The 1,153,433-nt window shown below is 45.9% G+C and overlaps 2 protein-coding genes across 12 annotated transcripts; one reads left to right on the forward strand and one right to left on the reverse strand.

Moving 5' to 3' along the window:
• Positions 1-313,006: 313,006 nt before the first annotated feature.
• pcdh7b (protocadherin 7b) lies at positions 313,007-894,405 on the reverse strand. 11 transcript variants are annotated; one of them, XM_070870585.1, is made up of 4 exons: positions 891,365-894,405; positions 673,375-673,591; positions 379,223-379,313; positions 317,934-318,012 (listed from the first exon to the last, which is right to left on the reverse strand). In XM_070870585.1, the coding sequence occupies exons 1-3, from the start codon at positions 894,323-894,325 to the stop codon at positions 379,240-379,242; spliced, it is 3,252 nt and encodes a 1,083-aa protein (XP_070726686.1). In that variant the 5' UTR covers positions 894,326-894,405; the 3' UTR covers positions 317,934-318,012; positions 379,223-379,239. The 11 variants fall into 11 exon arrangements, with proteins under 11 accessions (XP_070726667.1, XP_070726686.1, XP_070726698.1 ...); XM_070870597.1 differs by lacking the exon at positions 379,223-379,313 and adding an exon at positions 459,592-459,645 and having other exon boundaries at positions 317,939-318,012; XM_070870598.1 differs by lacking the exon at positions 317,934-318,012 and adding an exon at positions 459,592-459,645 and having other exon boundaries at positions 379,226-379,313.
• A 64,877-nt stretch (positions 894,406-959,282) lies between these two features.
• Positions 959,283-961,038, forward strand: LOC139229345 (putative nuclease HARBI1). The gene is made up of 3 exons (XM_070861055.1): positions 959,283-959,341; positions 959,670-960,345; positions 960,886-961,038. The coding sequence occupies exons 1-3, from the start codon at positions 959,283-959,285 to the stop codon at positions 961,036-961,038; spliced, it is 888 nt and encodes a 295-aa protein (XP_070717156.1).
• The last annotated feature ends 192,395 nt before the right edge of the window (positions 961,039-1,153,433 follow it).

Genomic DNA, 1,153,433 nt, shown 5'->3' on the forward strand with positions numbered 1-1,153,433 from the left:
GGGTCACAGTCTAAGGATAAGGGGTAAGCCGTTTAGGACCGAGATGAGGAGAAACTTCTTCACCCAGAGAGTGTTAAACCTGTGGAATTCTCTACCACAGAAAGTTGTTGAGGCCAATTCACTAAATAAATTCAAAAAGGAGTTGGATGAAGTCCTTACTACTAGGGGGATCAAGGGGTATGGCGAGAAAGCAGGAATGGGGTACTGAAGTTGCATGTTCAGCCATGAACTCATTGAATGGCGGTGCAGGCTAGAAGGGCCGAATGGCCTACTCCTGCACCTATTTTCTATGTTTCTATGTTTCTATGTTGTAGGACCTCATCCCATTTTTTACCTATATCGTTGGTACCTATATCCACCACGACAGCCGGCTGCTCCCCATCCCCCTCCAGTTTGCGCTGCAGCCACTCCGAGACATCCTTGACCCTTGCACCAGAGAGGCAACATACCATCCTGGAGTCTCGTTTGCAGCCGCAGAAACACCTATCTGTTCCCGTTACAATGGAATCCCCTTATCACTATAGCTCTCCCAATCTTTTTCCTTCACTTCTATGCAGCAGAGTCACCCATGGTGCCATGAACTTGGCTGCTGCTGCCTTTCCCTGATGAGTTATTTCCCCCAACAGTACCTAAAAAAGTGTATCTGTTTTGGAGGGAGATGTCCGCAGGGGACCCCTGCACTACCTTCCTTCCACTGCTCTGCCTGATGGTCACCCATTCCCTATCTGCCTGAGTTACCTTTACCTGCAGTGTGACCAACTCACTAAATGTGCTATTCCCAACATCCTCAGCACCGCAGATGCTCCAGAATGAGGCCTTATGCAGCTCCAGTGCCACAATGCGGTCTGTCAGGAGCTGCAGCTGGATACACATCCTGCACACATAGTAGTCAGGGACACTGGTAGCGTCCCTGACTTCCCACATAGCACAGAAAGAGCATGACATGGGTCTAGGCTTTCCTGCCATGACTTAACCCTTAGATTAACTTAATTTGTCAACAATGTTAAGAGTGAAATTCCAGAAAGTTTAAGGAATCCAATCAAATATAAGCAAATGATTTAACATCTCATTTTAAGCAAGAGTTACATATCAGAAAACCAGGGAAAAGTTTGCAGTCTACCAAGAAGAGAAGCAGACAATAGAAGAATAAAGAAATATCACCTTGCAGGTATTCCTGAGATGAATAAATGGCCACAGGTAGGAAGCTCTGCCCCACTTTCCTTTGGTCAACATTGAATAACAAGGGTGTATGAAGCTAGTACCACATCAGCATTATAGTGATATGGGGCCCAGTTTTGCCCAAAGCCGTTTTTTGGCATGTTGCCAGAGTTATGTCCATTTTTCTGGGCCAGAACTACTCCAAAAATAAATGTGCCAAGTTTCCCCGCTTTATTTTTCAAAATTGCGGTGCAGCCTGTCCTGTAGCCTCGGGGGGGGGGGGGGGGGGTGGGGGGGAGGGGCGGGTGGTGTGGGGGGCTGGGGTGGAGCCTACTGTCTGCGCTGAAAAAATGATGCCGCCCCTTCTGCGCATGCGCAAAAAAAAGGACGTTTTGACGTGATTACTGTGGATGCACATGCGCAGTACAGCTCCTGGTCTGCAATCGGCCATTTTTAAAGAGCCAGTTGTGTGTGAGAACTTTAATTTTCATTGGAAAAATTGGAGCTGCAATACAAGATGCAACACGGTGGAAGGATCAAGAATTTCTTACAGGATGAAATGGAGGCACTAGTTGCTATGATTGAGACCAAATGGCAGGAGCTGGACACCAGCAGAGGTTACATAAAAGTTCTACCCAAAGAAATTAAGAAACACTGGAACCAACTTGCAGAAGATTACTGTACGTAGTGACCACCCTGAGGTCTGGAGGCCAGTGCAAAAAGAAGTAGCAGGACCTTGGTCAAGTAGTTAATGTAATAATATTTTCATTATTCAATGTAATTGCAATTGTAAATGTGACCATCTGTATATGTCCCACTCAGCACAAAGATACTCTCTCTAAAAAGTTATATTTTCATCTTTGCAGAGAAAGTGGTTCACAACAAACGAAAAAGAACTTGAACAGGAGGAGGCCTGGAAAATCTGCATTTACTAACACCCTTGGAAGAGAGGGTCACAGATTTGATGGGTCTTGCCTGGAGAAAAGCAACCACCACTGCACAAGCTGGGCTCACACTCGAATGAGATGGTAAGTCCTGCAAATTCCAGTCTGGCTTTCCTAAATGTTAAGTACTGCACGGGCTAGCCAGGCTAGTTCATGGGGATGTCTCTGTCAACTAAGCTTCGGTTGATGCAATGTGCTTTCATTCATTATGGTCCTTCAAATCAGCCTGCTGCCTGCGGTATGTGAGCCTACTCATGCCACACACCCTGCCCCCTCCTCTGTTGCTTGCCATTTGTCTGTTCTGTTATATTTTGCAGAACTTGAGGCCAACCCTTGAGAAGATTCAGATGAGGGCGAGCCTGAAAAAGGGAACATCTTCCAATCCCACCTTCTAGACCAATAGCATGGTGGGTGATTGGGAGGAGATGAATGAAGTCCCCACTGTTGTGCTCACTTTAGAGGTGGTGCAGGTGCCACCCTTTGAGCTGCTAGCCCCTTCCCTAAGTAGTGGTTTGACTGTCGGTGGGACATTCCATGGCTTCCCACCATCCAAGGCTGGGGATTCCAGTGGGATGCAGCGAGGCACACCCAGGACCCCACCATCCGAGGCTAAAGGTCCCAGTGGGGTGCAGCGAGGCACAGCCATGGCCCCACCATCCGAGGCTGCGGGTCCCAATGGGATGCAGCAAGGTACACCCACGGCTCCACCATCTGAGGCTGCAGGTCCCACTGAGATGTTGTGAGCCACATCCAGGGTGAGGAGGGGAAGGAGAGCTCGACCGCGCTCTCCTGAGGTGCAGGATCTAACTGATGTGGTTCAGATGGTGTCATTGAGTGCAGAGAGCATTGACCTTAAGTGATCACTCCTGGACACCATCAGTGCGGTGGGTGATGAGGTATCAGGACTGTCGAGAGAAGTAACAACACTCTCACGAGAAATGGGAATGCTATCCGGGAACATAAAGGAGGGAATATCTCAGTCAGCTGAAACCATGTCAGTGTACATGAGGGAAGGATTGTCGTAGGTAGCTGATGCAGTCAGTGAACATGAGGGAGGCAATGTTGCATGTAATTGACACACTGTTGCTCAACATGAGGGAGGGCATGTCACAGGTAGTTGAGACACTGGTGGCGAACATGAGGGAGGGAATGTTGGAGGTGGTTGAGACACTGTCAGGGCGCACGAGGGAGGGAATTTTGAAGCTAGCTGCTGCAATAAGGGAACACGCCCAGACCCCTCACACATTGACAGAATCAACTGCCACTCCAACTCCAAGACTCTGAAGAGGCCCAAGCCGGGCCTTCCATATTACCACCTGTCTCCCCACCCCCTCAACAGGTGCGCATTGCCCGAGCTGTTCGAAAGAATAAGCTTGGTACCAACTCAGGAAACACTGCGCCACCGTCTGCGGGCAGGGGTGGTGGAGTCACTAAGACCAAGCGCAGTGGGCAGTCTTAGAATAAGGTGGAGAAGAGATGGGTGCAGCCTTTCTTTGCTGCTGTTGTTGCTGTTGATATTATTGTTGTTACTGTTGTAACTGTTCTCAAATTGAATGTTTTTTGTAAGTTATGTAAATTTACAAGTTTAAAAGTTAGTCAGTAATCTTAAAGTTTTTAAGTGATCTTAGGGTTTGTAATTGATCTTAAAGTTTGTAAGTGATCGTAAGTGAAAATGGTAAAGTCAGATACAAGAATATGTTTTGTAGGATTGCAAAATTTGTGGGAAACCACCCCCCCCCCCACAATGTTTGGACTCATTGGAAAGGAAATTTAATTTGGAACTATCAACCAGAAAATTTGGGATCCTAAAGTGCACATAGAAGAAACTACGAGTTTTAATCAAATTTTAGATATTACAAGGCAGATTGGGTCCATGTGGGTCCTTCAAGGAAACCAGTTTTGGGTATTGAAGCTGTCTGGGGTATTGAAGCTAAACAAATTGTCTGGGGAATTGTGTAAACTCGAAAACCCTTCTCCCCAGGAGACATTAACATAGCAACAATCAACCCAGAGATCGCCAGCCATCACTCTGAGCAGGAAACCCATCCAGCGCATACATAATGATATTGGCCCATCCAGCCCGCATGGAAAACCCAGGCTTAGGCAGACGTTGCAAATACCAAAAAGCTAATTTTCCCAATCAAGAAACAAATTCGAAAGATCGACACATCTGAGACAGGTTACCATTAATGGGCCCGCCAAAGTATAAAAAAGAGCTATCAAGCCCGCCAAAATTAAAATAAAGAATCGGGACTGATTTGGCACGTAGATTAGAATGGCTCCCAAAGTATAACTGGAGCACTGTTTTTTAATGAACAGAGGAGGGGAAAGGAGGGAAAAAGGAGAAAGACCGCCACAGTAGTTTTTAACAAGCCTTCCAGAGAGCTTGCTACACAGTCTCCTATGCAACTCTTCTGAGCACCAACATCTCCAGCCTCGACAACACTCCTGGACCACACAGCCCTGCTATTGAAGAAGAAGGAAGAACATCATCACGGCAGAGAGAGCAGTTCCCAGTAACTTCAGACATCATCATTGTGACAGCAACTGACCACAGCCAACGTGGTAACATCGAAAACACCATGATCGACAAATTCTAAGAACATAACTCCTCAAGAAGAAACCGAAGATTCGAAAGTTTCCACTCTACAATCTGTTCCTAGTTACCAACAGGTGAAACATTACCTAAAGAGACTTTGAAACCTACTGCTGACAAAAGAAAGTGGGTACTCGCCCCATAAGTCCAATAAGCGCTCTACCGCATCAGCGGACACCACCCAACTGAAGACTATGCAGTAAGAAGTCTTCCATGATGTTTGGTGTACGGCAAGCAGAACCTATAGAGTCCAGCGAACCCCGAAATCACGAACCACTGCCAACTGATAATAAAAGGATCGGTGAGCATCATCCCTGTTTGCCCTGGAGTTCAACCGAGTCAGAGTTAGGCATTGAGAGGTGGGAGGTGTATTATTTTTCTGTAACCGCTTTGAATGTGTGATAAAGTGTTTTTTATTCTCGTAATTACAAGCTTGACATTGTACATTCTTGTCCTTAATAAAATCGAAGTTCTTTGCACCAAAACCAGTTGTCTCTTGCACTTTGTCACATCCCCAAATAAATCCAAAGTCTCGAACCCAGGAAGTGGGAGCGATCCGAACCACTCAGAAGGTCAAAGGTGAACCTGACCCCCGAGATCAGCCCTACAGTTTATTAAAGTTAAGTTAAGTACAAACAAATATTTGTCAAACTTTTGAATAAAATACATTTTGAATTATAACTGAATCATTTCCATTATTTGTTCTGTTATTAACACAACATTTGGATCTCAAGAAGAATCATTTTCATTATTTGTTCGATTATTAACACAACTTTTGAAGTAAACAAGAATTATTTCCATCATTTGTTCCATTAACATAACACAACATTACGGAACAGGTCCAAACAGAAAAAATGGTCCATGTGGAATGGTTGTCGCTGAGCCTTCAGGCAGCAAAGCGTTCGCGGATGAGCTGCTGGCGCAAGGCTCGAGCAATCGTTAAAGGGGCACGACGGCCTTCCACAGCCCCCCCACCCACCTGGGCTTATTTGATGGCTAGTGCAGTCTTGTGATGCATTCTAATCGCCTTCCACAGCCCCCCCACCCACCCGGGCTTGATTTGATAGTTAGTGTAGGCTTTTGATGCTTTCTGATTGCCTTCCACAGCCCTTCATCTCCACCTCCCCGGGCTTCTTTTGCAGCCGAGCCCCGAGCCCCTGTGTCCGGGCACTGGACCGATTCTGCCGGCCGATGCTCCGACCCTCCAGCCCTGTTTGCAGACGTTCGGTGGTGGCTTGTCAGTTTAAAAAATATGAAAACTTACAGAATTCCATCAAACTTCCATTTACTGCATTATAAGGTAAAAAAAAAAATCTTTATTATGCATATTTAAGTCTTCTTGACTTCTTCCAAAACTTCACTGGCTGAAGAACAATGGTATCTCTCTGTGCCAATTTTTCAATGTGCGCTACTTTTTCTTAACTCACCAGAAGTTTTTTCGGGAGTGGTCACATACGCCGACCTAGGAGAATTTTTGAGGGGGCAAACTTCCTTAATTGACAAAAACTGGTGCAGACATCAGGTTACGATGACGCAAGAAAAAGAACCTAAAAAAAAAATCATAACTAACTGAGTTACGCTGGCGCACAGTCCTTGGGGAAACTTTAATTTTTTAACTTATGCCAAAAAAACGCCGCAAATCACTGGGGAAAATTGAGCCCATCGACTTAAATGCACCAGGACACACTCGTTATTCAAAAGATGTTAACCTGTCAGCAGTCCAAAAAATCCAACCTTAAATAGCCTTGACAATTTTACATAAATCTTGGACATTAAGTGTATACTGTATTAAATAGAGCTCTGCTGATGCTGAGCTTTCATGACATATTTAAACCAAACCTGAGTCTGTATCTCTGTCATGTAGCTGCAGTTATTATGTACTTTGTGTACTCTTTAATGTTTAATGTTTACATAGTGCTTGTTCACAGATCCCTATTCTGACTCCATCTTCGATGACTTTAGAAAGAAGAGATAAGTCCAGTAATCTAATAATATTCAGCACTTTCTAGGTGATGAGTTTGGTTTGTTTAACTGTTCGTATAATCTGTATTTGTTGCTGGTATACAGTTCAGAGGCAGGTCACAATTTGACACATTTAATAAACCTTAAATATAATGGAAAGTCTTTAGGAAATGGGGTGAAACAAGTTAAAGACTCATCTGATACACTTTAATTAATATCCTTAGCTGGTTTACAGATTTAATAGCACCACCATTATTTTTATTGTTATTATTACACCATTTAATCTCACTCTTTACAGGTTTCAGTAATTTGTATACTAATTTAGCACAAACTGTAAACATCAAACTTGATAATAATCTTCATTTAGGTGGTGGTATTGCCAAGTCACATTTCTGAATGAGCTTAACTCAGCAGTGAATGCTTTACCATTCATGAAGTTAAAGCATTACTTTTGCTGAAATCATGTACTATAATTTTGAAATTCCTCCATGGCCTTGCTCCACTCTAACTTGCTTCTATCCTATTTCACAGCTCACACCCTTTACCCCGAAATTGATTTGGCCCATTATTTGGCGGTCCCTGGGTGGCAACTACTTTTTTGGCACCCGTGCTGCCACATCCCGTCGGGAGCCAGTTTCAGCGAGGTTGTGTGGGTGGCAGTGGCAGCGGCAGGCAATGGGAGTCGGCGGGCGGGAGCAGGCGTCAGGGCGGCAGCATCAGTGGGTGGTAGGTGCAGGCATCTTGAATTGGAGAATTTCGGAGGCCCTGCAATGCGCATGTGCGATAATTGGGGGGTTTTTTGTGGTCTTTTCACCCACCTGACGTCAGTTTGGCCGTGTTTGAGACGTCATGGGACATCTGCACATGCGCCTAAAGGCACAGGACTCTCTTGCACCTGTGAGTTGGAGAGGGGAGAGGGTTGTAAAATTGAGAGCCACAAAGTCTTCAGCAACCTCTTTAATCATTGAGGATGAGTGGGAAAAAAAGCTTTAATGAAGACTGTCAAAACCAGGCCCAGAGCTCCTTGGTTTAATGAAGAGGAATTGGAGGAGCTAATATCGGTGGTGGAGCGCAGATATAAAGACCTCACCCGGGATGGTCGTGGAAAGCCTCCACCACCCCAATACCGACGCATTTGGAGGGAGATTGGGGAGGCCGTGTCCTCAACGGGCAATATTGTGCGGGATGGGGACCAATGCAAGAAACATTGGAACGATTTGGTGAAGTCAGCAAGAGGGAGTACCCCTCCTGTCCAACTCCAAAAAGGTTGTGTGCCAGATGTGTGTGTGTGTATGAGAATGTGTGGGGAGAGGCATCACCAAAGGGGCTAAAAGCTGCAACGTTTCTTTGTGCAGAAGAAAAATACATCCAAGGCAGCAAGCCTGAGTTCCATGAGACGGGGCCCAGCAGAGGTGATAGAATTGAGCAGCCTGGAGGAGCGTGCATTGGCATTGGTCTTCCATACCTCATGTCATGCCCTTCTGACTATCAGTTGCAGCGATGTGCCATATCTTTCCATCTTCTTTCACTTATTCACCCTGACATAATCCCATACCATCTGTGCAGTCACAATATGTCCCTAAATATGTCCCGCATTAAATAGTCTCAAAACTCTTGGAGGGCATCTCCATTGAGCCTTTACCATCTTTCGCTACTCATTGCTGCTTCCTCTACAGCACCTTCCCTTCAACGGTGTAATCTGGATTTACATATAGATCAACTCTTTGTGTATGGGTTAAGGTCCATCACATTACTCTTTATGTGTTGTGAGGGTTATTTGATCTGTCAGATTTATTACATCTCTCAGAATAGACTTATGTCCATGACCACAACAAAGCATGCTGGGTACAGGTATTTTGTGATTAAGCAGAACAGATTTTATTAAGTAGTTTCCTTGCAGTACAAAGAAATAATACTTAATAAGGTAATGGTGACAGTCTATTCGTTGAAACCTCAATAGGCCACTGTGTCACCATGACGCTTGTCTCTTGCTGTGTTCTGTTGATCGTAGTCCTTCCTCAGATTCCTCTGTATTAGCGCTGCCCCCAAAGTCAAATAGCTGTAACTTTATACCCTTTCCCTCCCATACAAATGCTGTGAGAGGCTTACAAAAGATCATTCTAAGTCTATGCCTCTGACCATCTATGTTATTTCTAGTTCTTCTCTGAGAACTTTTACAAGGACTGTGTCACAGAATTAATTAATGAGCTTGGCTGTACAAAATGTGAGATGCTGCATACTTTTCTGTTATTGATCATTATTTGGGCTTGGGCACTGTGGTTCTAAATGAAGGTATTTCAGCAAGGTTAAAAATAAATGGTTACCATAAGCTTGCACACATTTTAGTTGCTTTTATCAGATACCACTAAAACAAAAGCATTATCAATGAAATAAAGCAACATCGAGCAAAGTTTTTGCTAACAGCTCCACTGATAATGCTGCAGCATCTGCACGATACCCGGGATGTGCACGCTGCAGTAATCTGAGCCATTCTCCCTGCCGTTCGACTCATAGCCAGGCTCACACCTGATTTTTACTAGCGGTCCTTCTGGCGGGCGGCAGGTCGATCTGAGTACATTTTCCCTGAAGAAAATGCCATACTTCCAGCCTCCGGAATCGATGGGCTGCAGGACGTGACGTCGGCGGAACCTCCGCAACCAATCTCCCACTGGGCGGAATGTGGACGGCAGATGGGCGGTTCCGGAGGAATCAGCCAGAAAAGCTTCATTTCCAGTGGAACCTCGGTGGCTGCAGGCGCAACTTCCACCAATTTCGGCTGCTTTGTTCTTCTGGTCCTCTTTTTTCTGTCCCACCATCCCTTCCTCAATCCTTTCCCCTTGCTTCACCTTTTCCTAATTTCAACACATGCTTGAAAGAGCGTGCCTTCATTAATCTCCCTTCATCTCTCTCAATTCCTACTCAGTGTCTGATCTGTCCTCTTTGTGAAGCACAACATTAACATAGGAACAGGAATAGGCCTCTCAGCCTCTCGAGTCTGTTCCACCATTCAATGAGATCATGGCTGATCTGATTCATAACTCCATTCACCAGCCTTGTCTCCATATCATCTTAAACCATTGTCTGGCAAAAATCAAGCAATCACAGATTTAAAATTATTATTTGAACTAGCTTTTATTGCTTTTTGTGGCAGGGAGATCCACATTTGCAAAACGCTTTGTGTGAAGAGGATGTTCTTTCCTGAATGGCCTAGCTCTGATTTTAAGGTTATGTCTGCCTGTCCTAGATTCCCCCAGCAGCATAAAACGTTGCTCTCTCTGGGCCCAAATTTCCCAGCCGCCTAGAGCGGCGTAGTTAGGGATGGCACGCCAACTTTGTGAGCCAAAACAAGTGCTAAAAATTTACCTTTCACTTTGGCCGCTCCCTCGTTGTCCGGTTCCGGTGACGTGGCGTTGCAGAGGGGGCAGAGCTTTGGCCACGCTTGCTCAACGCAATCGGCAGGGGGGCGGGGCTTGGGCTCAGCGTCTCGTGGAGTGCCGGCAGGGGGACGCATGTCCATTTGAGCGTGCGCGCATGCGCAATGCGTGTTTCAGTGTGCGTGCCTGCGCAGTGGAGCAGAAGCTTGGCAATCGGCCAATTAAAGGGAGAATATCCTCAATGCCTCAGCATCATTGGCATTGGACCATATATAAAAGTAAGGTTTAAATAGTGATTTTTGTGTGGCTGAGGGAGTGGAAAGGAGTGCTGGATAGGTGGAAGAAAGGTGAGAAGTGTGATTTTTGAACATTACCTGAGTGTAAGTCCAATACACCAATGACGCAAGAGCGTGCAACAAGAACAAAGAATTTCCTCGATGAGGAAGTGGGGAAACTAGTCACTGTCATTAAGGAGAAATGGCTGGAGCTGGATATCAGTAAGAGTGGTCCCACAAATGTTTCACCCAAGGAAATGAGAAGAAGATGGAACCTAGTTGCAGAAGAATACTCCGCAGGGGTCAATACCGCAAGATCTGGAAGTCAGTGCAAAAGGAAATGGCAGGACGTTGGTCAAGTAGTGAGTGTAAGTAATATCTTCATCTTTCAATGGAATTGCAATTGTAAATGTGACCATCTGTATATGTCCCATCCATCAGAAGTGCACCATGTGTGAAAAGTTATATTTTCATCTTTGCAGAAGAAATTGGCCCACAACAAAAGGGAAAGACGTAGAACAGGAGGAGGGCAGCTAAATCTGCACCAACTATCACCCCTGGAACAGAGGGTTCCTGTCTTCCTGAGTCGCACCTGCAGAAAAAGAATCAGCTCTGCACAAGCTGGACCCTCACGCAAGTGTGAGGGTGAGTCATTTAAATTCATCGTCGCCCTTCAAGTCAACCTGCTGACTGGCCTGCTATGCGTCAGACTACTCACGCCACCCATCCTGCCGCCACCCCCGCCCCCCCCTGTGCTGCTAACCATTTGACTGTTCTGTTGTATTTTGCAGAAGACAATCCTCAACGTCCTGAAGATCCACCAGAAGATCCAGATGCGTGCGTTCCAGACCAAGGTGGGTCGGGAGAGGAGGGGTCCATGGAAATGTGTTCACGGGAGAATGCTGATCATGATATGGATCAGTCCATAGTACAGGGCATCACACTGCCAGAACCCTCCATGAGCTCCTCGGCGACATTCCATGGTTTCACACCTTCTGAGGTCGCCGGTCCCAGTGGCGGTGGTGAAATGGAACACCCAGTGCCCCACCATCCCAGCCTGCGCCTCGCACTGGAGGGGTGCCACTAGGCAGACCCACGGCGAGGGGAAGGAGAAGCCGTCCAGTCTCTCCTCCTGAGATGCAGCCTTCAGCAGATGTTAATCAGGTTCTGTCATTGGGTGAGGAGACCAATGCCCTCACAAGATCACTCGTGGCGACCGTCAGTGGGGTACGTGATGAGCTAGCGACACTGTCAGGAGAAATATCAGCACTGAGACGGGAACTGAGGGCGGCATTTCAGAGGGTGTGCAAATGATGGCAGATGCCATGAGGGAGCTAGCTGCTGCAATAAGGGCACAAAGGCCAGATACTCAAATGCCACTCCCACTTCAATCCACACACTAGCCACCGGTGAGACCCAAGCCGGGCCCCCAACCCCACCCCCCCCACCACTATCACCAACCCTATGAGGAAGTGCACTTTCCCCGAGATGTGTGTGAGGGATGGGTGCAGCCTTTCTTTGCTGTTGTTGCTGTTGTTGCTGTTGTTGTTGTCGTTGAAGTGCATTTTAAAATATCCAATAAAAGATATTTTGCATTAAGACTGAATCATGTTCCATTAGGACCACACAATATTTAAGGACAACTGTAAAAAGTAAAAATCCCTCACCCCTACAGTTACGCATGCCTGCCGACCCTAGCCCTGGCGGGAGGGCTAGCCGGTGCGTTCTGCAGTCGGCAAAATGGGAATGCTCTATTTTTAGTGGCTGATTTATCTTTCACTTATTTTTGATGATGTTGTGCAGCTGTTGTGCTGAAGATGTTGTAATGTTGTGCTAATGTTGTGAAGGTGTTTAGTGCTTTAGAATACTCTAACCCACCTTATGCTCCCCGCCCCCCCCCCCCCGCCACTGCTCACCATCTCTGGCTACCTGCGCTGATTTATTAAATGTAGGTAAGGGTTTTCTGTGCCTACAGAAGTGGCCACATACACTGGCCTAAGTTAGTTTGGAGTAAATTTTAGCTGGCCAAATTTGCTTCTATGGCCAAAAGAGGCGTAAGTGGCTGGCCACACCCCCTTTTGGAGAGACTAACTGACTTAAATGTTAAATGGGGAAATTTGCGATTTTTATGTTACTCCAAAAAAAGCTACTTACTCAAAAAAAAAGCGGGGCAAGTCCTGGGGAAATTTGAGCCCTATATACCATATCAATTACTTTCAAAATTCTAATAAACCTCAATCAAATCACCGATTAACCTTTTATATGTCAGGGAATACAAGCCTAATTTATGTAATCTCTCCTCATGTAATCCTTGGAGTCCTGGTAACATTCTGGTGAATCTGTGCTGCACTGCTTCCAAGGCCAATATATCCTTTCTAAGGTGTGGTTTCCACAACTTTACACAATATTTAAGATGTGGTCTAACCAGAGCTTTGCATATCTGCAGCAAAACTTCCTCCCCTTCATAGAATCATAGGGCCCGAATTTGATGGACTCACCACCCACTGTCGCCGACTGCCGCCCACTGCTGCCGACATTCCTCTTCGGGTTCTGCCAAGTGCCACTTTTGATTTGGGCTGGAGCAAGCAGGGGGAGAATCAACGGGAACCGCCCACTGACGTCAGTGGATGGCCGAGTGGCGTAAGAGGACTCCCGCCCGCCGAGATGCCATATTCATGCGGGCGGGAGTGGGCGGGAGTCGGCGCCAGAATGGAGGTGGACCACTGCAAGGAGGCTGGTCTGACTCGACGGTAGGTCTGAAGAGCTGAAAAAAACTGTGAGTAAACATTTTTTTCTTTTTTTCTTTACAGGGACTTACCTGATTGGGGTCACCAGAAGATCTTCCGTTGTTTTCTTTTTTGATGCTTTTTCTTTGCATGTGTTCAACCGTCCGTGGAGCTGACTCCATCCTCGGTGGCACCTGGGCGGCAAACACCTTTGCCGCCGAGAAGGAGAGCTCCCGCCGGCTGCCACCCAAATTGGCGGCCTAAGTCCTGCATTTACCACCCGCCGACCTTCGCGGGTCCTTGTTGATGAAAACCCTGCCCAAAGTACCGTCAGGGACCACGGCAGCCATCGGCAGTCCTTTGGGCGGCACTTGGGCGGGCGCCGGCCTTCAGCAAATTTGGGCCCATAGAATTATAGAAATTTACAGCACAGAAGAAGGCCATTTCCACACTGGCCGACCAAGAGCTATCCTCCGTAGCCCTATAGGTTACGACACTTTACGTGCACATTCATGTATTTTTTAAATGTGGTGAGGGTGTCTGCCTCTACCACCCTTTCAGGCAGTGAGTTCCAAACCCTCACCACCCTCTGGGTGAAGAAATGTCCCCCATATCTCCTCTAAACCTCACCCCAATTATTTTATATCTATTCGCCTTGGTTGTTGACCTCTCTTCCAAGCCAAACAGCTCCTTCCTATCCATTCTATTCCAGGCACATCATAATTTTATACAGCTCAAACAGGTCTTCCCTTAGCCTCCTCTGTTCCAAAGAAAACAGACCCAGCATCTCCAATCTTTCTTCATAGCCAAAATTCTCCAGTCCAGGCAACATTCTTATAAATCTCCTCTGCACCCTTTCCAGTGCAATCACATCTTTCCTGTAATGTGGTGACCAGAACTGCACACAGTACTGCAGCTGCAGCCTAACCAGTGTTTTATACAGTTCAAGCATAATCTCCTTGCTCTTGTATTGCTACCTTCAGGGATTTATGGACATGCACTCCAAGGTCCCTTTGTTCCTCTACACTTCTCAGTGTCATACCATTTATTGTGTATTCCCTTGCCTTATTAGATCTCCCCAGATCCATTATTTCACACTATCCAGATTGAATTCCATTTGCCACTGTTCTGCCCACCTGACCAGTACATTGATATCTTCCTGCAGTCTGTATCTTTCTTCTGCATTCGCAACCACACAGCCTATTTTAGTGTCATCTGCAAACTTCTTAATCATACCACCAACATTTAAGTCCAAGTCATTGATATTTACCACAAATAGCAGGGGATCCAGCACTGAGCCCAGCGAAACCCCACTGAATACAGCCTTCCAGTCACAAAAATACCCCTCAACTTTGCTTCCTGCTTCTTAGCCAATTTTGCGATCTAACTTGCCACTTTTTCCTGGATCCCATGGGCTTTTACTTTCGTGACTAGTCACGAGGGACCTTATCAAAAGCTTTGCTAAAATCCATGTACATTACATCATACGCACTGCCCTCATCGATCCGCCTAGTTTCCTCCTCGAAAAATTCAATCATGTTAGTCAGGTACGAACTTCCCTTAACAAATCCATGCTGACTGTACTTGATTAATCCATGTCTTTCCAAGTGAAGGTTTATCTTGTCCCAATAATTTTCCCAGCACCAAGGTTGGGCTGACTGGCCTGTAATTATGCGATCTATCCCTTTCTCCCTTTTTAAACAAAAGTACAACATTACCAGCCCTCCAGTCCTCTGGCCCCACACATGCAGCCAGAGAGGATTGGAAAATGATGGTTAGATTCTTTGCTATTTCCTCTTTTGCTTCTCTTAACATCCTGGGATACATTTCATCCGGGCCTGGGAATTTATCCACTTTCAAAGCTGCTAAGCCCTTTAATACTTCCTCTCTCATTATATTTATCTCATCTAATATTTCACACTCCTCCCTCATTGCAAAGTCTGCATTGCCCCTCTCCTTTGTGAAAACAGATGCAAAGTATTCATTAAGAATCATACCCACGTCTTCTGTCTCCACACACAGACTTCCTTTATGTTTTCTAATAGGCCCCACTCATTCTCTAATTATCCTCTTGCTCTTAATGTATTTATAAAACATCTTTGGGTTTTCCCTGATTTCACTTGCCAACTTTCTTTCATGCTCTCTCTTTGCTTTCCTGATATCTTTTTTAAATTGCATCCCTGCACTTTTTATACTCCTCTAGAGTTTCTATTCTAAACTTCCCTTTTTTTCCTTAACTTACCCTGTATATATATCCCTTCACATCCAGGGGGCTCTAGATTTGTTAGCCCCACTCTTTTTTAAGAGAACATACTTGCTCTGTACCTTCAGGATCTCCTCCTTGAATGCCCCCCACTGCTCTGACACTGATTAACCATCAAATAGCCGTTTCCAGTCCACTTTGGTCAAATCCCATCTCAGCTCAGTAAAATTGGCTTTACCCCAATTGAGAACATTTATTCCTAGTCCACCTTTGTCCTTTTCCATAACTATTCCATAATTCCATAAATCTTACTGTATTATGATCACTAGCACCAAAATGCTCTCCCACTGATACTCCTTCCACCTGCCCCTCTTTACTCTCCAAAACTCAGTCCAGAACAGCCTCCTCCCTTGTTGGGCTTGTTACATACTGGCTACAGAAGTTATCCTGAATGCATTCTAGGAATTCCACACCCTCTTTACCATTTACACTACTTTTTTCCCAGTTAATATTAGGGTAGTTTAAATCCCCCACTATTACAGCTCTATAGTTTTTGCATGGCTTAAATTTGCCCATATATGTATTCTTCTTCTCCCTTTGACTGTTTGGGGGTCTATAGTACACTCCCAGTAGTGTGATCGGCCCTTTTTTGTTCTTCAATTTGACACATATGGCCTTGTTTGATGACCCCTCTAACATATCATCCTTTCTCACAACTGTAATTGTTTCTTTAAGTAATACTGCCCACCTCCTTTCCCCCCCCCCACCCCGTCTGAAAACCCTGTAACCAGGAATGTTGGGCTGCCATACCTGCCCTTCTTCCAGCCATGTCTCAGTAATAGCTTTAATATCGTACTCCCGAGTGTCAATCTGTGCTCTCAGCTCATCTGCCTTATTCCCTATACTCCTTGCATTGAAGTATATATCATTTAGTATGGTGAAACTGTTGTCTATTTTACAACCCTTGTTTCCTCTGTCTTCCAAGTTCACTTTCTACTTTTCTTCTGCCCAATTCCAGCTTTGCTACTCTCCCCACTGAATCTATTCTCCAGTTCCCATCCCTCTGCCAAGCTAGTTTAAACTCTCCCCAACAGCACTAGCAAAATCTCCAGCAAGGATACTGGTCTCGGCTCTGTTGAGGTGCAACTCGTCCGGCTTGTACAGGTCCCAACTCCCACAAAAACAGTCCCAATGCCTCAGGAATCTAAAGCCCTCCCACCTGCAACTCTTCAGCCATGCATTCACCTTCTCTATCCTCTTGTTTCTTTAATCACTAACACGTGGCTCTGGCAGTAATCTGGAGATTACTACCTTTGAGGTCCTGCTTTTTAAAATCTCTCCTATCTCCCCAAACTCTGCCTGCAGGACCTCAGCTCTCCTTCTACCTATGTCATTGGTAGCGATATGGACCACGACCTCTGGCTGTTCACCCTCTCCCCAGAATGTCTTGCAGCCTTGACCCTGGTACCAGGGAGCCAACATACCATCCTGGAGTCATGTCTATGGCCGCAGAAATGTGCAGCTGAGCTACCCGTGGTGCCATGGATTTGGCTCTGGCTGCCCTCCCCAGCGGCACCATCGCCCTCATCAGTACTCAGAACAGAATACTGGTTGGAGAGCGAGATGGACTCAGGGGACTCCTGCACTACCTGCCTAGTACTCCTCTTCTGTCTGGTGGTCACCCACTTCCTCCCTGTCTGCACACTCTTTAGATGTGGGGTGACCACCTCTAGAAATGTGCTATCCATGTGGCTCTCAGCCTCGCGGATGCACCGCAGTGACTCCAGCCGCCGCTCAAGCTCCGAAACACGGAGCTCACATTGGTGCAGCTGGAGCTGCAGACACCTCCTGCACATATAGTCATCCAGGCAACGCGAAGCATCCAGGACTTCCCACATGGCACAGAATGTGCTCTCCACGGGACTGAGCTTCTCTGCTAGTTAATAGACTCGGAACTATCGAGCAGAAATAAACTTTAAATAAACTTTTAAAAACTTAGAAAAACACACTCAGCAGCAACTCACCAATCAGCTCTTACCCTCTATTTTATAGGCTATGAAATACTTAGCAGAAAAGAACTTAAAAATGTTTTTTTTTAGTTAAATATTTTATTTAATTAATGAGGTTTTTTGTTTAGAAATATCACTTATCTATGTTTACTTTTAAAATCATATTCTAGCCCTCCAAATATAAATGCTAGCATTGCATTAGCCTTTTTGATTATTATTTGTACCTGACCACTACATTTAGTGATCTGTGTGCATGGGCCCCTAAATCTCTTTGGACGTCGACTGTGCCTAACTTTTCATCATTTAAAAAACACTCAGTACTAAAGATGCTATATAAGTGTAAGTTGTTGTTAATTTCAGAAAAAAAATATGAAGACATTCTCTGTCTCTATCTTCTCACTTAACACAATCTTTCTCTTGTTTCTGTTTCTCTGTATGTATTTCTCTCATGCTTTTAAAAATTTATGTTATTTATAATATCACTCTCCTCCCCCAATAAATAAATGGATCGCGTGAATCTCTAGTATAGCCCTGCACTAAAGCTAACAATTCGGGAATTCAATAGCTAGGGCCATAAAACCATCAGGTTCAAGCAAGTAACTAAAAAGTGTATCACGGTTCAAAATATATTTGTCCCTCAATGCAATGAATCAAGCTTAATGTGAAATTGCAATCTCATAGAAAAAAAGTAAATCCTAAACTCATAATAAATAGAGCATTTCAAAATGCCTAAGGTCTAAAGTGTTCAATTCAACTAACTGGTTTCCCAGAGAGACAGTTATTGGATATAATAGCCTATTCATGATTAGAAAATGCCCCAAAAGATGATGTTAAATACTGAACCTTATACAATAGTGATCTGCCAAAATAGTAGTTCTGACTTTGGTAGATTAGTAGTAGGGTAAATGAGAGTACTATTGCCCCCAAAAGGGCATACAACCACCCCAAAAGATGGATTTGTCATGCTCCTCTGGAGGCATTAGATCCCTGAGCGGCAGTATGTTACTGGCCACCTTTTAATTGAATCACAGCTCAGTGCTCAGTCTATTCACCCAGACCATCAAATGCAATGGTGACCATGTGGGCCTTCCTCCTCTAGTGGGAAAACAGCCAGCAATTAGAGTTTCAATTCATGTTGTTCAAACTCCAGCACCAGCAACCAAGATTATTAAAGAACTGCTTCAAGCAGAAGTGATTGTGTAATATAAATGCAATACTAATCAATATTTGAGATGCAAGAAATTGAAAGTGATGAAACTCTTTTTGGAGTTCATCTGCAAAACAAAAAACATTAAACCGTGCCACCCGACCTGGGTGACACACCAGACATTTACAAGGCCCTTTTTTTTTTCCCCCTTTTTTTTTGGTTTTTTTTTTGTGTTTTTCTTTTTTTGGTTTTTTTTTGGGCACTAAAATCACAATTTTCCCCAGTGCCCCTTATAAAAGGGAAGGGGGACACTAAAAGCACCGGCAATTAAAACAAATTAAACTTAAAAACGTAAAATCAAATTAAAATTTGGTTGCCGGGCGTGATGATGCACTCCAGTCCCTCCGGTGCCCACCTCTCGCGGAAGGCCGCGAGCGTACCGGTGGACACCGCGTGCTCCATCTCCAAGGACACCCTGGACCGGATGTAAGAGCGGAAGAGAGGCAGGCAGTCAGGTTGAACGACCCCCTCGACCGCCCGCTGCCTGGACCGGCTGATGGCACCCTTGGCCGTGCCCAGGAGCAGTCCTACGAGGAGGCCTTCGGACCTACCCGCTCCCCTCCGCACAGGGTGCCCAAAGATCAGGAGAGTGGGACTGAAGTGCAGCCAGAATTTCAGGAGCAGCCCCTTCAAATAATGGAACAGGGGCTGAAACCTTGTGCACTCAATAAAAACATGGAACACGGACTCCTCCAGACCGCAGAAATTTGAAAGTGATGAACCACAGATGATTCCACAGTATCTGAGAACTGCGATTGGCTTATTCTTTCTCTATATGTTCATTGTCTTAGCAATGCACTTTTGGATTAATAGTAAGAGAAGGAAGCCATTATGGCACTTTAAAGTTCATTTGACAATCTACGGTACAACCTGTGAGAGAAACTCCGTCATCAGCCTGACCCAGACTGTCTCTTTCTCTCACACATATTCTCCAGCTAAAACAGGCATTAAAAGCATGTGTATTGTTGTCAAGCTTAATGATGTATATGATGTAACTCTGTATCAAGTAGGTCACCTGCTTGTAGGTTAAGATGTTACTCTATATGAAATTAAGTATTTATATCTTTTACATGATTTTAAAATGCCTCACACAGCGGTATGAGAGTGGAGCCTTGCAAAACAGGCCTAGTTATGAATTTTGTTGACAATAATTGCAGGATTGCATGCAGCCGTCTATAGTGAATGCAAACCCATTTCATACCTACTCATACCTAGCACTTCATCTTAACTTGGTAACAATAGGAGCACAGTTGTGCTCTTAGACATTCAAATTACGAGACCAAGAAGGCTCCTGTTGTTTGATCTTGAAATGCAAATCTTAAATACTTTCTTTTTGCTGTCTTGTTCCATTTTATTAAACTGTATGTCCCTTAAAAGAAACAATAATCAATAGATGAGAAAATGACTCCGATATTTACGGGGAGGTAGGGAGGGAACGGGCAGGTTGTATAGATGCCGGGGAACCTGAAAAAACGGGTTTCCTGGAGATCCTGCCAAATTTAACGGCAGGACCTAATTAAGATTTTTTTTGTCTGGAATTTTGCAGGTACTCAGTGGAGGGAATGGGTGGTGGGTCAGCTGTTAAACTTAAAATAAATTAAAGTGGGTCAGGACCCTGCTGTCAACTTGCCACCATGCTACTTTCCCAGATGTAGGGTCTGACAACATTGAACAGACTCGATACACAGTGGCAGGGGAAGGCAATTTAGGTCATTATGACCTTGTTAAGAGCCAATTTAAAAATAATTTTGAGCTGAACTTACCATTTTATCAGGTTGTCCACAGGGTTTATACTGCTCGGGGATCACGTCTCAGGTAAGGACGTCAGGATTTGTGTGACAATGAATTCAGTTCTTTACTTGACAGTTGCAGTTGTTCTATAAAAGCTTCCATCTCACAGTTATTTACTTTCCATTATCAAAAGCTGTTGCCTACTGCATTTGGAAGGTACTTTATGCATGTTCATGTGTTTGGAGCAATCTCTCTATCCAGTGAAACCTCATTAGAATAACTTATCTCACCACTGACAGATCGCTTCTGTCATCTCAAGTTCACTTGCCATCTATTACATTAGCATTGCAGCCCTTGAAACTATCTCACCTTGGTCCTCAGAATCCAATCAGCTCCAACACCAGCAGCACCAGGCACACCAGTAACAACAACACTCAACTTCTGCACCATCAACTGATGCTACACATGACATACAGCATCAGCATCTGACCACATTGCTGCCCTGGAAACCAGGGATGGCCTCACCATGGCCAGGTTTACTTCACTTGATGCTGTACTCCCTAGCTGCCACATGATGTGCCAGGTTGGCACCACCTCATACCAACACCATAAAGCAGCCCCACAATGCCCAGCCATCCCTTTCACACTCATTACTATTGTGGGGAATACTGTTATGTCTCACCATTTACTGCAACTCACTAAGCCACTTAAAAAGGTCTACATAAATCTGTCCAAGAACACAGTGTTGAAACTAATAAAAATTGATGTTTGACAGCACATCAACAGAAACTTTACATGGATATTAGCTAAAAGACCCAAGTGCCTACCCTTGTATGTTGTTAGTTGGTTATGATTGCACTAGGATGAGGGTGAGTGTGAGGGCTGGCTAGTGAGATGGGGAAGTGATAATGTAGATAGAGAGGGATGGGTGGAGGTGCAAGGTACGTTGGTGTGAGTAAGGATATGTAGGAGTAGGGTAGGGGAGGCAGAGTGATGGGGATGTGGTGAGTGGCTTAGCAGGATGAGGTTGAGTGTGGCTTTGCAGCAATGTTTCGTGATCTACTGAGATCAATGAAAGGTTTGCGCCACTGCAGCCTGGTCCTCCTGATGACATCCCTGCTTGTGTCCTCCTGTGCAATGTGCAACCAGGCTGCATTGGTCTCCTGGGGAGGTCTCTTCCACCCATGGGAAGGGAAGAGAACCTCCCTGCATCCAGGCTCTATGGAGGGAGTCATGGGAGAGCCTGGGTGCAGCCTACACCTTTGTGCAGTGCTTTTCAGTGTTTTCAGCACCTCAATGCTGTAGAAGACTGATAGCACAACTGTCAAAATCAATTTGCGCATGGTCCCTTTAAGGAAATCGGCTGATGATGCATTATGAATTGGCTGAGAATCACGCTGGGTGGGGCTTAACAAGCCCAATCAGTGTAAAATCATTTCTACACAGTGGGCTGGAGCCAGCAGCAACATTGGGGCCCACCACAGATCCCCGGCTGGACCAGATCCACCAACATAAGAAAAATCAGGGTCTTCATCTCTGTCTCCCAACCAGCAGCCAGCCAGATTGAAAGTCTTGTCATACAGGAAGGCTGCGGCACCAGGCCGCCGTCGGGAAGTGGGTAAGAGAGAGGGAGAGATTGTGGGTTTGACGGGGGACATCAGGATTGTCTGGAGAGATCAGCTGACCAACTGACCAGTGGTGACTCGTGTGAGCCACAAGCAGTTTAAAAACAGAGGGCTGTGTGCTGGTAGCACAGAGTGCAGCAGCACAGAGTGGGAAACTGAGAGTTTGGTAAGTGGGAGAGTTCGGTGAAGTGGGGGTGGGAGGTGTTGCTTTGCCTTGTTTTTCCTAACTTTTTCCGCAGAGCGGCGGCGTACCTGAGCGGGAGCAGACCGAGACCCGAGAGTGGGGATAAAAGCAGCAGCAGATCTGCAACTTCAAGGAATCTAATACGGCCATTGTGATCTCCTGGACTAGTTTTGATCTCCTGGACTAGTTTCGATTGCGTGGTTGGGTTGGAGAGGAATTTTTCCAGATTTTTTCCCCATTTGGTCTGGGTTTTTATCTGTTCTTTTGCCTCTCCCAGGAGATTGCACAGCTCCGGGTGAGGAGAACTCTGTTGTGTGACATCACAGGTAAGGCAGGAAAGTGATTGGTAGAGATTGTGGGCTAAGTTTTTCTTTTAAATTAATATATAGCATATAACTAAATACTAAAAACTAACCTTTATTTATTTAACTAATTTAATAAACTATATAGGGTAAATACTTTGATTAACACTAAACTAATTAATTTAATTAAATAATGGGAGAACAGGAGATGTGTTGCTGCTGCAATATGTGGGAGCTTCTGGACGTTTTGGTCCAGGGCGACTACATCTGCGGTAAGTGCCTGCGGCTCGATGAACTTCGGTTCCGAGTTGAGGAGCTGGAGTCCGAGCTGCAGACATTGTGAGAAATCAGGGAGGGATAAAATTACCTGGACCTTTTGCTCCAGAAGGCAGCCACCCTCTCTAGATTAAATTCTTTAGGATTGACACGTGGTCAGGGACAGGAGGGTGTGATTGCGAGTGAGGCAGGTACGGGGATCCAGGAGTTAGTATTGCAGGAGCCTCAGTCCCTGTACTTGTCCAATAGATTTGAGGTTCTTGCAATCCTTGTGGACAAGTGTGTAGATTTCTGGGTGGACGAGCAGATTGACCAAGGTACCATGGTGCAGAAAGCCATTCATGTGGGGGTGTCAAGAGGAAGGTGGTTGTAGTAGGGGACAGTATAATTAGGGGGATAGATAGAGTTCTCTGCAGCTGAGAGTATGGGTCCCGAAGGTTTTGTTGCCTACACGGTGCCAGGGAAAAGGACATCTCCTCCGGGCTGGAGAAAAACTTGGAGGGGGAAGATCCAGTTGTCATGGTACACGTAGGTACCAATGACATAGGTAGGACTAAGAAAGAGGCTCTGCTGAGAGAGTTTGAGCAGCTAGGGACTAAATTGAAAAGCAGAACCGAAAAGGTAATAATCTCTGCATTATTACCTGAGCAACGAGAAAATTGGCATAGGGTCAATAGAATCAGGGAGATGAATGCGTGGCTCAGAGGTTGGTGTGGAAGAAGTGGGTTTCGACTCATGGGGCACTGGCACCAATACTCGGGAAAGAGAAAGCTATTCCGTGGGGACGGACCACATCTGAACTATGCTGGGACCAGAGTTCTAGCGAATCGAATAACTAGGGAGGTAGATAGGGCTTTATAAGGGGGCTGGCGGGGGCGGGAGGACGGTCACAGTGGAGAGAAATCTAGAATGCTAAAGAGAAAAGAAAAGGAAGCAATGCAGGAAAGTGATTATGGTAAGGATAACCAGATTATGTCAGGAATGGACAGAGCAAACAAACAAAAGAGTGCACTAACAAATAGGGTCCAAGTAAGAAAAAAGAGCGATAAGACAAATAGGGCTATAGTACAAAATAATGTTAAGATGTGTAATAATGTTAAAAAGACAAATCTAAAAGCACTGTATCTGAATGCATGAAGCATCCGTAATAAGGTAGAAGAATTAACAGCGTAAATAGATGTAAATGGATACAATATAGTTGCAGTTACGCAGATGTGGTTGCAGGGTGACCAGGATTGTGAACTGAATGTCCAAGGATATTCAATATTTAGGAAGGACATGCAAAAAGGAAAAGGGATGGTGTGGCATTGTTAGTAAAGGATGCAATCAGAGCAATAGTGAGAAAGGATATTGGCTCAAAAAATCAAGATGTAGAATCAGCCTGGGTGGAGTTAAGGAGCACCAAGGGGCAGAAAACATTGGTGGGAGTTGTCTATAGACCTCCAAACAGTAGTGGTAATGTAGGGGATGGCATCAAACAGAAAATTAGAGATACATGTAACAAGGGTATTACAGTAATCATAGGTGACTTTAATCTACATATGGACAGGTAAAACTAAATTAGTAATAATACTGTGGAAGATGAATTCCTGGAGTCTGTACGTGATGGGTTTTTAGACTACGTTGAGGAGCCTACTAGGGAGCAGGTTATCCTAGATTGGGTATTGTGCAATGAGAAGAGGTTAATTAACAGTTTTTGTGCAAGGTCCTTAAGGGAAGAGTGACCATAACATGGTTAAATTCTTTATTAAGATGGAAAGTGAAGTAGTCCAATGCAAAACTAGGGACCTAAATATAAACAAAGGAAACTACTAAGGTATGAGTAATGAATTGGCTATGATAGATTGGGAAGATTTATTAAAAGGCATGATGGTGGATAGGCAATGGCTAACATTTAAGGAACTAATGCATGAATTGCAATAGTTATACGTTCCTTTCTGGTACAAAAACACAAAAGGAAAAGTGGCCCAACCATGGCTAACAAAAGAAATTAAGAATAGTATTAGAGCCAAAGATGAGTCATACAAATTTGCCAGAAAAAGTAGCAAGCCTGAGGATTGGGAGCAGTTTAGAATTAATCAAAAAAAAACAAGAGATTGATTAAGAGGGGAAAAATAGAGTATGAGAGTAAACTTGCAAGGAACATAAAAACCGACAGCAAACGTTTCTACATGTAAAAAGAAAAAGATTAGTGAAGACAAATGTAGGTCCTTTACAGTCAGAAATGGGAGAATTTATAATGGGGAACAAAGAAATGGCAGAACAATTAAATAAATACTTTGGTTCTGACTTCACAGAAGAGGACACACATAACATCCCAGAAATGCGAGGGAACCAAGGGTCTAGTGAGCAAGAGGAATTAAAGGAAATTATTATTAGTAAGAAAATATTGCTGGAGAAACTAATGGGACTGAAAGCGGATAAATCTCCAGGGCCTGATAATCTGCATCCCAGAGTACTAAAAGAGGTAGCCATGGAAATAGTGGACGCATTGGTTGTCATCTTCCAAAATTCTATAGATTATGGAACAGTTTCTGCAGATTGTGTTATGTTCATAATAAAGTAATGTAACTGAGTACTGTCGACGTGAGTAAGTGTGATCTTAGTTACTGGGATCCCTTGGGACGCCAATAGGTACGCCCTCTGGTGGCGGTACGATACTGGTTACATAGGGTTGCGTACATAACATCACTCCCTCCCAAAGTCAATAGTACACTTATTTACAGGGTGAGACGATCTGGGGCCTTTCGCTCCCTAATCGATCGTCTCGGTACAAATGCATGTGTAGGTGAGTTGGTTGGTTCTTCACTGGGCTGCTGTACAGCTGGCCTTGCTGGGCTGCTGGGGATGGTGAGCTCAGCTTCGTGGTCAACCGTGATGTCGGTTGCCACTTGTGTGTGTATCGGAGGTCGAAGTTGGTGTTGTCCTCTTCGGGTTGCTCGTAGCTGTCTGTGAATCGCAGTTTGTTTTGGTCCAACTGCCTTTTGCAATTGAGACCATTTGCGAGTTTGACCTGAAACACCTTACTCCCTTCTTTGGCTATGACAGTGTCAGCAAACCATTTGGGACCATGTCCATAGTTGAGTACAAATACAGGGTCATTGATTTCAATATCGCGTGACAAATTTGTGCTATCATGGTACATGCTTTGTTAATGCCATCTGTCCTCGACATGATCATGGACATCAGGGTGAACAAGGGAGAGCCTTGTTTTGAGTGCCTTTTTCATGACCAGTTCGGCTGGGGGAACCCCGGTGAGCGAGTGGGGTCTGGCGCGGTAGCTGAGCAGGACTCGGAACAGGCGGGTCTGCAGGGAGCCTTCCGACATGCATTTCAAACTTTGCTTGATGGTTTGGACTGCCCGTTCTGCCTGACCATTGGATGCGGGCTTCAACGGGGCAGATGTGATGTGCTTGATCTCATTGAGGGTCATGAATTCCTTGAATTCAGCACTGGTGAAGCACAGCCCATTGTCGCTGACAAGAACATCAGGCAGGCCGTGAGTGGTGAACATGGCTCGTAGGTTTTCGATGGTGGCAGTGGACATGCTCACAGACATTATTACACATTCAATCCATTTTGAATAAGCATCCACAACAACCAAAAACATTTTGCCTCGAAACGGGCCTGCAAAGTCAACGTGGATCCAAGACCACGATTTGGAGGGCCATGACTACAAACTTAGCGGTGCCTCCCTGGGTGCATTGCTCAGTTGAGAGCAAGTGTTGCATTGGCACACGCAAGACTCCAAATCTGAGTCGGTGCCGAGCCACCACACATGGGATCTGGCTATAGCTTTTGTGATGCATGTAGCACTCAAATCACTGACTCCACACAGTCTGATGTTGTAGTAACTGCTGTGACCTTGGTCCTTTATTTTGTAACTCCAGAGTGCCCCTCAGGTGTGGTGGGCAGCCTTTTATACTCTGTCTCGCAGGTACTTTTGGGTCTCCCACCACAGTGCCCCTTGTGGCGCACCATTGTAACTATACATTTAATGTACATGGACAATACATAACATCTCACTCCCCCACCGCCCCCCCCCCCCCCACACAGTTGCAAAAGCAAATTGCCGGTAACCTCGGCCTTGTTCGTCCTGGTTGATTTGTGAATGTGAGTCCATGACCATCCACTTCCCTCTTCCCCCCCCCCATGTAGAGATTTTGCTTGCAATCCGGTACAAGCATGTGGTATTTGCAGTCCTTACATGGGTGATACAAGTACACAAACATAATCTCCAGTAGAAAGCAGGTACACATAGACAGTACATTTGTATGATACATATAGATGCATTGAAGAGTTATATCAAAAGGTTGCAGGTACACTGAACAGTTATTAAATCCCAGCTCCACTGGGTGAGGTATAGTGGCAACATACTGCCCCTTTTTGCCCGAGGTAATGGGCTACGCTGAGACAGGGTATGGCAACTAGTGCGTTGCCTCTGTTCTCAGAAAATAGTTGCCTTTGCGGCTTGTTCACAATTGCATAAATTAAATAAAATCAGAAATCGCATTAATCCATTAGTCATGTTAGTCACAGATCCATTAACCCTTTTAACTGTGCATTGTGATATTAACTCTTTTCACCAATCATATCAATCATTTTAAGCACAGTAATCATTTTAGCATTAAAATATTAACTCTTGTCATAAATAACGTCATCATACAAATCACAGTAATCATTTTGACTCACTCTTGCCCTTAGAAAAGTCTCTTTGTGGGGACCGACAATGGTGTAAGGCCCCTTTAAGACTCCTGAGTACATTTCCCTTTTAAGAAACCATTTTGTTTTTCCCACAAGGTTTCTACTGGGCGCCACAATTTTAGATGCTCTGCTAGTGCCTGCCTGCCTCTCTCTGCAGAACTCTGCAAACTGCCGATTCACCGCTCCTCCCACTGCAAGTCCCATGAACGGCCACCTTTGCCTGCGGGTCGACGGTGCCTGCTGGAGCAGCCCATCGAAGCCTTTCTCTCTTCTCCAGCTCGGTCGGTGCTGCTGCTGGTTCCAGCGCCTCTTTCTCACTCTCAGACTTTGCAGGGGAGAGTCGACGGCCGCCGCTGCACTGCCCAACCCCACACAAACTTCCTTTGCTGCCATCCGATCTGAAGGTGAAAGCCTGCTCTGCCTGTGAACACGGGGGACAGCGGGCTGTGGAGGAATGAAGTCTTCCCAGCTCCCACGGACCTTCCCCATCCATCTCCTGCTGAGTAGCATTGGCCCATCGCCTGCAATGATCCACAAAGCTAAACCGTGCGTCTCACCACTGTGAGATACCTGCACATCCACTTTGCCAAGAACAGGTATCAATTCCTTGGTGTAAGAGCACAGCTTCGCCGTGACCAGGACCAGCTTTGGTTGTGCTTCTGGGTTGATCCACAATTTATCAAAAGTTTCCTGACTCATCAGCGACTGACCCGACCCCGTGTCCACTTCCATACTCACTGGGACTCCGTTAATCTTGACTTCCATAATCACTGGGGCCGAATCATCGGTACACGTGTACAGTCCAAACACATCATCATCTTCTACCTGGGGCTGGGATGCCCGTCGAGCCAAACCGCAATGCTCCTCGCTGGATAGCAGATCATCTACCATCTCCTCAGCCACACGGTGAGTCGTGTTTCTTTTGCACATACGCTGAAGGTGGCCTTTCGTGTGGCAGGTATTGCACGTATACTCTGCAAACCTGCACCGGTGAGCCCCATGGCTTCCTCCGCAGCGCCAGCATGGTGCTACCCGATTAGCCCCCCTCAGTGGACTCCAGGACCCTGAGGTCTGTGCTCTCTTCCCTGGGCAGAGCCACGTTCTGTAGTTTTGTCCGTGACGGGCGCTATCCTGTGGACAGTACCTGCTGGGTTCGAGACTGTGTGGATCATCTGCTTGGTGCTGCAAGTCGAAGTCATAAATGCCTGGCTGATGTTGATGGCTTGCTGCAGGCTGACTGTAGGTTCAGTAGATAGCAGCTTGTGAAGGAGACCCTCATGGCCAATCCCCATAACAAAGACGTCTCGCAACGCTTCGTTAAGGTGTGTGCCAAAATCGCACGGCGCCGCAAGTCTCCTGATGTCCGCAGCGTATTTTGTGACATCCTGGCCCTCGGGTCTGCAGTGGTGGTAGAATTTGTGTCTGGCCGTGAGAAAGCTCTCCTTCGGTTCCAGTTGGTTACGAATGAGTTCAATCAGCTGCTCATATGACTTGTCCTTGGCGCTCACGGGTGCCAGCAAATCCCTGACGAGACGGTAAACCTCATCGCCACAACTGGACAGCAATACTGCCTTACGCTTCTCTATCAGTGCGTTTGTGTTCCCTGTCAGGTTGTTTCCTATAAAATAGTACTCAAGCCTTTCTGTAAAGGCATCCCAGTCATTACCCTCTGTGAAATCCTTTAGCATGCCCAAAGTAGCCATGGTTGCGTGAAGAGTTCGTCCGTGTCCTCGTCGCCAATTTGTGATGTATGTAGCACCCAAATCACTGACTCCACACGGTCTGGTGTTGTAGTAACTGCTGTGACCTTGGTCCTTTATTGTGTAACTCCAGAGTGCCCCTCAGGTGTGGTGGGCAGCCTTTTATACTCAGTCTCAAAGGTACTTTCTGTTCTCCCACCACAGTGCCCCTTGTGGCACACCATTGAAACTATACATTTAATGTACATGGACAATATATAACAGATTTCATCATTACTATGCCTGGGTGGGTACTCTGTAGGTCACGTATGAATGTTTCCCCGCCTTTCTTAGGCAAAACCACGCGATTACCCCACAAAAGACAGTCTGTATGTATGGACATTTCGTCTTTCGCCACTGGAACGGCTTGATTTCTTCATGCATCTCCGCTGGGACGCTGGACCAGCTCCCATGGAGGACACAGTTTTTTACAAGGGACAGTAAAGGATCCTGGCAGGTCCAGGACCTGATGTGGCGGGCCGTAACGGGTGACTTTTCGTTTTCAAATGCATCCATCACCAAGAGCAAGTCGACAGGCTGTGCCATTTCCACCCCGGTGGTGGGCAATGGTAGCCGACTGAGAGCATCAGCGCAGTTCTCTATGTCTGGTCTATGGCGGATTACATAGTTATATGCAGACAGCGTGAGTGCCCATCTTTGGATGTGAGCAGAGTCATTGGTATTAATCCTTTTGCTCTCTGAGAATAGCGATATGAGCGGCTTATGGTCAGTTTCTAACTCAAACTCAAGACCAAACAAATACTGGTTCATTTTTTTACCATGTAAATGCATGCCAGAGCTTCTTTTTCAATCATGCTATAGGCCCTTTCGGCCTTGGACAAACTCCTGGACGCGTAGGCGACCGGTTGCAATGTTCTCGATTCGTTTGCTTGTTGTAACACGCACCCAACCATGTACAAAGACGCATCACAAGCTAACACTAAACGTTTGCATGGGTTATACAGAACAAGCAGTTTGTTGGAACATAACAGATTTCTGGCTTTTTCAAAAGCAGCCTCTTGTGATTTCCCCCATACCCAGCCATCTCCCTTGCATAGCAACACATGTCGAGGTTCTTGCAAGGTGCTTAACCCAGGTAGGAAATTACCAAAATAATTGAGGAGTCCCAGGAACGACTGCAGCTCCATCTTGTTCTGTGGTCTCGGCGCATTCTTGATGGCCTCCGTCTTGGCGTCGGGGTCTGATGCCGTCTGCCACAATTCTTCTCCATAAGAACTCGACCTCTGGCGCCAGGAAAACACACTTCAAGCATTTCAACCTGAGTCCCACCCGATTTAGCCGACTTAGAATCTCTTCCAGGTGCTTCAAGTGTTCGATGCTGTCCCGACCTCTGATCAATATGTCGTCTTGGAAAACCACAGTGCATGGAACTGACTTTAGCAGGCTCTCCCTGTTCCTTTGAAAAATAGCCACGGCCGATCGAATCCCAAACAGGCATCTATTGTAGATGAACAGATCTTTGTGCATTTTGATGCAGGTGAGGCCTTTCGAAGATTCCGCCAGCTCCTGCGTCATGTAGGCCGAGGTCAGGTCCAACTTGGTGAACGTCTTTCCTCCTGCCAGGGTCACAAATAGGTCATCTGCCCTGGTCCTGCAGCGAAAAACTGTTAATCGTTGCTTTATAGTCCCCACAAATTCTGACCGTGCCATCGCCCTTGAGGACAAGAACAATCGGACTGGCCCACACGTTGAACTCCACCAGCGCGATGATGCCTTCTCGCTGCAGGCTGTCCACTCGATCTCCACTTTCTCTCGCATCATATATGGAACCGCCTCTGCCTTGTGGTGAATGGGTCGTGTACCGGGACCAAGTGGATCTGCACCTTTGCACCCGAGAAACTTCTGATGCCTGGCTCAAACAACGACGGAAATTTGCGCAGAACCTGGGCACATGAAGCGCCGTCGATGGATGAGAGCGCTCGGATATCATCCCAGTTCCAGCGGATTTTGCCCAGCCAGCTTCTGCCGAATAGTGTGGGGCCATCTCCTGGTACGATCCATAGTGGGAGTTCATGCACTGCTCCATCATAGGAGACTTTTATTGCTGCGCTGCCAATTACAGGGATCAGCTCTTTGGTGTAAGTTCTCAGCTTGGTGTGAATGGGGCTTGTGTGCCTTATTGCATGACAGCATGTCGAAGGCCTTTTTGCTCATGATGGACTGACTCGCACCCGTGTCCAGTTCCATCAATACTGGAATTCGGTCCAGTTCGACTTTTAACATGATCGGTGGACATTTCGTGGTAAAAGTGTGTACCCCGTACACTTCTGCCTCCTCGGTTCGAGTCTCTACTTCAGTTTGATCCGCCATGGATCGATCTCCCTCTGCAACGTGGTGGTTTGCAGGGTTTGCAGCTCATCTGCACATTCACTGGAGGTGTCCCATTGTTCCACAGCCTTTGCACACATAGTGTTTGAAGTGGCATTGATGTGCTCGATGATCACCTCCGCAGCGCCAACAAGGTGTTAACTGCCTCGCCTTAACGTTTGATGGAGGACTCTGGGTCATCTGAGGTCGTGCAGCTGCAGCATGTACGTTCTGCCATATGCATTCCTGCCTGAAAATGATGTTACTTTGTGTACAGTACTTGCCAGAACCTCTTTATGCTGCAAAATGTGTTTGGTGTTATCACTGGTGGACATAAATGCCTGGGCTATCGTTATGGCTTTGCCCAGGTTCAGTGTTTCAACAGTCAATAGTTTGTGAAGGATAACCTCATGGCCAATGCCAAGCACAAAAAAGTCTCTTAGCATTTGTTCCAGGAATCCATCGAATTCGCAATGTCCTGCAAAGCACCTTAGTTTGGCAACTTAGCTCGCCACTTCCTGGCCTTCAGATCGTTGACATGTGTAAAATCGATACATTGCAATCTGAACGCTCATCTTCAGATTTCGTTGCTCCCGGACCAACGTACACAGTTCTTCATATGATTTGGTTGTTGGTTTCACCCGAGCAAGGAGATTCTTCATGAGGCCATAGGTTGTTGCAACGCAGAAGGTGAGGAGGATCGCCGTTCGTTTGGCAGCGTTCTCATCCCGTTCCAGCTCATTGGCCATGAAATATTGGTCGAGTCGCTCCACAAAGGCCTCCCAATCATCGCCTTCTGAGAATTTCTCCAGGATACCAACAGTTCTCTGCATTTTCGCGTGATGGTTCCTTATCTCGTCGCCAGTTTTTATGTTCATAATAAAGTAATGTAACAGAGCACTGTAGACATGAGTAAGTGTGACCTTAGTTCCTTTATTCCAACTCCAGAGTGATGATACAGCATGGGAGGCCTGCTTATATACAGTGCTCCCAAGGGCTGCTGGGATCCCTTGGGACTCCAACAGGTACGCCCTCTGGTGGCGGTAAAGTACAGGTTACATAGGGTCACATACATAACAGATTGGAGAGTTGCAAATGTAACCCCACTATTTAAAAAAGGAGGGAGAGAGAAAACAGGGAATTACAGACCAGTTAGACGAACATCAGTAGTAGGAAAAATGCTGGAGTCTATTTTAAAGGATGTGATAATGGAACACTTAGATAATATCAACGGCATTAGACAAAGTCAACATGGACTTATGAAAGGAAAACCGGGTTTGACAAACCAACTGGAGTTTTTTGAGGATGTAACTGATAGAATAGATAAAGGAGAATCAGTGGATATAGTGTATTTGGATTTTCAGAAGGCCTTCGATAAAGAGTCACATAAGAGGTTAGTGTGCAAAATTAAAGCACATAGGATTGGGGGTAATATACTGGCATGGATTGAAAATGTGTTAAATGACAGGAAACAGAAAGTAGGAATAAATAGGTCTTTTTCGGGGTGGCGGGCATTGACGAGTGGTGTACCACAGGGATCAGTGTTTGGGCCCCAGCTATTCACAATATTATATATATATATATTAAAGGAATCAAATGTAATATTTCCAAGTTTGCTGATGACACAAAATTAGGTGGGATTGTGAGTTGTGAGGAGGATGCAAAGACACTGCAAGGCGATTTAGATAGGTTGAGTGAGTGGGCAAACACATGGCAGATGCAGTATAATGTGGATAAATGTGAACTTATCCACGTTGGTAGGAAAAACATAAAGACAAAGTATTATTTAAATGATGATAGCATGGGAAATGTTGATGTACAAAGGGATCTGGGTGTCCTTGTACACCAGTCAATGAAAGCAAACATGCAGATGCAGCAAGCAATTAGGAAGGCAAATGATATGTTAGAAACATAGAAACATAGAAAATAGCAGCAGGAGTAAGCCATTCGGCACTTTGAGCCTGCACAACCATTCAATGAGATCATGGCTGGTCATTCACCTCAGTACCCCTTTCCTGCTTTCTCTCCATACCCCTTGATCCCCTTAGCCGTAAGGGCCATATCTAACTCCCTCTTGAATATATCCAAAGAAATGGCATCAACAACTCTCTGCGGTAGGGAATTCCACAGGTTAACAACTCTCTGAGTGAAGAAGTTTCTCCTCATCTCAATCCTAAATGGCTTACCCCTTATCCTTTAGACTACGTCCCTTGGTTCTGGACTTCCCCAACATTGGGAAAATTCTTCCTGCATCTAACCTGTCCAGTCCCATCAGGATTTTATATGTTTCTATGAGATCCTCTCTCATCCTTCTAAACTCCAGTGAATACAGGCCCAGTCGATCCAGTCTCTCCTCATATGTCAGTCCTGCCATCCCGGGAATCAATCTGGTGAACATTCGCTGCACTCCCTCAATAGCAAGAACGTCCTTCCTCAGATTAGGAGAACAAAACTGAACACAATATTCCAGGTGAGGCCTCACCAAGGCCCTGTACAGCTGCAGTAAGACCTTGCTGCTCCTATACTCAATCCCCTAGCTATGAAGGCCAACATATCATTTGCCTTATTCACCGCCTGCTGTACCTGCATGCCAACTTTCAATGACTGATGTACCATGACACCCAGGTCCCGTTGCACCTCCCCTTTTCCTAATCTGTCGTCATTCAGATAATATTCTGCCTTCGTGTTTTTGCCACTAAAGTGGATAACCTCACATTTATCCACATTATACTGCATCTGCCACGCGTTTGCCCACTCACCTAACCTGTCCAAGTCACCCTGCAGCCTTTTAGTGTCCTCCTCACAGCTCACACTGCCACACAGCTTAGTGTCATCTGCAAGCTTGGAGATATTACACTCAATTCCTTCATCTAAATCATTCATATATATTGTAAATAGCTGGGGTCCCAGCACTGAGTCCTGCCTGCCATCTGGAAAGGACCCGTTTATCCCGACTCTCTGCTTCCTGGCTGCCAACCAGTTCTCTATCCACATCAGTACATTACCCGCAATACTTTGTGCTTTAATTTTGCACACCAATCTCTTGTGTGGGACCTTGTCAAAAGCCTATTGAAAGTCCAAATACACCACATCCACTGGTTCTCCCTTGTCCACTCTACCAGTTATATCCTCAAAAAATTCTCGAAGATTTGTCAAGCATGATTTCCCTTTCATAAATCCATGCTGACTTGGACCGATCCCGTCACTGCTTTCCAAATGTGCTGCTATTTCATCTTTAATAATTGATTCCAACATTTTCCCCACTACTGATTCAGCTAACCGGTCTATAATTACCCGTTTTCTCTCTCCCTCCTTTCTTAAAAAGTGGTGTTACATTAGCTACCCTCCAGTCCATAGGAACTGATCCAGAGTTGATAGATTGTTGGAAAATGATCACCAATGCATTCACTATTTCCACGGCTACTTCCTTAAGTACTCTGGGATGCAGACCATCAGGCCCCTGGGATTTATCGGCCTTCAATCCCATCAATTTCCCTAACACAATTTCCCGCCTAATAAGGATTTCCTTCAGTTCCTCCTTCTCGTTATACCCTCGGTCCCCTAGTATTTCTGGAAGGTTATTTGTGTCTTCCTTCGTGAAGTGGGAACCAAAGTATTTGTTTAACTAGTCCGCCATTTCTTTGTTCCCCATTCTAAATTCACCTGAATCTGACTGCAAGGTACCTGCATTTGTTTTCACGAATCTTTTTCTCTTCACATATCTATAGAAGCTTTTGCAGTCAGTTTTTATGTTCCCAGCAAGCTTCCTCTCATACTCTATTTTCTCCCTCCTAATTAAATCTTTAGTCCTCCTCTGCTGTATTATAAAAAAATACTCCCAGTCCTCAAGTTTGCTGCTTTTTCGGGTGAATTTATATGCCTCTTCCTTGTATTTAACACTATCCTTAATTTCCCTTGTTAGCCACGGTTGAGCCACCTTCCCCATTTTATTTTTACTCCAGACAGTGATGTACAATTGTTGAAGTTCATCCATGTGATCTTTAAATGTTTGCCATTGCCTATCCACCATCAACCCTTTAAGTATCACTCACCAGTCTATTCTAGCCAATTCACGTCTCATACCATCGGAGTTACCTTTCCTGAAGTTCAGGACCCAAGTCTCTGAATTAACTTTGTCGCTCTCCATCTTAATACAGAATTCTACCATGTTACGGTCATTCTTCCCCAAGGGGTCTCGCACAACAAAATTGCTAATTAGCCCTTTCTCATTGCACATCACCCAGTCTAGTATGGCCAGCCCTCTAGATGGTTCCTCGAAATATTGGTCTAGAAAACCATCCCTAATGCACTCCAGGAAATCCTCCTCTACCGTATTGCTACCAGTTTGGTTAGCCCAATCAATATGTAGATTAAAGTTGCCCATGATAACTGCAGTACCTTTATTGCATGCATCCCTAATTTCTTGTTTGATGCTGTCTCCAACCTCACTACTACTGTTTGGTGGTCTCTACACAACTCCCACATCGTTTTCTGCCCTTTGATATTCCGTAGCTCCACCCATCGAGTTTCCACATCATCCAAGCTAATGACCTTCCTTACGATTGCATTAATTTCCTCTTTAACCAGCAATGCTACCCCACCTCCTTTTCCTTTCTGTCTATCCTTCCCAAATGTTTTGGATGTTGAGTTCCCAGCCTTGGTCATCCTGGAGCCATGTCTCCATGATGCCAAATACATCATACCCGTTAACTGCTATCTGCGCAGTTAATTTGTCCACCTTATTCCGAATACTCCTCACATTGAAGCACAGAGCCTTCAGGCTTGTCTTTTTAACACACTTTGCCCCTTCAGAATTTTGCTGTAATATGGCCCTTTTTGATTTTTGCCTAAGGTTTCTCTGCCCTCCACTTTTACTTTTATTCTTTCTATCTTTTGCTTCTGCCCCCATTCTACTTCCCTCTGTCTCCCTGCATAGGTTCCCATCCCCCTGCCATATTAGTTTAACCCCTTCCCAACAGCACTTGCAAACCCTCTCCCGAGGACATTGGTTCCGGTCCTGCCCAGGTGCAGACCGTCCAGTTTGTACTGGTCCCACCTCCCCCAGAACCGGTTCGAATGTCCCAGGAATTTGAACCACTCCCTTCTGCACCACTCCTCAAGCCACGTATTTATCTGAGCCTTCATTGCAAGAGGATTTGAGTACAGGAGCAAGGATGTTATACTACAGTTATACAGGGCCTTGGTGAGACCGCAACTGGAATATTGTGTGCAGTTTTGGTCTCCTTATCAAAGAAAGGATATACTTGCCATAGAGGGAGTGCAGCGAACGTTCATCAGACTGATTCCTGAGATGGTAGAACTGTCATATGAGGAGAAATTGGGTTGACTAGGCCTGTATTCACTAGAGTTTAGAGAAATGAGAGGGGATCTCCTTGAAATATATAAAATTCTGATGGGGTTGGACAGACTGGATGCGGGAGGATGTTTCCCCTGGTTGGGAAGTCTAGAACAAGGGGTCACAGTCTCAGCATACGGGATCGGACATTTAGGACTGAGATGAGGAGAAATCTCTTCACTCAGAGGGTGATGAACCTGTGGAATTCTTTACCACAGAAGGCTGTGGAGACCAAGAAGGAGATAGATAGATTCCTAGACACAAAAGGCATCAAGGAGTATGGGGAGAAAACGGGAATACAGAGGATCAGACAAGATCATATTTGTTATGTATGTAATAACTCGATAGACTGAATACTGTAAACTAACACAGGTACAAACCTGGCTCTGCTTTTTTCGGGCCCAAAGTGATTACATTACATGATGGCATGCCTTTTATACCTGGGCCGCACACACGTGCATACAGCCCAATGACTTCAGACAGTGGTGACACCTAGTGGCTAGTAATTCCAAGCATACATACATGACAATATCCGCCTTTAAGATATTACTAACAGTCTTTTTTACAAATTAAGATGGTCCGGGGCTTTCTGCTCCCGAGTTGATCGTCTCAATTCCACTCCAGCCTTCGGCGAGCGTTCTGAGTCTGTTATGACTGGGGGCTGGGTAGCCGATCTGATGGGAGTGGCAATGACCATGTCAGGAATTGAAAGTCCAGATTCATTGATGACAGCGGAGTCCTCTGATTACTGAGGGTAGGTTGGTTGGTCACTGATTGTGTCTTCCTCAGTCTGTTCTGGTTCATCCATGTGCCGCAACTTTATCTGATCAACATGTTTCCTGCATGTTTGCCCATTCTTGAGCTTGACGATAAACACTCTGTTACCCTCCTTGGCCGTAACAGTACCGGCGATCCATTTGGGACCTTGAGCATAATTTAGTACATACACAGGATCGTCAGCAGAAATGTCGCGTGACACAGCAGCGCGGTCATGATACTAACTTTGACGTCTGTATTCAACATGATCATTCAAGTCAGGGTGGACAAGAGAGTGCTTGGTCTTGAGCCCTCTCTTCTTCAATAGTTCAGCAGTGGGGACTCCAGTAAGAGTATCCTGTAACTAAGCAATATGCATGACAAGCGAGTCTGCAGTGAACCTTGAGTTACACGTTTCATACTCTGCTTGATGGTTTGGACAGCATGCTCTGCTTGACCACTAGATGCGGGTTTGAATAGTGCTGACCTCATATTGAGTTTCATGAACTCTTGAAACTCCAAACTAGTGAAACAAGGTCCGTTGTCGCTTATAACGATGTAGGGCAGACCATGAGTGGCAAACATGATATGAAGGCTCTCAATGGTAGCTGTGGATGTAATGGATGACATGATTATACACTCTATCCATTTGGAATATGCATCCACCTCAACTAAAAACATATTTCCCAGAAAGGGACCTGCAAAGTCGATGTGGATCCTGGACCATGGTTTAGATGGCCACGGCCACAGACTCAGCGACGATTCCGCTGGTGCTTTACTTAGCTACATGCAAGTGTTGCACTGATGCACACATGATTCCAGATCAGAGTCAATTCCAGGCCACCATACATGAGATCTGGCAATAGCTTTCATCATGACAATACCGGGATGAGTGCTATGTACATCATGTACAAATTTCTCTCTCTCTTTCTTCGGCATAACAACACGATTACCCCACAGTAAACAATCTGGCTGAATGGATAGTTCGTCTTTGCGATGGTTGTAAGGTTTGGTCTCATCACCCATTTGCTTGGGTATGGCAGACCAATCACCAGTAAGGACACAACGTTTCACAACTGATAATATCGGGTCCTGGTCTTAACTTGTTGAGCCGTGACAGGGGTTCTTTCACTTTCAAAAACATCCATAACTAATAGTAGGTCTGCCGGTTATGGCGCCTCTACCTCCGGTGTGGGCAACGGCAGACGGCTCAGTGCATCGGCACGATTCTCGGCGGCAGGTCTCTGGCGACTGACGTAATCATAGGTAGATAATGTCAGCGCCCACCTCTGGATGCGGGACAATGCATTGGTATTTATACCTTTGTTTTCCGAAAACAATGAAATGAGTGGCTTGTGATGTGTTTCCAGTTCAAACCGAAGACGAAACAGGTACTGACACATCTTTTTGACCCTATACACACAGGCTAATGCTTCTTTTTCAACCATGCTGTAGGCTCTTTCTGCCTTTGACAAACTTTTAGAAGCATACGCAACAGGTTGTAGTTTACCCGACTCATTAGCATGTTGGAGCATGCAATCTACTCCATATGACGAAGCATCACAGGCCAATACTAGACGCTTTCATGGATCATAATGTACCAGCAACTTGTTAGAGCAAAGCAGATTAGTAGCTTTCTCAAAAGCTCTATCTTGACACGTACCCCAAACCCAGTTATCGCCTTTTCTTAGCAGCATGTGCAGTGGCTCTAATGAAGTGCTCAATCTAGGTAGGAAATTACCAAAGTAGTTGAGTAGACCAAGGAATGAACACAGCTCCGTCACATTCTGAGGCTTGGGTGCATTCTTGATGGCCTTTGTTTTCGAGTCCATAGGCCTGATGCCATCAGCAGCAATTTTCCTCCCAGGAATTCAACTTCCGGTGCCATGAAGATGCACTTCTAGCGTTTTAGTCTGAGTCCCACTTTGTCCAGACGATGTAGAACCTCTTCCAGGTTGTTCAGATGTTCAGCGGTGTCAACCTATGACCAGGATGTCGTCTTGGGACATGACGGTTCTAGGGACGGACTTCAGTCGACTCTCCATGTTCCTCTGAAATATGGCTGTAGCCGAGCGAATTCTGAAAGGACACCTCCTGTAGATAAACAGTCCTTTATGAGTGTTGATGCACGTGAATTTCTTCAACATCTTGACCAGCTCCTGTGTCATGCAGGCAGATGGCAGATCCAGTTTAGTGAATTACTTCCCCCCGGCTCGCGTTGCAAACTGGTCATCAGTCTTCGGTAATGGGTATTGATCCTGTTTCGAAACTCGGTTGATCGTAACCTTGTCGTCTCTACAAATCCTGACAGTGCCATCACTCTTCAACAACAATGGCGCTGGCCCATTCATTAAATTTGACCGGTGATATGACCCTTTCATGCTGGAGTCCGTCCCGTTCGATTTCAACCTTCTCCCTCATCATGTATGGAACCGCTCGAGCTTTATGATGGATGGGTCTTGCATCAGAGTCCACATGGATCTGCACCTTGGCTCCTGTGAAATTGCCGATGCCTGGTTCAAACAGCAAGGGGAACTTGCTCAGCACTTGAGCACATGGAGTATCATCCTCCAATGGTATTGGGGGTAATGTATTGATGTGGATAGAGAACTGGTTGGCAGACAGGAAGCAGAGAGTCGTGATAAACGGGTCCTTTTCAGAATGGCAGGCAGTAACTAGTGGGGTGCTGCAGGACTCAGTGCTGGGACCCCAGCTATTTACAATATACATGAATGATTTAGATGAAGGAATTGAGTGTAATATCTCCAAGGTTGCAGATGACACTAAGCTGGGTGGTGGTGTGAACTGTGAGGACGCTAAGAGGCTGCAGCGTGACTTGGACAGGTTAGGTGAGTGGGCAAATGCATGGCAGATGCAGTATAATGTGGATAAATGTGAGGTTATCCGCTTTGGTGGCAAAAACACGAAAAAATATTATCTGAATGGTGGCAGATTAAGAAAAGGGGAGGTGCAACGAGACCTGGATGTCATGGTACATCAGTCATTGAAAGTTGGCATGCAGGTACAGCAGGTGGTGAAGAAGGCAAATGGCATGTTGGCCTTCTTAGCTAGGAGATTTGAGAAGTATAGGAGTAGGAAGGTCTTACTGCAGTTGTACAGGACCTTGGTGAGGCCTCACCTGGAATATTGTGTTCAGTTTTGGTCTCCTAATCTGAGGAAGGACGTTCTTGCTATTGAGGGAGTGCAGCGAATGTTCACCAGACTGATTCCTGGAATGGCAGGACTGTCATATGAGGAGAGACTGGATTGACTGGGCCTGTATTCACTGGAGTTTAGAAGGATGAGAGGGGATCTCATAGAAACATATAAAATTCTGACGGGACTGGACAGGTTAGATGCGGGAAAAATGTTCCCGATGTTGGGGAAGTCCAGAACCAGGGGGCACAGTCTAAGGATAAGGGGTAAGCCATTTAGGACTGAGATGAGGAGAAACTTCTTCACTCAGAGAGTTGTTAACCTGTGGAATTCTCTACCGCAGAGAGTTGGAGATGCCAGTTCAATGGATATATTCAAGAGGGAGTTAGATACAGCCCTTACGGCTAAAGGGATCAAGGGGTATGGAGAGAAAGCAGGAAAGGGGTACTAAGGTGAATGACCAGTCATGATCTTATTGAATGGGTGGTGCAGGCTCGAAGGGCCGAATGGCCTAATCCTGCACCTATTTTCTATGTTTCTATGTTTCTTATATTTCTATGTTTCTCCAACGACAATGCTTTGATATCGTTCCAATTCCATTTGATTTTTTCTAGCCAATTCCTGCCGAACAGCATTGGACCATTGCCTGGAACAATCCATCATGGTAAATCATGAACCCGCACCATCATACCACACCTTGACTACTGCATTATTGAGTGACTCGCACCCATGTCCAATTCGGTACCGGCACACCGTTAAGTTTCAAATTAATCATTATCGGTTGGCTCTTTGTTAGGAATGAATACAGTCCATACACTTCCTCCTCTGGTATCTCGGATTGCATATCCAGATCCGCGGAATACTGGTCATCATCCTCCATGTGTTGTGTCGCAGCACACTTGCTCAGTTGCGGACACATACGCTGGAGGTGCCCCAGTCTCGAACAGCCTTTACAAATGTACTGTTTAAACTGACACTGATGAGGCCAATGATTGCCCCCACAACGGCAACACGGTGAAATCGGATTCATGCCCATTGGCAGACTTTGGGCAGCCACAGGTTTCACATACACAGTCGAGTAGGCCCTGTCATATGCAGCTCTGCCAAACGACAAAAATTACAGTACTTGCCGAGTTCCGATTTTTCGATGATATCTGCTTTAAGTTTTTGTCCATCGTCATGCATGCCTGGGCAATCGTGATAGCCTTTTTTAAATCCAGCGTCTCCGCTGCCAGTAGCTTACTAAGGATCACCTCGTGGTTGAAGCCGATTACAAAGAAGTCCGGCAGCATGTCTCCCAATGTGTTTTTGAACTTACATGGTCTAGCTAGACGTCTTAAGTCGGCAATGAATTTCGACACATCCTGGCCCTCAGAATGAACGTGCTGTAGGATCGATATCGTGAGATGATGATGCCTTCTTTTGATTTGAGATGGTCACGTACCAGGCCACACAATTCCTCATAGTCTTTGTTTGTTGGACTTGCAGGCGAGAGAAGATTCTTTATGAGTCCATGGATTTTCGGACCGCAAACCGTGAGGAAGATTGCCCTGCGCCAAACTGCGTCAGTGGGTTCTTCCATTTTGTTGGCCATGCAGTACTGGTCCAGGCGAGCTACAAAATCTGTCCAATCCTCTACCTCCACGAATCTCTCCAGAATTCCAATTGTGCTCATTTTTGCATGCAAAGGTTCTTAAGTTACTTCGTCGCCAAATGTTATGTACATAATAACTCGATAGACTGAATACTGTAAACTAACACAGGTACAAACCTGGCTCTGCTTTATTAGGACCCAAAGTGATTACATTACATGATGGCTTGCCTTTTATACCTGGGCCACACAGACGTGCATACAGCCCAATGACCTCCAACAGTGGCGCCAACTGGTGGCTAGTAACCCCAAGCATACATACATGACAATAGTGAATGATGGTGCAGGCTCGAAGGGCCGAATGGCCTACTACTGCACCAATTTTCTATGTTTCTATCAGGGACATGGGGAGACATGGGGAGGGGGACAAAGAGATCAGTTGGGAAGCACATCGGTGAGGGTGGGCCCAGAGTGATTGGACGGGGAAGACTTTCGGAGGTGGCAGCCTGTAGAGATATGTCGAGAGTGACATCATGGGGGAGTGGCGGGCCGGAGAAATTAATCGTGGGCGGACATCGGGGTCGGGGGGCGGGGTGGTGGGGAGAGCGTGTGTGGGCCCTGAGAGACTGATTGGAGGCCGGAGAGTTGGATTGGAGAGGTCCCAGCGGGGAGAGTGGTGATCGGGCAGGTCAAGTCATGGGGTGGGGGACGATTATGGAGATCTGTTCACAGGTTTGCTTGAGGAGTTAATGGAAGCACTCGTGCTCCTCCTGACCCACGAGCAGCGCTAGAAAGGCACTTACTTGTTGGATCCACCCATCCTTGCCTCCCTTCAACTACCAGGAATCCAACCCCTCAGGCGTTAAGTGTGAAACAGAGCTAATATCTGAGACGTACAGCCTCATAAAATATTTAAATCAGGATTCCACCTCCAGAGATCAGGTTGGTCACCTGCCCCAAACCTACTTTCATTAAAACTGTAAGTGGACACATTGAGGTTGGGTTGGGGTCGAGTTTCCCAATTTGGCTGCTGCAGGTCTCTCAAACATAGGAGGAAGGGAGAAAAATTGGCCGCCTTAACTTATGAGCATTATTTCAAGGGATCAATAATTAGATCCTACACTATAGAATCATAGAAATTTACAGCACAGAAGGAGGCCATTTTAGCCCATCATTTACGTGCCGGCTGACCAAGAGCTATCCAGCCTAATCCCACTTTCCAGCTCTTGGTCCGTAGCCCTGTAGGTTACGGCACTTTAAGTACACATTCATGTAATTTTTAAATGTGGTGAGGATGTCTGCCTCTACCATAATTTCGGGCAATGAGTTCCAGACCCCCACTACCCTCTGAGTGAAGAAATTTGCCCTCATATCTCCTCTAAACCTCCCCCAATTGCTTTAAATCTATGTCCCCTGTTTGTTGATCCCTCTGCCAAGGGAAACAGGTCCTGCCTATCCACTCTATCCAGGCCCCTCATAATTTTATACACCTCAATCAGGTCTCCCCTCAGCCTCCTCTGTTCTGAAGAAAATAGTCCCAGCATCTCCAATCTTTCCTCATAGCCAAAATTCTCCAGTCCAGGCAACATTCTTGTAAATCTCCTCTGCACCCTCTCTAGTGCAATCACACCTTTCCTGTAATGTGGTGACCAGAACTACACACAGTACTCCAGCTGCAGCCTAATCAGTGTTTTACACAGTTCAAGCATAACTTCCTTGCTTTTCTATTCCAAGGCCTCAAGTAATAAAGGCAAGTATTCCATATGCCTTCTTAACCACCTTATCTACCTGGCCTGCTACTTTTAGGGATCTGTGGACCAAGGTCCCTTTGTTCCTCTACAGTTTTCAGTGTTGTACCATTTAATGGCCCTGAATTTGGTGGACTTACTGCCCAATGCCGCCCACTGCTGCCGGGTTTTCTGGGCAGTCTCCCCTCCGTGTGAGTTTGGTGGAGGGCCTCCCGCTGACGGGGAGGGAAGACCGCTGGGAACCGCCCACTGACGTCCGCTGGCGTGCAACGCACGTAAGTTTCCACCCGCTGCCACCCATATTCAGGGTGTAAGTTGCTTTTTTGCCACCAGGTGGTCTTTCCACGACTTTTCCACGAAACTCCCAGCCAAAGTACTGTCAGGTATCTCAGCGATTCTTTGGGCAGCATTTGGGCGGAATTTAGCTTCCACCAAGTTCGGGGCCAATGTGTATTCCCTTGCCTTGTTAGACCCCCCCCCAAATGCATTACCTCACATTTATCCGGATGGAATTCCATTTGCCACTGTTCCACCAACCTGACCAGTACATTGATATCTTCCTGCAATCTGCAGCATTCTTCTTCATTATCATCCACACAGTCTATTTTAGTGTCATCTGCAAACTTCTTAATCATACCCCCAAGATTCAAGTCCAAGTCATTGATATATATCACAAAAAGCAAAGGACCCAGCACTGACCCCTGTGGAACCCCACTGGATACAGCCTTCCAGTCACAAAAACACCCATCAACAATTACCCTTTGCTTCCTGCCTCTGAGCCAATTTTGGATCCAAATTGCCACTTTCCCTTGGATCCCATGGGCTTTTACTTTCATGACCCGTCTGCCATGTGGCACCTTATCAAAAGTTTTGCTAAAATCTACATTATACGCACTACCCTCATCGACCCTCCTGGTTATCTCCTCGAAAAATTCTATCAAGTTAGTCAGACACCCTTCCCTTAACAAATCCATGCTGACTGTCCTTGATTAATCCATGTCTTTCCAAATGAAGATTTATCCTATCCCTCAGGAGTTTTTCCAATAATTTTCCCACCACTGAGGTTAGGCTGACTGGCTTGTAATTGTTCAGTCTATCCCTTTCTTCCTTTTTAAACCAAGGTACAACATTAAGAGTCCTCCAGTCCTCTGGCACCACACCTGTAGCCAGACAGGATGCACAATGATGAACAGAGCCTCTGCTATTTCCTCTTTTGCTTCTCTTCACAGCCTGGGATACATTTCATCCAGGCCTGGAGATTTATCCACTTTCAAAGCTGCTAAGCCCTTAATTACTTTCTCTCTCACTATGTTTATCTCGTCTAATATTTCACACTCCTCCCTCAGTGCAAAGTCTGCATCTTCCCTCTCTTTTCTGAAAACAGATGCAAGGTATTCATTAAGAATCATACCCACATCTTCTGCCTCCACATACAGATTTCCTTTATGGTCTTTAATAGGTCCCACTCATTCTCTAGTTATCCTCTTGCTCTTAATGTATTTATAAAACATCTTTGGGTTTTCCCTGATTTTACTTGCCAACATTCTTTCATGCTCTCTTTGCTTTCCTGACATCTTTTTTAATTGCACCCCTGCACTTCTTATACTCCTCTAGAGTCTCTGCAGTATTGAGTTCTCGTAATCTGTCATAAGCTTCCCTTTTTTTTTATCTTACCCTGTATGTCCCTTCACATCCAGGGGGCTCTAGATTTGTTAGCCACATCGTTTTTTTTAAGGGAACATACTTGCTCTGTACCCTCAGGATCTCCTTCTTGAATGCCTCCCACTGCTCTGACACTGATTACCATCGAGTAGCCGTTTCCAGTCCACTTTGGTTAAATCCTATCTCAGCTCAGCAAAATTGGCTTTACCTGAATTGAGACCTTTTTTTCCGACTCCATTTTTGTACTTTTCCATAACTCCCCTAAATCTTACTGAATTATGATCACTGGTGCCAAAATGCACTCCCACTGATGCCCCTTCCACCTACTCCTCTTCATTCCCCAAAACCAAGTCCAGAACTACCCCCTCCCTTGTTGGGCTTGTTAAAGAAGTTCTCGTGAATGCATTTTAGGAATTCAGCACCCTCTGTCCCATTCACACTAATTTTTTCCCAGTTAATATTAGGGTAGTTGATATCCACTACTATTACAGCTCTATAGTTTTTGCACTTCGCAGCAATTTTCCCACTTGTTTGTTCTTCTATCTCCCTCTGACTGTTTGGGTGTCTATAGTACACTCCCAGTAGTGTGATCGGCCCTTTTTTGTTCTTCAATTCGACACATATGGCCTCGTTTGATGACCCCTCTAAGATATCATCCTTTCTCACAGCTGTAATTGTTTCTTTAAGTAATACTGTGAAACCCCTACCTCCTTTTTTAGCACTCCTCTCTATCCCATCCGAAAACCCTGTAACCAAGAATGTTGAGCTGTCCTTCTTTCAGCCATGTCTCAGCAATGGCTATAATATCATACTGCCAAGTGTCTAACTGTGCTCTCAGCTCATCTGCCTTATTCTCTATACTCTTTGCATTGAAATATATGCTATTTAATGGTGCTAAGCTCCCTTTTTGTCTATTTTCCAGCCTTTGTTTCCTCTAACTTCCAAATTCACTTTCTACTTTTCTGCTGCCCAATTCCAGCTTTGCTTCTCTCCCCACTGAATCTCAGGTTCCCATCCCCCAGTCAAGCTATTTTAAACCCTCCCCAACAGCACTAGCAAACCCTTCCATGAGGATACTGGTACCGGCTCTGTTGAGCTGCAATCCGTCCGGCTTGTACAGGTCCCACCTCCCACAGAAACGGTCCCAATGCCTCAGGAATCTAAAGTACTTCCACCTGCACCATCTCTCCAGCCATGCATTCATCTTCTCTACCCTCCTATTTCTGCATTCACTAACACATGGCACCGCAGTAACCCGGAGATTACTACCTTTTGGGTCCTGCTTTTTAATCTCTCTCCTTGCTCACCAAACTCTGCCTTCAGGACCTCGTTCCTCTTTCTACCTATGTCATTGGTACCGATATAGACCACGATCTCTGGCTGTTCACCCTTTTCCCCCAGAATGTCTTGCAGCCGCTCGGTGAAATCCTTGACCCTGGCACCAGGGAGCCAACATACCATCCTGGAGTTACGCCTGTGGCTGCAGAAACCCCTGTCTACTTTCCTGACTATTCAATCCCCTACCACTATTGCTCTTCCATTCGTCTTCCTTCCCCCCAGCCCCACCCCATCCCATGTAGTTGAGCCACCCGTGATGCCGTGTACTTGGCTCTGGCTGCACTCCCCAAAGACACCATCGCCCCCACTGGTATTCAGAACAGAATATTGGTTGGAGAGCGAGATGCACTCAGGGGACTTTTGCCCTACAGGTCTAGTCCTCCTCTTTTGTCTGGTGGTCACCCACTTCCTGCCTGCCTGCACACTCTTTAGCTGCGGGATGACCGCCTCTAGAAACATGCTTTCCATGTGGCTCTCAGCCTCATGGATGCACTGCAGTGACTCCAACCACCATTCAAGCTCCAAAACGCAGAGCTCACGTTGGTGCATTGGAGACACCTCCTGCACACATGGTCGTCCAGGCTACGTGAAGCCTCCAGGGCTTCCCACATGCCACAGGATGTGCACTCCATGGGACTCACAAATCAGCTCCTTCGCTTGTGCCGACATCACTTTTGGTTTCTGACGTCACTCCTGTGTTGAGTTGCTCCCTGCTCTCCACCCGTTCGCTGCCGCCGCTGCTCCGCTCAATTTATACTCCGCCCGCTCACTGCTTCCTTTATAGAAGGTACTGAAATGTTGGTTTTCAATTCAACAGAACACTTTTCAGAAAGGTAAAGTAGTGTGTGATAATTGGCATAGAATTGTTTGAAAATGACAAATGACTTTAGAATAACAATTTCTGAAGAATACAACATATCTTTCAACCAACAAAACAACTTAATTATTACCTAATAATGTAAAGGAAGAATGTATATATAAATTATAATCACAGTTGTGATGAGCTGACTTTGGAAAGGGTCATACTGGGTGAGTGTGTATTTCTATTTTTTGCTGTCCAATTAGATCTGTTTTCAATTCATCATCATCATGAATTGAATTCATCATCATCATCATCATCATCATCATCATCATCATCATCATCATAGGCAGTCCCTCGGAATTGAGGAAGACTTGCTTCCACTCTTAAAATGAGTCCTTAGGTGACCGGACAGTCCAATACAAGAGTCACAGTCCCTGTCACAGGTGGGACAGATAGTCGTTGAGGGAAGGGGTGGGTGGAACTGGTTTGCCATACGCACTTTCCGCTGCCTGCACTTCATTTCAGCGTGCTCTCGGCGTTGAGACTCGAGAAGCTCAGCGCCCTCCCGGATGCACTTTCTCCACTTCGGGCGGTCTTTGGCCAGGGTCTCCCAGGTGTCAGTGGGAATGTTGCATTTTATCAGGGAGGGTTTGAGAGTGTCCTTGTAACATTTCCTCTGCCCACCTTTGGCTCCTTTGCCGTGAAGGAGTTCCGAGTAGAGCGCTTACTTTGGGAGTCTCGTGTCTGGCATGCGAACAATGTGGCCTGCCCAGCAGAGCTGATCAAGTGTAGTCCAGTGCTTCAATGCTGGGGATGTTGGCCTGGTCGAGGACGCTAACGTTGGTGCGTCTGCCCTCTCAGGGGATTTGCAGGATCTTGCGGAGACATCGTTGTTGGTATTTCTCCAGTGACTCGAGGTGTCTACTGTACATTGTCCATGTCTCTGAGCCATACAGGAGGGTGGGTATTACTACAGCCCTGTAGACCATGAGCTTGGTGGCAGATTTGAGAGCCTGGTCTTCGAATACTCTTTTCCTCAGGCGGCCGAAGACTGCACTGGCGCACTTGAGGCGGTGTTGAATCTCTTCATCAATGTCTGCTCTTGTTGATAAGAGGCTCCCGAGGTATGTGAAATGGTCCACGTTGTCCAGGGCCACGCCATGGATCTTGATGACTGGGGGGCAGTGCTGTGCGTTGGGGACAGGTTCACTGAAGGTGTCACTTTGGCATTGGAGTATATAAGAATGCTTTGGAGAAAACTACGTAGTAAACATATATGGCTCACGTCTGAAAATTGGATAATATTGTCTTTCAAGGAGTAGCACCTGGACTGGAAATGCCGCATAATTTGTAATTGAAGAAGTGTTATGAGCAATAAAAAGTAAATTTGCATCATGCATGTTCACTTCATTAGTTTCTGATGTGCAAAGGTGAAAACCATCTATAAATGATACTCTGGCACAAGATATGAAACAAAGGCTGAACATTGTAATAGATCATGGTCAGAGCTAAATATGGTGGTGTTGAGGACGTGTGTTATAAACAATACACCCTATTGATTAATACTTTAAATACTAAATTTAATGAAAAAATTCAAAGTAAAAATAGTCAAAGCAAAATGAAAAAAATAAATACCAATCAATAACTCTAATGAAGCAAAGATCTGACAAACATAATTTAAAAAAATTAACACCGAGGAAGCAAAATGATGCTTCTTCATGTAGTTTCTCCCCCGAAGAATATCTTTTTCAATGCCACAAATCCATGCTCTTTGGAAAAAAGGGGGAAACAGTTTGGGGGATTAAAACAAATACAGGAAAATCAACAAACAGAGGCCCATTGAACACTGGAAAAATTAATGTGAGTTCAGAGGGGCCCCATTACTTTTGCTCCCTTCATCTAGGAAATAAACATTAGATGGCAATTAACAAGAGTTCAGAGTGTGAAGGATAGGGCAGATTGAAATATGAATTAATATAATGTCTAATGAAAATTTGTAGTGAGGTTATTTTTCCCAAATCCCCAGTGGTAAGTGTCTCATGTTAACTTTACACAGTTAATTACTTCTTAATCTTCTGAGTTTATGCTGTGTGGTACTGTGTTCTGTCAGCTTTCTTGGAAGAAAGATTTATTTGCCAGCAGAAGGACATCCCTTCTAATAAGGCTCATTCGAATTTTGTTGATTCAAAAAAAAATAACTCAATGACTTTGCTTTAGGTTTTTGTTACTTGTATGTGCATTTGGGCTCCTCTTCAATGTTAAGGAAACCCTGATGCCAGTTTCGGTCCTGTTATTATAGTATAATCTACCATCTAAAACTTTTCTCGCCAAAGACGATCCACAACACCCTGTTGATGAGATGGTCCCTGGAGAATGTTTAAATGGTAGATCAAATAGTCTCTCTTGAGTTAATAGGAAATATAGTAAATAATGCAAGCGAGTCTCCGAGGATTTCCACTCGCCAACCGCATGATTCACTTGGATCATATAGAAATAGCTGAGGTATTAATACTCTAAGATAGTAAGAGTTTCTATAGGTATATAAAGAGGAAAAGGATGGCTAAAGTAAATGTTGGTCCCTTAGAGGATGAGACCAGGGAATTAGTAATGGGGAATATGGAGATGGCAGAAACTTTGAACAAATATTTTGTATCAGTTTTTACAGTAGAGGACACTAACAATATTCCAACAGTGGATAGTCTAGGGGCTATAGGTCGGGGGGGGGGGGGGAAGAACTTAACACAATCACAATCACTAAGGAGGTGGTACTCAGTAAGATAATGGGACTAAAGGCAGATAAATCCCCTGGACATGATGGCTTGCATCCTCGGGTCTTAAGAGAAGTAGCGGCAGGGATTTGTGGATGCATTGGTTGTAATTTACCAAAATTCCCTGGATTCTGGGGAGGTCCAAGCAGATTGGAAAACTGCAAATGTAACGTCCCTATTTAAAAAAGCAGGCAGAGAAAAAGCAGGAAACTATAGACCAGTTAGCCTAACATCTGTGGTTGAGAAAATGTTGGAGTCCATTATTAAGGAAGCAGTAGCAGGACATTTGGAAAAGCAACACTTGGTCAGGCAGAGTCAGCATGGATTTATGAAGAGGAAGTCATGTTTGACAAATTTGCTGGAGTTCTTTGAGAATGTACTGAACAGGGTGGATAAAGGGGAACCAGTGGGTGTGATATATTTGGACTTCCAGAAGGCATTTGACAAGGTGCCACATAAAAGGTTACTGCACAAGACAAAGGTTCACGGGGTTGGGGGTAATATATTAGCATAGATAGAGGATTAGCTAACTAACAGAAAACAGAGAGTAGGGATAAATGGTTCATTCTCTGGTTGGCAACCAGTAACTAGTGGAGTGCCGCAGGGATCAGTGCTGGGACCCCAACTATTTACAATCTATATTAACGACTTGGAAGAAGGGACTGAGTGTAACGTAGCCAAGTTAGCTGATGATACAAAGATGGGAGGAAAAGCAATGTGTGAGGAGGACTCAAAATATCTGCAAAAGGACATAGACAGGCTCAGTGAGTGGGCAAACATTTGGCAGATGGAGTATAATGTTGGAAAGTGTGAGGTCATGCACTTTGACAGAAAAAAATCAAAGAGCAAGTTATTATTTAAATGGAGAAAGATTGCATAATGCCACAGTACGGCGGGACCTGGGGGTTCTTGTGCATGAAACACAAAAGGATAGTATACAGGTACAGCAACTGATCAGGAAGGCCAACTGTATCTTGGCTTTTATTGCAAAGGAGATGAATATAAAAGGAGGGAAGTCTTACTACAGCTATATAAGCTATATAGGTGTGAGGCCACACCTGGAATACTGCGTGCAGTTTTGGTTTCCATATTTACGAAAGGATATACTTGCTTTGGAGGCAGTTCAGAGAAGGTTCACTAGATTGATTCTGGGGATGAGGGCGTTGACTTATAAGGAAAAGTTGAGTAGGTTGGGCCTCTACTCATTGGAATTCAGAAGAATGAGAGGTAATCTTATCGAAGTGTATAAGATTATGAGGGGGCTTGACAGGGTGGATGCAGAGAGGATGTTTCCACTGATGGGTGAGACTAGAACTAGAGGGCATGATCTTAGAATAAGGGGCCGCCCATTTAAAACTGCCATGAGGAGAAATGTCTTCTCTCAGAAGGTTGTAAATCTGTGGAATTCGCTGCATCAGAGAGCTGTGGAAGCTGGGACATTGAATAAATTTAAGAGAGAAATAGACAGTTTCTTAAACACTAAGGGGATAAGGGGTTATGGGGAACGGGCGGGGAAGTGGAGCTGAGTCCATGACCAGAACAGCTATGATCTTATTGAATGGTGGAGCAGGCTCGAGGGGCCCTATGGCCTGCTCCTGTTCCTATTTCTTATATTCTTATGTAAGATCTGAACTAACAGGTCAACTACCATTTCAGCTTGGTTCCCTCATGGAAATGGCACTTGAGGGTAATCACTTCAGAAAGGATAGCAAGGAACAGTGCCTTCCTTTCTTTTCCTAAAACAAAAGTATCAAGGAAGTATGTGCTAGGATGTTGAGAAGGGGTTGCTAAGTTTATAAAACCTATCCGAATAAAATCATGTTGTTAACAATAAAACTGTTTGGGCTGAAAATTCGGTACCGCCCAATTTGGGGAAGGTAACAGCTGCACGACAGGAGTTCCTGTGCCAGGGGCAGAAGTTCCGCGATTCCTGCCCCCTAGAAGAAGTGGAGCGAAGCAACACACATTTTCCAACGATACGCCGTGTTGTGTAATGCTGGCAACAAGACAGGGCCCTCTCCTTCCATTAAAGAGGAGGGCCATGCTGCCGACTCTGCAGGAGGGAGAAGGGGCCATTGCTAGACCACCAGGGAGCGGGGTGCTGTGGCAGCAGCCTGGCACACAAGCAGAGTGCGGGCTGCAAGATCGCAACACAGCCCCTGTGATCTGCAGTGAAGAAGGTCGCTACTGGTAATTCGGCCATTTTTTACATTTTAAGCATCGCACCTCCCCTTTAATTTTCACCCCGTAAGTGGTCTACAGCCCAGTATGCGGCAGCTTCATGGGGTGCTATCGAATTTTCGCTCTGGGATGAAAACGGTCGCTGCACACTTCGGCACAGCAACCCAGGGTGCAGGGGTAGGAGCAAGGTGCTACCAGTTCGTGCTGCCACTAAACTCCCGAGGAATTTTGTGGGACTCAATAGCGGCGCAGCACCTGGATGAAAAGTCATTTGCGCTCTGTTATGGGAGGCCCAAAGAATCTAAATTTTTCCCCTTTCATATTAAAATAGATGAACATTAAAAAAAAGGTAAGATACATCCAGGTGACTATAGGCCCGTTAGCTATATGTCAGTAATAGGGAAGATGCATGAGGAACTCATTAGACACTATGGGCTAGAACATCCACTTTTATGCTTGTCACCCCAAAATGGGCATTATTTCCGGCGTGGGCGTTAAAAAAGGGTTTTCAGATCTCCGACTTCCCGCCCATTCTCAAAACACCTAGTTTATATTTTTGAAAATTGGCGTTACGGCGAGCGATATCAAATGGGCGGTAGCGTTAAATTTTTTTGACCTTCAGCCGTAAAGTGTGGCTGTCCTTAGCAACGGCATGGCAGCGCTCAATTCCCACGATTCTGGAGGTCAAGGGTCCCATGACATGCGCAGAAGAAGAGACCGAGAGGGAGGGAGCTCAGATGCACTGAAAGCGTGTGTGGCTGTGGTGTGTGCTTGTCTGGCTATTGTGGGATGAACGACAGAGATTCACCAGTCGGAAAAAGCCTACTAAGCACTAAGAACATAGTTGTCACTGAGCTTTTGTCCAACAAATAAGATATAACATGGAAGGGATGGTAGAGGCCCTGGAGCTGGTAGCCAGAAACACTGGTGGCAGAGGGCTCCCAGTGGTCCCGGAGTGCCACATTGCACCCCAAGGTGCCGCACCCTTCTTGCCAACCACACGAGAGCCAGCAGCAACATCTTGCTTATGGCTCGGAGCACGTTCCCACCTCGGGACCACCCTCCCTCGTTTCCGTCCACGCAGTGCCTCGGCCATCACCGCCAACCACCCCTCGCCCCCCCCCACCAATGAAGCATCGCCTGAGGACCTCCTCTACCAGGCGGCTTGGAGTCAGGAGGGGAAGGGGTAGAGGTGCGGAGGAGAAGTGTGGGAGGGGAGAGGAAACGGATTGGTTTGTACAGAAATACTGATGATTTCAGACTAATATTCTGTTCAAATGTATTTTATTTAACAAAACCTTGAAGCGCATTGGCTCAGATAGCTGTACCATTACACGCTGGTGATTCCTTTACATAAAAGGGTATAATCACACTTAACTTCAATCAACTTAAACTTTAACTGTCACCAAGGTGATGTCCACCATATATATATGATCTGCACACCCAGCAATGTGTCAGCCTTGTAAATAACACCAACGTTCTTTCAGGCAAAATGATCATTGATGAGCTGCTGACGTAAGACTCTTGCAGTTATCATGCCACCATGGGCCCTTTCATGCAGTCTCCAGGGAGTCGGGGGCATGGCTTCAGTGACAGCCTGATTGTCTGGGCCGATGTCAGCGTCCGCCTCCTCGTCCTGCTCTTCCTCTCTCTGATGAGGTGGACTGTCCGAAAAAGCTAATTTGATTGTACTTTTTAAAGATGTCACCAACAAACTGGATGAGGGAAATCCAGTAGATATTGTCTACCTAGACTTTCAAAAAGCGTTTGATAAGGTACTACATACGTGTACTACTCTACAAATTTGACGTCTCAAGTGTTAGTGATATTATACAGCGCTGCATTGAGAACTGGCTGAAATCCCGTCGGCAAAAATTGGTTGTAGATGGATTTGGATCTGCTTGGAGACTGGTTACCAGTGGTGTCCTGCAGGGTTCAGTATTGAGACCATTGGTATATACTATTTACATTATCGATCAAGATATAAGGGGTCGAAATTCGGTACCACAGTTATTGAGACGGTGTCACCGGCTGAGTGTTGATTTTACTGCCAAGCGTTGGGTGCAGGCTCAAACTACAAAATTCAGTTTTTACTCCAAAAGATGAGAGAGCACATCTAAAAAGCAGCGTTTTACACTCATCCTTGGGCGGGAGCTCCGGAGATCTGCTGAATTTCACAACAGGAGGCTGTCGCCATGCTAGCTGAAAAAGGGAACAAAGAATAAAAACCTCAAACTTCTCCGACCCACGCACAAACTTCCCCACTGTTAAAACTAATGGAAAAATGAAGAAATAAATAAAGAAAAAAAGTTACCTTGTTCTCAGGGCGATTCCACCCAAGTTCCGCTGTTTACTCACAACTTTTTTCAAGCTGTAAGAATGCCTGCCGGGAAGTCGACATTCAAATTAAATATCGCAATGGAGTCGCCAAGGAGGCGTTGCACGCTGGATGATGTTACCGCGTGGGTGGTGTAAGGCGGTGCTCGATCACTCAACCAGGAAACACCAGGACTGGTTTGATGAAAATAACCAGGAGATCCAAGAGCTAATAAATCGCAAGCGCAGGGCATTTCTGAACCTAAAACAACAACCCAACTCGTGAGCAGCAAAACAGATGGCTTAAGGCCGAGGCCCAACAAAAAACCCACAAACTAAAGCATAGATGGTGGGTGGAGAAAGCACAGGAGATTCAGCAGCTGGCCAACGGCCATGATGTGTGGGGATTATTCACCGCAGTCAAGGCCACCTACGGCCCAAGCACCCAAGACCCCACCCCACTGCTGGGCAAGAACGGGGAGACACTCATCAAGGACACGGAGGCAGTCAGGACCCACTGGAAGGAGCACTTCAAGACTCTGCCTTTGACCCAAGTGTCCTCAACTCCATCCCGCAGCATGCTACCCGCCACCATCTCAGCAAAACCCCAGCCCTGCACGAGGTAGAAAAGTCCATTCCCCAGCTCAAGAACAACAAGGTAATGGGAGCGGATGAAATCCCCGCTGAGGCACAAAAGTATGGCAGAGAGGCACTATTGGCACGAATGCATGACCTCATCTCTCTCATCTGGAAGGAGGTGAGAATGCCAGGAGATCTCAGAGATGCAGTAATCATGACCATCTTTAAAAAAGGGGACAAATCTGACTGGGGCAACTACAGAGAAATCTCCCTGCTATCAGCCACTGGGAAAGTCGTCGCTAGAGTGCTCCTCAGCCATCTTCTCCCTGTGGCTGAAGTGCTCCTCCTGGAGTCACCATGCGGATTCCATTCATACGGAGCAGAACGGACATGATCTTTATGGCGCGACAGCTGCAGGAAAAATGCAGGGAACAGCACCAACCCTTGTACATGGCCTTCCTTGACCTTACAAAGGCCTATAACACTGTTAACTGTGAGGGTCTATGGAGCGTCCTCTTCCGTTTCGGCTGCCCCCCAAAGTTCGCTACCATCCTCCACCTGCTCTATGACAACATGCAGACCATGATCCTGACCAACAGATCCATCACAGACCCAATCCTTGTCCGGACTGGGAACAAACAGGGCTGCGTCATCGCGTCAGCCCTCTCCTCGATCTTCCTCGTTGCAATGCTCCATCTCACATTCAACAAGCTTCCTGCTGGAGTGGAACTTAGCTACAGAACCAGTGGAAACCTGTTCAACCTTTGTCATCTCCAGGCCAGTTCCAATACCACCCCAACTCTGTCATTGAGCTACAGTAGGCGGACAACACCTGCGTCTGCGCACATACAGAGGCTGAACTCCAAATCATAGTCAACGTATTCACTGAGGCGTACGAAAGCATGGACCTTACACTAAACATCCGTAAGACAAAGGTCCTCCACCAACCTGTCCCCACCGCACAGCACTGCCCCGCAGTCATCAAGATCCATGGCATGGCCCTGGACAACCTGGACCATTTCCCATACCTTGGGAGCCTCTTATCAACAAGAGCAGACATTGACAACGAGATTCACCACTGCCTGCAGTGCACCAGTGCAGCCTTCGGCCACCTAAGGGAAAGAGTGTTCGAAAACCAGGCCCTCAAATGTGAAACTAAGCTCATGGTCTACAGGGCTGTAGTAATACCCACCCTCCTGTATAGCTCAGATACATGGACCATGTGCAGTAGACACCTCAATTCGCTGGTGAAATACCACCAGCGATGTCTCCGCAAGATCCTGCAAATCCTCTGGGAGGACAGATGCACCAACGTTAGCGTCCTCAACCAGGCCAAAATCCCCAGCATTGAAGCACTGACCACACTTGATCAGCTCCGCTGGGCAAGCCACATTGTTCGCATGCCAGACACGAGACTCCCAAAGTAAGCGCTCTATTCAGAAATCCTTCACGGCAAACGAGACAAAGGTGGGCAGAGGAAATGTTACAAGGACACCCTCCAAGCCTCCCTGCTAAAGTGCAACATCCCCACTGACACCTGGGAGTCCCTGGACAAAGTCCGTCCTAAGTGGAGGAAGTGCATCCGGGAGGGCGCTGAGCACCTCGAGTCTCATTGCCAAGAGCATGCAGAAATCAAGTGCAGGCAGCGGAAAGAGCGTGCGGCAAACCAGAATTTTAAACGTTTCTATGAGATCCCCTCTCATTCTTCTGAACTCCAGTGAATACAAGCCCAATTGATCCAGTCTTTCTTGATATGTCAGTCCCGCCATCCCGGAAATCAGTCTGGTGAACCTTCACTGCACTCCCTCAATAGCAAGAATGTCCTTCCTCAAGTTAGAAGACCAAAACTGTACACAATGCACCAGGTGTGGCCTCACCAAGGTCCTGAACAACTGCAGTAACACCTCCCTGGCCCTGTACTCAAATTCCCTCGCTATGAAGGCCAACATGCCATTTGCTTTCTTAACCACCTGCTGTACCTGCATGCCAACCTTCACTGATTCCCGGGATGGCGCGATCAAGAAAGACTGGATCAACTGGGCTTGTACTCACTGGAGTTCAGAAGAATGTGAGGGGATCTCATAGAAACGTTTAAAATTCTGACGGGTTTAGACAGGTTAGATGCAGGAAGAATGTTCTCAATGTTGGGGACGTCCAGAACCAGGGGTCACAGTCTAAGGATAATGGATAAGCCATTTAGGACCGAGATGAGGAGAAACTTCTTCACCCAGAGAGTGGTGAACCTGTGGAATTCTCTACCACAGAAAGTTGTTGAGGCCAATTAACTAAATATATTCAAAAAGGAGTTAGATGAAGTCCTTACTATTAGGGGGATCAAGGGGTATGGCGAGAAAGCAGGAATGGAGTACTGAAGTTGCATGTTCAGCCATGAACTCATTGAATGGCGGTGCAGGCTAGAAGGGCTGAATGGCCTACTCCTGTACCTATTTTCTACGTTTCTATGTTTCTATGACTGATGCACCATGACACCCAGGTCTCGTTGCACCTTCCCTTTTCCTAATCTGTCAACATTCAGATAATAGTCTGTCTCTCTGTTTTTAACCACCAAAGTGGATAACCTCACATTTATCCACATTATACTTCATCTGCCATGCATTTGCCCACTCACCTAACCTATCCAAGTCACTCTGCAGCCTCATAGCATCCTCCTCGCAGCTCACACTGCCACCCAGCTTAGTGTCATCCGCAAACTTGGAGATACTACATTTAATCTCCTCATCTAAATCATTAATGTACAATGTAAACAGCTGGGGCCCCAGCACAGAACCTTGCGGTACCCCTAGTCACTGCCTGCCATTCTGAAAAGTACCCATTTACTCCTACTCTTTGCTTCCTGTCTGCCAACCAGTTCTCAATCCACATCAGCACACTACCCCCAATCCCATGTGCTTTAACTTTGCACATTAATCTCTTGTGTGGGACCTTGTCGAAAGCCTTCCGAAAGTCCAAATACACCACATCAACTGGTTCTCCCTTGTCCACTCTACTGGAAACATCCTCAAAAAATTCCAGAAGATTTGTCAAGCATGATTTCCCTTTCACAAATCCATGCTGACTTGGACCTATCATGTCACCTCTTTCCAAATGCGCTGCTATGACATCCTTAATAATTGATTCCATCATTTTACCCACTACCGATGTCAGGCTGACAGGTCTATAATTCCTTTTTTTCTCTCTCCCTCCTTTTTTAAAAAGTGGGGTTACATTGGCTACCCTCCACTCCATAGGAACTGATCCAGTGTCTATGGAATGTTGGAAAATGACTATCAATGCATCCGCTATTTCCAAGGCCACTTCCTTAAGCACTCTGGGATGCAGTCCATCAGGCCCTGGAGATTTATCGGCCTTCAATACCATCAATTTCCCCAACACAATTTCCTGACTAATAAAGATTTCCCTCAGTTCCTCCTTCTTACTCGACCCTCTGACCCCTTTTATATCCGGAAGGTTGTTTGTGTCCTCCTTAGTGAATACCGAACCAAAGTACTTGTTCAATTGGTCTGCCATTTCTTTGTTCCCCGTTATGACTTCCCCTGATTCTGACTGCAGGGGACCTACGTTTGTCTTTATTAACCTTTTTCTCTTTACATATCTACAAAAGCTTTTGCAGTCCGTCTTAATGTTCCCTGCAAGCTTCCTCTTGTACTCTATTTTTCCTGCCCTAATCAAACCCTTTGTCCTCCTCTGCTGAGTTCTAAATTTCTCCCAGTCCCCAGGTTCGCTGCTATTTTTGGCCAATTTGTATGCCACTTCCTTGGCTTTAATACTATCCCTGATTTCCCTTGATAGCCATGGTTGAGCCACCTTCCCTTTTTTATTTTTACGCCAGACAGGGATGTACAATTGTTGTAGTTCATCCATGCGGTCTCGAAATGTCTGCCATTGCCCATCCACTGTCAACCCCTTAAGTATCATTCCCCAATCTATCCTAGCCAATTCACGCCTCATACCTTCAAAGTTACCCTTCTTTAAGTTCTGGACCATGGTCTCTGAATTAACTGTTTCATTCTCCATCCTAATGTAGAATTCCATCATATTATGGGCACTCTTCCCCAAGGGGCCTCGCACAACGAGATTGCTAATTAATCCTCTCTCATTACACAACACCCAGTCTAAGATGCCCTCCCCCCTAGTTGGTTCCTCGACATATTGGTCCAGAAAACCATCCCTTATGCACTCCTGGAATTCCTCCTCCACTGTATTGCTTCCAGTTTGGTTAGTCCAATCTATATGCATGATAACTGCTGCACCTTTATTGCATGCACCCCTAATTTCATGTTTGATGCCCTCCCCAACATCACTACTACTGTTTGGAGGTCTGTACATAACTCCCACTAACGTTTTTTGCCCTTTGGTGTTCTGCATCTCTACCCATATAGAATCTACATCATCCAAGCTAATGTCCTTCATAACTATCAAGCCCCCTCAGAATCTTATACGTTTCATAAGGTCACCTCTCATTCTTCTAAACTCCAATGAGTATAGGCCCAACCTGTTCAAACTTTCCTCATTAGACAACTCTTCATCTCAGGAATTAACCTAGTGAACCTTCTCTGAACTCCTTCCAATGCAAGTATATGCCTCTGAGGCAGGTCGGACTATAAAAGAGCTGGAGCAGTGGGCCTGGGACATCGTGGCCCCCTGACCTGCAAGAGAACAGCTCCGCAGGTGGGGCTATAAAAGAGCTGGAGTGTATCACTTCAACCTCCAGTGCGAGCTGCTCCAAATGTGCACTGATTTTAAGATGAGTAACTGGGTGACATCATCAAAACCCTGGTCGCCGTTTTGGAGCATGGGCAGGAACATCGGCAGGGCCCAGGTATAGAGGAGTGGGAAGGTCGAGGCGGATGAGCGGCGAGTGTTTGTGGCGAGATGCGATCAATGTTTATGGCGGAGGAGCAGTGAGAGATCGTGGCGGAAGTGCGACAGATGTGGATACGGGGTCCAGAAGAGTCAACGGCCCAGGGGCAGCATGGGCCAGCCCAAACTGTGATATGTGTGCGCGCTAGGTCCGTGCAGCAGAGCAGTTCTCCAGTCATCTTGGTTTACCCTTGCCACTGGATAAAGGCCTTGCTCTGTCTAGCATAAGAACATAAGAATTAGGAACAGGAGTAGGCCATCTAGCCCCTCGAGCCTGCTCCGCCATTCAACAAGATCATGGCTTATCTGGCCGTGGACTCAGCTCCACTTACCCGCCCGCTCCCCATAACCCTTAATTACCTTATTGGTTAAAAATCTATCGATCTGTGATTTGAATACATTAAATGAGCTAGCCTCAACTGCTTCCTTGGGCAGAGAATTCCACAGATTCACAACCCTCTTGGAGAAGAAATTCCTTCTCAACTCGGATTTAAATTGGCTCCCCCGTATTTTGAGGCTGTGCCCCCTAGTTCTAGTTTCCTCGACCAGTGGAAACAACCTCTCTGCCTCTATCTTGTCTATCCCTTTCATGATTTTAAATGTTTCTATAAGATCACCCCTCATCCTTCTGAACTCCAACGAGTAAAGACCCAGTCTACTCAATCTATCATCATAAGGTAACCCCCTCATCTCCGGAATCAGCCTAGTGAATCGCCTATGTATCCCCTCCAAAGCTAGTATATCCTTCCTTAAGAAAGGTGACCAAAACCTCATGCAGTATTCCAGGTGCGGCCTCACCAATACCCTATACAGTTGCAGAAGGACCTCCCTGCTTTTGTACTCCATCCCTCTCACAATGAAGGCCAACATTCCATTCGCCTTCCTGATTACCTGCTGCACCTGCAAACTAACTTTTTGGGATTCATGCACAAGGACCCCCAGGTCCCTCTGCACCGCAGCATGTTGTAATTTCTCCCCATTCAAATAATATTCCCTTTTACTGTTTTTTTTCCCAAGGTGGATGATCTCACATTTTCCGACATTGTATTCCATCTGCCAACCTTAGCCCATTCGCTTAACCTATCTAAATCTCTTTGCAGCCTCTCTGTGTCCTCTACACAACCTGCTTTCCCACTAATCTTTGTGCCATTGCAAATTTTGTTATACTACATTCTGTCCCCTCTTCCAGGTCATCTATTTATATTGTAAACAGTTGTGGTCCCAGCACCGATCCCTGTGGCACACCACTAACCACCGATTTCCAACCCAAAAAGGATCCATTTATCCCGACTCTCTGCTTTCTGTTAGCCAGTCAATTCTCTATCCATGCTAATACATTTCCTCTGACTCCGCATACCTTTATCTTCTGCAGTAACCTTTTGTGTGGCACTTTATCGAATGGCTTTTGGAAATCTAAATACACCACATCCATCGGTACACCTCTATCCACCATACTCATTATATCCTCAAAGAATTCCAGTAAATTAGTTAAACATGATTTCCCCTTCATGAATCCATGTTGCGTCTGCTTGATTGCACTATTCCTATCTAGATGTCCTGCTATTTCTTCCTTAATGATAGTTTCAAGCATTTTCCCCACTACAGATGTTAAACTAACCGGCCTATAGTTACCTGCCTTTTGTCTGCCCCCTTTTTTAAATAGAGGCGTTACATTAGCTACTTTCCAATCCGATGGTACCTCCCCAGAGTCAGTGTAGGCAGTGTAGGCAGTGTAGATGAAAGCATAAAATTACAAAGGGATGTCGATAGATTACGTGAATGAGCAAAACTGTGGCAAATGGATTTCAATGTAAGCAAATGTTAGGTCATCCACTTTGGACCTAAAAAGGATAAAACAGAATACTTTCGAAATGGTGAAAAACTAAAAGCAGTGAAGACCGAAAGAGAAAATATTCAAAAAGGCGAAGTAATTGCTTTATATCTGGAGGACTAGAATACAAGGGGGTAGAAGTTATGCTGCAGCTATACAAAGCCCTGGATAGACCACACCTGGAGTGCTGTGAGCAGTTCTGGGTACCACACCTTCGGAAGGATACATTGATTGGCCTTTGAGTGAGTGCAGCGTAGGTTTACCAGAATGATACACGGAATCTAAGGATTAAGTTACGAGAAGAGATTATACAAATTAGGGTTGTATTCCTTAGGATTTAGAAGGCTAGGGGGTAATCTGATCGAAGTTTTCAAAATATTAAGGGGAACAGATAGGGTAGATAGAGATAAACTATTTCCACTGGTTGGGGATTCGAGGACTGTTGGAATAGTCTAAAAATTAGAGCCAGACCTATCAGAAATGAAATTAGGGAACACTTCTACAGACAAAGGGTGGTAGAATTTTGGAATTCTCTTCCACAAACAGCAATTGATACTACTTCAATTGTTAATTTTAAATCAAAGATTGATAGTTTTTTGTTAACCAAAGGTATTAAGGGATATGGGCCAAAGGCAGGTATATGGGGGCAAAGTTTTGGCCTGAGTCGCTCCTGTTTTTTTGGAGCAACTGGTTTAGACTGGAGTATCTTAGAAATTGCAATTCTCAGCATTTAGTTTGCTCCAGTTCTAGTCAATAGGAACAGTTTCAGTTTGGAACAGAATTTGTTTTTTAAAGGGGGCGTGTCCGGCCACTTACGCCCGTTTTGAAAGTTTAGGCAGTGAAAACTTACTCCAAACTAACTTAGAATGGAGTAAGTGTAGATTTTTGTATGCTCAGAAAAACCTTGTCTACATTTAGAAAATCAGGCGTAGGTTACAAATCAGGCGTAGTGAATGGGGGCGGTGGGGGGTTTAAAGGGAAGTTTACAAACATTAAACACTTCAGTTTTACAAAAAGAGCCATCATCAATAATAAATGATAAATACATCAATAAATCAACCAATAAATCAATCAAAAAAAAATAATAAAAAATATATATTTTTTAAAAATCAATAAATAAAACATTTTCTACTTACCGACTGCAGCACTGGGAGTCCTCCAACAGCGTGCTGGGATGCGCCCCCCCCTCCCCCCCTGTGTGTCTCTGTCAGTGTCTCTGTCTGTCTGTGTGTGTCTCTCTCATTCTCTGTCTGTCAGTGTAAGTGTTTCTGACAGCGAGGGGTGGAGGGGAGGGGGAGAGGAGGGGGTGGAGAGGAGGGGGGGTGGAGGGGAGGGGGGTGGAGAGGAGGGGAGGTGTGTGAGGGGATGAACAGGTGGGGGGAGGGGGAAGGGGAGGGTGGGGGGTGGAGGAGGGGGTGTGAGAAGGGAGGGAGAAAAGGGGGGGTGAGACGGGAGGGAGGGGAGGGGGGAGAGAAGGGAGGGAGGGGAGGGGGGAGAGAAGGGGGGGAGGGGAGGGGAGGGGGAAGAGAGAGAGAGCGAGAAGGGAGAGAGAGAGAGTGAGAGAGAGAAAGAAAGAAGAGGGAGGCTGAATGGGCCGGGCCCGGCTGGGCCCAAGACTTCGAGCTTAGACTTACCGGATTGACAGGTAGGTGGCGTCGGGTCCGGTGTCCGGGGGGGTCGGGAGCGCGGGTTGGGGGGCGGGGGAAGGGGGGGCAGAGGTCGGGGGGAAGGGGGGGGCGGAGAACGGTCGGGGGGGCGGAGGTCGGTCGGGGGGGGGGCGGAGATCGGTCGGGGGGGGCGGGGGAAGGGGTGAGGTCGGGGGGAAGGGGAGGCGGAGGTCGGTCGGGGGGGAGGTGGGCGGAGGTCGGTCGGGGGGTGGCGGAAGGGGGGAAATCGGGGGGAAGTCGGGGAGGGGAGGCTGAGGTCGGGAGGGGGGGAGGGGGCGGAGGTTGGTCGGGGTGGGCGGAGGTCGGTCGGGGGGGGCGGAGATCGGTCGGGGGGGGCGGGGGAAGGGGGGAGGTCAGGGGGAAGGGGGGGCGGAGGTCGGTCGGGGGGGCGGGGGGGTCTGGAGCGCAGGTTGGGGGACGGGGGAAGGGGGGCAGAGGTCGGGGGAAAGGGGGGGCGGAGAACGGTCGGGGGGGCGGAGGTTGGTCGTGGGGGGCGGAGATCGGTCGGGGGGGTGGGGGAAGGGGGGGAGGTCGGGAGGAAGGGGGGGCGGAGGTCGGTCGGGGGGGAGGTGGGCGGAGGTCGGTCGGGGGGGCGGGGAAGGGGGGGAGGTGGGGAGGTCGGGAGGAAGGGGGGGCGGAGGTCGGTCGGGGGGGAGGTGGGCGGAGGTCGGTCGGGGGGCGGGGGAAGGGGGGAAATCGTGGGGGAGGAAGGAAGGGGGGGCTGAGGTCGGGAGGGGGGAGGGGGGGCAGAGGTCGGTCGGGGAGGGCGGAGGTCGGTCGGGGGGGCGGGGGGGTCGGGAGCGTGGGTTGGGGGGCGGGGAAAGGGGGGGGCAGAGGTCGGGGGGGAGTGGAGGCGGAGAACGGTCGGGGGGCGGAGGTCAGTCGGGGGGGCGGAGATCGGTCGGTGGGGGCGGAGGAAGGGGGGGAGGTTGGGGGGGCGGGGGAAGGGGGGGAGGTCGGGGGGTGTGGCGGAGATCGGGGGGGGGGGAGGTCGGTCGGGTGTAAGGTCGGGAGCGGAGGCCGGGGGGTGGCGGGGGAGGGAGGTCGGGAACGCAGGTCGGTCGGGGTGGTGGGAGGTCGGGAGCGGAGGTCGGTGATGGGGAGGGGGGGGCGGTCCGGTGGGGGCGGGGAGCGGGAGTCAAGTCGGGTCGGGTCCTGGTCCGGAGGAAGCAGGAGCTGGGTGTGGGAGGCAGCCTTATCGACGCAGCACCAGTGAGGCCATTCGGCCAGGGCTAGGGGCTGCGTGCTTCGGGCCCCTCCCACACAGTTTTGGGCGCCTGGAGCTACTGCACATGCGCGCCCACTGTAGCGTGCCTGTGTAGAGGTCCCGGCACTGTTTTCAGCGCAGGGATCTGGCTCCGCCCCCCACAGCTTGTGCTGCGCCGCGCCCAGTTCCAGACGGCCTGCAGGGAGCCGGAGAATAGGTAAGTTTTTTTTAGGCGCACTTTGTGGCGCGAAAAACGGGCATCCAGATCGGGGCTGCGCCGTTCTAGGCACGGCCCGAAACTTGGGCCCATGAAGTTAGATCACAGATCAGCCATGATCTCATTGAATGGCAGAGCAGGTTCGAGGGACTCAATGGCCTACTCCTGTTACTATGTTCCTCGACAACTACAGGCAGATCTAGATGCATTGTGGGGTTGATCCCATGACTGGCAAATGATGTTTAACTTTGAAAAGTACAGTGTAATACATGTGGACAGGGTGATGGCACCAAAATGGCAGTTCTAAAAGATTAGTGCCAAATTTTAGGGGGGAGCTTTTTGTCTCTGAGTTGCATCCAACACTAGAGCAAGGAATCTGAATGCATGGGTCTCTGACACTCACTTGAATACAATTCACATTTATGAACCAATTTTACGCGTATTCAGGTTCACCTACTGAAAAGCCATACAGCAGGTTTTGCTGCATACTCTTTAGGCGCAGAATGGGAGCAAAACCGTGGTGCCCAAATTCTCCGTGCATAGCGCCCATTCTTGAGGCGCTAATTGGGTGCTAAACACAGGAAATTTACTCCTGTAATGTGAATGCACAATTGTTCCCATATCAACATGTCCTTTAACTCTCCGATATTTACTTCCATGATCACTTTCAGGAAACCATGCAGCATAATAAGGGAGAGTGCCCTTTTACACATCCCACATTATCATCTAGTAAGTGAACATTAGATGACCATATGCAGAGAACTCAAACAAGAAAAAAGCCCTCATTATAGATGCATTTGAATCATAATTATATTCACTAATTAGTATTACGCTAAGAATAAATGGGCCAGAAATCCCGGTTTCTCCTTTGCCTGGGTGTTCGAATGAATTCTAGAAAAAAGAAGCGCACCTACCTGAAGCTGCTGTGCCCACGCGAGATCCCAATCTGGAGGCCTCTCCTGACTGTCCATCGCAGCACGTGCACATTGGGACATGCACAGGCCGAGAGCTGGAGTCACATGGCTCTCGGCAGCCAATCAGGTATAGCATATTCTCATTCATAATAATGGGAACTCTTTAAGTCCGAAACTCCTATTACTATGAATGAGAAACACCCTCAAACACCCAAACACTACATAAAACATTTTAAAAAACACTTTACATAAATACACTATTGAAATTAAAGTTGATAGAAATGTTTTTGAGAAAAAAGATATTTGCTGATTCTTTTTCAAGTTTTAATTATGATTTAAAATAAAATTACCTGAGTGGGTAGGGTTTTTAACATAAATATGTATTTTTAAATTTTATTTTAATATGTTTTTGATATGTTTTTAAACTCTTACACTGGTAAAAGTAGGCTATGCGCGTGCTTTTACCAGGCACAAGAGTTTTAAGGACATTCGCAAGGCATGAGATAGGCAAATAGCCCAATCCCTGCTGTGGGAATGTCCTCGCTCCCAAGATGCGTGCGATCTGTCAAGACAGAAACTTGACAAATCGAAAAAGCCGGTTTTTTCAGCGCATGCGCATTGCACGCCAAAAATCGGCTTTTCTGATGCCTTCCTGGGTCCGTAGAAACTCCGTACAGACCCGGGGAGGCTGCGATTTCTGGGCCTTTGTATTTTATCTTAATTTTATCACATTCTTATGGTTCTAATTGTGGTTCTTTTAGCCTGTCTGTTTTTTGGACAAGGTAATGGGTCGGTAGGTGCTGAGATCTTCAATATCAATTGAATGTTACAGATGTAAGTCTGAAATTCTGGTGTTGTAAATTCACAAGATAGTTAACATTAATACGTTAAAAATATGTTGTTTGACTGATATATATGATGCTATAAAATGTATTATTGCTGGAACGCTGCCATATTTTTGTTTCAGTTAATGACACAATTGTATCCTAAGAAATATTTAACTACGTTGCCAAGAAATGTAATGATTATATATATATGTATGTATATAACTAATTTTTAATATGTGTTCTTCAGGAAATCCTATTTGATTACCTATGTTATTAATATTTCTAAATTAAAACACTTCATTTAGATAGACTGATCATTCACATAAAATTGTTCGTGAATAATAAATGATGGCATTGGCCTGACTGAAATATTCAATATGCTGGGCAATAAAAACACAAATAATTAGGAAGCGTTTTATGGTTCAATCAGGATTTTGCATTTAAGAATTATGCTAGGATCACAAATGTTGCATAATGGTAATTGTTAGATCTCTTAATTTCCAATGAAATACGAACTCCGATTGTAGTTTTAATATAACTTTATTCTGGCAGCAGGAATAAGCTCTTGGCTTTAAGCCAGGCCTTTGGCCTTCTGAGACAACATGGCCAAAATGGCTGTTTTTAGACCTGGTTCAATTTAGAAAAGAACTCGCCTTCTTTGACCTTATTGGCTCAATTGATAGTCTGTTAACCTTCAATTGGTTCGCTACCTAAGGTCCTAAAATGTCAAGTTGATTGATGACGTAATGCAATGTCGTCTGTGTTTTCTCAAAACTGCAGCTAGGCTGCAGAGCTTGAGTTTTCTATCAATCCCGCCTTTGATTCTTTCACAAACTGAATCATAAAACATCAGGTATCACTGGTTAAACATTCTACAAAATAATTTCATACATGTTAATAGAGTTTCCTTCCAAAATTTGTTGATGTGTTTTGCCACATGTCCGGACTAGTAGCTTCCACACAAATTTACACCAACCCGAATTCCATCGTGGCCACAATGGAAGTCTGGTTTTAGTAGGTTAATGAACCTTATTCCAATTTAATCCAAATCAATATCTTAATTCAACCAGTAAACAACCTTCCGTTAAGCATAACATACCCCTGTGCCATGTACAGATAGTCTGCTGGGACCTACAAGGTGTCTCACATGCGGGACAGCAGCTACAGCTGCCTGGTTGCAACAACATTTAATCAACATAAATGAACAATATAAAAGTAAAATAATTACAACGAATAGAATTAAACCTTCTACCAATGAAGTTCCTATTCAACCTAGCCATTCAGTGGCTCCGCTCCACAAAGTGAATGATGAGTGTTGCTTAATTTTTTCTACCTCCTTTTGGATATGCTTCGTTAAGTGGGTAATTTCTTCGGAGCTATCTGGGATATATGTGCAACGCTCAGTTCCGAGTAGGGTGCAAGTACCTCCCTTTTCAGCCAGGATGTAATCAAGGGCCAGTCTATTCTGTAGGGCTACTGTGCGGATTGCTACCATTTCTGCATTGATTTTAACTAGGGCCTCTGAGGTATCATTGGCTACCCGTTTCACAACGAATGCCATGTTAATGGATCCCCTTGCCAGTCTGGCGGTCCCAAACCTGGGGATCAGAATGGCAAAGAACCTCTCTGTTTCTGTGATAGCTCTCTTTGGACGGTGTAAATGTTCCGACAGTGACTCTATATGACACATATATGGCACAATGTAGGCTAAATAGCAGGATCCCGTCCAATTCTGGGGCAGCCAAGGGTAGGCCTTGTAGCCACACACCCAACAGGTGCCATTATAGGCAATGAAGGTTAGCTGCTTCTTTGTCAGCAACACTCCGGGGCCTGTCCAGGCTTTTCCATCTGTTTTATTCAGAATCCCCGTTACGTTAAGAATTCCCACATCGGCCCAGTTTGGACGGTTCCGTGGCTTGATTACATAATAATTCCAGGAGCAGTTACTATACCCCATATTTTAGCCTCCTTTGATGTTTCTAATCAGACAGACCGATTCCCCCGGTCTTCCTATTCCCATTGTATTAGTGATCACAAAAAATGGGGGCCGTTTGGAATTATTGTAGCACGGTTGGTATCCCCCTTCAAAGGTAGTCAGATTGTAATCTGCTGACTTCCATTTATGTGCTCAGTTTTCTGAAACGCATTGCCTGTTTTGTTTTGATTAATTATCCACTCAGCCATTTCCAAGATATTCAAGGGAACTGGCCTCAAGGGAATCCTTTCCTTTGAGTGATTGGAATATGCGCACACACCCAACAACTCGAAATGTTACCTTGTTTGGCATAAATGTATGACATATATAAAAAGGTATTTACAAGTAATTCCCTTGCTACCCTACTATTTCCCTTTGGTGCAGAGGGTCGGCTAGTAAGAAGTAGGCAAATGCCTAGAATAACTACAGTCAGTAATACAGTAAATTGTCCTTATTAGATTTCAGCTTCAGTTACGGGTGTTCATTTAACGTGTGAAGCGTGAATCCAGGCTTTCTTTCCTTGGGCTTTAACAGCTGCCTGGGTGGTCAATAACACTTGATAAGGTCCCTCCCAATTGGCCGCCAAAGGTTCTTTATGCAACTTTTTCACATACACCCAGACTCCCGGGATGATGTCGTGTCCTCCTTCGGATGGATTACCCGAAGCTGCCGATACCTGTCGGGAAACAGAACTAATAGCATTGGTTAGGTTCTGACAGTATGATAACAAAGTCTCACTCATTAAGTGAACATCAGCTTTCCTTAAATCGATAGTTCCTGGCAGCGACATGGGTCTTCCAGTTATAATTTCAAATGGGCTTAGACCTGTAGTTCTGTTCGGGGTTGCCCTAATACTACATAGCACTATTGATAGTGCCTGGGGCCATGGTGTTCCTTCTTGGTGATATTTGGCAAGCTGTTGTTTCAGAGTTCGATTCATTCGCTCTACTTGTCCTGATGATTGTGGATGATAAGGACAGTGTAAATCCCACGTAATGTTCAGTAACCTACAGACTTCTTGGCAGACAGCACCTGTGAAGTGTGTTCCCTGATCTGAGTCAATGCTACTCGGGACTCCCCATCAGGGAATGTAATCCTTACACAAGACCTTTGCAGTGTGATTGGCTGTGGCTCTTTTAGTTGGGACAGCTTCTACCCATCTAGAGAATCTATCGACCATGACAAGAATGCTAGTGTATCCTTGGCATGAAAGAAGAGATATATAATCAACCTGCAGATGCTGGAATGGTCCGACAGGGGCAGGGGGCCTCAGTTGGGGCACTACCGTGATGGGTCCAGAATTATTTTTCTGGCAGACCACACAGCGGTCTGTTATCAGCTGGGCATGTTTTTTAAATCCCCGACCCCACCAGCTTTTCTGGAACCGTGCCGTCATCTGTTGTGAGGCCAAGTGTCCCCACGAGTGGATCTGTTGGGCTAAAAAAGGCATAAGCGCTTGTGGCGCGACTGGCTTGTCGGTAACTCTTTGTCTCCAGACACCATCTTCACATAGCTTAATTCCTGCCTCAATCCATGTCCATTTTTCCTCTCGGGAGCACTCGCCTTGCATTGTTTGAAGGTCTCGTGTCAGAGTCCTGAGTGCTTTCAATCTGCACATCTGTGTTGGTTCTTCTGGGGGAACGCCCTGTGAGGCGGCATCTTTAACTGCCTGGTCGGCTAGGACATTTCCCTGTGCTTCTGTGGTATTTTCCTTGGTATGGGCCTTACACGTCAGGATGGACACTTCCTGAGGTAATTGTATGGCCTCTAGTAAGTCTCGGACTTCTTTTCCATTTTGGATAGGTGTACCAGCAGCAGTGAGGAATCCCCTTTTCCGCCATAACAGATCAAAGTCGTGAGCGACTCCAAAAGCATAACGCGAATCTGTGTAGACATTAGCTGTCTGTCCTTCTGCTATTCAACATGCTTCTGACAGGGCCCGTAACTCAGTCTGTTGTGCTGACATTCCTGAGGGTAAACATCCTTTTGCCACTACCTCATATAAGGTTGTAACTGCCCATCCTGCTTTTCTGGTACCATTGTCAACAAAGGAGGAACCATCTGTAAACAGGATGAGGTCTGGGTTGTGCAGAGGCTCCTCTGCTGCTAAGGCTGCTTCTTCTGTTTCTTTTAAAATCTCCACGCAGTCATGCTCTTCACATCCTCCCCCCTCTTGCTCCCTTGATTCTGACATCGGGAGCATAGTTCCGAGATTAACCAGGCTGGCCCGGACGAAATGGAGATTAGGAGCTTCCAAAACTGCTGTCCAGCGGGTCCATCTAGCTGCCGTCACCTGAGACATTCTATTCAAAGACAGCAAAGCGTGAACGGTGTGGGGACACTTGACAATCAGCTTTTGGTCGAGGACTAGACCCGCAGTGATCATTACCGCTCGACATGTAGCTTCCATGGCCCTTAGGCAACTTCCCCATCCGAGGGCTACCGCATCCAGTTTTGCCGAATAATAGCCAATAGGTCTTTGCCTATCCCCATGTTCTTGTGTCAGTATAGCTGTCATATATCCTTCTTTCTCATGGACAAACAGGGTAAATGGCTTACCACTGTCGGGGATTCCCAGAGCCGGTGCCGAACACAAAGCCTTTTTCAAACTCAGGAAGGCCTCTTGCTGTTCCTTAGTGAGGGTGATGGCATCTTTATAGGCACGTTTCCCCTTTAAAATATCATTCAGTGGCTGAGCAAGCTGTGTGAAGGAGTCAATCCAATTTCTGTTAAAGTTACACAATCCCAAAAAAGACCTTAGTTCCTGAATAGTGGTGGTTTTTTCTAATCTGCAGTTCTATCCTGGGTAAGTTCTCTCTTTCCTTGTGAAATCTTTTGTCCCAGGTATACAACCTCTTCTTGGGATATTTGTGCTTTGTCGATGCTGGCTTTATGTCCTTTCAGCCGAAGGTGGTCCAGCAAAGCTCTTAAATCTTGTTCATGCTGTTCTTCCATGTTTGAAGCTTGCAGGATATCGTCTACATATTGGATGACTGTGGATGACAGGGGAGGTAATTCTCGCAAATGGCTTTGTAAAGCCATGTGGAATACCGTAGGTCTGTTGTGGAAACCCTGCGGTAACCGGGTCCAAGTATACTGTTGTCCTTGGACCGTGAAAGCAAACCACTGTTGAACCTCCGGTGCCAGAGGCACCGACCAAAATCCGTTGGCCATATCTATAACCGAGAAATATTTATGTTCCGGTTTGAGGGCATTAAAAATGGTGGAGGGATCTGCGACCAAAGGAGCTTTTTGATCAATACACTGGTTAGCTTTCCTATAATCGACAGTCAAACGCCAAGTCTCATTAGATTTCTGTACCGGCCACACGCGGCTATTGGAGGAGCTATGCGTTTTAATAAGCACCCCTTGTTTCTCCAATTGCTAAATTCCCGCGATGGCAGTTGGACTGATGGGATACTGTTTCGTGCATGGAGGCTTGGTCCCGGTAAATGACGCAGACTCCATCTGGAGTAGGCCACAATCGTTCTTATCTTTAGCCCATATCGGGTGTTCCTTCAATTCTTCTTTCTTCAAAGTTCTAATTGACCATGTCACCCGACCATCCTCGAAATGCAACGATGAATCTACTTGGATTAGAACGTCCATTCCCAAAAGGGGTTGATCTACTGGGCCTAACCAGACCGGCGTGGTTAGTTCATGTGGACCCAGCCCTATAAGTACCGGTGTTGTCCTTTTAATTTCCATTTTATGGCCCCCAACTCCATAGGCTGTATACGTGCCCTACCATCCAACAGCAAAAAGTCTCCCTATTGTAGGGGTAAGCCCCTGTGTCTAAAAGACAGTCCACATCCTTATCGTCCACCCTCACAGTTATATATAGCCCATCTCCCCTCTATTGTATTAGTGCGAGGAGGGAGGCCAGGATGGGCTCTAATCGTTTTTTGCTATCCCAAGTAACTCCTTCTGTTGTTGTAAATGCTTCTATGAGGTCGTTATCTTGTGATGAGCCTGGTTTGTTGGCTGAATTGTATCCCTGGCTGCGTCCTCTTCCCCGGCCACGACCTTTCTGTTTTGCCCTGCACGTCTTGGCCCAGTGACCTACTTTCCCACAATAATGACATTTTCTGGGTAATTTTCCGAATGACTGTTTATCGGAATCCTGGGATTTCCATCCCATAGCCAGTACAGCTCGGACTTTAGCTCCCATATCCCTGTCTAATTGGTTACATCGATCCACCAATGCTGCAAAGGTAGTTCCTCGACCTTCCCAGTCCGGTAACACTACCTTAAGCATTTTGGACAGTTCTAGCTTTAGACCTGCCACGAAAGCTGCTTTCAGGGGTCCAAACACTTGTTCATCCATTTCCTCATCCATATTATTCATACCCGAATATTCTAGCCACGTGCATCTCAACCGCTCATCATACTCCAGGACCTCCTCTGTTCCTTTCTGTTGGCAGGCTGCAATTTTTCCCCAGTTTGTCTTAGCTGGACTGAAGGCTTGCAGCCAGTGTTTAATCGCCTCCCACCCTGCGTCTAATTCTTGCTCATCCTGCCCCAAAGCTTCTTCTACCTTGTCGTGCAATTTTCTTCCTTGTGTTTCTGGCACCATTATGGTCAAAATTTGCACTCTGTCCCAGGGATGAAGTTGATATATATTTCTTAAGCGGTCCAATTGGTCCCACGTTTTCACTCCCCCTTTCTTTGGATTGGGGAACTCCTTGGACCATTTATCAATTTTCTCTGGGCTGCCGGATCATGAACTAAGTATTCTGCATACACCCTTTTCCTTGTTTTTTTGGTTCCGCCCTCATCCGCAGTCTCTTCTGATTTGACTACAACTTGTCTTTTTTTAAATGGGGCAAAGCGCACCCCTAATTCTTCATCCTCCGACCCTGTATCGTCGGAGGATTCAGAATCCGTATCTATTCCTCGGTCGTGTCTTCGGGTTTGCGCTTTTAATTTATCCAAACATGGGTACCCTGGGAATTAACCGATACATTTTCCTTTTCCTATTACTGTCTCTTGACCTAATTATTTTTTCCATTCTTTAATTTCACCTTTAAGATCTTTAACTTCCGCTTCCGACTTTTCAAGTTCAAATCTTTTCTGTCGCAGCTGTGCACAAACAGCTTGCAATTGGTCCTTTGTACTGGTCAGTTCTCGATCATGTTGGGAACGCATTATAATTTCATTCCGCTTTCGGATCTGTCCCATAATGGCTAGGGACTATCTAGTTCGCTCTTTATTTTTCATATGGGTAATTTTTCCCCAGACCCTTTAATCTCGTCCAAGGACCATTGTCCTTTGGAGGTTCCGTACTTTTGTTCGATCTTAATACAGGTTTTAGATAAGTTAAATTGTTGCTCTATGTATTCTTTCAACTGTTGGAGGATTTCATCCATCGAAACCTCAGGTGGTGCCCGCCCACCTTTAACAGTTGTAGGCAATTCTTTGCTCTTATCTCCTGTTGCCATAATACTGATTTCTTTACTGGGGTCTCGAGTTGTAGGCTTTCCAGCCGATCAGTAGGTCGGTGATTAATTAACTAACACGACCGCCGAAGTTAGACATCTATGGGACTTCGAGCCGACTACCAACCGGAGGGTTCGCAAACCAGAGGCTTTCGGAATTGCATAGAAGGAGAGGCGAATTTAGACTTTTGACTGAGGACTTTTATAAAGAGGAGTCCTTACCTCAGTATGTAGGTCCGATGTCCAAAATTCAGTTTCTTTCCTCAGCGATCCTGTTTGTGATGCCAAAATTGTTAGATCTCTTAATTTCCAATGAAATACGAACTCCTATTGTAGTTTTAATGTAACTTTATTCTGGCAGCAGCAACAAGTTCTTGGCTTTAAGCCAGGCCTTTGTCCTTCTGAGACCACATGGCCAAAATGGCTGTTTTTATACCTGGTTCAATTTACAGAAAATAACTCGCCTTCTTTGACCTTATTGGCTCAATTGATAGTCTGTTAACCTTTAATTGGCTCGCTACTCAAGGTCCTAAAATGTCAAGTTGATTGATGACTTAATGCAATGTGGTCTGTGTTTTCTCAAAATTGCTGCCAGGCTGCAGAGCTTGAATTCTCTATCAGTAATGATTGAGGTAATGATTTCATACAAAGGAATACTATTCTTAGATATGAATCATGTCTGAATCAGGTATATGTTTATCTAGAGTCTCCAGCATTTTTTTAATATCAGGTTGCGAGTGAAGTAAAGTCAAAATTCCTCATGTTTTATACTCTAATAATATCCATTTGGAGGTGGCTAGAGTGCCTGAGCTTGTTTTAACTTCCAATATTTACTTAACAGCACAAGGAAAAACAAATGGTCACCTTTGTTTCTTATCCTGATTTTAAAGCAGATCTCTACTCATTCTACTGATTTGGTTCACTTTTATAAAATCTGAAATAAGTTGATGGTTGAATGCCTCTGTAATTTATTTTAGTGTTGTATTCAAATTACCAAAAGTAGAAATTGTTGCATAATTTAGGATTTCGTATTTATATAGTAGATGATGTCTGCCTGGATTCTGGAGCACATATTAAAGTATAGTTGCTAATAAGGTCTATTCCTTTAGGATCATAATTGTTGTTAACAGAAGTTTATCTCAATTGATTGCCTCCACTCCTTGCTATCTGAACTTCTCTAAGTTATCTCAAGGCTAGAAAAGAAACTGCAAGAATATTGTGAATAGTTGGTAATTTATACAAAGTGTGATGCCTGAAATGTGATGGACATTCTCAATACTTTTATATATATTTTTGCATGACAAGTTAGTCGCAGAAATAAAGTGATCGAGTAACCTATGACCTTCATTCAAATAAATAACACTAAAGAAAACAAAACGTTTCCACAAATGTTATCACCTTATGATTTAGACATTAAATATGTAAACAGAACTAGGGAAAAATCACTTTAATTTAACATCTAGGGCTGGATTTTCAGACCATTTGCACCTCGGATAGCGACCCGGTGGGGCGTTAAATGCTGATTTTAGGCGTTATGCTGGGTGTCCAGGATTTACCACCCGGCCAGAAGATTCGAATATTGGTTTGCGCTGGCACAAAATCTTAAGGCCCCGCCTCTGTTTTTAGTGTGATGATGGCGTCAATCATCGTGCAATGCTGCATTAGTGCCCTGGATGGAATATTTGGCATTAATGCCTCATTTAACGCCTGCCCCAGGAAATGCCTGGAAAAAACAGGTGGTCCCAGGGTGGGGCAGGCGGTATTGGCAGCATTTTTAAATGGAGGGATGAGGATCCTACATTGCAGGTCATATTGACTACAATGGTTGCACACATAATTCTGTGTGAAGCTCCAACTTGCAAACTTCACTTTTATCTGCCATTACAGTGCCCTTACAATTTCAGTGAGAAAATCTAATGGGGGCATTACTAGTTCGCCAGCATATCATGTTCCATGCTATTGCCTGGCAGTGTCAAGCTAGAGGAAGGACTCTTGGCCAAGTTGGCCCATGGATGATGAGAGGCTGAAGATGTCTGGGGAGGAGGGCTTACCCACCACGGGTTTACAGGCACCAACGCTCAGACCTCCAACTCTCTGAGAAGCAGTGTGTGAGAAGGCTGCGCCTTCTGAAAGTAAGTGCTGACAGAGATATGCCATCTCCTACAGGCAGACCGATGCCTGCACCACCCTGGAAGCAGCCTTCAATACTCCCCTCAACAGGTATCCGAATTCATTGCGGTGTGCTGCTTGTTGCACAGCTTTGTCATTATGAGGGGCCAGGCATTGCCAGTGGGAGGACAATGAAGAGGAGCCTGGTAAGGCCCCCATTGGATAGCCAGCCCATGCATGAGGGAGGCAGCCGGACCAAAACTCGCATGTTGCCAGCTTGTAATGGACCAGCTCTCCTAAATGGAGGAAACTGAGGGATGGAGCTAATACTAGACACACTATGTGCTGCCATGAAGTTACATCTCAGGTGAATGTTGGAATGATGCACAAGGCACCAAAGGCAAATCATGAGTCATAAATTTTACTGCAACATTTACGTATGAATAAAGAGTCTGACTAGGTACTGTGAGCTCAAAGTAAAGTGTGACCTTAGCTTTTTATTGCAGGATTGTGGGATCCCTTGGGACTCCAGGGGATGAGCCCTCAGGTGGCTACACAAGGTATATACAGGTCTACATATGTAACAACACTCCCCCTCCAAAGTCAATAGTGTCACTATTTAAAAGGTGAGTCGATCTGGGGCCTTTCTTTCCCTGGTTGATCGTCTCGGCGCAAATGCTGGTTTTGGTGAATCATTTGTGGGGCCATCACTGGGCTGCTGTGCAGCTGGCCTTGCTGGGCTGCCTGGTGTGGCGAGTCCTGCTGGGCTGCTGCGGGTGATGGGTTCTGCTTCATGGTCAACCGCTGTGTCGGCTGCCACTGGTGTGTATGTTGGGGGGGTCAAAGAAGGTAGGGTCCAAAGTGGGTTGCTCTGGATAGTCCGTGAATCTGAGTTTGATTTGGTCCAAGTGTTTCCAGTGGATAAGTCCATTTGAAAGTTTGACCCGAAACACCCGACTCCCCTCTTTGGCCACAACAGTGCCGGGAAGCCACTTGGGACATTGTCCATGGTTCAACACAAATACAGGATCATTGATTTCAATTTCGCGTGACACATTTGCGCTATCATGATAAGTACTTTGTTGAAGCCGCCTGCTCTCTACCTGTTCATGTAGATCAAGGTCGACTATCGAGAGCCTTGTCTTAAGTGCCCTTTTCATGAGCAATTCAGCGAGTGGAATCCCAGTGAATGAGTGGGGTCTCATGCGATAGCTAAGCAGGACTCGGGATAGGCGAGTCTGCAGTGAGCCTTCGGTTACCCTCTTCAAGCTCTGCTTGATGGTTTGTACTGCTCTCTCTGCCTGATCATTAGATGATGGTTTGAACGGGGCAGTTGTAACATGTTTGATCCCATCGTGGGTCATGAACTCTTTGAACTCGGCAGTAGTGAAACATGGTCCTTTGTCACTCACAAGGACATCAGGCAGGCCGTGCGTGGCAAACATGGCCCGCAGATTTTCAGTGATGGCAGCGGACATGCTTGCCGACATTATCTCACATTCAATCCATTTGGAGTACGGATCTACAACCACGAGGAACATTTTACCCCAAAACTGGCCTGCACAGTCGACATGAACCCTGGACCAAGGTTTGGAGGGCCAAGACCATAAGCTTAGTGGCACTGGGTGCATTGCTTACTTGCGAGCTTGTGTTACATTTGTGCACGCAGGACTCTGTCCGCATCAATACAGAGCCACCACACATGGGATCTGGCTATCGCTTTCATCATTACAATGCCTGGGTGAGTACTGTGGAGATCACTGCTGAAAGTGTCCCTACCCTTCCTGGGGACCACTACCCGATTACCCCACAGAAGGCAGTCTGCCTGTATAGACATTTCATCTTTGCACCGTTGGTATGGCTTTATCTCTTCCTGCATGTCCACTGGGATACTAGACCAGCTCTCGTGAAGTAAACAATTTTTTACCAGGGATAGTAAGGGGTCCTGGCTTGTCCGGGTTCTAATCTGTCGAGTTGTGATGGGTGATTGCTCACTCTCGAATGCTTCCATTACCATGACTAAATCTGCGGGCTGTGCCATTTCCCACCCCGTGGTGGTCAATGGCAGCCTATTGAGAGCATCGGCACAGTTTTCTGTGCCTGGCCTGTGGCGGATGGTGTAGTTGTATGCGGACAACGTGAGCGCCCATCTCTGGATGCGGGCCGATGCATTCGTATTTATCCCCTTACTTTCAGAAAAAAGGGATATCAGTGGCTTATGGTCAGTTTCCAATTCAAATTTGAGCCCAAACAGATATTGATGCATTTTCTTTACCCCATAAACACACGCTAAAGCTGCTGTAGGCTCTCTCAGACTTCTGGATGCATAAGCAACCGGTTGCAATTTACCAGATTCATTAGCTTGTTGCAGTACACACCCGACCCCGTACGACGACGCATCACATGCTAGTAACAAACGCTTACATGGATCATACTGCACAAGCAATTTGTTTGAGCATAACAGTTTTCTAGCTTTTACAAAGACATTTTCTTGGCTTTTACCCCATACTCATTCATCTCCTTTACGCAGTAAGGCGTGCAGGGGTTCTAACAGTGTGCTGAGACCCGGTAAGAAGTTACCAAAGTAGTTCAGGAGTCCTAGAAACGACCGCAGCTCCGTCACGTTCTGTGGCCTCAATGCGTTATCCATTGCCTCCGTCTTCGAATCAGTGGGCTTGATGCCGTCTGCCGCGATTCTTCTCCCCAGGTACTCCACTTCAGGTGCCAGGAAAATGCACTTTGAGCGTTTTAACCTGAGCCCCATGCAGTTGAGTCGACTAAGAACCTCCTCCAGATTCTGCAGATGCTCGACTGTGTCCCGACCTGTAACCAAGATGTCGTCTTAGAAGACCACCGTGCGCGGGACCGACTTCAGTAAGTTTTCCATATTTCTCTGGAATATTGCCGCGGCTGATCGAATTCCATCTGTTGTAAATGAAAAGACCTTTGTGCGTGTTGATGCAGGTGAGGATGTTCGATGATTCCTCCAGCTCCTGCGTCATGTAGGCTGAGGTCAAGTCTAGCTTCGTGAACGTCTTTCCTCCCGTCAGCGTCGCAAAAAGGTCATCAGCCTTTGGCAGTGGGTATTGATCCTGCAGAAAGAAATGATTGATAGTTACTTTGTAAGCACCACAGATTCTGTAGGTGCCGTCTCCCTTGAGGACTGGGACAATCGGCCTGGCCCACTCGTTGAATTCGATCGGCGAAATGATGCCCTCTCATTGCAGCCAGTCCAGCTCGATCTCCACTCTCTCTCTCATCATGTACAGTACTGCTCTTGCCTTGTGATGGATGGGTCACGCCCCTGGAATTAGATGGATCTGAACTTTTGCTCAATAGAACTTCCCGATGCCTCGTTCGAATAGCGAGGGGAACTTGTTTAAGATCTGGGCACATGAAGTGTCCTCAGCGGACAAGAGCGCTCAGATGTTGTCTCAGTTCCAGCGTGTCTTTCCCAGCCAGCGCCTGCCGAGCAGCGTGGGACCATCGCCCGGTACCACCCAGAGTGGTAGCTTGTGCACTGCTCCATCGCAGGAGACCATTACAATAGCACTGCCGATTACGGGAATCAGTTCTTTTGTGTAAGTTCTCAGTTTAATGTGAATGGGAGTCAGGACTGGCATTGAGGCCTTGCTGCACCACAATTTATCGAAAGTCTTTTTGCTCATAATGGAGGACATGCACACGTGTCCAGCTCCATTGACACCGGGAGTCCATTTAATTCAACCTTCAGTATTATCAGGGGACATTTTGTAGTAAATGTGTGCACCCGATATACCTCTGCCTCCTTGGTCTGAGGCTCTGGTTCATCGTGATCCACTGTGGATCTGTCCTCCTCTGCAACATGGTGGTTTGCAGGATTAGCAGGATTTGCAGCTCACCTGCACATACGTTGGAGGTGTCCCATTGTTCCACGACCCTTGCAAAAGTACCCTTTGAAGCGGCATGAATGGAATGGCCTGGCTAGAATAGATTGGCGAGTGATACTTAAAGAGTTGACGGTGGATAGGCAATGGCAAACATTTAAAGATCACATGGATGAACTTTAACAATTGTACATCCCTGTCTGGAGTAAAAATAAAACGGGGAAGGTGGCTCATCCGTGGCTAACAAAGGAAATTAAGGATAGTGTTAAATCCAAGGAAGAGACATACAATTGGCCAGAAAAAGCAGCAAACCTCAGGACTGGAGGAATTTTGTAATACAGCAGAGGGGGACAAAGGGTTTAATTAGGAGGAGGAAAATAGAGTATGAGAGTAAGCTTGCTGGGAACATAAAAGCTGACTGCAAAAGCTTCTATAGATATGCAAAGAGAAAAAGATTAGTGAAAACAAATGTAGGTCCCTTTCAGTCAGATTTAGGTGAATTTATAATGGGGAACAAAGAAATGGCAGACCAGTGAAACAAATACTTTAGTTCTGTCTTCACGAAGGAAGACACAAATAACCTTCTGGAAATACTAGGGGATCAAGGGTCTAGTGAGAAGGGGGAACTGAAGGAAATCCTTATTAGGCGGGAAATTGTGTTAGGGAAATTGATGGGATTAAAGGCCGATAAATCCCTGGGCCTCATAGTCTGCATCCCAGGGTACTTAAGGAAGTAGCCCTAGAAATAGTCGATACATTGGCGATCATTTTCCAACAGTCTATTCTCTCTGGATCGGTTCCTAAGGACTGGAGTATAGCTAGTGTAACACCACTTTTTAAGAAAGGAGGGAGAGAGAAAATGGGTAAATATAGACCAGTTAGCCTGACATCAGTAGTGGGGAAAATGTTGGAATCAAATGATAAAAGATGAAATAGCAGCACATTTGGAAAGCAGTGACGGGATCGGTCCAAGTCAGCATGGATTTATGAAAGGGAAATCTTGCTTGACAAATCTTCTGGAATGTTTTGAGGATGTAACTGGTAGATTGGACAAGGGAGAACCAGTGGATGTGGTGTATTTGGACTTTCAAAAGACTTTTGACAAGGTCCCACACAAGAGATTGGTGTGCAAAATTAAAGCACAAAGTATTGGGGATAATGTACTGACGTGGATAGAGAACTGGTTGGCAGACAGAAAGCAAAGAGTCGGGATAAACGGGTCCTTTTCAGAATGGCAAGCAGTAACTAGTGGAGTGCCGCAAGGCTCAGTGCTGGGTCACAAGCTATTTGCAATATACATTAATGATTTGGATGAGGAAATTGTGTGTAATATCTCAAAGTTTGCAGATGATACTAAGCCCGCTGGCGGTGTGAGTTGTGAGGAGGATGCTAAGAGGCTGCAGGGTGAATTGGACAGGTTAGGTGAGTGGGCAAATGCATGGCAGATGCAGCATAATGTGGATAAATCTGAGGTTATCCAATTTGGTGGCAAAAACACGAAGGCAGAATATTATCTGAATGGCGGCAGATTAGGAAAAGGGGAGGTACAGCAGACCTGGGTGTCATGGTACATTAGTCATTGAAAGTTGGCATGCAGGTACAGCAGGCGGTGAAGAAGGCAAGTGGTATGTTGGCTTTCATAGCTAGGGGATTTGCGTATCGGAGCAGGGAGGTCTTACTGCAGTTGTACAGGGCCTTAGTGAGGCCTCACCTGGAATATTATGTTCAGTTTTGGTCTCCTAATCTGAGGAAGGACGTTCTTGCTATTGAGGGGGTGCAGCAAAGATTCACCAAACTGACTCCTGGGATGGCAGGATTGACATATGAGGAGAGACTGGATCGACTGGCCTGTATTCAATGAAATTTAGAAGAATGAGAGGGGATCTCATAGAAACATATAAGATTCTGACAGGACTGGACAGGTTTGATGCAGTAAGAATGTTCCCGATGTTGGGGAAGTCCAGAACCAGGGGACACAGTCTAAGGATAAGGGGTAAGCCATTTAGGACTGAGATGAGGAGAAACTTCTTCACTCAGAGAGTTGTTAACCTGAGGAATTCCCTACCGCAGAGAGTTGTTGATGCCAGTTCATTGGATATATAGCAATGGCCCTTATGGCTAAAGGGATCAGGGGGTATGGAGAGAAAGCAGGAAAGGGGTACTGAGGTGAGTGACCAGCCATGATCTTATTGAATGGTGGTGCAGGCTCGAAGGGCCGAATGGCCTACTCATGCACCTATTTTTTCCATGTTTCTATGTTTCTGTGAAACGCTGATCACCCCCACAGCGCCAACAATGTGTTAATGGTTTTGCATTCATCACCCTTGATGGTGGACTCTGAGTCATCTGCGGACGTGCAGCTGCAGGCATGTGGGGCCTGCCCTGTGTGTTGCGATTTGAGAACAGCATCACTTTGTTCACAGTACTTGTAGCAGCACTCGTGTACTGAGAGATTTGGTTAGTACTGTGACTGGTGGCAATGAACGCCTGGGCAATTGCTATGGCCTGACTCAAGTCTGGGGTCTCTACAGTCAAAGGTTTGTGAAGTAGCACTTCATGGCCAATGCCAAGTACGAAGAAGTCCCTGAGCATGTGCTCCAAATGTCCTTCAAATACGCAATGTCCTGCAAGGCGTCTCAGCTCGATGACATAGCTCACCACTTCCTGGTCTTCAGACATTTTGTAGGTGTAGAACTGGTACCTCACCATCAGAACGCTTTCCTTCGGATTAAGATGCTCTCGGATCAGCGTGCACAAATCATCATGTGATTTTTCTGTGGGTTTCGCTGGAGTAAGCAAGTTTATCATGATGTCATACATAGGTGCCTCGTAGACGGTGAGGAGAATCGCCCTTCGTTTGGTAGCGTTCGCTTCTCCTTCCAGCTCATTGGCCATGAAGTATTGGTTGAGTCGCTCCACAAAAGTTTCCCAATCATCTCCCTCCAAAAATTTCTCCAGGATGCCCATTGTTCTCTGCATCGTTGAGTTTGTCATCTGTATCTCATCACCAGTTGTTACGTATGAATAAAGATACTGTGAGCTCAAAGTAAAGTGTGACCATTGTCTTTTATTGCAGGTCTCCAGAGTGCGTCTCCAGCCTGTGAGGCCTCCTTAAGTACCAGTGCTCCCAAGGGATTGTCAACCAAGTCACAAAAACACCTCCCCACCAAAATAAAACCATACAATATACAACGTTATGTTGCAAGGCACTAAACAACAATGAAACTTCTTTAACGCCGCAAGTTTCAGCTCGGACGCACAAAGTCTCTTGTGTAATGCCTGACTTAATGCCAACACTCCTCCAACTTACATTTTCACCGAAACTTGCAGTCAGAAGCACAAACTATTTTCAGGTGCTAACTCTAACGCCCCACCACGATTAACACCCTTAAATCCAAAGCGCCCAAAATCCAGGCTCTAGTATTTTTAGTAGTTTATTGCCAAAAGTTTAGTTACAACCAGGAGTTGGATGTTATGATGAAATCGCTGTTAAACAATTAGAGAGGTCTGTTCATAATTTACATCAACAACTTGGATTCAGAAGCTTAGACAAAATAAGCAAGAGAGACAGGGAGGTAGAAATTCAGGTCCGCCCGCAACGGGTCGCATCTACAGCTTTTGATGTGTTTTCACCGCCGCGATGGATGAGGTGGCCTCTTGCGCGAAATTCAGTTCTTCATTTTTTTTCAAGGGAACCTGAAGTCAGTCATAATAAGAACATAAGAACATAAGAAATAGCAGCAGGAGTCGGCCATACGGCCCCTTGAGCCTGCTCCGCCATTTAATACGATCATGGCTGATTCGATCATGGACGAAGGTCCACTTCCCTGCCCGCTCCCCATAACCACTTATTCCCTTATCGTTTAAAGAACTGTCTATTTCTGTCTTAAATTTATTCAATGTCCCAGCTTCCACAGCTCTCTGAGGCAGCGAATTCCACAGATTCACAATCCTCTGAGAGAAGAAATTTCTCCTCATCTCAGTTTTAAATGGGCGGCCCCTTATTCTAAGATCATGCCGTCTAGTTCTAGTCTCCCCCATCAGTGGAAACATCCTTTCTGCATCCACCTTGTCAAGCCCCCTCATAATCTTATACGTTTCGATAAGATCACCTCTGATTCTTCTGAATTCCAACCAACTCAACCGTTCCCCATAAGTCAATCTCCTCATCTCCGGAATCAAACTAATGAACCTTCTCTGAACTGCCTCCAAAGCAAGTATATCCTTTTGTAAATATGGAAACCAAAACTGCACGCAGTATTCCAGGTGTGGCCTCACCAATACCCTGCATAACTGTAGCAAGACTTCCTTGCTTTTATACTCCATCCCCTTTTGCAATAAAGGCCAAGATTCCATTGGCCTTCCTGATCACTTGCTCGACCTGCATACTAACCTTTGTGTTTCCTGCACAAGTATCCCCAGGTTTCATGGAGCAGTGCGCCCTCCCCAAAAAACTGTGGGAGGCACTGCTCAACGGCCCAAAGATTTTTTCCCCTGAATTTAGATTGAGGTGCGGGAGATCGGCAGTGCTCGCTTTGATGCGGGCAGTAGTGCGGCAGTGAGCACATTAAAGGGGCAAAAATGGAGGCGGACGGAGTCTTGTGCATCACCACTGCCATGTATGTACATGCTGTTTGTAGCCACCAGATGGTGTCATTGTTGGAGGCCACTGAGCAGCACACACATGGTGCTGCTCTGGTATAAAAGGCCAGCCATTTTGTGAGTCAGGCACTTTGGGGCGTAATAAAGCAGAGCCAAGGTTGTACCTTGTTCACTTAAACAGTACTCAGTTTGTACCTTTGTTGCATACATAACAACCACGTTTCTCCCATCACTCTAAGGGGAGAGCCGCTGCGAGCTCTGTGATTATTTTAGTTAGGTCTACTGGGCCACCAGGGAGGGTTTCGGCCGGACCAGTGGCTTGGCAGGCTGCCAGGCTGCCGTTGGTGGCCTGTCCGAACCCTGGGGCATAATTATCAGGCCAACCTGGCGGTCGACTGACAAAAAATAAAATGTCTGCTGCAGTAGTGCACCCTCACCAAAAAACTGTCAGAGGCACTGCTTGGCGACCCAAAGATTTTACCCCTGACTTTAAATTGATGTGCGGGAGATCGGCGGTGCGCATTTTGATGACGCACTTAGGAGAGGTTGGCAGCAGCAGGGTGGAAGTGGGGACAACCGGAAATAGCACCTAGGAGAATTTCACGAGCAGCGGTCATTCGACCCCAAATCGGCAGCCATTCAACTCCGCCACATGGCTGCCACTTTCCGGCGGTAAGAGGCATTTTCTGGAGGCTGAATTTCAGCCCCAAGGAATCTCTGGGCTGACTTAAAGTCAGCCTTTAATGGGGGGCCCGATATGTTTGGAGAAGATTCGCCGAAAGTGGCATTTTTGTTCAGCTGTGTGTAGGGTGCTATTTTCAGTTCTAACATTTGTCTGGTTATTTCTTAGGACTGCACTTTCTACTTAGATCGCTAGGGCCTAAAAAATGGGCAATGTTCCAGCCTGAGCAATGTTTCAGCTCTCAGGCTCACTGGAAGATCGCCCAATTTTCGGATTGCAACTTTCGGTAATTTTTTCCGGCGATAGCCCAACGATAGCTCACCGATGTGGATTGGGCCTTAGCAATGTGAAATAAGCTCCAGCGATGTGGAAGGCAAGGCATCCCTAGCAACAGCGCACGCGGGTTTTTTTTTGCAAAGAAGGTTTCCTGCAATTTGTGAGGTCAGGGGTCATCCTGGTGTGAGGGAGAGAGAGAGAGAAAGAGAAAGAGAGAGAAACAAGCATGTCCAATATCGAGTCGGCAGAGAGTGGACACGATGTGGAGGAGAGGAGGAGGGCAAAGCCCTTTTCAGACGAGGCAATTGAGTCCCTCGTCCAGGAGGTGCACTCGAGGTGACGCTAATTAACCTGGGTGGGCATGAGAAACCTCCACCCCTGCCACACCGGAAGATGTGGGGCGAGATCGCCGACGTGGTCTCATCGGTGTCCCAAGAAGCGAGGGAGTCGGACCAGTGCTGCAAGTGCTGGAACAGCCTGGTTGCTTCAGCAAGAGTAAGTATTAAATATATTTTAAACTGTAATGATCCACATAATATGTAAATCTCGTGTATTAAAATTAAGCTGGTTATTCTTGCATATAATACCTGCTAAGATCTGGGCAGGGCACGGAATGTGTGCCCTTTTTATGTCTTTTTAAGTCTAATATTGGCACTGTCTCCTTTTGGGTTCCGTTGGTGGATGGGGCACAACTGAGCAATGAGGGGTCCGGTGACCTTTACCCAGACTGTGGCAGTCTCTCTGGCTGCTGTCACTTACATAGTGAGGCTCCATTTTGAATATATTTAGTGAAGTGGCCTCAACAACTTTCTGTGGTAGAGAATTCCGCAGGTTCACCACTCTCTGGGTGAAGAAGTTTCTCCTCATCTCGGTCCTAAATGGCTTGCCCCTTATCCTTAGAATGTGACCCTTGCTTCTGGACTTCCCCAACATTGGGAACATTCTTCCTGCATCCAACCTGTCTAAACTCGACAGAATTTTAAACGTTTCTATGATATCCCCTCTCATTCTTCTGAGCACTGAGCATTGCGGCACTACACGAGTCACTGCCTGCCAATTTGAAAAGGACATGTTTAACCCGACTCTCTGCTTCCTGTCTGTCAACCAGTTCTCTATCCACATCAGTACATTACCCCCAATACCATGTGCTTTAATTTTGCACACCAATCTCTTGTGTGGGACCTTGTCAAAAGCCTTTTGAAAGTCCAAATACACCACATCCACTGGTTCTCCCTTGTCCACTCTGCTAGTTACATCCTCAAAAGATTCCAGAAGATTTGTCAAGTATGATTTCCCTTTCATAAATCCATGCTGACTTGGACCGATCCTGTCACTGCTTTCCAAATGCGCTACTATTTCATCCTTAATAATTGATTCCAACATTTTCCCCACTACTGATGTCAGGCTAACCGGTCTATAATTACCCGCTTTCTCTCTCCCTCCCTTTTTAAAAAGTGGTGTTACATAGCTACCCTCCAGTCGATAGGAACTGATCCAGAATTGATAGACTGTTGGAAAATGATCACCAATGCATCCACTATTTCTAGGGCTACTTCCTTAAATACTCTGGGATGCACACTATCAGGTTACAGGGATTTATCGGCCTTCAATCTCATCAATTTCCCGAACACAATTTCCCGCCCAATAAGGATATCCTTCAGTTCCTCCTTCTCACTAGACCCTCGGTCCCCTAGTATTTCTGGAAGGTTATTTGTGTCTTCCTTCATGAAGACAGAACCAAAGTATTTGTTCAATTGGTCTGCCATTTCTTTGTTCCCCATTATAAATTCACCTGAATCCGACTGCAAGAGACCTTCGTTTGTCTTCATCTATAGAAGCTTTTGCAGTCAGTTTTTATGTTCCCGGCAAGCTTCTTCTCGTACACTATTTTCCCCCTCTTAATTAAACCCTTTGTCCTCCTCTGCTGAATTCTAAATTTCTCCCAGTCCTCAGGTTTATTGATTTTTATGGCCAATTTATATGCCTCTTCCTTGAATTAAACACTATCCTTTATTCCCTTTGTTAGCCACGGTTGAACCACCTTCGCCATTTTATTTTTACTCCAGACAGGGATGTACAATTGCTGACGTTCATCCATGTGATCTTTAAATGTTTGCCATTGCCTATCCACCGTCAACCCTTTAAGTATCATTTGCCAGTCTATTCTAGCCAATTCACGCCTCAAACCATCGAAGTTACCTTTCCTTAAGTTCAGGCCCCGAGTTTCTGAATTAACTGTGTCACTCTCCATCTTACTAAAGAATTCTACCATGTTATGGTCACTCTTCCCCAAGGGGCCTCGTACAACAAGATTGCTAATTAGTCCTTTCTCATTACACATCACCCAGTCTAGGATGGCCAGCTCCCTAGTTGGTTCCTCGACATTGTGGTCTAGAAAACCATCTCTAATGCACTCTAGGAAATCCACCTCCACCGCATTGCTACCAGTTTGGTTAGCCCAATCAATATGTAGATTAAAGTCACTCATGGTAACTGCTGTACCTTTATTGCATGCATTCCTAATTTCTTGTTTGATGCTGTCCCCAACCTTACTGCTACTGTTTGGTGGTCTGTACACAACTCCCACTAGCGTTTTCTGCCCCTTGGTATTCCGTAGCTCCACCAATACCGATTCCACATCATCCAAGCTAATGACCATCCTTACTATTGCATTAATTTCCTCTTTAACCAGCAATGCCATCCTGCCTTCTTTTCCTTTCTGTCTATCCTTCCTAAATGTTGAATACCCCTGGATGTTGAGTTCCCAGCCTTGGTCACCCTGGAGCCATGTCTCCGTGATGCCAATTACATCATACCCGTTAACTGCTATCTGTGCAGTTAATTCGTCCACCTTATTCCGAATAATCCTCGCATTGAAGCACAGAGCCTTCAGGCTTGGCTTTTTAACACACTTTGCCCTTTTAGAATTTTGCTGTAATGTGGCCCTTTTTGCTTTTTTCCTTGGGTTTCTCTGCCCTCCATTTTTTCTTTTCTTCTTTCTATCTTTTGCTTCTGCCACCATTCTACTTCCCTCTGTCTCCCTGCATAGGTTCCCATCCCCCTGCCATATTAGTTTAACTCCTCCCCAACAGCACTAGCAAACACTCCCCCAAGGACATTGGTTCCAGTCCTGCCCAGGTGCAGACCGTCCGGTTTGTACTGGTCCCACCTTCCCCAGAACCGGTTCCAATATCCCAGGAATTTGAATCCCCCCCTTGTGCACCACTCCTCAAGCCACGTATTCATTTGAGCTGTCCTGCGATTCCTACTCTGACTAGCCCGTGGCACTGGTAGCAATCCCGAGATTACTATTTTTGAGGTGCTATTTTTTAATTTAGCTCCTAGCTCCTTAAATTCGTCTTGTAGGACCTCATCCCATTTTTTACCTATTTCGTTGGTACCTATATGCACCACGACAACTGGCTGTTCACCCTACCCCTTCAAAATGCCCTGCAGCCGCTCCGAGACATCCTTGACCCTTGCATCAGGGAGGCAACATACCATCCTGGTGTCTCGGTTGCGGCCACAGAAACTTTTATCTATTCCCCTTACAATTGAATCCACTATCACTGTAGCTCTCCAACTTTTTCCTGCCCTCCTATGCAGCAGAGCCACCCACGGTGCCATGAACTTGGCTGCTGCTGCCCAGCCCTGATGAATCATCCCCCTCAACAGTACCCAAAGCGGTGTATCTGTTTTGCAGGGGGATGACCGCAGGGGACCCCTTCACTACCTTCCTTGCACTGCTCTTCCTGTTGGTCATCCATTCCCTATCTGAATGAGGAGATCTTCAAAGTGCTCCTTCCTTCCAGCCTGGACAGCCTCGGTGTCCTTGATGAGTGTTTTCCCGTTCTTGGCCAGGAGCGGGGTGGGGCCGTGGAAGTTTGGACGGTAGGTGGCCTTGACTGCGATGAAGAATCCTCGCATATCATAGCTGTCGGCCAGTTGTTTTATCTCCTGTGCTTTCTCCATCCACCACCTGTTCCTTAGGTCCCGGTTTTTTGTTGGACCTCAGCCTTGTGCCGTCTGTAATATTGTTTTGCAGCTCCCGGGTTGGGTTGTTGCTTGAGGCTCAGAAATGCTTTGCGCTTGCGCTCTATTAGTTCTTCGATCTTCTGATCATATTCATCAAACCAGTCTTGATGTTTTCTGGTTGATTGACCAAGTGTCTCATCACAGGCATTAGTTATAGAGGCCTGGAGGGCAGACCAAGCGCTGTGGGCATTCAACATCTCAGAGTCATCAAGGCACACCAGATTGGCTGTGAGGCGCTGGTTGTATAGGGCTCTCTTAGCTGGGTCTCTAAATGCCCCGGCATTAACTTTTTTGCGGCACTGCTTCTGCTGACCCCTCTGCTTTGGGGCTATGTTAATGTTGATGATGGGATTGGATTAGATGGTGGTCCGTCCAGCTGTCGTCAGCTCCTGTCATGGTGCAGGTGATGCGCACATCCTTGCGATCCCTGGCTCGGACGATGACATAGTCAAGCAGGTGCCAGTGTTTGGAGCGAGGGTGTTGCCACAATGCCTTGTATTTGTCCCTCTGGCAGAATAGGGTGTTGGTGATGGGGAGTTCATGTTCAAGACATTTTGTCAGGAACAGGGTACCACTAGAGCTTGCTTTCCCTACCCACTCTCTGCCAATCACGCCTCCCCAGAGAGCTGTGTCTTTGCCAACCCTGGCATTAAAGTCACCCAGGAGGCTCAATTTGTCATCCGTGGGGACGCGGGACAAGGATGTCTCGAGGTTGGAACAAAAACCCTCTTTAGCCTCATTCGTTGCATTGAGTGTAGGGGCGTACGCACTGCTGACTGTAGCGGGATAGGTGAGACAAAGAGTCATGAGGCATTCGTTAACCCCACAGGGAAAGCCTTTGAGGCGGTCGACCAGCTCATTCTTGACGGCAAAGCCGACTCCATGAAGGCGGCATTCTTCCTCTGGTTTTCCTTTCCTGAAAAAGGTATGACCTCCACAATGTTCCGTCAACTGGCCTTCCCCTGCCCGCCAGGTCTCGCTTAGGGTGGCGATGTCAATTTCAAAATGTCTGAGTTCCCAGACAACTATGGCAGTGCAGCGTTCCGGCCTGTTGCTGTTGAAATTGTCCATGAGGGTCCTGACGTTCTAGGTCCTGAACTTCATACTGGCGAAGTGGAAGATGCCTGTGCATGAGTTCTTTTAACGTGGGGTGGCCATTGCACTCCGGCAACCACACGGGCTTAGCTGAACAAGGTCTTTGTCCAGTGGCAAGGGGGTCCAAGACAACTGGAGTCCAGGCACAGCTGTATAAGCCTACTTGCCTACGGTGAAGTGTTGGCCGCAAGCTCAGCGCCAAGTAGCGCCATTGATGGTAGATGGCCCGAGGCTTGGTTGGGGGGCAGGCATTAGGAAGGTCACTTCCAAAGTTATTTTTAGAGTTAAAAGTTGATAAAAATTCCGAATTTGTTTAAAAAGTTTCCAAGAGTTGTTAAAAAGTCGAAGAAGCATTTTAGAAGTTTAAAAGTATTTCCAAATTGTTTAAAAAGATGAAGAGTTGACTAAGAGTTGATAAAAATTTGCCATGCATTTAAAAAGTTTCTAAAGATTGTTAAAAAGTCAAAGATGTCGGAAGTCTAAAATGTAAATCAAGTTGTTTAAAAGTTAGTGTTCACCGCTAGCAACCTAGGGCAGGTACAGACCATCGTTGGGCCAGGCTGGCTGGTTGAGGTGACCCGGAGTGCGAGGCTGGGTCAGGCCGGCTATCTGAAGGGACCCAAAGTGCGTCATTGGGCTGGGCTGTCTGGCCGAAGGGACCCGGAGTGCTGAATATACTGCCATGATGTACAAAGCCCTGGCTAGACTATACCTGGAGCACTGCGAGGAAGTAGAGGCAAAGTCGAATCCAAAAGGGGCCCAAACATCTGGACGCCACCGGGAAGAGGTCTGGACGCCGCTGGGGGCCCGAACACCTTGACCCGCTGCAATCCTGGGCCGAGTGGCCTCCCCCGCTCCCGGAAAGCAATGCTAAAGTCAGGGTTGGTGCCACCTTTCGGACAAGACGTTAAACTGAGGCCCCGTCTAACTGGGAGGAGAAACAACTGAGGTCTGGTCAGGTAAGGCAGCTCCTTCTACACTGTCGCATCAAACACTCCCGGTGATAATCATGACTACCATATGTACTATCAAATGTGCTACCATATGATGCATTAATATGTAACATCTCTCGGTCAAATTTATTGTAGTAGTGCTGCTCCTCCTACATATGCCAGTGCAGCGCAAGAATCATATGTACCCTTCGGTTCTAATAAGTTCAATTGTGTTTTGCAGGTCCCAGAACTCCGATGGTGTAAAGGGAGGCCACATCTTCCCCCCTACAGGTAATAATCACCACGGGTGCCGAGGACACCGACACAACGCAGCCCAAGCTGGAGGAGTAGGAGCAGGAGAGTGCAGAGGCTGAGAGAGAGGAGGATGCCTCTTGCGTCCCGGCCAATGTACCTGCGGCCACTTTGTCGTCGTTTTTGACAGAAGAAGTCGCGGGCCCAACGGCTTGCAGCAGGCGAATCCAAGGCGCACCGTGCCCAAGCTGACCCCACGGAGGTTGAGTCAGCGAGGTCGGCACGCGTCGTGACGGGCAAATCGAATCGAGGACATATACAGACTGTGCAGGGAGAGCGTCGCGATAAGTCGCGAGCTCCTCCAGGCATTTGGTGGGTTCACGGGGAACATTGCCCGGATGTCCCCTCACATATTGGAGGATATGCAGCAGATGATCAGGGAAATGCGTGAGCAGACTACCGCCATCCAGGCCTTGCGGCATGCGATAATGGTGGGAGACGGCACTGCATTCCAAGGTGCCGTCCCACCAACCGCCAGCACAGATGTGAGTCAGGTGGAATGATCTCGCCTGCTGCAAGTTGTCCTCGTACAGCTACCCGCAGAATTAAAACGGGGGCTAATACACGGTGGGGTAAGGATCTGGAGGGAAGCATGGCCACAGGTAGGGAGGGGAGTGTTTTATTGTTGTTGTTATTGTTGTGGTCTTATTGTTGTTGTTGTTTTTTAAATTTATTGGTGGGTGATTGTTGGCGGGGGTGGGGGGTGGTGTTACAGTTCAAAAAAAGATAGTTACTCTGTTAAATAAACATTTTTATTGAATTTTCTAATAACGTAAGGTAAGGTAAAACATGAATACAATTGTTGGAAAACAATAGCCAGGCCAGGCCAGGCAAGGATGAACTATAACGCAACTGCAACTGTTGTCTTTCCGTAACTGTAACTGTAATTGTCACCTATGTAAGTTCATGCAAAGTGTTCATTTATAAGCTGCTGATGCAAGAATTTTGCAGCTGCGTAACTACCACGGGGCTTTTCCAGTCTTGTGGTGGGAGTGTGGGGCCATGGGTTCATCACCAGGCTGATTGTCCTCCCCGAGGTCCTCATCATCCTGCTCCTCCTCCTCGTCTTCCTCTTGTCCTCTCTCCTGAGGTTGACCGGCAGTCCTATCTGGCAATTGTTGCCGTCTCCTTATAGCTAGGTTATACAACATGCAGCAAACCACAATAAACTCAGCGACCTGCTCAGGGTGGTATTGTAGGCTGCGTCCGGAGTGGTCCAGGCACCTGAGGGCAGCTTCAGCACTCCAATTGTCTTTTCGACGATATTGCATGTAGCTATATGGTTTTCGTTGTAGCGCTTCTCGGCTTCCATCTGGGGATTACACAGGGGGGTCATGAGCCAGCTGGCAAGGCCATATCCTTTATCATCCAGCATCCAACTGTGACCTTGTGTCTGACTGTTAAACAGGTCAAAGACAGTGCTCTCATGCAAGATGTGCGAATCATGGATGCTGCCTGGAAAATTAGCATTTACTGCCATGATCATTTGGTTGTGGTCAACAATGAGCTGCACATTCAGGGAGTGGCTAGTGGTTATGTTACTGGACTAGTAATCCAGAGGCCGGGAGTAATAATCTGGAAACGTGAGTTCCACTCCCACCACCAATTCAGTTAATAAAAAAAAATGTGGAAATTTAAAAGCTAGTATCAGTAATGGTGACCAAGAAACTACCGGATTGTTGTAATAACTCTGGTTCACTATTTCCTTTAGGGAAGGAAACCTGCTGTCCTTACCAGACCTGGTCTGGCCTACATGTGACTCCAGACCCACAGCAATGTGGTTGACTCTTAACTGCCCTCTGAAATGGCCTAGAAAGCCAAAGTCAGCACTGTGGGAGTAACTTCACCACAGGACTGCAGTGATTCAAGAAAGTGGCTCACCACTAGCTTCTCAAGGGCAATTAGGGATGGATAATAAATGCTGGTCTTGCCAGTGACACCTATATCTTGTAAATAAATCAAAAATAATATTGGCTCAGAAATTGTGTGAAGAATAATTGAATTAATGTTCCCAATGACACTTTTCAAATTACATTGCTTACATTTCATAAATGAATTTATGAGAAACTTGAGAAAACAGTTGTTTATTTCAACTCATAATAAGGGGGATTTTATTGTCACAAGACATATACACATCTCTAATACATCCTCAGTGGGGGCAACAGTTATGTTATTATTTGCCACTGTGATTGAGTAACTTTTTATTTTGAAATTAAAAATGCCTGTAGCTTTAATCAAGTAATTAGGCACTTCATTAGACAAGTAATTAGCAAAATAAAAATGTTCAATTTGAAAATAAGCAGTTCAAGCTCTAATTTACTGTAATAGAATTAACCAGTATACAATAAAATGAAAATCATTCTGGCCTTATTGTCTTAATTTTAATTCTCATTATTTATTACTTTAAAAGGTTTTCAATTCACTTACAATTGGGAGGCAAAGCTGAATTTATCTGATTCTTAGTGCTTAAACCACACCCGTGATGAAAAGGCCATTGATGTGTCAGTGGAAATGAAACTGGTCCATGTTATATATGTAAACTTGTGTATACTCTGTACAGCCACTAGAGGGCTCATCCCCAATCCCCTGGGAGCACAGGTATTTAAGGAGGCCTCACACATTGGGGAGGCACTCTGGAGACCTGCAATAAAAGACTGTCACACTTTACTTTCAGCTCACAGTGTTCAGTCTGACTCTTTCTCCATACACAACAACTGACGATGAGATACAGATAGCGAACCCAAAGATGCAGAGAACAGTAGGCATCCTGAAGAAATTCTCGGAGGGAGATGATTGGGAAACTTTTGTGGAGTGACTTGACCAATACTTCGTGGCCAACGAGCTAAATGGGGAAGAGAATGCTGCCAAATGAAGGGCGGTCATCCTCACCGTCTATGGGGCACCAACGTATGGGCTCAAAGAATCTGCTTATTCCAGCGAAACCCACGGAGAAATCGTACGATAATTTGTGCACACTGGTCCGAGAGCATTTGAACCTGAAGGAAAGCGTTCTGATGGCAAGGTACCGGTCCTACACGTACAAAAGATCTGAAGGCTAGGAAGTGGCGAGTTATGTCACCGAGCTAAGACGCCTTGCAGGGACATTGCGAATTTGAAGGACATTTGGAGCACGTGCTCAGAGACTTTTTCGTACTTGGCATTGGCAACAAAACCATACTTCGCAAACTTTTGACTGTAGAGACCCCAACCTTGAATAAGGCCAAAGCGATAGCCCAGGCGTTCATTGCCACCAGTGACAATACAAAGCAAATCTCTCAGCACACAAGTGCTGCCAGAAGTACTGTGAACAAAGTGATGATATTTTTGAATCGCAACGTATAGGGCAGGTCATACATACCAGCAGCTGCATGTCCGCAGACATCTCAGAGTCCACCATCAAGGGTGATGAATGCTTGGCCATTAACATCTTGTTGGCGCTGTGGGGGTGATCTTCATTTCCATTCATGTCGATTCAAAGGGTACGTTTGCAAGTGCTATGGAACAATGGGACACCTCCAATGTATGTGCAGGCGAGCTGCAAATCCTGTTAAGCCTGCAAACCACCATGTTGCAGAGGAGCACAGATCCACGGAGGATCACAACGAACCAGAGCCTCGGATCGAGGAGGGGTGCACACATTCACCACGAATTATCCCCCGATAATGCTGAATGTTGAACTAAATGGACTCCTGGTTTCAATGGAGCTGGACACGGGCGCGAGCCAGTCCATCATGGGCAAAAAGACTTTTGAAAGATTGAGGTGCAGCAAGGCCTTAAGGCAAGTCTTGACTTCAATTCGTATGAAACTAAGAACTTACACAAAAGAACTGATTCCTGTAATCGGCAGTGCTACCATAAAGGTATCCTACAATGGAGCGGTGCACAAGCTACCACTCTGGGTGGTACCAGGCGATGGTCCCACGCTGCAGGGCAGGAGCTGGCTGAGAAAGATACGCTGGAACTGCGATGATGTCCAAGCACTATCGCCCGTTGATGGCATTTCGTGTGCCCAGGTCTTAAACAAGTTCCCTTCGTTGTTTGAACCAGGCATCAGGAAATTCCAAGGAACAAAAGTGCGGATCCACCTAATTCTGGGGACGCGACCGTCCATCACAAGGTGAGAGCAGTATGGTACATGATGAGAGAAAGGGTAGATCGAGCTAGACCGGCTCCAAGGAGAGGGCATCATTTCACCGATCGAGTTCAATGAGTGGACCAGCCCGATCGTTCTTGTCCTCAAGGGAGACGGCAGCGTCAGAATCTGTGGTGATTACAAAGTAACTATCAATCTTTTCTCCCTGCAGGACCAATACCCATTACCAAAGGCCGAAGACCTCTTTGCAACACTGGCGGGAGGCAAGATGTTCATGAAGCTGGATTTGACCTGCATCAACACGCACAAAGGTCTTTTCATTTATAGCAGGTGCCCGTTTGGAATTCGATCAGCGGTAGCAATATTCCAGAGAAACATGGAAAGCTTATTGAAGTCGATCCCACGCACCATGGTCTTCCAGGACGACATCTTGGTCACAGGTCGGGAGACAGTCGAGCACCTGCAGAACCTGGAGTAGGTTCTTATTCAACTCAACCGCATGGGGCTCAGGTTAAAACGCTCAAAGTGCATTTTCCTGCAGCCTGAAGTGGAGTTCCTGGGGAGGAGGATCGCGGCGGACGGCATTAAGCCCACCGATTCGAAGACAGAGGCAATCGAGAACGCATTGAGGCCACAGAACGTGACGGAGCTGCGGTCATTTCTAGGACTCCTGAACTACTTTGGTAACTTCTTACTGGGTCTCAGCACACTGCTAGAACGACTGCATGTCTTACTGCATAAAGGAGACGAATGGGTTTGGGGCAAAAGCCAAGAAAATGCCTTTGTAAAAGCGAGAAAATTGTTAAGCCCAAACAAATTGCTTGTGTAGTATGATCCATGTAAGCATTTGGTACTAGCATGTGATGTGTCATCATATGGCGTCAGGTGTGTATTGCAACAAGCTAATGATTTCGGGAAACTGCAACTGGTTGCTTATGCATCCAGGAGTCTGTCTAAGGCTGAGAGAGCCGACAGCATGATTGAGAAAGAAGCGTTAGCGTGAGCCTATGGGGTAAAGAAAATGCATCAATATCTGTTTGGGCTAAAATTCAAATTGGAAACTGACTATAAGCCACTCATATCCCTATTTTCCGAGAGTAAAGGGATAAAAACCAATGCATCGGCCCACATGCAGAGATGGGTGCTCATGTCCGCATACAACTACGCCATCCGCCACAGGCCAGGCACAGAAAACTCTTCCGATGCTCTCAGTAGGCTGCCATTGCCCACCACGGGGGTGGAAATGGCGCAGCCCTTAGATTTAGCAAAGGTTATGGAAGCATTTGAGAATGAGCAATCACCCGTCACTGCCCGACAGATGAAATCCTGGACGAGCCGGAACCCCTTATTCTCCCTCGTCAAAAATGGTGTGCTTCACGGGAGTTGGTCCAGTGCCCCAGTGGAAATGCAGGAAGAGATAAAGCCGTTCAAACGGCGCAATGATGAAATGTCTATACAGACAGACTGCCTTCTGTGGGGCAATTGTGTCGTGGTCAGAGACACCTTCATCAGTGACCTCCACTGTACCCACCCAGGCATCGTAATGATGAAAGCAATAGCCAGATCCCACGTGTGGTGGCCTGGTATCGATGCGGACTTAGAGTCCTGTGATCACAGATGTAATATATGCTCGCAGTTAAGCAATGTACCCTGGGAGGCGCCGCTAAGTTTATGGTCTTGCCCCTCCAAACTATGGTCCAGGGTACATGTTGACTATGCAGGCCCGTTATTGGGTAAAATGTTCCTTGTGGTTATAGATGCGTACTCCAAATGGATTGAATGTGAGATAATGTCGGCAAGCACGTCCGCTGCCACCACTGAAAGCCTGTGGGCCATGTTTGCCACACACGGCCTATGCTATGTCCTGGTGAGCGATAACAGGCCATGTTTTACCAGTGCTGAGTTCAAAGAATTCATGACCCACAATGGGATCAAACGTGTCACACCTGCCCCGTTTAAACCAGCGTCCAATGGTCAGGCAGAGAGAGCAGTGCAAACCACCAAGCAGGGCTTGAAGAGGGTAACGGAAGGCTCACCTATCCCGAGTCCTGCTTAGCTACTGCACCAGACCCTACTCGCTCACTGGGATCCCACCTGCTGAACTGCTCATGAAATGAGCACTTAAGACAAGGCTCTCGTTAGTTCACCCTGATCTACATGAACAGGTAGAGAGCAGGCGGCTTCAACAAAGTGCATACCATGACAACGCAAATGTGTCAAGCGAGATTGAAATCAATGATCCTGTATTTGTATTGAATTATGGACAATGTCCCAAGTGGCTTCCCGGCACTGTCGTGGCCAAAGAGGGGAGCAGGGTGTTTCGGGTCAAACTTTCAAATGGACTCATTCACCGGAAACACTTGGACCAAATCAAACTCAGATTCACGGACTATCCTGAGCAACCCATCTTGGACCCTACCTTCTTTGACCCCCCAACATACACACCAGTGGCAACTGGCACCACGGTTGACCACGAAGCAGAACCCATCATCCACTTCAGCTCAGCAGGACCCACCGCACCAGACAGCCCAGCAAGGCCAGCTGCACAGCAGCCCAGCGAGGGCCCAACAATTGAGTCAACAATACCAGCTTTCACACGAGACGATCAATCAGGGCAGGAAGGGCCCCAGATTGACTCACATTGTAAATAGTTACACTATTGACTTTGGGGCGGGGGGGGAAGTGTTATTATATATGTAAACTTGTATATACTGTGTACAGCCACCAGAGGGCTCATGCCCTGGAGTCCAAAGGGATCCCATAATAACAGGTATTTATGGAAGCCTCACAGGTTGGAGAGGCACTCTGGAGACCTGCAATAAAAGACTAAGGTCACACTTTACTTTCTCACCATGTTCAGTCTGACTATTTCTCCATACTTAACAGTCCACACCATCCACTCTCAACTAGAATAGGATGCAAGGTAATAAGCAGCCTGTAGAATTGGCCCGAAAATTCCGATCGGAGGCTTCCCATGGGCAATTGTCTTCCGACTGGAGATTTTTTATGAAAGTACCTGGTGATCTAGGAGGCGCCCTGGATTCCGATGGGGAGGCCTTCTCTTCCCATGCTGCGAAGCGCACTCCCGTCCAGAGAGGTCCCATGCAGAAGATGCAGTCACGTGTAACTGCTCAGCCAATCAGGTAGGTAGCTCACAGATTCCTATTAAAGTACTGAGACTTGCATATCTACGAGTTCTCAGTGCTATTAATGGGGAAAAAAACAAACATACACTAATAAAAAATAAAAAACAGACCTCACATAATTAAAATTAATTGAAATTAAAGTTAATAAATGCCTTAGAAATAAACAATATATTTCCGATTTTTTTAAAGTTTTGTAATTGGGGTTAAAAATAAACTTACTTTATTTTGGGCAGAGTTTTTAACAATACAATGTGTTTATTTATTTAATTTTTATTATATTTATGTGTGTTTTTAAACACTTGCACCTGTGAAAGTAGACTATACGCCAGCTTTTTCAGGCACAAAATTTTTGAGGACATTTATTATTAAGGATGTCATAGCAGCGCATTTGGAAAATGGTGACATGATAGGTCCAAGTCAGCATGGATTTGTAAAAGGGAGATCATGCTTGACAAATCTTCTGGAATTTTTTGAGGATGTTTCCAATAAAGTGGACAAAGGAGTACCAGTTGATGTGGTATATTTGGACTTTCAGAAGGCTTTCGACAAGGTCCCACACAGGAGATTAATGTGCAAAGTTAAAGCACATGGGATTGGGGGTAGTGTGCTGACGTGGATTGAGAACTGGTTGTCAGACAGGAAGCAAAGAGTAGGAGTAAATGGGTACTTTTCGGAATGGCAGGCAGTGACTAGTGGGGTACCGCAGGGTTCTGTGCTGGGGCCCCAGCTGTTTACATTATACATTAATGATTTAGACGAAGGGATTAAATGTAGTATCTCCAAATTTGCGGATGACACTAAGTTGGGTGGCAGTGTGAGCTGCGAGGAGGATGCTATGAGGCTACAGAGTGACTTGGATAGGTTAGGTGAGTGGGCAAATGCGTGGCAGATGAAGTATAATGTGGATAAATGTGAGGTTATCCACTTTGGTGGTAAAAACAGAGAGACAGACTATTATCTGAATGGTGACAGATTAGGAAAAGGGAAGGTGCAACGAGACCTGGGTGTCATGGTACATCAGTCATTGAAGGTTGGCATGCAGGTACAGCAGGCGGTTAAGAAAGCAAATGGCATGTTGGCCTTCATAGCGAGGGGATTTGAGTACAGGGGCAGGGAGGTGTTGCTACAGTTGTACAGGGCCTTGGTGAGGCCACACCTGGAGTATTGTGTACAGTTTTGGTCTCCTAACTTGAGGATGGACATACTTGCTGTTGAGGGAGTGCAGCGAAGATTCACCAGACTGATTCCCGGGATGGTGGGACTGACCTATCAAGAAAGACTGAATCAACTGGGCTTGTATTCACTGGAGTTCAGAAGAGTGAGAGGGGACCTCATGGAAACGTTTAAAGTTCTGACGGGTTTGGGCAGGTTGGATGCAGGAAGAATGTTCCCAATGTTGGGGAAGTCCGGGACCAGGGGTCACAGTCTAGGGATGAGGGGTGGGCCATTTGGGACCGAGATGGGGAGAAACTTCTTCACCCAGAGAGTGGTGAACCTGTGGAATTCTCTACCACGGGAAGTAGTTGAGGCCAATTCACTAAATATATTCAAAATGGAGTTAGATGAAGTCCTTACTACTCGGGGGATCAAGGGGTATGGCGTGAAAGCAGGAAGTGGGTACTGAAGTTTCATGTTCAGCCATGAACTCGTTGAATGGCGGTGCAGGCTAGAAGGGCTGAATGGCCTGCTCCTGCACCTATTTTCTATGTTTCTATGTTTCTATTTGCTGGGCAAGATATGTGTAAATCCTGCAATCTTGCCCGTACAAATGTCCTCGCTCCCGATCTGCGGATGATCTGTCAAGCTCAGCTTGACAGATCGGAAAAGCAGTTTTTCAGCTCATGCGCATTGCACGCTGAAAACTGGCTTTTCCGATGCCTTCCCAGGTCCGTAGAAACTTTGTACGGGCCCGGGACGTCAGAATTTCTACCCCATTGTGTAAGATCTCTAAACCTTTCTGGCATTAAATTGACAGCAAGACCAATTCTTTTAAAACAATTTGGAATAAGTTTATTAAACACACACACACATGCATGTAGCCTATCGGACAAACAGCAGTCGACTAGTATCCTATGGACTCTGCTTAATTACAACAGGTAAGGTAATGAGTTACATATTTACAGAGACATATACTTCCCTCTGAGTCAAGCAAAGCATGTGGTCTTCTTCCTTGCTTCTGGTTCTGAAGAGGGAGGTTTCCTGCTTTGCCGCGTGGTCATCGAAAAGAGAGAGTAGGTATTGGGGATCCATTTTGTTTATCTCTTAAGTCCATTGTTTCTCAGAAAGCTCCAGGATTGGGTCTTGCTTCCAGTGCAGTTCTTTATTGGCTTTCCTCACACATGTGACTGTCTGGAGGAATTGCAGCCATTCCTTGATTAGGTTATAAAAGCAAAATACTGCAGATGTTGGAAAGAAAATGCTGGAAATCTCAGCGGGTCTGACAGCATCTGTGGAGAGAAAGCATAGTTAACATTTTGGGTCGATGGCCCTTCAATAGTTTTCCAATTAACACCTTTTCTAGTTTGTTGAGTTTCGAAGCCATGCTCCTTTTGTTCCTTAAGCTCCGCTGAACCAGAGAAGACATGAACTTCGATGTATCCATGTTGTCTCTTCATACCGCAGCCTGTCTGTAATCTGCACTTTTGACATTTATACATACACACTGAATCAATTTTATCATTAACATGCACTTTTATTATTACAAGTGGAGCCAATATTCATTGCCTCCACTGGGTGGGAACAAGATGGTAGCGTTCCAAAAATCACAGCGCTGAACTTACCATCCTATTCTCTTTCCTGATCCACCCACCACCATTTCCAACCAGTCTGGAAATGGGCAGCCAAGTGCATCCCTGTTTCAAGTGGGCGTTACGTTAAATTAAGGCATGCAATTCCGGATCTTGTGACATACAAAGGAACCCGATGAGATTTTCAGATTCCAATGGGTGAAATATGTGTTGGGCATGCTCTGCCTACCGACACTAGGTGTAGAGCATCCTAACCAGTGGTCCTTAAAGGGGCTATTGCAGGTCGCTCTGGAAACAGCACAAGTAAGCTATCAAAATGATTTTTGTAGGGCCAGAAGGAGTGTGAATGCTCCTCCTGGCCCCACAAAGATCTTTTGGCTCGCTGTTGGTTTTCTTGTGTCTCCCGTCGGATTTCCTCTACTAGCCCCCCACTTCTCTTGTTACTTTCAGCTCGGCTCCACAGGGCAGTTGGCAAATTTCTGACTCTTCGATTGGTGAGCTGCCCATGGGTAAATCAGATGCAACTGAGACCCGACCATCAAAATGGCTTGGATCTCTGATCGAAGACATTAAGCAGATGCACACTACCCACCCAATGTCTGATGATAAATAAAATTGTCCCCAGTTAGCGGCAGTACAATTTTTTTTCAAACATTTATTTATCTTGAGCAATTGTGAAATGGCTATAATAATATTAAATGAGGCTCTATTTGTAAACCTCAAAAATTTATATAGTCAAACAATACAGTGCATGTGTGTCATATAATTAAAATTAGATTGAGTCTCTTATAAAATAGCATAGTCGATAAAGGAATTTCATATCATTGCACAAACATTCATGCTTTAATATTCTTATGATATAATTTCAAGGCCTTAGATTGTACAGCTTATTTCTGGGTAAATGCATTACCAAAGATACACTTATAGTACATGTGGCTGATAGCATATAGCTTCATATCCTAACTGTGTTTCAAATTTCAATTGTCGCCACTTAAATTCAGTTAGAAGTAGGTGGACTCATCTTTAACTGTGACTAACTAGGATATACAGCAGGCCTGTCACTGTCATTTGTTTACCCTTTCATTTTACCATTGTTACACTGAGGTTCTGCTGAAGTGGTAATAAAAGTACGAAGAAAATTATTTTTTTCTTAAACTATTCAGTGCATGGAATAAAGAATAACAAATAGTTAAAGCAAGCGTTGAAGACATTAATGCATACTTGTCTTTTGCTGAAAGTCATAAATTGCTTCAGCTCACAGTTTATGAGGCCATCAAAATTGTTCAATTAAATTGTTGGCTTGCTTGTAAGTCACTGCCATTTATCAATCATTCCATGCCACAGTTTGCATTATGGAAGTATCATATCGAAACATAATAGCTTAGAAATGTAACTGTGCAGCGCCCATTTTTCAGGCACTAAGCAACCTCATAAGCCTCCAATATGGCGAGCAGGAAGCACACGTTCATTACGGTACATGCCATATTGGTGTAGGCAAAAAATAGGCATCCAGGACCCATGCCTAAAACAGGCATTAGGGCCTTTGCATATTCAATTAAATTATCCCTCTGATCTTGTCCATCATCATCATAGACAGTCCCTCGAAATCAAGGAAGACTTGCTTCCACTCTAAAAATGAGTTCTCAGGTGGCTGCGCAGTCCAATGCGGGAATTACAGTCTCTGTCACAAGTGGGACAGACAATGGTTGAAGGAAAGGATGGTTGGGGAGCCTGGTTTGCTGTACGCTCCTTCCAATGTCTGCGCTTGATTTCTGCATGCTCTCGGCGATGAGACTCGAGGAGCTCAGCGCCCTCCCGAATGCTCTTCCTCCACTTTGAGCAGTCTTGAGCCAGGGATTCCCGGGTGCCAGTGGGGATGTTACACTTTATCAAGGAGGCTTTGAGGGTGTCCTTGAAGCGTTTCCTCTGCCTACCTGGGGCACATTTTCTGCATAGGAATTCCGAGTAGAGCACTTGCTTAGGGAGTCTAGTGTCCACTACCCGCTCAGATCACCATCACTACTTCACGGTCTCAGTAGCTAAACATTTTGAATGCTGCTGACCATCACTCTCCCTTCTGATCACCACTGACCTGCTTTCTGATTGGCCCCTCTCTCCCAATCACTCCCCTTCCTGATTCCTCCCTCCCCGATTGCTCCCCCTTCCTGGTCCCCTTTAAGAAGTTACCAAGAGTCACTACTAGCATCGCAGCAGCCCAATCATTGAATCTAATCTACTACTGGTGAGTCTGTCATGTTTGTAACCTTCACATAACTGTAACCTTTACATAACAACACTGTACACTGTATACACCTTAGTAATGCTCACCTTGACCACAGGGGGTGAACTGGTGGGAGACACTCCTCACCTGGTCATTCTGGTATATAAAGGGAGGTCTCACACAGGGTCAGCACTTCTTGGTCCGGGAATAAAGGTGCAGGTCACGTAGTAACCTTGTATGCAGTACATGCCTCATGTGATTCCATATAAGGTGTAAGGATACTACATTTGGCGACGAGAAACGGGAATCAATGACCCACGAGGATGGCCACCGAGGAATGGTACTGTGTTGGTGAGGACTGGGACGATTTTGTTGAGAGGCTCCAGCAGAGCTTTGTCACGAAGGACTGGCTGGGAGAGGAAGCGGCTGGCAAACGGAGGGCGCATCTACTGACCAGCTGTGGATCCAAGACGTATGCGCTGATGAAAGACCTGCTCGCACCCGAGAAGCCGGCGGACAAGTCCTTTGAAGAGCTCAGCACTCTGATCAGTGAGCACCTCAAACCGGCGAGCAGTATACACATGGCCCGGCACCGGTTCTATACACACCGGCGTCAGGAGGGACAAAGCATATCGGACTTCGTTGCGGACCTTCGGCATTTGGCCAGTCTCTGTAAGTTCACAGACGCCTGCAGGGGGGAGATGTTAAGGGATTTCTTCATTGAGAGCATTGGTCATGCCAGGATTTTCAGGAAGCTTATTGAGAGCAAGGACTTGATTTTGGAAAGGGCAATGCTGATAGCTCAGGCCTTCATGGCAGGGGAAGAGGAGACCAAGATAATTTACACGCGCACCCCTGGTTCCAACGTGGCGATGGACCAGGAAGTTAACATTGTAAACGAGACACAGAACCCCGCAGGCAGGCAAGGGCAATTCAACACCGCCCAGGCAGCAACAGGCTCCAGGGTGGGCCAGCAACAGAGACAATGGCAGGGGGATCGGCAATTCATGCCATCACAAGGGACAATGCATCCCGGGATGGGACCATTGATACTCAGCAACAGAGTGCTCAGGAGTAATCAAAGAGACAATCAGAGAGGAATGCCTGTTAACAGTTCCTTTGTTCACAACAATCTCAGCCCATGCTGGAGGTGCGGTGGCAGACATGCTGCGAAAACCTGTAGGTTTCAACAATTTATCTGCAGAAACTGTAACTTCAGAGGACATCTGGCCAGAATGTGCAGAAAGCCCATAACAAGGATAGTTTACGAGGTAGAGGAACCAGACGAGGGGTCTGCAAGGCAGGATGATGCTTGGGGCAAAGCTATGGATGCTGAAGTCCAGTGGGTTCATGTGGCAGACGTCCACAGCTCGTATACCAAAACGCCACCTATGATGATGAAAGTCCGATTAAATGGCATCCCGGTATGCATGGAGCTGGACACAGGAGGCAGCCAGTCACTTATGAGTGTCCAACAATTTGAAAAACTATGGCCACTCAAAGCTAACAGGCCCAAACTGGAACACATTGACATGCAGCTACGGACGTACACCAGAGAGATCATCCCAGTACTAGGCAGTGCAAAATTGGTGGTCACACACAATGGATCGGAGAACCGGCTGCCGCTCTGGATTTTCCCGGGGAATGGTGTGTGTTTTTCCCGCGCTCTTGGGGAGGAGCTGGCTAGCCAAGATGAACTGGAAATGGGGGGATGTGCATGCCATTTCATCTGTGGAGCGAAGTTCATGCTCACAGGTCCCACAGAAATTCGAGCCACTTTTTCAACCAGGTGTCGGGACCTTTAAGGGCACCAAAGTAGTGAAACACATCACCCCGGACGCCAGACTAGTGCACCACAAAGTCAGAGCTGTGCCGTATGTGAGGCGTGAGAGAATTGAGAGTGAGTTGGACAGACTGCTAAGAGAGGGCATAATTTCGCCTGTTGAATTCAGTGACTGGGCAAGCCCCATCGTTCCTGTCCTTAAAGCGGATGGCTCGGTCAGGGTTTGTGGCGACTACAAGGCCACCATCAACCGAGTGTCACGACAGGACCAATACCCACTTCCGAGAGCAGAGGATCTTTTTGCCACGCTGGCAGGTGGCAAGCTGTTCACCAAGTTGGACCTCACTTCAGCCTACATGACTCAGGAACTGGCTGAAGAATCCAAGCTTCTGACCACCATCACTACGCACAAGGGGCTATTCGTTTACAACAGGTGTCCGTTTGGCATTCGTTCAGCGGCCGCTATCTTCCAAAGGAACATGGAAAGCTTGCTTAAATCCATACCTGTAACAATCGTATTCCAAGATGACATCCTTATCACGGGTCGAAACACCGAGGAACACCTCCATAACCTGGAGGAGGTGCTATGTCGACTGGACCGGGTAGGCTTGCGACTAAAGAAGTCCAAGTGTGTATTTTTGGCCCTAGAGGTCGAGTTTTTGGGCAGGAGGGTTGCCGCAGATGGGATCCAGTCTACCGAATCCAAAACGGAGGCAATCCGTCGTGCGTCCAGGCCCAGCAACACATCAGAGTTGCGGTCATTTCTGGGACTATTGAACTACTTCAGGAACTTTCTGCCGAACTTAAGCACATTGTTGGAGCCGCTGCACGTGCTCCTGCGTAAGAGTTGTGAATGGTTTTGGGGGGACTATCAAGAACGGGCTTTCAATCGGGCGTGGAATCTGCTTTGTTCTAACAAGCTGTTGACCTTGTACAACCCCTGTAAGAAACTGGTTTTAACGTGTGATGCATCATCCTATGGGTTTGGATGCATGTTGCAGCAGATTAATGATGAGGGCCAACTCCAACCTGTGGCTTATGCCTCCAGGTCACTCTCCCAGGCAGGAAGGGGATATGGGATGGTTGAAAAGGAAGCACTCGCATGTGTCTACAGGGTGAAAAAATGCACCAGTACTTTTCGGCAGAAGGTTCGAGTTAGAAACAGACCACAAACTGTTGACATCCCTGTTGTCCGACAGCAAGGATGTCAATGCCAATGCGTCAGCTCACATACAACAGTGGGCTCTCTCGCTGGCTGCGTATGACTACACCATACGGCACCGGCCAGGCACTGAAAATTGTGCTGACGCGCTCAGCAGGCTCCCACTGGCGGCCACCGAGGGGGCGTTGGAGCAAAGCGCGGAGATGGTCATGGCCGTTGAGGTTTTCGACACCTCAGGCTCCCCCATCACAGCACGCTAGATCAAAATCTGGACCAACAGGGATCCCCTCCTATCCCTGATAAAGAAATGTGTCCTGACTGGGGATTGGGCGCCCGCACACAGGGCGTGGCCCGAGGAGGTCAGGCCGTTTCACAGACGGATGGACGAGCTCTGATTCCAAGCCTACTGCCTGCTATGGGGCAACCGGGTAGTCATGCCCCAGAAAGGAAGGGAAGCATTTATCAGGGAACTCCACAGTGAGCACCCAGGCATTGTGCTAATGAAAGCCATTGCCGGTCATATGTATGGTGGCCGGGAATTGACTCAGACCTGGAACACTGGGTTCACAGGTGCACGACGTGTTCTCACCTAGAAAATGCCCCCAGGGAGGTCCCACTCAGCCCACCAGACCATGGTCACGTATTCACGTAGACTAGGCGGGCCCGTTCATGGGAAAAATGTTCCTGATTGTTGTCGATGCATAATCGAAATGGATCGAGTGCATCATATTGAATTCGTGCACGACATCCACCACCGTGGAAAATTTGCGTACGGTCTTTGCGACCCACGGCTTGCCGGACATCCTGGTTAGCGATAATGGCCCGTGTTTCACTAGCTATGAATTCCAGGAGTTTATGTCGGGTAATGGTATCAAACACGTCAGGACAGCACCATTCAAGTCGGCTTCCAATGGCCAGGCGGAACGTGCGGTTCAAATCATAAAACAGGGCATGCTCCAGATTCAAGGACCCTCCCTTCGGTACTGCCTATCGCGCTTCCTGGTGGCCTATAGGTCCCGGCCGCATTCACTCACGGGAGTCCCGTCCGCGGAACTACTCATGAAACGCATGCTTAAAACGCGGCTGTCCCTCATTCACCCAGACCTGTCAGACATTGTTGAGGGCAAGCGCCAGTCCCAAAGCGAGTGCCATGATCGCAACTCAGTGGGGAGATGCATAGAAATTGATAACCCTGTATTTGTTCTCAATCATGCTTTGGGACCCAAGTGGCTTGAGGGTATTGTAATTGGCAAAGAGGGGAATAGGGTGATAGTGGTCACACTTAACAATGGGCAGATATGCCACAAACATCTGGACCAAGTAAAGAAAAGGTTCAGCATGGACACTGAGGAACCTGAGGAAGATCATGAGATGTCACCCACACCATTGCCAGTGAACGAGCAACAAGGACATTCAACAGCATGCACAGTCCCTGCGGCCAGCCCGGACAGGCCAGAATCACCTCAGGTGACAGAGACACATGCCAAGGCCCAACCACCAGAGCCCCAACTGCGGCGCTCCACGAGAGAGTGTCGACCGCCTTAAAGACTCAATCTTTGACCCAAAGACGTTGGGGGGAGGTAATGTCATGTTTGTAACCTTCACATAACTGTAACCTTTATGTAACAACACTGTACACTGTATACACCTGAGTAATGCGCGCCTTGACCACAGCGGGTGATCTGGTGGGAGACAATCCTCACCTGGTCATCCAGGTATATAAAGGGAGGTCCCATGCAGGGTCAGCACTTCTTGTTCCTGGGAATAAAGGTGCAGGTCATGTTGTGACCTTGTCTGCAGTACATGCCTCGTGTGATTCCATAGTAAGATGTAAGGACACCACAGAGTCCATTTTCCATCACAAATATAACAGAGAAGACTATGACATATGAGAGCAGCTTTTTCTCTTCATTGCCTCGGAAGAACTGCTTGGTGGGAGAAATCGCTTATCATAAATTTGGGCACAAGACGCTCATGATTTCCCTTCAATCAAAATGAATGGTTGGCAAGTCGTGAAAAGCTTGTCCTTGATTGGTAAGAAGTACTTCTGTCCCAGCATACTCTTTCACCTGGGTGCTGAACAGGAAAATCTAACACATGATATTAATAACTCCGAAACTCGGTTTAGGGGCGAGCTTCATTCATACCTCAACTGACGGCCAAAAGTCATCCAAAAGCTTAATCAGAACTCATACAAATCTGCCCATGATTAGGATTCTACAAAGCGCACATTTTGAAGAAAATGTTACGAAAGAAAGCTCGGATTCTATTATGAAATGTAACTGATACAAGTACTCTGAGACTGACATGTTGGTACATACAAACTATGTGCTGTAGCTTGATGTGATGGGATTTGTGGTTAATTAATAATTTCTCAGGGTGCATTTCAAAACTAAAATAAATATGCTGAGCGGAGGCACTGTCCCAGAAGATGTCAGGAAACTGCTCTCCTGAATATGGGTAGCAGTGAGGCATTATGTTAAGCCTCAGTGTCTGTGGAGTAGGGAGTTAAGAAATCTTCAATCTTCATGGGTTCCCACTCATGATTGCTATCCAATAATCCCTCCTGGAAAGTGTATGTATGTGGGGTACAAAATGAAGACAAGATCAGGCTTGGCTTTGATAAGGCCCAATAGTCAAATTATCGGCTGACACTCATTGGCATTAGGATTTTCAGTCTCTGTGGTGTACAGTTTTACAAGCACACAGCATTAATTAAACCCCCATTTCACAGCTGACAGAAAGCCTGAAATTGTAGAATTGAGGAAAAGTAAAGAAAACTGTCAGTCTCAGCTCTGTTTGCCCAGGATGCCCAGGAGACCAAAATAGCAGGAGATCAGAGAGGTGGGAAATAGAACAGAGTTGATTATTACAGTTGTCTGCTGTGTTCCGTAAGTCTCTGGTCTCCCATATTACAATCAGCTGTTCTACCAGCTGTTGATTCTCACGGCTGATTCTTTTTGTTTGCCAACTCAAAGGACTCAATCTTTTAATAGTTGATCAGAAATGTGATGATCCAAGTTCCATCTGGTAAATTCCTCTATAATCCATTTCAGATTTCTACTGGCCTGAAAACAGATAGTTCAATGATGAATGGGAAGGATTAAGAAAGATCAAGCATCTATTACAGACCATTCACAGTCTTCACACCTTTGCCAGAGGGGTTGATATACTTTGTGACTGTGACAAAGGTAAGCTAGCGCTCCTCGTCCTTCTTGACTTGTCTGCAGCCTTTGACACAGTTGGCCACTCCATCTTTCTCCAATGTCTTCCAACGTGGCCATGCCTTCTGTTGCCCAGGCCCTAAGCTCTGAAATTTCCTGCCTAAATCTCTCCACTTTTCTACCTCTCTTTCCTCCTTTAAGACGCTCCTTGAAACCTACCTCTTTGACCAAGCATTTGGTCCTCTGCCCTAATTTCTCGTTGTGTAGCTTGGTGTCAAATTTGTTGTCTTAGTTAAAGGCATTATATGAATACAAGTTATCGTTGTTGTTATTGATTGGTTTGGCAGTTCACTGACCAAACACAACAAGATCTAAATAACCCCAATAGATTTTATTCATCCCACCTAGGCAGAGTGCTTGTAACGTAACATCCTGCTAAACTGGGCAGTCAGTGCAAGGAATCCCAGACCTGAAATAAACCTTAGCCGCAGGTAAACTTTCTTATAAATTTATTATCCCACTTATGAAATTAGTTTAGCTCCATACAAAGCATGTAATATCAAACTAGATATAAATAGTAGTGCAGCAACCATTTGGGACATAGTAAACCATAATACTGCTGCGGGGGGGGGGGGAGTGGAGAGGAGGCAGTTCAGGGGGAATGCGACAACAGAACAACTGGTCTGCGAGATTTGTTTTTTTGGCTATACCCCTACTCACTGACTAGTCCTGCAAATGAAGAACGGTCACTTAAGGGAAGCATTGAAGAGTTGCTGATGTTGCTGAGCGAGAGTCAATGGGAGAGATTTTCAAATGCTGCCTGCCTGTTGCTTGCCTGAAAATTCGGCAGCCGGCAAAGGAACACAGGGGAGAAATCTCAATGACCAAAGCCCACCTGATGCAATTTTTGGGTGGGTCTGTAAATGGATGGACAATACACCCACTCCTGTATCAGGTGTGAGGCTGCGTAAGTATCTGAATTTGGGTCCTATGCCATGGTAGGATCCCGATCGCAGGTTTGAAGTACAAACTTGCAGAGAGTGCACAAAGTGATACATGGCCTAACCAGTCCATAAAGGGACCACTGGTGGCTGCTTACAAAAGGCCCCAAAACCCTTCACTTTTTGAGCTTCTCCTGGCTCCATAAAAATACTGTGGCCCACAACTGACCTGTTATTAAAGAAGCAGTAGCAGGACATTTGGAAAAGCAACACTTGGTCAGGCAGAGTCAGCATGGATTTATGAAGTGGAAGTCATGTTTGACAAATTTGCTGGAGTTCTTTGAGGATGTAACAAACAGGGTGGATAAAGGGGAACCAGTGGATGTGGTGTATTTGGACTTCCAGAAGGCATTTGACAAGGTGCCACATAAAAGGTTACTGCACAAGATAAAAGTTCATGGGGTTGGGGGTAATATATTAGCATGGATAGAGGATTGGCTAACTAACAGAGAATAGAGAGTTGGGATAAAATGGTTTATTCTCTGGTTGGCAACCAGTAACTAGTGGGGTGCCGCAGGGATCAGTGCCGGGACTCCATCTATTTACGACTTGGAAGAAGGGACTGAGTGCAACGTAGCCAAGTTTGCTGATGATACAAAGATGGGAGGAAAAGCAATGAGTGAGGAGGACACAAAAAATTGCAAAGGACATAGACAGGCTAAGTGAGTGGGCAAAAATTTGGCAGATGGAGCATAATGTTGGAAAGTGTGAGGTCATGCACTTTGGCACAAAAAAATCAAAGAGCAAGTTATTATTTAAATGGAGAAAGAGCCGCAGTACAGCAGAACCTAGGGATATTGCGCATGAAACACAAAAGGATAGTATGCAGGTACAGTAAATGATCAGGAAGGCCAATGGTATCTTGGCCTTTATTGCAAAGGGGATGGAGTATAAAAACAGGGAAGTCTTACTACAGCTATATAAGGTATTGGTGAGGCCACACCTGGAATACTGCATGCAGTTTTGGTTTCTATATTTATAAGAACATAAGAATTAGGAACAGGAGTAGGCCATCTAGCCCCTCGAGCCTGCTCCGCCATTCAACAAGATCATGGCTGATCTGGCCGTGGACTCAGCTCCACTTACCCGCCCGCTCCCCATAACCCTTAATTCCCTTATTGGTTAAAAATCTATCTATCTGTGACTTGAATACATTCAATGAGCTAGCCTCAACTGCTTCCTTGGGCAGAGAATTCCACAGATTCACAACCCTCTGGGAGAAGAAATTCCTTCTCAACTCGGTTTTAAATTGGCTCCCCCGTATTTTGAGGCTGTGCCCCCTAGTTCTAGTCTCCCCTACCAGTAGAAACAACCTCTCTGCCTCTATCTTGTCTATCCCTTTCATTATTTTAAATGTTTCTATAAGATCACCCCTCATCCTTCTGAACTCCAACGAGTAAAGACCCAGTCTACTCAATCATCATTAGGTAACCCCCTCATCTCCAGAATCAGCCTAGTGAATCGTCTCTGTACCCCCTCCAAAGCCAGTATATCCTTCCTTAAGTAAGGTGACCAAAACTGTACTCAGTACTCCAGGTGCGGCCTCACCAATACCCTAAACAGTTGCAGCAGGACCTCCCTGCTTTTGTACTCCATCCCTCTCGCAATGAAGGCCAACATTCCATTCGCCTTTCTGATTACCTGCTGCACCTGCAAACTAACTTTTTGGAATTCATGCACAAGGACCCCCAGGTCCCTCTGCACCTCAGCATGAAAGGATATACTTGCTTTGGAGGCAGTTCAGAGAAGGTTCACTAGGTTAATTCCATGGATGAGGGGGTTGACTTATGAGGAAAGGTTGAGTAGGTTGGGCCTCTACTCATTGGAATTCAGAAGAATGAGAGATGATCTTATCGAGACGTATAGATTATGACAAGAAGGATGCAGTGAGGATGTTTCCACTGATGGGGGAGACTCGAACTAGAGGGCACGATCTTAGAATAAGCGGCCGCCCATTTAAAACAGAGATGAGGAGAAATTTCTTCTCTCAGAGGGTTGTGAATCTGTGGAAGCTGGGACATTGAATAAATTTAAGATAGAAATAGATGGTTTCTTAATCGATAAGGGGATAAGGGGTTATGGGAAGCAGGTAGGGAAGCGGAGCTGAGTCCATGATCAGATCTTATTGAATGGCGGAGCAGGCTCGAGAGGCCGTATGGCTTACTCCTGTTCCTATTTCTTATGTTGTTATGTTCTTATGTGATCATCCCAATTCGGGATGAGCTCCACTCCCATCCTTGGCCCGATCTGTTGGACAGCTTAGCAGAGGAAGATTTTCCACCTTCCCACATTTAGTGCACTGCAGTAGAGTATCAATTTGGTGCCCATTGCTGGAGGCCAAAAATGCTTCAGGCCTTCCAACACTGGCTTCAGGAATGTGATGCAGCCATTCCATCAATCAAGTCTTTCCAAATCACGTTTACAGGGATCCAAACAGCCAATTACCCAGCAACATCATTGAAAATCGGATCAGGTGTGTGGCCTGAGGAGATGTGAAAAGAGGAGAATATATATATAAAAAAGCATATAATAATCTGTTTATTTTCATACAACAGAAAGTGGATTTAGTGTCTGCAAAGCTAAGAAAAATAAATGCAATTTTGTACAAACTACGCAAGATAAACACTTTCTTGTAACCTTTTATCCTACAGACAGCTTCTATGAATGTGTAGTATCTAAGATAAGGATCTATGGGCTACAAATTTGGGCATGTAGCTCCACCCGTTACCACCAGATTCAGGGAAGAAAATGACAGCTGCTGCACTTCCATCCGCTGTCAGTGGGTCCTGCAGCGGCCGTCATTTTGGGCTGGGTGGCAGCGCTGCTGATGTCCGTGCTCGCAAAAAATATGTAGATTATACAGATCATAATGTCAGTGAGTGTGCAATGCTCACTTGATACCCGATGTGCCATTTTTAACTTTGCCGCTTCAGTTACTGGCATGCCTTAGGTTAGACCAGCTGAACAAGTGCTGACCAGGAGTAAGGAGACTTCAGCAGTGTTATTTAAAGGGATCATCAGCAACAACTTGCACCTGACATGTTTCTGCAGTTTGACTGGCTCTGTGGAACCATCTGCAACTCCAGCAGCTTTATTAACTTCTTTCAAGTTCGAAGGTAACAGGGAGTGTTGTTGCAAGTGGAGAAAGCCTTCATTCTTATTTAAAGGCTTCTGCTCATAAAACGTGCTTGTCATGGGGGCTCTACTGGCACTCTCACATTCGAGTATCTTTGGGAGAGAGAGCTGAGGCAGTGAAGAAGAGGAGAAGATGCATGCAGAGGGAGGAGGACTCTGCTGCAGACCAGATTGGTGAAGTTCAGTGACATGTTGTAATGTCATGGATAAGGTATCTTTCTTCCTGTTTAAGGCAGCAGACACATTGGCATCCAAACATAGAAACATAGAAAATAGGTGCAGGAGTAGGCCATTCGGCCCTTCGAGCCTGCACCACCATTCAATATGATCATGGCTGATCATTCACCTCAGTACCCCTTTTCCGCTTTCGCTCAATACCCCTTGATCCCTTTAATAGAAACATGATCCCTTTAATAGAAACAGTCTGCACGCCTGTTGCCATGACCTACATGAACTCATTTGAGCACCTTGGAAGAGGCAGGCATTCTCGCAGTTCCCTGCTCCACCAATCCAGTAGCAATCAAGTTGGACTCCTCCATCCTCTCCGCCATTATGGTGAGTGTGCATGGCACATCAGTCAGTACCTGACAAAGCTGCTGATGCACCTCTAACATTCTCCTTCAGCACCTGTGTCTGGCTAAATAAAGCTTAGAGATGATTGTGCCCTCCAACGCAAACTCTCCACAGCTGTCCCTGCCACCAACGTCTGCTTGTGATCACTTGTGAGGTGTGCATCACCAGGTGAAAACCCAACTAACTGTCTAAGTGGACCGACCGAAGTGCGAATATTTGCACTGGTGCATGGCTGTCGGTCCTGTGATGGTGCAGCCTCAGAAGAAATGGGGATTCCTCTCATTGATGCCCAATGACCCTTGCTGTACATGTGAAGGCCCTGGAAGACAAAAGAAAGGGATATGAATGGATGAATGGGGAGTTGATGAAGTGCATAGTGAAGGCTGGGAGCTGCTGAACGTTGAGTGGATGTGAGGAATTATGTAATGGAGAACACTTAGCAAGACAGAGTGAAAAGAAGGGTGTGGCCGGGCTTAAAGCACAGGATGTAAGTGAGTCAGCCAATGTACTCACTTTTCCTGACCGGGTTGGTTCATTAAATTGCTTCCTACATTGCATTCAAGAGCAGGGCACAACACTTTTGTTGCTCACTTCATCAGGTTTCTTCAGGGGTTTCTCCTTGAGTGTAGTCCGTGCGTTCAGTCAGAAAAAAGTGAGGTGGAAGTCCAGGAACACACCTTAAAACTTCATTACAATGTTTATGTTGAGCCACGTATATCCTAAATGTAGACCCAGTTATGAGAATTTGCCCTGGGCCGCAATGTGGGAGCAGTGACATAAATCAATGGGTTTCTCTCCAACGTTCCTACTAAGCTGCAGAGGTCCTGTGCAGGGAGCTCACTGGCTTTTCAATGGAAGAAACCGAAAAAATTTGAATGGGCGACGCAGCCAGTTAAAGGGACCGTGCACGAAAAAAAAATTAGAGGGAATATTGTTTCTCTCCCCATTTTCTTTTTGCTGCACCTGGGAGGTGAGTATTCTCCAGATACAAGTGGGATGCCTGTTCGAGTGTACGTTACAAGAACCAGCTCTCAAATGGACCGCGCCTCTCACCGCAGGTATTGGGTGTCTCACCACCGGCTGTTTGTACGTTAACCTCCCCGCCCCCCACCATCTTTAGAGTTTAGTGTGTCAGCTTTGTGCTTGTTTTGAAATTACCTTTTGGGGCAAATGTTGGGGGCAAATTCTCTGCTGATTTGATTTCCTGTATCAGAGAGCATTCACATCATTAGTCGGAAAGGAGCCTGACACTTCAAAAGCAGATGACTGACCTCTGTCAGAAGGAACTGTTCAACCAGTGATAGAAAACTCACAGCCCACCAAAGTCAAAGCCTTAATTACAGAACTATGTTCAAGTCTTGAATGTCCTTTGAATTTTTAGTGGAGGGGTGAGGAATGTACAGTGAGGTCTCGATCGACCTCTTTTCACAATCATCAAAACTGCTACAGAAAGTGGGGCCAAGTGTTTCTTGTGATGAAAAGGTAAAGGGTGGGAGCGGCTGCCACCATGCACTAAAGCCCATGTAAAGAACAACAGCAGCAGTTTGCATTTATCTAACGGGCTGGACTTTCAGCTTTTTGCAGTTTTGCCCATTTCCGGGCATAGTTCACGGTGGAGCGAAAAGTTTTGCACCGGCTTAACGTTAGCACTAGAGCGAGGAACTTTTGCTGAATGAAAGCTTACAGGGGGCGTTAGCGTTAACTCCAGCGTTGATCCACAGACTTTGTGCACCAGAGCTGAAAGTTCCGGCGCTGAAAAAATAGGCCGTTCTGTACATGCGCAATTTTTTTTTCATGCTCTTCTGGTCTGGTATCTGTTATGTAAGCAACATCTTGTAACCAGAATTCTATCGCCACCAGAGGACGCATCTGTTGGAGTCCCAAGGGATCCCAGCATCCCTTGGCAGCACTGCATATAAGCAGGCCTCCCATGCTGTGCCGGCACTCTGGAGTCAGAATAAAGAAACTAAGGTCAGACTTACTCAAGTCTACAGTACTCAGCCACATTGCTTTATTTGAGACATAACGACTGGTGACGAGTAATAGATACCGAACCATCACGTCAAAATGCAGAGAACTGTTGGTGTCCCAGAGAAATTCTCAGAAGGTGACAATTGGGAAGCCTTCGTGGAGCGACTCGACCAATACTTCGTGGCCAACGAGCTGGAAGGGAATGAGAATGCTGCCAAACGAAGGGCGATCCTCCTCACTGTCTGCGGGGCAACAACCTATAGCCTCATGAAGAATCTTCTTGCTCCGGTGAAATCAACAACCAAATCATATGAAGAACTCTGTACACTGGTCCAGGAGCACCTAAGTCCGAATGAAAGCGTTTTGATGGCAAAGTATCGATTTTATACATGTCAACGGTCTGAAGGCCAGGAAGTGGCGAGCTAAATCGCCGAATTAAGGTGCCTTGCAGGACATTGCGAATTCGATGGATTCCTGGAGCAAATGCTAAGAGACATTTTTGTGCTTAGCATTGGCCATGAGGTTATCCCTCGCAAACTATTGACTGTTGAAACACCGAACCTGGGCAAAGCCATAACGATAGCCCAGGCATTTATGTCCACAAGCGATAACACCATAGAAATTTTGCAGCATAAAGAGGTTTCAGCAAGTACTGTACAAAAAGTAATGTCGTTTTCAGGCAGGAATGCACATGGCACCTGTAGCTGCACGACCTCAGATGACCCAGAATCCGCCATCAAACGTTAATGCGAGGCAGTTGATACATTGTTGGTGCTGCGGAGGTGATCATCAAGCCCATCAATGCCACTTCAAACACAATGTGTGCAAAGGCTGTGGAACAATCCAACACCTCCAGCGAATGTGCAGACGAACTGCAAACCCTGCAAACTACCACGTTGCAGAGAAAGATCGGTCCATGGCAGATCAAACTGAACTTGAGACTCATAATTCTAAAAGGATAAAGGATGTTAAAAAAACAAGCCTGAAGGCTTTGTGTCTTCATGCAAGGAGTATCCGTAGTAAGGTGGATGAATTAACTGTGCAAATAGATGTTAACAGATATGATGTGATTGGGATTACAGAGACGTGACTCCAGGATGATCAGGGCTAGGAACTCAACATCCAAGGATATTCAACATTCAGGAAGGATAGAATAAAAGGAAAAGGAGGTGGGATAGCATTGCTGGTTAAAGAGGAGATTAATGCAATAGTTAGGAAGGACATTAGCTTGGATGATGTGGAATCTATATGGGTAGAGCTGCAGAACACCAAAGGGCAAAAAACGTTAGTGGGAGTTGTGTACAGACCTCCAAACAGTAGTAGTGATGTTGGGGAGGGCATCAAACAGGAAATTAGGGGTGCATGCAATAAAGGTGCAGCAGTTATCATGGGTGACTTTAATATGCACATAGATTGGGCTAACCAAACTGGAAGCAATACGGTGGAGGAGGATTTCCTGGAGTGCATAAGGGATGGTTTTCTTGACCAATATGTCGAGGAACCAACTATGGGGGAGGCCATCTTAGACTGGGTGTTGTGTAATGAGAGAGGATTAATTAGCAATCTCGTTGTGCAAGGCCCCTTGGGGAAGAGTGACCATAATATGGTGGAATTCTACATTAAGATGGAGAATGAAACAGTTAATTCAGAGACCATGGTCCAGAACTTAAAAAAGGGGAACTTTGAAGGTATGAGGTGTGAATTGGCTAGGAAGATTGGCGAATGATACTTAAGGGGTTGACAGTGGATGGGCAATGGCAGACATTTCGAGACTGCATGGATGAACTACAACAATTGTACATCCCTGTCTGGTGTAAAAATAAGCTCAATCGTGGCTATCAAGGGAAATCAGGGATAATATTAAAGCCAAGGAAGTGGCATACAAATTGGCCAGAAATAGCAACGAACCCGGGGACTGGGAGAAATTTAGAACTCAGCAGAGGAGGACAAAGGGTTTAATTAGGGCAGGGAAAATAGAGTACAAGAGGAAGCTTGCAGGGAACATTAAAACGGATTGCAAAAGCTTCTATAGATATGTAAAGAGAAAAAGGTTAGTAAAGTCAAACGTATGTCCCCTGCAGTCAGTATCAGGGGAAGTCATAACGGGGAACAAAGAAATGGCAGACCAATTGAACAAGTACTTTGGTTCGGTATTCACTAAGGAGGACACAAACAACCTTCCGGATAAAAAGGGGTCAGAGCGTCTAGTTAGAAGGAGGAACTGAGGGAAATCCTTATTAGTCGGGAAATTGTGTTGGGGAAATTGATGGGATTCAAGGCCGATAAATCCCCAGGGCCTGATGGTCTGCATCCCAGAGTACTTAAGGAGGTGGACTTGGAAATAGCGGCTGCATTGGCAGTCATTTTCCAAGACTCTGGATCAGTTCCTATGGAGTGGAGGGTAGCCAATGTAACCCCACTTTTTAAAAAAGGAGGGAGAGAGAAAACAGGGAATTATAGACCGGTCAGCCTAACATTGGTAGTGGGTAAAATGATGGAATCAATTATTAAGGATATCATAGCAGCGCATTTGGAAAGAGGTGATATGATAGGTCCAAGTCAGCATGGATTTGTGAAAGGGAAATCATGTTTGACAAATCTTCTGGAATTTTTTGAGGATGTTTCCAGTAGAGTGGACAAGGGAGAACCAGTTGATGTGGTGTATTTGGACTTTCAGAAGGCTTTCGACAAGGTCCCACCCAAGAGATTAATGTGCAAAGTTAAAGCACATGGGATTAAAGGTAGTGTGTTGATGTGGATTGAGACCTGGTTGGCAGACAGGAAGCAAAGAGTAGGAGTAAATGGGTACTTTTCAGAATGGCAGGCAGTGACGAGTGGGGTACCGCAAGGTCCTGTGCTGGGGCCCCAGCTGTTTACACTGTACATTAATGATTTAGACGAGGGGATTAAATGTAGTATCTCCAAATTTGCGGATGACACTAAGTTGGGTGGCAGTGTGAGCTGCGAGGAGGATGCTAGGAGGCTGCAGAGTGACTTGGATAGATTAGGTGAGTGGGCAAATGCATGGCAGATGAAGTATAATGTGGATAAATGTGAGGTTATCCACTTTCGTGGTAAAACCAGAGAGACAGACTATTATCTGAATGGTGACCGCAAGATTAGGAAAAGGGGAGGTGCAACCAGACCTGGGTGTCATTGTACATCAGTCATTGAAGGTTGGCATGCAGGTACAGCAGGCGGTTAAGAAAGCAAATGGCATGTTGGTCTTCATAGCGAGGGGATTTGAGTACAGGGGCAGGGAGGTGTTACTACAGTTGTACAGGACCTTGGTGAGGCCACACCTGGAGTATTGTGTACAGTTTTGGTCTCCTAACTTGAGGAAGGACATTCTTGCTATTGAGGGAGTGCAGCGAAGGTTCACCAGACTGATTCCCGGAACGGCGGGACTGACATATCAAGAAAGACAGGATCAACTGGGCTTGTATTCACTGGAGTTCAGAAGAATGAGAGGAGATCTCATAGAAACGTTTAAAATTCTGACGGGTTTAGACAGGTTAGATGCAGGAAGAATGTTCCCAATGTTGGGGAAGTCCAGAACCAGGGGTCAGAGTCTCATGATAAGGGGTAAGCCATTTAGGACCAAGATGAGGAGAAACTTCTTCACCCAGAGAGTGGTGAACCTGTGGAATTCTCTACCACAGAAAGTTGTTGAGGCCGATTCACTAAATATATTCAAAAAGGAGTTAGATGTAGTCCTTACTACTAGGGGGATCAAGGGGTATGGCGAGAAAGCAGGAATTGGGTAATGAAGTGCATGTTCAGCCATGAACTCATTGAATGGCGGTGCAGGCTCGAAGGGCCGAATGGCCTACTCCTGCACCTATTTTCTATGTTTCTATGAACCGAGGACACAGAAGTGTATGGGGTACACACCTTCACCACAAAATGTCCACCGATCATGTTAAAAGTCGAACTGGACAGAATTCCAGTATCCATTGTACTGGACACGGGTGCGAGTCAGTCTATCATGAGCAAAAAGGCCTTCGGCATGCTGTGGTGCAACAATGCACACAGGCTCAAGCTTAGCCCCATTCATATCAAGGTGAGAACTTACACCAAAGAGCTGATCCCTCTAATTGGCAGCGCAGCAGTAAAAGTCTCCAATGATGGAGCAGTGCACGAACTCCCACTGTGGATTTTACCGGGAGATGGCCCCACACTGTTCGGCAGAAGCTGACTGCGTAAAATCCGCTGGAACTGGGACGACATCCGAGTGCTCTCGTCCATCAACGACGCCTCATGTGCCCAGGTTCTGAGCAAGTTTCTGTCATTGTTTGAGCCAGGCATCAGAAGTTTCTTGGGGGCGAAGGTGCAGATCCACTTGGTTCCCGGTACACGACCCATCCACCACAAGACACGTGCGGCGCTATACATGATGCGAGAGAAAGTGGAGATCGAGCTGGACAGGCAGCAACGAGAGGGCATCATCGTACCAGTTGAGTTCAACAAGTGGGCCAGTCCGATTGTTCCAGTTCTCAAGGGCAATGGCACAGTCAGAATTTGTGGGGGCTATGAAGTAACGATTAACCATTTTTCGCTGCAGGACCAGTACTCGCTACCCAAGGCAGACGACCTATTTGCGACGCTGGCAGGAGGAAAGACATTCACCAAGTTGGACCTGACCACAGCCTACATGACGCAGGAGCTGGCGGAATCTTCGAAAGGCCTCACTTGCATCAACACACACAAAGATCTGTTCATCTACAATAGTTGCCAGTTTGGGATTCAATCGGCCACGGCTATTTTTCAAAGGAACATGGAGAGTCTGCTAAAGTTGGTTCTGCGCACCATGGTTTTCCAGGACAATATATTGATCACAGGTCGGGACACCATCGAACACTTACACAATCTGGAAGAGGTTCTATGTCGGCTCGATCATGTGGGACTCAGGTTGAAACGCTCGAAGTGTGTTTTACTGGCACCAGAGATCCAGTTCTTAGGGAGAAGAATCGCGGTAGACGGCATCAGACCCACCGACGCCAAGACGGAGGCCATCAAGAACTCGCCGGGATCACAGAACGTGACGGAGCTGTGATCGTTCCTGGGACACCTCAATTATTTTGATAATTTCCTATCCGGGTGAAGTACCTTGCTGGAACCTCTACATGTGTTGCTATGCAAGGGAGATGACTGGGTATGGGGGAAATCACAAAAGACTGCTTTTGAGAAAGCCAGAAATCTGTTACGTTCCAACAAACTGCTTGTTCTGTATCACCCATGTAAACATTTAGTGCTAGCTTGCAATGCGTCTTCGTACGGGGTGTGTTACAACAAGCAAATGAATCGGGAACATTGCAACCGGTCGCCTATGTGTCCAGGAACTTGTCCAAGTCCGAAAGGGCCTCCAGCATGATTGAAAAAGAAGCTCTGGCATGCGTTTACAGGGTGAAAAAATGCACCAGTATCTGTTTGGGCTTAAGTTCGAGTTCGAAACTGACCATAAGCCGCTCATATCACTATTCTCAGAGAGCAAAGGGATTAATACCAATGCCTCTGCTCGCATCCAAAGATGGGCGCTCACGCTGTCTGCATATAACTATGTCATTCGCCACAGGCCAGGCAGAGAGAACTGTGCTGATGCTCTCAGTCGGCTACCATTGCCCACCACCAGGGTGGAAATGGTACAGCCTGCAGACTTGCTCTTGGTGATGGATGCATTTTGAAAATGAAAAGTCACCCGTTATGGCCCGCTAAATCAGGACCTGGACCAGCCAGGATCCTTTACTTTCCCTTGTAAAAAATTGTGTCCTCCATGGAAGCTGGTCCAGCGTCCCAGCGGAGATGCATGAAGAGATCAAGCCGTTCCAGTGGTGCAAAGACGAAATGGCCATACAGGCGGACTGTCTTTTGTGGGGTAATTGCGTGGTTTTGCCGAAGAAAGGCGGGGAAACGTTCATACGTGACCTACACAGTACCCATCCAGGCATAGTAATGAGGAAAATTATAGCCAGATCCCATGTGTGGTGGCCCGGCAGCGACTCAGATTTGGAGTCTTGCATGCTCCAATGCAACACTTGCTCTCAACTGCGCAATGCACCCAGGGAAGCACCGCTATGTTTGTGGTCATGGCCCTCCAAACCGTGGTCTAGAATCCACATTGACTTTTCTGTCCCGTTTCTAGGCAAAATGGTTTTGGTTGTTGTGGATGCTTATTCAAAATGGATCGAGTGTGTAATAATGTCTGTAAGCATGTCCACTGCCACTATCGAAAACCTACGAGCCATGTTTGCCACGCACGGCTTGCCAGATGTCCTTGTCAGCAACAATGGGCCATGCTTCACTAGCGCTGAATTCAAGGAATTCATGACCCGCAATGGAATCAAGCACGTCACATCTGCCCCGTTCAAGCATCTAATGGCCAGGCAGAACGGGCAGTCCAAACCATCAAGCAAAGCTTGAAACGCATGTCAAATGCTCGCCTGTCCCGAGTCCTGCTCAGCTACCGCACAAGACCCCACTCCCTCACCGGGATTCCTCCTGCCAAACTGCTCATGAAAAGGGCACTCAAAACAAGGCTCTTTCTAGTCCACTGTGATCTCCATGATCATGTCGAAGGCAGGTGGCATCAACAAAGCATGTATCATGATCGCGCAAATTTGCCTCGCAACATTGAAGTCAATGACTCTGTGTATGTACTTAACCATGGACATGGTCCCAAATGGCTTGCTGGCACTGTCATAGCCAAAGAAGGGAGTAGGGTGTTTGAGGTCAAACTTGCAAATGGACTAATTTGCAAACCAAACTGCGATTCACAGACAGCCATGAGCAACCTGAAGAGGACACCACCAACTTCGACCCTCTGATACACACACAATTGGCAACCGACATCACGATTGACCATCAAGCTGAACTCATCATCCCCAACAGCCGAGCAAGGCCAGCTGTGCAGCAACCCAGCAAAGGCCCAACCAACTCACCTGCACCTGTGTTTGTACCAAGACGATCGACTAGGGAGCGGAAAGCCCCACATCGTCTCACCCTGTAAATAAGTGTATTATTGACTTTGTGGGGGTGGGGGGGGTGGGGGGAGTGATGTTATGTATGCAACACCTTGAAACCAGCATTCTACCGCCACCAGAGGGTGCATTTGTTAGAGTCCCAAGGGATCCCAGCATCCCTTGGGAGCACTGCATATAAGCAGGTGTCATATGCTGTGCCGGCACTCTGGAGTCAGAATAAAGAGACTAAGGTAACACATACTGAAGTCTACAGTACTCAGTCACATGGCTTTATTTGAGAAATAACAGTCTCCTGTTGCAACTGTTAACTCAGGGCATGGCCACATGCATGCTCAGTACAACCGGGGCTGAATCAGCAATTTCACATTTGGATTTTGATCATGGAGGACAATGATTCGAGACAGCGTGCCGTGCGATTCAGGCACGAGGCTAATGAAACTCTAATGGGGGCTGTGGAAAGAAAATCGCAGGAGTTGCATCTTCAGGGTGGTTCTAGACCAGTGCCATCCATATTTAAAATGATTTGGAGGGAGATAGCAGAGGAAGTCTCTGCCTCAGACACTGTGGTCAGGACTGGCACATAGTGCGGAAAGATATTTAACGATCTGACAAGGGTCATTAGAGTGAGTACAATTTTAATTCATGCACTCCTTCATTACTTCAATTATAAATCTGACACACTATTTGTTCTCATGCTGTTGGTGCCTCTCAGCACTCTGTGGGTTGCTTCCTAAAATGCATGACATACAGATAGGCTTAGTTCGACACTCTATTTGCCATAAATGATCTTTACAAATTATTGATTGTTTTCTGAGATCTCATAAGATGGCTCCCCACTTTGATGTCCTCGTGATGAACCATGTGTAACTTCCAAGGCCATTAAACAGAGGACTCGATTACATTACACCATGGTATAAGTGCTTTGGTGGCTTTCTGTGCCACAAGAGCAGATGGTCCCTCTTATAACCATTCCCATTTTCATCTCTGCAGGCAAAGACGTCTCATAATCGCCGCGAGCAGACGGCGGGCCACCTCAGACCCTGCCACTCACCGACATTGAGGAGAGAGTGCAGACCTCATCGGCGTGACTGGTCGGGCAGCTGCTGCTGGGGGCGCTGACCCCTGCTCGAATACTGAGGGTAAGTCGTGGGCTGGGTTGGGGCAATGTCCTGCAAAGTCTCTGGACTAGATATAATGGAGTAGCGGTGGTCCTTTAAATGAGCCTGTGCTATGCGACCTTCCTCATGTCACCCTGCCCCCTCCCCTGCTGCTAACCACTCATCTGTTACTTTCTACTTCCAGATGACCAGTCACAAGCACAGCATCCCTCAAGGGACCACTCCACGTCAGGCCATCATCTGGAGGAAGAGGAAGAGGATGATGCCGATGAGCTGACTCTGGCGCAGCATCAATCGACCCCTGTTCCACCACTGGCACTCAGCTCCTCTGAGGATGACATCACATTCTCGGGGTTTGAGGAGTCCAAGGATCCTGGGACCAGTGATATGCAGCAATGCAGTGCTGGGATTGAATCCCGCATACCATCGGTCCGGAGATGAGTCAGCAAGGTCGGTCTGCTGACAGACAGGCAGACGTGGAAGTGGACATGGTGAGAATGTCCAGGAAGAGCATTCAGATCAGCCATCAGCTCCTTGATGTCGTGGGTACGATTCCCATGAGTATTGACAGTCTGAAAGCAATCATTACGGAGATGGGGTCGCAGATTGTCAGCACGAGCCGTGATACCAGCGAGGCCATCAATGCCCACACGAGGTTGGTGGCCTCCAGCAGTGACACTTGAGTGCTGGAGAGTGATGCGAACCCGAGCAGAATATGGCGCATCACAGGCACAAGCTCTGCTTCAGCTTGGGCACATGATGCAGTCCATGCCTGCCTCCATACTCTCTGCATTCCCCACTGTCACATGGGGAAGTGATGGTTCCAAAGCAGGCCAGCAAGGTGTTAGTTTACATTGTGCTCCGGTTGCTGGGGCCAGTCCCGTTGGCGACTGAGTGGCTCCAGGCATACGGGAGATGGTGTCATTCCTCCGGATGACAGCATTTCGTCTCCCCGGACTCAGTTGCCAACCAAGCATCAGCAACGGTTGTCACCCAAACCACCTGCGACTGGCGACACCAATGAAGCGGCTAGCCAGTCAGAAGCCGGGCCTTCCATGCCACGAGCTGATCCAGTGCCGTCTCTCACCCCAACACAGCAGTGCTCTGGCAGACTTACTGCACGCCATCTTGGTGCCACATTGAGTAGGAGCAGCAGGCAAGGGAGGGTGATAAGGGGAAGGGGGGCAAAAAACAGTGGGAAAAAATAGTGGGCAGGATATGATGTTGCTGCATTATGTTGTTGATGCTGGCTGCGTCGTATGTTTTATGTTACAGTAGAAACATAGAAACATAGAAACATAGAAAATAAATGCAGGATTGGCCATTCGGCCCTTCGAGCCTGCACCACCATTCAATAAGATCATGGCTGATCATTCTCTCAGTACCCCTTTCCTGCTTTCTCTCCATACCCCTTTATCCCTTTAGCCGTAAGGGCCATATCTAACTCCCTCTTGAATATATCCAATGAACTGGCATCAACAACTCTCTGCGGTAGGGAATTCCACAGGTTAACGATTCTCCGAGTGAAGAAGTTTCTCCTCATCTCAGTCCTAAATGGCCTACCCCTTATCCTTAGATCCCCTGTTCTGGACTTCCCCAACATCGGGAACATTCTTCCAGCGTGTAACCTGTCCAGTCCCGTCAGAATCTTATATGTTTCTATGAGATCCCCTCTCATCCTTCTAAACTCCAGTGTTTAAAGGCCCAGTCAATCCAGTCTCTCCTCATATGTCAGTCCAGCCATCCCGGGAATCAGACTGGTGAACCTTCACTGCATTCCCTCAATAGCAAGAACGTCCTTCCTCAGATTAGGAGATCAAAACTGAACACAATATTCCAGCTGAGGCCTCACTAAGGCCGTGTACAACTGCAGTAAGATCTCCCTGCTCCTATACTCAAATCCCCTAGCTATGAAGGCCAACATACCATTTGCCTTCTTCACTGCCTGCTGAACCTGCATGCCAACTTTCAATGACTGATGAACCATGACACCCAGGTCTCGTTGCACCTCCCCTTTTCCTAATCTGCCGCCATTCAGATAATATTCTGCCTTCGTGTTTTTGCCACCGAAATGGATAACCTCACATTTATCCACATTATACTGCATCTGCCATGCATTTGCCCACTCACCTAACATGTTCAATTTACCCTGCACCTCTTAGCATCCTCCTCACAGCTCACACCGCCACCTAGTTTAGTGTCATCTGCAAACTTCGAGATATTACACTCAATTCCTTCATCTAAATCATTAATGCATCTTGTAAAGAGCTGGGGTCCCAGCACTGAGCCCTGCGGCACCCCACGAGTCACTGCCTGCCATTCTGAAAAGGACCCGTTTATCCCGACTCTCTGCTTCCCGTCTGCCAACCAGTTCTTTATCCACGTCAGTACATTCCCCCAATACCATGTGCTTTGATTTTGCACACCAATCTCTTGTGTGGGACCTTGTCAAAAGCCTTTTGAAAGTCCAAATACACCACATCGACTGGTTCTCCCTTGTCCCCTCTACAAGTTACATCCTCAAAAAATTCCATAAGATTTGTCAAGCATGATTTCCCTTTCATAAATCATCCGATCATGTTACTGCTTCCCAAATGCGCTGTTACTTCATCCTTAATAATTGATTCCAACATTTTCCCCACTACTGATGTCAGGCTAACCGGTCTCTAATTACACGTATTCTCTATCACACCATTTTTTAAAAGTGGTGTTATATTAGCTACCCTCCAGTCCAAAGGAAATGATCCAGAGTCATAGACTGTTAGAAAATGATCACCAATGCATCCACTATTTCTAGGGCCACTTCCTTAAGTACTCTAGGTTGCAGATTATCAGGCCACGAGGATTTATCGGCCTTCAATCCCATCAATTTCCCTAACACAATTTCCCGCCTAATAAGGATATTCTTCAGCTCCTCCTTCTCACTAGACCCTCGGTCCCCTCGTACTTCCAGAAGGTTATTTGTGTCTTCCTTCGTGAAAACAGAACCAAAGTATTTGTTCAACTGGCCTGCCATTTCTTTGTTCTCCATTATAAATTCATCTGAATCTGACTGCAAGGGACCTATGTTTGTCTTTATTAATCTTTTTCTCTTCACATATCTATAGAAGCTTTTGCTGTCAGTTTTTATGTTCCTGGCAAGCTTCATCTCATACTCTATTTTCTCCCTCCTAATTAAACCCTTTGTCCTCCTCTGCTGAATTCTAAATTTCTCCCAGTCCTCAGGTTTGCTGCTTTTTCTGGCCAATTTATATGCCTCTTCCTTGGATTTAACACTATCCTTAATTTCCTTTGTTAGCCACGGTTGAGCCACCTTCACCGTTTTATTTTTACTCCAGGCAGGGATGTACAATTGTTGAAGTTCATCCATGTGTTCCTTAAATGTTTGCCATTGTCTATCTACTGTCAACCCTTTATGTATCATTTGCCAGTCTATTCTAGCCAATTCACGCCTCATATCATCGTAGTTACCTTTCCTGAAGTTCAGGACCATAGTCTCTGAATTAACTGTGTCACTTTCCATCTTACTGAAGAATTCTACCATATTATGTCCACTCTTCCCCAAGGGACCTTGCACAAGATTGCTAATTAGTCCTTTCTCATTACACATCACCCAATCTAGGATGGCCAGCCCTCTAGTTGGTTCTTCGACATATTGGTCTAGAAAACCATCCCGAATACACTCCAGGAAATCCTCCTCCACCGTATTGCTACCAGTTTGGTTAGCCCAATCTATATGTGATTAAAGTTGCCCATGATAACTACTGTACCTTTATTGCACGCATCCCTAACTTCTTGTTTGATGCTGTCCCCAACCTCACTACTCCTGTTTGGTGGTCTGTACACAACTCCCACTAGCATTTTCTGCTCTTTGGTATTCCGCAGCTCCACCCATACAGGTTCCACATTATCCAAGCTAATGTCCTTCCTTACTATTGCATTAATTTCCTCTTTAACCAGCAATGCTACCCCACCTCCTTTTCCTTTCAGACTATCCTTCCTGAATGTTGAATACCCCTGGATATTGAGTTCCCAACCTTGGTCACCCTGGAGCCATGTCTCCGTAATCCCAATTATATCATATTCGTTAAAGCTGCCTGTGCAGTTAATTCGTCCACCTTATTATGAATACTCCTCGCATTGTGGCACAGAGCCTTCGGGCTTGTCTTTTTAACACACGTTGCCCTTTTGAAATTTTGCTGTAATGTGGCCTTTTTTGATTTTTGCCTTGTGCTTCTCTGCCCTCTGCTTGTACTTTTCTTTTTCTATCTTTTGCTTCTGCCTCCATTTTACTTCCCTCCGTCTCCCTGCATATATTCCCATCCCCCTGCCATATTAGTTTAAACCCTCCCCAACAGCAGTAGCAAACACTCCCCCTAGGACATTGGTTCCAGTCCTGCCTAGGTGCAGACTGTCCAGATTGTACTGGTCCCACCTCCCCCAGAGCCGGTTCCATTGTCCCAGGAATTTGAATCCTCCCTTCTGCACCACTCCTCAAGCCACGTATTCATCTGAGCTATCCTGAGATTCCTACTCTGACTAGCACATGGCAGTGGTAGCAATCCTGAGATTACTACATTTGAGGTCCTACGTTTTAATTTACCTCCTAGCTCCCTAAATTTGTCTTGTAAGACCTCATCCCATTTTTTATCTATATCGTTGGTACCTATATGCACCACGACAACTGGCTGTTCACCATACCCCTTCAAAATACCCTGCAGCCGCTCCGAGACATCCTTGACCCTTGCACCAGAGAGGCAACATACCATCCTGGAATCTTGATTGCGGCCACAGAAATGCCTATCTATTCCCCTTACAATAGAATCCCATACTACTCTCGCTCGCCTACTCTTTTTCCTGTCCTCCTTTGCAGCAGAGCCACCCATGGTGCCATGGACTTGGCTGCTGCTGCTCTCCCCTGATGAGTCATCCCCCTCAACAGTACCAAAGCAGTGTATCTGTTTTGCAGGGAGATGACCACAGGAGACCCATGCACTACCTTCCTTCCACTGCTCTTCCTGTTGGTCACCCATTTGCTATCTGCCTGTGTAATCTTTCCCTGCGGTGTGGCCAACTCACTAAACGTGCTATTCACGGCATTCTCAGCATCCTGGATGCTCCAGAGTGAATCCACCCACAGCTCCAGTGCTGCAATGTGGTCTGTCAGGAGCTGCAGCCGGATACACTTTCCACACATGTAGTTGTCAGGGACACTGGAAGCGTCCCTGACTTCCCACATAGTACAGGAAGAGCATAACATGTGTCCGAGCTCTCCTGTCATGACTTAACCCTAAAATTAACTCAATTGGCAACAACAATGACAAAGGTTACCTAACGCTAAGGAAAAGAAAAAGAAAAACTACTCAACGATCACCAGCCAATCACTTACCCCCTTGGCTGTGACGCCACCTTTCGATTTCTTTCTACTTATTTGTTTACCTTCTGCCCCTGCTGCAGCTGCACCGGCTGGCCTTTCATAGGCCGCTCCTCCTCGACGCTGCTCCCCACTCCCCACTCGAAGTCCCGCTGCCTCCGACGCTCTCGGGCCTTTTATATGCCACTCCTCCTTGACGTTTTCCCCGCTTGAAATATTATTATGTTACAGATTATGTTACAGTTTCACACTTGATTATGTTCTGATAATGTTGTTGAATTATCATACTGCTGGATGCAGCTCATTTTATTTTATTTAAGTCTCACATTGAAGGTTACAAGTTTACAATGTTACAATGTTCAATAATTTTTTTCTTTACCTTAACCATATCTGTGTCATGCATCTCCGGTCCTCTTGGTTAATCCTTGCCACTGGATCAAGACCTAGCTCTGTCAAGCCCGTGTGGTGGCAGGTGTGCAACAGCCACCCCACATTAAAATAATCCACACACAGGCATCTTCCACCCTTCAATCTGTAGTTCAGGACCTAGAATGTCAGATCCCTTATTGAAACACCTGTGAACTCATCCCGTTTTGGTGTGGAAGCAAGCCATCCCCGATACGAGGGACTGCAGAATATTATACATTTGCAGAATAAGAGGGGAAATAGTCAACATGGTGAGATAGAGTGGCCAGGCAATGGGCAAACGTGCCATTCACTCTTCAAGCAAAGTGTTCAATTATGAGCTGCCGACGTATAGTTTTTGCAGCGGTGGAATCTCCACAATGCCTTCCCTGTGGTTGTGATGGTGGTGGTGGCATGGGTTCCTCGTCCGGCTCCTCTTCCTCATCTTCCTCCTCATCCTCATCCTCCCCCCCACCCCCTTTCTTTTCTCCTGATGTGGTCCTGCAATCCCCATTGACAATTTCTGTCCCCCCATGATGGCTAATTTGTGTAGCATGCAGCACACCACAATGAACTCAGAGACCTGCTGGGGGGAGTATTGCAGGCAGCCTCCAGAGTGACTCCAGAGTCATTGAACAATTGTCTGTTCGATGATGTTGTGTGTGGCTGCATGGCTCTCATTACAGCGATGCTCGGCTTCTGCCTGAGGGTCCCAGAGAGGGGTCATCAGCCAGGTGGCAAGGCCACAAGTTTTGTCCCTGAGCATCCAGCTCTGGTCTTATTGTTGACGCTGGAACATGCGTAAGACACTGCTGTCATGCAAGATGAAAGCATCATGGATGCTCCTTGGATATTGGGCATTGACTGCCATGATCAGCTGAGTATAGTCGCAGACGATCTCTACGTTCATGGAGTGGAATCCCTTTCGGTTTCGGAAAACCTCTGCATTCTGTAAGGGTGCTCGCAGGGCGATGTGTGAACAGTCAAGGGCACAATGAACCTTGGGGAAGCCTCTCATTTTGTGTCTCCCTGGTCATTGGGAAGTTTATGAATTCCATTCTGCGTATATACAGTGCATTAGTCACCTGGCAAATGCAGCAATGTGTAGCATGCTGCGAGATGGAACATATGTACCCCGCTGATGCCTGAAAGGAGCCAGAGGCTTAGAAGAAAAGTGCCACAGTCACCTTCACCTCAACCGGCAATGCAGTCCTGTTGCCGCTGGTTGGCTGTACATCTGCTTGTAGGAGCTGGCATATCTCTGTGGCCACCTCTTTTCGGAAGCGCAGCCTTCAGAGAGCTGGAGGTATGAGTGATGTTCCCTGTAAACTCGTGGGGGGTAAGGCCTCCACCCCATACGTGTGTCATCTCTTCGCTAATGTTGCAAATGATCAACAATAAGCCTTCTTCCAGCTTTAAGCCGCATGGCAATAGCAGCCAGGATAAACGGTTCCCGACCTAACGTGGCCCCCATTTTTAAAATGTCCTTAAATGTCCTTTATAAAACAAACTAGAAACTCACATAAACTTCACAATCAAAAGTGTGCAGTAACACAATGTTCTTCTCCCAATCCTTTTAATCACTCAGAACTGTAACTTTCTCCTTAGCTTTCAACATGGTACCGTTCGTGCCTCGTGCGCCCTGGGTCCATCTATTTTTTCTGGGCAGGTTCCCGGGTGGAAGCTAAACTGGGTGAAATGCTCGAAAGTTAGCGCAGCGATGCATTCCGATTTACATCATCCCAAAGGTCAAAACAGCAGCGTGACGGCAAGTTTTAGCGCTGCCGTGAAACCATTAGCGAAAGTTCTGCCCAGGTGCAAAATCTTGTGCGCCTCATTTCATGCTCAAAAAATAATTGTTGCGCCCGCTGAGGCCTAAATGGGGAGCAAATCAGTCAAAAATGCAGCCCAATGTCTTAAACACAGAACAACACCTCAAAGTACTTCACTCAGAGAGACATATTAAAAAATAAGCAAGTGTACATTGTGCGCCAAGACTGGTGGAAGTGGGACCCAAGCAACAGTGTGGCAGTGCAGCAAAGGACAACGGGAGAGCGGAATGTTTAAAAGCAGCGCAGGAGCCAGGCATCGGTGGCAGTCCAGGAAAGCGGTGACCACAATAGAAGTGGGGAAAAATTCAAAAGTGACGTCATGTCTAAATCAACACAGAGGGAGGAGCATCAGAAACCAAAGATTTTAAGTCATGTATATGGATTAAGTATCGATTTTTAATTATTTCAATTTGTTCAAGAATCGGAGAGCCTGGATGGGAGAGATCGCAAGCGCGGGGAGAGAGGTAAAAACATCTAAAGTGATGTCAGCACAAGGGAAGTAGCTGATTGGTGAGTAGCTGGTGAGAATCTTTTTTCCGGATCCGGTCAGGGACCAATCTTAAGTTTATTTCTGGTATGTCTGGACAGTAGTGTAATAAAAAGAGGCATGTTTCCAGTGTTTTAGTGCTTAGTGCAAATTAGTGTGTAAAAAAGACAAAAAAACATAAGAACATAAGGATTAGGTGCAAGAGTAGGCCATTCAGCCCCTGAGCCTGCTCCGCCATTCAATAAGATCATGGCTGACCTTCTACCTCAACTTCACTTTCCTGCACTACTCCCTTAATTCCCTTAATCTAGCGATCTCTGTCTTGAATATACTCAACGACTGACCTTCTGAGTGAAGAAATTTCTCCTCATCTCTGTCCTAAATGGCCAACCTCTTATTCTGAGAGTGTGACCCCTGGTTCTAGACTCCACAGCCAGAGGAAACATCCTTCCTGCATCTACCCTGTCAAGTCCTGTAAGAATTTTATATGTTTCAATGAGATCTCCTCTCATTCTTCTAAACTCTAGAAAATATAGGCCTAGTCTACTCAATCTCTCCTCATAGGACAATCCCCCCCATCCCTTAGTTCAGTCTGATGAACCTTCATTGCACTCCCTTTATGGCAAGTATATCCTTCCTTATGTAAGGAGACCAAAACTGTACACAATACTCCAGGTGTGATCTCACCAGGGCCCTATATAATTGCAGTAAGACATCTTTACTCTTATACTCAAAACCTCGTGTAATAAAGACCAACATACCATTTGCTTTCTTAATTGCTTGCTGTACCTTTCAGTTATTCATGTACAAGGACACTCAGGCCCCTCTGAACACCAACATTTCCCAATCTCTCACCATTTAAAAAATACTCTGCTTTTCTATTTTTCCTACCAGAGTGGATTACTTCACATTTCTCCACATTATATTCCGTTTGCCATGTTCTTGCCCACTCACATAGCCTGTCTACATCCCCTTGAAGCCTCTTTGCATCCTCCTCACAACTTACATTCCAACCTATCAGCAAACTTGGATATTTTACATATGGTCCCCTCGTCCAAATCATTGATATAGATTATGAATAGCTGAGGCCCAAACTCTGATCCTTGTGGTACCCCACTAGTTACAGCCTGCCAACCCAAAAATGATACGTTTATTCCTACTCTTTGTTTTCTGTCAATTAAAGAATCCTCAATTCATTCTAGTATATTTTCCCCAATCCCATGAGTCCCAACTTTATTTAATAACCTTTTGTGTGGACCTTATCAAATGTCTTCTGAAAATCCAAATACACCACATCCACTGATTCCCCCTTATCTACTCTGCCAGTTACAACCTCAAAAAACTCTAATAGATTTGTCAAACATGATTTCCCTTTCATAAATCCATGTTGACTCTGCCCAATCCTATTATTATGTTATAAGTGCCCTGTTACCACGTCCTTAATAATAGATTCTAGCATTTTCCCTAATACTAATGTCAGCCTAACTGGTTTGTAGTTCCCTGTTTTCTCTCTCCCTCATTTCTTAAATAGTGGGGTTACATTTGCTATCTTCCAAACCGCGGGAACCATTCTAGAATCTATGGAATTTTGGAAGATGACAAACAATGCATTCACTATTTCTACAGCCACCTCTTTCAAAACCCTAGGATGTCAGCCATTAGATCCAGGTGATTTATCGACTTTAGGTCGCATTAATTTCTCTAGTACTATTTTTATTACTAATACTAATTTCTTTCAGTTCCTCATTTTCATTGGTTCTCCATTATTTCCGGAAAGTATTTTTGAGTCTTCTTCCGTGAAGACAGACACAAAATATTTGTTTAATTTCTCTGCCATTTCCTTATTCCCCATTATAATTTCTCCTGTCTCAGCCTGTAAGGGAACCACATTTACTTTTGCTAATCTTTTCCTTTTTACATACCAATAGATGCTTTTACAGTCTGTCATGTTCTGTCTCTTACTAGTTTACTCTCATATTCTATTTTCCCTTTCTTTATCAATTTGTTGGTCCTCCTTTACTAACTTCTAAAATCCTCCCAATCCTTAGGCTTACTATTCTTTTGGGCAACATTATAAACCTCATCCTTTGATCTAATACTATCTTTAATTTTTCATGTTAGCCATGGTGGGACCACTTTTCCTGTGGGGTTTTGTGCTTTAAAGGAATGTATATTTGGTGTAAATTTTGTACTCATTCTTTGCTATTGCTTGTATACCATCATACCTTTTAATATAGTTTCCCAATCTACCTTAGCCATTTCACTTCTTATACCTATGTAGTTTTCTTTTTTTAGATTTAAGTCTCTAGTTTTGGGTTTAACTAAATCAATTTCAAACTCAATATAAAATTCTATCATGTTATGGTCACTCTTCCCTAAAGGCCCCTTTACTACAAGGTTATGAATTAACCCTAAATCTAAAATAGTCTGTTCCCTAGTTGGTTCCTTAATATACTGATCTAGAAAACTATTTTGTATACAATCCATGAATTTGTCCTCCAAACTATTACTGCAAATTTAGTTTGCCCAGTCTATATGTAGATTAAAGATCCCCATGATTACTGTATTACCTTTGTTACATGCTCCTCTAAATTCCTGATTTATACTCTGCTCTACATTGCAGCTATTGTTTGGAGGCTTATAAACAACTCCCACCAATTTTTTCGGCCCCTTGCTGTTTCTTAGCTCCAGCCAAACTGATTCTACATCTTGATTTTCAGAGCTAAGATCCTTTGGTATCAAATTCGGTATCGCCCCATTTGGGGGTGGTAATGAGGCGGGACTTCCTGCACCCAATGCTGAGGTCCTGACCCGGCCCCGTAATTTGGGGTACAGCCCCCGAGCGAAAGTGGAGCACTAAGTCGGGTGCTCCACTTCCTCTCGGTGGCAAGATCAGGATGTTAAGCGCGCAAATTTTCCAGCACTACGCGACCTCTCCACGTAGTGCTGGCATGAACTTAGGGATCTCCCCTTCTGTTAAAGGGGAGGGCATGCTACGAGCTCTGCAGTGGGTGAGGGGCCTCCACTATGCCACCAGGGATGTGGGGTGCCGTTGCTGAAGTCTGGCACAGATTCAGAGTGCTGGGCTGCACCATTGCGGCACAAACCCCACAAAATAGACCACAAAAGGCTGGTAAGGTGGCCGGGAAAATAAAATAGCGTCTTGCACCTTCATTTTACTTTTTGCCCCGTCCTTTCTACTGTCTTTATCCCATCCTTTATTATCAGGGCTACCAGGTATAGAGTACAAAACTGTGGAGATTATAATGAACTAGTTTGGCTCCAACCGGAGTATTGTGTCCAATTCTGGGCACCACACTTTAGGAAGGACGTGAAGGCCATAGAGAAGGTGCAGAAAAGAAATACGAGAATGATTCCAGCAATGAGGGAGTTCAGTTATGGTGATAGATTAGAGAAGCTGAGGTTGTTCTCCTTGGAGCAGAGACGATTAAGAGGAGATTTGACAGAGGTGTTCAAATCATGAGGGGTCTGGACTGAGTAGATAGAGAGAAATTGTTCCATTGGCAGAAGGGTCAAGAACCAGAGGACACAGATTTAAGATGATTGGCAAATGAATCAAAGGCGACGTAAGAAAAAACTTTTTTATGCAGCGAGTGGTTAGCATCTGGAATGCACTGTCTGAAAGGGTGATGGAGGCACACTCAATTTTATCTTTCAAAAAGGAATTGGATAAGTATCTGAAGGAAAAACTTTGCAGGACTACGGGGAAAGGGCAGGGGAGTGGGACTAGCTGAGAGTTGGCATAGGCTCAGTAAGCCGAATTACCTTCTTCTGCACAGTAACCATTGTATGATTCTATGATTCTAAGTCTCACTCCAACCCTCCTTGGTTGAGAAGCGAAGAATCCAGGACATTCTGTGAATATCTAATTTCACACATAGCTTTTCCTTACAGATGTGCATTCCAAATTAGGAAAATCATTAATGTTTTAAGATAATTATTATTTTGAAATGAGTTTAAAGAACTAGTGAGAATTCAAGATTTCTTCCGAATCTGGTCAAGTCTGCCATGTTAGCTCTTTCTTCTGTTTAATTTTACTTTCTAATAAACCTGATTTGTAGCTTGTAATCTGAAATATATGGTCTGTTAGACTGTTAATTGGGGTCATTTGGAGTGGTCAAGCACTTATAGTACTTGTCCATATGATTTCCAGTGAGATCAAACATGGTTATTGTTTATTGAGGGCATGTCAACTCCCTAATTACCTCATGAGTAAAATTATCTTTCAGTTTGTGGGAAATGTGGGGTTGTCTGTGAAAGTAAAGCTTTTCCACTGGTTTCAAGAAAAATACATGGAAAACGCCTGAATTGTAACACCTGTCATTTAGCTTATGAAGGAACTTTGAGCCTTTGAGAAGGTGTTAACCTAAGACTGAGTATAGGGATGCGTGCTCATATACACAGGGTTACCTACCTATCATGATTGAGTTGCAGAGAAGCAATCATATGAAGCTGGGGCTCTGCACTTCCAATTGGTGGAATCATCATTTTCTGGGGTATGGTGTATGTCCATGCTGTTTTCAGGATAATGGTGCCAATGCACTCACACAATTTGTGATGAGTGACGCTGATCTCCTTGATGATTGTGAGGAGCTTCTAGTAGCGACTGTCTGTCAAGCCAGCTATGTCAGCTGTCCAAAGACCAACTAGCGACTAAAATTCTTGGGCGGTATAGCATTCAGCTCAGTTCCCATGGACTTTAATGACAAATATTCGATATAAAAACAAATCTTTGCTGAAAGTTCAGCAGCCTGTTTGTAAAGATGGGAATAGCCCAAGTGAACTGTGATGGACAGAAGGTTCCAATCAGGTCCAACTGATCAAGGGGGATTGCCTCAGTCCTGTATCTCACATTACTGTATATAACTGAATCTTATCATGCTATACATGACTGTAACTGGATATGACCTGTAACAATAAGCATACCTTACCACCAGGGGTGCACTTGCAGGAGACACTCCATACCTGTCCCACTGAGGTATATAAAGGAAGGTCTCAGGCAAGTGCAGCACTGGGAGAGCTGGAATTAAAGGTGCAGGTCCTGAGTGACCTTGACTTCAGCATGTGACTCGTGTAAGTCAGTACATTAGAGTCAGGACTTAACAGTGGCGACAAGTTACGGGATCACAGAATCCACATAATGGCTACCAACAGCTCAGATGAGAAATACAATGCTGGAGACACTTGGGATGACTTTATAGAAAGACTCCAGCAAAGCTTTGTGACCAAAGACTGGCTGGGCGACGATAAGGCAGACAAGAGAAGAGCCCATCTCTTGACCAGCTGTGGCTCGAAAACATACGCTTTAATGAAAGACCTGCTGGCACCCGAGAAACCAGCAAGCAAGTCGTTTGAGGAGTTGAGCGCACTGGTGAGAGACCACCTGAAGCCAGCGAGCAGCCTACACATGGCCAGACACAGGTTCTACAACTACATTCGCTGTGTGGGCCAAAGCATACCCGACTTCGTGGCGGAACTTCGGAGGCTGGCTAGTTCTTGTGAGTTCCCCGATGAACTAAGGAGAGAATTACTGAGTGACTTTTTTTATTGAAGGAATAAACCACGCAGACATATTCTGAAAGCTTATAGTGACTAAGAACTTGACTCTAGAGGCAGCAGCACTGGTCGCACAGACGTTCTTGGCAGACGAAGAAGAAACGAGGCTGATCTATACTTCGGGTACGACAACCAACGAGGCATCGGAACAAGGGGTTCACATTGTGAAACAAACCGCTAACCCACACACAGACAAAGGCAGGAGAGCAGGCCTTCAACAGCAGACAGTGGCGCCAGAAGCCATCAAAATCAAGGGCCACATGAACGGCCAATCACACCTCATCAACCCACAATGCGAGCAATCAACAACAGATTGAGAGAAGCTCAAGGGAGATCAGCCCAGATGCAGCTCATCCTTCGGAAACAATGGAAACGGTCTGTGTTGGAGATGTGGGGGAAGGCACTCAACCAGGGTGTGTTGATTTCAGCATGCCATTTGCAGAAACTGCAACTACACAGGGCATCTGGCTTGCATGTGCAGAAAAACAGCAGCTCGGCTGGTATACAAATCGGAAGGGTCGGAAAGCGGACCAGAAGACGGTTGGAACAGTGCACGGGACGCCGAGGTACAGCGGGTTAACACGATCAATGTCCACTGTTCTTACACCAAGACGCCTCCAATTATGATGAGGGTTCTACTCAACAGGATACCCGTCAACATGGAACTCGACACGGGGGCCAGTCAATCCCTCATGAGCATTCAACAATTTGAACAGCTGTGGCCGCACAAAAGCAACAGACCAAAACTCACAAAGATCGACACCAAACTAAGGACCTATACTAAAGAAATCATCCCAGTCCTGGGCAGCGCCATGCTCTCAGTCACACACAAAGGAATGGTGAACAGACTTTCCCTGTGGATTGTCCCCGGGGATCTCCCAGCTCTGTTAGGGAGAAGCTTGCTAGCAGAACTTAATTGGAAATGGGATGATGTTCACGCCATGTCATCAGAGGAACGGACCTCCTGCTCAACAGTTCTAAGCCATTTTGAACATCTCTTTCAGCCAGGTGTGGGCACCTTCAAAGGGGCTAAAGTTAGAATGTACATCACACAGAATGCCAGACCATCATAAGGCTAGAGCTGTGCCTTATGTGATGAGGGAAAAGATTGAAAACAAACTGGATCGGCTTCTGCGGGAAGGCATAATTTCTCCCATGGAATTCAGCGACTGGGCAAGCCCCATCGTCCCCATCATGAAGCCTGATGGATCCGTGCGAATCTGTGGGGATTACAAGTCTACCATTAACAGAGCGGAGGACCTATTTGCCAGGTTGGCTGGAAAAAAACTTTTCTCGAAACTTGACCTCACATCTGCATATACTGACTGAAGCGTCTAAGCTACTCACCACCATCAACACACATCGAAGCCTTTTTGTGTACAATCGATGCCCATTTGGCATCATGTCAGCAGCTGCTATATTCCAGCGCAACATGGAAAGTCTGCTCAAGTCCATCCCGGGGACGGTTGTGTTTCAAGATGACACACTCATCACGGGCAGGGACACCGACTCTCATCTCCGCAATCTTGAGGAAGTACTAAGTCGATTGGATCAGGTAGGCTGAAGAGTTAAGAAATCCAAGTGTCTGTTTCTCGTGCCTGAGGTTGAATATTTGGGCAGAAGGATTGCCGCTGATGGAATCCGCCCAACCGAATCCAAAACCGAAGCGATTCGCCGGGCACCCAGGCCCCGGAATGTCTTGGAACTGCGCGCCTTTCTCGGGTTACTCAATTATTTTGGGAACTTTATGCCGAACTTGAGCACGCTGCTGGAGCCTCTCCACGTGCTACTCAGAAAGGGGTGCGATTGGTTTTGGGGGGACGCCCAAGAACGCGCCTTCAATAAGGCACGCAACCTTCTATGTTCCAAGAGTGTTTTAGACTTTTTTGACTTGGGTAAAAAGTTGGTCCTTACGTGTGATGCATCAGCGTACGGGGTCGGGTGCGTTTTACAGCACATCAATGATGCGGGTAAATTGCAGCCCGTTGCTTATGCCTCCAGGTCACTTTCGCGGGTGGAGCGCGGGTACGATATGGTTGAGAAGGAGGCGCTCGCGTGTGTGTACGGTGTCAAAAAGATGCACCAATACCTTTTTGGGGCCAAGTTTGTGTTAGAAACCGACCACAGACCCCTCACGTCCCTCCTATTCAAGAGCAAGGCAATCAACGCCAATGCCTCGGTGCGCATTCAGCGGTGGGCACTCATGCTGGCGGCTTACGACTACACGATAAGGCACAGACCAGGCACAGACAACTGTGCCAACGCACTTAGCAGGCTACCCCTGGCGACCACAGAAGGGTCCGATGAACAGGACTGTGAGATGGTCATGGCAATCAATGCCTTTGAATCCACAGGTTCGCCCATGACGGCTCGCCAAATCAGAGCCTGGACGACCAGCGACCCCACGTTATCTCTAGTTAAAAGATGTGTTTTAACCAGTGACTGGGCAGAGGCTCACGATGCCTGCCCCGAGGAGGTCAAACCCTTCTATAGGCGCATGCATGAACTCTCGCTACAGGCAGATTGCCTGATGTGGGGCAGCCGAGTAGTTATGCCCTTACGAGGCAGGAAGGCATTTGTCAGGGAGCTCCATCCCGAGCACCCGGGGATCATCCTTATGAAGGCCATAGCCAGATCTCATATCTGGTGGCCTGGCATTGACGCGGACTTGGAGCTCAGCATCCGTCGGTGCACCATTTGTGCCCAACTCAGTAATGCCCCCAGGGAGGCCCCCCTAAGCCCCTGGCCCTGGCGCACCAAACCGTGGTCGCGGGTGCATGTAGACTATGCGGGCCCATTCATGGGCAAAATGTTCCTCGTAGTCGTTGATGCATTTTCAAAATGGATTGAGTGCGCCATTTTAAACTCGAGCACCAACTCCACCACTGTGGAGAGCCTTAGAACCATGTTTGCAATGCACGACATTCCTGACATATTGGTCAGTGATAATGGTCCGTGCTTCACCAGCGCAGAATTTCACGATTTTATAGTTGACCACGGTATAAATCACGTTAAGACGTCACCTTTCAAGCCGGCCTCCAATGGTCAGGCGGAGCGAGCAGTGCAGATCGTTAAACAAGGCATGCTCAGAATCCAAGGTCCCACGCTGCAGAGCCGCCTGTCGCGACTGCTGCTGGCATACAGATCTCATCCGCATTCGTTGACTGGGGATCCCCCTGTGCAACTATTGATAAAACGAACCTTAAAGACCAGGCTCTCGTTAATCCTCCCAGACATGCATGAACTTGTTGAGGCTAAGCGTCAAAAGCTAACTGAGTACCATGACCGAAATTCGAGGGGGAGGTGGAATGAGATAGGGGACAAAGTGTTTGTACTAAACTATGGCCGGGGTCCCAAATGGCTTGCAGGGACAGTAACAGACAAACAGGGAAACAGGCTACTGGTTGTACAAATGGCCAATGGCCAAACCTGCCGGAGGCATGTAGACCAAGTAAAAAGTAGATTCACTGATAACACTGAAGAACCAGAGGCAGACTACAATGTGGAACTCACACCACACCTGGTGGACAGACAGGTGGAACAACCTGAGGAAAGGGCAGTCTCAACAGACAGCCCAGGCGAGATACCAGCAATCACACCGAACGAAACAGACAGCCCAGGCGAGATACCAGCAATCACACCGAACAAAAAACAGGCACCAAGGCAAACAACTGAACCACAACTAAGACGCTCCATGCGAGAGCGCAGACCACCTGAGAGACTGAATCTATAAAGGCAATAAGACCTTGGGGGAGGGTGATGTCATGTATCTCACATTACTGTATATAACTGTATCTTACCATGCTATACATGACTAACTGGATATGACCTGTAACAATAAGCATACCTTACCACCAGGGGTGCACTTGCAGGAGACACTCCATACCTGCCCCACTGAGGTATATAAAGGGAGGTCTCAGGCAAGTGCAGCACTGGGAGAGCTGGAATTAAAGGTGCAGGTCTTGAATGACCTTGACTTCAGCATGTGTCTCATGTAAGTCAGTACGTTAGAGTCAGGACTTAACAGCCTCATAAACAGACTACGTTTGGAAACAGTGTCCTGAGAAGTCAACTCCCAACTGGTGAATAGCAGGAGATGATTGGCCCATTGTCTGTATGGAAATGAGCCAGCTAACTAGATTGGTTTGGAGTTCAAATCTCATCACCTGCTATTAAAGACATTGTATCTACATAGGCAAGCCCCGACCGTGGGAAACCACACAAAGGGGAGCTACTCAATCTAAGATTGGCTGGAAGCGAAACGATCATCGACCATTTACAGGAAATTCTCTAGAAGGGCAAACCACTCAAACAGAGCCCAATGCAAGCGATCGATCAGCCCAGTCATGAAAAGAGACCATGGGCTAGATCTTCCATTATTTTTGCATGCATAACGCCTACTTAACGTCCATTTTAATGCTGAAATGAGGTATAACACCCAAATAGCGCTCATTTATCCACAAAATGGAAACTGACGTCCATTTCTCGGACACTTATCGCCGAGCATTACTTTTGCCATGTACATAACGCCGGGAAAAAATAATACCACCCGCCCACTTTTTTTGGGCGGAATCATCAGAATGGGCGAACCCTATGCCCATAATATCGCCCAGCGTTACTTTCGGTACGTAATTAACACCGAGATTCAATAATACCGACCGCCCATTTTTTTTGTCGCAAAGATCACATTTGCCGAAACTAACGCCCAGTAGATCGCCCAGCTCCATTTTCATCACCTCGCACACATCTCGCCCACAATATTGCTCGCCGAAAACACCGCTCTGAAAAAGTTGAACTATTCTGAACTAATCATAGCGGTGTGGACGCCATTTTGTAAATCACAGGTCGCTTCATTGAAAAGGCTGCTTAACCTTTGGGGGAGATTGGATTTACTCTTGAGTTCTTCTCAGGTGATGTGACCTTGTGAACAGACATCTTTTCATACTGTGGACAATAGGGTTTAACTGAAGGTGTGCTAGTGGGGAAATTTATTGCTTGTGAACAATCGGCATTGTACTATTATTGGAATGGGGCCAGCCATTTCTCAACCTGCATCGATTACAACGCAGATGCTGCAGAGTGCAAATAGCACAATGTTTAATCCACAGCATCCTGGAGTGTATTAGGGATGGCTTTCTCGACCAATATGTCGAGGAACCAACTAGAGAGCTGGCCATCCGAGACTGGGTAATGTGTAATGAGAAGGGACTAATTAGCAATCTTGTTGTACGAGGCCCCTTGGGAAAGAGTGACCATACTATGGTAGAATTCTTTATGAAGATGGAGGGTGACACAGTTAATTCAGAAACTAGGGTCCTGAACTTAAGGAAAGGTAACTTCGATGGTATGAGGCGTGAATTGGCTAGAATAGACTGGCAAAGGATACTTAAAGGGTTGACGGTGGATAAGCAATGGCAAACATTTAAAGATCACATGGATGAACTTCAGCAATTGTACATCCCTGTCTGGAGTAAAAATAAAATGGAGAAGGTGGCTCAACCATGGCTAACAAAGGAAATTAAGGATAGTGTTAAAACCAAGGAAGAGGCATATAAATTGACCAGAAAAAGCAGCAAACCTGTGGACTGGGAGAAATTTAGAATTTAACAGAGGAGGACTAAGGGTTTAATTAAGAGGGGGGAAATAGAGTACGAGAGGAAGCTTGCAGGGAACATAAAAACTGACTGCAAAAGCTTCTATAAATATGTGAAGAGAAAAAGATTAGTGAAGACAAATGTAGGTCCCTTGCAGTCGGATTCAGGTGAATTTGTCATGGGGTCCAAAGAAATGGCAGAACAATTGACCAAATACTTCGGTTCTGACTGCACGAAGGAAGACACAAATAACCTTCCGAATGTACTAGGGGATAGTGGGTCTAGTGAGAAGGAGGAACTGAAGGATATCCTTATTAGTCAGGAAATTGTGTTAGGGAAATTGATGGGATTGAAGGCCAATATATTCCTGGGGCCTGATAGTCTGCATCCCAGAGTACATAAGGAAGTGGCTCTCGAAATAGTGGATGCATTGGTGATCATTTTCCAACAGTCTATCAACTCTGGATCAGTTCCTATGGACTGGAGGGTAGCTAATGTAACACCACTTTTTTTTAAAGTAGGGAGAGAGAAAGCAGGTAATTATAGACTGGTTAGCCTGACATCAATAGTGTGGAAAATGTTGGAATCAATCATTAAGGATGAAATAGCAGCGCATTTGGAAAGCAGTGATAGGATCGGACCAAGTCAGCATGGATTTATGAAAGGGAAATCATGCTTGACGAATCTTCTGGAATTTTTTGAGGATGTAACTAGCAGAGTGGACAAGAGAGAAACAGTGGATGTGGTGTGTTTCAAAAGGCTTTTGACAAGGACCCGCACAAGAGATTGGTGTGCAAAATCAAAGCGCATGGTATTGGGGGTAATGTATTGACGTGGATAGAGAACTGGTTGGCAGACAGGAAGCAGAGAGTCAGGATAAACGGATCATTTTCAGAATGGCAATCAGTAACTAGTGGAATGCCGCAGGGCTCAGTGCTGGAACCCCAGCTCTTTACAATATACATTAACGATTTGGATGAAGGAATTGAGTGTAATATCTCCAAGTTTGCAGATGACACTAAATTGGGTGTGAACTGTGAGGGGTGCGCTGAGAGGCTGCAGGGTGACGTGGACAGGTTAGGTGAGTGGGCAAATGCATGGCAGATGCAGTTTAATGTGGATAACTATGAGGTTATCCATTTTGGGGGCAAAAACACGAAGGCAGAATATTATCTGAATGGCAACAGATTAGGAAAAGGGGAGGTGCAACGAGACCTGGGTGTCATGGTTCATCAGTCATTGAAGGTTGGCATGCAGGTACAGCAGGCGGTGAAGAAGGCAAATGTTATGTTGGCCTTTATAGCTAGGGGATTTGAGTATAGGAGCAGGGAGATCTTACTGCAGTTGTACACGGCCTTAGTGAGGCCTCAGCTGGAATATTGTGTTCAGTTTTGATCTCCTAATCTGAGGAAGGACGTTCTTGCTATTGAGGGAGTGCAGAGAAGGTTCACCAGACTAATTCCAGGGATGGCTGGACTGTCATATGAGGAGAGACTGGATCAACTGGGCCTTTATTCACTGGAGTTTAGAAAGATGAGAGGGGATCTCATAGAAACGTATAAGATTCTGATGGGACTCGACAGGTTAGGTGCGGGAAGAATGTTCCCGATGTTGGGGAAGTCCAGAACCAGGGGACATAGTATTAGGATAAGGGGTAGGCCATTTAGGACTGAGATGAGGAGAAACTACTTCACTCAGAGAGTTGTTAACCTGTGGAATTCCCTGACGCAGAGAGTTGTTGATGCCAGTTCATTGGATATATTCAAGCGGGAGTTAGATATGGCCCTTACGGCTAAGGGGATCAAGGGGTATGGAGAGAAAGCAGGAAAGGGGTACTGAGGGAATGATCAGCCATGATCTTATTGAATGGCAGTGCAGGCTCAAAGGGCCGAATGGCCTACTCCTGCACCTATTTTCTATTTTTCTATGTTTCTGTTATATGCCCAATCTAAGATGTGCCAGACTGATGAGGAGGTCCAGACCATACACCCCCCGCACTTACAGGGAGAAGCGGTCTTACCTCGACTTATCCGAGAACACCTGCCTTTGGAATCTGCGCTTCCACAAATTGGTTATCTGTGAAATATGCCAGCTCATCAGGGCAGACCTGCAGCCTGCCAGCACGTTCAGGACATCACTGTCCGTCGAGATCAAGGTTACCACGGCATTGTCATTCTACGCGTCCAGTTCCTTTCAGGTCACCGCGGTCGACATTTCCCCTCTGTCTCAGCATGCCACACATTGCTGCATTAGACAGGTCATGGAGGCCCTATACGCGCATAGGCTGGACTTTATCAGCTTCCTTATGACCACGGTGACTCAGACTGACGGGGCTGGAGCATTCTGCCGAATTGCTAAGTACCGCAAGGTGCAGGAAGCAATACAGTGCACTCACATCGCCATGCGGGCACCTTCTCAGAACCCAGAGGTTTTTCGCAACAGAAAAGGATTTCACTCCCTGAAGGTCCAACTAATTGTCAACCACAACCAGATAATTATGGCAGTGAATGCCAAATGTCCGGGCAGCTTCGATGAGGCTCACATCTTTCATGAGATCGCGGTCTCTAACATGTTTACCAGTCAGCCACAAGGTCAATGCTGGATGCTTGGTGACAAACAATATGGCCTAGCCACCTGGCTGATGACCCCCTGCGTGACACCCACACCGAGGCCAAGAAGCGATACAACCAGAGCCACAGAGCCACATGGCAGTGTGGTCCAGAAAACAATTAGTGTGCTTAAGCAGCGCTTTAGATGCCTGGAGCACTCAGGAGGGGAGCTATAATATAACCCTGATCAGGTAGCTCAATTCGTGGTCATGTGCTCTATGCTGCACAACCTGGCTATCAGAAGGCGACAAGAATTGCCAGAATGGACTGATGGTCCACCTCAGGAGAGAGAGGAAGCGGAGGATGAGGGGCTGGACGCTGAGCTCGGGCCAGACAATCAGGCTGACTATGCAACCATGCCCATGCCCCCCTCCAGACCACAGGAACGGGCCCATGGTGGCTACATAGCTATAAGACCCTTAAATCAGCAGCTCATAAATGAGCAATTTGCCTGAAAGAACGTTGTTATTCTTGACAAAGCTGACACACTGCTGTGTGTGCAGCTCAGACATCAATGGTGGGAATCACCTTGGTGCCAGTTAAAGTTTAAGTTGATTCAAGTTAAGTCTAATTATACCCTTTCATATTAAGGAATCACCAGCGTGTAACGATCCAGCTATCTGAGACATAGGCAACAAAATTATGTTGAATAAAGAACATTTAATACAACCATTGGTCTGAAATCATAAGTATCACGGGCAAAAACACCTCACCCCCACCCCACTTTTTCGAACATTGACATCAATCAAATGGTCAACATGTCCAGCAACACAGAACACAAATGCAAACCAACATGAAGGCCCCGTCCCCCCCATACATTACAACAAATTGCATACACCGAGATGGAGATATAACAAAGCCAGCCATCACCTGCAGACATGCACCTCACTTTCCTTCCCCCCCTCCCCTTCTTCTCCCCACCTCTACCCCTCCCTCTCCTTGCTCCACGACACCTGGATGAGGAGCTCCTCAGGCGGTGGCTGATTGGGGGGGGTTGAAGGCAGAGCTATGGTCGCACGGATCCGAGAGTGGGAGGTACCGAGGTGGCAACATTATCGGATGCAGAAGCAGGATCTTGCTCCTGCCTCTCATGTGTCGTTGGCAGTGGGGGTGCGGGACCTAGGGGTGGAGTGCCGCGCTCCGGGACCACTGGGAGGCCTCTGCCACGAGTGTTCCTGGCTATCGCCTCCAGGGCCTCTGGTATCCACGGAACGTTCTCCGTCATGGTGCTGGACATACCGGCCAGCTGTTGGGATATGCCCCCCAATGCCTGTAGGATCTGGTCACCTATGTCTACAGACCTCCTGGACAACTGTACCATCTCTCCACTCTCACGCGGCAGATATGCTCCACAAGTGTCACATGTCCGCGGGATCGCTCCATCCTTGGGACACCTGGGGTGCCCTGTGGCAAGATGCTTGGGCCCGGTACCTCCAGAGTGGAAGCGGGAATGGCCGGAGAAGCACAAGGAGCCTTGGGGTGGAATGGCTTCTGGAGCGTGGTGATGCAGGCTCCTCAAAATCCGTGCTCTCATCCGTGGAGAATGGACCCAGCGGATTGACGGGCGAGAATCGGAGCTCCTCAGCACCAGATGTAGGATCGTCTGGCGAGTCCGGTCCCGCGTCCCCACCTTCTGGCCTCTGTGGTCTTGCCTGTGGCCGCACTGCTGGCTGAGCTGCAAAACACAAATGAGGTTATTAGAGGAGAAGGGAGTGCGAGGGTCACAAGGTGAGTCCAGTGCTACACACAGCATATGCACGACAAAAGCACCATCACTACCAACATCACAGACATCACATTTCATGACCATCAACACATTCTGCATTGCAATGATTCTCATAGGTCAGCATTATTTCTATGACTATTTTTAGAAATCATCTATCATATATGATTGTTCGGATATGAGTGGGTGTAGCATCTATTGACTTTATATCACGCAATGGTGTATACTTTACTCACATGGCATCACTTCAGGGTCTGTAGCTATCTGTGTGGCCATCCAGGTGTGCTTCCCCACGAGTGTGAGCACCCGCTCCTCAATTTCAGTGATGTCACTGGTGACTGGTGGCCCACACCCATTCGCCTCTGCTCGGACCTCATCGTCGAGAGCTTCTTCTGTAAAAGGTAACAGGACGACATGGCATGAGATAATTGCATGATGTCATTGTTAGGTACTGTCACAGAGACTGATACAACACTTAACCGACAGATGTAATCATGATAATTTGATAATTATCATTCTTGACCTAAAGACATGCACCGTGACCGCAGGCTTTGAGTAAAACATTCCCGGTAAAAGTGAAACTCCTCACATCTGATGATAGTCACTCATGACTCTTACAAATCAAATTATATAAATACATAAGTATGTGTAAATAAATGTAATACTTACTCTTGCGGATCCGACAAGGTCATTCCATCGCTTTCGGCACTGGTTGCCGTCACGGACCTCGTTTGTCACTGACGAGACCATCCCTGCTATCTTGGCGCATATCCTCTGGTAGGCCATTGGGGTGGGCTTCCCACGCCCTCCCTGTGTCAAATCACCCCAGCGTGACTCGACCTCCTGCATGAGGGAAACATTAGTCTCATCCAAGAACCTCCTCGCTCTTTTGCATCCTCCAATGTGCTTCTCTCCAACCTCACTGCTCTCGCCAGCATCAGGCTCCACAGCGTGATGTGTCGCCTCCTTCACTCCCTCCATGATAGGCACCAAATTCGGGAAAATATCTGGCTGGTAATCGCTAAGTTTTTTGGCACAATTTGCTATAAAGCTTGAAACTTTCCCTCCTTCCTCCCAAAGCAGCCAAACCACATCCATACACGCCTTCACTCCCTCTCATCTCCCTCTCTCTCTGTCTTCTCTTATGCGCATGTAATGATGATCCTTGACCTCCTGAATCACGGGAATCGAGCGTTGCCATGCCATTGCTAAGGACGATGACACTTTATGGCAGAAGGTCAGAGATTTAACGCTAACGCCCATTTCAGATCGCTCACGGTAACGCCCATTTTATAAAATGGAAACTAGGGGGTTTGAAAGTGGACGACAAGCCGGTGATTTGAAAACCCATATTTACTGCCCACACCGGAAGTAACTCCTATTTTGGGGCAATCTGCACAATAGTGTAAAATCTCGCCCCATGGTTTTTTTTAGGAGATAAAAGGAAGCTGTTTTGAGAGTTCTCTCTCTTGCTACTTCGCTCGCTTCATTGTCCTTACCAAGAAACGAGCACTCCGCCATGGGACGGAAGGAGGGAACATCACGAACAGCTGAGCCTTGCTCTTCCACCCCAATATGGACCGCAACTCAAACTGGGACTCGAACATTGCATCGGCGGTTCAGAAGCAGGAGCAACGTCGTATGGGAAAAATCTGCAAGCAAGTCCACGGGCAATCAGGGTGAGCATTGTCCACACCTACACATCCTTAAGACCATTTAGCTGTGTGAAGGGGCATTGTATGTCCTAGCCAAACTATAGGGGTTTAGCCGGGGAAGGTTTTTTCTTGTGTACTGTATATTATGTGTTAGTCCGTGGTAACTTGACACAGCAGGGGCTTGTTGGACAAGCCAGGGTTGTACTTTTGTACTTTATTACACCAATGTGTATTGTTTTACTATTGGTGCGGTTGAACTTTATTAAACACTATACAGTTGAACCGGAAAAACATTGTCCGTGCCAGATCTGTCCATAGTAATCCCTATTGTCCAGAACTTGTAGTTGGAGGTGTGTCTTGGTCCACCCGAGCAAACCACTTACAGCGGTAAGCAAAGGTCTTTTTGGCGTTGATGTGGCTCCTGAACGACATACCTGATGGCAAAAGTTTGAATTAAATGTGCCTGCAGTGCCAGACTTGAACATCCAATGTTTGAGCTAGGCATTGCAGCATTCCAATACACTACATTGTTGAGGATTAACCAGCCAGACTTGCTGATTAATGGAACTGGGAGAAGTAGGCCTGACATGGGGAGATGTCATTTACTGCCACCCCTCTGTTCCAGATAACCTTAAAAATGAATCTCCCAATAAGTAGAGTGTTCACTCAATAGGTAGTATGTTCTCCCAATAGGTAGTGTGTTCTCCCGATAGGTAGTGTGTTCTCCCGATAGGCAATAGGTTCTCCCAATAGGTAATGTGTTCTTCCGATAGCTAGTGTGTTCTCCCAATAGCTAGTGTGTTCTCCCAATAAGTAGTGTGCTCTCCCGACAGCTAGTGTGTTCACCCAATAAGAAGAGTTTTCTCCCAATAGGTAGTGCACTCTCCAATAGCTAGTGTGTTCTCCCGATAGGTAGTGTGTTCTCCCAATAGGTAGTGTGTTCACCCAATAAGTAGAGTGTTCTCCCAATAGGTAGTATGTTCTCCCGATAGGTAGTGTGCTCTCCCGATAGGTAGTGTGTTCTGACTAGACAAGCTGCAGGAGGTTTATTACTGCTCTTTGCTGGTAACCTGCATGATTTTGTTCGATTAAGTATCGGTTTTGCCCCAATTTGTGGCTCTTGCTAATATGCACCAAAACTCTCTGGGACTTAGGGAAGTGTGTTTTTCGAGGGAGGGAATGTGCATTCTGCATCAAGCAAACAGAATCTCTCCCTCTGTGGATTTCTCAATAACTTGCTTTGGAATTTTAACTACCCACAACCAACAGAAACTGGGCAGCATGAGAGTTAAAATGGAGCCGGTCAATTACTCGCTTCATTCCTGCTCCGCAGCGATTTCAATGTAGCTGTTTCTTGGGTGGCCAAGGCAACTCCCTGAATCAGCCGAAAGTCTCAAAAATGTATGCAAATCGGGGTCCTATGGTGCCATTTTAACCACCAACTGAGTAGGCAAACCCGCTTCATCCACTCCACTCAATGAAAACTGGTCTGCAGGAATAAGAGGTACGTTTTACCAACTTTTCCACCAACAAGACCCTGTCTAAATAGCCCTCCCCATGACCTTCAATTGTAGACAGCTGCTACTTTCCACCCATTTCAAGCGGGCAGGATGCAAATAAAGCCCGGTTGTTGAAGTCAACCAACCCTCCTGTTGCCACTCCCAGTTCCGCACGGGATTTAAAATTCCGTATTTAAACTTGCTGATGGGCTTTCGACCATGAGACATCTGGCTGACCAAAAAAACAAAATCCAGTCGTTACCAATATTCCCATTAATTCTTTGGGAGGTGTTCACGCATGTGTGGTTTTTCACATTGAAAAGCCAGTGAGCCGGCTGCGTGGGAGGTCCAGAGAGCTGTGTGGCTGTGTGGTCACGCAGCTTAAAGGAAGCATTGGTCATTATCTCCTTCTTCCACCTCACCACAGCAACTCTCTCCCAAAGTCTCTGTGCATCGTCACTCCCCTCCCTACCTTCCCAAGCCTCCTCAAAAACTCTACTCTTGGAGTGTGCCTTGAGCATCGGCCTCGAGTCTCATTACTATACATCTGGTTTCATCTTTTACATCCTACTCAGCATCCACTTTGTTTCCACCCCCCACTCCGCCCCGACCTCCCAAAAAGCTCTGAGACAATATTCGGATCTTCCATGTTGTTGTTATGTCAGCGGCAGTGTGATGTGGCAAGACATGTGCCCAATACACAGATTAACCCCTGACCCCAGACAAATTTCCAGCCTGAGAGTCATTTACATAATTTTGGCAGGCTCCCATGAAGTCTATCCTGAGGGGATGGGGAGGAGGGAGGGGCAGAGATTGCCTGCAGCAGGCCTCCGGTGTACATTGCTGCATAACATAGCCTTTGTGCTGCTGGTTTAAATTGAAAAAAAAACTTTCTAAAAATGGCTTAAAAGCCCATACTGTGTAATGACTGCAGAGGCTATTTGGTCTTTTAAATTTTAAAGGGCTCCTCCAGCGGGAGAGCCCTGCTAAATGCCAAGGTGAACTGGCAACCCTTGAGTCCAGCATCCCGATGGCACAAACAACAGAAAATATCAGATGCTCAGCATTTCAACATGGGTGCCAACATATGGTCAGGCATATTGTTTACTGCTTGCCACTTTCAGTGAGGAATCCTGGAACTGACTAGAGCAATCAAGAAGCTGGCAGTTCTGCTCCCACTACATTTCCAATTGCATTCTGCTGGAGTTATGCCGGCAAATCGATGAAACTCCTTTCAATGTATAGAAATTGAAGCTCTTTTTATTCAAAGGGCATTATTGTTGTTCCTGTTTGATAAGAAACATACATAAGTCAGGTTAGTTGATGGTCAAACTAAATGTTTGCATTGTCCTGAATTGCGTTGATACAGATGGTGTGCTCCAGCATCAGCGACACGGGTACTTCACCTCCTGCTTGTCCTCTGTGTAACATCTAATGCCATTCATCAGCATATACTGTTGGGTACTTCATCTTGTATTCCACTATCAACTCTAACATTGGCCAGAATTTTCCCACTGCCATGTGAGCAGGTTTGGAGGCAGGTCAGCAATAAAGGTTGCAGTTAATGCGAGCGCGTCGACAACCTGAGGTGGAAGCTCAGTAGCCATTGATTGAGGACATTAATGCAAAGCGTGGAAGGCACAATAAATACTCCCACATGATACCTGCTTACTTACCTAAGGAAAAGGTTCTTGCTGACTCCATTTTGAGTAGAGAGTTAGATGTCTACATTTTGCAAGTCATTTGTGCAACCTTGGAAGCCACTCTCACCACATTGCTGTTAATTATCACAATGTTGACAGGATGCTTCTACTTGACCTGCCATCTACCACATCAACATGGGTACTACTCATACCACCTCACCTTGGTCCTCATAATCCGACCAGGATGACCCGCAACACCAGCAGCAGCAGCAACAACACCAATAACATGAGAACATAAGAACATAAGAAATAGGAGCAGGAGTAGGTAATTTGGCCCCTTGAGCCTTCTCTGCCATTCAATAAGATCATGGCTGATCTGATTATGGACTCAGCTCCACTTCTCCGCCCATTCCCCATAACCTTCTTCTCAACGATCTGATGCTCCACAGGAGAGGGGATATCAGCGTAGGGCCATGCCAGAAGCAATAGCCTCAAGACAGGGTATAGAGGCAGAGGATGAGCTTCCTCAGCATGACTGAGAGGCAGTGCCAAGGGAAGTTCAGGCTATTGCCCCAGGTCAATGCTGGACCAAGACCTGCAGCCCAAAAGACCCGGTGGACACATTTACCAGTGGCTGTCAAAGTCACCATCAACCTCAACTTTTTCACCTCAGGCTCCTTCCAGGGATCTGCAGCAGACATTTGCGGAATCTCGCGGTCGGCCGTCCACAGATGCATCGCACAAGTCACCGATTGCATATTTAACAAGTCAACTAATTATATAAACTTTGCCACTGATGAAGCCATTGTTACTGAGCGGATGCTCGGCTTTGCTGCTCTGGTTGGCTCCCCACAGGTGCAGGGCATCATCGACAGCACACATGTGGCCATCAGGAAAGCCCCAGATCAACCAGGAATGTTTGTGAACCACAAGGGTTTCCATTGCTTCAAAGTGCAGCTCATCTGCAGCCATAGGAAGATCATCATGCATGTGTGCACCAAATTCCCTGGCGGTTGTCAACACTCTATCATCCTGCATCAGTCCACCCTCCCTCAGCTCTTCGCACCACCAAACACACTTACTGCTTGGAGACAAGGGCTATCCACTGAAGACATGGCTCATGATACCCTTGAGGCGGTCAAACAATGAGGAGCACAATAACGAAAGCCACATGTCCACCAGATGTGTCATAGAGCAAACAATAGGCATGCTGAAGATGTGCTTCAGGTGCCTTAACAGATCTGGAGGAGACCTTCAGTGTGCACAAGTCATGCCTCCAGAATCATTGCCATTTGCTGCGAGCAACATAATGCAGCAATGAGGAGCAAGGTGCAGAGCGCACAGCCCCTTCAGAGGAGGAGGAGGAGCATCCGCTGGAATACATGGAGGAGAAGCAAGAGGAAACTGAGGTCCAGATGCCAGCAGCACCAGAGCACACTGCTGCCCGTGATACCAGGAATGGCGCACATCGTGGCTAGATTTGCTTAACTTCCTGCATTGGGCCCATATGGCTGCCACATGTTGTGCCAGGTTCCCACCCCAACCCCCAGCAACACCATAAAACATCCCTATAATGAACAAGCCATTCATTTCACACCCACCACCATTTCTGGGGGTAACGTTATGTTTGACCATTCACTCCAACTCACTAATCCACTTCCAAAGTAGCAGACAAAACTGAGCATGACTGGAAAGTTGTGAAAATGAATAATTTTATATGTGTCATAACAGTGATGGAACCTTAACAATAACATTTCTTTATACACCCATGTTGATACCCTTGTGCAATTAGAATTGTGGCGTTATTCTTTTACATGTGCTTCTATGAGATGCACCCCTGTGGCTTCAGCAGAGGTAATGGAAGTCTGCTCACTGCCATCTGTTGTCCATAGCTAGCATGCAGTCATGTGAGTGGTGCATTAGCTGCTCCATAAAGGTGGCCATCCTTTCCATTGATGAACATATTATCGCCATCGCCTGTGACATGGCGGTGTTCATGTTGGAGATGGACTCCTCCATTCTCTGCACATTTGCAGACATCACAGCTGCAAAACTTGCCAGAGCCTCCTGCATTTCTTGCTACCCTCCAGAATCACTCTCTTTAACGATGGCCCCCAAGGATCAGTATCTCAATGCTGCTGAGCAGAGCTTTGAGAATCTTGTGTCCTCCGACGAAGAGTCTCCACCGCTGTTCCTTTCAACCCCATCTATTCTTGCTCACTCTTGAAGTGTGAGACACGAGATGACAATGCTACTCTAGCTCACATAGGACCCACCGAGGTATATGTATGTGATATATTCACAGAGCACAAGCACACACAGCTTCCTAACATGGCAGACAGCTCTCTCGGAAGTTTCCGAAATTGCCTGGTTCTGTTTAATGCTCAACTCTGTAGTTGCAGTACACAATACGTCCACATCCACAGTGTGGCGCTACAAACATTACAAGCTTACAGACATTACACTTCTCCCTCCTTAATGAAGAAGCCATCATAACAAACATCGTACATAACTTCACGTTTATACATAACACAGGATATTAAATTTTTTTTTCCATATTTACAAATTTAACTTTACCACTTGTTTTCTGTTTCGAAGAGGATACTTCCGCTCTCTAACAGAACCTTCCAAACATGGTGTTGAATCTAAAATCATTCGAGGCTCATCCTGAGGAACATTTTCCTCCACGGAATTTCCTTGATTTTCATTTGAACTCACTCTAACTCCAGGCTTTGTTTTCCTGACTCAGACTCAGATTTTCATTCTGATTCGCTCCGTTTCCAGTACATTTGATTTAGGATTTGCTACTGGTGTATCAAAACTATCTGATGAGTCAGAAATAATTGAATCATTCCCACCTTCAACTCCTTCCATGCCTGTAGGTAAAATATGATCAATATGAACAAACCTAACCTGTCCATTATCAATCAGCTTTTCCAAATATGTGCAAGGACCACATATCTTCACCACTCTTCCTGGTAACCACTTTAACCATTTATGGTGATGGTTCTTCACTCTCACCTTCTGGTTTAATTTCACACTTCTCTCTTTTACTCTACCTCGATCATGATTCTCTTTCTGTCTTAATTGTGTCTCTTCTACGGACTGTGCCAAATTTGGCTTTAACAATGAGAATCTGGTTCATGGCTGTCATTTGAGAAACAACTCTGCTGGTGTTCTATCAGTAGTTGTATGAGGAGTATTTCAATATGTAATCAAAAAATTAGCCAATTTGTGATCCAATAACAACTGTCATTTCCTTGGATTTGGATCTAACATTTGCTTTAAGAGGGCACCTTTTACAATTTGTACAGTGCGCTCTGCTGCACCATTTGAAGCAGGATGGTATGGTGAAACCTTGGTATGTTTCACACCATTTTTGCTCGTGAATTGTGCAAATTTTTCTCAACGTAATTGTGATCCATTATCTGAAACAATATTTACAGGGAGGCCAAATGAAGAAAATAATTTTTGTAAAATGTTCAATGTTTTACTTGTTGTTATTTTCCACATTGGAAACACGTCAACCCACTTCGAATGGCTATCAATCAGAATGAACAATTGTTGTCCTTCTAACTCAGCAAAATCAATATGTAGCCTTTGCAACACCCTGGGAGGCCATTTCCATGGCTGTAATGGTACTGATGGTAGTTGCTTGCTTACCAATTGACATGTCGTACACTGACTCAGGATGTACTCTGTATCTTTATCAAGACCTGGCCACCATAAATAACTGCATGCAAAACTCTTGGTCAAGCACATTCCCAGGTGCTGGTCATGGAGGTCTCCTAATAATTTGGACCTGAATTTATTTGGTATAACCACTCTTGCACCCCACATGATACAATCTTTATCGACTGATAATTCATTCTTACGAATGAAGAATGGATGTGTATCTTTGTCTGTTACCTGGTTTGGCCATCCATTTGCAATATATTCATACACCTTTAACATCACTGGGTCACGTTTGGTTGCTCTACCAATCTCTTCAGCAGTGACTGGCAGTTCATCAATGTATGAAAAATAAAACACTTCTTCCCTATCGTGTGTAACTTTGATGGGGAAGACAATCTAGACATTGCATCAGCATTACTGTGATCAGCTGATCATCTGTATTCAATATCATATGTATATGCTGACAAAATCAAAGCCCATCTCTGCATTCGGGCTGTAGATAATGTTGGAACTGGGGACTTTGGATGGAGGATTGCTGTTAGGGGCTTATGGTCCGTAATGATGATAAACTTACGACCATACAATTATTTGTGAAACTTTTTGACCCCAAACATTAATGCCAAAGATTACCTTTCAATTTGCGCATATTTACTCTCACTGGCACTGAGAGTGTGTGAAGCAAAAGCAATTGGTCTCTCCTCCCCACTACTTAATACATGAGAGATTATTGCCCCAACTCCATACGGAGAGGCATCACATGCTAGCTTAATCTCCTTAGATATGTCATAATGAACTAACATGGTGCTCTCTACCAATTTGCTTTTACACTCCTTGAATGCTGTATCGCATTCTTTTGACCACTTCCAATGGACCTGTTTTTTCAAAAGTTCATTCAGTGGATGTAATACGGTAGCCAAATTTGGTAGGAACTTCCCATAATAGTTCAAAAGACCCAAGAATGAACGAAGTTCAGTGACATTCCTGGGAGTGGGTGCATTTCTAATTGCATCCAATTTTTCCATGTTTGGATTTAAACCATCTTTGTCTACTCTGTAAACTAAGTACTCCACTGAGTTTTTAAATAACTCACACTTATGAGCAGACACTCGTACTCTGTGCTTCTCTAGCCGCTTGAGGACTTCATTCAATATGTTATTATGAATTTGCCTATTTGGTGCTGAAATTAGTATGTCATCCAAATAACATACTACCCCTTCAATACCTTGCAAAATCTGGTTCATTACCCCTTGGAATATGGCAGGGCGGAAGACACTCCAAACGGTAGCTTATTAAATTGATATAGGCCTAGATGAGTATTTATAGTCAAACATGACTTGGATTCCTCAGCTAGTTCAAGCTGTAAGTAGGCATTCGTAAGATCCAGTTTTGAGAAGATCTGATGACCTGTCAGTGTTGTGAATAAATCTTCTATATTCGGCAATGTATTGGGGACATTACCCTCTGGAACCTGGTTTACGGTTACTTTATAATCACCACACAATCTTACCTTACCATCGGACTTAGGTACAACAACAATGGGTGTAGCCCAATTACATCGATCTATCTTACATATAATGTTCTCAGTCCCTAGTCTTTTGAGTTCTTGCTCAACTTTCTCCTTGAGTGCATATGGCACGGAACGTGGCTTGTAGTAAATCGATCTAGCGTCCTTCTGTATGCTGACACTCGCCTTGAAGCCTTGGATCGGACTGCCCGTTTCGCAGAACACCTTCGGATACTTCTTGATAACCTCATCCGTTGATGAAAATCTCACTTCCACACAGAAAATCTTACACCAATCCAGCTTCAGTGAACTCAACCAATTTCTTCCTAGTAAGGCAGGTTTGTCTCCTTTCACTACTATTAGAGGCAAGTTCTGAAATTGATCTTTATATTTCACCGGTACAGTGATACGACCTACCACAGGAATTTTCTCTCCCGAGTAGCCTCACAGCTCTATCTTGGATTTCTCCAGTTGGAAATCATGCAATTTTTCGCAGTATAGTGACTCCGGTACTACAGTCACGGATGCACCCGTGTCAATGAGGGAGTGTGCTGCCAATGCCAAATGGCCTCCTTATCTGGTATTAATTGGTATGATTACATTCGGATGGGTATGAGTGTGAGAGGTGGTTAGTCAGATGGGGATGTGAGTATGTACAAAGAGATAGAGGGATGTGTGTATGTACAAGATACGTTAGTGTGAGTAATGATGTGCAGGAGAAGGCTTGGGAAGGTAGCGTGATGGGGATGTGGTGGCAACCACAGCAAGTTGAACGTGAGTGCGGCTTTGCATTCACCTTTCCTGATCTCATCAGATCATTGAAGCACTTCCGGCACTCTACCCAGATCTGCTTTACGAATCCCTGCTGCTGATATCTTCATCAATTTGAACCAGGCTCTTTTGGTCTCTTAGGGAGGTCGAGCCTTCCCATCAGCAGGGAAGAGGACCTCCCTGCGTGCTCTGACTCCCTCCTCAAGAATATGTAGAGAATAATTGGAAAAATGGGGTAAAGCACTCTGTCTTTGGGAAGTAATTTTTCTATTTCTGCACAACAAGACACGCCTCTCCAATCCTCCTTCCACACTCGTACATGCAACTTCAAATGCGATGTGGCCAACGCTGCTTTAAATATCCTCGCTAGAAATGAGTCATCGATGATGTCATTAGTCCTGCACCATTTAATAGGGCCAGGAAATGTGCATATCTGCCTTAACAGGGGCCATTACACTGAAGTCGCTCTGAGGAGCGGGCTAATCAATACATTGTGGTGTAAGGGCGAAAAACCTTAATTCGGGGTAAAGTAATTCGGTGCAATTAAAATAAAGTAAAGAAGACTGAGAGTAAGGTTTAAAATGTGTTCATGGTAGAATAGCTGAATTAGGCAGAAAAACTAAGGTCAGAGAAATTCTCTTAGGAGATAAAAACACCCACATGAATTACGTAGACAGCTCACAGAAATAATGAGAGAAGGCCACGATGTTCCAGACACAGGAGATAAGAGGGACAAAAATCGCTTTAAAACAGACTGTAACCAAACTCTGGCAAAGATAACAAACCTGGGAAGACGTTCCCAGGGAAGTACACATAACCTGCAGGGGCTGTTCCCTAGCAACAGCTGTCAGAACTGAATGTACCAATAGAATCATTAGAAATTACTGTAACCAATAAAATTGCCTGTAACCTGCATCAACCAATGTATTAGTAGTAGGTGGGCAGGGACTGGTGACAAATAACCAATGGAACACTTCCCGTCTAGTTACTGTATTTCGATTCTATAAACATGTAATTGCACCACCTGTCCTGTGAGGTCGGCTTTGAGAGCACTCAGTAACGGTATTGATGAGGCCGGATCTCTCTTAATTAATCAGGTTTTATTAAACAACTCTTTTCTTTATAAAATACATTTCATGTGAGTGTTATATTTTTAATACTCCACAACATTTGGCGTAGTCGGCAGGATACAACAGGCAGCCTACAGATGAGCGTATACGAATCCATTACGAGTGAGTAACTTTAACTACCACTCATAATCCAATGTGAGACATTACGAGACGTGTCTGTTGCCCGGGGTACCAGAATCTGTGAAGGGTCTGTTATGGAGTAAAAGACTTGGGGGAATTGGGAAGTCATGATAGACACTATCAGAAGGGGATGTGGATGTGGCCTCTGAGTTCAAGGGGAACCGGGTAGAGGCATCATCAGTATCTAGAATACAGATAAGTCGATAAGGGTATCAATAGGACTGCAGGCTCTAGGGGTAGGGGAAACTGATTAGAGGGACTTGGTATCTAGAATACAGTTTAAAATCGATATAAAGTCGGTGAGACCATAGACACTGGGGTTAGGTGATGAACAGGGAAATCTTTGGGCAGGATTAAAGTCACGTGAAGGGGCCAGTGCGCTGGGACCGCCCATAGTCGGATCACAGAATGATGTCAGGAAAAGAATTAGACTGGGGTGAAGAAGTCACCCTTACTAGATTCTATGCAGGCAACCGGAAGAGCTTAATCGACAAGATGCTTAAGGATGGATGGGATCCAGAGAAGGATCCCACCGACCAAAGGACCTGGTGGCAAAAGATATTTTTTGGATGATCATAAAAAAACCTGACAGTGACTATCTTAAGTGACGTATGGATCCAAAAATAGAGCCGGCCAAACAATTAATAAGGTTTGTTGAATGAAAAGAGACTTTTGTGAATATCTGTCTTTGAGTGAAAGTGCTTGTGTGATTTTTCACTGTGGAATATTTGAGGTGGGAATTAATGAATTTTTCATGTGTCTGAAAGCCTATTTGAAAAAATGGTGGAGCTGACTGTTTGCTTTAGCTCCACCCAATTTTTCAGACAGAGTGAAAGTTTTTTTAACCCTTCGTAGTGTTGTCCTGTATTTGAGAAGTTTTAAGAAAGTGTGAACCTCGAATTTTAAGTTAGAAACGCAGGTGTGGATTTATCAGATGATAAGTTACGGAGCTAGGAAATGCATAAAGGATAGGTTTCTTGAGCAAAAGATAAAAAATACATGGTCCCGTTGGTTTTTTAAAAAAAATTTTGCCACGCTCACTTACTTGTCAAAAGAAAACACGCAATCATTGATTACATTGGGTTGAAAGACAATACATTTAGTCTAGGAATGAGATAAAGAACGGAGAAGGGAAGTTGTAATGCCTTTTAAAAAAGCCTGTGTGGGTCTCTCGAGGCTGCGGGCTGGGGAAGTATGCCCCCATTTTCCTTTGTGTAAAACCTTGACGTGAAAGCTTCTAGCTCAGTAAAAAGAGTTTTAAATAAAAGATTGGCAGTATGATATTTGAATTGGGATTTTGAGATATTTCAGGTGATTCTCCTTGATAAACATTTCGGTTGTATTGGAAAATCTTTGGTTTGGAAGCCTTTTTAATAAAAGTACACATACTGCGTCAGAAGCTGAAGCTTAAAAAGATGTAATTTATGAGATACTGTATCACAAAATTGAAGTTTCAGAGCAAAAGATTAGAGTTTTTGATGTTCAGCTTCTAAAACAGAAGTTAGGCACATAATTATAAAACAAGTACTTTGCATTCTATGATCTGTGAATCACTATAAGCATAAATGAGAAGTACGATATTAAAAACAAACAGTATTACCATATTTGACATTTTGTAATTCAATAATAAATACAAATACTACAAAAGGGGAGCAGAAATTAGGATGGGAACAGTGAAGAGTTAATTTTGTTGTGAAGGTTTCAAGTACCACTGGTTAAGAAAATGCACAACAAAATACGATACATTTACAATAAAAAGTTAAATCTGATCTCTTTTAAAAAAAAGAAATAAAACTAAAAGGTTCGGAAACAATCTAGAAATACCTTCAGACATCAGGTCAAATCACTGGGCAAGTGGGGAGCTATCTGCGAAAATGTAAAAGGGACTTTGGAAAAATTAAAATGTTAAAACGGCAGGTTTTAGCAGTTTAGAACAAAGGACAATGTAAGTTGAACTTGTGACTTCAGATACGGTGGTTGAAGAACCACAGAAAGTGAGATGTAATGACCTTGAAACTGGAACATTTGAGATAACGGAAAGCAGCTTTCAAAGCCTACGTGCTAGACTCTGTTCTAGTTATGGAAAAGACATTTGAGATAACGGAAAGCAGGATTTAAATTAAATCCCAAAAAGGCACAAATCGGACAAGCCATGGTACAATACCTGGGACACAAAATATACCAAGGAACTAGGACCACATCCAATAATAAAATGGATCTGGAAAAGGGCACATGCCCGGAGAAACGGTGCAAACAATCTAGTTGAAATAGAAATGGTAAGACTCTAACTAAAAACCTGGAGTATCCAGGATGTGTTTTATCAACAGAATATAATCATGATCACCACTACCCTTCCGATTCTACAATGATAAGCTACAAGGCTGCCCCTAGGGGACCCAGAAGCATATACCCACAGCGAAGGGTACAACAACTACATAAAGCAGCCCCTAGAGTGTGGCATCTGAGTGTCAGGAGCGTTTATTTTGAAGCCACAAGATAAGTGGGTAACAAAATATTACCTGAATATTGTAAACCAGGGGAATTAACCTTGGGAAAGTGTGTGGTAGTTAAACCTGGAACAGAAGTAATGTTGTTATTTGACAATGTGCAGCATGAAATGTTACCTGCGAACAATAAAGTTAACAGCCCAATACCTGCCAGAAAAGTTTAGCCCCAAGACTAAAGCGTTGTACACATGATTGCTAGACACAATCCTGAGAAAAGCTAGTGACACATCAGGAGCAAGGGAGATCACAAGCAGCTGAGACACAAAGGAGGAAGACAGAGATCGATAGGGAATGATGTATTAACTGGAGTAAGTACAGGGACCTCTCTAGTAGATGCAGTAGATATACAGGCGATCCAGGCAGGAGTAAATAATATGGAGGTACTAATGAGGAAACAGGCTAGGATAGGGTTAGAATCTTCAGAGTCAGGGCAGTTGTGAGAGATGATATTGGCTCGAATGAACAAAATGTTGAATCATTGTGGATGGAGATTAGAGATAGTAAGGGGAAAAAGTCACTGGTGGGCGTAGTTTATAGGCCCCCAAATAATAACTTCACGGTGGGGCGGACAATAATCAAGGGAATAATAGAGGCATGTGAAAAAGAAACGGCAGTAATCATGGGGGATTTTAACCTACATATCGATTGGTCAAATCAAATCGCACGGGGTAGCCTTGAGGAGGAATTCATAGAATGCATACGGGATTGTTTCTTAGAACAGTATGTTACAGAACCTACAAGGGAGCAAGCGATCTTAGATCTGGTCCTGTGTAATGTGTCAGGAATAATAAACGATCTCCGAGTAAAAGGTCCTCTCGGAATGAGTGATCACAGTATGGTTGAATTTGTAATACAGATTGAGGGTGAGGAAGTAGTGTCTCAAACGAGCGTACTATGCTTAAACAAAGGGGACTACAGTGGGATGAGGGCAGAGTTGGCTAAAGTAGACTGGAAACACAGACTAAATGGTGGCACAATTGAGGAACAGTGGAGGACTTTTAAGGAACTCTTTCATAGTGCACAACAAAAATATATTCCAGTAAAAAAGAAGGGCGGTAAGAGAAGGGATAAACAGCCGTGGATAACCAAGGAAATAAAGGAGAGTATCAAATTAAAAACCAATGCATATAAGGTGGCCAAGGTTAGTGGGAAACTAGAAGATTGGGAAAATTTTAAACGACAGCAAAGAATGACTAAGAAAGTAATAAAGAAAGGAAAGATAGATTACGAGGGTAAACTTGCGCAAAACATAAAAACAGATAGTAAAAGCTTTTACAGATATAAAAAACGGAAAAGAGTGACTAAAGTAAATGTTGGTCCCTTTGAAGATGAGAAGGGGGATTTAATAATGGGAAATGTGGAAATGGCTGAGACCTTAAGCAAAATTATTTTGCTTCGGTCTTCACAGTGGAAGTCACAAAAACCATGCCAAAAATTGCTGGTCACAGGAATGTGGGAAGGGAGGACCTTGAGACAATCACTATCACTAGGGGGGTAGTGCTGGACAGGCTAATGGGACTCAAGGTAGACAAGTCCCCTGGTCCTGATGAAATGCATCGCAGGGTATTAAAAGAGATGGCAGAATTATAGCAGATACATTCGTTATAATCTATCAAAATTCTCTGAACTCTGGGGAGGTATCATTGGATTGGAAAGCAGCTAATGTAACACCTCTGTTTAAAAAAGGGGGCAGACAAAAGGCAGGTAACAAAAGGCCGGTTAGTCTAGTGGGGAAAATGCTTGAAGCTATTATTAAGGAAAAAATAGCGGGACATCTAGATAGGAATAGTGCAATCAAGCAGACGCAACATGGATTCATGAAGGGGAAATTGTTGTAGGCATTAGGCACCTGCTGAATATATCTATACGCATATATGTTTAAAATGGCCAAATATAAAATGGCTGCCCAAGCATGATGGGAACTCAGTTAGTCAAGCAATGAACTGCTGACTGAGGCTGACCGAGCAATGACCCTGTGAGGCCCACTACCGGGAATGCCTTGGATCAACAGCTTGAGACAAGATAACTATAACGAACCATTATAGTGCCTGGTATGGAATGTCCTTAATCAATGACTCCACACAGCAGAGCCCCGAGGAACAGAGATAAGGGGGGGCCTGCATCACATAACAGGGTCATGAATCAGCCCGAGCTGACAAGAACTGAACATACAGCTCCTGAGGTATCATGGGAATTCTATTGGGTTAAAGAAATCTATATGTAATCTATAATCGTTATGATTGGATTGTGTCCAGCCGATGTGGGCTGAAGTAACTGTATTGAACTGTTGTAAAACATATAAACATTGATGGATTTCTTTGTTCGGTGGAGTGGAGTGCCTGGAGTTGGACCAGAAGCTCTCTCCCCGCCGGCGTAATAAAAGCCGTTTTAGCGTTGGAACTGACCCAGAGTGTCGAGTGATTCTTGCAGGAAAACATTCGCGCTAACAGTAGCGTCACGAACAGGATTTCCCGGAGTCTCTGGACGCCCTTAGAAAAATCCGGGTGAGTTTTTAAAAAATTTAATTATAAAGGGTGCAGAAGGTGGAAGCCGGTTGATCGACACGAGGAGACGGTCTAATATCTCAAACGCCTAGCCTCAGCCTGAATTAAGAGGAATTTAGTCCCACGTGACGGCCAGGAACTAAGTAGCCGAAGGGAACACACTTTGACCGTGGGATCGTGATACTGAGTGACATCTCCCGGACCCAGTAGTGTGATTTGAAAATATACCCCAGAGACCAGGCGGTGCACAGCAACCAACGAAAACCCAAACCTGTGAACAGGGTCGGACCGACAGACAAAACAGTGGTAAGTAGTCGTTAAGGAGGCGTGGGACACTGCGGGAATTGCTTAAACGTGTTTTAAGAATTGTGTAAGTTTGTGTAATAGCAGAACTTGTGACTTGACAGTAGCCAGGAGACGGTCTACTACAAGTCACGCTAGGTAGAAAGCGAACCATTGTGAGTAGATTCCTAACGGTTCTAGTCCTACCCAGGAATGGCCAATAAAGCAAATAACCTCGAATGGGGACTACCTGGTGGAAAAACAAAAGAAACTAATTGAGAAGATGATTAAGTCAGGATGGGACCCCCAGGACCCGCCAGAAAATCAGCGGGAATGGTGGGAGAAGGAAAGGAAAGATAAAGATGAGAAAGCCGTGGTCTTGATTCTTCGAGCCCACGTAAAATTAACAGAGGAAGTTAATCAATATGTCAGAAATTAAAAAAAACCTGATAGTGATTATCTTAAGTGAAGTATGGATCCAAGAATAGAGCCAGCTAAACAATAAACTTTGTTGAATGAAAGGAGACTTTTGTGAATGTCATTAATTGTAACTTGCATAACTATGTAATGCCATAAAAGCTGATAGTGACTATCTTAAGTGACATATGGATCCAAAAATAGAGCCGGCCAAAAAATTAATAAGCTTGGTTGAATGAAGAGAGACGTTTATGAATGTCTGTCATTGAGTGAGAGTCCTTGTATGATTTTTTTGACTGCGGAATGAATTGTTCGTGTTTCTGAAAGCCTGTTTGGAAAAAAAGTGCAGCTCCACCCACTTTTCCAAACAGAGTGAAAGTTTTCTTAACCCTTTGTAGTGTTGTCCTGCATGTGGGAAGTTTTAAGACATTTTAAGTTAGAAACGCAGGTGTGGATTTATTCAGATGATAAGTTACGGAGCTAGGAAATGCACAAAGGATAGGTTTGTTGAGCAAAAGATAAAAAATACATGGTCCCGGTGATTAAAAAAAAGAATTTCTTTGACACGCGCACTTACTTGTCGAAAGAAAACACGCAATCATTGGGTTCAAAGACATAAATTTAGTCTAGGAATGAGATAAAAAATGCCTTTTAAAAAAAGGCCTGTGAGGATCTCTCGTGGCTGCGGGCTGGGGAAGTACACTCCCATTTTCCTTTGTGTAAAACTTTGACGCAAAAGCTTCCAGCTCAGTAAAAAAAAAAGAGTTTTAAATAAAGATTGAAATTACAAAATTTGAATTGGGATTTTGAGATATTAAGAGAAGGTACAGCAAAATACTGAGATGGATTCAAAAAAATATATATATTTAATTATTAAATTAAATCTCTTAAAGAAAAAAGGAGAAATAAAACTAAAAGGTTTGGAAACAATCTAGAAATACCTTCATGGATCAGATCAAACTCCTGGACGAGTGGCAAGCTATCTGCGAAGGTGTAAAAGGGACTTTTGAAAAATGTTAAAACAGCAAGCTTTAGCAGTTTAGAAAAAATATTGTAATGACCTTGAAACTGGAATTTGAGATAACGAAAAGTAGCTCTCAAAGCCTACGTGCTAGACTCCGTTCTAGTTATGGAGAAAAGAAAAAGATAAAGTCGCCACTTTGAAAGTAAACAAATTGAACAAATTTGAAAGAAAAAGTGTCTTCGATTGTCTGATGATTTTAAACTAACAAATTTACGGAGTCACGAGCCCTCCGTGTAAAATACTATTTGAAGAAAGGTGATCTGAAAAAAAAGGATGTAACACACTAATTAGGTGTTGAAAAAAAAAGGGGTGTTTGTGATGGAAAAAGACATAACTTACTAAATACTAGTTGATATTGACTGTGAAAAAGATATTGGTTTAATTGGAAAAAAAAATTGGAGGAGGTAAAAGATACTCTATATTGATAATGATTTTAAATTACGAGAAAGTTTCACTGCAGTTTGAAAAGTTTTCCAAAATGGATGTTGTTTATCAAGAAAAGTCCCGAACAGTCTAAACAAGCAGGAGCATTTTGAATATAACGAGAAGAAAAGATCTAAGCTATGCGAACTCAGCACAGAAAGAAAAAATAGAACTGGCACAGAAGTTTAGATTTTGTGCTGAGAGAGAAATTAAAAAAAAAACAAAATTGAATTTCAGTAAACAAAATAGCTATTAAAAATGTGTGGTCTCGTTTTAAATCAATTAAAAAAAAAATCTTTGGCAAGTACTTGAATTAGAAGTTAAGAAAAAATTGGAGTTTAATCTAAAATGCTGTCTTTCCTGATGAGAAGAGTTTTATTATGACCACTTTACTAATGTTTCCGCTGTTTTAACGGATTCCTAATTTTTAAGCAAGTTTTGGAGGCACAAAGATTAAAAAAAAATGAAATTCGGATGATTACGCAAAGTCACGTAATGACATCAGGCCTTCTTACAAATCTGTAAAGGAGTTAACCCTTTCCATTGACAGCTGTTTTACACTGGACCTTACTAATTTGAATTTCTTAATAAAATAAAGAAGACTCACCTGACAGACAGAGGAAATGATGGGATATTCAGAATAAAAATAAAATGGAACTAGCTGGTCAAGAGTTAAAAGCTAAGATAAACAGGCTGGAAGAGATGTTTAAAAAAACGGGACTAGACGAATAGTGCAGTGCGCAGCCATAGCACCATCACCTATGGCAATAGAGCCAATGTACCCCACGGTGGGTAAGTGTAGTCCACAAACCCAACCTAACAGTAAAGCAGATTGCGATGTTTGGAGGAATAGTGGTGGCATTGGTGTTGATTGGATTTTGGATAACATTTAAATGGGTCATCATGCAGGCTCGAGCACAGCAGGCTCAAATGCAAAACCGACGGCAGCCCAGACAGGGACATGAAGTAATAGAGATGGTACAACTATAAAGAATATGGATAATCTAATCCTTACCTCCGATTCCACAGAGTGACCGCGACACAAGTAGACCAGAACCTAACACCTGGTGACAACCAGGCTGTCTGTTTAAAATTGCAGATAAAACTCACCGAGATGGGACCGCGACGACTGATTCAACTCATAATATTGGGAACCTTAAGACCCACACAAACACTGGATGATACCAACGGATTGCAGTGCACTCAGGAAATAAACAACTACATGAACTATGAAGTCTTGTTTAATTTAACGGATGGAATGTGCATCCCAGCAGCCAAGGACTGGAGCAAGGACAGGACTTATTTTAATGCATGGCTGCAAGTGAACCTGAATAAGGACAAAGTATGCGTGCAATGCTCCACGGGTACAAGGAGCAGTTGCATTGGGCGAAGGGAGGCCAGGGGGCTCGATAAATGTATTTGGGATAATTTGTGTGCCCCCTGCCCAACCACAACCGTTAGTCACTCACAAAAAGGGGGTGGGGCTGTGTGGATACTACGAGGAGGTAGAGGCTGCCGCAATATCGTTGTATGTATGCTTCTCACTCCCTCCGACACCGCACCCATAAAAACCACCACACAGCCTGAGGAATTGCCATGCCCCATAAATACCAAGGGGCCAGAAAATGGGATCGGAATGTACAACGAAGGAGAATTATTGTATGATAATGTTAAGCATGAAATTGTGCCTGTCCTGATCAATATTTCAGGCATCCAGATGCCGGAATACTGTACAGAACAGTCAAGGAAAATGTACAGTGTATTAAGTAGAGTTGTAATGCAGCAGACTGCCAAAGCAATGGGTGCCAGTAGATTCCGAGGACAGGAGTCAGCCCCCAGGATAAAGAGGGGAATAGTTAATGATGTTGCTACCGGCTTCAATACAGGGACCTCCGTAGTAAACTCGATAGACATACAAGGATTAAATGAGAGGGTGGAACAGCTTACAGGAGTGATGAAGGGGTTATTAGAAACGGTGGAGCAAAACCAGGAAGACCAAGCCAACCTAGGAAAGGAGGGTGCCGAAATCCAGTTGGATGGCATCTCAGTCCTGGAAGCTCAGAGAAAAAGAAGATACCGGAAAGCAAAGACAGGGGCAACTCTGTCATGCTTATGGTCTGTGGATGGTGGGACAGATCCGCCACAATCTCGATCAGATCCAACGCGGGGAGGTACCCGATTGGATAGACAGTTCACATTTAGCTCAGTTGGCTAACCAGAGGGGGGACACTGGATAATTGTACTCTGAAGGGACTGACCCGAGTATACCCAGCGATTCCAGATTGCCAGATGGGTAGGAATACTGGGATAGGGATAGTCCTGATGATCCCTATAGCCACAGCGGACTCAGGGCCATTCCCCCTGTACCAATTAGAGAATATCAGAGTAATACAGGAAAATGTCTCCATACGTTACTATCTGACCACCACCTCCGCTGATCGCCGAAACGACATACTTACCGGGATTTCCCTAACAGAATGCAAGCAAAGATAGGAGATCACAGTATGTCCTCAACCGGTGGGTCGAGGTGAACTGGACGAGTGCGGGTTTAACCGAACCGACGGATGTGTACTAGAAATAGTGCCCACACACAGGCACTTTGCGAGGGCAGGCTACGGAGGGAAGGGAAGATACTGCATCTCTACTACAGAACGTTCATACCAGTATAATAACCTGCAGTGCCCGATACCGCAGCCGAGCTTTTGCTTTGCGCCGCTACGACCCGTCACGATCGGGCAAGCGCATATCATCCAGGTTAGGCGCCGGAAGCCCGAAGTTATTAATGTAACCGATCAGCTCCACGATCATTTGCATGATTATGACGAGCCAGACCAGGTCCCTATCCCACATCTAACCGAAGTATTACGTGAATTGAGGCTCAGGGTGGGTCAATCCATAAAGCTCTACCACCAACTGCAAATTAAAATCAAAGTGCTGGAAGAAGATATCGATGTAGACTTACAAAATCAGAGTTGGTGGAGAAAGGTCTGGGACTGGGGAATGAATGTGAACATCCATCCTTGGATTTGAATAATTTCACACATACTGGTCGGGATACAATTGATCGTAGCGATAACATGGGGCATTAGGGCCTGCCAGGCGTGCAGGCATCACGCACAACAAAGAGGGACCCATGCCTGGCCCCCGGATACAAAACAAGCCTGTCTAATAAAGGGGCAGGAGGATTTGGCGTTTGTCAATTTGATCTAAGTAACCGGGACTCCTGAAACCGCGTGACTGGCCAGCACGTTGGGGCAGGGAGTACCGGGCTGTGCACAAAATCTAATAAAGGTAGGGCAGTCAGTAAAAGGGGGACTAGGATTAGAAAGGGGGGAATTGTTGTAGGCATTAGGCACCTGCTGAATATATCTATACATTAGGCATTAGGCACCTGCTGAATATATCTATACGCGTATATGTTTAAAATGGCCAAATATAAAATGGCTGCCCAAGCATGATGGGAACTCAGTTAGTCAAGCAATGAACTGCTGACTGAGGCTGACCGAGCAATGATCCTGTGAGGCCCACTACCGGGAATGCTTTGGATCAACAGCTTGAGACAAGATAACTATAATGAACCATAATAGTGCCTGGTATGGAATGTCCTTAATCAATGACTCCACACAGCAGAGCCCCGAGGAACAGAGATAAGGGGGGGCCTGCATCACATAACAGGGTCATGAATCGGCCCGAGCTGACAAGAACCGAACATACAGCCCCTGAGGTATCAGGGGAATTCTATTGGGTTAAAGAAACCTACATGTAATCTATAATCGTTATGATTGGATTGTGTCCAGCCAATGTGGGCTGAAGTAACTGTAATGAACTGTTGTAAAACATATAAATATCAGTGGATTTCTTTGTTCGGTGGAGTGGAGTGCCTGGAGTTGGACCAGAGGCTCTCTCCCTACCGGCGTAATAAAAGCCATTTTGGCGTTGGAACCGACCCAGAGTGTCGAGTGATTCTTGCAGGAAAACATTTGCGCTAACAGAAATCATGTTTAACTAATTTACTGGAATTCTTTGAGGATATAACGAGCATGGTGGATAGAGGTGTACCGATGGATGTGGTGCATTTAGATTTCCAAAAGGCATTCGATAAGGTGCCACACAAAAGGTTACTGCAGAAGATAAAGATACGTGGAGTCAGAGGAAATTTATCAGCATGGATAGAGAATTGGCTGGCTAACAGAAAGCAAAGAGTCGGGATAAATGGGTCCTTTTCGGGTTGGAAATCGGTAGTTAATGATGTGCCACAGGGATCGGTGCTGGGAACACAACTGTTTACAATATACATCGATGACCTGGAAGAGGGGACAGAGTGTAGTGTAACAAAATTTGCAGATGACACAAAGATTAGTGGGAAAGCGGGTGGTGTAGAGGACACAGAGAGGCTACAAAGAGATTTAGATAGGTTAAGCGAATGGGCTAAGGTTTGGCAGATGGAATACAATGTCGGAAAATGTGAGGTCATCCATCTTGGAAAAAAAAACAGTAAATGGGAATATTATTTGAATGGGGAGAAATTACAACATGCTGTGGTGCAGAGGGACCTGGTGGTCCTTGTGCATGAATCCCAAAAAGTTAGTTTGCAGGTGCAGCAGGTAATCAGGAAGGCGAATGGAATGTTGGCCTTCATTACGAGAGGGATGGAGTACAAAAGCAGTGAGGTCCTGCTGCAACTGTACAGGGTATTGGCGAGGCCGCACCTGGAGTGCTGCATGCAGTTTTGGTCAGCTTGCTTAAGGAAGGATATACTAGCTTTGGATGGGATACAAAGACGATTCACTCGGCTGATTCCGGAGATGAGGGGGTTACCTTATGATGATAGATTGAGTAGACTGGGTCTTTACTCGTCGGAGTTCAGAAGGATGAGAGGTGATCTTATAGAAACATTTAAAATAATGAAAGGGATAGACAAGATAGAGGCAGAGAGGTTGTTTCCACTGGTCGGGGAAACTAGAACTGGGGGGCACAGCCTCAAAATACGGGGGAGCCAATTTAAAACCGAGTTGAGAAGGAATTTCTTCTCCCAGAGGGTTGTGAATCTGTGGAATTCTCTGCCCAAGGAAGCAGTTGAGGCTAGCTCATTGAATGTATTCAAATCACAGATAGATAGATTTTTAACCAATAGGGGAATTAACGGTTACGGGGAGCGGGCGGGTAAATGGAGCTGAGTCCACGGCCAGATCAGCCATGATCTTGTTGAATGGCGGTGCAGGCTCGAGGGGCTAGATGGCCTACTTCTGTTCTTAATTCTTATGTTCTTATGTTCTTTTTAAACATCCAAAATACTGCTAGAGGGTATATCCATATTGGAAGGCCATGCCAACAATTAACGAGGTAAATAAGCAGAAATGAAAGGACGATGCCGAGGACAGGAAAAGAGACACATGTCATGTCTATGGGAGATGGATGATTGGTGAGGTGAGACACAATATGGATCAGATACAAACCGGGCGAGTTCCAGATAAATAGCACCCAGTTGAAAGAAATGGCACAGCACACTGGGCCATTAGACGCCTGCATCGTGAAATGACTAGGGTGTATGCAGTTACAGGAGGATGTGAGGGGATACAAACATAATATGAGGGGAAGAGTACATCCACAATGGATCAGTATGAGATCAAAAAGAATGGAAATATAAGGGGAATATCTTTATCCGGGTGCCGGAGAGAAGGAAGCCTAACTATATGCCCTCACCCAGTGGGAGACGGGAGCAAGGATAGCTGCGGGTTTGACAATACTACAAAAGGATGTGTCATTGGAATAAGCCCTGCCCGAACCGAACACACACATTACACCTATCAAGGGCGAGGAGAATATTGTGTGGTAACGAGCCTAGGAACTTACAATTACGGAGGCTTGACTTGTAACATTACAATGCCTAACTTTTGCTTTACTCCCAGAGTATCGGTGCCAGTGGGAAGAGCTCACATGACATATATACACGCCAGGAAGACAATGACATTAAATATAAGCGATGAGATTAAGCAAATATTGATGATTACATGGAAGAGCAAGCATCACCAATTCCCCTGAAGAATTAATTGAGCTCAAAGGACTATTAAGAAATAACATTAAAAGATATTATGAGCTAAAGGATAAAGGCAAAAGAACTCGACAGCGAAATAAAGGATAACCTGAAAAACCCGCCTTGGTACTTGAGATTATACATCCATGGATAAGGATCCTCTCACATACCCTAGTGGCAGTACAGATAGGAATAACCTTGAATTGGTTGGTGATGTTATGTAACAAGCGCAAAGACAGGAGAGGCATACCCGAGTAAAGATACAAGATAGGGATTAGAATTATATCCCATGTGTTAGTCCGAGTGCAGCTGTAAGTGGTGCTGATGCTCCAGGGAGAATGTGCAGGCAGATACAAGAGACGCAGAGCGAAGAAGTTGGCCAAGGCCCGTAACCAAGAATGCAGAAAGCCTTTGCTAGATCCAAAGAGGGGTAATCAAACACAAAGACGGCATGAATACCTGATATGATTCGTGAGTGTCCCAATCCTATCGCCTGATCGACGAAACCGAGGCGGGAGACACACAAATCAAGACACGAAAAGGCAGGGAAAGGAAAAATTGTTGTTCATGGTGGGTATTAGGGGTTACCACCTGATCAAATGGGAGATTGTTAGAGCGAAAAATCTTAATTAGGGGTTAAGTAGTTCGGTGTAATTAAAATAAAGTAAGAAAGACTGAGAGTAAGGTTTAAAATGCGTTCATGGTAGAATAGCTGAATTAGGTAGAAAAACTAAGGTCAGAGAAATTCTCATAGGACATAAGTACACCCACACGATTTACGTAGACAGCTCACAGAAATAATGAGAGAAGGCCACGATGCTCCAGACACAGGAGATAAGAGGGACAAAAATCTCTTTAAAGCAGACTGTAACCAGACTCTTGAAAAGATAGCAAGCCTGGGAAGACGTTCCCAGGAAAGTACACATAACCTGCAGGAGCTGTTCCCTCGCAACAGCTGTCAGAACTGAATGTACCAATAGAATCATTAGAAATTATTGTAACCAATGAAATTGCCTGTAACCTGTATCAACCAATGTATTAGTAGTAGGTGGGCAGGGACTGGTGACAAATAACCAATGGAACACTTTCCCGCCTAGTTTCTGTATTTCGATTCTATAAACATGTAATTGCACCGCCTGTCCTGTGAGATTGGCATTGAGAGCACTCAGTAACGGTACTGATGAGGCTGGATCTCCCTTGATTAATCAGGTTTTAATAAACAACTCTTCTCTTTATAAAAGACCTTTCGTGTGAGTGTTATATTTTTAATACTCCACAACAGCGGTACCGATGTATTACGCGGCCCACACGCACCTGACCCAACTCGATAGGGAAAATTCCATCCATTCTTCTTATACACACTGCTGCCAAGTATCCAAAAGGTATTTGCTTGGCATGCTAAAATGCCTAGAAATTATAAACATACAAAAAATAAGGATACAAAGAATATTCTTCATTTCTTATTCACCCTGTAACCTGTCTTTTCTATTAAGTGAATATAGTTATAATTGTAGGCAATTATAATTATCCAGAATTAGACTGAGATATGGAAAGTGTAGTGAAAATGGACAAACTTGTTTTCAGGACTCCAGTCTCATTCAATATGTAGCTAGTTCAGCAGAAAGATCATCAAATAATTACAGAGGAGAAAGGTCATTTAGCCCCTCAGTTTATCCCTCCAGAAAATTCTACAGTCACCAAACTGATGATCAGTTTGTTTTTTAAATTATGATTCAAGATTTTTCACCTCCATTGCTTTATCTGGGAATCCATTCCAAAGATGAATACTGTGAAGAAATTCCTGATATCAGTCCTAATTTTACCATCGTGTTTCTATTCTTTTACTCTCGTAATTTTGTTTAAAATCATTTTCTGAATTTACCTTTTTATACAATTTACTATGTTATATACCTCTGTAAGATCTCTCAAATGCCTCCTTTCCAGATTGAAAATCTCAATCCTCTCCAGTCTTTCCATATCATCTCGACATGTAAAATCACCTTCAGGATTCTTTGCCCACTGTCTCAATCACTTGAATGTCATTCTTGCGTCTTGGGGACCAGAACTGGCCACAGTAATCAAGGTGCAATCTGACCAGATCAATATAAAGTTTGATCACAACATCCACGGAGTTATGTTCTACTGTTTGGCTATGCAGTTGACTATTTATTAGCTTTATGGATTGCTGCTCTTCATTGGTTAGAGAGGTTGAGCATCAAAGTCCACTAAGACACCGAGGCATCTTTCAACTTTACCCTTAGCTATTTCAACATAATTCATGGAATATGCATGTTTGTCATTTTTCTTTCCAATGTGCAATACTTTATATTTTATCTACCATTTTCCTACCTATGTTCATGTTTTGTCCAGTTCATTCTGTAATTTTTGAGCTGTCTCCTCCAATTCTGCTGCCTTAGCTATTTTGATATCAAATGCAAATTGGCATTGAGTTTCTGAATTCAAATGTTGACGTAAATGAATGCTAATATTTCAAATTCTGTAGAGGTGCAGAAGTACCCTGATGTGTTACCTAGAGACATGGGGAGGATTATAACTGACAGCAAGTTTCGGGCAGGTACAGTTGGTGTGAGTGTTAAACCCATGCAACGTCATCAGTTTGATGCCTGGGCTATTTTAACTCCCAAGCTTCATTGACATCCCACTGTAGCCCCGAGGCCCAGGCCAGCTGGAATGTAACTGGCAGGGAAAGAGTTTCAGCAAGCTCACGCAGGTGGGAAGCTGGGGGTCTCTTTTGTAGCAGAAGCTGAGACTTTCCTCCTCGCTCCACAAAGGAAAGTTAAATATTTATATTTTGTGGTCTCTTCGGTCTTCAGAGCAGCTTTCACTGAGCTGAGCTGCCACGGTAGGTGCCCCACTCACATTGCGGTTAAGCAGTCATCTGATGGACCTTGAAAACATAGATGATGCCATGACACTAGTGGTCACAATGGATAAAAGCATATGCTTTAAAAGGGTGAAAGTAATATTACGGAGAGGAATTTTACAGAGTTTTTTTCCCCTAATTGGCCCTAGGTTTTTCTCTGTTCTTTTTGCCTCTCCCAAGAGATTACATGGCTTCGGGGGTGCAGGTGGGAAGTGTCTAGTCTGGATTAGGCTTGGTGGACCACTTGGTCTTTTCCTGCCAGGCATTTTCATATGTTCGCATGTTGCTATTTATTTTTGAGGACATTATCTATGATTGTCAAATAATATTAGAATTTGGCTGACAGTTCTGATTATAGTTATTTCTTTGTTATTTCTTTTATTTTTCCCTCAAAAGCAATGCATTAAGTGATAATATTATTAATGTGGCTGCCAAATTATATTACACAACACCAGATGCTCATTGGCTCAAGTAGATAAAATGTTGTTTTATAATGCTCCTGTGAAGCGCCTTGGGATGTTTTACTACATTAAAGGCGCAACATAAATACAAGTTGATGTTGCTGTTATTGTTGTTGTTGAGTGAGCACAGTTTTGTTCTATGCTTAATAAAGTCAGAGCTCCAGCATTGTTAATTATATATGTTGTGAGGATCATGTTTACTGACTTGACCAAATTTGTTAAATCCGGGACATGTATTTTGCACAAGCGCGATTGTGAAATTCACAAAAATTCATTACGTTTATTTGTAGTGTCAAATATTGCATAAATAAGGCATAGAAAAGTGTATTGAGACAACTAAATTTTAATATATTGACCTTCAAATGTAATTGACCTCTTTTCAGATCTTACTGGTAATCAAAGGGCCAAATGGCCTACTCCTGTACCTATTTTCTATCAAGTTGCTTATGGTTTGCCAAACTAAGCAAAGCATGGCTCTTTTATTCATCACACTTAGTGGAGTCAGTTCATTGTCATATCAAAAAAATGTGTTTCAGCGCAGGCATTTAAGACAGTCTGTGTCATAAGGTGAACTACAATATTAAGGTAAATACAGTGTACTTGTGATTCTATTGGGGACCCATGCCCAAAGGGAGTATTGGTCTGAGATAAAGCTGAGATAAATCTGCAAAAGGACAAAGACAGGTTAAGTGAGTGAGCAAAAATTTGGCAGATGAAGTATAATGTTGGAAAGTGTGAGGTCATGCACTTCAGCAGAAAAAATCAAACAGCAAGATATTATTTAAATGGAGAAAGATTGCAAAGTGCTGCAGTACGCGGGACCTGGGGGTACTTGAGCATGAAACACAAAAGGTACAGCAAGTGATCAGGAAGGCCAATGGAATCTTGACCTTTATTGCAAAGGGGATGGAGTATAAAAGCAGGGAAGTCTTGCTATAGTTGTATAGGGTATTGGTGAGGCCACACCTGGAATACTGCATGGAGCTTTGGTTTCCATATTTACGAAAGGATATACTTGCTTTGGAGGTAGTTCAGAGAAGGTTCACAAGGTTGATTCCGGAGATGCGGGGATTGACTTATGAGGAAATGTTGAGTAGGTTGGGCCTCTACTCATTGGAATTCAGAAGAATAGGAGGTGATCTTATCGAAACGTATAAGATTATGAGGGGGCTTGACAGGGTGGATGCAGAGAGGATGTTTCCACTGATGGGGGAGACTAGAACTAGAGGGCATAATCTTAGAATAAGGGGCCCCCATTTAAAACTGAGATAAGGAAAAATTTCTTCTCTCAGAAGGTTGCAAATCTGTGAAATTCGCTGCCTCAGAGAGCTGTGGAAGTTGGGACATTGAATAAATTTAGGACAGAAATAGACAGTTTCTTAAACAATAAGGGAATAAGGGGTTATGGAGAGTAGGCGGGGGAGTGGACCTGAGTCCATGATCGGATCAATTGAACAATTGAGACTGCAACTCCCAGCATGCACAAGATGTGACCAAGAACAATTAAGTCACTGAGGGCCATATTTTCCTCTCCATGTAAACTATTATTGAAAGACAATTAGTAAACATGAAAGCACAAATGTTTCTTTCATGTTTTCAGCTGCTTAGAGTCTTGCTCTGATGCTAAAATGTGTTTGCAGAAATTTGCTTTCCAAAAAATTGCTTATTAAGGCCCCGTTAAAGGCAAATCAAGTGAGAATTAAAATATTTATAGTTATATCAAAAACTGGCATGTTTTCTTACTATTAAAATAAATATTAAGAATCACTGTAATAAATACTTTTTTAAATAATTAAATAGTCTGAATAAAACAGTATTTTTTTCCTTAAAAAGTAATTTAATTAGCTTTGTAATAACATGCCATTGATAGTACTGGAAATACTTTAATAACTGTGCAGTCTTCATTCCAAGTGTTTCAATCGAATATTAATAACTGTGATATGTAACCAGTGAAGACAGGCAGATGATCAATAATATTTATCTGAAATCCACTGTATGGAACTCAGTGCCTACCTTTTAGCCTATAACTGGTTTCAGGTGCAATAGGGCAACTGTCTGGAACCATCGTTTCCATTTACTATGATATACAGAAAACATCCGTCCATCAGAACAAATGGAAGCTTAATGCAAAATGATAAAATATAAGACTGAGTTTGTTCAGATTCTATTCAGAGGACCTCAGTCAACAGGGGTGTGAAGCGGAGAACAAGTTGCTGAACTCTGTGCATCCAATTTGTGGGGTATCCAATTTTCTGATGATGGATGTTAATGACCAAAAAATTGGGAGCTCCACAAATTGGATGTGCTGACTTGACCGCCTGGCTGTTCAGTCCATGCTTCCGTTGATTGACACTTGCAAAATCTATCATATTTAATTCGAAACAAAAAGTCGCGGTGCAAGATAATAGGAGCTTCCCAGCATTACTTAATCGATTGTCCTAGAGGTTAATCATCCGTTGCTATAAAATGACGCAGGAGCAGACTTTCCACTTTTACCTTTGGAGTAAGTAATCCCCTGGGTTGAGTGCATAGAGAAAAATTGGACAGGTAGGAGCACTGATAACTGTAACGGAGTCCACCCAATATTCCACCTCTTAAGTAAACAAGACACGTAAAGTTATCTCATTATTAATAATGTGTGACTTTGATCTGTTATCATATTGTATTAAACACCCCTAAATAATAGATAATGGGGTAGATTTTGACTCTGTGCAACAGTGTAAAACAGGTAGTGAAAAAATCCATGCACAGGCATCTTCCATCCTTGAGGATGTAGTTTGGGTTCTTCAATCGAAACACGTGTGAACTCATCCTTTTTTTGGCGTAGAAGCAAGTTATCCTCATTTCGAGGGACTGCCTATGATGATGAGTGAATTGGGAGCTCCTTTTGCATCTCTCCTGATTTTTAGTTCCATTGAAATTTCTGGGAATGAAAATCAGGAAAGATGTAAATTGGGCTGCCGATTTGCTATCATCTGTTTTACACTATCGCACAAAGTCACAATCTACCCCAATATGTTCTTGGAGTAAAATGACTGGACTCCAACTGCGAGCTCAGTACTGTCCATCAACCTCTCATTTAGGGCTAGCTTGCTAAGCCTCTTCCAGTCCCCTTTGGCTCATACAGCTTGCGATTCCAGTGCACTGACCTCCCTGCCCAAAATCCTAGTACTCATTCTTGTCTTTGCATCAGGAATGCTAAATCATTACATTTATTCCTTGGTGTATCTGCTCTTTACTTCTGTCTCTTTGGTCTGAACATTAACAGTCAAAAATGGGTGGGTTGGGGTTGGGACAGATGTTAAAATTTTAAAAATCCGAACCCCGACCCACCTCCAACTTGCCCACTTCCGGGTTTAATGGAGGCGAGACTGGGGGCGGGCAGCCAACCCGCTCCCAGGAGACGTGTTGGCAATTTAAATATTTTAATGAGGCTGGCAGCCTTGGATTTAGATCTGCTTTGCAGGTTTTACAGTGACCGGCCAGGTTTCCCAGGCCTCTGGAAACCCGTCAGCTGAAGGGAAGCGAGCACTGCTGCAGGGAGAAGGTAAGTGCCTATACAACAATGTTTGTGGGCCAGGAGGATCAGGAGTGTTTCCCCCCAGCCCCTGAAGCCTCTCCCCATAAAAGAGACCTGTAGATGTACACCCCCGTCCTGGTTTGGGAATTGGACCTCTCCCTCCCCAGGATTAAACCAAGTCCCGGGATTGGACCCCTCTTCAGGGCTGTGCATTGGACCTACATGCTCCTGTGGTCTGCTCCCACTGTCAATCAGACTGACTTCCAGATGAGGAAATCAAAGTGTGACATCACAGCCAAGCAGGTAAGTGATTGGCTCGTTGGTTTGTGAGTATTTCTCTATTTTTTTTAAAAAACCTTGGGCTTTGGTGTAAGTTAAATGCCGCAATTAAAAAAGTAAATTGTTTACTTAAAATAAGCAGTTCGGGAGATTGAGACGGAAGGTAAAACAAAGAAGTAAAAAGAAATCGAAGTGTGATGTCACAGCCAAGTGGGTAAGTGATTCGCTGGTGGATTGGTGAGTATTTTAACTTTTTCTTTTTCTTTTCTTATCAGTAGGAAACCTTTGGCATTGTTGCCAAATTAAGTTAATTTAAGGGTTAAGTCATGACAGGAGAGCCCAGACCAGTGTCATGCTCCTCCTGTGCTATGTGGGAAATCAGAGACACTTCCAGTGTGTGCGGCAAGTGTATCTAGCCACAGCTCCTGTCAGACCGCATTGCGGCACTGGAGCTGCGTATGGATTCACTCTGGAGCACCTGCGATGCTGAGGATGTCATGAATAACATGTTTAATGAGTTGGTCACACGACAGGTAAAGGTTACAAAGACAGATAGGGAATGGGTGACCATCAGGAAGAGCAGGAGTAGGAAGGTAGTGCAGGGGTCCCCTGCGATCATCTCCCTCCAAAACAGATATACCACTTTGGATACTGTTGGGGGAGATGGCTCTTCAGGGGAAGGCAGCAGCAGCGAAGTTCATGGCACCAGGAGTGGCTCTGCTGCACAGGAGGGCAGGAAAAAGAATGAGAGAGCTATAGTGGTAGGGGATTTTATTGTAAGGGGAATAGATAGGCGTTTCTGCAGTGGCAATCCAGACTCCAGGATAGTATGTTGCCTCCCTGGTGCAAGGGTACCCTGATGTCTCAGAGCGGCTGCAGGGCATTCTGGAGGATAGGGTGAACAGCCAGTTGTCGTGGTGCATATAGGTACCAACAATATAGGTTACAATGGGATGAGGTCCTACAAGCTGAATTTAGGGAGCTAGGAGTTAAATTAAAAAGTAGGACCTCAAAGATAGTAATCTCAGGATTGCTACCAGTGCCACGTGCTAGTCAGAATAGCAATAGCAGGATCGTTAAGATGAATACATGGCTTGAGGATTGGCGCAAGAGGGAGGGATTCAAATTCCTGGGACATTGGAAACGGTTCTGGGGGACCGGACGGTCTGCACCTGGGCAGGACTGGAACCAATGTCCGAGGGGGAGTGCTTGCTAGTGCTGTTGGGGAGGGTTTAAACTAATATGGCAGATAGATGGGAATACATGCAGGGAGACAGAGGGAAGTAAAATGGGGGCAGAAGCAAAAGGTAGAAAGGAGATAAGGAAAAGTGGAGGGTAGAGAAATCAAAGGCAAAAATCAAAAAGGGCCACATTACAACATAATTCTAAAAGGACAAAGAGTGTTAAAAAAAACAAGCCTGAAGGCTCTGTGTCTCAATATGAGGAGCATTCGTAATAAGGTGGATGAATTAACTGCGCAGATAGCTGTTAACAGATATGATGCAATTGGGATTACGGAGACATGGCTCCAGGGTGACCAAGGCTGGGAACTCAACATCCAGGGGTATTCAATATTCAGGAAGGATTGACAGAAAGGAAAAGGAGGTGGGGTAGTGTTGCTGGTTAAAGAGGAGTTTAACGCAATAGTACGGAAGGACATTAGCTTGGATGATGTGAAATCTGTATGGGTAGAGCTGTGGAACACCAAAGGGCAGAAAACGCTAGTGGGAATTGTGTACAGACCACCAAATAGTAGTCGTGAGGTTGGGGATGGCATCAAATAGGAAATTAGGGATGCGTGCAATAAAGGTACAGCAGTTATCATGGGTGACTTTAATCTACATATAGATTGGGCTAACCAAACTGGTAGCAATACGGTGGAGGAGGATTTTCTGGCGTGTATAAGGGATGGTTTTCTCGACCAATATGTCGAGAAACCAACTAGAGAGCTGGCCATCCCAGACTGGGTGATGTGTAATGAGAAGGGACTAATGAGCAATCTTGTTGTGTGAGGCCCCTTGGGGAAGAGTGACCATAATATGGTAGAATTCTTCATTAAGATGGAGAGTGACACAGTTAATTCAGAGACTAGTGTCCTGAGCTTAAAGAAAGGTAACTTCGATGGTATGAGATGTGAATTGACTAGGATAGACTGGCGAATGATACTTAAAGGGTTGATGGTGGATAGGCAATGACAGACATTTAAAGATCACATGGATGAATTTCAACAATTGTACATTGTAGGGGTAGTCTCGGGGGTCAGGTTCACTTCTGACCTTCTGAGCAGTTCGAATCGCTCCCACTCCCTGGGGTCTAGACTTTGGATTTATTTGGGGATGTAACAAAGTGCAAGAGACAACTGATTTTGGTGCAAGAAACTTCGATTTTATTAAGGTAAAGAAAGCACAATGTCAAAACATACAATCATTAGAATAAAGGGACAATTTATCACATATTCAAAAGGGGTTACAGAAAATAATACACCTCCCACCTCTCGAGGCCTAACTCTGACTAGGTTGAACTCCAGGGCAAACAGGGATTATGCTCACCAATCCTTTCATTATCAGTTGGCGGTAGTTAGCGATTTCGGGGTTCGCTGGACTCTGTAGGCTTTGTTTGCCGTATCCCGAACGTCGTGGAAGACTTCTTACTGCATAGTCTTTAGTTGGGTGGTGTCCGCTGATGCGGTAGGGTGCTTATTGGACTTAAGTACCCACTTTTCTTCCATCAGCAATAGGTTGTAAAGTTATTTTAAGTAATGTTTCACCTGTTGGTAGCTAGGAACAGGTTGTAGAGTGGCAACTTTCGAATCTTTAGTTTCTTCTTGAGGAGTTTCGTTCTTAGAATTCGTCGATCGCGATGGTTCGATGTTACCACGTTGGTTGTGGTCAGTTGTGGCCGCGATGATGATGTCTGAAGTTACTGGGAATGGCTTTTCCCTACCTTGGTGATATTCTTCCTTCTTCTTCAGTAGTAGAGCAGTGTAGCCCAGCAGTGTCGTCGAAGCTGAAGATGTTGATGTTCAGAGAGCTGCATAGAAGGCTGTGTAGCCAGCTCTCTGGAAGGCTCCTTAAGGCTCTGCCTAACCCGTCAAACAGGGCCCCAGTTATACTTTGGGAGTCATTCTAATCTGCGTGCCAAATCAACCCCGATTCTTTGTCTTAATTTTGGCGGGTTTGATATTTCTTTGTCATATTTTGGTGGGCTCGTTAATGATAATTCGTTTCGGATATGCCAATCAGTTGGATTCATTTTCGATTTGGGAGATTGAGTTTTGGTATTTACGTTGTCTGCCTAGGCCTGGGTTTTCCATGCGGGCTGGATGGACTGTTAACATTATGCATGCGCTGGCTGGCTATCTCTGGATCGATTGTTGCTATGTTAATATCTCCTGGGGAGAAGGGTTTTCGAGTTTACACAATTCTCCAGACAATTTGTTTAGCTTCATTACCCCAGATGGCATCAATACCCAAAGACTGGCTTCTATAGAGGCTAATTGTCCCTCAGTTTTGCAGTCCAATTCCACATGGACCCAATATGCCTTTTAAAATCACAAACATGGTTAAAACTCATAGTTCCTTCCACATGCATTTTAGGATCCCAAACTTTCTGCCTGATAGTCCCAAATCGAATTTCCTTTCCAATGAGTCCAAACACTAGGGGCGTTTTCCAGGGATTTTGCAATCTTACAACGTACCTGTCTGGTGTAAAAATAAAGCGGGGAAGTTGGCTCCACCGTGGCTAACAAGGGAAATTAGGGTAGTGTTATAACAAAGGAAGAGGCATATAAATTGGTCAGAAAAAGCAGCAAACCTGAGGACTGGGAGAAATTTAGAATTCAGCAGAGGAGGACAAAAGGTTTAATTAGGAGGGGGAAAATAGAGTATAAGAGTAAGCTTGCAGGGAACATAAAAACTGACTGCAAAAGCTTCTATAGATATGTGAAGAGAAAAAGATTAGTGAAGACAAATGTAGATCCCTTGCAGTCAGAATCAGGTGCATTTATAATAGGGAATAAAGAAATGGCAGACCAATTGAACAAATACTTTGGTTCTGTCTTCATGAAGGAAGACACGACAAACCTTCGGGAAATACTAGGGTGCCGAGGGTCCAGCGAGAAGGAGGAACTGAAGGAAATCCTTATTAGTCAGGAAATTGTGTTCGGGAAATTGATGGGATTGAAGGCCAATAAATCCCCAGGGCCTGATAGTCTGCATCCCAAAGTACTTAAGGAAGTGGCCCGAGAAATAGTGGATGCATTGGTGGTTATTTTCCAACATTCAATAGAATCTGGATCAGTTCCCATGGATTGGAGGGTAGCTAATGTAACCACACTTTTTAAAAAAGGAGGGAGAGTGAAAACAGGGAATTATAGACCGGTTAGCCTGACATCAGTAGTGGGGAAAATGTTGGAATCAAGTATTAAAAATGTAATAGTAGCACATTTGGAAGCAGTGACAGGATCGGTCCAAGTCAGCATGGATTTATGAAAGGGAAATCATGCATGATAAATCTTCTAGAATTTTTTGAGGATGTAACTAGTAGAGTTGTCAAGGGAGAACCAGTGGATGTGGTGTGTTTGGACTTTCAAATGGCTTTTGACAAGGTCCCACACAAGAGATTAGTGTGCAAACTTAAAGCACATGGTATTGGGGGTAATGTATTGGCGTGGATAGAGAACTGGTTAGCAGACAGGAAGCAAACAGTAGGAATAAACGGCTCCTTTTCAGAATGGCAGGCAGTGGTTAGTGGGGTACCATAAGGTTCAGTGCTGCGACCCCAGCTATTTACAAAATACAGTAATGATTTAGACAAAGGAATTGAATGTAATGTCTCCAAGTTTGCAGATGACAGTAAGCTGGGTGGCAGTGTGAGCTGTGAGCAGGATGCTAAGAGGCTGCAGGGAGATTTGGACAGGTTAGGTGAGTGGGCAAACGCATGGCAGATGCGAAATAACGTAAGGTTATCCACTTTGGTGGCAAAAACACGAAGGCAGAATATTATCTGAATGGTGACAGATTAGGAAAAGGGGAGGTACAACGAGACCTGGTTGTCATGGTACATCAGTCATTGAAAGTTGGCATGCAGGTACAGCAGGCGGTGAAGAAGGCAAATGGCATGTTGGCCTTCATAGCAAGAGCATTTGAGTATAGGAGCAGGGAGGTCTTACATATAAACATAGAAACATATAAAATAGGTGCAGGAGTAGGCCATTCGGCCCTTCGAGCCTGCACCACCATTCAATAAGATCATGGCTGATCATCACCTCAGTACCCCTTTTGTGCTTTCTATCCATACCCCTTGATTCCCTTAGCCATAAGTGCCATCTAACTCCCTCTTGAATATATCCAACGAACTGGCATCAACAACTCTCTGCGGTAGAGAATTTCACAGGTTAACAACTCTTTGAGTGAAAAGGTTTCTCCTCATCTCAGTCCTAAATGGCTTACCCCTTATCCTTAGACTGTGTCCCCTGGTCCTGGACTTCCCCAACATCGGGAACATTCTTCCTGCATCTAACCTATCCAGTCCCGTCAGAATTTTATATGTTTCTATGAGATCCCCTCATATCCTTCTAAACTCCAGTGAATACAGGCCTAGTCGATCAGGTCTCTCCTCATATGTCAGTCCTGCCAACCCGGGAATCAGTCTGATGAACCTTTGCTGCACTCCCTCAATAGCAAAAACATCCTTCCACAGATTATGAGAACAAAACTGAACATAATATTCCAGGTGAGTCCTCACTAAGGCCCTGTACAACTGCAGTAAGGCCTCCCTGCTCCTATACTCAAATCCCCTAGCTATGAAGGCCAACATACCATTTGCCTTCTTCACCGCCTGCTGTACCTGCATGCCAACTTTCAATGACTGATGTACCATGACAACCAGGTCTCGTTGCACCTCACCTTTACCTAACCTTTACGCCATTCTATAATATATATTCTGCCTTCATGTTTTTGCCACCAAAGTGGATAACCTCACATTTATCCACATTATACTGCATCTGCCATGCATTTTCCCACTCACCTAACCTGTCCAAGTCACCCTGCAGCCTCTTAGCATCCTCCTCACAGCTCACACCGCCACCCAGCTTAGTGTCATCTGCAAACTTGGAGATTTTAAATTCAATTCCTTCATCTAAATCCTTAATGTATATTGTAAATAGCTGGGGTCCCAGCACTGAACCTTGTGGTACCCCACTAGTCACTGCCTGCCTTTCTGAAAAGGACCCGTTTACCCAGACTCTCTGCTTCCTGTCTGCCAACCAGTTCTCTATCCACATCAATACATTACCCCCAATACAATGTGCTTTAATTTTGCACACCAATCTCTTGTGTGGGACCTTGTCAACAGCTTTTGAAAGTCCAAACACACCACATCGAAGTTACCTTTCCCTAATTTCAGGACTTTAGTCTCTCAATTAACTGTGTCACTCTCTATCTTAATAAAGAATTCTACCATTTTATGGTCACTCTTCTCTAAGGTGCCTCACACAACAAGATTGCTAATTAGTCCTTTCTCATTACACATCAGCCAGTCTAGGATGGCCAGCCCTCTGGTTGGTTCCTCGACATATTGGTCTCGAAAATCATCCCTAATACACTCCATAAAATCTTCCTCCACCATATTGCTACCAGTTTGGTTAGCCCAATCAATATGTAGATTAAAGTTGCCCATGACAACTGCACTACCCTTATTACATGCATCGCTAATTTCTTGTTTGATGCTGTCCTCAACCTCACTACTACTGTTTGGTGGTCTGTACACAACTCCCACTAGCGTTTTCTGCCCTTTGGTATTCCGTAGCTCTACCCGTACAGATTCCGCATCATTCAAGCTGATGTCCTTCCTTACTATTGCATTAATTTCCTCTTTAACCAGCAACTCTACCCCACCTCTTTTTCCTTTCCTGAATGTTGAATACCCATAGACGTTGAGTTCCCAGTTTTGGTCACCCTGGAGCTATATCTCCGTAATGCCAATTATATTCGTTAATAGCTGCCTGCGCAGTTAATTCGTCCACCTTATTACGAATACTCCTCGCATTGAGGCACAGAGCCTTCAGGCTTGTCTTTTTAACACACTTTGCCCCTTTAGAATTTTGCTGTAATGTGGCCCGTTTTGATTTTTGCCTTGGGTTTCCCTGCCCTCCACTTTTACTTTTCTTCTTTCTATCTTTTGCTTCTGCCCCCATTGTGTATTGTAAATAGCTGGGGTCCCAGCACTGTGCCCTGCAGCACCTCACTAGTCACTGTCTGCCATTCTGAGAAGGATCCATTTATCCCAACTCTCTGCTTCCTGTCTGCCAACCAGTTCTCTATCCACATCAATACATTACACCCAATACCACGTGCTTTGATTTTGCACACTAATCTCTTGTGTGGGACCTTGTCAAAAGCCTTTTGAAAGTCCAAATACACCACATCCACTGGTTATCCCTTGTCCACTCTACTAGTTACATCCTCAAAAAATTCTAGAAGATTTGTCTAGCATGATTTCCCTTTCATAATCCATGCTAACTTGGACCGATCCTGTCACTGCTTTCCAAATGCACTGCTATTTCATCTTTAATAATTGATTCCAACATTTTCCCCACTACTGATGTCAGGCTAACTGCTCTATCATTCCCTGTTTTCTCTCGCCCTCCTTTTTTAAAAAGTGGTGTTACATTAGCTACCCTCCAGTCCATAGGAACTGATCCAGAGTCGATAGACTGTTGGAAAATGATCACCAATGCATCCACTATTTCTAGGGCCACTTCCTTAATTACTCTGGGATACAGACTATCAGGCCCTCGGGATTTATCGGCCTTCAATCCCATCAATTTCCCTAACACAATTACCTGACTAATAAGGATTTCCTTCAGTTCCTCCTTCTCGCTAGACCCTCGGTTCCCTAGTACTTCCGGAAAATTATTTGTGTCTTCCTTCATGAAGACGGAACCAAAGTATTTGGCCTCACCAATATCTTATATAGCTCTAGTAAGACTTTCCAGCTTTTAGACTCCATCCCCTTTGCAATAAAGGCCAAGATACCATTGGCCTTCCTGATCACTTGCTGTACCTGCATACTATCCTTTTGTGTTTCATGCAGAAGTACCCCCAGATCCCGCTGTACTGCAGCACTTTGCAAACTTTCTCCATTTAAATAATGACTTGCTCTTTGACTTTTTTCTGCCAAAGTGCATGACCTCACACTTTCCAACATTATACTCTATCTGCCAAATTTTTGCCCACTCACTTAGCCTGTCTATGTCCTTTTCCAGATTTTTTATGTCCTCCTCACATGTTGTTTTTCCTCCCATTTTTGTATTGTCAGCCCAACCCAACTTGGGAGCAGCAAAGCAGCATTACAGACGTCTCAAGGCTGAGGTCCAACAAAAAACCCAGGACCTAAAGAACATGTGGTGGATGGAGAAGGCACAGGAGATACAGCAGCTGGTTGACAGCCATGATGTGTGAGAATTCTTCATTGCAGTCAAGGCCACCTATGGCACAAACTCCCAAGGCCCCACCCCACTGCTGGCCAAGAACAGGGAAACACTCATCAAGGACACCGAAGCAGTCAGGGCCCGCTGGAAGAAGCACTTCGAAGATCTCCTCAATCGAGACTGCCTTTGACTCGAGTATTCTCGACTCCATCCCACAGCATGCTACTCACTACCATCTCAATAAAACCCCAACACTGCACAAGGTAGAAAAAGCCATAACTCAGCTTAAGAACAACAAAGCTACAAGAACGGAAGGAATACCTGCTGAGGCAGTGAAGTATGGCGGAGAGGCAGTGTTGGCACAAATACATGACCTAATCTCTTTCATCTGGAGGGAGGAGAGCATGCTGGGAGATCTCAGAGATGCAGTGATTGTCACCATCTTTAAAAAAGGGGACAAATCCGACTGTGGCAATTACATAGGAATCTACTAGAAAAGTTGTCGCTAGAGTCCTTCTCAACCGTCTTCTCACTGTGGCCGAGGAGCTCTTCCCGGAGTCACAGTGCAGAGAAACATAGAAACATAGAAAATAGGTGCACGAGTAGGCCATTCGGTCCGCCGAGCCTGCGCTGCCATTCAATAAGATCATGGCTGATCATTCCCTCAGTACCCCTTTCCTGCTTTCTCTCCATAACCCTTGATCTCTTTTGCCGTAGTGCCATATCTAACTCCCTCTTGAATATATCAAATGAACTGGCATCAACAATTCTCTGCGGCAGGGAATTCCACAGGTTAACAACTCTCTGAGTGAAGAAATTTCTCCTCATCTCAGTCCTAAATGGCCGACCCTTATCCTAAGACTATGTCCCCTCGTTCCAGAATTCCCCAACATCGGTAACATTCTTCCCGCATCTAACCTGTCCAGTCCCGTCAGAATCTTATACGTTTCAATGAGATCCCCTCTCATCCTTCTAAACCCCAGTGAATAAAGGCCCATTTGATCCAGTCTCTCCTCATATGTCAGTCCAGCCATCCCTGGAATCAGTCTGGTTAACCTTCGCTGCACTCCCTCAATAGCAAGAACGTCCTTCCTCAGATTAAAAGAACAAAACTGAACACAATATTCAAGGCGAGGCCTCACCAAGGCCCTATACAAGTGCAGTAAGACCTCCCTGCTCCTATACTCAAATCCCCTAGCTATGAAGGCCAACATACCATTTGCCTTCTTCACCTCCTTCTGTACCTGCATGCCAACTTTCAATGACTGATGTACCATGACACCCAAGTCTCGTTGCACCTCCCCTTTTCCTAATCTGCCGCCATTCAGATAATATCCTGCCTTCGTGTTTTTGCCCCCAAAATGGATTACCTCATACTTATCCACATTATACTGCATCTTCCATGCATTTGCCCACACACCAAACCTGTCCAAGTCACCCTGCAGCCTCTTAGTGTCCTCCTCACATCTCACACCACCACCCAGTTTAGTGTCATCTGCAAACTTGGAGATATTATATTCAATTCCTTCATCTAAATCATTAATGAATATTGTAAAGAGCTGGGGTCCCAGCACTTAGACCTGCAGCACTCCACTAGTCACTGGCTGCCATTCTGAAAAGGACCCGTTTATCCCGACTCTCTGCTTCCTGTCTGCCAACGAGCTCTCTATCCATGTCAGTACTTTACCCCCAATACTATGTGCTTTGATTTTGCACACCAATCTCTTGTGCGGGACCTTGTCAAAAGCCTTTTGAAAGTCCAAATACACCACATCCACTGGATCTCCCTTGTCCACTCTGCTAGTTACATCCTCAAAAAATACCAGAAGATTTGTCAAGCATGATTTCCCTTTCATAAATCCATGCTGACTTGGACCGATCCTGTCACTGCTTTCCAAATGCGCTGCTATTTCACCTTTAATGATTGATTCCAACATTTTCCGCACTACTGATGTCAGGCTAACCGGTTCTCTCTCCCTCATTTTTTAAAAAGTGGTGTTACATTAGCTACCATGCAGTCCACAGGAACTGATCCAGAGTCGATAGACTGTTGGAAAATGACCACCAATGCATCCACTATTTCTTGGGCCACTTCCTTAAGTACTCTGGGATGCAGACTATCAGGCCCCGGGGATTTATAGGCCTTCAATCCCATCAATTTCCCGAACACAATTTCCTGCCTAATAAGGATATCCTTCAGTTCCTCCTTTTCACTAGACCCAATGTCCCCAAGTACATCCGTAAGGTTATTTGTGTCTTCCTCCGTGAAGACAGAACCGAAGTATTTGTTCTATTGATCTGCCATTTCTTTGTTCCCCATTATAAATTCACCTGAATCCAACTGCAAGGGGCCGACATTTGTCTTCACTAATCTTTTTCTCTTCACATATTTATAGAAGCTTTTGCAGTCAGTTTTTATGTTCACTGCAAGCTTCCTCTCGTACTTTATTTTTCTCCTCTTAAGTAAACCCTTAGTCATCCTCTGTTGAATTCTAACTTTCTCCCAGTCCTCAGGTTTGCTGCTTTTTCCAGCCAATTTATATGCCTCTTCCTTGGTCTTAACACTATCCTTAATTTCCCTTGTTAGCCACGGTTGAGCCACCTTCCCTGTTTTATTTTTACTCCAGACAGGGATATACAATTGCTGAAGTTAATCCATGTGATCTTTAAATGTTTGCCATTGCTTATCCACCATCAACCCTTTAAGTATCTTTTGCCAGTCTATTTTAGCCAATTCACGCCTCATACCGTCGAAGTTACCTTTCCTTAATTTCAGGACTCTAGTTTCCGAATTAAGTGTGTCATTCTCCATCTTAATAAAGAATTCTACCATATTATGGTCTCCCTTCCCCAAGGGGCCTCACACAACAAGATTGCTCATTAGTCCCTTCTCATTACGCATCACCCAGTCTAGGATGGACAGCTCTCGAGTTGGTTCCTCGACATATTGGTTTAGAAAACCATCCCTAATGCACTCCATGAAATCCTCCTCCACCGCATTGCTACCAGTTTGGTTAGCCCAATCAATATGTAGATTAAAGTCACCCATGATAACTGCCGTACCTTTATTGTACACATCCCTGATTTTTTGTTTGATGCTGTCCCCAACCTCACTACTACTGTTTGGTGGTCTGTACACAACTCCCACTAGCGTTTTCTGCCCTTTGGTGTTCTGCAGCTCCAACCATACCGATTCCACATCATCCAGGCTAATGTCCCTCCTTACGTTTGCATTAATTTCTTCTTTAACCAGCAACGCCACCCCGCCTCCTTTTCCTCTCTCCCTATCCTTCCCAAATGTTGAATACCGCTGGATGTTGAGTTCCCAGCTTTGGTCATCCTGGAGCCATGACTCCATGATGCCAATTACATCATATCCGTTAACTGCTGTCTGCGCAGTTAATTCCGAATACTCCTCGCATGGAGGCACAGAGCCTTCAGGCTTGTCTTTCTAACACACTTTGCCCCTTTAGAATTTTGTTGTAATGTGGCCCTTTTTGTTTTTGCCTTCCACTTTTACTATTCTCCTTTCTATCTTTTGCTTCTGCCTCCATTTTATTTCCCTGTCTCCCTGCATTGTTTCCCCTCCCCCTGCCACATTAGTTTAACTCCTCCCCAACAGCACGAGCAAACAATCCCCCTCGGACATTGGTTCCGGTCCTGCCCAGGTGCAGGCCATCTGGTTTGTACAGGTCCCACCTCCCCCAGAACCGGTTCCAATGTCCCAGGAATTTGAATCCCTCCCTCTTGCACCACTCCTCAAGCCACATATTCATCTGAGCTATCGTGCGATTCCTACTCTGACTAGCACGTGGCACTGTTAGCAATCCTGAGATTACTACTTTTGAGGTCCTACTTTTTAATTTAGCTCCTAGCTCCCTAAATTCATCTTGTAGGACCTCATCCTGTTATTTACCTATATCATTGGTACCTATATGCACCACGACAACTGGCTGTTCGCCCTCCCTTTTCAGAATGTCCTGCACCTGCTCCGAGACATCCTTGACCCTTACACCAGGGAAGCAACATACCATCCTGGAGTCTTGGTTGCAGCCGCAGAAATACTATCTATTCCCCTTACAATCGAAACCCTATCACTATAGCTCTCTCACTCTTTTTCCTGCTCTCCTGTGCAGCAGAGCCACCCATGGTGCCATGAACTTGGCTGCTGCTGCTCTCCCCTGATGAGTCACCCCCTCAACAATACCCAAAGCGGTGTATCTGTTTTGCAGGGGGATGACCGCAGGGGACCCCTGCACTACCTTCCTTCCACTGCTTTCCTGTTAGTCACCCATCCCCTATCTGGCTGAGGACCCTTTACCTGCGGTAAGACCAACTCACTAAATGTGCTATTCACGTCATTCTCAGCATCGTGGATGCTCTAGAGTGAATCCACCCGCAGCTCCAGTGCCACAATGCAGTTCGTCAGGAGCTGCAGGCGGATACACTTCCCGCACAAGTAGTCGTCAGGGACACTGGAAGCTTCCCTGTCTTCCCATATAGTACAGGAGGAGCATAATACGTGTCTGAGCTCTCCTGCCATGTCTTAACCCCTAGATGAACTTAAGTTGACAATAACAATGTTAAATGTTACTAACTGATAAAGAAAAGTAAAAGAATAAGCTAATCACCAATCACCAGCCAATCACTTACCCTCTTGGCTGTGACATCACCTTTCGATTTCTTTCTACTTCTTTTTTGCCTCCCTGCTGCAGCTGCACAAACTACGCCTCCTCGACCTCCCGCTGGCGCCTCCCGACTGAAGGGCCTTTTGTAGCCCACCCGACTCTGCTGCTCCGCCTCCTCGACGCCTCCTCGACCTCCCGCTGGCGCCTCCCGACTGAAGGGCCTTTTGTAGCCCACCCGACTCTGCTGCTCCGCCTCCTCGACGCCTCCTCGACCTCCCGCTGGCGCCTCCCGACTGAAGGGCCTTTTGTAGGCCACCCGACTCTGCTGCTCCGCCTCCTCGACGCCTCCTTGCCCTCCTGCAGATTTTGTCCCCTACGGGTCACAATGGACATGATTTTTGCAGCGCGACAGCTGCAGGAAAAATTCAGGGAACAGCGCCAGTTCTCATACATGGCCTTCTTCGACCTCACAAAGACATTTGACACTGTCAACCGCGGGGGTATATGGAGCGTCCTCCTCTGTTTCGGATGCCCCCAAAAGTTCATCAACATCCTCCACCTGCTCCATGACGACATGTTGGCCGTGATCCTTACCAACTGATCCATTACAGACCCAATCCGCGTCCGGACCGGGGTAAAACAGGGCTGCTTTATCGCCCCAACCCTCTTCTCAATCTTCCTCGCTGCCATGCTCCACCTCACAGTAAACAAGCTCCCCGCTGGAGTGGAACTAAACTACAGAACCAGTGGGAACCTGTTCAACCTGCGCCATCTCCAGGCCAGGTCCAAGACCACCACAACCTCTGTCATCAAGCTACAGTATACGGGCGATGCCTGCGTCTATGCACATACAGAGGCTGAACTCCAGGACACAGTCAACGTATTTACTGAGGCATAGAAAGCATGGGCCTTATGCTCAACATCCGTAAGAGAAAGGTCCTCCACCAGCCTGTCCTCGCCGCACAACACTGCCCCCCAGCCATCAAGATCCATGGCGTGACCGTGGACAACGTGGACCATTTCCCATAGCTCGGGAGCCTCTTATCAACAAGACATTGATGACGAGATTCAACACCGCCTCCAGTGCGCCAGTGCAGCCTTCGGCCGTCTGAGGAAAAGAGTGTTCGAAGTCCAGGCCCGTAAATCTACTACCAAGCTCATAGTCTACAGGGCTGTAGTAATACCCGCCCTCCTGTATGGCTCAGAGACATGGACCATGTACAGTAGGAACCTCAAGTCGCTGGAGAAATACCATCAATGATGTCCCTGCAAGATCCTACAAATCCCCTGGGAGGACAGATGCACCAACATTAGCATCCTTGATCAGGCCAACATCCCCAGCATTGAAGCACTGACCACAATTGATCAGCTCCGCTGGGCAGGCCACATTGTCCACATACCAGACACGAGACTCCCAAAGCCAGCGCTCTACTCGGAACTCCTTCACGGCAAACGAGCCAAAGGTGGACAAAGGAAATGTTACAAGGACACCCTTAAAGCCTCCTGGATAAAGTGCGACATCCCCAATGACACCTGGGAGTCCCTGGCCAAAGACCGCCCTAAGTGGAGGAAGTGCATCCGGCAGGGCACCTCGGGGCTCATCGCCGAGAGCATGTAGAAATCAAGCACAGGCAGCGGAAGGTGCATGTGAAAAACGGGCCCCACCCACCCTTCCCTCAACGATTATCTGTCCCACCTGTGACAGGGACTGTGGCTCTCATATTGGACTGTTCAATCACCTAAGGATTCATTTTAAGAGTGGAAGCAAGTCTTCCTCGATTCCAGGGGACTGCCTATGAAGATGATAAATGGATGACGGCCAAGAGAAATCAATCGCATTCGCATCGCGAACCCTCACAAAGAACAAAAGAAACAACGCACAAATTAAAAAAGAAGCACTCACCATAGTGTTTGGAACCAAGAAATTCCAACAGTTCCTGATCGGCAGAATGTTTACCCTGATAACCGATCATCAAACCGCTCCAAGCAATATAGGGTCCAAATCTGACATCCCTGCAATGGCTGCATCAAGAATGCAACATTGGGCAGTGTTGTTGTCACAATATGACTACACGATTGAATATCGCACTTCAAAGCAAAACACAATTGCAGATGCCTTGTCCAGGTTGCCACATGAGGACTCATGTGTTGGGATTGAAGGTGCGATGTTCACGCTAGCTACAGTTGACAAAATGTACCTAGGTGCAGTTGACAAAATCCGTGAATGCAACTGAGATTGCAGATGAGACTCAAATGGATTCAGTACTGAAAAGAGTGTATGAAAACACCTTGAATGGATGGACTGATCAGTGTATGGACACAGAATTGAAACCATTCCATAACCTGTCATACTGAATTGTCCTGTGAGCAAGATTGTAGCAAGTGGGAAACAGAGTGGTGGTGCCTACTTCTTTGAGAGATAGAATTCTGGCCGAACTTCATACAGAACATCCAGGGATCATCAGTACAAAATCAATTGAAAGAAGCTTTGTTTACTGGCCTGGATTGGACAGTGAGCTTGAATCACTTGTCAGCAAATGTAGCATGTTCCACAATTGCAGAAACAACCCTCAACTCCACTACAACCTGGTCATGGCCAAGTAGACCTTTTTAGAGAGTACATATAGACTTCTGTGAGAAAGCAAATGATTATTTCCTGATTCTTATCGATAGTCACTCAAAGTGGATTGAAGTGAAACACATGGGTTCAAATATTACAATTGAACATACCTTAGATGAATTGAGATCTACCTTAGATGAATTGAGATCTATCTTTGCATGTCATGGCTTACCTGAAGACTTGTTTCTGACAATGGACCTCAGTTCCATTCTGCTCTATTCCAAGAATTCATGAAATGGAACAGTATCAAACACATACTCGTTTCACCATATCATCCAACTACAACCGGAGTAGCCGAAAGGTCAGTTAGAATAGTGAAAGAAGATCTCAAAAATCAAGTGTTGCAGGGTTGTTCGGGACTCCACATGAAGCAACGTTTGGCAACTTTCTTGCTGAAGTACAGAACTACTAGGTGCATTACAACAGGATATACCCCAGCAAAACTCTAAACTGTATTCACTGGCGTTTAGAAGGATGAGAGGGCATCTCATAGAAACATATAAAATTCTGACGGGACTGGTCAGGTTAGATGCAGGAGGAATGATCCCGCTGTTGGGGAAGTCCAAAACCAGGGGACACAGTCTAAGAATAAGGAGTAAGCCATTTAGGACTGAGATGAGGAGAATCTTCTTCACTCAGAGAGTTGTTAACCTGTGGAATTCCCTACTGCATAGAGTTGTTGATGCCAATTCATTGGATATATTCAAGAGGGAGTTCGATATGGCCCTTACAGCAAAAGGGATCAAAGGATATGGAGAGAAAGCAGGAAAGGGGTACTGAGGTGAATGATCAGCCATGATCTTATTGAATGGTGGTGCAGTCTCGAAGGGCTGAATGACTGGAGTCCCAGACTGTGACATCCCACTAGTCACTGCCTGCCTTTCTGAAAAGGACCCGTTTATCCCGACTCTCTGCTTCCTGTCTGCCAACCAGTTCTATCCATGTCAATACATTACACCCAATACCATGTGCTTTAATTTTGTACACCAATCTCTTGTGTGGGACCTTGTCAAAAGCCTTTTGAAAGTCCAAATACACCACATCCACTGGTTCTCCCTTGTCCACTCTACTAGTTACATCCTTAAAATATTCCAGAAGATTTGTCAAGCATGATTTCCCTTTCATAATTCCATGCTGTCTTAGACCGATCCTGTCACTGCTTTCCAAATGCGCTGCTATTTCATCTTTAATAATTGATTCCAACATTTTCTTCACTACCGATATCAGGCTAACCTGTCTATAATTCACCGTTTTCTCTCTCCCTCCTTTTTAAAAAAGTGGTGTTAAATTAGCTACCCTCCAGTTCATAGGAACTGATCCAGAGTCGATCGACTGTTGGAAAATGATCATCAATGCAGCCATTATTTCTAGGGCCACTTCCTTAAGTACTCTGGGATTCAGACCATCAGGCCCTGGGGATTCATCTACACTATTAAGTGGCCTACCACTTAATGTGTATACCCTTTCCTTATTAGCCCTCCCAAAGTGCATCACCTCACACTTCTCTGAATTAAATTCCATTTGCCACTGCTCTGCCCACCTGACCAGTAGATTGATATCCTCCTGCAGCCCATGACTTTCCTCTTCATTATCAATTGCACATCCAATTTTAGTGTCATCTGCAAACTTCTTAATCATACTCCCTATATTCAAATCTAAATTGTTGATATATACCACAAAAAGCAAGGGACCCAGTAGTGAGCCCTGCGGAACCCCACTGGAAACATCCTTCCCGTCACAAAAACACCCATCAATCATTACCTTTTGCTTCCTACCTCCAAGCCAATTTTGGATCCAACTTGTCACTTTGCCCAGGGATCCCATGGGCTTTAACTTTCATGACCAGGCTACCATGTGGGACCTTATTAAAAGCCTTGCTAAAGTCCATATATACTGCATCGTAAGCACTATCCTCAATGAACCTCTTGGTTACCTCCTGGAGAAATTCAATCAGTTTAGTCAAACACGATCTTCCCTTAACAAATCCGTGCTGACGGTCCCTAATTAATCCTTGCCTTTCCAAATGTAGATTTATCCTGTCTTTCAGGACTTTTTCCAATAATTTTCCCACCACTGAGGTTAGGCTGACAGGCTTATAATTACTCGGCCTATCCCTTTCTCCATTCCAAAACAAGGGTACTACATTAGCAGTCCTCCAATCCTCCGGCACCATGCCCAGTTCCAAAGAGGACTGGAAAAGGATGGTCAAGGCCTCTGCTATTTCCTCTTTTACTTCGCTCAACAGCCTGGGATGCATTTCATCCAAGCCTGGGGACTTATCTACTTTCAAAACTGCTAAACCCCTTTATGCTTCCTCGTTCACTATATTTATTTAATCCAAAATATCACACTCCTCTTTCATTGCCCCTTTCCTTTATGAAAACAGATGCAAAGTATTCATTAAGAATCGTACCAACATCTTCCGCCTCTACACAAAGATTACCCTCATAGTCTCTAATAGCTCCTACCCTTTCTTTAGTTACCCTCTTAATCTTGATATATTTATAGAACATCTTCGGGTTTTCCTTAATTTTACTGGCCAAGAATTTCTCGTGCTCTCTCTTAGCATTCCTAATATCCTTTTTGATTTTTCCTCTTAACTTTCTATATTCCTTCAAAGATTCTATAGTATTTAGCCGTCAGTATATGACATAAGCGTCCCTTTTGTTCTTAATCCTCGCCTGTAAATCCTTAGACATCCAAGGGGCTCTCGAATAATTTTTCCCAGCCTTTTTCTTTAAGGGCACATGTTTGGCCTGAGACTTCCGGATCTCCTCCTTAAATGCCTCCCACTGTTCCGACACTGATTTACCCACAAGTAGCTGTTTCCAATCCACTATGGCCAAATCACTCCTTAACTTAGCAAAATTAGCTTTGCCCCAATTCAGAACTTTTATCCCAGGCCTATCCTTCTCCTTATCCATAACCAACTTGAATCTGACTGAATTATGGTCACTGGCACACAAGTGCTCTCCCACTAATACCCTTTCAACCTGCCCAGCTTCATTCCCCAAAACTAAATCCAAGACCGCCCCTTCTCGTGTTGGGTTTGCTTGAAAAAGGTTCTCGTGAATGCATTTCAAGAATTCCGCACCCTCTGTGCCCTTCACACTAAATTTGTCCCAATCAATATTTGGATCGTTAAAATCCCCTACTATTACTACCCTATGGTTTTTGGACTGCACAGCAATTTGCCTACATATTTGCTCCTCTATCCCCCTCCCACTGCTTGGTGGTCTATAATACATGCCCAGCAGTGTGATCACCCCTTTTTATGTTTCAATTCGACCCATATGGCCTTATTTGATGATCCCTCTAACATATCATCCCTCCTCACTGCTGTAATGGTTTCTTTAATTAGTACTGCGACCCTCCCCCACACCGCCCCCCCGCCCTTTTTACACCCCTCTCTATCTTGTCTAAAAATCATGTTGCCAGGAATATTGATCTGCCAAACTTGCCCACTCTTTCAGTCATGTTTTTGTATTGGCTATAATGTCATACTCCCAAGTGCCTATCTGTGCTCTTAGCTCATCCGCCTTATTCGCTATACTCCTTGCATCAAAGTATATACCATTCAGCACGTTAAGATCTCCTTGCTTACTATTTACTAAGCCTTGTTTCCTCTGTCTTACAGATTCGCTTTCTGGATTCTTGCTATCCAATTTCTGCTTTACTTCTTCCCTTTTAATTTGTTCTCAGGTTCCCATCCCCCTGCCAAGCTAGTTTAAACTCTCCCCAACAGCACGAGCAAAACTCCACATGAGGATATTGGTCCCGGCGCTGTTGAGGTGTATCCCGTCCGGTTTGTACAGGTCCCATCTCCCCCAGAAGCGGTCCCAACATCTCAAGAATTTAAAGCCCTTCCTTCTACACCAACTCTCCAGCCACGTGTTCATCGTCTCTATCCTTCTATTCTTATACTCATTAGCACGTGGCACCGGTATTAACCCGGAGATTACTACCTTTGAGGTCCTACCGTTTAATTTTCTTTCTAGCTCCCTCAATTCTTCCTGTAGGACCTCATCCCTCATTTTACCTATGTTGTTGGTCCAAATATGGACCACGACCTCCTGCTGTTTACCCTCCCCTCCCCTCCCCCACCACCCCACTCCCCAGAATGCCCTGCATCCGCTCTGTGACATACTTGACCCTGGCACCGGGGAGGCACAAAACAGATAGATAGATATTTAACCAATAAGGAAATTAAGGGTTATGGGGAGCGGGCGGGTAAGTGGAGCTGAGTCCACGGCCAGATCAGCCATGATTTTGTTGAATGGCGGAGCAGGCTCGAGGGGCTGGATGGCTTACTCCTGTTCCTAATTCTTATGTTCTTATGTTCTTATGTTCATTCGGGAGTCACGTCTACAGTCGCAGAAACGCCTGTCTTTTCCCCTAATTATAGAATCCCCTATCACTAGGTCTCTTTTATTCTTTGTCCCTCCGCCCTGTGCAGCTGAGCCACCCATGGTGCCTTGGAATTGGCTCTGGCTGCACTCCCTAGAGGCGCCATCGTCCTTACCGGTACTCAGAAGTGAATATCGAATTGAAAGCGAGATGGACTCACGGGAGGACTCCCGCGCTACCTGCCTAGCATTCTTACTACGTCTGCATGCACGCCTTTAAGCTGCTGGGTGACCACCCCCTGAAACATGCTATCCACATAGTTCTCAGCCTCGCGGATGCACCGTATTGACTCCACCCGCTGCTTGTAAGGTTACTAATCTTCAGGAAAAAACACAGACCCTGAACTAATAAAACTGATACAAGCTGTGGAATTAAACTGGACAATTATGAACACCCTGTGAACAGAAAAAAAACTGACTTCATGAGTAACTTTATGCATAACAACAATGGAATGTTACTTGAAGCCCCGAATTCGATTAACCAGGTTAGGGAAAGAGCCATTGGGGACATCAAGTCTGTAACAACAAAGGACTCCCCCGCCCCCACTGACAAAGTGCAAATTTTTGGACTAACAGCATTTCAGCATATGGAAATATCTTTTGCATTCAAATCAGGAACAATTCAAAACAGTTAAATGAATCGTTAAATCCAATCTCGTCACAATGGGAAACTTATTCAAAATCTGGATATATACGGACATAGACAAGCAAAAAAAACAAGCAACAAGGAGGAGAGAAGATAGCTAAACAGATGCAGGAGGAAGAGCAGAAGAAACACAGAAGCAGGAGGAGGAGATAAAAGGACATGAAAGGAAGAGGCACTGCAGAGAATGGGCAGAAGAAGAGCTACAAGCCAGGGCTGGTGATTGTGTCCCCAAGTTTCCACACACGGCGAAAAAGGCGCCCCTCAGAGCTGGGCGCCTGTTTTTCGCGCCGAAAACGGCGCCTGAAAAAAAACGCGGTATTCTCGAGCTCCTTGGAGCTCGATGTCTGCTTGGCGCAACGCACAGGGGGCGGAGCCTACCACTCGCGCTGATTTTGTAAGTTGGAGGGGGCGGGTACAATTTAAATGAGGCTTCTTGGTGCCGACAACCCTGCGCATGCGCGTTGGAGCGTTCGCGCATGCGCAGTCTGAAGTAAACATTGGCACTCGGCCATTTTTAAAAGTGCTGCAGAAAAAGTGAAGATTTGTTTCTTGGACCCCTGAAAATGCTTGCATTTTAATTTTCTTGATATTTCTGTGTGTGAGGGAGTGCTTTTAGCAGCATTGCTGAATAAATCACCTGCTGAAATCAGTGAGTTCAGCTTTTCACTGCTAAACTTGCAGAACCGTGCCTGCAAATTAAGGACTGTGTGTTTGGAGAAATAAAAGTGCCAATTCAACTTTGCAATGGATCAACTTCCACCAAGAACAAAGAATTTCTTGCATGAGGAAGCAAACCATTGCATAATATGTGGTGCACCCATTCTGCAAATTTAAATATAAAGATGTCGATGTGGCTGCCTCTCCCTGTCCAAATGGCCTCAGTCAGTCCCCCTCACAGCTCGAAGGCTGCTGCTGCTCCCGACCAGCCACTGACGCCACTGCAATCCCATGGCCGAATGGCCTCAAGTCCGTCCGGGTGCTGCATCTTCGCGGGGAATGAAGGCCTGCCTCAAGCACTGAGGCTGCTTGCTGCCTGCCCCTGCCGTCGAGACCGACGCCACACCGCTGCCTGAAAGGCCTGCCTGAAGCACTTTCACACAGGTAGGAACATGGTTTATTTAATCTTTTCTTTGTTTATAAATTTTTATTCAGGTTGGATTTATTTGTATAATATTTGTATAAGTATAACTAAGGATTGATTGTAGAATTTAATGACTTCCCTTCCCCCCCTCCCCTCCCCCCCACCTCGTTCCCGACGCCTAATTTGTAACCTGCGCTTGATTTTTTAAAGTGTAGACAAGGTTTTTTCAAGCGTACAAAAATCTTCACTTGCTCCATTCCAAGTTAGTTTGGAGTAAGTTTTCACTGTGGAAACTTTCAAATCAGGCATCAGTGGCCGGACACGCCCCCTTTTGAAAAAAAATTCAGTTCCAAAGTGAAACTGTTCTACCTGACCAGAACTGCAGAAAACTAAATGTGGAGAATTCCGATTTCTAAGATACTCCAGTCGACACCAGTTGCTCCTAAAAATCAGGAGCAAATCATGTGGAAACTTGGGGCCAAAATGTCTAAAGTCAAATTTCTCTCAGCTCTCTAGTCCTGTAGTTTATAGTTGCGTAATAAAATTGAACACTGGGTTAAGCCTAAAATTTTGTGTCACATGTTGTCCTTTCCCACTATAAGTTCGGAGGTCTAAGAACCAGAGTAGAGTGAACAAAACAAACACCCTACATGCTCCAGCTCCAAAATGAGGAGCTCGAGTAGTTGAAGCTGGAGACACCTCCTACACACATTGTTGTCTAGGCTGCGCTAAGCGTCCAGGACTTCCCACATACTGCAGGATGTGCACTCCATGGGACTGAGCTGCACTGCCATCCCTCTAGTTAGACTTGTCTAGTTTAAAATCTAATTAAAAAGAAATAGAGGAAAGAGAGATATTTACCAACTCACCTCAGCGACCTCTGTGGCCTCCCGAACTCACCGACCTGAAAGAAAAAAGCCAGGAATATTTGTTATGTGGTACATGTAATGCTGGGAAAGGTGGGACCATAAGTTTGTTGTATTTGAGAGGGGAATACATTAACTACTTTCCCCCATAAAAATATTGTATGTATTATCACATGGTTTGATATCAGCATGCTCAGTTCGCTCTGGCCTAACAAAACAAGCATGGAAAAGCAACTCATTGTGTCACACATATCACACAAACAGACTTGGTTAGCCTCAGACAGTTGCCAGGGAGAGGGATGGAATCGGTGACAAGGGAACTAAGTTTGTGACGTGAACCGAAGACAATGGTTTTGGTCTTCCCGATATTTTATTGGAGGAAATTTCTGTTCATCCAATACTGGATGTTGGACAAGCAGTCTGACAGTATAGAGATGGTGAAGGGTTCAAGAGAGGTGGTGGAGAGGTAGAGCTGGGTATCATCAACATATCTGTGAAAACACACACTGTGTCACCCAATGATTTCACCAAGGGCAGCATGTAGATGAGAACTAGGAAGGGCCCAAGGATAGATCCTTGAGGGACACCAGAAGTGATATTACAGGAGCTGGAAGAGATGCCATTGTAGGTGATTCTTTGACTACGGCTGGAAAAAGATAGGAATGAAACCAGGTGAGTGCAGTCCCATCCAGCTGGACGACGGTGGAGAGACATTGGAGCAGAATTTTGTGGTCAACAATGTTAAAGGCTGCAGACAGGTCGACTATGACAAGAATGGATAGTTTACCTTTGTCGTATTAAATTAGGATGCCATTTGTGATCTTGGTGAGAGCCGTTTCAGTACTGTGGAGGGGGCGTAAACCTGATTGGAGAGGTTCAAGCAAGGAGTTCCCGGAAAGGTGGGCAGGAATTTGGGAGGAGAGCACAAGGACTTTGGAGAGGGAAGGGTGGTAATTTGAAAGGATGGAGGAGTGAAGAGTTGGTCTTTTGAGTAGTGGGGTGATAATGGCAGATATGAAGGAAATACCTGAGAAGAGAGAACCCTTAACATTATCAACTAAAAGGGGAGCCAGGAAGAGAAGTTGGGTGGTCAGCAGATTAGTAAGAATAGGGTTAAGAGAGCTCGTCTCCTTGGCAAAATGAGCTTTGAAAAAGCATGAGGGGAGAGAGGAGAGAAACAAGACAAATATGCAAACTCAGGATTAGTGCAGGGTAGAAACTGATGCAGTTACAAATCTTCCTTTAGAATGGATTCATCAATTGATTCTCCAAAACTAGGTCATTCAGTGATGTCGTCAGATTCAGGTATTATAGAGTTTAATTTTCTCTTGGTGCAATAGAGTCAGTTAAATGAAAGTTAATTATAACTTCCATTATTTTTAGTTCTGTCATTTCCACACAAAATTACTCAGGAGGGTAGATTTGCTGAGTCCGCACACATGGTGAAGTAGCTCACAGCATGTGTGACCCCACACTGTACATGTGGTACCTCGCTCACAGAGTGCGTGGTACCTCGCTGCAGGCAAGGACTCAGAAAATCTACCCATGTACTTTGTCTTTAAGGCCTGTAACACTAGTATTTATACAGAACAGTGACTCACATTTGCTGTAAATTTGTTGAATCACTCTTTAACTGGAAAGTAAGGGTTGGAAATAGTGCACCACAAGTGACTGCAGCATGTTGAATGACACAATTTGAAGCGCAAATTGACCAATATCCTCATGGGAGGGGGGAGGGGCAAGGGGGGTGTTGTTGCTCGTGCTGTTGGGGAGGGTTTAAACTAACTTGGCAGGAGGATGAGAATCTGAAAATAGATTCAGTAGGGGAGTAAAGCTGGAATAGGAAAGCAAAAATAAAGAAAGTGAGTTTGAAAGAGAGAGGAAACAACAAGGAAAAAAGGGTAAAAAAACAAACTTAAAGGCACTTTGTCTAAATTCACGTAGCATTTGTAACAAAATAGATAAATTGATGGCAAAAATTGAGACAAATGAGTATGATCTGATAGCCATTACAGAGATGTGGTTGCAAGGTAACCAGGACTGGGAATTAAATATTCAGCTCGATTGATTAAGGATGGAATCACTGCAATAGTATGAAACGATATTGGCTCAAATGATAAGGGTGTTGAAACAGTTTGGGTGGAGAAAAGGAGCAATAAGGAGAAAAAGTATTCTATAGGCCCCCTAACAGTAACAACTCTGTTGGTCGGAGCATAAACCAGGAAATAGTGGGGGCTTGTAAAAAGGGAACAGCAATAATCATGGGTGATTTTAACCTCCATATTGATTGGATAAATCAAATTGGTCATGGTAGCCTTGAGGAGTTCATAGAGTGCGTAAGGGACTGGTGCCTTGAGCAGTATGTAACGGAACCAACCAGGGAGCAAGCTATCTTCGATCTGGTCCTATGTAATGAGATAGGATTACTAAACAATCTCCAATAAAGGATACCCTTGGAATGAGTGATCATAGCACGATTGAATTTAAATTCAGATGGAGGGTGAGAAAGTTGGATCTCTAACCAGCATACTAAGCTTAAATAAAGGAGATTATGAAGGTATGAGGGCAGAGTTGGGTAAAGTGGACTGAGAAAATAGATTAAAGTGTAGGACGGTTGATGGACACTGTACATTTAAGGAGATATTTCATGACTCTCAAGAAAAATATATTCCAGTGAGGAGGAAAGGCTGTAAGAGAAAAGATAGTCATCTGTGGCTAACGAAAGAAATAAAGGAAGATATGCAATTAAAAACTAGGGCATACAAAGTGGCCAGAACTAGCGGGAGGACAGAAGACTGGGAAGCTTTTAGAAGTCAGCAAAGAATGACTAAAGGGAAGATAGACTATGAAAGTAAACCAGCACAAAATATAAAAACAGATAGCAAGAGTTTCTACAGGTATATAAAAAGGAAAAGAGTGGCTAAAGTAAATGTTGGTCCCTTAGGGGATGAGACCGGGGAATTAGCAATGGGGAACATGGAGATGGCAGAAACTCTGAACAAATATTTTGTATCAGTCTTTCCGTTAGAGGAAAATAACAAAACTAACAACAACATCCAGGTGTATTCAACATTTAGGAAGGATAGACATAAAGGAAAAGGAGGCGGGGTGGCATTGCTAGTTAAAGAGGAAATTAATGCAATAATAAGAAAGGACATTAGCTTGGATGATGTGGAATCGGTATGGGTGGAGCTACGGAATACCAAGGGGCAGAAAACGCTAGTGGGAGTTGTGTACAGACCACCAAACAGTAGTAGTAAGGTTGGGGACAGCATCAAACAAGAAATTAGGGATGCATGCAATAAAGGTACAGCAGTTATCATGGGTGACTTTAATCTACATATTGATTGGGCTAACTAAACTCGTAGCAATGCGGTGGAGGAGGATTTCCTGGAGTGTATTAGGGATGGTTTTCTAAACCAATATGTCGAAGAACCAACTAGGGAGCTGACCATCCTAGACTGGGTGACGTGTAATGAGAAAGGACTAATTAGCAATCTTGTTGTGCGAGACCCCTTGGGGAAGAGTGACCATAAAATGGTAGAATTCTTAATTAAGATGGAGAGTGACACAGTTAATTCAGAAACTAAGGTCCTGAACTTAAGGAAAGGTAACTTCGATGGTTTGAGGCATGAATTGGCTAGGATAGACTGCCAAATGATACTTAAAGGGTTGACGGTGGATAGGCAATGCCAAACATTTAAAGATCACATGGATGAACTTCAGCAATTGTACATCCCTGTCTACAGTAAAAATAAACTGGGAAGGTGGATCAATCATGGCTAACAAGGGAAATTAAAGATAGTGTTAAATCCAAGGAAGAGGCATATAAATTGACCAGAAAAAGCAGCAAACCTGAGGACTGGGAAGAATCTAGAATTTAGCAGAGGAGGACAAAGGGTTTAATTAAGAGGGGGAAAATAGAGTACGAGAAGAAGCTTGCCGGGAACATAAAAACTGACTGCAAAAGCTTCTATAGATATGTGAAGAGAAAAAGAGTAGTGAAGACAAACGTAGGTCCCTTGCAGTTGGATTCAAGTGAATTTATAAAGGGGAACAAAGAAATGGCAGACCAATTGAACAAATACTTTGGTTCTGTCTTCACGAAGGAAGACACAAATAACCTTCCGGAAGTACTCAGGGACCGTGGGTCTAGTCAGGAGGAGGAACTGAAGGATATCCTTATTAGGCGGGAAATTGTGTTTGGGAAATTGATGGGATTGAAGTCCGATGAATCCCCGGGGCCTGATAGTCTGCATCCCAGAGTACTTAAGGAAGTGGCCTTAGAAATAGTGGATGCATTGGTGATCATTTTCCAAAAGTCTATCGACTCTGGATCAGTTCCTATGGACTGGGGGGGTAGCTAATGTAACACCACTTTTTAAAAAGGGAGGAAGAGAGAAAGCGGTTAATTTTAGACCGGTTAGCCTGCCATCAGTAGTGGGGAAAATGTTGGAATCAATTATTAAGGATGAAATAGCAGCGCATTTGGAAAGCAGTGACAGGATCGGTCCAAGTCTGCATGGATTTATTAAGGGGAAATCATGCTTGACAAATCTTCTGGAATTTTTTGAGGATGTAACCAGTAGAGTGGACAAGGGAGAGCCAGTGGATGTGATGTAGTGGGACTTTCAAAAGGCTTTTGACAAGGTCCCACACAAGAGATTGGTGTGCAAAATCAAAGCACATGGTATTGGAGGTAATATACTGATGTGGATAGAGAACTGGTTGGCAGACAGGAAGCAGAGAGTCAGGAAAAAAGGGACCTTTTCAGAATGGCAGGCAGTGAATAGTGGAGTTCAGCATGGCTCAGTGCTGGGACCCCAGCTCTTTACAATATACATCAATGATTTAGATGAAGGAATTAAGTGTAATATCTCCAACTTTGAAGATGACACTAAACTGGGTGGTGGTGTGAGCTGTGAGGGGGACGCTAAGAGGCTGCAGGTTGACTTGGACAGGTTAGGTGAGTGGGCAAATGCATGGCAGATGCAGTATAATGTGGATAAATGTGAGGTTATCTACTTTGGGGGCAAAAACACGATGACAGAATATTATCTGAATGGCGGCAGATTCGGAAAAGGGGAGGTGCAATGAGACCTGGGTGCCATGGTTCATCAGTCATTGAAAGTTGGCATACAGGTACAGTAGGCGGTGAGAAGGCAAATGGTATGTTGGTCTTCATAGCTAGGAAATTTGAGTATAGGAGCAGGGAGGTCTTACTGCAGTTGTACAAGGCCTTGGTGAGGCCTCATCTGGAGTATTGTGTTCAGTTTTGGTCTCCTAATCTGAGGAAGGACGTTCTTGCTATTGAGGGAATGCAGCGAAGGTTAACCAGACTGATTCCCGGGATGGCAGGACTGACATATGAGGAGAGACTGGATCAACTGGGCCTTTATACATTGGAGTTTAGAAGGATGAGAGGGGATCTCATAGAAACAGACAAGATTCTGACGGGACGGGATAAGTTAGATGCAGGTCGAATGTCCCCGATGTTGGGGAAGTCCAGAACCAGGGGACACAGTCTTAGGATAAGGGGTAAGCCATTTAAGACTGAGATGAGGAGAAACTTCTTCACTCAGAAAGTTGTTAACCTGTGGAATTCCCTGCCGCAGAGAGTTGTTAATGCCATTTCATTGGATATATTCAAGAGGGAGTTAGATATGGCCCTTACGGCTAAGGGGATCAAGGGATATGGAGAGAAAGCAGGAAAGGGGTACTGAGGGAATGATCAGCCATGATCTTATTGAATGGTGGTGTGGGCTCGAAGGGCCAAATGGCCTATTCCTGCACCTATTTTCTATGTTTCTATGTTGCTATGTTTTTATTCCGACAGTGGATAGTCTAGGGGTTGTGGGGGGAAGAATTTAACACAATCACAATCACTAAGGAGGTGGTACTCAGTAAGCTAATAGGACTAAAGGCAGATAAATCCCCTGAACCTGATGGCTTGCATTCAAGGGTCTTAAGAGAAGTAGCAGCAGGAATTGTGGATGCATTGGTTGTAATTTACCAAAATTCCCTGGATTCTGGGGAGGTCCCAGCAGATTGGAAAACTGCAAATGTAATGCCCCTATTTAAAAAAGGAGGCAGACAAAAAGCAGGAAACGATAGACCAGATAGCCTAACATCTGCGATTGGGAAAATTTTGGAGTCCATTATTAAAGACGCAGTAGCAGAAGGGTTGGAAAAGCAAAATTCGGTCAGGCAGAGTCAGCATGGATATATGAAGGGGAAGTCATGTTTGACAAATTTGCTGGAGTTCTTTGAAGATGTAACGAACAGGATGGATAAAGCGGAACCAGTGGATGTGGTGTATTTGGACTTCCTTGATCGTTATCTTGTAGTCCCCACAGATTCTGACTGTCCCATCGCTTTTCAACACCGGAACAATTGGACTGGTGCACGATCAACCGAGTCTCGTTACAGGACCAGTACCCACTACCCAAAGTGGATGACCTATTCGCAACGTTAGCAGGGGGGAAGTCATTCACCAAGCTGGATCTAACCTCTGCTTACATGACACAGGAGCTGGCTAAACCTTTGAAAAAATTGATGTGCATCAACGCTCACAAAGGACTGTTCATATACCAGATACCCTTTTGGGATTCACTCGGCTGCTGCTGTCTTCCAGAGGAACAGAGAGAGTCTGCTGAAATCGGTTCCGTACACCGTGTTGTTTCAAGATGACATCTGGATCACGGGTCGTAACACCACCGAACCCTTGCACATGCTGGAAGAGGTTCTAAAGCGACTGGACAGAGTGGGACTCAGGCTGAAACGCTCTAAGTGTGTTTTCCTGGTGCCAGAGGTCGACTTTCTAGGGAGAAAGATTGCGGTGGACGGCATCAGATCCACAGACTCCAAGATGGAGGCCAGCATGAATGCGACTGGTGATATGATCCCCTCTCGTTGAAGTCTGTCCAGCTCAATCTCGACTTTCTCTCGCATCATATATGGAACCGCTTGGGCCTTTTGATCAACGGGCCATGCATCAGGGACTAGATGGATCTGCAATTTGGAGCCTGTGAAGTTGCTGATACCTGGCTCAAATAACGATGGGAATTTGTTGAGCACTTGGGCGTACGAGGCATCAGCCACCGAAGACAGTGGTTTGATGTCGTCCCAGTTCCATCAGATCTTTCCTAGCCAACTTCTGCCGAACAGCATTGGGCAATCGCCTGTTACAACCCATCGTGATAAATCATGCACAGTTCCATCGTACGATACCTTCACTGCTGCACTGCCAATGACTGGTATGAGCTCTTTGGTGTAAGTGCGCAGCTTGGTGTGAACCGGGCTTAGTTTTGGCCTTTGTGCCTTGTTGCCCCACAGTTTCTCAAAGGCCTTCTGGCTCATAATTGATTGACTCGCCTCCGTGTCTAATTCCATGGAAACTGGAATGCCGTTTAATTTGACTTTCAACATTATTGGAGGGCTTTTGGTGGTGAAGGTGTGTACACCATACACTTCCTCTTCAGTCTCGGGCTGAGTTGCCTCTCTTACTCATTCAGCATGATCCGCGCTGGATCGATCATCTTCTGCCGACTCTGCCACATGGTGAGTCGCAGCACGTCTGCACATTCGCCGGAGGTGCCCCATTGTTCCACAGTCTTTGCACACTTTGATGGGCCTGATGATTACCCCCACAGCGCCAACATGGTGTTAATGGATTCGCATTCACGCCCCACAGCAGACTCTGAGTCATCCTAGGTCTGGCATCTGCCGGCGTGTAGGGCCAGCCATGTAAGGTTCTGCCTACTGAAGGCGTTATTTAATGCACAGTACTTGCCGGTGAGCTTCGATGCTCCAAAGATATCTGTTTAATGTTATCGTTCGTGGATATGAAAGCCTGGGCTATGATGATGGCCTTGCTCAGATCTAGGGATTCGGCAGGTAGCAGTTTACGAACAATGACCTCGTGGCTGATTCCAAGCACGAAAAAGTCCCGCAACATTTCCCCCAAAAATCCATCAAATAAGCACGGTTCCACAAGGTGTCTTACGTCGGCGACATAGCTTGCCATGTTTTGGCCCTCGGAGCGATGGTGCGTGTAAAAGCGATACCTGGCCATTAAGATGCTCTCTTTCGGCTTGAGGTGTTCCCGAACCAGCGTGTACAACTCTGCATATGTCTTCTCCGTTTGTTTCATCGGTGCTGGCAGATTTCTGATGAGGCCATATATCGTAGACCCACAAAAGGTGAGGAGAATCGCCTTGCGCTTAACGACAGTCTGTTCCGTAATCAGCTCGTTGGCCACGAAGTAGTGGTGAAGATGCTCAACGAAGGCTTCCCAATCATCATCCTCAACAAATCTCTCAAGAATACCAACGGCAGCCATAACCACGTGAAAGTTCATGATATTATACTCGGCGCCAATTGTTATGTTCAAAATAACTCCACAAGACTGTATGCTTTAAGATCAAACTGTTGTGGCCTTGGCTTCTTAATGTAACTCCAGAGTAAGGAAGCAGCATGTTGGACTGCCTTTTATATCTGCTTGCCCGGGGTGTGCAGGTGACCCTGGGTCTCCCACAGGTGTGCCTCCTGTTGGAAAGTTTTACACACTAGTAATGTTTACATACATAACAGATAGTATGCAGGTAAAGCAAGTGATCAGGAAGGCCAATGGTATCTTGGCCTTGATTGCAAATGGGATGGAGTATCAAAGCAAGGAAGTCTTGCTACATCTATATACAGTATTTGTGAGGCCATACCTGGAATACTGCGTGCAGTTTTGGTTTCCATATTTACAAAAGGATCTACTTGCTTTGGAGACAGTTCAAAGAAGGTTCACTAGGTTGATTCCGGGGATGAGGGGGTTGACTTATGAGGAAAGCTTGAGTAGGTTGGGCCTCTACTCATTGGAAGTCAGAAGAATGAGAGGTGATCTTATCGAAACGTATAAGATTATGAGGGGGCTTGACAAGGTGGATGAAGAGAGGATGTTTCCACTGATAGGGGAGCCTAGAACTAGAGGGCATGATCTTAGAATAAAGAGCCACCCATTTAAAACTGAGATGAGGAGAAATTTCCTCTCTCAGAGGGTTGCAAATCTATGCAATTCACTGCCTCAGAGAGCTGGGACATTGAATAAATTTAAGACAAGAAAAGACAGTTTCTTAAATGAAATGGGGAAATGGAGTTAGAAACATAGAAACATAGAAAGGAGGTGCAGGAGTAGACCATTCGGCCCTTTGAGCCTGCACCACCATTCAATGAGTTCATGGCTGAACATGCAACTTCAGTACCCCATTCCTGCTTTCTTGCCATACCCCTTGATCCCCTAGTAGTAAGGACTATATCTAACTCCTTTTTGAATATATTTAGTGAATCGGCCTCAACAACTTTCTGTGGTAGAGAATTCCACAGGTTCACCACTCTCTGGGTGAAGAAGTTTCTCCTCATCTCGGTCCTAATTGGCTTACCCCTTATCCTTAGACTGTTATCCCTGGTTCTGGACTTCCCCAACATTGGTAACATTTTTCCTGCATCGAACCTGTCCAAACCCGTCAGAATTTTAAACGTTTCTATGAGATCCCCTCTCATTCTTCTGAACTCCAGTGAATACAAGCCCAATTGATCCAGTCTTTCTTGATATGTCAGTCCCGCCATGCCGGGAATCAGTCTGGTGAACCTTCGCTGCATTCCCTCAATAGCAAGAATGTCCTTCTTCAAGTTAGGAGACCAAAACTGTACACAATACCCCAGGTGTGGCCTCACCAAGGCCCTGTACAACTGTAGCAACACCTCCCTGCCCCTGTACTCAAATCCCCTCGCTATGAAAGCCAATATGCCATTTGCTTTCTTAACCGCCTGTTGTACCTGCATGCCAACCTTCAATGATTGATATACCATGACACCCAGGTCTCGTTGCACCTCCCCTTTTCCTAATCTGTCACCATTCAGATAATAGTCTGTCTCTCTGTTTTTACCACCAAAGTGGATAACCTCACATTTATCCACATTATACTTCATCTGCCATGCATTTGCCCACTCACCTAACCTATCCAAGTCACTCTGCAGCCTCATAGCATCCTCCGCGCAGCTCACACTGCCACCCAACTTAGTGTCATCCGCAAATTTGGAGATACTACATTTAATCCCCTCGTTCAAATCATTAATGTACAATGTAAACAGCTGGGGCCCCAGCATAGAACCTTGTGGTACCCCACTAGTCACTGCCTGCCATTCTGAAAAGTACCCATTTACTCTGACTCTTTGCTTCCTGACTGACAACCAGTTCTCAATCCATGTCAGCTCACTACCCCCAATCCCATGTGCTTTAACTTTGCACATTAATCTCTTGTGTGGGACCTTGTCGAAAGCCTTCTGAAAGTCCAAATATACCACATCAACTGGTTCTCCCTTGTCCACTCTGCTGGAAACATCCTCAAAAAATTCCAGAAGATTTGTCAAGCATGATTTCCCTTTCACAAATCCATGCTGACTTGGACCTATCATGTCACCTCTTTCCAAATGCGCTGCTATGACATCCTTAATAATTGATTCCATCATTTTACCCACGACTGATGTCAGGCTGACCGGTCTATAATTCCCTGTTTTCTCTCTCCCTCCTTTTTTAAAAAGTGGGGTTACTTTGGCTACTCTCCACTCCATAGGAACTGATCCAGAGTCTATGGAATGCTGGAAAATGACTGTCAATGCATCCGCTATTTCCAAGGCCACCTCCTTAAGTACTCCATCAGGCCCCGGGGATTTATCGGCCTTCAATCCCATCAATTTCCCCAACACAATTTCCCGACTAATAAGGATTTCCCTCAGTTCCTCCTTCTTACGAGATCCTCTGAACCCTTTTATATCTGGAAGATTTTTTGTGTCCTCCTTAGTGAATAATGAACCAAAGTACTTTTTCAATTGGTCTGCCATTTCTTTGCTCCCCGTTATGACTTCCCCTGATTCTGACTGCAGGGGACCTACATTTGTCTTTACTCACCTTTTTCTCTTTACATATCTATAGAAACTTTTGCAGTCCGTCTTAATGTTCCCTGCAAGCTTCCTCTCGTAATCTATTTTCCCTGCCCTAATCAAACCCTTTGTCCTACTCTGCTGAGTTCTAAATTTCTCCCAGTCCACAGGTTCACTGCTATTTCTGGCCAATTTGTATGCCACTTCCTTGGCTTTAATACTATCCCTGATTTCCCTTGATAGCCACGGTTGAGCCACCTTCCCTTTTTTATTTTTACGCCAGACAGGAATGTACAATTGTTGTAGTTCATCCATGCGGTCTCTAAATGTCTGCCATTGCCCATCCACAGTCAACCCCTTAAGTATCATTCGCCAATCTATCCTAGCCAATTCACGCCTCATACCTTCAAAGTTACCCTTCTTCAAGTTTTGGACTATGGTCTCTGAATTAACTGTTTCATTCTCCATCCTAATGTAGAATTCCACCATATTATGGTCACTCTTCCCCAAGGGGCCTCGCACAATGAAATTGCTAATTAATCCTCTCTCATTACACAACACCCAGTCTAAGATGGCCTCCCCCCTAGTTGGTTCCTCAACATATTGGTCTAGAAAACCATCCCTTATGCACTCCAGGAAATCCTCCTCCACCGTATTGCTTCCAGTTTGATTAGCCCAATCTATATGCATATTAAAGTCACCCATGATAACTGCTGCACCTTTATTGCATGCACCCCTAATTTCCTGTTTGATGCCCTCCCCAACATCACTACTACTGTTTGGAGGTCTGTACACAACTCCCACTAACGTTTTTTGCCCTTTGGTGTTCTGCAGCTCTACCCATATAGATTCCACATCATCCAAGCTAATGTCCTTCCTAACTATTGCATTAATCTCCTCTTTAACCAGCAATGCTACCCCACCTTCTTTTCCTTTTATTCTATCCTTCCTGAATGTTGAATACCCATGGATGTTGAGTTCCCAGCCCTGATCATCCTGGAGCCACGTCTCTGTAATCCCAATCACATCATATCCGTTAACATCTATTTGCACAGTTAATTCATCCACCTTATTATGGATACTCCTTGCATTAAGACACAAAGCCTTCAGGCTTGTTTTTTTAACACCCTTTGTCCTTTTAGAATTATGATGTAGTGTGGCCCTTTTTGTTTCTTGCCTTTGTTTACTCGGCCTTCCACTATTGCTTTTTACCTTTCTACCATCTGTTTCTGACTCCATATTACTTCGCCCTATCTCGCTGCATAGGTTCCCATCACCCTGCCATATTAGTTTAAACACTCCCGAACTGCATTAGCAAATGTTACCCCGAGGACATTAGTTCCAGTCCTGCCCAAGTGCAGACCGTCCCTTTTGTACAGGTCCCACTTCCCCCAGAACTGGTTCCAATGTCCCAGGAATTTGAATACCTCCCTCTTGCACCACTGCTCAAGCCACGTATTTATTCTAACTATCCTGCTCCCTCTATTCTGATTAGCATGTGGCACTGGTAGCAATCCAGGGATTACTACCTTTGAGGTCCTACTTTTTAATTTAACTCCTAGCTCCCTAAATTCAGCTTGTAGGACCTCTTCTCGCTTCTTACCTATATCGTTGGTACCTACATGTACAACGACAACTGGCTGTTCACCCTCCCTCTCCAGAATGCTCTGCTGCCGCTCCGAGACATCCTTGACCCTTGCACCAGGGAGGCAACATACCATTCTGGAGTCTCGGTTGCGGCCGCAGAAACTACTATCTATTCCCCTTACAATAGAGTCCCCTATCACTATAGCTCTCCCACTCTTTTTCCCATCCTTCTGTGCAGCAGAGCCAGCCACGGTGCCATGAATTTGGCTGCTGCTGCCCTCACCTGATGAGTCATCCTCCTCAACCGTACCCAAAGCGGTGTATCTGTTTTGCAGTGGGATGACCGCAGGGGACCCCTGCACTATCTTCCTTGCACTGCTCTTCCTGCTGGTCTTCCATTCCCTAGCTGGCTGTGGACCCTTCACCAACTCGCTACACGTGCTACTCACGTCATTCTCAGCATCGTGGATGCTCCAGAGTAAATCCACCCTCAGCTCCAACTCTGCAACGCGGTCTGTCAGGAGCTGGAGGCGGAAACACTTCCCGCACACATAGTCGTCAGGGACACCGGAAGTGTCCCTGAGTTCCCACATGGTACAGGAGGAGCATATCACGTGACCGAGCTCTTCTGTCATGACTTAACCCTTAGATTAACTTAAATTGGCAACAACAATGCTAAAGTTTACTCACTGTTATAGAAGAGAAGAAATAAAAACTACTCACCAATCAACAGCCAATCACATACCCCCTTGGCTGTGACGTCACCTTTCTGTTTCTTTCTACTTCTTTTTTGCCCTCTCCCTGTAGCTGCACCAGCCACGCCTCGCCACGCACCTCCTCGACGCCTCTCGCGGCCTTTTGTAGGCCTCTCTCCGACCCCGGACTCACCCCCTTGGCTGTGACATCACCTTTCTGTTTCTTTCTACTTTTTTGCCCTCTCCCTGTAGCTGCACCAGCCACGCCTCACCACGCACCTCCTCGACGCCTCTCGCGGCCTTTTGTAGGCCTCTCGCCGACCCGGGACTCACGTCTCTCCACGCCTTGGAGTTATGGATTGGGCGGGGAAGTGGAGCTGAGTCCATGATCAGATCAGCCATAATCTTATTGAATGGTGGAAGAGGCTCGAGGGGCCGTAGGCCTACTCCTGTTCCTATTTCTTATGTTCTTATGAAATGTATACGATTATGAGGGGGCTTGACAAGGTGGATGCAGAGAGGATGTTTCCACTCATAGGGAAGACTAGAACTTGTGGGCATAATCTTAGAATAAGGGGCCTCCCATTTAAAACTGAGATGAGGAGAAATTTCTTCTCTCAGATGGTTGTATATCTGTGGAATTCGCTGTCTCAGAGAGCTGTGGAAGCTGGGTCATTTAATAAATAAAGATAGACAGTTTCTTAACCGATAAGTGAAAAAGAGATTATGGGGAGTGGGCAGGGAAGTGAACCTGAGTCCATGATCGGATCAGCCATTAGGGAGTTAGGAGCTAAATTAAAAAGTAGGACCTCAAAGATAGTAATCTCAGGATTGCTACCAGTGCCACGTGCTAGTCAGAGTAGGAATCGGAAGATTGCACAGTTGAATACGGGACTTGAGGAGTGGTGCAGAAGAGAGGGATTTAAATTCCTGGGACATTGAAACCAGTTCTGGGGGAGGTGGGACCAGTACAAACCGGACGGTCTGCACTTGGGCAGGAGTAGAACCAATGTCCTAGGGGGAGTGTTTGCTAGTGCTGTTGGGGAGGGGTTATAACTAATATGGCAAGGGGATGGTAACCTATGCAGGGAGACAGAGGGAAGTAGAATGGGGGCAGAAGCAAAAGATAGAAAAAAAAGTGAAAGTAGAGGGCAGAGAAACCCAAGGCAAAAATCAAAAAGGGCCACATTACAGTCAAATTCCAAAAGGGCAAAGTATGTTAAAAAGACAAGCCTGAAGGCTCTGTGCCTCAATGCGAGGAATATTCATAATAAGGTGGACGAATTAACTGCACAGGCAACAATAAATGAATATGATATAATTGGCATCACGGAGACATGGCTCCAGGGTGACCAAGGCTGGGAACTCAACATCCAGGGGTATTCAATGTTCAGGAAGGATGGCCAGAAAAGAAAAGGAGGTAGGCTAGTGTTGCTAGTTAAAGATGAAATTAGCGCAACAGTAAGGAAGGACTTTAGCTTGGATGATGTGGAATCTGTATGGATGGAGCTGCGGAATACCAAAGGGCTGAAAACACTAGTGGGAGTTGTGTACAGGCCACCAAACAGTAGTAGTGAGGTTGGGGACAGCATCAAATAAGAAATTAGGGATGCGTGCAATAAAGGTACAGCAGTTATCATGGGTGACTTTAATCTCCATATAGATTGGGCTAACCAAACTGGTAGCAATGCGGTGGAGGAGGATTTCCTGGCGTGTATAAGGGATGGTTTTCTCGATCTAACTAGAGAGCAGGCCATCCTAGACTGGGTGATGTATAATGAGAAAGTAGTAATTAGCAATCTTGTTTTTTCGAGGCCCCTTGGGGAAGAGTGACCATAATATGCTAGAATTCTTTATTAAGATGGGGAGTGACACAGTTAATTCAGAGACTAGGGTCCTGAATTTAAGGAAAAGTAACTTCGATGGTATGAGGCGTGAATTGGCTAGAATAGACTATCAAATGATACTTAAATGGTTGACGGTGGATAGACAATGGCAGACATTTAAGATCACATGAATGAACTTCAACAATTGTACATCCCTGTCTGGAGTAAAAATAAAACAGGGAAGGTGGCTCAACCGTGGCAAACAAGGGAAATTAAGGATAGTGTAAAATCCAAGGAAGAGGCATATAAATTGGCCAGAAAAAGCAGCAAACCTGAGGACTGGGAGAAATTTAGACTTCAGCAGAGGAGCACAAAGGAATTAATTAGGAGGGGGAAAATAGAGTATGAGTGGAAGCTTACTGGGAACATAAAAACTGACTGCAAAAGCGTCTATGGATATGTGAAGAGAAAAAGATTAGTGAAGACAAATGTAGGTCCCTTGCAGTCAGATTCAGGTGAATTTATAATGGGGAACAAAGAAATGGCAGACCAGTTGAACAAATACTTTGGTTCTGTCTTCACGAAGGAAGACACAAATAATCTTCTGGAAATACTAGTGAGAAGGTCTCGTGGATATCCTTATTAGGATGGAAATTGTGTTCGGGAAATTGATGGGATTGAAGGCAAATAAATCCCCAGGGCCTGAGAGTCTGCATCCCAGAGTACTTAAGGAAGTGGCCATAGAAATAGTGGATGCATGGGTGATCATTTTCCAACAGTCTATTGACTCTGCATAAGTTCCTATGGACTGGAGAGTAGCTAATGTAACACCACTTTTTAAAAAAGGAGGAAGAGAGAAAACGGGTAATTATAGACCGATTAGCCTGACATCAGTAGTAGGGAAAATGTTGGAATCAATTATTAAAGATGAAGTAGCAGCACATTTGGAAAGCAGTGACAGGATCGTTCCAAGTCAGCATGGATTTATGAAAGGGAAATCATGCTTGACAAATCTTATGGAATTTTTTGAGGATGTAACTAGTGAAGTAGTGGAGTGGTCAAGGGAGAACCAGTGGATGTGGTGTATTTGGACTTTCAAAAGGCTTTTGACAAGATCACACACAAGAGACTGGTGTGCAAAATCAAAGCACATGGTATTGGGGGTAATGTACTGACGTGGATAGAGAACTGGTTGGCAGACAGGAAGCAGAGAGTCGGGATAAACGGGTCCTTTTCAGAATGGCAGGCAGTGACTAGTGGGATGCCGCAGGGTTCAGTGTTGGGATTCCAGCTCTTTACAATATACATTAACGATTTAGATGAAGGAATTTAATGTAATATCTCCAAGTTTGCAGATGACACTAAACTCGTGGCGGTGTGCGCTCTGAGGAGGATGCTAAGAGGCTGCAGGGTGACTTGGACAGGTTAGGTGAGTGGGAAAATGAATGGCAGATGCAGTATAATGTGGATAAATGTGAGGTTATCCACTTTGGGGGCACAAACACGAAGGCAGAATATTATATGAATGGTGATAGATTAGGAAAAGGGGAGATGCAATGAGACCTGGGTGACATGTTTCATCAGTCATTGAAAGTTGACATGTGGGTACAGCAGGTGGTGAAGAAGGCAAATGGTATGTTGACCTTCATAGCTAGGGGATTTGAGTATAGGAGCAGGGAGGTCTTACTGCAGCTGTACAGGGCCTTGGTGAGGCCTCACCTGGAATATTGTGTTCAGTTTTGGTCTCTTAATCTGAGGAAGGACGTTCTTGCTATTGAGGGAGTGCAGCGAAGGTTCACCAGACTGATTCCCGGAATGGCAGGACTGACATATGAGGAGAGACTGAATCAACTGGGCCTTTATACATTGGAGTTTCGAAGAATGAGAGGTGATCTCATAGAAACATATAGATTCTGACGGCACTGGACAGAGTAGATGCGGGAAGAATGTTCCCGATGTTGGGGAAGTCCAGAACCAGGGGACACACTCTAACGATAAGGGGTAGGCCATTTAGGACTGAGATGAGGAGAAACTTCTTCACACAGAGAGTTGTTAACCTGTGGAATTCCCTGCCGCAGAGAGTTGTTGAAGCCAGTTCATTGGATATATACAAGTTAGATGTGGCCCTTACGGCTAAAGGGATCAAGGGGTATGGGGAAAAAGCAGGAAAGGGGTACTAAGGGAATGATCAGCCATGATCTTATTGAATGGTGGTGCAGGCTCGAAGGGCAGAATGGCCTACTCCTGCACCTATTTCTTATGTTCTTATGTTTTTATGTTCTTATATCCTCCTTCATTGCCTCCCACTGTTCCGACACTGATTTACCCACAAGTAGCTGTTTCCAATCCACTGTTGCCAAATCACTCCTCAACTTAATAAAATTAGCTTTTCACCAATTTAGGACTTTTATTCCAGGCCTATCCTTGTCCTTATCCATAACTAACTTGAATCTGACTGAATTATGGTCACTGGCACCCAAGTGCTCTCCCGCTAATACCCCTTCAACCTGCCCTGCTTCATTTCCCAAAACTAAATCCAAAACTGCCCCCTCTCATGTTGGGTTTGTTACATACTGATTAAAAAAGTTCCCTTGAATGCATTTTAAGAATTCCGCATCCTCTGTACCCTTCACACTATATTTGTCCCAATCAATATTATTTAAAATCCCCTACTATTACTACCCTATGTTTTTTGGACTTCACATCAATTTGCCTACATATTTGCTCCTCTCTCTCCCTCCCACTGTTTGGTGGTCTATAATACATTCCTAGCAGTGTGATTTTTCAATTAAACCCACATGTCCTCATTTGATGATCCCACTAACATAAAATCCCTCCTCACCGCTGTAATAGTTTCTTTCATCAATACTGGGACCCCGCCCCCCCCCCTTTTTTTACCCCCCTCTCTGTCTTGTCTAAAAATCCTGCAATTGTAACCAGGAATATTGATCTGTCAAACCTGCCCCTCTTTCAGCCATGTTTCTGTAATGGCTATAATATCATACTGCCAAGTATTTACCTGTGCTCTTAGCTCATCCGCCTTATTCGCTATACTCCTTGCATTGACGTATATACCATATAGCACAGGAAGACCTCCTTGATTACTACTTACTAACCCTTGTTTCCGCTGTCTTACAGATTCGCTTTTTAAATTCTTGCTATCCAATTTCTGCTTTACTTCCTTCCCTTTTGTATTTATTCTCAGGTTCCCATCCCCCTGCCAAGCTAATTTAAACTCTCCCCAACAGCACTAGCAAAACTCCCCGCGAGGATATTGGTCCTGGCGCTGTTGAGGTGCAACCTATCTGGTTTGTACAGGTTCCATCTTCCCCAGAAGCGAACCCAATGCCTCAAGAATTTAAAGCCCTCCCTCCTGCACCAACTCTCCAGTCACGTGTTCATCGTCTCTATCCTTCTATTCTTGTACTCATTAGCACCCGGAGATTACTCCCTTTGAGGTCCTACCCTTTCGTTTTCTTCCTAGCTCCCTAAATTCTTCCGATAGGACCTCATCCCTCTTTCTACCTATGTCGTTGGTCCCGATACGGACTATGATCGCTTGCTGTTTACCCTCCCTGCCTGAGAATGCCCTCCGTCCGCTCTGTGACATTCTTGACCCTGACACCAGGGAGGAACCATACCATTCTGGAGTCACCGCTCTGTTCCCCTAACTATAGAATTCTCTATCACTAGAACTCTTTTGTTCATCGTCCCTCCTCCCTATGCAACTGAGCCACCCATGGTGCCTTGGAATTGGCTCTGGCTGCACTCCCCAGAGGCACTATCGCCCTCACCGATACTCAGAAGTGAATATCGGTTTGAATACGAGATGGACTCACGTGGGGACTCCTGCACTACCTGCCTAGCATTCTTGCTTCGTCTGGTGGTCACCCACTTCAATAGCTAACATTTGGTATACTTACAGCAGTAGAGGTATTTAAATGTATCATCTGACATGTTACTAAAGGAATTCCAGGCAGCTTGAATGTATGCGATTATGTTTTGATACACAAACCAAGCCAAGCAAAACATGCGTTTGCAGCATTCTTCACAGGCTACAGGAAAATGGCCTTACAACAGTTAAAATTTGGTAAGTAACACCTAGAATATATTGGTCTAGGAACACCACCAAGACCCCAAGAACGTCAATGCAATCCACAATGCTGCAGCCCCAAGTAATGGATCAGAAGGAGTCTTCTAGGCATGATTACTTACTATTCTTATTTTATTCAAATGTTATGCAACTAATGCAAGAACTACTAAGGACAGCTTATTCAAGTGGGTAGACAAACATGACCACACCCTATTTTAGATCAATCGCTATCTGTGGCTTATTTCGAAAGGCCACATTAGTGAATTGAAAGGCTGCATTAGAGGGAGCAGCGTGTGGCGGCGCGGCCCGGCCCGGAAATAGGTGCGGTCCCGGCCTGCAAGACCATCAGCAGGCCGGGGCCATCAAGAGGGAGCAGCGTGCAGCAGCATACCACTGCAGGGGGGCGACGGCCGCGAAGTCATGTCGCTGATTGCAATGTGGGCAGGCACAGCTGGAGGAGCAAAGGAGCGGCAAGAGTTTGTAGAAGGAAGTGACCGGGGCCCAGGAGAGGCGTGAGTCTGGGGCCCAGAAGAGGCAAGGGCCCAGGGGCAGCACGAGCCAGCCCACACAGCTACATATGTGTACACTCAGTCCGTGCAGCAGAGCTGGTCTCCAGTCGTCTTGGGTAATCCTTGCCACTGGACCAAGACCTAGCTCTGTCAAGCCCGTGCGGTGGCTGGTGTGCAACGACCACCACACGTTAAAAAAATCCAAGCACAGGCATCTTCCACCCTCCAAGATGTAGTTCGGGATCTGGAATATTAGGTCCTCATTGAAACACCTGTGAACTCATTCCTTTTTGGCTTGGAAGCAAGTCATCCTCATTTCGAGGGATTGCCTTTGATGATGATTTTGATACGAATAAAGATCTTATGTTTATCCCAGCTGGCTGGGCGTAGGAGCCATACTAATGAAAAAAAGGTCATCTTTGTATAACTAGACCTATCATATATGTCAAATTCATAAAGCAATGCTGCAGCTAGAGCATGAAAATTGGCAAGTATATGAACCATGCAATGATACATCTATTGTTGACAATTTTCAGTGTTTACAGATCACAAGACATATTCTACAAACCACGGTCTCAACCTTCTTCTATGATGCTGGTTGGAGAAAGTCTAGTCTTACAATGTGACAGTTAACTATGACCCAGGATTTGATAAGTATGTTGATTATGTCATGTCATCTACATTCAGAGCTGAGGAGTTCATTAATTTGGTAGCTCAACATTCTACACCCAAGGCAATCACTGTAGTTGATTTAAAGCAAGCTACATTAAAGGTCCTTACACTGCAGACAAGCTTACAGTATTTGCACACAGATCAGTCACAGAATTTGAAAGCAGACTAGCGACTGCTACTTATTGTTTCAGCATGAACTACTGCTACCTGTCACACAGGATGATCTCAGTAAATGTATGGTTAGCCCAGTAAGTTACAGGATCGAATAATATCTTTAACCCACATTGGCCATCAAAGGATGGTCAAAACTAAATAGCTCCCAAAATCCAAAGTGACAAAGCATAAACAACACAGTCAAAGAGAAAGAAAGACTTAGATTCATAAGAATCTGTTACACTTTTGGGTTTTTCTACCCTTTTTACTCCAGATATATGTTTGGCTGTTGACTTTAAGACTATTCTCATAGGTTGAGCCCTTGCTCCCTTTCAGAATATCCACATTTGTTTTGATATGCAGCTGGTTTTCCTGGATGAAACTATTTTTGAGCTAGTTGTTCTATCCTATGTTTCCACAGAATCCTCTTCACATTGTCAAGAAGTGCCAGAATATGTTGTGTTGGATCTTGTTTTCAGATTTAACTGTCAAACAACTTTACACTTTTATTCAACATTAAATAAATACATAAAAGTTTTTAGACTATGGACCTAACCCTCCTTTGTAACATCATCCAAGATCATACGTGGGCTCTATAGTTCTGAATTATGCCCAACAATTTATTTGCATACGAAACTTTTGAAGGATGCTGACAGAAAATGTTGACTGGCCACCTTCACCTCTGGCAGATCAAATGCAATAATGCATGTCCTATGTTGAGCAAAAACACCAGAGGCAATAAAGTATTCACAGCCCATCCCGGGCTGTATTTTTATTTGAACCTTGCAGAACTGAAAGTCCATAACCTGAATGAATTGAGAATTAAAAATCACGATGCCTCATGCTATCAGTTTGAAATGTAATGATGAGATTGTGAAGGAAAATCATGATGTCAAAGCATAAATGAAAGGGTAGGGTTGATTGGCAGCTCTGGGGATTGCAAGAATACTTACTGAATACAGGTGTAATGAGATGCAGACATCCACCATACTATTCAAGCACATCACTGGCATGATGAACAAGCACTTCAGGTGCTGGATTGATCTGAGCGTTTTCTACAATATAATCTGTTCAAAGTGTCAAGAATCATGGAAGTGTGCTTCATGCTGTACCACTTTGCCTCACAAAGAGTCATCAAGATCCAGAAGGAAAGAATACAGGCAAAGCAAGCTATAGGAACTGAAGACCTTCTCCTAACTTGTAAATGTGCCCACTGTATTAACAGTATTAGTTATAACTTCCCAATGCTCCCTACACATACGTTTTCATATTCAGTGCCTTCCCTTTTCAACACAGTTTACAAATGTTCCTTTTATAACTGATAAAACTTGCTCCCAAATCCAGCCAAGAACCACCTGCACAGACAATTGTGGTGCAACCATATTTTTAATATCCAAACATTGGGGCCTAGAACTTTTTTGGTCGTTTGCGCATCCCGTTAGCGCCGGCACAAATGACTAGTTCCCCGAGCGTGGTGCCTCTAATGACGCCTGCTAAATTCCGCAGGAGTTTAGTGGCGGCGGTAACCCAGAGCACCCCATTCCGCTGCATTGGCGATGACAACGTCATCACCGTGCGCAGGGCTCCGTTATCATCCTGGACCGGAAATTGGGTATTGCCCCCTGAAGCTGCGCCGGGCAATGCCAGCAACAACTTCAAGGAATGTGAACCCGGGTGGCAAGCCGCTTGCGGGGCGATAGTTAAAGATGAGGTGTCGGCCATTGAAAATTAAAACCTGCAGATTTTCCTGAGCCTTACTCGTGCGGTCTGTGCCACAATCTGTCACCCCGACACTGTTTGAAAGCCAGGCTGTTGACACAGCACCTCCGCTTCACGATGGTCCAGGGAAGCCCATTTTCATACTGCAGAGTTTGCAGCTTGGGTCATTATCTTTAATTAAGGAAAGAGCCCCTCCAACATGGCAGTGCTACGTGGCCCAGTGGGTAGCACTGCGTCCCGCTCCCGATCCGTCCGCCCCACTCCCGCCCCAGAAAGGAAGTGGAGCGTATTATTTTATGCTCCACATCCTTTCGGGGGCGGTAACCTGAAATTAGTGAGTGGGATGGGTCTTCCACGTCTGGCGCAAAATGTCCCATCTCCTGGATATTACTGCCCCGAAATGTGGCGCAACTAAATTTTTCCCTCTGTGTGTTAACCTTATGAAAGTGTATGGTAGCTGGTCATAATACCTAATCTAGTAATTTTCTAGGTAGGAATGTGGGTGGTGCCTAGCTGCAGTGTATTATTAAGAATATCTTGAAACCAAGATGACGCTCACCTACAACGGATTTCTGAGATGAACATTCTGTAGAATGCATCTGTTCTTTAACTATTTGGGCAAAATAGCCTTGCATTAGAGAGTGCTGACGGAGGGTATGATTATGCTGGTTGCCCAAGAGGCAGCACTATTATCTATGTCCATTCCAGCCTTGCTGCTGCTGGGCACTGCCTCACCATGGCCACTCATCTATGTGATCATAGACCCAATCTTGTCTCTGTATCAGAAGTTTGTGCGTTCAAATCTCACTCCAGAGACTTGAGCACAAAATCCAGGCTGACACTCCAGTACAGTACTGAGGGTATCCTCTGCTGTTGGAAGTGTTGTCATTTGGATGAGATGTTAAACTGTCTCCCCATCTGCTCTCTCAGGTGTACGTAAAAGAACCGATGTCACTATTTCAAAGCAGAGCAGGGACATTCACCTGCCCAAGATTTATCCCTCAACTGACATCACTGATCATTATCACATTGCTGTTTGTGGGACTTTGTTGTGTGCAAATTGGCTGCTGCATTTCCTACATTACAACAGTGTCGACACTTCAAATGTATTTAATCCGCTGTGAAGCATTTTGCAATATCGTTAGGCTGTTATAGGCACTATATGATGGCAAGTTCTTTATAACAGATCACCAATTCTTTCAAGGCCAGAAGACATAACCTGTTCTGATCTGGGACTCCAGACTTAATAGCTGCAGTATGAGCATCTGTAGGAGAAGCTCGAAATGCACTTCGGGCTTGTGACATGCGTAATCTGGTGCAGATGTTCCCAGAGTTGTCAATTGCTCCGTGGTCTACTGCAGTATTCTGAAACTGTTCAGTGAGGTACTGCACATGTAATTGATGGACTCCTCTACCCAAACCACATCTCTGTAGGATATGTGACCCCTAAAGCCTTGAATAACATATGACCAATGGGATCGAGATCCCTAAAATTAAAGCCAAGTGCGAAATTGTATGGACAGCAAGTTCCACCTCCAACACCAGCTGCTTCTGATCACTCATGCTATGTGTCTCACTCAGTGGACTTCCCTCTTGTGCATTGTCTAAATTATCAGGTACAGGGTATAGATATTTCTGAGCTGTTGATTGGAAAAGAAAGAGGGAATGAGGGTGTGTGCTGTAAGTATTAACATTGGCAGATGTAGTGTAGCCTGGCTCACTGTCATCTGGCTTATCTGGGATAGAAAAGAAGATAGGTTACAATGGTGTCCTGATGAACAGCTTTCACATACAACTTTCATTAAAAGAAGTGACATGGTAAATAGTTTTAACGTTTCGGGTCGACGACCCTTCGTCAGACCCGAAACGTTAACTCTGCTTTTCTCTCCACAGATGCAGCCTGACCCGCTGAGATTTCCAGCATTTTCTGCTTTTATTTCAGATTCCAGCGTCCGCAATATTTTGCTTTTGTATTTGGTAAATAGATTTCCTGGCAGTTAGCGAGTGAGAGAATAGGATAAAAAGGATGAGCAGAAGTTGGTATTGAACTCTGAACTGGCAGCTGCCCTCTTACTTCCCTATCTCCAGCTCGCTTTATGGCCTTTCTTCCATGGCTGTGGTTTCTTCCGCATAGGAGATCCATGTCCTAAATTTTGAGAGTTCACACCATTGATCTTTCATTGATGTTATGATTGTTTGCTCCTTCAAGAAGAGTGAAATAAGTTGTAATTGTTAAGATCACATGCAGTAAGACTTAAGTGTCAGCATGTAGTCATAGTTGATGTGATTACATCTACATGCAACAATCAGGTACACTAGATGGGAGGATTAATTTCGAATGAATACATTTAAGGAAGTGACTAAATATTAGGAAGACCGAAGCCATAGTCTTCTGTCCCTGCCACAAACTCTGCTCCCTAGCCACCAACTCCCTGAACAAGACTGTTCGCAACCTTGGTGTTTAAATTAACCCCGAGATGAGCTTACGCCCACATATCTGCTCCTGGTTAAACAATGCTTCAATTTTTAAATTCTCATCTTTGTTTTCAAATCACTCCATGGCCTCAACCCTTCCTATCTCTGTAATCTCCTCTAGCCCTACAACCTTCCGAGATAACCGCGCTCCTCCAATTGTAGCCTCTTGAGCATCCCCAATTTTAATCGCTCCACCATTGGCGGCTGTCCCTTCAGCTGCCAAGGCCTAAAAGCTTTGGAATTCCCTCCTTAAACCTCACCAACTTCAATCTCTCTATCCTCCTTTACAACGCTCCTTAAAACTTACCTTACCTACCTGTGATATATTCACGCAACACACACAGCTTTCTATTGTGGCAGACAGCATCTCAGATGTTACGGAAGCTTCTGGTCAGCTGACTCCTTTATTCACTTTAGTTGCAGTAACACAATACGTCCACACCTACAGTGTGGAGCTACAACATAACAAGTTTAAAGACATTACACTTCTCCTCCTTAATGAAGAAGTTATTATAACAAAGATCATACATAACTTGCATGTTTATACATACCAAAGGATATGGACTTATTTTGCCATATTTACAAATTTAACTTAACCACTTGTTTTCTGTTTCGAAGAGAATACCTTTGCTCTCGAACAGAACCTTCCAAACATGGTGTTGAATTTAAACTCATTCGAGGCTGATCCTGAGGAACGTTTTCCACCATGGGATTTTCTTGATTTTCATTTGAACTCACTATAATTTCAGTCTGTTTGTGTCCCTGACTCGGACTCAGACGTAAATTCTGATTCATTCCTGGATTTGTTTCCAGTACATTGGATGTAGGATTTGCTACTGGTGTATCAAAACTCTCTGATGAGTCAGAAATAATTGAATCATTACCACCTTCAACTCCTTCCATATCTGTAGGTAAGATATGATCAATATGAACAAACCTAATCTGTCCATTATCAAACATCTTTACCAAATATGTGCGAGGACCACATATCTTCACCACTCTTCCTGGCAACCACTTCACCCATTTATGGTGATGGTTCTTCACACTCATCTTCTGGTTTAATTTCACACTTCTCTCTTTAACTCTACCTCTATCATGATTCTCTTTCTGTCTTAATTGTGTCTCTTCTACGGACTGTGCCAAATTTGGTTTTAACAATGAGAATTTGGTTCGTGGCTGTCGTTTTAGGAACAACTCTGCTGGTATTCTACCAGCAGTTGTATGAGGAGTATTATGATACATTGTTTAAGGCTAAGTGGAGGAAGTGCATCTGAGAGGGCGCTGAGCACCTCGAGTCTCAACGACAAGAGCATGCAGAAATCAAGCGTAGGCAGCGGAAAGAGCGTGCGGAAAACCAGCCCCACCCACCCCTTCCCTCAACGACTATCTGTCCCACCTGTGACAGAGTCTGTGGCTCTCGTATTGGACTGTTCAGCCACCAAAGAACTCACTTCAGGAGTGGAAGCAATTCCTCCTCGATTCCGAGGGACTGCCTATGATGATGATGATTACGATACGTAATCAAAAAATTAGCCAATTTGTGATCCAATGACAACTGTTGTTTCTTTGGATTTGGATCTAATATTTGTTTTATGAGGGCACATTTTACAATTTGTACAGTGCATTCTGCTGCACCATTCGAAGCAGGCTGGTATGGTGGAACCTTGGTATGTTTCGCACCATTTTTGCTCGTGAACTGTGCAAATTCTTCTGAATGGAATTCTGGTCCATTATTCGAAACAATTTCTTCTGGGAGGCCAAATGAAGAAAATAAACTTCGCAAAATGTCTACTGTTTTACTTGTTGTTATTTTCCAAATTGGAAACACCTCGACCCACTTCGAATGGCTATCAATCACAATGATCAATTGTTGTCCTTCTAGCTCAGCAAAATCAATATGTAGCCTTTGCCACACCCTGGGAGGCCATTTCCATGGCTGTAATGGTGCTGATGGTGATTGCTTGCTTACCAATTGACATGTCGTACACTGACTCACGAAGTACTCTATATCTTTATCAAGACCTGGCTAACTTAAATAACTGCTTGCAAAACTCTTGGTCAAGCACATTCCCAGGTGCTGGTCATGGAGGTCTCCAAATAATTTGGACCTGAATTTATTTGGTATAACCACTCTTGCACCCCACATGATACAATCTTTATCGACTGATAATTCATTCCGATGAGTGAAGAATGGATGAATATCTTTGCCTGTTACCTGGTTTGGCCATCCATTTGCAATAGAATCATACACCTTTGACATAACTAGGTCACGTTTTGTTGCTCTACCAATCTCTTCAGCTGTGACTGGCAGTTCATCAATGTATGAAAAATAAAACACTTCTTCCCTATCGGGTGTAACTTGTGATGGGGAAGCAATCTAGACATTGCATCAGCATTACTGTGATCAGCTGATCATCTGTATTCAATATCACATATATATGCTGACAAAATCAAAACCCATTTCTGCATTCGGGCTGTAGCTAATGTTGGAACTGGGGACTTTGGATGGAGGATTGCTGTTCGGGGCTTATGGTCCGTAACGATGGTAAACTTACGACCATACAAGTATTTGTGAAACTTTTTGACCCCAAAAATTAATGCCAAAGCTTCCCTTTCAATTTGCACATAATTAAGCTCACTGGCACTGAGAGTGCGTGAAGCAAAAGCAATTGGTCTCTCCTCCCGACTACTTAATACATGAGAGATTATTGCCCCATCTCCATACGGAGAGGCATCACATGCTAGCTTAATCTCCTTAGATATGTCATAGTGAACTATCATGGTGCTATGGTATTATGAAATTCTCGGGAATATTGGTCGGCCGTGCCCATTGACCTCGCAGTCTGACAAGCAATCTCAAAAGTCAAGTCAGCCATCGTCAATAACTTTCTTTTGATTGCATCATTTTTCATACCACAAACAAAATGGTTCTGCAATGCTCAGTTTTGAAAAGTTCCGAAATTACAGTGAATAGATAGCTTTTTTACTGCTACAATGTACTCACTGATATTTTCATCAGCCTTTTGATTTCGTATACAAAAACGATAGCTTTCAGGTTATAGTGCTGCTCCAGCTTCATTAAAATCTCTTTAAGCATTGTGTCCTTTGGCTCGTCAGGCACAAGCAGATTTACCAGGGTTTCATACAATTCCAGACCCGCTTCCGGAAAGAAGAAAGCTCGCATCCGTTCCAACACAGCCCAGTTCTGATCTGCATTCTCTGGAACTACGATTATATTATTTGCAGTGAAACACATTTCTAGCCGGTCCACATATGCCTTCAACATTTCTTGGTCGCATTTATATTCACCTAATTGTCCCATTACTGCTATGGGTGCCACCATTTTGTCTCTGCAGTGCAGACAGTGTACTTGTTTTCTTTTACCTTGGAATTTGTAGCTATTTCCAAAGACAGAGAAGCTTTGAAAGTCCATTGACTCTGGATCAGTTCCTATCGAGTGGAGGGTAGCCAATGTAACCCCACTTTTTAAAAAAGTGAGGGAGAGAGAAAACAGGGAATTATAGACCGGTCAGCCTGACCTCAGTAGTGGGTAAAATGATGGAATCAATTATTAAGGATGTCATAGCAGCGCATTTGGAAAATGGTGACATGATAGGTCCAAGTCAGCATGGATTTGTGAAAGGGAAATCATGCTTGACAAATCTTCTGGAATTTTTTGAGGATGTTTCCAGTAAAGTGGACAAAGGAGAACCAGTTGATGTGGTATATTTGGACTTTCAGAAGGCTTTCGACAAGGTCCCACACAAGAGATTAATGTGCAAAGTTAAAGCACATGGGATTGGGGGTAGTGTGCTGACGTGGATTGAGAACTGGTTGTCAGACAGGAAGCAAAGAGTAGGAGTAAATGGGGACTTTTCAGAATGGCAGGCAGTGACTAGTGGGGTACCGCAAGGTTCTGTGCTGGGGCCCCAGCTGTTTACATTGTACATTAATGATTTAGACGAGGGGATTAAATGTAGTATCTCCAAATTTGTGGATGACACTAAGTTGGGTGGCAGTGTGAGCTGCGAGGAGGATGCTATGAGGCTGCAGAGTGACTTGGATAGGTTAGGTGAGTGGGCAAATGAATGGCAGATGAAGTATAATGTGGATAAATGTGAGGTTATCCACTTTGGTGGTAAAAACAGAGAGACAGACTATTATCTGAATGGTGACAGATTAGGAAAAGGGAAGGTGCAACGAGACCTGGGTGTCATGGTACATCAGTCATTGAAGGTTGGCATGCAGGTACAGCAGGCGGTTAAGAAAGCAAATGGCATGTTGGTCTTCATAGCGAGGGGATTTGAGTACAGGGGCAGGGAGGTGTTGCTACAGTTGTACAGGGCCTTGGTGAGGCCACACCTGGAGTATTGTGTACAGTTTTGGTCTCCTAACTTGAGGAAGGACATTCTTGCTATTGAGGGAGTGCAGCGAAGATTCACCAGACTGATTCTCGGGATGGTGGGACTGACCTATCAAGAAAGACTGGATCAACTGGGCTTGTATTCACTGGAGTTCAGAAGAATGAGAGGGGACCTCATAGAAACGTTTAAAATTCTGATGGGTTTAGACAGGTTAGATGCAGGAAGAATGTTCCCAATGTTGGGGAAGTCCAGAACCAGGCGTCACAGTCTAAAGATAAGGGGGAAGCCATTTAGGACCGAGATGAGGAGAAACTTCTTCACCCAGAGAGTGGTGAACCTGTGGAATTCTCTACCACAGAAAGTAGTTGAGGCCAATTCACTAAATATATTCAAAAGGGAGTTAGATGAAGTCCTTACTACTCGGGGGATCAAGGGGTATGGCGAGAAAGCAGGAAGGGGGTACTGAAGTTTCATGTTCAGCCATGAACTCATTGAATGGTGGTGCAGGCTAAAGGGCTGAATGGCCTGCTCCTGCACCTATTTTCTATGTTTCTATGTTTCTATGTCTCTCTGTCAGCTGGCTGAATCCTTCACCAACAAAATTTCAGCTTTATATCATCTGAAAAATTCCATCTCATCGCCAAATATGATATAGTCACAGAGCACAGCACACACAGCTTTCTATAATGACAGACAGCATCTCAGAAGTTCTGGAAACTTCTGGTCAGCTGACTCCTTTATTCATCTTTAGTTGCAGTAACACAATATGTCCACACCCACAGTGTGGAGGCACAACATTACAAGCTTTCAGACATTACACTACCGTAATACAAAAGCAAAATACTGCGGATGCTGGAATCTGAAAAAAAACAGAAATTGCTGGAAATATTTAACAGGTCAGGCAGCATCTATGGAGCGAGAAAGAGAGATAACATTTCAGATCGATGATCCTTCATCAGAAATGGAAAAAGTTAGAGATGTAACACATTTTTAAGCAAGTGCAGGGGCAGGGAAAGGGGGAGGGGAGGAAAGAACAAAAGTGAAGTTCTGTGATAGGGTGGAAGGCAGAACCATCCTATCACCTGCTGAGTACCTCCAGCATTTTCTGTTTTTATTACCAACCCTAATACCTCCTTATGTGGCTCAGTGTCAAAGTTTGTTTGATAATACTCCTGTGAAGCACCTTGGAACGTTTTGCTGCATTAAAGGCGCTATATAAATAAAAGTTGTTGTTGTGATTAAAAGAAGACTTCCAGGTGAAGGCTGAGGGTATAAAGGACACTCCATTGCGACAGAGGCATTCATATTAAGGTCTAAAACACTTCCAGACTATGGGATGGGGAAATAATTGTAAATGTCATACATGCTTAGCAAACTGCATTCGTGTATGGTCATGGTAGGTTCTCCTACCTTGGCGCTGCTGCTAAGGTCATTGAACTTTTACCTGTACAGATTCCATGTGCGCAGTGTTATAGAGGAGGGAATAACACTGGTGGTGATCTCCTCCCATATCCAGGCTTTCTCCTCTTGAACTTATTTTACATTCAGTGCTGATGAGGAACCCTCGACTGTGCCTTAATTTTTCAAGAAGATTCTCTGCAGCTTCATTGAACGAACAGGCCTATTTTACTCCTTCCACACACTGTTTACACCAGAAGCTTGCTTGTTTTACAAAAGAAAACTTTACTCCCAATGTCTGCCCCTTTAAATTGCTGCAAGACTTGGGTCGGGAATTTCCTCAGAGCTGCTCCTGCTGTGCTGCCATAATTTCGCCAGCATGGGGTTTCCGTGATCCTCTGGCAAAGTTATGGCAGTGAAACATAGAAACATGAAAATAGTTGCAGGAGTAGGCCTTCAAGCCTGCACCACCATTCAATATGATAATGGCTGATCATCCAACTTTCATACCCCATTCCTGCTTTCTCTCCATATCCCTTGAGCCCTTTAGCCATAAGGGCCACATCTCACTCCCTTTTGAATACATCTAACAAACTGGCCTCAACAACTTTCTGCAGTAGAGAATTCCACAGGTTCACAATTCTCTGAGTGAAGAAGTTTCTCTTCATCTCGGTCCTAAATGGTTTACCCCTTATCCTTAGTCTGTGACTCTGGTTCTGGATTTCCCCAACATTGGGAACATTCTTCCTGCATCTAACCTGTCCAATCCCGTCAGATTTTTATATGTTTCTATGAGATCCTCTCTCACTCTTCTAAATTCCAGTGAATACAAGCCAAGTCGATCCAGTCTTTCTTCAAATATCAGTCCTGCCATCCCTGGAATCAGTCTTGTGAACCTTCGCTGCTCTCCTTCAATAACAAGAATGTCCTTCCACAGATTAGGAGACCAAAACTGTACACAATATTCAAGGTGTGGCCTCACCAAGGCCCTGTACAACTGCAGTAAGACCTCCCTGCGCCTGGACTCAAATCCTCTCGCTATGAAGGCCATCATGTCATTTGCCTTCTTCATCGCCTGCTGTATCTGCATGCCAACTTTCAATGATTGATGTACCATGACACCCAGGTCTCATTGCACCTCCCCTTTTCCTAATCTGTCACCATTCAGATAATATTCTGCCTTCCTGTTTTTGCCACCAAAGTGGATAAACTCACATTTATCTACATTATATTGCATCTGCCATGCATTGCCCACTCACCTAACCTGTCCAAGTCACCCTGCATTCTCTTAGCATCCTCCTCACAGCTCACACTGCCACCCAGCTTAGTGTCATCTGCAAACTTGGAGATATTACATTCAATTCCTTTGTCTAAATCGTTAATGTATATTGTAAATAGCTGGGGTCCTAGCACTGAACCTTGCAGTACCCCACTAGTCACTGCCTGCCATTCTGAAAAGGACCTGCACCTATTTTCTATGTTTCTATGTTTCTATGACCCATTCATTCCTACTCTCGGAAGAACCCCAAGAAAATACCCAGCATTTAATTCCCACAGCAGTACTCAATTTCCCATGGACCCCAACTGGCAAGCCCCCAGTCGAAGAGGATTCTCATGCCTGGAGCTCAATCTGTCATATTATAATTAGACTAACCTTGGAAGTTCATAAAGTCAGTGAAGTTCATAAGTCAGGCTGGTGGGATTTGTGTGTTTTCTGCTTTCCAGTCACCTTAGAACTAATTTTAGTGTGGAAGCAAGTCATCCTCAACTCCGGGGACTGCCTAAGAAGAAGAAGGTGGACTCATGTTAAAGTATTCAAGCTGTGTCAGACACAAGGCAGGAAATAACAGAGATGCGAAAGAAATTTTGTAACGTCAAGAAAGTCGCCAAAGAAAGCACTTGTAATGAAAAAGAACATCATGCTGGGAGATCTCTTTATTTTTCAGCTAATAGAGCTAGAAGAGTTCTTTGCTATAAACACTGCTGGTAGGCTTTGAGCAAAAAACAAAGAGTAAAACTGTCATCTCAAAGGCATATCATATAAAGATATGGATTCTGTAATTATGAATGAATGAGCAGATCATCTGTGGCGAAACCAGCAGCAGGAAACAGCTTTGTGCATGTGTGGGAGCCAATTGTGATGATAAAACTGAGGCAGGTCAACTAATCTTTTCACTCTAGTATGGCTTGTGTAGAATTACAAGTGGAAAAATGAAGCTAGGTGAGCACTTGAAGGATAGTTAATCAATGCGTGTAATTAAATATATGTTCATATACGTACGCAATGTACGGTAGCATGTATAATAGTGATCTCACCATCATTCTGCCTATTACTGACCATGATGGGAAACAACTTGCTGTGGCTGGGACATTGGGAAACCCCTGCAGGCATCGGATGAACAAATGCTGATCTTACTAGGCCTATCATACTCTTTGGCATCTGTCTCGCCCTATCCCACTCTCTGCCACCCCCCACCACTCCAAGAGATGGAAAATCATCAAGCATAAGCAGGTATGTGATCTGAAATGTTGCCTGTTAAGAAGATGAAAGGTCGACTCAAACTTCAAATTCATGTAGATTCCACTTTAACTTCAGTGGTACTGCTATGACTGCAAGTGCATTGAAACATGTATGCCCCAATTATTTTCCTTGCGTTTTCTCAGCAGTTGAAGGCAGAGCCCTGGTGTCACAGGAGGCCAAGAGTAAGAAGGTAAAAGCAGGACAAATCCAATCAAGCCAATTAGTGCCCCATCACTCTACTCACCAATTGCCTGCTCACCGATGCTCAGTTTGGGTTCTGCCAGGATGACTCAGCACCAGGCTTAATTACAGACTTGGTCTAAACATGGCCAAAAAAGCTGAATTCCAGAGGTGAAGTGATAGTGACTGCCCTTGACATCATGGCAGCATTTAACTGAGTGTGGCATCAAGGAGCCTTAGTAAAATTGAGGTCAATGGGAATTAGGGGGAAACTCTTCACTGGCTGGAGTCACACCAAGCACAAGTAAAATGGTTGTGCTTGTTGGAGGTCAATCATTTCAGTCCCTACAGGAGTTCCTCAGGGCAGTATCTTAGGCCCAATCAGCTTCAGCTGCTTCATCAATGACCTTCCCTTCATCAAAAGATCAGAAGTGGGGATGTTCACTGATGCTTGCATTGTTCTGTTCCATTCACCACTCCTCAGATAATGAAGCAGTCCAAGCCTGCATGCAACAAGACCTGGATGACATTCAGGCTTGGGCTCATAAGTGGCAAGTAATATTCGTGCCACACAAGTGCCAGACAATGGCTATCTCCAAGAAGCAAGAGTTTAACCATCGCCGTTGACATTCAATGGCATTACCATCATCGAATCCCCCACCATCAACATCCTGGAGGTCACCATTGACCAGAAACTTAACTAAACCAGCCACAATAAATACTATGGCTATAAGAGCAGGTCAGAAGCTGGTTATTCTGCAGCGAGTGTCTCACCTGCTAACTCCTCAAAGTCTTTCCACCATCTACAAGGCACAAGTCAGAAGTGTGATGGAATACTCTCCACTTGCCTGGATGCGTGCAGCTCCAACATCACTGAAGAAGTTTGAGACCAGCCAAAACAAAGCAACCCATTTGATTGGCACCCAATACACCATCTTAAGCTTTCATTTCCTTCACCAGCAGTGCACCGTGGCTGCAGTGTGTACCATCTGCAAGATGGACTGCATCAACTCACCAAGGCTTCTTCGACTGCACCTCCCAATCCCATGACTTCTACCACCTAAAAGGACAAGGGCATCTGCAAGTTCCCTCTAAGTCACACACCATCCTGACTTGGAAATATATCACAGTTCCTTCATTGTCGCTGGGTCAAAATCCTGGAACTCCCTCCCTAACAGCATTTGGGAGTACCTTCACCACACAGACTGCAGCGGTTCAAGAAGGCGGCTCACCACCACCTTCTCATGGGCAATTAGGGATGGGCAATAAATGCTGGCCTTTCCAGCCACACCCACATCTCAGGAACAAATTTTTTCAAAGGTTACCTTTGAGGTTGTAGATGCTCTCCCAGGGGAATCTGATGACATTGACTGTAAGGATGTAATGGTTTCTCACTCTCTTTCTGTCTTTATGAGCTGAGTACAAATACTGGCAAAGCTGCTAATTGCTGAACTCCCGATATTTCAACTCCAGTTCCAAGGAAGAACAACACTGACTGCAATAAATAAAAATCAACCAAGGGCGATGCTGTGGAACCAGTAATGCAATAAAGAAGCTTTAATTAGCCTTAACAAGCTTAATATCTGCAAACAATTATTAACTATTTTAGTTTCTGTTTATTTTCCATCTGCCAACTGAATTTTCATTACACTCTACTGAATTTAGCGACTATGGCAGTGTGCATGACCCAAAGTTGCAATGGACAACTTAGCCCCAGTTGTCACTGATTACAATGGACACAAAGAAGCAAAACAAAGCAAAGAGTAGCTTCCGTTTCTTGATGAACACAATATACAGCGGATCATCAGCATCCTGTATTTCATTTTGCCTGTGGAGAAATGCAATACATTTTAATAATATCAGCAGGTATTTGGCTCATGCAGCTAGCTTGATGATCATTCTTTTTGCACTTAGGGCAACAAGTATATGCAGCACAATTGGAAATATCATCAGTAAGAAACCACCTACAGAGACTATACATTAGTGAAATGAGTCTTCGCATGAGCAATATTTGAAAGAAGTTCTGTAATGATGTTATGATTCTAAACAGATAGTCTTTGATTAGTTAAATTGAATTTATATGTTATTTATAATTTCTGTTATCAAAAATTGAGTAGTTTATGTTAAATATGTTTGTCATTACTGCACTCTGACAATGCACATTAATTACACCCTTATCAGTTATTCTTCAATTCTTCAGTCATTTTGCACATGAAGTGCAAGATCAAGACAGATCATCAATGGATCATCATCTTCAATAATTAATTATGGGCTGCTTAATTAAATGAACAACTATTGATCTTATACCACTCAGCTACCTATTGTCTCTCACAACTTTTTCTCGGCTCTTCATTGAATTGTCTCCTGTAATTGCAGGTCACTATCTGATTTCCACTTCTACTGTCGGAGACTAACTTTCATTTGTTTAGATCAGTTTATTCGGAAAAAAAGGGTGACCAGAAGTACATGCATATTTACAAATTTACATGTTGAAACTTATATTACATAGTCTGACTGAGAAAACAATCTATATTTTCTGCTGGAATTTTCTAGAAATATGTGCCGTCTTTCAGATGAGACGTTAAACCGAGGCCCCCTCTGCTTTTTCAAGTGGATGTAAAAGGTCCCATTGCACTATTTTGAAGAAGAAGAGCAGGGAAGTTCTCCCCGGTGTCCTGACCAATATTTATCTCTTAACCAAAACTTTCAAAACAGATTTTCTGGTCATTATCACATAGCTATTTGTGGGACCTCACTGTGCACAAATTGCCTGCCACTTATCCTACATTATTGCAAAGTGCTGCAGTACAAGGGGACCTGGAGGTACTTGTACATGAAACAGCATCACGAGAGCGGAGCAAGCACAGGACTACAAAGGGTGGCGGCAGCTTGGAGCAGCAGCAGTTCGGGAGGCCAGCATCGCGAGAGTGGAGCGGCGCGGGAGGATAAAGGGCGCCGGAAGCAGCTTGGCGCAGCGGCAGATCGGGAGGCCAGCATCGCGAGAGTGGAGCGGCGCGGGAGGATAAAGGGCGCCGGAAGCAGCTTGGAGCAGCGGCAGATCGGGAGGCCAGCTGCGGCAGGGGCAGAAAGTAAACAAAGAAGTAAAAAGAAATTGAATTGTGACATCACAGCCAAGCGGTTAAGTAATTGGCTGGTGGATTGGTGAGTATATTATCTTTTTCTTTTCTTTTGGGAGGAAACATTTGGCATTGATGTAAGTAAGTAAGTAAGAACTGAAAGTAAATATATGTGATCCTTATTATCGAAGGAGAACCAGTTCATTAAATCAGCTGTTTGCTGAGTAGTTTCTGGGCGTGTTTTGCTAAGGTTTAGAGTTTAGTTCTACTTGATAGTTGCGGGTATAACTAGAGGGATGGCAGTGCAGCTCAGTCATGTGGATTGCGCATCCTGTAGCATGTGGGAAATCCTGGACGCTTCATACAGCCGGGACGACCACGTGTGCAGGAGATGTCTCCGGCTGCACCAACTCGAGCTCCGTGATTTGGAGTTTGAGCAGAGGCTGGAGTCGTGCATCCGCGCTACTGAGAGCAACGTAGATAGCACGTTTCTAGAGGAGGTCACCGCACAGCTTAAGAGTGTGCAGGCAGATAGGGATTGGGTGAAACCTGGACAGAAGAGGAGGACTAGACCGGTATTCTGTTCTGAGTGCCGGTGGGGGCGATGGTGGCTCTGGGGAGTGTAGCCAGAGCCAAGTCCACGGCACCACAGGTGGCTCAGCTGTACAGGGGGGGAGAAAAAAGAATGGAAGAGCTATAGTGGTAGGGGATTCCACAGTCAGGGGAGCAGACAGGCCTTTCTGCGGCCACAGACGTGAATCCAGGATGGTATGTTGCCTCCCTGGTGCCAGGGTCAAGGTTGTCACTGAGCGGCTGCAGGGCATTCTGGGGGGAGAGGGCGAACTGCCAGAGGACATGGTCCACATCGGTACCAATGACATAGGTAGGAAGAGGGAGGAGATCCTGCAGGCTGAGTTTAGGGAGCGAGGAGAGAGATTAAAAAGCAAGACCTCAAAGGTAGCAATCTCCGGATTACTCCTAGTGCCACAAGCCAGTGATTAGAGAAGTAGGAAGATAGAGCAGATGAATACGTGGCTGGAGAGATGGTGCAGGCAGGAGGGCTTTAGATTCCTGAGACATTGGGACCGCTTCTGGGGGAGGTGGGACAAGCCGGATGGTTTACACTTCAACGGAGCAGGGACCAATATCCTCGCTGGGGGGGGGGGTTTGCTAGTGCAAACGTTTAAACTAGCTTGGTAGTAGAATGGTAACCTGAGAGCTGATTCAGTAGGGAGGGAAGAAAAGCAGAAATTAGAAAGCAAAAATAAAGAAAGTGAATTTGAAGGAGAGAGGAAACAAGCAGGAAAAAAGAGTAAAATAACAAATTTAAAGACACTTTGTCTAAATGCACGTTGCATTTGTAACAAAAGAGGTGAGTTGACGGCACAAATTGAGACAAATGGGTATGATCTGATAGCCATTACAGAGACGTGGCTGCAAGGTGACCAGGACGGGGAATTAAATATTATGGGGTATTTGACAATCCGGAAGGACAGACAGAAAGGAAAAGGATGTGGGGTAGCTCTATTGATAAAAGATGGAATCACTGCAATAGTGAGAATAACGATATATGCTCAAAGGATCAGGATGTTGAAACAGTTTGGATGGAGATAAGGAATAATAAGGGGAATAAGTCACTGGTGGGTGCAGTCTATAGGCCCCCTAACAGTAGCAACTCTGTTGGTCGGAGCATAAACCAGGAAATAGTGGCAGCTTGTAAAAAGGGAACAGCAATAATCATGGATGATTTTAACCTCCATATTGATTGGACAAATCAAATTGGTCAGGGTAGCCTTGAGGAAGAGTTCATAGAGTGCATAAGGGACAGGTTCCTTGAGCAGTATATAACGGAAACAACCAGGGGCCAGGCTATCTTCGATCTGGACCTATGTAATGAGGCAGGATTAATAACCAATCTCTTAGTAACGGATCCCCTTGGAATGAGTGATCATAACATAATTGAGTCTCAAATTCAGATGGAGGGTGAGAAAGTTGGATCTCGAACCAGCGTACTAGGCTTAAATAAAGGAGACTATGAAGGTATGAGGGCAGAGTTGGCTAAAGTGGTCTGGGAAAACAGATTGAAGTGTGGGACGGTTGATGAACAGTGGTGTACATTTAAAGAGATATTTCACAACTCTCAAGAAAAATATATTCCAGTAATATATTCCAGGTGCAGAAAAGAAAGCCATTCGTGGCTAACTAAAGAAATAAAGGGCGGTATTCGATTAAAAACAAGGACATACAAAGTGGCCAAAACTAGTGGGAGGACAGAAGATCAGGAAGCTTTTAAAAGCCAGCAAAGAATGACTTAAAAATGATTAAGAAAGGGAAGATAGACTATGAAAGTAAACTAACATAAAATATAAAAACGGATAGTAAGAATTTCTATAGGTATATAAAAAGAAAAAGAATGGCTAAAGTAAATGTTGGTCCTTTAGAGGATGAGACCGGAGAATTAGTAATGGGAAACATAGAGATGACAGAAACTTTAAACAAGTATTTTGTATCAGTTTTACGGTAGAGGACACCAACAATATTCCAACAGTGGATAGTCAAGGGGCTATAGGGGGGGGGAGGAACACAATCACAATCACTAAGGAGGTGGTACTCAGTAAGATAATGGGACTAAAGGCGGATAAATCCCCTGGACCTGATGGCTTGCATCCTAGGGTCTTAAGAGAAGTAGCGTCAGGGATTGTGGATGCATTGGTTGTAATTTACCAAAATTCTCTGAATTCTGGGGAGGTCCCAGCAGTTTGGAAAACTGCAAATGTAACGTGCCTATTTAAAAAAAGAGGCAGACAAAAAGCAGCAAACTATAAACCAGTTAGCCTAACGTCTGTGGTTGGGAAACTGCTGGAGTCCATTATTAAGCAAGCAGTAACAGGACATTTGGAAAAGCAACATTCGGTCAGGCAAAGTCAGCATGGATTTATGAAGGGGAAGTCATGTTTGACAAACTTGCTGGAATTCTTTGATGATGTAACGAACAGGGTGGATAAAGGGGAACCAGTGGATGTAGTGTATTTGGACATCCAGAAGGCACTTGACAAAGTGTCACACAAAAGGTTACTGCACAAGATAAAAGTTCACGGGGTTGGGGGTAATATATTAGCTTGGATAGAAGATTGGCTGACAAACAGAAAACAGAGAGTCGGGATAAATGGTTCATTCTCTGGTTGGCAATCTGTAACAAGTGGGGCAGGGATCAGTGCTGGGACCCCAACTATTTACAATCTATATTAACGACTTGGAAGTAACATAGCCAAGTTTGCTGATGATACAAAGATGGGAGGAAGTTAAATATATGAGGAGGACATAAAGAGGCTGCAGGAGGACTTAGACAGGCTCAGTGAGTGGGCAAGAATTTGGCAGATGGAGTATAATGCTGGAAAATGTGAGGTCATGCACTTTGGCAGAAAAAATCCAACAGCAAGTTATTATTTAAATGGAGAAAGATTGCAAGGTGCTGCAGTACAGCGGGACCTGGGGGTACTTGTGCATAAAACATAATAGGATAGTATGCAGGTACAGTAAGTGATCAGGAAGGCCAATGGTATCTTGGCCTTTATTGCAAAGGGGATGGAGTATAAAAGCAGGGAAGGTTTGTTTCAGCTATACAGAGTATTGGTGAGACCACACCTGTAGTACTGCGTACAGTTTTGGTTTCCATATTTACAAAAGGATATACTATCTGTGAAGGCAGTTCAGAGAAGGTTCACTAGGTTGATCCCGGGTATGAGTGGATTGACTTATGAAGAAAGGTTGAGTAGTTTGGGTCTCTACTCATTGGAATTCAGAAAAATGAGAGGTGATCTTACAGAAACGTATAAGATTAGGAGGGGGCTTGACAAGGTGGATACAGAGAGGATGTTTCCACTGTTGAAGGAGACTAGAACTAGAGGGCATGTTCTTAGGATAAGGGGCCGCCCATTTAGAACTGAGATGAAGAGAAATTTCTTCTCTCAGAGGGTTGTGAATCTGTCAAATTCGCTGCCTCAGAGAGCTGTGGAAGCTGGGACATTGAATTAATTTAAGACAGAAATAGACAGTCTCTTAAACGATAAGGGGATAAGGGGTTATGGGGAGCGGGCAGGGAGGTGGAGCTGAGTCCATGATCAGATCAGCCATGATCTTATTGAATGGTGGAGCAGGCTCGAGGACCGTATGCCCTACTCCTGTTCCTATTTCTTATGTTTCTTATGTTTATGTCTGCTGTAGCTCAGTGAGTAGCACTCTTGCCTTTGAGTCAGAATGTTGTGGGCTCAATTCCCACTCAAGGGACATGAGCACAAAAAAAATCTAGATTGACACTCAGCGGAGTGCTGTATTGTGAGAGATGCTGTCTTTCAGATGAGATATTAAACCGAGGCCCCGTCTGCTCTCTCAAGTAGATGTAAAAGATCCCATGGCATTATTTTGAAGAAGAGCAGAGGAGTTACCCTGGTGTCCTGGCCAATATTTATTCCTCAATCAACATAACAAAAAAACAGATTATCTGGTCATTATCACATTGCTGTTTGTTGGAGCTTGCTTGTAAGCAAATTGGCTGTTATGTTTCCTACATTACAACAGTGACTGCACCCAAAAGTACTTCATTGGTTGTAAAGTGCTTTATGACATCCGGTGGTCAGAAAGGCGCTATATAAATCCAAGTCTTTCTTTTTACAACCATGACTACACTTCAAAAGTATTTTTTTTTAATTCGTTCCTGGGATGTGATTGTCGCTGGTGAATACTGGAAATCTGAAATATGAAAACCAGAAAATAGTGGAAATATACAACAGCACATCAGCATCTTAAAACAATAAAAGGCTGGTTAATGTTTCACATCTTCAAACATTCAGTCTGACAGGAGAATCACCGACTTTTTTCTCTTTTCCGATGCTGATTGACCAGTTGTGTATTGCCAGCATGTTCTGTATGCATTAAAGCAAAGGTATTTTCCTTCTTTACAAAAATAAAGCAAGATCACTGCACATTTAAAACCATTCAAAATGTGCTATATGCTATACTCCATCCTGTTAGCTCAATCTACCAAGCATCCAGTTCTGATAAAAGGTCATTGACCTGAAATGTTAACTCTCTCTGCAGATGCTGCCTGACCTGTGGAGTGTTTCCAGTATTTTCTGTTTTTATGCCAAACATACCATGAAGAGCTTGTATTATCTTGTTACCTTTCACTGAGTTGGAGTGTAGGGAGTGTAGGGAGGCCTGCCCTCAGCCCCGCCACCTCCTTGTCAGTAGCTTTGTTTGGGAGTTGGCGCAGGCTCCACCTTCAAACCAGGCAACAGGAAACTTCAGGGCATGTCCAGGGCCCAAACTTACTGCAGGATCCCACCAGAATAGTTAAGCAATTAAGGCCCATATTTTTATTGGAATAAGCTTTTTCATTTGATGTAATTGTGCATATCGGAAGATGATTAATATATTTAAAATATTAGCATGCAAGAAATAGGAAAATATCATTCACATCAGATCCATTGCATCCATAAGCCATCTTCAAACACCTTATCATGGACCTAATTCCATTTATTTATTCTCTTGGGGGAACCCTCCACAAAATTTCTCTTTCACCTCCAATGATATTTGAGTGAAGCCCTAGAATGGCAGCCTTTCTCATATCTCAGATCACTCAACCCTGGTATTATTCTGGTAAATGTGTGTTGCACTTTGTCCAAGATTGTGGAAGCTTCTATGTGAGGAACCCAAAATTGCACACTCTGTTCCAGAATCGGCCTAACTTGTATCTTTTAGTTCAGTGCTAACAGTTCAACTTAAATTGACTGCTAGCATTTATATTACCAAATCCATCTCGCTTTCAGGATTATGTCCTCTTTCCTCCAATAATAACAAGCTCAGTTTTGTGAACCTTTCTTCACAATTTAGGGCTAGAAATTCCGTTGTGCCCTGTTTGGGGGCGATAACTTTTGAAATCTCCAAAAAGTTGTGCCAGGCCAATAATCATTTTTAGATCCCGGGAAAATCAGCTTTAGCACTTCAAGAGGGAAGGGGAGCTCTAATCACGCACTAATCACTTCTCCTAGGGCTCTAAAGTGTGTGAAGGGGGCGGTAGAGGCAGAGTACTGAAGAATGTACAGTGCAATGCTACCGGCCACTTAAAGGGAAGGGCCAATGAATGTTTACAACATTCTTGTACTCAGTTCTGTGTGGCCAGGGGACCTGCACTACTGCCATTACAGACTCAATCACTCTCAGAGAATGGAGGGCATGGGCATCACACAGCAATGAGGCATCAAAAACTTTCAGCAGGCACCAGACTGATGTGAAGAATAAAGTTTGCCCCACCTGAACACCACGGCCTTTAATTAATGCTCCCCAACAGCAGGCAGCGCTCCCCAATACAGCAGGGGTCGGGAGCCAATTTCACATCCAGGGGAATAACGGGGCACTGCACACTTGATGACATCACAATCTACGGGGTGCTAAAGACCAAGGCTGTAAGTGTTAGTGCCAGCGCTAAACCGGCAGGGAAGTTCACGGGTGTCGCTGAATTTGCTGCGTCCAGTCGGTAACCCCTTAGCGCCCCATTACCGGCCTTCCCTCCAGGTGCTAACAGGAGGTGCAAAGCAGCCGAATTTCTCCCCATAAGAGTCCTAAATCCTTAATTTTTTCTTGTCACTTTTCTCTGACCACGTTCAAATGCATCAATTGTCTATTAACTAGGGCGCCCAAAATTGCAAAAAGTAATCCAAATATGAACTCGCATTTGATCTTTACAGCTTATGATTTGTTTCAACTTATATTCAAATGCTCATCCGATACTATGAAGTATTTAGTTAATGTTGTTGATAATAGCTTATATGTCTGGAATCTTTTACTGAATGGTCAGTAATGATTTCCAATCATGTACACGATTCCTTTTTCAATATTTTTCACCTGAAATTTACATATCTGTTTATTTTTGTATGTACTGTGTGCATGTTAGCTATAGTTATGACAAATCTCTCCACATGGATAGTGGGGTACTGGCCATAGCTTTCAAATGCCTATTGGACTCTTACACTGGTGCAATAAAGAATGCTCTTTCTGGCCTTGATTAAGACAAAATGGGGTAGATTTCCATCTGTATCACTTGGGTGTAAAGTATAATCTGGGTGTAAAGTATCGCCTGAGTGTAAAGTATTGTCTGGGTGTAAAATATCGTCTGGGTGTAAAGTTTTGTCTTGGCGTATTGTCTGGGTGTAAAGTTTTGTCTGGGCATATTGTCTGGGTGTAAAGTTTTGTCTGGGCGTATTGTCTGGGTGTAAAGTTTTGTCTGGGCGTATTGTCTGGGTGTAAAGTTTTGTCTGGGCATATTGTCTGGGTGTAAAGTTTGGTCTGGGCGTATTGTCTGGGTATAAAGTTTTGTCTGGGTGGTGTGCAGAAAAGAAAATCAAGTTGTGCACCTGTAACATAACCTATATGATTTAAATTAACGAAGAAAAATTGGGTGGGTTCTGTTTGAGTGTGCAGTCCTCCTGCTTCATTTTCCTCTCTGTACTTCACCCAGGTGATACCATGACCATTTTCAAAAAGGGGGACAAGTCCGACTGCGGCAACTGCAGAGGATTTGGCCACTGGGACAGTCATCTCTAGAATCCTCCTCGACTGTCTTCTCCCTGTGGCTGAAGAGCTCCCTGCAGAGTCACAATGCGGATTCCGTCCACTAAGGGGTACAATGGACATGATTTTCACCACGTGACAACTACAAGAGAAATGCAGGGAACAGCACCAACCCTTGTACATGGCTTTCTTTGACCTCACAAAAGCCTTTGACACTGTCAACCATGAGGGACTATGGCGTGCCCTCCTCTGTTTTGTCATCATCCTCTACCTGCTCCACAATGACATGCAAGCCATGATTTTGACCAACAGATCCACCATAGATCTAATCCACATCCGGACCGGGGTCAAGTAGGGCTGCGTATTCGTGCCAACGCTCTTCTCGATCTTCCTCACTGTAATGCTCCATCTCACTCTCAACAACCTCCCCGCTGGAGTGGATCTAAACTATAGAACCAATGGGAACCTGTACAACCATCGTTGCCTCCAGGCTAGTTGCAAGGTCATCCCATCCTCTGTCATCGAACTACAGTACGCAAATGATGCTTGCATCTGCGCACATTCAGAGGCCGAACTCCAAACCATCGTCAACATCTTCACCAAGGCACACAAAATCATGGGCCTTACACAGAACATCTGTAAGACATAAGTCCTCCACCAACATGACCTCGCCACTCAGCACTGCCCTCTGGTCATCAAAATCTATGGCGCAGCCTTGGACAACGTGGACCATTTTCCATACCTCGGGAGCCTACTATCAGCAAGGACAGACATTGAAGATGAGGTCCAACATCACCTCCAGTGTGCCAGCGCAGCCTTCGATCTCCTGAGGAAGAGAGCTTTTGAAGACCAGGACCTCAAATCTGGCACCTTGCTTATGGTCTACAGGGCAATAATGATACCCACCCTCTTATATGGCTCAGAGATGTGGACCAAATACAGTAGACACCTCAAAGTGCTGGAGAAGTACCACCAGTGCTGCCTCCGAAAGATCCTGCAAATCCACTGGGAGGATAGATGCACCAACGTCAGTGTTCTCAATCAGGCCAACATCCCCAGCATCCAAGCACTGACCACACTCGACCAGCTCTGTTGGGCGGACCACATCGTCCACATGCCTGACACGAGCCTCACAAAGCAAGCACTCTACTTGGAACTCCTACACGGCAAGCGAGCCCCAGGTGGGCAGAGGAAACGTTTGAAGGACACCCTCAAAGCCTCCTTGATAAAGTGCAACATCCCCACCAGCACCTGGGAGTCCCTGGAAAAAAACAGCCCTAAGTGGAGGAAAAGCATCCGGGAAGGCGCTGAGCACCTCAAGTCTCGTCGCCGAGAGCATGCAGAAACCAAATGCAGACAGCAGAAGGAATGTGCAGAAAACCAGACTCCCCACCCATCCTTTCCTTCAACCACTGTCTGTGGCAGAGATTGTAATTCCAGTATTGGACTGTACAGTCACCTGAGAACTCGCTTTTAGATTGGAAGCAAGTCTTCGTCGAAGTCGAGGGACTGCCTATGATGATGCCTTTACACAGAGGTTGTAGAGATGAAAACTCCCCCAATACTGGGACAGAGCAACATGAGATTATCTCTGTATCTTGTAAATGCTATACCTAACCAGACAGTGTTTGACACCAACACTTGACATTGGGTTAGGATAAGCACAAAGTAGGAAAATGGTCTCTGCTTAACATCGGCATCACTCACATCAAAGACCCCCAAAATAACACTACTCGATATAAATATTTAGCGAAGAAACAAATTACATCTTAATAGTACATAACTGGATTATGTATGAGGATATTTATTATATCTTTTTAGTACCTGACAGAAAACATTCTCGTGAACTAGATTATGCATGTTTCTTAAAATATCTATATACTCTTCTTAATGTGGGATGATGTGTAAGCTTATAGGTTTTCAGGACAGGTAAGTTATTAGTGGTGTTAATAAGTCATTCAGGGCATTAAATTGTAATAAAATAATAATTAAATTTTAGAAGAGAATATATTAAATAAAAGCTAGAACAGGAGAACTTTTCATTATGCTCAAGGAGTAATTTTACAATTAAAGATCATTTTAATTAAAAGGAAATGATACATTATAATTAAAGTGGAATCATTTTATTGCAATTAACATTGCTTAAGGTTCTACAAATTGGTAGTAAGTTCAAAACCTCTGGATAATTATCATTACTAGTTCATAGATAATAAGGTGCATCTAAGATTCCAACTAAGCCGAATCATAAGTTGTTAGAAGATTTTTAATTCCATGCCAGTTGTGTAAATTATTGCACTACACTACAAAGAACATTCTATGACAGAAGTGAGATCTAATAGGAAAATGAAAATTTGAGGTTTCAGTGTAAAATTATTTTCAGAATGCTGAGTTGTGTCAGCTGTAAAATGATGTGCACTTTCAAGATTATTACCATTTCATTAAAATTCGTAGAAATTAATTTCTTTCTTGGCTCAGTTACTAAATGACGTAGTCATTATAAAACAGCGGCATGGTACAGCCTCCAGCAGATTTCTCCTTTAGGAATTAGTGATGTACAATTAACATTTAGAATTGAAAGCCTTCTAGTGAAGTGTTGTGCTTGACTGTCGCCAAAGCACAGAGCTGCAGCATAACTGCAAACTATAGCTTATTGGGACTTTTAAATTGTGCAACCTGCTGGTTGAGCTCTGGAGAATTTTAATTGCTTACCGTTTTGCTACAGATAGTAGAAGAACATGGTCAGCTACATGTTATTTATCGAGTGGCTGTATATTATTCCAGCACTGCAAAATATAGAATGCAAATACAACTAAATAATAAGTACTAAGGGCTCAATTTTGCACAAGCCCATTTTCTGGCGTATTGCCAAAGTTATGCCTGTTTTTTGAGGCCAGAAATGCGCCAGAAAACATTTGCCAAAGTTTCCCCGATGTATAATTCGAACTTGACACCGCGCAGCATCTCCAGTCACCTCGGGGGGTGGAGCCTGCTGTCTGCACCAAGAAATGATGCTGCACCTTCTGCACATGTGCGGGGAAAAAAAGTTAGGTTTCTGACATCGTTGCAATGGATGCGCATGCTCAGTACAGCTCGGATTTGGTAATCGGCCATTTTTAAAGAGCCAGTTGTGTGTGTGAGAAGGAGTGCTGTGTGAGAGCATTGGAAAAATCACAGCTGCAGTAGTACAAGATGCAACACGGTGCAAGGACCAAGAATTTCTTGCAGGATGATTGAGAACAGATGGCAGGAGCTGACACCAGCAGAGGTCACATAAAAGTTCCACCCAAAGAAATGAAGAAACACTGGAACCAAGTTGCAGAAGATTACAGCGCAATGATGACCACCACGCTATCTGGAGGCCAGTTTAAAAAGAAGTGGTCAAGTAGTTAGTCTAAGTAATATTTCATTTATTCAATGGAATTGCAATTGTAAATGTGACCATCTGTATGTCCCACCCAGCAGAAAAACACCCTCCTTAAAAAGTTAGGTTTTCATCTTTGCAGAGAAAGGTAGAAAGAACTCGAACAGGAGGAGGCCCGGCAAATCTACACCGACTGACACCCTGGGAAGAGAGGATCGCTGCTTTGATGGGTGCTGCCTGGAGAAAAGCAACCACCACTGCACAAGCTGGGCCCACACTCGAGGGAGCAGGTAAGTCTTGTAAATTCATCGTGGTCCTTCAAATCAACCTGCTGCCTGGCCTGCGATGTGTGAGCCTACTCATGCCACCCACCCTGCCCCCTCCTCTGCTGCTAACCATTTGACTGTTCTGTTATATTTTGCAGATCTTGAGGTCAACCCTGACGATGCAGAAGATTCAGATGCGGTCGAGCCTGAAGAGGAGACCATCTTCCAATCCAACCCTCCAGACCAAGAACATGGCGGTGAGGGGGAGTGGGAGGGGAAGGGGATGGAACTGGATGAAGCTCCCATTATTGTGCTGACTTTGGAGGAGGTGCCACTCATTGTGGTGACAGCCCCTCCATGACTAGTGGTTTGAGTGTTGGTGGGACATTCCATGGTTTCATACCTTCCGCGGTTGCGAGTCCCAGTGGTGGGGTGCAGCGAGGCAAATCCGAGGGGAGGAGGAGAAGGAGAGCTCGACCACACTCTCCTGAGGTGCAGGATCTAACAGATATAGTTCAGATGATGTCATTGACTGTGGAGAGCATTGACCTTACCCGATCACTCCTGAACGCCATCAGTGGGGTGAATGATGAGGTAGCAGGACTGTTGGGAGAAGTAACAGCAATGACACGAGAAATGGGAACTGTAATGTATGTACATGCTGTTTGTAGCTACCAGATGGTGTCATTGTTGGAGGCCACTGAGCAGTACGCACATGTTGCTGCTCGGGTATAAAAGGCCAGCCACTTTGAGAGTCAGGCCTGTTGGGCTGTAATAAAGCAGAGCCAAGGTTGTACCTTGTTCAATTAAACAGCACTCAATTTGTACCTTTATTGCATACATAACATTTGGTGACGAGAATAAAAGAACCTTTGTTTGCAAAATGAGCACGATTGGATTTTTAGAGCGATTCGTGGAGGGAGAAGATTGGGCAGATTTTGTGAGCCATTTGAACCAGTACTTCGTGGCTAACAAAATGAAGGGGGTCGACGATGCAGATCGGCGCCGGGCCGTGTTCCTCACTGTGTGCGGTTCAAATATCTACGGTCTGATAAAGAATCTACTCATGCCTAGTGACCCAACAGAGAAAACGTATGAGGAGTTGGGTACATTGGTACAGGAGCACCTCAAGCCAGACGACGGCATCATCATCTCGAGATACAGGTTTTATACACACGTTCGATCGGAGGGCCAGAGAGCGAGAATTCGTTGCCGACCTGGGATGTCTAGCGGGACCGTGCAAGTTCGGGACGGTGTTGGCAGACATGCTGCGGAACTTCTTTGTTATCGGTATCAACCACGAGGTGATCCTGCACAAACTTCTGGTGGTGGATGAGTTGGATTTAAAAAGGACCATCCAAATCGCTCAATCATGTATGACGACGGACAGGAGTTTAAAGCAAATATCGGTGAAGAACCGAACCTCGGTAAGTACTGTAAATGCGATTGATTTGGTGTTCGGCAGAGCGGCACATGGCAGGGCCTATCCGGCTGCGTTCGCAAATGGTTCGGCGTTCAGCAGAGTGGCACATGGCAGGGCCTATCCAGCTGCATTCGCGAAACCTGTGGCTGCCAAAAGTCCGCCAGCGGGAATGTATCAGACTTCTCCATGTTGCCGTTGTGGGGGAAATCATCGGCACCAGCAGTGCCGATTTAAGCAATATAGTTGCAAAGGCTGTCTGAGAAAAGGCAATGGCTGGGTGTGAGTTGCATTGCAAGACAGAGCTTTTGAGAAACCACCAACCTGCTTTGCTCGAACAAGTTGCTGGCACATTATGACCCATGTAAACGTTTAGTTTTGGCCTGTGACTCATCATCGTATGGAATTGGTTGCGTGTTACAACAAGCCAATGAGTCGAGGAAACTTCAACCTGTCGCGTATGCATCCAAAAGTTTGTCTAAAGCAGAAAGAGCCTACAGTATGTTAGAAAAAGAAGCTTTAGCGTGTGTGTACGGTATTAAAAAGATGCATCAATACCTGTTCGGTCTGAGGTTTGAATTAGAGACCGATCACAAGCCACTCATTTTGTTATTTTCCAAGAGCAAAGGTATCAATACCAATGCCTCATCCCGCATCCAAAGGTGGGAGCTGACATTATCTTCCTATGATTATGTCATTCGCCACAGACCTGGCACAGAGAATTGTGCCAATGCTTTGAGCCGGTTGCCGTTGCCCACATTGGAGGTGGAAACGCCACAACCGGCAGATTTAATGTTAATCATGGATGCTTTTGAGAGTGAAGGTACCCCTGTCACGGCTCAACAAGTTAAGGCCTGGACCAGCCAGGACCCGATATTATCGGTGGTAAAAGGTTGCATCCTCAAAGGGGATTGGTCTGCCATACCTAAGCAAATGTGCGACGAGGCCAAACCGTACATTCGTCGCAAGGACGAACTGTCTATTCAAGCAGTTTGCATATTGTAGTTGCAATCGAGTTGTAATGCCTAAGAAAGGGAGAGAGAAGTTTGTGCATGAGTTACACAGCACACATCCTGGTGTAGTGATGATGAAGGCCATCGCCAGGTCCCACATATGGTGGCCAGGAATTGATTCTGAGCTGGAAGCATGCGTGCAACACTTGCATGCAGCTCAGCAAAGCACCAGCGGAATCGTCGCTGAGTCTGTGGTCATGGCCATCCAAACCTTGGTCCAGGATCCATGTAGATTTTGCACGTCCCTTCCTGGGCAAGATGTTTTTAATGGTGGTGGATGCTTATTCGAAGTGGATAGAATGCATAATCATATCATCCAGTACGGCCACGGCAACCATAGAGAATCTCAATGTCATGTACGCAACACATGGTCTGCCTGACATAGTGGTGAGCAACAATGGGTCGTGCTTCACCAGTCAGGAATTTCAGGAGTTCGTAAAACTTAACGGCATAAAACATGTAAGGTCAGCACCGTTCAAGCCTGCGTCCAATGGGCAAGCAGAACGTGCAGTGCAAATTATCAAGCAAAGCATGAGGAGAGTAACCCAAAGGTCACTGCAGACCTGCTTGTCCTGCATGCTGCTGAGTTACAGGACAAGACCCCACACACTCACAGGGGTCTCACCTGCTGAACTCATGATGAAAAGAGGTCTTAAGACCAAGCTATCTCTTGTACACCCCAATTTAAGTAATCATGTTGAATACAGAAGACAGAGTCAACAAGGGTACCACGATTGTGCAACTATGTCACACGAGATTTCTGTTAATGATTCTGCATATATGTGTTGAATTATGGTCAGGTTCCCAAATGGATTGTTGGTACGGTCATGGCCAAGGAGGGCAACAGAGTGTTTGTTATTAAGCTCAGGAATGGGCAAACTTGCAGGAAACACATGGATCAGACAAAGCTGAGACACACAGACGAGCCAGAGCAGTCAGACAAAGAAACCGTTGACGACCAACCAACCGACCAGCAGCCTTCAGTGAACCCGGAATTCCCATCACGGACTTGTTCAATAAAAATGGACTTGCAATTCCTGACATGGCCACTGCCACCCCTAACAAGTCAACCATCCAGCCACCAGCCACAACAGACTCCGCACAACTGTGATAAGATCTCAGAGGAGGGTATTGTCATGTATGTACATGCTGTTTGTAGCCACCAGATGGTGTCATTGTTGGAGGTCACTGAGCAGTACGCACATGGTGCTGTTCGGGTATAAAAGGCCAGCCATTTTGTGAGTCAGGCCTTTTGGGCCGCAATAAAGCAGAGCCAAGGTTGTACCTTGTTCAGTTAAACAGTATTCAGTTTGTACCTTTATTGCATACATAACAGAAACGATGTACGGGACCATCAGTGAAGGAATAGTGACCATGAGGGAGGGAATGTCAGAGATCGTGCAAAATACGTCACAAACCATGAGGGAGGGAATGTTGCAGGTTGTTGAGACACTGTCGGGGCGCATGATGGACGGCATGTTGGAGTTAGCTGCTGCAATAAAGGAACATACCCAGACCCCACGTCCATTGAGAGAATCAACTGTCACTCCTACTCCAATCCCCACACCAGCCTCTGAAGAGCAAAAAGCCGGGCCCTCCAACTTGCTGCCTGGGCGCTCCAACTTGCCACCCCCACCCGCTTCAACAGGTGTGCAGTACCTGAGATCTTGAAAGAATCAGCTTGGTACCTGTCATGTATTCAACTGTCATTGTAACCCATGTATAAGCTGACCTAAGTTGTCCACCTTGAGAATACTGACCACAACGGGCGAACTTGTGGGAGACACTCCTAACCTGGATTTCAGGTATAAAAGGGGAAGCTCCACCCACCGTCTGTATCTTGTGGTCTTGGTAATAAAGGTAACTGGTCACAGAGTGACCTTCTCTCATGTAGGGTCCTCGTGTGCATTTATACTGTATAGTAAGGACATATTATTGGCAACGAGAAACTGCGATTTAAACCACGCGAGCATGGCCACTAGCAGCACAGAAGAGAGATACTGTGTTGGTGATAATTGGGACGACTTTATTGAGAGACTACAGCAAAATTTTGTCACTAAGGAATGGTTGCGACATTATTCGGCCGACAAACGCAGGGCTCATCTCCTGACGGTTTGTGGATCCAGAACGTACTCTCTGATGAAGGACTTTTTAGCGCCAGAGAAGCCGGCGGACAAGACATTCGAAGAGCTCAGTAAGTTGATCGGGAAACGCCTTAAACGGACGAGCAGCATGCACATGGCGAGACACCGGTTTTATACGCACCAGCGGCGAGAAGGGCAAAGCATTCCAGACTTTGTGGCAGATCTCCGGCAACTGGCGAACCTATGTAATTTCCCAGATGCATGCAGAGCGGAGATGCTGCGAGACTTTTTTAGTGAGGGCATCGGGCACGCTGGGGTTTTCAGGAAACTGATTGAGACCAAAGACTTGACCTTGGAAGCAGCGTCTATGATAGCCCAGACAATTATCTCAGGGAAGGAGGAGACCAGAATGATTTATGGCAAAAATCTTGGCTCAAATGCGGCAAACGACCAGGGAATCGACATTGTTAACGCAGCACACAGTTCTCTAGGCAGACAAGGGCAATCGGACATGCCCCAGCAGTCGAACCCAAAGGGGGAATTCAACAGAGACAATGGCTAGCTGAACGGCGATTCATGCCATCGCAATGGATAATGCGGCCAGTAATGGGGCCATCAACACCTGTCAATGGTGCACTTAAGGGCAGTTACAGAGATAGTCAGAGACGATCGACTGGTAATGGACCTTTTGTTTCCAACAATGCCTCATGTTGGAAGTGTGCAAGCAAACACAAAGCCAGAGCTTGCAGGTATCAGCAATATACCTGCAGAAACTGAAATGTCAGCGGTCACTTTGCACGTATGTGCAGGAAGCCTGCAGCCAGCTTGATGTACGAGGAGGACGGGCCAGATGTAAGCCCTATGAAGCCAAATGAATACTGGGGGAAATCACTGGAAGCTGAAGTTCAGCGAGTTCATGTGGAGCACATATACAGTTCATATACCAGGACGCCACCGATAATGATGAAAGTGCTCCTCAATGGCATCCCAGTACTAATGGAGCTGGACACGGGGGCCAGCCAGTCCCTGATGAGTATGAAACAGTTCAAAAGGTTGTGGGTGTCCAAGGCCAGGAGGCCAAAATTGTTGCCGATTGACGCACTGCTACGGACATATACAAAGGAGATCATTCTCGTGCTAGGCAGCACCACGGTAGTCGTGACCCACAAAGATTCGGAGAACAGGTTGCCACTCTGGATTGTCTCGGGGGACGGTCCCACACTACTGGGGAGCAGTTGGCTTGCTGTCATGAACTGGAAATGGGGCGGTGTCAATGCAATTTCTTCTGTGGAGCGAGTATCATGCTCACAGATCCTGGACAAATTTGACTCATTATTTCAACCCGGCATCAACACTTTCATGGGGACCAAGGTAGTGATTCACATAAACCTGGACGACAGGCCAGTACATCACAAGACCAGAGCGCTGCCGTACGTGATGCGGGAAAAGATAGAATGCAAATTGGACCGCGTGCTGAGGGAAGGCATCATCTCGCCAGTCGAATTCAGTGACTGGGCGAGCCCGATCGTGCCAGTGCTCAAGGCGGATGAGTCGGTCAGGATATCTGGCGATTACAAGGCCACCATCAATCGGGTGTCACTCCAAGACCAGTACCCACCACCGAGAGCGGAGGATCTCTTTGCGCCGCTATCTGGTGACAAACTTTTTTCAAAATTGAACCTGACCTCAGCTTACATGACCCAGGAGCTGGCGAGTGAGTCGAAGAAGCTGACCACCATCACGACATACAAGGGGTTGTTTGAGTATAACAGATGTCGTTCGGGATTCGTTCGGCCGCCAAAATGACATCCTCATCACGAGATACTGAAGAACACCTACAAACCTGGAGGAGGTGCTATGCAGACTGGACCGGGTAGGGCTGCGAATGAAAAAGGCGAAGTACATATTCTTAGCTCCAGAGTTGGAATTCCTGGTGAGGAGGGTAGCAGAAGACGGGATCAGACCTACTGCATCCAAAATGGAAGCGATCCAGAGAGTACCCAGATCCCGTAACGCGACGGAGCTGCGTTCATTCCTGGGGCTCCTGAACTATTTTGGCAACTTTCTTCCCAAATTGAGCATGCTGTTAGAGCTGCTACACGTGCTCCTTCGCAAATGTCGCGATTGGGTCTGGGGGTACAGCCAGGAAAGGGCTTTTGATAGAGCACGCAATTTGTTATGTTCCAACAAACTGTTAATATTATATGACCCGTGTAAGAAATTAGTTTTAACGTGTGATGCGTCATCCTATGGGGTCGTGTGTGTGTTGCAGCATGTGAATGCCAATGGTCAGTTACAGCTGGTAGCTTATGCCTCCAGAAGTCTGTCCCGGGCAGAAAGGGGCTACGGGATGGTAGGGCTGATCAGGATGATCAGGGCTGGGAACTCAACATCCAGGGTATTCAACATTCAGGAAGGATAGAATAAAAGGAAAAGGAGGTGGGGTAGCATTGCTGGTTAAAGAGGAGATTAATGCAATAGTTAGGAAAGACATTAGCTTGGATGATGTGGAATCTATATGGGTAGAGCTGCAGAACACCAAAGGGCAAAAAACGTTAGTGGGAGTTGTGTACAGACCTCCAAACAGTAGTAGTGATGTTGGGGAGGGCATCAAACAGGAAATTAGGGGTGCATGCAATAAAGGAGCAGCAGTTATAATGGGTGACTTTAATATGCACATAGATTGGGCTAACCAAACTGGAAGCAATACGGTGGAGGAGGATTTCCTGGAGTGGATAAGGGATGGTTTTCTAGACCAATATGTCGAGGAACCAACTAGGGGGGAGGCCATCTTAGACTGGGTGTTGTGTAATGAGAGAGGATTAATTAGCAATCTCGTTGTGCGAGACCCCTTGGGGAAGAATGACCATAATATGGTGGAATTCTGCATTAGGATGGAGAATGAAACAGTTAATTCAGAGACCATGGTCCAGAACTTAAAGAAGGGTAACTTTGAAGGTATGAGGCGTGAATTGGCTAGGATAGATTGGCGAATGATACTTAAGGGGTTGATTGTGGATGGGCAATGGCAGACATTTAGAGACCGCATGGATGAACTACAACAATTGTACATTCCTGTCTGGCGTAAAAATAAAAAAGGGAAGGTGGCTCAACCGTGGCTATCAAGGGAAATCAGGGATAGTATTAAAGCCAAGGAAGTGGCATACAAATTGGCCAGAAATAGCAGCGAACCCGGGGACTGGGAGAAATTTAGAACTCAGCAGAGGAGGACAAAGGGTTTGATTAGGGCAGGAAAAATGGAGTACGAGAAGAAGCTTGCAGGGAACATTAAGACAGATTGCAAAAGTTTCTATAGATATGTAAAGAGAAAAAAGTTAGTAAAGACAAAAGTAGGTCCCCTGCAGTCAGAATCAGGGGAAGTCATAACGGGGAACAAAGAAATGGCAGACCAATTGAACAAGTACTTTGGTTCGGTATTCACTAAGGAGGACACAAACAACCTTCCAGATATAAAAGGGGTCAGAGGGTCTAGTAAGGAGGAGGAACTGAGGAAAATCCTTATTAGTCGGGAAATTGTGTTGGGGAAATTGATGGGATTGAAGGCCGATAAATCCCCAGGGCCTGATGGACTGCATCCCAGAGTACTTAAGGAGGTGGCCTTGGAAATAGCGGATGCATTGACAGTCATTTTCCAACATTCCATTGACTCTGGATCAGTTCCTATGGAGTGGAGGGTAGCCAATGTAACCCCACTTTTTAAAAAAGGAGGGAGAGAGAAAACAGGGAATTATCGACCGGTCAGCCTGACCTCAGTAGTGGGTAAAATAATGGAATCAATTATTGAGGATGTCATAGCAGCACATTTGGAAAGAGGTGACATGATAGATCCAAGTCAGCATGGATTTGTGAAAGGGAAATCATGCTTGACAAATCTTCTGGAATTTTTTGAGGATGTTTCCAGTTGAGTGGACAAGGGAGAACCAGTTGATGTGGTATATTTGGACTTTCAGAAGGCTTTCGACAAGGTCCCACACAAGAGATTAATGTGCAAAGTTAAAGCACATGGGATTGGGGGTAGTGTGCTGACGTGGATTGAGAACTGGTTGTCAGACAGGAAGCAAAGAGTAGGAGTAAATGGGTACTTTTCAGAATGGCAGGCAGTGACTAGTAGGGTACCGCAAGGTTCTGTGCTGGGGCCCCAGCTGTTTACACTGTAGATTTAGACGAGGGGATTAAATGTAATATCTGCAAATTTGCAGATGACACTAAGTTGGGTGGCAGTGTGAGCTGCGAGGAGGATGCTATGAGGCTGCGGAGTGACTTGGATAGGTTACGTGAGTGGGCAAATGCATGGCAGATGAAGTATAATGTGGATAAATGTGAGGTTATTCACTTTGGTGGTAAAAACAGAGAGACAGACTATTATCTGAATGGTGACAGATTCGGAAAAAGAGAGGTGCAACGAGACCTGGGTGTCATGGTACATCAGTTATTGAAGGTTGGCATGCAGGTACAGCAGGCGGTTAAGAAAGCAAATGGCATGTTGGCCTTCATAGCGAGGGGATTTGAGTACAGGGGCAGGGAGGTGTTGCTACAGTTGGACAGGGCCTTGGTGAGGCCACACCTGGAGTATTGTGTACAGTTTTGGTCTCCTAACTTGAGGAAGGACATTCTGGCTATTGAGCGAGTGCAGCAAAGGTTCACCAGACTGATTCCCGGGATGGCGGGACTGACCTATCAAGAAAGACTGGATCAACTGGGCTTGTATTCACTGGAGTTCAGAAGAATGAGAGGGTACCTCATAGAAACGTTTAAAATTCTGATGGGTTCAGACAGGTTAGATGCAGGAAGAATGTTCCCAATGTTGGGGAAGTCCAGAACCAGGGGTCACAGTCGAAGGAAAAGGGGTAAGCCATTTAGGACCGAGATGAGGACAAACTTCTTCACCCAGAGAGTGGTGAACCTGTGGAATTCTCTACCACAGAAAGTTGTTGAGGCCAATTCACTAAATATATTCAAAAAGGAGTTAGATGAAATCCTTACTACTAGGGGGATCAAGGGGTATGGCGAGAAAGCAGGAATGGGGTACTGAAATTGCATGTTCAGCCATGAACTCATTGAATGGCGGTGCAGGCTAGAAGGGCCAAATGGCCTACTCCTGCACCTATTTTCTATGTTTCTATGTTTCTAAAAGGAAGCGCTAGCACGTGTACATGCAGTAAAAAAAATGCACTAGTACCTGTTTGGCAGGACATTTGAGCTCGAGACAGATCACAAACCCCTAACGTCCCTTTTGGCCAACAACAAGGCCATAAATGCGAATACATCGGCCTGTATACAGAGGTGGGCACTTACGTTAGTCGCCTCTGACTACACAATTCGGCACAGACCAGGCACTGAAAACTGCGCCGATGCACTCAGCAGGCTACCACTAGCCACCACTGAGGGGGCAGCTGAGAATGATGCTGTGATGGTCATGGCTGTTGATGCTTTCGAAAGCGAAGGCTCACCTGTGACAGCCTGCCAGATTAAAGTCTGGACAAATAAAGACCCGCTACTGTCTTTAGTTAAGAAATGTGTCCTGAATGGGGACTGGGCAGTCACGTACGAGGCATGCCCTGAGGATTTTAAACCGTTTCATAGGCGCAAGGATGAACTCTCGATTCAGGCCGATTGCCTACTGTGGGGAAACCGAGTGATCACGTCCCAGAAGGGCAGAGAGGTGTTTATCAGAGAACTTCACATGAGCACTCGGGCATTGTCATGATGAAGGCAATTGCCAGGTCACACGTTTGGTGGCCAGGGATAGATGCAGACCTGCAACTTTGTGTTCGCAGGTGCAACACGTGTGCTCAGCTGGGCAACGCTCCCAGGAAGCTCCCCTTAGCCCTTGGTCCTGGCCCGCCAAGCCATGGTCACGCATCCATGTGGACTACGCAGGTCCTTTCATGGGAAAAATGTTTTTGGTTATAGTAGATGCCTACTCCAAATGGATTGAGTGTGCCATTTTAAATTCAAGCACATCCTCTGCCATGGTAGAAAGTCTACTGGCAATGTTCGCCGCCCATAGTCTACCAGACGTCTTGGTCAGCGACAATGGCCCGTGCTTCACAAGCACTGAATTCCAAAACTTCATGGCAGGCAATGGAATCAACCATGTCAGAATGGCACTGTTCAAGCCGGCCTCAAACGGCCAGGCGGAACGAGCAATGCAGATAATCAAACAGGGGATGCTCAGAATCCAAGGGGTTCCCTACAAAGCCGCTTATCACGCCTCCTGTTGTCCAATAGATCCCGACCACACTCGCTCACAGGGGTTCCACCCGCAGAGCTGCTAATGAAAAGGACCCTCAAAACCAGGTTATCCCTTATACCCGCTGCTATGAAAGAAATTGTTGAGAGCAGGCGTCAGTCACAATGTGACTACCATGACAGGAATGCGAGGGCGCGATTTATTGATGTCAATGACCCTGTTTTTGTCCTTAATTATGCTGCAGGGCCAAAATGGGGAATAGGGTTTTGGTAGTTAAATTTACCAATGGACAAATCTGCCGTAAACACGTGGATCAAACTAAAAGGAGGTTCAGTAACCCCATAGAAGAAGCAGAGGAAGAACACGACATAGAGTTTACTCCACCACAGGTGATCGAACACCGGAACCAAGTGGAGGAGAGCCCAGTCACTGTGGGCAGTCCGGACAGGCCTGAGGCACCGCAAACAGCAGACACTCAGGCTAGCACCCAACAACCGGAGCCCCAACTCAGGCGCTCTATAAGGGAGCGTAAACCATCAGAGAGACTTAACCTGTGATCCCAATAAGACTTTGGGGGGGAGGTGATGTCATGTATTCAACTGTCATTGTAACCCATGTATAAGCTGACCTAAGTTGTACACCTTGAGAACACTGACCACAGGGGGCAAACTTGTGGGAGACACCCCTAACCTGGACTTTCCAGTATAAAAGGGGAAGTTCCACCCACCGTCTGTCTTTTGTGTTCTTGGTAATAAAGGTAACTGGTCACTGAGTGACCTTCTCTCAAACATGAGCCTCGTGTGCATTTATACTGTATAGTAAGGACATATTAGTACCAAGCCCAGAAACACTGCGCCACTTCCTGCAGGCAGGGGTCATGGCGAGTCCAAGACCAAGCAGAGTGGGCGATCTTAGAATAAGGTGGAGGAGAGATGGGTGCAGCCTTTCTTTGCTGTTGTTGTTGTTGTTATTATTGTTGTTGTTACTGTTGTAACTGTTCTCAAATTAAAAGTTTTTTGTAAGTTATGTAAATTTACAAGTTTAAAAGTTTGTAAGTGATCTTTGAGTGATCTTAAAGGAAAGTTTGATACAAGAATAATTTTATTAAAGTTAAGTACAAAAGAAGTGTTTGTTAAACTTTTGAATAAAATATATTTTGCATTAAAACTGAATCATTTACACTATTTGTTCCATTAACACAACACAACATTACAGAACAGCTCCAAACAGTAAACATGCTCCACGTGGAACAGTTGTCACTGAGCCTTCAGGCATCAGTAAAGCGTTCACAGATGAGTTGCTGGCGCAAGGCTCGAGCAATCGTTAAAGGGGCACGATGGTCCACCCTCCTTCGCCGTCATGCTCCGGCCTCAGGCACTTGCATGGCTTCTTCATCCTTGTCGTCCTCCTCCTGCTCGTCATCTGCACCTTCTGCTTCATTATCATCAGCCACTCTCACCACAGGTGGGTCATCCACTACCAGGTGCTGTTGCCTCATGATGGCGAAGTTATGCAGCATGCAGCACACAACAGTGAACTGACCGACAATGTCAGGGGAGTACAGCAAGTAGCCTCCGGAATGGTCCAGGCATCGGAAACGCTGTTTCAAGATGCCAATGGTCCTCACTATGAAGTTGCACATCGCAATGTGCGACATGTTGTATTCACGGTCAGCTTCCGTTTGGGTTACGTGTAAAGGCGTCATGAGCCAGGTGGCGAGGCCGCACCCTTTGTCTCCCTTCTGGCTGCTGCTGCTGAAACATGGCAGATATAATGCTGTTACGTATGATGAATGCATAATGGGTGCTCCCAGGGTATCTTGCATCGACTGACATGATGGGATGCATGTCATCACACACGAGCTGTACATTAATGGAGTGGAAGCCTTTTCTGTTCCTGTACATCTAAGAATCCTCCAAAGGTGCTCGCAAGGCGATGTGGGTACAATCAATGCAGCCCAGTACCTTTGGGAAGCCAGCAATCCTGGAGAAGCCTACAGCACTGTCATGGATTGCTTGGGCGGTCATGGGTAACTTTATGAAGTCATTCCTCCGCACATACAGTACAGCCGTCACTTGGCGAATGCAGACATGCATTGCATGTTGAGAGATGGCGCACACATCCCCAGTTGTAGCTTGAAACGATCCGGAGGCATAGAATGAAAGTTCAGCTGTAACCTTCACTTCAATTGACAAAGCAGTCCTTCTAGGTTGCAGGTCTGCTTTGACCAACTCACAGATCTCACTTACAACTTCTTTGCAGAAATGCAGCCTGCTGACACAGTCTGCATCACTCGGGTGAAGGTACAAATGCCTCTCTCAATATACCCAAGGTGGTAAGGCCTCCTGCCCAGCACCATACGGGCTCTGATGTTCCTGATGCGATGACATCAAATCAATTGTCTCTTATGTAGCACCATGTTGCAGAAGGCTCGCACAAGGTATGGCTTTGTCAGTATTACTTAAATTCAACCTTTGAAAGAAGCTCAAAATGGCAGGAAAGCAGGCAGGTCAGTTTTGCAATTCTCTCGGGGCCAATTCTGCTGGCCAAAGCTACGATCCTCCAGCCCTGCTTCAAGATGTTTGGTGGTGGCGTGTGAGTGAGTAAAAAAATGAGAAAACTTCTGAAATCCAACAAATTTACATTTACTACGTTGACAGGTAAAAAAATTTGAACTTTATGATTGATTTTTACAGTGTTCTTGACTTCCTCCAAAATCTTCAATTTAAAAGCAATGGCATCTTTGAGCGCCAATTTCTCAATGTGCGCTGGTTTTCTTAAGTGCCCAGAAGGTTTTTCAGGAGTGGCTAGATACACCAACCGAGGAAAAAAAATGTTGGCCAAACTGCGAAAAACTATAAAAACCGGCGCAGCCATGATGTAAAAAATAACTTACCTAGAAAAGTTGTAACTAAGTCAGTCACGCCGGCGCAGATCACAGGGGAAACTTAGAAAAAAATAAATCCGCTAAAAAAACGGAGCAAATGACCAGGGAAAATTGAGCCCTAAATTTTATAACATGATAGGGTAGAAATGAGTCTGAGCCCATTTTGTTATGAAAGCAAGAGGACCAAGGAAAGATAGAAATTGATCCTCAGACATCTGCATAATCAAGCTGAGCTGCCACCATTGGACATTCCTCAAGGTAGAATAGTATCTGAATGGTGGCAGATTAGGAAAAGGGGAGGTGCAACAGGACCTGGGTGTCATGGTTCATCAGTCATTGAAAGTTGGCAAGTTGGCATGCAGGTACAGCAGGCGGTGAAGAAGGCAAATGGCATGTTGGCCTTCGTAGTGAGGGGATTTGAGTATAGGAGCAGGGAGGTCTTACTGCAATTGTACAGGGTCTTGGTGAGTCCTCACCTGGAATATTGTGTTCAGTTTTGGTCTCCTAATCTGAGGAAAGACGTTCTTGCTATTGAGGGAGTGCAGTGAAGGTTCACCAGACTGATTCCAGGGATGGCTGGACTGACATATGAGGAGAGACCATGTCAACTGAGACTTTATACACTGAAGTTTAGAAGAATGAGAGGGGATCACATAGAAACGTATAAGATTCTGACGGGACGGGACAGGTTAGATGCAGGAAGAATGTTCCCGATGTTGGGGAAGTTATTTGAAGGCCATTGCTGGCGAGCTGGGCATTGAAAAACTGGTTAGTTCCATGAGCAAGCTGCTTGTTACATAGAAACATAGAAACAAAGAAAATAGATGCAGGAGTAGGCCATTCGGCCCTTCGAGCCTGCACCACCATTCAATAAGATCATGGCTGATCATTCACCTCATTACACCTTTCCTGCTTTCTCTCCATACCCTTTGATCCCTTTAGCCATAAGGGCCATATCTAACTCCCTCTTCAATATATCCAATGAACTGGCATCAACAACTCTCTGCGGCAGGGAATTCCACAGGTTAACAACTCTCTGAGTGAAGAAGTTTCTCATCTCGGTCCTAAATGGCTTACCCCTTATCCTTAGACTGTGACCCCTGGTTCTGGACCTCCCCAACATCGGGAACATTCTTCCTGCATCAAACTTGTCCAGTCCAGTCAAAATTTTATAAGTTTATATGAGATCCCCTCTCATTCTTCTAAACTCCAGTGAATACATGCCCAGTCGATTCAGTCTCTCCTCATAGGTAAGTCCTGCCATCCGGGAATCAGTCTGGTGAACCTTCGCTGCACTCCCTCAATAGCAAGAACGTCCTTCCTCAGATTAGGAGACCAAAACTGAACACAACATTCCAGGTGAGGCCTCACCAAGGCCCTGTACAACCGCAATAAGAACTCCCTGCTCCTGTACTCAAATCCCCCAGCTATGAAGGCCAACATGCCATTTGCCTTCTTCACTACCTGGTGTACCTTCTTTCAAAGACTGATGTACCATGACACCCAGGTCGCGTTGCACCTCCCCTTTTCCTAATCTGCCACCATTCTGATAATATTCTGCCTTCATGTTTTTGCCACCAAAGTGGATAATCTCACATTCATCCACATTATATTGCATCTACCATGCATTTGCCCACTCAGCTAACCTGTCCAAGTCACCCTGCAGCCTCTTAGCATCCGACTCACAGCTTACACCGCCACCCTGTTTAGTGTCATCTGCAAACTTGGGGATATTACACCCAGTTTCTTCATTTAAATCATTGATGTATATTGTAAATAGCTGGGGTCCCAGCACTGAGCCCTGCCGCACCCCACTAGTCACTGCCTGCCTTTCTGAAAAAGACCCACTTATCCCGACTCTCTGCTTCCTGTCCAACCAGTTCTCGATCCACGTCAATACATTACTCCCAATACCATGTGCTTTAATCTTGCACACCAATCTCTTGTGTGGGACCTTGTCAAAAGCCTTTTGAAAGTCCAAATACAGCACATCCACTGGTTTTCCCTTATCCACTCTACTAGTTATATCCTCAAAAAATTCTAGATTTGTCAAGCATGATTTCCCTTTCATAAATCCATGCTGACTTAGACCGATCCTGTCACTGCTTTCCAAATGCACTGCTATTTCATCTTTAATGATTGATTCCAACATTTTCCCCACGACTGATGTCAGGCTAACCAGTCTATAATTCCATGTTTTCTCTCTTCCTCCTTTTTTAAAAAGTGGTGTTACATTAGCTACCCTCCAGTCCATAGAAACTGATCCAGAGTCGATAGACTGTTGGAAAATAATCACCAATGCATCCACTATTTCTAGGGCCACTTACTTAATACTCTGGGATGCAGACTATCAGGCCCCGGGGATTTATCGGCCTTCAATCCCATCAATTTCCCGAACACAATTTCCTGAATAATAAGGATTTCTTTCAGTTCCTCCTTCTCGCTAGTCCCTCGGTCCCCTAGTATTTCCGGAAGGGTATTTGTGTCTTCCTTCGTGAAGACAGAACCAAAGTATTTGTTCAATTGGTCTGTCATTTCTTTGTTCCCCATTAAAAATTCACCTGATTCTGACTGCAAGGGACCTACATTTGTCTTCACTAATCTTTTTCTCTTCACATATCTATAAAAGCTTTTGCAGTCAGTTTTTATGTTCCCAGCAAGCTTCCACTCATACTCTATTTTCCCCCTCCTAATTAAATCCTTTGTCCTCCTCTGCTGAATTCTAAATTTCTCCCAGTCTTCAGGTTTGCTGCTTTTTCTGGCCAATTTATATGCCTTTTCCCCTTGGATTTAACACTATCCCTAATTTCCCTTGTAAGCCACGGTTGAGCCACCTTCCCCGTTTTATTTTTACTCTAGACAGGGATGTACCATTGTTGAAGTTCATCCATGTGATCTTTAAATATCTGCCATTGCCTATCCACAGTCAACCCTTTAAGTATCGATCGCCAGTCTATTCTAGTCAATTCACGTCTGAAACCATCGAAGTTACCTTTCCTTAAGTTCAGGACTCTCGTCTCTGAATTAATTGTGCCACTCTCCATCTTAATAAAGAATTCTACCATAATATGGTCACTCTTCCCCAAGGGGCCTCACACAAGATTGATAATTAGTCCTTTCTCATTACACATCACCCAGTCTAGGATGGTCAGAGAAAACCATCCTGAATACACTCCAGGAAATCTTCCTCCACCGTATTGCTACCTGTTTGGTTAGCTCGATCTATATGTAGATTGAAGTCTACCATGAAAACTGATGTACCTTTGTTGCACGCATCTCTAATTTCTTGTTTGATGTTGTCCCCAACCTCACTACTGCTGTTTGGTGGTCTGTACACAACTCCCACTAGCGTTTTCTGCCCCTTTGGTATTCCACAGCTCTACCCATACAGATTCCACATCATCCAAGCTAATGTCCTTCCTTACTATTGTGTTAATTTCCTCTTTAACCAGCAATGCTACCCTTTTCCTTTCTGTCTATCCTTCCTGAATGTTGAATACCCCTGGATGTTGAGTTCCTAGCCTTGTTCACCCTGGAGCCATGTCTCCGTAATCCCAATTATATCATATTCGTTAATAGCTGCCTGCGCAGTTAATTCGTCCACCTTATTACGAATGCTCCTCGCATTGAGGCATAGAGCCTTCAGGCTTGTCTGTTTAACACACTTTGTCCCTTTAGACTTTTGCTGTAATGTGGCCCTTTTTGATTTTTGCCTTGGGTTTCTCTGCCCTCCACTTTTACTTTTCTTCATTCTATCTTTTGCTTCTGCCCCCATTTTACTTCCCTCTATCTCCCTGCATATGTTCCCATTACCCTGCCATATTACTTTAACCCCTCCCCAACAGCACTAGCAAACACTCCCCCTAGGACATCGGTTCCGGTCCTGCCCAGGTGCAGACCGTCCGATTTGTACTGATCCCACCTCCCCCAGAACCGGTTCCAATGTCCCAGGAATTTGAAACCCTCCCTCCTGCACCACTCTTCAAGCCACGTATTCATCTTAGCTATCCTGCAATTTCTACTCTGACAAGCACGTGGCACTGGTAGCAATCCTGAGATTACTCCTTTGAGGTCCTGCTTTTTAATTTAACTCCTAGCTCCCTAAATTCAGCTTGTCGGACCTCATCCTGTTTTTTACCTATATCGTTGGTACCTATATGCACCACGACAACTGGCTGTTCACCCTCCCCCTCCAAAATGTCCTGCAGTCGCTCCGAGACATTCTTGATCCTTGCACCAGGGAGGCAACATACCATCCTGGAGTCTCGGTTGCCACTGCAGAAACGCCTATCTATTCCCCTTACAATAGAATTCCCTCTTGCACTCTTTTTCCTGCCCTCCTGTGCAGCAGAGCCACCCTGGTGCCTTGAACTTGGCTGCTGCTGCCTTCCCCTGATGAGTCATCTCCCCCAACAGTACCCAAAACGGTGTATCTGTTTTTGGAGGGAGGTGACCACAGGGGACCCCTGCACTACCTTCCTTCCACTGCTCTTCCTGTTGGTCACCCATTCTCTATCTACCTGAGTAAACCTTACCTGCGCTGTGACCAACTCACTAAACGTGCTATTCACGACATCCTCAGCATCGCGGATGCTCCTGAGTGAATCCATGCGCAGCTCCAGTGCCGCAATGCGATCTGTTAGGAGCTGCAGCTGGTTACCCTTCCCACACATGTAGTCGTCAGGGACACTGGAAGCATGCCTGGCTTTCCACATGGCACAGGAAGAGCACGGCATGGGTCAGGGCTCTCCTGCCATGAATTAACCCTTAAATTACTTAATTTGACTACAGTGTCAAAGGTTACCTACTGATAAGGAAATGAAACAAAGAAAAAAGGATAAAATACTCACTAATCCACCAGTCAATCACTTACCCACATGGTTGTGACATCACACTTCAATTTCTTTTTACTTCTTTGTTTTCCCTTTGGCCTCGATCTCCCACTCTCACTGTGATCTCGGGCCTCGGCTCCCCGCTCCTTTTATCCCCGCTGCTCAGGTCCCGCTAACAGGCAGCTCCAAACATCTGAAGGCCTAGAATGGCATGTCTGACTCCAACCTTGGGAGGATGCGAAGAGGAGGGTTTGACTGAAGAGTTGATGCAAAGAATTCGACATATCATAGGTTAAATGGTCCTGTCAATATCCTACACCAGGCCCACTCCTAATAAGAGAATAAAAGAAAGACCTCGAAGGTGCTTCAGGGTAGAGGGTGAAGATAAGAACTGTTCATGCCACTAACCGTCTGTCCGATCGGGACTTATAACTGCTACTTGTAACAGTCATGTGTCTACTATGTCTATCCTGATTGTGTTGTGTTTGACTATATTTGAACTACTGCTCCCTTAATAAAATGCCTTACAACTCCTAAGACTCTTTGGGTATCTGTGTGTAACCTGTGATCATAATCTTACACTGGTGTCAGAAGTGGGATACATAGTGTTTAGGTGTTTTAATGGCCGGGTTAGCAGTAGATCAGGAAACTCGGTCAAACGCACATGATTGTTGCTTAGGCTGAGTGAGTTACTCTCTGAAAGAAGGGAGAGGAAGGAAGCATATCCGATAGGTGAAGCCGAACACAAAATGGATGGTGCTTATTATCGAGAAAAAGTTGTGAACAGTCTAAATGAGCAGGAGAGGATTTTGGAGATAATGAGGGGAAAAGATCTAAGCTGCATGTTAGCCCATCTGAGAACTCAGCAAAGGAAGAAAAAACTGGGAATTAGAGAATAGGTTGCTGAGACGGCAATTTTTAAAAAAGGAAATGGACCCAGCGTAAAGGTTTTAGCTTTTTTGCTGAGAGAAATAAAACACAAGATTTGTTCAGAACAGGACTTTAAAAAACGAAATGCTGGAATATATGTAGTTTGTGTGAAAATGTGTTCAAGTGTGGCAATTGCCCTGATTGTTTTGACTACGATTTATGGAGTTATGAAAAAAGATACGCTTCGGTCTTAAAGTCACAGTTACCAGTATTTTGTTTTAAATTGGATTACAGTAAATAAAATTGCTATTGTCTTATATAGTTTAAATTAAAAATGCGTGGTCTTGTTTTAAATTAATTTGATCATTTAAAAAGCACTGTCTTCTTTAGTGTTCCTTTTTTTTAAAAAGCCTGTATGAATTTAAGCTGAGGGGAGCTCCAAGCTCTTTTTCCTTTTGCGTAGAATGTATGATGTTTATTAAATTGTAAACACCTGACTTACATTGTGGCCACGGTGAAATTCTGGTTATTTTAAATTATGTGAGTTTCTAGTTCAGTACAAGAGATGCTCACATTTAAAAAAATCATTGGCACTATTTGAAATGGACATTTCGAAACAATTGGAGTTTAATCTAAAATGCTGTCTTCCCAAATACGAAAGTTTTATTTAAAGCTAATAATGACAGCTTTATTAATGATTTCTGCTGTTTTAACAGATTTTTAATTCCTAAGGAAGTTTTGAAGGTACCAAGACGGGATGAAAAGTTTTCTCTTGCGAAAGGTTTTTTTAAAATTACATAAAGAGATGCAATTGCATGCATCTGACAATATTTGCTCCACTTTCTTACAAACCTGCAAAGGATTTAGCCCTTTCTGCTGAAAGCAGGTTTTTTTTGGTTCACCAAACAGCTTTAGCTGAATGATATTTTAATGATATTGGACATTATTAATTTATATTCATTAATTTTAAGTGAATATTTTCCCACGTGCCAGAAGGAAAATAAAATGTAATGGGTTATAAAGAATTTTTTAAAAATGTGTTAATGACTTGGACCAAGTGGGAACATTTGTTCAATGTTTTCTATCTTTAATATTGTACTAAACAGTAAAGCTCCTCCAGATATCATAAATGAGATATGAATGGTAATTAATGGAATGTGTAAAATGGTGAGAGGAAGTGAATGAGGGCGTAAGATAGAAACAGGAGGATTGAATTTTCCTAACATTCTAGTGAAAGTTAGGAAAGTGTAGTTACAAAGAGTAAATTGATAGCTTTCTCTTGGAGACATTTGTGTCCATGCCTATAATTAACTTTTTAAGAAAACTGAATTTGACGGCCTCGCCACTATCCAAGGTATCAGGTCCATGCAGTGGGAGATAAGCAAAGATCTTAAAGATTACTGCACAAGATAAAAGTTCACGGGGTTGGGAATAATATATTAGCATGGATAGAGGATTGGCTAATGAACAGAAAACAGCGAGTAGGGGTAAATGGTTCATTCTCGGATTAGCAATCAGTAACCAGTGGGATGCCGCAGGGATCAGTGCTGGGACCCCAACTATTTACAATCTATATTAACGACTTGGAGGAAGGGACTGAGTGTAGCGTAGCCAAGTTTGCCGACGATACAAAGATGGGAGGAAAAGCAATATGTGAGGAGAACACACAAAATCTGCAAAAGGACATAGATAGGCTAAGTGAGTGGGCAAAAATGTGGCAGATGGAGGATAATGTTGGAATTCAGAAGAATGAAAGGTGATCTTATCGAAATGTATAAGATTATGAGGGGGCTTGACAAGGTGGACGCAGAGAGGATATTTCCACTGATAGGGGAGACTAGAACTGGAGGGCATAGTCTTAGAATAAGGGGCCGCCCATTTAAAACTGAGATGAGGAGAAATTTCTTCTCTCAGAGGGTTGTGGATCTGTGGAATTTGCTGCCTCAGAGAGCTGTGGAAGCTCGGACATTGAATAAATTTAAGACAGAAATAGACAGTTTCTTAAATGATAAGGGAATAAGGAGTTATGGAGAGCGAGCAGGGAAGTGGACCTGAGTCCATGATCGGATCAGCCATGATCATATTAAATGGCGGAGGAGGCTCGAGGGGCCGAATGGCCTACTCCTGCTCCAATTTCTTATGATCTTATGTTCTTATTATCTGCAGATGACTAAAATCTTTTGATAAGATCACTTGAAAATACGAGATTGACTTGTATCATCATATGGCACGTGTGGCATGTGATACCGTTATAAGTGTGCAAATGAGTTTGCACTGAAGAATGGGTTTCAGACATGCTCAGTTACTTGTCAACAACAAGACATGAAATGGTTAATGTGGCTCAGGAGAGTGAGATAGCTTTTAAAGCATTGACAGTTACTCCATCGAGAAACTATGGGGCCGAAATTGGTCACCGTCCATTTCTCGGCGGCCCTCAGGCGGCACCTACCTTTTTGCCACCCACTGCCGCCAGGTCCCGTCGGGAGCCGCTTTCAGCTCCGTTGTGTGGATGGCAGCATCAGCGGCAGGCAGCGGCAGTTGCTGGGCGGGAGTGGGAGTGACAGCGAATGAGCAGCCGTCGTCATCAGTGTGCGTCAGTTGGAAGCCTCTCCACTCGGGGATCTTCAGAGGGCCTCCAATGCGCACGCGCGAGACTTCGCATTCTTTTTTGTTGTTTTTCTCTTCGGATATACTGTCATTTCGGGGCTGTTTGAGGCTGTTGGTGCATTGCGCATGCACATAAAGGCACACCACTTTATTCCACCTGTGAGTGTGAGAGGGGAGAGGAGAGAGTTGGCATTTGAGAGAGCTGGAGGTTGTAGAGGAGAGAGAGTTGGGGGTTGGAAAGGAGAGAGTTGGAGGATGTAGAGGAGAGAAAGTTGGAGGTTGTAGAGGGGGCAGTCAGAGGAATTGAGACAAACAACTGTTGAGCACCCATTCATTTCATCATTGATGATGAGTGGCCAGAAACCAGCAGTGAAAACTAGCAAATCCAGACCCAGAGCTCCCTAGTTTAATGAGGAGGAATTGGAGGAACTCGTAACGGAAGGGGAGTGCAGGTACAAAGACCTCACCCGGGATGGTCGTGGCAAGCCTCCACCACCCCAATACCGACGCATTTGAAGGGAGATTGCTGAGATCGTGTCCACAATGGGCAATGTTGAGCAGAATGGGGACCAATGCCGGAAAGGTTGGAATGATTTGGTGGCGGCAGCAAGAGTGAGTAAAAATGTATTCGCCCCCTTCTCTCCAACACCAAAATGGTTGTGTGCCAGATGTGTGTGTGTGTGGGAGTGTGTGTGGGGGACATCAGCAAAGGGGCTAAAGGCTGCAACGTTTCTTTGTGCAGAAGAAAAATGCATCCAAGGCAGCAAGTCTGAGTGCGATGGGATGGGGCCCCGCAGAGGTGGTCAAATTGAGCAGACTGGAGGAGTGTGCGTTGGCATTGGTGGGTGACCGCTGCTGTGCAAGCACAACGGTTGATGCAGATCTGGTGCTACAGCATGGTAAGTTATACTAATCTGTGGTCTGAGCCACGCTCAGGGCATGAAAGGTCATGCAATGTTAAGGCACTCACGGTTTACTACACACTTTGTTGTCAAGTATTCGCGTGCCCATGTAGAGATGCAACTCCTTGCTGGCAGAATGTGAGATAGCACGGCTCACATCTCAGCTTGACCAGCACCACCATTCCCCCTCCCCTACAGACTGAAATGTCGTCCTCTACTTGCAGATGTTGAGTCGGACAGCACGGATCAAGGCACACCATCAACCTCTGGCCTTCAGAGAAGCCGTCATACCACAATGTCTCCCACGCCAATGTCACCCCCAACTCAAGACAGCGGATCCCCCCTCCACCACCCCCCCAGGTCACCCATTTCCACGGCTCCCACCTCCGCCACCCTGAGCCATGAAGAAGAGGAGCGAGGAGGGAGAAGGACCTGTCTTTGAGCCCCTTAAGCTCCAGGAGCAGGAACAGGATGACAGCAGCCTCCTGCCATTGAGCCAGGTGTCAGCAAAACCTCAGCATCGGCCTCCGAGTTCCTGGGGTTTGGAACGGACTCCACACTGGCAAGTTGTACCAAGAGCAGAGGCCATGGCGCGAAGGTAAGCAAGGCACCAGAATCCACCAGGAGCGAGCAACCACCTGAGGATGCACCACCGCTTTCTGCAATTCAGGATATGGTCCAGCTATCATGGACGAGCGTGCAGATAGGTCGCGATATGCTCCAGACCATGGCTGGGATAGCTGGAAGCATGGCCACCTTCACCAGCAGCATGATGACAAGATGGACCGGCTCTTCGCTGTGTTGGAGCGCACAACTGAGAGCGTTGAGGCGATGAGGCAAGAGATGGCTTCTGGACATGAAGTGCAAGCCCCCGAGTCCACACCCTCAAGTCAGACAGATCCGGAGGAGCAGGAGATCCCGGCACCTTCGGTCATGCCCCCTGCACATGCCTGTAGACATCCCACTGCCCTCCTGCACAAACTCGTCAACCAGAGGCAGTGAGGGGCAGGGGAGCGGCACGCTGTGGTGTAGGTGGGGCGAGGAAGAGAAGCTTGGGCATCGCTTCAAGGGGGGGAAGAGAGGTGGTGGTGCCGGGTAGAGGGGTGGGTGTTGGTAGTGTAAATGTTTGTAAATGTAATAATATTATGTAACCTTTGTTATTGTGCACTTGTAAATACACTCACATTGTTGACCCTCTCTTGGTGAGTGTCTGATTTTAACGTCATGTGTGTTGCCTTGTGAGAAACATGTATCTGTCCCTCAGGTCATCTGCTTTATCAGGAATATCTTGCCATCTACATATGATTGCACTGTATAATGGGTAGGGTCATCAGGCCATCGCAACACACTTTATGTGCTGTGAGGGTTATTTGATGTGTCAGATTAATTACATCTCTCAAAATAGACTTAAGTCCATCACCAGAACAAGGCACATTGGGTACGGGTCTTTTGTGATGAATCAGAACAGATTTTATGAAGTAGTTTCCTTGCAGTACAAAGAAAGACACATTAACAAGGCGATAGTGACAGTCTAGTCATTGAAACCTCAACAGTAGGCCACTGAGTCACCCCGGCATTTGTCTCTTGCTGTGTTCTATTGACCGTAGTCCTTCCTCAGTTTGCTCTGTAATCGCGCTGCTCTTAAAATTGAATTGCTGTAATTTTATACCCTTTTCCTCCCATACAAATGTTGTCAGAGACTGCAACTGTCTCAGGCTTACAATAGAACATTCTAACCTTAATGTTCTCACCCTCCATGTGATATGTAGTGCTTCCCTGGGAACTTTTTGAAGGATTGTGTCAAAGAATTAATTAATCAGCTTGGATGGACAAAATGTGACTTTTCACTTATTCATAATTATTTTGTCTTTGCCATTGGGCTTCTCAATGAAAGTCTTTCAGCAAGATCAAAGAAAAAAGTTTCCATCAACCTAGACACATTTCAGTTGCCTTTATCACATCCAAATTAAACATGACCATCAGCAATAACGTAAAGCAACATCCAGCTAACTGTTTTCCAGGAGTCCCACTGATAATGGTCCAACAGCTGCATCATAGCCGCAATGTGCAGCACTGGGAGCCCTTCTCCCTGCCGCCCGACTCATGGCCAGCTCAGACCTGCTTTTTGCGAGCAGTCCTTCTGGCGGGCGGCAGGTCGATCTGAGGCCAGCATCCCTCACCAAAATGGCTGATTTGCAGCATCCGACATGGGCGGGCGGCATGATGTCACGCCGGCGGATCTGTCCCTAACCAATCTCGCGCCAGGCGGAACCTGGACGACAGATGGGTTCCTGTGGAATCGGCCGAAAAACATACATTACCAGTGGATCCTCGGCAGCTGCGGGAGCAACCTGGACCAAATTCAGCCCCTATCTAATTAATGAAAAAATCAGGATAGAGTTAAACACACTGGTGCCTGTTAGAGGGATTGAAATTGAAGTTGAAGTGGAGAGTTACATGGAATTTGGATTGGAACAATTAAGGGCTGGGGAGAAATAAATTTAGTAAGAGTTATCCACAAGATGGATATGAGTAAAAGTGAGATCTGGAGAATCTTTTAAGTCCATGACTTGTTGATTAGCCTATAGCGTCACTTCAAATGATTGTGAGACTGAACTTAACTGTGACTGTAATAATTGTGTTTTGTAAGTAACAGAGCATGGAATAAGCCAGTACGAATCCAGTATGAGGTGGTTTTGGTAGTGCCTCTTGTGTCACTACGACCGCAACTTCCAGGTTTTACGGGTCTAACAGGACCTGTCCCATCGGGCTTAATATATCAGCACACCCTTAGGTCCGTACTATTTCACACGCTCTGACAGTCTCCAACTTGTAATGATAGTGTACTTAATATATGTCTATGGCTAAGCAGCATTAAAAAAAAATTAATTGAGCACACCGAAAGAGAAGCAACGTAGAGGAGACCCCAGGTGGGGTAAGATCAAAAAAAATAGAAGAAACAGAGGATATCCCAGGCGGGGCATAATTCGAACACTGGAACAATGAATTGAACTTGAGTAAAATGTCAGAGGTTGCTGCTCCCCCTTAAAGGATTGAACTGTCAGAAAGGGGAAATCTTCATTTCTGAGTCTCCCTACTAAGTAACACCCAAGTGGAGAAAGCAAAAAGCAAATAACTTGACAGTAGCTAGAGCAGCCAAACGCTGGTTGTGAGAAGTCAATAAGCATATTTACTTATCAAAGTGAGGAATGTAAGAAATTGTGAATTGGAAGAAATAACTTGAAACCAGAAAGTCTCTGCAGAGTGATGTTAGAATTGAAGGGTTCATTCCATGATAAATAGCTAAAGCAACTTGAACAGCGTGAACATAAATAACTGATAATAGGCAGCTCAAAACATCTAAAGGCCTAGAATGGAATGTCTGACTCCAACCTTGGGAGGATGTGAAGAGGAGAGTTTCACCTAAGAGTTGATACAAATAATTCAACATATAGGTTAAATGGTCCCATAAATATCCTACACCAAGCCCACCCCTAAAAAGATAATAAAAGAAAGACCTCGAAGGCAATTCAGGACAGACGGTGAAGATATGAATTGTTCGTACCACCAGCTGTCTGTCTGATTGGGACCAATAATAGTTACTTGTCACGGTCATATGTCTACTATGTCTATCCCGGTTGTGTGTAGTGTTTGACTATATTTGAACTACCACTCCCTTAATAAAATGGCTTATAACTCCTAAGACACTTTGGGTATCTGTGTATGAACTATGGACAGAAATCAGAGAATATGAATAAACGGGTCATTTTCAGGTTGGCAGGCTATAACTGGTGGGGTACCGCAAGGATCAGTGCTTGGGCCTCAGCTATTTACAATCTAGATTTCGATGAGGGGACCAAATGTAATATATCCAAGTTTGCTGATGCTACAAAGCTAGGTAGGAATGTAAGCTGTGAGGAGGATGCAAAGTGGCTTCAAGGAAAAATAGACAGGCTAAGTGAGTGGGCAAGAACATGGCAAATGGAATATAATGTGGAGAAATGTAAAGTTATCCACTTTGGTAGGAAAAATAGAAAAACAGAGTATTTTTTAAATGGTGAGAGATTGGGAAATATTGATGTTCAGAGGGACCTAGGTGTCCTTGTACACGAATCACTGAAAGCTAACATGTAAGTACAGCAAGCAATTAAGAAAGCAAATTGTATGTTGGCCTTTATTACAAGAGGATTTGAGTATAAGAGTAAAGACGTCTTACTGCAATTAGATAGGGTCCTGGTGATATGTCTCAAATAAAGTAATGTAACTGAGTACTGTAGACATGAGTAAGTGTGACCTTAGTTCCTTTATTCTTACTCCAGAGTGCTGGTACAGTATGGGAGGCCTGCTTCCCAAGGGAGTGCTCCCAAGGGATGCTGACATCCCTTGGGACTCCAACAGGTACGCCCTCTGGTGGCGGTATAATACTAGTTACATAGGGGTCCATACATATCATCACTCCCTCCCAAAGTCAATAGTACACTTAATTACAGGGTGAGACGATCTGGGGCTTTCCGCTCCCCAGTCGATCATCTCTGTACAAATGCAGGTGTAGGTGAGTTGGTTGGCTCTTTGCTGGGCTGCTGCACAGCTGGCTTTGCTGGGCTGCTGGGGATGGTGAGTTCAGCTTCGTGGTCAACAGTGATGCCGGTTGTCACTTGTGTGTGTGTCAGAGGGTCGAAGTTGGAGGTGTCCTTTTCGGTTTGCTCATGGCTGTCTGTGAATCGCAGTTTGGTTTGGTCCAAATGTTTTCTGCAAGTTAGTCCATTTGCGAGTTTGACCTGAAACACCCTACTTCCTTCTTTGGCTATGACAGTGCCAGCAAGCCATTTGGGACCATGTCCATAGTTGAGTACAAATACTGGGTCATTGACTTCAGTATCACGTGACAAATTTGTGCGATCATGATACATGCTTTGTTGATGCCGCCTGTCCTTAACTTGATCATGGAGATCAGGGTGGACAAGAGAGAGCCTTGTTTGAGTGTCCTTTTCATGAGCAGCTCGGCTGGGGGAACCCCGGTGAGCGAGTGGGGTCTGGTGCGGTAGCTGAGCAGGACTCGGGACAGGCAGGTCTGCAGGGAGCCTTCTGACACACGTTTCAAGCTTTGCTTGATGGTTTGGACTGCCCGTTCTGCCTGGCCATTGGATGCGGGCTTGAACGGGGTAGATGTGACATGCTGATCCCATTGCGTGTCATAAATTCCTTGAATTCAGCGCTGGTGAAGCACGGCCCATTGTCGCTGACGAGGATATCAGGCAGGCTGTGTGTGGCAAACATGCCTCGTAGGTTTTCAATGGTGGCAGTGAACGTGCTCACAGACATTATTGCACACTCAATCCATTTTGAACAAGCATCCACAACAACCAAAAACATTTTGCCTAGAAACGGACCAGCAAAGTCAACGTGGATCCTAGACCACGGTTTGGAGGGCCATGACCACAAACTTAGTGGTGCCTCCCTGGGTGCATTGCTCAGTTGAGAGCAAGTGTTGCATTGGCGCATGCAAGACTCCAAATCTGAGTCAATGCTGGGCCACCACACATGGGATCTAGCTATAGCTTTCATCATTACTATGCCTGGGTGGGTACTGTGTAGGTCGCGTATGAACGTTTCCCTGCCTTTCTTGGGCAAAACCACACGATTACCCCACAAAAGGCAGTCCGCCTGTATGGACATTTCGCCTTTGTGCCGCTGGAGCGGCTTGATCTCTTCATGCTTCTCCGCTGGGACTCTGGACCAGGTTCCATGGAGGACACAGTTTTTTACAAGGGACAGTAAAGGATCCTGGCTTGTCCAGGTCCTGATCTGGTGGGCCGTAACGGGTGACTTTTCGTTTTCAAATGCATCCATCATCAAGAGCAAGTCTGCAGGCTGCGCCATTTCCACCCCGGTGGTGGGCAATGATCGCCGACTGAGAGCATCAGCGCACTTCTCTGTGCCTGGTCTGTGGCGGATTACATAGTTGTAAGCAGACAGCATGAGCGCCCATCTTTGGATGCGAGCAGAAGCATTGGTATTAATACCTTTGCTCTCTGAGAATAGAGATATGAGCGGCTTGAGGTCATTTTCTAACTCAAACTTAAGACCAAACAGATACTGGTGCATTGTTTCACCCCGTAAACGCATGCCAGAGCTTCTTTTTCAATCATGCTGTCGGCCCTTTCGGCCTTGGACAAACTCCTGGACGCATAGGCGACCGGTTGCAATGTTCCCAATTGGTTTGCTTGTTGTAACACACACCCGACCCCATACGAAGATGCATCGCAAGCTAGCACTAAATGTTTACATGGGTCATACAGAACAAGCAGTTTGCTGGAACATAACAGATTTCTGGCTTTCTCAAAAGCAGCCTCTTATGATTTTCCCCAAACACAGTCATCTCCCTTGCGTAGCAACACATGTAGAGGTTCTAGCAAGATGCTTAATCCGGGTAGGAAATTACCAAAATAATTGAGGAGTCCCAGGAACAACCGCAGCTCCATCACGTTCTGTGGTATCGGCGAGTTTTGATGGCCTCCATCTTGGCATTGCTGGATCTGATGCCATCTGCCGCAATTCTTCTCCCTAAGAACTCGACCTCTGGCGCCAGGAAAACACACCGAGCGTTCCAACCTGAGTCCCATATGATCTAGCCGACTTAGAACCTCTTCCAGGTTGTTCAAGTGTTCGATGGTGTCCCGACCTGTGATCAACATGTCGTTTTGGAAAACCACATTGCGCGGAACTGACTTTAGCAGTCTCTCCATGTTCCTTTGAAAAATAGCCGCGGCTGATCGAATCTCAAACGGGCATTTATTGTAGGTGAACAGACCTTTGTGCGTGTTGATGCAGGTGAGGCCTTTCGAAGATTCCGCCAGCTCCTGCATCATGTAGGCTGAAGTCAGGTCCAACTTGGTGAACGGCTTTCCTCCTGTCAGCATCGAAATAGGTCGCCTGCCTTGGGTAGCGGGTACTGGTCCTGCAGCGAAAAACGCTTAATCCCCACAAATTCTGACCATGCCATTGCCCTTGGGGACCGGAACAATCGGACTGGCCCACTTGTTGAACTCAACAGGTGCGATGATGCTTTCTCGTTGCTGCCTGTCCAGCTCAATCTCCACTTTCTCTCGCATCATATATGGCACCGCCTGTGCCTTGTGGTGGATGGGTCGTGTAACGGGAACCAGGTGTATCTGCATCTTCGCCCCCGAGAAACTTCTGATGCCTAGCTCAAATAACGATGGGAACTTGCTCAGAACCTGGGCACATGAGGTGTCATCGGCGGACAAAAGCGCTCGGATGTCGTCCCAGTTTCAGCGAATTTTTCCCAGACAGCTTCTGCTGAACAGTGTGGGGCCATCTCCTGGTACAATCCATAGTGGGAGTTCGTGCACTGCTCCATCATTGAAGACTTTTACTGCTGTGCTGCCAATTACAGAGATCAGCTTTTTAGTGTAAGTTCTCAGCTTGGTATGAATAGGGCTCAGCTTGGGCCTGTGTGTCTTGTTGCACCACAGCCTGTCGAAGGCTTTTTTGCTCATGATAGACTTACTCGCACCCATGTTTGGTTCCATGGATACTGGAATTCCGTTCAGTTCGACTTTTAACATGATCGGTGGATGTTTCGTGGTGAAGGTGTGTACCCCGAACACTTCTGCCTCCTTGGTTCAAGTCTCTAGTTCAGTTTGCTCCACCATGGATCGATCCTCCTCTGCAACATGGTGGGTTGCAGGGTTTGCAGCTCGACTGCACGCTCGCTGGAGGTGTCCCTTTGTTCCGCAGCCTTTGCCGCATAGTGTTTGAAGCGGTATTGATGGACCTAATGATTGCCTCCGCAGCGCCAACAAGATGTCAACTGCCTCGCATTAACGCTTGATGGTGGACTCTGGGTCATCTGAGGTCGTGCAGCTGCAGGCATGTACATTCTGCCATTTGCATTCCTGCCTGAAAACGATGTTACTTTGTGCACAGTACTTGCTGAAACATTTTTATGCTGCGAAATTTGTTTGGTATCGCTGGTGGACATAAATGCCTGGGCTATCATTATGGCTGTGCTCAGCTTCGGTGTTTCAACAGTCAATAGTTTGCGAAGGATAACCTCATGGCCAATGCCAAGCACAAAAAAGTCTCTTAGCATTTGCTCCAGGAATCCATTGAATTCGCAATGTCCTGCAAGGCGCCTTAGTTCGGCGACGTAGCTCGCCACTTCCTGGCCTTCAGACTGTTGACATATGTAAAATCGATACCTTGCCATCAGAACACTCTCCTTCGGATTTAGGTGCTCTCGGACCAGCATACACAGTTCTTCATATAATTTGGTTGTTGGTTTCACCGGAGCGAGAAGATTCTTCATGAGGCCATAGGTTGTTGCCCCGCAGACGGTGAGGAGGATCGCCCTTCGTTTGGCAGCGTTCGCGCTCCCTTCCAGCTCATTGGCCACGAAGTGTTGGTCGAGTCGCTCCACGAAGGTCTCTTAATCGTCCCCTTCTGAGAATTTCTCCAGGATGCCAACAGTTCTCTGCATTTTCACGTGGTGGTTCGTTATCTCGTTGCCAGTTGTTATGTCTCAAATAAAGTAATGTAACTGAGTACTGTAGACGTGAGTAAGTGTGACCTTAATTCCTTTATTCTATCTCCAGAATGCTGGTACAGCATGGGAGGCCTGCTTATATACAGTGCTCCCAAGGGATGCTGGGATCCCTTGGAACTCCAACAGATATGCCCTCTGGTGGTGGTATAATACTGCTTACATAGGGTTGCATACATAACAGGTGAGACCACATATCGAGTATTGTGTAGAGTTTTGGTCTCCTTACCTAAGGAAGGATATACTTGCCATAGAGGGAATGCAATGAAGATTCACCAGACTGATGTCCTATGAGGAGCCTATATTCGCTCGAGTTTAGAAGAACGATAGGTGATCTCATTGAAACATACAAAATTCTTACAGGACTTGACAGGGTAGATGCAGGGAGGATGTTTCCCCTAGCTGGGGAGTCTAGAACCAGCGGTCACAGTCTCAGAATAAGGGGCTTGCCATTTAGAACTGAGCTGAGGAGAAATTTCTTCACTCAGAGCGTAGTGAATCTTTGGAATTCTCGACTCGAGAGAGCTGTGGAAGCTCAGTCGTTGAATATATTCAAGACAAAGATCAATACATTGTTAGATATTAAGGGAATCAAGGAATAGGGGGATAATGCAGGAAAATGGAGTTGAGGTAGAAGATCAATCATGATCTTATTGAATTGCAGAATAGGCTTGAGGAACCAAATGGCCTACTGCTGCTCTTATTTCTTACATTCTTATGTTCTTATGAACAGGAGCAGCTGGGCGAAGAAGCGTGAGGAGGAGGGCACTCCGCAGTAGGACATAGCCACAACGGGTCTTCGAGGAACTCTCCTCATATCTCAACTTCACTGAGAAGTAATGTTTCAGGTGCCTACACCTCACTAAGGAGGCTGTCATTGAGCTATGTCACCTGCAGCAACCATAAATGGAGCTCCAAACCAGTGCATGGACAGCACTGCCTGTGCCCTAAAGATCATGGACTTAACCTTTACAGCACGAGGTCATTCCAGGTTGTAACAGGTGACACCAGCAACATATCACCCTGTGTACTCCCCAACACAAACCTGGCATTTTTCTCAATAGAAAAGAAAACCACTCCCTGAATCATTTTTTTGCGATGACAGCACATCATGTAGGTCTGTACCTGGTTTCCTGACAGCAGTCATGATTAATTTATCCTGTGCCATTCCTCTAGCCAAGCCAACAAGTCCCAGCTGGTTACTTGGGGAGAAGGGATTCCCCCCCCACCCCGCAACCCCTGATATGGCTCATGACTCCAATCAGGAACCCAGCACAGCTACAGACCACACGTACAACTATTTTAGTTGAATCTGTAAATCAAATTCCCCCTTATTAAAGGGGCACCAAAACTGACAAATGAACAAATTAAACTTTAGATACGAACAGATCAAATTAAAATTTTGTTGCCGGGGGTGATGATGCACTCCAGTCCCTCTGGTGTCCATCTCTCACGGAAGGCCGCATGCATACTGGTGGTCATCGCATGCTCCATCTCCAGGAACACCCTGGCTCGAATGTACCCATGGAAGAGAGGCAGGCAGTCAGACTGAACGACCCCCTCAACCACCCGCTGCCTGGATCGGCTGGTGGCCCCTTTGGCCAGGGCCAGGAGCAGCAACAACTCTACAACTATATAGTTGCAAACTTTAATACAAGTGCCCCCTGATTAAAGGGGGGGGGGGCACTAAAACCAACACATTAATCAAATTAAAATTTGGTTGTCGGGGGTGATGATGCACTCCAGTCCCTCCGGCGCCCACCTCTCGCGGAAGGCCGCGAGCATACACCTATAACCAGGACTATGCCACTATCAGAAATATAATCAAGCAGACCATCGGCATGCTCAATCAATGCTTCTGCTGCCTGGACTGTTTGGCAGGAGCGATGTAGTACAGCCCTGATCGTGCATTCAGATTTGTAGTTGTTTGCTGCTTGCTGCATAACTTTGTGATACAGCAGGACCAGCCCGTACCACCACCTTGGCAGTAAGAAGTGGAGGAGGAGGAGGAAGAGCAGGAGCAGTATTGACTACCCATGCCCCTAGCTGCTAGAGTTGTCAGAGAGCAACTCATCAAAGAGTGCTTCACCAGAGTCATCCCTCCTATCCTCAATGCGCCAACAGTTCTGCAATCCACTCTCCTCACTACCATCAATCATCCCATTGCATTTCTTCAGTCCAGCCTTCTGGGTCTTGCTCTCAACTGCTTTCAAATATGAGTGCTAACCTCACTTCCAGAAAACAGAAATTCTACTGCAACAACTCACTTGAGATTTGAATAATTTAACTGGAATAATTAAGAATCAACCTTATGCAATCTCCATTGCCTGTGTGTGTGCTCGATTACTTATCCTAGTTTTCTGACAGGTTGTATCCTCAATGGCTATAGCATGGGAGGTGGAAGGCTGCTGAGCTTCCATCGGAGATACTTCAGATGGCCATGGTGGGTGACCTTGAGCAGCTGTGGGTCTGAGGGCACAGCTACCGTCTGCATCATCTCAGAGAGCAGCAGGACAGTCTGGGCCAGCTGAATGTGTGGCACGAAGCAGAGTAGTGATGGAGTGGGTGGCAGAGGCCTAGACATGCTGTCATCCTGGGAGAGGACAGCAACTATCCCTCCCATGGATCCAAGGCCATTCTCTTTGGACTGTGCCTCAGCACTCCAACGGCTCTTAGCTTTCAGACTGAGCTTTTATGACAGCAGTGTGAACTGCCATGGAAGCTGTTAGATCTGTGAGCAGAGATTCCATTATAGTGAGCACCACTGTCATGTTCATGGAGCTGAACATTGGGTCCATGCTTGATAGAGTGGCCTCCATGCCCTGAACCAAGTTAGAGCTGGACTCCTCTGTGTTCTCAGCCACTGACAGGTTACCCAGTGCATCCAGCATTTCCTGGTGTATGCCCATCAGCTGGTACCTGTGGCATCCTGTTTCCTTGCCCTGGCTCCTGCACACTTGTTCTCATTGATTCCCCACATGAAAATCCCTCTTCAAACCTACCCTCTCAAGTATGCATGGTGTGTGTCTTTAGCTGCTGCTTTCTGAGGTCCGATCGGGTGATGCTACATCTTCAGGAAAGCTGCCCTACTCTTCCTGCACTGTCACAAGGCCCTGGAAACTCTCAGTACAGAGTGCTTAACGGTAAAAGTACATCAGAGAATATGATGAAAACAGGGAATAATGGTAAAAAGTTAAAATTAAAGGCTCTATATATGAATACGTGAGGCATTCAAAACAAGATAGATGAATTAGTGGCACAATAGAGATAAATGGATTTGATCTATTAGCAAATATAAATTTATGGTTGCAAGGTAACAAAGGTTTGAAAACTAAATATTCCAGGGTCCTTGACGTTTCAAAAAGTCAGGCAGAATAGAAAAGGAGGGGGGTAGCCCTGATAATAAAGGATAGTGAGAAAGAATCTTGGCTCAGAAGATCAGGAAATAGAATCAGAATGGGTAAAAATAAAAAATAACAAGGGGCAGAAAAATTTGGTGGGAGTAGATTATAGACCCCCTAACAGTAGCTATACCATTGTATTAGTCAAGAAATAATAGTAACTGGTAACAAAGGTAGTGCAATAATCTTGTGGGATTTCATAAAGACTGGACAAATCAAATTGATAAAGGTCGTCTGGAAGACGAGTTCATGGAATGCATTCGAGACAGTTTTGTAGAACAATACGTCATGGAAACAACCAGAGAACAAGCTATTTTAGATCTTGTATTGTGTAATTGAGACAGGGTTAATTAGTAATCTCATAGTAAAGGATCCTCTGGGGAAGAGTGATTACAATATGATAGAATATCACATTGAGTTTGAGAGTGAAATACTTAAATCTGAAACTAGAGTCTTAGAGCTGGATTTTTCGATGATGTCCGTCTCTGTTTTTGCCCCGGAGGGGCAGCAATGGCAGCGGTGAGCTCTTCTGGGTGTGTGATCAACTTCCAATGCCCCATGGGGGTTTTCGGGGTTGGTTTTGCAGGGGCACCGAGCAGTACCGCCTGGAAGAGGTGAGCCGGTTTGCAATGCCCCTGATTGCGACACCAGCTCACTTTTTGATTCCCGGCCGACCCGTACGCCCCACAGCGCGCCCTGCTGCGACCACCTGTGAAAACAGATGGTCTGACCTATACCGACTGCAGTGAGGTAAGTAATGTCCACCTCAGGTAAGTGTGATTGTCTTTTCTTTTCTTTTTTTTTTTGCAATTTATGTTGTGGTGATGTGGGCTACGAATTGGGAATGTTTTTGGTGGATTTTTTTCAAGTTTTTGTTTCTCCCTATGCCTCTCTCAGAGCACTCCAAGGCCGGCTGTTTAGCTCGGGATTATCATATGCTCAGCCAGCCTAGCGCCCTAAGAGAGGTGTACAATGCCTCCCTTAGCGCTCTGCCCCACACTCCGGGTTCAGCTGCCCAACTTTGATGACTGAGGTGCAAACTGTTCCTGTCTGCAAACTTTACCGCCCCACCACCATTACCGCCCCGAAATCAGTAAAGCCGAAAATCCAGCCCTTAAACTTAAATAACGCCAATTATAGAGGTATGAGGGGGGTGAGTTGGATAAGGTAAACTAGGAAATTATAGTAAAAGGTTTGATAGTAGATAAACTGTGGCTAATATTTAAAGAAATATTCCAAAATTCTCAATAAATATACATTACATTGAGAAATAAAAACTCCACAGGAGAAGTGATCCATCCATGGCTAACTAAAGAGGTTAAGGATAGTATTAGATTAACAAAGAGGCTTATAAAGTTGTGAAGAATAACAGTAAGCCTCAGAATTGGGAGAGCTTGAGAAACCAGTAAAGGCTGACCAAAAAAAAATGATAAAAATGGAGAAAGTAGAATATGAGAGTAAACTAGCAAGAAATATAAAAACAGATTGTAAGAGCTTCTACAAGTATTTAAAAAGGAAGAGAGTAGAAAAAGTAATGTTGGTACCTTAGAGGCTCAGACAGGAGAAATTAAAATGGAGAGTAAGGAAATGGCAGAGACTTTCAACAAATATTTTGTATCTGTCTTCACAGTAAAAGACACAAAAAGCATACTAAAAATAGTGCGGAACCAAAGGGATTAATGAGAATGATGAACATAAAGTAATTAAGATCAGTAGAGAAAAAGTATTTGAGAAACCAATGGGACTAAAAGCCGACAAATCCCCTTGACCCCTTGAGGGGTGCTAAAAGAGGTGGTCACATAGATAGTGGATGCATTGGTTGTGACAAGGAACTACAGGCCAATTAGAAAAGGGGAGGTGCAACGAGACCTGGGTGTCATGGCACATCAGTCATTGAAAGGTGACATGCAGGTACAGCAGGCGGTGAAGAAGGCAAATGATATGTTGGCCTTCATAGCTAGGGGATTTGAGTATAGGAGCAGGAAGGTCTTACTGCAGTTGTACAGGGCCTTAGTGAGGCCTCACCTGGAATATTGTGTCCAGTTTTGTTCTCCTAATCTGAGGAAGGACGTTCTTGCTATTGAGGGAGTGCAGCGAACGTTCACCAGACTGATTCCCGGGATGGCAGGACTGACACATGAGGAGAGACTGGATCGACTGGGCCTGTATTCACTGGAGTTTAGAAGGATGAGAGGGGATCTCATAGAAACTTATAAGATTCTGACGGGGCTGGACAGGTTAGATGTGGGAAGAATGTTCCCAATTTTGGGGAGGTCCAGAACCAGGGGACACAGTCTTATGATACGGGGTAGGCCATTTAGGACTTAGATGAGGAGAAACGTCTTCACTCAGAGAGTTGTTAACCTGTGGAATTCCCTGCCGCAGAGAGTTGTTGATATCTAGTTCATTGGATATATTCAAGATGGAGTTAGATATGGCCCTTACGGCTAAAGAGATCAAGGGGTATGGAGAGAAAGCAGGAAAGGGGTACTGAGGGAATGATCAGCCATGATCTTATTGAATGGCAGTGCAGGCTCGAAGGGCCAAATGGCCTACTCCAGCACCTATTTTCTATGTTTCTATGTTTCTATAAATTCACCTGAATCTGACTGCAAGAGACCTACGTTTGTTTTCACTAATCTTTTTCTCTTCACATATCTACAGAAGCTTTTGCAGTCAGTTTTTATGTTCCTAGCAAGTTTCCTCTCATACTCTATTTTCCCCTCCGAATTAAACCCTTTGTCCTCCTCTGCTGTATTATAAAATTCTCCCAGTCCTCAGGTTTGCTGCTTTTTCTGGCCAATTTATATGCCTCTTCCTTGGATTTAACACAATCCTTAATTTCCTTTGTTAGCCAGGTTTGAGCCACCTTCCCCATTTTATTTTTACTCCAGACAGGGATGTACAATTGTTGAAATTCATCCATGTGATCTTTAAATGTTTGCCATTGCCTATCCACTGTCAACCCTTTAAGTATCACTCAGCAGTCTATTCTAGCCAATTCACGTCTCATACCATCGAAGTTAAGTTCAGGACCCTAGTCTCTGAATTAACTTTGTCACTCTCCATCTTAATAAAGAATTCTATCATATTATGTTCAATCTTTCCCAAGGGGCCTTGCACAACAAGATTGCTAATTAGTCCTTTCTCATTACACATCACCCAATCTAGAATGGCCAGCCCTCTAGTTGCTTCATCGACATTTTAGTCTAGAAAACCATCCCTAATTCACTCCAGGACATTCTCCTCCACCGCATTGCTACAGTTTGGTTAACCCAATCAATATGTAGATTAAAGTCACCCATGATAACTGCTGTACCTTTATTGCACGCATCCCTAATTTCTTGTTTGATGCTATCCCCAACCTCACTACTTCTATTTGGTGGTCTGTACACAACTCCCACGAGCGTTTTCTGCCCTTTGGTATTCTGTAGCTCCACCCATACCGATTCCACATCATCCAAGCTAATGTCCTTCCTTACTATTGCATTAATTTCCTCTTTAACCAGCAACGCCACCCCATCTCCTTTTCTTTTCTTGTCTATCCTTCCTGAATGTTGAATACCCCTGGATGTTGAGTTCCCAGCCTTGGTCACCCTGGAGCCATGTCTCCGTGATGCCAATTACATCATATCCGTTAACTGCTATCTGCACAGTTAATTCATCCACCTTATTGCGAATACTCCTCGCATTGAGGCACAGAGCCTTCAGGCTTGTCTTTTTAACACACTTTGCCCCTTTAGAATTTTGCTGTATTGTGGCCCTTTTTTCTTTTTGCCTTGGGATTCTCTGCCCTGCACTTTTACTTTTCTTCTTTCTATCTTTTGCTTCTGCCCCCATTCTACTTCCCTCTGTCTCTCTGCATCGGTTCCCATCCCCCTGGGGAGGGGTTATTAGTTTAACCCCTCCCCAACAGCACTAGCAAACACTCCCCCTAGGACATTGGTTTCGGTCCTGCCCAGGTGCAAATTTATTAGAGTTTTTTGAGGATGTAACTGGCAGAATAGATAAAGGGGAACCAATGGATGTAGTATATTTGCATTTCTGAAAAGCATTCAGTAAGGTGTCACATAAATGGTTGCTATGCAAGAGAAGGACTCATGGGGTTGGGGATAATATATTAGCATGGATAGTGGACTGGTTAATGGACAGAAACAGAAAGTAGGGATAAATGGGTAATTTTCCGGTTGGCAGGCTGTAACTAATGTGCCACAGCTATTTACAATCTATATTAATGACTGAGGTGAAGGGACCGAGTGCAATGTATCCAAGTTTGCTGACATTACAAAGCTCGGTGTCATATGCAGTCCCTTGGAATCGAGGAAGACTTGCTTCCACTCTTAAAATGAGTCCTTAGGTGTGTAAGTAAGCTGTGAGGCAGACACAAAGAATCTGCAAAGGAATCTAGACAGATTTAGTGAGTAGGCATTATGGTGGGAAATGGAGTATAATGTGGAGAAATGTGAGGTTATCCCCTTTGGTAAGAAGAGTAGAAAAACAGAATATTTTTCAAATGGTGAGAAGCTGTTAAATGTTGGTGTTCAGAGAGATTTAGCTGTCCTCGTACAGAAAACACAGAGGCCGGAATTTTCCCCGAAAGAAACTGGTGGGTTTAGAGCCTGGGGGCAGTTAAATTGTAAAAAATGGGATTCCCAACCTGCTCCTGACTCCAACCTGTCCACATCCGGTTTTAGCAGAGGCAGGATGGGGTGGGACAGCGAGGTGCGTGATTAACCCGCTCTCAAGGGTCCGTATGTCAATTTAAATATTAACCTCCATTTTGATTTTAACCGACTGTGGACGTGTTTCACATAATTCATGAAACTCGACAGTTAAAGCAAAGCGGGGACTGCTGCATCCAGGAGGTAAGTGGCGTTATACCTATCTCCTGGATCCAGGATCACTGCCTAACCCACCTCCGAGATTGGTTACCACACCACGAGGCCTGCGAACGCATTCCCAGACCTCCGATCCCCACCATGAGGCCTCCTCCCCACCCTACTGATGATGCTGAGGCCATCCACAATCTTCCCGTTAGCAACCCTGATCCTCTCTCCACCCCCCCCAACCTCACGATTCCCTGCTGACCCCTGTCCGCCCTCCCCACCTGATGCTCCAGCCGACCCCCCACATGCCGATCCCTGACTCCCCATCTCCCAACCTTCTCTGCCGATTCCAAATCCACCCCGTGATCCCTGATCATCCCCGATCCTCCCTTTCTGACCCTCTCCTGCCAATTCCCGAACACCCAATCCCCAATCCCCGATTTTCCCCTACCAATTCACAATCCTCCCCTGTCGATCCCTGACTGAGGCGCACACAATCCCGACCCGTGATCTCTGACCGAGCCACAGCCGATCCCTGATGCCATTCCCCTCCCCCCACCCGCCCCCGGCCATCCCTCCTCTGGACCAACCTCTCGCTCCCTCTCCATATCTGCAGACCTATCCTCCCACAGCCAGCCAGCCTCTTGATGTGGGAATCCGAGGCTCCGCATGCATATCAGGCCCTGCTTTTAAAGTCGACAGGGCCTGTGGGAAACCCAGCCTCCGGGTTTCATATAATAGAATCATAGAAATTTACAGCACGGAAGGAGACCATTTTGACCCATCGTGTCGGTGCTGGCCGATCAAGAGCTATCCAGCCTAATCCCACTTTCCACCTTTTGGTCCGTAGCCCTGTAGGTTACGGCAACGCAAGTGCACATCCAAGTATTTTTTAAATGTGGTGAGGGTTTCTGCCTCTACCACCCTTTCCGATAGTGAGTTATAGACCCTCACCACCCTCTGGGTAAAGACATTTCTCCTCATATCTCCTCTAAACCTCCCCCCAATTACTTTAAATCTATGACCCTGGTTGTTGACTCCTCTTTCAAGGAAAACAGGTCCTTCCTATCCATTCTATCCAGGCCACTCATAATTTTATACACATCAATCAGGTCGCCCCTCAACCTCCTCTGTTCCAAAGAAAACAGACCAGCATCTCCAATCTTTCCTCATAGACAAAATTCTCCAGTCCCGGCAATATTCTTGTAACTCTCTCCAGCGCAATCACAGCTTTCCTGTAATATGGTGACCAGAATTGCACACAGTACTCCAGCTATGGCCTAACCAGTGTTTTATGCAGTTCATGCATAACATCCTTGCTCTTGTATTCCATGCCTCAACTAATAAAGGCAAGTATTCCATATGACTTTTTTTTAGCACCTTAGCTACCTGGGCTGCTACCTTCAGGGATCTATGGGCCTGCACTCCAAGGTCTCATTGTTCCTCTACACTTTTCAGTGTCATATCATTTAATGTGTATTCCCTTGCCTTGTTCGACCTCCACAAATGCATTGCCTCACAGTTATCTAGATTCAATTTCCCACCCGCCTCGAAGGCCCGCCGCCCAGAACCCGTCTACCTGGAGAAAATTCCAGCCGAGAGTTAGCATGCAGCTACAGCAAGCAATTAGGAAGCCATGTTGGCATTTATTGCAAGGGGGTTGAAGTACAAGAGTAAGGAAGTGTTGCTACAATTTTGTACAGGGCCTTAGTGAGACCACACCTGGAGTACAGTGCACAGTTTTGGTCTCCTTATCTAAGGAAAGAAATATTTGCCTTAGAGGTGGTGCAACAAAGGTTCACTAGATTGATTCCTGGAATGAGAGGGTTGTCCTCTGAGGAGAGATTTAGTATATTGGGCCTATACTCTATGGAGTTTAACATAGAAACATAGAAAATAGGTGCAGGAGTAGGCCATTCAGCCCTTCGAGCCTGTACCACCATTCAATGAGTTCATGGCTGAACATGCAACTTCAGTATCCCATTCCTGCTTTCTCGCCATACCCCCTGATCCCCCTAGTAGTAAGGACGACATCTAACTCCTTTTTGAATATATTTAGTGAATTGGCCTCAACAACTTTCTGTGGTAGAGAATTCCACAGGTTCACCACTCTCTGGGTGAAGAAGTTTCTCTTCATCTTGGTCCTAAATGGCTTACCTCTTATCCTTAGACTGTGACCCCTGGTTCTGGACTTCCCCAACATTGGGAACATTCTTCCTGCATTTAACCTGTCTAAACTTGTCAGAATTTTAAACGTTTCGATGAGATCCCCTCTCATTCTTCTGAACTCCAGTGAATACAAGCCCAGTTGATCCAGTCTTTCTTGATAGGTCAGTCCCGCCATCCCGGGAATCAGTCTGGTGAACCTTCACTGCACTCCCTCAATAGCAAGAATGTCCTTCCTCAAGTTAGGAGACCAGAACTGTACGCAATACTCCAGGTGTGGCCTCACCAAGGTCCTGTACAACTGTAGTAACACCTCCCTGCCCCTGTACTCAAATCCCCTCGCTATGAAGGCCAACATGCCATTTGCCTTCTTAACTGCCTGCTGTACCTGCATGTCAACCTTCAATGACTGATGTATTGATGTAGAAGAATAAGAGGTGACCTCATTGAAACATATAGATTCAGAGAGGAATTGCCAGGGTAGATGCTGAAAGGTTATTTCTCCTGGCTGGAGAGTCTAGAACTAGGGGCATAGTCTCAGGATAAAGGATTGGCCATTTAAGACTGAGGTGAGGAAGAATTTCTTCACTCAGAGGGTTGTGAATCTTTAGAAATCTTCATCACAAAAGGCTGTAGATGCTGAACTGTTGAGTATATTCAAAGCTGAGATAGATTTTTGGACTCTAAGGGAATCAAGTGATATGGAGTTGGGCAGAAAAGTGGAGTTGAGGTCGATGATCATCTTATTGAATGGCAGAGCGTGAATTTTATGTGGTCCCTGTGCCCACATGGACAGACATGTGTGCCATGCTCCATGTGTGCCCATTTTCGGGCACAATCAGATTTCTAGATCCAGGCTTTATTGAAGATACATAGTGGAACATCTAAATGTATATCTCAGATCAAGCACTTGAGCCATGAGGAGAGACTATTTAGTTTGGCTGAGGAGAGAACTTACTGAGTGTGTCTGAATCAGCTGAATACAAATAAATTGACTGAAAAAGTAAGAAATTATATAAATAGAGGCTACACAATAAAGCACAAAAAAGTGAATAATTTAAATGTAACTGCTTCTTCGCACATAGGTAAAAAAGACTAAAGTTTATAGTCCCACAAAGAGTAATGAGATAATGACCAGATGTTGGTTGAGGGATAAATATCAGCCAGGACACTGGGGAGAACTCCCATACTCTGCTTTGAAATAGTGTCAGGAATCATTTATAACCACCTGAGGGGGCCGACTGGGGCTCAATTTAACATCTCATCCAAAATGCATCAGTAAATGTGTGCCAAGAGAGTCAGTGGACAACATAAGAACATAAGAACATAAGAAATAGGAGCAGGAGTGGGCCATTTGGCCCCTTGAGTCTGATCCACCATTTAATAAGATCATGGCTGATTTGATCTTCGGCTGAGCTCTACATTCCTTCCCACTTTCCATAATCCTTCACTCACTTATCGTTCAAAAATCTGTCTATCTCCCCCTTAAATATATTCAATGACCCAGCCTCCACAGCTCTCTGGGGCAGAAAATTCCACAGATTTACGACCTTCTGAGAGAAGAAATTCCTCCTCATCTCAGTTCTAAATTTGTGATCCCTTATTCTTAAACTATGCCCCCTAGTTCTCTGCATCTACCTTGTTGAGTCCCCTCAGTATCTTATATGTTTTAATAAGATCACCTCTCATTCTTCTAGACTCCAATGAGAATAGGTCCAAACTGCTCAACCTTGCTTCATAAGTCAACTGCTTCATCTCAGGAATCAACTTAGTGAACTTTCTCTGAACTGCCTCCAATGCAACTATATCCCTCAGTATCATATATGTTTCAATAAGATCATCTCTCATTCTTTTAAACTCAGGGGAGGTAGACAGAGTTAGTGGCCTAGAAAGTCATTTTCCCCTGGAAACGGGTGCAAGGATCAAGATGCGCTATCAACCCGTGCCCGTTCGACGGACTGCAGGCACTATGCGAACTTTGTGCACCTACTCATTTCCATGATTGTGGCATTCAGTAGAGGGCCCAAGCTCATGCAATTAAATTTGCCTGCAGCAGATTATTGAACTAGCTGAGGAAGACTTTGGGGAAAAAAAATTAATTAATTATGGCACAGCAGGGGAGAGAGCTTGCACCATGTTCTCCGATGCAGCACTGGAGGCCTTGGTGCAGGCGGAGGACAGGAGGAGCGAGGTCCACTTTCTACAGAAGGTCAGAAGGCCCTTGAGGCAACAGAGCAAAGTGCAGTGGGAGCAGATTGGCACAGTGGTGAATGCCAGCAGTGTAGCTCTGAGGACATGGACATAGTACACATGGATGGTCAAGATCAGTGAATTAATCTTCAAATGACATATCCCACAATCTGCACCACTAGCCTCACACACTGCTCAATGCACCACAGCACCATCAATACCAACCAACAATCTCTACCAAACACGAGGCACACCTCAAATTTCTAACATCACCTCAACCTCACACACTTACAACTGCTGAAAGCCTCAGATCCACACCTCACAACTGGCACACACTATCAGCTATTCAACCATGACAGATACATCACCCAAACACATTGCACCACATTCATTGACACACTGCCACTTTTTCAGGAAAAGGTGGTGCATAACCGATGCCAGTAGGACCTAACGGTTTGCCTGTATCACCTCAGCCCCATGGAGGAGATGGTGCTGGCCATTCTTGGGAGAGACTGAAAGAAAACAAGATGCCAGTATCCTTATACGTTATCCTCCTCACATCCTACTTTGCCCTCATTCCAAAATCTCTTCTTAATTACAAGCTGCAGATGGTGTAAATATGCACCTCATGCTTTTCCCACTCCCTTCACCACAACCCTACCCTTGTGCATTTCTCATTTCAGAGTCCCAAGAAATCCAGCCTGCCCAGCCCTTGGTTCAGGGAGAAGAGCAAGAGGAGAATGAAGAAGAAGAAACACTGTCACTCAGTCAGATACTCGCAGATTCTAGCTCAGATACTGGCACAGTGCAGAGTTGAAAGGGCAGTTTGGGAGTGGGATCTGCACGTGATGAGTCACAGGGCCAGAGTGGCCTGCAGCCAGGGCGGGGGAAAGGGTAGCACAGGTGCTGGCTCACTGGAGGACGAGATTGCACACCTGTTCTGCTGCAGAAGACTCAGATGAGGACTTCAAAGGGATGGCCTGCAGCAGAACGCTGATGGATATGCATAACAAAATGGTTGGTGCATTGGCAGGCCTGCCAGAAAAAATAGTGCAAGATCAAGGAGCGTGGAGGAGTCCAGCACCAACCTTGCACAGGGCTTTGTGCAGAGATTGGAGCCCATCCTCTCCAGCATGGAAGGGCTGGGCAGATCAATTAGCAGATTGGTGGACAGGCAGGCAGGCATAAGGGCAGGCAGGCACACTTGAAGATAGTAACAAAGGGAATGCAAAAGGGTGATTAGTTGACTTTGTTATGTTATATTGGATGGATTGATGGATAAAATTGGATTGGGATGTTTCTTTTGTGGTGGTTGTTATTTCAGCATTGTGGCTAAGAAAATGCAGTGATGATCTGTAACAGAGGGATGGTAAGCTGTGGAACTATTGTTGACTAACGAGAAACTGGGGTGGCATTCACTCGTACTGCAGTCGGATGAGTTGATCATGGACAGCCAGGCAGAAAGGGTCTGTCTGGGATGATTCCTCTCTTCCGCTTCCCCTTTTCCAATTCCTCCTCCTCTTCTTTCTCCTCCTACTATTCTGCTTCCTCCTCCTCTTCCTCCTCCTCAGCTGGTCTCCCTATGCCTGGCTGTGCCCTCATGATGACGAGTTTGTGGAGCATGCAGCAGAACACGACCATTCTTGTGACATTTTTTGGTGAGTACTGCGGGGCTCCTTCAAAGTGGTCCAGACAGCGGAAGCATTGTTTAAGGACACCAACCATCTGCGCTGTCAAATTCCGTGTGGCAAAATGGCTCTCATTGTACATATGCTGCCCACGTGTGGTTGGGTTGCGGAATGGGGTCATGGGCCAGATGGTCAGCAGATAGCCCTTGTCACGCAGTAGCCACCCTCTGGTCTGTCTTGATGGCACAAAGACTGAGGGAACAGCGTGGCACACAATAAAAGCATCATGATCGCTGCCACTATAACGACATTCACAATCATGATATGTTAAGTATGGTCTCACACTAACTGCACAGTCATTGAGTGGTAAACTTTGAGGCTGCAGTAAATCTCAGCATTTAGATGGAAAACCACGCATGGCAGTTGATGGCACCTGCACCATGGGGAAGCCCGCTATCCTGGCAAAGCCACGTGCATGCCCTGCCTGCTTCTCTTTGGTCAGAGAGACAACAGTGAAGTCCCCTCTCCTGGCATCAGTGGATGGCGAACTGGGAGATGTTACAGATGTCGACGACTTCAACCTGGAGGGATCCCGATGCGAAGAAATTTAGAGCCACGGTCACCTTCACAGCCACTGTCAGTGCTGTACTTGCCCTGGTGTGAGGCTGCGCTGCAGGTCTGGTTGCAAGAGGTGGTAGTTTTGTGAGCACCTCCTTAAAAAAGGAGGCAGACAAAAAGCAGGAAACTAAAGACCAGTTAGTCTAACATTTGTGGTTGGGAAAATTTTGGAGTCCATTATTAAAGAAGCAGTCGCAGGACATTTGGAAAAGCAAAATTCGGTCAGGCAGAGTCAGCATGGATTTATGAAGGGGAAGTCATGTTTGACAAATTTGATGGAATTCTTTGAGGCTGGAACAAACAGGGTGGATAAAGGGGAACCAGTAGATGTGGTGTATTTGGACTTCCAGAAGTCATTTGACAAGATGCCACATAAAAGGTTACTACACAAGATAAATGTTCACTGAGTTCGGGAAAATATATTACCATGGATAGAGGATTGGCTAACGAACAGAAAACAGAGAGTAGGGATAAATGGTTCATTCTCGGGTTGGCAATCAATAACTAGAGGGGTGCCGCAGGGATCAGTGCTGGGACCCCAACTATTTACAATCTATATTATCAACTTGGAAGAAGGGACCGAGTGTAACGTAACCAAGTTTGCTGACGATACAAAGGTGGAGGAAAAGCAATGTGTGAAGACACAAAAAAATCTGCAAAAGGACATAGACAGGCAAAGTGAGTGAGCAAAAATTTGGCAGATGGAGTATAATGTTGGCAAGTGTGAGGTCATGTACTTTGGCAGAAAAAAAATCAAAGAGCAAGTTATATTTAAATGGAGAAAGATTGCAAAGTGCTGCAATACAGCAGGACCTGGGGGTATTTGTGCATGAAACACAAAAGGTTAAAATGCAGTTACAGCAACTAATCGGGAAAGCCATTGGAATCTTGGCCTTTATTGCAAAGGGGATGGAGTATAAAAGCAGGGAACTCTTGCTACAGTTATACAGGGTATTGGTGAGGCCACACCTGGAATACTGCGTGCAGTTTTGTTTTTCATATTTACGAAAGGATATACTTGCTTTGGAGGCAGTTCAGAGAAGGTTCACTAGGTTGATTCCAGAGATGAGGGGTTTGACTTATGAGGAAAGATTGAGTAAGTTGGGCCTCTACTCATTGGCATTCAGAAGAATGAGAGGTGATCTTATCGAAACATATAAGATTATGAGGGGCCTTGACAAGGTGGATGCAGAGAGGATGTTTCCACTGATAGGGGAGACTAGAACTAGAGAGCATGATCTTAGAATAAGGGCTGCCCAATTAAAACTGAGATGAGAAATTTCTTCTTTCAGAGGGTTGTAAATCTGTGGAATTCGCTGCCTCAGAGAGCTGTGGAAGCTGGGCATTGAATAAATTTAAGACAGAAATAGACAGTTTCTTAAACGATAAGGGAATAAGGGGTTATGGAGAGCGGGTAGGGAAGTGAACCTGATTCCATGATTGGATCAGCCATGATCGTATTAAATGGTGGAGCAGGCTTGAGGGGCTGTATTGCCTTCTCCTGCTCCTATTTCTTATGTTCTTATGTCTTTATGTTCTTTGTAAGGCACTGCTCCCAGCTCAGACTGTGGTAAGAGAATTGTTCCCCGAAGATCCTAGGTGGATAAGGCCTTCTGCTGAGAGAACTTCTCCCTCTCCTCCTCTTTCCTCTGTGAGCAGCTTGTCCTCTTCTTCACTGCCACTGCTCTATATCCTGGTCATGCTGCAGGCCAAGGGGATGACAACTAGACCACCAATGACTTAGAGCGAGTGATTTGACCAGAACCAGAACTTCGTTTTAGAGGAGTGGTGAGTTCTTTTAATGTGGGGTTGTCATTGCAAACTGGCTACCACACGGGCTTAGCTGAGCGAGGTCTTGGTCCAGTCGCAAGGGGGTCCAAGATGACTGGAGACTTGGCACTGCTGTATGGGCTTAGTTGCCTGTGGTGAGATGTTGGCCGCAGGCTCGGCGCTGGATAGCGCACTTGATGGTAGGTGTTCCGAGGCTTGGTTGAGGGCAGGCATTGGGAGGGCCAGTGACCCACTGGGGTTCAGAGTAGGAGGGCAGGGGGGGTCACAACCATGGTACTAACCATATGTTGGAGGAGGAGAGGACGCCAGGTCAACAGTGGGGAAGGAGAACTCCAGTCGTCGCTGAAGGAGGGAGGGAGGCCAGCCGACCCAGCTGCTGTTGAGGAGGAGGTCGCCTGTTGCTGTAGGAGGTCCAGCTGGCGTCGAGGAGGCCCAGACTCCTTCGCAGTGGAGAAGCCCATCTGCCGCTACTGTACGTGTTCCGATTGCCGCTGGAGGCGGGGATGGAGACCCGTTAGCCAGGCCCAGTTGCCGCAGGAGGCCCAGCCGGGAAGTCCAGTTGCGTCGAGTTGCCAGTCCTCGCTGGAGTGGAACTAAACTACAGGACCAGTGGGAACCTGGTCAACTTTCGCCGTCTCCAGGCCAGGTCCAAAACCACCCCAACCTCTGTCGTCGAGCTATAGTATGCGGACGACGCTGTGGCTGCGCACATATAGAGGCTGAGCTCCAGGATATTGTCGACGTATTTACTGAGGCATACGAAAGCATGGACCTTACGCTAAACATCCATAAGACAAAGGTCCTCCACCAGCCTGCCCTCGCCGCACAGCACTGCCCCCCATTCATCAAGATCCACATCGCAGCCCTGGCCAACGTGGACAACATCCCATTCCTCGGGAGCCTCCTTTCAACAAGAGCAGGTATTGCGACGAGATCCAACACCGTCTCCAGTGCACCAGTGCAGCCTTCGGCCACCTGAGGAAAAGAGTGTTTGAAGACCAGGCCCTCAAAACTGTCACCAAGCTCATGGTCTGCAGGGCTGTCGTAATACCCGTTCTCCTGTATGGCTCAGAAACATGGACCATGTACAGTAGGCATCTCAAGTTGCTGGAGAAATACGACAACGATGGCTCCACAAGATCCTACAAATCCCCTGGGAGGACAGATGCACCAACGTTAGCGGCCTTGACCAGGCCAACATCCCCAGCATTGAAGCACTAACCACACTTGATCAGCTTCGCATGCCAGATATGAGACTCCCAACGCAAGTGCTCTACTCGGAACTCCTTCATGGCCAACAAGCCAAAGGTGGGCAGCAGAAATGTTACAAAGACACTCTTAAAGCCTTCGTGACAAAGTGCAACATCCCCACTGATACCTGGGAGTCCCGGGCCAAAGACCGTCCTAAGTGGAGGAAGTGCATCCGGGAGGGCGCTCAGCACCTCAAGGCTCATCACCGAGAGCATGCAGAAATCAAGCGCAGGCAGCGGAAAGAAACATAGACATAGAAACATAGAAAATAGGTGGAGGAGTAGGCCATTCGGCCCTTTGAGCCTGCACCACCATTCAATATAATCATTGCTGATCATTTTTGAAATTTTAATACCCCATTCCTCAATACCCCTTGATCCCTTTAGCCATAAGGGCCACATCTAACTCCCTTTTGAATATATCTAACGAACTGGCCTCAACAACATTCTGTCGTAGAGAATTCCACAGGTGCACAATACCATGTGCTTTAATTTTGCACACTAATCTCTTGTGTGTGACCTTGTCAAAAGCCTTTTGAAAGTCCAAATACACCACATCCACTGGTTCTCCCTTGTCCACTCTACTAGTTACATCCTCAAAAAATTCTAGAAGATTTGTCAAGCATGATTTCCCTTTCATAAATCTATGCTGACTTGGACCAATCCTGTCACTGCTTTCCAAATGCGCTGCTATTTTATCTTTAATAATTGATTCCAACATTTTCCCCACTACCGATGTCAGGCTAACCGGTCGATAATTCCCCGTTTTCTCTCTCCCTCCTTTCTTAAGAAGTGGTGGTACATTAGCTACCCTCCAGTCCATAGGAACTGATCCAGAGTCAATAGACTGTTGGAAAATGATCACCAATGCATCCACTATTTCTAGGGCCACTCCCTTAAGTACTCTGGGATGCAGACTATCAGGCCCTGGGGATTTATTGGCCTTCAATCCCATCAATTTCCCGAACACAATTTCCTGACTAATAAGGATTTCCTTCAGTTCCTCCTTCGCGCTAGACCCTCGGCCCCCTAATATTTCCTGAAGGTTATTGGTATCTTCCTTAGTGAAGACAGAACCAAAGTATTTGTTCAATTGGTCTGCCATTTCTTTGTTCCCCATTATAAATTCACCTAATTCTGAATGCAAGGGACCTACATTTGTCTTCACTAATCTTTTTCTCTTCACATATCTATAGAAGCTTTTGCAGTCAGTTTTTATGTTCCCTGCAAGCTTCCTCTCATACTCTATATTCCCCTTCATAATTAAACCCTTTGTCCTCCTCTGCTGAATTCTAAATTTCTCACAGTCCTAGGTTTGCTGCTTGATCTGGCCAATTTATAATGCCTCTTCCTTGGATTTAACACCATCCTTAATTTCCTTTGTTAGCCACGGTTGAGCCACTTTCCCCGTTTTATTTTTACGCCAGACAGTGATGATCCATGTGATCTTTAAATGTCTGCCATCGCCTATCCACCATCAACCCTTTAAGTATCATTCGCCAGTCTATCCGAGCCAATTCATGTCTCATACCATCGAAGTTACCTTTCTTTAAGTTCAGGACTCTAACCTCTGAATTAACTGTGTCACTCTCTACCTTGATGAAGAATTCTACCATAGTATGGTCACTCTTCCCCAAGGGACCTCGCACAACAAGATTGCTAATTAATCCTCTCTCATTACACAACACCCAGTCTAGGATGGCCAGCTCTCTAGTTGGTTCCTCGATGTATTGGTCTAGAAAATGATCGCTTTTACACTCCAGGAAATCCTCCTTCACCGTATTGCTACCAGTTTGGTTAGCCCAATCTATATGCAGATTAAAGTCACCCATGATAATTGCTGTACCTTTATTGCAGGCATCCCTAATTTCCTGTTTGATGCCATCCCCAACCTCACTACTACTATTTGGTGGTCTGTACACAACTCCCACTAGCGTTTTCTGCCCTTTGGTGTTCCACAGTTCTAACCACACAGATTCCACATCATCCAAGTTAATGTCCTTCCTTACTATTGTGTTAATTTCCTCTTTAACCAGCAACGCTACCCCACCTCTGTTTCCTTTCTGTGTATCCTTCCTGAATATTGAATACCCCTGGATGTTGAGTTCCCAGCCTTGGTCAGCTTGGAACCATGTCCCCATAATCCCAATTACATCATATCCATTAACAACTATCTGCGCAGTTAATTCACCCATCTTATTACAAATGCTGCTCGCATTGAGACACAGAGCCTTCAGGCTTGTTTTTTTAAACTCTCTTTGTCCTTTTAGAATTATGTTGTAATGTGGCCCTTTTTGATTTTTGCCTTTGATTTCTCTGCTCTCCACTTTTCCTTATCTTCTTTGTACCTTTTGCTTCTGCCCCCAATTTACTTCCCTGTGTCTCCCTGCATAGATTCCCATCCCCCTGCCATATTAATTTAAACCCTCCCCAACAACGTTAGCAAACACTCCCCCTAGGACATTGGTATCAGTCCTGCCCAGGTGCAGACCGTCCAGTTTGTACTGGTCCCACCTCCCCCAGAATTGGTTCCAAAGTTCCAGGAATTTGAATCCCTCCCTCTTGCACCATTCCTCAAGCCACGTATTCATCTTAACTCGCCTGCTATTTCTACTCTGACGAGCAGGTGGCACTGGTAGCAATCCTGAGATTACTACCTTTGGGGTCCAACTTTTTAATTTAACTCTTAGCTCCCTAAATTCAGCTTGTATGATCTCATTTTGTTTTTTTACTTATATCATTGGTACCTATATGAACCAAGAGCTTGCGGCAAACCAGTCCCACCCACCCCTTCCCTCAATGACTATCTGTCCCACCTGTGACAGAGATTGTGGTTCTTGTATTGGACGATACAGCCACCTAAGTACTCATGTTAAGAGTGGAAGTAGTCATCCTCGATTCCGAGAGACACCTATGATGATGGTGATGAAGTCAGAAGCAAGGCATTCTGCACTTGCAGCACCACTCCCTGTCACCTCACCAACTTTACACAACTCTGGAATGCACCAAACACTTTCACAAAATTACACAGAGCCAGTAAAAATTAATCAATAATTCACCCGAGAGTGGTTCTTGATCCCTTTAAATATCGCTGTTTTTGCAGCTGCTAAATGCATGTTCAGCTGTGTATGGTTAACACAGGGCAATAGTTTCAGCTTTGAGGAGGAAAATGGCAACGCTTGTGTCAAATCAGTGTCGTATGCTGATTAACATCACAATCTGCCTAATCATAGAATCCTAGAATGTTTATAGCACGGAAGGCAGACATTCGGGCCATCGAGCCTGTGACAACTCTCAGCTAGTCCCACTCCCATGCCCTTTCCTCAGTCTACAAAACTCTGGCATATGCTCCTTGAACAATATGTTGTGTGATCAACCAGGGAGCAGGCTATCTTAGATCTGGTACTGTATCATGAGACAGGATTAATAAATGATCTTCTAGTAAACGATCATCTCGGAAAGAATGATCATAGCATGGCTGAATTTCAAATTCAGTTGGAGGGTGAAGAAATTGGATCTCAAACCAGTGTCCTAAGCTTAAATAAAGGAGACTACAAAGTTATGAAGGCAGAGTGGCTAAAATGGACTGGGAAACTAGATTAAAGTGTAAGATGTTTCATGAGCAGTGGGGGACATTTAAGGAGATATTTCATAACTCTCAACAAAAATATATTCCAATGAGAAGAAAAGATTTTAAGAGAAGGAAGAACCCACCGTGGCTAACTAACGAAATAAATCATGGTATCAAATTGACAACAATGCATACAAAGTTGCCAAGATTAGTGGGAGGCCAGAGGATTGGGAATCTTTTAAAAACCAGCAAAGAACGACTAAAAAAAAATAAAGAGAGAAAAGATAGGTTATGAAAGAAAACTATCAAGCAATATAAAAACAGATAGTAAGAGATATATAAAAAGGAAGAGAGTGGCTAAAGTAAATGTTGGTCCCTTAGAGGATACGACTGGGGAATTAATAATAGGGAACAGGGAAATTGCAGAGACTTTGAAAAATATTTTGTATCGGTCTTCCTGGTAGAAGACACTAAAAACATCCAATAATGGATAATCAAGGGGTTATAGGGAGGGAGGAACTTAAAACAATCACTGTCACTAAAGAAGTACTCAGTAAAGTAATGGGACTAAAGGTGGACAAGTCCCCTGGACCTCATGGCTTGCATCTTAGGGTCATAAAATAAGTGGCTGCAGAGATAGTGGATGCATTGGTTGTAATCTACCAAAATTCCCTGGATTCTGGGGATGTCCCAGCAGATTGGAAAACTGCAAAGGAGGCAGACAGAAAGCAGGAAACTATAGACCAGTTAGCCTAACATCTGTCATTGGGAAAATGCTGGAGTTCATTATTAAGGAATCAGTAGCAGGACATTTGGAAAAGCATAATTTAGTCAAGCAGAGTCAGCATGGTTTTATGAAAGGGAAATAATGTTTGACAAATTTGTTGGAGTTCCTTGAGGATGTAATGAGCAGGGTGGGTAAGAGGGAACCAGTGGATGCAGTGTATTTGGATTTCCAGAGAGGCATTCGATAAGGTGCCACATAAAATGTTACTGCACAAGATAAAAGTTCACAGGATTCGGGGTAATATATTAGGATGGATAGAGGATTGGCTAACTCATAGAAAATAGAGTTGGGATAAATGTGTCATTTTATAGTTAACAAACAGTAACTAGTGGGGTGCCACAGGGATCGGTGCTGGGGCCTCAACTATTTTCAATCTATGTTAATGACTTGGATGAAGGAACCGAGTGTAATGTAGCCAAGTTGGCTGATGATATAAAGATAGGTGCGAAAGCAAGTTGTGAGGAGGACACAAAAAATCTGCAAAGGGATATAGACAGGCTAAGTGAGTGGGCAAAAATTTGGCAGATGGAGTATAAGTGGGAAAGTATGAGGTTACCTACTTTGGCAGAAAAAATAAAAAAGCAAATTATTATTTAAATGGAGAAAAATTACAAAATGCTGCAGTACAGAGGGGCCTGGGGGTCCTTGTGCATGAAACACAAAAAGTTAGTATGCAGTTACAGAAAGTAATCAGGAAGTTAAATGAAATGTTGGCATTTATTGGAAAGGGGGATGGAGTATAAAAGCAGAGAAGTCCTGCTAGAACTGTACATGTTACTGGCGAGGCCACACCTAGAGTACTGCGTACAGTTTTGGTCTCCTTATTTAAGGAGGCATATACTTGCATTGGAGGCAGTTCAGAGAAGATTCCCTTGATTGATTCCTGAGATGATGGGGTTGACTTATGAAGAAAGGTTGAGCAGTTCGGGCCTGTACTCATTGGAGTTCAGAAGAATGAGAGATGATATTATTGAGACATAAGATAATGAGGAGGCTCGACAAGGTAAATGCAAAGATGATGTTTCCACTCATGGGGGAATGCAGAATGAGAGTGAATAGTTTTAGAATAAGTGGTCGCCCATTTAAAAGTGAGATGATGAGGAATTTCTTCTCTCAGAGGGTTGTAATTCTGTAGAATTCTCTGCCCCAGTGGAGGCTGGGTCATTGAGTAAATTTAAGACGGGGATAGACAGTTTCTTAACTGATAAGGGAGTCAAGAGTTATGGGAAGCGGGCAGGGAAATGGAGCTGAGCCCATGATCAGATCAGCCATGATCTTACTGAATGGCGGAGCAGGCTAGAGGGGCAAATGACCTACACCTGCTCCTATTTCTTATGTTCTTACGCTCCCAGCACCAATTGTAATGCCCTCACAAGACGCCGTCCATCGCGGCCCACACTGGAAATGTGAGCGCATGACTTGGACGCTATTTTCGACCCAAAACGGGACCCATAGTGCCCAAATAATAGGTGCTAGGCAATCGAATTTTTAACCCAACAAATTCAACGGAGAGCTGCATAGTTTTTTGTGAAGGAACAATGGTGTGGGGGAGGGGGGGGGGGCGGGGGAGGTGCGCGGGGAGGCGGCAGGGAAAGTCATACAGTTGGGGCTTCGTTCCATAGCCCCGATACCCTTACCTAATAAAAAATCTATCTATTATCTCAGTCTTGAAAATTTCAATTAACCCAGCATCCACAGCCTTCTGGAGCAGAGAATTCCAGATTTCCACTCCCTTTGCGTAAGAGAAGTGCTTCCTGATTTCCTTTCCAGCCAATGGCTTAGCTGTAATTTTCAGCTTATGCCCCCATGTGTGAGAGCTTCAGTGGTGGATGGGCTGCAGTAAGACGTAAAAAGTAAAAGATCTTTTCTTTAGCTCTACACACACAGTTAAATATAGCCCTTGATGAGTATACCAGATTGAAATGGTAATAGTTTCAATCGCTCATAGTAGTAGGCCTTGAGAAAGCACTGTTACTTTCATCAACTCAAGGTTGGTCAGCTCAAATTTACAGAATTCTCCTTTTTGTGTATATGTAAGAAAACCAGGATATCTCTTCAGATGCAGGAGGAGGTTAAGAGCCACAGTTTTTGTGTAGCATGCCAAGCAGTTGATATTAGTCATGCACTGTTTCCTTTGTTTACATGAAGACTTTGAAATTATTGAACTCAGAATGAAGGCATATTTTGCAAACATTCATTGTTTTTTAACAAATGGACTCTGATATTTTCTCCAAGGGACTAAATATTAAACTAAGGTATTGCAGTCAATTTTAAATGGTTTAACTTGGGATTAACAGGGCGGTAACAAAAGAGAGATGACAATATTCCCAGCATCATTTTTTAAAATGCCGACTGCCGGACACCTAAAACACATGCCTGTTATAGACAATTGGCCTATTTCAATATCAGGGTCACTTTTAAGTTAGCAATGGTCGGAGTGTGCATGGTGCACAATCTGATCATTTTCATGGGCATTAGAGTCGAAGAGCCCCAGCAAAAGTAAGTTTGAAATTAATTTTGTTGGTCCCAGAAAAGCACTTCTGTTTCTTTGGACCACACAAAATAACCTGGGCCTTTGCTGCCTTTGGACTCCCACACTCCACCCATGCCTTATATTGGCCAGCTTTATATGGTGTGATGCATTGGGATGCTCATTTTGCAGCCAGCAGCTCGCTGGCCTGAATGTAAAAGAGGCCAGAGCCTCAAAATGGTGGCCACCTCTTCTGCGCGGGTATGGCCGAGCTGCCAGCACATTCCACCTGTTGGTTGTCCAATAGTCTAAATCAACCCCATTGTTTGGAAAGAAAATAGCTATATTGGGAAATATATATGGTCACATCTCGAGACAGTGTCTGACTATTGGCAATGAACCATATTGCATGTGATGAGGTGGCCGAAATTGCCCTTCGCCCCTTTTGGGGCAGATAATTAGATTTAGATGGTGATTTACCACCCCAATTAGGGAATCGAGCGATTTTGGGCACTTTAGACTGGGAAAATGAACGGGGCGATGTTGGAGGCGTAAATGGCCTCTGCGGAGCGGTGTGGGCAGGGATCACCGACTTAGGACCCAATTTCACCTGACTCGTATTCACTCATAACGAGACAGCTGCACCTTGGCCTTCTTAAAGGGCAGATTTTTCAGGTAGGTACTGGTCATTCTGATCAGAGCGATTACTGTGTGTGTTGATTCTCATCTTGAAAAATGGCAAGTTAAGAGAGGTTGCAGGAGGGCAAGCAGGTTCACAGGTGCACAAATTGAGATGCTGGTGCAAGCTGTGGAGGGAAGGAGGCGCCTCCTATTTCTGGATTCTGGCAGACCGTCTCGGCAGGTCTTCAAATATGCTTGGGCAGAGGTGGCTGCAGAGGTCTCGGCGACCTCAGTACTGGACCAGATAAGCATTCAGTGCCGGAAGAGATTCAACGACATCACTCGAGTGGTGAAAGTGAGTACATGGTCCCCCTATTATTGAGCTTCGCTCTCCTTCTCCAACTCTTATTTACCTGCTTTTGTTTGCACTGAGTACAGCACCATTTCAGTGGTGAGTCCAAAATATATCAGCATACTCACAGTTGATGGTCCCTTTCATTTGTGCACATCTATTATTTCCAGGTGCCTAACTGGACTGCTAATCACCAACCCTTCTTTGCTTTGTAGGCCAAGATGACACATAACTGCAGGGAGCAGCAGAGGACTCGGGGTGGAGAGGCTGACCTCTACCAGTTGACCGATGTGGAGGAAAGGGTACTGTGGCTAATTGGACCATAGGTTGCCAGACCAGTGGCCATAGGCACCATGGATCCCACTGGGGGCAGCCCTGGCAAGTCAAGATCTTCCTTTAATGCCATCTGTCTGTAACTGTACAAACGCCTATCAGTAACGTAGTCAGCAATGTGTGCACCTTGGTTGCTGCATAGTCCACAGCCCTCCCTCACCCTCGTGCCACTCTTGTCCCATTTATGTTGGCAGATGATGCCCCAGATATGGACCAGCATGCGTCTCAGCTCTCTGAGCCAAGTGACGACAGTGACGAAATGTGGGAGGAGGTGGATTCTGAAGGAAAGACAGCTCCAAGCTCTGCATCACTGCTTCTTACGCTGCCATGCACCAGTTCAGATACTGGGAGTATGCGTTTGTTGCAGTTTAGCTTAGGAGAGGGGTCTGCACTGGGACCTAGCGGGTTGCAGCATGGTGATGGGCAAAGGGAACCTTGGGAGCCAGCTCTCTGGCGGGCGAGTTCGCACGCGAGTTCTGCTGGACAGAACTCAGATGAGCACCTTGATGTGGAGCCATTCGAACAAAGGGTGCTGGCCATGCACTCGGAAATGCTAGGGGCAGTGGCACAGGTGCCTGAGTGGTCAGGAGCATGGACGAGCCTGCCTCCCGCATTGAAGACAGTTCTGCGCACACCATGGAGCCCATCATTGCAAGTGTACAGACGACGTTAGACTCCCAGAGTGATGGTGCGGATCCATATCTCATGACACATGTCATGGGCGATGTGGCAGCTGCCATTACAGCACAGGCAGAAGCGACCCAACATCTCAGTGCTGTAATGGAGAGGATGGCTGCTGGCATGGAAGTTCAGAATGCCCTCATGCAGTCTCAGCTCGATGCCACGCAAGCTCTGACTGCTGCCATTGCCACTGGGTCCACCACAATCCACCAGGGATCTGACGGTGTCGCAGTAGCCCAACAACTGTGCTCCAGCAGATTAGAACATAAGAACATAAGAATTAGGAACAGGAGTAGGCCATTTAGCCCCTCGAGCCTGCTCCGCCATTAAACAAGATCATGGCTGATCTGGCCGTGGACTCAGCTCCACTTACCCGCCCGCTCCCCATAACCCTTAATTCCCTTATTGGTTAAAAATCTATCTACCTGTGATTTGAATACATTCAATGAGCTAGCCTCAACTGCTTCCTTGGGCAGAGAATTCCACAGATTCACAACCCTCTGGGAGAAGAAATTCCTTCTCAACTCGGTTTTAAATTGGCTCCCCCGTATTTTGAGGCTGTGCCCCCTAGTTCTAGTCTCCCTGACCAATGGAAACAACCTCTCTGCCTCTATCCTGTCTATCCCTTTCATTATTTTAAATGTTTCGAAAAGATCACCCCTCATCCTTCTGATTTTCAACGAGTAAAGATCCAGTCTACTCAATCTATCATCATAAGGTGACCCCCTCATCTCCGGAATCAGCCTAGTGAATCGTCTCTGTACCCCCTCAAAGGCTAGTATATCCTTCCTTAAGTAAGGTGACCAAAACTGCACGCAGTACTCCAGGTGCGGCCTCATCAATACCCTATACAGTTGCAGAAGGACCTCCCTGCTTTTGTACTCCATCCCTCTCGCAATGAAGGCCAACATTCCATTCGCCTTCCTGATTACCTGCTGCACTGCAAACTAACTTTTTGGGATTCATGCACAAGGACCCCCCAGGTCCCTCTGCACCGCAGCATGTTGTAATTTCTCCCTATTCAAATAAAATTCCCTTTTACTGTTTTTTTTCCAAGGTGGATGACCTCACACTTTCCGACATTGTATTCCATCTGCCAACCTTAGCCCATTCGCTTAACCTATCTAAATCTCTTTGCAGCCTCTCTGTGTCCTCTACACAACCCGCTTTCCCACTAATCTTTGTGTCATCTGCAAATTTTGTTACACTACACTCTGTCCCCTCTTCCAGGTCATCTATGTATATTGTAAACAGTTGTGGTCCCAGCACCGATCCCTGTGGCACACCACTAACCACCGATTTCCAACCGGAAAAGGACCCATTTATCCCGACTCTCTGCTTTCTGTTAGCCAGCCAATTCCTATCCGTGCTAATACATTTCCTCTGACTCCGCGTACCTTTATCTTCTGCAGTAATCTTTTGTGTGGCACCTTATCGAATGCCTTTTGGAAATCTAAATACACCACATCCATCGATACACCTCTATCCACCACGCTCGTTATATCCTCAAAGAATTCCAGTAAATTAGTTAAACATGATTTCCCCTTCATGAATCCATGTTGCGTCTGCTTGATTGCACTATTCCTATCTAGATGTCCCGCTATTTCTTCCTTAATGATAGCTTCAAGCATTTTCCCCACTACAGATGTTAAACTAACCGGCCTATAGTTACCTGCCTTTTGTCTGCCCCCTTTTTTAAACAGAGGCGTTACATTAGCTGCTTTCCAATCTGCTGGTACCTCCCCAGAGCCCAGAAAATTGTGGTAGATTATAACGATGCTGAGGTGCTGCCCTGGGGGAGTGGCACCGGGTCATTGGAGCAGGAACCTGCAGTGCCTCTCAGGATCATAGCTTTCTGGATCCCAGCCCTGCCACTCCGTCATTGCAACCTACCATGGCTTGCACCCAGCCAATCCAGAGTGCTTGCGCTGAGGCTGAGGCGTCCCAGTCTGCAGCCGGCCCTTCCATGGCCAGAGCAGGTTGAGGGCGATCTACAGGGACATCTGTAGCATCTGGAGGTGAAACAGAACAGCCTTTCCACAGCGATGCTGCAACCACAGGGGAGACACTGTGGTGTAGTTGTAGTTAGACGTAATGGGTTATAAGGAAATATACAAGGGTAATTGAAAATGCTGATGTTGTTGCTGCATGTTCTTGTTGAATAAATGTTTATTTGAAACATTAATATATATTGCTGTGTCTCATTTCAGTGTGGCCATGGGGATGCACTGATGAAGCTGGAAGTGGCTACCAACTTAGTGGAAACGAGCAGCAATGAGATGGTCTCAAACATTCCTTGCAGGATCAGGATGACGACGCTCCTCCTGCTCAGGTGGTACTGATACGATTGCAGATTGTACACCGACAAAAAAACTGTTGCTGGCACCGACAAGCAGTCAATCGACTATTTGAAGGCAATGCCGCTTCTGGGGTGGGGCCCAGGGGGTGTGTGCTCTGATGACGTCAGTATGGCCGAGCACACAGGAGCGGGGGCGAACGTTGGGGGGAGTGGGGTGGTCAGGTTCTCTGCCTGAAAAAATCACAAGGGCAATATCCCGACAGTCGGAGAGACCGTCCGACTGGGCGGAAACTCATTACCACCCCTTTGAGTTGGTAACTGCAATTAACAAAAGGGCCAATTTCGGCTCCGAGGTCTGCTGGTCCACCAGAGTTTTGTGCTACTTGTGGAATGCCAAGGAGCATCGTTGTGACTGTCAGAGTTGCTCTAGTGATCAGTATTGGTCCTGTCCATTGATCACTTTGAGACTTCTGATCAAACACAATTCACCTGTACCGTCTGAAATCTATAAAAGCATTTCGGGGGCTATTACATCAAGAAATTCAACAACATGGATCTCCAGTTGTATAGCCTCTTGGTCTACATAGGTGGCTGTCATAACCAGTGACAAGCTTCCGAAGGAAAGTTTGGCCATGATTCTGGCATGACTTAGAGTGCTACCTGTTCTAAGTGTTCAGAAAGTGTTCCTCTGGAAGAAATATATTTGATTGAAACATCTGGGGCCAGATTTTAGGTACTAGGTTAAACTTTTGACTTTCCTTCTGATGGGTATTGGGAGATTGTGTTCTCCTCCTCAGTTTATGGTTTCATTCATGATTTGCTGCATAGATGTCACCTGTTGAATGTTTGTGAATTAATGAAATTAACTTTAATCCAACAAATACATTGACATTAGAGATGTGCTATAGCTTTACAGCAGTAGAGTATTTTTGCACGTGATATTTTACTTTACAAACTGGGCTGTTTTGTTCAGTTCTTACAGCAGCTTTTCCTTGAATGGTGGGTAAGTAAAAACAAATAAGAACAGATTGCACAAACTAAAATGCAGTCACTAAATCAGATTCACTTTTTTATTGCAAAGCACCAGAAAGAAATGAGACAGAATTTAACTGCAGCACAAAACTTAGCTTTAACCTTTGAGATCCTGATGTTTTGCTGCAGGGTGCAGCATGACAGCAAATTATCTACGACATTAACAGCCTTCAAAGTGTACTCTGTAAATCAACAATATAAATATCATGGATGTGGAGGAGGAGCAAGGTAATGACAAGAACTCACAGAACATTTCTTGCATAACAACATTCTCTTAACAAAAACCCCGTAAAGCTTAACTTGCTCTAATTAACGACATATTACAGAGCCGCTACTGCCAGTATTAAAAGGAATATGTACAAAAGGCAGCTGAGTGGGAGGAAGAAAGGAAAAATTCACAACAAATTGCCTCAGAATGCAAAAAATATGTATGAAAAAGTTCAAGAAAATTCCAACATGTTATGAGTTAATTTGCAGATAACAAAAGGCAAATCTTTTATTTACAGTAAACTGTACAATGGTGATTAAATCATGTTGTATAAATAGAAGTGGACTGATGTTCAATATATTTAGTCATGTTCAACAGAGCTACATGCACAGTGACTCATAATAAGTAAACGATGATAAATTGTTCTGCACTTTGCTATCAACACCCGAGTCACAGCACAGTAGTTCATGGTTATTATTACAAGCATTGAATGCAAGTGCTTTAATCTCATGGAATGCTGACTGAAAACGTACCCAAGGTGTGTAAAATGATAGTTCTCTTCAAGGATTGCCTCAGGTAATGTATTGCTTAATTTAGAAGATTGTTCAATACAAAATCATTTGTATATCTGAATTTTTGTTTGAATAAAATGAAGCACATTTTTTGCTTAGAACTATCCTGTTTACATTTCCTTGTCAACATGGTAAGTAATTGTTTTTTTAATCATATACTCAGGGACAGGTTAAGTTTTGTAGCTGTCATTTTGTTAAATTATCATAATGGGCACTAGTGGCAATCGTTATTTCATAAAAGTTCTACTGGGAAACTGTACTAATGTTTGTGAATATTATAATCCAATCTTTCAATGTTAACGAAGGAACATTCAAAAGTTATTGTGTTCCCAGTGCTAACTAAAAACCGTACAAACAGTCTTGTATTTCCTGGAGTATTCTTTCAGTCAGTTTTTCCCCAATGTTGAAAATAAAAAAGTTGTTAATCATAAATTCAGACATTACGTCAGACCATAAAAACATATTGGCCAAAATTATGTTATTTTCTTCATCGTAAATTCATCGAAGCTTCAATTACAAACAGCAGATGCACTTACCAAAATATGGACTTGCTTTGATTCAGTATGGGATGAGACCATAGGTTAGAAATAAATATCAGAAACACTACTGTAGTATGTGCATTTTGTACGTAAATAAAAACACATTTTCAATGAGATTTTTCATGTGTAAACATACAACAATTTAATCAAATTCAACATAATTTTGTAACTTGATACTGACAGTTTCACTGGTTTGAAAAAGGCAATTATCCAACTGAATATACAACTGCTTTTGATTTAAGCATTAAAGTAACACTCTTATAGACTAGGAGAAAAAAATGTATTCATCACACCAATTTTACTTTATGCATATAATTATTTTTTGTATGGCCTTTTATCTGATATTAGAAAATATTAAATTGTATATATCACATTTCTTATATATCTGAAAAGCCAATGCACTCCCCTAATGACAACACAAATCTGCCTTGCATAAATTTTCAACATTGTTATCCCTTCTCTCCCCTCGCCGAACCAAATGTTATTTATACCTCTAGGTATAAAAGGCACAGTTTCATAGATTGCATTCACACTGCTTATAGGAGCACTCTAACATGTGGCATTAGATAATGCCAACATTTAATTTATACCATAAAGAAAGATTTTGAATCTAGCATCATGCCCTATCAAAACATTTTGAAAATGGTGCTTCAATTTAGATGCTCTTGCTTCATGTAAATGCTTAAACCAAAATAAATCATGAAACCTTTGCACACGTTCACATTTCCTATCAAACCTATGTGAAAGTCATTACTCGTGTATGGCTTCCACTCTTTGTGAATGGTGCCCATTATGTGTGTTGTATGCAATGAGAGGCTAAGTTGCATGACTGAATTAATCCAATCAGCTAGGGTGACATGCGTTGTCTGGGAATATGGAGCTAAATATTATAGAGGGGACACAAATCTAACTGAATTGGTTGGCTTCATATTTGCAGTAAAAAAAAACAAAAAGCTACAGTTGTTATCATTTAAAGGAACTTTCTTTGCATTTAGTGAACGCTTTTTTTGTAACGTGCAATAAAAATACATATGTATATATTTGCAATTTATGAGAACATCCATTAACAACAAGTACTTACTGTATCTACACAGCAGCACTGCTAGGAGCAGCCTTGTACCTCACTATTGACTAGAAGTGCAACAGAAATTTGAACATTCAAATAATAATCAAATACAAACATCTTTAATTATAATTGCCTGTTCAAATAGCTGACCTCGCATCGTATTTACACCACAGCTGTCCACTGTTTAACACTGCTTTCACCATGAATACACAGGATTACATCAGATCATTTATGTGCCAAGTATTATAAGAAATATTCCAACCATCATGGAAAAGGATGCAGTAAAACAGTGAAAGACAGCAGGTACCAGGTAAACAAAGGGTGCAACAAGTATTTATTGATTAATTGACCAATATTTAAGCTGCTACAACTTTAAATAACTCTATGCATATTATGAAAAGCATTGTATTCTACCAAAAGCTGTATTTTGTCCAAAATTTACCAAAGCAACATCAAGTTTCACCTTGCATGCCACTTTGAAGTTCATACCTTTGAACCTTGATTTTTTTATATTATCTTCTCTCTTTAAATAATTATATTTTGTGATTAAGCAGAATGTGTCCATATTAGTTTGGTGTATCTCAGAGAACAGTTGATCTTTAGATAACTCACTGTAATACAACTATGAAGATTCTTCAACACTTTCAGCCCCCTGAAGTATATATTTTAAGTCAATTCAGTACACCACTTCAACTCATTCTCTTGTAGCCCAAATAACACAATCTTGAGGGAAAATCCACATTGTGTGTTACAGTCTGGATTCTTAGCAAGTCAGAGCTGCATTCCTGTTTGGTAAAACTCCAAAGCAAATAACTTCACTAAACATTTCAGGGAACTGAATAAACTATACTAACTACAACAATGTGCTGTAGTAGTGTTTTAGAATGGTAATGACCGAGATAATGCAACACCTCTGCTAAAGCTATAACATGCATTCTACTGATGTTGTCTCGCATGTTTTCATTACCAAATATGAAAAACAGATCGTTTTTTTCCTAGAAAGTTATCAGTTTTTAAGCATCCCAGACTAATATAACAGTATTATAACGGGATTCCTAGGTTGGTATGTTGTACAGCTTGTTGCAAAAGTACCGAATGATTTATTTGTACAAGAACTTGTATCATCCTGTTTCTTATACAACAGCACAGTTTTGAACCAACAATCCAGTTTTGCAGTGCTTTCTCTTGCGTGAATCAATTGACAGTGTACCCTGGGACTGGCATAGTGTTGGTTTTCACAGTAGAATCCTAGAGCAACATCCCACAGCAGGTTTTCTCCTGGGTCTAGTTTGGGTCTTTGACTCATGATCACACAAGCTGTAGTTTCATATCACAGTTGTGTCTGTGTTTAGGTTCACAGAGCGATGCTCCTGATTACTATATCAATTGCTTCTTCTGCATGGCCCACAAATCAGGAACTTTCTCTGTGATTATTATCTTTGTGTCCTTAATCTTGCCAGCTCCAATAATGGAATGGTGTTGTAGATGAGCACAATGATTTCTCTTTAATTATACAGTGGGGCCAATTGTTGTAGGTTGGTACAAAATGTTATAGTGGCTTCTAGCCAGTCTATGAATTCTATCAGAGCCTTGAAACGGGAAAAAAATGTACATTCTCTGTATCTCCAATATTGGGTAAACTTGTTTCAGCAATGTCTCCAAAAGACTTGTAAGATGCCAGAACTAATTTAATTTAAATAGATACATCAGGCTACCAGAAGCAGCAGTAGTTCAGCAAATATAAACAGGAACATCCCTATCTGAATGTATTCTGATTGTAATACATTTTTGAAAATTCTACACTGACCCATCATCCAAACCGAGCATTAGTTTCTGAGTGAAAATCTCACAAAACACATTGCAATCCACACTCTGGAAGTAGAAATCATGCTTCAAAACAATGAGACAGTACATTAGATAAGAGACTTAATACTGTACTATTCCTGTGGTGTGCTTCTTTAATTACATATTCCCCCTTATATACATTTGCAACCTTTTAATGTATCAAATTCAGTGTGTGTGTGTTGGTGTGCGTGCGTCTTGGGGGGGGGGGGGGGGTACATCATGCATGTAATTGGCTAGCCAGAATTATTTCTACAATTTACAGAACTGTCAGGCAGTACATGGTCAAATGCCAGATGTGGAGTCAGGAACAGCGGACAGAAGCATATCTCTTTGGTAGCCCCCTTTATGGGATATCCTGCACAATGTTTTAATTTTCTTTTATTTATGTATCTAATTTGCTGCTTTTTTTGAAATATCATGCTCAGACTTCTCACAGGTAGACTTCTCTTCTAGTGAGTTGAGAAACCGAAGATGGCTTGAAATCTGCTGTCTGTGTCAGGGGTATATTTTCAGGATTGCCTTCCTCATTTTTACCATAATTAGCTGTGTTGAAATTCTCATATGATGAAGTCAGCCTCTTGTTGAGGAGGTTTCGGTTGCGATCGCCTATAATCTGAGGGGTACCATTGGCCAGTTTCTCCTGACTGCCTTGGTCTGTGACAGGCATGAAGGTGGAAAGCTTGGGTTGGTTCTTTTTTCTTCTCTCTGGCGAGGTACGCACTGGCATCCAACAGGAGTCAGAGTGGCCAAACTCATCACATTCCCGTGTACATTTCCCTGTCAAAGCTACATCGGGCAAAGGCCTTGCATCTGTGGAGAAAATAAAATCCTGTTAATGGGCATTGTACATTATATCAGTATATCAGATACAAAGTTGAGATGATCGAGTATCTGGGCTGGGAATTTCCTCAGAGCTGTTCTCGCTCTGCCACTGTAATATTGCCAGAGATGTGGCAGAGACTCCATTTACTGTTTCCTCTGCACTTCCGGCAAAGTTGTGGCAGTGGAGCAGGAGGAGCTCTTAATAAATTCCCTGCCCATGAGTGCATAACTTGTAAATATATGTAAAACACTGGGTGCCTTGCTATTTTATTCTAGTTACTCTTGTAAGATCTCATGACTTTCCTAAAATGACTTGAATTTAAAATACTGTTACTTCATATTCCTGTGAATAAAAAATGGCACCATTAAAATGACATTATATTTTTATGTCTTACTGGGGGTAATTTTTGCAATGTGCAAAATGGATGATGAGAGATCGCACACCTGTTATACAGCTCACTCGATTTTCCTTTCCATTAAAGACAATCGGGTGGGGTGTATAACGGGTTTCTGAGTTGCGCCATGATAACATAATGCAGCCCTGAAAAATTAAAACTCCCTTTACACTGAGACATTTTTCAAGTCATAATGCAATTATATTGGCTCTATCGTAACAGTTATTCTACAGCAGGCATGAGGGCAAAGTGATTTGAGGTTGTCATTCACTGCTTGCATAAATTCCAGTTGGGTAACTTCACGGTGGAGGTGTTGGAATCAACCACAAGTTCAGATTCCACTGAAGCCACTCTTGGGCACACAGGGCTGCTCCTGCTATTGACATCATTGAGCTTTAGCGTTTCAGTGCAGCTAAGGAAATTAAGTGAAACTAAATCTTCATAACGTTAGTATGAATTCACTACAAATTACAGAAAGTCCCCCCGCCCTCCCCTCTCCAGAACCTGTTTCCTCCTGAAAACTACAGTTGCAGCAGCAGTGTCAACGCAAATGAGTTTGTGCTTGCAAGGAAATACAGAAAATGAAGCTCAGTGATCTCAACCTTTGTGAAAACTGATTCTCACTTGTGGAAAGCATTCCTGACTTGCTTCGTTCTGCCAGTGATAGATAACAAAAATATTGAAGACTGTCAGCCCATCAGTCCTTGAATCAACTGTGTGGCCTGCAAATTCCATATGTACAGTAAGAATCAAAATGATTCCTGCTCATTAAACCAAATCTAGATTAAGTTCCTACTCTCCACAGATACCGGGCTAAAGTAACAATTTATTATAGCCTCAGAACTGAGGGCGGTAATAAAATTGGAAACTGTTGTGTCTTTTTCATTGAGTTTCAAATTGGATGATTTTATTAAGTGATACATGGCAGAAATGCTCAGGAACATAACCGATTCCAGAACAGAAGGTGGGTTTTTGGCCAAATACAACTGTGTAATATTTTCTTTTTTAGCCTCCTAAAAAATTGGTTCAGACGTAGAAGTCCCATGTTCATTTGATCTTGTTCTTCCAGAATTCCTACCCTACCATCTTCCCATTACAGCTTGAATATCCTGTTGAACAGGCAGGAGGGACCACCATTTGGAACCTCGTCTGAAAAACAGGATCTCCAACAATGCGGCACTTCTTTGGTATTGGAGAGCACAATCTTACTTTGGGGCATGAAGCCACAATCTTATCAGCTCGGCCAATTGAGCCAAGCTGACCTTGAAGAGCTGAACAACTGTCAAAATATGGACTTGAACCTTGAATCTTCAGATTAATTTTCCCCTAAAAAAAACAGGTGGGTTTGGAGCAGGGGGGCGGATTATCAATATAAATATTATAATGAGGCTGGAAGCATCTTTTTTAACCTCCATTTTGAATTTAACTGCATGTGGATATGTTTCACAGAATTACTGAAACACAGCAGTTAAAAGCGAGATGGGGACTGTTGCATCGAGGAGGTAAGTGCCTTTATTCCTACCTCCTGGATCCAGGGTCCCTACCTGACCCACCCGCGCGATCGGAGACCCTGCGAGACTTCCAATTGCCTTCCCAGGCCTCCGATCCCCAACATGATGCTTCCCCCCACACCCCCCCATTGATGATGCTGAGGCCGGCACCGATTCTCTCCCCCCCCCACTACTGATCTTCGTCCGACCCCTCTGCCGATCCCCGATCCTCCAGCCGACCCCCCCGCCAATCCCTGATCTGCCGGTCGAACCACCCGGCTGGCAATCCACGATCCTCCGGCTGACCCCACCCTCGATGATCCCTGAATCCTGGCCGCCACCCCCTCTGCCCCGATTCCCCCATCACTGGCCGACTCTCCGATCCCTAGTCGATCCCCACCAATCCCCGATCCTTGGCCGACCCCAATCCCCTACCAAATCCCCCACGGCCCCGACTGAACCCACACCCCAATCCTTTGCCCGGACCCAACCCTCCTTCTCTGCAGCAGCAGGCTACCTGCCCGCAGCCAGCCAGCCTCTCAATCTGGCTGGCGGCGGGCAGGAAACCGAGGCCTCACATGAAAACCAGGCTGTTAAACATAAGAACATAAGAAATAGGAACAGGAGTAGGCCATACGGCCCCTCGAGCCTGCTCTGCCATTCAATAAGATCATGGCTGATCTGATCATGGACTCAGCTCAACTTCCCGCCCGCTCCCCATAATTATTCCCTTATTGTTTAAGAAACTGTCTATTTCTATCTTAAATTTATTCAATGTCCCAGCTTCCACAGCTCTCTGAAGCAGTGAATTCCACAGATTTACAACCCTCTGAGAGAAGAAATTACTCCTCATCTCAGTTTTAAATGGGCGGCCCCTTATTCTAAGATTATGCCCTCTAGTTCTAGTCTCCCCCATCAGTGGAAACATCCTCTCTGCATCCACCCTGTCAAGCCCCCTCATAATCTTATACGTTTCGATAAGAACACCTCTCATTCTTCTGAATTCCAATGAGTAGAGGCCCAACCTACTCAAGCTTTCCTCATAAGTCAACCCCCTCATCCCCGGAATCAACCTAGTGAACCTTCTCTGAAATGCCTCCAAAGCAAGTATATCCTTTCGTAAATATGGAAACCAAAACTGCACACAGTATTCCAGGTGTGGCCTCACCAATACCTTATATAGCTGTAGCAAAACTTCCCTGCTTTTATACTCCATCCCCTTTGCAATAAGGGCCAAGATACCATTGGCCTTCCTAATCACTGGCTGTACCTGCATACTATCCTTTTGCGTTTCATGCACAAGTAACCCCAGGTCCCGCTGTACTGCAGCACTTTGCAATCTTTCCCCATTTAAATAATAACTTGCTCATTGATTTTTTTTCTGCCAAAGTGCATGACCTCACACTTTCCAACATTATATTCCATCTGCCAAATTTTTGCCCACTCACTTAGCCTGTCTATGTCCTTTTGCAGGTTTTTTGTGTCCTCCTCACACATTGCTTTTCCTCCCATCTTTGTATCATCAGCAAACTTGGCTACGTTGCACTCAGTCCCTTCTTCCAAGTTGTTAATATAGAGTGTGAATAGTTGGGGTCCCAGCACTGATCCCTGCAGCATCCCACTAGTTACTGGTTGCCAACCAGAGAATGAACCATTTATCCCGACTCCCTGTTCTCTGTTAGTTAGCCAATCCTCTATCCATGCTAATATGTTACTCCCAACCCCATGAACTTTTATCTTGTACAGTAACCTTTTATGTGGCACTTGTCAAATGCCTTCTGGAAGTCCAAATACACCACATCCACTGGTTCCCCTTTATCCTCAAAGAATTCCAGCAAATTTGTCAAACATGACTTCCTCTTCATAAATCCATGCTGACTCTGCCTGACCGAATTTTGCTTTTCCAAATGTCCTGTTACTGCTTCTTTAAGAATGGACTCCAACATTTTCCCAACCACAGATGTTAGGTTAACTGGTCTATAGTTTCTGCTTTTTGTCTGCCTCTTTTTTTAAATAGGGGTGTTACATTTGCAGTTTTCCAAACTGCTGGGACCTCAGCAGGGCCTGGGGGAAACCTGGCCTCCTGGATTTCTGAAAGGTCCTGTGCCCTCAAGCCGCCTTCCTCCAAAAAATTCTGGTCTAAATGTTTGGTGCTCCATCAACTGAACTATTGATGGAGCATCAAACCAATTCCGCACCCCTCTCCCATCTCTCCTAAAGGTTCCAGATTAGACTGGGGTTTAGTTCCATGGGTATCAATTATCCTCCAATACCTCATCCAAGTGGCCATTTTTTATGCCTCGGCTTGGACAATATCCGCAGGCAATTTGACCATCACAATGTCCTCTCCCAATATCTACATGTGTATTATCCAGTGGGATTCACTGGATAGCTATCAGAAGTGGGGATTTATGGCTGATGTTCCCATTCCCTAGTCCAATGGTGTTAGGGCAATTGCAATGCCATTACTACCAACACAGTCAAGATCAGCTGTCTTAATATATCCTGGCAATCAAACTTGGGCTGTATGGCTCAGAGACAGACTATGCAGTTATTACCTGAACCATTGGGGAGTCCCTGCATTTTTATCTTTCATTTCCATGAGATGAAATTTCATTAAAAAAAAGTACTTTCAATATTTTAGCAGGTTAGGGAGCCATGAAGATTAATTGCTTTTCAAAAAAACTTGACTCCACCATGAATTCTACATTTTAAAAATTGAATAAAATTCAAGGTGAAAGTAATATAAAGTTATCTTGACTAAATCTCATCTGTTGAAACCGCTGACCTCATCACACTGACATTTGCAAATATAATGCAGGCAGCAATTGTATCTTTTGTATGTGATTAAAAAATGACAGTTTATGAAACTTCATATCAAAATATAAAATAATAATAACAAAGATGAACAAGCACAATCATAAAAATGTCATATTCTGCATTGCTAATAAAGAATCTTTTGCAGAGTCTTACAGTGGATCTGGACTTTGTGCCATCACTGTAATATGTGCTTCATGTTTGAAAGAGTCAGTATCTTTTCATACACCTAAGGATAGAAGCAGCTAAACAGTAACTTGAGAGTGCTCTAGCATTACTGCAGCCCCAGAGCCTGAAATCCTGTCATTCCGAATAGGGCTTTACAGTGCATAGCAGTAATGGTACATGGCATCTGTGGGACAGATTTGCTGAAACAAATTCAAATACATATCCAACATTTGAGACATGCAATGAATGCCACAAGTTTTATTTGTCGATCACTAATGGAGAACTTAAGTTGTGTAAGAGGGCGAGACCAAATAAAAGTGACAAACATGATTCTTTTTATTTTGTAGCAATCTTAATTGCAGAAGACTCCATATGGACTAGATTTCTGAGCAACCACCTGAGGCAAGGCAAGGCATTGCCCCTCTGTGAAATTATGTTTAAACTACAAATGCATGTGTGTGTGTAAAGATTGTGCAGCATCCTTTTGTTATCAATATGTATTGTATTAGAAAGAAAACAAAATGTACCACATTCCATTATTATTGCCATAAAGTCAGTATACCACCTTCAAAAGCTTATTATTTCAATTCTCAAAGGGGAATTTAAAAATGAAATTCATCCAGTTTAAAGTGCACACAATAGAAGCTCTCTTCCTCACATTTGTGGAGACCGAGACTGAGTCTGAGTATTGGACTGAAAAAGTAAAAATACTTGTTAAAATTGATGTTTGGCTAGAGCATGAAATTAGAAAGCATTTTTACTGATCCAGTTTGACTACTGTGCCATGAAGCATTGTAATGTATCCTTACCACTCGGAGCAGTGAAAGTGCTCATTAATTCCGAACTTTGTTGAATTTTCCAGTTTTAACAAGTATGATCATATTTTTTGATTTTATATCAAGTTGTGACACTAAAACATCATTGTAGATTGGTGTCTCAATGCTTTGATAATTCTATGCTGAGTTCAAAGGGCACTCTGAAATTAATTCCCTTCCTTCTCCCACTAAGATGATTTAATAAATAGCAGTTGCCATATGGCTTCAGTTTCAAAAGATAAATTTATATTATCAATTAGTCCTATAAAAGTGTGCTTCCTTATCTTTTGTTACACTAGCCATATTAACATTCGGGAGACACTGTATGGGGACAAAATCATTGAATAACACAAAATTTACATGCAAAATACTGGTGTGTACATCTTTCATTAAAACTAGGTGAATGTTTAAGGGATCAAGGTAGCTTTCTACACTCAATACTAGTGAACCAAATCGGCAATGTTGCTTTACTAGTGTGTTGGTGCTACATATTAGTGCCAAAAAGTGCAAAGGCTACACTAATAGTATATACTGATGTACAAAAAAGTGCCATATTTGAATTCCCCTCTCCCCATTACCGCCTCCCTCCCTATCAGCATAGGGCATAATTGTTTAGTAGCATGCTACTGAGGAGCAGAAAGAAGAAAATATAATTTATGTGATGTAACAACTAGCAGCAGCAGATTTTACCCAGCTAAACAGCTAATTGCAAAGAAAGGCTCTTCGTTTTTTGTTTAGTAACACATTCATCTCCAAGATTTTTTTTGCCTTTCTCCTTTCTGGGCCTTCCTATGTCACCCACTATCATTGGCTGAGTGGACAGATGGGTGACATTCATCTTGGCTTATGCCAATGCCACTCTCCTGCCATCCTATTTTATGTCTCTTTTTGTTGTTGAGGCTCTGACTTCCACACATTTCTGTGTGGTGGCATGAGTGATACCAGGAGCCCAATGTGTGCTGTATATTAAAGTCCTATCACTGAATGCTATAAAGTATCATTTTTACAAAGTGCCAAATACTGACCCAAACTTAAACATGCAAATCATGAACTTAAAATTAGGTGTACTAAATATTATTTCATTACACCCGAACAGAACTCAAATATACAGTTATCTTATTTGCCAAATGCAATGCAGTCACAAGCTGAAGAAGTCTGTAAGAATATTAGCCCGGAGATTGTTTAAAGGTACTTTGTTTTATGACTCATATACATGAAAAAGTTGGCAGTTCAGAGTATACACTCCCTCAATCCAGCAGATGCCCTTGACATGATCTCCTGGAGGTCATGTTGAAGACATTCCTTTCCCCTCCCGCAACTCAAAGAGATGTCCTGGTATTTATGCTGAAGGTATCTGCTTATGGAGAGCTTAATGCTAACTAACAATAGTATCCATGACCTTATGTAGGAACACTGATCGGGTGTAGGAACAGGATCGAAGTGTCGGGCTGGGGAAGATTGAGGGGTCTGGAGACGATCAAGGGGTCGGGGGAGAATTAAGGGGTCGGGGGGAGATCAAGGGAACGGAAGACGATTGAGGGGTTGGGAGACGATCAAGGGGTCGGGGGAGAATTAAGGGGTCGGGGGGAGATCAAGGGAACGGAAGACGATTGAGGGGTTGAGGTTGGGAGAGGATCGAGGTGTCTGGGGAAGATCGAGGGGTCGGGAGAGGATCGAGGGGTCGGGAGAGGATCGAGGGGTCGGGGGAAGATCGAGGGGTCGGGGGAAGATCGAAGGGTCGGGAGAGGATCGAGGAGTCGGGAGAGGATCGAGGGGTTGGGAGAAGATCGAAGGGTCGGGAGAGGATCGAGGGGTCGGGAGAGGATCGAGGGGTCGGGGGAAGATTGAGGGGTCGGGGGAAGATCGAAGGGTCGGGAGAAGATCGAAGGGTCGGGAGAGGATCGAGGGGTCAGGAGAGGATCGAGGAGTTGGGAGAGGATCGAGGGGTTGGGGGAAGATCGAGGAGTTGGGAGAGGATCGAGGGGTCAGGAGAGGATCGAGGGGTCGGGGAAGATCGAAGGGTCGGGGGAAGATCGAGGGGTTGGGGGAAGATCGAGGAGTTGGGAGAGGATCGAGGGGTCAGGAGAGGATCGAGGGGTCAGGAGAGGATCGAGGAGTTGGGAGAGGATCGAGGGGTTGGGGGAAGATCGAGGAGTTGGGAGAGGATCGAGGGGTCGGGAGAGGATCGAGGGGTCGGGGGAAGATTGAGGGGTCGGGGGAAGATCGAAGGGTCGGGAGAGGATCGAGGGGACAGGAGAGGATCGAGGAGTTGGGAGAGGATCGAGGGGTTGGGGGAAGATCGAGGAGTTGGGAGAGGATCGAGGGGTCAGGAGAGGATCGAGGGGTCGGGGGAAGATCGAAGGGTCGGGGGAAGATCGAGAGGTTGGGGGAAGTTCGAGGGGTCGGGGGAAGATCGAGGGGTCAGGAGAGGATCGAGGGGTCGGGGGAAGATCCAAGGGTCAGGAGAGGATCGAGGGGTCGGGGGAAGATCGAAGGGTCGGGGGAAGATCGAAGGGTCGGGAGAGGATCGAGGGATCGGGGGAAGATCGATGAGTGTGGGAAGATCGAGGAGTGTGGGAAGATCGAGGGGTCGGGAGAGGATCGAGGGGTCGGGAGAGGATCGAGGGATTGGGGGAAGATCGAGGAGTGTGGGAAGATCGAGGGGTCGGGAGACGATTGAGGGGTTGAGGTCAGGAGAGGAATGAGGGGCTGGGGGTCGGGGGAAGATCGAGGCTGGGAGAGAATCAGCGGCTGGAGGAGCAGCACAGAAAGGGTTGGAACAAAAGGGAAGGCCTTCCACCCTATCAAAGACCTTCCTTTTTGTTCTTTCTTCACCCCCCCTTTTCAGTGCTTAAGAATGTGCTCTTTTCGAACATTCGACAGTTCTGACGAAGGGTCGTCGACCCGAAACGCTAACTCTGTTTTTCTCTCCATCATCATCATAGGCGGTCCCTCGAACGAGGATGACTTGCTTCCACATGAGTTCACAGATGTTTCAATGAAGGATCTGTGTTCCAGTCCTGAACTCCAATTAGGGGGGGTGGAAGATGCTTGTGCGTGGATTTTTTTTAACGTGTGGTGACCGTTGCACATCAGCCACCACACAGGCTTGACAGAGCTTGGCCTTTATCCAGTGGCAAAGGTTAACCAGGACGACTGGAGACCTGCTCTGCTGCACGGACCTAGTGCGCACACATAACGCGGTGCGGGCTGGCCTGTGCTGCCCCTGGGCCCTCGGCTCTTCTGGGCCCCGTACCCTCATTCGCCGCACCTCTGCCACGATCTCCCGCCGCCCTCCGCACCACACATTCGCAGAACCTCCGCCACGATCACCCACCAACTCTCAGCCACGATCTCTCATCGCTCCTACGCCCCGATCACTCGTCGCAAGTCCGCCACGACCTTCCCACTCCTCTGCTGTACCAGGGCCCAGCCGATGTTCCTGCCCATGCTCCAAACGGCAACCTGGGTCCTGATGACGTCACCCAGTCGCCCACCTGGAAGCCATCGTGCATTTGTGTCAGCTCGCGCTGGAATCTCTCCATAGATGCTGCCTGACCCACTGAGATTTCCAACATTCTCTGTTTTTATATATCATGGAACGTCAATTGTGGCACTCAAATGAGTCCATGCAGGTCTTGACCATGGACATGCAGAATTTGGATGTTAACATGTCTGGCACCTGAAATAGGATGACAGAGGCCTTACAGCGTGTCATTGATCTGCTTCATGCTGATCTCCTGCAGAGTGGTAGGAGAGGCGTGTAGCCGGCCCATGAGAGGGATGATGGCGAAAGAGAATATGGAAGTGAGAACTCCATTCAAAGCACTTCCACTTCTCATCCGTTGAACCCTCCCCCGCCTCCGTCAGTACCCGTCATGCTGCTTGCTCTCCCGATGGCTGAGTCTGACCCTGCACAGGTGCAGGTGGGGCACTCTTTGGTGGGGCTCTCACAAACTCCAACACTCAGAGGTCATTGGCCAAGAGGAACTCAACAATAGGAGCATAGATCTGAGCAGCTTGTCTCTATCTCTGCTCAAGCCACAGGGGTTGCACCACATAGGAGTGATAGAAAAAGGATGAGAAAAGCTTTGTAGTTCAACAAGGGGATGTGCATGGGTGTTTGACAAAATATTATGTTGTTAAGTTTCTGCTGTTACGAGAATCACATAACAGTTATTAATTTGTACACTTTCCCGTGTTGCCTATTCTTGGTTGCCAGGTGGCAATTCGCATTTTCAGTTACTTGTTGATGAATGGGAAGACATGAATTGACGGGGACCAATGGGAAATGTGCAATTGTTTGATTGCTTGCAGCACTGCTTTGTGTCAATGGGATAGGGCGTTGGGGGGGGGGGGGGGGGAGGAAAGAGTGACCGTTGCATGTGATTGTTACATCGGTCCAGTGGCAGTGACTAAATTAATCGACAGCTAAAAGGGATTCCCTGGCATTCTGGGCAATAATGTGGGTAGCTGGTACGTCTTTTGGGTCACCACCTTCCACCTGCTTGTCCTCCTCTTCATTGGAATCGTCCGCAGACAATCTGTGCTGAGCACCTTGTTTCTCCTGCAGTTCCAATCCGCGTTGCTGTGCAATGTTATGCAGAACGTAGCACAGCACGATCATTCAGGAGGCCAAAAGGTTGAGGGCGGTAGTAATAGCCAATGATAATGCGTGGCTACCAGGTCCAGCAGGGAGCAGGTCTTCTTGTAGGAGGCTACAGATGTCTGCCATCACCTGATGTGGCAACCTCAGCCGCTGGAAGTATTGCTATTCTGAGAGGTCAAGGAAGCTGAACCTCTATTATGTGAGTGCTGCCTCCTGCGGGTTCCACCTCTCACTGCTGTTGCAAACTGTCCGCAATCCTGTGGTCATCCAAAACTCTGCTGCCTGTGTACTAACACACCGAGTCCCTTTCACCCAGCACCTTTGTGCTAGCTGACCTACACTGGCTCCTGGTTAAGCAATTTTTAAAATTCTCATCTTTGTTTGAAAATTCCTCCGTGGCCTTGCCCCTCCCTATCTCTGTAATCTCCTTCAGCCCCACGAGATATCTGCACTCCTCCAATTCTGGCCTTTTGAGCATCTCCGATTTTAATCGCTCCACCATTAGTAGCCGTGCTTTCAGCTGCCTGGGCCGTAAGCTCTGGATTTCCCTGCCTAAACCTCTCCACCTCTCCTTATGCGGTTTGGTGTCAAATTTTGTGTTATAATGCTCCTGTGAAGTGCCTTGGAATGTCTTACTAGGTTAAAGGTGCCATATAAATACAAGTTGTTGTTTTTGTTGCTCCCTTCTCTGCTGATCACCTGCAAGTCCCTTTACAGCAGGCTGCTGCTGATGGTCATTCAATATAAGGCAGCCATGGAGCCACCCATTCTGATTTTGAATCTCAATACCTCCAAAATCCACAAATTTTAACCTCTCATCACAAGTACTCTCAACAAACCCTTTTCTAGTGGTGGGTAAGAAAGAGAACTGACTATTTATTGTTGTCTGTATTCGAGACTTTTAATTAGCCCCATGAATTGCACAGGATGTTAAATTTAAATTCCGGTCAAAATCTTGTCGACATTGCCTCATTTAGATATTATAAACAGTAACCTGCCTCTCCGGAGGGGATTATGCAAATGCATTGAAATGCACCTAAGTTAAACCCGGAAGTCGATGCATTGGAGCCAGCATCCGGACGCGCTGCAATCTTCGTCGATTTTAACAATGTTCCCAAACTTCAACCCCATTAGTCTCTTGAACCAAAATATGTTACAGTTGACGTCCCAAGGCTTTTCAAACAATGGAGTTCTCCTCATCATTGGGGAGCAAGTCCTGCCCAGGTAGTGTGTGGCAAGTCTGAACAAATGTTGATCACCAGCTCCACCACACTATATTGTTGGGATTCGTACAAAGCAAAGGTTTAAGCAGTAGCTCGCACTGAAACTGATATAGCAGCACTCCAATCGAGAGCTGCAGTGAAAATCCACTGGAAATTTTCACAAAGGGTTCCTCTGAATTGCATTTCAGTCAATTATTATTGCAATTCTTTTGGGACTGAAGTGTTGCCCGTATCAGTTACAATCTGAGCTACTGACACGTGGTTTGGACAATCCCTATGCTAAATGTCCCACTGGATTCGAACTGAGGTCTGAGGGACAGAAGCAGTGCCAGTATCAGTTACAATGAGAGCTGCTACTAAAAGCTCCAATTTGCACTTTCCAAAGCATTGTAGTTGGTGACCATTCATTAGTTCCTGTTTAGCCAATAGTTTACCTTTCTAACCACTAAAATTTGTAGATCCTATGCAAATTTAACCCACACACTCAGTAGCATGATCTGAGAGCACTCACCACTTTGCCAAACAAGAGGCAAGGGGGCCAAAATTGCCCCTCTCCTTAAGGCCTGTTACCACTGCAAATCGGCGGCCATGCTGCGGAGTGGAGTGGCCGCCAACTTTTCGTGGAATGGCTGCTGCTAGCCCAATTGCCCTCCTGAGTGTTCCCAGCAGTGCCCCGATTCTCCCCCACCGCTCTGCCGCTGCCAATCCGTGGTAAGCGCGTCATCACCGTGCGCACCGCCGACCTAAACCCCCAACGGCGTCATTCCCCGCTGAAAATCTTCGGCCCGCCCGGCGGTGCCAAAACAAGCTTTTTCCCGGTGGTCCAGTGAGGCTGTGGCCTTCTGCAATGGCGTTGCGGCTTCCCTTAAGGTGGAGCATGCACTGCTGCTGCCGCCATGTTTTTTTTTTGACTGCCATATCGGCCCGACAACTATGCCCCTGGATTTAGCCGGGCCGCCAACAGGCAGCCTGGCACCCCATCTTGGATGCCAGGCCACTGGCCCAGCCAAAACCCACCCTGGTAGCCCAGTGGGCCGAAATGTTAAAATTGTGGAGGGCCCTCCCCTTTAAGTGAAGGGGAGCGCTGTGGTGATGCAGCACCGTGATGACGTCATCGTTGCGGTCACTCTGCATCGCCCCCAACTTCCGCCCCTCAGGTGTTGTCACCGCCCCCATTAAAAGCAACTTCCGGAGCCAGGGGAAAAAAACAACAAAGAGCTGAATGTCGCTCAAGAGGCGACCTGAACGGCCGCCGTGGTAAAAAAAACATTGAAACGGGTTGGGAGCGCTCGGTTTCAGATGGGGGCCAATTTTTACCCCAAAAAGTAGTTGGTATTATAGTGACTGCAGAATACAAGAGACAGGTTCAAAGGAATAAAATGCAAATGCTACTGGAACACAGAGTATCATAAAATATTTACTTAGCATCAGTTTAGCTCAGTTTTAGCACTCTCACCTCTTCAGCCAGAAAGTTGTCGGTTTAAACTTTACTTCTGGTCTTGAGTCCTATCTGCCTTGTCAAGTGGATGCAAAAGATCCCATAGCACTATTCAAAGAAGAACATAGTTCTCCTAGTATCCAGACCAACATTAATTCCTCAACAAAAACATTTATTTAATTTTCTTTTTGTGTTACTTCGGGCTGGATTTTAATGGAGAAGGCGAGTTGGGGGCGAGGGAGGCTCCGAGGCGGTCGGGTAAACGTGAGAAACCTGGGAGGATAACTTTAACAGCAGGGCCTGATTTGCATGCAACGCCTCTGTTTCCCACCCGCAGCCAGCCAGATTGAGAGGCTAGCTGGCTCAAGGCAGATAGGCCTGCGGCACTAGACTGCACAGAGGAGGAAGGGGCCAGGCTGTTAAGAGGATCAGGGACGGGGGGTGGGCAGAGGATTGTTGGGGAAGACAGAATCGGGGCTGGATGGATGGGAGGGGGGGAATGGAAATATCATGGCCAGCCATGGGGCCGACCTCCTGATGATTGTGGCTGGCCACCGGAGCATCGAGGAGGGAGGGGGAAGATCAGGGCTGGCCTCAGCCTCATTGGTTGGTTGGGGGGGGGGGGGGGGTGGGGGATTGTGGTCCGGGAAAGTGAACGGAGGCCTCGTGAGGGGGGTTTCCGCTGGCGGGGTGTGTTTTAGGCAGGGACCCTAGATCCTGGAGATAAGTGTAAAAGCACTTACCTCCTGGATGCAGCAACCCTCGCATTGCTGTAACTGTCGCGGTTACATGGTGTGTAAAACCCGACCGGCTACTGTTAACCATAAAATGGAGGTTAAAGAGGCTTCGAGCCTCATTAAATTATTTAAATTGATGTCCCGCCTCCTGGTAAGTGTTGGCTGCCCGACCTATCCCGCCTCCATTAAAACCAGAAGTGGGCGGGTTGGAGGCAGCTTCAGGTCGAGATTCCGATTTTTAACATTTAACTACCCCCATGATACTAATTCACCCGTTTTATTAATGTTAAAATTCCCCCCCCATCGAATCTAAGCACCCAAACAAGCCATTTGCCCAATTGGTTTATGTTGGTGTTTATACTCCACAAGAGCCTCCTTATGCTCTAATTACCTCTTCCCACCCTGTCCCCATATCCCTCTATTCCCTTCTCCCTCATGTATGCATTAAGCCTTTCCTTAAGCACCTTCCACCATTCAAGATGTAGTTCGGGATCTGGAATATTAGGTCCTTCATTGAAACATCTGTGAACTCATCCCTTTTCAGTGTGGAAGCAAGTCATCCTCGTTTCAAGGGACTGCCCATGATGAAACATGTCAATATCATCTGATTCAACCACCCCATGTGGCAGCAAGTTTCACATCCTAGAAACATAGAAAATAGATGCAGGAGTAGGCCGTTCGGCCCTTCGAGCCTGCACCACCATTCAATAAGATCAAGGCTGATCATTCACCTCAGTACCCCTTTCCTGCTTTTTCTCCATACTCCTTGATCCCTTTAGCCATAAGGGCCATATCTAACTCCCTCTAGAATATATCCAACAAACTGGCATCAACAACTCTCTGCGGTAGAGAATTCCACAGGTTCATAATTCTCTGAGTGAAGAAGTTTCTCCTCATCTCAGTCCTAAATGGCTTACCCCTTATCCTTAGACTTGACCCCTGGTTCTGGACTTCCCCAACATCGGAAACATTCTTCCTGCATCTAACCTGTCCAATCCCGTCAGAATTTTATATGTTTCTATGAGATTCCCTCTCATTCTTCTAAACTCCAATGAATACAGGCCCAGTCGATCCAGTCTCTCCTCATATGTCAGTCCTGCCATCCCGGGAATCAGTCTGGTGAACCTTCGCTGCACTCCCTCAATAGCAAGAACGTCCTTCCTCAGATTAGAAGACCAAAATGGAACACAATATTCCAGGTGAGGCCTCACCAAGGCCCTGTACAACTGCAATAAGACCTCCCTGGTCCTATACTCAAATCCCCTAGCTATGAAGGCCAACATGCCATTTGCCTTCTTCACCACCTGCTGTACCTGCATGCCAGCTTTCAATGACTGATGTACCATGACACCTAGTCTCATTGCACCTCCCCTTTTCCTAATCTGCCGCCATTCAGATAATATTCTGCCTTCATGTTTTTGCCACCAAAGTGGATAACCTCACATTTATCCACGTTATACTGCATCTGCCATGTATTTGCCCACTCACCTAACCTGTCCAATCCTCACCATGTTCTGTGTAAAACAATACCTACTAAACATTTTATTTGATCGGTTCGTGGCTATCTTATATTTATGTTCCCTTGTTCTGGACTTACCCACAATGGATTGAAAGATTACACAAAAGTTTCTTCATGTCTATCCTTCAGAATTTTTAAGAATTCCACTAGGTTTCACTACCTTATTTTCTAAAGAGCTCAATCTTTCCTGATAGTTTCATTCTTTTAATTCTGGAGTTAAAATCTTTTCTGCACTTTATCCAGTGCTTCAATATAGTTTTTGTAACATGGAGACCAGAACTTCACATAATACTCCCAGTATATTCTACCCAAGGTTTTATATAACTTATTGCACTCTTTACAGCCTTGTCATCTTATATTGTATATTTAGTGATTCATGTAACTGTATTCCAGGATCTGTTTACCCTTTTAGCCCATTTAATTTCTTACCTTCCAAGGAATAAATGATCTCTTTATTCCTCGTACCAAAATAAACTACCTCACACTTCGTTGTAGTGAATTTCATTTGCAGTTTATCCACTCACTTTGCAAGCCTGTTTATGTCTTCCTGTATTTTGTTGCAATCTTCCATGTTATTAGCTATACTCCCAATTTGGTATCACCTGCAAATTCCTAAACTCATACCTCCAATTCCTGAGTCCAAATCATTTATGTAAATGGTGAACAACAGTGGTCCCAGCACTGATCCCTGTGAGACACCACTTCCCACTTTCTGCTTGTCTGAGAAACCGCTCTTAACTCCTATGCCTTGTTTGTTGTTTTGTGCCCCGACCTTTGTCATGAGTCTCTTACATGGCATCTTAACGGAAGCCTTCAGAAAGTCCATATATGTCACATCTACTGCATTATCCTTGCGTACTCTTTCTGTTATTTCCTTAAAGAATTCAATATTGTTGTTTAAACATGACCTTTCTTTTTAGAATTTATGCTATTTTTATGTTTTGTTATCTAATCTTTTAGGAAAGATTCTCATATTTTCCTGTCACTGACATTAAGCTAATTGGCCTATTGTTCCCTGGATTAGCTCGAGTTCTCTTTTTGAAGACAGGAATTAAATTTGCTTCCATCAGTCCTCTGGGACTATTTATTTTTCTATTTAATTTTTATATATAGATGTTAATGCCTCTGCTATCGCCTCCCTAGTTTTTTTTTTGAGTGCCATGAGTGCTGTCTGAACCTAAGGCTCTGTCTGCCTGGCTTGTTTGTTTAGTAATTTCTTTCTTTCTATCTTAACTGTTGTAACATCCCTGTTGCCTTTTTTACAATTGTCATTTTCTCTTTGTTAGCCTCTTCAGTGAAAATTGAGGCAAGTATCTACTCAGTATCCCTGCCATTTCAGTATCATCTGCTGTGAGTTTATATTGATCATCCCTTAGTGGTCCTATTTTAATTGTCCTTTGTTATTCATGCATGTAGAATTTATTTTTACGTTCTTTGATATTTTAGCTTCATATTTCCTCTTTACCTTCCTAATTGTCCTTCTTACTTATTTCCTGTGCTTCTCATATTTCCTTTTGCCATCTTCTCATTTTATTGTTTATGTACTTTGCATAGGTTTTTTCTTTAGATTCAATTTTATCCAGAATGTTTCACTTTTGGCTAGTTTATGTTCATTTTTTTAGTGGAATATATACACCTCAACTCTATCAATCTTGCCTTTAAATATTGCACACTGTTGTTCTATCTCTTTGTTAATACTTTTCTCCAGTTTACTTTCTATAGTTCCATCTTCATTCCTTCATAGTTGCCTTTTTCCAGTTTATTTCTTTGATATTTTTATCTATATACACACCTCAGTCATCGTGTTAACCCCTATTTTATTCTGATCACTACTCCCTTAATGTTCTCCCACGCTTACATCTTTATTTCATTACTAGGTCTAGCAGTGCTTCCTCTCTTGTGTAACTGTGTGCAAATTTACTGCTCTGTTTGTTTACAAAACAACTCATTGCCTTTGAAGCACTTTTTCCGATGTCCCAAGGATGTAAAATGTTGCATATAAATGTAGAAGTTCTTTCTTTTATGAAAAGTCTGCTCCAACCTCCAGGAAAATAGGAAGATAAGTAAGTGCCTTCAGTAATCATAACCTCTTGTCTAATCTCTAAATTCTCTACTGAATGTGAGGCAAGAGGCTTTGAGATTTTCTTGGTTGGATAAGTTTAAGAATCACTGATCTGAATGATGTATTGACAAGGATCAAAAATACAGATATTAAAAGGGGACACTGAAGTGGAAGTGAAGCTTTTTGGCAGCCACGAGGCCCAGCTGAAAGCAAGGAACTGATTCAGAATCTTGTTGAGAGGAGAACGACCGATCAGTTGAATGAAACGAGGAGTGACCGAGGTACATCTGAGAGTTCCTAATTTTTGCACTAAGGTTGCAACAACAGCAACTTGTATTTATACAGTGCCTTTAACGTAGTAAAACATCTCAAGGTGCTTCACAGGAGTATTATGACAAAAAAATTGACACCGAGCCATATAAGGAGGAATTAGGGCAGATGACTAAAAGCTTGGACAAAGAAGTTGGTTTAAAGGAGCGTCTTGAGGGAGGAAAGGGAGGTAGAGAGGCAGAGAGCTTTAGGCAAGGGATTCCTGAGCTTAGGGCCTAGCCAATAGAAGGCACGGCCACCAATGGTTGAGCGATTATAATCAGGGATGCTCAAGAGGGCAGAATTAGAGGAGCATAGATATCTTGGGGGGCGGGGATGGTTGTAAGGCTGGAGGAGATGACAGAGATAGGGAGGGGCAAGGCCATGGAGGGATTTGAAAGCAAGGATGAGAATTTTGAAATTGAGACGTTGCTTAACCAGGAGGCAATGTAGGTCAGTGAGCAGAGGGGTAATGGGTGAATGGGACTTGGTGTGAGCTGGGACACAGGTAGCTGTGTTTTGAATGACCTCAAGCTTACGTAGGGTAGAACGTGGGAGGCCAGAGTGCATTGGAAGAGTCAAGTCTAGAGGTAACAAAGGCATGGATGAGGGCTTCAGCAGTGGATGAGCTGAGGCAGGGGCGGAGACAGGCGATGTTAAAATGCTGGAAAGTGGGATTAGGCTGAATAGCTCTTGGTCGGCCAGCGCGGCCATGATGGGCCGAAATGGCCTCCTTCCATGCTGTAAATTTCTATGATTTCTATGATAAGGATATTTCAGAAATGTTCATAATCTTGGATTAATCTCATATCTGGAAATACATCAAGTGGGCAAAACATTAGATGACAAAATGAAGTAAGAACCACATTTCTTGAGTAGAGGTGATTTAAACAGTATTCTTTACCTGAGGAAGTAAAGGGAAGGAAAATATTGATCCAAAACAAAGACATTAATTCAAAAAAGTAAGAAACTGCTGTAACAAATTAGGGGAGTGAAATTTAAAATTTAGAACAAATGTTAAGATGAAAAGAAGAATTTAAAATAAATCATACTAGAACAACAGGAAAAAAGCAAAGGAATAATTCAACACAAGCAACAAAGGAGAAGAGAACGATATCAAGGAATCAGGGAACACAACAGGGCCAAAATGCCAATGGGCTTGCTCTGCTCGTCTAAGTATGGTGGATGAAACGGCCATTGACCTAAATCGAATGCTACAGACTCCTGTCCTAACTCCCAGGGATGAGACCATTTATATGGTCAGGATGGCAGTCTGCGGCTGTAAAGATGCTTCGGATGTGCCTGCCCCAACCTTTCAGCAGCTGCCAGAACAGTGTGCTGTCACTCTGGTAGGGGAACACAGAAGTTCATGTAGGATCTGAAGAAAAATGCAAGTGTAAGTTTTCAGCTTTTAAAGGACCCAAAAGGACCCCACTCCCACCCCGAGCCCCTTATTCTGGGCAAGTCTTGGGTTTTCACAAGGGCCAAAACAGCACACATGCCAACTCCCTGCTGATGAGTTTTGTTGAGGTAGTTTAAAAGTTTAATAGGTAAAACTTGCAGGGTAGCCAAGGAAACACCGGAATTTCCTTCCCAATTTACAGAGGGCAGAATCCGCCCTGGCACCTAATTAAAATTTTGAGCCCAACATCAAACAGCAAAAAAGAAAAGTGGATGTACAAAAAGAATAACAAGTCATCTGTAACAGGAAGGGTAAACTTTACAAAACAATTACGCTACTTTATGTTTTCTGTAAATGTTTCTCTTTACAATTTTAAGATTTTACTTTTTTTGCTTTAACCTGAAGCCTCTCAATATCATACATCATTCTTTGGGTGTGGAGTTCAGGATATGATTTATTCCCCAGCCACTGCCAATATTGATCTATAAACATAACAGGAAAACAATCTTTCATTAAGATGACAAATATCAGCTCTGGAAAATTGATTTTCCCACTTTTTGATCCTAGCATCAACTACTTCCATAATGCAGGTTAAATGCACAGTAATTCTACACGGCTCAAAAATACATCTTAAGTCAACCACATAAGAACAAACACATGCTTCATCAGGTGGATCCATCCATTTTCCACATCAACCTCTCTAACTGAGATGGTTAATTTGATGTCAAAAATTTAAAATGATGAGCAGATTTGTGAGAATGTCCTGACCTAATCAGGGTTTAGATAGAGGTTGTTTATAAAAACATAAGAAATAAGAACAGGAGTAGGCCATACGGCCCCTCGAGCCTGCTCCGCCATTCAATAAGATCATGGCTGATCTGATTATGGACTCAGCTCCACTTCTCTGCCCACTCCCCATAACCCCTTATCGTTTAAGAAAATAGTGTTATTTTTCAGTTCACTTCACTTAGGCTTATGCAGCCATCATGGACAAAATGTTCATTCCATATAAATATATTTTAATGTATTTTAAAGATTACTGAACTAACATGCATGTAGTCTTGCTACTACACTTTATTATAATCAATAAAATTGAACAACATACTCCACAATTCACTTGAAATCCCTTCTTAAGCAATGCAGTTTAATAACATTTTGATATTTGTTCTAAGATCTGTACAATTCAGAAGCCTGAAATACCTCACTGACTCTGGATGTACAAAGGCTCATCAGGGAGAAAAATAACACCTAAGACCCAAGTACTTCTTTTGAAAAGTCACCACATGCCAAAGCTCAAACTGAAAAAGGTTTAACATTGTGTTCAATGGGGATTTCAGTGGAGAATCAGCAAGCATTGAGTTCAGTTTCCGTGACAAGGGATTGGAAGGGTAAAGCAACATTATTGGGCTTGCTAAGGATTTGTTCCAGTTTGGTAGCAAACGCAGCAGTACGCCATGATTTTCTCTTGGGAATATTGGATTTCCTTTAAACTGACAGTCAGCATTTCCTTGGGACATACACTGCTATGTTGTGGTAAATTCTGATCCAGTTACAGTCTAACTTCTAGACCAAAGACCACAAAGTGCTGTATCCAAATCAGATTCTTGGTTGTCTGTTTAAACTAATGGTATTAATATTAAAGCACAGAATGTGCCCTTTTACTTTGCTTCTAATACATAAATAAAGACCCAAAGTGAACAGTAAAACCTTTCTACTACTGTTTGTACTTTTTAGGAATAAAGGGATTGTCGTTTTTGAAGATGTAATTGTTAAAGTTAAATATGTTTAACAAAATGAACTTGACAACTTTTTTGTTCACACACAATGAAAGTGATAAAAATCACACTGAAACACATTATCATGTCACTTGCACGCTATCCTTTGATATTATTGCGCCAAAATGGTTCACATAGCTTTTCTGGTTGTTCCAAAGAAAAAAAGTGCAAATACTTATTTCCTACTTTACAACAGTAACTACACTTCAAAAAATAGTAATTCATTGACTGTAAAGCGCTTTGGCACGCCATGAGGTTGTGAAAGGTGCTATATGAATGCAAGTCTTTTTTTCTTTATTTCTATTATGAAGACAGTGCACTCCAGTGTTGATCTGCCTTGCGTTTGTGAGGTCACTGGGAGATCACCTAATTAGCGTGGGTGGGTAGGTGCAAATGCCATTATGGGAGCATCTCGGATGCCTATCCCATGCCCATGGGAACTTTACCTTTGGTCAGCCCTTGGGCAAGCTTCTCAGGCCTGCAGCAGTGGATGACTTTCTTTTCCCAATTCTGAATGCATACTCCTACCAGGGACATGTCAAGGACATACAAATGAGCTGAACACGCAAATCCAGGCAGGGTCAGGTCAGGTCAGCGCACCTAAGGTGGACTGTACCTAACAACTACCCACGTACAATGGTGGAAGAGGATTTCATGGCCTCAGTCCAATTACATAAACTGTTGTGAAACTGTTTAGAATCTTACATGTTAATATTATTGATTTATATGTTGATCTTGAAATACTGTACATCCAAGTTTATTGCACCATCTGAGTTTTGCACTGGAGTTGCTGTCATTTTTTTTAAGACATGGGTGGGAAATTGCGGTTGGCGGCTTCCTGTGGGCGGATGGCTCTGGCTGAATTTTTTTTAACAAAAATATCTGGTGGTCCCTGAGGAACGTAGGATTGCACTCCGAGGTCTAGTTTTGCAGTCCAGCATACGGGCCCATATCTTCCAGGATCGTATGCGTATCCTGGAATGACGTGGGCCTGGACCACCAATCACAATATAGTATTCTCATTCATAATAATGGGAGCTCCGAGCTCCCATTACTGTCAATGAGAATACCCCTAAATTCAAATAAAACACAAACATAAATTTAAAAAAAGTTCACTTTTTTTTTAATTAATAGAAATTGCATTAAATTAAATGTTTGAGAAAAATTTAAAAAATATGTTTTAATAGTGTTAAAAATAAACTTACCTTTATAGACAAGGTATTTAATATAAAAATAAGTAATAACATTTAATTTGTCCATGTTTTAAAACTCTTATGTTGGCTGCTTTTTCCAGGCCTAAGAGTTTGAAGGACATTTGCTGGGCAAGAGTTGGTCAAATAGCCCAAATCTCCGCCCGTGACAAATCGTAAAAGCCGGTTCTCAGCGCATGCACATCGCGCGCCAAGAACCAGCATTTGCGGGGCCTCTTCTGGTGCGTGTGCACATCGTATGCACCCGGAGAGGCCGCAATTTTCGGGACGATATTTTCCTTTTAGTTTTGTTGCTTAGCATCTTCCTCACTGAGAATCTCAAATCACAGTTTGCAAAGGCACAATTCCATCTGCATGAAACCTAAAAGATTTTACAGAACCGCCTGCTGTTAACATTGGGAAGTCTATCAGTTGCCACAATGTTGCATAGCAGATTGTCAAAGAGTGGGAAGCTTGGGTGGGTGGGGAAGTTAATTTAAACACATAGCTGATGTGAGGAGATATTATCAGTGTTGGTGAGAAACAGCTTCCATAACAAAGTAGCTTGGCGTTAATGGCAGAAAAAAAGCAGCAATTTGTAGTGTACAAATAAATAAACTGGCAAACAGAAATGATTTGGAGTGAAATTTTGCTTTTTATATGATTTTCATTAAGACATTGGGCCTGAAATCTCGATGCTGGGCTTCCCATGAGCGCTCGCCTTAAAATAGTAGAAAAGATCCGCACCTACCTTTTGCTGCTGTGCCCTCCAGTGATCCCGGTCGGAGGCCTCCTCTTCCTGCGCATTAGAATGCGTTCACATCTTGGGAGATGCGCAGGGAGAAGCTGGAGTCACGTGGCACTGGACAGCCAATCAAGATAAAGTATTCTCATTCATAATAATGGGAACTCCATAAGTAGGAGTTCTCATTATTATGAATGAGAAACACTCAAGCACAAATTAAAAAAAACACCTCACATTTAAATTTAAATTAAAGTTAATAAATGTGTTGAAAAAATATTTTGGGGGGATTTTTTTTTAAAGTTTTGTAATTAAGGTATAAAATAAACTTACCTTAGTGGGAAGGGTTTTTAACATAAAAATGTGTTTTTAAATTTTATTTTTATATGCTTTTTATAGGTTTTAAAACTCTTACGCTGGTAAAAGTAGGCTATGCGCCTGCTTTTACCAGGCACAAGAGTTTTAAGGGCATTTGCTGGGCAAGAGATGGGCAATTAGCGCAATCTTGCCCATCTGAATGTCCTTCTTCCCAAGGTGCATTGCATCTGTCAAGCCAGAACTTGACAGATTGGAAAAGCCGGTTTTTGGCGCATGTGCATTGTGCGCCGAAAACCGGCTTTTGTGATACCTCCCCGGGTCCGTACACATTCCATACGGACCTGGTGAGGCCAGAATTTCAGGCCCAATACCTCATATCTGGATCGAATAACAATTCTGATATACTATTCTCTACATGTAAGATTTAATTGGCACAATTATTAAGATTGTTATGAAATTAGTGATGTAATCACATGCAGGCACTGAACACTGCCTAGAATACTCTCTAAATGCAGCTATGCCATACTGCCTACTTCTAGTACAGGGGCCACATTACTATCCTGTCAACACATTGACACAATGTCCATATTACCATCCTTGTAACACACTGATCACACCATCACCTGCTACAGCACAGCTGATGTTAGCACTCACTGGCACCCTGGCCACATTATGAATTTTCTGTTGGCACATTGGGGCTGAAATTGGTTTTGGGGGAGGGGGGGGGGGGGGGTGGGTGGCAGTGCAAAATGGGCAATAGCAAATCGGCAGATCCTTTTGCACTCTGCCCGATTTTCTTTTCCTGTTGTTTCAATGACCAATTTCACCCCCAGTGACTTTTTAGGCTGATGTTGAATTTGACTTGATCTAGTACTGGAAATCTTCAAAAAGCAAAGATATTAAATATTAAATGTGAACTAGATTAGCTGCTACATTGTGGAGGATGCTTAAATATGCAGGCTGCATTTATAGACAATTCATGCATGTCTAAGATTTGAAATTGTTGGAGCAAGTGCAATTTTAACACATTATTCTTAACCTACATTACCCAACAATATTTTCTTATGTTTCAGGATACAATGAATTCTTGCTGGTTTTCCAACTGAATAATTTATTGATGGTATAATTTTCATCTTATCATATAACTCCACTTCACGTGAAACTTGAATCTTGAACCTGAATCTTACCACCACTCCTTTCCAAGCATTGAGAGATTATAACCCAGTATTTTTGTTGATTTTGGGTTTTGCCATGTTCAGTACCATTAAACAGCTATTATAATTAGTAGCGTACTAAGCACAAAGACTGTCAAAAATCACTGTGATAAATTCTTTTTGACTGTGACAATGAAAGTGTCTTCCAACATTTCCAGTTTGCTAAATGAAGAGCATTCTCAACACATGATTTCATCCCAGTAGAATGTGGGATTATTTCACTGTTCAATATTTTTATACAATCAAAAACATTATTGGAAAAAATATGCAATAATTATGTTGCCACGTTTGTAAGTACTTAATGTTTCACTAGACATTTGAATTATTTTTTAATGATTAACAAAAACTTGCATTTACTTAGTGCCTTTAATGTACAAAAATATCTCAAGGTGCTTCACAGATGTGTAAGGAAAATGGACACCAACCAAAGCTTGGTCAAAGAGATGAGTTTTAAGGAGGGTCTTAAAGGAGAAGAAGGGAGCTGGAGAGGTGGGTGAATCGGGGGGAGGGCGGTATTTGGGAGAAATTCCAAAGCATGGAACCTAGACAGCCAAAAACATAACCAACAATGGTGGGGCAAGGGATATGGGGATGCACACGAGGCCAGATCTAAGGAATGGACACAGGGAGGGCTGTAGGGCTGGAGGGTATTAGAGAGATAGGAATAGGAAGGGTGAGGCCATGGAGGAAATTAAAAGCAAGGATAAGAATTTTAAATTTGAGGCATTGGGAGACAGGAGCAAAATGTAGGTCAACTTGCAAGGGTGTGATTGGTGAGCATAGCTAAGTGTGGGACAGGATGTGGGCAGCATTTTTGAATTAGTTGAATTTTATGTAGGATAGAAAATAGGAGGCCACTCAGATGAGCATCGGAGTAATCGAGTCTGCAAGTGACAAAGACATGAACGAGGGTTTCAGTGGCAGATAGGCTGAGGTAGGAACGGAGGTGGGCCTTATTACAGCGATGAAAATAGGAAGCCTTTATTATGGAGAATGTAAAGTCCTGTCCCCTCAGTACAGATTCACACGAAGCATGTAGTGAAGTCAAGGTCACTCTGACCTGCACCTTTATTTCACAGCTCTCGAATGCTGCACTTGCCTGGGACCTGTCCTTATATACCTGTCTCTTGCAATTGCACCCCAGGTGGTAAGGTATGCTGGTGGTTACAGGTCATATCTTATTACAGTCATGTAAAGCATGTTAGGATACAGTTATATATAATAATGTAAGATACATGACAGAGAAGATATGAGGTCAGAAGCTCAGCTTGGGGTTGAACAGGATCAGAAGGTTATGCACTGTTGTGTATGGAGAAAGAGTTAGACTAAACACTGTGAGCTCAAAGTAAAGTGTGACCGTAGACTTTTATTGCCGGTCTCCAGAGTACCTCTCCAACCTGTGAAGCCTCCTTAAATACCTGTGCTCCTAAGGGATTATGGGATCCCTTGGGACTCCAGGGGATGAGCCCTCTGGTGGCTGTAAATAGTAAATACAAGTCCACATATATAACAACACGCCCTCCCAAAGTCACTAGTGTAACTATTTACAATGTGAGTCGATCTGGGGCCCTTCTTGCCCTGGTAGATTGTCTCAATGTGAAAGCTGGTGTTGCTGAATCATTTGTTGGGCCCTCGCTGGGCTGCTGTGCAGCTGGCCTTGCTGGTGTGTTGGGCCCTGCAGGGCTCCTTTGGATGATGGGTTTTGCTTCGTGCTCAACCGTGGTGCTGGTTGTCACGGGTGTGTATGCTGGGGGATCAAAAAACATAAGGTCCAAGGTGGGTTGCTCAGAATAGTCCGTGAATCTGAGTTTGATTTGGTCCAAGTGTTTCCGGTGAATGAGTCCATTTGAAAGTTTGACACGAAACACCCTGCTCCCCTCTTTGGCCACGACAGTGCCGGGAAGCCACCTGGGACCTTGTTCATAATTTAATACAAATACAGGATCATTGAATTCAATCTCGCATGACACATTTGCGCTATCATGGTATGCACTTTGTTGAAGCCGCCGGCTCTCTATCTGTTCATGTAGATCAGGGTGAACTAACGAGAGCCTTGTGTTAAATGCGCTTTTCATGAGCAGTTCAGCAGGTGGGATCCCAGTGAGTGAGTGGGGTTTCGTGCGGTAGCTAAGCAGGAATTGGGATAGGCGAGTCTGCAGTGAGCCTTCAGTTACCCTCTTCAAGCCTTGCTTGATGGTTTGCACTGCTCTCTCTGCCTGATCATTGGATGCTGGTTTAAACGGGGCAGATGTGACATGTTTGATCCCGTTACGGATCATGAATTCTTTGAACTCAGCACTAGTAAAACATGGCCCGTAGGCTTTCAGTAGTGACAGCGGACATGCTAGCCGACATTATCTCACATTCAATTCACTTGGAGTACGCGTCTACAACCACAAGGAATATTGTACCCAAGAACGTGCCTGCATAGTCGATGTGTACCCTTGACCACGGTTTGGAGGGCCAAGACCATAATCTTAGTGGCGCCTCCCTGGGTACATTGCTTAACAGCGAGCATGTATTACACCTGTGAACGCAGGATTCCAAGTCCACATCAATACCGGGCTACCACACATGGGATCTGGCTATCGCTTTCATCATTACGATGCCTGGGTGGGTACTGTGGATGAAGGTGTCTCTGCCCTTCTTGGGGACCACTACTCGATTGCCCCACAGAAGACAGTCTGCTTGTATCGACATTTCATCTTTGCGCCGCTGGAACGGCTTTATCTCTTTCTGCATTTCTACTGGGACACTGGACCAGCTCCCGTGAAACACACAGCTTTTGACTAGAGATAGTAAGGGGTCCTGGCTTGTCCAGGTTTTGATCTGCCGGGCAGTGACGGGTGATTGCTCACTCTCAAATGCTTCCATAACCATGGCTAGATCTGTGGGCTGTGCCATTTCCACCCCCGTGGTGGGCAATGGCAGCCTACTGAGAGCATCGGCGCAGTTTTCTGTGCCTGACCTGTGGCGGATGGCGTAGTTGTATGCGGATAACGTGAGCGCCCATCTCTGGATGCGGGCAGATGCGTTGGTATTTATCCCTTTACTCTCGGAAAACAGGATATAAGTTGCTTATGGTCAGTTTTCAATTCGAATTTTAGCCCAAACAGGTATTGATGCATTTTCTTTACCCCATAGACACACACTAACGCTTCTTTTTCAATCACGCTGTAGGCTCTCTCAGCCTTAGACAGACTACTGGATGCATAAGCAACCGGTTGCAGTTTCCCGAAATCATTAGTTTATTACAATATACACCCAACGCCATATGACGACGCATCACATGCTAGTGCCAAATGCTTATATGGATCATACAACACAAGCAATTTGTTTGAGCATAACAATTTTCTCGCTTTTACAAAGGCATTTTCTTGTCTTTTGCCCCAAACCCATTTGCCCCCTTTTCATAGTAAGACATGCAGTGGTTCTAGCAGGGTGCTGAGACCCGGTAAGAAGATACCAAAGTAGTTCAAGAGTCCCAGAAATGACCGCAGCTCTGTCACGTTCTGTGCCCTTGGTGCATTCTCGATCGTCTCCGTCTTCGCGTTGATGGGCCTGATGCCGCAATCCTCCTTCCCAGGAACTCCACCAGGCGCCAGGAAAACGCACTTCGAGCATTTTAACCTGAGCCCCATGCGGTTGAGTCGATTACGAACCTCCTCCAGGTTCTGCAGGTGCTCGACTGTGTTCCAACCTGTGACCAAGATGTCGTCCTGGAAGACGGGCAGGGAAGTGGACCTGAGTCCATGATCGGATCAGCCATGATTGTGTTAAATGGCGGAGCAGGCTCGAAGGGCCGTATGGCCTACTCCTGCTCCTAATTCTTATGTTCTTATAAATCTAAGTCTTTCTTTCTCTTAACTATTTCAATTGGCTCACCCGCCGCTTAGTGTTGGGTCTGTAAAGCACAGCAGATCCGGCACTTGGGACAATGACACGGAGGCGGGTTCCCAGTGGGACCCAGACCCGCTGTCAATCTTTTAGATTTTGACAGCGGACCCGCCTCCGAACCAGCCCTCTGAGCGCTGGCAAAATCCAGGTCTTGGTGTAGTCTACAGCTCCAGCAATGAGTAAGTCGCTCTATTACATCTAGTGGGGTATATATTTCTCTTTAGTGCTAATGATGCAGAGCTTCACATAACATGTTTCAGGAATTTGGGCCTGCACTTTAATTCCCAACAGGCTCTTCCATTACGCAAAGCTCGGCAGTGAGTGTGCTAGACACAAAGATTTACCCAAGAGTTCCTTTAGTACTTTCTCACACCCAAATGACTGTTTTTTTCATGGGGGTTCTCCTGATTGTTTGCTGTAACTGCAGTGGAAGATCAGTGGGAAACCTTGGAGGACCAGAGTAAATAGCACGGTTCTTCTGGGATTTTCTCTGCTGTTATGATGGAAGCTGGGGGTACCCTGAAGTAAATTCTACCCCAATCAATCTAAGAGAAATCGAATAATCCACTTTTGGTCCTGAGAGCACTAGCATGCCAGGGAATTCCAAGCTCCCCGAATCAACCAGATTTTAAAGTCTTCAGCTCACACACTCTAATGCTGAAACAAACCCTAATGTCGCAGATGTCAAAAATAACTTTACTACATTATTACTAACATTATCTAACTAAAGTGAATAATGTGACGTGACCAATTCAATTTTTGATATGCATTTTAATGTCAAACACTTGAGTGCAATTGTTTGAGGATTATGTCATTCATATTAGTTTGATCATGCTTGGGTCAGCTAACCTATCTGTAGTACAAGACAATTGAATTATTTTAATTTAAAGTTGCAGTAATTGTTGTGTAGTTAAACTAATTTTGTAATTAACTTATATGTTAACGATGAAGCTGATTTAGAAAGAGGCACAGTCTGTGTGAAAAATAATATCTCAGCAACCTTTTTTGAGTTGGAGTCATTTTGATCACATCGGCAACTGATATGATCCTACATTTATGCACAATTAATATTATTATATCTTGTGTTTGTTTATAAACAGGTTGGCATACACATTTTCATGAAAATGTTGTTCCTCCAGAGTTATTTTTCATAATCCCAATGGATTTAACATGGGTATTTTCTTCAATCAGGTTTCTGCCATTTTAAAAGCACCAAAACAACCTTAACCAAAATCACAAATGATATTCTCTGTAACTGTGACCCTGGTACATGATCCCTTCTTGTTTCTTCAACCTCTCTACAGCATAGTTGGCCACTTCATCCTCTTTGGACTTTCAAAAGGCTTTTGACAAGATTCCACACAAGAGATAGGTGTGCAAAATTAAAGCACATGGTATTGGGGGTAATGTACTGACGTGAATAGAGAACTGGTTGGCAGACAGGAAGCAGAGAGTCAGGATAAACGGGTCCTTTTCAGAATGGCAGGCAGTGACTAGTGGGGTGCCGCAGGGCTCAGTGCTGGGACCCCAGCTATTTACAATATACATTAATGATTTGGATGAAGGAATTGAGTGTAATATCTCCAAGTTTGCAGATGACACTAAACTGGGTGGCGGTGTGAGCTGTGAGGAGGACGCTAAGAGGCTGCAGAGTGACTTGGACAGGTTAGGTGAATGGGCAAATGCATGGCAGATGCAGTATCATGTGGATAAATGTGAGGTTATCCACTTTGGTGGCAAAAACACAAAGGCAGAATATTATCTGAATGGCGGCAGATTAGGAAAAGGGGAGGTGCAATGAGACCTGGGTGTCATGGTACATCAGTCGTTGAAAGTTGGCATGCAGGTACAGCAGGCGGTGAAGAAGGCAAATGGTATGTTGGCCTTCATAGCCAAGGGATTTGAGTATAGGAGCAGGGAGGGTCTTGCTGCAGTTGTACAGGGCCTTGGTGAGGCCTCACCTGGAATATTGTGTTCCGTTTTGGTCTCCTAATCTGAGGAAGGACATTCTTGCTGTTGAGGGAGTGCAGCGAAGGTTCACCAGACTGATTCCCAGGATGGCAGGACTGACAAATGAGGGGAGACTGGTTCGACTGGGCCTTTATTCATTGGAGTTTAGAAGGATGAGAGGGGATCTCATAGAAACGTATAAAATTCTGACGGGACTGGACAGGGTAGATGCAGGAAGAATGTTCCCGATGTTGGGGAAGTTCAGAACCAGGGGACACAGTCTAAGGATAAGGGGTAAGCCATTTCGGACTGAGATGAGGAGAAACTTCTTCACTCAGAGAGTTGTTAACCTGTGGAATTCCCTACTGCAGAGAATTGTTGATGCCAGTTCATTGGATATATTCAAGAGGGAGTTAGATATGGCCCTTACGGCTAAAGGGATCAAAGGGTATAGAGAGAAAGCAGGAAAGGGGTAATGAGGTGGATGATCAGCCATAATCTTACTGAATGGTGATGCAGGCTCGAAGGGCCGAATGGCCGACTCCTGCAAATATTTTCTATGTTTCTACCACCTCTCCTCCACTGTCAATCGGTTTCACTCATGAGTTTCACTCTTACCTGGCCAGTGCAGCCAAAGCATATCTCTCAAAGGCTTCTCTTCCTACCCCCCACATCATCACCTCCAGAATCCCCCAAAGATTCCTCCTTGGCCTCTCCTCTTCTTGATCTAGATACTGCTCCTTGGTAACATCATCCAAAGCCATGGAGTCAGTTTCCCACATGTACACTGAACTCCAGCTAAACATTGGGAAGATCAAAGGTACTGTCTTCATCCATTGCCCTAAACATTGATTCCATCCCCCTAATATCTCAGGCTAAAACAGATTACGCATGTATTACATGTGGACTTGTATTTACTCTGTACAGACACCAGAGGGCTCATCCCCTGGAGTCCCAAGGGATCCCGTAATTCCTTGGGAGCACAGGTATTTAAGGAGGCCTCACAGGTTGGAGAGGCATTCTGGAGACCTGCAATAAAAGACTAAGGTCAAACTTTACTTTGAGCTCACAGTGTTCAGTCTGATTCTTTCTCCATACACAAGAACTGTCGACGAGATACAGATAGCAAACCCAAAGATGCAGAAAACAGTGGGCATCCTGGAGAAATTTTCAGAGAGAGATGATTGGGAAACTTTTGTGGAGCGACTTGACCAATACTTCGTGGCCAAAGAGCTAGATGGGGAAGTGAGCGCTGACAAACGAAGGGCGATCCTCCTCACCGTCTGTGGGGCACCAACTTATGGCCTCATGAAGAATCTGCTCATTCCAGCGAAACCCACGGAGAAATCGTACGACGATTTGTGCACACTGATCCAAGAGCATTTGAACCCAAAGGAAAGCATTCTGATGGCGAGGTACCGGTTCTGCACCTACAAAAGATCTGAAGGCAGGAAGTGGCGAATTATGTCGCCGAGCTAAGACGCCTTGCAGGACATTGCGAATTTGAAGGACATTAGGAGCACATGCTCAGAGACTTTTTCGTACTTGGCATTGGCCACGAAACCATACTTCGCAAACTTTTGACTGTAGCGACACCAACCTTGAGGAAGGCCATAGTGATAGCCCAGGCGTTCATTGCCACCAGTGACAATACGAATCAAATCTCTCAGCACACAAGTGCTGCGACAAGTACTGTGAACAAAGTGATGATGTTTTCAAATCGTAACGTACAGGGCAGGTCACACATACCTACAGCTACACGTCCGCAGGTGACTCAGAGTCCACCATCAAGGGAGATGACTGCAAGGCCATTAACACCTTGTTGGCGCTGCATGGGTGATCATCGTTTCCATTCATGCTGATTCAAAGAGTACGTTTGCAAGGGCTGTGGAACAATGGGACACCTTGAACGAGTGTGTAGGCGAGCTGCAAAGCTTGTTAAACTTGCAATTCACCATGTTGCAGAGGAGAACAGATCCACGGAGGATCACGACGAAACCAGAGCCTCAGATAGAGGAGGCAGAGGTATATGGGGTGCACACATTCACCATGAATTGTCCCCCGATAATGCTGAATGTCGAACTAAATGTTGATCTAAATGGACTCCCGGTGTCAATGAAGCTGGACACGGGCGCGCGCCAGTCCATCATGGGCAAAAAGACTTTCGAAAGGTTGTGGTGTAACAAGGCCTCAAGGCCAGTCTTAACTCCAGTTCGCACGAAACTAAGAACTTACACTGAAGAACTGATTCCTGTAATCAGTAGTGCTACTGTAAAGGTCTCCTACGATGGAGCGGTGCACAAGCTACCACTCTGGGTGGTACCGGGCGATGGTCCCACGCTGCTCGGCAGGAGCTGGCTGGGAAAGATACGCTGGAACTGGGACGAAATTTCCTTCGCTGTTCGAACCAGGCATCGGGAAATTCCAAGGAGCAAAAGTGCAGATCTACCTAATTCGGGGGGCGTGACCCATCCATCACAAGGCGAGAGCAGTACCGTACATGATGAGAGAAAGGGTAGAGATCGAGCTAGACCGGCTGCAAAGAGAGGGCAACATTTCACTGATCGAGTTCAGCGAGTGGGCCATTCCTATTGTCCCAGTCCTCAAGGGAGACGGCACCGTCAGAATCTGTGGCGATTACAAAGTAACTATCAATCGTTTCTCCCTGCAGGACCAGTACCCACTACCAAAGGCCGACGATCTCTCTGCAACACTGGCGGGAGGAAAGACGTTCACAAAGTTGGATCTGACTTCAGCCTACATGACGCAGGAACTGTAGGAATCATCGAAGGCCCTCACCTGCATCAACATGCACAAAGATCTTTTTATTTATAACAGATGCCCGTTTGGAATCCGATCAGCGGCGGCGATATTCCAGAGAAACATGGAAAGTTTACTGAAGGTCAGTCCTGCAAAGAGGATGGAGTATAAAAGCAGGGATGTCTTGCTACAGTTGTACAAGGTATTGGTGAGGCCACACCTGGTATACTGCGTGCAGTTTTCGTTTCCATATTTATGTAGTGCCTTTCACAGCCACCGGACGTCTCAAAGAGCTTTACATCCAATGAATTACTTTTTGGAGTGTAGTCACTATTGTATAGTGGGAAACGCAGCAGTTAATTTGCACACAAGCAAGCTCCCAGAAACAGCTATGTGATAATGATCAGATAACCTATTTTTTTGTTATGTTGATTGAGGGATAAAAATTGGCCAGAACACCGGGGATAACTCCCCTGCCTATCTTTGAAATAGTGCCATGGGATCTTTTACGTCATATGAGAGAGCAGATGGGGCCTCGGTTTAACGTCTCATCCAAAAGACAGCACCTCCGACAGTGCAGTGCACCCTCAGTACTACACTGGAGTGTCAGCTTACATTTTTTATATTCAAGTTCCTGGAGTGGGACTTGAACCCACAATTTTCTGACTCGGAGGAGTGTGTGCTACCTAAGGTACTTAAACAGTATTTTACTATCTTTCCAGCTTTTTGACACCTTTCATTCGCTCGGGGATCACGTCAGGTAAGTAGGTTGGGTTTTTAATGACTCTCCATTCCTCTGAATAGGTGACAGCTGCAAAAGTGGTATAAAAGCTACCATTTCACAGCTGTTCACTTTCAATGTTCGAAGCTGGAGCCTTCATAATTTGGAATACACTTTTTGCCTTGAGAAAGGTTGAAAGTGTTTGGAGTAAACTCTCAATCGAGTGTCACCTCCCTGGAACAACCTTTATCACCAATGACAACTCGCTTCTGTCATCTTTACTTTAGCTTCCATCTATTCCAGCAACATCTGTGCCCTTGAAACAATCTCACCTTGGTCCTCAGAATTCCACCATTATCAGTCCCAACACCAACATCACCAGGCACACCAGTATCACCAGCAACAGCACCTAATGCTGCACAGGATATCAATACATGACCACATTGCTGCCTGGGAGGCCAGGGATGGCCTCACCATGGCCAGATTTATATCACTTGATGCTGTACACCCTGGCTGCCACATGATGTGCCAGGTTGGCATCACCCCACACCATCATCATAGGCAGTCACTCTAAAAGTGAGTTCTCAGGTGACTGTACAGTCCAATAAGGGAATTACAGTCTCTATCACAGGTGGGGCAGACATTCGTTGAAGGAAAGGGTGGGTGGGGAATCTGGTTTGCCACACACTCATTCTGCTGCCTGCGCTTGTTTTCTGCATGCTCTCTTCGATGAGACTCGAGGTGCTCAGCGCCCTCCTGGATGCTCTTCCTCCACTTAGGGCGGTCTTTGGCCAAGATTCCCAGGTGTCAGTGGGGATGTTGCACTTTATCAAAGAGGCTTTGAAGGTGCCCTTGAAACGTTTCCTCTGCCCACTTGGGGCTTGCTTGTGTAGGAGTTACGAGTAGAGTGCTTGCTTTGGGCTTCTTGTGTCGGGCATGCGGACAACGTGGCCCACCCAACAGAGCTGGTCGAGTGTGGTCAGTGCTTTGATGCTGGGGATGTTGGCCTGGTTGAGAAGACTGATGATGGTGTGTCTATCCTTCCAGGGGATTTGCAAGATCTTGCGGAAACATCGTTGTGGTATTTCGCCAGTGATTTGAGGTGTCTACTGTATATGGTCCACATCTCTGAGCCATAAAGAAGGGCGGGTATCACTACAGCCCTGCAGACCATAAGCTTGGTGCCAGATTTGAGGGCCTGATCTTCGAACACTCTCTTCCTCAGGCGACCGACGGCTGTGATGCCGCACCTGTGGTGGTGTTGGACCTCGTCGTCGGTCTGCCCTTGCTGATAGTAGGCTCCCGAGGTATGAAAGGTGGTCCACGTTGTCCAAGGCTGTGCCGTGGATTTTGATGATCAGGTGGCGGGGGGGGGGGGGGGCAGGTTGGTGGAGAACCTTTGTCTTACGGATGTTTAGTGTAAGGCCCATGTTTTCGTACGCCTCGGTGCAGATGTTGACGGTGGCTTGAAGTTCAGCCTCTGAATATGCACAGACGCAAGCGTCATCCGTATACTGTAGTTTGACGACAGAGGATGGGACAGTCTTGGATCTAGCCTGGAGGCGACGATGGTTGAACAGGTTCCTACTAATTCTATAGTTTAGTTCCAGCGGGGAGCTTGTTTGGTGTGAGATGGAGCATTGCAGAGAGGAAGATCGAAAAGAGGGCAGGCGCGATGATGCAGCCCTGCGTGACCCCAGTCTGGATGTAGATTGGGTTTGTGGTGGATCCGTCGGTCAGGATCATGGCTTGCATGTCGTCGTGGAGCAGGCGGAGTATGGCGACAAACCTTTGGGGGCAGCCGAAATGGAGGACGCTCCTTAGTCCCTCGCAGTTAACAGTGTCAAAGGCCTTTGTGAGGTCAAAGAAGGCCATGTATAAGGGTTGGTGCTGTTCCCTGCATTTCTCTTGCATTTGTCATGCCGTGAAGATCATGTTACTTGTACCCCGTAGGGCATGGAATGCGTACTGTAACTCCAGGAGGAGCTTCTCAGCCACAGGGAGAAAACGGTTGAGGAGGATTCTAGTAATGACTTTCCCAGTGGCCAACAACACCATAAAGCACCATAAAGCATTCCTACAATGCCCAAGCCATTCCTTTCGCACTCATCACCATTGCGGGGTTTACCGTTATGTCTCACCATTCACTACAGCTCACTAAGCCACTTCCAAGGGAGCACACAAATCTCTCCAAGAAGGCAAAGTGTTGAAAATAAAAATGTCAATGTTTGACAACACATTAACAGAAACTTTACAAGAACATTGGCTAAAACACCCAAGTGCCTACCCTTGTGTGTTGTTAGTCGGTATTTTTGGACAAGGATGAGGGTGAGTGTGAGGGGAGGCAATGAAATGGGGGTGTAATAATGTAAATAGAGAGGAATGGGTGGAAGTGGGGTAAGTTGGTGTGCGTAAAGATGTGAAGGAGTGGGATAGGGAAGGTAGAGTGATGAGGATGTGATGAGTGTCACAGCAGGATGAGGTTGTGTGTGGCTTTGCAGTAATGTTTCGTGATCTACTAAGATCACTGAAAGGTTGGCGTCACTGCAGCCAGGTCTTCCTGATGACATCCCTGGTTATGCCCTCCTGTACAATGTGCAACCAGGCTGCGCTGGTCCTTGGGAGGTTTCTTCCATCCATTGGAAGGGAAGATAACCTCCCTGCATGCTGTGACTCCCCTCCATAAGCATATGGAGGGAGTCATGGGCGGTGCAGCCATGCACCTTTGTGCAGTGCTTTTATTTAGTAAAGAGTGTTTGCAGTACCTCAATGCTGTACAACACTGACAGCACAACTGTCAAAATAAAGTTGGCCATGGTGCCTTTAAGGAAACCGGCTGATGATGCATCATCAAATGACGTCATCAGACCTGCTTCCTTTTAATTGGCCGGGAACCTCGCAGGGCAGGCTTAACAGGGAAAAGTCGTGGAGGAAGCCTGCATGGAGCCAGGACTGGGGTTGGAACACGCCCCGACGTCTCTCGTCTCTATCCTGACCTTGTAGGCAAAATCTCAGCCTTTCTATGGAAATCACATCAGTTATTCTTACAAGTGTACTGAGATTTCAAATAGATCACTAGATAAGGAGGTCTCAAATACTTCCAGCAAATTTTACCTCTCAATTTTGAACATTCTTTACTAAATAAAAGACAAACTATAAAAAAAATCGATAATCCAGATGCTAAGCATTTCAAAGTAGGTACATGGATCTTTATTTGTGATTTGAGCCAAAAATCAAAACAGTGTGCCAATCTATGAACGAGACCAAACAAGAACAATTCCTGTGGAAGGAGCACAAAAATTTGCCCTTTTGCAAGGAAAGACTCAAGCTAAGCTGTGACACCCATGTTCCTAGAGGCAGCTTGCTATCTCTGAATGAGTGGTGTAAAAGCGCATGAAGAATAGCTATTGGAGGATGCCCGCTGTCCATGGATCCATACCCCAGGGTGAGTCAGTACTTTGAGGAGAATAAATAGGATGCGGAAAAAAAACCTGCGTTACTGATGTTGCCAAATGTTTTACTTAAGTGGAGCTGAATATCTGACGGAGGTATAACAAGTGGCCAAAGTGATACCACCTGTTTTTCGCTGTCACCCAAAACAAATTTCTACCCCTGTAATGCTGTGTACTATTTACACACAATGGGATTGAAAATCTGTGGCTTTTCTGATACAATCCCACCAAAACTCCAGTGAATACACCAGAAAGATATAGGAAATTAGGTTAGGATGCAATACATCATCAGGTGTTCCTAGGTCCCCAATCTTTCAGTAGTTGGGTAGAACATTGGTAGTGGATGTGGGTCTCACATTCGGGAAAAGGCCTGGGTCATGGCCTAGACCTCTAAGAAAAGGATTAAAAATGTTAATTGTTTAAAAAAAATGCCACCCTTGCTGAAGGGTGACAATGGAGGCACTTTGATTTTCTTTCCCTCTTCCAGACCTGACAGCGATGAGCCAACCTTTTGGCCTTAGGGACAGGTGAGCGGCTTAGATGTGACCCTAGTGGTGCAATCCCTTGCCATTGAAATGCAGATGAGAGTGCCTTCCTGTGACTTTGTAAAGTCCATTAGGCTCAGCAGTGGAAGTTCCTGGAAGCTGCATCCCAGCCCTTAAGCCGGAATGTGGTCACCGCAAATTTTTGGCCTCAAGAAGATTATGTTTCATAGTATTATGGAGGTTTTTCATTAAAAATGAAAAAAATGTATAACTGTTTGCCATAGAAAATAATAAGTGATATTCAGCTGGTTCAAACTCCTATCCTCTGGTGTGAATGTAATGTGTTCTGATGCTGTCTTTCACTTTACTCAGATATTTCTGTCACTAAATAGTGAAAGGCAGTGCGGAGCTGACAGTGCTGCTAATTCAGCACATCTATACACAAGTGAAGCAGAAAGGGAAACAACACTCTCTTACAAAAGCCTAATAAACACGAATAGCTGGCAGAATGTGAATGAGTGGTGAGAAAACACCATCGAGCTTCTATTCTCAGCTGCATGTGGTCATTCCTCAGTCCACATCAAGTTAAGATTTATATTTATTATCATGCTTGCAAGGTTTAATACTAGAAAACTGAGCTGTCATTGGGAAATTAGAATATGTTGACATTACAGATAGGAGGTCAGGGTAAATATATTTTTTTAAATAGCATTCAAACACATAATGGAATTTTACATGATGGCAGTTATTGCAGGGCTAAAGGTCAAAATACTATCACAGGATGTATTCAAGAACACAATTAGTTACAGAATGTTCTGTTGTCCAGTATATTATTCTAAGTCTACTGTATAATACTTCTCCATAAGAATCATAGAATCATAGAATACAATAAATAGTACAGCACAGAACGAGCCCATCAAGTCTGCACTGGCTTTTTCGAAAAGCAATCCAGTTAGTCCCACTCCTCGTCCTTTCCCCATAATCCTGCAATTTTTTCTTCATCAAGTATTTATCCAATCTTCTTTTGAAGGCTACTGTTGAATCTGTATCCACCACCCTATCAGGCAGTGCATTTCAAATCCCAACCACTTGTTGCATAAAACGGTTTTTCCTCATGTCGTCTCTGGTTCTTTTGCCAATCACCCTAAATCTCTGCCCTCTGGTTATCGACTCTTCAGCCATTGGAAACAGTTTCTCTTTATTTACTCTATCTAAACCCTTCTTGGTTTTAAACATAGAAAATAGAAACATAGAAAATAGGTGCAGGAGCAGGCTATTCAGCCCTTCTAGCCTGCACCGCCATTCAATGAGTTCATGGCTGAACATGAAACTTCAGTACCCCCTTCCTGCTTTCTCGCCATACCCCTTGATCCCCTTAGTAGTAAGGACTTCATCTAACTCCCTTTTGAATATATTTAGTGAATTGGCCTCAACTACTTTCTGTGGTAGAGAATTCCACAGGTTCACCACTCTCTGGGTGAAGAAGTTTCTCCTCATCTCAGTCCTAAATGGCTTACCCCTTATCCTCATAGACTGTGACCCCTGGTTCTGGACTTCCCCAACATTGGGAACATTCTTCCTGCATCTAACCTGTCTAAACCCGTCAGAATTTTAAACGTTTCTATTAAACACCTCTATTAAATCTCCTCTTGTATTGAAAATCATAGCTGCAGATTTTGTATGATAGAAAAATTAATACATTACAACAGTGACTACACTTCAAAAAGCATTTAATTGGTTATAAAGCATTTTGGGACATCCTGAGGTTGTGAAAGGTGCTATATAAATGCAAGTCTTTCTTTATGTATTTACTTACTTCGCAAGATGAAAAAGTAATTTTAAAATCTGGATCTGAAATTCAATCACATCATTCCTTCCTCCTGTCCTATATACACCTAGGTTAAACATGGCTACTGGTACAATGTTTGAAACGGTGTGAACAGACAGCTTTTCAACTTGCCATCTGGGCATAAAACAAGCATTGCAGATTGGCCGCTTGTTTTTGATATCTCTCTCTATAACAGTTGGCTGATTTGAAAGATCAGTATTACGTCTGGGTGACAAGTTGAAAAGCTGTCTGTTCACACCGTTTCAAGCATTGTACCAGTAGCCATGTTTAATTTAGATGTATATAGGACAGGAGGAAGGAATTGTGTGACTGAATTTCAGATTCAGATCCAGATGTAAAACTGATCTTTCAAATCAGCCAACGGTTATAGAGAGAGATTTCAAAAACAAGCGGCCAATCCACAATGCTTGTTTTACACCTGGACGACAAGTTGAAGATCAACCCCACTGTGTCTTGCATTGACACTCAGTACACCTGCAGCATTAGAAAGCCAGGAAACATCCTTCCTTCTTTGGATAGAAGCAGATTTTGCAAATATTTGCCGAACTAAATCCAATGTCTGTGCTTTAACTGAGATACAAAGTTAGATTATTGCTGTTGCAACTCTCCAACACACCCTAAAGGTCTACACAACAGAATTAGTGCAGCTCTCACTGTACCAATCCATTTAAGAACTTTATATTGCAATCATCTATTGCACTTTGAAAGATGAGTGACTTACATATTTGTATGAGCTATCAGTACACTGTTAGTTTTCATTTTATAATGGTTCTTTATCAAACACACTTGGAATATGAATGTGTAGTCAGCTAATTGAGTATCGACTACACACTAAAAAGCCAATGTTCATTTGTCACTCTCCGCATTGAACTAATTTGTCTTTTAAGTACAATTGTGCAAACTTAAGTTTCAGTTACTTCACTCACCCTTCAAAATCATTAAAGCTAAGAATTCCTATTGTTAACCCTTGAGTTAGGGACGAGTGAACTGTCTTAATTAAATTCAAAAGTTTGTGTTGTTGAAACAATCTGGTTAAAATCCATTAATTCCTCCATTCCCAACAAAACTGTCTCAAAATATGCTATCTTAACTGGTTTGTGCCCATTAACACCAGATATCTGGGCTCCAAAAATGTGCAGAATCTTGTGGAAGGCCTTTTAGGAGCAGAGCCTCCACTTGCTCCAAACGAAAACAAGTTGTATTTATGTAGCATTTTTAAGGAAGAAAAAAATCCCGAGGTGCTTCACAGAAATGTAAGAAAAAAGCGGATGTTAAGCGAAAGGAAATATTAGGAGAAGTATGCCAAAGGTTAGGTCAAATAAGTGAGATTTAAGGAGGATCTTAAAGGAGCACATGGAAGTGAATGGTCAGAGGAGTATAGGGCCTAGGGTGGGGCTAGGTACAGGATACAGGCTGCATAAATTCAGATAGGTTGAAGCTTATGGAGGTGCAGGATGGGAGGCCAGCCAGGAGAGCATTGGAATACTTGAATCTGGAGTTCACACAGGCATGTATTAGGATCTTATTGGCAGATAAGTTTAGAGATGGGTGGAGCAGGAGATGTCACAGAGGTAGAGGTAGGCAGTTTTTGTGATGGAGAGGATTTGAGCTTCGAAGCTCAGCTCCGGGTTATGAATAATTTGGTTAAGCTTGAGACAGTGGCCAGAGAGGAGAATTAAATCAGTGGCAAGTGTACAGAGTCTCTGGTGGGGGCCAAAGACGATGACTTTGGTCTTCCCAATGTTTAGCTGGAGGAAAATGAGGCTCATCCAAGACTGGATGTCAGACAAGCAGCATGACAGGACAGAGGTGTTCGAGAGGTCGCAAATGATGGTGGAGAGGTAGAGCTGGGGTCATTAGTGCATATCTAAAGGTTGACCCCATGTCTGTGGATGGTCACCAAGGAGTTGCATGTCAGTGAGGAAAACCACATCATAGAATAATGAATAAGTTCAGAGCATGCTGAGTCAGGGGACAAGTAGCAGAATAGATAACTAACTGGCTTCAAGACAGAAAGCAGGGAGTAGGGGTAAAGGGTAGCTATTTAGAGTGGCAGAAGGTGGGAAGTGGTATTCTACAAGGACCAGTGCTGGGACCACTGTTGTTCACACTTTATATTAACGATTTAGACTTTATGAAATAAAAAACACGATGTATAAATTTGCAGATGACACCAAATTGCGGGCGGGGGATAGTCAATATTGAGGAGAACTGCAACAAATTACAAAAAGACATGAATAAACTTGAAGAACGGGCATATAATTGGCAAATTAATTTTAACACAGATACATGTGAGGTACAGGTTGAGCGTCCGAAATCTGGAGTTCCGAAATTCGGAATGCTCCAGAATCCAGGCCGATCCGTGGTGGGGTCTTCCGGAGTCTGGAAAATGTTCCAGATTCTGGTCATTTTTTTAAAAACTGATTGCCACTGCGAGTTGGACCTAGGGAGGGCCAAAAAATTACAAAAAACAAAAAATAAAAATTCACAATACATTCACAAAAACCTTACCAACTAAATCGCTAGAAAAGAATTAAAAAATAAAAACTTTAACTTACCTTTTTTGCAGATCTTCAACGCAGGTTTTTCCCTGCTGCCGACTCCTGACCTGGAACTACTGACCATCCCCTGCTCTGCCGCCCACAGACCCACCCCCCCACTGCCAACCGCCCCGCTCTGCCTCCGACCTCCCTGCTCCGCCACCGGCCCACCCTCCCCCCGCTCCTACGCCGGGGCAACCCCGTTCTGACGCCCGCCCCCCACCTCTGGCGTTTCTGGATTCGGGATGTTGGAAAGACATTCCGTAATCCGGAAATACCCAATGTAAGGGGATAGAGTGTTGTAAGGGGATAACGATGTCATCAAAGTGGAAGTAGACAGACAGATGGTCACTAAAGTGGATACTGAGAGTAGTGAATTGATCTGACACATAAATGGTCCAGGTTAAAGGGCTTATCAGTATTAGGAGGTTGTGAGGAGTCGGGAGTTCCTCCACCTCACGGTAGGGATTGTAATATATCGCCTATTGACAGATTGTATATAAACCTCACTTACAAATGGATTTTAAAATGGAGAGAAGCTAAGAAGCAAAGCTTGATGTGTTGAACTTTGGTACAGAATGATAGAGAATGGCCTATAAAAGGCTCAGCAGTCCGGGGAGCGTCGAGAGAGGCGGGAGTCGAGAGAGAGGCAGCGGCCTATAAAAGGCTCAGCAGTCCGGGGAGCGTCGAGAGAGGCGGGAGTCGAGAGAGGCAGCGGCCTATAAAAGGCTCAGCAGTCCAGGGAGCGTCGAGAGAGGCAGCGGCCTATAAAAGGCTCCAGTCCGGGGAGCGTCGAGAGAGGCGGCGGCCTATAAAAGACTCAGCAGTCCGGGGAGCGTCGAGAGAGGCGGGAGCCGAGAGAGGCAGCGGCCTATAAAAGGCTTAGCAGTCCGGGGAGCGTCGAGAGAGGCGGGAGTCGAGAGAGGCAGCGGCCTATAAAAGGCTCAGCAGTCCGGGGAGCGTCGAGAGAGGCGGCGGCCTATAAAAGGCTCAGCAGTCCGGGGAGCGTCGAGAGAGGCGGGAGTCGAGAGAGGCGTACTTGTGCAGCTGCAGCTGAGAGAAGTCAAAAAAGTAGAAAGAAATCAAAAGGTGACGTCACAGCCAACGTGGTAAGTGATTGGCTGCTGATTGGTGAGTAGTTTTTCTTTTTCTTTATTAGTCAGTAACTTTTAACATTGTTGTCGGCAAATTAAGTGTATCTAAGGGTTAAGTCATGGCAGGACAGCTCGGTCATGTGATATGCTCCTCCTGTACCATGTGGGAACACGGGGACAACACCAGTGTCCCTGACGACTACATGTGCGGGAAGTGTGTCCACCTCCGGCTCCTGACGGTCCGCGTTGCGGAGTTGGAGCTGAGGGTGGATTCACTCTGGAGCATCCACGATGCTGAGAATGACGTGAGTATCACGTGTAGCGAGTTGGTCTTACCGCAGGAGAAGGGTCCACAGCCAGCGAGGGAATGGAAGACCAGCAGGAAGAGTAGTGCAAGGAAGGTAGTGCAGGGGTCCCCTGTGGTCATCCCACTGCAAAACAGATACACTGCTTTGAGTGCTGTTGAAGGAGATGACTCATCAGGAGAGGGCAGCAGCAGCCAAGTTCATGGCACCGTGGCTGGCTCTGTTGCACAGGAGGGCAGGAAAAAGAGTGGGCGAGCGATAGTGATAGGGGATTCAATTGTAAGGGGAATAGATAGGCGTTTCTGCGGCCGCAACCGAGACTCCAGGATGGTATGTTGCCTCCCTGGTGCAAGGGTCAAGGATGTCTCGGAGCGGGTGCAGGACATTCTAAAAAGGGAGGGAGAACAGCCAGTTGTCGTGGTGCACGTTGGTACCAATGACATAGGTAAAAAAAGGGATGAGGTCCTACGAAATGAATTTAAGGAGCTAGGAGCTAAATTAAAAAGTAGGACCTCAAAAGTAGTAATCTCGGGATTGCTACCAGTGCCACATGCTAGTCAGAGTAGGAATCGCAGGATAGCTCAGATGAATACGTGGCTTGAGCAATGGTGCAGCAGGGAGGGATTCAAATTCCTGGGGCATTGGAACCGGTTCTGGGGGAGGTGGGACCAGTACAATCCGGACGGTCTGCACCTGGGCAGAATCGGAACCAATGTCCTCGGGGGAGTGTTTGCTAGTGCTGTTGGGGAGGAGTTAAACTAATATGGCAGGGGGATGGGAACCAATGCAGGGAGATAGAGGGAAACAAAAAGGAGGCAAAAACAAAAGACAGAAAGGAGATGAGGAAAAGTGGAGGGCAGAGAAACCCAAGGCAAAGAACAAAAAGGGCCATTGTACAGCAAAATTCTAAAAGGACAGAGGGTGTTAAAAAAACAAGCCTAAAGGCTTTGTGTCTTAATGCAAGGAGTATCCGCAATAAGGTGGATGAATTAACTGTGCAAATAGATGTTAACAAATATGATGTGATTGGGATTACGGAGACGTGGCTCCAGGATGATCAGGGCTGGGAACTCAACATCCAGGGGTATTCAACATTCAGGAAGGATAGAATAAAAGGAAAAGGAGGTGGGGTAGCATTGCTGGTTAAGGAGGAGATTAAGGCAATAGTTAGGAAGGACATTAGCTTGGATGATGTGGAATCTATATGGGTAGAGCTGCAGAACACCAAAGGGCAAAAAACGTTAGTGGGAGTTGTGTACAGACCTCCAAACAGTAGTAGTGATGTTGGGGAGGGCATCAAACATGAAATTAGGGGTGCGTGCAATAAAGGTGCAGCAGTTATAATGGGTGACTTTAATATGCACATAGATTGGGCTAACCAAACTGGAAGCAATACGGTGGAGGAAGATTTCCTGGAGTGCATAAGGGATGGTTTTTTAGACCAATATGTCGAGGAACCAACTAGGGGGGAGGCCATCTTAGACTGGGTGTTATGTAATGAGAGAGGATTAATTAGCAATCTCGTTGTGCGAGGCCCCTTGGGGGAGAGTGACCATAATATGGTGGAATTCTGCATTGGGATGGAGAATGAAACAGTTAATTCAGAGACCATGGTCCAGAACTTAAAGAAGGCTAACTTTGAAGGTATGAGGCGTGAATTGGCTGGGATGGATTGGCGAATGATACTTAAGGGGTTGACTGTGGATGGGCAATGGCAGACATTTAGAGACCGCATGGATGAACTACAACAATTGTACATTCCTGTCTGGCATAAAAATAAAAAAGGGAAGGTGGCTCAACCGTGGCTATCAAGGGAAATCAGGGATAGTATTAAAGCCAAGGAAGTGGCATACAAATTGGCCAGAAATAGCAGCGAACCTGGGGACTGGGAGAAATTTAGAACTCAGCAGAGGAGGACAAAGGGTTTGATTAGGGCAGGGAAAATGGAGTATGAGAAGAAGCTTGCAGGGAACATTAAGATGGATTGCAAAAGTTTCTATAGGTATGTAAAGAGAAAAAGGTTAGTAAAGACAAACGTAGGTCCCCTGCAGTCAGAATCAGGGGAAGTCATAACGGGGAACAAAGAAATGGCGGACCAATTGAACAAGTACTTTGGTTCGGTATTCTCGAAGGAGGACACGAACAACCTTCCGGTTATAAAAGGGGTCGGGGGGTCTAGTAAGGAGGAGGAACTGAGGGAAATCCTTATTAGCCGGGAAATTGTGTTGGGGAAATTGATGGGATTGAAGGCCGATAAATCCCCAGGGCCTGATGGACTGCATCCCAGAGTACTTAAGGAGGTGGCCTTGGAAATAGTGGATGCGTTGACAGTCATTTTCCAACATTCCATTGACTCTGGATCAGTTCCTATGGAGTGGAGGGTAGCCAATGTAACCCCACTTTTTAAAAAAGGAGGGAGAGAGAAAACAGGGAATTATAGACCGGTCAGCCTGACATCGGTAGTGGGTAAAATGATGGAATCAATTATTAAGGATGTCATAGCAGTGCATTTGGAAAGAGGTGACATGATAGGTCCAAGTCAGCATGGATTTGTGAAAGGGAAATCATGCTTGACAAATCTTCTGGAATTTTTTGAGGATGTTTCCAGTAGAGTGGACAAGGGAGAACCAGTTGATGTGGTATATTTGGACTTTCAGAAGGCGTTCGACAAGGTCCCACACAAGAGATTGATGTGCAAAGTTAGAGCACATGGGATTGGGGGTAGTGTACTGACATGGATTGAGAACTGGTTGTCAGACAGGAAGCAAAGAGTAGGAGTAAATGGGTACTTTTCAGAATGGCAGGCAGTGACTAGTGGGGTACCGCAAGGTTCTGTGCTGGGGCCCCAGCTGTTTACACTGTACATTAATGATTTAGATGAGGGGATTAAATGTAGTATCTCCAAATTTGCGGATGACACTAAGTTGGGTGGCAGTGTGAGTTGCGAGGAGGATGCTGTGAGGCTGCAGAGCGACTTGGATAGGTTAGGTGAGTGGGCAAATGCATGGCAGATGAAGTATAATGTGGATAAATGTGAGGTTATCCACTTTGGTGGTAAAAACAGAGAGACAGACTATTATCTGAATGGTGACAGATTAGGAAAAGGGGAGGTGCAAAGAGACCTGGGTGTCATGGTACATCAGTCATTGAGGGTTGGCATGCAGGTGCAGCAGGTGGTTAAGAAAGCAAATGGCATGTTGGCCTTCATAGCAAGGGGATTTGAGTACAGGGGCAGGGAGGTGTTGCTACAGTTGTACAGGGCATTGGTGAGGCCACACCTGGAGTATTGTGTACAGTTTTGGTCTCCTAACCTGAGGAAGGACATTCTTGCTATTGAGGGAGTGCAGCGAAGGTTCACCAGACTGATTCCAGGGATGGCGGGACTGACCTATCAAGAAAGACTGGATCAACTGGGCTTGTATTCACTGGAGTTCAGAAGAATGAGAGGGGACCTCATAGAAACATTTAAAATTCTGACGGGGTTAGACAGGTTAGATGCAGGAAGAATGTTCCCAATGTTGGGGAAGTCCAGAACCAGAGGTGACAGTCTAAGGATAAGGGGTAAGCCATTTAGGACCGAGATGCGGAGGAACTTCTTCACCCAGAGAGTGGTGAACCTGTGGAATTCTCTACCACAGAAAGTTGTTGAGGCCAATTCACTAAATATATTCAAAAAGGAGTTAGATGAGGTCCTTACTACTAGGGGGATCAAGGGGTATGGCGAGAAAGCAGGAATGGGGTACTGAAGTTGAATGTTCAGCCATGAACTCATTGAATGGCGGTGCAGGCTAGAAGGGCCGAATGGCCTACTCCTGCACCTATTTTCTATGTTTCTATGTTTCTATGGCATGGAATCAGGTTAAAGAGAATAGCTTTGCTTGTGTGTTTATCTTTAAAAACTGCAGACCAAGCTGGAAACGCCGGAGCAAGGTTAAGACTGTGGAACAACACATTACAACTAAGGATGAGGTGGAGAGGTTGCGAAACTACTCAGCAGCCAGTCTGAAAAGGGTTAACGAATCAATATAGCTTCGTAAATCAGGTGGTCATAGAGGTTTTGTAGGAGGGTCGCACACCTCGAAAAATCATATAACTGTGCATGTAGAACTCTTGTACTTTGAAGGGTTCATCAGAACTCTTCCCCTGCATGCTTGAATAAAGACTGGTTGAACCGAGGTTTCGTTTGAGTGATTCCGTGGTTGCTATAGGGCGGGCGGGTGTCGATTCCTTATATTAGGGAGTCCACCTTGAAGAGGAGAAGTCTTCTTTTTACCCCAACACCCAAAATCTGAAACATAGAAACATAGAAAATAGGTGCAGGAGTAGGCCATTCGGCCCTTCGAGCCTGCACCGGCATTCAATGAGTTCATGGCTGACGGCCTCGGTCCTGAGGTTTACGGATTTCGGACGCTCTACTTGCATTACATTTTGGTAAGAATAATAGAGAGGTTATATATTACTTGGAAAATACAAATCTAAGTGGGGTAGAAGAGCAAAGAGACCTCGGAGTACAAATACACAATCACTGAATGTTTAACAAGGCTATAAAAAAGCAAACCAAGCACTAGGGTTTATTTTTAGAGGAATTGAATTGAAAAGTAGAGATATTATGATAAACTTGATCAAACCTTGGTTAGACCACACTTGCAGTACTGCGTACAGTTCTGGTTGCCACATTATAAAAAGGATATAGGGGCACTGGAGAGAGTGCAAAAAAGATTTACAAGGATGATAACAAGAATGCAAGGGTATACCTATCAGGAAAGAATGAACAGGCTGGGTCTCTTTTCTCTTGAAAAGAGAAGGTTGAGGTGACCTAATAAAGGTCTTGAAAATTATGAAAGGTTTTGAAAGGAGTGGATACAGCGAGAGTGTTTCTCTCTGTAGAATTCTCTCTGTAGAACAAAACTAATAGCCATCAATATAAGATAGTCACCAAGAAATTAAATAGGGAATTCTTTACCCAGAGAGTGGTGAGAATGTGGAACTCGCTACCGCAAGAAGTAGTTGAAGCGAATAGTATAGATGCATTTAAGGGGAGGCTAGATAAGCATAAGAGGGAGAAGAGAATAGAGGGTTATGCTGACAGTTAGATGAGCAAAGAGGGAGGAGACTCGATTGTAGCATAATGCCAGCATGGACTGCTTGGGCAGAATGGCCTGTTTCTGTATTGTATACCCTATGTAATCCTATGCAAAATGAGGGTTCAAAGGATGGCTCCTACAGGGATTCCCAAGATGGTCATGCAGAAAGACAGCATAATAGTAGAGATGCTCTTGCTACGATTGGGTAGCTGAGGCTGGAACCAGAGAAAGGGCAGTCCAACTGAAGTGGACAAAAGGAAGATGTTGAAATAGGATAATTTATCAGAGCATTAATGGTTTCCAGTCATGAGAGAAGCTCTAAGCATCCCTCCTTTCACTGAGGGTTCAAGGTCTTCCATAATGTTTTACGGCTTCCCCCACCAGATTCAACAAACTCCTCAAATTGATATGCAAGCACCCTCACCAAAGCACCCTATCCATCACCCCCAAACCATCCCTCACCCTCCTCCCCAAACCATCATCACCCACTCTATATTGATTACTCTAGCTTTCAGAACATTCCCCAACACTTTCCTCCACAACTACATGCCAAAAAACATATCCACTTCCTGGCAACACTACCAAGTCCTCACTACTGTTTGATTTTTGCTAATATTTCGTCACTTGATGAGATCAAAATAAAACTTTAAAGGAAATGGTTAGAGTATGGTTAAATTTGGAATAATTTCCACACACACCAACTTTGAGGACTGTAGCAGAATTTCTATATCACAATCAAAAGTAATTTTGTATAACTAACTTTTTTCACATACTTCGAGCTATTCTCCTATATCTATATCATCCATCCATCAGAGGCAGTTCCTTGGAATTGAGGAGGACTTGCTTCCACTATATAATCTTTATATCTATAGCTATATAAAGTATTATTGTACTGTTTATAATATTCGGTCTATATTATTAAAATAGCTATCTAGTGCTATGTACATAAGTGTAAATTGTAATCCAATTTGTGAAGAAACATGATTCCAATATCCAATCACATGCCTATATTTGTATTGGTGATCATACATAAACCATTCATTTTAATACTATAGAGATGGACCTTCTATATATATGAAGAAATGTATCTAAATTTGTAAAATCCTTAGAACATTTGCTTTAAATTAGTTGAGCTAGATTAGATATGTTGCTTTTTTCCTATAAAGTTATTGTAAAATACTAGCCTTTTATAAATAATTAAACAGCACTAGTATTTTAATGTGTTAGCTCAGTGGTTCTTTTAGGAGCTGATTATAATTGATTAGCTTAAAATATAACAAGTCAGTCAGTCTTTATACTGCTCCTAATGGACTTTCCATGACTGTTAAAAAATGAATGAGTGCAATTTTTTTTTCCAAGATTGTAACTGTTAGCAAAAAGATTTAGCAACCAGTCATCTATCAGATCTTCAGCAAAGCATTGCATCTAAAGTGCCTACCCTTTGATTGCCCTTTTCTTTTGCCAATTAGCCAATCAATTGGGAGGCTAACTGTTCACATGCAGGGCATCAAAGGTGAAGAGATGTGACTGACACTGGCAATATGCTAGTGCATATTTGCCAGCTTTCTCTTTCCTGTATGACATGTTGGGCCGAAAATTCCAGCCTTCCGTACAAAGTGCACATGGACCCGGCGAAACCTCGCAAAAGCGCATGCGCCGAAAACTGGCTTTTCTGATCTGTTGATTTCTCTTGACAGATCCTCTGCATCCGGGGAGAAGGACATCCGTGCTGGAGAGTTTGGGCTATTTGCCCAACTCATGCCTGGCGAATGTCCTTCAAACTGTTACGTCTGGTAAAAGCATAGTTTACTTTTACCATCGTAACAATTTTAAAACATATAAAAATTAAATTTAAACACTCATTTTTGAATTAAAAACGCTGTCCATTAAGGTAAGTTTATTTTTAACCCTATTAAAACACATTAAAAAAAATTCTCCAAAATATATATTATTTCTAAAATATTTAATTACATTTAATTTCAATTAATTTTAAATATATGAGGTGTTTCATTTATTTACTATGTTGTGTTTTGGTGTTTTAGGGGGTTAGTCTCATTGGGCTCAATTTTTCCCAAGCCCTTTTTCTGGCTTATTGCCAGAGTTGCGGCACTTATTTAGGTCCAGAAATGCGGCAGAAAAACATGCCCGAACTTTCCCTGATGTTTCTGCTGTAATCTGGACCCGCGCAGCGTGGCCAGTCGCCTCGGGAGGTTGGAGCCTGCGGTCTGCACCGAAAAACGCAGCAGGGCCTTCTGCGCATGCGCAGGGAAAAAACCTCACATTCTTGACATCGCTGAAATGGCCAGCATGCGCAGTAGAGTCCTCTCCTCTTCCCCCACCCCTGTCCCCTCGAGTCTTGTGACCTCTCTCTCCCTCCCTCCTCCCCCTCCTCGAGCACCAAGCCTTCAGATCGGCTCTCTCTGACCTCTCCGGTCCCCGAGTGAGGTGCCTTCCCGGTCCGCTTTGGCCCCCGAGTGCGTGCCTTCCCAGTCTGCTGTGGTCCCGAGTGAGTGCCAGTCAGTTTGCTCCCTCCCCGCCGAGCCTCTCCGGTCCTCGAGTGAGTGCCGGTCCAGGTCCACTCCGCTTCCCGCCCCTAGCCCAGGCCGACTGGCCTCCGATTTACTTACCTGCGCCGACTTCTTTCACTCTCCGCAAGGGTTTTCTCGAGAGGCCACATACACTGGCCTAAGCAGAAATGGAGTAACTATCAGCTGGCTAAAGTTCACTAAATGGCCAGAATTGGCGTAGGTGGCTGGTTACGCCCCCTTTGGATGTAAAAAAAACTTATCTAAAAAAAGCATAACTAAATGAGTTATGCTGGTGAAAATTGATTGGGGAAACTGCGGATTTTTAAGATAGGTTAGAAAAGCAGCCTGCTCCAAAAAAAATGGCACAAATCACTAGGGAAAATAGAGCCCATTGATAATAATGGGAACTCGTACAAACAGAGTTCCCATTTTTATCAATGAGAATACTGCATAGTGATTGGTGGTCCAGGCTCACGTGACTCCAGCATGTACGTACGTACTTGAAAGACATCTTCCCATGCACTGCGCAGCGAATCTAGGCCTCCGATCGGAATCTTACATTCCTCCGGGACTACCAGATATTTCATAGATTTTATTCGGGTCGGAGGCGTTCATACGAAGGAAGCCTCCGACCGCAATTTTCCCTTCATACTATCCTTTCAGCACCAATCTCATAATGTCAATCAATACCCGAATAACCAGCACGACTGAACTTGATGTAAAAGACAATTAGTGGTTGTTTGACTATTTTTGATTCAGCTTGCATTATCAATGCATTTCAGGCTCAAGAAGCCAGCAACAAACTGTTCACATAAACCACATGAATTTTAAATCACGAAAGATAATGCCTGCTTCAAATCTCATTATATTAAACTTTGGAGGACTCACAGAACTTTCAACTTTCAAAACAGATATTTTGGGGGATGGATGACTCATTTGATTCGAACACTGGCTCTGAATTTCCAGGCAGCCTACTCCACCAGTGGAGATGTAGTGCCCGACCATCAAAACAGAGGAGCAAACCCTGTCCCAAATCCTGAGGATGGGGTCATTGCAAGGATGGGTTGGACTGCTGGTGCTTGGAATGGGTCTGGGAAGAGCCCAATATCTTTGGCTCCTAAGAGAACAGGGATCTCTTTGACAGCTGAGGCTTTGGATCCAATTCTGGCCCCTCAGCAGGACTCACACCAGCTCTCAATGTTACTGTCCAGCTTAGACTTGCCGTGGGCGAACTAGGCAATATTGTAGAGGTGGCAACTTCCGCCTTCCTTTCACTGCCGGGTTACCCAACCTCTGGAAACCTGCTCACCAACAGTGAATTTTAAATCAGATTCCCAATTGCTGTGTGGGAGCCTGATTTAAACATGTTAATGAAGTGTCCTGCGTCTCTGCAGACACTCAGACACCCCGATATCCGCTGTATAAGATTATAAGAAATAGGAGCAGGAGTAGGCCATTTGGCCCCTCGAGCCTGCTCAGCCATTCAATAAGATCACGGCTGATCTGGTCATGGACTCAGCTCCACTTCCCTGCCCGCTCCCCATAACCCTTTACTACCTTAACGCTCAAAAATATGTCCACCTCCGCCTTAAATATATTCAGTGACCCAGCCTCCACAATTCTCGGGGCAGAAAATTCCATAGATTTACAACCCTCTGAGAGAAGAAATTACTCTCATTACTTTAAATGGTCGGCCCCTTATTCTAAGACTATTTCCCCTAGTTTTAGTTTCCCCTATGAGGAATGGAAATATCCTCTTTGTATCCACTTTGTCGAGCCCCCTTACCTTAAGTTTCAATAAGATCACCTCTCATTCTTCTGAACTCCAATGTGTATAGGCCCAATCTACTCAACCTATCTTCAGAAGTCAACCCCCTCATCTCCGGAATCAACCTAGTGAACTTTCTCTGAACAGCCTCCAATGCAAGTATATCCTTCCTTAAATATGGAGACCAAAACTGTGTGCAGTACTCTAGATGTGGCCTCACCAATACCCTGTAAAGTTGTAACAGGACTTTGCTGCTTTTATACGCTATCCTCCTTGCAATAAAGGCCAACATTCCATTTGTCTTCCTGATTACTTGCTGTACCTGCATACAAACTTTTTGTGTTTCATGCACAAAGATCCCCAGGTCTCTCTGTACTGCAGCACTTTGCAATTTTTCTCCATTTAAATTATAATTTGTTTTTCGAATATTTGTGCCAAAGTCGATAACCTCACATTTTCCCACATTATCTGCCAAATTTTTGCCCACTCACTCAACCTGTCTATATCCCTTTGAAGATTTTTGTGTCCTCCTCACAATTTGTTTTCCCATCCATCTTTGCATCATAAGCAAACTTGCCTACATTATACTCAGTCCCTTCATCCAAGTCATTAATATAGATTGTAAATAGTTGAGGACCCAGCACCAATCCCTGCGGCACCCCGCGAGTCACTGTTTGCCAACCGGAAAATTACCCATTTATCCCCACTCTCTGTTTTCTGTTAGTTAACCAATCCTCTATCCATGCTAATATATTACCCCCAACCCCGTGAGCTTTTAGCTTGTGCAGTAGCCTCTTATGTGGCACCTTATCGAATGCCTTCTGGAAATCCAAATACACCACATCCACTGGTTCCCCCTCATCCACCCTGCTCGTTACATCCTCAAAGAACTCCAGCAAATTTGTCAAACATAATTTCCCTTTCATAAATTCATGCTGACTCTGCTTGATTAAATCATGCTTTTCCAAATGTCCCGCTACTGCTTCCTTAATAATGGACTCCAGCATTTTTCCAATGTCAGATGTTAGACTAACTGGTCAATAGTTTCCTGCTTGTTGTCTGACTCCTTTTTTAACAGAGGCAGAGGGCACGGCATATTCGGGACACGTTTCGCATATTTAAGTCTTTAATCCCCTCGACCCTCTCCTGCCTGGCACGTGGTGAGGCGGTGGCGGGTGGCTTAATATCTCTGCCTCAGTGTTAAGCCCCACTAGATAAGTATTTGAGTGTCACAAAGCACTCAACCTAGCTGAAGTTTGAACTCAGCCAGAGGCAGAGTGGGCTAAAATTTGGCCCTCCGGTTAAAACGGTGCACTTGCCTGAGGTGCGCCGACTTTGTACTCCAAAAACGGCGCTGAAAATGTAGCTCTATTGACCGTCATAGGCCTTGGCATGGCATGGCAAAAGCAGAGGGGAGGCGGAGCCAGGTCCCGGCGCTGAAAACAGTGCCGGGACCTCTGCACATGCGCGCTAGAGTGTGCGCGCATGCGCAGTAGCTCATCGCCTCCAGAATGTGTGAGTGTGCTCTGCAGGCTGTGTGGGAGGGGTCCAAAGCACGCCATCCCTATCCGAAGGGACTCCTGCACCAGCTGGGGCAGGCCCGCTGTGGATCTCTCTTCCCCCCGCCCCCCCCGTCACTGATGCCATGTTCAACCTCTCCCTCCCTCCCCCGTTCACAAATGCCGTGTTCAGCCTCTACCTCCCTCCCCCGGTCACAGATGCCGTGTTGAGCCTAGCCTCCTGTTGTGCGTCTCACCGCCCCTATCCCAGGCCGGATGGCCTCCCGCACAGGCCGGCCGCTGCCGAGTTTTGTAGAATGTAAGATTTACTTCAGTTCTTTATTTATTAATTGAATTATTTACTTCAGTTCTTTATTTTTTATTGAATCCTTATTACTTTTTGTGCTGTGTTTAGTGCTTTGTAAGTCTTGGTCTTTCGGTGCAGGGTTACACAGCCAGATAGGGGATGGGTGACCAACAGGAAGAGCAGTGGAAGGAAGGTAGTGCAGGGGTCCCCTGCGGTCATCCCCCTGCAAAACAGATACACCGCTTTGGGTACTGTTCAGGGGGATGACTCATCAGGGGAGGGCAACAGCAGCTATGTTCATGGCACCGTGGGTGGCTCTGCTGCACAGGAGAGCAGGAAAAAGAATGGGAGAGCTATAGTGGTAGGGGATTCTATTGTAAGGGGAATAGATAGACGTTTCTGCGGACGCAATAGAGACTCCAGGATGGTATGTTGCCTCCCTGGTGCAAGGGTCAAGGATGTCTCGGAGCGGCTGCAGGACATTTTGAAGGGGGAGGGTGAACAGCCAGTTGTCGTGGTGCATATAGGTACTAACGATATAGGTAAAAAATGGGATGAGGTCCTACAAGACAAATTTAGGGAGCTAGGAGTTAAATTAAAAAGTAGGACCTCAAAAGTAGTAATCTCAGGATTGCTACAAGTGCCACATGCTAGTCAGAGTTGGAATCGCAGGATAGTTACAATGAATACGTGGCTTGAGGAGTGGTGCAGAAGGGAGGGATTCAAATTCCTGAGACATTGGAACTGATTCTGGAGGAGGTGGGACCAGTATAAACGGACAGTCTGCACCTGGGCAGGACCGGAACCAATGTCCTAGGAGGAGCGTTTGCAAGTGCTGTTGAGGAGGAGTTAACCTAATGTGGCAGGGGGATGGGAACCTATGCAGGGAGACAGAAGGAAGTAGAATGGGGGCAGAAGCAAAAGATAGAAAGAAGAAAAGTAAAAGTAGAGGGCAGAGCAACCCAAGGCAAAAAGCAAAAAGGGCCACATTACAGCAAAATTCTAAAGGGGCAAAGTGTGTTAAAAAGACAAGCCTGAAGGCTCTGTGCCTCAATGCAAAGAGTATTCGTAATAAAGTGGATGAATTAACTGCGCAGATAGCTGTTAACGTATATGACGTAATTGGCATCACGGAGACATGGCTCCAGGGTGACCAAGGCTGGGAACTCAGCATCCAGGGGTATTCAACATTCAGGAAGGATAGACAGAAAGGAAAAGGAGGTGGGGTGGCGTTGCTGGTTAAAGAGAAAATTAACGCAATAGTAAGGAAGGACATTAGCTTGGATGATGTTGAATCCGTATGGGTGGAGCTACAGAATACCAAAGGGCAGAAAACGTTAGTGGGAGTTGTGTACAGACCACCAAACAGTAGTAGTGAGGTTGGGGACAGCATCAAACAAGAAATTAGGGATGCGTGCAATAAAGGTACAGCAGTTATCATGGGCGACTTTAATCTACATATTGATTGGGCTAACCAAACTGGTAGCAATGCGGTGGAGGAGAATGTCCTGGAGTGCATTAGGGATGGTTTTTTAGACCAATATGTCGAGGAACCAACTAGAGGGCTGACCATCCTTGATTGGGTGATGTGTAATGAGAAAGGACTAATTAGCAATCTTGTTGTGCGAGGCCCCTTGGGGAAGAGTGACCATAATATGGTAGAATTCTTTATTAAGATGGAGAGTGATAGTTAATTCAGAGACTAGGGTCCTGAACTTAAGGAAAGGTAACTTCGATGGTATGAGACATGAATTGGCTAGAATAGACTGGCGAGTGATGCTCAAAGAGTTGACGGTGGATAGGCAATGGCAAACATTTAAAGATCACATGGATGAACTTCAACAATTGTACATCAGTATCTGGAATAACAATAAAACAAGGAAGGTGGCTCAACCATGGCTAACAAGGGAAATTAAGGATAGTGTTAAATCCAAGGAAGAGGTATATAAATTGGCCAGAAAAAGCAGCAAACCTGAGGACTGGGAGAATTTTATAATTCAGCAGAGGAGGACAAAGGGTTTAATTAGGAGGCGGAAAATAAAGTATGAGAGGAAGCTTGCTGGGAACATAAAAACTGACTGTAAAAGCATCGATAGATATGTGAAGAGAAAAAGATGAGTGAAGACAAACGTAGGTCCCTTGCAGTCAGATTCAGGTGAATTTAGAATGGGGAACAAAGAAATGACGGACCAGTTAAACAAATACTTTGGTTCTGTCTTCACTAAGGAAGACACAAATAACCTTCCTGAAATATTAGGGGACCGACAGTCTAGTGAGAAGGAGGAACTGAAGGAAATCCTTATTAGGCGGTAAATTGTGTTAGGGAAATTGATGAGATTGAAGGCCGATAAATCCCCGGGGCCTGATCGTCTGCATTCCAGAGTACTTAGGGAAGTGGCCCTAGAAATAGTGGATGCATTGGTTATCATTTTTCAACAGGCAATTGACTCTGGATCAGTTCCTATGGACTGGAGGGTAGCTAATGTAACACCACTTTTTAAGAAAGAAGGGAGAGAGAAAACGGGTAATTATAGACCGGTTAGCCTGACATCAGTAGTGGGGAAAATGTTGCAATCAATTATTGAAGATGAAATAGCAGCACATTTGGAAAGCAGTGACAGGATCGGTCCAAAACAGCATGGATTTATGAAAGGAAAATCATGCTTGACAAATCTTCTGGAATATTTTGAGGATGTAACTGGTAGAGTGGACAAGGGAAAACCAATGGATGTGGTATATTTGGACTTTCAAAAAGCTTTTGACAATGTCTCACACAAGACATTGGTGTGCAAAATTAAAGAACATGGTATTGGGTGTAATGTACTGACGTGGATAGAGAACTGGTTGGTAGACAGGAAGCAGAGACTCGGGATAAATTGGTCCTTTTCAAAATGGCAGGCAGTGACTAGTGGGGTGCCGCAGGGCTCAGTGCTGGGACCCCAGCTATTTACAATATACATTAATGATTTAGATGAAAGAATTGAGTGTAATATCTCCAAGTTTGCAGATTTCACTAAGCTGAGTGGCGGTGTGAGCTGTGAGGAGGACGCTAAGAGGCTGCAGGGTGACTTGGACAGGTTAGGTGAGTGGGCAAATACATAGCAGATGCAGTATAATATGGATAAATGTGAGGTTATCCACTTTGGTGGCAAAAACACGAAGGCAGAATATTATCTGAATGGCGGCAGATTAGGAAAAGTGGAGGTGCAACGAGACCTGGGTGTCATGGTACATTAGTCATTGAAAGTTGGCATACAGGTACAGCAGGCGGTGAAGAAGCCAAATGGTATGTTGGCCTTCATAGCTAGGGGATTTGAGTACAGGAGCAGGGAGGTCTTACTGCAGTTGTACAGGGCCTTGGTGAGGCCTCACCTGGCGTATTGTGTTCAGTTTTGATCTCCTAATCTGAGGAAGGATGTTCTTGCTATAGAGGGAGTGCAGCGAGGGTTAACCAGACTGATTTCCGGGATGGCAGGACTGACATATGAGGAGAGACTGGATCGACTGGGCCTGTATTCACTGGAGTTTAGAAGGATGAGAGGGAATCTCATAGAAACGTATAAGATTCTGACGGGACAGGACAGGTTAGATGCAGGAAGAATGTTCCCGATGTTGGGGAAGTCCAGAACCAGGGGACATAGTCTAAGGATAAGGGGTAAGCCAGTTAGGACTAAGATGAGGAGAAACTTCTTCACTCAGAGAGTTGTTAACCTGTGCAATTCCCTACCGCAGAGAGTTGTTGATGCCAGTTCATTGGATATATTCAAGAGGGAGTTAGATATGGCCCTTTCGGCTAAATGGATCAAGGGATATGGAGAGAAAGCAGGAAAGGGGTACTGATGTGAATGATCAGCCATGATCTTATTGAATGGTGGTGCAGGCTTGAAGGGCCAAATGGTCTCATCCTGCACCTATTTTCTATGTTTCTCCACTTCCTTCTCTTTTTATTTGTTAATTAATTGCTTATTACTTTTTCTGCAATGTTTAGTGCTTTGTAAATGTTGGTGCTTTTGGTGCAGGGTTCCTTCTATTTTGTATTTGTTAATTAATTGCTTATTACTTTTTGTACTTTGTTTTGTGCTTTGTATGTCCTTGGTGTTATGTGCAGGTCTTCTCAGCTTCCTTGTATTTTTTATTTGTTATTGAATGCTTATTTTTGTGCTTTGTTTAGTTCTTGGTGCTTTAGAATTTACTTAGCTGCGCTGATTTCTTAACTCTCCGCAATGGTTGTCTGTGCGGCCACAAGTGGCCACATATGCTGGCCTAAGTTAGTTGGAGCAACTATTAGCTGTCCAAACTTGCTTAAATGGCCAAAACAGGTGTAGATGGCTGGTAACGCCCCTTTTTGAGAAAAAAACTAAACTAAAAAAGATCCTAACTAACTCACTTACACTGGTGCAAATTAAATGGGCAGAATGATGATTTCTGAGATACTCCAAAAAAATCAAGTTGCTCAAAAAAAAAACAGAGCAACTCCTGGACAAATTTGGGCCTGGTGAATCTAAGCTACAATTGAGGGATTTATAGACACAGGCTGTCCAGGATTAAAGTGTTACTTTCAAATAGAGAATGAAATATATTAGGATTCCAAAATATATCACTTGCATCACCTATTAAAATATTCAAAGAATAAGTAGTCACATCCTGAAATGTAAAGCCTGAATCTTTGGCAGCATTCAATCAGTACAAGTACAATGGAGAAGGTGCTGCTGATCTTTACTTGTGCGACCACCATCTAGATTCAGGGCGGTATCCCTGAGTTAACGTATCTTCAGTGGCAGTATGTGCACATCTTGGGTGCCTGCTCGAGAAGTCGCTCATAGGCCAATAGGTACCACCAACTCTGAAAGATTTTGAACTTTTGGCCAATTGGGTGTAGTACTTAATATTTTAGTTTTCAGGGCGGTACAGGCCAGGACCCAGTCCTGGGTGTCCAGGTGGGCCCTGCTCTCCATCCTACGCCAATCTGCATGCTGAGTTGTTCTCACCTGGGGTGTGGTGTATAATGGACGGCTAATTTGATATCACCCATATTATACCATCACCCAAAGTTACAACTACCCCCAGTGTTTCTGGGTCCTGTCTGAATTTATATACTAACTGAGATGGTTTCTCCTAACTTCTTGTCACTAGGCCCAAGGATTTTTAGGCCTATAATATTGTGTCACCAATGGCACTGTATTTCTTTAGAATATAGGAATTATAATACCTTATTTGATTAGTTTCTATAAACTAGATTTCAGAAAGTTTGAAACATGTTTATTATCCTTCCAAGTATACTTTAACTTTTAGAAATTTCTGAGTCGTGTTCTCTTTAAAAAAAACTGTAATGCCTTTTTCCTCCTCTACATTTGTCCAAATACCTTGACGCAACATTTTGTTAGTAAGTATTTTAAAAACTATAAAGCTTGGATATAAAGTCAGATTACAAAAAACCATAGCTGTAAGTATTGCATTTACATGGCAGCTTGCTGCTGTAAACATGCCCTCTACCACATAATACCATTAATAATATTATGAGATTTAAAGGCTTAATAACATAAAGTAGGACAAGATTTAAGACGGTTATGTCTTCTTTGTCATATATTTTGTTTGAAAAAATTTAAAATTGTAATATTTTGGTTAAATCCTATATTACTTTTCAAAGTTAGGGATTAATACAATGAAGATTGATTTTTGGTAGCAGTGAAATGAAATGTGGCCGATTTAAGACAATGACTAGGGATAACAAATACAACCCTCAATATTGATCTGAGCATTGAATCTAATACAAAAAGTGAATGAAGATCTAAGGTAAATGCAATTTAGGATCCTATTTACAATCTGTAGAATGGCTGCATAAAGGGATTTTGGAAAATAGCTTCTTAAAATAGATATTTTCTGGAACAGTTTATATTTTTATTGACATTCAGAATTAGCAAAAATCGTATGAGTGATCCGTGAGCCACAAAAATCTCTAACAGGTTAACCCATTCAATGCTGAATATCACTTGCAGCCTTCAAACTATAACATATGTATTTCAATCAGCAAAATGTTTTTCTGTGAATTTCTAATGTTGATAATTATTTAGTTCTAATATACTTCAAATGTACCACTATGTTGTGTAGGGCATTGTCACAAAAAATTCAGTATTTAAAATTCAGAAATCTGTTCACAAACCCTGTAAGTTTGAGATAGAGTGTTTATTTAATTACTCTGCAAGGTTTGCCAGTCGCTAGTGTTGGCATATATCTGGACTACTGGAGGAAGTTGCCCAACTGTTTTTTCACTCTCCTACCTGGCTTGTGTGTCTCTTGGTCCTTGATCATACTCCATGTACGTAAGAGCCTACCTCAGTTGTCCACTGTGCCTCTAAAGGTGCTCCCACCTGTTCTCACTGTTATTGTTAGTGACAGTGTACATTCTCACCCCAAATCAATGATTCCTGATCTAACCTATTGCTTAAAAATTACGTTTTTGAAAATGTTATTGAATGATGTTTGTTGATTTTTCACAAATGTACCCAATACTACAAAGTAAGAACATACTCGCAGCCAAGAAAGGTGTTTTACTACTGAGTTTCGACATTGAAAGTGCTTTATGATGAAGACCTTCAACTTTTTCTCTATGTTTCTGCAGCATGCACCAGCAGTCTATAGCATCTATGTCTAAAATCTAGATCTCTTCCCAAATGCCAGTCTATATGGTCACATGGGAAGTTTGATGTCATTCAACCAATGAAAAGCTACTACTTACCCCATATAACTACATTGTCACACAGCAGAGCCATTCATGTGACCCTCTGAGCATGTACCACCATTTTCTTCCAGCGGGAAACCAAGAGTTCCTACTTGGAGAGGTAAAAGAATAAGTTTGGAAGTGAAAACCTTCAATCTTAAGCTTTATAAAAATAACAAAAAACATTGAGGGGCACTGTAACATTAACAGCACATTTTATCCCTATACAATCTTTTTCGATTTGTTTCCATAGCAATAAATGCCACTGAAGAGCATGCTACTTCCATTATAATCATTTTTTTCCAATCCTGGTGCACTGAGGTGATTTCATACCCCACACTTAAGAACATTTATGTGACAAAAATTATGGAGGAGGAAAGGGCAATTTGCCAAATAGAGGGAAAGGGTGGGGAAGAAGCTCAGTCCTCTGCACTTGCAAGACATTAGTGTTGCACCCTATAATTTGTGTCTGTAGTAACATGCAGAACTCAGAACATCAAATCTAGAGAGTAGATCAAAACCAGGACCTTTGCCCTAGCTATGGATCACAGACACATCACCAGAAAACCCAACATGCCCAGGTTAAATTCAGGATATAAGTCTTGCTATCATTTTATCCAGTCACCCATTTAATACATGATGTCTATAAAACAAAAAACCCAGAATGTGTTAGCAGTCTAATCATAAAAGATGAGAATTGGCTGATGTACAAGCTTTCTTCTGTGGCACACACTGTTATACCAGCAATTTTCATAATGAGGTATCTGTCAGCTAGCAAATAAAGGTAGCTTTAGTTTTAAAGCAATTTTATTCTTCTGTGTTTTACAAATGACTTCAATTACAAGCAAATCTCATAAAAGCAACCAACACCAATTTAGGTTCAGTAAGTAGTCCAAGTGTATTGGAAAGGTGAAGCCCTGATAATAAATATTACACAAAACAGTTTACTAGAACATCTTACTTGTTCTTGAAAATGCACTCACTGTGCTTTAATATAATCAAAAGAACAATTATTTTATGTTGAAGCTATTGCTTTGCTTTTAGTTGCATTCAAATAGGATTACATGAAGCATATATCTCTAGCATGTGGTCTACTAAAAACATAAAGTTAGTCGTTAACTGGCTGGATTTTACAGGCAGTATCTTCATCGAGGTGATTAAGCAAAGTCACTGTATTAACAACAGCAGCAATATTAATTATAAAATAATAAATAAGAGATTGCAATACTGCTACACAACATCTTGAAAGTGAATACAGAAATCCTCAAGCAATAAATAACATCCACTACATGAAAACTGACCTGAAAATAATAACCTTGGAAATACAGCTATGGGACCGTACACCTGTGCTTGATATAAGTACAGTATACATTTACACTGATCAATATTACTACAAATGCTGCCCTCATCAGCAAATTTAAGTTGCAGTATTTTGTCAATGATTATCATCAGGTGCAGTGAATATAAACATAACTTGATGTACTAGCTGAGGAAGTCCATTATAAATGCTCACATCATTCCTAAAGAATCAGAAGTAATATGTAATAACAAAAGACCTGTGCAGACTCAACACTTATATTGAGTCATCTGCACAGATCTAACAGTGACAAAATCCATCTGGAGGAGAGAAGTGGGACAAACAATTCAATGGAAAATATAAATCACACTTAACATATTTTCCAAAGAGTTAATAATTCAATTTACCATGAAGTAACGATGACAGTGCTATTTATAAAATGAAGTTTCTGGCACTAACATTCATATTATTTATAGTACTCTCTGGGTTACAATAAAGGTTTCTAACTTGAACAGCTGTTTGCAAAGCATTAGGAGAAACATTTACTTGCTGAGACAAATACTATTTAATGCAGAAAAGCTATTACTGAGTGTAAATTAAAACTATTATTTTTCACATCTGTCATTCAAGCAATAGCTGAAATTTACATCTGTTAATGATGCACTAATCTGATATTAGTGACAGAAATAATTTAAAATAACTTTTTAAGTAGCCTATGTACCTTCCAGGTTTGAATACTATGGTGCCAAGAAATACAATTCCACAATTTTACATTGTGGCATTAAATTTGTGGCACTAGAAAAGGCAAGACGGTGAACAGTTTGGGATTACATGTTGATATACTATCAGGTTGTCCAGGATTCTTCATAAAATGAGTTGCTAATCTCAGACTAGCCTGTTAGGAGAAATGCCATTTGGAGATGGGGCACTGTCCCAGTAGTAAGTCATAGACCGGAATTTTGCCAGCACTGAGAATGGAATCGGTGGTGGGTTAGCTGTTAAACTGAGAATCATTGATAGCGGGTCAATTTAGGTGATTAAGACCTTGTTGAGAGACTATTAAAGACAATTTAGAGCTGAATTTATCATTTTACCAGGTTCCCACGGCTCAGGGATCAGATCAGGTAAGGATATCGGGAGGTGTGTCACCATGAATTCATGGAGCCGAAATTGCCCTATCCCGTAAGGCCTGTTACCGCCGGAAATTGGCAGCCATGCTGCGGAGTGCAATGGCTGTGATTTTTCGTGTAATTGCCGCAATTTTGAAAATTCCGCTCCTGTGGTATCCTGACTGTGACCCGTGCCAGCCCCGCCCGCCCCCCCACTCACCCACTACCGATGGCGAAATTCTGCTGAAAAAATCTCGCTTCTGCCGCGTGGTGCCAAAAGCAGCTTTTTGTGCTGGTGCACTGAACTTCTAAAATATTGGTGCAGCTCCCCTTAAAGGGGAGGACCTACAGCTGCTGTCACCATGTTTTTTTTTGTCGGCCGACTGCCATGTCGGGCCAACAATTATACCCCTAGGTTCAGCCGGGCTGGCAACATGCAGCCTGGCACCCCCTCTTGGGTACCAGGCCGCTGGCCTGGCCGAAACCCTCCCTGGTGACTCAATGGACCGAACTTAAAAAAATCGCACAGGCTCTCCCCTTTAAGTGAAGGGGACAGCTGTTAAGATGCGTCGCAGAGATGATGACTGACAGCGGCGGACACTACACCCACTCCCAACTTTCGCCCTCTAGACTGCGAACTTCTGCTCACCGCTGCACATTCGCCCCCATTATGACCGACTACCGGTCCTCTGAAAAAAAAGCCAGAGCGGAATTTTGCTCAAGAGGTCACGCATCCACTGCGCCAGTAAAAACAACAGAAACAGGGTAGGTGCGCCCTATTTCCAGCGGTGAGCAATTTTGGCCCCCATTTCTTTACCTGACAGCTGCAAATGTGCTAAAAAAGCTCCTATCTCACATTTGTTCACTTTCCAAGATCAAAAGCTCTTGCTGACTGCATTTGGAAGGCACATTGAGCTTTATGCAGGTTGCAAGTCTTTGGAGCAATCTCTCTATCCAGTGTCACCACATTGGAACAACCTCTCTCACCACTGACAGATCACTTCTGTCATCGCAAGTTCACCCGCCATGTATCACATTAGCATCGGTGCCCTTGAAACTATCTCACCTTGGTACTCAGAATCCCACCACGATCAGCCCCAACACCAGCAGCACCAACAACAATACCAACCGTTTCCGTAATCAACTGATGCTGCAAAGGGCACAGAACATCAGCACCTAACCACATTGCTGCCTGCGAAGCCAGGAATGGCCTTGTCATGGCCATATTTACTTCGCTTGACACTGTACACACTGGCTGCCACATAATGCGCCATATGGGCACCACCCAACACCAACACCATAAAGCATCCCTGCAATGCCAAAGCCATACCTTTTACACTTATTACCATTGCGAGGGGTATGTCTCACCATTCACTGCAACTCACTAAGCCACTTCCAAAGGTGCACACAAATCTGTCCAGGGAGGCAAAATGTTGAAAATAAAGATTTCAATGTTGACAACATATTAACAGAGATTTTACATGAACATTGACAAAAACACCCAAGTGCCTACCCTTGTGTGTTGTTAGATCGTATGTTTGCACGAGGATGAAGGTGAATGTGAGGGGTGGCAAGTGAGATCGGGTTGTGATAGAGAGAGGGGGATGGGTGGAGGTGCATGGTAAGTTAGTATGAGTAAGGATGTGCAGGGCTAGGGTAGGGAAGGCAAAGTGATGGTCAAAGTGATGAGTGGCACAGCAGGATGAGGTTGAGTGCAACTTTGAAGTAATATTTTGTGATCTACTGAGATGTTTTTTTCGGTCCATTAGAAGGGAAGAGAACCTCCCTGCGTGTTGTGACGCCCTCCATAAGCACATGGATGTAGCCCTGCACCTCTGTGCAGTGCTTGTCAGTGTTTGCAGCAGCTCAATGCTGTAGAACATGGACAGCACAACTGTCAAACTAAATTTGCCCATTGTCCCTTTAAGGAAACCGTCAAATGACGTCATCAGATCCGCTTCCTTTTAATTTTTCAGGAACCTTGGTGGGCGGACTTATCAAACAAAATGAGGGGAAAGTCATGTAGGAGGCCGGAATGGAGACAGGCCTCCTACATGCACACCTCGGTAGACGAAATCATGGCCAGAGAGAGAGTCAATTTATTCTGTCCTCATTCATCCTTTTGCAGTTGTACAATCAGCTGTCTGCAAACTGTTCATTTGTTCACTTTTTTTTTTATAAAAGAGACCTAAGGATATTGGGCAATAGTGTAAAACAGGTCCTATTGATTCAGCCACCTGAATGATACATCTCTCCTGGCTGAATTGTTATCGTCTGTTTTACACTATCACCCAAAGTCAAAATTACTCTCCTAAATCTTGTCAGGAGGGACTCTGCACCTATAGCATACCACGTAAAATGTAATTCAGCATTTGTTAATGTTATAACCATGTTTGCATGAAATTAACATGCAGTACTTGTAAAACTCAGCTGCAAACTACACCATAATATAATGATATTTTTGAAGTTAAGTGTGATCTTGGCAGAGTCAGTGCTGAGATCTTTCTTATGTCAAACAAAATACAAAATTGTGTTCACTTAATTTTTCTGATAATTCTTTCAATACATCTGGGTAATTTCACACTAATCACTGTATCTCCCAAGATTCTCTTCAAAGCTTGACTCTAGGTACTTTTCTGCCTAGCACAAGTATAGTCTTTAGTGCAATATTCCCTCCCAGCCGTGTGAAGCATAACTGAAGCATTCTTATTGTGAATGCCTAGTATTCATGCATTTGGGATGTGAAAGGGGAACAGGGCATACTTGAAGTTATCTTTAGCAATGCAGAGGTACAGCAATCTGATTTACAGGGTTCGCAACAATAACAAAATAAGGATGGCACATCGCCTGGCTGACAGGCTAAAATGCTACAGTAAAATAGGGTGACCATACGTCCCCATTTACGGGGGACAGTCCCTGGTTGAGGTACTGTGTCTCCGGGCAAACACTGTTCCCCGAAGAGTCCCCAGTTCACAAAACTCTTCCCTGAAGTGTACCCCTGGGCAGTGAGTGCACCCCACTTGACCCGAGCTGTCAATTTGCTGTCTAAGGCACCCCTCTAATTGTTGATGTCCCATACCCCAGGAACGGACACTTGGCCATTTCACCCCCCTGCCTCCTTTCCATGACCGATGAGTTGTCTCTGAGCCCCAAATCGACCCTCGCAGCTGGCCGGCTGCGAGCTAATGTGGCCCGGCCACTTGGATGGACTTGCTGCCTGCCTGATTAGCACAGCAGGCACAATCGGCCCCAGCAGCGCCAGCAAGTCCTCGTGATTGGGTTCTGATTCTTGTGTTAACACTGTTAGAAATAAACTGACAGATGATCGCTCTGATTTAATCCACTATCAACTGCTGCCATTCCACAGCTCATCCTTTCAACATCCAAATCTGCAACTGGAGATAAACCTCCCACCTGAGACTGTCAATGAATCCAGTGGGGTTTTCCATTGCCACTGCAATAAATAGGCTCATGGACAGAAGCAAACAGAGTAAGGTTCATGAACAGAGCAAATAGGAGTTCAGTAGCACAGTTATGTTACTGGATTTGTAATGCAAAGGCCCGAATGAATAATCCAGAGGCGTGAGCTCAAATCCAACGACAGCAGCTAGGGAAACTTAAATTCAGTTAATTGCATAAATCTAGAATTTAAAAAAAGGAAGTATTAGTTATGGTGAGCATGAAACGACCTGATTGTCTTAAAAACCCAACTGGTTCACTAATGTCCTTTAAGGGAAGAAAACTTGCCATCCTTATCTGGTCTTGTCTATATGTGACTCCAGACCCACAGCAATGTGGTTGACTCCTGACTGCCCTCTGAAATGGCCTAGCAAGCCAATCAGTTGTGCCAAACCGCTATGACAAAGTCAGCACTGTGGGAGTGCCTTCACTGCTCATCACCATCTTCTCAAGGGCAATTTGGGATGGCCAATAAATGCCCGCCTTGCTAGCAACGCCCACATCCCGTGAACAAATAAATTTTAAAAAGACTGTGGATAACTTTGGTCATCTATGTAATATTTATGATCGGAGAACTGTTTGGTGAGTATATTAATCTTCGACACTGTGTGACCTCAGTCATTGGGCTGGTGGAGAGGGGGGGGGAGGGGTCGGGTTCAGTGTGACCTGTCATTGGGGGGAGGAGGTGGGGACAGGTGTGACCTTAATCATGGTGGGTGGTGGTGGGGGTCAGTGTCAGGCGTGACCTCAATCACTGGGTGGGGAGGGGTCAGGTATGACCTCATTCACTGGGGTGGGGGGGGGGGGGCGCAGGTTCAGCGTCACCTGTCATGGGGGGGCCAGGGGGTGGGGGCAGATGTGACCGTAATCACGGTGGGTGGTGGTGGGGGTTCAGTGTCAGGCATGACCTCAATCACTGGGTGGGGAGGGGTCAGGTGTAATTCTTGTCACTGGGGCTGGAGAGCTGTCAGGTGTGACCTCTGTCACTGGGATTAGAGATCAGGTGTGATCTCTCTCACGGGGAGCGTGGTCAGGTGTCCGAATGAGCTTCAATAGCATGACGTCACATCCGTAGTAATTATATGTATATTTGTTTTGCATTCGTAGTGTATATGTGCAACTGTTTAAATATAGGCTGCTAAAAAATTTTGACTCGCTATGCTGCGCAACCTACATTTTCCTTCCTGCCTACTTTGCTGTGTGCCCACCCTGTGGGCCCAAATTTGCCCAGGAGTTGCTCCTTTTTTTTGGAGCAACTTGATTTTTCTGGAGTATCTTAAAAATCCCCATTCTGCACATTTAATTTGCGCCAGTGTAAGTGAGTTAGTTAGGATTTTTTTTAGTTTTGTTTTTTTTTCCCAAAAGGGGGCGTTACCAGCCACCTACACCTGTTTTGGCCATTTAAGCCAGTTTGGACAGCTAATAGTTGCTCCAAACTAACTTAGGCGAGCGTATGTGATCACTTGTGGCCGCACAGAAAACCCTTATGGAGAGTGAAGAAATCAGCGCAGGTAGCCAGAGATTGGGGTGGCGGGGAGGGGGGCGGCGGTGAAGAGAAGCACAGAGGACCTTGCAAAGCACTTAGCACCTTCACAACAACATTCAAGAAGCATAAAAAACATCAATAATAAATTTTAAAAATAAATAAAAAATAAAACTCAAGTTCTACCTGGCAGGGGAAGTCAGCGGGCCTGGCTGGCTAGTGTGGGAGGCCACTCGGCCAGGACTAGGGGCGGGAGAACGCACCGACTCGATCTCCGAGGGACTTCTCCGAGGACTGGACTTCTCCGAGGGACTTCTCCGAGGACTGGACTGGACTTCTCCGAGGGACTTCTCCGAGGATTTCTCCGAAGACTTCTCCAAGGGACTTCTCCCAGAGACTTCTCCCAGGGACTTCTCCCAGGACTTCTCTGAGGGACCTCCGGCTGGGGGCAGGAGCTACTGCGCATGCGCTAAACCTCCAGTGCGCATGCTTTGAGCTGCCGGCACTGATTTTCACGCAGGGCCCTAGCTCCGCCCCCTAATGGACAGACCACGCCACGCCAAGCCATGAGAGAGGCCACAGAGCGGGGAGAATACGGAGTTACATTTTCGGCACCGTTTTGGGCGCAGAAAGTTAGCGCACCTCAGGTAAGTGCGCCGAAAAAAACGGAGGGTCAAATTTGGGCCCTGTGTGTCCCCATATTAAAAAATATGGTCACCCTACTGTAAAATTAACTGCTTTGTCAGTCCAATGCATTTCATGTTAGCATTTAAATCAAGTAATCCCTCACACTTCGACATCCATGACTTACTCAGACTTCAGCAGCTAGGTTCTATATTTGTTTCATTTCCGTATAAATTCTAACACAAAGTAAAGGAGTTGTGCCTCTATTATGAATATGCTTGGCATAAGTTCTTCAAGTCCCAGTTCACATCCCACATCTGCCCCATGTACTAACAAAGTAGAACAAAAAATATATTTGTAAAAAATGGCATTGTCTCTAACTTTTACCTACGTAGGCCAGACATATTTTCTGAGCAAACTAAAGCTGTTATGTTGTGTCAAATGCATTTCTAGAGTGGAAATCTATGCACACAAGCTGGAAAATGCAAAAATAACTCAGTCTTATAAGAAAGAATTTCACAGCTAGTCAGCTCCCTGGTTGCTGCCCTTATGAAGTGTCTTATTGACTGTGCCTGTCACATTGTCTGATATCCTGAAATAGTTATGACCATTTTCCCCCTACTCATCTATAATATCTGGGACACTTTGGAGATTGCTTCCTGCCACTACTAGTATTGTTCATTCTAATTACATAAGATGTTTTCCAAATGACATCATATGCTATTTGTCTCATAATGACATTGTACTGCTCATATAAGAGGGTATACTCTGCCTAATAGACCTTACAGGAAGGATATTTTTTTTTAAAGATCATTGCCATTTTCATGTAGTTCAATAACTATAGCAACACAAGTGTACCTCAAACTTCATTGCGGTAAAGACTGGTGAGACAATAGCAATCTGTTAACTTTGGGGAAGGCATGGAAGTTGGATTTCCAGCTAGGTTACCAAAACTTTGATGGGGATACTTGCTTCAGTTGCTATAGAACTATCTCAAACCGCCTGTTTCTTTATACACTGCCAAATAGATATTTAAAGTTTTTAAATGAGTTAAGCAAATGCGCCAAATCGCCCCTCTGATGACACTGTGAGGTATATGATCAAATATTTAATGCACTTGATAATTCAATTTATTTGCCGGGTTACAAACTTAAGGGGGATCATTTTCAACATTGCCGTCTGGATGGTAATCTGGCAAAGCGGATTGATCACGCGTTATAGAACCTGCCGGATATTTGTTCCATTGAAATCAATGGATGGTATGAAAATCAGGCGGGTTCTACAAAGAGCTGCCGATTCCCTCCTCCATGTTACTGCCCATACAGTCGAGTTGAAACTTAGCCTCTGTGTGTTTGCACTTATTTCCATTTGGATGGAGGACAAGATGTTATGAATTGTTGCTATGAGCAAAAAACTGACCGAGACCAAAGCAAAAATACAATACTGAAGAAGTCAATATTGTATTTTCTGATATGAGTTTGACTCTGTATCACTGGCAGACAATAAGCTCTCACTGGAAAGAAAATAATGTGTAATGAAATGCATTATTTAGTGATCTGGGTCATTCTGGAAAGTTCAGATGAAATGACAGGAATACAATTATTTGATTATTAACTATTAACATGTGAAATGTATTAATAAAAATGCTAAATTGGTTCCAAAATATTCAGTTTAATACATATTCATAATTGCAAGTAAACACAATGCATTCTTTCCTTTTCAATAGTATCATCATCTACACATCTAACAAATCCATAAGCTATCTAAATTACCAGCACCAAACCTAGACATAAGATTCAAATCCTGAGCAGGGTGGCACCTGAAAATCTATTTGCAAGTACAAATATTAGTTGCAAAGAATTTCCCTTATCGCTATTTGTAGTTACAAGCATTTGTGCAGATCTTCTGTACACAGTATTGCTAATGAAATGTCCAGTGACAATCTGTTGAAAGAAGATATGAGTGAAATTGGTCTTTGGCAGTAGCGCAAAACAAGTGAATCTCCAGTCAGTTTTCATTTCCACTGAAGGCAATGGAACAGAAAATCGGATGGGGTGTAAAACAAGCTGTTAATTTGTTTTCACCCATTTTGTGCTACAGCTAAAGACCAATGTATCCTTTGTAGTTTCCCCATCATTCTTTGCGTGAAGAACTTCCTGATATCAGTCCTAAATTTGCCTTTTATTACTTTGAAGCTGAGACCAGTTATCCTACTTGTACAATTTATTTTAAAATAATTTTTCCAATTGAACTTTTCTATACCATTTACTGTCTTAGATGGCTCAAAAGGTTGCTTCTTTTCAAGGTTGAAAAGCCTTGCTTCTTCAGTCTTTCTTCATAAGTCAGAGCTCTAACACTAGGGATCAGCCCTGTGGTTCTTCTCTGTACTTCCAGTGCTTGAATGTTTCCCTTGTATCTCGATGACACAAACTGGACACAGTATTCAAGGTGTGGTCTGACCAGAGTACTATTTAATTTGATCATGACTTCCTCTGACTTCTATTCTATTGTTTTGACTATGTAGTTCAATGTTTTATTGGCTTAGTTGATTACTGCTCTGCATTAGCTGGACATGTTGAACATCGAACAAGACACTTTCAACTTCATCCTTACCTATTTCAACACCAGAGTATGCAGAGTATGCATGTCACCCATTTATTCTTCCTATATGCAGTACTTTACACTTGTCTGCATTCAGTTTTATCTGTCATTATACTGCTCATTCTCTTATTTTATCCAACTCTTTCTGAAATTGCTGCGCCATCCATAAGGGTTTAATTAGGAGGGGGAAAATAGAGCATGAGAGGAAGCTTGCTGGGAACATAAAAACTGACTGCAAAAGCTTCTATAGATATGTGAAGAAAAAAAGATTAGTGAAGACAAAAGTAGGTCCCTTGCAGTCAGAATCAGGTGAATTTATAATGGGGAACAAAGAAATGGCAGACCAATTGAACAAATACTTTGGTTCTGTCTTCACGAAGGAAGACACAAATATCCTTCCGAAAATACTTGGGGACCGAGGGTCTAGCGCGAAGGAGGAACTGAAGGAAATCCTTATTAGTCAGGAAATTGTGTTCGGGAAATTGATGGGATTGAAGGCCAATAAATCCCCAGGGCCTGATAGTCTGCATCCCAGAGTACTTAAGGGAGTGGCCCTAGAAATAGTGGTGATCATTTTCCAACAGTCTATTGACTCTGGATCAGTTCCTATGGACTGGAGGGTAGCTAATGTACCACCACTTCTTAAGAAAGGAGGGAGAGAGAAAACGGGGAATTATCGACCGGTTAGCCTGACATCGGTAGTGGGGAAAATGTTGGAATCAATTATTAAAGATAAAATAGCAGCGCATTTGGAAAGCAGTGACGGGATCGGTCCAAGTCAGCATGGATTTATGAAAGGGAAATCATGCTTGACAAATCTTCTAGAATTTTGTGAGGATGTAACTAGTAGAGTGGACAAGGGAGAACCAGTGGATGTGGTGTATTTGGACTTTCAAAAGGCTTTTGACAAGGTCCCACACAAGAGATTGGTGTGCAAAATTAAAGCACATGGTATTGGGGGTTATGTATTGACGTGGATAGAGAACTGGTTGGCAGACAGGAAGCGGAGAGTCGGGATAAACGGGTCCTTTTCAGAATGGCAGGCAGTGACTAGTGGGGTGCCGCAGGGCTCAGCTGAGACCCCAGCTATTTACAATATATATCAATGATTTAGATGAAGGAATTGAGTGCAATATCTCCAAGTTTGCAGATGATACTAAGCTGGGTGGCAGTATGAGCTGAGAGGAGGATGCTAAGAGGCTGCAGGGTGACTTGGACAGGTTAGGGGAGTGGGCAAATGCATGGCAGATGCAGTATCATGTGGATAAATGTGAGGTTATCCACTTTGGGGGCAAAAACATGAAGGCAGAATATTATCTGAATGGCGGCAGATTAGGAAAAGGGGAGGTGCAATGAGACCTGGGTGTCATGGTACATCAGTCATTGAAAGTTGGCATGCAGGTGCAGCAGGTGGTGAAGAAGGCAAATGGCCTGTTGGCCTTCATAGCTAGGGGATTTGAGTATAGGAGCGGGGAGGTCTTACTGCAGTTGTACAGGGCCTTGGTGAGGCCTCACCTGGAATATTGTGTTCAGTTTTGGTCTCCTAATCTAAGGAAGGACATTCTTGCTATTGAGGGAGTGCAGCGAAGGTTCACCAGATTGATTCCCGGGATGGCAGGACTGACATGTGAGGAGAGACTGGATCGACTGGGCCTGTATTCACTGGAGTTTAGAAGGATGAGAGGGGATCTCATAGAAACATATAAAATTCTGACGGGACTGGACAGGTTAGATGCAGGAAGAATGTTCCCGATGTTGGGGAAGTCCAGAAGCAGGGGTCACAGTCTAAGGATAAGGGGTAAGCCATTTAGGACTGAGATGAGGAGACGCTTCTTAACTCAGAGAATTATGAACCTGTGGAATTCTCTGCCGCAGAGAGTTGTTGATGCCAATTCGTTAGATATATTCAAGAGGGAGTTAGATATGGCTCTTACGGCTAAAGGGATCAAGGGGTATGGAGAGAAAGCAGGAACTGGGTACTGAGGTGAATGATCAGCCATGATCTTATTGAATGGTGGTGCAGGCTCGAAGGGCCGAATGGCCTACCCCTGCACCTATTTTCTATGTTTCTATGTTTCTATCTCTAACTGTTCCACTGCCTCTCCTAGTTTGATATAATCTGAACATTTGACCAATTTGCATTGGGATTCTGAGTTCAAGTCACTGATGTAAATTAAAAACATTATTCCCAACACCAATCCCTGCTCTTCCAACTCAGCATTCACCCTCAGGTGACAGTCAAATACTTGTTTTCGAATCTTCAGCCAGTTTCTTATTCATTTCTAGGAATTACCGTGAATCTCCACAGCTTTGAGACGAACGAATTGCTTTTCATGTGGAGATTTTAGAATGCTTTTTGGAAATCTAGGTACAATTGACCACAGTCCATTCATGATGACATTTCCTCAAAGAATTTAAGGAGGTTGGTCAGGAAGGCTTATCTCCCTCTGAATCATGTTACTGTTGTTTACATTATTATTAATGTGGTATCATTAAATCTACTCCTAATAATTAATTCCATTATTTTGCACAGATTGAAGTAGGACTCATAGGTCTATAGTTTCCAATGTCTAATGTGTTACCCTTTTTGAATATAGGCACCACGTTAGCTGGTGGAGTTGACTATATTACATTATGAGGTAAATGTAGTTTATATTAACAACCATATACATTACCAATTTGGTACTTTACTGTATAGTAACATTGCTGTTATTACTTTTTATGAAGTCTAAAGATATTTGTGTCACCAAGAAAATTTGCAATTTATTCAATTTATTTACTCCAATTTATTTGTAATATATAAGCATCTTTACTTTGGAAGATTTGTCGAGTGTCCACCTTCGGACGAAGCAACTTACATTGCTGCAATGCGACAGCCGTTGCAAATTTAAATATGAGCCAGCAACATCTGAGCAAATTATTTAGTTTCTGGGACAGTCATTCTAGTGAAAAGTAAGTTCAGTGTGCAGGATTTGTTCTCACTTGTACCCAACATTTCATTCAAGCCAAGTTCTAGAGCTGGACTGAGTAGCATTTCATGAAATGGAATATCCTTCTTTGATAGGATACTGGTGGAACCTCTTTGTGGGTATCCACAAGCAATTATTTAATATTTTTATATTTTTCAATAAATTTTTTTTGTGCTCATCACTAGATAGATATTGGCCATAGGAAAATTTCCATTCTAGGTAGCAAGTGTCAGCAGCTCAACTCTACCCAACAACATGCTTCAGTCCTAACCTCAAAATAGCATCCCTAATTCATCAAGTTCTTCACCTGCTAAATGATTTGGGCCCATGCCAAGTATAAAATGGAGTTATCAAATTCATTAGACATAGAACCCTTACAACTAGCAATCAGAGGAAAGTTTTCATCAGTCGGGATCAGATTTGAAACTAGGAGCTGGAGATGAAAAGGCACCAACTAACCACCTAGTCCATTGATATTATTTCTAATGCAGTCCCCGTTGACTTTTGCTATTTAACATTGACGGAAAGCATTAAAAAAAACGTCAATCTTACATAAAATAATGAAATGAATGGATCCAAATGGATATCCTCCATTGGACTCCTCTAACCAGGTAAGAGAAACATATCCAATTCCTTGAAATCTGAGTTAAATAGACTGCACAGCTGAACGACCCTAATATTAACTGGGATAGAATTTGTTTGAAAGGTATAGAGGGAGCAGAATTCTTAACATGTATTCAGGAGAACTTTTTTTAGCCAGTACATAGCAAGCCCAACAAGAGAGGGGGCAGTTCTGGACTTAGTTTTGGGGAATGAAGCTGGGCAGGTGGAAGGAATACAGTGGCAGAGCATTTTGGTGGTAGTGATCATAATTCTGTTAGATTTAGGGTAGTTATGGAAAAGGACAAAGATAGATCAGGAATAAAAGTTTTCAATTGGAGAAATGACAATTTTACTAAGCCGAGATGTGCTTTAGCCAAAGTGGACTGGAAACAGCTACTTGAAGGTCTGAGCAATGGGAGGCATTAAAGCAGGAAATAGTGAGGGTTCAGAGCAAGTATGTTTCCTTGAAGAAAAAGGTTGGGACTAATAAATCTAGAGCCCCCTGTATGTCAAGGGGCATATGGTGTAGGATAAAGAAAAAAAGGGAAGCTTATAACAGATACCGAAGGCTCAATCCTGCAGAAACCCGCGAGGAGTATAGAAAGTGCAGGGGTGAAATTAAAATGAAAATTAGGAAAGCAAAGAGAGGGCATGAAAACATATTGGCAAGTAAAATCAAGGAAAACCGAAAGATGTTTCATAAATACATTAAGAGCAAGAGGAGAATTAAAGAAAGAGTAGGGCCTATTAGAGACCATAAAGGTAACCTGTGTGTGGAGCTGGAAGAAGTGGGTATGGTTCTTAATGAATACTTGGTGTCTGTTTTCACAAGAGATGAATGATGCAGACAATGCAATCAGGGAGGAGGGGTGTGAAATATTAGATTAAATAAACATGGTAAGAGAGGAAGTATTAAGAGATTGAGTACCTTGGAAAGTGGATAAATCCCCAGACAGGATGAAATGTATCCCAGGGGTTAAGAGAAGTAAGATTCTGGAGAGGTCCCAGCGGATTAGTAAACCACAAATGTAATGGCCCCATTTAAGAAAGGAGGGCGACAGAAAGCAGGAAACCAAAGACCAGTTAGCCTTACATCTGTCATTGGGAAAATGCTGGAGTGCATTATTAAACAAGTAGTAGCAGGACATTTAGAAAATCAAAATACAGTCCAGCAGAGTCTGCGTGGTTTTATGAAAGGGAAATCATGTTGGACAAATTTGCTGGAGTTCCTTGGGGATGTAACAAGCAGGGTGGTTAAAGAGGAACCAGTAGACATTGTGTATTTGGACTTCCAGAAGGCATTCAATAAGGTGTCACATAAAAGGTTACTGTACAAGGTAAGAGCTCACGGGGTTGGGGGTAATATACTGCATGGATAGAGGATTGGCTGACTAACAGAAAACAGAGAGTCGGGATAAATGAGTCATTTTCAGGTTGGCAAATTATAACTAGTAGGGTGCCGCAGGGATTAGTGCTGGGGCCTCAACTATTTACAATCTATATTAATGAATTGGATGAAGGGACCGAGTGTAATGTAGCCAAATTTGCTGATGATACAAAGATGGGTGGGAAAGCAAGTTATGAGGAGGATGCAAAGAATCTCCAAAGGGGATATAGATAGGCTCTATAGATAGGGATATAGAGGGCAAAAAATTGGCAGATGGAGTATAATGTGGAAACATGTGAGGTTATCCACTTCAGTAGGATAAATAAAAAAGCTAATTATTATTTAAATAGGAGAAATTACAAAATGCTGTGGAACAAAGGGATCTGGGGGTCCTTGTACATGAAACACAAAAAGTTAGCAGGTACAGCAAGTAATTAGGAAGGTAAATGGAATGTTGGCCTTAATTGCAAGGGGAATGGAGTATAAAAGCAGATAAGTCCTACTACAACTGTACAGGGCGTTGTTGAGACCACACTTGGAGCACTGCATACAGTTTTGGTCTCCTTAGAAACGTAGAAATTTACAGCGTAGAAGGAGGCCATTTCGGCCCATCGTCTTCGCGTCAGCCAACCCTCGGTCAGGAGAGATATACTAGCATTGGAGGCAGTTCAGAGAAGGTTCATGAAGTTAATTCCTGAGATGAAGGGGTTGTCTTATCAAGAAAGGTTGAGCAGGTTGGGCCTATACTCATTGGAGTTTAGAAGAAAGGTGATCTTATTGAAATGTATAAGATTCTGAGGGGGCTTGACAGGGTGGATGCAGAGAGGATGTTTTTCCTCATGGGGAAAACTAGAACGAGTGGGCATAGTTTCAGAGTAAGAGGTCGCTCATTTAAAACACAAATGAGGAGGAATTTCTTCTCTCAGAGGGTCGTGAATCTTTGGAATTCTCTACACCAGAGAGCTGTGGAGGCTGGGGCATTGAAAATTTTTAAGGTGGAGATAGCCAGATTTTTGAATGATAAGGGTGTCAAAGGGTTCTGGGGAGCAGGCAGGGAAGTGGATTTGAGGCCAAAATCAGATCAGATCTGATCTTATTGAATGGCGGAGCAGGCTCGAGGGGCCAAATGGCCTACTTCTGCTCCTATTTCTTATGTTCTTATGTAAGGAAATAGCAGAGGCTCAGACCATCCACAGGTGTGGTGCCAGAGGACTGGTGGAGTGTTAAGGTTGTAACTTTGTTTAAAAAGGGGGAAAGGGATAGACTGAGCAATTACAGGCCAGTCAGCCTAACCTCAGAGGTGGGAAAAATATTGGAAAAAATTCTGAGAGACTGGATAATTCTTCATTTAGAAAGACATAGATTAATCAAGGACATTCAGTGTTATATATGTGGACTTGTATTTACTCTGTACAGCCACCAGAGGGCTCATTCCCCGGAGTCCCAAGGGATCCCATAATCCCTTGGGAGCACAGGTATTCAAGAAGGTATTACAGGTTGGAGAGGCACCCTGGAGACCTGCAATAAAAGACTAAGGTCACACTTTACTTTGAGCTCACAGTGTTCAGCCGGACTCTTTCTCCATACACTACAACTGGCGACGAGATACTGATAGCAAACCCAAAGATGTAGAGAACAGTGGACATCCTGGAGAAATTTTCGGAGGGAGATGATTGGGAAACTTCTGTGGAGCGACTCGACCAATACTTCGTGGTCAACGAGCTAGATGGGGAAGAGCGCGCTGCCAAACGAAGGGTGATCCTCCTCACTGTCTGTGGGGCACCAACGTATGGCCTCATGAAGAATCTGTTCACTCCAGCGAAACCCACGGAGAAATCGTGTGACAATTTGTGCACACTGGTCTGAGAGCATTTGAACCCGAAGGAAAGCGTTCTGATGGCGAGGTACCGGTTCTACACCTACAAAAATCTGAAGGCCAGGAGTTATGTCGCCGAGCTAAGACGCCTTGCAGGACATCGCAAATTTGAAGGACATTTGGAGCACATGCTCAGAGACTTTTTCTACTTGGCATTGGCCACGAAACCATACTTCGCAAACTTTTGACTGTAGAGACACCAACCTTGAGGAAGGCCATAGCGATAGCCCAGGCGTTCATTGCCACCAGTGACAATACTAAGCAAATCTCTCAGCACACAAATGCTGCTAAAAGTACTGTGAACAAAGTGATGTTGTTTTCAAATCGTAACGTACAGGGCAGGTCACACATACCTGCAGCTACACGTCCGCAGATATCTCAGAGTCCACCATCAAGGGTGATGAATGCAAGGCCATTAACACCTTGTTGGCGCTGCAGGGGTGATCATCGTTTCCATTCATGCCGATTCAAAGGATACATTTGCAAGGGCTGTGGAACAATGGGACACCTCCAACGAGTGTGCAGACGAGCTGCTAAGCCTGTTAAACCTGCAAACCACCACGTTGCAGAGGAGGATCACGACGAAACAGAGCCTTAGACCGAGGAGGCAGAGGTACATGGAGTACACACATTCACCACGTATTGTCTCCCGATAATGCCGAATGTTGAACTAAATGGACTCCCGGTGTCAATGGAGCTGGACACGGGCGCGCGCCAGTCCATCATGGGCAAAAAGACTTTCGAAAGGTTGTGGTGCAACAAGGCCTCAAGGCCAGTCTTAACTCCAATTCGCACAAAACTAAGAACTTACACAAAAGAACTGATTCCTGTAATCAGCAGTGCTACCGTAAAGGTCTCCTACGAGGAAGCACAAACTACCACTCTGGGTGGCACCGGGCAATGGTCCCATGCTGCTCGGCAGGAGCTGGCTGGGAAAGTTACTCTGGAACTGGGACGACGTCCGAGCGCTATAGCCCGCTGACAACACTTCGTGTGCCCAGGTCTTAAACAAATTTCCTTCACTGTTCGAACCAGGCATCGGGAAATTCCAAGGAGCAAAAGTGCAGATCCACATAATTCCGGGGGCGCGATCCATCCATCACAAGGCGAGAGCAGTACCGTACATGATGAGAGAAAGGGTAGAGATCAAGCTAGACCGGCTACAAAGAGAGGGCATCATCTCACCGATCGAGTTCAGCAAGTGGGCCAGTCCTATTGTCCCAGTCCTCAAGGGAAACAGCACCGCCAGAATCTGTGGTGATTACAAAGTAGCTATCAATCATTTCTCCCTGCAGGACCAATACTCACTACCAAAAGCCGACGACCTCTTTGCAACGCTGGCGGGAGGAAAGACGTTCACGAAGCTGGATCTGGCTTCAGCCTACATGACGCAGGAACTGTAGGACTCATCGAAGGCCCTCACCTGCATCAACACGCACAAAGGTCTTTTTGTTTATAACAGATGTCCGTTTGGAATCCGATCAGCGGCGACGATATTCCAGAGAAACATGGAAAGTTTACTGAAGTCGGTCCTGCACACCGTGGTCTTCCAGGATGACATCTTGGTCACAGGTCGGAACACAGTCGAGCACCTGCAGAACCTGGAGGAGGTTATTCGTCGATTCAACTGCGTGGGGCTCAGTTTAAAATGCTCAAAGTGCGTTTTCCTGGCGCCTGAAGTGGAGTTCCTGGGAAGGAGGATTGCGGCGGACGGCATCAGCCCACCAATGCGAAGACGGAGTCAATCGAGAACGCACTGAGGCCACAGAACGTGACGGAGCTGCAGTCATTTCTGGGACTCTTGAACTGACTCTTGAACTACTTTGGTAACTTCTTACCGGGTCTCAGCACCCTGCTAGAACCACTGCATGTCTTACTATGAAAAGGGGGCAAATGAGTTTGGGGCAAAAGCCAAGAAAATGCTTTTGTAAAAGTGAGAAATTTATTATGCTCAAACAAATTGCTTGTGTTGTATGATCCATGTAAGCGTTTGGTACTAGCATGTGATGCGTCGTCATATGGCGTTGGGTGTGTATTGCAACAAGCTAATGATTTCAGGAAACTGCAACCGGTTGCTTATGCATCCAGGAGTCTGTCTAAGGCCGAGAGAGCCTACAGCATGATTGAAAAAGAAGCGCTAGCGTGTGTCTATGGGATAAAGAAAATGCATCAATACCTGTTTGGGCTAAAATTCGAATTGGAAACTGACCGAAAGTAAAGGGATCAATACCAACGCATCGGCCCGCATCCAGAGATGGGCGCTCACATTGTCCGCAGACAACTATGCCATCCGCCACAGGCCAGGCACAGAAAACTGCGTCGATGCTCTCAGTAGGCTGCCACTGCCCAACACCGGGGTCGAAATGGCGCAGCCCGCAGATCTAGCCATGGTTATGGAAGCATTTGAGAGTGAGCAATCACCCATCACTGCCCGGCAGATCAAAACCTGGACAAGCCAGGACCCCTTATTATCTCTAGTCAAAAGCTGTGTGCTTCATGGGAGCTGGTCCAGTCTCCCAGTGGAAATGTAGGAAGAGATAAAGCCGTTCCCACGACGCAAAGTTGAAATGTCTATACAGGCAGGCTGCCTTCTGTGGGGCAATCGAGTAGTGGTCCCCAAGAAGGGCAGAAACACTTTCATCAATGACCTCCACACTACCCACCCAGGCATTGTAATGATGAAAGCAATAGCCAGATCCCACGTGTGGTGGCCCGGTACCGATGCAGACTTAGAGTCCTGCATTCACAGATGTAATACCTGCTTGCAGTTAAGCAACGTACACAGGGAGGCGCTGCTAAGTTTATGGTCTTAGCCCTCCAAACCATGGTCTCGGGTACACATCGACTATGCAGGCCCGTTCTTGGGTAAAATGTTTCTTGTGGTTGTAGACGCATACTCCAAGTGGATTGAATGTGAGATAATGTCGGCTAGCACGTTCACTGCCATTACTGAAAGCCTGCGGGCCATGTTTGCCACTCACGGCTTACCCGATGTTCTGGTGAGCGACAACGGGCCATGTTTTACCAGTGCTGAGTTCAAAGAATTCATGACGCGTAAAGGGATCAAACATGTTACATCTGCCCAGTTTAAACCAGCATCCACTGGTCAGGCAGAGAGCAGTGCAAACCATCAAGCAAGGCTTGAAGAGGGTAACTGAAGGCTCACTGCAGACTCGCCTATCCCGAGTCCTGCTTAGCTACCGCACGAGACCCCACTCACTCACTGGGATCCCACCTGCTAAGCTGCTCATGAAAAGAGCATTTAAGACAAGGCTCTCGTTAGTTCACCCTGATTTACATGAACAGGTAGAGAGCAGGCAGCTTCAACAAAGTGCATACCATGATAGCGCAAATGTGTCACGCAAGATTGAAGTCCATTATCCTGTATTTGTATTAAATTATGGACACGGTCCCAAGTGGCTTCCCAGCACTGTCGTGGCCAAAGAGGGGAGCAGGGTGTTTCAGGTCAAACTTTCAAATGGACTCATTCACCGGAAACACTGAGACAAAATCAAACTCAGATTCACAGACTACCCTGAGCAACCCACCTTGGACCCTACCTTTTCTGATCCCCCAACATACATACCAGTGGCAACCGACATCACGGTTGACCATGCAGCAGAACCCATCACCCACAGCATCTCTGCAGGGCCCAACACACCAGACAGCCCAGCAATGCCAGCTGCACAGCAGCCCAGCGAGGGCCCAACAAATGATTCAACAACAACAGCTTTCACACCGAGATGATCAACCAGGGCAAGAAGGGCCGCAGATCCACTCACATTGTGAATAGTTACCCTATTGACTTTGGCGGGGGGTCGGGGTGAATATTGTTATATATGTGGACTTGTATTTACTCTATACTGCCACCAGAGGGCTCATTCCCCGGAATCCCAAGAGATCCCATAATCCCTTGGGACCACAGGTATTCAAGAAGGCTTCACAGATGGAGAGGCACTCTGGAGACCTGCAGTAAAAGACTAAGGTCACACTTTACTTTGAGTTCACAGTGTTCAGTCTGACTCTTTCTCCATACACTACAGTCAGCATGGATTTACTGGGGGAAAGTTGTATCTGACTAACTTGATTGACTTTTTTGAGGAGGTAACAAGGAGAGTCGATGAGGGCAGTGCGTTTAATGTAGTCTATATGGATTTTAGTAAGGCTTTTGATAAGGTCCCACATGGCAGACTTGGCATGAAAGTAAAAGCCCCTGGGATCCAAGGCAAAGTGGCAAGTTGGATCCAAATTTGGCTCAGAGGCAGGAAGTAAAGAGTAATGGTCGATGGATGTTTTTGTGATTGGAAGGCTGTTTCCAGTGGGGTTCTGCAGGGCTCAGCACTAGATCCCTTGCTTTTTGTGGTATATATGACTGATTTAGATTTGATTGATTAAGAAGTTTGCAGACTAAAATCGGCTGTGTGGTTGATAATGAAGAAGAAAGTTTAGACTGCAGGAAGATATCAATGGACGGGTCAGGTGGGCAGAACAGTGGCAAATGGAATTCAATCTGGAAAAGTGTGAGGTAATGCATTTGGGGAGGGCTAACAAGGCAGGGGAATACACAATAAATGGTAGGATACTGTGAAGTGTAGAGGAACAGCGGGACCTTGGAGTGCATGTCTACAGATCCCTGAAGGTAGCAGGACAGATAGTTAAGGTGGTTAAGAAGGCATATGGTACACTTGCCTTTATTAGCCGAAGCATAGAATATAAGAGCAGGGAGGTTATGCTTGAACTGTATAAAACACTAGCTATACCACAGCTAGAGTACTGCTTGCAGTTCTGGTCACCACATTATGGGAATATGTGATTGCACTAGAGAGGGTACAGAGGAGATTTACGAGGTTGTTGCCTGGGCTGAAGAATTTTAGCTATGAGGAAAGATTGAATAAGCTCATTCTGTTTTCTTTGGAACAGAAGAGGCTGAGGGAAGACCTAATTGAGGTGTATAAAATTATGAGGGATTTAGATAGAGTGGATAGGAAGACCTATTTCCCATAACAGAGGGGTCAACAACCAGGGGGCATAGATTTAAAGTAAGTGGCAAGAGGTTTAGAGGGAATTTGAGGAGAAATGTTTTCACTTAGAGTGTAGTGGAGGTTTGGAACACACTGCCTGAAAGGGTAGTAGAGGCAGAAACCCTCGTAGCATTTAAAAAGTAATTAGATATGCACTTAAAGTGCCATAACCTACAAGGCTACCGATCAAGAGCTGGAAAGTCGGGGGGATTAGGATGGATCATTCTTTGTCGGCCTGCATGGACATGATGGGCCGAATGGCCCCCTACTGTGCTGTAAATGTCTATGATTGTATGAACCATGAGAAGAGAATGGGGGAGAAATTTGCATTGTTTGCATAATGAGTACAAACGATTTCTTGCTCAGCAGGGGGGGGGGGGCGGGGGCGGGGGTTGGGGGCAGTAGCACAAAATTGCAGCACCCCGCTCTCACTGGTAGCGCCCCGGGCCGCTGTGCCGGTGATGATGAGGTAATCGCTGTATGCGGCGACCTGTTAGTGCCCCGCAGCAGAAATTGGGCAGTGTCCCATGAGGCCTCGGCGGGCGATGTCAGCACAAGCCTCGCGGATCGTGAACCAGGCTGCACTCCGCTCGCGGGGTGATAGTTAAAGGAGAGGTGCATTGTTTTTTTTAAAATTGGTCCGATGTTTTGGTGTATCGCATGAGTGCTTTGTATGTGAGGTGCAATCCGCGATCAGGCTATTGGCACGGCACCTCTGCTTCCCAGTGGTCCAGGTAGGCCCATTTTTAGAATGCACAGTTTATAGCTTGGGCCCTACCCTTTAATTAAGGGAAGAGTCCTTCCTACGCGTCCGCTCCGCTAGCACCCCAGAAAGGAAGTCGAGCGCGTTATTTTGCACTCCACTTCCTTTCGGGGGCGATAACCCCAATTTCTCGCAAGAGATGAGACTTCTGCGCCTGGCGCAAAGTCTCATACCTCGTGAGTGTTACCACCCACAAACGGAGCACAACGGAATTTTTACCCAATGAATTTATAAAAAAATAAAGGAACATTTGACTTTCAGATCATAGTTTAGGAAAGCTGTAACAATGGAAGAATGGCACATTTATTCAGGGACTTTCTTTGCAACTGCTGCTGGGCTACAAACAGTGCAGTCTTAATCAGCATCTGCAAAGGGAATCACCATACTTTCCCGATGCGGTCCCAAGCTGAGATCTTCATGTGTTGCATAGAGATCTCCCAGTAGTATTTACTCCCACTGGTTTAAGTGGCACATAAACCTGCATGCTGATAATTAGATTGCTATTTTCAGGGGATACAAATACTTGATTTCCTATTTGTACTAACACCTCCACGTGCAAAATATGTTGCTACAATACCAGTAAAGAATCAGTAGGTTGTTTTAAGACATTAGCTAGGGCATGTGGCTTTGTTGATTTTTCTGAGCTTCACACAAAATGTTAGCTTTGACACATTGTTATAGTTCATTTTTACTTCCCCTCATCCTAGTCTTCTGTTTCTCCTTCCACCAATTAACATTGTTTCTTTTGCCTCGTTTTCTTGCTCCCTTCCAGTTCTAAATTTACTCTGCCCCTTCCTAACTGTGACCAAAACTTCAAACCTTCAATTTTCCCCATGATTAAAACTTCAAAACGAAAACTAAAAGACTGGCTAGGTTACATCCTTAGTTTATTCCAGATATTCTACAGAGCACCATAGGGTCAGCACTCTGCCAAGCACATTCAGACCTTTGTTACTGTAAATACACTTCACAAACAAAGCAACCTTGCCTCTTTCATATATTATACAAGAGTTCAGGCTGCAGCTAAACCTGGCATTATGTTACAGTAATATTTTGTTACTTTGGCTTTTTTGCATTTAACGTGTTATTTAAGCTGTGAAATAGAGCGGATCGTTAAGCTAAGCTGTATTTAGAACTGTCAATCATTCGTGATTCTGTGACAGTCAATTGCAGTCAATTTTGTGTGTATTATATATATATTCACAGCACTTCATTTAGCGCAACTGTCTATATATGAATGCCTTGTTTCTATTTAAATGTGGATTAACTGATTAGTGCAATGCCACATTAACTCTACCAGCTGCCAAAAGGTAGTCATAGCATTCCAAATACAAGCTACTACTGGTTATCTACACTCATTATTCAACGTATTTTATAACATTAACTTTTCTTTATAATTCAACAACTATTATACATGCAAACATAATAAGCCTCGGTTTTAACTTGGGCAGGTGTGTATGGTGAGGGTGTGGGGGTTGGGGGTGGTAGGGCGAGCAGCAAGCTTGCATGCTGAGGCTCAGAGAGAATTTAGCTCCTGAGCCTTATTTACATATGCGAGATTGGCTCCCGTCTAAGCCAGGCAGGAATCGCTGTCCTGGTTCTTCAGGCAGCTGCTGCTGTTCCCCTTCCTGCAACTGTTTGTCCATCCAAAGAAGTGCAGCAAAAGCATGAAAAGCAGCAAGTTCTCAATCAGGGTAAGTAAGAGAAAGAAAATCAAAAGAAGCAAACCGGAACATCAGAACTACCTTGGAAATGCCTTACTCACAATGGCACACAGATCCTAATGACCTAAGTGCCTGCAGATGAGTGCCCCTTTAAACTCAGCTTCCAGTCATGTCAGTCAGTTTGTGAAGCCAATGCCATGAAGAATTAACCAGCAGGTTGACTGCTAGGCCAATGCCTGCAAAAGACATAGATCAGAATGGGGCAGGTAAATGTGACAGAAAGGGGTGCTCCCAGCTTCCAGCCTCATTCTTCGGTGACTAGGCATTCAAGGGCAGAAGTGTCATAGGAACATTAGGAACAGGAGTAGGCCATTCCGCTCCTCGAGCCTGATCCTCCATTCAGTTAGATCATGGCTGATCTGAAGAATATGGCGTTGTGGCCTCTCTCCAGGCTACCAGCTAACTTGATGGTCCACAGGGGTCTTGGGCATGGCTGAAGTTTGATGAAATTTCAAGAATGGGTTTTGATATTTGATGTTAGGGCCAAGCAGGGGAATCACCTGCTTTCTCATAACATCAGAAAAACTGGCAAATAAAGTACCAGGAAAAGTCAATGGGCTGGATTTTGGGCTTTTTGGATTTTGGGACGTTAATCACGGCGGGACATTAAAGTCAGCGCCTAAAAATAGTTTGCGCCTTCGACTGCAAGTTTCGGCGAAAATGTAAGTTGGAGGAGCGTTAAATCAGGTGTTGCACAACGGACTTTGTGCGCCCGAGCCAAAACTTGTGGTGTTAAAGGAGGCGGCTATTTTGCACATGCGCAGTGAATTTTTTTTCCCTGGGCACAAAGGCTAATGCAAGGCATGGCAGCTTTCACCACCCCACTTCAGCCACTTCTGCAGAGACGGAGGAGCAAGAAGGAAGGCAGCGCGCCTGGCGCTTCTATAATGAGGCGAGTGAGGCCTCAGTTCACGCAGTAGGGAGGAGGTGATCCTCACTCCATTTTGCTGGGGTAGCCAGACCACTCCCACCTGTATTTAAGAGTCTGTGGAGGGAGATAGCACAGGAGGTCTCTGCTGCAGACACTGTGCCCAGTACTGGGACACAACATTGAAAAAAGTTCAATGACCTTACTGGATTAGTCAGGCTGAGTACCAGTCACATTTTAATGTAAGCCTACTTTCCTTCGAACATGAATCTGAAACATTATGTTAAGTCTTTCATGTATATGGCCCCTCTCAAAAGTCTTGCTAACTGGGGTGGGTTTCACAATGCATAAGAAAGATAAAGGCTTACTTCTGCACCCACTGCCTTCTAATGATCGATGCACATAAACTCACTAATATACATTCTTCCTCGCAATACACTCCCACTACTAGTATGGCTTTCAGAAAGATCACCTACAGCCCCAATGTTACATCCTTCTAACCTCCTAACAATCACTCAGGAAGCTCATGCAATGTCCAAACAGACTGAACGGAAGCCACTAGACTATTCACACAATCTCACCTACTGTACTATGGTAGGCATATGTGCCACAACAGGAGAGTAACCATTTCTGAACTCTTTCTATTTTTCGCTTTGCCGTCGAAACACTACCACAACAGGAGGGAGCAGCTGCACACAGGCGGTAGGCCGCCTCAAATACTGGAACTGAATGATGTTGAGGAATGGGTGTCGGCCCTCATTGGAGTAGCAGCTCGGGTAGTTGCCGGGGGCGATGTTGAGCCCCCTTCAGATAGTGAGGGTATGTAAATGGATAAGGGTGCCTGAAGAGACTGCATTGAAACATATAATGAAGTGGTGGCGGGCCTTCAAATGAACATGTACAATGCCACCTTCCTCATGTCACCCTGCCCCCTCCCCTGCTGCTAACCACACGTATGTGTTTTTGTGCTTGCAGAAGATCAGCCACAATCGCACCAGACTTCCCGGGACTCATCAACCTCAAGCCATGGCGGTGATGATGAGGCTGCAGACACAGCGAACATGACTGAGCCGCAGAGCCCACCAGTTGCCCCTTCTCAACATTCCTCATCTGGCGATGATGAGATTTTTGAGGGGTTTGAGTCTTTGGAGGCTCCTGGCCCCAGTCGCCGACAGCAACGCAGTGCAAGAGGGCAATCTCGCAGGCCAGCTCTCCGGAGAGTGAGTCGTCAAAGTCCATATGCTCAATGACAGGCAGACATGTAACTGGACTTGATGGAAATGTCCAGGGAAAACACAGACATGCACCGTGAGCTGATGGCTGCATTGGGATGGATCCCAGAGAGCGTCGACAAGCTTACTGCGACTGTTACGGAGGCAGTGTCACGGACAGTCAATGTAACTCAGGAGTCCAGCGAGGCCATCATTGCCGACACACAGAGGCTGGTAGCTTCGAGCAGCAACAGTGGCGTTCCAGAGAGTGTGGCACGTGCCCTTGATCACATAGCAGACTTGAGGGCATCGCAGGCACAAACTCTGCTTCAGCTTGGTCAAGTGATGCAGTCAATGTCTGCTTCCATACTCTCGGTGTTCCCCACTGTCCACCGGGGAAGGGATGAAGCAGACCAGCAAGTTGTTGATGTTGAGGCCCAGCCAGGTCAGAGAGTCAGTGGCTCCCAGGAAATGGAATGTGCTGTCATTCCTCAGGATGACAGTATTTTGGCTCCCACCACTGACTCGCTAACCATGCACCATATGGCGGTTCACACCCCAGCCACCAGTGACTGCTTCCTTTGATGAGGCGCAGCAGTCCATAGCTGGACCTTCCAGGCCAAGAGCTGGTCCAGGGCGTCTTCGGACGCCGTCTGCATTCTCTGCCTCTGCCCGCCCCCCGCCTCCCCCTCTCACGCCCCCCCAAACACTGCTGCCCTCTTGCTGTAGGCACTGAGGCCTCATTCAGGAGGAGTAGCAGGCGTAGGAGGGGGCTGATGGGAAGTGTGTGGGGGTGGGGAGGGGGGGTGGTGGGTGGAGTGTGGCTAAGAGCCATTAAGGGCTGGCACAAGATTGAGCTCATGCATTAATGTAGAAGTGTTCAAATTGTAAATAGTTGTGTGTTAACATAGAAACAGAGAAAATAGGTGCAGGAGCAGGCCATTTGGCCCTTCGAGCCTGCACCGCCATTCAATAGGATCATGGCTGATCATTCTCTCAGTACCCCTTTCCTGCTTTCTCTCCATACCCCTTGATCCCCTTAGCCGTAAAGGCCATATCTAACTCCCTCTTGAATATATTCAATGAACTGGCATCAACAACTCTCTGCGGCAGGTAATTCCATAGGTTAACAACTCTCTGAGTGAAGAAGTTTCTCCTCATCTCAGTCCTAAATGGCCTACCCTGTATCCTAAGACTATGTCCCCTGGTTCTGGACTTCCCCAACATCGGGAACATTCTTCCCGCATCTAACCTGTCCAGTCCCGTCAGAATCTTATACGTTTCTATGAGATCCCCTCTCATCCTTCTAAACTTCAGTGAATAAAGGCCCAGTTGATCCAGTCTCTCCTTATATGACAGTTCAGCCATCCCTGGAATCAGTCTGGTGAACCTTCGCTGCACTCCCTCAATAGCAAAAACGTCCTTCCTCAGATTAGGAGACCAAAACTATACACAATATTCCAGGTGAGGCCTCACTAAGGCCCTGTACAACTGCAGTAAGACCTCCCTGATCCTACACTCAAATCCCCTAGCTATGAAGACCAACATACCATTTGCCTTCTTTACCGCCTGCTGTACCTGCGTGCCCACTTTCAGTGACTGATGAACCATGACACTCAGGTCTTGTTGCACCTCCCCTTTTCCTAATCTGCCGCCATCCAGATAATATTCTGCCTTCGTGTTTGTGCCCCCAAAGTGGATAACCTCACATTTATCCACATTATACTGCATCTGCCATGCATTTGCCCACTCACCTAACCTGTCCAAGTCACCCTGCAGCCTCTTAGTGTGCTCCTCACAACTCACACCGCCACCCAATCCGCAAACTTGGAGATAATGCACTCAATATCTTCATCTAAATCGTTAATGTATATTGTAAAGAGCTGGGGTCCCAGCACTGAGCCCTGCAGCACTCCACTAGTCATTGCCTGCCATTCTGAAAAGGACCCGTTTGCCCCGACTCTCTGCTTCCTGTCTGCCAACCAGTTCTCTATCCACATCAGTACATTACCCCCAATACCATGCGCTTTGATTTTGCAGACCAATCTCTTGTGCGGGACCTTGTCAAAAGCCTTAAGAAATGACTTATTTTGCATTGACTTGCTGCAGGAAGCAGCTTTGTGTTTAGGTGGTTTTGGTTTAATCATTATATCGTTTTGGGTTGTTGGGGGGGAGGGGGGCGGCATTGTTCATTATTGATGTTAATAAAAATGTTTCTTTGACATTTGCCATTGGTGTCTTGTGTCTCATTGTACAATTCAGTGTAGATGAGCCATCATGGTGGCACAGAGTTGCGAGTCAAAGCTGCAACCCCACCTTCCCCATTCAAGCAAACCCGTCAATGATGAGCTGGCAACGCAAGGATCTTCTGCGGCCGCATCTCCACGCCGCCTCGCCTGTGGTTGTGGTGGATCCGCAATGGGTTCCTTGTCAGGTTCATCCTCCTCCTCCTGAGGTGGTCCTGTAATCCCCACTGGCTATGCCTGGCCCCTCATGTTGGCTAAGTTGTGTTGCATGCAATACACCACAATGAATTCATAGGCCTGTTGAGGGGAGTATTGAAGGCTGCCTCCAGAGCGGTACAGGCATCTGAAACGCTGCTTGAGCACGCCAATTGTCTGTTCGATGATGTTGCGGGTGGCTGCATGACTCTCATTGTAGCGCTGCTCGGCTTCTGTGGCGGGGTTCTGGAGGGGGGGGTCATGAACCAGGCAGCCAAGCGTAACCTTTGTCCCTGATCATCCAGCCCTGCCCTTGTCTTTGTCGCTGAAACATTCGTGAGACACTGCTCTCATGCAAGATGTGAGCATCATGTCGGAGAGCAGACCAGCTGCACATTTAGGGAGTGGTATCCCTTTTGGTTTCTGAAGATCTCTGCGTTGTGTAATGGTGCTCGCAAGGTGACATGTGTGCAGTCAATGGCTCCTTGAACTTTGGGTTAGCCTACAATTCTTTCAAACCCTAAAGCCCTTGCATTCTGGCTGTCCTTGCTCATTGGGAGCTTTATGAAGTCCATTCCGCGTGAATACAGTGACCTTGTAACCTGCTGAATGCAGCTACGTGTAGTGTGCTGAGAGATGCTGCATATGTCCCCTGCTGCTACCTGGACGGAGCCGGAGGCATAGAAGACTATCGCCACAGCCACCTTCACCTCGTTGGACAGCGCAGTCCTATTGGCGCTGGTAGGCTGTAGGTCTGCCTGTCGGAGCTGGCATATCTCTGTCAGCAATTCTTTTCGGAAGCGCAGCCTTCTAATGCACTGCACCTCAGAGAGCTGGAGGTATGAGCGGTGTTCCCTGACCCGTGGCGGGGTAAGGACTCCTCCGCATACGTCTGCGACCTCTTTGAATCCGTGGCCCAACATGGCCAAGAACCCTTCCTCCAGCTTGAAGCCGCCTGCCAATAGCAACCAGCATGATACGCTACTGAACTATTATAGCCCCCATTGAAATCTCTAACTGACCTTGTAAGCAAAGTGTAACGGCAAATAAAAGTGCCGTTTGCAACTCGGAGCCTCACGCAACGTTCTGCGCGCAACCGTAGCAATCACTGACAACTGCAATATAAGATCCTCCAGCCTTCATTTAAATATGCCGTCTATCGCACCTGCTACACCCTGGGACTGCCTGTTTTTTTCAGGCATTTCCTGAGGCGGGCGTTAAGGCCGAAAGTTCCATCCGGGGCGCTAACGCAACGTTGCACGACGACTGTCATCATCATCATGCTAAAAACGGAGGACGGGACGCTAAGTTTTCAGCCTGGCGCAAACCACTCGCCTAATCCTCTGGCCATCACTAAACCCTGGACGCCCGGCATAATGCCGAGGCGCAAATGAGACGATCATCCAGCCCAATGGATGTCTCAGTATGTTTAATAGATTTACACTGGGCAGGGATTATACTGAACACTGCAAAATCAGACTAGTTTCAGACTAACTCCTTGCTTCACTGCTCTAGGGAAATCAAATAAATGCAAGTTCTTTATTTCTTTTACCGACCTAATTCCCAATTTCAAGCTGCTGCACACTCACACTGTTCTGCATCGACATGGATGTTGCAGAATATTTGCACACTTCAAGTCTCATATAAGAATGTATATAATCTCATAAAAGTGGTTGAAGATCAAAGAAAGCTTTACTGAAATGGAACTACAAGCCATTAAAAGGTGATGGACAAAGTCTGATTTGATGCGGTTCAAAAATGGGAAAGAAACATGTCAACTCAACAAAACTTGGGAAGCTTTAGAGAGATCAATTATTATTTTTATATCAGGAACTTAGGAAATCTGACTACCCATAATTGTGTTATCTCAGTACATGTTGTAATCTCTAGAGAAGATCTGCATTTAAGAATTTCAAGATGGCAATGTTGTTTAAAGCTGCTTAAAATTTTAGAATTTGAACTGTCTGCATGTTCAAGAATATTGATTCATATTTTTAGACATTTCAGCCTAGAATTTTGTTAGCCCCTGAAAACGGGTGCGAGGATCGCGATTGCATAGGAACTTGCGCCCATTCGGAGAACTGCAGGCAGCACGTAGAATTCATCTACAAATGCCACATACCACCATCTGCACCACTAGTCTCACAATGTTCAATGCACCACACCCCCAGCACTCATCTACCACCAATCTCTATTAAACATGACTCATACCTCTCATTCATAAATTCATCTCACCCACACACACTTACCACTGCTGTAAGACTTACACCCGCATCTCACAGTTTGAACATACTGACAGCTATTCAACCGTGTAAACACATTCCACACCTAAACACATTACACCACACTCACTGACACTTTTCCCCTTCGCTTGCAGGCAAAGGTGGCGCATAACAGACAATAGCAGATCTTAACCGGCGGGGGACAGGCTTATCTGCACCACCTCAACCCCTTGGAGGTGACGGTGCTGGCCATTCTTGACAAGGGCATGGCTGAATCCGTGGGGCCAGCAGCAGGGCTGAAAGATTACAAGAGGTCGGTATCCTAATTCGTTATCCTCCTTCTCACATTCCACTTCCCTCACATCCCCCAATATCTTCTAATTTACAATCTGCATATGGTATAAGCATGCAGCCAATGGTTACCCCATCCCTCCCCCTCCCACCACCACCCCCCACCCCCGACCACAACCATATCCTTGTGTCTTTCTCATTTCAGAAACCCAAGAAATAAAGCCTGCCTAGCCAGTGGTCAAAGAACAAGAGGGATAGGAGAGTCCAGAAGAAGAAACATTGGGCCCAAGTTTCCGATATCCGCTAGAATGGCGCACCTCCGAGAGCCCCGCCTATTTTTTTGGAATGAAAAGCACGCCAAAAACGTACCTTGCGATTCTCCGACTGCAGCAGGCATGTTTAGCAGTCAGCGCAATGCAGCACAACAGCAGGGGGGGCGGAGCTACAGCCCTGGGCCAAAAAGAGTGGCGGCAGCTGCGCGCATGTGCAGTAGCTCCTGGCCCCCAGATTCTGTGTGCATGTGCTGCTGGCTGTGTGGGAGGGGCACGAAGCACAGAGCCCCTAACCCTGGCCGAATGGGCTCCTGGAGTGGGAAGAGTGTTGATTTCCAGCCTGCAGCACGCAGCCCCTAGCCCTGGCCGGGCTTCCGAATGGCTAAGTGAGGTAGGAACTTTTTATTTTTTATTTATTGATTTATTGATTTACTTATCATTTATTATTAATGATGCTTCTTTATTTTTAAAAGTGAAGTGTTTAATGCTTTGGAAAATCTTCCCTCTAACTTCCCTTCCCCCCCCCATCTCTGGCTTACCTGTGCCTAATTCTAAAGTGTGTGCAAGGTTTTTCTGAGCAGACAAAAGTCAACACTTACTCCGTTCTAAGTTAATTCGGAGTAACTTTTCGGTGCCTAAACTTGCAAAACAGGAGTAAGTGGCTGGTAACGCCCCCTTTTGGAAAAAAAACTGAATTAAAACGAAATTAAACTAACTCACTAGAACTGGAGCAAACTAAATGCCGAGAATTGCGATTTCTAAGATACTCCAAATTAAACATAGAAAAAGGTGCAGGGGTAGGCCATTCAGCCCTTCAAGCCTGCACCACCATTCAATAAGATCATGGCTGATCATTCTCTCAGTACCCCTTTCCTGCTTTCTCTCCATACCCCTTGATCCCCTTAGCCGTAAGGGCCATATCTAACCAGCATCCCGCACTGCCCCCAGCACCCTGCACTGCCATCCCCAGTGAACCCAGCACCCCGCACTGCCCCCCCCAGTGACCCCAGCACCCCGCACTGTCCCCAGCACCTCACACCTCCCCCTCCCCCCCCCGCCCCCCGCAGTGACCCCAGCACCCTGCACTGCTCCCCCAGTGACCCGAGCACACAGCATTGCCCCCACAGTGACCCCACTCCCCGGGCTGGGGCCAGGCCGAGGCCGGCCCCCCCCCACACCGCGCTCCAAAAAAATAGGAACAACTCCACCTGAAACTTGGGCCCACTGTCACTGGATTTCACACTCCCAGCCACTAACTCATACACTGAAACTCCACGTAGTTTAGAGGATAGGGTAATCGTGGGAGTTGCACATGGTGAGACATGGAGCACGAATGGCCTACATCCAGGGCAGAAAGAAAGGGCAGCTCAGGTGCCAGCTCCACAGAGGGCGAGGTTGCAAACGATTTCTCCTGCATAGGACTCAGATGAAGAGCTTGATGGGACGGCCTACAGAAGAACACTGATGGGTATGCACAGTGAAATGCACAGCTTTGGGAAGAGCTTGGAGCCAAGGACTGGGTACATCCAGTAAAGCACATATGGACCCAACTATTATGCCACGTTTGATGGACAAAGTCTCAGCTTCAATTGCAGCACAAGCAGAAACCATCCAACATCTGAGTGCTGCACTGGAAGCTCAGGTTGAAGTCACGCAAGCACAGACTGCTGCCATCATGGCTGGGCTTACCAGTGCAGAAAGTAGTCCAGCAGCCTGTACTCCAGCAGATTACAAGGATAGCTGAGGCATGCCCTTGGGATGTGGCAATGGATCCATTGAGGATGACCCTGCTGTCCTCTCTCTGGATGACAACATTCACCTTCCCACCACTGCCACTCCGCTGGCCCCCTTGCTGTTGCTTGTCAGCCAGCCCAGACAGCTGCCACCAATGCCGAGGTGGTGCAGTCCGAAGCGGGCCTACTAGACCTAGAGCTCCTCGATTTTGTCCTGCAAGGCCATCTGCAGTGCCCCTCACTGAAGGTCAGCAGGCTGCCGCCAGCCATCCTGCCGCCAGCCATCCTGCAGTCACTGGGGTAGCACTATATAGGAGCACTAGGATAGGCAAAGGCACACGCAAGGCAGTCACTAAGGGAATAAACAAGGGTGATTAGTTTCATTTTTGATGTAATATTGGATGGATATATGGATAAGGTTGGATTTATCAAAGTTTTCTTTGTGGTCCCTTTTATTTCAGTATTGTGGCCAAGCTGGCCCTGTGATGGTCAGTAACAGAGGGAAGGTAAGGTGTAGCCCTAATGCTGAATGAGGAAATGGGGCTCCATTAAATCATACCGCAGGCAGACGCTTTGATCCCGGATATCCCGGCCAGAAAGGGGTTGCTTGGGTTGCCTCCTTCCTTCCGTTTCCGACTCCTCGTCTTCCCAGTCCGCCTCTTCTGCCTCCTTCTCCTATTCCTCCTCCAGCTCTTGAGCTGGTGGCTGTGTCTCTGGTGGCGAGGGCAGTGCCCTCATGATGGCCAGGTTGTGGAGGATACAGCAGACCATCACAAATTGGGACACATATTCTGGGAGTACTGTAGGGTTGTTTAACATAGAAACATAGAAAATAGGTGCAGGAGTAGGCCATTCGGCGCTTCGAGCCTGCACCACCATTCAATAAGATCATGGCTGATCATTCACCTCAGTACCCCTTTCCTGCTTTCTCTCCATACCCCTTGAAACCTTTAGCCGTAAGGGCCATAACTCCCTCTTGAATATATCCAATGAACTGGCATCAACAACTCTCTGCGGTAGATAATTTCTCAGGTTAACAACTCTCTGAGTGAAGAAGTTTTTCCTCATCTCAGTCCTAAATGGCTGAACCCTTATCCTTAGACTGTGTCTCCTGGTTCTGAAACTCCCCAGCAATGGGAACATTCTTCCTGACTCTAACCGGTCCAATCCCGTCAGAATTTTATATGTTTCTATGAGATCCCCTCTCATTCTTCTAAACTCCAGTGGATACAAACCTACTCGATCCAGTCTCTCCTCATATGCCAGTGCTGCCATCCCGGGAATCAATCTGGTGAACCTTTGCGGTACTCCCTCAATAGCAAGAACGCCCTTCCTCAGATTAGGAGACCAAAACTGAACATAATATTCCAGGTGAGGCCTCACCTAGGCCCTGTATAACTGCAGTAAGACCTCCCTGCTCCTATACTCAAATCCTCTTGCTATGAAGGCCAACATGCCATTTGCCTTCTTCACCGCCTGCTATACCTGCATGCCAACTTTCAATGACTGATGTACCATGACACCCAAGTCTCGTTGCACCTCCCCTTTTCCTAATCTGCCGCCATTCAGATAATATTCTGCATTTGTGTTTTTGCCGCCAAAGTGGATAACCTCACATTTACCCACATTATACTGCATCTGACATGCATTTGCCCACTCACCAACCTGTCCAAGTTACCCTGCAGCCTCTTAGCATCCTCCTCACAGCTCACACCGCCACCCAGCTTAGTGTCATTTGCAAACTTGGAGATATTACACTTAATTCCATCATCTAAATCATTGATGTATATTGTAAATAGCTGGGGTCCCAGCACTGAGCCCTGCGTCATCCCACTGGTCACTGCCTGCCATTCTGAAAAGGACCCACTAATCCCGACTCTCTGCTTCCTGTCTGCCAACCAGTTCTCTATCCACGTCAATACGTTACCCCCAATACCATGTGCTTTAATTTTGCAAACCAATCTCTTGTGTGGGACTTTGTCAAAAGCCTTTTGAAAGTCGAAATACACCACATCCACTGGTTCTCCCCTGTCCACTCTACTAGTTACATCCTCAAAAAATCTAGAAGATTTGTCAAGCATGATTTCCCTTTCATAAATCCATGCTGAATTGGACTGATCCTGTCACTGCTTTCCAAATGCGCTGCTATTACATCTTTAATAATTGATTCCAACATTTTCCCCACTACTGGTGTCATGCTAATCGGTCTACAATTCTCCATTTTATCTCTCCCTCCTTTCTTAAAAAGTGGTGTTACATTAGCTCCCCTCCAGTCCATAGGAACTGATCCAGAGTCGATAAAGTCAGTTTTTATGTTCCCAGAAAGCTTCCTCTCATACTCTATTTTCCCCCTCCTAATTAAACCCTTTGTCCTCCTCTGCTGAATTCTAAATTTCTCCCAGTCCTCAGGTTTGTTGCTTATTCTGGCCAATTTACATGCCTCTTCCTTGGATTTAACACTATCCTTAATTTCCCTTGTTAGCCACGGTTGAGCCACCTTCCCCGTTTTATTTTTACTCCAGACAGAGATGTACAATTGTTGAAGTTCATCCATGTGATCTTTAAATGTTTGCCATTGCTTATCCACCGTCAACCCTTTAAGTATCCTTTGCCAGTCTATTCTAGCCAATTCATGCCTCATACCGTCGAAGTTACCTTTCCCTAAGATTAGGACCCTAGTCTCTGAATTAATTGTGTCACTCTCCATCTTAATAAAGAATTCTACCATGTTGTGGTCACTCTTCCCCAAAGGTCCTCGCACAACAAGACTGCTAATTAGTCCTCTCTCATTACACATCACCCAGTCTAGGATGGCCAGCCCTCTTGTTGGTTCCTCGACATATTGGTCTAGAAAACCACCCCTAATGCACTCCAGGAAATCCTCCTCCACTGTATTGCTACCAGTTTGGTTAGCCCAATCTATATGTAGATTAAAGTCGCCCATGATAACTGCTGTACCCTTATTGCATGCATCCCTAATTTCCTGTTTGATGCCATCCCCAACCTCACTACTACTGTTTGGTGGTCTGTATACAACTCCCACTAGCGTTTTCTGCCCTTTGATGTTCCGCAGCTCTACCCATACAGATTCCACATCATCCAAGCTAATGTCCTTCCTTACTATTGCGTTAATTTCCTCTTTAACCAGCAACGCTACCCCACCTCCTTTTCCTTTCTATCTATCCTTCTTGAATGTTGAATTCCCAGCCTTGGTCACCCTGGAGCCATGTTTCCACAATGCCAATTATATATTTGTTAATAGCTGCCTGCGCAGTTACCTCCACCTTATTACGAATACTCCTTGCATTGAGGCACAGAGCCTTCAGGCTTGTATTGTTAACACACTTTGCCCCTTTAGAATTTTGCTGTATTGTGGCCCTTTTTGATTTTTGCCTTGGGTTTCTCTGCCCTCCACTTTTACTTTTCTCCTTTCTATCTTTTGCTTCTGCCCCCATTCTACTTCCCTCTGTCTCCCTGCATAGGTTCCCATCCCCCTGCCATATTAGTTTAACCCCTCCCGAATAGCATGAGCAAACACTCCCCTTCGGACATTGGTTCCGGTCCTGCCCAGGTGCAAACCATCCGGTTTGGACACTAATGGTCTGCACTACGATGTTTTGTGTGACAGCATGACTTTCATTGTATGCATGTTGCCCACATTTGGGTGGGTTGCGAAGCAGAGTCATGAGCCAGGTGGTCAAAGGCTGAGACTGAGGGAACAGCAGAATGGCACAGAATAAAAGCATCATGGCTGCTCCCATTCACCATCATGATGTGCTGAGCATGGCCACACATCAACTGCACATTCATGGACTAGTAACCTCTGCAGTTGCAGTACAACTCTGCATTTATATATGGTGGCTGCAATGCCACACGCATGCAGTGAATGGTGTTCTGTACCATGGGGAAGTTTGCTATCCTGGCAAATCCATGTGCACACTTCGCCTGCTTCGCTCTGGTCAGAAATACAACAATGAAGTCCCCTCTCCTGGCATAAAGAGCATCTGTCAGCTCTCTAATGCAGCAGTGAACAGTGAACTGCGAGATGTTACAGATGTTGCCTGCACCAGCCTGGAAGGATCCCGTCGCAAAGAAATTCAGGGCGACAGTCACCTTCACAGCCACTGGCAGCTCGTCCTTGCCTTGGAATGAGGCTGCAGGTCTGATTGCAAGAGGTGACAGAGTTCTGTGAGCACTTCCTTCCTAAATCGCAGACATCTCACACACTGCTCCTTGCTCATGTTGAGTTAAAAGAGTTGTTCTCAGAAGATCCTAGGTGGGCAAGGGCTCCTGCTGTGAGCCCTTCTCCCTCTCCTCCTACTCCTTCTGCAAGCTTCTTTGTTGCCTCTGCTCCATCTCCTTGTCATGCTGCAGGCAAAGGGGGATAATAACTAGAGCACCCATGACTGGGAGTAAGTGATCTGACCAGAACCCTTGAATTCAGAAGCAAGTTCTTCTCCACTTGCAGCACTACTCCCTGCCACCTCACCAACTTTAAATAACTCTCGAAAGCTCCAAACAGTTCCACAAACTGAACACGGAGCCAGGAGAAATCAAAAAGCAAATTACATGAAAATTGTTGATGATTCCTTTAAATATCGTTGGTGGGGGGGTCCTTGCAGCTGAACACATGTTCAGCTGTCGAGATTAGCTCCAGCAGTGACGACGAAAATGGCAGTGCTGGCATCATATCAGTGCTGTATGCTGATTGACGTTACAATCTGCCCATTTACTATACTTCTAGCGCACGCTCCTAACGACCGCCCTACTACCCTCACCAAGATGGTGCCCGGCGCGGCCCGCACCGGAAGTGTGTGCGAGCTTCTCGGAAGCCATTTTGTCTCAATTCGGCACCTGCAGCGCCCAGACAACGGCGCTATGGAACTGAATTTCTTGGCCTTTATTTCCAAATAAAATCAATAAATAGTATTTTCCTTTATCTTTTTGACAATATTGTAATTGGTGCACTTAAATTCGTTATCAGCATTCTCAAGTTCAATTCCAAATTACTCAAGGGGACTCAAAAGCTTAAATTCCAAACAATTTCATACCATTTCAAAGACATGGTCTAAATAGCTAAACCCATTTATATTCATTTCATATTAGTAGATCAGCTAAAAACTTAGTTACATTTAAGCTGTTCATGCACATTTTTGCCAATGAAACACCCAAGGGCACTTAGAGTGCAGTTTAGATGCTTAGTGATACTAAACTGGGAGATAATTTCCTTCCACAAGACTACTTGAAAATAACCATGGCACTGCTCAATTTTCTGGCAAATCTGTAAAACTGTAATTTAAACCAATATGTACAGGATATTTTGTAGATTCCCCATGAGAATAAAGCACACAGCCTGGAATCTTAAATGAATTCCTCATGTATAATTTACAAAGTGGAGTTAACGCCAAGATCAGATCAGCTATGATCTTATTGAATGGCGGAGCAGGCTCAAGGGGCCGTATGGCCTACTCCTGCTCTTATTTCTTATGTTCTTATGTTATTATTTTCTAAAATGATCACAGTAAGAATTACTTTTCTTTCAACTAATGAAGGCCTTCAACCAAGTACAAATTGAAACATTGCTTATTTTTTTAGGCGTCTTTCAAACAGAAAATGCACTCTCATTAAATTATATTATTGAAAAGGAAATACATTTTTATGGGATTACAGAGAGCCAGTTTATGTTCAACTATGAAACATAGAATTGCTGGGTAGCACAGTGGGGTGGAATTCATTTGGTCCTGGGTTCAAATCCAGTCCAAATTGTTGAGATTAGAGTCTTTTGAGTGTAACCTGAGTGAAATAATTCCAGGCAGTTTCTGCTCAGTTCTCAGTGATCATTAAGCATGCACAACAAGCCCCCAGTCCACCAACAACTCGATTTAAACATTCTCATCCTTGTTTTCAAATTCCTCCATGGCCTCGTACTTCCCTATCTCTGCAACATTCTCCAGCCCTACAACCCTCCGAGATCTTTGTGCTAATCCAATTCAAGGCTCTGGCGCATCCCCGATTTTCACTGCTCCACTATTGCCGGATATGCTTTCAGCTCCCTAGGCTCTACTCTTTGGAATTCCATCCCTGAACCTCTCCATGTCTCTACCTCTTTTAAGATGCTCCTTAAAACCTACCTCTTTGACCAAGCTTTTGATCACCTGTCTTAATATCTCGTTGTGTGGCTCGGTGTCAAATTTTGTTTGATAACCCTCCTGTGAAGCGCCTTACGACATTTTACTATGTTAAAAGTGCTATATGAATGCAAGTTGTTATTATATAGCGTTCATTTAACAACCTCATACAAGAAGCAACAGTGATAACTGGCATAGGAAATAGAAATGGCATGCAAGTACAGCAGGAGCAATAATCTGAAATGTAGTTTACGTAGGAGTTATTCCCTTGTCCCTGTACTCACATTCCCCAGAAGTGACATTCTGTACATTAATAAGCACAAATTTATCAAAAACAAAGCAAAACAAAAAGATAGGAGATAGCTTGTAAAAATGATAGCATAAGTATTACTTCAGCAGAACAAAACCAGGAGGCTTTAACTTGGGTAATTGTCTCTTGTGTTAGTGATGAAGCATCTCTGTATCAAGAATTTAATGAAAGAGAGGTCTGTTTCTCAGCAATGGCCCTGATGAATGATTGCTGAATGTGTGTGTCAAGATGGTACAGGACACATCAGTTATGGGTAAATTAGAGTTGGATGGTGGAATGCCAAGCTGCTAATGAACAAAAACGATGATTGTACTTGCTAATAATGGCACTAATGATTTTTACAACTGTTTTTCTGGGGCTAAAATTGCCCACCGCCTGAAACGAGGTGCACCAACTGCTTTTTGCCGTTCATTACTGCCACAATGGATACGGCAGCCATTAGATGGAAATTCAGCATTTATGCTTGAAAAAAGGAGCGGAGCGGTATTGGTGGTGGGAATGGGCTGTTTGCAGCAGTGTCTCTTGTGTTCATATTCTATTTATTTGTTACAGCTCACAGGACGGGCATTAGGTCCCTGTGGGAGCTATTCACAGTTGTTGTACCCATGCTGGTTCATGCCGGTTTGGGACACCATTTTGGGTTGTATAAAAACAATTAAGTTAAGTTACATTACTCCTGGCTCAGTTTGTCAGTTACTTACACTAAACATCCGTAAGACAAAGATCCTCCACCAACCTGTCCCCGCCGCACAGCACTGCCCCCCAGTCATCAAGATCCACGGCGTGGCTCTGGACAACTTAGACCACTTTCCCATACCTCGGGAGCCCCTTATCAACAAGAGCAGACATTGATGACGAGATTCAACACCGCTTCCAGTGTGCCAGTGCAGCCTTCAGCCGCCTGAGGAAAAGAGCGTTCGAAGACCAGACCCTCAAATCTGCCACCAAGCTCATGGTCTACAGGGCTATAGTAATACCCGCCCTCCTGTATGGCTCAGAGGCATGGACCATGTACAGTAGACACCTCAAGTCGCTGGAGAAATAGCACCAATGATGTCTCCGCAAGATCCTGCAAATCCCCTGGGAGGACGGACGCACCAACTTTAGCGTCCTCGACCAGGCCAACATCCCCAGCATTGAAGCACTTACCATACTTGATCAGCTTCGCTGGGCAGGCCACATTGTTCGCATGCCAGACACGAGACTCCCAAAGCAAGCACTCAACTCGGAACTCCTTCACGGCAAACGAACCAAAGGTGGGCAGAGGAAACATTACAAGGACACCCTCAAAGTCACCCTGATAAAGTGCAACATCCCCATTGATACCTGGGAGTCCCTGGCCAAAGACCGCCTAAAGTGGAGAAAGCGCATCCCGGAGGGCGCTGAGCACCTCAAGTCTCATCATTGAGAACATGCAGAAATCAAGCACAGGCAGCGGAAAGAGCGTGCAGCAAACCAGTCCCACCAACCCTTTCTCTCAACGACTATCTGTCCCACCTATGACAGGGACTGTGGTACTCATATTGGACAGTTCAGTCACCTACGGACTCATTTTTAGAGTGGAAGCAAGTCTTCCTCGATTCCGAGGGACTGCCTATAACTGACGCAACATAATTTGGCGATGAGGATGATTCAAATTAACCCCCCTTCCCCCTCCACACCAAGGGACCCTCCAATTCCGTGGCCGAGATGGATAAAAAGTTTTTCTACATACATCACGGCGAGTGGGTTAGACGGCGACAACGTAACACCAGCTCGTCACTGTGCAATACTTATCCACTGCTTCGACACCGAAGGCCAACGCATCTTTGGCCAAATTGAAGACACGGAGTCCTACGACAAAACGTTTAGCGCCCTAGAGAAATATTTTGGGCCAAAAAAAAGTATCGTGATGGAGAGATACAAATTTCATTAAAGGGGGCAAGGGAACAGTGAACCAATCAAACAGTATATCGTTTCATTAATTGAACTGGCCGCGGCGTGCAACTTTGGAGCACTTACAGAGGAATTGATCAAGGATCAAATGATTGAGAAAACAACGATCCCCTGCATTCAGGAATGCTTGCTCATGGAGGATGATAAATTGGCATTAGACAAAGCAACTAATTTGGCCATCCAAATCGAATCAGCACTTTCCGATTCAAAAGCTATCAGATGCCCTGCTCCCCCTGTGCAGCAGACTGCAGCTACAGCCCATGTGCAAGGCGTTCGTCCAAAGTGGAAATCACAGCAGAGACCGAGGGCTAGTAATAAGTCACCCACTATGGATCGTGGGCCCAACTTCCACTGTTTTAACTGTGGGGACAAATCACACTCAGCAAAGAGTCCGAACTGCCTCTACGTGGGAAGCAATGCTCTGCATGTGTCAAAATGAACCACTTTTGTCGCTCATCACAGCATATTCGACATGTGGACAACCACGATAGTGATGAACCCAGTATGGTTTACACCGTTCGTGACATTTCGCACGTCGGTTCGGGCAAATTCAAGGACTGTGATGTAAACATTGACAGCACACCCATCTGCCTCCTCATTGACCTTGGAGCCAAAGTCTCCGTATTGAGCGAGGCTGTGTACAAAACCCACTTCACACACTGTCAACTGCAGCCCGCAACATCCACTCTACATGCATACATCGACTCCAAAATCGAGGTACTTGGCGTCATATCTGTCCCGATATACTACAAGGACATAACATTGGAGAACATTTCCTTTTATGTCGCGAAGGGACGAAGCCTCATGGGTGTTGATCTTTTTGACAAGCTTGGGTTCAAAGTTTACGACCCAACAGGCACACTTGCGTATATGGTGGACTTTGACAAGCAGTATCCCTCAATCTTCACAGTGGAGTGACAACAAAATTCTGCCATCGTCCCCGCGTTGACCCTTCCGTCAAACTCGCTACGCAGCGACTTCGCCGTCTTCCATTTGCGGTTTGCGACCAAGTATCCGCAGAATTAATGCAACTCGAATCTCCGGAATCATTGAGAGCATAAACTCCTCACCCTGGATCTCAAACTTAGTCATTGCTTAGCGTAAAAGAATGGAGAGATCCACTTATGCATCGACCTGAAAGAGGTCAACAAGTACTGGAACGATGGCTGCCTAGCCCGTGGTGATAGAGCAGTAATCCCCGACAAGTACCCTCTTCCTACCATCGATGAACTGTCTTCAGAATTCCACAGCACAATAGGTTTTACGAATCTCGACATGCGCTGCAGTTACCTGCAAATACACCTAGTGAACGACAGCAAACCGCTCACGGCATTCATGACGCATGATGGTTGTATCAGTATCGACGTATGCCCTCCGGACTATCTTCTGCACCAAGTGCATTTCAGAAGATAGTCACTACTATGCTAGCAGGCATAGAGGGACCCCTCAATCTGCTTGACGATATCGTCATCCATGAACGGACAATGGAAGAACATGACTAGCGACTTCATGCAGTTATGGCTAGACTTGCTACACATAACATTACCCTTAATGCCGATAAGTGTACATACGCCGCTGGAGAAATAAACTTTCTGGGCTACAGTCACAGCACAAGGTATCAAGCCGACGCTTGACAACATTGATGCAATCCAGCAAATGCAGGAGGTTACCAACGTCAAAGAACTCTCATCATTCCTCGGCACTTGCAACTTCTATCTGAAGTTTGTCCCACACTAAGTGCATATTGCCGAACCACTTTGCAAATTGCTGCGCAAGGACATCCCTTGGGAATGGACAGATTCCCAGGCTCAGGTATTCACCACGCTTCAGGAGAAAATCACATCCCCTCCTATCCTCGCACTTTTTGATCCGAATGCCACTATGTACATCACCACGGATGCATCAGGCACTGCCATGGGTGCTTTGCTCTTGCAATGGATTGATGGCCTGGAACACTGAGTAGCCTTCGCCTCTCGCACGTTCTCATCTGCAGAACGTAAATATTCTACAGGGGAACACAAAGCACTCACTTGCATCTACGCATGTGAACGCTGGCACATCTACCTCTATGGCAGTAAATTTACCCTCCGTACGGATCACCAAGCGCTAACTACGCTACTCGCTACAACTGGATCTGGGCACAGATCACTACGAATTAGCCGATAGTCAGATCGCCTTCATCAGTATAACTTTGATGTGCAGTACATCGCTGGCAGTCGCAACCACGTAGCTGACATGCTCAGCTGTTCAACACCGGTTTCAAACTCTGGTGCTGACTCGTTCACAGATGACGACACATGTCATGTCGATCATCACTCAGTCCATCAGAAACCTTGTCTCCTGCGCCAAACTCAAAACCTAATCACAGAGTGATGCTACGCACCAGCACGTGTGCGCTTCCTCCAGACTGAGTGGCCTAAGCAAATTCCAGAAGAGCTGAAAACATTCCATAGACTTCGCGATGAGTTTGCCGTTCGGAACGATGGCTGCCTAGCCCTTGGTGGTAGAACAATAATTCCCAAGTCGCTTCAACAGTGCGTTCTCTCATTGGCACACGATGGACACCTTGGCATTGTCCGCATGAAGCAGAGATGTCGCAATTCAGTATGGTGGCCTGGGATTGACACTCGCATCGAGGAGTTCGTCTCACACTGCGAAGCCTGCAGCCGGAACGAAAAGGCCACAAATGTCCGACCAGCGCCAATGAAGTCCATTCCATGGCCACAAAAACCATGGCAACAACTGCAGGAGCGGGGCGGATCTTCAGACCCCAGCAAAAACTCCTTAGGGCAATGCCGCAAACGTTGGCCAGTCCGCTGCGAGTTGGCGGCCATTCTGCACTGCCCTGTGGCCGCTGCCTTCAGGCGACCAGAGGCCATATCGGAAGGGGCAATACTGGCCTCTATATATTTTGTCGCAACTTTTCCATCACTGGTAACTTTGCCTGAAAAAAATAATTTGTCTAGAATCTCTTCAAACATATAATCAGTTGAAAAGGCTGATTAATTGTTTATTTATGTTATGTTGTCACAGCATTTTAAAAATGGTGAGGTTAGGAACACTGATCTGGCCCCTCAATGCAGGAGGGGAGGGGTCGAGGAAAGCCTGAATTCAAAAATTCCTGCTTTGTTTTGAACACCTATTTACAGGCAGAAATATGATTTGCAATTTTGCTGTAGGGTGCTCATGTACAATTTTACCTGAAATTTCACTCTCTGCTCTTTAAGCCTAATGTTACCACTTTAAAATTAACATGTCAACACTTGCACTAAAATAATAGAGAAAATTTTCAGCTAAATTTGTACAGTTTTTGCACATTAGCATGTCACAACATAATTTCAGGGCTCGTCGCTTTTAGGCAATTACAAGTTGAGCGTCCGAAATCCGGAGTTCCGAAATTTGGAATGTTCCGGAATCCGGACCAATTCGTAGCGGGATCATCCGGAATCCGGAAAATGTTCTGGAATCCGGATGTTTTTTTAAACCGATTACTGCTGCGAGTTGGGGCCTAGTGAGGGGGAAAAACACCAAAAAAAAAATTCCAAAAAACAAAAATTCATAAAACATTCACAAAACTGAATTCAAATATAAAAACTTTGACTTACCTTTTTTGCAGGTCTTCAACGCAGTATTTTCCCCGGCCGCCGCCCCCGAACTACCCCCGCTCCGCCGCCGACACCCTCCACCGCCCCCCCCCATTCCACCTCCGATGGTGACCCACCCCCGCTCTGCCTCCGACCTCCCCGCTCTGCCTCTGACTCCTCCGCTCCAACTCCGGGTTCCCCCCAGCCCGGGCGTTTCCGGATTCGGGACGTCGGAAAGACATTCCGAAATCTGGAAATACCCGAAATCCGTAACGGTCTCAGCACCGAGATCTCTGGATTTCGGATGCTCTACCTTTACCTCAGAAACCAAAAAAGAGGGTTCTGATACTGATTTTCTGTCTATTTTGTTGTTGCAGTCCAAGTACTAAATAGTCTATAATATAATAAAAGCAATACATCCAGAATCCATTTCCAGTCCATTGTATGTATGCCCCATCACTCTTTAAAAAAAATAGAAACATAGGCAGTAATTTGCAATGTACTAAATCCCCAAGCATCTTAATTGATACAGGAGTCAGAATATCTGTAACCCCGAATGATCTTACCAATCTCATTTTTTTTTTAAGAGGAAGAAAGGCAGCTTCTGACCTGCAGTCTGAGGAACAATCAAATGCTGACTTCACTCATTGTTCATTTATTGGCAATTAGGCTATGTGGCCTTAAAGGTACACAGCTTCATCTCAACATTATATATTTGGCTCCTATCCTTAAAAAGCCACTGTTTTATTTGACTTACCACAAGCAATACCACAGTAAATCCATCAGTGTAATAAATTTATTAAAAGTAGTAATCTAGATTCACAATTACTTTTATTCTGTTATCTCTTAATTGTATCTCTTCAGTTAAAAAAAAATTGATAACATATGAGTCCCGATTTTAACCGTAATCCACCTGGCAGGAACAGGTGGGTTCGGGTCGGATGCCCGTTTTACATCCTGCCTGATTTTAACCCTCATTGACTTCAATGGAGAGTAAAATCAGACGGGGTCTGGAACAGATGCCTGACGCTAACTCACCTGTTCACGGCAGGTGGGTTAGGTTAATATCACAGCTATAGAAATGATTGTGACGTAACTCAGAACGTTATATGATGGATTAGTTGGTGATTGCAATCGACTACCATTAGAAAGACTCTGAAACCATATAAAAAGTGCACTGATATAACAAATGTATTTTATATAGATTATTAGAAGAATCATAAAAATCTTATTATGGGCCCAAGTTTCCACATGATTTGCACCTGATTTTTAGGAGCAACTGGTGGAGAACGGACTATCTAAGAAATCGCAATTCTCCACATTTTTTTTTTCTGCAGTTCTAGTTAGGTAGAACAGTTCTACTTTGGAACAGAATTTTTTCTTCAAAAGGGGGCGTGTCCAGCCACTGACGCCTGATTTCAAAGTTTCCACAGTGAAAACGTACTCCAAACTAAGTTAGAATGGAGTAAGTGAAGATTTTTGTAGAACTGAAAAAACCTGTTCTACACATTAAAAAATCAGGCGCAGGTTACAAATTAGGCGTCCAGAACGAAGTGGGGGGGGGGAGGGGGGGGAAGGGAAGTCATTAAATTCTACAATAAATCCTTATTTATACTTCTACAAATATTATACAAATAAATCCAACCTGAATAAACATTTATAAGCCAAGAAAAGATTAAATAAACCATCTTCCTACCTGTGTGAAAGTGCTTCAGGCACAGAGAATGCTGCAGTCAGCCTGAGGCGCCCATTCTTCCCGCGGGGGGGGGGGGGAAGGAGGAGGCGCCCGTTCTTTCCCGCGGGGGGGGGGGAGGAAGCGCCCATTCTTCCCGCGGGGGGGGGGAGGAGGCGCCCGTTCTTTCCCGCGGGGGGGGGGGGGGGGGGGGAGGAGGCGCCCGTTCTTCCCGGGGGGGGGGGGAGGAGGAGGCGCCCGTTCTTCCTGTGGGGGGGGAGGGTAAGGAGACAGTGAGAAGGCTGGAAGTGCTGATGTGCTGATGGCAATGTGCTTTTATTAAAAAAATGTTCAAAAATTAAACAGCTACAAAGAGCTACCAAAATGGGCGAGTGCCAATGTTTTTTTCACACTGCGCGTGTGCGAACGCTCCAACACGCACGCGCAGCGTTGCCGGCAGGAAAAAAACTAATTTAAATAGTATCCGCCCCCTCCCACTTACAAAATCGGCGCGAGTGTAGGTTCCGCCCCCCTGGGCGCCGCGCCAGGCAGACAAGGAGCTGCAGAACGCTCCAGAATTGCGAGGTTTTTTTTAGGCGCCGTTTTAGGCGCGAAAAACGGGCGCCCAGCTCGGAGGGGCGACCGTTTTTTATCGTGTGGAAACTTGGGCCCTATATCATAGTTTTTTTTGTGATATTGCAGAGATTAAAAAAAGGCATGTTTATTCCAAATTATTGATTTTGTACATCCCAGCTAAGTTTGCTGAGGAAAAGTACATAGGAACATTCAGCCCTTCGAGCCTGTTCCGTCATTTAATTAGATCATGGGTGATCTGTATTCCAGTTACTCAACTCCATTTCTCGGCCTTTGTTCCATATCCCTTGATACCTTTACTCAACAAAAATCTAGCGATCTCAGTCTTGACATTTTCAACTGACCAAGAATCCACAGCCTTTCGGGGGAGTGAGTTCAGATTTCCCCTACCCTTTGTGTGAAAAAGTGTTGCTATTTGTTAAAATAAAAGACTTTTGGAGAATGTGCTATGTAAAATATGAAACGTTGTAACTGGGCTTAAAGGTAGCATCAGAGATGGAGGTGTTAAATATGATATTTTACTCAATGTAGTTAATGGTACTTAATTGTGGGCAGTGGGAAGATAAGAGAGAATCTTCCCAATTGCTAATGGGGAAATAATGAGGCCATAATTGCTTTTCGGTCAAGGTGCCTGGTTATTCCTGGAAATGACTCGACTTTTGATGGTAACCATAGTGATAGGACTTTTGAAAAGTTCAAAGTATGGGGAATGCAGCTCAGAATGGTTGGTCTGACAAATTTTGATTGGCGGATTAGATTTGATGGGTTATGTTCTCAGTCTTCAAGCAAAAGCCTCTGGGAAAAACTGAGATTGTTATGTCCAGCAGTATGCACCACGCCTGAATTTTTTCATGCTTTATTCCGGCGATTGGACAAATACAGTCTTATATGGCTCTGTATGTCCTACGGTCTGCGATGGAGGCAGTAAATGTAGGTGACTATAATCCTAAACCATGGCTAAACAACTAAAAAAAGGGATAGTTAAATTACATTTAGGCTCTCCAGCCAGGGGAAACAGCCTCTCAGCATCTACCCTGTCAAGCCTTCTAAGAATCTTATACATTTCAATGAGATCACCTCACATTCTTCTAAACGCCAGAGAATATAGGCCCATTCTATGCAATCTCTCCTCATAGCCCTCTCATTCCAGGAATCAATTCAGTGAATCATCGTTGCACCCCCTCTAAGTATATCCTTCCTTAGGTAAGAACACCAAAACTATGTACAGTACTCCAGGTGTGGGCTCATCAAAGCCTGATGTAATTGCAGCAAGATTTCCTTACATTTATACTTCAACCCTTTTGCAAAAAAAAAGGCCATCATAAATACCATTTGTTTTCCTAATTGCTTGCTATACCTCAAGTTAGTTTTTTTGCCATTCATGTACAAGGACACCCAAATCCCTCTGAATACTAACATTTACCAGTCTCTCACCTTTTAAAAAATATTCAGCGTTTCCATTCTTTCTACCAAAGTGGATAATTTCACCCTTCCCCACATTATACTTCCCCACACCAAGCTCATGGCCTACAGGGCTGCAGTGATATCCACCCTCCTGTATGGCTCAGAGACATGGACTATATACAGTAGACACCTCAAATCGTTGGAGAAATACCACCAACGATGTCTCTGCAAGATCCTGCAAATCCCCTGGGAGGACAGACGCACTAACGTTAGCATCCTCGATAGGCCAACATCCCCAGCATCGAAGCACTAACCACACTCGACCAGCTCTGTTGGGCGGGCCACAATGTTCGCATCCTGACACAAGACCCCCAAAGCAAGTGCTCTACTTGGAACTCCTACACAGCAAGTAAGCCCCAGGTGGGCAGAAGAAACGTTTCAAGGGTACCCTCAAAGCCTCGTTGATAAAATGCAACATCCCCACTGACACCTCAGAGTCCCTGGCCAAAGACCGCTCTAAGTGGAGGATGTGCATCTGGGAGGGCGCTGAGCACCTCGAGTTTCATCACCGAGAGCGTGCAGAAAACAAGTGCAGGCAATGGAAGGAGCGTGCGGAAAACCAATCCCACCCACCCTTTCTATCTGTCTCACCTGTGACAGAGACTGTAATTCCTGTATTGAACTGTTCAGTCACCCAAGAACTCACTTTTAGAGTGGAAGCAAGTCTTCCTCAATTTTGAGGAACTGCCTATGATGATGACTCCTCCAAGTTACACACCATTCTGACTTGGAAATAGATCTCCATTCCTTCATTGTCGCTGGGTCAAAATCCTGGAACTCCCTCCCGAACAGCACTGTGGGGGTACCTTCACCACACGGACTGCAATGGTTCAAGAAGGAGGCTCACCACCACCTTCTCAAGGGTAATTAGGGATGGGCAATAAATGCCAGCAATGCCCACATCCCGGAACGAATAAAAAAAATACTCCATCTGCCACCGACCTGCCCAATCACTTAACCTGTCTATATCCCTTTGCAGCCTCTTTGCGTCCTCCTCACAGCTTACTTTCCCACCGAGGAATTTTTTTCTTCCAGAAATGAAGAATTTATTCTTTAAAACAATTCATCTGTCTCTGTACAGGTAAGCTACTGTATAACGATTGCACTGTTTAAACTTTTCAAAAGGTAGATAAAAGCCTGTGGGTGCTATCTAGCATGAGCTTTCTTTGTTCGGATTTTACAGTTCTTCAGCCACTAATTCCTGCCAATGTTGCTCTTTTAAAGTCCTAAATGAGACATTATTAAAACACACTGCAGTTTAAGTCCCCTGGCTACGGTGGTGACCTTTAGATGATTGTCACATTAGAATTCTCAGAAAATAGTGATTAACTACAAACTCAAATTGCCTTGTTGCTCATCAGCTGATCTTTTTACTACTGCTGTTGCTTATAATACGAAAGAGAAGGTAAACTTTTAAAAGGGGAACTGAAATGTCCTGAACAAAAATTTAGTGTTAAAATATTTCCTGAGATTCAGAAAGATAATGCACAGCTTCACTATTGATCGGTATACATGTTGGAGATTAGCCACCTCCCTAAAAGAAATCCCAATGATTTCTGGCATTGTTGGTATTCATCACCCACTTTATAGAAGGCCGTATGGTCAAACAGAGGTGAAAAAAGGATAGTGCGCACAAAGGGGCAATGTAACAGATGTGAAATGAGCTGTTAGGTAAATGGAGCATGAGATTAAAAAAACAGGAAGGAATACACTAACAATGTTTAAAGACAAAAAAAAGGTAAACATAAAGAGAAAAGACTGTCAATGTGTAAAGTCCTACATGTGTCCAAAATCATGCAAACAGATGGTCACCCATCAGAACGATGAATTGTCTGAGCTGGTGGGCTTCAATTATGGCTCATGGATTGATTAATTTATGAGACACCATCATCACATTATGTCACATATACCCTAATTTGTTTAGAGAATGTCTCCACAGTAAACCACATTGGAGAGCCATCTTTACACTGTTTTCCTCACATGAGCTATAAATACTGTGATTTTCTATAATATTGAAGTAACGACGACAAGAAAATGGAAGACAAAACTCAGGCGAAGTGTCAAACTGAGATCAAATTGAATTACTAAAATTTGAATGTGGTCGTTCATGCCTTGGTCCTCTTGGTAGGCATTTGTGAATCAGGATAATTACCTGTCCACTTAAAAAGGAGTCTTTGTTACAGAAACAACCCAGAGCATAAAATGTCTGTGGAAGAAATGGGTTGTCTCATGTGCCTCTAGGCACGGAAGAGCCTTGCCCAATCCAAGTATTTTTTTTAACTCAGTTAAAATACAGTCCTTTAAGAAAATAAGTTGTCATTACTCAAAACTTTTAAATTTGTCAATGGAACTTGTAATGGAATCCGAGGCAAGGCCTTTTTAGTTGAAGATTGCAACACCATTTTCCAGAACCAGGAGCTATTTTGGGAGCTTTACAAATCATGGGGTAAGAATTGTCGCTTAGTGGTATAATATTCCAAGCCGGAAGTAGGGCATTGAGGGGAAGGGAAGCAATCCCAGGACAAGCAACGGAGTAACTGGCAGCAGGCAGGAAGATTTTTATGGGGCCAGGAGGAGCATGAATGCTCCTCTTTTTTTGGCGACAGTAAGAGTCAGAAGAACAGAAAGTTTGAGAGGAGTTCTGGGCTGGAGGTTACAGAAATAGGAAGGGGAAAATGAGAGTGAGAATTTTCAATTTGATGCATGGACTGGGACCGAATGTAAGTCAACGACTACAGGAGTGATATGGGTAGCAGAGATTTGGATGAGTTGAAGTTTATGGAGGATGGAGGTCAGCCAGAAGAACATTGGAACAGTCGAGTCTGGAGATGACAAAGTCAATGGCTGAGGATTTTAGTGCCACATGGTCTGAGATAGAGTGGAGGTGGGCAATGTTATCGTGGTCAAAGTAGGTGGTTTTTGCACTGGAGAGAATATGAATTGCAAATTTAGCTCAAGATCAAATAGGTTCCCGAGACTGCAAACATTTTGGTCTAATCTGAGTCAGTGGCCATGGAGGGGTTGGAATTCGTGGCAAAGATAAGTAGCTTCTGGCAGGGACAAAGACAATAGCTTCACCTTCCCAATGTTTAGCTGGTGGAAATTGTGGCTCATCCAAGACTGGATATTGAACAAAAAGGGACTAAGGACATATCCCTGCGGGATTCTGGAGGTAACAGTACGGGCATTGGAAAATAAGTCATTGCTGGAGATGGTATCGCTACGATCGGATGGGAAAGAGTGCAACAAAGTGAAGGCAGTTCTACCGAGCTGAGCAACAGAGTAGAGGCATTGGATGAGTACGTTGTGGTCAATCATGTCAAAACCTGCAGAGATGTCAAAGAGTGATAATGCACCATGGTCACAGTCACAGAGAATGTAATTTTTGACTTTGGTTAGGATTGTGGTATAACAGAAGTGGAAACCTGATTGGAGAGTCAAACAGGAAGTTATAGGAAAGGTTAACATGATTTTTGAGCTGCAATAACACATTTTAAAGTTTGGAGAGGAAAGGGAGGTTGGAAATGGGACTCTAGTTTACAAGGAGAGGATTTTTTCAGAAAAGACTGATGATGCCAGGTTTGAAAAGGAGGGGACATTACCTGTGGAAGAGGATGCATGTCAGCTAGTATGGGGGCCAGGAAGGGTAGTTGGATAGTCAGTAGCTTTGTCGGAATGCGGCCAAGAGAGCAGGAGCAGGCTGTCACAGATGTGATGAGCTCAGAAAGGGCCTGGGGAGAAATAGGAAAGAAGCTAGAGAGAAATGTGGGTTCAGGGCTGGGCAAAGGATAGTCTGGGGGGCGGTATGGCTTGGTGGACAAAGATAAGAGGGGGACGCGACAGAGGCAACTCAACAGATGGTCTCAATCTTGATGGCAAAGAAGTCTTCACACATTTTCTTGGAGGTGAGGGTGAAAGAGGCAGAGGAGAAGGGTTTAAGAAGACGGTGGGTAACAGAAAAAAGAAGCCAGGGGTTATTTTTGCTATCCAGAATGATCTTGGAAGAGAGGGCAGTTTTGGCAGAGTGAAGCTCAATAGTGCTTGGTGTCTTCTAGTTAGATCTGGTGTTGGATGGCTAAGCCATTTGTGTACCAAATATGCTCAATATTGGGGGAGGGAAGGTCGGAGTCAAAACAGAGCAAATGACAAGGATGGGAGACTCTGTCTTTGACTCAAGTGTCCTCGACTCCATCCCGCAGCATGCTACCTGCTACCACCTCAGTAAAACCACAACACTGTACGAGGTAGAAAAAGCCATAAGACAGCTTAAGAACAACAAGTCTACGGGAGCGGATGGAATCCCCGCTGAGGTACTGAAGTATGGCGGCGAGGCACTGTTGGCGTGAATGCATGACCTCATCTCTCTCATCTGTAGGGAGGAGAGCAGGCCAGGAGATCTCAGAAATGCAGTGATCCTGACCATCTTTAAAAAAGGGGACAAGTCAGACTGGCAACTGCAGAGGAATCTCCCTGTTATCAGCCACTGGGAAAGTCGTCGCTAGAATCCTCCTCAACCGTCTTCTCCCTGTGGCTGAGGAGCTCCTCCCAGAATCACAGTGCAGATTTCGTCCCTTACGGGGCACAATGGACATGATTTTTACAGTGCGACAGCTGCAAGAAGGATGCAGGGAACAGCACCAGCCCTCATACATGACCTTCTTCGACCTTACAAAGGCCTTTGAGACCATCAACCGCGAGGGTCTATGGAGCATCCTCCTCCATTTCAGATTCCCCCAAAAGTTCATCACCATCGTCCGCCTGCTCCACGAAGACATGCAGGCCGTGATCCTTACCAACGAATCCATTACAGACCCAAACCACGTCCGGACCGGGATCAAGCAGGGCTACGTCATCGCCCCAACCCTCTTCTCAATCTTCCTCACTACCATGCTCCACCTCACAGTCAACAAGCTCCCCACTGGAGTGGAACTAATTTACAGAACCAGTGGGAACCTGTTCAACCTTTGTCGTCTCCGGGCCAGGTCCCAACCTCTGTCATCGGGCTACAGTACACGGATGACACCTGCGTCTGTGCAAATACCTGAACTCCAAGTCATAGTCAATGTATTCACTGAGGCGTAGGAAAGCATGGGCCTTACGCTAAACATCCGTAAGACAAAGGTCCTCCACCAACCTGTCCCCGCCGCACAGCACTGCCCCCAGTCATCAAGATCCACGGCGCAGCCAAGGACAATGTGGACCATTTCCCATCCCTCGGGAGCCTCTTATCAACAAGAGCAGACATTGACTGTTAAGTCCTCACTCTAATGTACTGACTTACACGAGACACATGCTGAAGTCAAGGTCACTCAGGACCTGCACCTTTAATTCCAGCTCTCCAGTGCTGCACTTGCCTGAGACCTCCCTTTATATACCACAGTGGGACAGGTATGGAGTGTCTCCTGCAAGTGCACCCCTGGTGGTAAGGGTGCTTAGTGTTACAGGTCATATCCAGTTACAGTCATGTATAGCATGGTAAGATACAGTTATATACATGACATTGACAACGAGATTCAACACCGCCTCCAGTGCGCCACTGCAGCCTTCGGCCGCCTGAGGAAAAGAGTATTCGAAGACCAGGCCCTCAAAGCTGCCACCAAGCTCATGGTCTACAGGGCTGTAATAATACTCGCCCTCCTGTATGGCTCAGAGACATGGACCATATATAGTAGACACCTCAAGTCGCTGGAGAAATAGCACCAACGATGTCGCCACAAGATCCTGCAAATCTCCTGGAAGGACAGATGCACCAACGTTAGCGTCCTCGACCAGGCCAACATCCCCAGCATTGAAGCACTAACCACTTGATCTGCTCCACTTGTCAGGCTACAGTGCTCGCATGCCAGACACGAGACTCCCAAAGCAAGTGCTCTACTCGGAACTCCTTCACAGCAAACGAGCCAAAGGTGGGCAGAGGAAACATTACAAGGTCACGCTCAAAGCCTCCCTGATAAAGTGTAACATCCCCACTGACACCTGGGAGTCCCTGGCCGAAAATCGTCCTAAGTGAAGGAAGTGCATCCGGGAGAGCGCTGAGAACCTCGAGTCTCATCGCCGAGAGCATACAGAAATCAACTGAAAGCAGCGAAAGGAGCATGCGGTAAACCAGTCCCACCCACCCTTTCCCTCAACGACTATCTGTCCCACCCATGACAGGGGCTGGTTCTCATCTTGAACTGTTCAGGCACCTAAGGACTCACTTTTAGAGTGGAAGCAAGTTTTCCTTGATTCAAGAGACTGCCTATGATGATTTGGCAAATAATGACTGAGGAGATCAGATAAATATTGAACGTGTGCTTCAGCTGCAAGAAATGAGTGAAACCCGTTTCTTTAGCACTCTGTAATAAGGGTAATAAATGCAATAAATTGTAATTAGTAAAGGCAATAACAGACTCAATGGCCTAGAAATGATCTGTGGTCCAGACTTCGCACTGCACGATAAGTGTACGCCTAAACTGAAAGACCTGCGGATCGATTAAAAATGACTCATTGCTAAAACGGGCACAAAGCATAACAATTTCTACCAATTTCCAAGTGTAAACCTCTACTAAGTTCCAAACATTGAAGCATAATGTGCCGAAAAATAGTTTCATACATCACAACGTGGTGAAAAACAACTTTGGTTTTCTGGACTTTGCTTAGTCCTCAACATCTTTGCCTACTATGGATGTTCTTTTGTATGTTTTAACATGGAAAGTGTTTATTACATGGTGATTATAAAAAGATTTAAATAAATTAAGACATGAAAGTATTAAAAAATTATATAGGTTTTCAATAAACTCTGACGCAAGAAGAAAGTGATTACAGAAAGTGGAATCAGGCAGCATTCATTCATTTTCATTTCTAGATGTTATAACTTCCAATTGTTTTTCATTAGTGTAACATCTCAGCTGTTCTACAAAGATAGGTCTTGGAAACTTAGAAGGGTCCCTTCTGTAATAGTTTGATCCAGAGTGTGATGGCGCGGCCTGGAAATCGGCGCGGTCTCGGCCTGCAAGACCATCAGCAGGCCGGGGCCATTAGAGGGAGCAGCGTGCGGTGGCGTGCCACTTCAGGGAGCAGCGTGTGCTGCTGCAGGAGGGCGATGGCTGGCTACAGTGCAGACAGGTACAGCAGGAGCGGCGAGGTCGGGCGCAGGAGCGGCAAGAGTTCGTAGAGGGATGTGATCGGGGCTCAGGGGAGGCGTGAGTTTGGGGCCAAAAGAGGCGTGAGCCCAGGGACAGCACGGGCCAGCCCACACTGCGATGTGTGCGCACTAGGTCCGTGCAGCAGAGCTTGTCTCCAGTCGTCTTGGTTAATCCTTGCCACTGGACCAAGACCTAGTTCTGTCAAGCCCGTGTGGTGGCTGGTGTGCAATGGCCACCACTCGTTAAAAAAATCCACACACAGGCATCTTCCACCCTTCAAGATGTAGGGCCCAAGTTTCCCCAGAAGTTGCTCCGTTTTTTTTGGAGCAACTAGATTTTTTGGGAGTAACTTAAAAATCGCAATTCTCCCCATTTAAGTTGCTCCAGTGTAAGTGAGTTAGTTAGGTTTTTTTTAGAACTTTTTTTTTCAAAAGGGGGCATTTACAAGCCACTTATGTCTGTTTTGGCCATTTAAGCAAGTTTAGCCAGCTAAAACTTACTCCAAACTAAGTTAGGCCAGAGTACATGGCCACTTTTGTACATTCTGAAAAACCCTGCGGTAAATTAAGAGATCAGCGCAGGTAGCCTCAAATTACAGTGTTATGATAGGAATGCTAGTTTTTTTAAAAAATCCCAAGCAGCAAGACTGGACAGGGTACAATATCTATCAGCCTGATTAAACTGAGTATATTTTTAGTAAAGATAGCTAGATATTAAAGTACTGGAAAATCTTTGAAGATTCTTTTCTCCCCACTGCCCCCCCCCCCCCCCCCAAACCTGCCGATCAAAACTCTTCCCCCCACCAACCTGTCTCTTGTAGCCCTCAGCGTGGGAAGGCAGTGGCCGGCCTGTGCGGCAGGCTACTCGGCTCGGGATAGGGGCGGCAAGTGTCGGCCCCTCCCACACAGCCTGCATCACACACACTCAGATTCTGGGGGCTAGGAGCTACTGCGCATGCACGCACACTCTAGTGCGCATGTGCAGAGATCCCGGCACTGTTTTCAGTGCCGGGAAATGCTCCGCCCCAGAATCCAGTTGCCACGCTACGCCAAGAGGAGAGGCTGGGGAACAGCCAAACTCGGCCCGAAGATTTTTGCCACCCTTGGAGTTCTACAAAAGTGACGCACCTCTGGTGAGTGCACCAGAATCTGTACTGGCCAAATTTGGGCCTGTAGTTCGGGATCTGGAATATTAGGTCCTTCATTGAAACACCTGTGAACTTATCCCTTTTCGGTCTGGAAGCAAGTCATCCTCATTTCGAGGGACTGCCTATAATGATAAATAATAAATAATAAACCTTTCTGCTCAAAACATAACTTGAATATCTGAAACTCTCAGACAGAGTAAGAATAGTGACATAAAACACATGTATTTTTTTCTCATGTGTAGGTGACTTCAAAACATATAGGCCCAGACTTTGCGGTCAGCTGTGAAGGAATGGTGCTCGCCGTTCATCTCGCTGCAAGCAGCCCGCCCTCAAACTTTTCACCGGCTTTGGAGCGCAGACTTCCTCCAATCTGGTGTCTGCACCTCTGTAGGGCATTTGTGGCATCAGTGAGCAGGTCAAAAAACAGCAACTCTCTTCAACCAGTCAGGTTGGAGAATCCTCACTGAGACACCCTGATTTTAATTCCAGGTGGATTCCCCACTCAGGCCTGAATTAAAATGACAATTGTGTCTCAATGGTGCCATTGGGCTGCAACATGCATATGTAAAAAAGGATCCTGTTGGCTCCGGGTGCGTGTCCTTGTTGCCTGCTCAGAAGAACAGGTTAAAATTGCAGATGTTGCAATCATGGTGGCTTTCAGACACGGCAATTTTAACTGCTCATTTGCCAGGTTTCTGCTGAGCGAATATGGTTAAAATCACCCCCTAAACCATCAAGTATAAAACAAGAGATATAAATTAGATTTAAATGATGTATGGAAAGTGAAATAAAGATTGGGACATCCAGATGGGATTAAGGGAGGTAAGAGAGATAAAAACATTTTTATCTCTCCAACACAAATGTTCTTACATAGAAACATAGAAATTAGGTGCAGGAGCAGGCCAATCGGCCCCTCAAGTCTGCACCACCATTCAATAAGATCATGGCTGATCATTCACCTCAGTACCCTGTTCCTGTTTTCTCTCCATACCTCTTGATCCCTTTGGCCGTTAGGGCCATATCTAACTCCATTTTGAATATATCTAACAAACTGGCCTCAACAACTTTCTGTGGTAGAGAATTCCACAGGTTAACCACTCTCTGAGTGAAGAAGTTTCTCCTCATCTCGATCCCAAATGGCTTACCCCTTATTCTTAGACTGTGACTCCTGGTTCTGGACCTCCCCAGCAACGGGAACATTCTTCCTGCCTCTAACCTGTCCAATCACGTCAGAATTTTATATGTTTCTATGAGATCCCCTCTCATTCTTCTAAACTCCAGTGGATACAAGCCCAGTTGATCCAGTCTCTCCTCATATGTCAGCTCTGCCATCCCGGGAATCAATCTGGTGAACCTTCGCTGCACTCCCTCAATAGCAAGAATGTCCTTCCTCAGATTAGGAGACCAAAACTGAACACAATATTCCAGGTATGGCCTCACCAAGGTTCTATACAACTGCAGTAAGATCTCCCTGCTCCTATACGCAAATCGTCTAGCTATGAAGGCGAACAGGCCATTTGCCTTCTTCACCGTCTGCTGTACCTGCATGCCAAACTTCAATGACTGATGTACCATGACATCCAGGTCCCGTTGCATCTCCCCTTTTCCTAATCTGTCACCATTCAGATAATATTCTGTCTTCCTGTTTTTGGCACCAAAATGGATAATATCACATTTATCCACATTATACTGCATCTGCCATGCATTTGCCCACTCACCTAACCTGTCGAAGTCACCCTGCAGCCTCTTAGCATCCTCCTCACAGCTCACACCGCCACCCAGCTTAGTGTCATCTGCAAACTTGGAGATATTACATTCAATTCCTTCATCTAAATCATTGATGTATATTGTAAATAGCTGGGGTCCCAGCACTGAACCCTGCGGCACCCCACTGGTCACTGCCTGCCATTCTGAAAAGTACCCGTTTATTCCAACTCTCTGCTTCCTGTCTGCCAACCAGTTCTGAGGGAATGAGACTGCATTCTTGTAATATTAATTTTTCAGTTTCAGCTATAATTATCACAGGCCATTAAAAACTCACTTGCTCCTGAATGCACCAGCCCTAACGTTTTCAGCTGTCTTAGTGGGGAACTAGTGGGCAAGTACAGCAAGTTCATGCTGTTGCAGTCATTTCAATGCTGAGTCTATCGGCGAGGACTGCAACAGCATACCCTATGGAAGAGTGAGATATCTCTGACAGCAACTTCTGGATTTATGCGTTTAACTGTGCATGTGTGGACGCCAGAGATTGCTGCACGATTTAGATAGCCTCACCGTTATTCTTATCGCAAAATCCAGGTCATTATTTCTGATATGATTGCATGGAACAATATTCACAAACATGACGCCTGATTTTTAAGGGAACCTTCATCTTCACCACCTGAGCGGTAATCTGGCAGAGCGGATCAACCGCTTGTTGTAGATATTCATCCTATTGAATTCAATGGGATGAAAATTTGCAGATTATACAACAGGAGGCGGATCCGTTATATCAGATCAATACCCAGGCAGGTGAGGTAAAAATTACCCCGATACAAAAGGCAGCAGAGTACATCCTCTGTGTCAGACCTAACCACCACCAGAGAAAGTGATAATAAAATCCAAGTTGTACACTTTCCAATTTGTTAAATATGAAATATCCTTTTTAAACACATCTGCCTTAGGAGCAGACTATTCGGCCACTGAGCAGTTGACAATTGATTCTAATTTGTAGAAATTCTGAACTTTGAAACATCTTTTGCACTATTTTAATACCAAATTACAAAAAGAGGTAAACAAAGGGCATAGAGACAATATGGATCAATGGTGCCTATTGTGCAATGAATTAAGACATGTGCCAGGAATTTCCTCAGAGCTGCTTCTGCTCTGTCGCCGTGACTTCGCTGGAAGTGCAACAGAAACCTGGTCTACATGTATAAACAGGCTTTCTGCCACACGTCCGGTGAAATTATGGCAGCAGAGCGGGGCGCAGCTCTCAGAAAATTCCTGGCTATGGATTCTTGCCGGTAAATACCTCGGCACTCTCTCAAGGACTGGCAGTGAATCCAGGCCAGAAATCTCCTCCCTGGGGTAAGGAAAAGTCATAGGTCAGGTACCATTCCAGCTCCTGCCCTTCCAAGGGAGCAAGCCATCTCTGAAAATGGAAAGAAATCAAATAAAACAAACCAAAACATAATGAAAACTCTTCATGCTAAAAAAGGTTGCAGGTTCACAATCCACTTGAAACCAAACTAGCTTGCAGGTGCTATACCAGTCCGCCCCTCAGCGGCTGGAGAGCTTTGTTGGCCTACAATTTGAATGTGTAAAAATAGAAATGATGCTGTCAACGTCTTTTGTACTAAAAAAGGCACGGAAAACATCATCAGCCCTGCAATTTTATTTTGTAAGGGGAGTCCATTAACATTATACTTCACATAATTAAATGTAGTTCAGAGAAACAGAGCAAGATAAAATAATAGTCAGATTGATATGAAATGTTTGTGAAGCACACACAGTCCGTGTATCGAGTCTGCACTGGCAGTGACAGTATTTTGATATACTTAAAGGAAAACAGCATAATTTTAAATTTTTCTCTATCAAGCTGTTAAGTAATTACAGCTATGTGCCAAAATGTCCAAATAATAGCAAGTTTCCAACACTGAAGCATTTAGCAAATTGTAACTAGCTAACTAGTTTTGGTAAAGATTATACAGCCCATGTATTCACACTTCCCAATATTAGTGGCAATGGGAATAGCAAAGATTTTGCCTTAAATTTTATTTATGTATTAGGAGGTGAAGAACAGAAAGGCAACATGAAGTTAGAAAATAAATTGAATTTGTCTGAGTGTGAGGTAATGAGTTGAAAAATAATTTATGTAGCCCAAATCATGTGAATCTAACAAATAATATGCAAAATAATAGAGAATAATTGACAGCACAAGTTGTTTTTTTGACTAGAATGTAATCAAAATAACATCACAAGCTTTCAAGTAAAATTAAGTCATTTATGAATGCTATGCGAATCATTTGATTCCAATACATCCTTGAAATCCCCCAGCTATCTGCTTTTCTATGTATAATGAATGCTCCAACTGCGATGTACTGGAATAGAGGATTGTGAGCTCATTAAAGTATGAGTTACAGATAGCATTTGTTATGAGCATAAATGGATCAAATTAAATTGTGACAGAATTAAATTGTTATTTTTTTCAATAATCCAGGCTTTTGCCCTGCAATAATGTACACCCTCTGTTAAAGGTATCACTACTTTCGTCAGTAATGGAAAATAAATATGTAATAGTCTGGATGAATCCCTTGATTATTTAATATCCTCTCTAAAAGCTAAAAACATTGCATGATTCAGGTGTATGTATAACCAAAGACAAGTAGTCATTTTATGCTGTTGAATATATTATAGTTACAGCAATCATTTAGCATATCTAGTTCAGTTGGAAAATAATTTTGCTGGAGTCCAAAGCTGTTTGATGATTATGTTTATTTTTTAATTTACCACTCTTTTTTTCTAGGTCGAGAGAGAAAAAGGCTGGGATTGATTTCCAGCATAGTGAATGTCAGTCAGATAGTTGATCATGCTAGAGCTGAGACCAGCATTTTCCTCAATCATGTACTTCCCTGAGTCCAGGGATAAATGGTAGAATACTGAGATGTAGGGGAACAGAGGGACCTTGGAGTGCATGTCCACAGATCCCTGAAGGTAGCTTGGCATTCGTGGGGGTAGAAGGTAGATAAGGTAGTTAAGAAGGCATAAGGGATATTTTCATTTATTAGCCGAGATATAGAATATACGTGCAGGGAAGTTATGCTTGAACTGTATAAAACACCAGTTAGGCCACAACTAGACAGTTCTGGTCACCACATTACAAGCAGGATGTGATTGCACTAGAGAAGGTACAGAGGAGATTTATGAGGATGTTGCCTGGACTGGAGAATTTTAGCTATGAAGTAAGATTGAATAGGCTGCGATTGTTTTCTTTGGAACAGAGGAGGCTGAGAGGGAGACTTGATTGAGCTATATAAAATTATGAAGGGCCCAGATAGACAGGAAGGTCCTATTTCCCTTAGCAGAGAGGTCAATAACCAGAGGGCATAGATTTAAAGCAGTTGGTAGATGGATTAGAGGGGGGTTGAGGAGAATATTTTTCAGCTAGAGGGTGGTGGGGGTCTGGAACTCACTGCCTGAAAGGATGGTAGAGGCGGAAACCCTCAGCGCATGCTCAGAAGACAAAGGAAGGGAGAGAGAGAAGGAAGGTTGTGTCGAGGCAATGGAGATGGAAGACGAAGAGTCAGGAGAGAGTGATGTTGTGGAGGTTGCAGAGAGGAGGGCAAGAGCCTTTTCTGATGAAGCCAATGAAGCTCTGGTCCACGAGGTGGAGACTCGGTGGGGCCAATTAACCCGGGGTGGGCGGAACCCCTCTCCCCCCCCACCCCTCCAATAAACCAGTGAATATGGGTGGACATCGCCGAACGGGTACGACGAGAGAGAGCCAAACCAGTGCCGCAAGCGCTGGAACAGTCTGGTGGCATCTGCAAGAGCAAGTATTAAATTTATAATTGTAATGATGCACTGACTCATGTAAATCTGCCAGATTGTAATTAAGCTGGGTAACCTTGGGTAGCATCCCTGTTAAGATTTGGACTGGGGTCAAAGGAAGGACTGGAAACAGACAGATTGCAAACACTTGGTATTTCTATCACTTTAGTTTAGAAGGAGAATTATTAAATTATATTGCTGCTTGTGTGCTGTGAGCAACTCTTTAATTTGGGCACCGTCTCCTTTTGGTTAGGTTGGTGGATGGGGGCACGACTGAGCACTGAGGGGGCCGTTCAGCTTTGCCCAGACTGTGTGAGTCTCTCCGGCTGCGTCAGTCACACAGTGACCCAGCCTGGACTAAGGGAGAGCTGCCCTGGCTCACTGTCTGCCCTGGGATATTAGCTCCAGCCACTTGGAGGTCTCCGAGCACAGCCCAGGGACACGGTGCCCCTTCCACTCATGGTCCTGTCATTGCCGAGCTCACCAGTGGTCCTGATTCCCCCTTCGGGGACCTCCATCGATTGCAATAACCCGTCTCCCTCCCCTCAGGCGGCAAATGGCACGGCCCGTGGATGGGCCTTTCCTGGGGATTGTACGCGAGGGGGTTGGTGTCACGCATTAGTTCCTAACCACAATCTTATTAAATTTCTTCTCTGATCGTAGATGTTATAACCATGCATTAATTGCATATAAACCGTATTAGCATATAACGTTAACGATGAATAGCATGTGCGATGACTAATTATGGATTACAATATATATGTGTCTCCGTAATAGTACTTCGGCAATTAGCTAATGCTCTTGTCACATTTGCAGAAGAAAATATCTAAGAATCGGGTGGAGCGCAGGTGGATCGGAAGAGGGCCTGTGGATCTTTTTCAGTTAACCGACCTGGAGGAGTGTGCCTCAGCCATTGAAGGGGCACATAATCGTTCTGCCACCCGTGGTGGTGCAGATCCCATTGTTGCGCCATGTGAGTAATGTGTAATGTGTAAACCAATGGTAATTTAAAGTAATTTAATGCAATTTGATTATATGAATGATGTAATGGGTATGATTTAGTGGCCATTACAGAGACATGGTTTCAAGGTGGCCAGGACTGGGAATTAAACGTACAGGGGTATCTGACGACTCGGAAAGATAGGCAGGAAGGGAAGGGAGGTGGGGTAGCTCTGTTAATAAGGGATGATATCAGGGCAGTTGTGAGGGATGATATTGGCTCCAATGAACAAAATGTTGAATCATTGTGGGTGGAGATTAGAGATAGTAAGGGGAAAAAGTCACTGGTCGCCGTAGTTTATAGGCCCCCAAATAATAACTTCATGGTGGGGCGGGCAATAATCAAGGGAATAATGGAGGCATGTGAAAAAGGAACGGCAGTAGTTATGGGGGATTTTAACCTACATATCGATTGGTCAAATCAAATCGCAGGGGGTAGCCTGGAGGAGGAATTCATAGAATGCATACGGGATTGTTTCTTAGAACAGTGTGTAACAGAGCCGACAAGGAAGCAAGCCATTTTGGATCTGGTCCTGTGTAACGAGACAGGAAAAATAAACGATCACCTCGTAAAAGATCCTCTCGGAATGAGTGATCACAATATGGTTGAATTTGTAATACAGATTGAGGATGAGGAAGTTGTGTCAGAAACGAGAGTACTATGCTTAAACAAAGGGGACTACAGTGAGATGAGGGCAGAGTTGGCTAAAGTAGACTGGAAACAAGGACTAAACGGTGGCACAATTGAGGAACAGTGGAGGACTTTTAAGGAGCTCTTTCATAATGCGCAACAACAATATATTCCAGTGAAAAAGAAGGGCGGCAAGAGAAGAGATAACCAGCCGTGGATAACCAAGGAAATAAAGGAAAGTATCAAATCAAAGACCAATGCGTATAAGGTGGCCAAGGTTAGTGGGAAACTAGAGGATTGGGAAGATTTTAAGCAATAGCAAAGAATGACAAAAAAAGCAATAAAGAAAGGGAAGATAGATTACGAAGGTAAACTTGCGCAAAACATAAAAACAGATAGTAAAAACTTTTTCAGATATATAAAACGGAAAAGAGTGACTAAAGTAAATGTTGGTCCCTTAGAAGATGAAAAGGGGGATTTAATAATGGGATATGTGGAAATGGCTGAGACCTTAAACAATTATTTTGCTTCCATCTTCACAGTGGAAGACACAAAAACCATGCCAAAAATTGCTGGTCATAGGAATGTGGGAAGGGAGGACCTTGAGATGATCACTATCACTAGGGAGGTAGTGCTGGACAGACTAATGGGATTGAAGGTAGACAAGTCCCCTGGTCCTGATGAAATGCATCCCAGGGTATTAAAAGAGATGGCGGAAGTTATAGCAGATGCATTTGTTATAATCTACCAAAATTCTCTGGACTCTGGGGAGGTACCAGCGGATTGGAGTGCAGCTAATGTAACGCCTCTGTTTAAAAAAGGGGGCAGGCAAAAGGCAGGTAACTATAGGCCGGTTAGTTTAACATCTGTAGTGGGGAAAATGCTTGAAACTATCATTAAGGAAGAAATAGCGGGACATCTGGATAGGAATAGTGCAATCCAGCAGACGCAGCATGGATTCATGAAAGGGAAATCATGTTTAACTAACTTACTGGAATTCTGTGAGGATATAACGAGCATGGTGGATAGAGGTGTACCGATGGATGTGGTGTATTTAGATTTCTAAAAGGCATTCGATAAGGTGCCACACAAAAGGTTACTGCAGAAGATAAAGGTACGCGGAGTCAGAGGAAATGTATTAGCATGGATAGAGAATTGGCTGGCGAACAGAAAGCAGAGAGTCGGGATAAATGGGTCCTTTTCCGGTTGGAAATCATGGTTAGTGGTGTGCCACAGGGATCAGTGCTGGGATCACAACTGTTTGCAATATACATAGATGACCTAGAGGAGGGGACAGAGTGTAGTGCAACAAAATTTGCAGATGACACTAAGATTAGTGGGAAAGCGTGTTTTGTAGAGGACTCAGAGAGGCTACAAGGAGATTTGGATAGGTTAAGCGAATGAGCTAAGGTTTGGCAGATGGAATACAATGTCGGAAAGTGTGAGGTCATCTACCTTGGGAAAAAAAACAGTAAAAGGGAATATTATTTGAATGGGGAGAAATTACAACATGCTGTGGTGCAGAGGGACCTGGGGGTCCTTGTGCATGAATCCCAAAAGGTTAGTTTGCAGGTGCAGCAGGTAATCAGGAAGGCAAATGGAATGTTGGCCTTCATTGCGAAAGGGATGGAGTACAAAAGCAGGGAGGTGTTGCTGCAACTGTATAAGGTATTGGTAAGGCCGCACCTGGAGTACTGCGTGCAGTTTTGGTCACCTTACTTAAGGAAGGATATACTAGCTTTGGAAGGGGTACAGAGACGATTCACTAGGCTGATTCGAGAAATGAGGGGGTTAACTTATGATGATAGATTGAGTAGACTGGGTCTTTACTCCTTGGAGTTCAGAAGGATGAGGGGTGATCTTATAGAAACATTTAAAATAATGAAAGGGATAGACAAGATAGAGGCAGAGAGGTTGTTTCCACTGGTCGGGGAGACTAGAACTGGGGGGCACAGCCTCAAAATACGGAGGAGCCAATTTAAAACTGAGTTGAGAAAGAATTTCTTCTCCCAGAGGGTTGTGAATCTGTGGAATTCTCTGCCCAAGGAAGCAGTTGAGGCTGGCTCATTGAATGTTTTCAAGTCAAAGATAGATAGATTTTTAAGCAATAAGGGAATTAAGGGTTACGGGGAGAGGGCGGGTAAGTGGAGCTGAGTCCACGACCAGATCAGCCATGATCTTATTGAATGGCGGAGCAGGCTCGAGGGGCTAGATGGCCTACTCCTGTTCCTAATTCTTATGTTCTTATGTTCTTATGTAATGTTATGCATGCAGCTTTTGTACTTTCATTAATTATATGTAACGTCTATCGTTCATATTTATTGCAGTAATGTTGCTCCTCGTACATATGCCTGCACAGCATAAGCATGCTCACGCCCCCCCCCCTTCTCTTCTGCTAATCTCAATTATGTTTTCCAGCAACGTCGGCACCTGGAGCATCACCCCACTTGCTACAGGTCATGCTGACCGCAGGGGACGATACACCTGAGGAGGATGATGAGTCTCAACCGTGCTGCTCTGCGCTGGTTGAGGCATCAAATGAAGGGTCTGCAGTACCTGTGGCCACGTCATCTTCTATGGATAAAGTAGCGGGGCCAAGTGGCTTGCAGCAGGGCACTCCAAGTGGTCCAGAGCCTATGCTGACCTGGCGGAGGTTGGGTCGGTGAGGTAGGCATGCATAGCCAGAGGCAGATGGAAACCAGGACAAGGTGTCTCTGTCGAGGGCGAGCATCGACATTGGTCGAGAGCTCCTCCAAGTGATTGGTGGGTTGACCGGCAATATTGCCGCACTATCTGTGCGAATCTCGGTGGACATGGGGCAGATGGTTGCGGCAATGCGGAAAACGGCCAACTCCGTCGATGTCATTGCAATCGATAGTTTCGGGATATGGCATTGCACCCCAAGGTACCATGTAACCCCACTTTTTAAAAAAGGTGGGAGAGAGAAAACAGCCTGACCTCAGTAGTGGGTAAAATGATGGAATCAATTATTAAGGATGTCATAGCAGCGCATTTGGAAAATGGTGACATGATAGGTCCAAGTCAGCATGGATTTGTGAAGGGGAAATCATGCTTGACAAATCTTCTGGAATTTTTTGAGGATGTTTCCAGTAAAGTGGACAAAGGAGAACCAGTTGATGTGGTATATTTGGACTTTCAGAAGGCTTTCGACAAGGTCCCACACAAGAGATTAATGTGCAAAGTTAAAGCACATGGGATTGGGGGTAGTGTGCTGACATGGATTGAGAACTGGTTGTCAGACAGGAAGCAAAGATAGGAGTAAATGGGTACTTTTCAGAATGGCAGGCAGTGACTAGTGGGGTACCGCAAGGTTCTGTGCTGGGGTCCCAGCTGTTTACATTGTACATTAATGATTTAGACGAGGGGATTAAATGTAGTATCTCCAAATTTGCGGATGACACTAAGTTGGGTGGCAGTGTGAGCTGCGAGGAGGATGCTATGAGGCTGCAGAGCGACTTGGATAGGTTAGGTGAGTGGGCAAATGCATGGCAGATGAAGTATAATGTGGATAAATGTGAGGTTATTCACTTTGGTGGTAAAAACAGAGAGACAGACTATTATCTGAATGGTGACAGATTAGGAAAAGGGAAGGTGCAACGAGACCTGGGTGTCATGGTACATCAGTCATTGAAGGTTGGCATGCAAGTACAGCAGGCGGTTAAGAAAGGAAATGGCATGTTGGCCTTCATAGCGAGGGGATTTGAGTACAGGAGCAGGGAGGTGTTGCTACAGTTGTACAGGGCCTTGGTGAGGCCACACCTGGAGTATTGTGTACAATTTTGGTCTCCTAACTTGAGGAAGGACATTCTTGCTATTGAGGGAGTGCAGCGAAGATTCACCAGACTGATTCCCGGGATGGTGGGACTGACCTATCAAGAAAGACTGGATCAACTGGGCTTGTATTCACTGGAGTTCAGAAGAATGAGAGGGGACCTCATAGAAACGTTTAAAATTCTGACGGGTTTAGACAGGTTAGATGCAGGAAGAATGTTCCCAATGTTGGGGAAGTCCAGAAACAGGGGTCACAGTCTAAGGATAAGGCGTAAGCCATTTAGGACCGAGATGAGGAGAGACTTCTTCACCCAGAGAGTGGTGAACCTGTGGAATTCTCTACCACAGAAAGTGGTTGGGGCCAATTCACTAAATATATTCAAAAGAGAGTTAGATGAAGTCCTTACTACTCGGGGGATCAAGGGGTATGGCGAGAAAGCAGGAAGGGGGTACTGAAGTTTCATGTTCAGCCATGAACTCATTGAATGGCGGTGCAGGCTAGAAGGGCTGAATGGCCTACTCCTGCACCTATTTTCTATGTTTCTATGTTTCTATACCACCAACGTCAACAGATGCGAGTCAGGAGGAAGCAGTTGCTTCTGACTCGGAAGGCATTTCTTTGGAAACGTCTTTTCCTGGGGCCTAAGAATTGAATCTGCCAATGTCACTCCCCCCCAGCACCCCCCACCCCGCCCCCCCACCACAGCAGCGGCGCTTGAGGTGCCCTGCTGCAAGATGACTTGGCATTCGTGGGGGTTGAAGGGAGAGCGTAAGTGGGAAAGGGGGAGTTACGATGAGGGGGTGGTAGAGGGAATTGTGGATTTCGGCCCCTACGGGGCACAACGGACATGATTATTGCAGCGCGACAGCAACCGGAAAAATGCAGGGAACAGCGCCAGCCCTTATACATGGCCTTCTTCGACCTTACAAAGGCCTTTGACACGATCAACCGCGAGACCCTATGGAGCGTCCTCCTCCGTTTCGAATGCCCCCAAAAGTTCTTCACCATCCTCTGCCTGCTCCACGACGACATGCAGGCCGTGATCCTTACCAATGGATCCATCACAGACCCAATCCATATCGGACCGGGATGAAACAGGGCTGCGTCATCGCCCCAACCCTCTTCTCAATCTTTCTCACTGCCATGCTCCACCTCACAGTCAACAAGCTCCCTGCTGGAGTGGAATTAAACTACAGAACCAGTGGGAACCTGTTCAACCTGTGCCGTCTACAGGCCAGGTCCAAGACCACTCCAACCGATGTCATTGAGCTACAGTATGCAGACGACACCTGCGTCTGCGCACATACAGAGGCTGAACTCAAGGACATTGTCGACGTATTTACTGAGGCGTATGAAAGCATGGGCCTTTCGCTAAACATCCGTAAGGCAAAGGTCCTCCACTAGCCTATCCTCACCGCACAGCACTGCCCCCCAGTCATCAAGATGCATGGCGTGGCCCTGGACACCGTGGACCACTTCCCATATCTTGGGAGCTTCCTATCAACAAGAGCAGACATTGACAACGAGATTCAACACCGCCTCCAGTGCACCAGTACAGCCTTCGGCCGCCTGAGGAAAAGAGTGTTTGAAGACCAGGCCCCCAAAACAGCCACCAAGTTCATGGTCTACAGGGCTGCAGTAATACCTGCCCTCCTGTATGGCTCAGAGACATGGATCATTTACAGCAGACACCTGGAGAAATATCACCAGCAATGTCTCCGGAAGATCTTACAAATCCTCTGCACCAATATCAGCGTCCTTGTTCAGGCCAACATCCCCAGTATTGAAGCACTGACCACACTCGATTAGCTCCGCTGGGCAGGCCACATAATTCACATGCCAGACACGAGACTCCCAAAGCAAATGCTCTACTTGGAACTCCTTCACAGCAAACGAGCCAAAGGTGGGCAGCAGAAATGCCACAAGGACACCCTCAAAGCCTCCCTGATAAAGTGCAACATCCCCACTGACACCTGGGTGTTCCTAGCCCAAGACCACCCTAAGTGGAGGAAGTGCAACCGAGAGGGTGCTGAGCACCTCGAGTCTCAACGCTGAGAGCATGCAGAAATCAAGCGCAGGCAGTGAAAAGAGCATGCGGCAAACCAGTCCCACCTACTCCTTCCCTCAACCACTATCTGTCCCACCTGTGACACAGAGTCTGTGGCTCTCATATTGGATTGTTCAGCCACCAAAGAACTCACTTCAGGAGTGGAAGCAAGTCTTCCTCGATTCCGAGGCACTGCCTATGATGATGTGAGGGAAGGGAAGAGGTAGAGGGAAGCGTGGCCGCAATTAGGGAGATATTCACTTGGTTGGGAGAGGGGGCCTATTCTTGTTACTGTTTTTATTGTTATTAAAATTGTTGACCGTTGGGAGGGGGGGGGGTGCGGGGGTGGTGGTTGTTGTTGTTATTGTTATTAAAAAATTGTTGAATGTTGGGGGGGGGGGAATTTTTGGTACTGTTATACTTTTATCGTTATTGAAAATTTATTGTTGTGTGACAATTGGGGGTGGAGGTGGGGAGATGGGTGTTATATAGTTTGTTTAATTTTTTTTTACCTCAGTTGTTAAATTAAGATTTTTATTTAACATTACAATTGTTGTGCAGTGTCTTCTAATAATGTAAGTCTAAACATCAATACAAGGGTTGCAAACAATGGCCAAAGCCAGGCCAGGCAAGGATGAAACATAACGTAACGCAACTATAACTGTCACCAACGTAAGTTCACGCAAAGCATTCATTTATGAGCTGCTGACCAACAGTCATGCAGCTGCGTAACTACCATGATTATTTGCTTGTGGTCAACAACGAGCTGCACATTCAGGAAGTGAAATCCCTTTCGATTACGGTAAACCTCTGCATCCTGTAAAGCTGCTCGCAGGGCAATGTGCGTACCGTCTATTGCTCCCTGCTCTTGGGGAAGTTTGCTATTCTCGAGAAGCCCAAAGCCCTCGCACTCTATGCCTCCCTGGTCATAGGGAAGTTTATAAAGTACACCTTGCTTGCGTAAAGGGCTTCAGTCACCTGTCGAAAGCAGCAATGTGCGGCGTGCTGCGAGATGCTGCAAATGTCGCCAGTTGAAGCCTGAAAGGAGTCCGATGCATAGAAGGAAAGTGCTGCAGTAACCTGAACCTCAACGTGCAGTGCAGTCCTGATGATGCTGGCAGGCAGCAGGTCTCCCTTAATTAGCTGACATATCTCACTGATGACCTGCTTTTGGAAGCGCAGCCTTCTAACGCCTTTCTTGCAAGTACAGGTATGATCGCTTATCCCTGGAAATGCGTTGGGTGTAACGTCTCCTCCTCCTCAGCAGTCTGCCACCTCTTTGATTGGGCACATAATGCTCTTCAATTAACCATATCCCATCTCTATTCTGCAGCATGAGTAGTCATTAATACTGGCTGAGAAATTACAGGCCCCATCACTATAATGTCCTAATCTGTCCTCAACAAACACAATATAAACTCAAAATTGACCACAATGTGATCAGATGATTGGAAAGATTCTAACCCTTAAAATCCATCACAAATTACCTCAATGCTTGAAACAGCCTTTTATTAAACTGCCCCCGATTTACAAAATGGCATCCATGCCACCGGGTTAAGGTCGGTGAGTGCAGCTTTTCTTGAGCATCTTTTTGGGCGGACGATCATTTGGACAATATATGGGCGAAATGCCGAAAATGGCGCTCGGCGATAATCTGGGCATTAGTTTCCATTATAAACAGTATTCTGGCATTGCATGAGTGATGAGGTCAGGTTTTATTTTAAACAAATGGAAATGGGTATGCCGATAAATGGGCGATAATCGGGCGGTAGTTTCCATTTATCATCAAATGTGGGCGGTAAACTGAATCTCGGCCATTATATGGGTGCTAAATGGGCAGATATATACCGAAAGTCTAGCCTTATGATTCTATGATTCTGAGGTCAAAAGTTACTTTCCAATGCTCTCTTAGTGAGATCAGTGGATTGAGCATTGACCAAAGCACTGTCTGTACAGATTAGTGTTATTTAGCAAAATAGGAACAGCTGTAGTCCATTCAGCCCCTCGAGCCTGTTCTGCCATGCCATTAGATATGCCTGATCTGTATCTTAACTCCATCAATCCACCTTGTTTCTGTAACCCTTAATAAAATTGCCTTAAAAAATCTATCAATCTTGGTCAATTAAAAATTTCAAAACTAAGTCTCAACATCTTTTTAGGGGAGTGATTTCCAGATTTCCATTACCCTTTGTGTGAAGAAGTGTTTCCTGACATCATTCTTGAATGGCCTAGCTCTAATTTTAAGGTTATTCCTCCTTGTTCTGGACTCACCCAGCAAAGGAAATAGTTTCTCGCTATCTACCCTGTCAACTGCTTTGATCTTCTTAAACTCCTCAATTAGATAGCCCCTTAATCTTCTACACTCAAGGGAATACAAGCCTGGTCTATGCAACTTGTCCTCATAAATTAACTCTTTTAGCCTAATTTTCATTCTGGTAAATCTGTGCTGCACAACCTCCAAGGGCAATATATCCTTCCTGAGGTGCGGTGCCCAGAACTGAAGGCAATATTCCAGATAGGGTCAAAAAAGAGCTTTATATAACTGTAACTATAAGCCGCGGGACAACATCAAGGGGCCAAAATTGCCCTGCGGCCCGTCCAGGGGCAGTAACCTTTTGGGCCCGGGTCAGTTAACACCCAGGGCGGAAGTCCCGCCCCAGCGTGGGATTGCCCTTTGCGCCCCTCAAACGAGGTGGAGCGCAGTCACAGGCGCTTCACCTCGTTGGAGGGGCGCTCCCAACATGTCAGCACAACGCTGAGCTCAGCACCACCCTGAACAGGTCAGCGCTACACGGCTGCTCCACGTAGTGTTGACGTGCCACAATGCCCCTGCGGACGCTGCATGGCCCTTTGTTGGCCACCACTGGGAAATCAGGGACAATCTCGATCAAGCCAGCGGCCCGGCACGCAAAGAGGACTACCGGGCTGCATAATGGCGGCCCAGTCGAGACGAGGGCTGCTATTGTCGGGTCGATGGAAAAGTCGGCTGACAAAAAAAAAATGGCGGCTGGGGGCGCACGCGGCCTCCCCTTTAAGGAACACCCAGAGCGGATGTCAGCGCCTCGCGAAGCGGGCGTGGACATCGACCCGCGCAAGCCTCGCGTCCTGCGGGGCAATTTCCTCTGCGGGACGCAAAGGGGTCAGCGCAAATGGCGATGGCGTTATCGCCGGATGTGCGCTGTACAGGGCGCAAATCACGAGGCACAGCACAAACTCCAAATTGCCCTAAAATCTTGGGGGGCAATTTCGCCTCAGGAGCATCTGCCACCTGCCCCCGAGCGAAAACGGCGGCGCTAATGGGCTGCAAAAAAGGAGCAATTTTGGCCTCCAAATCTTTTAAGCAATATTGCAAAAAGCTGTTTTGGTGGTGGTTAAGCAACTAATGTATAACACTAAGAACTGAAGCTGTCACAAAACCTATTTCCAATGTTTCTGGGCATCAAAAATCTCCACAATTAGACTATTCAAATTGCGTTTTTTGATGTAGACCTAATGATAGATGATAATGGCTTTATTAATAACTAAAAAATAAAATAAAATGGGCAATTTTCCTCTATAAATAAAAATATAAAAGGAACAAAGTACATGTTATATATTATGTATGCATCTGCAGTCCACATTTAGTTTCCTTTTTTACTGAAATCTGAAAATTTGGCTTGTAAATATATGAGGACATTTTGTTGGTGTAGTTGTGAGATAGTGCACAAAAGCATTAGTCAACAAACACTCAAGTTCATTTCTGCACTCAAGGCTACATTAAAGTATATCTGAACAGAAACTATCGCTTTTTGTAAATTTGCATCCATCTGACATAGTATATTTTAATATGCAATTACAATTTAACAAATTATTCATAGTTATTTCTGGTTGTCTTTGAAAGGTAGATCTCAGCATCCCACTAAAAATGCTCACATCAGCCGAAAGCAAAAGCAATGAGATTGGCTTGAAATGCATCAATAGGCACTTCTGTAAATTACTGCACTTACACTGACAGTGAATTGGAGCGTGCAATCAAGGCTTGATATCTTTGAAAGTAAAAGAAGTATTAAAATTTTCCAATGAATGCCAAAATCATCTCGTGTTAAAAACCTGATAAAAAATATATGGATTAAGTAACATTTAAGCTTATTAGGTATTTTCCAATGACTTTGACAGAATTAGCTTTTAAGCTAAAAGTGGAACTATTTTAACAAGGATATACTGGAGGTGAAATTAGTCTTGAACAGTAGGGCAATGTGGGTAATAGCGAATCACCAGCCCGTTTTACCCGTGGCCTGATTTTCTTTTCTGCTGATTCAAGAAAATGTTCCCTTCTTTAGAGTAGGCCATTTCGTCTATCTAAAAGACTCTAAGTGAAATGAGTTTGGTCAGTTCAGTGGTATCCAAAGTGGGCTTCATCACCTTTTGATTCTATAATAACAATGTGCCTAAACTGCTGCAAAAATGTTACCTGGACATAGGCAAGTCAATACACCCTTTTGAAACCGATATGAGATTACGCTTGGAAGAATAGATTTCCATCCCGTTTCTGTGAGTTGAGATTTGGCAGCAATAATAGGGGAATTTAGTGAACTTGTGATTCCGGTATGGAGCTATGTTTGCCGGGTGCAGATATCAGGAATTTTAATGGACAGGAAATTGTGGTAAGCATGTGTCGAATTTCTTGAAATGTACCCTCAGCCGGTGAGATTCTGTGCTAGGAGAATCAATGTATTAAATTTCCCCTCAGATGATTTATTGATTACTTATTTATTGCTACTTTTAGTTATGTTTCTTCCAAACATTGTCGCCCCATTTTTTACTTTTCCTGTGCCATTCCTTGGCTGAGAGTCGGCAACTCGCATGTGCCCGAGAGTAGCTCAAGGTGACTGACTCCATGTAAAATTCCCTTTCTTCCTGTAGGGAAGCATGTGGCCTCCTTGCATTGCATTCTTCAATCCATGTCACAGAACTAAAACCAGTGCAGCATCACACCTCCTCAAAGTCATCTAATTTACGGGGGCACTGTCATCAGGATATTTCTGGCATGGAAGCTAAAAATCCCTATACAAGAGCAATTTTATTAAGCCAACAGACTGAATGAGTAACACACAAATTCCTTTTGGGGGAGTTTTTGTAATTGAAGAGGTTAATGGTTGCATTCATCATTAACATGTTGCTGCCTTGCCAGAATGCTGGACAAAATAGCAGCTGCGACGGCCAAAGCAAATTGAATAACTCCCTGGAGTTCTATCATTCCTTTCTCCCCACTAATGAATTGATCAGTTATCCATCAATTACAAAGGGCACAGTGCTCTGATTTATAAGCAAGTTCACAAAATCACATGGCCATTTTCTTGGCCCTGGCTAGTAATTACAAAGCAAGTCTGATGTTGGGAGATGCACAGAACAAGATTCTAGGTATTGATCAGAGGGTCCACCTTCATCCATATTTTACTAGTCATTTTTTATGCACTTAAGGAGTCTCAATATACAGCATAGAAATCCTTTTTATAGAATATCTATTAAAAAAAAACACATTTTATACAGTTATTAGTAATTTATATGTTTGTCATCAAGATTATGTTGTGTAGTAATTGAGTTTGCATCATGTACTGGGCACACAACACTTTGTCCTTGAAAATAAATCCCTATTCAGCTCGAGCATTACTCTGTCGCTAATGTACCAGCACATTCTGCACGGACTCCCAATTCCATCTGAAATGCACACTGGGTATTTGGTCCTGCTGGATCAATGAAAGCTGCAAATGTTTCAGATCTACTAAACAAAGCATAAATTTTCAGTTGTTTGTCTATATACCGAAAGCTATTTTACTTAAGTGAAATGCTCCAAATATTACGACACAGAATGATTTGTCACCTGGGCTAACTTGGTGGCTCACCTCGCTGGCAATGATGTCACAATTTCAGCACAGTGGAAAGCCTGAACTCAGATCCATTAACTTTTTCAATAGCAGAGCAACCTGTTTTTCTGGTGTTGGGTTTGGAGATTACTCGAAATCGTTCCTCGGTATTCGACTCATGCTGGATCTGTATGTTTCCTTTTTGATTTTGTCTGCTAAGAGGGTCAGAATGTCCATGGATCCAATCAAATTCTACTAAAACCACACACAAGCAAAGATCTCCCTGAGCCCCACTTTTAATCCAAAATCTACAATTGTTGCCTTCACTCTCTTGCTTTCCTGAATCATGCAGGAATGTCATACAGTCGTGACAATTCACCAGAGCAGTACTGACCTGAAAAATCAAAAGTGGCTTTAGACCAAACATCAATGTGGCCCAAGAGGAGAAGTCACCTATTTCTTTGTCACAGAAATAATGGTTTCCTTAATCTGAGTCCAATCATCACAGTAAATGTCCCGCTTTATTTTAATTCAATTTTTTGGTTGCAGTGAGGTGCAAGACCAGGGGCTACTTGATTGCATAACACTACTGCAGTTTAACACCGTGTTGCATTGACTATTATTATGGGAGTTACCAAGAATACAGTATCGTACAACTGTGCAATGGTGCCAGGTGGCTTTAGAGACATTGTCAATGAGGTGAACCAATGACAAGTGAATTCCCTCCAACTAAAAATGAACCAAAAGTAGACCACTAGAATCAGAAATATTTCCTCCTTCACTTCAAAACCTGACTCAGCTACAAAGATTCCCTTTTTACAAAGTCTGAGATAATCTTAACCCTAAATTTAGGAAAACTCAATTTTTCTGGGTCTGCCCCAAGCATACATTAGATTGCATGGACAAATATCAGAACATTGGCTTGGAGTACATGCCTGAAAAGGAACACACTTGATTTTCCTCCATAACAAAAAATGGAGAAAGTGTGGGTGGATTCCTTTACAGAGTGTTCCAACCTGACTGGCTTTCTCCTATTCACTGTGCTCAGGCAATCCAGGACACAGACCCAGGAAAATACCCCCTGTCATATACAAGTAAGATGAGGCTGCATGGATCCACTCCACTCTGTGGGATCGACTTAATGAAAAGAAAATTGGTCTGATTGGATTCAACAATTCTTAGCTTTGTTTTGCCTATAGAACTCTGAATTCCAAAAATAATGAATTATGTGAAGCCCTTTGAGACATTTTAACATATTTTGTTGATGATTATTGAATAGTAAATCAAATCAGAGTTTTAGATATGACTGGGATATTGAAACAAATAAATGACCTGTATCGTTATCTTCCTATCTGCATCAAAGAGAGATTCTATTGGTAACAATCACTGGGAATTTCCCCGGGAGTTCTTCCGAATAGCCGTCATAACTTCATCGCAAATTCAGCCACATTTTTGCTGAAGTCAGCCAACCGATCAGGAAAACTTGCAAGGAAATTCCGGGCGAATATAACGAAACATACAATCCCATGGGGCACAGATTTGGCCCTGTGACTGCACAAACACTAATTTACCTTAAACATGCCATCAAATTCAATGATTCTGCTGCTACTGGGGCCATAGAAAATTCACCTGTGCAAAATGACTGTGAATAAGAGAGATGGAAGTGAAGATAGACATTGTCATGTTTTATTTGGATTATCTCCAGGAGTCAGGGAGGACGTCTGCAGAACTTTTATGAAGATGATTAATGAGATGGTGTCGAGTTCACGACAATGTAACTTGTAGATGATTGACGGAAGGAGCAGTTTGATGCGCTGATTTAAAAAAAAAATCACTTTATTATACTATTGTAATTTCTTATATGTACTTTTGTACTTTGTACTTTTTCTTATGTATTTTCTCACAAAGATGAAGAGAAAATCAGAGAATGATTCATGTTCTGTCAGCTAGCTCTACACTGGCATTGACAGAACATGGGAGCGTGTCACCTGCCTTTTGGCAGAGATAGAAATATGGCACAGGGAAACCCGACAGGGGGTTTAAATCAACAAAAATGGAAGCGGTACTAAAACTGAAAATTGGATCCAATATAAGCATTGTTTCTGTTTTAAAATTTCAAATTGATTACATTGAGCTAGAAATGTATTTTAATTACTTTTTAGTTAAGTACAGGAGCAGTGTCGAAAATCATGGAGTTCCGGAATCCGGAATGTTCGGGTATCCGGACTCCAGACTGCTCGGTGGCAGGGTCGTCCAGAATCCGTAAAATGTTCCGGAATCCGGACCTGCTGATCCTGCGCCTCGCCCGCTGCCCTTACCTCGGGGTCTCCTCGCCAGCCGGCTCGAACACCTCCTCCGTGACGGGGCCGGCGGGCCCGAGCAGCTCCTCTTCACCAGGGCCCGCTGCAACAGCTCCTCGACGGGGAGCCCCTTCCCCCTTTCTGACGTTCCAAAATCCAGAAATACCCGAACCTATTGTATATCTAATTATATCTTTATTTTTCTTTGATAATTAATTGTTATCAACATTTATGTTTCAATGCTATTCAGTGACTGCCACCAAATAAAATTTGATCTTAAAATGCCAAAGCATGCATATCTGGTAACACTATTGGCTGGTAATTAAATGGAATTCCAAAATGTATTAAAGAAAAATGTCAGTTGCGGCTAATGTATGCAGATGGAAATCAATTCTATTGATTTTTTTTCATCATAGTAAAGCTCATAACATGAAGGCTTACATTAATAAATACAATCGCTCACTTAATATTGACCGGAGTGTACAAGTTGGATAGCTGAATAATAACTGGGAAAAAATACAAAGATTAAAGTCACAGTTTACTTTATCAGGATAATACAAATAAATCATGTAGTGAACAATTTCCTATTCATCTCGAAATAAAGAAAAAACATTAATCATTGTTTTTGAACACATGGCACGGGCATACACACAACTGAGGTTCTTCTTTACAGTTGGAATTTTATGATTATTTTTAGCGTGAAATTTAACCATTAGGTCTACAAATTCTTATTCTATTTGTTTTTGATGTGCAGATTTCTGAAAATTTATCAGCAGCCTTTGATAAATTCCTCAGATAACTGCTAACAATCAATCTCACACATCCTGGAATTAGTTACATGATAATAAAGTCTGGTCTGATCAGATTCAACCATTATTAGTAGAAATTACTGTTGGTGATATTATCGAATGACCACTTAATGGGAGTAATTTTGATTTTGGGTGATAAAACAGATGTTAAATCATCCGCCTTTGTACATCTTCCCGATTTTCATTGAAGTAAATGGAGAGATACATAATAGGTGGCTTTATCAATATCGCCTGTTTTACATTATCACCAAAAGTCAAAATTAACTGAAGTTTGTGTCCACCAAATTCCTCTGCCACTATGTTAATGGATGTATTAACCCATTTAATATACATTTTATGTGTTAATCCCTCTGCTAAAATAGCAAAGAGAGTAAATTGGTGCAAGAACATTTGGCTTTCATGAGATAAGATTGGTAACAGTAATTTCTACCCTCATCTCTATTTCACCATATCAACTGCATTGCAGAAAGCATAAAAGTTTTAGTTGTGATTGGGTGTTGAAAAGAAAAAGAGCTGACCTGCATTATTAAGGAGTAGAACTTCCTATCTGCATCATGGGGACATTCTACCCCCTATAATATAACCATCAAAAGATTCACTGTAAATATTAATACATATATGTTGTGCATATATAATTTAAAGAAACAAAATGGCCTTTTAGCACAATATTACTTAAAACACTCTTTTCTTTGTGGGCATCATTTGAGCAATCTGATCTCTCCTGAGTGGGCAGACTGTCTAACCATTACCACTCCACTGCAATATATATAGATAAGGGAGAACAAGTGCATGTAGTGATTTGGATTTTCAGAAGGCCTTTGATAAAGTCCCACATAAGAGGTTCGTGTGCAAAATTAAAGCACATAGGATTGGGGGTAATGCATTGGCATGGATTGAATATTGGTTAACTGACAGGAAACAGAGTAGGAATAAACGGGTCTTTTTCGGGGTGGTGGGCAGTGACTAGTGGGGTACCACAGGGATCGGTGCTTGGGCCCCAGCTATTCACAATATATATATAAATGATTTGGATGAGGGAACCAAATGTAATATTTCCAAGTTTGCTGACGACACAAAATTAGGTGGGATTGTGAGTTGTGAGGAGGATGCAAAGACGTTGCAAGGCGATTTAGATAGGTTGAGTGAGTGGGCAAACACATGGCAGATGCAGTATAACGTGGATAAATGTGAAGTTATCCACTTTGGTAGGAAAAACATAAGGACAAAGTATTATTTAAATGGTGATGGCTTGGGAAGTGTCGATGTACAGAGGGACTTGGGTGTCCTTGTACAGCAGTTATTGAAAGCAAACATGCAGGTGCAGCAAGCAGTTAGGAAGGCAAATGGTATGTTGGCCTTCATTGCAAGAGCTTTTGAGTACAGGAGCAATGAAGTCTTACTACAGTTATACAGAGCCTTGGTGAGAACGCACCTGGAGAATTGTGTGCAGTTTTGGTCTCCTTACCTAAGAAAGAATATACTTGCCATAGAGGAGTGCAGCGAAGGTTCAGTAGACTGATTCCTGGGATGGCAGAAGTATCGTATGAGGAAAGATTAGGTTGACTAGGTCTGTATTCACTAGAGTTTAGAAGAATGAGAGGGGATCTCATTGAAATATATAAAATTCTGACTGGGTTGGATAGAATGGATGCGGGGAGGATGTTTCCCCGGCTGGGAAGTCGAGAACAAGGGGTCACAGTCTCAGGATACGGGGTAGAAAATTTAGGACCGAGATGAGGAGAAATCTTTTCACTCAGAGGGTGGTGAACCTGTGGAATTCTCTACCGCAGAAGGCTGTGGAGGCCAAGTCACTGAATATATTTAAGAGGGAGATAGACAGATTTCGAGAAACAAAAGGCATCAAGGGCTATGGGGAAAAAGCGGGAATATGGTGTTGAGATAGAGGATCATCCATGATCATATTGAATGATGGAGCAGACTCGAAGGGCCAATGGCCTACTGCTGCTCCTATTTTTTATGTTTCTACATAGATACACAGTATTATTCAGGGTGGACTCTAAGTTCAATGCACATAATTTAAGTTTCAGAGTGTGATAAGGCAAATGTTTTACAAGTTCATATTTGTGAGTAACATTTGGATGGTTTCCAGAGGAAGGTGAACAACATCTCCCAATAGGAACAGCTGAGGCTTGGCTACCTAGTAGCCTGAGATGTGCCTGCAGTGGTGCCCATCAGTCTCATGATAATTCGATGCCATCGCCTTGACACCAAAATACTCTGACAGAGTCAGTGCTGGAGGGGACCAGAGGGCACAATCCCGACAAAACTGCTGGGTTTGTGGGCTCCAAGCAATTTTGGAGTCTTATGTCTTCTCCTCTCTCCTCCCGCCCCCTTTATTAATTGGAGTCTTGTGACTTCTCTCTCTCCCCCCCCCCCCACTCATTGCAGTCTTCAGTGCAGAAGTCGCCTCACTCCCCGGGGGTCCAAGCCTTTTAATCGGCACCGCGCTCTCTCTGTCTCTCCTCCCCCCCCACCCCCACAGCTTGTTTTGTAACTGAGCCCGTGTCCGGGCGCGGGGCCGATTATGCCGGCCAAAGCTACGACCCTCTAGCCCTGCTTCAAAACGTTCGGTGGTAGCGTGTGACTGAGTAAAAAACTGAGAAAACTTCTGAAATCCAACAAATTTACACTTCTACGTTGAAAGGTAAAAAAAAGTTGAAGTTTATTATTGATTTTGACAGTGTTCTTGACTCCCACCAAAATCTTCGATTTAAAAACAATGGCGTCTTTCAGCGCAGATTTGTAAATGTGCGCTGGTTTTCTTAACTCAGAAGGTTTTTCGGAAGTAGCCAGATACACCGATCTGAGAGAAAAAAATGTTGACCAACTGCGAACAATTGACAAAACTGGCGCACACATGAGGGAACGCCATCAAGATGTAAAAAAAAACTGGCCTCGAAAAATCGTAACTAAGTCAGTTACGCCAGCACAGGTCGCAGGGGTAAACTTTGAAAAAAAATAAATACGGCAAAAAAAATGACTTGCGTCAAAAAAACAGCATTATTTCCGGCATGGGCGGTAAAAATGGGTTTTCAGATCGCCGGCTTGTCGCCCATTCTCAAAGCACCTAGTCACCATTTTTGAAATTGGGCGTTACCACGAGCGATATGAAATGGGCGGTAGCGTTAAATCTCGCTGACCTTCTGCTGTAAAGTGTCGCCGTCCTTAGCAACGGCATGGCAACGTTCGATTCCTGCGATTCAGGAGGTCAAGTATCATCATGACATGCGCAGAAGAGGAGACAGAGAGAGAGGGAGCTGAGGGGGACTGAAGGCGTGTGTGGGTGTGGTGTGGCTGCTTTGGGAGGAAGGAGGGAGAGTTTAGAGCTTTACAGCAAATAGGGAAACAAAAATTAGCTACCAGCCCACATATTTGCCAGAATGGAGGGAGAGGAGGAGGCATCACAAGCACGCTGTGGAGGCTAATGCTGGAGAGAGCAGTGAGCTGGGAGAGGAGCATATTGGAGGCCACAAAAGAGCGAGGAGGTTCTCAGACGAGGCAAATGCCTCCCTCCTGCAGGAGGTTGAGTTACGCTGGGGTGATTTGACACAGGGAGGGCGTGGGAAGCCCACCCCAAAGGCCTACCAGAAGATATGTGCCGAGATAGCAGAGGTGGTCTCGTCGGCAACCAACAAGGTGTGTGATGGCAACCAATGTCACAAGCGATGGAACAGCCTTGTGGGATCCACAAGAGTAAGTATTACATTTATTTACATGTATTATGTATTTCTATAATTTGATTTGTAACAGTCATGAGTGACTATCAGCAGATGTGAGGTCTTTCACTTTTACTGGGAAAGTTTTACTCAAAGCCTGCGGCAAGTCTTTAGGCAAAGAATGATAATTATCATAATAATTATGATTACATCTGTCGGTTAAGTGTTGTATCAGTCTCTGTGACAGTACCTAGCAATGATATCACACAATGATCTCATGTCACGTTGTCCTGTCACCTTTTACAGAAGAAGCTCTCGATGATGAGGTCCGTGCAGAGGCGAACGGGTGGGGGGCCACCAGTCCCCAGCGACATCACTGAGATGGAGGAGCGAGTGCTAACACTCGTGGGGAAGTACACCCGGACAGCCACGGAAGCATCTGCAGACCCTGAAGTGATGCCACATGAGTAAAGCTTACACTATTGCGTGATGTAAAGTCAATAGATGCCACACCTACTCATATCCGAACAATCATAAATGACAGATGATTTCTAAAATTGTCACAGAAATAATGCTGGCCTAATGAAAATCATTGCAGTGCAAATGTGTTGATGATCATGAACTGTGATGTCTGTGATGATTTTGAGGGAGGAGGTGCTGTTGTCGTGCATATGCTGCATGTAGCGCTGGACTCACCTTGTGATCCTAGCATCCCCATCTCCTCTAATAACCTCATTTGTGTTTTGTAGCTCAGCCAGCAGCGTGGCCCCAGGCAAGGCCATGGAGGCCAGAAGGTGGGGGCGTGGGGCCGGACTCGGCGGACGATCCTACTACATCTGGTGCTGAGGAGCTCCGATTGTCGCCCGTCAATCCGCTGGGTCTGTTCTCTACGGACGAGAGCGCAGACTTCGAGGAACCTGCACCGCCACGCTCCAGAAGCCATTCCATGCCAAGGCCATCTAGTGGTCCTCCAGTCATTCCCGCCTCCATTATGGAGGTCCCCAGAATGTCGCCGACCCCGCAGAGGCCTCGTGGACGCGGCAGGTCTGGTCCACAAGCGCCACAAGAGCAGAGAGATGGTACAGTTGTCCAGGAGGACTGTAGACATTGGTGACCAGCTCATCGAAGCATTGGGGGGCATATCCCGACAGCTGGCCACCATGACTGAGCACGTTCCACAGATGGCGGAGACCCTGGATGTGATAGCCAGCGGTCCCAGAGTGCGGAATTCCACCCCTAGGTTCCACACCACCACTGCGAATGACAAATGAGACCAAGGACAAAGATCCTGCTTCTGCATCAGAGAATGTTGCTCTCTCGGCACCCCCCTGCTCCTGTTCCCGTGCAACTACCGCCTCTGCCTTCATCCCCCCAATGAAGCACCGCTTGTGGATCTCCTCGGTCAGGCGCCATGGAGCGAGGAGGGGAAGGGGTCATTGTCATCGTAGGCAGTCCCTCGGACTCAAGGAAGACTTGCTTCCACTCCCAAAGTGAGTTATTTGGTGGCTGAACAGTCCGATATGAGAGCCACAGACCCTGTTACAGGTGGGACAGACATTCATCGAGGGGACGGGTGGGTGGGGCTGGTTTGCCGCACACTCCTTCCGCTGTCTGCGCTTGACCTCTTCACACTCTTTGCGTTGAGACTTGAAGAACTCAACGCCCTCCTGGATGCACTTTCTCCATCACGGGCGGTCTTCGGCCAGGGTCTCCCAGGTGTCAGTGGTGATGTTGCACTTTACCAGGAAGGCTTTGAGGGTGTCCTTGTAACGCTTCCGCTGCCCACCTTTGGCTCTTTTACCATGAAGGAGCTTTGCATAAAGCATTTGTTTAGGAAGTCTCGTATCTGGCATGTCAATTATGTGGCCTGCCCAGCGAAGCTGATCGAGTGTGGTCAGTGCTTCAATACTGTGGATGTTAGCCTGGACAAGGACACTGATGTTGGTGCGCTTGTCCTCCCAGGGGATTTGCAGGATCTTGCGGAGACATCGTTGGTGATATATCTCCAGCGACTTGAGGTGCCTTCTATACATCGTCCATGCCTCAGATCCATACAAGAGGGCGAGTATTACTACAGCCCTGTGGACCATGAGCTTGGTGATAGATTTAAGGGCCAGGTCTTCAAACACTCTTTTCCTCAGAAGGCTGCACTGGCGCACTGGAGGCGATGTTGAATCTCCGCATCAATGTCTGCCTTTGATGATAAGAGGCTCCCGAGATATGGGAAATGGTCCACGTTGTCAAGGGCTGCGCCGTGAATCTTGATGACTGGGGGCCATGCTGTGGGGCGGGGACAGGCTGGTGGAGGACCTTTGTCTTATGGATGTAAAGCATAAGGCCCATGCTTTCATATGCCTCAGTGAATATATTGACTATATCCTGGAGTTCAGCCTCAGAATGTGCGCAGATGCAGGCGTCGTCCGCGTACTGCAGCTCAAAGACAGAGGCTGGGGTGATTGTGCACCTGGCCTGGAGGCGGCGTAGGTTAAACAGCTTCCCACTGGTTCTGTAGTTTAGTTCCACTCCAGCGGGGAGCTTGTTGATTGTGAGGTGGAGCATGGCGGCGAGGAAGATTGAGAAGAGGGTTGGAGCGATGACGCAGCCCTGTTTGACCCCGGTCCGGACGTGAATTGGGTCTGTAGTGGATCCATTGGTAAGGATCACGGCCTGCATGTTGTCGTGACAAACTTTTGGGGGCATCCGAAACAGAGGAGATTGCTCCATATGGTTGACAGTGTCAAAGGCCTTTGTAAGATCGAAGGCGGCCATATATAAGGGCTGGCGCTGCTCCCTGCATTTTCCTGCAGCTGTCGTGCTGCAAAGATAGAAACATAGAAACATAGAAAATAGGTGCAGGAGCAGGCCATTCAGCCCTTCTAGCCTGCACCGCCATTCAATGAGTTCATGGCTGAACATGAAACTTCAGTACCCCCTACCTGCTTTCTCGCCATAACCCTTGATCCCCCGAGTAGTAAGGACTTCATCTAACTCCCTTTTGAATATATTTAGTGAATTGGCCTCAACTACTTTCTGTGGTAGAGAATTCCACAGGTTCACCACTCTCTGGGTGAAGAAGTTTCTCCTCATCTCGGTCCTAAATGGCTTACCCCTTATCCTCAGACTGTGACCCCTGGTTCTGGACTTCCCCAACATTGGGAACATTCTTTCTGCATCTAACCTGTCTAAACCCGTCAGAATTTTAAACGTTTCTATGAGGTCCCCTCTCATTCTTCTGAACTCCAGTGAATACAAGCCCAATTGATCCAATCTTTCTTGATAGGTCAGTCCCGCCATCCCGGGAATCAGTCTGGTGAACCTTCGCTGCACTCCCTCAATAGCAAGAATGTCCTTCCTCAAGTTAGGAGACCAAAACTGTACACAATACTCCAGGTGTGGCCTCACCAAGGCCCTGTACAACTGTAGCAACACCTCCCTGCCCCTGTATTCAAATCCCCTCGCTATGAAGGCCAACATGCCATTTGCTTTCTTAACCGCCTGCTGTACCTGCATGCCAACCTTCAATGACTGATGTACCATGACACCCAGGTCTCGTTGCACCTTCCCTTTTCCTAATCTGTCACCATTCAGATAATAGTCTGTCTCTCTGTTTTTACCACCAAAGTGGATAACCTCACATTTATCCACATTATACTTCATCTGCCATGCATTTGCCCACTCACCTAACCTATCCAAGTCACTCTGCAGCCTAATAGCATCCTCCTCGCAGCTCACACTGCCACCCAACTTAGTATCATCCGCAAATTTGGAGATACTGCATTTAATCCCCTCGTCTAAATCATTAATGTACAATGTAAACAGCTGGGGCCCCAGCACAGAACCTTGCGGCACTCCACTAGTCACTGCCTGCCATTCTGAAAAGTACCCGTTTACTCCTACTCTTTGCTTCCTGTCTGACAACCAGTTCTCAATCCACGTCAGCACACTACCCCCAATCCCATGTGCTTTAACTTTGCACATTAATCTCTTGTGTGGGACCTTGTCGAAAGCCTTCTGAAAGTCCAAATATACCACATCAACTGGTTCTCCTTTGTCCACTTTACTGGAAACATCCTCAAAAAATTCCAGAAGATTTGTCAAGCATGATTTCCCTTTCACAAATCCATGCTGACTTGGACCTATCATGTCACCATTTTCCAGATGCACTGCTATGACATCCTTAATAATTGATTCCATCATTTTACCCACTACTGAGGTCAGGCTGACCGGTCTATAATTCCCTGTTTTCTCTCTCCCTCCTTTTTTAAAAAGTGGGGTTACATTGGCTACCCTCCACTCCATAGGAACTGATCCAGAGTCAATGGAATGTTGGAAAATGACTGTCAATGCATCCGCTATTTCCAAGGCCACCTCCTTAAGTACTCTAGGATGCAGGCCATCAGGCCCTGGGGATTTATCTGCCTTCAATCCCATCAATTTCCCCAACACAATTTCCCGACTAATAAAGATTTCCCTCAGTTCCTCTTCCTTACTAGACCCTCTGACCCCTTTTATATCCGGAAGGTTGTTTGTATCCTCCTTAGTGAATACCGAACCAAAGTACTTGTTCAATTGATCCGCCATTTCTTTGTTCCCCGTTATGACTTCCCCTGATTCTGACTGCAGGGGACCTACGTTTGTCTTCACCAACCTTTTTCTCTTTACATACCTATAGAAACTTTTGCAATCCGCCTTAATGTTCCCTGCAAGCTTCTTCTCGTACTCCATTTTCCCTGTCCTAATCAAACCCTTTGTCCTCCTCTGCTGAGTTCTAAATTTCTCCCAGTCCCCAGGTTCGCTGCTATTTCTGGCCAATTTGTATGCCACTTCCTTGGCTTTAATACTATCCCTGATTTCCCTAGATAGCCACGGTTGAGCCACCTTCCCCTTTTTATTTTTACGCCAGACAGGAATGTACAATTGTTGTACTTCATCCATGCGGTCTCTAAATGTCTGCCATTGCCCATCCACAGTCAACCCCCTAAGTATCATTCGCCAATCTATCCTAGCCAATTCTCGCCTCATACCTTCAAAGTTACCCTTCTTTAAGTTCTGGACCATGGTCTCTGAAATTACTGTTTCATTCTCCATCCTAATGCAGAATTCCACCATATTATGGTCACTCTTCCCCAAGGGGCCTCGCACAATGAGATTGCTAATTAATCCTCTCTCATTACACAACACCCAGTCTAAGATGGCCTCCCCCCTAGTTGGTTCCTCAACATATTGGTCTAGAAAACCATCCCTTATGCACTCCAGGAAATCCTCCTCCACCGTATTGCTTCCAGTTTGGCTAGCCCAATCTATGTGCATATTAAAGTCACCCATTATAACTGCTACACCTTTATTGCATGCACCCCTAATTTCCTGTTTGATGCCCTCCCCAACATCCCTATTACTGTTTGGAGGTCTGTACACAACTCCTACTAACGTTTTTTGCCCTTTGGTGTTCTGCAGCTCTACCCATATAGATTCCACATCATCCAAGCTAATGTCTTTCCTAACTATTGCATTAATCTCCTCTTTAACCAGCAATGCTACCCCACCTCCTTTTCCTTTTATTCTATCCTTCCTGAATGTTGAATACCCCTGAATGTTGAGTTCCCAGCCCTGATCATCCTGGAGCCACGTCTCCGTAATCCCAATCACATCATATTTGTTAACATCTATTTGCACAATTAATTCATCCACCTTATTGCGGATACTCCTTGCATTAAGACACAAAGCCTTCAGGCTTGTTTTATTAACACCCTTTGTCCTTTTAGAATTTTGCTGTACAGTGGCCCTTTTTGTTCTTTGCCTTGGGTTTCTCTGCCCTACACTTTTCCTCATCTCCTTTCTGTCTTTTGCTTTTGGCTCCTTTTTGTTTCCCTCTGTCTCCCTGCATTGGTTCCCATCCCCCTGCCATATTAGTTTAAATCCTCCCCAACAGCACTAGCAAACACTCCCCCGAGGACATTGGTTCCAGTCCTGCCCAGGTGCAGACCGTCCGGTTTGTACTGGTCCCACCTCCCCCAGAACCGGTCCCAATGCCCCAGGAATTTGAATCCCTCCCTGCTGCACCACTGCTCAAGCCACGTATTCATCTGCGCTATCCTGCGATTCCTACTCTGACTATCACGTGGCACTGGTAGCAATCCCGAGATTACTACTTTTGAGGTCCTACTTTTTAATTTAGCTCCTAGCTCCTTAAATTCGTTTCGTAGGACCTCATCCCTTTTTTTGCCTATGTCGTTGGTACCAATGTGCACCACGACAGCTGGCTGTTCTCCCTCCCATTTCAGAATGTCCTGCACCCGCTCCGAGACATCCTTGACCCTTGCACCAGGGAGGCAACATACCATCCTGGAGTCTCGGTTGCGGCCGCAGAAACGCCTATCTATTCCCCTCACAATTGATCATGTCCATTGTGCCCCGGAGGGGACGAAATCCGCACTGTGATTCCGGGAGGAGCTCCTCGGCCACAGGGAGAAGGCAGTTGAAGAGAACTCTAGCGACAACTTTCCCAGTGGCTGATAGCAGGGAGATTTCCCTGTAGTTGCCGCAGTCGGACTTGTCCCCCTTTTTAAAAAATGGTCACAATCACTGCATCTCTGAGATCTCCCTCCAGATGAGAGAGATGAGGTCATGTATCTGCGCTAACAGCGCCTCTCCGCCATACTTTAGTGTCTCAGCAGAGATTCCATCTGCACCTGTAAGCCTTGTTATTCTTGAGCTGCTTTATGGCTTTGCCTACCTAGTGCAATGTTGTAGTTCCACTGAGCTGGTGGTGGATCACATGGAGTCGAGAACACTCAAGTCAAAGGCAGAGTCTCGAGTGAGAAGATCTTCAAAAGGCTCCTTCCATTGGGCCCTGACAGCCTCGGTCTCCTTGATGAGTGTTTCCCCGTTCTTGGCGAGGAGTGGGGTGGGTCCTTGGGATTTTGGACCATAGGTGACCTTGACGACGATGAAGAATCCTCGCATATCATGGCTGTCGGCCAGTTGTTGTATCTCCTGTGCTTTCTCCATCCACCACCTGTTCTTTAGGTCCCGGGTTTTTTGTGGACCTCAGCCTTGGGCTGCCTGTAATGTTGTTTTGCAACAGCCGTGTTGGGTTGTTGCTTGAGGCTCAGAAATGCTTTGCGCTTGTGATCTATTCGTTCTTGAATCTCCTGATCATTTTCATCAAACCAGTCCTGATGTTTTCTAGTTGAGTGACCAAGTGTCTCTTCACAGGCACTGGTTATAGAGGCCCGGAGGGCAGACCAAGCGCTGTGGGCATTCAGCATCTCAGGGTCATCAAGGCACGCCAGATTGGCTGTGAGGCGCTGGATGTATAGGGCTCTCTTTGCTGGGTCTCTCAGAGCGGCACTGCTTCTGCTGTCCCCTCTGCTTTGGGGCTATGTTAATATCAATGATGGATCGGATTAGGCAGTGGTCCGTCCAGCAGTCGTCAGCTCCTGTCATGGCGTGGGTGATGCGCACATCCTTGCGACCCCTGGCTCAGACGATTTACATAATCAAGCAGGTGCCAGTGTTTGGAGCGAGGGTATTGCCACGATGCCTTGTATTTATCCCTCTGGCGGAACAGGTGTTGGTGATAAGTAGTTCATGTTCTAGACATTTTGTCAGGAGTAGGGTACCACCGGAGTTGGCTTTCCCTATCCCCTCTCTGCCAATCATGCCTCCCCAGAGGGCTGTGTCTTTGCCGACCCTGGCATTAAAGTCACCCAGGAGGATCAATTTGTCATCCGGGACAAGGATGTCTCAAGGTTGGAATAAAAACCCTCTTTAGCCTCATCTGTTGCACCGAGTGTAAGGGTGTACGCACTGATGACTGTGGCGCATTGGTTCCGAGATAGGGTAATACGCAGAGTCATGAGACCTTCGTTAACCCCACAGGGGGAGCCGTTGAGGCGGTCGATCAGCTCATTCTTGACGGCAAAGCCGATTCCATGAAGGCGGCGTTCTGCTTCTGGTTTCCCTTTCCAGAAGAATGTGTAACCTCCACCTAGTACCGTGAGCTGGCCTTCCCCTGCCCACCAGGTCAATGTCAAAACGTCTGAGTTCCCGGCAACTATGGCAGTGCGACGTTCCAGGTCCCGAACTTCAAACTGACGAAGTGGAAGATGCCTGAGCCTGAGTTCTTTTAACGTGGGGTGGCTGCTGCACACCGGCAACCATACGGGCTTAGCTGAGCAAGGTCTTGGTCCATGGCAAGGGGGTCCAAGACAACTGGAGAACAGGCACCGCTGTATAAGCCTAATTGCCTACGGCGAAGTGTTGGCCGCAAGCTCGGCACCGAGTAGCACCATTGATGGGAGATGGCCCGAGGCAGGCATTAGGAAGGTCACTTCCAAAGTTATTTTAAGAGATAAAAGTTGATAACAATTCCCAATTTGTTTAAAAAGTTTCTAAGAGTTGTTAAAAAGTCTAAGACGTAGATCAATAATAGGTTATAAAAGTTTCCCCAATTGTTTAAAAGTTTAAGATTTAATCGAGTTTTTTTTTTAAAAAAGGAATTAAAAGTCGATTAAAAGTTTAAGGTGCAGGCGTCCCTCCGGGCAGAGGTAGAAACGGGCCGGTGCAGGGGTCCATTCGGCCCAGGACAGAAGTGGGCCAGCACAGGGCCCACACAGATCCATCAGGTGAGCACACCAGACCAAAGACGGCTCCGTGCGTTTTTTGGCACCGAGCGACACCGAGCCGGTCGGAACTGCTACCCTCACTCTCCTTGGCATGTTGACCGTTTTCTTTGGTGTGTGTGTCCCGGGGGATGGCAGGCCAGGCCCGGTTCCAGGGCGGTCCCGGTTTCCCGCTGTGTTTCTCAGGTGGTGCTCGATCCCCGGGGGGTGCTCCTCCTCACAGCATGGGGCCTCGCTAGACGGCTCGGGTTGCAAGCCTCGAACAAGAGTCGCAGGTCGGTGCGAGGTCCCTTCAGCCCGGAATAGAAGCGGGCCGATGCGGGGCCTCTTCAGCCTGGGATAGAAGTGGGCCGCTGCGGAGTCCCTGGGTATGCACTGCATCTAGTGTCAGCAGGCACTGCAAACTAATGCACCTGCTCTGCAACCACTTTAATGGGCAATACTGGGCCACCAGGGAGGGTTTCAGCTGGGCCAGCGGCCTGGTAACCAAGTGGAGGTGCCAGGCTGCCTGTTGGCGTCTCAGCCGAACCCGCGGCCATAACTGTCAACCCGGGAAGGGGTAAAGGTGGGGAGAAGAAGGGGAGGGGAGAAGGAAAGTGAGGTGCATGTCCGCGGGTGATGGCTGTGTTATATCTCCATCTGGGTGTATGCAATTTGTTGTAATGTATAGGGGGAGAGGTCCACCCTCCTGCTTTGCATTTTTATTCTGTGTTGCTGGACATGTTGAACAATTGATTGATGTCAATGGTGGAAAAAGTGGGGTGTGGGCAGGGGTTGGGTGTTTTTGCCCATGTATCTTATGATTTCAATGTTGGTATCAAAAATTTTTTATTGCACATAACCATGTTGCGCATTGTCTCAGGTAGCTGGACTGTTACACACTGGTGATTCCTTAATGTGAAAGGGTTAAATAAAACTTAACTTCAATCAATGTAAACTTTAACTGGCACCAAGGTGATGGGCACCATTGACGTCTGAGCTGCGCGAACACAGCAGTGTGTCAGCGTTGTCACTCACAGCAACATTCTTTCAGGCAAATCGTTCAGATATCAGCTCCTCACGTAAGAGTCTTGCAGCTAAGTAGCCACCATGGGCCCTTTCCTGCAGTCTGGGTGTTGTCATGGGCATGGTTGCATAGCCAGCCCGATATCTGACCCGAGGTCAGCATCCAGCCCCTCGTCGTCCTCTTCCTTTCTCTCCTGAGGTGGAGCATCAGTCTCTTCTGGCAATTCTTGGGGCCTCCTGATAGCCAGATTGTGCGGCATGGAGCACAGAACCACAAATTTACCTACTTGCTCAGGGTTGTATTGTAGCTCCCATCCTGAGTGGTCCAGACATTTGAAGTGATGCTTAAGCACAATTATTGTTTTGTGGACCACAATGCATGTGTCTCTGTGGCTCTGGTTGTATCGCTTCTCGGCCTTGGTGTGGGTGTCGCGCAGGAGGATCATTAGCCTGGTGGCTAGGCCATATCAGTTATCACCAAGCATCCAGCATTGTCCTTGTGGCTGACTCTTAAAGATGTCAGAGACAGCGCTCTCACGCAGAATGTGAGTGTCATCGAAGGTGCCTGTACATTTGGCATTCGCTGCCACTATGATCTGGTTGTGGTCCACAACTAATTGGAGTTTCAGGGAGTGAAATCCTTTTCTGTTACAAAAATGCTCCGGGTCCGAGAAGGTGGCCGCATGGCGATGTGAGTGCACTATATTGCTCCCTGGAGAACTTAGCAATGCGGTAGAATGCTCCAGCCCTGTCAGTCTGAGCCTCCGTGGTCATGGGGAAGCTGATAAAGTCCATCTTTCTCACGTACAGGGCCTCCGTGACCTGTCTAATGCAGCGATGGGTTGCATGGTGAGACAGAGGGCAAATCTCGATCGCGGAGGTCCGAAAGGAACCGGATGCGTAGAAAGACAGTGCCACGGTGACCATGACCTCGACTGACACTGATGTCCTGATGGCAGGCCGCATATGTGGCCTGATGAGCTCACATATTTCATTGATCACCACCTTGTGGAAGCGCAGTCTCCAAAGGCAAGTGTGGTACGACACATCGAGGTAAGACCTCTTTTCCCTGTACATGCGGGATGTGTGTGGTCTGGCCCTCTTCCTCATTCTTGCACATCTTAAATCGGGGACATAATGATGTGCATCACACATTGAGTCATCTGCACTCTGCAACATCTGCGTATTAATCGATGCAGGCTGAGAAATGGCTGGCCCCATTGCAATGAAAGTATAATAGTGATTGATCAGAAGCAATAATTTCCTCACTAAAATACACCTAGAGTAAACCCCCAATAGTCCAGTGTCTAAAAATATGTCCGTTGAGATGGTCACTTCACCTGAGAAGAACTCCAGAGTCAATGCAAACTCTCCCGAAGTTGAAGCAGCCTTTTGAATGAAGCGACCTGCGATTTTAAAAATGGTAGCCACACCGCTGGCTTTAGTTCAGAACAGTTCCACTTTTTCTGGACGTTTTTTTGGAGCGAGCGATATTGTGGCTGATATATGTGCAAGTTGGTGAAAGTGACGCTGGGCGATCTCCTGGGCGTTAGTTTCGCCAAATGTGCTCTTTGCGACAAAAAAAATGGGCGGGCTGTATTATTGAATCTCGGCGTTAATTCCGTGCGGAAAGTAACGCTGGGCGATATTATGGGCGGTGATTTCGCCCATTCTGATGATTACACCCAAAACACGTGAGCAGGTGGTATTCTTTTTTCTTGGCGTTACGCACATGGGGAAAGTAACGCTCGGCGATAAGTTTCCGAAAAATGCCCGTCAGTTTCCATTTTGTGGCTAAATGGGCGATATATGGACATTATACATCATTTCAGCAGTAAAATGGGCATTAAGTGGCCGCTAACAAGGAAACTCTAGCCCTATCTGTTTTCTGGATGCATGTGATACTGGCAAAGCAGCATTTATTTCCCATTTCAGTTGTCCTGAGGGCATTATGAGTCAGCCACATAATGTGGGGCTGGAGTCAAATTTAGGGCAGACCAAGTAAGAGTGACAGGTGAAGTACATTAGTGAATAAGTTGATTTATTTTAACCCATAATTTACCAGATTTATTGATTTTAACTTCAAAATTTGTTACAATGGGATTTGAACTTACAACCTCTGGGTTGCTGGTCCAGTACCATAAAGCACAAGGCTACTGTACCCTTTCCCCTTAACAAATTCTATCCCATGCAGCACATGTGCCTCACATTTTTACTTTCAATATACAATATTGAATCTCACTTACCAGTGCCTGAGAGCAAAACATTTGTGGCAACCTGGGGTAAATTATCCAAATTTGTGTCCCCGACGAGGAGCTTTATGTGCTCAGAGCACCTATTGGGAATTCAGGAGCAGGATGGATAATCCTCCGGGGCTTACTGACTTCCAAACCCGAATTCCTGATATACACTTGTGGCATATGAAGATCTGCCTCAGAAGCACAAATATTTAAAATCTGCTCTCTTCTACCAGCATCAAGGTGAAGAGGTGAGCCCTAAGTGGCCTTTGGGCCACACCATGATCGGCTTTGTCAAAACTATTGTATAAATACTCAGTCCTACAACTTGGATAGCATCGGCCTGTTATGAGAACTAGGCGCAAAGAGTGATCCCTGTGCCAGAACGGGTGGGCCTGAAGGACACCCGATATCGGGCCTTGGGCCTCATTTAAATTAGACCGGTGAGCTGCGTGGGGACATGCAACATGCATCTGATGCTCACTGGTGAGCATTGGATGCATGTTGCATGTCCCCAGGCAGCTCACCGGTGAATAAGCACTGAATTTAAGGCCGCTTATGACGATGCAGAGACCCTCAAGTAGGTCCTGGATTGGGGAAAGCAACCAGGATGGGGGAAATGGTATATCTGTACTAAATGGTATATACTTCAATGCAAGGAGTATAGCGAATAAAGCAGATGAGCTGAGAGCACAGGTAGACACTTGGGAGTACGATATTATAGCTATTACAGAGACATTGCTAAAAGAGGGGCAGGTATGGCAGCTTAACATTCCTGGTTACAGGATTTTCAGTCAGGATAGAGAGTGGGGTAAAAAGGGAGGGGGGTTACCTTATGATGATAGATTGAGTAGACTGGGTCTTTACTCGTTGGAGTTCAGAAGGATGAGGGGTGATCTTATAGAAACATTTAAAATAATGAAAGGGATAGACAAGATAGAGGCAGAGAGGTTGTTTCCACTGGTCGGGAAGACTAGAACTAGGGGACACAGCCTCAAAATATGGGGGAGCCAATTTAAAACCGAGTTGAGAAGGAATTTCTTCTCCCAGAGGGTTGTGAATCTGTGGAATTCTCTGCCCAAGGAAGCAGCTGAGGCTAGCTCATTGAATGTATTCAAATCACAGATAGATAGATTTTTAACCAATAAGGGAATTAAGGGTTACGGGGAGCGGGCGGGTAAGTGGAGCTGAGTCCACGGCCAGATCAACCATGATCTTGTTGAATGGCGGAGCAAGCTCGAGGGGCTAGATGACCTACTCCTGTTCCTAATTCTTATGTTCTTATGTCACAGTATTGATTAAAGAAACTATTACAGCTGTGAAGTGGGATGATATGTTAGAGGGATCATCAAACGAGGCCATATGGGTCGAACTGAAAAACAAAAAAGTGTACTATAGACCCCCAAACAGTGAGAGGGAGATAGAAGAGCAAATATGTGGGCACATTTCTGAGAAGTGCAAAATCTATAGGGCAGTAATAGTAGGGGATTTCAACTATCATAATATTAACTGCGATAAAATTAATGTGAAGTGTATAAAGGGTGCGGAATTCCTAAAATACATTCAGGAGAACTTTTTTAGCCAGTATGTAGCTAGCCCAACACGGGAGGGGGCGGTTCTGGATTTAGTTTTAGGGAATGAAGCTGGGCAGGTGGAAGGGGTATCAGTGGGAGAGCATTTAGGTGCTAGTAACCATAATTCAGTTAGATTTAAGGTAGTTATGGAAAAGGACAAGGATAGATCACGAATAAAAGTTACAAATTGGGGGAAAGCCAACTTTGCTAAACTGAGAGATGATTTAGCCATAGTGGACTGGAAACAGCTACTTGAAGATAAATCAGTGTCAAAGCAGTGGGAGGCATTCAAGGAGGAGATTCAGAGGGTTCAGACCAAATATGTGCCCTTAAAGAAAAAGGGTGGGACTAACAAATCTAGAGCCCCCTGGATGTCACGGGACGTACAGGGTAGAATAAAGAAAAATAGGGCGGCTTATGACAGATACTTAGTACTGCAAAATATCTGGAGGAGTATAGAAAGTGCAGGGGTGGAATTAAAAAGGATATTAGGAAAGCAAAGAGAGAGCATGAAAAATTCTTGCCAAGTAAAATCAAGGAAAACCCAAATATGTATTATAAATATATTAAAAGCAAGAGGATAACGAAAGAAAAGGTAGGGCCTATTGGAGACCATGTGCATTATGTGTGTGTGGAAGCGGGAGATGTGGGTATGGTTCTGAATGAATGCTTTGCTTTTCACAAAGGGGAGGGGCAATGCAGGCACTGCTATCGAGGAGGAGTGTGAAATATTAGATGAAATAAACATAGTGAGAGAGGAGGCATTAAGGGGTTTAACAGCTTGGAAAGTGGCTAAATTCCCACGCTCGGATGAAATGTATCCCAGGCTGTTAAGCGAAGCAAAAGTGGAAATAACAGAGGCCTTTGACGATCATTTTCCAATCCTCTCTGGCTTCAGGTGTGGTGCCAGAGGACTGGAGGATTGCTAATGTGGTATCTTTGTTCAAGAATGGAGAAAGGGATAGACCGAGAAATTGCAGGCCGGTCAGCCTAACCTCGGTGGTGGGAAAATTATTGAAAAAAATTCTGAAGGACAGGATAAATCTTCATTTCGAAAGACATGGGTTAATCAAGGACAGTCAGCACGCATTTGTTAAGGGAAGGTCGTGTTTGACCAACTTGATTGAATTTTGTGAGGAGATAACAAGGAGGGTCGATGAGCGGAGTGCGTTTGATGTAGTGTATATGGATTTAAGCAAGGCTTTTGATAAGATCCCACATGGCAGACTAGTCACAAAAGTAAAAGCCCCTGGGATCCAAGACAAAGTGGCATGTTGGATCCAAAATTGGCTCAAAGGCAGGAAGCAGATAGTAATGGTTGATGGGTTACTGGAAGGCTGTTCCCAGTGGGGTTCTGCAGGGCTCAGTACTAGATCCCTTGCTTTTTGTGGTGTACATCAATGATCTAGATTTGAATATAGGGGGCATAATTAAGAAGTTTGCACCTGACATTAAAATTGTCTGTGTGGTTGATAATGAAGAAGAAAGCTATAGACTGCAGGAAGATATCAATCAACTGGTCAGGTGGGCAGAACAGTGGCAAATGGAATTTATTCCGGAGAAGTGTGAGGTAATGCATTTGGGGAGGGATATCAAGAAAAGAGAATACACATTAAATGGTAGGACACTGAGAAGTGTCCTACTCCTGCACCTATTTTCTATGTAGAGGAACAAAGGGACCTTGGAGTGCTTGTCCACAGATCCTTGAAGGTAGCAGGCCAGGTAGATAAGGTAGTTAAGAAGGCATACGGAATGCTTGCTTTTATTAGCTGAGGCATAGAATACAAGAGCAGTGGAGGTTATGCTTGAACTGAATAAAACACTAGTTAGGTCACAGCTAGAGTACTGTGTGCAGTTCTGGTCACTGCATTACAGGAAGGATGTGGTTGCACTGGAGAAAATACAGAGAAGGATGTTGCCAGGAGTGGAGAATCTTAGCTATGAGGACAGATTGGATAGGCTGGGTTGGTTTTCCTTGGAACAGAGGAGGCTGAGGGGCGAACTTATTGAGGTGAATAAAATTACGAGGGACCTAGATATAGTGGATAGAAAGGGCCTATTTCCGTTAGCAGAGGGGTCAACTACCAGGAGCATACATTTAAAGTAATTGGTAGAGGTTTAGAGGTGATTTGAGGGGAAATTTCTTCACTCAGAGGGTTATGGTGGTCTGGAACTCATTGCCTGAAAGGGTGATAGAGGCAGAAACCCTCACCAGCTGTAAGCTGCAGGGTTATGGACCTGGAGCTGGAAAGTGAGATTAGGCTGGATAGCCTCTTGTTGGCCGGCACGGACATGATGGGCTGAAAGGGCCTTCTTCCGTGCTGAAAATTTCTATGATTCTATGATTCTATGAAATGATTGGAAGAAGGGAAAGCATCAGGAGGAAGGACGGTAATCCAGGAAGGAGCGGGGGCGATCAGAAGGGATGTAAATAATCAGAAGGGGACTGAGCAGGAGCCGGCAATGGTGTTCGGCACTGCAGTGCAGCCAGGAGGATCACTCATGCTACTCCCGGAACCACAATCAGGTAAGTACTTTTAACACATGTGGACAATGTTCAATCGAGTTACATCAAATGTACAGTACAGAATCAGTCCATTCGGCCCGACTGGCCTATGCCAGCGTTTATGCTCCACACGAGCCTCCTTCACCCCATTTCATCTAACAGTATCAACATATCCTATTCCTTTCTTCCTCAAGTGCTTAGCTAGCTTCCCCTGAAATGCATCTGTGCTATTTGCCTCAATTACTCCTTGTGGTAGTGAGTTTCACATCCTTACCACACTGATTAAAAAAGCTTTTTCTAAATTCACTGTTGGATTTATTAGTGACTATCTTATATTTATACCCTCTAGTTTCAGACTTCCTGCAAGAGGAAACATTTTCCCTAAGTTTCCCCTATAAATCCTTTCATAATTTTAAAGACGTCTATCAGATCACCCCCTCAGTCTTCTCTTTTCTGGAGAAAAGTGTCCCAGCCTGTTCAACCTTTTCTAAAAAGCACTTCCTATCAGTTCTGGTATCATTCTAGTAAATCTTTTTTTGCACCTTCTCCAGTGCCTCTAAGTCCTTTTTATAATATGGATACCAGAACTATGAACATTACTCCAAGTGTGGTCTAACCAAGGTTCAATAAAGTTTAACATAACGTATCTGCTTTTCAATTCTCTCCCTCTAGAAAGTAACACCAGTGCTTAGTTTCCTATTTTATGGCACTATTAACCTGGGTCGTTACTTTTAGTGATTTGGGAATGTGTATACTTTGTTATCTTTGCTCCTCTACTCCATTTAAACACTTAGGGGGAGAAATTCACATTGTCTGCATCTCCCATTAGCGACCTCAGAGGACACTATGGGGGCGCAAACGATTTCTCGCCCCGGTGCAGGGGGAGGGCACTCCTGCCTCCCGCGTAATCGCATGGGAATTAGCAGAGGGGCAAACCAGCAGCGTCCCGCTTGCGCCGGCGATGATGACGTCATTGCTGTGCACAGCAATCCGTTTTCGCCTCCGGAGTGGAAATTAGGTAGCGTCCCATGATCCTCACAAGGGGAATCATCCTCTCTGCATCTACCTTGTTGAGTCCCCACAGTATCTTATACGTTTCGATAAGATCATCTCTCATTCTTCTAAATTCCAATGAGTCTCGGCCCAACCTACTCAATCTTTCCTCATAAGTCAACCCCTTCATCTCAGGAATCAACCGAATAAACCTTCTCTGAACTGCCTCCAATACAAGTATATCCTTCCTTAAATACGGAGACCAAAACTGTATGCAGTACTCTAGGTGTGGCCTCACCAATACCTTGTACAGTTATAGCAGGACTTCTCTTTTTTTTACTCCATCCCCTTTGCAATAAAAGCCAACATTCCATTTGCCTTCCTGATTACTTGCTGTACTTGAATACTAACTTTTTGTGTTTCATGCACAAGGACCCCAATTACAAGCATTTTTGTAATTTATCTCCATTTAAATAATAATTTGCTTTTTTATTTTTCCTGCCAAAGTGGATAACCTCACACTTTCCCACATTATACTCCATCTGCCAAATATTTCACCACTCACTTAGTCTGTCTATATCCCTTTGAAGATTTTTTGTGTCCTCCTCACTCTGGGCTGCACTCCGCACGCGGGGTGAAAAATAAAGGGGAGGTGCGTGCTGCCATTTATATTTTGTGGCGACTTATTGTCATTTACGATTTTGCGCGGTCCGTGCCGCGATGGCGCAGCCTGGCACTCCATTTCTGTGCCAGGCTGCGGCCGTGGCACCCCGCTCCCCCAGTGACGTAGTGGTGGCCCCTTGCCCTATTGTAGAGCTCGCAGTGTGCCCTCCCCTTTAATAGAAGGGGAGGGCTCTGTGCTTGCATCAGTGCTGCTGCTAGCACTGGAAAATTTGCAAGCTTACCGCCCCGGTCCTGCCCCGAGAGGAAGTGGAGCGTCTCGCCTTGGTTACCACCATCAAATGGGCTGCTACCGAATTTTGGCCCCTTATTATCCAAGCAGTATGTGGCCTCTTTATTCCTTCTACAAAAATACATCTCACACTTCTCTATATTGAAATTCATTTGTCAATTTTAGGCCCATTTTGCATGTTTATTAATGCCTGGCACCAACTGCGTTCATCGGCAATCAAAAGCAGCGTCAAACAGGCTTTAGACCCATTTAGACCCATAAAGAGCCTAATGTCTTTTTCAGACACTGATCCTGGACGCCTCCTTTACTACCTTTACCCATCTGGCAGGTGGTATACTTGCAGCATAGAATATACTCCCCAAGTCACACACCATATTGGATGCTTTGGTGACCATTTTAAGCCGATAAAATGACCGGTTTCTAAGCCTTAGTGTCAAAGGTAAAGGGATTTCAGACAGTTTCCTGGCAGTAACTACATATTCCCACTGACAGTAAATTAAGAGATCAGCAGATGGTAGTTGAGATTATTCGAATGTGTACTGTAAGTGAGACAGTTGGCCATTATAAAAGCGCATGCCGTAAAATGGTCTACTCGTAAAAAGGTAGAAAATAGTAATAAAGTGAAGGAGAGAATATTTTACAGAAGTTGAATTACTTGATTTAGTAAATCATTTTCTATGAAATTTAAACATCCATTTTTTGGCACCAATCCAGCATTCCCCACAGAGGACTGTTAAATGATCTGGACCATCATTGCTGCAAAGTCAACAGATTTTCTGATGCATTGAGAAATGCAGAATACAGTAGGAAATGTATCAATGACTTCAAACATGTCTAGATTAAAAATAGTACACAATAAAATTCATTTTTATGTGCAGTTATTTGCCCTGCCCCCTCCAAAAAAAGCTACTTGTACAAAAAAATAATAGAAGCTTCAATCTTCTGGACAAATCTTCTCATTCTGATGTAATATACGTTTAAAAAAATAACAATTACATGTTACTCATCAGAAATATCCTAACCAATGTTTTGCCACACCAGCAAATGTCAAATTAGTGTCAATCAGTGCTGAGTATGAGTATTGATTGTTTTATGGAATCGTACCCACTAGGAATTGAGTTGAGATTTCCTCCCAAAATTTGCATTCAACAAAATGAAAAGAAAAATATTATCCAATTAGTTCCAAGTCTGTATTTAAACTCAGGTCGAAAACGGAAAGGACAGTGTTCTAACCCAGCATACCAACGAGAATAGGTATGACAGCGTTTTGACAAACATTAAAAACAAATGCCTGGAAAGCCCACGGGATTTCTCCCGATCGACTGCTGGCACTTCAGCCGGAACCCCATAGAAATGCTGAAGTTGTGGTAGATTGGAAGAACCCTACAGACATTCTCCCCAAAATAGTTATTTGTCAATTGTCTACATATACATAAAAAAATGTATATGGGAACTGCCAATTGATGAGGTAATGTGGCTAAAGAACTGGTGAGACTGAAGTGGGATAGCTATAATACTTTGCGATTTTTTTTTGTGATTGATTTACATAATTGAAACTGCAGCTTAAGACAAGTAAAAGGGTTATACAAATAGATCCTTACTATGAGCTGCTGCAGTTTTCTGTGCATAATGTGACAAATGACAAGATAGCATTGAGCATATTTGCATAATTAATGAGAGCTTTCCTTCAGACAGAAACAGTTTTTGTTAATTGGAGAATTTTGTACAAAATCCCTAGAAGTAAATGTCTGCTTTAACAGATGATAGAATCTTTGATTTGTTTGAATAGGTAATATGTGTCAAGTAATTAGTTGATTTGAAGTTTTATTAATCAACTCATTTCAGATCAGTCAGCTGATGAACCTACATAATCCTGATTGGCTATGACTTCATGGAGTATATTGTATTTATTTTACCTTTATGTCAAATATATAGAGTCTATTAATTGTTCCCTTTTTTAAAACTTTCTTTTCCACTAATTTTGTCTTTTTACTTCTCTCCTGACGATAATGACTTCTGATTGGCATATGATTTCAGAGGTATTGATCAACCGATATGTGTCACCCCTAAGTGGGCAATTTCTGTGTGTGAACCTTGACAGTGAGTGTTGACAGGCAATTCAACTGGAGGGGCATCACTGCCATCTCCAATCAAGTCACTTCCCAATTGTTGCAGGAATTGCTGAAAAGCAATGATTGGCGTCCCTTGTTAACCCAGGGACGCCAATGCCAATCAAAGCATCGCAGTTGAGATCAGCTAACTCAGCATAGACCAGATTGATCTTGGCACAGTTCCTTCTGGGCTCAGTTTCTCACTGCCATAGCCTTATGAATGGTGGGGGAGAGATAGATCTGTTGGCTAAATGCTAAAAAGAAAATTTGTAATATCCTACAAAGGATTTTTTCTCAAAAAACTAATCTCCATTTTATGAAAATAAAATATAATTTTGCTGTAATTACAGAAGAAAGTAAGGCTTACGTTTGGTTCAATGTATCTTATCATAGGAATTATTTTTTAAAAATGACCCAAAATTTCAGGCTGCTGTTCACACTCGGAGCTGCTCTAATGTCTATAATGGGACAGTTTCACCTGCGCTGTGAGGCAGCTCATTCCTTCATATGGTAATCAGCACTTTGGACTCGCCTGGAAACTAATATAAAGACATGCAAACTGTTATATATGTGAACTTGTATTTACTCAGTACAGCCACCAGAGGGCTCATCCCCTGGAGTCCCAAGGGATCCCATAATTCCTTGGGAGCACAGGTATTTAAGGAGGCCTCACAGGTTGGAGAGGCACTCTGGAGACCTGCACTAAAAGACTAAGGTCACACTTTACTTTGAGCTCAGGGTGCTCAGTCTGACTCTTTCTCCATACATAACACAAACCTCAAAAGATCCGCCTGCCTCAGTGTCAATGTGTACTTGGCACACAGTATCCAAAACACAAACCACCCAAAAACTGAGCAGAACCAACCTCTAAATTCTGATCTGTTGACCTAGCTTATATCTACCAGCAACTTTTTTTAGGTTTGCTTAACCATCGAGTTTGAGATGTTGGGGGTGAAATTGCCCTGCGCCCCGATTGGGGGCAGTAACCAGATGGGGTCGGGGCTTTCAACCATTTGTAGCAGGTCCTACATTCTCACCACTCTCTGGGTAAAGAAGTTTCTTCTGAATATCCTATTTGATTTCTTGGTGACTATCTTATGTAAATGGCCTCTAGTTTTGCTCTTCCCCACAAGTGAAAACACTGGGACCAAAATTCAGTACCGCTGGAAAGCAGGTGCTCCCCCAACATTTTTGTGGCCATTGGTGGCAACATTTTTTCGTGGCTGGGCCACCCCCCCATATTCAGCTCCAAAAGTGACAAATAGGTTCCAACGCTAATTAACTCTTCCAAAGTGGATTTTTCAGCGGTATGGCTGTCTTAATTTTAGTTTTATTGCTACTGAGAAATTCAGCATGCAGGTAAGGGTTTCTAATGAACAAGCTGCTCCCTGGTCTTTTTAAAGACCAGGGTTTGCAGCAAGGCCCTGAGGGGGGAAGGAGGTTGGAAGGATGGCTGGTGTAAGAGCTGCAAGGAGAGCAAACAGTTTCACTGATATGGAGCTGGAGACACTGATGGACGATATGGAGAAGAAGAATACTGTTTCCTGACGTGGGGAGACGTGGCAGACAGGCAGTGCATAATGCATGGAGGGAGATTGCAGGGGAGGTGTCAGGCACCTCCATATATGTGAGGACGCACCCTCCCAGGAGGGTGCTGGTCAGTCTGCACCCGGCCTTTCCAGGGTGGCGATGGGTCGACGCCTCCTAGCTCTGGGCTAACAGGGATCCTCCTCCTCCTCCTGCTCCTGCTCCTCCTCCTCAGGTGGTACTGCTGGCTCAACCTCCAGCAGCTGTCCCTTCATGATGGTCAGGTTGTGCAGCATGCAGCAGACCACGACGATTATGGAGACCTGTTGAGGAGAGTATTGCAGATGCCACCAGAGCGTTGCAGGCACCGGAACCTCTGCTTAAGGATGCCTATGCACTGCTCAATGATGCACCTGGTGGCACAATGAGCATCATTGTATGCATGCTCCGGCGTTGTCCTGGTTCCACAGTGCAGGGGAGTGAGCAGCCAATGGACAGGGGATATCCCTTGTGCCCAAGCAGCCGACCGCAATCCTGATTCGGGCAAGTGAAGATGGTGGGCACACTGGTCTGGCACAGAATGAATGAATCATGGCTGCTGCCTCCCTTGCCCGCTTTCTGTCTGCACGGTGCTGATGGTGACGCCTTCTCCTGCGTGCCGCCCTGCTTCTGAGCAGATGTATCAGGATTCGCCCTCCCAACACTCCTCCCATCCTCAGGGTGAACCCTGCCAAGCAGGTCTCTGCAGCTCATCCACTAAAGAGTCAGACATGAAAGTTATACAAAAGTATGTGAAAACCTTTGATCAGCACTCAGCAGGTTGAATGGAGCCAAAATAATTAATAAAATTATTTAAAAACCAAAAAATGGAGGATGATGGAATCTGACATAAAACAGTAATAATTTATAAAACTACATGAAAACATAAATACTGCAGATGATGCAATCTGAAATAAAAACACTAACAATTAATAAAACTATTTCCCTCCCAAAGGGCCCTGATCGCGGCAACACTCCAGCGCTGTTGTGTTCGAGCACAGACTCAAATACCTCGCAGGGGTACTGCCTACCTTTTTGGAGCTGAAAATCCCTGTCCTGTCCGCTTTTTAGTGGCCCGCATGCTACAGACCTCAACACTGGAAACTTACCTTTACAGCGGCTTCACCCTGCCGTTTCCGGCGGAAGTGAGCACCGCTCAAACCACCACCCCCGCCCCCCCCCCCCCCCCCCGCCCACCCGAGCTGAATATGGCTCAGGGAGGAAAAAGTACCCGAACGCGGCGGCCGATCGATTTTTTTCGATCAGCCGTCCAAAACCCGCAGAAGCCGTCTCTTCAAGGACGGTGAATTCCGGCCCCACTCTCTCTGTATCTACTCTTCAAAACATTTCATAATTTTAAAGACCTCTATTAGTTCACCCCTCAGTCTTCTCTTATCAAGAGAACAGCCTGTCTATGCTTTCCTGATAGGTATAACCTGGCATTTCTGAGACTATCCATCGCATTTCTGGTATCATCTATAATAGCAACACTAATCAAAAATGGAGCAATTACTGATGGCACGACCAGCGTAAGAGCATAGAGCTGAGAAATTAATTTTTGGGGTTTCTTTTTCTATTCTGTTCTTAATAGTTTGAAACAAACTCTGGAAATGACTTGAGAAAATGGTATTGGGTTAGGAGGAGTCGTCGCAAGACCGGGTGGAGGTGTCTCCCCACTGCTAACTCGACAACAGGAGGAAGGTTTCAGCCCCTTATGTTCACAATCAGACATCACTGGTTCAGTAGAACACAACTTGTTGATGCCACTTTTAAGCTTGTATGACTGAGTTGGGGAGGTAATTTTAACCTAATCCTGTCCAGCAGGAAACTGACAGGATGGGATCGAGGTCCTCTCAGTTTCGAGACAGATGTGTTCGGTTAAAATTCTTCCCCTCCCCCCACACACACAAATTTGTCCTCTGCTATAAATTTTAAGTACATCTATATATATAGGGGTGACGATTCCTCGTGTTATATATTTATCCCAAAAGCAAAGTCACAGTTGGCACATTAATTTTTCTGCTGAATAAATGTAATGCATTAAGGGCTCCCAGATTCATAGAAGTGTTGCTAGTTGAAGTCAGGTGAGAAGAGATCATCTGTTGGGTACTATGGGGAGGAAGCTTCATAAGATTGTGGTTTAGGATGTATGAAAGTAGGTGGCAGAAGCTCTTGGTGCAGCTTCATCATCCCAAGAGCTGTTACACAATGCAGGAAGCTGTTCAATTACCTCTCAAAGGTATACAAGGTAAATACAGGCACCTTTGCCAGTCCATATCCTACAGAACTGATACGTCCTTCACTCACCACCTCACCCGTTATACTCTTTTGTTGTCATCACCTGGGAGTCAGAGATATACATTTATGCAAAGGGCAACTTCGGCAAACACTCAAGCATGAGCAGAGCTCACAATCACTGTTCACTCACTTTGCCTGCCACAAGGAATTTTGCTCTTCAAAGCCACTTTATTTAAAAGAACAATTCACCGGGGCCTATCGTCATCATCATGGGATGCCTGTACTCATATGAGGCAAAAACAAGTCCCCATGCCATGCACATTCTTTTGACATTGTCTTCTCTTCCCACAAAAGAAAAGGCATTGTACAACCAGAGAGAGAGCTGTAGCTAGAGAAGCAACATTAACACTGAAAACCCTGAGTCCAACAAACAGGAGCTCTGCAAATAATAAATAGACAGACAAGAGAGGTTGTGGGAAACAGCGAGGTTGGAGGCAAGGCAGCAAGTACAGTCACTGTTGTAATGCAGGGAAGTGCCACAATAAATTTGCACATAGGCACACAGCAAAATCCCAGAAACAGCAATGAGATAAATGATCAAATGATCTATTTTGGTAGTGTTGATTGAGGGATAAATGCTGGCACCAGGAGAGGTTCCTTGTTCTTGGAATAGTGTCATTGGATCTTTTGCGCCAATCTGAGAGGGCAGATGGGGCCAAGGTTTATTGTTTCATCCAAAGGACAGCACTGTCAACAAGTTCAGTACCACATTGGACAGACAGCCTTGATTATATGCTCACATCTCTGGAGTGGGACTTGAACCCATAACCTTCTGACTTGGAGATGAAAGTTCTACTATTAAGCCAAGGCTGATATTTTGTGTCTTAATCTACCCAAAAATGGGCAGTAAATCAAAGAAAAAATCAGCCTAAAGTCTTCTCCGTAGTATGTTGCCATTTACTGTTATTGTAACTCATTGGGATTGGGATCATTGAATTTTTATAGGTACTATAGGTTCCAAAGCCTTAATAAAAATCCTAAAAATATTTATTTGTGATGTCTATGATAAAGGCTAGTAGTATTCAATGTTTGCAACTTTTGGTCATTTGTAGCAACAATTAAATTTTTTCGAGAAATACCAATGAAAAAATTTACAATGTCAAAAGAAGGAAGGAAAGAAAGACAAATAGACATGCATTTATACATCAATTTATCATGTCTCTGAAAGATGTTTCATAATGCTTCATGTATAGAATTACTTTGAGTACTGGGAAATTTGGATGCTATTTTGGGATAGTAGATCCCATAAATTTTTGCTCATCTGAGATACCTGCGCTTCTCCAATTCTGGCCTGTTGCACATCCTCAATTTTAATCGCTCTACCACTGGCAGCCATGCCTTCAGCTGCCGAGACCCTAAGCTTTGGAATTCCCTCCCTAAACCTCTTCACCTCTCTCTCCTCCTTTAGGACACTCCTTAAAACCTTCCTTCCTAATGGAGCAGAAATTCCAGCCTCCTGGGTCTGTACAGAGTGTGTTTTACTAAATTAAAGGCATTATATAAATACAAGTTGTAATTGTAAATAGCAATGAGATAGATGCAGAGAACAATTCTTCCCCTATTGTTCCTTGCAGTAGGTATTGTATAGGCAACTGTGCTTGGCCTGTATGAGAAATAGTCTTGAGAGATTGCATGCCCTTTTATGTTATTATCATCATCAGTTGGCTACCATTGGAGCTCGCTTGACTTCCTCCAGACTTCTTTATTCATCGTGCATGATGGTAATTTTTCTATGGGAATTTCAGTAGCCCATTCAAGTTAAGCATTGTACTTAATTCTAGGCTAACCTTTCTTTTTGTTTCCATGTTTTGGCTCCCAGAAAATAGTTTTGAAACTGGATCTTCTTTTACACTGTAAAATTTACCGGCAAGTTTCAGCCTTTCATGCTTTATTACTGTTGTAAATCTGTCTAAGTCATCATATAGTATCTCATTGGGAGTGTTAAAACATGCTACCTACTACCTGTGACTGGTCAACAGTGAGTGCCAAGCAATGGTTAAATAATCTGGGCACCTCTAGAAAGTGCCAACTGTTTTGGGTGGAGATGCACCTGGAGGAGTGCAAGGGGACCTTTGATGGGGGAAATGCCAAATAAATGAGCTCATCCTTGACCTAGCCAATGGCATCTATAACCTGCCAGCTATGACGCAGCTGCAGTAGATAACAAGTCAATGAAAGAGCAACCATGGACAACCGAAAAACAACACCAACGTCTCTGCCTTAAAATCTAATGCTGGCCTAGGGGCTGATGTGTATACAATATCTCGTAGTACTGTACCCTTCAATTCGCTTAGAAATATTGGAGGAAGCAGTGTGGCTGACAGCAATTTCAAAGACGGCAGTAAATGAAATGCAAGAATACAATAAAAGTTATTAGTATAATATTGACAATATATTTGGGTTTGCGATAAGTTTTAAGGTTCACTGACAAAAAATGTCCATATATAAAAACAGAATCCAGTTTATATCATCATCCAAACTCACAAACAGCTTTATTTTATGCGAGAATGTTTTCTGTCTTGAACTAGCTTTGCATTTTATATCTCACGTCACTGGTCCCATTTGTAAAACCTTTAAAGATTTTCTTCCCTTTTTAGATTTCTGTCCCATCGAGGAGCTGAGTCCTATCTGTAGCTGTTTCTTTGGTGGTGGGTAAATAAGTCACTAGTGGTGTAAACCGGTGAATAGGGCATCTGGACCTGAACCTGTGTGTCTTCTGAAAATCTCACCACAGACAGAATTCAGCTAGTTCTGCCTCCTCAGAAGTGTTGCCACGTTAAATTCTACTGCAGGTGCAGACTATAAACACCATTGTATTGTGGAGACATTATACTACGTTTATACCTTACGAAACAGAACAGGCACAGTTTCACCCCAGCAAAGGATATTTAAATTGGACCCATTAATCTGGAAGGTTTATGTTTTGAGAGCCTTTCCTGGTACAATAAAACAATGTAGCTATATGTAGTTGGTAGTTTCTAACAATTCACTCAGTTTAATTGTATTTATGCATGCGATTGATATGTCTGTTATTTTGACAGCTTTTTGTTTTCTCTGACATACCTGCTGTATCCTCACTGAGTACACATGTCAATCCCTTGCTGAGCTATAGTAACAACCAATAGTTTTGCTTCCTGGTGAGCTGAGTGCTTTCGCATTTTTATTTCCATTCAGATTTTATGAGTTGGAAATAACAGGTCTGCCGTTCTCCTAAGTGAACAAGACGGCTGACAAAAGAATTCACAGACAATCATGCAACTTCAGCTTTTGAATTTGCTGAGGTGAAAGAAATTTCTCTGACAGATTGGTGTTAAATCACTCTCGGTGTTAAGTGGGCCTTGTTTCCTTTGTTTAAACTGGGGCACATTTAATGGCAATCATGGATGGGGTTGTAGAAGGTCACAGATAACATTAGTTATTTCATGATCACTGATTTGGTCAGAATGCTGGCGAGTTTGCTTCTGCTCATCTCACCATGAGCCTGGGAATGCATAATCACAAAATAGTAACTTCTGTAATGTTCACACCTGCTTAGTCAAAAACAATAACTCAAAGTCGCCACAAAAAAGTGCATGAATTGAGAATAAACATATTACTCCATGCTTCAGGAATCCTATACTAATGTCGTCAATCAGCATTCAAACAATGCTTTCTGACTAACAACAAGAACCGTTATTTCTAGTCACCCCAGTAACAGTTCATCACTGTGATCAGTACCGGTGGTCTGGGTACTATTCCTAATGTCTGTACTCTGGCATTGGCTCCTTTGTCCTGCCCCTTTTCTAGGCTCTCTTTGCTTCTCCGTGTAAACTCTATTAGCTTGACCATTTTGTTTATTTTCTTTTAGTAATTTTCTCTTTGTTGATACATTTAAGTCCATCAACTGGGGCATTTTTTTTAAAAACAGAGATACAAATTATGAAGCAGCCTTTGTGCAAATGCTTGCTTCCCAGGCAAACTAACTCAGGAAATTCTCTGCTCAGTTATCAGTGATCGAAGGCAGCCTATTCAGAAGTTCACATCTCACAAACATGCTGCAGTTCAAAAACTGCTGGCTGCAGAATTCAGTGAACAGCTGTTAATTCTGAAGAATTCACTAGCAAACAATATTTTCACATCAAGAGCAGAAAATACCCTGTTTCAAATTATAGGAAGCTAAAGATGCATATAAGGATTCTGTCAAATACAATTAGACATATCACAATTTAACATACATAAAAGTGAAGTTACTGAACTGGGCACTCTCATGTCTGGTAAACGTGTACCAACCGAAGGGATCATAACTTGGATCAGCAGTGCAGCTGATCCTTTTAAAAACCCTTATTTTGTTTTATTATGCTACGGGACAAAAACAAGTCTGCATCTTTAAAAGAGCGACATATGCTCAATGTATTTGATTAGTACTTTCTTTAGAGATCCTTGTACAGCAAGTGGTAAATAAAGCAGAATAAGCATTGCCTTTCTGTTGGCAAATCATTGAGTTTCAAATAGCACTTACCTTTCACAACTAAGCTCCTTTGGTTTATGTCTGGCAGTGGATAGGTTACCACTATTGTGATCTAGGTTTACAACAACAACTTGTATTTAGACAGCAACTTTATCAGAACAAAAGGTCACAAGGTGTTTCCCAATTGCGCATCAGACCCATGGTGAAGTAGAGGAAGTTAATGGAGGTAACCAAAAGTATACTCAAAGAAGTAGATTTTAAAGAGGTTTTTGAATTTCAAAGAGATGAAGGGATTCAGCAAAGCAGTTTCAAAGTGTGGGGAGTATCAGAGTGTAGGGACAAGATGGCTGAAGGTTCCACCACCGATGATACAGCAGAGGGAACGGAGAACATAGGAGCAGGAGTAGGCCATTTGGCCCCTCGAGCCTGCTCCGCCATTCAATAAGATCATGGCTGATCTGATCATGGACTCAGCTCCACTTTCCTGCCTGCTCCCCATAACCCTTCACTCGCTTATCGCTCAAAAATCTGTCTTTCTTCGCCTTAGATATATTCAATGACCCAGCCTCCACAGCTCTCTCGGGCAGAGAATTCCAAATTTACAACTTTCTCCTCATCTCAATTTTAAATGGGCGGCCCCTTATTCTAAGACTATGGGCTCAAGTTTCGGTCTGAGTTGCTCCTATTTTTTTGGAGAAACTAGTTTAGAATGGAGTATCTTAGAAATTGCAATTCTCGGCCTTTAGTTTGCTCCAGTTCTAGTGAGTAAGAACAGTTTCATTTTAGAACAGATTTTTTTTCAGAAGGGGGCGTGTCCGGCCAGTAATAACTGTTTTGCAAATTTAGGCAACGAAAACTTACTCCAAACTAACTTAGAATGGAGTAAGTGTAGATTTTTGTATGCTCAGAAAAACCTTGCCTACACTTGGAAATCAGGCGTATGGAACGAAAGATGGGGGGTGGGGGGGGGTTTACAAACATTAAACACTTCACTTTTACAAATAAAGAGCCATCATCAATAATAAATGATAAATAAATCAATAAATAAACCAATAAATCAATCCAATTAATTAAAAAATTAAAAATTATTTTTTTTTTTTAAATCACGCAATAAATAAAAAATTATTTCTACTCACCTACTGCAGTACCAGGGAGGAGGGGGGGGGGTGGGGGAGAAGATGTTGGGGGGGGGAAGGGAAGAAGATGGGGGGGGGGGAAAGAGAGGAGAGGAAGATGGGGGGGGGAAAGAGAGGAGAGGAAGATGGGGGGGGGGGAAAGAGAAGATGATGGGGGGGGAAGAGAGGAGAGGAAGATGGGGGGAGAGAGGAGAGGAAGATGGGGGGGTGAGAGAAGACGACGAAGAAGAAGCCGGGCCCCGCCGAGGACTTTGGGCAGGGCCCGCAAGCAGCCGATGCCGGGTTGCCGACGACTCCTCAGGCAGGGCCCGCCCCCAGCGAGAGGCCGGGCCCCGCCGCCGAGGTAAGGTGCACAGACCACTTGGCCGGGGATAGGGGCGACATCCCTTCGGCCTGGGATAGGGTCGTCGCCTTGGAGACAGGACGCCGGCAGCTACTGCGCGCGCGCAGCAGCTGTCGGCACTGTTTTTGGCGCAGGGCTGTAGCTCCGTCCCCAGCAGCTCCTGCTGCGTAGCGCCGAGGTGGAAATGGGCCTACAACTATCTGAGAATCGCGAGGTAAGTATTCAGCGCAATTTTTTCCTATAAATTAGGCGGGCCTCTCCGATGTGCAGCGTTCTAGCGGGTGGCCTAAACTTGACCCCTATTTCCCCTATGAGTGGACATATCCTCTTTGCATCCACCTTGTTAAGCCCCCCATTATCTTATAAGTTTCAATAAGATCACCACTCATTCTTCTGAACTCCAATGAGTATAGGCCCAACCTACTCAACCTATCTTCATAAGTCAACCCCCTCAACTCCGGAATCAACCTAATAAACCTTCTCTGAACAGCCTCCAAAGTAAATATATCCTTCCTTAAATACGAAGACCAAAACTGTACGCAGTACTCCAGGTGTGGCCTCACCGACACCTGTACAGTTGCTTTTATACTCTATTCCCCTTGCAATAAAGGCCAACATTCCATTTGCCTTCCTGATTACTTGCTGTACCTGCATACTAACTTTTTGTGTTTCATGCACAAGGACCCCCAGGTTTCTCTGTACTTTTTGTGTCCTCCTCACAATTTGCTTTCCCACCCATCTTTGTATCATCAGCAAACTTGACTACATTACATTCAGTCCCTTCATCCAAGTCATTAATATAGATTGTAAATAGTTGAGTACCCAGCACCGGTCCCTGCGGCACCCCACTAGTCACTGTTTGCCAACCGGAAAATTACCCATTTATCCCGACTCTCTGTTTTCTGTTAGTTAGCCAATCCATGCTAATATATTACCCCCAACCCCGTGAGCTTTTATCTTGTAACCTCTTATGTGGCACCTAATCAAATGCCTTCTGGAAATCCAAATACACCACATCCACTGGTTCCCCCTTATCCACACTGCTCGTTACATCCTCAAAGAACTCGAGCAAATTTGTCAAACATGATTTCCCGTTCATAAAACCATGTTGACTCTGATTGATTGAATCATGCTTTTCCAAATGACCCGCTACTGCTTCCTTAATAATGGACTCTTAGCATTTTCCCAATGATAGATGTTATGCTAACTGGTCTATAGTTTCCTGCTTTTTGTCTGCTTCCTTTTTTAAATAGAGCATTACATTTGTGGTTTTCCAATCTGCTGGGACCGCCCCAGAATCCAGGGAATTTTGGTAGATTACAACCAATGCATCCACCATCTCTGCAGCCACTTCTCTTAGGATGTAAGGCATCAGGTCCAGGGAACTTGTCCACCTTTAGTCCAATTATTTTACCTAGTACTACTTCATTTGTGATATTTTACCTAGTACTACTTCATTAGTGATTGTGATTGTATTAAGTTCCTCCCTCCCTATAGCCCCTTGATTATCCATTATTGGGATGTTTTTAGTGTCTTCTACCGTGAAACCGATACAAAATATTTGTTCAACATCTCTGCCATTTCCCTGTTCTCCATTATTAATTCCCCAGTCTCATCCTCCAGGGGACCAACATTTACTTTAGCCACATGAAATAGTTTAAACAGCAGGAGATATGGGCAAGACAAAAGAGCTGGAGGAGATTGCAGAGTTAAGGAAGGATTTGAAGACTAGAATGAGGATTTAAAAATCAAGATTGACAAGGGTTAGGACGCTAAGTGTGCAGGATAATAGTGGGTAGTAGAAGTCTGGATGATTTGAAGTTTATGTAGGGGGAACTCAGGAGGCCAGAGAGGAGGGCATTAGAAAAGTCAAGTCTAGAAGTAATATAAGCATAGATAAACATTTCAGTGGCAGCTATGAAGTAAAAAATAACATAGAAAAACAGCATAGAAAATGCCTTGTTAACGCAGACAGAACAGCAAACGTACATGCCAATGCACCCTATCAGCCAAAATAACAACATATAGAGGTTATTCTGCCCCAATTATAAGATTGAGGGGAAATTAAGATTGAAAATTAACTTACCTTATGGGGCCTATTAAGTCCACCCAGTGTGTTACTCGGCCCAATGAAATGGAACGGGACTAGTGATGTCATTCATGATGCGTTTTCAGCCGAGACCTTTAAAGGGACCATGGCCACATTACATTTGAAGTTTCATCTAACATAGTGCTGTCAGTATTCTACAGTGCTGGAGTGGTGCAATCACTGACAATAACTGCACAGAGGCAGAGAGCTGCACCCAGGTTCCTGGATGACTCCCTCCATATGCTTATAGAGGGAGTCAGAGCTTGCAGGGAGGTCCACTTCCCTTCTGATGGGCAGAAGGGACCTCCCCAGGAGACCAAGACAGCTTGGTTTCAGATTGCAGAGGAGATCACAAGCAGGTATGTGGTCAGGAGGAGTTGGGTGCAGTGCCGCAAACGTTTCAATGATCTCATTAGTTCAGGAAATGTTAGTATAAAGCCACACTCAACTATATCCTGCTGTGCCTCTCATCACATCCCCATCAATCCTTGCCTTCCCTACCCTACTCCTGCACATCCTTGCTCACACCAACATACCTTGCCCGTCCACCCATCCCTTTATTATCACATCCCCATCTTACTAGCCAGCCCTCACACTCACCCTTATCCTACTGCAATCATACCATCTAACAACATGCATGGAGCCCACTTGGCATTGCCATCCCAATCCATCATTGTCTCCTTCTTCAGATCTAACCCATCCTTTCCTTACTCTCACTCAACCTCAATCATTCCATCACTCTCACTCAACCTCTTCTTTTCCTCCTTGCAGAAGAGAGCGCTGCGTTCAGTCTCAGGAGTGGCCAAGCAGCAGGATTGGGAGATGCAGAGAGGGAAAAATGTCAGCACCCTGGTGACAGAATTACATATATACAGCTACACGGCCATGTACCAGCCATATGGGAGTATACCATAAAAATAACTAAATCTGGCCATGATGAGGCCATCCCTAGACTCCTGGGCAGCAATGTGCTCGGGTACTGATGCCATGTGTCCTGTGCAGCATCAGGTGATTGCGAAAAAGGTTGGTGTTGTTGTTGGTGCTTGCCTTGTGCTGCTTGTGTTGGGGCCGATCATGGTCCAATTCTGAGGGCCAAGGTGAGACAGTATAAATGGCACCTATGTCAATGGAATAGATGACATGTGAAGTACAGATGACAGAAGCATTTGGTTAATGGTAAGAGATTTCTTCCAATGAGGTGACACTGGATGTAGACTTTGCTGGAAACACTTGCAGCCTGCAGAATCTGTGTTGGAAATGGACTGAGCAACTGCTTCTGCCTGAGGAAAGTGATCATCTGTCAGGTGGGAGCTTTTACTGTATATTTCATGCTGTCAAGTAATCAGCTGGAGCAATGGCCACTGAGCACCCGCCTCAGATTGACAGACGTACTTCCCGAGCTGCGTGAATCCTGTGGCCGTGCAGGGAAATTTAAAAAGTAACTGAAAAAAGCTCTAAGTGCTTGTAAACTACCTGATAATGATTTCAATTGGATCCCCCGCTGTTGCTGGTCGGGTTGGCTCCGCGATGACAGACGCGCCTGAGGGAAAGGCAAGTGGGAGCGAGATGACAGCGGGTTCCTGACCCGCCATCATTCATACCCGCTAAAACCCCGGAATATTCCAGCCAAAGTGTCAGTTTTCCATCTCCTTTCTTCTTTTTCTCCACTTATTCTCTATAATTCCTCTTTTCTTTCTTTAACATTCTGTCTTTTTATGTTTCACAGATTCCTTCTTAAGTTTTATTCCTTCGTGTTCCATTTTTAGATTACATACATATATTTTTTTTAATTGCAGCACACCCACACTTGAAGGGGAAGCACCTGAGAGGCTAAACAGGTCTGGAAGTGTAAGTCAGGGTTGATAAGTGACAGTGAGGAGAACGTTAGGGGAAATTTCTGAACTGAACAGAAAAGAGTAAGGAGACATGATATGACTGCATAACAAAGGTACAGGGAAACTGAAATGGATAGAAATGGGAGCTGTTTGGTCTTTGTTTTCAAAAGGCCACAAACTGAAGGTCATAGAACATCAGGAGATGCTGAAAAAGAAGTAAACTCATAGGCCTGGGTTTTCGGATGGAGGCTTTTTAGGGCGCTAATGGTGATGGGTCGATAAATTTTACGCCGGAAAATGGTTCGAGACAGCAGTCAAAAAATTCAGTTGCTGCGCCCTGAGAGTGGAGTTCCCACAGCTCTCTTAGATCTTTAGATAGATTTTTTGAACCTAGGGGAATCAAGGGATATGGAGATCGGGTGGGAAAGTGGAGTTGAAGTCGATGATCAGCTGTGGTCTTATTGAATGGCGGAGCAGTCTCGAGGGCCATATGGCCTACTCCTGCTCCTATTTCTTATGTTCTTATGTTCTCTTAGGATGCTAAGCCGGGTAAGCAACTGAAAATCCGTCGCTAAAGAGACGGATTTGGAGCACTTTAAGAGAGGCCTCCCTGCAAAAAAATAAATCAGGAAAAAAAAATCACAAAAAACATTCCTGATAAAGTACTCCCCCCAAATAAAGGTGAATCGCAAAAAAACCCCAAAGAACTATCAATTTCACTTACCTTTTTCAATCATTCCTTCCCTTAGCGCCCCGGGACAGCTCTGACCGCCAGCTTTCTCTGGTGGTTTCACTACGGGGCGCAAGGGTGCCGTTCCAAGCAAATATTGCATCGCTGTCGAAACCGGTGGCATTGCGCGACGCTCCCAGGTGGTACTGCTCAGTGCCAAAACCGGCACCAAATTTCCCGGCGGGGTGCTGGAAGCTGGTCACCCGGACGCTGAGCATTTTGCGACCCATTACCGCCCCTCTGGGGTGCTAACAGAGGCGCAATCTGAACAAAGATCCAGCCCATAGGACCTTACAAACGGAACTTGCAGTGGATAACAGACTATTTAATATTTTATCTGTTCCTTCATATGTTTTTGAATTATGCATCGGAGGACTTTCATGGAATTTTAAATGTTTCCATCTTCCTTTTGGGCTACCGACAACTAAATAGTAGCCATTAGCAGCATGCAATGCATTAATTACAGACACATAACCTTCAATTTAGAAGAGGGACGATGAAAAGATAGTTTAGATTTAACTACTTTATACAGAGGTTAGTGAATGTATGGAAAGGACTGCTAAAGAAGGCACCAAAGTCTAATTATATCAACAAATTGAAGATAAGTAATTGGAGAAAAAAAAATAGATGGGCCTGAGTTGAAATTTATGTAGGTGGAGCAGGAGCAAGGGGTAACATAAAATTGGGACTGCCAAATACACTGGAAATATCTTTTTTCGTCCTATGTTCCTAAATTTGTATTTAAAAGCTGTGGCCCTGAAATTTCTGGGGCTAGAAATGGCATGTGTTGCATTTACACTCAGGGTGCCAGAATATGGGCCGGATTCTGGCTCCACTGGGATTCCACTCCACTTGGACCAGATCTTTAATTTGTGGTCTAGGTGCCATGGGCAAATAAATCTTTCACTCGCTTTTCCACCCCACATCAAGAACACACCTCAGAGGAGTTCCCAGGCTTGCCTGGGAAATTCTTCCCTTAATGCCCTTGAAAGACCTCAATGGAACTCACATCAGTTGTGACCATGCACGAGTCCCTTTGAGGTGTTTAAAGGACCCCAACCCTTTACTAAAAAAAGACAGTTGATCCTTGTCTCATTCTGACTGCAGATAACCCTATGGCCCATCTGGGTCTCTAGAAGACTCTTGTTCAGTTTGGAAGGGTGGATCAGTCTGGGCTAAGGTGGCTGCCACTGAGGCACCCTTGCAGGCGATGGCGGCTTTCCCCGCCTATGCAAATTTAAGTGAGGTCTCTGGCCTCGGCAAAGGCAAGTGGGGGTTCTGCTCTCTCTCGCTTCACACCAGTTGAGCGTAACCACAGGAATTCCCAGGCCTGTATTTTAAAACTAAAATGCTTTCCAAGTGTACCTGTCTTATTATAATAGACACATATTTGTGTTTATACTAATATTGACATTTATTTAGCACCCTAAAACATCTAAATACATATAATACATTATGTTTATAATGATTGTGTCGGACAACAGAGCAACTATGTAATGTCAGCAGTGTCTCCCAAACAGCAAAAAAGTGACTGAACAGTTAATCTGTTTTTTGATAATACTGGCTGATGGAAGAAAGTTGGTCAGAAAATTGGAAGTACCTACTCTTCTTTCAATAGTGCCATTGAAGCATTTAATCCAGCTGAACAGCTAGATGGGACCTCCATTTAACAGCTCATCCAAAGGAGAGTGCATCCCTCAATGGAGTATTCCTTCAATGTTACACTAGATATCAGCCTAGGTTATGTATTTAAGTCCTGGTATAGGCATCAAACAGGCAGTTCCTTGACCATATACTCAGTGAAGCTAAGTCTGTGGCTCAGGTAAACTGGTTAGGTCTCATCTGGAGTATTGTAGCCAATTCTAGGCACCACACTTTAAGATGGATGTCAAGGCCTTAAAGAGGGTGCAGAAGAGATTTGCTGGAATGGTACCAGAGATGAAAGACTTCAGTTACTTGGAGAGACTAGACAAACTGGGATTGTTCACCTTAGAGCAGAGAAGATTTGAGGGGAGATTTAATTGAGGTGTTTAAGATCATGAAGGGTTTTGATTGAGTAAATAAGGAGAAACTGTCTCCAGTGGCAGAAGTATCGATAACCAGAAGACACAGATTTAAGGAAATTGCCAAAAGATCTAGGGGCAACATACGGAAAGATGTTTTATGCAGTGAGTTGCTATCATCTGGAAAGCACGACTTAAAGGGTGGTGGAAGCAAATTTAATAATAATTTTCAAAAGGAATTTGGATAAATACGGAGAAAAATTTTCAGGGCTATGTAGAAAGAGCAGGCGAGTGGGACTAATTGGATAGCTCTTTCAAAGATGGACCAAATGGCCTCCTTCTGTGCTATATCATTCTATGATTCAGAATGCCAATATTGTGATTACTTGAATACTGCTCACCATACATCATGGACTGGATTTTCAACTCAGTAGATTCCTGCTGTGATATAGATAGAAATAAAAATGCTGCTCCCACCTAAAATCTGTCAGATACTTATCAAATGTAAACATATAATGAAAGTCTGACTAGTAAACTTTGTTTGATATTAAGGGATTTTGTTATTTTTATCCACCAGTCTACAGTGGGTGGAGACTACCACATTCATTAGTTCGCGTAGTTTTTTAAAGTCTTTTTAGCTGATGCATTTACGTCTTTAACCAGATGCATTTAAGACAGAAAACTGCACTCAGTTCCCACTGAGGATAGAACTCCAGGGGGCCAAAATTGTCCACCCCGCTGCCCGAACCCCATTTTTATTGTTTTTACCGCCGCGGTGGTTGAGGAAGCGGCCTCTTGAGCGAAATTCTACTCTTTTTTTTTCACTCTGATCCGGAAGTCGCTCTTAATGGGGGCGGTGACACCACTAGTGGGGCAGAAGTTGGGGACAGTGCGGAGCGGCTGGCACGATGACATCATCATGGTGCCGCGTCACCACGGCTCTCCCCTTCGCTTAAAGGGGAGAGCCTGCATGATCTTTAAACTTCAGTCCACTGGGCCACCAGGGAGGGTTTCAGCCGGACCAGCAGCCTGGCACCTGAGGGTCCTTCCCTTTAAGGGGAGCCGTGCCGCCATTGCAAAAGGCCTCAGCCTCACTGGACCACCGCGAAAAAGGTTTGGCACTGCCGGGCGGGCTGAATATTTTCACGGCGGAATTTCGCCATGGGGCGGGGCGGAATCGGCGGTGTGCACTGTGATGGCACATTTAGCACGGATTGGCAGTGGAGCAGTGGGAGGGTGGGGGGGGGGAGTGGGGCACAGCCGGGATAACATGAGAGCGGAATTTTAATAATGACGGCCATTATACGAAAAGTTGGTGGCCACTGCACTCCGCAGCAAGGCCACTGCTTTCCGGTGTTAAGACATCTTAAGGAAAGGGGTAATTTCGGCCCCCAGCTGTGTAAACTTTGAACAGGCCTATGTGGAGGATGTAAAATACTATCCAGAGATAAGAGCGGCCTCCAACAAGTCTGACATCCACCACCAGTTTCTTCATTACACAATGAGACAGTCGAGCGCAGGGAAGTGCCACAAACTTCGTTCCCTAGCTACCGATTCCATCCCTCTCCCTGGAAACTGTCTGAGGCTGAACCAGACTTTTCACAAGCTTGGTGTCCTATTTGACTCTGAGATATGTTTCTGGCCACATATTCGTGCCATCATCAAGTTCGCCTATTTCCAGCTCCATAACATCACTCGACTCCATCATAGCCTCAGCTCATCTGCTGCTGAGACCCTTATCTGTGCCTTTGTTACCTCTAAACTTACTATTCAAATGCAATTCTGGCTGGCTTCCTACGTTCTACCCTCCGTAAACTTGGTCATCCAAAACTCTGCTGCCCTGACTTGCATCGTCCCATTCAACCATCACCTCGGTGCTCGCTGATCTATATTGGCTCCCGGTTAAGCAACTCCTCGATTTTAAAATTCTTATCCTTGTTCTCAAATCCCTCCATGGCCTTGCCCCTCCCTATCTCTGTAATCTCCTCCAGCCCTACAATCCTCCAAGATATCTGCGGTCTCCCAATTCTGGCCTCTTGAAAATTCCCAATTTTAATCGCTCCACCATTGGCGGCTGTGCCCCACCCCCCCAACCACTTGTGAGGTTATCTACTTTGCTGGCAAAAACAGGAAGGCAGATTATCTGAATGGTGACAGATTAGTAAAAGGGGAGGTGCAACAAGACCTGGGTATCATGGTACATCAGTCATTGAAGGTCGGCATGCAGGTACAGCAGGCGGTGAAGAAAGCAAATTGCATGCTGGCCTTCATAACGAGGGGATTTGAGTATAGGAGCAGGGAGGTCTTGCTGCAGTTGTACAGGGCCTTAGTGAGACCACACCTTGAGTATTGCGTGCAGTTTTGGTCTCCTAATCTGAGGAAGGACGTGCTTGCTATTGAGGGAGTGCAGCGAAGGTTCACCAGACTGATTCCTGGGATGGCAGGACTGACATATGAGGAAAGACCGGATTGGCTAGGCTTATACTCAATGGAATTTAGAAGAATGAGAGGGGATCTCATAGAAATGTATAAATTTCTGACGGGACTGGACAGGTTAGATGCAGGAAGAATGTTCCCGATGTTGGGGAAGTCCAGAACCAGGGGACACAGTCTAAGGATAAGGGGTAAGCCATATAGGACCGAGATGAGGAGAAACTTTTTCACCCAGAGAGTTGTGAACCTGTGGAATTCTCTGCCACAGAAAAATGTTGAGTCCAGTTCATTGGACATATTCAAAAGGGAGTTAGGGCCACGGCTAAAGGGATCATGGGGTATGGAGAGAAGGTTGGGGTTCAATGATCAGCTATGATCATATTGAATGGCGGTGCAGGCTCGAAGGGCTGAATGGCCTGATCCTGCACCTATTTTCTATGTTTCCCCCCCCCACCCCCACTATTTAGTTTAAAGCCCTATCTACATACCTAGTTATTCAATTCGCCAGGACACTAGTCCTAGCCTGCTTCAAGTGAAGACCGTCTAGACGGAACAGCTCCCTCTTATCCCAGTACTGGTGCCAGAGCTCCATGAATAAAAACCCATTTTTCCCATGCTAATTTTTGAGCCACACGTTCATCTCTCTGATCTTATTTACCCTATGCAAATTTGCTCGTGGCTCAGGTAGTAATCCAGAGATTATTACCTTTGTGGTTCTGCTTTTTAATTTAGCTCTGAGCTGCTCATACTCCCTCAGCAGAACCTCTTTTTTTGTCCTACCTATGTCGTTGGACCACAATAACTGGATCTTTACTACGTTAAAGACACTATATAAATACAAGTTAGTGTTGTTGTAGTGCCATTACATTCCCCACTTCCCTGTTCTAGGCTGCTCTCCCTGCTACCCAGCCCTCCAAACACACACACACACACATCTCGAACCCCCCAATAGCTCCTTATCGTGGTCACTGGAGAGAGGGAAGCTCTGCTTAAGGTTACAACTTGGCTCGAGTTACAGACCTAATATTATTTGGCTGACATTGTAATTTTATGACTGAAGTATGATTTTGCAAAAATGCACATAAAACACTATACCTTGGTGTCATATTTGACCTGAAATGAGCTTTTGACCACATATCCTTAGGTAACTAAGACCGCCTATTTCCATCTCCGTAACATCGCCCGTGTCCGTTCTTGCCTCAGCTCAATCGTTGGCTGAAACCCTCATCCATCCCTTTATTACCTCTAGACTTGACTATTCCAATGCACTCCTGGCTGGCCCCCCAGATTCTACCCCACGTAAACTTGAGTCATCCAAAACTCTGCTGCCCGTGTCCGAACTCGCACCAAGTCCCACTCACCCATCATCCCCGTGCACCCTGACTTACATTGGCTCCGGGTTAAGCAGTGCCTTAATTTCAAAGTTCTCATCCTTCTTTTCAAATCCCTCCATGGCCTCACCCCTCATCTCTGTAATTTCCTCCAGCCTCACAACACTCCTAACCCCCCACACACCCCCCCACCCCACCATGTCTGCGCTCCTCTAATTCTGCCCTCTTGAGCATCTCTGATTATAATCGCTCAACTATTGGTGACTGTGCCTTCTGTTGCCTAGGCCCTAAGCTCTGGAATATCCTGCCTAAATGTCTCCACCTCTCTACCTTTCTTTCCTCCTTTAAGACGCTCCTTAAAACCTACCTCTTTGACCATCATAGGCAGTCCCTCAGAGTCGAGGATGACTTGCTTCCACACTAGAAATGAGTTCTCAGGTGATTGAAGAGTCCAATGCGGGACCTACAGTCTCTGTCACAGGTGGGGCAAACGGTGGTTGAAGGAACAGGTGGGTGGGGTGCATGGGTTGCCACATGCTCCTTCTGCTGTCGACGCTTGGCTTCAAGCTTGCTCTTGACGAAGAGACTCGAGATATTCAGTGCCTTCCCGGATGCTTTTCCTCCACTTTGGGTGGTCTTGGACACATTTTTTCAAGGAGGCTTTGAGGGTGTCCGGGAAGCGTTTCCTCTGCCCACCTGGGGCTCACTTGCCGTGTCGGAGCTCCAAGTAGAGCGCTTGTTTTGGGAGTCTCATGTCAGGCATGTGAATGATGTGGCCCGTCCAGCGGAGCTGATCGAGCGTGGTCAGTGCTTCGATGCCGGGGATATTGGCCTGAGCAAGGACACTGATGTTGGTGCGCCTATCCTGCCAATCGATTTGCAGGATCTTGCGGAGGCAGCGTTGGTGTTACTTCTCCAGTGTTTTGAGGTGCCTGCTGTACATTGTCCATGTCTCTGAGCTTTTGGTCAGCTGCCCTAATTTCTCTTTGTGACTCAGTATCAAATTTTTTGTCTCATAATACTCCTGTGAAGCACCTTGGGACCTTTTCCGATGTTAAAGGCGCTATATAATTACAAGTTGCTGTTGTTGTTATAGAGTTCTTATTTGGCCAGCCAGTCTATTCTATTATTTAAATCGCAGTTATTGAGAGTTATCACAGTTCACTAATAAACAAAAGTGGCTGTGATCTGATTAAATACAAATCACAGTAAAAAGGTACTGTGGTTCAACGCGGAAAATACATTTCAAACAGGGGAAATAGTACAGCAAATGGCAGTAAAGAAATGTAGAATACCAAGTAACTCAAACATGACAAGCTCCCACATCAGAGCAAAAAGGTTAAAGGATGAGAACGCGGAACAAAGCAGAGCTGGAAATAAATGGACACACGGAAGACAAGTGGGCTCTATGGGAAGTGCTGCTCAGTGCAATATCTAGTCATACCAGGCCAGACAAAAACAAAAAAAATCATTTTGAAAAATGAATTTTCCAAGAATTTTTACTGTATTTCTTAGGGACTTGAATAAATATCTCATGTAACAGCAATGCAGAAATTTGAGCTGAAGATAACTGGGCAGATCACAAAAATGTTTTTTGTATAGTCTTGGAGATAATGGGCTCAATTTTCCCCAAAGCTTTTTTTTGGCGTACTTGAAGAGTTACGGACATTTTTTTAGGGCCCAAGTATGGCAAAAAAAAAAATTTAAGTTTACCCGTTGGATTTCTTCATTTTGGCGCAGCCTAACCCGACCTTTAGTTTTGGGGGTGGAGTCTTGATCTGCGCAAAAAAGATCGGGTTGCCACGGTAACCAAGGACACAATGCAGGCTGAGGCTGCAAAGTGAAACATACAGCCAGCTCACAACACATTAAAATACATTGTATCAACTTAAAAACACATTAAAATATATTGCAGCAACTTACCTCCAACTATTAAAGCCGGTGTCGATCCCGTCCCCTATCCCAGGCTGAAAGGCCTACCAGTCTGCTTTCTCTGCCCACCCCTGCCCCTTGCTGGTGTCGGTCCCGCTCCCCCGGCCGACCCTAGCCCTGAGTGCCTTGCCGGTCTGCTTCCCTAGCTCGTCTCAAACCCCTTGCCAGTCTGCTTCCCTTGCCCGCTCCGAGCCCTGAATGCCTTGCCGGTCCTCGCACCTAACTGCACCCCTCTCTCTCCCCCCTACACCCCTCCCTCTCTCTCTCGCGCTCTTCCCCACCCCCCTTCTCGCTTTCCCCCACTCCCCTTCTCTCTTCCCCCCCACCCCCCTTCTCTCTTCCCACCTCCCCTCTCTCTTACCTTTCCTGTTGCTGCTGTCCGGGCATCTGCTGCACTTACCTGCGCCGATTTCCTTACCTGCGTCGATTTCTTTAACTCTCCAGAAGATTTTTCTGCAGAGGCTGGCCTAAGAAGAACTGGAGTAACTCTCAGCTGGCCAAACTTGCCTAAATGGCCAGAAGTGGGGCGGGTGGCAGGTTTGGCTGAAAAAAGAACTTACCTAAAAAAATCGTAACTAATTGAGTTACCCTGGTGCAAATTGATTGGGGAAACTGTGGTTTCTTAAATTTAAGCCAAAAAGAGCAGCCTGTGCCAAAAAAAAGGGCGCAAATCATTGGGGAAAATTGAGCCCAATATTAAACTGTTAATTCTAAAAATTAACCATCAGAGCAAACATATTCATATGGCATATTATAAAAACTAAATAATGTGTGGTAGATTCATAAGTGTAGGGACTTATATTGCATGTCAATTTAAGTTATTCATTTTGACCCAAGTTTGCTTGTCATAATTTTGGTGCTGTGTTTCGGTGCTCGTTCCATCCCTTGACACAGGTGCATAGCTCCGAGGTGGAAACAGCATGAGGTGGGGCTGCAGTACAAGCAACGAGAATAGGCAAATCGGCTGAGGCCAAAGACTGTACTCCACAGAGAAAGAACAACTGACAATGGATGGAAATAAAGATCTCTGTCAGAATATGATATAGAAAAGCTTAAAATGAAAATCATTTTGACACCAACACTGAGGAATTGAAGGTCACAGCCCATGAGACAGCAGCGTGGAAGATTCTAGAAATAATTATTGCTGTAAGGTAGAAACAAGAATGAATCTGAAGAAAGATTATGGTAAATGCAGAAAGAATTTGAAAATAAATATTGAAGTTAATCCCTTCTCTACGTTGTTCAGAATAATCATTACTGCCAGTTCATGTCTATATCCCTTTCAAAAAAGCAAGATATGTAAGACCTTTTAGTGCTGCATATCTAGGGGGCAGGGCACATCCTTACAGAAGCAAACATTCTTGCATCTTCAATGATAATTATTCATTTTTAAGTAAAGCAGCAAGCATTAACATATGAGAACATGTGCAAATGTAACGTCCAAACCAGATTGCACTCTATTTTTGCACAAATGTATGGCATAGTTATTGCTTCACAGCAAAAATGACAGTCGAGTTTCATCACACTCGGAGGTGCCACGGTGTGACACTGCCTCAGGAAAGCTGTCTCACATCACTTTGGTTTGACAGCAAGCGCAGTATAACTGCAATGTAGCATCAAGCTGAGTTTAAATACCTCCTAGTCATTTGATCAATTTAAGCAGAACTTACTTAACCGCTTTGAGAAAGTCAATGCTGCTGCCTACACTCACAATACGTTTAATATTTACCAGTTTGAAATGGAGCATGCATCTACAGCCTGTCCTCCTGGCCACAAGAATTGGATTTGCAGTTAGGCAATGTAAATCAGGTGTTGCCACTGCGAATCAATACTGTAACTACCAATCTAAGATCAGTTGCTAGGTAGCTCCAATAACTCCCTCAAGCAAATTAGGATTTTATTCATTAATACCTTATAAAACATCTACTATTAGCCGCACATCTTAATGCACCTAGGAAATATACAGACGGATAAGCTCGCTTGAAATTGTCTATTCCAGCACAGAACCTGTGAACCACAAGCAGGAAATGTCCTTAACAGAGATTAGTGGAATGGTTTGTTAAAGTCATTGGTTGCCTGTAGCAAACATTTAAACAGTCATCTATAAATCCCAAAAGTATTCTAATCTGTATTCATATCGTAACTTGGTAGTCAAGGCATTTTTATATTTTGTAAAAGGTAACCTTTGAAGTGAAATAACACAATCATGAACTGAATTCTATGTCACGGATTTTTAACACCGAGACATTGCATCTAAAATCAGGTCTTGGTCTGATGCCAAGTATGTAATGAATTATTAAAAGCCTAGACAAAAAAAATGCTCGACTGGAAAAATACAACAAAATTCACCAACAGGGTCAGCTAGCGTATAAAAGAGCTTTCCAAAGAGCTTTTTTTTCACAAAAGAAAACTATTCGTATTCAAATTAACCATAGATGGTGAACATAACAATAGTTTTTCTAAGAGCAGTGTCATGTAGAAATCTGCTTATTTCTAACTGTTAATATGAAAATGATAACAATTTTACACAGACAACAACAAGGACTAATTACACTTATTAGTTAATTATTCAATCCTTTAAATAATTGATCTTAATTGAAAAGCTGATTTCCAGAATAATACTGTCTCATTATGAAGAAATCATAAAATTGTTGAACTTTATAATATAGGAGGTAATTTGGCTTATTGTGCCTATGCCAGCTCATCGAAAGAGCTACCCAATTTAGCCATTACCTGCCCTGTCCCATACTCTTATTATGGTTTTCATTTTTAATATTTATCCACTATCACTTTTAATAGCTATTATAGATTCTGCTTCCACCGCTGTTTCTGGTAGTGCATTCCATGTCCCAACAAAATGTCCTGCAAATAAAATTCCCTAAATCTCTCCCTTCATTGTTCCAGTGATGAGCTTAATTTAGGATCTTTAGTTATGAGCTCACCAAGCAGTGAAAATCATTTTTTCTGATTAACTTTATATAAACCCCTCATAACTTTGAACACCACTCTCAGATATCTTCTTAACCTTTCCTGTTCTAATGCAAATAGCCACAGTTTCTTTAGACTCTCCTCTAAGCCTCTCATCCCTTGTATCATTTTAGTAAATCTCTTCTGTCCTCTCTCCATTGCCTTGACATCTTTCCTTATTTAGGGTAACTAAAAATGGACACAATATTCTAACTGCAGCCTAACCAACGATTTAGATAACGGTTTAGAATTACCTCTTTGCTTTTGTACTCTGGAAAGAGAACAAAAAAAAGAGCAAGAAAGAATATATATAAAATATAAATAGTGTTATATTGCCTTTTTTTTCCCTCAGGATATCCTAAGATGCTTCATAACCAATAAATTACTTTTGGATTGCAGTAGGCAATTGCGGCTCCAATTTGTGCACAGCAAAGTCCCACAAAGAGAAAATAAAATAAATGATCTGTTTTGATGCTGTTGGTTGATGTTGGCCACAATATAAAAATAATTCCCTACTCTTCTTTGAATAGGGTAGATTTTTTATGCCCACCTGAATGTCTCCTCCCAGAGACAACATCTCTGACAATGCAGCACTCCCACAGTACTAGACTGAAGTGTCTGCCTAAATTATATACTTAATACTCGTAGGGATTCATAGAAACATAGAAACATAGAAAATAGGTGCAGGAGTAGGCCATTCGGCCCTTCTAGCCTGCACCGCCATTCAATGAGTTCATGGCTGAACATGCAACTTCAGTACCCCATTCCTGCTTTCTCACCATACCCCTTGATTCCCCTAGTAGTAAGGACTTCATCTAACTCCTTTTTGAATATATTTAGTGAATTGGCCTCAACAACTTTCTGTGGTAGAGAATTCCACAGGTTCACCACTCTCTGGGTGAAGAAATTTCTCCTCATCTCAGTCCTAAATGGCTTCCCCCTTATCCTTAGACTGTGTCCCCTGGTTCTGGACTTCCCCAACATTGGGAACATTCTTCCTGCATCTAACCTGTCTAACCCCGTCAGAATTTTAAACGTTTCTATGAGGTCCCCTCTCATTCTTCTGAACTCCAGTGAATACAAGCCCAGTTGATCCAGTCTTTCTTGATAGGTCAGTCCCGCCATCCCGGGAATCAGTCTGGTGAACCTTCGCTGCACTCCCTCAATAGCAAGAATGTCCTTCCTCAGGTTAGGAGACCAAAACTGTACACAATACTCCAGGTGTGGCCTCACCAAGGCCCTGTACAATTGTAGCAACACCTCCCTGCCCTTGTACTCAAATCCCCTCGCTATGAAGGCCAACATGCCATTTGCTTTCTTAACCGCCTGCTGTACCTGCATGCCAACCTTCAATGACTGATGTACCATGACACCCAGGTCTCGTTGCAACTCTCCTTTTCCTAATCTGTCACCATTCAGATAATAGTCTGTCTCTCTGTTTTTACCACCAAAGTGGATAACCTCACATTTATCCACATTATACTTCATCTGCCATGCATTTGCCCACTCACCTAACCTATCCAAGTCGCTCTGCAGCCTCATAGAATCCTCCTTGCAGCTCACACTGCCACCCAACTTAGTGTCATCCGCAAATTTGGAGATACTACATTTAATCCCCTCGTCTAAATCATTAATGTACAGTGTAAACAGCTGGGGCCCCAGCACAGAACCTTGCGGTACCCCACTAGTCACTGCCTGCTATTCTGAAAAGTCCCCATTCAATAGTCAAGGGGACAGACAGGCAGTTCTGTCACCGTTGATGTGAGACCGTATGTTCTGTTGCCTCCCTGGTGCCTGAGTAATGGGACATCACTGAGAGGATGTAGAACATTCTTCTGGGGATGGGGTGGGCTGGGGGGGAAAGAGGGAAAAAGCCAGAAGTTGTGGTCCATGCCAGAACCAACGATATAGTGAGGAAAATGGTTGAGGTCCAGCAGTCAGAGTTTAAGGAGCTAACGAGGAAGTTAAAAACGCAGGATCTCAAAGGTAGTAATCTCTGGATTCCTCCCAGGGCCACGCGCTAGTGAGAGTAAGGTTAGGGTTAGGGAGGCACTAATGTGGCTATGAAAAGGGGCAATTTTGCTCCCTTTGTTTTTAAGGGGGCGATTTTAACTCTACTCGCTCAGCAGTAATCTGGTGGGTGGGCAGTTTAAATCGCCCAGGCTCTTAGCTGTCCAAAAGCTACCATGATCACAAAATCTGCAATTTTAAGCTGCTCTGCAGCAAGGTCACATTCCCTGAGCCAACAGGGTCATTTTTTACATATGCAAGTTACGGCCCGATGACATCATTGAGTCCCGACTGTAATTTTAACTCAGGCCTGAGCAGGGAAAATCAGACCTAAGACTCAGCTGCTCACTGCCTTAAGTAGTTGAGCTATCGATGGAGCATTCTCTCCTTCACCTCTTTCTTTTAAATTTATTTTGTCTTATTCTCACCGTCTAACCTCAACATAGTTTCAATGGACTCAAGTTTTGAACCCCCGCTAGAACGGCGCACATCGGAGAGGCCTGCCTAATTTGTAGAACAAAAATTGTGCCGAATACTTACCTTGCGATTCTCCGATGTCTGTCGGCCCATTTCCAGCTCGGCGCAGCAGCCCTGCGCCAAAGACAGTGCCAGCAGCTGCGCGTGTGTACAGTGGAGGCTCGCGGGTGCGCAGTAGCTCCTGGCCCTCCCAGCGCGTCCTGTCTACGGGCGATGATCCTATCCCTGGCCGAAAGGGCGTCGCTCCTATCCCGGGCCAAGTGTCCTGACAGCCCTTACCTCGTCGGTGGCGGGGCCCGCCTGCCCGGCATCTCACCCGAAGTCCTCGGCGGCAGCCCAGCAGCTTCTGGGTGCGGGCCCCGCCTGATGTGACATCGTCGGCAGCGGGGGGGGGGGTCCACCCGCCCGGCATCTTCTAGATGCAGGTCCCGCCCGAAGTGGCGGCATCGTCGGCGGGGCCCGTCCGCCCGGCATCTCGCTGGGGGGGGGGCCCCGGCCGAAGTCCTCGGCGGCAGCCTGGCATCTCCTGGGTGCGGGCCCCGCCCGAAGTGGCGGCGGTGGGCCCGCCTGTCCGGCATCTCCTGGGGTGGGCCCTCCCAGCATGTTGGAGGGCTCTTGGTGCTGCAGTAGGTGAGTAGAAACTTAATCTTTTATATATTGATTGATTTTTTTATTTTTAAATTTTTTTTTATGTTTTTTTTTATTTTTTTATTATTTTATTTATTTTTTATTTTTGTAACTTTTTTTGATTGATTTATTGGTTGATTTATTGATTTATTTATCATTTAGTATTGATGATGGCTCTTTATTTGTAAAAGTAAAGTGTTTAATGCTTGTAAACTTCCCTTTCCCCCGCATCTCTCATTCTCTACGCCTGATTTATAAGTGTAGGCAAGGTTTTTCTGAGCGTACAAAAATCTACACTTACTCCATTCTAAGTTAGTTTGGAGTAAGTTTTCGCTGCCTAAACTTGCAAAACAGGCATAAGTGGCTGGACACGTCCCCGTTTGAAAAATAAAATCTGTTCTAAAATGAAACTATTCTAACTCACTTGAACTGGACCAAACTAAATGCCGAGAATTGCAATTTCTAAGATGCTCCATTCTAAACTAGTTGCTTCAAAAAAATAGGAGCAACTCAGACCGAAACTTGAGCCCATAGTTGCTGCTACTCTGGTGAATAATATTACGTGAACATATAAGTCGAAGCAGCACTGGATGGAAAGAGATTTTATATGTTTAGCTGGTTAACACAGAATGAATTGTGCACAATAGTGAAATAGTGAAAAAATATGTAATTTATTTTAAAATTAAAGTAAAAACAATCTGGCACCACTATAATATTAGGTGGCCTTGAAGTATAAAGCATACAGAAATAAATAACAAGGCGCTGAAATTACTCTGTGCGAAGATTAGTGTACAAATGCTTGATTTGTTCATTTTAGTTGTTTTCATTTATTATTTTAACAAAGGCAAATAAACAGGTTAATGCCTGAAGAAATTAAATATGAATATTGTAAGTGCTCATATGCTAATCTTCATACGGTGTAATTTCAAGACTCAATTGTACCCCACACATAACCATAATTCTGTAATACAAACCATCAAGGTTGCATGAAATCCCCAGTAAGTCTGAATGAAATATTAGTTGCTCAGCAAAATATCAGAGTCTGAATAGAATATCAGTCAAGGTACATGAAATACCGTGAACTACTGCAGAAGTCAGCTCAGAACAGAAATAACATAATTCCCCACAAAATGGCTGAACTAGCTGACAGTAGAAGGTGACAGTATTAGATGATAGAAACATGTAACATAACTAGGCGACTGAATGAGGTGACAGGATTAGCAGATTGAACTGTGAAAGAGAAATATGTAACAGATCCTAATGAACAGAAGAGGATGAAAAAAATTAGGTGACAGAAGCAGATAATCAAACTATGTAACAGAGGTAGATGACAGACAAAATGATAGGCCAGGAGACAGGGCTAGGTGATGGGAGCAAGGCAGCAGAACTGTGTCTGTGTAACAGTACTAGTCAATTGAGCTATTTGATAAAATTGGTAAATTGCACTAGATTCATTTGTTCAACCCATTTTTACCTAAATTATATCACATATATGGCATATGATAGCCAGTGACCTAGATGAAACATGCTAAGTAAGAAAGAGAGATGTGAATCTCGTTTTATTGACGAGTTTTATCCCTTTTGTTATTAATTTCCATGATTGGTTTTGTCATATGATCCGCCCACTTTCTGTTCTGTTTTGTCCTTCTATCATCTTGGCTAACTCAACCTTTTTGATGGTCATGACATTTTTTTTTACCGTGAACTAATTTGTGCTCTGGTTCTCTATATTTCAGGCAGGATATTTACTTTGCAGGACTGTTTTTACTGTGGCTGTTGTCTTCACACCATTGCGCTTTGTTGCAGGATTTCTTTGTGTGCTGCACAATTGTGCTTTTAATATTTTTCCTGTCATTTTTTTTTTGTTTGGATTTCTAAGCCACCTAGAATAAAGAGTTCCAAGAATCAATGGAGGTAAATTTATCAGATAAAGATCGACCACCCATTAAAAACCCCATCCAATTTTCCTTTCCATTCGGCTGCTGTAAAAACTGTTCTGTTTATATTGTGGCGCAGTTTCTACAACACTGGATAAGCATTTCAACAACTCACTGTACAATCGTGCTCATGTGCAGTACTGTTTATGACTATTTTTACCGGACAAGGAAGTAGATTATAAGTTAATGGCCCAGAAATTGTGCTACTAACCGCCACGAGTTATCGCCACAATCCTGGAAAAAAATGGTGGCCGCCACTCTAACAGCAGCGCTGGCCCTGGAGATGCAAATATGGAGAGCGTGATTTCAGTCAGCGTGCAACACCAACTTAACATAACACTCTGCGAACTCTGGACCTTAGCGCTGAGTTTAGTGCGGAGTCCTAAGCTCGATCTGAAAAGCGAGGATGCAGCAGACTGACAGAGATGCTGTAAGTAATTCTTAAAGGGACACACACACCTTTCAGGTAAGTTTTCATTTAAGCTTTTGGACTGGACTTTTATGTTTTATTGAAGTAGTGGCTTGCTGCAATACATGTTAAAAGCTTTTTTAAGTGTTCAGGGAGTGCAGCTGGATGTTTGCAAGGCCTCGGATGGTAAAGGGAGGCCTCTGAGAAGAAAGAAAATGCTGGAAATACTCAGCAAGTCAAGTAGCACCCATGGAGAGAGAAACAAAGTTCACGTCTCAGGTCGAGATGCTGCCTGACCTGCTGAGTATTTCCAGCAACTTATGCTTTTATTTCAGATTTATAGCATCTGCTCGCAGTGGGAAGAGGAAGACACAGAAGAGGAAAACACAGAAGAGGACGAGCCAGAAGAGGAGCAAGCAGAAGGAAGGATGCAACTCAGATAATCCCTTTCTGGCCGGGATATCCAGGATGGACTCATCCATTTGCAGTACCAGTGACCACAACCCCAATTCCCCTTTCAACATTTGTCCCACGTCTTGCCTTCCCTCTGTTCCTGACCATCACAGCGTCCTCTTGGCCACAATGCTGAAATAAAAGCCACCACAAAGCAAACTTTCCAATCCAACTTTATACATCTATCCATCCAATATGACATCAAGAAATTAACTCATCACCCTTATACATTTCCTTAGTGACTGTCTTGTGTGTGCCTTTGCCTATGTTACTGATGTCATGCAGTGCTACCCCAGTGGTTGCTGCATGGCTGGTGAAAGGCTGCTGACTTCAGTGGGGAACATGGCAAAAGGCCTTGCTGGTCGACCTTGAGGAGCTGGAAGTGTGAAATCGAGTTTATAATGTTTCTTCTTCTTCACTCTCCTCTCCCTTTACTTAGTGAGTGATTGGGTGGGGCGGAGTAGTGTGTGAGGCTTGTGGTGCAGTTGGTAGGAGACAGCTTTTGGAGATGCATTCACTGACCTTGACCACTGGTCTGATGTTATGAAGCTTCTTTGGGCACTGGAGGCAGGTGGTGGGGGTTGACATTGCTGGGAGTGACGGCCTCAGTGATCTGGTCCCACATTCTTCTTTCTGAAGGGTCTCCTGGCCCCAGTGGGTAGAGGACCTCTCTTGCAGTGTTGACCCCCTGCACAAAGCTGGAGTGCTGCATGCGAGACCTTGGGTGCTCTTTCCCTAGCTTGCTGAGCCATTTGTGTTAGTGCTGAAGCACGTTTCCCATTTTTTAGTTACGGAAGGCAATTCAGCTTTAAGCCCATTTGGGAATTCTTTTTAGTGTAATTTTTTTTTTCAAAAGGCATTTGAACAGGAAGGTCTAAAAACTGCATATTTTTACATCATTTTTATGTTTTTGAAATGACTGTCCTTCAGGGGTTTCTGAAATGACTGTCTTGAGAAATTTAAGAGAATGTTGTTCTTGCTGCAATGACGCTACGGCTATGTTATACTGGGCCTCCTACTAGCACTAGCACCATGAAAACAGCCTTTCACGGTGAGTTTACCATTGGGTTAATGTTAATTAGCAACCAGCACGAATATCCCGGTCCTGCCAGCACCATCAATTTCGGCGGCTGTTAACTCCGGCAGGTTTTTAGCGATTACCAATTTCTTTGCCATGGCGAGTTCCCGCACCTTTTTCTGACTATCAGAAATTCCAAGCAAGGTAGAGGTGAACTCAAGATATGCCTGCCCATATTTTGGCATGTGTATTATTACACCATAAAAATGAGGATATACATCATATTTTCTCCATTTGCGCCTGTGCTTCCTTGGTGCCCAGTATTGCTCAGAGGCACTGGAGGGATTTAAAATTTAAATGACCAGTTTTAGCCATGCAGCTGAGCGCAAAACAATCAATTATATTTCCAAAGCTGGCAAAACTTGGAAGTTAATCATTTTTTTCTTATGCTGGTACTGCCCCATGGGAAGAAGCAGCCATAAGCAACCGAGATGTCTGCACTGCTCTAATTCTGGCCTCTTGTGCATCCCTGATTTTAATCACTCAACCATCGGTGGCCGTGTCTTCAGCTGCCCAAGCCCTAAGCTCTGGAATTCCCTCCCTAAATCTCTTCGCCTCTCTACTTCTCTTTCTTCCTTTAAAACTGACCTATTTGACCTCACCTGCCCTAATTTCTCCTATGTGGCTCGGTGTCAAATTCTGTTTTATAACACTCTTGTGAAGCACCTCAGGATGTTCTACTATGTTAAAGGCACTATCTAAATACAAGCTGTTGTTGTTGTCACAGACAATGCTTTATGTTTAAGTGACTGGGACTTCACATAACCTTAATTTCCAGAATGTCAACTATCAGAAATGTGCAAGATGAAGAACTGAGTTCAGTCTCAGAGCATCAATTAAATCAAGGTGTTCAATTGAAAATGTATTCACATTTTGACAATGTCATAGGCCTTAGAAATTAAATTTGTTTTCTAATAATGACTTTACTATATAGTTCAGAATTAATCTAAATCTAGAGGTCAAAGGACGTCAACTAAAATGTTACACAATTAGCAACGAATCCTCTCATATGTGAGCACATTATCAGTATCTCAATCTCGCAGCAATAAAACTAATTGTGTTGCTGGATGTATGATGAGAATCACTTTTCAGATCAAACTCTGTTACTTACACCCCACCCATAGTTACATAAGATGTCAAAATAAAATTTCTAGTTATCAGAGCTATTTTTTGCTTTTACTAATCTGCAAACCAGCTCCATATTAAGAAAAAAAAGACATTAAGTACAAACATCAATTCTTAAGTAGAGATGGTTTTGGGAAGAAAAAAAAATCATTTGTTGTTCTGATAAGTGTGTCTAACAAAACACACACAAAAAATTATAACAGTGTCATTCTATTGCCCACTGTGCTCCCATTTTCTGAGTATGTGAAGAACAGTTTCAATTGGGCACTGGATCAGAAGTTGAAGAAAGGACAGAAACTGATTATAAACCACCCTGCCCACTCTACATGAAATGTGGCAGATAAATGAATCAGCTTCTATTTTTGTTAAATCCAAACTAAACCAAAACCACCGACACCAAAACTAAATTAGATTTTTTAATTGGTTCTAGGCCTAGAAAAAAATGGCAAGCTACTTTTATCTTACAATTCTGTCTGTTGTCTGTCCAGCTCTTCATGCTACGAATTCACATTAAATGAATCTCAGCAGTCTATTCCACATTTCAAGTCAAAGGTACTTTTTAAGTTCCTGTATGCACATCCTATTGTTCTGCTTTTATATTAATTGTGGATGAGGATGAAAGCTGAGCAATTTGACAAAAAGTAAATATTGTGTTATTTGACTATGTCTAGCAGTTGAGAGATGATTTAAGCAACAGTTACCACTTTGCTGTATCTAACCAGTAGAAACGAGTTGTGCAACTGATATCTCACAGAGCTCAGAGCAAGATGTGAAATTGCTTGAAAAAATCGGATTGTAGGTAATTTGGACTAAAGATCTAGGGGCCGAAATTGCCCAACGCCTGAAAAGAAGTGCACGTACCGCTTTTTGCCGTTCTTTATGGATGCGGCGGCCATTAAAGGGAAATTCACCGTTTTTGCTGGAAAAAAAGGAGCGGTGCGGTATTGGTGGTGGGAATGGACTGTTTGCAGCGATGTGGGTGCCGATTTACTCCAAACGAGCCAGATATTCCCTGGCCTTCTTAAAGGGTAGTGTTTACAGTTAGGCCCTGAGCAGGGAATCAGTTTCTTCTGAAGATATGGCGAATCCAGGAGGTGCAAGGAGGGCCAGCAGATTCTTGGATGTGGAAATTCTTGTGTATCTGTAAAGCATGCACTCCCATGTTCCGCCACCAGGGAGTGCATCCCCTGAAGTCCCAAGGGATCCCAGCATCCCTTGGGAGCACTGTATATAAGCCAGCCCCTAAGGCCTGTTCCTCACTCTGGAGTGTCTTAATAAAGACTGAGGTCACTGTTACTTTAACCTCCCTGTGTGCAGTATCATCTGTGTTAGGAACACAATAACTGGCGAAGAGTATACAAATCCAATGCAAAGATGCAGCAAACTGTCGGCATCCTGGAGAAGTTCTTGGAGGGTGAGGGCTGGGAAGCCTATGTCGAACGACTAGACCAGTACTTTGTAGCCAACGAGCTGGACAGAGAAGGAAGCGCTGCAAAAAGGAGAGCGGTCCTCCTCACGGTCTGCGGAGCACCGACCTACAGCCTCATGAAGAATCTTTTGGCTCTGGTGAAACCCACAGATAAGTCGTATGAGGAGCTGTGTACACTGGTTCGTGAGCATTTTAACCCAAGGGAGTGCGTGCTGATGGCGAGGCATCGGTTCTACACGTGCCAGCGATCTGAAGGTCAGGAAGTGGCAAGCTACGTCGCCGAGCTAAGGCAACTTGCAGGACAATGTGAGTTTGATGGCTACCTGGAGTAAATGCTCAGAGATCTTTTTGTACTGGGCATTGGCCACGAGACCATCCTACGAAAACTTTTGACTGTAGAGACACCGACCCGCAGTAAGGCCATTGCGATAGCACAGGTGTTTATGTCTACCAGTGATAACATCAAACAAATCTCTCAGCACACAAATGCTAGCAATGTTCATAAATTAATTGGAACTGTGTTTGCAAGCAGAAATGTACAGGGCAGAAACCACGAGTCTGCAATGGCCAGCAGGCCTCAGGTGACCCAGATGACTCAGAGTCCACAACAAAGGATGAATGCAAGGCAATTCACACCTTGTTGGTGTTGTGGAGGCTTCCATTCAGCCTATTCATGCCGCTTCAAAGGGTATGTTTGCAAGAGCTGTGAAACAATGGGGCACCTCCAACGAGCTTGCAGACGAGCTGCAAGCTCTGCAAAACCTGCGAACCATCACGTGGCAGAGGAAGATCGGTCCATGGTGGATCAAAGCAATTTCAAGCCTCAGAGAGAGGAGGCAGATGCTGAAGTATATAGGGTGCACACATTTTCGATGAAATGTCCACCTATTATGCTAAATGTAAAATTGAATGGCTTACCCATAGCCATGGAACTGGACACTGTCGCTACCCAATCCATCATAAGTAAAAAGATGTTTGAGAGACTGTGGTGCAACAAGGCACTCAGACCAGCCCTGAGCCCCATCCACATGAAACTGAGAATGTACACCAAAAAGCTTATCACTGTCCTGGGCAGCGCCATGGTCAAGGTCACCTATGAGGACACGGTGCATGAACTGCCACTCTGGATTATCCCTGGCGATGGCCCCATACTGCTTGGAAGGAGCTGGCTGGGCAAAATCCGCTGGAACTGGGATGACATCCGAGCGTTATCACATGTCGATGAGGCCCATTGTACCCAGGTTCTTCACAAATTTCCTTCCCTTTTTGAGCCAGGCATTGGAAACTTTTCCGGGGCGAAGGTGCGGATCCAATTGGTCCCAGAGGCACGACTCATTCACAAGTCGCGAACCATACCTCACATGATGAGGGAGAGAGTGGAAATCAAGCTGGACAGGCTGCAACATGGGGGCATCATCTCCCGAGTGGAATTCAGCGAGTGGGCCAGCCCGATTGTTCCAGTACTCAAAAGTGATGGCACGGTCATGATTTGTGGCAATTATAAAGTAACTATTAATCGTTTCTCGCTACAGGACCAATACCCGCTTACGAAGGCAAATTACCTATTTGCGACGCTGGCAAGAGGCAAGACGTTCACCAAGCTCGATGTGACTTCGGTCTACATGACGCAGGAGCTGGAGGAGTCTTCGAAGGGCCTCACCTGCATCAACACGCACAAGGGACTGTTCATCTTCAACAGATGCCCGTTTGGAATTCGGTCGGCTGCAGCGATCTTCCAGAGAAACATGGAGAACCTACTCAAATCGGTACCACGCACGGTGGTTTTTCAGGACGACATATTGGTCACGGGTCGGAACTCCGTCGAGCACTTACAATACCTGGAGGAGGTCCTCCAGCGAATGGATAGCATAGGGCTGCGGCTGAAGAGGTCGAAATGTCTCTTCATGGCAACAGAAGTGGAGTTTTTGGGGAGAAAGATCGCGGCAAACGGCACTCGGCCCACAGACGGCAAGACAGAGGCTATCAGGAACGCGCCCAGACCACAGAATGTCACGGAGCTGCGGTTGTTCCTGGGACTCCTCAACTATTTTGGTAACTTCCTACCGAGGTTAAGCACCCTCTTCGAGCCCCTACATGTGTTATTGCGTAAAGGTGAGAACTAGGTATGGGGAAAAAAAACAAGTAATTGCTCCAACAAGCTGCTTGTATTATATAACCCGTGTAAAAGACTTGTGCTAGCATGTGATGCGTCATCGCACGGAGTCGGGTGTGTATTACAACAAGCTAACATTGCGGGGAAGTTGCAACCGGTTGCCTATGCCTCCAGGAGCTTGTCTAAGGCCGAGAGGGCCTACAGCATGATTGAGAAAGAGGCATTAGCGTGAGTGTTCAAGGTAAAGAAAATGCATCAGTACCTGTTTGGCCTCAAATTTGAGCTGGAAACTGATCACAAGCTCCTCATATCCCTGTTCGCTGAAAACAAGGGGATAAATACTAATGCCTCAGCCCGCATACAAAGGTGGGCACTCGCGCTATCAGCGTATAACTATACCATCTGCCACAGGCCAGGCACCAAGAACTGTGCGGATGCTCTCAGTCAGCTACCATTGCCCACCACGGGGGTGGAAATAGCGCAGCCTGTAAATTTGTTGATGGTGGCGCAGCCCGCAGACTTGTTGATGGTCATGGAAGTGTTTGAAAATAATAAATCATCTGTCACGGTCCGCCAGTTTAGGACTTGGACCAGCCAAGATCCTCTGCTGTCCCTAGTAAAAAACTGTGTACTGCATGGGAGCTGGGCCAGCATCCCTGTTGAAATACAAGACCTAATCAAGCCGTTCCAGCGGCGAAAGGACGAGCTGTCCATTCAGGCAGACTGGCTGTTGTGGGGTAACCGTGTAGTGCTACCCTAAAAGGGCAGGGAGACGTTCATCTCGGATCTCCACAGCACACACCCGGGTATAGTAATGATGAAAGCGATAGCCAGATCCCACGTGTGGTGGCCCGGTATCGACTCTGACTTAGAGTCCTGTGTATGGCAGTTGAGCAACGTGCCCAGAGAGGCACCATTAAGTTTGTGGTCCTGGCCCTCCAGACCATGGTGAAGGATCCATGTCGACTATGTGGGCCTGTTTCTCGGTAAAATGTTTCTGGTGCTAGTGGATGCTTTTTCAAAATGGATTGAATGTGAAATAATATCGGGAAGCACTGCCACCGCCACCATTGAAAGCCTGAGCGCCATGATTGCCACCCACGGCCTGCCTGACATACTGGTCAGTGACAATGGGCCATGTTTCACCAGTGTCGAATTTAAAGAATTCATGACCCGCAATAGGATAAAACATGTTACTTCGGCCCCGTTTAAACCAGCCTCCAATGGGCAGGCAGAGCGGGCAGTACAAACAATCAAACAGAGCCTTAAACGAGTCATAGGAGGCTCACTCCAAACCCACCTGTCCCGAGTATTGCTCAGCAACCGCACGAGACCCCACTCGCTCACAGGGGTGCCCCCGGCTGAGCTACTCATGAAAAAGACACTTAAAGCCAGACTCTCGCTGGTTCACCCCAACCTGCATGATCAGGTAGAGAGCAGGCGGCAGCAACAAAATGTAAACGATGGTTGCGCCACTGTGTCATGGGAAATTGATCTGAATGACTCTGTGTATGTGCTAAACTATGGACATGGTCCCAAGTGGATCGCGGACACGGTGATAGCTAAAGAAGGGAGTAGGGTGTTTGTAATCAAACTAGACAATGGACAAATTTGCAGAAAGCATCTGGACCAAACGAGGCTGCGGTTCACAGACTGCCCTGAACAACCCATAGCAGACACCACCTTTTTCGAGCCCACAACACACACCCAAAGGATCAACGATACCACCCCTGAACAGGAAATCGAACCCGTCACGCCCAACAAGGCCAGGCTCACCCAGCAGCACTGCAGGGCCAACAACACGCCAGCCCAGCGAGGGCACAGCCAACACACCAGAACAGATATTTGTACCGAGGCGGTCCACCAGGGAAAGAAAGGCTCCCGACCACCTCACCTTGTAAATAGTTTTCACTTTGACTTTGGAGGGAGTGATGTTGTGTATCTGTAAAGCATGCACTCCCATGTTCCGCCACCAGGGAATGCATCCCCTGAAGTCCCAAGGGATCCCAGCATCCCTTGGGAGCACTGTATATGAGCCGGCCCCTAAGGCCTGTTCCTCACTCTGGAGTGTCTTATTAAAGACTGAGGTCACTGTTACTTTAACCTCCCTGTATGCAGTCTCATCTGTGTTAGGAACACAATAGAACTCAAGACCCTCAGCGAAGCTGTGGAGGGAAGGAGCGCATTCTTTACCCCGACACAGGGAGACCAACTCGTGCTGTGTTTGTTAATGCCTGGAGAGAGATCGCTGTGGATGACTTGGGGACCTCTATTCATTACTGCACTGCCACCCAATGCTGCAAAAGGCTCAACGACATCATTCGACTGATGAAAGTGAGTACATGTTCCCCCAACTCCTCACCTTCCATCTGCGAGCCTCTCCTTCACCTTCTCTGATTTCCTACCTTCACTATATATTCACTGAAGCAACATTTGATTGCTGAGGCCTGTATATATATATGTGTGTGTGTGTGTGTGTGTGTGTGTGTGTGTGTGTGTGTGCGTTCTCACAATGGAGGCGCCCTTTCATGTCAGAGTTACACCTGCAATGTAATGGACCCAAACTTGCACTCATTGCAAAAGGCTTCATGATACTGCTACTCACCAAACCTTATTTGCTTTGCAGGTGAAGGTATCTCACAACAGTGGTGAGCCAGATATCCATCAGCTCAGTCATCTTGAAGAAAGGGTACAGAGGCAAGTAGGCCCAAATATTGTCTTCCCCGTGGCCGCCGGTCATGTGGGCAGCATCAGTAAGTGAAGGGTTTCTTTTAATGCCATCTCTTCCTGAAAGTCCAAGCGCCTACCACACATGCAAGTTTCAGGCTGCATGGTGCAATGCCCTACCTCACCCTCACGGGACCCCTTGTGCCATTTATGATTGCAGATGAAACACCGAGTGTGAACCAAAGCCAGGGCGACACCCTTGAGGCCACTAGGAGCCAAAGCGAGAATGACACCCAAGAGCCCACTCCATTTATTGCTAGCATGTCTGTTGAGGCCGATGAAGAGGAGGGCATTACTGGCAGCAACACGTCACTGCTTCCTACACTCGCACTTGCCAGCTCAGACACTGGGAGTACACAGTCGGAACTGTTAGAATTAGCAGAGGGGTCTGCACTGGGGTCTAGCGGGCTGCAGCATGGTCAAGGGCAAAGGCAACCTCGGGTGCCAACTATCCGGGGGGGAGGAGGCGGGGGGAGCGTGTCCGCACGCGAGTTCTGCTGCAGAGAGCTCAGATGAGCCCATCAATGTTGGGGCTTATGAAAGAAGGATGGAGGCCATGCATTCCCAGATGTTGGGGGCAATGGCAAGGGTGCCCAAGAGCCTGTCGCAAGTGGTCAGGGGCATAGAAGAGTCAGCCTCCTGCATTGTGGACAGCTCTGCGCACACCATGGAGCCCATCATTGCCAGTGTGTAGACGATGGTGAACTGCCAGAGTGATCGTGTGGATCCAGCTGTGAGGCCGCGTATCGTGGGCAATGTGGCAGTTGCCATTACAGTACAGGCGCTAGGGAACAAACGTCTGAGCGCTGCTCTGGAGAGGATGGCCATTGCCCTGGAAGTTATCATGCACTCTGGGCAACAGGCCACAGAGCGTCATAGTGCTGTCATCTCTGGTGGCATCAAGACTATATCGGCTCTCATGCAAACTCAGCTGGATGCCACGCGAGATCTCACTGTTGTCATTGTGGTCCACCACGGTCCACCCGGTGTCACGCCACCCCACCGACCGGTGCTCCAGCAGATTGGTAACGATGTTGAGGTGCTGGCGCAGGCTGCTCAGACCAGGATCCTGATGTGCTCTCTCAGTATCACAGCAGTCCTGAGTCGAGACCCGTCACTCCGCCATTGCCGTCAAACATGGAATCCCGAGGAGGGTGCGGCCCAGTCTGAAACCGGCCCTTCCAGGGCCAGAGCTGGTCGAGGGCATCCTAGAGGGACATCTGTAGCTTCTACATCTGAAACACAGCAGGGTTCCAGACCCATGATGCAGCCACAGGGGAGAAACTGCAGCATAGTTCAAGAATAGATTTGCGTAAGAGGGGTTGTAAGGAAATGCACAAGGGTTATAAATGATTATGTGTATGTTTTTTTTGCACCATTCTTTCTTGTGTAATAAATCTTTCTTGTGTAATAAATCTTTCTTTTGTATTTCAATATCTGTGCCAGTCTCTCATTCACTGTGGCCAATGATGTGTGAAAGGGCTCATTGGGATGGCCATGGAGATGCAACGATGAAGGCTGAAGTGCGCATAAACATTTTCGGAAACGAGCAACAATGAGACAGTTCTGCACTTCCATTGCAGGGTTTGGATTGCGACGCTGCCTCCTGGTCCTCCTCCTGCGCCTCCTCCTCCTCCTGCGCATCATGCTCCTGCACCTCCTCCTGCTCCCGTCCTCAGGTGGTACTGCTGCCTCATCCTCCAATGGTTGTGCCATCATGATTGCCAGGTTGTGAAGCATGCAGCAGACGACCACGAATAGGGAGACCTGCAGGCGAGTACTGCAGCACTGCTACTGAGCAATCCAGGTAACGGAACCTGGGTGTGCTAACGGGACATAAATGACTTTTTGCCGCTAACAACTCCCGCTAAAATTGGCGGGAGTTTAGCGGCAGCGGTAACCTGTAGTACCCTGCTCTGCTGCGCCGGCAGTGATGACATCATCATCATGTGCAGCACACTGTGGACCCTAAATTGGGTGTCGTTCCCTGAAGCCACATTGGGCGATGCCAGCGACAGCTTCAGGGGACGCGTATAAGCTAAAAGGGACGTGTGGGCCTTTGAAAGAAAATGTAACTTGTTAAGTATGGAAGGACTCCACAAGACTGAGTACTGTGAGCTAAAACTGATGTGGCCTTAGTCTCTTTAATACAACTCCAGAGTGCCTAAGCAGCATGGCAGACAACCTTTTATACTCCCTTGCACGGGGTGTGCAGGTGACTCTTGGGCCTCCAACAGTTGCGCCCTCTGGTGGCAAGTCTTCCACAGTTACAATGTTTACATACATAACATAACCGATTTTGGCGAGCGCCCCATCGGAGCTTTGACCGCGGCGTCCGTGCCGCGATTGGCCTGCCTGACACTCTGCTTGCATGCCGGGCTGTTGGTATGGCAGCCCCATTTCCTGATGGTCCATCGAGGCCTCTTTCATCACTGTAGAGTTTGCAGCTTGGGCCCTTCCCTTTAAGAGCCGCACCCCGCTCCTGATCCGTCCGCCCCACTACCGCCCCAGAAAGGAAGTGGAACACGTTATTCCGCATTCCACTTCTTTTCGTGGGCGGCAACCCAAATGTAGCAAGTGAGGTGGGACTTCCGCGCCTGGCCCAAAATGTCCCGCCTCCTGGATGTTACCGCCCCCAAATGGGATGCAACAGAATTTTTACCCCAAAGTGTTTTGTTTTGTCATTACAGTATTTACTTTTATTTTTGTTAGCGATTAGATAAACAAAGCCATTCAGAATGCATTCTGGACGGTTAAATCAATGATTGCATCTGCAATAGCCTAATATTTCAGAGAACCATGCAATAATAATAAAGTGCTTTATGCAGTATTAGCAATGTAATCCATTTCTTAAATTCATATAATCAAGTGTTCCAATACCATTCAGACTTTTATCTTCATCTATTTACATCTATACATCCGATTAAAAAGCAAAGCACATTAGTATATCAGTGGAATGGGTATCTCCCTACTTGGGGGCGGGGACGGCGCAATATGGCAGGTCTCATCATTGACCTCCAACTGTAAAAATTTGTAATTTATCCAAATAGTTTAGATTAACTAAATAATGAATATTTACAATAACAAAACAATGAACTAAATAAAATGAATAGTCTACATTTGAAGAATTCCTGTTCTATCTGTTTTGACCTTCAATGGCTGGCGTGAATGATTGTTTATAATTATGACAATTTTTTTTCAAGTATTCGTGCAGTGGATGCCATTCATTTCTAAATGTTTCTGATGTTTCCTCTAAATCAATCAGTACCTTTTCATAGTTCATTGTGGATGAAATTTGTCTTGGGCGTTAGTGTAAAATGGGCAATCATCATCATCATAGGCAGTCCCTCGAAATCGACTTGCTTCCACTCTAAAAGTGAGTTCTCAGGTGACTCAACAGTCTAGTACGGGAATTACAGTCTCTGTCACAGCTGGGACAGACAGTCGTTGAAGGAAAGGGTGGGTGGGACTGGTTTGCCGCACACTCCTTCCGCTGCCTGCGCTTGATTTCTGCAGCTCTCGGCGACGAGACCCGAGGCGCTCAGCACTCTCCCGGATACACTTCCTCCACTTAGGGCGGTCTTTGGCCAGGGACTTCCAGGTGTTGGTGGGGATGTTACATTTCATAGAAACATAGAAAATGGGTGCAGGAGTAGGCCATTCGGCCCTTCGAGCCTGCACCACCATTTAATAAGATCATGACTGATCATTCACCTCAGTACCCCTTTCCTGCTTTCTCTCTATACCCCTTGATCCCTTTAGCCGTAAGGGCCATATCTAACTCCCTCTTGAATATCTCCAATGAACTGGCATCAACAACTCTCTGCAGTAGGGAGGCTTTGAGGGTGTCCTTGAATTGCTTCCTCTGCCCACCTGGGCTCGCTTGCCGTGTAGGAGTTCCGAGTAGAGCGTTTGCTTTGGGAGTCTCATGTCAGGCATGTGAACAATGTGGCCTGCCCAACGGAGCTGGTCGAGTGTGGTCAGTACTTTGATGTTGGGGATGTTGGCCCAATCGAGGACGCTAACTTGGTGCGTCTGTCCTCCCAGGGGATTTGCAGGATCTTGCGGAGACATCACTGGTGGTATTTCTCCAATGATTTGAAATGGCAATAGCTCATCGGCAGCCCCTTTTATATGTGCCTGATTTACATATCCAAGACAAATTTCAGCCCCATTGTCTCGTAGCAGAGTCACATTCCTTTATGTTGTGAGGCTGAGGGTGAGTGTGAAATGGAACAAATTGAAGTCTTTTGAGTGCTTGAATACACTTTACAGGAAGCCAGAATAGTTACTATGACTTATTTAGAGCTGCAGCCAAATTTTTTCTTTCTAAAATAAATCTTGACTACTGCTCAATAGCCCCAACAAATTATTTTCAATTGGATGAATATAGTATGTGCTTCCCTTGATTTCTGGTTGACCCCACTTCTTAACATAGAAACATAAAAAATAGGTGCAAGAGCAGGCCATTCGGCCCTTCGAGCCTGCACCGCCATGCAATATGATCATGGTTGATCATTCAACCTCAGTACCCCATTCCAACCTTCTCTCCATATCTCCTGATCCCTTTAGCCGTAAGGGCCACATCTAACTTCCTTTTAAATATGTCTAATGAACTGGACTTCAACAACTTTCTGTGGTAGAGAATTCCACAGGTTCACAACTCTCTGGGTGAAAATGTTTTTCCTCATCTCGGTCCTATATGGCTTACCCCTTATCCTTAGACTGTGTCCCCTGGTTCTGGACTTCCCCAACATCGGGAACATTCTTCCTGCATCGAACCTGTCCAGTCCTGTCAGAGTTTTATACGTTTCTACGAGATCCCCTTTCATTCTTCTAAATTCCAGTGAGTATAAGCCTAGCCAATCCAGTCTTTCCTCATATGTCAGTCCTGCCATCCAAGGAATCAGTCTGGTGAACCTTCGCTGCACTCCCTCAATAGCAAGCACGTCCTTCCTCAGATTAGGAGACCAAAACTGCACACAATACTCAAGGTGTGGTCTCACTAAGGCCCTGTACAACTGCAGCAAGACCTCCCTGCTCCTATACTCAAATCCTCTCGCTATGAAGGCCAGCATGCCATTTGCTTTCTTTACTTCCTGCTGTACCTGCATGCCTACCTTCAATGACTGATGTACTATGACACCCAGGTCTCGTTGCACCTCCCCTTTTCTTCCTGTATCTATACTACTCCAGGATCAACTGAATGCCAAAGTATGTTTCCTAAAATGTTTTAGTTCAAATAATATATGGTCTGAAAAGGATTATGCTGCAGTTATGCTCTTGACAATAGAGAGAGGTAAAAAAAAAATATTTTTCTATATAAGGTGCCAGCCTGGCTGCAGGTGGTAGCTGGCCAATGTTGCAGTGTTTTTTTTTATTGAACCTCAGCCACAGCAATAGAGTGAAATTTAGGAATCTTCAATTAATTATGCAGTATCTCAAATATGCTGTATAGTATAATAGATCTGTTCGGCTTTATGCAGTTTTAGTATGGAGTGTTTGGCTATTCATGCAAATATGTAGAGTAGGTTATTATTGATTTTACTGAAACAAATGTTGACAATTATAGAGGGATTATGCTTATTAAATAATTAATTTAGAGATATACTATCATTTGAATGGACTACATTCTTTCCTTATATACTGGTAATGATGATAATATCTTGAGTTTCACTTCAATGTGAATCCATTTTAATTGTAATCTTCTCATTTAAGTCAATGGTGAGTGCAACAATGGAGAGTGCAGCAGAGATTTGATCAAACTGAACCAATGCAAAATCATGTCAACAATTCAGTGTCACAATCCTTTTTTTGTCAAATTGATTTTGTATCTTGAGAAAAATAAAGAAGTTATGAGTGCCCTTGACAAACATCAAAGCATTAACATTGTATATAATCTTATATCTGTATTTGTTTAGGATAATTCACTCAATGTTCCTTTCAATACAAATAATTAATCAACCTCCTTGATGTGTTTTCCAGAATACTGAAAGGCAGATTACATACCAGCACAAGAACCACAAGAAAAAACCCACGATAGACAACTCAGCTATATCTAAGCCCTACCAGTACGGAACATATGTTAAAACTTCTCTTATACCCAGTCAAGTGTTTTATTTAACATCAGTGGGCAGTGTTGTGGTTGGTACATTAGGGGAAGATGCCAACATGGTTTTCGATGTGTGATTCCTATGATAATCTTGATATATTAAACCAAACTTGTCAGTGTATTCTACAGAAAAGAATGGGCATAGTCTATTTGAAGATATTTTTTCAGGATCCAAGAGGAAAAAAATTATCTCGCAACTTCTGCATTTTTTCACAGGCTTTGATACCAGATACTTGTGCATCAGGGAAATTAAATAGATGTATAATGGCATTATGCTTTTATACATACATGCATATTTTTATTAATAGCTAGAAAAAACCCAGATTATATTTCTGCTATAGAGTGTGGTATATCCATTTTTGTCTGATAATTTTCTGAAGGGCATTACCAGTTTGAATGGAGCATTTAATACTTCTTTGTTCTCATCACTCAAGAAGTAGTGAAAGATGAGATGTCCCTTTTATGAAGACTCATGTTTGTAGATGTATAACTTTTTCACCCAATTTTCTCCATTATCTCTCTCTTGAAGGTTGTGACTTATGCTGGTGTTTGGCACCATGGGCACTGGGAGACCTTCAGGTCTGCTGAACCCTGAACAATGACCCTGAAATTCCGATGTCCCGGGTCCGTATGAAGTTTCTAAGGACCCGGGAAGGCATCGGAAAAGCCGGTTTTCAGCGCGCAAAGCGCATGCGCTGAAAACCAGCTTTTCCGATCTGTCAAGTTTCTGGCTCGACAGATCTCGCACATATTGGGAGCGAGGACACTTGCAGGGCAATGTCCTCAAAAATCTTGTGCCTGAAAAAGCAGGCGTATAGCCTACTTTTGCAGGCACATGTGTTTAAAAATACACAAAAACATTTTAAAATAAAGTTACAAAAACACATTTTATTGTTAAAAACTCTCCCCACTACGGTAAGTTTATTTTAAGGCATAATTTAAAACTTTTTAAAAAGTCAGGAAAATATTTTTTTTATAAGTTTTTTAAATTTAAATGAATCTTAAATATGTAGTGTATTTTTCTATTTTTTTATTAATGTTTTGTGTGTTTGGGAGGGTTTGCCATTCATAATAACGGGAATTCCAACTTACAGAGTTCCCATTATTATGAATGAGAAAATACTGTACCTTGATTGGCTGCCCAGAGCCATATGACTTCAGCTCCAGCATATGGATGCAATGGAGGGATCGCGGTTGAGCCCAGACCTGAAACGAATTCAATGTGGGGAATTTTCATGTGAAAAAAATGGGTAGGTTAGAAGCAAGGCTGGGGGAGTGAAAGTTGTAAAAAATCTAAATCCCAACCCCAGCCCCCCTTCAAACTGCCCACTTTCACCTTTTACTCAGGCGGGAGAGGGGGCAGGCAGCCAACCCGCTGCAAGGAGGTGGGTTAGCATTTTAAATATTATATGAGACCTGAAGCCACTGCTTTAACCTGCTGTACAGGTTTAACAGCAGGTGGCCGGGGATCCCAGGGCTCGAGATTCCCAGTAGCTGCAATGAGGCGAGAACACAGCATTGATTTATGAAGGAAAGTCAAGTTTGACAAATTTGCTGGCGGTCTTTAAGGATGTAGTGAACAGGGTGGATAAAGGGGAACCAGTGGATGTGGTGTATTTGGACTTCCAGAAGGCATTTAACAAGGTGCCACATAAAAGGTTACTGCACAAGATAAAAGTTCACGGCATGGGGGTAATATATTAACATGGATAGAGGATTGGGTAACTAACAGAAAACAGAGCATCGGGATAAATGGTTCATTCTCTGGTTGGCAACCAGTAACTAGTGGGGTGTCACAGGGATCAGTGCTGGGACCTCAACTATTTACAATCTATATTAACGACTTGAAAGAAGGGAATGAGTGTAACGTAGCCAAGTTTGCTGATGATACAAAGGTGGGAGGAAAAGCAATGAGCGAGGAGGACACAAAAAATCTGCAAAAGGACATAGACAGGCTAAGTGAGTGGGCAAAAATTTGGCAGATGGAGTGTAATGTTGGAAAGTGTGAGGTCATGCACTTTGGCAGAAAAAAATCAAAGAACAAGTTATTATTTAAATGGAGAAAGATTGCAAAGTGCCGCAGTACAGCGGGACCTGGGGGTACTTGTGCATGAAACGCAAAAGGATAGTATGCAGGTATAGCAAGTGATCAGGAAGGCCAATGGAATCTTGGCCTTTATCGCAAAGGGGATGGAGTATAAAAGCAGGGAAGTCTTGCTACAGCTATATAAGATATTGGTGGAATACTGCGTGCAGTTTTGGTTTCCATATTTCCGTAAGGATATACTTGCTTTGGAGGCAGTTCAGTGAAAGTTCACCAGGTTGATTCCAGGGATGAGGGGCTTGACTTATGAGGAAAGGTTGAGTAGGTTGGGCCTCTACTCATTGGAATGCAGAAGAATGAGAGGTAATCTTATCGAAACGTATAAGATTATGAAGGGGCTTGACAAGGTGGATGTAAAGAGGGTGTTTCCACTGATGGGGGAAACTAGAACTAGAGGGCATGATCTTAGAATAAGGGGCCGCCCATTTAAAACAGAGATGAGGAGAAATTTCTTCTCTCAGAGGATTGTAAATCTGTGGAATTCGCTGCCTCAGAGAGCTGTGGAAGCTGGGACATTGAATAAATTTAAGACAGAAACAGACTTTCTTAAACGATAAGGGGATAAGGGGTTGTCGGGAGAGGTCGGGGAAGTGGACCTGAATCCATGATCAAATCAGCCATGATCTTATTGAATGGCGGAGCAGGTTCGAGGGGCCATATGGCCTACTCCTGCTCCTATTACTTATGTTCTTATCAGCCCTGGGGAGGAAACTTGTGGGCCGAGAAGCAACCTTCCTCCAGTTTGCTGTATTTTTGTGGCCTGGTCATCCCAAGAAAAGCTTGATTTAAAAAAAATTAAACAGTTCTGCAATATCAGCAGTGGGTACCCAAGCTGATCTTTCACAAAGCAAAACTGCAAGAAGTATCCTCCACATAACAATATGGAAGTGACTATGCTACTACACACTAGAAGACAAATACCTGACAACTAAGTATTTTTCAGAAAAGGATTTCTTTCCTTCTACTTTTGAAATGACGTAGTAATAAAAACAACTCTCTACCATCTGAATCCAGCAGTGAGATGCTTATCTCTTAGAGTAAGCTATATTGTTTTGATAGAGTACTTTACGATTAAAGATGGATAATGAACAGGCCAATTCCATGGAAATAGTAAAGCGCTGACAGTCCCAGGGCTAAGCTGTGCAGAAAAGACACAGTTACCATAAAAATACATGTTCCCTTCCCCAAATGTACCTCGTACAGAAGTAAACTATTAGAAGCAAAAACATAGTAGTGTCAACCCATGGTACACTTCATGAAATCTTTGTTCATTAGCATGCCTGCGTGCTCACATAGGCACACACACACACAGCCTAATATCATCCTAGCTGTCAAGGGAACTAAACATTCAACAACTGAGCAGCATTTGGTCAATTCTAAGGGAGAAAAACATATGAAGATTCTTTCAAAAGATAGCTGCAGCACAATACTATCGGCTCTTAGTCTACATTGTGTGGGAGATGATCAAATCTCCCACACGAAAGTCTGTGAGCAGTGCTTACACCTTCCAGCCACCAGGCCTAGAATATTTAATCTAAGTTTGACCATTATTTTGATAGATGATTTTAAATATTTGTAAACTGTTACAAATTACTTTATACAAAGGAACGAGAGACAGTTAAAGCATCAAGAAAGGTTATAGGTGATGAAAAAACAAAGGAATTGGTACCTGTAAGGAAGCTGTAAACCTAAGGGCTCTTCACCCTCGAGAGTAGCATAAATTGTACTGCGTTGTACAGTCTATTCGGGACAAAATTGAGTTGGAACGAGGAAGCAGTGCAAAGGATGGCGATGTGTTGAAAATGCTCATGCAAAGACATAGGCCTGAGGCTAGCCCCAAATTGGGCTTTGGGCCTGACCTTCATAATTCAGGTAAGCTGCAGGTGCCAATCAGGCTCGCTAGTCCAGCTTTTCCGAAAATTGGCCGGCTCACACTGCTGCCGTTGAAGCTCACAGTGCTGCCATCTAGGCTCTGTGGTCCAGAATTGATAGTGGCTTCTGGAGCGTCACATCACTCCTGCACTCTGGACCCTAATCTAAATATTATGAGTTGTGTGCATGCTTCTGGAGTGTGCCCTGGATGTCTGAGGTTCCCAATCCACTTTTTGTGAGGGATGGCCGCATGCGCCACGTGTTATATTGGACCCTTAGCCACCTGTTTCGCACCTGAAAAACATGATCGAGTTTTTACGCACTAATGTTTTGAAAGTGTTTGAGAGGACAAATGATGAAATATTTTCTCAGTGTTCAGTGAAACATAAACAGTGGGCATAAATTTAGGATTGGTATTAAAACCATAAAGGGTTAGAGGAACTATGTTTGCACAGTCTGGAAATCATGGTATTTAAGAGGTAATTAGATAAAGATATGAGGAGGAAAATATCAGAGTAGCCAGAAACAGGACTGGAATAGAACGTTTGATGTATACCAAGGACCTGTCAAGGCATGATGGCATGAATGGTCACTTGTTATGATTCCAAACTTTATAAACATTTTAAAATTGTGAAAACTATGCATCTAATTGAATTGGTATAAAACTACTGAACTAACTAGTTATATCCTCAGAATTCAGGTAGGTTATTTGCTGTGATTATTTTTCATTTCAAAATGTTCAGTAATTATTTTTCGAATATGCACTTCAGTTGCTTTGGTGACTTTTTTCGAAGGTAATTATTTAATGTTGCATATTAAAGCAGCATCGGAGAAATTAATTACTAATATTACGCAGCTAAATTTTCTCCCAGAACCGTCAGGAATTTTCCTCAATTTAAAGATTTCAACAACAACAACTTGCGTTTATATAGTAATTTTAATCCCTCCCCGCCCCAAGATGGGCAGGAGATGGGGCGGGGTTTAAATTGGTAAATATGTGGAAGCCGATCCCAACATGCCACAAACGCGTAGTTCTGATTTAACTGCGACGGGTTTGGGGTGACCTGCTCTGCACAGGCGGGTGGGCAATTATAATATTTAAATGAGCTCTGTGTATTCTCAGATTTTCAGAGCCATTTGAATTTACCGGCTGCAGGCCAGGTTTCCCAGTGCTCTGGAAATCCGGCAACGAAAGGGAGGTAGGCATACAAGTGATTTTCCAGCACTGCTTGTGGGCCAGGAGTGTTTACCCGCTGCCCCTCAAGCAAATTTGCTGCCGCAACCTCTCTTCTATGTGGTATCTCCCCAGCGATTTTTCCCCCATGATTTCTTTCCCCCCAATCCCTCTCCGACATTGCCCTCTCCTGTGTTCTCTTCCCCCACTCCCCTCCCGACCGCCCCAACCACCGCAATGTCTCACTCCCTCCCTCCCCGCTGCTGCGCGCCGAGCCCACCCCCAACAATCCCCAATCTTCTCCGATTGCCGGAGACCGCCCCCAATTCTATCTGGCCGGCTGCGAGATGGAAAACGGAGTAAAAAAATTCTAATGAGGTCATGCTGTTAAATTCAGCAGTACCTCCATGTTCCGTTTCGCGGCTCCAGACATGCCGCCCCGCGCTCTCCCCGTCTCCCCAGAAATATCGGGACCATTTTTTCTTCAAACAATCTACAGAAAAATGTTGTTTCTTGTTATATTTTTCTTTTGCAACTACAATGCTTAAAGAAAGAAAAAAAACTTGCATTGATACAGCACCGGGTACGGTAGCATAGTGGTTATGTTACTGGACTAGTAATCCAGAGCTCTCAGACATGGACCGGAATTTTTACCTTCAAGACGGGTTGTGTGGTTGCAGGCTGTGTAGTGGGTTGGGGGCCCGAAGAAGTGAAGAGCGCATTCTCCACTGCGACTTTCAGTTGGTGGGCCCTATTAAACTAGTCGTGCGCATTTCCCAGCCCTATTAAATGGTGCAGGTCTGATGACGTTATCGATGACTTGTTTCCAGCTGGGATATTTAAAGCAGCCTTGGTCACATTTGAAGATTCATGTAGGAGTGTGGAGTGAGTATATTAGAGGATTGGGTTGTTGCTGAGATTTCTAAAAATGAGTTCCCAAAGACAAAATGCTGCACCCCGTTTTCAGGTGACTCACTGCATATTATTGTGGAGGAGTCAGAGCACACAGGGAGGTCCTCTTCCTTGCTGATGGGTAGAAGAGACAACCCCAGGGGACCAAAAGGGCATGGCTCAAAATTGCTGAGGAGATAAGATCAGGAAAGGTGAATGCAATGTCACACTCACCTTCTTCCTGATGTGCCTGTTACCACATCCGCATCACTCTGCCTTCCCAAGCCTGCTCCTGTACGTCACTACTCACACCAACATACCTTGCACATCCATTCATCCCTATTTCTCTATGTACAGATTCACATCCCCATCTGACTATCCACCCCTCACACATATCTTCATCCTAATATAATCATACCAAGTAACACCACAGAAGGAGACCATTTGGCATTGGCTCCGGCACCATACTCCCTCATAGTCACCCTCAACAGATGTAACCCACACATTCCTTACACTCATTCTATCACTCTCAGTCAAACTTCTCTTCTTTCCCTCTTTGCAGGAGAAGGAGAGGGAGAGAATCGGAGGTGGCCCTCCAGTCTTTAGCAGTTTGACTACAGCAAGGATGTGGCCCTGGAGATGTCGAGAGTTCCAGAGCTGCTGGCGGTGGGAGACGGAGAGAGTGGGACCTCTCAGCAACGTGGTGACAGAATTACATTTCATACAGCCACATGGCATATAGCATATGGTGACTCATGTCAGCAGCTAGTGAATGTTCATCATGTGCATAATGGTATTGTTACCCATTCTTAATATAACATTTCTAAATCATCTCTTTACTCTCCCACATGTCCACAAGAGCCTTCCGCCCACAATGTCCAGGCAGAGTTCAAATTCCACCAGGGCAGCTGGGGAGTCTTCAGGGCAGGGTCCTAGGCCCAACCATCTTCAGCTGCTTTATCAATCACCTTCCCTTCATCATAAGGTCAGAAGTGGGAATGTTCGCTGATGATTGCAATGTGTTCCGTTCCATTTGCAACTCCTCAGATAATGAAGCAGTCCATGCTCGCATGATACAAGACTTAGATGACATTCAGGCTTGGGTTGATAAGTGGCAAGTAACATTCATGTCAAACAAATGCGAGGCACTGACTATCTCCAACAAGTGAGAGTCTAACCACCACCTCTTAATATTCATCAGCATTACCATCGCCGAATCCCCACCATCAACATCCTGGGGGTCACCATTGACCAGATGCTTAACTGGACCAGCCACATAAATACTGTGACTATAAGAGCAGGTCAGAGACTGGGTACTCTGCGGTGAGTGTCTCACCGCCTGACTCCCCAAAGCCACTCAAGAAGCTCAACACCATCCAGGACAAAGCAGCCCGCTTGATTGGCACCCCATCCACCACCTTAAACATTCACTCCCTCCATCATCAGTGCACAGTGGCTGCAATGTGTACCATCTACAAGATGCACTGCAGTATCTCTCAAATGCTTCTTCGACAGCAGCTCCCAAACCCATGTCCTTTACCACTAAAAGGATAAGGGCAGCAGGCGCATGGGAACACCATCACCTCCAAGTTTCCCTCCAAGCCACACACTATCTTGACTTGGAAATACATCGCTGTTTCTTCATCATCGCTTGGTTAAAATCCTAGAATTTCCTCCCTAACAGTACTATGGGAGTATCTTCACCACAAGGACTGCAGTGGTTCAAGAAGGTGGATCACCACCGCCTTCTCAAGGGCAATTAGGGATGGGCACAAAATGCTGGCCTTGCCAGCAACGCCCACATCCCATGAACAAATAAAATATTGAGGGGATTATATTGGGGAAAGGGTGAAAACAGGTACTAAACAGGTGCTGTGCTAATAAGACATGCCTGTTTGAAAGTCTGGTTTTAGCACACAATTATGGTCCTAATTGCTGATTACCATTATTTGAACTTGCCTGGAGGTCCTAAAAAAAGTTTAGCAATGATTTGGTGATTTGAAGCAATTTTCATTGCGCAGTATATGTGGGCTCCCCTCACCCACTTTCACTGAAGGTATGGAGCGGACATACAGCGGCACGTTTCAGGATGGCTCAGGGATCAAAGGAGAGGGCGACAGGTTCTCGGACATGGCACTAGCAGTCCTGGTGAAGAAGGTCCAGAGGAGGAGGGTTGCCCTGTACCCGCAGGGAGGAAGTTCACCTCGTCCTCCATTGATGAAGCAGCTGAAGATGGTTAGGCCTAGGACACTGCCCTGAGGAATTCCTGCAGTGATGTCCTTGGGCTGAGATGATTGACCTTCAACATCCACAACCATCTTCCTTTGGGCTAGGTATGGCTCCAGTCAATGGACAGTTTGCCACTGACTTCAATTTTATTAGGGTTCCCTGATGCGACACTCCGTCAAATGCTGCCTTGATTTCAAGGGCAGTCACTCACACCTCACCTCTGGAATTCAGCTCTTTTGTCCTTGTTTGGAACAAGGCTGTAATGAGGTCTGGAACCGAATGGTACTCGCAGAACCCAAACTGAGCATCGGTGAGCAGGTTATTGGTGAGTAAGTGCCGCTTGATAGCATTGGCAATGACACCTTCCATCACTTTGCTGATAATTGAGAGTGAACTGATGGGGTGGTAATTGGCCGGATTAGATTTCTCCCGCTGAAACGATGAATGTTTTTATTACTGGTGATACTAAATGCTTCTCTAGACCTCAGAGGGTTAATGGGGTGAATTTTATAATTTAGCACTCCCAATTCAGGCACAGAGGTCAGTACGCCACTTTAAATATTTTTATCTTCTTCGACATGGAAGAATGGTCTTATCTTTACACCTATATTCTCTACAGGTGCTCTCATTGCACAAAGCTGAGAGCTGGGACCATTAAATGTTATATTTACCCAACATTTGCTATAATTTATTCAGGGGGTAGAAATTGAGCTGCACAATAGATATAATATGTACCAATAAATGCAATCTCATGGAATTCCTCCAGTTCCTATTTTAATTAAGTTTTACCCCTTTAAAGTAAACCCCTTTTGCAATATTATTAATGAAAAAGTTAACATCCCACGACTATTACAACATTTCAACCCAGTAAAGGTCACCTTACTTTTTAGTGTTACTGCCTGGGATAAATTAGTGTGCTAAGCTCGAATCTTGTTCCTCTATTTTTTTTTTCTCTTGTCATTTGATTACACTGGTTATGTATGTGAACTTGTGTATACCTTGTACAGCCACCAGAGGGCTCATCCCTTGGAATTCCAAGGGATCCCACAATCCCTTGGGAGCATAGATACTTAAGGAGGCCTCATAGGCTGGAGAGGCACTCTGGAGACCTGCAATAAAAGACGAAGGTCACACTTTACTTTGAGCTCACAGTATCCAGTCAGACTCTTTATTCATATATAACAACGGTTATGTATAAGCTCCATCTTATTGCACTTTAATAGTGGTTACACATTATACCATTTTTAATTTCATCTTTCTACCCCAAGGGCTAATTCGACGTTCATTCCAGATTGGTAAATCAAAGATAGCCTAAAGTTGAATATCTAATCCAGATCTTTAAAAAAACCTCCTATTTGACTCTATTGTAATACTGTATTACTCGTAAACTAGTACTGAAAATCAATTCAAAAGCTCAATTCAATTTAGACATTCATTCTAATGAAATCAAAATCCATGGCGCGGCTTTGGACAACGTGGTCCACTTTCCATACCTTGGGAGCCTACTATCAGCAAGGGTAGACATCGACGAGATTCAACACTGCCTCCAGTATGCCAACGCAGCCTTCAGTCACCTGAGGAAGAGTGTTCGAAGACCAGGCCCTCAATCTGGCACCAAGCTTATGGTCTACAGGGCTGTAGTGATACCTGTCCTCCTGTATGGCTCAGAGATGTGGACCTATACAGTAGACACCTCAAATCGCTGGAGAAATACCACCAACGATGTCTCCGCAAAATCCTGCAAATCCCCTGAGAGGATAGACGCACCAATGTCAGTGTTCTCAATCAGGCCAACATCCCCAGCATTGAAGCACTGACCACACTCGGCCAGCTTTGTTGGGCGGGCCATACTGTCCGCATGCCCGACACAAGACTCCCAAAGAAAGTGCTCTACTCGGAACTCCTACACGGCAAGCGATCCCCAGGTGGACAGAGGAAACGCTGCAAGGACACCCTCAAAGCCTCCTTGATAAAGCGCAATTTCCCCACCGACACCTGGGAATCCCTGGCCAAAGACCACCCTTAGTGGAGGAAGAGCATCCAGGAGGGCGCTGAGCACCTCGAGTCTCGTCACCGAGAGCATGCAGAAAACAAGCATAGGCAGCGGAAGGAGCGTGCGGCAAACCAGACTCCCCACCCACCCTTTCCTTCAATAATTGTCTGTCACACCTGTGACAGAGACTGTAATTCACGCATTGGACTGTACAGTCACCTGAGAACTCACTTTTAGAGTGGAAGCAAGTTTTCCTCAATTTCGAGGGACTGCCTATGATGATGATGATGATTACCAGTAAACTTGTATTGAAAATCAATTCAAAGCTCAATTCAATTTAGACATTCATTCTTATATCCACCAGGGCAGATATTCCTGTTCCTGCATCTGGGTGTATTGAATTGCCTGGGCACAGCACTTAGAGGAAAATTGGGTCACGAGAATCTCACACCTAATTTTCCACCCATTAATTAAATCAGGCAGGCTCCAAACCAGTGTACGATCTTCCCCTTTATGAAAACTGCACCACCCCTTTCTGAAAACATTGTAAATAACTTAAGCAATCACAAAAATCTGTTAAGTCTCTTCAGTTAAAACACTGCAGAATCTTTCAAATTTAAATCATGGAGACAGCCCACTGACAGAAATGGTATCAGTATTTGATGATAAATTGCAACAAAAATCATTGCTAAGGATGCTCACAATAGTTGATATAATAAACAAAACAGGGAAAGGGGAAGGTACATTTTTCAACTGGAATATTTTGTTGTGGAAGCTACTAGAATCATTACAAGTAACATGGCTGCTCAAGTTTCAAATGCTCCTCTGATGGCTCAGCAAGTTTATCCCGTGTGTAGCTCAGCCATTCATACCAGGGAAGACCCAGTTCCCACACCCAGTTTGTGTTCGATGAACTTAGCCAGGACACCAGTCAGGGCACTGCAACTGGTGAAAGGGCCTGGGAGAAGGCTTTTGAATGCTATCTAATGGCCTTTGCTGGAAATCTATTTGTGTTTGTATATATGTTGGGTGAAAGCAGAATCAGATGATGATTGAATAGTTATCTTACACATAAGGGTCAATTAAAAAAATGTGAACCCATTGGGCGAATCGCAAAGTGGGAACATGTGTTGGAAAATCTTAAGTGTACTTCTGCACAATTTTCATACATTATTTAAATTTAGATGGATGCCTAGCCCAATCCTTACAGAAATATAAGTTCTGAATATTTAGCGAAGTAAATTTAGCAAAGCTTTGTTTAATGGAAGACCGATCAGAGAATCAAGTGCAGAGGTCACCAGATTCACAGTATTTTCAATTTTCCAGTGATCATTGTTAACATTAGCAACTCGGTGAATTCTCTGCACTTCCATTTTTCATTCCTCTGATTCTTGCCAAAGTATAAGAGATTTTACACCCCTAATTTTACTCCCCTATGACTTTATTTTTCTCACACGAACAGGATTTTAATCTGTCTTGTAGCTTCTTGAACATTTTTCAATCAAACTACAAATTCTTTGCTGATTAATTCAGTCTCTGCAGACTCTATTCAATTATCCACCACAGATAATACATGATCATAACTTTGTCAATGTTTAATAAATAACAAGATACAGTCATCAGTCAAACAAATGACTATCAGTCATTTGTACAAATCTATATAAATCACTGTTCGGCAACAAAAAAAATCCTAACATGTGAATGGCCCAGAAATCCCGGCCTCCCTGGGTCCGTACGGAGTGTGTACGGACCCGGGAAGGTATTGCAAAAGCCTGTTTTCAGCACACAATGCGCATGCGCTGAAAACCGCCTTTTCTGATCTGTCAAGCTCCAGCTTGACAGATCATCCGCATATCGGGAGCGAGGTCATTGGCATGGGCAAGATTGTGGTATTTACCCATATCTTGCCCAGCAAATGTCCTCCAAACTTTTGCGCCTGATAAAAGCAGGCGCACAGCCTACTCTTGCAGGCGTAAGAGTTTTAAAACACACTTAAAACATAAAGAATAAAATTTTAAAAAACACATTTTTTTTAAAACCCTGTCCACTACATAAAATTTATTTAAAACCATATTTAAAAATTTTTTTTTAAAAAACTCGTAAAAAAAAAATTTCTGTAAGATATTTATTAACTTTAATTTCAATTAATTTTAATTATGTGAGGTGTGTTTTTTATTTTTTATTTGGTGTTATTGTATTTGCTATTAATTGAGAAAAAAAAACCTAATGAGAACTGGTAGATACGCCGTTCCCATTGTTGTTAATTGAGAATACTTTACCTGATTGGTTGAGCAGTCACACGTGACTGCATTTTCTGCGTGGGAACCTGGAGGACGGGAGCGCACTTAGCAGTACGGGAAGAGAAGGCCTCCCCAACGGAATTCCACGTTCCTCCAGGACCACCAGGTACTTTCGGAAAAATTCTCCGGTTGGAGGCGTTCGTCCGAAAGAAGCCTCCGACCTGAATTTCAGGGCCAATATTACTTGACATTATCGCTATACGCTAAAATGCTAGTGAGTGAAATATTACAATTAGCTACCAACAGTGGAAGCAAAAATCAATGTTGAGTGATAAGAAGCTCTAGGAATAAACCCACAGGTCCTTAATGGTTTTAAATATAAAAATTCATCACCGCAATGTTTATAGTATCTGAATCTCATAAACTCTCAAAAACAGTAAATGTGTCCAAGTGGAACACAGCAAAAATGTATAGCCTACCTCCTTTGCCTAAGATTTTATATCCTTTTGAATTACACCATTTCCAACAAATTATAGCTAAGATTAATTATTTATACAAATAAATAGATAAAAGATAAAACACTTGAAACGTGTTTATCCATTATTTTTGAGAGATCAGATCAGCCGTCCAATTTACACCTTATTTCAGCTGGAGAGATGCGGGAATCTATATAAATGGGGAGGATTGAAAAGCATCTCAGCAGGGTGAGGGTAATAATGATATCGCCTCACTTTGGGGGCGGGAAGAAGTTATCTCAGTGGGATGAGGGTAATAATATCGCCTCACTTTGGGGGCGGGGAGAAAGTTCTCTCAGTGGGATGAGGGTAATAATGAGATCGCCTCTCTTTGGGGGTGGGAAGAAAGCTGTTTCAGCGGGAGTGGGGAAACAAGAAAACCAACTCAGTGAGGTAGAAGTGGATTAGATGTACCTCAGGGAGACCCAGTTAGTGAAGGGGGGGGGGGGGGTTTGGTGGGAAGTGAGGGCAGTAAGAACATCATCTCATCCATTGGGGTGAGGGCAAGGAGTCTACATGGTGGGGTGGGGGTAGGTGGTGCAGTGAAGAACAGCTGCAAGGGTGGGGGAAAACAAGGCAACCACGAAACCAGGAGTGTTAGAAGAGAGTTTCAACAGGGACGAGTGGAATTGGAAACGTAGCTTCAAGGGGAGGAGTTTAGCTGAAAGGCTGTGATTTCTTGGATTAAGAGAGGCCCAATGTCTCCATTTTGAGGAGGCCTAATTTCAATGATTTGGAGGAAGCCCAAATGTTATCTTTCTGTGCTGGTGTTTTGAGTTGCAGAAGGCAAGAATATTTCATGGCTCCACATGAATTGCGGCATCCAGACCTTGGGAATTGCTGTGTCTCAGTTTTGAGGGTCTGATAGCTGCCATTAGACAGCCCATCCCACTGATCAGTGAGGCCACATAACCAAGGCCTTGATACCTGCAATTAAGAGCACAGCTGCAAAATGCTGCGCAAAATTCCTTCCCTTTTTTGCTGGCATTAGGCCATCGGGGCGGGTCTGTGCCAGAGTTGCCCCTGGGCCATGTTAATGGCTGAGGAGGGCAGGAAATAGCAGCACTTATGGGCATGGACAGGAGCAGTGCACTTTATGCTGTTTCTGTCTTGTGCTAGGACAAAGGAAGTCAGAAAAGGTGGCCCATATATCTTGAAAATAGAAGGATACTTCATCTTGCTATTTTGTCCATATCGTCCATAACTTCCAATGTAACATGCTTGAAATGTAACAGGACCAACAATGTGCCATTACCCTTGTGGAATGTTTCTTATTTAGGACACCGTGGCTGAAAATTTTCTTGTAGCTGCTCCCGCTCCGTTGCCAGAAGTGTGTCAGAAATCCCATTCCAGCGAAGTTAAGGCAGCAGAGCAGGAGCAATTTTGAGAAAATTCAGCCTATCCATGGGGTTGTGCCTGTAATCCCTACCCTGTTGAGTTGCATCTCAACCACGTTGCCATTTTGCAACAGTTATAGAATGCATCCAACCAGCTATTCTTTATTTTCTGACAGCTTTATTGATGTCTATGGTAATGGAGTGACATTAACCTAACCCACCTGGTGCGAAATTGATGGGATCGGATCCACTGTCTGTTTTATACCCCACCCAATTTCACTTTCCATTGACGTCAATGGAAAGTAAAATGGGATGGACTGTAAAATGGACGTCCGATCCCATCCCATCAGTTTCCTGCCAGGCAGGTTAGGTTAAAATTACTTCGCTAAGAGTCTGTTCCCAAACCACCAAGTCTGATTCTTCATATTGATGTACTAGGTCAGTGAGGGGCCATAAGCTGACACCAGAATGTGCTTTTTCCTCACATTCTTTAGATTTTCCCCTATCCTTCTGGGCTTCGGTCTTTGGTGCCAAAAGAAACACAAATACAATGTAAACTTTGTTAATATGTCAAACCTGAATCACTTCTTTTCTGAGGCTTCTTCACTGATTGTTGTCTCTGGAGAATGATTATGGGATCATGATAAATTGTGTGTCAACTTCAGTGCCTCTCGCACTTGATCGCAAAAAAATTATAGTTTCAACAACTTTGATTTTAACAGCTCTCCAAGTCACTGGAGAAACTCATTTATAGGCCTCCTTGGAAAGCTTTGACACAACTCAGGTAATAGGAGTCATGATTTGTAAAATTCTGCCAGAGACACTGGCCATGATCATCAATTTCCGCAGGGGTTCCCCAATTCCCTGTTGTAATTTCAGCAGAAACATTGTAAATGGCGATAATTTTTCAAATATTTCCATCAAAGTTACAGCAAAGTTATTGTAGGAGATTGGGAGAACCCCAATGCAAATGAGTGGTGTTGGTCTAATGTGAATTTTGAATGAAAGACCTGGTATGAATCTAAATTGTAAAAAGAAAATTGAGGTAGAGGTAGATTTTGACTTTATGCGATAGTGTAAAACGGGTGATAGCTAATCGGCAGCCTGTCTCACATCTCTCTCGATTTGTGTCTCCATTGAAGACAATGGAAATAGAAATCGGGAGAGATGTAAAACGGGCTGCTGATTTCCTATTACCTGTTTTACACTCGTACACAAAGTCAAAATCTATCCCATTGACTCAGAATTACATCTCACTATTTTGAAAATAATCTTTGAGTCATGATTAAGAAAATACCTCGAATGTACTGCCAGGAAGAAAGTTTGCTCTCCTTTTGGTAAGATTGTACCAATATATGTGTTAACCACAAAATGAAAAAAAATGAAGTCTATATGCAAGATGCAAATCCTTTAATGATTGAGTGGAACTCCTGGCTGCCCATGAAGATGGACACAGATCCCATCTCAAACTGCAAGGATGGGGAGCATTAAAATACTCGGGGTGGGCACCAGCACCTGTCAGAGTGCTTAAAAGGCACCCATCCATCAAGAGGAAAATCAAGAGTAACAGCATGCTGCTCTTAGGGCAGGAGGGAGGGCTGGGAAGAACGGAAGTGTACATTTTCTCAGTTTTTTTCCGTTCCTAAATGAGAAACTGAGCTTTTTTTAAGGTAATCAATCCACTTTATATCAAATACATTTCCTTGCTGCAATCATAAGGGATTAAATTGGGGAAAGGGTGAAAACAGGCGCTAACTAGGTGCTGTGCTAACAAGACAAGCCTGTTTGAAAGTCTGGTTTTAGCTTGCAATTTTAGGGCTAATTGATAACCATGATCTAAACTTGCCTGGAAGCACTCTAACAGACACTTTCAGGTTTAGCACTCAAGCGATGATTAGAAACAATTTTTGTGGAGCTGTATATGTAGCCTCCACACATTTACTTCCACTGAAGGTGTGGAGTACACTGGGTGACACACAACAAAACATTTCAGGATGGCTCAGGGACTGAGGGAGAGGGTACACAGGTTCTCAAGACACAGCGCTGGAGGTCCTGGTGGAGGAAGTCCAGAGGAGGAGGACTGTCCTGTACTCGCAGAGTAGAAGACGTCCATCTCACCCTCCTGACCATCCTCTCCCTCTCTTCTGCAGCAGCTGATTCTGCTCTGCCTGGCCTCCGAACATTATCCTCCTAAAATTCCTCCCCAGAACAAGGGGAACTCATAGCAATATTCCCATGATCAAGCACGCCCTACCTCTGGGTAACTCCTATAAGGTGTCCAATAAAGTGGAGTAGCACAGCACTCACTCTCTTTAGGTGAAGTCCTCAGAGAATTTCCATAATAAATGTTGATAGAGTGTTGGTGAAGTCTTGACAAAGAGTGCCAGAAAGTCTCCCGAAGTGGCTCAAAAGTCCCCTTCATAGTGCAGTCAGTCGATCTCCAGCAGCAAGCGAACAGTGAAAGCTGAGCATGGCTTGAAGACTTCTTTACTCCTATTCAGCTGGTTGCTGTTAGGAGAGATCATTAATTGAAGCACTAGCCAGCAAAATGGTGTGCAGTCTCTTTAATGAGCACTAGTAGCCAATTTAATCATCAATCAGACTCTTTGCGATCCTCGGGGCGCCTATTCCTAGCGCGCCTTTACCAAGGTGGCGTCTTGCGCAAAAGGCGGGCTAAACCGGCATTGCAGCTCAAGATCCCATCTTGACCACCTCGAAGGCTCCTTAGCACCTGAAGTATACAGAGAAAATCTCTTAGGATCTTAATAAGGCCCGCTACAGAATTCATGCCAGCTCTTTGCTGTAATGGGCAGAATTCCAAGGGTAGCCCGGTAACTCCCCCAAACAAGCTCTCTTGGTTGGAAGGGGTGGCAGAAAACTTGCCCACATCCTAAACTCCAACTGAAATTTTCTGCACTGGGTAACACAAGAGCCAGTTGAACCGAGTTCTGCCAAAATTCCATTTCTCGGCAGGTGATGCACCCAGTCTCTGACTCTCTGCAGCTCTTGGAATTTCAGGACCTAAGGCACCTCTAATGATTGTTTATTGCCCCCATTGCATTCGCTGACTTGTCCATGCTGTGTGGGGAACAATGAGGGAAGAAAGTATTCGTTCTGTTACAATGTGATAATTGTAACCATGATCTTGAATTGAAATTCTACTATAATCTAACCTAATACTGACTTACAATTTCTGAGAATGACATTTTTTTTTAATGTCATTTGCAGTGTTGAGTGACACTGTTCATGCTTTTGGGAACTAGTTAAGGTTAATACACTCCGGTTCCACAACAAATTCCCATAAATCAAAAGAAACCTGGAAGAATAAAAAAGGCTACAGGCTCATTAAAATGTGCTGTGTACATGCCTGAAGTGAAACTTTACAGGTTGAAATAACATTATCGTCTGTTTTCTGCATCCTTAAGTAAATGTCTTCTTTTTTAAAAATTCGATGACACCACAACGTACAGTCATGTCTGACATTTCTTCGGGCAAGAAAATCATCCAAATGGAACAAGGTCTCCATCATTATGAAAGAAAAAAAATATTCACTCCTTAAGGTCTGGTTTGAGTTAATGTCAAACAGTACAACATAATCAAAGGTACATTTTTAGAATAATGGGGAAATGCACAGATTTTTTTGTCAAAATTCTTTGATTTTGATGTGTCTTGAGGGAAGGTCTAGCTCTCCATCAGTGTTTTAACACAGAAGGGTGAATTTTCAGGCCTCCAGCTTGATACAAATGATCCAGAAATGGTGTGCAATGATGAATACCCCATTGCCACTGTTGGCAATGGTTCCCCTGCCTACTGCTGGAAGGCCAGCGTGACCACCTGATCCAGACGGTAGGGCCATTTAAAATGCAAATCAGGGTTCCAGTGATGTACGTGTAATCCCAATTGTCATTTTTGGACTGATCTGGGCAGTGAATGCACAGTGTACATTCTCACCAATATCAGCTGCCGATTTAGCTGAACAGGACGACAGAGGGAAATTCCTCTTTATTTTTGTAGGGCTGGGAGGAGTCCTCCAGACTCCAGAAAACCCACCTGGGTCACTGCTTTCCGGCTCTCCCCCACTTCAGGCATCAGATCCCCCGCCACCATGGATTTACTTCCTTCTGGTCCGGAGGCCAGCCGGGTGCCCGATATTGCGATAGCCCAGAGCCGGTGGGCTGCACCGGGGCATGGCCACTGCCCCGATGCTAATGAGGCCAGCCCCTCAAAATAGATTGGGCCTCCCACCGGGACTACTGGGTTGGCTGCCCAAAGTCTGCTCGTGCAGAAAATCCACCCCTTACTGTTCTGTTAATAGGGACCAGAAAAACCTGCTAACAAAATAATGACGTTTCAAAGCACTTTTACCTTGCACATGATTTTTTGTGGTAAAAGTTCTAAATGAATAGCTATCTGCTTGATTCATAGATAGCTGTCAACTTGCAAATACTTGCAGTCACAATGCACATGCAATATATAGCTCCTGAGAACCTAAGAAATAGGAGCACGAGTAGGCCATAAAGCCCCTCGGGCCTGCTCCACCATTCAATAAGATCATGGCTGATCATCGACCTCAACGCCACTTTTCCGCCCGATCTCCTTATACCTTGATTCCTCTAGACTGCAATAATCAATCTATCTCACAATTGAATACATTCCCAGAGACTCAGTATCCACAGTCCTCTAAGATGAGATTGCTTTCTTAATTGTGTCATTAGTCTAGAAATTACTGTTGGTAATATTAGCTGTGGAATATTTAACACGGTATCATGACATTCCTTTTTCCAGTATTTTAATGGAGGGATTAACCCATTTAAAATAATGTAATGTTTGTGTTAAAATAGCAGCAAAAGCAGCATTTATTCACTCATCATGGCAGCTATTTTAATGTCTTAGCTTTTGTGATGATAGAAAGTGTAATAGTAACAACGGTGCAAAATTAAAATAAATATAAATAAGTGGTACTAACCATCTAATACATCAGCACTGAAGTAATCAATGGTCATGCCTGTTGGATGCCATGGGCTATAAATTGCGTAGCGCCCCGTTTGGGGCGATAGCTTTTGAAGCAGTGCAAAAGTAATGTCAGGTGATAATCCTTTTTTCAGCCCGGGAATTTCCGCTTTAGCACTCCAAGAGGGAAGTGGAACACGAAATCAAGTGTTACCACTACCCTCAGAGCCCTAAAGTGAGAGAGAGGGGCTGTAGTGGCAGAACGCTGAACAATGTTCAATGCAGCGCTGCCGTCTTTGGAGACTCGTTTCCTTAGTTAAAGGGAAGGGCCAATGATGAGCTCTGTCTGTTGGGCCACGGAACCTGCGCTATGTGCATAGCAGCCCCAAGCACTCTAAAAGGGCTGAGGAATCGCGGAGTCAAAAGACATCACGAGGCACCAGACTGGGGAGAGAAATTTTTTTTGCCCTACCTGACCTTTAAATATCGATCCCCCAGCAGCCAGCTGAGGTGACAACGCCTCCTGCAGCTGCCCCTTTTGATGGCTGGCGATGCTTCAGGGGGTGGGAACAAATATCAAATCCGGGGCACTCTGCACCGGATGATGTTATGATCTACGAGCGAGGCGGTAAGTGTTAGTGCCAGAGTAAAACCGCCAGGGAATTCGCTGCACCTGGTCGGTAAACCCTTAATGTCCCGTTACCGCCCCCAGCAGGCACCAACGGGAGGTGCAAACCAGGTGAATTTCTCCCCGCAAGACTTGTTAGAATGTTGCATCATACCAGAGTCCAGTCAGTATCTTCTTTATTCAATGGCAAACAAATGTTAGTTGCTGAAACTTCCAAATTACTGATATGAATTGAGCGGGAGGTGGAGTGCTGTTCGATCAAAACACTGTTGTTTGGTGAAAGCCTGCAAACTGTTACAGTTAGTTTTTTTCAAAGGGACCGTAGTCCAACTGTTGGCTTAAAAAGTGACCAGCACAAAAGTAGAATAGTCTCTTTAGATGGGCACCACAACTTCTGTCGAAGGCATTGGTCACGGCAGCAAAGGATGGAAAGACAAAAGTTGGTAGGCACAATTTAAGAACATAAGAACATAAGAAATAGGAACAGGAGAAGGCTATACGGCCCCTCGAGCCTGCTTCGCCATTCAATAAGATCATGGCTGATCTGATCATGGACTCAGCTCCACTTCCCTGCCCACTCCCCATAACTCCTTATCCCCTTATCATTTAAGAAACTGTCTATTTGTCTTAAATTTAATCAATGTCCCAGCTTCCACAGTTCTCTGAGTCAGCGAATTCCACAGATTTATAACCCCTTGAGAGAAGAAATTTCTCCTCATCTCTGTTTTAAATGGGCAGCCCCTTATTCTAAGTGTTATATATGTGGACTTGTATTTACTCTGTACAGCCACCAGGGGGCTCATTCGCTAGAGTCCCAAGCGATTCCATAATCCCTTGGGAGCACAGGTATTTAAGAAGGCTTCACAGGTTGGAGAGGCACTCTGGACACCTGCAATAAAAGACCAAGGTCACATGTTACTTTGAGCTCACAGTACTCAGGCTGACTCTTTCTCCATACACAACACTAAAATCATGCCCTCTAGTTCTAGTCTCCCTGAAAACATCCTCGCTGCATCCACCTTGTCAAGCCCCCTCATAATCTTATACGTTTCGGTAAGATCACCTCTCATTCTTCTGAATTCCAATGAATAGAGGCCCAATCTACTCAACCTTTCCTCATAAGTCAACCCCCTCATCCCCGGAATCAACCTAGTGAACCTTCTCTGAACTGCCTCCAAGTCAAGTATATCCTTTCTTAAATATGGAAACCAAAACTGCACGTATTATTCCAGGTGTGACCTCACCAATAGCTTATATAGCTGTAGCAAGACTTCCCTGCTTTTATACTCCATCCCCTTTGCAATAAAGGCCAAGATACCATTGGCCTTCCTGATCACTTGCTGTACCTGCATACTATCCTTTTGTGTTTCATGCACAAGTACTCACAAGTTCCCGTTGTACTGTGGCACTTTGCAATCTTTCTCCATTTAAATAATAACTTGCTCTTTGATTTTTTTTCTGCCAAAGTGCATGACCTCACACTTTCCAACATTATACTCCATCTGCCAAATTTTTGCCCACTCACTTAGCCTATGTCCTTTTGCAGATTTTTTGTGTCCTCCTCACACATTGCTTTTCCTCCATCTTTGTATCATCAGCAAACCTGGCTATGTTACACTCAGTCCCTTCTTCCAAGTCGTTAATATAGATTGTAAATAGTTGGGGTTTACTTGGTCCATGAAGCCAGCACTTTAGGCCATCTTGCTGATCAATCATAGAATCATTGAAATGTATGGTCCAGAAGGAGGCCATCCAGCCCATCTTCTCTGCGCCAGCCAAAAAAGAGCTATCCGGCCTAATCCCACTTTACAGCTCTTGGTCTGTGTATATCCAAGTATTTTTTCAATCTGCTGAGGGTTTCTGCCTCTACCACCCTTCCAGGCAGTGAGTTCCAGACCCCAAAACCCTCTGGGTGAAAAAAGGTCTCCTCAACTCTCCTCTAATCCTTCTACCAATTACTTTAAAACTATGCCTCCTGGTGATTGACCTCTCTGCAAAGGGAAATACGTTCTTCCGATCCACTCTATCTAGGCCCCTCATAATTTTATATACCTCAATTCAGTCTTCCCTCAGCCTCCTTTATTCTAAAGAAAACAACTCAGCCTATCCAATCTTTCCTCATGGCTAAAATTCTCCAGTCCTTGCAACATCCTCGGAAATTTCCTATGTACTTTCTCTAGTGCAATCACATATTTCTTGTAATGTGGTGACCAGAACTGTGTGCAGTACTCCAGCTGTAGCCGAACTAGTACTTAATATAGTTTAAGCATAACCTCACTGCTCATATTCTATGCCTTGGCTAATAAAGGCAAGTATCCTGTATGCCTTCTTAACCACCTTATCTACTTGTCCTGCTACCTTCAGGGATCTGTGGACATGCACTCCAAGGTCCTCTACACTTCTCAGTATCCGACCATTTATTGTGTATTACCCTTGCCTTGTTAGCCCTCATCAAATGCATTACCTCACACCTCTCAGGATTTAATTCCATTTACCATTTTTCTGCCCACCTGACCAGTCCGTTGATATCTTCCTGCAGTTTACAGCTTTCTTCCTAACTATCAATCACTATCAGCCAATTTTTGTATCATCTGCAAACTTCTTAATCATGCCCCCTACATTGAAGTCTTAATCATTGATATATACCGCAAAAAGCAAGGGACCTAGTACTGAGTCCTGCGGAACTCCACTGGAAACAGCCTTCCAGTCACAAAAACACCTGCCGACCATTACCCTTTGCTTCCAGTCACTGAGTCAATTTTGGATCCAACTTGCCACTTTTCTTTGGATCCCATAGGCTTTTACTTTTCTGCCATGTGGGACCTTGTCAAAATCCTTGCTAAAATCCATGTTGACTACATCAAACACACTACGCTCATCAACCCTCCTTGTTACCTCCTCAATAAATTCAATCAGGTTATTCAGACATGACCTTCCTTTAACAAATCCATGCTGACTGTCCTTGATTAATCCATGCTTTCCAAATGATGATTAATACTGTCCCTCAGAAATTTTTCCAACAATTTGCCCATCACTGTGATTAGACTGACTGGCTTGTAATTAATTAGTTAATCCCTGCCTCCCTTTTTGTGAAAGCAAAGAGAGGGCATGAAAAAATATTGGCATGTAAATGAAAGTCTTTCTTTTTTAAACAATGGTACAACGTTAGCCGTCTTCCAGTCCTCCGGCACCATACCTGTAGTCAGAGAGGATTGGAAAATGATGGTCAGAGCCTCTGCTATTTCCTCTCTTGCTTCTCTTAACAGCCTGGGATATATTTTACTTGGGCCTGGCGATTGATGTACTTTCAAAGATGCTAAATCCCTCAATACTTTCTCTCGCACTACGTTTATCTCATTTAATATTTCACAATCCCCCTCCTTAACTACAATGTCTGCATCAACCCTCTCTTTTGTGAAGACAGATGAAAAGTATTCATTAAGAATCATACCGATGTCTTCCGCCTCCACAGGTTATCTATTTGGTCTTCAATAGGCCCCACACTTTCCTTAGTCATCCTCTTTCTCTTTATGTATATTTAAAACAATTTTGGGCTTCCTTGATGTACTTGCCAATATTTTTTTCATGCTCTCTCTTTGCTTTTCTAATTTCCTTTTTAATTTCACTCCTCTAGGCTTTCTGCAATATTTAGCTCTCAGTATCTCACATAAGCTTCCCGTTTTTGCCTTATCTTACCCTGTATGCCCCTTGACATCCAGGCGGCTCTAGATTTGGGAGTCCCACCCTTTTCATTTGTCGGGATATATTTGCTCTGAACCCTCACTATTTCCTTCTTGAATGCTTCCCACTGCTCTGACACTGATTTACCGTTGTATAGCTGTTTCCAGTCCACTTTTGATAAATCACATCTCTGCTTAGTAAAATTGGCCTTTCCCCAAAACTTTTATTCCTGGCCTATCATTGTTCTTTTCCATAACTATACTAAATCTAACTGAATTTTGATTACTGCCAACAAAATGGTCTCCCGCTGATACACCTTCCACCTGAATTTCAGTTCATAACAGTTCCGAGGACAGTAAATTCCTCAATTTTAAATGGAAAAATAAAGACATGGATCATCCAAGCAATGTGCCTAGGATGCTAACACAAAGCAATAGACCTTAAGGATGTACATTTACATAGAAATTATAGATTCTCATAGCAAATAATTGAGTTTTAAATGGAAACAATACTGTACCACCATAGTGTACATCCATTTCGTTTCACATCAGCACCCAGATGATTATCAAATGTCTGTTGGTGGCAGTATAGTTTAGAGGATGCAGTGACTTTAACTTCACTCCATCTGAAAAATGGGATGAGAAGTGTTCTCTTCTGGCACTGCTGGTGTGTGACTGAAAACTTTTCATGAAGCATTTTTGCACAGTGATGTCTGTGCAAAATACATCATAACATAAGAACATAAAAATTAGAACCCTCAAGCCTGCTCCACGATTCAATAAGATTATGGCTGATCTTCAACCTCAATTCTACTTATCCTGAGACTATGCCCCCTAGTTCTTGACTCTCCAGCCAGGGGAAAACATTCTCAGCATCTACTCTGGCAATCCCTCTCAGAATCTCATATGTTTCAATGAGATCATCTCTCATTCTTCTAAACTCCAGAGAGTATAAGAACATAAGAAATAGGAGCAGGAGTAGGCCATTAGGCTCCTCGAGCCTGCTCCACCATTTAATATCATAGCTGATCTGATCATGGGCTCAGCTCCACTTCCCTGCCTGCTCCCCAGATAAGGAGACCAAAACTGTGCACAGTATTCAAGGTGTGGTCTCACCAAAGCCCTGTGCAATTGTAGCAAGTCTTCCTTACTCTTGTATTCCAAACTCTTTACAATAAAGGCCAATATGCCATTTGCCGTCTTAATTCCTTGCTGCACCTGCAGGCTAACTCTTTGTGTTTCCTGTACAAGGGCACCTAATCTCTCTGAACATCAACATTTAATAGTTTTTCACCATTTAAAAAAATATTCTGTCTTTCGATTCTTCCTACCAAAGTGAATAACCTCACATTTCCCCACATTATACTCCATCTGTCATCTTATTGCCCACTCGCTGAATCTGTCTATATCCCTTTGCAGGCTCTTTGTGTCCTCCTCACAGCTTATTTTCCCACCTAGCTTTGTATCATCAGCAAACTTCGATACATTACACTCAGTCCCGTCATCTAAGTCATTAATATAGATTGCAAATAGATGAGGCCCAAGCACTGATCCTTGAGGCAATCCACTAGTTACAGCCTGCCAACTGGATAATGATTTCTGTTTTCTGTCTGTTAACGAATCCTCTTTCCATGCCACTAGATTAACCCCAATCCCATGTGCCCTTATCTTGCTTAGCAACCTTTCATGTGGCACCTTATCGAATGTCTTTTGGAAATCCAAAAATACTACATCCCCCGTTTCCCCTTTAACTACCCTGCTCGTTAAATCTTCAAGAAACTCCAATAAATTTGTTAACTATATTGACTCAGCCTAATCCGATTCTGATTTTCTAAATGCCCTGTTACCACTTCCTTAATAATGAATTCCAGCATTTTCCCGACAACTGATGTCAGGCTAACTGGTCTGTAGTTCCGTGTTTTCTCTCTCTCTCCTTTCTTGAACTGCGAGGTTACATTTGGTACCTTCCAATCCGCTAGGACCATTCTAGAATCTAGGGAATTTTGGAAGATCACAACCAATGTATCCACTATCTCTGTAGCCACTTATTTTAGAACTCTAGGATATAGGCCATCAGATCCAGGGGACTTGTCAGTTTTTAGTCCTGTTAGTTTCTCAAGAACTTTTTGTCTACTGATAGAAACATAGAAACATAGAAAATAGGTGCAGGAGCAGGCCATTCAGCCCTTCTAGCCTGCACCGCCATTCAATGAGTTCATGGCTGAACATGAAACTTCAGTACCCCCTTCCTGCTTTCTCGCCATAACCCTTGATCCCCCGAGTAGTAAGGACTTCATCTAACTCCCTTTTGAATATATTTAGTGAATTGGCCTCAACTACTTTCTGTGGTAGAGAATTCCACAGGTTCACCACTCTCTGGGTGAAGAAGTTTCTCCTCATCTCGGTCCTAAATGGCTTACCCCTTATCCTCAGACTGTGACCCCTGGTTCTGGACTTCCCCAACATTGGGAACATTCTTCCTGCATCTAACCTGTCTAAACCCGTCAGAATTTTAAACGTTTCTATGAGGTCCCCTCTCATTCTTCTGAACTCCAGTGAATACAAGCCCAGTTGATCCAGTCTTTCTTGATAGGTCAGTCCCGCCATCCCGGGAATCAGTCTGGTGAATCTTCGCTGCACTCCCTCAATAGCAAGAATGTCCTTCCTCAAGTTAGGAGACCAAAACTGTACACAATACTTCAGGTGTGGCCTCACCAAGGCCCTGTACAACTGTAGCAACACCTCCCAGCCCCTGTATTCAAATCCCCTCGCTATGAAGGCCAATATGCCATTTGCTTTCTTAACCGCCTGCTGTACCTGCATGCTAACCTTCAATGACTGATGTACCATGACACCCAGGTCTCGTTGCACCTTCCCTTTTCCTAATCTGTCACCATTCAGATAATAGTCTGTCTCTCTGTTTTTACCACCAAAGTGGATAACCTCACATTTATCCACATTATACTTCATCTGCCATGCATTTGCCCACTCACCTAACCTATGCAAGTTACTCTGCAGCCTAATAGCATTCTCCTCGCAGCTCACACTGCCACCCAACTTAGTGTCATCCGCAAATTTGGAGATACTGCATTTAATCCCCTCGTCTAAATCATTAATGTACAATGTAAACAGCTGGGGCCCCAGCACAGAACCTTGCGGTACCCCACTAGTCACTGCCTGCCATTCTGAAAAGTACCCGTTTACTCCTACTTAATTACTTTAAGTTCCTTACTCTCATTACCCTTTGGATCCTCACTATTTTTGATATGTTTTTTGTATCTTCTGCTGTGAAGACAGATACAAAATATTGGTTTAAGGTCCCTGCCAGTTCCTTATTTCTCATTATAATTTCACCTGTCTCATCCTCTGAGGGACCAACACTTACTTTTGTTACTGTCTTCTTTTTTCCATCCTTGTAGAAGCTCTTACAATCTGTTTTTATGTTTGTTACAAATGTACTTTCAATCTTATTTTCTCCCTTTATATCAACTTTTGGTCACCTTTTAATGGTTTCTAAAGCTCTCTCAATCCTCAGGCTTACTGCTATACTTAGCAACATTATATGCCTCTTCTCTTCATCTAATATTATCCTTAAATTCTTTAGTTAGCCATTTTGGAGTATTTCTTTAAAATGTTTGCCACAGCTTATCTACCATCATATATTTTAATCTAATTTCCCAATCTACCGTAGCCAACTCGCTCTCATACCTATCTAATCAGTTTTATTTAACTTTAAGACTCTAGTTTCGGATTTAATTATTTCACTCTCAAACCCAATGTGAAATTTATCATATTACGATCACTCTTCCACAGAGGAGCCTTTACTATGAGATTACTAATTAACCTTGTATTATTACACAATACACTAAAATAGCCTGTTTCCTAGTTAGCAAGAGTTCACCGAGTAAATAATGGAACATATAGGCTGAAAATTCCCCCCCAAAAAACATGTGGGTTTGCAGCCTGGGGCAGTTAAATTGTTAAAAACCGGATTCTCATCCTGATCGCACCTCGAAGCCGCCCACTTCTGGTTTTGACGGAGGCGGGATGGGAACCAGGGACTAACCTGCTGCCAGAGGGCTGTAAGTTAATTTAAATATTAGAATAAGGCTGGAAGTCTCCTTTTTAACCTTTATTTTGAATTTAACTGTTTGTGGATGGGTTTCACACAATTTGTGAATCCCGGCAGTTAAACTGAGACTGCTGCATCCAGGAGGGAAGTGGCTTTATATCTACATCCTTTTTCCAGGATCCCTGACTAATCGACCCCCCATGATCGGTGACCTCCCCTCGAGGCCGCCAATCCCCACAGTGAGGCATCCCTACCGATGATGCTGAGGCTAGCCATCGGATCCTCTCTCCCCCCATGACTGAACCCCAATCCCCAAACCCCCCGTTTCCCAGCCAACACCCCACCCTGACCACTCTCCCATGATGCCCGACTGTTGATACCCCTCCCGCCCAACACAGACCATCCTGATCCCCGCCCCTGCACTGATTCCCGACCATGCCGATCCCTGCCTGATCGCTGACCATGCTGATCACCGCCCCCAGCGCCCCCCACCCCCCCCCCGATGATCTCCGACCATGCCGATCCCCGACCGCACCTCTCCCCGATTCCTGACCGAGCCCACCACAATCCCTCCCCCGGACCGACCCCGCACTCTTTCTCTGCATCTGAGGCCTGCTCGCCTGCAGCTAGCCTCTCAAGCTGGCTGGCTGCGGGCAGGAATACGAGATCTCACATGCAAATCAGGCCCTGCCGTTAAAGTCGGCTGGGCCTGCGGGAAACCCGGCTTCCCGCCCGCCGCCAACCCACCTCCTTGAGAAAATTCTGGCCAAATAAATATGTTAAAAAGTTGGTCAGAGACACAAAATGAAACAGGAAAAAACATGTAAAACAAAACAGTAACTATGGCCCCAAGTTTCCACATGATTTGCTTCTGATTTTGAGGAGCAACTGGTGGAGAACGGAGTATCTTAGAAATCGGAATTCTCCACATTTAAGTTTTCTGCAGTTCTAGTCAGGTAGAACAGTTTCACTTTTGAACAGAATTTTTTTTGTCCGGCCACTGACGCCTGATTTGAAAGTTTCCACAGTGAAAACATACTCCAAACTAACTTAGAATGGAGCAAGTGAAGATTTTTGTAGGCTTGAAAAAACCTTGTCTACACATTAAAAAATCAGGCGCAGGTTACAAATTAGGCATCGGGAACGAGGTGGGGGGAGGGGGGGGAAGGGAAGTCATTAAATTCTATAATAAATCCTTAGTTATACTTATACAAATAAATCCAACCTGAATAAAAATTTATAAGCAAAGAAAAGATTAAATAAACCATGTTCCTACCTGTGTGAAAGTGCTTCAGGCAGGCCTTTCAGGCAGCGGTTTGCCGTCGGGCCCGACCAACGGCAGGGGGAGAAAGCTGCAAGAAGCCTCAGTGCTGAGGGCAATGTGGTTTTATTAAAAAATTTTAAAAATTGAACAGCTACAAAGAATTTGAATAGTCTCAAACAAGTGCATGTGCCCCGTTTATCACAGTCTATCTTTAATTACAGAATGCACTCCCTCACCCTCACACACAGAAATATCAAGAAAATTAAAATACAAGCCTTTGCAAGGGTTCAATAAACAAATTTTCACTTTTTCTGCAGCACTTTTTAAAATGGCCGAGTGCCAATGTTTACTTCAGACTGCGCGTGCGCGAACGCTCCAACGCGCACGCGCAGGGTTGCCGGCACCAAAAAAACTCATTTAAATTGTACCCGCCCCCTCCTACTTACAAAATCGGTGCGAGTGGTAGGCTCCGCCCCCTGTGCGCCACGCCAAGCAGACATCGAGCTGCAAGGCGCTCGAGAATAGCGCGTTTTTTTTCAGGCGCCGTTTTCGGCGCAAAAAACGGGCGCCCAACTCAGAGGGGTGCCTGTTTTGTCGCGTGTGGAAACTTGGGGCCAAAATATTTTCAGTAGATTGAATTACATGGTGCTTATTTTCAACAAGATAAAGCATAATCAGATAATTGCTGACCTGTTAATCCTCCTTCAATATGGGTAAAATAATAGGAATGACTCTCAGAAATACATCCAATGGTTGCTGGTACAATAATAATAACAGCAATTGACATAGATTCAGAAAAGAATGTCTCATCTGACCAGCTTCTTGTGCTAGTGATATCCTATTTGGACTATAGAATGTGGTGCAATTAGACTTAAAAAAAATTATTAGTTCAGATCAAATTGCTGGGGATGCACGGTAAACCTTGGAAATGGATAATAAATTGGCCGACAACAACAACAACTTGTATTTATATAGCACCATTAATGTAATAAAACATCCCAAGGTGTGTAACAAGACAAAACAAAAAATTTGACACTAAGCCAGATAAGAAGAAATTAGAGCAGATGACTGAAAGCTTGGTCAAAGAGGTAGGTTTTAAGGAGCATCTTAAGAACATTAGAACATAAGAATTAGGAAAAGGAGTAGGCCATCTAGCCCCTCGAGCCTGCTCCGCCACTCAACAAGATCATGGCTGATCTGGCCGTGGACTCAGCTCCACTTACCTGCCCGCTCCCCATAACCCTTAATTCCCTTATTGGTTAAAAATTTATCTATCTGTGATTTGAATACATTCAATGAGCTCGCCTCAACTGCTTCCTTGGGCAGAGAATTCCACAGATTCACAACCCTCTTGGAGAAGAAATTCCTTCTCAACTCGGTTTTAAATTGTCTCCCCCATATTTTGAGGCTGTGCCCCCTAGTTCTAGTCTCCCCGATTAATGGAAACAACCTCCCTGCCTCTATCTTGTCTGTTCCTTTCATTATTTTAAATGTTTCTATAAGATCACCCCTCATCCTTCTGAACTCCAACGAGTAAAGACCCAGTCTACTCAATCTATCATCATAAGGTAACCCCCTCATCTCCAGAAACAGCCTAGTGAATCGTTTCAGTACCCCCTCCAAAGCTAGCATATCCTTCCTTCAGTAAGGTGACCAAAACTGCACGCAGTACTCCAGGTGCAGCCTCACCAATACCCTGTACAGTTGCAGCAGGACCTCCCTGCTTTTCCACTCCATCCCTCTCGCAATGAAGGCCAACATTCCATTTGCCTTCCTGATTGCCTGCTTCACCTGCAAACTATCCTTCTGTCATTCAAGCACAAGGGACCAATCGTGAAGCAGTAGAGGCGTGTCCTGCTCAGTTGGAGCTGTGAGCAGTGAGGGAAGCAGCTAGCAACTTGAGCTCCTGCCTGTAGAGCCCTGAGACCAGCCAGGAAGAGAAGGAAGGAAGGGGCTTCACCTACAACTTTATCCAGAGGGAGAGGAGGAGAACAGAAAACATTTCAACAACTTTATCATTTCTGCAAAGAGTTGGAGAGAGGGGGAAAAACCACAACAACCATCCAGTGTGGAAGGAGGGAGACTCAACTACTCTACAGGTGGGTGTGGGTGCATTTCCCAAAAAGACTTTGTTGTATCGGTGGGGGGAGGAAAGAAGACCACTGAGGGCCGGAACATCGCGGGGGGTGTGTGTGTGTGTGGTAGTGTGTGTGGGGGCCGTGCTTACAACTGGGCCCCCCCCCACAATTGGAACCCCCCCCACCCCCCCCACATTTGCCTAGCCTGGGATAGCTGGAGCTACCAGGCTGAAGATTTTCATTAATCACCCAATTAGGGATCGTTAGGAGTGCCTGGTGGCTCCAGCTACCCCAGGTGAAGACATCCTCTCCCCCCACCTGAAGACCACCCCAAGGACTTTTGTATTTTTGCCATCTGGGGAGTGCACCCACCCACAGCTGCGAGGAGAGACCTGCCCTCGCAGCCCCCCCCCTTCCCACCCCCCTCTCTCTTTCTCTGCTACTCTGTTTCTCCCCTCTCTCTCTGAGGCCTCTTCCTTCCAAATTTGCAAAAAAAACCAATTAAGACAACTGAGCAGAGGGAGCAAGGCCTCTCCCCAATTGTCAACGAGGGGAGAGGTGCCTCGTTAAGGGCTCCTCTGCTCAGTTAACATAAGAGGCCATTAAAGACCATTAAGGCCTGTGACTTTGGGGTGGGTGTAGCCCTTAAAGGGACCCCGTGATGGCGACCCCATCCACGCCGGTGGCAGGGCCAGCAAGGACGTATGCGCAGGCGGTGTCCACATCCACGGCACCTCCTGCGCCACCCGCTGCCCTGCCACCATTCAGACTTATAACCAGGAAACACGGGGTCAAGAGCTACACTCACCCCACAATGAGCATTGAGGAGTGCGTGCGGGCGATGGCTGGGGTAGTCGGCCCCTCGGCCATTGTCGCAGCCTCCAAGATGTCTGGGAAGGCCGTGTTCTTCCTGGGGTCGGAGCGGGCGGTGTCCCTGGCCCTTGAAAAGGGGCTCACGGTGGGCGGGACGTTCCTGCCGGTGGACCCTCTCGAGGCCACCGCGCAGAGGGTCATCGTTTCAAACGTCCCGCCCTTTGTTTCCGCTGAGCTCCTCCTCCCTCACCTACAACAACTGGGGGAGGTAAGGTCAGGGATCAACCCCATACCGCTCGGCCTCAGGGAGAGCAGCCTGCGCCACGTGTTCTCCTTCCGCCGCCAGCTCTTTGTCCGGCTGGCGCGGGAGGAGACGACGGAAGGTCATTTTAATGTGGTGCACGAGGGGACTGCCTACCGCGTCTTCTGGACGTCGGACGGCGTGCGGTGCCATGCCTGCAGGGAGGTGGGGCACGTTCGCAAGAACTGCCCCGCCTCCAAGGCCGCCAAACCACCGAAGGCGGCCAAGGCTGGCGCCGCCGCCACCCCTCCCCCTAGTTGCGTCCGCGTGCCGGGAGCCATGGGTGCGCGGGCATCGTCGGAGGCCTTTGTTTTCAGGGCCTCCGGCGGGGGGGAGGGAGAGCGTCCGACCGGAAAGAAGGCGCGGAAGAAGACAAAACATCAAGAGGCGGGTCCCCTCAGTGCGCCGGATAATTTGACCACCGCGCTCAGCCCAACCCCGTCACCGGCGAGCGCGGGGTGCCCCGAGCCCGTGCCCGAGCCCTTGAATACCACCACAGAGGGGCCCAGGCGCGGGCAAGAAAAGGAAAAGGGGGGGGCGGAGCGGGAGGCCTCGGCAGACATGGAGGTCTCCCTGACTCCGCGCGCCCCCAGGAACAAAAAGAGGCACCGCCCCAATGAGGCGGAGGGGGAACAACATCCCTCCGCGGAGGAGGCGGTGCCCGCCGCGTGTCCCGCGTCCCCCACCAGCGCCCCCAAATTGCGCTGCAGGCGCGAGGAGTCTTTCCCCGGGGAGGGTGAGACAGTTGAGGCTGCCCAGCCTCTGCCTCCCGGGGATGGAGTGGAAGATCTGCCTGTCGTGGGGGGCGTGGGGACCGCGGAGGAATGCGTAGCCGCCGGGCCGGGCGTCCCGGGGACTGAGGCGGGCGAGGCCGAAAAGGCCGAACCTGAGCCCGCCCAGCTATTACCCAACTTCCCCCGGGATTTGCTCGACCCGGCAGAGAATGAAACAAATAATTATGACACTGTAGATGCTGGGCTGGGGGGTGGCAGCGGGGAGGGGGAGGAACACCCACCCTCGCCCCTTACTTTGGAGCTGGAGCACTTGGAGGGCCTGGGGATTTCCTATGGCCGGGTCTCTCCTTGTTCTCCGGTTCCTGGGGCGGAGGGGGAACCCCTTCCGCTGTCATTTCCCGACCCAGCACCATTTTTAAAAGAGCCCAGTGGGGACTCCTCTGCCGACGATCCTGGGGGTGGGATCGGGGCAGTGCCAGGGCCGGTTGGAGCGGCCGGTTCATTTGCCGTACCTTGTGCGGTCGATGGGCCGGCTGCTGGCGGCCACCTCCCGGAGGAGGACGGGGACTCGGTGGGGGACGCGGGTGAAGACCTAGAGACCACCGCCAGGGAGGCGGTGGATCTGCTCGCGGCCGCCGCTGAGGCCCTCCTCGTTCCTGCAAAGGAACTCCGGGACTTTTTGGCCCAGAGCCGGGGTCGCCGCGACCAAGCCCGACTGGCCCTGGAAAAATGGTCCGAGCCGGAGCTGATCAAGGGGTCCGTCCGCGCCGCCGTTAAAACCTTGGCCGCGGGCGGGCCCTTGACAAAGGAGCAGCACCTTGAGCTGCGCGAGCTCGAGGGACTCCTCGCTGGGCTGCGGAGGGAGCGGAGTTCAACAAAAGACTTCGCTCCCTCCCCCACAATAGGTTAAGGTAGAGGTTGCACTATGCTTTTGCCATGAAGATAACCATAGCCAGCCTCAACATCAACGGCGGCAGAGGGGCACGCCGTAGATTTGACAATTTTTCGCTCCTGCGGGAGGGGAAATATGCGGTGTGCTTCCTGCAAGAAACCCACACCGTTCCGGGAGACGAAGCCACGTGGCTCCTGGAATGGCAAGGAGAGGTCCGCATGAGCCACCTCACCGCCATTTCAAGTGGGGTGGCCATCTTGCTGGGCCCGCATTTTCAGCCGGAGATCTTGGGGGTCGAGGAGCCCGTGCCAGGCCGCTTGCTGCACGTAACGGTTCGCCTGGGGGACGTGCCGCTCCATCTCGTGAACGTGTACGCCCCTCATCCCGGCCCGCAGCAGACGCGCTTCTTTGAAGAGGTGTCCGCTCTTCTTGGCTCCGTCGACGTCGGCGACTGCATTGTCCTCGGGGGGGATTTTAACTGCACCCTCGAGGCGAGGGACCGCTCCGGTGCCCCGCAGTGCATGACGGCGATGGAGAAGTTGAGGGACCTGGTCGGGTCCTTCGACTTGGTGGACGTCTGGCGAAATCTCCACCCCGACTCCCGCGCCTTTACTTGGGTGAGGCCTGGAGTTGGATGGTCTAGAGTCGACCGCCTTTACGTGTCTCGGGCGTACGTTTCCTGCGTCCCGGCGGCCTCCATGCGGCCGGTGCCGTGTTCGGACCACCACCTGGTGTGGGCGGAGCTCGCTTCGCTCCGCGCGAGGACGGGGTCCGCGTACTGGCACTTTAACAACCGGCTGCTGGAGGACGTGCGGTTCCAGGACTCGTTCCGTCGATTCTGGTCCGACTGGAGAAGGAAGCAGGGGGGCTTCCCCTCCTTGAGGCTATGGTGGGACGTGGGCAAGGCTCACGTCCGCGTCTTCTGTCAAGAGTACGCGAGGGGGTCGACCAAGAGGCGGGCGGCCAGAGTCGGGCGCCTAGAAAAAGAGGTGCTCGACCTGGAAGCCCGTCTCGGTCAAGTCGTCCAGGACCCGGCCCTGCGGACGGTGTACGAAGCGAAGAAGGCCGCGCTGAAGGACCTGCAGCTCGTCGGGTCCCGAGGCGCGTTCGTGAGGTCGCGGATCCGGTTCCTGCGGGATCTGGACCGCGGCTCCCCCTTCTTCTACTCGCTGGAAAAAAGGCAGAGTGTCCGTAAGCAGCTCTTGACGCTGCTGGCCGACGACGGCTCTCTCGTCTCGGATCCGGAGGGCGTCAACAACAGGGTCCGTGAATATTACGGGGCTCTGTTCTCTCCGGATCCGTCCAGCGAGGAAGCGCGTAGAGTTTTGTGGGAGGACCTGCCGAAGGTCGGCCCGGAGGGCGCCGAAAATCTGGAAGCTCCGCTAAGCCTGGCGGAGCTGACCGGTGCCCTCGCCCGGCTCTCGAGGGGAAAATCCCCGGGGCTGGACGGGCTGACCGTGGAGTTCCACAGGGCGTTCTGGGACGTCCTGGGGAGCGACTACGCGCGGGTCCTGGGGGAAAGTCTGGCGACCGGGGAGATGCCCCTCTCTTGGCGCAGGGCAGTCATCGTCCTGCTGCCTAAGAAGGGCGATCTCCGCCTCCTTAAGAACTGGCGCCCGGTCTCCCTCCTCAGCACGGACTACAAAATCTTCGCCAGGGCGATGTCTGCTCGCCTTGGTGCCGTGCTGGACCACATGATCCACCCCGACCAGTCATACACGGTCCCGGGCCGGACAATCCACGACAACATCCATCTGGTCCGGGACCTCATCCATTGCTCCCAGGAGGCTGGTCTGTCGGTCGCCTTCCTATCCCTCGACCAAGAGAAGGCGTTCGACAGGGTGGATCACGACTATCTGCTCGGAACTCTGCGCGCTTTCGGGTTCGGGACGCATTTCGTCGCCCGGATCCGACTTTTGTACGCCGCCGCGGAGTGTCTGATTAAGGTTAACGGGTCCTTGACGGCGCCCCTTCGCTTTAGGAGAGGGGTGCGCCAGGGATGCCCCATGTCCGGCCAGTTATACGCCGTTTGCGTGGAGCCTTTCCTGCGCCTCTTGCGGACGAGGTTGACGGGACTGGCTCTGCAAGGGCCGGGCGTGGAGGTCGTCCTCTCGGCTTACGCCGATGACGTGCTCCTCGCGGTAGAGGATCCCGCTGACCTGCGGAGGATGCGTGAGTGCCAGGAGATTTACTCGGCCGCGTCCTCCGCCAGGATCAACTGGGAGAAATGTTCCGGACTCCTGGTGGGTCAGTGGCGGGTGGACTCCCTGCCGGAGGAGCTCAGGCCTTTTGCCTGGAGCACGACCCATCTCCTCTATCTGGGAGTCTACCTTAGCCCCGACGAGGAAGCCTGGCCGGCGAACTGGCAGGAGCTGGAGGCCAAGGTCGCCGCTCGCCTAGGGCGCTGGACAGGACTGCTCCGAGTGCTGTCCTACAGGGGTCGAGCGCTAGTCATAAACCAGCTGGTGGCCGCAATGCTGTGGTACCGGCTGGTCACTTTGACCCCTCCCCCTGCGTTTGTCGCCAAGATACAGAAGAAGCTGGTGGACTTCTTCTGGAACAACAGGAAGCACTGGGTCTCTGTCGCGGTCTTGAGTCTCCCGCTTGAGGAGGGCGGTCAGTCGTTGGTGTGCGTCAGCGCCCAGCTCGCGACTTTCCGTCTTCAGACCCTGCAGAGATACCTTTACGTCGAGCCCCCTCCTAGGTGGTGTGCTCTGGCGAGGTATTTCTTCCGCCAGCAGCTCGACCTCAATTATGACACGCAGCTCCTGTTTGTGAACTTGGGGGGTGCCAGGACCGCCCTCCGGGAGCTGCCTGTCTTTTACAGGGAACTCATCAGGGTCTGGAACAAAGTCTCCACCAAGCGCAGCTCTCCACCGGCTGGAGTGGCGGCCGTCCTGCAGGAGCCGCTGCTCGGGAATCCGTACCTCCACGGCCGAGGTTTTATGTGGCGGTCGGAAGAGAGGGCTGTGGCTGGTGAGGTGACCAGGGTCAGGGACCTGCTCGATGGCGGAGGAGCGGGCTGGATGGCGCCAGTCACGCTGGCGCGGCGCCTAAATTCTGCTAACGTCCGCCGCGCGGCCGATGCCATCGAGTCGCTAAAAACAGCTCTGGGCCCTGACTCCGTTAGGTGTATCGAGGAGGCTCAAGCACGTGGGGAGATCCCGTCCGAACTGACCCCCGTCCGGACGGAATTCCTCATCGGCGCCAAACCCCGGAACCTCCCTCGGGGGCCGGCGCCTCACAACTTGAGCCGCCTCGGGGAAATCCCCTCCGTGCCTTTCAGTTCCGCGCGGAGGGGTTTCCTGTACGGGCTGCTCCTGCACACCCTCAACTTTGCCATCCTCGCCGGCCGTCCGGACACGCCATGGCGTACCATCTTGCCGTCCGGAGGAGGCGGGGGTCCCCGATGGAGGGCACTCTACGCAGGGGTCCTCCCACTATTCATCGGGGACTTGGCCTGGAGGGTGGTGCACGGAGCAGTGCCGTGCAATAAATTTTTAAGCCGGTTCACGGACTCCCAGGCCGCCTGCAATTTCTGCGGTCTGGAGGAGTCCGTGTTCCATGTTTTTATTGAATGCACGAGGTTGCAGCCCCTGTTCCACTATTTGAAGGGGCTGCTCCTGAAATTCTGGCTGCACTTCAGTCCCACTCTCCTGATCTTTGGGCACCCTGTGCGGAGGGGAGCGGGTAGGTCCGAAGGCCTCCTCGTAGGACTGCTCCTGGGCACGGCCAAGGGTGCCATCAGCCGGTCCAGGCAGCGGGCGGTCGAGGGGGTCGTTCAACCTGACTGCCTGCCTCTCTTCCGCTCTTACATCCGGTCCAGGGTGTCCTTGGAGATGGAGCACGCGGTGTCCACCGGTACGCTCGCGGCCTTCCGCGAGAGGTGGGCACCGGAGGGACTGGAGTGCATCATCACGCCCGGCAACCAAATTTTAATTTGATTTTACGTTTTAAAGTTAATTTGTTTTAATTGCCGGTGCTTTTAGTGTCCCCTTCCCTTTTATAGGGGGCACTGGGGAAAAATTGTGATTTTAGTGCCCAAAAAAAAAAAACAAAAAAAAAAAAGAAAAAACACAAAAAAAAAACACAAAAAAGGGGGGAAAAAAAAAGGGCCTTGTAAATGTCTGGAGTGTCACCCAGGTCGGGTGGCACCGTTTAATGTTTTATGTTTTCACAGATAAACTCAAAAGAGTTTCAAGCACAAGGGACCAATCGTGAAGCAGTAGAGGCGTGTCCTGCTCAGTTGGAGCTGTGAGCAGTGAGGGAAGCAGCTAGCAACTTGAGCTCCTGCCTGTAGAGCCCTGAGACCAGCCAGGAAGAGAAGGAAGGAAGGGGCTTCACCTACAACTTTATCCAGAGGGAGAGGAGGAGAACAGAAAACATTTCAACAACTTTATCATTTCTGCAAAGAGTTGGAGAGAGGGGGAAAAACCACAACAACCATCCAGTGTGGAAGGAGGGAGACTCAACATTCTACAGGTGGGTGTGGGTGCATTTCCCCAAAAAGACTTTGTTGTTTCGGTGGGGGGAGGAAAGAAGACCACTGAGGGCCGGAACATCGCGGGGGGTGTGTGTGTGTGTGGTAGTGTGTGTGGGGGCCTTGCTTACAACTAGGCCCCCCCCCACAATTGGAACCCCCCCCACCCCCCACATTTGCCTAGCCTGGGATAGCTGGAGCTACCAGGCTGAAGATTGTTGTTTTTCTTAAACACCCAATTAAAGATCGTTAGGAGTGCCTGGTGGCTCCAGCTACCCCAGGTGAAGACATCTTCTCCCCCCACCTGAAGACCACCCCAAAGACTTTTGTGTTTTGCCATCTGGGGAGTGCACCCACCCACAGCTGCGAGGGGAGACCTGCCCTCGCAGTCCCCCCCCCCCTTCCCACCCCCCCTCTCTCTTTCTCTGCTACTCTGTTTCTCCCCTCTCTCTCTGAGGCCTCTTCCTTCCAAATTTACAAAAAAAAAACAAAAAAACAAAACCAATTAAGACAACTGAGCAGAGGGAGCAAGGCCCCTCCCCAATTGCCAACTAGGGGAGAGGTACCTCATTAAGGGCTCCTCTGCTCAGTCAATCTACAAGAGGCCTAATAAAGACCATTAAGGCCTGTGACTTTGGGGTGGGTGTAGCCCTTAAAGGGACCCCGTGATGGCGACCCCATCCACGCCGGTGGCAGGGCCAGCAAGGACGTATGCGCAGGCGGTGTCCACATCCACGGCACCTCCTGCGCCACCCGCTGCCCTGCCACCATTCAGACTTATAACCAGGAAACACGGGGTCAAGAGCTACACTCACCCCACAATGAGCATTGAGGAGTGCGTGCGGGCGATGGCTGGGGTAGTCGGCCCCTCGGCCATTGTCGCAGCCTCCAAGATGTCTGGGAAGGCCGTGTTCTTCCTGGGGTCGGAGCGGGCGGTGTCCCTGGCCCTTGAAAAGGGGCTCACGGTGGGCGGGACGTTCCTGCCGGTGGACCCTCTCGAGGCCACCGCGCAGAGGGTCATCGTTTCAAACGTCCCGCCCTTTGTTTCCGCTGAGCTCCTCCTCCCTCACCTACAACAACTGGGGGAGGTAAGGTCAGGGATCAACCCCATACCGCTCGGCCTCAGGGAGAACAGCCTGCGCCACGTGTTCTCCTTCCGCCGCCAGCTCTTTGTCCGGCTGGCGCGGGAGGAGACGACGGAAGGTCATTTTAATGTGGTGCACGAGGGGACTGCCTACCGCGTCTTCTGGACGTCGGACGGCGTGCGGTGCCATGCCTGCAGGGAGGTGGGGCACGTTCGCAAGAACTGCCCCGCCTCCAAGGCCGCCAAACCACCGAAGGCGGCCAAGGCTGGCGCCGCCGCCACCCCTCCCCCTAGTTGCGTCCGCGTGCCGGGAGCCATGGGTGCGCGGGCATCGTCGGAGGCCTTTGTTTTCAGGGCCTCCGGCGGGGGGGAGGGAGAGCGTCCGACCGGAAAGAAGGCGCGGAAGAAGACAAAACATCAAGAGGCGGGTCCCCTCGGTGCGCCGGAAAGTCTGACCACCGCGCTCAGCCCAACCCAGTCACCGGCGAGCGCGGGGTGCCCCGAGCCCGTGCCCGGGCCCTTGAATACCACCACAGAGGGGCCCGGGCGCGGGCAAGAAAAGGAAAAGGGGGGGGCGGAGCGGGAGGCCTCGGCAGACATGGAGGTCTCCCTGACTCCGCGCGCCCCCAGGAACAAAAAGAGGCACCGCCCCAATGAGGCGGAGGGGGAACAACATCCCTCCGCGGAGGAGGCGGTGCCCGCCGCGTGTCCCGCGTCCCCCACCAGCGCCCCCAAATTGCGCTGCAGGCGCGAGGAGTCTTTCCCCGGGGAGGGTGAGACAGTTGAGGCTGCCCAGCCTCTGCCTCCCGGGGATGGAGTGGAAGATCTGCCTGTCGTGGGGGGCGTGGGGACCGCGGAGGAATGCGTAGCCGCCGGGCCGGGCGTCCCGGGGACTGAGGCGGGCGAGGCCGAAAAGGCCGAACCTGAGCCCGCCCAGCTATTACCCAACTTCCCCCGGGATTTGCTCGACCCGGCAGAGAATGAAACAAATAATTATGACACTGTAGATGCTGGGCCGGGGGGTGGCAGCGGGGAGGGGGAGGAACACCCACCCTCGCCCCTTACTTTGGAGCTGGAGCACTTGGAGGGCCTGGGGATTTCCTATGGCCGGGTCTCTCCTTGTTCTCCGGTTCCTGGGGCGGAGGGGGAACCCCTTCCGCTGTCATTTCCCGACCCGGCACCATTTTTAAAAGAGCCCAGTGGGGACTCCTCTGCCGACGATCCTGGGGGTGGGATCGAGGCAGTGCCAGGGCCGGTTGGAGCGGCCGGTTCATTTGCCGTACCTTGTGCGGTCGATGGGCCGGCTGCTGGCGGCCACCTCCCGGAGGAGGACGGGGACTCGGTGGGGGACGCGGGTGAAGACCTAGAGACCACCGCCAGTGAGGCGGTGGATCTGCTCGCGGCCGCCGCTGAGGCCCTCCTCGTTCCTGCAAAGGAACTCCGGGACTTTTTGGCCCAGAGCCGGGGTCGCCGCGACCAAGCCCGACTGGCCCTGGAAAAATGGTCCGAGCCGGAGCTGATCAAGGGGTCCGTCCGCGCCGCCGTTAAAACCTTGGCCGTGGGCGGGCCCTTGACAAAGGAGCAGCACCTTGAGCTGCGCGAGCTCGAGGGACTCCTCGCTGGGCTGCGGAGGGAGCGGAGTTCAACAAAAGACTCCGCTCCCTCCCCCACAATAGGTTAAGGTAGAGGTTGCACTATGCTTTTGCCATGAAGATAACCATAGCCAGCCTCAACATCAACGGCGGCAGAGGGGCACGCCGTAGATTTGACAATTTTTCGCTCCTGCGGGAGGGGAAATATGCGGTGTGCTTCCTGCAAGAAACCCACACCGTTCCGGGAGACGAAGCCACGTGGCTCCTGGAATGGCAAGGAGAGGTCCGCATGAGCCACCTCACCGCCATTTCTAGTGGGGTGGCCATCTTGCTGGGCCCGCATTTTCAGCCGGAGATCTTGGGGGTCGAGGAGCCCGTGCCAGGCCGCTTGCTGCACGTAACGGTTCGCCTGGGGGACGTGCCGCTCCATCTCGTGAACGTGTACGCCCCTCATCCCGGCCCGCAGCAAACGCGCTTCTTTGAAGAGGTGTCCGCTCTTCTTGGCTCCGTCGACGTCGGCGACTGCATTGTCCTCGGGGGGGATTTTAACTGCACCCTCGAGGCGAGGGACCGCTCCGGTGCCCCGCAGTGCATGACGGCGATGGAGAAGTTGAGGGACCTGGTCGGGTCCTTCGACTTGGTGGACGTCTGGCGAAATCTCCACCCCGACTCCAGCGCCTTTACTTGGGTGAGGCCTGGAGTTGGATGGTCTAGAGTCGACCGCCTTTACGTGTCTCGGGCGTACGTTTCCTGCGTCCCGGCGGCCTCCATGCGGCCGGTGCCGTGTTCGGACCACCACCTGGTGTGGGCGGAGCTCGCTTCGCTCCGCGCGAGGACGGGGTCCGCGTACTGGCACTTTAACAACCGGCTGCTGGAGGACGTGCGGTTCCAGGACTCGTTCCGTCGATTCTGGTCCGACTGGAGAAGGAAGCAGGGGGGCTTCCCCTCCTTGAGGCTATGGTGGGACGTGGGCAAGGCTCACGTCCGCGTCTTCTGTCAAGAGTACGCGAGGGGGTCGACCAAGAGGCGGGCGGCCAGAGTCGGGCGCCTAGAAAAAGAGGTGCTCGACCTGGAAGCCCGTCTCGGTCAAGTCGTCCAGGACCCGGCCCTGCGGACGGTGTACGAAGCGAAGAAGGCCGCGCTGAAGGACCTGCAGCTCGTCGGGTCCCGAGGCGCGTTCGTGAGGTCGCGGATCCGGTTCCTGCGGGATCTGGACCGCGGCTCCCCCTTCTTCTACTCGCTGGAAAAAAGGCAGAGTGTCCGTAAGCAGCTCTTGACGCTGCTGGCCGACGACGGCTCTCTCGTCTCGGATCCGGAGGGCGTCAACAACAGGGTCCGTGAATATTACGGGGCTCTGTTCTCTCCGGATCCGTCCAGCGAGGAAGCGCGTAGAGTTTTGTGGGAGGACCTGCCGAAGGTCGGCCCGGAGGGCGCCGAAAATCTGGAAGCTCCGCTAAGCCTGGCGGAGCTGACCGGTGCCCTCGCCCGGCTCTCGAGGGGAAAATCCCCGGGGCTGGACGGGCTGACCGTGGAGTTCCACAGGGCGTTCTGGGACGTCCTGGGGGGCGACTACGCGCGGGTCCTGGGGGAAAGTCTGGCGACCGGGGAGATGCCCCTCTCTTGGCGCAGGGCAGTCATCGTCCTGCTGCCTAAGAAGGGCGATCTCCGCCTCCTTAAGAACTGGCGCCCGGTCTCCCTCCTCAGCACGGACTACAAAATCTTCGCCAGGGCGATGTCTGCTCGCCTTGGTGCCGTGCTGGACCACATGATCCACCCCGACCAGTCATACACGGTCCCGGGCCGGACAATCCACGACAACATCCATCTGGTCCGGGACCTCATCCATTGCTCCCAGGAGGCTGGTCTGTCGGTCGCCTTCCTATCCCTCGACCAAGAGAAGGCGTTCGACAGGGTGGATCACGACTATCTGCTCGGAACTCTGCGCGCTTTCGGGTTCGGGACGCATTTCGTCGCCCGGATCCGACTTTTGTACGCCGCCGCGGAGTGTCTGATTAAGGTTAACGGGTCCTTGACGGCGCCCCTTCGCTTTAGGAGAGGGGTGCGCCAGGGATGCCCCATGTCCGGCCAGTTATACGCCGTTTGCGTGGAGCCTTTCCTGCGCCTCTTGTGGACGAGGTTGACGGGACTGGCTCTGCAAGGGCCGGGCGTGGAGGTCGTCCTCTCGGCTTACGCCGATGACGTGCTCCTCGCGGTAGAGGATCCCGCTGACCTGCGGAGGATGCGTGAGTGCCAGGAGATTTACTCGGCCGCGTCCTCCGCCAGGATCAACTGGGAGAAATGTTCCGGACTCCTGGTGGGTCAGTGGCGGGTGGACTCCCTGCCGGAGGAGCTCAGGCCTTTTGCCTGGAGCACGACCCATCTCCTCTATCTGGGAGTCTACCTTAGCCCCGACGAGGAAGCCTGGCCGGCGAACTGGCAGGAGCTGGAGGCCAAGGTCGCCGCTCGCCTAGGGCGCTGGACAGGACTGCTCCGAGTGCTGTCCTACAGGGGTCGAGCGCTAGTCATAAACCAGCTGGTGGCCGCAATGCTGTGGTACCGGCTGGTCACTTTGACCCCTCCCCCTGCGTTTGTCGCCAAGATACAGAAGAAGCTGGTGGACTTCTTCTGGAACAACAGGAAGCACTGGGTCTCTGTCGCGGTCTTGAGTCTCCCGCTTGAGGAGGGCGGTCAGTCGTTGGTGTGCGTCAGCGCCCAGCTCGCGACTTTCCGTCTTCAGACCCTGCAGAGATACCTTTACGTCGAGCCCCCTCCTAGGTGGTGCGCTCTGGCGAGGTATTTCTTCCGCCAGCAGCTCGACCTCAATTATGACACGCAGCTCCTGTTTGTGAACTTGGGGGGTGCCAGGACCGCCCTCCGGGAGCTGCCTGTCTTTTACAGGGAACTCATCAGGGTCTGGAACAAAGTCTCCACCAAGCGCAGCTCTCCGCCGGCTGGAGTGGCGGCCGTCCTGCAGGAGCCGCTGCTCGGGAATCCGTACCTCCACGGCCGAGGCTTCATGTGGCGGTCGGAAGAGAGGGCTGTGGCTGGTGAGGTGACCAGGGTCAGGGACCTGCTCGATGGCGGAGGAGCGGGCTGGATGGCGCCAGTCACGCTGGCGCGGCGCCTAAATTCTGCCAACGTCCGCCGCGCGGCCGATGCCATCGAGTCGCTAAAAACAGCTCTGGGCCCTGACTCCGTTAGGTGTATCGAGGAGGCTCAAGCACGTGGGGAGATCCCGTCCGAACTGACCCCCGTCCGGACGGAATTCCTCATCGGCGCCAAACCCCGGAACCTCCCTCGGGGGCCGGCGCCTCACAACTTGAGCCGCCTCGGGGAAATCCCCTCCGTGCCTTTCAGTTCCGCGCGGAGGGGTTTCCTGTACGGGCTGCTCCTGCACACCCTCAACTTTGCCATCCTCGCCGGCCGTCCGGACACGCCATGGCGTACCATCTTGCCGTCCGGAGGAGGCGGGGGTCCCCGATGGAGGGCACTCTACGCAGGGGTCCTCCCACTATTCATCGGGGACTTGGCCTGGAGGGTGGTGCACGGAGCAGTGCCGTGCAACAAATTTTTAAGCCGGTTCACGGACTCCCAGGCCGCCTGCAATTTCTGCGGTCTGGAGGAGTCCGTGTTCCATGTTTTTATTGAATGCACAAGGTTGCAGCCCCTGTTCCACTATTTGAAGGGGCTGCTCCTGAAATTCTGGCTGCACTTCAGTCCCACTCTCCTGATCTTTGGGCACCCTGTGCGGAGGGGAGCGGGTAGGTCCGAGGGCCTCCTCGTAGGACTGCTCCTGGGCACGGCCAAGGGTGCCATCAGCCGGTCCAGGCAGCGGGCGGTCGAGGGGGTCGTTCAACCTGACTGCCTGCCTCTCTTCCGCTCTTACATCCGATCCAGGGTGTCCTTGGAGATGGAGCACGCGGTGTCCACCGGTACGCTCGCGGCCTTCCGCGAGAGGTGGGCACCGGAGGGACTGGAGTGCATCATCACGCCCGGCAACCAAATTTTAATTTGATTTTACGTTTTAAAGTTAATTTGTTTTAATTGCCGGTGCTTTTAGTGTCCCCTTCCCTTTTATAGGGGGCACTGGGGAAAAATTGTGATTTTAGTGCCCAAAAAAAAAACAAAAAAAAAAGAAAAAACACAAAAAAAAAACCAAAAAAGGGGGGAAAAAAAAGGGCCTTGTAAATGTCTGGAGTGTCACCCAGGTCGGGTGGCACCGTTTAATGTTTATGTTTTCGCAGGTAGACTCTAAAAGAGTTTCAAGCACAAGGGACCAATCGTGAAGCAGTAGAGGCGTGTCCTGCTCAGTTGGAGCTGTGAGCAGTGAGGGAAGCAGCTAGCAACTTGAGCTCCTGCCTGTAGAGCCCTGAGACCAGCCAGGAAGAGAAGGAAGGAAGGGGCTTCACCTACAACTTTATCCAGAGGGAGAGGAGGAGAACAGAAAACATTTCAACAACTTTATCATTTCTGCAAAGAGTTGGAGAGAGGGGGAAAAACCACAACAACCATCCAGTGTGGAAGGAGGGAGACTCAACTACTCTACAGGTGGGTGTGGGTGCATTTCCCAAAAAGACTTTGTTGTATCGGTGGGGGGAGGAAAGAAGACCACTGAGGGCCGGAACATCGCGGGGGGTGTGTGTGTGTGTGGTAGTGTGTGTGGGGGCCGTGCTTACAACTGGGCCCCCCCCCACAATTGGAACCCCCCCCACCCCCCCCACATTTGCCTAGCCTGGGATAGCTGGAGCTACCAGGCTGAAGATTTTCATTAATCACCCAATTAGGGATCGTTAGGAGTGCCTGGTGGCTCCAGCTACCCCAGGTGAAGACATCCTCTCCCCCCACCTGAAGACCACCCCAAGGACTTTTGTATTTTTGCCATCTGGGGAGTGCACCCACCCACAGCTGCGAGGAGAGACCTGCCCTCGCAGCCCCCCCCCTTCCCACCCCCCTCTCTCTTTCTCTGCTACTCTGTTTCTCCCCTCTCTCTCTGAGGCCTCTTCCTTCCAAATTTGCAAAAAAAACCAATTAAGACAACTGAGCAGAGGGAGCAAGGCCTCTCCCCAATTGTCAACGAGGGGAGAGGTGCCTCGTTAAGGGCTCCTCTGCTCAGTTAACATAAGAGGCCATTAAAGACCATTAAGGCCTGTGACTTTGGGGTGGGTGTAGCCCTTAAAGGGACCCCGTGATGGCGACCCCATCCACGCCGGTGGCAGGGCCAGCAAGGACGTATGCGCAGGCGGTGTCCACATCCACGGCACCTCCTGCGCCACCCGCTGCCCTGCCACCATTCAGACTTATAACCAGGAAACACGGGGTCAAGAGCTACACTCACCCCACAATGAGCATTGAGGAGTGCGTGCGGGCGATGGCTGGGGTAGTCGGCCCCTCGGCCATTGTCGCAGCCTCCAAGATGTCTGGGAAGGCCGTGTTCTTCCTGGGGTCGGAGCGGGCGGTGTCCCTGGCCCTTGAAAAGGGGCTCACGGTGGGCGGGACGTTCCTGCCGGTGGACCCTCTCGAGGCCACCGCGCAGAGGGTCATCGTTTCAAACGTCCCGCCCTTTGTTTCCGCTGAGCTCCTCCTCCCTCACCTACAACAACTGGGGGAGGTAAGGTCAGGGATCAACCCCATACCGCTCGGCCTCAGGGAGAGCAGCCTGCGCCACGTGTTCTCCTTCCGCCGCCAGCTCTTTGTCCGGCTGGCGCGGGAGGAGACGACGGAAGGTCATTTTAATGTGGTGCACGAGGGGACTGCCTACCGCGTCTTCTGGACGTCGGACGGCGTGCGGTGCCATGCCTGCAGGGAGGTGGGGCACGTTCGCAAGAACTGCCCCGCCTCCAAGGCCGCCAAACCACCGAAGGCGGCCAAGGCTGGCGCCGCCGCCACCCCTCCCCCTAGTTGCGTCCGCGTGCCGGGAGCCATGGGTGCGCGGGCATCGTCGGAGGCCTTTGTTTTCAGGGCCTCCGGCGGGGGGGAGGGAGAGCGTCCGACCGGAAAGAAGGCGCGGAAGAAGACAAAACATCAAGAGGCGGGTCCCCTCAGTGCGCCGGATAATTTGACCACCGCGCTCAGCCCAACCCCGTCACCGGCGAGCGCGGGGTGCCCCGAGCCCGTGCCCGAGCCCTTGAATACCACCACAGAGGGGCCCAGGCGCGGGCAAGAAAAGGAAAAGGGGGGGGCGGAGCGGGAGGCCTCGGCAGACATGGAGGTCTCCCTGACTCCGCGCGCCCCCAGGAACAAAAAGAGGCACCGCCCCAATGAGGCGGAGGGGGAACAACATCCCTCCGCGGAGGAGGCGGTGCCCGCCGCGTGTCCCGCGTCCCCCACCAGCGCCCCCAAATTGCGCTGCAGGCGCGAGGAGTCTTTCCCCGGGGAGGGTGAGACAGTTGAGGCTGCCCAGCCTCTGCCTCCCGGGGATGGAGTGGAAGATCTGCCTGTCGTGGGGGGCGTGGGGACCGCGGAGGAATGCGTAGCCGCCGGGCCGGGCGTCCCGGGGACTGAGGCGGGCGAGGCCGAAAAGGCCGAACCTGAGCCCGCCCAGCTATTACCCAACTTCCCCCGGGATTTGCTCGACCCGGCAGAGAATGAAACAAATAATTATGACACTGTAGATGCTGGGCTGGGGGGTGGCAGCGGGGAGGGGGAGGAACACCCACCCTCGCCCCTTACTTTGGAGCTGGAGCACTTGGAGGGCCTGGGGATTTCCTATGGCCGGGTCTCTCCTTGTTCTCCGGTTCCTGGGGCGGAGGGGGAACCCCTTCCGCTGTCATTTCCCGACCCGGCACCATTTTTAAAAGAGCCCAGTGGGGACTCCTCTGCCGACGATCCTGGGGGTGGGATCGGGGCAGTGCCAGGGCCGGTTGGAGCGGCCGGTTCATTTGCCGTACCTTGTGCGGTCGATGGGCCGGCTGCTGGCGGCCACCTCCCGGAGGAGGACGGGGACTCGGTGGGGGACGCGGGTGAAGACCTAGAGACCACCGCCAGGGAGGCGGTGGATCTGCTCGCGGCCGCCGCTGAGGCCCTCCTCGTTCCTGCAAAGGAACTCCGGGACTTTTTGGCCCAGAGCCGGGGTCGCCGCGACCAAGCCCGACTGGCCCTGGAAAAATGGTCCGAGCCGGAGCTGATCAAGGGGTCCGTCCGCGCCGCCGTTAAAACCTTGGCCGCGGGCGGGCCCTTGACAAAGGAGCAGCACCTTGAGCTGCGCGAGCTCGAGGGACTCCTCGCTGGGCTGCGGAGGGAGCGGAGTTCAACAAAAGACTTCGCTCCCTCCCCCACAATAGGTTAAGGTAGAGGTTGCACTATGCTTTTGCCATGAAGATAACCATAGCCAGCCTCAACATCAACGGCGGCAGAGGGGCACGCCGTAGATTTGACAATTTTTCGCTCCTGCGGGAGGGGAAATATGCGGTGTGCTTCCTGCAAGAAACCCACACCGTTCCGGGAGACGAAGCCACGTGGCTCCTGGAATGGCAAGGAGAGGTCCGCATGAGCCACCTCACCGCCATTTCAAGTGGGGTGGCCATCTTGCTGGGCCCGCATTTTCAGCCGGAGATCTTGGGGGTCGAGGAGCCCGTGCCAGGCCGCTTGCTGCACGTAACGGTTCGCCTGGGGGACGTGCCGCTCCATCTCGTGAACGTGTACGCCCCTCATCCCGGCCCGCAGCAGACGCGCTTCTTTGAAGAGGTGTCCGCTCTTCTTGGCTCCGTCGACGTCGGCGACTGCATTGTCCTCGGGGGGGATTTTAACTGCACCCTCGAGGCGAGGGACCGCTCCGGTGCCCCGCAGTGCATGACGGCGATGGAGAAGTTGAGGGACCTGGTCGGGTCCTTCGACTTGGTGGACGTCTGGCGAAATCTCCACCCCGACTCCCGCGCCTTTACTTGGGTGAGGCCTGGAGTTGGATGGTCTAGAGTCGACCGCCTTTACGTGTCTCGGGCGTACGTTTCCTGCGTCCCGGCGGCCTCCATGCGGCCGGTGCCGTGTTCGGACCACCACCTGGTGTGGGCGGAGCTCGCTTCGCTCCGCGCGAGGACGGGGTCCGCGTACTGGCACTTTAACAACCGGCTGCTGGAGGACGTGCGGTTCCAGGACTCGTTCCGTCGATTCTGGTCCGACTGGAGAAGGAAGCAGGGGGGCTTCCCCTCCTTGAGGCTATGGTGGGACGTGGGCAAGGCTCACGTCCGCGTCTTCTGTCAAGAGTACGCGAGGGGGTCGACCAAGAGGCGGGCGGCCAGAGTCGGGCGCCTAGAAAAAGAGGTGCTCGACCTGGAAGCCCGTCTCGGTCAAGTCGTCCAGGACCCGGCCCTGCGGACGGTGTACGAAGCGAAGAAGGCCGCGCTGAAGGACCTGCAGCTCGTCGGGTCCCGAGGCGCGTTCGTGAGGTCGCGGATCCGGTTCCTGCGGGATCTGGACCGCGGCTCCCCCTTCTTCTACTCGCTGGAAAAAAGGCAGAGTGTCCGTAAGCAGCTCTTGACGCTGCTGGCCGACGACGGCTCTCTCGTCTCGGATCCGGAGGGCGTCAACAACAGGGTCCGTGAATATTACGGGGCTCTGTTCTCTCCGGATCCGTCCAGCGAGGAAGCGCGTAGAGTTTTGTGGGAGGACCTGCCGAAGGTCGGCCCGGAGGGCGCCGAAAATCTGGAAGCTCCGCTAAGCCTGGCGGAGCTGACCGGTGCCCTCGCCCGGCTCTCGAGGGGAAAATCCCCGGGGCTGGACGGGCTGACCGTGGAGTTCCACAGGGCGTTCTGGGACGTCCTGGGGAGCGACTACGCGCGGGTCCTGGGGGAAAGTCTGGCGACCGGGGAGATGCCCCTCTCTTGGCGCAGGGCAGTCATCGTCCTGCTGCCTAAGAAGGGCGATCTCCGCCTCCTTAAGAACTGGCGCCCGGTCTCCCTCCTCAGCACGGACTACAAAATCTTCGCCAGGGCGATGTCTGCTCGCCTTGGTGCCGTGCTGGACCACATGATCCACCCCGACCAGTCATACACGGTCCCGGGCCGGACAATCCACGACAACATCCATCTGGTCCGGGACCTCATCCATTGCTCCCAGGAGGCTGGTCTGTCGGTCGCCTTCCTATCCCTCGACCAAGAGAAGGCGTTCGACAGGGTGGATCACGACTATCTGCTCGGAACTCTGCGCGCTTTCGGGTTCGGGACGCATTTCGTCGCCCGGATCCGACTTTTGTACGCCGCCGCGGAGTGTCTGATTAAGGTTAACGGGTCCTTGACGGCGCCCCTTCGCTTTAGGAGAGGGGTGCGCCAGGGATGCCCCATGTCCGGCCAGTTATACGCCGTTTGCGTGGAGCCTTTCCTGCGCCTCTTGCGGACGAGGTTGACGGGACTGGCTCTGCAAGGGCCGGGCGTGGAGGTCGTCCTCTCGGCTTACGCCGATGACGTGCTCCTCGCGGTAGAGGATCCCGCTGACCTGCGGAGGATGCGTGAGTGCCAGGAGATTTACTCGGCCGCGTCCTCCGCCAGGATCAACTGGGAGAAATGTTCCGGACTCCTGGTGGGTCAGTGGCGGGTGGACTCCCTGCCGGAGGAGCTCAGGCCTTTTGCCTGGAGCACGACCCATCTCCTCTATCTGGGAGTCTACCTTAGCCCCGACGAGGAAGCCTGGCCGGCGAACTGGCAGGAGCTGGAGGCCAAGGTCGCCGCTCGCCTAGGGCGCTGGACAGGACTGCTCCGAGTGCTGTCCTACAGGGGTCGAGCGCTAGTCATAAACCAGCTGGTGGCCGCAATGCTGTGGTACCGGCTGGTCACTTTGACCCCTCCCCCTGCGTTTGTCGCCAAGATACAGAAGAAGCTGGTGGACTTCTTCTGGAACAACAGGAAGCACTGGGTCTCTGTCGCGGTCTTGAGTCTCCCGCTTGAGGAGGGCGGTCAGTCGTTGGTGTGCGTCAGCGCCCAGCTCGCGACTTTCCGTCTTCAGACCCTGCAGAGATACCTTTACGTCGAGCCCCCTCCTAGGTGGTGTGCTCTGGCGAGGTATTTCTTCCGCCAGCAGCTCGACCTCAATTATGACACGCAGCTCCTGTTTGTGAACTTGGGGGGTGCCAGGACCGCCCTCCGGGAGCTGCCTGTCTTTTACAGGGAACTCATCAGGGTCTGGAACAAAGTCTCCACCAAGCGCAGCTCTCCACCGGCTGGAGTGGCGGCCGTCCTGCAGGAGCCGCTGCTCGGGAATCCGTACCTCCACGGCCGAGGTTTTATGTGGCGGTCGGAAGAGAGGGCTGTGGCTGGTGAGGTGACCAGGGTCAGGGACCTGCTCGATGGCGGAGGAGCGGGCTGGATGGCGCCAGTCACGCTGGCGCGGCGCCTAAATTCTGCTAACGTCCGCCGCGCGGCCGATGCCATCGAGTCGCTAAAAACAGCTCTGGGCCCTGACTCCGTTAGGTGTATCGAGGAGGCTCAAGCACGTGGGGAGATCCCGTCCGAACTGACCCCCGTCCGGACGGAATTCCTCATCGGCGCCAAACCCCGGAACCTCCCTCGGGGGCCGGCGCCTCACAACTTGAGCCGCCTCGGGGAAATCCCCTCCGTGCCTTTCAGTTCCGCGCGGAGGGGTTTCCTGTACGGGCTGCTCCTGCACACCCTCAACTTTGCCATCCTCGCCGGCCGTCCGGACACGCCATGGCGTACCATCTTGCCGTCCGGAGGAGGCGGGGGTCCCCGATGGAGGGCACTCTACGCAGGGGTCCTCCCACTATTCATCGGGGACTTGGCCTGGAGGGTGGTGCACGGAGCAGTGCCGTGCAATAAATTTTTAAGCCGGTTCACGGACTCCCAGGCCGCCTGCAATTTCTGCGGTCTGGAGGAGTCCGTGTTCCATGTTTTTATTGAATGCACGAGGTTGCAGCCCCTGTTCCACTATTTGAAGGGGCTGCTCCTGAAATTCTGGCTGCACTTCAGTCCCACTCTCCTGATCTTTGGGCACCCTGTGCGGAGGGGAGCGGGTAGGTCCGAAGGCCTCCTCGTAGGACTGCTCCTGGGCACGGCCAAGGGTGCCATCAGCCGGTCCAGGCAGCGGGCGGTCGAGGGGGTCGTTCAACCTGACTGCCTGCCTCTCTTCCGCTCTTACATCCGGTCCAGGGTGTCCTTGGAGATGGAGCACGCGGTGTCCACCGGTACGCTCGCGGCCTTCCGCGAGAGGTGGGCACCGGAGGGACTGGAGTGCATCATCACGCCCGGCAACCAAATTTTAATTTGATTTTACGTTTTAAAGTTAATTTGTTTTAATTGCCGGTGCTTTTAGTGTCCCCTTCCCTTTTATAGGGGGCACTGGGGAAAAATTGTGATTTTAGTGCCCAAAAAAAAAAAACAAAAAAAAAAAAGAAAAAACACAAAAAAAAAACACAAAAAAGGGGGGAAAAAAAAAGGGCCTTGTAAATGTCTGGAGTGTCACCCAGGTCGGGTGGCACCGTTTAATGTTTTATGTTTTCACAGATAAACTCAAAAGAGTTTCAAGCACAAGGGACCAATCGTGAAGCAGTAGAGGCGTGTCCTGCTCAGTTGGAGCTGTGAGCAGTGAGGGAAGCAGCTAGCAACTTGAGCTCCTGCCTGTAGAGCCCTGAGACCAGCCAGGAAGAGAAGGAAGGAAGGGGCTTCACCTACAACTTTATCCAGAGGGAGAGGAGGAGAACAGAAAACATTTCAACAACTTTATCATTTCTGCAAAGAGTTGGAGAGAGGGGGAAAAACCACAACAACCATCCAGTGTGGAAGGAGGGAGACTCAACATTCTACAGGTGGGTGTGGGTGCATTTCCCCAAAAAGACTTTGTTGTTTCGGTGGGGGGAGGAAAGAAGACCACTGAGGGCCGGAACATCGCGGGGGGTGTGTGTGTGTGTGGTAGTGTGTGTGGGGGCCTTGCTTACAACTAGGCCCCCCCCCACAATTGGAACCCCCCCCACCCCCCACATTTGCCTAGCCTGGGATAGCTGGAGCTACCAGGCTGAAGATTGTTGTTTTTCTTAAACACCCAATTAAAGATCGTTAGGAGTGCCTGGTGGCTCCAGCTACCCCAGGTGAAGACATCTTCTCCCCCCACCTGAAGACCACCCCAAAGACTTTTGTGTTTTGCCATCTGGGGAGTGCACCCACCCACAGCTGCGAGGGGAGACCTGCCCTCGCAGTCCCCCCCCCCCTTCCCACCCCCCCTCTCTCTTTCTCTGCTACTCTGTTTCTCCCCTCTCTCTCTGAGGCCTCTTCCTTCCAAATTTACAAAAAAAAAACAAAAAAACAAAACCAATTAAGACAACTGAGCAGAGGGAGCAAGGCCCCTCCCCAATTGCCAACTAGGGGAGAGGTACCTCATTAAGGGCTCCTCTGCTCAGTCAATCTACAAGAGGCCTAATAAAGACCATTAAGGCCTGTGACTTTGGGGTGGGTGTAGCCCTTAAAGGGACCCCGTGATGGCGACCCCATCCACGCCGGTGGCAGGGCCAGCAAGGACGTATGCGCAGGCGGTGTCCACATCCACGGCACCTCCTGCGCCACCCGCTGCCCTGCCACCATTCAGACTTATAACCAGGAAACACGGGGTCAAGAGCTACACTCACCCCACAATGAGCATTGAGGAGTGCGTGCGGGCGATGGCTGGGGTAGTCGGCCCCTCGGCCATTGTCGCAGCCTCCAAGATGTCTGGGAAGGCCGTGTTCTTCCTGGGGTCGGAGCGGGCGGTGTCCCTGGCCCTTGAAAAGGGGCTCACGGTGGGCGGGACGTTCCTGCCGGTGGACCCTCTCGAGGCCACCGCGCAGAGGGTCATCGTTTCAAACGTCCCGCCCTTTGTTTCCGCTGAGCTCCTCCTCCCTCACCTACAACAACTGGGGGAGGTAAGGTCAGGGATCAACCCCATACCGCTCGGCCTCAGGGAGAACAGCCTGCGCCACGTGTTCTCCTTCCGCCGCCAGCTCTTTGTCCGGCTGGCGCGGGAGGAGACGACGGAAGGTCATTTTAATGTGGTGCACGAGGGGACTGCCTACCGCGTCTTCTGGACGTCGGACGGCGTGCGGTGCCATGCCTGCAGGGAGGTGGGGCACGTTCGCAAGAACTGCCCCGCCTCCAAGGCCGCCAAACCACCGAAGGCGGCCAAGGCTGGCGCCGCCGCCACCCCTCCCCCTAGTTGCGTCCGCGTGCCGGGAGCCATGGGTGCGCGGGCATCGTCGGAGGCCTTTGTTTTCAGGGCCTCCGGCGGGGGGGAGGGAGAGCGTCCGACCGGAAAGAAGGCGCGGAAGAAGACAAAACATCAAGAGGCGGGTCCCCTCGGTGCGCCGGAAAGTCTGACCACCGCGCTCAGCCCAACCCAGTCACCGGCGAGCGCGGGGTGCCCCGAGCCCGTGCCCGGGCCCTTGAATACCACCACAGAGGGGCCCGGGCGCGGGCAAGAAAAGGAAAAGGGGGGGGCGGAGCGGGAGGCCTCGGCAGACATGGAGGTCTCCCTGACTCCGCGCGCCCCCAGGAACAAAAAGAGGCACCGCCCCAATGAGGCGGAGGGGGAACAACATCCCTCCGCGGAGGAGGCGGTGCCCGCCGCGTGTCCCGCGTCCCCCACCAGCGCCCCCAAATTGCGCTGCAGGCGCGAGGAGTCTTTCCCCGGGGAGGGTGAGACAGTTGAGGCTGCCCAGCCTCTGCCTCCCGGGGATGGAGTGGAAGATCTGCCTGTCGTGGGGGGCGTGGGGACCGCGGAGGAATGCGTAGCCGCCGGGCCGGGCGTCCCGGGGACTGAGGCGGGCGAGGCCGAAAAGGCCGAACCTGAGCCCGCCCAGCTATTACCCAACTTCCCCCGGGATTTGCTCGACCCGGCAGAGAATGAAACAAATAATTATGACACTGTAGATGCTGGGCCGGGGGGTGGCAGCGGGGAGGGGGAGGAACACCCACCCTCGCCCCTTACTTTGGAGCTGGAGCACTTGGAGGGCCTGGGGATTTCCTATGGCCGGGTCTCTCCTTGTTCTCCGGTTCCTGGGGCGGAGGGGGAACCCCTTCCGCTGTCATTTCCCGACCCGGCACCATTTTTAAAAGAGCCCAGTGGGGACTCCTCTGCCGACGATCCTGGGGGTGGGATCGAGGCAGTGCCAGGGCCGGTTGGAGCGGCCGGTTCATTTGCCGTACCTTGTGCGGTCGATGGGCCGGCTGCTGGCGGCCACCTCCCGGAGGAGGACGGGGACTCGGTGGGGGACGCGGGTGAAGACCTAGAGACCACCGCCAGTGAGGCGGTGGATCTGCTCGCGGCCGCCGCTGAGGCCCTCCTCGTTCCTGCAAAGGAACTCCGGGACTTTTTGGCCCAGAGCCGGGGTCGCCGCGACCAAGCCCGACTGGCCCTGGAAAAATGGTCCGAGCCGGAGCTGATCAAGGGGTCCGTCCGCGCCGCCGTTAAAACCTTGGCCGTGGGCGGGCCCTTGACAAAGGAGCAGCACCTTGAGCTGCGCGAGCTCGAGGGACTCCTCGCTGGGCTGCGGAGGGAGCGGAGTTCAACAAAAGACTCCGCTCCCTCCCCCACAATAGGTTAAGGTAGAGGTTGCACTATGCTTTTGCCATGAAGATAACCATAGCCAGCCTCAACATCAACGGCGGCAGAGGGGCACGCCGTAGATTTGACAATTTTTCGCTCCTGCGGGAGGGGAAATATGCGGTGTGCTTCCTGCAAGAAACCCACACCGTTCCGGGAGACGAAGCCACGTGGCTCCTGGAATGGCAAGGAGAGGTCCGCATGAGCCACCTCACCGCCATTTCTAGTGGGGTGGCCATCTTGCTGGGCCCGCATTTTCAGCCGGAGATCTTGGGGGTCGAGGAGCCCGTGCCAGGCCGCTTGCTGCACGTAACGGTTCGCCTGGGGGACGTGCCGCTCCATCTCGTGAACGTGTACGCCCCTCATCCCGGCCCGCAGCAAACGCGCTTCTTTGAAGAGGTGTCCGCTCTTCTTGGCTCCGTCGACGTCGGCGACTGCATTGTCCTCGGGGGGGATTTTAACTGCACCCTCGAGGCGAGGGACCGCTCCGGTGCCCCGCAGTGCATGACGGCGATGGAGAAGTTGAGGGACCTGGTCGGGTCCTTCGACTTGGTGGACGTCTGGCGAAATCTCCACCCCGACTCCAGCGCCTTTACTTGGGTGAGGCCTGGAGTTGGATGGTCTAGAGTCGACCGCCTTTACGTGTCTCGGGCGTACGTTTCCTGCGTCCCGGCGGCCTCCATGCGGCCGGTGCCGTGTTCGGACCACCACCTGGTGTGGGCGGAGCTCGCTTCGCTCCGCGCGGGGACGGGGTCCGCGTACTGGCACTTTAACAACCGGCTGCTGGAGGACGTGCGGTTCCAGGACTCGTTCCGTCGATTCTGGTCCGACTGGAGAAGGAAGCAGGGGGGCTTCCCCTCCTTGAGGCTATGGTGGGACGTGGGCAAGGCTCACGTCCGCGTCTTCTGTCAAGAGTACGCGAGGGGGTCGACCAAGAGGCGGGCGGCCAGAGTCGGGCGCCTAGAAAAAGAGGTGCTCGACCTGGAAGCCCGTCTCGGTCAAGTCGTCCAGGACCCGGCCCTGCGGACGGTGTACGAAGCGAAGAAGGCCGCGCTGAAGGACCTGCAGCTCGTCGGGTCCCGAGGCGCGTTCGTGAGGTCGCGGATCCGGTTCCTGCGGGATCTGGACCGCGGCTCCCCCTTCTTCTACTCGCTGGAAAAAAGGCAGAGTGTCCGTAAGCAGCTCTTGACGCTGCTGGCCGACGACGGCTCTCTCGTCTCGGATCCGGAGGGCGTCAACAACAGGGTCCGTGAATATTACGGGGCTCTGTTCTCTCCGGATCCGTCCAGCGAGGAAGCGCGTAGAGTTTTGTGGGAGGACCTGCCGAAGGTCAGCCCGGAGGGCGCCGAAAATCTGGAAGCTCCGCTAAGCCTGGCGGAGCTGACCGGTGCCCTCGCCCGGCTCTCGAGGGGAAAATCCCCGGGGCTGGACGGGCTGACCGTGGAGTTCCACAGGGCGTTCTGGGACGTCCTGGGGAGCGACTACGCGCGGGTCCTGGGGGAAAGTCTGGCGACCGGGGAGATGCCCCTCTCTTGGCGCAGGGCAGTCATCGTCCTGCTGCCAAAGAAGGGCGATCTCCGCCTCCTTAAGAACTGGCGCCCGGTCTCCCTCCTCAGCACGGACTACAAAATCTTCGCCAGGGCGATGTCTGCTCGCCTTGGTGCCGTGCTGGACCACATGATCCACCCCGACCAGTCATACACGGTCCCGGGCCGGACAATCCACGACAACATCCATCTGGTCCGGGACCTCATCCATTGCTCCCAGGAGGCTGGTCTGTCGGTCGCCTTCCTATCCCTCGACCAAGAGAAGGCGTTCGACAGGGTGGATCACGACTATCTGCTCGGAACTCTGCGCGCTTTCGGGTTCGGGACGCATTTCGTCGCCCGGATCCGACTTTTGTACGCCGCCGCGGAGTGTCTGATTAAGGTTAACGGGTCCTTGACGGCGCCCCTTCGCTTTAGGAGAGGGGTGCGCCAGGGATGCCCCATGTCCGGCCAGTTATACGCCGTTTGCGTGGAGCCTTTCCTGCGCCTCTTGCGGACGAGGTTGACGGGACTGGCTCTGCAAGGGCCGGGCGTGGAGGTCGTCCTCTCGGCTTACGCCGATGACGTGCTCCTCGCGGTAGAGGATCCCGCTGACCTGCGGAGGATGCGTGAGTGCCAGGAGATTTACTCGGCCGCGTCCTCCGCCAGGATCAACTGGGAGAAATGTTCCGGACTCCTGGTGGGTCAGTGGCGGGTGGACTCCCTGCCGGAGGAGCTCAGGCCTTTTGCCTGGAGCACGACCCATCTCCTCTATCTGGGAGTCTACCTTAGCCCCGACGAGGAAGCCTGGCCGGCGAACTGGCAGGAGCTGGAGGCCAAGGTCGCCGCTCGCCTAGGGCGCTGGACAGGACTGCTCCGAGTGCTGTCCTACAGGGGTCGAGCGCTAGTCATAAACCAGCTGGTGGCCGCAATGCTGTGGTACCGGCTGGTCACTTTGACCCCTCCCCCTGCGTTTGTCGCCAAGATACAGAAGAAGCTGGTGGACTTCTTCTGGAACAACAGGAAGCACTGGGTCTCTGTCGCGGTCTTGAGTCTCCCGCTTGAGGAGGGCGGTCAGTCGTTGGTGTGCGTCAGCGCCCAGCTCGCGACTTTCCGTCTTCAGACCCTGCAGAGATACCTTTACGTCGAGCCCCCTCCTAGGTGGTGTGCTCTGGCGAGGTATTTCTTCCGCCAGCAGCTCGACCTCAATTATGACACGCAGCTCCTGTTTGTGAACTTGGGGGGTGCCAGGACCGCCCTCCGGGAGCTGCCTGTCTTTTACAGGGAACTCATCAGGGTCTGGAACAAAGTCTCCACCAAGCGCAGCTCTCCGCCGGCTGGAGTGGCGGCCGTCCTGCAGGAGCCGCTGCTCGGGAATCCGTACCTCCACGGCCGAGGCTTCATGTGGCGGTCGGAAGAGAGGGCTGTGGCTGGTGAGGTGACCAGGGTCAGGGACCTGCTCGATGGCGGAGGAGCGGGCTGGATGGCGCCAGTCACGCTGGCGCGGCGCCTAAATTCTGCCAACGTCCGCCGCGCGGCCGATGCCATCGAGTCGCTAAAAACAGCTCTGGGCCCTGACTCCGTTAGGTGTATCGAGGAGGCTCAAGCACGTGGGGAGATCCCGTCCGAACTGACCCCCGTCCGGACGGAATTCCTCATCGGCGCCAAACCCCGGAACCTCCCTCGGGGGCCGGCGCCTCACAACTTGAGCCGCCTCGGGGAAATCCCCTCCGTGCCTTTCAGTTCCGCGCGGAGGGGTTTCCTGTACGGGCTGCTCCTGCACACCCTCAACTTTGCCATCCTCGCCGGCCGTCCGGACACGCCATGGCGTACCATCTTGCCGTCCGGAGGAGGCGGGGGTCCCCGATGGAGGGCACTCTACGCAGGGGTCCTCCCACTATTCATCGGGGACTTGGCCTGGAGGGTGGTGCACGGAGCAGTGCCGTGCAACAAATTTTTAAGCCGGTTCACGGACTCCCAGGCCGCCTGCAATTTCTGCGGTCTGGAGGAGTCCGTGTTCCATGTTTTTATGGAATGCACGAGGTTGCAGCCCCTGTTCCATTATTTGAAGGGGCTGCTCCTGAAATTCTGGCTGCACTTCAGTCCCACTCTCCTGATCTTTGGGCACCCTGTGCGGAGGGGAGCGGGTAGGTCCGAAGGCCTCCTCGTAGGACTGCTCCTGGGCACGGCCAAGGGTGCCATCAGCCGGTCCAGGCAGCGGGCGGTCGAGGGGGTCGTTCAACCTGACTGCCTGCCTCTCTTCCGCTCTTACATCCGGTCCAGGGTGTCCTTGGAGATGGAGCACGCGGTGTCCACCGGTACGCTCGCGGCCTTCCGCGAGAGGTGGGCACCGGAGGGACTGGAGTGCATCATCACGCCCGGCAACCAAATTTTAATTTGATTTTACGTTTTAAAGTTAATTTGTTTTAATTGCCGGTGCTTTTAGTGTCCCCTTCCCTTTTATAGGGGGCACTGGGGAAAAATTGTGATTTTAGTGCCCAAAAAAAAACAAAAAAAAAAAAGAAAAAAACACAAAAAAAAAAAAACACAAAAAAGGGGGAAAAAAAAAAATGGGCCTTGTAAATGTCTGGAGTGTCACCCAGGTCGGGTGGCACCGTTTAATGTTTTTATGTTTTCACAGATAAACTCAAAAGAGTTTCATGCACAAGGGAACCAGTCAGGATGGTCAAGCGGTCTCAGGTGTTGTGCTCAGGTCAAAATATCCTCTGGAGATGTGGGTTCATATCCCACTCGGGACATTCAGTGTTCACTCAAAAGAGTTTTTTTTCAAGCACAAGGGACCAATCGTGAAGCAGTAGAGGCGTGTCCTGCTCAGTTGGAGCTGTGAGCAGTGAGGGAAGCAGCTAGCAACTTGAGCTCCTGCCTGTAGAGCCCTGAGACCAGCCAGGAAGAGAAGGAAGGAAGGGGCTTCACCTACAACTTTATCCAGAGGGAGAGGAGGAGAACAGAAAACATTTCAACAACTTTATCATTTCTGCAAAGAGTTGGAGAGAGGGGGAAAAACCACAACAACCATCCAGTGTGGAAGGAGGGAGACTCAACATTCTACAGGTGGGTGTGGGTGCATTTCCCCAAAAAGACTTTGTTGTTTCGGTGGGGGGAGGAAAGAAGACCACTGAGGGCCGGAACATCGCGGGGGGTGTGTGTGTGTGTGGTAGTGTGTGTGGGGGCCTTGCTTACAACTAGGCCCCCCCCCACAATTGGAACCCCCCCCACCCCCCACATTTGCCTAGCCTGGGATAGCTGGAGCTACCAGGCTGAAGATTGTTGTTTTTCTTAAACACCCAATTAAAGATCGTTAGGAGTGCCTGGTGGCTCCAGCTACCCCAGGTGAAGACATCTTCTCCCCCCACCTGAAGACCACCCCAAAGACTTTTGTGTTTTGCCATCTGGGGAGTGCACCCACCCACAGCTGCGAGGGGAGACCTGCCCTCGCAGTCCCCCCCCCCCTTCCCACCCCCCCTCTCTCTTTCTCTGCTACTCTGTTTCTCCCCTCTCTCTCTGAGGCCTCTTCCTTCCAAATTTACAAAAAAAAAACAAAAAAACAAAACCAATTAAGACAACTGAGCAGAGGGAGCAAGGCCCCTCCCCAATTGCCAACTAGGGGAGAGGTACCTCATTAAGGGCTCCTCTGCTCAGTCAATCTACAAGAGGCCTAATAAAGACCATTAAGGCCTGTGACTTTGGGGTGGGTGTAGCCCTTAAAGGGACCCCGTGATGGCGACCCCATCCACGCCGGTGGCAGGGCCAGCAAGGACGTATGCGCAGGCGGTGTCCACATCCACGGCACCTCCTGCGCCACCCGCTGCCCTGCCACCATTCAGACTTATAACCAGGAAACACGGGGTCAAGAGCTACACTCACCCCACAATGAGCATTGAGGAGTGCGTGCGGGCGATGGCTGGGGTAGTCGGCCCCTCGGCCATTGTCGCAGCCTCCAAGATGTCTGGGAAGGCCGTGTTCTTCCTGGGGTCGGAGCGGGCGGTGTCCCTGGCCCTTGAAAAGGGGCTCACGGTGGGCGGGACGTTCCTGCCGGTGGACCCTCTCGAGGCCACCGCGCAGAGGGTCATCGTTTCAAACGTCCCGCCCTTTGTTTCCGCTGAGCTCCTCCTCCCTCACCTACAACAACTGGGGGAGGTAAGGTCAGGGATCAACCCCATACCGCTCGGCCTCAGGGAGAACAGCCTGCGCCACGTGTTCTCCTTCCGCCGCCAGCTCTTTGTCCGGCTGGCGCGGGAGGAGACGACGGAAGGTCATTTTAATGTGGTGCACGAGGGGACTGCCTACCGCGTCTTCTGGACGTCGGACGGCGTGCGGTGCCATGCCTGCAGGGAGGTGGGGCACGTTCGCAAGAACTGCCCCGCCTCCAAGGCCGCCAAACCACCGAAGGCGGCCAAGGCTGGCGCCGCCGCCACCCCTCCCCCTAGTTGCGTCCGCGTGCCGGGAGCCATGGGTGCGCGGGCATCGTCGGAGGCCTTTGTTTTCAGGGCCTCCGGCGGGGGGGAGGGAGAGCGTCCGACCGGAAAGAAGGCGCGGAAGAAGACAAAACATCAAGAGGCGGGTCCCCTCGGTGCGCCGGAAAGTCTGACCACCGCGCTCAGCCCAACCCAGTCACCGGCGAGCGCGGGGTGCCCCGAGCCCGTGCCCGGGCCCTTGAATACCACCACAGAGGGGCCCGGGCGCGGGCAAGAAAAGGAAAAGGGGGGGGCGGAGCGGGAGGCCTCGGCAGACATGGAGGTCTCCCTGACTCCGCGCGCCCCCAGGAACAAAAAGAGGCACCGCCCCAATGAGGCGGAGGGGGAACAACATCCCTCCGCGGAGGAGGCGGTGCCCGCCGCGTGTCCCGCGTCCCCCACCAGCGCCCCCAAATTGCGCTGCAGGCGCGAGGAGTCTTTCCCCGGGGAGGGTGAGACAGTTGAGGCTGCCCAGCCTCTGCCTCCCGGGGATGGAGTGGAAGATCTGCCTGTCGTGGGGGGCGTGGGGACCGCGGAGGAATGCGTAGCCGCCGGGCCGGGCGTCCCGGGGACTGAGGCGGGCGAGGCCGAAAAGGCCGAACCTGAGCCCGCCCAGCTATTACCCAACTTCCCCCGGGATTTGCTCGACCCGGCAGAGAATGAAACAAATAATTATGACACTGTAGATGCTGGGCCGGGGGGTGGCAGCGGGGAGGGGGAGGAACACCCACCCTCGCCCCTTACTTTGGAGCTGGAGCACTTGGAGGGCCTGGGGATTTCCTATGGCCGGGTCTCTCCTTGTTCTCCGGTTCCTGGGGCGGAGGGGGAACCCCTTCCGCTGTCATTTCCCGACCCGGCACCATTTTTAAAAGAGCCCAGTGGGGACTCCTCTGCCGACGATCCTGGGGGTGGGATCGAGGCAGTGCCAGGGCCGGTTGGAGCGGCCGGTTCATTTGCCGTACCTTGTGCGGTCGATGGGCCGGCTGCTGGCGGCCACCTCCCGGAGGAGGACGGGGACTCGGTGGGGGACGCGGGTGAAGACCTAGAGACCACCGCCAGTGAGGCGGTGGATCTGCTCGCGGCCGCCGCTGAGGCCCTCCTCGTTCCTGCAAAGGAACTCCGGGACTTTTTGGCCCAGAGCCGGGGTCGCCGCGACCAAGCCCGACTGGCCCTGGAAAAATGGTCCGAGCCGGAGCTGATCAAGGGGTCCGTCCGCGCCGCCGTTAAAACCTTGGCCGTGGGCGGGCCCTTGACAAAGGAGCAGCACCTTGAGCTGCGCGAGCTCGAGGGACTCCTCGCTGGGCTGCGGAGGGAGCGGAGTTCAACAAAAGACTCCGCTCCCTCCCCCACAATAGGTTAAGGTAGAGGTTGCACTATGCTTTTGCCATGAAGATAACCATAGCCAGCCTCAACATCAACGGCGGCAGAGGGGCACGCCGTAGATTTGACAATTTTTCGCTCCTGCGGGAGGGGAAATATGCGGTGTGCTTCCTGCAAGAAACCCACACCGTTCCGGGAGACGAAGCCACGTGGCTCCTGGAATGGCAAGGAGAGGTCCGCATGAGCCACCTCACCGCCATTTCTAGTGGGGTGGCCATCTTGCTGGGCCCGCATTTTCAGCCGGAGATCTTGGGGGTCGAGGAGCCCGTGCCAGGCCGCTTGCTGCACGTAACGGTTCGCCTGGGGGACGTGCCGCTCCATCTCGTGAACGTGTACGCCCCTCATCCCGGCCCGCAGCAAACGCGCTTCTTTGAAGAGGTGTCCGCTCTTCTTGGCTCCGTCGACGTCGGCGACTGCATTGTCCTCGGGGGGGATTTTAACTGCACCCTCGAGGCGAGGGACCGCTCCGGTGCCCCGCAGTGCATGACGGCGATGGAGAAGTTGAGGGACCTGGTCGGGTCCTTCGACTTGGTGGACGTCTGGCGAAATCTCCACCCCGACTCCAGCGCCTTTACTTGGGTGAGGCCTGGAGTTGGATGGTCTAGAGTCGACCGCCTTTACGTGTCTCGGGCGTACGTTTCCTGCGTCCCGGCGGCCTCCATGCGGCCGGTGCCGTGTTCGGACCACCACCTGGTGTGGGCGGAGCTCGCTTCGCTCCGCGCGGGGACGGGGTCCGCGTACTGGCACTTTAACAACCGGCTGCTGGAGGACGTGCGGTTCCAGGACTCGTTCCGTCGATTCTGGTCCGACTGGAGAAGGAAGCAGGGGGGCTTCCCCTCCTTGAGGCTATGGTGGGACGTGGGCAAGGCTCACGTCCGCGTCTTCTGTCAAGAGTACGCGAGGGGGTCGACCAAGAGGCGGGCGGCCAGAGTCGGGCGCCTAGAAAAAGAGGTGCTCGACCTGGAAGCCCGTCTCGGTCAAGTCGTCCAGGGCCCGGCCCTGCGGACGGTGTACGAAGCGAAGAAGGCCGCGCTGAAGGACCTGCAGCTCGTCGGGTCCCGAGGCGCGTTCGTGAGGTCGCGGATCCGGTTCCTGCGGGATCTGGACCGCGGCTCCCCCTTCTTCTACTCGCTGGAAAAAAGGCAGAGTGTCCGTAAGCAGCTCTTGACGCTGCTGGCCGACGACGGCTCTCTCGTCTCGGATCCGGAGGGCGTCAACAACAGGGTCCGTGAATATTACGGGGCTCTGTTCTCTCCGGATCCGTCCAGCGAGGAAGCGCGTAGAGTTTTGTGGGAGGACCTGCCGAAGGTCAGCCCGGAGGGCGCCGAAAATCTGGAAGCTCCGCTAAGCCTGGCGGAGCTGACCGGTGCCCTCGCCCGGCTCTCGAGGGGAAAATCCCCGGGGCTGGACGGGCTGACCGTGGAGTTCCACAGGGCGTTCTGGGACGTCCTGGGGAGCGACTACGCGCGGGTCCTGGGGGAAAGTCTGGCGACCGGGGAGATGCCCCTCTCTTGGCGCAGGGCAGTCATCGTCCTGCTGCCAAAGAAGGGCGATCTCCGCCTCCTTAAGAACTGGCGCCCGGTCTCCCTCCTCAGCACGGACTACAAAATCTTCGCCAGGGCGATGTCTGCTCGCCTTGGTGCCGTGCTGGACCACATGATCCACCCCGACCAGTCATACACGGTCCCGGGCCGGACAATCCACGACAACATCCATCTGGTCCGGGACCTCATCCATTGCTCCCAGGAGGCTGGTCTGTCGGTCGCCTTCCTATCCCTCGACCAAGAGAAGGCGTTCGACAGGGTGGATCACGACTATCTGCTCGGAACTCTGCGCGCTTTCGGGTTCGGGACGCATTTCGTCGCCCGGATCCGACTTTTGTACGCCGCCGCGGAGTGTCTGATTAAGGTTAACGGGTCCTTGACGGCGCCCCTTCGCTTTAGGAGAGGGGTGCGCCAGGGATGCCCCATGTCCGGCCAGTTATACGCCGTTTGCGTGGAGCCTTTCCTGCGCCTCTTGCGGACGAGGTTGACGGGACTGGCTCTGCAAGGGCCGGGCGTGGAGGTCGTCCTCTCGGCTTACGCCGATGACGTGCTCCTCGCGGTAGAGGATCCCGCTGACCTGCGGAGGATGCGTGAGTGCCAGGAGATTTACTCGGCCGCGTCCTCCGCCAGGATCAACTGGGAGAAATGTTCCGGACTCCTGGTGGGTCAGTGGCGGGTGGACTCCCTGCCGGAGGAGCTCAGGCCTTTTGCCTGGAGCACGACCCATCTCCTCTATCTGGGAGTCTACCTTAGCCCCGACGAGGAAGCCTGGCCGGCGAACTGGCAGGAGCTGGAGGCCAAGGTCGCCGCTCGCCTAGGGCGCTGGACAGGACTGCTCCGAGTGCTGTCCTACAGGGGTCGAGCGCTAGTCATAAACCAGCTGGTGGCCGCAATGCTGTGGTACCGGCTGGTCACTTTGACCCCTCCCCCTGCGTTTGTCGCCAAGATACAGAAGAAGCTGGTGGACTTCTTCTGGAACAACAGGAAGCACTGGGTCTCTGTCGCGGTCTTGAGTCTCCCGCTTGAGGAGGGCGGTCAGTCGTTGGTGTGCGTCAGCGCCCAGCTCGCGACTTTCCGTCTTCAGACCCTGCAGAGATACCTTTACGTCGAGCCCCCTCCTAGGTGGTGTGCTCTGGCGAGGTATTTCTTCCGCCAGCAGCTCGACCTCAATTATGACACGCAGCTCCTGTTTGTGAACTTGGGGGGTGCCAGGACCGCCCTCCGGGAGCTGCCTGTCTTTTACAGGGAACTCATCAGGGTCTGGAACAAAGTCTCCACCAAGCGCAGCTCTCCGCCGGCTGGAGTGGCGGCCGTCCTGCAGGAGCCGCTGCTCGGGAATCCGTACCTCCACGGCCGAGGCTTCATGTGGCGGTCGGAAGAGAGGGCTGTGGCTGGTGAGGTGACCAGGGTCAGGGACCTGCTCGATGGCGGAGGAGCGGGCTGGATGGCGCCAGTCACGCTGGCGCGGCGCCTAAATTCTGCCAACGTCCGCCGCGCGGCCGATGCCATCGAGTCGCTAAAAACAGCTCTGGGCCCTGACTCCGTTAGGTGTATCGAGGAGGCTCAAGCACGTGGGGAGATCCCGTCCGAACTGACCCCCGTCCGGACGGAATTCCTCATCGGCGCCAAACCCCGGAACCTCCCTCGGGGGCCGGCGCCTCACAACTTGAGCCGCCTCGGGGAAATCCCCTCCGTGCCTTTCAGTTCCGCGCGGAGGGGTTTCCTGTACGGGCTGCTCCTGCACACCCTCAACTTTGCCATCCTCGCCGGCCGTCCGGACACGCCATGGCGTACCATCTTGCCGTCCGGAGGAGGCGGGGGTCCCCGATGGAGGGCACTCTACGCAGGGGTCCTCCCACTATTCATCGGGGACTTGGCCTGGAGGGTGGTGCACGGAGCAGTGCCGTGCAACAAATTTTTAAGCCGGTTCACGGACTCCCAGGCCGCCTGCAATTTCTGCGGTCTGGAGGAGTCCGTGTTCCATGTTTTTATGGAATGCACGAGGTTGCAGCCCCTGTTCCATTATTTGAAGGGGCTGCTCCTGAAATTCTGGCTGCACTTCAGTCCCACTCTCCTGATCTTTGGGCACCCTGTGCGGAGGGGAGCGGGTAGGTCCGAAGGCCTCCTCGTAGGACTGCTCCTGGGCACGGCCAAGGGTGCCATCAGCCGGTCCAGGCAGCGGGCGGTCGAGGGGGTCGTTCAACCTGACTGCCTGCCTCTCTTCCGCTCTTACATCCGGTCCAGGGTGTCCTTGGAGATGGAGCACGCGGTGTCCACCGGTACGCTCGCGGCCTTCCGCGAGAGGTGGGCACCGGAGGGACTGGAGTGCATCATCACGCCCGGCAACCAAATTTTAATTTGATTTTACGTTTTAAAGTTAATTTGTTTTAATTGCCGGTGCTTTTAGTGTCCCCTTCCCTTTTATAGGGGGCACTGGGGAAAAATTGTGATTTTAGTGCCCAAAAAAAAACAAAAAAAAAAAAGAAAAAAACACAAAAAAAAAAAAACACAAAAAAGGGGGAAAAAAAAAAATGGGCCTTGTAAATGTCTGGAGTGTCACCCAGGTCGGGTGGCACCGTTTAATGTTTTTATGTTTTCACAGATAAACTCAAAAGAGTTTCATGCACAAGGGAACCAGTCAGGATGGTCAAGCGGTCTCAGGTGTTGTGCTCAGGTCAAAATATCCTCTGGAGATGTGGGTTCATATCCCACTCGGGACATTCAGTGTTCACTCAAAAGAGTTTTTTTTCAAGCACAAGGGACCAATCGTGAAGCAGTAGAGGCGTGTCCTGCTCAGTTGGAGCTGTGAGCAGTGAGGGAAGCAGCTAGCAACTTGAGCTCCTGCCTGTAGAGCCCTGAGACCAGCCAGGAAGAGAAGGAAGGAAGGGGCTTCACCTACAACTTTATCCAGAGGGAGAGGAGGAGAACAGAAAACATTTCAACAACTTTATCATTTCTGCAAAGAGTTGGAGAGAGGGGGAAAAACCACAACAACCATCCAGTGTGGAAGGAGGGAGACTCAACATTCTACAGGTGGGTGTGGGTGCATTTCCCCAAAAAGACTTTGTTGTTTCGGTGGGGGGAGGAAAGAAGACCACTGAGGGCCGGAACATCGCGGGGGGTGTGTGTGTGTGTGGTAGTGTGTGTGGGGGCCTTGCTTACAACTAGGCCCCCCCCCACAATTGGAACCCCCCCCACCCCCCACATTTGCCTAGCCTGGGATAGCTGGAGCTACCAGGCTGAAGATTGTTGTTTTTCTTAAACACCCAATTAAAGATCGTTAGGAGTGCCTGGTGGCTCCAGCTACCCCAGGTGAAGACATCTTCTCCCCCCACCTGAAGACCACCCCAAAGACTTTTGTGTTTTGCCATCTGGGGAGTGCACCCACCCACAGCTGCGAGGGGAGACCTGCCCTCGCAGTCCCCCCCCCCCTTCCCACCCCCCCTCTCTCTTTCTCTGCTACTCTGTTTCTCCCCTCTCTCTCTGAGGCCTCTTCCTTCCAAATTTACAAAAAAAAAACAAAAAAACAAAACCAATTAAGACAACTGAGCAGAGGGAGCAAGGCCCCTCCCCAATTGCCAACTAGGGGAGAGGTACCTCATTAAGGGCTCCTCTGCTCAGTCAATCTACAAGAGGCCTAATAAAGACCATTAAGGCCTGTGACTTTGGGGTGGGTGTAGCCCTTAAAGGGACCCCGTGATGGCGACCCCATCCACGCCGGTGGCAGGGCCAGCAAGGACGTATGCGCAGGCGGTGTCCACATCCACGGCACCTCCTGCGCCACCCGCTGCCCTGCCACCATTCAGACTTATAACCAGGAAACACGGGGTCAAGAGCTACACTCACCCCACAATGAGCATTGAGGAGTGCGTGCGGGCGATGGCTGGGGTAGTCGGCCCCTCGGCCATTGTCGCAGCCTCCAAGATGTCTGGGAAGGCCGTGTTCTTCCTGGGGTCGGAGCGGGCGGTGTCCCTGGCCCTTGAAAAGGGGCTCACGGTGGGCGGGACGTTCCTGCCGGTGGACCCTCTCGAGGCCACCGCGCAGAGGGTCATCGTTTCAAACGTCCCGCCCTTTGTTTCCGCTGAGCTCCTCCTCCCTCACCTACAACAACTGGGGGAGGTAAGGTCAGGGATCAACCCCATACCGCTCGGCCTCAGGGAGAACAGCCTGCGCCACGTGTTCTCCTTCCGCCGCCAGCTCTTTGTCCGGCTGGCGCGGGAGGAGACGACGGAAGGTCATTTTAATGTGGTGCACGAGGGGACTGCCTACCGCGTCTTCTGGACGTCGGACGGCGTGCGGTGCCATGCCTGCAGGGAGGTGGGGCACGTTCGCAAGAACTGCCCCGCCTCCAAGGCCGCCAAACCACCGAAGGCGGCCAAGGCTGGCGCCGCCGCCACCCCTCCCCCTAGTTGCGTCCGCGTGCCGGGAGCCATGGGTGCGCGGGCATCGTCGGAGGCCTTTGTTTTCAGGGCCTCCGGCGGGGGGGAGGGAGAGCGTCCGACCGGAAAGAAGGCGCGGAAGAAGACAAAACATCAAGAGGCGGGTCCCCTCGGTGCGCCGGAAAGTCTGACCACCGCGCTCAGCCCAACCCAGTCACCGGCGAGCGCGGGGTGCCCCGAGCCCGTGCCCGGGCCCTTGAATACCACCACAGAGGGGCCCGGGCGCGGGCAAGAAAAGGAAAAGGGGGGGGCGGAGCGGGAGGCCTCGGCAGACATGGAGGTCTCCCTGACTCCGCGCGCCCCCAGGAACAAAAAGAGGCACCGCCCCAATGAGGCGGAGGGGGAACAACATCCCTCCGCGGAGGAGGCGGTGCCCGCCGCGTGTCCCGCGTCCCCCACCAGCGCCCCCAAATTGCGCTGCAGGCGCGAGGAGTCTTTCCCCGGGGAGGGTGAGACAGTTGAGGCTGCCCAGCCTCTGCCTCCCGGGGATGGAGTGGAAGATCTGCCTGTCGTGGGGGGCGTGGGGACCGCGGAGGAATGCGTAGCCGCCGGGCCGGGCGTCCCGGGGACTGAGGCGGGCGAGGCCGAAAAGGCCGAACCTGAGCCCGCCCAGCTATTACCCAACTTCCCCCGGGATTTGCTCGACCCGGCAGAGAATGAAACAAATAATTATGACACTGTAGATGCTGGGCCGGGGGGTGGCAGCGGGGAGGGGGAGGAACACCCACCCTCGCCCCTTACTTTGGAGCTGGAGCACTTGGAGGGCCTGGGGATTTCCTATGGCCGGGTCTCTCCTTGTTCTCCGGTTCCTGGGGCGGAGGGGGAACCCCTTCCGCTGTCATTTCCCGACCCGGCACCATTTTTAAAAGAGCCCAGTGGGGACTCCTCTGCCGACGATCCTGGGGGTGGGATCGAGGCAGTGCCAGGGCCGGTTGGAGCGGCCGGTTCATTTGCCGTACCTTGTGCGGTCGATGGGCCGGCTGCTGGCGGCCACCTCCCGGAGGAGGACGGGGACTCGGTGGGGGACGCGGGTGAAGACCTAGAGACCACCGCCAGTGAGGCGGTGGATCTGCTCGCGGCCGCCGCTGAGGCCCTCCTCGTTCCTGCAAAGGAACTCCGGGACTTTTTGGCCCAGAGCCGGGGTCGCCGCGACCAAGCCCGACTGGCCCTGGAAAAATGGTCCGAGCCGGAGCTGATCAAGGGGTCCGTCCGCGCCGCCGTTAAAACCTTGGCCGCGGGCGGGCCCTTGACAAAGGAGCAGCACCTTGAGCTGCGCGAGCTCGAGGGACTCCTCGCTGGGCTGCGGAGGGAGCGGAGTTCAACAAAAGACTCCGCTCCCTCCCCCACAATAGGTTAAGGTAGAGGTTGCACTATGCTTTTGCCATGAAGATAACCATAGCCAGCCTCAACATCAACGGCGGCAGAGGGGCACGCCGTAGATTTGACAATTTTTCGCTCCTGCGGGAGGGGAAATATGCGGTGTGCTTCCTGCAAGAAACCCACACCGTTCCGGGAGACGAAGCCACGTGGCTCCTGGAATGGCAAGGAGAGGTCCGCATGAGCCACCTCACCGCCATTTCTAGTGGGGTGGCCATCTTGCTGGGCCCGCATTTTCAGCCGGAGATCTTGGGGGTCGAGGAGCCCGTGCCAGGCCGCTTGCTGCACGTAACGGTTCGCCTGGGGGACGTGCCGCTCCATCTCGTGAACGTGTACGCCCCTCATCCCGGCCCGCAGCAAACGCGCTTCTTTGAAGAGGTGTCCGCTCTTCTTGGCTCCGTCGACGTCGGCGACTGCATTGTCCTCGGGGGGGATTTTAACTGCACCCTCGAGGCGAGGGACCGCTCCGGTGCCCCGCAGTGCATGACGGCGATGGAGAAGTTGAGGGACCTGGTCGGGTCCTTCGACTTGGTGGACGTCTGGCGAAATCTCCACCCCGACTCCAGCGCCTTTACTTGGGTGAGGCCTGGAGTTGGATGGTCTAGAGTCGACCGCCTTTACGTGTCTCGGGCGTACGTTTCCTGCGTCCCGGCGGCCTCCATGCGGCCGGTGCCGTGTTCGGACCACCACCTGGTGTGGGCGGAGCTCGCTTCGCTCCGCGCGGGGACGGGGTCCGCGTACTGGCACTTTAACAACCGGCTGCTGGAGGACGTGCGGTTCCAGGACTCGTTCCGTCGATTCTGGTCCGACTGGAGAAGGAAGCAGGGGGGCTTCCCCTCCTTGAGGCTATGGTGGGACGTGGGCAAGGCTCACGTCCGCGTCTTCTGTCAAGAGTACGCGAGGGGGTCGACCAAGAGGCGGGCGGCCAGAGTCGGGCGCCTAGAAAAAGAGGTGCTCGACCTGGAAGCCCGTCTCGGTCAAGTCGTCCAGGGCCCGGCCCTGCGGACGGTGTACGAAGCGAAGAAGGCCGCGCTGAAGGACCTGCAGCTCGTCGGGTCCCGAGGCGCGTTCGTGAGGTCGCGGATCCGGTTCCTGCGGGATCTGGACCGCGGCTCCCCCTTCTTCTACTCGCTGGAAAAAAGGCAGAGTGTCCGTAAGCAGCTCTTGACGCTGCTGGCCGACGACGGCTCTCTCGTCTCGGATCCGGAGGGCGTCAACAACAGGGTCCGTGAATATTACGGGGCTCTGTTCTCTCCGGATCCGTCCAGCGAGGAAGCGCGTAGAGTTTTGTGGGAGGACCTGCCGAAGGTCGGCCCGGAGGGCGCCGAAAATCTGGAAGCTCCGCTAAGCCTGGCGGAGCTGACCGGTGCCCTCGCCCGGCTCTCGAGGGGAAAATCCCCGGGGCTGGACGGGCTGACCGTGGAGTTCCACAGGGCGTTCTGGGACGTCCTGGGGAGCGACTACGCGCGGGTCCTGGGGGAAAGTCTGGCGACCGGGGAGATGCCCCTCTCTTGGCGCAGGGCAGTCATCGTCCTGCTGCCTAAGAAGGGCGATCTCCGCCTCCTTAAGAACTGGCGCCCGGTCTCCCTCCTCAGCACGGACTACAAAATCTTCGCCAGGGCGATGTCTGCTCGCCTTGGTGCCGTGCTGGACCACATGATCCACCCCGACCAGTCATACACGGTCCCGGGCCGGACAATCCACGACAACATCCATCTGGTCCGGGACCTCATCCATTGCTCCCAGGAGGCTGGTCTGTCGGTCGCCTTCCTATCCCTCGACCAAGAGAAGGCGTTCGACAGGGTGGATCACGACTATCTGCTCGGAACTCTGCGCGCTTTCGGGTTCGGGACGCATTTCGTCGCCCGGATCCGACTTTTGTACGCCGCCGCGGAGTGTCTGATTAAGGTTAACGGGTCCTTGACGGCGCCCCTTCGCTTTAGGAGAGGGGTGCGCCAGGGATGCCCCATGTCCGGCCAGTTATACGCCGTTTGCGTGGAGCCTTTCCTGCGCCTCTTGCGGACGAGGTTGACGGGACTGGCTCTGCAAGGGCCGGGCGTGGAGGTCGTCCTCTCGGCTTACGCCGATGACGTGCTCCTCGCGGTAGAGGATCCCGCTGACCTGCGGAGGATGCGTGAGTGCCAGGAGATTTACTCGGCCGCGTCCTCCGCCAGGATCAACTGGGAGAAATGTTCCGGACTCCTGGTGGGTCAGTGGCGGGTGGACTCCCTGCCGGAGGAGCTCAGGCCTTTTGCCTGGAGCACGACCCATCTCCTCTATCTGGGAGTCTACCTTAGCCCCGACGAGGAAGCCTGGCCGGCGAACTGGCAGGAGCTGGAGGCCAAGGTCGCCGCTCGCCTAGGGCGCTGGACAGGACTGCTCCGAGTGCTGTCCTACAGGGGTCGAGCGCTAGTCATAAACCAGCTGGTGGCCGCAATGCTGTGGTACAGGCTGGTCACTTTGACCCCTCCCCCTGCGTTTGTCGCCAAGATACAGAAGAAGCTGGTGGACTTCTTCTGGAACAACAGGAAGCACTGGGTCTCTGTCGCGGTCTTGAGTCTCCCGCTTGAGGAGGGCGGTCAGTCGTTGGTGTGCGTCAGCGCCCAGCTCGCGACTTTCCGTCTTCAGACCCTGCAGAGATACCTTTACGTCGAGCCCCCTCCTAGGTGGTGTGCTCTGGCGAGGTATTTCTTCCGCCAGCAGCTCGACCTCAATTATGACACGCAGCTCCTGTTTGTGAACTTGGGGGGTGCCAGGACCGCCCTCCGGGAGCTGCCTGTCTTTTACAGGGAACTCATCAGGGTCTGGAACAAAGTCTCCACCAAGCGCAGCTCTCCGCCGGCTGGAGTGGCGGCCGTCCTGCAGGAGCCGCTGCTCGGGAATCCGTACCTCCACGGCCGAGGCTTCATGTGGCGGTCGGAAGAGAGGGCTGTGGCTGGTGAGGTGACCAGGGTCAGGGACCTGCTCGATGGCGGAGGAGCGGGCTGGATGGCGCCAGTCACGCTGGCGCGGCGCCTAAATTCTGCCAACGTCCGCCGCGCGGCCGATGCCATCGAGTCGCTAAAAACAGCTCTGGGCCCTGACTCCGTTAGGTGTATCGAGGAGGCTCAAGCACGTGGGGAGATCCCGTCCGAACTGACCCCCGTCCGGACGGAATTCCTCATCGGCGCCAAACCCCGGAACCTCCCTCGGGGGCCGGCGCCTCACAACTTGAGCCGCCTCGGGGAAATCCCCTCCGTGCCTTTCAGTTCCGCGCGGAGGGGTTTCCTGTACGGGCTGCTCCTGCACACCCTCAACTTTGCCATCCTCGCCGGCCGTCCGGACACGCCATGGCGCACCATCTTGCCGTCCGGAGGAGGCGGGGGTCCCCGATGGAGGGCACTCTACGCAGGGGTCCTCCCACTATTCATCGGGGACTTGGCCTGGAGGGTGGTGCACGGAGCAGTGCCGTGCAACAAATTTTTAAGCCGGTTCACGGACTCCCAGGCCGCCTGCAATTTCTGCGGTCTGGAGGAGTCCGTGTTCCATGTTTTTATTGAGTGCACAAGGTTGCAGCCCCTGTTCCATTATTTGAAGGGGCTGCTCCTGAAATTCTGGCTGCACTTCAGTCCCACTCTCCTGATCTTTGGGCACCCTGTGCGGAGGGGAGCGGGTAGGTCCGAAGGCCTCCTCGTAGGACTGCTCCTGGGCACGGCCAAGGGTGCCATCAGCCGGTCCAGGCAGCGGGCGGTCGAGGGGGTCGTTCAACCTGATTGCCTGCCTCTCTTCCGCTCTTACATCCGGTCCAGGGTGTCCTTGGAGATGGAGCACGCGGTGTCCACCGGTACGCTCGCGGCCTTCCGCGAGAGGTGGGCACCGGAGGGACTGGAGTGCATCATCACGCCCGGCAACCAAATTTTAATTTGATTTTACGTTTTAAAGTTAATTTGTTTTAATTGCCGGTGCTTTTAGTGTCCCCTTCCCTTTTATAGGGGGCACTGGGGAAAAATTGTGATTTTAGTGCCCAAAAAAAAAAAAACAAAAAAAAAAAGAAGAAAAAAAAACACAAAAAAGGGGGGAAAAAAAAAAAATGGGCCTTGTAAATGTCTGGAGTGTCACCCAGGTCGGGTGGCACAGTTTAATGTTTATGTTTTCGCAGGTAGACTCTAAAAGAGTTTCATGCACAAGGACCCCCAGGTCCCTCTGCACTGCAGCATGTTGTAATTTCTCCCTATTCAAATAATATTCCCTTTTATTGTTTTTTTTCCCCCAAAGTGGATGACCACACATTTTCCGACATTGTATTCCATCTGCCAAACCTTAGCCAATTCGTTTAACCTATCTAAATCTCTTTGCAGCCTCTCTGTGTCCTCTACACAACCCGCTTTCTCACTAATCTTGGTGTCATCTGCAAATTTTGTTACACTACACTCTGTCCCCTCTTCCAGGTCATCTATGTATATTGTAAACAGTTGTGATCCCAGCACCGATCCCTGTGGCACACCACTAACCACCGATTTCCAACCCGAAAAGGACCCATTTATCCTGACTCTCTGCTTTCCATTAGCCAGCCAATTCTGTATCCATGCTAATAAATTTCCTCTGACTCCGCGTACCTTTATCTTCTGCAGTAACCTTTTGTGTGGCACCTTATCGAATGCCTTTTGGAAATCTAAATACACCACATCCATCGGTACACCTCTATCCACCATGCTCGTTATATCCTCAAAGAATTCCAGTAAATTAGTTAAACATGATTTCCCCTTCATGAATCCATGTTGCGTCTGCTTGATTGCACTATTCCTATCTAGATGTCCCGCTATTTCTTCCTTAATGATAGTTTCAAGCATTTTCCCCACTACAGATGTTAAACTAACCGGCCTATAGTTACCTGCCTTTTGTCTGTCCCTTTTTTTAAACAGAGGCGTTACATTAGCTGCTTTCCAATCCGATGGTACCTCCCCAGAGTCCAGAGAACTTTGGTAGATTATAACGAATGCATCTGCTATAACTTCCGCCGTCTCTTTTAATATCCTGGGATGCATTTCATCAGGATCAGGGGACTTGTCTACCTTGAGTCCCATTAGTCTGTCCAGCACTACCCCCCTAGTGATAGTGATTGTCTCAAGGCCCTCCCTTCCCACATTCCCGTGACCAGCAATTTTTGGCATGGTTTTTGTGTCTTCCACTGTGAAGACTGAAGCAAAATAATTGTTTAAGGACTCAGCCATTTCCACATTTCCCATTATTAAATCCCCCTTCTCATCTTCTAAGGGACCAACATTTACTTTAGTCACTCTTTTCCGTTTTATATATCGGTAAAAGCTTTTACTATTTTGTAATCTATCTTTCCTTTCTTAAGGAGGAAAGAGAGGTTGAGAGACGGAGAGGTTTAGGGACGGAGTTCCAGAGCTTAGGGCCTAGGCAGCTGAAAGCACGGCCACCGATGTTTCAGCGGTTATAAGCAGGGATGCTCAAGAGGGCAGAATTTGACGAGCGCAGATATCTCAGAGGGTTGTGAGGCTGAAAGAGATTACAGAGATAGGGAGGGGTGTGACCATGGCGTGATTTGTAAACAAGGATGAGAATTTTGAACTCGAAGCGTTGCTTAACCAGGAGCCAATGCAGGTCAGCAAGCACGGGGTGGCGAGTGAGCGGGACTTGGTGCAAGTTAGGACACGGGCTGCCAAGTTTTGGATGACCTCAAGTTTACATAGGGTAAAATGTGGGTGGCCAGCCAGGAGTGCGTTGGAGTAGTCAAGTCTAGAGGTAACAAAGGCATGGACGAAGGTTTCAGCATCAGATGAGCTGAGGCAGGGGTGGAGACAGACGATGTTACGGAGGTGGAAATAGGTGGTTTTAGTTATGCTGTGGATATGTGGCCCGAAGCTAATTTCAGGGTCAAATATGACACCTAGGTTATGAACAGTCTGGTGGGTGCTTGCTGGAGAAGTTATGTCGGCTGGGGGGAGGAACAGAAGGGATATCCCAGAGATGTTGTTGGGAACCCTCGTTCTATTTCTAGTTTATATAAACAACTTGGATTCTAAGACTCATGCAAATGGTCAAATTTGCAGATTATATCAAACTAAGAAGAATTATATCTGAGGAGGATGCTCAGGAACCACCAATTGAATTGAAAAAAAAATTTAAGTGGGCAGATCAATGATGGTTGAAATTTAATATGGACAAGTGTCAAGCACTGCACATAGGAAGGAAATTTGGGCAATGTAAGTACTCTATGAATGGTATTGAAATAGCTAAGGATAATAGCTATCTGAGAAGTACAGGTCTGATTAGACGTTGCACTCAATGGCCCAGAAATCCCACTCGGCTGCTTCCCGCGAGTGATCAAGTAAAAAACTTTTTTAAAATGCGCACTTACCTGAAGCTGCTGCACCCACGCGAGCTCCCGCTCCCGAGACCTCCTCTGACTGCAGGTCGCAGAGCGTGCATGTCAGGATGTGCACAGGGCTGGAACTGGAGTCATACGGCTGTGGGCAGCCAATCAGGTAAAGTATGTTCTCATTCATAATAATGGGAACTCCGTAAGTTAGAGTTCCCATTAGGATGAATAAGAAACAGCCCCCAAAACACACAAAACCAATAATTAAAAATTGAAAAAATACACAACATATTTTTGTTAATTTAAATTAAAGTTATTTATGCAGTTAAAAAAAAAACTTTTTCTGATTTTTAAAAAAAGTTTTTTAAATTTTGGTTTAAAATAAACATACCATAGTGGGGAGGGTTTTGAACACTAAAATGAGTTTTTTAAATTTTATTTTACAATGTTTTTGTGTGTTTTAGAACTCTTACATCTGTAAAAGTAGGCTATGCGCCTGCTTTTATCAGGCGCAAGAATTTTGAGGACATTTTCTGGGCAAGATATGGATGAATACCGCAATCTTGCCCTTGCAAATGTCCTCGTACCTGAGATACCGAGGATCTGTCAAGCTGGAGCTTGACAGATAGGAAAAGCCAGTTTCTGGGCCAATATGTTTGAGCACTGCAGAGTAGTAATCAACGAGGCAACTATAACCAAAATATTAGAATACAAGTCAGATGAAATCTATATAATACTCTGGTCAGATTATGCCTTAAGTATTGTGTCCAGTTCTGATCATCAAGAAACAAGGGTCCAAGTACTGGAGATAGTTCAAGGAAGAGCAATATGTTCATTCCTAGCATCAAAGGATAGAAGTTTGAGAAAATGTTCAGACTTGGGCTTTGAAAAGAGGTCACTGTGAGGTGATCTTATAGAGGTACATTTAAGATAGTAAATGGAAAAGGTAGATCTTGAAAATGACTTCCAACTAAATGATAACAGTGAGAGAAGGGGATTCGGGATCAATCTGCGTGAAAGGCAAATTTACCGCAGATATCAAGTAGTTTTGCACAGAGTGATCAATACTTGAAATGCCCCTTCAGATAGAATGGTGGAGGCAAAACCCTAGGATAATTCGAGTAACAACTGAATGCCATGATGAAAGGGACGGCGGGCGGTGTGGCGGGGGGGGGGGCAGCGAGGGGAAAGGGAGGTGGACACTGTATGGTCTTTATGCTCCACATGAGACTCCTTATCACTGTACTTCATCTCACCCTATCAACATAGTCTTCTATTCCTTTCTCCCTCATGTACTTATCTAGTTTCCCCTTAAATGCATCTACGTACACTGCAGTTATTTTTTTATATCTAAGTGATTTTCATCGATGTGCAATTCTTATGTTGTGTCAGGTTTCTTATTTTGCATCCATTAAGTCAAGAGCTTAACCACAGTTGCCTAAAATTGTCTTGCATTTTTAAAACAAGATCATTTAATGGTTAAAAAGGTATATGTCACTAATTTTTGCAAGCGTTCCACTGACTGACCGATGTAGCTTCTATTCCACAGGAACCTTGGAGAAATATAATTAAATGCTGCTCATGCTATTTTCCAAGGTTTCTGCAATCTTCCACCAAAACAATCAGCAGACTCACAACTCCCCACCCTCAAGATGAAATTCAACTTCATAGGTTATTGGCAGCTAGATTTTTTTGTTGTTGTATTTCTTATAATAAAAACATGAAGTGAATTTGGGTAAAGATCACATATTATTACCAAATTGTCATTCTGTGGAAAGTTTATAAAATGGATACTGTTAACATGGTTAGCTACATTGCACTTGTGATGTAAGGTGCATATGTCATTTCCGGAATCAAACTAGAACTAAAACACTGAATTGTTTAATATTGAGTTTAGACATTTAGCAGGTGAAATTGGACATAGGCAGAGATGCAAAACAGGCCGAGTCAGTTTTTGGCACCCGGTACAGGACACACCTAATAGTCAGTTCTATTGCAGTCAATGGAACTGAATGTTGGGAGGGGCGAATTACGGGCGATCAATGCGATATCGCCCATTTTGCGTCTCAGTCATGTGCAATTTCACCCAGTATTATCCTCACAGTAAGACTTAATTATATATTTTAAATATTTATGCTATTCAGTTGATCATTGCTGTTGCAATGTCAGACGTAAGACAATCTTAATGAACACATAAGATTATACAGACATATGTTTCTATTTTGAACTCAGAACTCCTACTTGTTATGTCCTTCATTCTGGCAACCTAAACTTGTACAACATCTGGTAGGATATTTGTCAGTTATTAGGTTCAATCTTTGACTGACAAGTTCTAGGCAGTGATCCAAAGGAGATGGAAGTGTTGAGTTGCTCTGAGCTTTGTCAATCTGATTAGGCTTTTGATTCCTTATCAAAAGATGCAAACAAGGAGGCAAAGACATGCATTTGTATAGCGCCTTTCATGACCACGAAAGCACTTTACAGGCAATTAAGTACTTTTGGAGTGTAGTCACTGTTGTAATGTGGGAAACATGGCAGCCGAATTGCGCACAGCAAACTCCCACAAACAGCAATGTGATAATGACCAGATAATCTGTTTTTTGTTAGGTTGATTAAGGGATAAATATTGGCCAGGACACCGGGGATAACTACCCTGCTCTTCTTCGAAATAGTGCTATGGGAGCTTTTACACTCACCTGAGAGGGCAGACAGGGCCTCGGTTTAATGACTCATTCGAAAGACAGTGAAGCAATCCCTCAGCACTGCACTGGAGTGTCAGCCTAGATTTATGTGCTCAAGTTCCTGAAATGGGATTTGAACCCACAACCTTCTGACTTAGAGGCGCGTGTGCTACCAGCTGAGCCACAGCTGACACTTAAGACCTTGCAATCAACCCATTTAACTACCTTTGGGGTTCCCACATCAAGGCCGCAATTTCCCCAACCTAATTAGGGTGTAGGCGGCGGCCAGTAATGAACCCACTCCTGGCCAAAAATAAGATGTTACCATAACGGGCCTTGTTAGGCCCGCCCTGCCCGTTTCCTGTTCTAATTAGGCCCTGCCGAGGAGGTGTTCGGGCGGGTCTCGTGACATCACCGGATGACCTGCTTCTTGCCGGTACAGGTGCAGTGCCTAAAATCCGGAACCCTTGGGACCGACGCCGTTCCGGATTCCGGGTTTTTCCGGATTTTCGATTTGTTTTCCGACGTCACAAATCCGGAAACACCCGAGCCGAGGTTCGGGTATTTCTGGATTTTGTAACGTCAGAACGTGGGGGGGGGGATTCCCGCCGAAGAACTGTTCAGATCATCCAGCCCAGTTGAGGAGGATGTCATCGGATGGGCCCCGGCAAGAATGTCATCGGGTGGACTGACCCCGCCGAGGAGTGTTCGGGCTGGTCGGCCTCACCGAGGAGTGTTCGGGCTGGTCGTCCCCGCCGAGGTGGTGTTCGGGCGGACTGACCCCGCCGAGGAGTGTTCGGGCTGGTCGTCCCCGCCGAGGTGGTGTTCGGGCGGACTGACCCCGCCGAGGAGTGTTCGGGCTGGTCGGCCCCACCGAGGTGGTGTTCGGGCGGACTGACCCCGCCGAGGAGTGTTCGGGCTGGTCGGCCCCACCGAGGTGGTGTTCGGGCGGACTGACCCCGCCGAGGAGTGTTCGGGCTGGTCGGCCCCGCCGAGGTGGTGTTTGCGTGGCCGCCGCCAAGGTGATGTTCGGGCAGGTTGGCCCCACCGAGGTGGTGTTCGGGTGGACTGACCCGGCCGAGGAGTGTTCGGGCAGGTTGGCCCCACCGCGGATGTGTACGGGTGGGCCAGCTCTGCCGAGGAGGTATTCGGGTGGGCTGGCCCTGCTGAGGAGGTGTTTCGGCGGGCGCCGCCAAGGAGGTGCTCTGGCGGGCCGACGAGGAGGCCCCGAGGTAAGGGCAGCGGCGGCGAGGCGACCGGCGGCGAGGCAAGCAGTGGCGAGGCAAGGCCTGAGGTCGGGAAGCTGCGGGGCCCCGAGGTCGGCAGGTCATCGGGTCCGGATTCTGAAACATTCCGGAACTCCGGATTCTCGACGCTGCACCTGTAGATTTAATGGGGCCACGGCCCCATTTGCTGACAGTTGAATTTTCTTTCGTGAAGCTTGTGTTAGTGAGGGAAAGTCTGCACCAAGACGTCTGAAAGGCAGAGATCTGCACCTCCTTTTAATGGTGAGTCCCTCCCAGCATCTTGTTGAGGGAATGAGGACATGTAGGGAGGTTCTCTTTCCTGCAGATGACAGGAAGAGGCCCCCCACAACAGACTAAATCAGCGTGGCTTAATATAGCCGAAGAGATTACGGCGAATTCAGTCGTGCCTCGCTCCTGGGTACAGTTCAAGGAAAGGTTTAATGATCTTCTAAGATCAGGAAAAGTAAGTATAAACCTACGCTTACCTTGTTGATACTGTGCCTGTCATCATATCCCCACCAATGTGCATTGCCAACCTTACTCCTGCACTACCTTACTCAGCCCAAGATCTCTTAGACCTTCATCCATCCGTCTCTCTCTATTTGCATAACTAGGTTCCCATCTTAATTTCCACCCCTCACACTCAGCATCATCGTTATGCAATGAAAGCAAGTAACATCATAAAAGGAGGCAACTTGGTATCGCCACGCCACTCCATCAAAGTCTCCCTGTGAAGGTGTATGCCACTCCATTAATGACGGTCATTCCATCAATCTCTTTAAATCTTCTCTTCTTTTCTGCCTTGCAGGAAAAGATTGCCCACAATAAGAGAGGGAGAGATAGGAAGAAGCCCTCAGTCGATCTTTCATTTGTCAAGCATGGAGGAGGCAGCACTCGATATTGCTGGTGTGGTGGAGGTTCCGGAAGTGGGGGATGGAGAGAAGGGCTCAACAGAAGAAGCCGGTGACAGAATTATTCTCCTTACCGTTGCATGCCTTTCATCAGTCACTTTTATGGAGTGTTAAGTGATCAGAAAATTAATGGTGATGATGTGTATAATGGTGTGTCTGCACTTGAGTTGATATATTTACAGGCAACTCTCGATTAGCCGGAGCCCTCGGGGATCAGATTATTCCGGGTGAATGATTTTGCCGCTATGGCGAGTGCATGTACTTGCCGAGAATGTTTGGGTCCCAAATTTATACTTTAATGCTTTTCTGCTTCTGTGCACTCCAGGATGGGATTGTCCACCTATTCATTTTAATATAAAGTGAAGAGACCCATGTTATACTGTGTCTACTTTTTCTTAAAATGGCCAGTCTAAAGGCTTCAACCGCTGGAGGTCGAATGAGACTTGGCTTACTTACTCCTGAGGCCGGGTGGCACCCTCAGTGATACGTGAGGATGGGTCGCAGTATGAGCAGACAGACTGTCCGAGTTCGAGTTAATTTGATTGACGAGTTTGATTGGAAGTTTTATAAATATATAAATCGGAATTAAGAAGGGACCCGTGTGCATAGGTTGACTCCCGAACTGCGTGCCATCCCTAGTCATATTTCATTACTGGTTGGATCCATGCTTAGCGCACAAGCTCAATAAGTACAAATGTTGCTCTACAAGGATTCCTTTAAGGTCGAGACAGCATTAAACTTTATTATAAAATAAAGCCCTTCCTCTGTGTGTAGTGATAATGCTGTGTGTCAGCGCAGGACTGTGTGTGGGGTGGGTTCAATGGTCGTGTGCAGCTGTACATAGGACAGAATCAAAGTGCCGTTGCAGCAGGTTCTCCGTTAGATCAGTGTACAGATAATCGAGAGTTGCCTGTAAATCACGTCTTTACTCTCCAGCAGGAGTCCCCCTTACTGTCCAAGAGCAAGAGGAACAAGACTCCTCAGAGAAGCCTTCTGCCTCTGAGGGCGCAGCATCACCTCACAGAACGCAAACCAACACCAGTGTAGATATGCACACCTCAGTGGGGTGTCGCGAGATAAGAGTACTGTTGTCACCTGGTGTCTCAAGTGAGCAAGAACAGATGGTTGAGACAGTGACAACAGTGGAGACTCCTCATCGGAGGGCGCAGGAGTCTCCTAGCTCTGCCCGGCTGCATGCAAACACTGAGTCTCGGGGGCCATCCAAGAAGAGGGCAATCCTGAACCTGCAGGAACAAATGCAGGAGGCTCTGACTCGTTTTGCGATTGCGTTGACTATGAGTGTGTAGAGAATGGAGGAGTCCATCTCCAACATGAGCAGCACCATTGCGCAGTCACTGGCATCTATACCTTCCTCGATGTATAGGATGGCCACCTGCATGGAAGAATCACAGTGACAGTGTAATGACAACATGGTTTCTCTTCTAAATAGATGGGCATCAATGGAGGAGAGAAACCAGAGGCTCATTGACGTACTTTGTAGGAGGGATGTTAGTATAGATGTGGACTCTAATGTCCGTATTAAAGTGCAGCAAGGCTCCTCCAGGTCTTCCTCATCGGCGTTGCCAACCTCATGTTGTTCCTCCTCCTCCGATGAGGCTCTTCACCCTCCACTGTCTTCATCATCTAGTGGCAGTCCTCGCTGCTAAGCGATGTTGTGCAGAGCACAGTAGACCACGACTATTCTGGATAACCTCGCTGATGCATATTGAAGGGCCCCTCCAGATTTGTCCAAGCATCAGGACCGCATTTTAAGCAACCCTATAGTTTGCTCGATTATACTTCTCGTGGAGATGAGACTCTGATTGTACTGTCCGTCAGCCTCATTTGCTGGCCTCCTCAAAGGTGTCATCAACCATGTCTTGAGGGGATAGCCCTCGTCCCCAAGCAGACAACCTGAAAGACTGGTTGGCGGTGCGAACAGCTGAGGGATGGTGGAGTGACACAGGATGTACGAATTATGGCAGCTGCCATTGAACTTTGCACACACATGTATGATGATTTTATTGTGGTTACACACCAGCTGAATGTTTAGGGAGTGGAAACCCTTGCAGTTCACAAAAGCTCTCGGATTGTGATGGTGTGCCCTGATCACCACATGAATGTAATCAATCACTCCCTGGACCCGTGGGAACTCAGCCAAAGCGGCAATGCCAATCGCCCACTCGGTCGCACTGGTTTGATCAGTGGCAAACTTTATATAGTTGCCCAACTTGTTAAACAGGGCATCGGTGACCTGTGAGATGCATTTGTGGGCAGCAGACTGGGAAATTCTTCTAATGTCTGCGACAGATACCTGGAAGGATCCTGAGGTAAAGCAGTTGAGGGCAAGGGTGACTTTGACAGTCACTGGTAAAGGATGTCCACCCTTTCTTCTGGGCTGCAGGTCTTCCTCCAGCAATGCGCAAAGGTCGCTGACCACCTGGCGCGATATCCTGAGTCTCCTTCGGCACTGCTGCTCCGTCGTGTTGTGGTAGCTCATCCTCTGCCTATAGACCCTGTGCTGGGGGTAATGCCTCCGGCGCAGTGCATCCCTGCAATGACACCTTCCGCCCTGTGCAACATGAGGTGGCTCAGGAGAAGGTTGCCGCTCTTGTTGTTGCTGTTGCTGCTCCTGCGGCTGGTCCTCATCAGACTCAGAGGACCAAGATGAGAGAGCATAAATCGTTCCCATTTTAATTCTAAATATGTCAGATCCATTTGACTTGGCAGAAGCAATCTGTCAATGGTCAGAAATGTTCCTTCAAGAAGGTTACAATGAATATAGAGTTCACTACAAACAATTCCAAAATGTAAGAAGCTGAAAATACTCTTCTAAACGCTGAAGGCTACAGCTTCTGAGATTGGAAAGTGAACTGGTAGCTGTTATACCACTTTTGCAGCTGTGGCCTATTGAAAGCAATGGAAAATCATTGAGAACCCAACACTGGCAACCTGCCAAGTTCCCCGAGGAATGGCAAACTCACCAAAAAGTTGGTAAAACGGTAAGCACTTAGTGCCTCTTAAATACCTTGAAACTACCTGTTAATTACCCTAATTGACTGCCGCTTGTTGTCGGGTCTGCGATCCACACGCAGACACAACAGTTGAGAAACTGACATGGTTGTGGGTTTAGAGCAGGCTTCCGTCCCGCTGTCAATCAGAGCCGTTTTGACAACGGGCCCACCTTCAAACCTGCAGGGCTGGGAAGATTCCGGCCCAAGTGTTTATGGACAAATGGACCTTTTGCTTCATAAACTGATAAAGGGTGAATGTTACCCATTTTCTGTTTAATTCCTTCTGAAAATTGTAAACATATGCTACAAAAGATAAGACGTAATCTGATCATTGCTTTTAATTTTTGATTACAAGGGACAAGTCAACATTTGCTGTGGAAATTAAGTTCTTGTGCAGAGTTCCTTCGTGTGGGTGTCAATCAATACAGAGTAAATAGAAAGATTAATATTCTCAACTGCACATTTCAGGCTTTATTGGATTTAATATGAAATTAATTGTATCTTTCAGTCAAGATAAGGAAGAGACATCTTGTTTTCCTAGATTTAACCCTCCCTGACATATTGCTCACTGGGCTTCATTGATGGCGATAAATAAAAATAGCGAATAAGAATCAGTGAATTCAGAACTTTTAATTTAGTGTAAACAGCAAAAACAGAGCTGCTAGTAGATTTCTAATATTCCAGCTTTGGTGATAGTGAGATACTACCAGGGCCCAATGCTTCTCTTCATGTCTGCATTCAGGCACTGAGTGGAAAAAACCCATCCCATTCTAATATTGACCTGCCTGCATAGGGGAGTATGCATTTCACCAGTGATATTTTTTTAATAACCTGCAATTTAAAATTCTATTGCTCTAATTGTTGATATTTTCAAATAATATGAGTGAGCTGCTCCTGCTTGATGAAGTTGGAATCCAGAATCAAGATCTACTCAGTGCAGAGTATTCATCTGGGAGTAGCAATTCTAAAAATGATTAGGTTTGAAGCAGCATAACCAAAAACACTGGAGACATTGATGGTTATTCTTCTGGAATTGAGATTTAAATATGATAACGAAAAATCAATAATTACACTATTTGAATGTTGTGGTCTTTGGAATCATGAAGCACTTGCATACCTCGCCTCTTCAGATGACGCGCACTACTTCAGGATGTACAAGTAAGCTGGTTTTGACAGAAAGATACACTAATGAATAAGTATTATGCTTAAGATAGTAGAATCATCACCATTAATACTCAGTTGGAATGGAAGAAGGTGCACTCTGCGGGGTAGAATTTGGCCAGTACAGATTTCTGCCGCACTCACCAGAGGTGCGCCGCTTTTGTCCGCCTCAAAGTGCTCCAAAAATCTTCGGGCCGAGTTTGGCCGCTCCCCAGCCTCTCCTCGATGGTGGCATAGCGTGGCCACTGGATTCGGGGCTGAGCCATGTCCCGGCTCTGAAACCAGTGCCGGGACCTCTGCACATGCGCGCTAGAGTGTGCGCGCATGCGCAGTAGCTCCTCACCCCACAATCTGTGAGAGTGTGCTGTAGGCTGTGTGGGAGAGGCCGAAGCGCACCGCCCCTATCCCTGGCCGAATGATTTCCCTCATCGGCGGCCCACTGCCTTCCCGGGTCGTGTTTTGGTAGGACTTTTATTTTTTATTTGTTATTGATTGATTGATTGCTTATTACTTTGGTCTTGGTGCTTTAGGTGCAGGGTTCCTTCTATTTTTTTATTTGTTAATTAATTGCTTATTACTTTTTGTGCTTTATTTAGTGCTTTGTAAGTCTTGGTGCTAGGTGCAGGTCCTCTCAGCTTCCTTGTATTTTTTATTTGTTATTGAATACTTATTTTTGTGCTTTGTTTAATGCTTGATGCTTTAGAATGTACTTACCTGCGCTGACTTCTTAATTCTCTGCAAGGGTTTTCTGTGCAGGCCACAAGTGGCCACATACGCCGGCCTAACTTAGTTTGGAGTAACTAATAGCTGTCCAAACTGGCTTAAATGGCCAAATCAGGCGTGGTTGGCTGGTAATGCTCCCTTTTGAAAAAAAAACTAAATAAAAAATAATCCTAACAAATTCACTTACATTGGCGCAAATTAAATGTGCAGAATGGGGATTTTTAAGATACTCCAGAAAAACCAAGTTGCTCCAAAAAAAACGGAACTCCTGGCCAAATTTGGGCCCATCGAAAATAAATCATTATTGTAATAATATATTCTGGATTCTGCACTTCTTGATATTATTTAAATTAAATTCTCTCAATCATTTGTAAAGGTTTAATTTCAAAATAGTTCGAGAGACACAGTTGCTACAGAAAAAGAACATGCCTGCTATACTGTATTCACCTGAGTAATCCCACACCGCTAAAAACTAAATGGAACAAATTTTGATCTGGTGTCATGTCACACTCAGGAGAGTTATTGGATATCCACACTGTTTGACCACTCCCTTTCTCCAATCTTTTAACAATTTATTTTGCTGAAATCTACTATTTGAAGAATCATCTTTTATTTAAATGTCACCTGAGGGGAAGATTTCCGTGACTTAATCTTTCTTAGCTTTTATCTTGCATCTTTCCAAACAATCTGGTGCCATTAACTACCCAGGGTATAATTACTTTACAACCAACCAAGTGGCGTTAACATGATTTCTCATGTGTTTTTATGGGGCGGGCGGGGTAGGAGCTGAAGATAGGTTTTGGTATTTCAATGGAGTCCACAAGAATTCAAGTAGCCAGAATTCAGCAGCATACATCTAAACTGCCACTGTAACCAATTCCCTTCACAAAAGTTTTAACTCTGCAATTTAAATCTTCTTAATTACCATCATTTTGGAAAAAGGTTAACTCCTGTTAAACTTGGAATATTAGCACATCTAAATTATAGAGGTCTTTAACATGTTTTATTTAATTAAAGTGAAATGTTATTTATCACAAAGTATAAAGTAATTGTGGGGGAAAGTTGCCTCTATGTGGTGTAGCAAAATCATCAAATCATTCTTTATAAATGGGTTCATGAATTTTTTTATTCCTTCACGGGATGCTGGTGTCACTGACAAGGCTGGCATTTATCATTCATCTCTAGTTGCCCTAAGAAGATGGTGATGGGTCTTCTTGAGTCGATCCAACTATCACCCAAAAGGAATGTTCTTGCAAAATCTCTTAAATTATAAATCTAGAAATTATTGTTGGTGATATTAGGGGCTAGACTTTCCACTTAGCTGGCTATCGCCCAAACTATTTGGGCGATAGATAGGTGATAGCTCGCCGATCATCAGTGGAAAGTCTAGCCCTAGCAGATCAACACTTGTGGGGAGCTAAATTCGATAGCCCCGGAAAACGTGCATGGGTATTACGATGCGCAAATAGCCTGCACTCATTGAGTCCGATGTCGGCAGCACGTAAACTTCATGCTGCCTGCTAATTTAAATGATTTTAGTGTGGAACCAGTGCAAAATGCACTGTTGAGTGGCTGCACGCCTGAGCAGGGGGCAAATTTTATGACAGGCTAGCACCAGTTAAAGCTAGCCTGCACCACTTAAAGCCAGCCTGCACCACTTAAAGGGGAGGTGTATTCTGGCCGAAGCAGGTGCTGGATGTGGCTCGGGAAGAGTATCTAACCTAGAACAACACAATATTATGGTGCAACAGGGGAGAGAGCATGCTCCAAAGTTCTTAGATGTTGCATTGGAGGCCTTGGTGGAGGAGGCGGACAGGAGAAGAGAGGTCCTCTGTCCAAAGAGGGCCAGGAGGCCTTTCCGACAACTCTGTGAAGCAGTGGGAGTACAGCCATGGCAGTCAATGCCAGAAGTCAAGATTCGAGGACATGGATGCAGTGTAGCAAAAAGTTCAATGACCTCACGCGAGTGATCAAAGTCAGTGAATTTATTCTCAAATGCCATACCCCACCAACTGCACCACTAGCCTCACACATTGCTCAATGCATCACAGCCCCACCACTCACCTACCAACAACCTCTATCAATCAGAACTCATAACTAATATTCAAAACTTCACCTTATCCTCACTCATTTAGCACTGCTGCAAGTCTCACACTCACATCTCTCAGCTTGTACACAGTCAGCTAGTTAACCATGGCAGGCACATTCACCCAAACACACTGCACTATACTCACCGACACACTTCCCTCTCTCTTGCAGGACAAGGTGGTGCATAACCAGAGGCAGCAGAGGCTACCCATAGGGGGACAGGCGCACTTGCATGACCTAACTCCCATGGAGGAGTCAACTCGGTACAAGATATAATTAGAGCGGCCATCGCTGAGCGCATAAGATGACGGTATCCTCATACCTAATCCTCCTTCTCATATTCCACTTCCCCTTCATCCTACAATCTCTTCTGAGTTACAAGCTGCAAATGATGTAACATGCACCTCTTGCTTTCCCCGCACTCCTTTCACCACAACCCTATGATGACATGCAAGCTATGATCCTTACCAACGTATCCATCACAGACCCAATTCACGTCCGGACCGGGGGTCAAACAGGGCTGCGTCACCGCCCCAACCCTCTTCTCAATCTTCCTCACTGCCATGCTCCACCTTACAGTTGATAGGCTCCCCGTTGGAGTGGAACTAATCTATAGAACCAGTGGGAAGCTGTTCAACCTTTGCCGTCTCCAGGCGAGGTCCAAGACCACCCCAACCTCTGTCGTCGAGCTACAGTACGCAGACGATGCCTGTGTCTGTGCACACACAGAGGCTCCAAGACATAGTCGACGTATTTACCGAGGCATATGAAAGCATGGGCCTTACGCTAAACATTAGTAAGACAAAGGTCCTACACCAGCCTGTCCTCACCGCAGAGCACTGACCCCCCCAAACATCAAAATCCATGGCGTGGCCCTGGACAAAGTGGACCACTTCCCCGATCTCGGGAGACTCCTATCAACAAGAGCAGGCATTGACAACGAGATCCAACACCACCTCCAGTGCGCCAGTGCAGCCTTCGGCCACCTGAGAAAAAGACCAGTCCCTCAAAACTATCACCAAGCTCATGGTCTACAGGGCCGTAGTAATACCTACCCTCCTGTATGGCTCAGAGACATGGACCATGTACAGTAGACCCCTCAAGTCGCTGGAGAAATACCACGAGCGATGTCTCTGCAAGATCCTGCAAATCCCCTGGGAGGACAGACGCACAAACATTAGCGTCCTCGTCCAGGCCAACATTCCAGCATTGAAGCACTGACCACATTTGATCAGCTTCGCTGGGCAGGCCACATAGTTCGCATGCCAGACACGAGACTCCCAAAGCAAGTGCTCTACTCGGAACTCGTCCACGGCAAACGAGCCAAAGGCTGGCAGAGGAAATGTTACAAGGACACCCTCAAAGCCTCCCTGATAAAGTGCGACATCCTCACTGACACCTGGGAGTCCCTGGCCATAGACCGCCCTAAGTGGAGGAAGTGCATTCGGGAGGGCGCTGAACTCCTCGAGTATCATCACCGAGAGCATGCAGAAATCAAGGGCAAGCAGCGGAAGGAGCGTGCGGCAAACCCAGGCTCCCTGCCCACCCTTTCCCTCAACGACTATCTGTCCCACCTGTGACAGAGACTGTGGTTCTCGTATTGGACTGTACAGCCACCTAAGAACTCATGCTAAGAGTGGAAGCAAGTCTTCCTCGATTCCGAGGGACTGCCTATGATGATGACCCTTATGCCTTTCTCCTTTCAGATACCCAAGAACTGCAACCTGGTCAGGCAGAGGTGGGGGAGCAAGAACTTAAAGAGAACGAAGGCAGTCATGCTGAAGACAAAGCATCATCACTCAATTTCACACTTGCAGCCACCAGCTCATATACTGTCACTCCGTGTACTTTAGAGGATTGTTAAGATGCGGGATCTGCATATGGTGAGATACCAGGCATGAGTGGGCTGCAGTACACAAGAAAGAGAGAACTTGCATTTATATAAGGGCTTTCACAACCTCAGGACATCCCATCTTTACCTTCAAAGAAGTATTTTTGAAGTGCAGTCACTTTTGTAATGTAGGAAGCACGGCAGCCAATTTGCACATAGCAAGGTCCCACAAACAGCAATGGGATAATGACTAGATAATCTGTTTTAGGTGTTGGTTGAGAAACAAATGTTGGCCAGGACACCAAGAATTCTCCTGCTCTTCTTCAAATAATACCATGGGATATTTTACAACCACCTGAGAGAGACAGGTTTAACATCTCGTTCAAATGACCTGCAACAGTGCAGCACTCTCTCAATAATATACTGAATGTCAGCCTAGATTATGTGCTCAAGTCTCTGGAGTGGGGCTTGAACCCACAACCTTCTGATTCAGAGGTGAGAGTGCTACCACTCAGCTAGGGCTGACATAAGATGAAGATGCACCAGCGAAATATATTACAAGCATATACAACAACAATTGCACAATTAATTGAAGTTCACTTTCCTCTGGTCTTACAGTCTGTACTTCTTTCATTCTATTTGAAAATGTTTCAGTTGTTCACCGAACAAACAAATGAACTGGCTGGCTCCTATGATATACCCTGTAAATGCCTGGAAGGGTACTATCGTGTTAAAGTTGAAGACAATGGTGACTTTCACTGTTTCTGTAGGTCTTCATGGCAAGTTGAAGTCTCCTCATGCACTCCTCCTCCTCCACCACCAAGTTTAGGTAGCTGACTCGGTTGCAGTATACCAACTGTTTAGGGTAGTAAGGGCTATGAGCCATGTGCCTCCTATACCCTCCGTGCACCTAGGTTCCCTTTCCTTTTCCTGCTCCAATTGCTGAGAGACAAAATTCCATGCACTATTTCTTTTCTCTCTTTTATTCTAATACTTTAGAATCTTCTCCTTTGTTCAACTTGGTGTAAAATATTTGTTTCTCAATTTGATTGTGCGGGTGACGAACAGAGCATGAGTTCTTCACTGATGACCTTAACATGGCCTGATAAGCAAAAATGGACCTTTTTGCTGACTTTTTTTACTTATGTTAGTCAATCCAATTTTGGATGGGTAGAAATCATCAAAGCAATACGGTGGGCAAATACTCCATTAGCATTTTCTATTGACATTGTACCACTTTTTATTTATGTCTACTTTTTCATTAAAAGTAGCAAAGGAAACAAAATGACACCTTTCTTTTCATTTTTACTTTTAATCTTGACAAATCCCTTGAAACAGTGAATGAGTATTTTGTAGACGTTATCATTGTATTGGTATCATCCTGTCAAGTAGGTATCTGCTCTGCCAAAACTGCTCATTATTCCAGGATCATCCTGGAACGCAAAGATGACCCCAGTCTGCTCTTCACAACAAACCATCTTCTTAAACCCCTCTCCCCTGCCTCTTTCACCCTCACTTCCAACAAGTGCGAGAAGCTCATGGATTTCTTAGTCACTAAGATTAAGACCATCCGTTCAGCTGCCTCTGCCACTTCCCTCCCTTGAATAGCCCACCAGGCCAAAAGTTCCCTAAGGTTACCCCCTGCTCTAGCCCTGAACTCACATCTTTCTCTAGTTTCTCTCCAATCTCCCCTGATGACCTCTCCGAGCTCAGCTTGTCCATGAGACCCTTCCTCCTGCTCCCTCGACTCTATTCCTACCAAACAACTTCCCTTTCTGTCCCCCATGTTAGCTGATATTGTTAACGGTTCCCTCCCTGTCAAATCTGCCGTTATCACACTTCGTGTCAAAAATTCCACCCATAATCCCTCGGTCCTTGCAAAATACCACCTCATTTCCAACCTCCCCTTCCTCTCCAAAGTCCTCTCCAAGTGGTGTCACAGTCCAGATCCATGCTTGGCTTTTCCACAACACCGTGTTTGAATCCCTCTAATCAAGTTTCTGCCCCTGCCACAGTACTGAAACAACTCATCATAAGGACATAAGAAATAGGAGCAGGAATAGGCCATTCGGCCCTTCAAGCCTGCTCTACCATTCAATAAGATCATGGCTGATCTACGACCTCAACTCCACTTTCCCACACTATCCCTATATCCCTTGATTCCCTTAATATCCAAATATCTATCAATCTCTGTCTTGAATATACTCAACGATTAAGCATTCACAGCCCTCTGGGGTAGAGAATTCCAAAGATTCACAACACTTAGAATGAAGAAATTTTTCCTCATCCCAGTCCTGAATGGTTACCTCTTATTCTGAGACTGTGACCACTAGTTCTTGATTCCCTAGCCAAGGGAAACATCCTCCCAGCATCTACCCTGTCAATCCCCCTCAGAATTTCATGTTTCAATGAAATCATTTCTCATTCTTCTACATTGTCTCCTCAATCTCTCATCATAGGACAATTCCCCCATATCAGGAATCAGTCTGGTGAACCTTCATTGTGCTCCTTCTAAGGCAAGCATATCCTTCCTTAGGTAAGGATTCCAAGACTGTACACAGCAGTACAGGTGTGGTCTCACCAAGGTCCTATAAAATTGCAGTAAAACTTCTTTACTCTTGTACTCCAATCTTTTTGTAATAAAGGCTAACATATCATTTGCCTTCCTAATTGCTCGCTGTTTCTGCATGTTAACTTTCTGTGATTCATGTACAAGGACACCCAGGTCCCTCTGAATATCAAAATTTCCCAATCTCTCAGCATTTAAAAATAGCATGATTTTCTATTTTTCTGACCAAAGTGAAAAACTTCACATTTTTCCACGTTATATTCCATCTGCCATGTTCTTGCCCACTCATTTAACATAAGAATTAGGAGCAGGAGCAGGCCATTTGGCCCCTCAAACCTACTCTACCATTCAATGAGATCATTGCTGATCTTCTACCTCAACTCCACTTTCCTGCACTATCGCCATATCCTTTCATTCCCTTAATATCCAAAAATCTTTCAATCTCTGTCTTGAATATACTCAAAGACTTAGCCTCCACAGCCCTCCGGGGTAGAGAATTCCAAAGATTCCCCACCCTCTGAATGAAGAAGTTTCTCCTCATCTCAGTCCTAAAGGGGAACATGGAGATGGCAGAAACTCTGAACAAATATTTTGTATCAGTCTTTACAGTAGAGGACACTAACTATATTCCAACAGTGGATAGTCAAGTGGGTATAGGGGGGAGGAACTTAACACAATCACAATCACTAAGGAGGTGGTACTCAGTAAGGTAATGGGACTAAAGGCAGAAAAATCCCCTGGACCTGATGGCATGCATCCTAGGGTCTTAAGAGAAGTAGTGGCAGGGATTGTGGATGCATTGGTTGTAATTTGCCACAATTCGCTGTATTCTGGGGAGGTCCCAGCAGATTGGAAAACTGCAAATGTAACGCCCCTATTTAAAAAAGCAGGCAGACAAAAAGCAGGAAACTATAGACCCGTTAGCCTCACATCTGTGTTTGGGAAGATGTTTGGAGTCCATTATTAAAGAAGCAGTAGCAGGACATTTGGAAAAGCAAAATTCGGTCAGGCAGAGTCAGCATGGATTTATGAAGGGGAAGTCATAATTTGCTGGAATTCTTTGAGGATGTAATGAACAGGGTGGATAAAGGGGAACCAGTGGATGTGGTGTATTCCAGAAGGCATTTAACAAGGTGCCACATAAAAGGTTACTGCACAAGATAAAAGGTCACAGGGTTAGGGGGAATATACTAGCATTGATAGAGGATTGGCTAATGAACAGAAAACAGAGAGTCGGGATAAATGGTTCATTCTCGGGTTGGAAATCAGTAACCAGTGGGGTGCCGCAGGGATCAGTGCTGGGACCCCAACTATTTACAATATATATTGACGACTTGGAAGAAGGGACTGAGTGCAACGTAGCCAAGTTTGCTGACGATACAAAGATGGGAGGAAAAGCAATGTGTGAGGAGGACACAAAAAATCTGCAAAAGGATATAGACAGGCTAAGTGAGTGGGCAAAAATTTAGCAGGTGGAGTGTAATGTTGGAAAATGTGAGGTCATGCACTTTGGCAGAAAAAAATCAAAGAGCAAGTTATTATTTAAATGGAGAAAGATTGCAAAGTGCCGCAGTACAGTGGGACCTGGGGTTACTTGTGCATGAAACGCAAAAGGTTAGTATGCAGGTACAGCAAGTGATCAGGAAGGCCAATGGAATCTTGGCCTTTATTGCAAAGGGGATGGAGCATAAAAGCAGGGAAGTCTTGCTACAGTTATACAGGATATTGGTGAGGCCACACCTGGAATACTGCGTGCAGTTTTGGTTTCCATACTTAAGAAAGGATATACTTGTGATGGAGACAGTTCAGAGAAGGTTCACAAGGTTGATTCCAGGGATGAGGGGGTTGACATGAGGAAAGGTCGAGTAGGTTGGGCCTCTACTCATTGGAATTCAGAAGAATGAGAGATGATCTTATCGAAACGTATAAGATTATGAGGGGGCTTGACAAGGTGGATGCAGAGAGGATGTTTCCATTGATAGGGGAGACTAGAACTAGAGGGCATAATCTTAGTAAGGGACCGCCCATTTAAAACCGAGATGAGGAAAAGTTTCTTCTCTCAGATGGTTGTGGATCTGTGGAATTCGCTGCCTCAGATAGCTGCGAAAGCTGGGACATTGAATAAATTTAAGACGGAAATAGACAGTTTCTTAAACGATAAGTGGTTAGGGGAGCGGGTTTTCCTTTCATAAATTCATGTTGACTCTGCCCAATCCTATTAATATTTTCTAAGTGCCCTGTTACCACATCATTAATAATAGATTCTAGCATTTTCCCTACTACTGATGTCAGGCTAACTGGTCTGTAGTTCTGTGTTTTCTCACTACCTCCTTTCTTAAATAGCGGGGATACATTAGCCACCTTCCAATCCGTGGGAACCATTCTCGAATTTATGGAATTTTGGAAGATGACAACCAATGCTTCCACTATCTCTATAGACACCTGTTTCAAAACCCTAGGATGTAGGCCATCAGATCCAGGGAATATATTGGCTTTCAATCCCTTTAATTTCTCCAGTACTATTTTTTTTACTAATACTAATTTCTTTCAGTTCCTCATTCTCGTTAGACCCTTGGTACTCCACTATTTCCGAGAGATTTTTCGTGTCTTCTTCCGTGAAGACAGACACAAAGTATTTGTTTAATTTCTCTGCCATTTCCTTATTACACATTATAATTTCTCCTCTCTCAGGATGTAGGGCTGTGCATATCACTTTTCAACCTCTTCGCATCCTCCTCAGAATTTACATTCCCATCTGGCTCTGTATCATCAGCAAACTTAGATACATTACACTCAGTACTCCGATCTAAGCCGTTGATACAGATTGTGAATAGCTGAGGCCCAAGCACTGATTCTTGCAGTACCCCACTAGTTACAGCCTGCCAACCTGAAAAAGATCTCTCTGTTTTCTGTCTGTTAACCAAACCTCATCCATGCTAATATATTATTTCAATCCAAGGAGGCCTAATTTTGCATAATAACCTGTGTGGCACCTTATCAAATATGTTCTGAAAATTCAATAAACTACATTCACTGGTTCCCCCTTATCTACCCTGCTAGTTACAACCTCAAAAACCTCGAATAAATTTGTCAAATAATTTCATAAATCCGTGTTAACTATGCCCAATCATATTTGTATTTTCCCTAATACTTATGTCAGGCTAATTGGCCTGTAGTTCTGTTTTCCCTCTTCCTCCTTTCTTGAATAGCGGGATTATATTTGCTACCTTCCAAGCCGCAGGGAACATTCTAGTATCTCAGGAATTCTGAAAGATCAAAACCAATGCATCTACTATCTCTGTAGCCACATCTTTTAAAATCCTCGGATGTGGGCCATCAGGTCCAGGGGATTTGTCAGCTTTTAATCCCATTAATTTCTCCAGTTCTATTTCTTTATAATACTAACTTCTTTAAGTTCCTCACTCTCACTGGACCCTTGATTCCCCACTATGTCCAGAATGTTTTTTGTGTCTTCTTCCATGAAGACTGATACATAGCATTTTTAATGACTCTGCCATTTCCTTATTTCCCATTATAATTTCTCCTGTCTCTATCTGTAAGGGCCACATGTTTACTTTTGCTAATCTCTTCATTTTTGCATAGAACCTTTTACAATCTGTTTTTGTGTCTCTTGCTGGTTTACTCTCATTCTATCTTCTCTCTTCTTATTGATTTCTTTGCCCCCTTTGCTGACTTCTAAAATTCTCCCAATCCTCAGGTTTACTACTCTTTTTGGTCACATTAGAAGCCTCTTCCTTTATTCTGATGTTATCTTTAACTTCTCTTGTTAGCCACTGTTGGACCATTGTTCTCGTGGGAAATGTATCATCATTGTGAATTATGAAGTATTTCTTTAAATGTTTGCCATTGCTTATCTACCATCATATCTTTTAATCTAGTTTCCCAGCCTACCTTAGCCAACTTGTCTCTTGTACCGACATAGTTTGCTTTGTTCAGATTTAAAACCTGGACTTAACTAAATCACTTTCAAACTCAATATCAAATTCTAGCATATTATGATCATTACACCCCAGATGCTGTTTGACACCTTCCATCACTTTGTTGATGATTGAGAGAAGACTGATGGACTGGATTGGATTTGTCCTACTTTTTGTGGACAGGACATACCTGGACAATTTTCCACATTGTCAGGTAGATGCCAGTGTTGTAGCTGTACTGGAACAGCTTGGATAGAGGCGTGGCTGGTTCTGGAGCACAAGTCTTCGGAACGACAGCTGGGATGTTGTTGGGGCTGATAGCTTTTGCTGTATCCAGTGCACTCAGCCGTTTCTTGATAGCACTTGGAGTGAATCAAATTTGCTGAAGACTGGCTTCTGTGATGCTGAGGACTGCAGAAGGAGTCCGAGATGTATCATCTACTCAGCAGTTCTGGCTCACGTGCTGGACTCCGCCATCATTAGAATGGGAATATTCATGGAGCCTCTTCCTCCCATTAGTTGTTTAATAGTCCACCACCATTCACGACAGGAGGTGGCAGGATTGCAGAGCTTTGATCTGATCCATTGGTTGTTGGATCATAGAATGGTTACAGCATAGGAGGCCATTCAGCCCGTTGAGCCCGTGCCAGCTCTCTGCAGGAGACTTCTGCTAGTCCCACTCCCCCTCCGTTTCCTTGGAGCCCTGAAAATAGTTTTCTTTCAGGTACTTATCCAATTCCTTTTTGAAAGCCATGATTAAGTCTGCCTCCACCACCCTTTCAGACAGTGCATTCCAGATCCTAACCACTCACTACGTAAAATAGTTTCTTCCCATGTCGCCTTTGGTTCTTTTGCCAATCACCTTAAATCTGTGTCCTTTGGTTCTCGACCCTTCTGCCAATGGAAACAGTTTACCCATATCTACTCTGTCTAGACACCTCATGATTTTGAAGACCCCGATCAAATCTCGTCTCAACCTTCTCTGCTCCAAGGTGAACAACCCCAGTTTCTCCAGTCTAGCCACGTATCTGAAGTCCCTCATCCCTGGAATCATTCTTGTAAATCTTTTCTGCACCTTCTCTAAGGCTTTCACATCCTTCCTAAAGTGTGGTGCCCAAAATTGAACACAATACACCAGTTGAGATAAAACCAGTGTTTTCTAAAGGTTCATCATAACTTCCTTGCTTTTGTAATCTATGCCTCTATTTATGAAGCCCAGGATCCCGTATGCTTTTTTAACTGCTTTCTCAACCAGCACGGCCACCTTCAACGATTTGTGTACATATACCCCATCGTCTCTCTGTTCATGCATCCCATTTAGGATTGTACCCTTTAGTTTATATTAGCCTAGAAACCCGGTCGACTATTTGCCACGGGCGATCGAATGAAAAAGTTAAAAAAGATGCGCACTTACCTGTTCCTGCTGCGCCCACGAGATATCCCGGTCCTGAGGCCTCCACTCACTGCACGTCAGGATGTCCATAAGTTGGAGCTGCAGTCACATGGCTTTGGGCAGCCAATCCAGGTACAGTATTTTCTCATTCATAATAATGGGAACTCCGTAAGTTGGAGTTCCCTTGATTATGATTGGGAAACAGCCCCAAAACACCCAAAACATTAATAAAAAATAGAAAAAATACACCACATATTGAACATTAATTTGTTAAAGTTATTTATCATAAAAAAAAATGTTCCCGATTTAAAAACAATTTTTAATTATGGTTTAAAATAAACTTACCTCAATGGGCAAGGTTTTTAGCAATGCTTTTGTGTGTTTTAAAACTCTTACACCTGTAAAAGTAGGCTATGCGCCTGCTCTTATTAGGCGCAAGAGTTTTCAGGACATCCGCTGGGCAAGATATGGGTAAATACCGCAATCTTGCCCATGCGAATGTCCTGGCTCCCGAGATACGGAGCTTGACAGATCGGAAAAGCCGATTTTCAGTGCATGCGCATTGTGCGCTGACTTCCCGGGTCCATACACACTTAGTACGGACCCGGGGAGGCCAGCATTTCCAGGCTGTTGTCTCTCCTTGTTCTTCCTACCAAAATGTATCAATTCGCACTTCTCTGCATTTAATTTCATCTGCCATGTGTCTGCCCATTTCACCAGCTTGTCTATGTCTTTTTGAAGTCGATCACTATCCTCCTCAATGTTCACTATACTTCCAAGTTTTGTGCCATCTGTAAATTTTGGAATTGTGCCCTGTACACCCAAATCCAAGTCATTAATATATATCATGAAAAATAGTGGTTCTAGTACCAACCCTTGGGGAACACCACTGTATACCTTCCTCTAATCCGAAAAACAACCGTTCACCACTACTCTCTGTTTCCTATCACTTAGCCAATTTCGTATCCATGCTGCCTCTGTCCCTATTGGATCTTGTATTGCTTAGCTCTATCTATAGCATGCTGCTTCTGCTGTTTAGCAGGTATGTAGTACTGTGTTGTAGCTTCACCAGATTGGCACTTCATTTTTAAGTACACCTGGTGCTGCTCCTGGCATGATCTTCTACAATCCTCGCTAAACCAGGATTGGTCCTCTGGCTTGACAGTAATGGTAGAGTGAGGGATAGGCCGGGCCATGAGATTACAGATTCTGCTGCAGCTGATGGCATACAGCGCCTCAAGTAAGCCCAGTTTTAAGCTGCTAGATCTGTTCTGAATGTATCCCATTTAGCATGGTGGTAGTGCCACACAACACGATGGAGGGAGTCCTCAGTGTAAACATAGGACTTTGTCTCCACTACTGGTCACTCCTATCAATACTGCCATGGATGCATCTGCGACAGGTAGATTGGTGAGGACGAGGTCAAGTAAGTTTTTCCCTCGTGTTGATTCTCTCACCACGCCCAGTCTGGCAGCTATGTTCTCCATGACTTGGGCAGCTTGGTCAATAGTGCTGCTCCTGAGCCCTCTTAGGCCCCAAGTTTCGACATGATTTGCTCCTGATTTTTAGGAGCAACTGGTGTAGAACGGAGTATCTAAGAAATCGGAATTTTCGTCATTTAGTTTGCTCCAGTTCTAGTCAGTTAGAACAGTTTCACTTTGGAACAGAATTTTCTTTTCAAAAGGGGGCGTGTCCGGCCACTTACACCTGTTTTCAAAGTTTCGTCAGTGAAAACTTACTCCAAACTAACTTAGAATGGAGTAAGTGAAGATTTTTGCTCGAAAAAACCTTGTCTACACTTTAGAAAATCAGGGGTAGGTTACAAATCAGGCATAGGGAATGGTGGTGGGGGGGGCGGTTTAAAGGGAAGTTTACAAACATTAAACACTTCAGTTTTACAAATAAAGAGCCATCATTAATAATAAGTGATAAAAACATCAATAAATCAACCAATAAATCAATCAAAAAAAATTAATAAAACATTTTCGACTTACCGACTGCAGCACCGGGAGCCCTCCAACAGCGTGCTGGGATGTCCCCCCAGTGTGTCTCTATCTCTCTGCCTGTCTGTCTGTGAGTGTCTCTCATTCTCTGTCTGTCAGTGTCTGTGTTTCTGACAGCGAGGGGAGGGGGAGGAGGGGGGGGAGGGGGGTAGAGGGAGAGAGGGGGGGAGCAGAGGGAGGGAAGAGGGAGAGAAGGGGGGAGGGGGGAAGGGGAGAGAAGGAGAATGGGGGGAAGAGGAGAGGGGGGGAGCGGGGAGGAGGAGAAGAGGGGGGAAAGGAGATGGGGCGGAGGGGGGAAAGGAGATGGGGGGAGGGGGGAAAGGAGATGGGGGGATGGGGGAAAAGGAGATGGAGGGAGGGGGGAAAAGGAGATGGGGGAGGGGGGAAAATGAGATGGGGGAGGGGGGAAAATGAGATGGGGGAGGGGGAAAAGGAGATGGGGGGAGGGGGGAAAAGGAGATGGGGGGGAAGGAGATGGGGGTGAAAGGAGATGGGGGTGAAAGGAGATGGGGGGGAAAGGAGAAGGGGGGCGGGAAAGGAGAAGGGGGGGAAAGGAGAAGGGGAGGGGGGGGGAAAGGCTGAACGGGCCGGGCCCGGCTGGGCCCGAGACTTCGGGCAGGGCCCGTCACCAGATTTACAGGTCCCCAACACCAGATTTACAGGTAGGTGGCGTTGGGTCGGGTCGGGGGGTGCGTGGGTCGGGGGTTGGTGGGAGGGAGGTCGATTCGGTTCGGGTCGGGGGGAGAGGGAGGTCAGGTCGGGGGGAGGGAGGTCAGGTCGGGGGGAGGGAGGTCAGGTCGGATCCAGTCCAGGGGAGGGGGGAGGAGGGGGAAGCGGGAGTCGGGTCAGTGTCGGTGTCGGTGTCGGTGTCGGGTCCGGAGGCGGCGGGGGAGCGGGAGTCGGGTCGGGTCCAGTCTAGGGGGTTGGGTCGTGTCCGGTTCAGGGGCGGGGAAAGCGGGAGCCGGGTCGGGTCCAGTCCGGGGGGTCGGGTCGGGTCGGGTCCTGTCCTGGGGGCGGGGGGGGGGGGGGGAAGCGGGAGTCGGGCCGGTGTCGGATCCGGAGGCAGGAAGCGGGAGTCGGGTCGGGAGGAAGCAGGAGTTGGCCGTGGGAGGAGCCTTATTCACACAACCCCAGTGAGGCGATTGGGCCAGGGCTAGGGGCTGCGTGCTTCGGCCCCTCCCACACAGTTTTGGGCGCCTGGAGCTACTGAACATGCGCGCCCACTGTAGCGCACATGTGCAGAGGTCCCGGCACTGTTTTCAGCGCAGGGACCTAGCTCCGCCCCCTACTGCTCGTGCTGCGCTGCTCCGAGCTGCAAACCGACCTGCAGGGAGCTGGAGAATCTGGAGGGTTTTTTTAGGCGCACTTTGTGGTCTGGACTGTGCGGCTAGGCACGGCTCGAAACTTGGGCCCTTAGTGATGGGCACTGAAGTTCCCAACCCAGAGTAGGTTCTGTGCCCTTGCCACTCTCAGTGCTTCCTCCAAGTCGGGTTCAACATGGAGGAGTAATGATTGATCAGCTGAGGAAGGGTGTTAGGTGGTGATTAGCGGGAGGTTCCCTCGCCCATATTTGACTTGATGCCAGGAGACGTCATGGGGTCTGGAGTCAATGTTAAGGACTCCCAGGGCCACTCACTCCCGACTGTCTACCACTGTGCCACCACCTCTGGTGGGTCTGTCCTGCCGGTGGGACAGGACATAACGAAGGATGGTGATGGAGGAGTCTGGGACGTTGGCTGATAGGTATAATTCTGTGAGTATGACTATGTCAGGCTGTGCTTGACTAGTCTGTGGGACAACTCTCCTAATTTTGGCATGTCCCCAGATTAATATTTCAAAGCTCTGCTGCATGCCCGCAGCCAGCCAGATTGGGAAACTGGTTGACAATCGGGCAGGTAGGCCAAAGACACTGGGCTGCAGAGAGGAGGGGAGGAGGGAAAGAGGGATCGGGGGTAGGGGGAATGAGTGGGTGGTCGGGGGCCGGAAAAAGATCAAGGCTAGAGGATCAGGTTGGAAGTGGACCAGGGTGGAGAGGTCAGAGGGTGATCGGGGACTGGATGGGGATTGGAGGTCTCGTGGCGGGGACATCAGAGGTCTGGGGGAGGAGATCAGAAGAGATGGCTGGGAGGGGCGGGGGGAGAGAGTCCGATTATGGAGGGTGAGTGAGGCTGTGACACTGAATTCACAGGTAAGTGGAGGAGCACTTGCCTCCTGGATCCTGCAATCCTCAGCTCCTTTTAGCTGGCAGGTTCCCCGAGGCCAGGGGAATCTGACCGCCCACAGTTAAATCTGAAAGTGTGGATCACCATGAGACACAACAGCCTCATTAATGAAACCATGTGTCCAAACCCCTGCAAGAAGCTGACCTCAGGAAGAGAGGCCAGCAGAAAAATCCACTTTAAAATCAACTCTTATAATTTTGACTTTTCTTTGTTGGTATTTACTTCCTTCCACATATTTTAAACTTGTTTTGACTTTCATGGAAGATTGTACAAGACTAGTTTTGCAAAAATGAGTTTCATTTACATTCTTCTGTCAGCAAGCGTCAGGAGTTGAAGAGAATAAAATATGCTTGGATGAGTTTGTTATGGACTGCTTTGGAAATTTAAATTTACAATGCAGCTGAACATTTAAAGTAACAAAAAGTACAGCAAGTTTAATTTAATTGTGCTCGACATGCCACAAACCAACGACTCGTTCTGCAAATTCAACTGTACCTTCTAGAAAAAGGTTTCAAAAGGTTCCCTCACACATTTCAAGCAGATGTAGGGCTACGGACAGAAAATAAAGCAATGAGATTTGTAAAATGTTGGCATAAAACCTGATGGTTCCTTTGATCATTCTGTGGTTCTAAATTGCAAAAGTGTTTCTGTGGACATGAACTGCTGCCTAATTGTATAAACATTAAGTGGCCGAAATTGCTTCTTTCTATAAGAGCCGTGACTGCCTCAAAGAGGCGGCCATTGGTTGATAAGGACTCACCGCTCGGTCAGCGCGGAGGGGCCGCCATTTTCAAAACTGCCCTCCTTTATTTTTGGAGCGGTGTACAGGGCTGCCCTGGTGACTTCTCATCCCGTCAGGCATGCGCTGACCCCTTACCGACCGGCGTGACCCCCTTTCTGCCCCATTTGGGAAATTGCCCCGCAGTAGTGGATTGGCCACCGCTCGGTGCCCCTGACAGTTTTCCCTGGCGGGAAGCTTCTTGTGGCTGGGTGGCGTGTCCACAAAGGGGAGGGCGCACTGCACGCTGCCACCATTTTATCTTAATTGTCAGCCTGGCCCGACAATGGTGGCCATGGGATCGGCTGGGCCGCCAACAGGCAGTCCGACACCTCCTCTTGGGTATCGGGCCGCCGCCTGGCCAAAACCCTCCCTGGTGGCCCAGTGCTTGCCACGAAAGAGTTTGCAGCGGCCCTCTCCTTTACCTGAAGGGGAGCGACGTTGTGACACATCAGCGCGGCGCAGATGACTCAGAGCGACGGCCGTTCCAACCCGCCCGTCCGTCTGCCCCACTGATGACCCCACATCCGCCCCGCTCCAAAAAGAAACAAAGTTTCCCGGATTGTCCGCCCCAATGCAGCATCATTGGCGGTCCCTCGAACAAGGATGACTTGCTTCCGCACCAAAAAGGACGAGTTCACAGATGTTTCAATTAAGGACCCGATGTTCCAGTCTTGAACTCCAATTGAGGGGGTGGAAGATGCCTGTGCATGTATTATTTTAATGTGTGGTGACCATTGCACATCAACCACCACACGGGCTTGATAGAGCTAGGCCTTTATCCAGTGGCAAGGGTTAACCAGGACGACTGGAGACCTGCTCTGCTGCACACATATCGCACTGTGGGCTGGCCCGTGCTGCCCCTGGGCCCTCGGTTCTTCTGGGCCCCGTACCCTCATTTGCCGCATCTCCGCCACGATCCCTCGCTGGTCCTTCGCCACAAACATTTGCCGCACCTCTGCCAAGATCTCTCATCACTCCTCCGCCACAAAACACTTGCCGCACCTCCGCCACCGCAACAAACATTCGCCGAACCTCCGCCACGATCACCCACCGAATCTCAGCCACGATCTCTCATCGCTCCTCTGCCTCGATCACTCGCCACACCTCCACCACGACCTTCCCGCTCCTCTGCTGTACCTGGGCCCTGCCGATACATGGGGCGGACAGAACACTTAAAAAAAACAGAAGGTGTGTCCCGTTTGGGGTGGAGGGCAATTTTGGCCCCTAAATATCATATTCTTCATGTTTCAGAGTCATTGTAATCTCAAGTATAATTAGTTTGAATTATTATGCTTTACTAATCGTGTCACTATCTACATTCATTGACTTTCATTTACTCCTATATAAAAATTATTTTTTGAACTTAAAAATGCATACATCCAAGGAAATTGCTTAAGGCCATCCCAAGAACTTTATGTTTCAAAAAGAACTTAACACAAAACAATTAATTCTCTTGAAAAATACTACCATGTCATGACTATGTAGTTTGATACACATCTCTATTTCATTGTACAAAGGCACACCCCCATTCTGTAGGATTGCGCTGCCCTTTATTCACCTTGAACACAAAAGCAACAGAAGACTTTAGCAAGAATAATCAATGAATTAATGCATTCAAATATAGCTCGAGCTAATCACTGCCTTAGGTCTTACTTAATGTCTTACAGTTAGAAACGGTAATTTCATGCTTTAAATTGTTCAGTAACACAAAACAATAGATTAAATAAATGGTCCATGAGGGGAAATCTCTGTAAAAGAGCTTGCTGTCTATTATATGGACTTCTGAACAGAGCCTCAGTGACTGCATCTAGCTTGGGACTAAGTTCAGAATTGATCCTGCAGTGCATATCACAGAATTGACATAATAGCTACAAACATCTCTAGCTAGCTAAGTATAACTGTGCTTGAAACATTGAAGAAATATACAATGCTCATGTATTTAATATTTAATTAGAAAATGCATTTTTTAATATACAATACTATTTTCCCTGCCAATTGGTATATTTAAACACTAAGAAATAAAACTGATGAATATTTACATGGCAACTGATCTACAATATTTATTCCCAAGCAATTCCTTTCAGTCAAGATGTATTTGATTCAATTCTCAATTACAAATCGCAAATAAAAAGAAAATGAAAAGCTTCCATGACTCCTATAGATTGTTTCAAAAGATAATACCTCATTTTGTTTTCTACCTTTAAAGCACATACCATGGGCTCTCAACAAGATTGTTATTTCCTTTTACATTATCTATACTGACTGCATTGAGTATTACCTGATTTGAGCCATGCTGGTGGTAGAGCAAGGAGAATCTCTACTCGAGTTCCCTACTGGGTCAATGTTTTTGAGTCCATAAAATAGAATGATAATGCTAATTTATTTCACACAAATCCTAAATCCCTGGTTGATTCTCAAAGATGTTCATTTTTAAACTGTTGATCACTGAGATTGAAGACCCAAAACCAGATGCATTTTGCACTGTGGTTGAAGGCCCATGAAATGCTGTTGAATATGAAAAATTGGTAAGATTTCAGGTGGAACAATAAATAGAATAGAATGGGTCTGTGAGACAAAAATGAAGCATTTTTTCTATGTTGTGACATGGTACTGGTTGTTTTTCCCTGTTACTGTATGTAGGAGCTTAAAAAAAAGGTTCATGCCAGAAAATGGTCCAGCTTGTTTTGATACAAAATAACCCCAGAATAGACATTTTGTTTGGTCAGATATCTGAGGGTGGGACAGGCCATCAAATGGGCAGTTCTTTTAGAGCTTAACAAACACATATTTAAATTTCCTTTGCCCGCAGTAATTTTTTAAAAAGTATTTCTCAGCCAATATTATTTAAATTGGGTAGTCCCTCTGAAACAATGAGAGAGAGATGGGCTGAGAGACACCCGGTGCATGGTCAGCAACAAAAGGTTGATATTCAGGGATTTTGGCCTTGAATTTTCTCGAAGCCTGCAGCATATCTGAGGAGTAGTTGTGGGAAGAGAAGAAATGTTGGGTGGATCTGGTATCACAGGCCTCTGCTCCAAAAGGACAGGAGAAATGGCACACTATCAATTGTGAGACTTTGGGACCAGAGGCGGAAAGTAGTTTCATCCATTCCCTCTAAGCTTGATGCTTGAAAAGGAAGTAAGCTTGGCAGCATGGCATCACTCTCAAAAATTCCAGCAACTCTAACCTCCTCTGCCCAAATGAACAAGATGCTGGAATGCAGCTGAGAGCAGCAGCATAAGTCGGTTCACTGGAGTGTTCCACGCTAGGTTCATGGCCTCAAACACTCCAGAAGATAAAGGGTTGCCTGAGTGAAATCAACCCTCTTATAGGGTTCAATTTTCCCCAAAGCATTTTTTTGGCGTACTTGAAGAGTTACGCCCGATTATGCCAAAAGAAATGTGTTGTAAGTTTCCCCTTGGGATCTCTTCATTTTGGTGTGGCCTAACCCGAGGAGGGGTGAAGCCTTGATCTGCGGCAAAAATATCTTGGTAACCTGTGAGTTCGCCTGCCTGCCTGTGAGTTCTGTCAGTTCTCCTGCGGCGTTCTGTGACTTCTCCTGTCTGTCGGTGCGACCTCTTACATTCTCCTACCTGTCGGTGAGTTCTATCAGTTCTCCTGCCCGCTCCTAGCCCTGGCCGAGTGGCCTCCCGGTCTGCTCCCCTGCCCCTAGCCCAGGCCGAGTGGTCTCCTCCCTCCCGGTCAAAGGCTTCCCCCTCTCCCCCACTTCTCTCTCACCTTTCCTGCTGCTGCTGCACTTACCTGTGCCGATTTCCTTACCTGTGGCGATTTCTTTAACTCTCCGCAAGGGTTTTCTCAAGTGGCCACATATGCTGGCCTAAGTAGAAATGGAGTAACTATTAGCTGGCCAAAGTTGCCTAAATGGCCAGAATTGGCCTAGGTGGCTGGTAACGCCCTCTTTTGAGAAAAAAAAACGAACCTAAAAAAAACGTAACTAAGTGAGTTACGCTGGTGCAAATTGATTGGGGAAACTGGGGATTTTTAAGTTACGCCAGAAAAAGTAGCCTACTCCAAAAAAAACAGAGCAGCTCCTGGCCAATATTGAACCCATAAAGGGGCCCTATTTCAAATGTCACCAGAAGTCCCGCTGGTTTTGCATATATGCAAATAGCAAACACTATACTTTCTTTCTCCCTTCCAGAGACTGCCCAAGATGCGCCAAAACTGACATGGATGCCTGCCTGTTTTATGCAAATAACCTAACTCCAGGTATTACATGAGATTCAGGCTCCCAACTCACCAATGAGATCATGGATATTTAATCCCCTGTGTCTAGTCCAGCTTAATTTACATGTTAGCATAGAGGATATGTCTGTTTTTTTTAATTTTCTATCTTTTAAAGAGAATAGTTAAATTTGTAACTACTGTAAATTAATAGTGTGTCATTGGTTCTATCCTTTTATCTATTTTCTGTTTATGTTCAGCTGAAGCTATAGTCTAGTGGAATACTTACTCTTCTGTCTTCTAAAGTTGAAGCAGGTCACATGAGGGTTGATGATATAACCAACCAGGCTAAAAAAAACAAGGAGTTTGATCCCTAGACTCACTACAAATTACCTATTAGGTAAATAAAGGCACATTGGGAGTAAAAGATGGCCTACATGAGTGGTCTGAGATACTAAACCCAAGAGAAATATTCAGAATGAAAATACATAAATTTAATAGGTTGTCACTAAATTCTATGCTGTAACATCTTAGGCTGGACAAGCCAGTAAAGTGCATTGTCACTTGCCCTGTCAATCTCTTATCCAACTCAAACGCTTTGTTGTTTTGCATGTTGCCTAGAATTGTTTAAAAATCTCTACAAAATATACTGCTATGCTGTGCAGTATAGTTGGAGATAAGAGTGTTGGCTTCTCAGGACTGCTTTCTTGCAGTTAACTGGGAGGCGTTTATTTGCCAGGAGTTGAGAAACTGGTAATATCTAAAAGGACAGGAAGTTGTTTGTTATTTTCTTATTAAAGAAAGTTTCAACAATTTTTATATAGAGAGAATAAACCTTATTTTGTCTTCAGCATTTTTAGCATTCAATCGTGATTCAAAACCTTGGGGCACAAAAGCAAACCTTTGGACAAAAATCTCAATATTTGATCTGACATAATATAAGAGAATAATGTATTGAGAACAATTGTCATTGTCCATTTAGATTACACAAAAGTATACTGTTATATGAGCATACAACTATTCTTCTGGGGAGGAAAAGACTTCTCTTGGTAACTCCTTTTGGTTAATTTGTATATTCACAGCACTGATCTTTGTGCTTTATCATTAAGTTCAAGTTTTATAATTGGCAGGGAGCCAGGGACAAGTGGCAGAAATCACACATTCTGGAAATTGCCCTTGCCTATTAAAACTTTAATACTGGGTCTTCTGGAAAGAAAATATTTTGATGAATGAACCACGTGACGTTTCCTTAACTCCTTTTTTTGAGACTGGAAATCAATTTTGTGACAATGAAGAGCTACTGTACTTTAATTAAGGTCAGTCAAAACTTACATCACTAACTTCATTGACATTGAAGAAAACAAAATAAGTCACGTTTTTGTCATCAATCATTGAGGACTTTTGTTCACACTCTGCAATTTAGGTCATCCTTTTGTACTGAAAAACCCTTTAAGGAATTTAATTTCATCCCAAAAATATACTTTATTTAAATACATGAGATTTGTCTTTAAAAGCGTGTTATGTTTTAACATAAAAAGGCACTTTCTCACTTTGTCTGGCTCTAAGTATGCACAATGAATTTCCTTAAGATGTGCCAAATGCTTGTGCCAAGAAAGAGTGCAACAGCTTTTTTCTAAATGTTCTTTATCGCAGTCTGATGGCACAGTGGCCTGGTTAATATCTGTGATTGTCCATTTGAGTTTCCAAATTGGCCCAAGCTAGCAAAGTGGGGACCAGAACCTTATCCAGAGGGAGCCTGGCAAGATTGGTATTAGATTTTCCTCCAGAACATGACTTCTGAAAACTATAAAGTAATGGGGAGGTGGAATGGAGCAGCAGGCTCGCATTTACAGCTATGGGACTTAGGCCGATACAGCCCAGACTTAAATATAACAATCTTTAGTCGGTTAGCTGTCATAGTCCTTGCTTTGTCAAAACAGCTTTGTTAAAACAGCCCATGCAGAAATTTGATGCAAATGTGTTAACCACGTTATAAAATAGTGTAGAGAGAAATTTAACCAATTAGTGTTCCGAAATATAACAATGCTTTGGAGGTTACATAATCACCAGTAGGTGGAGTTTATTTTTGCTATTACTTTTATAATGAAATTAAGTTTGGGACATTATTCAAGATATGGATAAATCTTCTATCATCTAGTGATAAAAGAAAGTAGTCAAATTTTGTAAAATCACAAAACTTTTCCTGTTTCCTATTGGCGAGATTAAGTATAGATATTAAAGCCCTGAAATTCCTGGGATCCCACATTTCGGCCGGAATCTTCCCAGCCCTGCGAGTGCAGGTTTGGAGGCGGGCCCACTGTCAAAATGGCCCAAATTGACAGCAGAGCGGAAGTCCGCTCTGATCCCGCCTCCGTGTCAGTTTCTCAACTGTCGGGTCTGCCTGCGGATCGCAGACCCTTCACCAAGCGGTGGGCCAATCAATTAAGATGTTTTAAAGGCAATTTATAAGTATTTAAAAGGATTTTACCCAGGCACTTACAATTTTACCAAGTTTCCAATGTGTTTGCTGTCCCTCGGGTTTCACGCCAGGTAAGTGTGTCGGGTTCTCAGTAATTCTCCATTGCTTTGGCTAGCTGACAGCTGCAGGAGACACAGTCCAAGGATAAGGGGTAGGCCATTTAGGACCGAGATGAGGAGAAACTTCTTCACTCAGAGAGTTGTTAACCTGTGGAATTCTCTACCGCAGAGAGTTGTTGATGCCAGTTCGTTGAATATATTCAAGAGGGAGTTAGATATGGCCCTTAAAGGGATCAAGGGGTATGCAGAAAAAGGGGTACTGAGGTTATGATCAGTCAAGATCTTATTGAATGGTGGTGCAGGCTCGAAGGGCCGAATGGCCTACTCCTGCACCTATTTCTATGTTTCTATGTCTATGTAGAACTGGTATAAAAACTACCATTTCACAGCTGTTCACTTTCCAACATCAGAAGCTGAAGCCTTCGGGATTTGGAAGAAACCTTTGAGCTGTTTTCAGTTTGGAAGAGTTACAGTGAACTCTCGATCGACTGTCACCTCCTTGGAGCAACCTCTCTCGCCGTTGATAGATTGCTTCGGTCATCTTAACCTTACCTGCCATCTATTCCAGCAGCATCAATCCCCTTGAAAAAATCTCATCTTGGTCCTCAGAATCTCACCACGATCAGCCCCAACACCAACATCACTAAACACACCAGCATCACCAACAACAACACCAACCTTCTCCGCAATCACCTGATGCTGCACAGGACACAGGGTATCAGCACCTGGCCACATTGCTGCCTGGGAGTCCAGGGATGGCCTCACCATTGCCACATTTACTTCACTTGATGCTGTGCACTCTGGCTGCCACATGATGAGCCAGGTTGGCACCACTGCACACCAGCACCAATGCCCAAGCCATTCCTTTCACACACATCACCATTGTGCAGGGTACTCTTATGCCTGACCATTCACTACAACTCACTAAGCCACTTCCAAAGGAGCTCACAAATCTATCCAAGAACACAAAGAGTTCAAAATAAAGATTTTAATGTTTGACAACACATTAGCAGAAACTCTTCTTGAACATTAGCTAAAAGACCTAAGTCTTGTCAGTTGGTTTGATTGGACAAGGATGAGGGCGAGTGTGAGGGGTGGCTAGCGAGATGAGGAAGTGACAATGTAGTTAGAGAGAGAGGGATGGGTGGAGGTGCAAGGTAAGCTGTTGTGAGTAAGGATGTGCAGAAGTAGGATAGAGAAGGCAGAGTGATGGGGATGTGATGAGGGCCACAGCAGGATAAGGTTGAGCGTGGCTTTGCAGTAAAGTTTTGCGATCTACTGAGATCAGTGAAAGGTTTGCACCACTGCAGCCAGATCCTCCTGATGACATCCCTGCTTGAGCCCTCCTATGCATCGTGCAACCAGGCTGTGTTGGTGTCCTGTGGAGGTTTCTTCCGCCCATTGGAAGGGAAGAGAACCTCGCTGCATGCTATGACTCACTCCATAAGCATCTGGAAGGAGTCATGGGAGAGCCTGGGTGCAGCCATGCACCTTTTTTCAGTGCTCGTCAGTGTTTGCAGCACCTCAATGCTGTCAAAAAAATGTTAGTCATGGTCCCTTTAAGGAAACTGGCTGATGACACGTTATCAGATGACGTCCTCAGACCCGCTTCCTGTTAATTAGCTGGGAACCTCGCAGGCTTAACAAGCCCCGTCAACATAAAATCAGATCAACAGAGCTCCATGGAAGCGGGAGCGGGGTCACAGTCCGCCACTTACCTCGGTCATACTTAGCCCACCTCGGTATGTAAAATCGCGGCCCTCCAGTGCAAGTGCTAAGGTAGACTACAAATATGTCTTCCCAGAAAACCCAGAGTGCCTTCTTCAGCTCTGCCAGCAGCTCCTACCCACTTTTTAAGCACATCTCTTGCTATTTATAGGGGCGCAGATGGGAGAGAGAGTGAACAGCTTCATCCTTGCTAACTGCCGCAGAGCACGCTCTGCATGTGCACTGATTTACATGGAAGTAGATTTCTGGTCACCTTATAATGGCATTGAAGCCCTGCCCAGAACCTCTTTTTCTCTGGTCCCCTGTTTGTTGAAGCAGACAATGGTCCCAGAACTATTGTCAGTGAGCATTAAGCTTGCTACTCTCAGGTCCCACTGCTTCATTGCCAGGAACAGAAATCGGCCCTACGCTTTCTTAATAGCAGTCAGTTTTTTTCATTCATTATGGCTGTTACCAGAAAACAGTTTTTTTTTTAAAAAGAGTCACACTCACAAAATGTTATTGACATGGCTTCTTAGGTTCAGCTTTGTCATCGCTAGCTTGCCTGAAATGAACACACTCTTTCAATCTGTTCAATGGTCTTTTGTATGAGCCATTTTAACTTACATTTATTGCACAGTTGACTTTTTGATCTCAATATGAGGTCACACTGCTATTGGTGCAAATGAATTAGCATTTCTGCTTTTGTAATGTGTGTGCTACATATTCAATATAATACATGCCTAAAAACATTTGGCATTACAACTACCATTCATGAATACATGCAATTATTGAAATACAGTCAATCAAATCTATTTACTATATTTGGAAGGTTTGCCAACAAATTACCTTGCAAATATGATTAATACATAAGGATTATCATAACTTTTTCTGGATTTTATGTTCAAGATATTTAATACTCTTTTTTAATATAATTGAAACACTTGTACTCATGACTGTATCCCTTTTGATAAATACACTGTTTGGGGTTAGGATTTTGTATTTATTTATTTCAATTCAAATATTTTGTTTTTTGGCATGTTTCCATCTTATTTTAGTTGCACATATTTAGTTACTATATAAAACCAGAAGCTACCATTTTCACCCTACTATTTTCAGAGTATATTATCACTGCCCTTACTATGGAACTGTATTACAGAAACTAATAAACCAATGATGACAATTGTAACTATGTTGCACGGTTGATTAGGTACGAGTTTAAGATACCATTTAAAAAAAATTAACTTATGTACAAGGTGTAAATAACCTTAGTCTGTCAATGACTCACCAACATAAGATGAAATCACAGAAGCCGACAGCACTAACCTATTTTTACAGAATCATAGAAATTTACGACACAGAAGGAGGCCATTTGGCCCATCGTGTCTGTGCCGGCCAAGTTATCCAGCTGAATCCCACTTTCCTGCTCTTGGTCCTTAGTCTTGTAGGTTACAGCATTTCCAGTGCATATCCAAGTACTTTTTAAATTTATTGAGGGTTTCTGCCTCGACCACCCTTCCAGGCAGTGAGTTTCAGACCCCCACCACCCTCTGGGTGAAAAAGGTTCTCCTCAACTCCCCTATAATCCTTCTACAAATTACTTTAAATCTATGCTCCCCTGGTTATTGATCTCTATCCTTCCTATCAACTCAATCTAGGCCCCTCATAATTTTATAGACCTCAATTAAATCTCCCCTCAGCCTCCTCTAATCCAAAGAAAACAACCCCAGCCTATCCAATCTTTTCTCATAGCTAAAGTTCTCCAGTCCTGGCAACACTCTCGTAAATCTCCTCTGTATCCTCTCAACTGCAATCACATCTTTCTTGTACAAAAGCAAAATACTGCGGATGCTGGAATCTGGAATAAAAACAGAAAATGTTGGAAATCTCAGCAGGTCAGGCAGCATGTGTGGAGAGGAAGCAGTGTTAATGTTTCGGGTTGATGACCCTTCGTCAAGACTGGAGTGTTCGGAAAGAACAGATTCTTAACAAGCACTGAAAAGGGTTGCGGGGGGGGGGGTGGTAGAAAGAACAAAAGGGAAGGACTGTGATAGGTTGGAAGACAGGAGAGATCAGAGAGATAAAAGGGATGATGGCCCAAATTCAAATGGTAATGCCAAGAGTTAGAAAAATATTAGTCAAGATAGGGTGTGAATGGTGGGATAATGACCAACTGCCATTAGAGACAAGGAGAAAAAAAGAAACAGGCTCTGATGGGGGAGAGGGGAAAAGGGAGCCAAAGATTGACAGTGGTTATGCTCTGAAATTTTTGAACTCGATGTTGAGTCCAGAAGGCTGTAAGTTGCCTAAACGAAAGATGAGGTGCTGTTCTTCCTGTAGTGTGGTGACCAGACCTGTACGCAGTACTCTAGTTGTGGCCTAATTGATGTTTTATACAGTTCAAGCATAACCTGCCTGCTCTTATATTCTCTGCCTCGGCTAATAAGGGAAAGTATCCCGTATGCCTTCTTAGCAACCTTATCTATCAATGCTGCTACCTTCAGGAATCTGAGGACATGCATTCCAAGGTCTCTCTGTTCCTCTGCACATCTCAGTATCCTACCATTATTGTGTATTCCCTTGCCTTGTTAGCCCTCCCCAAATGCATTACCTCACACTTCTCTGGATTGAGTTCTATTTGCCACTTTTCTGCCCACCTGACTGTCCATTGATATCTTTCTGCAGTCTACAACTGCCTTCGTCTCTATCCACCATACGGCCAACAGATATCATTCTCATATGCCAAAATAGCTTTGATTATTAAAACGGCCTTACAGAAAATGCAAAATTTTCAACCTCGTCACTGTGCTGTATGGTCTAGCCTAAGAAGCTATGGCAAAACTCAGATGTATAATGATTTAGTATAGTTTCACTGCAGCTACATTATACTCTAAGACTAGCTAAATTTGTTTCACAGGAAGTATTAGACAAAGCCAAAAATGCAATTAAACTTTCCTAGCACTGGAACAAAAAGTTGATTACTAACCTACTTGTAGATGTCTTCATACTTTAACTTAATACATCCTTCATGTTTCTCCACCTTTCATGGATACAATAAACAATCCAAAAAAGTAACCCAGTTTTAGATTTTTCAACCAGAATCACATGGATTTTCTCTTCCTGTGCCATATAAGGAAGGTTAATCTAGCCGACCACCTTCTTTTTGGTTGTTGTGACTGGAGGTAGGTAAAGATCAGCGATGCAGATCTAGGGTTAGTATTCCTATTAATGCAAAATATATATTGTAATTTTGAATATTTAAGGACCTAATTTTAACTCAACCTGACCAGCATGAGCGGTATGGGTGAAGGGTTAAAATAGAAAAAAATCAACTTAACTTCTGCCAGAAACCCACCAACTGCCATTTTAACTTGGTAGTTGACTGGTGGCAAAGCCACTTGCCGGAACAGGCAAGTGCTTCATTACTACATGCAAATCGGGATCCGATGATGTTATTAGGACCCTGACAATTTTACCCAGGTAGGTCAGAAATCCCACCCAGCGATAAACCCGTAAAGTAAAACCTTTCAAGATTGACTTTGCAAACTGGCTGACATGACTGGAATCTAGATTTAAAGTAGCATTCAGCTGCAGGGACTCAGATCATAGGGATCTGTAGTGCTTAGTAGATTTCCTGGGCATTTTTGAGCTTGCAGATTGCTTCTTTCTGATTATTTCCTGCATTACTCACCCTGATTATGTAGTCACAGCTCATCATGTGTGCCAATTTTGCTTTATTGCTTTGGAGGAGTAGTTAGAGAATGAGGAGCAGCAACAGGAGAAACAGTAGTCTCAGCAATCAAGGCAAACAGCAGATGAGTTTGTTCGAATACTGCAAGTGAGGGGATGCATTCACAGAAGGTCTCACTCAGCCAACAGGGTCTTCAGGCCAAGAGTCACTTTCCCGGATATCTCTGAGGTGCACTGCATTAGGAAGCTGTGCTTCTCCAGGCAGTTTGATGCTGATCAATGCCGCACCTTGCAACAGAATTTGCTACCCGTTGGACCCAGAGGCCATACTATTCCAGTGACTGTCAAAATCACTAGTGCATTTAATTTTTTCACCTCAATCTCCTTCCAGTCTGTTACAGGGATCATCAGGGGACAGTGTACATCTGCATCAAGCAAGTCACCAATGCTCTCCTTGCCAGAGCAAAATAATGGATTCAGAAACGCAGAATAAGAGAGCTCTGGGGGCTGAAATTGCCCATCACCCGAAACAAGGCGCACCTACCGTTTTTGGGTGTGCATTACCGCCGCAGCCATTAGAGCGAAATTCAGCAATTTTGCTGATAAAAAGGAGTGGTGTTGGTGATGGGAATGGGCTCTTTGCAGCGGTGTGGGGGCAGAGTGACCGATTAGGCCTGAGAAATTCAGCTGATGCCCATTGTCTGAGGCAGCTGCTCCTTGTTCTTCTTAAAGGGCAGGTTTTGCAGCTAGTCCCTAAGCATTGAGTTTGTCTCGATTGCTTGTGAAGGAATAGTTAATGCAAGAGGTTTAAGGACTGCCAGCCACTTCTCCCATGTTGAACTTGAGACCCTGGTCCAAGCTCTGGAAGGAAGGAGGCACGTTCTCTATCAGGAAAACCAAGTCGTGCCGTCTTTGTCAATGTGTGGTGAGAGATATCTGTGGAGGTGTCGGGGACCTCAATTCATGACCGCACCACCACCCAATGCCGCAAAAGACTGAACGACATCATTCGACTGATGAAAGTGAGTATATGTTCCCCCAACTTCCATATCTGAACCTCTCCTTCATCTGTTATTTCCCACTTTCACTATATAGTCAGTGAAGCACCATTTGATTGCTGAGGCATCTATATCTATGTGTGAATACTTGCAATGGAGGCTCCCCTTCATGTGAGAGTTACACCTGCATGTAATGGGCCCACACTTGCACTCATTGCTGAGGCCTCATGACACTGCTACTCAGCAAGCCTTCTTTGCTTTGCAGGCCAAGATCTCCGACAACTATTTCGAGCAACAGAGGACTGGTGGAGGCGAGGCCGATATCCAGCAACTCCGTGACATCGAAGAGAGGGTGCAGCAGCTAATGGGCCCATATGTTGCCTTCCCTGTAGCCACCGGTCATCTGGGTCCCGATGGGGGCAGCATCAGTAAGTGAAGGCCTTCCTTTAATGCGACCTCTCCCTGAAAGTCCAAGCACCTACCTGTCAATTGCTTATGATTGTTTGCAAGTTGCTTGCTGGATGATGCAATGTCCTACCTCACCCTGACAGAATCCCTTGTGCCATTTATGATTGCAGGTGATATCCCGAGTGTGAGCCAGAAGGAGACACAAGCCAGAGTCAGGATGAAACCCCTGATCCAAGTGCAGACACTGGCAGTATGTCCGATGAGGAAGAGGGGGACACTGCTGGCAGCACCACTTCTCTGATTCCTACACTCGCACGAGCCAGCTCAGATACTGTGAGTACGCGGTCGGGTCAGTTAGATTTAGCAGAGGGGTCTGCACTGGGTGATGCACCGGAACCTAGCGGGCTGCAGCATGGTCAAGGGCAAAGGGAACGTCGGGTGCCATCTCTCCTGGGGGGGGGGGGGGGCGGGGGCGGGCAGCGGCGAGTTTGCACACGTGTTCTGCTGCAGAGGACACTGACGAGCCCCTCGATGTGACGGCTTTTGAAACAAGGGTGCAGGCCATGCATTCACAGATGTTGGGGGAAATGGCAAGGATGCCCGAGATCTTGTCGCAAGTGGTCAGGAGCGTGGAGGAGTCTGTCTCCTGCATTGTGGCAGCTCTGCGCGCACCATGGAGCCCATCATTGCCAGTGTACAGATGATGGTGAACTCCCAGATTGACTGTGTGGATCCAGCTGTGATGACATGTGTCGTGGGCGATGTGGCAGCTGCCATTACAGCATAGGTGCAAGAGAACAAACGTCTGAGTGCTGCTTTGGAGAGGATGCCTACTGGGCTGGAAGCTCAGAATGCTCTGATGCACACTGAGCAAAAGACCACGGAACATCTTACTGGTGGCATCGAGACTGTGTCTGCTCTCATGCAGTCTCAGCTGGATGCCTCATGAGATCTGACTGCTGTCAAGATGGCTGGGTCCACCATGGTCCACCGGGAACCATCTGGTGTCTGGCCACCCCACCGACCTGTGCTCCAGCAAATGGGTGGCGATGGTGAGGTGCTGCCCCGGGGGAATAATGCAGGGTCATTGGATCAGGATCCTGATGTGGTCTCTCAGGATCACAGCAATCCTGAGCCGAGACCTCCCACTCCGCCTTTGCTGCCAACCATGGCTTCGCCCCAGCCAATTCCGACTGAAGGCACCAAGCAGGATGTGGCCCAGTCTGTAGCCGACTCTTCCAGGGCCAGAGGTGGTCGAGGGTATCCTAGAAGGACATCAGTAGCTTCTACACCTGGAACACAGCAGCCTTTACAGAGCCATGATCCAGCCACAGGGGACACTGCAGCGTAGTTCCAGAATAGGTATGCATGAGGGGTTATAAGGAAATGCACAGGGGTGAGAATTGATAATGTATATGTTTTGTTGATCCATTCGTTCTTGTGTCATAAGTCTTTATTTTGGGTTTGAATTTGTCTCTTATTTCAATGTGGGGAATGGTGTGTGAAAAGGCTCATTGGTTTGCCCATGGAGATGCATAGATGAAGGCGAAAGTGCGGATGAACTCAGTGGAAACAAGTAGCAATGAGACCGTTTTGCAGTTCCCTTGCAGGGTCCAGATGGCGACAGCGCCTCCTGCGTGGCCACCGACACGCATCCTGGTGCTCCACCTGTGCCTCCTCCTCCCCCCTCCTCCTGCACCGCCTCCTCCTCCTGTGTGTCGTGCTTCTGCACCTCCTCGTCCTCCTCCTCAGGTGGTACTGCTTCCTTGTCCTCCAATGGTTGTGCCCTCAAGATTGCCAGATTGTGAAACGTGCAGCAGTCGACCACGAATCGGGAGACCCGCTCAGGTGAATTCTGTAGCTCTCCTACTGAGCGATCCAGGCATCGAAACTTCTGTATAAGGATTGCGATGGTCTGCTCAATGATGCACCTGGTGGCTGAATGAAAGTCATTGTATGATTGCTGTGCTGCAGTCCTGGGGTTGCGAAGGGGAGGCAGCAGCCAAGTGCAGAGTGGGTAGCCCCTGGCTCCAAGGAGCCAGCTGCAATCTTGGTTTCGGCCAGAAAACACGCCGAGCACACCGGTCTGCGGCAGGATGAAAGCATCGTGGCTGTTGCCAGGATACCAGGCATCAACTGCCATGATTTTGCGGTTGTGGTCGCAGACCAGCTGGACATTGAGGGAATGGAATCCCTTGCAGTTACGGAAAACCTTGGGATTGTTCTGTGGCGCCCTCAATGTGATGTGGGTGTAGTCTATGGCGCCCTGACCCCTGGGGAAACCCGCAATCCTGACGAATCCGGTCTGCCGTTCTAACTACTTCTCCCTGCTCATAGGGAATATGTAGTCCCTCCTCCTCTTATATGGAGCATCTGTCACCTAACGGATGGAGCTATGCGTGGGAAATGTTCGAAATGTCTGCTGTTGCAACTTGACAAGATCCAGTCGCATAGAAATTGAGTGCTATGTTCACTTTAGATGCAATGGTCAGAGCTGTCTTCAACCTTGTTTGAGGCTGCAGGCCGGGCGCAGGAGATTGCACAGCTCTGTGACGATGTCCTTCTGGAATCACGTCTCTAGAGACACTGGTCATCACTCAGGCCCACGTAGGAGAACTGCTGTCTGTAGACCCTTTGATGATAGGGCCTACTGCCACCATGTCTGTGTAGGCATGTTCCTCTGACAGGTGCCTCATTGCCTTCTCCCTCCTGCTCATGTTGGTCCTCACCCTCTGCAGCCTGGTGCTGGCAAGCATCTGCCCTCTGTGCATGCTGCCTACTGTCCATCTGGCCCACTATGTTGTGCTGGGGGTCTGCGTACCTGACCCTCCTCCTGAGGACAGTCCCTTCCTGAGGTCCTTCCTGGTGCCCCTCTCTGGGTTTAGCTCGGACACCATCTCCATGGCCTTCTGCATCTTCCTCACTCATGTATGCTGCGTCCCTTGCCCACTGCCACTGCAGCTATTGGAACTGGCGCTGCCTTCTCCTGCGTGCCTCCCTGCTGCGCACAGCGTTCTGCTGCCAGCACTGACCCCATTTAATAATGCTCCTCAAACCCAGCCGTCTCAATCAGCGTTCTCTGTTGCAGAGTATGAAGAGCCTGGGCCACTATTCCTTAATTCCAGTGTCAAGAAGGCAACTTGCAATGGTTTAAAATGTCTGAAATAATCTTGCCGAGAAGAATGCTGCTAGACGCAAAACGCCTTTAAATGCCGCTGGCGGTCATGAGCAAGTAGTGTGTATCAACCCAAAAACCTGTCGGTGAATTTCACTTCCGGGGCAGGTCCGAGGCTGTGCACAATCTGATGACGTTGTTAACGACGCATCTGCAGGAGTGGGGTGGAAGTGGGGCTGGCGGAGTGGATATCCTCGCCGCCGGAAAAATCTATCAGCACAATGCTGTGAACAGGCCTTATACAAAGGGGCAATTTTGGTCCCCTGATCTTTGCCGCAGTGGCTATCTTCCCTTGAGTCCTGGCATAATAAACTGCATTCATGTAGCTTTTAGGGGAGCAGAAGAAGAGCTTCTGCGAATGGGAAGGGTTTCCACTCCATTAATGCACAACAGGTGTGTGATCACAGTAGAAGGATAATGTGTACCAGTTTCACTGCCAGCTGCCAAGACGGTTTCAGCTTGCAACACTCATCTATCCCACACTTTTCCATCCATCCAGGAACTTCAGAGGATGGCTGCTAGGGAACAAGGGATAAATAAGCCCTACAGACATGGCTGATGACAATCCTCTGCTATCCCACCATACCTGGACAGCTCAGATACAATCAGAGCCATGGGTCCAACAGGAACATCATGAAGCATTCCATTGCCATATTGAGGTTAAGATTCCAGTGCCCTGGTTGCGTTGGTGGCTTCCTAAAATATGGCTCCGGCAAAGTGGGCTGCAATATTATAGTTTGCTGCATTCTGCACAGCCTGGCAATGCAGAGAGGACTGGAGTTTGAGGAGGTACAGGAACAAGAGACATCATCAGTTGAGGAAGAATTGGAAGTAGGTGAGGGAGAACCACAAGGAGGGTCAGCACAAAGCAATGCTGTTAGTGAGGGCAGGGAGCAGTTTGTAGAGTAGCACGTTCAGCAACCTGCTCAATCCCCCTTGCAATAAAGGCCAACATTCCATTTGCCTTCCTGATTACTTGCTATACCTGCAGGCTAACTTTTTGTGTTTCATGCACAAGGACCCCCCGGTCTCTCTGTACTGTAGCACTTTGCAATTTTTCTCCATTTAAATTATAATTTGCTTTTCTATTATTTCTGCCAAAGTGAATAACCTCACATTTTCCCACATTATACTCCATCTGCCAAATTTTTGCCCACTCACTTAGCCTGTCTATATCACTTTGCAGATTTTTTGTGTCCTCCTCACAGCTTGCTTTCCCACCCATCTTTATATCATCAGCAAACTTGGCTACGTTACACTTGATCCCTTCATCCGAATCATTAATATAGATTGTAAATAGTTGAGGCCCCAGCACAGATCACTGTGGCACCCCACTAGTTACTGTTTGCCAACTGGAAAATGACCTATTTATCCCGATTCTCTGTTTACTGTTAGTTAACCAATCCTCTATCCATGCAAATATATTACCCCCAACCCCGTGAAAGAGTAACCTCTTATGTAGCACCTTATCGCATGCCTTCTGGAAATCCAAATACACCGCATCCACTGGTTCCCCCTTATCCACCCTACTCGTTACATCCTCAACGAACTCCAGCAAATTTGTCAAACATGATTTCCCTTTCATAAAACATGCTGACTCTGCTTGACTAAATTATGCTTTTCCAAATGTCTTGATACTGCTTCCTTAATAATGGACCCCAACGACAGATGTTAGATTAACTGGTCTATAGTTTCCTGCTTTCTGTCTGCCTCCTTTTTTAAATAGGGGAGTTACATTTGTGGTTTTCCAATCTGCTGGGATCTCCCCAAAATCCAGGGATTTTTGGTAGATTACAACCAATGCACCCACTATTTCTATAGCCAGTTCTTTTAAGATCCTAGGATGCAAGCCATCAGGTCCAGGGGACTTGTCCACCTTTAGTCCCATTAGTTTTCCGAGTACTACTACTTCTTTAGTGACAGTGATTGTTTTAATTTTCTCCCTCCCTATAGCCCCTTGATTACCCATTATTGGGCTATTTTTAGTGTCATATTACCATGAAGCCCATTCAAAATATTTGTTTAAAGTCTCTGCCATTTCTCTGTTCCCCATTATTCATTCCCCAGACTCCTCCTCAAAGGGACCAACACTTACTTTAGCTACTCTCTTCCTTTTTATATACCTGTAGCAACTATTACTATCTCTTTTTATATTTCTTGCTAGTTTTCTTTACAATCGATCTTCCCTCCCTTTTTTTAAAGTCATTCTTTGGTTTTTAAAAGTTTTCCAATCCTCTGGCCTCCCACTAATCTTGGCCACTTTGTATTCCATTGTTTTCAATTTGACACCATCCTTTTATACATTCTGTCCCTTCCTAGCATGCTCTGGTTATCATTTCCCCCAATGCTACCTTACTCTATTGCCTTCTCCTTGCTCTTTGACTTTTTAAATTTCTGCTCACCTGAATCCTCCCCACCCACTAATTATTTTAAAGCCCTCTCTACAACCTAGTTATTTGATTCGCCAGGACACTAGTTCCAGCATGGTTCAAGTGAAGCCCGTCCTATTAGAACAGCTCCCTCTTACCCCAGCACTGGTGCCAGTGCCCCATGAATCAAAACCCATTTCTCCCACACCAGTGTTTAACTCTCTGATCTTATTTACCTGATGCAAATTTGCTCGTGGCTCAGGTAGTAATCTAGAGATTATTACCTTTGTGGTTCTGCTTTTTAATTTGGCCCCTAGCTGCTCATACTCCCTCAGCAGAACCTCTTTCTTTGTCCTATCTGTCGTTGGTACGCATGTGGACCACGACAACTGGATCTTCCCCCTCCCACTCCAAATTCCTCTCCAGCCCTGAGGAGATGTCCTTAACCCTGGCACCAGGAAGGCAACACAGTCTTCAGGACTCACGCTCTCGGCTGCAGAGAACCGTATGTATCCCCCGAATGATACTGTCCTCTATCACTACAATGTTTCTTTTTACTCCCCCTGCTTGTGAGGGCTATTACATATAGCAGTTTGTAAGAGAAATTTGGCATTAGGGGTACCAGTGGGACAAGGGTTAAAGTGCTGGTTCCTGCACCGACGCATAAGGAGGTAAAAGGCCTCTCTTCGGCCTTGTAACACGGCTCCAGAAGTTATCAATTCAATAATATTCAGATAGGATACGGTGTGAGAACCTAAAAAGACATTGATAAGACCTTGCGAAGAAGCTCGAGGCGGACTCACGGGCACCAAGGAGAATCAACAAATTCTGACCTAATGAAGTCATTCCAGTCACGGCCCAAGGTGGTCACGAGGGTCTTGGCCTGTCAATCCAAAGTAGCACTAATAAGGTAGTCCAATTAGAGAAGTAGCACTGATAAGGTAGTCCAATTAGAGATCTAGGGAGGTCTTACCAGGGAACGGAGGGGTTTTTGAAATGTATAAAAGTTGTATGATTGTGCTGTTCGGAGTGCATCTCCACTCATAGGTGGCTGTGATAAGATGTGTTGCCGGACATTTGTAATAAAAGATCGTTATACTTTGCCATTCGTCTCTGTCTGCTAACTCCGGGGGCTGTTACACGGGTTGGGGCGAGCGTCGACCCTCTATATCGGGGGGCCTGCTCGTGGGAGGAGAAGCCTTCCCATTTTCCCCTTACATTTGGCGCTTCGAGCAGGGTACGGACTTCCCGAACGGAACAATGACCCAGCTGTTGGGGTGAGTATGTTTTCATTTACCACCTTCAAGTTAGAGCTGTGGCATTGTAAACCTCAAGGGAAGGACATTTGTACAAAGAACCATTTGTAGCAGGTCCAGGAGGGACGGAGACGGAGGACAAGGACGATGTAGGGGTAGAAGGGGGTCAAAAGGTGTATCCTAAAACACGCGTGTGGAGGTAGCACGGCAGTGCGAGGGTACAACGCAAGGGAAGATATAAAGGAAGGTCTATTGACCCGAAGCGGTACGAGTGCACGGTGCCGGGACGAGACATATTGACCCAAAGCATGGCAGTACGAGTGTATGGCACCAAGGGAAGACATATCGATATAAATAACGTCCTGCACATCTAACACGAATTAAGATAGCCCCGAAGAAGATGGATAACACGGCTATTAAAAAGGCAAATAAAACCAATCATTAATTGTAACTTGCGTAACTACGTAATGCCATAAAAAAGCTGATAGTCACTATCTTAAGTGACGTGGATCCAAAAATAGAGCCAGCCAAACAATTAATAAGCTTTGTTGATAGAAGAGAAACTTTTGTGAATGTCTGTCGTTGAGTGAGAGTCCTTGTGTGATGATTTTTTTTGACTGCGGAATTAATTTTTCATGTTTCTGAAAGCCTGTTTGGAAAAATAGTGCAGCTCCACCCACTTTTCCAAACAGAGTGAATTTTTTTTTTAACCCTTTGTAGTGTTGTCCTGTATGTGGGAAGTTTTAAGACATTTTAAGTTAGAAACGCAGGTGTGGATTTATTCGGATAAGGTACAGAGCTAGGAAATGCACAAAGGATAGGTTTGTTGAGCAAAAGATAAAAAATACATTGTCCCGGTTTGGTTTTTAAAAACAAAAAGAATTTATTTGACACGCTCACTTACTTGTCGACAGAAAACACGCAATCATTGATTTCATTGGGTTGAAAGACATAAATTTAGTCTAGGATTGAGATAAAGAATGCCTTTTAAAAAAAAAGCCTGCGAGGGTCTCTCAAGGCTGCAGGCTGGGGAACTACGCTCCCATTTTCCTTTGTGTAAAACCTTGACGCGAAAGCTTCTAGCTCAGTGAAAAGAGTTTTAAATAAAGATTGGCATTACAAAATTTGAATTGGGATTTGGAGATATTAAGAGAAGGCACAGCAAAATACTGAGATGGATTCAAACTAAAAAAATATATATTAAATTAAATCTGATCTCTTTTTAAAAAAAAAGAGAAAAACAACTAAAAGGTTTGGAAACAATCTAGAAATACCTTCAGGGATCAGATCAAACTCCTGGGCGAGTGGCGAGCTATCTGCGAAGGTGTAAAAGGGACTATTGAAAAAAAGTTAAAACGGCAAGCTTTAGCAGTTTAGAAAAAAGGACATTCTAACGACCTTAAAACTGGAAAATTTGAGATAACGAAAAGCAGCCCTCAAAGCTTACGTGCAAGACTCCGTTCTAGTTATGGAGAAAAGAAAAAGATAACGGCGCAACTTTGAAAGTAAACAAATTTGAAAGGAAAAGTGTCTTCGATTGTCTGATGATTTTAAATTAACAAATTTATGGAGACACGAGCCCTCCGTGTAAAATGCAAAATCTAATTTGAAGAAAGGCGATCTGGACAAAAAAAGACGTAACGTACTAAATAGTTGCTGACAAAAAAAAAAAGGGGTGTTTGCGATGGAAAAAGAAATAACTTACTAAATACTAGTTGATATCGGCTGTGAAAAGATATTGGTTTAATGATTTTAAATTACGAGAAAGTTTCACTGCAGTTTGAAAGATTTCCAAAATGGGCGTTGTTTATCAAGAAAAGTCTCGAACAGTCTAAACAAGCAGGAGGGTTTTGAAAATAACGAGGACAAAAGATCTAAGCTATGCGAACTCAGCACAGAAAGAAAAAAACTGGGAATTAGAGAACCTTACTGAATTTTAAAATTCTTATAGAAAATGGAACTGGCACGGAAGTTTAGATTTTGTGCTGAGAGAGAAATAAAACACAAGATTTGCCCAGTGAACGGAACCGTAAGAAAATTGGAGTTTAATCTAAAATGCCGTCTTTCCTGATGAGAAGACTTTTATTATGACGGCTTTACTAATGATTTCTGCTGTTTTAATGGATTCGTAATTTCTAAGCAAGTTTTGAAGGCACAAAGACTTAAAAAAGAATTTTTCGGATGATTACACGAAGTCACGTAATGACATCAGGCCTTCTTACAAACCTGTAAAGGAGTTAATCCTTTCCATTGACAGCTGTTTTATACTGGACATTATTAATTTGGATTTCTAAATAGAATAAAAAAGACTCCCCTGACAGAGGAAATGGTGCGATAGTCATTCCAGCAGCCAAGGACTGGAGCAAGGACAGAACTTATTTTAATGCAAGGCTATGTATAGTGTATTAAGTAAGGTTGTAATGCAGCAGACTGCCGATGCCATGGGCGCCAGTAGATTCCGAGCACAGGAGCTATTTCATAGGACCAAAAGGGGAAGGGCGCAGAAATCCAACTGGATGGAATTTCAGTTCTAGAAGCTCATGCCTGGGCGGACGAAGCTGCAAATCAAGCCGCCAAATCCACCCCGCAAGAGAAACAGAAGGGTGGGAACAGAATGGGCCAAAAGGGGAGTGGGACCCCAGGATGTTTAGGAAAACAAGCGTGACACGGTAACAACACGGAGAAGCCGGTATTGATCATGCGCAGCGCAAACAAGAAGGAATACAACCTAAAAAGGGGGGCGAATGGAGTGTGGAGGAGATGACAATAAAGGTCCAGCTGGGACACCAAACACGCCCAAAGGAAGCCCTACCGCTGCCCCGACAACCACCCTGGGGACAACAACTCTTCCCAGCACAACCACGCAAGTCCCCCCCAATAAGCCCGTCCATAAAGACTGGAGCCAAAGGGGGGCTAGTAATAAAAGAATCTAAAGAAAGGATATAATTTGGGGTGCGTCAGCGACTACTTAACCTAAATCTAATGGATATCATTCTTCCTAGCATCTGTGGGAATGAAACTACCAGAACCTGACACAACGGATCCTCGAAGGCCTGGAATCCACTACCCTGAAATTTAATATCAGAAAGGGAACAGGACAAGGTCGAACAAAAAGGGGAACACTGGAAACACAAGGCACGGGTTATGCGGCAGGGGTTACGACGATGAATTCCATAGACCTGTATGCAATACGACCGGGTTAACAACTTAACGTAAATCTTGAGGGGTTTACTGAGGAGGGACATGGATAACCAAGCCCTACAAGCGCAGTTGGGAGATAGCGCGGAAGGGGAACTGTTACAAGTGGCCCATACATTACAGAATCATGTCAAGACAATAAATTTGATCCACGCAATGGGGAACGACATAAGTAAACGATTACAAGCTGAGATAGTTTGCTCCGGGTATGGGGCCTGGATTAAGTGAAGTACAACATAACTCCAGAATGGGGACATACCAGATTGGATCCCGAACAGCATACTTAACAATTGGACTCTCGATAAAAAAATGAATAACACATGCGAGGTACGAAGGAATAGTCACGCATGGGTGCTAAATTTCAGATGTATTACTGGGCGGGTGAATATGATCGGATTTGTGTTGTCCATACCACAGTATGATGTAACAAAGGGAGACCCCTTATACCAGATCGATAATATCGGTGAAGTAAGAAACCAAACTCAGTTGTGTTACCATCAGCCTGCAGACGGGTGATTAAAATTAACAATAGTACCAAAGGCATTGACATAACCGACTGCTATAAAATTAACCAAGTAGTTTTATGTCGAGGCACGCCACGAATGACGAATGATGATTGCAGATTCCACCAAATAAATGGATACATGCTGAGTATCACTCCTCTCGAACATGATTCCGAAACAATCGCTGCTCCACAAGGGAATGGAGATTTGGTGCGTGAGCACAGGAGCAGCCAACCCGACAATTAAGACCAGGGGAGGAGTCACCCTCTGTGTCATCACCAACCCTAACTTCTGTTTCAGGCCCATGGGAAAAATGGACATAAATGAATACCACATACATCCCAAGATAACGGAAATCATCCTCGGAACGGTCACGGATACCCTCTGAGAGGGGTACAAGGAGGCGGTATGGGAACCGCAAGGCACAGGACTTAAATGAGGAACAATTCCGTTTGGTGCAAGGAATCCAGAATCAAAGACGACAGTATATCCAGCTGATGGAAGAAGTAGACAACCTACAGAGAGACACTAACGCGATGCTAGCTGATCAGCTCTGGTACTCAAAGCTGTGGGACATTGGGCTTGATATTCAAATTCACCCATGGATAAGAATAATATCACATGTACTTGTAGTAATACAGGGCCTGGTTCTGATGGTCATGATGGGATTAACATGTGCACGAATTAAACAGGCCAAACGATACGTCAGGGCACGCACTATGATTAAGTTTTTGAATTTTAAGCAGTCCTACAGGAAGGACTTAACTTATATAACTCTGCGGGAAAGGTCTCAGGAGGTCCCGAAGCTTTGGAGATGGCCATCCAGGTGAACGGACCTATCTGGAACTTGCCTACAGGGAGATAGTTATCGGGAAATATAGCCAGCTTGGCATATAGCCAAGGGCCAAAAGGGAGGAATTGTAAGAGAAATTTGGCATTAGGGGTACCAGTGGGACAAGGGTTAAAGTGCTGGTTCCTGCACCGACCCATAAGGAGGTAAAAGGCCTCTCTTCGGCCTTGTACCAAGGCTTCAGGAGTTATCAATTCAATAATATTCCGACAGGATACAATGTGAGAACCTAAACAGACATTGATAAGACCTTGCGAAGAGGCTCGAGGCGGACTCACGGGCACCAAGGAGAATCAACAAATTCTGACCTAATGAAGTCATTCTAGTCACGGCCGAAGGTGGTCACGAGGGTCTTGGCCTGTCAATCCAAATTAGCACTAATAAGGTAGTCCAATTAGAGAAGTAGCACTGATAAGGTTGTTCAATTAGAGATCTAGGGGGATCTTACCAGGGAACGGAGGGGTTTTTGAAATGTATAAAAGTTGTATGATTGTGCTGTTCGGGGAGCATCTCCACTCACAGGCGGCTGTGATAAGAGGTGTTCCCGGACGTTCTTAATAAAAGATCGTTATACCTTGCCATTTGTCTCTGTCTGCTAACTCCGGGGGCTGTTACGCGGGTTGGGGCGAGCATCGACCCTCTCTATCAAGGGGCCCACTCGTGGGAGGAGAAGCCTTCCCATTTTCCCCTTACACAGTTACTCACACTTGTTCTAAACAATGCTTTTTTACTACTACAGACCTTTTATATGGATTGTTTCCCTCCCTTCTTCCTTGATGTGTATCCTTGTTACTTAATTATCTAAATAGGAATTAGTTATGCAATCCCTTGAAGTACAAGCGAGCAGCTATGACAGACATTTCACAACAAGTCACTGAAATTAGACCAAACCCAATATCAATTCTAACTTTCAGCCAAAAGGAAGAAAATAAACCTACAGCAATCTTTGATAGATATAAAAATAATTCACACAATTATATTATCATAAATAATATAATCCTTGGCTCATCATCTTTTTAACTTTGGGGGGGTCATCATCTTTTTAACTTTGGGGGGGTGATCATCTTGGAAGGTTCCTTCTTGAGCAGCTTGTTCAATTTTCTTGAAGTGGTTCCTTTAGCATGAGACTGGATCTCCTTGTCTTATTGAGGTGAATAGCAATGTACCGTTTAACTATGAAAGTGCAGTATGCTTGCTCTATAAATTAACTGGGAGCAATTTGTTTGTATTTGGAGTTGGAGCATCTAAAATGTTGTGTATTAGCACTGTCTCCTTTATCATGTAATATTGAACCAAAAAAACTGAAATTATTTCAGGCAATTCTCTCCAGTAGTTTCACTAGGTTCTTGGTTAATGGAATGAGAAAGGACCACTGCCATATCAATCCTACTCAGTCCAATAAAATATGTAATTTACAATGGACCATACAAAATTTGGGCATTAATTGGGGACAGGGCTTGGCATTACTGGGTACATAGAAACATAGAAACATAGAAAATAGGTGCAGGAGCAGGCCATTCAGCCCTTCTAGCCTGCACCGCCATTCAATGAGTTCATGGCTGAACATGAAACTTCAGTACCCCCTTCCTGCTTTCTCGCCATAACCCTTGATCCCCCGAGTAGTAAGGACTTCATCTAACTCCCTTTTTAATATATTTAGTGAATTGGCCTCAACTACTTTCTGTGGTAGAGAATTCCACAGGTTCACCACTCTCTGGGTGAAGAAGTTTCTCCTCATCTCGGTCCTAAATGGCTTACCCCTTATCCTCAGACTGTGACCCCTGGTTCTGGACTTCCCCAACATTGGGAACATTCTTCCTGCATCTAACCTGTCTAAACCCGTCAGAATTTTAAACGTTTCTATGAGGTCCCCTCTCATTCTTCTGAACTCCAGTGAATACACGCCCAGTTGATCCAGTCTTTCTTGATAGGTCAGTCCCGCCATCCCGGGAATCAGTCTGGTGAATCTTCGCTGCACTCCCTCAATAGCAAGAATGTCCTTCCTCAAGTTAGGAGACCAAAACTGTACACAATACTCCAGGTGTGGCCTCACCAAGGCCCTGTACAACTGTAGCAACACCTTCCTGCCCCTGTATTCAAATCCCCTTGCTATGAAGGCCAACATGCCATTTGCTTTCTTAACCGCCTGCTGTACCTGCATGCTAACCTTCAATGACTGATGTACCATGACACCCAGGTCTCGTTGCACCTTCCCTTTTCCTAATCTGTCACCATTCAGATAATAGTCTGTCTCTCTGTTTTTACCACCAAAGTGGATAACCTCACATTTATCCACATTATACTTCATCTGCCATGCATTTGCTCACTCACCTAACCTATCCAAGTCACTCTGCAGCCTAATAGCATCCTCCTCGCAGCTCACACTGCCACCCAACTTAGTGTCATCCGCAAATTTGGAGATACTGCATTTAATCCCCTCGTCTAAATCATTAATGTACAATGTAAACAGCTGGGGCCCCAGCACAGAACCTTGCGGTACCCCACTAGTCACTGCCTGCCATTCTGAAAAGTACCCGTTTACTCCTACTCTTTGCTTCCTATCTGACAACCAGTTCTCAATCCATGTCAGCACACTACCCCCAATCCCATGTGCTTTAACTTTGCACATTAATCTCTTGTGTGGGACCTTGTCGAAAGCCTTCTGAAAGTCCAAATATACCACATCAACTGGTTCTCCTTTGTCCACTTTACTGGAAACATCCTCAAAAAATTCCAGAAGATTTGTCAAGCATGATTTCCCTTTCACAAATCCATGCTGACTTGGACCTATCATGTCACCATTTTCCAGATGCACTGCTATGACATCCTTAATAATTGATTCCATCATTTTACCCACTACTGGTAGCTTGGGAGACAGAGGAAACTTCATTTTCTTCCATCACAGCTAAGGACTTGGGGCAGATTACAGATATCTAAACCTGCAAGAAAACATTTCACACAATACTTTGCCTTAAGTGCTTTTGCCTCACATTACATTTCATGACATGCCCAATTGTTTCGTCCCAGAAATGTACTGACTTTTCAAGTTCAGCACTGAAACTGCATCATAATGGTGACACTGGCCGTGAGAAAGCCTCTGGTTCACTTGTTTGTTTAAGGCTGATTCATTGAAATGTGGCCTTAATCATCTCTTTATATCTTGGAATTTCTAAGGAACTATTGACAAAATTTGGTCCATTGTGGGATCAAGGTCATAACTAACGTCCTTCCAAAAATGTAAATACATATTGAACCTAGACTTACAATGATGTCAGAAACATATCAAAGGTATGAATCAAAACTTACAAATCTCTATTAAACAATAAAATGAGAAACCTATGGGCTACAATGAAGTCTGTACAGAATGAAAATTGTTTCTTTGTCATGCACATAACAGTACCATCAAAAGCAATACTGCTGATGATGGCACAAAAATAAATAAAGATGTAGGGATGCTATTACATCGTGCATGAAGAGGAAGTAATGTGTGTCTGTAAAAGTCTTTTAAAGGAACATATGTCTCTGTAACTTCCCATCTGGACGAATTGCATACCTATGTATGATGGGTATAATAGTGGGTAAAGAATGACTGGTTCCATATGCTAATATTTAATGTCAGCCACACCAATCAGATTTCCAATCTGAACTGTTAACATTACTTTTGCCATTAGATTGATTTATATGAGATTTCCCCCTCCCCTCCCCTCCACCACCCAACTTCCCTGTACATACAAGTATCATAGTGAGGGGTTAAAAACCTATTCAGTTGCAATCACTTAAAATTTGGTCTGCTAAACATGGGAATTCAATTTTTAATCTGAGTTTAGAAACAGGAGAAACTAGTTTGTCAATGGCAGCTGGCAAAGTTATTATTTTGTGGCTTGATAGAAAACATCAAATTGAGGTACTGCAGGAACTAAAAACTGGTCATTTGTACAAAACATGTTCTTGTATTTGTTGCTTCAGGCAAAATAATCTATTAAAGAAAATAAACAGTCTAGTTTCTGCGAATATTGTCTGGCAAAACAATAGGCCCCAACAGGAAACTAAAAGCAGAGCCTATCATTGTGCTTTCAAGTTAATAAGTTTCAGTTATAAAAACATTTGTAATGGGATGAAACAGTTTTTGTGTTTGAAAACCCGAGGTGTACTAGGAAAGTTCAGTTCAGTTGAAATAAATTGCAGCAAGTTAGCTCATCAATTATCTGTAGATTGCAGCTTGCTTTTTTGAGACACAAAAGCAGAACTTATTTGTGCAGCTATTGTGAAATATAAAAATGGTAGTACAGGTTCAAGGATTGACAACATTTAAAAAGATGATTTAACAGCTTGCTGATGCAGAATGTATTTCTTTATTTTGTGACCAATGCACTGGTGATGATTTTTGAATGATAGTGTTATGTCGTGGTAATTAAGAGAACAGAAACATTATTTTATTATTAACAAGCAGAGACCCGCAAAACATTTGCGGTCAAATTAGTATCTTTAGGATTGCTACCAATGCCACGTGCTAGTCAGAGTAGGAATCGCAGGATAGCTCAGATGAATACGTGGCTTGAGGAGTGGTGCAGCAAGGAGGGATTCAAATTCCTGGGACATTGGAACCGGTTCTGGGGGAGGTGGGACCAATACAAACTGGACAGTCTGCACCTGGGCAGGACTGGAACCAATGTCCTAGGGGGAGTGTTTGCTAGTGCTGTTGGGGAGGGGGTTAAACTAATATGGCAGGGGATGGGAACCTATGCAGGGAGACAGAGGGAAATAAAATGGAGGCAGAAGCAAAAGATAGAAAGGAGAATAGGAGAAGTGGTGGACAGAGAAACCCAAGGCAAAAAACAAAAAGGGCCACATTACAGCAAAATTCTAAAGGGGCAAAGTGTGTTAAAAAGACAAGCCTGAAGGCTCTATGCCTCAATGCGAGGAGTATTCAGAATAAGGTGGACGAATTAACTGTGCAGACAGCAGTTAACGGATATGATGTAATTGGCATCACGGAGACATGGCTCCAGGGTGATCAAGGCTGGGAACTCAACATCCAGGGGTATTCAACATTTAGGAATAATAGGCAGAGAGGAAAAGGAGGCGGGGTGGTATTGCTGGTTAAAGAGGAAATTAATGCAATAGTAAGGAGGGACATTAGCCTGGATGATGTGGAATCGGTATGGGTGGAGCTGCGGAATACCAAAGGGCTAGTGGGAGTTGTGTACAGACCACCAAACAGTAGTAGTGAGGTTGGGGACAACATCAAACAAGAAATAAGGGATGTGTGCAATAAAGGTACAGCAGTTATCATGGGCGACTTTAATCTACATATTGATTGGGCTAACTAAACTGGTAGCAATGCGGTGGAGCAGGATTTCCTGGAGTGTATTAGGGATGGTTTTCTAGACCAATATGTCGAGGAACCAACTAGAGAGCTGGCCATCCTAGACTGGGTGATGTGTAATGAAAAGGGACTAATTAGCAATCTTGTTGTGCGAGGCCCCTTGGGGAAGAGTGACCATAATATGGTAGAATTCTTTATTAAGATGGAGAGTGATACAGTTAATTCGGAAACTAGGGTCCTGAACTTAAGGAAAGTTAACTTCGACGGTATGAGGCGTGAATTGGCTAGAATAAACTGGCAAACGATACTTAAAGGGTTGACTGTGGATAACCAATGGCAAACATTTAAAGATCACATGAATAAACTCCAGCAATTGTACATCCCTGTCTGGAGTACGGGGAAGGTGGCTCAACCGTGGCTAACAAGGGAAATTAAGGAAAGTGTTAAAACCAAGGAAGAGGCACATAAATTGGCTAGAAAAAACAACAAACCTGAGGACTGGGAGAAATTTAGAATTGAACAGAGGAGGACTAAGGGTTTAAATAAGAGGGGGGAAATAGAGTACGAGAGGAAGCTTGCAGGGAACATAAAAACTGACTGCAAAAGCTTCCATAAATATGATAAGAGAAAAAGATTAGTAAGACAAACGTAGGTCCCTTGCAGTCGGATTCAGGTGAATTTATAATGGGGAACAAGGAAATGGCAGACCAACTGAACAAATACTTTGGTTCTGTCTTCACAAGGGAAGACACAAATAACCTTCCAAATGTACTAGGGGACAGTGGGTCTAGTGAGAAGGAGGAACTGAAGGATATCCTTCTTAGGCGGGAAATTGTGTTAGGGAAATTGATGGGACTGAAGACCGATACATCCCTGGGGCTTGATAGTCTGCATCCCAGAGTACTTAAGGAAGTGGCGCTAGAAATAGTGGATGCATTGGTTATCATTTTCCAACAGTCTATCAACTCTGGATCAGTTCCTATGGACTTGAGGGTAGCTAATGTAACACCACTTTTTAAAAAAGGAGGGAGAGAGAAAACGGGTAATTGTAGACCGGTTAGCCTGACATCAGTAGTGGGGGAAATGTTGGAATCAATCATTAAGGATGAAATAGCAGCACATTTGGAAAGCAGTGACAAGATCGATCCAAGTCAGCATGGATTTATAAAAGGAAAATTATGCTTGACGAATTTTCTGGAATTTTTTGAGGATGTAACTAGCAGAGTGGACAAGGGAGAACCAGTAGATGTGGTGTATTTGGACTTTGAAAAGACTTTTGACAAGGTCCCGCACAAGAGATTGGTGTGCAAAATCAAAGCGCATGGTATTGGAGGTAATGTACTGATGCGGATAGAGAACTGGTTGGCAGACAGGAAGCAGAGAGTCGGGATAAACGGCAGGCAGAATGGCAGGCAGTGACTAGTGGAGTGCCGCAGGGCTCAGTGCTGGGACCCCAGCTCTTTACAATATACATTAACGATATAGATGAAGGAATTGAGTGCAATATCTCCAAGTTTGCAGGTGACACTAAACTGGGTGGCAGTGTGAGCTGTGAGGAGGAGGCTAAGAGGCTGCAGGGTGACTTGGATAGGTTAGGTGAGTGGGCAAATGCATGACAGATGCAGTATAATGTGGATAATTGTGAGGTTATCCATTTTGGGGGCAAAAATACGAAGGCAGAATATTATCTGAATGGCGGCAGATTAGGAAAAGGGGAGGTGCAACGAGACCTGGGTGTCATGGTACATCAGTCATTGAAAGTTGGCATGCAGGTACAGCAGAAGGTGAAGAAGGCAAATGGTATGTTGGCCTTCATAGCTAGGGAATTGAGTATAGGAGCAGGGAAGTCTTACTGCAGTTGTACAGAGCCATTGGGCCCAAGTATCGGGCCGTGCCTAAAACGGCGCTGCCCGGAACTGGACGCCCATTTTTCACGCCAGAAAGTGCGCCTAAAAAAATCTTACCTATTCTCCGGCTCCCTGCAGGACTTCTGCAGCTGGGCGCAGCGCAGCACGAGCTGTTGGGGGCGGAGCCAGGTCCCTGCGCTGTAAACAGTGCCGGGACCTCTGCACATGCACGCTACAGTGGGCGCGCATGTGCAGTAGCTCCAGGCGCCCAAAACTGGGAGGGGCCCGAAGCACGCAGCCCCTAGCCCTGGCCGAATGGCCTCACTGAGACTGCGTGAATAAGGCTCCTCCCACCCGACCCGACCCCCGCTCCCCTCCCCCCGGCGACCCGACCTCCGCTGCCCCCCCCCCCGGACCTCCGCCACTCTCTTCCCGCGCCACCGGACCTCCGCGACTTTCTCACCTCCTCCCCGACTCTTCCCCCCGCCCCCCCCCCCGACTTCTGGGACTCTCTCCCCTCCACCCCGCCCCCCCCAGACCTCCGCGACTCTCTCTCCCCCCCACCCACCCCCGGACCTCTGCGACCCCCCCCCCCCCCCCCGAGACCTGACGCCACCTACCTGTAAATCCAGCCCGAGGTCTTGGGCCCGGCCATTCAGCCTCCTTCTCTCCCTCCCCCCCTCCTCTCTTCTTCCCTCCCTTCCTCCCTCCTCTCTCCTTCCCTCCCTCCTCTCTCCTTCCCTCCCTTCCCTCCCTCCTCTCTCCTTCCCTCCCTCCCTCCCTCCCCTCTCCTTCCCTCCCTCCCTCCCTCCTCTCTCCTTCCCTCCCTCCTCTCTCCTTCCCTCCCTCCCTCCTCTCCTTCCCTCCCTCCATCCTCTCTCCTTCCTTCCCTCCCTCCTCTCCCTCCTCATTCCCTCCCTCCTCTCTCCTTCCCACCCTCCCTCCCTCCTCTCTCCTTCTCTCCCTCCTCTCTCCTTCCCACCCTTCCTCCCTCCTCTCTTCTTCCCACCCTCCCTCCCTCCTCTCTCCTTCCCACCCTCCCTCCTTCCTCTCTCCTTCCCACCCACCCTCCCTCCTCTCTCCTTCTCCCCTCCCTCCTCTCTCCTTCCCTCCTCCCTCCCTCCTCTCTCCTTCCCTCCTCCCTCCCTCCTCTCTCCCTCCCTCCCTCCTCTCTCCTTCCTCCCTCCCTCCCTACATCCTCTCTCCTTCCCTCCCTACATCCTCTCTCCCTTCTCCCCCTCTCCCCCTCTCACCCCCCTTCTCCCCCTCTCCTCCCCCTTCTCACCCTCCCCCCCACCCCTTCTCCCTCTCTCCTTCCCTCCCTCCCTCCTCTCTCCTTCCCTCTCTCCATCCTCTCTCCTTCCTTCCCTCCCTCCTCTCCCTCCCTCCTCTCTCCTTCCCTCATCTCCCTCCCTCCTCTATCCTTCCCTCCCTCCTCTCCCTCCCTCCCTCCTCTCTCCTTCCCACCCTCCTCTCTCCTTCCCATCCTCCCCTCCCTCCCTCCTTCTCTCCTTCCCTGCCTCCTCTCCTTCCCTCCCTCCCTCCTCTCTCCTTCCCTCCCTCCCTTCTCCCTCCTTCCCTCCCTCCCTTCTCCCTCCTCTCTCCTCCCTCCTCTCTCCTTCCTCCCTCCCTCCATCCTCTCTCCTTCCCTCCCTACATCCTCTCTCCCTTCTCTCCCTCTCCTCCCCCTTCTCCCCCTCCCCTCCTCCCCCTCCCTGCTCCCTCTCTCCTTCCCTCCTCCTCCTCTCTCCTTCCCTCCCTCCTCGCCCCTTCCCCCCCTTCCCCCCTCCTCCCCGACCCCTTCTCCCCCTTCCCCCCACCCCTTCTCCCCCTCCCCCTCTTCTCCGCCCCCCACCTCCCTTCTCTCCCCCCACCTCCCTTCTTCCCCGCCCCACCTCCCTTCTCCCCCCCACTGCCCCACCTCCCTTCTCCCCCTCCCCTTGCTGTCAGAAACACAGACACTGACAGAGAGTGAGAGACACACAAACAGACAGACAGATAGAGACACTGACAGAGACACACTGGGGGGACCGTCCCAGCATGCTGTTGGAGGACTCCCGGTGCTGCAGTCGGTAAGTAGAAAATTTTTTATTTATTGATTTTTTAATTTTTTTTAATTTTTTATTAATCTTTTTTGATTGATTTATTGTTTGATTTATTGATGTATTTATGATTTATTATTGATGATGGCTCTTTATTTGTAAAACTGAAGTGTTTAATGTTTGTAAACTTCCCTTTAAACCCCCGCCCCTCCATTCCCTACGCCTAATTTGTAACCTGCGCCTGATTTTCTCAAGTGCAGACAAGGTTTTTTCGAACGTACAAAAATCTTCACTTACTCCATTCTAAGTTAGTTTGAAGTAAGTTTTCACTGCCTAAACTTTGAATAAGTGGCCGGACACGCCCCCTTTTGAAAAAAAAATTCTGTTCCAAAGTGAAATTGTTCTAACTGACTAGAACTGGAGCAAACTAAATGCCGAGAATTCAAATTTCTAAGATACTCCATTCTAAACCAGTTGCTCCAAAAAAATAGAAGCAACTCAGGCCGAAACTTGGCCCTTTAGTGAGGCCTCGCCTGGAATATTGTGTTGAATTTTAGTCTCCTAATCTGCGGAAGGACGTTCTTGCTATTGAGGGAGTGCAGCGAAGGTTTACCAGGCTGATTCCCGGGATGGCTGGACTGTCATATGAGGAGAGGCTAGATCAACTGGGCCTTTATTCACTGGAGTTTAGAAGGATGAGAGAGGATCTCATAGAAATGTATAAGATTCTGACGGGACTGGACAAGTTAGATGCAGGAAAAATGTTTCCGATGTTGGGGAAGTCCAGAACCAGAGGACATAGTCTTAGGATAAGGGGTAGGCCATTTAGGACTGAGATGAGGAGAAACTTCTTCACTCAGAGAGTTATTAACCTGTGGAATTCCCTGTCGCAGAGAGTTGTTGATGCCAGTTCATTGGATATATTCAAGAGGGAGTTAGATATGAGCCTTACGGCTAAGGGGATCAAGGGGTATGGAGAGAAAGTGGGAAAGGTGTATGAGAGAGTGATCAGCCATGATCTTATTGAATGGCGGTGCAGGCTCGAAGGGCCGAATGGCCTACTCCTGCACCTATTTTCTATGTTTCTATGTTTATTGCAACAGTACTTGTTTCAACAGTTATAATCTTCTTTGTCTATAGAATCAATGCTGATGTCGACCCTCCCTCTCTCCCTCTCCCCCTCCCTCCCTCTCATCCTCCCTCTCCTTCCCCTCCCTCTCTCTCTCCCCCTCCCACCCCCACTCCCTTTCATCCTCCTTCCCTGCCTCTCACACCCTCTCTCTCCCTCCCATCCTCTCTCCTCCCCTCTCTCCCCTTCCCCTCTCTCTCTCATTTCTGCCGCTCCCACCACGCGCTCTTCTCGGCCCCGCAGTAATGCCCGGGAAGTCCTGCCCTCCCATGCCCGTGCCCATTGACCCCGCCACATCCACTGCTGCCTTTTCATTGGCAAAGACCCATCACTCCCCGCCCTGATTGGTTACGAGGCCAGGTGGGTCTTGATCAACCATTGGTCGGTACAACTGTCACTGCCATGTGCTCCCTGGCCCTAGCCCCTCCCCAGGACGGACAGAACCCAGGACAGACAAAAACTGACTATTATTATTATAATAGAAGATAGATGTGATGTGGTACTTAAATTAGTACTTAATTAAATATCACCAATAAATAAACAAATGAAGAGACAACTAGCTCTTTGGATTCAATTTAAAAGAATGCAAATTACACTGCACAATTAATTATACTTAAATAAAGCAATTTGTGGTTGTGGTAACAAGATATTACAAAGCAATAGCAATCTTGTTTTAACAATATTGTTAGCAATTGGTTTTATGCAGACTGTATTAAAATATTGGTATTTTGAATTTACTGCTTATGAAGCTGATTATAAATGCTTCATTTTGCATATATAATATTGAGTCTTCGGCAGAAAGTTGTTCTTGGGATGAGAGGGTTGTCCTATGAGGAGCGATTGAGTAGAATGGACCTGTATTCCCCAGAATTTCGAAGAATGAGAGGTGATCTCATTGAAACATATACATTTCTTAGAGGGCTTGATCGAGTCGATGCTGAGAGGCTGTTTCCCCTGGCTGGGGAATCTACAATTAGGGGTCACAGTCTCAGAATAAGGAGTTGGCCACCTAGGACTGAGATGTTAAGAAATTTCTTCAGTTAGAGGGTTGTGAATCTTTGGAATTCTCTACCCCAGAGGGCTGTGGATGCTCAGTTGTTGAGTATATTCAAGACCGCGATCAATAGATTTTTGGACACTAAGTGAATCAAGGGATATGGGAATAGGGTGGGAAAGTGGAATTGTGGTAGAAAATTAGCCATGACCTTATCAAGTGGAAGAGCAGGCTTGAGGGGCCGTATGACCTACTCCTGCTCCGATTTCTTATGCTCTTATTGCCAGTTCTCTGCATCAAATGGTTTGTGACCAAGTCTTGTTTTAAGGACAAAGTTCATTGTTATTTTCCTCGTATTCTTGTAGAGCCTCATTTTAGCTGGCTAATAGCCGTGTGTTCTTTCACATCTACCTCTTTTAAAAGCAGGCTAAAAGGATAGTGAACATCTTAAAAGTAAAATGCATTTGTTTTGGAGTTCTCTTCCAATCCTACATTATCCAGCGTATTGATTTTTTCAACAACATTATGTAGAATTTTTTTTCCATAGAGATCAGCAGTAAACCTCCACAGAGGAGTGGAAGAATCTATGGTATTTATACCAATTATCCTGCAAGTTAACCATTTTCTTTCACTACTTATAGCAGCCACTCCAATTTGCTACTTTTAAGGTAATTTTTTTGCATTATGCTTAGCTGAATTTGATTTTCTTTATATCTCACTAAATTCCTGCCAGGTTAAAGCTCAAATATCTGCCTTTCTCTTTTACTCCATTACCTTGAGCAAACAAAGAGGAGCCATCAGCAGCGTTGACTCAGTGACACATATGGCAAGTGAAACTTTGGCCGCGATTTCGCCACATGCGGCGAGATTAGTGCGGCCAGGGTTGGTGGCGACTCGACTCTCGTTCCCGGAAGAGAACCTCACTGCGTGCTGTGACTCCCTCCATAAGCATCTGGAGGGAGTGATGAGCGAGCCTGGGTGCAGCCGTACACCTCTGTGCAGTGCATGTCAGTGTTTGCAACAGCTTAGTGCTGCAGAACACTGACAGAAGAACTGTCAAAAGCAATGTGGGCATGGTCCCTTTAAGGAAACCGGCTGATGATGCATCATCAAATGACATCATCAGACCGGCGGCTTCTTAATTGGCCAGGAAGCCTGCAGGGCGGGCTTAACAAGCACAATCATTGGAAGAGCCCGCCCTCTATTGCGAATCTTCCAATGATTGTGCTTGTTAAGCCCACCCTGTGGGCTTCTTGACCAATTAAAAGGAAGCCGGTCTGAGGATGTCATTTGATGATGCGTCATCAACCGGTTTCCTTCAAGGGACCATGCCCACATTGCTTTTGGCAGTTCTTCTGTCAGTGCTCTGCAGCACTGAGCTACTGCAAACACTGACATGCACTGCACAGGGGTGCACAGCTGCACCCAGGCTCGCCCATCACTCCCTCCAGATGCTTATGGAGGGAGTCACAGCACGCAGGGAGATTCTCTTCCCTTCCCATGGGGGGAAGGGACCTCCCCAGAACACGAATGCAGCCTAGTTGCAAACTGCACAGGAGGGCACAAGCATGGATGTCGTCAGGCGGATCTGATTGCAGTGGGGCAAACCTTTCAATGATCACAGTAAATCATGAAATATTACTGTAAAGCCACACTCAATTTCATCCTGCTGTGCTAGTCATCACATCTCCATCACTCTGCCTTCCCTACTCTATCCTTGCGCATCTTTACTGACAGCAACGTATCTTGCACCTCCACCCATCCCTCTCTTTCTATGTACATTATCACTTCCCCAATTCACTCGCCACCCCTCACACTCACCCTCATCCTTGCATAATTTGGCCTTGAACACTCACTTGCTTTGATCAAAAAATTCAAATCTTCAATGCAAACATTCTGTTTGGTACCTTAGTGTCAAGATAGAATTTGATCTTTGACTCTTTTTGATGGGTAAGGAAAAAATTACCATTCTATAATAGTACCTCTTATCTGCTTCTCAGTACAGGTGAAGGAAGCTTCTACAATGTAAGCGGTTACGTATTCAGTTCTCATGAGCTATAGGAGAGATAATGTTATTCTCTTTATGGGGTCAACTGATATTGCAATTAAACTGCAGGAACCAGTTTAATATAATTACGTTCTTTGAGTACAATGGGTAGCAACAAGTAATAGTTCCCGTTTGCAATATTTGTCTGTTAAAACAAAGATGAGCTCTGCATGTTTCTATGCGTGTAGACAGACTATCTTGTCAGCCCTTTTGCTGCCATTAAACACTTAAAATTGGTAAAAAAAAACTGTCTGCGAGTTTTTGTTTTGCATTGGTTGTGTAGGTGAAATGTCATGAGACAAGCTCCTTGAGGAGTTCTTGCAGTACTTCTATTAAATCAGTCCTTGAAACACATTTATTACAGATTCTGTGTTGGTGCAACGTCAAACAACACAAATTCTGCAGTACAACTGGCCCAAAAGGAAATGTTGGTGATTATCAGCAGCAGGAAGGATAATATTTCTTCCTCCAAATTCCAAGCAGTTTTAGGTAGATACATAAGTGGTGAGTTCCAGTCTCATTTTCAATAATAGCTGCCTGGCTTGAATGGCAAAGTCACTTACATCATTCCAAAGTCTAGTTTATGTGCTTTAAATACAGGTCTCAGCACTTCTAATTCTGACATTTGCATACACAAGGTGACAGGCTATTAAGTAACACTGTCATTTTAGCATCTTTGTTTGGCTCCCAAAAATAGATGAAATTCTGTACTCGGTCACATAACGTCATCTAAATAAGGAACAATATTTCTTGGGACTCAGATATCTGGACTCAAAGTAATATCCTGTTCTTAGTTTTGCTGACAGGGAGAAATGTTGTTCTGTAATCTAGCTAGAAAAATGTGCAATGAACATCTGCAAGGTTGATGCAGGCTGCATGAGTAGCAGGTGCTGAGAGATTAACAAGTGCATATAATTCAATGTTTCAGAATTCGATCGGCTCTTCTTCGGTTGGTCATTAATAAATTATGAATGTGACTGGAACATGCTCAATGGACCCCACTCCTTATTCCTCTATGTATTATTCACATAGGTTCTTTAGGGGTTCTGGACAGAGTACATCGAGAAAAACTGTTCCCATTGGCAGAAGGGTCGAGAACCCGAGGACACAGATTTAAGGTGATTGGCAAAAGAACTGAAGGCAACATAAGAAAAAACTTTTTTACACAGCGAGTGGTTAGGATCTGGAACGCACTGCCTGTGGTGGAGGCAGACTCAATCACTGCTTTCAAAGATAAGTTGGATAGGTACCTGAAAGAAAACATTTTGCAGGTCGACAGGGAAAGGGTGGGGGAGTGGGACTAGCTGAGGTGCTCTTGCAGAGAGCCGGTATGGGCTGAATGGCCTTTTTCCATGCTGTAACAATTCTATGATTCTAATTCTATGATGGAAATGAGATTTCGATTTTAAGAGCCACCGTTTATATTTTACCCTGAGGTGCAATTCTCTGCTATTGCAATGCATTCCATTTACTAGGCTGATTGAGCCCGAACAAAACTGACTAGCAAATTGGAGTGTCAGACAGCTTATTTGATAAAATAATAGAAAATAGTCGAGTAAAACATTAGGCAAAGGTTGAAATACGATATACCAGAGGAAATAATAGCATGGAAATTATGCTGTGCGATTTTATTGTGCAAGCACTTAACACTTTTACATCAAATTCCTCTGTCCACTACTTTAGAAGAGATATTAAACCTTTTCATTCCGTGCTTCATTTTAAATGGGTTAACTCCTCCATTTAAAATAGCGAGCAAAGGAATTTGATACAAACGAGTTAAGTATAAGATAATTTCCAGGCCAAGGTAACTAAAACATCTGCTGCAGAGGCCACTGGGGTAAAGAGGGAGAAGAGGATTATAAATAGCATTGACTATGGCAGCTTTCTATTGTTCAGAAAATAACTTTTTTTCCCCATAAAGAATAATACAGTTTTCAGAGGAGTTCTGCAAAGGAAGGAAAATTGCTTTTTAGGGAAAAGGCATTTTCCCTCTACAAAACAACTGGCACATACATAATAAAATTAAGTCTCTGGTATTTTCATAATAATGAAATATGTATCTGAGAGCAAGACAACAGCAGCAGCAGAATCGGTCTTTTTTATTTCATGTAATTAATCCTAATGCTCAGCTTAGTGGAAGCTCTGACCATAGAGTTTCAGTAACTGCTGACAGCTGCAACCTGGCTTGTTTATGCACGGCATAGATGCTTGCCTCCTGGCATACTGATTGATTTAACTTTCTTTAGCATCAATATATCTTTAAACAAGGGCATAAATGATTACTCAGGTCAGTTCTCTTACACAGCAAAATATATCCTGTTGGCCAAACAGTGACTTGAACTTAATTTCACCAGCAGTGCTTCTTGTGAAGGCCAGAAAAAGGACTTCCAATGGTAATGCAGCACGTAACATACATTTTCCAGAAATCCTTGGGTAGTCTAGCTATAATATACTAGATAGCTCACAGGTCAGTTGTTAATGTGAGAATTATTTTCCTCCAGTAGTGAATAACCTTTAAATATTTATTTAACAACACAGCTTAAATCATATTTGATAGAACAATAAAAGCTGAAGAGAACGTTATAAGGCAGTACCACAATTGAAGAGGCAGATAAAACAATAGTTAAAGGCTATTAAGGTACCCCAGCTAGAAGTGCACATGTGCATTCATCATGTGAGAACAAACTTGTGCTTGGTTGTATTAGATAATGTGGTCAAATAGCCTGCCGACACAGGGTAGATTTTAGCCGAAAACGACTTACCACCCAATTTACGATGGGTACTCCAGCCACCGCCATCCTTAAAGGACCATCTATTGTGCGGCTGAAGCACCTGCCTGTTTCGAGGATAGATCCTTTCAATATGCAAATCATGGTCGTATGACATACATAGGGCCCTGATTAAAATGTTGACAGACAACTGAGAGGGAGCATGCGGCACTCACCTCCACCTAGATTTACTGGGCAGTGCAGCAGAAGAGGCACCAAATAAATGTAAAACTATTTTTGTGGAGCTAGAAGAATCAGGAGTGCTCCTTTAGGTTCCACAAGAATAATATGGGTCTCTGCTGCCCTGAGTTGCCCCTCCGCAATCACCCCCCACCCCCACAACCTATTATCCTGTCTGCCACGTGAGCCTCTGGACCGCCCAATATTGCACCAGTCCAAAGCTAGCAAGCTTCAATGGGGCGCCCACAGTTTGCCAGTAGCATGGTAATGAGGCCCAGCCCTCAAAATGGTACAGGCCTCCCACTGACAGGATTAGGTAGCTGACTGGTACATTCCATCAGTCGGCTGTCCGATAGTCACCCCTCATTGTCCAGAGTCACACATGAATAATGACCACATGAGCAAGGCAGCAGAGTTCAACCAGTGTCTGTAGACACATTTTGCACCAAAGAGTCAATACCTTTAGGAGAGAAAGGGAAAAGAAAATTGGTGGGAAAAATTGAGATAGAAAAATTAAAATTAAAATAAAACTGTTTCCAGATCAACAGCTGCATAAAATGCATGTGTCGATTCTGCAAGAGTAAATTGTTGATTTGATGTGGAAGCAGTAATTCTATTTTATTCATGGAGAAATATAAATGCATTCAGTTTAAAAAATGTTTTATGCTGTCTGTACTTTGAATTCTGCATTAAGTGCTCATGTTATTATCTGTGAAAACTAGGCTCAAGCATTAATATTAATGCAATTAGTGGTTTAGCGAAAAGTGGTTTTATGACCTTACCATTTTCCATATGCTCTGCCTCACCAACGCTGCCATCAGGTGTGGTCCTCTCATAGTTGTCTTCCGGAAGTGGGAGCGAGCCTAGTCTTGGTCCTGATGAACTCTTGCTGCTGGGAGTTTCCGATTCCTCCAAGCCGCTGTCATAACAGCTCTGTAAGGACCCCTGATGTGGATCCTGAGGCTGACTCACCACAGAGAAAGTCACTCGACGGAAAGGCTAGAAGAAACATGATTGTAAGTGTCATAGCTGTATTTACAAAATCAAATCCACAATGTAAATCTAAATGTTCTATAGTGAATAAAATGGAGCCCTGCTGAAACACTGAATGAACATGCTCAATTGTTATAGTCGAGCAGTGAATGTCACCACAGGTAGAACATCTGAAATCCGGAATCCTCGGGACTGAATCCATGCCGATTTTTGTTTCTTTCCAGATTTCAGACAAGAAAATCAATAGTCTGAAATCTGGAATCATCGACCAAATCCGTGCCGAGTTTTGAGCGGCGAGGTCCAAAATCTAGCAAAACCCAAAATCCGGCACGGATTCGGTTATCGAGGATTCCGGATTTCAGACATGATTTTCTTGTCTGAAATCCGGAATCCTCAACCGGATGCATGCCAGATTTTGGGTTTTGCCTCCAAAATGTCAATTTTTCGGACAATAATTCCGGATTCCGGACAACTCCATCAGTTATGCGCAAAATGTACAGTTTTTAATAATTCCGGTTTTCGGAGTTCCAGATTCGGGACATTGCACCTTTGTAACGGGACATTTGTAACAGCTCCTTCTATAAAAATTATTTTGTCACAAGAGCCATTCCCAACGTATAGCTATTCATAATCTGACACAATAATTAATTTTGATTATTTCACTTGTCTGTTGTTACATTCATGTTCTAGCAGTTTCTCTTCAATCATTCTATATTTTGAAGACAACTTCACAATAGTACCTTCGGTGTATAGCTTTTTTCTGGTGCATTACTAGCTAGTCCCACCATATAATATTCACTTAATTCTCTTAACCTTCTCAATTCAGATGACACAAAAGGGCTGATTTTAACTTTCAGTGGCAAACAATGAGCAGCTGCAGATCATCCGCCCGTTATACAAGCCGCCCAATATTCCTCACCATCACTGAAAGTTAAAATCAGCGCACTGATTGGTGACATGTAATGGTACTTCTTATAGAAAAAAATGAATAAAACATTTTAATATGGCTTATATTTTTGTGGATAGCTAATTTTAGTTATTTGAGTAAATTTCAAAATTTACAGATAATTCAACTAGGCCATGTGACAAGACTGTTTATGATAATAGCTTAAAGTATTTTAATCATGGCTGTGTAGTTCTTTATCTTTCTGTGTCTTTTCTTCCTTATACAATATAACTGTTTTTAAAACCCAAACTTAGCTCCCCTAATCACTATTTTATGATTTGCCTCACCACCTTTTCTCAACTTTGGTGGTGTTCTGAATAATGGACTTTAGCCCTTAACCTAGATTTCTAAGTAGCAAATCTATTAGAATTTGGAGCAGTGGTCCATTTTAGTCTCATTTCACAAATTGATCCAAACCCACCATACATGGACCTTCTATTGTACAAATTGACAGCACCTTTGGTGAATATATTGGCCCAAAAATTGAGGTCGGAGGCTTCTTGCGGGCAGAGGTCTCCAACCAAAGTTTTTTTCCCGAAAGTACCTGATGGTCCCAGAAGACACATACTTATGGTCCAAGGCCTAACTGCGCAGCCCAGCATCAGCTCACACATCGCAGGAACGTAAATGCAACCTGGGTTCACGTGAGTCTGGACCACCAATGGACATGGAATATTTTCATTGATAATAATGGGAGCTCCGACTGTATGAGCTCCCATTACTATCAATGAGAATACCCCCCCAAAAGCACAGAAACACAACAGAATTTTTTAAAAAACTCACATTTAAAATTAATTCAAATTGAATTAAATGTTTTCAAAAAAAAAAAATTATTTTTTTAATAGGGTTAAAAATAAACTTACCTTAATGGACAGTGGTTTTAATATAAAAATGAGTGATAAAATTTAATTTTTCTATGTTTTAAAACTCTTACGAAGAATTTGAAGGACATTTGCTTGGCAGAAGTTAGGCAAATAGCCCAAATCTCTGCGCATGAATGTCCTTCTCCCAGGGAAGTGTGCAATCTGTCTTTTAACAGATCACAAATGCCGGTTCTTGGCGCATGCGCAGTGCCAGCCAAGAACCAGCATTTGCGAGGCCTCTTCGGATGTGAGCGCACATCGTACCCACCCGGAGAGGCCACAATTTATGTCCCATTGTTACTTACATTGGTGATGCATGGTCAAATGCAATCATTTGCATCATAAATCAGTATAGATACCATTATGAATCGGTAAAGTTGATTGCATTTTACTGATTCAAACAAAGTGGCTAGATTTATTTTTTCTTAGAATCCTGACCAGATTAGATGGTCATCGGTTGCCAACTAATAAAAATTATATGGGTGAATTTCCGCAGGGTTTTTCCAATTTGTCCGCCGTAACTTTAACGGAAGAACCACAAGAAAAACGTCATTTAAGTAATGTTGAGGGATTATCTCTACTCTTCCATCACAGTTATGGTGAAAGAATGGGAGAAACCCTGTGGAAATTCACCCCCATATGTATGTAATGTGCAAAACTATTTTTATTGCAGGTTAGTTGAAGTAGGCCATAGCACTAAACAAAATAAAAATGCATCAAATCACACTGCAATTATTGCAAGTGTTTTGGAGGAGACTACATATTTTTGTGGCCCTGTTGGTGTCACGTGTACCATCTAATCCTTTTAGTGACGATTATTCCATCTGTGGAAATTTTCCCAGCCAGACCTGCTATGTCACCATGCCAAATTTCCCATCTGTTCTAAAGTTCTCAGTGTGCCATCTGTGCCAACTTTGCCAACAGAGTCACATATGCCTGTTTTACAATTGTCCCAACAGTGCCACCTGTATTGCAAATGCTTACTGCATAGTTTTGCTTTATATTTATGTAAGCTGGTGTCTCTCTGACTGTTGCTGCAATGGGCGGAACTCATTTTGTTTGCATCTAATTTGCTAAGTATACTAAAAGCAAGTAGAAACAAAGTAGAAAGAATGATTTGTTTTATCCTCCCATCTAAACAATCAGGTGGCTACTGCTCTGAACAAAAGGCTTCTCACGGAAGACAATGTCGTCTATTTCTATCCATGCAGTCATTGCTCAATTATGTGAATCAGATGCCTGTCTCTCACTAATAAATGACCCATTTGAGGCTAACTCATAAAATTGTAATTTTCCCCTTCCAAAAGAACTGAATGTTCATAAAATACTTTAAATTAACATCTTCACAGATTCTTGACAAGTAAATTATTGCTAATGAATAGTAATCGCATTGGCAAATTGGAAGCAAATTTACTGCAGATATTATGAAACCTTAAACTCCATCTAGATCAAGGGGTAACAATAACCTTGTATGGTAATGCAATCTAATTACATCTATGTGTTTTGTATATTGCAGGGTTGGAAATGTTTCAATAAGTTAAGCTTTGAAAAACAGTGTAGAAACAAGACCACATGTTTTCAATTCAAATTATCCCAGTTATCAAATTGTTCGAATTCTATAAAAGAATGGGCACCCTATTCTCTTTTGTGTTCACTATGCTTGAAGTTGGAGGACAAAGTGGTTACATTTCTTGGTTTTTCAATAACTGCATTGCAGGAAGAATTACTTACTGGCATATACTGGTACATCCTTGCATTAAGAAGCTTTTCTAGACAATAAGTTACATTTATGAGTATCACATAATAGATCTTGAGACATGCGCATGTTTTGGGCAACACACAAAGCACATAGTGATTACAGAGAGATCACGCTTGCTTCTTCACTGCAGATTTTTGGGTTACAGTATATTTCAATGAGTTATTTTCTTCACAGAATTTTTGCACAACCAAATTATAAATGGATGTTCCTTTTACCTTAGTATTACAATGATGAAATAGTAAGGCAAGATTATCCAATTGACTCATTTAACACTTTTTCCTCTATATAAATTTGAAATTGAAACAACTGCTGTTTGATGTTAATGGCAATTAATCAACTACAATGAGATATCCTGCTTAAAGCAGATTTTGGACACTACAATGAATATAAATATAACCCTACTGCATGTCTATACTGTGACTTTCCAGCCATGACTTTTAAATTCAATTTAGTAAAAGATCCAGGATTTTTCATAATTTAATTTTGTCATCTTTTTATCCTCAAAATCTTTTTCTTCTTCCTTGCATTTTCTTCCTTTCCTGCCCTACATTTTCATCTATTCTAATTTTTTCATGAATTTTGTGCTACTCAGAATGAAAGACACTGGTTTTGCAAAATGGAATTTTCTATCTGGGCAACCAACATCAAGAAATAACAAGCATTCCCAGGTTCGGGACCACATACTTGGATACAAAGTAAACTTCTCCTTGTTTTGCCTAACACTCTACTTCAGACAATATTTCCATTTAAGAAAAAGATTCATGGCTCTGTTGAACTAGTGACACAGGAATGTTATACAAACATGGTAAGCATCTGTCTCTTATCCTCACTAATAATAACTTCTATCCTTAAATGCCTTATGAAGCTGATCCATCTATCCATCTATACTGTATGGCACAGCCAAGTGTCCCTATTATCTAATACATGTTTTGGAACAACTTGATGCTAAGGATTGCAAGGCAGTGATTAATTCTCACTCCATGTGGGCAAGTATCTCCCCTCCATTTAGTAGCAGAGGTGAAATTGGTCTTGAAGTCAATGGTAAAGATAATTAGGCAGGGTCTAAAACGGGCTGCCGATTCACTGTTGTCCATTTTACGCTATCACCCTTCACCAATTTCACCCCTACCATGTGAACTAAAAGAAAAATAAAGACTTGCATTTCAATTGCACCTTTCACAACCTCAGGATGTCCCAAAGCACTTTGCAGCCAATGAAGTACTTATTCAGCGTAGGCACTGATGTAATGTCAGAAACATGGCAGCCAATTTGTGCATAGCACACACACACACTCACACTGAGCAATACACAAACTCACTCACACATACACTCACAAACCAATAGACATGCACTCACTCACAGTCAGAGGACTAAACCTGAAGATTGAGAGTCAGTGTGTATGTGAGTCTGTGTGTGTGTGAGTCAGGAACCATCTGCGTCAGGTCAGGTCCATAAAAGGAGCATGCCAGTAGAGGGAACAGTGTGAGCCGGTCTGGGAGGGCGAGGACTGTGACGAGGGCGACTGGATTGGACATCACCATAATCCAGGTCGCTGATTGGAGCGTGGGCAGGTACAGCATAAGCGGCGAGGTCGGGGCGAAGAAGCGGTGAGAGATTGCAGGAGAGGCATGAGTTTGGGGCCCAGAGGCAGCACGGGCCAGCCCACACTGCAATATGTGTGCACACTAGGTCCATGCAGCAGAGCTGGTCTCCAGTCGTCTAGGTTAATCCTTGCTACTGAACCAAGACCGAGCTCTGTCAAGCCCATGTGGTGGCTGGTGTGCAAAGGCCACCAAATGTTAACAAAATCCACACTCAGGCATCTTCCAACTTTCAATATACAGTTCTGAATCTGGAATATCAGGTCCTTAATTGAAACACCTGCAAACTCATTCCTTTTTGGTGGAAGCCAGTCATCCTTGATACGAGGGACCGCCTAAGAAGAAGCAGCATGGTCCTACAAATAGCAATGTGGTAATGACCAGATAATCATTTTTTAGTGATGTTGCTGGAGGGATAAATGTTGGCCAGGACTCCGAAGAGAACTCCGCTACTCTTCTTTGAAATAATGTCATGGGATCATTTGCGTCCACCTGAGTGGGCAGACGGGGCCCCGGTTTAATATCTCATCTGAAAGACGGCTGAAATACTAGAGTGTCAGGCTAGATTTTGTGCTGAAGTCTCTGGAGTGGGACATGAACTGACAACCTTCTGACTCGGAGATGTATATGCTACCACTGAGCCACAGTTGGCACAAGTATGATTTTGTGCATCCTAGACCAACTGTTTTTCTGTAACTATGGTGGACACCATCACGGGTGTGGTAAAAGTTCAATCCTTTGTATGTCTGTAGTGAGATTCAGTTGTACATATTGAAAAGATTAACTAGTACCATGCACTGTGTATCTTTAAACTATGACAACCATAGTTACAAAAAAAAAAGAAAAAAAAAAAGATATGTAAAGAGAAAAAGGTTAGTAAAGACAAACGTAGGTCCGCTGCAGTCAGAATCAGGGGAAGTCATAACGGGGAACAAAGAAATGGCAGACCAATTGAACAAGTACTTTGGTTCGGTATTCACGAAGGAGGACACGAACAACCTTCCGGTTATAAAAGGGGTCGGGGGGTCTAGTAAGGAGGAGGAACTGAGGGAAATCCTTATTAGCCGGGAAATTGTGTTGGGGAAATTGATGGGATTGAAGGCCGATAAATCCCCAGGGCCTGATGGACTGCATCCCAGAGTACTTAAGGAGGTGGCCTTGGAAATAGTTGATGCGTTGACAGTCATTTTCCAACATTCCATTGACTCTGGATCAGTTCCTATGGAGTGGAGGGTAGCCAATGTAACCCCACTTTTTAAAAAAGGAGGGAGAGAGAAAACAGGGAATTATAGACCAGTCAGCCTGACATCGGTAGTGGGTAAAATGATGGAATCAATTATTAAGGATGTCATAGCAGTGCATTTGGAAAGAGGTGACATGATAGGTCCAAGTCAGCATGGATTTGTGAAAGGGAAATCATGCTTGACAAATCTTCTGGAATTTTTTGAGGATGTTTCCAGCAGAGTGGACAAGGGAGAACCAGTTGATGTGGTATATTTGGACTTTCAGAAGGCTTTCAACAAGGTCCCACACAAGAGATTAATGTGTAAAGTTGAAGCACATGTGATTGTGGGTAGTGTGCTGACATGGATTGAGAACTGATTGTCAGACAGGAAGCAAAGAGTAGGAGTAAATGGGGACTTTTCAGAATGGCAGGCAGTGACTAGTGGGGTACCGCAAGGTTCTGTGCTGGGGCCCCAGCTGTTTACACTGTACATTAATGATTTAGATGAGAGGATTAAATGTAGTATCTCCAAATTTGCGGATGACACTAAGTTGGGTGGCAGTGTGAGCTGCGAGGAGGATGCTGTGAGGCTGCAGAGCGACTTGGATAGGTTAGGTGAGTGGGCAAATGCATGGCAGATGAAGTATAATGTGGATAAATGTGAGGTTATCCACTTTGGTGGTAAAAACAGAGAGACAGACTATTATCTGAATGGTGACAGATTAGGAAAAGGGGAGGTGCAAAGAGACCTGGGTGTCATGGTACATCAGTCATTGAAGGTTGGCATGCAGGTGCAGCAGGCGGTTAAGAAAGCAAATGGCATGTTGGCCTTCATAGCAAGGGGATTTGAGTACAGGGGCAGGGAGGTGTTGCTACAGTTGTACAGGGCATTGGTGAGGCCACACCTGGAGTATTGTGTACAGTTTTGGTCTCCTAACCTGAGGAAGGACATTCTTGCTATTGAGGGAGTGCAGCGAAGGTTCACCAGACTGATTCCCGGGATGGCGGGACTGACCTATCAAAAAAGACTGGATCAACTGGGCTTGTATTCACTGGAGTTCAGAAGAATGAGAGGGGACCTCATAGAAACATTTAAAATTCTGACGGGGTTAGACAGGTTAGATGCAGGAAGAATGTTCCCAATGTTGGGGAAGTCCAGAACCAGAGGTCACAATCTAAGAATAAGAGGTAAGCCATTTAGGACCGAGATGCGGAGGAACTTCTTCACCCAGAGAGTGGTGAACCTGTGGAATTCTCTACCACAGAAAGTTGTTGAGGCCAATTCACTAAATATATTCAAAAAGGAGTTAGATGAGGTCCTTACTACTAGGGGGATCAAGGGGTATGGCGAGAAAGCAGGAATGGGGTACTGAAGTTGAATGTTTAGCCATGAACTCATTGAATGGCGGTGCAGGCTAGAAGGGCCGAATGGCCTACTCCTGCATCTATTTTCTATGTTTTTATGTTTCTATGACATCAGAATAATTTATATAAAAGGTTAAACAAATCTTCTGTTTAGGAAGATACTGGTTTGGATTTTGTGATCAGCAGCAAAGGAGTGACATTAGCCGTTCATTACATTTACACTTACCCACAGACTTTCTATAAGCTTTTGCACTAGAACGATGTTATTAATGAGGCAAAAAAGCATGGTGCCCTCCACAGGGGATCTGGGCCCCTGTGAACAGGGCAAGCAATGGTGTGCCTCCTTAAACAATCAGATTGAAGAATCCTTTGAGATATGCGGAGGGAATTTGAACATGAAAATGAAAAACCGTGTGTTTGGGGTCGGGTGGGAGGTTAAAGCGTTAAAAATCTGAATCCCGACTTCAACCCACCTACTTCTGGTTTTAACGGAGGCGGGATGGGGGGCAGACAGCCAACCCGGTCCCAGGAGATGGGTTGGCACTTTAAATATGAGGCTGAAAGCCTTGGCTTTAACCTGCTTTGCAGGTTTAACATTAGCTGGCCAAGATTCTTGGATCTCGGGAATCCCGACAGCTGCAGTGAGGTGAGGACAGCCGTGGGGGGCACTCCTTATGGATGGGGAGGAGCCCCATACAAACCACATCTCCCACCCCCCATACAAACCCTTCCGATCAAAGATCAGACTGCCCCCGGGGCCGGGGAACAGAACCCCCCCCTTTCGGGGTCAGGGGTCGGACAACCCACCCTACGGGATGGGGCTCGCATCTATCTGGGGTTGCGGCATCTTGTCCAGCTTTCCCCACCCGACTGGAAGCCAAGCCTGTCAATGACATCACATGCACGCTGTGGAGTTGCATTAAAATCGGTAAGAATGAGACTCCATGCTTGAAAAAGTAAATTTTCAGTGTCACAGAGATTGTTTGGGAGTAATTATGACTTATCACACCGTTAAAAATTTACATACACTGGAATGGACAAGCCCCCAAGTTTTTCTGGCGTGCTATGTAGGTATCTATCGATCACATAAGTACTGCAACTTCATGCCCTTCCATGTGTTTCAAGCCGAGTCTCTCAGTGAAGTACCCATATAGCGAAGCTATTGGAGGAGCAGGGCATCTCGGACAACAAATTCCTAATTTCAGCATTTCATTGCACAAGTGTGGTGAGCGCCGATAGCCTCGCTGTTATTTCTACCGCAAAATCCAGACCCATTAATGTTCGAATAAAGCTCAGACCATATGTTATTTTTAGCATCACATCCCTCAATGTCATCAGAGGAATTACATTAAAGCACTTGGCCTCATGTCATTGATTATCCTGATACTGATACATTATGACATAGAATAGTAATAGTTCCATATTATTAACCCTTAATCAGCAAATAATGGGGGTGAAATTGCCCCACAGCACAATCTGGGATGGTAACCTTCTGGGGCCGGTATTTTTATTGCCTGGCCTGGAAACCCCGCCCCCCCCCCCCACCCCGACGCGGAATTAGACCTACCGCCCCTCAAAGGAAGCGGAGCGCTGTCTCCAGCATTCTGCTTCCTTTGGGGGCGGTGCCGGGGCGGCGCTGAGTCCAGCACTATGTTGGTGCTCCGCATAGCGTTAACATGCTACAACACCCCTCCCCTTCCATTAAAGGGGCAGGCCGCTGCACACTCTGATGGCACTTTGGTGGCCACCACTGGACCACCAGGGCAGCATGAGACCGGGCCAGCAGCCCAGCACCCAAGACAGAGTGCTGGGCTGCACGATGGAGGCCACACTAGGGCCACCATGGTCGGACCGACCCAAGAGTCAGCTGACAAATAAAAATGGCGGCCCGGGGCGCTGCAGGCATCCCCTTTAAACAGCGCCCCAGGAGCGGATGTCTGCCAACTTCAGCTGGCGTTGACATCCGCCCGCTCCAGCCTTGTGCCCAGCAGGGCAATTTGCTCCGCGGGCGCTATGGGGTCAGCGCGGTACGGAGAGGGGTCGTCGTGCTTAGTGATTGCGGCATCGCCAGTTGCGCGGCGGCCTGGGGTGCGGCGCTGTCAGGACAGTGCCTCCCAAACCTCCGGGGCAATTTCTCGGGAGGCGGTAGCACCCCCCCCTCCCCTGGGCCAAAACTGCCTTGCGCCCCAATAGCGCCCCCCTGGAGGGGCTATAAAAAGGGACCATTTCACTTTCAATGTTTCTTTAATTAAAAATAGTTTTGCCTATGTCAGTAAAAGAAATTATTTCAGTATCACGGAAAAATAATTTTGGAACTCCATGGAGGACAAGATTGACAGATAAGAACAAAAGTACTTTGCACCAGTAAGCAGTTAATCCACAGTCTGAGGAGCTAATATCATACAGCATTTATATTAAAGTGCATTTGTTTTGCAATAAAAATTCAAAAGTAATTTTAATCTGAGTCTTAAAGTGCTGTCACATAAAAGAATACATGTTGACTACACTTACATATTCTAGTGCACTAATCCAAATGCAATTTGTAATGTATTTGTATCTAAAATATTAGAATTTTCTAGCATAGATGGGTAGTTTACATTGTATGTTAGTATAAGGTTTGTGGCAAGGATGAATGAAAATTTGAGGATATTGTATAGGAAGGCAACATTTTTTTCGTATGTTTTCACTGTTCAAAGGAGCAGGAGGAGGACAGTGGCAGGGTGGCCGATCACAGCTGGCAACAGCTAACAGGAGTGCTCCAGAGCCAGGTGGAGCATTTCTGCTCCTCATGGCTCTACATTAAAATTTTTACTTACCCTTTTAATGGTGGTCACCCCAACACCCATGCATTCTGCTGTTGTCTCCCTGGTGCACAGACTTCTTCAGAATTACAATGTTAAATGTATTTGTTTATTTGTATTAGTTTATGGAAATTAACTTTTGCGAATACATGTTCACCTATTTATTTTATTTTGATCTCAGTTAATGCCATTTTTCTAATTATAACCAAACATATCAGTGAGAATTAGATTATGTTGACTTAAAATTATCTGTATTAAAACACTATTTTTCTGCAGCATCATGAACAATACTAATGTCACACTTTAAGTTATTCCCATGGCAACTGCTGCATTGTCACTTCCATGGAACGTGTTAAGTGTTGGTTACAGATAAGAATTATATTTGATGCTTTCCTTCTACTCCGGCAATTTTTAGGCTTGCACGTATGACAAATTGAATACTTGCCCTCCATGAACATTCATGCATGTTTAAAGCACAACCAAGCAATTCATCTACTTTTTTGCTGGAGCCTAAAGCATAGCATGATTAAGTTACCACACATTCTTCAATAACTGAGTTATGAAGAAAAAAATAGTAATTTAATAACACTGTAAAGCAGTCTATGTGTTACTCTGATTCCTTATGTTGTCCCTAAAAAGGAAGTAAAAAACTGCTAGTGTTGTTTTTTCATGAAATATGATTTGCAAAGCTAATTTTTCACGTGCTCCAACATACTCAAAACATGAGAGGCTATTTACATGTTTTTGCTGTAACCTTCTGAATTGAAAGTAACTCTGTACCAACCAACAATTATAGAGCTATTATTTGGGAGAATAAAAGAGTATAAACATTTACACCATTTCTTGCTGGGTTTCTGCGGTCCTTCCGTTGACAAGAGTGGGGGAACCCTGCGGAAATTCCACCCCAAAATGTGTAAAATGTGCCAGTAGATGGTGCATAGCACTTGACATGTACAGAATAATAAATAGGCAAAATGAATTTACAGAGAGAATGATGGATTGGGGTGAGGACATTACATGGTAGCACTACAACAAGGGGTTTCAGATCCAATACTAAAATGCGCCAGTGAAGTCAAGTGTTTTATATATAGTGGTGCAGATCTTCCTGTTTAGTACTTGACCATAATGCATTACATGGGTAGAGTGCATAGAGGAAAATCAGTTGGAAGGATCGTACATCCAAAACAAAGCCAGCCTGATTTTCTGTTCCTTACTTTAAATGGAAGAATAATTAGACAGGCTGAGCATAAAACCCTCCCTCCCTGACATTCATGCAATCTTTATACTTGAAAGAAAGTCTGCCACACTATCTGAAGGCATTTGTTTTTAATGTTTTTACATATAATTTTTTAACTCTTCTAGTACAACATATTACTTATCCCATCCATGTTTAATCAGCACTGCAGGAACAGATCTCCATTTAATGGGAGAAAGGGGAAGGGATTAATTGAAATGAATGAAACAAAATGCAGAGATAAGTTAAAGGGTGATCAGTGGTGCAAGGAGACACCCATCAAAAGAAAGCACAGCAGAGGCAAAGCTAACATTCAAAAATAATTTTAGTACAGTAACAGTAACTGAGCAGTCAGAGAATAGATGAAAACCATACAAAATGCAAGCAATAGTTATCGGATGATAACTTGGATGCTCATTTCAGATGTGCAACTTGTCTGCTTCAGTTAAATGAGATCTGGCCACTAAAATGGACCTGGCCTCTCGCAGCACCTCCTGGGTGGTTGACTAGTGGGCTACACCGGCTTTCCATCCAGGAGTTAAAATTCTCCCTTGTGAATCAAACTCAAAGATGTGGGGATTCAGAGTAAACCGTCGGAATGGATAAGAAATTGGCTGAATGGTAGAAAGCAACATGTACTCGTTAGAGGAATTCTGTCAAGAGTGGGGGGAGAAATGCTGAGCTGGGTGTCCCAGGACTAAGCATTGGGACCATTACTGCTTCTCGTTTACATAAATTACTTGGACTCAGAAATTCAATACAAAATGGTAAAATTTACTCATGATACCAAATTGAAAGGGGCAGTGGAATTATAGGAGGCAGCTCAGATATCTCTGAATGTATAGCTTCCTGTAAAATGCTCTTCAGCATTTTCCCCATGACTCATATTAGACTAATTGCTTTAGAATATTTTGATTCATCCCTCACTTCATCTTTAACTATCATGATCAGAATCTATATTCTTCAGTCCTTCGGTGCAATTTCAAAATTTATGGAATTCCTAAAATATTAGCCAGAGGTTTGCCTAATTCCACATTTATTTATGTTATAATCTGTGGCATATCCCTTCTGATTCAGATATCCTCCAAATGTTTAGTTGCTGATTAATTTACTAAAGTGCTAGCTGAGCCACCTTTTCAGCTTTGGTTTTGTTAATCCTATCAGTGGAACTTAAAAGTATCCAATTAAATGTAAGCCGATCTTATACAAAATCACTGCATTAACCCATGCACATTAGCTACTTGGTCTATGCAAATTACATGACCTATTACACGAGTGGTAGTAAATCCACCAAATGGTGGTCGAGAAACAGAGACTGCACTTCGATATAAGGGAACTTGCTACACTTTGTATCATGACTTTGTTGATGATTTCTTGATTTTTCATGAAAGTGGAAGGAGAAACTGGTAAACAGAACTGTAGAGCAATGGCGGGATTTAAAAAATAATGAATACATACAATTAAGTATATTCCATCAAAAAGGAAAGTGCTAGGAGGGAGAAATTCAGTATCGCCCCGTTTGGGGCGTTAACTTTTGAAAGCTGGGAAAATTAGTGCCATGCGCTAATGATTCCCAGCTTTTTCTAAATTAGGTGTTTGTACTCCAGGAAGGAAGTGGAGCGCTAAATCAAGTGTGATCCAGCTCGATCAGCCCCAAGCAGTCCAGTAGAATGCCGGACTGATCGAATAAAATCACTTTCTGCGTTGTTAACATTTTTCTCCAACCCGCACAAACATCCCCTTTTACTTGTATCTCCGAAGCTCTCGGCCTCCCGAACAACACCTCCTACAGCTGTCGGTGTTGCTGCCTGGCGATGCTGCAGGGGAGAGAACCTAAGTTTGGGTCCGGGGCGCTACCGGGGTGATGCGCATGGCAATGACATCACGATCTCTGGGCGCAGGAGATCGTGGCGCAAAGTGTTACCGGTGCCGCAAACCTCTTGGCCAAGTTAGCGGGAGTCGTTCATCTCGGCTGGTCGGTAAGTTGTTAGCGTCCCATTATCGCAAGAGGCACTAAGGTGGTAAATTAGTAGTTTTATGATGCTATGGATAAAGAGGTTAGAAACCAATTAAAATTGAAGAAGAAAGCCTGATAAAGATTATAATAATAATGAAAAAAAATAAAGGATAATATGAGAAATTTAAAAAAGAGGTTAAGAGTAGGTTTAAGAAAGTGAAGAAAAATTATTCAAAAAACATAAGGAACAGTAAGATATAATGGGCCCAAGTTTCCCCAGGAGTTAGGAGTTGCTCCTTTTTTTTTTTGCAGCAACTTTATTTTCCTGGACTATCGTTTTAGTTGCAATTCTGGCCATTTAATTTGCGCCAGTGTAAGTGAGTTAGTTAGGTTTTTTTTTGTTCAGTTTTTTTTCCCAGCCACTTACCCCTGTTTTAGGCGTTTGGCCAGCAAAAGTTGGTCCAAACTAACTTAGGCCAGTGTATGTTGCCACTTCTGCCCGCACAGAAAAACCTTACCTAGAGTTAAGGAATCAGCGCAAGTAACTACATTTAAAGCACCACCATGCATAAACAAAGCACAAAAAGTAATATGCAATTAATTAATAAAATAGAAGGAATCCAGCACCTAAAGCACCAAGACCAAAGTAATAACCAATCAATAAATAACAAATAAAAAAATAGAAGGAATCCTGCACTTAAAGCACCAAAATCAATCAGTAAATAACAAATAAAAAATAGAATTTCCTACCTTAGGGAACGCAGCAAGCCGCCGATGAGGGAGCCCATTCGGCCAGGGCTAGGAACGGCATGCTTCGGGCCCCTCCCACACAGCCTGCAGCGCGTTTGCAGAAACGGCCTGCCAGGAGCTACTGCACATGCGCGCAGACTCTAGCGCGCATGTGCAGAGGTCCCGGCACTGTTTTCAGCGCTGGGACCTGGCTCCGCCCCCAATCCATTGGGCCACGCTGCACCACGACCGAAGAGAGGCTGGGGAGCGGCCAGAATACCGACATCTTTTTTTGGCGCGCTTGGAGGCAGACAAAAACGGCGCACCTCGGGTGAGGGCGCCAGGAATACAGGTTAGGGAAACTCTAGCCCAATATAACTATAAGTAAAAGGAGAACTTTTGACATGACTACAGTTCGTCTGAGTATGTTTGCAATCAGTTCAACCTAAATATTTTGTAAAGAAAAATTCAAACAACATTGACACTCCAGGACCGAAATTGCCCCTTTCTATAGAGCGTGACCGCCTCAAAGAGGTGGCCACGGGTCGGTAAGGACTCACCGCTTAATCGGCGCAGAGTCACTGACATTTAATAAATTGCTCTCCATGTTTTTGCCAGCGGTGATCGTCACCCCGTCGCCCATGTAGCCGCCCCATCGGGCACATGCCAACCCCCTTCCGACCAGCGACGATCCCCTTTCTGCCCGGTGTGGGAAATTGCCCCGTAGGAGTGGCGCCGCCGCCGGCCGGTGTCACTGATAGCTTTCCACAGCGGGAAGCTGTGTGTGCCTGGGCGGCCGTCCGTCCTTAAAGGGGAGGACGCTCTGCCACGGCCGCCATTTTACTTTTAATTGTCGGCCGACTCCGAGGCCGGCCCAACAATGGCAGCCACGGGTTGAGCCAGGCCGCCAACAGGCAGCCTGGCACCCCCTCTTGGGTACCACGTCGCTAGCCTAGCCGAAACCCTCTCTGGTGGCCCAGTGGGTGCCAGTAACGTGGCTTCAGAGTTTGCAGCAGCCATCCCCTTTAACTGAAGGGGAGGGACACGCTGACATCATCAACGATGCGCTGATGAGTCGGAGTGGCGGCCGACCTGACATAACGGCACTTCGGCTCTGCAGCCTCCCGGAACACCGACACCAAAACAACAATAAAACCTCAATATTGCTCTAATCTCCGATTGGTAAGTATGCCCTGCTTGGGGCGGAGTGCTATTATGGCCCCTCCTATTGCCTTTCGAATATGTCAGCACTGCTATCATAAGCTTGAGCACGTCGACTGCCAACAAGACCTGAGCCAAGTTATTAATTATAGATTGTGTTATAAACTAAAATTTAAGCACATATTTGATAATTTGACTTATTTTGCATGCAGCGCAGTTGGATGAAAATTAATACATTTTCCTGTATATGTTCAGACTGGCTGTATACATGCCCACTAGCGAATTATGGCTATTTGGGCTGCCCCTTGGTTGACTGTAACAGAGAGATTCGAGTGAAGTTTCATATGGCACAAGCAGTGATGTTGCTGGCACTTTCGGGAGATCGACAAGTGAGTCGGGAGGTCGGCGAGTCGGGAGTTCGGGAGGCCACAGAGGTCGGTGAGGTCAGTTGGTAAATATCTATCTCTCTTTCTTTTTAATTAGATTTTAAACTAGACAATTCTAACTAGAGAGATGGCAGTGCAGCTCAGTCCCGTGGAGTGCACATCCTGCGGCATGTGGGAAGTCCTGGATGCTTCACACAGCCTAGACAACCATGTGTGCAGGAGGTGTCGCCAGCTTCAGCAGTGGGTGGAGTCAATACGGTGCATCCGCGAGGCTGAGAGCTACATGGATAGCACGTTTCAGGAGGTGGTCGTCCCGCAACTTAAAGGCATGCACACAGAGGGGAAGTAGGTGACCACCAGACATAGTAAGTGTGCTAGGCAGGTATCTCAGGAGTTCCCCCATGGGTCCATTTCACTTTCAAACCGATATTCACTTCTGAGCATCAGTAAGGACAATAGTGCCTCTGGGGAGTGCAGCTAGAGCCAATTCCAAGGCACCACGAGTGGCTCAGCTGCACAGGGGGGAGGGACGAAGAATAAAAGAGCCCTAGTGATAGGGGACTCTATAGTTACGAGAAGAGACAGGCGTTTCTGCGGCCGTAGATGTGACTCCCAAATGGTTTGGTGCCTCCCTGGTACCAGCATCAAGGATGTCACAGAGCAGACGCAGGGCATTCTGGAGGGGGGGGGGGGGGGAAGGGTAAACAGCTAGAAGTCGTGGTCCATATCGGGACCAACGACATAGATAAGATGAGGGATGAGGTCCTACAGCAAGAATTCAGGGAGCTAGGAAGAAAATTAAAGGGTAGGACCTCAAAGATAGTAATCTCCGGGTTACTACCAGTGCCACATGCTAATGAGTATAAGAATAGAAAGATAGAGAGGATGAACTCGTGGCTGGAAAATTGGTGTAGGTGGGCTTGAAATTCTTGAGGCATTGGGATCGCTTCTGGTGGAGATGGGACCTGTACAAACCGGACGGGATACACCTCAACAGAGCCGGGACCAATATCCTCGCGGGGAGTTTTGCTAGTGCTGTTGGGGAGAGTGTAAACTAGCTTGGCAGGGGGATGGGAATCTGAGAACAAATTGAAAGGGAAGGAAGTAAAGCAGAAATTAGACAGCAAGAATCCAGAAAGCGAATCTGTAAGACTGAGGAAAAAGGGCTTAGTATGTAGTAAGCAAGTAGGTCTTCCTGTGCTGAATGGTATATACTTTAATGCAAGGAGTATAGCGAATAAGGCAGATGAGCTAAAAGCAAGGGTAGACACTTGGGAGTATGACATTATAGCCATTACAGAAACATGGCTAAAAGAGTGGCAGGTTTGGCAGATCAATATTCCTGGCTACAGGATTTTTAGACAAGATAGAGGGGGGGGGGGGGGGGGCGGGGGAGAGGGTCGTAGTACTGGTTTAGGAAACTATTACAGTGGTGAGGAGGGATGATATGTTAGAGGGATCATCAAATAAGGCTATATGGGTCGAACTGAACAATAAGAAAGGGGCGATCACACTGCTAGGCGTGTATTATAGACCCCCAAATAAAGGAGCAAATATGTAGGCAAATTGCTGTGAAGTCCAAAAACCATAGGGTAGTAATAGTAGGGGATTTTAACTATCCAAATATTGATTGGGACAAATATAGTGTGAAGGGTATAGAGGGTGTAGTTAGTATGTAGCAAGCCCAACACGAGAGGGGGTGGTCTTGGATTTAGTTTTGGGGAATGAAGCTGGGCAGATTGAAAGGGTATTAGTGGGAGAGCACTTGGGTGCCAGTGACCATAATTCAGTCAGATTCAAGTTGGTTATGGATAAGGACAAGGATGGACCTGGAATAAAAGTTCCGAATTGGGGAAAACCTAATTTTGCTAAGTTAGAGTGATTTGGCCATAGTGGATTGGAAACAGCTACTTGTGGGTAAATCAGTGTCGGAACAGTGGGAGGCATTTAGGAGAAGATCCGGAAGGCTCAGGCCAATCATGTGCCCTTAAAGAAAAAGGCTGGGAAAAATTATTCTAGAGCCCCCTGGATGTCTCGGGACTTATAGAGGAGGATTAAGAAAAAAAGGGACACTTACGTCACATACCAACGGCTAAATACTATAGAATTTTTAGAGGACTATAGAAAGTTAAGAGGCAAAATTAAAAAGCAAAATTAGGAATGCTAAGAGCATGAGAAATTCTTGGCTAGTAAAATTAAGGAAAACCCTAAGATGTTCTATAAATATATTAAGAGTAAGAGGGTGACTAAAGAAAGGGTAGGGCCTATTAGAGACCATGAGGGTAATCTTTGTGTGGAGGCGGAAGATGTTGGTAAGATTCTTAATGAATACTTTGCATCTCTTTTCACACAGGAAAGGAGCAATGCAGATACTGCTATCGAGGAGGAGTGTGATATTCTGGATGAAATAAACATAGTGAGAGAGGAAGTATTAAGGGGTTTAGCAGCTTTGAAAGTAGATAAGTCCCTAGTCCCGGATGAAATGCACCCCAGGCTGTTGAGCAAAGTAAAAGAGGAAATAGCAGAGGCCCTGACCATCATTTTCCAGTCCTCTTTGGATCTGGGCATGGTGCCGGAGGATTGGAGGACTGCTAATGTAGTACCCGTGTTTAAGAAGGGAGAAAGGGATAGACCTGTCAGCTTAACCTCAGTGGTGGGAAAATTATTGGAAAAAATCCTGAAAGACAGGATAAATCTACATTTGGAAAGGCAAGGATTAATTAGGGACAGTCAGCACGAATTTGTTAAGGGAAGATTGTGTTTTGACTAAACTGATTGAATTTTTTGAGGAGGTAACCAGGAGGGTCGACAAGGGTAGTGCGTACGATGTAGTGTATATGGACTTTAGCAAGGCTTTTGATAAGGTCCCACGTGACCATCTTTAAAAAAGGGGACAAGTCCAACTTCGGCAACTACAGAAGAATCTTCCTGCTATCAGCCACTGGGAAAGTCGTCGCTCGAGTCCTCCTCAACCGTCTTCTCCCTGTGAGCTCCTCCCGGAGTCGCAGTGCGGATTTCGTCCCCTCCAGGGCACAACGGACATGATTTTTGCAGTGCGACAGCTGCAGGAAAAATTCAGGGAACAGCGCCAGCCCTTATACATGGATTTTTTCGACCCTACAAAGGCCTTTGACATTGTCAACCGCGAGGGTCTATGGATCGTCCTCCTCAGTTTCGGATGCCCCAAAAGTACATCACCATCGTCCGCCTGCTCCACGACAACATGTAGGCCATGATCCTTACCAACGGATCCATCACAGACCCAATCCACGTCCGGACCGGGGTCAAGCAGGGCTGCGTCATCGCCCCAACTCTCTTCTCAATCTTCCTCGCTGCCATGCTCCACCTCACAGTTGACAAGCTCCCCGCTGGAATGGAATGAAATTACAGAACCAGTGGGAACCTGTTCAACCTTCGACATCTCCAGGCCAGGTCCAAGACCACCCCAACCTCTGCTGTCGAGCTACATTACGTGGTTGACACCTGTGTCTGTGCACACACAAACGCTGAACTCCAGGACATAGTCGACGTATTTACTGAGGAGTACGAAATTACGGGCCTTACGCTAAACATCAGTAAGACAAAGGTCCTCCACCTACCTGTCCTCGCTGCACAGCATTGCCCCCCAGACATCAAGATCCATGGCACGGCCGTGGACAACGTGGAACGCTTCCCTTATCTCGGGAGCCTCCTATCAACAAGAGCAGGCATTGATGACGACATCCAACACCGCCTCCAGTGCGCCAGTGCAGCCTTCGTCCGCCTGAGGAAAAGAGTGTTTGAAGACCAGGCCCTCAAAACTGTCACCAAGCTCATGGTCTACAGGGTCGTAGTAATGGCACAGAGACGTGGACCATGTACAGTAGACACCTCAAGTCGCTGGAGAAATACCACCAATGATGTCTCCGTAACATCCTACAAATCCCCTGGGAGGGCAGGTGCACCAACGTCAGCGTCCTCATCCAGGCCAACATCCCCAGCATTGAAGCACTTACCACACTTGATCAGCTCCGCTGGGCAGGCTACATAGTTTGCATGCCAGACACGAGACTCCCAAAGCAAGTGCTCTACTCAGAACTCGTCCACGGCAAATGAGCCAAAGGTGGGTAGCGGAAATGTTACAAGGATACCTTCAAAGTCTCCCTGATAAAGTGCAACATCCCCACTGACACCTGTGAATCCCTGACCAAAGACCGCCCGAAGTGGAGCAAGTGCACCCGGAGGGCGCTGAGCTTCGAGTCTCGTCGCCAAGAGCATGCAGAAATCAAGCGCAGGCAGCAGAAGGAGCGTGCGGCAAACCAGACTCTCCTTTCCTTCAACCACTGTCTGTCTCACCTGTGACAGAGACTGTGGTTCTCGTATTGTACTGTACAGCCACCTAAGAACTCATGCTAAGAGTGGAAGCAAGTCTTCCTCGATTCCGAGGGACTGCCTATGATGATGATGATGATGACATGGTAGACTGGTCATGAAGGTTAAAGCGCATGGGATACAGGGCAAAGTGGCAAGTTGGATTCAAAATTGGCTTGGAGGTAGGAAGCAAAGGGTACTGATTGATGGATGTTTTTGTAACTGGAAGGATGTTTCCAGTGGGGTTCCGCAGGGCTCAGTACTGGGTCCCTTGCTTTTTCTGGTATATATCAATGATTTAGATTTGAATATAGGGAGTATGATTAAGAAGTTTGCAGATTACACTAAAATTGGCTGTGCAGTTGATAATGAAGAGGAAAGTCATGGGCTGCAGGAGGATATCAATCTACTGGTCAGGTGGGCAGAGCAGTGGCAAATGGAATTTAATTCAGAGAAGTGTGAGGTGATGCACTTTGGGAGGGCTAATAAGGAAAGGGTATACACATTAAGCGGTAGGCCACTTAATAGTGTAGACGTACAAAGGGACCTTGGAGTATTTATTCAAAGATCCCTGAAAATAGCAGGCCAGGTGGATAAGGGGGTTAAGAAGGCATACGAATGCTTGCCTTTATTAGCCGAGGCATAGAATATTAGAGCAGGGAGGTTATGTTTAAATTGTATAATACTTTGGTTAGGCCACAGCTGGAGTACTGTGTGCAGTTCTGGTCGCCGTATTATAGGAAGGACATGATTGCACTAGAGAGGGTGCAGAGGAGATTTACTAGGATGCTGCCTGGAATGGAGAATCTTAGTTATGAGGACAGATTGGATAGGCTTGGTTTGTTCTCATTGGAACTGAGGAGGTTGAGAGGAGACCTTATCGAGGTGTACAAAATATTGAGGGGCCTGGACATAGTGGATAGTAAGGGCCTATTTCCATTGGTGGAAGGGTCTATTACAAGGGAGCATAGTTTTAAGGTGTTTGGTGGAAGGTTTAGAGGGGATTTGAGGGGGGTCTTCTTTACACAGAGGGTTGTGGGGATCTGGAACTCACTGCCTGGAAGAGTGGTGGATGCAGAAACCCTCACCATTTTTAAGAGATTGTTGTTTGGGCACTTAAAGTGCCGTAACCTGCAGGGTTACGGACCCAGAGCTGGTAATTGAGATTAGACTGGATGACCTTTTGTTGGACGGCGCAGATATAATGGTAAGTACTGCAGGGAATCGAATACGGCCAGGGTGATCTCCTGGACTAGTTTCGATCGCCTGGATGGGTTAGAGAGGAATTTTCCCAGATTTTTTTCTCCCAAAATTGGCCTGGGTTTTTATCTGGTTTTTGCCTCTCCCAGGAGATCACATGGCTCCGGTTGGGGTGGAGTGTAGAATGTTTCAGTGTAAGGGGTGTCGCAGTTGTGTGAGGCGGACGGGTTGGGCTGGGTGCTCTTTGCCTTTCCATCATTGTTCATAGGTTTATATGTAACCTTTAGGGCTGCTGACCAAGGGTCATGCGGCTCTTTGTCAGCCCATGTGGACATGATGGGCCGAAATGGCTTCCTTCTGCACTGTAAATATCTATGTTTCTATGTTTCTGGATCATTTGAGAATCCTAATGAGACAGCAGAGGCCAGGAAAACCAGTGGAAATCAATTCTGCCAGATTCGTACCAGTTTTGGGTTCTGCTGAGTCTTTTGGTTAGGCCTGGAACGAGTGTCTGAAGGTCCTGTCTGAAGCAGATGGGAGCTTCATTCATATGTGTAAAAGGAGGGCGGGGAAAGATGTAATATAATTTTAAAGCCTGTGGACATGCTGGACGCCGAGTCCTCAGCACATCCAATGAAATATGTTGGTAAGGAGGTCTCAGGTGGACCTGCAGGCAGGAGAGCCTTTAAAGGACCTGTGGATTTAACAGCTTGCTATTAGCTCGGCAGCTTTACCCCAGTATTCATTTGTTTGGATAAAGATATACAAATGTATCTTTTTGAACATTGCTAACCCTATTTCAGCTTATTATTTTACTTACATTTCTTTCTTTACCCTAAACAGTATGGGTGGAACTTTCAACTTTGATGGGGGTGTAAAATTGGATGGCAACAGATTGTCCACTCACTATACACCCCGCCGATTTTCCATTCCTTTGACTTCAATGAAAAGAGAATTGGGTGAGATGTACAATGGACGGCCAATCCACTACCCTCAGTTTTGCACCCACTGAAGTTGAAAACCCTGCGCGATAATTTAATGATCAGCAATAAAAATTTGGTCATGAACACTTTTCAACAGACTAGCTTGACCCACTGCAAATCTAACTTAAATTGATTCCAATTTTTGCCCTATATGATTTGTATCAACAATTTAGCTCTTCATCTGCACACTCTTTCTTGTGTAAGTTCTTTCTACCCAGAATGCTCACCACTTACTTACACAATAAATTCCTGCATATACTACTGTAATACTTGTTCATTGGAAGCAATTATCCTGCCCTTTTGACAAGGTCCCACACAAGAGACTGGTGTGCAAAATCAAAGCACATGGTATTGGGGGTAATATACTGATGTGGATAGAGAACTGGTTGGCAGACAGGAAGCAGAGTGTTGGGATAAACAGGTCCTTTTCAGAATGGCAGCCAGTGACTAGTGGAATGCCGCAGGGCTCAGTGCTGGGATCTCAGCTCTTTACAATATACATCAATGATTTGGATGAAGGAATTAAGTGTAATATCTCCAAGTTTGCAGATGACACTAAACTGGGAGGTGGTATGAGCTGTGAGGGGGATGCCAAGAGGCTGCAGGGTGACTTAGACAGGTTAGGTGAGTGGGCAAATGCATGGCAGATGCAGTATAATGTGGATAAATGTGAGGTTATCCATTTTGGGGGCAAAAACGCGACAACAGAATATTATCTGAATGGCGGCAGATTAGGAAAAGGGGAGGTGCAACGAGACCTGGGTGTCATGGTTCATCAGTCATTGAAAGTTGGCATACAGGTACAGCAGGCGGTGAAGAAGGCAAATGGTATGTTGGCCTTCATAGCTAGGGGATTTGAGTATAGGAGTAGGAAGGTCTTACTAAGTTGTACAGGGCCTTGGTGAGGCCTCATCTGGAATATTGTGTTCAGTTTTGATCTCCTAATCTGAGCAAGGACGTTCTTGCTATTGAGGGAGTGCAGCAAAGGTTCATCAGACTGATTCCCGGGATGGTTGGACTGACATATGAGGAGAGACTGGATCAACTGGGCCTTTATACATTGGAGTTTAGAAGGATGAGAGGGGATCTCATAGAAACATACAAGATTCTGATGGGACGGGACAGGTTAGATGCGGGTAGATTGTTCCCGATGTTGGGAAAGTCCAGAACCAGGGGACACAGTCTTAGGATAAGGGGTAAGCCATTTAGGACTGAGATGAGGAGAAACTTCTTCACTCACAGAGTTGTTAACCTGTGGAATTCCCTGCCGCAGAGAGTTGTTGATGCCAGTTCATTGTATATATTCAAGAGGGAGTTAGATATGGCCCTTATGGCTAAGGGGATCAAGGGGTATGGAGAGAAAGCAGGAAAGGGGTACTGAGGGAATGATCAGCCATGATCTTATTGAATGGTGGTGCAGGCTCGAAGGGCCGTATGGCCTACTCCTGCACCTATTTTCTATGTTCCTATGTTTCTATGCCCTTTCTTCCATGAGAACCATAAAAAACACCTTTTCACTTTTAGCTTTTCTTTCCCTTATTTTTATTTCCTTCTTATCTTCTGTCAATGATGTAATGAAAAGTGAGATACTTTGCTATTCTCTACCTAAAAGGATGTTGTCAAAATTCTGGACATTTCTAAGAAGTAAAAATTGCTGCTAAGAAAGCACTATTCCATTAGTACAAATGATATGAAAATCAATAACAGACTTAAATATTTATCATTATCTAGGACTTAAATATGTGGAGGGGGGGGGGGGGTCTGAATTGCCATTGGGGGCTCTCCCACTCGTTTGCTGCAACTTTGATTGATTAGCTGTGGAAAGCCCTGAAAAACAGAGTAAAAGCTGCTCAAGCCATTTTGCTGGGATTTCCACGGCTCTTCTGCCAAAGTAACAGCGGACACATGGGAGAAGCTGTGCAAACATTCACCCATAGGACATTCACCCAGCTGTCTTATCAGCACTGCTCTAAGTAGCAGCTTAGAACCACCCATCTGTTAAAATACTTTCCTTATTAAAAGTGAAGCATTATTAATTCATCAAGCTTTTAGTGTGCTTACAACCATCTTATTTGACTCCCTTATTAACAATTTATAGAAACACACAGCACAGAAAGAGTCCAATCGGCCCACCATGTCTGTGTCAGCTCTTTAAAAGGGCTATCCAATTAGTCCCACTCCCCTGGACTTTCCACATAGCCTTGAAAATTTCACCTTTCAAGTATATATTCATTTCTTGAGTTCAACTTTTTAATTTTCTCTGCTGAAAGCAGGCAGTGGTTAATTACAAATGAGAAGACATGGGTGGAAGGGTTATTTTCTGTGTGAAGAAGATACTGAGAAAAACTTGGTGTAAAGCAAGAATATTTCTGTGAAACAAAATCATCACTAACTTTAAAATACAAACACAATAACAAGAAAAAGATTTAAAAGAAATTAAAAACATAGCTTACTTGGGCTAGGTACAAGTTTTGGAATTTCTCACATCCATTCATAAGAATCAGTCTTTTGCGTCTGTGCTCTGTACTTAATCCGGATTTGTTTTAGGAACAAAAAAAATGTTTTTGTCTTCTAGATATTTCTAATCTACTTTAAATTAAATTGGGTAGCTATCCATGTTAAATTGTTCACTTGTTTTCTTTAAACAGTTCTTCAATACAATGTTAGGTATTATTCATCCTTTTGCCTTTGTTTTAAGTTTAACAAACTGTCATGTCGCGAATCCTATGAGCCATTCCTCTCATCATTTCTTTAATCCTGAATACTGGAATCTCATGGCAAAGTTAATTGGACATTATCCACCTTTTTGTTGTGATCAACATTGACCATGTGTTTATATCTCAAAGGTTTATAATATACACCTGCTGTTGTCATTCTTCAGGATCTTGGGCAACTGTGGATATTAATCAATCATGAAAAATTACAGTTTCAAAAACATAGGAATATAGCAATATAGGAATTTTCATTTAATGTCAATATTTTTAAACTTGTGATGACTTTAAAATTGCACTACTGACAGCTTATGTTAAATTAATAATCTGCTAACCATAACACATACCAAGAGATGCACTTACAGGAAATTCAAACAACAATTTACATAGTCCTTTTAATGTAGTAAAAAGTTCCAAGGGTTATAAAGTAAAGTTTAACACCAAGCCACATAAGGAGAAATTAGGGCAGATGACAAAGTGATAGGCTTTAAGGAGCATCTTAAAAGAGGAAAGAGAAGTAGAGAGGCGGAGAGGTTTAGGGAGGGAATTCCAGAGTTTAGGGCCCAGGCAGCTGAAGGCACAGCCACCAATGGTTGAGCGATTAAAATCAGGGATGCTCAAGAGGCCAGAATTAGAGGAGCGCAGATGCATTAGCTATTATTAAGAGAAATATTAGCTAGAATCTATCATTGTACTTCTTTGCATGTATATAACTATGATTAAAAATTGACCATGTGTTAGAAATTAGGGATACCTAAAAACATACGGTTATGTGAATGAAACTGTGATGCAAATAATGCTGTGTTTACATGGTTGTGTTAGAACTGGAGACAAGAAGTCTCCTCAGGCTGTTACTACAATGGCTAGATAGATGCTTGGAATGTGTGAATGTTTTGCGATTATCTGTTGTTTTTAAGTTAAGACTTGAACCTTGTTTATGTATCTTATTTATACTGCTAAGGTAGGAATTCAAGTTATCTCAACAGAACTGCTTGTGAAGATAAGTAAAAGTTAGTTAGTATAGAACGACTTGGAATGGAAGGAATTTGGGGAGGTTAAGCTAACCACAATCTCAGAATGGAGCAGTTTGCTAGGTCATAAAGGAGATAATGACTGGTTGAAGTGAGACAACTTGGGTTTGGGCTTCATGATTGAGAGAGTGCAGGGCCAGGCCTTGTACTAATTGCACCCGAGAGGATAGGGACCAGGGAGATAAGACACAAATTCCAATGATGGAATCTTCAGAAAGTATAAACAGCAAAGACATGTGAACAAGATCATGAGACATCTTTAGGGAGGGCTTTGTTTCAAGAATTGAGACAAAGAACTCGATGGCCCATTGAGTTTTGAGTTTTTAGGAGAATCTCCAAAGGCCAAAAGGTCTTGTCAATATCCCATTTCAGGCTCACCCCTAAAAAGAGAATAAAAGTAACCTTCTGAGGGCTTGTCCATAGATGGTGGAGGGGAGAGCTATACAGAAGTTGGGCTGGTCAAATGCTTTTTGAGAGTGGTCCCATGCTCTACCAAAGGAGGCTCTAAATGAAAGGAAGAGAAGCCGTTCAGAGAATTGTTCACGTGCACCAGCCGTCGGTCCGATCAGGTCGGTACCAGCTACTTGTCACGTTCGTATGTTTTTGCTGTATAACTAATGTGTTATATTTTGTCTTAAACTCTGATTAAACATATTGGTTTGCAGTCGATCCTGATAATTTAAAGTGACCAGAGATAGCTGTAAACTGGTTATTTCTAACAAGATATGAAGCATTCCATAATGTTATGACCGTTAACTTGTAATTTGGTAGATTATTGAACTAACACAAATCATGCAACAATTGATTGCCTAATTTAAGCTATAAACATTGCAAAATACGTCACTTGGGCAAACAAATATTTACTTTAACAGGTACCACAATTCAGTTAATGGGACTGAATAGAATAAATAGAAATAAAACATGTCCTTAGATTTTTAATTTCTGTAGTAAAACAAAATATTTCCTTGGCAGGAATTTGCTTAAGTGGAACAAAAGAATATAAAGCCCAGCTGTAAGATATACTAGATTTTGGATTTGTTCCAAAGATGCTAGCCAACAAAGGTAAAATGGCATATTATCATAATGTAAGATTGTCCCTTTCTCACAATTATTGTTATGTCCACATAAAAATGATTTCTAAAAAGTAGAAAAATAAATCAAATGATGATACAACAATGTGCATAACACTGACCAATGTAGTATGTATTGTGCTAAACTGACAGTTAACTTGATTCCATTCTTATCCTTTTCATTGTAATACTTTCTTAGAATTACCCATAAGCCATTCTTTTTTCCAATTAAAGTAAATGGCTTTCAATTGGGTTTGAGTGTTTTGGTGAAATGTAAGGGCCGATTTTAACTCAGCCTGAGGTCTGATGATGTACATGGGACCCAATGATATTTTAATGCGGACGGGGTTGCTATAGCCCTGGGCTCCCCTTAAAAAATTATAATCTTAAGCTGTTGGAGTCACATGTTATTCTGGATCACAATTTAATTGTTATAATTCTTAATTCCACCTAGAACACGAGTAAACTGGAATATATATGCTGACTGGAAACCACTATGATTGACAGGAGTTCACGGGGACTCTGTAACAAGCACTGCTGTTGGTGACCATTTGCATCTGTCAGCACCAATATTTTGATTGTGCTGTTCACTACTTCCTCTGCAGATGTGTATCTGGAAATATAAATGCCATATTAATTCATGTCACTGGTGAGGAACGTAATGGTATCACAGAACGGGGTACAGGGGGTATACACAATGTTTTTTCTTCCAGGTTGCCACTGACAAGCAATTTGAAAGCATGAAGTATAGGAAGAACCAGTAATATTTAGGTAGTACAAAAGCAAAAGCAAATATATAATACAGGCAACTCTCGATTATCCGGGTCCCTCGGGGATTGGGCTATTCCGGGTAAACAATTTTTCCGTTAGGGTGAGTCTACATTTTAAAGTTAAAACTTTAATGAATAAATACAATCGTTAGGGCAAGTTTACATTTATAAGTTAAAACTTTAATGAATCAATACAAACAGTAACAAAAGATGGACATTACCAGCATGCATGTACAGGTTCTGTGCCTGGTTTGCTGGTACACTGGTGAAGTTAGCAGTCTTCTGACGAAAGTCTGTGCCTGGAACCTGGTGCCGGCACTGCCCCCGTTCCCAACATCAGCAAACAAATGAGCACAGTGTCTGGAAGGTGATTTTTCCAAATTATTTGGGGCAGTCTTTTCACTTGTTAGCAACAGAATTTTAAATCCGGTTACAACGGTTTTCCGTTGGATCCGCGTACGGATAATCGAGAGTTGCCTGTATATTGATTATTCTTTTCTCCCATTATCCCAAATGTATCCCAACTAAAACCAGTAACAACTCATTTCAGAGATATTCTAATTTGTTTAATCTAGATTTCAACCTTTAGAATTCTTTGCTAATTTGAGAGAAGTCAGAATTTAATCTATCCATCTTATTTTGATGAAGTAATGATAAATCTTTTTTTGACTTCAATAAGGCACAATTAAAATCTCTCCAATTTTCAGAAGAATCACTGGAAATATATTGAAGAGTAAAGAAATCATAGAACAGAATACAGCTGAGCATTGTGTAGATCCTGTAAAAGAACTGCAGCTGGCCAGATCCTTAATATAGTTTGTTGTTACCATGGAAGATATGTGTTGGCATTTCCTGGATGCAGGAAATCCTGTGGCATTTCACAGATGCTGAAAAAACCATGACTGAAAAATTTACTAAGACTGAAAGTTTAATGATGCACTACCTTCATGTGAAATGTGTTTGGGAAACCCCTTTGCTTTCTGATTTGGGGAGGCAGACATGCTATATATTATTGCCATATTAGTTTGTTTTATATTCTTTCATTTGTAAAAAAAGAGAAAAAAATATAAAACTGTCTGTCTTTAAGATCTGTCTATGTTGCAGAGAGTTAATACTTAAAAGGTTAGCCTGCTACAGTTCTCAAAAATCACTTCTGTGAATTTGAAAATGGCATTTCAGTGGGAACATTTGTGCGTGTGATGCCTGCATATTAACAGCTGCAATGACAGTGGGATGCTTATAGCAGCACATAAATTATCACGTAGCCTGACCTGATATAAGTGTTCTCTTCACACTCCTTAATCACAAGAACAAGCGCTGACATCAGGAGTGGCCTAAGCTGAACACTGTTAAAGCCTGATGAAGATGAGAAGACAGGAAGGAGTGATGACATGTGTATCATTCATTCTGTAATGAGAAGTGTTCTCTTTTACAACTGAAATCTAGATTAAACAAGTTAGAATATCTCTGAAATGAGTTGTTCATGGTTTTTGTTGGGATACATTTGGGATAATGGAGGAAAAGAAGAATCACTAACATGCTGATACATGCTACAACTACAATCTGTTAATCTGTAAATGTTGCCTATTGGGACGTGACATGATTTTTTTAACCCAATTTTTGAAAACATTTCACTCTATAAATCAAACTCTTATCATCATACAACCAAGGTTCTAAAATTTCTGGTTGAGGCAGAAACATCAACATTCAAGGTTAGATAGGTGGATAATTGAAAAATGATATGGGGACACGGCGGATAAATGTGATTAAAACTATTTGCTCACATGGAGGCTAATCGCCATCATGGACTGATTTGGGCCATACAATGCAAGGAAATACTAGGTAGATCTGATGGTATCTCCCAGCCTGGGAACAAATAGTGCATGAGATTGCTGGCACTAGATCGTTATCATGTTTCCCAGAAATTCCACCCCTTTGGTCATCTGCCCTAATCTGTTTTGTTTCCCACATTACAAAAGTGACTATACTCCAAAAGTACTTAATTGGCTGTAAAGTGCTTTGAGACATCTGGTGGTCATGAAAGGTGCTATATAAATGCAAGTCTTTCTTTTTAATATCTCCTTATGTGGCTTGGTGTCAAATTTTGTTTGATAACGCTTCTGTGAAGCACCTTGGGATGTTTTACTATGTCAAAGGCGCTATATAATTGCAAGTTGTTGTTCTTCTTGTCATCAGCAGAGGTCTGAAAATACTTCCTAAATGCCCTCTTTATAGCAGAGAAGCATGACCTAAGGTGCCTACAGTGGAAGGTGTGTGATCTTTCATTTTAAGTATTTTTACCACGAAAATAGAAGGGAAGATTGGTGTGATCCATGTAATTTTTTTTTAAATTCTATTAAATTGGAAGAACTTATAGTTTGCAAATTCTAGAATAAACAAAAAATATCTAAATATACATATTTACTCGTACTTAATTTTAGGCCCTAGGCATGATTTGCAGGTGAACGGCGTTCAGAGATACTCAGTTTCACATGTCAATCAGATGGAAGCAACAGTAATATAACCGTCACAACGATGCTGTGCCTCCTAACAGTGTTAACCTACACAACTAAAGCAGCCAAGTTTTCAGGATAATTCTATTTTTTTATAGTATTCATTCAACCAAATTTGCAGCACGATATTTTGATCTCAGTAATATGGAGCCCAAGATTCCCCCCTCTGTAAAAACGGCGCACCTCCATAAGGTGTGCCGACTTTCTGGAATAAAAAGGGCACTGAAAACTTATCTTGTGATTATGCGAGCTCCTCAGGACGTCTTCAGCCATGGCGTGGTGCAGCACAAGGGGTCGGGGGCGGAGCCAGGTACCTCTGCACATGCGCGCTAGAGTGTGCGCGCATGTGCAGTAGCTTCTCACAGCCCGAATCTGTGCAGGCTGCGTGGGAGGGGCCCGAAGAATGCCGTCACGAGCCCTGGACGAATGGGCTCTCTGGGCATTGAAGATCGGGAATCGGGCTTCTCTCCCGTTCAGCTCCCCCCCCTCTCCCTCCCATTCAGCCTCTCCCCCTCCCTCCCATTCAGCCTTTTCCCCTCCCACCACCCACCCTCCTCTACCTCTCCTCCACCCTCCCTCCCCCCTCCTCCTCTACCCCACTTCTCTCTCCCCCTCCCTCCTCTACCCCTCCCTCTTCTCCTCCCCTCCCGCCTTCCTCTCCTCCCCTCCCTCCTTCCTCTTCTCCCCTCCCCCTCCTCTCTCCCTCCTTCCTCTCCTCCCCTCCTCTACCCCCTCTCCTCTCCCTCTTCTCTCCCTCCCTCTCCTCCACCCCCTCTCCCCCCCCCCCACCCCTCGCTGTCAGAAACACAGAGAGACACTGAGAGAGACAGAGAGAGAGAGAGAGAGAGACACACACAGTGGGGGGGCCCCGTCCCAGCACGATGTTGGAGGGCTCGCGGTGCTGCAGTAGGTGAGTAAAGCTTAATTTTTTATTTATTGATTGATTTTTTATTATTTTTTCTATTTTTATTAATTTTTTTTGATTGATTTATTGGTTGATTTATTGATTTATTTATTATTAATAATGGCTCTTTATTTGTAAAAGTGAAGTGTTTAATGTTTGTAAACTTCCCTCCCCCCCCCCCCCATCTCTCGTTCCCTACGCCTGATTTATAAGTGTAGGCAAGGTTTTTCTGAGCATACAAAAATCTACACTTACTCCATTCTAAGTTAGTTTGGAGTAAGTTTTCGCTGCCTAAACTTGCAAAACAGGCGTAAGTGGCTGGACATGCCCCCTTTAGAAAAAAAATCTGTTCTAAAATGAAACTATTCTAACTCACTAGAACTGGAGCAAACTAAATGCCGAGAATTGCAATTTCTAAGATGCTCCATTCTAAACTAGTTGCTTCAAAAAAATAGGAGCAACTCAGGCCAAAACCTGAGCCCTTGATCCTGGTAATTGGAGAATACAAATTATCTTCAGTGATGTTATAGTATGCACACGTAACATTCTTATATCAAATTATTATCCCCATTGTTTTAACAGAGGCATTACTCTGTTTAAATTGGCTAAACATCATAAAAATAGTGGAAGGAATTTGGTACAAGCACACTAAGCTATCATGTGATAATGTCAATGACATTAATTTGCAGGCGATAGTTTGCGAATGTGCATTAGTTGCAATAAATTACTTGAGCCAATGACTTAAATCAACAATCATGCTTGCCACAAAAGGCCCATAAAAAAAATCACAGGAAACTTTACTAAATAATATGCCTGACATTGTGAACCTGCTTCACCACAGTTGAAAATTTTCACAAACCACCACAGCACACTGATTTTCTAGCCACAAAATGGTGGATTTGTGAAAACATCAGCCTTTAGCTATATTTTTGCACTGTTTTGCTTATGAACCTTGAGACACCAAAAACATAAGCATAAAAGAACACTCTGCCATCAAACCACTTCCTCCATGAACTTCCTTCCTTCACCAATTGCTGATCCCTTATTTTAGCGAAAAATAATTTCATTCCCCAACACCTCTGAAAAAAAACCAAGTAATTTTATTTAATATTTCTATAATACCCAATATCATTTCTCAACAGAAATCAATCCAGCAGCTTCTAAAGGTAGCGCTTGACCCCACATCAACACCGTCTCTAGATGCTTATTCCACATGTCCACTAATCTCTTACCTTGCTCAAAGAGATAGCAGAAAAGCAAACAAGCAAATTCCCAGGTTTACCTCTAAGATCATGTAAGGATGCTATTTACACTGGGAAAATCATAAAAAAGGACATAGGAGATGGAAAAAAAATTAAACTGGTGTAAAGCTAGTTGCCAATTCAATTTCACCCATTTAACATTGTGATCAATTTCATCCCCATTACCCCTTTATTTCTACAAGGTTCCTAAAACTGGTATCCAAGAAATGGGAAAAGATGGACATTTACAAATAGAATAACATTTTTAAAATAGGGAATGGTTATCATAGATCAACAACTCTGGATTTAATAGGCTGCATTATAATAAAAAATAGCAAACTATAGAAGTCTATCAATAGAAAATAATACATCATTTTAGAATTTTAAGATATAAGCCTTGGCCATTTTTGTTTTTGATAGGATCTGACACCATGCACAATAAACAAATTATTATATTGCCTCCAACCAAAACTATGCTCATGACTATCTAGTTACTTCTCAAGCCATTCTAACTGTGCTGCAGGTGATTAGTCATTCTCTGGCTCTTTTTTTCTATTAACATAGATGTTACCAAGACTCTTATCTTCTCTTCCACTTAGTTCTTTCTTTCATAGCTATAATCTCTTCCATACATCATTCTACCCTCTCCACTCTTTTGCTAATAAATCCCATCTACTCCTTCAGAATATAAGCTCCCACTGCACACAACCACCCATCCTCTTGAGGTGCAACTGCTCAATAGGCCTGATTTTAACTCGGGACAGCAGTTGTGCGGGTGGAGGACGAGGTGGGTGGGTGACAAACATTCTGACCTTGGTAGCGAGAGACCTGTGCGATTTACTTCTGGAGCTCATTTGCATATACCCAGTTAGGTTCACGTCCAAAACTGGTAGAAAATGGTCACCAGGGAGTGAATAATCTCCGGCACTCAGCGAAGCCGCCAGTTGGGGGTTCGAGGCCGGGAATGCCTAAACTTTCTGTGCGTGGCTCAGAGATTACCTCACTATCCCATTCTCATCCTTCTCCTTACATCCGGATTCATTGCACAATTCATTCTTTCCTCGGACCTTAGAACTGTTAAACTATTTATTTCCCTCAGTCTTTCCTCCATCCTACAATTTTCAATCTTTTAAAACCCACATTCTGCAACATTCAGACTGCACGTACACTACAAGTACAGTGTTGATGCAAAGCACTGAAGCCGTAACGAAAATCTCAATCTAGAGTCTGGTTGAATCCTGATCCACTTTTATATTGCAACTACTTAGCAACAATGCTACAGGTGCAATATAAACTGAACCTTTATCACGGCCAGTATTCCCTGATCTGGAGGTCCCACGCAGGCCACTCCCTGACTTTTACATGGAAGAAACAGCGCATACGCGAACATTTGAATGGGCTGCGCAGACAGTTAAAGGGACTGTGCATGAAAAAAAATTAGAGGGAACATTGATCACGAATTCCTGATTTATCGTGGTCGAGTTTTCTCAGAGCAGTTCCCACTCTGCCGCTGTACCAGAAAATGCACATAAATGGGGTTCCACCGCACTTCCAGTGCAGTTACAGCACCCAGAACAAGAACAGGTGAATTCTAGACCCGTGTCTCTTTTAGTATTTGCAGGTATGGATATAGGCTTAGGCTCTTCAGCTTAGTTTTTCAACGAAAGTCAAAGCAGATTTTGGTAGAAAATTGTATTGTAGATTTCACATTACTCGGTCCTTTGATTCCAAGTCATTATGCTTTGAACAGATCATTATATACTGAAAAAACTTAGTGATGACAGTGATAAGTTTGAATTTAGCTCATCAGACCGGAAATAATGCAATCGGCTTCAATCAGCATATCTCTGGCAAAAAACTGTTAAAGGTAAGCTCACTGCAGTTGATGGTCCTATTTCTGATTTCATAATAAACTGAATATTAGATGCTTTAAGGCTCAAATGGAAAACTTTTATTTCTCAGAAACGAGAGGAATTAGAATGATAAAAACTGTTACGTTATTTCTGAAAACCGTTCTTCCTGCAAAAAGGTTTCTCCTTTGCTCTTGCAATTGACCTGAACCATATACATTTATTAAAAAATACACACCTAGGGACATATTTTAGGCCCTTACCAAGAAAAGAGGTAGTAATCCTATGTTTTCAAATATTAATGGACACCAATTTTACAACATAAAAGGGCATAATTTCCTGTCTTCCCTTCATCCTGGACTGAACAGTAGAAGCATACCCAAATTTTCATTTACATGCCCAAGGAACCCTTGGCATAGATCTGCCCCCTTGCAGGTCCTAGCACCAGCTTAATAGCAGGAACGAGAGATGCAGCTGCTGGCTCCTCAGTTGCTAGAGATTGTGACCTCCCATCTACCAACCAGGAGACAGAGGGTTAAAAATGATCTAATGACCCATCACCTGAATTATATGGCTTGACCACAGAAACCCACAGACTCTCTAGTCAGTGCAGGTACAGGAGCAGGCCACAGCATTGTATTTCCTGGGTGTCCCTGTGCTGGGCATGCAGACAGCACTGGATTTGGAAATTGAAATGTGAGGCTGGAAACAATCCTAGCTCGTGTAAAAGGTTGCGATTGCCCCACACCTGATCATGGCACAAGCCAAACTCTACACATCCAGGAAATTCTTGGAAATCCTAGGGAAAGTAAAAGGTGCGGAAACTCAGTCAACTGGGTTTCTGTCCCTTTGGCCGGACCTTTGTACCCAGGAAACTGGGTTTTCCCTGGGTGCAAGGGTCAGACCTCAGATTCTTTCTTTGGAATGGTAGAACATTGGTCAACTAATATGGACCTATAATAATGCAACGTTTATACTTCAAAAGCTGTTAAATTATCACTTCCTAATATATAACTAATATAAAGTTCAATAATCAAGCTATGAACTATGCAATACTTGTGCTTAATGGCCTAAATATTCTGGAGGAGGCTATTTGCAGACAGATTCAAGATGGGGCAGAACTTCAGCCCACTGCTGACTCTATCCCAGGTGAAAAGGGAAAAAAATGTTTCAGGTATATAACTCTTTGCCTGAAGGAGGTTTGGATACGTGAAAAATTAACTTTTTTTCCCCTTTTCCCACAAATGCTGTCTGACCTGCTTGATTTTTCCAGTATTGTTCTATTTATGTTTCAGATTTCCCGCATCTTCAGTATTTATTTTATGCATCAAAGCTGGGACCATCTTGATGTGTTTGGCTCAGTGATTCATCACAATGTGCATTCACGCACAAAGCCTTAGTGACTAGAAATAACTTTTAGCAATGGTATAATTCCAATGCTCAGTATGTTTGGACCAAATTCTTATCCCTCTGTTATTTGAATGGTGGTGTTAATTGTAAGCAGCTTAATGCTCCCGTTAAAATAGCAGGAAAAATATTCCCATATGAGCACATTATGCTTTCATAGGATAAAACGGCCAATAGCAATTTCCAAATGTTGGGCAGTTGTCTCTCCAGATTTAATGGGAATACACTGCATTCAATCTGAAATGATTTACACTAGAAATCACCTGTTGTGCATAGTCACAACCCAGCATTGCTCCACAACAAACACAAAATGGAAGATATCCATTAGAAATAAATAACGATCCCATTGTAGCATCAATAGTGACAAGGCATAACCACTTTCTTAATAAAGCCCAAAGCTTTGAAGATAAATCACTTTACGTTCAATAACCTCAGTGGTGTGTTAATTTTCTTTGAAAGTTTTCGCTGAATCAACAAGGCTCGAAGTTAGGTTCACCTGCAGAAATTGATTTTGTTTTACTGTATGTCGATATTGAACTGGAGATCTAATTTAAACAAACCTTTACACTACTAATAAAAACAGAAAATGTTGGAAATACTCAGCAGTTCAGGCAGCATCTGTGGGGTTAGAAAGAGAGTTAATGTTTCAAGTCGATGATCTTTCATCAGTTCACCAGATCTCATCGACTTGAAACGTTAACTCTGTTTCTCTCTCCATATAAACTGCTCGACCAGCTGAGCATGACTAGCATTTACTGTTTGTAATTTCAGATTTCCAACATTGCAGTATATTGCTTTTATGACTATTAAGAATTTTCAGTGCATTCTAATCATTGGACTTATTCTTGAGACTATGTAAAATTTAAAAATCCATTGAGGTTGATTTTAACTTCCGTTGCCTTGCAGAAACAAGATGGGGGAGCAGTTATACGGAACTACTCCAAGCTGGCAGAGTTATCTTTAAATACGCAGATTAGGTTCTCATTATGTTATCAGGATCCTACCTGTCATTTAACCTGAGGTCTGGGCAAAACCTGCTGGAACCATCAGCCAGAGCCAGAAAAGGCCCAAAAAGATACATTTTAAAGAAAAAAGGTTTTGGTTCCTTGTGGGCCAGGAGGAGCAATAGTGCTCCTCTGTGTTCCACAAGGACACCTTGGGTCTCCCCTGCCCTGGGTCTACCCTCTTCCGGTCAGGAACTCCCCTTCCAGAGTACTAAATGTGCAGAGGCATGTTTCCCATGGTATCTGGCAGCGGCCAACCGCTGCACAATTTTAACGGACATTTAGGTTGGAATTTGGCAAGTGGCAAGCTTGTTAAAATCATTCAAGACTCCCTGCTACTACTCCCGGGCAGGCACGCTGCTCGCTTTGCTGTCCAGTAGTTAAAATCAAGCTCCATATGTCTCGCACTCTGAGTAGATACATACACAAGTACATTAGTGATAGGTTTTAAGTCACTGTTTCCCAGTGAATGTGAGGTGCCTTTAACGATAGTAAAGTGTATGGGCTTTCATCCAATGAAGCACTACGCCTCGTTCAATCTATGCAATCCCATGACTGTTGCAATGACAGGATTATCATATTTCAGTTCTCTAATCCCACAAAGTATGAATGCTAAATAATAAATTGGTTTGTTCCTCGATGTTAAGATTAAAGGAGGCCGAACTGCGAATTATTTGAGGCTTTTTATTTTGTAAAGTGTGACTATTGTGACTTTATGTGAGGATAATTTGCTGTGATTTCAAGGTAGATCCCTTTTTATTCCTTTCTTTCCAGTAACAGAAAAATGTTTTAAATAATGTTTTTTTTAGCAATGTGGTAAGACCACTACAAATTTGTCTCAAACATAAAAAGGCAGAATAATGTGTGGTTTTTTTTCATTTCTGAGATGACAAATCTATTGATAAACAAGATGAAAGACAGCACTGATCTTTGAGATGGTTTGGCACAAAAAATACAAAAATACTCTTTTTTAAATGCAAGATTATGAAACATTCATCAATCTCGAAAATAAATAACTGAAAATCTATTTACTGCACTGAAAATCTTGCGCACTGCAGAAAACGCAAAAATATAGTGAAAAGGGAAATCCAGAAGCATAAAAACAACATGGGGTTGATAGATACGGAAAAATAATGAATTTAAAGAAGATAATTAATCAGAGAACCATGAACAACTGACAATTTTGATATAACAAATGAAGTGTATGATACTGAACTCAATATCAAATGTGATTAGCAAAATTCTTTAAAGATGTGAGTGTTTCTTAGATACAAACACCACTACAGGCGGAAACACTATAAGTAGATTGAAAAGCCTTGTCTTACAATCTCTTTTTCCCCATTGTGAGTCTGTCTCATCTCTTGAGCACAAAATGTCATAAAAAAGGCACCATAATAACAAGTATTCCTGCTACTGCCAATGACTCAATGCCCTTCATTGCAACCACAAGGGCACCATTTTATTTGATGGCTGGTCTGAAGTAACAGAGACACCTTCTGTTTCCATAACACATATGAGCTGATGTTTGATGTTGCTCGAGGCTGGTACGGTGGTGATACACACCTCCAGGAACATTGAATACAACATTAAAAACACTGGTACCTTTGATACCCTTTTTTAATGTTACATCACTGCTTTAGATCATTATAAAAGCAAACTGTGTTTTCAGAATATCATCTACATGCAGAAAGAATTTGCTTTTGAAATTCAAAATGTTGATAATGAACCTAAAAAGGATCCATTTTCATGTCAGCAGACTCATTAATGAGACAATCTGACTTTTTAAAGAGCTTCACTTAGAAATGACTGCCGCTCCAACATAAAAGGTGGATTTTAACTGGTTTTCGGTTGGGGCAGACAGTGCACCTGCTCGACACCATCAGTGTGAGACCGGAGAATATTAACTAATGGGCCTCTTTAGCATTTAATTGGCTGGATGCATTCAAGAGAGATTAAATTCACATCGCTGACATTTGTCTGTGGTTTAGCTGGAAGCAGCTGAATATTAAAGATGAGTTGTAAGCAGGGACCCAAGTTCTCATACACACCCGTGGAGGTCCTTGTTGAGGAGTTTTGGGTACAGAGAGATATCCTGTTTCCATCTGATAGAAAGAAGCTGCCAAAACAGATCTTACAGCGAGCATGAAGAGAGGTAGCAGAGGTAGTGAACTCTCGAAGCACCACCCTCTCGACCAGTATTCAATGCATCATTTCTGTTTATTACACCTGGCAATAGCACTTCTTCCCCCTTTCTCGCACTCCAAACATTTCCTTCACCCTGCACCAAACACAAGGAGATACTCGACTACCTCTTGTTTTCATTCCAATCACACACAAGCCTGTTGCTTGCTATCTGCACAACAGGTACTAACAGCATTATGTTCGCACTTGGTAGCAAACATAGAAACTTAGAAAATAGGTGCAGGAGTCGGCTATTCGGCCCTTCAAGCACCACCATTCAATAAGATCATGGCTGATCATCACCTCAGTACCCCTTTCCTTCTTTCTCTCCATACTCCTTGATCCCTTTAGCCATAAGGGCCAAACCTAACTCCCTCTTGAATATATCCAACGAACTGACATCAACAACTTTCTGTGGTAGAGAATTCCACAGGTTAACAACTCTGAGTGAAGAAGTTTCTCCTCATCTCGGTCCTAAATGGCTTATCCCTTATCCTTGGACTGTGTCCCCTGTTTTTCTGGACTTCGCCAACATTGGGAACATTCTTCCTGCATCTAACCTGTCCAGTCCCGTCAGTATTTTATATGTTTCTATGAGATCTCCTCTCATTCTTCTAAACTCCAGTGACTGCAGGCCCAGTCGATCCAGTCTCTCCTCATATGCCAGCCCTGCCATCAGTCTGGTGAACCTTCGCTGTGGTGTATTTGGACTTTTAAAAGGCTTTTGATAAGGTCCCACACAGGAGATTGGTGTGCAAAATCAAAGCACATGGTATTGGGGATAATGTACTGACGTGGATGGAGAACTGGTTGGCAGACAGGAAGCAGAGAGTCGGGATTAACGGGTCCTTTTCAGAATGGCAGGCAGTGACTGGTGGTGTGCCGCAGGGCTCAGTGCTGGGACCCCAGCTCTTTACAATATATATTAATGATTTAGATGATGGAATTGAGTGTAATATCTCCAAGTTTGCAGATTACACTAAACTGGGTGGCGGTGTGAGCTGTGAGGAGGACACTAAGAGGTTGCAGGGTGACTTGGACAGGTTAGGTGAGTGGGCAAATATATGGCAGATGCAGTATAATGTGGATAAATGTGAGGTTATCCACTTTGGGGGCAAAAACATGAAGGCAGAATATTATCTGAATGGCGGCAGATTAGGAAAAGGGGAGGTGCAGCGAGACCTGGGTGTCATGGTTCATCAGTCATTGAAAGGTGGCATGTAGGTACAGCAGACGGTGAAGGCGGCAAATGGTATGTTGGCCTTCATAGCAAGGGGATTTGAGTATCGGAGCAGGGAAGTCTTGCTGCAGTTGTACAGGGCCTTGGTGAGGCTCCACCTGGAATATTGTGTTCAGTTTTGGTCTCCTAATCTGAGGAAGGACGTTCTTGCTATTGAGATAGTGCAGCGAAGGTTCACCAGACTGATTCCCGGGATGGCTGGACTGACATTTGAGGAGAGACTGGATCAACTGGGCCTTTATACACTGGAGTTTAGAAGGATGAGAGAGGATCTCATAGAAACATACAAGATTCTGACTGGGCTGGACAGGCTAGATGCGGGAAGAATGTTCCTGATGTTGGGGAAGTCCAGAACCAAGGGACACAGTCTTAGGATAAGGGGCAGGCCATTTCGGACTGAGATGAGGAGAAACTTCTTCACTCAGAGAGTTGTTAACCTGTGGTATTCCATGCCGCAGAGAGTTGTTGATGCAGTTCATTGGATATATTCAAGAGGGAGTTAGATATGGCCCTTACGGCTTAAGGGATCAAGGGGTATGGAGAGAAAGCAGGAAAGGGGTACTGAAGGAATGATCAGCCATGATCTTATTGAATGGTGGTGCAGGCTCGAAGGGCCGAATGGCCTACTCCTGCACCGATTTTCTATGTTTCTATGTAAAGCTGAAGGCTCAATATTCAAATGCAAAGCTGTTTGGTAATCAAGCCCAGTGTTCAACTAACTGAGCTATCCAGACATCAACTGACAAATTCTTATCTCCAGTATGAGAGATAATCTTGCTTTCTCCCATTTTAAAATAGATGCTCAGTACTTAGCTGTTTCCAATGACATCTTTGCACCACAACTGACTCCAATGGCACTCCTGGAGAATAGAGAATTAACATATTTATAGGTCACTGCGTTGTCCTTTAATGTAACAGAAGCATTAATCCGTATATTTTAAATGGGTTAATGCAGAGGAACGTCACATGAATATATTAAACACGTTCACTAATATTGCCAACAGTCATTTCTTTATATTTCTGTGCAGTCAGTTAGCTTGCATATAATGGGCTAAAATCTAACGATTGCACAGCGAGCAGACCACCTGCCCTACAAAGTTCACTGGAGGCCTGCACCACTTTCATGGTCAGGCCTCATTAGAATAAATTCAACGAGCTGCCAGAGCTAAACAATTGTTGATCAGCACCTTACGATTGGGGGAGGGAAAGGTGGAAATCAGATGCCCCATCCATGGAGCGAAGCTGGCAGAGAACCCTTAAAGACTTGAGGACAGGCAGCTTGGGGAGGGGGTGGTGAAATAAAGAAAGACTTGCATTTATATAGCGACTCTCACGACTACCGGACGTCCCAAAGTGCTTTACAGCCAATTAAATAATTTTTTGAAGTGTAGTCACTGTTGTAATGTAGGAAACGTGGCAGCCAATTTGCACACAGATAGCTTCCATAAACAGTAATGTGATAATGACCAGGTAATCTGTTTTAGTGATCTTGATTGAGTGATTTAGTGATATATTGGCTGGTAAACCGGGGTAATTCCCCTGATCTTCTGAGGAAAATAGTGCCATAGGATCTGATTACATCCATGCGAGAGACGGGGCCTCAGTTCAACGTCTCATCTGAAAGACGACACCTCTGACAGTGCCACACTCCCTCTGTACTGCACTGGAGTGTCATCCTAGATTTTGGTGCTCAAGTCTCTGGATTGGGATTTGGACCCACAACCTTCTGACTCATAAGAACATAAAAACATAGGAATTAGGAGCAGGAGTAGACCATTCGGCCCCTCGAGCCTGCGCCACCATTCAATAAGATCATGGCTGATTATCTACCTCAACTCCACTTGCCTGCACTGTCCCCATATCCCTTGATTCCCTTAATATCCAAAAATCTAGCGATCTCTGTCTTGAATATACTCAAAGATTGAGCCTCTGCAACCTTTTGAGGTAGACAATTACAAAGATTCACCACCCTCTGAGTGAAGAAGTTTCTCCTCATCGCAATTCTAAATGGCAGACCCCTTATTTTGAGACTGTTATCCCTGGTTTTAGACTCCGCAGCCAGAGGAATCATCCTCCCTGTATTTACTGTGTCAAGCCCTGTAAGAATTTTGCATATTTCAATGAGATCACCTCTCATTCTTCTAAACTCGAGAGAATATGGGGCTGAAATTGCCATCCGACAAAAAACTTACTGGTTTTGTAGTTTGTTCTCTGCCCCATATTCAAGCGATATTCAACTGTTTGTTTATTTTTTTGGTTCAGGGTGGTATTGCTGTTGGCTGCGGGGCAGAAGTGCCCTTGGATCGGAGCGGCCGTCACTCCGAGTCATCAGTGCCGTGCTGATAATGTCCCTCCCCTTCAGTTAAAGGGGAGGGCCACTGCGAGCTCTGCAATAAGTTTAGTTGAGCCCACTCAACAAAGGTTCACCAGACTGATTACTGGGATTGGGGGATTTTCCGATGAGGAGAGATTGAGTAGAATAGGCCTATAGGAGCCGAAATTGCCCCCCTCTTTAAGGCCCATTACTGCCTCGAAAACGGCAGACAGATGAAGGTTTCGGCTGGGCAAAGAGAGGATATCAGACTGCCTGTTGGCGGCCCGGCCGAACCCGGGGGCATAACTGTCAGCCGACAATTAAAATAAAATGGAGGCACCGGCAGTGTGCCCTCCCTTTTAAAGGCAGACCCGCCGCCCAGGCACACACAGTTTCCCGCAGGGGAAAGCTGTCAGTGGCACTGACTGGCGGCGGCACCACTCCCGCAGGGCAATTTCCCGCAGGGGTCGGACAGGGGGTCACCGCCAGTCGGAACATAGAAACATAGAAACATAGAAACGTAGAAAATAGGTGCAGGAGTAGGCCATTCAGCATTTCTAGCCTGCACCGCCATTCAATGAGTTCATGGCTGAACATGCAACTTCAGTACCCCATTCCTGCTTTCTCGCCATACCCCTTGATCCCCCAAGTAGTAAGGACTTCATCTAACTCCCTTTTGAATATATTTAGTGAATTGGTCTCAACTACTTTCTGTGGTAGAGAATTCCACAGGTTCACCACTCTCTGGGTGAAGAAGTTTCTCCTCATCTCGGTCCTAAATGGCTTACCCCTTATCCTTAGACTGTGACCCCTGGTTCTGGACTTCCCCAACATTGGGAACATTCTTCCTGCATCTAACCTGTCTAAACCCGTCAGAATTTTAAACGTTTCTATGAGGTCCCCTCTCATTCTTCTGAACTCCAGTGAATACAAGCCCAGTTGATCCAGTCTTTCTTGATAGGTCAGTCCCACTATCCCAGGAATCAGTCTGGTGAATCTTCGCTGCACTCCCTCAATAGCAAGAATGTCCTTCCTCAAGTTAGGAGACCAAAACTGTACACAATACTCCAGGTGTGGCCTCACCAAGGCCCTGTACAACTGTAGCAACACCTCCCTGCCCCTGTACTCAAATCCCCTCGCTATGAAGGCCAACATGCCATTTGCTTTCTTAACCGCCTGCTGTACCTGCATGCCAACCTTCAATGACTGATGTACCATGACACCCAGGTCTCGTTGCACATCCCCTTTTCCTAATCTGTCACGATTCAGATAATAGTCTGTCTCTCTGTTTTTACCACCAAAGTGGATAACCTCACATTTATCCACATTACACTTCATCTGCCATGCATTTGCCCACTCACCTAACCTATCCAAGTCACTCTGCAGCCTCATAGCATCCTCCTCGCAGCTCACACTGCCACCCAACTTAGTGTCATCCGCAAATTTGGAGATACTATATTTAATCCCCTCGTCTAAATCATTAATGTACAATGTAAACAGCTGGGGCCCCAGCACAGAACCTTGCGGTACCCCACTAGTCACTGCCTGCCATTCTGAAAAGTACCCATTTACTCCTACTCTTTGCTTCCTGTCTGACAACCAGTTCTCAATCCACGTCAGCACACTACCCCCAATCCCATGTGCTTTAACTTTGCACATTAATCTCTTGTGTGGGACCTTGTCGAAAGCCTTCTGAAAGTCCAAATAGACCACATCAACTGGATCTTCCTTGTCCACTTTACTGGAAGCATCCTCAAAAAATTCCAGAAGATTTGTCAAGCATAATTTCCCTTTCACAAATCCATGCTGACTTGGACCTATCATGTCACCATTTTCCAGATGCACTGCTATGACATCCTTAATAACTGATTCCATCATTTTACCCACTACTGAGGTCAGGCTGACCGGTCTATAATTCCCTGTTTTCTCTCTCCCTCCTTTTTTAAAAAGTGGAGTTACATTTGCTACCCTCCACTCGATAGGAACTGATCCAGAGTCAATGGAATGTTGGAAAATGACTGTCAATGCATCCGCTATTTCCAAGGACACCTCCTTAAGTACTCTGGGTTGCAGTCCATCAGGCCCTGGGGATTTATCGGCCTTCAATCCCATAAATTTCCCCAACACAATTTCCCGACCAGTAAAGATTTCCCTCAGTTCCTCCTCCTTACTAGACCCTCCGACCCCTTTTATATCCGGAAGGTTGTTGGTGTCCTCCTTAGTGAATACCGAACCAAAGTACTTGTTCAATTGGTCTGCCATTTCTTTGTTCCCCGTTATGACTTCCCCTGATTCTGACTGCAGGGGACCTACGTTTGTCTTTACTTACCTTTTTCTCTTTACATACCTATAGAAACTTTTGCAATCTGCCTTAATGTTCCCTGCAAGCTTCTTCTCGTACTCCATTTTCCCTGCCCTAATCAAACCCTTTGTCCTCCTCTGCTGAGTTCTAAATTTCTCCCAGTCCCCGGGTTCGCTGCTATTTCTGGCCAATTTGTATGCCACTTCCTTTGCTTTAATAATATCCCTGATTTCCCTTGATAGCCACGGTTGAGCCACCTTCCCTTTTTTATTTTTACGCCAGACAGGGATGTACAATTGTTGTAGTTCATCCATGCGGTCTCTAAATGTCTGCCATTGCCCATCCACAGTCAACCCCTTCAGTATCATTCGCCAATCTATCCTAGCCTCATACCTTCAAAGTTAGCCTTCTTTAAGTTCTGGACCATGGTCTCTGAATTAACTGTTTCATTCTCCATCCCAATGCAGAATTCCACCATATTATGGTCACTCTTCCCCAAGGGGCCTCGCACAATGAGATTGCTAATTAATCCTCTCTCATTACACAACACCCAGTCTAAGATGGCCTCCCCCCTAGTTGGTTCCTCGACATATTGGCCTAGAAAACCATCCCTTATGCACTCCAGGAAATCCTCCTCCACCGTATTGCTTCCAGTTTGGCTCGCCCAATCTATGTGCATATTAAAGTCACCCATGATAACTGCTGCACCTTTATTGCATGCACCCCTAATTTCCTGTTCGATATCCTCCCCAACATCACTACTACTGTTTGGAGGTCTGTACACAACTTCCACTAACGTTTTTTGCCCTTTGGTGTTCTGCAGCTCTACCCATATAGATTCCACATCATCCAAGCTAATGTCCTTCCTAACTATTGCATTAATCTCCTCTTTAACCAGCAATGCTACCCCACCTCCTTTTCCTTTTATTCTATCCTTCCTGAATGCTGAATACCCCTGGATGTTGAGTTCCCAGCCCTGATCATCCTGGAGCCACGTCTCCGCAATCCCAATCACATCATATTTGTTAACATCTATTTGCACAGTTAATTCATCCATCAGGGTCGGCGCAAGCCTGACGGGCGGCAGCACGGGCGGCGTGGAAACCTGTTCCCGCCGCTCCCAGCCTGGGGGCAATTTAGGACGGGTCGGCCCATCTGTCTGCCGTCTTCGAGGCAGTAGTGGGCCTTAAAGAGGAGGGCAATTTCGGCTCCTATAGGCCTAGTCTACTCAATCTCTCCTCATAGGAAAATCCCCCAATCCCAGTAATCAGTCTGGTGAACCTTTGTTGCACTCCCTATATGGCAACTATATCCTTCCTTAGGTCAGGAGACCAAAACTGTACACAATAACTGTATGCAAGGCAATTCACACCTTGTTGGCATTGTGGAGGCTTCCATTCAGCCTATTCATGCCGCTTCAAAGGGTATGTTTGCAAGAGCTGTGGAACAATGGGGCACCTCCAACGAGCTTGCAAACGAACTGCAAGCTCTGCAAAACCTGTGAACCACCACGGGGCAGAGGAAGATCAGTCCAAGGCTGATCAAAGCAATTTCGAACCTCAGAGAGAGGAGGCAGATGGTGAAGTACACGTGGTGCACACATTTTCGGAATGTCCGCCTTGTAGGAATGTCCACCTATAATGCTAAATGTAAAATTGAATGGCTTACCTGTAGCCATGGAACTGGACACTGGCGCTAGCCAATGCATCATGAGTAAAAAGATGTTTGAGACACTGTGGTGCAACAAGGCATTCAGACCAGCCCTGAGCCCCATCCACACAAAACTGAGAACGTACACCAAAGAGCTTATCGCTGTCCTGGGCAGCGCCATGGTCAAGGTCACCTACAAAGGCACGGTGCATGAACTGCCACTCTGTATTGTCCTGGGCGATGGCCCCACACTGCTTGGAAGGAGCTGGCTGGGCAAAATCCACTGGAACTGGGATGAAATCCGAGCGCTATCACATGTCGATGTATCCAGGTTCTTAATAAATTTCCTTCCCTTTTTGAGCCAGGCATTGGAAACTTTTCCGGGGCGAAGGTGCGGATCTACTTGGTCCCAGAGGCACGACCCATTCACCACAAGGCGCGAGCGGTACCTCACATGATGAGGGAGAGAGTGAAAATCGAGCTGGACAAGCTGCAATGCGAGAGCATCATCTCCCCGGTGGAATTCAGTGAGTGGGCCAGCCCGATTGTTCCAGTACTCAAAAGTGATGGCACGGTCAGGATTTGCGGCGATTATAAAGTAACTATTAATCGTTTCTCGCTACAGAACCAATACCCGCTACCTAAGGCAGACAACCTATTTGCGACGCTGGCAGGAGGCAAGACGTTCACCAAGCTCGACCTGACTTCGGCCTACATGACGCAGGAGATGGAGGAGTCTTCGAAGGGCCTCACCTGCATCAACACGCACAAGGAACTGATCAACTACAACAGATGCCCGTTTGGAATTCGGTCGGCTACAGTGATCTTCCAGAGAAACATGGAGAGCCTACTCAAGTGGTACCACACACGGTGTTCTTTCAGGATGACATATTGGTCATGGGTCAGGACACCGCCGAGCACCTACAAAACCTGGAGGAGGTCCTCCAGCGACTGGATCGCATAGGGCTGCGGCTGAAGAGGTCGAAATGCGTCTTTCTGGCAACAGAAGTGGAGTTTTTGGGGAGAAAGATCGCGGCGGACGGTATTCAGCCCACAGACGCTAAGACAGAGGCCATCAGGAACGCACCCAAGCCACAGAATGTCACGGAGCTGCGATCGTTCCTGGGACTCCTCAACTATTTTGGTAACTTCCTATCGGGGTTAAGCACCCTCTTAGAGTCCCTGCATGTGTTATTGCGCAAAGGTGAGAACTGGGTATGGGGAAAAAAAACAAGTAATTGCTTTTGAGAAAGCCAGAAACATTTTATGCTCCAATAAGTTGCTTGTATTATATAATCCGTGTAAAAGACTTGTGCTAGCATGTGATGCATCATCGCACGAGTCGGGTGTGTATTACAAACATTGTGGGGAAGTTAAAACCTGTCGCCTATGCTTCCAGGAGCTTGTCTAAGGCCGAGAGGGCCTACAGCATGATTGAGAAAGAGGCATTAGCGTGTGTGTTCGGGGTAAAGAAAATGTATCAGTACCTGTTTGGCCTCAAATTTAAGCTGGAACCCGATCACAAGCCCCTCACATCCCTGTTCGCTGAAAACAAGGGGATAAACACTAATGCCTCAGCCCGCATACAAAGGTGGGCACTCGCACTATCAGCGTATAACTATACTATCCAGGCCAGGCACCGAGAACTGTGCGGATGCTCTCAGTCGGCTACCATTGCCTACCACGGGGGTGGAAATGGCGCAGCCTGTAAACTTGTTGATGGTGGCGCAGCCCACAGACTTGTTGATGGTCATGGAAGCGTTTGAAAATGATATATCACCTGTCACGGCCCGCCAGATTAGAACTTGGACCAGTCAAGATCCTCTGCTGTCCCTAGTAAAAAACTGTGTACTGCATGGGAGCTGGACCAGCATCCCCGTTGAAATGCAAGAGCCAATCAAGCCGTTCCAGCGGCGAAAGGACGAGCTGTCCATTCAGGCAGACTGCCTGTTGTAGGGTAACCGCGTAGTGCTACCAAAAAAGGGCAGGGAGACGTTCATCTCGGATCTCCACAGCACACACCTGGGTTTAGTAACGATGAAAGCGATAGCCAGATCACACGTGTGGTGGCCTGATATCGACTCTAACTTACAGACCTATGTACGGCAATGTGCTCATCATATGACTTACAGCCCACAGAGTTAGTCATGGTAATGGAAGCATTCGAGAGTGAGCAATCACCCGTTACCGCCCGACAGATTAGAACCTGGACGAGCCAGGACCCCTTACTGTCCTTAGTAAAAAAGTGTGTGCTTCACGGGAGCTGGTACAGTGTCCCATTAGAAATGCAGGAAGAGATAAAGCCATACCAGTGGCGCAAAGCTGAAATGTCTATACAGGCAGACTGCCTTCTGTGGGGTAATCGGGCAGTGGTACCCAAAAAGGGCAGGGAAACCTTCATCAGTGATCTCCACAGTACTCACCTCGATATTGTAATGATGAAAGCGATAGGCAGATCCCACGTATGGTGGCCCAGTATCGATGCGGACTTAAGAGTCCTGCGTGCACAAATGTAACACATGTTCATGGTTAAGCAATGCACCCAGGGAAGCACCACTAAGTTTATGGTCTTGGCCTTCCAAACCGTGGTCTCGGGTCCATGTCAACTATGCAGGCCCGTTCTTGGGTAAAATGTTCCTAGTGGTTGTAGATGCATACTCCAAATGGATTGAATGTGAGATAATGTCGACAAGCCCGTCCGCTGCCACCACTGAAAGCCTGTGGGCCATGTTTGCCACTCACAACCTGCCTGATATGTCCTTGTGAGCGACAACGGGCCGTGTTTTACCAGTGCCGATTTCGAAGAGTTCATGACCCGCAATGGGATCAAACATGTTACATCTGTCCTGTTCAAACCAGCATCCAACGGTCAGGCACAGAAAGCAGTGCAAACAATCAAGCAGAGCTTGAAGAGGGTAACTGAAGGCTCACTGCAGACTCGCCTATCCCGAGTCCTGCTTAGTTACCGCACGAGACCCCACTCGCTTACTGGGATTCCACCCGCTGAACTGCTCATGAAAAGAGCGCTCAAGACAAGGCTCTCGTTAGTCCACCCTGATCTACACGAACAGGTAGAGAGCAGACGGCTTCAACAAAGTACATATCATGATAGCGCAAATGTGTCACGCAAAATTGAAATTAATGATCCTGTATTTGTGTTGAACTATGGACAAGGTCCCAAGTGGCTTCCCGGCACTGTCATGGCCAAAGAGGAGGAGGGTGTTTCAGGTCAAACTTTCAAATGCACTCATCGACAGGAAACACTTGGACCAAATCAAACTCAGATTCACGGACTATCCAGAGCAACCCACATTAGACCCTACCTTTTTTGACCCCCCCAACACACACACCAGTAGCAACCGACACAGCGGTTGACCACGAAGCAGAACCCATTCACCTGCAGTAGCCCAGCAGAACTCACACCAGGCAGTCCAGCAAGGGCCCAAGAAACGACTCATCAAAACCAGCATTTGCACTGAGACAATCAACCAGGGAAAGAAAGGCCCCAGATCGACTCACCTTGTAAATAGTTACACTGTTGACTTTATGGGGGGGGGGCGGGGGCGGCGGCGGAGTGTTGTTATATATGTAAACCTGTAAATACCTTGTGTAACCACCAGAGGGCTCATCCCCTGGAGTCCCAAGGGATCCCACAATCCCTTGGGAGCACCTGTACTTAAGGAGGCCTCACAGGCTGGAGAGGTACTCTGGAGACCTGTAATAAAAAAATTACGGTCACACATTACTTTGAGCTCACAGTACCTGGTCAGACTCTTTATTCATACATAACAACCATGAAGTCTCTTTGCATCCTCCTCACAACTTACATTCCCACCTAGCTTTGTATCTTCCGAAAACTTGGGTACATTACATTTGGTCTCCTTATCCAAATCATTGATTTAGACTGTGAACAGCTGGGGCCCAAACACCGATCCTTGTGGTGAGGTGAAGGTGCTACCAACTGAGCCACATGAGGTCTGGCAGCGATCATGAAGATTATAGGTGCACATGAAGAGCTCTTCTGCCTCCTGAAAAATCCACCATACAGCTTAACTCTTGCCTTTTTTGAGTAGCCTTCAGCAATCCTTTTACCGGACACTGCTTTGGCCACTGCAGATTTTAACTTTATAGTCCATTTCTGTCCTACATACACCATAGGACCCTGATGTTCATACAGTAATTGCAATGTATTATCACATGGTTTGGTATGAGCATGCGCAGTTCACTCTGGCCTAATAAAGCAATCACATGGACAAGCAACTCATGGTGTCTCTGTCCTTCATTTGTTCTACCCAAGTTTATTACAGCAATGAGAATCCTACCTGCTTCCGGTGGGATCCCTGACCTTCTATTTCCCAGGCTGCTCCAGGATTGCAGTAGGAGCAAAGACGGTGGTATTACACTGTGATTTTGATCTTGCTATTGCCCTGTTCCCATCAAAAAATGGGGCAGTAGGGAGACCAAAATCAGCACCGCAGTTTTCAGTAGAGGAAACAAGCTGGCAAGCAGAGGCATAGAAACACAGAAAATAGGTGCAGGAGTAGGCATTCGGTCCTTCGAGCCTGCACCACCATTCAATAAGATCATGGCTGATCATTCACCTCAGTACCCCTTTCCTGCTTTCTCTCCATATCCCTTGATCCCTTTAGCCATAAGGGCCATATCTAACTCGCTCTTGAATATATCCAATGAACTGGCATCAACAACTCTCTGCGGTAGAGAATTCCACAGGTTAACTACTCTCTGAGTGAAGAAGTTTCTCCTCATCTCAGTCCTAAATGGCTTACCCCTTATCCTTAGACTATGTCCCCTCGTTCTGGACTTCCCCAACATCGGGAACATTCTTCCTGCATCTAACCTGTCCAGTCCCATCAGAATGTTATATGTTTCTATGAGATCCCCTCTCATCCTTCTAAACTCCAGTGAATACAGGCCCAGGCAGTTTGTTTCTTCAATTCTCCCCAATCCAGGGATCCAGAAGTCAACAGATACATGGACTGTAAGGTTAACCGCAGACGTCAGTCTTTATTAGGCAAGAAATGTCTGCTGAGTGCAGTGCTGATTATTGTTGGCTGATGTACTCTTAAACCAGAAGTCAGCTAAGAACTTCTATTAGAATAAGAACCATTTTGTATCCACTACATTGGAGGAGGATGAAGAGGTTCAGTGCAAAGACATTGCCCACCTCCTCTCCCTCCTTAGTACAAATGCTAGCTTCATAATTTCTGAGGTGATAATCCCCTGGTAATAATGCTAACTTATGTTATGCTAGAGCAAACTCCCTAGTTGCCCAGAAATCAGCCAAAAATACCAATCTGTGTTTGTCTCCCCAATGTAGAGGAGACTGCATCGTGAGCAGCGAATACAGTATACTAAATTCAAAGAAGTACAAGTCAATCGCTCTTTCACCCGGAAGGAGTGTTTGGGACCCTGGATGGTGGGAAGGGAGGAGGTAAAAGGACAGGTGTTGCATCTCTTGCGCTTGCACAGGAAGGTGCCGTGGGAAGGGGAGGAGGTGACTGAGGAGTGGACCAGGGTGTCGCGGAGGGAGCGGTCCATTTAGAATGCTGAACGGGGAGGGGAAGGGAAGATGTGTTTGGTGGTGGGATCACATTGGAGGTGGCTGAAATGGCGGAGGATGATCCGTTGAACATGGAGGTTGGTGGGCTGGAAGGTGAGGACAAAGGGAAATCTATCATGGTTCTGGGAGAGAGGGGAAGGGGTGAGAGCAGAAGTGCAGCAAATGGAACAGACATGGTCGAGGGCCATGTCAACCACAGTGGAGGGGAATTTTCAGTTGAGGAAAAAGGAAGACATATTGGAAGCACTGGTATGGAAGGTGGCATCATCAGAACAGATGAGACAGAGAAACTGGGAAAATGGAATTGAGTCCTTACAGGCAGCGGGATATGCTGTAAGGACTCAATTCCATTTTCCCAGTTTCTCCATCTCCAACGCATCTGTTCTGACAATGTCACCTTCCATACCGGTGCTTCCAAATTGCCTTCTTTTTTCCTTAACCGACGATGTCTCCTCCCACTTGGTTGATAGGGCCCTCAACCATGTCTGTTCGTTTCCCGCACTTCTATTTTTATATTATATATGGTGTGAGTTTGGAACTTTCATGGTCCACAATTGTTAACACTAATTTCCACTGATTTCCTCCTATTTATGCCCATTTTTATATTCAGGCTTATGCTAATGAGATTGGCACAAAATTTGAGCATAATTTGACATTGGCAGAATGGGTACATGAATGGGTGTCATTTCAGGTATAACCACTGGTTTGTGCCCCTGGTGGAAATTCTAGGCCTTGGGACAGAACATTTTCATCAGCATTGATCTGAAGGTATCGGACATGCCTAAATTGACTTGTTTGCTTCATTCTGTGGTTATTATTATAATATTAAATTTCAATTTTATTGGTTTGCTTAATGGATAGACTTATTGATATGTCTGCACCAGCTATTAAGGATCTACTGTTGAACTACTAACATCAGGAAGAAAACTTAACCTAATTAGAGGCTTACGAAGGCTGATAGCTATTAAGTAGCTGGTATGCAGACCTGTTTTATTAAGTGCTATAGGATCTAGCAACCTCAGCAATTCTCTGCAGTTGAATATTTTACACATTTTTCATTATCAGAGTGTCTTAACATAAAAGTATCATATTCATATGCTAAGTGATTTTATTGTAATATCAGCATTATTTGTCACTGTGAAAGGAGCAGAGTGGACAAAGTAAGGACAGGTCTAGTGGAAAGCATCTAATTCTATGTGATGGCTCCTGCAGAGTCAGTGAAGGGCACATGCTAATAAGAAAACTGCAGAAAAGCAGTAATGACGACAAGGCTGCTGAAAACAGCAAGCTCAGCAGATACACTGCGGTTAATAGAACCATTACTAGCACATGTCAGGCTATGAAAAATACCAGGGGACATATGCATCATAGTCAAGGGGAAAAAAATCAAATAGATGTGCATGGCATTGCAGGAAAGTGCCTGCTGGTTAAATTAGGCTACTGGGTGAAGATAAGGCTGCTGCACTCCAGCTTTTCACAACTTCACTTGTTTTATAAGCTAGAATAATCCATGCAAAAATAGTTTGCATCTAAAACCAGAATATAAACATTCAACAACAACACTTAAAAGCAATGAGTCAAAAATGAATTTCTGCCAAATAATCACTTTTTTCAAATCAGATAACAATAATGGGCCTGAAATTCCGATCGAGGTCTTCCCGCGGGCAAACGACTGAAAAAGTTAAAAAAGATGCGCACCTACTTGTTCCTACTGCGCCCGCACGAACTTCCGATCCTGAGGCCTTCACTCCTATGCATCAGAGCGCGTGCACGTCGGGACGTGCGCAGGCCTGGAGCTGGAGTCACATGGCTTTGGGCAGCCAATCAAGGTACAGTAGTTTCTCATTCATAATAATGGGAACTCGTTGGAGTTCAAACCCCGCCCAAACACAAAACACTGATAAAAAATAGAAAAATACACCACATATTTAAGATTCATAAATTAAATTTCTTATAAAAAAATATATTTTCCTGACTTTTTAAAAAAAAAAAAAGTTTTTTTAATTATGCCTTAAAATAAACTTACTGTTGTGGGGAGGGTTTTTAAACAATAAAATGTATTTTTATAATTTTATTTCAAAATGTTTTTGTGTATTTTTAAACACTTGCGCCTGTAAAAGTAGGCTATACGCCCTGCAAGTGTCCTCGCTTCCGATATGTGCGAGATCTGTCAAACCAGAAACTTGACAGATCGGAAAAGCCGGTTTTCAGTGCATGCGCATTGCGCGCTAAAAAACGGCTTTTCCGATGCCTTCCCGGGTCCGTAGAAACTTCGTACGGACCCGGGACATCGGAATTTCAGCGCCAATGTTTATAGATTTACTGCTGCAATGCAGAAATATTCCTCTGGACTTAAGAGGTGTAACTTCATTTTCTTCCAGTAGCAGTATAATGAAGTTAGATTTATGCAATCAAATATTCATTCAGCATAAAATATTCTATATGTGAAGTTAACAGTAGTGAAATAAAATTTCATGCTATTACAGTGCCATTAATCACAAGCATATACTCAGAGTACATTCACAAAAGGAATAACACATCTTTTTTAATAATAAGGGTGGGTTACTAGAAACTCTATTTTTTTCAATTTAAGATATTTTGTACCTTCTCCAGTACACTTTCTTCAGATCACCCTGTGATGTGGAATATTCCAGCCATATGTGGACAGGGGGGTTATATACTACTAGGACACTGCCAATTGTACCCTGTAACAGGATGCAAGAAGATGCACAAAAACAGTCTGGGAGGACATACTCACTGAGTGTTCCTCCCTATATGTATGAAAGTATTGGCCCTCCTTTAAGCGTTTACTGATAGCGTGGTTGAGATCAAAGTACGATCTGGGAAAACTGCTGTGGTTTGAACATCAATGAATTGTGCCACTGCATCACCTTTAAATTTATTTTTAAATCACCGCTTTCTTAAAAAAAAATGAAGGACCTCAAACCTCAAAGACTTTAGCATGATGGAGAGGTTAAGATTAAATTAAAAAATGGATCAACAAAGTTAAGGATTTCAAAAACCTCATATGAGCCACGTGACCATGTTGCAACTCCATTCATATCTGTTACCTTATAAATTATATTCAGTCATAATAAAAGCTTTCCAAATATGAAAAGGGTAAATGTGAAGATTAGTGGCAGTGATTGAGGTGGGGAGTGGGACCAGCTGGGATGAAGCCTTGTGGAAGGGCATTGAAGGGGAGTAAAGGAAAATGTTAGTGGTGATGGTCAGAGTTCAGGCTAGTCATGATGCTCTGGGGAAGAGCTGGTATAGGTGCTGGTATTGAGGGAACAAAAATGGTAATACTGGTGGCCTTGAGAGAGAGTGAAAGCTAATAGTGATTGTCTGAGAAGGGTTTTTGGAGTTAAAGACTAAGGAGGTGAAATTGGCCTTTTTTATAGCCTCAATAGCACATCTGGGGGGCTCTAATGGGGCACAACGAGTTTATCGCCCGGGGAAGGGGTCGTTAGCGCCTCCAGGGAAATTGCCCCAGAGGTTGGGGGGGGGGGGGGGGGGGGGGCGTTGTGCCGAAGCACCGCGCCCCGTGATTTGTGCCCCGGGCTGGCGTACGCACGCCGATGACCGATGACATCATCGCCGTGCTCGCCAACCTGCGCCGACCCTTTTGCGTCCCACGGGCAGCGAGGATGGTGCCAGCTGATGTCACAGCCAGCTGCGCTGTGGGTTGCCATATTTTTCTGTCGGCCGACTCCTCTGTTGGCCTGACAATGGCGGCCCTCGCCTTGACCGGGCCGCCATTCTGCAGCCCAGCACTCCGTTATGGGTGCCGCGCTGTTGGCCCAGTCAAGGGCGTCCCTGGTGGCCAGCAAAGGGACTGCAGAGCGCGCAGCAGCTCTCCCCTTTAATTGACGGCGGGGCGCTGGGCTCTGTCACGCGGTACTGGACTCAGCACCATGCTACCACGCCGGGAGCACCCCTCCACAGACATGGAACGCCTCCAATAGCGCTCCGCCTCCGTTGAGGGGCGGAAGGGCCGAATTCCGCGCCGGGGGCGGAACTTCCATGCCGGCGATAAATGTCCCGGCCCCAGAAGGTTACCGCCTCCAAACGTGCTGTGGAGCAATCTCGCCCTCTAATGGTTGGAATTTGAGGAGTGAATAATAATCGGGTTGATTTGAGAAAAAAAGGCAAGTGAAGTGAGGTAAAGGTTAATATGTTCAAAGACATGGACAATAATGACAGTTGTAGATACTTGGGAAAGGGGGAAGTAATAATAAAAGTTCAATGTTTTCTATCATCATTGCTACAATAAAAATGAATCACACTACCCATAATAAAATCTGACATCAACATCAAACTACGACAAAAACAGTAGTTCATTACAAGATGACCAAGTACAGTATTTTATCATTACATTTTTGTCATGTACTTTTATCTTAACAACAGCAATCTCTCTCGTTTCTGCATGCATACAACATTCCAGCTATGTTAATAAATTAGGGGTTAAAAATTGGTCATCGTCGTTACAATTTTCCAGAAGGAAACGGGGACGAAGATGACAAATTTTGTGCCCCAAAGATGCCTGAAAAATGCCTTATTGGCCTCAGACAATTTTAAGGCTCTAGGAGCAGCCACGTAAGACAGGTGTTAGGGCCTTCCATATGCTAATGAGAGGTCTAATGGTTATTTTGGATCCCCTCCAAGAAGTTGTGTTGCAATGAGAGGAGCAAGAGTCGAACCTGTTCCACTCGCCTACTCTGGATGTGGATGCGGCTTAGGAATTGCCTGCCTTCGAAAAGATTAATTTCATGTGGAACCAGGAAAAGCGGGAGTGCTCCTCTCAGCTCCACAGTACTCTTGACGAACACAGACAGCCACTACCACTGAGCAAAGATTAACAAAAACATATAGATATCTTTGGAATTCATTCATAGAATGACAATCTCACACATCATTTTTTGGGGCAGGATGAAATATATAAGAATTCCAATATGACCTGCAGATGAGTCCAATAATTATGATGCTAGCCTTAAATGCAAACCTATTTAGCTTTTGAAATCATTCAAACTTCATTTGCTGTGTTTTGTTAATTCTAATATTAAACAACAACAGCAGCAAAGCCATGGAGGAAACTGAAAACAAGGATGAGAATTTTAAAATTGGGGCATTGCCAGACCGACTGCCAATGTAGGTCTGCAAGCACAGGGTTAATGGGTGACTTTTTGCAAGTTAGCATACAGGCAGCAGAATTTTGGATGAGTTCCAAGTTTGTGGCAGGTACAAGGTGGGAGGCCAGCAGGAGAGTATTGGAATAGTCAAGTCTAGAGGTAACAAATGCCTGGATGAAGGTTTCAGCAGCAGATGAACTGAGGCAGGGGCAGAGTCGGGCGATGTTACGGATGTGGAAGTAGGCGGTCTTGGTGATGGAGCGGATATGAGGTCGGAAGCTCAGCTCAGGGTAAAATAGGATGCCAAGGGTCGAACAACCTGGCCTTAGACAGTGGCCAGGGAAGGGATGGTGGCTAGAGAACGGAGTTTGTGGCGGGGACTGAAAACAATGGCTTCGGTCTTCCCAATATTTAGTTGGAGGAAATTTCTGCTCATGTCGGACAAGCAGCGTAACAAATCAGAGTGGAAGGGTCGAGAGAGGTAAAGCTGGGCGTCGTCAGCGTACATGTGGATCCTGACGGGTTTTTGTTTGATGACAATCGAGGGGCAACATTTAAATAATAGGATGGGGCCAAGAATAGATCTTTGGAGACTCCAGAGGTAACAGTGTGGGAGCAGGAAGAGAAGCCATTGCAGGTAATTCTCTGGGTACGACTGGATAGATAGGAATGGAACCAGGCAAGGGCAGTCCCACCAAGCAGGACAACAAAGAAAGGCATTGGAGCAGCATGGTGTGATCAGCTGTGTCAAAGGCTACAGGTAGATCGAGAAGGATGAGGAGGGATAGTTTATCACCATCACAGTTACACAGGATGCCATTTGTGACTTTGAAAAGTGTGGCAGTGGCGGAAACCTGATTGGAGTAGTTCAAACATGGTGTTGCAGGAAATACGGGCACGGATTTGGAAAGCAACAACACATTCAAGGTCCTTGGAGAGGAGAGGGAGTCGGAGATGGGACGGTAGTTTGCATCAACAGAGGGATCCCTTACTACAGTAAATTATTGTCAGATCTTTAAAGAGGAATGCCAAGTGTATAATCAGTAATTTAGTGTTAAGTACTTGTCGCTTTAAATATTGCCGATCAAAGAAAATCCACTCTCTTCAGAGAAATCTATAATTTAAGATCTCCTTCATTGAGTCCAAAGGACATCAATTTCTGTGACCAGGATTCACTTTAGCATCTGTAGGTGGAGCACCATACAATTTAAAGTCTCAAACAGGAAGAATATTACAAGAATTGCTGCAACTGGAATATACTTAGCATATACCTGCTAAACTGATTACTGATCAGTCAACAACAATATATTCACATATATGGTGCAACTGCACAATCTCGAGTTATTTTGCAGTGAGTAATGTACCTGTTCTATTTAAGCAAGCATTTCAAAGTTTTAATCGAACAGTGGAATTTGAAACTACTGCCAGGCTGCTGCTTCAATGTAAATGACATTATTTTCCACTTGGTAGAAGTTGAAGGAATAAAATAAATGTTAAACCTGCATTAAGCAGATGTTAATCCTCCAACATGGTTACTTTTGAACAGAATGTGGGTAATCTTAACTTTTGCCGATCGTGTAAAATGCACGATATCACGATTTTTGTTTCCAAATAGAAATGAAAATTGAGAGAGGAGTTTAAAGGGTGGCCAAGCTGATATCACAGGTTTTATATTATTGGCAAAAGTCAGAATTACTTCCAATGTTCCTTTCTATACCAAATGCTCAAAAATGAATTACCATTCAAATAATTTAAAACTAGTCCCTTATCCAATTTATTATGTTAGTGGACTTCGATGATGATGTCATCAATTTACCAAAACATGCATTTTGGCACCTCAGTTTGTGAAAAATCTCAAATGAACAGTCATTGATCATGGTGCAGACTGCCATCAAGGTTCAAAAAAGCAGGAGAAAAGACAGAATAAATCAAGAAGTAAAAGAAGAAAAAAATACTTGGATTTATATAGCGCCTTTCATGACCATCAGGTGTCTCAAAGCGCTTTACAGCCAATGAAATACTTTTGGAGTGTAGTCACTGTTGTAATGTAGGAAGTGCGCACAAGCAAGCTCCCACAAACAGCAATGTGATAATGACTAGATAATCAGTTTTTTTGTTATGTTGTTTGAGGGATAAATATTGGCCAGGACACCAGGGATATCACCCCTGCTCTTCTTCAAAATAGTGCCATGGGATCTTTTACATCCACTTGAGGAGGCAGACGGGGCCTCGGTTTAACGTCTCAACCGAAAGACGGCACCTCCGACAGTACAGCGCTCCCTCAGCACTGCACTGGAGTGTCAGCCTAGATTTTTTGTACTGAAGTCCCTGGAGTGGGACTTGAACCCACAACCTTCTGACTTAGGAGGTGAGTGTGCTACCCACTGAGTGACAGCTGACACTGTAGTAACCAAGTGACACCAAACTTTGCTTTTAAAAGCCTGACAGTTGTAGGAGGAAAGGAACTGTTAGGTGGGTAAATATTCCAAAATGTTAATGTCTTAAGAAAGTAGGAAAAAATATGAATAATTTTGAATTTTACACACTGTGAATGCAAAAATAAAATATTTAAGGGGAAGCTAGATAAGTACCTGAGGGAGAAAGGAATAGAAGGATATAGGATGGGAGGAAGCTCATGAAGAGCATAAACATCGGCATAGACCAGTTGGGCCAAATGGTCCGTTTCTGTGCTATGTAATTCTATGTAAAGAAGAAGCTACAAGAGCATATATTTAAAGTGTAGGCAAAATAAGAGTAAGGGGCAGAAATTGCCCTCCGCCGGAAACGGATCGCACCCACCGTTTTTGTTGTGTTCTGGCTGCCGCAATGGATGCGACGGCCTATCCGGCAAAATTCAGCTCCTCGTCAATTTTTTTCGAGCGGGGCGGAAGTCGATCATAATCGGGACGGAGTGACTGTCACTTGTGGAGCAAAAGTGGGGGTGGGACGGAGTAGCCACCGCTGTCAGTCATCAGCGCCGGGCCGATGACGTAATCGCGCTGGCGCATCCTCACGTCTCTCCCTTTCAGTTAAAGGGGAGAGCCGCTGCGAACTCTGCGTTTATTTTAGTTAGGTTCATTGGGTAACCAGGGAGAGTTTCGGCTGGGCCATCGGTGGTGGGCGCTCTGATGACGCACTTCGATGGCTTTGGCAGCAGCGAACGACAGATATTCCATGAAAAATCGGCGGCCATTCCGCAACGAGCCCTGGCCGCCGTTTTCCGACCTTAAGGAAAGGGGCAATTTTGGCCCCCAAAGCTCAAGGAGCATTGATAAAATAATGGGAGATAGAAAAGGTTAAATTGGACAGTGAAAGCTTGGAAGCTGGAGGTGAGAGAAGGGTTGCCTATCAGAAGGCAAACATTTTCTTGTACCTTGTCCAGAAGAGCTGTTAGAAAAGTTTCCTCTGATACTTGAGATGGTCTCAAACATTTTTAGTGCACTGTTTTCACAGTAAATAGAACAGGGGTCAACTTCCGTGATGGTTGTGTTCTTCATTTACCGTAATATCAGCGGAAGAACTGCAGAAACTATGGGGAAAATTTGGCATAAACACCATTTCCAGAGATTCTATGGCTCTTCCGCTGAAGTTATGGAGGTAAGCGGGAGAAACTCCATAGAAATTCATTCCTCAGTGACTTTAATATCACAATAAATATGACTCTAATAAACATGCAATAGTTGATACAATCCAAGAAGCACTGATGAGTTATGTTGCTTCATGTTACTCAATCATTTATTTTCCATAGTTTTCTACTCCCCTGTTATGCATCTTTTGTTTATTGTACCCGACAGTTAGTTAAATGAGTTGATAAAATGCACTTAATTTTACTTAAATAACACTGAAAGAAAACCATCCCGTAGCTATATCATACATTTTTGCCGACATCTTACACTGTGTTGCAAAGTTTCATCACTAAGGCTTTGACTGATTACACATGGTACCTATCGAGGAAAAGCTATTTAAGCATTACTCCATGGTCTGACTCTTAAAAATAACAGTATGAGCCCAGTAAAATAAAACCAAGTGTAAAATGATGTAATCTTTTAATCTCAAACAATTCTCCATTTGAATTACCACCTGCTGTTGGCAGAAATATTACTTTTTTAATCATCAATTTATCTGCTCTTTAATTTGACAGTTAATAAGAAAGGAGCAGCGTGCCACAGAACAGTAGAAACTGAACAATGCCACAGGGCTACATGCTTCATCTAGCTTAAACTTTTCATCCTTTGCCATTAGAATGCATTGGTGGGCCAGCAGGATACCTCTTGACCAAATAGCGTTACAGCAGATTTCTTCATCCACTTGCTCGGTAATGTGGACGGCACAAAAGTCAACTGCAAAACAATTGCACCTCTGTGCAGTGATGAGTCATCATAAAAGAGTCAGTAGATGAAATTACCTGAACAGATGATTGATCAGCTCTTTAAGCAATGAATGTCAGTGGCCCTGAGCCAGTAAATGGTTCCTTTGTGATGGAATAAAATAAAATGAAGGGACCTACACTCTTAAGCCTAGAAATTCCTTACATTAGCGCCACCCACTAGTGCTGGAAGTGGGGCGAAAAATGGCGAGGGCCTTAGCGCAGCGCTTGCCCTGGAGAAAGGTGACTTAACATCACCTCAGCGAACTTCGATCATAGCCCAGAATACAGCGCTAGGTCCTAAACTCGCCATGAAAACCCAATGTTCAGCAGACTAGCAGAGGTGCTGTCAGCACCTTTTAAAGGGACATGCACATCTTTCAGATAAGTTTGCATTTAAGCTTTTGGACTGGATTTTTAAAATGTTTTGAAGTGGTGACTTGGTGCATTACATGTTAAAAGTTTTTTTTAAATGTGTGGAGAGTGCTGCTGGATGCTTGCAAGGCCTCGGATGGTAAAGGAAGGAATCTGAGCGGACAGACAATGCTGGAAATACTCAGCAGGTAAGGCAACATCGGTGGGGAGAGAAATGGAGTTCACGTCTCAGGTCGAGATGCTGCCTGACCTGCTGAGTGTTGTGTATCTGTAAAACATGCACTCCCATGTACCGCCATCAGGTAGAGCATCCCTTGAAGTCCCAAGGGATCCCAGCATCCCTTGGGAGCACTGTATATAAGCCGGCCCCTAAGGCCTGTTACTCACTCTGGAGTGTCTAAATAAAGACTGAGGTCACTGTTACTTTAACCTCCCTGTGTGCAGTCTCATCAGTGTTAGGAACACAACAACTGGCAACGAGTGCACGAATCCAATGCAAAGATGCAGCAAACTGTTGGCAGCGACTTGGAAGCCGATGTCGGACGGTTAGACTAGTACTTTGTAGCCAACGAGCTGGACGGAGAAGGAAGCGCTGCCAGAAGGAGAGCGGTCCTCCTGCGGGGCACTGACCTACAGCCTCATAAAGAATCTTCTGGCTCCGGTGAAACCCACAGATAAGTCATATGAGGAGCTATGTACACTGGTTCGGGAGCATCTTAACCCGAGGGAGAGCGTGCCGATGGCGAGGTATCGGTTCTACACGTACCAACTGTCTGAAGGTTAGGAAGTGGTGAGCTACGTCGCCGAGCTAAGGCGACTTGCAGGACAATGTGAGTTTGATGGCTACCTGGAGCAAATGCTCAGACACTTTTTTATACTGGGCAGTGGCCACGAGACCATCCTACGTAAACTTTTGACTGTAGATACACCAACCCTCAGTAAGGCCATTGCGATAGCACAGGCGTTTATGTCCACCAGTGATAACACCAAACAAATCTCTCAGCACACAAGTGCTAGCAATGTTCATAAATTAACTGGAACTGTGTTTGCGAGCAGAAACGTGCAGGGCGGAAACCACGAGTCTGCAACTGCCAGCAGGCCTCAGGTGACCCAGATGACTCAGAGTCCGCAACAAAGAAGGAATGCAAGGCAATTCACATCTTGTTGGCGTTGTGGAGGCTGCCATTCAGCCTATTCATGCCGCTTCATAGGGTATGTTTGCAAGAGCAGTGGAACAATGGGGCACCTCCAACAAGCTTGCAGACAAACTGCAAACTCTTCAAAAACTGCTAACCACCACCTGGCAGAGGAAGATCGGTCTGTGGTGGATCAAAGCAATTTCGAGCCTCAGAGAGAGGAGGCAGATGCTGAAGTACACGGGGTGCACACATTTTCGATGAAATGTCCACCTATAATGCTAAACGTAAAATTGAATGGCTTACCCGTAGCCATGGAACTGGACACTGGTGCAAGCCAATCCATCATGAGTAAAAAGATGTTTGAGAGACTGTGTTGCAACTGAGACCAGCCCTGAGCCCCATCCACACGAAACTGAGAACGTACACCAAAGAATTTATCACTGACCTGGCCATGGTCAAGGTCACCTACAAGGGCACGGTGCACGAACTGCCACTCTGGATTGTCCCAGGCGATGGCCCCACACTGCTCGAAAGGAACTGGCTGGGCAAAATCCGCTGGAACTGGGATGATATCCGAGCGCCATCACATTTCGATGAGGCCTCATGTACCCAGGTTCTGAACAAATTTCCTTCCCTTTTTGAGCCAGACATTGGAAACTTTTCCAGGGCGAAGGTGCAGATCCACTTGGTCCCAGAGGCACGACCCATTCACCACAAGGCACGAGCGGTACCTCACATGATCAGGGAGAGAGTGGAAATCGAGCTGGACAGGCTGCAACGCGAGGGCATCATCTCCCCAGTGGAATTCAGCGAGTGGGCCAGCCCGATTGTTCCTGTGCTCAAAAGTGATGGCACGGTCAGGATTTGCGGCGATTATAAAGTAACTATTAATCGTTTCTCGCCATAGGACCAATACCCGCTTCCTAAGGCAGGCAACCTATTTGCGACACTGGCAGGAGGCAAGACGTTCACCAAGCTTGACCTGACTTCGGCCTACATGACGCAGCAGCTGGAGGAGTCTTCGAAGGGCCTCACCTGCATCAACACTCACAAGGGACTGTTCATCTACAACAGATGCCTGTTTGGAATTCGGTCGGCTGCAGCGATCTTCCAGAGAAACATGGAGAGCCTACTCAAGTCGGTAGCACGCATGGTGGTTTTTCAGGACGACATATTGGTCACGGGTCGGGACACCATCGAGCACCTACAAAACCTGGAGGAGGTCCTCCAGCGACTGGATCGCATAGGGCTGCGGCTGAAGAGGTCGAAATGCGTCTTCATGGCAACAGAATTGGAGTTTTTGGGGAGAAAGATCGCGGCAAACGGCATTCGGCCCACGACTCACAGACGCCAAGACAGAGTCTATCAGGAACGCGCCCAGGCTACAGAATGTCGCGGAGCTGCGGTTGTTCCTGAGACTCCTCAACTATTTTGGTAACTTCCTACCAGGGTTAAAAGCACCCTCTTAGAGCCCCTACATGTGTTATTGCGCAAAGGTGAGAACTGGGTTTGGGGAAAAAACAAAGTAATTGCTTTTGAGAAAGCCAGAAACATTTTATGCTCCAACAAGCTGCTTGTATTCTATAACCCGTGTAAAAGACTCGTGCTAGCATGTGATGCATCGTCATATGGACTCGGGTGTGTATTACAACGCTAATGTTGCGGGGAAGTTGCAACCTGTCGTCTATGCTTCCAGGAGCTTGTCTAAGGCCGAGAGGGCCTACAGCATGATTGAGAAAGAGGCATTAGCGTGTGTGTTCGGGGTAAAGAAAATGCATCGTACCTGTTTGGCCTCAAATTTGAGCTGGAAACCGATCACAAGCCCCTCATATCCCTGTTCGCTGAAAAAAAGGGGATAAATACTAATACCGCAGCCCGCATACAAAGGTGGGCACTCGCGCTATCAGCATATAACTATACCATCCGCCACAGGCCAGGCACCGAGAACTGTGCAGATGCTCTCAGTCAGCTACCATTGCCCACCACGAGAGTGGAAATGGCGCAGCCTGCAAACTTGTTGATAGTGGCGCAGCCCGCAGACTTGTTGATGGTCATGGAAGTGTTTGAAAATGATAAATCACCTGTCACGGCCTGCCAGATTAGGACTTGGACCAGCCAAGATCCTCTGCTGTCCCTAGTAAAAAACTGTGTACTGCATGGGAGCTGGGCCAGCATCCCCTTTGAAATGCAAGAGCTAAGCAAGCCGTTCCAGCGGCGAAAGGACGAACTGTCCATTCAGGCAGACTGCCTGTTGTGGGGTAACCGCATAGTGCTACCCAAAAAGGGCAGGGAGACGTTCATCTCGGATCTCCACAGCACACAACCAGGTATAGTAATGATGAAAGCGTCAGCCAGATCCCACGTTTGGTGGCTCAGTATCGACTCTGACTTACTGTCCTGTGCACGGCAATGCAGCGTGTGCGCTCAGTTGAGCAACGCGCCCAGAGAGGCACCACTAAGTTTGTGGTCCTGGCCCTCCAGACCATGGTTGAGAATCCATGTCGACTATGTGGGCCCGTTTCTCAGTAAAATGTTCCTGGTGGTGGTGGATGCTTTTTCAAAATGGATTGAATGTGAAATAATGACAGGGAGCACCGCCACAGCCACCATTGAAGGCCTGAGGGCCATGTTTGCCACCCACGGCCTGCCTGACATACTGGTCAGTGACAACGGGCCATGTTACACCAGTGCCGAATTTAAAGAATTTATGACCCGCAATGGGATCAAACATGTCACCTCGGCCCCGTTTAAACCAGCCTCCAATGGGCAGGCAGAGCGGGCATACAAACAATCAAATAGAGCCTCAAACGAATCACAGAAGGCTCACTCCAAACCCGCCTGTCCCGAATACTGCTCAGATACCGCACAAGACCCCACTCGCTCACAGGGGTGCCCCCGGCCTAGCTACTCATGAAAAGGACACTTAAAACCAGACTCTCGCTGCTTTACCCCAACCTGCATGATCAGGTAGAGAGCAGGCGGCAGCAACAAAATGTAAACGATGGTCACGCCACTGTGTCACGGGAAACTGATCTGAATGACCTGTGTATGTGCTAAACTATGGACATGGTCCCGTAGATCGCAGGCACGGTGATAGCTGTAGAAGGGAGTACAGTGTTTGTAGTCAAACTAGGCAATGGACAAATTTGCAGAAAGTACCTGGACCAAACGAGGCTGCGGTTCACAGACTGCCCTGAACAACCCACAGCAGACACCACTTTTTTCGAGCCCACAACACACACCCAAAGGATCAACGACACCACGCCGGACCAGGAAATCAAACCCATCACACCCAACAGCCCAGCAAGGTCAGGCTCACCCAACAGCACTGCACGGCCAACAACACGCCAGCCCAGCGAGGGCACAGCCAACACACCAGAACAGACATTTGTACCAAGGCGGTCCACCAGGGAAAGAAAGGCTCTCGACCGCCTCACCTTGTAAATAGTTTTCACTTTGACTTTGGGCGGGGGGGGGGGGGGGGGATGTTGTGTATCTGTAAAGCATGCATTCCCATGTTCCGCCACCAGGGAATGCATCTGCTGAAGTCCCAAGAGATCCCAGCATCCCTTGGGAGCACTGTATATAAGCCAGCCCCTAAGGCCTGGTCCTCACTCTGGAGTGTCTTAATAAAGACTGAGGTCACTGTTACTTTAACCTCCCTGTGTGCAGTCTCATCTGTGTTAGGAACACAACATTGTGTATTCCCAATATTTTATGCTTTTACTTCAGATTAACAACATCCCCTCGCAGCGAGAAGAGGAAGACGCAGAGGAGGAAGGAACAGAAGAGGAGGAAGCAGAAGAGGAGGAAGCAGAAGGAAGGATGCAACCCAGACAGCCTCTTTCCAGCTAGAATATCTGGGATGGAATCATCCGTCTGCGGTACCAGTGACCATGACTCCAATTCCCCTTTCATCATTTGTCCCACATCATCTCTTCCTTCTCTTACTGACCATCACAGCGTCCTTTTGGCCAAAATGCTGAAATAAAAGCCACCACAAAGCAAACTTTCCAATCCAACTTCATATATCTATCCATCGAAATGACATCAAGCAATCAGTTCATCACCCATAGTGCATTCTCTTACTGCCTTTGCCTATCCTACTGATGTTACGCAGTGCAACCCTAGTGGCTGCAGCATGGCTGGTGGAAGGCTGCTGACTTTCAGTGGGGGACACTGCAAATGGCCTTTCTGGTTGGCCTTGAGGAGCTGATGGCTGGGAATGTGAAATCGAGTGAGGGTGTTTCTGCTTCTTCCTCTTCACTCTTCTCTCCCTCTTCTTGGTTAACCACTGGCTAGGCAGGCTGCATTTCTTGGGTGTGTGAAATGAGGAAGGCTCAAGGGTGGAGTTGTGGTGATGGAAGGGCGGGAAAGTAAGAAGTGGATGCGAGGAGGAGGATAATGTATAAGGATACCAGCACCATGCTTGGCCCTTTATTCCAAATAACGATCATTCTCTGCAAAAGCAAATGCTTCCTGACATCAAACCTAACTCCTTGTCTACAGATTTGATAATCGTGCCTGTGACAAAAAATAAACATTTTTGTCTTGTTTAAGCTGGATAGTGATTCATTTAATTCAATCACAATACTTAAGCAATTATCCTCGTAAAGATCACTTGTAATTCTTACTTGCTCCAGAGGTGGTGCTGTAACCTCTCTCAGCCTGTTACAACAGTTCAGGCTAAAAGACACACCAGCCCTGAATTACTGTGTGGGTTGTCCCAATTCCCACCATAACTTTGGCAGGAGATCAGTGGAACACCACAGAGAAATGGACTAAACAACAAAGTCTACAGATGAAGATGACCTCAGTAGTTCTTAACTGTCAAACTCAAGGATTTATCATTTCCAAGGTCAAATTTCTATCCTTTGTTAAATAATGTAACTACAAGAGCAACTCTGCAATCATGGAAGCCAACCTAGAACTCAATCAGCTTTTGAATACAGGGAGGTAATTTTAACCCAACTTCTCAGTTGGGAGACCCCTGGGATCGGGTGAAATGCCAGTTTTGCACTCCACCTGATATTATTCTCCACTGACTTCAGTTTGCTGACAGGCGAGTTAGGTTAAAATTGCCCCCTATGAGTTGTTGGCTCATATATGGTCTCCCCCATTTCCCTGAGCATTCTAGGATAAATTACTTTGGGTCCTGCATTATCAATCATAAACACATAAATCATAGCTAATACTATTTCTGCAGGTACTTCCAATGAAGCAATGTAGCTGCTCGCCTTTTCTGTAACACTAGGACTGTGGCAATATCTTCAATACTGAAACTGATACAATGTATTGATTTAGCTCATCAGTCACATCCTTATCTTCATATATAACCTGTCTGACAAGTCCTTCTAAGAACTGATTGAGTTCTTGATTGATACCTAACTTTCAACATAACTGAAAACAGCCTTGCCATCACTCCTGCAATTGTGCACAATCCTTTTTCCTAACCCTATCTAAACATTCCCAATGCTTCATTTTGTTATCCTCAACTGGTTTCTTTTTAAAATTTATACTTGGACTTACTTTCCTGACAATTGAACCTTTTGTATAAAGTGAAATATATTTTTTACGTTTATTTCTCTATAACTTTCTCTGTTTGACCATTTAAGCTTCACTTTATCTTCAACCCTCTCTTCACCCACCCCTCCATCCCGTGATAAAACATGGCTTCCTTGTCTTTCTGCAATTTTCTTCAGAATCGCAGTTATTCGTAGTGAATATAATACCCCAATGCACCTTCTCTAAATCGTCCACTTAAGTGAACATTTACTTGCCCTGAAATTAACTTCTAACGTTGAATTATCAGCAGTATTAATTCACTTCAGCAGTTGCAATCTGACAATATAATGATCACTATGGGGTGATTTTCAGCTGATGGTCACCCGTTTCTCAACTGTAAAAAAGACTGCTAACAGCTGAAAGTTGGGGGGGAGCAGGAGCACTTCGGCCACCCCATTGAGGCCCAAGACACGCCTGATGTAATTTTGATGCATGTAAAATGTAAGTAAATAAATAGTTAGTTAAATGGCAATTATCAGCATCAGTTCTGACAACATCTGAGGAAAAATAAATCCATGCAGAGATTCTGGGTGGAACTTTCGTCAGCATGGGCATAATACTGGCAGTATCAGATCAGCCTCCCATTATACACTCTGTCCGATTTTAATTTCTACTTTGTGGAAAGGAAAATTGCCGAGATGTATAATGGGTGGCCCATCTGATATTGACAGTTTTACCCCTCTGCCAAAGTTAAATGTTCCGCCTCGCTGTGTCAGCAATTAAACTGTGCTTGAACTCAAGGAGAGCTATGAAAGGGGAATTGCAGTCCTTATTTTAAAAATAATACATTTTCGCAGTTTACTCACAAAATACTTCTTCAGCAAAGTGTTCTAAGCCAATCATGTCCAAGCTGTGGCCTGCAGGCCAAATCCATCCCACTTTTCAATCTTATCTGGCTCACAGAGTTCACATCGTTTCATAATTCCCACCAGCAGAAACAGCTGATCCGCCATTAGGATCCTGGGAATTATTAAAGCACCACACACAGCTCTGGTTTCACATGTGCCTCCTATTCGCTTCCATCAAGTGGGACCTGCTCCAGGAATCCAAAGTACTGCAGGTCCTGACTGAAACTGGTCCAAATTATTAGAAGATCTTCATGACCAGCACCTGGGAATGTGCTTCACCAAGAGTTTTGCATGCAGCTACTTATGATGGCCAGGTTTAGATAATGATATAGAGTATACTGTTAGTTAGTGTACAAGATGTCAATCAGTAAGCAAGAAACCATCATCAGTATCATTACAGGCATGGAAATGGCCTCCCAGGGTGTGGCAAAGGTTACATGTAGATTTTGCTGTGCCAGAAGGACAGCAATTGTTCATTGTGATTGATAGTCATTCGAAGTAGGTAGAGGTGTTTCCGATGCAGAAAGTAACAAGTAAAACACTAGACAATTTTCAAAGATTATTTTCTTCATATGGCCTCCCAGAGGAAATTGTGTCTGATAATGGGCCGCAATTTTATTCAAAGGAATTTGCACAGTTCATGAGCAGAAATGGTGTGAAACATACCAAAGTTCCACCGTACCACCCTGCTTCAAATGGTGCAGCAGAGCGCACAGTACAAATTGTAAAACCTGCCGTCATCAAGCAAATGTTGGATCCAAATCCAAAGAAACGGCAGATGTCATTGGACCACAAATTGCCAAATTTTCTAATTACTTATCATAATACTAGTCACATAACTACAGGTAGAATACCAGTAGAGTTGTTTCTCAAACGACAGCCATGAACCAGGTTCTCGTTGTTAAAGCCAAACTTGGCACAGTCAATAGAAGAGAAACAATTAACACAGAAAGAGAATCATGATAGAGGTAGAGTGAGAGAGAGAAGTGTGAAATTGATCAGAAGGTTAGAGTGAAGAACCATCACCATAAATGGTTCAAGTGGTTACCAGGAAGAATAGTGAAGATATGTGGTACTTGCACATATTTGGTCAAAATGTTTGATCATGGACAGGTTAGGTTTGTTCACATTGATCATATTTTACCTGCAGATGTGGAAGGAGTTGAAAGTTGGAATGAATCGATTATTTCTGATGAGTCAGATAGTCTTGTTACAAGTAGTGTAACAGTGCAAAATCCTACATCAGATGTACTAGAAGCAAATCCAAGAGAAAGTCAGAATTTAAGGCTGAGTCTGATTCAGGCAGACAAACAGTCTGAAGTTGTAGAGAGTCAAAATGTAGATCAAGGTTTACCCCTGGAGAAAAACTCTCCTCAGGCTCAGCCTAGAATGAGTCTGAGTACTAAAACAAATTTGGAAAGTTCTGTTCAAGATCAAAGGTATCCTCTTCGATACAGAAAACGAATGGTTAAGTTTGATGTGTAAATATGGCAAAATAAGTCCATATCTTTTGTTATGTATAACCATGCAAGTTATGTATGATGATTATTTGTTATGATTATTTCTTCATTAAGGAGGGAGTAGTGTAATATAGAACTCCACCTAGTGGACTACTGCTCCACCTAGTGGAATACTTTACTCATGTAAATACAATAAAGCAACATGGACAAGGTCATCTGACAAGTTCCTGTAGAGCCATCTTGTATGTGTATGTTTGTGATGTCGTAAAGAATATATCAAAGATATCTTGGGGCAACGGTTCACTTTTTAATGTTTCCTCTGTGCCTTCTGGGAAAGATGATAGCATCATGTCCACTTGTGCTTTGTAAATGCTACAAAACCTTCCACAGAATTGTTCGCAATTAAAACTAACATCCATTAAATTTTCCAATTAAACAACAATTCTACAGAATGTTAGATAGTTCCAAATTTCATAGCTTGAATAAGCTTGCAGAATTTCACATAGAAATTCTCTTGAATTATATTTTATTAAATTAAGACCATACTGTTTTCATTCAGTTCATTTCTGGGCTCTTGGTACAAATCAAAAATAAATCTGCCATTTTGGAGTGGTGATTTCATGCAGTTTGCTTGTAATGTCTTGCAGTAATTGCATAATGTATTGTACTTATTTGAAGTTACTGTACTTTGGTTGACTAATAGTGCACTGAACTAATATCACTGATGTACCTCAGCAACTTTACATCAATCATATAACGCTATCTTTATCCTTTCATCGTGATTACATCATGTATTATAATTTACCAGTCAGCATACATAAAGGATGGTGCAAGTAACACAGTAAGAAATGCAAAGAGGGACAGACTTATTTTTAATATTTACCTCAGTGAAGAAAAGATGCTGTAGTTTTACATGTTTATATAATTTGGTGGCAGAAATCCAATTTAAAATGATATTGGCATCAGGTTGTGAAGTATGCAAATTGATGGGGATAAATTACATTCTAATCAGTGGTAGCATAGGTAAAAGCTTACTCATTTTTATATTTTTGCTGGCATGTCATAATGAGCACTTTTGTGTCTTATTTTTGTGAAAAAGACAATCTTACAGTAGTGCACATTGCCATTTCATGCAATGAAAAAATGCATTTGATTTACATGCATTTATTTTCTTATTACGCTACAATTATGTTTAGGCATTGGGATAAAATTAGACTTAATGGCCTAAAAATTCAAGGTCCGACCACCGGCCGATATCGCCCGATTCAGGGGTGGGGCAAAATGGCAGCCTCTGCATTTCCGCCCGCTGCCGCGGATCCTGCGTCAGCCGGCATTTTCAGCTGAACGGCAGTGCTGCCGATGTCGGCGCTTTCGAAAATTATTAAGAGTTGCAGATTGTGACGTCAGTGATTCTGCAATGCTCACTTCACGATTGATCTGCCATTTTCAACTTTACTGCTCCACTTACTAGCTCGCAGGAAGCAGAGATTCGGGATAAGCGGGTCTTTTTCAGAATGGCAGGCAGTGACTAGTGGAGTGCCGCAGGGCTCAGTGCTGGGACCACAGCTCTTTACAATATACATTAATGATTTGGATGAGGGAATTGAGTGTAATATCTCCAAGTTTGCAGTTGACACTAAGCTGGGTGGCGGTGTGAGCTGTGTGGAAGATGTTAAAAGGCTGCAGGGGGACTTGGACAGGTTAGGTGAGTGGGCAAACGCGTGGCAGATGCAGTATAATGTGGATAAATGTGAGGTTATCCACTTTGGTGGCAAAAACACGAAGGCAGAATATTATCTGAATGGCGGCAGATTAGGGAAAGGGGAGGTGCTACGAGACCTGAGTGTCATGGTACATCAGTTATTGAAAATTGGCATGCAGGTACAACAGGCGGTGAAGAAGGCAAATGGTATGTTGGCCTTCATAGCTAGGGGATTTGAGTATAGGAGCAGGGAGGTCCTACTGCAGTTGTACAGAGCCTTGGTGAGGCCTCACCTGGAATATTGTGTTCAGTTTTGATCTCCTAATCTGAGGAAGGATTTTTTTTGCTATTGAGGGAGTGCAGCGAAGGTTCACCAGACTGATTCCCGAGATGGCAGGACTGACATATGAGGAGAGACTGGATCGACTGGGCCTGTATTCACTGGAGTTTAGAAGGATGAGAGGTGATCTCATAGAAACATATAAAATTCTGACGGGACTGTACAGGTTAGATGCAAGAAGAATGTTCCCGATGTTGGGGAAGTCCAGAACCAGGGGACATAGTCTAAGGATAAGGGGTACGGCATTTAGGACTGAGATGAGAAGAAACTTCTTCACTCACAGAGTTGTTAACCTGTGGAATTCCCTATCACAGAGAGTTGTTGATGCCAGTTCATTGGATATATACTAGAGGGAGTTAGATATGGCCCTTATGGCTAAAGGGATCAAGGGGTATGGAGAGAAAGCAGGAAAGGGGTACTGAGGTGAATGATCAGCCATGATCTTATTGAATGATGGTGCAGGCTCGAAGGGCCGAATGGCCTACTCCTGCACCTATTTTCTATGTTTCTATGTTTGCCTTAACTGCTGAACAAGCATTGACAAGCAGGAAGGAGGCTCCAGCAGCGGATTTTAAGAGATCAGGAGCAAAACTTTGCAGCTGACATGTTTGTTCAGTTTGAATGGCTGTGTGAAACTTTCTGCGACTCCAGCAGCTTTCTAAACTTCTTTCAAGATCCTAAGGTAACAGGGAGTATTGGGGCAAGTGGAGAACACCTTCATTCTTAGTTAAAGGCTTTTGCTCACAACACTTGCTCACAGTCATGGGCCCCCCCCTTGCACTCGAGTATCTTCGGGAGAGCGAGCCGAGGCAGCGAAGAAGAGAAGATGCGCATAGAGTGTGGAGGAGGTGGGCCAGGAGGGCTCTCAACAGAAGGCATTACCCACCTAAGGTCTTCAGAGAACATTTCTCTTATATCCACTTAAGTGAGGAGCAGTATTTGGAGGCCCCGCTTCAGCAAGAAGGTGGTCGCAGAACTCAGTCACCTCCTGCAACCAGACCTGGAGCCTCAGAGCAGACCGACCATGGCTCACCCAGTGGCCCTCAAGGTCACCATGGCCCTCAATTTCTTCACCAGTGGATCTTTCCAGTCTGCAACAGGAAACATAGCTAACATCTCTCAGTTCGTCGCTCATCGCTGCATCTGGGAGATCACTAGGGCTCTCTACACTAGAAGGGGCTAGATATTCTTGACTGAGCAGCAAGAAGCAGGAGGAGTGCGCTTGTGGCTTTGTCAGGAAAGCGGGCTTCCCCATGGTGTAGGGCGCCATTGACAGTACCCACATGGCTTCGCGGGCGCCGCATAACAAACCTGAGATCTTACGTAACTGTAAAGGCTACCACTCACTTAATGTGCAGTTGTTTTGCGACCATGCCCAGCGCTTCCTGATGGTCAATGCCCACTATCCTGGTAGCAGCCATGATGCCTTCATCCTGTATCAGTCCGGTATCCCAGCAATGTTCCAGTCAGCACCTCAAACCTGAGGGTGGCTGCTCAGAGACAAGGGCTATCCACTCTGCATCATCATCATAGGCAGTCCCTTGGAATCGAGGAAGACTTTTTTCTGCTCTTAAAATGAGTCCTTAGGTAGCTGAACAGTCTAATAAGAGAGCCACAGTCCCTGTCACAGGTGGGACAGAGAGTCACTGAGGGAAAGGGTGAGTGGGACAGGTTTGCCGCACGCTCTTTCCACTGCCTGCGCCTGGTTTCTGCATGCTCTCTGCACCTGGCATACAACTCCCCTCCGCAACCCCAACACACATGCCCAGCACTCATATAATGAGAGCCATGCTGCCACCAGGAGCATCATAGAGCAGACCATTGGGCTACTGACGCAACAGTTTGCTGCTTTGGCCACTGGGGAGGAGCCCTCCAGTACTTGGCAGAGCGGATGTCCCATTACATGATGGTCTGCTCTACAACTTGGCCGCCATGAGGGTGCACCCCACGCCAGCAGGGATTGCAAGATCACCTGAGGAAGAGGGAGAGGAGGAGGAAGAGCAGAAGGATAAGAGGGAAGGGAGGAGGTAGGCAGCAAATCCCACTGTGGCATGGGCTGTGCATGAATGCCTCAGCAGACTCTGATTCCAGTGAATGAAACCCCAGATCCCCATTGCTCACCACCTCACCATCCCTGTGTCACGGAATATCACAGCATCCTCCTAGGCATAAAACTGAAATGAGAGCCACCACAAAACAAATAAATTCATCAAGAATCAATTCACACATACTATATCAACTAGTCACCCTTGTGCAATCCCTTCGTGCCTGTTGTTCGGGTGCCCTTTCCTGCTCTAGTGACTGCAGTATGCCCGGGTGGAAGGCTGCCAGGTTTACGTGGGGGAGACTTCAGATAGCCTTGAAGGACAAGGCTATCTGATGTCTCCCCCACGAAGGACAACCTCGAGCAGCTCTGGAATTATAAGGCTGGTTGTAGAATGCACCACCTCGGCATGGGTGGTAGCAGTCTGGGCTGGCTGGCTGACAGGCAGCAGAAAGGACAATGACGGAGTGGCAGTGGTGGGAACAGGAATCCTGTCATCCTGAGAGAGGACAGCAGGGTCCTGCTCCACTAACCCACTGCGAATCCCCCAGGGAGGTGCCTCAGCATTACTAGCAATCTGGTGGAGGACAGATTGCTGGCCTGCTGCGACATCCTGGAAGCCCCTTTCGCCACTGGTAAACCCAGCCACAATGGCAGCAGTTTGAGCTTGGGTGGCCTCAAGCTGAGACTGCACGAGAGCAGTCCGATCTTGCGTGGCAGCAAGCTGAGACTGCAGGACAGTGGTCTGCAATACCGCTGTAGCATAACGATGTTGGGCCACTTGCGCCTGTGCTGCAATGGCAGCCAAGACATCGCCCTTCACATGCAGCATCACAGCTGGGTTGACACGATCTCTCCTGGAGCTTTCCATAATATCCAGCTTGGAAATCATGGGCTCCAAGCTCTGTGCAAAGCTCCGGGAAATGTTGGAAGCGGACCCCTCCATGCTCCTCGACATTGCCAAGAGGCTCTCTGGCAAGCTTGCCATTGCACCTAGCACCCTTCTCTGAAGGCCAGCCATCGAGGTCTTCATCTGAGTCGTGTGCAGCAGAATTTCCGCATGAACTTGCCCTTGGGGAGCTGGCCCCCGAGCAACCCTTTCCCCCTGGTCTTGCTGCAGCTCACTCGTGCCTGGTACCTCACCCTGTGCAGATCTCGCAGCTACACTACCCTCTAAATTACACAGTGCCAGTTTCTGAGCAGGTGTCTGCGAGTGACAGATGCAGTGACACTGTGTCTTCTTCTCTCCCCTCGCTCTTCTCCATCACCTCGGAGACAGGCTATGCTGCTGCGAGCTCTTGGATATCTGAAAGCAGACAGGCACAAGAGTTGGGTTCTGGTGAGGGGAAGAGGGGAAAGCAAGATATGCATGCACACAACATCAACAGCTTGTAAGTGAGAAGAAGAGATTGTGGGATGAGGGGGAAGTGGGATGCGAGAAGAAGGATTAGGAATGAGCATACCAATGTTGTCGCCAAGGGCTTCAACTTTGCCCATTGCCATGGTTTTGATGACATCCCATTCAATGATGTCAAGCACTCTCTCCTTCAGTTGGCTCAAAGCCTGTATCACGGTTTGTCTACATCCCACCTGTCTGACGCTGCTGTCGGCGATTATGCGCGATCTTGGCCTGCAAGAGAAAGGGATTTGTAAGAGTGAGTGTGGTGCAATGTGTTTGGGTGATGTGCCTGCCATAGTTGAATAACTGTCAGGTGTGTGCAAGGTGCGAGATGTGGTTGTGAGGGTGAAGTGAAGCTATGATTGTGAGGTGTGAATGGTGATAGGTAGAGATTCTAGGTAGGCATGTGATGGGGCATTGTGCATTGAGCAGTGTGTGAGGCTATGGTGCAGATGGCATTTGCTGAAGCCTTCACTCACCTTGACCCGCTGTGTGAGGTCATTAAACCTCTTGCACCATTGAATGGAGGACCTGGGGACCACACTGGTGGCTAACTCCTCCCACAGTCTTCTGGATGTATGGGCCGGTGGCTTCCAGCCAGCTTGCGGGGAGCGAACAACCCGCCTCCTCTCCATGACCACCACCAGTGCCTCCAGAGCCACAGCAGAGAATCGTCTTGCTCTCTCCCTGTGCTGAGGCTCAGCCATGTCTTTGAAGTTAGTTGTGCTTCTGAGTGGCATTTCAAGTGGAATGGCAATGAGGTGCTGGTGCAGCAATGCACCTCCCCTTTTAAGTACTGGATAAAGCCCAGGCCAAACATGACTTGGAATTAGACTGCACCCAATACTAGCCAATCTGTTGAGCAGTAAGCCAATGAGCAACAGTTTTCACACTGAGATCAGCACTATAATCATGTTAATGAGCACTCAGCACAAATTCTGCATGCTACTTAGACCAGTTTGACCCGGCGCAGCTTAATACCGCAGGGCCATGACACCGCCGGTTTTCTGGCCATATCCAATTTCTAGGTCACAGGAACAGAAGTAGGTTTATTCGGCCCCATTCAGTAAGATCATGGTTGATCTGTATCTTAACTCCATCCTATTGCCTTGGCTCCATATCCTTTTATACCCTTGGCTAGCAAAGATCTATTGATCTCAAATTTAAAATTATTACATGAACTAGCATCTACTGCTTTTGGTGGGAGAGAGTTTCACACTTCTACCACATTATGCATGTTGAATTGTTTCCTAACTTCTCTCCAGAATGGCCTGACTCTGACTTTAAGGTTATGTCCCCTTGTCCCAGACTCCCCCACCAGCAGAAAAAGTTTATCTCTATCACCCTATTAATTCGTTCAAAATCCAATAAACCTCAATCAAATCAACTCTTAACTTTCTGTATTCCAGGGAATACAAGCCTAGTTTATGTCATCTCTCTTTATAATCTAACCCTTGGAGCCCTGGTAACATTCTGATGAATCTGCACTGTATTCCTTCCAAGGTCAATATATCCTTTCTAAAGTGTGATGCCCAGAACTGTCCGCAGAACTTCAGATGTGGTTTAACCAGAGCTTTGTGAAGCTGTCGCAAAACTTCCTCACCTTTATAGTCTAGCCCTCAATATATAAAGGCTAACCATTCCATTAGCCTTTTTGATTATTTTTTGTACCTACTACATTTTAGCGATCTGTGTACATGGGCTACAGAGAACCTGGAGGCCAAAGTGAGCTGCAATATTTTATCAATGGACAAATGAAAACAAGATTTCTTGAGAATTACCATTTTTGTAGTAGCTTTTCTAATTATCTTCACTTCTGCATAATTCAGGTGACATTACAGACCTAAGCAGTTTACCTTTGTCACCGAAGAGTGTTGCAAACCTTCTGGTATAGAGGTGGGTGGGCAACCATTAACATTGTTGAAATCTTGACATTTCTTTTGGCTGATTGAGTTGTATAATGGGCCTTCAAAACAGCAAGATACAAATCTACAAAATTACAACCTAATTATTAAAGCAGTTCTGCAGATAAAGCTTTAAGCCCATATGTAAATGTATATGTACACATATATATAATCCCTGAGACCTTGATGTATCATTTTTAATACACCATGGATAGATTCAAATAATATATACAAAATTGCTTTCGTAATATATTTTCTTGTTGTTTCTCCAGTGAACTCAGATATAGTTGAAAGCGTAAGCTCCAAACAAAGGTAATTCCACTAAATCGCTCTACAGCTCACAAAGGGCTTCTGTATTTTCTGCTATTTTGAATCCTACACAGTAATCATTCATTGGTGAATGGATGTTTCAACCTCTGGCAGTAAATTTTCCAGTGAACCACAGTTAGGGAGGCATTGGCATAGGCAAGAGGCACAGTAAACAATGAGTTGACAGAATGACGGTTTATGATTGGCAAAACGGGAAGCCCGCATTGTGTTGGCATACTGCCTGATAGGCTGGCACATGCTTGTGATATGGTGGGTAGACTGCCTGTAAAACATTGGCACAGTGGCAGGTGACATGACTGGCATGTTGTCAAAGGATATGATTGTCAAGATATCCTTGTGGCAGGAACAGCTGGTCAAATGTCAGCTGTAGTAGTCATGGTTCCCCCCCACCCCCCAAAAAAAAAATCACTAAAAATTAATCCAAAGGAAAATTATGGCCCAGAAATTCCGGCCTCCCTGGATCCATACGGAGTGTGTACGGACCCGGGAAGACATGCAAAAGCTGGTTTTCAGCGCGCAATGCGCATCTGTCAAGCTCCAGCTCCAGCTTGACAGATCTTCCGCATATCGGCAGTGAGGACATTTGTAAGGGCAAGATTGCAGTACTAACCCATATCTTGCCCAGCAAATGTCCTGAAAACTCTTGCGCCTGATAAAAGCAGACGCATAGCTTATTCATACAGGCGTAAGAGTTTTAAAACACACAAAAACATTTTTTTTTAATTTTAAAAACACATTTTATTGTTAAAAACCGTACCCACTATGATAAGTTTATGTTAAACCATAATTTAAAAAACTTTTTTAAAAATCGGAATTTTTTTTTCTCAGTTATTTAACTTTAATTTCCATGAATCTTAATTATGTGAGGTGTGTTTTTTATTTTTTATTATGTGTGTTTCGTGTGTTTTTTTTTCCTCATTAATAGCAATGAGAACTCATAGATACGGAGTTCTCATTGCTATTAATGAGAATGCTGTGGAATACTGTACCTGATTGCACAACCAATCAGATTGGAACCTCAAGGATGGGAGCGCGGGAAAAGAAGGCCTCCCCACCGGAATCCCAGGCTCCTCTGGGACCACCAAGTAAATTCATAAAAATTCTCCGGTCGGAGGTGTTCGTCCAAAAGAAGCCTGCAACCGGAATTTCAGGGCCTATGTTTACGTATATAAACACTGGTTGAGTTGGGTTGGATACAATGGAGGGGATTAAATTACATCATTAAGTGATCGTCTTTGAGCTTTATTCTTGCAGTGTATTAGCTGACAGAAACCCCCCACTCAGGCATCCCCTCCCCCCACCCCACCCCACCCCACACACACACACAAACAAGATTACCAACTCTAACCTTATGGCATCAATCCAGTATCTTTTCTCTAATGCAGTATTGCAATTCTTGTTTAAACTTCTCCCATTTTTTCTTTTTTGTTGTCACTGGTTGATGATGCAAAATGACACGAGTGCCTCAGAGAGTATCAGATTTTTTGGATGGTGTGTTACAAAGAAATTTACCAAGGCAAGACAGTATAATACAGTGCAATATCCTTTACTAACATCTTGTACATATATCTGGCTGTTCTTTTATCTTCAAGCTGAAATAGATCAGCATAATCTTCATTCTAAATCCGGAGTGCAAAAGCCCGACTCAGACTTATTCCACTTCAAACTTGTCAAAAATACAGAACAAATCCCATTCCTATCATAAAAGCCATATCTATGAGTTGATGCCATTCTCATTGGGCATACATTTGGGGTCCACATCTACCATTCATTGGCCTGGTATACTTTGCAAATCATGAATAATGATCTATCGAGCTACTGAGACACTAAAGATATGGGAACTCCCAGTGATGGAAGTCACTATCTCTGATCCCAATTGTGTGGGATGACGGAGTTACAGCATGAGTGAGTCAGAAGGGCTGTAAATTTTCTGACCTACTGGGGATGAAAATACGTATCGCTCGTTTGGGGGCAGTAACCTTCGCGAGGCAGAACTTCCTGCGCACGGTGCGGTAGTCCTGCCCAAGACCTAAATTTGGGTTACCGCCCCAGAGAGAAAGTGGAGCACAATGTTGGACGCTCCACTTCCTCTCGGGGGTGGTCTGGGGCGCTAAGCATGCGCAAGTCGGAGCACAATGCAACTTCTCTGCATTATGTTAATGCGATCACAGGGCCTTCCCCTTCCGTTAAAGGGGGTGAGCTCACGCTGTGAGCTCTGTAGGGGCTTTGAGGGGCCTCCACTAGGCCACCGGGGCTGCGGGGTACTGTGGCTGCAGCCTGGCATCGAAGCGGAGTGCCGGACGGCAGAGACCCGACGAAAACACTCACGGAGGACGGACCGGTAAGTCATCCGAAAAATAAAAATGGCACCACACATCTCCCTTTTAATTTTTGCCCTGCGAGCTAACTGCGGCCCAGTTTGTGACCCACGAGGCTGGCACTAACATCGTCGGCGGCAGCCTCACAGGACGCTGCCCTATTTCCACCGCGTGGCAAAAATGGGTCGCTGCACACGGCGATGAAGTCATCACTGGTGGCGCAACAGCCCGGGACGCTACCAGATCTGCGCCTCCGCTAACTCCTATGCAATTCTGCGGGAGCCAGTAGCGCCTTCCCCGCCGCCCCCCCACCTCCCCGCCAACCCCAGGCAGAAACACATTTGCGCCCAATAAATGCACCCCCACTCACCCAAAGGCACTAAAGCACAGCAGGTCAATTTCGCCCCCACTGTCTGTATTGTATTAATGGGCATTATAAACATTTGCATGGTTGGGAAAGACAAGATTATGAAGCTTATTTCAGGGAATTATGATCCTGGTGAGGTGTCTTGTCCATTGGGAGCACGTTTGAGCAAATCATTGGTGACCCCCAACACAATTTTTCTTCCATTCAGTTAAATCAGGGCTAGGCAATTATTTAGGCTGGAGGGCCATTTAACAAGTTTTGGTGAGCTGTTGAGGGCCGCCCACCAATGTTCCCCCGAAGGCGTGTGACTGCACAATTGAGTAACAATCGCGTGCTCCCGCACAGGCCGTTCCCCAGCTCCTGCCGCTGGAAGAGATGCTGTGCATGCGCGGCTGCATAGTGGCCGGCCATGCAGCGAATTTAAAGGGACCGCGCGGGAAAACAAATTAGAGGGAACATTGCATAAACATAAATTCAGATAATAGTCAGATGGTATCCTAAATACACAACATGCATGCGATACTGCTTAGAAATGAATCAAAGATAAAATGTTATGGTATCTTCTGGTCTCTGTAAATCAGTGCTGCGAAATAGAACTGAAACCTCTTTGGAGCCTGCGTCGGCATCAATTCCCCACCTCAGTCATCTTTATGCCCCTTTGCAAAGATTACTAATGCCGTCCCAACTGGTGCCAGATGAAAGCTCCCTGGCGTTGGGGGAGAAAGTTAGAGCGCTGGTCACTTTCATCGGTAAAAGAGTTGTGGAGATGAGCAGTCATGACCCCACTCTAAAATGGATAGGGAGTACGCAGTGCATTCTGGGTAGGGAAGGAACGGATCCTTTTAAGATCGGGCCAGAGAGAATCGCCTTTGCAAATTATTAATCTGAATGTAGTATAACTATGGTTTTTCTCTGTCTCTGAACCATGAGAAGTGCAAGTGGATCGACGACTCGCGTTCTATATCTGTCCCATCCTGCGGGCCGGATAGAATGACTTGGCAAGCCAGATATGGCCTGCGGGCTGTATTTTTCCCACCACTGATTTAAATGAACAATAATTATGTGCAGCCTACCCACAAGTTCCCAATACATGCTCCCAATGGTGAAGATCCCATTAAAGTGTTCACTCACAAAATTAGCCCTTTTAGAAAAAGTCCCTCTCTTCCCATGGCCCTGTATGTTCTGCAGCTTCAAATATTTAGCCAATTTTCCCCTAAAAGATGCTATCGTTTCTGCCTCAACTACGCACTGTGAAGAAAGCATGTGGTGCTCCAACAACCTTCTGTTGAGAAATTTCTCCTAACACACTCAATGACAATTTTAGCTAACCAACTAAAAGAAATAGTCTTTCCCTATTCACTATCAAAGCTCTTCATAATTTTGAAAACCTCTATTAAATCTCCTCTTTGGCATCTCTGCTTCAATATAAATGGTCCCAGTATCTTGTCTCTCCTCATAACTTTAGTTCCCTATTCCTGATATCTTGATAAATTTACACAGAATACTCTCTCTGGCTTTAATATCCTTTCTATAATGGGGTGGCCAAAACTGCATACAGTAATTTAACTGTGGCCTAACAATTATTTTGTATAAATTCACCATTACTATTTTTACTTTTGTAGACCATGATCCTTTTTACAAAACCCAAACTTCGACTGGTCTTCATTACAGCTTTAGCTCCCTACACTCACATTTTCATGGAATTATGCATTTGAATCGGACATTTGTTTGTCACTCCAGCACATCAGGGTTGCATTATCAGGTACCAGCAGCCAGTGAAGGGGTGTTGAGAGAATGTTAACATAAGAGCCTAAGAAATAGGAGCAGGAGTAGGCCATTTGGCCCCTTGAGCCTGCTCTGTCATTCAATAATGTAATGTCTGTAAGCTTGTAATGTTTGTAGCTCCACACTGTAGATGTGGACGTATTGTGTACTGCAAGTGCAGGGTTAATAATAAACAGAACCAGGCAGATTCCGGAGACTTCCAAGAGAGCTGCCTACCATATTAGGAAGCTGTATGTGCTGTGCTCTGTGAAGATATCACATTTGGCAACGGAAGATGGGATTTTTCGGATGATTTAAAGCTTAAATTTTGTTGGTGAAGGATTCAGCCAGCCGACAGAGAGACTTTGGAAGTTTCTGCCTTTGGAAAAAAGCTACAAAATCCAAGGTAAAATAGAGCATACGGTGTGAACAGCTAGAGATTAAAATGACAGGTGTAATCGGATATTTGGGTGAATATAGACACGGCCGGGAACGTTTTAAAGCGTATGTGGATCGGCTAGAATTTTATTTCATTGCAAATAACATAATCGAAGTTCCAGACAATGCAGTCGAGAACCGGGCTGTGTTGGAACGCAAGAAAGCGATCTTCTTATCGGAGGCAGGTCTGGCATTATATGATACTCTTGTAAATCTGCTTGTGCCTGACGAGCCAAAGCGCACAACGCTTACAGAGATTTTAACGAAGCTGGAGCAGCACTATAACCCCAAACCATTAGATATTGCTGAAAGCTATAGTTTCGGGATTCAGAATCAAAAGACTGATTAAAGTATCAGTGATTACATCGTAGCATTAAAAAAGCTATCGATGCACTGTAATTTTGGAAATTTTCAAAACCGAGCATTACGGGATCATTTTGTTTGTGGGGTGAAAATTGATGCGATCAAAAGGAAGTTATTGACGTCAGATGACTTGACTTTTCAGATTGTTTGTCAGACAGTGAGGTCGATGGGCATGGCCGAACAATATTCTCGAGAATTAAATAATGATTACGGTCGTCAGTCAACCGAGGTAAATCACCTGCAGGTTCAAAGTAAAAGACGGCCTTGGCCGAAAGTCTCAGAAACTGGAAATTCTACCAGAGCGTCGAAGTCGTGCTATAGGTGCCTGGGACAACACATTGCTCAAAGTTGTCCATACGTGAAGGCAGAGTGTTTCTTCTGCAGAAAGACTGGGCATCTTGCGAAGGCATGCCGACTGAAGGGTAAACTAGCTTTTAAAGCTATGAGTCCAGCGTTCAAAGCTATGAGTAGAAATCCAAAGAGACTACATAGTATGGAAGAACAACAACAGGACGAGGAGGTGTTAGAGTTACACGTCATCAGGAGCACGAGGTTAACGGACAGCGATTCGAAAGCATCAAAATCCACATAGATGTTGCGGGATTCAAGATACCAATGGAAATTGACATAGGTGCATCCGTGACTGTAGTACCGGAATCACTATATCGCGACAAATTGCGTGATTTTCAACAGGAGAAATCCAAGATAGAGCTGCGAGGTTACTCGGGAGAGAAAATTCCTGTATTTGGCCATATCACCGTACCAGTGAAATATAAAGATCAATTTCAGAACTTGCCTCTAATAGTAGTGAAAGGAGACAAGTCTGCCTTACTAGGAAGAAATTGGTTGAGCTCACTGAAGCTGGATTGGAGTAAGATTTTCTGTGTGGAAGCGAGATTTTCATCAAGACGTATCCGAAGGTGTTCTGTGAAACGGGCAGTCCGATCCAAGGCTTCAAGACGAGTGTCAGGGTACAGAAGGACGCTAGATCGGTTTACTACAAGCCACGTTCCGTACCATATGCACTCAAGGAGAAAGTTGAGCAAGAACTCAAAAGACTAGAGACTGAGAACATTATATGTAAGATAGATTGATGTAATTGGGCTACACCCATTGTTGTTGTATCTAAGTCCGATGGTAAGGTAAGATTGTGTGGTGATTATAAAGTAACCGTAAACTAGGTTCCAGAGGATAATGTCCCCAATACATTGCCGAATATAGAAGATTTGTTCACAACACTGGTGGTGGTCAGATCTTCTCAAAACTGGATCGTACGAATGTCTACTTACAGCTTGAACTAGATGAGGAGTCCAAGTCATGTTTGACTATAAATACTCATCTAGGCCTATATCAATTTAATAGGCTACCGTTTGGAGTGTCTTCCGCCCCTGCCATATTCCAAGGGCTGATGAACCAGATTTTGCAAGGTAAAGAAGGGGTAGTATGTTATTTGGATGACATACTAATTTCAGCACCAAATAGGCAAATTCATAATAACATCTTGAATGAAGTCCTCAAACGGCTAGAGAAGCACAGAGTACGAGTGTCTGCTCGTAAGTGTGAGTTATTGAAAAACTCAGTGGAGTACTTAGGGTATAGAGTAGACAAAGATGGGTTACATTCAACCATGGAAAAATTGGATGCAATTAGAAATGCACCCACTCCTAGGAATATCACTGAACTTTGTTCATTCTTGGGTCTTTTGAACTATTATGGGAAGTTCCGACCAAATTTGGCAACAGTATTATATCCACTGAATGAACTTTTGAAAAAACAGGTCCATTGGAACTGGTCAAAAGAATGTGATACAGCATTCAAGGAGTGTAAAAGCAAATTGGTAGAGAGCACCATGTTAGGTCACTATGACATATCTAAGGAGATTAAGCTGGCATGTGATGCCTCTCCGTATGGAGTTGGGGCAGTAATCTGTCATGTATTACATAGTGGGGAAGAGAGACCAATTGCTTTTGCTTCACGCACTCTCAGTGCCAGTGAGAGTAATTAGGCGTAAATTGAAAGGGAAGATTTGGCATTAATATTTGGGGTCAAGAAGTTTCACAAATACTTGTATGGTCGTAAGTTTACCATCGTTACGGACCATAAGCCCCTAACAGCAATCCTCCATCCAAAGTCCCCAGTTCCAACATTAGCTGCAGCCCGAATGCAGAGATGGGCTTTGATTTTGTCAGCATATACATATGATATTGAATACAGATGATCAGTTGATCACAGTAATGCTGATGCAATGTCTAGATTGCCTTCCCCATCACAAGTTACACACGATAGGGAAGAAGTGTTTTATTTTTCATACATTGATGAACTGCCAGTCACAGCTGAAGAGATTGGTAGAGCAACCAAACATGACCCAGTGATGTCAAAAGTGTATGAGTATATTGTAAATGGATGGCCAAACCAGGTAACAGACAAAGATACACATCCATTCTTCATTTGTAGGAATGAATTATCAGTCGATAAAGATTGTATCATGTGGGGTGCAAGAGTGGTTATACCAAATAAATTCAGGTCCAAATTATTCGGAGACCTCCATGACCAGCACCTGAGAACATGCTTGACCAAGAGTTTTGCACGCAGTTATTTATGGTGGCCAGGTCTTAATAAAGATATAGAATACATCCTGAGTCAGTGTACGACATGTCAATCGGTAAGCAAGCAACCACCACCAGCACCATTACAGCCATGGAAATGGCCTCCCAAGGTGTGGCAAAGGCTACATATTGATTTTGCTGAGTTAGAAGGACAACAATTGTTCATTGTGATTGATAGCCATTCGAAGTGGGTTGAGGTGTTTCCAATGTGGAAAATAACAACAAATAAAACATTGGACATTGTCCGAAAATGATTTTCTTCATTTGGCCTCCCTGAAGAGATTGTTTTGGGTAATGGGCCACAATTTCGTTCAAAAGAATTTGCACAGTTCACGAACAAAAATGGTGTGAAACATACCAAGGTTCCGCCATACTATCCTTCTTCGAATGGTGCAGCAGACCGCACTGTACAAATTGTAAAACGTGCCCTCATAAAACAAATGTTCAATCCAAATCCAAGGAAACGACAGTTGTCATTGGATCACAAATTGGCTAATTTTTTTGATTACATATCGAAATACTCCTCATATAACTACTGGTAGAACACCAGCAGAGTTGTTTCTCAAACAACAGCCAAAAATCAGATTCTCGTTGATAAAGCCAAATTTGGCACAGTCTGTAGAAGAGACACAATTAAGACAGAAAGAGAATCATGATAAAAATAGAGTAAAAGAGAGAAGTGTGAAATTAAACCAGAAGTTGAGAGTGAAGACCCATCACCATAAATGTTTAAAGTGGTTACCAGGAAGAGTGGTGAAGATATGTGGTCCTCGCACATATTTGGTAATGGACAGGTTAGGTTTGTTCATATTGATCATATTTTACCTACAGACATGGAAGGAGTTGAAGGTGGAAATGATTCAATTATTTCTGACTCATCAGATAGTTTTGATACACCAGTAGCAAATCCTAAATCCAATGTACTAGAAACAAATCCAGGAGAGAATCAGAATGAAAGTCTGAGTCCGAGTCAGGAAAACAAAGAGCCTGAAGTTAGAGTGAGTTCAAATGAAAATCAAGGAAATTCCGTGGAGGAAAACATTCCTCAGGGTGAGCCTCGAATGAATTTAGATTCGACACCATGTTTGGAAGGTTCTGTTTGAGAGTGAAGGTACCCTCTTCGAAACAGAAAACAAGTGGTAAAGTTAAATTTGTAAATATGGAAAAAAAAAATTTATATCCTGTGTTATGTATAAACATGAAAGTTATCTATGATGTTTGTTATGATGGCTTCTTCATTAAGGAGGGAGAAGTGTAATGTCTGTAAGCTTGTAATGTTTGTAGCTCCACACTATGGATGTGGACGTATTGTATACTGCAAGTGCAGGGTTAATAATAAACAGAACCAGGCAGATTCCGGAGACTTCCAAGAGAGCTGCCTGCCATATTAGGAAGCTGTGTGTGCTGTGCTCTGTGAAGATATCACAAATAAGATCATGGCTGATCTGATCATGGACTCAGCTCCACTTCCCTGCCTGCTCTCCATAACCCTTTACTCCCTTATCGCTTAATATATCTCCGCCTTAAATATATTCAATGACCCAGCCAGATTTACAACCCTCAGAGAAGAAATTTCTCCTCATCTCAGTTTTACATGGGCGGCCCCTTATTCTAAGACTATGTCCCCTAGTTTTAGTTTCCCCTATGAGTGGAAATATCCTCTCTGCATACACCTTGTCGAGCCCCCTTATTATCTTATATGTTTCAATAAGATCACCTCTCATTCTTCTGAACTCCAATGAGTTTAGGCACTACCTACTCAACCTATCCTCATATGTCAAACCTCTCATCTCCAGAATCAACCTAGTGAACCTTCTCTGAACAGCCTCCAATGCAAGTATATCCTTCCTTAAATACAGAGACCAAAACTGTACGCAGTATTCCAGAAGTGGCCTCACCAATACCCTGTACAGTTGTAGCAGGACTTCTCTGCTTTTATACTCTATCCCCCTTGCAATAAAGGCCAACATTCAATTTGCCTTCCTGATTACTTGCTGTACCTGCATACTAACTTTTTGTGTTTCATGCACAAGGACCCCCAGGCCCCTCTGTACTGCAGCATTTTGCAATTTTTCTCCATTTAAATTATAATTTGCTTTTCGATTATTTCTGCCAAATGGATAACCTCACATTTTCCCACATTATACTCCACCTGCCAAATTTTTGCCCACTCACTTAGCCTATCTATATCCCATTGCAGATTTTTTGTGTTGGTCTTAAGAATTAACGGAACAATAAAATAATTTGCTGGTAACACCAAATTAAGGGTTATAATAAATTATGTTAAGGATCATTAAAGATGACAAGAGGGCTTAGACGGGCTAGCAGCATGAGCAAATATATGGCAGATGTAGTTGATTCTATAAAAAAAAATGTAAAGTAATGTATTTTGAAACCAAGTATAGGGAAGGGAAATGTACCTCAAATGGTAATGTCGCAAATGGACAAAGGAAGAGGAAACTTTATGTGCAGATATGCACGTTATCTACCTTCACTGTCTCTCTGGATTCGCTCCTTTCATTCACTACCTTCCATGTGAAGTAGAAGATCTAAACTGCCTGTTCACTTTTCATCTTCTCAGCTTGAATTTATGTTTATGGCTATAGAATTTGTGGTTACTACAACCAATTTATAAGAGTTCTGTTTATTTACATCCCTTAGAAGCTTGTAAGTTTTAGCAAGGTATCCCTGAGCCTTCTGTTATCCAATATAAATATTCCTGGATTACTTATCATTTCAGCTACACTTACAGAGATAGACTTTATTTCAAACATTGCAATGTAATTGCTTCCATCACTGTTGATTCTCGATCCCTCTCTATTGGAGAGCGGTGGGTGGGTGGAGGGTAGGAGGAGCAAGAAAAATAATTAAGACATTATTAAAGAATAAAATTAAATGAGAAGAAAAAGACTAACATAAAAGACGAAATGTGAGGAAAGTGAATAAATCAAAGATTAGAAAGGGTTCAAACAGAGGATATTTACTATTCATTTCACTACTCTTCTCTTTTTTTTCTCTCTTTGTCTATAATGGCAGCTGGTCATTACTACGCCATTCACACCCTATCCAGATTAACTTTTTTTCAACCTCTATCATTACCATTTCAATTCGGACCATCATCCCTTTTGTCTCTCTAATCTCTCCTGCTTTCCACCCTTTCACAGACCTTCCCTTTTGCTCTTTCTTCCCCTTTCCCTTTCAGTGTTTAAGAATGTGCTCAAGAATGTGCTCTTTTCGAACATTCGGCAATTCTGACGAAGGGTCCTCGACCTGAAACGTTAACTTTGTTTTTCTCTCTCCAGATGCTTCCTGACCCGCTGAGATTTTCAGCATTCACTGTTTTTATTTCAGATTCCACCATCTGCAGTATTTTGCTTTTATATTTACTATTCACTTCACTATTTACTTTCACCTTACTACTAAAAATAACACAGGAATGCAAACCCCACTGTGCTGTGCTGGGTCTGCTCGTCTGAGACATTGACTACACCTGTATCTGAATAAGCGGATTTAAACCCATACTGTTAAGTCAGCTCATCTATATAATTTAGTGGTATCCCTAACATATAGCATAGAGTACAGAGAATGCTATACGTAGGTCAGGGTTGGAATGTCGCATGCCTGTGGCCACAGAAGTGCTGTTAGTTGCCCGCATGGTGCCACCATTTTTGGCAATTTGTTGATGGGGCCAAAAATAAGCATTGCTTGATAACAAAGAGAAGAACACCCATTAATTTAAAAGCTTAACATTTTAGAATGGGCCTTCCCTAAATTGCCCATTCCAAACAGGCATTCGGCAATTGTTCAAGTGCTCCAGCTGCATGACAGGAAGGCCCACTAAATTAAGTAAACTTAATTTTGTACATTTTGTGCACTGCTCCAAGCATACGATGCACATCATCATCATCATCATTAGTGGCAGTCCCTTGCGTTGAGGATGATTTGCTTCCACGCCAAAAAGTCCACAGGTGTTTCAATGAAGGACCTAATATTCCAGGTCCCGAACTGAATCTTGAAGGGTGGAAGATGCTCTGTGTGGATTTTTTTAATGTGCGGTGACTATTGCACATCAGCCACCACACGGGCTTGACAGAGCTCGGTCCTGGTCCAGTGGCAAGGGTTATCCAAGATGACTGGAGACCAGCTCTGCTGCACAGACCTAATGCGTACACATATCGCAGTGTGGGCTGGTCCATGCTGCCCCTGGGCCCTCACCTCTTCTGGTCCCCGAACTCACACCTCTCCTTGGCCCCGATCACATCCCTCTACAATCTCTTGCCGCTCCTTCGCCCCGACCTCGCTGCTCCTGCAGTACCTGCCCACGTTCCAATCACTGACCTGGATCTTGGTGACGTCCAATCCAGTCGCCCTCTTCGCTGCCATTGCTCTCCTGCTCCAGCACGTGCTGCTCCCTGGAGAGGTATGCATCATGCTGCTCCCTCCGCTCCTGGCCCACTCCGATTGTGCTCGCAGGCCGAGGGCCAGCAGTCTGCGTCACATAGGGCACGGAGTAGGCTTCCAGCTTGTGCTCGGTAATACAGGGAGCCAGCAACCAATCATTGCACTATTGGCCCCGTAGACTCTACTACATTTAATGTTAATTTTAAATAATAATGACATAATCATTTCCATTCAATACTTTAGTAATTCATTTTAATTATTTAGTACTTTATGATGTTTGCTGCAATGATGTGGCAGGCTTGTGTTTGGGCAGATAACAGCCCAAAGAGTAAATCAAGCTTCACAAGTCGAATTCAGCATGCAGCAACCAAGAAATGTCAGATCAAGTCTGAAGCCCAATGGGATCTGGAGAGAAGATTCAAATCTCGTCATAAAAAAATTCTACAGTATCAACTTACATTAAAATACATATATATTTTTTTAAAGAGTAGACAAAGAAACAAAATAGAATGAAAGGTTAATAAAAATAGCTGAAAGTCAACAGAAAAATACGGTGGCCAAATTATTCTGAAAAAGTAATTGGTATTGATAATAGGAACAATGCACACATTCAGGAACACTGGGGGGAAAGAAAGATAATATTGTAGTTTAAAGAGCATATGACTTTTATGAATTTAAAAGTGGAGTTTACTGATGCTATGAGCCAGAGCTCAACTTGAAGTCACACCTCAATATCAAGCCATGTTTATATTCCACTGAACCTGCATTGATCTGAAACTAATGCTGGATTTAACTTCCATGTGCCCTAGTTCAGCCCAGTGCCCACATGTTAGTTTTTGACTAGTAATTGGTAAAACATTATATATTCCTTCATCGGCTTCGGGTCAGAATCCGCAAATTCCCTAGTATTTTATAAATGGGGCACCGTATTACCCTGGACATCCAAGTAATCCCATCCATGGTCTGCTGTTCACATTATAGGTTGAACCTCCCTTATCCAGAACACCCTTATCCGGAACCACCCCTCGTCCAGAACCATAAGTGACCATAATATGGTAGAATTCCTTATTAAGATGGAGAGTGACAAAGTTAATTCGGAAACTAGGGTGCTGAATTAAGGAAAGGTAACTTTGACGGTATCAAGTGTGAATTGGCTAGAATAGACTGGCAGAGGATACTTAAAGGGTTGACGGTGGATAAGCAATGGCAAACATTTAAAGATCACATGGATGAACTTCAGCAATTCTACATCCCTGTCTGGAGTAAAAATAAAACTGGAAAGATGGCTCAACCATGGCTAACAAGAGAAATTAAGGATAGTGTTAAATCCAAGGAAGAGGCATATAAATTGGCTAGAAAAAGCAACAAACCTGAGGACTGGGAGAAATTTAGAATTCAACAGAGGAAGACTAAGGGTTTAATTAATGAGGGGAAAATAGAGTTCGAGAGAAAGCTTGCAGGTAACATAAAAACTGACTGCAAAAGCTTCTGTAAATATGTGAAGAGAAAAAGATGAGTTAGTAAGACAAACATAGGTCCCTTGCAGTCGGATTCAGGTGAATTTATAATGGGAAACAAAGAAATGGCAGACCAACTGAACCAATACTTCGGTTCTGTCTTCACAAAGGAAGATACAAATAACCTTCCGAATGTACTAGGGGACAGTGGGTCTAGTGAAAATGAGGAACTGAAAGATATCCTTATTAGGCGGGAAATTGTGTTAGGGAAATTGATGGGATTAAAGACCGATAAGTCCCCGGGTCCTGATAGTCTGCATCCCAGAGTACTTAAGGAAATGGCCCGAGAAATAGTGGATGCATTGGTGATGATTTTCCAACAATCTATCAACTCTGGATCAGTTCCTATGGACTGGCGGGTAGCTAATGTAACACCACTTTTTTTAAAAAGGAGGGAGAGAAAGCGAGTAATTATAGACCGGTTAGCCTGACATCAGTAGTGGGGAAATTGTTGGAATCAAGGAGGTTAAGGAGGAAATTAAGGCAATAGTTCAGAAGGACATTAGCTTGGATGATGTGGAATCTATATGGGTAGAGCTGCAGAACACTAAAGGGCAAAAAACATTAGTGGGAGTTGTGTACAGACCTCCAAACAGTAGTAGTGATGCTGGGGAGGGCATCAAACATGAAATTAGGGGTGCGTGCAATAAAGGTGCAGCAGTTATAATGGGTGACTTTAATATGCACATAGATTGGGCGAACCAAACTGGAAGCAATACGGTGGAGGAGGATTTCCTGGAGTGCATAAGGGATGGTTTTTTTGACCAATATGTCGAGGCACCAACTAGGGGGGAGGCCATCTTAGACTGGGTGTTGTATAAGAGAGAGGATTAATTAGCAATCTCGTTGTGCGAGGCCCCTTGGGGAAGAGTGACCATAATATGGTGGAATTCTGCATTAGGATGGAGAATGAAACAGTTAATTCAGAGACCATGGTCCAGAACTTAAAGAAGGGTAACTTTGAAGGTATGAGGCGTGAATTGGCTAGGATAGATACTGAAGGGGTTGACTGTGGATGGGCAATGGCAGACATTTAGAGACCGCATGGATGAACTACAACAATTGTACATTCCTGTCTGGCGTAAAAATAAAAAAGGGAAGGTGGCTCAACCATAGCTATCAAGGGAAATCAGGAATAGTATTAAAGCCAAGGAAGTGGCATACAAATTGGCCAGAAATAGCAGCAAACCCGGGGACTGGGAGAAATTTAGAACTCAGCAGAGGAGGACAAAGGGTTTGATTAGGGCAGGGAAAATGGAGTACGAGAAGAAGCTTGCAGGGAGCATTAAGACGGATTGCAAAAGTTTCTATAGATATGTAAAGAGAAAAAGGTTAGTAAAGACAAACGTAGGTCCCCTGCAGTCAGAATCAGGGGAAGTCATAACGGGGAACAAAGAAATGGCGGACCAATTGAACAAGTACTTTGGTTCGGTATTCACTAAGGAGGACACAAACAACCTTCCGGATATAAAAGGGGTCGGAGGGTCTAGTAAGGAGGAGGAACTGAGGGAAATCCTTATTGGTCGGGAAATTGTGTTGGGGAAATTGATGGGATTGAAGGCCGATAAATCCCCAGGGCTTGATGGACTGCATCCCAGAGTACTTAAGGAGGTGGCCTTCGAAATAGTGGATGCATTGACAGTCATTTTCCAACATTCCATTGACTCTGGATCAGTTCCTTTGGAGTGGAGGGTAGCCAATGTAACCCCACTTTTTAAAAAAGGAGGGAGAGAGATAACAGGGAATTATAGACCGGTCAGCCTGACATCGGTAGTGGGTAAAATGATGGAAACAATTATTAAGGATGTCATAGCAGTGCATTTGGAAAGAGGTGATATGATAGGTCCAAGTCAGCATGGATTTGTGAAAGGGAAATCATGCTTGACAAATCTTCTGGAATTTTTTGAGGATGTTTCCAGTAGAGTGGACAAGGGAGAACCAGTTGATGTGGTATATTTGGACTTTCAGAAGGCTTTCGACAAGGTCCCACACAAGAGATTAATGTGCAAAGTTAAAGCACATGGGATTGGGGGTAGTGTGCTGACATGGATTGAGAACTGGTTGTCAGACAGGAAGCAAAGAATAGGCGTAAATGGGGACTTTTCAGAATGGCAGGCAGTGACTAGTGGGGTACCGCAAGGTTCTGTGCTGGGGCCCCAGCTGTTTACACTGTACATTAATGATTTAGACGAGGGGATTAAATGTAGTATCTCCAAATTTGCGGATGACACTAAGTTGGGTGGCAGTGTGAGCTGCGAGGAGGATGCTATGAGGCTGCAGAGCGACTTGGATAGGTTAGGTGAGTGGGCAAATGCATGGCAGATGAAGTATAATGTGGATAAATGTGAGGTTATCCACTTTGGTGGTAAAAACAGAGAGACAGACTATTATCTGAATGGTGACAGATTAGGAAGGGGGAAGGTGCAGCGAGACCTGGGTGTCATGGTAGGTTGGCATGCAGGTACAGCAGGCGGTTAAGAAAGCAAATGGCATGTTGGCCTTCATAGCGAGGGGATTTGAGTACAGGGGCAGGGAGGTGTTGCTACAGTTGTACAGGGCCTTGGTGAGGCCACACCTGGAGTATTGTGTACAGTTTTGGTCTCCTAACCTGAGGAAGGACATTCTTGCTATTGAGGGAGTGCAGCGAAGGTTCACCAGACTGATTCCCGGGATGGCGGGACTGACATATCAAGAAAGACTGGATCAACTGGGCTTGTATTCACTGGAGTTCAGAAGAATGAGAGGAGACCTCATAGAAACGTTTAAAATTCTGACGGGGTTAGACAGGTTAGATGCAGGAAGAATGTTCCCAATGTTGGGGAAGTCCAGAACCAGGGGACACAGTCTAAGGATAAGGGGTAAGCCATTTAGGACCGAGATGAGGTGTAATTTCTTCACCCAGAGAGTGGTGAACCTGTGGAATTCTCTACCACAGAAAGTTGTTGAGGCCAATTCACTAAATATATTCAAAAAGGAGTTAGATGAAGTCCTTACTACTAGGGGGATCAAGGGATATGGTGAGAAAGCAGGAATGGGGTACTGAAGTGCATGTTCAGCCATGAACTCATTGAATGGCGGTGCAGGCTAGAAGGGCCGAATGGCCTACTCCTGCACCTATTTTCTATGTTTCTGTTTCAATCATTAAGGATGAAATAGTAGCCCATTTGGAAAGCAGTGACAGGATCGGACCGAGTCAGCATGGATTTATGAAAGGAAAATCATGCTTTATGAATCTTCTGGAATTTTTTGAGGATGTAACTAATAGAGTGGACAAGGGACAACCAGTAGATGTGGTGTATTTGGACATTCAAAAGGCTTTTAACAAGGTCCCGCACAAGAGATTGGTGTACAAAATCAAAGCGCATGGTATTGGGGGTAATGTACTGACATCGATAGAGAACTGGTTTGCAGACAGGAAGCAGAGAGTCGGGATAAACGGGTCCTTTTCAGAATGGCGGGCAGTTACTAGTGGGGTGCCGCAGTGCTCAGCACTGGGACCCCAGCTCTTTGCAATATACATTAACGATTTGGATGACGGAATAAAGTGTAATATCTCCAAGTTTGCGATGACACTAAACTGGGTGGCGGTGTGAGCTGTGAGGAGGACACTAAGAGGCTGCAGGTGACTTGGACAGATTAGGTGAGTGGGCAAATACATGGCAGATGCAGTATATTGTGGATAAATGTGAGGTTATCCATTTTGGGGGCAAAAACACGAAGGCAGAATATTATCTGAATGGCGGCAGACTAGAAAAAGGGGAGGTGCAACGAGACCTGGGTGTCATGGTTCATCAGTCATTGAAAGTGGGCACACAGGTACAACAGGCGGTAAAGAAGGCAAATGGTATGTTGGCCTTCATAGCTACGGGATTGGAATATAGGAGCAGGGAGGTCTTACTGCAGTTGTACAGGGCCTTAGCGAGGCCTCACCTGGAATATTGTGTTCAGTTTTGGTCTCCTAGTCTGAGGAAGGACGTTCTTGCTATTGAGGGAGTGCAGCGAAGGTTCACCAGACTGATTCCAGGGATGGCTGGGCTGTCATATGAGGAGAGAATGAATCAACTGGGCCTTTAGAAGGATGAGAGGGGATCTCATAGAAACATATAAGATTCTGACGGGACTGGACAAGTTAGATGCGGGAAGAATGTTCTCGATGTTGGGGAAGTCCAGAACCAGGGGATATGGTCATCGGATAAGGGCTAGGCCATTTAGGACTGAGATGAGGAGAAACTTTTTCACTCAGAGAGTTGCTGACTTGTGGAATTCCCTGCCGCAGAGAGTTGTTGATGTCAGTTGATTGGATATATTCAAGAGGGAGTTAGATATGGCCCTTACGTTTAAGGTGATCAAGGGGTATGGAGAGAAAGCAGGAAAGGGGTAGTGAAGGAATGATCTTATTGAATGGCGGTGCAGGCTCGATGGGCCGAATGGCCTACTCCTGCACCTATTTTCTGTGTTTCTATGTTTCTATTCCCGGCCACCGGGTGGCGCATGCGGAGAACTCTGACATGAACAAATTGAAGTTCTTCCTCGCTGGCCTGACCCCGCGATCCACCACCCCTCCCCCCTCCATGATCTCTCTGCCGCACTCCCAACCCCAAGCCAGCTAGCCCTGATATTCCCTTACTCAGTACCTGTACCATCCAATTTAACGTGACCACCCCTCATTCGGAAAAATCCCTTATCCAGAACAGGCCAGGTCCCGAAGGGTCTGGATAAGGGAGGTTCAACCTGTACTCAATAAAGAGGCTATGGAATGACCTCTGGCTCAGAGATGAGAGTACTCCTACTGAACCAGGATTTAATGAAAGTAGTGAATCGGTACGAGTTATTTTCCTATAATTTACTGCAGGTCATTTAAATCAACCCAAGGTTTTAGTTTATAACCAGTCTCTAGAGTCATGAGTTTCATTCTAGAATGAGAATTTTCACTTATATTAAATTTAAACTGTGCTTATTGATTAAGAGAGTCTGCTAGCATTCACTGTTCAAGCTCATGCACGTAGAATGGCATTTAGATAGGGTACCACAGGGCTTCCTGGGTGCATGAAATTGATCTCCCGGCATGAGTGCCACCACCAGGAGATGAGAGGTAAGGAAAACATATCAGAGGAAATAATTGAATAGAGGAAGGCACTTACGTTGAAGTAAATATGGTCTGTTATGTGGTGAAATTGTCAAACGTGTAGAGACAAATTTGGAATCAAACTGACAGCTGCAAAGTGGGTAACTGTGGCTTGCCAAATTATGATGACCTTGTAACTGTTGTCGTACCTAGCTGCAGAAATGGACATTAAATTCACAAATCCTTACTCAGCACATATATAGTAAAACTGCTAGCACTTGGCCCTCAGTGGAAACATTAATCCTGTAAAAAAATGTCTTATTGTGAAGCAATAGGTTAAAATACTGACAGAGTAGGATGTTTGATGGGAAAAGCTTATTTCAAGGTTTACACTAAACAGATACTCTGTAATCCTCAAAATAACTTACAATAATCTCATGGAAAAATGGTAGCTTTTTTCTCTTAGTTTTATCTAAATTATGAATGCTGAATTCACCTTAGAAATCCCAGAAGCAAAATTGTACAGAGTATCTGCAAATTAACCTAATCCTAAAGGGAAGTTAAGCATAGCTTTAAAACCTTGGGCCAGAAATTGAGGTTGGAGGCTTCGTGCGGGCGGATGCCTCCGACCGAAAATGTATTTACGAAAGTACCTGGTGGTCCCGGAATAACAGACTTGCGCTCCGAGACCTTCATACGCAGTGCAGTGTTTGGGCCCACATATTCCAGGGGCGTATGTGCAGCCTGGGATCATGTGGCCCAGACCAACCAATGAAAATGGCGTATCCCCATTCACAGTAATGGTGATCTCCGTTTGTACGGACATCACCATTTCTGTGAATGGGGATACCCATAAAAAAACATAAACATTTTAAATGAAGAAAAACACCTCACATATTTAAAATGAATTGAAATTAAAATTAGATGTTTTAGACAAAAAATAATTTTCTTCATTTTCTTTTATGGCCTGACAACTGCGGTCGTAGGCTTCCTACCTGCAACCAAATTTTTTTTTCCAAAAGTACCTGGTGGTCCTGGAGGAAGGTATACTTACGGTACGAGGCCTAGATGCACAGCCCAACTATGGGCTCACGCATCCCAGGAACTTCAGCGCAACTTGGAATCACGTGGGCCTTGACCATCAATGTGGATGAATTAACTGCGCTGTTAACGGATATGATGCAATTGGGATTGCGGAGACATGGCTCCAGGGTGGCCAAGGCTGGGAACTCAACATCCAGGGGTTTTCAATATTCAGGAAGGATAGACAGAAGGAGTTCGAGGAGCGGGAGTCCGGGGAGTCGGAGAGGCCTATAAAAGGGTCGAGAGTCGTCGAGGAGATGGGAGTTCAAGGAGCGGGAGTCTGGGGAGTCGGAGAGGCCTATAAAAGGCCCGAGCGTCATCGAGGAGGCCAGCTGGTGCAGGTGCACGGGCAGAAGGTAAACAAACAAGTAGAAAGAAATCGAAAGGTGACGTCACAGCCAAGGGGGTAAGTGATTGGCTAGTGATTGGTGAGTCGTTTTTCTTTTTCTTTTCATTTATCAGTAGGTAACCTTTATCATTGTTGTTACCAAATAAAGTTAATCTAGGGGTTAAGTCATGGCAGGAGAGCTTGGACACGTGTCATGCTCCTCCTGTGCTATGTGGGAAGTCAGGGACACTTCCAGTGTCCCTGATAACTACATGTGCGGGAAGTGTATCCTGCTGCAGCTCTTGACAGACCGCATTGTGGCACTGGAGCTGCGGGTGGATTCACTCTGGAGCATCCGTGATGCTGAGGATGTTGTGAATAGCACGTTTAGTGAGTTGGTCATAGCGCAGGTAAAAGTTACTCAGACAGATAGGGGATGGGTGACCAACAGGAAGAGCAGTGGAAGGAAGGTAATGCCGAGGTCCCCGGTGGTCAATCCCCTCCAAAAAAGATACACCGTTTTGGGTACTGCTGGGGGGGATGACTCATCAGGGGAGAGAAGCAGCAGCCAAGACTATGGGTGGCTCTGCTGCTGGAAAGGAGGGCAGGAAAAAGAGTGGGAGAGCTATAGTGGTAGGGGATTCTATTGTAAGGGGCCGCAATCGAGACTCCAGGATGGTATATTACCTCCCTGGTGCAAGGGTCAAGGATGTTTCGGAGCGGTTGCAGGACATTTTGGAGGGGGAGGGTGAACAGCCAGTTGTTGTGGTGCATATAGGTACCAACGATATAGGGAAAAAACGGGATGAGGCCCGACAAGCTGAACTTAGGAAGCTAGGAGTTAAATTAAAAAGTAGGACCTCAAAGGTAGTAATCTCAGGATTGCTACCAGTGCCATGTGCTAGTCAGAGTAGGAATCGCAGGATAGCTCAGATGAATACGTGGCTTGAGGAGTGGTGCAGAAGGGAGAGATTCAAATTCCTGGGACATTGGAACCGGTTCTGGAGGAGGTGGGACCAGTACAAACCAGACGGTCTGCACTTGGGCAGGACCGGAACCAATGTCCGAGGGGGAGTGTTTGGTAGTGCTGTGGGGGAGGGGTTAAACTAACATGGCAGGTGGGTGGGAACCTATGGAAGGAGACAGAGGGAAGTAGAATGGGGGCAGAAGCTAAAGATAGAAAGAAGAAAAGCAAAAGTGGAGGGCAGAGAAACCCAAGGCAAAAATCAAAAAGGGTCACATTATAGCAAAATTCTAAAGGGGCAAAGTGTGTTAAACAGACAAGCCTGAAGGCTCCGTGCTTCAATGCGAGTAGTATTCATAATAAGGTGGACGAATTAACTGCACAGGCAGCAATTAATGAATATGATATAATTGGCAACACGGAGACAGAGGTGACCAAGGCTGGGAACTCAACATCAAGGGATATTCAACATTCAGGAAGGATAGACTGAAAGGAAAAGGAAGTAGGGTAGCGTTGCTGGTTAAAGAGGAAATTAGCTCAATAGTAAAGAAGGACATTAGCTTGGATGATGTGGAATCTGTATGGGTGGAGCTGTGGAATACCAAAGGGCAGAAAACACGAGTGAGAGTTGTGTACAGACCACCAAACAGTACTAGTGAGGTTGGGGACAGCATCAAACAAGAAATTAGGGATGCGTGCAATAAAGGTACAGCAGTTATCATGGGCGACTTTAATCTACATATAGATTGGGCTAACCAAACTGGTAGCAATACAGTGAAGTAGGATTTCCTGGAGTGTATTTGGGATGGATTTCTAGGCCAATATGTCAAAGAACCAACTAGAGGGCTGGACATCCTAGACTGGGTGATGTGTAATGAGAAAGGACTAATTAGCAATCTTGTTGTGCGAGGCCTCTTGGGGAAGAGTCACCATAATATGGTAGAATTCTTTATTAAGATGGAGAGTGACACAGTTAATTCAGAGACTAGGGTCCTGAACTTAAGGAAAGGTAACTTTGATGGTATGAGACGTGAATTGGCTAGAATAGACTGGCAAATGATACTTAAAGAGTTGACGGTGGATAGGCAATGGCAAACACTTAAAGATCACATGAATGACCTTCAACAATTGTACATTCCTGTCTGGAGTAAAAATAAAACGGGGAAAGTGGCTCAACCGTGGCTAACAAGGGAAATTAAGGGATCGTGTTAAATCCAAGGAAGAGGCATATAAATTGGCCAGAAAAAGCAGCAAACCTGAAGACTGGGAGAAATTTAGAATTCAGCAGAGGAGGACAAAGGGTTTAATTAGGAGGGGGGAAATAGAATATGAGAGGAAGCTTGCCGGGAACAGAAAAACTAACTGCAAAAGCTTCTATAGATATGTAAAGAGAAAACGTAGGGCCCTTGCAGTCAGATTCAGGTGAATTTATAATGGGGAACAAAGAAGTGGCAGACCAGTTGAACAAATACTTTGGTTCTGTCTTCACGAAGGAAGACACAAATAACCTTCCAGAAATACTAGGGGACTGAGGGTCTAATGAGAAGGAGGAACTGAAGGAAATCCTTATTAGGCAGGAAATTGTGTTAGGGAAATTGATGGGATTGAAGACCGATAAATCTCCGGAGTCTGATAGTCTGCATCCCAGAGTACTTAAGGAAGTAGCCCTAGAAATAGTGGATGCATTGGTGATCATTTTCCAACAGTCTATTGACTCTGGATCGGTTCCTATGGACTGGAGGGGTAGCTAATGTAACACCACTTTTTAAAAAAGGAGGGAGAGAGAAAACGGGTAATTATAGACGGGTTAGACTGACATCATTAGTGGGGAAAATGTTGGAATCAATAATTAAAGATGAAATAGCATGCGCATTTGGAAAGCAGTGACAGGATCGGTCCAAGTCAGCATGGATTTATGAAAGGGAAATCATGCTTGACAAATCTTCTGGAATTTTTTGAGGATCAAAAGACATTTTGACAGATCGCAAATGCTGGTTCTTGGCGCATGCACATCATGCACTGAGAACCAGCATTTGCGAGACCTCTTCGGGTGCATGGTTCCCTAAAGTGCTGTGGGCAGAGAATCCATGATAAATAATCATGCATGGATTCAGACAAAGCGGCTTTATGGGTTGCATTGCCTTTGTATGCACCAACCTTAAGTTAAGAGATAAAAAATTATTATTATTAAAGAACTATAAAGGTAAATTGTTCACCAAATCCTCTTTGGTAACTTGAAACATTGTTTTCCTTAAAATCCTTGTGCACTCAAGATGTGGCATTCATCAGAACATTATTGATGTACAATTCCATCCTTTTTGATGTGAACGACAAGTCAACAAAACTTCTGGGTCATGTGCCAGCTGGCTGTTTCATAACAGGTTACAATTATACACATTATCTGTCAGTTATCTCACTAACACATGCTTATGCTAAAAGATAATGATGATGATCAAAAAGTGCTAGAACCATTAAACCTTAAAAATGTATACTACAGAGGGAGATCATTCAGCCCATCGTGTCTGTACCAGCTCTTTGCGAAAGCAATCCAAAACTAATTACAATGACCTGTTCATTCCCTATAACTTTGTAATTTCCTCTGCTTCAAATATTTATCCAATTTTTCCTTAGAAATGCAATGGTATCTGCCTCAATCACTACCTATTGCAAAGCATTTCAATCTCCAACAACTCCTTCTGTAAAAACATTTTTCCTCATTTCTATCTCCACTCTCTTCGTGACAATTTTGAATCGATGACATCTTATCAATTACTCCCAGAGAGAAAATAGTCTTTTCGTGTTCACTTTGTTAAAACATTTCCTCATTTTAAAAACCTCTGTTGAATGTTCTCTGTTCCAATGAAAATAATCCCAAGATCACAAGATCTTCAGATCTGTAGTTTCCCATCCCTGCTACCATCGAGAAGCAACTCTCCATGTGTAACACCTTTTCAATGAAACACTCAGGTAAGCAAGGGACTTCGATATCCACCACCAATGTGACTCAGTAGTACCAAGCTGACTGAATCTTGAAGGACAAAGCCATCAGACTTGGTCGGTGGGGAACCAACATAAACAGGTAACCTAATTGATCTCAACCCCACAACAGCTTTGGCAGGAGTGACAATCATGCAGTACTTGTGAAGACAAAGTCATGTTTTACAGTGAGGACATCCATCATCATGAAGTGTGGTATGGCCAATGTGCTAAGTGCGACACACTAAAGGCAGATCTAGCAGTCCAAAACTGGGCATCCCTGAGGCACTGTGGACCATCAGCAGAGGCAGAATTTTACACTACCACTACCAATTTGTAACCTCACTCTTCCATCATCTTAAAGCCAGGAAGCTAACCCTGGTTCAATTCAGTAGCCATACTTTAGAATCAGGTGCAGACCTAGTGAGGTTACTGCACTACCTCCATTAAAAACACCAAAAACGGTAGTTTATAGACTGAGCTAAGTAATAACCAATTAATCACAGAAAAGCTCTCTACTCCTTCCACATCCAGCCATGAATGGTGGTGACATACCAGTCAACTAACAGGAGGAGGAAGCTCCAGGAACATCCCCATCATCAACCATGATGGAAATCAGCATGTGAGTGTAAGAGACAAGGCTAAGTCTGTTTGCAAATGTCTTCTGCCAAAGGTGTCGAGTGGATGATTATACTCGGCCTCCTTTTAAGGTCGCTATCATCACAGATGCCAGTGTCCAACCAATACAGTATGCTCCAGATGATGTCAAGAAGTGAATAAATGTACTAGACACAGTAAAGGCTATGGGCCCTGGCAATATCCTTGTTGTAGTGCTAACATCTGTATACCAAAGCTAGCCCTCCCCACCACAGCCAAATTATTTCAATTCAGATATGACACTGGCAAACACCAGAGAGCATGGAAAATTGCTCAGATATGTTGTAGACAGACAAAAACCAGCATAAATCAAACCAGCCAATTAGTCCTCTCCCTATCATCAGTAAAGTGATAATGCTCTCAAGTGATACCTACTCACCAATAATCTGCTCACCTCTGCTCAGTTCAGGTTCTGCCAAAAGCACACTGCTCCAGACCTCTTAATTGCCTTGATCCTAACTGCCTGAAAAGAGGTGAGAGTAACTGCCCTTGACATCACTGGGGTCAATGGAGAGCAAGAGGAAAAGTCTTGTGGCTGGAGTCATATGTGACACAAAGAAAAATGGTTGTGATTGTTCGAGGGCAATCATCATAGCCCCGGGACATCACTGCATGAATTCATTAGGGAAATATCCTTGTCCCCATCACCTTCAGCTGCTTCATTAATAACCTTCTCTTCATCATGTGTTCAGGAATGGGGCTGTTCACTGACAATTACAGTGTTCAGCTTCATTTACAATTGCTCCAATAACGAAGCAGCTCTTGGCAGTTCACAAAATATACAAAAGGTCAATGTAAAATACTTGCATTAAAGAAAGTTCATCTGATTTGGTTGGAGATGAACAAATACCAAATTCATTGATGGCTCACTTTTTGTATAGTACAACTCCAGATTAATATCCGCACACTTTTCATATAATTCTACATATTATATATTAATCTCTAGTAAAATAAGTAACAAAAAATATTGTACTAGTCAATCTCCCATGCCATGGTATTGCACACAAGATGTCAAGACCAAGTGTTGTCTTCAGGTGACGTGACATTGGAGAGTTTTTAAAATCCTAGGTGGAAAAATTGATTATCGTCGGTTTTGAGGCGGTAAAATCGATTAGGCAAAAAGATTAGCGGCAGACGCTATTTAGCGCTAGTGCTAGCGATATTGATTTTTAGCACCCTGAAAGAGCTTAGGGAAGCATTCCACATTTCTCTTAGGGTGCGAAACTGGGACACTACTGAAGTTGTGGTGCTATAATGCCGGCATCCTAGCGCTTAAAGAGGAGATTAGCTGCAGTACCTGAAAACTTTTTTAAAAAATGCAAGGGAGCTAATTTGACCATCAGGAACAGCAAAGAAAGTGAAATCCATGCAAAGAAAGTGAACTCAAATCTCAAATTCTTAACTAATAAACTTATCCCTTTCATTAGCGCCCCTGGAGCTTCTATGACAGTTGTGAACGAATATTTTTTCTGGCGCGATTAACGCCTGGCGGTAAAGCAGGTGAAGTCATTGAAGCTGGCTTCCATGGCACTACCGGGATGTTGCACACTGATGCTACAGTGCCTGGCGCCAAGTATTAACGCTGCAGCTAAAACCTAATCAAGTTCGCAAGTGGCGCTAATGTCGCTGCGCCCGGGCGATAACCCGCTACCACTCCAGTAGTGTCCCTCGTGAGCGCTAACAAGTGGCGTTAACCAATTCAATTTTTAGCCCTTGCACTTTGTACTTACTTTTTATATAAAAGCCCACAATTTGTTGAAAAAATAACAGTGTGTGAATAAAGCTCGAGATGCCTCTCTCCATCAATATTTTGATTATAATTTATAGTTAAGCAACAAGACTTAAGACAATTTGTGAAGGAAAAGAGTTGTTTGGAATATATCAGTTTTACTGAGATGAAGGCCGCGAAATTCGATAACCCCAGAAAACAGGCACAGCGATCGCATTGCACGATTAACCTGCGCCTGTTGAGTCCGATGCAGGCAGCATGCCAACTTCTTGCTGCCTGCTCATTTAAATGATTGTCCTGGCCAATATTTATCCCTCAATCAACATAACAAAAACAGATATCTGGTCAGTATCACATTGCTGTTTGTGGGAGCTTGCTTGTGTGCAAATTGGCTGCCGTGTTTACAACATCACAACCGTGACTACACTCCAAAAAGTACTTCATTGTCTGTAAAGCGCTTTGAGACATCCAGTGCTTGTGAAAGGCACAATATAAATCCAAGTATTTCTTTCTTTCTTTCTAGCTTGCAGCCAGCGCTAACCGCACAGTTTATTGGCTGCATGCATCAGCAGGGGGCTCAAAATCATGTGAGGTTAGCACCACTTAAAGCTCGCCTGCTTTACTTAAAGCCGGCCTGCACCTCTTAAAGGGGAGGTGCATTGTGGTTGGAGTAGATGCTGAGAGTCATGGTTGAAGAAGTTCTGACCTAGAAGAGTAAGGAATGGCACAACAGGGGAGAGAGCAGGGCTCCTCCAGAGTGGTCCAGGCAGCGGAAGCTTTGTCTCAGCACACCAATAGTCTGCTCTATTTCGTGTAGCAACATGGCTCTCATTGTATGTATGCTGCCATTGTGTGAGTGAGTCATGAGCCATGTCGTCAGTGGAGATAGCCCTTATCACCCACCCTTTGGTTTGGCGTGGTGGCTCAAATGCAGATGGCACAGCGAACTGCCACAGAATGAAGGCATCATGAATGCTGCCAGGATACATGCATGATTCACTGCCAATGATCACACACCAGCTAGATGTTGAGGGAGTGGAATCCTTTTTGGTTGCGGTACATTTCAGAATTGACATGCAGCGCCCACAAAGTCAATGGCAACCTGCACCTTGGGGAAACCTGCAAACCTTGTGAAGCCGTGTGCTTGCTCCGGCTATTGCTCTCTACCAAGAGAGAATGAAATGTAATTAGCTCTCTTTGAATACAGGGGCCTGGATTTTCCTTTTAAAACGTCCCCGCCCGATCCTTAGCGGTGATACGGAGGTTGCGTATTTTTAACCGCCGGAATGCCGCTGGTGCGCGCTCCCGCAGTTTTCGGCTGCTCCATGTCGTCATCGGCGAAGCAGTGCAGGAGCCAAGTGCAGCAGGCGGTGTGCGGCAGAGGAGGCCGATCGACTCGGGAATCTTCGGCTCCCATGTTGTGCGCACGCGCGCGCTGGCTGTCAAGCTCCGCATCCCCCCCCACCCCCGAGAGGCCAGAGACTGCTGGCCTGAGATCACTGTGAGGGGAAGGGGTGGGGAAGAGTGAGATGGTTGTGGGCGAGGTGGGGGGGTGAGAGAGTGAGAAGGCTGGGGTGGGGGGGGGGGGGGTGTGGTGAAATCACTGTAGGGGGTTAGACAGACTGGGAGGTGAGAGAGACTGGGGTGGGGGGACGAGAGAGCGAGAGAGACTTGTGGGGGGAAGAGACTGGATGGGGGCGGGGGGGGGGGGACTGGATGGGGAGGGAAAAGAGACTGCGGGGGTGGGGGAGGGAGGAGACTGGCGGCGGGGGGGGGGGGCAGGGGAGAGACTGGGGTGGGAGGGAGAGACTGGGAGGAGGGAGGGAGAGACTGGGAGGAGGGAGGGAGAGACTGGGGGATGAATGAGACTAATGTGAATGAGACTAGTGAGTGAGAGAGACTAAAGGAGCAAATAAGGCTTTATTAGAACATTTATATTATTGTCTAAAACTAGAAAATACTACAATCAAACTGTGGAGAACTATAAAGATCTGTATAATATCAAACAAACATGTCAGATCTGTGTCCATACCGCCCACTTAAGATCCAGTAAGACCTGCTTTTTCAGAACCGTATTAAGGTCCAGTGGTAAACAGATCTTAATGATGAAACTTCCATTTTGGGCGGTATTTGGGTGGTAATATATGAGCGGACAGTATCGAATACCGCCCGGCGGTAATGACTGGAATTTACCGCCGGGCGGTATCAGGGCGGTAAATGTGTTTTTTTTCGACAAAACTTGTATTTCTGGGCGGTAAATGAGCGATTTGAGAGGAAACTCTAGCCCAGAGCCTCAATGTCCTCCCATATAAACAGTGGATGGAAAACTGCAAATATCTCCAGCTCCAGCCTGGAAGGAACCCACGCATAAAAGTTCATGACCACAGTCACCTTCACAGCCATTGGCAATGCGGTCCTCGCCCTGCTCTGAGGCTGCAGTTGTGGCTGCAGCTGGTGGCAGATTTCATCAAGGACATCCTTACTGATGCACAGACGTCTCACACACTGTTCATCACTGAGGTTCAGGTACGAGAATTGCTCTCTGAAAACTCTGGTCGCCGTTCTCCCCCTCCTCCTCCCTTTGTCAGCAGCTTGTCCTGCTCTGTGTTGCCTCTGCCCATTCTCCCAGTCATGCTGTATTCCAAGGGGAATGCTCACTGATACACCCATGTATGGGACCAACTGGTTTGTGCAGCAGCCTTGAAGTCAGGGCAAAGTCCTTCAGCACCTGCCACACCACTCCCTGTAGACTTTAGCGATTTTAAATAACTCTAGAAAGCACCAAACACTTGTACAATCATAGCAACAGCCAGGAGAAATCAATCAGCAACAAATCTGAAAGTAGTTAATGATCCCTTTAAATAGCGCTGGTGGAGGGATCGTTCTTGCTACTGAACGAGTGTACAGCAATGCAAGGTTAAGGGAGGTCATTAGCTGGAGCGTTGATCTGCAAAATGAAATCGGTGGCATCTAATCAGCATACTTCCGGCGTTAATGCCCTCACCAGTATGGCGTCCGGCTCGACTCGCAACAAAAGTGTCCACGTGCCGCGGGTGCCATTTTGGACCACTAAGGGCAATTCTAGTGCCCACAAAACTTGTGCTATGAATCTGAATTTTGGCATCCCTAGGCTGAGGAACTGGGAGATGCTAAACTGAAGCATTAATCTGTTACCAATGTCTGGTGAGTGTAATTACAGCGTGAAAATCTCAACTATGCATTTCCATTAAAATTGTAAAATTAATAATGGTAAAAGTAACATAAAAATTGTAACAAAAACATGACAAGAGGATGATGGCTTTGTGGTCAGGAAGTGTGGGCACACATAAGATTTGTAACATATTATGCATAAATAAGGAACATTTCTTGATCATTGTCATTATCTTTTGACCTAAGCCATTAGTGGTGAAACTAATGATGCTGTTGCTTCTGTCTTTTCCCTTGTATGCTGCTATTATCACTGATATGCCAGTCCACTTGCTCACATTATCCTTTGAATGCGTTCTTGACAGCAGAAAATTTGTTTTGAAATATCCTTAGAGCACTCATACAGCAAGCCTTTTCACTTTTCTACATTTAAGTCAGTGTTGTGTTTGGCTGTCTCATTTCTTCCATCCCTTTGGGACTGAGGACCTATCTTTATCATTTCTTCTCAAATGCTGGTAGTTATTTTACATCGACAACCTTCACCATCCCTACTTCTGTTCTTACAATAATGTGCAGAACAAGCAATTATTTCAGAGCAACACTTTGATTTCAAGTGTGCACTGGTGTAATTTTTTTTATTTATTCCTGGGAAGTGGGCATCGCTGGCAAGGCCAGCATTTATTGCCCATCCCTAATTTTCCTTGTGAAGGTGGTGGGGAGCCACCATCTTGAACCGCTGCAGACAGTGTGGTGAAAGTACTCCCAAAGGTTAAACTATCCCTTCTTCTTGACTTATCTGCAGCCTTTGACATGATTGACCACTCCATCCTCCTCCAACGCCTCTCCACCGTCATCCAGCTGGGTGGGACTGCACTCACTTGGTTACATTCTTATTTATTTAATCGTAGCCAGAGAATTATCTGCAATGGCTCCTCTTCCCGCTCCCAAATCGTTACCTCTGGTGTCCCCAAAGGATCTAGCCTTGCTCCCCTCCTATTTGTCATCTACGTGTTGCCCCTTGGCAACATTACCAAAAAAAGTGTCAGTTTCCACTTGTACGCTGACGACACCCAGCTCTACCTCACTACCACTTCTTTCGAACCCTCCATGGTCTCTAAATTGTCAGACTGCTTGTCCGACATCCAGTTCTGGATGAGCAAAAATATTCTCCAGTTCAATATTGGGAAAACCAAAGCCATTGTTTTCGGTCACCACCACAAACTCCGCTTCCTGGCCACTGACTCAATCCCTCTCCCTAACATCTGTATGAGGCTGAACCACATTATTCGCAACATTAGTGTCATATTTGACCCTGAAATGAACTTCTGACCACAAATCCACAACATAACTAAGACCACATATTTCCACCTCTGTAACATCGCCTTCTCTGCCCTTGCCTCAGCTCATCCGCTGCCGAAACCCTCATCTATGCTTTTGTTACCTCCAGACTTGACCATTCCAATGTACTCCTGGTTGGCCTCCCAAGTTCTACCCCATGTAAACATGAGGTCATCCAAAACTCGGCTGCCCATGTCCCATGTCCCAACGCCTCCATTTCAAAATTCTCATCCTTGTTTTCAAATCCCTCCGTGGCCTTGCCCCTCCCTATCTCTGTCATATCCTCTACCCCACAACCCCCCGAGATATCTGCGCTCCTCTAAGTCTGCCGTCTTGAGCATCCCTAATTATAATTGCTCAACCATTGGTGGCCATGCCTTCTGTTGCCCAAGCCCTAAACTCTAGAATTCACTCTCTAAACCTCTGCCCCTCTCTTTCCTCCTTTAAGAAACTTCTTAAAACCTATCTCTTTGACCAAGCTTTTGTTCAACTGTCCTAATTTCTCCTTAGGTGTCAATTTTTTGTCATAATACTCCTGTGAAGAGCCTTGGGACGTTTTACTATGTTAAAGGCACTATATAAATATAAGTTGTTGTTGTTGTTATTGGCTAAAGGGCAAAAAGCAGAGAGTAGTGGTGAACAGTTTTTTTTCAGACTAGAGGGAAGTGTGCAGTGGTGTCCACCAGGGATCGATGTTGGGACCCCTGCTCTTTTTAAATATATTTTAATTACCTGGACTTGGGTACACTAAAATAAAGACTTGCATTTATATAGCGCCTTTCATGACCACCAGACATTTCAAAGCGCTTTACAGCCAATGAAGTACTTTTGGAATGTAGTCACGGTTGTAATGTGGGAACATCATTTCAAAGTTTGCAGATGACATGAAACGTGGCAATGTAGTAAACACTGAAGATAGTAACAGATTTCAGGAGGACATAGACTGACTGGTGAAATGTACAGAAACATAGTGGATGAAATTTAATGTAGAGAAGTGTGGGGAAAATGTGAGGTTATTCACATAGGGTTCTAAAAGAGGTGGCTGCAGAGATAGTGGATGCATTGATTGTGATCTTCCAAAATTTATTAGATTCCAGAATGGTTGCAGCGGATTGGAAGGTAGCAAATGTAACCCCGCTATTCAAGAAAAAGGAGAGAGAAAACAGGGAACTACAAGCCAGCTAGCCTGACATCAGTCGTCGTGAAAATGTTGGAATCCATTATTAAGGAAGTGGTAGAGGGGTACTTAGAAAATCATAATATGATTAAGCAGGGTCAAAACGGTTTTATGAAAGGGAAATCGTGATTAACAAATTTTTTAGGGTTTTTTGAGGATGTAACTAGCAGGATAGATAAAGGGGAACAAGTGGATGTAGTATATTTGGATTTCCAAAAGGCATTCGATAAGGTGCCACATAAAATTTTGCTACACAAGATAGGGGCTCATGGTTTTGGGGGGTAATATATTAGCATGGATAAAGGATTGTTTAATGGACAGAAAACAGAGAGTAGGGATAAGCGGGTAATTTTTCGGTTGGCAGGCTGTAACTAGTGGGGTGCTGCAAGGATCAGTGCTTGGACCTCAGCTATTTACACTCTATATTAATGACTTAGATGGAGGGACTGAGTGCAATGTATACACATTTTCTGACAATACAAAGCTAGGTGGGAAAGTAAGATCTGAGGAGGACACAAAGAGCCTGCAAAGGGATATAGAAAATTTAAGTGAATGGGCAGTAAGGTGGCAGATGGAGAATATAATGGGGCAATGTGAGGTTATTCACTTTAGTAGGAAGAATCATCATCATTTTGTATCTTCTCACTCTTCCCTTAGAGAAAGTGTGAGGTAGTGGAATGATTCAGAGGCTGATTAACAGTCTGACAGATGCGCAATGCCGTAACCATCTTTATACCAGCCGATAAGATGGTTAGTCCTATACGGCAGGAGGGTTTATTGGGGTCCCACAACCTATATGATGAGTGTTGGGGGCGGGGGGGTTGGCATCGACATCCACCAGATGCGAGTATCCCGCTGGATGTCAATCCAGAATTCAGAGCCGGAGATCTGGTCACCATTCGCTGGGACTACCTGGAGTGGGGTTTGAACACTGCATCTTCTGACTCAGAAGCAGGAATGCTACCACTGAGCCAAAGGTTCAGAAATTATTAAATGTTGGTGTTGAGAGAGACTTAGGTGGCCTCGTACAGGAAAAACAGAAAGTTAGCACGCAGGTGCAGCAAGCAATTAGGAAGGTAAATGGCCTATTGGTCTATATTGCAAGGGTGTTGGAGTACAAGAGTAAAGAAGTCTTACTACGGGTTGTATCTCTCTAGTCCAGGACTCTTTCATCCAGAAACATCCGTGATTCGGCATTAGCTGGGCCTGCGGGAGAGGAGCGTTTATTTTTTTTTTAAGTTTTGATCGTCTGTAATGGCTGATCAGTCAGAATGTTCGTTGATCGGCTGGGAGCTTCTGCCAGTCAGTGAGTGTGTACACGGGTGCTGAGGGAGCCGTCCACAGGCTGCCATGACACGCACTCACACATACAGGAGTCCGGGCACTGCCCACCAGTACTGGTAAGCGAGACCTCCCGTGGTTCGGGAAAGTCTCTGTTCCAGCACCAGTCAGGTCCCGAGGGTGTCAGACTGGAGAGGTACAACTGTACAATTATACAGGGCTTTAATAAGACCGCACCTGGAGTATCGTGCATAGTTTTGGTCTCCTTATCTGAGGAAGGACGTGCCTTGGAGGCAGTGCAACAAAGGTTTATTAGATTGATTCCTGGGATGAGGGAATTGTCCGATAAGGAGAGATTGAGTAGATTGGGTCTATACTCTCAGGAATTTAGAAGAATAAGAGGTGATCTCATTGAAACATATAAGATCCTGAGGGAGAATGACAAGGTAGATGCTGAGAGGATGTTTCCTCTGGCAGGATAGTCTAAACCTTTAAGAGCCAAAGACTCCCATTTGGGAATTCCTTTTAAAGTTAATTTTTCTTCGAAGGCAGTTGAGCTGTAAGGGCTTAAAAACTGCCTATTTTTAAATGATTTTTTTTCATTTTGGAAGGCAGTTCCCCTTTAAGGAACCGAACTGCATTCTGAAATGACAGTCTTGCTTTAAGAGAAAGCTGTTTTTGCTCCAATGACGCTACAGCGATGCTACATTGGACCTCCTGCCAGGTCTAACGCCTCAAACAGCCTTGCACAGAAAGTTAGCACTGGGCTAATGTTAATTAGCAACCAGCGCCAATTTATCAGTCCTGCCAGCACTATCAATTTTGTCGCCTGTGAACCGGCAGGTTTTTAATGATCTCCAATTTCGAGACCATAGAGTATAAAAGCAAGGAAGTTATGCTAAACCTTTATAAAACATAGGTTATGCCCCAGCTGGAGTATTGTGGCCAATTCTGGATGCCACACTTTACAAAGTTTATCAAGGTCTTCGAGAGGGTGCAGAGGAGATTTGCTCGAATGGTACCAAATATAAAAGACTTGTTATATGGAGTGACAAGAGAAACTGGGGTTGTGCTCCTTAGAGCAGAGAAGGTTAAGAGGTGATTTGATAAGAGTGTCCAAAATAATGAAGGGTTTTGAAAGAGTAAATAAGGAGAAACTGTTTCCAGTGGCAGAAGGGTCGTTAACCAGAGGGCACAGATGGGCTAAAGTACCAGAAGCGAGTTGTTCTGAGCTGGAATGCAGAAGATAAGGGTACGCGGAGTCAGAGGAAATGTATTAGCATGGATAGAGAATTGGCTGGCGAACAGAAAGCAGAGAGTCGAGATAAATGGGTCTTTTCAGGTTGGAAATCGGTGGTTAGTGGTGTGCCACAGGATCGGTGCTGGGACCACAACTGTTTACAATATACATAGATGACCTGGAAGAGGGGACAGAGTGTAGTGTAACAAAATTTGCAGATGACACAAAGATTAGTGGGAAAGCGGGTTGTGTAGAGGACACAGAAAGGCTGCAAAGAGATTTAGATAGGTTAAGCGAATGGGCTAAGGTTTGGCAGATGGAATATAATGTCGGAAAGTGTGAGGTCATCCACCTTGGAAAAAAAAACAGTAAAAGGGAATATTATTTGAATGGGGAGAAATTACAACATGCTGCGGTGCAGAGAGACCTGGGGGTCCTTGTGCATGAATCCCAAAAAGTTAGTTTGCAGGTGCAGCAGGTAATCAGGAAGGCGAATGGAATGTTGGCCTTCATTGCGAGAGGGATGGAGTACAAAAGCAGGGAGGTCCTTCTGCAACTGTATAGGGTATTGGTGAGGCTGCACCTGGAGTACTGCGTTTTGGTCACCTTACTTAAGGAAGGATATACTAGCTTTGGAGGGGGTACAGAGACGATTCACTAGGCTGATTCCGGAGATGAGGGGGTTACCTTATGATGATAGATTGAGTAGACTGTGTCTTTACTCGTTGGAGTTCAGAAGGATGAGGGGTGATCTTATAGAAACATTTAAAAATAATGAAAGGGATAGACAAGATAGAGGCAGAGAGGTTGCTTCCACTGGTCAGGGAGACTAGAACTAGAGTGCACAGCCTCAAAATACAGGAGAGCCAATTTAAAACCGAGTTGAGAAGGAATTTCTTCTCCCAGAGGGTTGTGAATCTTGGAATTCTCTGCCCAAGGAAGCAGTTGAGGCTAGCTCATTGAATGTATTCAAGTCACAGATAGATAGATTTTTAACCAATAAGGAAATTAAGGGTTACGGGGAGCGGGCAGGTAAGTGGAGCTGAGTCCACGGCCAGATCAGCCATGATCTTGTTGAATGGCGGAGCAGGCTCGAGGGGCTAGATGGCCTCCTCCTGTTCCTAATTCTTATGTTCTTATGTTCTTATGAATGACCTTCTGTGCTTCTATGATTCTATGAACCTCTTTGGAATCGTATGTACATCTGTTCTGAGATTCATCCTTCCTTTGTCATGAGATTTTCATGAATACCTTGGATTGTTAAATTGTATATTTCCTCCCTGCATTACAATAGAAGTTTGCTGACAATTTAACAGAATAGGTACCGTGTAAATCTGAATTTTAAAAAATCAATCCCTAATGCACTTTTTAGCCTGATTATGTGTGGGTGTACGAGTATGCATATAAAGGAGAAGAATGCAACCCATTTATTATGGGGGGTCCAATTCCTCTGCCTCATTTTTACATCTCCTCAATAATAGCTGTCAATCAAATAGCAATATAATACAAGTGCAGAAACATTTAATCGAATTTAAAACAGAAATCAATGTATTTTCCATTTAATTCAGCTTTAATTTCTTTGAAGTATTTTCCAATTCGATACCATTTTAACACAAGAGTTTTGCTGATATGTTGAGCCACTCTCAAATTTCCCATTTATTATCTTCATGCACTGAGGTGTTGATCTGCTCATGTTTGCAGGTTTAGCATATCTAATTCATTAAGGCAATAGTAGGCATTGTGCCATATCAGAGCATGTGCTTCTATTGACAAATAATGATACCACAGATGGGTAAGGAAACTACCTCTATTTGCGTTGCTTTCAAGAGAAATAGACGAGAGTAACAAACCAACCAACACTGCAGCACTATCAATCCTCCACACTCTCGAAAAACATTTTTTTTTACAGAATATATACTTCAAACACAAAACTTCATACTTTACATAAACAATAAAAGAGGACAAGTTATATGCACCATGTAATGATCTGGAAGGTGACATGGCGAGAGGGGAGGATGCACAGCAGGCCACAGCCAGAAAATCAGAAGACATAGAAACATAGAAATATAGAAAATAGGTGCAGGAGTAGGTCATTCGGCCCTTCGAGCCTGCACCGCCATTCAATGAGTTCATGGCTGAACATGCAACTTCAGTACCCCATTCCTGCTTTCTCGCCATACCCCTTGATCCCCCTAGTAGTAAGGACTACATCTAACTCCTTTTTGAATATATTTAGTGCATTCACGCCTCATATCTTCAAAGTTACCCTTCTTTAAGTTCTGGACTATGGTCTCCGAATTAACTGTTTCATTCTCCATCCTAATGTAGAATTCCACCATATTATGGTCACTCTTCCCCAAGGGGCCTCGCACAACGAGATTGCTAATTAATCCTCTCTCATTACACAACACCCAGTCTAAGATGGCCTCCCCCCTAGTTGGTTCCTCGATATATTGGTCTAGAAAACCATCCCTTATGCACTCCAGGAAATCCTCCTCCACCGTATTGCTTCCAGTTTGGTTAGCCCAATCTATATGCATATTCAAGTCACCCATGATAACTGCTGCACCTTTATTGCATGCACCCCTAATTTCCTGTTTGATGCCCTCCCCAACATCACTACTACTGTTTGGAGGTCTGTACACAACTCCCACTAACGTTTTTTGCCCTTTGGTGTTCTGCAGCTCTACCCATATAAATTCCACATCATCCAAGCTAATGTCCTTCCTAACTATTGCATTAATCTCCTCTTTAACCAGCAATGCTACCCCACCTCCTTTTCCTTTTATTCTATCCTTCCTGAATGTTGAATACCCCTGGATGTTGAGTTCCCAGCCCTGATCATCCTGGAGCCACGTCTCTGTAATCCCAATCACATCATATTCATTAACATCTATTTGCACAGTTAATTCTTCCACCTTATTATGGATACTCTTTGCATTAAGACACAAAGCCTTCAGGCTTGTTTTTTTAACACCCTTTGTCCTTTTAGAATTATGATGTAGTGTGGCCCTTTTTGTTTCTTGCCTTTGTTTACTCGGCCTTCCACTATTGCTTTTTACCTTTCTACCATCTGTTTCTGACTCCATATTACTTCGCCCTATCTCGCTGCATAGGTTCCCATCCCCCTGTCATATTATTTTAAACACTCCTGAACTGCATTAGCAAATGTTACCCCTAGGACATCAGTTCCAGTTCTGCCCAAGTGCAGACCATCCCTTTTGTACAGGTCCCACTTCCCCCAGAACGGGTTCCAATGCCCCAGGAATTTGAATCCCTCCCTCTTGCACCACTGCTCAAGCCATGTATTTATTTTAACTATCCTGCTCCCTCTACTCTGATTAGCACGTGGCACTGGATTACTACCTTTGAGGTCCTACTTTTTAATTTAACTCCTAGCTCCCTAAATTCAGCTTGTAGGACCTCTTCCCGCTTCTTACCTAGATCGTTGGTACCTACATGTACCATGACAACTGGCTGTTCACCCTCCCTCTCCAGAATGCACTGCAGCCGCTCCGAGACAACCTTGACCGTTGCACCAGGGAGGCAACATACCATCCTGGAGTCTCGGTTGCGACCACAGAAACTCCTATCTATTCCCCTTACAATAGAGTCCCCTATCACTATAGCTCTCCCACTCTTTTTCCCGCCCTTCTGTGCAGCAGAGCCAGCCACAGTGCCATGAACTTGGCTGCTTCTGCCCTCCCCTGATGAGTCATCCTCCTCAACAGTACCCAAAGCGGTGTATCTGTTTTGCAGGGGGATGACCACAGGGGACCCCTGCACTACCTTCCTTGCACTGCTCTTCTTGCTGGTCTTCCATTCCCTAGCTGGCTGTGGACCCTTCACCTGCGGTAAAACCAACTCGCTAACGTGCTACTCACGTCATTCTCAGCATCGTGGATGCTCCAGAGTAAATCCACCCTTGCGAAGGAATCTAAGGCTGAAGAAGATTGCAGAGTTAGGATGGGATAGGTAGTGGAGGGATTTGGAGATGAGGATTTGTGGGACATGAAGCAAATATAGTTCAATAAGACTCAGGATAATGGATTACGAAGACTTAATGCGAGACAAGATGCAGGCAGCAGATTGTTGGAGTTTATGGAGGGCGAAGGAAGGAAGCAAGGAAGATGGCAGAAAATGTAAGTGTAGAGATGACAATATGTAGATAAGAAGATGGCAATGGAGATAAGGTGGACAGAAATGGACAATGCTACTGAAGGTGAAAGTAAGCATGTGATAGATAAGATATGGAGCTAGAATTGCAGCTCCGGGTCAAAGAAAATAGCAAGATTGCATGAAGTCTGGTTCAGCCTGAGAGTAGGTGGATGAAATTGATAACAAATATGCACAGAGTTTTTGGCAGGGACTGACAACGATACCTCTAGACATGCTGATGTAGTAAATTCTGGCTCATCAATGGCTTACTACCAGATGGAGGAGGAAAGTGATTTCTAACTTCAATGGAGCAGTAATCCATTATAGAACCCACCCAATTTCTATCCCATTAAAACAAATAAGGTGAAAATTGGATGCATTCAACAATGGGTGAGCAATCCACTCTGCCAGGCTACCACCTAGGCACTGAATTTGAAAATTACCCCTAGGCAGTTTAACAGCACTGAGGTGGTCTCAGGGTCAAAACATATGATGGTGAGAAAGAGCAGGACATCATTAGTATAGATGGGAAAGTTGACCCCATCTCTGCAGACGATTAGTTGAAATGCAACTTTGGCGGGGAAGAAAATGGATGGTAGCGGATCAGCCGTTCATTATGCACCTATCCCCAGTCAATAGATAGGAAAATCCGACGAGCACTAGAACAGATGGGTGATCTACTACTGCCTTTTTTGTGCCTGCCGAAATTGAATTTTACCCCCAGTGTTACCAAGGGGCAGTAGCTAGATGAGGAAGAAGAAAGACATCAAGGATGGATCCTGTGGGAACTCTTCAGGCGGATGTGTAGGCGCTGTAGAAAACACCACTTCTTGAGATGCACTGGCTGTATTGGGAGGTAGGAGTGGAACCAACAAAGAGTAGTATCATGGAGGTAGACCGCGGAGGATAAGCAGTGGAGCAATGGCAAGACTGACCATCTCGAACTCTGAAGAGAGATCAAGGACTAGGAGGGATAAATTACCATTATCGCAGTGAGCAGAAATTGACAATATGTGCTCTCAGTGGACAACTAAAGAACTTTAATTCATATCGTGCCTTTCATGACCTCAAGACATCCCAAAGCACTTTACAGCCAATGGAGTACTTTTGAAATGATGTCCCTGTTATAATGTAGGAAATGTGGCAGCCAATTTTATGCACAGCAAAGTCCCACAAACAGCAATATGATAATGACCCGATAATCTGTTCTTTTAGTGATGTTGGATGAAGGATAAATATTGGCCAGAACACCGTAAAGAACACTCCTGTTCTTCTTGCAAATAGTGCCATGGGATTTTATTCATGCCTCAGTTTAATATCTCATCTAAAAGACGACACCCCCGACAGTGCAGCACTCTCTCAGTGCTGTACTGGACTGTCAACCTAGACTCTGGAGTAGGACTTGATCCCACATCTACTGATTCAGAGATGCAAATGGTATTACTGAGCCACAGCTGACTTGCCAACAGTGTAAAGCCATAAGAACATAAGAATATAAGAATATAAGAACATAAGAAATAGGAGCAGGAGCAAGCCATTTGGCCCCTCGAGCCTGCTCCGCCATTCAATAAGATCATGGCTGATCTGACCATGGACTCAGCTCCACTTCCCTGCCCGCTCCCCATATCCCTTAATACTCTCTTATAAGATTACCCCTATTGTCCTAATAGTAATAAAACATCTATAGGAATAAAAGCTTTTTCTGGGTTTTGGTAAGGAGACTCTGGATCACTAATATGGCTAAATTATATTTTTGAAGCACATCGTCTGGAGCACCAATGCACTGAATTTAAATGTTCTGTTTGTCAGCACAACATACTGCTTCACAGCACAGAATAAAAATGTATTATGGAATTTACATGTATTTTATTACCTGCACATATTCTATGTGTGGCCTCAAACACCCCAGTACAAAACCCAAAGACATCTTTCTGCCCATAATGTATAGCATTGGTCATTTTTGTGGGGGTGGGATGATAATTTTTTGGAAACTAGCTTTGTTTTGGGGAATGTGACTTTTCAAAAATAAATGGAATGTTAAATACTCAACTGTTGCATGGTGTATTGTGCAGGATAATAATTACCATAAAAATGGCATCTGGAGATTCATTGATTTATGTTCATAGCCTCTAGGCACCACTTTAATACTGTCCGTGGCCCCTCCTTTGGGACATACTGCAGCAGATGCGGGAGGAGAGGTATTCCAGCTGTGTCAGAGAAAAATATGTTTGTGGGATAAAAAGCAAAGTTCATAATTTTTGTCACTTTGCTAATGGAGTGAAATTTTGAAGCACACTGCAAACTGGAAGGTCCAAGGGGAAAAAATAGGGAGTCTAATACACCATGAGGGAGGGAGTGTCTAACTCATGGAACAGTAAGACATGCACAGATGACAGTTTTGGAATTTCAATCACAGTAAACCCACACTGTGTCAGGCTTTCAGCTGTAAATAAAAAGTGGAAAAATGTCTTCCACATCAGTAACTTGTGAATAAGCAAACTGACCCCACATGTGGCCCAGTAAATATGATAGTGATGACTTGAGCTGTGGCACTCCGTTTAATGGAAGCCAGCCTGAGAACCCAACACACAGGATGAAAAATCCAGTCAACTCTTCAGGGTTAATAATGGGATTAGATTTCACCTTCAAAGCCTGGTTATAATCTGGTGGAGCAGATGGCCCTGCTCATTGTAGAACCTGTCCAATTTTCATCCCATGAAATAAAGATCAGATGAGTTCTACAACAGGTGACCAATCCACTCCACTGGAGAAGGTAAACATTTATCCCAATGAGTCCAAAGGAGAAAATGTAGAATTGCAGACTTTGGTTCCCTTGGTTGGCAAAGGCTATGGTTATTATGAAGGTGTGATTCATGGATAAAAGTTATGCATAGAGTCAAGCAAGTTTCTTTTATAACTCAAGCACTTGGTTCTGACCCAAATTCAAAAGACATGGCAAGAAATATAAAAATAATCCCAATAGGCTTTTAAAACAGGAATTCATGTGAACTATTGCAGAGTCTAAAGGTCGTCCTTTTTTTTGCAAAATGTAAGTCTCAGCCGACACAAATGTAGTTTGTTTTCCTATCTTAATACCTCCATTATCAAAATCAGTGCACTGTACTCATATTTTTGTCTTTAAAGCAACATGACATTTTTATTTCCCAGACCAGCCGTCCTTGTGGTCTCACTGAGTAAAATTGCCTATTTAGTGCCAAGTATTGACGAGTAGTGGGCAATTTTGTGTCATGGACCTGTGCCTTCTCGTTGCTGGTTCAGAATGGCTTGAATCATTTTACTTAGGATGCTTACAGCTTGGTGATAAGAAGATGCTTTCATCCCAACAGTCTGAGCTGGTTGTGAACCCAGGACACAGAAGCAAAAGTTTGAATCCACTGCAGAACTGTCCAGCGTCAGGTTACTGTGCAAGAGTATTCCTGTTTTCAGGAAAATTATATAAACAAAAGTTCAATTGTTGATGATGAAAAGGAAAACATGGTGATGTTGCCACATTTCAGAGCGATTGACCTTTTGCCTTTGAAAGCAAAAAGCATCCATGGAGGAGAAAATAGTGAGAAGTAAGAAAAGGAGGCTGATATTTCACCTCCACTCCCATATTTTCTGCAAAGGAAAACCTTGAAACCCTGAATTACAATCGATGTGATAATTACATCTCCCGGCAACTGGAGGTGATATTATTACTAGAGGAAATTTTAGCTTTTACTTTGCAATAAAATTAAAATTTGAACTAGTATCCTGCTTTTGATTTTCCTTAATCTGTGAACAATGGTGATAGGAAACTACTGGCAAGGCTTCAGAAAAGGGTACAAGTCAGTTAAACCTTTGGTCCTGGTGGGACTTACAAAACTAGAAGGTTTTAGGGCTCTTCTACCCTTTCAACATTCATCACCACGGGGCCAAAATTGGCCACCGCCCGAAACGAGGTGCACCTACCGCTTTTTGCCGTTCACTGCCGCCGCAATGGATACGGTGGCCATTTGAGGGAAATTCAGCATTTTTGCTGGAAAAAAGGAGCAGCACAGTATTGGCGGCAGAAATGGGTGCGGAGTGGCCGATTGGGCTGCGAAATTCAGCTGGTGCCAATTTACTGCTAACGAGCCAGCTGCTTTTTGGCCTTCTTAAAGGGCAGGGTGTGCAGCTAGGCCCCGAGAAGGCTCACATGTTGCCCTCCCTGAGTCGCCGGTCGTGTGGATCCCGCTGGGGGCAGCATCAGTAAGTAAAAGCCTTACTTTAATGTCATCTCTCCTGAAAGTGCCAGCGCCCACCACGCATTTGCTTATGATTGTGTGAAAGTTTCACGCTGCATGGTGCAATGCCCTATCTCACCCTTACAGGAACCCTTGTGCCATTTATGATTGCAGATGAGATCCAGAGTGTGAGCCAAAGCCAGGACGACAGCCTTGACACCACTGCGAGCCAAAGGCAGGGAGAGACTGTTGAGGCCACTGGCAGCCAAAGCCAGGATGACACTCTAGAGGCCATTGTGAGGCAAAGCCAGGACAACACCCAAGAGGCCATTCTACCTATTGACGGCATGAGGAAGAGGGGGACACTGCTGGCTGCACCACGTCACTGCTTCCGACATTCGCACGCACCAGCTCAGGTAGTGGGAGTACGCGGTCGGGAATGTTAGATTTGGCAGAGGGGTCTGCACTGGGTGATGCAACGGGGCCTAGCGGGCTGCAGCATGGTCAAGGTCAAAGACAACCTCGGGTGCCATCTCTCCGGGGGACGAGTTCGCACACGAGTTCTGCTGCAGAGAACTCAGACGAGCCCATCAATGTTGGGTCTTATGAAAGAAGGATGGAGGCCATGCATTCCCAAATGTTGGGGGCAATGGCAAGGGTGCCCGAGAGCCTGTCGCAAGTGGTCAGGAGCATGGAGGAGTCCACCTCACGCATTGTGGGCAGATCTGCGCAAACCATGGAGCTCATCATTGCCAGTGTGCAGACGATGGTGAACTCCCAGAGTGACCATGCGGATCCAGCTGTGATGACACGTGTCGTGGGCAATGTGGCAGCTGCCATTACAGCACAAGCGCAAAGGAACGAACGTCTGAGTGCTGCTTTGGGTAGGCTGGCCGCTGCCCTGGAAGCTCAGAATGCTCTCATGCACTCTGGGCAACAGGCCACAGAGCGTCTTGCTGCTGTCGAGACTGTGTCTGCTCTCATGCAGTCTCAATTGGATGCCACACAAGCTCTAACTGTTGCCATCACAGCTGAGTCCACCTCGGTCCATGGGGGAACCTTCCGGTGTCGTGCCACTCCACCGTCCTGCGCTCCCGCAGATTGGTGGGGATGGTGCGGTGCTGCCCCGGGGAAGTGGCGCTGGCTTCTCGGACCAGGATCCTGATGTGGTCTCTAAGGATCACAGCTGTCCTGAGCACAGAACTGTCACTCCGCCATTGCCTCCAGGCATGGAATCGCCACAGCCAATCCGGACTGAACGGACCGAGCAGGGTGCTGCCCAGTCTGCAGCTGACCATTCTAGGGCCAGGGCTGTTCGAGGGGAAGTACATCTGTAGCTTCTACACCTGAAACTCAGCACCTTTCCCAGACACCAGAGCACAAGAACATAAAAAATAGGAACAGGAGTAGGCCATTTGGCCCCTCGAGCCTGCTCCGTCATTCAAGATGATCATGGCTGATCTGATCATGGGCTCAGCTCCCCAGAATCCTTCATTCCCTTATCGCTCAAAAATCTGTCTATCTTCACCTTAAATATATTCAATGACCCAGCCTCCACAGCTCTCTGAGGCAGAGAATTCCACGGATTTACAACCCTCAGAAGAAATTCCTCCTCATTTCAGGTTTAAATGGGCGACACCTTATTCTGAACTATGCCCCTAGTTCTAGATTCCCCATGAGAGGAAATATCCTTTCTGCATCTACCTTGTCGAGCCCCATCAGTATCTTATATGTTTCAATAAGATCACCTCTCATTCTTCTGAACTCCAATGAGTATAGACCCAACCTACTCAACCTTTCCTCATAAGTTAACCGCTTCATCTCAGGACTCAACCTAGTGATGCATGATGCAGCCACAGGAGAGACACTACGGTGTAGTTCGAAAATAGGTTTGCATAAGAGGGGTTATAAGGAAATGTACAAGGGTGATAAATGTTTATGTTGATGTTTTTTTGCATCTTTCTTTCTTGTGTAATAAATCTTTATTTTGTGTTTCAAAATCTGTGCAGGTCTCTCCTTTCACTGTGGCCAATGATGAGTGAAAGGGCTCATTATGATGGCCATGGAGATGCAAAGATGAAGGGTGAAGTACACATGAACTCATTAGAAACGAGCAACAATGAGATGGCTCTGCAGTTCCCTTGCAGGGTTTGGATGGCGACGCTGCCTCCTGCGTGGCGAGCGACCCGCATCCTGGTGCTCCTCCTGCGCCTCCTCCTCCTCAGGTGGTACTGCTGCCTTGTTCTCCCAATGGTTGTGCCCTCATGATTGCCAGGTTGTAAAGCATGCAGCAGACGACCATGAATAGGGAGACCCCCTCAGGCAAGTACTGCAACATCCCACCAGAGTGATCCAGGCAATGCAACCTCTGTTTAAGAATCCCGATGCACTGCTCAATTAAGCATCTGGTGGTTGAAAGAGCGTCATTGTAGGCTTGCTGCGCAGCAGTCCTGGGATTGCAAAGGGGAGTCAGCAGCCAAGTGCACAGCGGGTAGCCCTCATCTCCAAGAAGCCAGCCACAATCTTGGTTTGGGCCAGCAAACACGCCGGGCACACCTGTCTGGCACAGGATGAAAGCACCGTGGCTGCTGCCAGGATACTGGGCATCAACTGCCATGATTTTGCGGTTGTGGTCGCACACCAGCTGCACATTGAGGGAATGGAATCCCGGGAAGTTTCTGAGCATCTCGGGATTGTTCTGTGGTGCTCTCAATCCGACATGGGTGCAGTCTATGGTGCCCTTAATCCTTAGGAGGCCCGCATTTCACACAAATCCGGTCTGCCACTCCAACTGCTTCTCCCTGGTCATCGGGAAGGATATGTAGTCCCTCCTTCCCTTATAGGGAGCATCTGTCACTTGACGGATGGAGCGATGCGAGGTGACTGCGAAATGTTCGATATGTCTGCTGTAGCAGCTTGGAAAGAGCCAGTGGCATAGAAATTGAGTGCTATGGTCACTTTGGATGTGACAGTCAGAGCTGTCCTCAATCTTGTTTGAGGCTGCAGGTCTGTCTGCAGGAGATTGCACAGCTCGGTCATGATGTTCTTGCGGAATCACAGTCTCTGGAGACACTGGTCATCCGTCAGGTCCATGTAAGAGAAGTGCTGCCTGTGGACCCTTGCACAATGGAGGGGGGGAGGGGTGGTGGGGGGAGGCCCTAATGTCTATATAAAAGGGGTCAGAGGGTCTCGTAAGGAGGGGGAACTGAGGGAAATCTTTATTAGTCGGGAAATTGTGTTGGGGAAATTGATGGGATTGAAGGCCGATAAATCCCCAGGGCCTGATGGACTGCATCCCAGAGTACTTAAGGAGGTGGCCTTGGAAATAGCGGATGCATTGACAGTCATTTTCCAAAAAAACATTGACTCTGGATCAGTTCCTATGGAGTGGAGGGTAGCCAATGTAACCCCACTTTTTAAAAAAGGAGGGAGAGAGAAAACAGGGAATTATCGACCGGTCAGCCTGACCTCAGTAGTGGGTAAAATGATGGAATCAATTATTAAGGATGTCATAGCAGTGCATTTGGAAAATGGTGACATGATAGGTCCAAGTCAGCATGGATTTGTGAAAGGGAAATCATGCTTGACAAATCTTCTGGAATTTTTTGAGGATGTTTCCAGTAAAGTGGACAAAGGAGAACCAGTTGATGTGGTATATTTGGACTTTCAGAAGGCTTTCGACAAGGTCCCACACAAGAGATTAATGTGCAAAGTTAAAGCACATGGGATTGGGGGTAGTGTGCTGACGTGGATTGAGAACTGGTTGTCAGACAGGAAGCAAAGAGTAGGAGTAAACGGGTACTTTTCAGAATGGCAGGCAGTGACTAGTGGGGTGCCGCAAGGTTCTGTGCTGGGGCCCCAGCTGTTTACATTGTACATTAATGATTTAGACGAGGGGATTAAATGCAGTATCTCCAAATTTGCGGATGACACTAAGTTGGGTGGCAGTGTGAGCTGCGAGGAGGATGCTATTAGGCTGCAGAGTGACTTGGATAGGTTAGGTGAGTGGGCAAATGCATGGCAGATGAAGTATAATGTGGATAAATGTGAGGTTATCCACTTTGGTGGTAAAAACAGAGAGACAGACTATTATCTGAATGGTGACAGATTAGGAAAAGGGAAGGTGCAACGAGACCTGGGTGTCATGGTACATCAGTCATTGAAGGTTAGCATGCAGGTACAGCAGGCGGTTAAGAAAGCAAATGGCATGTTGGCCTTCATAGCGAGGGGATTTGAATACAGGGGCAGGGAGGTGTTGCTACAGTTGTACAGGGCCTTGGTGAGGCCACACCTGGAGTATTGTGTACAGTTTTGGTCTCCTAACTTGAGGAAGGACATTCTTGCTATTGAGGGAGTGCAGCGAAGATTCACCAGACTGATTCCCGGGATGGCGGGACTGACCTATCAAGAAAGACTGGATCAACTGGGCTTGTATTCACTGGAGTTCAGAAGAATGAGAGGGGACCTCATAGAAACGTTTAAAATTCTGACGGGTTTAGACAGGTTAGATGCAGGAAGAATGTTCCCAATGTTGGGGAAGTCCAGAACCAGGGGTCACAGTCTGAGGATAAGGGGTAAGCCATTTAGGACCGAGATGAGGAGAAACTTCTTCACCCAGAGAGTGGTGAACCTGTGGAATTCTCTACCACAGAAAGTAGTTGAGGCCAATTCACTAAATATATTCAAAAGGGAGTTAGATGAAGTCCTTACTACTCGGGGGATCAAGGGTTATGGCGAGAAAGCAGGAAGGGGGTACTGAAGTTTCATGTTCAGCCATGAACTCATTGAATGGCGGTGCAGGCTAGAAGGGCTGAATGGCCTGCTCCTGCACCTATTTTCTATGTTTCTATGTTTCTATGTTTCTATGTCTATGTTTCTATGCTCGTGTCTTTCTATGGCAGCTGTCTCATTGCCTTCTCCCTCATGCTGCTCAGCATCTGCCTTCTGTGCATCCTGCCTTCTCTCCATTTCGCCCACTATCTGGTGCGGAGGGGCAATGTATCTGACCGTCCTTCTGACGTCAGGTCCTTCCTGGGCCACTTCTCTGAGTTGAGGTCTGTCGTCATCTCCATGGCCTTCTGCATGTTCGGCTGCCATGTCAGCTGTATCTGGAGCTGTTGAAAACGGCGCTGCCTTCTCCTGCGTGTTTCCCTGCCACGCACAATGTGCAAGCAGAACTTCTACAATGAGGGCTCTGTGTTGTCGAGATTGAAGACCCTAGCCACTGGCACTCAATCCCGCTCTGAACAAGGCAACTGGCAAACTTGCGAAAAGCCCAGCAAAAAGAATGCTGCTACACACAACATGCCTTTAAGTGCCGCTGGCAGTCTTCAGCCAGCACTGTTTACCGACCCAAAAAACTGTCATCGTCACCGGCGGGGCCAGAAGTCTTTTAAAAAGTGAATTTACCTTCCGGAGCCGCTGCAGTGCGCACTCTGATGACATCATTAACGACATCTGCAGGAGCGGGGCGGAACTGGGGGGAGTGGGGCGGATATTCAGACCGCAGCAAAAACTCCTGAGGGCAATACCGCAAACATCGGCCAGTCCTCTGCGAGTCGGCGGCATTCCCGCCACTCCCGCCACTCCATGGATGCCGCTTTCAGGCCCCATGTCTTTGGAAGATGTAATAATGGTCCTGTACAGCATTAACTCATCCTCCTCTTCGGCAACAGTGAACTCACTCTTGGCAGTGGGAATGTATCAAGTTCAGGGTGGAGATAAAGGTGCAGATAGAAGTCCGGCCTTGCCGCTACTCCACCTAAAAGAGGAGAATTTGGCCCATAGTCTAGCATTACTTTAAACTTTGGGATCTGCCAGGCGGACCACAACGGTCCTTTTTGAGCCTATACATTTCTGTGTTCCTATGAAGCCACTCAAATAAAGACGACAATGCAGAAATGTGCAATAGTAACTCTCCACACTCCAGACCCAACCAGTTCTGTTGTTTGCAAGTGACAAATGCCACATTGAGAAATCAGACATCCACAGGGATACAGTGGCACAGAAAAGGAAATCATGGAGGCAAAATTCGGCTACGCCCCGCTTGGGGGCGGTAACCAAGGGGATATATGTGAGGTGTTTTTTTAATTTATTGTGTTGTATTTCTTGTTTTTTGGGGGTATTCTCATTGTTAGTAATGGGAGCGTGTACAAATGGAGCTCCCACTATTATCAATGTGAAAACTACATAGTGATTGGTGGTCCAAGCCCGTGTGATTCCAGGATACACATACGTATCTGGAAGATATGTTCCCGTACGCTGGACTGCGAAAGGAGGCCTCCAACCGGAATCATACGTTCCTCCGGGATCACCAGGTATTTTCGTAAAAACATTTCGGGTCAGGGGCGTTCGCCTGAAAGAAGCCTTCGACCGCAATTTTCCCCCCAATGCATTTGCATCAAATTCCTCTGTCTGATATTTTAACTGAGGTATGAAAGTGTTTACTGTATATAGGTTAATGGTTCTATTAAAATCATGAAAAGAGAAATCTGATATGGATGTTTTAGATGTTTGTATGAGCATGTGTTACTTAATAATTCCTAGATGCATACCTGAAAAATTTTATTTCATTTAGATAGAATATATAATTTTCTCTGCCAATGTTATCCTCCACAGTTGTTTGAAGATGCAATGTTTGGTGTCACAGATCTGGAACACAGCCCAGAGCTTCAAGTAAGGTATTCAATGAAGTTGCTCATGGAGGAATTTGTGAGAATTTTTGCTGGCAAACCCAATATTCAATGTAACACTTAAGCTCTAATACAATACTAGTAATAGGACCATAACTCAATATCATGCGATAATCCTTCAATAATTTGGAAATATTTCATCCTCACTGCAGTATTAGGGTCACGGGACAATATACCGTATCATCTAGTCAAGGTAGGAACTATACAACCTGCTACAAATGCCAAATGAAAAAATTGAGTAGCAGATGAGAGCATTTGCTCCAATCCAAACTTAGGATCACCACACAAAATTGACAAAGATGTGCAGCTATGTTGTGTTGACCAGTAACTGGTAATTAGAATAGTCCCACTGTTCCCATTCCAATGGCTATTGCATGAAATTTTAATCAATACAATAATGTTTGCTACAGTATTCTAAACACAGTTTGATGCTCTGCAATCTAGATCCATGAAGACATAGTTTAGTACAGTATATGGATTTGGATTGTTTTAGAATAGATACAGCTGCTCCTTCAGTTAACTCTAAGAATAGCTACTTCGGAGAACATAGGCTGACATCATCAACAGATCTCTCCCCTTAGGCATTGTACCGTTCACTTTCAAAACTGTCATAATCAGCCTGCTCCTTAAAGCTTACCCTTGTTCACTCTCCATCTCTAACCTCCATAGTATAATGTATTATCACATGGTTTGCTATGAGCATGCTCAGTTTGCTTTGGACCAATAAAGCAAACATATGGACTAGCAACTTATCATGTCTCTATCCTTCATTTGTTCTACCCAAGTATATTACACCTATCTCCTTTAATGTTTTGGAATGTGTCACCAACATCCAACACAATAGCCTTCTCTCTTGTTTGATTTTCTTCAACCAGGCTTCGATTGAGACCACCTTGGTCAAAATCACCAGTGACATTCTGTGTGACTGTGATGCATTATCCATCCTCATCTTATCTGACCTCTCTGCGGACTTTGACATGGTCATACCATCCCATACCACCTCTCCTCTGTCACCTCCCATGATTCCATTCTGACGATTCCATTCCTATCTGCCCCAATGCTGTCAGCACATCCCCTGCAATGCCTTCTTCTAGTGTATTCACATGATCACTTCTGATGTGCACCAAGGATCCATCTTGGCGTCCTCCTATTCCTCTCTCTCTAAACCCCTTTGTCCTGCTACATCTCTCTCCACCTTCAAAATCCTCCTTAAAGTCTCCCTCATCAATTGAATCTTCAACCACCTCTTCTAGTGCTCCTCCCAGATCTGCTCGGATTCGATCGTCTACTATGAAGTGAAGAAGACACCTCAAGTCGCTGGAGATATATCACCAACGATGTCTCCGCAAGATCCTGCAAATCCCCTGGGAGGACAGACGCACCAAGATCAGTGTCCTTGTCTAGGCTAACATCCCCAGCACTGGAAGCACTGACCACACTCGATCAGCTTCTGCTGGGCAGCTCACATGCCAGACACGAGACTCCCTAAGCAAATGCTCTATACGGAGCTCCTTCATGGCAAACGAGCCAAAGGTGGGCAGCGGAAACATTACAAGGACACCCTGAAAGCCTCCCTGATAAAGTGCAACATCACCACTGACACCTGGGAGTCCCAGGCCGAAGACCACCCTAGGTGGAGAAAGTGCATCCGGGAGGGTGTTGAGCTCTTCGAATCTCAACGCCGAGAGCGTGAAGAGGTCAAGCGCAGGTAGCGGAAGAAGCGTGCAGCAAACCAGTCCCACCCACCCCTTCCCTTGACAAATGTCTGTCCCATCTGTGACAAGAGTCTGTGACTCTCGTATTGGACTGTTCAGCCACCAAAGAACTCACTTCAGGAGTGGAAGCAACTCTTCTTCGATTCCAAGGGACTGCCTATGATGATGATGATGCTTTGGGATGTTTTGCTATGGTAAGTGGATTATACAAATGTAAATTTTTGTTGCTGTTCTGGCCATAGAATGTTGTCAGTTGTTTCGATATTCATAACAGTGAGCATTAGTGGGCATGTGCTCGATATTAGAATACTGAAGGAAAGGGAGCTTCTTTCCAACACTTTGAAGAGCAGAGCACTTCCTGATATTTGATTCATCCCAATCACCACAATTTCCAAGGAATGGATTTACTCCTCCAGCTGCCTCCGGCAAGACAACATCTTTTTTTGTTGGAAGCACATGCCAAAGTATTACAACATAGAAATGCCTTGGCAGATTCCCAAAGCAGAATTGCTGAGGTCTTAGTGCTGAACTGCGTTGAGCTCGAGATATTAAAGCAAACATTTCTGAAGCTGGGTGAGGAACTGCAAGTCCCCAAGGAGTGACAGATTCATATACCATCTGCTCAGCCTCCAAGGGAGTCCAGGAAGCAACAATTTATAACAAAATAAGTGGCACATATTAACATCAACTCTTCCCTGTAATCTTTTGTTTAGAACCAGTCAAAGCTACACAAAACGTCCACTGAGAGGATATTAATAGATCCAGATGTTTCTTTTCCACTGCTGTCAGGATAGTTCATTTTTAGATAGAAACATATTTGCTGTCAAGAAACCTAATGAAAAGTTTGCTACTGACCACTGAGTGGAGTGTTCATTGTTACCAACACTGTTTCTGATGCCACTGCATCTAAAATTTCCAGAGAAGCTTAGAGTTGGGGAAGAGTGGAGCTGAATTTCTGGCTACCCACAGGCAAATTTACATATCTTAGGATGGTACCAGTGCCATTTCCATTTCAGGGCTTAAGACTGGTCGCTGACTTTCCTCCTCATCTGATTTGGACAATCAAATTGATCACTCTGCTCCACTCAAGGCACCCTACCACTCACCCGACATGGCCCAGGCCACTACCTAGGCATGAGAGGCAAGTTGGCTAAGATAGGTTAGGAAACAATTAAAAGATATGATTGTCGAAAAGCAATGGCAATCAGGAAAAATGGTCCAACCATGGCTAACAAGAAAAATTAAAGATAGTATAAGGTTAAAGGAGGAGGCTTATAATGTTGCCAAAAAGAGCAGTAAGCATGGGGGTTTGGAGGATTTTAGAATTCAGCAAAGGAGGAACAAATATTTGATAAAGAAAGGGAAAACAGAATGAGAGTAAACTAGCAAAAGTCATAAAAACAGACTGTTAAAGCTTCTATAGTTATATAAAAAGGAAAAGATTAGCGAAAGCAAACGTGGGTCCCTTACAGGTTGAGACAGGAGAAATTATAATGGGAAATAAGGAAATGGCAAAATAACCAAACAAATACTTCGGCCGCGATTTCGCCGACTGAGGCGGGCTCAGTCCGGCTGAGATGGGTGGTGGGTTGCGACCCCGCTCGCGGCTCCATCCCGCTCTGTGAAAATAATTTTCCGTTGATGGGGCTTGTTAAGCCCACCATGCGAGGTTCTTGACCAATTAAAAGGAAGTGAGTCTGATGACAGCATTGATGACGCATCATCAGCCGGCTTCCTTAAAGGGACCATGCCCACATTCATTTTGACAGTTGTGCTGTCAGTGTTCTGCAGCATTGAGATGTCGTCAGGAGGACCTGGGTGCAGTGGTGCAAACCTTTCAATGATCTCAGTAGATCACAAAAACTTATCACAACGCCACATTCAATCTCATCCTGCTGTGCCACTCATCACTTTCCCATCACTCTGCCTTCACTGCCCTACTTCTGCACATCCTTAAGCACATCAACTTACCTTGCACCTCCACCCATCCTTCTCTCTCTATCTACATTATCACATCCCCATCTCACTAACCATCCCTCACACTCATCCCAACCCAGCTGTTTTTGGGTGTTAAAATTCAGCCCTTTTAGTCACTTAAATGAAGTGATGGAGGCAATGCCTTTATGGATAAGGCAAAAATGTTCACAATTAATTATTTACTTTTTCCCCCATACTGTACTTGAATTTTTTTCTTTATTATGCTCCATAATTTGTCTCCCCAGAATATGCACTGAGTACCAACAAATATTTGAAGTTAGAAGCCTGGAAATTCTAGTGGTGCCATTGCATTGAGTACGGAGAGGCAGGACTTCTGCCCAGCTGTCTAACCTCACAATGACCCCATCCTAAATCTCAGGGGCAGGGTCATTTAAAAATTAGGGGCCGGCACCTACCCTGTGGATGTGTTGGGATTTCAGAGTGCCATCTAACTGTGCCATCGAGTGTTGTGGTGGGGGATGAGGGTGGTGGGGGGGGAAAGCTCAGCGTGGCTAAGGACACCATTTTGTTTTTTGTTGCTGCATCCTCACAAACAGCAGTAATCGCTTTTGGATCAACTGAGATTTGAATACAGCATTGTGGGGCCCACAGATAACCACTGGCTGTACAAGAGGCACAATTGGTGGGATTTCCAGACGAGCCCGAGACCTTGCTAGTCCCGCCCCTATAAAAGTCACATTGGGTTGGTATCATGTGGGAGACATTCAGAGGCAAAACCCCACCCCAATTTCTAGCCCTTCCAGTTTCGCTGCACTGGATATTCACATCCAAAAGCTGTGAAATTTCTGGGCTAAGAAATACCAGACTTGAGTTTTGAGACCAGTGTCTTCATGTCTCATGAACACTGGCGGGATGTTCACATAACATTGTTTTGCAGGTGGGTCATAATATTACATTTAGTTGGTTTATCCAGTTCAATTCAAACATAAACCCAAGCTGCAAAGCTGCATCCTCTGGTTGGCAGATCCACTGGTTAAAACCAAACATTTTATTGGAAACCTCTTATTACGACTATGTTATTATATAGCTTTTATTACAACAAAATTTGCACATCTTGTATTGCTAAACGTGCGATGCGCGAAACCCGAAGTAAAGACCTAATGTGAACATCTATTCTATCAGGTCTCTTGATATTCCTACAGTGAGGTTGACTGCATGTGCCTCTAGCTTTGTTACAGTGAGCAAGAGGTAGCCTGTTTCTAAACAGTCCAGAAAAAAAAACAGCTATTCTAAGCAAATAGTTTGTGCTTTACGGATTGGAATTAATCTAGTTGCTAATGATAGTCTCTTGCTATGTGACACTGTTGTATTCAGCCTGCCAAGTACCGTAATAATCAACACTATTGTCGATCAGTTCACTTACAATTAGAGAGAAACTGATGAAATTACAGAAGGGTTAACAAACAGGAGTACCCATTTCAGAGCTATAACATGCCATCCCAAACACGGGTCAATTTCAGCACATTCTAATTCATTAGCAAAGTGATTGGCATTCAAGCTTTCTTTTAGTAATATGCTAATTTGCCACTTGTTTCAATCTCCCACGCATGTACTATCTGACGAGCAAAAGTTACTAAAAGGCAGGTTTGATAAGCATGCTTTAATGTTAAGATATCACAGTTTATATTTAATAGATATTGCAAATGCAAAACATCATGTACATTTTGAAATTATTTATCGAGCATATTGTTTTAATTTCTTTTGCAGGGACCCCAACAATAGTTTGTTTTAAATTAGTGCCACCTACAGCTTTAAAAAAAAGTTTGGAAGGATTGTGTAACACAAAGAGTTGTGAACTTGAAACACAGAAATCAGCACATTTGGGCTGCTAAAGTTGTCACATTTGTCATTTTAGAATTGCTTACCTTAAGTTCAAGCATAATTAGGTGTAAATTAAGCAATAAGTCATGGCTTTATTGAACTATGCCCAGACTTATAAATAAAAAGGTAATTAATTAAAAGACACAAGATACCTGACTCTAATATTATCCCCTGGCCTGTGTGGCTTCACTCCCTGCCAGGCCAAACCTGTCAAGAAGTGGATCGTTGCCTGAAAGAGGGCCAGAAAGGTAAGTTTATTTTGTACTTTTTTGGAGTTCCCTTATGGGCCAGGAGGAGGAGGAGGAGTCTCTCAGTCCCACAAACAAACCGTAAGCCTCCCCTGCATCAAGCCTCCCTCTCCCTCCACCAACCACAATCCCCTTCAGATCCTCCCCTCTGTAATGTCGGCACCTGTGAGTATGCTCACAGGCTGGTAGAGCTATTGAGTTGAGTGGCTTAGCCAGTCACGTGATGTTCTCAAGACTCAATGATACCCCAAGCCAGTTGGGTTCAGGGTGTCCACAATGAGGCAGGTGATTGTGAGCCTGGTGGATGAACTGGTAATGTGTAGTGTGATTGTTAAACCTTTGCTAATAAACCAACTAGTTCTTAATAGCAATGTGTTGCTATGAATTCTTCAGCGAAGAACCCATGAAGCAAATACATTACTCCCTCCACAACCACTTATCTGAGTGCTGGGGACCATTTCATTAGGTCCAATACTGCAACCTCCTGCCAGCCAAAATTGTGCTTCCACCGCCAGCCGTGGTAGCCAGGTAGTGATTCCGACCGGGTTCAAGTTGGAATCTGACCTCCGATATGGAAATGTGACCCGTGAGCAAAAATCTTTGGGCCTCATGCTTAGCCCGACGTCCACATGCTCACCAGTAAAATTGCCCCCAATACTTGTTATATTATGCTTAATTACCTTCACAGAGGAACAATATTTAATCTTAAAAGTTTATTATTATACAGATGCCTGTAGCTATTGATCCTGATGATCTCTCTGGAGATTTACATGATATTTTCAATAATAGATTTCATGTCATTCATTTTGCTATAGTGGCGTTTTTCAGTTTCCTAAATGGATAATGTTTCTGTGCTTAATATAGCCTCAGAGGAGACATCAATAGATCATGACTGACTTTAATATTCACATTATGGACTGAAGAATCAAATATATTTTTCTTTTTTTTTCTTTTAAAAAGTATTGCCTGGAAATTAGAGTGTGATGTTATGGTACAAATGCTTAATGCATTCATATCAATTTTTTCTTCCTGCTCTAACAATAGCGATGTTCATAATGAGTTAGTGCCTCCATTATCGAAGAGAATTTGATAAGAAGGGTAGAATTTTATTTTTCTTGCTCCCACAGCTTGGTGCAGAACTTACACTAGCCGCCGACTTCCCTGGGTCATTATGTATTCATGGTGGGCTTCCGGTGGGACTCCTGCCAGCAATTGAGAGCCTGCCAATAGCCCTCATCAGAACTAAGCAGTGCTGCAGCAGGACCACTACTGCAGCACCAGCAGAAGCTGTTTTAAAAGGGTCACATGGCCTGAAGACTGTGAGAAGCCACCCACTGAAAGCCTTGGTGCAGATTGAGGCCTTCAGCAGGCAAGTTAGAGAAACCAGAGGCCATTAATAGGTCCTCTCCCTCCATTTACAGCATTTGGGGATATTTCTGCTGCTATCCTGGGCCTACCATCAGGCTTCATCTGGAGGTCCTGCGGAGTTGGGACATGGGGAAACAAGAGTAGACAGGAAGGAATTGCATCAGTAATATGGCTATGACTCTCCCCCCTCCCCTCCAGCTCCCGCCCCCACATTTCCACTCAGAAAGCAGGGAAGGAGCAGCCGGGGTGGAGGGAGGGAAATTCAGGTCTAGGCCATGAGGTAAGCTTTGCCACCCAATTTCGCTCTCTTTTCCACTGCTAATTTTGGATGAGACTGACCCTAATTTCCAGGCTTATATGCTCTCAACCTACATTACTCCTGAAGTTACTACTTTTTTAACTGAAGAAAATTATCTTTTAATTTTTGGGGGCAGTGCAGTTCCAAGGAAATAAATCTCATCAGCCTCAATGTCAGGTACAAAGACTTATGCAGTAATGCATCTGTCACATCTATCTGTAGGAAACAATGCTTAGGAAATAGGGTTAGAATGCAGAAATACACAGTTGCAGCTTCCTATCTCTGTCCATGTTGAACATGATAGTCACAGTAGACGAGATGGGGAACTCTTCCTTTTTGTAAGGGTTGTTAATGAAGTGCAGATGGGGCTCCCCCTGTGGCTCAGTCCCGAGTTCAGTTGTGACTTGTGACTCTGTGCTGAGTTAGTACTACAATAGGGGTACGGTAGCATAGTGGTTACGTTACTTGACTAGTAATCCCGAGGTCTTCACTAATAATTCGGAGACGCAAGTTCAAATCCCACCACAGCAGCTAGGGAATTTAAGTTCAGTTAATTAAATAAATCTGGAATTAAAAAGCTAGTATCAGTAATGATGACCATGAAACTACCAGATTGTTACTAAAACCCATTTGGTTCACCAACATCCTTTAGGGAAGGAAATCTGCAGTCCTTACCCAGTCTCGCCTACAGTAATGTGGTTGACTCTTAACTGCCCTCTGAAATGGCAGAGCAAGCCACAAGCCGCTGCAACAAAGTCAGTACTGTGGGAGTACCCTGACTGCAGTGGTTCAAAAAGGCAATTCGGGATGGGCAATAAACGCTGACCTTACCAGCGACGCCCACATCCTATGATCGAATTTAAAAAAAGGCTTCTATAAGCTTTTAGGAAATGGGAATAAGTCAGAATTTGTGCTTCTGAACTCTTATCTGGTGACACCTGCTAAAAATTGCACAGATGTATAATGGGTAAACATAAAATGAAATGCGGATGTAACGGCCTCTGTAGTCAAATAGCCATTCATTATTACTATTAATCTTATGCACAACAAAGCAAAAACAGTCCAGTGAATACACACAGTATCTGCATCAGAAGGGCCACATTGTGCACATAGGGGGGAATTTTAACTCCCAGGCGGGAAAATTGGCAATGGCAGCAGGAAGCCCAGATGATTTTAACAGCCAGGCCTAATTACCATGCTGCTGCCGGCCTTCCATACCAAATAAGCCAGAAAGTCGTCGGGCAGCTGCTGCCAAATCATTAAAATAGGACCTCTCAGAAGCCAATGGCTGGGCTCGGTAAGTGTGGAAATGGGTGGAGGGAGTATAAAAGTAGGGAATTCTTGCTACAACTGTTGTTGTCTTATCAAGAAAGGTTGAGCACATTGGGCTGCTCATTGGAGTTTAGAAGAATGAGAGATGATCTTATTGAAACGTATTCTGAGGGGGCTTGACAGAGTAGATGCAGAGAGGATGTTTTCCCTCGTGGGGGAATCTAGAACTCGGAGGCATAGTTTCGGAATAAGGAGTCTCACATTTAAAACGGAGATAAGGAATTTCTTCTCTCAAAGGGTCATAAATCTTTGGAATTCTCTGCCTCAGAGAGCTGTTGAGGCTGGGTCAATGAATATATTTAAAAGGTGGAGATAGACAGGTTTTTGAACGATATAGGAGTCAAGGGTTATGGGGAGCGAACAGGAACTGGAGTTGAGGCCAAGATTGTATCAGCCATGATCTTATTGAATGGTGGAACAGACTCGAGGGGCCAAGTGGTCTGCACCTGCTCCTATTTCTTATGTTCTTATGTACTCCCTCACATAAGCTGGATTCCGAGCTGGGAAAGCTGGAAACCTTCCAGCAGCAGAATAATAAGCTACTGGTGGCAGGAAAATCAAGTTAACAGCAGTGGTGGGCCAATTATTTGGTTAATGTCATATTAAAATTGCATCTTTGTACTATGTTACCATAGCAAAGGGTTGTCTACAATTTCCTTATAACAATGGTATATATCGTAAAGTTGAAAATGTCCCTCACTGGGCTGTATTCTCCATCAGATCATTGTGGAAATAATATTGATGCTGTGAGTGGGCATCACAGCATTGTACAATCTCCTGGTAAGTCAGAATCCCATTTTAGAATTGTCTCCTCAATACCAATCTGCAGAGAGACACAGACCACTGTCAGTGTAACTGTCATTCAAAAATTAAATCCAGGTTGAAAACTATTCAGCTTTAAAGATGTTTAAACAGTTTAGAAAAAATATAAACAAGAGTTCATATTTTACTCAGAGTTTGTTCATTCAGTGGAGTACACGATGTTGTGGCAAAATTCAAAAGCACGTGTAAAGGAAGGCTTCTAGCTCCCCGTCCATTGTTTCAACAAGCCATTCTAATACTGCCCGTCCCAGAGGTGCATGTGCTTTCTCATTTATGATTGCTCAACTTACTCACTCAAATGCCAAGCATCCATTCATATTGTGGTAATGTGATATTCGCAAGATAGTGGATCCATCGGAAACGCAGTACAAAAACTATCCTTGTAATACACTTTTAGGGCTCAATTTTCCCCAATGCCGTTTTTTGGCATATTTCAAGAGTTACGTTTTTTTGGCCCCCGACTACTCAAAAAAAAATTTGCAAGTTTCCCCGTTCTCATTTTTTTAATTGCCGCCGCACAGCCTCGCCCTGGCCCTCGGCGGCCCGACCTCGCCCCGGCCCTCGGCGGCCTGACCTCGCCCCGGCCCTCGGCGGCCCGACCTCGCCCCGGCCCTCGGCGGCCCGACCTCGCCCCGGCCCGACTTCGCCCGCCCCGGCCCTCGGCGACCTGACCTCGCCCTGGCCCGACTTCGCCGTGACTTCGCCCGCCCCGGCGACCTGACCTCACCCCGTCCCCAGCTTCCCCCCCTTACCTCGGCGGGCTGACCTCATCCCCTTACCTTGGCTGCCCAACCCCACCTACCTCGGCCCAGGCAAAGATGTTCCAAAATCCGGAAATACCCGGAATCCGGAACGGTCTCGGTCCCGAGGTTTCCGGATTTCGGATGCTCAACCTGCACAAGAATATTCTTATTAAAGTAAAGTTAAGTACAAGAAGTGTTAATCTTAATAAAATATATTTTAAATTATAACTGAATCATTTCCATTATTTATTCCATTATTAACACAACACAATATTACGGAACAGGTCCAAACAGTAAACATGGTCCATTTGGAATAGTTGCCGCTGAGCCCTTCAGGCAGCAAAACGTTCACGGTTGAGCTGCTGGCGCAAAGCTCGAGCAATCGTCAAAGTGGCATGACAGCACTCGCTCCTCAGCTGCTGTGCTCCAGGTTCAAATAGTTGCATAGCTTCTTCCTCCTCCTCATCATCTGCATGTTCCTCCTCATCATCAGCCACTCACACCACAGGTGGGTCTTCAACTACCAGCTGCTGCTGCCTCATGATGGTTAAGTTATGCAGCATGCAGCACACAACAGTGAACTGACCGACAATCTCAGGGGAGTATTACAAGTGGCCTCTGGAATGGTCCAGGCATCAAGATGCCAAACATCCTCTCTATTACGCTGCACATCGCAATGTGCGACATGTTGTATTCCCGGTCAGCTTCCGTCCGGATTGCGCGTAGGGGGAGTTATGAGCCAGGTGGCGAGGCCATAACCTTTGTCTCCCAGCAGCCAGCTCTGCCCTTCTGACTGCTGCTGAAACATGGCAGATACAACGCTCTCATATAGGATGAACGCATCATGGGTGCTCCCAGGGTATCTCGCATCAACTGCCATGATGTGATGCGTGTCATCACAGACGAGCTGCACATTCACGAAGTGGAAGCCTTTTCTGTTCCTGTACATCTCGGAATCCTCCAAAAGGTGCTCGCAAGGCGACCTGGGTACAATCAATGCAGCCCTGTACCTTTGGGAAGGCAGCATTCCTGGAGAAGCCCACAGACCTGTCACATTGCCTGGGTGGTCACGGGGAACTTTATGTAGTCATTCCTCTGGGCATATTGTGCAGCAGTCACCTGCCGAATGCAGATATGTGTTGCATGTTGAGAAATGGCGCACACATCCCCAGTTGTGGCCTGGAATGATCCAGATGCATAAAATGAAAGTACAGCTGTAACCTTTACTTCAACTGACAAAGCAGTCCTCCTGACATTTCTAGGGTGCAGGTCTGCTTTTACTAACTCACAGATCTCGGTTACATCTTCTTTGCAGAAACGCAGCCTTCTCACACAGTCTGCATCACTCAGCTGCAGGTACGAATGCCTGTCTCTATATACCCGATGTGGGTAAGGCCTCCTGCCCATCAGTCTACGTGCTCGGAGGTTCCTCATGCGATGATGTCTAATCAATCGCCTTCTCCACAGCACAATCATACAGAAGCCTTGCACGAGGTATGGCATTGTCAATATTGCCCCCATAATTAAATTGTAGCTTTGCAAGAAGCTCAAAACAGCAGGAGAAATGACAGCACTCAAACCTTCTTTCCTCTCTCTCTCCCCAAGGTCGACGCCCTGGTATGGACCACACCCTGGTCTGCGCATGCGCTATAGGCTTGCTGAGAACGGGAAGCTAGGCTTTCAATTAAGACATTTGGGGCAATGAAGTCTAATGCAATTCTTTAATTTTTGATTTTTATCAAAGTACCACCCCACCACCGACCGAACATATCCTCACCGGGCTCGAGGGTCGGCCGGCAGAATTGCTCCCTCGCCCAGACACAGGGGCTCGGCGTCCATCACCCCCCACCAGGCTTGTTTTGAAGCTGCTGTATAGCCGAAGGGTTCTCAGCCCTTCAGTTTGGCTTCCACCCCACCCCAGCACCCCCAGGCTTCTTTCACTTCTGTCACCTGCTTTAAATTATAATATTCCATGTTGTGGCACTGTATCTCCAATTCAAGTTATCCCCTAAAAAACTGCAGTGACAGTAAGAATTGCCAACTCCTAAAGGATGTGTTCCTACATTACAACAGTGACTACACTTCAAATGAATTTCATTGGCTGTAAAATGTTTTCGGAAGTCGAGGTCATGAAAGGCACTATGGGCTGAATTATCGGTTCTGTTCATTTCGGGACGGTAATGGCGGCCGGGCAGTAAAGTTTGTGCCCAGGAACAGTTTGCACCTCAGTCAGCAAAATTCATCAGTTGGGCCCTCAGTGTGGGACAGAGCGTTAAGGGAGGTGTTACACACCTTTCTTAGGGTGCCAGGCAGCTGAGCAATGGAAAATCACGAACTAAACAGCCGGCCTTGGAGTGCTGCAAGAGAGTGCTGGGGAGGAAAAAAAACCTAACAAAAACATTCCCAATAAATAACTCACATCCCACAACATATATCGCAAAAAAAAACAATCACATTTACCTGAGGTCGACCTTACTTATCTCACTGCAGCTGCTGTAGCTTGGATCGCCTGCTTTCACAGGCGGTCCCAGCAGGGCGCTCTACCGAGTGTAACGGATCAGGCGGCAGCCAAAAATCAAGCCGATGTCGCAAGCAATGGCGTTGCACACTGGCTCGCGTCTTCTTGGCGGTACTGCTCCACGCCCCGTTGAAACCAGCACCAAAAGCCCCAGCGGGGCGCTGGAAGCTGGCCGCCCGCCCAGTAGTGCTTATCGCCGCCATTGCTGCTCCGGGGCGCTAACAGGGGCGACAGAAGACTGTAAATATATTTTTTTCTTTCTCCTTCAAAATGTGAAGCACTGGCTGATTACTGAATCCTTGCAATAAGCACCTCAAGACCATTTTTTATATCACAGGAATACAGTAACATTTGTAAATGTCATTATATACCAAATATATCAAGACTCCAAAACTACACTGTGGGATAATAGCATTTGTCTGAAATTCCCCTATTGCAGCAGAAGTGTTAACCTATTTACAATAAAGCTTAATTTCAAGTATGTTGCTAGTACTGAATAAGCCAACCATTTAAATATGGGCATGCAAAATAAAACAGCATATATAGCATTAAAAAAATCAGATACCATGGCAGAACCCAAGCTGTAATCTAACCTATGGGGTCAGATGACAGATTCAAACTGCTCTATCTTTCCCTGAGTGTTTTTTTTTTACATCATCAGCACTTTCAGACTAGAAAGCAACCTGTTAATTTACTCCTGGGATCAATATTCAACAGCAACAGATAAAGTATAGCTGTTAATGTTACATCCTTGAGGAAACCTTTTTGCCCCTTAAATTGCATTATTATCCTAAACTCCTTGGATAATATTTCCAATGGTTGATGTGTGTACAGATAACATATGCTTACACTAATTTGTGACGGCATGGCATTATGCTTATTAATATTTAAATAACTAGCATAAGGAATTTTTTAAATGACACATAATTTGTAGATATTTTATCATGTTTGCAAAAGAATAAAACTAAATATAAGCACTCTTCATATAATTCAGAATTAGCCATTAGGTCATTCAGATAATTAAGATAAGATTTTAAAAAGTAGCTCTTGGGTCCACTTTCATCTACTCAAATTTTTATAATTAAAATGTCACACAAATCAAATGGGACAAAAATGAGCAGTTTTCAAAATGGCTAAAATGTAGTGTGGTAAGGGAAACCTGGCCTTTTAAACCATCAGGCTAAAATTGTTTAAAAAGGTAAACTAAAGCTAAGATGGTGATTGGCATTGTGGGGTAAAGTCAACAACCAAGTTACAAAGCAGAATTCTTAATTGAGGCTAGCAGTGAAGATTAGAGATTAGTGTGAAATTTGGAACAGGGCAGGAGAGAAAGAAGAGAAAGAAGAGCAGGCAGGTTCCAAATTAGGAGAAAAGGAGGGATATGTGAGGTAAGAATTAAAGAACCTTTAAACAAGAATCAAGAGGTGAATAAATGGTAGTCAAGAGCCACTAGAAGAGTAGTATTAACTAATGCAAAGGAGAGATAAATTTAAAAGTGAGGAAATGAAAGAGAAATGAGCTGACGTCGTGAGTTAGCAGACAAGCAACTCACCAAAGAGATACCAATTCATAAAGAAACTAGTTCATGGACAGGCCAGGCCTGAGAGAGGCCCATCCAATTGAGGTGGTAGTAGTCCAAGGAGTGCTCAGTTAAGGATAAGACCTAACTAGCTAGAAAACTACTCAAGGAGAAACCAATCCAAGAACTGCCTCCATTTTTCTCTCAGGTTCAGCCAGGAAGACTTTGCAATTCCTGACTCGGCCTTCAGACCAGCTATGTCGGCATTCCCCAGTTTCTAGCTTGATCCCATTCCTGCCAAGTCAACCAAATCCCACCCACCCAGAGTTGGCCAAACCTAACTCCACAACTGCCAAAAAGATACCTGATTGTCACCTGAACATATGTTATACTATTTACTTCAACGACCTTTTCTCATAGTTTATTCCATAGGATGAAATGTCTGATTAGCGAAATTCACATAGAAACTTAATTCACATGTGCACTAATTTTACACCAGTGTTAAACTATTTAAAATGAACGAATTAACATCTTTTCTTCGACAGCACCTCCCAAACCTGTGACCTCTACCGCCTAGAAGGACCAGGGCAACCCGTGCATGGGAACACTATCACCTCCAATTTCCCCTCCATGTCACACACCATCCTGACTTGGAAATGTATCACCATTCCTTCATCGTCGCTGGGTTAAAATCCTGAAACTCCCTCCCCAACAGCATAGTGGGAGTACCTTCACCACACGGACTGCAGTGGTTCAAGGCGGCGGCTCACCATGGCATTTCTCATGGGCATTTAGGGATGGGCAATAAATGCTGGCTTTGCTTGTGATGCCCATATCCCATGAACAAATCAAAAAAACTACAAGAAATTAACAAGTAGTGAACGTAGCAATATAGCTTTTAAATTGAAATAATAACTAACTACGGTTTTTTGCACAGTAAAAAAAAGACTAAAGCGGTGTGCAAACTTTTTGAACATCAGCTTTCCTTAATTATGTAATCTGATATCCTATGCAGAGACTATCACTCAGAATGTAATATGATATTAAGTCCAAGGCATCTGTTTTGTGCAAGTCCCATACAAAAAGGCTTCATAGTGGTAGTAACACTATCAGAATTATTAATCAAGTCAGTAATATAACTGGATTGTACGTTTTCAATTCAGAAATTTTTGAACAAATGTATTACAGCTCTTAACTACATAGTGAATGTTCTGTTTTCCAAAGGTTGCGTCATTATACGTACAAAGGTTCAGACTCAAGTGGTGCAGATGTACTGCGAACAAACTGTAATTCTCACTGCATGTATAATACCAATACTATTATTACAGTGGGTGAAACCTGTTGGAACCTTATGCTGTAATTGTGTTGATCCGTCAGAGAACACCAAGGTGATTTCTGCATAATTAGATTTTCTATCATGGTTGTCCCCAAAATAACACTTCCACTCCACTGGAAACCTAAGGAATTCGCATTCAAATTAAACATAATTTTAAAGTTTGTACATTTTTTTAAACTCTTCCACCTAATAAAATATTGGGAAGACCGAAGCCATTATCTTTGGTCCCCACCACAAACTGCGTTCCCTAACCACTGACTCCATCCCTTTCCCTAGCATCAATCGGAGGGTGAACGAGACTGTTCACAACCTAGGTGTTATATTTGACCCTGAAATGAGTTTCCAGCCAAATATCCATGGCATAGCTAAAACTGCCTTTTTCCATCTCCGTAACATTGCCTGTCTCCGCCCCGCCTCAGTTCTTTTGCTGCTGAAACCCTCATTCATGCCTTTGTTACCTCTAGACTTGACTACTCTAACTCACTCCTGGCCAGCCTTCCACATTCCACACAATGAAAACTTGAAGTCGTCCAAAACTCAGCAGCCCGTGGACTAACCCACACCAAGTCAAGATCACCCATCACCCCTGTGCTTTCTGACCCACATTGGCTCCCAGGTAAACAATGCCTCGATTTCAAAATTCTCATCCTTGTTTACAAATCACTCCATGGATTTGCCCCTCCCTATCTCTGTAATCTTTTTCAGCCTCACAATCCCACAAGATATCTGCGCTCCTCAAATTCTGGCCTCTTGAACATCCCTCATTATAACTGCTCACCATCGGTGGACATGCCTTCAGCTGCCTGGGCCCTAAGCTCTGGAACTCCCTCCCTAAACCTCTACGTCTCTCTACCTTTCTTTCCTCCTTTAAGACGGTTGTTAAAACCTACCTTTTTAAACAAGCTTTTGATTATCTGCCTTAATTTCTTCTGTGGTTCGGTGTAAAATGTATCCGTTTGTCTGTAACACTGTTGTGAATGAAGCGCCTTGGGGTGTTTTACTACATTAAAGGCACTATAGAAATAAAAGTTATTATTATTAATAATAAAATTGTGTTTTATTTTCACTTTCCTTCCCACATTTCCTCTTTCATGTTCCCATTTGTTCGTATTGCAAGTGCCAGAAGTCAAACCAGTGCTTGAAGGATTTTACAAAAGGCTCACAATTCTGGATAATCGAAATGCTTCAGGAGCTTCAACATCAGATGAAAATATTTTCCTTTGCACTTCTCTACATTTTGAAGTGCTTTAGCAACTAAGGTTCCACTGAGATCAATCAGAGGCATTCAGTCAAATGACAACATCTATATTTCTTTCCACAGACACCACTACGTGTTCATCTCCAATAAAGTCAATACAAAAGTACAGCTTGGGCAAGAGGAACTGGCAATAAAATAAATAATAACATTTAGCATGTAATCATTTTATAATATTTAATGTTAACACTTCTCTGTACATATTGGGCTTTTTGCTTCTGGACATAAACTTTTTGAATTGTAACCTTGTTAGGACGAAACATTTTACACCAAATATGGAAAATTTACCCCTGCATTTTTGCATATACACATATTTTTCAAAATTAAAAAATCTTACATGGTATAGTTTATACAGTAAAAACTGTTTTACCTGAACAATGGGTGATTTTTCAGAATTAGGGCTATTGATGTGGAGGTTTGCTTCCTCCACTTTATGTTGTTAAAAAGACCTGTTCAAAATCTTTATTACATTGAATGATACCTGAGCAAATGGTTCTACCATGACAGTAAAACTACCAAGTGGGACACTATTGCAAATAACATTAAATGATGGCTGCATATAGTGACACCACAAGTGCTGGCGAGAATGCATGTTGATTGAGTAATTGCTGTGTCAATCATGCCTGGAGACTGCACTGCTGTAAGTGGAATTAATTTGTATTATATAACTATCCAGCACTCACTACATTTTGATGGAGAAATAATCTAGCTGTACTCAGGATACTCTGTTTGCTGCAGTTTTGGTCATTGGTTTAGATACTCAATAATTAAAAGCACAAGTCACACGCCACCTCCAACTAATTGGCTGACACAGTGGTATCAATATTTACTTTGTTAAATGATTGGCGGGGCAAAACCAAACTTAAGCCCCAATTGTAACTCGGAGAAAGAGGTCGGCCGGGGGGCGGCTGGACGAGTGGCAGGCTCACTCTGACTCGCCGATGTGAGGCCCAGGCCACTTTACTATAGTCCAAGCCCAACTCCTGCCCAAACGCAACTGGAATATCGTGAAAGCCAGCAGGTGGGGAATGGGAATTGGGTCATGGGGAGGCCACCAGGGTTCCGAGGAAACAGTGAACAACAACTGCATTTATATAGCCTCAGTCTTCGGTAGTAAGGTGTGTCGGGTGGGGGTGGGAGTGGGGGTGGCGGGGGGGAAAAGAGAGTGGAGGGGTGAAGCTCAAGGCAGGGGATGTCCAAGATTTCCTTTTGGGGTGTAGAGGAGCCGCATTTCCAAATATAACAATTACCAAACTTCAAAGTATTTCATTGTGAAGCACTTTGGGACATTCTGAGATCGTGAAAGATTACAACAAAATCGCCCCAAGACATTTAAACAATGGGGAATGTGGATAAATAGCTACAAAACTAATCAAATAAAATAATCAAAATTTAAAAGGAACACTAAATAATAGCAATTGTTGCCGGGAAACTATCAAGAAAGTGGTCTAGAATGTAGGAAAAGAAAATTGCTTGAAACACTGAAGAAATTGTGTTTCAAATCTAATTCAACAGGTGTTTTTGCCATTTCAGCAACAAGAGATGCATGGATATTATTCAAAAGGTTGTTTCATTTGTGGTGAAACAAATGCATCCAATTACTGTTTTACTAAGTGTAGAGTAGTTGTAACAGTAATATGCCACAACTTTAGATTTTACTTAAATGTGCATGTATTAAGATGAGGTAATACTATAATGTTTCAATCTGTAATTACACTGGTCCGCAAAACACATGTTTATAATTTCTGATAGATGGTTAATTGGTCATTGTAACTATTTTGCAATATGCTCAAAAATAAATGAAACACTTTCAAATCTCAAACAAGATTGACAGAAATACATATTTTTACTTACATTACTTTTAAATTATTGTTTTATCAGGATCCTATATTGTGCAGCCATTTGGTTTTATGGCCAATCAGGGCACTACTATGTGTGACCATAATATATACATTACACCATTAAAAATATGCACTTCAAGCAATCTAGTAAAATGCTACAGAATAAAATATACATCAAATATGACTGGCATATTTGAGCATTGACACCCCAGATTAAACAATGCAAAAACTTGTGTATGGCTAAAGGCTATGAGCATTGCAATGTCTCTCTTCACATAGCTGAATGTGCAATGATGATTAATAATACAAGTCCGCATAGGGTATCTGATGTCAACAGATACAAGAATAATCAACCAGAGATAGAGATGACAAGCAGATTAAAAACACTGCTGAATGTTACACTTGCAGGATAGCTCTGTCCCTCCAGCAGAATCTTGAAACATAGCAATGTGATGCGATGAAACTTAGTCCAGTGCTTCAATGTCTGTTCTCCAGAATTTATTAGAAATATCTTCCAGGCATATTTTCCCATTTATATTTATTTATTTTGTGTTTGACTTTCCGAAATTCATCCACAAAATATCTGATGGCACAATAAAGAGAAGTACTTACTGAATTAATACATGATAAAATTTTCAAAGGAGAGCAGGGGAGTTATCCCCAGTCCTGATGAAGAGTCATCGGCCTGAAATTTAAACTGTTTCTCTCCACAGATGCTCTTACCCATTGAGATTTCCAGCATTTTCTGTTTTTATTTCAGATTCCAGCATCTGCTGTATTTTGTTTTTTGAGTTATCCCCAGTGTCCTGGCCAATATTTATCCCTCAATCAACATAACAAAAACAGATTATCTGGTCATTATCACATGCTGTTTGTGGGAGCTTGCTGTGCTCAAATTGGTTGCCGCATTTCTGACATTACAACAATGACTACATTTCAAAGAGCACTTCATTGGCTATAAAGTGCTTTGCAACGTCCGGTGGTCATGAAAGGCACTATATAAATGCCAGTCTTCCTTTTTAACTATTTTATCAAGGGCCAGTTTTTGTCCATCAAAGCCATGGATAACAGTGTTGGGAGAATGGACTATTTTCCACTTTTCATGTAATACTCTGACTAATACACCCCTAGATCATGTATCACACAGCACAGGACAAGGCAATTCTAACAGTGGTTTTCCTAAACTGTTCCATATTAACCGTCTTTAAAAAAAACAGTGCTCCTTCATCTCCATCAAACCAGGAATGATGTTGCCATTCTTACACTACTATCCTTTTGCCTCAGTGCTGAAACGGTTGAGGTAGATTTATAGGAGTTTTGTATTGTATGTTTGTATCCACAGGGAACTGGATTAAGTTTACTAGAGCACGTTAAATTTGTAACCATTTAATGAGGGGATGCCCTCATTCTCTCTTTCTGGGTCAAATTCAAAGTAGGGTCATGAGGTGAAAGGACAGAGCTTCAGAAAAGAGTACTTGAAAGAACAGAGTTCTAGCACAATGCACCACCCAGTACAGGTGCAGCGTTAAGAATCCGGAGTTCCGGAATCTGGACTCCAGACCGGTGGGGGCAGGGTCGTCCGGAATCCAGACTCGACAACCCTGCCAACCTTGGGCCTCGCCTCGCCGCTGCTACCTTTACCTTGGGGCCTCCTCGCCAACCCGCCCGACATCCTCGGCGATTTGGCCCGCTCAACAACAACATCCTTGGCGGGGTCCGCCCAACAACAACACCCTTGGCGGGGCCGGCCCGACGACCTCCTTGGCGGGGCCGGCCCGACGACCTCCTTGGCGGGGCCCGCCCGACGACCTCCTTGGCGGGGCCCGCCCGACGACCTCCTGGGCAGGGCCCGCCCGACGACCTCCTTGGTGGAACCCGCCCGACGACCTCCTTGGTGGAACCCGCCCGACGACCTCCTTGGCGGGGCCGGTCCGACGACCTCCTTGGCGGGGCCGGTCCGACGACCTCCTTAGCGGGGCCGGTCCGACGACCTCCTTGATGGAACCCGCCCGACGACCTCCTTGGCGGGGCCCGCCCGACGATCTCCTTAGCAGGGCCGGTCAGACGACCTCCTTAGCAGGGCCGGTCAGACGACCTCCTTGGCGGGGCCTGCCCGACGACCTCCTTGGCGGGACCGGTCCGACGACCTCCTTGGCGGGGCCGGTCCGACGACCTCCTTGGCGGGGCCGGTCCGACGACCTCCTTGGCGGGGCCGGTCCGACGACCTCCTTGGTGGAACCCGCCCGACGACCTCCTTGGTGGAACCCGCCCGACGACCTCCTTGGCGGGGCCCGCCCGACGACCTCCTTAGCAGGGCTGGTCAGACGACCTCCTTAGCGGGGCCGGTCAGACGACCTCCTTGGTGGAACCCGCCCGACGACCTCCTTGGCGGGGCCGGTCCGGCGACCTCCTTGGCGGGGCCGGTCCGGCGACCTCCTTGGCGGGGCCGGTCCGGCGACCTCCTTGGCGGGGCCCGTCCGACGACCACCTTGGCGGGGCCCGCCCGACGACCTCCTTGGCGGGACCGGTCCGACGACCTCCTTGGCGGGACCGGTCCGACGACCACCTTGGCGGGGCCCGTCCGACGACCACCTTGGCGGGGCCAGTCCGACAACCACCTTGGCGGGGCCAGTCCGACGACCATCTTGGCGGGGCCCGTCCGACGACCACCTTGGCGGGGCCAGTCCGACGACCACCTTGGCGGGGCCAGTCCGACGACCATCTTGGCGGGGCCCGTCCGACGACCTCCTTGGCGGGACCGGTCCGACGACCACCTTGGCGGGGCCCGTCCGACGACCTCCTTGGCGGGGCCGGTCCGACGACCACCTTGGCGGGGCCCGTCCGACGACCTCCTTGGCGGGGCCCGTCCGACGACCTCCTTGGCGGGGCCCGTCCGACGACCACCTTGGCGGGGCCGGTCCGACGACCACCTTCGCGGGGCCGGTCCGACGACCTCCTTGGCGGGGCCGGTCCGACGACCACCTTGGCGGGGCCGGTCCGACGACCACCTTGGCGGGGCCGGTCCGACGACCACCTTGGCGGGGCCCGTCCGACGACCACCTTGGCGGGGCCCGCCCGACGACCTCCTTGGCGGGGCCCGCCCGTCGACGACCTCCTTGGCGGGGCCCGCCCGTCGACGACCTCCCCGACAGGGCCAGCCCAAACACATTCTCCTCGGCGGGGCCGGACGGCTCGAACAGCTCCTCGGCGGGAATCTCTCGCCCAGCCTTTTTGACGTTCCGTTCCGAAATCCGGAAATACCCGAACCTGGGCTCAGGTGTTTCCGGATTCATGGCGTCAGAAAGCAAATCAAAAGTCTGGAAAAGCCCGGAATCCGGAATGGCCTCGGTCCCAAGGATTCCGGATTTTAGGCGCTGCACCTGTACCTATTTAAGGAACAACATTTAAGGGTGATTGTGTTACTGAAGTTCTATCTTGGCTTTATTCATTATAACCTATCAACAACCACCAAAATTATACATACAAGCAGACATTACAACTACTATCAATACATTTTTCCAGGACATATGGCATTTGATTTCCACAAGCTGTTGTGAGCCAAAGGGTGAAGAAGGAATTTTTGACAAAGCTGTCAGTTGTAAAATAAAGTAATATTTCATGTTTTCCACGCTGCATTCTTGCTATATTGACATTGCCCACAACCTGAAAATGTTCCCAGTAAATGCTGTGGTCAATTTTTCAAACCTGTCACTTACCAGTAAATCTGCTTCAAAAGAACCAATTCTGTTTAAGACAGTGAAAACATTCCTGATAAGTGTTCTAAAATACAGGAGGTCCATTAGGCCAGGTCATGGTGTTACTCGAGCACACAGAGTGTTGTGAAAAACCAGAAGTAATTAAATTGCAGTTATGCCATGCAGAATGGATTTCGTGAGTCTTGCATTCTTGTCTGGTCACTGATGTTATGGTAAAGTGACACACACAATAACTTCCCTAATGATACTTGATACAAAATTCTAAATTCTAAACAACTTTACAGTTAATTGAATGGGGGTCATCCAATAACTAGTGACTCATTTTATCATTTAAGCACATTTCAAAGCAAGCATTTTACATGTAATTGATGACTGATAATAATTCTTTGGAGAAATCATTAACAACTTTTTGTCACCTGATATCAGGAAGCTCCCTGTCGACTATATGGTGAGGTTGGTCAGCTCTGGGCCAGAAAGAAGAAATTAAAGGGCAATGTATATTAATTTCAAAGCACCAGAAAAGTCATGCTTAAGCAATGACATACAGGTCTGCATTTTAATAGTTTGGTGAGTTGGGAGCGGGATGGCTAGGAAGTGGTGGGAAAACATGGGGGAACGTTAAAACCGGAAGTGGGCAGGTTGTGGTCAGGATTCCGTTTTTTAACACTTTAAACTCCCAACTGAACCCAACCCTCCCGTTTTCCCCCCCATGTTGTCTCTGATGGTAGCGTCACAGTGGCAGCAAGAAGGGGCTTTTCTGAGGTTAAAGTTACAACTGGCTGAAAAAAGGAAACAGAGGTTAATCGCAAATGGAAATTTTTCAAGGTGGAAAGTTATTACTATTGGGGATCCCAGGTATCAGTTTTGTAATGACATGCAAATGATGGGAATATATCCTCTCATGTATATATCATCATTGCACCGGAGTCATGGATCACACAGAGCAAGGTATTTACTTTTTCCATTTAAAATTCAATTTTGGGACAGTCCAAAGGCTCAAGGCCTGCAGGAGCCATTCTCCACAAAATTCCAAAGTATGCTTCCCATCGGAGACCAGGAAGCCTGCTTCAAATATGCAAAATAGCCTGATCTCGGAAATCAACCTGGATCAGTCTCGGGCCATTGGGGCAGGTGGAATTCTGCCAAGATGCTTGTGGGATTCTGACAAAGTTAAAAATCCCAGCCTCTCTGGTTGTTAATCATTTTTGTGTACATCCTCCATGGTTATTGGAGAAAGGAAGGTAATCATTCTAACTAGCATATTTTCAAGCTTATTTGTACTCACTAATGCTATCAAAATTCTTTTGGATTTGACACCACCTTTTACTAATGTGTCGATTTCAACAAGTCTAATTGCACAAAAGATTAGGATGAGGAGCAAGCCAAGTAGTGTCCAATGGTGCCAAAGCATGCACAGTTTCATTAATTCTTTTTTGCCTCCTATTATCACGTTGTTATATAAAACATGATTCAAAGGCATGAAAAATGCTTAATGGCAAATGTGACAGCAGAAGAAGTTAACAATGACCTTGTTCATTAAAGCATGTTATATATATACACACACGCACATAATATATACATATATATCTATAGCTCCTTTTTATTTTGATTTTGCAGCTTATGTTAGCTTTGATTTTTCTTGTTTTTCTGCATCCCTGGTCAAGCTTGCAGACTGCATTTCACTTGACAAGTGTGGCCTCAGTGACTTCCTTGGATAGCCTCTCCGCTCTGCCTGACCTGCACTTGAAACGTATGCACAGTGACCTCACTCAAATTGGGAATTTAGTACTCTGAAGAATTTAAACCACAGCCAATCACTCTGTGACTTAATATATTGGTGCTCCAATCAATGTGCCATATCACCTCTTCACCCTACCAATACACAAGATAATTTTCTGACTATGCAATTCCAACAGGAGCCTCCCCTGCTGTAAATGCATATCAGAACTTAAGTTTTAATCTTGACAGGGGTGTACTGCGTAGGTGGTTGGGGAGGGGAGTTTTTCCATCGGGAAACCCAGAAGTTCGGGTTTCCCCGCACGTTGTGGAGTTTTGACTCCATTTTCAGATTGACAGATTCCCCGTCCAGAAGTCAGCTTGATGGACAGGCTTGGCTTCCAGTCGATCGGGGAGCACTCTGGAGCAGGCCGCAAGAGAGATCCGATGCCGAGGGTTTGATCCTCGACACCGGGTGGGGGGGGAGGGGGTGGTCTCAATCCCCGATCTGGGGGAGGGTTGAGTGGGGTTGGAGTGTTTTGATGGGGGGAGCTTGGGGGTCGGAGGGGGGCACATAACTTCATCCCAAAGCTGTCCTCGCTTCCCTTCAGCTGCCAGGTCCCTAAGATCTAGGAAACCCAGGTTAAATCAGAGGCTGTCAGCCTCATTATAGTATTTAATTGGCCAACCCACTTCCTGGGAGTGGGCTGACTGCCTGGTTCTTGTCTCGCCTCCATTAAACTCAGAAGTGGGCGGGTTGGGTGGGAGTTGAGATTTTTTAAGTTTTAACATCTCACCTGACCCCAACCCACTCGTTTTTGGGAATTAAGATTCAGCCCTTAGGTTCTTCAAAAATTTACAACTAATTATATTAATGGTCTGAAAATGCACAACGTGTGTTCAAATTACAGGTACAACATCTGAAATCCGGAATGCTGGGGAACGAATCCGTGCCGGATTTCAAACCTCGCCGCCCGCCGATCCTCCGCTCCTCGCCAATGCACGCCGTTCCTCTGCTCCTAGCTGCTCATCAATTCCCACTGCCTGCCGATACCTGCCACCCACGGCACTGCGTCCACCTCAAAAATGTCCGGTTTTTGGACAATTCAGTTTCCAGAATTCTGGATTCGGGATGTTGTACTTGTACTAATATTCGCTTTTGGTAGGTGACACTCCTTGCCAGGAGCACAAAGTTGGAAAATTACTCATATAATACCTACAGTTTGAACTAAGCTTATGCCAGTTAAAAGATTAAATAAGGTGATAAGAATTGCACATCACACAAGGAAGTATCAATAATTGGTACCAAAATGTGGAGAAATAGGTTTCTTTTATGCCTCCCAGAATGTTTGGTACGTATTCTCAGTCTGACCACTTGTTGGAAATAATGAGCAGGGACTAGTGGAGTATCAATGAGAGGCGGGGGACAGCACTTAACAAAAACTCTATAAAATTCCTTATGGTCAGTTTCGGCAGATGTGGCGGCGGCCTGGGAGAAAGCCATCAACCAACTCACTTTCAGCCACAATTGCCAGGGTTAAGGACATTTCCTCTGGGCTGGAGAGGAACTTGGAGGGGAAGGGGGAAGATTCAGTTGTCGTGGTTCACATAGGTACCAACGACATAGGTAGGACCATCAAAGAGGTTCTGCCGAGGGAGTATGAGCAGCTAGGAGCCAAATTAAAAAGTAGAACCACAAAGGTAATAATCCCTGGATTACTACCAGAGCCACAAGCAAATTTGCATAGGGTTAAATATGATCAGAGACTTAAACACGTGGCTCAAAGACTGGTGTGGGAGAGACGTCGTGGGACACTGGCACCAGTACTGGGGTAAGAGGGAGCTGTTCCGTTGTGACGGACTCCATTTAGACCGTGCTGGGACTAGGGTTCTGGCGAATCAAATAACTAGGATTGTAGAGAGGGCTTTAAACTAATTAGTGGGGAGAGGGTTCAGGTGAGCGAAAATTTTAAAAGTCAAAGAATAAAGAGAAGGCAATAGAGTAGGGTAGCACTGGGGAAAATGAAAACCAGAGCATGACAGAATGTATAAACATAAAAGTGAATCAGAAAGTGAGGTCAAAGCAAGAAAAAAAAGGTAAAAAACCAAATTTAAAATCTCTTTATCTGAATGCACGCAACATTCGTAATAAAGTAGATGAGTTGACGGCACAAATAGATACAAATGGGTATGATCTGATAGCCATTACAGAGACGTGGTTGCAAGGTGACCAAGGCTGGGAACTAAATATTCAGGGATACTTGACAATTCGGAAGGACAAACAGAAAGGAAAAGGAGGTGGGGTAGCTCTGTTAATAAAGGATAAGATCGGTGCGTTAGTAAGAAACGATATTGGCTCAGAAGATCAAGTTGTTGAATCAGTTTGGGTGGAGATAAGGAATAATAAGGGGGAAATGTCTATAGGCCCCCTAACAGTAGCTACACTGTTAGACGGAGTATAAATCAATAAATAATGGAGGCTTGTAAAAAAAAAAGGAACGGCAATAATTATGAGTGATTATAACCTTCATATTGATTGGACAAAGCAAATTGGCCAGGGTAGCCTTGAGGAAGAGTTCATAGAGTGTATCTGGGATAGTTTGAATTGTATGTTGCGGAACCAAGCAGGGAGCAGGCTATCTTAGATCTGGTACTGGGTAATGAGACAGGATTAATAAACGAGCTCCCAGTAAAGAATCCTCTAGAAATGAGTAACCATAACATGGTTGAATTTCAAATTCAGTTGGAGGGTGAGAAAGTTGGATCTCTAACCAGTTCCTAAGCTTAAATAAAGGAAACAACAAAGGTATGAAGGCAGAGTTGGCTAAAGTGGACTGGGAAAATAGATTAAAGAGTGGGACAGTTGATGTGCAGTGGCAGACATTTAAGGAAATACTTCATAACTCTCAACAAAAATATATCCCAATGAGAAGAAAAGACTGTAAGAGAAGGGATAACCATCCGTGGCTAATTAAGGAATTAAGGGAAATTAAAAACAAGGGCATACAATGTGGCCAAGACTAGTGCGATGCCAGAGGTTTGGGAAACTTTTAAAAGCCAGCAAAGAACAACTAAAATTTTAAAAAGAGGGAAGATAGATAATGAAAGTAAACTAGCACAAAATATGAAAACAGATAGTAAGTTTCTACAGGTACATAAAAAGGAAGAGAGTGGCTCAAGTAAATGTTGGTCCCCTAGAAGATGAGACTGGGGAATTAATAATGGGGAACAGGGAAATGGCAGAGACTTTGAACAAATATTTTGTTTCGGTCTTCACAGTAGAAGACACTAAAACCATTCCAATAGGGCACAATCACTAAAGAAGTAGAACTAGGTAAAATAATGTGACTAAAGGCAAACAAGTCTCCTGGACCTGATGGCTTGCATCCTCGGGTCCTACAAGAAGTGGCTGCAGAGATAGTGGATGCACTGGTTGTAATCTACCAAAATTCCCTGGATTCTGGGGAGGTCCCAGCGGATTGGAAAACCTTAAATGTAACACCCCTATTTAAAATGGAGGCGGACAGAAAGCAGGGAACTATAGACCGGTTAGCCTAACATTTGTCGTTTGGAAAATGCTGGAGTCCATTATTAAGGAAGCAGTAGCAGGACATTTGGAAAAGAATAATTCAATCAAGCAGAGTCAGCATGGTTTTATGAAAGGGAAATCATGTTTGGCAAATTTGCTGGAGTTTTTTTTGAGGATGTAATGATCAGGGTGGATAAGGGGGAACCAGTGGATGTGGTATATTTGGATTTCCAGAAGGCATTTGATAAGGTGCCACATAAAAGGTTATTGCACAAGATAAAAGTTTACGGGGTTGGGGGTAATTCATTAACATGGCTAGAGGATCGGCTAACTAAAAGAAAACAGAGAGTCGGGATAAATGGGTCATTTTCTGGTTGACAAACAGTAACTAGTGGGGTGCCGCAGGGATTGGTGCTGGGGCCTCAACTATTTACAATCTATGTTAATGACTTGGTTGAAGGGACCGAATGTAATGCAGCCAAGTTTGCTGATGATATAAAGATGGGTGGGAAAGCAAATTGTGAGGAAGACACAAAAAATCTGCAAAGGGATATAGACAGGCTAAGTGAGTAGGCAAAAATTTGGCAGATGGAGTATAATGTGGGAAAATGTGAGGTTATCCACTTTGGTAGAAATAATAGAAAAGCAAATTATAATTTAAATGGAGAAAAATTGCTAAGTGCTTCAGTGCAGACGGACCTGTGGATGCTTGTGCATGAAACACAAAAAGTTAGTATGCAGGTACAACAAGTAATCTAGCCTGGGCTAGAAGTGGCACCGGCTCCGGGGGGGGGGCGGGGGGGGAGGGGAGAGGTAGGCCTTTTGGCTTGGGCTAGGAGCGGCACCACTGGGCACCGGCAAAGGGGGGGGGCCTTTCGGCCTGGGCTAGGAGCGGCACCAGACACCGGCAGGGGCAAGGGGGTGGGGGGGGGGGTGCCTTGTGCAAGGTGCTTCTGCAGGTTGCTGTGAGCTGGCCAGAATGTCTTGTATGTTTAACTTTCCAGCCTTAGCCCGCAGTGTGTCCCTTGTTACCCTGGCAACCCAATCTTTTTGACGCACATCTTAGGCTCCACCAACAGAGCCGGGCCACATTCACGCTAAAACGGGGAAACTTTCAACTTTTATTTTGGCGTAGTTGGGCCCCCAAAAAATGAATGTAACTCTTCAAATATGCCAAAAAACATCATTGGGGAAAATTGAACCCATCAGGAGGACACCATCACAATACATCTTGAACTCTGCTAGCTTTAATCAATTTCAGAGGACCTAACTGCCATAGGCTTTTCTGGACACAGTTCTGCTCAGCAAATCAAAGCAATAAAACTTAAATTGTGAACTTTGCTGCAGTAATAAAAACGATCACTGTTCAGATTCTCAGTTTGGAAAACCATGGATTATCTGATGATCTCATCAAGCTTATCATTAAAGTTTAACGACTAGTTTGGTTGATGGTTATTAATTACTTAAAATGTGGTGATTTTAAATAAAGAAAAATCAGATATGTTTAAATCTAGTTCTTGTTTTGATTAGTTCACAAATCATATCAAAAGTGATCAAATTTTAAACTCTTTTTCTTTCAGTTTAAACTTAAAAACATATAGAATGTAACAGTTCAGAAATAGACCATTGGGCCCATTAAGTCCATGCTGTTGTTTTTTCCACATGAGCCACTAGGGTGCAATTGGCCTTGGTGTCGGTTGCTAGAAAATGAGCAGTTTTACACGATTTTATTTTCCGTTGACTTCAATCAGGCATAGTGTAAAACGGGCTGCCCACTCACTATTGCCTATTTTGCACTACCGCCAAAAGCCAATTTTACTTTCACTATGCCTAAAAGCAACTGTTCATCCCTGATACTCTTTAATATTCACCTGCTCGTACTATTTTAGGTTTCCTTCTTTCTGTTTAATTGGTGAAACAACAAACAAATTGCAAAATCAAAAGTAACCATGACAATGCCTCACCCAATCCTGCAGAATGCACCAGCAAATCTCTGATCAATTACCTGTTTCCACTACATCCTACAGACCCACAACCAAGTGACGTTGGCTCTCAACTTCCATTACCAAAGTATGTGATCTATAAACAGAGTCTTTCACAAACTTAATGTTACTAGAGATCCACTAATTTCAAATAATCAAAAGAAATTCCAGCAAAATAGTAGTTACACTTTGTTGATGTTACACTTGACGTTATCTGAAGAGAAACCTTTTCCAAATCAAAAATCTGAGTGCACCAAAAGAAATCAATGTGGATGACACAGAGGTAGATTTCAGTGATGCCAAAGAAGTTTGACATTAAGTTTTATTTTTTGCCTTGTTGTACACAGATATGTAGGTCCTCTGTAATCCACACTGCAATCAGTTGAGTGCAAGATTGATTGGGTCATATGAAACCATCGTGATGATACAAAATAGAGTATCATGGAGCTAACATTCATTCCTCTGATCAAAACAAAAATGGTTTGTTTTACAATCAGTTTAAGGCCTCAAACCATTACGTATAATTATACTCTATGATTGCCAAGTGCCAACAACACAAACCAAATATCATTGAAATGTTGAAATCAGGTTGTAGGTTTTCACCTTAAGTTGATGTTACCAATTACCATAGATGTTCTCTCAGGTAAAGTGGTGCTGGTCACTCCTGTAAGAGGTCTCAGTGTCTTATATTCAGGAATGTGTCTGTACTGCCCAACATCTAAACACATGATAGCATGTCCCAGGGCTGTAACCCCCTTGCGATCTAAACCGAATATCATGGGCGGAACCTTCAACTTCAACGGGGGTGTAAAACTGGTGATATTGGATCAGCTGCCCGTATACACTGTCGCCCAATTGTACTTTAATTTGAAATGTAAATTATTAGAATGTATTATCCATGATGTCACAGAACAGATGGACACAGACAGATTTACAGTCATTTATTTCAAGCCTCACTAAAACCAACAATCAATGCAGCTAATTTCTATCCACTTACCTTCTGTTAATGTTTGAAACAAAAAGCAACATGAGGATTGTAAATCTTTTTTAAAAAGTACTGGGGGTGAAATTCCTTGGACCTTCTCCTGCTTCACCATCATAACTTCGGGGGAATGTGCGGTGGGGCAGAGTTGGAGAAAATTCCGAGGATATCCAACCTATTTGTAACAACACCAGTTGACTTAAATTCTATTCATTTTGTAGGTGTCTATAGCAAGCATTACCCAACAGATGGCCTCCCTAAGCCAGCTAAGATAGTGGCACAGAAGGCCACTAACCAAAACCAACAGGAAAAGGAAAACTTTCTCTTTCCACTTTAATCAGGTTTTGTTAAAAATCAGCAAGTGGTCAAGAGATGCTCAAATTGTCATGAAGAAAAATCAACTGGCTGTTCATTTTCATTAAATTTCATGAAAGTAATCATAGTTGTGGTGCACACAGTAATATTTTAAGGTAAATTGGATGTAATTGGCCACATTCTGTGCAAACACAGGTTGGTTTCAGAAATGTAATAAAGCATGACTATGGCTATCAATAAGAATCCATCATTCTGAACTTGCAAACTATTCATTGTAATCATATGTGCCAACTTCAGTACTGCTAATTCCTACCAAATCTTCTGTAATTGCACTGTAACTGTATGTACCAAGAAAATTATTCCAAGTGAAGTTAATTTCAGTCATAAATGCTGTGCCTTTGATAAAACACACAGGATTCTTACATCATTTAACACCAGTAACTTTTTCCAACTCTGAAAGGAAATTAAATATCATAAATCCTTTCTGTTTCGATCCTTAATTGTCAAGAACATGCACATCACTATGGGTATAACACACTTTGAATCCGGAACATTTGGGACCAAGTCTGGCACTTATTTTTATATTATAATTTACAATAAAGATGACGAAGTGATTTCAGTTTTCTACTTGCATTACCACTTCAGCTGGAGTGTGGCAGTCATCTTCCCTGTGGTTTGATGGATGGATTTAAAATTTTCAGCATCCTGTCTTGCACATTGTTAATCTCATTTTGGGACATATGCTAATGAAGCGTGGTAAAGGGTAATAGTCACCTACGCTTGATTCCTTTGCTCAGGCATGGCCCAGCTGTTTTGATCAAACTGGTGCAGTTAAGATAGTTAATGAGGGCTGATTGATACCAAGAGAGTTCTAATTACATAATTCTGTACGGTAGCAGATGATTTTAGGCAGGGTACTCATAAGCTGTTGCTATAAGCAATAATTTTGAAGCAAGCGATTTTTATCCTTGTAATCATATATGTTGCTTGCATTCAATAACGGCGTGCAAACATTTAATTACTCTTTTTGCAAAAGGGTTAGCCTTCCCTGATGAACAAAGCTATTGTTTTGTTTTTGCTACCACTGGCTATGTATTCATTGATAAAAGATCAGTGAAGAAAATCACATACCAGGTTTATGGCCTTGAAATTATACTATTGAATTCCACTCAACCCATTTGTCAGGAATTCCTCTCTGCCATATTATTCGAAGTGTTAACCAGTTTGAATTTCAGACATACATGTCAAGTGTTCATATCCGAGTATCCCAGCACATAATTCCAGGGTCTGTGTTTTGAATATTCCAACACTGCAAAATGGATTGTTTAAGTGCAAGTAAAATTGTCATTTCCATACAAGCTAGCAGTACTATTGATGTAAAAATATCAGTTATATTTAATTGCATCAATTAATATATTATATTTTATTCCAGATTGTCAACATTTCAGTAATTGGATGCAGAATACTTAACAGGAAAAATACATACAAGATTGTATTATTTTTTGGAATATATTAATCATATCAAATTCTTACCCTGCAAATAGATTTTTTTAAATGTGTATGCTCGAATACTGTCCACTGATACAAACTAATACTCACTACGCTCTGCTGAACTGTTACATTGGAAATCAATTGAGTTTCTTTATTGTTATTAAAGAGTAAGAGAATGAAGGTGTGCCAGACTCACTGTCACAAAAAAATGGGCAGGATATTGAAACCGTTGCCCCAAATATCAAAATGTCACAGTCAAACAGTTCATGAGTTAGGCAAAACATTCTAGAACTTTATACTGCTCATAGCATGAAGACTTCTCTGGAGTGAATATGCAATTCTGTCAGATGAGACATTCATCATCATCATAGGCAATCTCTCGAAATCGAGGAAGACTTGCTTCCACTCTAAAAGTGAGTTCTCAGGTGACTGGACAGCCCAATATGGGAATTACAGTCGCTGTCACAGGAGGGACATACAGTCGTTGAAGGAAAGGGTGAGTGGGGAGTCTGGTTTGCCGCACGCTCCTTCCGCTGCCTGCACTTGTTTTCTGCAAACTCTTGGCAATGAGACTCAGTGCCCTCTCGGATCCTCTTCCTCCACTTAGAGCGGTTTTTGGCCAGGGACACTACTTAGATGATCTCGGGCACCCAATACGCTCCTCCCCCTCCCCCCGCCTCCCTCCCAGTTAGCTTACATTCAGTGTCTTGGAAACCTGACTCCATGGTTGGTAGATCACCTATACCATGATAAGCTTAAAAGATAATGCTTTTAATGTCCTCTGAAATGAAGACATGTCAAGTAGCAGTATGTGAGTTAATTGATAAGATACAAGGAGTATAGTAAATCAAACTGAAATTGAAGCCGTCCAACAATTGCAACAGGTATTTGCATTTAAATTCAAACAATAATCTTTGGCATACAATGATCATCATCCTGCCATTGTTTTGATTTACTTTTTGATTCTAGTTTTTCCAAGTTTCATTAACGATTGAGCCTGAAATTCGGGTAGGAGGCTTTCTTCGGACAAACGCCGCCGACTCGAGAATTTTTTACAAATGCGATTGCGGTGGGGAGGCCTTCTCTTCCTGCACTTCAAAGCGCGCTCCCATCCTCGAGGTTCGGATGCAGAAGGTGCAGTCACGTGTGACTGCACAACCAATCAGGTACAGTATTCTCATTAATAGCAATGAGAACTCCACGGACCCAGCGAGGCCAGAATTTTAGCCCCATTATAATGCATGAGTAATCAATTAATGGGCAAGCAATAAATCTGCAGCAATGTTTAATATTAAATCCTACTTGTTCCTGATAAAGATTTGTACAAAATACAAATAATGATAACTTATGAATGTAAAATGGCACAATGTTCAAGAGAAATATTGAGGCCATGAGGTGCCACAGCATAGAATCATCATCATAGGCAGTCCCTCGAAGCGAGGATGACTTGCTTCCATGCCAAAAAGGGATGAGTTCACCGATGTTTCAATGAAGGACCTAATATTCCAGATCCCGAACTACATCGTGAAGGGTGGAAGATGCCTGTGCTTGAATTTTTTTTAATGTGTGGTGGCCGTTGCACACCAGCCACCACACAGGCTTGACAGAGCTAGGTCTTGGTCCAGTGGCAAGATTACCCAAGACGAACTGGAGACCAGCTCTGCTGCACAGACCGAGTGCGCAAACATATCGCAGTGTGGGCTGGCCCGATACTGTACTTGACTTTGTAAACTGTAAGTATAAAATTAAACCCATGACAGAAGACCTGTTCTCTGTGTTAGAGAAGGTGGGGTAACATTTCCGATGTACCACTTGTTGGCATGTACCAAGAGTGCATATTGCAAAATTGCATATTCCTAGCCTGCAATTTTTCACCTCCAAGTTAATGGACGTAAACTTGCAGACTGTAAATGCGCAATTTTGAAATATACAGGGTGGCGCATTGGAGTTTTTAATCCCATTGGAAATATATCAAAGATTTCTTATGTCTGTTATTTCTAGCAAAATCAGGAAAGCACTCTGAAAGAAATCATTTAATTTGGTTACAATTTTGATAGAAATCGTAACCAAAGTAAATCCTGTTGCTATATTCGTGATCTTGCTAATCCACTGTGACCAGATAATTCTTCCCTATTGCTGTTTATCTTTCTGATCCACAAAGAATCTAATGTAAATTAGCACATTTCAAAAGTATGGAAAACGCTAATGGATTATGTTTTTAAATGCATTCCCATCAGGAAAACACATCAGTAAAGAGTCTCCTGACCTAACATTTTTAAATAAAGAAGTTATATTTTTCGAACACTTTATCTTGAGACGTCCAGTGGTCGTGAAAGGCACTATTTAAATGGAAGTCTTTCTTTTTTTCTTTCTATCTCCAGAATGTCTTAAAGTGCTTTAAAATAAATGGATTACTTTTGAAGTGCAGACAATGTTGTTATGTTGGTAAACCAACTGTACACAGCAAGGGCACAGAAACTATTTTTTTTTGGTGGTGTTGGTTGAAGGAGGACACCAGGAAAATTCTCTGCTCTTCTTCGAATAGTGTAAATGGGATCTTTTATGTCCACATGTGCAAGCAATTTAAAATGGTTCCCAAAAGATGGCACCTCCAACAAAGCAACACTGTCTCAGTATTACACGCAAGTATTAACCTAGATTACACTAGAATAAGAATAGGACTTGAACAAACAACCTTCTAACTGAGTCAAGTTGACACTTCAATTAGTGAGTAGCTGTGCCCCATGCACTGGGGGCGATTTTTCACTGCCTAGCGCCCCATTCACACTGAAAAATAGGACAGTTGGTAGATATTTAACGATTATTTGGTTTGCCGGACATAGAATAACTTAAGTAACATTCCTTAAAGGGATGGTTGCAGGCTGCTCTGAAAACGGCAACAAACAAGCAGTGCCATTGATTTGTGTGAGGCCAAGAGGAGTATGAACAGTCTTACTGGCTTCACGAAAATCTTTTCACCCATTTCCAGTTGCTCAGTAGCCGCTACCCCCACCCCCCTTCCCCAGGATTGACTCTTGGCAGATCACCAAAATTATGCGAATAAGGTCTAATCATAAAAATAGTCCAGGTCTCCCGCTTTGCCCAATGTGCAACAAATCTGAAAATGTACTACTTTATTTATATCATTCTGCGCAACTCAAATTGACAGCTGCATATTTGTCATACACACCCATACAATTGCAGAATTTAGCATACAAAACTAATTTTCACAAACAAAAATGAATAAGGGAGTTGGTGACACAGAGTAAAGGTGTTGAATTTAACCTAACCTGCCTGGCAAGATCGGGGCGGGTTTGAGTAAGATGCTTGCTTTACACCCCATTAATGGAATGGACATTAAATCGGGCAGGATGTAAAACAGGTGTTCAACTCATACCTGACCCGTTCCCTTTGGGTGGGTTAGGTTGAAATTTGGGCGAAGGATTTTTCTATGTGGTGAAGGTGAATGAAACCGTGATTCAAAAATAAGTTAAAATATAAAGCACAAGGCACATGAGTTATTGTACATCAAATATTAAGCTCATTTTCAAAACATTAAAAGTATATAGAGTGCAAAAGAGTGATTGACATGTAACATTTCTCTGTTTTTGTGTCTTGCATAACCAGAAAAGATGAGTGCATTTCTTGTGGAATGACTTTACTGCCATTGAATCTTGATATGAGAAGCTGCTCGAGCTGCATAAAATTATCCTGTTTCCTTGACATTTCCCAATCTGTGTTTAAAAACCACACTGTGATAAATGTATCTCGTCTTACGGGAGCTCTTTCTGTCACAGCTCACCGGTGCCCTGGCAGCATCTGAGCTTGTAAAACAATATTGCAATCAAAGGTTCAAAATTAATAGCCATGAAATCTCAGGCACTCATAAGTTATTATTTGTTTCTCTATGGATATAACACCCTTGTTATTTTCTACAGGTGACAGTGTACAATTTGATGGTTCTGAAAGGTAATTCTGCTCAGGGCTAAAACACAAAGTCGATTAGACTGTAAGGAAACAAAGTAAAGTCATTTCAACATTAATACATGGGGAAATCCATAAAAACAGAATACTGATTCATGCATTTTAAATTGAAATACTATTATAGGATGTCACAATATGAAGCAAGGCTTGAATCCCTCGTCAATCAGTGGAATAAATAATCAAGCGGAAGAAATAGTTATTGTGGATTCAAGCAACACGTTAAACAGTGGCAAAAGTTTTTTCTGAGAAAAGTGTGTTTATTCAAAACCTTTTCAAGGTATAACAGAAATTGTGTGGTGTCTATGGATCTTGTGGATGAATACATTATGTGGCTATAGAGTGGAAGAAAACCAATTCAGTCTGTAAATGGCAGCACGTGAGTCATTGCTGTGTTCCCAGGATGTCCAGAGTGCAATATTCCGACTATTGTTTTTGTACAGACGTATTGCCATGTGAAAAATGGCTGTCTAAGCTGCTTTGGGCAGTACTAATGTGATTTTGCAAATTTCAGCAGTAACGATAAATCATTTATGGGAGGAAGCAGATCCAATTAAGTCGAGCTGCAAATTTCAAATAGTTACTTGGCATACTCATTCAATGTTACAAGTCACACTTTCAACTAGGGTTTAATTTACCCTAACAGATTAAAGTTAATATAACTTGACTCTTTGTCCTTGTAATTTTCTGCACTTCTTCTCTTCCGTCCCAAAAGGCAGTGATCCATGCTCGCAGATACTTCTATAGCCACTAAAATCCTCCAGTATCTTGACCGAGCACCCATTCTTCAGAGTTAGGCCTTTACACGAAGGGTAAAGCTGACCCTGATCCTCATCTGATTTCCACACACGTTAATTTTACAACAGTGGTTACTGGATATCAATCACGAGACCCTGGTTGATTTTTCTCTCCTGGTTCTGAAGGCAATGAAGTTAATTTGTGTATCCAAACTGTTGACATAGCGGAGATTAGCTAATTTACAATGACATAGGATGGAACCAGCCTGGTCAGTACACAGGATGCTGCATATGAGCCATTGGGAGAGACCCTAATTTTTAAATACCTCACTAAATATGTCCATTAACATGTGCACATAGCATACTGATACATGTGGAAGCACCATGTGTTAATACCAAGTTTTGACACATTGGGGTGCATTACAAAATGTGCAACAAACTCCCTTTGCATCGTATTTGATTAGTGTTGAAAGCAAATAAGGGAAATGACACAACTGCAACATTCATGTGGAGAAAAACATTTATTTGTTGTAACCAGAAGACGTCAAAACACTGTCTACATGAATATATTAATGACAGGAGTACACACAGAAAAGTGTCACATGTGACTGAACCTTAAGTTACACACCCAGGAAGATAAACAAGCAACATGCAGAAGTCTCTGTTATACATAAAAATGGGATTGGAAACTTGCATGGATGGGAAATGGATGACACTGGAGATATACATAAAAATAAATGTCTTTACTTCAAGAAAAGAAATTCATTACATGTAAAGTAAATATCTATTTGACCTGTAACACTAATATATAAATATATATATATCAGTTCAATTGTATTTATTACAACCTGAGATAGTAACTGTAAATAAATAGAAAATACTGCAACAAAATGTGAAAGTTCCTATGCAATGTCTACAGTGTTATACTAACTCTACTACTGGAACAATATGTACTATTATGAAAAAACGACTGGAAAACAATATAATTTTTGATTGTATGACAACATAGCATGATCTGTGTAATAAATCTATGCAACTTTGTTCTGTTCACAAATGTGCAAAGTATTGACTGCCAAACTTTCAGAGCATCAAGCACACAAACTATCTCACAGGGTGATTCTCTGGATCAGACCAAACTCAGTTACAGAGAACTGGAATGTTAGCTCCAGAATTTAAGGGAAAGCTCTCAAAGAATTCCATACAACTGTGAAAGGTAATATCTTACAGTAGCCTGGAGAAGGGTTATTGTTTTGGCACCAATTTATTGAGCAAACTGATTAGAAGCTTATTTGTGTGTGGCACCACTGTATAATATTATGCTGGTGACTAATTGCTGGAATTTTAGCATGCTGTACACGGATATGGAAGCTGCATATCCTCCTCCAGCAAGCCCTAGGATAATGACTGATGTCATTCCCAACTTCTATTTTATGCTCCATTGAAGGCCCTGTGGAGGATCAAGGTGGAGTCCTGAAGGCCCTATGGAGCAACATAAGAAAGCTCTCTCCAACGATTTTCAGTACAGTGACCCTGGGTAGTATAATATCGATAACTGATATTGGTTTCCCCTTGCCTGTGGTCTCAAAATCATTCTGTGTTTACAGTCTCATGGACAGATGCAGCACATCTGGTTGAAGATGACTTATCTGTGGAGACATTAAAGATTTTGATTCATTAATGATTTGAACTCAACTTGCAATAGAAATGCAGAAGGACTGCTGCAGATGCCAGAGAAGCATGGACTAATTTAAATAGTTCCATTGCAACGTATTAATATGGACAGAGAATGTCATTCATGTGAATTCATTACTTTACAAATTCAATTTAGCAAGCTGATTAATGTAGACATTATGAACAATGTTTTCAAACTACTTGTACTGCTGACGAAGATTGTTTTTAAAAGAAACACTATATTTCAAACTTACCAGACTGTTCAGATTCTGATGACATACTAATTCCCTCATGGAGTAAACGGTTGTTTTTGACGATCATGTATTCAGGCCAAATAAGTTTTTTTTTTAAATTCAGTGCTTTGATGGCTTCTTTGTTGTCCTGATAACTTTGTTGCTTTGTGTTCCACCTTCTTTTTTGTCTTTCAGCTGAGAGCATTATGTGATGTACAACAAGCCTGGATAATTTGTGGACCTTTTGACAATTTATTGATTTCATGAGATATAATGGTCCATTCCAATTTTGATCCTTGCGCAGTAAGCGATGTTGATTTAATTCCAATGAAATCAACTCTGGATTTTATAAATTATTTCACTAAAATAGCTTAGCCTCTGCACAACGTTAGTCTTAAGGGCTTGTTTCCAAATGAGTGCTTGCAGTACACTGCCTTGCCCACCTGGAGCAAATAGACACATAGCAAGTGTGCCCCCATGATTTTCTATCCATTCACTTCAATGGGTAGAACATTATGGGGATGGCACCTGCAATTTCCAGACATGCTGTCCCAGCAGGAAAGGCTCCATGTCTGACGTATGCATTCGGAACGTCAGCCCCGTAGTCTCCAAGACGTGTCTTTTTGCATAGGTCAAATGCTGGATTATTGCTTGTTGAAATGGAAGTAGTAATAAAACCACTTCGATTTGAGTTCCTTAATTTATCGCTGTTGGTAAGTGAAACTCCTGTGGATCAAAAGTAGCTTCGACTAGACCCAGACAAAAAAGCATGCCAAGTTGGCAATAAAATCAAATACTTCACAGGAAGAAGGGATTTGCATTCCAAAGAAAGCAATAGACTACCTTTGTGCTTCAACAAATGTAAAACATTTTAAGTTTTACAAAAGAGTTTTCTGTGTTCTAGCATTTGAACTTGCAGACATTTAATGGATATTACACAAAGAGAGAAGCAATTGCTGGCAGTTGTGTTCTTCAGCTCTCTCCTGATATAGTGAACACTGACAGATTATGGTGCTAGAATGACAATGGAAAATAAATAAAGGAATATTTCTGTGTCTTTCGGATAAGGAGAGGAAACTTTGGACAGAGTTCCCATTCTTGATCATCTGGAAGCATCTGTGCATGGACTTCAGATGAGAATAGGGCCAAGCTTGGCCATGATAGCCATCAGGTTTGAACAGGCCTGATTCACACATGAAGAATTGTCACCTGGATAAGATCGCTAATGCTGAAATACTCAGCAGGTCAGGCAGCATCTAACAAAAGTTCATTGACCTGAAACGTTAACTCTTTTTCTCTCTCCACAGATGCTGCCTGACCGACTGACTATTTCTAAACTTTTGTGTTTTTAATTCAGATTTTCAGCATCTGCACTATTTTGCTATTGGATAAAATCACTACTACTCATCAAATTAAACCCCAGATTAATTTGCCACCTTCAGGAGAGAAAGTATAAGGATAGAACATCAAGATAATTGCTGGGGGGGGGGGGGGGGGAAGAACTAAAGGAAAATAGACAAGATACAGCAAAGAATAAAGAATAAGAGGTATTTAGGATAGCGAATTACATAAAAAATTAAGTGATCAACACAACTTTCCAAATGTTAAAATACAGATTGATAAATTAAATATGTAAACCATTTTTTTCTTGCACTTCCTAAATTCTGGTCCTCTCATACCGCCATTTAAGATTGTTCCCATTTCAGTTTTGCGACCATAAGCTGTCAACTTGGTTCAGAATAATCGACTATAGATCAGTCATTTGCCAATTTTCAGCTCCCTCTATTGATGAGCATATAGTCTACAGTTGTTGCCTTCCATAGATGAGAGATGGAAGATTATGGACTTGAGATGGGATATAACCAGAGCCTTGTACTTTTATTCCACTTGACCCACCAACTAGCCCAAACATCCACCCTCGCCACCATCAGCGTATCGTGGCTATAGTGTGTGTTATATACAGGATGCACTGCAGCAACTCTTCAAAGCTTCTTCACCAGCACCTCTCAAACCTGCAAGCTCCACAACCCAGAAGGACAAAGGCAGCACATGCATGGGAACATCATCACCATGAAGTTCCCCTCTAAGTCACACACCATCGCAACTTGGACGTATATTGCTGTTCCTCCATCCTGGACAGCATCCTGGAACTCATCATCATAGGCAGTCCCTCAAACGAGGATGACTTGCTTCCACACCAAAAGGAATGAGTTCATAGATGTTTCAATGAAGGACCCGATATTCCAGTCCTGAACTCCAGGGGTGGAAGATGCCTGTGCGTGGATTCTTTTAACGTGTGGTGACTATTGCACATCAGCCACCACAAGGGCTTGACAGAGCTAGGTCTTTATTCAGTGGCAAGGGTTAACCAGGATGATTGGAGATCTGCTTTGCTGCATGGACCTAGTGCACACACATATCGCAATGTGGGCTGGCCTGTACTGCCCCTGGGCCCTCGGCTCTTCTGGGCCTCGCACCCTCATTTGCAGAACCTCCACTACGATCACTCGCCGCTCCTCCACCACAATCATTCGCTGCACCTCCGCCATGATCTCGCGCCATTCCTCTGCCATGATCTCTCACCGCTCCTCCGCCACGATCCTGGAACTACCTACTTAATGGCAAGGCAAGAGCACCTTCACCACACGGACTGCAGCAGTTCACAAAGAATGCTCACCACCACTTTCTTAAGGGCAAGTAAAAAGATGAGCATTAAATGCTGACCTTGCCAGCAATGTCACATACCAAGAATGAATATTGTTTTTAAACAATTATATCTCTCTGCTAATGTATTCTACTACTTTGTTTGTCTTTTTCATACTGCACCCATACACTGGTAATGGTTTCAATGCATTTTCCAAAATACTAACAAATTCCTTTCCTGATCAAGATCTTTACATCTTAAACTTTGAAGTTTATGGTTAATGAAGACATAGAATCCTACAGCACAGAAGGAGGCCATTTGGCCCATTGTGCCTGTGCCAGATCTTACATCTTAATCATTCCTTATTATTTTATTTCTTATTCCCTACAGCGAAGAGGATAGTAACATACTTCAGGAGAGCATAGACAGACAGTTAAAATGGACAGACACAAGGCAAATGAAGTTTAACGCAGAGAAGTGTGAAGTGATACATTTTGGTAGGAAGAATGATGAGAGGCAATATAAACTAAATGGTACAATTTTGGTGCAGGAACAAAGAGACCTGGGGGTGTATGTACACAAATCAGTGAAAGTGGCAGAATAAAATGAGAAGGTTGTTAAACCCAGGAACTACAGGCCAATCAGCCTAAATTTGGTGGTGGGGAAACTTTTAGAGACATTAATAAGGGACAAAATTAATTGCCTCTTGAACAAATATGGGTTAATAAATGAAAGCCAGCATGGATTTCTTGAAGGTAACAATTTACCTTCAATAAATCAGTTTGACTAACTGATTAAGTTCTTTGATGAAATAATGGAGAGGGTGGATGAGGGTAGTATGGTTGCTGTTCTGCATATGCACTTTCAAAAGGCGCTGATAAAGAACCACATAATAGACGTGTTAGCAAAATTAAAGCCCATGGGATTAAAGGGGCAGTGGCTGCATGGATACAAAATTGGTTTGGGGACAATTGGCTAAGGATGAGGAGAGGCAATATAAATTAAATTGTACAATTTTAACAGTGGTGCAGGAACAGGGAGAGAGGAATAGAGTATAAAAGCAAGGAGGTTATGCTAAACAATTTTAAAACAGGTCACGGATACCTGGGCTTCCGTGTGTCCTGCCATATAATAACGTATTTAAATCAGGTTCCTACAGTGTAATTGAGAGCTAAATTTAAAATTGACTGTTGCTGCACAGTTTCCCAGGGGTCAGGAAACTCGGCAGTGAAAGGAACACGGGAGCTGCTGGCTCCTCAAGCTATGTGCTTCTATCAGCATTTCTCATGGGTTAGAAGAAGTAGGAGCACAAATCGGTGAAGGTGGCAGAACAAGTTGAGCAGGCCCTTCAAGGATGCCTTAGGCCGCTCCAAGGTTCAATCCCCAGCCTCCCCGCCGCCCCCCCCCCCACCCCCAACCATCAATCCCAATTGCCAACCTGATCCCAGAACCGATTGCCAACTTCCTCCCCGCCACCCCCGGACAATCCCCAAGGGTACCCAGCTGCGGGCTCCTGCCACTGGTGTACACTCCCGGGCAAGAAAGGGAGCTAAAAAATGTTAATGCCTTTAGGTTCAGCAGGACCTCTACATCCCTGTTCTTGCCAGGTTCTTTGGCCGCACCCACATTCTGCACGCCTCCCCATAAATATCGGGGCCTAAAGATAAAAATGACACTTTATCCTTTCTTTAGTCAATATATTAATGTCAGCAGCAAATGAAACAGGTTTACAGTACACTGAATCAAGCTTGCAGGATGATATGGGAATGAATAAATTACTTTATCGGCCTTCAATCCCATCAATTTCCCTGACACAATTTCCTGACTAATAAGGATTTCCCTTCAGTTCCTCCTTCTCGCTAGACCCTCGATCCCCGAGTATTTCCGGAAGGTTATTTGTGTCTTTCTTTGTGAAGACAGAGCCAAAGTATTTGTTCAATTGGTCTGCCAGTTCTTTGTTCCCCATTATAAATTCACTTGATTCTTCCTGTAAGGGACCTACGTTGGTCTTCACTAATCTTTTTCTCTTCACATATCTATAGAAGTTTTTGCAGTCAGTTTTTATGTTCCCTGCAAGCTTACTCTCATACTCTATTTTCCCCCTCCTAATTAAACCCTTTGTCCTCCTTGCTGAATTCTAAATTTCTCCCAGTTCTCAGGTTTGCTGCTTTTTCTGGCAAATTTATATGCCTCTTCCTTGGATTTAACACTATCCTTAATTTCACTTGTTAGCCACGGTTGAGCCACCTTCCCCATTTTATTTTTCTGGCCAAGGGCCTGATAGTCTGCATCACAGAGTACTTAAGGAAGTGGCCCTAGAAATAGTGGATGCATTGATGGCCATTTTGCAACAGTCTATCGACCCTGGATCAGTTCCTATGGATTAGAGGGTAGCGAATGCAACCCTACTTTTAAAAAAAGGAGAGAGCAAACAGGGAATTATAGACCAGTTAGCCTGACATCAGTAGTGGGGAAAGTGTTGGAATCAATTATTAAGGATGTAATAGCAGCGCATTTGGAAAGCAGTGACAGGATCGGTCCAAGTCAGCATGGATTTATGAAAGGGAAATCATGTTTGACAAATCTTTTGGAATTTTTGAGGATATAACTAGTAGAGTGGACATGGGAGAACCAATGGATGTGTTGTATTTGGACTTTCAAAAGGTTTTTGACACGGTCCCACACAAGAGATCAGTGTGCAAAATTAAAGCACATGGTATTGAGGGTAATGTATTGACGTGGATAGAGAACTGGTTGGCAGACAGGAAGCAAAGAGTAGGAATAAACGGATCCTTTTCAGAATGGTAGGCAGTGACTAGTGGGGTACCGCAAGGTTCAGTGCTGGGACCTCAGCTATTTACAATATACCTTAATGATTTAGATGAAGGAATTGAATGTAATATCTCCAAGTTTGCAAATGACACTAAGCTGGATGGCAGTGTGAGCTGTGAGGAGGATGCTAAGAGGCTGCAGGGTGACTTGGACAGGTTCGGTGAGTGGACAAATGCATGGCAGATGCAGTATAATGTAGATAAATGTGAGGTTATCCACTTTGTGGCAAAATCAGGGAGGCAGAATATTATCTGAATGGTGACACATTAGGAAAAGGGAAGGTGCAACGAGACCTGGGTGTCATGTTACATCAGTCATTGAAAGTTGGCATGCAGGTAAAGCAGGCAGTGAAGGCAGCAAATGGCATGTTGGCCTTCATAGCGAGAGGATTTGAGTATAGGAGCAGGGAGGTCTTACTGCAGTTGTACAGGGCCTTGGTGAGGCCACACCTTGAATATTGTGTTCAGTTTTGGTCTCCTAATTTGAGGAAGGACATTCTTGCTATTGAGGGAGTGCAGCGAAGGTTCACCGGACTGATTCCCGGGATGGCAGGACTGACATATGAAGAAAGACTAGGCTTATATTCACTGGAATTTAGAAGAATGAGAGGGGATCTCATAGAAACATATAAAATTCTGACGGGATTGGACAGGTTAGATGCAGGAAGAATGTTCCCGATATTGGGGAAGTCCAGAACCAGGGGTCACAGTCTACGGATAAGGGGTAAGCCATTTAGGACCGAGATGAGGAGAATCTTCTTCACTCAGAGAATTGTGAACCTGTGGAATTCTCTACCGCAGAGAGTTGTTGAGGCCAGTTCGTTAGATATATTCAAAAGGGAGTTAGATGTGGCCCTTACGGCTAAAGGGATCAAGGGGTATGGAGAGAAAGCAGGAATGGGGTACTGAAGTTGCATGATCAGCCATGATCATATTGAATGGTGGTGCAGGTTCGAAGGGCCGAATGGCCTACTCTTGCACCTATTTTCTATGTTTCTACATTTTCTCACTTAAATTTTTAAATCAAAACAATGCAGTTATGTTATTTAATCATATAAATGATTCAAACCGATTTAAAAATGTGTCCTTGTCCTCAAGTTGATTTGTCTCTATCTATGAAGGAGTTAGTGAAAATTCTGTAATATAGTAAATATTGTTAAATTTTGGTTAGTACTGCAGTCACGAATGACATGCCAAAGTAAAATATGATGATGATAGTATTGAGGACTTTTGCTCTCGAATTTAAAATGTGTCTTTACTGAATATTGTTCAACCTAGTCCAGCTTGAACAAATACTTCAAAACGTGCACATTTACCCTTTGTTCTAACTAATGCCAAATTTACACCAAGAATGAATATATTCAAGCACTCATGCCTGCCACTCAAATCATTATAGAATAGCCGTGGCTAGAAAAATAAAACCTCTGCCAATGTTTCTATTCAGCTTTGAGCACATCTAAGGATGATATATGCTTGAACTGCCAAAACGTATAAGGCTACAGACCAAGAGCTGGAAAGTGGGATTAGGCTGGATGGCTCTATTCAGCTGGCGCAGACACGATGGGTTGAAAGGCCTCCTTCAAAGCTATAAAATACTGTTGGACCGATTTTCAACAAGGCCTCCACCCGCCCAAAGTGCCGCCTATGGCCGCCGAGGTACCAGATGGTACTTTGGACTTCGAATGTCGGCAGGTGGCAAATGGACGACGTATGCCGCCAATCTGGGCGGCAGTGGGTAGGAGATCGCATTCTCGGCGGCAGAGGCATTTGCCGCCCAAGTGCCACCGAGGATGGAGTCGGGCCCACGGAGGGTCGAAGACCTGAAAAAAAAAACACCAAAAAAATGTTTTAAAGTATCCGAAGACCTTCAGGGGACCACATCCAGGTAAGTCGCTGTTGACAAAAAGTATCAAAATGTTCACTTACCTTTTTTTCAGGTTCTTCATACGCACCGTCGGGGATAGACCAGCCTATAGCCAGCGGTCCACTCTCGTTCTACCGCCGACTACTGCCCACAGGAATCTGGGAGCTCGGCGGGCAGGAACTCAGTTGCGCCACTCGGCCGTCCGCTGACGTCAGTGGGCGGTTCCCGGCGGCTCTCCCCTCCCGCCCACTCCAGGCCACCCCGAAAGTGGCACTGGGCGGATCTGCAGGAGGAATGTCGGCGGGAATGGGCGGCAGTGGACAGTGAGGTGCTGAAAATCAGCCCCTATGATTCTATGTCGACAGCAACATTATAATAACCCATTGCAGGAAAGAAGTAACTAAATGAATAATAGAGTAGCGTGCTAATTCAACATGCTTCTCGAAGGCTAGCAATATAGAATATTGAAGTGAAAGGTGTGCTAAAACAGCCTGTTGTGCAAGGTACTTGCACCACAACAGTTATATGTTGCAGGACTGAGAAATCTGCAATAGAACTGGGTATGTTTTAAGGCAATTTTGATTCAGTTGTCATGGTCCACGTAGGTACCAACGACTTAGGTAGGACAAACAAATAAGTTCTGCTGAGGGAGTATGAGCAGCTAGGGGCCAAATTAAAAAGCAGAACCACAAAGGTAATAATCTCTGGATTACTACCTTAGCCACGAGCAAATTTGCATAGGGTAAATAAGATCAGAGAGCTAAACAGGTGGCTTAAAGATTGGTGTGGGAGAAATGGGTTTTGGTTCGTGGGACACTGGCACCAGTACTGAGGTAAGAGGGAGCTGTTCTGTTGGGAGGGGCTCCACTTCGAACCTGCTGGGAGCTGTGTCCTGGCGAATCGAAAATCTAGGGCTGTAGAGAGGGCTTTAAACTAATTAGTGGAGGGCGGGGGGGGGGGAGGATTCAGGTGAGCTAAAATTTAAAAAGTCAAAGAATAAGGAGAAGGCAATAGAGCAGGGTAGCACTGGGAGAAATCAAAACCAGAGCATGACAAGAAGAGACAAAATGTATAAACATCAAAGTGAATCAGAAAGTGGGGTCAAAGCACGAAAAAATGTTAAAAAAACAAATTTAAAAGCTCTTTATCTGAATGCATGCAGCATTCATAACGAAACAGATGAGTTGACAGCACAAATAGATATAAATGGGTATGATCTGATAGCCATTACAGAGACATGGTTGCAAGGTGACCAGGGCTGGGAACTAAATATTCAGGGGTATTTGACAATTCGGAAGGACAAACAGAAAGGAAAAGGAGGTGGGTGTAAGAATAAAAGTGTTTATTAATGACTAAAATTGATTCTGTGTATGTATAAATGTTTAAAGTGTAGATTATACGGAAAGGTCCGTTTATGTTGAAACAAAATGGAAGCCCACAGAGCTGCCGCATGGGTTTTGTGTATTGGAAAGGCATTTAATCTATTCAAGAGATGGCTGAGCCAGGCCAGACAGCCACGTGTGAGGAGAGCCAATAAGGAACTGCCCTGGAACCAAGGTCCAATCCCAAGGCTTTCAGAGGGACAATGGCTTTGAGAGGTTTAAAAGAACTCAGCCAAATACTTTTTCTCTCTTCTGAACCAGACAGCCAAAGGGAAATAACATATATCACTCTTTATTATAACCTCATTGTATCTGTTGTAACTAAGGTGGATGTGCATGTGTGTGTGTTTTTTTAATAAACTGTTCCAATTATTTTAGAAGAATTGTCTTACTGTCAAATTTAATGCCAGAGATTTAGAAATCTTACAATTGGTGGAGAATGCGGGCAACTGGCAAGGCAGCTTTTTGATGGTTCTTTTGAACAATCGAAATCTCAGAAGTTGCAATTCTAATCTGTATTGCGAGTATAATTGAAACGATTAAACGGATCGGGAGAAATTGCGTCTTAAAAAGGAGAGCAGTCGTCTCGATCGTTGTAACTGTTTCAGTGGGGTGGGTTGGAACTGTTTAAGTGGGGTCCCACCAGTAGTTATATTCAAAAGTCACAGGATGAAGGGATCGGTCATGGACAGAAAGCCAACAATAAAAAGTAATGTTGAGCTGATTAATCAGCAGAAGTTGTCCAAAAAGCTCCCGATACAAGACGTAGAAGAGTTAAAGGCACAGACACGGCATGAGGGTAGACCTGCGTCATTTGGGGAGATGGTGAAACTTATCCAGGAGAGGGTAAATAAAGGACAGATAAGGCTAAAACAGGCAAACATTCTCGTGGTGTTCAGCGCATTTTATTGTGCCAGGAGAGATGAGGAATTAATGAGGCAAGACGCCAAAGTGATACAAGCTTTGAAAGAATTGCAAGTAAAAGAGATTCAACTGAAAGAAAGAGATTGAAGGTATAAAACAAAAGGAAGAAGGCCTCCAACTTGTGAAGCAGTTAAAAGAGGGAGAAACACAGCATTTAAGACAAGAAATTGGCCAATTAAACCACAATTCGAAAGAGGGGCCTAACAGGCAGCTTCACCGCTACAGTAACAAAGCCTTTCAAACTTAAACGCCACAGCAGCCGTTGTTGAAGCAAATGAAAACAAATTAGAGTTAAAAACATATAAACTGGAAAACTTGAGGCTCCAGCAAGAGATAGAAGATGCTGGGGGTACATTAAGGGAAGTCATTAAGAAGCCACATTGGGAGGCAGATCACTCCCAGCGCCAACTAGAAATAGCGAGGCTAAAAGTAAGTTAGGGGAGCAGCAGTAACACGGGGAGCCATAACAGAGACAGCAGAAGGGGAAAAGGGGGAAAGGGGGAGACAGATTGGGAAGAGGAAGTCAGTATAATGCCCAGGAAAGTGGTGTAGAATGGGATACCGTGGAGACACAAGAGCCAATCGTAGCCATAGTAACCACTTCTTCATGCGCACAGCCACATCACCAGTAACCATATCGACTCACGGCCCATATCTGGTGCTGACGCCACGGCATGTATCCACGAGTTGGGGCCCATTAATGATAGGGATGACCCACTGGAAGTTAATAGGAGGTGGTCAAATTCCAGGAGGGGATCACCCCAAGTTGGAAGAGAGAGACTTAACATGAGTCCTCCTCTTGGCCTGTTCCACTACCCTAAAAGATAATCTGCCAGAAGCAGTCCTCCAGCCTGCTGCAGCGGCCGATGCACGCATGACCGAGATCCTAAACCATTTAGGGATCCAAAACTTGAACTTAGTGGCTCTGCTTAATCAGACCAAGCAGGGCCCAGAAGAGATCCCTACAGCCTTCAGTAATCGCCTGTACGATATCTATCAATGTGCGCAGATGCAAATGCTACAGTTGGAAAGAATCAGGAACAATTTAAATCGATATTCCTGACCCAACTCCACCCTTTAGTTAAAAGCACACTGGGAATAGCCATGAGGCCCAGCATGTGGACAGATATAGAGACCAGCGCTCAAAGAGCCTGAGAGATGCTAAAAGACCAGTTAAAGGTGAAGTCACCACCCCCTGCAAATAAACCAGTGTCAATGGTGGAGGGATCTCGAAACTACCTCTTTAAGGGACATTGCTTTAATTGTAACAAGGTAGGCCACTTAGCAAAAGGCTGCAGCAGACCCAGACCAGCACCGAACCATGTTGCAACGCATAGATACCTCTTCAGGGACGAATTCAAGCCCTCTGGGACAGATCAGCGACTGAATCAATTGATAACCCTCATACAAATCCAAATTGCCTTGGGGAGGATGCAAAATCATTTACGGGGCACGCAATCGCCGATACACATTCATTAGAGGGACCCATTCAAGAATCGACCCTATGACAGGGTTCGGCCCCCAAAAATTGGTCGGAAGTGGGGTTCCGACGTGATGGTAGTGGGAGACCAGTAGTCCTTGTTGTCTTAAAAGGGGACAGACAGCAGATGATGCTTATCGATACCAGCTCAGCCGTTACCATCATCCACACCCCATACCCTGAACACCATGCAGCGGCAGGCAAGGGTGAAATGACCCTTTTTTTTTTTAAAAAGGGTTTAATGGTGATATAGCCACTGCGTATACAGAGAAAGCCACTGAACTTCAATTGGGAGGCCTCACCTGTAAGGTCCCAGCACCGATGCTGATGACCATCCCTGACAGAAGGAGAATTTTAGGGACTGATGTGTTGGATCTGTATGGCGCGGTGATAGATTATAATCAGGACTGTGTTTCGATGAGATTGAGAGATAAGGCAGGAGTGACAGAAATTTCAGATGCTCACTCGGTTTTTGCTATTAAAAAGCCATCTGAGTATGACGCTCCATGGAGCGAAAATGAAGCTGTGGCAAAACTAATTCAGGAACACCTGGCAGTGTTTGCCACATGCAAGCATGACTGTGGAAAAATGGCAGGCGAGGAATCTATTGAGGGATCCCCCCACTCATTCACTAAACAGTACCCCATCCCAAGGGTGAGTCACCCTTACAAGGGTGAAACACCATAAAATCCCTAGTCGAGCAGGGTGTTCTTAGGACAGGCACTTTCACGACCAATTCACCCACATGGCCGGTTAAAAAGCTTGATAACAGCTGGCGACTGACTATTGATTACAGAAAGTTAAATTCTGTAACACCAGCCTGCTCATCGGTAGTAAGAGAAATTCCTACCATATTATCTCAAATTCCTACTAGTTCCAAGTACTTCTCGACCCTCGACATTGCCAATGGATTCTGGAGTATCCCTGTTAAGAGGAAAGACCAGTACAAATTTGCATTCACATTTGAGGACCAGAGCTATACCTGGACATGCCTGCCTCACGGATTCCACAATGCCCCCACGATAGTCCAGAAAAGAATGGCTGCAATTTTAAAACACTTTTCCCGCCCTACCTGCTTGCTGCAGTACGTAGACGACCTACTGCTGGCAACCAACAGCATGGAGGAGCATCTGTCCCTTTTGCATGAACTTGTGACATTATTGGCTCAGGCGGGACTAAAAGTGAATCCCCGCAAGGCTCAATTGGCAAAAGAACGGGTCACCTTTCTAGGAGTGTCCATTTCTCCAGAGGGATCATCCCCCGACCCTCACAAGGTGGAGATAATACAGCGACTGCCATTACACACTTCCAAAACAGCTCTACGATCATTCTTGGGTTTGGTGGGGTACCAAAGGAACATTATCCCAGGCTTTGCAGAGTGTGCAAAGCCCCTGTATGATTTAATAAAACTGCAGGGTAATGACATACGCCCGGCATGGACTGATGCCCACACCCAGTCCGTGGCTAAATTAAAAACTGCAGTGATATCGGCCGCATGTCTGATCCCTCCTGATCCCACGCAGTCCTTCCATTTGGAGGTTGGGGCCACAGAGCAAAGCCTCACTGCAGTTCTGAGCCAAATGCGAGCTAATCGACTACAGCCTATTGCATATGCGTCTCGAATCCTGCAGGGGGCAGAAAAGACGTATACCGCATGCGAGCGCCACCTACTAGCCGTCTTCTGGTCGGTACATCACTTTACCTTTATTACTGGGTTGCAGGCTACAATCCTGCGGACACACACCTTTGAAACTACTGATGAAACCTAGAGATTCGCTAGTTTCCTTGCAGTGCCTCAGCAAATGGACATTGGAATCTATGGAAAGAGACATTGATACTATTTCCAAGCCCACCACATTGCTGCCACAATTTCTGATCTATGAGGGGGACCTGCATGAATGTCCATTACCCCTGAATAACTTTGAGACCCATCCTGTGCAGAAAGAGCCCATACAGGTTGCCCCAGATGTCTACATCGATGGGTCCTCATATCACATTGAAGGATCCCCTCACACCGGGTATGCTGTGGTATTGCCAGAAAGAACCATCCAGCGAAGATGCAACAAACAGTCTTCACAATATGCAGAAATCGCCACACTTCTAACTGCTATAAAGGAGACCTCTGATAGACCCTTGAATATTTGGTCCGATAGGCCTATGCTATAAACACGATGCTCTCCCTGCCGCTATACCACAAAAATGACTATTGTACAATAGACGGGAAGGCCCTAGTCCATAGGCCCTAGTTACACCTGCTCTGGTCATACCTTAAACAGCGATCCCAGCCCTGCTTCATAGGAAAGGTAGCAGCCCATAGAAAAAGGGGCCCACATAGTGAGGGAAATTCCAGAGCAGACAGAGCAGCCAAGGACGCGGCAATTGATGGGGAGATAGAGGATATAGTTGTTGAGCCCTGCAATGCTGTTAGCAAGGCCTCTCCAACAGATCACCTAGATTTAAAATCCCTGCAGCAAAAGACAGAAAGGAGATGAGGAAAAGTGGAGGGCAGAGAAACCCAAGGCAAAGAACAAAAAGGGCCACTGTACAGCAAAATTCTAAAAGGACAAAGGGTGTTAAAAAAGCAAGCCTGAAGGCTTTGTGTCTTAATGCAATGAGTATCCGCAATAAGGTGGATGAATTAAGTGTGCAAATAGATGTTAACAAATATGATGTGATTGGGATTACGGAGATGTGGCTCCAGGATGATCAGGGCTGGGAACTCAACATCCAGAGGTATTCAACATTCAGGAAGGATAGAATAAAAGGAAAAGGAGGTGGGGTAGCATTGCTGGTTAAAGAGGAGATTAATGCAATAGTTAGGAAAGACATTAGCTTGGATGATGTGGAATCTATATGGGTAGAGCTGCAGAACACTAAAGGGCAAAAAACTTTAGTGGGAGTTGTGTACAGACCTCCAAACAGTAGTAGTGATGTTGGGGAGGGCATCAAACAGGAAATTAGGAGTGCATGCAATAAAGGTGCAGCAGTTATAATGGGTGACTTTAATATGCACATAGATTGGGCTAGGCAAACTGGAAGCAATACGGTGGAGGAGGATTTCCTGGAGTGCATAAGGGATGGTTTTCTAGACCAATATGTCGAGGAACCAACTAGGGTGGAGGCCATCTTAGACTGGGTGTTGTGTAATGAGAGAGGATTAATTAACAATCTCATTGTGCGAGGCCCCTTGGGGAAGAGTGACCATAATATGGTGGAATTCTGCATTAGGATGGAGAATGAAACAGTTAATTCAGAGACCATGGTCCAGAACTTAAAGAAGGGTAACTTTGAAGGTATGAGGCGTGAATTGGCTAAGATAGATTGGCGAATGATACTTAAGGGGTTGACTGTGGATGGGCAATGGCAGACATTTAGAGACCGCATGGATGAATTACAACAATTGTACATTCCTGTCTGGCGTAAAAATAAAAAAGGGAAGGTGGCTCAACCGTGGCTATCAAGGGAAATCAGGGATAGTATTAAAGCAAAGGAAGTGGCATACAAATTGGCCAGAAATAGCAGTGAACCTGGGGACTGGGAGAAATTTAGAACTCAGCAGAGGAGGACAAAGGGTTTGATTAGGGCAGGGAAAATGGAGTACGAGAAGAAGCTTGCAGAGAACATTAAGGCGGATTGCAAAAGTTTCTATAGGTATGTAAAGAGAAAAAGGTTAGTAAAGACAAACGTAGGTCCCCTGCAGTCAGAATCAGGGGAAGTCATAACGGGGAACAAAGAAATGGCAGACCAATTGAACAAGTACTTTGATTCAGTATTCACTAAGGAGGACACAAACAACCTTCCGGATATAAAAGGGGTCAGAGGGTCTAGTAAGGAGGAGGAACTGAGGGAAATCTTTATTAGTCGGGAAATTGTGTTGGGGAAATTGATGGGATTGAAGGCCGATAAATCCCCAGGGCCTGATGGACTGCATCTCAGAGTACTTAAGGAGGTGGCCTTGGAAATAGCGGATGCATTGACAGTCATTTTCCAACATTCCATTGACTCTGGATCAGTTCCTATGGAGTGGAGGGTAGCCAATGTAACCCCACTTTTTAAAAAAGGAGGGAGAGAGAAAGCAGAGAATTATAGACCGGTCAGCCTGACCTCAGTAGTGGGTAAAATGATGGAATCAATTATTAAGGATGTCATAGCAGCGCATTTGGAAAATGGTGACATGATAGGTCCAAGTCAGCATGGATTTGTGAAAGGGAGATCATGCTTGACAAATCTTCTGGAATTTTTTCAGGATGTTTCCAGTAAAGTGGACAAAGGAGAACCAGTTGATGTGGTATATTTGGACTTTCAGGAGGCTTTCGACAAGGTCCCACACAGGAGATTAATGTGCAAAGTTAAAGCACATGGGATTGGGGGTAGTATGCTGACGTGGATTGAGAACTGGTTGTCAGACAGGAAGCAAAGAGTAGGAGTAAATGGGTACTTTTCAGAATGGCAGGCAGTGACTAGTGGGGTGCCGCAAGGTTCTGTGCTGGGGCCCCAGCTGTTTACATTGTACATTAATGATTTAGACGAGGGGATTAAACGTCGTATCTCCAAATTTGCGGATGACACTAAGTTGGGTGGCAGTGTGAGCTGCGAGGAGGATGCTATGAGGCTGCAGAGTGACTTGGATAGGTTAGGTGAGTGGGCAAATGCGTGGCAGATGAAGTATAATGTGGATAAATGTGAGGTTATCCACTTTGGTGGTAAAAACAGAGAGACAGACTATTATCTGAATGGTGACAGATTAGGAAGGGGGAAGGTGCAGCGAGACCTGGGTGTCATGGTACATCAGTCATTGAAGGTTGGCATGCAGGTAAAGCAGGCGGTTAAGAAAGCAAATGGCATGTTGGCCTTCATAGCGAGGGGATTTGAGTACAGGGGCAGGGAGGTGTTGCTACAGTTGTATAGGGCCTTGGTGAGGCCACACCTGGAGTATTGTGTACAGTTTTGGACTCCTAACTTGAGGAAGGACGTTCTTGCTATTGAGGGAGTGCAGCAAAGATTCACCAGACTGATTCCCGGGATGTTGGGACTGACCTATCAAGAAAGACTGGATCAACTGGGCTTGTATTCACTGGAGTTCAGAAGAGTGAGAGGGGACCTCATAGAAACATTTAAAATTCTGACGGGTTTGGACAGGTTGGATGCAGGAAGAATGTTCCCAATGTTGGGGAAGTCCAGAACCAGGGGTCACAGTCTAAGGATAAGGGGTAAGCCATTTAGGACCGAGATGAGGAGAAACTTCTTCACCCAGAGAGTGGTGAACCTGTGGAATTCTCTACCACAGAAAGTAGTTGAGGCCAATTCACTAAATATATTCAAAAGGGAGTTAGATGAAGTCCTTACTACTCGGGGATCAAGGGGTATGGCGAGAAAGCAGGAAGGGGGTACTGAAGTTTCATGTGTGTGTGTTTTTTTAATAAACTGTTCCAATTGTTTTAGAAGAATTGTCTCACTGTCAAATTTAATGCCATTACATGAGGTAGCTCTGTTAATAAAGGATGAGATCGGTGCGTTAGTGAGAATCGATATTGGCTCAGAAGATCAAGATGTTGAATCAGTTTGGGTAGAGATAAGGAATAATAAGGGGGAAAAGTCTATAAGCCCCTTAACAGTAGCTATGCTGTTGGACGGAGTATGAACCAAGAAATAATGTAAAAAAGGACGGCAATAATCATGTGATTTTAACCTTCATATTGATTGGACAAAGCAAATTGGCCAGGGTAGCCTTGAGGAAGAGTTCATGGAGTGTATCCGGGATAGTTTCCTTGAACAGTATGTTGCGGAACCAATCAGGAAGCAAGCAATCTTAGATCTGTTTCTGGGTAAAGAGACAGGATTAATAAACGAGCTCCCAGTAAAGAATCTTCTGGGAATGAGTGACCATAACATGTTTGAATTTCAAATTCAGTTGTAGGGTGAGAAAGTTGGATCTCTAACCAGTGTCCTAAGCTTAAATAAAGGAAACTACAAAGTATGAAGGCAGAGTTGGCTAAAGTGGATTGGGAAAATAGATTAAAGAGTGGGACGGTTGATGAGCAGTGGCAGACATTTAAGGAGATATTTCATAACTCTCAACAAAAATATATCCCAATGAGAAGGAAAGACTCTAATAGAAGGGATAACCATCCATGACGAACTAAGGAAATAAGGAATGGTGTCAAATTAAAAACAAGGGCATACAATGTGGCCAAGACTATTGGGAGGCCAGAGGATTGGGAAACTTTTAAAAGCCAGCAAAGAACAACTAAAAAAATGAAGAGAGGGAAGATAGATTATGAAAGTAAACTAGCACGAAATATAAAAACAGATAGTAAGAGTTTCTACAGGTACATAAAAAGGAAAAGAGTGGCTAAAATAAATGTTGGTCCCCAAGAAGATGAGACTGGGGAATTAATAATGGGGAACAGGGAAATGGCAGGGACTTTGAACAAATATTTTGTATCGGTCTTCACAGTGGAAGACACTAAAAACATCCCAACAGTGGATAATCAAGGGGCTATAGGGAAGGAGGAACTTAATACAATCACTATCACTAAAGAAGTAGTACTCGTTGAAATAATGGAACTAAAGGTGGTCAAGTCCCCTGGACCTGATGGTTTGCATCCTAGGATCCTAAAAGAAGTGGTTGCAGAGATAGTGGATGCATTGGTTGTAATCTACCAAAATTCCCTGGATTCTGGGGAGGTCCCAGCAGATTGGAAAACCGCACATGTAACGACCCTATTTAAAAAAAGGAGGCAGACAAAAAGCAGGAAACTATAGACTGGTTAGCCATCTGTCGTTGGGTAAATGCTGGAGTCCATTATTAAGGAAGCAGTAGCAGGACATTTGGAAAAGCATAATTCAATCAAACAGAGTCAGCATGGTTTTATGAAAGATAAATCGTCTTTTACAAATTTGCTGGAGTTCTTTTGAGGGTGTAACAAGCAGGGTGGATAAGGGGGAAATCAGTGGATGTTGTGTATTTGGATTTCCTGAAGGCATTCAATAAGGTGCCACATAAAAGGTTACTGCACAAGATAAAAGTTCACTGAGTTGGGGGTAATATATTAACATGGATAGAGGATTGGCTAACTAAAACAAAACAGAGAGTTGGGATAAATGGGTCATTTTCCGGTTGGCAAACAGTAACTAGTGGGGTGCCACAGGGATCAGTGCTGGGTCCTCAACTATTTAGAATCAATATTAATGACTTGGATGAAGGGACCGAGTGGAATGTAGCCAAGTTTGCTGATGATACAAAGATGGATGGGAAAGCAAATTGTGAGGAAGACACAAAAAAAATCTGCAATGGGATATAGACAGGCTAAGTGTGTGGGCAAACATTTGGCAGATTGAGTGTAATATCGGAAAGTGTGAGGTTATCCACTTTGGCAGAAATAATAGAAAAGCAAATTATAATTTAAATGGAGAAAAATTGCAAAATGCTGCAGTACAGAGGGGCCTGGGGGTCCTTGTGCATGAAACACAAAAAGTTAGTATGCAGGTACAGCAAGTAATCAGGAAGGCAAATTGAATGTTGGCCTTTATTGCAAGGGGGATAGAGTATAAAAGCAGAGAAGTCCTGCTACAACTGTACAGGATATTGGTGAGGCCACACCTGGAGTACTGCGAACAGTTTTGGTCTCCGTATTTAAGGAAGAATACACTTGCATTGGAGGCTGTTCAGAGAAGGTTCACTAGGTTGATTCCAGCGATGAGGGGATTGACTTATGAAGATAGGTTGAGTAGGTTGCGCCTATACACATTGGAGTTCAGAAGAATGAGAGGTGATCTTATCGAAACATAAAAGATAATGAGGGGCTCAACAAGCTGGATGCAGAGAGGATATTTCCACTCATAGGGGTAACTGAAACTAGGGGACATAGTCTCAGAATAAGGGGCCACCCATTTAAAACTGAGATGAGGAGGAATTTCTTCTCTCAAAGGGTTGTAAATCTGTGGAATTATCTGTCCCAGAGAGCTGTGGAGGCTGGATCATTGAATATATTTAAGGCGGAGATAGACAGATTTTTGAGCGATAAGGGAGTAAAGGGTTATGGGGAGCAGACAGGGAAGTGGAGCTGAGTCTATGATCAGATCAGCCATGATCTTATTAAAAGGCTCGAGTGGTCAAATGGCCTACTCCTGCTCCTATTTCTTATGTTCTTATGATGACCATGTATTTAATTTGTCACTAAGTAGTCATGGTCTACATGGCCGTAGTAGTGCCCGCCCTCCTGTATGGCTCGGAGGCGTGGACCATGTACAGTGGACACGTCAAGTCGCTGGAGAAATGCCACCGGTGGTGTCTCCGCAAGATCCTGCAAATCCCCTGGGAGGACAGATGCACCAACATTGGCACCTCGTCTAGGCCAAAATCCACAGCATTGTATCACTGACCACACTTGATCAGCTCCGCTGGGCAGGCCACATTGTTCGCATGCCAGATTCGAGACTCCCAAAGCAAGCGCTCTACTCGGAATTCCTCCACAGCAGACGAGCCAAAGCTGGGCAGCGGAAACATTACAAGGACACCTTCAAAGCCTCCCTGATAAAGTGCGACATCCCCACTGACACCTGGGAGTCCCTGGCCAAAGACCGCCCTAAGTGGAGGAAGTGCATCCGGGAGGGCGCTGAACTCGTCGATTCTCATTGCTGAGAGCGTGCAGAGATCAAGCGCAGGCAGCGGAAGGAGCGTGTAGCGAACCAGACTCCCCGCCCACCCTTTCTTTCAACCACTGTCTGTCCCACCTGTGACAGAGACTGTGGTTTTCGTATTGGACTGTACAGCCACCTAAGAACTCATGTTAAGAGTGGAAGCAAGTCTTCCTCGATTCCGAGGGACTACCTATGATGATGTAGTAGTATCTTAATTCAATTTCCTTCTTTTACCAATTTCACAGTGGCAGAGCTATAGGATGTGGAGGTAGAAAATTATTTTAAATATCTACAAAATCCAGTTAGTCGCTATTCCTCTTAAATCCCAGACTGCCAAGTGGAATAAAAATGCCTACCAAGGCTGTGCCAAGAACCCAGCAAATATATCCAAAGGACAGTCGAGCCATTTGGAACAAGAGGATCCCAGGTTCAATCCCTGGTTTGAACTAACTTTATCTGATCTCTGCTGAAGAGATGCAAAGGGAGTTACAATTTGTCTCACTGCCTTCAATGGAAAAGAGAAACATCAGCCAGGGGCCCAACTCTCGGTCATCATTGAGAGTTTCCTGATGGAAGAGCAGACATGTTGGTGTCGATGAGGATGGCTTCAGGCACGGCTATGATATCCCTGTGATCAAATATTGTGCTGACATTCAATGTTGAAGCTTAACCATGAAAATGACCATTTGAGATATGTACATGACAGGTTCCAGCACCCATGTAACTGTACCAGAACAAAGAGTCAATACAATCAGGAGATGAGGAGAAAAAAAAATGGAGGAAAAAGTAAAAGTAATCAAGAAAGAGAAAAGACAACCACATAATAGTAACTTTGTTATAGCAATACTGTTTGGGATTCTAATTTTGTCTTTGACTTTCTAGTACCAAGGAATGAGAAAGGAAAACATGGCACTACAGAATGAAAATGCTATGGTCAAGATGGTGTCATTTTCTGACATTGAGTTCCTCGTGAGAAGCCTTGCCTGCCACTCACATATACCAGGAGCCTAGGTAGAGTGGATAGGAAGGACCAATCGCCTTAGCAGAGAGGTAAATAACCAAGGGACGTAGATTTAAACTAAATGGTAGAAGGATTAGAGGAGAGTTGAGGAGAACTTTTTTCATCCAGAGGGTGGTGAGAGTCTGGAACTCACTGCCTGAAAGGGTGGTAGAGGCAGAAACCCTCATCACATTTAAAAAGTACTTGGATATGCACTTGAAGTGCCGTAAATTACAGGGCTATGAACCAAGAACTGGAAATTGGGATCAGGTTGGATAGCTCTTTTTTGGTCGGCACAGACACGATGGGCCGAATGGCCTCCTTCTGTGCCATAAATTTCTATGATTCTATGATACCAGAAATTCAGTTTAAACGGTGAAAAGTCATGTGCCGTGCACCTACATTTCAGACATGTGTTGCCAGCAGGTGAAGCTTCCTAACAAATGCAGTCAGAAAATTAACCCTTATATCTTGGAGCATTAAAATTAAGTGATAATTTTCATTTATTAGAATTATTGAATGTTAAAGAAATTCCCAACAAATGTATATTATTCTTCAGCTACATTTTAAAATTAGCACATAAACTTCAGAGTCCTTCAGGAAGGTTAAATGAATATCTGTACTGTCTTTCAGATGAGATGTTAAACAGATGTTAAATCTGCCTGTTAAGGTGGACATCTACGATTCTATGCCACTATTCAAAGAGAAACAACATATTCTCCTGATGCTCTAGCCCACATTAAATCCCTCAACCAACATCATTAAAAGTAGATTAACAAGTCTTTTATCTCAATTGCTGTTTTTGGAACTTGGATATGCACAGATTGGCTGCTGCGCTTGCCTACATAAAAGAAGTGATTGTGCTTCAAAAATAATTCAATGGATATATCCTGAGAATATGATAAGGCACTATATAGGTACAAGTTCTTTCTTTTAATCATGTAATCATCAAATAAATCATTTCTATGTTGTGATTGAATATTATCAACTGTCATATATCAAAGTACTGGCTATATGGTTCAATTCACATGTTGTGATGAAGAACGATTAGTCGAAAGACACATTGTGTATTACCAAATAACTACTGGTCATTTGGCCCAATTCAGATGCTGTGATTGGCTCATGTTTACCTGTGACAGTGTAACCAAATAGTGCCTTTTATTTGTCAGGAGTGCACCTAAATGTAAAAAATAACTGGAGTACAAAGTGGACCTTGTTGTGCCCATTTTACAGGCGTAAGATGGGCACATCGAGGTCCAATTTCAGGGAAAACTCTCTGTTTAATGAGATCACCTCTCATTCTTCTAAATTCCAGAGAGTATTGGCCCAATCCACTCAATCTCTCCTCACAGGACAACCCTCTCATCTCATGGATCAATCTAGTGAACATTTGTTCCTCTAAGGCAAGTATGGCCTTTCTCAGATAAGGAAACAAAAACCGTGTACAGTAAGCCAGGTGTGGTCTCGCCAAAGCCCTGTACTAAGACTTCTTACTATTGTACTCCAACCCCCTTACAAATAAAGGCCAATATGGCATTTGCCTTCCTAATTGCTTGCTGTACCTACATGCTAACTTTGTGTTTCCTGTACAAGGACACCTAAATCTCTCTGAACACCAACACTTAATAGTTGCTCACCATTTTAAAAATATTCTGTTTTTCTATTCTTTTTACCAAAGTGAATAACCTCATATTTCATCACCTTATACTCCATCTGCCATCTTATTGCCCACTCACTTAACCTGTCTATGTCCCTTTGCAGGGTCTTTGTGTCCTACTTACAGCTTACTTTCCCATCTAGCTTTGTAGTGTCAGCAAACTTGGATACATTACATGCGGTCTCTCGATGTAAATTATTAATATAGATTGTAAATAGCTGAGGCCCATGCACTGATCCTTGCGGCACCCCACTAATTACAGCCTGCCAACCAGAAAATGACCCGTTTATCCCTACTCTCTGTTTTCTGTCCATTAACCAATCCTCTATCCATGCTAATATATTACCCCCAACCCATGATCACTTATCTTGCGTAGATAACCTTTTACGTGGCACCTTATCAAATGCCTTTTGCAAATCCAAATATACTACATCCACTCATTCCCCTTTATCTACCTTGCTAGTTATTCCAAAAAAAACTCTTAATAAATTTGTTAAACATGATTTCCCTTTCACAAAACCATTTTGACTCTGCCGAATCATATTACGATTTTCAAAGTTCCCTGCTACCACTTTCTTAATAATGGATTCCAACATTTTCCAGACAACTGATGTCAGGCTAACCGGCCTGTAGTTCTCTACCCTCCTTTCTTAAATAGCGGGGTTACATTTTCTGCCTTCCAATTTACTGGGACCGTTCGAGAATCTAGGAAATTTCTGAAAATCACAACCAATGCATCCATTATCTCTGCAGCCACCTCTTTTAGATTAATTTCTTCACTCTTATTAGCCCCTTGGTTTTCCACTATTTTTGGTATGCTTTTTGTGTCTTCTACTATGAAGACAGATGCAAAATATTTGTTTAAAGTCTCTGCCATTTCTTTATTCCGCATTATAATTTCACCTGGCTCGGCCTCTAAGGAACCAACTCTCTACCGTTTTACATACTTGTAGAAACTCTTACAATTACTTGCTAATTTACTCTCAAATTCTATTTTCTCCCTTTTATCAATTTTTTGGTCATCCTTTGCTGGTTCCTAAAGCTCTCCCAGTCCTCAGTCTTACGACTTCACTGATTATCAAATCACAGGCTAAGATTTTTTAATCAAAGCATAGGTGATTTTTATTGTCAAAGACACTCCTGACAAATGGAGACCGTCATATTTTAATAAAAGGTAGCGTGAATTTTAAAGTGTGAATTTATATTATTGTTTTATTGTGTAATAGCTGTCAACAATGCTGCATTACAATCAACTGCCTCATATTTCATGCAGACAAATGAGTTAGGTAACAGCATGATAAATATTTTTTATTAATTTTCAGAACGCGATTCCATAAAGTAAAAAGAAGACAAGCTTGCTAACTTTATGAAGTAATAGATATGTTTTCAGTTTGACTGGACACTGATTATTAGGAATTCTGAGATCAAGTGGATATTAGACAGAGAGCAAATAAAAAAACAATCATAGACTACCAACTCAAATAATGATCACATTCAATATTTTGCCATCTTGGAACTATTTTTCACCATTTCAAATTTTGAAGAATTGGCGTATGTTCTTCAGTCATAATGAATTAAGAGTTCCTTTGGTATGAAAAAATAGTTGTAATTTTTAATCAGGCGGTCACCAGTTTAATATTTTCTTCTTTTATGGCACTGTTATATTGCAAGTGCAGGTTTATGACTGGTACCTCTTTAGACTGCTGCTGAAATACTGAAGTATACTGCTGGATCCACATTGCTTATGGTCATGCTTGTAGTGCGCTCCACACAAGCATGATACTTAAGGGGTTGACAGTGGATGGGCAATGGCAGACATTTAGAGACCGCATGGATGAACTACAACAATTGTACATCCCTGTCTGGCGTAAGAATAAAAAAGAGAAGGTGGCTCAACCGTGGCTATCAAGGGAAATCAGGGATAGTATTAAAGCCAAGGAAGTAGCATACAAATTGGCCAGAAATAGCAGCGAACCCGGGGACTGGGAGAAATTTAGAACTCAGCAAAGGAGAACAAAGAGTTTGATTAGGGCAGGGAAAATAGAGTACGAGAAGAAGCTTGCAGGGAACTTCAAAAGCTTCTATACATATGTAAAGAGAAAAAGGTTAGTAAAGACAAACGTTGGTCACCCTGCAGTCAGAATCAGGAGAAGTCATAACTGGGAACAAAGAAATGGCAGACCAATTGAACAAGTACTTTGATTCGGTATTCACTAAGGAGGACACAAACAACCTTCCGGATATAAAAGGGATCAGTGGGTCTAGTAACAAGGAGGAACTGAGGAAAATCCTTATTAGTCGGGAAATTGTGTTGGGGAAATTGATGGGATTGAAGGCCGATAAATCTCCAGGGCCTGATGGACTGCATCCCAGAGTACTTAAGGAGGTGGCCTTGGAAATAGCGGATGCATTGACAGTCATTTTCCAACATTCCATAGACTCTGGATCAGTTCCTATGGAGTGGAGGGTAGCCAATGTAACCCCACTTTTTAAAAAAGGAGGGAGAGAGAAAACAGGGAATTATAGACCGGTCAGCCTGACATCGGTAGTGGGTAAAATGATGGAATCAATTATTAAGGATGTCATAGCAGCGCATTTGGAAAGAGGTTACATGAAAGGTCCAAGTCAGCATGGATTTGTGAAAGGAAAATCATGCTTGACAAATCTTCTGGAATTTTTTGACGATGTTTCCAGTAAAGTGGACAAGGGAGAACCAGTTGATGTGGTGTATTTGGAATTCCAGAAGGCCTTCGGCAAGGTCCCACACAAGAGATTAATGTGCAAAGTTAAAGCACATGGGATTGGGGGGTAGTGTGCTAATGTGGATTGAGAACTGATTGGCAGACAGGAAGCAAAGAGTAGGAGTAAATGGGTACTTTTCAGAAAGGCAGGCAGTGACTAGTGGGGTACCGCAAGGTTCTGTGCTGGGGCCCCAGCTGTTTACATTGTATATTAATGATTTAGACGAGAGGATTAAATGTATATCTCCAAATTTGCGGATGACACTAAGTTGGGTGGCAGTGTGAGCTGCGAGGAGGATGCTATGAGACTGCAGAGTGACTTGGACAGGTTAGGTGAGTGGGCAAATGCATGGCAGATGAAGTATAATGTGGATAAATGTGAGGTTATCCACTTTGGTGGTAAAAACAGAGATAGACTATTATCTGAATGGTGATAGATTAGGAAAAGGGGAGATGCAACGAGACCTGGGTGTCATGGTACATCAGTATTTGAAGGTTGGCATGCAGGTACAGCAGGCGGTTAAGAAAGCAAATGGCATGTTGGCCTTCATAGCGAGGGGATTTGAATACAGGGGCAGGGAGGTGTTACTACAGTTGTACAGGGCCTTGGTGAGGCCACACCTGAAGTAATGTGTACAGTTTTGGTCTCCTAACTTGAGGAAGGATGTTCTTGCTATTGAGGGAGTGCAGCGAAGATTCACCAGACTGATTCCCGGCATGGCGGGACTGACATATCAAGAAAGACTGCATCAACTTGGCTTGTATTCACTGGAGTTCAGAAGAATGAGAAGGGACCTCATAGAAACGTTTAAAATTCTGATAGGGTTAGACAGGTTAGATGCAGGAAGAATGTTCCCAATGTTGGGGAAGTCCAGAACCAGGGGTCACAGTCTAAGGATAAGGGGTAAGCCATTTAGGACCGAGATGAGGCGAAACTTCTTCACCCAGAGAGTGGTGAACCTGTGGAATTCTCTACCACAGAAGGTTGTTGAGGCCAATTCACTAAATATATTCAAAAAGGAGTTAGATGTAGTCCTTACTACTAGGGGGATCAAGGGGTATGGCGAGAAAGCAGGAATGGGGTACTGAAGTTGCATGTTCAGCCATGAACTCATTGAATGGCGGTGCAGGCTCGAAGGCCGAATGGCCTACTCCTGCACCTATTTTCGATGTTTCTATATTTCTCTGCAGCAGTGCTCAAATGTTTGTTGCACCTATTTGCATAGCTCCTTCTAGAGACATCCTCATACCAGTTAAATCTATAATCTTAGCGAAGAGCTCGTATGATAGTTTACTCCTTGCTAACACCAAAGTTTAACATTAAGTTTAAAATGTTAGCTCTGCAACATTGAATGTTATACTTAATTGGCAAGCTGAAGCAGTGCGAAACCATGTTTGCCCAGAAATCCCGGTCGGCTGCTTCCAGCGATCGGGTAAAAACTTTAAAAAAATGTGCCCTTACCTTATCCTGCTGCACCCTCGCAGGTTCCCGGTCCTGAGGCCTTCTCTGATTGCGCGTTACAGGGGTGCATGTCGGGACGTGCGCAAGCCTGGAGCTGGAGTCACACGGCTCTGGGCAGCCAATCAGGTAAACTATGTTCCCATTCATAATAATGGGAACTCAGTAAGTTGGAGTTCCCATTATTTTGAATGAGAAACAGCCCCCCAAAACACACAAATCCAATCGTAAAAAATAGAAAAAAATACCACATATTTTTATTAATTTAAATTAAAGTTATTTATGTATTTAAAAAATATATATTTTTCTGATGTTTTAAAAAGTTTTTTTAATTATGGTTTAAAATAAACTTACCATAGTGGGGAGGGTTTTTAACAATAAAATGTGTTTTTATAATTTTGTGTATTTTAAAATTCTTACGCCTGTAAAAGTAGACTATACGCTTGCTTTTATCAGGTGCAAGAGTTTTGAGGACATTTGCTCGGCAATATATGGGTAAATCCTACAATCTTGCCCTTGCAAATGCCTCGCTCCCAAGATTCAGAAGATCTATCACGCTTCAGTTCGACAGATCGGAAAAGCCGGTTTTCAGCGCATGCACATTGTACACTGAAAACTGGCTTTTGCAATGTCTTCCCAGGTCCGTAGACACTCAGTACGGACCCGGGAGGCCGGAATTTCTGCCCCAAGGTAATCTCAGATTTATGCCAAATAGTAATGCATCGTCTGTTCTACAACTTCGCTCTAGAGTTACATTACAGTTTTTGAAAAAACTGTAGTGTAACAGGGTAATTATTTTAGGAGAGTTGTATATTGCATTGCCTAATAATTATGCAATTGGGCCAACTGTAATGCTGTTCAAAAAGCTGATACTAGCTGCACCAAAAGTATTCCGACTGCAGTGCCAAAATTCCATAAAACATGTTCCGCCGTGCATATTAGCCAACACATACCAACAAATAAGCATTTGTCACATTACCTTGTTCGTATCTTGTGATTAGCTAGTAATTACATCAGAAACAATAATAAGTGTTGAAACTATTACATACTACACACCTCTTCATTTTGCACAACATTGGTGTAATTACTATATGTTCATTTTACAAAAGTTTTAAATACTGAGCCTGCTTTCGAGCTAATTTTAATCTTTCCAAATTATAGGTTGACACCCTTCCGATATAACAGCAATGTAAAAATATATACAGTTGACTGCACAGCAAAATTCTCCTTTACAGAAAATAATTTTAACACTATTAGACATACTTTGATTAACTCCAATTGAAAATATAAAGGAGTCTATAAATCATTGAAATCAAATATTTAGAACATTTGCATTACTTGTAACTTCATACAGATAAATAATTTAATATTAAATTCAGAACTGTGACTTTATTCAGTGGAATGGAAATCCTACCTAAATGAAACACTAGAAAGTTGAAAATCAATCTCTCATACAGAATGAACCTGACTCAGCGTTATTGCACAGAGCTCATAAAACCAAGCAAAAGTTTTTCATAATAATATGAAAACAGAACAAAATGGTATTTTCTTGACTTTACTGGTGTGGTTTGAACACAGACTACATTGATACGTATCTTATATCCATATTGTTATACCTAGGGATAAACATTCTACTAAGGAGCTTGATGAAAGCTCTGAAAATTCTGCCTCTCTCCCTACAAGGGAAGGATTTAGCCTGCATCTACTGTCTCCCTAATGGCACAAATATGATTAGGAACTCACCTTTACTTAAGCTAAAGTCTACATTTAATCATATCCTGTCACAATACAACAATACTGTCCCATAATTTTTAAATTCCTTTTTCAGTTGTGCCTTCTTTCTCTGACTCTTTTTGCCATCTTGCACATCCTAATTGTGTCTCTGCATCTCTTTTGCCATATTCTTTCTCTTTTTGTGTGCCCCCGTTATTGCAAGATCACAAAATTACAGATGAGAAAGGATTCTCGAATCATCTTCAGAAGTAGAATGTCTCTTTATGTGTCTCGACTAGAAGTGGACATAATACTCAAGGTTTCATTACAATTTCTTTAACTTATATTTTACTGTTTTGGCTATGTAGTTCAACAGGCTCTTGGATTTGATGATTGTTGCCCCATGTTAGTTGGACATGTTGAGCGTTGAGTCTACTAAGATTCATAGATCTCTTTTAACATCAGCCTTAACTATTTCCACAGCATTCAATATATTTTATCTATTTTTTCTTCCCTATGTGCAGCACTTTAAACTTGTGTGTATTAATTTTAATCTCCCATTGTTCTGCACAATTACACATTTTGTCTAACTCATTCTGGGCTGCCTGCTCTAATTTCACATTTTTCATGTACAATGTTCACGCTAGAAAATTAATTGTGGCTTTTTCAAACAAATTTTCTCTCAAGCAAATATGGAGTTAACTACAAGACCTTCAACAAAAGATAATGTGGTACATTTATTACTCCTTGTTGAATTGTATTCTAAATGGTTTTTAATTACTGGGAAACTTCAGGAAAGTGCAGTGGCCCAACAGACATCACCAAGGTTGAAGAGAGTAGGAGGGAAAGCAAAGTTAATCAAGTAGTAGTGATAAGGTGACACCAAGCTTGGAGATTAAAATCTGTGGATTGCAGGGAGAAAAGATTGAGAGAAAAGATTGAAAGAATGGGAAATAATGAGTTAGCATAGGAGACAATGCAATGAATCTCCATTTCACACTTACTGTACAAATTGATGAAGAAGAGATCTTCAGTGGATCTCTGATACGATCTTTCCAAAGACAAATTCAATGATAACTATAAGCTTACAATAAAATGTTCAACACGTATCGTGACAGCCCAAAAGTGATCTATTGTCCCGCACTTATCACAATCGATTTTATATGGATGCTATTAGAAAGAAAATTCTGCCCAATTTCTTACTGTGACTTCAATATGATACAACATTTATCTAATACTAATTCTAATCCTAAAAAAAAATGTCTGAGAGAATGTCAGCTTTTAATACTTGCTTTAGGATTTTGCTTTTATTTATAACATATGCGTGCAGTTTTGGTCACCACATTACATGAAGGACATTGCACTGGAGAGGGTACAGAGGAGATTTACGAGGATGTTGCCGGGAGTGGAGAATCTAAGCTATGAGGACAGATTAGATAAGCTGGATTTGTTTTCATTGGAACAGAGGAGGCTGAGGGGAGACCTCACTGAGGTGTATAAAATTATGATGGGCCTAGATATTATAGTGGATAGAAAGGGCCTATTCCCTTAGCAGATGGGTCAACAACCAGGGGGCATAAATTTGAAGTAGTTAGTAGTGGATTTAGAGGGGATTTGAGGGGAAATTTCTTCACGCAGAGGGTTGTGGATGTCTGGAACTCACTGCCTGAAAGGGTAATAGAGGCAGAAACTCTCATCACATATAAAAAGTACTTGGATGTGCACCTGAAGTGCCGTAACCTGCAGGATTACGGACCTGGAGCTGGAAAGTGGGATTAGCCTGGATAGCCTCTTGTTGGCCGGCATGGACACGATGGGCCGAAATGGCCTCCTTCCGTGCTGTAAACTTCTATGATTCTATGATAAACAGGTCACAAATACAAGATTTTGTTTCGTAAGGCTACACTACATTTTTTGTCACAAAGCATTACAATCTTGATTTTCATATCATATTAGCAATCATTAAATGTATTGTATAAATGAAACTATGATTAACCCTTACTTGATTGAACAAAAGGGGTGTGTGTGCACTTATTACAACAAATGCTACAGTAATGCTGAGATTTAAAAACATGAAATGTGATATGTTTTCACCCTACTAAACAGGAAAACCAGTTGAAACATAACAAGCATGCAAACTGGTACAGAGACAGGCTAAAAGTCATTATCAGCAAGGGCCGTTCATTTCATTTTCCAATTATAAACTTTTGTGCTGTGTTACTTGATAGTGTGCGTCTGATGCTCACCGCGACTCAGTATAATGTTACACTCTGTGTTTACCATGACACTGATATCTGATGAAACCAAACAATGCACATGTTGGTGCTGATTTGATTACTAATCTTAATTTACAGGTTCAGACAAAGCAGAGGTACTAAACTAACATCACTGCATTTTAGTGTGGTGAATAGGTCTGGATTTTCACATTTTTGTGTCAAAGCAATGCCTTCTTCTAATTTCCTTATTTTGTTCAAAATTGGCACCATATCCTTCTATCAGGGAATATTTGACCATGTTCTTCAATGCTCAAAAGTGCAGAAATTTTGTAAATAGTATGGGTGACAATGGTTCACTACTATGAGCTCACGAACCTTAATGTTACTGATAATTTGAGACTTAACATATGAGGCACCTAAGAAGTAAAATAGTGCATAATAGCACAGCATATTTAGATCTGTGGCAGGGGGAAGAATAGAGTGAGCCAATGCGCCAAACAGAAAAACAGAAAGGAAGAAAGAGAAGACAAACATTGAGACAACAGAAGAAAACAAGCATAGATAGAGCTAATAGATAAACAGAAATAATGAGATGGCACCAAAAGGGAGGGAATAGAGCTGACAAATTGATACTGAGAAGGGAAGCAATACAAAAAGATATAAGGAGGGAAACAACAAAAGACAGGAAAGAAGAAAAATGAGGAAAAGAGAGGAAGCCAAAAGAGAGAGAAATAGAGCATGAAAGGGACAGATCACCGTCAGTGTTCTCATTCAACATCATCATAGGCAGCCCCTCAGAATCGAGGATGACTTGCTTCCACTCTAAAAGTGAGTTCTCGGGTGACTGAGGAGTCCAATGTGGGACCTACACAGTCTGTGTCACAGGTGGGGCAGACAGTGGTTGAAGGAAAGGGTGGATGGTAAGCCTGGGTTGACACACGCTCCTTCCGCTGTCTACGCTTGATTTCTGCTTGTTCTCGGCGATGGCACTCGAGGTGCTCAGCGTCCTCCCGGATTCTCTTCCTCCACTTTGGGTGGTCGTGGGCCTGAGATTCCTAGGAGTCGGTGGAGATGTTGCATTTTGTCAAGGAAGCTTTGAGGGTGTCCTTGAAGCGTTTCCTCTGCCCATCTGGGTCTTGTCTTGCCATGTCGAAGCCCCACTTAGAGCGCTTGCTTTGGGAGTCTCATGTCGGGCATGCGGACGATGTGGCCCGCCCAACGGAGTTGATCGAGCGTGGGGCTGTTGGCCTGAGCGAGAACACGAACGTTAGTGCGTCTTTTCTGCCAATAGATTTGCATGATTTTGCAGAGACAGCGCTGGTGGTACTTCTCCAGCGCTTTGAGGTGCAATCATGATCATCTTCCAAAAAGGGGACAAGTCCGACTACGGTAACTACAGAGGAATCGCCCTGCTGTCAGCCACAGGGAAAATCATTGCAAGAATCCTCCTCAGTCGTCTTCTCTCTGTGGCTGAAGAGCTCTTCCCAAGTCGAAATGCGGATTCCATCCACTAAGGGCTACAATGGGCATGATCTTCACTGCGCGACAACTACAAAGAGAAATACAGGGAACAGCACCAACATCCCCAGCATTGAAGCACTGACCACGCTCAATCAGCTCCATTGGGTGCGCCACATCGTCCACATGCCCGACAAGAGACTCCCAAAGCAAGTGCTCTACATGGAGTTTTGACACGGCAAACGAGACCCAGATGGGCAGAAGAAATGCTTCAAGGACACCCTCAAAGCCTCCTTGATAAAGTGCAACATCCCCACCGACTCCTGGGAATCCCTGGCCCACGACCGCCCAAAGTAGAGGAAGAGCATCCGGGAGGGCGCTGAGCACCTCGAGTCCCATCGCCGAGAACAAGCAGAAACCAAACGTAGACAGCGGAAGGAGCGTGCATCAACCCAGGCTCCCTGCCCACTCTTTCCTTCAACCACTGTCTGCCCCGCTTGTGACAGAGACTATAGGTCCTGCATTGGACTCCTCAGTCACCCGAGAACTCACTTTTAGAGTGGAAGCAAGTCATCCTCGATTCTGAGGGGCTGCCTATGAAGATGATGATGAAAGGGATTGAGGCAACAAACTGAAGACTAAACTGTAGGGAGCAAAATGTGTCTGTGTTCAGAAATGAAGTTACAGGAAACAATCTTTGAGAAATGTCAACATTCACGGACTACTTCAGGCAAAACAACTTTTGACATTCCTATGAAGCGTGAAAGCAAGGACCAACTAATAAATGTTGAAAGTCAACTTATTAAAGCTATGAGTAAACATTACATTTGGAGTCATCTGCAAATATCGCAAAAATATTTGACTCCCGAACTACACTAGTTTTAGGTCTTTTGTGTCAGAAAGCTCATGTCCACACACACGACTAATTAAAAGCTTCAACAAGTGTCAGAGGTGTTTATGTGGCTCACAGACCGTTGTAAAACCTATAATCAAAATAAGGATCATTATCCTTATGTCAATATGGCTTTGTTATTACAACTGAAAGATTTAACTATCAGTTAAAGATCCACTGTCACAGAAATTTTTGGTCAAAAGACTGGAAATTTCTGCATTCATACATGGGGATGCCAGGAGGGAAGGGAATCCAAAACATTGTCAAAGTTCATCAAATAAATTTCAGTTGTATTAAACTTATGATTATTGCAAAAGTTACAGCAGGTTTTTTTATAGGCACAATTCACATTTCTCTCAAAAAGAATCCTTTGTTGCATTCAATTTATAATTATTATATATGCATTAAAGGACACGAATAATGTTTATCACACGAAGTGATCAATAAGAAAGTACAATTATTTAGATGTACAATATACATTTTTAGTGTAATACAGGTGCAGCGTCCCGAATCCGAAACCCTCGGGACCGACGCTGTTCCAAACCTGGCAAAACGCAAAATCCGGAATATCTTTCTGACGTCACAAATCCGGAAACTCCCAAGCCCAGGTTCGGATATTTCTGGATATTGGAACATCAGAAAGAGGGGAAGGGGGAAAGAGAGGGGGTGGAGGGGGGGCGGTGCTCGTCGATGAGTTGTTCGGGTCGCCGGGTGGGGCCCTGCCGCCGAGGACCTGATCGGGTGGGGCCCCGCCGCCGAGGATTGATCGGGTTGAGCCCCGCTGCCGAGGATCTGATCGGGTGGGGCCCTGCCGCCGAGGACCTGATCGGGTGGGGCCCTGCCGCCGAGGATCTGATCGGGTGGGGCCCTGCCACCGAGGATCTGATCAGGTGGGGCCCTGCCGCCGAGGACCTGATCGGGTGGGGCCCTGCCGCCGAGGATCTGATCGGGTGGGGCCCTGCCGCCGAGGATCTGATCGAGTGAGGCCCTGCCCCGAGGATCTGATCGGGTGGGGCCCTGCCACCGAGGACCTGATCGGGTGGGGCCCTGCCGCCGAGGATCTGATCGGGTGGGGCCCTGCCGCCGAGGATCTGATCAGGTGGGGCCCTGCCGCCGAGGACCTGATCGAGTGGGGCCCTGCCGCCGAGGACCTGATCGAGTGGGGCCCTGCCGCCGAGGATCTGATCGGGTGGGGCCCTGCCGCCGAGGACCTGATCGAGTGGGGCCCTGCCGCCGAGGATCTGATCGGGTGGGGCTCTGCCGCCGAGGATCTGATCGGGTGGGGCCCTGCCACCGAGGACCTGATCGGGTGGGGCCCTGCCGCCGAGGACCTGATCGAGTGGGGCCCTGCCGCCGAGGATCTGATCGGGTGGGGCTCTGCCGCCGAGGATCTGATCGGGTGGGGCTCTGCCGCCGAGGATCTGATCGGGTGGGGCTCTGCCGCCGAGGATCTGATCGGGTGGGGCCCTGCCGCCGAGGATCTGATCGGGTGGGGCCCTGCCGCTGAGAACCTGATCGGGTGGGGCCCTGCCGCCGAGGATCTGATCGGGTGGGGCCCTGCCGCCGAGGACCTGATCGGGTGGGGCCCTGCCGCCGAGGATCTGATCGGGTGGGGCCCTGCCGCCGAGGACCTGATCGGGTGGGGCCCTGCCGCCGAGGACCTGATCGGGTGGGGCCCTGCCGCCGAGGACCTGATCGGGTGGGGCCCTGCCGCCGAGGACCTGATCGGGTGGGGCCCTGCCGCCGAGGATCTGATCGGGTGGGGCCCTGCCACCGAGGACCTGATCGGGTGGGGCCCTGCCGTCGTGGAAGAGTTCCTTGTCTGGCCTGCGATAGATGGGGTAGGGCAGCCAAGGTAAAGGGGAGGGAGGGGGGCCGGGACGAAGTCGGGCCGGGACAAAGTCGTGCCGGGGCAAAGTCGGTTCACCAAGGCGGGGGGAGTCTGGATATCAGAACATTTTCCGGTTTCCGGACGACTCCGCCACGGATCGGCCCAGTGTCCAGATTCCGGAACATTCTGGATTCCAGAACTCGAATTTTGGAGCTTGAACCTGTAGCACTAAATGGTACTGTGATGGTAACAAATATTAGTTTAATATTTTAATGAATCTTGCTATTGAAGGTTTCAGTTAAAATAATCAGCCTCAGTTATGTGTAAGAAACAAAAGGGTTCAATTTTGCCCAAGCCCGTTTTCTGGCGTATTGCCAGAGTTACGCCGTTTTTCTAGGCCAGAAATGCGCCGGAAATAATTTGCCAAAGTTTCCCCGATGTATAATTTTAATTTGGCACCGCGCAGCATCTCCAGTCGCCTCGGGGGGTGAAACCTGCTGTCTGCGCCAAAAAACGATGTAGCACCTTCTAAGCATGCGCGGGGGGAAAAGGTTACGTTTCTGATGTCGTTACAATGGACGCACATGCGCAGTACAGCTCCAAGTTGGCAATCGGCCATTTCTAAAGAGCCAATTGTGTGTGTGAGAAGGAGTGCTGTGTAAGAGCATTGGAAAAATCGCAGCTGAAGTGGTATAAGATGCAATGTGGTGCAAGAACCAAGAATTTCTTGCAGGAAAAAGTGGAGGCACTAGTTACTGTGATTGAGAACAAATGGCAGGAGCTGGACACCAGCAGAGGTCACATAAAAGTTCTACCCTAAGAAATGAAGAAACACTGGAACCAAGTTGCAGAAGATTACTGTGCAATGGTGACCACCACGAGATCTGGAGACCAGTGCAAAAAGAAGTGGTAGGACCTTGGTCAAGTAGTTAGTGTAAGTAATATTTTCATTTATTCAATGGAATTGCAATTGTAAATGTGACCATCTGTGTGTCCCACGCTGTAGAAAGACATCCTTTTTAAAAAGTTAGGTTTTCATCTTTGCAGAGGAAGGTGGCACATAATAAAAGGGAAAGAACTTAAGCAGGAGGAGGCCTGGCAAATCTCCACCCAACGACACCCTTGGAAGAAAGGGTTGCTGCTTTGATGGGTCCAGCCTGGAGAAAAGCATTCACCACTGCACAAGCTGGGCCCACACTCAAGGGAGAGGGTAAGTCCTGCAAATTCATCGTGGTCTTCAAATCAGACTGCTGCCTGGCCTGCGATGCATAAGCCTACTTAAGCCACCCACACTGCCCCTTCCTCTGCGGCTAACCATTTGACTGTTCTGTTAAACTTTGCAGAATATGAGGCCAACCCTGATGATGCAGAAGAAGATTCAGACGCGGTCGAGCCTGAAGAGGAGAACATCTTCCAATCCAACCCTCCAGACCAAGAACATGGAAGTGAGGGGGAGGGGGAGGGGATAGAGCTGGGTGAAGCTTCCACTGTTGTACTGGCATTGGAGGAGGTGTCGCTCATTGCGGTCATAGTCCCTTCCATGACTAGTGGTTTGAGTGCTGGTGGGACATTCCATGGTTTCACACCTTCCGAGGTTGCGGGTCCCAGTGGTGTGGTGCAGCGAAGCACACCCAGGGCCCCACCGTCCCAGGCTGCAAGTCCCAGTGGTGGGGTACAGCGAGGCACACCCAGGGCCCCACCGTCCCAGGCTGCAGGTCCCAGTGGTGGGGTGCAACGAGACACACCCGTGGGGAGGAGGGGAAGGAGAGATCAACCGCGCTCTCCTGAGGTGGAGGATCTAACGGATGTGGATCAGATGATGTAATTGAGTGCGGAGAGCATTGATCTTACCCGATCACTGTTGGACGCCATCAGGTGTGGTGAGTGATGAGGTAGCAGGACTGTCAGGAGAAGTAACAGCAATGACACGAGAAATGGGAATGATGTCCGGGACCATCAGTGAGGGAATAGTGGCCATGAGGGAGGGAATGTCAGAGATAGTGCAAACCACATCACTGACCATGAGGGAGGGAATGCTGCAGATAGTTCAAACAGTTTTGCTCCACATGAGGAAGGGAATATTGCAGGTCCTTGAGACACTGTCGGGGCGCATGTTGGAGTTAGCTGCTGCAATAAGGGAATACACCCAGACCCCACGGCCATTGACAGAATCAAATGTCACTCCCACTCCAATCCCCACACCAGCCTCTGAAGAGCCCAAAGCCAGGCCCTCCAACTTGTCACCTGGGCCCTCCAACTTACTGCCTATCACCGACGCCCCCACCCACCCCCCCCTCCCTCAACAGGTGCGCAGTACCCGAGATCTTAGAAAGATTCAGCTTGGTACCAAGCCCAGAAACACTGCACCACCGACTGCGGGCAGGGGTGCTGGAGAATCCAAGACCAAGCGCAGCGGGCGGTCTTAGAATAAGGTGGAGGAGAGATGGATGACTGCAGCCTTTTTTTACTGTTTTTGTTGTTGTTGTTATTATCATTGTTACTGTTGTAACTGTTCTCAAATTAAAAGTTTTTTGTAAGTTATGTAAATTTGCAAGTTTAAAAGTGACAAAAGTTTGTAAAAAGTAAAGTTTGATACAAGAATAATGTTATTAAAGTACAAAAGAACGGTTTGTTAAACTTTTGAATAAAATATATTTTATATTAAAACTAAATCATTTACATTATTTGTTCCATTAACACAACACAGCATAACGGAACAGCTCCAAAAATAGTAAACATGGTCTATGTGAAATAGCTGTTGCTGAGTCCTCAGGCATCAGTAAAGCGTACACTGATGAGCTGCTAGCGTAAGGCTCGAGCAATCGTTAAAGGGGCATGATGGCCCGACCTCAAGCACTTGCATGGCTTCCTCATCCTTGTCGTCCTCCTGCTCATCATCTGCATCTTCCATGTCATTATCATCAGCCATTCACATCGCAGGTGGGTCTTCCACTACCAGGTGCTGCTGCCTCATGATGACTAAGTTATGCAGCATGCAGCATACAACAATGAGCTGACCGACAATCTCAGGGGAGTACAGCAAGTAGCCTCCAGAATGGTCCAGGCATCGGAAACGCTGTTTCAAGATGCCAATGGTCCTCCTTATGATGCTGCGCATCGCAATGTACGACATGTTGTATTCAGTCAGCTTCCATCCAGTTACGCGTAGGGGTGTCATGAGCCAGTTGGTGAGGCCGTACCCTTTGTCTCCCAGTAGCCAGTTCTGCCCTTCTGGCTGCTGAAACATGGCAGATACAACGCTGTCGCGTAGGATGAATGCATCATGGGTGTTGCCAGGGTATCTTGCATCGACTGACATGTTATGATGCATGTCGTCACACACGAGCTGTACATTAATGGAATAGAAGCCTTTTCTGTTTCTGTACATCTCAGAATCCTCCAAAGGTGCTCGCAAGGCGATGTGGGTACAATCAAAGCAGCCCTGTACCTTTGGGAAACCAGCAATCCTGGAGAAGCCCATATCCCTGTCAAGGATTGCTTGGGCGGTCATGGGGAATGTTATGAAGTCATTCCTCTGCGCATACAGTGCAGCCGTCATCTGGCGAATGCAGACATGTGTTGCATGTTGAGAGATGGTGCACATATCCCCAGTTGTAGCTTGAAACGAGCCGGAGGCATAAAATGAAAGTGCAGCTGTAACCTTCACTTCAACTGACAAAGCAGTCCTCCTGATGCTTCTAGGTTGCAGGTCTGCTTTGACCAACTCACAGATCTCACTTACAACTTCTTTGCAGAAACGCAGCCTTCTGACACAGTCTGCATCACTCAGGCAGAGGTACGAACGCCTGTCTCGATATACCAGAGGTGGATAAGGCCTCCTGCCCAGCACCCTATGGGTTCTGATGTTCCTAATGCGATGACGTTGAATCAATTGTCTCCTACATAGCACTATGATGTAGAAGGCTCGCACAAGGTATGGCACTGTCAGTATTGCCCTCATACTTAAATTTAACCCTTGAAAGAAGCTCAAAACGGCAGGAAAGCAAGCAAGCAGGACAGATTCGCAGTTCTCTTTCCCCAAGGTCTGTATGGATGGACCACACCCAAGGTCTTGTGACTTCTCCTCTCTCTCCACCCCGCACTCATTACAGTCTTCAGAAGCCTTCCGATGAGCATCTAGCTCCCCAGCCTCAGAGCAGAAGGCTTCCGATCGGCACCTCGCTCTCTCTCTCGCTCTCTCTCTCGCTCTCTCTCGCTCTCTCTCCTCCTCCTCCTCCTCCCAACTTCCCCCCCGCCGCACGGCTTGTTTTCTAGCCGAGCACGTGTCCGGGCATGGGACCGATTCTGCCGGCCAAAGCTACGACCCTCCAACCCTGCTTCAAGACATTCGGTGGTGGCATGTGAGTGAGTCAAAAAATTAGAAAACTTCGGAAATCTAACAATTTACATTTACTACACGAACAGGTTAAAAAAGTTGAATTTTATTATTGATTTTTACAGTGTTCTTGACTCCCTCTAAAATCTTCGATTAAAAACAATGGCGTCTTTCAGCACCGATTTCTCAATGTGCGTTGGTTTTCTTAAGTGCCCAGAAGGTTTTTCGGGAATGGCCAGATACGCCCATCTAGGAAGAAAAAACGTTGACCAAACTGCGAAAAATTATAAAAACCGGCGCAAACATGAGGTAAAAAAACCTGGCCTAGAAAAATCGTAACTAAGTCAGTTACACTGGCACAGATCACAGGGGGAAACTTGGAAAAAAATAAATACGCCAAAAAAACGGCGCAAATGACCGGGGGAAATTGTATGCATTATTTAAGAACAAAATGCCTGCTTTCTCCAGTTGTTGTTTGTTTTTATGATAATAAATGTGCACAGTGCTAGGCAGGATAGTTTATGTGTTTTCTAACCTGACCACCAAGCACTCAAAGCAGTGCTGTTGAGTGCAAGTTATATACAGCGTTCCTGAAGGTTCAGCTGCAACAGCCAAGTTTTGTAAATCCTACTTTTGACAATAAAATTACTCATAACCTGTATTTAGGAGAAGGCAGGGAACCTCTCTTAGCTTCCAAGCCCAATATATCACTTAAATATCGGACAGATTCTTCATTAAAAATGCATAGACGCAAATGTACTCTGAAAGAAGTCAGGCATCATTAATCATTTAATGTTACAGTTTTCTATGTTACATCTTCACCCCATTTTTAAATTATTGGTTATCATTTCACCAACTCATGAGTGAAAACATTTTTAAAGGATAATTGCTGGCCCCTGATTGCAAGTTCATTTGTTTATTCCTACACCTCAGTATAGAATTGGGGTGCTAAATCATGCATGATGTTTTGGGTGAACTTTTAATATTCTCTGCTCCTGACTACAAAACTAATAGATGTAAGATTTCTTTTAAGTGAATTGAACAGAAGCTAATGCCCACTCGTACTGTACCACAAATCATAGGCTGCTTGAATAAGTAGCATGGAAGTCACGTTTTTCCAGATGGTTTTTCAAATTACCTTAGCCCAAGTTTGCAACAAAATTAACAATGACTATAATTTGTGTGTTGCAATCGATAAACTGTTGCCTCAATAGTTAAGCAGCAATCTTCATAGTGGCACGATAATATCTAGTGCTATTGACTTCAGACTTTAAAGCAAATTCAGTCAGATCTAAAATATTTGGACCAACAGCCCTCAATAACAGTCATATATGTGTGTTATATATTTGAGTCTAGCTAGGATTTATTTCTACAGATCTGTGGATTGCTTTACTGCTGCACCACCAAATTGATTCTGAACAGGACATTGCTACGGCTTTTAAAATCTAAATTAGGTAGGCTTATTTAAGAACATGATCTAACCCATACATAAGACAAATTGGTCTAGTGCCAGTGTGCACCGCTTGCTAAGCCAATGGCATCATAATAGAAGTCATTCCATTCATTGCTATTTGATAATGTCACAGCAGGTCATTCACTACTGCTAAGCAAATAATACCAAGCATTACTCAAATTAAAATCGCCTTTCAATTAATTCAGTTATTCTTTGAGGTATTTGAGTTCAACATTAATGTCAAAGCACATAAACTAATGCCTATCAAAGCCTCAAATTATTAACTGTCTCAGTTAAATCTGAAGTGAAATGTGCTTCATTTTCTTCTAACAAATGTGAAAGTCTATAGATAGGAAGGAGTGAAACAGGCTGCAACAAAGTTATTGATATTTAGAAATTTCTATCATGGGGTACTAGCCTCTCCAATATTTTAAAGGTTCCAAATATTATCAACTATTCCTAAGGAGTAATCTATGCTATTTTTGATTAAAACTGTAAATATTTGACCTCTCTTCATCCTGGCCAATATTATTTCATTTGAAACCTCTTTTAATCCCTGCCACCAAGCTTGACATCCATCTCAATCCCTGTTCACCTAAAGTGCACCTCAAACTTCATTTAGAAAGACACAGATTAATCAAGGACAGTCAGCACAGATTTGTTAAGGGAAGGTCGTGTCTGACTAACTTGATTGAATTTTTTTGAGGAGGTAACAAGGAGGGTCGATGAGGGTAGTGCATTTGATGTAGTGTATATGGATTTCAGCAAGGCTTTTGATAAGGTCCCACATGGCAGACTGGTCACGAAAGTAAAAGCCCATGGGATCCAGGGAAAATGGCAAGTTGGATCCAAAAATGGCTCAAAGGCAGGAAGCAGAGGGTAATGGTTGATGGGCGTTTTTGTGACTGGAAGACTGTTTCCAGTGGGGTTCCGAAGGGCTCGGTACTAGGTTCCTTGCTTTTTGTGGTATACATCAATGATCTAGACTTGAATATAGGGGGTATAATTAAGAAGTTTGCAGATGATACTAAAATCGGCTGTGTGGTTGATAATGAAGAAGAAAGCTATAGACTGCAGGAAGATATCAATCAATTGATCAGGTGGGCAGAACGGTGGCAAATGTGAGGTAATGCATTTGGGGAGGGCTAACAAGGAAAGGGAATACACGTTAAATGGTAGGATACTGAGAAGTGTACAGGAACAAAATGGACCTTGGAGTGCATGTCCACAGATCCCTGAAGGTAGCAGGCCAGGTAGATAATGTGGTTAAGAAGGCATACGGAATATTTGCCTTTATTAGCCGAGGCATAGAATACAAGAGCAGGGGGGTTTTGCTTGAACTGTATAAAACACTGGTTAGACCACAGCTAGAGTACTGCATGCAGTTCTGGTCACCGCATTACAGGAAGAATGTGATTGCACTGGAGAGGGTAGAGGAGATTTACGAGGACGTTGCTGGGAGTGGAAAATCTTAGCTTTGAGCACAGATTGGATAGGCTGGGTTGGCTTTCCTTGGAATAGGCAAGGCTGAGTGGAGATCTCATGAGGTGTATAAAATTATGAGGGGCCTAGATATAGTGGATATAAGGGGCCTATTTCCCTTAGCAGAGGGGTCAACAACCAGGGGGCATACATTTAAAGTAGTTGGTAGAAGGTTTAGAGGGGATTTGAGGGGAAATTTCTTCACGCAGAGGGTTGTGGGGGTCTGGAACTCACTGCCTGAAAGGGTGGTACTTGGATGCGCACTTGAGGTGCTGTAACCTGCAGGGCTACGGACCTAGAGCTGGAAAGTGGGATTATGCCTCTTGTTGGCCGGCATGGACACAATGTGCCGAAGTGACCTCCTTCCATGCTATAAATTTCGATGATTCTAACTCCCACCCCATCTGCCATTATCTCTTCTCCAGGACCACTGTTCTGCCATTTCCTCTCTACCTCACTCTCAAAGGGAGAAATGCCCATCTCAGTAGCTTAAGTCCCAATGAAAGGAATAAAGTGCATTCACTAACACTACCAATGCCAAGATTGTCAGAACCTACCCGGTTGCATTGCAACAGTGAAGAAAAGTAGTATCACTGGCCATGGAGAAAGAGGGAAATGAGAAATTATATTTTGAGAGCTTGGGATGGAGAACATAGAAACATGCCAGGAACACTGTCCGAGATTTTGGGTGTAGCCAAAAGACAAAGGTTAGGAGAATCTCAGAAACACAGAGATGGTATCTTAGAGACGTAAAGCTACAGAAAACAAGGACCAGCTCTGAAAGTGTTGCAGATGGAAAGAGAATATCAGAGACTTGAACTAGACATGCAGTAGAACAACCTGTCCATAACATTTTCAAAATTATGAAAAATCATCAGAAACTCCAGTACTCAGTAAATATTAACCTGAAAAGAATAATGAGCCCTCACTGAGAACATTAATATTTATGATCTTGTAAAGTATTATTCTATTCATTTTTATCTGTACTCAGTGTGTGTGTGAGAGAGAGAGAGACACAGATATAGAGAGGATGAGTGAGAGTGATGGATAGAGAGCGTTATGAAGATAGGATTTTCCTCATTGCACTTGAATATAAATTAATTAAGAGGACAGAAAAGCAAACTGATTCCATTGACCTGCAGCCTGCCCTACACAATTTTCCTCTTGTACTGCCCTCGGATGATGCTTTACACCCATATGTATGGACATGAGTGTGAGGAAGACCTAGAGAAAAAGCAAAAGAGAACAAATGGGCATAGATAAAATTGGCTAGGGTTACTGCCAAGACATACAGTGAGCTAGATGCAGAAAAAGATGCTGTATTTTGACTATAAGATTTTTTTCTATTGATATTAATTGACAATATAAAAAAATGAATTGCAAAAAATTGTACTTTTAACATAGTTCTTGATAATTGCCTTCAAAGACATTTAACTTCAAGATTACAAATTCCTATTCTTTTCTTACACCACAGGTAAAGCAACTTACATGAGGAAAACAAATTGCATTCTCAGCACAAATAATTCTTGTGATAGCCATTTTTTTTAAACAGACAATGGGTATTTTATATAATTATAGCACTATTATATACAGTACTATTATAGTATCATTATGGTACTGACCTCCATGCTAGACTTCTTTACCCTATCCTTAATTCTTGAATTCAAACATTAAAAGTTTATAAATATCTATTGTTTCCCCCCCCCAAAAAAAAAATAAAAAGGCAAGCTAGCTCTATGTTGTTTATTTGTTGCAAACTCAACTGTAAGATTTAGGGTTCTTGAACCAGAGGCAAAAAACAGTGGTTAATATTATAAGTATAGAAAAATCTACCTGTGGTTATCAGATTGAATCCCGGAGCATAACACCTTTACTTAGTTGTTTACATTTTACATTGTATTCTCTAGTACAGTAGTGACAGCACTGAGAGTGGAAAACCATGGTGACAGTATCGGATAACATCTATGTAGAGTAAAGAAAGGCAGACTCGCACATGCCACTCAAATTCATGAATCGAGTGCTGCTTTCAGACCTCCAACTGTGGTCAGTTTCTACCAACTGAGAAGACCTGAAGGAAAAGCTAGCTTATTTAAATCAGTAGACATTGAAAGATGACCTACTGCGCCACTCAAGACTTTTTTTAAAAAAAGCTTTTGAAACAAGTTTTTCAAAAGAGAACTTTGTGCCAGTGGCAATTATAACAATGTGACGCCATCTGTTGGTAAGTTCTGTCTTACGCTGATACCCTGCATTGGGCTGCAACAGCATCTTTTCACTGTCACTTTGCCCCGAATTATGGAAGACATCACCAATAATATCTTTGGCAGCATTATTCGCAGATCATCTTACCATCCTTAAATAATTTTTCTTAAATCATTATAATTTCATCGAAAAAATAACATTATTTTTTAGAGGCTTCAATCATAACCTTTCTCCCACATGAAAAATAATGAAATTATTCTTTATGAAAGAATATTCGATTCTCCAAAATGGGTGTGATCACAATATTTTGTTTCTGACTAATTAGGTGACAAAGCTATAGATTATTCTTATAACAATCTATTAAATATAATTTACAAGACTTTTTCCCTTTCCAAAAATCATTTGGTTTATGTCATAAATAATATTGGCCCTGAAATTCCGGTCGGAGGCTTCCTTCGGACGAATGTCTCTGACCCGAAGCTTTTTAACGAAAGTACCTGGTGGTCCCAGAAGCGCCTTGGATTGCGGTGGGAGGCCTTCTTTTCCCGCGCATCGGAGCGCGCCCCCGTCCTCGAGGTTGACACGTAGAAGCTGGAACTGGAGAAGCTGGAATCACGTGGGCCTGGATAACCAATCATGCTACAGTATTCTCATTGATAATAATGGGAACTCCATTTCTCCAAGTTCCCATTACTATCAATAAGAATACCCTCTAAAACACCCAAACACAATATAAAATTTTTTAAAAACCTCACATATTTAAAATTAATTGAAATTAAAGTTAATTAAATGATCTAGAAAGAAATATATATTTGGGGGATTTTTTTTTGAAATGTGTTTTAATAGGGTTTAAAATAAACTTATCTTAGTGAACAGGGTTTTTAAATGTAAAAATGGGTGTTTAAATGTTATTTTTATATGTTTTAAAACTCTTACGCTGGTAAAAGTAGGCTATGCACCTGCTTTTACCAGTTGCAAGAGTTTGAAGGACATTCGCTGGGCAAGAGATGGGCAAATAGCAAATTGACAGATCGGAAAAGCCAGTTTTCGGTGCGTGCGCATTGCGACCTGAAAACCGGCTTTTGCAAGGCCTCACCGAGTCCGTACGTATTCCGTACGGACCCGGCGAGGCCGGGATTTCAGGGCCATTATTACATGGCCTTGATTCATTTAATTTTTCAGATAAGAAATCTTTTAAATTGATATGCGATCTACAAATCAATAGGAAAATTACTATTTTCGACAGATGTAATCTGCATGGGCGATAAGGGAGTAAAGGGTTATGGGGAGCGGGCAGGGAAGTGGAGCTGAGTCCATGATCAGATCAGCCATGATATTGAATAGCGGAGCAGGCTCGAGGGGCCAAATGGTCTACTCCTGCTCCTATTTCTTATGTTCTTATGTTCGTATGTGTCACATGGGTCTAGAACATCATGATCGCAATCGCGGGCCAGGACCAGCACAGCGAAGTCTCCAGAACATTGTGATCGCCAGCCGTAGGAGCAGCACAGGAAGGGGGTGGGGAGAGGACCGGGAGCCAGGAGCAGCATAATGGTGGGGGGGCGGGGGGTGGGTTTGAAGGAATCAGGGATCAGAGGAGCAGCACAGGTTGGGGGTGGGGGGGTGAGCAGCGCAGAGGAGCAGAGAGGCCTCATGGGGGGGCATCGGAGGAAGTGGGCGGGTTGGAGGCGGATTCAGGTTGGGATTCACATTTGTAACACTTTAACTTCCCCAAACCCACCTGTTTTTTAAGGTTAAAATTCACCCCAATATGAGGAAATAATTTTATAAATGATCTAAACTCTTCATGAAATGTAAATTATCAACAATATAAAATCCAAAATTCAATACTGTTTCCACTGATGTCACTGAAATGTAACTGATGGAGGTGAAAGGGTCGACAGTCTCGTGGGTATGGTACTGGACTAGAATCCCAATGATTGTAAATTCATAATCACACTGTGAATTCAATAATTGTGGTAATTTTTGAACTAGCAAATGGATGTGAAAATTGCTAAATTGTCATAACAAACCCAACTGGTTCACAATTGTCCTTCAGAGTAGGGGATCTGCCAAACCTACCCGGTTTGGCCAGCGTGGGACTACAGTTCCATGCTGTATGGTTGACTCATAATACCCTCAGGCATCTAAAAACAAGCAATAAATGCTGCTCTGCTTCAGTTTTGCTGGAGCTAGTGTTATACTGACACATTTGCATGTTAGATGCAGTTTTGGATATGCATCAGTGTGAAACTGGCCATATAAGTTGGAAGTCAAATCATGATCGGTCTCCTGAGCGCACTGAAACAGAACAATGTGAAACTCCCGTCAAAAGGCTGTCTCTCACTGGTTTGAGTTTGCACTGGGTGCAGTATAACTCCAGCCAGATGCAAAGCTACATTTTAAAAGTTGCCCAGGCGACTACTTCCTTTTTAACATGTGTAACGTTAAGAGAAAGCAGACTATCGATGTCATCCAATAAGCATTGCTCTGCACATGGTGCCAAGAATGCATGCACAGAATACTTTGTTGCAGACTTCAGTCAAATCCACAGTGATGTCCAGTTGGTTAAAAATTGCATTCCACGCATATCAGACTCAGACACGTAGCTGCAGTATATCTGCAGTCAAAACAGCAGTGTGAACAAACAAAGTCGAGTTATATGTCTGCTCACATTCATTCAGTTGAAGGTTTATTAAACGCCATTCAGCTCCCAGACATGTGCAAAACTTGGATGCCAACACACTTTCAAGACATTTACACTGCACGCTCACAATGTTCCGATACTACACTCTAAAATTACCAGGTGAAAGTTCCTGGTAGTGCATGTAAATAATTAGGTGTGGATTTTAAAAATTTACAGATATTGAATTTAATTTATTTACTCCTGGACAAATGTTTATGGTCATAGTTTGAAGTAGCAAAGCCCGGAAGTATGGAAGTTAAATTTAAATGGCACTGGATTCAGTGGGCAGATAGCAAAAGCAGTATGGAATCTGCTCCTCAAGGTGGTCATACACTGCTTTCCACAATTTTATTTACGTTGAGACCAGTGTCCTGAAGCAAGTTATACTGCACTTTGTGCACCCATGTTACACAAACACAAATGACTATAAAATTGCTTTTTTTACACCAGTTATTTCCACTATCAAGCACTGTTACAGATAGTAAAACATTAGTAAATAAGAGCCAGCTTAGTCAAAGGTCCTTTTAGACCTCAATTAGCTATGATTCAACTTTGGTTCCATTGAAAAGGTGCATGAAATGAATCAAGGCTATGATGCTAAATGCATTATTAATAAAGCAAATGGTTTATTGATGCTCTTTCTACAGTGAGATAGCAGAACTGCAACTTGTTGTATCATTTGATTTACATCCAAACAAATTCATATCAAACAACAGATACTCAGCTGCCTAAAATTGGCTCATTTGTCTAATTACCTTCAACTTCCTCCACGCCTAGTCTAAGAAAGATGTGATTGTCATTAAGCATTTCACTGTAATGATATTTATATTAATAATTGACAATGATTTCGATGTATATTTTCAGAACTTATTTGAAATACTCATCTCTTGTTGTCTGGTTATGAAGATTCATAGAATTTTACATGGCATATTTGGAACAGATTGGGGTTGTTGAGCTTCTACATAAATAGTATTGGTTAACTGAAGAAACTTGCTCAATTCTATCTCTTAAGAAAATTCATAAGTAGTATGCATAGCTTTTTTTACATTGTGAAACTATCAAAAAAATACATACATTCCTGCTAATATGAACAAAAATGTGATCCACAGATTTGTTACCTGAATGAAAAGTTGCTTAATTTGGCACAATAGGACACACAATACAAATAAATACCAGTAGCCTGAAGTTATAATTTATGTAATTATAATTTCTCACTCTTGACTTGAAGCTATTTTCATTCTTTTGATACTGAATTTCTGTCACATAAAGCACAGCACTGCATTTATATTTATCATGGCAACAAAGAATTAAATATATATGATGTACAGCAGCATTACACAATGAGAAAAATGATTATTTATATTAAATGACAATATGCAAATCTTGTTGTTTTGGCCTAGCTGAATTCTAATTGTACTTACTAAAATTAAAATAATGGATAGAAAATTCAAGTTACGGATACAGCCGAACTTTGGTGTTTGTATTCAGGAAACATTGATAAAGCATACCTTCTATTTAATTAGTTTCAAATGCATCCGAGTCTGTAAGTAATCTAACTTAATGGAAGAATATGTGCAACCACTGTGATAACTCTTTCTCCATCTACACCCAGAATAGTAACAAAACCTAGAAATTTGCTGCAGTCTGTTATTATTTTAGGGAGAGTTAGCCTTTCAACACATATTTGTAAAAAGTAACTGAGCTACGCTCATGTCCCAAAAATTAATTTCTGACAAAGACAATAAGAACCTTAAATGCACTAGTCTCAGAATACTATCAGAATTCTACTATAAATAGTGTTCAGAACAGCATTCAGAATTTTAATACTTAGAATGGTCTATAATTTTAGCCACAGAGAGCATTATGTCATTCTGATTTAAAACCTGCCCAAAAATCTGCAAAAAATGTAATAATTAAGCCATTTGAAAACATTCAAGGTTGCAGAAATATTTCTAAATCAAAAGTAAAACATTTTAGATACTTGAAGTTGGATTTAAAAAGCCGTACTATTTAAGTTTGTAGAAAATTGACGATAAATGAAAATTCTCAGACCCTAATGTGCTGAATTATTTTCATTCATCACAAACATCTTTGCTATTTTTAGTAATTTAAACAAGTGAATAGCTTCTCCTAATTTTTTGTACATAGGAATAAATGCAGGGTCTAACTTGTGATTGACATTGTGTGTGGTCTCCAATCCCAGGATGATGTTTGAGCTGCTGCTGTGTAGCTACTAAAGCAGCAAAAGTAACGGTTTTAGTGATCTATATAGTGATAAAGTCATATTTATAGATGTTGATGTAAAGAAAATCTCTGGAGATTTATTTTCAACAGCGACATTTACAATGTCTGAATTTCACCACCAATGATTGGCATATGGCAAAATGTTGCAAATACCAACACTGAAAAGAAATCTCAACTATTTTTTTATATTCTTATCTCACACTATACAAATAGTAACTGAACATGAATGCATCTCCGTGTAGCTGTCACTATGAACTAGATCTGTGAGCAACTCATCTTGCACAGTAATTCTTGTTTGATTTAGAGAGAGATGGAGGAGCAGGCGAATGAGGGAGAAACTAAACCTCAGTATCTTTTCAGTGAAGTGACATCATTCGAACTCAAGTATCCAAATTTCACGTTCCTAATTGGCTGATTATGTATAGTTCTGTGTTGGCTCTGCAAATATATGCATTTTTAACACAACTAGATAGGTAAGTTATATTTATTTCCATTTAGGATTTAAATAATGTAAAACTACTTCATCTGAGGTTCAACATGTTTCTCAAAATCTATTTTGTAACATTCAACATTACAATTTTACAGAAAATCAATTCTGAATGCACATATATTATCACAAGCATATATGTATGTTAAAATTGCAAGCAATATTTTGCTCTCAAAGAGCTGTTTTCTACCTTCTGAGCTACATTTAGACACTACTTTGGTAATTATTGTTTCTTACCTGCTTGCTGTACTTGTTATTGGTTTGACAGCTGTATTCAGAGCAATGGTCTGATTCAATTGAGATGTTGTCTCCTGTCCCTACGAAGGTATTGGCTGGTGGCAGTTCTTGCACTGCCTGATGTTTCTTCCCTGCAGTAGGCGACTGGGGGTGAAGCTGAACTGTTGGCAATGGAGAGCTAGATTTGTAATGCCTACCGAGATCAGGACTCCCTGGTCCACCATTCATGGAGCGATAGCGTCCCATACCAGGACTCTCTGTAAGTTTCTCATTCACACTGTCATATCTCTGTCCATTGGGTTTTGATGCTTCAACGGTCACAATGCTACTGTACAGAGGTTGTTTGGACTTTTTGTTTTTTTTGTCCTTCTTGGGTTTCTTAGACTTGTCGTGTTGCTGGGGGGTGAAAAAGTCTTCTGGATCCTTTTTGCCCGCCTCATATCCGTTCTTGGATTTTTTAGGTCTACAGTATCTTGCCAAAACCACAACCAAGATGATTAAAATCACTGTCATGACGCCAGCAACAACCCCAATAACAATGCTAAGTCGTTGCTTGCTCATCTCATAATTTGGATCACCAGCAATGTCTTGCTTCAGTGTAGTGCGGAGACTTCTAGCTATCTGAGCTTCCACTATTGTAGCATTTGAAACACTTTCATTCACAAACACATGAACCATTGCCGTGGTATACTGTGAAGGTTGTCCACTGTCATTAACCTGCACTACCAACCGATGTAGTCCATAATGCTTCTGGGTTAGCTTTCCCACCAAAGAGATCACACCACTGGCAGAATCAATCTCAAAAAGTTTAAAGGGATTTCCTCCCACAATGCTGTAGTTAAGGTCAGCATTGATGCCAGTGTCTCTATCTGTAGCGAGGACGGTAGCCACTACCGTTCGTAAATTACTAGAAGGGGGTAGCAGAGTGTAAGATGCATTTTTGGGAAAAGTGATTACGGGCGCATTGTCATTTTCATCCATGACATAGAGCGATACCATAGCCGTTGAGGATTTCGGGGGCTCTCCGCCGTCGATAGCTTTCACTTTGAACGAGTATGTGGTCTGCTGCTCCCTATCGAAGGACATGGTGGAATAAATTGTGCCCGTGTCATTGTCTATGGAGAAAATGTTATTGTCTTCTTCAATAAAGAGACTGAGCTCCGCATTCTTCCCCTCATCAGCATCCATTACAGTGACCATCCCAACGGGGCTGTTCGGTGGCAAGTTTTCTTTAACGTAAAAAGTAAAGACATCTTGCATGAACCTGGGCTCGTTGTCGTTGGTGTCCTTCACCTGGACCAGTACTGTGGCGCTGCCCTGGAGCGTGGGGGTACCTTTGTCTCTCGCCACCACTTTGAACTGGTACTGATCCGTTTGCTCCCGGTCCAGAACCAGGTTGGCTGTGATGGCTCCCTTGACCGGGTCGATGGAGAACATCCCGGCGGCAGAAGGCTCCAGCGAGTAGGCGATCTCGGCGTTTTTCCCGTCATCGGCGTCCGAGGCCAGCACGGTGGTCACCTGGTCTCCGGGGGAGTTGTTCTCGGGGAAGGACACCTGGAAAAGTGCCTGCGAGAAGATGGGCGGGTTGTCGTTGATGTCGCCGACTTTGACGAGCAGCGAGTTGTTGCTGGAGAGGCTGGGGCTGCCCGAGTCCACCGCCACGATCACCACCGAGTACTCCCGCGCCGACTCGTAGTCCAGGGGCGCCGACGTGTGCAGGAAGTACTTCTTCTTCTGCTCGCTCTCCGAGTCGCTGGCCGGCTTGAGCTGGAACGGCACGTCGCCCACGATGGTGCAGGTGACGGCGCCGTTCTCGGCCTGGTCGCGGTCGGACACCTGGACCAGGGCGATGGGGGTGTCGACCAGCACGTCCTCGGCCACGCTGGCCACGCCGCCGCGCAGCACGATGCGGCCGATCTTGCGGATGTCGATGAGCGGCACGTTGTCGTTCTGGTCGCGGACGGCGAGCAGCACGGTGGCGCGGTCGGTGCGCGGCGGCTGGCCGCGGTCCTTGGCGAGCACGCTGAAGCGCAGCTGGCCCACCTCCTCGCGGTCGATGCGGTGCAGCACGCTCAGCCAGCCGCTGCTCTCGTCCAGCCGCAGCAGGCGGCGCACCGACTCGGTGGCGGCGCCGAACACGTACTCGATCTGCCCGTTGACGCCGGTGTCGAGGTCGGCGGCGCGCAGCTGCAGGATGGGGGTGCCGGGCAGGCTGTTTTCGGCCAGCTCGGCCTCGTACAGGCCGCGGTCGAAACGCGGGCTGTTGTCGTTGACGTCCGAGATGAGCACCCGGAGCAGGGCCGAGGAGGAGCGCGGCGGGCGGCCGCCGTCCCGCACCCGCAGCGTCAGCTCGTACGAGTCGCGGAGCTCGCGGTCCAGCGCGCCCTTGACGATCAGCTGCGGCTGTTTGTCGCCGTCCGGGGTGTCGGCCACCTGCAACTCGAACACGCTGCTGCGGCCCGGCCCTGACCCCGCCTCGCCGGCCGGCCCGACCTCGGAGCCCGAGCCGGACCTCCTGCCGCCGGCCGTGGGTCCCCCCCGGCGGCCGCTGCCGCCCGCCACCGAGCCCTCGGCGCTCTCGGGCAGCAGCTCGTAGCGCTCGATGCCGTTGGTGCCGAAGTCGCGGTCGGTGGCGGTGGGCAGCAGGTAGAGGGTGCCGACCGGCCGGTTCTCCTCCACCGTCAGGGTCAGCACCGGCGACGGGAAGCTGGGCGTGTTGTCGTTGATGTCCTCCACCATGACTTTGCCGTCGTACAGGTCGACCCAGCTCTGGGCCGGCCCGATCACCGACATCTCGAAGTCGATGAAGCACTCGTTCTCATCGAAGATCATCTGGCACTGCGGCAGCTTCTCGCGGTCCGTGCGCCGGCCGGTGGTGCTCAGCTCCCCGGTGATGTTGTCGATCTTGAAGTACTCCGAGCCCGACTCCAAGCTGAAAGTCACCTCCCCCGAGCCCTCCATGATGCCCAGGTCGCTGGCCACATTGCCGATCCGGACGTCGGCCGGTCCCTCCTCGGTGATCCGGTACCTCAGCGCCTGCTTGGCGGTCACCAGGACGGCGGCGGTCCGCAACAAAAGCAGCAGCGGGACACGGAAAGTCATCGCTCCGAGAATCACACCCCCCCCCCCCTCCTCCTCCTCCAACCCCTCCGCCGATTAATCGCAGCGATCTCCCGCTCAGGTTGCCGGTGTTAACTGTCCGTCAACACTCAATAAAGTAATCTGCAAAAAAAAATAACCAGCATCCAGATTCACATACATCGCTGTAGTTTTTGACCCCTTTTAACATCCTTTTAACTGACTCATTCTATTTCAGTCAAGCGAGTGTTGCTTTCCGAACAACAAGACAAAAGATGCATTTAGTAAAATTGATCACCTGAATCCGTTAGTGCCTTGGACGTGCCTTTGGAGTCACGCTGTTCCAAGTTTGCCCTGCATCCGCAGTTAGTGTTTCTTTACCTGCATGGTGATGGTTATTGTAAAGTGTGTGTGTGTGCGTGTGTGTGTGCAGCACTCGGAGTGCCCCAACCTTGCTATTGCAGTCTTTCCCTTTCTCTTCACACTCTTTTTTTCTCTCTCTGTCCGTCCTGATTAAGTCAAGAAGCTGCTACTGAGTGGCGGAAAGATGTCTAGAACCCGGTCAGAAAGTTGAAAGGGCGGTTGTAAAATTGTGAACGCGATCCGGTTCCCCGTGTCTTTGAAGATTAGACGAGCAGAGTCCCGCAGAATAAAGGTTGCAGTTAATGACTTTCGTATTCGTATTCACCCAGAGAACTGGTACAAGGGGGTGAGCTGCCAAGATGCGTCTAAATGCAGATACTCCTCTGGATTGAACGTGGATTGGGAAATCCTAGTTGATAAAACGGGAATCCGAATGAGAGAGCAAGCTGATTTCACGATGCGGATCTTTAAAATAAACGACGCCTGCGAGTGTATTGCTTCTGGATCGGGTCCGAGCAGTTGAATAAAAAAATCCCCAATTAAAGAGTGAATAGGCTGCAGTCCTTTGACAACGGCAAGTTTTCTTATTCCAGTCCCTGAAGTATATCTCAGTTCCCTGACGCAGTCCTTTCTGTGGTGCTGAATCCTTCTCTTGGAGAAAAGAGTCCTTCCTTGTTATTCGATTAGTCTTGGTCTGCTGAGTAGTTCATTGCTATTCCTGCAGTTGAAGTTGGGTTTGTCTTTCCCCGTATAATTCGGTCTTCTGTATTCAGAAAGTAGCTGCACGTTATAGCGCAAGCCCGACTCCAAAGCCGATGTTTCGCAGAGGATCGGAGTCTATAAAAGAGTGAATGTAATAATGTTCTCTCCTCTCCCCCGGGCTGGGGATCTGTAATTCAGCTCCTTCCCCTTTTATATCTGCACGTTGTTAGCTGTGAATTCAGGTTAACAGCAGAGTTCCGATTTCTCTCTCACTCCCTCTTTTGTATGCCATCCCGCTCGGAGTGTGGGTGAATGTGAGAGTTTTCTGACTCATTTGAGGTAGCGTCACCTACACGAGTGAAAAGGAACTGAAGCACGGTCAGGAAATGCAGAGATTCCTCTTTCTACATCATCCATCTATTCCCTCATTTGCTTCCTTTTACGTTTGTCGCTTTTTGTGCCGTTGCGCTTATTTTAATACACCGTTATTTTCCAATTAAACGTGTTATTGGCATTTTAAAATGTTTCCACATTCTCTTCCCATATTCTCGTGTGCATTTGGCTACGAGTCTTGTTATCTACAGTTTAAACCACCACATTTTTAGTTTCTTCTCAAAAGTATATTTGTATAGAAATATGTATACATTTGCAGGATAGATTTAAAAAATATATCCAGCTGACCCTAGCTTCGAGGGAAGGTGTGGTTTTAAAATTCGTCTATTATTCCGACGCAGCTGGGTAGAAAAAGCTCGTTTGTGCAAGACCAAGGTTGAATGCGAGTTTGGTGCTGTTAAATGGTATTTTTTAATAAGTAGTTTAATTTTCTTTGTAAGTGTGATAAATGGTGTGCTTCCCATTGCGTTTCCCCGTTTACCGCGAATGCCAAGGATAGAGTCTTGGGGTATATATTTATTGGACAAAACACGTTTTAACAAGAGAAACCTTCGGATTTCAGTGAACATGACGGAGCCGGAGCTCCCGTTATTTTTTGCGGGGGAAAAGTGCTGCATATGCAGCGGTGGGTGGCGCGTCGCCGCTGTGACTTCTTTGAGAGAGGGAGAACGCGTTCGGAGAAGGGCTGTGAGGAGATGGATCTGCCGGACAAAAGTTGACTGGTTTCTTCCCCCCACTGTTCCCGGGCTGCGCTAGAGGAGCCGCGCCGACCGCAGCCTGAGAGCCGCTGGAGTGCAGTGGGTCTGCGGCAGCAATGAGCAGCGCCTGCGCGGGGAGGCGGGGGGGGGGGGGGGGAGGCGGCAGCACTGGTGACAGCGAGAAAGTGATGACAGAGACAGAAAAAAAACTGGCGATGGCAAGAAGAGCTGACGAGAGAGAGAGCGCGGCCCGAGTGTGGAAAAATAGGGAGAGATTTAAAAAAAAAACATCTGGTGACGAGCAGGTTGGAAATCAGCATGTCCTGTTTTACCCCCTCATCAATTCTGACTTCTGATAATTACAGCTTAGCCGCAGTTAAAAAAAAACACGGAAAAAGGCAGCTTTATGCAAGTTGATTATTGCGTGAAGCAATCTACCAACGTAGCTCGTGATGCTGCTAATCGGTTCAGAAACGATTTATTTAAAATCAGTGTCCTAATTTACATATCAAAGAAACTTTTCGGTGCGATTTACATTCTTATGCATGAAAAGTTCTGGGCAGGATGTGGAAGCGGCACTATCAGTGAATCAGAGTTTTAATTAAATGAGAAATACACACCAATGGCTTTTAGAGCTGTTAGTGTTTAACAAAGCTTTAGCAAGGCGAGATCTAATGCATCGTATTCTCAACTTTGCGGTCTTTGATATACAGTGGACAACTCCATTCTATTAATAATTGAGTTTAGGCTGAAAGGTCACATTATTATGCAGTCAAATCAACATACACCATACACAGTCCTGATGTGAGCAAAATCCTGTAAGATCCTGTTATATGCAAATTGTAACCAAGTTCCAATTTAGCTGCTTACAGCGAGCTCTGTTTTCCAGTGTTCGCACAGCTGAGCGCAAGGTTCATGTTGCCGGCAAGTGCCTTGCAAAATTTAATCGTTAGTGCCCATGTGCAAATTTTTGTGAGTGTACAAGTGGGCTCTTAATGTCAAGGGAAAAAACATATTTGCAATGATACATTAAATTTGTGTCCCAGATTTGACCCTTCGCACCAATTTTAAAATTCATATCCATAGTTAGCAATAGTATAGTTCTGTTAAATGCAATTTTATTTTTTCACTGTGATCTATAGAATGGGCTTTGGCTATTAGCATGAACTACTACGCTATTTTTTTCCAATATAAGTATGCCGAATATTCATTTATGCTATTTTACCGTAAAATATGTAAATATATACCTCAAAGCTTCAGATTTTAAATATTATAATTTGCATATCAATTTATTAACAACAAGTAATAATTAAACTACATATTTAAAACATTTCAGATATTATCATATGGCTCAGTAAGTAAACGAGTCGCCGTGTGACACTGAACAGTACAGGCCAAGAAGAAAGAACGTTGTGTCAGAAATATGTGTACTTTACTTGGTATTATCAGGAAGTCTCCAGTGTTGAGCCGCAGCTTGTGTTGGTTTTAATGCCCCTGGGTTAGCGGGGGGGGGGGGAAATGAGCTACGTTCTCACTCATGATCACAATCTTGATAATGTATTTGCGTGTGTGAACATCAGGATCGGGCCAAGACAGGACACAGGACCCTTATTGTTGAATAATCATCAATACTAATTGTCTAGGCCAATTAATGAACAATGGCCACTTGGATGAGTTCTGATGATTTCTAGCTTCTGTAGATTCTACCACAACAAGAATCAGTGGTGTCAGAAGAGAAATTTACATAAAAATATTGACATTGTAGTTGCCTCTTCTGGAAAAAGTGTGTAATATAATTGTTGGTACACAATTAAGTTGTTCTTGTCTCGATAATACCAGCAAAGATGCACATATATCTGACACAACGTGCTTTCTTCATTGCAGTTAGGCACAAATAGAAACCCGACAAGTGACATTTCAGCCTACCCGTAATTATAAGTATCTTATCTGCAATTATAAGCAGGTTGGAGTTGACCTTTAAGAAGACTATTTATAGGAAAGGAATGTTTTAGATTAGCAATGTGTTGTGCTGTGGTTCTGTTCCCCCACCCGCCCCCCTAATCTGCTTAATTTGTTTTTCTTCATGAGCAGTGTAAGAATAAGCGGAAAATACGGAATGCCAGCCATTAAAGTACAGAAGAAGATACAGAAAAATCAACAATAGTATTTATATAACAGAAAAAATATCAAGGTGTGATACAATTTAGAACCACGTTGCAGATAAGGGTGTGCATCGGCTTCTAAACATCTTCCGTCACCATGCTTAATGGAGAAATCTGCCTGAAGCACAGGGTAATCGGGGTTGCTATTTGGTTAGTTTTTCATTAATCTAGCTGTTTGTTTTGAAATGATCACTGTATTTGGGATGACAATATTCACCAGCAAAATTATTCCCATTTATTTGTAATATAAGTTTGAAGTTAAACTTGCAATGGGGGTAATGCCAAAGGAATTGGTGGGTAATCTGGTGCAATTAGGCACGCTCCTGCTTTTTGCTTTCAGCTGCAGCAACAGGTCAGATATAATACAGGCTAGCTGCAGGATACTGTGTTTTAGATAAGCACACGCTAATGCACGGGTGCAAATTTTCCATTTCCCATACCAGCTATCCTTTTGGCCTCTGAGTGAATGCTGAATTTGTGCCAATTAATGCAAAATTATAAGTAGCTTTTGTTGTAAGCTTGTACCCATCAGAAAAAGGCTCTTTAAGAACTTACAACTGACAGAGAGAGAGAGAGAAGCAACATCGATATGAGTCCAGACTGAATTCCAAACCAGGTCCCAAAGTACATTTAACTAATCCCCTTGTTTCATGATTTTTATTTATAACTGCATCCAAATTAGAATTTGCATACAACTATAATGTACTCTTTTTAAAAATGCAAAATGTATAAAATGTTCTAAAGCTTCAAAAATGTTTTATTTTCGATTTTTGCTTTTCTAAGTATAGATTAATGCCTGAGTTATATTATTCATACTGGTCTTATACAAGTAACATTTTTGGAATGGTGCAATCAGGCAGCATGGAATAATACCATCGGCACACTCCACTTTTGAATAGAGAAAGCAGATCAGCCTCCAACTTCTGATAATCTGTACTATTTGAAAAGAGACATCAATCTATCATTGGAAATTTTTAAAGTCAGTTCAGCTGAATGTCTTAAGATTGTTAACCTTTAATTGTCAGTTGGCTTTGAACGGTTTACATTAACAATACAGTCAATATGCAATGGAAGTGATGTGAGACCACAACAACTTGCGTTTATATAGCACCTTTAACATAGTGAAACGTTTCAAGGCCCTTCACAAGAGTGCTTTCAAACAAAATTTTACATTGAACCACATAAGGAGATAATAGGACAGGTGACCAAAAGCTTAGACAAAGAGTTCGATTTTAAGGCGCTTCTTAAAGGAGGAAAGAGAGGTTTAGGAAGGGAATTCCAGATCTTAGGGCCTAGGAAACTGAAGACCTGGCCGTCAATGGTGGAGAGATAAAAGTCGGGGATGCGCATGAGGCCAGAATTGGAGGAGCACAGAGGGTTGTAGGGCTGGAGGAGGTTACAGATATCTGGAGAGGCAAAGCCATGGAGGGATTTGAAAACAATGATATCATTTTTTAAATCAACGCATTGCCAGACCAGGATATAATGTCTATCAGCGAACACGTGAGTGATGGGTGAATGGGACTTGGTGTGAGTTAGGAAACGGGCAGCAGAGTTTTGGGTGTGCTCAGGTTTATGGAGGTTACAAGATGGGAGGCCAGCCAGGAGAGCACTGGAACTCTTTAAAGTGTGCACTTATACAACAGTTATTAATCTTAAACTAGCAGCTGAAGTTTGGCTTTCAAACAAGCAAAACCATGTTACATTTTTTGCCTGAAACTAACCATCCTACCCTGGATACAGACATGTGGAGAGCTCTCTCTCATTAGTTAAATATTGAAATGTTTAGAGTGGTGTACATTTAAATGAAAGACAGGTAGATTTTATACAAATGCTCAACGTCCTTTTAAAGTAATTTGAGGCTCCATTCTCCAAGTAATCTTACTCCGCTTCATTCTGTAGTTAGACTGGGCCTTAACGCATCATTTACACTGTAAATTTAGTGTTGATGGAAGATGATTTCTACTTTGCACCAATGCTAAACTTGCAGTATAACTATGCCTATAGTGATCTCCTGCCCCAATAAATTGGTGCAAATTCAGCAGAGTCATTCTGCAGGTGTACTGTGTTGTGTGTTCCAACAAAATACTTCACATGCTTCTTTGTTTTCAACTCCTTGGGGAAACCCAAAGACTCAGATTAACAATCAATTGTAAGTGTGGAGCTGATAAATGACATTCCTAAAAAAAACACTCAGTGCGTATATTGTCCAGAAAAGCATGCCGACTGAACTCGGTATTTGTGGATTTAGTATGATGTCAGAAACACCTGATTATACAAATGCTGTTCTGCCAGAACCTGCATACCCTCATTAATCATTTTGATGCAATTAACAGGCATGGGAATTTTTATATTTATTTTTTCAATAATTAAATAGAATTTATTTTGTTACAGTATCATGTAAGTTTTATGTAAAAGTACAGCTTTTGCTTAATTGAATAATTCTGAAAATAAAGTATGGGGTCACTGTTACGAAACTCCAGGAAATCTGCTCATAATTAGAAAACATCTGATACACACAGAAGCATGAGCATCAAGATTCTACCCAAAAAGGCACTGAGTGATATCGTGGTAAGTTACAGGGGCAAGTGTAGAAATTCAATGACTGTTGTGTCATAATGATGGTCTTTACCAATGAAATCGCTTATTCAATATGAAGAATAAAAGCTGTAAAAAGAAAGTGGCACTTCTTTAAGAAAAAAACGGCAAAGATCGACATCTATTTGTAATTGATTTCAATCTGTTTTCTTCAAAAATATGAAACCTAGTTAACACTAAGAAGCCTTTCCTTTTATGTAATTGTAAACCTTCGGTACTTAAAATGTGATTATATAGTTAAATAGAGTAAAGAAAATCTGAAGACAAAATGTATGCTGTTATCAGAGTTCCAAAAAAATAATTGAATTATTATGCAGTGATATAAAAAGCAGAAGTTAGTAGGAGTATATCAGTAAAATAGTGCACAGATTTGGTAAACAGAGTGGGATGTTAGTACAGTAATAAACAAAGTTGGATGTGCAAAGAAAAGTATAAATATATAAACATGACTTTTAATGGATAGCCATAATAATTTCAGCCTGATGTAATTTGCTATCATTTTGAGCGATGCATGCTGTAATCTCTCTTCTAAATTCCAAGAACAGCACCTTTACAAAGTAACTAAGGCTCAACTTTATTAACTTTCAGCTTTAAAAGCACCAGAGGCTTGTCTTAAAATTGAAAAGAGCCCAAAATGTCTTTAATAAATATTTATTTCCTAAAGATATAAGTTAGTTTAAAGCAAACATCCCAATTCTCTGCCTGTGCGATGGGCATCATTGTCACAGCAAGTTGCAATTGTGGGTGGGATGGGGACGGAGATGGGGGAGAAAGTGAGATTCAACAATTTTAGCATTATTTTTCACATTTTACAAAGAGATTAAATCTAACTCAAATTTTTTAAAAAATCCTTTATAAATAATCTGTGTACAAGTTGTGTAACATTTCTGAAGTGTTTGGTAGTAGTAGTTGAAATGACACGAAAGGCGTATTCATGGACGCCAGTAACATAATTACTTTCAAAGTCATTATCACCACTTGGCTTTTTGAACCGTTTTGAAAAACAAAGGCATTTGTGATATATGATTGGTGACATCACACTGTTATTGCATGACTATTCACATCTGTACTGATAAATCTATGAAGTTTAGTTAAAAAGAGTAATAAATAGCACAAAATGAATTGTAAAAGCTTGCATTACAGGAGATGGTATCTGCTGAAGTATAAACTTGCCCTGCAGCTAACTTGATAGAGGTTGAGTAGAATTTTCAGAGCATATGCCTCCTAGCAGTAATGCTGTCTTTGTACTATGTAGCACGAACACAACATTTCAGTAGCTATGGAAGTATTTATACTGCCTATTCACTTTGCTGTAGAGTTTATATTTACTCAGATACATACACAGAATGCTACTTGCTGGCCCCTGATTGGTTCATTTAAATTATGGGGAGCTGACAAGACAGCCATCTGCTTTTAATCAGCAGAAATTGAAAGGCTGTAACACCAAAGTTTGAAGGAATGTTTAAAAAAATCTTATGTTCAAAAGTGACCGTACGGCCAAATGCAATTACACAGCCACTGGTGGGAAGTGGAACAAAGTGAGACCACCTCTTGAAGTAATCTTGCCTGTCTGACACCTTCAGCTCTGCACTAGCCTTTTGACATCAGTGCATAAAAATAGCAGCATGGTAGCAACACACAATGTGCAACATAAGGATAATATTAACATCTGAACCTGGCCAGAATTCCTAGGGATCAAAATTGCCCCTTTTATAGCCGCATTAGTGCCTCCGGGGGGGGGGGTGGGGTGGCAAGATATTTTTTGCCCAGGAGAGGTAGGGCCCTACCGCTTCCTGGGAAATTGCTCGGGAGTTTGTGGAGGCTCTGCCATAGCAATGCTGCACCTGCGGTTAGCATGCCAGACTGCCACGCAACCGGTAATGACGTCATTGCCGTGTGCGGTGACCCCGCCAATCCCTTAACGCCTCGCGTGGGAAATTGCCCACGGGTCGCGAAGCTGACGGACATCCACTCTCAGGGTGCACCTTAACGGGGATGATGCCAGTGCCTCGGGCTGCCATCTTTATTGTCTGCCGACTCTCAGGTCGGCTCAATGATGGCAGCCCAAGCATGCTCTGGGCTGCCATCGTGCAGCCCTGCATTCCGTCCTGGGTGCCTTCGTCAGAATTGCCAAATGTTTGAAATGAACAGATTCTTAAGGAGCACTGAAAGGGGGAAGTTAAAAAGGTTAGTGTAGATAGGGTGTGATTGGCAGAATAATTACCAGTTGCCTTGGGAGACAGAGATAAAACAATTACATAAGATCGGGCGGGGTGGGGAGGTTTTTAAAAAAAAGAGGGAAGGGAGCCCAATATGGGCAGATGTTATGGTCTGAAATTGTTGAACTCAATATTGAGTCTAGAAGGCTGTAAAGTGCCTAAACGAAAGATGAGGTGCTGTTCCTCAAGCTTGCGTTGAGTTTCATTGGAATGGTGTAGGACGCCTAGGACGGAGATGTCAGAATTTTTTTCTCTGTCTCCAATGGCAGCTGGTAATTATTGCGCCGTTCGCACCCTATCCAAATGAACCTTTTTCTAACTTCTGGTGTTACCATCTCAAGTCGGCCCATCATCCCTTTTGTCTCTCTAATCTCTCCTGTCTTCCATACTATCACAGACCTACTCTTTGATCTTTCTTCCCCTGCTCCGTAAGAATCTATTCATTTCAAACATTCACCAGTTCTGACGAAGGGTCATCGACCTGAAAAGCTAACTCTGATTTCCAACATTTTCTGTTTTTATTCGCGATGCAACTCATCGGATTCAAGCCTGCAGGATCATTAGTCCAGGGGAGGGGCCACAATCATGGAGGTGGGAAGCCCAGGGCAACAGTGGCCAGGATTATTTTTGTGGGGCCCAGAGTAATATTCCTCTCTTCCTGGTCCTACAGGAATAATTTAAAGCTTAGCTATTCAGGGCTTCTTCGGCTTTAGCACCAGTGACATCATTTGGAGAGTGTCCAGCACATGTTCTGATCAGTTCTTTCCAAAAATGGCAATCAGGCCTTATGTCCATCATAGGAACCTGATTTGCATATTAAAAAGGGCCTACCACCTAAAACAATCAGGCTCTTCAGCATCTCAGTGGTTGGCGCTTGTGAAAGTTTCTCCTGGCCATTACCACACTATTAAAGCAGATTTTGGCAAGTTAAAAGTGACTCCAAGGAGTACTATCACTGGTCTAGAAATCTGCAACCACCACAAAAGCTGCCGAGCCATCACGGCTGGATGTTAACAGCTGGGAAAATGATATCGCTGGCAGGATCAAAAAATTGCCGCTGGGGATTAATTAACATTAGCGCAGCGCTGAACTCACCATGCAACGCTATCCAGGTGGCGTTGATCCCGGCTGGTGGCTCCAATGTAGCATGTCCGAAGAGGTGTTGCATCTAGAACAGCCTCTTTGAAAGCAAGGCTGTTATTTCTTAAAGGGGCAATGAAAAAATAAAAATGATGCCATAATATGCAGTTTTAGCCCTTACAGCCCAACTGCCTTCTGAAAAGAAAATTTACATTGAAAACAATTCCCAAATTGGAGTCTTCAGCACTTAGAGCTGAATTCCTTTCCGCAACTAAAATAATTAGTAAAGTGCTTCAGCACAAAGACAAATGGATGCCCCTTCAGCGCCCCTGGAAGGGGCATCCAGGGTCTCACATGCAGCACTCCAGCTTTGTGCAAGGGGTCAACACTGCAAGAGAGGCCCTCCAGAAAGATGTGGGACCACTTCACCGAGGCCGTCACTGCCAGCTATGTTGCCCCCGTGACCTGGCTCCAGTGCCCAAAGAAGCTTCATGACCTCAGACCACTGATCAAAGTCAGTGAATGCATGACTCTCCACCAACCCCCTCCTGACAAATCACTCACCTACCAACAATCTATACCCGTGCCCTTACCGCCCCTCAAAGGAAGTGGAGCACAATCTCGCATACTCCACTTCCTTTGGGACGGTAGCCAGGGAAATACTGGGGCGCTGAAGGGGAGGGCAGCTGCACACTCTGCAAGGCCTCTGATGGCCTCCACTAGGCCACCAGGGCAGCATGCAATCAGACCTGAAACAGTAACTTTATTTTTCTCTCGACAGATGCTGCCTGACCCGCTGAGATTTGCAGCATTTTCTGTTTTTATTTCAGATTCCAGCATCTGCTGTATTTTGTTTTTGTGTTGTAGTTGCATCGGGAAGCCCGCTTTGCACCCATTGTTCACTGGTTCTATTTAAATGAGGCCCAGGCCTCAAAGTGGCTCTGGCCGCTGAAATGGGTGGGCTGCTGGCATCTCCGCCAATCAGCCGCCTAAGGTAAACTCAACCTCCTTTGAGTATTAATGAGGTTCCTGTTTGTACATCATCAGAACTCTGCAAACGCAGCTAGGATTAATTAATATAACCATACAAAATTGACAGGCAGGAGATGACCAGCTGGTCCATCAAGCCTGTCCCACATCATGATGGCAGGGCCATTATAGCTAAATATTATTTTCCTCCCCCGACCTTCCCCCAACCTCATCCCCCACCTCCGCAGCATGTAATCTCCTGGGAGAGGAAAAAATCCAGAGGCAAAACCTTGGGCTAATAAGGGAATAAAATACTCTGTAAAATTCCTCTCCAACCCCCTAAGATGATCAAAACCAGTTCATGAGAGTACATGGACCAACTGTTACCTATAAAGACACTTACCTTCTATATGATGTGATCTCAGACCCATGCAGGAACCACTCCAGATCCCTCTTGAAGCCATGTTATTGTTTGAGCAATTTAATTTTGAGGCAAAGTGATAAGATTTAGTTATGCATTTTTAATAAAACAAGTACCACCATATTAAAGGAATCAGTTAAATTTGCTAACAAATCGCTAAAGGTGCCTTTTACATTATAGGTTGGGAATCACTGCAACGTGATTTCTATTCACGCCAATGCTAAACTTCTAGTGGTGAAGCTGGAGTCTTCTCACTTGGCTGAAATGGGACACTAGTACTCCGAAAATTGCGGGAAAGACTTTTTGTGCTGTTTCCGTCAACTGTACTGCCGATGCCATTTTCCTGCGGTCCTCAGTTTAGATGACCTGGGCACAGGGGTAGACTAATAATGTTATGTAAATCGGTGTCCTATGCCACCAATGCTATTTTTGGTGCTAAAATGGATAATAGTGGCGAGGGGTGGAACTGTTCAGCAATACTTGATGATAAAGGTCAGAATTGGCAATTAAGAGCGTGAGTTAAAGGGGCAAGCAACTGCAAACAGAAATGGTAAGTCCTTCTTAAATTCTTAGTTGAGTGGTATGGAAGGCTTTGGAACTTCAATACTGAGGTTTTTTGAAAATTTTTGGCAGAATGTATTCTTTGCCTTCAGGGAGAATGACTGAGGAATAGGAGTGATTCTAGCAATCCAATTATGGGAACATAAGAGATAGGAGCAGGAGTAGGCCATTTGGCCCTTCGAGCCTGCTCTGCCATTCAATAAGATCATGGCTGATCTGATCTTGGCCTCAACTCCACTTCCCTGCCTGATCCCCATAACTCTTGACTCCCTTATCATTCAAAAATCTGTCTATCCCCACCTTAAATATATTCAAGGACCCAGACTCCACAGCTCTCTGGAGTAGAGAATTCCAAAGATTCACAACCCTCTTTGAGAGAAGAAATTCCTCATCATTTCCGTTTTAAATGGGCGATCCCTTAGTCTGAAACTATGCCCCCTAGTTTTAGATTCCCCCATGAGGGGCAACATCCTCTGTATCTACCCTGTCAAGCCCCCTCAAAATCTTATACATTTCAATAAAATTCCTACTGCACCTGGTAATCCCAGGCAGTCTCCCATCCAAGTACTAACCAGGCCTGACTCTTTCCAAGATCAGGTGTTTTCAGGCTAGTATGGCCATAGAACAGAAGGCTGAAGAAGCGGAGAAGCAACAGTAACATGATTAGCAAGGAGAGTATGTTGGAGCTGCAACAGGTGCTATCAGAGCACCATATAGGAAAGGAATAGTGTGCAGCTGGCCCTACCCTCCAAATAGGGTCTACATAAAGGAATTGAGTGTAATATCTCAAGTTTACAGATGACACTAAGCTGGGGGGCAGTGTGAGCTGTGAAGAGGATGCTAAGCCACTGCAGGGTGACTTGCACAGGTTAGGTGAGTGGGCAAACGCATGGCAGATGCAGTATAATGTGGATAAATGTGAGGTTATCCACTTTGGTGGCAAAAACACAAAGGCAGAATATCTGAATGGCGGCAGATTAGGAAAAGGGGAGGTGCAACGAGACCTGGGTGTCATGGTACATCAGTCATTGAAAGTTGGCATGCAGGTACAACAGGGGGTGAAGAAGGCAAATGGTATGTTGGCCTTCATTGCTAGGGGATTTGAGTATAGGAGGAGGGAGGTCTTACTGCAGTTGTACAGAGCCTTAGTGAGGCCTCATCTGGAATATTGTGTTCAGTTTTGGTCTCCTAATCTGAGGGAAGGACGTTCTTGCTATTGAGGGAGTGCAGTGAAGGTTCACCAGACTGATTCCCGGGATGGCAGGACTGACATATGAGGAGAGACTGGATCGACTGGGCTTGTATTCACTGGAGTTTAGAAGGATGAGAGGGGATCTCATAGAAACATTTAAAATTCTGACGGGACTGGACAGGTTAGATGCAGGAAGAATGTTCCCGATGTTGGGGAAGTCCAGAACCAGGGGACATAGTCTAAGGATAAGGGGTAAGCCATTTAGGACTGAGATGAGGAGAAACATCTTCACTCACAGAGTTGTTAACCTGTGGAATTCCCTACCGCAGAGAGTTGTTGATGCCAGTTCATTGGATATATTCAAGAGGGAGTTAGATATGGCCCTTACAGTTAAAGGGATCAAGGGGTATGGAGAGACAGTGGAAAGGGGTACTGAGGTGAATGATCAGCCATGATCTTATTGAATGGTGGTGCAGGCTCGAAGGGCCGAATGGCCTACTCCTGCATCTATTTTCTGTGTTTCTATGTTTCTATTCCCAGAATCAGTTCCCAGGTCTTCATAGAGTAGCAATGTGTAAGGAGGCACAGGTTCTTTCAGCTGACAATAGCAGACCTGTGCAGCCTCCTGCTGGGGAAACTGTGGCCTTCTGTGCCATCTTGTCACTCTCTGCCAGTGGCAGTCAAGGTGATGCCTACTATCAAACTTTTTGCTTCAGGGTCCTTCCACCTGAAGTGGGAGACATGGCACTAGTTGGCTGCAAACTTTGGCAGAAACAAAATCAAAGAGCAAGTTATTATTTAAATGGAGAAAGATTGCAAAGTGCTGCAGTACAGTGGGACCTGGGGGTACTTGTGCATGAAACACAAAAGGTTAGTATGCAGGTACAGCAAGTGATCAGGAAGGCCAATGGAATCTTGGCCTTTATTGCAAAGGGAATAGAGTATAAAAGCAGGGAAGTCTTGCTACAGTTATACAGGGTATTGGTGAGGCCACACCTGGAATACTGCGTGCAGTTTTGGTTTCCATATTTACGAAAGGATATACTTGCTTTGGAGACAGTTCAGAGAAGGTTCACTCGGTTGATTCCAGAGATGAGTGGGTTGACTTATGAGGAAAGGTTGAGTAGTTTGGACCTCTACTCATTGGAATTCAGAAGAATGAGAGGTGATCTTCTCGAAACGTATAAGATTATGAGGCGGCTTGACAAGGTGGATGCAGAGAGAATGTTTCCACTGATGGAGGAGATTAGATCTAGGGGGCATAATCTTAGAATAAGGGGCCGCCTATTTAAAACTGAGATGAGTAGAAATTTCTTTTTTCAGAGAGTTGTGGATCTGTGGAATTCGCTGCCTCAGAGAGCTGTGGAAGCTGGGACATTAACATAAGAACTTAAGAATTAGGAACAGGAGTAGGCCATCTAGCCCCTCGAGCCTGCTCCGCCATTCAACAAGATCATGGCTGATCTGGCCGTGGACTCAGCTCCACTTACCCGCCCGCTCCCCGTAACCCTTAATTCCCTTATTGGTTAAAAATCTATCTATCTGTGACTTGAATACATTCAATGAGCTAGCCTCAACTGCTTCCTTGGGCAGAGAATTCCACAGATTCACAACCCTCTGGGAGAAGAAATTCCCTCTCAACTCGGTTTTAAATTGGCTCCCCCGTATTTTGAGGCTGTGCCCCCTAGTTCTAGTCTCCCTGACCAGTGGAAACAACCTCTCTGCCTCTATCTTGTCTATCCCTTTCATTATTTTAAATGTTTCTATAAGATCACCACTCATTCTTCTGAACTCCAACAAGTAAAGACCCAGTCTACTCAATCTATCATCATAAGGTAACCCCCTCATCTCCGGAATCAGCCTAGTGAATCATCTCTGTATCCCCTCAAAAGCTAGTATATCCTTCCTTAAGTAAGGTGACCAAAACTGCATGCAGAACTCCAGGTGCGGCCTCACCAATACCCTATACAGTTGCAGCAGGACCTCCCTGCTTTTGTACTCCATTCTCTCGCAATGAAGGCCAATATTCCATTTGCCTTCCTGATTACCTGCTGCACCTGCAAACTAACTTTTTGGGATTCATGCATAAGGACCCCCAGGTCCCTCTGCACCGCAGCATGTTGTAATTTCTCCCATTCAAATAATATTCCCTTTTACTGTTTTTTTTTCCCCAAGGTAGATGACCTCACACTTTCCGACATTGTATTCCATCTGCCAAACCTTAGCCCATTCACTTAACCTATCTAAATCTCTTTGCAGCCTCTCTGTGTCCTCTCCCAAACCCGCTTTCCCACTAATCTTTGTGTCATTGAATAAGTTCAACAGAGATAGACAGTTTCTTAACGATAAGGGAATAATGGGTTATAGGGAGCAGTCAGGAAAGTAGACCTGAGTCCATGATAGGATTAGCCAAGATCGTATTAAATGGCGGAGCAGGCTCAAGAGGCCATATGGCCTACTCCTGCTCCTGTTATGTTCTTATGTTCTTATACCAGCATGAAACAAGAGACAGATGCGCCGTTCACTAAGGTACATAAAGTACATAAAGTTCCCCATGGAGACTACCAATAAACATGACAAACTAATTGGATTTGCAGCAACTTCGAGGTTCCCACAAGTCCAGGCTGCTACTGACCTGCACTCATATAGCGATTAAGCCACTGCTAGATGAGCCAGGATCTTTTTTGAACAGGATGTGCAGTTGGCCTGTGACCATCATCTACAAATTATGCAGGTTTGTGCTCGGTACCCTGGAGCAGCCATGATGTATGTATCTTGCATCAGTCCAGCATCTCCACCCTTTTTGATCGAGAGCAGCAGGTCCAAGAATGTCTATTAGGGGACAAAGCCTATCGTTATTGCCATTGATGATGATACCGTCCAGCACTCACGAACCTTAGCTGGAAGGCAGTTCAGTGTTAGCCTTAGGATGATCAAGGCAGTAATCAAACAAGGCATTGATGCTTTGAAACAGTGATTCAGGTGCCTAGATTAATCTGGGGATTTCCTTCAATAACAACCCCATCACATCTTCCACATCATGGTGATCTACAAGGGTAACATTTTAGTGGCCTTTCAAAACACAATGCATTGTTTTGAGGAGAAATATATTTCCAGGAAAGAAGGAAGGATATACAATATCAGACAGAAATAAAATGTGGGATGAGTTCGAGACAAAGATAGACTGAAAAGGCAAAATTATATGGAACAATAGGCATTTAAAACTTTGAATGATTAAATGAACTATTAAAACTTGAGAGGCATGAGAGAAAAATAAAACAATATTTATAAAATGTGGGAAAGATGATGATATGAGGTAAAAAGGAATAACAGGGAAACTCAACACAAAGATATTGTAAATTTGTAAAAATGAACAGAAATATTGCAAAGAAAAACGCAAAGCTACAAAATAACCTCTACAACTCCACCTAGAGGTTTAGGCAATGAAAATCTGCAGCAGTTTATTTTAATCACTTTTATACTTCACCAAGGGGTGCAGTATTGGCTCTATTATTACAGTGGAATAAGTGAGTAGTCTTGTTTTTCACTACAGATTTGCATCACTGTGAAGTTGGAGGGGAGATCAGGGCTTCATGCATTCTAACAGAATTTACACAAGTTATTGCTTTCTGGTCTTTGACAGCTGGTGCAATTTTTAATGGTCAAAAAGAGGTGATGTTTTCATCAATTACTTTCAATAATTAAGATTTAAATGATTGCACAATGAGCCTCGAGAGTTTGTTCACACTTTAACAATTTGTCATTTTTGAAAGGGATTCACACCAGGTGCTTTTATACAGCAGCTCATGCACTTTATTACCATGAGATCACATCTTTCAGATCATCTCTCTTCTTCTATACTGATGTACATATGTTCATTTTCTATTGTATTTTTGTTTTTCAGTCAGTAACATACTGTTTACTTCAACATTACAATGTAAAAACAGGTGCAAACCAGGTATGGTTGTCCTTTGGAATAGTTTCTTTATACATTTTTAATATAAAAAATGTTAGATTGGATTTTAACTGATATCTGTGTTTATTTAACCTATCAACAGAATCTTCTTTCTGATTGTCTTATTATCTAATTTATACCATTACATAATGTTCCTTTTGAAACACAATTATACCCTAGGATTAAAAAAATAAAGCTTCAATTGTAAAATTTGAATTAAGCAATTGTTCAAATTATTGCAGCTGGAGAAGTTGCTTTAAATATTTGTTTCAATGATTTTAAATTGTTATCCATATAGATTATCACAATAACCCACAATGAAAAAGCCTCTTTGCTTAGATAAGATTTAAGGAAACATTGCTGTAGCAAACATATATTCATATCAAACATTGGATATCATACAAAATCTATTTTGATCAAGTTATTTGACAGCTATAATTAACACAGTAGAGGTTCTCTATGAAATCAAGTTAGCTAAGCCACTGTCTTCTGAACAGTTTGATTATATTTTTCACCAATTTTAGACAAAAATGTCCGGGGGCTTTACGCTGCCCATTACCGTCAGCTGGTACTGGGTCCCGCAATGCCCTCCATTTTCGTTGTCCCTGCCGGTAAGTATTAGAATCCTGCAAAAATAAATAGCAGAATGGTGACGCCTGCATGCTGACTTAACGTCACCATGACCAACTAAGCTCAGCGCTGGGTCATAACCATGCCTTGCGTGCAAAGAGACTGACAGAGGTGCTGCCTGCACCTCTTAAAGGGACACATACATCTTTCAGGTAAGTTTACATTTAAGCTGTTTTTTACAACATTTTATTGAAGTAGTGACTTGCTGCAATACATGTTAAAAGTTTTTAAGTGTGTAGGGAGTGCTGCTGGACACTTGCAAGGCCTCAGGTGGTAAAGGAAGACCTTTGAGAAAACAGAAAATGCTGCAAATATTCAGACGGTCAGGCAACATCCGTGGAGAGGGAAACAGAGTTCACATTACAGGTCAAGATGCTTCTTGACCTGCTGAGTATTTCCAGCACTTGATTTCAGATTTGCAGCAATGGCTCGCAGCGGGAAGAGGAAGACACAAGAGGAAGAAGATGCAGAAGAGGAGGAAGCAGATGGAAGGATGCATTCCAGACAGCTCCTTTGTGATCGGGATATCCAGGATAGAATCATCCACCTATGGTACCAGTGATCACAACCCCAATTCCCTTTCAACATTTGTCCCACACCTCTCCATCTCTCTGTTACTGACCATCACAACATCCTCTTGGCCTCAATGCTGAAATAAAAGCCACCACAAAGCAAACTTTCCAATCCAACTTTATACATCTATCCATCCAACATGACATCAAGAAATCAACTCATCACCCTTATGCATTCTCTTAGTTGACTGTCCTGCATGTGTCTTTTCCTATCCTGTTGATGTTACACAGTACTACCCTCGTGGCTGCAGCATGGACAGTGGCAGGCTGCTGACTTTCAGTGGAGAACATTGCCTTGCTAGTCGACCTTGAGGAGCTGGTGGCTGGGAGTGTCAAATGAATCGTCTTTTTCTTCACTCTCCCTCTTCTTGGCCAACCACTGGCTGGGCAAGCTGCATTTCTTGGATGTGTGAAATGAGGAAGGCACAAGGGTGGAGTGTGGTGAGGGGTGTGCAGGAAATCAAGAAGTACATATGAGAAGGAGGATAACATATGAGGATACCAGCATTTTGTATCCTTTAAGCCCTGCCACTGGCCAAGGGCTCAGTCATGTCCCTGCCAAGAATGGCCAGTACTGTCTCCTCCAAGAGGGAGAGTTGAGAATAGGAATGGGAGATGTGCCTCGTGATTGGTACAGATTGTTGGTAGGTGAGTGATTGGGAGGGGGGGGGGGGGGTTGTGCTTTGAGAATTGTGTGAGGCTAGTTGTGCAGTTGGTAGGTGACGGCTTTTGAAGATGTCTTCGCTGACCTTGACTACTGGTCTGAGGTCATGAAGCTTCTTTGGGCACAGGAGCCAGGTCATGGAGACAACATTGCTGGGAGTGATGGCCTTGGTGATGTGGTCTCACATCGTTCTTGCTGGAGGGCCACCTGGCCCCTGTGGGTAGAGGACCTCTCTTGCAGTATTGAACTCCTGCACAAACCGAGACTGCTGTGTGCGAGACCCTGGGTTACCCTTCCCTGACTTGCCAAACCATTTGTGTTAGCGCTAAAGCACTTTTATCATGTTTTGAGGTTTGGAAGGGAATTCAGGTTTAAGAGCAGATGACTGCCATTTGGAACTTCTTTTTAATAATTTTTTATTGCAAGGCAGTAAGGGCTGAAAGCTGCATGTTTTCACTATGCTGTAGTTTTTATTAGTTCTGAATGCATTGTCCCTTTAATTCAATGCCTTGCGAACTCTACATCCTCGCTCCCAGAAGCTGCAGCGCTGACTGTAGAGTGGAACTTTGGGTCGGAGTCCTTCATTAATGCCACCAGGAGGGCGATGCACAGTAAGTTAGCGCTGTGTTTCACATTGCCAAGCCCCAGCGGATTTGCTGTGGCCATTAGCAGCGGCCATTATCTCGAGTTGCCGGTGACATTGGCAATTCTTTTCTCCTTTTGCATTTAATCTTTTAAAATTATGCGTAGTGAATAATTAACAAAGATTCTATGTTTTAAAAAAAAAGTTAGATAAAAAAGCAATAGGTTACACTGGATATAAAATCAGTTCAAACATTATTCCAACATTAATCTAAGAAAAGCTGCAGTGGAATGTAACAAATGAGTTTGAAGTTCTTTTTTGTTGTAACCGAAAATGTTTTATTTACCTGAAGAAACAAAATTAATTGGCTATGCATCATTTCTTTAACAATGTGCTATTAGATGTCAATTAAGAGCAGCCAGATTTGAGTTCATCTTCAGATATACGGAGTCAATAATTTTTATATTTTTGTAGATTTTGGTTTGATAGCTGGTAAAAATGACAGTGAAAGGGAAGGATTAAAATCCTTTGATCACCAAATGGGTTAGGGCATTTCCTAGTGAGGTGCAAAGCCTTACAGGCTGGAAGGTGCAGATTTAATTCCTGATCTGTGCTCAGTTAGCTGATCTCAGTGAAGGCAGCAGGTGAGACACTGTAAATGGCTTCCACACCTTCAGGCTAGGTTTAAAAATTAGTTGCTATTAATTGCTATCTAGTGACCCCTCCTGGAAAGCACACATGCATGGATATTGGATGAGAACAAGACTGTGGTCATTTGTAATGCTTTGCATGTAAAATGCACTGTGAACATTTCCTGCCTAGTGATACACTCATAATAAAGGATAAAACTGAGTACTGTGAACAATGAGCAAGTGTGACCTTAGCTTCTTTTAATAACTCCAGAGTGCAGGTACCTCGTGGGTGACCTGCTTTTATACAGTGCTCCCAAGGAATGCTGGGATCCCTTGGGACTCCAACAGGTAGGCCTTCTGTTGGTGGTGTGATACAGGTTGCAAGGGGTTAAATACATAACATCACTCCCTCGTAAAGTTAATAGTACTCTTATTTACATGGTGAGATGATCTGGGGCTTTTCGCTCCCTTGACGATCATCTCGGTACAAATGCAGGTGTGGGTGAGTTGGTTAGTTCTTCACTGGGTTGCTGGGCAGCCGATTTTGCTGGGCTGCTGGGGATGGTGAGTTCAGCTTCGTGGTCAACCATGATGTCAGTTGCCACTTGTGTGTGTGTTGGAGGGTCAAAGTTGGTGGTGTCTTCTTCGGGTTGTTCGTAGCTGTTGGTGAACCGCAATTTGATTTAGTCCAAATGTTTACTGCACGTTAGTCCATTGGCCAATTTGACCTGAAACACCCTACTCCCTTCTTTGGCTGTGACCGTGCCAGTGAGCCATTTGGGACCATTTCCATAATTGAGTACAAACACAGGGTCATTGACCTCAATATCGCGTGACAAATTTGCATGGTCATGGTACACCCTTTGTTGATGCCGCCTGCCCTCCACGTGATCATGGAGATCAGGGTGGACAAAAGAGAGCCTTGTTTTGAGTCTCCTTTTCATGAGCAGCTCGGCTGGGGGAGTCCCGGTGATTGAGTGGGGTTTGGTGCGGTAGCTGAGCAGCAGGGACAGTCGGGTCTGCAGGGAGCCTTCCAACACACGTTTCAAGCTTTGCTTGATGGTCTGAACTGCCCATTCTGCCTGGCCGTTGGATGCGGGCTTGAACGGGGCAGATGTGATCTGCTTGATCCCATTGCAGGTCATGAATTCCTTGAATTCAGCACTGGTGAAACACGGCCCATTGTCGCTGACTAGAACATCAGGCAGGCCGTGCATGACAAACATGGTTCGTAGGCTTTCAATAGTGGCACATTCAATCCATTTTGAGTAAGCGTCCTCGACAACCAAGAACATTTTGCCGAGAAATGGGCCCGCATAGTCCATGTGGATCCTTAACCACGGTTTGGAGGGCCATGACCACAAACTTAGCGGTACCTCGCTGGGTGCATTGCTTAGCTGAGAGCAAGTGTTACACTGGTGCATGCATGACTCAAAATCTGAGCCGGGCCACCACACATGGGATCTGGCTATGGCTTTCATCATTACAATGCTGTGGGTGGGTGCTGTGCAGTTCACAAATGAATGTGTATCTGCCTTTCTTGAGCAAGACCACGCGATTACCCCACAACAGACAGTCCGCCTGCAGGGACATTTCATCTTTGCGCCTGTGGAACGGCTTAATCGCCTCCTGCATCTCCACTGGGATGCTGGACGAGCTCCCATGGAGGACAGTTTTTTTATCAAGGACAGTAAAGGATCCTGGTTGGTCCAGGTCCTGATCTAGTGGGCTGTAACGGGTGACTTTTCATTTTCGAATGCATCCATTACCATGAGCAAGTCCGCAGGCTGTGCCATTTCCACCCCGGTGGTGGGCAATGGTAGCCGACTGAGAGCATTAGCGCAGTTCTCTGTGCCCGGTCTGTGGCGGATTACATAGTTGTATGCCGACAGCGTGAGCGCCCATCTTTGGATGTGGGCAGAGGCATTGGTGTTAATTCCTTTGCTCTCAGAGAACAGTGATATGAGTGGCTTGTGGTTAGTTTCACGCTCAAACTTGAGGCCAAACAAGTACTGGTGCGTTTTTTTTACCTCGTAAATACACGCCAGAGCCTCTCTTTCAATCATGCTGTAAAGTCCTTTCTCTACAGCATGAAACCACACGAGGCACATTCCAAGGACAAGGCCACTCTGTGACCTTAGCTCCTTATTACAGGACTCCAGAAGTGATGACCCTGCGTGGGACCTCCCTTTATATACCTGTGTGACCAGATAAGGAATGTCTCCCACAAGTTCACCCCCTGTGGTCAAGATGTGCATCTAAGTTGAGTGTATACAGTAATACAGTGGTGTTACATTGTAGTTACAAACATGACACATGCTGTAGGCCCTTTTGGCCTTGGACAAACTCCTGGACGCATAAGCGACCAGTTGCAAAATCCCTGATTCGTTAGCCTGTTATAACACACAACCGACCCCATATGACGACACATCGCAAGCTAGCACTAATCGTTTACAGGGTTATACAGGACAAGCAATTTGCTTGAATACAACAGATTTCTGGCTTTCTCAACGGCAGCCTCTTGTGAATTCCCCCATACCCAGTCATCTTCCTTGCGCAGTAGCACATGTAGGGGTTCGAGCAGGGTGCTTAACCCAGGTAGGAAATTACCGAAATAGTTAAGGAGTCCCAGGAACGACCGAGGCTCCATCACATTCTGTGGTCTCGGCGCTGTCTTGAATGCCTCCGGCTTGGTGTCGGTGGGTCTGATAACATCTGCCACAATTCTTCTTCCCAAGAACTTCACCTCTGGCACCAGGAAAACACACTTCAAGCATTTCAACCTGAGTCCCACGTGATCCAACCGACTAAGAACCTCTTCCAGATTCTTCAAGTGCTCAATGGTGTCCCAACCTGTAACCAGTATGTCGTCCTGTAAAACCAGGGTGTGAGGAACCGAATTTAGCAGGCTCTCCATGTTCCGTTGGAGGATTGCTGCGGCCGACCGAATCTCGAATGGGCATCTTTTATAGATGAACAGACCTTTGTGTGTGTTGATGCAGGTGAGGCCTTTTGAAGACTCCTCCAGCTCCTGCGTCATGTAGGCCGAGGTCAGATCCAACTTGGTGAACGTCTTTGCTCCAGCCAGGGTCGCAAATAGGTCATCTGCCTTGGGTAGTGGGTACTGGTCCTGCAGCGAGAAACGGTTAATCGTTACTTTATAGTCCCCACAAATTCTGTTCTCTTTAAGTACCGGGGCAATCGGACTCGCCCACTTGTTGAATTCCTCCGGTGCGATGATGCCTTCTTGCTGCAGCCTGTCCAGCTCAATTTCCACTTTCTCTCTCATCATATATGGTACCGCCCGTGCCTTGTGATGGATGGGTCGCGTACCGGGAATAAATGGATCTGCACTTTCGCCCCCGAGAAGCTTCCAATGTCTGGCTCGAACAACGATGGAAATCTGCTCAGAACCTGGGCACATGAAGCATCACTGACGGATGAAAGCGCTCGGATGTCATCCCAGTTCGAGCGGATTTTTCCCAGCCAGCTTCTGCCAAACAGTGTGGGGCCATCCCCTGGCACGATCCACAGCAGGAGTTTGTGTACCGCTCCATCATAGGACACCTTGACTATTGCACTGCCAATTACAGGGATTAGTTCCTTGGTGTAAGTCCTTAGTTTGATGTGAATGGGGCTGAGCTTGGGCCTGTGTGCCTTGTTGCACCATAGCCTGTCAAAGGCCTTTTTACTCATTATGGACTGACTCGCACCCGGGTCCAGTTCCATAGATACTGGAATTCCGTTCAGTTCATCTTTCAACATTATTGGTGGACATTTCGTAGTGAATGTGTGTACCCCGTACACTTCTGCCTCCTCGGTACGAGTCTCCAATTCAGCCTGATCCACAGTGGATCGATCTTCCTCTGCAACATGGTTGTTTGCAGGGTTTGCATCTCGCCTGCACATTCGCTGGAGGTGTTCCATTATTCTGCAGCCGTTGCACGCACAGTGCTTGAAGTGGCATTGATGGGCCCGATGATCACCTCCACAATGCCAACAAGGTGTTAACTGCCTCGTATTAATGATTGATGGCAGACTGTGGGTCATCGAAGGTCGTGTAGCAGCAGCCGGTGTGTACGTTCTGCCATGTATATTCCTGCTCAAAAATGACGTTGCTTTGTGCACAGTACTCGCCAAAACCTCTTTACTTTGTGAAACCTGTTTGGTGTTGTTGCTGGTGGACATAAATGCCTGCGCTATCGTTATGGCTTTGCTTAGATTCGGAGTTTCTACAGTCAACAGTTTGCAAAGGATTGTCTCGTGGCCAATGCTCAGTACAAAAAAGTCTCTAAACATTTGTTCCAGGAATCCTTCAAATTCGCAATGTCCTGAGAGGCGCCTTAGTTCGGCGACATAGCTCGCCACTTCCTGGCCCTCCGACCGTTGACACGTATCGAACCGATATCAAAACGCTTTCCTTAGGATTTATGTGCTCCCGAAGCAGTGTACACAATTCTTCATAGGCTTTAGTTGTTGGTTTTACCGGAGCTAGAAGATTCTTCATGAGGCCATAGGTTGTTGCCCCACAGACAGTAAGGAGGATCGCCCTTCATTTGTCAGCGTTCTCCTCCCCTTCCAGCTCGTTGGCCATGAAGTATTGGTCAAGTCTCTCCATGAAAGCCTCCCAATCGTCCCCTTCTGAGAACTTCTTCTGGATACCAACTGTTCTTTGCATTTTTGCACGGTTGTTTGTTACTTCGTCGCCAATTGATACACTCATAATAAAGGATGAAACTGAGTACTGTGAACAATGAGCAAGTGTGACCTTAACTCTTGAAATAAGACTCCAGAGTGCAGGTACTTCGTGGGTGGCCTGCTTTTATACAGTGCTCCCAAGGGATGCTGGGATCCCTTGGGACTCCAACAGGTAGGCCCTCTGTTGGTGGTGTGATACAGGTTGCAAGGGGTTAAATACATAACACCTAGGCTCACACATAAAGAATGATTACTTGGAAAGAACTGGGAAGCAGCTTCATCAATGGAATCATCATCATCATAGGCGGTCCCTCATATCAAGAATGAATTGCTTCCACACCAAAAAGGGATGAGTTCACAGGTATTTCAATGAAGGACCTAATATTCCAGGTCCCGAACTACATGTTGAAGGGTGGAAGATGCCTGTGCACGGATTTTTTTTTTTTAACGTTTGATGGCCGTTGCACACCAGCCACCACACGGGCTTGGCAGAGCTAGGTCTTGGTCCAGTGGCAAGGATTAACCAAGACGACTGGAAACCAGCAATACTGCATGGACCTAGTGCACTCACATATCGCAGTGTGGGCTGGTTGTGCTGCCCCTGGGTCATCGCCTCTTCTGGGCCCCGTAACACTTGCCTCTCCTGGGCCCCGATCACGTCGCTCTTCAATCTCTCGCTGCTCCTCCGTCCCGACCTCGTCGTTCCTGCTGTACCCGCCTGCGCTCCAATCACCGACTTGGGTTATGGTGACATCCAATCCAGTCACCCTCTTCACAGCCATCGCCCTCCTGAACTGGCCCACGCTGCACCTTAAGTGGTATGCTCCACGCTGCTCCTTTGAAGGCCCTGACCTGCTGATGGTCCTTGCAGGTCAGGGCCACCGTGCTGAATGCCGGGTCGGGCTCCACGCTGAATATCCCCAAGATAAGTACAGATGAGTGCCACCTATTTGGCTTAAGTAGCTTATTCTTCCATAGAAACCTATAAGTGACTCCATTACAGCATGCAGCTGCCTCTTGAATAACACCAGAATCTTTGTCTCCACTACCCTACCCAAAAGTTCATTCCAGATATTATCCGCTCTTTGTGTAAAGAAGGACTTTCTGATATCAGTCTTGAATTTATCTTTTACCAGTTTATACTTGTGTCATCTTGTCCTGAGTCTGAATTTAACTTGAAGTAGTTTTCAAGTTTAACTTTTTCTACTCAACTGAACAATTTTTATACCTCTAAGGTTCTCTTTGATTTGTCTCATTGCAAGGCTGAAGTGTTCAAGTTTTTCTAACCTTCCTCATAAAAATAGCTTTTATTTATATATCATCTTATATTTTCAGAATATTCCAATGCATTTCACCTCCATTGAATTATTTTTGAAGTATAGTTACTGCTATTATACAGGCACATAAAATATCAAGTTTGCACACAGCAAGGTCCCGTAAACAGCAATCACTGGCTGCAAAATCTCCGTGCTGAGCACTGGCTGTTATGTCTGTTTGAAGCAAATAATGGTGCTCGCCACACTTCCACCGACTTCTGGTGTGGCGAGCAGCGGAAAAATTCATAATGGGCAGATCATGACATCAGTATGACCTGCTATTTTGGATATCGCTGCATCACTGTATGCCTTCTCCTAAACACACACAGCTGAACGTGTTTTCAGCTGCACGACAGATCTCCCATTAGTGCTATTTAAAGGGACACATGCAACTTTGAGCTAAGTTGCCTTTTGCTTTTGTATTGGTTTCTGTACAGTTTATTTTAAAAAGTTGCTAAGTGTACAGGGATGCTGCGGGACGAGTAACAGAATACGAAACTTCATGCAACCATGGCTGCCATTGGAATATTAGAGAGACTCATAGAGAGTGATGATTGGGAAGCCTTCGTCAAAGCATCTCGACCAGAACTTTGTGGCTGGAAGGAGACACTAATGTGGTCAAGCGCAGGGCGGTTCTCCTCACCGTCTGTGGGCCTAAAATATACGGCCTCATCAAGAATCTGCTCACACCGACAAAACCAACGAAGAAGGAATATACAGAGTTGTGCACGCTGGTTCGGGACCATCTCAAGCCGAAGAGGAGTATCCTCATGGCCAAAAATCGTTTTTACATGCACCATCGCTCCTGGGGCCAGGACGTGGCGGATTATGTCGCCGACCTGAGACGCCTCGCGGGACCTTGCGATTTTGGAGCTGCGTTGGGGCAAATGTAGCGGGACTTTTTCGTGCTTGGCATCAGTCACAAGGTCATTCTTCGAAAGCTGCTGGCAGCTGAAACCCTAGACCTGAGCAGGGCCATCGCGATCACCCAGGCATGCATGGACATGGACGTTAACACCAAACAGATATCTTCTCAACATCGAAGCTCACCGGCAAGTACTGTGCATAAAATGACATTGCTCGCAGGCCGAACTACATATGACAGGGCCTATAGGTCTGCGGCTGCAAGACCTGTGATGACTCAGAGTCCGCCATCGGGGGTGAATGAGAATGCATGAGCACTGTGTTGGCGCTGTGGGGGTCATCAATGTCGATTCAAGCACTATGTGTGCAAAGGCTGTGTAACGATGGGGCACCTCGAGCAAATGTGCTGCGACATACCACATGGCAGAGGATGATCGATCCGGCGCAGATCACACAGCACAGGCAGACAATCCGAGGACGAAGTGTATGGGATACATATCTTAACCACCAAGAGCCCTCCTATAATGCTGAAAGTCAAATTAAATGGAGTTCCAGTATCCATGGAGTTGGACATGGGTGCGAGTCAGTCAATAATGAGCCAGAAGGCTTTTGAGGAACTGTGGGGCAATAAGGCACAAAGGCCCAAATTGAGCCCGTCTAAAGCAAAGCTGCGTACCTACACCAAAGAGCTCATACCAGTCATTGAAAGTGTGGCAGTGAAGGTATCGTATGATGGAGCTGTGCATGACCTATCATTGTGGATTGTTCCAGGCAATTGCCCAACGCTGTTCGGCAGAAGCTGGCTAGAAAAGATTACATAGAAACACAGAAAAAATAGGTGGAGGAGTAGGCCATTTGGCCCCTTGAGCCTGCACTGCCATTCAATAAAATCATGGCTGATCATTCCCTCAGTACGCCTTTCCTGCTTTCTCTCCATACCCCTTGATCCCCTTAGCCGTAAGGACCATATCTAACTTCCTCTTGAATATATCCAATAAACTGGCATCAACAACACTCTGCGGCAGGAAATTCCATAGGTTAACAACTCTCTGTGTGAAGAAGTTTCTCCTCATCTCAGTCCTAAATGACCGACCCCTTATCCTAAGACTATATCCCCTGGTTCTGGACTTCCCCAACATCGGGAACATTCTTCCCGCATCGAACCTGTCCAGTCCCGTCAGAATCTTATACGTTTTTATGAGATCCCCTCTCATCCTTCTAAACTCCAGTGAATAGAGGCCCAGTTGATCCAGTCTCTCCTCATATGAGAGTCCAGCCATCCCTGGAATCAGTCTGTTGAACCTTCGCTGCACTCCCTCAATAGCAAGAACGTCCTTCCTCAGATTAGGAGACCAAAACTGAACACAATATTCCAGGTGAGGCCTCACTAAGGCCCTGTACAACTGCAGCAAGACCTCCCTGCTCCTATACTCAAATCCCCTAGCTATGAAGGCCAACATATCATTTGCCGTCTTCACCGCCTGCTGTACCTGCATGCCAACTTTCAATGACTGATGAACCATGACACCCAGGTCTCATCGAACCTCCCCTTTTCCGAATCTGCCATTCAGATAATATTCTGCCTTCATGTTTTTGCCCCCAAAATGGATAACCTCACATTTATCCACATTATACTGCATCTGCCATGCATTTGCCCACTCACCTAACCTGTCCAAGTCAACCTTCAGCCTCTAAGCGTCCTCCTCCCAGCTCACACCGCCACCCAGTTTAGTGTCATCCGCAAACTTGGAGATATTACACTCAATTCCTCCATCTAAATCGTTAATATATATTGTAAAGAGCTGGGGTCCCAGCACTGAGCCCTGCGGCACTCCACTAGTCACTGCCTGCCATTCTGAAAAGGACCCGTTTATCCCAACTCTCTGCTTCCTGTCTGCCAACCAGTTCTCTATCCACGTCAGTACATTACCCCCAATACCATGCGCTTTGATTTTGCACAACAATCTCTTGTGCGGGACCTTGTCAAAAGCCTTTTGAAAGTCCAAACACACCACATCCGCTGGCTCTCCCTTGTCCACTCTGCTCGTTACATCCTCAAAAAATTACAGAAGATTCGTCAAGCATGATTTCATAAATCCATGCTAACTTGGTCCGATCCTGTCACTGCTTTCCAAATGCGCTGCTATTTCATCCTTAATGATTGATTCTAACGTTTTCCCCAATATTGATGTCAGGCTAACCGGTCTATAATTACCCGTTTTCTCTCTCCCTCCTTTTTAAAAAAGTGCTGTTACATTAGCGACCCTCCAGTCCATAGGGACTGATCCAGAGTAGATAGACTGTTGGAAAATGATCACCAATGCATCCACTATTTCTAGCGCCACTTCCTTAAGTACTCTGGGATGCAGACTATCAGGCCCTGGGAATTTATCGCCCTTCAATCCCATCAATTTCCCGAACACAATTTCCCGCCTAATAAGGATATCCTTCAGTTCCTCCTTCTTACTAGACCCACTGTCCCCTCGTACATTCGGAAGGTTATTTGTGTCTTCCTTCGTGAAGACAGAACAGAAGTATTGGTTCAATTGGTCTGCCATTCTTTGTTCCCCATTATAAATTCACCTGAATCCGACTGCAAGAGACCTACATTTGTCTTCACTAGTCTTTTTCTCTTCACATTTATTGAAGCATTTGCAGTCAGTTTTTATGTTCCCTGCAAGCTTCCTCTCGTACTCTATTTTCCCCCTCTTAATTAAACCCTTAGACCGCCTCTGTTGAATTCTAAATTTCTCCCAGTCCTCGGGTTTGTTGCTTTTTGTAGCCAATTTATGTGCCTCTTCCTTGGCTTTAACACTATCCTTAATTTCCCTTCTTAGCCATAGTTGAGCCACCTTCCCCGTTTTATTTTTTACTCCAGAAAGGGATGTACAATTGCTGAAGTTCATCCATGTGATCTTTAAATGTTTGCCATTGCTTATCCACCGTCAACCCTTTTAGTATCCTTTGCCAGTCTATTCTAGCCAATTCACGCCTCATACCGTCGAAGTTACCTTTCCTTACGTTCAGGACCCTAGTTTCCGAATTAACTGTGTCACCCTCCATCTTAATAAAGAATTCTACCATATTATAGTCACTCTTCCCCAAGGAGCCTCGCACAACAAGATTGCTAATTCGTCCCTTCTCATTACACATCACTCAGTCTCAGATGGCCAGCTCTCTAGTTGGTTCCTCGACTTGTTGGTCGAGAAAACCATCCCTAATACACTCCAGGAAATCCTCTTCCACCGCATTACTACCAGTTTGGTTAGCCCAATCAATATGTCGAGTAAAGTCGCCCATGATAACTGCTGTACCTTTATTGCACGCATCCCTAATTTCTTGTTTGATGCTCTCCCCAACCTCACTACTACTGTTTGGTGGTCTGTACACAACTCCCATTAGCGTTTTCTGCCCTTTGGAATTCTGTAGCTCCACCCATACCGATTCCACATCATCCAGACTAATGTCCCTCCTTACTATTGCATTAATTTCCTCTTTAACCAGCAACGCCACCCCGCCTCCTTTTCCTCTCTGCCTATCCTTCCTAAATGCTGAATACCCCTGGATGTTGAGTTCCCAGCCTTGGACATCCTGGAGCCATGTCTCTGTGATGCCAATTACATCATATCCGTTAATTGCCATCTGCACAGTTAATTCATCCACCTTATTCCAAATATCCCTCGCATTGAGGCACAGAGCCTTCAGGCTTGTCTTTTTAACACACTTTGCCCCTTTAGAATTTTGCTGTAATGTGGCCCTTTTTGTTTTTTGCCTTGAGTTTCTCTGCCCTCCACTTTTACTATTCTTCTTTCTATCTTTTGCTTCTGCCTCCATTTTATTTCACTCTGTCTCCCTGCATCGGTTCCCATCCCCCTGCCATGTTAGTTTAACTCCTCCCCAACAGCACTAGTAAACACTCCCCCAAGACGTTGGTTCAGATGCAGACCATCCGGTTTGAACTGGTCCCACCTGCCCCAGAACCGGTTCCAATGTCCCAGGAATTTGAATCCCTCCATTCTGCACCACTCCTCAAGCCACGTATTCATCTGAGCTATCCTGCGATTCCTACTCTGACTAGCACGTGGCACTGGTAGCAATCCTGAGATTACTAATTTTGAGGCCCTTCTTTTTAATTTAGCTCCTATCTCCCTAAATTCATCTCATAGGATCTCATCCCATTTTTTACCTATATCGTTGGTACCTATATGCACCACGACAACTGGCTGTTCACCCTCCCTTTTCAGAATGTCCTGCACCCGTTCCGAGACATCCTTGACCCTTGCACCAGGGAGGCAACATACCATCCTGGAGTCTCAGTTGTGGCTGCAGAAAAGCCTATCTCTTCCCCTTACAATTGAATCCCCTGTCACTATAGCTTTCCCATTCTTTTTCCTGCCCTCCTGTGCAGCAGAGCCACCCACGATGCCATGAACTTGGCTGTTGCTGCTCCCCCCGATGAGTCATCCCCCTCAACAGTACCCAATGTGGTGTATCTGTTTTGCAGGGGGATGACCACAGGGACTCCTGCACTACCTTCCTTGCACTGCTCTTCCTGCTGGTCACCCATTTACTATCTGGCTGTGTACATTTTTCCTGCGGTAAGACCAACTCGCTGAACGTGCTATTCACATCATTCTCAGCATCGTGGATGCTCCAGAGTTCATCCACCCACAGCTCCAGTGCCGCAATGTGGTCAGTCAGGAGCTGGAGTTGGATACACTTCCCGCACACGTAGTCGTCAGGGACACCGGAAACGTCCCTGACTGCCCATGTAGTACAGGAGGAGCATAACTCATGTCCGAGCTGTTCTGCCATGACTTAACCCTTATATTACTTAATTTGGCAACAACAATGCTAAAGGTTACTTACTGATATAGAAAAGAAAAAGAAAAACTACTTACCAATCAATTACCCCCTTGGCTGTGACGTCACCTTTCAATTTCTTTCTACTTCTTTTTTGCCTGCAGCTGCACCGACTGGGCCTTTTATAGGCCTTGGCCACTGCCCCAGACTCCCGCCTCCTCGACTGCCTCTCGACTCACCGACTGGGCCTTTTATATGCCTTGGACACTGCCCCAGACTCCCGCTTCCTCGACTGCCTCTCGACTCACCGACTGGGCCTTTTATAGGCCTCGGACGCTGCCCCAGACTCTTGCCTCTTTGACTGCCTCTCGACTCACCGACTGGGCCTTTTATAGGCCTCGGACGCTGCCCCGAACTCCCACCTCCTCAACTGCATCTCCAACTCACCGATTGGTGATGGAATTGGAATGACATCAAAGCACTATCTTCAGTGGATGATGCCTTGTGTGCTCAAGTGCTGAGCAAGTTTCCCTCATTTTTGAACCGGGCATTGGCAGCTTCTTAGGCGCCAAGGTACAGATCCACCTACACCCCAATGTACGGCCCGTCATCACAAGGCTCGGGCGGTTCCATACATGAGGCAGACAGTCGAGATCGAACTGGTTAGACTCCAACGCGAAGGAATCATATTGCCAGTCGAGTTCAAGAAGTGGGCCAGTCCAATTGTTCCGGTGTTGAAAAGCGATGGCACGGTCAGAATCTGCGGAGACTACAAGGTAACGATTAACCGAGTCTCACTGCAGGACCTGTGCCCGCTGTTCGCAACCTTAGTTGGGGGGAAGTCATTCACCAAGTTGGACCTAACCTCCGCCTACATGACACAGGAGCTGGCTGAATCTTCGAAAAGACTGACGTGCATCAACACACAGAAAGGACTGTTTATATACCACATGTGCCCTTTCGGGATTCTCTCGGCTGCAGCCATTTTCCAAAGAAACATGGAGCGTTTGCTGAAATCTGTTTCGCGCAACGTTGTGTTTCAAGACGACATCCTGATCACCGGTCGTGACACCATTGAACACCTACACAAATTGGAAGAGTTTCTAAGTCGCCTAGACAAAGTGGGACTCAGGCTGAAACACTCCAAGTGTGTTTTCCTGGCGCCAGAAGTTGAATTTTTGTGGAGAAAGATTGCAGCAGACGGCATCAGGCCCATGGACTCAAAGACAGAGGCCATCAAGAATGCACCCAGACCATAGAATGTGACGGAGCTGCATTCGTTCCTGGGACTGCTCAACAATTTCGGTAACTTTCTACCCGGGTTGAGCACGTTGTTAGAGCCTTTGCACATGTTGCTACGTAAGGGTGCCGACTGGGTTTGGGGCAAATCTGAAGACACAGCCTTTGCGAAGGCCAGGAACCTGCTGTGTTTAAATAAGTTACATGTACACTATGACCCATGTAAACATTTAGTGCTAGCTTGTGACGCCTCATCGTACAGGGTCGGCTTTGTGTTACAGCAAGCCAATGTATCGGGCAATCTCCAACCGGTTGCAAACACGTCTCGAAGTCTGTCTAAGGCTGAGCGAGCCTTATAGTATGGTTGAGAAAGAGGAGTTAGCATATGTATATGGGGTTAAGAAAATGCACCAATACTATTTGGACTTCGGTTTGAGCTTGAAACTGACCACAAGCCGCTCATTTCGCTGTTTTCCGAGAGCAAAGGTATAAACACCAATGCTTCGTCCCGCATCCAAAGATGGGCACTAATATTATCCACTTATGACTATTTAATCCGCCACAGACCAGGCACTGAAAACTGCCGATGCTCTCAGCCGGCTACCATTACTCACCACCGGGGTTGAAATGGCACAGCCCGCAGATTTGCTACTGGTCATGAATGCTTTTGAGAGTGAGGGGTCACCCGTCACGGCTCGCCAGGTCAGGACATAGCACAGGATCCTGGCTGGTCCATCATTAGTAAAGAGTTGCGTCCTAAATGGGAACTGGTGGGCCGTTTCCAGGGAAATGCAAGATGAAATAAAGCTGTTTCATCGACGCAAAGATGAAATGTCCATCAAGTCGGATTGTCTCTTATGGGGTAATCGCGTGGTTTTGCGAAGAAAAGGCAAGAAAACGTTTATACGCGACCTACACAGTACCCACCCAGACATTGTCATGATGCAGACAATTGGCAGGTTGCATGTTTGGTGGCCTAGCATTGACTCGGACTTGGAGTCATGCGTGCATCAGTGCAACGCTTGCTCGCAACTGAGCAAAGCACCAAGGGAGGCTCCACTGAGCCTGTGGTCATGGCCCTCCAAACCGTGGTCCAGGATCCACATAGATTTTGCGGGCCCCATTCTAGGAAAGATGTTTTTAGTATTCGTGGATGTTTACTCCAAAAGGATTGAATGGGTAATCATGTCATCCAGCACATCCACAGCCACCATTGAAAGCCTCTGGGCCATGATCACCACCCATGGCTTGCCCGATGTCCTTGTCAGTGACGATGGACTGTGTTTCACCAGCTTGGAATTCAAAGTTTATGACTCGCAATGGCATCAAGCATATCAGGCTGCTCCATTTAAGCCCACGTCTAATGGTCAAGCAGAGCGGACAGTCCAAACTGAGCATGAAACGCGTGACGGACGGCTCCCTGTAGATCTGCTTGTCTCGCATTCTGCTCAGTTACCAGACGTGACCCCACTCACTCATGGGGCTCCCCCGGCAGAATTGTTAATGAAGAGAGCCCTCAAAACCAGGCTCTCCCTAGTCCACCCGGATCTCAATGATCACGTGAAAACCCGCGACACCGGCAAATCATGTAGCATGATCGCACGGCTGTTTCATGTGACATTGATGTTAATGACCCTGTGTTTGACCTGAATTACGTTTATGGTCCCAAGTGGGTTGCTGGCACTATTTTGGCCAAGGAAGGGAATAGGGTGTTTATAATCAAACTGTTAAATGGCCAAATGTGCATAAAACATTTAGATCAGACCAAATTGCGATTTACTGACAACCAGGAAACTTGAAGAGGACATCACCATCGACGATCCACCAACACACACCCAACCAGTAATCGACCTCGCTGTCAATCACGAGGATGAACACACTGTTCTTGACAGTCTGGTCAGACCAACCATGGGTGCAGTGCAGCAATGGTCTGACCAACTCACACTCGCTAGGGTTTGAACTTCGATGATCAACCAGGGAGCAAAGGGTTCCGGATCGCCTCAACTTGTAAATAACTTGTACCGAAGATTTTGGGGGGTGGGGGTGCGGGCGGGGGAGTGATGTTATGTATGTAACTGTGTAATACTTGCCACCAGAGAGCGCGACGGTTGGCGTCCTAATGGTCACTGCACACATGTGCAGGGTCAGTATAAACGGTTGGCTGCCATGTTGTTTAGGCACTCTTGAGGTGTAAAAAAGACGAAGGTCACACTAAGTTTAGCTCACAGTACTCAGTCTCATAGAGTTCTTCTACACATAACAGGGTGATGTGCTTGTCATGGTTCAATTGTTGACTGCATGGTGTGAGTTGTGGGTGTGAGGCTTGCAGCAGTGATATGTGTGTGCAGGTGAGGTGAAGCTATGAATGTGAGATGTGCCTCGTGGTTAGTCGAGATTGTTGGAAGATGAGTGATAAGAGTGTATGAGCAGTGTGTGAGACTAGTGTTGCAGTTGGTAGGAGACCACTCGTGTGAAGTCACTAAACTTCTTTTGGCACTGGAACCATATCCCAAGGGCGACACTGCTGGCAGTGACTGCCTCAGCGATCTGGTCCCACATCCTTCTTAGTGTTTCTGGAGGGCCTCCCGGCACCCCTGTAGGTAGAGGACCTCTCTTCGCGTATTCACCCCCTGCACAAAACCCTCGAGTCCTGCATCCGAGAATCTGGTTGTCCTTTTCCTGGCGTGTTGAGTCATTTTGGTTTGCACTGAAGCAGTTTTACAATTTTTGATAATCAGAAGATAACTCATCTTTAAGAGGAGCAGACTGATTTTAAAAGGCACAGGTTAGCTTTAAATAAAGCCTAGCCTTGCGTGAACTTCAGCCCCCTTGCTGAGTGCACTGCCACTCAGCAGCGTGCTCAGCTCTTGGCTGTGCACTGCTGTCAAGTTAATTAGCAGGCAGCATGAAGTTTACAAGCTGCATGCACTCCTTATAACGGTCGCAGGCCGATCACGATCCCCGCATCCATTTTCGGGGCCTTCAAGTTTAGCCCCCAATCTTGTAAATTCCTTGTGAAATATTTATTTAGTTAGAAAAGTGAATTGTAGGGCTTATTGTGTAGTCCCATCACAGTATCTGCTATGCATCATGCACACGGCGCACAAGTAATGTGTACAGCAGACCTCATGTCTTTTCATGAGAACATGTAAGCATTGTGACACTTTCTCTGCACAGATAGGCTGACACACAGGGAGTACGCTGAAATTGCAGGGTTGGATATCTAGCAAGTCAGCAGCTCTTAAAAGGCTGGTTCCGACAGTTAAAACTGAGCTGTACAATTTCCAGTTTCACCCGAGTATGGCAGTAAGGAGAGAGAGGAGCAACTGATTTCTTGTTTTGAAGATGCAACTCTGGAGATATTACTCCAGGAGGTGTTTCAAAGGAGGGTTAACATCTTTGGAGCTGAAGGGCACCTTCCAGGCAGAAATCTGTTTCAAAATGTCTGAGTGGAGCTGTTGGTGCAATACAATTGTAGATTCCCACATCTATAGGACAAAGAAGAAAATGCACAAAACATTTTCTGGACTCATGAATATTGGCAAAATGAAAGAATACCCATAATTTACCTACTATTAGGACCTGAAATTTGTCCGAATGTAAGTTCTGCCCATTACTCGGCGGAATTCTGTCGGTGAATCGTTTAAAACTGCCGGAATACCGCTGAGACCGAAGATCGCTAGTTTGGTGGAATTTTTTCGGCAGTATGCGAGCGGTGTGCAGCGGGTGGTATGCAGTATTATAGTCGATCAAGATCAACCTTCTTGTCGATGGACGTGCGGCATCGCACTGCGCATGCGCAAATGTTTTTTTGTTGCTTTTCTTTCACACATGCTTTTCCCCCACGATTTCGGGTATCGGGCCACCTGCGCACGCACAGAGTTGAAGTCGAGGGACAGAAAGTGAGAAGGAGCAGCAAGGTACTCGAGGGTCAGTTTGTTTAATCGCAGATTTCAGAGTCAAAAATATTAATAATAAATAATGATTATACAATATCAACAATAATTATATATATTTTATGAATCAAATCATATAATTAATATAATAAATATAAATATAATGGAAATGCTGAAAAAGAAGTTGAAACCCAGGAACATCGAGAAGGATGGGAGGTTGAGGTTGCCTGCCTTCAATGAGACTGAGCTACCTGCCTGTCTGGAGAATATTACGGAGAGGTACTCCAACCTAACGAAGGGTGGTCGTGGAAAGCTACCCCAAAAGGAGTACAACAGAATATGGGTCGAGATCAGAGAGGCTATGTCCTCCACAAGTGCCGTGGTACGCACTGGGGAAAGCTGCTGTAAGAGGTGGAACGACCTGGTGAGGGCTGCAAGAGTAAGTAATGATTTTATTTGTGCACTCCCCCATGTGCCATGTACCATGTAAACGTAGGTTCAGTGTCACATGGATGATGTTATTTATCCCAAGGTTTATGGTGATGTATTTGTGCTTTCAGGCAATGACAAGAGGATCAATGCAGTGTTTTGATGTGTGCGTGTGTGTGAACCTGTAAGTCTGCGATGTTAAATGGATTGAAGATTTTTACTTTCATTTACTTCACTTTCTGCAGAAGAAGACATCTGCAACAGCAGCAGATCAGCGGTGTACAGATGGAGGATCCCCAACGCAAGAACCATTGACGGAGATTGAGATCTGTGCCCTGTCGCTGGTCGGCGATAGCAACCGTGCCACCACCGGTGTTGGAGCTGACCTACCCACACAATACAATCCCTGGTCTGTGTTGCGGTCCTGCAATGTCATGTAACGTAACTATACTCTTGGCCTCATGTAATGTAAGTTTATTGCACTGTAATGTTGGGCTCATGTGATGTACTGCAGTGTTGGGGGCATGTAACACAATGCATATGTATATGTATATATGTAATGCAGTAATGCAGCAGTGGTGGACATTTAAGTAAGACTGAGCTACGTCACTGTACTCATTTTCTCATGTAACCCTGATCCCTCCTCTGGTGCCAAGCATTTTTAAATGTTGTTTAGTACTTCCAGACTCTGAGGATTCAGATCAGACCTCCGCAGAGAGACCAGACGACAGACCCGCTGCCTCCAGCTGTGGCATCACCCAGCCCTCTCCAGACTTCACCCCTGCCAGAGATGATGAAGAGGAAGAGCAGCTGATCCTGGAGCCAATGGAGGTGGGGGTGGAGTCGGAGGAGGATGCACCAGTTCCATGTGGGCCAGCTGAAACATCCTCTACCACCGACTCTGGGATTCCCTCCGCCTCAGATTCTGCGGGACCAAGCGGTGCGCAGCAAGGCGCCCCCAGCGTTGCAGCGCCTTGCCGCAGCAACAGATGTTGGTGCAGAAAAGGTCCGTTGCTGCAAGACAGATAGGCATGTACTAGGACACGGTGCGTCTGTCACAGGCCAGCGTCGAAATAGGTCAAGAGCTGCTCAAGGGCATGGCTATGTAAGGTTCAAAAATCGACGGCCGCATTTGAAACACGGTAAGGACAAGAAAACTAACGTGGGATCGTTCCATACACTAAATGAACATTTTTGGCCAAGTAAAAGCAGGCTGGGAAAACGTGTGGGCGCATACAGACATTGTGGAGTCTGGCTCACAAGCGAGACCGAGGCACTGGCCAATGGGGGAAAAGTGCATTCTGGCAGGCCAATCAGGGGTCGAGTCAGGCCTGAAGTGGGGAAATCCTCAACCAATAAGGACTCCCTGGCCGAGTTTGAAAATCACTTCCCCCCCCACCGCCCAAATGTGGGCCATTATCTACCTAATTAATATGGACAATAGCTCTGAATCAAAACTATGAATCACTGCAGGAATGGCCCACTGACTCCCAGGACTATGACAAAGGACTCACAGACGTTCAGGCACCTATGTGCACTGAAACAATACCCTGGTCCTCACACCTGCGTGTACCTGTGACATCTTCTGATTAAATATTCAAAGCTATCTCCCCGCCCAAACTTACACAATGGACCACCCACTGGGTTTGAGCGCTGTAAGAGGAAAATTTGGCATGAGGGGTACCAGCGGGACAAGGGTTAAAGTGCTGGTTCCTGCACTGGTCCATAAGGAGGTAAAGGCCTTTCTTCTCACGCCTTGTATATTCCAGCACCAAGGCTCCAGAAGGTACTGTTATGGGTTAGGATACCAGATAGTATTCCAACATGGAATGTCAATCGGAGAGAACCTAAACAGACCGCTGATAAGGATGTGAGAAGAGACCCGAGATAGACTTCATGGCACCAAAGGAAATGTATAACAAATTCCACCCAAGAGATACCATTCTGGGAACGGTCTAAGATGGTCACGAGATCATGGCCTGTCAGTCAGAGCTCATTACCTGTCAATCCGGAGTAGTACTGATAAGGTAGTTCAATTAGAGAAGTAGCACTGATAAGGTAGTCCAATTAGAAATCTAGGGTGGTCTTGTCCGGGAACAAAGGGGTTTTTGAAATGTATAAAAGTTGTATGATTGTGCTGTTCGGGGAGCATCTCCACTCACAGGTGGCTGTGATGAGGGATGTTCCCGGACATTCGTAATAAAGATCGTTATACTTTGCCATCCGTCTCTCTCTGCTAACTTCGAGAATTGCCATGTGGGCTGGGGCGAGCGTCGACCCTCTATATCAGTGGGCCCGCTCGTGGGAAAAGAAGCCTTCCCTCTCTCCCCTCAACATTTGGTGCTGCGAGCAGGGTACGGACTTCCCAAATGGAACAATGACCCAGCTGTTGGGATGAGTATGTTTTAATTTACCACCTTCAAGTTAGAGCTGTGGCATTGTAAACCGCAAGGGAAGGATATCCGTACAAAAGAACCATCTGTAGTGAGTCCCGGAGGGACGGAGACGGAGGACAAGGACGATCTAGGGGTGAAAGGGGGTCAAAAGGTGCAGCCTAAAATGCTCGCGTGGAGTTAGCACGGCAGTGCGAGGGTACGACGCAAGGGAAGATATAGAGGAAGGTCTATTGACCCAAAACGGTACGAGCGCACAGTGCAGGGACGAGAGAGTGAGGACATAGAGACAACGTCCCTGCAGTGACGGAATATATTGACCCAAAGCATGGCAGTACGAGTGTACAGCACCAAGGGAAGACATATAGATATAAATAACGTCCTGCATACCTAACACGAATTTAAGGGAGTACCCAAGACCCTCATAGCCCGAAGAAGATGGGTAACACAGCTATTAAAAAGGCGAATAAAACCAATCATTAATTGTAACTTGCGTAACTACGTAATGCCATAAAAAAGCTGATAGTGACTATCTTAAGTGACATATGGATCCAAAAATAGAGCCGGCCAAACAATTAATAGGCTTTGTTGAATGAAGAGAGACTTTTGTGAATGTCTGTCGTTGAGTGAGAGTCCTTGTGTGATTTTTTTGACTGCGGAATGAATTTTTCATATTTTTGAAAGCCTGTTTGGAAAAATAGTGCAGCTCCACCCACTTTTCCAAACAGAGTGAAAGTTTTTTTCAACCCTTTGTAGTGCTGTCCTGTATATGGGAAGTTTTAAGACATTTTAAGTTAGAAACGCAGGTGTGGATTTATTCGGATGATAAGTTACGGAGCTAGGAAATGCTCAAAGGATAGGTTTGTTGAGCAAAAGGTAAAAAATACATGGTCCCGGTGGTTTAAAAAAAAGAATTTATTTGACACGCTCACTTACTTGTCGAAAGAAAGCATGCAATCATTGATTACATTGAGTTGAAAGACATAAATTTAGTCTCGGAATGAGATAAAGAATGCCTTTTAAAAAAGGCCTGTGAGGGTTTCTCGCGGCTGCGGGCTGGGGAAGTACGCTCCCATTTTCCTTTGTGTAAAACCTTGACGCAAAAGCTTCTAGCTCAGTTTAAAAAAAGAGAGTTTTAAATAAAGATTAAAATTACAAAATTTGAATTGGGATTTGGAGATATTAAGAGAAGGCACAGCAAAATACTGAGATGGATTCAAACTAAAAAAAAATTATTAAATTAAATCTAATGTCTTAAAGAAAAAATGAGAAATAAAACAAAAAGGTTTGGAAACAATCTAGAAATACTTTCACAGATCAGGCCAAACTCCTGGGCGAGTGGTGAGCTATCTGCGAAGGTGTAAAAGGGACTTTTGAAAAAAATTAATAAAATGCTACAATGGCAAGCTTTAGCAGTTTAGAAAAAGGGACATTCTAACGACCTTGAAACTGGAACATTTGAGATAACGAAAAGCAGCCCTCAAAGCCTATGTGCTAGACTCCATTCTAGTTATGGAGAAAAGAAAAAAGATAAAGACGCAACTTTGAAAGAAAACAAATTAAACGAATTTGAAAGAAAAAGTGTCTTCGATTGTCTGATGATTTAAAATTAACAAATTTACGGAGTCACGAGCCCTCCGTGTAAAATACAAAACCTAATTTGAAGAAAGGTGATCTGAAAAAAAAGACGTAACGTACTAATTAGGTGCTGGAAAAAAAAGGGATGTTTGCGATGGAAAAAGACATAACTTACTAAATACTAGATGATATCGGCTGTGAAAAAGATATTGGTTTAATTGGAAAAAAAAAGAATTTGAAGAGGTAAAAGACACTCTCCATTGATAATGATTTTAAATTACGAGAAAGTTTCACTGCAGTTTGAAAGATTTCCAAAATGGATGTTGTTTATCAAGAAAAGTCCCGAACAGTCTAAACAAGCAGGAGGGTTTTGAAAATAACGAGGAGAAAAGATCTAAGCTATGCGATCTCAGCACAGAAAGAAAAAACTGGGAATTAGAGAATCTTACTGAATTTTTAAATTCTTATAGAAAATGGAACTAGCACGGATGTTTAGATTTTGTGCTGATAGAGAGAAATAAAACACAAGATTTGCCCAGTGAATGGGACTGTAAAATAAAATGAAATGTTGGAATGTATACCACGTGTGTGAAAATTGGATTTCAGTAAACAAAATAGCTATTAAAAATGTGTGGTCTCATTTTAAATCAATTAAAAAAAAATCTTTGGCAAGTACTTGAATTAGAAGTTAAGAAAAAAATTGGAGTTTAATCTAAAATGCCGTCTTTCCTGATGAGAAGACTTTTATTATGATGACTTTACTAATGATTTCTGCTGTTTTAATGGATTCCTAATTTCGAAGCAAGTTTTGAAGGCACAAAGACTTAAAATGAATTTTTCGGATGATTACGCAAAGTCACGTAATGACATCAGGCTTTCTTACAAACCTGTAAAGGAGTTAACCCTTTCCATTGACAACTGTTTTATATTGGACATTATTAATTTGGATTTCTAAATAGAATAAAAAAGACTCACCTGACAGAGGAAATGGTGCGATAGTCAGAATAAAAATAAAAATAGAACTAGCCTATGTAATAATACTCGCTTGATACAAATAAAAGAAAGATACTCAAACAAAACAAATTCAAGAGTTAAAAGCTAAGATAAACAAGCTGGAAGAGATTAAAAAAAAAATGGGACCAGACGGATAGTGCAGTGCGCAGCCATAGCACCATCACCTATGGCAATAGAGCCAATGTACCCCACAGTGGGTAAGTGTAGTCCACAAACCCAACCTAACCCTTACCTCCGATTTCACAGAGTGACCTCGACATGCATGGATAAAAGATGAGTAGACCAGAACCTAACACCTGGTGACGACCAGGCTATCTGTTTAAAATTTGCAGATAAAACACTCACCGAGATGGGACCGCAGCGGCTACTTCGACTTTGGAGACTCAGGACACTGGGAACCTTAAGGCCCACGCAAACACTGGATAATAAAGATAGACTACAAGAGATATAGCACACGCAGGAAAGACACAACTACATGAACTAGCTTTGCTTAATTTAACTGCCGAAATATGTATCCCAGCAGCCAAGGACTGGAGCAAGGACAGAATTAATTTTAACGCAAGGCTATGTATAGTGTATTAAGTAAGGTTGTAATGCAGCAGGCTGCCGATGCCATGGGGGCCAGTAGATTCTGAGGACAGGAGCAAGTTCATAGGACCAAAAGGGGAAGGGCGCAGAAATCCAACTGGATGGAATTTCAGTTCTAGAGGCTCATGCCTGGGCGGACAAAACTTCAAATCAAGCAGTTAAATCCACCCCGCAAGAAACAGAAGGGTGGGAACAGAACGGAGCAAAAAGGGGGGTGGGACCCCAGGATGTTTAGGAAATTGGCCAATGGGATAAAATGAAGACCAAGGGAGGTCTCTGGAATATAAGGTGTATGTCCCGAAGCGTGACACGGTTATAACACGGAGAAGCCGGTATTGATCATGCGCAGCGCCATCAAGAAGGAATAAAACCTAAAAAGGGGGGCGGATGGAGTGTGGAGGAAAGATGGCAATAAAGGTCCGGCTGGGACACCAAACACACCCAAAGGGACCCTGGGAAGCCCTACCACTGCCCCAACAACCACACTGGGGACAACAACTCTACCCAGCACAACCACGCAAGTCCCCCCCATAAGCCTGTCTTTAAAGACTGGAGCCAAAGGGGGGCTATTAATAAAAGAATCTAAAGAAAGGATATAATTGGGGTGCGTCAGCAACTACTTAACCTAAATCTAATGGATATCATTCTTCCTAGCTTCTATGGGAATGAAACTATAAGTCTATACCAGAACCTGGCACAACGGATCCTTGAAGGCCCAGAATCCACTACCCCGAAATTTAATTTCAGAAAGGGAACAGGACAAGGTCGAACAAAAAGGGGAATAATGCAAACACTAGGCATGGGTTAGGTGGCAGGGGTTACGACGATTAATTCCATAGACCTGTATGCAATATATGACCGGGTTAACAACTTAATGGCGTAGTCTTGAGGGGTTTACTGGGGCGGGACATGGATAACCAAGCCCTACAAGTGCGGTTGGGCGATAGCGTGGAAGGGGAACTATTACAGGTGGCCCATACATTGCAGAAACATGCCAAGACAATAAATTTGATCCACGCAATGGGGAACGATATAAGTAAACGATTACAGGCTGAGATAGTTTGCTCCGGGTATGGGGCCTGGATATTGAGTGAGGTACAACATAACTTGGAGCAACTCCAGAATGGAGACATACCAGATTGGGTTCCGAACAGCATACTTAACAATTGGACTCTAGATAAAAAAATGAATAACACATGCGAGGTACGAAGGAATAGTCACGCATGGATGCCGAAATTCAGATGTATTACTGGGCGGGTGAATATGATCGGATTTGTGTTGTCCATACCACAGTATGATGTAACAAAGGGAGACCCCTTATACCAGATTGATAATATTGGTGAAGTGAGAAACCAAACTTGGTTACGTTACCATCAGCCTGCCAGATGGGCGATTAAAGTTAACAATAGTACCAAAGGCATTGCCATAACCGACTGCTATAAAAATAACCAAGTGGTTTTATGTCGAGGTACGCCACGAATGACGAATGATGATTGTGGATTCCACCAGATAAACGGATGTATGCTGAGTATTACTCCTCTTGAACACGATCTTGAGACCATCGCTGCCCCGCAAGGGAATGGAGAGTGGTGCGTGAGCACGGGGGCAGCCAACTTAACCATTAAGACCAGGGGAGGAGTCACCCCCTGTGTCCTCATTAGTCCTAACTTCTGCTTCAGACCCAAGGGAGAAATAGGCATAGACGGATATCACATACATCCCGAGACAATGGCAATCATCCACGGAACAATCACGGATACCCTCCGAGAAGGGTACGAAGAGGCGGTATAGGAACCGCAAGGCATACAGATACCGGAACTAAATGAGGAATAATTACGTTTGGTGCAAGGAATCCAGAATCAAAGATGACAGTATGTCCGGCTGATGGAAGAAATAGACAACTTACAGAGAGACACTAACGCAATGCTGGCTGATCAGCCCTGGTACTCAAAGCTGTGGGACATTGGACTTAATATTCAAATTCACCCATGGATAAAAATAATATCACATGTGCTCGTAGTAATACAGGGCCTGGTTCTGATGGCTGGGGCGAGCGTCGACCCTCTATATCAGTGGGCCCGCTCGTGGGAAAAGGCCAGAACTGAATTGAATACAAATATAGGACACAGAACCACCAGGAAAACAGTTGTGGAGAAAAGACAGTTGTAGAGAAAAACAGTGGTGGAGAAAAGCAGTTGTGGACCAAGAAGGAGCTGAGAGAGTTTTGCAAACTTTGATTTTGGTCAAGACTAAAAACCAAGGAGCCAACCTCCTGGTGGGTAAGTGGCAGCAGGTGCTGCTGTTAGCCCTGAACACACTGGACAGGGTGAGAATAGCCGAAGCATCAGGTTGGGGCACGCAGAGCTGTGCAGACCTGGACACCTGGTTCAATAACCTGGATTCACAGCTGTAGTCTGACGATAACCGAGAGGCAGATAGAAGAAACCGACGCAACATTGAGGAGGAAAACCGAACGACAACATAAAACCCACCCCAGAGGGACCCTGAGCTGAAATAAGTGCAACAGAACCCCGGAGTTGATAGGATTGTGAGTATAGTCCAAACCCCCTCACAGACTCAATTTAGGATAGGAGTTGGTAGGAAGGGTGGGAGTGGGAGATGTGGTTGTGTGTGAGTGGGATGTTTTAACCTCTTGTTTTCCCCTTCCCTGTTGCGAGATTTTTAGGGTTGTTGAATGAGATTTAGCCATTTTTTGACCTCTTCGTATGCCCTCTATCTTTGTGTTTGCTATTCTAGATAAACAACATTAGCCATTTTGTATTCTTACCCACTGTGTCTGGTGCCTCATTACTCACCCATCCTCATAAATCGTATGTACAGAACCCAAGGGGAGTGTGGATTCGAACCCACACCCCAAGCTCTCCTTACAGAATGGCGACCATGAAGAAGGGACGTGCGTTGAGTGAGAGTGAAGAAACAGTCAGTCTTGGTGAAGAGGAGTTTAAAATCGAGGGTAGGATTACTAGGTATGTAATAGCAAGGATAAACTGCTCAAGGAAGTGGGTGCAGGCGCTGCTGAGGGCTGAACGGCCTGAGGACGCAGCAGCCAGGTGGACCCAGAGTAAAGATCATAAAAGATCAGTGGAAAAGGCAGTGTGGCTGACTTGCTTTCAGAAGCAAATACAGGTTTTGGACAGACAGGTAGACATCCTGCAGACAGAGTTAGCTGAGCAGAGAGAGGAGCTAGTAAAGACCAGCAAAGAAAGGGAAAAGCTGGATCAGGATTTAAAGTGGGAGAGACAGGAAAGAGAGAGAGATAGAGAAAGCTATCGCAACCACAGGGAGTACCTTCAGTCCCAGGTAACTGAGGGAAAAGGTTATGTCAGGGGACTGCAGGAGGAACTTGCCCAGGCTCAGAACCAGGGAAAGTTGGGAGAGGGTAAGACTCTCCAGCTACAGGCTGCCCTTCAGGCCTGCCACAGCAGGGCAGATGCGGATCATCATTCCTTTCAGGAACAAATTGATCGGCTCACCCTGGCTCTGGCTGAAGCCAAAGCAGCCCTTGTTCTAGCCGGAGCAAAAGCTCTGGAAGTGCCCGAGACTCGAATCCCCACCCGGCCCGACACCAAAGCTCTAGGGCCCTAGCTGAGGCAAAAGCCCTTGGCTGGGCTGAAAGCCAGGCACCCAGTAAAGGAGTGGTGTGCCTTATCAGCCCAGCCGAGGTATGGAAGGGGGAGCATAGTGAAACAGGCTGTCGGGAGGAAGAATCCTACAGGCCCTCTCCCACAGCTGTATTGGGGATACCGGAGGAGAGGCAGGGTGAAATGCTGGAATCTAAGCCTCTGGGACCAGCCCCAATGTGACCCATCAGGCAGAGTAGATTCGGACCACCCACAGTGGGTCAGGCTGAGGGTTCCCTACAGAACCAGTACGTGGTTCCCCACAGTGCGACCCAGCTGCGGCAGATTGTGGCCCATGTGAATAAACTTACCCGAAAAGGAGACCCCTCTGTCCATTTTATGGAAGTAGAGCAGATAGGAGACATAAATGACTGCGATGAGGCTGAACGGAGCAAACTGCTCCTGTTCTCACTGGACCCAGCCCTGTGTCAGGCTCTCTCTGCTGAGAGTAAGAGGGGTCAGCGAACAGTGGCCGCTCTCCAGGAGGATATCCTGGAGGCCATGGGGTTGAATGACGGCTGTCCATTCGACCGGGTACAGGCCACTGGCCAGAGACCCGGGGAGACCCCCCAGGCATTTGCTGATCGACTGTGGCCAGTGTATGAGGAAGCCAGTGGGGGGAATTTGGACCGAACCCAGCTGGATGCACATCAACATGGTTGCTGGCTGCGTGCACTGGTGGCAAACAGCCTATCTTAGTTGCGCGCCCAGGCCAACCTGTGGTTCGATTTCAGAGACCCCCAAACCACAGAGGAGACGGTGCTGAGGCAGCTGACCCTCTCTTTTCGCAATGGCAGAATCGGGGGGGGAGAAACCCACCAAGGGGAAGGTGTGTGACATCCGCCCCGGCTCTGATAAGAGAGAGTGGAGGCAAGAAGGGAATTGGCAGGCAGGCAGAGAGGTGGTTTGCTATGGGTGCGGGAAGACAGGGCACATGAGGAGGGAATGCCGGGATCTGAGGCAGGAAAAGAGAGGTCCACAGGTCCCAACCTCAGCCCCAGTCCCCGCGGCTGCAAGCCCTCCCAAACCAGCTGTGCCCAGCCCTGCCGCCCCACTCGAGGGTCTCCTCGCGGCTCCGCAGGCACTCTTTACCCAGACTGGGAAGGTCGCAGTCATGACCGGGGGAGAAGTCCCTCAGGCTCAGACCAACACCCCCCAATGACTAGACCCCGAGGAACCCGTGTACCTCTGCCCGGTCACCTATGATGCGTGGAGCAGACCACGTGTCATGATGAGGGTTGAGGGGGTCCGGGGGGAGTATCTGCTGGACACAGGGGCCTCGTGCACCCTGGTTCATGTAGACGACCCGACCACCTCACCCCGATCCAGTGGGATCCCCTACTGCCTAACCAGTTTCACTGGAGAAGAACGCGAAGGCTTCTTCTCCAAACCACTGCAGATACACATAGGCACTTTCCACACCATGTGGAAGTGTGTCCTTCTGCCGTGGGAGGAAGTGGGTAAAGGCATCCTAGGGGCAGATTTCCTCAGCGGCCAGAAAATTCTGGCCGACCTGAGGAACCACTGTCTGTGGGGCACAGCTGACACTGGGGAGGGGGAAGGTACAGCAGTCATCCAGGGGAAGCAGGGGAAGGGTTCCCTCTGCACTGTAAAGCCGAAGGAGGGATATGACCTCAGCGCTCTGGTAGACGGCACCCCGATGATCTATCAGGCTTTTGTGCGGGCCAACCTGCCGGCATTTGCCAGGCATAAGCACGACTGTGGACGGGTAAATGGGGTCAAGGTCAGAGTAGATGGGGACCCCATATCTAAGCCCCAGAAGCAGTATAATTTTCCCAGGGAGGCTGAGGCAGACCTAGAGGTTGCATTGGGATCTCTAGTAAGACAGGGAGTGTTGAGACTGTCATGAATTCAACCAGCATTGTAACCTATGTATAATCTGACCTAAGTTGTACACTGTGAGAACACTGACCACTAGGTGGTGAACTTGTGGGAGACACTCCTAACCTGGACCTTCAGGTATAAAAGGGGAAGCTCCACCCACTTCCTGCACTTGAGTGCTAAGGAATAAAGGACATGTCACAGACTGACCTTATCTCAAGCATGAGCCTCGTGTACATTTATACTGTATAGCAAGGACATATCAATGGCAACAAGAAACTGGGATTTAAACCACGCAAGCATGGCCACTAGCAGAACAGATGAGAGTACTGTGTTAAGGAATGGTTGGGACAGAGATTCAACATTGTTAAAGCAGCACACAGTTCTCCAGGCAGACAAGAACAGTCGGGCATGCCCCAACATGTAGTCGAACCCAAAGGGAGAGTTCGACAGAGACAATAGCAAGCTGAACGGCGATTCACGCCATTGCAAGGGACAATGCGGCCAGTAATGGGGCCATCAACACCTGTTAATGGCGCACTCAAGGGCAATAACAGAGGCAGTCAGGGACAATCGACTGGCAAGGGACCTTTTGTTTCAAACAGCAGCTCATGCTGGAGGCATGGAGGCACACACTCAGCCGGAGTTTGCAGAGATGAGCAAAATACCTGCAGAAATCGCTGGAAGCTGAAGGTCAGCAAGTTCATGTGGAGCACGTATACAGTTCATACACCAGGACGCCACCGATAATGATGAAAGTGCTCCTCAATGGCATCCCAATATCAATGGAGCTAGACACGGGGGCCAGCCAGTCCCTGATGGGTATCAAACAGTTCAAAAAGTTGTGGACGTCCAAGGCCAGGAGGCCAAAATTATCGCCGATTGACGCACAGCTACGGACTTACACAAAGCAGATCATTCCGGTGCTAGGCAGCACCATGGTAGTTGTGACCCACAAAGATTCGGAGAACAGACTGCCACTCTGGATTGTCCCAGGGGACGGTCCCGCACTACTGGGGAGGAGTTGGCTTGCTGTCATGAACTGGAAATGGGGTGATGTCAATGCAATTTCCTCTGTGGAGCGAGTATCAGGCTCACAGATCCTGGACAAATTTGACTCATTATTTCAACCCGGCATTGGCACTTTCATGGGGGCCAAGGTAGTGATTCACATAAACCCGGACGCCAGGCCAGTACACCACAAGGCCAGAGTGGTGCCGTACGTGATGCGGGAAAAGATAGAAGGCGAATTGGACCGCCTGCTGAGGGAAGGCATCATCTCACCAGTCGAATTCAGTGACTGGGCGAGCCCGATTGTGCCGATGCTCAAGGTGGATGGGTCGGTCAGGATATGTGGCGATTACAAGACCACCATCAATCGGGTGTCACTCCAAGACCAGTACCCGCTAGCGAGAGCGGAGGACCTCTTTGCGACGCTATCCGGTGGCAAACTTTTTTCAAAATTGGACCTGACCTCAGCTTACATGACCCAGGAGCTGGCGAGTGAGTCGAAGAAGCTGACCACCATCACGACACACAAGGGGTTGTTTGAGTACAACAGATGTCCGTTCGGGATTCGCTCGGCCGCCGCGATCTTCCAAAGAAATATGGAAAGCCTCCTCAAGTCGATTCCAGGGAAGGTGGTTTTTCAGGATGACATCCTCATTACGGGTTACGATACTGAAGAATACCTCCACAACCTGGAGGAAGTGCTACACAGACTGGACCAGGTAGGGCTTCGACTGAAAAAGGCGAAGTGCGTCTTTCTAGCTCCAGAGGTAGATTTCTTGGGGATGAGGGTAGCAGCAGACGGGATCAGCCCCACTGCGTCCAAGACGGAAGCGATCCAGAGAGCACCCAGACCCCGTAACACGATGGAGCTGCGTTCATTCCTGGGGCTCCTGATCTATTTTGGTAACTTTCTTTCCAAATTGAGCACGCTGCTAGAGCCGCTACACGTGCTCCTACGCAAAGGTCGCGAATGGGTCTGGGGGGACAACCAGGAAAGGGCTTTTAATAGAGCACGCAATTTGTTATGTTCCAACAATCGGTTAACGCTATATGACCCATGTAAGAAACTTATGTTAACGTGCGATGCGTCGTCCTATGGTGTCGGGTGTGTGTTGCAGCATGTCAATGTCAAGGGTCAGATTATACATGGGTTACAATGCTGGTTGAATACATGACTGGGTTACAATGCCGGTTGAATACATGACAGAGACCAATAGCCACACATGTGAACTCTCCACTTTGGCCGGTTAGGAAACCGGACAATTCATGGAGGGCCACAGTGGACTACCGAGTCCTCAATAAAAATATCCCTGCCTGTGCGCCCACAGTGGCAGCCATGGCCGACCTAGTCACAGCCATCCCCACGTCAGCAGCCGTATTTATAGTGCTGGACATCTTGAATGAGTTCTGGTCCATCCCGCTGCGGCGGGAGAACCAGTACAAATTCGCCTTTACATTCAAAGGACAGCAGTATACCTGGAACTGTCTTCCCCAGGGCTTCCACAACAGTCCGAGCGTTTTTCATCAGTGTATGGCCAACTGCCTGAAAGAGCTCAGCAGACCCAGACAGCTAATCCAGTATGTGGACGACCTCCTGCTATTCTCCGATTCGGAGGAAGAGCACGGTCCCCTGCTGGCAGAGCTGTTGGGACTGCTGCACGAGGAGGGTTTTAAAGTAAACCCTAAGAAAGCACAGATCGGCCAGACAGAGGTAAAATTCCTGGGGCTGACTGTGTGGGCAGGGGAAAGAGCCATTAATGAGACTAAGAGGAGGACATTTCAGGAGTTACTGGCCCTGACTACAGTTACAGGGGTGAGGTCGTTCCTGCATCTGACCGGTTACTGCAGGGACTTCATTGAGGATTACGCAGCCATTGCAGCCCCCCTACTCCAGCTCCTGCGCAAAGGTGTGGAGTGGGAGTGGGATGAGGACTGTGATGCAGCGTTTACCCGCCTCAAGGGAGTCCTGCAGAAAGCTCCGGCCTTGGGAGCGGTAGATGAGGGTGAGGAATTTTTCCTGGAGGTAGCAGCCAGCGGGGATAGCTTTAGTGCTGTGCTGATGCAACAGCGGCACGGCCAGCTGAGGCCAGTGGTCGACTCCTCCAGGGTCCTCACTGAGGTTGAGAGGGGTTACTCAAACTGTGAAAGGCATCTGCTGGGCACCCACTGGGCTGTGAAGCGGTCGCAGGTGTTTACAGGAGTGTCCCCAATCACCCTCCTCACTCATCACACCCCCACTCAGATGCTGCTGGATGGGAGAATTAAGGATGGGACAGTGAGCAGCGTACGCATTGCTCGCTGGACCCTCCTGCTCTCACAGATGGATTTGAGAGTAAAAGGGATGTGTGAGCCCCGACTGGCAGCCAACATGCTGTACCCCGGGAAAGCCCACCGTTGCTCCGTTGAGGGGGCCTGGGACGTGGACATAGGGTTCCGGGTGGGGATCCATCCCCACGGCCGGGAGATCTATGTTGACGGGTCCAGCACGGTGGTGGCGGGGGAAAGGCTCACAGGGTGTGGGATTTATGATCTCCAGGCAGGCATTGCCAGGGCCATAAAGCTCCCAAACACCATGAGCGCCCAGCATGCTGAACTGTTGGCAGTCATGTATGTAGTCACCCACCCCGACGAATTCCCACTGCCCTATACTATCTTTTCAGATAGTATGTTCACCTGCAATGCCTGCACGGAGTACGTAGCCATCTGGTCCCGTCACGGGTATACATCTGCAGACGGTAAGCCCCTGGCCATAAAACCCCTACTGCAGCACATTATGCAGGCAGTAGGGACCGGGGCAGACATTTGCATTCACAAAGTAAAGGCCCATAACAAACATGAGCCCAGGGCTGCGGGGAACCAAAAGGCAGATTAGCTGGCGAAAGAGGGAGCCCGAGCGGGAACCAAGTGGAACCCGCTCAAGGCAGGCCCCATAGCAGCTATCCGGGGTGGACAGGGGACACAAGGGAGCGCAGGGGTGGCTTTGGCCCCGGACCTCCAGCAGGTACAGGCACGAGATCCCTTCCTCAAGTCCGTCATGGACAAGCTGACTGCGGGAGAAAAGGTCAAAGGACCGTACGGAGGCACAGGCATCCAAGTTAGGGAGAAGATGTTGTTTAAAGGAGAGCAGTGGATAGTGCCCCAGCAGCACCAGAGGGAGTTCCTTCAGCTGGCCCACGCAGGCCCTGGAGCTGGACACCCCGGACCGGAGATCACCTGGCAACAGGTGGAACAGGTCGGGTGGTGGCCCTAGCTCCAGCAAGACACACGTGAATTTTGCGCGAATTGTCTTGTCTGTGCAACCAATAATCCAGATCCCCAGAAAAGAAAGGTGTCTCTAGGACACGCAAGGAGGGTAGAGGGACCATGGCAATCGATACAAATCGATTACATAGGGCCCCCACCTGTGGCTAAGGGAGGGTACCGGTACTGCCTGGTTTTGGTGGACACTTTCACAAAGTGGGTTGAAGCCTTCCCTTGCTGAACAGCCACAGCAGCGGGGACCGCCAGGATATTGGTTAGGGAGGTGTAGTACAGCTGGGGACTTCCACAGTATGTGGAGTCCGACCAGGAGAGCCACTTCACGGGACAGGTCATGCAGGCAACCCTAAAGGTGCTGGGGATTGAGGGGAAGTGGCACGTCGCCTACAAACCCCAGTCCTCGCGGCTAGTGGAGCGTATGAATAGGACCTTGAAAAAAAAACTCAGGAAGGAGACTGGGGACTCCCCGCAGAGGTGGTGGAGAGGTTGCCCCTGGTTTTGATGGGGATCCGGGCCAGCCAGTCGAAAAGCACGGGGTATTCCCCATACGAGCTCATGATTGGAAGAGCCATGCGAACCCCCACCCATGTACCTGCCCCAGTCCTGACAGAAGCTCAGATAATCGAGGTGAATAGGGACCGCTTTACCAAGAGTCGGTTGGAACACCTGAAGCAGATTCACTGGCAGGTGGCCACTAACATGGGGAAGCAGCATCAGACCAACCGATTGCTGCTGGAACCGAGCAAACACCACGAGTGGCAGGTGGGGAACCAGGTCATGGTCCGCAACTTTGCCAGGGTGGGAGTCTTTGAGACACTATACATGAGGCGTTACAGCATTGTCGACAAGGCAAGCCCCATGGTATATGCGGTCAAGATGCCCCGCCAGGTTAAATGGTTTCACATTAACCAATGTAAACTGTTTAACCCCAACAAGGCAAAACCTCGTGGGAAAGGGCAGCCCGGAGGGATAATCCCAATGGGAAGCCCAGGCCCCCAGCCCACTACTGCAGCCTCACCGATCCCACCACAAGGAGCAGTGAGTTGCTTCACAGGTACAAACGACCCACAGATTTGGGACCCACAGGAAGGGGAATTCCCACCCTACATATGGGACGAGGACTCACCTCCACCCATTAGGAGATCCGCTCGGACTCCGCAGCCAAGGGTGCCACCATCCCTAGCAGCCTGTTTTACTTTCTGGAGAGATACTAGGGGAAAATGGCCGCGCAGGGCAGGCAGCCAGTCACTGGACGTGACCCCGCAGCCAAGGTCTCCTGACGGGGAAGGGGTTGTACCGGAGGAAGGGGTTGCCGACAGTGAGGAGCCTGTCGGGGCTAGCCTAGCCTTCGGTGCAGCCAGCCCAGAGCCTGCAGGAGAGAGGGTGGCGGCGGGTCCCAGTAGTGAGGGGTCCCTAGAAGAACGGAGAAAACGCTGTGAGAGTATCAGCTGCGAGTGGTTTTGGGTGGAACCCTTGTACAACCCAAAGCCCCCAGAGGATACGGGAGTCCCCGGCAGTGAGGAGCCTGCCGGGGGAATTTTCGTTGCTCCTGAGGGCAGTGAGCCATCCCTGGAGGGGGTGAGGGACTGTACCAGCCCAGTAAGCACCACCCGAAGCTCGGGGGACACCTTGGCAGGGGAGTCAGAGGGGCCGCGGAGGTCGGTCCGGCCCAAGAGGCCAAAGGAGAGGTGGTCTCCCCCCTACATTCCCCCGCATAAAAGGAATACCAAGGAGCGTCCCAGGGATTAGCACAGCCACCCAGGAAGGGTAGCAAGCAGATTAAAAAGGAGAGCAGTAGGTGTGTACAGATATATATAAAGTTTTCTCTAGTGTAGTGGGGCTCAGGTGGCCTCTGCAATATAAGGAGTATAACAGTGAAGTATTTGAGCCAATAGGATGGGGGAGCCTGGAACCTTTTGACTCTTTCTCACTTCCTCTTTTTGTTTAAGGTTGTTTGTTTTTTTAAGGGTTTGTTGCGGTTTGCGATTAGACAAATTAGTTGAAATGCCTTGATTTCCACAGCAAAAATAAGCACACACAGTTTAAACCGTACAGGAAACTGTGAGATGCAGACAGAGGGGAAAATGGGGGAGGGACGAGCCAGGTGGCTTTGGGTCTTTAAACCAAATGAGATTTTGTCTTTCAGAAGAGGAACCGTAGATGAGGAAAATCCGGCTCATGTGCACCGACATCAGAATGTGCATCGGCTACCGGGGAAGAGACTGAAGAAGCCATTATTTTTGGATGCTCAGGGGGGCAGGCACTGACCATCACCCACAGGGGAAGGTGGCCAGGGTGGGTGGGGTCCAATTCCACTCGATACTCCAGCCACCCCGGGCTCACGTATGGGGAAGCATCAGTCTCCTGCCCCAGCATTGAGGTGACCGCATCCTGGGTTAGGGTAGTGGTTGGGAAGAGGGTTCGCCTGACCTGTAAGGGGCACATCCCGGTGGGAAGGTGGTGGTGGCTCAGGAAGCTGAGCAAGGACATGGGAAACCCGAAAGCAGATTGGGAGAGACGGGACAACAGCACATACTGGACCATCACGGGCACCCAGGGGGGAGTGAGTGTGTGTTGGGATAAATGGTGGGAGGCGGAGTTAGGAGTGTATGTGTGCATGTGGGGATCAGGGAAGATATGCCTGGCAGGCATCTCCGTAGTGGTCTCCCGACAGTGGCGGGATGAAGGGGAGGGGATGGGATGGGACCGGAGCATGGTCACATGCATAGTAAGCCACCCCAGCTCCATCCACGCCACCGAGTTAAGCACACACCCCAGACAGCTCCTGCCCACAGCCCTGACCGAACCAACTGACACGGACAGATGCCCTACCACCACCCAGGGACCAGACAGCGGTTTGGTTTTGGTTCCCATGTACAAGCTGCTACACTGGGGGGTCCATAACGCTGTGGCCTCCGTCATCCTAAACCTTACCGAGGTGCACCTACCTAAGTGGTGCCCAAAAGAGACAGAACGCCTCTACCAGGCTCTCCTTTGAGAAATTTTGGCTATTTGAATAAGACTTTGCTGTACAATCTACAACCCAGAGACAACATTAAACCGAAAAGACACAGAAGAGGGATCTGGAATGATGTTTTTACCGGTTTCAACACCGGGGCATCAATGATGAATAGCATGGACAATTATGTAGCACATTTCGGATACCACATTCCATTTTTTTTTAACCAGAGCACCTGACAGATCTGTTCAAAGCAGTACAAAATCCCAGAAACATTACTTTGCCCTACAACAACAAAAAACCAGTGTAATACTATGATGTGTGATATTATGTGCTATTATGATTTTGGTGAAGGGTATTGGTTGAGATTTCACATTTTCAGTATTGTATTGATTCCAAATGTATGAATACCATTGGTGTATTTTAATGTTTATCGTGGGTTTAGGTAAGATTTGGGGAAGATTGGCTCTGTGAGAGGGAAAAGGTTTTGCTCCACATTCTGAAAACACCCTGAGACAGAATGTTTTAATGGGGGAGTGTAAGGTTCGAAAATCCACGGCCGCATTTGAAACACCATAAGGACAAGAAAACTAACATGGGATCGTTCCATACACTAAATGAACATTTTTGGCCAAGTAAAAGCAGGCTGGGAAAACGTGTGGGCGGATACAGACATTGTGGAATCTGGCTCACAAGCGAGACCGAGGCACTGGCCAATGGGGGAAAAGTGCATTCTGGCAGGCCAATCAGGGGTCGAGTCGGGCCTGAAGTGGGGAAATCTTCAACCAATAAGGACTCCCTGGCCCAGTTTGAAAATGACTTTCCTCCCTCCTCGCCCAAATCAAATTGCGAATGTGGGCCATTATCTACCTAATTAATATGGACAATAGCTCTAAACCAAAACTATGAATCACTGCAGGAATGGCCCACTGACTCCCAGGACTATAACAAAGGACCCACAGACATTCAGGCACCTATGTGCACTGAAACAATACCCTGGTCCTCACACCTGCGTGTACCTGTGACATCTTCTGAGTAAATATTCAAAGCTATCTCCCCGCCCAAACTTACACAATGGACCACCCACTGGGTTTGAGTGTGAAAAGACCAGAACTGAATTGATTACAAATATAGGACACAGAACCACCAGAAAACAGTTGTGGAGAAAAACAGTTGTGGAGAAAAGCAGTTGTGGAGAAAAGCAGTTGTGGACCAAGAAGGAGCTGAGAGAGTTTTGCAAACTTTGATTTTGGTTGAAACTAAAAACCCACGAGCCAACCTCCTGGTTGGTAAGTGGCAGCAGGTGCTGCTGTTAGCCCTGAATACACTGGACAGGGTGAGAATAGCCGAAGCATCAGGCTGGGGCACGCAGAGCTGTGCAGACCTGGACACCTGGTTCAATAACCTGGATTCACAGCTGTAGTCTGACGATAACTGAGAGGCAGATAGAAGAAACCAACGCAACATCGAAGAGGAAAACCGAACGACAACATAAAACCCACCCGAGAGGGACCCTGAGCTGAAATAAGTGCTACAGAACCCCGGAGTGATAGGATTGTGAGTATAGTCCAAACCCCCTCACAGACTCAATTTAGGATGGGAGTTGGTAGGAAGGGTGGGAGTGGGAGGTGTGGTTGTGTGTGAGTGGGATGTTTTAACCTCTTGTTTTCCCCTTCCCTGTTGCGAGATTTTTTGGGTTGTTGAATGAGATTTTGCCATTTTATGACCTCTTCCTATGCCCTCTATCTTTGTGTTTGCTATTCTAGATAAACAACATTAGCCATCTTGTCCTCTTACCCACTGTGTCTGTGCCTCATTACTCACCCACCCTCATAAATCGCACGTACAGAACCCAAGGGAAGTGTGGATTCGAACCCACACCCCAAGCTCCCCTTACAGCTACATTAGCTGGAAACATTGTGGCGCTATCAGAATGACAGTCAGAAGATATGTCACGTCTGATCACCGCGATGGAGCGAACCTCCGACTCCGTTGATGCCATGCGGCAATCGACGAGGTCAGGATAAGGCGCTGAATCCCCCCGTGCCATTGTAGTCGGGTTGACAGCACTTGAGGGTGGGGAGCTGCCAGCAGCTTCCAATCCTGAAGCCATGCCTTCCAGATCACGAGCTTCTCCTGAGACCCCATTCATTGCGCCTGCAATGTCTGACCCCCAACCACAGCAACAGCATGCGGAGTGCACTGCTGCACGCTGACTTGGTACCACCACGGGAGGTCTAGGCTCAAGGGCCGTGGGAAAGGGAAGGCTAGGAGTAAGAAAGTGGGGGTTATTCCCAAGGGTGGTGGAGCACTCGGTCGAGCTCGAGGACAGTAAAGGGTGTAGTCAAGTGTTCATTGTTCATTTAAATTGGTTGCATTTTCATTTTAAAAATGTTATTTCAAGTTGTTAAAGTTGTTACATTTGGTCAAATTATAGTTGTAAGTTTTACAAAGTTTTACAATTGTTGTATATTTTTAAAATATTTTTACCTAACCTTTTCAATTGAATTTAAGCACTCTTGTACAGTGCCAAATTCTTGGGGTAAAAGTCATCAGGGTCCCAAAATGCAGCTCTCCACATTCAAGCAAAGCATTCATTTATGAACTGCTGACGTAACAATTTTGCAGTGGCATACGCTCCGCGTGCCCTCCACTGTTGTGTTGGGGGGCGCGAGGGGTTGATGGAGCCTCCTCATCCTCCTCCCCCTCATTTTCCTCTTCTTCCTCCTCCATCTCTTGCACTATCTCCTCAGGTGGTCCCTCAGTCCCCTATAGCAATTCCTGTCCCTGCATGATTGCTAAATTATGCAACATGCAGCACACCACTGTGAACTGAGCAACCTGCTCAGGGTGGTATTGCAGCCTGCCTCTCGAGTGATTCAAGCATCGAAAGCGCTGCTTCAGCACTCCAATTGTCTTTTCGATAATATTACGTGTGGCTATATGGCTCTTATTTTATTGTTGCTTGTCTTCTGTCTAAGGAGTCCGCAGGGGGGGATCAAGAGCCAGGTGGCGAGGCCGCACTGTTTGTCCCCCAGCATTTATCTTGTGGCTAAGACTTCAACAGGTCAGACACAGTGCTCTCATGTGCTCCCTGGAAAGTAGGCATTCACTGCCATTATGCATTGCATACGGACACAGACGAGCTGCACGTTAAGGGAGTGGAATCCCTTACAGTTTCAATGCACCTCCACCTCCTGTAATGGTGCTCGCAGGGCAATCTGGGTAGAATCAACAGCACCCTGCACCTTGGGGAAGCCGGCAATGCGTGCAAATCCCAAAGCCCTCTAACTTTGTGCCTCCCTGATCATTAGGAAGTTTATAAATTCCATCCGCTGTACATACAGTGCTTCAGTTACTTGTCAAATGCAGCGATGAGTAGCATGCTAAGAAATGCAGCATATGTCCCCAGCTGATGCCTGAAACGAGCCAAATGCATAAAAGGAAAGTGCCGCAATCACTTTCATCTTGACAGAGAGTGCAGTAATGTTGGTGGTACTGGGCTGCAGATCTGCCTTAATGAGCTGGCAAATCTCATTGATCACCTCTTTTTGGAAGCGCAGCCTTCGAACACACTGTCGATCGGTCAGGTCCAAGTATAAGCGCTTCTCCCTGGAAATCCTTTGCGGGTAAGGCCTTTTCCTCATCATCAGTCTTTAACCTCCTCCATTACCCTGATAACTCTGCTCAATAAACCTTCTCCCATCTGGATCCTGCATTAGACAGGTAGTCAGCAATACAGGCTGAGATAGTACAGGCCCCATTCTTTTTAAATCTCCAGAATCTCCTCAAATATCTCAAGATAAACTCAAATGATTTTTCAATGAAAAAAATATTAACTGAAATGCCTTCTATCTTAATAATGTACTCAGTACCAATAAAAATACCTTTTGTAAGCATCGGCGTAAACATCGACACAGACCTCAGGATTTTGGACTTTATAAGTTTTGGACATTGCTTTTCCATATTTCATTTACTGCAGAAGAGCTGACAGCATGACTGGGACAGGCCCAGACATGTTCCACAAGAATACACATCAGAGGGGCGGGGATAGTCTGGGATGGGTCAATGGCTGAAAGAAGGAACCTTATCGCAGGTAGAATGGCTGATGGAGGACCCGTTTGTCATGTAATGGGAACCCATCAGTGAGAGATCAGGTAAACTGGTCAGTGCTCAAGCCATCGTCCTGGAATGAGATAACCCCGGAGCACGGGAACCTCAGGACAAAGGAAGCTACTGGCCACCCAGACTCGCTGGAGCCTTTATCCCCAGGAAGTGCCTGGTAACAAAGACACAGGCCGGAGATGTAATTCATGCTCTTTAGTTGGAATGCCTCAGGAAAAGGACTGGTTTTTGGCACGAGGATTCAGCAAGCATTTTTCAGGTATAAGAGAAAGGCAGTTTGCTGCCATTTCTGTCTCTCTCTCTCTCCTCTTCTACGCTTGCTTATTTCATTCAATGCATTCAAGGACCGAGCACTCCATCTGGGACGGAGAGAAGAAACCATCACCTACGAGCAAAGAGAGCCTCGCTATTTCGACTGGGAAGCTGACCTTGAGACTGGAACTTGGAAACCACAGATTGGCACGGAACCAGAAGATACGCCTCATTGGGAAAAGCAGCAAGTAAGCCAAAGGGGTAACTGGTGAGCATTATCCCAGCCCACACCTCCTTTAGACCAGCACATTGTGTGAAGGGGTGTCGTGTGTCCCAACCAAGCCTTAGGGGTTTAGTGGGGAGGTTCTGCGTGGATCATAGGCGTACACACAGTCTGTTGGACAGATTCGGTGGTGCAATATTGATCCAAGCAGGGATCTTTTAGTCGTGGGTACTTCGCGATAGGGGCCTGTTCAGATGGGCCAGTGTTGTGTGTTGTACTGTGTTTGTTTTATGCCACCAGGGTGTGCTTTACTGGAAGCAGGTGTGTGCTTTAACTTTAATAAAAGCATTGTGATGGTTGAGACCGAAAGATCTGTCTATAACTGAGTATTCTGTTCACTACTATAATTCCCAAGACTAGAACTGTTGTAAGGGGGTTGATTCGAAACCACCAAGGGCAAAACCACTTTCACTTTCCCACTGTAAATCGCACTGTAAAGTCACTGTTCACCTCCAAAATACTCAGGTGCTGCTTTTGCTGACTGTTCCCGATTTCAAAATGGCGGCACCGAGCACTGCCGCCAATTCCCGCCCACTTAAACTCGAGTAAAACCACCTTTTCCAGGACGGTATGCAGCTCCTGTGGTATGTCGGCGGTATGTCATGGAACTTGCACTTTTTGAGCGGTATGTGGGCAGGTCTTCATGGCGGATGATGTGCAGACATGCCCGGCGGTATGTTAATGATGAATCTTCCACCGAGCGGTATGTCAGCGGTATGTACGTGTTTTTTGACCAAACTTGCATTTTGGGGCGGTAAGTGGGCGGTAGTGGGCAGTATGTCGATGAATTTCGGGCCCTTAGTATGTGACCTTGTGATGAGTGCCAGCAATAGTTACTCTCATTTTGATGCTGATTCAAAGAGACAGCATGCAAAATACTCAAGCAACTTCTCAGCTAATTGACACATGCTACCATATTGTTACAGGTGTGGCAAGTGAAAGTTTCCATTTGAAATTTTGCATTGCTTCTTTATTTTATAATATGTTCTGAGTGAGTTATAGCAATTAAATTTATTTGAACCTGAGATACAACACAAAAACAAGAACAGGCGAAAAAAATTAACTTACAGTCCTTCAGCATTGCCCTACTTTATCAGTAAGGAAGAGGAATGTTCGAGATTAAAACGTCCCACATTTTTATATATTCATATATGCAGGATCTCTTAAGTAATAGTTGTAGAAATGTCTGTTGGAGAAAAATACAACTTAGCTTAATAATTTCTTATGTTCTTATGTTTGAGTTTTTGGTCCTCACTACAAAAACCTACGTTCTACCCTGATGGAAAAGTCTACTTATTTGGTATTTGCCAGTAAGGCTACTGAATTTGATTTCCTTCCCAGGGAAGCTTTGAAATGTATTCTAGTAATTTGTATTAATTTTGCTTAGTGCATTGTATTCTGTATCTCTAGTCATGTAGGAAGCATGAAAGCAATTGTAAGCCAGAATATTATTTAATATTTCTGATTTTTGGTTTGCTGAGAAAATGACTATTTATAGTTTGGGGCTAGCCTTGATGAAACTACTTGTGTGGTGAATAAAGCCTGCTGCTTTTAACTACATCTAGCGATGTATTTAATTGACCTAGAGAAAGAGACTTGACAAGATACTAAACAGAAAGCTAATAAAACAACTCCAGAAACACTGGCACAGAATATAGATTAGAAATTAAAATTTTATAGCGGAAAACAGAAATGCCTCTCCAAATATCTCTCCATGATAATACAAGGCTCATTTTGCTAGCACAAAAATATAATTCTAATGTTGCACATAAACTCTGCAAGTTAGGACTATCAGCAACACTACCAGCAGAAGTTACTTGCATGCCGCATATTCATAGACATGGTGGCACATATGCTAGGTACTTGGATGACACTGTCTTGGGCTCTTCCAAATTCTAATGTAGTTACTTTTTGTATCTGAAAAAGACCACACATAACAGGCAGAAATAAATAAATCCTGGTCTGCAGTTTCATTTCATCCTCCGCCACATCCAACGCTTTGACAAAAAACTTTTTTTCTTTCTTTCAGGCATTGCAAGCTTCAAGAACTCTTGGACACCATCATCCCTCTGGAACTTGCTTCCCTTTCACTTTCCTCTGACCCCATCCTTTCTTCCAATCTCACCCCCTGCCGTGTTTTCACTGTCCCCTCAGACCTCCCCCTCTTTGACCCCAAACAAAGACCTGAGCTTCATCCCCTTACTCTTCAATGAATTTCGAGCTTGGCATGACGTGAGGTCTTTTTCTGTTGCCTTCATCTCCATGCTCATTTCTTGGCCAGGTGTGGTCCCTCCACACAGCAGACCCTTCCTTCTGTTTTCAGAATTCTCGTTCTACTTGGACTCCTCACTCTGGCCCTCTCTAGATCTTTTCATTGCAAACTGTCGGCGTGCTTGGCCGTCTCAATTTCTCTGCTCCCCTCACTCACTGCAACCTACCTCTCTCGAGCATTGTCATTAAACCTGCTGACAAAGGTGGTGCTGTTGTTGTTTGGTGAACCGACCTCTACCTTTCGAAGGCTGAATGTCAATTCTCTGGCACCTCCTCCTACCTCCCCTGGACTAAGACCCTACTACCGAACGTCAACCCATCGTTTCCAAGTCTGTCACTGACCTCATTTCCTCTGGAGATCTTCCCTCCATGGCTGCTAACCTCATAGTCCCCCAACCCCGCACAGCCCGCTTCTCCTTCCCAAGATCCACAAACAGAACTGCCCTGGTAGACCCATCATTTTCGCCTGTTCTTGCCCCAGGGAACTAATTTCTCCCCATCTCTATTCTTTTTTCTCCCCTTGTCCAGTCTCTATCAGGAGTCTATTCCATTCTCCCAGTTTCTCCATCTCCATCGCATTTGTTCTGATGATGCTACCTTCCATACTAGTGCTTCCAATATGTCTTCCTTTTTCCTCAACCGAGGATACCCTCTATTGTGGTTAACATGGCTCTCGACCGTATCCTTTCCATTTCCCGCACTTCGGCTCTCACCCCTTCCCTTCCCTTCCACAAACACAATAGGGTTCCTCTTGTCCTCACCTTTCACCCTACCAGCCTCCAAATTCAACGCATCATCCTCTGGCATTTCCGTCACCTCCAGCGTGATCCCAAGATCACACACACATTCCCCTCCCCTCCCCTTTCAGCTTTCCGAAGGGACCGCTCCCTCCATGACACCCTGGTTCACTCCTCAATCAACACCTCATCTTTCTATTTGGCACTTTACAGTCCTCTGGACTCAATATCAAGTTCAACAATTTCAGACCATAACCTCTGTCCATATTTTTTCAGATATCAGCAGTTGGTGATTCTGCTATACCCATTTATACCTCTTCTAGACCCATCTTTTGCTTCTTTACTTGCACTATTACCATCTCCATTTTGCTTTGCGCAATCATCCCTTTTATCATTTAATCAATTCTGCGTTCCACCCAATCACAGAACTTACCTTTTGTTCATTCCTCCCTCCCACCTTTCCCTACCCCTGCACTTGCTTAAAAAGGACATCGACCTGAAACGTTAACTTTGTTTCTCGCTCCACAGATGTTGCCTGACCTGCTGAGTATTTCCAGCATTTTCTGTTTTTATTTCAGATTTCCAGCATCCGCAGTATTTTGCTTTTGTTGTAGAAATAAATGCAGAACAGACAGCATCTTGCAACTATTGGCCATTGAATCCCTATAAGGAGAATGTTTTTCAAATGCTTTGTCAAACTCAGTTCTAGTATTATCCTTTGGGGCTGAAATTGCCCTTTTCCTTAAGGCCTGTTACTACCGGAAATCAGTGGCCATGCTGCGGAGTGGAGTGGTCGCCGAATTTTCATGTAATGGCCGCCGATCGCCCAATTGCCTTGTCGTGGTTTCCTGGCGGTGACCATCACAACACCGCCTCCCCACTACTTCTGCAGCAGTGATGGGCAGCACTTCTAAGTGCATCATCACTACACGCATCGCTGAGGTCCCGGGCCGGAAACAACATTCCACCCTAAAAATCATCCGACCGCTCGGCGGTGCCAAGAGTAAGTTTTTTCAGGTGATGCGTAGTTCCTGATGCACACTGCCAGCGTGCCTTAAAGGTGTGTTGGTTTTTGTTGCATTTGTGTAACCGACTTTTTCCCCTTATATGAGAAGCAATGCAAGGATAGAGTATGCGATTGTTTGTGAGTGCTGGAGGCGCCTCCACCTGCAGAACAGGGAGGCCACTTCGAGGAGGCTGGGCTTGGAAAGAGTTTGGAAATAGGGGCACTGCTGGCAGGCACAACGGCATGCAGGGGAAGGCGGGGCCGGGTCCAACGGCTGCAGAGGCAGCGGGCAAGGGCTGCAGGTATCATGGCGGCCCAGCATGGAGAGGGCCAGGGAGATGGTAACAGAGGAGAGGCCAAAGAGCTGCCACAGGAAGTCACTCAGCAAGGATGTACCCGAAGGAGGAGAGTGAGGTACACGGACCCCCCACACCAGATACTGGGCCAGCAGGACAGGAGGCAGCCTGCAGTTGAGGCAAATGCTGGGTAGCAGCAGCCTATAGAGGTAGAGGAGCCACCAGAGCAGCAGGAAGAAGCCAATGAGGCACAACAGAGAGCAAGATGGCTACACAGACATGGGGGCACACGGACATATCGACAAAGGGTCTTCTGCCACCAATTCTCATACAGGGATCTGGATGATGATCAGTGTCTGCGCAGACTACGATTCCAAAAGGGCGTGGTGACAGAGCTCTGCAATCTCCAGGCAGACTTGGAGCCGCAACCACAGGTGAGGATAGCCCTGAGCGTGGCATCCAAGGTTACTATCGCCCTGAACTTTTATGCAACTGGGTCCTTCCAAGCTACCCCTCTGGACATCTGCAACATCTCGCAGTTTGCAGCCCACGCATTGATATGGGAGGTCATCAATGTTCTGTATAGGAGGAGGGCCACTTACATCTCCTTCCCTATGACCAGGGACAAGCAATTGGAGTGTCAGACTGGATTCCTGCATATTGCGGGCTTCCCGAGGATCCAGGAGGTCATTGATTGCACCTATGTTGGTCTCCGGGCACCCCAACAAACTCCCGAGCAATTCCAAAACCGCAAGGGATTCCACTCACCCTATGTTCAACTGGTTTACAACCAGAACTGCAAGATTATGCAAGTGGATGCCTGGTTTCCTGGCAGCAGCCATGATTCTTTCATACTGCACCAGAGCGGTGTGCCACGCCTCTTCACTGGTCCCAATCAAGATTGCAGCTGGCTCCTTGGTGACAAGGGCTACACACTTCGCAACCTTAGAACTGCTGCGCAGCACGCCTACAATGATGGTCCTGGGGCCGACAGACTATCATCGAACACAGTATTGGCATTCTCAAGCAGAGATTCTGTTGCCTGGACTGCTCAAGGGGTTTGCTGCAGTACTCGCCTGAGTGTGTCCCCATATTCGTGGTGGTGTGCTGCATGCTCCACAACCTGGCCATCATGAGGGCGCAGCCATTGGATGATGAGGCAGCAGTGCACCTGTGAAGGAGGAGGAGGCACAGGAGGAGGAGCGGGAGGAGGGTAGCCATGCAGGAGGCAGCGTTGCCATCGTGACCCTGCACAAAGCCGTCTCATCGTGCGTGTTTCACATAACTGAATGCTCAGTTGAGCCTGCATCTGGCCATGTCCATGGACCAACCTGAGAGCCCTCTCACACATCTTTCCCGCACAGTAAAATGAGAGACCTAAAGATTTATTACAACCCAGCAATGGGTTTCCAAAACATTCCCATAATTAATTATCACCCTTGTGCAACTCCTTATTATCTTTCTTACGCAGACCTATCGTTACACTACACCGCAGTGTCTCCACTGTAGCTGCCTCATGGCTTTGGGAAGACTGCTGTGTGTGTCAGTAGAGGAAGCTGCAGATGCCCTTCTCAGATGCCCTCGACCAGCTCTGGTCCTGGAAGGGCTGGCTGCAGACTGAGCCACATCCTCCTCTGCACCTTCAGTCGGAAGTGGCTGGGGCGAAGCCATGGTTGGCAGGTCTCGGCTCAGGGCTGCTGTGAACCGGAGAGCCACATCGGTATCTTATTCCAAGGAGCTAATGTCACTCCCCCGGGGCAGCACCCAGCCTCCCTCACCAAGCTGCTGGAGCACAGGTTGGTGGGGTGGGGTGGCACCAGTAGACCCCCGGTGGACCGTGGTGGATCCAGCCATGGTGGCAGCAGTCAGATCTCACGTAGCCTCCAGCTAAGACTGCATGAGAGCAGCCACGCTCTGGAAGCTATCAGAGAAGATTGCAGTCAGACGCTCCGTGCCCTGTTGTCCAGAGTGCAAGTGAGCATTCTGAGCAACCAGGGCAGTGGCCATCCTGTCCAAAGAAGCACAGCGATGCTCATTCCCTTGTGCCTGTGCTGCAATGGCAACTCTCACGTCTGCCAAGAGTCGCGTCATCGCAGTTGCATCCGCACAGTCAATCTGGAATCCCACCATCGTCTGCACACTGGCAATCATGTTCCCCCTGGTGTGCGCAGAGCTGTCCACAATGCGGGAGGCGGACTTATCCACGCTCCTCACCTCTTGTGACAGTCTCTAGGGCATCCCTTGCATTACCGCCAAGGGCTCAGATTGCATGGCCTCCACCCTTTGATCATAAGCCACAACATCGATGGGCTCATCTGAGTCCTCCTCAGCAGGACTCAGCTGTGCACTCGTCCCCCCAGAGAGATGGCACCCGAAGTTCCCTTGGCCCTTCACCATGCTGCAAACAGCTAGGCCACGGTGCTTCACCCAGTGCAGACTCATCTCCTAAATCTAAGGTACCCGACCGCAGACTCCTAGTATTTGAGCTGGTACGTGTGACGGTATGAAGCAGTGATGCAGTATTGCTGGCTGAGCTTGCCCCCTCTTCATCTCCCTCATTGGACATGCTGCCAAGATCATCCAGGGCAACAAGTGTCTCCTCCTGACTGAGGCTGCCAGTCGCATCAAGGGTGTCTGTTTCACTCATGTTGACACTCGGGGTCTCATCTGCAATCAGAAATGGGACAAGAGCTGTGGTGAGAGTGAAGTGCTGCATAGCACCATGCAGCAAGCAGCTTGCACACAGCATAAGCAATAGCCAGGTAGCCCATTGCACTGTCGGAGAGATGGCATTGCACAAAGGCCTTCACTTACCCATGCTCCCCCCAGCACCATCGGATCAACCAGCAGCCACCTGGCTCACACTCTGGATGTCATCTGCAATCATAAATGGGAGACGGGACGCCGTGAGGGTGAAGTGTTTCATTGCACCATGCAGCAAGCAACTTGCACACAACATAAGCAATAGCTAGGTAGCCCATTGCACTGTCAGGGAGAGATGGCATTGCACACAAGCCTTCACTTACCATGCTTCCCCCAGCACCATCAGAGCAACCAGCAGCCACAATGATTCCAACATGAATGCCCAATAGCCGCTGCACCCTCTCCTCTGGATCAAGGAGCTGCACATTCTGTGACTTGTCCCCGCCAGTGGCTTGTTGCTGGGCACGGTTGTGTGCCACCTTGGCCTGCAAAACAATGAAGGGCTGGTAAGTCAGAGTTTCCAGAGCCCTCAACAATTAGTGCAAATTGTGGGTCCATTACATGCAGATGTAAATCGCAGACGCAAGGGATCCTCCATTGTGAGTGTGCACACATACATGCTACTTCAGCTACCATGTAGTGTTAGTGAGAAAGAAGTTAAGGTGAAGGAGAGTGCAGCAGCTGTAATGTGAGGAGCTGGGGGAACATGTACTCACTTTCATTACTTGACGAAGGTCGGTGGGTGGGGTGGGCTGGTGAATGGAGGTCCCTGACACCTCCTCCACAATCTCCCTCCAAGCATTTATGAAGACGCTCCAAGTTGGTCTCCCACCACTTTCAGGGGAGAGTAGCCATCTCCTTCCTTCCACAGCTTCCATCAGACTTTCCAGCTCTGCGTCGCTGAAGTGGCTGTCCCTCCTCAAACGTCCCGCCTGCAGCCATCTCCTCTGAAGCAAGTCAGACCAAAGTCAAGACACAACTGCAAAATCTGCCCCTTAAGCAGGCCAGGAAGCAGCTGCATCGTTAGGATCAATTGGCTCGGAGCGGAATTTCGCGATCCAAACGCCACTTCACTGCCACATTGCTGCAACCACTCCACTCCATTTTGGGCCCGAAAAAGCGGAATTTCGTCCTAACACCATCCCATCAATCTCGGCAGTAAGGGTCGCTAAAATGTGGTGGGTGCGTCCCGTTTCCAAGGGAGGGAAATTTCGGTCCCAAAGTCTCTTATCTTATCTGCTTTACTCACTCGCTAATTCATTCATTAACACACAGGCCTGTCACTGCACCTCAGCGGCATAATGCACAATGGCCCTTAATTTCCTGGCTTGAGAAATAATGGGGCAATAAATCAGGCAGGCTCTGGAAATGCTGGGTCTTTACCCAGAAAACAAGGCAAAATGATTTCCCATTGTGGTCTTGGGCAGACAGAACCTCCATCCCTGAAGTCACAAGGAGGTGGGGCCAGTGAGGAACTTTTCCTGCTTGTATTCCTGCAGCTCCTGCCTTCTTTCCACCCACTGAATTGAACACTAGAAAGAACTTGTCACCATTTCATGTGTGGAAGTAGGGCCCACCTGTGCATCACAGCCTGGAATTTATTTAATATTGCTGGAACACTCATAGGCGAGGATTTTGTTTATATTCGGAGGTGGGTCCACTGTCAGTTTCCCAAATGTTGTGTCTGCCTGCGCTTTACAGACCAAACACTAAGCGGCGGGTGAGCCAATTGAAATATTTAAGAGGTTGTTAAAAGGTACTTAAACAGCATTTTGCCATCAACTTACCATTTTTCCAGCTTTTTGACGAGTTTCACGGTACTCAGGGTTCACGTCAGGTACGTAGGTCGGGTTTTCAATGACTCCATTCCTCTGAAAAGTTGACAGCTGCAAAAGTGGTATAAAAGCTACCATTTCACAGCTGTTCACTTTCCAATGTTAGAAGCTGGAGCCTTCAGGATTTGGAATACACTTTTCAGCTTTAGGAAGATTGGAAATGTGTGGAGTAAATGCTCTATCCACTGTCACCTCCTTCACCATTGACATTGCTTCTGTCATCTCAACTTCAGCTGCTATCTATTCCAGCAGCATCGGTGTCCTTAAGAAAATCTCACCTTGGTCCACAAAATCCCATCACAAGCAGCCCCAACATTACTAGGCACACCAGCATTACCAACAACACCAACCTCTCCACAATCACCTGATGCTGCACAGGACACAGGATATCAACACATGATCATATTGCTGCCAGGGATGGCGTCAACATGGCCAGATTTACTTCACTTCATACTGTACTCTCTGGCTGCCGCATGATGCGCCAGGTTGGCACCACCCCACACCAGCACCATAAAACATCCCTACAATACCCAAGCCATTCTTTTCACACTCATCGAGGGTTACCATTATGTCTCACCATTCACGACAACTCACTCAGCCACTTCCAAAGGAGTGCACAAATCTGTTCAAGAAGGCAAAGTGTTGAAAATAAAGATTTCAATGTTTGACAATATTAACAGAAATTGTACATGAACATTGGCTAAAAGATCTGTGCCTACCCTTGTGTGTTGTTAATTGGTATGATTGGACAAGGATGAGTCTGAGGGGTGACTAGTGATATGGGGATGTGATAATGTAATTAGAGAGAGAGGGATGGATGGAGGTGCAAGGTAAATTGGTGTGAGTAAGAATGTGTAGGGGTAGGGTAGGGAAGGCAGAATGTTGGGGATGTGATGAATGGCATAGCAGGGTGAGGTTGAGTGTGGCTTTTCAGTAACATTTCATGATCCACTGAGATCACTGAAAGGTTTGCGCCACTGCAACCAGATCCTCCTGACGACATCCCTGCTTGTGCCCTCCTGTGCAATGTGTAACCAGGCTGCGTTGGTGTCCTGGGGAGGTCTCTTCCACCCATTGGAAGGGAAGATATTCTCTCTGCATGCTGTGACTCCCTCCATAAGCATATGGAGGGATCATGGGAGAGCCTGGGCGTAGCTGTGCACCTCTGTGCAGTGCTTCTCAGTGTTTGCAGCAGCCCAATGCTGCACAACAGTGACAGCACAACTGTCAAAACAAATGTGTGCATGGTCCCTTTAAGGAAACCGGCTGATGATGCGTCATCAAATAATGCCATTAGACCCGCTTCCTTTTAATTGGACGGTAATTTCGCAGGGCAGGCTTAACAAGCCACATTAGGGGAAAGTCATGGGAGAAGCCGGCATAGAGACAGCAGCTGGGCCGCAGCCCGCCGCCTACCTCGGCCGCACCAAGCCCGCCTTATAGGCAAAATCGTGGCCAGAGATATTGACTCCCTTATAGAGGAGGCTGAATCACACCTTAAAAATAATCTGATTGGCCACCCAAGTGACTTTTCAGTCCTGCATTTTCTCCTCTGTCCCCCCCAATGGGTGATGAAGATGCACCCACATTGGTGTGGATGCTTGCAAGAGTATTCAAATCCTGTGACCCTAAGCTAACATGAACACTTCAGCTGTGTCAGAAACAGAGGTCAGCGGTATAGTGAGATTCTCATTCAACAGTACTTAATGTTTGATTAATGAGATATTTTACTACCAGCATTCTAACTCGTATTGTTCTTCTGATGCCATAGGTGCCTATGAGAAAGAGGCCAATGTCTGCTCTCTACCCAGCATCTGACAACACCCTGCATCACTTATTCCAACATTGGAAATCACCAGTCCAGCCCCTAGAATCATAGGCTGAGAGTTTCCGGTTTTGGCGCAGTAGGCGATCTGGGTGGAAATTGATTTCAAAATAGCGCTAGTTTTTAGAAGTGATATTTTTTGCTCACGTTTCCGCTCTAACTCATTTGTATTGCTGAGTGTAAAATCATCCATGAACCAGTGCAATGGGACACTGTTTTAGAATGTAATTTAAAAAAAAGTTGCATTAAAAATAAATATTCCTTGATGTAAGTGTGATAACCTGGTGCAGTTATGTTGAAAACGTTGTGACAAACCCAGCTGAAAATGGTTTTCTCAGAAAAAATAAACATTTTTAATCAGAGTGTCTCGTCCACCACCTGTGAGTAACTCAATTTTGAGTGCAGGTGGAGCAGGAGGTGGAGGGGGCAGGTGGTATGTTGGCCTTCGTAGCTGAGGGATTTGAATATGGGAGCGGGGAGGTCTTGCTGCGGCTGTGCAGGGCCTTGGTGGGGCCTCACCTGGAGTGTTGTGTTCAGTTTTGGTCTCCTGGTCTGGGGAGGGATCTTGCTGTTGGGGGAGTGCAGCGAAGGTTCACCAGACAGATTCCCGGGATTACAGGACCGGCTGTGAGGAGAGACTGGATCGACTGGGCCTGTATTCACTGGAGTTTGGAGGGATGAGAGGGGATCTCATGGAAGTATGTAGAATTCTGACGGGACTGGACGGGTTGGATGCGGGGGGAGTGTTCCCGATGTTGGGGAAGTCCAGAGCCACTGAACATAGTCTGGGGATGAGGGGTGGATCATTTGGGATTGAGATAGGGAGAGACTTCTTCACTCAGGGGGTTGTTGACCTGTGGAGTTTCCTGCCGCAGAGAGTTGTTGATGCTGGTTCGTTGGATGTATTCGGGAGGGAGTTGGATGTGGCCCTTGTGGCTGGGGGGATCGTGGGGTGTGGAGAGAGAGCAGGAGAGGGGCGCTGGGGTGAATGATTGGCCGTGATCTTGTTGGGTGGTGGTGCAGGGGCCGAGGGGCCGGATGGCCTGCTCCTGCACCTATTTTCTTTGTTTCCATGTTTCTATGAATAACTGAAAATGACTTTAAAAAACAACCGAGCCACTTATATTGGTGTACAGTAGTAAGTTTCTTAGAAAATTTAAAAAAATTAAAAGCTTTTAAAATATGCTTATTAGTGTCCTTGAATCTAAAAAGAAAGCTTAATTGTAAGAGCATCCTCAAAGGCTCACAAACCAGTGCAATTAGCAGAAACTCGTCATGGTGATTAATTCAATCGGGGAGGGGGGGGCACGGCCAGTTTTGTGGGTGGGGCCGGCTTCTACCACAATGGTTTTTAAACTCATGGAAAAGATTGCAGAAACTTGATTTGCACTGAAAGTTCTTTGCGTTTGAAATTCCTCGATCTTTTACATTAATTTGGCCAATTTCATACGATTTGCACTGAAAAAAACCAGTGCAACCTAGTGGAAGCTCCTGCCCATAGTATGTAAGGAGGCCATTTGACCCATTGTGCTGAGGCTGGTTCTTTGAAAGTTCCACTGCCCCTCTCTTTCCCTGTAGCCCTTCAAATTTTTCCTTTTCCGGAATGTTTCCAATTTATTTTTAAAATTACTTGAACCTGCTTCCACCATTCTTTCAAGCAGTGCATTCCAGATCATAAGAACAAGCCAGTTCACAAACACTTTGGGAAATGGCAGGGGGCATGGGGGAGCATTGAGAAATGGGGTCCGTCAGTGAGTAGCAAGGGAGAAAAATGAGACAACGACAACAACTTGTATTTATATAGCGCCTGTAATGTAGTAAAACATCCCAAGGTACTTCACAGGAGTGCAATCTGACAAAAATTGGCAAAAGCTGAGCCAAAGAAGATTACGGCAGGTTGCTAAAAACTTGATTAAAAAGGTAGATTTTAAGAAGTGTCTTGAAAAAGCCATGATCGAATTGAATGGCAGATCAGGGCTAAGGAGTTAGAAATACAGAAACATAGAAAATAGGTGCAGGAGTAGGCCACTCGGCCCTTCGAGCCTGCACCACCATTCAATAAGATCATGGCTGATCATTCCCTCAGTACCCCTTTCCTGCTTTCTCTCCATACCCCTTGATCCCCTTAGCCGTAAGGGCCATATCTAACTCCCTCTTGAATATATCCAATCGACTGGCATTAACAACTCTCTGCGGCAGGGAATTCCACAGTTTAACAACTCTGAGTGAAGAAGTTTCTCCTCATCTCAGTCCTAAATGGCCTATCCCTTATCCTAAGACCATGTCCCCTGGTTCTGGACTTCCCCAACATCGGGAACATTCTTCCCGCATCTAACCTGTTCAGTCCCGTCAGAATCTTATACGTTTCTATGAGATCCCCTCTCATCCTTCTAAACTTCAGTGAATAAAGGCCCAGTTGATCCAGTCTCTCCTCATATGACAGTCCAGCCATCCCTGGAATCAGTCTGGTGAACCTTCGTTGCACTATCTCAATAGCAAGATCGTTCTTCCTCAGATTAGGAGACCAAAACTGAACACAATATTCCAGATGAGGCCTCATTAAGGCCCTGTACAACTGCAGCAAGAACTCCCTGTTCCTATACTCAAATCCCCTAGCTACGAAGGCCAACATACCATTTGTCATCATCACTGCCTGCTGCACCTGCATGCTCACTTTCAGTGACTAATGAACCATGACACCCAGGTCTCGTTGCACCTCAACTTTTCCTAATCTGCCGCCATCCAGATAATAATCTGCCTTCATGTTTTTGCCCCCAAAATGGATAACCTCATTTTTATCCACATTATACTGCATCTGCCATGCATTTTCCCACTCAACTAACCTGTCCAAGTCACCCTGCAGCCTCTGAGCATCCTCCTCACAGCTCACACTGCCACCCAGTTTATTGTCATCCACAAATTTGGAGATATTGCACTCCATTCCTTCATCTAAATCGTTAATGTGTATTGTAAAGAGCTGGGGTCCCAGCACTGAGCCCTGCGGCACTCCACTAGTCACTGCCTGCCATTCTGAAAAGGATCCGTTTATCCCAACTCTCTGCTTCCTGTCTGCCAACAAGTTCTCTATCCACGTCAGTACATTACCCCCAACACTATGCGCTTTGATTTTGCACACCAATCTCTTGTGCGGGACCTTGTCAAAAGCCTTTTGAAAGTCCAAATACACCATATCCACTGGTTCTCCCTTGTTCACTCTGCTAGTTACATCCTCAAAAAATTCCAGAAGATTCGTCAAGCATGATTTCCCTTACAGAAGGATGGTCCGATCCTGTCACAGCTCTCCAAATGCGCTGCTATTTTATCCTTAATGATTGATTCCTTTATTTTCCCCACTACTGATGTCAGGCTAACCGGTCTATAATTCCTGTTTTCTCTCTCCCTCCTTTTTTTAAAAGTGGTGTTACATTAGCTACCCTCCAGTCCATAGGAACTGATCCAGAGTTGATAGAGTGTTGGAAAATGATCACCAATGCATCTACTATTTCTAAGGCCACTTCCTTATGTACTCTGGATGCAGACTATCAGGCCCCGGGGATTTATCGGCCTTCAATCCCATCAATTTCCCTCACACAATTTCCCGCCTAATAAGGATATCCTTCATTTCCTCCTTCTCACTAGACCTGTTGTTCCCTAGTACATTCGGAAGGTTATTTGTGTCTTCCTTCATGAAGACAGAACTGAAGTATTTGTTCAATTGGTCTGCCATTTCTTTGTTCCCCACTATAAATTCACCTGAACCCGACTGCAAGGGACCTACGTTTGTCTTCACTAATCTTTTTCTCTTCACATACTTATAGAAGCTTTTGCAGTCAGTTTTAATGTTCCCTGCAAGCTTCCTCGCGTACTCTATTTTCCCCCTCTTTATTAAACCCTTAGTGTTTCTCTGTTGAATTCTTTCTCCCAGTCCTCAGGTTTGTTGCTTGTTCTAGCCAAATTATATGCCTCTTCCTTGGCTTTAACACTATCCTTGATTTCCCTTGTTAGCCATGGTTGTGCCACCTTCCCTGTTTTATTTTTACTCCAGACAGGCATGTACAATTGCTGAAGTTCATCCATGTGATCTTTAAATATTTGCCATTGCTTATCCACCGTCAACCCTTTAAGTATCCTTTGCCAGTCTATTCTAGCCAATTTACACCTCTACCGTCGAAGTTACCTTTCCTTAAGTTCAGGACCCTAGTTTCCGAATTAACTGTGTCACTCTCCATCTTAATAAGGAATTCTTCCATATTATGGTCACTCTTCCCCAGGGGACCTTGCACAACAAGATTGCTAATTAGTCCCTTCTCATTACTGGTGCTCTCCACTCTCTCGTCCTGTGACAGTTGGAACTGGTGCTCTCCACTCTCCCGTCCTGTGACAGTTGGAACTGGTGCTCTCCACTCTCCCGTCCTGTGACAGTTGGAACTGGTGCTCTCCAATCTCTCTCCTGCGACAGTTGGAACTGGTGCTCTCCACTCTCCTGCGACAGTTGGAACTGGTGCTCTCCACTGTCCCGTTTGTGTAGGAGGAAGGGCTTTAGTTTCCTGAACAATTGGGAGCACTTCTAGGGTAGGTGGGACCTGTACAAGTCGGACAGGTTACACGTCAACAGAGACGGGACCAATCTTCTCGTGGGTGGTTTTGATAGTACGGTTGGGAGGGCTTTTAACTCGCTTGGCAGGGAGATGGGAACCCAGGAGAGGGCTCTGAGCTAGTTTGAGTGGGTGAGAGCTCAGATGAACAGAACCCCAAGAAAGAATGCAAAGGTCAGGAGGCAACAGAGCAGAGTAGCACTGGGGTAAGTGTAAACCACAAGGTGATAGGAAGGGACAATATGTATGAATATAAAGGGGCTGCAGGAGGGGTCAAAACTATAAATCATGGTTTAAAAACTAGTATTAAAACACTTTACCTAAATGCACGCAGCATTCGAAACAAAGTAAATGAGTTGACGGCACAAATCATTCCAAATGTGTATGATTTGGTGGCCATTACTGAAACGTGGCTGCAGGGTGGCCAAGACTGGGAATTAAACATACAGAGGTATCTGACATATTCGGAAAGATAGACAAGAAGGGAAAGGAGGTGGGGTAACTCTGTTAATAAAGGATGATATCAGGGCAGTTGTGAGAGACGATATTGGCACTAATGAACATAATGTTGAATCATTGTGGTGGAGATTAGAGATAGTAAGGGGAAAAAGTCACTGGTGGGCGTAGTTTATAGGCCCACAAATAATAACTTCACGGTGGGGCGGATAATAATCAGGGGAATAATGGAGGCATGTGAAAAAGGAATGGCAGTAATCATGGGGGATTTTAACCTACATATCGATTGGTCAAATCAAATCGCACGGGGTAGCCTTGAGGAGGAATTCATAGAATGCATACGGGATTGTTTCTGAGAACAGTATGTTACAGAACCTACAAGGGAGCAAGCTATCTTAGATCTGGTCCTGTGTAATGAGACAGGAGTAATAAACAACCTCTCGGAATGAGTGATCACAGTATGGTTGAATTTGTAATACAGATTGAGGGTGAGGAAATAGTGTCTCAAATGAGTGTACTATGCTTAAACAAAGGGGACTACAGTGGGATGAGGGCAGAATTGGCTAAAATAGACTGGGAACACAGACTAAACGGTGGCACAATTGAGGAACAGTGGAGAACTTTTAAGGAGTTCTTTCATAGTGCTCAATAAAAATATATTCCAGTGAAAAAGAAGGGCAGGAAGAGAAGAGATAACCAGCCGTGGATAACCAAGCAAATAAAGGAGAGTATCAATTAAAAACCAATGCGTATAAGGTGGCCAAGGTTAGTGGGAAACTCGAAGATTGGGAAAATTTTAAACGACAGCAAAGAATGACCAAGAAAGCAATAAAGAAAGGAAAGATAGATCATGAAAGTAAACTTGCGCAAAACATAAAAACAGATAGTAAAAGCTTTTACCGATATATAAAATGGAAAAGAGTGATTAAAGTAAATGTTGGTCCCTTAGAAGATGAGAAGGGGGATTTAATAATGGGCAATGTGGAAATGGCTGAGACTTTAAACAATTATTTTGCTTCGGTCTTCACAGTGAAAGACACAAAAACCATGCCAAAAATTGCTGGTCACGGGAATGTGGGAAGGGAAGACCTTGAGACAATCACTATCACTAGGGGGGTACTGCTGGACAGGCTAATGGGACTCAAGGTAGACAAGTCCCCTGGTCCTGATGAAATGCATCCCAGGGTATTAAAAGAGATGGCGGAAGTTATAGCAGATGCATTCGTTATAATCTACCAAAATCCTCTGGAGTCTGGGGAGGTATCATCGGATTGTAAAGCAGCTAATGTAACGCCTCTGTTTAAAAAAGGGGGCAGACAAAAGGCAGATAACTATAGGCCGGTTAGTTTAACATCTGTAGTGGGGAAAATGCTTGAAGCTATCATTAAGGAAGAAATAAAGGGACATCTAGATAGGAATAGTGCAATCAAGCAGACGCAACATGGATTCATGAAGGGGAAATCACGTGTAACTAAATTACTGAAATTCTTTGAGGATATAACGAGCATGGTGGATAGAGGTGGACCGATGGATGTGGTGTATTTAGATTTCCAAAAGGCATTCGATAAGGTGCCACACAAAAGGTTACTGCAGAAGATAAAGATACGCGGAGTCAGAGGAAATTTATTAGCATGGATAGAGAATTGGCTGGCTAACATAAAGCTGAGATTCGGGATAAATGGGTCCTTTTCAGGTTGGAAATCGGTGGTTAGTGGTGTGCCACAGGGATCGGTGCTGGGACCACAACTGTTTACATAGAAACATAGAAACATAGAAAATAGGTGCAGGAGCAGGCCATTCAGCCCTTCTAGCCTGCACCGCCATTCAATGAGTTCATGGCTGAACATGAAACTTCAGTACCCCCTTCCTGCTTTCTCGCCATAACCCTTGATCCCCCGAGTAGTAAGGACTTCATCTAACTCCCTTTTGAATATATTTAGTGAATTGGCCTCAACTACTTTCTGTGGTAGAGAATTCCACAGGTTCACCACTCTCTGGGTGAAGAAGTTTCTCCTCATCTCGGTCCTAAATGGCTTACCCCTTATCCTCAGACTGTGACCCCTGGTTATGGACTTCCCCAACATTGGGAACATTCTTTCTGCATCTAACCTGTCTAAACCCGTCAGAATTTTAAACGTTTCTATGAGGTCCCCTCTCATTCTTCTGAACTCCAGTGAATACAAGCCCAATTGATCCAATCTTTCTTGATAGGTCAGTCCCGCCATCCCGGGAATCAGTCTGGTGAACCTTCGCTGCACTCCCTCAATAGCAAGAATGTCCTTCCTCAAGTTAGGAGACCAAAACTGTACACAATACTCCAGGTGTGGCCTCACCAAGGCCCTGTACAACTGTAGCAACACCTCCCTGCCCCTGTATTCAAATCCCCTCGCTATGAAGGCCAACATGCCATTTGCTTTCTTAACCGCCTGCTGTACCTGCATGCCAACCTTCAATGACTGATGTACCATGACACCCAGGTCTCGTTGCACCTTCCCTTTTCCTAATCTGTCACCATTCAGATAATAGTCTGTCTCTCTGTTTTTACCACCAAAGTGGATAACCTCACATTTATCCACAATATACATAGATGAGCTGGAAGAGGGGACAGAGTGTAGTGTAACAAAATTTGCAGATGACACAAAGATTAGAGGGAAAGCGGGTTGTGTAGAGGACACAGAGAGGCTGCAAAGAGATTTAGATAGGTTAAGCGAATGGGCTAAGGTTTGGCAGATGGAATACAATGTCGGAAAATGTGAGGTCATCAACCTTGGAAAAATAAACAGTAAAAGGGAATATTATTTGAATGGGGAGAAATTACAACATGCTGCGGTACAGAGAGACCTGGGGGTCCTTGTGCATGAATCCCAAAAAGTTAGTTTACAGGTGCAGCAGGTAATCAGGAAGGCGAATGGAATGTTGGCCTTCATAGCGAGAGGGATGGAATACAAAAGCAGGGAGGTCCTGCTGCAAATGTACAGGGTATTGGTGATGACGAACATGGAGTACTGCTTTGGTCACCTTACTTAAGGAAAGATATACTAGCTTTGGAGGGGTTACAGAGACGATTCACTAGGCTGATTCCGGAGATGAGGGGATTACCTTATGATGATAGATTGAGTAGACTGGCTCTTTACTCGTTGGAGTTCAGAAGGATGAGGGGTGATCTTATAGAAACATTTAAAATAATGAAAGGGATAGACAAGATAGAGGCATAGAGGTTGTTTCCACTGGTAGGGGAGACTACAACTAGGGGGCACATCCTCAAAATACGGGGAAGCCAATTTAAAACCGAGTTGAGAAGGAATTTCTTCTCCCAGAGGGTTGTGAATCTGTGGAATTCTTTGCCCAAGGAAACAGTTGAGGCTAGCTCATTGAATGTATTCAAATCACAGATAGATAGATTTTTAACCAATAAGGGAATTAAGGGTTATGGGAAGCAGGCGGGTAAGTGGAGCTGAGTCCACGGCGAGATCAGTCATGATCTTGTTGAATGGCGGAGCAGGCTCGAGGGGCTAGATGGCCTACTCCTGTTATTATTACACATCACCCAGTCTAGGATGGCCAGCTCCCTAGTTGGTTCCTCGATATATTGGTCTAGAAAACCATCCCTAATACACTCCAGGACATCCTCCTCCACTGCATTGCTACCAGTTTGATTAGCCCAATCAATATGTAGATTAAAGTCGCCCATGATAACTGCTGTACCTTTATTGCACACATCCCTTATTTCTTGTTTGATGCTGTCCCCAACCTCACTACTACTGTTTGGTGGTCTGTACACAACTCCCACTAGCGTTTTCTGCTGTTTGGAATTCCGTAGTTCCACCCATACCGATTCCACATCATCCAGGCTAATGTCCCTCCTTACTGTTGCATTAATTTCCTCTTTAACCAGCAACGCCACCCTGCCTCCTTTTCCTTTCTGTCTATCCTTCCTAAATGCTGAGTACCCTTGGATGTTGAGTTCCCAGCCTTGGTCACCCTGGAGCCATGTCTCTGTGATGCCAATTACATCATACCCGTTAACTGCTGTCTGCGCAGTTAATTCATCAACCTTATTCCGAATACTCCTCGCATTGAGGCACAGAGCCTTCAGGCTTGTCTTTTTAACACACTTTGCCCCTTTCGAATTTTGCTGTAATGTGGCCCTTTTTGTTTTTTGCCTTGGGTTTCTCTGCCCTCCACTTTTACTATTCTCCTTTAAATCTTTTGCTTCTGACTGCATTTTATTTCCCTCTGTCTCCCGACATCGGTTCCCATCCCCCTGCCGTGTTAATTTAACTCCTCCCCAACAGCACTCACAAACACTCCCCCAAGGACATTGGTTCCGGTCCTGCCCAGGTGCAGACCGTCCGGTTTGTACTGGTCCCACCTTCCCCAGAACCAGTTCCACTGTCCTAGGAATTTGAATTCCTCCCTTCCGCACCATTGCTCAAGCCATGTAGTCATCTGAGCTATCCTGCGATTCCTACTCTGACTAGCACGTGGCACTGGTAGCAATCCTGAGATTACTACTTTTGAGGTCCTACTTTTTAATTTAACTCCGAATCCCTAAATTCATCTCGTAGGACCTCATCCCATTTTTTACCTATATCGTTGGTACCTATATGCACCACGACAACCGGCTGTTCACCTTCCCTTTTCAGAATGTCCTGCACCCGCTCCGAGACATCCTTGACCCTTGCACCAGGGAGGCAACATACCATCCTGGAGTCTCGGCTGCGGCCGCAGAAACGCCTGTCTAGTCCCCTTACAATTGAATCCCCTATCACTATAGCTCTCCCACTCTTTTTCCTGCGCTCCTGTGCAGCAGAGCCACCCACGGTGCCATGAACTTGGCTGCTGCTGTTCTCCCCTGGTGAGTCATCCCCCTCAACAGTACTCAAAGTGGTGTATCTGTTTTGCAGGGGGATGTCCACAGGGGATCCCTGCACTACCTTCCTTGCACTGCTCTTCCTGTTGGTCTTCCATTCCCTACTTGCTGTGAACCCTTTACCTGCGGTAAGACCAACTCATAAATGTGCTATTCACATCATTCTCAGCATCGTGCATACTCCAGAGTGAATCCACTTGCATCTCCAGTCCCGCAATGCGGTCTGCCAGGATCTGCAGTCGGATGCACTTCCCACACACTGGAAGCGTCCCTGACTTCCCACATAGTACAGGAGGAGCATAACACATGTACGAGCTCTCCTGCCATGACTTAATCTAATTGGGCAACAACAATGTTAAAATGTTATTTCCTGATAAAGAAACGAAAAACTACTCACCAATCACTTACCCCCTTGGCTGTGACGTCACCTTTCGATTTCTTTCTACTTTTTTGCCTCCCTGCTGCAGCTGCACCGGTAGGCCTCAACGACGAACTCCCGCCTCCACAAACTCCCTGGACTACTCGCTCATGGGCCTTTATAAGCCTCTAGCTCCTCGATCTCCCGCCTCCGCGAACTCCCCGGACTCCTCGTTCACGGGCCTTTATAGGCCTCTGGCTCCTCGATCTCCCGCCTCACCAACGAACTCCCGCCTCCACGAACTCCCCGGATTCCTCGCTCATGGGCCTTTATAGGCCTCTGGCTCCTCGATCTCCCACCTCACCAACGAACTCCCGCCTCCACGAACTCCCCGGATTCCTCGCTCATGGGCCTTTATAGGCCAAGGCTCCTCGATCTCCCGCCTCACCAACGAACTTCCGCCTCCACGAACTCCCCAGACTCCTCGCTCATGGGCCTTTATAGGCCTCTGGCTCCTCGATCTCCCACCTCACCAGCGAACTCCCACCTCCACGAACTCAGCTTGAGTTTTGTGGACAATTCTGGGCACCACACTTATGCTGCAGATCAGCACTGAACGGTGATTGATCGATTCGTGCACTTAATGCAACAGAGCCCAAACGAACGTCTCTCCCGCAGACAATCGCAGACTTTCCTCCAGATTCTTCTGCATACAGAGGAACCCAAATGGCCTCCTGTTCCTTTGTGAGCTCTCGGCACACCACTGTCGCTCACTGCTTCTGGGAAGGTGGGAATTCAGATGAGCCAGCCAGAACCTGAGGAGGAAATGGATCTTGTGGAGCGAAGGTGGGTGGGGGTGGATAGCGTCCTCAAATGGGCCGGAGGTGGTCTGGATTTTTTTCTCTTCTTCCTGGCCCCACAAAAAAAAGGTATTTCCTGGGCATTTTTGTAAGTCATCTCCAGTGGTCCCTTTAATAATAACATGGTTAGGCAACTCACTGCCTGGTACAAATAGGCAGAGCGTTCACGGTTCACTCTCTACCCATTTGTGCCTTGAAATTGCAATAAGGGTGCTGTGTATGTTGAAGGACCCTGCTTTTCATAATTTAATGAGACTTCTACCTGATTCAGAGAGATGCCTGGGCAGCCCTTGCAAAGGTACTGGGCAAAATGGTGGGGGTGATTTTTAATCCTACTTGCTCAGCAGATTTCCTGGTGGGTGGGCAGTTAAAATCACCGTGTCTCTTACCTGTCCTAAAGCTGCCATGATTGCAACATCTGCACTTTTAACCTGCTCTCTGAGCAGGCAGCAAGGACAAACACCAAGAGCCAACAAGGTTCTTGTTTGCATATATATGTTGCGGCCCAATGATATCATTGAGATCCAACTGTAACTTTAACTCAGGCCTGAGTGGAGAATCCACCTGGAGTTAAAATTGGAGCCCTGGTGCACGAGATTGGAGAGATTTTGCATTAGTGTCCAGATTACCCAACAGTGGCCGATATTTCCAGCTTTAGAGTTTATATTGGTTTTATTGATTGCCGGAATATCGCCCATTTTCAAACCCGCTAGTTTCCACTTTAGAATTTGGGCGTTGACGGGAGCGATGTGAAATGGGCATTAGCATTTTTTTCAGTCGTAAAAGGCCATAGCAATGGTCTTTTCCCGTATTTCAGAAGGTTAGAGGTCTTCCGCACGTGCGCCGAAGAGTGTGAAAGTGAAAGAGGAGAGAGAGATAGTGTAGAAAGCTGGTGAGGGATTGTGGTTGTGGTTTTAATGATTGTTGTTCTGTTTTTGGTTGAATTTTTCAGATTTCTGGATTGAAATGGATAGTAGTGAAGTGAGGATGGAGAAGGAGGTTATTTTGAGTGAGGAGGAGGAAGTGGCTTAAGCGGGAGAGATGGGAGGACGTAAGCGTGCGCAGCGCTTTACTGAGGAGGCCAATGTGGCCTTAGTTAACCAAGATGAGAATCGGTGGGCACAATTGACCCGGGGTGGTTGTGGGAACGCCCCCTGCCCGCCTGGGTCTATCAATGAATTTGGTCAGAGATTGCAGAGGTAATCTCTGCCGACACCCATGAGCGGAAGGAGCTGAACCAGTGCTGGAAGCACTGAAATGACCTTGTTGGGTCTGGTAGAGTAAGTATTACATTTATTTATATTTATTTATATAATTGTAATTGTAATGATTAATTTAAATGCAGATTGTAGTTAGATTGGTAATCATTTAATCCAAACCTCGATCTTAAACGATCTTATTTGCAGATGGTAGATATAACCATGCATGCGATATGCATAATGTTTTTGGTGGACTAGCAATAATGATAATATTTGTCAGTAATCCACTATCTGTTGTATCTGTATTTGTAAAAGTACCTGGCAATGATCTTATGCCATACCATGCTGTTGTCAACTTTTGCAGAAAAAGCTTTCGAAGAATAGGGCCGAGCAGCTGCACATGGGTGGTGGCCCATGCACCCTCACAGATCTAGAGGAGCGGGCCCTGGCACTTGTGAGGATCCACAATTGATCGGCCACCTGTGCTGCGTCGGAACCTGTCCTCATGCCATGTGAGTAAAGTATAAACCATTGGGTGATGTAAAGTAAATTAATGCCACTCATATCCGTATTATATATGACTGATGATTTATTGATGTAATGTTATGTTGTGTAATTAATGATGGGATCATGAAAATCATTGTAATGCAGATTCTGTACTATCATGATGTTCATCAAATGTGACGTCTGACATCGTTCTTATAGCAGTAGTGTTGCTCTCGTGCATATGCCTGTGTAGCATTTGGATTCCTATGCGACCCTAGCACCCACTTTTCCTCTAATTACCGTTTTTATGTTTTCTAGCTCAGCCAAGATTGCAGGCCATGCAAGTGGAACCACTGAGTCAACCAATGGATCCAGCTGTGGTTGTACTTATTTCTGGGGCGAGGAGCCCCTTGTCGCGCCTGTTCTGCTGCAGGTCCTCCTCTCCATTAAGGACAGTGAAGAGGTGGAGGAGGAGCCTGCAGCAGCAGCAGCTTCCAATGTTCCTTCGGCCACGTCCTCCTCAATCGAGGAGGTAACTGGACCAAGCGCTTTGCGCAGGGCACCTCCAGTGATTCCATGCCGGTAATGATCCCGCGGAAGTTGGTTCGGCGCAGTCGGACTGCTCCATGATCGGTAGATCTGAATGTGGACATGGTTAATTTGTCCAGGAGGAGGGTTGACATAGTCCAGGAGCTCCTCCATGCAATGGGCGGTATATCGCAACAGATGGCCACCCTATCCGCGAATATGAATGAAAAAATTACACGGATAGCGCTGGCCGTGGAGGTAATCGCCAGAAACACTGGTACCAGAGGGCTATCAGTGTTCCTGGAATCCGGCACTGCACCCAATGTGCCGCATCCCCCTTGCCCGAGACTTATGCGAGCCAGGAGAAAGCTCCTTGGAAACGTCCTCTCCATCATCAGCCCAAACAGAAGATCTGCCATTACCACCAGCCCCCCCGACCCCCCTCCCCCCGCCCCCCGACCGCCACCAACACGAACCAGCATTTGAGGAGCACTGCAGCAAAACGGCTTGGAATTGGTAGGGGAAAGGGAAGAGGTGGTGTACAGACCCGGGGTGGGAGGTGGGGAAGGAGGGGCTTGGCTGCAGGTAGGGATGGAGGGAGGGAGGGAGTGGGTTTTTATTATTAGTTAAACGTTAAAATTGTTGCGTGTAGGGGTGGGTGTGTGTTTGGGTTATTGGGTTAGTTGTTTAAATTGTTTGTTTTTAAATTTTTCATTTTTGGGATGGTTTGGGGAGGAGGGTGCATGTGCTTTTATTAAAATCTTAGTTCTATTTGTTGTTATTGTGCTGTTAAAATGTTCAAAGCTTGGGTTGGGGTGGGGGAGGGTTGGGGGTACTGTTGTGTTGAGTTATGCTTTTTTCTGATTAAAAAAAATCTTTATTAACATTACATTATTTTTATTTAACTTAACATTGTTGTGCATTGTCTTCAGATAGTTGTAATGTTATGAGTTATGAGTTGCGGACAAAACAGTCTTGCAGCTGCGTAACTAGCACCAATGTTATTTCAAGCAAAGCGTTCATTTATGAGCTGCTGACGCAACAGTCTTGCAGCTGTGTCGCCACCACGGGGCCTTTCCTGTAGTCTAGAGTGGGGTGGGGGCATGGTTTCTGTTATGTATGGAGAAGGAGTCAGACTGAACACTGTGAGCTCAAAGTAAAGTGTGACCTTAGTCTTTTATTGCAGGCCTCCAGAGTGCCTCTGCAGCCTGTGAAGCCTCCTTAAATACCTGTGCTCCCAAGGGATTATGGAATCCCTTGGGACTTCAGGGGAAGAGCCCTCTGGTGGCTGTACAGAGTAAATACAAGACCACCTGTACAACAACACTCCCCCCCCCACCCGCCCCCCACTGCCCCCCGCCCCCCAAAAGTCAATAGTGTAATTATTTACAATTTGAGTCGATCTGGGGCCCTTCTTGCCCTGGTTGATCATCTCGGTGTGAAAGCTGGTATTGTTGAATCATTTGTTGGGCCCTCGCTGGGCTGCTGTGCAGCTGGCCTTGTTGGGCTGCCTGATGTGTTGGGCCCTGCAGAGCTGTGTGGATGATGGGTTCTGCTTTGTGGTCAACCATAGTGCCGGTTGCCACTGGTGTGTATGTTGGGGTATCAAAAATGGTAGGGTCCAAGGTGGGTTGCTCAGGATAGTCTGTGAATCTGAGTTTGATTTGGTCCAAGTGTTTCCGGTGAATGAGTCCATTTGAAAGTTTGACCCAAAACTCCTTGCACTCCTCTTTGGCTACGACCGTGCTGGGAAGCCACTTGGGACCTTGTCCATAATTTAATACAAATACAGGATCATTGACTTCAATCTCGCATGACACGTTTGCGCTATCATGGTATGCACTTTGTTGAAGCCGCCTGCTCTCTACCTGTTCATGTAGATCAGGGTGAACTAACGAGAACCTTGTCTTAAGTGCTCTTTTCATGAGCAGTTCAGCAGGTGGGATCCCAGTGAGTGAGTGGGGTCTCATGCGGTAGCTAAGCAGGACTCAGGATAGGCAAGGCTGCAGTGAGCCTTCAGTTACCCTCTTCAAGCCTTGCTTGATGGTTTGCACTGCTCTCTGCCTGACCATTGGACGCTGGTTTAGCGGGGCAGATGTGACATGTTTGATCCCGTTACGGGTCATGAATTCTTTGAACTCAGCACTGGTAAAACATGGCCCGTTGTCGCTCACCAGGACATTGGGTAAGCTGTGAGTGGCAAACATAGCCCGCAGGTTTTCAGTGGTGGCAGCAGACGTGCTAGCCGACATTATCTCACATTCAATCCACTTGGCCTATGCATCTACAACCACAAGGAACATTTTACCCAAGAACGGGCCTGCATAGTCGACGTGTACCGTAGACCATGGTTTGGAGGACCAAGAGCAAAAACTTAGCGGCGCCTCCCTGGGTACATTGCTTAACTGCGAGCATGTATTACATCTATGAATGCAGGACTTTAAGTCCGCATCGATACCGGGCCACCACACGTGGGATCTAGCTATTGCTTTCATCATTACAATGCCTGGGTGGGTACTGTGGAGATCATTGATGAAGGTGTCTCTGCCCTTCTTGGGGACCACTACTCGATTGCCCCACAGAAGGCAATCTGCCTGTATAGACGTTTCATCTTTGCGCCACTGGAATGTCTTTATCTCTTCCTGCATTTCCACTGGGACACTGGATCAGCTCCCGTGAAGCACACAGCTTTTGACTAGAGATAATAAGGGGTCCTGGCTTGTCCAGGGTTTGATCTGCCGGGCAGTGACGGGTGATTGCTCACTTTCAAATGCTTCCATAACCATGACTAGATCTGCAGGCTGCGCCATTTCCACCCTCGTGGTAGGCAATGGCAGCCTACTGAGAACACCGGTGCATTTTTCTGTGACTGGCCTGTGGCGGATGGCGTAGTTGTATGCGGACAATGTGAGTGCCCATTACTGGATGCGGGCCGATGCATTGATATTTATCCCTTTACTCTCGGAAAACAGGGATATAAGTGGCTTATGGTCAGTTTCCAATTTGAATTTAACCTAAACAGGTATTTTCTTTACCACATAGACACATGCTAACGCTTCTTTTTCAATCATGCTGTAGGCTCTCTTAGCCTTAGACAGACTCCTGGATGCATAAGCAACCGGTTTCAGTTCCCGAAATCATTAGCTTGTTGCAATACACACCTGATGCCATATGATGACGCATCACATGCTAGTACCAAACATTTACATGGATCATACATCACAAGCAATTTGTTTGAGCATAACAACTTTCTCGCTTGTACAAAGGAATTTTCTTGGCTTTTGCCCAAAATCCATTCGCCCCCTTTTCATAGTAAGACATGCAGTGGTTCTAGCAGTCTGCTGAGACCTGGTAAGAAGTTACCAAAGTAGTTCAGGAGTCCCAGAAACGACCGCAGCTCCGTCACGTTCTGTGGCCTCGGTGCGTTCTCGATTGCCTCCGTCTTCGCGTTGGTGGGCCTGATGCCGTCTGCTGCAAAGCTCCTTCCCAAGAACTCCACTTCAGACACAAGGAAAATGCACTTCGAGCGTTTTAATCTGAGCCCCACGCGGTTGAGTCGACTAAGAATCTCCTCCAGGTTCTGCAGGTGCTCGACTGTGTTCCGACTGTGACCAAAATGTCGTCCTGGAAGACCACGGTGTGCGGGACCGAATTCAGTAAACTTTCCATGTTTCTCTGGAATATCGCCGCCACTGATTGGATTCCAAAAGGGCATCTGTTATAAACAAAAAGACCTTTGTGCGTGTTGATGCAGGTGAGGGCCTTCGATGATTCCTCCAGTTCCTGTGTCATGGAGGCTGAAGTCAGATCCAGCTTCGTGAACGTCTTTCCTCCCGCCAGCGTTGCAAAGAGGTCGTCAGCTTTTGGTAGTGGGTATTGATCTGCAGGGAGAAACGATTGATCGTTACTTTATAATCGCCACAGATTCTAACGGTGCCGTGTCCCTTAAGGACTGGGACAATAGGACTGGCCCACTCGCTGAACTCGATCAGTGAAATGATGCCCTCTCTTTGCAGCCGGTCTGGCTCGATTTCTACACTTTCTCTCATCATGTACGGTACTGCTCTCGTCTTGTGATGGATGGGTCGCGCCCCCGGATATAGGTGGATCTGCACTTTTGCTCCTTGGAATTTCCCGATGCCTGGTTCAAACAGCGAATGAAATTTTTTAAGACCTGGGCACATGAAGTATCGTCAGCGGACGATAGCGCTCGGACGTCGTCTAAGTTCCAGCGTATCTTTCCCAGCCAGCTCCTGCCGAGCAGAATGGGACCATCGCCAGGTACCACCCAGAGTGGTAGCTTGTGCACCACTCCATCGTAGGAGACCTTTACGGTAACACTGCCGATTACGGGAATCAGTTCTTTTTTGTAAGTTCTTAGTTTCGTGCGAACTGGAGTTAAGACTGGCCTTGAGGCCTCGTTGCACCACAACCTTTTGAAAGTCTTTTTGCCCATGATGGACTGGCTCGCGCCCGTGTCCAGCTCCATTGACACTGGGAGTCCATTTATTTTAAAAGTCAGCATTATCAGGGGACAATTCGTGGTGATATGTGCGCCCCATGTACCTCTGCCTCCTCGATCCGAGGCTCTGGCTCGTCGTGATCCTCCGTGGATCTTTCCTCCTCTGCAAAATGATGGCTTGTAGGTTTAACAGGCTTTGCAGCTTGCTTGCACACTCGTTGGAGGTGTCCCATTGTTCCACAGTCCTTGGAAATGTACTCTTTGAATCGGCATTAATGGAACCGATGATCACCTCCGCAGTGCCAACAAGGTGTTAATCGCTTTGCATTCATCACCCTTGATGGTGGACTCTGAGTCATTTGCAGACGTGCAGATATGTGTGACCTGCCCTGTACATTACGACTCGAAAACAACATCACTTTGTTCACAGTACTTGTAGCAGCACTTGTGTGCTAAGAGATTTGCTTCGTATTGCGAATGAATGCCTGGGCTATCGCTATGGCCTTACTCAAGGTTGGGGTCTCTACAGTCAAAAGTTTGCGAGGTATGGTTTCATGGCCAATGCCAAGTACGAAAAAGTCTCTGAGCATGTTGCCAAATGTCCTTCAAATTCGCCATGTCCTGCAAGGCATCTTAGCTCGGCGACATAACTCGCCACTTCCTGGCCTTCACACCTATTGTAGGTGTAGAATCGGGACCTTGCCATCAGAATGCTTTCCATCAGGTTCAAATGCTCTCTGACCTGTGTGCCAAATCGTCGTATGAGTTCTCCGTGGGTTTTGCTGGAGTGAGCAGATTGTGCATGAGGCCATACGTTGGTGCCCGACAGACGGTGAGGAGGATCGCTCTTCGTTTGGCAGCGCTCTCTTCCCCATCTAGCTCGTTGGCCAGAAAGTATTGGTCGAGTCGCTCCACAAAAGTTTCCCAATCATCTCCCTCCGAAAATTTCTCCAGGATGCCCAATTTTGACTGCATCTTTGGGTTCACTATCTGTATCTCGTCGCCAGTTGTTGTGTATGGAGTATGAGTCAGACTGAACACTATGAGCTCAAAGTAAAGTGTGACCATAGTCTTTTATTGCAGGTCTCCAGAGTGCCTCTCCAACCTGTGAAGCTTCCATAAATACCTGTGCTCCCAAGGGATTATGGAATCCCTTGAGACACCAGGGGAAGAGCCCTCTGGTGGCTGTACAGAGTAAATACAAGTCCACATATATAACAATTTCAATGTCAGCCTGATTATCTTCCCCGAGGTCATTGTCCACCTCCTCTTCTTCCTCTTCTCCTCTCTCCTGAGATGGATCGGCAGTCCCACCTGCCAATTCTTGTTCCCCCCTGATAGCCAAGTTATGCAGCATGCAGCACACCATAATGAATTGAGCGACCTGCTCAGGGTAGTAATGTAATTCGCCTCCTGAGTGGTCCAGACATCTGAAGCACTGCTTAAGCACTCCAATTGTCTTTTCGACGATATTGTATGAAGCTATGTGGCCTTCATTGTATCGCTTCTCGGCTTCTGTCTGGGGCTTATGCAGGGGAGTCATCAGCCAGGTGGCAAGGCCATATCCTTTATCGCCCAGCATCAAACTGTGACTTGTGGCTGACTCTTAAACAGGTCAGAAACAGTGCTCTCACGCAAGATGTGCACATCATGGATGCTGCCTGAAAATTTTGCATTTACTGCCATGGTTATTTGCTTGTGGTCGACAACGAGTTGCACATTCAAGGAGTGGAATCACTTTCGGTTCCGAAAAACTTCTGCATCCTGAAAAGTTGCTCGCATGGCGATGTGTGTGCAGTCTATTGCTCCCTGCACCTTTGGAAAGTTTGCTATTCTCGAGAAACCTGGAGCTCTCTCACTCTGTGCCTCCCTGGTCATAGGGAAGCTTATAAAGTTCATCCTGTGAGCATAAAGGGCTCAGTCACCTGTCGAATGCAGCAATGTGTTGCATGCTGAGAGACAGCGTAAATGTTGCCAGCTGAGGCCTGAAACGAGCCCAATGCATAGAAGGAAAGTGCTGCAGTATCCTTGACCTCAATGGACAGTACAGTACTGATGGTGCTGTTAGGCTGCAGATCTCCCCTAATGAGCTGGCATATCTCACTGATGACCTCCTTTTGGAAGTGCAGTCTCCTATGGCACTTGTTCTCGGACAAGTTCAGGTAAGACCGCTTCTCCCTGTAAGTGCGTCGGGTGTAAGTTCTCCTCCTCCTCAGTCTGCCACCTCCTTGATTGGGCACGTATTGCTCTTCAACATATCTTCTCTCATTTTGAGTCTGCAGCATGAAATTACAGGCCCCATTTCAATTACTATCATATGTATTCTTCAGAAATAATACATTTTTGTCCAAAAACTCGTAAGAATGTCAATTCGTCCACAATATGATAAGATGTTGCTTCAGATTTTATATTCACCTTAAAATAACTTGCAGCTTAAATCAAAGCTCCCCAGAACTTGAAGCAGCCTTTTATATGAAAAGTCCTTCGATTTACAAAATGGATTCCATAACGCTGGGTTAAGGTCAGGTGAGTGCAGCATTTTTTCAACGTTTTTATGGGCGAGCGATCTTTTGGGTGTTATATTGGCGAGATGCCGAAAGTAACGCTCGGCGATATTCTGGGTGGTTTCTGGGTATTAGTTTCCTTTAAAAACTGTATTCTGGGCATTGACGTCATAGAAATATGGGCAGGCGGTTTAATTAATTCTCGGCGTTAACTTGATGCCGAAACTAATGCTGCCGATGAATGGGCAATAAATGGACTTTAGTTTCCATTTTTCGTGGCAATGGGTAATAAATGGGCGTTGTAACTCATCCCAGCATTTAAATGAGCGGTAAGTGGGCAGTAGCGAGGTGAAACTAATGGAAAGTCTAGCCCATACTGTGGTGATAAGTGCAGAATTACAAATTTAAGGCTGTCACCATTCATTCTTGCCCAGTGAACCGAGTTAAAATTGGCCCTATCATCTCTTACAGGAGACATTTGGGGTACATTTTGTTTCAGTTGGTTGGAGAGAGTATAAAATAAGTTTTCCCACTTTATATTTACACGAACATTTTTGCTCTTGTTAGTGAGCACAGAAATTTATCTATTGATATTTCTTTTGCCCTTAAAACTTTTTAATAATAAATTATAAAATATTTTTGGATGGAAATTTATTGTTTGTATATGTTAATGGGACATATCTAACCCCTAACTAAATCAAATAAAAATACCACAATAAAATTTAGGTCCCAGGTCTTATTTATACTATCTACATATGGTTAAAGTCATGTTGTTTCACACTGAGTTGATTTCACAGCATTTATTCTCATTTGTTTGTGCTCTCGATAATATCAAATTACTACATGCATTATGGTTTACCTTAGGCTAGAAATAAACGAGTGATTTGTATGCCACTATTTATACCATTGTGATTCAAATCATTTTATGCACAGAGAAAGTGGTAATTTTTACTCCAAACTAGGCTCAGGATAACAACATTTGTAGTAAAATGTTTCAAGGCTCACAGGAACATAATCAGATGAAAATTGACACTGAGCCAAAGAGGGAGACATTAGGCCCAAGTTTCGGGCCGCACCTAAAACGGTGCAGCCCGGACCTGGATGCCCATTTTTCGCGCCAGAAAGTGCACCTAAAAAAAACTTACCTATTCTCCGGCTCCCTGCAGGTCTTCTGCAGCTCGGCGCAGCGCAGCACGAGTTGTGGGGGACGGAGCCAGGTCCCTGCGCTGAAAACAGTGCCGGGACCTCTGCACATGTGCGCTACAGTGAGCGTGCATGTGCAGTAGCTCCAGGCGCCCAAAACTGTGGGAGGGGCCCGAAGCACGCAGCCCCTAGCCCTGGCCGAATGGCCTCACTGGGGTTGCGTGAATAAGGCTCCTCCCACCCGACCGGACCTCCGCTACCCCCCCCACCCCCAGACCTCCGTGACTCTCTCCCCCCCCACCCCGGACCTCCGCGACTCTCTCAACCCCCCCACCCCGGACCTCCGCGACTCTCTCTCCCCCCCCTCGACATCCGCGACTCTTCCCCCCCCCCCCGGACCTCCGCGACCCCCCCCCCCCCGAGACCCGACGCCACCTACCTGTAAATCCAGCCCGAGGTCTTGGGCCCGGCTGTTCAGCCTCCTTCTCTCCCTCCCTCCCTCCTCTCTCCTTCCCTCCCTCCCTCCCTCCTCTCTCCTTCCCTCCCTCCCTCCTTCCTCCTCTCTCCTTCCCTCCTCCCTCCCTCCTCTCTCCTTCCCTCCTCCCTCCCTCCTCTCTCCTTCCCTCCCTCCCCCTCCCTCCTTCCCTCCCTCCCTCCTCTCTCCTTCCCTCCCTACATCCTCTCTCCTTCCCTCCCTACATCCCCCCCTTCTCCCCCTCCCCCCCACCCCCTTCTCCCCCTCCCCACCCCCCTTCTCCCCCTCCCCCCCACCCCTTCTCCCCCTCCCCCCTTCTCCCCCTTCCCCCCCTTCTTCCCCCCACCTCCCTTCTCCCCCACCCCCCCACCTCCCTTCTCCCCCTCCCCCACCTCCCTTCTCCCTAGCAATTGCTTAGGGAGTCTTCTGTCTGGCACGCAAACTAAGTGGCCTGCCAGCGAAGCTGATCGAGTGTGGTTAGTGCTTCAATGCTGGGGATGTTAGCCTGGGTGAAGACACTGATGTTGGTGCGTCTGTCCTCCCAGGGGATTTTCAGGATCTTGCGGAGACATTGTTGGTGATATATCTCCAGCGATTTGATGTGTCTTCTGTACATTGTCCATGCCTCTGATCCATACAGGAGGGTGGGTATTACTACAGCCCTGTAGACCATGAGCTGGGGGTAGGTTTGAGAGCCTGGTCTTTGAACACTCTTTTCTTCAGGCGGCTGAAGGCTGCACTGGCGCACTGGAAGCGATGTTGAATCTCCGCATCAATGTCTGCCTTTGTTGACAAGAGGCTCCCGAGGTATCGGAAGTGGTCCAAGTTGTCAAGGGCTGTGCCGTTAATCTTGATGACTGGGGGGCAGTGTTGTGCGGCGAGGACAGGCTGGTGGAGGACCTTTGTCTTACAGATGTTAAGGTTTGGTAGGATTTAAGATGGGTCTAAAAGGTGGAGAGAGATAGAGTGGTGGAGAGATGAAGATGTTTCAGGAGGGAATTTCAGAGCTTAGCACCTAAATGACTGAAAGCGTGGCTGTCAGTGAAGGAAGGGGGATGCTCAAGAAACCAGAGTTGGTGGAACGCAGAGTTCTCGAAGGGTTGTAGGGGTGAAGGAGTTTACAGAGAATAAGTGGAGCGAGGTCAGGGAGTGATTTCAACACGAGAATAAGAATTTTGAAATTGAGGCATTGCTGGACTGGGAGCCAATGTAGGTCAGCAAGCACAGGGGTGATGGATGTATAGAATTTTGTGCGAATTAGGATACGGGCAACAGAATTTTGCATGAGCTTAAGATCAGAGGTTATTTATGAATAAAAGTGTTTAGTACTGATAAAATTGATTCTATATATATAAATGTTAAAAGTGTAGATTATATGGACAGGCTGCAGTTTTAAAAGAAACAAAATGGATAACTTCCCCAAGTTCATGTCTCCTCTGGCTGGGCAGAGCTCAAGGAACAAAGGAAGCATGGCTTTGAAACTCACCCAATTAGAAAAGTTGTTAATTGGAAATCCATTAACCTAATCAAGGAATGGCACTGGGCCTCCAGATACATGTATGAGGAGAAGCCAATAGGAAATAGCCCTGGAACCAACACCCAATCCTGAGGCTTTCTGAGAAACAATGGATTTAAAATTGCTAGCTCTCTCTATTCTTAAGCACATGGTAAAAGCAGAACCTTCCTCTACAGAAGCAGGCTGTGTGCTTTGCCAGAGGGAAGTGACGTATACCTTTTTATAAATCATTATTGTAAAGTCATTGTATCTGTTGTAACTAAGTAGATCCGTAGAATAGCTGACGATTGCTGATAGATGTACATGTGTGTGCGTTTAATAAAAGATTCCAAATTGTTTTAAAAGAATCAGTCTTGCTGTCAGTTTAATGCCAGAGATTTAGAAATCTTATAGGTAAACAGGAGAGCATTGAAATAGTCAAGTCTGGAAGCCCATCACTGCTATTAAGAATCCTGATTTATTGCCATGGCAACAAATAACCCTGTGAAGACCAGTCGGAATCTAAATTAATTATAGTCTTGAACCTGGTTGGAATTAACTAAATAAAATGAGTTCAATCACTGAATAATAAAATTAATTAGTGAGAATCTTTCCCCAACCCCTCCCCTCACAGCCAAACCTGATTTTTTTCTCACCAGGGGCAGGATTTTCTGATTTGACAGAATCTTACTGCAACTTCAGTAGATGGGACTTCTGCCTGCCCCATCCCTCTGCCGCGAACGCTGGCCAATTTCCCGAGAGTCGGCCTTATTTTAATGATTTTTGTGTGCTTCTGGTGGGATTTCCATCTCTGTTGAGGAGACTCCTTTGGCTGCCTCAGGGGCACTTCAAAATTTGAAAATCCTAGGCTGCAACAGTATAATTGATTGTCTCGGTGTCTTTCATGTCCAGTGTTGTTATGTTAATGTTGGAAAATGCAACATTTAATGTCACACCATAATTAACATGTAACTTAAATATATCCATTTATATTTGGGTAGATTTTTCCAGTAGCTGATGCAGCTTCTGGTGGAAAGTCTCAGAAGTGGTTTGCTGGTGGGGAGAGGCAGATTGGCTCCACAGCCAGTTTTCCAACCTACCTCCAACTCGCCCAAAATTGAGTGAAGTGAAACCAGAAAATCCTGCCTTTGATGGCTACAAGAACACACTTCCAGTCAGAGTTTTTGACACATGACCAAAAATGGGAATTGTCACCAATTTTCACTATCCTGATCGAGGGACACTGTGGCAAATAGTAGTGCCATGCTGCTAGCCCAGCTGAGAGCGGCTAACTTGGCCATTAGAGCTGCAATATAACCTATGGTTTTTCTGAGATATATTGTATCTAAGAAGCAGTGACTGCATCTCAGCCATGATGATGGCGGGTAATAATTAACCCCATGAACCAATCTTCATTTAAGAACAATCCTTCATTTGGATTTCTCGAAGGCATTCAATAAGGTGCCACATAAGAGGTTACTACTGCACAAGATAAAAGTTTGTGGGATTGGGGGGTAATATATTAGCATGGATAAATGATTGGCTAATTAATGGAAAACAGAGAGTCGAGAAAAATGGGTCATTTCCGGTTGGCAAACAATGACCAGTGGGGTGCTGCAGGAATCGGTGCTGGGTCCTCAACTATTTACAATCTATATTAATGACTTGGATGAAGGGATCGAGTATAATGTAGCCAAGTTTGCTGCTGATACAAAGATGGGTGGGAAAGCAAATTGTGAGGAGGACACAAACAATCTGCAAAGGGATATTGACAGGATCAGTGAGTGGGCAAAAATTTGTCAGATGGAGTATAATATGGGAAAATGTGAGGTTATCCACTTTGGCAGAAATAATAGAAAAGCAAATTATAATTTAAATGGAGAAAAATTGCAAAGTGCTACAGTACAGAGGGACCTGGGGGCCCTTGTGCATGAAACACAAAAAGTTAGTATGCAGGTACAGCAAGTAATCAGGAAGGTAAATGGAATGTTGGCCTTTATTGCAAGGGGGGTAGAGTATAAAAGCAGAGAAGTCCTGCTACAACTGTACAGGGTATTGGTGAGCTCACACCTAGAGTACTGCATACAGTTTTGGTCTCTGTATTGAACAGAAAGATATACTTGCATTAGAGGCTGTTCAGAGAAGGTTCACTAGGTTGATTCCGGAGATGAGGGGGTTGACTTATAAAGATAGGTTGAGTAGGTTGGGCCTATACACATTGGAGTTCAGAAGAATGAGAGGTGATCTTAATGAAACCTAAGATAATGAGGGGGTTCGACAAAGTGGACGCAGAGAGGATATTTCCAATCCTAGGGGAAACTAAAACTAGGGGACACTTAGAATAAGAGGCCGCCGATTTAAAACTGAGATGAGGTGTAATTTATTCTCTCAGAGGGTTGTAAATTTATGGAATTCTCTGCCCCAGAGAGCTGTGGAGGCTGGGTCACTGAATATATTTAAGGTGGAGATAGGCAGATTTTTGAGCTATAAGGGAATAATGGGTTATGGGGAGCGGTCAGGGAAGTGGAGATGAGTCCATGGTCAGATCAGCCATGAGCTTATTGAATGGCGGAGTGGGCTCAAGGGGTTGTATGGCCTACTCCTGCTCCTGTTTCTTCTGTTCTTATGTTCTTATGTAACAATGGGATTAAATTGGCTAACCCCCAAAAACTGGTATGGGGATTGCAGCACTCGATTAAACTGGGCCTGTTTATTGTGTTGCACGTAGCATGTTAAATTTGTGATGTTTTAAATGATTGCACACTTACCACTGTTGCAAGCCTCGCACCCACAACTCAGCATGCACACACTGTTAATTATTAAACCATATCAGCCACATCACCCAAATGTATTGCAGGACACTCACTGACACACTATCCTCTTTTTGCAGGAGAAGGTGATGCATAACAAGAGGCAGCAGGAAAGAACTGGAGGATGTGAAGTGTGTCTGCATGTTTTAACTTCCATGGAGGTAACTTGTGTATGGAGAAGGAGTAAGACTGAACACTGAGCTCAAAGTAAAGTGTGACCTTAGTCTTTTATTGCAGGTCTCCAGAGTGCCTCTCCAACCTGTGAAGCCTTCTTAAATACCTGTGCTCCCAAGGGATTACAGGATCCCTTGGGACTCCGGTGAATGAGCCCTCTGGTGGCTGTATAGAGTAAATACAACTCCACATATATAACAACATTCCCCCCCAAAGTCAATAGTTGTCTGGGGCCCTTCTTGCCCTGGTTGATTGTCTCGGTGTGAAGGCTGGTGTTGTTGAATCATTTGTTGGGCCCTCGCTGGGCTGCTGTGCAGCTGGTCTTGCTGGGCTGTCTGGTGTATTGGGCCCTGCTGGGCTGCTGTGGATGATAGGTTCTGCTTCGTGGTCAACCGTGGTGTCGGTTGCCACTTGTATGTGTGTTGGGGGATCAAAAAAGGTAAGGTCCAAGGTGGGTTGCTCAAGGTAGTCCATGAATCTGAGTTTGATTTGGTCCAAGTATTTCCGGCGAATGAGTCCATTTGAAAGTTTTACCCGAAACACCCTGCTCCCCTCTTTGGCCATGACAGTGCCGGGAAGCCAATTGGGACCTTGTCCATAATTTAATACAAATACAGGATCATTGACTTCAATCTCACGTGACACATTTGTGCTATCATGGTATGCACCTTGTTGAAGCCGTCTGCTCTCTACCTGTTCATGTAGATCAGGATGAACTAACGAGAGCCTTGTCTCAAGTGCTCTTTTCATGGGCAGTTCAGCAGGTGGGATCCCAGTGAGTGAATGTGGTCTTGTGCGGTAGCTAAGCAGGACTCGGGATAGGCGAGTCTGCAGTGAGCCTTCAGTTACTCTCTTCAAGCCTTGCTTGATGGTTTGCACTGCTCTCTCTGCCTGGCCATTGGATGCTGGTTTAAATGGTGCAGATGTGACATGTTAGATCCCGTTATGGGTCATGAATTCTTTGAACTCACCACTGGTAAAACATGGCACATTGTCGCTCACAGGACATCGGGTAAGTCGTGTGTAGCAAATATGGCCCGCAGGCTTTCAGTGGTGGCAGCGGATGTGCTAGCCGACATTATCTCACATTCAATCCACTTGAAGTACGCGTCTACAACCACAAGGAACATTTTGCCTAAGATCGGGCCTACATAGTCGACGCGTACTCTAGACTACGGTTTGGAGGGCCAAGAGCATAAACTTAGCGGCGCTTCTCTGGGTACATTGCTTAACTGCGAGCATGTATTACATCTGTGAAAGCAGGACTCTAAGTCCTCATCGATACCGGGCCACCACACATGGGATCTGACTATCACTTTCATCATTACCATGCTTGGATGGGTACTGTGGAGGTCATTGATGAAGGTGTCTCTGCCCTTCTTGGGGACCACTACTAGATGCCCTACAGAAGGCAGTCTGCCTATATAGACATTTCATCTTTGCGCCGCTGGAACGGCTTTATCTCTTCCTGCATTTCCACTGGGACACTGGACCAGCTCTCGTGAAGCACACAGCTTTTGACTAGAGATAATAAGGGGTCCTGGCTTGTCCAGATTTTGATCTGCCGGGCAGTGACGGGTGATTGCTCACTCTCAAATGCTTCCATAACCATGGCTAGATCTGCGGGCTGCACCATTTCCTCCCTGTGGTGGGCAATGGCAGCCTACTGACAGCATCGGTGCAGTTTTCTGTGCCTGGCCTGTGGCGGATGACATAGTTGTATGCGGACAACATGAGCGCCCATCTCTGGATGCGGGCCGATGCGTTGGTATTTATTCCTTTACTCTCAGAAAACAGGGATATAAGTGGCTTATGGTCAGTTTTCAATTTGAATTTTAGCCCAAACAGGTATTGATGCATTTTCTTTACCCCCATAGACACACGTTAACATTTATTTTTCAAACATGCTGTCGGCTCTCTCAGCCTTAGACAGATTCCTGGATGCATTAACAACCGGTTGCAGTTTCCCGAAATCATTAGCTTGTTGCAATACACACCTGCGCCGTATGACGACGCATCACATGCTAATACCAAACGCTGACATGGATCATACAACACAAGCAATTTGTTTGAGCATAACAATTTTCTCGCTTTTACAAAGGAATTTTCTTGGCTTTTGCCCCAAATCCATTCTCCCCTTTTCGTAGTAAGACATTAGTGGTTCTAGCAGTGTGCTGAGACCCGGTAAGAAGTTACCAAAGTAGCCCAAGAGTCTGAGAAACGACCGCAGCTCCGTCACGTTCTGTGGCCTTGGTGCGTTCTCGATTGCCTCCGTCTTCACGTTGGTGGGCCTGATGCCATCCGCCACAATCCTCCTTCCCAGGAACTCCACTTCAGGTGCCTGGAAAATGCACTTCGAGTGTTTTAACCTGAGCCCCACACGGTTGAGTTGACTAAGAACCTCCTCCAGGTTCTGCAGGTGCTCAACTGTGTTCCGACCTGTGACCAAGATGTCGTCCTGGAAGACCACGGTGTGCGGGACCGACTTCAGTAAACTTTCCATGTTTCTCTGGAGTATTGCCGCCACTGATTGGATTCCAAAAGGACATCTGTTATAAGCAAAAAGACCTTTGTACGTGTTGATGCAGGTGAGGGCCTTCGATGACTCCTCCCGTTCCTGCGACATGTAGACTGAAGTCAGATCCAGCTTCGTGAACATCTTTCCTCCCGCCAGCATTGCAAGGAGGTCGTTAGCTTTTGGTAGTGGGTATTGGTCCTGCAGGGAGAAACGATTGATAGTTACTTTGTATTCTCAACAGATTCTGACGGTGCCGTCTCCCTTGAGGACTGGGACAATAGGACTGGCCCACTCGCTGAACTCAATCGGTGAAATGATGCCCTCTCGTTGCAGCCGGTCTAGCTCGATCTCGACCCTTTTTCTCATCATGTATGGTACTGCTCTCGCCTTGTGATGGATGGGTCGTGCCCCCAGAATTAGGTGGATCTGCACTTTTGCTCCTTGGAATTTCCCGATGCCTCGTTCAAATAGTGAAGGAAATTGTTCAAGAGCTGGGCACACGAAGTGTCATCTCAGTTCCCGTGTATCTTTCCCAGCCAGCTCCTGCCGAGCAGCGTGGGACCATCATCCAGTACCATCCAGAGTGGTAGTTTGTGCACCGCTCCATTGTAGGAGACCTTTATGGTAGCACTGCCGATTACAGGAATCAGTTGTTTAGTGTAAGTTCTTAGTCTCGTGCGAACTGGAGTTAAGACTGGCCTTGAGGCCTTGTTGCACCACAACCTTTCCGAAAGTCTTTTTGCCCATGATGGACTGGCTCATGCTCATGCCCGTGTCCAACTCCATTGACACCGGGAGTCCATTTAGTTCAACATTCAGCTTTATCGGGGGACAATCCGTGGTGAATGTGTGCAGCTCAGGTACCTCTGCCTCCTCTATCTGATCCTCTGTGGATCTGTCCTCCTCTGCAACGTAGTGGTTTGCAGGATTAACAGGCTTAGCCGCTTGCCTGCACACTCGTTGAAGGTGTCCCATTGTTCCACAGCCCTTGCAAACATATACTTTGAATCAGCATGAATGGAAATGATGATCACCCCCGCAGCGCCAACAAGGTTTTAATTGCCTTGCATTCATCACCCTTGATGATGGACTCTGAGACATCTGCGGATGTGTAGCTGCAGGTATGTGTGACCAGCCCTGTATGTTACGATTCGAAAACAACATCACTTTGTTCACAGTACTTGTAGCAGCACTTGTGTGCTGAGAGATTTGCTTCGTATTGTCACTGATGGCAATGAACGCCTGGGCTATCGCTATGGCCTTACTCAAGGTTGAGGTCTCTACAGTCAAAAGTTTGCGAAGTATTGTTTCGTGGTCAATGCCAAGTACGAAAAAGTCTCTGAGCATATGCTCCAAATGTCCTTCAAATTCGCAATGTCCTGCAAGGTGTCTCAGCTCGGCGATATAACTCACCACTTCCTGACCTTCAGACCTTTTGTAGGTGTAGAACCGTGACCTTGCCATCAGAACGCTATCCTTCGGGTTCAAATGCTCTCGGAACAGTGTGCACAAATCGTTGTACAATTTCTCCGTTGGTTTCGCTGGACTGAGCAGATTTTTCATGAGGCCATATTTAGTGCCCCACAGACGGTGAGGAGTATCGCTCTACGTTTGGCAGTGCTCTCTTCTCCATCTAGCTCGTTGGCCATGAAGTATTAGTCGAGTCGCTGCACAACAATTTCCCAATCATCTCCCTCCAAAAATTTCTCCAGGATGCCCACTGTTCTCTGCATCTTTGGGTTTGCTATCTGTATCTTGTCGCCAGTTGTTGTGTATGGAGAAGGAGTGGGACTGAACACTGCGAGCTCAAAGTAAAGTGTGACCTTAGTCTTTTATTGCAGGTCTCCAGAGTGCCTCTCCAACCTGTGAAACCTTCTTAAATATCTGTGCTTCCAAGGGATTACGGGATCCCTTTGGACTCCAGGGAATGAGTTCTCTGGTGGCTGTACAGAGTAAATACAAGTCCACATGTATAACAGTAACCATGCTGGCCACCATAGGAAAGGTAATTGCTGAGGCCCTGGCCACTAGTGGTGCTGGAGGGATCGATGATGAGGGTCCTTGCAAATCTAATCCTCCTTCTCTCAGCCCACCTCTCCCTCATCCCACAATTTCTTCTGACTCACAAGTTGCAGATGGTGTCAGCACGCACTGACTTTCTCCTCTCCATCATAACCTAATCCTTGCCCTTTTTTTATTTCGGCTAGCCAAGAAATGGAATCTTCCCAGTTAGAGGAGGAAGAAGACAGTGACAGTGACGATAAATAGACACCATCACTCAATCTTACATTTGCAGCCACCAGATCAAAGACTGACATTTCATGTATTTTAGAGGCCAGGATAGTGAAGGGATTTACACGTGATGAGACTCCGGGCACAAGTGCACAGGAGCCAGGTCAGGGAGAAAGGATAAAGCAGGTGCCAGCTCGCCGGAGGGTGAGGTAGCACACCAGTTCTGCTGCAGAGGAGTCAGATGAGGACTTCCATCGGCCAAGCTACAGAAGAAGACTGATGGGTGTACATAACTAAATGCTTAGTGCACGGGACAGCCTGCTAGAAAGTTTGCGTACAATGTCAAGGGACATGGAAGAGTCCAACTTCATACTGGCCTTTGCGTAGATCTTGAAATCTATCCTTTCTAACAAGCAATGCGTGGTCACCTCCATCAGCATGCCAATGGAACCCTCCATGATGTAATGTCTGATGGCTGATGTCACAGCTTTCATTCCAGCACAAAAAGCTTCCATTGCAGCATTTTCTGGCAGTTTTTATTTTTGTGTTGTCGGAAAGAAGACAATGTGATGGTCACTGATAGAGGAAAGGTAAGGAAACTGAGACTGTTGGTGAATTTCTTTTAAATTTGTTCACGGGATGTGGGCGTCACTCGCAAGGCTGGCATTTATTGCCCTTGAGAAGGTGGTGGTGAGCAGCAGTCTTTGTCGCAGTGGTTTGGTACAACTGAGTGGCTTGTAGGCCATTTCAGAGGGAAGTTAAGAGTCAACCACATTGCTGTGGGTCTGGAGTCACATATAGGGCAGACCAGGTAAGAATGGCAGATTTCCTACGCTATAGGACATCAATGAACCAGATGGGTTTTTATGAAAATCCGATAGTTTCATGGTCACCATTACTGATACTAGCTTTTTAATCCAGATTTATTTCATTTACTGAATTTAAATTCCCCCGTTGCTGTGGTGGGATTTGAACTCAGGTCTTCAGATCATTAGTCCAGGCCTCTTGATTACTCATCCAGTAACATAACCACTGTAATGTCCTTACTCAATGGCATAAAACCCACACAAGGCACATTCTATGGACAAGGTCACTCTATGACCTGAACCTTTATTCACAGGACCAAGAAGTGATGACCCTGCATGGGACCTCCCTTTATATAACCTGGATGACCAGGTAAGGAGTGTCTCCCACAAGTTCACCCTCTGTGGTCAAGGTGTGCATTGCTTAAGTATATACAGTATTGCAGTGGTGTTACAAAGAGGTTACAAACATGACATCACCTCCCCCACACCCCCCGCCCCCAAAGTCTTATTGGGCTCATAGGTTAAATCTTTCAGGTGGTCTACGCTCCCTTGTGGAGCGCCGCAGTTGGGGCTCTGGTTGCTGAGCCTTGGTGTGAGTGTCTGTCAGCTGTGGTGATTCCGGCTTGTCCGGGCTGACCGCCAGGACTGTGCATGCTGCTGAATATTCTTGTTGCTCGTTCACTGGTGGTGGTGTGAGCACCATCTCATGATCTTCCTCGGGGTTCCTCAGTGTCCATGCTGAACCTTTTTTTTACTTGGTCCAGATGCTTACGGCAAATCTGCCCATTGTTAAGTTTAACCATGATGACCCTGTTCCCCTCTTGGTCTATTACAGTACCCTCAAGCCATTTGGGCTCCACAGCGTGATTGAGGACAAATACAGGGTCATCTATTTCTGTACATCTCCCCCTTGAATTTTGGTCATAGTACTCGTTTTGGGACTGGCGTTTTCCCTCAACTATGTCGGTCAGGACTGGGTGAATGAGGGACAACCGAGTTTTGAGTGTTCGTTCCATAAGTAGCTCAGCAGGCGGGACCCCCATGAGCGAGTGTGGTCAGGACCTATAGGCCAGCAGGAGACGCGATAGGCGGCATTGAAGGGAGGGTCCTTGAGTCCTGAGCATGCCTTGTTTAATGATTTGGACCGCACGTTCCGCCTGGCCATTGGAGGCCGGCTTGAACGGTGCTGTCCTGACATGGTTGATGCCATTGCCCGACATGAACTCCCGGAATTCGTAGCTCGTGAAACATGAGCCATTATTGCTAACGAGGATGTCTGGCAAGCCGTGGGTTGCAAAGACTGCACGTAGACTCTCCACAGTGGTGGATGTCGTGCACGAATTCAAAATGATGCACTCGATCCATTTTGAGTACGCATCTACCACAATGAGAAACATTTTTCCCTTGAATGGGCCCACGTAGTCTACATGAATACATGACCCTGGCCTGGTGGGCCAGGGCCACGGGCTGAGCAGGGCCCCCTGGGGGTATTACCCAGCTGGGCACACGTCGTGCACCTGCGAACACAGTGTTCCAGATCTGAATCAATTCCCGGTGACCGGGCAATGGCCTTCATCAGCATGATGCCTGGATGCTTGCTGTGGAGTTCCCTGATGAATGCCTCCCTGCCCCTCTGGGGCATGATTCCTGGCTGCCCCACAGTAGGCACTCAGCTTAGATGGAGAGCTCCTCCATCCGCCTGTGAAACGGTCTGACCTCCTCAGGGCATGCTCCGTGTGCGGGCGCCCAATCCCCAGTCAGGACACATTTCTTAATCAGAGATAGGAGGGGATCTTTGTTTGTCCAGATTTTGATCTGGTGGGCTGTGATGGGGGAGCTTGCGCAGTCAAAGGCATCAATGGCCATGACCATCTCAGCGCTTTGTTCCGCTGCCCCTTCGATGGTGGCCAGTGGAAGCCTGCTGAGCGCGTAAGCGCAATTTTCAGTGCTGGGCCAGTGCCAGATGGAGTAGTCATAAGCAGTCAGCGTGAGAGCCCATCGCTGTATGCGAGCTGACGTGTTGGCATTGACAGCCTTTCTGTCTGACAGCAAGGATGTTAATGGCTTGTGGTCTGTTTCCATTTCGAACCGCCTGCCAAAAACGTACTGATGCATTTTTTTTACACCATAGACACATGCGAGTGCCTCCTTCTCAACCATCCCATATCCCCGTTCTGTTTGAGAGAGCGACCTGGAAGCATAAGCCACAGGTTGTAGTTGGCCCTCAACATTATGCTGCTGCAAAATGCACCCAACCCCATAGGACGATGCATCACATGTCAGAACCAATTTCTTACAGGGGTCGAGCAGAGTCAATAACTTATTTGAGCAAAGTAGGTTCCGCGGCCGATTGAATGCCCGTTCTTGACAGTCCCCCAAAAACCAATCACAACCCTTATGCAGGAGCACGTGAAGCGGCTCCAACAATGTGCTTAAGTTCGGCAGAAAGTTCCCGAAATAGTTCAAGAGTCCCAGAAATGAACGCATCTCCGATGTGTTGCTGGACCTGGGGTGCTCGTCGAATCACCTCTGTTTTGGATTCGGTGGGCCGAATCCCATCTGCAGCAACCCTCCTGCCCAGGAACTCAACCTCAGGAGCCAAAAACACACATTTAGACTTCTTGAGTCGCAAGCCTATCCGGTCCAGTCGGCGTAGCACCTCCTCTTGGTTCTGGAGGTGTTCCTCGGTGTCACGACCCGTGATGAGGATGTCGTCCTGAAATACGATTGTTCCAGGAATGGATTTGAGAAGGCTTTACATGTTTCTTTGAAAAATCCCGGCCGTTGATCGAATGCCAAACGGGCACCTGTTGTAAATGAACAGTCCCTTGTGCGTAGTGATGGCGGTGAGTAGTTTAGATTCGTCGGCCAGTTCTTGGGTCATGTAGGCTGAAGTGAGATCCAACTTGGTAAACAGCTTGCCGCCTGCCAGCATGGCGAAAAGATCCTCCGCTCTCGGGAGCGGGTATTGGTCTTGTAGGGACACCCGATTGTCGCCACAGATCCTGACAGAACCATCCATTTTTAGGACGGGAACGATGGGGCTCGTCCAGTTGCTGAATTCAACGGGCGAGATGATGCCCTCTCTCAGCAAACGCTCCAATTCGCTCTCAATTTTCTCCCGCATCACATATGGCACTGCTCTGGCTTTGTGTTGCACTGGTCTGGCGTCCGGGGTGATGCGTATCACTACTTTGGTACCTTTGAAAGTCCCGACGCCAGGTTGAAATAGTGACTCAAATTATTGTAGGATTTGTGAGCACGAACTTCGCTCCACAGATGACATTGCATGTACATCCCCCCATTTCTAGTTCATCTCAGCTAACCAGCTCCTTCCCAACAGTGCGGGACCATTGCTCGGGACAGAGCGGCAGCCGGTTCACTGATCCATTGTGTGTGACCGCCAACATTGCACTGCTTAGTACTGGAATGATTTCTTTGGTATACGTCCGTAGTTGTGTCTCAATGCGTTCTAGTTTGGGTCGACTGGCTTTGAGTGGCCATAGCTTTTCGAATTGTTGAACGCTTATGAGTGACTTGCTGGCCTCCGTGTCCAGCTCCATGCATACAGGGATGTCGTTTAATGAAACCTTCATCATCATTGGTAGTGTTTTGGTATATGAGCTGTGAATGTTTGCCACATGAATCCGCTGAACTTCAGCGTCCATTAATTTGCCCCAAAAGTCATCCTGCCTCACAGACCCCTCTTCTGGTCTATCTGCCTCGTAAATTAGCCTGGTTACAGGCTTCCTGCACATTCGAGCTAAATGGCCACTGAGGTTGCAATTTCTGAAGACAAATTGTTGAAACTTGCAAGCCCTGGCAGAGTGTTTGCCCCCACACCTCCAGCATGAGCTGAGATTCCCATTGTTGTGAACAAAGGAGCTATGATCCGGCATTCCTCACTGATTGTCCCTTTGACTGCTCTTGTGTACCCTGTTAGTGGGTGTCAATGGTCCCATCCTGGACCGCATTGTCCACTGTGATGGCGTAGATGTCCATTCAGCCTGCCATTGTCTCTGTTGAAAACCTATTCTGGGGTCTATTGCTGCTTGGGGTGTGTCGAACTGCCCTTGCCTGCCTGCGGGGCTCTGAGTCGCGTTTATGATATTGACTCCCTGATCCCCCGCCGTGTTGGAGGCAGAATTGCACGCGTATATTATTTTGGTTTCCTCCTCCCCTGCCATGAAAGTCTGAGCCATCAACGCCGCCACTTCCAAAGTCAAGTCCTTGGTCTCAATTAACTTTCAAAAAATCCCCGCATGAGCGCTACCCTCAATAAAGAAGTCCCTTAACATCTCCCCCTGCAGGCGTCTGGGAACTTAGAGGCTGGCCGCAACGAAGTCCGGTATGCTCTGTCCTTCACGACGTCGGTGGGTATAGAATCTGTGTCGGGCCATGTGTATGCTGCTCGCCAGTTTGAGGTGCTCACCGATTAGTTTGCTGAGCTCTTCAAAGGTTTTGTCTGCCGGCTTTTCGGGTGCTAGTAGGTCCTTCATGAGCGCGTAAGTCTTAGGTCCGCAGCTGGTCAGCAGATGGGCCCTTCGCTTGTTGGCCGCTGCATCTCCCAGTCATTCTTTCGTGACAAAGCTTTGCTGGAGCCTCTCAATGAAATCATCCCAGTCCTCACCAACACAGTACCGTTCCTCTGTGCTACCGGTGGCCATTCTCGTGGGTCATTGATTCCCGTTTCTTGTCGCCAATGTAATGTCCTTACTCAATGGCACAAAACCCACACGAGGCACATTCTATGAACAAGGTCACTCTATGACCTAAACCTTTATTCACAGGACCAAGAAGTGATGACCCTGCGTGGGACCTCCCTTTTATATACCTGGATGACCAGGTATGGAGTGTCTCCCACAAGTTCACCCCCTGTGGTCAAGGTGTGCATTGCTTAAGTATATACAGTATTGCAGTGGTGTTACATAGAGGTTACATACATGACAACCACTATGGTAATGAATGGAGAGGTGCTGTTGAGGTTACTTGTATCGCTCATGAATTTTTTGACCACTTAGAACACGGGCAGAAAGAGGCTATCTTCGTTATATCCTCCCTTCCTTTTCATATACTTCCACTTCCTGTTGCACTTCCTCCTCCTCTGCTTCCTCCTCCCCCTTGTGCTCTTGCTCCTCAGTTTCTCACCTGATAGGTGGTGGCAAGGGCCGTTCCTCATAATGGTCAAGTTGTGCAGCATGCAGCATACTACCACAAATCTTGATACCCGCTCAGCTGAGTACTGCAGGGTTCCTCTAGAGTGGTCCAGGTCAGGAAGCGTTACTTGAGGATGCTGATGATGTGCTCTATCATGTTCATTGTGGCAGCATGGCTCTCATTCTAGGTCTGCTGTGCACATGTCCATGAATTCCTGATCGGAGTCATGAGCCATGTCATAGCCGTTGCTGCCCAGTAGCCACCCTTTGACTTACCATGGTGGATCAAATACAGGTGACAGAGGGCTGCCGCAGATTGAAGGAATCATAATTTCCGCCTTGATAAGGGCATTGACTTGCATGTGGTCACATACCTGCTGCATATTGAGGGAGTGGAATCCCTTTCAGTTCATGAAAATGGTAAAGCTCACAATGGCCCCCTTCACCATGGAGAAGCCTGCAATCTGAGCAAACCTTTCTGCTTACTACGCTTGCTTGTCTCTGGCAAGAGGGCATGAAATTAAAATATTCCTCTGTGTATAGAGAGCCTCAGTGACGTGACATTCCTTATGTAACATTGCTCTGTAAACTGCGAGATTTGCTTATATATCCAACAGCAGCCTGGAAGGAGCCAGACGTATAAAAGTTAAGAGCCACGGTCACCTTGACAGCCACAGGCACTGCTACTTTGAGGTTGCAGTTGTGTCTGCAGCAATTGGCAGATTTCAGTTGCGCCTCTTTTGTGAAGTGAAGACGTCTCAAGCATTGATCCTCACTGAAGTTGAGGTAAGAGAATTGCTCCTTAAAGTCCCTCAGTGGAAATGGCCCGCTGAGAACCCTTCTCCCCCTCCCCCTCCTCCTCCTCCCTCTACAAGCAGCTTGTCCTGCTCTGAATAGTCTCTCTTTATTCTCTCGGTCATGCTCAATTCCCAGAGGAAGCCCTACCAGGCCACCCAAGCTATTAAATCAACATAAAAGTCATCATCATCATAGGCAGTCCCTCGAAACGAGGATGACTTGCTTCCACGCCGAAAAGGGATGAGTTCACAAGAAGGACCTAATATTCCAGATCCAGAACTACAACTTGAAGGGTGGAAGATGCCTGTGTGTGGATTTTTTTAAGGTGTGGTGGCCGTTGCACACCAGCCACCACTCGGGCTTGACAGAGCTAGGGCTTGGTCCAGTGGCAAGGATTAACAAGATTACTGGAGACCAGCTCTGCTGCACGGGCCTAGTGCGCACACATCGCACTGTGGGCTGGCCTGTGCTGCCCCTGGGCCCTTGCCTCATCTGGGCCCCGAACTCACGCCTCTCCTGTGATTCGATCACATCCCTCTACGAACTCTTGCCGCTCCTTCGCCCCGACCTCGCCGCTCCTGCTGTACCTGCCTGCACTGCAATCAGCTGTCACCCTCCTGCAGCAGCACATGCTGCTCCCTGAAATGGCATGCCGCACGCTGCTCCCTCTAATGGCCCCGGCCTGCTGATAGACTTCAGCACCAGCCAGAGCACTTCCTGTAGACTATTTTATCTGTAGCCAAGTACAGGAAAGCTCCAAAACCATGTTAAATTATATCTGCCGCCAGAAGAAATAATTCAACAACTAACCTGTAAGCAGTTTATGAACACTTTAATAGTGCTGGTGGGGGGGTCCTTCATTCCGTTTAACGTTGTGTTCAGCTGTTCAAGGGTAAAACTGGAATGGCGTTCAAAAATTGCAGCGCTGGCATCAAATCAGAGTTACACAATGATTGACGTCATAATCTGCCTGCGCTGCATACTGCCAGCGGTCGTTCGGTGCACATGTGCAAACTCCTTTACCAATATGGTGTCCTGCGCACTTCCCGTCGGAAGTGTAGGTGTACATCTTGGACCCCAGTTTTGATTGTTAGGTGGCCGCATAGCTACAGAGCCCAATTTAACCAATTGGGCTGCACATTTTGCATTGTTGTGAAGCAGTTTGATTTTTACAACATTACAGAATGTGCAGTAAACCTGTAGGAGTCCAGTTTTTGACTTAACATTGGGGCTATCTCCAGGAGGTAGTCTCATCAGCTTAGGCTTCGGACAAGCTGCAATTTAACTGTAAGCAGTGCCAAAAGTTCTATTTAAACTTTAAAATGAAAAGTTCATATGCTCTCAGGTGATATGTATTAAAGAAGTTGAGTAGTAGTGTTCTGCACATGCATTTAAATGTACATGTACAGTGCTTTGTTTTCTGCAATTTAAGAATGGTGCTGTCAGTTACACTACCTTCAAACTTTAGCTACACTCTAACTGCAGCATATGATCACATTTTAATCCCTGGACCTTTAAGATCAAACTCTTTAGTGTCCTATCTATATCACAGATACTTTGTTATTGAAATCATTTTGTAAATAGGGATGCTATGATTGCAAATTAAAGGTAAAAATGTATGTATGCTGTTTATTTCAGCATTAATACTGACAGTAAGAATACCATGTTCAAGAATATTTCCCACTTCCGATGACAGCACCTTTATTGGCTTGTTTTCTAACCTGCTCCACAACATCAGACAAATAATAATAAATCCAATAGAAGACTGAAACAAGTCGTGTCTTGACGCAAGTGCACTTGCCAACTCTGATATGCTAAACATAGTTCTAAAGCTGATCAGTGACTAACTCAGAATAATCTTACTGACTATGAATAGAAAGAGCCTAATAACTCTTGGAGTTAGTAATTATTTTGTTGGAGCTGAGCCAACAATTCAGTCATCAAGTTTGATTGAAGACAGCCCACAGAGATGTCTACAGTACAGCCCAATAACCCATGCTATGAAGTAAGAGGTGTATCTGAAGAGAACAAAGTTATTTTATTAATCATTCTCAGAAAATGAACACAGTTGGCAAGGCTGGCATTTATTGCCCATCCCGATGTTGAGTGACTACGAAGAGAATTTTGAGGTGATGTTTTTTTTAATCACATGTTGCCCTTGTCCTTCTAGGCGGTAGAAGTCACAGATTTGGGAGGTGAAGAAGCCTTGGCAAGTTGCTGCAGTGCATTCTGTAGACAGTACACACTGCAGACATGGTATGCCGGTGGTCAAAGCAGTGGATGGTTAACCTAATAGTGGATGCATTGGTTGTAATCTACCAAAATTCCCTGGATTCTGGAGCGGTGCCAGCTGTTTAGAAAACTGGAAATGTACCGTCCTTATTTAAAAAAGGAGGCAGACAAAAAGCAGGAAACTATTGACCAGGTAGCCTAACATCTGTCATTGGGAAAATGCTGGAGTCCATTATTAAGGAAGCAGTAGCAGGACATTTGGAAAAGCATAATGCAATCAAGCAGAATCAGCATGATTTTATGAAAGGGAAATCATATTTGACAAATTTGCTGGAGTTCTTTGAGGATGTAACGAGCAGGGTGGATAAGGGGGAATCAGTGGATGTGGTGTATTTGGATTTTCAGAAGGCATTCGATAAGGTGCCACATAAAAGTTTACTGCACAAGACAAAAGCTCACAGGGTTGGGGGTAATATATTAGCATGGATAGAGGATTGGCTAATAACAGAAAACAGAGAGTCGGGATAAATGGGTCATTTTCCGGATGGCAAACAGTGAATAGTGGGGTGCCACAGGGATCGGTGCTGGGTCCTCAACTATTTACAATCTATATTAATGACTTGGACGAAGGGACCAAGTGTAATGTAGCCAGGTTTGCTGATGATACTAGGTTGATTCCAGAGATGAGGGAGTTGATTATGAAGATAGGTTAGACCTATATTCATTGGAGTTCAGAAGAATGAGAGGTGATCTTATTGAAACATGTAAAATAATGAGATAGGGTTCGACAACATGAATGCAGAGAGGATATTTCCACTCTCAGGGGAAACTAAAACTAGGGGATATAGTCTCAGAATGAGGGGCTGCCCATTTAAAACTGAGATGAAGAGGAATTTCTTCTCTGTGGGTTGTAAATCTATGGAATTCTCTGCCCCAGAGAACTGTGGAGGCTGGGTTATTGAATATATTTCAGGCGGCGATAGACAGATTTTTGAGCAATAAGGGAGTAAAGGGTTATGGGGAGTGGGCAGGGAAGTGGAGCTGAGTCCATGATCAGATCAGCCATGATCTTATTGAATGGCAGAGTAGGCTCGAGGTGCTCGGTGACCTAATCCTGTTCCTATTTCTTATGTTCTTATGTTCTAATGGATGTCATGCCGATCAAGTGGACTGCTTTATATTGGATAGTGTTGAGCTGCACTTGTCCCTTGTAGATGGTGAAAAGACTTTAGGGTGAGCCACTAACTGCTGAATACTTGGCCACTGACCTGCTTTGGTAGCCATGGCATTTATGTGGCTGATCCAGTTGAGTTTCTGTTCAATGACAATTCTCCAGAATGTTGATTGTTTGATTTTCAGCAATGGTAATACCATTGAATGTGTAGGGGAGGTGGTTAGATTCTTTTGTTGGAGATGTTCATTGCCTGGCACTTGTGTTCCATGAATGTTATTATCACTTACCATCCCAAGCCTTAACGTTGTCCAGGTCTTGCTGTATGTGGGGATGGAGTGCATCGTTATCTGAAGAATTGCAAATGGAACTGAACACTATGCAATGATTAGCAAACAGCCCCATTTCTGACATTATGATGGAGGTAAGATCAGTGATGAGGCAGCGTAAGCAAGTTGGGTTCAGGACGCTGCCCTGAGGAACTCCTGCTGCAATGAGCAGAGATCATTGGCCTTCAACAACCACAACCATGTTCCTGTGTGCCAAGTATGTCAGTTTTACAAGGCCACCTTGGTAATTCCAAATCCAAACAGGGCAGTAATTGGCCAATCAGTCTACTCTCAATCATCAGCAAGGTGACAGAAGGAATGCTATCAAGCGGCATTTACTCACCAATAACCTGCTCACCAATGCTCAGTTTGGGTTCTACCAGGACCACACAACTCCAGAACTCATTACAGCCTTGGTCCAAACATGGATAAAACAGCTGAATTCCAGTCGTGAGGTGAGAGTGACTGTCCTTGACATCAAGACATCATTTGACCAAATTGAGCTTCACAGCTGAGCTCCATTCTTGTTCCAGGCAATTAACTGTGCAATAGCAGTTGACGGATACGATGTGGTTGGCATCACGGAGACATGGCTCCAGGGTGACCAAGGCTGGGAACTCAACATCCAAGGATATTCAACATTTAGGAAGGATAGACAGAAAGGAAAAGGAGGTGGGGTGGCATTGCTGGTTAAAGAGGAAATTAATGCAATTGTAAGGAAAGACATTAGCTTGGATGGTGTGGAATCGGTATGGGTGGAGCTACGGAATACCAAGGGGCAGAAAACGCTAGTGGGAGTTGTGTACAGACGTCCAGACAGTAGTAGTGAGGTTGGGGAGGGCATCAAACAGGAAATTAGGGGTGCATGCAATAAAGGTGCAGCAGTTATCATGGGTGACTTTAATATGCTTATAGATTGGGGGAACCAAACTGGAAACAATATGGTGGAGGAGGATTTCCTGGAGTGCATAAGGGATGGTTTTCTAGACCAATATGTCGAGGAACCTACTAGGGGGGAGGCCATCTCAGACTGGGTGTTGTGTAATGAGAGAGGATTAATTAGCAATCACGTTGTGCAAGGCCCCTTGGGGAAGAGTGACCATAATATGGTGGAATTCTACATTAGGATGGAGAATGAAACAGTTAATTCAGAGACCATGGTCCAGAACTTGAAAAAGGGTAGTTTGAAGGTATGAGGCGTGATTTGGCTAGGATAGATTGACGAATGGTACTTAAGGGATTGACACTGGATGGGCAATGGCAGACATTTAGAGACCGCATGGATGAACGACAACAACTCTACATCCCTGTCTGTCGTAAAAATAAAAAAGGGAAGGTGGCTCAGCCGTGCCTATCAAGGGAAATCAGGGACAGTATTAAAGCCAAGGAAGTGACATACAAATTGGCCAGAAATAGCAGTGAACCCGGGGACTGGGAGAAATTTAGAACCCAGCAGATCAGGACAAAGGGTTTGAACAGAGCAGGGAAAATAGAGCACGAGAGGAAGCTTGCAGGGAACATCAAAATGGACTGCAAAAGCTTCTATAGATATGTAAAGAGAAAAAGGTTAGTAAAGACAAATGTAAGTCCCTTGCAGTCAGAATCAGGGGAAGTCATAACTGGGAACAAAGAAATGGCAGATCAGTTGAACAAGTACTTTGGTTCGGTATTCACTAAGGAGGACACAAACAACCTTCCGGATATAAAAGGGGTCAGAGGGTCTAGTAAGAAGGAGGAACTGAGGGAAATCCTTATTAGTCGTGAAATTGTGTTGGGGAAATTGATGGGATTGAAGGCCGATAAATCCCCAGGGCCTGATGGTCTGCATCCCAGAGTACTTAAGGAGGCGGCCTTGGAAATAGCGGATGCATTGACAGTCATTTTCCAACATTCCATTGACTCTGGATCAGTTTCTATCGAGTGGAGGGTAGCCAATGTAACCCGACTTTTTAAAAAAGGAGGGAGAGAGAAAACAGGGAATTATAGACCAGTCAGCTTGCCATCGGTAGTGGGTAAAATGATGGAATCAATTATTAAGGATGTCATAGCAGCGCATTTGGAAAGAGGTGATATGATAGGTCCAAGTCAGCATGGATTTGTGAAAGGGAAATCATGCTTGACAAATCTTCTGGAATTTTTTGAGGATGTTTCCAGTAGAGTGGACAAGGGAGAACTAGTTGATGTGGTGTATTTGGACTCTCAGAAGACTTTCGACAAGGTCCCACACAAGAGATTAATGTGCAAAGTTAAAGCACATGGGATTGGGGGTAGTGTGCTGACATGGATTGAGAACTGGTTGGCAGACAGGAAGCAAAAAGTAGGAGAAAATGGGTACTTTTCAGAATGGCAAGCAGTGACTAGTGCAGTACCACAAGGTTCTGTGCTGGGGCCCCAGCTGTTTACATTGTACATTAATGATTTGGACAAGGGGATTAAATGTAGTATCTCCAAATTTGCTGATGACACTAAGTTGGGTGGCAGTGTGAGCTGCGAGGAGGATGCTATGAGGCTGCAGAGTGACTTGGATAGGTTAGGTGAGTGGGCAAATGCATGGCAGATGAAGTATAATGTGGATAAATGTGAGGTTATCCACTTTGGTGGTAAAACCAGAGAGACAGACTATTATCTGAATGGTGACAGATTAGGAAAAGGGGAGTTGCAACGAGACCTGGGTGTCATGGTACATCAGTCATTGAATGTTGGCATGCAAGTACAGCAGGCGGTTAAGAAAGCAAATGGCATGTTGGCCTTCATAGCGAGGCGATTTGAGTACAGGGGCAGGGAGGTGTTGCTACAGTTGTACAGGGCCTTGGTGAGGCCACACCTGGAGTATTGTGTACTGTTTTGGTCTCCTAACTTGAGGAAGGACATTCTTGCTATTGAGGGAGTGCAGCGAAGGTTCACCAGACTGATTCCCGGGATGGCGGGACTGACATATCCAGAAAGACTGGATCAACTGGGCTTGTATTCACTGCAGTTCAGATGAATGAGAGGGGATCTCATAGAAACATTTAAAATTCTGATGGGTTTAGATAGGGTAGATGCAGGAAGAATGTTCCCAATGTTGGGGAAGTCCATAACCAGGGGTCACAGCCTAAGGATAAGGGGTAAGCCATTTAGGACCGAGATGAGGAGAAACTTGTTCACCCAGAGAGTGGTGAACTTGTGGTATTCTCTATCACAGAAAGCTGTTGAGGCCAAGTCACTAAATATATTCAAAAAGGAGTTAGATGTAGTCCTTACTACTAGGGGGATCAATGGGTATGGCGAGAAAGCAGGAATGGGGTACTGAAGTTGCATGTTCATCCATGAACTCATTGAATGGCGGTGCAGGCTCGAAGGGCCGAATGGCCTACACCTGTACCTATTTTCTATGTTTCTATGTTTCTAGGTTTACCCAACATCTACAATCAGGAGCCACTGATGATTTCCCCCCTCCCTTTTCTCAAAGTGTTAAGGCCAATTTTTGTACATCAACTGCATCCTATGAAAGAAGGGAGCATTTTTGAAGGGACTTTGAGCAAAGTTTCACTTTCTTCACTGTTGTTGGAACCTTGTTTAATTGCTGGTCGCACATTATGATGAAGCTGAGGATGGAACAATTCTCGGCTTTAACCACTGTGGTGATGGTGTCGGTCTCATTTGCAGGTCTGAACTTGAGCTATCTCATTACTCCTCCTAATCACTCTTTTTGTTAAAGCAGCTCATGCTTTGCAACTTCTCCCACCTTTTCTTCAAGTCTTCTTGTTTACTATCCTTTAAAGCATGGCTCCATCACTCAGTCTTTGAACTGAGTAACTTTCAGTGACTTAATTGTTTAATCAGTTCCATCTACCCATCTCCCCCAACTTCTGCATTCTCTCGTATTCATCCGATTTCACCTTATACATAAAACTGTCCCACCCATTCCCTTGACATTGTTATTTCATGGGTCCTCACCACCTCCAAGGTTTTTATCACTGATTAGGTAATTGCCACCTCTTCCACATTTCCCTAGCTATCTACACCATGATGCCCATCTACAACCTCTCTACCTTTGGCTTCCATTCCTGGAGAAACCTGCCTGCCTGTTATCTCGCTAGCATCCTTTCCAATTCCCAACTCACTCTACTTTGGCCCTCCACCAGCCATAACATTGTTCTCTTTGGTTAAATCATGTTATTCCAGGATCATCCTGGAGGAAAAAAAATTCCAAACTGCTTTTTCTCACAAAAAAAAACAGCTGCTTTAAGCACTAAATCATCACATCTGATGCCATCTGAGAGGAACTCATGTCCATTACTGTAGGAGTAATTTTATCCCCCCAAAATGGATAGTTTTGGTTCAGGTGGGATGTTATAAAATTAAATATCTGAAGCAGGAAACCATCCAGCCTCAAATCTGCCCACTTCTGGTTTTTAATGAGGCTATGTGCCTTCATTTTCACGGTGATTCTATTCTTAACCACAGTTGACCATGTTTTCCAGGCTTCGGGAAACCCAGCAGGTGAAAGGAGGCGAGAAGCCTAAATTCATGAAGATTACAGCAATGCTAATGGGCCAGGAGGACCTTCCTCCAGATGTAACAAGTTTACCAGTAACCAACCCACCCACCCCCCGGTGATCTGCCTGATGCTTGTACCCCCGCGCAATCTGACCCCACGACCACCATCTGCTCCCCCAAACACCATCTGCATATCCCCAATCACATCTTCTACCCCTGACCGCCATCTGTATCCTCCCCACGACCCGACACTGCCGACCACCATCTGACAATCCTAAGTGTAAAGGGCAAACATATTTTATTAATTTAAGCAAAAAAGCATCAGATGAAGATTTTTTATCGTGAAGGTTGTCCCCTTACAATGTGCAAACAGGCTCCTGCGCCTGTTTGCACCAGCCCTAAAATTTTCAGCCATAATTTCTGGGTAGTTGGTGGGAAATTAACTCAACTCTGTGCCAGCAATGAGAATTTTAATGTTGGATGTGTCAATGATCTGTCAAGTCAGATCTTGACACAAGCATCTCAAAATCGGCATGATGCCATAATCTGAGAGTACGTCGTCATGCTGTCCATAAATTCTGCCCTACTGTCTTCAGCTCTACCTCATACCCAGTATTGCTGACATCCTTGTTCAAGCCTTTATCAGTGTCATACTTAATTCCCTCTTTATCAGCAGCATAAGCTTCACCCTCTATAAATTCCATCTCATCCGTTTCTTGCCAACAACATCCGAACTCCCACAAAAGGGAGATTTTCACACTACCTGCCTGGTGGAAAGTAAATGGGTGGGCAGTTAAAATTGCTCAGGTTACTTACCCATGCTGGAAACGCTGGGAGCTGACAGTTCCAGGTTAATATCAGTGAACGGTTACACCATTGAAAGAGGCCATTTGGCCCATTGAGCCTGTGTCGGTTCTCTGCAAGAGCACTTTAGCGAGTTCAACTTCCCGACCCTTTCCCCGGAGCCCTGAAATTTAATTTTCCTTCCGGTTCTTATCCAATTCCCTTTTGAAAGTGACAATTGAATCTGCCTTCACCATCCTTTCAGGCAGTGCATTCTAGATCCTAACCACTCGCTGTGTAAAAAAGTTTTTCCTTATGTCGCTTTTGGTTCTTCTGCCAATCACCTTAAATCTGTGTCCTCTGGTTCTCGACCCTTCCGCCAATTGGAACAGTTGCTCTCCATCTACTCTGTCTCGACCCATCATGATTTTGAACACCTTTCTAAGGAGAACTACCCCAGCTTCTCCAGTCTATCCACGTAATTTAAAACCCTCATCCCTGGAACCATTCTTGTAAATCTTTTCTGCACTCTCTCGAATGCCTTCACATCCTTCCTAAAGTGTGGTGCCCAGAATTCGGACAAATTCTGCCCAAAAAAAGGGTAGGATTGGCGACTAAATATTCCTGGGTAAGGTGTTCAGGAAAGATAGGGAAGGAAAGAAAGGAGGTGGGATGACTGTGTAGATGGTTTTCTAGGGTGTACCGAGAACGCACCTCCTACTATAAGTTCTGGACGATAAGGATTATATGGACAGATCAAACTCGGATGCACATTTTTCGAGCTCAACCGTATTGTGTTTAATAAGATTAACAACACCACTCATAAACAGTGCAACACAGTACAACCCTGGCTTATCCAATAAGCCCTGCCATGCGAAGTTACCAAGACTTAATAAAAGAACCCTCCCGTGAAATAAACTAACACAGGACCCCTCCCAGCACGAAACCCCTTGGGTTTGGTTAGGACTTACAATCACCTCCTCACACAGCTAAGTGATGTTGCAGATGTGTAGGTGCAGGCAATATGCTCACCCTGATTGCCTGTTGTCTTGCTTGCAGCTTCTTCCTGTACATCTCGCTCCTGATTCTGTACTGCCGACGCAGAGGTCCGTTGGTTCTTCTGCCAATCACCTTAAATCTGTGTCCTCTGGTTCTCAACCCTTCAGGGCAGAGTGAGTCAGCTTCTGGCGGTGTTTCTTTGAAATGAAGAAAGCTTTGAACTTGAGCTTGTCAGAGCTTCCACTTGAGCTTTTTCCTGAGCTGGAACTTTTTGCAAAACAGCTTCTTATATCTTCAAAAGCCATCACTTTTCTTCCCGCCAATACTGACCAATGGATTGACTCAGGTGATCTGTCTGGACCTGCGCCCCCATCGCCCTGCCCTGTGGCCTGAAGTGTCTTGTAGCCTTTGAAAACGTTATGAAAAATGATATTTTGTTTTCCCACTTCCAGATCTTGCATCTGGAGAGACAATTGGTGCTGATTACTGGGTCTGTTGTTTCTTGAGTTGATGTACCCCATTAGCAGGTAATGGGTTTCGATCTCAAACCGATTTAGCATACCTCCAGGAAGACAATGGCTCGGCCATTTCCTGCCTTGCACCAGTTTCGGTTGGGACTGAGTCATAACAGTCGGAGCAGCAGTCAGGAGCAGCGGGAGGTCGAGGATTGAGGCCTATAAAAGGCCAGGAGTTCGGGCAGTTGGAGCAGCAGTCAGGAGTAGCGGGAGGTCGAGGAGCGAGGCTTATAAAAGGCCAGGAGTTCGGCAGTCGGAGCAGCAGTTGGGAGTAGCTAGCTGGTGCAGGGACAAGAATAAACAGAGAAGTAATAAGAAATCGAAGTGTGATGTCACAGCCAAGTGGGTAAGTGATTGGCTGGTGGATTGGTGAGTATTTAATCTTTTTCTTTTCTTATCAGTAGGTAACCTTTGGCATTGTTGCCAAATTAAGTTAATTTAAGGGTTAAGCCATGGCAGGAGAACCCAGACCCGTGTCATGCTCTTCCTGTGCGATGTGGAAAGTCAGGGACGCTTCCAGTGTCCCTGACTACTATATGTGCAGAAAGTGTATCCAGCTGCAGCTCCTGACAGACAGCTCCCTCCAAAACAGATATAACGTTTTGGGTGCTGTTGGGGGAGATGGCTCATCAGGGGAAGGCAGCAGCCTTCATGTAACCATGGGTGGCTCTGCTGCACAGGAGAGCAGGAAAAAGAGTGGGAGAGCTATAGTAGTAGGGGATGCTATTTTAAGAGGAATAGATAGGCGCTTCTGCGGCCGCAATCAAGACTCCAGGATGGTATGTTGCCTCCTAGTTGCAAGGGTCTTGGAACGGCTGCAGGGCATTCTGGAGGGGGAGAGTGAACAGCCAGTTGTCGTGGTGCATACAGGTACCACCGATATAGGTAAAAAATGGGATGAGGTCCTACAAACTGAATTTAGGGAGCTAGGAGTGAAATTAAAAAGTAGGACCTCAAAGGTAGTACTCTCAGGATTGCTACCAGTGCCACGTGCTAGTCAGAGTAGAAATAGCAGGAGAGTTAAGATGAATACGTGGCTTGAGGAATCGTGCAAGATGGAGGGATTCAAATTCCTGGGACATTGGAACCGGTTCTGGGGGAGGTGGGACCAGTATAAACTGGACAGTCTGCACCTGGGGAGGACCGGAACCAATGTCCTAGGGCGAGTGCTTGCTCGTGCTGTTGGGGAGGGTTTTAGCTAATATGGCAGAAGGATGGGAATCTATGCAGGGAGGCAGAGGGAAGTAAAATGGGGGCAGAAGTAAAAAGTAGAAAGGAGATAAGGAAAAGCAGAGGGCAGAGAAACCCAAGGCAAAAATCAAAAAGGACCAGATTACAGCATAATTCAAAAAGGACAAAGAGTGTTAAAAAAACAAGCCTGAAGGCTCTGTGTCTCAATGCGAGGAGCATTCGTAATAAGGTGGATGAATTAACTGCGCAGATAGCTGTTAACGGATATGATGTAATTGGGATTACGGAGACATGGCTCCAGGGTGACCAAGGCTGGGAACTCACCATCCAGGGGTATTCAGTATTCAGGAAATATAGACAGAAAAAAAAGCAGGTGGGGTAGCATTGCTGGTTAAAGAGGAGATTAATGCAATAGTAAGGAAGGACATAAGCTTGGATGATGTGGAATCTGTATGGGTAGAGCTGCGGAACACCAAAGGGCAGAAAACGCTAGTGGGAGTTCTGTACAAACCATCAAACAGTAGTAGTGAGGTTGGGGATGGCATCAAACAGGAAATTAAGGATACATGCAATAAAGATACAGCAATTATCATGGATGACTTTAATCTGCATATGAATTGGGCTAACCAAACTGGTAGCAATACGGTGGAGGAGGATTTCCTGACGTGTATAAGGGATGGTTTTCTCGACCAATAGGTCGAGGAACCAACTAGAGAGCTGGCCATCCTAGACTGGGTGTTGTGTAATATAGAAACATAGAAAATAGGTGCAGGAGTAGGCCATTCGGCCCTTCGAGCCTGCACCGCTATTCAATAAGATCATGGCTGATCATTCCTTCAGTAACCCTTTCCTGCTTTCTCCCCATACCCCTTGATCCCCTTAACCGTAAGGGCCACATCTAACTCCCTCTTGAATATATCCAATGAACTGGCATCAACAACTGTCTGTGGCATGGAATACCACAGGTCAACAACTCTCTGAGTGAAGAAGTTTCTCCTCATCTCAGTCCTAAATGGCCTACCCCTTATCCTAAGATTATGTCCCCTGGTTCTGGACTTCCCCAACATCGAGAACATTCTTCCCGCATTTAACCTGTCCAGTCCCATCAGAATCTTATATATTTCTATGAGATTCCCTCTCATTCTTCTAAACGCCAGTGAATAAAGGCCCAGTTGATCCAGTCTCTCCTCATATGACAGCCCAGCCATCCCTGGAAACAGTCTGGTGTACCTTCACTGCACTCCCTCAATAGCAAGAATGTCCTTCCTCAGACTAGGAGACCAAAACTGAACACAATATTCCAGGTGAGGCCTCTCTAAGGCCCTGTACAACTGCAGTAAGACCTCCCTGCTCCTATATTCAAATCCCGTAGCTATGAAGGCCAACATACCATTTGCCTTCTTTACCGGCTGCTGTATCTGCGTGCCCACTTTCAGTGACTGATGAACCATGACACCCAGGTCTCGTTGCACTTCCCCTTTTTCTAGTCAACCGCCATTCAGATAATATTCTGCCTTCGTGCTTTTGCCCCCAAAATGGATAACCTCACATTTATCCACATTATACTGGATCTGCCATGTATTTGTACCACTCACCGAATCTGTCCAAGTCACCCTGCAGCCTCTTAGCAGCCTCCTCACAGCTCACACCGCCACCCAGTTTAGTGTCATCTGCAAACTTGGAGATATTACACTCTATTCCTTCATCCAAATCGTTCATGTATATTGTAAAGAGCTGGGGTCCCAGCACTGAGCTCTGCGGCACCCCACTAGTAGCTGCCTGTCATTCTGAAAAGGAACTGTTTATCCCGACTCGCTGCTTCCTGTCTGCCAACTAGTTCTCTATCCATGTCAGTACATTACCCCCAATACCATGCGCTTTGATTTTGTACACCAATCTCTTGTGCGGGACCTTGTCAAAAGCCTTTTGAAAGTCCAAATACACCACATCCACTGGTTCTCCCTTGTTCACTCTACCAGTTACATCCTCAAAAAATTCCAGAAGATTCGTAAAGCATGATTTCCTTTTCATAAATCCATGCTGACACGGTCCGATCCTGTCACTGCTTTCCAAATGGACTGCTATTTCATCCTTAATGATTGATTCCAACATTTTCCCCAATACTGATGTCAGGCTAACCGGTCTATAATTACCTGCTTTCTCTCGCCCTCCTTTTTTAAAAAGTGGCATTACATTAGCTACCCTCCAGTCCATAGGATCTGATCCAGAGTCAATAGATTGTTGGAAAATGATCACCAATGCATCCACTTTTTCTAGGGCCACTTCCTTAAGTACCCTGGGATGCAGACTATCAGTACCCGGGGATTTATCGGCCTTTAATCCCATCAATTTCCCTTACACAATTTCTCGGCCAATAAGGATATCTTTCAGTTCCTCATTCTCACTAGACCCACTGTCCCCTAGTACATTCGGAAGGTTATTCGTATCTTCCTTTGTGAAGAAAGAACCAAAGTATTGGTTCAATTGGTCTGCCATTTCTTTGTTCTCCATTATAAATTCACCTGAATCCAACTGCAAGGGACCTACGTTTGTCTTTACTTATCTTTTTCTCTTCACATATTTATAGAAGCTTTTGCAGTCAGTTTTTATGTTCCCTGCAAGCTTCCTCTCGTACTCTATTTTCCCCTTCTTAACTAAACCCTTAGTCCTCCTCTATTGAATTCCAAATTTCTCCCAGTCCTCAGGTTTGTTGCTTTTTCTAGCCAATGTATATGCCTCTTCCTTGGTTTTAACACTATCCTTAATTTCCCTTGTTAGCCATGGTTGTGCCACCTTCCCAGTTTTTTTTTTACTCCAGACAGGGATGTACAATTGTTGAAGTTCATCCATGTGATCTTTAAATGTTTTCCATTGCTTATCCACCGTCAACTCTTTAAGTATCCTCTGCCAGTCTATTCTCGCCAATTCACACCTCATACCGTCGAAGTTACCTTTCCTTAAGTTCAGGACCCTAGTTTCCGAATTAACTTTGTCACTCTCCATCTTAATAAGGAATTCTTCCATATTATGGTCACTTTTCCCCAAAGGGCTTCGCACAACAAGATTGCTAATTAGTCCCTTCTCATTACACATCACCCAGTCTAGGATGGCCAGCTCCCTGGTTGGTTCCTCGACATATTGGTCGAGAAAACCATCCCTAATAAACTCCAGGAAATCCTCCTCCACCGCATTGCTACCAGTTAGGTTAGCCCAATCTATATGTATATTAAAGTTGCCCATGATTACTGCTGTACCTTTATTGCACACATCCCTTATTTCTTGTTTGATGCTGTCCCCAACCTCACTACTACTATTTGGTGGCCTATACACAACTCCCACGAGCGTTTTCTGCTCTTTGGAATTCCGCAGCTCCACCCATACCAATTCCATTTCATCCAAGCTAATGTCCTTCCTTACAATTGCATTGATTTCCTCTTTAACCAGCAACGCCATCCCACCTCCTTTTCCTTTCTGTCTATCCTTCCGAAAGGAAAGATAGATTACGAAAGTAAACTTGCTCAAAACTTAAAAACAGATAGTAAAAACTTTTACCGATATATAAAACGGAAAAGAGTGACGAAAGTAAATGTTGGTCCTTTAGAAGATGAGAAGGGGGATTTAATAATGGGAAATGTGGAAATGACTGAGACCTGAAACAATTATTTTGCTTCGGTCTTCACAGTGGAAGACAAAAAACCATGCCAAAAATTGCTGGTCACGGGAATGTGGGAAGGGAGGGCGTTGAGACAATTACTATCACTAGGGAGGTAGTGCTGGACAGGCTAATGGGACTCAAGGTAGAAAGTCCCCTGGTCCTGATGAAATGCATCCCAGGGTATTAAAAGAGATGGCGGAAGTTATAGCAGATGCATTCGTTATAATCTACCAAAATTCTCTGGACTCTGGGGAGGTACCATCGGATTGGAAAACAGCTAATGTAACGCCTCTGTTTAAAAAAAGGGGCAGACAAAAGGCAGGTAACTATAGGCCGGTTAGTTTAACATCTGTCGTGGGGAAAATGCTTGAAGCTATCATTAAGGAAGAAATAGCGGGACATCTAGATAGGAATAGTGCAATCAAGCATACACAATATGGATTCATGAAGGGGAAATCATGTTTAACTAATTTACTGGAATTCTTTGAGGATATAACAAGCATGGTGGATGGAGGTGTACCGATGGATGTGATGTATTTAGATTTTCAAAAGGCATTCGATAAGGTGCCACACAAAAGGTTACTGCAGAAGATAAAGGTACGCGGAGTCAGAAGAAATGTATTCGCATGGATCGAGAATTGGCTAACTAACAGAAAGCAGAGAGTCGGGATAAATGGGTCCTTTTCAGGTTGGAAATCGGTGGTCAGCGGTGTGCCACAGGAATCGGTGCTGGGACCACAACTGTTTACAATATACATAGATGACCTGGAAGAGGGGACAGAGTGTAGTGTAACAAAATTTGCAGATGACACAAAGATTAAACATAGAAACATAGAAAATAGGTGCAGGAGTAGGCCATTCGGCCCTTCTAGCCTGCACCGCCATTCAATGAGTTCATGGCTGAACATTCAACTTCAGTACCCCATTCCTGCTTTCTCGCCATACCCCTTGATCCCCCTAGTAGTAAGGACCTCATCTAATTCCTTTTTGAATATATTTAGTGAATTGGCCTCAACAACTTTCTGTGGTAGAGAATTCCACAGGTTCACCACTCTCTGGGTGAAGAAGTTCCTCCGCATCTCGGTCCTAAATGGCTTACCCCTTATCCTTAGACTGTGACCTCTGGTTCTGGACTTCCCCAACATTGGGAACATTCTTCCTGCATCAAACCTGTCTAACCCCGTCAGAATTTTAAATGTTTCTATGAGGTCCCCTCTCATTTTTCTGAACTCCAGTGAATACAAGCCCAGTTGATCCAGTCTTTCTTGATAGGTCAGTCCCGCCATCCCGGGAATCAGTCTGGTGAACCTTCGCTGCACTCCCTCAATAGCAAGAATGTCCTTCCTCAGGTTAGGAGACCAAAACTGTACACAGTACTCCAGGTGTGGCCTCACCAATGCCCTGTACAACTGTAGCAACACCTCCCTGCCCCTGTACTCAAATCCCCTTGCTATGAAGGCCAACATGCCATTTGCTTTCTTAACCGCCTGCTGCACCTGCATGCCAACCTTCAATGACTGATGTACCATGACACCCAGGTCTCTTTGCACCTCCCCTTTTCCTAATCTGTCACCATTCAGATAATAGTCTGTCTCTCTGTTTTTACCACCAAAGTGGATAACCTCACATTTATCCACATTATACTTCATCTGCCATGCATTTGCCCACTCACCTAACCTATCCAAGTCGCTCTGCAGCCTCACAGCATCCTCCTCGCAGCTCACACTGCCACCCAACTTAGTGTCATCCGCAAATTTGGAGATACTACATTTAATCCCCTCATCTAAATCATTAATGTACAGTGTAAACAGCTGGGGCCCCAGCACAGAACCTTGCGGTACCCCACTAGTCACTGCCTGCCATTCTGAAAAGTACCCATTTACTCCTACTCTTTGCTTCCTGTCTGACAACCAGTTCTCAATCCATGTCAGTACACTACCCCCAATCCCATGTGCTCTAACTTTGCACATCAATCTCTTGTGTGGGACCTTGTCGAACGCCTTCTGAAAGTCCAAATATACCACATCAACTGGTTCTCCCTTATCCACTCTACTGGAAACATCCTCAAAAAATTCCAGAAGATTTGTCAAGCATGATTTCCCTTTCACAAATCCATGCTGACTTGGACCTATCATGTCACCTCTTTCCAAATGCACTGCTATGACATCCTTAATAATTGATTCCATCATTTTACCCACTACCAATGTCAGGCTGACCGGTCTATAATTCCCTGTTTTCTCTCTCCCTCCTTTTTTAAAAAGTGGGGTTACATTGGCTACCCTCCACTCCATAGGAACTGATCCAGAGTCAATGGAATGTTGGAAAATGACTGTCAACGCATCCACTATTTCCAAGGCCACCTCCTTAAGTACTCTGGGATGCAGTCCATCAGGCCCTGGGGATTTATCGGCCTTCAATCCCATCAATTTCCCCAACACAATTTCCCGGCTAATATGGATTTCCCTCAGTTCCTCCTCCTTACTAGACCCCCCTTTTATAACCGGAAGATTGTTCGTGTCCTCCTTCGTGAATACCGAACCAAAGTACTTGTTCAATTGGTCCGCCATTTCTTTGTTCCCCGTTATGACTTCCCCTGATTCTGACTGCAGAGGACCTACGTTTGTCTTTACTAACCTTTTTCTCTTTACATATCTATAGAAACTTTTGCAATCCGTCTTAATGTTCCCTGCAAGCTTCTTCTCATACTCCATTTTCCCTGCTCTAATCAAACCCTTTGATCTCCTCTGCTGAGTTCTAAATTTCTCCCAGTCCCCAGGTTCGCTGCTATTTCTGGCCAATTTGTATGCCACTTCCTTGGCTTTAATACTATCCCTGATTTCCCTTGATAGCCACGGTTGAGCCACCTTCCCTTTTTTATTTTTATGCCAGACAGGAATGTACAATTGTTGTAGTTCATCCATGCGGTCTCTAAATGTCTGCCATTGCCCATCCACAGTCAACCCCTTAAGTATCATTCGCCAATCCATCCCAGCCAATTCACGCCTCATACCTTCAAAGTTAGCCTTCTTTAAGTTCTGGACCATGGTCTCTGAATTAACTGTTTCATTCTCCATCCCAATGCAGAATTCCACCATATTATGGTCACTCTTCCCCAAGGGGCCTCGCACAACGAGATTGTTAATTAATCCTCTCTCATTACATAACACCCAGTCTAAGATGGCCTCCCCGCTAGTTGGTTCCTCGACATATTGGTCTAAAAAACCATCCCTTATGCACTCCAGAAAATCCTCCTCCACCGTATTGCTTTCAGTTTGGTTAGCCCAATCTATGTGCATATTAAAGTCACCCATTATAATTGCTGCACCTTTATTGCACGCACCCCTAATTTCCTGTTTGATGCCCTCCCCAACATCACTACTACTGTTTGGAAAGCGGGTTGTGTAGAGGACACAGAGAGGCTGTAAAGAGATTTAGATAGGTTAAGCGAATGGGCTAAGGTTTCGCAGATGGAATACAATGTCGGAAAATGTGAGGTCATCCATCTTGGGAAAAAAAACAATAAATGGGAATATTATTTGAATGCGGAGAAATTACAGCATGCTGCGGTGCAGAGGGACCTGGGGGTCCTTGTGCATGAAACTCTTTTGAGTTTACCTGCAAAAACATAAACATTAAAACCATGCCACCCGACCTGGGTAACACAGCAGACATTTTCAAGGCCCCACTTTTTTTTTTTTTTTTGGCGCTAATATCACATTTTTCCAGTGCCCCCTATAAAAGGGAAGGGGACACTAAAAGCACCGGCAATTAAAACAAATTAAACTTTAAAACGTAAAATCAAATTAAAATTTGGTTGCCGTGCGTGATGATGCACTCCAGTCCCTCCGGTGCCCACCTCTCGCGGAAGGCCGCGAGCGTACCGGTGGACACCGCGTGCTCCATCTCCAAGGACACCCTGGACCGGATGTAAGAGCGGAAGAGAGGCAGGCAGTCAGGTTGAACGACCCCCTCGACCGCCCGCTGCCTGGACCGGCTGATGGCACCCTTGGCCGTGCCCAGGAGCAGTCCTACGAGGAGGCCTTCGGACCTACCCGCTCCCCTCCGCACAGGGTGCCCAAAGATCAGGAGAGTGGGACTGAAGTGCAGCCAGAATTTCAGGAGCAGCGCCTTCAAATAATGGAACAGGGGCTGCAACCTCGTGCACTCAATAAAAACATGGAACACGGACTCCTCCAGACCGCAGAAATTGCAGGCGGCCTGGGAGTCCGTGAACCGGCTTAAAAATTTGTTGCACGGCACTGCTCCGTGCACCACCCTCCAGGCCAAGTCCCCGATGAATAGTGGGAGGACCCCTGCGTAGAGTGCCCTCCATCGGGGACCCCCGCCTCCTCCGGACGGCAAGATGGTACGCCATGGCGTGTCCAGACGGCCGGCGAGGATGGCAAAGTTGAGGGTGTGCAGGAGCAGCCCGTACAGAAAACCCCTCCGCGCGGAACTGAAAGGCACGGAGGGGATTTCCCCGAGGCGGCTCAAGTTGTGAGGCGCCGGCCCCCGAGGGAGGTTCCGGGGTTTGGCGCCGATGAGGAATTCCGTCCGGACGGGGGTCAGTTCGGACGGGATCTCCCCACGTGCTTGAGCCTCCTCGATGCACCTAACGGAGTCAGGGCCCAGAGCTGTTTTTAGCGACTCGATGGCATCGGCCGCGTGGCGGACGTTGGCAGAGTTTAGGCGCCGCGCCAGCGTGTCTGGCGCCATCCAGCCCGCTCCTCCGCCATCGAGCAGGTCCCTGACCCTGGTCACCTCACCAGCCACAGCCCTCTCTTCCGACCGCCACATAAAACCTCGGCCGTGGAGGTACGGATTCCCGAGCAGCGGCTCCTGCAGGACGGCCGCCACTCCAGCCGGCGGAGAGCTGCGCTTGGTGGAGACTTTGTTCCCGACCCTGATGAGTTCCCTGTAAAAGACAGGCAGCTCCCGGAGGGCGGTCCTGGCACCCCCCAAGTTCACAAACAGGAGCTGCGTGTCATAATTGAGGTCGCGCTGCTGGCGGAAGAAATACCTCGCCAGAGCGCACCACCTAGGAGGGGGCTCGACGTAAAGGTATCTCTGCAGGGTTTGAAGACGGAAAGTCGCGAGCTGGGCGCTGACGCACACCAACGACTGACCGCCCTCCTCAAGCGGGAGACTCAAGACCGCGGCAGAGACCCAGTGCTTCCTGTTGTTCCAGAAGAAGTCCACCAGCTTCTTCTGTATCTTGGCGACAAACGCAGGGGGAGGGGTCAAAGTGACCAGCCGGTACCACAACATTGCGGCCACCAGCTGGTTTATGACTAGCGCTCGACCCCTGTAGGACAGCACTCGGAGCAGTCCTGTCCAGCGCCCTAGGCGAGCGGCGACCTTGGCCTCCAGCTCCTGCCAGTTCGCCGGCCAGGCTCCCTCGTCGGGGCTAAGGTAGACTCCCAGATAGAGGAGATGGGTCGTGCTCCAGGCAAAAGGCCTGAGCTCCTCCGGCAGGGAGTCCACCCGCCACTGACCCACCAGGAGTCTGGAACATTTCTCCCAGTTGATCCTGGCGGAGGACGCGGCCGAGTAAATCTCCTGGCACTCACGCATCCTCCGCAGGTCAGCGGGATCCTCTACCGCGAGGAGCACGTCATCGGCGTAAGCCGAGAGGACGACCTCCACGCCCGGCCCTTGCAGAGCCAGTCCCGTCAACCTCGTCCGCAAGAGGCGCAGGAAAGGCTCCACGCAAACGGCGTATAACTGGCCGGACATGGGGCATCCCTGGCGCACCCCTCTCCTAAAGCGAAGGGGCGCCGTCAAGGACCCGTTAACCTTAATCAGACACTCAGCGGCGGCGTACAAAAGTCGGATCCGGGCGACGAAATGCGTCCCGAACCCGAAAGCGCGCAGAGTTCCGAGCAGATAGTCGTGATCCACCCTGTCGAACGCCTTCTCTTGGTCGAGGGATAGGAAGGCGACCGACAGACCAGCCTCCTGGGAACAATGGATGAGGTCCCGGACCAGATGGATGTTATCGTGGATTGTCCGGCCCGGGACCGTGTAGGACTGGTCGGGGTGGATCATGTGGTCCAGCACGGCACCAAGGCGAGCAGACATCGCTCTGGCGAAGATTTTGTAGTCCGTGCTGAGGAGGGAGACCGGGCGCCAGTTCTTAAGGAGGCGGAGATCGCCCTTCTTAGGCAGTAGGACGATGACTGCCCTGCGCCAAGAGTGGGGCATCTCCCCGGTCGCCAGACTTTCCCCCAGGACCCGCGCGTAGTCGCCCCCCAGGACGTCCCAGAACGCCCTGTGGAACTCCACGGTCAGCCCGTCCAGCCCCGGGGATTTTCCCCTCGAGAGCCGGTCGAGGGCATTGGTCAGCTCCGCCAGGCTTAGCGGAGCTTCCAGATTTTCGGCGCCCTCCGGGCTGACCTTCGGCAGGTCCTCCCACAAAACTCTACGCGCTTCCTCGCTGGACGGATCCGGAGAGAACAGAGCCCCGTAATATTCACGGGCCCTGTTGTTGACGCCCTCCGGATCCGAAACGAGAGAGCCGTCGTCGGCCAGCAGCGTCAAGAGCTGCTTACGGACACTCTGCCTTTTTTCCAGCGAGTAGAAGAAGGGGGAGCCACGGTCCAGATCCCGCAGGAACCGGATCCGCGACCTCACGAACGCGCCTCGGGACCCGACGAGCTGCAGGTCCTTCAGCGCGGCCTTCTTCGCTTCGTACACCGTCCGCAGGGCCAGGTCCTGGATGACTTGACCGAGACGGGCTTCCAGGTTGTGCACCTCTTTTTCTAGGCGCCCGACTTTGGCCGCCCGCCTCTTGGTCGACCCCCTCGCGTACTCTTGACAGAAGATGCGGACGTGAGCCTTGCCCACATCCCACCATAGCCTCAAGGAGGTGAAGCCCCCCTGCTTCCTTCTCCAGTCGGACCAGAATCGACGGAACGAGTCCTGGAACCGCACGTCCTCCAGCAGCCGGTTGTTAAAGTGCCAGTACGTGGACCCCGTCCTCGCGCGGAGCGAAGCGAGCTCCGCCCACACCAGGTGGTGGTCCGAACACGGCACCGGCCGCATGGAGGCCGCCGGGATGCAGGAAACGTACGCCCGAGACACGTAAAGGCGGTCGACTCTAGACCATCCTACTCCAGGCCTCACCCAAGTAAAGGCGCTGGAGTCGGGGTGGAGATTTCGCCAGACGTCCACCAAGTCGAAGGACCCGACCAGGTCCCTCAACTTCTCCATCGCCGTCATGCACTGCGGGGCACCGGAGCGGTCCCTCGCCTCGAGGGTGCAGTTAAAATCCCCCCCGAGGACAATGCAGTCGCCGACGTCGACGGAGCCAAGAAGAGCGGACACCTCTTCAAAGAAGCGCGTTTGCTGCGGGCCGGGCTGAGGGGCGTACACGTTCACGAGATGGAGCGGCACGTCCCCCAGGCGAACCGTTACGTGCAGCAAGCGGCCTGGCACGGGCTCCTCGACCCCCAAGATCCCCGGCTGAAAATGCGGGCCCAGCAAGATGGCCACCCCACTAGAAATGGCGGTGAGGTGGCTCATGCGGACCTCTCCTTGCCATTCCAGGAGCCACGTGGCTTCGTCTCCCGGAACGGTGTGGGTTTCTTGCAGGAAGCACACCGCATATTTCCCCTCCTGCAGGAGCGAAAAATTGTCAAATCTACGGCGTGCCCCTCTGCCGCCGTTGATGTTGAGGCTGGCTATGGTTATCTTCATGGCAAAAGCATAGTGCACCCTCTACCTTAACCTCTTGTGGGGGAGGGAGCGGAGTCTTTTGTTGAACTCCGCTCCCTCCGCAGCCCAGCGAGGAGTCCCTCGAGCTCGCGCAGCTCAAGGTGTTGCGCCTTTGTCAAGGGCCCGCCCGCGGCCAAGGTTTTGACGGCGGCGCGGACGGACCCCTTGATCAGCTCTGGCTCGGACCATTTTTCCAGGGCCAGTCGGGCTTGGTTGCAGCGACCCCGGCTCTGGGCCAAAAAGTCCCGGAGTTCCTTTGCAGGAATGAGGATGGTCTCGGCGGCGGCCGCGAGCAGATCCACCGTCTCGCTGGCGGTGGTCTCTTGGTCTTCACCCGCGTCCCCCACCGAGTCCCCGTCCTCCTCCGGGAGGTGGCCGCCAGCAGCCGGCCCATCGACCGCACAAGGTACGGCAAATGAACCGGCCGCTCCAACCGGCCCTGGCTCTGCCCCGATCCCACCCCCAGGATCGTCGGCAGAGGAGTCCCCACTGGGCTCTTTTAAAAATGGTGCTGGGTCGGGAAATGACAGCGGAAGGGGTTCCCCCTCCGCCCCAGGAACCGGGGAACAAGGAGAGACCCGGCCATAGGAAATCCCCAGGCTCTCCAATTGCTCCAGCTCCACAGCAAGAGGCGAGGGTGGGTGTTCCTCCCCGTCCCCGCAGCCACCCCCCGGCCCAGCATCTACAGTGTCATACTTAACATTTGTTTCGGTTTCTGCCGGGTCGAGCGACTCCCGGGGGAAGTTGGGTATTGGCTGGGCGGGCTCAGGTTCGGCCTTTTCGGCCCTCCCGCCTCAGTCCCCGGGGCGCCCGGCCCGGCGGCAATGCATTCCTCCGCGGTCCCCACGCCCCGCCCGACAGGCAGATCTTCCACGCCATCCCCGGGAGGCAGAGGCTGGGCAGCCTCGACTGTCTCACCCTCCCCGGGGACAGATTCCTCCCGCCTACGGCGCTGCTTGGGGGCGCTGGTGGGGGACGCGGGACACGCGGCGTGCACCGACTCCTCCGCGGAGGGATGTTGTTCTCCCTCCGCCTCAACGGAGCGGCGCCTCCTTTTGTTGCTGGAGGTGCGCTGAGGCAGGGAGACCTCCATGTCTGCCGAGGCCTCCCGCTCCGCCCCCACCCTTTTTCTTTTCTTGCCCGCGCCCGGGCCCCTCTGCGGTGTTGTTCAAGGGCTCGGGCACGGGCTCGGGGCATCCCGCGCTCGCCGGTGACTGGGTTGGGCCGAGCGCGGTAAACAAATTGTCTGGCGCACCGAGGGGACCCGCCTCTAGATGTTTCTCCTTGTTCCGCGCTTTCTTTCCGTTCGGACGCTCTCCCTCCCCCCCGCCGGAGGCCCTGAAAACAAAGCCCTCCGACGATGCCCGCGCACCTACGGCTCCCGGCACGCGGACGCAACTAGGGGGAGGGGTGGCGGCGGCGCCAGCCTTGGCCGCCTTCGGTGGTTTGGCGGCCTTGGAGGCGGGTCAGTTCTTGCGAATGTGCCCCACCTCTCTGCAGGCATGGCACCGCACGCCGTCCGACGTCCAGAAGACGCGGTAGGCAGTCCCCTCGTGCACCACATTAAAGTGCCCTTCTGTCATCTCCTCCCGCGCCAGCCGGACAAAGAGCTGGCGGCGGAAGGAGAACACGTGGCGCAGGCTGTTCTCCCTTAGGCCGAGCGGTATGGGGTTGATCCCTGACCTTACCTCCCCCAGTTGGTGTAGGTGAGGGAGGAGGAGCTCAGCGGAAACAAAGGGCGGGACGTTTGATATGATGACCCTCTGCGCAGTGGCCTCGAGAGGATCCACCGGCAGGAACGTCCCGCCCACCGTGAGCCCCTTTTCGAGGGCCAGGGACACCGCCCGCTCCGACCCCAGGAAGAACACAGCCTTCCCAGACATCTTGGAGGCTGCAACAATGGCCGAGGGGCCGACTACCCCAGCCATCGCCCGCACACACTCCTCAATGCTCATTGTGGGGTGAGTGTAGCTCTTGACCCCGTGTTTTTTGGTTATTAGTTTGAATGGTGGCAGGGCAGCAGGTGGCGCAGGAGGCACCGTGGATGTGGATGCCGCCTGCGCATATGTCCTTGCTGGCCCCGCCACCGGCGTGGATGGGGTCGCCATCACGGGGTCCCTTTAAGGGCCACACCCACCCCAAAGTCACAGGCCTTAATGATCTTAATTGGCCTCGTATATTAACTGAGCAGAGGAGCCCTTAATGAGGCACACCTCTCCCCTAGTTGGCAATTGGGGAGGGGCCTTGCTCCCTCTGCTCAGTTGTCTTAATTGTTCCCTTTTTTAAAAAAAATTAGGAGAAAGGGGCCTCAGAGAGAGAGGGGAGAAACAGAGTAACAGGGAAAGAGAGAGGGGGGTGGGAAGGGGGGGGGGGAACTGCGAGAGCAGGTCTCCCCTCGCAGCTGTAGGTGGGTGCACTCCCCAGATGGCAAAACACAAAAAACACAGTATTTGGATTGGTCTTCAGGTGGGGGGAGAAGACGTCTTCACCTGGGGCAGCTCGAGCCACCAGGCACACACTCCTAACGATGTTAATTGGGTGATTAAAAAATCTTCAGCCTGGTAGCTCCAGCTATCCCAGGCTAGGCAAATGTGGGGGGTGGGGGGGGTTCCAATTGTGGTGGGGATCCTAGTTGTAAGCAAGGCCCCCACACACACTACCACACACACACATATCCCCGTGATGTTCCGGCCCTCAGTGGTCTTTTTTCCTCCCCCCACCGATACAACAAAAGTCTGTTTGGGAAATGCACCCACACCCACCTGTAGAATTGTAGAGTCTCCCTCCTTCCACACTGGATGTTGTTTTGGTCTTTTCCCCCTCTCTTCAACTCTTTGCAGAATGGTAAAAAATGTTGGAAAGTTTTCTGTTCTCCTCCTCTCCCTCTGGGTGAAAGTTGGTGGTGAAGCCCCTTCCTTCCTTCTCTTCCTGGGCTGGTCTCAGGGCTCTCCAGGCAGGAGCAAAAGTTGATGGCTGCTCTCCTCTCTGCAGCTCAGCTCCTACTGTGCAGGACACGCCTCCACTGCTCCACAATTGGTCCTTGTGCATGAAACTCTTTTAGAGTCTACCTGCAAAACATAAACATTAAACTGTGCCACCCGACCTGGGTGACACACCAGACATTTACAAGGCCCTTTTTTTCCTTTTTTTGTTTTTTTTTGTGTTTTTTTTTGGGCACTAAAATCACAATTTCTCCGGTGCCCCCTATAAAAGGGAAGGGGACACTAAAAGCACCGGCAATTAAAACAAATTAAACTTTAAAACGTAAAATCAAATTAAAATTTGGTTGCCGGGCGTGATGATGCACTCCAGTCCCTCCGGTGCCCACCTCTCGCGGAAGGCCGCGAGCGTACCGGTGGACACCGCGTGCTCCATCTCCAAGGACACCCTGGACCGGATGTAAAGGCGGAAGAGAGGCAGGCAGTCAGGTTGAACGACCCCCTCGACCGCCCGCTGCCTGGACCGGCTGGTGGCACCCTTGGCCGTGCCCAGGAGCAGTCCTACGAGGAGGCCTTCCCGCTCCCCTCCGCACAGGGTGCCCAAAGATCAGGAGGGTGGGACTGAAGTGCAGCCAGAATTTCAGGAGCAGCCCCTTCAAATAATGGAACAGGGGCTGCAACCTCGTGCACTCAATAAAAACATGGAACACGGACTCCTCCAGACCGCAGAAATTGCAGGCGGCCTGGGAGTCCGTGAACCGGCTTAAAAATTTGTTGCACGGCACTGCTCCGTGCACCACCCTCCAGGCCAAGTCCCCGATGAATAGTGGGAGGACCCCTGCGTAGAGTGCCCTCCATCGGGGACCCCCGCCTCCTCCGGACGGCAAGATGGTACGCCATGGCGTGTCCGGACGGCCGGCGAGGATGGCAAAGTTGAGGGTGTGCAGGAGCAGCCCGTACAGGAAACCCCTCCGCGCGGAACTGAAAGGCACGGAGGGGATTTCCCCGAGGCGGCTCAAGTTGTGAGGCGCCGGCCCCCGAGGGAGGTTCTGGGGTTTGGCGCCGATGAGGAATTCCGTCCGGACGGGGGTCAGTTCGGACGGGATCTCCCCACGTGCTTGAGCCTCCTCGATGCACCTAACGGAGTCAGGGCCGAGAGCTGTTTTTAGCGACTCGATGGCATCGGCCGCGTGGCGGACGTTGGCAGAGTTTAGGCACCGCGCCAGCGTGTCTGGCGCCATCCAGCCCGCTCCTCCGCCATCGAGCAGGTCCCTGACCCTGGTCACCTCACCAGCCACAGCCCTCTCTTCCGACCGCCACATGAAACCTCGGCCGTGGAGGTACGGATTCCCGAGCAGCGGCTCCTGCAGGACGGCCGCCACTCCAGCCGGCGGGGAGCTGCGCTTGGTGGAGACTTTGTTCCAGACCCTGATGAGTTCCCTGTAAAAGACAGGCAGCTCCCAGAGGGCGGTCCTGGCACCCCCCAAGTTCACAAACAGGAGCTGCGTGTCATAATTGAGGTCGCGCTGCTGGCGGAAGAAATACCTCGCCAGAGCACACCACCTAGGAGGGAGCTCGACGTAAAGGTATCTCTGCAGGGTCTGAAGACGGAAAGTCGCGAGCTGGGCGCTGACGCACACCAACGACTGACCGCCCTCCTCAAGCGGGAGACTCAAGACCGCGGCAGAGACCCAGTGCTTCCTGTTGTTCCAGAAGAAGTCCACCAGCTTCTTCTGTATCTTGGCGACAAACGCAGGGGGAGGGGTCAAAGTGACCAGCCGGTACCACAACATTGCGGCCACCAGCTGGTTTATGACTAGCGCTCGACCCCTGTAGGACAGCACTCGGAACAGTCCTGTCCAGCGCCCTAGGCGAGCGGCGACCTTGGCCTCCAGCTCCTGCCAGTTCGCCGGCCAGGCTCCCTCGTCGGGGCTAAGGTAGACTCCCAGATAGAGGAGATGGGTCATGCTCCAGGCAAAAGGCCTGAGCTCCTCCGGCAGGGAGTCCACCCGCCACTGACCCACCAGGAGTCCGGAACATTTCTCCCAGTTGATCCTGGCAGAGGACGCGGCCGAGTAAATCTCCTGGCACTCACGCATCCTCCGCAGGTCAGCGGGATCCTCTACCGCGAGGAGCACGTCATCGGCGTAAGCCGAGAGGACGACCTCCACGCCCGGCCCTTGCAGAGCCAGTCCCGTCAACCTCGTCCGCAAGAGGCGCAGGAAAGGCTCCACGCAAACGGCGTATAACTGGCCGGACATGGGGCATCCCTGGCGCACCCCTCTCCTAAAGCGAAGGGGCGCCGTCAAGGACCCGTTAACCTTAATCAGACACTCCGCGGCGGCGTACAGAAGTCGGATCCGGGCGACGAAATGCGTCCCGAACCCGAAAGCGCGCAGAGTTCCGAGCAGATAGTCGTGATCCACCTTGTCGAACGCCTTCTCTTGGTCGAGGGATAGGAAGGCGACCGACAGACCAGCCTCCTGGGAACAATGGATGAGGTCCCGGACCAGATGGATGTTATCGTGGATTGTCCGGCCCGGGACCGTGTAGGACTGGTCGGGGTGGATCATGTGGTCCAGCACGGCACCAAGGCGAGCAGACATCGCTCTGGCGAAGATTTTGTAGTCCGTGCTGAGGAGGGAGACCGGGCGCCAGTTCTTAAGGAGGCGGAGATCGCCCTTCTTAGGCAGCAGGACGATGACTGCCCTGCGCCAAGAGAGGGGCATCTCCCCGGTCGCCAGACTTTCCCCCAGGACCCGCGCGTAGTCGCCCCCCAGGACGTCCCAGAACGCCCTGTGGAACTCCACGGTCAGCCCGTCCAGCCCCGGGGATTTTCCCCTCGAGAGCCGGGCGAGGGCACCGGTCAGCTCCGCCAGGCTTAGCGGAGCTTCCAGATTTTCGGCGCCCTCCGGGCTGACCTTCGGCAGGTCCTCCCACAAAACTCTACGCGCTTCCTCGCTGGACGGATCCGGAGAGAACAGAGCCCCTGTTGTTGACGCCCTCCGGATCCGAGACGAGAGAGCCGTCGTCGGCCAGCAGCGTCAAGAGCTGCTTACGGACACTCTGCCTTTTTTCCAGCGAGTAGAAGAAGGGGGAGCCGCGGTCCAGATCCCGCAGGAACTGGATCCGCGACCTCACGAACGCGCCTCGGGACCCGACGAGCTTCAGGTCCTTCAGCGCGGCCTTCTTCGCTTCGTACACCGTCCGCAGGGCCGGGTCCTGGACGACTTGACCGAGACGGGATTCCAGGTCGAGCACCTCTTTTTCTAGGCGCCCGACTCTGGCCGCCCGCCTCTTGGTCGACCCCCTCGCGTACTCTTGACAGAAGACGCGGACGTGAGCCTTGCCCACGTCCCACCATAGCCTCAAGGAGGGGAAGCCCCCCTGCTTCCTTCTCCAGTCGGACCAGAATCGACGGAACGAGTCCTGGAACCGCACGTCCTCCAGCAGCCGGTTGTTAAAGTGCCAGTACGCGGACCCCGCCCTCGCGCGGAGCGAAGCGAGCTCCGCCCACACCAGGTGGTGGTCCGAACACGGCACCGGCCGCATGGAGGCCGCCGGGACGCAGGAAACGTACGCCCGAGACACGTAAAGGCGGTCGACTCTAGACCATCCAACTCCAGGCCTCACCCAAGTAAAGGCGCTGGAGTCGGGGTGGAGATTTCGCCAGGCGTCCACCAAGTCGAAGGACCCGACCAGGTCCTTCAACTTCTGCATCGCCGTCATGCACTGCGGGGCACCGGAGCGGTCCCTCGCCTCGAGGGTGCAGTTAAAATCCCCCCCGAGGACAATGCAGTCGCCGACGTCGACGGAGCCAAGAAGAGCGGACACCTCTTCAAAGAAGCGCGTTTGCTGCGGGCCGGGCTGAGGGGCGTACACGTTCACGAGATGGAGCGGCACGTCCCCCAGGCGAACCGTTACGTGCAGCAAGCGGCCTGGCACTGGCTCCTCGACCCCCAAGATCTCCGGCTGAAAATGCGGGCCCAGCAAGATGGCCACCCCACTAGAAATGGCGGTGAGGTGGCTCATGCGGACCTCTCCTTGCCATTCCGTCTCCCGGAACGGTGTGGGTTTCTTGCAGGAAGCACACCGCATATTTCCCCTCCCGCAGGAGCGAAAAATTGTCAAATCTACGGCGTGCCCCTCTGCCGCCGTTGATGTTGAGGCTGGCTATGGTTATCTTCATGGCAAAAGCATAGTGCAACCTCTTCCTTAGCCTATTGTGGGGGAGGGAGTGGAGTCGTTTGTTGACCTCCACTCCATCAGCAGCCCAGCGAGGATCTTTTTGAGCCGGCGCAGCTCAAGGCCTTGAGCCTTTGATAAGGGCCCGCCCGCGGCCATGGTTTTAGCGGCGGCGCGGACGGACGCGACGAGCAGCCCCGGCTCGGACCATTTTTCCAGGGCCAGACGGGCTTGGTCGCGGCGACCCCGGCACTGGACCAAAAAGTCCCGGAGTTCCTCTGCGGGAATGAGGAGGGTCTCAGTGGCGGCCGCGAGCAGATCCATCGCCTCACTGGCGATGACGAGATCTTCATCCGCGTCCTCCACCGAGTCCCCGTCCCCCTCCGGGAGGTCGCCGCTAGCAGCCGGCCCGTCGACCGCACGAGGTACGGCAAACGGCCCGGCCGCTCCATTTGGCCCTGGCTCTGCCCCGATCCCACCCCCAGGATCGTCGGCAGAGGAGTCCCCACTGGGCTCTTTTAAAATTGGTGCTGGGTCGGGAAGCGACAGCGGAAGGGGTTCCCCCTCCTCCCCAGGAACCGGGGAACAGGGAGAGACCTGGTCAAAGTAATGTTCCAGGTCCTCCAATTCCCCCAGCCCCACAGTAGGGGGCGAGGGTTGTTGTTCTTCTCCCTCCCCGCCGCCACCCCCCAGCCCAGCGTGAACGGATTCCATAAAATTGGCATTTTCAGAGTCGAGCAAATCCCGGGGGAAGTTGGGTATTGGCTGGGCGGGCTCAGGTTCAGCCTTTTCGGCCCCGCCCGCCTCAGTCCCCGGGACGCTCGACCCGGCGGCTACGCATTCTTCCGCTGGCCCCACGCCCCCCACGACAGGCAGATCTGCCACGCCCTCCCCAGGAGGCAGCGGCTGGGCAGCGTCGACTGCCTCACCCTCCCCGGGGACAGATTCCTCGCGCCTACAGCGCAATTTGGGGGCGCTGGTGGGAGACGCGGGACACGCGGCGGGCACCGCCTCCTCCGCGGAGGGACGTTGTTCCCCCTCCGCCTCATTGGGGCGGTGCCTCCTTTTGTTCCTGGGGGTGCGCGGAGGCAGGGGGACCTCCATGTCTGCCGAGGCCTCCCGCTCCGCCCCCCCCTTTTCCTTATCTTGCCCGTGCCCGAGCCCCTCTGCGGTATTGGTCAAGGGCTCGGGCACGGGCTCAGGGCACCCCGCGCTCGCCGGTGACTGGGTTGGGCTGAGCGCGGTGGTCAAACTTTCCGGCGCACTGAGGGGACCCGCCTCTAGATGTCTCGTATTCTTCCGCGCCTTCTTTTCGATCGGACGCTCTCCCTCCCCCCCGCCGGAGGCCGTGAAAACAAAGGCCCCCGACGATGCCCGCGCACCCATGGCTCCCGGCACGCGGACGCAACTAGGGGGAGGGGTGGCGGCGGCGCCAGCCTTGGCCGCCTTCGGTGGTTTGGCGGCCTTGGAGGCGGGGTAGTTCTTACGAACATGCCCCACCTCCCTGCAGGCATGGCACCGCACGCCGTCCGACGTCCAGAAGACGCGGTAGGCAGTCCCCTCGTGCACCACATTAAAATACCCCTCTGTCGTCTCCTCCCGTGCCAGCCGGACAAAGAGCTGGCGGCGGAAGGAGAACACGTGACGCAGGCTGTTCTCCCTTAGGCCGAGCGGTATGGGGTTGATCCCTGACCTTACCTCCCCCAGTTGGTGTAGGTGAGGGAGGAGGAGCTCAGCGGGAACAAAGGGCGGGACGTTTGATATGATGACCCTCTGCGCAGTGGCCTCGAGAGGATCCACCGGCAGGAACGCCCCGCCTACCGTGAGCCCCTTTTCGAGGGCCAGGGACACCGCCCGCTCCGACCCCAGGAAGAACACAGCCTTCCCAGACATCTTGGAGGCTGCAACAATGGCCGAGGGGCCGACTACCCCAGCCATCGCCCGCACGCACTCCTCAATGCTCATTGTGGGGTGAGTGTAGCTCTTGACCCCGTGTTTTTTGGTTATTAGTTTGAATGGTGGCAGGGCAGCAGGTGGCGCAGGAGGCACCGTGGATGTGGATGCCGCCTGCGCATATGTCCTTGCTGGCCCCGCCACCGGCGTGGATGGGGTCGCCATCACGGGGTCCCTTTAAGGGCCACACCCACCCCAAAGTCACAGGCCTTAATGATCTTAATTGGCCTCGTATATTAACTGAGCAGAGGAGCCCTTAATGAGGCACACCTCTCCCCTAGTTGGCAATTGGGGAGGGGCCTTGCTCCCTCTGCTCAGTTGTCTTAATTGTTCCCTTTTTTAAAAAAAATTAGGAGAAAGGGGCCTCAGAGAGAGAGGGGAGAAACAGAGTAACAGGGAAAGAGAGAGGGGGGTGGGAAGGGGGGGGGGGAACTGCGAGAGCAGGTCTCCCCTCGCAGCTGTAGGTGGGTGCACTCCCCAGATGGCAAAACACAAAAAACACAGTATTTGGATTGGTCTTCAGGTGGGGGGAGAAGACGTCTTCACCTGGGGCAGCTCGAGCCACCAGGCACACACTCCTAACGATGTTAATTGGGTGATTAAAAAATCTTCAGCCTGGTAGCTCCAGCTATCCCAGGCTAGGCAAATGTGGGGGCTGGGGGGGGTTCCAATTGTGGTGGGGGCCTAGTTGTAAGCAAGGCCCCCACACACACTACCACACACACACACACCCCCCGCGATGTTCCGGCCCTCAGTGGTCTTCTTTCCTCCCCCCACCGATACAACAAAGTCTGTTTGGGAAATGCACCCACACCCACCTGTAGAATTGTAGAGTCTCCCTCCTTCCACACTGGATGTTGTTTTGGTCTTTTCCCCCTCTCTTCAAGTCTTTGCAGAATGGTAAGAAATGTTGGAAAGTTTTCTGTTCTCCTCCTCTCCCTCTGGGTGAAAGTTGGTGGTGAAGCCCCTTCCTTCCTTCTCTTCCTGGGCTGGTCTCAGGGCTCTCCAGGCAGGAGCAAAAGTTGATGGCCGCTCTCCTCTCTGCAGCTCAGCTCCTACTGTGCAGGACACGCCTCCACTGCTCCACAATTGGTCCTTGTGCATGAAACTCTTTTGAGTTCACCTGCAAAAACAAAAACATTAAAACCATGCCACCCGCCTGGGTGACACAGCAGACATTTACAAGGCCCTTTTTTTTTTTTTTTTTTTGGGCACTAAAATCAAATTTTCCTTTTTTCCAGTGCCCCCTATAAAAGGAGAGGGGGACACTAAAAGCATCGGCAATTAAAACAAAATAAACTTTAAAACGTAAAATCAAATTAAAATTTGGTTGCCGGGCGTGATGATGCACTCCAGTCCCTCCGGTGCCCACCTCTCGCGGAAGGCCGCGAGCGTACCGGTGGACACCGCGTGCTCCATCTCCAAGGACACCCTGGACCGGATGTAAGAGCGGAAGAGAGGCAGGCAGTCAGGTTGAACGACCCCCTCGACCGCCCGCTGCCTGGACCGGCTGATGGCACCCTTGGCCGTGCCCAGGAGCAGTCCTACGAGGAGGCCTTCGGACCTACCCGCTCCCCTCCGCACAGGGTGCCCAAAGATCAGGAGAGTGGGACTGAAGTGCAGCCAGAATTTCAGGAGCAGCCCCTTCAAATAATAAAACAGGGGCTGCAACCTTGTGCATTCCATAAAAACATGGAACACGGACTCTTCCAGACCGCAGAAATTGCAGGCGGCCTGGGAGTCCGTGAACCGGCTTAAAAATTTGTTGCACGGCACTGCTCCGTGCACCACCCTCCAGGCCAAGTCCCCGATGAATAGTGGGAGGACCCCTGCGTAGAGTGCCCTCCATCGGGGAGCCCCGCCTCCTCCGGACGGCAAGATGGTATGCCATGGCGTGTCCGGCCGGCCGGCGAGGATGGCAAAGTTGAGGGTGTGCAGGAGCAGCCCGTACAGGAAACCCCTCCGCGCGGAACTGAAAGGCACGGAGGGGATTTCCCCGAGGCGGCTCAAGTTGTGAGGCGCCGGCCCCCGAGGGAGGTTCCGGGGTTTGGCGCCGATGAGGAATTCCGTCCGGACGGGGGTCAGTTCGGACGGGATCTCCCCACGTGCTTGAGCCTCCTCGATGCACCTAACGGAGTCAGGGCCCAGAGCTGTTTTTAGCGACTCGATGGCATCGGCCGCGTGGCGGATGTTGGCAGAGTTTAGGCGCCGCGCCAGCGTGTCTGGCGCCATCCAGCCCGCTCCTCCGCCATCGAGCAGGTCCCTGACTCTGGTCACCTCACCAGCCACAGCCCTCTCTTCCGACCGCCACATGAAACCTCGGCCGTGGAGGTACGGATTCCTGAGCAGCGGCTCCTGCAGGACGGCCGCCACTCCAGCCGGCGGAGAGCTGCGCTTGGTGGAGACTTTGTTCCAGACCCTGATGAGTTCCCTGTAAAAGACAGGCAGCTCCCGGAGGGCGGTCCTGGCACCCCCCAAGTTCACAAACAGGAGCTGCGTGTCATAATTGAGGTCGAGCGGCTGGCGGAAGAAATACCTCGCCAGAGCGCACCACCTAGGAGGCGGCTCGACGTAAAGGTATCTCTGCAGGGTCTGAAGACGGAAAGTCGCGAGCTGGGCGCTGACGCACACCAATGACTGACCGCCCTCCTCAAGCGGGAGACTCAAGACCACAGCAGAAACCCAGTGCTTCCTGTTGTTCCAGAAGAAGTCCACCAGCTTCTTCTGTATCTTGGCGACAAACGCAGGGGGAGGGGTCAAAGTGACCAGCCGGTACCACAACATTGCGGCCACCAGCTGGTTTATGACTAGTGCTCGACCCCTGTAGGACAGCACTCGGAGCAGTCCTGTCCAGCGCCCTAGGCGAGCGGCGACCTTGGCCTCCAGCTCCTGCCAGTTCGCCGGCCAGGCTCCCTCGTCGGGGCTAAGGTAGACTCCCAGATAGAGGAGATGGGTCGTGCTCCAGGCAAAAGGCCTGAGCTCCTCCGGCAGGGAGTCCACCCGCCACTGACCCACCAGGAGTCCGGAACATTTCTCCCAGTTGATCCTGGCGGAGGACGCGGCCGAGTAAATCTCCTGGTACTCACGCATCCTCCGCAGGTCAGCGGGATCCTCTACCGCGAGGAGCACGTCATCGGCGTAAGCCGAGAGGACGACCTCCACGCCCGGCCCTTGCAGAGCCAGTCCCGTCAACCTCGTCCGCAAGAGGCGCAGGAAAGGCTCCACGCAAACGGCGTATAACTGGCCGGACATGGGGCATCCCTGGCGCACCCCTCTCCTAAAGCGAAGGGGCGCCGTCAAGGACCCGTTAACCTTAATCAGACACTCTGCGGCGGCGTACAGAAGTCGGATCCGGGCGACGAAATGCGTCCCGAACCCGAAAGCGCGCAGAGTTCCGAGCAGATAGTCGTGATCCACCCTGTCGAACGCCTTCTCTTGGTCGAGGGATAGGAAGGCGACCGACAGACCAGCCTCCTGGGAACAATGGATGAGGTCCCGGACCAGATGGATGTTATCGTGGATTGTCCGGCCCGGGACCGTGTAGGACTGGTCGGGGTGGATCATGTGGTCCAGCACGGCACCAAGGCGAGCAGACATCGCCCTGGCGAAGATTTTGTAGTCCGTGCTGAGGAGGGAGACCGGGCGCCAGTTCTTAAGGAGGCGGAGATCGCCCTTCTTAGGCAGCAGGACGATGACTGCCCTGCGCCAAGAGAGGGGCATCTCCCCGGTCGCCAGACTTTCCCCCAGGACCCGCGCGTAGTCGCTCCCCAGGACGTCCCAGAACGCCCTGTGGAACTCCACGGTCAGCCCGTCCAGCCCCGGGGATTTTCCCCTCGAGAGCCGGTCGAGGGCACCGGTCAGCTCCGCCAGGCTTAGCGGAGCTTCCAGATTTTCGGCGCCCTCCGGGCTGACCTTCGGCAGGTCCTCCCACAAAACTCTACGCGCTTCCTCGCTGGACGGATCCGGAGAGAACAGAGCCCCGTAATATTCACGGACCCTGTTGTTGACGCCCTCCGGATCCGAGACGAGAGAGCCGTCGTCGGCCAGCAGCATCAAGAGCTGCTTACGGACACTCTGCCTTTTTTCCAGCGAGTAGAAGAAGGGGGAGCCGCGGTCCAGATCTCGCAGGAACCGGATCCGCGACCTCACGAACGCGCCTCGGGACCCGACGAGCTGCAGGTCCTTCAGCGCGGCCTTCTTCGCTTCGTACACCGTCCGCAGGGCCGGGACCTGGACGACTTGACCGAGACGGGATTCCAGGTCGAGCACCTCTTTTTCTAGGCGCCCGACTCTGGCCGCCCGCCTCTTGGTCGACCCCCTCGCGTACTCTTGACAGAAGACGCGGACGTGAGCCTTGCCCACGACCCACCATAGCCTCAAGGAGGGGAAGCCCCCCTGCTTCCTTCTCCAGTCGGACCAGAATCGACGGAACGAGTCCTGGAACCGCACGTCCTCCAGCAGCCGGTTGTTAATGTGCCAGTACGCGGACCCCGTCCTCGCGCGGAGCGAAGCGAGCTCCGCCCACACCAGGTGGTGGTCCGAACACGGCACCGGCCGCATGGAGGCCGCCGGGACGCAGGAAACGTACGCCCGAGACACGTAAAGTCGGTCGACTCTAGACCATCCAACTCCAGGCCTCACCCAAGTAAAGGCGCTGGAGTCGGGGTGGAGATTTCGCCAGACGTCCACCAAGTCGAAGGACCCGACCAGGTCCCTCAACTTCTCCATCGCCGTCATGCACTGCGGGGCACCGGAGCGGTCCCGCGCCTCGAGGGTGCAGTTAAAATCCCCCCCGAGGACAATGCAGTCGCCGACGTCGACGGAGCCAAGAAGAGCGGACACCTCTTCAAAGAAGCGCGTTTGCTGCGGGCCGGGCTGAGGGGCGTACACGTTCACGAGATGGAGCGGCACGTCCCCCAGGCGAACCGTTACGTGCAGCAAGCGGCCTGGCACGGGCTCCTCGACCCCCAAGATCTCCGGCTGAAAATGCGGGCCCAGCAAGATGGCCACCCCACTAGAAATGGCGGTGAGGTGGCTCATGCGGACCTCTCCTTGCCATTCCAGGAGCCACGTGACTTCGTCTCCCGGAACGGTGTGGGTTTCTTGCAGGAAGCACACCGCATATTTCCCCTCCCGCAGGAGCGAAAAATTGTCAAATCTACGGCGTGCCCCTCTGCCGCCGTTGATGTTGAGGCTGGCTGTGGTTATCTTCATGGCAAAAGCATAGTGCAACCTCTACCTTAACCTATTGTGAGGGAGGGAGCGGAGTCTTTTGTTGAACTCCGCTCCCTCCGCAGCCCAGCGAGGAGTCCCTCGAGCTCGCGCAGCTCAAGCTGTTGCGCCTTTGTCAAGGGCCCGCCCGCGGCCAAGGTTTTGACGGCGGCGCGGACGGACCCCTTGATCAGCTCTGGCTCGGACCATTTTTCCAGGGCCAGTCGGGCTTGGATGCAGCGACCCCGGCTCTGGGCCAAAAAGTCCCGGAGTTCCCGTGCAGGAATGAGGATGGTCTCGGCGGCGGCCGCGAGCAGATCCACCGCCTCGCTGGCGGTGGTCTCTAGGTCTTCACCCGCGCCCCCACCGAGTCCCCGTCCTCCTCCGGGAGGTGGCCGCCAGCAGCCGGCCCATCGACCGCACAAGGTACGGCAAATGAACCGGCCGCTCCAACCGGCCCTGGCACTGCCCCGATCCCACCCCCAGGATCGTCGGCAGAGGAGTCCCCACTGGGCTCTTTTAAAAATGGTGCTGGGTCGGGAAATGACAGCGGAAGGGGTTCCCCCTCCGCCCCAGGAACTGGGGAACAAGGAGAGACCCGGACATAGGAAATCCCCAGGCTCCCCAAGTGCACCAGCTCCAAAGTAAGGGGCGAGGGTGGGTGTTCCTCCCCCTCCCCGCTACCACCCCCCGGCCCAGCATCTACAGTGTCATAAAAAACATTAATTTCATTTTCTGCCGGGTCGAGCGACTCCCGGGAGCAGTTGATTAATAGCTGGGCGGGCTCAGGTCCGGCCTTTTCGGCCCCGCCCGCCTCAGTCCCCGGGACGCCCGGCCCGGCGGCAATGCATTCTTCCGCTGGCCCACGCCCCCCACGACAGGCAGATCTTCCACTCCATCCCCAGGAGGCAGCGGCTGGGCAGCCTCGACTGCCTCACCCTCCGCGGGGACAGACTCCTCGCGCCTGCAGCGCAATTTGGGAGCGCTGGTGGGGGAGGCGGGACACGCGGCGGGCACCGACTCCTCCGCGGAGGGATGTTGTTCCCCCTCCGCCTCATTGGGGCGGTGCCTCTTTTTGTTCCTGGGGGCGCGCGGAGTCAGGGAGACCTCCATGTCTGCCGAGGCCTCCCGCTCCGCACCCCCCTTTTCCTTTTCTTGCCCGCGCCCGGGCCCCTCTGTGGTGTTGTTCAAGGGCTCGGGCACGGGCTCGGGGCACCCCGCGCTCGCCGGTGACGGGGTTGGGCTGAGCGCGGTGGTCAAATTATCTGGCGCACTGAGGGGACCCGCCTCATGATGTTTCTCCTTCTTCCGCGCCTTCTTTCCGCTCAGACGCTCTCCCTCCCCCCCGCCGGAGGCCCTGAAAACAAAGGCCTCCGACGATGCCCGCGCACCTACGGCTCCCGGCACGCGGACGCAACTAGGGGGAGGGGTGGCGGCGGCGCCAGCCTTGGCCGCCTTCAGTGGTTTGGCGGCCTTGGAGGCGGGGCAGTTCTTGCGAACGTGCCCCACCTCCCTGCAGGCATGGCACCGCACGCCGTCCGACGTCCAAAAGACGCGGTAGGCAGTCCCCTCGTGCACCACATTAAAGTTCCCCTCCGTCGTCTCCTCCCGCGCCAGCCGGACAAAGAGCTGGCGGCGGAAGGAGAACACGTGGCGCAGGCTGCTCTCCCTGAGGCCGAGCGGTATGGGGTTGATCCCCGACCTTACCTCCCCCAGTTGGTGTAGGTGAGGGAGGAGGAGCTCAGTGGGAACAAAGGGCGGGACGTTCGATATGATGACCCTCTGCGCGGTGGCCTCGAGAGGGTCCACCGGCAGGAACGTCCCACCCACCGTGAGCCCCTTTTCGAGGGCCAGGGACACCGCCCGCTCCGACCCCAGGAAGAACACGGCCTTCCCAGACATCTTGGAGGCTGCTACAATGGCCGAGGGGCCGACTACCCCAGCCATCGCCCGCACGCACTCCTCAATGCTCATTGTGGGGTGAGTGTAGCTCTTGACCCCGTGTTTCCTGGTTATAAGTCTGAAAGGTGGCAGGGCAGCGGGTGGCGCAGGAGGTGCCGTGGAAGCGGTTGCCACCTGCGCATACGTCTTCGCTGGCCCTGCCACCGGCGTGGATGGGGTCGCCATCACGGGGTCCCTTTAAGGGCTACACCCACCCCAAAGTCACAGGCCTTCATGGTCTTGATTGGCCTCGTTTGGTTTGACTGAGCAGAGGAGCTCTTAATGAGGCACCTCTCCCCTAGTTGATAATTGGGGAGGGGCCTTGCTCCCTCTGCTCAGTTGTCTTAATTGTTTTTTTTAAAATTAGGAAGAAAGGGCTCTCAGAGAGAGAGGGGAGAAACAGAGGGTAACGGAGAAAGAGAGAGGGGGGTGGGAAGGGGGGGGGCTGCGAGGGCAGGTCTCCCCTCGCAGCTGTGGGTGGGTGCACTCCCCAGATGGCAAAACACACAAGCACAGTCTTTGGGTTGGTCTTCAGGTGGGGGGAGAAGACGTCTTCACCTGGGGTAGCTAGAGCCACCAGGCACACACTCCTAACGATGTTAATTGGTGATTTAAACAATCTTCAGCCTGGTAGCTCCAGCTATCCCAGGCTAGGCAATTGGGGGGGGGGGGGTTCAGTTTTGTGTGGGGCCTAGTTGTAGCAAGGCCCCCACACACACTTCCACACACACACACCCCCCGCAATGTTCCGGCCCTCAGTGGTCTTCTTTCCTCCCCCCACCGATTCAACAAAGTCTTTTTGGGAAATGCACCCACACCCACCTGTAGAAGATGTAGAGTCTCCCTCCTTCCACACTGGATGTTGTTGGTTTTTCCCCCTCTCTCCAACTCTTTGCAGAATGGTAAAAAGATGTACAAAGTTTTCTGCTTTTTCCTCCTCTCCCTCTGGGTAAAAGTTGGTGGTGAAGCCCCTTCCCTCCTTCTCTTCCTGGGCTGGTCTCAGGGCTCTCCAGGCAGGAGCAAAAGTTGCTAGCTGCTCTCCTCCCTGAAGCTCAGCTCCTACTGTGCAGGACATGCCTCCACTGCTCCACAATTGGTCCTTGTGCATGAAACTCTGGTCTCAGGGCTCTCCAGGCAGGAGCAAAAGTTGCTAGCTGCTCTCCTCCCTGCAGCTCAGCTCCTACTGTGCAGGACACGCCTCCACTGCTCCACAATTGGTCCTTGTGCATGAATCCCAAAAAGTTAGTTTGCAGGTGCAGCAGCTAATCAGGAAGGCAAATGGAAGGTTGGCCTTCATTGCGAGAGGGATGGAGTACAAAAGCAGGGAGGTCCTGCTGCAACTGTACAGGGTATTGGTGAGACCACACCTGGAGTACTGCGTGCAGTTTTGGTCACCTTACTTAAGGAAGGATATACTGGCTTTGGAGAGGGTACAGAGACGATTCACTCGGCTGATTCCGGAGATGAGAGTGTTACCTTATGATGATAGATTGAGTAGACTGGGTCTTTCCTCGTTGGAGTTCAGAAGGATGAGGGGTGATCTAATAGAAACATTTAAAATAATGAAAGGGATAGACAAGGTAGAGGCAGAGAGGTTGTTTCCACTGGTCGGGGAGACTAGAACTAGGGGGCACAGCCTCAAAATACGGGGGAGCCAATTTAAAACCGAGTTGAGAAGGAATTTCTTCTCCCAGAGGGTTGTGAATCTGTGGAATTCTCTGCCCAAGGAAGCAGTTGAGGCTGGCTCATTGAATGTATTCAAATCACAGATAGATAGATTTTTAACCAATAAGGGAATTAAGGGTTATGGGGAGCGGACGGGTAAGTGGAGCTGAGTCCACGGCCAGATCAGCCATGATCTTATTGAATGGAGGAGCAGGCTCGAGGGGCTAGATGGCCTACTCCTGTTCCTGATTCTTATGTTCTTATGTTCTAAATGCTGTATACCCTTGGATGTTGGGTTCCCAGACTTGGTCACCCTGGAGCCATGTCTCCGTGATGCCAATCACATCGTATCCGTTAACTGCTATCTGCACAGTTAATTCGTCCAAATACTCCTCGCATTGAGGCACAGAGCCTTCAGACTTGTCTTTTTAACACACTTTGCCTCTTTGAATCTTGCTGTAATGTGGCCCTTTTTGCTTTTTGCCTTGGGTTTCTGTGCTCTCCACTTTTACCATTCTCCTTTATATCTTTTGCTTCGGCCCCCCTTCTATTTCCCTCTGTCTTCCTGCATAGGTTCCCATCCCCCTGCTATATTAGTTTAACTCCTCCCCAACAGCACTAGCAAACACTTCCCCTTGGACATTGGTTCCGATGAGAGAGGATTGATTAGCAACCTTGTTGTGCGAGGCCCTTTGGGGAAGAGTGACCATAATATGGTAGAATTCTTCATTAAGATGTAGAGTGACACAGTTAATTCAGAGACTAGAGTCCTGAACTTAAATAAAGGTAACTTCGATGGTATGAGACGTGAATTGGCTCAGATAGACTGGCGAATGATACTTAAAGGGTTGATGGTGGATAGGCAATTGCAGACATTTAAAGATCACGTGGATGAACTTCAACAATTGTACATCCCCAGCTGGCGTAAAAATAAAATGGGGATGATGGCTCAACCATGGCTAACAAGGGAAATTAGGGATAGTGTTAAATCCAAGGAAGAGGCTTATATATTGGCCAGAAAAAGCAGCAAACGTGAGGACTGGGAGCAATTTAGAATTCAGCAATGGAGATCAAAGGGTTGAATTTGGTGGGGGACAATAGATTATGAGAGTAATCTTGTAGGGAACATAAAAACTGACTGCAAAATATCGATATATGAAGAGAAAAAGATTAGTGAAGACAAATGTAGGTCCCTTGCAGTGAGAATCAGGTGAATTTATAATGGGGAACAAAGAAATGGTAGATCAATTGAACAAATACTTTAGTTCTGTCTTCACTAAGGAAGACACAAATAACCTTCCAGAAATACTAAAGGACCAAGGGTCTAGCGAGAAGGAGAATGTGAAGGAAATCCTTATTGTGTTAGGGAAATTGATGGGATTGAAGGCCGATAAATCCTCAGGGCCTGATAGTCTGCATCCAAGGGTACTTAAGGAAGTGGCCTTGGAAATAGTGGATGCATTGGTGGTCATTTTCCAACATTCTATAGACTCTGGATCAGTTCCTATGGATTGGAGGGTAGCTAATGTAACTCCACTTTTTAAAAAAGAAGGGAGAGAGAAAACAACGAATTATAGTTCGGTTAGCCTAACATCGGTAGTGGGGAAAATGTTGGAAACAATTATAAAAGATGTAATATTAGTGCATTTGGAAAGCAGTGACAGGATCGGTCCAAGTCAGCATGGATTTATGAAAGGGAAATCATGCTTGACAAATCTAGAATTTTTTGAGGATGTAACTAATAGAGTGGACAAGGGAGAACCAGTGAATGTGGTGTACTTGGACTTTCAAAAGGCTTTTGACAAAGTCCCACACAAGAGATTAGTGTGCAAACTTAAAGCACATGGTATTGGGGGTAATGAATTGATGTGGATAGAGAACTGGTTGGCAGACAGGAAGCAAAGGGTAGGAATAAACGGATCCTTTTCAGAATGGCAGGCAGTGACTAGTGCATTACCGCAAGGTTCAGTGCTGGTACCCGAGCTATTTACAATATAAATTAATGATTTAGACGAAGGAATTTAATGTAATATCTCCACGTTTGCAGATGACACTAAGCTGGGTGGCAGTGTGAGCTGTGAGGAGGATGCTAAGAGGCTGCTGGGTGACTTGGACAGGTTAGGTGAGTGGGCAAATGCATGGCAGATTTAGTATAATGTAGATAATTGTGAGGTTATCCACTTTGTTGGCAAAAACAGGAAGGCAGAATATTATCTGAATGGTGACAAATTAGGAAAAGGGGAGGTGCAATGAGACGTGGGTGTCATGGGACATTAGTCATTGAAAGTTGGCATGCAAGTACAGCAGGCGGTGAAGAAGGCAAATTGTACATTGGCCTTCATAGCGAGAGGATTTGAGTATAGGAGCAGGAAGGTCTTGCTGCAGTTGTACAGGGCCTTGGTGAGGTCACACCTTGAATATTGTGTACAGTTTTGGTCTCCTAATCTGAGGAAGGACATTCTTGCTATTGAGGGAGTGCAGTGAAGGTTCACCAGACTGATTCCCATGATGGCAGGACTAACATATGAAGAAAGACTGGATCGACTAGGCTTATATTCACTGGAATTTAGAAGAATGAGAGGGGATCTTGTAGAAACATATAAAATTCTGACAGCATTGGACAGCTTATATGCAGGATTAATGTTCCCAATGTTGGGAAGTCCAGAACCAGGGGTCACAGTCTAAGGATAAGGGGTAAGCCATTTAGGACCGAGCTGAGGAGAAACTTCTTCACTCAGAAAATTGTGAACCTATGGAATTCTCTACCACAGAAAGTTGTTGAGGCCATTCGTTATATATATTCAAAAGGGAGTTAGATGTGGCCCTTACATAGAAACATAGAAACATAGAAAATAGCTGCAGGAGTAGGCCATTCAGCCCTTCTCGCCTGCACCGCCATTCAATGAGTTCATGGCTGAACATGAAACTTCAGTACCCCCTTCCTGCTTTCTCGCCATACCCCTTACAGCTAACGGGATCAAAGGGTCTGGAGAGAAAGCAGGAATGGGGTACTAAATTTGCAAAATGATCAGCCATGATCATATTGAATGGTGGTGCAGGCTCGAAGGGCCAAATGGCCTACTCCTGCACCTATTTTCTATGTTTCTATGTTAATAATGCGATGGCATAGTTTCTCGGGGTATTGTTCCCAGTAATGACTTTAGATGGTGATGACATGAATCGGCCTGGGTTCCCTTCCACCCAGCCTAACAATGTGAAATGTCTGTTTACATATGAATGCACCATAGTCAGGTTAGCCTGGCTTGAACTCCTGCCTGTCATTCCTATTCCCGAAGCCACTCCCACATGCTTGCCAAACAGTACAGTTCTTTCTTGGGGTTTTGGATTTAAGGATTTAAAGTATTGTTCATAAAAATGAACAAAAAGCTACAGCAGTATTGATTAAGGAGAATTTTACAGTGCTGGAGAGAGAGGATGTCCTGGAGGGGTCATGGACAGAAAGGACAGAATCTATTTGGTTCGAGCTAAGAAAAACAATGGGCCCAAGTTTGCCCGCAGCGTTAGAACGGCGCATCTCCGTGTGGTGCGCCGACTTTTTAGAACAGACTCGCGCCTATTATTTACCTTGCTATTTTCCCCTCCATCTGGTTGATCCAGGCCCTTGATGCAGCGCAACAGAATGCATGGAACGCGGTTCAGCGCTGGGACCTCTGCACATGCGCGCTAGAGTGTGCGCGCATGTGCAGTAACTTCAGGCCCCCGAGGCTGTGTGGGAGCGGCCCGAAGCATGCCGTCCCTAGCCCTGGCCGAATGGGCTGCCAGGGCGAAGATCAGACTCGGGCCACCTTCCCTCCCTCCTGTTTAGCTCCCGCTCCCCCCTCCGCCCTGTCAAGTTCCTGCTCCCGGTCCCCCCACCCCCCTCCCTCCCATTTAGCTCCCGCTTCCCCACGCTCCCTCCCTCCCGTTTAGCTCCCGCTCCCACCCTCCCATTTAGCTCCTGCTCCCCCCCCTCCCGTTTAGCTCCCACTTCCCCCCCTCCTCTTCCCCCCTCTCCACGTCGGCAGCAGCGGGACCCGCCAACCCACCCGGGATCTTGCTGGGGGCGGCCCCGTCTGAATTCCTCGGCACTGCCCGTTCAGCCTCCCTCTCCTCCCCCTCCTCTTCCCCCCCACCTCCCTCCCCCTCCTCTCCCCCCTCCATCCCCCTCCCCCTCTGCCCTCCCTCCCCCTTGCTTTCTCTCCCCCCTCCATCCCTCCCTCCCCCTCCTCTTCCACCCTCTCCCTTCCCCTCCTCTCCCCCTCCCTCCCCCTCCTCTCCCCCTCCTCTCCCCCTCCCTCCTCTTTCTCCCTCCTCCCCTCCTCCTCGTCTCCCCCTACTCCTCTCCCCCTCCCTTCTGCCCTCCTTTCCCTTCCCCTCCTCTCCCCCTCCCTTCTCCCACCCCCTCCTCCCTGTTGGAGGGCTCCCGATGCTGCAGTCGGTTCGTAGAAACTTAATTTTTTATTTATTGATTTCTTTTAATTATTTTTTTATTTTTAATTTTTTAATTAAAAAATTTTTTTTTGGTTGATTTATTGATTTAGTTATCATTTATTATTGATGATGGCTCTTTATTTGTAAAAGAGAATTGTTTAATGTTTGTAAAGCCCCCTCCCCCATCTCTCGTTCTCTACGCCTGACTCATAAACGTAGACAAGGTTTTTCTGTGCGTACAAAAATCTACACTTACTCCATTCTAAGTTAGTTTGGAATAAGTTTTTGCTGCCTAAACTTGCAAAGCAGGCGTAATCGGCTGGACATGCCCCCTTTTGAAAAAAAAATCTGTTCTACAATGAAACTATTCTAACTCATTAGATCTGGAGCAAACTAAATGCCGAGAAATACAATTTCTAAGCTGCTCCATTTGAAACTAGTTCTCCAAAAAAATAGGAGCAACTCAGGCCGAAACTTGAGCCCAATAGAAGTGCCATTACACTACTGGGTGTATTCTGTAGGCCACCAACTAGTGGGAAGGATATTTCTTCCCAAATAGATTTTAACCTGCTCTAATGAGTAAGTGGCAAGGATACTGGCTCAAACCTGGCTAGGTTCCTTTTTACATATGGGTGTTACATACCTATAATACTATCAGCATCCAACTGCAATTTTAATTGGACATCCTGAGCAGGTGAAGGAACCGGGACCAAAAGAAACCAGAATGTTTCTTTTAACTTTCATTATGGCATCAGGACTGCTCCTCCATGCTCCAAAAGGAAAGCTTCGGCCGAACTTCCCAAGGACATGTTGCTCCTTCCCAAATGTAAGACCAGAACACCACCTTTCTGGTGTCTGCTTCTTGTGCTCCGCTGCTGTTGTTTCGCACGCGTTTAGCAGAAATCACGTTTACACACACAAATGGGATTTCTGTCAATTTCTGGTGGTGAAGCGCGAGAAGTCCTGAGAAAATTCCCGGTATTATGTTTCTGTAGATATATCTGCAGAGGGCAGGCCAGCGACCCAGTGGAGCTTTCCGCCTCACAGTACACGCTATCCCTCACAATATTTGCAATAGCACTGATGCATCCACCAAGAGGGATTTGGAGAATGAATTTAAGAAGAGTGCACGGGGTGATGCACAGAACATAAATGAGTTGGAGCAGATGGTGATGGCCCCAGAGGAGCAAGAACCTGCTATATGAAGAACCATCTTGTGTCCCTATCTGGACCTAAAAAGCTTTTAAAAGCAGGATGTTTACTGCTAATCATGATAACTGAAGCCATTGTTAATTGTACCAAGCGATCTTCAGAGTCCACTTCTCACAGGCGAACAGTATTGAAAATCCAGTCTGATAAGTACTACAAAACAAAGATCATTTACTCAACATTCTTCTTTGCTCAGCTGGGTATGTGATCTGAGTCTCCAAAGCAAGCAATAGAATGGGTTCTTTCTTTCTGTAAAGACACACTACTTGCATAAATACAAATAGTTTAGGAGAATGTTAGCAGTGCCAAGATCTCTCAGGTTTGTGCACAGGTACTGCTGCAGTTTGATCTGCTAAAACCGTGCAGTTTACAAGTGCAGAGCACTGTTGAGCTTCCGACTGATGGTCTAGCCAAGGCTATCCTACCTGCAAGGTCAATGGCTTGCAGGGAGCACATGGGAACAATTGCAGCTCCCAAGAATAGATTTCCCCCTTCAGGTTCCATTAGTGAACCAGGCTAGCTGGTCAATCATCAACAATCCACTGGAGTATGCAAATCCGTTCCCACACTGAGCAACTCAACGTTATTTATGGAATATTATGATATGCTACAATGCTAGATATTACCAACATTAATGTAACCAACAAGACGGTGATTAACGGTAGAATAACTGAATGTGATATCGGCCATCAATGTAGCACTACAAGAAAACATACAACCACTTAGGCTGTTAACATATGAATGGTGTGTAACAGATGAGCAATCTGAAACATAATAACAGTTCAGGTACCGTTTTAGCCTCTTCGCATTGCAACAAACAATCAATCACCCATTCATTATGTAAGTATCCTTTTGAATTCAGCAACTGTCTTCCATCTTCACAGCCAGTCCAGCTAAAGCTTATGGCTAGATTTTACACTTTTGTGCTTATCGCCCAAAAATTGACATTATTTCTAGCGTGGGTGGTAAAAATGTATTTTCAGATCACCAGCTTCTCGCCCATTCTCAAAGCACCTAGTCTCCATTTTTGAAATTGGGCGTTACCGCGAGTGATATGAAATGGGCGGTAGCGTTAAATCTCGCTGACCTTCTGCCGTAAAGTATTGCCATCCTTACCAACGGCATGGCAACGCTCGATTCCCGCGATTCAGGAGGTCAAGGGTCATCATGACATGCACAGAAGAGGAGAGAGAGAGAGAGAGGGAGCTGAGAGGGACTGAAGGCATGTGTGGGTGTGATGTGGCTGCTTTGGGAGGAAGGAGGGAGAGTTTAGAGCTTTACAGCAAATAGGGAAACAAAAATTAGCTGTTACCAGCCACATATTTGCCCGAATTTGGCCTATAATGGAGGGAGAGGAGGAGGCATCACAGCACACTGTGGAGATTGACGCTGGAGAGAGCAGTGAAGTGGGAGAGGAGCACATTGAAGGGCGCAAAAGAGCGAGGAGGTTCTCAGACGAGACAAATGCTTCCCTCCTGCAGGAGGTCGAGTTACACTGAGGTGATTTGACACCAGGAGGGTGTGGGAAGCCCACCACAAAGGCTTACCAGAAGACATGGGCCGAGATAGTAGAGGTGATCTCGTCGGCGACCAACAAGGTGCGTGAGGGCAACCAATGCGGCAAACGATGGAACGACCTTGTGGGATCCGCAAGAACAAGTATTACATTTATTTACATGTGTATATATATATTTATATAATTTGATTTGTAACAGTCATGAGTGACTATCAGCAGATGTGAGGTCTTTCACTTTTACTGGGAATGTTTTACTCAAAGCCTGCGGTCACGGTGCAAGTCTTTAGGTAAAGAATGATAATTATTATAATAAGCATGATTACATCTGTCGGTTATGTGTTGTATCAGTCTCTGTGACAGTACCTAGCAATTGAAGAGATCGCAAAGTCTCTGTTTGAAGAATGCTCTCAGTCGAGAATATTTCGTGGACTTTATGTTTTTTTTTCTGAGGGTATTTTCCCTGTGATGGGATCACTCTGTGCAGATACATGAAAAAGCTGGTTTGTTAAAACTCTAGAGACTGCACGGCGGTTGGCTGTGACAAAATCCAGGATGTACGGGTTCACCCGCCAGTCCTAGCAAAAGGAAGGGGGCCATTGACAAAGAAGCTCAGGTCACATGTTATCTTGAAGCCAGTAACCAGATTAGAAAGCCACTCTAAATTGCAAAAGCACTTCTCACCTCCATCTCAGAAGAGAAGCAGAACAATGAACCCACTAGCATGGCCAGCCGAAGAGGAGCCAGTTTTTTCCCAACACAAAGACCGAGATATGTCCCAGACTCAGGGCCATTAGTCCAATCACGGAATACACATGTGTCTGATGGCCCTTCATTGACGAAGGACCGGAGTGCTTAGAAACAAAAGTATTTTAAAGATTGGCGGGAAAGGTAGGGGTAGCAAGACTCCGATAAAGATAGACTCTTTTCCACCATTCTCTCGCTCCACCAAGATCGACATAACAAGAAGTAGTACCAGAGGAGGAAGCCGCAATCCCGCAGAAGAAGCCGCTGAGACTGAGAACCACATACCCCTCACAGGGTATGGCCTCCAGGCAGTGACTTCCCACAGCTGAGCTGAGCGATCGAGACCGACTGTGTGTGTTAGTGAGCATGGTCGCAAGTGTCCCTAGCCAGTAACCAGAGGTGGCCTTGGTGAGGTGTAAGGGCTCAGGGTTTTTCTCAGAAGTAAAGCTTTTTCGGGGCTATTCTGGGGAGGAAGCTTTGTTTGGTTTAGCCAGGCGAAGGGGCTTATGCGACTGGGTAATTCGTTGGTTGGGGTGGAGTTAGAATCTATCATAACAACAAGGGAATTACTGCATGTTACCGGTCCTCAGTTCTGTACTGTATGTATGTTGTTTGTAATCTGGATCTTATTCTCTACAGAGACAGTGATTTTGTTTAGTAGTGCATGTTTTAGCCAGTGTATGTTAGACCAAATAAATATAAGTACGATTTTTCACCGAAGCATTCCTGTCCGTGACGTATTCCATTTACACTCTGAATAATAATCCCCGGGTATAGGCGGGGGCGATTCGAACCGTCCGTCTAGTAATTTGGCGAGGATCAAAATCACTTACACAATGATATCATGCAATGATCTCATGCCATGTCGTCCTGTCACCTTTTACAGAAGAAGCTATTGGCGATGAGGTCTGTGCAGGGGTGAATGGGAAGGGGGCACCAGTCCCCAGCAACATCACTGAGACGGAGGAGCAGGTGCTCGCACTCGTGGAGAAGCACACCCGGACAGCCATGGAAGCATCTGCAGACCCTGAAGTGATGCCATGTGAGTAAAGCTTACACCATTGCATAATATAAAGTCAATAGATCAATAGATGCCACACCCACACATATCCAAACAATCATATATGATAGATGATTTCTAAAATTGTCCTGAAAATAATGCTGGCCGAATGAAAATCATTGCAATGCAAATGTGTTGATGGTCATGAAATGTGATGTCTGTGATGATTTTGATAGTGATGGTGCTTTTATCATGCATATGCTGTGTGGAGTGTTGGACTCACCTTGTGCCCTAGCACCCGCTTCTCCTCTAATAACCTCATTTGTGTTTTGCAGCTCAGCCAGCAGCGCGGCCCAAGGCAAGACCAGAGGCCAGAAGGTGGGGGCGCGGGGCCCGACTCTCCAGACGATCCTATATCTGGTGCTGAGGAGTTCCAATTCACGCCCGTCAATTTGCTGGGTCTGTTTTCCACGGATGACAACGCCGACATCGAGGAATCTGCATCGCCATACTCCAGAAGCCATTCCATCCCAAGGCCATCTCGTGGTCCTCCCGTCATTCTCGCCTCCACTCTGGAGGTACTGGCCCCAAGCACCTTACCATAGGGCACCCCATTTGTCCCCAGGACGGCGCCGACCCCGCGGAGGCCTCGTGGATGCGGCAGGTCTGGTCCACGAGTGCCACATGAGAGCGGAGAGATGGTACAGTTGTCCAGGAGGACTGTAGACATTGGTGACCAGCTTATCGAAGCATTGGGGGGCATATCCCAACAACTGGCCACCATGACTGAATACATTCCATGGATGGCGGAGGCCCTGGATGCGATAGCCAGGAACACTGCTGGCACAGTCCTCCCAGTGGTCCCAGAGTGCGGCACTCCACCCCGACGTTCCGCATCACCAGGTCCCTCTGCACTGCAGCATGTTGTAATTTCTCCCCATTCAAATAATATTCCCTTTGACTGTTTTTTTTCCAAGGTGGATGATCTCACATTTTCCGACATTGTATTCCATCTGCCAACCTTAGCCCATTCACTTAACCTATCTAAATCTCTTTGCAGCCTCTCTGTGTCCTCTACACAACCCGCTTTCTCACTAATCTTTGTGTCATCTGCAAATTTTGTTACACTACACTCTGTCCCCTTTTCCAGGTCATCTATGTATATTGTAAACAGTTGTGGTCCCAGCATCGATCCATGTGGCACACCACTAACCACCGATTTCCAACCCGAAAAGGACCCATTTATCCCGACTCTCTGCTTTCTGTTAGCCAGCCAATTCTTTATTCATGCTAATACATTTCCTCTGACTCTGTGTACCTTTATCTTCTGCAGTAACCTTTTGTGTGGCACCTTATCGAATGCCTTTTGGAAATCTAAATACACCACATCCATCGGTACACCTCTATCCACCACGCTCGTTATATCCTCAAAGAATTCCAGTAAATTAGTTAAACATGATTTCCCCTTCATGAATCCATGTTGCGTCTGCTTGATTGCACTATTCCTATCTAGATGTCCTGCTTTTTCTTCCTTAATGATAGCTTCAAGCATTTTCCCCAATACAGATGTTAAACTAACCGGCCTATAGTTACCTGCCTTTTGTCTGCCCCCTTTTTTAAACAGAGGCGTTACATTAGCTGCTTTCCAATCCGCTGGTACCTCCCCAGAGTCCAGAGAATTTTGGTAGATTATAACGAATGCATCTGCTATAACTTCCGCCATCTCTTTTAATACCCTGGGATGCATTTCATCAGGACCAGGGGATTTGTCTATCATTAGACTGTCCAGCACTACCCCCCTAGTGATAGTGATTATCTCAAGGTCCTCCCTTCCCACATTCCCGTGACCAGCAATTTTTGGCATGGTTTTTGTGTTTTCCACTGTGAAGCAAAATAATTGTTTCATGTCTCAGCTATTTCCACATTTCCCATTATTAAATCCCCCTTCTCATCTTCTAAGGGACCAACATTTACTTTAGTCACTCTTTTCCGTTTTATATATCGGTAAAAGCTTTTACTATCAGTTTTTATGTTTTGCGCAAGTTTACTTTCGTAATCTATTTTTCCTTTCTTTATTGCTTTCTTAGTCATTCTTTGATGCCGTTTAAAATTTTCCCAATCTTCGAGTTTCCCACTAACCTTGGCCACCTTATACGCATTGGTTTTTAATTTGATACTCTCCTTTATTTCCTTGGTTATCCACGGCTGGTTATCCCTTCTCTTACCGCCCTTCTTTTTCACTGGAATATAGTTTTGTTGAGCACTATGAAAGAGCTTCTTAAAAGTCCTCCACTGTTCCTCAATTGTGCCACCATTTAGTCTGTGTTCCCACTCTACTTTAGCCAACTCTGCCCTCATCCCACTGTAGTCCCCTTTGTTTAAGCATAGTATGCTCGTTTGAGACACTACTTCCTCACTCTCAATCTGTATTACAAATTCAACCATACTGTGATCACTCATTCCGAGAGGATCTTTTACTCGGAGATCGTTTATTATTCCTGTCTCATTATACAGGACCTTATCTAAGATAGCTTGCTCCCTTGTAGGTTCTGTAACATACTGTTCTAAGAAACAATCCCTTATGCATTCTATGAATTCCTCCTCAAGGCTACCCCGTGCGATTTGATTTGACCAATCGATATGTAGGTTAAAATCTCCCATGATTACTGTCGTACCTTTTTCACATGCCTCTAATATTCCCTTGATTATTGTCCGCCCCACCTTGAAGTTATTATTTGGGGGCCTATAAACTACGCCCAGCAGTGACTTTTTCCTCTGACCATCTCTAATCACCACCTACAATGATTCAACATTTTGTTCATTGGAGCCAGAGGGCAAATCTTGACCGCGGAATCCTGAAAGGAACCGGACGCGTAGAAAGGCAGTGCCGCGGTGACCTTGACCTTGACCGACACTGATGTCCTGATGGTAGGCTGCATATGTAGCCTGATGAGCTCACATATTTCATTGATCACCACCTTGTGGAAGCGCAGTCTCCGAAGGCAGGTATGGTCGGACACGTTGAGGTAAGACCTCTTTTCCCTGTATGTGCGGGGTGTGTATGGTCTGGCCCTCCTCCTCATCCTTGCACATCTTAAATTGGGGACATAATGATATGCATCACACAATGAACCATCTGCAATCTGCAGCATCTGCGTATTAATCAATGAAGGCTGAGAAATGGCTGGCTCCATTGCAATGAAAGTATAATAGCGATTGATCAGAAACAATAATTTCCTCACTAAAATACACCTAGAGTAAACCCCCAATAGTCCAGAGTCTGAAAACATGTCTGTTGAGATGATCACTTCACCTGAGAAGAACTCCAGAGTCAACGTAAACTCCCCCAAAGTTGAAGCAGCCTTTTGAATGAAGCAACTTGCGAGTTTTAAAAGGCAGCCACACCATTGGCTTTAGTTTGTCACAGTTCCACTTTTTCCGGGCATTTTTTTAGGTCAGCGATATTATGGGCGATATGTGTGTGAGGTGGTGAAAGTGACGCTGGGCGATCTCCTGGCATTAGTTTCGCCAAATATGCTCTTTGGAACAAAAAAAAATGGGCAGGCGGTATTATTGAATCTCGCCATTAATTCCGTGCGGAAAATAACGTGGACGGTATTATGGGTGTTGATTTTGTCCATTCTGATGATTCTGCCCCCAAAAAGTGGGCAGGCGGTATTATTTCTTCTTGGCGTTACGCACATGGGGAAAATAACGCTCGGTGATAAGTTTCCAAAAAATGCCCAACAGTTTCCATTTTGTGGCTAAATGCGCGATATATGGGCATTATACGTCATTTCAGCGGTAAAATGGATGTTAAATGGCCGTTAAGCATGCAAAAAATTAGGAAACTCTAGCCCTATATATTTTTACCTTCTAAAGAGTCTTGTTTTGTGACAGAGAGGTTTATGCGATCGAAAGATGTAGCATATTTATCTCTGAAAATCTCTTGGTACATATTAGAGTACATGGTTAAACCTGATGCATTAACTTGGTTCTTAGTGTTTTCATTTTATATCTGAAATTAAAGTTAAAAAATCAGATATTAGAAAACTTGTACTTAAAAGATGTTAATTTAAAAAAATCCTGTGGACGTTCTACCAGACATCTGCTGTAACTCTGGCTGTATAGAACAGGCAGACACTGGAAATGAACCACTGGATCAAAGCAAGATAAGTATCCACCCACTGACTCCTGCAAACAAACTTCAGGATTAGTGCTGGAGAGGACGGGCAAACATGATCCTGGGATAACCATTGAGATAGTATCCCATGGATTTTCAGTGCAATTTATTCTCAACAATTTTCTTTCTTAAAGATGTTGATTGCTTGCTGGGATGTTTTTTCCAATCCCCTCTAGTTCCTTACCATCATCATCATAGGCAGTCCTTCGAAATCGAGGAAAATTTGCTTGCACTCTAAAATGAGTTCTCAGGTGACTGTACAGTCCAATACGGGAATTACAGTCTCTGTCACAGGTGGGACAGACAGTGGTTGAAGGAAAGGGTGGGTGGGGAGTCTGGTTTGCCGCACGCTCCTTCCATTGTCTGCGCTTGATTTCTGCATGCTCTCGGCGACGAGACTCGAGGTGCTCAATGCCCTCCTGGATGCTCTTCCTCCAGTGGGTGGTCTTGGGCCAGGGATTTCCAGGTGCCGGTGGGGATGTTGCACTTTATCAAGGAGGCCTTGAGGGTGTCCTTGAAGCATTTCCTCTGCTCACCTGGGGCTCGCTTGCTGTGTAGGAGTTCTGAGTAGAGCGCTTGCTTTGGGAGTCTCGTGTCGAGCATGCGGACGATGTGGCCCGCCCAATGGAGCTGGTCGAGTGTGGGCAGTGCTTCGATGCTGGGGATTGTACTTACTTTACTTTACAGCCTATTGTATCTGTGCCAGTTCTTTCAGAGAAATCCAAAAATGAATTTCACTGCCTCACATTCTCCCCATTGCCCTGTATCTTCCTCTACTTTCAATATTTATCTCATTTTCTCTTTAAAGTTACCATGCTCCAAAAACTCTATGCATGAAGACATTTCTGCTAGCCTCCTTCTTCTGTCTCTTAGTAATCATTTTATATCGATGACCCGTTGTCACTGACTCCTCAACCAGAGGAAATAGTCTTTCCTTATTCATACTATCAAAACCCTTCATAATTTTTAAAGCCTCTATTAAAACTCTCCTAGCCTTCTCTGCTCTAGTGGAAATAGTGCTAGTATCTTAAGTCTGATAACCATAATTTAATTAATCCAAATTTTATGCTATCTTTGTCTTTAATGTCCTTTTTATAACGGGGCATTCAAAACTGCACACAGTACTCTAATTGTTGCCCAACCAATGTTTTCTATAAATTCATCATTACTTTACTCTTGTACTCTATCCCTCTTTATAAAACCCAAAATGTGGTTGGTATTTTATGGCTTTATCGACCTGCACTCACACTTTCAGGAAATAATATATTTGAACTCCTAGATCTCGATGTTCATCCACACTCTTCAGCATATTTCCATTGAGTGTATATTACCATTCTGTGGGCCCAAATTTGATGAAAGCCTCCGCCCGTCCAAGTGCCACCCAAAGGACCACCGATGGCCGCCGAGGTACCTGACGGTACTTTGAGCGGGGTTTTCATCGGAGAGGTCCCTTGAAGGTCGGCGAGTGGCAAATGAGCGACTTACGTAGCCAATCTGGGCGGCAGCCGGCGCGACCTCTCACTCTCGGCGGCAAAGGTGCTTGCCGCCCAAGTGCCACCGAGGATGGAGTCGGGCCCACGGAGGGTCGAAGACCTGAAGCAAAAGCATAAAAAAAAACATCTGAAAATCTTCAGGGGGCCCCAGCCAGGTAAGTACCTGTAAAGAAAAAAATTACAAGAAGTGTACTAACCTTTTTTTCACCATCTTCTTACCTACCGTCGGGGACAGACCAGCCTCCAGCCAGCAGTCCACCCCCGTTCTGCCACCGACTGCCGCCCACATCAATATTGCAGCTTGGCAGGCTGGAGGTCAGTTGCGCAACTCGGCCGTCTGCTGACATCGGTGGGTGGTTCCCGACGATTCTCCCCTCCCGCCCGCTCCAGCCCACTCCAGGCCACGTCTCAAGTGGCACTGGGCGGATGTTGCAGAGGAATGTCGACGGCAGTGGGCGGTAAGTTCTTCAATTTCGAGCCCTGTGTTTTTCCTCCCAAAATATATTACTTCGTACTTGTCCATTTCATTAACTGATGTATGCATTCATGAAGTATTTTATAGTCAGCCTCACTGTTTTCAAAGCTTCCTAGTTTTGTGTTGCCAGCATGTTCTAAAATTGTGGTCCTCATGTCCAAGTCTAAACATCTATATGTACCAAGAACATATGCTGAATGGAATTGTTGCACCATTACTGTGGCCTGGCTGAGATTAGCTAGCACAGCAAAACCAGGATTGAACCTTCCAGATCTCTTTAGCTCAGCCACTTGCTGGATTGATTCACTGAGCTATCGGGGACTTTATTTTAAAGTGCTGGTAAATCTGATTACTTCTGTTACGTCAGCATAGTATTAGCTGGATATTCCTCAATGGGGCAGAACAGCACCAGGGCAGAAGTTCTACCTACTCTCTGACTTTGCCATGGCCCCCCAAAATTCTCCTGGATCAGGGATCACTGGTCATGTAGGGTGGACTCCTTGAGGGTTCCCCCCCGCCACCGACCCCCCGCCACCACCACCAAGAAGATGCTTGCCAGGACCAAAGAGGGAAATGAGGCTGTGCTGCATCAGGGTTTCCACTGTGATTTCAGAAGAGGCGACAAGGGAATTAAATGGGCAGAAGAGCCTTGAAACAGAAAGATACTGCATAGGAACATAAGAACAGGAGTAGGCCATTGAGCCCCTCGAGCCTATTCTGCCATGAGATGATGGCTGATCTGTGACCTAACTCCATATATCCGCCTTTGGCCCATATCCCTTCATAACTTTGGTTAACAAAAATCTAGCAATCTCAGATTTAAAATTAACAATTGATCTAGCATCAATTACCGTTTGTGGAAGAAAGTTCCAAACTTCTACCACCCTTTGTGAGAAGAATTATTGCCGAATTTCACTCTTGAAAGGTCTGGCTCTAATTTTTAGACTGTGTCCCCTCGACCTAGATTCCCAAACTAGTGGAAATAGTTTCTCTCTATCTACCCTATCTGTTCCCCTTAACCTTCTAAATTTTAGGAAATACAACTCTAATTTGTGTAATCTCTCCTTGTAATTTAAAGAAAGAAAGGAAAGATTTACATTTATATTGCGCCTTTCACGACCACCGGATGTCTCAAAGTGCTTTACAGCCAATTAATTACTTTTAGAATGTAGTCACTGTTGTAATGTGGGAAATGCAGCAGCCAATTTATGCACAACAAGCTCAGCAATATGATACTGATCAGATAATCTGTTTCTGTTATGTTGACTGAGGGATAAATATTGGCCAAGACACTGGGGATAACTCCCCTGCTCTTTTTCGAAATAGTGTCATGGGATCTTTTACATCCACTTGGGAGAGCACACGGGGCCTCGGTTTAATGCCTCATCCGAAGGATGCCACCTCTTACAGTGCAGCACTCCCTCAGCCCTGTCCTGGAGTGTTAGCCTAGATTTATGTGCTCATGGCCCTGTAGTGGGACATGAACCCACAACCTTCTGACTCAGGGACAAGAGTGCTACCTACTGTACCACAGCTGACAATCTTAACCCTTGGAGTCTGGGTATCATTCTGATAAACCTACATTGCAATCCCTCCAAGGCCAATATATCTTTCCTAAGGTGTGGTGTCCAGAACTGCACACAGTACTTCAGGTGTGGCCTAACCAGCGTTTGTACAGCTTCATTATAACCCCTACCCCCTTGTATTGTCGTCCTCTAGATATAAAGGCCAGCATTCTTTTAGTCTTTTTGATTATTTTCTGTATGTGTTCATGATATTTGAATGATCTATGTATTTGGACCTCGAACTCTCTCTGGACCTCCATTGTTTTTAGCGTTTCACCATTTATCCTTTTTACGTCCAAAGTCAATGACCTCACATTTGCCTACATTTGAATCCATTTTGCCACAGTTTTGCCTATTCACTTAATCTAAGGATGTCCCTTTGTAATTTTATGCTTTCATCTGCATTGCCTACAATGTCGTCTATCCTTGTGTATTTGGTAAATTTGGATATATGGCTTTCCATGCCATCAGCTAAGTCTTTAATAAATACTGTGAATAGTTGAGGCCCCAACACAGATCCCTGCAGGGCACCACTAGTCACATCTTACTTATTATCCTTACTCTCTATTTCCTACCGCTCTAACAATTTCCTATCCAGGTCAATAATTTGCCTTTAATTCCATGGGCTTCTACCTTATGCGGGACTTTATCAAATGCCTTCTGAAAGTCCATATGAATAAGATCCAATTCCCCTCTCCACTACTTTAGTCACCTCCTCAAAAGATTCAATCAGATTTGTCAGGCATGAACTATCTTTCACAAATCCATGCTGGCTCTCTCTGATCAACTGAACATTTTCGAGGTGTTCAGTCACCTTATCCTTAGTTATCGACTCGAGTAATTTACCGACAACAGATGTTAGGCTAACTGGTTTATAATTCGCTGGTTACCCTCTCTTGCCATTCTTAAATATCGGAGTGACATGTGCAATTTTCCAATTTAAAGGAACGGTTCCTGAATTGAATAAAAATTAACGCAAGTAAAATAACAGTGATGAAGAAAACAATGACACTAAAGAGTGACAAATCCTAGGACCAGATGGTTTCCATCCCCACGGTTTTAAAGGAAGTAGGTGAGCATATTGCAGATGTCCATGTTAAAATTCAAAGTTGCTGAATTAAGAGAACTTTTAACCTAGAGGAGCATGTGGGTTTGGGTGCGAGTGGGGGTTAAATCTGGCAAAAATGCGAGTGCATCTGGAAACCAGCTACAACCCGCTAACTTTGATGTTTAACTCAAGCGCGTTAGGCAGGTTGTGCACAACCCCCTATTAGCACTGGCTGTCAATATGACCACCGCCCTCAACATTTTGGGTCTGGATACTTCGAGAGCTCTTCTGGTGACATATTCAGGACTTCCCAGTCAGTGGTCCACAAATGCATAAGACATATGGCAATCCGCTCACCCCCAGGTCAACCAGGGGTCAACCACAAGGGCTTCCACACCATTAATGTGCAGCTGGTATGCAAACACAGAAAAATATTTCTGCAGGTGTGCGCAAGATTGCTGGGGAGCTGCCACGATACTATCATCCTGCAGCTGTCCAAACTCCCGATCTCTTTGGACCTGCAAGCATACTTAATGGGTGGTTGCTAGGAGACAAGGGAGACCAATTCAAACTTGGCTGACATCACCCATCAGAAACACGACCAATGAAATCCAAGAAATCCATGAACTCCGTATGACCACCAGATGTGTGATCAAACAAGCCATCAGCACGCTGAAGATGCACTTCATGTGCGTAGACAGATCTAGAGACGCCCTTCAGTATGTACCAGCTCAGGTGTCCAGAATTTTCATGGTTTGCAGTGCAACATTATGATGCACAACATTGCGCAGCAGCGACGTTTGGTCGTGCAGGAACAATAAGGTGTTGAACACATCTTCTGCGGACGATTCCAAGGGGCAGGAGGAAGAACATGGCTAAGATGAGGAGGAGGAATGTGATGATGTCAATGTAGCACCAGCTGCTCACATTGCTGCCCGTGATGACCTTATTAATGCAAGGTTCACTTAGCTTGCACCAGTGGACTGTTTATAGAACCACATGCAACGGCCACTCTTTCCAATCCCCACCCCCCAATGCCACTGAAACAAAGCAATCCTGCAAACAACCACCCACGCCTGGCACATCCCCTGCATTGGTCCCCATCAATTCATGTCTTCCTATTCATCATCAAGCAAGTTAAAAGACGACTTGCCACCCAGCGACCAAAAATGGACAAGACAGGGCAGTGGTACAAACTAATAAAAATGTTTAGATTCTACAAAAGAACAGAAATTTCACAACATAACATTTTCTCATACAACCATGTGCATAGCTTTGTCCAAGTGCAATGCTTTACTTTTCCTTTTCCTCCTGCTCCTACATGGTGCAACCTGCGTGGCTTCAGCAGACGTAGAGGCAGAATGTTCAGATCCCTGTTCTGATTGCTAAGATGCTTTTGGCCGATGAACTATGGGTTTTGGAGCTGATAAGGGCCCAACGAAAGACTGCTCCACCTTCACCTGTGCAGGGGCAGACTTGGCCCATGGGACACGAGGCAACATGTCGGGTACTGAGTCGGGATGGGGGCAATGGGTGAGAAGTGCAAGCGCTTTGAGTGGAGTCCCCACCTCCATGTTCTCTTTCGCTATCATCCATCTCATGAGCCAGCCGCACTTCACTGCTACCACTCTGCTGCACTGTGGTGCACATCAGTTCATGCTGTAAGACAAAGTCTGAGGTATCTGTGACATCATTCCACTCATGCTTGAGGCAGACTCCTGATTCTACAATTATGGATAGTATGCTTGGAAGGACTGTCAGTACATCGCACATTCTTTGCTGTTCCTCAATGATTCTCCTTTTCATTGACGGCCACTGGGGTACAGCATCTGTGTCGAGTTGAGCAAAGTTTGGAGAAGGATGTGCTCTCCGACACAGACTCTCCACAGCTGTCCCTGCCACTACCTTCTGCTCTTGCTCACTTGTGAATGGTTAATTACCAAATGAAAACCCAACTATCTGTCTCACTGTCCCACCGAAGTGTGAGTATCTGGGCTGGTGGACGGTGAGCATGAGTCTCGTGATGGTGCACCCTGAGAAGGAATCAGCTCCTCTGAGGATTTGTTGTCCATAAGGTGCATGGACAGAGAGAAAATATATGAATTATTACTGGCAAGGAAAGTATGTTGCAACTTATCATTATGAAGATGATTACTGTGATATATTTACAGAGCACAGCACATACAGCTCCTAACATGGCAGGCAGCTCTCTCGGAAGCCTTCAGAAATCTGCCTGGTTCTGTTTATTATTAACCCTGCACTTGCAGTACACAATACTTCCACATCCACAGTGTGGAGCTATAAACATTATAAGCTTACAGACATTACACTTCTCCCTCCTTAATGAAGAAGCCATCATAACAAACATCATACATAACTTTCATGTTTATACATAACACAGGATATAACTTTTTTTTCCATATTTACAAATTTAACTTTACCACTTGTTTTCTGTTTCGAAGAGGATACCTTCACTCTTGAACAGAACCTTCCAAACATGGTGTTGAATCTAAACTCATTCGAGGTTCATCCTCAGGAATGTGTTCCTCCACGGAATTTCCTTGATTTTCATTTGAACTCACTCTAACTTCAGGCTTTGTTTTCCTGACTCGGACTCAGACTTTCATTCTGATTCTCTCCTGGATTTGTTGCCAGTACATTCGATTTAGGATTTGCTACTGGTGTATCAAAACTATCTGATGAGTCATAAATAATTGAATCATTCCCACCTTCAACTCCTTCCATGTCTGTAGGTAAAATATGATCAATATGAACAAACCTAACCTGTCCATTATCAAACATCTTTACCAAATATATGCGAGGACCACATATCTTCATCACGCTTCCTGGTAACCACTTCAACCATTTATGGTGATGGTTCTTCACTCTCACCTTCTGGTTTAATTTCACACTTCTCTCTTTTACTCTACCTCTATCATGATTCTCTTTCTGTCTTAAATGTGTCTCTTCTACGGACTGTGCCAAATTTGGCTTTAACAACGAGAATCTGGTACATGGCTGTCATTTGAGAAACAACTCTGCTGGTGTTCTACCAGTAGTTGTATGAGGAGTATTTCGATAGGTAATCAAAAAATTAGCCGATTTGTGATCCAATGACAACTGTCGTTTCCTTGGATTTGGATCTAACATTTGTTTTATGAGGGCACATTTTACAATTTGTACAGTGCGCTCTGCTGCACCATTCGAAGCAAGATGGTATGGTGAAACCTTGGTATGTTTCACACCATTTTTGCTCATGAATTGTGCAAATTCTTCAGAACGAAATTGTGGTCCATTATCCAAAACAATCTCTTCAGGGAGGCCAAATGAAGAAAATAATTTTTGTAAAATGTCCAATGTTTTACTTGTTGTTATTTTCCACATTAGAAACACCTCAACCCACTTCGAATGGCTATCAATCACAATGAACAATTGTTAATTGTTGTCCTTCTAACTCTGCAAAATCAATATGTAGCCTTTGCCAAACGCTGGGAGGCCATTTCCATGGCTGTAATGGTACTGGTGGTGGTTGCTTGCTTACCGATTGACATGTTGTACACTGATTCATGATGTACTCTATATCTTTATCAAGACCTGGCCACCATAAGTAACTGCGTGCAAAACTCTTGGTCAAGCACATTCCCAGGTGCTGGTCATGGAGGTCTCCTAATAATTTGGACCTGAATTTATTTGGTATAACCACTCTTGCACCCCACATGATGCAATCTTTATCGACTGATAATTCATTCCTATGAGTGAAGAATCGATGAGTATCTTTGTCTGTTACCTGGTTTGGCCATCCATTTGCAATATACTCATACACCTTTGACATCACTGGGTCACGTTTGGTTGCTCTACCAATCTCTTCAGCTATGACTGGTAGTTCATCAATGTATGAAAAATAAAACACTTCTTTGCTATCGGGTGTAACTTGTGATGCGGATGGCAATCTAGACATTGCATCAGCATTACTGTGATCAGCTGATATTCTGTATTCATATCTTATGTATATGCTGACAAAATCAAAGCCCATCTCTACATTCGGGTTGCAGCTAATTTTGGAACTGGGGACTTTGGATGGAGGATTGCTGTTAGGAGCTTATGGTCCATAACGATGGTAAACTTATGACCATACAAGTATTTGTGAAACTTCTTGACCCCAAACATTAATGCCAAATCTTCCCTTTCAATTTGCGCATAATTACTCTCACTGGCACTGAGAGTGGGTGAAGCAAAAGCAATTGGTCTCTCCTCCCCACTACTTAATACATGAGAGATTACTGCCCCAACTCCATATGGAGAGGCATCACATGCTAGCTTAATCTCCTTAGATATGTCACAGTGAACTAACATGGTGCTCTCTACCAATTTGCTTTTACACTTCTTGAATTTTGTATCGCATTCTTTTGACCACTTCCAATGGACCTGTTTTTTCAAAAGTTCATTCAGTGGATGTAATACTGTAGCCAAATTTGGTAGGAACTTTCCATAATAGTTCAAAAGACCCAAGAATGAACAAAGTTCAGTGACATTCCTGGGAGTAGGTGCATTTCTGATCGCATCCAATTTTTCCATGGTTGGATGTAAACCATCTTTGTCTACTCTGGACCCTAAGTACTCCACTGAGTTTTTAAATAACTCACACTTATGAGCAGACACTCGTACTCTGTGCTTCTCTAGCCGTTTGAGGACTTCATTCAATATATTAATATGAATTTGCCTATTTGGTGCTGAAATTAGTATGTCATCCAAATAACATACTACCCCTTCAATACCTTGGAATATGTCAGGGGCGGAAGACACTCCAAATGGTAGCCTATTAAATTGATATAAGCCTAGATGAGTATTTATAGTCAAACATGATTTGGACTCCTCATCTAGTTCAAGCTGTAAATAGACATTTGTAAGATCCAATTTTGAGAAGATCTGACCACTTGTCAGTGTTATGAACAAATCTTCTATATTCGGCAATGTATTGGGCACATTACCCTCTAGAACCTGGTTTACGGTTACTTTATAATCACCACACAATCTTACCTTAGGTACAACAACAATGGGTGTAGCCCAATTACATCGATCTATCTTACAAATAATGTTCTCAGTCTCTCGTCTTTGGAGTTCTTGCTCAACTTTCTCCTTGAGTGCATATGGTACAGAATCTGGCTTGTTGTAAACCGATCTAGCGTCCTTCTGTACCCTGACACTCACCTTGAAGCCTTGGATCGGACTTCCCGTTTCACAGAACACCTTCGGATATTTCTTGATAACCTCATCCATTGATGAAAATCTCGTTTCCACACAGAAAATCTTACTCCAATCCAGCTTCAGTGAGCTCAACCAATTTCTTTCTAGTAAGGCAGACTTGTCTCCTTTCACTACTATTAGAGGCAAGTTCTAAAATTGATCTTTATATTTCACCGGTACGGTGATACGACCTACCACAAGAATTTTCTCTTCCAAGTAGCCTCGTAGCTCTATCTTGAATTTCTCCAGTTGAAAATCGCACAATTTGTTGCGGTACAGTGACTCCAGTACTACACTCACAGATACACCCATGTCAATTTCCATTGGTATCTTGAATCCCGCAACATCTATGTAGATTTTGATGCTTTCCGAATCGCTGTCCATTAACCTCATGCTCCTGATGACGTGTAACTCTAACATCTCCTCGTCCTGTTGTTGTTTTTCCATGCTATGTAGTCTCTTGGGATTTATACTCATAACTTTGAATGCTGGACTCATAGCTTTGAAAGATGGTTTACCCTTCAGTTGGCATGCCTTCGCAAGATGCCCAGTTTTTCTGCAGAAGAAACATTCTGCCTTCACGTATGGACAACATTGAGCAATGTGTTATCCTAGGCACCTATAGCACGACTTCAATGCTCTGTTAGAATTTCCAGTTTCTGAGACTTTGGGCCCCCACCATCTTTTACTTTGAACCTGCAGGTGATTTACCTGACTGATGACTGTAATTATTATTTAATTCTCGGGAATATTGTTCGCCATGCCCATCGACCTCACTGTCTGACAAGCAGTCTTAAAAGTCAAATCATTCGTTGTCAATAACTTCCTTCTGATCGCATCATTTTTCACCCCACAAACAAAACGATCCCGTAATGCTCACTTTTGAAAGTTTCCAAAATTACAGTGCATCGATAGCTTTTTTAATGCAACGATGTAAGCACTGATAACTTGATCAGTTTTTTGATTCTGAATCCTGAAACGATAGCTTTCAGCAATTTCTAACGGTTTGGGGTTATAGTGCTGCTCTAGCTTTGTTAAAATCTCTTTAAGTGTTGTGTCCTTTGGCTCGTCAGGCACAAACAGATTTACAAGGGTTTCGTACAATGCCGGACCCACCTCCGATAAGAAGATCGCTTTCTTACGTCCCAACACAGCCTGGTTCTGGACTGCATTGTCTGGAACTTCGATTATGTTATTTGCAATGAAATACATTTCTAGCCGATCCACATACGCTTTAAAACGTTCCCGGTCGTGTCTATATTTCCCCAAATGTCCGATTATATCTGCCATTTTAATCTCTAGCTGTTCAGACCGTGTGCTGTATTTCACCTTGGATTTTGTAGCTTTTTTCCAAAGACAGAAACTTCCAAAGTCTCTCTGTCGGCTGGCTGAATCCTTCCCCAACAAAATTTAAGCTTTAAATCATCCGAAAAATCCCATCTCAATCGCCAAATGTGATATATTCACAGAGCACAGCACACACAGCACCTAACATGGCGGGCAGCTCTCTCGGAAACCTCCGAAAATCTGCCTGGTTCTGTTTATTATTAACTGTGCAATTGCAGTACACAATACGTCCACATCCACAGTGTGGAGCTGCAAACATTACAAGCTTTCAGACATTACAATTACGTTTCACTCGCTGTTGAAGTCAAGTCAATATGACTGATGTATGACATGTGGGTCTCTAATATTTAATTGTGTCACCAGGTAGCTGGGAGTTCCCCATCTCCTTTACAGTTGTTAGCTGGGAAATCTGTGGAGAACCTCTGGTTCTTTCCCTCTCCCATGTCTTCTGTGCTTTCTTCTACTGCAACAGGGGAAAGAACTTGCCTGTAATGGCAAGTGTTCACCCGTTGGATGCAGTGCATTTGATGAGGGTGATTAGCATAAGGATGAAGGTGAGTGGCATTGGCGGATGGATAGATGGGGATGTGAGGAAGTGCATAGAAATTAAAGGATATGTGTGTTTGCAAGGTGAGTGGGTGTGATTAATGATGGGGAGACCAAACGCAGATTGGGTGACCATTTGCGGAACACCTCCATTCAATTCATAAGCGTGACCCCGAGCTTCCGGTCACCTGTCACTTTAATTCTCCGCTCCACTCCCTCTCTGATCTCTCAGTCTTCGCACTTTTGCACTGTTCCAACAAAGCTCAACATAAGCTTGAGGAACAGCACCTCATCTTTTGTTTAGGCACTTTACAGTCTTTTGTACTCAACATCGAATTCAACAATTTCAGATCATAACCTCTGCTCCCATTTTTTCAGAGGGCAGCTGATGATGAATCTGATATTTCCATTTACACCCCTTCTAGACCCATCTTTTGTTTCTTTACTTGTCCCATTACCATCTCCTTTTGCTTTGTACAATCATCACTTCTGCCATTTAATCTCTTCTGCCTTCCACCCAATCATGGACATTCCTTTTTGTTCTTTCCTCACTGCCCTCTTTCCCTGCCTCTGCACTTGCTTAAAACCAGTTATATCTCTAACTTTTTCCAGTTCTGATGAAAAATCATTAACCTGAAACGTTAACTCTGTTTCTCTCTCCACAGATGCTTTCTGACCTGCTGAGTATTTCCAGAATTTTCTGTTTTTATTTCAGATTTCTTGCATCCGCAGTATTTTGCTTTTGTGTTTGGGAAGTGATGTGATGGAGTAGGCTTGACAACATTGTGTGAAGGGACGAGGTGAGGCGCACAGCAGAATGTAGGCAAATGTGCAACTGTACTCACCTTTCCTGACCTTATTAGGTTATGAATCCAAGAGCGAGGCATAATGCTCCTGCTGCAAGCTGACCTCCTTGGCCACCTCCAACCATAACTTCCATGTGGCAGCAGCAGGTTTCTTCCTGCCATTGCTGGGGAAGAGCATCTCTCTCTGGCTCCTCACATCAGATCAATTCATCAAAGGTTGTGTCGTTGAAGCGAGGCACAGCCTTTGAGCATTCTGAATCCATTGTCATGTTGTCTTCTCTTGCTTCCAAATCCAAACTCCTCCAAATTCGATCTTTGTATTGGTCCTTTAAATGATTGCATCATACTTGTCCTCATCACGCCTGCTGCTGCACAATTGATGCCAAACCCAGAAGTGTACTTATGGGCTTTGGACCCCCTCAACCTCCCCCCTCCCCCTCCCCGCCATGCCCTCCCCCATTCCACTCCCAACAAGCCTCCGAGTTAATATTGGTGGCAATGGTTTTGTTAATGTCAGTTTTTAGTTATTGTTCTGCTCATATAATTAGAACATTTGGGGCTAGGTATTGCATAGTGCCCCGTTTGGGGCGATAACTTTTGAGGGAGCGCAAACGTGTCGCCGGGCGCTGCCCAATTCCAGCGGACGCACTAACGGAAGCGCAAAGGAGGCCAATTTCTCCCCCTTGATCCAATTATTGTGTAAGTGTTGTACCAGATAAATTTAGACATTTGTCTGTATTTCAAATTCTATCAGCTTTCATTATCACGTCAATAAAATGTTTACTTGAGGACTAAACGATCAGAGTAAGGTTATTCAGCCCTGCTTCGATAAGATTTTCTTAATCATTATACTCTTTTTAGAATTTACAAATATATAATTCAGCATTCATTTCAGAATAGTTAGTGCCGTAAATTGAGCACTTCTCCCATAGCAGTTTCAAAGAGACATACCTTAAAAGAAGACATTTTTCATGGGGCTAGATTTTACACTTTTGTGCATATCGCCCAAAAATAGGCATTATTTCTGGCGTGGGTGGTAAAAATGGGTTTTCAGATCGCCGGTTTCTCGCCCATTCTCAAAGCACCTAGTCTCCATTTTTGAAACTGGGCATTACCACAAGCGATAAGAAATGGGCGATAGCATTAAATCTCGCTGACCTTCTGCCGTAAAGTGTGGCCGTCTTTAGCAACGGCATGGCAATGCTCGATTCCTGCGATTCAGGAGGTCAAGGGTCATCATGACATGTGCAGAAGAGGAGACAGAGAGTGAGGGGCTGCTGAGAAGGGCTGAAAGCGTGTGTGGCTGTGGAGTGTGCTTGTTTGGCTGTTGTGGGAGGCACGAGGGAGATTTACCAGCAGCAAAAAGCCGACTAAGCACCAATAACATAGTTGGCACCGAGTTTTTGTCCAACAAATAGGAAATAACATGGAAGGGATGGAGGAGGCCCTGGAGCTGGTAGCCAGGAACACTGGTGGCAGAGGGCTCTCAATGGTCCCAGAGCCCGGCACTGCACCCCAAGGTGCCGCACCCCCATTGCCAACCACACATGAGAGCCAGCAGCAACATCTTGCTTCTGGCTCGGAGCACGTTCCCACCTCGGGACCATCCTCTCCCGTATCTGTCCAAGCAACGGTTCGGCCGTCATCCCCCCCCACCCCCCATCGCAATGAAGCATCGCCTGAGGAGCTCCTTGGCCAGGCAGCTTGGAGTCAGGAGGGGAAGGGGAAGGGGTAGAGGTGGGGAGGAGAAGCGGGGTGGATCGGGGGGAAGGGTTGGTTTTTACAGAAATACTAATGATTTCAGACTAATGTTCAGTTTAAATGTTTTTTATTTAATAAAACTTTGTTGCGCATTGGCTCAGATAGCTGCAGTTACACGCTGGTGATTCCTTAACATCAAAAGATTACACTTAACTTCAATCAACTGTAACTTTAACTGTCACCAAGGTGATGCCCACTATTGATGTATGATCTGCACACCCAACAGTGTGTCAGCCTTGTATTTACCACCAACGTTCTTTCAGGCAAATCACTCATTGATGAGCTCTTGACATGAGGCTCTTGCAGCTATCATGTCACCATGGGCCCTTTCATGCAGTCTACAGGGGGGCGGGGGCATGGCTTCAGCGTCAGCCTGATTGGGTCGATGTCAGCGTCTGTCTCCTCGTCCTCCTCTTCCTCTCTCTGGTGAGGTAGACTGTCAGACTCTTCAGGCAATTCTTGTCCCCTCCTGATAGCCAAGTTGTACAGCATGGGGCACACCATCACAAATTGAACTACCTGCTCATGGTGATATGGGAGATCACCTCCTGAGTGGTCCAAGCATCTAAAGTGCTGCTTAAGCACTCCAATGGTTTTCTCTACGATATTGCGAGTGGCTCTGTGGCTCTCATTTTATCGCCTCTCAGCTTTGGTGTCACGCAGGGGAGTCATCAGCCAGGTAGTGAGGCCATATACTTTGTCACCAAGCATCCAGCATTGACCTTGTGGCTGATTGTTAAACAAGTCAAATACAGTGCTCTCTCGCAAGATGTGAGCATTATGGATGCTGCCCTGAAATTTAGCATTCACTGCCATTATAATTTGCTGGTGGTCGAAAACGAGTTGGACATTCAGGGAGTGGAATCCCTTGCGGTTCCTGAAAACCTCTGCATCCTGAAAAGGTGCCCGCATCGCGATATGTGTACGGTCTATTGCTCCCTGCACTTCGTGGAAGTTTGCAATTTTGGAGAATCCTAGAGCCCTCTCACTCTGTGCCTCCCTGGTCATAGGGAAACTGATCAAGTCCCTCCTGTGTGCGTACAAGGCTTCAGTGACCTGTCTAATACAGCAATGTGTGGCATCCTGAGACAGATCGCAAATGTCGCCAGCTGAGGCCTGAAAAGAACCAGATGCGTAGAACAACAGTGCCGCAGGGACTTTGTCCTTAATGGACAGTGCAGTACTGCTGGTGCTGGTAGACTGCAGATCTCTCCTTATGAGCTGGCATACCTCAGTGATAACCACTTTGTGGAAAAACAGTCTCCGAAGGCAGGTGGTGTCGGGCAAGTCGAGGTAAGACTGCTTGTCCCTGTACTTTTGAGGGGTGTAACGTCTGGTCCTCCTCAATAGTCTGGCACATTTTATATTGGGCACATAATGCTGTGGAGCATACCTTCGGCCATCTCGACTCTGCAGCATGTAATTGGTCATCAAGAGAGGGTGAGAAAGGACAGGCCCCATTGCAGTAGCTCTCTGTTTTCCATCGCTTGGTCACAAGCAATGAATGTCCCGATGCAGACACCTATTAAATTCCAATCGGTCACAGTCTGGTCAGGATGTTTGTACAGATGTTCACATCAACTCCAATGATCTCCAGAGTACATGCGACCTCCCCCAAGGTTGAAGCAGAGCAGCCTTTTAAAGGATGCAATATGTGATGTAGAACATGGTGTCCATAACGCTGTGATGAGTTCCAGTTAGTTCCACTTTTTCCGGACGTTTTTTTGGGCGAGCGATATTGTGGGTGATATGTGTACGAGGTGGTGAAAGTGATGCTGGCCGATCTTATGACCATTAGTTTCGGCAAATGTGATCTTTACGACAAAAAAAATGGACGGGTGATATTATTGAGTCTCGGCGTTAATTCCATGAGGAAACTAACGCTGGGCGATATTATGGGCGTTGAATTCGCCCATTTTGATGATTCCGCTGAAAAAATGTGGGCGGGCGGTATGATTTTTTCCCGGCATTACACACATGGGAAAAGTAACGCTCGGTGATAAGTTTCTGAAAAATGCCCGTCAGTTTCCATTTTGTGGCTAAATGGGCGATATATGGGCGTTATACGTTATTTCAGCGGTAAAATGGGATGTTAAGTGCGTGTTAACCATGCAAAAAAATTGGAAAATCTAGCCCATGGTCTCTAGACTTTGAAAAGTTTTAAAATATCTTATCCATGTTACACTTTGAAGTTGTTGTATTATACATTCATAGAGACACAAAACATCTTATCACTAAATTCATTAATCTCATGGTATTGTTCATGAGCAAAAGGGCAACTGAAGAGCTGGACTCTCCAATGAAGATTTGGAGTGATAATTGAAGTCAAATCTGCCACTAAAAACGATACTTGAATTACCTCCTAAACTAAATTCCAATCCCCTTTAAGGACAGCCAGTAGCATCGTTCACCTTTTTGCTGTGACGGTGAGATGCTGCCTGACTAACACGGCAAAGATCACCTGCTGCTGAAGAATTCAGTCACTGAGAAGTTCAAGTCAGTGGTGATTGTGACTGTACAGCCAGAAGCCCAATCTGAGTCATATAAATGGGGTCAAGGGGGTGTGACAAACCACTCCGATTCATTTCCCCAAAATTATATCCCAACTAATATCTGGTAAAGCTCTGCAATGCTGCCCAGCAAGTGTCTCAAGAATTCTTGTCGCTTTCTGCACTCTATATACTATTTTAGGAAACATTCCCTGAGATTATTCTTGTCTCAGAAAAGCAGCTGTCAACTGAGACCAGCTTCTGAAAACCTTTTTCTTGCAGTTGCATGGGGTACCAAGCAAATGGCTAAGTCTTCCTAATCTGCAGGCATTGGGGGTAGGGGTGGGGAAGGGAGCAGTCTTAAGGCAGCAGTCTCAATGTCACTCTCTGAAGTAATAGTAACATCTACATCCATTCCCTGAAGCCCACTGATGCTGAACACAGGCTTAGTAGAGCTACTGATTAGTGTCAGTACAGGCAGATTTGTCCCAACCAGACCTTAGATAGCCTATGAAAGTGCCCTCTTCAAAGAATCTATGGCAACACTGTTAGCTGCCACTCCAGAAGCCACGAATGAATGCCCTTCAAAGCAGTTCTTGGTGTCTTGATGCTGTAGAGTTCTATGGAACTGTTTGTCAGATTATAGGAAACATCCTGCAATGTGTTGCAAATGCGGGTAATAAATACATCGCATTTATCCATCATCTCAGCCATATGTGTGGACACTCTTCACTGCCTGCACATGCGATTGATGCTCACTAATCAATGTTCTTTTGAAGACTGGGCCCCTGAGATCTCGATCACTAGGCTCCTTAGCTGATGGTAGCCAATTGTCCATCTATTGTGGAGATATGGCATTCTTCCTCTCTTCCACTGCCAGGTTCTCATTCTCAATAGTACTCAGTGCTTCACCCAGTGACAGCCGTTCTAACTCATTAGCTACTTCCTCCCAAGTTGATGTCTCTGCGCTGGTGCTTGTGTGATTGAGGTGCTATAAGAACATAAGAATATAAAGAATTAGGAACAGGAGTAGGCCATCTAGCCCCTCGAGCCTGCTCCGCCATTCAAAAAGATCATGGCTGATCTGGCCGTGGACTCAGCTCCACTTACCCGCCCGCTGCCCATAACCCTTAATTCCCTTATTGGTTAAAAATCTATCTATCTGTGATTTGAATACATTCAATGAGCTAGCCTCAACTGCTTCCTTGGGCAGAGAATTCCACAGATTCACAACCCTCTGGGAGAAGAAATTCCTTCTCAACTCGGTTTTAAATTGGCTCCCTCATATTTTGAGGCTGTGCCCCCTAGTTCTAGTCTCACTGACCAGTGGAAACAACCTCTCTGTCTCTACCTTGTCTATCCCTTTCATATTTTAAATGTTTCTGTAAGATCACCCCTCATCCTTCTGAACTCCAATGAGTAAAGACCCAGTCTACTCAATCTATCATCATAAGGTAACCCCCCTCATCTCCAGAATCAGCCTAGTGAATTGTCTCTGTACTCCCTCCAAGGCCAGTATATCCTTCCTTAAGTAAGGTGAGCAAAACTGCATGCAGTACTCCAGGTGCGCCCTCACCAATACCCTATACAGTTGCAGCAGGACCTCCCTGCTTTTGTACTCCATCCCTCTCGCAATGAAGGCCAACATTCCATTCGCCTTCCTGATTACCTGCTGCACCTGCAAACTAACTTTTTGGGATTCATCACAAGGACCCCCAGGTCCCTCTGCACCGCAGCATGCTGTAATTTCTCCCCATTCAAATAATATTCCCTTTTACTGTTTTTATTCCCAAGGTGAATGACCTCACATTTTCCGACATTGTATTCCATCTGCCAAACCTTAGCCCATTCGCTTAACCGATCTAAATCTCTTTGCAGCCTCTCTGTGTCCTCTACACAACCCGCTTTCCCACTAGTCTTTGTGTCATCTGCAAATTTTGTTACACTACACTCTGTCCCCTCTTCCAGCTCATCTATGTATATTGTAAACAGTTGTGGTCCCAGCACCGATCCCTGTGGCACACCACTAACCACCGATTTCCAACCCGAAAAGGACCCATTTATCCCGAATCTCAGCTTTATGTTAGCCAGCCAATTCTCTATCCATGCTAATAAATTTCCTCTGACTCTGCGTACCTTTATCTTCTGCAGTAACCTTTTGTGTGGCACCTTATCGAATGCCTTTTGGAAATCTAAATACACTACATCCATCGGTACACCTCTATCCACCATGCTCGTTATATCCTCAAAGAATTCCAGTAAATTAGTTAAACATGATTTCCCCTTCATGAATCCATGTTGCGTCTGCTTGATTGCACTATTCCTATCTAGATGTCTTGCTATTTCTTCCTTAATGATAGCTTCAAGCATTTTCCCCACTACAGATGTTAAACTAACCGGCCTATAGTTATCTGCCTTCTGTCTGCCCCCCTTTTTAAACAGAGGCCTTACATTAGCTGCTTTCCAATCCATTGGTACCTCCCCAGAGTCCAGAGAATTTTGGTAGATTATAACAAATGCATCTGCTATAACTTCCGCCATCTCTTTTAATACCCTGGGATGCATTTCATCAGGACCAGGGAACTTGTCTACCTTGAGTCCCATTAGCCTGTCCAGCACTACCCCCCTAGTGATAGTGATTGTCTCAAGGTCCTCCCTTCCCACATTCCCGTGACCAGCAATTTTTGGCATGGTTTTTGTGTCTTCCACTATGACAGAGTTGGTGATGATTGGAAGGAGTTGTGGATCTGAATGCTCCTGGGCAGTCATCTGAGTGACTGGTATATGGGGACACCTCCTCAGATGTGAAACACAGAAGAGTTTTGTTAGCAGTGCACACAATGATATTTGCCCTTGAGGAAATAACAGCTGCTTGAAAGGACTTTGCAATACATTGAGAAAGTACATGGAACTGAGACTAGTTTTGATAAGCATTTCACAGCTTTTGCCAACCTTGTGTTGCCATCTTGCCTTCAACCTTGCCATGACCCACAGTTGCATCTGTCTTTCTTTTTATTACATCTAAGGTCTTCTCTTTCTGTGGACTTAGAATTTTGAGTAACAGTGCTCCTCCCACGGTTACATGTCTCATTTCACAGTTAGGGGCCAGATTTTCTTCTATAAGGTGAAAAGAGAATGTTCAAGGAATATGAATGACATGGACACTTGCTCCATATCAGCATATGCATGCCATTATGATAGGTGGTGGAGGTGCTTTGTCCCTTTAAATGATTCTTCCTATCTGCTTTCTCTGACTTTCTATTTATTCTTCATTATTTCTGTCTATCACTTTCTTTTTATTCCTTGTTGTTTCTATATCTTTCTGTTTGCCTCTTACACTGTGTGTACGTTACAGTTTCTCCTCTCAATATGTCAACTGAATTTATTCTCTACTTCTTTCTGTATGTCTGTCTTTCTGTCTGTTAATCCTTACTCCCCTCTTTATTTCTATCTCTTGCATTTTGGTATGTTTCCTTCCTCTGTAGATGTCTTTAAATAAAATTGAAAGATGGATGGCTAATACTTCCAAATATTAGCTCAAAATAAATGTAAAAAACTAGATGCACCATAAAAAAGGTTCAAATAAAATAATGGTGGCAGTGCTCTTTAGAATTAAGTGGCTGAGAAATGATGCTACAAGATTTTTGATCTCTCTTTCATTGCTCACATAAAAAAAGAAAAAAACTCAGCGCATAAATACTGCAGGTAGACAGATACATTTGTGTTCTAACTGTGGCTAAATAAATAATTATGTGAATGTAGTGTGCTTCAGTTCTGAAACTTAATAATTAAACATATACTCATGCATTGAGTTTCAGAAATAAGTTGACCTCTGTGCTTAATCTGCTTTTGGCGCTCATTATATTATAATTAGAAATGGAGTAAATGAGCAGAATAAATATATACAATTCACAATGTATGCCATTACATATAAGCAGAATATATATATATATATATATATATATGTGTATAAATATTAAATCACCATGCACATCCTGTCTGGATTACTTGACTTCCTGTTATCATGTTTTTGACAAACTTAAAAAAAAATTCATTCATGGGATGAAGGCATCGCTGGCAAGGCCAGCATTTACTGCCCATCCCTAATTGCCCTTGAGAAGATGGTGGTGAGCCACCTTCTTGAACCTTTTCCATTATAAATTTCAATGACCATAATGGAAATTTCCTATGTAAATGTGTCACTGTAATTACACAATCTGGCTGCTTGGTGCCTCTCTGCTATGTCTATGAACAACTTCACAGAGCCTCTCTGGAAAATTTCAGAGCCACCAACCACCCTCAGGATATTTTGTAGCTATCGTTTAATTTTTGCATTTTTTTTTAAACAGGATAATATTCATGTTTTTTTTTGATTTGATACAATCTGTCAGCCCTCTCGCTATTCTCCATAGTAAAATTTAAAATTAAAATTGGGATTTTTACCTCCTCTGTTTTAAGCTTGCCTAACTGCACTCTAACCGGATTCGATAGATTTGTGTAATTACCTGCTGAGGGAAATATCAAAATTTGTGTTTAAGATTTGAATTTAATTTTAATGAAGGTAAGTGTCAGAATATTTGCACCCATGTCCCCTGACTATTTGTTAGTAATATATCTCCCCACACCCTACATGAGCCACACTGCCATTTCAAACTTGGCTCAGGAACCAAGTGCTCATGAGTATTCAATTCCATCTGATTTGTTAAGGGCTTTTACTAAGCACAGAAAAAGCTGTCTGGCTGAATTTTCAGAACCGCAGATCCCAGCCTAGAACACACACTTATTCTGCACCAGCGCAATCATTAGTTCTCCCCTCCCCCACAGGGATGTCAGCATCTGCAAAGGCTCTAGATTTCTGGATCTATCCATGTAGGTCCTTTTAGGAGAAGTCAGGTCCAGAAGGGCAAGATTGTGAGGCACTCAGGGTAAGAAGCACCATAGGAGGATGCTTCACGCTGTTTGAAAGAAGCATTTCAACTCTCTGACATAGTCCAGCAACATTGCGTCCTGACTCCACCCCTTGCAAAGCAGTCCCCACCCCTCCCACTGCAATCAGCCACAGCACGGACAGCACCCCTACACCCACAAAGCATCATGTTCGCTACCCAACCCCTCCCCCCCCAACCTCGGAAAACAGTATGCCTGTCCCACACTGAGCAGTATTTCTACCACCTGCTCAAGCTCTCCCAGTCAGCAGCATTTTGATCCCCAATTGACCTCTCCAGCTCAGCTTCATGTCCATTGCTCCTCCCACCCTACCACCACACAGCAACTCAATCAAGCGCTGGAGATATTGGTAATATCTTTCACTTCTGAGGAAAATTTTTACCCAAAATGTTGGCTGATTTATGTTCTCTTGACAGATGTTGGTTGTCTTGTTTCTAGCGTTATCTGTTTTTGTTTCAGCTTCCCAGGGTGAGAAATTCAGTATTGCCCCTTTTGGGGTGTTAACTTCAGAAAGCTGGGAAAATTAGTGCCAGGCACTAATGATTCCCAGCTTTTTCTAAATTTGGTATTTGCTAAATCAAGCGCTGCACTTACTTCCTGGAGCGCTAAAGGATGCAGGCGGGGCGGTAGTGGTGCAACGCTGCTGCAATATGAGGCTCCTTCCCTCCCTTAAAGGGAAGGGCCATCGCTGCAGGTTCTGCATTGGGACATGTTAGCTGGTCCCCGACGGCAGCCACAATCCGGCCCGAACAGCTCTAAACACTCCAGCAGATTGCCGGGCTGATCGATCGCGGCCGAAGAGGAATTGAAAAAATTGAAAATAAGCATTTGAACATTTTTTGTACTTACCGCACCAACACTCCCTTTAACTTGCACCACCGAAGTTTTTGGACTCCCGAACATCACTTCCTGCAGCTATCAGTGTTGTTGAGGTTCGGGCCTGGGGTGCTACCGGGGCGATGCGCAGGACAATGACGTCACAATCTCCGGGCGAAGGAGATCGTGGCACAATGTGTTACTGCCGCCGTGAACCTGGTCGCGAAGTCATTAACTCCCCGTTATCACCTGTCGGAGGCCAATTTCTAGGCCCCAGAGTCTATAGTATGTTGCTTTCTGTTCACATTGTGGGTTAACGTCTGTTACATTTTTTTGCTGCAGGAAGTAATGTTCGGGAGTCCGAAAGCTTCGGTGGTGCAAGTTAAAGGGGATGTTGGTGCGGTAAGTACAAAATATGTTCAAATGCTTATTTTCAATTTTTACCTTTTTTACACTAGATTTTATTTTTGGCCTCCCTATTTTAGATAAATCACATAGGAAAGTCTCAATTCTCTGATCCTTTGAAAGCATCTTTACTTGTTTTGTTATCTAGATAAGCTGTCAGCAATGTGCACAGCACAACAAACAGAACAATCTTTCCATTCATTATTTTGGCTACTGAGGTTATCCTATGTCCCCATTGCATTGCTCTCCTGTATTTGAAAAATGGTAACACACCACAAAAAAGAATCAGCTCTCATTTTAACTTGGCAGTAGCTGTGCTGATCTCAACTTTATCTTTTGGAAGTTCCAAATTGACTCTCAGATTCAAACAGATGCAGCTCCTTAAATATTCCCCCCAAAACAGTTGGCAAGACTTCCTGGATAGAAAGAAAGAAAGAAACTTGCATTTATATAGCGCCTTTCACGAATTCAAGGTGTCTCAAAGCACTTTACAGCCAATGGAATACTTTTGAAGTGTGGCCATTTTTGTAATGTAGGAAACTGTTGATTACATTTGAAAATGTGTGCATTTATTTGCACCACATTGGTTTGGACCAGATTTCTGATTGGTCTCTTTGGAGGACAAGACACACCCAACAGTTTACCTGTAATGTGCAATTTGATCCTCTCTGCTGGAGAGTAATTCAAAGAGGCTGAAATTGCACGGGGCAGAGAATCTGGTGAAATTCAGCAGCCTGTTACCTAAGAAGGGGTGCTGGATTGCCTTTGGCGGCCTGGCCAAACCCGTGGTTGCCACTGTCGGGCTGACTTCGGAGTCGGCTGACAATTGAAATTAAATGGTGGCCAAGGCAATGCGCCCTCGCCTATAAGAGCGGACACGCCGCCCAGCCACAAGAAGCTTCCTGCTGGCGAAAGCTGTCGGAGGCACCGAGCGGAGGACGATTCCCGCGGGGCAATTTCCCACATGGTGCGGAAAGGGGGTCGCCGCCAGTTGGTAAGGGATTGGCGCGTGCCCGACGGGGCGTGAAGACGGCTGAGGCAGTCCCATACACCGCTGCAAAAATAATAGAGGGCAATTTTCAAAATGTTGGCTCCTCCGTGCCGACCGAGTAGTGAGTCCTTACCGACCCGTGGTCACCACTTTGAGGTGGTATCAGCTCTTATAGAAAGGGGCAAATTAGGCCCCCAAAGTCTCTGCAATGTGTAATTTGAACCAGTCATTGTCACAGGCAGACTCCCCGAGCCAAGCTGCTCGAGTACAGCCACAACAGTGGCATCTACCTGTTAATGTGGAGGGTCACCGAGAAAAGCTCGATAACTCTCATATGGTCACGTCCGGCCTGCCCTGTCAACCTCCTTCCAATCATCATTTGAGTGATGTAGCATAAAATTCTGGAAATGCTCAGCAAGTCAGGCAGCATCTGTGGAGAGAGAAGCAGAGTTAATGTTTCAGGTCGATGACCTTTCATCAAAACGTGAAACATTAACTCTGTTTCTCCTTCTATAAATGCTGCCTGATTTGCTGAGTGTTTCCAGCAATTGATATCAGATTTCTATAATCTGCAGTATTTTTATTTGAATCAGCAGAATGATGGTAGGAATCAGCAATTGTGCCATCAGGCAACACTTGCACACAGTTGTTCACCAATGCTAGGTTCGAGTTGACTTGTGGGCCCCTTCAAAAATGTGATCCAATGAACGGGTGATGCAAGATCATGGGGTGCTGTAGCCGTTTCTCTTACACAATTTGACAAATCCACAGCTGTGAATATTTTACATAATTTGAGCTGCAAGTTTGGTTTAGTGAGGCACATTTCATTCAACTAGAGCAGGTGAGAGTGATGTCATTGCAAGTGACATCACTAGCAGAGCTGTAGATTTTTAGCTTGCGCTGAGAATGACATCATCGAGTGACCTAGCTCATGCGCAGGATGACATCATGGGTCAACCGAAAATAGGACGTACCCACAATGTTGCTAATCGCTCCGTCAAAATAAACACTCTGTGTGAGAGCTGCGGTGACTGATGGGTCTAAAGTGAATAGTGACAGCGTCATGACTTCCGAACTTTGTCCAATCCAATGATGTTACTTGCTGTGCACACTTTCCGAGAAATCCATTCACTGCCGTTCATGGTCTAGAGCGTTATCCAGGTCTAGGGGGAGGAGAGGGAGAATGTAGTGCAGGTGTAAAGAGGGGGGAGAACGTGATCCGTTTCCCATCTGGATCATGTTCTCGGTCTCATTCCCCCCGCCACCCCGCTTGAGACCTGGATCATGATTTTCCCCCAACCCCACTGTTCTCTCTGTGCTCCCCTCCTCGAGTTCCTGACATTCCACCCTTCCCCGAGCTCCTGGTGTTCTCTTCCTCCGGAGCTCCTGGCGTTCTCTCCCCCTGAGTTCCTGACCTTCAATCTCTCCCCTCCCCCAAGCTCCTGACCATCTCTCTCCCCCTGAGCTCCTGACCTTCCCTCTCTACTGAAGCACCTCACCTTCTCTCCCCCACCCCCACCGGATGTCCTGGCTTTTCCTTTCCAACCCCGAGCTCCTGACCATCTCTCTGCTCGAAGCTCCTGACCTTCCCTCTTCCCCGGAGCACCTCACCATCTCTCCCCCCGGATGTCCTGGCTTTTCCTCTCCCCCTGAGCTCCTGACCTTCTCTCCACCGAAGCTCCTGCCCTTCTCTCACCCCGAGTTCCTTACCTTCTCTCTCTCCTGGAGCTCTGGACCTTCTCCCTCCAGAGCTCCTGAACTTCTCTCCCTCCCCCCCGAGCTCCTGACCTCTTTCCCTGAGTTTCTGACCTTCTCTCCCCTGAGCTCCTCACCTTCCCTCCCCGCTTGAGGTCCTGACCTTTTCGCCTGAGCTCCTCACTTTCTCCCATCTGCCAGAGCTCCTGCCGCTTTCTCACCCCTCGAGCTCCTTCCCCTCTCTCTCCCCACAGAGCTCCTAACCTTATCTCACTCCCCACGAGCTCATGAACTTCTCTCCGCCTCAAACTGCTGACCTCTTTTTCCCTCAAGCTCCTGACCTTCTCGCCCCCTGAGCTGCTCACCTTTTCCCATCTGCCCGAGATCCTGAACTTCTCACCCCCGAGCTCCTAACCTCCTCTCCCCCGATCTCCTGACTTTCTCCCCAATGAGTTCCCGTCCTCTGCCCCCTCTGATCCCTGTCCTCACCCCCGCTCCAATCCTCTTTCCTCTCCTCACTCCGATCTCCTGACCTTCTCCATGCAAAAAACAACAGGCAACAGGGAGGGAACGTGGTTCGAGCAGCAGTCCTGCAAATAGGCACATGCGCAGCCAGAACACTGGTTGCGCATGTGTGACTCCGGTGGGGGTCGGTTAGGTGCTTAGGATTTGCCCCCATAGAGGTTTGCATGCGCAGAATGACTCAAACTTGTTCGAGCAGATAATCATCCATTTGAAAATAACCGGCTACCCTTCGCATAACTGAATACATCACACAGTCTGTGCTTGTTCCAAAGGAACTTGGTTCTCCCTCCAGCTTTACAGATAACTGATGAAACTTTAAACATCTGTACTAAACTTGGGACAAGATTCTGAGGCAAGCTAGTTTCTTTAAAAAATCTTTACAACTAGTGACTAAAATAAAGGGATCTCCACAAAGCTGAACCAAAACAGACCTACTTGTGCAAAGGAGGCCTGTGCAATCCTGGCATCCAGCAGTGATAAGGGTCCAGGGAAGGAGGATTTAAAAGGCTGGTTTTCCGAGAGAAAATAGCACTGTTTTCAATATGTGGATCTTCTTGGGCTCGCTGTGCCAGTCCTCTTAAAGTGCATTCGGGCCCTACTCCTAAATCATTGTCCCTCAGCTGAGGTGTTCTATTGGCTCAGTAAATGGCTTGGATGCCTGCAATTTGAAAATGCCCTTGACCTCAGGATTGAGGGTAGCACCATGCTCCATTATTGTTGCCCCATGGGGAGGGCAGAATTTCCACACCACTCAAGATCTGCCCCAATAGGCCTTCCCTGGAATTTCAGTCCATATACTCTCTCAGGTTGTATCTAATGCAACATAACATTAATCATCACAGCCCAAAGTTTCCTCTTTGGTATGATTGCTAGTAGATGTGTGGTGGGTGGGACTTTCCTTTGTCCGACCTACTACTGAACCTGCCAATGCTTTCAGGGCTAACATTATTTAAATTTTTTCGACAGGTGTTATTTAGGAAGCTTGATACATGGGGGCAGGAAATGGCTGCTGCCACAGGAATTAGATATGGGCAGCCTCGAGGAAGAAAAAAAATCTTGTAACTTCTAATAAAGTGCACAGAATCCAGTCCTGACAATCCATTTTCTTTCCACCAAGTGCCGAATCTGGTTTGGCAATTAAAATATTTGCTGGCATTGCACCTCACCCAATAACTTTGGACACCTGGCAGAAGATCAGCAGAAAACCTAGAGAAACAGCATAAATGACCTCTTGTGCCATTTCTCCAGGCTTTTTGCTGAAGATAGGACAGGAGATCGGGAGTGCCCCTACACAAATTAATGGTGCTGTCCTTCAATGGTTCTTAGCATGCAGCCTTGCTGAGCCGATAATAATGATAACTATGATGCATGTGATCGCTCCATTATTATTGCTTCATTTAGATTCTTCCACTCATTTTTGGAGAACGGCATCCAGTAGCCAGTGGAAGTGATGGCAGAAAATCAGAATGAGTGCCAGTATTGGGCAGGAACCAGAATAAGGAGTACTCAGCCAATATTCAGCTCTTACCTTTCCCATTTCTGCCGCAAAACTAGAAAAAAGGCATATGGAAATCTTGTCCTGCATATTATAACATTGGCTATCCTGAAGTTTATTTGTTAAAAAGAAAAAGCAAGACTTGGATTTATATAGCGCCTTTCACAATCAACGGATGTCTCAAAGCACTTTGCAGCCAATTAAGTACTTTTGGAGTTTAGTCACTGTTGTAATGTGGAAAACACAGTAGCCAATTTTGTGCACAGCAAGCTCCCATAAACAGCAATGTGATAATGACCAGATAATCTGTTTTTTGTTATGTTGATTGAGGGATAAATATTGGTCATGACACCAGAGATAACTCCCCTGCTATTCTTCGGAATAGTGCCATGGGATCTTTTACTGTCTTGGTTTAACGTCTCATCTGAAAGATAGCACCTCCAGCAGTGCAGCACTTCCTCAGCACTGCACTGGAATGTCAGCCAAGATTTATGTGCTCAAGTGGGACTTGAACTCACAACCTACTGACGCAGAGGTGAGAGTGCTACCCACTGAGCCACAGCTGACACTGTATAAAATAAATGCTGAAGAGAGACACCCTTCTGAAGTTAAACTTAAGTAATGAACAACAAATCAAAATATTTTTGGTAATACTATTAATAATAAGATTCAATGGATTGGATGGGAGTCTGATGCAAAAATAAAAGCACATTCGCCAGAACATTCAACTTTTGTTGGGGCCATTAAATGGCATTATCAGATCAGCCCTCGCACAATTTTCTTTCCATTGACTTCAATGGGATGGAAAATTGAACAGGGTGTGTAACGAGGGGTATTGTCAGTTTTACATCCTTGCCAAAGTTAAAAGTTCTGCCCATTGTAAGTGTAAGCTTTCATCTGTTATAGCACTCTTGTCTTTTGAAGCAGAAGGTTATGGGTTCAACCCCCACTCCAGTATTTAGGCAGACACTTCACTGCAGTATTGAGGAACTACTGCATTGTTGGAAGTGCTGTCTTTGAAATGAAATGTTAAACCAAGGCACCATTTAGCTGTTCAGATTTCCTGACCAAAATTTATCCCTCATTAATTGGTTATTTTTCTCACCGCTGTTAGCATGCTAATTGGTTGCTGCTTTTGCCTCCAGAATAACAGTGATTGCACTTCAAAATAATTAATTGGCTGTAAAGTGGTTTGGCACATGGAAGATACTATATAAATACATGTTCTTATAGCTTATTGAAATACTTTAATGGATAGTGTTAAATAAGTGTTGTTCTTCATAAAATAAGTTTAATGTAGTAAAATGCAATTTTGCAATTCATTATATTTACTTTATAATTTTTTAAATTTTAGAATTTCATCATTGGAACATCAATAACAACCACAATAAGATAAATAACTCAAACAAAATTAGTATGGAGCTAACAATTAAAAAAAAACAAGCTGGCAGAAAAATGCTTATGATAAGAGAATCAAGTAAAACATGAAATTAAATGTTAGTAACAGTAGGTTGGCCCAGGCTTGGTTCATTGAAATAAGGAAGTGATGGTAATTATCTTTGCATATGTTAACAGTAATAACGTAACCTATAACCCAATGTAAAGCCATTAATAGACCACTTAAAGATAGTGCCAATTCCCAAGGCGAGCAATTGAATACCAGGCAGTCTTTTCAATTGATCCCAAGTTTACCTCCAGAAGTGTTATTTTGCATAATTGCAATTAAATCTGAAATAATGCAGGAACTAGAAAGCAAATAAGAAATAATTATTTGTTTTCAAACATGCTTATTTGGGCATATATTTATCAGTGTTCATACTCTGGCTGCTTACATTTACAAGAGTAAATAATGATGATAAATCATGACAGAGGGCATTCCAGTCTCATTCCTCAAACTAGACGAAAAAGGAAGGGCGGACATTAAACTATTAACAATGACGCAGATCTCAAGATAATTACTGATCATCGGAATAAATGTGGGCCAATCGAAGTCAATGAAGAACATGAGAGAAAGCCTTTCTATTTAATGAGCTAAGAGTTTTCTGCCAGTGGCATGCCTGCAGGGAGTTTTTAAAGGAGATGTTCATATATTTGTTAAATTCCAAGAGCCGCCTGAGAATATTGAGTACAGCTACAATACTGGCATCTATCTGACAAAGTGGAAAATTGCTCAGCTATCTCCAGTCCACAAAAAGCAAGACAGTTACCGCCTCATCAGACTACTCCCAATCATCGGCAAAGTGATGGAAGGTGTCGTCGACAGTGCTATCAAGCGGCACTTACTCAGAAATAACCTGCTCACCAATGCCCAGTTTGGGTTCCGTCAGCTCCAGACCTCATCACTGCCTTGGTCCAAACATGGACAAAAGAGCTGAATTCCAGAGGTGAGGTGAGAGTGAAACCCCTTGAAATCAAGGCAGCATTTGACCGAGGGGGCATCAAGAAGCCCAAGTAAAATTGAAGTCAATGGGAATCAGGTGAAATCACTCCACTGGCTGGAGTAATACTGAGCACAAAGGAAGATGGTTGTGTTTGTTGGGGGTAAATTATCTCAGCCCCAGTACATCACTGCAGGTGTTCCTCAAGGCAGTGTCCTAGGCCCAACCATCTTCAGCTGCTTCATCAATGACCTTCCCTCCATCATAAGGTCAAATGTGGGGATGTTTGCTGATCATTGCACAGTGTTCAGTTCCATTCGCAACTCCTCAGATAATGAAGCAGTCCATGCCCACATGCAGCAAAAGTTGGGCAACATTCAGGCTTGAGCTGATAAGTGGCAAGTAACATTTGTGCCAGGCAATGGCCATCTCCAACAAGAGAAAGTCTAACCACCTCCCCATGATATTCAACGGGATTACCATCGCTGAATCCCCCACAATCAACATCCTGGGGATCACCATTGACCAGAAACTCAACTGGACCAGCCACATAAATACTATGGCTACAAGTGTGGATCAGAGGCTGGGTATTCTGCGGCAAGTGATTCACCTCCTGACTCCCAAAAACCTTACCACCAACTACAAGACATAAGTCAGGAGTGATGGAGTACTCTTCACTTGCCTGGATGAGTGCAGCATCAACAAAACTCAAGAAGCTTGACACCATCCAGGACAAAGCAGCCCACTTGATTGGCACTTCATCCAACACCTTAAACATTTACTCCCTTGTCTGTAGTGTTTACCATCTACCAGATGCACTGCAGCAACTCGCCAAGGCTTCTTCAACAGCACCTCCCAACCCATGATCTCTACCAACTAGAAGGACAAAGGCGCATGGGAACACCACCACCTCCAACTTCCCCTCCAAGTCACACACCATCCTGACTTGGAAATATATCACCATTCCTTTATCGTCGCTGGATCAAAATCCTGGAACTCCTTACCTAACAGCACTGTGGGATTACGTTCGCCACACGGACTGTAGCGGTTCAAGAAGGTGGCTCACCACCAGCTTCTCAAGGGCAATTGGGGAGGTCAATAAATGCTGGCCTTGCCAGCAGCACCCACATCCCATGAATGAATTAAAAAAAATAATAATGCTTGTCATAAAAGATATATGGATAGCACACCAATCAAAGGTTGATCCATATTTGAATTTTAAATGATTAAGATATTCAATATACTTTCATACCTTTGTTTTAGTGGATCAATATCTGAAGTGAACAGCAGCTATACTCTGCTGCATGAAACCAGTGTAATGACCTCAATAACAAGTGAATACAGTATAACTGGGAGTACTGAGTGCATTAATGGCTGGGGTTATGCTGCACCTACCAATCTTCCCACAGTGTTTTCGAGAGTGGTGAAACATGGCGGTATTCAGTTATATGGTTTGCATTCCACTGCTCTCAAAGCAAAGAAAAGCCCACTCCGTACATGCAAAATCCCGTACCTGTGGATTTTCAGGCACAGATGCAGATGGGAGTTATGCTTTAGTCATAACACTACAGGTTGCACTGAGGTTAGCAACACACAAGTACTTTGCACTCATGGGTGCATGTGTATGGTTCTGCTCCCAATGTTAGGAGAGAGCAAGCTGAAAACATCTGCTTTCTTCGAACAGTAAAACATTGATAAGAAACTTTATTAAACCCTCAAGCACGTTTAAAATACTTTTTCACGCTGGCCTAGAGCTGTACTGCAGCTGGTGTAAACTCAAATTGGATTAAGATTGCCTCTTATATAGGGTTTCACATCAATGAACCATGAATGCACACACAACTCACAATTGCAAGATACAAACTAGTTTTGCAGTTTTTTAAAAATTCATTCATTGGATGTGGGTGTCGATGGCAAGGCCAACATTTATTGCCCATCCCTAATTGTCCTTGAGAAGGTGGTGGTGAGCTGCCTTTTTGAACCGCTGCTGTCCTTGTGGTGAAGATACTCCCAAATACTGACTTTTTCGCAGCGGTTGCATACAACTGAGTGGCTTGCTAGGCCACTTCAGAAGGCAGTTAAGAGTCAACCACATTGCTGTGGATCTGGAGTCACATATAGGTCAGACAAGGTAAGGATGGCAGGTTTCCTTCCCTAAAGGACATTAGTGAACCAATTGGGTTTTTACGACTGTCCGGCAGTTTCATGGTCACCATTACTGATACTAGATTTTTAATTCCAGATTTATTTAATTAACTGCATTTAAATCCCCCAGCTGCCATGGTGGGAATTGAATTCGTGTCTCTGGTTTATTAGTCCAGGCTTCAGGATTACTAGTCCAGTAACATAACCACTATGCTCCCACACCCATTACATCAGTATGACCACATAAGGGTGGTAAATCTTTATTCTTCAGGCTATTAAATCCAAGGTAGACAATTGCCTTACAAATCTTAAATGATTTACACTTACAGTTCTTCCTTTCATTGAGGTTTCTGTCATTACAAAATGTAATTTCAGGGCAAACTATTTTTGGCCATTCTTGGAATTTAGCCTGATTGAATTTACGTAGCGTTACATAGAAATTACAACACTGAAATAAGCTGTTTGAACCAATCAATCTATGTTGGTATTTTTCCTCCGTACATATCTTTGTTTGCAAAAGCACAGAGCTTGAGCACAGAGCTTGGAGACAGAGCTGGGAAATTACAAGCAGAGTGGATCGCAAGCAGAGTACAAGAATTTGGTGATAGTAGGAATTCAGTGGAGACGAGGAAGGCGGTTTCTCACGTCCAACTCAAAAGATGGACTCTAATATCTAATATATAGTTTTTTGTGTTTAGTATCTCTGTGGTTCTTATTAAACTTGAGTAATTTTTTCTCATTTTTCTCTCTAATTTAAGTCAGTGGGTGAAACTAAGCTTAGTTAGTAGTCTATTAAATAGAGGCATGGCAGGGCACCTTAGCCCTGTTGAATGCACATCCAGTGCCATGTCGGAAGTCCAGGATACTTCTCGTCTGCTGGACAACCACATATGCAGGAAGTGCAGTCTGCTGGAGGAGTTCGAGCTCCGGGTTTTGGAACGCCTGTCTGTTCCCCTAACAACAAGGACCAAACAGGTAGTGCAGGACTCTCCTGAGTGCATCTCGCTCAAAATAACAGTATTCTGTTCTGAATACTAGTGAGGGTGATGGTTCCTCTGGGGAGCACAGCCAGAGCCGACTCCACGGCACCATGGGTGGCTCAGCTGTACGGGGGGGCATGAGGGCGCGGGGCGGGCTTGGGGGGGGGGGAGGAGAAAGGTCAGAAAAGCAATAGTGATAGAAGATTCAATAGTTAAGGGAACAGACAGGCATTTCTGCAACCGCAGATGTGACTTCAGGATGGTACCTGGTACCAGGGTTAAGGACGTCACTAAGCTACTGCAGGAGATTCTGAGAGGGGCAGGTGAACAGCCAGAGGTCATGGTCCATATCGGTCCCAATGACATAGGTAGAAAGAGGGATGAAGTCCTGCAGGCAGATTTTAAATTGCTAGGAGAGAGATTAATAAGCAGGACCTCAAAGTTAGTAATCTCCGGATTACTCTCTGTGCCATGTGCTAGACAGTAGGAGGAAAGTAGAAATAGGAGGAAAGAGCAGATAAATGCGTGGCTGGAGAGCTGGTGCAAAAGGGAGTGCTTTAAATTTCGGAGGCATTGGGACCGGTTCTGGGGGAGGTGGGACCTGTACAAACTGGACAGGTTGCACCTCAACAGGACTGGGACCAATATCCTCATGGGGATATTTGCTAATACTGTTGGTGAGGGATTAACCTAGTTTGGCAGGGGATCGGAATGTGAGTAGATTCAGAAGGGAGAGAAGCAAAGCTGTAAATGGAAGGCAGCAAATTAATAAGTGAGTTTGGAAGGCAGAGGAAACAAAGGTTAGAAACTATACAACAAAGGGGGTTGGCAGTGCTTAATAATCATCATCATCATCATCATAGGCAGTCCCTCGGGATCCAGGAAGACTTGCTTCCACTCTTAGCATGAATTCATAGGTGGCTGCACAGTCCAATACGAGAACCACAGTTTCTATCACAGGTGGGATAGATAGTCGTTGAGGGAAAGGGTGGGCAGGGAGCCTGGTTTGCCGTATGCTCCTTCCGCTGCCTACGTTTGATTTCTGCATGCTCTCGGCGACGATACTCAAGGAGCTCAGCACCCTCCCAGATGCACTTCCTCCGCTTAGGACGGTCTATAGCCAGGGACTCCCAAGTGTCAGTGGGGATGTCGCACTTTATCAGGGAGGCTTTGAGGGTGTCCTTGTAACGTTTCCTCTGCCTGCCTTTGGCTCGTTTGCCGTGGACGCGTTCCGAGTAGAGCACTTGCTTTGGGAGTCTCGTGTCTGGCATGCGAACTATGTGGCCCGCCCAGCGAAGCTGATCAAGTGTGGTCAGTGCTTCAATGCTGGGGATGTTGGCCTGGATGAGGACGCTAATGTTTGTGCGTCTGTACTCTCAGGGGATTTGCAAGATCTTGCGGAAACATCGTTGGTGGTATTTCTCCAGTGACTTGAGGTGTCTACTGTATATGGTCCATGTCTCTGAGCCATACAGGAGGGCGGGTATTACTACGGCCCTGTAGACCATGAGCTTGGTGACAGTTTTGAGGGACTGATCTTCAAACACTTTTTTCCTCAAGCGGCCGAAGGCTGCACTGGCGCGCTGGAGGCAGTGTTGGAATTCATCATCAATGCCTGCTCTTGTTGATAGGAGGCTCCCGAGATAAGGGAAGTGGTCCACGTTGTCCAGGGCCACACTGTGGATCTTGATGTTTGGGGGGCAGTGCTGTGCAGCGAGGACAGGCTGGTGGAGGACCTTTGTCTTACTAATGTTTAGCGTAAGGCCCATGCTTTCATACGCCTCGGTAAATACGTCGACTATGTCCTGGAGTTCAGCCTCTGTGTGTGCACAGACGCAGACATTGTCCGCGTGTTGTAGGTTCGACGGCAGAGGTTGGAATGGTCTTGGACCTGGCCTGGAGATGGTGATGGTTGAACAGCTTCCCACTGGTTCTGTAGTTTAGCTCCACTCCAGCGGGGAGCTTATCAACTGTGAGGTGGAGCATGGCAGCGAGAAAGATTGAGAAGAGGGTTGGGGCGATGACGCAGCCCTGCTTGACCCCGGTCCGGACATGAATTGGGTCTGTGATGGATCCGTTGGTAAGAATCACGGCTTGCATTTTGTCGTGGAGCAGGCGGAGTATGGTGACGTACTTTTGGGGGCATCCGAAACTGAGGAGGACACTCCATCGACCCTTGCGGTTGACAGTGTCAAAGGCCTTTGTAAGTTCGAAGAAGGCCATGTATAAGGGCTGGCGCTGGTCGCTGCATTTTTCCTGCAGCTGTCGCGCTGCAAAAATCATGTCCGTTGTGCCCCGGAAGGGACGAAATCCGCACTGCGACTCTGGGAGGAGCTCCTCGGCCACGGGGAGAAGACGATTGAGGAGGACTCTAGCGACGACTTTCCCAGTGGTTGATAGCAGGGAGATTCCTCTGTAGTTGCCGCAGTTGGACTTGTCCCCTTTTTTAAAGATGGTAACGATCATTGCATCTCTAAGATCTCCCGGCATGCTCGCCTCCCTCCAGATGCTTAATGGTATATACTTCAATGCAAGGAGTCTCGTGATTAAGGCAGATGAACTGAGTACTCAAATAGACATGTGGAAGTATGATATCATAGCTATTACTGAAACATGATTGAAAGAAGGGCAGGAATGGTAGCTCAACATTCCTGGTTACAGGGTTTCCAGACGAGACGGATAAAAAGGAGGGGGTTATCACAATTTTGATTAAAGAAAAAATTACAGCTGTGAGAAGGGTTGATATCTTAGAAAGATAATCAAATGAGGCCATATGGGTTGAACTGAAGAACAAAATAAGGGGCAATTACACTGCTGAGTGTACTATAGACCCTAACTCGTCAGAGGGAGAGAGAAGAGCAAATATGTAGGCAAATTTCTGAGAAGTGCAAGAGCAATAGGGCAGTAATAGTAGGGGATTTCAACTATCCTTATATTAACTGGGATAGAATCAGTGTAAAAAGTATAGAGGGTGCAGAATTCTTACAATGCATTCAGGAGAACCTTTTTAGCGAGTACTTAGCAAGCTCAACAAGAGCGGGGGTGGTTCTGGACGGTTTTAGAGAATGAAGCTGGGCAGGTGGAAGGGGTATCAGTGGGTATGCATTTTGGTGGTAGTGATCAGTAGTGATCATAATTCAGTTAGATTTAGCATAGTTATGGAAAAGGACAAAGATAGATCAGGAATAAAAGTTCTCGATTGGGGAAAGGCCAGTTTTATTAAGCTGAGATGTGATTCAGCAAAAATTGACTGGAAACAGCTACTTGAAGGTAAATCTATGTCAGAGCAGTGGGAGCCATTCACGAAAGAGACAGTGAGGGTTCAGAGCAAATATGTTCCCACGAAGAAAAAGGTGGGACTCACAAATCTAGAGCCCCCTGGAGGTCAAGGGGCAGACAGGGTAGGATAAGGCAAAAAAAGGTAGCTTATGTCAGATACCAGAAACTAAATACTGCAGAAAGCCTGGAGGAGTATAGAAAAGGCGGGAAATTTAAAAGGAAATTAGGAAAGCAAAGAGAGGGCATGAAAAAATATTGGTATGTAAAACCAAGGAAAACCTAAAGATGTTTTATAAATACTGTTGTGTATGCAATAACTCAATAGACTGAATACTGTAAATTCTGAACAGGTACAAACCTGGCTCTACTTTATTAGGGCCCAAAGTGATTACATTACAAGATGGCTGGCCTTTTATACCTGGGCCATACACACGTGCGCACAACCCAATGACCTCCAACAGTGGCACCACCTGCCAAGCATACATACATGACAATATCACCCTTTAAGATATTAGTAACGGTCTTTTTACAAATTGAGATGGTCCGGGGCTTTCCGCTCCAGAGTTGAACGTCTCAGTTCAACTCCAGGCTTAGGCGAGCATTCTGAGTCTGTTATGACTGGGGACTAGGTAACCGATCTGATGGGAGTGGCAATGACCACGTCAGGTATTGAAAGTCCAGATTCACTGATGAAAGCGGAATCCTCTGATGACTGAGGGTAGGTTGGTTGGTCACTGTGTCTTCCTCAGACTGTTCCGGTTCATCTGTGTGCCGCAGCTTTGTTACCCTCCTTGGTCGTAACACTACCGGTGATCCATTTGGGACCTTGACCATAATTCAGTACATACACAGGATCATTGATAGAAATGTCGCGTGACACAGTAGAGCGGTCATGATACCCTTGCAGACTTTGACATCTGTATTCAATTATTCAAGTCAGGGTGGACAAGAGAGAACCTGGTCTTGAGACCTCTCTTCATCAATAGTTCAGCAGGGGAGACCCCGGGAAGCGTATGGGGTCTTGTCCTGTAACTAAGCAATATGTGTGACAAGCGAGTTTGCAGTGAACCTTGAGTTACACGTTTCATACTCTGCTTAATGGTTTGGACCGCACACTCTGCTTGTCCATTCGATGTGGGTTTGAATGGTGCTGACCTCACATGTTTGATACCATTGAGTTTCATGAACTCTTGAAACTCCATACTGGTGAAGCAAGATCCGTTGTCGCTTACAACGATATCAGGCAGATCATGCATAGCAAACATGGCATGAAGGCTCTCAATGGTAGCTATGGATGTGTTTGAGGACATGATTGTACACTCCAGCCACTTGGAATAAGCATCCACCACAACTAAGATCATCTTTCCCAGGAAGGGACCTGCAAAGTCTATGTGGATCCTGGACCATGGTTTAGATGGCCACGACCACAGACTCAGTGACGATTCTGCTGGTGTTTTGCTAAGCTGCATGCAAGTGTTGCACTGATGCACACATGATTCCAGATCAGAGTCAATTCCAGGCCACCATACATGAGACCTGGCAATGGCTTTCATCATGACAATACCGGGATGCGTGCTATGTAGATCACGCACAAATTTCTCTCTGCCTTTCTTGGGCATAACAACACAATTACCCCACAGTATACAATCTGATTGAATGGATAGTTCATCTTTGCGATGGATGTAAGGTTTGGTCTCCTCACACATTTGCTTGTGTATGGCAGACCAATCACCACTAAGGATACAACATTTCACAACCAATAATATCAGGTCCTGGCTGATCCAGGTCTTAACTAGTTGGGCCGTGAAAGGGATTCCTTCACTTTCAAAAGCATCCTTGGCTAGGTCTGCCAGTTGTGGCGTTTCCACCTCCGGTGTGGGCAACGGCAGATGGCTCAATGCATCGGCACAATTCTCAGTGCCAGGTCGAAGGGGAATGACATAAGCATCACAGGCCAATACTAGACGCTTACACGGATCATAATGTGCCAGCAGCTTGTTACAGCAAAGCAGATTAGTAGCTTTCTCAAAAGCTCTATCTTGAGACGCACCCCAAACCCAGTTGTCGCCTTTTCTTAGCAGCATGTGCAGTGGCTCTAATAAGGTGCTTAATCTAGGTAAGAAATTATTGAAGTAGTTGAGTAGACCAAGGAACGAATGCAGCTCCATCACATTCTGAGGCTTGGGTGCATTTTTGATGGCCTTGGTTTTTGAGTCCATAGGCATGATACCATCAGCAGCAATTTTCCTCCCCAGGAATTCGACTTCCGGTGCCATGAAGAGGCACTTCGAGCATTTCAGTCTGAGTCCCACTTTGTCCAGATGATGTAGAACCTCTTCCAGGTTGTTCAGATGTTCGGCGGAGTCACGACCCGTGACCAGTATGTCATGTTGGTACACGACGGTTCTGGGGACAGACTTCAGTATACTCTCCATGTTCCTCTGAAATATGGCTGCAGCCGAGCGAATTCCAAAACAGCACCTGTTATAGATAAACAGTCCTTTATGAGTGTTGATGCACGTAAGTTTCTTCGACATGTCGACCAGCTCCTGTGTTATCTAGGCCAACGTCAGATACAGTTTTGTGAACGACTTCCTCCCGGCTAGCGTTGCAAACAAGTCATCAGCCTTCGGTAACGGGTATTGATCCTGTTTTGAAACTCGGTTGATCGTAACCTTGTAGTCTCCACAAATCCTGACAGTGCCATCACTTTTCAACACAGGAGCAATGGGGCTGGTCCATTTGTTAAATTCGACCGGTGATATGATCCCTTCACTCTGGAGTCTGTCCAGTTCGGTTTCGACCCTCTCCCTCATCATGTACGGAACTGCCCGAGCTTTATGATGGACGTGTCTTGCATCTGCAACCACGTGGATCTTCACCTTGGCGCCCGTGAAATTGCCAATGCCTGGTTCAAACAGCGAGGGGAACTTGCTCAGCACTTGAGCACATGGAGTATCCTCCTCCGACAACGCTTTGATCTCGTTCCAGTTCCATTTGATTTTTTTCTATCTAGTTCTTGCCGAACAGCATTGGACCATTGCCTGAAACAATCCATAATGGTAAATCGTGAACCGCCCCATCATATGACACTTTGACTACTGCACTGCCAATCACCATTATGATTTCTTTAGTGTATGTACACAACTTGGCATTGACTGGACTCAGCTTAGGCCTCACAGCCTTAGTATCCCACAGCTTGTCGAATATTCTATGGCTCATTATTGATTGACTCGCACCTGTGTCCAATTCCATCGATACCGGCACACCATTAAGTTTTACATTAATCATTATCGGTTGGCTCTTTTTTAGGAATGATTACAGTCCATACACTTCCTCCTCTGGTATCTTGAATTGCATATCCGGATCCGTGCTAGTCTGGTCATCATCCTCCACATGGTGTGTCGCAGCACGCTTGCTCAATTGCAGACACATGCACTGGAGATGCTCCACTCTCGAACAGCCTTTACAAATATACTGTTTAAATCGACACCAATGATGCTGATGATTTCCCCCACAACGCCAACATGGTGATATCAGATTAATTCCTGTTGGCAGACTTTGAGCAGCCACAGGTTTCATGTACGCAGTCGGTAGGCGCTGCCATATGCAGCTCTGCCAAATGACAATACTATCTTGTTTACCGTACTTGCTGAGTTCCGATTTTTCAATGATATCTGCTTTAAGCTTTTGTCCGTTGTCATGCATGATTGGGCAATCGTGATGGCCTTGCTCAAATCCAGCGTCTCCACCGCCAGTAGCTTACGCAGGATCACCTCGTGCTTGATGCCAATTAAAAAGAAGTCCCGCAGCATGTCTGCCAACGCAGCTTCGAACTTACACGGTCCCGCTAGACGTCTTAGGTCAGCAACGAATTCTGATACATTCTGGCCCTCAGAACGAATGTGCGTATAGAATCTATATCTTAAGATGATGATGCCTTCATCTGGTTTGAAATGGTCACGTACCAGAGCACACAATATTTCATAGCCCTTGTCCATTGGACTTAAGGGCGAAAAGAGATTCTTTTTGAGTCCATAGATTTTCGGACTGCAAACCGTGAGGAGGACTGCCCAGCGTCAAACTGTGTTCCACCTGGTGGCTAGTAAATCCAAGCATACATACGTGACAAATACCAAAAGAGCAAGAGGACAACTGAAGAAAGAGTAGGGCCCACTACAGACCAAAAAGGTAACCTGTGTGTGGAGGTGGAAGACATGGGTATGGTTCTTAATGAATATGTTGCTTCTGTCTTCAGAAAAGAGAAGGGCAATGCAGGCATTGTAGTTAAGGAGGAGGAGTATGAAATATTAGATGGGATAAACATAATGAGAGAGAGAGTATTAAGTGGTTTAGCATCTTTGAATGTAGATGAAATGTACCCCAGCCAGTTAAGGGAAGCTGGGGAGGAAATAGCGGAGGCTCTGACCATCATTTTCCAATCCTCTCTGGCTATAGGTGTAGTGCCGGAGGACTGAAGGACTGGTAATGTTATAATGTGCCCTCAGTTTAGACCACTCAACCACTGGAAACAATCTGTTCTATCCATCATGCCTGATCCCTACATAATTTTAAACATGTCAATCAAGTCATCCCATATTCTTTTTTCAATGAAAACAACCCCAAGTTTTCAAATCTTGCTTTATATTTTCATTTCCTCATTCAAGACAGCATTCTACTGAATCTGTTCTGTACTTTCTCTATTGTCTTAATATCCTTCATATAGTGTGGAGTCCAAAACTGAACACAGTACTCCAACAGTCGTCTTGCTAAAAATTGATATAGGTTCAGCATTAGATCTGCACTTTTATATTCTATACCTCGCCATAAAATCCAGTGTTCCATGAGCTTTTTTTTAAATGGTCGTACAACAATAACAACAACAGCAACCTTTAACATAGTAAAATATCCTAAGACGCTTCACAGGAGTGTTATAAAAACAATTGGAAATACCCAGAAGGCCTCTGTGGTGAGAGAAGCAAAGTAATGTTTCAGGTTGATGACCTTTTATCAGAATTGGAAACAGTTAGAGATGTAACAGATTTTAAGCAAGTGCAGAGGCACGGAAAGAGGGAAGGTGAGGGGAGGAAAGAACAAAAGGGAAGGTATTTGTAATGTAGGTACTTGTGAGAATGATCATAGGTTTGTAGAGATGTTGCATTGTGAGTGGCATAGCTAGTCACATGATGTTCATAAGACTCAATAAAACCCCAGTTAGTTGGGTCTAGGTTATCCACGATGAGGTATGCAGTTGTGAGCCTAGTGGATGAACTGGTTAAGTGTAATTTGTTTGTTAAACTTTTGTTAATATCGCAACTAGTTCTACATAACAATGTGTTGCTGTGAATTCTTAAGCAAATAATCTATGAAGCAAATACATTACAAAATGGCAATAAGAATGGGAGTTTCTTCATGAAGAAAATTTGGTGGAATTTCCTTGTATGAGAAGGCAAATGCAAGTGGAGCACAGCAAGAAGATATACCACAGCGTGGTTTCCGAATGAGAGTCTGGCAGTACCACCTTTTTTTGTGAGTATTGAACAGTGTTGAATTGACAAAAAGAGCTTGTCAAAGCCATTTAGAATCATTGAAAAGCAAGATAAGAATATTGAGAGTAATTAATGGCTATTAAGCTAAGAAGCCAATATGGATGTGACAACAGTTATGTCCGTAATTTGAGAGCTTTTGAAAAAAATTAAGGATTCATTTAGATCTTACAGGGAAAAATTGCAAATGGTTTTTAGAGCTAATGATATCAATGAAGTCTCAGCGGGTGTGGCAAATTTGCAATTAAACAATCAAGCAGTTCAGCAGAAGATGAAAGCTATTTTATCAATCATGATTGGAGCAGAGAATTATGGTATCTTCGTGAATTTGTTAACCCTGAGAAAGTATAAGGCTGCTTCATACTCAGACATACTACAGATATTGGAGAATCATTTTGATCCACTGCCTTTAGAAATAACGGAGAGCTATAAATTTGTAATGAGAAACCAAAGGCCTGATGAAACCATCAGTGAATACATTTGTGCCATAAGAAACTTGTCTCTACACTGCAATTTTGGAGGATTCTTAAATGGAGCTCTTCAAGATAAATTTGTGTGTGGACTAGCGGATGAATGCATCAAGTCAAAATTGTTCGGTATGGATGATCTCTTTTGAGAGAGCTTGCAAGATAGCCACCTCCATTGAGATAGCAGAAAAAAATATTAAGGAATTTCACCCATTACCGGCAGTAGTAGCAATTCACAGCCACAGGGCTGTAGAAATGCAAAAGATTGTGAGCCCTAGTTTTGGTGTATGTGCAGTGAAGGGCAAGGCAATACATACCTTATGTAAGGATTTCAGAATGTTAGTACAGTTACTGGTTAATAATCAATGGAGTAATATGACAATAGATACAGCAGCTGATTTCTCAATAATGAGTCAAGATGTCTATCATAAGAATTTTAGGGGCATACCACTAAAGGTGAGCTCAGCGAAGCTGAAAACGTATTCAGAGGAAAAACTGCAGATACTTGGACAAATTATGTGTATAGTACAATACCAGGGGCAACAAGTAAGATTACCTAATATTATAGCGAAATACGTCAATTGGCCAGCATTTATGGGCAAAGATTGGCTAAGACTGCTTTGTTTGGATTGGTACAGCATCTGTAGTACAGAACTGCTTAAGACTTGGCTAGAAACTCTGCTGGATAAATATGCTAATATGAATGAGGACTCATACGAGGGCATCACGGGATACAATGCACATATTCGGATTAATTCGGATGTCAAACCTATTTTTTGTAGACCAAGGTTGGTACAATATGCATTAAAATCATAGGTTGAGCGAGAGCTTGATAAGTTGGAGAAAAAATGAGTTTTAATGAAGACTAATCGGAGTGACTGGGCCACCCCGTTAGTTGCAGTTCCGAAGGCAGACAAAACTGTACGGCTCTGTGCAGATTATAAAATTACCCTAAATAAAGCAGCTGATGATGAACAGTCCCCTTTACTGACATCACAGGACCTGTATGCAGAATTGGTGGGAGCCAAAGTCTTCACAAAACTGGATCTCTCCCACGCCTACGCTCAACTCCACGTTGACAAGGATAGTCAGAAGTATCTGACAGTCAACACACTCACAGGTTTATATTCATACACTAAGTTGCTTTATTGTATTTCAGGCTACAATGGATCAGATCTTACAGGGAATAAATCACTGTTTGTGCAATCAAGAGGATGTGTTGATAATAACCACCGGCACAGAGAAGGAAAACCTAGAAATCTTAAGAAGAAGTATTCAGACGATTCAATGACCATAATCTGAAGCTGAAGAGGAGTAAATGTGCATTTATACAGCGTGACGTGGTTTATCTATGATTGCAGGTGGATGAAAATGGTCTCCAACTAGTTAAAGAGAAAGTGCAAGCCACCATGATGGCTCCGGAACTGAAAAACGTTACTGAATTACGATCCTTTTTAGACATGGTCCAATATTATGTTTGTTTCCTTCTTGGACTAGAAATGGTTCTTGCACCACTCCATTATTTATTAAAGAAAAGTGTGCGTTGGATATGGGACAACGAGCATCAGAATGCATATGACACATGCGAGCGACGCTTGAGCAGTAGTGCTCTTCTCGTCCAATATAATCTGACTCATGAACTAAGACTATCTTGTGATGCCTCTCGGTATGGTATGGGAGCAGTGATAATTTTCTGGTTCTAATCGATAGCCATTCAAATGACTGGAAGTACGGCACATGGGGTCATCTACAACTACAGAGCGCACATTGGATGAATTATGGGATCTTTTTGCATACTATGACCTGCCCGAAGAAATGGTGTCAGATAATAGTCCACAATTTCAGTCCACACAATTTGCTAATTTTGCCAGGCACAATGGTAGCTCCATATCACCCTCCTTCAAATGGTGCAGCTGAAAGGTCAGTCAGGATTGTCAAGGAGGCTTTGCAGAAACAGAGACTGGATCATCGCTGAGCATGAAGCATAGGTTAGCGAATTTTCTTTTCAGATACAGAACTACGCCCCAATCAATTATTGATAAAGTGTAGGCTGAGGATGCATCTCAATTTATTGCAATCGAACTTGTCTGATAATGTAGAGAAGACTTAATCGGTTCAGAAACATCATTATCATTCTGGTATTAAAGACCGGATCTTTCAGAAGGGTGATCAGGTCAGAGTTCTCAGTCTGTGGAAAAGGGCAGGTCCATGCAAATGGGACATTGGTACAATTATTCGGGCATGTGGCACCAAGCAGTAGTGGACAAAATTGGCGAATACATCAGGAAGGTTCAGGTGAAACAAATGTTTCTAGCGAGTGATACACCTTCGGTAACATGAGTAGATGATTATGAATCTGACTTGGACAACGATCAGAGTGCATTGGTAGGTCCAAATACTTCACTGGACACAACAGTCACAATGTCCATATCCCCACCAACGCAGATGCAGCCAACTGAAGATGGTTCTGCTTGAATGGGAGAGTGGCACAGTTAATTCAGAGACTAAAGAAAGGTAACTTTGATGATATGAGACGTGAATTGGCTAGAATGGACTGGCGAATGATACTTAAAGGGTTGATGTTGGATAGGCAATGGCAAACATTTAAAGATCACATGGATGAACTTCAACAATTGTACATCCCTGTCTGGCGTAAAAATAAAACGGGGAAGGTGGCTCAACCGTGGCTAACAAGGGAAATTAGGGATAGTGTTAAATCCAAGGACGAGGCATATAAATTGGCCAGAAAAAGCAACAAACCTGAGAACTGGGAGAAATTTAGAATTCAGCAGAGGAGGACAAAGGGTTTAATTAAGAGGGGGAAAATAGAGTACGAGAGTAAGCTTGCAGGGAACATAAAAACTGACTGCAAAAGCTTCAATAGATATGTGAAGAGAAAATGATTAGTGAAGCCAAATGTAGGTCCCTTGCAGTCAGAATCAGGTGAATTTATAATGGGGAACAAAGAAATTGGCAGACCAATTGAACAAATACTTTGGTTCTGCCTTCACTAAGAAAGACACAAATAACCTTCTGGAAATACTAGAGGACCAAGGGTCTAGTGAGAAGGAGGAACTGAAGGAAATCCTTATTAGTCAGGAAATTGTGTTAGGGAAATTGATGGGATTGAAGATAAATCCCCAGGGCCAGATAGTCTGCATCCCAGAATATTTAAGGAAGTGGCCCGAGAAATAGTGGATGCATTGGTGATCATTTTCCAACATTCTATAGACTCTGGATCAGTACCTATGGACTGGAGGGTAGCTAATGTAACACCACTTTTTTAAAAGGAGGGAGAGAGAAAACGGGTAATTATAGACCGGTTAGCCTGACATCGGTAGTGGAAAAAAAGTTGGAATCAATTATTAAAGATGTAATAACAACGCATTTGGAAAGCAGTGATAGGATCAGTCCAAGTCAGCATGGATTTATGAAAGAGAAATCATGCTTGACAAATCTTCTAGAATTTTTTGAGGATGTAACTAGAAGAGTGGACAAGGGAGAACCAGTGGATGTGGTGTATTTGGACTTTCAAAAGGCTTTTGACAAGGTCCCACACAACAGATTGTTGTGAAAAATTAAAGCACATGATATTGGGGGTAATGTATTGATAGAAACATAGAAACATAGAAAATAGGTGCAGGAGCAGGCCATTCAGCCCTTCTAGCCTGCACTGCCATTCAATGAGTTCATGGTTGAACATGAAACTTCAGTACCCCCTTCCTGCTTTCTTGCCATAACCCTTGATCCCCCGAGAAGTAAGGACTTCATCTAACTCCCTTTTGAATATATTTAGTGAATTGGCCTCAACTACTTTCTGTGGTAGAGAATTCCACAGGTTCACCACTCTCTGGGTGAAGAAGTTTCTCCTCATCTCGGTCCTAAATGGCTTACCCCTTATCCTCAGACTGTGACCCCTGGTTCTGGACTTCCCCAACATTGGGAACATTCTTCCTGCATCTAACCTGTCTAAACCCGTCAGAATTTTAAACGTTTCCATGAGGTCCCCTCTCATTCTTCTGAATTCCAGTGAATACAAGCCCAGTTGATCCAGTCTTTCTTGATAGGTCAGTCCCGCCATCCCGGGAATCAGTCTGGTGAATCTTCGCTGCACTCCCTCAATAGCAAGAATGTCCTTCCTCAAGTTAGGAGACCAAAACTGTACACAATACTCCAGGTGTGGCCTCACCAAGGCCCTGTACAACTGTAGCAACACCTCCCTGCCCCTGTATTCAAATCCCCTCGCTATGAAGGCCAACATGCCATTTGCTTTCTTAACCGCCTGCTGTACCTGCATGCTAACCTTCAATGACTGATGTACCATGACACCCAGGCCTCGTTGCACCTTCCCTTTTCCTAATCTGTCACCATTCAGATAATAGTCTGTCTCTCTGTTTTTACCACCAAAGTGAATAACCTCACATTTATCCACATTATACTTCATCTGCCATGCATTTGCCCACTCACCTAACCTATCCAAGTCACTCTGCAGCCGAATAGCATCCTCCTCGCAGCTCACACTGCCACCCAACTTAGTGTCATCCGCAAATTTGGAGATACTGCATTTAATCCCCTCGTCTAAATCATTAATGTACAATGCAACCAGCTGGGGCCCCAGCACAGAACCTTGCGGCACCCCACTAGTCACTGCCTGCCATTCTGAAAAGTACCCGTTTACTCCTACTCTTTGCTTCCTGTCTGACAACCAGTTCTCAATCCACATCAGCACACTACCCCCAATCCCATGTGCTTTAACTTTGCACATTAATCTCTTGTGTGGGACCTTGTCGAAAGCCTTCTGAAAGTCCAAATATACCACATCAACTGGTTCTCCTTTGTCCACTTTACTGGAAACATCCTCAAAAAATTCCAGAAGATTTGTCAAGCATGATTTCCCTTTCACAAATCCATGCTGACTTGGACCTATCATGTCACCATTTTCCAGATGCACTGCTATGACATCCTTAATAATTGATGTGGATAGAAAACTCGTTGACAGACAGGAAGCAAAGATTAGGAATAAACAAGTCCATTTCAGAATGGCAGGCAGTGGCTAGTGGGGTACTGCAATGTTCAGTGCTGGGATCCCAGCTATTTACAATATATATTACTGATTTAGACGAAGGAATTGAATGTAATATCTCCAAGTTTGCAGATGACACCAAGCTGGGTGGCAGTGTGAGCTGTGAGGAGGATACTAAGAGGCTGCAAGGTGACTTGGACAGGTTAGGTGAGTGGGCAAATGCATGGCAGATGCAGTATAATGTAAATAAATGTGAGGTTATTCACTTTGGTGGGAAAAACAGGAAGGCAGAATATTATCTGAATGGTGACAAATTAGGAAAAGGAGAGGTGCAATGAGACCTGGGTGTCATGGTACATCAGTCATTGAAAGTTGGCATGCAGGTACAGCAGGCGGTGAAGAAGGCAAATGATATTTTGGCCTTCATAGTGAGAGGATTTGAGTATAGGAGCAGGGAGGTCTTACTGCAGTTGTACAGGGCATTGGTGAGGCCACACCTTGAATATTATGTCCAGTTTTGGTCTCCTAATCTGAGGAAGGACATTTTGCTATTGAGGGTTTGCAGCGAAGGTTCACCAGACTGATTCCCAGGATGGCAGGACTGACTTATGAAGAAAGACTGGATCGACTAGACTTATATTCACTGGAATTGAGAAGAATGAGAGGGATCTCATAGAAATGTATAAAATTGTGATGGGATTGGATAGGTTAGATGCAGGAAGAATGTTCCCGATGTTGGAGAAGTTCAGAACCAGGGTTCACAGTCTGTTAAGGGTAAGCCATTTAGAACGAATGGCTGCATTATCAACCATAGAAACATAGAAAATAGTTGCAGGAGTAGGCCATTCGGCCCTTCGAGCCTGCACCACCATTCAATAAGATCATGGCTGATCATCACCTCGGTACCCCTTTCCTGCTTTCTCTCCATACCCCTTGAAACCTTTAGCTGTAAGGGCCATTTCTAACACCCTCTTGAATATATCCAATGAACTGGCATCAACAACTCTCTGCAGTAGAGAATTCCTCAGGTTAACAACTCTCTTGAGTGAAGAAGTTTCTCCTCATCTCAGTCCTAAATGGCTGAACCCTTATCCTTGGACTGTGTCTCCTGGTTCTGGACTTCCCCAACATCGGGAACATTCTTCCCGCATCTAACCTATCCAGTCCCATCAGAATTTTATATGTTTCTATGAGATCCTCTCTCATCCTTCTAAACTCCAGTGAATACAGGCCCAGTCGATCCAGTCCCTCTTCATATGTCAGTCCTGCCATCCCGGGAATTAGTCTGGTGAACCTTCGCTGCACTCCCTCAATAGCAAGAATGTCCTTCCTCAGATTAGGAGACCAAAACTGAACACAATATTCCAGGTGAGGCCTCACCTAGGCCCTGTACAACTGCAGTAAGACCTCCCTGCTCCTATAATCAAATCCCCCAGCTATGAAGGCCAACATGCCATTTGCTTTCTTCACCGTCTGCTACACCTGCATACCAACTTTCAATGACTGATGTACCATGACACCCAGGTCTCGTTGCACCTCCCCTTTTCCTAATCTGCCGCCATTCAGATAATATTCTGCCTTTGTGTTTATGCCACCAAAGTGGATAACATCACATTTACCCACATTATACTGCATCTGACATGCATTTGCCCACTCACCTAACCTGTCCAAGTCACCCTGCAGCCTCTTAGCATCCTCCTCACAGCTCACACCGCCACCCAGCTTCGTGTCATTTGCAAACTTGGAGATATTACACTCAATTCCATCATCTAAATCATTGATGTATATTGTAAATAGCTGGGGTCCCAGCACTGAGCCCTGCGTCACCCCACTGGTCACTGCCTGCCATTCTGAAAAGGACTCATTAATCCCGACTCTCTGCTTCCTGCCTGCCAACCAGTTCTCTATCCACATCAATACATTACCCCCAATACTATGTGCTTTAATTTTGCAAACCAATCTCTTGTGTGGGACTTTGTCAAAAGCCTTTTGAAATTCTAAATACACCACATCCACTGGTTCTCCACTGTCCACTCTACTAATTACATCCTCAAAAAATTCTAGAAGATTTGTCAAGCATGATTTCCCTTTCGTAAATCCATGCTGAATTGGACCGATCCTGTCACTGCTTTCCAAATGCGCTGCTATTACATCATTATTAATTGATTCCAACATTTTCCCCACTACTGGGGACATGCTAATCGGTCTACAATGCTCCATTTTCTCTCTCCCTCCTTTCTTAAAAAGTAGTGTTACATTAGCTACCCTCCAGTCCATGGGAACTGATCCAGAGTCGATAAGACTGCTGGAAAATGATCACCAATGCATCCACTATTTCTCGGGCCACTTCCTTAAGCTCTTTGGGATGCAGGCTATCAGGCCCTGGGGATTTATCGGCCTTCAATTCCATCAATTTCCCTAACACAATTTCCTGACTAATAAGGATTTCCTTCAGTTCCTCCTTCTCACTAGACTCTCGGTCCCTTAGTATTTCTGGAAGGTTATTTGTGTTTTCCCTCGTGAAGACAGAACCAAAGTATTTGTTCAATTGGTCTGCCATTTCTTTGTTCCCCATTATAAATCCACCTGATTCTGACTGTAAGGGACCTACGTTTGTCTTCACTAATCTTTTTCTCCTCAAATATCTATAGAAGCTTTTGTAGCCAGTTTTTATGTTCCCAGCAAGCTTCCTCTCATACTCTATTTTCCCCCTCCTAATTAAACCCTTTGTCCTCCTCTGCTGAATTCTAAATTTCTCCCAGTCCTCAGGTTTGCTGCTTTTTCTGGCCAATTTACATGCCTCTTCCTTGGATTTAACACTATCCTTAATTTCCCTTGTTAGCCACGGTTGAGCCACCTTCCCTGTTTTATTATTACTCCAGACAGGGATGTACAGTTGTTGAAGTTCATCCATGTGATCTTTAAATGTTTGCCATTGCCTATCCACCGTCAACCCTTTAAGTATCATTCGCCAGTCTATTCTAGCCAATTCACTTCCCATACCATTGAAGTTACCTTTCCCTAAGTTTAGGACCCTAGTCTCTGAATTAACTGTGTCACTCTCCATCTTAATAAAGAATTCGACCATGTTGTGGTCACTCTTCCCCAAAGGTCCTCGCACAACAAGATTGCTAATTAGTCCTTTCTCATTACACATCACCCAGTCTAGGATGGCCAGCCCTCTTGTTGGTTCCTCGACATATTGGTCTAGAAAACCACCCCTAATACACTCCAGGAAATCCTCCTCCACTGTATTTGCCACCAGTTTGGTTAGCCCAATCTATATGTAGATTATGATCATATTGAATGGTGGTGCAGGCTCGAAGGGCCGAATGGCCTATTCCTGTACCTATTTTTCTATGTTTCTTTGTTTCTATCGTGCAGAAACTCTGTACCTTCCAGTGGGGATAGATTTGGGGCTCCATTCAGTGAGAAAACGCAAACCAACTAGACAGCATATGATAACTGGGAATATGAAGACCTTATGACAAAAGCTAACACTAGGACTGATGTAAGGGTTCAAAGAAATTCAAGAGGTCACAGGAAGATAGAGGTCAGAAATTCTGGTCTACAAACCCTGAAAACAGAAATTCCCCAAGACAGTCTCCTGATTCAAATAAGAATATAGGAAATGGGCATAGCCAGCTAATTACAAAGAAATGGAGTTCGGAGCGGGAGGAAGCTGAAAGCTTACAAGATACAGTAGTCGAATTGTAATCATTTGAAAAGATGTATAAATACCTTGCTTCTAAAAAAAATGAGAGGCAGTGTAATGTATGCACCTGTGAGTATGCTCATAGGTTTGTAGAGCTGTTGTGTCCTTGGAGATGGAGCACGCGGTGTCCACCGGTACGCTCGCGGCCTTCCATGCGAGGTGGGCACCGGAGGGACTGGAGTGCATTATAACCCCCGGCAACCAAATTTTAATTTGATTTTATGTGTTTTAAAGTCTAATTTATTTTAATTGCCAGTTTTAGTGTCCCCCTCCCCTTTTATAGGGGGCACTTGGAAAAGATTATGATTTTAGTGCCCAAAAAAAGCCCCAAAAAAACACAAAAATCAACATAAAAACAAAAAAAAAGGGCACGTGAAAAGTGTTTGGAGTGTCCCCCAGATCGAGGGGCACTTGATTTAATGTTGATTTGGTTTACTCCAAAAGAGTTGTAGAGCTGTTGTGTCCTTGGAGATGGAGCACGCGATGTCCACCGGTATGCTCGCGGCCTTCCGCGAGAGGTGGGCGCCGGAGGGACTGGAGTGCATTGTCACCCCCGTCAACCAAACTTTAATTTGATTTTATATGTTTTAAGGTTTAATTTGTTTTAATTGCCGGGTTTTTAATGTCCCCCTCCCCTTTTATAAGGGGCACTTGTAAATTATGGTTTTAGAGCCCCAAAAAAAACACATAAAAAAACTACAAAAATACAAAAAAAGCAACAAAAAAAAGGGCCTTGGGAAATGTTTGGAGTGTCCTCCAGATCGGGGGGCACGATTTAATGTTTATGATTTAATGTTTATTGCTAACTCCAAAAAAATGTTGTAGAGCTGTTGCATTGTGAATGGCTTAGCCAGTCGCGTGATGTTCGCAAGATTCAATAAAACCCCAGTCAGTTGGGTCTAGGTCATCCACGATGAGGTATGTAGGTGTGAGCCTAGTGGATGAATTGGTAATGTATAGTTTGATTTTTAAAAATTTGTTAATAAACCAACTAGTTCTGAATAGCAATGTGTTGCTATGAATTCTTAAACAAAGAACCCATGTAGCAAATACATCATGTGATAGGGTGAAAGGCAGGAGATATTAAATGACGTAAGAACAGAAGAAATAGGAGCAGGAGTAGGCCATTTGGCCTCTCAAGCCTGCTCCGCCATTCAATAAGATCATGGCTGATCTGATCTTGGCCTCAACTCCACTTCCCCTCCGGCCCCCCATAACCATTCACTGCCTTATTCAAAAATCTGTCTATCTCCACCTTAAATATATTCAGCCGCCACAGTTACCTAGTGTAGAGAATTCCAAAGATTCACGACCATCTGAGAGAAGAAATTCCTCCTCCTCATTTTGCTCTTAAATGGGCGACCCCTATTCTGAAACTATGCCCCATTGTTGTAGATTCCCCCATGAGGGAAAACATCTGCTCTGCATCTACCCTGTTAAGCCCTCTCACTTTCTTATGTGTTTCAATAAGATCATTCTTCTAAACTCCAATGAGTATAGGCCCAACTTGCACAACCTTTCTTCATATGACAACTCCTTCTTCTCAGAAATCAACCTAGTGAACCTTCTCTGAACTGCCTCCAATGCAAATATTTCATTCCTGAAATAATGAGCCAAAACTGTATGCAGTACTCCAGGTGTGGCCTCACCAATGCCCTATACAGTTGCAGCAGGACTTCCCTACTTTTATACTTTATCCCCCTTGCAAAAAAAGGCCAACATTTCATTTGCCTTCCTGATTATTTGCTGTACCTGCATGCTAACTTTTTGTGTTTCATGTACAAGAACCCCAGATCCCTCCATACTGCAGCATTTTGTAATCTCTCCCCATTTAAATAATAATATGCTTTTTAATTTTTCCTACTGTAAGGGAATAGTGGAAAGGCTTCTCTTTCCATGAGCGGACCCCCTGATACAAGGGGTCGAAACTCGTCCCAATCCGTGTAGCAATCCTCGAAGTTAATAGACGGAGATGGAAGGCAAGGTTCAACGATCTTTTAATCATGAACCGTCCAGGAGCAATTTCTCAACACAGCCTCCTGTGAGTGGAAATGCTCACTGAACAGCAAAATCAGCCATCTTTTATACACTGTTCAAAATTTTGTATTACAGCAGAGGAGGAAAAAGGGTTTAATTAGGAGGGGGAAAATAGAGTATGAGAGAAAGCTTGCTGGGAACATAAAAACTGACTGCAAAAGCTTCTATAGATATGTGAAGAGAAAAAGATTAGTGAAAACAAATGTAGGTCCCTTGCAGTCAGATTCAGGTCAATTTATAATGGGGAGCAAAGAAATGGCGAACCAGTTAAACAAATACTTTGGTTCTGTTTTCACGAAGGAAGACACAAATAACCTTCCGGAAATACTAGGGGACCGAGAAGGAGGAACTGAAGGATATCCTTATAAAGTGAGAAATTGTGTTAGGGAAACTGATGGGATTGAAGGCCAATAAATCCCTGGGGCCTGATAGTCTGCATCCCAGAGTACTCAAGGAAGTGGCCATAGAAATAGTGGATGCATTGGTGATCATTTTCCAACAGTCTATCGACTCTGGATCAGTTCCTATGGACTGGAGGGTAACTAATGTCACACCACTGTTTAAAAAAGGAGGGAGAGAGAAAACGGGTAATTATAGACCGGTTAGTCTGACATCAGTAGTGGCGAAAATGTTGGAATCAATTATTAAAGATGAAATAGCAGCGCATTTGGAAAGCAGTGACAGAATCGGTCCAAGACAGCATGGATTTATGAAAAGGAAATCATGCTTGACAAATCTTCTAGAATTTTTTGAGGATGTAACTAGTAGAGTGGACAAGGGAGAACCAGTGGATGTGGTGTATTTGGACTTTCAAAAGGCTTTTGACAAGGTTCCACACAAGAGATTGGTGTGCAAAATCAAAGCACATGGTATTGGGGGTAATGTATTGACGTGGATAGAGAACTGGTTCGCAGACAAGAAACAGAGGGTCGGGATAAATAGGTCCTTTTCAGAATGGCAGGCAGTGACTAGTGGGGTGTCGCAGGGCTCAGTGCTGGGACCCCAGCTCTTTATAATATACATTAATGATTTAGATTAAGGAATTGAGTGTAATATCTCCAAGTTTGCAGATGTCACTAAACTGGGTGGCGGTGTGAGCTGTGAGGAGGATGCTAAAAGGCTGCAGGGTGACTTGGACAGGTTAGGTGAGTGGGCAAATACATGACAGATGCAGTATAATGTGGATAAATGTGAGGTTATCCACTTTGTTGACAAAAACACGAAGACAGAATATTATCTGAATGGCGGCAGATTAGGAAAGGGGGAGGTGCAACGAGACCTGGGTGTCATGGTTCATCAGTCATTGAAAGTTGGCATGCAGCTCGGGTATTTGAGTATCAGAGCAGGGAGGTCTTACTGCAGTTGTACAGGGCCTTAGTGAGGCCTCACTTGGAATATTGTGTTCAGTTTTGGTCTCTTAATCTGAGGAAGGACATTCTTGCTATTGAGGGAGTGCAGACTGATTCCTGGGATGGCAGGACTGACATATGAGGAGAGACTGGATCAACTGGGCCTTTATACACTGGAGGTTAGAAGGATGAGAGGAGATCTCATAGAAATTACAAGATTCTGACAGGACTGGACAGGTTAGCTGCGGGAAGAATGTTCCCAATAATGGGGAAGTCCAGAACCAGGGGACACAGTCTAAGGATAAGGGGTAGGCCATTTAGGACTGAGAGGAGGAGAAACTTCTTCAGTCTGAGAGTTGTTAACCTGTGGAATTCCCTACTGCAGAGAGTTGTTGATGCCAGTTCATTGGATATATTCAAGATGGAGTTAGATATGGCCCTTACGGCTAAAGGGATCAAGGGGTATGGAGAGAAAGCAGGTACTGAGGGAATGATCAGCCATGATCTTATTGAATGGTGGTGCAGGCTCGAAGGACCGAATAGTCTACTCCTGTACTTATTTTCTCTGTTTTTATGTTTCTAAAAGACCATTTGCTTCCCCAATACAACCTCTCATGGCTCCTGATTGGTTACCTTATCAGTAATATCTTAGATTGACAGACCAGTTTCAGGCCTTCCTCGGGTGACCTCATCTTGCTAGAATGTGCTGACCTGGCGGCCTTCTGGTTATTGGGGCTATCGAACTTTGTTATAATTACATGGTTAGGACTGGACCTCTCCTCGGAATTTAAATGAGCTAACCTCGGCCTTTGTAGTGCTCCATTTTATAAGGGTGTATAAAGGAAATAATATAACTGAGTGATTAATTACAGGAGGTCCCATCACAGGAAACCCAGAGGGGCAGGTAAATAGGGCAAGGGGTCAATAGTGGCAATGGAAAATTCCATCTGGTCAAGCAAGGGAGATAAGATAACATTACAATGTGCCCATAAACCTTTGAAACACAGAGAGGTTTATTGAGTACTGGAAATGGGATTTCAGCCATACCGCTTTTCTGGATAACTAATTAAAACATTTTGTATATTTCCCTAATGCCAAATTTTCCCTCTTACACTAACAAAGTGGATAACTTCACATTTTTCCACATTATACTCCATCTGCCAAATTTTTGCCCACTCACTGAGCCTATCTATATCCCTTTGTAGATTCTTTGCATCCTCCTCACGACTTGCTTTCCCACCTACCTTTGTATCATCAGCAAATTTGGCTACATTAGACTCGGTCCCTTCATCCAAGTCATTAATATAAATTGTAAATAGTTGAGGCCCCAGCACTGATCCCTGTGGCACCCCACTATTTACTGTTCGCCAACCTGAAAATGACCCATTTATCCCGACTCTGTTTTCTGTTAGTTAGACAATCCTCTATCCATGCTAATATATTACCTCTAACCCTGTGACCTTTTATCTTGTGCAGTAACCTTTTATGTGGCACCTTATTGAATGACAAAAGGGATGATGGCGCAAGGCAAAAGTAGGTGTTAATGGGATAAAATCAGAGGCAGTGGAGGGGTTGAGACTAGTGGTGGTGAGGTAAACTTGGGTGTTGTTAGCATATATGTGGAATCTGATGTGTTTTCGGATGATGTTGTTGTGGGGCAGCATGTAGATTAGAAATAGGAGTGGGCCAAGGATAGATCCTTGGGGGACTCCAGAGCTATCGGGATGTGAGCAAAAAGGGAAGTCATTGCAGGGTGATTATATAGCTACGACTGAATAGATTGGAATGGAAACAGATGAAGGTAGTCCCACCCAGCTAGACAAAGGAGGAGAGGCTTTGAAGAGGATCATGTGGTCGTGTCAAATGGCTGGTTGAGAAGAATGAGGAGGGATAGTATACCATTGTCACAGTCTCATAGGAAGTCATTTGTGAGTTTGATAAGGGCCATTTCAGCGCCCACTTTAGGTGCTGATTTAATGTATTATGAACTCAGATCCTCAAATCCTTCTTCTTTTCTACATAATCCAGCCTTCCCCATTCAAATATAATTATTACTTTTATTTTTCAGCAAAATGTACCAACTCACACTATTTCATCTGCCACGTCTTTGCCTATTCCACCATCTGATCAATATACAATTGCAACTTCCTTTGATAATCTTAATTTTATTATGATGACTTCTAGTATTGCCTACAAATTTGGACATCACTCCATCTCGCTCTACATCTAACTTATTGAAATACACAGTGACCAGAAACAATCCCAGAACTCTCCCCAAAGCCTTCCTCCTTAGGACCTTTCTTAAAATTCATCACTTTGACTAAGCCTTTGGTCCCCCTTCTAATATCTCTTTTTTCATTTGATTACACCTCTGTGAAGCACATTGGGACAATTTTCTATGTTAAAATGCGATATAAATGCAAGTTGTTGTTCTTGTTGGGGGTGAAATTTCCGCTTTTTAAAGCCCCGTTACTGCCTCTGGGGGGGTGCTAATGGGGCGGAGGAGACTTTTTGCCTGGAGGAGGAGGGCGCGACTGCCACTGGGAAAATTGCCCGGGAGTTTGCGGAGGCGCTGTCATGGCAGTATCCTGGGCCGCTGCACAACTGGCGATCATGTCATCGCTGAGTGCGGTGACCCCTTAACACCCTGTGGGGGAAATAGCCCCGCGGGTTATGAGGTTGGTGCGAGTGGATGTTAATGCCAGCTTCGCAGGTCACGGAGCGGGTCGATATCCACTCTCAGTCGCTCCTTAAAAGGGAGGTTGCCAGCGCCTCCGGGCCACCATCTTTTTTTGATTGCCGATTCTCAGACTGACTCTACGATGGAAGCCATAGAGTGGTCCAGTCCACCACTGTGGAGCCCTGCACTCCATTTTGGTTGCCGGGCTGCAGGCCCGGTCCCACACTGCCCTGGTAACCTAATGGAGGCCATCAGAGGCCTTGCAGAGTGCACAGCGGCCCTTCTCTTTAAGCGAAGGTAAGGGGCGTTTAAGTGGGTCGGAGCTACATGGAGCATCTGCATAGCGCTTCCCTCACCGCCCCAGTAGGGCCCCGGTATCCGCCCCCAAAAGAAGTGGAGCACGCAAGGTTGCGCTCCACTTCCTTTGAAGTGCGGTATGTAAGGGGTTCTGGGGAGTATTGTGCCTTGGGTGTCTTTCTCTGGGCTTCTGCCCTCACAGCTTATGCCTGGTCTGTGTGGTACCCTGAGTGCTGCAAGAGCACTCCTGGAGACACTGTGTCCACAGCTTATGAAGGGGCTTTTGAGACTCGTGCGTCCCCACAGCTTATGACTAGCCTGTGAGGCACCTGTGAGTGTCAAGCACTCGTAACCCCTTTCTTCCCTAGCCTGTGGCACACAGTTGAGCGTTTTTGAGGCGCTCCTGGCTTCCCTTACACTGTTCTGACACAAGACTAACAATCAGGAGATGTAATACAACAGAACTGAGACGAGGCGATTACAAGAGGAACTTTAAGCTTCCAATTTATTTGACAAGGTGTATCTCAACAAACAGCAATACACCAACAAAACAATCCCCCTAAATCCCACTAAACGGACACAACAAAATTTTTTACACAAGTTTAACAGCAGTGCAATGTCCAACCTCCCACCTTCCTGACCGAACTGAGTTGGGAGTTCTGGGGACCAGAGATTATACTCACCACAGCCTTTACACTCTTTCCAGGTCAAAACGCGGTTTCGGGGTTCTCCTTTTGCTATCTTGAAGTTACTATTTTGGTTGTGATTTTTCTTAGAAACCTGGTTGTTGTTGCGTCTTGTTGTTACTGTGGATCTACCTGAGTCCAGCTCTCAGGAGAACATCCTTCTGGAAAAAGAAAAGGTTCAGTCTACTGTAGCGAAAGGAGGCTGAACTGATGTCGTCTCGGGATGGTGGTTTGCTTCTTCTGTCTTCAGTGTCTTCGGACATTGGTCTTCCTTCTGTGTCGAAAGGCTGACTGCTTGCTGGAACATGAGAATGGAACAACTTGTCGGGGCAGAAACCCCTTCTTATATCCAGTTATCCAGCCAGACTTTCGGGCTGAAATAAATCCTTCCCATTGGTGGGCTTTTGATTTTTGAAAAATGCAGCAGTGTTGGATTTCGCAGGGGGTTTTTCCACTGGCCATCCCTGGTGTTAACCTAATCAAGGGTTGAGTAGGTGTTAATTGGGTTGGCAGGGTGTGGGCCTCCTGTAGCCATTGTGTAGACCCTCAGTTTGTTTTGGGTTCTCTAGTTTTCTTAAGGCCTGCATAATAATAGTGGGGGAGACAATAGCCTGGTATCGGTGATGAGTTAGTCCCGAATTTTCGAGCAAGGGCACTCCCATTGGCTTGGAGTCCCTTGCTTTGGGCTGACTCTGTCCCACCATTGGCCCTCCGGTGTCCTCCCCCGTCCAATCACTGCCCTGCCAAGGCCACACCGTCTCGGTTTCAATCCACATCTGGTTCTGGGTTCCCTGTTCCTTCCAGGACACTGGCCTGCTGCAGCACAGACAGATCCCACAGCTCTTTTCCTTCTGGGTAAAATGAGGGGTTTTCGTTCTCCCCTACAGCAAGCCGAATTCAGCAGTGGGGGTGAGATTTCTGCGCCAGTGCAGAATATTCCCGGCCCCAGATGGTTACCACCCCTAATTTGGGCGTAGGGCAATTTCGCCCATTGACACCTTTACCCTTTTAATTTTTTGTCCAAGCTATCACCTCGTTCCTTTATTTCAGTCTTGACAGAACTTTATTCTTCAACTCCTTTATTTCTTCTGCATGACAATCGCACCCCCCCCCCCCCCCCCACAGCGCTACTCAAAGGGACACACACAACTTTCAGCTAAGTTTTGATTGTTGCTTTTCTGCTGGTTCCTGTGCAATTTATTGGACTGGTGGATTGGTGTAAGACATTAAAAAAATTGTTTGCAGGAATTGCTGCTGGACATTTGCAAGACTTTGGCTCTTAAAGGAAGGCCTTTGAGACCACCATTTGCTCCCAGTCTTGGAGGTCCTAGTTGCAGTCCCCCTTGGGTTGCAGTGTAACATGGTTGTGGATCAGAGGCAGCAAAGAGGACAAGATGCTCACAGAGGCAGGAGGAGGAAGCAGGAGGAGGAAGTGGAAGATGAGGAAGTGGATGATGAGGAAGTGGGAGAGAAGCAAGTAGAAGAGGAGGAAGCAGAAGGAAGGAGGCAACCCAGTCAGCCCCTTTCTGGCCAGGATATCCGGGATTGAATAATCTGCCTGCTGTACCAGTGAACACAACTCCAATTCCCCTTTCAATGTTTTTCCCATACATTACCTTCCCTCTGTTATTGACCATCAGCGCATCCTCTTGACCACAATACTGAAATAAACGCCACCACAAAGCAAACTTTCCAATCCAACTTTATCCATATATGCATCCGATAATACATCAAAAAATCAACTAATTGCAGTTGTGCATTCCCTTCGGAACTACCTTGCATGTGCCTGTGCCTATCCTCATGCTCCTTTGCAGTGCTTCCCCAATGGCTACAGCATGGCCACTGGAAGGCTGCTGACTTTCAGTGGTGGACATTGCAGATGGCCTTGCAGGATGACCTCGAAGAGCTGGTGGCTGGGAGTGCGAAATCGAGTGATGTTGTTTCTTTCTATTCTGCACGCTCCTCTCCATCTTCTTGGTCAACCGCTGGCTGGGTAGGCTGGATTTCTTGGGTGTCTGAAATGAGGAAGGCACAAGAGTAGGGTTGTGGTGAGGGGAGTTGGGGGGCGGTGGGGGGGGGGGGGTAGTAAGAAGTACATGCTTACACCATGTGCAGCTTGTAAATCAGAAGAGATTGTGGGATGAGGGAGGATGGGATGTGAGAAGGATACCGGCTGTTAGAAATTAGGAACATCTAAAAATATATGGTTATCTGAATGAAACTGTGATGCAAATAATATTGTGTTTAAATGATTGTGGCCTAAAAATTGCTGTCAGAGGCTTCTTGCTGGCAGAAAACCTCCGCCCCCAATTCCCAGGCAGTCATTGTGGGTGCACTTCCGGGCGGACGGGTCGGGCAAAACTCAAAACTCGTGCCGGTGTCGCAAGAGGTGGCGTTACATACCTGACGCAGCTGTTCCCAGCTGTGCTGCTCAGTACCACTGCAAAACCTGACCAGAGGATTGCGGCGGGATGCTGGAGACCTAACTGCCGTCTTTCATGCCGCTCCGGGGCTAAACCTGGAGTGTAGAGGACTGGAAAATCCAGCCCCATAGCTTTGGGGGGACAGGGCCGGACAAGATAAGAGGGTCCAGATAAATGGATTGGCATTCAAAACGTATAAACAAGAAAAGAAAAGATAAACAAGAATGGTTGTGAAGACCCCTCCGTGAGGGATGGTCTTCATCAGTAAGTTTAGACAAAATTGGGCACCTTGTTTTAAGGGGAATGTCCATAGGTTAAATGGCTGTGTCCATTACATTATCTCAGTCCCACTCTTAAAAAGAGAATAAAAGGGAGAACGAAAAAAACCCTAGGCAGACTGTGGAGTGGGGAGCTGCCAAGAGTGGATCACGTGGTCCAACACACTTCCGAAAGTGAACCCATGCTGACCCTAGTCTCACACTCTGGTAGTTCAAGAATAGAGAGGCATGTGAGACAAGAAAAACGAGTAAGGATTGTTCGTGCATGCCAGCCGTCTGTCTGATCGGGTCCAGTACCAGCTATTTGTCACGGTTGTATGTTTTTGCAGTATAACCAGTGTGTTATATTCTGTCCGAACTCTGATTAAGCACATTGGGCCCAAGTTACGGGACGCGCCCAGAACGGCGCAGCCCCGACCTGGACGCCCGTTTTACGCGCCACAAAATGCACCTAAAAAAAACTGACCTTTTCTCCGGCTCCCTGCAGGCCCTCTGGAGCTGGGCGCAGCGCAGCACGAGCTGTGGGGGGCGGAGCTAGGTCCCTGCGCTGAAAACAGTGCTGGGACCTCTGCACATGCGCGCTACAGTGAGTGCGCATGTGCAGTAGCTCCAGGCGCCCAAAACTGTGTGGGAGGGGCCCGAAGCACGCAGCCCCAAGCCCTGGCTGAATGGCCTCACTGGGGCTGCGTCGATAAGGCTGCCTCCCACGCCCAGCTCCTGCTTCCTCCCGACCGGGACCCGACCCGACTTGACTCCCGCTCCCCCTGCCCCACACCGGACCGCCCCACCCCCGTCCCGATCTCCTTTTCCCCCGCTCCCGACCTCCCCCCCGATCTTCGATCCCGACCCCCTGCTCCCGATCTCCGCTCCCGATCTCCGCTCCCGATGTCCCCCCCACCACCCCCGACCTCCGCTCCCGACCCTCCCACGACCCCGACCTCCGCTCAGGACCTCCCTCCCCACGGACCGACCTCCGCTCCTGACCTCCCCCGACTGACCTCCGCTCCCGACTTGACCTCCCCCCCCCGTCCGACCGACCTCCGCTCCCGACCTGACCTCCCCCCCCCGACCGACCTCCGCTCCTGACCTTCCCCCGCCCCCCCCCGACTGACCTCCGCTCCCGACCTCCCCCCCGATCTTCGATCCCGACCCCCTGCTCCCGATCTCCGCTCCTGATCTCCGCTCCCGATGCCCCCCCCCACCCCCGACCTCCGCTCCCGACCCTCCCACGACCCCGACCTCCGCTCAGGACCTCCCTCCCCACGGACCGACCTCCGCTCCTGACCTCCCCCGACTGACCTCTGCTCCCGACTTGACCTCCCCCCCCATCCGACCGACCTCCGCTCCCGACCTGACCTCCCCCCCCCGACCGACCTCCGCTCCTGACCTTCCCCCGCCCCCCCCCCGACTGACCTCCGCTCCCGACCTCCCCCCCGTCCACGACCGACCTCTGCTCCCGACCACTCCTCCACCCACGACCGACCTCCGCTCCCGACCTCTCCACCGCCTCCCCGCCAGACCGGCACTCCACCCGACCGACCAACCCGTGCTCCCGACCCCCCCGGACCCCACGCCACCTACCTGTCAATCCGGTAAGTCTAAGCTCGAAGTCTTGGGCCCAGCCAGGCCCGGCCCGTTCAGCCTCCATCTCCTTTCTTTCTTTCTCTCTCTCCCTTCTCTCTCTCTCTCTCTTCCCCCCTTCTCTCCCCCCCTTCACTCGCCCCCTCCCTTCTCTCCCCCCTCCTCACCCCCTCTCCTCCCCTCCCTCCTCCCTTCTCTCCTCCCTCCCCCCTCCCCTTCCTTCCTCCTCTCCCTCCCTCCCATCCCTACCTCCCCCCCTCCCTTCTCTCCCCCCCTCCCTTCTCTCCCCCCTCCTCTTCCTCCCTCCCCTCCCCTTCCTCCCTTCTCTCCCCCCTCCCCCTCCCCTTCCTTCCTCCTCTCCCTCCCTCCCTTCACTCCCTCCCCTCCCCCCATTCCCTCCCTCCCTTCTCTCCCCCATCCTCTCCCCTCTTCCCTCCCTCCCTTCTCACCCCCACTCCTCTTCCCCCCACCCCCCACCTCCCCGCTCTCCCCCTCTCCTCCCTGCCCCTCCCCCTCTCTCCCCCTCTCCCCTCCCCCTCCTCCTCCCCCCACCCCCTCCCCCCACTCACCCCCCCTCCCCCTCCCCTCCACCCCTCGCTGTCAGAAACACAGACACTGACAGACAGAGAGTGATAGAGACACACACAGACAGACAGAGAGATAGAGACACTGACAGAGACACATTGGGGTCGTCCCAGCACGCTGTTGGAGGACTCCCGGTGCTGCAGTCAGTAAGTAAAAAATGTTTTATTTGTTGATTTTTTAAAAAATTAGTAATTTTTTTTGATTGATTTGTTGATTGATTTATTGATGTATTTATCATTTATTATTGATGATTGCTCTTTTTGTAAAACTGAAGTGTTTAATGTTTGTAAACTTCCCTTTAAACCCCCCCGCACCCCATTCCCTACGTCTGATTTGTAACCTACGCCTGATTTTCTAAGTGTAGACAAGGTTTTTCTGAGCGTACAAAAATCTTCACTTACTACATTCTCAGTTAGTTCGGAGTAAGTTTTCACTGCCTAAACTTTCAAAACGGGTGTAAGTGGCCGGACACACCCCCTTTAAAAAAAAAAAATTCTGTTCCAAATTGAAACTGTTCTAACTGACTAGAACTGGAGCAAACTAAATGCCGAGAATTGCAATTTCTAAGATACTCCATTCTAAACCAGTTGCTCCAAAAAAACAGGAGCAACTCAGGCCGAAACTTTTGTCCCAATATAACCATCATGTTGGTTTGCACTCGATCCCCTGATGATTTGAAGGACAAGAGATAAGTTAATCGCTACAAATTGGCGAATCAGACAGGAGTGCAAAAGGGTTGTTGTGGTCGAAACGAGTTGGGGACGGGGCTCGGTCTATAAAGGTACTAGGCGTTGATATTGGGAAAAAACAAAGTGGTGAATGCGTATTTTAGAGAAAAAGTTACGAATAGTCTTTCAGATTAGTTAGGGGCCCCAAGCGGTAATCGGAATAGTGCAGTGTGACGAGAAGAGCAAGAAGAATTACTGAGAGATTTGGGGTGGGATAGCGTCCCAGGTGGGTGCACAGAAATGTGAAGTTAATGAAGCCAGAAATAGGTTGGCTTAAGCGGCCTACTTGTGTGCCGTTTACTTGGCAGGCGAAGTTGTATTCTTGAAAGAGAAAAATGCACAATTTGAAAGAGACTGACAGGACTGGCAAGGTTGACATGTTACAGAGAAAGCCTCGGCAGATGAAGCACAACTAGCTTCAAGACGTCACTATCAGGTCTATGAGGATAATAAAGCTTTAAAAATCAAAAAGGAATCCCTGATTTTACAACTTGAGGATGCCAGGGTGGCCTTGAGAGAATTACTCAAACTCCCCTCTGGCTAGTTCTGGAGCATAAGTCTTCATGCGATCCCTGGTTCGGACAATGATATAGTCAAGCAGATGCCAGTGTTTGAAGCGAGGGTGTTGCCACGATGCCTTGTATTTGTCCCTCTGGCAGAATAGGGTGTTGGTGATGAGGAGTTCATGTTCTAGACATTTTGTCAGGAGTAGCGTACCAATGGAGTGCCAATCACGCCGCCCCAGAGAGCTGTGTCTTTGCTGACCCTGGCATTAAAGTCACCCAGGAGGATCAATTTGTCATCCGTGGGGACGCGGGACAAGGATGTCTCGAGGTTGGAATAAAAACCCTCTTTAGCTTCATCCGTTGCATCGAGTGTAGGGGCGTACACACTGATGACTGTGGCGCATTGGTTCTGGGATAGGGTGAGACGAAGCATCATGAGGTATTCGTTAACCCCACAGGGGGAGTCTTTAAGGCGGTCGACCAGCTCATTCTTGACGGCAAAACTGACTCCATGAAGGCAGCGTTCTTCCTCTGGTTTTCCTTTCCAGAAAAAGATATAACCTCCTTCAACTGGTCTTCCCCTGCTCGCTAGGTCTCGCTTAGGGCAACGATGTCAATGTCAAAATGTCTGAGTTTCCGGGCAAATTTGGCATTAACATAGCCCCAAAGCAGAGGGGACAGCAGAAGCAGTGGCACAAAAAAGTTAATGCCGGGGCGCTTAGAGATCCAGCTAAGAGAGCCCTATACAGCCAATCTGGCGTGCCTGCTGACCCTGAGATACTGAATGCCCACAGCTCTTGGTCTGCCCTCCAGGCCTCTATAACTAGTGCCTGTGATGCGACACTTGGTCACTCAACCAGAAAACATCAGGACTGGTTTGATGAAAATGATCAGGAGATCGAAGAACTAATAGATCGCAAGTGCAAAGCATTCTGAGCCTCAAGCAACAACCCAACTCGGGTGCTGCAAAACAACATTATAGATGGCTCAAGGCTCAGGTCCAACAAAAAACCTGGGACCTAAAGTACAGGTGGTGGATGGAGAAAGCCACAGGAGATACAACAACTGGCCGACAGCCATGATATGCAAGGATTCTTCATTGCAGTCAAGGTCACCTACGGTCCAAACTCCCAAGGCCCCACCCCACTCCTGGCCAAGAATGGGGAAACACTCATCAAGGACATCGAGGCTGTCGGGGCCCGATGGAAGGAGCACTTTGAAGATCTCCTCAATCGAGACTCTGCCTTTGACTTGAGTGTTCTCAACTCCATCCTGCAGGATGCGACCCGCCACCAACTCAGTGAAACTCCAACATTGCATGAGGTAGGCAAAGCCAAAAACAGCTCAAGAATAACAAGGCTATGGGTGCGGATGGAATCCCTGCTGAGGAGCTAAAGTATGATGGAGAGGCGCTGTTGGTGCAGATACATGACATCATCTCTCTCATATGGAGGGAGGAGAGCTTCCCCGGGAGATCTCAGAGATGCAGTGATTGTGACCATTTTTAAAAAAGGGACAAGTCCGACTGCGGCAACTACAGGGGAATCTCCCTGCTATCAGCCACTGGGAAGGTTGTCGCTAGAGTTCTTCTCAACCGTCTTCTCCCTGTGGCTGAGGAGCTCCTCCCGGAATCACAGTGCAGATTTCGTCCCCTACGGGGCACAACGGACATAATCTTTGCAGCGCGACAGCTGCAGGAAAAATGCAGGGAGCAGTGCCAGCCCTTATACATGGCCTTCTTCGATCTTACAAAGGCCTTTGACACTATCAACTGTGAGGGTCTATGGAGTGTCCTCCTCTATTTCGGATGCCCCCAAAAGTTTGTCAACATCCTTCGCCTGCTTCATGATGATATGCAGGCAGTGATCCTTACCAACGGATCCACTACAGACCCAATCCACGTCCGGACCGGGGTCAAACAGGGCTGCGTCATCGTTCCAACCCTCTTCTCAATCTTCCTCGCCGCCATGTTCCACCTCACAATCAACAAGCTCCCCGCTGGAGTGGAATTAAACCACAGAACCAGTGGGAAGCTGTTTAATCTACGCCGCCTCCAGGCCAGGTCCAAGATCACCCCAACCTCTGTCTTTGAGCTGCAGTACACGGACGATGCCTGTGTCTGCGCACATTCTGAGGCTGAACTCCAGGATAGTCACTGTATTCACTGAGGCATATGAAAGCATGGGCCTTATGCTTAACATCCATAAGACAAAGGTCCTCCACCAGCCTGTCCCCGCCGCACAGCACTTCCCTCCAATCATCAAGATTCACGGCGCGGCCCTCGACAATGTGGACCATTTCCCATATCTCGGGAGCCTCTTATCAACAAAGGCAGACATTGATGCGGAGATTCAACATCGCCTCCAGTACACTAGTGCAGCCTTCGGCCATCTGAGGAAAAGAGTGTTTGAAGACCTGGCCCTTAAATCTACCACCAAGCTCATGGTCTACAGGGCTGTAGTAATACCCACCCTCCTGCATGGATCTGAGGCATGGACGATGTATAGAAGGCACCTCAATTCGCTGGAGATATATCACCAACGATGTCTCCGCAAGATCCTGCAAATCCCCTGGGAGGACAGGCGCACCAACATCAGTGTCCTCATCCAGGCTAACATCTCCAGTATTGAAGCACTGACCACACTCGATCAGCTTCGCTGGGCAGGCCACATTGTTTGCATGCCAGATACGAGACTCCCTCAGCAAATGCTTTATGTGGAGCTCCTTCATGGTAAACGAACCAAAGGTGGGCAGCGGAAACGTTATAAGGACACCCTCAAAGCCTCCCTGCTAAAGTGCGACATCACCACTGACACCTGGGAGACCCTGGCCGAAGACCGCACAAGGTGGAGAAAGTGCATCCGGGAGGGCGTTGAGTTCTTCGAGTCTCAATGCAAAGAGCGTGAAGAGGTCAGGCGCAGTCAGCGGAAGGAGCTCGTGGCAAACCAGCCCCACCCACCCCTTCCCTCGGCGAATATCTGTCCCACCTGTGACAGAATCTGTGGCTCTTGTATTGGACTGTTCAGCCACTAGAGAACTCACTTTGGGAGTGGAAGCAAGTCTTCCTCGATTCCGAGGGACTGCCAATGATGATAAGTCTTCAGCACGACAGCCAGGATGTTGTTGGGGCCCATAGTGCTCTACCGCTTCTTGATATCGCAAGGAGTGAAGCAAATTGGCTGAAGATTGGCTGCTGTAATTGTGGGGACCTCAGGAGGAGACTGAGATTAATCATCCACTTGGCACTTCTGGCTGAAGATGGTTGCAAACACTTCAGCCTTGTATTTGCACTCACATGCTGAGCTCCTCCATCAATGAGGATGGGGATGTTCATGGAGCCTCATCCTCCCGTTAGTTGTTTAATTGTCCACCACCATTCATGACTGGACGTGGCAGGACTGCAGAGCTTTAATCTGATCCTTTGGTTGTGGGATCACTTATTTCTGTCGATAGAATGCTGCTTCTACTGTTGAGCATGCATGTAGTCCTGTGTTGTAGCTTTCCTAGTGTAAATGGTTTTGCCCTTGGTGGTTTTGAATCACCGCCACCCCCTCCGTTTACAACAGTTCTAGACCTGGGAATTATAGTAGTAAACAGAATACTCAGTTATAGACAGATCTTTCGGTCTCAACTGTCACAATGCTTTTATTCAAGTTAAAGCACACACCTGCTTCCAGTAAAACATATCCTGGTGGCGTAAAACAAACACAGTACAACACTGGCCAGTCTGAACAGGCCCCTATCATGAAGTACCCACGACTAAAACAACCCCTGCTTGGATCAACAGTGCACCACCAAATCTGTCCAACAGACTGTGCGTGCGCCTATGATCTGCGCAGAACCTCCCCACTAAACCCCTAAGATTTGGTTGGGACACACGACACCCCTGCACACTATGCGGTGGTCTAAAGGAGATGAGGGCTGGGATAATGCTCACCAGTTACCCCTTTGGCTTACTCGCTGCTTCTCCCGATGAGGCATATCTTCTGGTTCCGTACCAATCTGTGGTTTCCAAGTTCCAGTCTCAAGGTTAGCTTCCCAGTCGAAATAGCGAGGCTCTCTTTGCTCGTAGATGGTGGTTTCTTCTCTCCGTCCCAGACGGATTGCTCGGTCCTTGAATGCATTGAGCGAAGCAAGCAAGTGTAGAAGAGGAGAGAGACAGAAATGGCAGCAAACTGTCTTCTCTTATCCCTGAAAAATGCTTACTGAATCCTCGCACCAAAAACCAGTCCTTTTCCTGAGGCATTCCAACTAAAGAGCATGAATCACATCTCTGGCCTGTGTCTTTGTTACCAGGCTCTTCCTGGGGGATTCCATCCACTCCCGTAGCTTTGTCCTTGACCAGGCCAACATCCCCAGCATTGAAGCACTGACTACACTTGATAAGCTCCGCTGGGCAGACCATATTGTTTGCATGCCAGACACAAGACTCCGAAAGCAAGCGCTCTACTCGGAACTCCTTCACGGCAAACAAGCCAAAGGTGGGCAGAGGAAACGTTACATGGCATCTCAAAGCCTCCCTGATAAAGTGCAACATTCCCACTGACACCTGGGAGTCCCTGGCCAAAGACCGTCCTAAGTGGAGGAAGTGCATCCAGGAGGGCGCTGAGCATCTCAAGTCTCATCGCTGAGAGCATGCAGAAACCAAGCACAGGCAGTGGAAAGAGCATGCGGCAAACCTGTCCCACCCACCCGTTCCTTCAACGGCTATCTATCCCACCTAAGACAGGGATTGTGGTTCTCGTATTGGACGGTTCTGCCACCTACGGACTCATTTTTAGAGTGGAAGCAAGTCTTCCTCGATTCCGAGGGACTGCCTATGATGATGATTTCCTGGGATAAAGGCTCCAACGAATCTGGGTGGCCAGTAGCTTCCTTTGTTCTGAGGTTCCCGTGCTCCGGGGCTATCTCATCCAGGATGATGGCTTGAGCACTGACCAGTTTACCTGATCTCTCACTGATGGGTTCCCATTATATGACAAAAGGGTGCTCAATCAGCCATCTACCTCGGCGAGGTTCCTGCTTTCAGCCATTGACCCATCCCAGACTACCCCCACCCACTTGATGTGTATTCCTGTGGAACATGTCTGGGCCTGTCCCAGTTATGCTGCCAGCTCTTCTGCAGTAAATGAAATATGGAAAAGCAGTGTCCAAAACTTAAAGTCCAAAATTCTGAAATCTGTGTTGACGTTTACGCCGATGCTTACACTAGCTTGGTACCTCATTTTTAAGTATGGCTGGAGCTGCTCCTGGCATGCTCTTCTACACTCCTCATTGAATCAGGATTGGTCCCCTGGCTTGATGGTAATGGTAGAGTGATGGATATGTCAGGCCCTGAGGTTACAGATTGTGGTGGAATAATATTTTGTTGCTGCTGATGACCCACAGCACCTTATGGATGCTCAGTTTTGATCTGTTATATCTGTTCTGAATCTAGCCCATTTAACACGGTAGTAGTGCCACACAACATGATGGAGGGTGTCCTCAGTGTGAACAAGAAACATTGGATTGGATTTTATGAACCTTGGCATGTTCGTGGCGGGCAATATTGGTGGCAGGTCCCGACCCCACTGCCGGCTCCAGCCCCCTGTGTAGATTGATTTTCCCCTGATTGGCCTTGTTAAGCCCGCCCAGCGCGTTTCCCGGTCAATCAGAGAAAGCGGGTCTGATGATGTCACTTAATGACACATCATCAGCTGGTTTCCTTAAATGGACTATGGGCAACTTTAATTTGACATTTGTGCTGTCAGTGTTCTACAGCATTCAGGTGCTGCAAACACTGACATGCACTGCGCAAAGGTGCACGGCTCTCCAATGACTGTTTTCATATGCTTATGGAGGGAGTCACAGCACGCAGGGAGGTTCTCTTCCCTTCCCATGGGTGGAGAAAAACTTTCTGGGAGATTAACACAGCCTAGTTGCACATTGCACAGGAGGGCACAAGCAGGGATGTGGTCAGGAGGACCTGGGTGCAGTGCCGCAAATGTTTCAATGATCTCAGTAGCTCAAGAAGTGTTAGTACAAAGTCACATCAACGTCATCCTACTGTGCCTCTCAGCACATCCTCATCACTCTGCCTTCCCTACCATACTCCTGCACATTCTTACTCACACCAACTTATCTTGCACCTCCACCCACCTCTCTCTATCTGCATTATCACATCTCCTAATTCAATCATATCAACCAACAACACACAAGGGTTGGCACTTGGGTGTTTTATCCAATGTTCATGTAAAGTTTCTGCTCCTGTGCTGTCAAACATTGAGACCTTTATTTTCAGCACTTTGCGTTCTTGGATAGATTTGTGTGCACCTTTGGAAGTGGCTTAGTGAGTTGCAGTGAATGATGAGACATAAAGTTACCCCCTGCAATGGTGATGGGTATGAAAGGAATGGCTTTGGCTTTATAGGGATGTTTTATGGTGTTCGCCTGGGGTGGTGCCAACCTGACGCATCATGTGGCAGTCAGGGTGTACAGCGTCAAGTAACAGAAATCTGGCCATGGTGAGGCCAATCCTGGCCTCCCGGGCAGCAATGCGGTTGGGTGCTGATGCCCTGTGTCCTGTGCAACATCAGTTGATTGCGGAGCAGTTTGGTGTTGTTGATGCTGCTGTTGTGCCTAGTGATACTGGTGTTGGGGCTGATTGTAGTCAGATTCCGAGGACCAAGGTGAGAGTATATAAAGTGCACCGATGCTGCAGGTGAAGTAGAGATGACAGAAGCAATCTGTCAATGGTGGGAGAGGTAATGAGGTCAGACTGCATGGAAACTCCTGTAAAGACTTGTAGCATTCTGAATCTGTAGTGGAAATGCAGTTTAAAGAATCTAATGGCTAAGGGAACATTTCTCAATCAGCTGGGAGCTTTGACTTGATATTTGAAGCTGTCAACTCATCAGCTGAAATGATGGATAATGACCTCCCGCCTCAGTTTCACAGACAAAGTCTAGGCACATTTTTTACTCTATGATACATCTGGTGGAAATATGGCTTTCACTATATCTCTCCTCGGTCTCAGTACTTGGTCTCCTCAAAGGTATCATGAGCTACGTCTTCAATGGATACCCCTTGTCTCCAAGCAGGCATCCAGTAAGTCTGTTTGGAGGAGTGAAGAGCTGAGGGAGGCTGGATTGGTGCAGGACATAAGAGTGATGGTAGCTGCCAGGGAATTTGGCACACACATGCATCATGATCTTCTAATGGTTGCAGACCAGTTGCACATTGAGGGAGTGGAAGCTCTTGCGGTTGACAAAGACGCCTGGGTGATGATGGAGTGCCCTGATGGTCACATGTTTACCGTCGATGACACCCTGCACCTGTGGGAATCCAGCCAGAGTGCAAAAGCCAAGCGCTCGCTCAGTAACACTGGCTTCATCAGTGGCAAAGTTGATATAATTGGCTGACGTGTCAAACAGTGCATCGGTGACCTGTGCAATGCACTAGTGGGTGGCCGACAGCGAGATGCTGCAAATGTCTGCTGCAGATCCCTGGAAAGAGCCTGAGGTGAATAAGGGCGCTTGTAACATTGACTGCCACTGGTAAGGTATGTTAAAAGGACACCCTCAAAGCCTCCCTGATAAGGTGCAACATCTCCACTGACACCTGGGAGTCCCTGGTCAAAGACCGCCTTAAGTGGAGGAAGTACATCTGGGAAGGCACTGAGCACCGAGTCTCATCGCCGAGAGCATGCAGAAATCAAGCACAAGCAGCAGAAAGAGCCTGCGGCAAACCAGTCCCACCCACCTTTTCCCTCAACGACTATCTGTCCCATCTGTGACAGAGATTGCGGTTCTCGTATTGGACTGTTCAGCCACCTAAGAACTCATGTTAACAGTGGAAGCAAGTCTTCCTCGATTCCAAGGGATTGCCTATGATGGTGATGATGAACACCCATTCCTCTGGGCTGCAGGTCTTGCTCCAACACTGTGCAAATGTCTATGAAGACCTTGCACGATAGCCTGACATTTGACATTGCTGCTCAGTCATGTTGAAGAAGCTCATCCTCTGCCTGTATACCCTGTGTTGGGGGTATTACCTCCAGCGTGGTGCAGTCCTGTACTGATGCCCTCTGCCCTGTGCAGCATCAGGTTGGTGTGGAGAAAGTTGGTATTGTTGTTGTTGCTGCTTCTGGTGTGCCTGGTGCTGCTGGTGTTGGGGCTCATCGTGGTCTGATTCTGAGGACCAAGGTGAGACAGAATAGATCATTGATGCTGATCGAACAGATGGCAGGCCAAGTAGAGATGACAGAAGCAATGTGTCAATGGTAGGTTCTACCAATGAGGTGACACTGGATGGTGACTTTGCTGGAAAGACTTGCAGCCTCTAGAAAGCTAATGTGTGCTGGGATTGCAGTCAGCAATAGTTTCTGCCTGAGGAAAGTGATCAGCTGTGAGATGTACGTTTTTATTGTACTTTCCATGCTGTGCATTAATCAGCTGGATCAACTTCCACCTCAGTTTTGACAGACATTGTTCCCGAGCTGCGTGATTCCCATGGTCATCCAGTGAAATTTGAAAGATAGAGTTAAAAAGACTCCAGAGTCTGGAAAGTACATAATAATGATGTACTTTTAATAATTATTTAAATTATTCGCCTGCCTCTGCTGTATGGGGCGCTGCCGGACCGACAAATGCGCCCAAGGGAAAGGCGTGTGGGGGGTGGGATGATGGTGACTTTCCGACCTACTGCAAAATATTTCAAATTTCTCACCTGACCTACCTCTGATCGCGCCCGCATGGACCCCAGAAAATTCTGGCCAAAGTATCTGGAATGCTGACCAATGGAAGTTAATGTAAACTGCAGATCTAAGACTCTCATTCCTGGCAGATGGACAAACAAGGCAGCCTTTGACTAGCCCAACATCTGCATTATCATTCTTAAAATATGGAAACAAGAACTGACCACAGTGCTGCAGATGGGGATGCACCAGTGCCCTGTATAGTCCCAGTATCACACCCTGAGATTTGTATTCAATTCAATGTGCGATACATCCCAAAACAGGCTTTAGGCTGTAAACAAGGGGTACTGTTTCAGTCAGTTAGTGCCTAGTCCATTTTAGTTTTTTCTGTTTTCGGGGCGATAATGGTGGCGGGGCGGGAAATTTAGCGGCTGGGAATAGTTTGCGCTTTAATATGTAAGTTTGTGCATCAGGGCCCTGCGTCAGGGGGCGCAGCGCTAAGGGAGGCTTTGTATATCTCTCATGGCGCAAGGAAGCGAAACTCCTGAGCTAAAGAGCTGGGCCGTGAGCACTCCGAGAGAGGCCTGGGGCGATGGGGTGGGGGGCGGGTGGAAGAACCTAAAATAAACTCCTACAAAAACATTCCGAAAACATTGCACACGCCACCACAACACAAATCGCACAAAAAATTTAAACAAGAAGCACTCGCACTTACTTTTGGAGTATATTACCAATGGCAATGGTATGGTCTACCATTGGCATGGCTGCACCACTCTGATTTCCCAGGCTGTTATTGCGAGTGTACTTCCACGCGAATGGGTCGGGCAGGAGCTCAAACTTGCGCCAGTGTCGTAACCAGGGGCGTTGCACACCTGGCGCAGCTCCTCCCGGCGGTGCTGCTCAGCGCCACCACAAAACCCGACCAGAGGATCGCAGCGGGGCACTGGAGACCTCACCGGCGCCTTTCACACCACTCCAGGTGAAACCCTGAGCGCAAAGTACCGGAAAATCTAGCCCCAAGTTTCCTTCACCCAGTTTCTTATCCATTTATCCTTAATCCCCACAGCTTTAAGTTTATCTAATAGACTTTCCAGTGGAAAGTAATCAAAAGCCTTTTGCAAGTCATATGGCTTCCACAGTCACTTGGACTGTCATTTTCTCAAACTCAGGACTCTCAATTTATAATGGACGAGAAATCCTGCCGGAGCCCGCTGACCTCTGTGCCTGGATTTCCGATAAGCATTCCTGGTCCACAAAGCTAGGAGTGCAAGTTTGTAAAATCTATTTGTTTTTTGACAGAGACATGGGCTGAAATTCAACACCGCTGGAAAGCTGGTGCTTCCCCCCGACTTTTTGGGGCCATTAGGGCCAACATTTTTTTGTGGCTGGGCCATCCCATATTCAGCTCCAAAAGTGAAAAAATGGGTTCCAGCGCTAAGGAACCCTTCCAAAGTGGATTTTTCAGCGGTATGGCTGTCTTAATTGGAGCTTAATGTCCACAGAGAAATTCAGCATGCAGGTAAGGGTTTCTAATGAGCCAGCTGCAGTTTGCAGCAAAGCCCTGAGGGGGAAAGGAGTTTGGAAGGATGGCTGGTGTAAGGAGAGCCAACAGGTTCACTGATATGGAGCTAGAGACTCTGATGGATGGTGTGGAGGACAGAAGAAGAATATTGTTTCCTGATGTGGGGAGATCTGGTAGACAGGCAGTACATAATGCATGGAGGGAGATTGCAGAGGAGGTGTTAGGCACCTCCATGTATGTGAAGACACCTGTGCTGTGCAGGAAGAGGTTCAGTGACATCATCCGGCTTATGAAAGTGAGTACCTCTTCCACCAACTGCTTACCTTGTGTTATGTCTGTAATGCACTTATGAATGACTCCACGAGGCAATGTGTTGTACTCAAACTGTACTGACCTTGGTCCTTTATTCGTAACTCCAGAGTGAGGCACAAGCATGGTGGGCAGCCTTTGATACTAGGCCCTGCACACCTATGCAGGTGACCCTCAGGTTCCCCACTACAGTGTCCTCCGGTGGGCACCCTCTGGTGGTGCCAGCATAGTATATACACCGTGTAAACCTTATTGAAAGTACATGAGGTTAAAAAGTCTCCGTCCTATGCAACTATACAGTGATTACACAGAGAGTATATCTATAGTCTGCATATATAATATCACTCTCCCCCAAGTTCTTTGTGCTGATTGCCTTTGCGCTATGTGCTCTGGCTTAGCTCTCCCCAGACCTAAGTGCCAATAGCCCTTGCACCTTGGCTCTCTCCCTGTTAACCTCCAAGTCCTTTTGCCACAATGTTGGGTAATGGTTACCAGTTTGGATGGTTCGATGATGCAAGTTTACCCACCCGAATTCGCTCGCTTGCTACTTTTGGGGACACTCTATTCCTGACATCTCGCAACAACATTTTGTTCTTTACATTAGGAATAGTACCGACATTTCGCAACAACATTTTGTTCACAATCTTAATCGGTTCGTTACATTGACTGCCATGCATACAATGTCTCTTTAAGTTCAGTTGGTTGCAGGCCTTCTTTAAGAGAACCCTGCTGGCATTACCCCATTCAAGCCCTTTGTTAGACACCACGAGTTGGTCCCTCAGTGTTGCACCTCGTGATATGGCCGTGGCCATCTTTTTTTTTAGCCATGCTGCACCTTGCCTCTGTCCTGGAGGTCGACTGCCTTGATCCTTCACTCCGGCGATTCTGCCACAAAAGCTGGAAGAGTGCCTGTGAATTCGAGCTTCCTCCCCAGGAGTCCTGCCATTGGAGTTGTTCATTCCGGTCGGATCATTGCCACACAGTCGTGATAGATGGTCTGTGCCTCAGGTGCTGCGCTGGTCTGTTCTCTAGTGCCTGGCCCAAGTGAAGGCGAGGTTTTGCTCTGCATCTGAGCGTGGGGGACATCGATTGCTGGAGTGAAGAGGTCTTCCCATTTCCACTGGATCTTCCCCATCCACCTTCTTCCAAATAATGTTAGACCATCACCTGCAACATCAGCCACCTGTGAGTGGAGATGCTCCCGGACGTTCGTAATAAAGATCGTTATACCTTGCCATTCATCTCTGTCTGCTAACTCCGGGGGCTGTTACACGGTTGGGGTGAGCGTCGACCCTCTATATCAGGGGGCCCGCTCGTGGGAGGAGAAGCCTTCCCACTCTCCCTTTACATCATTATGGATTACACTTATAAATGCACGACCAAGGACTGGGATCAGCTCCTTGGTGTAGGTGCACAACTTTCCCTGTACTGGAACCAGCTCGGGTATTTTTCGGTCCATAGCCTCTTAAAGATATCCTGGCTCATCACTGACTGGCTCGCTCCCGTGTCCACTTCCATGAAGACTGGAACGCCGTTTATCTTGATTTCCATCTTCACTGGAGGGCAATCGGTAGCGCAGGTATACACTGTATACACTTCTTCCTGGGGCTGAGCTGTCCTTCTGGCCAAATCATCATACTCCCCGCAGCATTCAAAGTCATCTACTGACTCCTCTGATAGACCGTGAGTCATATTTCTTTTACACATACACTGGACGTGGTCCTTCGTGTTACAGGCTTTGCATACGTACTCAGCAAACCGACACTGGTGAGACCTATGGTTTCCTCTGCAACGGCAGCATAATGCTACTCGATTAGCACCCCTCGGCGGACTCTGAGTTCTAGAACCCTGAGGTCTGTGCTCTCTGCCCTGGACAGATCCACATTCTACAGTCCTGCCTGTGAAAGGCACCATTCTGTGTACAGTACTTGCCGGGTTTGAGTCCACAGGGTGAATAATTTGCTTGGTGCTGCAGATCGAGGTCATGAACGCCTGACTGATGCTGATGGCCTTCTGCAGGTTGACTGAGGTGTCAGCAGATAATAGCTTGTGAAGGAGGCCCTCGTGGCCAATTCCCATAATGAAGATGTCTCGCAATGCTTCATTGAGGTGCTGAAATCACATGGGGTTCAAGTCTCCTGAGGTCGGCAGCATATTTTGCAATCTCCTGGCCCTCAGGTCTGCGGTGAGTGTAGAATCTGTGCCTGGCCATGAGGATGCTCTGTTTTGGTTTCAGTTTGTCGCGAATTAGTTCAGACAGCTCATCGTATGTCTTATTCTTGGCCTTCGTGGGTGCCAGCAAGTCCCTGACAAGGCAGTAGACCTCGGTCCCACAACTGGTCAGCAGTTTAGCCTTGCGCTTCTCCGCCAATGTGTCCGTCTCCCCTGCCAGGTCGTTTGCCACGAAATATTGCTCGAGCTTTTCCGTGAAGGCATCCCAATCATCACCCTCTAGGGTAGCCATAATCACGTGAAAGTCTGTATTCTTGTCGCCAGTTGTTAGGTCTGTAATGCACTTATGAATGACTCCACGAGGCAATGTGTTGTACTCAAATTTTAGTGACCTTGGTCCTTTATTCGTAACACCAGAGTGAAGCATAAGCATGATGGGCAGCCTTTCATACTGGGCTCTGCACACCTATGCAGGTGACTCTCAGATCTCCCACTGCAGTGCCCTCTGGTGGACAGCCTCTGCCACAGGGGCAGGAAACCCCGGTCTCCACCAGTTGCACCCTCTGGTGGTGCCAGCATATTATATACACCCGTGTAAACCTTATTGAAAGTACATCAGGGAACAAATCTCCATCTTAGGCAACTATATAGTAACTACACAGAGTATATTTATAGTCTGCATATATAACATCTTGTATCTGCGAGACTCTCCTTCAACATGCTCTTATTAAGTGTGTGTTCTCGCATTGGAAGCTCCCTTTCATCTCACACTTAAAGCTGTATGTCACATAGAAATACTTGTGCACTCAATTCTCATGTGTCATCAGAGTGGTACTCACCAACCATGCTTTCTTTTGCAGGCTAAACTGACTCACAACAGAGCCGCGCAAATGATGACTGGGTTGGAGAAGCGGAGACACAAGTGCTCACACCTGTAGAGCAGAGGGCTCAAGCATTGGTTGGCTGACATGCTGGATTCCCTGTGGCTGATGGTAGTGCAGACACTGATGTGGGTAAGTGAAGGCCTTCCTTGAATGACTCTGTCCTTCAATGCGCCATCACCTACTGTTTCTTACCTTCGTGGAAGTCTGCTAGTTACATCCTCCATGCCTTCATTCCCCCATTTCCCGGCAGCCCTTCTCTCATTTTTGCTTGCAGATGTCAGGCCCCCACTTGGGCAGTGGAAATGGGGACAGTGATGAGGGCAGCAATGGTAAGTGAGGCCGTCGTTGAATGTGCTCGCTACTTGAATGCGCCAGTGCCTACTGTGCTTTTCTGTCCAAAAATGTGCTGGTTGCAGGCTCTATGCATCAATCCCCCACCTCCGCCTCACAGCAGCTCTTCTCCCAGTTATGCTTGCAGATGAAATACCACCAAGACAGACACCTGTGAGACCACATATAGGCCTGAAGCGTAGGCTGTCTGATATCTCCCCAAGCAGCGATGAGGACACTGAGGTCTCCACTGATGAAGGGATGATACTCAGCACTCCCCGGCTCATGCCACGAGATAGTGAGGAAGAGGAGGATGAGGAAGAGACAAATAGCACAAACTCATCACTGCTTCCACCCACACGCGCCAGCTCAGATACTGGTGGAAATCTGATATAGTTGACGTGGTAAATGGGGCGGCACTGGGTATTGCACCGGGGCATAGCGGGCTGCAGCATGGTAACAGGGCTCAGCAACCTCAGGTGCCACCTCTCTGGGGGGGGCGGATCCCCAGCAGGGTTCTGCTGATGACGACTGTCAGAAGTGGTCAGGAGTGTGGAGAAGTCAGCCTCCTGCATAGTCGACAGCTCTGTGCATACCATGGAGCCCATCATTGCCAGTGTGCAGGCGATGGTGGACTCCCTGGTTGTCCATATGGATTCACCTGTGATGCAACCTGCAAGTAATGTGGCAGCGATCGAATGATCGCATCGGTGCTGCATTGGAGAGGACGGCTGCGACACTGGAAGCGCAGAATGCTCTTATGCTCTCTGGGCAACAGGCCATGGAGTGTCAAACCACTGCCATCACTAGTGGATTTGAGACTCTGGCTGCTCTCATGCAATCTCAACTCGATGCCACCAGACACCTGTGTGTTGTGTTCACGGCTGGGTCCAACATGGTCCATGGGGGGCCTTCTGGTGTCGCGCCACAGCGCCGACCTCCCTCAGCTTGGTGGTGGTGGTAGTGTGCCACCCCCGGGGAGTGACGCAGGCTCCACAGACCAGGATTCTGATGATGTCCTCTCTCAGGATCACAACATTCCTGGACCCAGACCTCCAACTCCACCAGCACCTCCACACATGGTTCCACCCAAGCGAAGCCAGACTGCACCTTCCCAGGAGGGTGCTGGCCAGTCTGCACCTGGCCCTTCCAGGCCCAGAGGTGTTCCAGGACATCGTAGAAGGACAGCTGTAGGTCCCAGACAACAACCACAACAGGCGGACCCATGATGCAGCCACAGGGATGACACTTAGGCGTAGTTTTAAGGTAGTCACGCGTAAGAAGTGTTATAGTGATATGCACAGGGGTAAAAAATGATTAGAGTATTATTATATTGTTGTTTATGTTATGTTTTTGCACTCATTTAGATAATTTGATAAATCTTTATTTTTGGCACACATATCTGGCCAGGTGTTTCATTTGGAAGTGGGCAATTCTGCATTAAGGCACTCATTCCGATGACCATTGAAAGTGGGAGCTGAAGGGTCATGTGTGGATGGGATTTTCTGAAGTCTCTGAAAACCTCTGAGCAGCACTCAGCAGCTTCAATAGAGGAAAAGAAAAAATACCTATATTAACGAAAACATACACCCGATCGCGGCAATACTCTAGCGGTGTGGCATTTGTGGACCGACTGAAAAACCTCGCAGGAGCACTGCTGGGAAAAATCTTCCCTTTTTGTTGGTGAATATCGCTGGCGTGGCCATTTATCAGTGGACCGCCCGCTGATGAGGTCCCCGTGGCACAAATGCTTTTACCGCGGCTTCACCCATCGATTCAGGCGGAAGTGCGAACTGCTGAAATCTCCTGAGCTGAATATGGCTTGGGGAAGAAAAAACACTCGATCATGTTTTTTCAATCGGCCGCCCAAACCCCGCAGTAACGGTCCCTTCAGGGACACTACATTTCGGCCCCACAGTCTCAATTATGGCTACTGTTCGACTGAGGGCAGGAACATGAAAATAATAATCAAAATAACAATGATTTGTTTCTACCCTTTGTAATGCAAACATATTTAAATCAGTTATTTACTGAGCCTAAAAAGACATAAAGATATTTCCAAGTAAATCCTCAGAGTTATGACACTGGTGATTGCATATCCTCTGTTCTGTGCAAACACTATTGTTATTTGAGTTATTTCACTGGCATATGTTTCTGAAGCCCCCATTTTTATTATTCTGGTTGTGCTAAGGTGAACTTGAAATTGGACTGATAGTGCCAGTGAATAACATTAATTTAGACAACTGGGCAGTTTTCCCACCATCGACCCTTTAATTATGAGATTAATTTGCTCTTAATGACTCTGGCGCTAACCATTAATGGCAATTATCAATGCAGAGCAGAAAATCTAAACTGGTAATAATTAACCCACTAGTAGCTTTACTGAGAGGAGGAAGAGGAGGAAATACTTGGATTTATATCGCGCATTTCACAACCACCAGACGTTTCAAAACGCTTTGCAGCCAATGAAGTACTTTTGAAGTGTCACCACTATAGTAATGTGGGAAACACATCAGCCAATTTGCACACAAGCAAGCTTCCACAAACAGTAATGTGATAAGGACCAGATAATCTGTTTTAGTGATGTTGATTGAGGGATAAATATTGGCCAGGACACCGGGGAAAACTCCCTGCTCTTTTTCGAAATAGTGCCCTGGAATCTGTAAGGGAGGACGAAAACCCCTCATTTTACCCAGAAGGAAAAGAGCTGTAGGATCTATCTGTGGTGCAGCAGGCCAGCGTCCTGGAAGGAACAGGGAACCCAGAACCAGATGTGGATGGAAACTGAGACGGTGTGGCCTTGGCAGGGCAGTGATTGGACAGGGGAGGGCCAATGGTGGGACAGAGTCAGCCTGAAGCAAGGGACTCCAAGCCAATGGGAGTACCCTTGCTCGAAAACTCGGGACTGACTCATCACCGATACCGGGCTATTGTCTCCCCCACGTTTACACTATGGAGGGATATTATGCAGGCCTGAACTAGGGAACCCAAAACAAACCGAGGACCTACAGGAGGCCCACACCCTGCCAACCCAATTAACACCTACTCAACCCTTGATTAGGTTAACATCAGGGATGGCCAGTGGACACACCCCCGCGAAATCCAACACTGCTGCATTTTTCAAAAATCACAAGCCCACCAATGGGAAGGATTTATTTCAGCACAAAAGTCTGGCTGGATAACTGGATATAAGAATGGGTTTCTGCCCCGACAAGTTGTTCCGTTCTCGTGTTCCAGCAAGCAGTCAGCCTTTCGACACAGAAGGAAGACCAGTGTCCAAAGACACCGAAGACAGAAGAAGCAAACCACCATCCCGAGACGGCATCAGTTCAGCCTCCTTTCGCTACAGTAGACTGAACCTTTTCTGTTTCCACAAGGATCTTCCCCTGAGAGCTGGACTCAGGTAGATCCACAGCAACAACAAGATGCAACAACAACCAAGTTTCCAAGAAAACCACAATCGAAAAAGTAACTTCAAGATCCTGAAGATAGCGAAAAGAGAACCTCGAAACCGCGTTTTGACCTGGAAAGACTGTAAAGGCTGTGGGGAGTACAATCTCTGGTCCCCAGAACTCCCATCTCAGTTAGGTCAGGAAGGTGGGAGGTTGGGCATTACACTGCTGTTAAACTTGTGTAAAAATTTTCGTTGTGTCTGTTTAGTGGGATTTAGGGGGATTGTTTTGTTGTTGTATGGCTGTTTGTTGAGATACACCTTGTCAAATAAATTGGAAGCTTAAAGTTCCTCTTGTAATCGCCTCATCTCAGTTCTGTTGTATTACATCTCCTGATCATGAGCCTTGTGTCAGAACAGTGTAAGGGAAGCCAGGAGCGCCTCGAAAATGCTCAACTGTGTGCCACAGGCTAGGGAAGAAAGGGGTTAGGAATGTTTGACACTCACAGGTGCCTCACAGGCTAGTCATAAGCTGTGGGGACGCATGAGTCTCAAAAGCCTCTTCATAAGCTGTGGACACAGTCTCTCCAGGAGTGCCCTTGCAGCACTCAGGGTACCTCACAGGCCAGGCATAAGCTGTGAGGGCAGAAGCCCAGAGAGAGACACCCAAGGCACAACACTCCCCAGAACCCCTTACAGAACATCGTGACCGCGGCAGGACACAAGCAAACAGGAGATGTTAATATAACAGATGAGGTGATAAGAGAGGAAACTAAAATGGAGGAGAGAATTTCCTCATATATTTTTGGCAAGGTGAACCTCACCAAACCTTGGGTGTAGCCCTCACTCGGGCAGAGCACCCAGTGGATGCTGCTGCTCAGTGGACAGCAGGGAAGGACCACAACCACAGGGCGGAAAAGGCCACCTGGCTTATCTGCCTCACCCGCCAAGTCTGAAAGTTCGACCAGCAGGTGAAGGACTTGGAACAGAGTCTTCAGAAATCAGAGGAGCTCTCTGCTATCCGGGCCGCGGTTGGGGACAACCTGCTGGCCGAATTAGCTGAGGAGCAGCAAAGGAAGAGGCAGTTGGAGGAGACCTTCCGAAAGAGCCGGGACTATCTTCAGTGTCAGGTCACTGAGGCCAGGGGTAGTGAGGGGTCCCTCCAGGAACGGAGCTCTCGGTATGCCCAGAAAATTAGGGAAATGGAGAATAAATTAAAAGACGTGCAGGCAGCTTATAAGCTGGCCAGCAGCAGTGAGTTACAAAAGGCAGATCACGGTCCCTGCCAGGAGAGGATTAAAACTCTCACCCATGCTCTATCCCAGGCAAAGTGGATGGTCGCCCTGATAGAACCTGGAGGGTCCACAGGGGACAAAGGAGACTATTGGGGAGTAGAGGAGAATCCAAAGGCAAGGGACGCCCGACCACCTCCTGAGGCACCGGTGGTTTGTCCGGTGGGGTACCAGGAGGAGCAGGGCATGCAGATAGTAGCATACCCAGGGCTGGGGGCAGGACCAATGTGTCCCGTTCAGCAGCAGGGATGTGAGGCTCCAGCCGAGGGTCAGTTAAAGGCTGGATCAGGCGACCAGGCACTGTCTGCTGCACCGGGTATGGTGGGACAGCCGGAGGTAGAGGGACCAGCGCAGAAAGATCCTGAACCAGGGCGGATGTGCCCGGTCAGGCAGCGCAAGTACGGTCCTCCACAGGAAGGTGGCCAAGGTCAGAGAATGCTGGAGAGCGACTTTATTATTCTCATGGAGTTCAATCATTCACGGGCATCGTGGCCCATTTGGCCAAAGGCCCGTCTATCCACTTCATGGAGGTGGTGTAGGCAGGGGAAATTAACGAGCGCGATGAGCAAGAGACTGCCAAACTGATGCTCTTTTCTCTGGACAGCAAATTGTACCAGGCCCTCCCAGCAGATGCCGGAGGGGGCAGCGCACATTTGCTGAGGTCCAGAGGGCCGTCCTTGAGGCTATGGACTTCGATGACGGCAGTCCTTTCGAACAGGTCGAAAGGACAAGGCAGCTTGTAGGGGAAACCCCGCAGGCGTTTGCGGACAGACTGTGGGTGTATATGACGCAGCCTGTGGGGAGCTCCTCGACCGGGCGAATCTTTCCGCGGAGCAGACCGGCCGCTGGCTGAGGATGCTGGTGGCGAACTGCTTACCCCGGCTCAAGGCCAGGGCAGAGCTGTGGTTCGATTCCCGGGACCCCAACCTCACTGAGGAAGCAGTGGTCAGGCAACTGGCACAGATCCAATGGAATGGAGGAGGGGAGGAGGAGAAAATCTCCAAAGTTCGGGTAAATGAAGTAAAACCCAACTCGATTCCCAAAAGGGAATGTCGCCAGGAGGGTGGCCGCTCGTCTGATAAGGAGGGAATGCACTTCGGGTGCGGGAAAACTGGGCATTTTAAAAGGGATTGCAGGAGCCCAGCAAAGAGATATGGGGGGAGAACTCCTTCAGGAGCCATCCAGAGTGGGGGAGGTGGATGGAGCTCCTCACCATTCCTTTGACGAGATAGTAGCTGCAGTGAGGACAGTGCTGGAGGGGACTGGGAAGGTAGCCATGGCAACAGGCAGGGAAGCACCAGCAACCCTGCCAGTACAGAGGCCGTGACTAGCCCAGACCCAGCCTGCATACCTGTGCCCACTAGAATACGACCCCTGGGGACGACCCTGGGTCAAGATGGAGGTTGAGGGTGTATTGGGTACCTATCTTTTGGACACTGGTGCTTCCAGCACGATAGTCCATTCGGAGGACCCTGCAACCTCACCTCTATCAAACGGGGTGCTGTATCAACTAGTTGGGTTCACAGGAAATGAGAAGGCTGGGTTTTTCTCAGTCCCACTCGCAGTTCGTTTAGGAGCACTCCAAACACAATGGAAGTGCATCCTGATGAACTGGGAGCAGGTGGGAAAAGGGATATTGGGAGCCGATTTCATTATTGTTCGCCAGATCCTAGTAGACTTGAGGAATCACTGTCTATGAGGCACAGTTGACACGGGAGCAGAGGGAGAAGTCATGGTTATTGATAAGAAACAGGGAAAAGAGACTCTGTGTACCATGAAGCCAAAAGGAGGTTACGAACTGGAGGTTCTGGTCGGTAACACCCAGGCAGAGTACCGGGCCTATGTGCAAGCAAATCTTGCAGCATTTGCCACCTAAAAAACGATTGTGGGAGAGTCACAGGAGTGGAGGTTAGAATAGATAGGGATCCCATGTCCCGCCTGCAAAAGCAGTATGGCTTTCCCCGAGAGGCAGAAACAGACTTGGAGACAGCTTTAAGCTCGCTTGTCGAGCAGGGTGTTTTGAGACCCATAGCCACCTATGTCAATTCCCCGCTTTGGCCGGTTAGGAAACCGGATAATTCTTGGAGGGCTACGGTGGATTACAGGGTGCTCAGGAAAAACATCCCAGCTTGTGCTCCCATGGTAGCGGCAGTTGCGGATCTGATAGGGGAAATCCCTGCATCCGCAACCACGTTCACGGTGTTGGACATGTCCTGGTCTAGCCCTGTACAGAGGGAAGAGAGTACAAGTTTGCCTTCAACTTTCGGGAACAGCAGTATACATGGAGCTGCCTTCCACAGGACTTTCATAACTAGTCCTAGCATTTTCACCAATGCATGCTGAACTGCTTAAAAGGCTTCAGCCAACCACACAAGCTGCTGTTCACAGACAGCAGTGAGGAACACGGTCTATTGCTGGCCGAGCTGCTGGTCTTACTAAAGGAAGGGGGTTTTAAAGTTAACCCCAAGAAAGCCCAGATAGGTCTAGTGAAAGTAAAGTTCCTGGGCCTGACGATAAGGGCAGGAGAAAGGGCCATTGATGAGGCTCAAAGAAAGGTAGTGCAGGAACTCCCTGCCCCCTAAGAATGTGTCGGGGGTAAGGTCTTTCCTGAGAATCACTGGCTACTGTAGGGACTTCATTGAAGACTAGGCAGCCACTGCCGCCCCTCTGCTCCGACTCCTACACAAGGGGGTCGAGTGGGAGTGGGACGAGGACTGTGAGGCAACATTTGTCTGTGAAGAGAGACCTGCAGGTAGCATCGGCCCTAGGGGCAATTGATGGGGGAGAGGAATTCTTCCTGGAGGTGGCAGCCAGTGGCGACAGCTTAAGTGCAGTGTTGCTCCAGGGGCGAAACGGCCAACTGAGACCGGTGGTGTACTCCTCCAGGGTCCTCAGAGGTAGAAAAGGGATACTCCAATTGTGAGAGGCACTTGCTTGCCACTCAATGGGCAGTAAAGAGAGCTCAGCTCTTTACTGGAATATCCCCCATTACACTCCTCACCCATCATATCCCGACGCAGATGCTGTTGGACGAGAGGATTAAGGACGGGACAGTGAGCAGTGCTAGGATCACTCGCTGGACCCTCCTCCTCTCCCAAATGGCATTAAAAGTCAAGGGCCTCTGTGAGCCCAGGCTCGCAGCAAATCTAATCCATCCAGGGCAGCCGCATAGATGCTCTGTGGAGGGGGTATGGGACATCAACTTTGGATTTCGGGCAGGGATACACCCCACAGGCTGCGAGATCTACGTTGATGGTTCCAGTTCAGTGTCCGCGGGTACAAGACTCACGGGCTGCGGAGTTTGGGATCCCAAGGCAGGGATTGCCTTGGCTCTTAAATTCCCATGCACCCTGAGCGCACAGCAGGTGGAACTCTTGGCGGTGATGTATGTGGTCACCAACCCCGAGGAATTCCCCACCCCATACATGATTTGCTTGGACAGCATGTTCACTTGCAATTCATGTACAGAATATCTGGCGATTTGGTCACGCCGGGGGTACACCTCTGCGGATGGGAAGCCCCTTGTGACCAAATCCCTGCTAGAAAAGATCGTGGCTGCAATGGGAGAAACCTAGGATGTGTATATCCATAAGGTGAAGGCCCTCTCCAAAACTGAGCCATGGGGGGGGAAGGTAACCAGCAGGCAGACCTGCTGGCAAAGGAAGGTGCTCGTACAGGTATCCTATGGGACCAATATGAGGCAGGCAGGATAGCAGCAGCAAGAAGCAAGCCAGGGACACAAGGGAGCGTAGGGGTGGCGGTGGCCCCGGACCTTAAAGTAGTCCAGATGCAGGATCCGATCTGGAAGGCTGGTGAGGGAGGTGTTCTTTCGGTGGGGTCTACCTCAAATCGCGGAGTCCAACTGGGGAAGCCACTTCACCGGCCAGGTGATGCATGCCACCCTAAAGATGCTGGGGCTAAGAGCCAAATGGCATGTCGCCTACAACCCTCAGTCCTCAGGCCCCGTAGAATGCCTGAACCGGACCATAAAGGAAAGGCTGCGCAAAGAGACGGAGACTCACCTAACAAGTGGGTGGAGGTCTTACCATTGCTCCTCATGGGAATCCGGGCCAGTCAGTCAAAGAGCACAGGGAACTCACCCATGAGCTGATGACTGGCCGGATCATGAGAACCCAGTGCATGTGTTGGCGCCGGTCCTCACTGAAGGGCAGCTTCGAAAGGTGAACCGGGACGCTTCGTCAGGAATCTGTTCGAACATCTTCAACAGATTCACTGGGAGGCGGCCAACAACATGGGAAAACAGCACTGCAGCAATCGGCTGCAGCTAGAACCCCACAGTCATCATAATTGGGAGGTGGGCGACTAGGTGATGGTGAGAAGGCTCACCCGGGTCAGAGTATTTGAACCACAGTATATGGGACCATACAGCATATTCGACAAGGCTAGCTCTATGGTCTATGCGGTTCAATTGCCTCGCCGGGTGAAGTGGTATCACATTAACCAGTGTAAGTTGTTTGACCCCAAAAGGGGTAAGAAACAGAGGGGACGAGCAAGGGAAGGGAACCAGGCACTGGAGGAAGATCAGGCCCCGGTGGATGTGGAGGTTCCGAAGGAGGCAGCGGGCCCCGAAGCTCTACAGCCGGGAATGATTCACTGCTCCACTAAGGCTATCCCATCACTGGATAGGGGTTCCCAGCCCACTAACAGAAGAGGGGAGAAAGGCTCTACCACTAGCAAGGTCCAAAGGAAAGCTGAACCTCCCATGGTGGATCAGGTGGGGTTAGCGCAAGAGGTGAAGGAGATAGCGTTGCAGCCCATAACGTGGGACTCTGCACCGACTGTAAGAAGGAGTGCTCGAGCGCCATGGCCCAGGGTGCTGTGGTCCCCTGTTTACTTAGCTCTCCGCCCCAGACCGAGAAGGCAAAAGACAACAGGAAGGGTGCTCTGTTGTGCCAGCAAGGGTCTCCCACCGATTATCTGGGGCTTGGGAGGGCCTTGGAGGGCAGTACCAGACCCATTAAAGGGGACTATACGAGCCCCTCAGCGGAGGGCATCCTGGTCCCCAGGGTACAGTCAGCCGAGTGGTCGACAACACCTGTACAGGTATGGGTGGCGGTGTATATATTTTCCCTTCCTGTTTTGTTACTTTGTGTTGTGTGCATGTGTGTTTAGGTAAGTCAGTGACTGTTGGGTGCAGCATTTTTGTGTTTGGAACATGTTGCGCAGGCCGTGCCAGGAGAGGTCTCTCAAGGCAAGGCCACGTTCTTCTTGCCTTTCAGATGTCAACACCTCCCTACTGGATGTTAGTGATGCTGGTATCGCTAAGGATCTGCACCGGGCACTGAGGGGACACTGAGGACTCCCTGGTTTTCGGATGCTCCGGGGGCAGAGCGCCGACAGGAGACCACAGAAGAAGGGCCTCCGGCGGCGGATGGCTGGGTCACCTACTCCCATGAGGGGAGATGGCCTGGGAGGTTGGGATCGAACTCCACCAAGTACTCCAACCATGAGGGCTTCACCTACGGAGAGGCGCCCATCCCCTGCCCGGAGATCACTGTGGCCACTTCCAGAGTGAGAGTGACAGAAGGCAGGAAGGTATGCCTAACTTGCCAAGGGGACATACCTCTGGGACACTGGTGGTGGCTCAGAAAGCTCAAGAGGGACGTGGGAGATCGACACTCGGACTGGGAACGTCTGGATAATGATACCTACCGTACCATCACGGGGTCATTTGGCGGGGTCACGATGTGCTGGGAGAAATGGTGGGCGTACGACCAAAGGATTTATTTGTGTATGTGGGAATCCACTCGTGTGTGTTCAGCGGGGATCTCCATTGCTTTCTATAGGTGGTGGTAGGATGTCGGGGATGTGGTGGAATGGGATCATAGCGGGGAGGCGTGTGTGACCCCCAATCCCCGGGTACCAGTAAACACCACTGAACTAGTAGTTCAGGAAAGGAAGCCCCCATCCACGGCCATGTCCACCGTCCCACACGGGCGCCCGACAACAACCAGGGGGCCGGGGAATGGTTTATTGTTGGTCCCCACCGAGAAACTACTTTATCAGAGGGTACACTATGCGATGGCATCAGTGATGCTAAATCTGACAGAAGTCCGCCTACCTACATGGTGTCCCCGGGAAACCGAGCTGTTTTACCAGGTTCTGCTGCGGGAGATGTTCCGGAAGTTCTACGAACTGGACTTCGGGGATGTCAGTGTGGCAGACCTGTATAAACAGTGGGATAGGGCTGAACCGGGCAGGCAGAGGGGTGGCACTTTAAATGACATTTTCACAGGGTTTAACATCGGGGCGTCCGCCATAAACAGTTTGGATAACATGCAGCTGGCCCTCCAGATGAATGGGTTGAAGGACCAGCTGCGCAAAATCCCGGGGGACGAGAATTCTGTAGCGCTCCACAAAGAGGTGGCAATGACGGTTCACTCAAAGGAGATTATTTCTCAATTAAAGGCACAGGCCAGGGCTGTAAATGCTTTGATTCGGGAGGATAGAAACGCCTCCGATCAAGCCGCCCAAAATGAGGTGTGCTTGCTCTATGGGGCCTGGTTGCTGGGAGAGGGACGGAGTAACCTCGAGGATCTGAGACAGGGACAGGTCCCCTCCTGGATCAGCAACCAGCACTTAGCAGCACTGCATCCTTATGATAATGTTTTGAGTCCTTGTCAACTTCGTGTAGTGTCGGAAGCCTACCCGGTACCGGTGGACTGTGGAAAGTCAAATCATACCATCATGGGTGTGGTGGTCAGGATGCCCGTGATGGGGGCGTCCCCCCGACCAGCACCCCTGTACCGAGTGGAGAATGTGGGAGTCATTCGTGGAGGGGTGCATGTTTGATTCCAAGAGGTCCCACCTTATGTCACAATGTGGGAGCACACTGTGACAGGTACAGACCTCTCAGGTTGTCGGAGCAGGGGAGCACATGTAATCCTGTGCCCCCAGCACTTGAACGCTTTTGCAAGGCCACAATGCGGCTTCAATCCTGCTGGTGCAGAGCCGATCAATTGCACAATGGAGGTAATGGCCCCTAACCACATGCCTCCACAGTTTGCATATGTAGGTGGTGGGACATATTGTGTCATCACAAGTGCCCAACAGTATGAACACGGACCGGGAAGGTGGTGTCGAATACCGAACAGCAGCTTTTGCTTTAAACCCAGGGCAGAGGTTCAAGTGGCACACACCAGAATCACACCCATCCCTGAACCTTCCACGATTCACCTCACGGTACAAAACAACATCAGCCACCTACAACAATATGTCGCCTATTTTGGCTATCCCATTGCCCCGCTACCTGAGAAACTTACAGCCCTCCTCCAGGCAGTGGATCTGTCTCAAAAACATTTTTACACCATGGAGCAGAAAACTGAAATTCTAGCAGGGGAGATTGCCCAGATTAAAACCCCCAGCATGGTGGGTTTTGGGGATACGGGCAGACATACCTGCGTGTATCCAGGTGGGATCACACACCTTGGTGATCGACCAGCTCCTGATTGTAGCATATCTGCTAACTACAAGCTGTAAGCTCAGGAGAAAAAGGAAAATAAATCAGTTCCTAAGACTACTACACAGAGAGGAGAGCCATTGCTAAACACTCAAGGCATGTAAACAAAGCTTGACCGCAACACTCAGGCTGTTTGTTATTCCAAGGGATTACCGTGTTTTCATACATGGCCCCTGGGGAGTTTACAGGGCAGGTTTGTTTGTTTTGCGGTTAAGATTGAAATGTCAATGTCTGGGGCAGCCAGAATGAGACTCAATGGACAAATTCTGCAGTAATCTTAGGCACATGTATATAATGCTGTTGTAAATATTGTAACCTGTTGGATTCTGTGTTCTGCACTGTGTTAAACAGGGATTACAATGTATATGGACTGGGATAAGTTTAGAGTTAAATGGGGGAAAGTTGGGCAATTTGGGAGACGAGGGGTTTTCTCACCACCCTGAACTTTGACACACTCGAGTGGTGTCTGACTGTGTCAGATGGGGGATTATGTAGGGGAGGACAAATACCCTCCATTTTACCCAGAAGGAAAAGAGCTGTGGTATCTGTTTGTGCTGCTGCAGGCCAGTGTCCTGGAAGGAACAGGGAACCCAGAACCAGATGTGGATTGAAACCGAGACGGTGTGGCCTTGGCAGGGCAGTGATTGGACGGGGGAGGATACCGGAGGGCCAATAGTGGGACAGAGTCAGCCTGAAGCAAGGGACTCCAAGCCAATGGGAGTGTACTTGCTCGAAAACTCGGGACTGACTCATCACCGATACCAGGCTATTGTCTCCCCCATGTTTACACTATGGAGGGATATTATGCAGGCCTGAAGAAAACTAGGGAACCCAAAACAAACCGAGGGCCTACACAATGGCTACAGGAGGCCCACACCCTGCCAACCCAATTAACACCTACTCAACCCTTGATTAGGTTAACACCAGGGATGGCCAGCGGAAAACCCCCCGCGAAATCCAACACTGCTGCATTTTTCAAAAATCACAAGCCCACCAATGGGAAGGATTTATTTCAGCACAAAAGTCTGGCTGGATGACTGGATATAAGAATGGGTTTCTGCCCCAACAAGTTGTTCCGTTCTCGTGTTCCAGCAAGCAGTCAGCCTTTCGACACAGAAGGAAGACCAGTGTCCGAAGACAGAAGAAGCAAACCACCATCCCGAGACGGCATCAGTTCAGCCTCCTTTCGCTACTGGAGACTGAACCTTTTCTTTTTCCACAAGGATCTTCCCCTGAGAGCTGGACTCAGGTAGATCCACAGCAACAACAAAACGCAACAACAACCAAGTTTCCAAGAAAACCACAATCGAAAAAGTAACTTCAAGATCCTGAAGATAGCAAAAAAAGAACCCCGAAACCACATTTTGACCTGGAAAGACTGTAAAGGCTGTGGTGAGTACAATCTCTGGTCCCTGGAACTCCCAACTCAGTTAGGTCAGGAAGGTGGGATGTTGGGCATTGCACTGCTGTTAAACTGGTGTAAAAATTTTTGTTGTGCCCGTTTAGTGGGATTTAGGGGGATTGTTTTGTTGGTGTATTGCTGTTTGTTGAGATACACCTTGTCAAATAAATTGGAAGCTTAAAGTTCCTCTTGGAATCGCCTCGTCTCAGTTCTGTTGTATTACATCTCCTGATTGTCAGTCTTGTGTCAGAACAGTGTAAGGGAAGCCAGGAGCGCCTCAAAAACGCTCAACTGTGTGCAACGGAACATTTTAACAAGTCACCTGTGCTTTCATCGGCAGCGATTGCTCTAAAATGGTGGGAAATCTATTAATTATTTTGATAGCCAGTAAAAAAAAAATTTCCACTGGTGCTAAAGTCACCGAAATGTTAATAAATACTAGACCAGTGTATTTTAAAACATATAAATATATATAAAATCACAGATTTGTATATTGATGCAAACTTTGCACCTGTTGGTTTGAAGATTTCTCCAGAACAAAACTTTGAAAATCAAAGAATTGCAGTTCATGCAACATAGAGTTTTTCCAGCCCAATATGTATTTAAAAACTATAGTTAACTGCAAATGATATTGCCAATACTATTGTACCTCTCCAGTCTGGCACCCTTGGGACCTGACCGGTGCTGGACCAGAGAATTTTCTGGACCATGGGAGGTCACGCTGACCCTAGCGTTGTCAGCAGTACCCTAGACTTACCGGGTACTGCTGACAACGACCCGGCCACGTTCTGCCTATGCGCTGCACAGAAGCCTACTGCGCAGCATTTCGCAGGTCCAGCTTCGGCGCCTCAGTCAGCCACCATGCTTCTCGCTCCCTCTCCGCACCCATCTGACCTCTGAGGGAACACCGGAGGCAGCGGGGAGAAGAGGAGCAGCCAGCCCCAGGACACATCGCGGGTCGCGACCCCCCAGCCGGGAATGATGCCGGACCAGGGATGTTGCTGCATCAAAGAGTCCCGAACTGGAAAGGTACAACCTGTATTAATTAGCCTTGAGGTAAATAGCTGCACAGTATTGCTTAGCCTCAGAGAAGAGTATATCTAAATATAAGGTTGTGAATCGATGCAACATGAAAATGTAGCTGTATTTTTTCTCCCATGAGTTTCAATTAAATTTGCTTTTATTATCTTCAGAAAATTGACCTAATCTAATCTTCAACATAAAAAAGCAGAAGAAATCAGATTTTGTTTAAGGTAACTGTATTTCTCCGAGAGGATTTCTCACAGGAAGTCCGGGAATGTGCTTTGTGATGCTTACTGTGGAACTTAGAGTAGCCTAAATAAAACAGTGGCTTGCCCTTTGCTGTGCTACAGAAAATTTGCTGTTGTCTTATCATATAATTGACACACAATAAATATATTACATACTTGCAGCTACTGAAAGCTACTGGGTCTCAGACATAATGACCTAGAATTTGGATCGTGCCAAAGGGAGGGAGGCAATCGTTAGGGGAGCGAATGATGGCTGGCAGCGACCCACGAATTTAATGTTGAGCCAAGAGGGAGCATTCCTGCTCTTTCTAGGTCCACAACAAGGTAACTACAAACATTAAAGCTTACATTAAAACATTACAGGACCACTGGTTTATCTGCCAAATGCCTGAGAATACTGAACGCATGATATGCAAACAAATTTTGCAAATGGAGACTCAAACAGATGTTAGTCCCGCTATCTGCATATGCAATGGGCTGTTTCAGGTGCATTTCCTGGATGCTGATGCAGGAGCCTTTACCAATATGGCAAGGGATACACTTCTGGACCAGAATAAGCTTGCAGCTGCCAACTGCTATCATCATCATCATCATAGGCAGTCCCTTGAAATCGAGGAAGACTTACTTCCACTCTTAACACGAGTTCTTAGGTGGCTGAACAGTCTAATACGAGAACCACAGTCTCTGTCACAGGTGGGACAAATAGTCGTTGAGGGAAGGGGTGGGTGGGACTGGTTTGCCGCAAGCTCTTTCCGCTGCCTGCGCTTGATTTTTGCATCGGGGCTAAAGGAGAATGCTGATATAGAGCTTTAACGGTGAGTTGGAACATTATAGCTGGAGTCAGCCAGCCAGCCTGGACTGAACCATGGTGAATAACCACTTCTTCCTGGTTGATATTATTCAGCACCCTCCCGGATGCACTTCCTCCACTTAAGGCCGTCTTTGGCCAGGGACTCCCAGGTGTCAGTGGAGATGTTGCACTTCATCAAGGAGGCTTTGAGGATGTCCTTGTAATGGTTCCGCTGCCATATTGGATACTTAAACACCCATTTTACAGCTGTAAAACAGCAGCCTGATCCAATTTCTAGGCCCATAATTTGTAACACTATTTACCTACCACTTTAACATTTTGATTAAGGTAATTCTTCTTGCCTCTGTCCAAAATTGTTTTGTACAATATTTTTTTTGCTTCAGTTCCCACAGTGGAATTGCAGTTTTTGCTCAAGAAATATTTTCTTTATTTGTCCCTCCTTGAAGCCTAAAGTTCTCAATTATTTATATGATTATAAAAGATACTTTTCTCTCCCTTACAGCCGACTTCTATTTCTTGCTGAAGCTATTGTTAGTACAGCACTGCACAGTGACTTATCCATTGTCAAATCTTGAATGATATCAACCAGGAAGAAGTGGTTATTCACCATGGTTCAGGCCAGGCTGACTGGCTAACTCCAGCTATAATGTTCCAACTCACCGTTAAAGCTCTATATCAGCATTCTCCTTTAGCCCCGATGCAAATATCAGTTCTCGCTCAGTGACACAAGAAAACATTTGTAGAATCATACAACAAAGACGGAGGACATTAGACCCACTGTGCTTGTGTTGACTCTTTGAAAGAGCAGTTGTGCGCAGTCCCAATTCGCTGATTTTTGTCCATAACCCTATAAGTTCCTCATCCTCAAGTATCTGTTCAACACCCTTTTAAAATTATTTATGCAATTTCATGAAGGTCCATTCCAAACAACATCCCTTGTCCTCAACTTTCACCCCATCAACCTCAACATTCAGCAGATCATCCTCCGCCATTTCAGCCACCTCCAGTGTGATCCCATCACCAAACACCTCTTCCCTTCCCTCCCCTCCCCTTTCAGCATTCCAAAGGGACTGCTCCCTCCGCGACACCCTGATCCACTCCTCAATCACACCCAACACTCCTTTCCCTTCCCACAGTACCTTCCCGTGGAAGCGCAGGAGATGCAACACCTGCCCTTTTACTTCCTTCCTTCCTACTGCCCAGGGCCCCAAACAGCAATTACTTGTACTTCTTGCAATTTAGTATAATATATTTGCTGCTCACGATACAGTCTCCTCTACATTGGAGAGACCAAATGCAGATTGGGTGATCGCATTGCAGAATACCTCCGTTCAGTCCATAAGCATAACCCCAGGCTTCCGGTTGCCTGTCATTTTAATTCTCCACTGCACTCCCACTTTGATTTCTCCATCTGCAGCCACTTACACTGTTCCAATGAAGCTCAATGTAAGCGAAAGGAACAGCATCTCATCTTTCGACTGGGCACTTCACAGCCTTCTGGACTTAACATTGAGTTTAACAATTTCAGACCAAAACCTCTGCCTCTATTTTTTTTTCTTTCGCACGGCAACTGTTATTCTGCCATTCCCATTTATGTCTCATCGAGAGTCATCTTTTATTTCTTAACTTGTCCCATTACCATCTCCTTTTGCTTTGCACCATCATTCCCTTTGTCTTTTAATCTCTCCTGTCTTCCATCATATCACAGACCTTCCCTTTTGTTCTTTTCTCCCCTCCCACCTTTCTCTGTCTCTACACTTGCTTACTACTTTGTTTTATCTCTAACGTTTTCCAGTTCTGATGAAAGGTCTTCGACCTGACATGGTAACTCTATTTCTCGCTCCACAGATACTGCCTGACCTGCTGAGTATTTCCAGCATTTTCCGTT

The sequence above is a fragment of the Pristiophorus japonicus genome, chromosome 2, assembly GCF_044704955.1.
Source record: "Pristiophorus japonicus isolate sPriJap1 chromosome 2, sPriJap1.hap1, whole genome shotgun sequence".
NCBI classification, from domain to species: domain Eukaryota; kingdom Metazoa; phylum Chordata; class Chondrichthyes; family Pristiophoridae; genus Pristiophorus; species Pristiophorus japonicus.

Excerpts from the sequence above, each read along its gene's own strand:
- LOC139229345 (XM_070861055.1), top strand. The coding sequence starts at position 959,283 with ATGCAGGGGAAGGCGGGGCCGGGTCCAACGGCTGCAGAGGCAGCGGGC. Across the intron at positions 959,342-959,669 it reads GCAGCGGGCAAGGGCTGCAG|GGATCTGGATGATGATCAGT; the intron begins GTATCATGGCGG and ends ATTCTCATACAG. Across the intron at positions 960,346-960,885 it reads ACAGACTATCATCGAACACA|AGGAAGCTGCAGATGCCCTT; the intron begins GTATTGGCATTC and ends GTGTGTCAGTAG.
- pcdh7b (XM_070870566.1), bottom strand. The coding sequence starts at position 894,325 with ATGGAGGGCTCGGGGGAGGTGACTTTCAGCTTGGAGTCGGGCTCGGAG. Across the intron at positions 673,592-891,364 it reads ATAACAAGTACAGCAAGCAG|CCTTTCCGTCGAGTGACTTT; the intron begins GTAAGAAACAAT and ends TGTTTCTTCTAG. Across the intron at positions 318,013-673,374 it reads GGCAGAGCATATGGAAAATG|ATGCAAGGCCTTTGCCCGAT; the intron begins GTAAGGTCATAA and ends TTTTCTCCACAG.